This window comes from Podarcis melisellensis, assembly GCF_964234715.1.
Source record: "Podarcis melisellensis genome assembly, chromosome: 16".
Taxonomy (NCBI): Eukaryota; Metazoa; Chordata; class Lepidosauria; order Squamata; family Lacertidae; genus Podarcis; species Podarcis melisellensis.
The window spans coordinates 16435676-17565885 of NC_138533.1; the positions used below are offsets into that span (position 1 = coordinate 16435676).

At 46.8% G+C, this 1130210-nt stretch overlaps 35 protein-coding genes and 7 long non-coding RNA genes across 106 annotated transcripts; 20 read left to right on the forward strand and 22 right to left on the reverse strand.

Annotated features, from left to right (window-relative positions):
* Window positions 1-2066: 2066 nt before the first annotated feature.
* On the reverse strand, window positions 2067-9845 carry PEX11B (peroxisomal biogenesis factor 11 beta). Its single transcript, XM_081893119.1, has 4 exons — window positions 9679-9845; window positions 6253-6368; window positions 4973-5174; window positions 2067-4796 (listed from the first exon to the last, which is right to left on the reverse strand). Exons 1-4 carry the CDS (start codon window positions 9732-9734, stop codon window positions 4427-4429), a joined length of 744 nt encoding a protein of 247 aa, XP_081749245.1. The 5' UTR covers window positions 9735-9845; the 3' UTR covers window positions 2067-4426.
* A 643-nt stretch (window positions 9846-10488) lies between these two features.
* Window positions 10489-34085, forward strand: LIX1L (limb and CNS expressed 1 like). The gene is made up of 6 exons (XM_081893084.1): window positions 10489-10908; window positions 19628-19791; window positions 21477-21617; window positions 23242-23337; window positions 28175-28252; window positions 28817-34085. The coding sequence occupies exons 1-6, from the start codon at window positions 10566-10568 to the stop codon at window positions 29057-29059; spliced, it is 1065 nt and encodes a 354-aa protein (XP_081749210.1). The 5' UTR covers window positions 10489-10565; the 3' UTR covers window positions 29060-34085.
* A 1504-nt stretch (window positions 34086-35589) lies between these two features.
* On the forward strand, window positions 35590-40200 carry RBM8A (RNA binding motif protein 8A). The gene is made up of 6 exons (XM_081892715.1): window positions 35590-35747; window positions 36884-36943; window positions 38006-38083; window positions 38247-38383; window positions 39009-39145; window positions 39817-40200. Exons 1-6 carry the CDS (start codon window positions 35681-35683, stop codon window positions 39860-39862), a joined length of 525 nt encoding a protein of 174 aa, XP_081748841.1. The 5' UTR covers window positions 35590-35680; the 3' UTR covers window positions 39863-40200.
* Window positions 40201-42910: 2710 nt separating this feature from the next.
* LOC309359252 (gonadotropin-releasing hormone II receptor-like) lies at window positions 42911-54509 on the reverse strand. 3 transcript variants are annotated; one of them, XM_081892713.1, is made up of 4 exons: window positions 53702-54509; window positions 46628-47770; window positions 45563-45767; window positions 42911-43776 (listed from the first exon to the last, which is right to left on the reverse strand). In XM_081892713.1, the coding sequence occupies exons 2-4, from the start codon at window positions 47207-47209 to the stop codon at window positions 43292-43294; spliced, it is 1272 nt and encodes a 423-aa protein (XP_081748839.1). In that variant the 5' UTR covers window positions 47210-47770; window positions 53702-54509; the 3' UTR covers window positions 42911-43291. The 3 variants fall into 3 exon arrangements, with proteins under 3 accessions (XP_081748839.1, XP_081748840.1, XP_081748838.1); XM_081892714.1 differs by lacking the exon at window positions 53702-54509 and adding an exon at window positions 49963-50355; XM_081892712.1 differs by lacking the exon at window positions 53702-54509 and having other exon boundaries at window positions 46628-47923.
* Window positions 54510-63108: 8599 nt separating this feature from the next.
* ANKRD34A (ankyrin repeat domain 34A) lies at window positions 63109-74056 on the reverse strand. The gene is made up of 2 exons (XM_081893043.1): window positions 73456-74056; window positions 63109-65830 (listed from the first exon to the last, which is right to left on the reverse strand). Exon 2 carries the CDS (start codon window positions 65771-65773, stop codon window positions 64193-64195), a length of 1581 nt encoding a protein of 526 aa, XP_081749169.1. The 5' UTR covers window positions 65774-65830; window positions 73456-74056; the 3' UTR covers window positions 63109-64192.
* Window positions 74057-80296: 6240 nt separating this feature from the next.
* POLR3GL (RNA polymerase III subunit GL) lies at window positions 80297-91987 on the forward strand. Its single transcript, XM_081893127.1, has 8 exons — window positions 80297-80399; window positions 81898-82088; window positions 82627-82756; window positions 85064-85132; window positions 86163-86219; window positions 88410-88483; window positions 89430-89543; window positions 90288-91987. The coding sequence occupies exons 2-8, from the start codon at window positions 81963-81965 to the stop codon at window positions 90372-90374; spliced, it is 657 nt and encodes a 218-aa protein (XP_081749253.1). The 5' UTR covers window positions 80297-80399; window positions 81898-81962; the 3' UTR covers window positions 90375-91987.
* Window positions 91988-110147: 18160 nt separating this feature from the next.
* Window positions 110148-123729, forward strand: LOC309359469. Its single transcript, XR_014163848.1, has 3 exons — window positions 110148-110215; window positions 112419-112500; window positions 121766-123729. It is a non-coding gene; the product is annotated as an uncharacterized lncRNA (long non-coding RNA).
* A 28676-nt stretch (window positions 123730-152405) lies between these two features.
* Window positions 152406-155151, forward strand: LOC309359463. The gene is made up of 3 exons (XR_014163839.1): window positions 152406-152921; window positions 153157-153326; window positions 153575-155151. It is a non-coding gene; the product is annotated as an uncharacterized lncRNA (long non-coding RNA).
* A 1824-nt stretch (window positions 155152-156975) lies between these two features.
* On the reverse strand, window positions 156976-163562 carry TXNIP (thioredoxin interacting protein). Its single transcript, XM_081893076.1, has 8 exons — window positions 163100-163562; window positions 161627-161699; window positions 161372-161519; window positions 160827-160929; window positions 160266-160522; window positions 159537-159696; window positions 159119-159270; window positions 156976-158719 (listed from the first exon to the last, which is right to left on the reverse strand). The coding sequence occupies exons 1-8, from the start codon at window positions 163347-163349 to the stop codon at window positions 158684-158686; spliced, it is 1179 nt and encodes a 392-aa protein (XP_081749202.1). The 5' UTR covers window positions 163350-163562; the 3' UTR covers window positions 156976-158683.
* Window positions 163563-163732: 170 nt separating this feature from the next.
* On the forward strand, window positions 163733-170969 carry LOC309359462. The gene is made up of 3 exons (XR_014163838.1): window positions 163733-163996; window positions 166231-166271; window positions 166450-170969. It is a non-coding gene; the product is annotated as an uncharacterized lncRNA (long non-coding RNA).
* Window positions 170970-174683: 3714 nt separating this feature from the next.
* On the reverse strand, window positions 174684-185467 carry LOC309359442 (intelectin-like protein). The gene is made up of 8 exons (XM_081893089.1): window positions 185312-185467; window positions 184740-184804; window positions 183244-183408; window positions 181956-182203; window positions 177275-177433; window positions 176762-176882; window positions 175312-175415; window positions 174684-175074 (listed from the first exon to the last, which is right to left on the reverse strand). The coding sequence occupies exons 2-8, from the start codon at window positions 184798-184800 to the stop codon at window positions 174922-174924; spliced, it is 1011 nt and encodes a 336-aa protein (XP_081749215.1). The 5' UTR covers window positions 184801-184804; window positions 185312-185467; the 3' UTR covers window positions 174684-174921.
* On the forward strand, window positions 177440-181526 carry LOC309359468. The gene is made up of 2 exons (XR_014163847.1): window positions 177440-177832; window positions 180940-181526. It is a non-coding gene; the product is annotated as an uncharacterized lncRNA (long non-coding RNA).
* A 2916-nt stretch (window positions 185468-188383) lies between the features above and the next one.
* LOC309358340 (interferon-inducible GTPase 5-like) lies at window positions 188384-191218 on the reverse strand. The gene is made up of 2 exons (XM_081891273.1): window positions 191019-191218; window positions 188384-189744 (listed from the first exon to the last, which is right to left on the reverse strand). Exons 1-2 carry the CDS (start codon window positions 191023-191025, stop codon window positions 188426-188428), a joined length of 1326 nt encoding a protein of 441 aa, XP_081747399.1. The 5' UTR covers window positions 191026-191218; the 3' UTR covers window positions 188384-188425.
* A 2587-nt stretch (window positions 191219-193805) lies between these two features.
* F11R (F11 receptor) lies at window positions 193806-223437 on the reverse strand. Of its 4 annotated transcripts, none has more exons than XM_081893055.1 (10): window positions 223128-223437; window positions 209563-209622; window positions 207416-207523; window positions 206022-206165; window positions 203871-204073; window positions 202588-202690; window positions 199717-199824; window positions 198055-198064; window positions 196674-196725; window positions 193806-194962 (listed from the first exon to the last, which is right to left on the reverse strand). In XM_081893055.1, exons 1-10 carry the CDS (start codon window positions 223420-223422, stop codon window positions 194927-194929), a joined length of 1119 nt encoding a protein of 372 aa, XP_081749181.1. In that variant the 5' UTR covers window positions 223423-223437; the 3' UTR covers window positions 193806-194926. The 4 variants fall into 4 exon arrangements, with proteins under 4 accessions (XP_081749181.1, XP_081749180.1, XP_081749179.1 ...); XM_081893054.1 differs by having other exon boundaries at window positions 198055-198088; XM_081893053.1 differs by lacking the exon at window positions 198055-198064.
* A 3497-nt stretch (window positions 223438-226934) lies between these two features.
* LOC309359435 (immunoglobulin superfamily member 11-like) lies at window positions 226935-236783 on the forward strand. The gene is made up of 7 exons (XM_081893075.1): window positions 226935-227068; window positions 229909-230069; window positions 231137-231341; window positions 232330-232485; window positions 234138-234260; window positions 234910-235066; window positions 235618-236783. The coding sequence occupies exons 1-7, from the start codon at window positions 226987-226989 to the stop codon at window positions 235922-235924; spliced, it is 1191 nt and encodes a 396-aa protein (XP_081749201.1). The 5' UTR covers window positions 226935-226986; the 3' UTR covers window positions 235925-236783.
* A 519-nt stretch (window positions 236784-237302) lies between these two features.
* On the reverse strand, window positions 237303-252675 carry USF1 (upstream transcription factor 1). Of its 3 annotated transcripts, none has more exons than XM_081893117.1 (11): window positions 252458-252675; window positions 249116-249203; window positions 248201-248250; window positions 247828-247940; window positions 245677-245778; window positions 242076-242274; window positions 241503-241590; window positions 241258-241316; window positions 240858-240952; window positions 239662-239790; window positions 237303-238345 (listed from the first exon to the last, which is right to left on the reverse strand). In XM_081893117.1, exons 2-11 carry the CDS (start codon window positions 249121-249123, stop codon window positions 238259-238261), a joined length of 930 nt encoding a protein of 309 aa, XP_081749243.1. In that variant the 5' UTR covers window positions 249124-249203; window positions 252458-252675; the 3' UTR covers window positions 237303-238258. The 3 variants fall into 3 exon arrangements, with proteins under 3 accessions (XP_081749243.1, XP_081749241.1, XP_081749242.1); XM_081893115.1 differs by having other exon boundaries at window positions 247828-247946; XM_081893116.1 differs by lacking the exon at window positions 252458-252675 and adding an exon at window positions 250128-250222 and having other exon boundaries at window positions 247828-247946.
* A 3816-nt stretch (window positions 252676-256491) lies between these two features.
* On the reverse strand, window positions 256492-279171 carry ARHGAP30 (Rho GTPase activating protein 30). 2 transcript variants are annotated; one of them, XM_081892989.1, is made up of 13 exons: window positions 279037-279171; window positions 278283-279000; window positions 268266-268368; window positions 267618-267765; window positions 266718-266800; window positions 266343-266450; window positions 265951-266078; window positions 264988-265156; window positions 264390-264487; window positions 263271-263348; window positions 262047-262550; window positions 260742-260983; window positions 256492-259399 (listed from the first exon to the last, which is right to left on the reverse strand). In XM_081892989.1, exons 2-13 carry the CDS (start codon window positions 278389-278391, stop codon window positions 257132-257134), a joined length of 4038 nt encoding a protein of 1345 aa, XP_081749115.1. In that variant the 5' UTR covers window positions 278392-279000; window positions 279037-279171; the 3' UTR covers window positions 256492-257131. The 2 variants fall into 2 exon arrangements, with proteins under 2 accessions (XP_081749115.1, XP_081749114.1); XM_081892988.1 differs by having other exon boundaries at window positions 264390-264490; window positions 279037-279170.
* Window positions 279172-280701: 1530 nt separating this feature from the next.
* NECTIN4 (nectin cell adhesion molecule 4) lies at window positions 280702-366038 on the reverse strand. Of its 2 annotated transcripts, XM_081893040.1 has the most exons (10): window positions 365911-366038; window positions 361719-362165; window positions 301957-302310; window positions 300083-300373; window positions 298958-299078; window positions 292300-292451; window positions 291411-291558; window positions 290511-290589; window positions 288150-288311; window positions 280702-287061 (listed from the first exon to the last, which is right to left on the reverse strand). In XM_081893040.1, exons 2-10 carry the CDS (start codon window positions 361756-361758, stop codon window positions 286789-286791), a joined length of 1620 nt encoding a protein of 539 aa, XP_081749166.1. In that variant the 5' UTR covers window positions 361759-362165; window positions 365911-366038; the 3' UTR covers window positions 280702-286788. The 2 variants fall into 2 exon arrangements, with proteins under 2 accessions (XP_081749166.1, XP_081749167.1); XM_081893041.1 differs by lacking the exons at window positions 361719-362165; window positions 365911-366038 and adding an exon at window positions 328238-328274.
* A 1517-nt stretch (window positions 366039-367555) lies between these two features.
* LOC309359254 (lens fiber membrane intrinsic protein-like) lies at window positions 367556-374449 on the reverse strand. 2 transcript variants are annotated; one of them, XM_081892716.1, is made up of 5 exons: window positions 374289-374449; window positions 372306-372555; window positions 370051-370191; window positions 369459-369593; window positions 367556-368949 (listed from the first exon to the last, which is right to left on the reverse strand). In XM_081892716.1, exons 2-5 carry the CDS (start codon window positions 372478-372480, stop codon window positions 368882-368884), a joined length of 519 nt encoding a protein of 172 aa, XP_081748842.1. In that variant the 5' UTR covers window positions 372481-372555; window positions 374289-374449; the 3' UTR covers window positions 367556-368881. The 2 variants fall into 2 exon arrangements, with proteins under 2 accessions (XP_081748842.1, XP_081748843.1); XM_081892717.1 differs by lacking the exon at window positions 374289-374449 and having other exon boundaries at window positions 372306-372595.
* Window positions 374450-376450: 2001 nt separating this feature from the next.
* LOC309359412 (V-type proton ATPase catalytic subunit A-like) lies at window positions 376451-393623 on the reverse strand. Of its 9 annotated transcripts, XM_081893027.1 has the most exons (17): window positions 393521-393555; window positions 392298-392334; window positions 391415-391547; window positions 390654-390789; window positions 389539-389667; window positions 388004-388218; window positions 385965-386102; window positions 385015-385166; window positions 384622-384784; window positions 384305-384413; window positions 383508-383630; window positions 381580-381694; window positions 380569-380632; window positions 380271-380474; window positions 379409-379503; window positions 377578-377749; window positions 376451-376802 (listed from the first exon to the last, which is right to left on the reverse strand). In XM_081893027.1, exons 4-17 carry the CDS (start codon window positions 390733-390735, stop codon window positions 376710-376712), a joined length of 1854 nt encoding a protein of 617 aa, XP_081749153.1. In that variant the 5' UTR covers window positions 390736-390789; window positions 391415-391547; window positions 392298-392334; window positions 393521-393555; the 3' UTR covers window positions 376451-376709. The 9 variants fall into 9 exon arrangements, with proteins under 9 accessions (XP_081749153.1, XP_081749151.1, XP_081749156.1 ...); XM_081893025.1 differs by lacking the exon at window positions 392298-392334 and having other exon boundaries at window positions 393521-393623; XM_081893030.1 differs by lacking the exon at window positions 392298-392334 and having other exon boundaries at window positions 391415-391544; window positions 393521-393605.
* Window positions 393592-398983, forward strand: KLHDC9 (kelch domain containing 9). 5 transcript variants are annotated; one of them, XM_081893081.1, is made up of 5 exons: window positions 393592-393664; window positions 394882-395402; window positions 396783-396951; window positions 397968-398166; window positions 398537-398983. In XM_081893081.1, exons 2-5 carry the CDS (start codon window positions 394894-394896, stop codon window positions 398701-398703), a joined length of 1044 nt encoding a protein of 347 aa, XP_081749207.1. In that variant the 5' UTR covers window positions 393592-393664; window positions 394882-394893; the 3' UTR covers window positions 398704-398983. The 5 variants fall into 5 exon arrangements, with proteins under 5 accessions (XP_081749207.1, XP_081749206.1, XP_081749208.1 ...); XM_081893080.1 differs by lacking the exon at window positions 393592-393664 and adding an exon at window positions 393683-393729; XM_081893082.1 differs by lacking the exon at window positions 393592-393664 and adding an exon at window positions 393748-393941.
* Window positions 398984-400172: 1189 nt separating this feature from the next.
* On the reverse strand, window positions 400173-432223 carry LOC309359448 (death effector domain-containing protein). 8 transcript variants are annotated; one of them, XM_081893114.1, is made up of 9 exons: window positions 431325-431481; window positions 430349-430468; window positions 426334-426741; window positions 424940-425047; window positions 422217-422363; window positions 420860-421185; window positions 403222-403310; window positions 402263-402386; window positions 400173-400504 (listed from the first exon to the last, which is right to left on the reverse strand). In XM_081893114.1, exons 3-9 carry the CDS (start codon window positions 426656-426658, stop codon window positions 400325-400327), a joined length of 1299 nt encoding a protein of 432 aa, XP_081749240.1. In that variant the 5' UTR covers window positions 426659-426741; window positions 430349-430468; window positions 431325-431481; the 3' UTR covers window positions 400173-400324. The 8 variants fall into 8 exon arrangements, with proteins under 8 accessions (XP_081749240.1, XP_081749239.1, XP_081749233.1 ...); XM_081893107.1 differs by lacking the exons at window positions 400173-400504; window positions 402263-402386; window positions 403222-403310 and adding an exon at window positions 432069-432223 and having other exon boundaries at window positions 417809-421185; window positions 430349-430410; window positions 431325-431352; XM_081893111.1 differs by lacking the exons at window positions 400173-400504; window positions 402263-402386; window positions 403222-403310 and adding an exon at window positions 432069-432223 and having other exon boundaries at window positions 417809-421185; window positions 430349-430463; window positions 431325-431352.
* NIT1 (nitrilase 1) lies at window positions 406069-415728 on the forward strand. 5 transcript variants are annotated; one of them, XM_081893059.1, is made up of 7 exons: window positions 406069-406213; window positions 408413-408505; window positions 408842-409096; window positions 409206-409309; window positions 410109-410242; window positions 411887-412012; window positions 415134-415728. In XM_081893059.1, exons 1-7 carry the CDS (start codon window positions 406152-406154, stop codon window positions 415410-415412), a joined length of 1053 nt encoding a protein of 350 aa, XP_081749185.1. In that variant the 5' UTR covers window positions 406069-406151; the 3' UTR covers window positions 415413-415728. The 5 variants fall into 5 exon arrangements, with proteins under 5 accessions (XP_081749185.1, XP_081749188.1, XP_081749184.1 ...); XM_081893062.1 differs by having other exon boundaries at window positions 406126-406238; XM_081893058.1 differs by lacking the exon at window positions 406069-406213 and adding an exon at window positions 406455-407014.
* Window positions 432224-435371: 3148 nt separating the features above from the next.
* On the forward strand, window positions 435372-451360 carry SART1 (spliceosome associated factor 1, recruiter of U4/U6.U5 tri-snRNP). Its single transcript, XM_081892741.1, has 20 exons — window positions 435372-435789; window positions 438363-438417; window positions 438851-438906; window positions 439935-440061; window positions 441269-441374; window positions 441696-441773; window positions 441938-442037; window positions 442659-442804; window positions 443319-443525; window positions 444578-444699; window positions 444951-445117; window positions 446404-446534; window positions 447427-447597; window positions 448259-448369; window positions 449012-449099; window positions 449314-449404; window positions 449625-449760; window positions 450121-450210; window positions 450492-450613; window positions 451096-451360. The coding sequence occupies exons 1-20, from the start codon at window positions 435423-435425 to the stop codon at window positions 451112-451114; spliced, it is 2490 nt and encodes an 829-aa protein (XP_081748867.1). The 5' UTR covers window positions 435372-435422; the 3' UTR covers window positions 451115-451360.
* A 1203-nt stretch (window positions 451361-452563) lies between these two features.
* Window positions 452564-459410, reverse strand: EIF1AD (eukaryotic translation initiation factor 1A domain containing). Of its 3 annotated transcripts, none has more exons than XM_081892842.1 (7): window positions 459305-459410; window positions 458198-458289; window positions 456989-457165; window positions 455584-455692; window positions 455138-455246; window positions 454213-454266; window positions 452564-453418 (listed from the first exon to the last, which is right to left on the reverse strand). In XM_081892842.1, the coding sequence occupies exons 3-7, from the start codon at window positions 457073-457075 to the stop codon at window positions 453274-453276; spliced, it is 504 nt and encodes a 167-aa protein (XP_081748968.1). In that variant the 5' UTR covers window positions 457076-457165; window positions 458198-458289; window positions 459305-459410; the 3' UTR covers window positions 452564-453273. The 3 variants fall into 3 exon arrangements, with proteins under 3 accessions (XP_081748968.1, XP_081748966.1, XP_081748967.1); XM_081892840.1 differs by having other exon boundaries at window positions 452564-453421; XM_081892841.1 differs by having other exon boundaries at window positions 452564-453421; window positions 459247-459396.
* Window positions 459411-461298: 1888 nt separating this feature from the next.
* On the reverse strand, window positions 461299-481040 carry CTSF (cathepsin F). The gene is made up of 14 exons (XM_081892422.1): window positions 480799-481040; window positions 477613-477735; window positions 475292-475367; window positions 473682-473791; window positions 472529-472604; window positions 471804-471917; window positions 470993-471138; window positions 470102-470198; window positions 469609-469689; window positions 468504-468623; window positions 467107-467171; window positions 466132-466222; window positions 465008-465066; window positions 461299-463121 (listed from the first exon to the last, which is right to left on the reverse strand). The coding sequence occupies exons 1-14, from the start codon at window positions 481003-481005 to the stop codon at window positions 463047-463049; spliced, it is 1440 nt and encodes a 479-aa protein (XP_081748548.1). The 5' UTR covers window positions 481006-481040; the 3' UTR covers window positions 461299-463046.
* Window positions 481041-483151: 2111 nt separating this feature from the next.
* On the reverse strand, window positions 483152-489184 carry BANF1 (barrier to autointegration nuclear assembly factor 1). 3 transcript variants are annotated; one of them, XM_081892624.1, is made up of 3 exons: window positions 489055-489184; window positions 484610-484749; window positions 483152-483843 (listed from the first exon to the last, which is right to left on the reverse strand). In XM_081892624.1, exons 2-3 carry the CDS (start codon window positions 484730-484732, stop codon window positions 483697-483699), a joined length of 270 nt encoding a protein of 89 aa, XP_081748750.1. In that variant the 5' UTR covers window positions 484733-484749; window positions 489055-489184; the 3' UTR covers window positions 483152-483696. The 3 variants fall into 3 exon arrangements, with proteins under 3 accessions (XP_081748750.1, XP_081748749.1, XP_081748748.1); XM_081892623.1 differs by lacking the exon at window positions 489055-489184 and adding an exon at window positions 486441-486610; XM_081892622.1 differs by lacking the exon at window positions 489055-489184 and having other exon boundaries at window positions 484610-485569.
* A 4452-nt stretch (window positions 489185-493636) lies between these two features.
* On the forward strand, window positions 493637-547267 carry ITGA10 (integrin subunit alpha 10). The gene is made up of 30 exons (XM_081892245.1): window positions 493637-493833; window positions 507061-507172; window positions 513199-513308; window positions 514716-514804; window positions 517265-517379; window positions 518192-518319; window positions 522897-523045; window positions 523935-524085; window positions 525157-525322; window positions 525985-526052; window positions 527094-527238; window positions 527826-527974; window positions 529083-529226; window positions 530320-530523; window positions 532143-532273; window positions 532768-532934; window positions 533708-533850; window positions 534070-534180; window positions 534656-534741; window positions 535003-535144; window positions 535877-535969; window positions 536329-536405; window positions 537401-537490; window positions 539598-539682; window positions 540432-540545; window positions 541388-541489; window positions 543020-543133; window positions 543894-543992; window positions 544417-544530; window positions 545556-547267. The coding sequence occupies exons 1-30, from the start codon at window positions 493782-493784 to the stop codon at window positions 545607-545609; spliced, it is 3504 nt and encodes a 1167-aa protein (XP_081748371.1). The 5' UTR covers window positions 493637-493781; the 3' UTR covers window positions 545610-547267.
* A 1434-nt stretch (window positions 547268-548701) lies between these two features.
* Window positions 548702-584902, reverse strand: RNF115 (ring finger protein 115). 2 transcript variants are annotated; one of them, XM_081892538.1, is made up of 10 exons: window positions 584633-584736; window positions 580716-580833; window positions 567536-567594; window positions 562438-562495; window positions 556272-556468; window positions 555323-555391; window positions 554573-554645; window positions 554007-554100; window positions 551632-551747; window positions 548702-549866 (listed from the first exon to the last, which is right to left on the reverse strand). In XM_081892538.1, exons 2-10 carry the CDS (start codon window positions 580806-580808, stop codon window positions 549735-549737), a joined length of 891 nt encoding a protein of 296 aa, XP_081748664.1. In that variant the 5' UTR covers window positions 580809-580833; window positions 584633-584736; the 3' UTR covers window positions 548702-549734. The 2 variants fall into 2 exon arrangements, with proteins under 2 accessions (XP_081748664.1, XP_081748663.1); XM_081892537.1 differs by lacking the exon at window positions 580716-580833 and having other exon boundaries at window positions 584633-584902.
* Window positions 584903-585005: 103 nt separating this feature from the next.
* On the forward strand, window positions 585006-598931 carry POLR3C (RNA polymerase III subunit C). The gene is made up of 15 exons (XM_081892410.1): window positions 585006-585142; window positions 586028-586204; window positions 586586-586841; window positions 586940-587125; window positions 587565-587653; window positions 588651-588755; window positions 590155-590247; window positions 591890-591970; window positions 592109-592160; window positions 593250-593310; window positions 595249-595399; window positions 597010-597111; window positions 597218-597267; window positions 597630-597779; window positions 598671-598931. Exons 2-15 carry the CDS (start codon window positions 586058-586060, stop codon window positions 598747-598749), a joined length of 1602 nt encoding a protein of 533 aa, XP_081748536.1. The 5' UTR covers window positions 585006-585142; window positions 586028-586057; the 3' UTR covers window positions 598750-598931.
* Window positions 598932-601334: 2403 nt separating this feature from the next.
* TAF6L (TATA-box binding protein associated factor 6 like) lies at window positions 601335-615823 on the forward strand. Of its 4 annotated transcripts, none has more exons than XM_081892387.1 (11): window positions 601335-601421; window positions 603281-603467; window positions 604323-604409; window positions 605898-606048; window positions 606592-606642; window positions 607226-607320; window positions 608353-608427; window positions 609993-610213; window positions 611462-611594; window positions 612816-612944; window positions 614340-615823. In XM_081892387.1, exons 2-11 carry the CDS (start codon window positions 603321-603323, stop codon window positions 615126-615128), a joined length of 1878 nt encoding a protein of 625 aa, XP_081748513.1. In that variant the 5' UTR covers window positions 601335-601421; window positions 603281-603320; the 3' UTR covers window positions 615129-615823. The 4 variants fall into 4 exon arrangements, with proteins under 4 accessions (XP_081748513.1, XP_081748514.1, XP_081748515.1 ...); XM_081892388.1 differs by lacking the exon at window positions 601335-601421 and adding an exon at window positions 601455-601476; XM_081892389.1 differs by lacking the exon at window positions 601335-601421 and adding an exon at window positions 601760-601816.
* Window positions 615824-616547: 724 nt separating this feature from the next.
* TMEM179B (transmembrane protein 179B) lies at window positions 616548-625384 on the forward strand. 2 transcript variants are annotated; one of them, XM_081892561.1, is made up of 5 exons: window positions 616548-616707; window positions 621340-621530; window positions 621621-621755; window positions 623892-623970; window positions 624620-625384. In XM_081892561.1, the coding sequence occupies exons 1-5, from the start codon at window positions 616609-616611 to the stop codon at window positions 624782-624784; spliced, it is 669 nt and encodes a 222-aa protein (XP_081748687.1). In that variant the 5' UTR covers window positions 616548-616608; the 3' UTR covers window positions 624785-625384. The 2 variants fall into 2 exon arrangements, with proteins under 2 accessions (XP_081748687.1, XP_081748688.1); XM_081892562.1 differs by having other exon boundaries at window positions 621340-621527.
* Window positions 625385-626849: 1465 nt separating this feature from the next.
* Window positions 626850-645972, reverse strand: LGALS12 (galectin 12). Of its 2 annotated transcripts, XM_081892511.1 has the most exons (10): window positions 645763-645958; window positions 644228-644316; window positions 642931-643141; window positions 642705-642824; window positions 641399-641437; window positions 640206-640232; window positions 640013-640101; window positions 638668-638830; window positions 629598-629708; window positions 626850-627382 (listed from the first exon to the last, which is right to left on the reverse strand). In XM_081892511.1, exons 1-10 carry the CDS (start codon window positions 645826-645828, stop codon window positions 627227-627229), a joined length of 1071 nt encoding a protein of 356 aa, XP_081748637.1. In that variant the 5' UTR covers window positions 645829-645958; the 3' UTR covers window positions 626850-627226. The 2 variants fall into 2 exon arrangements, with proteins under 2 accessions (XP_081748637.1, XP_081748638.1); XM_081892512.1 differs by lacking the exons at window positions 626850-627382; window positions 629598-629708 and adding an exon at window positions 636656-637272 and having other exon boundaries at window positions 645763-645972.
* Window positions 645973-658948: 12976 nt separating this feature from the next.
* Window positions 658949-909347, reverse strand: PC (pyruvate carboxylase). Of its 7 annotated transcripts, none has more exons than XM_081892242.1 (22): window positions 909327-909347; window positions 899762-899861; window positions 846697-846832; window positions 844226-844410; window positions 841075-841240; window positions 840061-840206; window positions 838637-838754; window positions 837328-837479; window positions 813733-813851; window positions 789265-789427; window positions 740742-740924; window positions 681157-681301; window positions 680607-680696; window positions 671108-671329; window positions 669814-669970; window positions 668939-669179; window positions 668438-668687; window positions 665877-666121; window positions 665143-665322; window positions 663596-663844; window positions 662692-662832; window positions 658949-660540 (listed from the first exon to the last, which is right to left on the reverse strand). In XM_081892242.1, the coding sequence occupies exons 3-22, from the start codon at window positions 846830-846832 to the stop codon at window positions 660292-660294; spliced, it is 3537 nt and encodes a 1178-aa protein (XP_081748368.1). In that variant the 5' UTR covers window positions 899762-899861; window positions 909327-909347; the 3' UTR covers window positions 658949-660291. The 7 variants fall into 7 exon arrangements, with proteins under 7 accessions (XP_081748368.1, XP_081748365.1, XP_081748367.1 ...); XM_081892239.1 differs by lacking the exon at window positions 909327-909347 and adding an exon at window positions 909039-909126; XM_081892241.1 differs by lacking the exon at window positions 909327-909347 and adding an exon at window positions 909026-909105.
* LRFN4 (leucine rich repeat and fibronectin type III domain containing 4) lies at window positions 688986-707745 on the forward strand. Its single transcript, XM_081892354.1, has 3 exons — window positions 688986-690842; window positions 699469-700873; window positions 706266-707745. The coding sequence occupies exons 2-3, from the start codon at window positions 699489-699491 to the stop codon at window positions 706954-706956; spliced, it is 2076 nt and encodes a 691-aa protein (XP_081748480.1). The 5' UTR covers window positions 688986-690842; window positions 699469-699488; the 3' UTR covers window positions 706957-707745.
* On the reverse strand, window positions 748349-750479 carry LOC309359331. Its single transcript, XR_014163817.1, has 3 exons — window positions 750023-750479; window positions 749627-749733; window positions 748349-748922 (listed from the first exon to the last, which is right to left on the reverse strand). It is a non-coding gene; the product is annotated as an uncharacterized lncRNA (long non-coding RNA).
* A 2138-nt stretch (window positions 909348-911485) lies between the features above and the next one.
* Window positions 911486-915151, forward strand: LOC309359216 (uncharacterized protein). The gene is made up of 2 exons (XM_081892685.1): window positions 911486-912062; window positions 913972-915151. The coding sequence occupies exons 1-2, from the start codon at window positions 911703-911705 to the stop codon at window positions 914092-914094; spliced, it is 483 nt and encodes a 160-aa protein (XP_081748811.1). The 5' UTR covers window positions 911486-911702; the 3' UTR covers window positions 914095-915151.
* Window positions 915152-923966: 8815 nt separating this feature from the next.
* Window positions 923967-968981, forward strand: BCAN (brevican). 13 transcript variants are annotated; one of them, XM_081892256.1, is made up of 14 exons: window positions 923967-924076; window positions 942771-942860; window positions 943156-943548; window positions 945060-945234; window positions 948677-948804; window positions 951160-951453; window positions 954656-954979; window positions 957546-958697; window positions 963219-963326; window positions 964554-964712; window positions 965756-965838; window positions 966180-966324; window positions 968187-968369; window positions 968719-968981. In XM_081892256.1, the coding sequence occupies exons 2-14, from the start codon at window positions 942779-942781 to the stop codon at window positions 968739-968741; spliced, it is 3249 nt and encodes a 1082-aa protein (XP_081748382.1). In that variant the 5' UTR covers window positions 923967-924076; window positions 942771-942778; the 3' UTR covers window positions 968742-968981. The 13 variants fall into 13 exon arrangements, with proteins under 13 accessions (XP_081748382.1, XP_081748389.1, XP_081748390.1 ...); XM_081892263.1 differs by lacking the exon at window positions 923967-924076 and adding an exon at window positions 924645-924997; XM_081892264.1 differs by lacking the exon at window positions 923967-924076 and adding an exon at window positions 924645-924993.
* Window positions 968982-970954: 1973 nt separating this feature from the next.
* Window positions 970955-980342, reverse strand: HAPLN2 (hyaluronan and proteoglycan link protein 2). 2 transcript variants are annotated; one of them, XM_081892522.1, is made up of 6 exons: window positions 979024-980342; window positions 977878-977991; window positions 976366-976719; window positions 975511-975627; window positions 974701-974886; window positions 970955-972834 (listed from the first exon to the last, which is right to left on the reverse strand). In XM_081892522.1, exons 2-6 carry the CDS (start codon window positions 977963-977965, stop codon window positions 972551-972553), a joined length of 1029 nt encoding a protein of 342 aa, XP_081748648.1. In that variant the 5' UTR covers window positions 977966-977991; window positions 979024-980342; the 3' UTR covers window positions 970955-972550. The 2 variants fall into 2 exon arrangements, with proteins under 2 accessions (XP_081748648.1, XP_081748647.1); XM_081892521.1 differs by having other exon boundaries at window positions 979039-980339.
* A 2967-nt stretch (window positions 980343-983309) lies between these two features.
* On the forward strand, window positions 983310-998587 carry RHBG (Rh family B glycoprotein). The gene is made up of 10 exons (XM_081892440.1): window positions 983310-984000; window positions 987151-987337; window positions 988578-988728; window positions 989528-989675; window positions 990619-990785; window positions 992010-992147; window positions 993250-993383; window positions 994367-994488; window positions 996908-996981; window positions 997781-998587. The coding sequence occupies exons 1-10, from the start codon at window positions 983811-983813 to the stop codon at window positions 997859-997861; spliced, it is 1392 nt and encodes a 463-aa protein (XP_081748566.1). The 5' UTR covers window positions 983310-983810; the 3' UTR covers window positions 997862-998587.
* Window positions 998588-1047585: 48998 nt separating this feature from the next.
* Window positions 1047586-1054459, forward strand: LOC309359167. The gene is made up of 3 exons (XR_014163756.1): window positions 1047586-1047990; window positions 1053350-1053410; window positions 1054399-1054459. It is a non-coding gene; the product is annotated as an uncharacterized lncRNA (long non-coding RNA).
* An 8998-nt stretch (window positions 1054460-1063457) lies between these two features.
* Window positions 1063458-1117060, reverse strand: LOC309359142. Of its 3 annotated transcripts, none has more exons than XR_014163725.1 (4): window positions 1117023-1117060; window positions 1091693-1092035; window positions 1089483-1089587; window positions 1063458-1063764 (listed from the first exon to the last, which is right to left on the reverse strand). It is a non-coding gene; the product is annotated as an uncharacterized lncRNA (long non-coding RNA). The 3 variants fall into 3 exon arrangements; XR_014163726.1 differs by having other exon boundaries at window positions 1089483-1089584; window positions 1117023-1117058; XR_014163727.1 differs by lacking the exon at window positions 1117023-1117060 and adding an exon at window positions 1094633-1094711.
* Window positions 1117061-1130210: the final 13150 nt, after the last annotated feature.

Here is a 1130210-nt window from a genome sequence, read left to right on the forward strand (position 1 = left end):
TGGGGAAGAAAGAACAGCTCCTGCCTTCAGATGCAGACCTAAACTGTGCACAATTCACCGGAGCAGAGTTTATAAAACTTAAAACGTTGCTGAATGACACAATCTGGGGGTGGGGCTCTGGAACACTTGACACGTTTGGGAACATTTGTTCTGACACTGCAGGTGTTCGGCAAAGCCTGTTTCAGAACAGAATATTGTTATTTAAAAATTGGAAGAGAAAGGCAATCGAAAAGGTTGTTTTTCCCTCTCTCCCCTCCCTTCCCACAAAAGCTCCTATGATTCCATTTAAGCATTGGGGGTTGCGAAAGTACAACCTGGCACCGAAGGATGGAAGAGGTGATTTGAAGGCAGAGCAAATTGAACAGAGGGAATCGTCTGGTTGGGAAGGGTCCAAAAGCAGAGGCCTTGTGGCCCTCAGCAGCTGTCCCCTCCCCTCCGGTCAATTTGTGCAGCCCTGAGTAAAAGCTTGAACCAAGCCTACAGATGCCATGTTGCCATACTGCATTCTGCTAGACCTCATGGAGGAGTTGTTCACACAATTCTCCTTCCACCAAGGGTTTGGTCTTCAGTCACATCCATTATTTTTAAGGGGACTTCTCAAGAGTAGGCGTTACACTGGATACAATCTTAAATAAATAGTAATGGGTGGTATTCAACAAAGTAATGTACTGAAATGATCCATTGATTTTAATGGGTCTACTCTGTAAAATTAAGCAGAATAGCACCCCAAGAAACAAAATAAATGGTGGATTAAAGCATTGCTTTTCCTTTGCATTACAGAAAGCCGTTAAAAGCTGCATCAAGTGGATTAGTAGTGCCACCTGGTGATCAGGCCAGTTTATGACAGGCTGACTTCTGCCATGAGCCAGAACTCCACAACTTCCCCTTCCTTTTACAAACACAGAGGTTTTCCAACCTGCTTTCATGTGCAAAGTCACAGGTCAATTCTCCCAGCAGACAAGGATTGATGCTAACTTGTAAGGTTTTTTTTAAGCTTCTATTTTTCTTTCTTTTGTAAAATCAAGCAAGATTCTAGTCCTCATGGTGCCAGAGAGCCATATGACAACAGGTAGCAGCTGGCAACAGCCCCGAGAGACAAGGAGTGGACCTTTGGGCTTTTACTCTTATCACAAACCGCCACTTCCCCTGCCATCCATGTGCAGCACCTCTGTCATCTCCAGAGCAGAGTTGGAAGAGAAGGGGAAATGAATCCACTTGGGCTGAGATAGCAGCGCATCCCAAACTTCTGATTGCCGCAGCACCCTCTGCTACACCAGGCAATGTCTGAAGGGAAGGATGAGAGAAATCTGATTTGCTTTATGTTTGAATGCAGGCACCCCCAAACTCAGCCCTCCAGATGCTTTGAGACTACAACTCCCATCATCCCTATCTAACAGGACCAGTGGTCAGGGATGATGGGAACTGTAGTCCCAAAACATCTGGAGGGCTGAGTTTGGGGGTGCCTGTTTTAATGCAAACCACTGGTTCATAGTCCCACGAAAAACTCTTGGCAGGACTGGTCAGAGGATAAGGAGCAGCGAAAGCTTTGATACTATCAAAGTGGATACTATCAGACCTGGGGGTGGGGAGGTATTTAAGTGGGTGCTAAGAAACAAGGGGGGGTACTGGGTCAACTTTAGTTAGAACTACATAAATAGTTTTAACTGGATTTTGAATCAATGTGCAATTGATGGGTTACGGTCTTGCATCTTCCTTCATGGGTTGTGCAAACCGCTATTGTGAATGTTTTCTAGGATGGGGGCACTAGAGATGAGTTTATGGAACCAAAGAAGCCATGGTTGGGGGGGGGGAATGGGAACCACTGCTGCAGAACAGGACACTGGACTACATGGGCCTTTGGCGTGATGCAGCAGTCAGGTGCTTTCTCATGCTTTTATAGAGACTCCCTTAAAAGAAAAAGGAGCATCCAACTGCAGTGAGGGCCTAGAGGAATGGGCACCAGTGAAAGCAAAGGGAGCGATTCCCACGCCCCCAAAGGAACTGGCTTGCAGGGGTGTTCCCTTGAGATCACTCGTTCAAGAAAAAGAACCCAGGCTACACAACAGATGCCAACCTTAATTTATTGGATCAAATGATCAACCCTGTTTATTTGATACACTAGTAAGAGGGAAAGGTAGAAGTGTAGTTGAGGACTGGGAGAAATGGTACATTTTTAATCCTGGGGTAGCCAATATGGTGCCCTTCTGATACTGCTGGAGGACCCAACCAGTGTGGCCAATGGTGAAGGATGGAGGCTGCAAGCTCCGCAACATCTGGAGGGTATTGCACTGTATTAGCAGAGGAACAGGGTATACCACCTGCTCCAGGTTGGGAACACCTGTTTCAAAAACAGGAATAGGGTTATGAGCAGGGCAGATGGGTGGTGCTGAAGGTGGAGATTAAGAAGCAGTACTGAAAGGGGAAAGGAGACCTGGGCTAGAGATGGAAAAAAATGACAAAAAACAACGGATCAACACGGACCCCTGAGGATTCCCCAAAATGGCCTAAGCTCAGACCGAGTTGGCAATGCATTCTTTCAGACAGCAAAGAGGCATGTGTATGTATGTCATGTTCCCGACTACTTCCCCCATAAAAATAATTCTCTCCACTCAGAAATCAAGGGGGAAGAACCTTGCCTAGTGCCCACCCCAGACATGCCAACTTCTCTTGTATGTGGAAACATTTAGTTCACCCCCCAACACAGGGGAGCACCCACCCCACGGCAGTCTGATGGGATGCCACCCAACCACAGGTTGGGCATCCCAATGAGAACGCAAAGCCCAAAGCTTTGTAGCTCTTAACAGATGGGTGGCAGGCAGAAATTCAATCTGTGCAGCTTCTCCCAGAAATGAGAGGCCACAGTGAAGAGGGAAGGGGAAGCAGCCCAGGTGGAATGTCTGTCTGTTGTGCAACTACTGAAGGCACAGAGCTCCTGTGAAGGGAAATGAGGTGGCAGCACAGGGTGTGAGGAGTAAGATGGCTATGTGCATACTCTGAGAAGATTCCTATGTTTTAAGAGCGGCAGAGTAGGAGATACCTAGCAGAGAAGTCTGCTGGGTAAGGCTTTCCCTATCCCCGAAAGTTATTTGACAGGAGTCTTCTCAGGGTCTGAATTTGCTACCTCTTGCTGTAGAACAATGACGACAAGAAACCTGACTTTATATAAAGTATCAGATCATAACCAGATCTGGAGCACATGCCATGCCCTGTGAGCTGCCTGGCAGAAAACCAGCATCCCTACTCAGAACCTAACCCTCCCCCAGGCAAACAGGAGCCACCCACCATTTAAAAATAGTAATAGCAAAGAAAACTCTCTGTGGCTGACTACATTTAGCTTCAGGAGGTCACTCGATTTCAAAAGTTGTTTATGAGACGGAGGGGGTGGGGGAGAGGCTTGCAAAATCAGGAAAAGGAATTAACAGCGCCAAATATCAAGGCATAGCATAGACCAGCCCATCCTAATTCTCATGCCGTGTGGATACTCCAACTTCCATCATGCTCAGTGTGGCCATGCTGGCTGCAGGCTGGTGGGAACTGGGGTCTTGGACATCTGGAGGAGGACCAGGTTGAGGAAACGCAGACATTAAAGCTCTGCTTGTTAATGGAGTGGTGAAGCCTAAAAAAATAGGAGCCACAGCTCGATAGGAATACCAGAAGCCCCTTTACTGGGCATGTGCTTACTCTTCAGTCCAAATATGGCCCCAGCTCCACAGCTGTTCTCCCTTGGCCTCCCCGCAAAGAGGCAGAGAGGATGCAGAATGCCACAGGGCCTCGTTTCCCCAGACCTACCTTCCTTGCCAAGGGGCACCGAGGCACCATGCCATGAGGCAGCCTGTCACTAGGTTTAAGCACAAGGACAGACCTTCGCTTTTCACCTCCTGCTCAAGAGTGGAAGAGGCTGGGTGTGGCGGGGCATAGCATAGCTCCGATCCCTTCCCCAGTGGCTCCAATGTCAGAGCATTAAAGGATGCAATCCCACAGTTCACTGGGAGCTTAACTGTTGCAGAGCAGCCCAGGATGAATTAAAAAGAGCAGGTGAGTGGGTGGGATTTGTGGGGAGAGTTATTGTGGAGTAGGAAGGGCAGAGGAGGGGCAAGCCAGCGGAAGGATAGATCTTGAGGACCATCTGCATAGGAAGGTTGTAATACGGTGGCCCAGAGGAGTGAGGAAAGTTGGTCTCGAAGTTTCTGTCCCCCACTTAAAATTGAGTGCAAATTAGATGTCCCCCAAAGCGCCAACAGGCCCAAGTCCCCACGTACCAAGGAGCCCATGCTACGCAAATGGCCATCAGCTGCCTAAGGCTGTCCAAGTCGCAAACACCTTGTACTGGCCCCTGGAAGTGGAACACGTAGAAAGAGGAAGCCCTGTGACATGTGGCCTGCTCCACAGACACCAGCTAGCCGCCCCACCTCCCTGCTCCCGCCCTTCAAGGCTTCAGCTTCAGCCATGGGAAGACAATGGTAAGGATGGAGATGACGGAAGACGTCAAGCCGCAGAGCCCCACGAACCCTGGGTTGGTCTTGTACAGGCCCAGCTTGTCCAGGGGGATAAAAATATCGCAGGCGTTTTTCGCCAGGTCCAGGAGCAGAGGGGGGTTGTCCCTCAGCACGTGACACAGGAGGCGGACCTGCAGCTTCAGCCTCAAGATCAGCTGCTGGAGCCGGTGGTCTTCCCCCACTCTGGGGCTGTCTCCACCACCGCCTCGCTGGCACTTCCCGTTCGCCTCATGCTCCATCAGCAGCCGGATCTCATAGGCGTCCCTGCTCAGGTTCATGATCAGTGCAAAGAGGTAATACCTGCAAAAAAGGCAAAGGGGTGGGGAGGAAGAAAAGTCCTTAACTTCTATCAACAGATATCAGCTGTGACAGCCGTCTTACACAGCCTTATTTGCAGTTAGCAGAACGCTGCAACATTTTATGCCCATCAATAGTGTAAATAAAAGCACACATTCATACAATTAAAAAAACCTCACCTGAAAGACCGCTGGCTCCATTTCTCCTGGTCCATGTGTGGGGCGAGACCTGATTTCCCTGCCCACAGGATATTGTCACAGGCGAAATACATGGCTCTGTTTAGATGGCTGACAGTGATGCAGAAGCGAAGGACCATGTCTGACAGGTGGATGGCCCGTTTGGCCGCCTCCAGGGCATCTGAAGAATTCCCCAGCCGGAACACTGGAAAGGAATCCCAAGTTAAAGTGGTTGTCCCACATTGGTCTCACTTCTGCAGCTCTTTAAAGGAGAAGCTCCAAACTGCAATCCGATTTGGTGTCAACTGGCTGTCTGAATGCGTCCTTAGACAGCATGCGTTTGCCTTAGGAGTGGCAGGAGATGGGGCCAGATAGACCAAGGGGATCTTCAAGAGGCCAGATTCTAGGACAGCTTTGCTAACTAGGATAACACAGCAGCTATGAGACAGGGGAGCTAGGAATCATTAGGTCCCTGGTTTGCATTTTACTGCTGATATGACCTCATTAGACTGGGTAGGCCATTCTCAGCACCAATAAACCCCTGCCATGTGGGGGGAGGATCCTTACAGCAACCTTGCAAGGTAGGCCCAATATAGGTCTACCTTATAGGATGGCTGTAAGGATCACAAGGTTGCATAATGCTGTACAAGTTCCTATCCAACAAATAGGTTTTCCTATCCTACATGGCTGCACATAACCAACTGTGGCAAAAACCAAAATCACCATCTTCATTTAGTTACCTGGGGGAAGGTTCCTACTTGCCAGAGTGGACCAGGCAACTGGCTACTTACAAGCCTGGACTAACAGAGCTCAGGCACAAACTTTCTGGGAAGCCTTGAGAAACCTGCTTTATCAGTCTACGTTCCCTATCTGTAAAATGGGAACAACCTTAAACAGTAAGGTGTGCTGAAAAGCAGTTCCTAAGGGAGCTGCTACATGGGGAGAAGCTTGGGGCCTCTGAAGCTTACTGGAGGAAGTCTGGCTGAACTATGTGGGTGACTAGAGGCTGGGTGAGTGGCTCTTCAATATGATCTAGGAGGGCTGCTCTCCTGTATAGTGGTACCTCGGTTTTCAAGCGTCTCGGAAGTTGGATGTTTCGACTTTCGAACGCCAAAAACCCAGAAGAAACTGCTTTGGTTTCTGAACACTTTTTGTGTTTTTTTCAAAAAATCTGCCCTGCACTGCATAGATGTATACTAAGTGTTACAGCAATTTCCTCAAATAAATAAAAATGAATCCCTCCCCAACGCTCTCAGGTCCCAGTCAACCCCTCTTGCACTCACACTTGCGCCCCAAGCTCATGTGAGCCTCCAGCTGCTTGATCCTAGCAATGAAATCGGGGCTGGCCCCATACTTCTGCAGTGAGTAGCCGAGCAGAGTGCAGGCATACTGGGCAGCCCTAGGAGGAAAGAAACAAACAGTGGAAAGGGGTTAGCCTGGTAGAGAAGATACTTGAGGCCCCAATGAAATAGCCCTACTGCAATAGCTGGCAAACGAGGCAAAAAGTATTTATTATTGCTTGTTAGCCACCCTGAGCCCGGCCTTGGCTGGGGAGGGTGGGGTATAAATAAATATTATTATTATTAAAGCAAAAAGGAGGGGAGGTATATACTTGTGCTGCGTAAGTGGGTCCATGAGAGCTTCCTGGAATAATTAAATATATAGATATATACAGGAGGGTTTTCAAATTAGGACATGTCACATAAATATCAACATTCTCCAACTTGATGCCTTCCAGATGTTCTGAACTGCAGCTGCTCCCATTAGCCTCAGCCAGCGCAGTCTATGGTCAGGGATGAAGGAAGTTGTAACCCAAAATATCTGGAGGGCAGTGGATGGCAATGCAAGGCTTGCTTAAGACCCCCAATCACACACTGCCAAGCCAAACAGAGAGTGCAACCGACATATTCTCAAGCTCTGGCAAGCCTCCAGGAGGGAAGAGAGAAAGGCAACCACACCGAGTGCTTGTTACGTCCTTGAAGTTTGAACTTTGGAGGAGCCCTTGGCCAACCTAAGGGTATGCAGGAAGATGTGAGAGGAGTGAAGGAGTTATTGCATCACCATATATTCCTGCTGCTACTGAATCATGAACAGAAGCAAAACCACTCTGTGGACAGACCCTTTCTCTACAAGTAGAATCATTTTGCAAAGGGCATCTAAACAAGTTAACTGTACAATCCTGAACTTTAAGAAAAGCCTCCTTTGCTCAGGAGTCTTCCCAGCTGGGAAAAAGCAAATGCACCCTGAGAAACATTAAGGTGCATGACTTACAAATGGATTGTGGAACCATTAACCACACAATTGCTATTGCCAGTGGAAGAAAATTGAACAATCTGAGATTTTGAGTGCAGCTGTGATGGGGAGAAGGGATTGTGTCGGCCCAAAGCAAAAAGTAGCAGGAAAGAGAAGTACGTTGGTGGTTTTTTAATTTAAAGTTTATTTCCATCAAAAGAGGGTGTGCTTTCCCTGAGTTTGTAAACTTTTTAAACAAATAAAAAGATAGCTCTGCTAATGCCAATGAGATAAAGTTCATCATCTTTAGTCCGATAATGCAGAGGACAGGGTGTGGCCGAGAGTGTGTGGATTAAACCACCCCTGCAATGGAACCCATTTTGATGGGGGTGGTTAAGAGTAGCGTATTACACAACGCTGCAGTCCAGCATAGTTATGCAGGGGGAAGCAACTGTAAAGCAGATTGCACTGCTGGTACAATTAATTATGGGCTGGGGGAGATGAAAGAACTGAGGGTGTCAGTGGTGAGTGGGAAGGAATTATTTGGCCACCACTGAGAAACAAGGGAGGAGCAAACCTGCAGTACAAGTCTTTCAGAGACAGACGTGCCAGGTCACATCACTGCTCAGTCAACAGATCTACCAAAAAGGCTACACGTGTTCTCCAATACCAATACCAATTATCTTTGTCTGGAGCATTTACTTTGCCCCCGCTCCTGGAAAAATCCCCCCTTATTTCTTTCTTTAAAAAACACACACACAATAAAAATGCATTTAAAAGGCATATAGTCAGAAAGTAGCCAGATGACAAATCAGGACCTACTGTCACATAATTTGGGAAGGATTTCTGACCTACAGCTGTTATAACAAGGAAAACAACAGAATGAACCACATGCCCCAAGCAATGCTAGTGAAATGAGGAAATTGCACAGGAAGGTGTGTGTGTGCAAAAGTAAACTGAAGCATATTAGTGTGTGGAAGGACTACTTGGAAGCAACAGCCTGGATTCTTCTAGCCCAGAGATGGAAAGGCGGCACAATTCCGGCCAAAGAAGAGCAGCAACTAAAATTGATGAACTATGCTGAAACGGCAGAACTTACAGGAAGAATTAGAAAATAGGAAGAGGCAGATTTTAATAAAGAATGGGGAAAGTTTATAACTTATTTGAAAAAATATTGTAAACAATTACATTCATTGGTAAGCTTGACAGAAAACATGTAGTAAAAATTTGAACAATGGATTGGCAAAGGATTTGTAAAATAGTGTTATGGAATAGATGCAGAGAGAAAATAATTATATGAGGATGCACAAAGGGGGAGGGGAGGGAAGTCAAAGGGGATTTTATGTTTTTATTGTGTTTATTTTTCTTTTGCTTATTGTATGTAAAATTGAAAATGCAATTGTATTTTCCTTTCGTTTTTTAAAAAGGAAGTCTAATAATAATCAATAAGAAGGCAGCATGCTGTAGTGGTTCGAGTATTGGATTAGGACCTGGGGGAGACCAGGGTTCAAATCCTCACTCAAATCCTCACTCTGGGTGATCTTGGGCCAGTCACTGCCTCTCAGCCAAACCTACTTTCAAGGCTTGCTGTGGGGATTAATTGAAGATTAACTGAGGAGGAGGAGAATCATGTTGCACCAACTTAAACTCCTTTGAGGAAAAAAAGGTAGGATATAAATGTGACAAAGACATAAAAACAAAAAGTCTTTTCTCTCTCTCTTTTACACCTGGTACCACAAGTTGGTGGCTCTACCAAGAAGTCTCAAACTCACCCCCCCAAAAAAAATATGGCTTTTGACATTTGAGAGGTTATATAGTTTAAAGGCACACCTTATTGTTTTAGGATTGTGAGTTGTCTTAAATTGTTTTTAATACTGAGTTTTAGTTTGCTTACTCATATTTCTTATCCTATTGGCTACTGCATTCACATCCTTTTTCTCCAAGGAGTTCTCAAGGGGGCACATAAAGTTCTCCTTCCGCTCCATGTTACCCTCACAGCAACCTTGTAAGGCAGTTAGGCTGAGAGAGAAAGAGAGAGAGAGAGAGAGAGAGAGAGAGAGAGAGAGAGAGAGAGAGACTGGGCAAAAGTCGTGGCCGAGGGGTGTGTGTGTGTGTGTGTGTGTGTGTGTTGAACTCTGATCTTTCCTGGGTCCTCGTCCGACACTTCTAATCACTACCCGACACCCTGGCCCACCTTGGGATGAAAGGAGGCTGGTTAAAGTACAAATAATGATAAATGATAAACCAAAAGAAACAACAAAATAACAATGACTAAAGAAATGTAAAATATTTAAGAATACAGTAACAATAACCTAGTGACAACACAGTATTAATAATGTGGATCATAATAACGAACCACGAATGCCCCGCTCCCCTTCCCCCAAACGAAAGGCGCCCCAAGAGATGGCACCGGGAGCGGGTTGGCTCTTGATACCCTTCGCGGTCCCCTGCCTCTCCCTCCTCGCCCTCCGCCGCACCTGAAGACCCGCTCCTTGGCTTGGCTCTGGGCGCTGAATCGCACCCAGGAATCCATCGCAGCAGCAGCAGCAGCCTCTCCTCGGCGAAGGCAGCACCGGCGGGCCCCCTCCTTCCCTGGCCTCCTCCAGGCTCGCAGGCAGCCCTCGGCCTCGCAGGGCCACACCGCCCTTCGCCTCCCTCAGGGCCGACACCGCCCCCGCCCGTCCCCTCGGCCGCGGGCAAATGAAATCGCGGTCCCTTCCGGGGGCAGTACGGCAGCGCCCGAGGGACAAATTTAAACACGGATAATGGTCAAAGGCTTGGTTGTCGTTGCGGCGTTTTTGTTTTTTTCTTTTAACTGGCTCGCTCTGAATCACTGCTGCTCCTCCTCCGCCCGCCTGCCCCCCTCTTAAAGGCGATTGGGGGAAATCCCGACGCTTGCCATGGTTCGCACGGTTCTCATTGGCTGATCCTAAGAGGCTGGGTCGGCCTTCTCTTTATCCACCCAAGCTGGGCAGCCATTCGCCGGCCTCCCGGCTCCTCCCCCCCTGAGGTGTTCACGACGGCAATTGGAGGAAGCCCCTCCGAATACCCCCGCCTCCTAGCTTGGGGACTTTGCATTTCCATTGGCTGAATCCTCAGCTCAGGCACCCCCCCCGCTCCGGCCGAGCTGTCATTCGTCAGCCGCTCCTGCTCTATCCTCCTCCTCCGCTCCTGAGGTGTTCGCGACGGCGACGGAGCCGAAGCCCCGCCTCCTGGCTTGTGGAGGGTGCTCCTATTGGCTGAGCCCTTAGCTCGGGCGCCTCCCCCGCTCCGGTGACGGACACTTTGGCATGAGGGGACGGGGGCCGAGCATTTCTTTCGCCCCTCAGTCGCTCGACGGGCCGCCGACGCCTTCGCGCTCGCCATGATGATGGAGTCGCTGCGCGTGCAGCGGCTGCAGCCGGGCGTTGGGGGCACGCTGCGCTCGCTGCGGCCTGGCGTGACGGCGGGAGCGTCCCTGGCGGTCGCCTCGGCTCCCCCGCCGCCGCTGCCGCCGCCCCCGCCGCCGCTCGGGCTGTCGCTCACCCTGGGGCCTCCCCCGCCGCCGCCGCCCCCGCTGCCGCCTCTCCCGCCGTCGCTCTTGCCGGGCGTGACAGCAGGATCCAGCCCCCCGGGAGCCGCGGCGACGGGTCCGCCCGCTGTGCTGAGGGAGGCCGTCGAGGCCGTCGTCAGGAGCTTCGCCAAGCACACGCAAGGCTACGGCCGCGGTGAGGATGAAGGGCTGCCTCGGCCACCGTTATCTGCTTTTCGCCTCTGGGCGTGTGCAGAGTGCCTGCCTCACCCCTCCAGGCTCGCATAGCGGGACCAGTTGCCGTGTCATAAGCTTAGCCTAGCCTACCTGGCAGGGTTGTTTTGTTGTTGTAAGGATAAAGGCGGCCGGGGAGGAGCCTTACAGAAGGCCCAGGGTTTCTAGGAGGAAAAGTGGGGTGAAACATGTAAGGATCGAGGTCGAATGTATCCCTGAGGGGAAATGGTCCCGCCTTCCCATTAGCCAGCTGTTTAAAAAAGACTGTAAGCATGTGGAGTGGTCCTGTCTCTTCTGATGGACAGCTTTTTAGAAGCGAGGGCTGAAGCATGTGCAGAATTCAGTTGCCTTCTCTTAACCGCAGCCTCTCTTGCAGTGCTGTTGTCACATCAGTCAGAAAACTTCATTGCACTCATTTTGGTGCCTGCTATCTGACAACATCTGAAGGCAGCCCTTTAGGGAAGTTTTTCATGTATGAGGTTTTATTGTGTTTTTAATATTCTGTTGGGAGCTGTCCAGAGTGGCTGGGGAAACCCAGTCAGGCGAGGTATAAATAATAAATTATCATTATTATCATTAAAAAGGATTTTGTTTATAGTCATTCTTTATTATTATTATTATTATAGATTAAATTTATATACTGCCCTTCATCCGTAGATCTCGGAGCGGTTCACAGCATAAAAAGTTTAGATAAGCTTATTTAGATATGTAGGAATGTTGATGTGTGTTTTAATCTGTTTTTAGCTTATTGTTTGTTTGTTATTTTTTAGCATTTTAAATAGCTGATAATTTGGTGTGTTTTTCTGTAAACTGCTTTGCAGGTTATTGCTTTCTTTTTAAACCAATCAAGCAGTGTATAAATTTTATGAAACAAAAAATAAGTAAAGCAGAACAAGGGAGAAGGCTTGCAGGATACCTAGAGCTTCTTAGAGGAAAAGTGAGATAGAAATGTAAGAAATGAAGTCAAAATGCCTCTGAGCAAAAAATTGACTTGACTTTTTACTAGTCAGCTGTTTACATTTAAAAGGAGAGCTGAGTGTCTTTCTTTGGTGACAAGCAACTGACTACTGGAGGAAAATTGTCCTGTGGATTTCAGTAAGGGAGTGTTGTGGTCTGGTGAACTGGGGAGCCCCAGTGGTGTGGATTCTTGAGTCGGGGGATCTTGGAGAGGGAAGACAGTAATTGGGGGTGTTGGTACAGGTGTTGTGCACCTGCAGTTCTGGGTAAAGAGGCCCTCTTCTTCCCATCTCCAGCCCTTGATTGCTTGCTAAGATTGCTTGCTTCCCCGCTGAGAATTTTATTTGTTCATTGATTTAAGTACGGAAGTTAGCATTTTTGGCTTCTAACTATTTGAAGTAAAAATAAGCTATTTAAATCCTACACATCTGAAGCAACCATTGTTTCTTCTGTAGCCTGATGTGTTATGTGGTTTATGTTAAGTCCAACCATAGGGTAGATGTCTGGAATGTTTGTTTTCAGCTAATGTTAAATGAAGGGGTCTTCCCCTGCCCTGAGAAAGCTTCCCATCAATAATGTTCCCTCCCATCCTTTTTTTCAGTTTGGCTGTATTTTTTAGCATTGTTTTGTCCCTGTTTTTGGATGAAATGGGGCCCAGGTTCTTCTTGTCTGTTTTGGGAAATGTTTTCTAGCCTGCTACATTTTTTTTTGTTCTGGGATAGTACAGAGGGCCCTAATTGTGAACATAATTCAGGGTAGCCTCAAAATGGGCCAACTTCAAGACCTGTTTGGTTGGCTTATGAAATGCAGGAAAGAAGCAGTTAAAATGAGTTTTTGCAAACATCTATGTGGGAAAATGTTGTCCTCTGCTCCAAATGGGGCGACTTTGTGGCCACTTGGGGTGTCAGATGTTGGCCTACAGCAGCAGCAGGCCCAGTAGACGCCGCCTTGCAGGTTCTAAGCAGCAAATGCTTGGCAGGCAATCTGTGACTTAAACACAACACTGCTTTCCTGGCTCTGAAAGGCTTTGAGGCCATGTGGAATCATTTACTCTTTCCTATTTAATATGCAAGTCAGATGTGCTGTCATACACAAGGTAGGGACTAGAGTATGTGATCCAAGGCCATAAACAGTGGATATAAATAACAGCCAGTGGTCTGACTGTAAACGTCTTCACTCTCAGGTAGGAAATGTAAATATGAACTGCTGCTTTTCCTATTTTTTGAGGTCTTTGAAATATAAGTTCTTTCAGTGAAATGCAATGAAAGGGGTTTTTGAACAATCACTCTGGGCAGCCCCAGTCAGCACAGTTGTAGTCCGAAAGTTCTGGAGGGCAAGGGTAATAGAGGGCTAGGTTTTTATGGATGTGCTGAGGTTTCCTGTTTAAGTACTGTGTCCAGTTCTGGGCACCACAGTTCAAGAAGGACACTGACAAACTGGAACGTGTCCAGAGGAGGGCAACCAAAATGGTCAAGGGCCTGGAAACGATGCCTTATGAGGAACGGCTAAGGGAGCTGGGCATGTTTAGCCTGGAGAAGAGGAGGTTAAGGGGTGATATGATAGCCATGTTCAAATATATAAAGGGATGTCACATAGAGGAGGGAGAAAGGTTGTTTTCTGCTGCTCCAGAGAAGCGGACACAGAGCAATGGATCCAAACTACAAGAAAGAAGATTCCACCTAAACATTAGGAAGAACTTCCTGACAGTAAGAGCTGTTCGACAGTGGAATTTGCTGCCAAGGAGTGTGGTGGAGTGGAGTCTCCTTCTTTGGAGGTCTTTAAGCAGAGGCTTGACAACCATATGTCAGGAGTGCTCTGATGGTGTTTCCTGCTTGGCAGGGGGTTGGACTCGATGGCCCTTGTGGTCTCTTCCAACTCTAGGATTCTATGATTGGCATTGCTTTTGCTGCTGAACTGCAGTCCCCCACCTGTAAGATGTGGCATTTCTGTATTCTCAGCAGGGCATCCAACGTACATTAGGGTATGACAAGTTCGTAAGATAACCCGAGCCCAAACCATTCAGGGCTTTAAAGGTTGTTAGGAGTTCAATGAACTGGACCTAGAAATACATTGCCATACAGAGCAAATGGTACAGCATTGGTGTTACAACTTCCAACCAATGATTGCATTATGTACTGGTTGAATTTTCTGTTTTCTCTTCAAATGCATTTCCATGTAGAGCACTTGGTGTCCCTAGTACAGTACTGTACATGGATAACTCAGTCTGCTCTTTCCAGAAAGCAAGAGCATTTGAAATACTGGAGGAAGTAAATTAGGGTGTGTGTGTGAAAGAGGTCTCTATTTGTCCTCTCCTCTCCCTCTTCAGAGAGAATGTGAGAACGGATCGCAATCTGATTGGGCTTTATAAATGATATTAAGCCTAAAAGAGGATCTCTTTATGAGAATAGTTTGGGAAGAAAATAGATGAATTGAAATGTCTGATGCTACTTCTGAACCAGCAGTTAAGGAGATTCGTGTAGCATACTTGCTTTACTTAGCATATTGCCTCTACCTTTTCCTTCAGCTCACAAGCAATTGTTCTCTCTTCAGTCATTTCCCTATATTCTGAAGGACTACATACACAGTCTTCAGATTACCTGTGTAAACATATGCATAGTCTTGTATAAATTAGCTTGTAGAAGTTGGGAAGACATCCTAGAGCAGCAGCTCATATTGTTTATATGTGCTCCAAGCCTGAGGTAGAACTGAAGTAACAGCTTTCTCCCGAGGACCAAAGAAAACTGTGTAAAACCAACTGTAAAAACTAGTGTGGACAGTGGCTCCTGTTGTAATCTTTAAGCACACTTCCATTCCAACATGTCAGCTTCATTTCCACAGTGCTTTGGACAGCATTGCTTTTCCATAGCCTTGTTGGAGCCAGTAAGCAGCCTCTGGAAAGCTGTTCTTCGTTAAGCTTTTTATCTCCTATGCGGTGTTTGCATACTTTGAGGAAAGGCTCAGCCAATTCTTCATGGAAACCTGGACATCTTAGACATCATTGCTTGCTTTTTCAAATGTTTCTAGCCAAAATAATTATTTTATTTTTCCTTGGGCTTTTCCATCTTCCTTTTAAAATCAGAACCTCTAGGCTGCATTTATTTAAAATACAAGTTAGTAGAGTGATCTAGAAGAAGCGCTACAGCCTACACACAGTTTTTGTCTTCTTTTAAGATGTCACATTAATGGGGTTCTTAAGAATGCTGGTGACCAAGAAAGCATTGACCCTTAGATATTGCAGAATGAATTCCATCTTCATAGTGGGTTAATATATTTTGACAGATTGAAAAGTATCTCTTCTGTGCAGTATTGCCACAAACTCTTTCGCTCTCTCAGTTAATATTCACTTTTAAACAATAAATTTAAAACAATAGCACTGCTGTTTCTACATATTATATTAAAATGCAAAACAGGACTTTGTTTCTAAGCTCATGCATTTTTGCAATCTTAAATATGAAACTATTTTGTTGTATCTTTTCTAACCAAAATATTCATACTATTTGTGCTTAGGCTGCTAATGCTGGTTTCCATCTTCTAGGGAAGTACTAATTTTAGTCAAGGAGTGCGGCTGCTTAGCATAATTACCCACTGTCTGGCCTCATGCTTCTTTCACAAACATAACACTTTGCAGTACAAAGGGGACAGTGTGTAATGGGATCTTGTCTGGGCTGAGAATAGAACACCCATGCTCTGGCTACAAAATACCATTTTTGCTGCTTTCAAACATCGCAAACAGACACAAACCGGTTGGTTGCTTTCTTGACACATGATGAATTGATATTGTGTCATGAAGATTCTAGATAAATAATGTGGGGGTTTACTGGGATAAGAGGGCAAGCTAATGGCCAATTCTGAGAGAACAAACACTTGCAGACAATTCTTAGAAGCATAGTGAGCAGTATTAGACTATTCACTCTGTTTGGCCATAGCCATTTCCACACTGAGCTAGAATGCTATTTGTTTCATTTGGTGTGTATTCAGCTAAGTCCTACTGGGTAGACCCATTGCAATTAATGAACCTAAGTTAGTCATATCTGTTGACTTCAGTTGGTATACTCTGAGTAGGACTAGCACTGAATACCACCCATATACTCTAGAGGTATGCTTTTTCACTTAATTTCACACTGCATGCATGGGAGTGGGGGCATTACAGTGCAATATACATCCTTCTGTCCATGGGTGACTTATGCCATCTGTGGGCACCAGATTATCCAACTGTTGATTTCAAGCACCATAACATAAATCTATAATGTTTATTTACCACAGAGGTATTTAGTTCAGCTGACGGGCTGCTTTTAACAGTTAAATTGACCCAGCCCTGAAATTTTCTCTCCCAGTTTTTGATGCATGAGTAAAGCTGCCCTTTGAAAATAACAGTTGGGCTTTGATAAGTGACCTGGGTGTGTGTGCATATTTTATGTGTCACCCAGGGTAGAATCTGCTTTAGGGGAATTATTTCGATTGATTTTTTTTGAGCAAGCAAATAAAAGGCATACTAACGTAAAACTGCTAATATATTTGATTGTGCATTATGGGTTTGGTTGCTCTGTGATAGCTTGACAAACTACTACAGAATAAGACTTTAGGTCTTCTTTGGAATGAAAGTGTATGTTTGACATTAGTAAAAATAAATTTTGCTTGCCCACATTTGAATTCCAGGCATTCAGTGGTTTCCCATACAGTATACTGCACAGATTGTCTATGGTTTCCTGTGAGTTCCTTTCATTAGTAACTGCTGTGTTTGTGTGTGTGTGTGTGTGTGTGTGTGTGTGTGTGTGTATGCACATGTGTATAAAGGAAGCCCCAAATCTGTAAAATCTCCATTAATAGTCATTCCTCAGAATCTTGCTGAAACTATTTTAGCAGCCTATGTATCTATTACGTCTCTTCTTCCTAGAGCTAATCAAGCTGTTGTTGCTGTTGTTTAGTCGTTTAGTCATGTCCAACTCTTTGTGACCCCATGGACCAAAGCACGGCAGGCGCTTCTGTCTTCCACTGCCTCCCGCAGTTTGGTCAAACTCATGCTGGTAGCTTCGAGAACACTGTCTAACCATCTCATCCTCTGTCATCCCCTTCTCCTTGTGCCCTCCATCTTTCCCAACATCAGGGTCTTTTCCAGGGAGTCTTCTCTTCTCATGAGGTGGCCAAAGTATTGGAGCCTCAGCTTCATGATCTGTCCTTCCAGTGAGCACTCAGGGCTGATTTCCTTAAGAATTGAGAGGTTTGATCTTCTTGCAGTCCATGGGACTCTCAAGAGTCTCCTCCAGCACCATAATTCAAAAGCATCAATTCTTTGGCGATCAGCCTTCTTTATGGTCCAGCTTTCACTTCCATACATCACTACTGGGAAAACCATAGCTTTTACTATATGGACCTTTGTTGGCAAGGTGATGTCTCTACCTTTTAAGCTGCTGTCTAGGTTTGTCATTGCTTTTCTCCCAAGAAGCAGGCGTCTTTTAATTTCGTGGCTGCTGTCACCATCTGCAGTGCTCATGGAGCCCAAGAAAGTAAAATCTCTCACTGCCTCCATTTCTTCCCCTTCTATTTGCCAGGAGGTGATGGGACTAGTGGCCATGATCTTTGTTTTTTTGATGTTGAGTTTCAGACCATATTTTGCGCTCTCCTCTTTCACCCTCAATAAAAGGTTCTTTAATTCCTCCTCACTTTCTGCCATCAAGGTTGTGTCATCTGCATTTCTGAGGTTGTTGATATTTCTTCCGGCAATCTTAATTCTGGCTAGGGATTCATCCAGCCTAGCCTTTCGCATGATGAATTCTGCATATAAGTTAAATAAGCAGGGAGACAATATACAGCATTGTCGTACTCCTTTCCCAATTTTGCTAATCAAGCTAATTCACATTAATACGGAAAAAAAAATCTTTGCTGTAGATTTGCATGGAGAAGAGAGATGGTGGTGGTTCTGAAAAATCTAGATTTGATTCACCCCACTTAATCAATTTCTGTTGCTCCTTGCACTTCCACAAATCATGGTATCCATCTGGATTGCCTAGATAGGGTGGGCTGGAAGACACCGTTTTGCAATTGTTCCAATCCTTCCTGGAGGGTAGAGCTTCAAAGATGCTATTAGAATTTGACTACTCAAATTCATCAGCATTGGCTAATGAGGTCTGCAGTGTTCTACCTCCATCCTCTGTTTTGCTTAGCATCTAAATGCAGCTACTGTACTTGGAGAAGTTGTCTGGAGATGTGGGATTGAGTGCCATCAATATGCTGATGACAAGCACCAGTTACAGTACATTAATTCTGGGGAGGCAATAGAAGTCCTGAATGAGCTTGATGAAAGACTGGATGTGGGTGAACAAGCTGAGATTGAATTGAAATAAGGCAAAAGTATAATTATCTGAAAAGCTGATTTGGGGTTAGACATCTAGCTTCTGTTAGAGCTGATAGCCCTCTGCTTGAAAAACCAGGTTTATGCGTGCTTGTGCTCTTGATCCTAGTATTGCTCCTTGGTACCCAGATGGTAGCTGTGGGCTTAAATGGTTTTGTATAGCTGAGTCCTGTGTACCAGCTGAATCTTTTGCTGAGCAAGGCAGATTTAGCTATTATAAAACATGTCCTAGTAACGTGAATCAACCTTAAATTCAAGAAAAGATAGGTCATAGCATTTTATAAAAATATATAAAATAAGTTGGATCATTGCAATGTGCTCTCCTTGGAGCTGCCCTTTGAAAAGAGTACATAAATTTTAACAGGTGCACAATGTGGCAGAGTTGTGACCAAAACATTTTTTAAGAAAGAGATCTAGAATATGGTTGTTGTACCAGATTCTTTGCCTTACAGTTTATTTCCAAGTGTAGTTCAAAGTGCTGCTCATTTCCTTTAAAGCCCTAAATGATTTAGGACTAGGGCACTTGAAGGTTGGATTCTGTCCACCTACATAGCTCTTCATTAGAGACCCAGTTCAGTGTTCTGCCACCAAGTGAAACTTTTCTGTTGACAAGACCTTTATTTTTTGGCTTTGTAACTCTCTGCCCAAAGAGGTGGGTGGTCCTAATAAAGGTATTCTCCTACTGTGGATTTCTGATATTTTTTCTATGGCCCAGTATGGCTTAATTCTTTTTTGTACATCTTAAAAATACTTGTAAGATGTGCTATTCCCAAATCCTTGAATTTGCTGAGAAATACCACATATGAATCTTGAATCAACTGCTTGCTTTCTCTTGTATGTCTGTTTCAAAATCTAGCACAGAAAAATATTATGAATTGTGCTAGGTGTGTCTTGGCAGGTCAGACTGTTTAACCTGCCCACTCTCAAACTATTTTCAGTTGCATCAGAATAGCACACAAGGCATGATGCAGTAGTATATTTGTTTTTAAATGTCAAGAGGGTGCCTATTTTTAGGGGGAAATGAGTTGCAATTTCATGCTCTAAACTTTTTTCTGCCTCAAAACAAATCCTTTGAGGCATTTTTAATGTCAACCTGAGTATAGTATTGTTTGCCTTAGAATAACTTTTACTCAGTAACTATCACCACAGGCTTTCCTTTTCCCCCTACATTGGACATGTCCCAAGGATGCTGAACGTCTAAGGCAACATTCTTCAGATTTGGCTGCTGACCCTTGGTCATGGTTGAACCTGTCTTTGTATCTCTCTTGAGCGTGGGGGGATGATAAGCAGCAAATGATGATTGTAGATTATATTTCTCTTGCTGCCTTCTGTGTAAATACTCTATTATGATATATGCCTCTTTCTCTATTTTCAGTCAATGTTGTGGAAGCTCTCCAGGAATTCTGGCAGATGAAGCAATCACGTGGTGCTGATCTGAAAAATGGTGCTCTGGTGGTTTATGAGATGGTCCCATCGAACAGTCCTCCTTATGTCTGTTATGTCACATTGCCTGGGGGGAGCTGTTTTGGCAGTTTTCAGGTTAGAATGTGTTAACTAGATGTTTTGATTACTTTTTGTTGTGGTGGTCTGGAATTCTGATCTGCTGGGGTCGATTAAAAGTTCCTTAGGCTGTGTACAGATGGCTTTAGTGTACAGATGGCTTTCCCTTCATACCACAACCATGGCACTAGCCCTGATCTAGTACAGGCAGCTAGAGGATTCTACAAACATATCCTGTGGATATGAGAGCTGCTCCGTGGTCTGTATGTGTGTGTGATTCATCACGGGCACAATCCGGTAGGCACAACAGTTAACATGAAATGGGCACGCATCTCTTGCAGTGGTGCTAATTATGTTTGGCAGGGCTTGATTGTCCCCAGCAAAATGGTTCTGGATTTAATGGTGACTTACTTGGCAAAAATGGTGTCTCCTCTTAAGCTCACCTCACCTAGGAGGTTTTGCTTGATAGATGCCATCCATTCCTTTCATCAAAATGCATGGCCTGTCTGTACAGGAGTGTTATTTCATACAGTGGATAGCTCAAAACCAATTTTCCCATGTGCAGGGGTGTGTATGTAGAGGCATTCTTAAGTTTTTTGCCTCTAATTTCTAAACCAGTGTTACCTGTTCATACCAGCAGGCAGCCCTTGACGGGAGCATCGTTGTGGTGTGTGCATGTTTGATTTCTGTTCTGCAAATGTGACTTCAGCATGCAAAAATTGGAAATAGTATTGTTTCACACACCACAATGATGAAAAATACTGCCAGTGCTCCTTCAGCAACAACTGGTGGAAATAGGCATGCTGCATCCTTTTCTTTGGGCTATTGGAAACAAAATGGCTAGCTTGTTCTCGAGTGAGGTGCAAATGGAGGTAGGAAGTGTGGCAATAGATAGCACCCAGCAAAACATCTCCATACACATAAAAACCCACAAGGTTGGGTAACTTGTAATTTTATATTCCATTTTTACACTTAGCAGGCAGTTTAGGGAAATCCAAGTTTGGGAAAAGTGTGGGCTGCCAGTTAGAAGAGCTGGATGTTATGTGGATGGATACTACAAAGACAAACTGAGACACAAGCAGCCTCAAGCCTGCATTAAACTTTTGTGTGGGTTATCCCTTAAAGTCCATCCAATTGCTGTAGTAAATCATAAGTCTCTTGATTGTCCAAAACAAGTGTGTGAAGCATTATGGTGTAAGTGTCATTGTGCCATAAACTTCAATATATCTTCCTTCCTACCTCAATTTTGGTAGGTTACAGACTTAACACTTGGAAGTCCAGGGTGGCCCTTCCTTTTGGCTGAACCCAGGCTTTGTTTAGTGGGCTTAAAACAGGTATCCTAAACAAGCAATCCTGGTTTCTGAAATGCCTACCCACTTAGAGAACAGCAATGGGTGTTTAGAATAGGGTGTTCACTGCTTGGTTTTAGCTAATTAATTTTATTGACAGACCCAGCTGTGGTATTTCCTTCTCCAAATAATATGTGCTGACTTCAGCTGCCTGTGTAATTCTTGCATTGTAGATGACTGGAGTTTCTGGGTTTAAAGAGCCCGTTCCTAATGACTTCAGGATGTTGGAGAGCACCATGTCAGCATGCATAGCTGCAACCTAGTAATTTGGGGTAGAAATACATACTTCATAGTATGTGGGATCTAACTGATCTTGGCTTTCGTGATTCCTGTTCTTAAGCATGCCCTGTTCTTCTGTCTCTGCCCGCCCCCTAGTTTTGTCCTACCAAAGCTGAAGCCAGGAGGAGTGCAGCAAAAATTGCACTGATGAATTCAGTGTTCAATGAGCATCCGTCCCGGAGAATCACGGACGAGTTTATTGAGAAGAGTGTCTCAGAGGCTCTGGCATCTTTCAATGTGAGTGCTTTTCAAAGCCCTGCGGCTATAATTGGTGGGGACAGAATTGCTGGGAAGCATCACGACTCCATGGGAAGGGAAATTCTTTGCATCTGGAAACCCTTATTGGCAAGGTTTCTAACAACTCTGGGAATGTCATCAAAATAAACTGTTAAACACCCACCCAGCCCATGCTCTCTTCTGTATTGAATGCAGAGCTTCTCCCAGTTGCATTTTTGTTAATTTGCCCTTGACACTTTCACTACACCCTGTATGGAAGCTCTCTGGAGTACTAAACTGTTCTAATTCCAGAGCCATGCAAAAGCACACCAGAGTTTATGGGACAGCCTTGAGCAAATTGCTCTCACCTCACTCTTTTCTCTATAGTGGGAATAAAGCTTTTCAGTGTTGAGGAAAAATAGAATAAAGATCCTAAAGCGCTATGCAATTGTGAGATCATAGGTTTAATTACACTAGACACCTGTTTATCTGAAAATAAAGTTCATATATTTTTGTGTTTGATATCTTCTGCATTAATTACCTGCTTCCAGAAGGAGTGGCCCAACCATTGCTTTTCTGCTGTAAATTATCAGCAAAATTGGAACTGCCTTTCTACACATTTGCTTTTTCTATGTATACATTCTGCTACATATAGAAGTAGAGTGCCACAGAGTTCTGTCCCAGGCCTAGTGGTGAGGTTATGCTCATTATATCTGCGGATGACACCAAACTGAGTGGTGCTGAAGGCATCTACACACCTGTAGAGATTGTACTACTCTACTGCTCTATGGGTTGTGGGGGGAGTCCTGACTTTCTGTAGTCTGAGAATAGAAAAACCACAGCCACGGGGGGGACAGGGTGACAATATTTGGCTGATGCCCTGTAAAATGTATGACAATTCCTCTCTAAATGCCTAGTGTAAGCACTCAATGCTTGATTAATAAGACAGCAAAATGTATTGAAGTTCATTGCATATCTACACTCTAAACTTTTTGTTGTGTACATATTTAAGCACCAAATAATCTTAGGAACCATAATATGGTGACTAGTGGGGGTTTGGCTAAATTGCTAGCCATACTCTTGCTGAGCCACAGTTCTAGGGACTGGGAGTGTGAATGCCTATTAAACTAGATGAACTCTGGTTTAGTTATTTCTGTGTGAGTGTAACTGGAATGCCTGTTGTGTGGCGTGAGGAAGCTTATTTGTGAACCATCAAATTGAGACGTAAGAGTCATTCTTAAATAGCTTGTGTATCTTTCTTCAGCTATCCTGCAACCCTAAGAAAATGGCTATGTTTACATGTTATGCTAAACCATGGATTAGTGCTATGTGTGTGAGCTGGAATGAGCCTGAGCAAAGCTTTGAGCTTGTGAATTCACCCTTCCCTCTCTTTTTCGGGTATGGACAAGAGACAGAGTTTGCCAGTGTTTCAGTTTCTCTTAATCTCAGTATAGTCATAGTTTGTTTATTTATATACAGCTTTCCCCACAAATACATTTCACTCAGAGCAGTCCACCAAGGCTGCCCTGTCTGAGAAAAATGGATGTCTATTAAACATCACACCCTTGCTTGTATCCATGCTGTGGAAATGCCTCTTTAGAGGTCTGTCTGCCCTAAGCTCCTTGAATGTTTGTCTTTCTTGCAGGGCAATAGAGAAGAAGCAGATAATCCAAGCACAGGCATTGGTGCTTTCCGCTTCATGTTGGAGTCAAACAAAGGAAAGTCCATGTTAGAATTCCAGGTACTCTTTTTAATATGATTAATCATTCCTCCGGGGCTGGCCCTACCATTAGGCAAAGTGAGGAGGGAGGGAGCTGCAGCAAGTTGTTAGGGAAGAAGAGGAGTGTGTGCCATGTGGGCTGCCTTGTCCTAGCCTGTTGCCCTCTGGCGCTGTGGAAGACACATTCTCATTACCAGTATTAAAGTAAGATTTTTCTGCCAGCCTGATTAATCTATGTACATGGAATGAGAGGTGGCTCCGCCGTATACTTTGCCACAGGCAGCAAAATGTGTTGGGCCAGCCCTTCATTCCAGCCTTGTGTGCTGTATGCATAATGGGACCAGTCAGGCTGCATTAAAAAAAAAGGCCTATTAAATGCAAAGTAGAAAGGGAACCCAAGTGGTTTAGTAATGCAGTATTTTTTCCCCAGTTCAGACACACACTGCTGAGCAGCAGAGGGCTTAATTTGCAACAACTCAGGAAGATGAATATTTTAAGACTTAACACCTCTGCAGTTAGCTTTAAAATAGGTACTTAAGGGATTAAAGCATGCAATCGATTGGGGAGTAGAATGAAGTGATAGCTTTTGAATTTCTTACCAACTCTAAATCCTCAATCTTGTGACAATTTAAGGAATTTATGCTTTGTATTTATTCTGCTTTTAGGAGGAGAGAAATTTGTCTAGTTCTTGTCACTCCTTCCCCCCCCCCGGACCACTTCAAAATTGCTAAGAGTTGTGATGGAACACTTACCGTATTTTTCGCTCTATAACACACACCCGACCATAACACGCACATAGTTTTTAGAGGAGGAAAACAAGAAAAAAAATATTCTAAACGATACAGTGGATGTATGATTTTTGTGGTTCATGCTGTGGCCACAGACATGTGATCTGACGGTGAGTTTGCAGTAGCCCAATGCAAAAATCCTGAGGATCCATGTGGATCCATGCTTTGTAACCACGTTTTTGCACCACTGCGGCCCCAGGCAACAGTGGGTGCGTGATTTTTTTGGTGCAAGCTGTAGCCATGGACATGTTATGTGATCTGATGGTGAATTTGGGGTGTCCCAGTGCAAAAATCCTGAGGATCCATGTGGATCCGTGCTTTGTAACCATGTTTTAAGTGGGGAGGGAAGGAAAATCACTCAAGGGACAAGGAACACGCATGGGGTGGGTGGAGAAGGATGCTGTTAATAATGCAGAAGAGGGGGGGTATAAGAGGAGAAGGCTCCTCTCCTCTCCCACTTTGCTCCTTTAAAACAAGCAGGCTCTGCTTCTCTCCCTCCTCCCCGGCTCGCTGAAAAACTTTGCTGCGATTTAGCCAGCTGAGTGGGGAGAAGAGAGGGACAGAGAGCCTGCTTGCTTTAAAGGAGCCAACCGGACAGGAGCTGCTTACACTCGTGTAAGCGGCTCCTCTCCTCTCCCGCTTTGCTCCTTTAAAGCAAGCAGGCTCTCTGTCCCTCTACTCCCCCCACTCAGCGGCTCTTCTCCCGCTTTGCTGCAGCAGATCCGCCCGCCATCCATAGGCATTCGCTCCATAACACGGACAGACATTTCCCCTTACTTTCTAGGAGGAAAAAAGTGAGTGTTATGGTGCAAAAAATACGGTAATTATTTTTCTGCCTGTTGTAGCAGTTGTAATGCACTGTGCTAGATGCTATATGATTTTTCATTTTCATTTTATTGCTTCTTTTATTTCTTATTGATGGTGTTTGAATTTTGTAGCATTCACATTGTAATACAATAAAATATAGTATAATAATTAATATGAATATTTAATGTGATGGATGTGCCGTCCCCCTTCTTCAACCAAAATCCACAGACATGCTGTGGACTACCTGAATCAAGCTCATTAGCCATTGGTGGCCCATGGACCACAGTTTGAGAACCCCACCTCTAGTTCATACTGTAGTGGGACTTGAAAGCTTAGTGTCTGTGAATGGCAGAGGTATCATGCAAGATGCCTAAGCAATTAAACCTTAAAGTGCACTAATGGAATGTTAACGTTGCTTATTATGTGTCTAGGAAATTTCTGATGATCACACTGTGCTAGCAGCACACTGAATAGACAATAGAGAGACATTCTGTCAAGGGAAAATTGGGCCCCAGAGTTTCACTGCTATGGGCTGGAAAGGAGCCAGATTTGTTTTTTCTTTTTCTTTTTGAAGGCAGGTGCCTCAGACTGTGACTGCAAATCAGCTTCCCTGGTGCTGATGTCTCCTTCTCTAGTTATGATAACATTGCAGTAGGTTAGCAGAGCAAGGTTTATATTAGTGGCCCCACTTATACACAGTGACTCAGTTGGTTATGTATTACTCCTGCTCTTGCTGTATTTATGGACCTGCCTGCCTACGTGAGGGAGGTTTATGGGATAGTTTTTGGCCTGGGCTGCTGCTGGCCTTCATGCAGTGTTGTAGCTCTAGGATTCTTAGTGGTACATGCACACAGAAGACCCAAACCATGAGAATCTCTGCCGGACTTCACAGTCCTTCTGTGTAAGTGTCAGGGTATTTTCCCAAGGCAGCTGGAATGGTTCTTCTAGGCAACAGGCCTGCATTGTCTTGAACTCTATCATGCTGCATTTTTGCTAGCCTCCTGGGACAGACAAAAGGCCTTTGTAAGAGCTGGGATTTTCACCCATGGCGCTGTGATCCCTCTGCCATATGACACTGTTTTGGAGAAAAACAGCTGGGGAACAGTTAAGCTGGCACTCAATCCCTCTCCCCACCCCAAAAACTTACAACAGATTTGTGGAGGCTCTTGGCTTTTCTTTTATTAGGGGCAAATGCACTTGGTAGAATTCTGCCAATAATTTTGGGTGATACCATTTTTTTTAAAAAAAGGTTTTTATTTATTTTCCATGGTACAGAAGATACATTCTGAGAAAACAGTTGTTACAACAGTAAACAACGAACAACTTGTTCCGATATGATTATTACATAGCATGACAAAAGTCTGTAAAGTTTCTTTTTATCATTCTAAAAGATCATGCCACATTTCCCCATGAGCGTTGGGTGGATTCCTGCCACAGTCTGAAAAATTAATGTATTCAGTAACATTTGCCATATGTTATAAAAGGAATAGGGATTGTGTTTGTCCTTTCCTGCTCTGACCTGACATGTTAGTTTCTTGCCCAACGCTATTGGCCATACGCTGGTGTACCAAGAATTGAAGTTAAGCCCAACATCTGGCTAAGTGGTCATAATTAGGGTAATCTTGGGTAGACAGGATAGTAAGCCCAAGTAGTGCTTGATATATTTCAGTGGTTTTGTTATATATCAAGCTTACTTCTTTAAATATATTTTAATGATATCGCAAAGCCACCACATATGGAAATACGTACCTTTGACTGTGCACCCCCTCCAACAATTAGGGTTGACTTCCTAAGATATTTGGGGTAGCCTCACAGGTGTATAGTGCCACTTATGCAGAAGTTTTAATGAGGATTCCGATTTTTGCATAAACCAATTTCAACGGTATCTTGGACCACAAAGCTGTCCACTTTTCATTTACTATTTGTGCTTCTATGTCCATCTCCCACAGCGTTTTTGTGTACAAAAGATTGCTACATTTTAGGTTTATTAAAGCTTTATAAATTGAGAAAGCTATACCCTTAGATAATGGAGAGGGTTGGGGGACACCAATTTTATGTATTTATACCCCACCCGTCAAAATCTTTCCCAGGGTAGTTTACAGGCAGTGGTAATCATACAAAAGTACTGTATAAAATAATTAAGGCATACAATAAAACACAAACAATCCACAGTCTAAAAGCAGCATAAAGCTGATAAACATGGAATTATAATTCAGAGTTTCAAAGGCCTGGGAAAAGCAAAACATATTTCCCTGTTGCCAAAACGACACCAAAGCAGGCAGGCACCCTGTCAGCCTCCCCAGAGAGAACATTTCACAAATGGAGCACCACAATTCTGAAGGCCCTTTTCTCTAGTCACCACCCACTACATCTGTAATGATGGAAGCTTAGAGGAGGGCTTCCAAATATGATCTCATGCAGTTAAGTTCTTTTAGAGAGGGCAATCCTTCATTCTGACTCCTCCCTGTGAATGGACTGAAAGGAAAATCCCAACACTTTGGCTAGGGCCTGGAACGGACTGGGATCCTGCATGTGTGTCTCTCTTCTTCTCCAGTGCCTGGTCACTGAGCGTGCTCACAGCTGTATTTTGAGTTTCCACACCATTTTCAAAGACAGCTGATTGTACAATGCTTTTTCAGTACTGTAGTCTAATGGACAAGGCTACCAGAACATGGTCAACTGAGGCTTGGCCATCTTGGTCTATAACAGGTAGCAGCTGGTGCACTAGAGCTCCATGCCAGAGAAGCAGGCAACCAGCAACTCCAATAACAAGTATGGTTCTATGAGCATTCCCAAATGGTGGTCCTGCTTTATTAGACAGAGTGCTGCCTAAGTAGATTTAAGCACCACCTTCATAGATGGATGAACTATCCATTGCCAACAACACCTCCATTTTGTCTGAATTGACCTTGTTTATTCACCTTTATCCAGTACATTACAGACCCCAGGCAGTGGTCAGTGCTTCCAGAGTCTGATGAAAAAAAGAAACAGAGTTTGGTGTCATCCCCATGTTGACGATGCCTCACTCAATATTTTCATGTAGATGTTAAAGAGTGGGTGGGTGGGAGCAAGATGAAGCCTTGTGGGATGCCTTAGAGCTGAGCCATAGTAGGCGGTGGAGGTGTCTTTTTCTCTCTCAGAACATCTGGTTACACTTCCTCTGAGAAGCATTTCACCCATCAGTGGACATCTCTTTAATTTCCTTCTCTTTGCTTCATTAGTGTTGAAACAGTGCTTAAAATTGGGCTGCTTTCCTTTGGCAGGAGCTGATGACCGTCTTCCAGCTGCTGCATTGGAATGGCAGCCTCAAAGCCATGCGAGAGAGACAGTGCTCACGACAGGTAAGCAGAGCTGCAGGTGGGATTCCTGAACCTTTGGACTGACAATCCTGTCTTCTGTGTGGGATTCATGTGGCTGGCAGTGGATTCTCCCAATGCAGTATGGGAGGGTGAACCCAGGTGTAACCCATGAGCGTCTTTGTAGTAAAGGCTTTAATATGTCGCCACTTGCCTTCAGCACAGGCTGGGTAAGCTTCCCTATTCAACAGAGTTTATTTGAGTATGCTCACTTGGGTCTTCATGGGGCTAGTGACTTCTGGCTAGATCAACATTCCAGCAGGCACACCAACAAGAAGTGATTGCCTAAGCTTTCTTGTTGCTCCAGCCCTCACTACTGCATCTTAGCCATGTCTATCTGTGCCAAGCAATTTCTGTTTGCCCAGTCTTCTTTGAAGTCCCGCTTAAAGTATGCACCATCATCTCAGTGGCAGATGGGCTGGCCGTAGTGGTTCCTCTGTGGTTGGTCCCTGCCCGTTCCATTCCAATGCCCTGGTATTTGGGAGACACTAGTTTCATCAGTCAAGTGCTCATCTGCGGATCTCTCTCTCTCTCTCTCCCTCCCGCTAGGAGGTGTTGGCTCACTACTCTCACCGTGCTCTCGATGACGATATAAGAAACCAGATGGCAATGGACTGGGTCAATCGGGAGCAAAATATCCCAGGGGCTCTTTCAAGGGAGCTGGCCTCAACAGAGCGGGAATTGGATGAAGCCCGGCTGGCTGGGAAAGAGCTGCGGTTCCACAAGGAGAAGAAAGACATTCTGATGTTGGCAGCTGGCCAGCTGGGGAACATGCACTCTTCCAACTGTTGAGAAACCCCAGAGAGCTGTTCTGTTTCCCCTTCCCTTCCCTACACTCTCACTTCACAACCAACTTGCTAATGGGGTGTGACCTAGAGCTTGTTACAAAATTGAAGGGGGCAAAATGTCCAACCAAATTCTTCTAATTGGCTTTCAAATTTTTCTTACGTTATCGGTCATGCAACATGCTGTTTGGATTTTGAAGTCTAATCTGGTTGTAGATTGTTGAGATTTGGCAAGTGAATAACCTGTATTGCCAAGCAGATAGATACACCCACCCCCTATTTTACTTACACACAAACACCATTTTTCAATATACTTCAGCCAGAGAGAAATGTCTCAAAATCTGAAAGTTGAAACTTGGTCAGGTTGAGTTTGTTCATAGTTGAGCTTCAGTTCTAACCTGAATCACATCACTTAAAGAGTGTGCACAGATGCCTCTTTTTGAAGAACAGGGGCCCATTTGCACATTTTTAAAACCTCTTTGCTAAAAAAAAAATCTGTATAGATTTTATAATGTACTTGGATATTCTTAGTTATCTTTTTTCTCTTTGGGATAGAGAATTTCTTATTGATTCACTATAGAGCACATTTTTAAATGTAGCCTTTTTAGTGTTAAATATACTAATGCTCATTTAGTCCTCAATTCTATCCAGGTACTATACAGTATTAAGTGGAAATGTAGCATTGCCAAGAGGATACTAGTTTTGCCATGGATATAAGGCATAAACTGTATGTTAGGCAAATGTATTCCTGCAGTTTATGTAGTTTGATACACTCCTTTTCCCCTTGCCACCTGATAAGCACAGCACTTAAAACACTCCTCTTCACTGTTCTCGAACTACTATTAAGGTTTTTATTTAGTTGGTTAATGGCATCTTGTTCTAGCTGGTGTCTTGATTGCAAGGTTCCACAGAGTTTGAGCAGTTCCCTATTGCTGCAAGATCTCGTCATTGTGGCTGAATTTGCGCATCACTGTGTAAACTGCTGTTAATGGCTGGCTGTCATGTCACTCCACCCCTAGCACAAGTGGGAGCAACAAACCACAATCTCTGACATAGCGTTACATTTGAACCAGAGATACTGGGTTGCTTTTCTCTCTCATAAGTAAAATACAACCCATCTAGTTGCGCTTCACGAATGAATTGCATCGCTTAAAGGAGCTTTCCAGGTTCTAGAGATTTGAGATACTTTGGGACATTCCACACCAAATCTATGTGCTCTCACAACTCAGATTTTCTTCAAAAAAATTATGTGTAGATACCTATGAGATAACCTCAAATTAATATTTTAAGATTTTTTGGTCCAAAATTGGGTGCAGGAGAATTTTTGACAATTCCGATTTTCGCATGATTTAGGCTAATGCACTTTCTGCATCAGTTTAGAAAAAAACCTCCTGTTTTGCTTATTTTTCAACTGATTGGGGTTATTTTGGTATCAAAATAAAGCTAATTGTGGCCTCTTTAAAAATAAGGTATAAAAATGGTATCAAGTGCCACAGAAAAGGGTCACCAACCATTCAAAGTGAATTTTTGTCATTTTATTTCTGGTAAGTTCAATAAGCCATAGCGTGCAAACCACAACTAACATGTGTATCAATCTTGAGTCATGAGAGCATGGTTGAGTATTAAAATCAAGTGATTTGGCATGGAATGACCCCTTTATAATGAATCTTAATAAGGAGCTCCCAGCCTTTGGCATGTGCTTGCCTCTTGCAGGGAAGGAAGATAGATGAAGTGTTGTTTCTAAGGTGCTCAGCTGATTTAAAAGAAAAATCCCTGACTCATTTTCTTTCCCTACTAGCTTCAGCTTCTTGATGAATGCAGAATCACAGCTGCCAACGTTTTCCTTTCCCCCCCCCTTATTCTGAATAGGATTCCTCGCAAGAAAAGGGAAAAGTTGACAGCTACGTGCAGAATCCTTTGATTGGGTTGCAGATACCATAGACTTCTCTTGAGTCAAAGGGGGAAGCACTACTTTGTTGTTATGGTTGTGTTTGACCTTCATATCAGAGCGCTGGATTCAGTTGGTGCCTCAGAAGGGTCTACTTCCATGATTTGCTTCTGTGAACTGTGATGTGTGCAGTCATGCTATTTTGGTTCATTTCCAATTAAGCAGCCTCCTGTGTCTCGGGAAACTGCATCGGCAGAGTGCTCTGTGAGTTAGCCTGTCACACAATAGCTAGAGCTACTTGTTTGTAAGTGAAGAACTGTGATTGTGCAGCTGCAAGGAGAAATGCCTCTTTGTTCGAGCAACATTAGAAAGTTACAAAAATTTGTAGAATACAAACTTTATATATGTATGCACTTTTATATAAAAAAAGAGACTGAAACTAGGAGCAGGACTCTTAAATAGCAATACTGACTATGTATATAGAGAAAGTTGCTTGAAGCTTCAGAGACAGAAGTGCTCTGCAGATCACGTGTAATATGAGGGAAAGCTGATGTAGATGTAAGGGGGAATCATGTCAGCCACCCAAAAGCCAAGACCACTCATCTGCACTGTGAGGAGAGCATTGCGTGTTCTGTGTCTGACTTTGTCATATCCGCCTGGTCAAGAACTGCCTTCCAAAGCACACCCTTAAGATTTGGGACTAAGACAGTATCATGAACTAGCAAAATGTGATGTTTAAGGATTAAAGGGGGGGAAATAAAATAGGTTACAGAGGGGGACTAGGCCTCTCAAGAGTGCTGTGTTGTGACACTTTTGAATAATCTTCCTGATTAACAGTGCAATCTGAGGAAGTCCGGTTGAGTTCAGTGGGGTTTGTTCCCCTTTAAGTGGGTACAGGATTGTAGTTCTAATTGAGCTTGCTTGAGATAATTTTGTTACCACCCAACACTTAAATATCTTATTACGTTGATACAGTAACAGTACTACTTCCAATTCAGTGCGTAATTTGAGGTGAAATTGGGGTTACCGTATAATCTACTTTATTAATTGTGAACACAGAACTAGGGGGTGACAGTTACTTCCAGGTTGATGCTAAATCCAGTGGAATCTTTTGTGTACATGGCATTGACTTTATTTTTAAAATTGCGTGAGGAAAATAACAGTAGTGGTGATTCTGACTCGGATCTTTATGTAGTTTACTTACGGGAGGTGGGGAGCTATCCAGAAGCACAACTGTAGGACTGTGTGATTGGGGAAGGGGAGTATTGGGCTAACATTAGTGCTGTTTTGAGTGTTTCCTACCCCAGATTTTCAGGGTCTGACTTGTCATCAGACCTGTTGCACCTTAACCCATGTGCAACAGCATTCCTGTAGCCTTGGGATTAATTGTCATGGTTACACTTTAAAAGCACTTCACTATTTACAGGGTAGAATAAGAGTTTAATCAGAACATCCTTGATGTTGCCTTTCTGGTCTTGACATTGGGCATGGAAGATTGTTTGTAACTGGAGGGAATGAGGAGAGGCAGAAGACAGCTAATGCAAGGCATTAGCTTACCCTTACGGTGAACAAAGATCTTGGATCCCCTTGATTCTTTCTACTGAAAGGGAAAATAGCCTGGCTTCCTGTAATTCCATCCTGGAAGTCATTTTGTGTTATAATATGTTTATAGTAATTCTTCTATCTCAGAAGATAATCTTCCAGGGTATTGTCACCAGGAATGATGGAGCTAGATGACCTGTGCACTCGGACTATATTTTAATTTGATAATGCCTTGATCAATTTGCCTTGTTCAACACTCAAAGGGCAAAAGACAAAACAGTCTCAGTGCTGACAGCTGTATATAGCAACACATGGTTTGTGATAGTATTGTTGAGTCCTTTTATATGGTAATTAAAACTGACAGGCCCTTGCTTATAATTGTATCTTATAGGAGATTGGTACAAAGTGAAATTGCTGTCTGGGGCCCGAGAGCCACAAAATATTTGAACCAGCGTCAGCAGGTAAAACACCAGATTGCTCCCCCAAGGTTTTTTGCAACTTTCACATGCATACCATTCCTCACAACTGGTATTTGGGTCCTAAAATAATGGTAGCCCTGCAAAATGTGGGTGAGGAGAAAGGGGTGTGTCAGCTGTTAATGCACTTCTGTGTCCTTTGTGTGCTGCTTAGGAATGCAGTTGTATACAGGAATAAGAACTTGGTGCTTCAGGAAGTGTGGGTAGAACACTCTGAATTGGGCATTAGAAGCTGAGGACAAGACACACACACAGAGGGATCCAAGTTAAGTCATGACTAACCTGGTTCTGTTGGTTTCAAGTAGACATACTAAGTTAGTCTAGATACAACTCTTATGTGTACAGGATTATTTTCCACCTGGGAATCACCTTACTGAAGCTGAGGGCCTTTAGTCTCTTTGCCAAATGGTGTATAAGCAGGTGTATTTTGCAGTCAGACCTCCAAATAGATACTTCATAACTGTGGGAGCTCAGACTACCACTCTGAGAAAGGGAGAATAGACAAAGGGCTGCAGAAGATATGTGGAGATGGTAGTTGTTCCATAGGGAGCTCAAGAAGTGGCATTATTTTGGCCTCCACACTATGTCCATTTGTATACCTGAAATAATAAATCAGTCTTGTCCTTTATATATATATTTTTATATACAGCTTTGTTTACACAATAGTATTAATGTTGAAATGCATTTATAAAGTTGGCTTATAAATAATCCTTTGACAGTTTGTATATGAATGTCTCACTTGCCTCACTTACTACTTTCTATTAGAAACAAACTATGTACAGGGTTTGAGTTTTTCCTTTCCAAACATGTGGCGCTTGAATTTTCCTTGCGGAGAGACCTGCCTACAGATGTTTGCCTCTGGGCAGGTCCCAGCTGTCACGTATAACCTGATTCTCCACATCCTCTCCTTTTGGTGCTGGTTTTCTGAATAAGCTGCCTTCCTCCTCTTCATTCAATATTTCTACTGTACTGTCCAGGTTTTCAATGCTGTTTTTTTCTAGTTCAGAGATTACCATACCTAAAATAGTTCTACATACTGTCTGCCTTTTCTTTTACTATAAGCGATAAAGTCCAGTACTTAATTTTGTAATGCCTAATTTTATACAATAAAATAGCATTTTTTTGAATCTCTGCTCCCCTTGGTTTTTTCCCAATTAGAAATTCTGCCATTAAATTTGTCCCCAAAGCTTGTTCTGTCAACAGGTTAGAGCCTAATCTGTTAGTTCTCTCTTCCTTCCCCCACCCTCTTAATGATAAGCCTTTGCCATTTGGCTGCAAGAGCTTAAGAGCTCCAGACATCATCCTGTCTGCAAAATTAGTGCATGGATTGATAGTCTAGACTAGAGCATGGGTAGGCAAACTAAGGCCCGGGGGCTGGATCCGGCCCAATCACCTTCTAAATCCGGCCCGCAGACGGTCCGAAAATCAGTGTGTTTTTACATGAGTAGAATGTGTGCTTTTATTTAAAATGCATCTCTGGGTTATTTGTGGGGCATAGGAATTCATTCATTTTTTCCTCAAAATATAGTCCAGCCTCCCACAAGGTCTTGAGGGACAGTGGACCAGCCCCCTGCTGGAAAAGTTTGCTGACCCCTGGTCTAGAGTGGCATTGACATTCAGGACTGGCTGCCCTTTGTCACTCTTCCTAAACGCATGACCTTTTTTCTTGCAGTGAAAGAGGGAATGCTTTTGGGTGCCCTTCAGTTCTTTGAAACATGCTTCTCCTGGAGATGGAAAAGGGGGAAATTACCCCTTCCTCAGCACATTGCTCACTGCTTTTCCTTGAATTTTGAGCTGCATCAGAGATGCACATGAAAGGTCTAGTTCTTTCACATTAGAAGTCTGTGCTTCCCCCCACCTCCAGGGGCTAAAAGTCATTTAACTCATCTTGCAATATCTTCCCCTTACAAATACTGGTAACACTTAAAGCTCATCTACCTCTCATCTTCCCTTGGTCAAGGTATTTTATAGCCAGCTGTGTAGTACTGTTAGGTCCTCATCCAAAAATGAAAAAGTGGCTTTCTACTCATGGCTGTGGGACTTGCTTATAAATCAAAAGATTGTCAAATTCCTTTGCATTATGTAAATTATTTGCTAGTTACACTAATTTCTCTAACTCACCTGCACACTTCAGTGGAACATTATTATTTTATTGCACTTATATCCCAACTTACTTCTAAAGAGCTCTAGTTGGCATACACTTGGTTCTTCCCATTTTATCCTCACAACAACCCTTTGGGGTAGGCTACTGGCCCAAGAGCACCCAGTGCACTTCGTCATCGGGTGTGGATTTGAACCCTGGACTCCCAGGATCTAGTCAGGCAATCTAACCACTGCACCACACTGTCTGGAGAGATAGCCACGGGTAGGGTCCTTCAGAGTCCCCTTCTCCGTGTTAGAAGATCCCGTTCAGTTTTAGTCACACCCCTCACTCTCATTTTACAAGCTGGAGCCCTCTGCCCGCCCTATTTCTCTTTTGGCCCCTCTTCCCACGAGGCCTTGCAACTCTCCTTCCGCCGTCGCGCTCGTATAGCGCCGCAAAGACCTCCTCAAGATGGCGCCCCACGCATAACCCTTTCCCCCGCTTCTTCCCAGAAGCGGGCCTTCAGCCAACCCATGTGCGCCGGCGCCGAGCTCTCCCGGCGTGCACTGCGCTCCTTCCGTCGTCAGGCGGGCGGGGAGATTAGCTCCGTCGGCCGAGGAAGACGCTCGAGTGGCCAAGATGGCGGACGTACTGGACCTTCATGAGGCGGGCGGCGAGGACTTCGCCATGGACGAGGATGGCGACGGTAGGGAGAGGCGGGGGTGGGGTGGGGTGGCTGATGAACTCTGACTTTGCTCCTCCCCAGTATTATTAGTATTTACGCTTTATTTAATTCACTAGTCACAGCAGCCCTGTAAGGTAGGCCGGTGTGACCATTCCCTATGTTAAGTAGAGGGTGGTGACGGTGGCGCTATCGTTTAGATGAGAAAGATTGAACGATTTATATACCGCTTAATCAAAATAAACAGCACCTTAAGATGTTGAAGGCTTGAGGTACCCATTTTTAGGACCCTCCTTGTTCCTGTATTTCCAATAACTTTTTTTAATACTGTGTTTTTGTTGCTGTAACCCTCTCTGGGACCTTGGGGTGAAGGGCGAGTGAATTAATAATAAAATACATGGCTGAGACCCTAGAGACAGAAGAAAGAAAGCGCTTAGAACAGCCCCGCACTGTAGTCTACTATTATTACCCCTACTTTGCAAAAGGGTCTGTCGTGGACTGTTCCCCTGCCCCTCAAGGCTGCACTGTATTGTTAGGAGACCTTCTTCACAGCCCTGCATCCTTGTTTTGTAAAGAGGGAAAGCTGAGGACAAGGAATAAAAGTCTTACCTAAGGCCAGTTAGTGAGCTTCGTTTGCAGCAGTAGCCAATGTGGTGCCTTCCAGATGTTGTTGGACTGCAACTGCAACATCTGGAGGCCACACATGAACCTTTTAGGAAAGCTTTCCTTGCAGGGTGGCTTACAAGTAATAGACTAATTACAATATAGAAAACACATGATTAAAAACTTAAGAACATGCTAGCTACAATACAGTAGGTAACAGGTCCATATTAAAACAGTTATGCGATACTTTCCCAATACATTCCTCTACTTCCTTCCGTGGGTTGATTCTGATGGTGTTTTCTTCCCCAACCCCATTTCATTAGTTGTTTCCCATCTCAGTGGTTTAAGGCAGCCTTTGCTGACCTGGTGCCCTTCAACTACAACTCCCAGCCAGGTGGGCGAAGGCTGCAGTAAGCTGCATCTCGCTCAAGGTTTCCTCCACTCCCAGGCAACATGTGTACATAATGCCTTGGATAGGGCTTGAGAGTGCATGCAGGTAGAGACATGCCACCCATTTAGATAGCCACTTTGACCCAGCCTGTTTGATCTCTCTGCAGAAAGCATCCACAAACTGAAGGAAAAAGCGAAGAAGAGGAAAGGCAGAGGATTTGGGTCAGGTAAGGTGGCTGCCTCGTGTATGTTGCTTAGATGTGTGTGTTTATCTCAGAGGTTACGTTATTCGATTGTCTTCCCTTCCTTTGTCTGAAAAATATCAGTGGCAGTACAGTGGAACCTCATGTTATGTACCGTCCTCCTTACGAATGCTTCAGGTTACGAGCTCCGCTAACCCAGAAGTAGATGCTCCCGGTTGCGAACTTTGCCCCGGGATGCGAGCTGGAGTCGCGCGCCGGTGGCATGGCAGCAGTGGGAGTTACCATTATCGAAAGCGCGCCTCATGTTAAGAACGGTTTCAGGTTACAATGGACCTCTGGAATGAATTAAGTTCGTAACTGGAGGTACCACTGTATTGCCAGTTGCTTTGATCTGCCGTTGGTTGCCACAGGGGGATCAGTGGGGTGCCAGTTATAGCTGGTCTTGCTGGGTAGCCAGATTTTGTTCTTACCACTGCCCTTAGAGGAAAGGGCATGGTGTTGTTTCCAACCTCACACTGAGTTTTCTCCATAGCCCTGTATAATTGCCCTCGAAGCAGAAAGGGTGTGCTCAACACTCATGCTTAGTTTCCAACTTGCCAGAGTGCAGGAATCACATTCATTGTTCCTGGACAGCTGCAACAGCCAGAAAAAGTGGACAGCCTTATGAGCAGGCTCTCGAGCTGTGGCTGTGAGGGGAGGTGGCTGCTTTCTGGGGGAGTTACTCTGTGGAGTGTTTGACCTCTGGGGGAAGCATTGGAAAGCACAGGGTTATCATTTTGGAGGCACTTGGAGCCCCTTCCCTGAAGGAGCTTTATTAGGGAACATTGCAGGTGCTTCAGAGAGGATGTCTGTGCAGAGTTATACTTTCTAGTTATTGGGACTGAGGATGTGAGATCTGGGTTGTGGTATCCCTGAGGGTGAAGCCTGGGGAAAGCAGTCCCTGCTGCTGATGTGTAATTACATGCCATTAACTTAAAATAAGGGTGTGGGTGTGTTGGGAGGGTTCCACAGCACCATTAGTGCTTTCTAAATCATATTCTGGTTGCTTTGCTTTTTGTTTCTTTGTGTGTTGGTGCATACAATCAGAGGAGGGTTCCAGAGCCCGTGTCCGTGAGGATTACGACAGTGTGGAGCAAGATGGGGATGAGCCGGGTCCCCAGAGATGTGAGTACGTGTCCAGGGAGCATGTTCTCTCTCCCATGTCCCGCCCACCCTAATTGGCCAATGGTAACCTCTCTTTCCTTTGCATGGGGCAGCCCACGTTGAGATGTGTTCCTCCAAGCACAGCTCATGGCTCTTTTTTTTGTCCTGCTCTTTGTTGTTACAGCGGTGGAAGGCTGGATTCTCTTTGTCACGGGTGTCCACGAGGAGGCCACTGAGGAGGACATTCATGACAAGTTTGCAGAGTTTGGGGAAATCAAGAACCTCCACCTGAATCTTGACCGGCGGACAGGTTACCTGAAGGTACAGGGGTGGCTGCTTTTGTGTTCTTTCTGGAGATAGTCAAGGAACACACCTTAGTAGTGCATTGCTATAACTACCAAAAGCCTCAGATCTGCTCCCTGTGGCAGCAGGCACAGATAGGTTCTAGAAGCTGGGGGAGCGGGGGCTATCTGCAGGTTTCTCAAAAGAGCCATGGGACATGCACAAAAGGCATTGAAAGGAAAGCATAAGAAGAGGACGCTGCTTTTGTCAATATGTTGTTGCATTTTGTCAGCCTTATTTCTTGCCAGTGTGCTTGTCAGTGTTGAATCCTGCTACAAATAAGGTGTCCTGGGATCAATCAGTTAGTCTGACCAGGGGAAGTTTGTTCAGACTGCAGCAGTGGAAGAGAAGGAAAGCAAGGACTCTCCATCGGTTCAACTTTTGGCACCTAGTGCTCTTGAACTGTTTCCCATTCCATCCAGTTGTGAAAATAACTGTATGACTAAGAATGTGTGCCTGAGTTTGCCTTTTTCCTTCTCCTTCCTGCTCTCTTTTCCTTCTGTGTTATGTTCTTTAGTTTTGGCTGAAGAACAGTCTAGAAACCCTTCCAATAAATGTTTGAGTGAATTATGTTTCTTCCCCTGAACGTCCTCGTATTTTACAGGGCTACACACTGGTAGAATATGAAACGTACAAAGAAGCCCAGGCAGCCATGGAGGGACTGAATGGACAAGACCTTATGGGGCAGCCGATCAGCGTGGATTGGTGTTTTGTTAGGGGACCTCCGAAAGGGAAGCGAAGGTGAGAATTTCCCACTAAGGAGTGGGAGGAAATTGTACATTTTTTTCTCACAGTAAACTAAAAGGTGGTGCTTACAGCAAACTAATAATACTACAGCTCTTTTTCTGTCTTCTGTATATGTTAAAGCAGGAAAGCTAAGATGAATTTAATCAAAAGATCTGGCTGTTTTTGCAAAACAATTTTAGCATTATGGAAGACACACTTTACATACCCTTTTCTAATTGTCCTTAGTTTTGTATGTGTTCTGTTTTTTGTCTTCACGATCGCTGAGACTCCCTGCCATTGTTCCCAATTTCAGAAAGGGAACTGAGTCTAGGCTGCACAGTGGACTGATTATGCACCACAAGCATGAACTGAACCCAGGGCTAAGGCACTGACACTGATGGGGGGTGTTCTGTGTAATTGCATAAACAAGATTAAATTGCAAACATTTTTGGCTTTGGGGCTTGCCAGATTCTGGTCTTTTGCCAGCAGCAAGCTCTCTTCTTCAGCTACCACTTCCACCCTGTGTTTAGAGTTGTCCTCCATTTGTGGCATGATAAATGGAGCGCAGTTCTCCAGCAGATACTTCATGAGCCTCATCCAGTCTTGTTAACTTTCTCAGCTTTTGCTTATGGAGAGAAACTCAGCATAATTTAATGGACCTCTTTGTCTCTTCTCTTTCCTCTCAGGGGTGGCCGTAGAAGGAGCAGGAGTCCTGACAGAAGGAGGCGCTAGAGGTGGGGAGGGAGGTTCTCCTTTTTGCAATGCTTGTGATGTTAAGTCCTGGCGAACCAGAAGGAAATGCCCCTCTGCACTAAGAGACCATATGCTTACGTCTTTTTCTCTCCGCTCCCCCCCCCCCGGTTAATTTCGTATTTACACAGTTTGACTATTTCTTAATTACTCTCAATCTGATGTCTCAGTTTACATGAGATTTCCTGTTATTGGTGTCATTGGACATACGTCCTCCTGTGTCTTGGTACAAGTCATTGTGCTTTTTTAGTCTTTGAGAAGGGACTGTCTGAAAGCAACGTTCAGAATAAAAAGATTATGGACTTTTTTATATAAAACAATCCTTGCGTTTAACCTTTTTTCCTTTGCTTGGGGGATGTGTTCCAAGGTGGTGGGGCGGCTTCAGAGTGACTATAGTCTAGCACCTCCCCTTTGCTGGGCTGTTAGCCTCTTTTGTGGTTGGATTGTCAAGAGCATCCATAAAAATTCCCAAACTAGCCTTTTTTATCAGTCTGAAATGTTAGTAGCCTGCTCACACTTGTCTACGTAAGTCCTTTGTGGCGCATCAAAGGCCCCCCCGGGGGGGGGGAGCACTGGGGCTCCATATGTTTATGTCAAACAAGTTTGTGTAGATCTAGCAGGTTTTCATTTCTTTCCCGCTACTTTTCCGGTGCATTTTTTTTAAAAGCTTTTGGTTACAGAGCCAGAGAGAATGGGCTGGAACCAAGGGGTAAGACTTTAAGACCCCCATAGCATTCTGGCTGCCCACCACACTTCATCCTGGCTGCCAGAAGTAGGACAATATTTGTTCAAAACAAGGCTGCGCACAATGTCCACAGCTGCCCTCATCTCATTTGTGCATTCATTTCTATTTTATTGCATTTTTATCTAACCTTTCCTCTAAGGAGCACAAGGTGGCATATTTATTTCTTCTGTTCCCCTTGTAGCCTCTCAACAACCTAGTAAGGTAGTTTAGGCTGAGTGGCTGGGCCCAAGGCCACCTAGTGAACTTCATAATCAAGTGAGGATTTGAACCCCGGTCTCCCAGGGTCTAGTCTGATGCCCTAAGCACAACACCACAGTGGTCCTCTTGTCATCTCATTCAAGGCAGAAAATCTGTCAGGGAAAAGATTCATCAGCCTAATTTGTGGAGCATTTTCTTTTTCTTCTGGCAGTCTCTTGAGCCTGCTGGTCCACTGGGAGAAAACTCTGAAAGCAGCCATAAAGTAATGCCTTTTCATTGTCAACCAAAAACTGAAGGAGTGAGTGATTTTCTACAGCCCTCAAATTTACCTTCAGGCTGGATACCAAGTGGGGAGAAGAAGCTAGCGAAGAGAAGGACTAGGTATGAAGGGAAAACCCTTGATTCTAGAGTCGAAGAGTCATTGCTCCTGGGGCATAGATTTTCCAAGGGAGAATAGTCCTTGCTTCTCTTGCCTCTTACAGCCTTTGGTGCCATGTAAGATCCCTGTCCGCCAACCATGGCTTTTAACAAAGACTTGAGCAACGCCCCTTGTTTTTCATTTTTAGAACAACGGCACAATTCTTAGCTGGGGAGCGTTTTCATCACACGCATGCCTGCATCCTTTTCTCTCCCGTCACTCTGTGCCCCTGCCTTTTCTTTTGTGTTGAACTTGAAAGCTCATTCTCTTGTGATTTCAGTCCCTAACAAAGGTATTGGTCTCTTGTTACTGCTAGACTTAACAGTCAGCAGATGGTATTCAGGGGTGTATCCCCTCTGATACTGGAGGTGGTACACAGCCTTATCCCCCAAGAGCTGTGATTCCTGCATTGCAGGGGATTGAACTAGATGACTCTGGGATCCCTTTCTTATGGTTTTATGGATAAGCTGTTGATGAACAGCTGCTTCAATGAGGTGTCACAGGTAGCCTTTGGCCACTAGGTGGGGCTGTGGCTTTATTAGACCAAAACCATGTTCATTAGCAGGAAGGGATCTAGACATGTCTCCTGTTCCATGCTTGATTGAAGTGACAGCATCTCCTAAAAGACAGCTAGAATGAAGAAAGATCAGCCTGGTTTTAAATTGCTGGGAAGCAGATTTCAGGACACATGCAGCAGGTACTTCCAGATGGTGAGATGTGTTCAACACGACCAATGAAGGAGAGCTTTCCACTTCCCAAGGCAGCTTGTGCCATTGTCAGTTGACCTGTTCCTGCAGCTGCCTGTGTCAGCAGGGCAAGAGCCAGCAGAGGACTTGGGTGAGTTGCAGGTGGCTGGAGCCAGGATCCTGAAGGAGGAAGGGATGCAATCCTTAGAGCAGATGGGGCTGCAGGGAGAGAGGTCAGGAAAGGCTAGGATGCTGTGGGGGATTCAAGAACCCATGGAGGTTCTGAGGCAGCACAGCAGTGAGGAGGAGAGTAAAGTTGAGAGGCAACAGTCTCAGCAAAGGGCAAAGCCTCCAGGCATTTTATTCCCAGGAGAAGCTGGAGGCAGGGGTGGACTTTGGTAATATGGCAAAATTGCTGACAAAATTTGGTGCCTCCCCCTACATATTTATTTTCATGCCCTCTGCCCTCTCACTTTCCATTCTGCAACCCCTCAGCTCATCATCCTAAATCTGACGTTTCTGAAGGTTAGCTATGCAGCTCAGTGTTAAGCTATGGGACTCCCACTGGTGTCAGGGATGGCCACCAACCTAGATGGCTCTGGAAGAGGTTTGGACAAATTCATGGAGGACAGGGCTATTGATGGCTACTTTAGCAGGGTAGGAGAGCTGGGGGGTGGAAATCACATCTGGCAACCAATGCGGCCCTTTGGTTTCAGATAGTACATGGGCAAAAGCCCAAGACACAAATTTTCATAGCCCTCTAGTGGCTGTGGTGGCTCATTTACCAGAAGTAATGCATTTTGTATTAACTGAAAGTGCATACTCGCTTCTGACCAAACTAAGCCGCCTAGAGCACAGCATAAATCGGGAGGCAAGTTAAATGGGCATAAGATGTGATTGTACCATATTACTATTCCTGGGCAACTGCCTTTTTCCATAGCTGCAACACTAGAAGAGAAATAAAGGACAAGAGAGAGGATCCCTCATTGAGAAAATATTCTGTATTTGTTGGTCAGAGATTTGGAGTGTTGACTATTGCCATGGAAGCTCCTCCAGAGCTCGAATCAGGCTGCAACCAGCCACCAAGACAATTTGCCACCTGTAGCAAAGGACAAGATGTCGCCTACCTTCCTTGTGCAGAAGTTGACTGAGCTGACAGTCGTCTTTTATGCCAGTGCTTGTGACAAGACAGCAGGCTGGATGGGACTGGCAGCTCCGTCCCCCAACACCTCTGCCTCTGAATAACTGGCACATGAGGCAGCTGCATCACTTTGCCAAACAGTAGTGCCGGCCTTCCACCCAACTCCCTGCAGTGAAAGCTAATCCCAGCAAGTGAGGTAATGGACCATGTTTTATCTACATGTTCAAATGAAGCTCTCCGCCATCTTCTTCCTCTTCAACCCCAGCTTTTTGACCCTCGCCAGCGCCGATTCTGGCTTGTGCTTCTTGGGCTCCCTCAGCTGCCTAGTAGCTCCCCCGCTGATGGTGGAAGCGCGGAAGGAGCCGGTGAGCACGGAAGCTCCCTCCATCTCCTTTTCCCTCCGAGGGCAGCAGCAGGCCTGCCCGCTCTCCGTCCGGAAGTGCATAGCGAAGAAGCCGTAGATCAGGGGGTCAAGGCACGCGTTGAAGAGGCCAAAGAGGAAGAGAATGTGGCTGAGGGAAGGGGGCACCTGCTCCCTGGTCAGCATCTCCGGGGAGAACCAGTACCACAGGCCGAGCAGGTAGTAAGGAGTCCAGCAGACGACGAAAGTCAGGACGATGACGGCAGACATCTTGAGGGTGCGCATGCGCACCCGAGGAATGTTGTTGTAGGAGCGGCGGAGGTGGAACTCCCTGGACTTTGGTGAAGCTGGAGGAGGAGTAAGACGTTGGTGAGAGGCAAAAAAGTAAAGGGTCTGGGGAAGTTGAGGAGTTGGAACATCCTGGCTGTGAATCCTGCAAGACCTGCTCCCTTCCTTGCTGGCCTCCTTCCACCTTGCTGGGAGAGCAGGTCCCTGCCTGCCTGACTCCAGCTACAAATATTGAGGCTGCCAAAGAACCAGAAACCATCTTAGATCAGGCATCCTCAACCTTCGGCTTTCCAGATGTTTTGGACTACAATTCCCATCATCCCTGACCACTGGTCCTGTTAGGGATCATGGGAGTTGTAGGCCAAAACATCTGGAGGGCCACAGGTTGGGGGTGCCTGATCTTAGATGCCTCTGGGCTCTTGGGGTGGGGTATTGTTGAGGGTTTAAAATATATATATATATTCATTTGGTTTTTCAAATTAAAATTTTACAGGCACACGTCCAACTTACAACATAAAACTTACAAGAAGATTCCAAGGAATCTCTTGGACTTCCCTCCTCCCCTTTGTGGGTCCTATTGCTAGTCATTTCCTCCTGCATCTTTTATGATAATCCAAAATATTTTACCTCTCCATTGTGTCCAAAATTCACCATTAAACTACAAGTGATATTCCAATCCTACTAACAACTTTAACTCTTTACAATGGTTTTTAAAGTAACTTATGAATTTCCCCCATTCCTTGTTAAAATTTTGCTCTTCCTGATTTCTGATTCTTCCGGTCATTTTGGCATAATCCATCAACGTGATCTGCCATTCTTCTCTAGTAGGGACTTTATCTTCTCTCCATCTCTGGGCCCAGAGTTGTTGCGGGTTTTTTGTTGGGGTCACAATTGGAGATGCTTAATTGATACTAAGATTTGCACCTTTATTTTTAGAACATATGGGGGGCGGGTTGTTTGATTTTCTTGTGTATGCTTTGATACGGTTTTATTTCTTGATTATGACTGCTTCTGTTCTATTTTTGTAACTCTGTAAATATTTCCGTGTGTTAAGCCACCTTGAGCATGGTTTTAAATATGGAAAGGCGGCATACAAATAAACAGGGAGGAGAGGGCTTATCAATGGCTACTAGCCTTGATGGCTCTGCTCTACCCTCCACCAATTGCAGGAGGCGAGGGTTCTGTGGTGCTCAGGTCCTGCTTTCCAGTTCCCCCAAGGTTTCTGGTTTGCCACTGTGGGAACAGGATGCTGGACTAGATGGGCAATTGGCCTGACCCAGCACACTCTTCTTATGTTCTTATTAACAATTATTATTAATTGAATTTGTGTACCACCCTATACCTGGAGGTCTCAGAACAAAATCAATATATAAAACTACAAAATATATAATGAAAATTAAAACAACCCAATAACACCCCCACAAAAAACCCACATATTTAAAAGGGCATAGGATGTCAATCAAATCAACCAAAGGCCTAGTTAAAAAGGAACACTTTTGCTTGGTGCAGGCGTGGCCAAACTTGGCCCTCCAGCTACAACTCCCATCATCTCTAGCTAACAGGACCAATGGTCAGGGATGATGGGAATTGCAGTCCCCAAACAGCTGGAGGGCCAGGTTTGGCCATGCCTGGTGCCTAAAGGTGTATAATGAAGATGCCAGGCAAACTTCCCTGGGGAGAGCATTCCACAGATAGGGAGCCACTGCAGAGAAGGCCATCCTCCGGACCTCTCCGGAGCCACAAATCCTTAGACTTCAGCTCCCATCAACCCTGACCAAGGACAATCACCCACCCCTTCTGGGGAGGTACCAGGGAGATAGTTGGCGCCCTGCAGGTTAACCTCACCGCAAGCTTTCTTCATCTTTCTCGAGATCTCCACGAAGATGCGGGAGTAGCAAAGGACCATGATTAGCAGCGGCAGGAGGAAGAGGCAGGAGAAAGTGAACATATTGTAAAGGGTCTCCTGCCAGTGAGCCTGGAAGCTCCCTACGGTGGCGCATTGGATGAAGTAGGTGGGCTGAGACCGGCTGACAGTGTGGAAGACAAACACCTGGAGAAAGGACCATAGGGGAGAGAGAGAGAAAGAGAGAGATCCATCAGAGTGCTCAATCATCTAAAAAAATCCAGCAGGCATCTCAACGTAGTGGCCGCATTCACACAGCAGTTAATTCCATTTTCCCAACTCTTCATTCCCAGATTATATTTGGATTTCACACAACTATAAAAGCCATATCTGGAAAATTAACGGGATATGTAGCACATGCTTAGCATCCATTTCCATTGGATTTGGTGGCAGGGGGGGAATGCATTTACAGCCCCCCTTTACCCAGAAAATTGTGGGAGCAAGATGACAGAATCTGGGGCAGGATACCAGCATGTGGATCTTTCATGCTGTTTTTGTGGGGGAAGAGAAGCAGGCATTGCAGAAAGCGTAGGAGACTAGCGATGTCCAGTGTCACACGTCTGAAGGCACCCTGAGTTTGGCTTTATGATAATTCTTTATTGTCCCATTATCTATGGGTTGTTTTTAATTCAATGTCAATTCCCTCTTGGAGAAAAGCTATTTACTTCCTTTTTATTTTAAAATCCGGAGAAAATAGCATTGGACAACAACCAGCATTGCACCAGTGAGCATAAGATGAAAGCTGCTGGATCAGGCCAAGGGCCCACCTATTCTGCCATCTTGTTGTCACAGTGGCCAGTGAGATCCCTGACCGCCAAGGCCTTCCTAACCTACCTCACAGGGATGTTGTGGAGATTAAACAAGAAGCGGGAAGAACTGAATTTGCCACCTTGAGCTCCTTGGAGAAAAGGATGGGATATAAATGCATAAAAGGCACACACACACACACACACACACACACACACACACACACACATATATATGCCAATAAAATAAATAGCACCTACCTGAGGTAACGCCAGAACCAAACTCAAGACCCAGGCTACAGACAACATGACCTTATTCTTCCTCTTGGCCTCACTGACGCTGAGCGGGTGCAAGATGGCTGCCCTGCGGTCCAGGCTGATCACCACAGTAACGAAGGCCGAGGCGTACATGGCCACAAGTTTGAGGAACATGAGAAACCGGCATGCCAGGTCGCCGGCATACCACTGGACAGTGACGTTCCATGCTGCATCCAAAGGCATCACCACAAAGGTCACCAGGAGATCGGCAGCCGCCAAGTTCATGAGGAGAATCCGGAGGTGAGGCCTACGCTGGTACTTCTGGGTGACAGTCCAGAGCACAGCAATGTTGAAGCAGGCGGAAGAGAAGAAGAGGACCACCGTTATGGCAACGCGGACTTTGGCTGCAGTAGAGAAAGTGGGCAGTTGGAAGACCTCCTCTCCCAGAACACTGCCGTTGGAGGTCCCCCCATTGGACAAGAGCTCCTCTAGGCCGTTGGGTTTCCATTGACTTTGGTTGGACGCGATGGGTAGCCCAGAACCCACCATCTTGCTGAGCTTCATCTGGGTGGTGGTGGTGTTCATTGGGCCAATGTCAAGCTTTCCCGAGATGGAGACGGTGTCCTGCCCCAAACAGATACACGGATCCTAGTTGGATGTGGGGTTCCCAGTTGGGCTGGGCCCCTACCAGTTCCCAGGGAAGCCCTTCTCTTCCAAGACGGGGGCAGATCTGGCAAGTATAGGGCATGGTTCCCTTGTTCAGACAGAGCTTGAGCTACCCAACTCTGCTCCAAATCGAATGGTGGCAAGGTGTCCTTTCTGTTGGGTCAGGTGACCAGCTACACCTTGCTGCCAGGTGAGACCTCTCTTTGGGAGGTCCAGAATCCCTTGTCTTTGATTTTTGTATTTCCAGTCCCAAATACTCTATTAAATAGAAGAGATTTGTCTACTTAATGTAGTTCTAATGTTGTGGCCATGTCAGGAACACACAGTTCAGTCAGTGGCCAAGATGGTGTCTTCTCAAGGATTTCTCTGTGGTTTATCTGGCCTCCAGGGGAACAGTTCACAGCCCACACATTTCTTTTCTCTTCAGGGCAGTTTTAGTGCCTCTTAAAGCACTGAAGAAGGAGAGCACAGCCCAGGGACCTGCAGTGGGGACAGAATACAGATCGGCTTAGTTCTCTTTGCCATTTCTACCACTACCACCCTGCTCCCTCCTTCCAGGGGTATTTTAACCTGTTGCCTAAAAATCAGTATCTGGTGAATTTAACTTTTGTGTTTGCTGGGATTTTGACTTAAAACTTTTATAATTAAAAATAATAATCATAATCATCTCTTGGGACAGTATCCAACAAATTGGGGTTTTTTATTTTTATTTTTTTTGTTTATAGAAATGGCAAGTAGGAGGTGGCACGCTGGAAGTGTATAAATTTATTTGTTTCATAAATTTCTTTACCAGCCTTCGCCGGAGGATCACAGGGAGGTGTGCAATAGCAAAACACAAAAATACATAACATAGTAACAAACAAAACCCTCCACTGCAGGGAATCAAAAATGATTCTCCTGGTGCCTAAAGTTATATAACAGGTGCCAGGCGAGCCTCCCAGGGAAGAAGATTCCACAAGCAGAGAGCCACTGCAGAAAAGGCCCGTTTTTGTGTTACCACCGTTTGGACCTCATGTGGATGAGTCAAACGAAGAAGGGCCTCAGATGATGAATGCAGGGTCTGTGTTGGTTCATATGGGGAGAGGTGGTCCTTGAGGTATTGCACTCCTGAGCCATCTAAGGCTTTGTTAGGTTCAAAAGAGCACTTTGAATTGGGCCCGGAAACTAATTAGCAGCTAATGCAATGGGGCCCGGATCTGTGTAATATGCTCAAACGGCAGACATTAGGCTGCTCCTCTCCAGGGAGGGGTACAGCTGGGCCACCAGCCGAAGCTGATGGAAGGTGCTCCATGCCACAGAGACCACCTGACCTCAAGCGACAACAAAGGATCTAGAAGTACCCTCAAGCTGTGAACCTGCTTGTAACCCCATCAAAAGCAGGCAACCTCTCATCCATCTGGTCTAGGGAACTGCCCAGTAACAGTGCCTTAGGCTTAACTGGACTGAGCTTCATCTTGTTGGCTCTCATCCGGTCCAGCACTTCCACTGCCTCACCTGCAGATGTAAAGGAAAAGCAGAGCTGTGTGCCATCACCATATTGCTGACAACATGCTTTAGAATTCCAAAAGACCCCACGCAGCAGTTTCAGGTAGATGTTAAACAGCACGGGGGATAAAATGGAACCCTAAGGAACCCCATAATGAAGGCTCCACTAGGCTGAAGAGCACTCCCCAAGCATTTCCCTCAGGAAATGGCCACCCAAGTAGGACCAGAATTGCTGCAGAGCAGTGCCATGTTACCCCCAAATCAAAGGCTTCAGGATACCGTGCTTGACGGTATTGAAAGCTGCAGAGAAGTCGAGGAAAATTAACGGGGACCTATTTCCCCATCTCTCTTCCGACAGAGAGCATCGTACAAGGTGACCAAAGCAGTTCCTGTGCCAAAATGAGGCCTAATAAACCCCAACTGAAACAGATTTAGAAAATTGGTTTCCTCCCAGAGTGCCTGGACCTGCCATGGCATGGGATGGCAGAAGTGGACAGAGGAAACTAGAACTTGTGGACATCCCGTGAAGCTGAACGCTGGAAGATTTGTGACAGGCAACAGAACACACTTCTTCATATGCAGTGCAATAGTTAAACTTTGGAACTTGCTGCTACAGGAAGCAGCAATTATTTTCTTATCAATTTTACTAATTTTTTTATTTATTAAATTTAATGCCCTGTCGGTCTGTCTAGCTCAGCACTGCCTACTCTGACCGGCAGCATCTCACTTGGTTTTCAGTCGGAGAGATGGCATTGGGAATTGAACCCGGGACCCCGTGCATGCAAAGCTGAAGGGGAAGAAAGCCTGATGCCCTGGAGATCTGTTGCAAGGTTTCCTGGAAGGGTGCTTCCTTCCTATGTTCAATAATCAGATACCTCTTTGTGTCTTCCCCAGTTCCTAAACTACCCATCCTGTTGAAGGAAAAAATTAATAGACTCCCAATTAAAATGCAACGCCCATCCTTGAGGTTTTGTCGCAGACACTTCACGCTACCTGCCCACACTGGCGCGTATTTTTAGCTTAGCTGCTGTGGTTTCTAGCTAGCCAGCCGCTGATTTATTGAGTGCAGCCGGAGGAACAATGGAGAGAAACCTGAGATAAGAGGAACAATACAGGCCCTGAGCTCTTTCCAGCAGCTCCCAGTGGGTAGCCAAGCATGCAAAGGGGATACCTCTTTTCCTTCCCACCTGCCTCCTCCTTTGCCAGGGATGTTTCCTGAGAAGAGTTCCAGTGGCTGCGAATCCTCATCAAATGCTGGGCTGAAATGAGCAGGTGTTACAGGAATTCTAAGGTCTTTTATATATATATAATGAATGTTCATAAATGTACAAGGCAAGCACATAAGTATATAAACCACGTGTCTGAAATAGTACAGGAGAACAATCCTGAAGCCATTTTGACTCTCCCAAATTGACCTCAAATATTTATCTGCAAGGAGGAAGGAAATGGGAAAAGCTTTCCAATTGTCTTTGGACTGTAGGGGCTTACAACTCCCTGTAAATACAGTCTGGCAAGTATCTGCTAAGCTGAGCACACTATCAATATACGTAAGAGATTCAGGACCTAAGTATTTACCACCTGAAAGGAATGGCCATCAGATAAGGAATTATTTGGTATCCTGGCAGACAGGAGAGAAGCAACACACTCAAATTTCTGCTGGGGACCGGACCACCTTTTTCTGTGTCCGTATGTATGATGATTTGGGGGTTGGTCTTGAGCTACAGGGTAGGCAATTTCAAAAGTCTATATAAGAGCTTGCACACCAATGTTTGGCATTCCTCTCCTCCCTTCCTGCATGGGGAAGTTGGGGACCCTGTTGCAACAGTTTAATAAAGATCATGCTTATTAGCTGCTTTGCTTCTCAATATTCTCTGGCTGACCTCTGTTATTTTCTCCTACTGATAGAAAACCTACATAAGGACTCTATACGGGCTCTTGGATATCCATAAGGGATAAAGGAGCAGTTTTTTCTTATAACAAAGGGAAGCGGGAAACCCTGCAAGAGGATACAGACACACCCTCCCAAATGCAGACATAGCTATGTTGCTCTGCTCACTTCAACCTCAAAGGAAAAAAAGATACTGAGAGATGGAACAGGTCCAGAAAAGGAAAACCTAAATTATCAAGGGGATAGAGAGAGACTCCTCAGTGAAGAAAGATTGTGGTTGCCTGAGGCTTCTTAGTTTAGAGGAAAGGCAAGCAGCGATACATGGCATGGAGAAAGCAAAGAGAGATTTCCCCCCACTCTCATAACACTAGATGGTAAACATCCAATGCAGCCAAAAGGAAAGTCCTTCATGTGGCACATTGTTAAACTACGGAACTCCCTCCCACAGGATCTAGTAGCGGTCGCCAGCTTGGATGTCTTTAAAAGAGGATGGGGACAGATTCATGGAGGACAAGGCTATCGATGGCCACTAGCTTTATGGCTATGCTTTGCTGCCACGGTTGGAGGCAGTAACGCTTCTGAGGACTGGTTTCTGGAAACCACAGGGAGGGAGAACTGCTCCAGTGCTCAGGTCCTGCTTGCAGCCTTCCCCCAGGGGTCTGGATGGCCCCTGCGAGAACAGGATGCTGGACTAGATGGGCCTCATCCAGCAGGGCTCTTGTGAGTGCCTTGCAATCATTGTTTCTCATAAAGCTTGGTTTCCGGGCCCTTGGTCATCCTGGTCACCCTCCAACTTGTCAATATCCTCCTTAAACTGTGGTGCCCACAGCTGGACTCGGGGTTCCAAGTGGGGTTTGACCAAGGCAGAACAGAGCGGCACTATGACTTCCCTTGATCTGGATGCTGTTTTCCTGTTGATGCAGCCTAGAATGGCATTAGCTTGTTTTGCTGCTGCATCACACTGTTGTCGTATGTTAAGCTTGTGGTCTACTAAGACCTTTTAATACGTTCTGTCCAGCCAGGGGTCCCCCATCCTCTGTTTGTGCATCTGGTTCTTCCTGCCTATGTGTAGAACCTTACGTTTGTCCCTTGCATCTCCAGGTAGGAAGGACCACTGTCTGAGACTCTGGAAGCTGCTGCCAGTCAGTGTCAGGCATACTGAGGTGGATGGACCAAGAGTCTGACTCAGTCTAAGGCAGGTTTTATTGGAGGCGAAGTTTCCCTGGTGGCAGATGACAGAACCACAAGACTGATGTAAAATACTCAAACAGAGTTTTATTACGGCTATACAAACACAAGGCATGTGGGTATTCTCTTTCTGCAGGCAGTTGCAAACTGCAACTTATTCTCTCTCTATACACATCACCAGCTGTGCCTAATTAGCCTGGAAAACCACACCCAGAACTCATAGAAAATGTCCTTAAAGTTATCTTCACCCTTTTCCTGTTTTGTGAGGAATGATACCTAACAGGTTTCTATATTCCTAATAGCCCCAAAGGGGTGGTGCTGGTATGAAAAGATAATAGCTTGAACTTTCCGACACAACTTTCAGGCTCTCATTGACTGCAGATTATCCATTCTCTGTACCCAAACCATCTGATTTTTTTACTCCCCAACCTGCCCTTTTTTTGTTTAATAGCTAACCTGATGAGGAATGCAGCAGCAGCAGCACTCAAAGACCTGAGCTTTACTTGGTCCCTTAGTTATATTTAAGGATGGTGGGGAATTGGGTTGGTTCCACGTTTTAGTGTGAGCCTACCTGATTTGCACTTTCCAGAACAATGTGCAAATCCAGAACTCAGCTACCTTTCAACGCTTCACTTCTCCTGAATTCTGCAATGTGGGGTTTTCAGCCAAAAAATGTGGATATTATGGCAATGCATACTTATGGTGAAGAGCAGGTCATAAATATAATAGTGGTGGCAGTAATACTAGTGAAAATAGCATTATAATAATAGAAATTGCTTGCAAAAATATTAAGAGAATTGTGCAACAAAAGTCGAGAGTAATTGAAACCCACAGATCTGGCCACCCTTAGTTCTGCTGTGCTCCTGCTCTTTTGATATGAATCGCAACAAGCATCCACCAATGTACATGGCACAGGGCTGTCCATTTTTTCACACACACACCCCCGCCAGGTAATGAAAAAGCTGAGTCAGCCCAAGCTCCCATGCCCACTAAAGGCCACCAGCCTTCAAAACTGTGGTGCCTCGGACCATCACCAAAGCATGTGCAGAGTGCAGAATGTATTTTCACCTAGAAACGGGACCTAAAGACGAAGTGCCTCTGAGCACGTGTAGAACACTTGTTCTCTATTCAGGGAACCAGCTTTGTGGAATCTTTTCATCACAACGTCAGGATTCATTGTGATCTGTGGAGCGGAAAATGGGCCGTTTTGAGCTGGGCACCCTTGATTCTCAGACCATAATCTGATATTTATGGGTGAAGAACTTGGAAGACCTTGGGGGTGGGGGACCCTTCAGTTAGGGATTCTTGAACTGTGGTTCCTGCATTGCAGGGGGTTGGACTAGATGCCTCTTGGAGCCCCTTCCAGCTGTACGAGTCTCTGACCCAGGAGTGCCGAAAAGGTGGCAGGCAAGGGGCATTCCTTTGTGACAACAACCAAAACTATGTGAGGGAACTCCTAGGTGGCCATAATAACCCCTTTCACCAGTGCTTCGTACATCCGGTTGGAGCACTCACACTGAACTGGGGGAAAATGGGAGAGATGGACCGCGGGACCCCGGAACCCTCCCAGCAGTTGGGGTGCTCAAGAATTGCCCCAAGCCCCAGAAAAGCCATGCACACCATATGACCCATGCAGAGCCCTCCATGTGCGAGGTTTTTGAACCCAAAGCGACCCACATGTGACCCACCAACATCCCTCCTGCCCATCTTTGCGCCGTTTCCTCGGAAAGCCACCAGTGGGTCAGGTTATGCTCCCCCACCCCAATCTATTTCCCTAGTGGGGTGCCCACAGCCACTGTCCCCGAGATCCCCATGGCTTTCCTCCAGATGGGACACTCGGCCTTACTCACCATCCTTTTGCTCTGCTCCTTCCGCAGTTCCATGGGCTGCTGTTGCTGCAGAGAAATGGGGAGGGGGGAGGAGAAGAGGGGGAGGGAACCCTTCCAAGAACAAGGCAGGGGGGCTGCTGAGTTCCTCTCTATCCCCTTAGTTCCTCTGATGCCAGAGGTTTGCTTTGGGGGCTGTGTCGTGCGCCCGATGCCATCGCGGGATAGCAAGTGGCCGTGGTGGATTTCCAATGTTACAGCCTTGGTGGAGGTCACTGCAGAAGCAGCGCTGCTTCCTTCAATGTCCTCCTCTCTCTCCCTCTCCTCCCTCCTTCCCTCCCATCTCCACCTTTTCTATTTAAAGGTGCCACTTTCTTTTCTTTTCTCTGTCCCTCTCTAGCAACCCAGACACAGCGCAGATGGCCAGCAACCCAAGGGGGGGGGCTTTTCTCCCAGCCTCCTCAGTCTGTTCCCACTGGGTACCAGATGCCAGCTGATCACTTTAGGACACAGTGCAGAGAAAACTCTCTGCTTTGCAAAGCGCCTCTTAGGCTTCTCCGGCACGTTGTTTAAAAGCAAGAATTTGTTGCAGACAATGGCCAGCTTCTAACTTTCTTCGGCATCCTGGGAACCGCTGAGCGACACCGGGGAAGCACAGCGGGCAAAGGTCGTGAGCTGCGGGTCAGGGCTGACGTGACAGCTCGCATCTCATGGCAAATTCATTAAAGGCCCGTCTTAGATGCTGGAGCAGTTGGTTTATTTTCAACCCTGAACTTGCTGGTTTCACATGGCGCCCCCTTTGGGTAGCCATGAGTATTGCTTCCATTGTGAAGCACTCATTTCTATGTGCAATATGAAGGTGCCACAGCGGATCCTAAACCTCTCCTGCCTTGCGGGACATATTCGGGAGAAGGAAAGGCTAAGGAGTGAAGCCTACAGAAATCCAGAGTGGAATCCCTAAGGATGGCATCCTGTACTCCTCCTTCCGGCGACTCTTGGTGCCAAACGTATACAGTGGTACCTCGGGTTACATATGCTTCAGGTTACAGACTCCGCTAACCCAGAAATTGTACCTCGGGTTAAGAACTTTGCTTCAGGATGAGAACAGAAATTGGGCAGCAGCAGCAGGAGGCCCCATTAGCTAAAGTGGTGTCTCAGGTTAAGAACAGTTTCAGGTTAAGAACGGATCTCTGGAATGAATTAAGTTCTTAACCGGAGGTACCACTGTATTGTTCTGCTTTCCTTTGGACCACATCAGCCAGGCTCAGACAGGGGTGAGGGTCTTGTCATCTGGGCAGGGGCGTCATACCCATAGAGGCTAGTGGCGTGGGGCGCCAGGGCGCCAAGTTCTGGAGTGCGCCAGGGAAGAGGCAGAGGCTGGAAGCGGTGCCTCCCGGCACCAGCTTGCCATTCTCGCCCACCTCCGCCATGCCACGCTGAAGCAGCACCACACCCAGAGCCTCCGTCTGCCATGATCACCGCGGCATGAAGCCGCCAGCTGAGCCGGCTGGTGCCATGTCCAGCCTCTGCCTCTTCCCCGCCAAAGGAGCCACCCTCCAGCCACTGCCCGCCCCCTCCAGCCCCGTCAGCAGCACCGTCCTCCCTAAAAAACTCTGGGAAACGGGGGGGGGGGGCTGAAAGGAGCTTTGCACCACGGCGCCGGATATGCTTAAGATGGCCCTGCATCTGGGCAGCCCAAGACCTGCATGAACACTGCCCAGGCTTGTGCAGGGAGGTTAGGTAAAGGTAAAGGGACCCCTGACCACTAGGTCTAGCCGTGGCTGACTCTGGGCTTTCGGTGCTCATCTCGCTTTACTTGCCAAGGGAGCTGGCGTACAGCTTCCGGGTCATGTGGCCAGCATGACTAAGCCACTTCTGATGAACCAGAGCAGCACACAGAAATGCCATTTACCTTCCCGCTGGAGCGATGCCTATTTATCTACTCGCACTGGTGAGCTTTCGAACTGCTAGGTTGGCAGGAGCAGGGACCGAGCAACGGGAGCTCACCCCGCTGCAGGGATTCGAACCGCCGACCTTCTGATCGGCAAGTCCTAGGCTCTGTGGTTTAACCCACAGTGCCACCCGCGTCCTGTGCAGGGAGGTTACTTTAGTGCTAACACACTGGCTTGACTTCACCCAAGGAGGCACACTCCATTGCCTCTTGAGACCAAGAGATGCCAGCAACAACAAGGATAGTTTGCCAGCCATGGGTGCTTTTGCTACGTCCTTAAATCACTGCACCATCAGGCCCTCTAGGATAAAAACACACTTGTTTCTGTTGCCCTGGCCATTAGAACACATTTGTTTGGGAATAACCAGCCCCATTTTGTTGTAGAAAAGGTTAATAGGTATTTTGGAAAGTCAAAATGATGACATGAGCCTCTGTAACCACGTATATGCCTGGCTGGTTGCCCCTTGCTTATTTATTTGTTGTTATTAGTGTTGCAGAGGGTCAGTCTAGATGGTTCCTAGGGGTTCCTTCCAAACCTGCAACCATAGGAGCCAACCCCTAGGGGCCGAGGTCCCTTCGGGGGCCCCAATAAAATATTTGAAACCCCCCTACCATCAGTTAATGAGCTTTGCCATTCCAATTGTGTGTGTACAGTATCTTATTATTGATTGTGTGGGGCAGAGCTTACCTGCCCCTGTCCTATATTTTATTAAAGTTGGCACCCCTGCCTGCAATCCTGTATCCAGTTTGGTTTAGGTGCTAGAAGAAGAGACAGGTCAGACAAGTTATTTTGTTAAGGCAATGGCCTTAAGCCAAGCAGTTAAGTATGTCCATTTGCAAGTCCAGCGAGGCTGCCATAGAGACAAATGGGTGAAACTTTTGGATGCTTGGGCATCATAAGATGGAGAACAACAGACCAAGTGGAACTGAACTGGGTGTGTTTGGCTGATGTTAGAAGCAGTGGTGGGGGCCTGAGGGCCACATTTAGCATCCCGGTGCTCTCTATCTGGCCCCCAGGACTCTCTCCAGGCCACACATGCCTAATCAAACAGCAGCAGGAACATGTAGCCACTAGGGGGCACTGCTGTATTTCGGATACACCTGCATGCACACACACCGGGGCCGACCATTTCTCTCCATGAGGACTAGTTTGTTTTCCCCGTTGGTTAACAATATCACAAAATAATACAAATACAGAACTTGATATGAGCTCTCTGAGCTGCTGATTTGGAATCTACTGTTCATGGCAAGACTGAGTGTAACTAAGAATTGTTATAAGGTATGGTAATAAGGTACCATGCATAATTGGCACTTGCTGAGAAGCTCACCAATAAACTTAGAATGGCACAAGTTATAAAACGAAAGAAATCCTTTGCAGCAGTGACCTATCTTCATTATGCCTATAGTGAAGAGCAACTATAAAGTTGATTTATTATTTGAGTTATTCTTTCCAGACCTCTGGAATCTAGTTGTGCAAATCTACCTTTCTGGTATGTGCTGGAGTCTGGAGGCCTCCTAGATTTTTCATCCAATACTGAATACTCTGTTGTTTTATTTTATATTATATATATATTCAAATTATCTGCAGAGCAAATGCAAGTCCTTTCATACCTCCTCCGCGCCACTGAAAAAAGAAAAACTCAGCACACCACTCCAGACAAAATTATGCTCTGAGATTCTTAATACATCTGTGCGCCCAGCCCTGGGTACATGGGACGTTGCTGGTGGAAAGCCACTGTCTACACAGAGAAAGCAGGTTTGAAGTGATTGTACTAGGTGTCCATGGTTACAGCAAGATTCTTTTCCTGTGGCACTTTACTGATACGCCGAAAAAGCATCTTGATATGGCCAAAGATACCATCATATCAAGATTGCTGCAAGGGGAGGGTATTGACACTGTGTGGTGCTCCTCAGTGTAGACGTCTGCATTCAGTAACGCAAGGTGGGGAGATGCTGCAAATTCTTCTACTGCTTTCTTGATTGCATTTAAATCCCAGCATTTTCTTCGTGGAGCTCAAATACATGGCACATGGTCCTCTCCCTCCTCATTCAATCCCTATAACCAGGCCCGTCTTACCCATAGGAGTCAGGGGTGCAGAGCACCTGGGCGCTGGGCTCTCAAGGGCGCCAGGCCAAGAGTCCGGGGCCCGAGAGTTGAGTCCAGGGAAGAGCCCACCCATCAGTCGGAGCGCCGCAGTGGGCTCTTCTGCTGTGGGCAGCTCTGCGCCATGAGCTCTGCCCTCCTGCGCGCCTGGGACTGAGCAACCTGGGGGGGGCGCTGGGCAGATCTTTGCACCCCAGTGCCACATATGCTTAAGAAAGCCCTGCCTACAACAACCCTGTGAGGCAGGTTAGGCTGAGAGGCAGTGACTGGCCTTCAAGGTCACCCAGCAAACTTATTGGCGGAGTGTGGATTTGAACCCTGGTCTCCCAGGTCCTAGTCCGATACCCTAACCACTACTCCACACTGGCTCTCCAGAAGAGAAAATGAAAAGGGGGCAGCTACTAGCTACAATGGCTGTGCTCTGCCTCCACAATACCAGCTTCTGGAAACCACAGGAGCAGAGGGTGCCCTTGTACTTGAGTTGTGAGTGCCTCTGTGAGAAAACGGTGCTCTATTAGATGATCCATTGGCCTGACCCACCAGGCTCTTCTTATGGTCTAAAGCGGTACATTTCCCAATTCAGAATTCATTCCATAAATTCTTCTAGACTCCGGAATCCAGGAGGAGCAAAGCACACCAAAGGAATGGAATGGGGAGGAGGAGAGAAATTCTATCACCCATATGCATTTTCCAAGTCTTATTTCTGAGATCTTTTTAAACTTAAGAAGTTGGAGTGGATGGAACCTGGGGTTTTCTGCATACCAACGGGGTGCTCCAACACTAATTAACCTACTCTAATTAAATGCACCAGCAGTGATGATGCCTCCTTTATAGTGCGCCTAAATCTCTTATCCTTATACCCTGAAACAGGAAAATGGGATAGCTTAAAAAATAGATTCAGATATTTACTTGATGTACTTTCCTAAGTATATCACTTAAACAGAGGTATTTATTATGGACTTGCCCCATAATAAACTTGAATTTGACTTGCTGTAACAAAATGTTGTTTTCCTTTTTATATAGTTTATACTATAATGTATCTTATTCTCTTCTATGCTAAAAAAAAACCAGCATTTTTTTGTTTTTTTAAAATATGCTTCTAAGGAGCCGGAAGTTCAGCCTCCTGGCCCTGTCCTGGAAAACACAGGAATCCACAGGAAATATTTGCCTTGCCTCAACCATTTTTCAAAAGCCACTTCCCACCCAGAGAGTCACTGTGTCTTAAAGTATCACTTTTCAAACATATTCTTTCACATGGGGTTGAGCCCATGCTCAAAAGTCCTTTGCTCTTGAAACAAAACCTTTGCCTGTGCATCACTCTGCACGTGCTCAGAGGCATGCGTGCTCAGAAAAGTATGAAAGTGACTGTTTGGCAGGCTTAGGCGGAAAGCTGGTGTGACTTCTCCTCATTTCCTTTGAGGCAGCAGAAGACAGGATAGTCCTTGCTCTCAACTTCCCTGCTTAGCAGTGCCAGCCTGCCTCTTGCTTAGCTCTCCACCCACGACCATTTCTCCTTCTGTGCCGTCAGCTACCGACCAGCTTGGCTTCACAACACTCCTGTGTGCATTTCCCCTCCAAGGCGCCCTGCTTGTTCCAAACAGCTGTTTAAAATGTCACTGTCTGTCCTCCTGCCTTTATTGACACAGTCTGTCTGAGCTTTGCAACCGTGATCTTCCACTGCTCCCTGGCTTGTGGATCTGGACCAAGAGGAACCAGGTGGGGTTTTTTTTTGCAGAATGGATCCAGATCAAGTGGGCAGTTTCACCCACTAGCCAGGGACATTAATACAGATTCACCCCCCTAGAGGCTTCTTAATTGGAGAAAAAGCATTTGGGTCTTAATCCTGGAATGATCAGTGTCTCTCTGAGCATGTTCAGAGTGCTTTCTGCTCATTGGGTAAACTGCAACAATCCTGTGTGTGCTCTGGGAGGGGCTCTTGGGACAGAGGGATATTGCTGGCTGTTGACTTGAGAGCTCCGGCATCCATCATTTTATAACTAGGAAGTAGTGAAATTAATCTCCCAGGAATGCCAGAATGCAGGAACCAAGGAATCACAGCTGGGTGGGGTAGGAGTCAGCCTCCCAATGCTTTTGACCTGAACAGCAGCTAAGAGGAAGGATGAAGCAACACTTTGTGTCTCTTCCATCTCTATTGACCCTTTGACCCTACATTGGAAGGATAATTAGGGTTTTACGTTTGTGACCTCACCCTTTAAGCGGGATGGCCAGGATATGTTCTTTGGAGGCGTGCATTTTGGACTTGCAGGTCTTGTTTTATTGCTCATTTAAAATGTTTCCTGTTACAGTGGTACCTCGGGTTACATACGCTTCAGGTTACAGACTTCGCTAACCCAGAAATGTTGCTTCAGGTAAAGAACTTTGCTTCAGGATGAGAACAGAAATTGTGCTCTGGTGGTGGGGCGGCAGCAGGAGGCCCCATTAGCTAAAGTGGTGCTTCAGGTTAAGAACAGTTTCAGGTTAAGTACGGACCTCCAGAATGAATGAAGTACTTAACTCGAGGTACCACTGTACTTTTATTTTTCAAGACTGTTCAGTGGGAAAAAGTGACAAATAAATATGAATATAATATTGATATTAATATTAATATTATAAAGAAAGAAATGATAAAAGTACAAGCTGGCTATCGAATATTTTTGACTATCCTAGCTCTTGAGTCGGTATTTTTACTCCTTGTTGTCTGAGATGCTAGAATGAGGGTGGCAGAGAGGCGGTTTAAATATGTTATGAACTTGCAGAACTCTAGACAGCATATACCGAATTTGCTTGGGACTGACACTGAGGCTGCGCAAATCTAAAGCAAACATAAACCCTTAGACTCCAGCACTGTCTCTCCTCCAGGTGAAAACAGGCCCTATAAGAGAATATTGGTTGACACGAAAAGCTCTGAGCCGCTTTTAAGGCAAGAGGAGTGGAGCACATTGGTGGCTATTTACAAACACGGGCGCACAAATAAGCAAACAAACGCAGTAGTTCTTTTGTTCAGTATTATGTGTACATTATTTTATATCTATCTATCTCTATTGGTCCATACAGGACTTTATAGCACAGAAAAGCTTTAACGGTTGGCATTCACCACCCAACAAGTTGTGCGTTTGGCCACAGGGGGCGACATTGTGCTTGTACCACGATTGGAAGAGAAAGACGAGTGCAAAGGCAATTGAACGAAATTCAGGGGGAAAACCTGTGTTTTGCTATTAAGGAAACAACGTCGGTTTAGAGCATGGAGGGCTGCCTATCAGACAGAGGACATTATTGGGACTGGGAGAAGAAAGCATGTGGGGCAACGGAGGGGAAGGGGTGGATTCACAGCAGGAAATATACCCTGGATACCGACGCCCTTCTCCAAAGCTCAGAATACTGAAATTCAAAAAAATTGGTGGCTGGGATTGACGGTAGGCAGGAAAGTGGGTGGTCCATCTTCCCTCACCGACAGCACAGCTGTCGCTATTGGCTGAGCTTCTCTGCTGTCATGGAATGTTCATAAACATTCCAGCGCAGCAGGCCAGCCAGCGCTCTGCTCCAGTTACCAAGGTGGAAGTAGAAGAGGATTGTGGAAGCAGGGTTTGCAAAAAAACCAACAACCCCAGTTTTGGGGAGGGAAGGTTAATGTGGGGCCCTGGCATGTCCTTCTCAAAGAGTCCCTCCAGAAAAATTAAGTGCTCACTGCTGTGAGAGAAGGAAGAGGTTATTCTGGCTGGCTGGTCTTGAGCTGGGACAAAAGGAAGACAGGCAAGAAAAATGGAGAGGCAGGGATCCAACTGGAAGAGGAGTAGAGGGGGGGACGGACATCCCCACCTGAACTGACTTTTATCGCTGGAAGAAACCACAGGGCGGTGGCACATGCCACCTGAACAATCAACACCTCAGCGACACAGGGTGTGCCGCACGACCGGGAGCAAAAGTGCAAGGAAGAGGGAACACTGCACAGGTGCTCCTTCAGGAGAGCTGAGAGTGTGCTTGGATTGGGCCTCAGGCCTTGAGCGGTGGGGATCCCACCTTCCTGAAGCCCCCCTGTGCCTGCTGAGAGAGAGAGTGGGGGTGTCATTTCAGCACCCCCCGGAACAGCGCTTAAAGATGGAAGGGGCTGAGTTCAAGTGTTACTCCGAAGTACTATTGCTTTGTCGACACTACTAAACCGCAGGAAGGAACAAGAGAATACATTCGTTGTTGCCAGCAACCCTGGCGGCTTTGCCACAGCCTCCCTCCTTCGGTTATCAAAGTCGTTTTACAGACGTGGGTCTGTATTGGGAGCCCCATTTGGCAGGAAACTGAGGCACGTGGAAAGCTGGGAGAGGCAGGAGAGCCTCTCACTCTCTTCGACTGCCCAAATGAGCGCAGTGTCAAGGCCCGAACTTGGTCTGCACCAGACATTTCAATCTGTTTCAAACTGGACCGACAGCCATGGAATCCATGTTTCTTGCAGGGAGGTTGCTGGGCACTCTCTTTTGGCCCAGAGGACATGCAAACTGAGTGCCAAGAGGCAAGGAGGTTGAACCACTGCATTGAAGGCTTGGGCCCTATAGAGCTGGCCAGGCCTTGGGGAGCTTAGGTAATGCTAAAGGGACCCCTGACCATTAGGTCCAGTCGTGACTGACTCTGGGGTTGCGGCGCTCCTCTCGCTTTATTGGCCGAGGGAGCCAGCGTACAGCTTTCGGGTTATGTGGCCAGCATGACCAAGCCGCTTCTGGCAAACCAGAGAAGCGCACGGAAACGCCGTTTACCTTCCCGCCGGAGTGGTACCTATTTATCTACTTGCACTTTTTGACATGCTTTCAAACTGCTAGGTTGGCAGGAGCAGGGACCGAGCAACGGGAGCTCACCCTGTCACAGGGATTCGAACTGCCGACCTTCTGATCAGCAAGTCCTAGGTTCTGTGGTTTAACCCACAGTGCCGCCCGTGCTTAGATTGCGTCAAAGATGTGTCTGGGTTCCCTGATGCAGGCTGGGTTACAGCTGACAGGCTGCATGGGGGTGGGGGGGGGGCAACGGGAATCCCAGAATTACCCCTACTGGCCAGATAAATCCTGTTGCCATCCCTGAGCCCTGGCAAGGAACGGGCGAGGAAGAGGTGCCCCAAAAAGTGGTTAACAACCAGGTACTCCCAACAGTAACATACCATTGTTCTGGGAGCTGATGGAGGAATGGATACACCTCCTTGTAAGGAAGAACGAAGAGTGTCTCTGAGTTTAATTCAGGGGCAGGGGAGGGAGATATCCTGTGTCTCAGGCATCAAATATTTTGGGGGAGTTTTGCCCTACTGCAGCCTTTGCCAACATATTTTTTCGGTCCCCATATGCTCTAGACTACAACTTCCAGGTTAAAACCAAGTTGGCAAAGGCTGCCTTGGCATTTTTCGGGTGCTTCAGCATTCTGTGGGGCTGGGGGATGATGCCAGTTTAAAGGGGCTTGGATTGGGTTTGGCATTTACCCCAGCTGCAGCAAACTAATTTGAGCTTTTCAGGAAAGTCACGCCCCACCTCCAAAAGAACCCAGGTGGACTGCGATCCATAGGAAGAGAGCCTGGCAGCCCATTGCTAGAGCTCTCTCTTGCCCATGCCACCCACTGCAGGAGGTGGCAAAGAGAACATGTGCCCTCTCGGTTTTCAGCTTTCCAGGTCTAAAAACCAGATGTGCGTAGATTCGCCTCCCTGAAATTGGACATACAACTTCCCACAACCCACCCAACCAACATCAAGTGGCAACAAGAGAACTGAAATCTCCCCCCACCCAAAAGAAAAAAAATATTCAAAAGAATATAGATGAAGGTGACCCAGGGAAGAACATCTGGGGGCTTAAAGTCCTCTTTTCTACTGGGATGGGTCTCTGCTTGCTGAGGACGGGACCCTCAAGGCAGACATCGATCCACAAAACGTATGTTTTCCAAATGCGAATTCACCCTCTAGATTTCATCTCAGAGATGTTGTTGGGGTTTTACCCCATGGAGTCACCATGTCAAGCATCAGACTCCACTGCTCTGCCTTTTTTGCAGTTCCCAGGCCTCGTCTGTAGGGCAGGAAGCGAAGGATGCCAGGAGTCTCCTGCAGGCCTGATGAAGATTTTGGTGGGTCAGTCAAGGAAGCTAACAGCCGACTCAACCTTCCCACTCCAAAGAATTTCATCGCAAGCAGATGGGCAAAACTTCCTGGGTCGCCTACTTGCCCTCAGCGACTTCACTCTAAAGGCCCCTCCCCTTTACTCTGGCCTCGTGGTGTCGGCTCCGACGTCATGCTTCGTATGTCCAGTTTATAAAGATGGCGGCTACGACACGGAACACCAAAATGAGAGGAAGGAGGAAGACGCAGAAACCCAGCTACGAAGACAGGGTGGGCTCGGAGGCCGGCGAGGAAAGCAGGAAAACGGCATTGTGGAAGGCCCTCCGAGTCCCCATGAGGCAAAGACGAGAAGACTGTAGATTGCCCTGTTCCCATTCCGCCATGTCTTAACTGGCCACCGAGTCCCCTTGGGCGATCAGGCTCTGAAAACTGACCAACTGCTTCATCTGCTCTGTCTGCATGGAGTGCCTCCGGAGTAGCCTCTTGCCTTTGGGAGAAGTGGGGGCCACTGGGATCAGGCCCTTGTGGGCCGGGGAGGAGGGCTTGCCATTGCCCCGGATGTCGCGGAGGGGAGGGTGGGGGTTGAGGTGGAGTGGGGGCAGGAAGCCCGGCCGGGTGTGGGCAATGTGGTCCAGCAGCAGCGTCCCAGAGCCCCTCCTCTCGAGGAGACCCGGGGCCCGGCGTCGTATCGTGATGGGGGAGACGGCGTTGGGGATGCTTTCCAAACTCTCACGGGACGAGCTGGCCGGCAGGGTCAACGGGGAGGCGTTGTACTTCCTCCTCTCCACAGAAACGCGGCCCGAATCCGGGGAGCCGGGGATGGACTCGGGGCAGAGGGAATCCAACTCGTAGTGGTCCAAGCAATTCAGCTTGGGGTGGACCAGAGCCCGGGAGCCAGGACTCGGGCCGCCGTCTTGGGTTTCGGGCGCTGTGTTGCGTCGGGCGAGAGTCTGGTGCAGGTGACTGAAATGGACTTTCTCTGCCCACGCGGCTTCCAGGCTGAGCAGCTCTTCCCCTGAGGCCTGGTGAGCGGCCATTTTGAGGCAGGACGACTCCTGGCCTTCCATGCTGTGTCTCCGGGACAACGGAGGCCTCTTGGAGAAGCTCAGGCCATTCATCTCAGCCGTCATCCTCTCTTCCGGGGTCCGGGCCTTTTCCTGGTGGGAGGCAGCTAGGACAGAGGGTGCCACCAGGCCCCACGGCTCCGAGTTCAACCTCTTCAGCTGCTTGGGCCGGCCTTTGGGCGGGAGGGCTGGGGCTTTCTCCTCAGCCTCCTTCCCCTTGCCGTGCGGGAGAGGGGAGCAGCTGAGCCGGGTGGCCATAGTGAAGTTGAAAACGTCACGCTCCTCTTCCTTCTCACTGCCGCCAGGGGACTGGGAGGTCCTCACCTCGATGTCTGAGGGGGACATGCACAGAGCGGGCGAACGGCTGTCCTCCACGCCTGGCGACGGTGGCGAGTTCAGGTACTGCTTGGTTTTCTTGGTCCCTGAGGGGGACGTGTCTGTGGTGATGATGATGACCTCCTTCCCTTTGGCCTTGCAAGCATCCAGGAGCACCTGCAAGGTCCCCCGGTCCCCCTTGTTGATGGCGTACACCAAAGCCGACGCCCCAGAGTAATCCTTGGCGCTGGGCTCTGCCCCGTGCGCCAACAAAATGGAAGCCACCTCAGCCCCAGCCCCTTCGGCGCAGGCGTGCATCAGGGCGGACTTCCCCATCTTGTCAGGGATGTTGGGGTCGGCCCCGTTCTCCAGGAGGTACCTCACCATGCGGGACTTGTTCTGAGGGTCCTCGTAGGGGGCCACGCAGGCCGCAATGAGGGGGGTCTCGCCCTGGATGTTGCCCTCGTTGATGTAGGCCCCGCCCTCTAGCAGCAGGCGGGTGAGGCGGAACTTGCCCTGCCAGACGGCCTTCAGCAGGGCACTCCCCTCGGGGTGGACCATGGCGGTGGCAGGCGGTTCCGCAGGCATTGGGCAGAGGCAAGGAGTTCATGAGATGGAGGAGGATATCTCAGGGCACGCCATGACCTGGAATGGGAGACAAAGCGAGGGAAACCAGAGCGTGAGGACTGCTCTATGTGGAGCAATATTATGGGTTTCTGAAGGTCTGTCCAAAAGCATTCCCTCCAACATTTCTCTGATGAAATAAGGGGCTTCCTATTCAATAATAATAATACAGTGGTACCTCAGATTACATACACTTCAGTTTACATAAGCTTTCGGTTACAGACTCCGCTAACCCAGAAATAGTACCTCGGGTTAAGAACTTTACCTCAGGATGAGAACAGAAATCGCATGGCGGCAGTGGAAGGCCCCATTAGCTAAAGTGGTGCTTCAGGTTAAGAACAGTTTCAGATTAAGAACGGACCTCCAGAATGAATTAAGTACTTAACCTGAGATACCACTGTATAATGGTACCTCAGTTTTTGAGAACCCCAGAAGCTGAACGTTTTGGTTTTCAAATGCCAAAAACCTGCAAGTAAATGTTTCTGTTTTCGAACGTGCCTCAGAAGTCGAACGGCTTCCACTGCGTGTTTTTCAATTTTCTCCACTGATTTTGCTGACCTTTGCGCCTTGGTTGTCAAACGTTTCAGAAGTCGAACGGTCTTCCGGAACAGATTACGTTCAACAACTGAGGTACCACTGTAATAATATTTATACCCTGCCCATCTGACTGGGTTGCCCCAGCCACCAACATATATAAAAACATACTGAAACATTGAAAAACGTCCCTATACAGAGCTGCCTTCAGACGTCTTCTAAAGGTTGCATCATTACTTATCTCCTTGGCTTGGGGGTCGCATGACTTCATACGCTCCAACATTTCTCCGATGGAAATAGGAGCGTCCTAACGAAAAGCAGGTCATTCCGGGATCAAATCAGAAACCAGAACGGCTGCTGTAAATCCTGGACTGTCCCCTGAAAAACAGGGGCGCTATCAGGGGAGGAGGAGGAGCAAAAATAGACCCAGGGAAAGGAAGAGGTGGGGCCTGGGAAAAAATACCAGCATTAGGGAAAAGTAGGGATAGGAAATGAGGAGTGGGGTTCAGGAACGGAAAGAGAGCGCAGGAGACAAGTTAGGCCTGAGCAGGGGGCTGTGTTCCTGACAATTAAGGACAGCTTTCCCAAGATCTGAATTTGCTGGGTCAAAGCACAGCACTTTGCAAGCTCCTTCAACAACCTTGCTAGCATCCCCTCTGCTCCTTTTGCAAGCTCCTGTCAGTTGAAATTAAAAGAAGCTTTCTTGGGGTCTGAATTTGCTGGGTCAAACCTCAGCACTTTGCAAGCCTCTCTGCCCCTCTGACAACCTCGCAAGAGACCACTCACTGCTCCTTTGCAAGTTTCTGTCAGTGAAACTCTGGCAATTCCATGCAGGTTTAGGCAGCTCAGGTGTTAAACCTTGCAAGGAGACAGCTTGAGGCCTTAAGGTCCAATGCTGGTTCAGCAGTCCTTTCAGATGCTTCCCAGCATCTCTGTGACTTTTCTAGAGGTGGCCAGCGGTAAGCCAAGTGGGGGAAGGACCCCCCCGTCTCTTAGGCAGACTGTGCCAGTTTTGCTGCCCCCGCTGAGGCACGGCCCCTGCCAGCGCTGGCAGGAGGAGCGTTCACTCCACATGCTGTTAAAGACACAGACGGGCACAATTGGCCGGTCCTTCCGGGCACAGCATCCAAAACAGCCTGCTGTGACTCAGAAACCCTTCCGCAGGAGCCAGAAGGGAAAAGGGTAATTAATTCTCATTCTTGAGATTTGCTGCCCATGCCTTTAAACGCTAGGAAACTCAGGGTGGCTTTTGCAAAGGTTAGTTGACTTTGCGGGAAGCGTCACTTGGGCGGGGTCTTTTTTCCCTTTCGCAAACCAGGTTATTTGTGTGAGCTGTATTAGGTTCTTCTTGAAGGCAACTTTTGCCCTCGTATCCATGCTCGACCCTCTAGTTTTCTGCCGGCTTTGTTGATTTATTGATTGAATAATGACTAAATATGTCATGTTCTCTAAGCCAGCTTTGGTCAACACGGCCCCCTCCAGCTGTTTGGGACGAAACACAGCCATCACAGATAATATACCTTTCTGTGAATTTGTCCAGCGCTCTTTCAGAGCCATCCCAGTTGGTGGCCATTGCTGCCTCCTGTGGGAGGGAGTTCCATAGTTTAACTCTGTGCCACGTGAAGAACTTTATCCGTCCTGAACCTTCAACCTCTTCAGCTTCATGGAATGTCCACAAGTTCTGGTGTTACAAGAGGGGGAGAAAAACTTCTCACTAGCCACTTTCTCCCGGCCATGAATAATTTTAGAATCTCCTATCATGTCACCTTTTCTCTCAGCTAAACAAAGTCTCAAAAGCTGCAACTTTTCCACTTGGGGGAGTCACTTGGCAGAATTTTGGCTTTTCCCCCCCCTTTTATCTTTTTAACCTGCAATTTCTTCTTGCACAGGGGAAACCAGGAGGAGGCCTCAGAAAGGCTGCAGGCCTCAGCAGCGTGGAACTGCCACCCCTCCACTTCCTGTGTCTCTTGGAAGGAGGGGAAAGTGGGGTAAGGCGGCCGGGTTGTTTGAGGCCAGCTCGCTAATTTAGAATCCTTTTGCGCTTGCTTTAAAAACAAAAGCCGCTTCAATGAGACTTTGCTTTGGAGCAAGTGGCTTCTGGATGGCTGAGCAAATCCACACTCTGGCTCATAAATCCCACTTCTGACTACTGGCCGTGGCTAATTTAGTGTGGCAGGCAAATCACCTCCTGCCCACAAATCATGGGAGGCCATGCACAGCGACACCAGTTAACCCCCAGAGTTAGTTAGGACTGATGGAATAGGAAGGCTTGAAATGAGCCCGGCCGATGAACTAGGAACTTAAGATACTGCATCGTTCAGTCTCAGGAGAACACCAGCCCTACCTGGGACGCGAGTGGCGCTGTGGTCTAAATCACAGAGCCTACGGCTTGCTGATCAGAAGGTCGGCAGTTTGAATCCCTGCGGCGGAGTGAGCTCCCATTGTTCAGTCCCGGCTCCTGTCCACCTAGCAGTTCAAAAGCACGTCAAGTGCAAGTAGATAAATAGGTACTGCTCTGGTGGGAAGGTAAAATGGCGTTTCCGTGCACTGCTCTGGTTCGCCAGAAGCGGCTTAGTCATGCTGGCCACATGACCTGGAAGCTGTCTGCGGACAAACGCCGGCTCCCTCGGCCTTTAGAGCGAGATGAGCATGCAACCCCAGAGTCGTCCGCAACTGGACCTAACAGTCAGGGGTACCTTTACCTGGAGATGCCAGGGATCAAACATGAGACAAAGCAGGGGCTCCAGAGCTGAGCGATGGCCCTTTCCCTAAAAAATTAAAACAAAACAAAACACTCTCCTACGAGGAAAGGTTGCAGCGTTTGGGACTTTTTAGAAAAGGTGAGCGGGATGGTAGAAGTATATCCAATTTTGCAAGGCATGGATAAAGTAGATAGGGCAATATTTTCCTCCCTCTCCCTTGTAGCACTAGGACTCCTGGCTATCCAGTGGAGCTGAACATGGGAAGATTCAGGATAGAGAAAATTCAGTGCAGAGTCAAACCACGGAACTCACTCCCGTGATGGAACTTGCTCACCTCCCTAGATGGCTTTAAAAGGGGGTCAGACAAATTCATGGAGACTATCCGTGGCTGTACTCTGTTTCCACAGAATCCAGATGCCAGCTTGGCAATTGGCAGTGGGCTCAAACCACCAACCTTCTGGTTAACAGCTAGACGCACCGACCCCTTGTGCTACTGGAGGCCGCTATAATTAAATAGGAACGTAAGAAGAGCCGGATGGATCAGGCCAAAGGGCCTGTTCGCACAGCAGCTAACTAGAGGCCCCGAAGGGAAACCCCCAAATGGGACCCGAGCGTAGGAGTCCCCCACAGATCCCCACATTGGTCACAACTGGACCCGTGCCAGTCGCAAAACGCGCCTGGCCAATTTCTTAATACAGTACCATTTGCAACTCCCTCCTTAGAGAGGCCAGACTGGTCGCTGGCTGATGAAGACTATTTTATTCTGATAAGCCTTCAGAAACTGTCTGTACTCTTCTTCTTTTTTAAGGAAAGAACTTATAGCAGTGCTGTGCTGTTTTTACTATTTGCATTTTAATAGATTTGTTTTTATGTCATTTTCATTCTACCATATCTTAATTGCTTTCCAACTATTATACTTCATATGCTTTTAGATTTCTGGGTTTTTCCAGTGTTTGTGAGTCCTGGTTCTGAGGGAAAGGCAGGATATACCGTATTTTTTGCTCTATAAGACTCACTTTTTCCCTCCTAAAAAGTAAGGGGAAATGTGTGTGCGTCTTATGGAGCGAATGCAGGCTGCACAGCTATCCCAGAAGCCAGAACAGCAAGAGGGATTGCTGCTTTCACTGCGCTGTTCTGAGATTCAGATTTTTTTTTTCTTGTTTTCCTCCTCCAAAAACTAGGTGCGTCTTGTGGTCTGGTGCGTCTTATAGAGTGAAAAATACGGTAAATAAAATAATTATAATTATCCCGCAGAGTGGGGATTAGTACCTCCACAGAGAGTTGCCAACTGTTCAAATGACCAGTGTTTCTCTGCACTTGACCGCAGTACAGTGGTACCTCGGGTTAAGAACTTAATTTGTTCTGGAGGTCCGTTCTTAACCTGAAACTGTTCTTAACCTGAGGTACCATTTTAACTAATGGGGCCTCCTGCCGCCGCCACGGCGTGATTTCTGTTCTCATCCTGAAGCAAAGTTCTTAACCCAAGGTACTATTTCTGGGTTAGCAGAGTCTGTAACCTGAAGCGTCTGTAACCTGAGGTACCACTGTATATTCTGCAGTGATGAGTACGTGAGGACATTTGACACAAGCCGCAGTAGCAAGCTGGGTGGGTGGTGGGCTAAAAAGTTGGCAATAGCACATCCTGCAGGTTGAGGTCAGGGGACACACAAAATTCCTTTGTTCTCGGACACCCCAACCTTTTGCTTTCTTCTTTTAAGGAGTGACCCAGCAGCCCCACCCAGCCCTTGCCTCACTGCCTAGGAAGACCTTTGCTCACGAGATTGTTCACTAACTCCAGGTCACAGAATAATTTTAGGGAGCCACAAGGAGGGCACCTGGGCTTATTGGTGGGGAACTAACTGCTTGCTGACCCTGTAGCAGGACCTGGTTCAGGACAGTATTTTAAATAGAGAGGGAGGCCCAGCCGGTGCCCCAGAGCTGTGGTTCATGTGGTTCATTTCCTCTTTGCAGCCAGCAATGCGAGGGTTTCCAGAAAGCATTTGTATGTCATACACAAATGCAGCTAATTTACACTGGGAAATTTTTCTGTCACCCTGGAGGGTGATCTAATTTCGACCTGTTTGTTTTGCTTGCATTTAGCAATCAAATCTACAAATGTCAACACGGCCAAGCTTGCCTGATAGCGTATCTGAGGCTAGCATACATTTGCTCACAGAAACATATAATCATAGAATTGGAAGGTCCCCGAAAGGGGTCATCTAGTCCAACCCCCTTGCGACGGCGTTGGCAATGAACTTACGAAATGGAAAAGCTGTCCGCAGAAAAGAAAAGCAATCCTCGCTGTTTGCAGGACATACAACCCTTGGGCACCTTAAATAAGAATTTAATGATTATTTTGTTATTTCTATGCTGCTCACCTGACGGGGTTGCCCCAGCCACGCTGGGCGGCTTCCAGCAAGATATGAAAACACAATGAAACATCAAACATTAAAAACTTCCCTATATACAAGCCCCAAAGCTCAGCTCTTGGATTGCAACGCAAAGCTCAGGTCAAGCTATTTAAGGTGACCGGGGACCACCTGCATTTCCCAGGAACTGACAGAATGACGAATGACTACCCTTGTCCTTGCAGATTCCCAGCTCTCTCTCCCCCTCCCCACCCTCCCCGCTCTCTATATCATTTCTCCAGTCCCTCTAGGGGCACTCGAATGAAATCTACAAGAGCCATATATCAAATATTAGCAAAATCCTTATGTCATGCTGGGGGTGTAATAAGGCATACAGTTCCATCTTGGGTTTCCCAGCAAGATGCATAATTTATCCTCAACAAGCCTGGCTCCAGATTAATGACAAATCTGATACTAAAGCCCTTCGCCTTGTCTTCCTCCACCCAGATTCCCCTCCTCCCCGGAGACCTGGACATATTTGTCAAAGCCGGGAGAAGCTCTCAAGAGAGCTCTCCGCTTGAATCGCAGACCCACTCAAAAGAGCAAACATTTGATCCCCATTGCTGGGCAAACTGACTTTATTGAGAGAGAGATATTTCATTAATGCCAAGTGGGTGGGCAGGAGGCAGACTCATCTTTTGAAATTATTATTATTATTTTTAAAAGATCAAAAACTGAAATAACTAAAGAAATAATCTCTCAATCTCTCTCTCTCTCTCTCTCTCTCTCTCTCTCTCTCACACACACACACACACACACACACACACACACTTTATTTTTAGCATTGCATCCTTGATTCTTAGGAGGGGGTTAAATATAAAGAGCAAGGAGGTGGCATTTATTTGGCAGACTGATAATATCTACCACTTTGCCCAGGGTCCCTCAGCAAGACAGACCCTTCTGTGCAGAGACAGATGGAGAGGGGGTCCTGTTTCTGTTTAAAATTTCAGGCCTGGATGTTTGGGGATTTGAAGACAAAAGAGATTGCTCAAAATTAGTGTGAGTTGTGGGGGGTTGCTTCCACTTTGGTTACATAACAGTCAGTAGGGAAGTGAGCCCAAAGCCAGCCTTAATGAGCGAATGGATTCGTTGTGGTTTTCAGAAGCTAGGCAGAAAGGGTGCCTTTGCATATCAGTAATATTTCCCCCACCCCAGTCTTCCTGAACAGGTGTTGTGGGGGTGATGTGAAACGAAAGGAGGCGGAAGGCATGACTGGATTGGAATACTTTTAATTTATTTTTTTAAACCCGCTAGAAATAGCCCCACTTCTGAACTGGGAAATCAGGAAAGGATGGAGGTAGCTCTGAAGCTTGCCCAGTCCACACGCAAAGTGAGGGTGCATTTTGCTCCAGGGTGTCACTGGCAAATTTAGAGTCTGTTAAACCTGCAGGGAAGAAGGTGGGGGAATCTGGCACTACTGGGGTCCCTCCTTTTCTTTCTGTGTCTTCGAGACCCCCACGCTTTTAGTATTTGGAGATCGGGGGTGGGTGGGGGAAAGGAGGGAATCACCCCCCTGATTTTGGTAGGGATTTTCTTCAAGAAAACCAGGGACCTGGTTTCTTCAAATATCCAGCAGCCTGCTGGGTCTGAGGTCCCCACCCCATCCTAAATTAAAGGAAGCCCCCCCTCAAAGATATTCTGATATTGTCACACTTTCGACCCCCATGGAAAAGCAACACGCTTTTGTCACACTTTCAACCCAGATGCAAAAATTACATGATTTTCTCACACTTTCAGCCCTGGCGCAAAATAACACAGGGCAGTTCCCCCCACCCCACCCTGACTCTCTTAATCCTCACGAGCCCCCAAACTCCCTGCCCACCCTCCTCCCCAACAGATGCCCACCTGGTTGAAGAAAGGTATTTAAAATTAAAATCCTATTTTATTTGGTAAAAAAAACAAAAAAAACCGAGGATCAAAGTTTGCATCCCACAGCCCAGGGGAAACGCAGGCACCGCTGCACACCTGCATGGAACCCAAGCAGCTCTGCTGGAAAAGGTACCTGGCTGCATCCTCCGGTGGTCTTCTATGTGGTCCGCCACCACCCTGGCGGGGGCTGGCGAGGCGAGGCTCCTCACCCGGGCTGCATGCTTCTGCTGCGCTCTCGGGAGGAGGAGGAAGAGAGAGGGGGAGCCACGGAGCAGGGGGGCTCTGGCGATCTCTCCCGTCTCCTCTGCACGCCGAACACGTGTCCTGCTGCTGCTGCTGCTGCTGCTGCTCTCTGGCGCTGTGTTATTTTGGTGCCTGGGAATGATGCTAACCCCCCTCTGCTGCTTCGGGGATGGAGCGAAAGGGCCAATCGTTAGCAAGCCATCTCCAAAGATCATCCAGTTCCTTTAAGATTTGGGGAGGGGGGGGCGCGGCGGAGGCGTCTATCTCTCCATCCATCTATCCCACCAACCAACCATTCTGAGGTTCTTAAGGCTGGGTGGCGGATTCTGCTATTTTTAACCCCCTTACCTATCAAAAGCAAGGGAGAGGACCACCACCCCCTAATTAAAAAATACACTGCACCACATTTTTGGGGTGGGGGTGGGGAGATCGTCTCTTAAAGGCTCGCTGCTAGCCAACACTTACAAATTTGGTTCTGTCTGCCAGGGTTAGTGTCCCCACCCCACCCCTTACAGTAATTTTGGGGCGTTTTCTCCCCAAGATCTTTTTTGCACGTTGCTGGTGAGTCGCAGTACAGGTTTAGGCCAGGTGGCATTAATTCTGCAATAAAAGAGCAGGTCATTTCTTTCTTTGTAGTCTTGACTGTCGGGTCTTTCATGTTGGCACTGGGAAATTAATTATAATAATCACAGAGGCAGTGTGGTGTAGTGGTTAGAGTGTTGGACTGCTGGGGTCTGGGAGAGACCGGGGTTCGAATTGCCAGTCAGCCATGAAGCTCACTGGATGTGTGTGGTGGGGGGGGGGGGGGGTCAGTTGCTGCCTCTCAGCCAAGCCTGCCTTTCAGGGTTGTTGTTATGAGGGTTAAATGAGGAGGAGGAAAACCACCCTGAGGTGGGATATAAATGCAAGAACATTTCAAAATGCAAAATAGAAAAATAAGGTCTCTTTCCCCACAAATCTGAAAGTACACTATCTTTTTTTTTAATGACTGCAACATGCCATGTATTTATTTCCTTCTGTCTCCCCCCCCCCAAAAAAACCTCTCTTTATTGACTTAGGGAAGATCTTTTTGTATTCTGAACAGAGGGTAAAGTTTATTCTGAATTTGTTAAGTAAGATACCTGATGGCGACAATCAAGTGAAAATCCCACGTAGCTTGTCTGATTCTGACAAATTCGTGACAGGCAAAGTTGTGAGATTTGCAGTGGCTGCCTGAAAGCCAAGAGGAAATTTTACTGGGGTCAATATGGTGAATGGCAAAAAATAATAATTAATTGGATGATTTTAATGCATTGGTTCTTTTAACCTTTTTAATTGTTTTTAAGCGTGTGTGTGTGTGCTTGTGATGTTTTAATGTAAATATATTTTTTGGGTAAATGCCGTTCTTTAATATTGTATTGGATGGTTGAAATAACAATAAAACTGCACAGACTTAAGGCAAAGCCATACCCTACATTTAAAGTGCATCCAATGCACATATAAAGCCCATAATACCCCCCCCAAGAATCCTGGGAAATGTAGTTTCACCTTCACAGAGCTGGAGTTCCCAGCACCCTGGACGAACTACAGTTCCCGGTATTCTTTGGAGAAACTCATGAACTTTAAATGTGCATTGGACATGCTTTAAATGCATTGGTGTGGATCATGCCCATGGATCTGCCCAAAGTGTCACACTTTACATTTATTATTGATTGGAAACATTTATAACCTTGCAAAAGCTCCCAGAGCACCTTACAATGGAAACAACACAGACTCTGTCCTAACCTCTAAAAAGCCACAACGTAAAAGGAAAGTGGGGAGCGGAGGGAAAAGGAAAGCAAGCCAACCAACCCAGAAAGCCGAATGTTGCGAGGCTGCAATTTCTTCAGGTCATGTATCTGTTCAAGGTCTAGGTATGAATAATTTTTGTTTTTACCTCTCTGGTGTTGTATTGTTTTCTTAAAAAAGAGAGAGTGAGAGAGAGAGTGAGAGATATGGTCCTCTCTTTCCTTTTCACAACAACCCTGTGAGGACAGCACAGCTGAGAAAGGGTGGTCAGCCTAAGGGCTTTATGGCTGAGATTTGGGCCAGGACCCCTTCTCAGGCTGCCACCCGCTAAACCATTGTGCCTTTGCCAGAACCCTTGGGCAAAACATTCCCTGCCGCCTTCCTTAAGAATTAAAACACACAATATCCGAAGCACAATATTATATAATACTAAAAGCAAATAGAAATTGCAGCAATAAGGCGAGTCTTTATAAGTGCTACATTCCCCCGCATACCCAGCAGATATAATTTCCCTCCCACTGGCAAAGTCTGCTCTGATTATTGGGGGGGGGGAGGAATCTTTCCCCTCTTTTCTTAAAACTGCTGAGCAGAGCAGGTGTGGCAGAGTCCCAACCTCCAGAGGAATGCAAACCCACAGCACCAAGCTCTGCTCAGATGCCAGCCTTTCTGTACCATACCCCTGTTTCTGCAGCATCAGAATGTCTATGCGTTGAGAGGGTCGATGACTTCCCAATGCTAGTGGCTCCCATCAGATGTCAAGGAAATAAACAAGACTTTTAGAAGACATCTGAAGGCAGCCCTGTTTAGAGAAGTTTTTAATGTTTGAAGTTTTATTCTGTTTTTAGTGTTGTTGGTAGCTGCCCAGAGTGGTTGGGAAAACCTCAGCCAAATGGGTGGGGTATAAATTATTATTATTATTATTATTATTATTATTATTATTATTATTATTACTACTGTTGTTGTTGTTTAGTTGTTTAGTCGTGTCCAACTCTTTGTGACCCCATGGACCAGAGCACGCCAGGCACTCCTGTCTTCCACTGCCTCCCGCAGTTTGGTCAAACTCATGCTGGTAGCTTCGAGAACACTATCCAACCATCTCGTCCTCTGTCGTCCCCTTCTCCTTGTGCCCTCCATCTTTCCCAACACCAGGGTCTTTTCCAGGGAGTCTTCTCTTCTCATGAGGTGGCCAAAGTATTGGAGCCTCAGCTTCAGGATCTGTCCTTCCAGTGAGCACTCAGGGCTGATTTCCTTAAGAATGGATAGGTTTGATCTTCTTGCAGTCCATGGGACTCTCAAGAGTCTACTACTACTACTATACAAATTCATGGAAGAGAGGGCTATTGATGGCTACTAGCCAGGATGGCTCTGCTCTGCCTCCACCATCAGAAGCAGCAATGCTTTTGAATACCAGTTTCTTGAAAACCCAGGAGGGGAGAGTTGCTCTTGCGTTCGAATCCTGCTTGCAGGTTTCCCATTGGGGCATCTGGTTGGCCACTGTGAGCACAGGATCGAAGACTATATGGGCTCCCTTTGGCCTCATTCAGCAGGCTCTCCTTATGTTTTAACGCTCTTATGACATACGCTAGGCAGGGGAAATGAGGACTTCTGGGTTTGCAGGTGGTGGAGGGGCGAGTCCGTTGACCTCTGAGCGAATAATCTGAACAGGAGGGCTCAGCCCCAGAATATAATGTCAACGTTAGCCCGGAAACCTGTGAAGTAGCGAAAATCATAGCAGCACTTGCCATATTTTTGCAGTGTCAAATGATATTTCAAACACATTATCTCTGCAACACCTAAGTGGCTCTCCACTCTGGGATGAAATTACTCTCCCTCTATTACTGATGCAGAGCCAAGGGACAATTATCTAGCTGGTGAAACTGTAACTCTTTGAAATCCATAGGGTCTACTCACAAGGTAGTAACTCTCTGCTTGCCATGAAGTTCATAAGAGGAAATGTGTAGCCCTCCGCACCACAAATTCACTGCTTTATTGTCAGGATAAAAGCAGGCAAGCATACTTGGGTGCTTTTCAGCTAAGTCATGCTCAGAGTAAACACATGGAAATCAATGGCCCTGAGTTAGTCCTCACTGTTATTTTCAGTGGGTCTGCTGTGAGCAGGACTAACAATGAAGGCAACCCTTACTGCCTATCTGTCTTTCTGGGGATTTCCTGGCTACTAAGCTGTAGAAGCTCTGTGCAGGAAAAACACACCAAGAGTGCATCAGAGCATGTGCAAAGTGCATCACCCGGCACCACACACATGCTAGAATGAAGGGTCAGCATGGCCAGCAGTCAGGGATGATGAGAGGATCCAGCTACATCCGGAGGACCACATGTCCCCCACCTCTGGTCCAGAAAAGACACCTGTGTACATTAGAAATAGATGCCGAAAAGAGATTTCACAAACTGACTCATAATTAAATGCATATTTTTAAAATGTAGATTGCTATTCCCTGCCCCCCTTTTTTCTCTCCGTGTCCACTTCTGCTTCTTTCTCCCCCTCCATCTTCTCCTGCCTCTCCCCCCACCCCACGCTCTGTTGCTATGGCAACCACCGGCTGGGCAACACACAGGCATCCCAGGGTGATGGGCTGCTGTGATGCCTTAGCGGATGGAGAAAAGAAGAAGAAGGAGAGAATCTAATAGCAATATGTCTCTGGCTCCTGCTCTCCCCCCCCCCTCCATGGCATCAGCCCACGTGCTAGTGTGGCTCTGCTATTAATATGATGCGCAGATCAAGAAAACGGTTTATTTTTATGTCTGTGCAATTTTAAGGCCGCTCTCTGAGCAGGGGAGGGAGGAGGGGGATGAATCACCTTAGCAGCTCCAGGGAGAGATTTCAGGGTGGGGAAAAACTCAGGAAATCAGGAAAGGCTTGGGATCAGAAACGGGCGCTTGATCACGGGGATTGTGGCTATTCTTAAAATAGCTCCATGCCTCCCTTCACCTTAGCAGATGTGTGTGTGGCTATTTATTGATGTAGGCATTTATTTTCTTACATATACACCCCACAGTTTGTCCATCAGAGAACCCAATTCACGGGGTCCCGGGTGGGGGGACTGACCAGGCCCAGATCAGCTTAAGGCCTTACCTACCTTCAAACCATTATCTCTGGAACCAAAAACCAGTAGAGAGGGAAACGCACCTTTGCGCATGCTCAGAGGAACTTTACTTGATGGTGACGATGAGTTGGCATGTACAATGCACAGGCTTAAAGGTTCAAACCCCCACTCAGCAATGAAACAGACTGGATGGTTTTGTGCCATCCTACCTTACAGAGTTCTCATGAAGATGGAATCATAGAATTGTAGAGTTGGAAGGGACCATGAGGGTCATCTAGTCCAACCCCCTGCAATGCAGGAATCTTTTGCCCAACGTGGGACTCGAACCCACAATCCTGAGATTAAAAGTATCGTGCTCCAACCGGCTGAACTATTCCAGAGGTGATGTTTAAAACCCTGAATGACACAGGCCCCAAATACCTGAAAGATGACTGCCTTCCAGACAGACACTCCCGGGTGCTGAGATCTGCAGAGGGGGCCCTCTTGGTTGTTCTTCCGCCCTCAGAAGTTTCGGGTGGTGGTGACCTGGGACAGGGCCCCATAATTGTCTAACTCCTTGCCCCATGTTGGTGCATCGAGCCCCTTAGCTACGCAGCTTTTGGCTGAAGACACATCTCTTCACCCTGGCTTTTGACTCTTGAGATGTACCGTATTTTTCGCTCTATAACACGCACCCGACCATAACACACAGGTAGTTTTTAGAGGAGTAAAATCTGTAGGCATGCCACCCGTAGGCATTCCCTCCATAACATGCACAGACACTTCCCCTTACTTTTTAGGAGGAAAAAAGTGAGTGTTATGGTGCAAAAAATACGGTATATTTTCAGAACATGCCTTATTTCATAATTTTAAGTTGTCTAAAACTGTTTTAAATTTTGTATAAAAGTGAACTTTGAAATTGTTGTTTTTAATTGTTGTAACCTGCCCTAGGACCTCAGGATAAGGGGGGTGGTAATGAAGTGTGTGGTAATAACAACAACAACAACAACAACAACAACTGTATAGAATTGCACTGTTAAATATATAAATGAATTTCAATTTTAATATATTTAAATGATATTTATATGTATGCCCATACACACACTTCGTTTAATATACCATGTCCTATATCTGAATGAAAATGTGAAAGTGGGGGGGAAATAATATGTAAAGGGTTTAATGGTGTGTAGGAGAGAAGCACTTTGGAATGCGGAGACAAATCACTTGATAAATGCCAAGAAACATTTTCGTTAAAAAGAAAAAAAAAATCTGCACCCACTCTTATCCCTGGTGTGTGCAACAACGAGAGGAACGGCTGACAAAACAGAGGTATCAGCCGATAAATTAACTGCTTGCTGTTGACAGGTCTACTCGGGAGTAAATCCCAATCGCTGGTTTCAAGGTAAATGCACGATGCAAGGCTTCAGTTCGGTTGACTATTTCTGGGGGGGGGGGGGGAGAGAAAATTGGTGCGCCCCGATCCCCTGCGCGTTTACTCGGAAGTAAGCGCCCCTGTGCTCAGTGGAGCACCCTAAGTTACATAGGCACGGGTTGCGGCCGGCACCTTTTTGAAGGACTTGTTCTGCGTAAGCCTGCAACCCTAGATCCGCTTACCTGGGAGTAAGCCCCCTATGTCTCTTACTCCTGAGTAAGGTTACAGAAGGTAGCTTCTTCACTTACTTCCAGCCAAAACATGCTGCGTGATTTGATTGCATCTATACAGGGAGACCAGCCTCCACCCACTCCCCGATTGCAGGGGGTTAGACTAAATGACCATTTGGGTTCCTTCCGATTCTAAAAAAAAAATGATTCCAAGGGAACAAAAACCAGCTTGACACCCTCCCCATTCACAAGTTCATAAGCCACGCCTCTTCCTCCTCCCTACCCTCCTCCCTATTGGCCGCGCGCCGAGGAGCTCCGCCCCTTTCGAACGTTGCGTATCCGGCTTCGAAGGACCCGGCAGCAGCTCTAGCCGCTGCCTCCCCCCACCCCGCCCCCACGTGGGCCTTGCAAAGGGGAAACTGAGGTAAAGGCGGGGAGGGGGGAGGTCTTGGATTGATGGACTAGCTGGTCCGGTCCATTCTTCAATGAGAGGCCTGGGAAGGAGCCCCGCCCATCTCTTGGTGGAGGAGAGGGACTAATGGGATAATAAGGGAGAAAAGGGGAGCCCCCCCAGGGTGCTGCTTCGCACCGAGTCAGACCACCCCCGGCCCTTCTAGCTCAATATTGTCCACACTGACTGGCAGTTGTAGCTCTCCGGGATCTCAGACACTTCCTGCCCTCCCACCAAGGAATCGAACTTGGGAAGTTCTGCATGCAAAGCAGCTTCGCCGCCGCTGAGCTACGGCTCATTTTTCCTTTTGCAGTTGCAGCTACGGCTTGCTTCTGAAGGACAGCCTGCCATCCCGAAGGGCAAGTCGCCCAGCGTGGCGTGGGTGACATTGTGTGCGTGTGTCCCACGGTGGGCTGGCTCGATCCAAATGCCACAGGTCCAGAGTGTAAACATCTAATGTGGAACTGGTTCGATTTTCGGATGCATCTTAAAGTCAGCTTAAATAGGGAAAGCTCCCTGCAAGGGAGCAAGTAGCAAGGAAGCCAAGCAAACCCCTTTGCCCCATCTGCTAGCTTTCCACTTGCAGGGTTTGCTTGTTTCCCAGAGATCCAACACAAGTTGAAAGGTGGCACAGCAGAGAGAGATCTCCCACCTTTGTTGGTATGGTCAGCTTTAACCACCTCAGGTTGAGAGGCCAGAGAAGCAAAATTGAGGACTCCTGCACCCTTAAAGGTAAAGGGACCCCTGGCCATTAGGTCCAGTCGTGACCGACTCTGGGGTTGTGGTGCTCATCTCACTTTATTGGCCGAGGGAGCCAGCATACAGCTTCTGGGTCATGTGTCCAGCATGACTAAGCCGCCTCTGGTGAACCAGAGCAGCGCACGGAAACGCCGTTTACCTTCCCACCGGAGCGGTACCTATTTATCTACTTGCACTTTGACGTGCTTTCGAACTGCTAGGTTGGCAGGAGCAGGGACCGAGCAATGGGAGCTCACCCCGTTGTGGGGATTCGAACCGCCGAACTTCTGATCAACAAGTCCTAGGCTCTGTGGTTTAACCCACAGCGCCACCCGCATCCCCCTGCACCCTTACACAAGTATTAAAGGTGCAAGTCACCTTTGCCCCATGACTCTGCTCCCTCCTTCGGCTGTGTGTATCTGGCCACATGCTGTCGTGCTACGTTACACGGCAATGCTGTAACCACAACTGAGCTTCATAACTGCCGTGCAGGCCAAACATCTGTCTAATCCAGCATAAATTAAATTCTCATATATCTCATAATAATGAGATAAATTTAGGACCATTTCTGCAACAAGTGCTCATTTTCCAAAAATTACGGTATGTCCTGTGCTTTCCCCCTCCTCTGGGGCCTACTCCCTGGTATTTTATCTGTGTTTAACTGAGACTCGGTCTGGCAAAAAAGCAAGATGTAAAAAGTAATTTATATCTCTCACCTTATATTGTGTGACAGATTTTGCCTGCTGACAATACCTCTCCTAAAACCATCAGTACCTTTTTCTACCCAGAGGACCAATCATGGCTGGAAGAGGCGGCAGAGGGAGGGGCCGCGGCGGTCACATGACCTTCAACGTTGAAGCTGTGGGCATCGGAAAAGGGGAGGCTCTGCCCCCACCCACCCTCCAACCATCCCCACTGTTTCCTGTGAGTCTGGATTGCTTTTTCTTAATTTCTCTCCCCCCCTTTATTATATTTATTTACATTCCATATCAAACGTGTATTACCAAAGCAATGTTGATTTAAAACATACGGTATATAAAATAGGCTATATAAAACAATGAATGCTCTAAAGGAAACTGTAGTATTGAATATTATAGTAGATCAAATATTATGTTAAATAGAATATTTATAATCCTACCAGTAGAATATATTGTGCTTTAAATAAACGTAACCTGAATCCTGAAATACTGTTCATAGGGTAGCTGCGTGGTGTTATTTCTATTTATACTGTAATCCATATTACATTTTTTCTTAATTTGATCTTGCCAGGGGGTGGGGTGGGCAGGGTTGTCTAGAAAAATCAGACATATTAATTTATCCAGTAAAATTTTCCATATTTATTTATTGCATTTATAAGGAGCTCAAGGTGGCGTACCTGGTCCTCTCCCCTTCCCATTTCATCTCCGCAACAACCCTGTGAGGCAGGTTACCTTATCATGTCTCTTTGCCTCTCCCTGTACAGCCCTTAGAATATAAACCTGTTCCACTGCAAACAGGAGAGGAGGTTGAATACATGTTGGCCCTGAAACAAGAACTGAGGGGTGCTATGAAGAACCTGCCGTACTTCATCAAGCCTTCTGCACCAAAGAAAGGTAAAAAAACAACAACACAACAACCGTAAAAACCCACCAGCGAAGAAGAATGCAGAATTCCTCCTCTGCTAGGAGGACAGTAAAACAGCTGACCCACCTCTTAAATATCAACGGGCAAAAATAGTTTGCCATCTTTTAATCGCTACCCTACCCTGACCTGTTTCAGAGTCACAGAACGTTCACCGATAGGAATTTTGGGTTTGTTTTTTTGAAGGAGGGGGAAGGAAGTCATAAGAACATAAATAGAGCATGCTGGATCAGGCCAATACCCCATCTAGTCCAGCATCCCAGTGGCCAACCAGATGCTCTAATGGGAAACCCAAACACAAGAGCCCTCTCCCTTCCAGTGGTTTCCACCAGCTGGCATTGGTCCTGGAGGCAGAACATCGTCATCATGGCTAATAGTCATTGGTAGCCTTCTCCTCCGTGAATTTGCCTAATCCTTCTATTAAGGCCACCCAAGTTGTTGGTCTATTCCCAGAGCGGTTTTCACAATCAATGCCTCTTTCCCAGGGAATTCTGGGTATCCCATCTCTTGTCGCCCTTAACAAACTACAGTTCCCATGATTCTTTGGGGGAAAGTCATGGCTGCTTCAAGTGGTACCATCGTGCTTTGAATGTAAGGTGCTGATGTGACCTATGTCATCTGGCCGCATCATTCCCAGACCTTGCTGTGAGGACTGGGCAGTGACAGGCAAACAGGAGCAGATTCACTCCCATTTTTCAATCCCTCCTTTCAGTGTGGTGTTAAGAGCGGTAGTCTCCTAATCTGGGGAACCGGGTTCGCGTCTCCACTCTTCCACATGCAGCTGAGGGGGATCTTGGGCCAGTCACACTTCTCTGAAGTCTCTCAGCCTCACTCACCTCACAGAGTGTTTGTTGTGGGGGAGGAAGGGAAAGGAGAATGTTAGCCGCTTTGAGACTCCTGTGGGTAGTGATAAAGCGGGATATCAAATCCAAACTCTTCTTCTTCCTCTTCTTCTTCTTCTCCTCCTCCTCCACCTCCCTGTTGTTTAGCTGTATCCCCTCTCGGTCTCCTCTTTTCCAGGCTGAGCATACCCTGATCCCTCGACTATTCCTCATAAGGCTTGGTCTCCAGACCTTTCGTCACCTTCATCACCCTCCTCTGCACATGTTACTATAGGCAGGTGCATCCCGGAGATATTGCAAAATCCCCCCAAGTCGAGTTTCTCTGGGTTGTAAAATCCTTTTCATCTGTGGTGTCATATACACCTTGTTAACCTGAGGCCGCTTGGTGTCATCAGTGTGTGCAAACCCAGTGACTCTAAACCCCAAATCTCTCTAAATTTCAGGATTCCTAGATCCCTATCGAGTGGCTGGTTTTCACTGGCCTAAAGCCAGCTTCAGGTTATGTTGACAAGAGGTCATTGGCCAAGCTGATATTAAATACAGACCTCTGTTCAGCGGAGCACAGCAGAGATCTTCTACTGTGATCCACCAGCCTGGGTGACCTTCCTGGTCGGAGGAGCAAAAGCCCAGAGGAGAGGATCATAAGATGCGATGGGCAGCTTTCAGGAACTGTTCATTCATTCTTCGACAAACTTATTTTTTAATTCCAGGTTCTGGTTTTACTCGTAGAATCAAGGCTCTTTGAGCTCCACAGTGACCACTTGAGGAATTGGATACTGGGCACACACAAAATGAGGATCAAGAACTTTCTTCTTCTTCTTTTGAAAGCACACTTCTGGGGTCTCTAAACAGCCCTGAGAATATGTGGGTAGCACCTGGTGGGAAATGTCAGTGGCTAGATTGGGAACAGTGTTTTCTGGAAACTGCGCAAGCATTGCTGCTGTTCTTCCCAGGAGTGTTTGGTTGACCACAGTGAGAGCAGGAGGCTGGACTAGATGGGCCATTGGCCTGATCCAGTGGGCTCTTTTATGTTCTTTTGTTGTTCTGAGGATGCTGGAGACCATTAGAAGAGGCTTCCTCAACCTTGGCCCTCCAGATGTTTTGAGACTACAGTTCCCATCATCCCTGACCACTGGTCCTGCTAGCTAGGGATCATGGGAGTTGTAGGCCAAAAACATCTGGAGGGCCAAGGTTGAGGAAGCCTTCATTAGAACAAAACCTGTCTCGAGTCATAAGAGCAGAGAGGTAAGGGGAGGAATAAGGTAGGGCCTGTTGCATATGGGGGCAGGTAGGAGGCAGTTTTGGTGTGTAAAGAGGGCCGGCCCATGAAGAGAACCACAAGTTAGCCACACCTTGTTTAGTCAAGTCCCTACATCTGTGTGTGGGTTGGTAGAATGGCTTGTTTCTTGAAACCTGTCTGCATCCTGCATTTTCCAGATGTGGAACGCTATTCCGACAAGTATCAGATGTCCACTCCTGTTGACAATGCCATTGAGTGGAGTCCTGGTAAGTCGGGGAATATTTTATTTAGTTGTATTCATTGGGATATTTGCACATCCCACACCAGCCTCAAGGGCTCCTTTTCCCCCTTGCCTTAAATATATTGGAATATATTTATATATCGTTTTGCATTACAAAAAAACCCCCAAAACCCTCCAAGTACAAATTGGTGAAAACATACCATGAAACAGTAAAAGTGACATAGAACCATGAAACAGATGAGACATAAGTTGCTTGCAGGGTGGAACTGTTGAAATTAATCAACCTAAGTTAGTTATTATTTTCAGTGGGCCTACTCTGATGGTACTGAATGTATGCAGGCGTCTGGAAATATAGGTGTGAGAACCAATGTGGTGTAGTGATTAAGAGCGGTAGACTCGTAGTCTGGTGAACCGGGTTTGCGTCTCCGCTCCTCCGCATGCAGCTGCTGGGTGACCTTGGGCCAGTCACACTTCTCTGAAGTCTCTCAGCCCCACTCACCTCACAGAGTGTTTGTTGTGGGGGAGGAAGGGAAAGAAGATTGTTAGCCGCTTTGAGACTCCTTCGGGTAGAGATAAAGTGGGATATCAAATCCAAACTCTTCTTCCTTCTTCTGCCTGAAAGAGATGAGTAATAATCATTTGTGAGGTCGTTTGGAGGGTACAGTTGCATTCCATATGCATCATCACATTGCAGCCCTTACAACAAACCTGTGAGTTAGGCTGATGTTATTACCCCCATATTAACAGTGGGCACTGAAGGGCCAAGGTAGGATCCTGTCTCCCCACCCCACATTATTCCCCCAGCCCACCTTGCCAGCAGGGATGAATGAGACCTGTGTAAGGTATACACAGATAGAGTTCCCTGCTTAAAGCACAAGGCAAAATTCCTACTTGGGTTGTTGTTTTTTGGGGGGGATTTTTTTGGGGGGAAATAAATGGTGTTATTAGGAATTTCAAATGGTTTTGAAGTACAGAAGTGATGGATTTTATAAGAAAATCCAGCCTTCCACGTGTGCCCAAGTAGTTAAATTTTGCTTGGCTATTTATATTTGCAGATTGGAAACAGCTACCCCAAGAATTAAAGATCCGGGTGCGGAAGATTAAAAAGCAGAGTAAGTACTTCTCAGCGTTCAAGCTAAAGTCAGAACAGCAGCAACAGAAACCCCCCTTTCCTGACTTTTACGCTTACCCAGCCCAGAATTGCCCAGGTGCAGAGCAGGGATTTGATCCTTCATCTCTGCGACTCAAATGGCAGCACTCTGCTCACCCAGCTCTTAAGTATCTGCATCCAGTGGGCCCCCACCACTGGTTTAAGAAGCAATGTACACACACTATCAGCCACAATCCATATTATCCTGCTGAGAAAAGCTGCCTTCCCCATAAGCGTTATTTATTTCTTGCATTTATATATTCCTTTTTTTAAAGGAATTTTCAATTTTACACATTTCATTAGTTTTACTATCAATTTAACATTTCAAAATTTGACTTCATTCCCCCTCTTTCTGTGGTTCCTTAAATTTATTTTTAAATATTTTTTGCATATCCAAATTCATTTAATTTGCTCATTTTTATTATCTACTTTAAATATATACTCTTATGAAATTGCAGGTTATTACAATAATCCTGTCAGTGTTCTTATCTGTTTATAATTTATCTGTAAATAAATAAATCAAGATAAGAATTTGTTATCTTGATTTCTTATTTTTGCGGTAAGTTTTGCCATTTCTGTATATTCCATAAGTTTTTGTATCCATTCTTCCTTTGCTGGGCAAGTAGCATTCTTGCTGCTGTAGTTGCATACATAAATAAATTTCTATAGAGTTTAGGTAGTTCTGCCCCTATAGTTCCCAAAAGAAAAGCTTCTGGTTTTTTTATAAAAACAAATGTTATTTTAAACATCCTTTTCAATTAATTGTATATCATTTCCCATTTATATATTCCACCTTTTTCTCCAAGTAGCTCAAGGTGGCCTACATAGTTCTCACTCCCCCCCCCCCCAAATTTAATCCTCACAACAACCCTGTGAAGTAGGTTAGGTTGAGAGCGAGTGACTGACCTCAAGTCACTCTAACCACTGCACCACGCAGCCTCTGTGAAGACAGCCATGCCCCCTCTCCACCCGCGGGTGTGCGGACAGACAGGACTTGGCAACTTGGAAACGCACACCCAGCTGTGTACAGTATGCAAATGTGATTTGAAACAGAGGGGGTGGAAACAGCCCCACCCCGTTTTAAGCCGATAATGTGTGCACAGCTTAAAGCTCTGCCCACTGTACCATGCTGCCTCTGCCAGTTTACAAGGGTTCTTTCCTGAATTGCCCAAGTCCCCATTTACGCAGCTTACTGTTCAGTTTTATGGGGAATTTAGTGACAGATTTCCGCTCAGAATTCCCACACCCTTTCCCGGTTTAATCCTCAGCCAGGGAGATGAGTTCAGACAGGCAGAGTTTGTCATCCTTCCGAAGAGAGCTGAGGCCTCTGTAAATCCAAGGTGGGAAAGAGTCTTGTAACTGGCAAGTTGGCCTGAGAGAACCTTCTGCCCTTGATGCCCAAACCTGGTGCAGAAATGATCACATTAAGAGGATGTCCTTGGCTGGTGGGTCTTCAAAATGGAGGGTGAGGGAGAAGATGGTGGTCTCTTGGGTACGATGGGCCTAACCGTACTAGGATTTTATAAATTGCCACTTTTCAAAGTTTTCTGCCCCGCCACATTAATGTCCCAAAGAACCCCTGTGTGTTGCAAAGGATTCTGGGACATGCCATGGCTTTCTGTTAAGCAGATGAACCCAGAACTCTCATTTTTGCCCCTTGTGAGCTGAGAGGCCACATTCGCACCACATATTTTAAGCACTATGATACCACTTTAGATAGTTGTGGGTTCCCCCTGAGAATTCTGGGAGCTGTAGTTTCTTTAAGGGTGCTGAGGAGGCCACAAATTCCCCACAGAGCTACGACGCCCAGATTTCCCTGAGAAGAGGGGTTGATTGTTAAACCGCTCTGGGAATTGTAGCTTTGGGAGGGGAACAGCGAAAATGTTGAGATCTTTCCCATGGTTGATTGTGGGAGCCTTGAATTATGCCTGGGGGAAAAAGGGCAGCTTTCAGGAAATGTTGGTGTGCTGATATAAATGTATGCAAGGGCTGTAGGGCATCTTTTGTGTGCAGAAGGTCATGGGTTCAATCCTCAGTGGCGGATGGGAATGTCCCAGGTGGACTAATGGTCTGGCTTTGGTATAGAAGCAGCTTCCAGCATTTATCCTGCTGTCCTCTCTCTGCTGTAACTTGATGGTCTCTTTTTGTACAGGAGCCACCGTCCTTACCCCCAGGCGCAAAACTCAGTTGCCAGTAGACAAAGAAGAAGCCATCAAGAAGCTGGAGGTAAGAACATAAGATGAGCCTGCAGGATGAGGCCTATGGTCCATCTGGTCCAGTATCCTGTTCTCACAGGGGCCAACCAAATGCCTCTGGGAAGCCAAGACAAGAGCATTTTTGCCCTCCCCTGTAGTTTAAAGCAACTGGCTTTCAGAAACATTAAGGCCAGGGTGAAGAGGTGTGTCTTCCACATTCTCCAAAAGCTGTACAGTGAAGGTGCCAGACGGACCTCCGCAGAGAGGGAGTTCCGCAGTTTAGGGGCCACCACAAAGAAGACCTCTTGGGTCGTAACCACCATCCCTGAGCCTCTGAGAGCAGAGGAGCTACCAAGAGGGCTGGTCTGTAGGGAAGAAGGCAGTCTTTCTGATATCTGGGGCCTGCATTGTTCAGGGCTTTAAAGACTACTGTGAGCACCTTGGATTAGGCCCAGAAATGAACTGGCAACCAGTGTAGCTGTTTTAGAACAGGGGGTAAATCAGAATTGTAGAGTGGGGAGGTCCTCCAGGGGTCATCTAGTCCAACCCCGTGCAATGCAGGAATCACAGCTGAAGAATCCCTGACAGGTGACCATCCAACCTCTTGTTTATAAATCACCAATGAAGGAGAGCCCAACACTTTCCTAGGTCATCTGTTCAACCGTCAAACAGCTCTAACTGTCAGGATTATATGTGAGATCTAAACGGAACCCCAGCTGCTAATCTGACTGCTGTATTTTGGACCAAATGAAGTTTCATCTTGAATCAATCAGAGACAGTGAGATCCATCACAAGTCGGAAGTGAGTTGTATATAATAGGATGGAGAACAGGAGGCCGAATGAAGACTCCTCCCCCCTTCACCCAGTTCATGTGATGGTTCCTTTGGGTCTCAGATCATGTTGTCAGCGCTAGGAGTCTTCCCTTGAAATTGTGATATAATAAGCTTGTGTCTTAATACTTTTCAATTGTTTCCTAGACTTTGGAAAAGAAAGAGGAGGAGGTGACGTCTGAAGAGGAAGAGGAGAAAGAAGAGGGAGAAGAAGGGAAGGAAGAGGAGGAGGAGGAATACGACGAGGAAGAATTTGAGGAGGTATGGAGGACAAAAATCAGAAACACAGACCCGTCTTTGGCAAGAGGTGCAACCTGCCGTTTCTCTTGAGTTGATGGGTTCAGGCAGCCTTCCCTGCACAGCCCCCGCTTGCTAACGCCACCACTAGACTTCTTTCCTTAGCTAAAAAAGTGTGTGCAGTGCCATCCCAGAAAGGTTTCTCTGCTCCCTAAAATTTGGAGAGGCATCCAACTGGGATCCATTTGGCAGGAGGGTTTTGGATATCTGCACTTTTTAAAGCTGAGAAATCAGCGTTGACCAGCAAATTCAAGGCACGAGATATTTACATTTTGTTTCCTTAAAAAAAAGAAAAAAGGATTGTGCTTCTCGTCCTTAAGGATAAGCTAGAAAGTGTGTGGGCCACATCTGATGAAACCTCGGAAAGCCAGGATGTCCAGAACATCTGGAGGAGCACCAGGTTCATAGAATCAGAGAACTGTAGAGTTGGAAGGGGTCCCCAAGGGACATCTAGTCCAACCCACTGCAATGCAGGAATCACAGCTAAAAATTCCTGGCAGGTGGCCATCCAACCTGTTTAAGAATCTCCAATGAAGGGGAGTCCACCACCTTCCGAGGTGGTCCATTCCACGGACAAACAGCTCTTACCCTCAGAAAGGTTTTCCTAATGTTGAGTGGGAATCCCCTTGTTATTTGAACCTGTTGGTTTTAGCGAAAGCTTGTTCTAAACTCTCATCTCCACTGCCCCCATTTATTCTTCTTCAACAGGAGACAGATTACATCATGTCCTACTTCGACAACGGTGAAGATTTCGGGGGCGACAGCGACGACAACATAGATGAAGCCATATACTGAACGGGGCGGCCCACCCGGTTTGCAAACAGGGAGGTGTGTCTCACAAGCGCCCCAAACATCTCTCCCCCACTGAGGAGCCTTTTCTGCTGCCCCTTTGGGGTCTTTGAATGCACAAGCTGTGTCTCGCTTAGGATGGGCTCCTGCTTGGTTCCTGTGGGGCCCCTTCACAAGCGGAACCTGCCGGAACTTCTGCTCATTCGGCCTCTAGGTGGCATCGCTGACCCATTCTTCCCTGGGTGCTCTCTGTGTGTGTCTGTGTGGGCACCTGTTGACAAAACCAGCACAGGAACATTGGATCTTTGGCTTCCTCCATTTTCTTCTGGAAAATGTGGGTCCCCTTGGGTTTAGTAGGAGAACGTGTGAACTCCTGACACACCTGGCTTTCTTTCCTGAGCCTAGGAAGGAAATGGAATCCTTCCAGAAGACACCGAAAGGGACTTTTATCTGCGGTGTTAATTCACAGCAAAAACCATTCCTCTCGTTTGATCTTCCCTTTTGTAATGAGGCCTTGCGTTTGTTTTTCCTCTTGTGCGGAAGGCAGTGCCAAACGGATGCCAAAGATACAGATTTTTTTTCTTTGAGAAGTATTTTAACGAGACGGTTTTAAATTCCACTTTTCTACTTTTGACTTTGTGAAGCCCTGTTGAAGATGAAGGGGACAGATAGGAGGCAAAGGAAATAGCCAGCCTCTTCGAAGAGTTGCCAAGAATCTCCCACAATCCTCTGGAGCCTGTAACTGGTGAAGGGACACAGTCCCTGTTTCGTGGAATGCCAATGCATAGAAATTCCCATTTTGAGATGTACAAAACCCAATTTTTAACTTGTATTTTAATCAGCAACGAGGTTTCGGTGCTGTACTTTTGGCTGAAAGCTGCCAGCTGCATCCACAACTTTCCCACCTCAGGCATAACTGTTGAAGGTGGTGGGGTTATCCCCCCCCCCCGTGATATTTAACCCTTATAAGGATTTTTGCAAGCACCTGGGCTAAATACTCGCCCCACCTTCCTGGAGCCATTTATCAGCTGCTAAAGAAGAAGGACTTTTTAAGTTTTCAAGGGTGTCATCCCGTCTTTAAAATGCAATATGGACAAAGGTATCCCCCCTCTTCCTTTTACAAAAAACAAAGCCTCCAAATTGAAACAAGCTGGCCAACCACTGCAAGCAGGCCATGCACATTTCTGGGACAGACTGCCCTGTCACTCAGCCTCAAAGATGCTCTGTCTTCTGCTTCCTCCTAATAATTCTCCTGGGAACAGTGTTTGTGACCAATGGGAATCCTGACACACTGACAAGCAGAGCATCCCACCTGTTCCCTTTAGAAATCCTTCAGCTGGTTCAGAAGGTCCTTTCTTTGAACCAGCTACCTGAATTGCAGCAGTATTCACGAACAATCCCTAAAAGTCTCAGTGAAGCAAATGAGTGGATAAAGGGAAGACTTTGAGGTTAGGGACTTTCCTCTAAAGTAGGATTGCTGCAAGACGGAGCCCTTCCCTTTATTTTTCTCTGTTGGCAAGTTTTTAAAACACCGCTCCTTTTTACAGTGTGTGTGTGTATAATATATGTGTCTGCATATAAATTATTTTATTGCAATAAAAGTTTCCACATTTCCCCCCGTGGCTCATTCAGTTTCCTGAGGCTTCCCACTCACAACAAAGCCGAAAGGTTTGCCCATGTTTAGGCTGCATTCGCACAGCAGTGTATCCTGTATCCCCAATACTTTCCTTAATACTTCATTTCTGCATTATGTTTGAGTTTTCACACGACATAAAAGCTACTTTCAGAAACGTAGTGCCTGTTTAGTGCTTGTTTCCGTGTTGTTTACAAATGGATTTTTCCTGGAAGCAAAAAAATAACGAACAAAAAAATTGAGCACCAAATTTAAGCTATAGTCTGTTATATTTCCAGAACTGGCTTTTTTACTCTGTGTGAAAGCTCGGATATAATGTTAGGAAAACATCAAGGAAATTGAACACATAAATTCATAGAAGAGAGGGCTATGGATGGCTACTAGCCACAATGGCTATGCTCTGCCCCCACAACTTGAGGCAGTGATGCTTCTGAATACCAGTGGCTGCGAACTACAGGAGGGGAGATTTGCTCCTGGGCTCAGGTCCTGCTTGTGGGTTTCCCATGGGCACCTGGTTGGCCACTGTGAGAACAGGTTAAAAAAAAAAGGTAACTCTGGGGTTGCAGCGTTCATCTTGCTTTCAGGCCGAGGGAGCCGGCGTTTGTCCACAGACAGCTTTCCACTTCATGTGACCAGCATGACTAAACCGCCGCAGCAGTACCTATTTATCTACTTGCCCTGGCGTGCTTTCGAACTGCTAGGTTGGAAGGAGCTGGGACAGCAACGGGAGCTCACCTTGTCACGGGGATTCGAACTGCCAACCTTCTGATTGGCAAGCCCAAGAGGCTCAGTGGTTTAGAGCCAGTGGGGTGTAGTGGTTAAGAGCAGTGGACTCGTAATCTGGGGAACTGGATTCGCTTCCCTGCTCCTCCACATGCAGCTGCTGGGTGACCTTAGGCCAGTCACACTTCTCTGAAGTCTCTCAGCCTCACTCACCTCACAGAGTGTTTGTTGTGGGGGAGGAAGGGAAAGGAGAATGTTAGCAGCTTTGAGACTCCTGTGGGTAGTGATAAAGCGGGATATCAAATCCAAAACTCTTTAGACCACAGCGCCAGCTGCGTCCTTGTGAGACCAGGATGTTGGACTAGATGCAGTCATTGTCCTGATCCAGCAGGCTTGTCATAGGTTCTTAGGTTCATAATGTAGCCTTCGCTGCTCCAAATGAAACAGCCAGAAGCAAAACATTGGTAAATGGTTTCTGGGAAGAACAGATGAAAGGGCAAGTTTAGCTGGGGGGAAACCATCACACATAAGACCAGGGGAGCTGCCGGGACTTTTAGGGCTGACTAGTTGCAACCTAAAAATGGCTCCTTTTGATTTTTGTAAGTTCGAAAGAGAAAGTAGTATCTATTATTATTAATAATTAATTAATTAATTAATTAATTAATTAAATTTCTATACCGTTCTTCCAAGGATCACAGGGCGGTTTCCAATTTAAAAACATCAAAATTGTAACAAACAGAAGCAATACACCCCTGGAATATAGTGGAAGGAACAGGCAGTGGGTTGTGCAAAAGAGGTGAGGAAGAAGAACAGGAAGAATGCGGCGAAAGGGCTGTGCACTCTGATTCCATAGAAATCCAGAACAGCAAAATCCAGAAGATCTTCCAATCCCCTGCTCCATTAAACCATCCCCCAAATTTCTAGTGAAGGTGTGTTTGAAAGAGCACAGGTCAGTGAAAGGGCAATGGGTGATGAAAGAATGGTTGCTGGCCGTGCTCAGAGCGGGGGAGTTTCAGTCCTACTCAGACCTTTGGCTGCCTGACTCAAAGCAACTACAGTTGTACCTCAGAAGTCGAGCGGAATCTATTCTGGAAGTCCGGTCAACTTCCAAAGCATTCGGAAGCCAAGCTCCTGCAGCCAATCGGAAGCCACATTGGACGTTTGGGTTCCAAAGAACATTCGCAAACAGGATCACTCACTTCCAGCTTTGCGGCATTCAGGAGCCAAAACGTTCAACTCACAAGGTGTTCGGCTTCCAAGGTACGACTGTATTTGAAGCTTGGTGAATTCTTCAGAAAAAATAAAAAATTACGGAGCATGGGTTGCAAAAAAGTATGAGAAATTGAGCAGTGTCCCTCAGTTTGATTATTGCAGACTGCAGGACAGCAATACCTCAAAGACCGCCTCTTCCCATATGAACCTACCTGAATACTGAGATCATCCTTTGAGGCCCATCTTTCTGTGCCTCCTCCATGAGATGTCCAGAGGGTATCAACATGAGAACAAGCCCTTTCTGCAATGGCTCCCCATTTTTGGAATGCTCTCCCCAGGGAGGTTTGGCTGGTGCCTTCATTATACACCTTTAGGCGCCAGGCGAAAACATTCCTCTTTAACCAGCCCTTTCGCTGATTGACATCTAATGCTCTTTTAAATGTGTTGTGGAAACGGGGGATAATAATAATAATAATAATAATAATAATAATAATAATAATAATAATAATAATTTATTGCATTTATATCCTAACTTTCCCCTCCAAGGAGCTCATTTAACCCCCACAACAACCCTGTGAGGTAGGTTGGGCAGAGGAGACAGTGACCGGCCCAAGGTCAACCAGTGAGCTTCATGGCAGAGTCAGGATCTGAACCCTGGTCTCCCAGGTCCTTAGTCCAGCACTCTAACCACTACACCACACTGCCGAATTCTTGCTTTTTTTTTTCCTCTGCAGAAAAAAAGTAGAATTGCAGAATACGGGATGCGAAAAATGTGAGAAATTGTGCAGAGTCCCTTGGTTGCCAAATCCGGCCCCAGCCCCACCACTCAATGCAAAATTTGGATTGCTTGGTGTAAAAGATGCCCCATGTTGTCTTTTGTGTGTTTTAAAGTGAAATTCACAAGCTTGAAAGTGACGAGAAGCGTTTGGAGAAGTTGGGGACTGATCCAGGAATGACTGTCAACTTTGATCCAGCAGGGCTCTTCATGTGCCCTGGACTTTATTCCGGCAGCTGAGAATGAGCCAGAGGCATGACGGACGAGAGGACAGAGTGATGGGGAAGGTCTAGCGTGAAAAGAAGGACAGTTTGTAACTCTGTACAGTCAACAAGCTGCCATCCTTGGCATCTGGGCTCTGCTTCTGACAAAGGCCTCCAGACAACGCCAGCCCTACTTGGCTGACCCCTCTGCTGACGCACTTCGAGGATTTCATGTTCCTGCGCTCTAGGAGAGGTGGCCGGGGTAGATTTCTGACTGCACGCACTTAGGGGGCTGCTTCTTCCTGCTTCCCACTTTGTGTGTCAATAGCAAAGCAATACGCACCACCGTCAGCCTGAGTGAAAGGGCCGAACTTACACTGAAGCCAAACCGTTGCTCAGTGTGTTTCCTGCACTGACTGGCAGCATCTCTCCAGGGTTTCAACATTCCTACCTGGAGATGCAAAGCTGAACTGCTGCTATACAACCCTTCCCCCCAATTTGTGTGTGCACCACAGTTCTGAAGGGACCCAGAATGTGGCATTGGGGTAGAAACAAAATTTTAAAAAAATCCTTCCAGTAGCACCTTAGAGACCAACTAAGTTAGTTATTGGCATGAGCTTTCGTGTGCGTGCACACTTCTTCAGATACAATGGTTAGAGCGTGAGCCTAGGAAGGAAAGAAACCCACGTCTAAACCCCTATTCACTGAGTGACCTTTCATGTGCATGCACACAAAAGCTCATACCAATAACTTAGTTGGTCTCTAAGGTGCTACTGGGACGCGGGTGGCGCTGTGGGTTAAACCACAGAGCCTAGGACTTGCCGATCAGAAGGTTGGCGGTTCGAATCCCTGCGACAGGGTGAGCTCCCGTTGCTTGGTCCCTGCTCCTGCCAACCTAGCCGTTCGAAAGCACGTCAAAGTGCAAGTAGATAAATAGGTACTGCTCCGGTGGGAAGGTAAATGGCGTTTCCGTGCGCTGCTCTGGTTCGCCAGAAGCGGCTTAGTCATGCTGCCCACATGACCTGGAAGCTGTACGCCAGCTCCCTCGGCCAATAAAGCGAGATGAGCGCCGCAACCCCAGAGTCTGTCACGACTGGACCTAATGGTCAGGGATAGCTTTACCTTTACCTTTAAGGTGCTACTGGAAGGAATTTTTTTTATTTTGTTTCGACTACGGCAGACCAAGACGGCTACCTACCTGTAACTAGAGCACTGGGGCAGGAAATTCTCGTGACAATCTTCCATGTTTGATAGAAATCCAAGCTCCTAGCCCTTATGGTGGGCAACACCTGCTGAAATCTCCAGAGTTGGAGAGATGGTTGAATGAAAATGTTCCGAAGTTGAGGCATCTGCGCCTCACGCTGCTGTTGCCTCTCCATATTTAGCAGCAAAGGAAAATAAATAAATAAATTGTGCATTTGTTCCTCAGAACAACCCTGTGAGGTGGGCCAGGCTGAGTGTGTGTGTGTGTGTGTGTGTGTGTGTGTGTGTGAGAGAGAGAGAGAGAGAGAGAGAGAGAGAGAGAGAGAGAGAGAGAGAGGCTCATCCAAGGTCACTCAGTGAATAGGGATTTAGACCTGGGTTTCTTTCATTCCTAGGCTCACGCTCTAACCAATTTACCACACTGTGTTTAGTTTTCCCTCCCCCTGCCTCCCCAATGCTGCTGTTTTGTATTTCATGGAAACTGGAAAGGACATATTGCTGTTGGGGGCTCTGGGTGTCAGGCTGTGGCCAGATTCCTCTTTGGGGACATCACACGGCAGAAGGGATGTGAGCAGGATCGAGGTTGTTGTGTCGCAATAAACTTGGTACATGAAATCATGGAACTGTAGAGTTGGAAGGGACCCCAAGAGTCATCTAGTCCAACCCCCTGCAATGCAGGAATCTTTTGCGCAACGTGGTGCTTGAATCCACATCCCTGAGATTAAGTGTCTCCTGCTCTGCCAACCTATTATAATTTATGGTGGGAATGTAAGTTGGTGCAAGATTTTGATGATTAAATTTTGACAGAAATAGGACTCAAGGAACTATTGTTTACTGTCCAAAATTAAGGTTGCCGAATATTTTTTGATGGCACCAGTGTAGATGCATTGTCAAAAGAACTGGTTGTATATCTGACTGTGGCAGCTCAAATAGTAGTTGTGACTCAATGGAAAACAGCCCAGCATCTTACACTGAATACTTGGTACCTCCAGAATATAGCTACAATGGAGAAAATTATGCAAAATTTGAGATTTCGACCAGAACCTCCAGGCACTTTTGGTACGATTTGTCGTTCCTTTATTACATATGCAATGGAACCATCCTTTTCAAGGCAACTCTCATCACAAGTCTGGCAAATCTACAACTACAGTTGGAAATCAGATAATGCTGATATTTTTTGCTTGGACTTTTGTTATTTTAACCCATGTGCAACTGCACTCATTCTATTTGTCTATGTTATACTTTTGCTTTTCCTCTCTTAATTTTCATCTGTTGTTTTAACGGTCCTCTCTGGTTTATATACATTATAAAAGGAGGAGGGGAAAAAGAACCTTTACCAAAAAAGTGAGAAAAACTTTCCTGCTGTAGGTCAGAGTCCTCCTTGGGGACATCGTAAGGCAGGGGGTTTGAGGGAAGGTCAAGGTGGGTGTGTCGAGGGCTAGGGAGCGACGTCACTGTTTCCAGTGGAATGGAATTTTCCTTTGGTGGCAGCTGAAGAAGAGCAAACACTTTCCAAGAATACCTGGAGGCCGGGCATTCCTGTCCACAGACCACTTACGCAGGGAGAGACAAGTTTACGCTGATGGTCAAATGCAAGCAGGACTTGATTTGGACAGAAGCTGCTACTTAATTCCTGTGCCAAGACTTGGCCGTGCCTCAAGGATGCAGTGACGACACAGAGTACCTCTGGGCATGCAAAGATTGCTTTTGCTGCGTATCGCATCCCATCGCCATTTTATTTCTGTAGCATGCAGAGTCATGTGTAAACTTGACCCTCAGCCTCCAAACCTTTCTCTCTATCTGAATTTCAGACCCACGACAAAGAGTTTCAGGGACAAGCTTCATATATAGACCAGATTCAGGTCCAAAGTACAGTGGTACCTCAGGTTAAGAACTTAATTCGTTCTGGAGCTGCATTCTTAACCTGAAACTGTTCTTAGCCTGAGGTACCACTTTAGCTAATGGGGGCCTCCTGCTGCCGCCACACCGCAGCTGCGCGATTTTTGTTCTCATCCTGAAGCAAAGTTCCTAACCCGAGGTACTATTTCTGGATTAGCGGAGTCTGTAACCTGAAGCGTCTGTAACCTGAGGTACCATTGTAACGTACACACCATGAATTGTTTCTAAAATCAGGAGTGTGGGAACTCAGCCTTGCAGGCTGGGAACAATAAAGCAGCACTGAAGAGCATTGCTGAACCAGCAAATTGCGGAATAGATGCAAATCCACCACGCCAAATAATGCAATAGCTTAGTTGACTACGGCAGAAATATGCTTTCATTTGGTGCAGTTTGACGGATGGGGAGCAGGGTTTTGCATGGAATCTGTTTTTTCTTTGCCACCATCACTTTCGCCTGCCACTCTGGTTGACAAATCAGAGAAGGGTTTGGATGAAACGCACCTGCTGCACAAAGGCTGGTTACGGATCCCATCCCCACCCACTACCGCGTGATTCCCTCGCCCTTGTTTTCCTCTTCAGCCAGGCCTACGTGCAGAAAGTCCTGGCCAGCCCTGGGACACACCCCTGATAGGAACGAGGGGAGGGATCGAGAGCAGGAACACGATCCCAAGGCCCTTATCTGCACCCCACACAAGGCCTGGCAGAGGCTCCAACTTGATCACAGATGTGCTTATCTCCCCACACCCAGCAGTTTAAAGTGCTGCGAAGGATTCCCTTCACAGCTCTGCGTCTCCTGTCTCCCCCAAACTGAGCTGAGCCTATTTTTCACAAGCAGTCCAGAGTTAAGCTTTGCAGACGATACTTAATCTGACACAAAACTGGTTTTCTTGTCCCCATTGTAACCACCGCCCCCCCCTTTAAAGTATTTAAATCGAAACATAGAATTGTTGTGATGGAAGTTACCCCAAAGGTCACCTGAATTGCTACTAAATAATCCCTCAGAGATGACCATCCCAACCTATGCTTAGAAACCCCCAGTAAAGGAGAGCCCACCATTTTCTGAGGCGGTCTGTTCCCCTGTCAAACAGCTCTTACCTTCAGAAAGTTCTTCCTAAGGTCTAGTTGGAATCTCCTTTTTTATCCTTTGAATCCATCCATTTGGGTCTGATACGGAAGGAGCAGGGGGGGGGGTACCCATCCTCCCGCAGCGCTCCCTGAACGGGCCCGAGGCGATGACCTCTACAGTGACCAGCCTGGCCTCGAACCTTCAGCCCCCACACCGTTGCACAAGCACCACACTATACCCCTGCCTTGCCTTGTAAATAAAAGGCTCTCTCTCTCTCTCTCTCTCTCTTGTCTTCACGCGGGCGAAATAAGCCCCATCTTTCTATACCTTTTCTCCTTCCTATTTCCAACGTGAATCGACCGTATTACATTGTATCCCCATTCACAAAAACGAGCTGCGCCTCAGCCAATCACAGCCGTGCATTCATCCTGCAGGAGCTGGCTCAGGGAGCTCTTGCACGCCTCATTGAACCTACTGACAAGCTGCTGACAGCCCCCCGCTGCGAGAACAATGGAACCGAAACCTGGGGCCTCGTAAAACTGTCAAAATCTGGTTACAATGTATCCATTTGTTTCCGCCTTTGATACACTTGACCGGCAAAGGACTAGAACTTCAGAAAATGATATAAAATCGACCGAAGCTCCGATTTTCTCCATTCCGCTGTCATTTTGCTTAGTTCCCTTCAGACTCCATGATGCTGTCTCCACTTCCATAATCCCCAGAGCGACAGGTCACGTACACAGGAAGATCTTAATCCTGCCAGATCGCTCTGCCAAACCCTTCCTCCGGGCAAATGCCAGGTGGCAGACGATGCATATCTGGGCCATTGTTCTATCATCACCTATACTCAGGAAACGTTTATCTATGTATATTCTTCACTCTGCATATTCCCCCCTCCCTTCCTGAAATGTTAATGTATGTAACTCCACCTCTCCGTGATATATTCATGACGCAACTTGCAAAACCCAACCCTCTCTTAATGCATTCATGACGTTTTACCGTGTTGTATTCTGGGACTTGGAGGGAACTTTTAAAAGTTTATGTCGCCCCATTCTCGGGGTTCAATAGCATTTTGAACCTGTTGCGCAATAAACTTGGATCTCCGCTTATTGCTCCTGTCTCCGGCTGAGCTCATTTTCCTCCGCTAGGACCCGCGGACTCCGTCCGACGAGCCGGGTGGCAAGGGCAACCCCGCACCCGGATTTTCCCGTAACATTTTTGGCGCCCGAACAGGGACGGCGGTTCTCCCGTGTTGCTGACCGGGGGCCCCGAAATCTTCAGCCGGCACCGGGCCATTTGCCTGGGAAGATCCCAAGGACCCCCGGCCATCTTCCGGGCGGTAATCGAACGTCCCTAGGGTTCAGCCGGGGAGCAAAGGGAATCCGGCCGGCTTGATCAACGATCCCGGGATCAGCGGTGAAGACGCGTGAGTATAGTTGAGAAAATCCAGTGCATTGGTGGGAAAAGGGGGTGGAAATCTCCTGGCAACCGAATTCTCTGCCCTCCTCTCTATTGATCCTTCTCACCTTTCTCTTGGTCCGTTGCGAGAGAGATCGTGGACCATTGCTCGACCCAAGAGGGGGTCCTGAGCTCTATCTCTTTCTCTATAACTCTCTGGCCAGCCGCACCAATTGAGAGCCCGAGAAGTAAGACGGGGAGACCCGTCTTGAAAGATAGACGACTCCCCGCAACGGGTATCTCAGTTGAAAGCAAGGGGTTGGAGCTCTTTTTCCGATCTTCCCGAGCGTCCTTTCATAGGGGGCAGGAAGTGGTCTTGCTTTCTATCCTAATCCCAGCCGCACCGGTCGGAGCCACTTATTGTGAGCCCGCTTCCGAAAGCAAGGGGGATTTTCGACCCAGAACCCTATCCGGGGATCACCCGATCTGGCACCGCACGGCGCGGGCGTCCAGTAGGGCCCCCCTTTTCCTGAGAAGTCTGACGATAGGTAGGAGGTTGCCAGGAGGGGTAGCCCAGGGAGGACTGGGCGGGATCAGGCAGAGTGGAAGAAGGACCCCAGGATATTGAGAAAAGGAAAATAGGAAGGAATATACCGGATAGCTAGAGCTCTTTAAAAAACCCTACCAAAGTTGCCAAGCGACTTGAAACCCTCTTTACTATAGATTTCTGCCCACTATAATTCCCTGTGTTAGGTCCACCGATCTCGTAGATATACAAATCCTTACCAACTTCTCCCTCTCTTCCTTTCCACTTAGACGCGCGTGAAACATAAAATGGGTACCCAGGCTTCCAAACGCGAGCGGGCTCACTCTGGGAGGAAGGCTTCTAGAAAGCCATCTCAGTCCCGGAAGGACCCTGACTCTCCTCTACAATTTGTCATCACGTATTGGAAGTCGATTCCTGGCCACAAATTATTATCGCAACAAAAATTAGAGGACCTCTGCTCCGAAATTTGGCCCGCCAGCACCGCCTCCGCCAAGCCTGAACTACGCTGGCCGGCGGGGGGTTCGTTTAATGAAGAACGCTTGAATCACCTAAAGAAATATTTGATGGAGGAAAAACCCCGGCAGTTGGAATACCTGGCCACCTTTGAGACCGTAAAGGGATTCCTCCAAACTCCGAAAGGAGCAGCATCTTACCAACTGCCTATATTGAATCCCGGACGGCAGCCCATGCCCCCCCCTTATGAAGGGCACTCCGTGGACGATGATGTACAGCAGGCCTTGATCCCCTTCTACTACAGGGGACAGCAGCCGCCTAGAAGTAATTCGAGTAGTAGTTCAAGCAGTGATGAAGGAACGGGGGATGAGGGGGCTCAAACAAGTGAGAATAAAAGAGTCACAAGGCTACAAGCAAGAAAGGATCAAAGGGACCCCGGACAGGCAAAAACTAAAGTAAACCCCCCAGCGCTTCGTTCCACAACTGAGGACTCCGTCCAAACTAAAAGAAATCCCCCCTCATCAGAAGCCAGAAGGAACCCTCTCCCCTCAGAGTTTTGGGAACTCGCACCCGAACTCCCAGATCATGGTGCGGGAGCTCCAGGAACTTCTGAGCTAGTAAGCTCAGCCGTAGGCTCTACCGCAGTCCAGATGCCCTTGAGAGCCTTGCCAATCCCACCTCTCCAACCCGATGGACCCCCGCGGATGGTCTATACGCATCAACCCTTCTATACCGCTGATCTCGTCACTTGGTCAAACCAGATGCCCTCCCTGAGGGACGACCCCGATAAATGCCATCGCCAGATCAGCGCCATCTTTTCCACCCACAAACCCACCTGGCCAGATGTTCATGTCCTTCTCAACGCTCTCTTTAATGAGGCAGAGAAAGCAGATATTCTAACAAAAGCCGCAGAAGCGCTAGAATCACCTGATTACCAGAGGGGACGACCACAAGGGTTGGAGGCTCTCACAGCACAATGCCTCCGAGTAGAACCTGCATGGGATTATAACACTACGAATGGGATCTGGTATCTAAACTTGTTTAAAAAGGCCATCTTGGACGGCGTGAAGGCCGCCGGGCAACGCACCGTTAATTGGACCAAGGTCCAGACGGTAATGCAGGGGCCAAACGAACACCCATCTGATTACTATACCAGATTGGTGTCTGCCATCAAGACATGGGGGGGGATAGATCCCGAAAACCCACAGCACGAAGTGATCGTTAAAGGTTTCTTCAAGGATCAAGCCTGCCCAGACATAAGAAAAGCCCTAAACCTCCAGATTGGATATGATGGAAAGAGCATAAGTGAAATCTTATCCATCGCGAAATCCATCTATAATTCTCGAGATGAACGGAAGAAAAAGGAAACAAAACCGGAGGTCGACCAAATTTTAGCCTTAAGTATGGAGTCTACCTATGGCCCCCACCGGGGTAGAGGTCTCAACCGAGGAAGGGGGACCCGGGGTGGAGGACCCCCGAATCCGTATAGGCAATGGGGACCAGGCAACGGAGGGTGTTTCTATTGCCAAGAGGAGGGACATATAAGGAGATTCTGCCCCTACCTCAACACACCATCCTACGGGGGGCCCAACTCAAAGCCATTTCCCACCCGAACGAACTATTCCTCGACCTTCTCCCCGCAATCCAACCTGGCCCAAGGACACTTTAATCACCAACCAGAGATACCTCCGAACCCGACGCCCCAAGCTCAGCGACCCCAACCGGGCCCGCGAACTCAAATGCCTGCCATGAACGCACCTACTCACCCTTGGGCAAACGCCACCGCCCCCCCCTTGCACCCTCCAAACCAACCGCCACCCGAAGACAAGGACACCTATTGACAACTAGAAGGGGATCCCAATCCAAGTCCAACCCAACTCATCTGCCCCATGATAGCATTGTCACCCGAGGACCCGGTATGCACCATCGAAATCGATGGCCACCCCTATCAATGCCTCCTAGACACAGGGGCCACCTACTCCACCCTAACCGATAGCCACCTCGAGCCAGGGACAACGACCAAGAAAGTAATGGGACTAGATGGGATACCCCGCACGTGTCCACTCTCACAGCCAACTAAAGTCACCCTTGGACCTCTGGTAGCAGAGCATACCTTCCTTTTAACTAGTAGCCCTGTTAATCTCCTCGGAAGAGACCTCCTTTGCAAGCTCAACGCCACTATAAAGTGTTCCGCAGACGGCATCTACCTATACATGCCCGAGGACTCTATCACTGCGTTCCAAGGCATTGTACAAGAAGCGAAATCGGACCGACAGTTCCCTGAGCTCCCTCTGGAGCTCGAGAACGAATTACCCCCCTCTTTATGGGGCACTGAGTCAACTTCTGTCGGGCTCCTAATATCGGCCACCCCCGTAAAGATTATTTACAGAACCGATCTGCCCTTCCCGTGTACCAAGCAATACCCCCTCCCTAAAGAAGCCATCGAAGGACTGACACCCATGATTGAGGACTTTCTAGAGAAAGGGATCTTAGTTCCATGTGCTTCGCCTTGCAATACCCCCGTGCTCCCGGTAAAGAAGCCTTCAAAAGACGGAGCCCCAGTCCGCTACCGCTTTGTCCAGGACCTAAGATTAGTAAACCAGTTCGTAATACCCCGACACCCAGTAGTCGGCAACCCTAATTCACTCCTAAACGCAATTCCGGCAGAAACAACTTGGTACTCCGCCGCGGACTTATGCTCCGCCTTCTTCAGTATACCCCTGGACCCAGCAAGCCAATTTCTTTTTGCGTTCACTTGGGGACCCAGCCAACTAACCTGGACGAGGCTGCCCCAAGGTTACGTAGAGTCACCCGCCATTTTCTCCGCGGTACTACATCAGGATCTGGAAGACATCTGTCTACCGGCTAGCTCCACCTTACTTCTCTACGTAGACGACCTCTTATTATGCTCCACTAGTGAAGAGGCATGCAAACTTGACACTAAACACCTCTTATCTGAGTTAGCAAGGAAGGGACATAAAGTGTCCCCAAAGAAACTCCAATATTGTAAACAAGAAGTAAAATACCTCGGGCACATCTTAGGAGTGGGTACCCGAAGCCTCGCTACCGACAGGATTGAAATGGTCACTAAAATCCCACTCCCGAAAACAAAGCGGCAATTGCGCGGCTTCCTTGGAATGGCTGGCTTTTGCCGAGCATGGATCGCGGGCTACAGCGAAATAACGAAACCTTTAACAGCTATGACCCGCCAAGACCACCATGACTGTGCTACCATAGTCCGCCAAGCCGAAAAACCCCGGGAAGATTTAGACTACCTTCCCCTTGAAAATCCGGACTTAATAATGTATACGGATGGCAGTTCAAAAGTTATTGACGGGGTAAGGAAGACTGGGTATGCAGTGGTCTCTGACTTCGAGGTGTTAGAATCAAATCCCATTAATCCACAATATAGTGCCCAAGCCGCCGAGTTAATTGCGCTCATACGCGCCTGCGAGATTGGCGAAGGAAAAAGGATAACCATATATACGGACAGCAAATATTGTTTCGGCTTAGTACATACAACCGGCCAAATCTGGCTTCAAAGAGGCTTCCTGACCGCCACCGGATCCCAAATTTCGCACGCCGCCCTGGTAGAAAGACTCTTGACAGCAATCCATTTACCCACCGCAATAGCCGTTGTCCATTGCAAAGCCCACACCAAAGGCAGAGATCAGGTCTCTAAAGGAAACAGACGGGCTGACAAAGCCGCACAAATAGCTGCCCTTCGTAACCCAAACAATGAGTCAGAATTCCAAGCCCTGCAACTGCCAGCCGACCTAGATTTAGCAGAAATCTACAAATCTGCCCCAGCGGATGAAAGGGCTAAGTGGGAATCTATAGGAGCCACAGAGCAAAACGGGATCTGGGTCCTCCCCGATGGAAGAACCGTCCTTCCAAGGGCCTGGACTCCAAAATTAGTGAGGATTCTCCACCAACGAACACATTGGGGAAAAGGCAGATTAATAGAACACGTCACTAGATCTTGCTATGCTCCAGGGATAGCTGCGGCAGCAGCAGCAGCACCAAAAAACTGCATAACTTGTCAGCGCTTCAACCCCAAACGCGAACCCAGGAGACCACCAGGAGCTAGACCCTGGACCTTTGTCCCTTTCGAGAGCTTACAACTCGACTTTATCGATCTGCCCCAGTGCCAAGGGTTTAAGCACGTTCTGGTTATAGTGGACCAATTTTCCTCATGGGTAGAGGGATTCCCCTGCCGAAAAGCTACCGCATCCGTAGTCGCTAGGGCCCTCTTACAAGACATTATTCCCCGATATGGAATACCCCGCCGCTTAGACAGCGACAGGGGAACTCACTTTACCGCCGAAATTGTGCAACTAGTGGCCAAGACCCTCCAAATTAAATGGGACCTCCATACACCATATCACCCACAATCATCTGGCCACGTAGAACGGATGAACCAGGAAATAAAAATACAGTTGGGAAAACTCTGCAGCCTTACAGGTCTGAAATGGGTCAATGCACTCCCGCTAGTTCTCCACAACATACGTAGTGCCCCAACTGAACGCCTAAAACTCTCCCCGTTCGAACTTCTATTTGGGAGACCTCCTCCAGTCTACAACACCTTATACCCACTCTCAGAGCTTGAACTGGGAGAAGCAGAACTTACTAATTATGTTATTCAGCTCCAGACACAGTTACAACGCCTCCACCAGTACGCCGCCATTGAAGGGCAGAACCTCCCCATCGACGTCCACGCCCACTCCTTTCACCCCGGTGACTGGATTCTCGTCAAAGTCTACCAAAAGGAACCGCTCCAGCCCGCGTGGGAAGGACCATACCAAATACTCCTCACATCACCAACCGCCGTGAAAATAGGTGAGAAAAACTCTTGGTTACACCACACAAGGTGCAAGTCCTCTCCTCCTCCTCCAGAGACCGAAGAGAGCTACGGTGAGGACTTCACCTTTTCGACTCCACCCACCCCACCGACCACATACGTCGACGACGACGACCAACAGACCGGACCAGATCGGGGTCAGAATCGGGCCCAACAGACCGGACCAGATCGGGGTCAGAATCGGGCCCAACAGACCGGACCAGATCGGGGTCAGAATCGGGCCCAACAGACCGGACCAGACACAGTTCAACCCAACTGGACATCTGAGATTGTCCAGGATCCCGACGCTATCAAACTCCGCCTGAAGCGCCTTTGACAGCTCTCTGACAGCGCGCCTTTTGACAGCTCCTCTGACAGCGCGCCTTTGGCAGCTCTTTGACAGCGCGCCTTTGACAGCTCTCTGACAGCGCGCCTTTGGCAGCTCCTTTGACAGCTCTCTGACAGCGCGCCTTTGACAGCTTCTTTGACAGCTCTCTGACAGCGCGCCTTTGACAGCGCGCCTTTGACAGCTCTCTGACAGTGCGCTTTTGACAGCTCCTTTGACAGCCCCGTTGACAGCGCGCCTTTCCGACAATGCCTTGCTGCCCTCGGACTCTTATCATGCACCTTCTCTTTATCTTCCTCACTCACGGGGCTCTAACCCAATCCTCAACCACACCAACGGATCAATGCACCGGATTAACCACGGACTACCATTTCTTGGATTACCATCGAGTTGAAGCCGGCGGGAAGTCAAATCCTGACCGAATGGGGGACTTTGACTTTTGCCTCCCTGAATCTCGAACATTGTTACGCCATTCCCTCATACCCCAACTAACGGACAGTGCGTACTGGGAACTTTTCATCCGGGACGAACGCCTACACCGCATTGGGTCGGCAGCAGTTACCCTTGACCAGTCCTACTACCGCCTTAGCTGTGTGAACGGGACTCATATCCTTTACGGCAATGGGGAACTCTTGACGAAGCCAAATTGGACCGAAGTCGAGAAAGGGGGGGTCACATCGTCTTACACTGACGCAACAAACCCCTCTGACAACTTGATTTTCGGATTCCAATGTCTCCTCATGACTCCAGAGCCCCGAAAACCCCAACTGCAAGGACTTTGTCTGAGAGGATTTTGCTGCCTCTGGAACCTCGGGGTCACCCACGATTGGAGAGGAGCGGAATATTTAGAGGGGTGGTATCATCCAGCACATCCCTCTCGCCCCCCTACTTGGGACAATGTTGGACCATTGAGGTGCGGAGGCATAGCCAAAGACAGGCGACTCCTCAATACTACCGACCCACTTCATCCACTCGGTACAGCACCCCGCCAACTTGGCACGGACTCCTCCCTCCAAGGAGAGGACCTCCTCTCCTCGTGGGAACAAAACTCGTACATCAAACTTCTCGGCCAGGTAGCTAAGGAGGCGCCCTATCCCGAGTGTTGGATTTGCGCTCATGCACCTAGCCACCTACAACAAAGCCTCCCCCTTGTCCCCGTGCCTGTGACCACCGAACAGTTCCGGTCCGGAGACGTCGCCTCTTGGAACTTAACGGCCTTGAACCTGACCCACCAATATCTCTACCTCACCGGCCCCACTAAGGGACCCCTTTGCCGCATCTTCACTGGCGAGGGGACCTTCATTGGATCCAGCACCTGTACCTCCAACTTGGAACTTTTACCCGCAGGCCATGTCACTGTCACTGACATGACCGGGTCCCGGACTTTCCTGAACCTCACCCTTGCCTGGGCCACCGTCGTCGGGCACCCTCCGACCTGGCAGCCTCAACCAGCCGATGTCATGTTACTACAAGCTTTCGCCTCCGGGAGAATGGAATCCTACCTGAGCGGCCTGTTTTGGGTGTGTGGCCATCGCGCATACACTTGGGTGAGCCCACATATGTCGGGATCTTGCTTCGTGGGCTACATCGTTCCCGGCATAAGGGTAGTCCCACATCTGCCTCCCGGGAGGCAAAGGAATAGGAGAGAACAAAAGGGATTATCAGACTTGTCCGATGTCGTTGCCAACGGAGAAACTGTCGGTCGGGCGCTCTTCCCTGCCTATGGGGCTGGCTCCAATCATGTGGACATCCTCCGCCTTACAGACATCCTTCTGAAATTTATGCAAGAAGCAACCCAAATCACCGATTCCCTAATGTCAGAGCTGTCAGAGGTGAGACAACTGAGTTTGCAGACCAGGATCGCGACGGATTTCCTCCTCTCCAGCCAAGGAGGGACGTGCGCATTAATAGGTACTGAGTGCTGTACCTATGTGACAGATCGAACTCTGAATATCACCGGACATTTAAACAATATACACGAGTTGGCTGGGAAACTAGATGAAATCCGACATGAAGGACTATCCGATATGGACTTATGGGGATGGTTACCCAAGCTTGGATGGCTCCGGCAGTTGCTTAAGGTGATGTTGCTTACTGCCCTTATAGTTGTCCTCTGCCTTTCAATATTCTGCTGCGCTATACACTGCGTTTCCCCTTGCTGCTCTCTTCTCCGCTGTCCTACTCAGTCCACCTCACTTTCTCTTCGAGCCTACTCTCGCTCTAACAACCATCCCGTTTTCCCAGAATATGTACAGATGAGACACCTGGGGGAAGGAGAGTATGAAATTACAGGGGTATAGAGTGCGGAGAAAGGATTTGCAAGTTCTTACAGAACTTTAATGCAAATCTATCTCCGAATGGGGGACTGATACGGAAGGAGCAGGGGGGGGGGTACCCATCCTCCCGCAGCGCTCCCTGAACGGGCCCGAGGCGATGACCTCTACAGTGACCAGCCTGGCCTCGAACCTTCAGCCCCCACACCGTTGCACAAGCACCACACTATACCCCTGCCTTGCCTTGTAAATAAAAGGCTCTCTCTCTCTCTCTCTCTCTCTTGTCTTCACGCGGGCGAAATAAGCCCCATCTTTCTATACCTTTTCTCCTTCCTATTTCCAACGTGAATCGACCGTATTACATTGTATCCCCATTCACAAAAACGAGCTGCGCCTCAGCCAATCACAGCCGTGCATTCATCCTGCAGGAGCTGGCTCAGGGAGCTCTTGCACGCCTCATTGAACCTACTGACAAGCTGCTGACAGCCCCCCGCTGCGAGAACAATGGAACCGAAACCTGGGGCCTCGTAAAACTGTCAAAATCTGGTTACAATGTATCCATTTGTTTCCGCCTTTGATACACTTGACCGGCAAAGGACTAGAACTTCAGAAAATGATATAAAATCGACCGAAGCTCCGATTTTCTCCATTCCGCTGTCATTTTGCTTAGTTCCCTTCAGACTCCATGATGCTGTCTCCACTTCCATAATCCCCAGAGCGACAGGTCACGTACACAGGAAGATCTTAATCCTGCCAGATCGCTCTGCCAAACCCTTCCTCCGGGCAAATGCCAGGTGGCAGACGATGCATATCTGGGCCATTGTTCTATCATCACCTATACTCAGGAAACGTTTATCTATGTATATTCTTCACTCTGCATATTCCCCCCTCCCTTCCTGAAATGTTAATGTATGTAACTCCACCTCTCCGTGATATATTCATGACGCAACTTGCAAAACCCAACCCTCTCTTAATGCATTCATGACGTTTTACCGTGTTGTATTCTGGGACTTGGAGGGAACTTTTAAAAGTTTATGTCGCCCCATTCTCGGGGTTCAATAGCATTTTGAACCTGTTGCGCAATAAACTTGGATCTCCGCTTATTGCTCCTGTCTCCGGCTGAGCTCATTTTCCTCCGCTAGGACCCGCGGACTCCGTCCGACGAGCCGGGTGGCAAGGGCAACCCCGCACCCGGATTTTCCCGTAACAGGGTCCTACTCTGGAGCAGCAGAAAACAAGCTGGTTCCATCTTCCATGTGATGGTTCTTCAGCTACAGGTAACACTTTTACGTGCATTCAATATGTGTGTGGCCGTGTGCATTGCCACATCCCGGAAGTGGCCAGAAAATGGGGCAGGCAGAATGGGCTTGCAGTGCTCCACCAATGCATGTTTTGCTCCACGCAAAACATTTGTCACCTGTATTCAAAGGTGGCTGTCGTATCCCCTCTCAGTCTTCTCTTCTCCAGGCTAAACATCCCCATTGCCCTCAACTGTTCCTCACAAGGCTTGGTTTCCAGACCCTTGATCATTTTTGTCGCCCTTCTCTGCACACCTTCCATCTTGTCAAGAACCTTCCTAAACTGTGGCGCCCAGAACTGGATACAGGACTCCTGGTGGGGTCTGACCAAGGCAGAACAGAGTGGTACTATGGTTTCCCTTGATCTGGATAATGTACTTCTGTTGATGCAGCCTAGAACTGCCTTAGCTTTTCTGCTATCAATATCATTATGGATATACAGTTGTACCTTGGTTGTCGAACGCCTTGGTACTCGTACGTTTCAGCTCCCAAATGATTAAAACCTGGAAGTGAGTGTTCCGGTTTTTGAACATTTTTTTGGAAACCGAACATCCAACAGGGCTTCCGATTGGTTGCAGGAGCTCCCTGCAGCCAATCAGAAGCCGCTCTTAGGTTTCTGAACATTTTGGAAGTTGAATGGACTTCTGGAACGGATTCCGTTCAACTTCCAAGGTATTGTACGGCTGTATTAACAAAAACACAGCAAGAAGAAAGAAAGAGGAAAATCAAAGATAAAGTATCACAGCCTGGAAAGACGAAAGTACAAAGATACAGCTCGACTCCAAAGTGATAATCAGGCATACCCTCCAACATTTCTCTGATGAAAATAGGGACATCCTAAGGAAAAGCAGGACAATCTGGAATCAAATCAGAAACCGGGACAGCTTCTGTCCCTGGAAAATAGGGACACTTGGAGGGTCTGATAAAGTACTAACTCATACAAATATTCCCTTTACAGATAGTAAAGATTTAGGAAAAATAAAAGTATTATCCACCTGTGAATGCCATCATTACTGATAATAGGTGTTCTATATAGTCTTAAATAAGCCTGTGTCCTGTAATGTTATATCTGCCTTTTCCAAGTCTGCTCAGAGGCTTAAGACTCGAATAGAATGTGGAAACTATCTGGGAGTAAAACCCTTCCTCCTCCTCTGTGGAAAGGCTGCCCCACTCTGCACCATTTCCTGTTTTCGACTCAAATCCAAAATGGCAGGAAGTTTATCTAATGGACAGAGAGGCAGAGGGCCAGGGGGTGAAGGAGGGCCGGGGGGAAGTCACAAGCTAAGGCCTTGGCAAGACGCAGGAAACTTCGAATACCAAAATTTTCCCCTTAAATGGATGCTTCTAAAATTGTAACCATTCCAAATCTTTCAGCAGCATTGACTCATCCACACAGGCAATTATAGGGTTTTTGTTTGATTGTTTGTTTCTGAGAGAGAGAGAGAATTGGGTAATACATTTTAGAATAGAATAGAAATTTTATTCGCCTCGGCCAATGGCCATAGCAGCAAGAGAACATTACAATATACACAGAAGAAAGTGAAAATTAAATATAAATTAACACCTTTATATCCTACCTAACTATGATCATGGGACGCGGGTGGTGCTGTGGGTTAAACCACAGAGCCTAGGACTTGCCGATCAGAAGGTCGGCGGTTCGAATCCCTGCAATGGGGTGAGCTCCTGTTGCTCGGTCCCAGCTCCTGCCAACCTAGCAGTTTGAAAGCATGCCGGTGCGAGTAGATAAATAGGTACCACTCTGGCGGGAAGGTAAACGGCGTTTCCGTGCGCTGCTCTGGTACGCCAGAAGCGGCTTAGTCATGCTGGCCACATGACCCAGAAGCTGTATGCCGGCTCCCTCGGCCAGTAAAGCGAGATGAGCGCCACAACCCCAGAGTCGGCCATGACTGGACCTAATGATCAGGGGTCCCTTTACCTTACCTGTGACTAACAGTTGCTGGGAGGTGGCCTGCTTGTGGGCTTCCCACAGCAAGGAGAATAGCCTCCCAAGACCCAGGCATTGCTTTCACCTGGATGGTTTAGCTGGGATGGGGCAGGTGTGAAGATCATCCTTTTGTGGCTTCCTCACATCCTCTGTGCCATTCCAGGGATGCTGTCTGCCTTGTCAGTTCCAGTGTGCATCGCCCTAATTTTAATTGCTGCCTCTGCCTTCTGTGCCCAGGAGTGACCCACGTGTGCCCAAAAGAATGTGAAGTTTGCTTGCCCAGGAGCAAATTCCTCAGGTTATCCTCTGATTCCAACAGGTAAAATTGTTGTGGTTCTCCCTCAGCAGGCTGTTGGCAGGATGTGGCATTTCCACATGTCCTGCTGCCCTCTGGCATGTGTCAGATGCTGCCCTGAAGCATGGTGGGAAGGAAGTGTTCAGAAACTGACATGCTCATCTTTTACATGTGGTGCAAGTCATGGTCTGGCAGGATCAGGCCACAGAAGCTGGTTCTGAAAAGCACATCTGAAAAACCTGCTTTGAATGTTAGGGAGGCAACCCAGTCTTGGACATGTGTGAAGGAACAAGGACAGAGTCCAGGTGAGCTTACACCAGGGGTGCCCAATTTTTTTTCAAAGAGGGCCAGATTTGATGAAGTGAACATGTGTGAGTTACTGAGCTTTTTTTAAAAGGATTTTACCTCAGGACATATTAAATCGACCGGCGGGGGCCAGATTAGGCCCCTAAAATGGACTTTGGACATTCCTAGCTTACACAGAGTGCTTTTCTCTCAGCAACCTAACTCACCAACATACAGGGTTTTTGTGAGAATAAACTGAGGTGAGAGACTTTGATATGGAAATGATCTTAATAATTGAAGGGCTCTGCTAGGGCAGCAGCTATCTTGATAAGAGAACACCATACAGTATTGGGAATGGAAATTTTCTTAGGAAGGCTGAGTGGGAGAATCTTAGGAGCTGCCTTAGTGGTAGAGATGGGTGAAAGATGATTTCAGTTTCTCTCCCTGTCAAATCTTTCCACTCTTAACTCTGGGAACTTCCAAATTGGATTATTGCAACACACTCTGTGTGGGGCTGCCCTTGAAGACGACTCAGAAACTTCAGTCGGTTCAAAGCATCAGCTAGATTACTGGCAAGCGTTTTGTTTAGATCTCATATAACCCCTGTTTTTATGCCGACACATAAAGAGTAGCACGACTGAAAGCTTGGAGTCAGAGGCAGCGGCGTTTGAAAAGATGATTTGTGTATGATGAATACAAGGAAGAATGGAGAGAAAGCAAGAAGCAAAGGGAAGAAGGGGTGAAATCGTAACAAAATTTCTATTAGGTCAGCAGAGAAGTGTGCAAGCAGCTGAGCGTCACCAAACCCTTTGGTCCAGGCATTGATTTCTGTGAGACCTGAAAGCTTACACTCTTCCCAAGTCAAAGCTAAACCAGCCCCATGAAAGCGGTTGTTCGACCTCTTGTGCATCTCTCCTCTGTAGAGCTACCTCTGCCACACTTTTTTTGGTCTGGGGCCTGTTCTGCTGCCACCCCAAATTCTGCAGAATAGTTTCCGGAGGCAGGAAGCGCAAAAAGGAACAGCTTGTTCCGGATGGAGCAGAGAACCTTGATTTAGCTCTCTCTAGAGGAAGTTGCGGTGGGGGGGGGGAGCCAAATGGGCTGACTTAAAGCATCAGCAGACTTGTGAAAACGCCAATGAACCCGCCCCCTCCCCCCGCCCACCTCCAAAACCAAAGGCAGTGCCGGGGACGTCAGAAACCTCCGGTTTTAGCAGCCCAGTCAGAGCTGCAAAACCAGCTGTCAAGCGCCCAGGCAGGTGATGTGTTCTTGCCTCTTGAGCCTTGACTAGGTGTGCTTTGCAAACTGAGCCACCTCCTGTGATGCTCGCCCACATTTGAACTAAAGAAGAGCCTGCTGGATCAGACCAATGGCCCATCTAATCCAGCATCTCCTTTCCAGATGTCCCAGTGGGAAACTCATGAGCAGGAGTCAAACACAAGACTGGAAACCCTCCTGCGGTTTCCAGCAACTGGTGTTCAGAAGCATTACTGGCTCCAGCTGCAGAGGTAGAGCACAGCCATTGTGGCAAGTAGCCTTATCCTCACACAACCACCTTGTAAGTTAGGTTAGGCTAAGGATAGAGATTTGAACCCCGGTCTCCCACGCCCTAGTCTGACAATCTAACCACTACACCACTGCTGGCGCCCGATGCATTTTCAGTTGCTACCATTTTGCTGTATGTTCTAGGAGCAGATCTGTCCACGCTAGAGCTGGCATGGACTAGTTTTGGGAAGCTCTGGGTTCGAATCCCTGCTCAGCCATGCAGCTCACTGGCTGGTGTTGGACTCGTCACCCCTCGTTCAGCCTAGCCTACCTCGAAAGATTGTTGTGAGAATAAAATGAGGGGAGAGATGGGTTATAAAATGGAATTCAGAATAATGAAAAAAAGAAAAGCTGTTCTAGTAAACATTAAGCTTGTTTTCAAAGGAAACTGTAGTGGTCAGTTTACTACGGATCAGTTTCTTTATCCAGACTAACCACACAAGGCTAACCTCATCTACTCAGAAGCCAGTCCCAATGAATTAAGTGGGGCTTACTCCCAGGTAAGTGGAGTTATGATTGCAACCTAAGTGAGTTGGGAAACAGAGCCATTAATTTTGATGGGAACTGGGGTTGGGATCCTGTCCACCATTAGATGGCAACAAGACCTACTGAACCGAGCAGAAAACTCTGCAGGTTTGCTCTATAAGCTCACAGAATGGAAGTCTGAATCCAGCTCATTTGTGTTTTCCACACACTGGCCAAAGGCCTTTTATTACTTTCCCAGACAACTTAGATCTAATCTTGCAGATCCTTTCATCCTGTGTTCCTGATCATCCTGAGGCCTTCTAGTTTATGACACAGTTATATTCTTTTTGATAACTTTCCAGTAAACTGCCCAGGAGCGTGACAAAAAAAAAAGAAGGTGGAATGCAGCACTCTTTTTGCCCATCGTGGGGCTCAAACCCGCAACCCTGAGATTAAGCGTCTCCTGCTCCACTGACTGAGCTATCCGGCAGGCTCTAAGCTGTCCTGCAGGTTGGCAGCCATCACTGCCCCTTAATGGTCCATTTAAAAGGGACCCCTTTCCAGTCCCACCCCTCCCACCCCAGAGCTACACTACTGACTCCTGCAGCTATAAACAGGAGATATTTTAAGCCTACAATAGACACCCAGCGCCTTGAATTCTTTGGAAAAGCTGGCCAGTGCAAATCTTTGCAACGCTCTGTTTCCTTCCCATTTCATCTTCTGGGACCATTCATTTGTGTGCGTTTTTCCAGCAGCTATTGGCCCAGGTCCCCTTCGTTTGCCTGCTTGAAGCCAAAAGCCACAGGGATGCATGTCCCACATGCTCCAGAAGATTCTTGAAAGGCACCGGAGCAAAGAGGCCAACGTTTTGCAAGCACATAGCCCAGATGCTATACGGTCCTGGGACGGTCATACGTGTTACCCAGACAGTAAGCAATTCAGATGGAGCAAAACAGCAACAACACAAAGCAATCCTGTTATAAGAATTCTAAGGTCTCAAATGTAGAATAAATGTTCATAAATCTACAAGGCAAACATAAGTATAGAAACCACGTGTCTGAAATAGTACAGGAAGAGCAACCCTAAAGCCATTTTGACTCTCCCAAATTGACCTCAAATATTTCTCTGCAAGAAGGAAGAAAATGGGAAAAGCTTTCCATTTGTCTTTGATTGTAGCAGCTTACACCTCCCTGCAAGTACAGTCTGGCAAGTTATCTGCTAAGCAAACTATCAATATGTGTAAGAGATTCAGGAGCTGAAGTATTTATCATCTCAAAGGAATGGCCAGGCTACCCAGAAAATGCAATCAAGTAAGGCATTATCAGGGACCTGGCAGACAGGAAGGAAGCAACACTCTCAAATTTCTGCTGGAGACTGCCTCCTCCTGTGATGTTTTGGGAGGTGGTCTTGGGGTACAGGGTGGGCAATTTTAAAAGTATTTGCAGAGGCTTGCTGCACCATTGTTCGGGCCTCTCCTACCTCCTTGCAAAGAGGGGAGGCAATTCTGCTGCAACAGAAAAAAAAATAAAGATCTGCCTTTCTTTCCATGGATTTTGCCTCCATCCATTCAGCTCTGACCGATCATGGACTTAGGGGACTCAGTCCCTAGGGGAGTTGGGCAGCAAAAGCCAATCCCCCTATATTTTCTATAACAATCCCAACCATGCTCAGATTGCCGCGTGCATTCTAGAAAGAGCACGCACGCACGGACCCGCCCTTCGAGGTGGGGCACAGAGGCAGCAATGTTTCCTGCACATCGTATTCCAGGAGCAGTTTATTCCTCCGAGGCTGCATTGTTTCCATAAGGTTACATAACTGTACCGTGCTCCCAGTACTTCTCAGAACTGCCCGGCTGTTTGCTTTCACTAGGCAAAACGCCAGGCTCTTCGTCCCATTGATGTGCAATTGCAGAGGGAGAGAGCATTTGCTATCCTGGGCTTAAAGACAGGCAGCCATCTGTAGGCTGTTCCCTACAAACCCTTTTATCAATCTTCGCTCTGTACAGTTTTGCATTAAGTTAGTGCAGAGGATGAACATTCGTTCTGAGAGATAGATGATAGATAGATGATAGATAGATAGATGATAGATAGATAGATAGATGATAGATAGATGATAGATCAGAATGAATGCTCGATCAACATGTTGCACAACATGTTGCGCACACGCACACACGCACACACTGTTCATAAAAGGTTAGCTCCCTTAACCCACTGTAACTAATGCTAAGAAAAATAATTGAAGATTCCACGCCACCCCCCCACCACTTCTGGTCTGCCCCCACCCCCCAATCTGTTTCCCCTTCTTTTTATCTCCAGTTTTTATAATCTCCTTTGGGGCATTCCCTTGTCCTCTTGCAACACGTTAACCGCCAGGCGCAGCTGATGGTGCCAAACAGACAAAGAAGCTATAAAATATCAGGGTGAGCAATAGATTAAGCATGCAGCTTGATCAGGCCTGTCTGAGATAACAGAGCAAAATCCTGCATCAAGGTCACCCAAATTCTATGGCGCGCAAAAGCAACAGCCTGCGGCCTGTGTTTATATACCACTATTCATTTAAAAAAGGAAAAAATAAATACCAGAGTGGTATACAACAATCCTGTGTAAAACCATGCGATAAAAAGCATATAAAAATGCTGAAATCGGCTAACTTATTGTGGAAAGGTATATTGTTAATTGCCTGCAGAAGCCTGACAGAATAGGAAAGCTTGCAGGGGATGTCTAAAAGATGGCACAAAAGTAGGGTTGCCATATTTTTAAAAAAATAATTCAGAAAGCACCCCCAGACATCAATTCTTCCTTTGAAATCCCAGTAATGTCCAGGAAAATCTGGACATATGGCAGCCCTACACAGAAGGTACCTGCTGAATCTCTACTGGCAGAATATTCTACAGGACTGGGCACATGGCACTAAAGGCTTATTATTATTATTATTATTATTATTATTCAAGTAATTTCAATTAAAACAAATAAAGTGATACAGAAAAAAAGAAGGAAAAGTGAGGGGGAAGGGGAAAAGAACAACAAACTAATATAAAATATAAATATGATAACTAAAGGCTTGTTGATGTCAGATGAGCCTTGCCAACTCAGGGAGCAACAACCAACAGCTCTCCTGCACACGATCTCGGTGATCAAGCTGGGATAGAAGAGTACCCTGCGTTTGCAGCAAAATTGTATGGCGTTTCTCAGCACTGCCATTATCCCACACTCTCCAGTCACTTTTCCCCATTACTTTTTTTTACTGCAAAAATAATCTGGTTTTCAGAGTCCAGGGTAGGTGGGTGGGAAGGAAGTAGGTTTGGTGAGCAAGGGCCCCAAACCCACTTTAATTGCGCAAGCTGAATCTGCCGCTATACAATTTAATGATACCCACAACATAATGACAGTCTGGAAGTGGCCTGAGTCTCTCTCCTCAATTCCCCATTGAGTAGAAAGCCAGGTCAGCTTTTAGAAGAGTCATATCTCCTCTGGAGGAGACAGAAGCAGGCTTTATGTCAGCGGCGGGGGACGTGCGGCCATCCAGGGGTCAGCAATCCCTGTATGATCTAGGCCCTCGCCTGATAAGAGTAAGAGGTGACATGATGGAAGTTTATAAAATTATGCATGGCATAGAGAAGGTGGATATAGCAAAGTTTTCCTCCCTCTCTCATAGTGCTAGAACTCATGGGCATCCAATGAAGCCAATAGTTGGAAGGATTCAAGTCTTTCACACAATACATAAACTACAGAACTCCCTCCCACAGGAGGCAGTGATAACTACCAACCTGGATGGCTTTAAAAGAGGATTGGATAAATTCATGTTAAGGTAAAATGTTAAGGACCCCTGGATGGTTAAGTCCAGTCAAAAGCGACTATGGGGTTGCGATGCTTGTTTTGCTTTCAGGCTGAGGGAGCCAACATTTGTCCACAGACAACTTTCTGGGTCATGTGGCCAGCAGGACTAAACTGCTTCTAGCACAACCGGACACCGTGACAAAAACCAGAGCGCACGGAAATGCCGTTTGCCTTCTCGCTGCAGCAGTACTTATTTATCTACTTGCCCTGGTGTGCTTTCAAACTGCTAGGTTGGCAGGAGCTGGGGCGGAGCAACAGGAGCTCACCCCGTCACGGGTATTCGAACCACCAACCTTCCGACCAGCAAGCCCAAGAGGCTCAGCAATTTAGACCACAGCTATTGGTGGCTACTAGTCACGACGGCTATGCTTTGCCTCCACAGTCAGAGGCAGCAATGCTTATGAATGCTAGTTGCTGGAAGCTGCGGGAGGAGAAGGTTCTCTTCTATGCGAATCCTGCTTGCTGGTTTCTGTTGCCTGACCCAGCAGGCTCTTCTTATGTTCTTAGAAGGCATAGGTGGTGTTGGGGGGGAGAGTGCAGGGGGGACAAAACACAAAGAGCTGGCCCCTCTACTTGCCCCCTCCCGATCACTGCACTCCTGTCACCATATACTGCTTTCTTTCCGATAGCTTACTATGTGACATGCAACTCGCCCACTTTGAAATAGACTTTGCCCCTTCTGTGCCCCCCTCCATGAATTTCTGCCACCACCACTGAGTGCAGAAGAGCAAAACTGGACAGCATTGCCTCATGGTTGGAGGGGATAGTCCTCCCCCCACACCAATCCCTCCTAGTCTTTTTCTCTTCTTATGGCAGCTGTTGGCCAGCTGAATACAGTGGTACCTCGGGTTACAGACACTTCAGGTTACAGGCTCTGCTAACCCAGAAATAGTACCTCAGGTTAAGAACTTTGCTTCAGGATGAGAACAGAAATTGAGGCGCAGCAGCAGTGGGAGTCCCCATTGGCTAAAGTGGTACCTCAGGTTAAGAACAGTTTCAGGTTCAGAACGGACCTCCAGAATGAATTAAGTTCTTAGCCCGAGGTACCACTGTATGAAGATTAGCTACACAGCATTTCCAAGAAAGGGGAAGCAATCCCAAACACTGCTAGTTCCTGTGTTTGGCTTTCTGCAGAAACCGAGCAAATATTTTGTTCTCTCTTGATTACAAAACCTCTTGCGGTTTGAGACAGGGAACACCACAAACATGTGACTGAGCAACCAGTCGGTCGGTTCACGGTGAGAACAAACTCGAGAGACCAACACGTGAAGGGAGGGAGAACAGCTTGTGGTGTGCTAAGAAAACAAGAACATCTTATTTTGATGCAGACAGCGCAACAGGCACCGACAAGCCTTTCGTGTCAGAGGTTGCTTGTGGGGGCAGACTCCAGAGGCTAAGGCATCTGTCATGGATGCTTTAGTTGAGATTCCTGCATTGCAGAGGGTTCGACTAGAGAACTGCCAGGGGTCCCTTCCAGTTCCACAATTCTATGACTCTATGGTCTCAGTTTACAAAGGGCCACCTCTGTTCTCTGGCCACCTGTCCCTGACCTTATCTTCACCTCTTATATAAGTCTTGTGAAAAAGTTTGCAGGAGTTGCTGCAACTCGACTTCTGTTTTTGGAGAGTTTTGCTCCCTTCCCAGGAATTTCTGGGTGGCAGGCAAAGAGATCTCAGTCTCTATTGCGTATGCATGAAAGTGCTCACACACGGACATTAAGGGGACAGGGAGGCCACTGTGATTTTACATGCTTTTGGGGAGAACCTCTTCAAGTTCTATTAAAACAAATGTTTTTAAAGAAAACAATAAAGTATGGTTTAATTTAATCACATGTTTATATATTAAAGAAACAAACTTTCCATCCCAATACGCTGTGACGTGAAATGCTTATTAATTTTTGGTTATTTACATTGATGCATTTTATAATATCTCCCCAACATTTTGATATTGATATTTTTGATACTTTTTGATAATTCTGTTTTCAAGATAATTTTAATGAATGTTTTAAATGTTTTTAAATACTTTCCAATTGGACCAGGATTAAGGGGGGTGGGGACATCTTTGCTGGCTCAGCCAGTGGCCATCTAATCTAGCCTCCTGCCCTCGCAGTGCTAACCAGATGCCTTTTTAATAAGAAACCTACAAACTGGCCCTGAGCACAAGAGCCCTCTTCCCTCCTGTGGTTTCCAGAGACTGGTATTCGGAAGCATTTCTGCCTCCGACTGTGGAGGGCAGAGCATGGCCATCCTGGCTAGTAGCCATCGATAGCCTCCCCAAATTTGTCCAATCCTCTTTAAAGCCATCCGAGTTGGCGACCATCGCTGCCTCCTGCAGCAGTGAGTTCCATTTTGTATGCAGTTTTCATAGCGTGTGCATTTACATGCAGACGTTCCTCCAGCGCATGTATTTTTGTATCCAATACATGGCTAAAGAACCACATTGCAAAGTTAATAGAGGTGCAAATTCGGAAAGACGGTTGTGTTTCAGTTTTGCGTATTGTTCCAGAAAGTGCAAGAGAGGTAAGTTCACCTCTGAATTGGAACTTAATCAGATTTCTCCCACATCCCTACCCTCCAGGTCCTAGAATCATAGAAGGGTAGAGTTGGGACCCCAGCGGGTCATCTAGTCCAACCCGCTGCAATGCTGGAATCACAGCTAAAGAATCCCTGACAGATGGCCATCCAACCTCTGGTTAGAAACCTCCAATGAAGGAGAGTCTGCCATCCTGCTGGACCATAACTTCTTTCATCCCTTGCCCTTGGCAATCTCAGCAGGTTCCCCAGCCCTGCATCAAGGAAAGGAAATAGTTTCCTTTTTATCATATGGCTTGGAGTGAGGTTAAAGCTTACTGGGAGATGATATATAATGAATTGAAAAGGATGTTTAAAGTAATGTTTGTAAAAAATAATAATACAGTGGTACATCTGGTTACAAACGCTTCAGGCTACAGACTCCGCTAACCCGGAAGTAGTACCTCAGGTTAAGAACTTTACCTCAGGATGAGAACAGAAATCATGTGGCGGCAGCAGGAGGCCCCATTAGCTAAAGTGGTGCTTCAGATTAAGAACGGTTTCAGGTTAAGAACGGACCTCCGGAACGAATTAACTTCTTAACGTGAGGTACTACTGTACAAGAAGCTTTTCTTTTGGGAATTATAGGAACAGAACTACCTGAATTCTTTAGAAATATATTTATGTATGCGACCACAGCGGCAAGAATACTACTCGCCCCAGAATGGAAAGAAGCAGAAGTCCCAGCAAAAGAAGAATGGATACAAAAACTTATGGAATATGCAGAAATGGCGAAACTTACTGGAAGAATAAGAAATCAAGATAACAAACTCCTTTTTTAAAATAAAAGAATGGAAATAGTTTATTGAATATTTACAGATAAATTGTAAACAGATAAGAACATTGACAGGATTATTGTAATAACCTGCAGTTTCATAAGAGTATATATTTAAAGTCGATGAATAAATGAGAAAATTAAGTTAATTTGGATATGCAGAAGGTATTAAAAATAAATTCAAGGAGCCGCAGAAAGAGGGAGAAGGAAGTCAAGTTTTGAAGTGTTAAAATGATTGTGAAATTAGTGAAATGTATAAATCTGAAAAGCATAAATATTTATTTTTATTTTTTAAAGGAGAGGAAATAGTTCAGGCTGAAATCAGCAAAAAGAAAAAAAAAGTCATCTGTTTACTGTTGCTCACGCGCTGCTCCATCTTTGACCTCTTGCCTGTGTTTTTTATGGGGCATGTAGGTTAATCGCTGTACTAATAATATGTGTGTTTCAAACAGTATTGACTCACTTCACAGCACATATGACAGGCTGCCAACTTTGCAATCCACTCTTTGCAGCTGGATGCTGAACAGTTCCTTGATGTGCAGACAAGTAAACAGGTGATCATGTTTCTCTCCATACTGAGCAAAGCGCTTCAAGATGCTCAGGCCCGTTAAGGCAGACTCTGGGTTTTTCTCTTTTGGCAGCAGCGGGTGGGCGGAGTGCCAGCTTTGTCAAACCCACTGGTTTCCATCCGCTCAGCCTACCCACTGGAATTTGCAAGGATGTTTCATGGGAATGAGATGCATTCCATCACTACAGAACATCCCTGCGGCAATGATTTTGCTATAACCTCAGGACGCAAGTCACGGGACTTATAGCTCACTTATAGGAGCACCGACAGGTTAATTTCATGCCTGAGGCAGTGGAATAAAAATAAAAATAATGAGGCAGTGAGTTCCAAGGGTGAAGGATAAGCCAGATTCTGCGCCCAGATTTGTAGGCACAGATCATCCTCTAGAATAAAATAGCTGACTAGGGAAATACTGAAGTTGTCCTTTGGGGCGCCTCAGGGTCAATTTTTTATGGTAGCCCAAATCTCAGTTGTACAGGTGTATGTATATATCTCAATTTTAACTCATGAGCTATTGCTTCAATCTGCTCTGATTGTATATTTTATCTTTATGAACACTGTTTTTATTGTGTTATGTTATGTGAGCTGGTCTTTGACCGTAATAAATTATCTATCTATAAGCCTGTAGATTATGCGTACAGAAGAAGCCATATCTATTCCTTACTTTCCTCATTTCATAAGAAATTTACATGTCCAAACAGGCTGCGATAGAGACGAATGGGTGGGCCTTTTCCCATCTTACCTGGCTGGATGTCATGGCAAGGAGGGCTGTGTGTGTGGGAATTGTGTGCTATAATTTTTTTTTTAGTGGTGCTGGAAGCTGGATACACAGAGATATGTCTGCTCTGTGCTGGTTTTGGGGCTCCTCCGGAAACCTAACAGAGAAGCAAGGATCTGTTGGGGTGCCAATACTGCGAGCCCTCCCTTGCTATGCTCAGGTTGCAGATATGTGTAAATAAGTGACATATCCTAAAGACACTACAGACTCCATTGTCCTTCATTCCAAGGAAACAGAATCCCGGATAAGTGCAGGTATCCCTGGAGTCTCTCATCACTCGCAGATTGGGATCAAGAGTAACAATGTATCTCCTGAGGTTTTAAAAAAATGTATTATTGTAATTGATTGCATGTAATTGACTTAACACTTTCTAACTGATCATATTTCATTTTGATCTGGGTATCGTATAATGTTTTTCTCAAGCGCTATGGCTGCCCTGCTGAATAAAACATACCTTTTACCGGTATTGACCCCAAACCTGTTTGCCTTTCTTGCAATTTAGTTCTCCTTTATTTGCAAACAAAATAAAACGGCCGACCTTGATGATGTCACCGGATGTTTATCTACATAGAGGCTGCAAGGCTAACAGGCACGTTATTTTAAAATTGCAGCTTAGCTATCGCTTTGGGTGGTGGTGCAAGGTGAGTCATGGCAGGATTCAGCCCAAAGAGGCATTCCAGTCACATCTGGAAATGACAACTCAGCTGCAGTGCAGCAGCAGGTTTTGAGCTGGAGGAGCATCCCCAACCTGGAGCCTTCCAGATGTTTTGAACTTCCACTCTCATGATCTCCCATTAGCACAACCCTGCTGGCCCAGCCAGTAGTAGCTGGGGCTGATGGGAGCTTGGAATCCAAAAAGACTGCTTTGGCTAAGGCTGATGGGAGTTGTGGTCCAAAACACCTGTGCTGGCTGAGGCTGATGGGAGCTGTAGTCCAAAATGGCCGTTGGCCGGGGCTGATGGGAGTTGGAGTCCAAAACATCTGAAGACACCAAGTTGGAGAAAGCTCCATAGCAATTGGTGACATAGTGGCTCCAACTCTGGAACTTTCCTCATGATTGTTACCCCAAGGACGGAGGGATTCAGCCATACACTGTTTCCTTAAGCACAACTCATTGCCCATCTTCTCCCTCTATCAATATTTATTTATTTATAAATATTTATACCCCTCTTTTCACCATCTGGGTCTCCTCAACAATAAAAATATAAAACATTTGAGACGTAAAACCTCAGAAACGGAGCAAATTCATGATGCAAAGGCCTCGGGAAATAAAATGGTTTTAACCAGGCCGTTTAAACTCCACAGCAATGAGGCCTGATTGATTTCTAGTAAAACCTCAGAGCTGGGCCCACCGCACTGAAGACTCCTTGTTGACACGAGTCATGCATTTAATGGTCCATGGGGAACCACTAACAGTGCTCCCATTTCAGCCCCCAGATGGCTGGATCAACTTGGGACATACAGAGTACGGGGGTCCTGAAAGTATGCCAGGCCTAAATTATTTAGGATTTTCTACGCGCGCACAAAATCCATGAACCTGGCCTGTTGGTATCAGTTGGGAAGCCAGTGCAGCTCCTATGTTGGTGATGGTCTGTTCCCATCGCCAGTGTAGCCACAGCATCCTGCACCAGTTGAAGCTTCTGAACTTTCCTCAAGGGCAGCCCCACACAAAGTACGTTGCAGTAGTCCAGCCTTGAGGTTAACCAATGCATGTGTTACAGGGGCCAGTTTTTCCCTATCCTTGGAATGTCTTCCAAGAAACCTTGCTGCAGGCCCATCTTGAGAGCCTCGCCTGGAATCTGTGTGCAAACCCTGTTTAAGAAACTTGTTACACGATGAGCACTTAAGAGCAGAGAAAATAAAGCATGGCTCCAGTTTGAATCAGGCTATAAATCCGGACAGAGAACCATTTCAAGGCAGTAGTGCAGGGTCCCTTCGTGACAGTCACTGCCCCGCCCCTGGTAGCCATGCTCCCTTCTCAGATTATACAACCTTCAAAGATTATACAATAATAATAACAAGGATGCGCTGATTATAATAATTAGACATACCCTGATCATTATCAATGCAAATCTCCACGTGTTGCCTTTCAGCTAGATCTACTGTTTTCTTGTAAGCAAATGATTTGGAGTGCTCCAATTATCTTCCTTTGGAGTGACTTAAGTTGTGTTTTCCTTCCAGTCTGTGGCAGAACTTGCACACCCTTCTCTTGAAGCTGAAGTGCTTTGCATTTTCAGTGCTCTCTGTGTGGAACCCACTAGGGCTGAATTATGCCCCTGTTCAACTACTGTTTCCTTATGTAGAAACTAGTTGTTTCTGGCTATGCCTTTTTCCTAGCCAGTTTGTAGGGGCGATAGGGGTTCCCAAGAAGGAAATTCTGCATTCTGGTCAACTGTGGCTTCCTCTGCATGGCCACCCCATAGGTTTTTTTGCTGTTGTTGTTGCCCTGGGCAACATAACATTCTTCTCCCTCCTAGTTGCAGCTTAAATGAGTGCTGCTTCTATGAGTCTATGCCCCGGACAGCCCTTAGATCCTATTATCATCATCATTCCTAGCACACCACTTTAACTGTGGGTGTGTACACATGGCCAGTTCAAAATGCGTTAGATCTGAATTTGGATTGAAGTTGGTTTTGGGGAAACCTATCAAAATGCAGTGTATCCTAACAGGATAAATTCAGAATAGGCGTGGACTGTGACTAATGTAATGTGTACACCCTGCTTCCCAAACCACTGCTGCGAGTGCGTACACAGCCCTAATTTCCACCTCCGCTAATACAAATATGGCCCTCCAGGCATCCCTATCTGGCCCCCCAAACTCTCTCACTCCCCCCAACCTTTTCTTCACTACCCCACTTAAATTTTTGGACACACTCAAGTGTTACTCCCCCAGCCCGGCCCACCCAAACCTGTGCTATGCTACCTGTTTAAAATGTCTGCAAGTCCAAGAGGACTGACGGAGTGAAGGACACTTGGAATTTGGCTGGCAAAGTCCCCTACTCTTGAGTAGCCTGCCATAAGGCAGTGGGAATCCTGCACCCCTTGGCCTGGATGGTGGAGAAGAGGCAGTTGCTTGTGAGTTACCTCACAGGGTTGGTGCTGGAGATACAAGGCTGGAGATGCAAAGTCACTAGGCACAGTTGTTGAGCGACGTGAGTCGGGTTGGCAGCCCCTAGTAGGGTCATAACAGTGAGGTGTCTCTGGGGATTCTATTAAAAATAAAACCCAGATATTCTGTCTATTGGGAGGGAAAGAAAGTGGAAACTTTACAGCAGTGGGGCTTAGTTTGGATGACCTTTGGGGGTCCCCTCCCAACACCTCAAAGCTTCAGGGACTGCAACAATTTGGATTCATTATCCAGCTGTTCTGTAGTCTTTGTACTCCTCACCTTTATCAACGGGAAAGTTTATGCCACAGCACATTGCAAAGGGAGACAAGAGAGAGAAAGGCAGAGGGCGAGAGGGATTTTCTCTGCTTTCCCTATATCAGGTTCCCAAGGCAACAGCTCTGGGCTCTAAGTATAGCTGGATTTTAATTGGATTTGGTGCCCGCCCTCTTGGCTCCACGGCGCTTGCCATCGAGCCAACGACTGTTCCTGCTTGGCTTTGCCAACCAGCCATTTGAGTAAATAATGATTATCTCTGAGCTATAAAAAAAGCTCCACCTGCATGACAAAGGCAAAGCAACAGAGGCTAAGGGGGAAAGTTGGCAGCCCAACTGTCAGGCAAGCCAGACCTGAGGATAAAAGAGATCTGAATTCATTCAGCTGCTGGATGGGACCAGCGACCTGTGTAGTCAGACATCATGTTCTCACAGTGGCCAACCAGATGCCCCAATGGGAAACTCTCAAGTAGACGCCTGAGCGTGACAGCAGCTCTGCCCCCTTGTGATTCCCAGCAATTGAAAAGACTTCTTTGTGCAATGCATAGTTAACCTGTGGAACTCTCTCCCACAGGAGGCAGCGATAGCCACCACCTTGGGCAGCTTTAAAGGAGGATTAGACAAATGCATGGAGGTGGTTATCAATGGCTACTAGCCACAATGGCTGTGTGAGCTATTCTTCAGAATACCAGTTGCTGGAAACCAAAGGAGGTGAGACTTGCTCTTGGGCTCAGATCCTGCTTGTGAGGTTCCCCCAGAGTCATCTGCTATGCCACTGGCCTGATCCAGGATCTGGACACAATTCAGATCTATTCTATCCTCAGGTCTGGTTTGATCCAGCAGGCTCTTCATATATAAGGTAAAGGGTAAAAGGACCCCTGACCATTGGATCCAATTGTGACCGACTCTGGGGTTGCGGTGCTCATCTCGCTTTAGCATACAGCTTCCGGGTCATGTGGCCAGCATGATTAAGCCGCTTCTGGCGAACCAGAGCAGCGTACGGAAACGCCGTTTACCTTCCCACCAGAGCGGTACCTATTTATCTACTTGCACTTTGACGTGCTTTCGAACTGCTAGGTGGGCAGGAGCAGGGACCGGGCAACGAGAGCTCACTCCGTCACAGGGATTCGAACCGCCAATCTTCTGATCGGCAAGTCCTAGGCTCTGTGGTTTAACCCACAGCGCCACCCGCGTCCCTTTTCATATATATACTGTACTAATATTTTCTCTGAGCAGAGCATTCATGGGGCAGAGACGAGTGCAAATTGCGCTTCGCAGGTGTTAGCATCTCCTCTGCTCACCTGTGAAATATTGGACAGTGTGTCACATTTTGATGAGCTCAGCAGGGACGCGGACTTATAAAAAATATTGGGGGGGCCCGGGAAAGCTCATGAATAATAAATAAGCTCATGAATATGCAAATAAAGTGGCACCGCCTCCTCGTGATCAGCTCCAAAGGAAATTGGGTGGAGCTTTTGCTCGGGAGGGAGGGCAGGAGGCATGCAGCCCGCCCCTCCCTGTGCATTTTGGGCTGGGGGAGGGGCGGCGATGGCGCTCTGCTGGAGGGGCGCCGGAGATTATTGGGGGGGCGGAGCCCCCCCAAACGAATTTTTGAGGGGGCTCGGGCCCCCTCAAGCCCCATGGAGTCGGCGCCTATGGAGCTCAGTGATGCTCATTTTAAGCCTTTCTCTGGGGAATGATGACTGTCAGCGACACCTGCTTCTATCTTCCCTCTTTTCTCTTATAATTAGACAACCTCTCCATTGCCCACCTCTTTACGCTGGATCTTTTTAGATTTGCAATTTTATTTTAAATTGCTTCTTCGTTTCCAGTTTCTGCCTTTGATGGGGAGGGGGTTTCCTTTCAAAGCCTGAGTAGTCCAAGGGTGGAAAGGCGCCCAGCCAGACCAAAGCCCAGGAACCCACACGCCTGTCGGCAGCCCAGAGGTATCACGCACCCTGCGAGTGGCTGATCATGTGAAGTGGCCCTGCCAGCCAATCAGGGGCGCCCGGGGGTGCTCTCCGGCCAATGGCAGGCCTGGGACAGAAACGTGACTATTGGGGAGGCAGGTGGGGGGAAGGAAGGAAGTCGCCGGCAGCTGGGCGGGAGCCGTCGGTTTCCAAGAATGAAAAAGTGTTTAGGGTTCTTGGCGCGTCGCAGCTGCAGACCGGAGCGCACCAAACAACACCGCTTTTGCTTTGTACGCATCGGAAAAAACATCGAGGCCCACGTTAATCATTAGTATTAAAATCGATGCATTTTATTTATTCTTTGTTTCGTGAAATTTATGCATCGCTCGATTGTTTAAAAAAACAAACAACACTTTTATGGAGAAACTAACCCCAAAATGGAGAGTTTTACGTGGCACTTCGAAGACAGACGCATTTACTTCAACTTGGAGCTCTGTTATTAGTTATGCTGATAAGGAAGACAATTCACAGCATCCTCCCTCATGCTATGTAATAATTTGGGACGCTGAACACCTGAATTTTATGTTTTAGTACTGTATTCCCGTCTTGTTCATTGCGCTTCCTGGCCATGATCTTTCCCTTTTATACCTTTTCATGTAAACAGTTTCCCTGGCCTTATTGATCTTCTTTGTCTCCCACTTGTAATCCAGTTTTGCTGAAGTGTTATTTTGGAGGATGCACTGTGTGGGGACTGCTAACCAAAAATAATAATTTTGTTTGGGTTGGGGTCTCCCGGGGTATATGATTATAGTGGTACCTCGGGTTAAGAACTTAATTCGTTCTGGAGGTCCGTTCTTAACCTGAAACACTACTTAACCTGAGGTACCACTTTAGCTAATGGGGCCTCCCGCTGCCGCCTTGCCACCGCCACACAATTTCTGTTCTCATCCTGAAGCAAAGTTCTTAACCCGAGGTACTATTTCTAGGTTAGCGGAGTCTGTAACCTGAAGCGTCTGTAACCCGAGGTACCACTGTATTTGTTCTATATTTAACTTGATGTATTGCGTTCAACAACCTTTGCAATGCCTGTTACTGATTCAAAGATGACACATATCTGTACTGTTGAAGACATTTTTATTCTGTACCTAGATATTCTTTAATATGCACACACACACACACACACACACACCTTCAAAGTGGTTTACAAAAAGAATAAAACAATAAAATTATCAATAAGGAGAACTAGCAATATTTTAAGATTTTCCAAAAGTTAAAATATAATAGACTAAAAGCAGCTACTAATAGTAACACCTTGAACTTGTCCTGGGAGCAAATCAGCAACCAGTGCAGATCTCTGAGCGGGGGTGTGAAATAATAACTGTTATTATTATTATTATTATTATTATTATTATTATTATTATTACCTCGCCCATCTGGCTGGGTTTCCCCAGCTACTCTGGGCGGCTCCCAACAGAATATAAAAAACTGATAAAACATCAAACATTAAAAACTTCCCTAAACAGGGTTGCCTTCAGATATGCTCTCAAGGCTTCCCTCCTGTCAGCAACCTTGCTGCAGCATTCTGCACTAAATGCAGCTTTCAGCTCAAGCGCAAAGAGCGCCTTGAGCAGTGTTGATTTCCCTCTATTCTCACTTTGCTTTTTTTTTTATTTAAAAAAAGCAGAACCACCTTTCTGCTTCTCTCTGAACTCACTGCCTTCTGCAACAGACTAACATAGCTGCCCCTCTGGGATTTCCACACACCCCATATTGTTACGTAGCTCAGCGGAAGAGCGGTTGCCTTGCATGCAAAAGATCTTCAGGTTCATTCCTCAGCACTTCCAGGTAGGACATTTGAAAGCCCGGAGAGCTGCTGCCGGTCAGTGTTGACACTACTGAACTAGATGGACTTAGGGTCCGACTCCATATATGGCAGCTTTTGAAGGGCTGTGGCTCAGGGACAGAGCATCTCCTTTGCATGTAGAAGGTCCCGCCTCCAATCCCAAACATCTGCACCTGGGCCCAGGATGCTCCTGGCCTGGGATGCTCCTGACCTGGCAACTCTGAGACACGGAATTCACCAGTGTGTGGCCCTCTCTCGCCTCTGAATCTTATCAAGCGCCTTATCTCATACCTGTAATCTTATCTCACGGCACTCCTGGACTCCTGTGACCTGGTAAACAAGACTTTCTTCAGAAGCGAAGTTTCTAGAGCACACAGTGATTCAGATAAAAGGCTAGAGTGTGATGGGATTACATGGGATAGATACCCCTGGCTGGGGCCAGCCTGCCCATGAAGCATAGTGAGGTGGTTGCCTCAGGGTGGCAACCTCCTGAGATTGCCTCTGACAGGGGATGCAGACCAGAGCCATTGTGGCTAGTAGCCATTGATAGACCTCTCCTCCATGAATTTGTCTAGTCCTTTTTATTTTTTATTTCAAGTCTTTTTTATTTATTTTTCACATTAAAAAACTTGACAATTTTTTACATAGACCATAAGTTATTTTATCCATTGACTTCCCATCCTCCCCTTCCACGGTTTCCATAGGTAAAGGTAAAGGTACCCCTGCCCGTACGGGCCAGTCTTGACAGACTCTGGGGTTGTGCGCCCATCTCACTTAAGAGGCATGGGGCCAGCGCTGTCCGGAGACACTTCCGGGTCACGTGGCCAGCGTGACAAAGCTGCATCTGGTGAGCCAGCGCAGCACACGGAAACGCCGTTTACCTTCCCGCTAGTAAGCGGTCCCTATTTATCTACTTGCACCTGGGGCTGCTTTCGAACTGCTAGGTTGGCAGGCGCTGGGACCGAGCAACGGGAGCGCACCCCGCCACGGGGATTCGAACCACCGACCTTTCGATCGGCAAGCCCTAGGCGCTGAGGCTTTATTTGCCCTTAAATGCTGCATACTTGACATATACTATTCAATACATCCATTTTAACCTATTTGTCTTAATAAATCACACTGTTTCAAGTCCTGCTCGCATTTTCATTTCGCTATAGTAGTTCCTTTAATCCTCAATAAAAAAAGCCTCCAGTCCTCAATGGATTCTTTTGTCATTTTGGTCTGCAATCTTTGCTGTTAATCGATTATTGCCAGTTCCGCGTCCTCCATCATTTTCTAAAGCCAATGTTCCTTTGTTGCAACCTCTCCTTCTTTCGTGTCCCGTCATTTTTTTTAGAGCCGTCCATTTTCCCTTCAGAAAATAAGAATCAATCTGCCGAGGTGCGTGGCTCTTACATAATAAGGCTTACTCAAAGAGGTGCTGATTCTCGCCCAGAAGAGGAAGCAAGAATGAAACCAGCTCTTTGATCCTAGTGGGAGGATTGCTCACCCTTTGCTATCGGAAGAAGGAACGGCTTGGGAGTGACTGAGGATGAGCTGGCCCCTGAAACAAATGTCTAGTTCTCACCCATGCAATACACCTGCCACCTGTGCGGTGAAAGCACTCTATAGCTCACAAGATCGAATGCCCCTCCCCTAGCTGTATTCCCTGCAGCTAGAACTCTAGCACATGAGTAATACAAAACTGCCCCAGTCCTCTCCTTGACATGCTAGATTTCTACCTGCAGTAGCTTTTTTTTTTTTTTGCACAGAGGAGCATTCAGCTCAATAACCTTCAGCTACAATCAGATGCCTGACAGTATGGATGCAACTTAATGCCTCAGTGAAAACTACCGTATTTTTCGCTCTATAAGACGCACTGTTTCCCCTTCAAAAATTAAGGGGAAATGTGTGTGTGTCTTATGGAGCAAATGCAGGTGCCTTGGCTTCAGTGATAGCAATGCGAAGCTTCCTAAGCACAGAGGGAGAGCTCCCCCCACGCTCCGGAGGCTTCGTGTTGCTTTCGCTGAAGCCACCTGAAGCCCCCGGAGCACAGCGTGAACTCCCGCTGCACTCCGGGGCCTTCAGGCAGCTATCTGCAAGCCTTTGGAGCAAGCCTTTGGAGTTCCCGCTGCGCTCCGAAGGCTTGCGGATAGCTGCCTGAAGCCTGGAGAGTGAGAGGGGTCGGTGCACACCAATCCCTCTTGCTCTCCAGGCTACGCTTCACTGGAGAGGCGCTGCACAGTTTTTCCTCTCTGTGCAGTGCCCCTTCAGCGAAGCAGGAGGAGAAATGGAAGGGGCTACGTTTCTCCTGCCGCTTCGCTGAAGGGGTACTGAGCAGAAAGGGGGAGAATTCCCCCACCCCTGTTCTCCCCCTCCTATGGTCCGGTGTGTCCTATAGAGCGAAAAATACGGTAGATGCCTTGCATTCCTGCCCTGCAGAGAGTTGGACTAGGTTACTCTCAGGGCTACCTTCCGACTCTAGAATTCTATGCTTCTATGGCTCTCTGGCCTTTATGATCACCTCAGTGAAGCCAGAGATCCTTTGAGGTGCTTCTTCCTGCTGCTCTGTAACCTGTTGCAGCAGACTGGGGCCGATGGGAGTTGTAATCCAAAACAGCTGGAGGGCACCATGTTTGGGAAGACTGAACTAAAAGGCTTTTTACCTCTACAAAATGCACAGTTGGCTGAGTCACCGGAGAATTTGAATACGGTTCCAGGTAGTGAAAGGGAATGAGATGGGCGATATTGCAGAGCCATGCCAGTTGCTGAGACATGTCAACATATCCGGTGCATTTGACGTATTCCCTAACCTCTGCCTCCTCCCTCTCTCTCAGGACTTCTTGAGCCTTTGGCTATTTGAGAAAGACAGATACCTTATACTATGGCTCACTGACGTCAGCAGAGCCAGCTGAAATTCAAAAGAACTGGGCAGCCTAATTTTCTGTGTCCAAGAGGGTTGGGAGGCCCCTATTCCCTGTCCCGCAATATGACCTAGCAGAATACTCTTGGAACTGGATGAATTGTAACTATACAACCATGTTTCAGGACTGGAAGTTCGGTTCTTCTTCTTCTTCCTGTTTTCCTCCAAGAAGCTCAAGGCAGTGCACAGGGTTCTCTGCCTCCTCATGCTATCCCCACAACAACCCTGTGAGGTAGGTTAGGCTGAGAGGCAGTGACTGGCCCAAGGTTGCACACCCAGTGAGCTTCATGGCTGAGTTCTGGATTTGAACACAGGTCCTAGTCTCACACTTTAGGCCAGGGGTCAGCAAGGATTACCGGGCATGGGCCAGATAACTCCTGCAGAGATCCTCCGTGGGCTGGACCGGCGCAGCGCGACGCCAGAAATCGCATCTGCGCATGTCCGTGGTGCTGGAAATTGCTTCTGCGCATGTCCAGACGCCGAAAATCGTGCCTGCAGAGAAGTGATTTTCGGCATCTGGGCATGTGAGGAAGTGATTTCTGGCACCGCAAACATGCACAGACACGATTTCCGGAGCCATGGAAGAGAGTACCTGTGCCGTACTGCACCGGTTTAGCGCAGCGCAGGGAGATTTGCTGAGCAGGCGGCTCGGTTTGAGGGTGTCTCATGGGCCGCTTCTGGCCCATGGGCCTTGGGTTGCTGACCTCTGCTTTAGGCACTATGCCACAGAGGCTGGCTGCCACCAGTTAGATAGCCTCATGTCTCATTTTGCAGAGGACTGTCCTCTGTTTGGAGGTGTCCTCTATCTGATGTCTGGCATAAAGAGAAAGAACCATCAGAATGGAAAGCACATGTGTCAAAGTTGCCCCTCAGCAGGGTCATAGTCTTCCCCTGTATGGCGAGAAGTATTGTATTTCTACATAGACTATAGTCCAAAACATATGAAGGGCGGTGGCTGTACTCTATTTTATTAATATTTGATATGGTTAAATAACTTTGACTTTAGACTATCTGAGGTCCACCTGGATTCCTCGCACCCTCGTGCCTCCCCAAACTTATAAGATTTCTGCCTACGGGCCTGGCTCTAGGTTTATTTTTTATTTTTGAAGCTGAGGCACAGTGCCCAAAGGGTGGAAGATTAAAATAAAAATAAACAATAAGACTGCATACACCCTGCATACCTTTAAAGCATGTTCAAAGTGCATTCATTTCCCCCCTCAGATAATTCAGAGCACTGTCATTTGATAAGGGTTGCTGGGAACTGTTAATTCTGTGAGGGGCAAACTACAGTTCCCAGAATTTGATGTGTGCATGTGTGTATGTGGAAATGTGCTTTAAAAGTATAGTGTGTACACAGTCTTAAAATCAAGTGTGTGGCTTTTGGGTGATTTGAATTGTGATGGGATGTTGAAGCTGCTTCCAATGAACCGGGTTTCAATCAGATTTTGAGAACAGTTGGAAACGTATTGGTTGCCCTGTTCCAAGAACTATTTCTGTGCGGCTAGGATTTGTAGGGAAAGCAATAAGCTCCAGTCTCTTTTTCAGAACACTTTGAGGCTGGTTATCTTGAGAATGTGGCATTTCTCATGGGGAAGACAAAAGGAGCACAGGGCGAGACTCAGCCTTTCCCACAGGCAGGCTGGATTTCCTGGCCTCAGCGCTTTGCTAACACTGAAGCCAGTTCAGCAGAGGATGCTGGGGAGAGGCAAGGGGGCTGATTGGCTGGCTGCAAGGATCACGCAGCACTTGATTGGCCAGAGGCCTTTTGCACACAGCAGCCACGCTCCCTGCGCCTGATCCCTCCTGCCTTTGCCTCCCACTTACTCAAGATGTTTCATGAGCGAGCCCCGGTCCCTAGAACACACAGTGCCTTGCCTCATCTGAGTCATAACCAGATGAATTATTGCTATCTTACTGCTAGCTCCAGAAGAAAAACTTTGGGAAACTCCAGGGCAGCTAGAAGAACCAGTTTTAGACCTGACTGAAGTTTAGCAAATGCGGTGAGCAAGCTCCCCTCCACCCCAATTCGTCTCACATTTAAAGTCAGCTTTTGAGTCACACAGGGCTCTTCTTCAGGCCTTGATGTTTAAAGTGTATTTATACTTACTTTATCAACAGTCAACAGAACTTTTGTTGAATTCTGCTGGCTTCTTTTCACACTCAACTCTCTGTTTTCAGAATATGACACACCACAGGAGTGTAGAAGGTGGCCCACTTTCTTTATCCAGGCAAGGCACGACTTGGGAAATGGGTTTGAGGCATGACTAAATAAGGCAGTTGCAAAATTTACTTACTTTTCAAAGAAACTACACAGTCCCCAACAAACAACCTTCTTGTTTTTATTCAGATAAATTAGGCAAATGATTTGCATCTGAAGGAACCTTCCTTAACATTAATTTTTCTGATGAGCAAATGCTGGAATTTCATATTCCTGAATATTTTCTGAGTAGCTGAGGGTTGCCGGAATCTCAGGGTCTGGTCTGAAGTTTCAGGATTTTATCCTCTTTCTCAGGGTTTTTTTTTGGGGGGGGTTGGGGTTGGGGGGGGGGGAATAATAAAATCACAGTTAGCCGAAGTCAAGGGAGCAGGTTATTTTTCTACTTGGCTATGTATTCAGTTACGTTTTTATTACATTTATATTCTGCCTTTTTCTCCAAGGAGCTCAAGGTGGTGTACATGCCTCTCCCCTCTCCTCATTTAATCACAACAACCCTGTGAGGTAGGTTAGACTCAGACTGACTGACTGACAGACCCATGGTCACCCAGCAACCTTCATGGCTGAGTGTGGATTTGGTCTCCCATGTCTGAGTCTGACACTCTGACCACTACACCACACTGCACCTCAACTTTACAAATACCTTGCTTTCAATGGTCATGTAGCTTTAGGAGCAAGAAAAAGATAGGTCCTTGCCCTGAAAACCTTACAATCTAAGACTTTGCGCAAGGAAGGCAGTTGGTGTATGGCAGGGGGTTAGATGACAGCGTGTGTTAACTGAGAGAAGATGCATTAAAGCTCACCCAATGCACACATATCAAGCACATGCCTTCTCCCAAAGAATCCTGGGAGCCATAGTTTGTTAACTGGGTGCTCAGGTTGTACCTCTGTGAGTGGAAAACTACAGGTCCCAGCAGTCTTTGTGGGAGTCATGTGCTTTAAATGTGTGTTGGATGTGCTTTAAACACTGTGAAATTATAGAGGTGTATACACACACACACACGGTAGACAGATGATAGATAGATCAGGCATAGGCAAACTCGGCCCTCCAGATGTTTTGGGACTACAATTCCCATCATCCTTGACCACTGCTAGCTAGGGATGATGGGAGTTGTAGTCCCAAAACATCTGGAAGGCTGAGTTTGCCTATGCCTGAGATAGATAGACAGATCGTATTTTCTGCCCCAGAAAAGTAGCAACGCCACACATTAGAACACCTCCCTTTTGCTGGTGAGAGGGGGGGGGCATTCTGGTGGCAGCGGAAGTGGTGGGGAATGTGGGGTCCTGCCTCTCATGGGCCGGCTCTGTTTCACACATTTATGGAGGAGAATAAGCCTGTCAAGGGCTATGAGCCTTGATAGCTCAATAGAACCTTCAGGCTCAGTGGCAGTCTACCTTCAAATACCAACCCGGGAGAGTTGTTGCTTTCCTGCCCTGCTTGTGAGTTTCCCAGGAGTAACCGGATGAGGGCAAAAATGATGTACCAGAAGGATCTCAGGGACTGGGCAGTGCTTAACCACAGATTCTTCCCAGCCAGCGATGTCCCTATCTTCATCGGAGAAATGTTGGAGGGTATGCAGCTCTGATGTGGAGTAACAGCTGAAGAGGGTCTCTGAGCATGCACCAAGTGCCTTGGGGGGGTCTCTGCTGAATACCCACAGCTCGACTTCTCCTTGTGGGATCCACGATTGAGCTTCAAGTGAGGGAGTTGCTGACTCTGGGACTGAGACTGTTAGTCACTGTCCTATTCAGAATTTTAAAAATAGATTTTTTTCCCTGGAGGGGCAGTTCCCCGCCCCCGTAGGAAGGGTGGGGGTGGAGGTGCTGATGCTGATGAAAAAAGGGGCCAAAGGATACCCTCAAGCAATGCTGGATTTCCTCCTCACCCTCCTTAGTCAGAGGAGCATGCTGCTGGCGCATGGATGTGCACATGAAAACGGGCCTCCTCCAATCGCCTGCCGGCTGTTATCTCTTCCAGCCAATCAGGGCGACTTCCCTTTACTGTTGAGAGCGTGTGTGAAATTGCGCTTCATCATAGCCTCATGTTCGGAGCAATAAGCAGGAGTGTCAGTTTTCAAGGAAAAGAAAACGGCCGGCTGTTTTACTACCCTGCCTTCCTCTTGGAACCGAACCCTCGCCCCCACAATTTCTGGTTTCTTATTTTCAATCCCAATTCGGCATCTCTGCACACCCCACCCGCCAGATCTGGTGCAGGGCTCAATTTGACCTGGCTGCCAGCCAGTCTCAGCCCCAGAACCTCTCTGGTTGGGGGAAGCTGATGACTTGGATCCATTTCGATCTAGCTCTTCAGGCCTGCTTGAGGTACTGAAGCTGCTTTGGTCATGGATTCACAGAAGGGAGTCTTTAAACGTCTTTTGTTGACCACCAGCATTTCAAATCTGGCAAAGAGATAGAAACTGTGCCACTAAGAAAAAAAACCATATGCCAACGCTAAGGCTGATTTTCAGAGAAGAACCAGAGAACTAAAGAACATGTGGTGGGTTAAAAAAAGCTCAAGAGATCCAGCACTTAGCCGACGTACAGTTTCTTTAAAGCCACAAAGACCATCTATGGGCCAATAGATCATGGCATATGCCCCCTGTGCTCAACAAATGGCGCCACACTTCTAAAAGAAAAGAAGCTATTGCACTGAGCTGGAAAGAACATTACCAGCGTCTTCTTAACCACAACTCCCCTGTAGCTGCTGAGGTCCTCTCAGAAATTCTGCAAAAACAAGTTAGAGATGAGCTTGAAGTATCTCCAAATCTGGGAGAGAGAGGAGACCCCACAGACTTTAGGGATGCCAAAATTATCAATCTCTTTTAAAAACGGTGATAGAACGGATTGTGGAAACTATCAAGGCATCTTTTTATTAGCAGTAGTCGGCAAAATTCTTGTAAAGATCTTAGCAAAATGTCTCCTAACAATATCTGAGGCTATCCTTCCTGAATTCCAAAATGGTTTTTGACCAGTCTAGGGGGACAGTGGCAGTGGCGTAGGAACGGGGGCAGAGGGGGCGGGCCACCCCGGATGCCACTCTGGGAGAGGTGACAAGATGGCCCTTGCCTCCCCCCAGCTGTAGAGCGGCCGAGGGCACCCGCAGTCCGTATGGGCACCACTCGGACACATGCGCAGTCCGCTGGAGAGGGTTCCTCCGCCACTGGACAGTGGATATAATTTTCACTACTTGACAGCTTCAAGAAAAATGCAGAGAGCAAAACCAACTCCTGTATATGGCATTTATTGACCTGACTAAGGCCTTTGACACTGTAAATTGTAATGCCCTGTGAAGTGTCCTTCTGAAAACTGGCTGCCCAGATAAATTTGTGAACATCTTTCGGCTCATCCATGATAATATGACAGCAACAATCGCAGATAACAATGGCTCTCAAAGTGAACCATTCATAGTGGGATCAGGTGCTAAACAGGTTGTGTTATTGCCCCAACGCTATTCATTATTTTCATTGCCATGATCCTACACTTTGTCGAAGGGAAACTCGCCACCGGAGTAGAAATCATATATCAAACAGATGGAAAGCTCTTTAATCTGAGTATGCTGAAAGCAAAGAGTAAGGTTACCATAACTTCCATTATAGAGCTTCAATATGTTGATGACAACGCTGTGTGTATACACACAGAGGATGACCTCCAAACCATTCCAAATGTCTTTGCAGAAGCTTACAAAAAGCTTGGCCTATCACTCAACATCCAAAAAACCAAAGTGCTGCACCAACAAACACAAAACAACCCCTCTGCAGCGCCACAAATCCAACTCAATTGTGTAACATTGGAAAGCATGGCTGGGGATAATAATAATAATAATAATAATAATAATAATAATAATAATAATAAAGCATTGATCACTTCTCCTACCTGGGCAGTTATCTTTCTACAAGGGCAGACATTGTTGCCGAAATCTACCATCGCCTGAGCTCTGCTAGTCTAGCTTTCTCCTGATTGAAGTGCAGAGTGTTTGAGGACCGGGACATTTGCAGGGAAACCAAAATGCTTGTTTACAAACCTTACAGTATTCTTGTGAAATATGAACCACTTATAAACGCCATCTCCAACTCCTCAATCGATTCCATCAATAGTGTCTCCGAAAAGTTTTACACATCACTTGGGAAGACAGGTGAACTAATGCCAGTGTATTGGAAGAAGCAAAGATCACCAGTGTCAAAGCAATGATTCTTCAACATCAACTTCATTGAACTGGTCCTGTTATTTGGATGCCTGATTATCATCTTCCAAAGCAATTATTCTGTGCTGACACCTTCCCCAATCAAGGGCCCATCAGATATTTTGAACTACATCTGCCACTGACAGCAGATGGAGCACCAAATAGCCATGCTAGTTGGGGCTGATGGGAGTTGTGGTCTAAAATGGCCGAGCTGCGGCTATGGAATCTGTAATCAAATATTTGGAGGGCTTGGGGAAGGCTGGTTCTGTGCCGTATCTGCCTTGGCATCAGAAAAGTAATTACTGGCTACATTAGGGTGGGAACTAGGCTGGCACCACTAGAAAACTCACGCAGACAAAATTTCAAGAGTAGTTTACCATGGACAGAGGACATGGACGGGCAGCTGTCACTTGGTTCCCTGATCAATTGGGACAGCTGGACATTACAGGGGTCTTTTAATTATGGGAATAATATAAGTTGAAAGATGGAGCAGCAACTTCGAGAAAAAACTTTTGCACACGAAAGCTTCCCCCCGCCCCGAGGGAATTTGTTATGAATCGTGCCATGAGACAGGGAAGCAACCTTCGCCTTTCAAGCAAGGGCTCTGGGGACTGAGGAAGGGCATGGTCACACAGTTGGAAAGTCTTCAGCGATTGAGTGCTCATGAGGAAAGACAATGTGCAACCTTTATCCTAGTTGGCCTGGTGACAGGAAAAAAGCCTGCAGGAAAACAACTAATATTAACTCTGACTCTGCGCCATGGCACATGTGCTCTCCAATTTTCTTTCTAGCTATCACCTGCCTAATTTATTATGCATTTTATTTTATTGCCACCTCACTCTGGTGCACCCTGTGCAGCCTCTTACGATGCAAAACGGTAAAAGCGGCAGAGGCTGGTGTCAACCCCAGACAACCTTGTCCTTATGAGCATTTATCCCAATTTATTTACTTATTTGTTGCATTTTTATCCCACCTTTTTTCTCTCTCTAGAGGGCGCGTGTGGGTCTCCTCCATCTCATTTGAGTCCCGCAACAACCCTGTGAAGTAGGTTAGGCTGAGAGGAATAGTGGCTGGCCCAAGGTCACTCAGGGAGCTTCATGGCCGGGTGAGGAGTTGAACTCTGGCCTCTCCCAGGACCTAGTCCAACATGCTAACCATTGCACCACCACTGACTCCTCTTTGCATCCTGATTCATGAGTTTTTAAAAAGCCTATGCCATTAAAACAATTTTTAAAAACAACAACTCTAGGAAGAGTCCCCCGACCATTAGGTCCAGTCGTGGCCAACTCTGGGGTTGCAGCCCTCATCTCACTTTATTGGCCGAGGGAGCCGGTGTACAGCTCCCGGGTCATGTGGCCAGCATGCCCAAGCCGTTTCTGGCGAACCAGAGCAGCGCACAGAAATGCCATTTACCTTCCCGCTGGAGCGGTACCTATTTATCTACTTGCACTTTGCACTTGTACCTGCTTTCAGACTGCTAGGTTGGCAGGAGCAGGGACAGAGCAACGGGAGCTCACCCCATTGCAGGGATTCGAACCGCCAACCTTCTGATCGTCAAACCCTAGGCTCTGTGGTTTAACCCACAGCGCCACAGACTATTTATTCCCCGGCTTGCTGCTTTGATGCTCTGTGAGCAGGAACAGTGATAGAGCTGTCTTTACCCGGGGCTGCAAGGTGTGCAGGGCACCCGGGCGCCGAATTCTGTGGGGGGCACCAGAAGCCCGCCACTGAAGCTGCCTATTGTATTGTATTGAGCTGCTATGCGGCAATGGGTTCAGAGGCACGTCTCTGGAAAGTCTCGCTCACCAAAGCCGGGAGGAGGGGGAGTGACAGGAAAGAGGGAGAGACAGACAGAAAGAGAATGTGTCTATCTAGCGACGGGAGTGCGCACAGGCTCCTGAACCTTCCCAAGAAGAACTCGTATATGCACGCTCACTAGGCCCCCCCCCAGCTGCTCAAGAAATAAGGTTGCTCCCACAATGAAAGGCTGCCCAAGATGGCTCTCCCATACATACACAAAATGCCCACCCATCTCATCTTTCTGACACCTCCCTACGACCATAAGCGCATGTGTGGAGTCATTACACCGACTCCCAATGTGTTCTTTGTCTTCTTTGGAAAAGCTGGTTTTAAACAAAAACACACACACAAAAACTCTTTTTGGAGCCACGCAGGTGTGAGCTCTATTTATCAAATGATAATAGTGACATAAGCATCATAAAAGTTAATTTGGGGGTGCTGGGCAGATCTTTGCACCCTGGTGGCGCATATGCTAAAGACGGTCCTGAACAGTTAGAAGACCTTGATTTTGGAGTCCTGTCACCATGTGGGGGGTAAACTTTCCTTCTTTTGCATGTGGGGTTTGGTCTGAGTGTTGCAACAAACTGTGTAGTGTATCCAGTGCTCCCCCCCCCCCTAAAAAAATGTTTAGGAGTACTCTCATTTTGACTCAAGAAAATCATCATTTTATAATTCAAATCGGGGGAAATAAATACAGTAAATGGACAAAAGTACAAAGATTCACACAATGTTTAGGGTTATGTGTCCCCCAACAAAAAAAGCACTGAGTGTATCAACAAAGAGACGATAGGACCAGAGGCTAGGTTCTCTTAACAGGAAAAGGCAACTTTCAGGATTTTGTCTACTTCATTGATATAATCTTTGCCTTAGACAGTCCTGAACGTGCAAAAGATGTACAGTTTGGTAAGCAGAAAGAGTTTGTTGATGCCTTAAGGTTTTCCTCATGAAGCTCACCAAAATCTGCAGGTGCTGGAAATCATGCAGTTCCGCAATTTAGTCAAAATGGACCATCCTACTGAATGGGGTAACTTGCAGAGCAAAAAGTTGCTGGACTCTACCATATATTTGAGAAAGTGGTTTGTCTGTCTGTCTGTCTGTCTGTCTGTCTGTTCTCCATAGGTTTGGATGTACCTCGAGATATCACCGCCAAATTCAGCACAAGGCTACAAGGCAGCAGCAATTTTCATCAACATCTTCACTCCGGACTGAAACATGACTTTAGTGTGACTTCACATGATTTTTGGCGTAAGGGGTCAAAACTGCACAGATTGCAAAATTGGCAAGAGGATTCCTGAGGTGGGGTGGGGTGTTTTTTTATGTCAAAGTTGAACCATCAACTGTCATTTTGAATCAAGATGATGGACCAAATTAGCCCTAATTAAAGAATAGCTCCTCCCAAAAAACATGATTCAAGGCCAAGTGAGGTACTGGGTCTCTGGGTCAGGTCAGAGCCCTTGGTTTGTGTTGCTATGTGTGTGCATGTGTGCATAACTTATTTATGTTATGCACACTATGTTGTCATTATGTTATTCCACCACATTCATTTCAGTGCAAAGGAAACACAATGCAAATGGGGGCAGGGGAGTGGGTACATAAACATGTTTTGTTTTCAGTCAGAAAGCAGCAACAGCAGATAACAGTCAATATTCGCTGGACTGATTTCTGTTCTGGACATCTGAACAAATAAGCAAACACTAGCTATTTTTTCCATGCCCATTTCCATCAGAATTATCTGAGTCAAGTACAGTAAGTCTGAAGGCTTTGCTTACAAGAAATAAAAGTGGAATTTATGTGTGGACCTTTAGCGGCGGTTCCTCTTTCAAACTGCAATCAGCTACTTTGGGGGTGGGGGGAACTTGCAGGGTAGGATAGGTTGAAAAGTATCACCCAATGATGTAGAGAGCCATGTATGCCCACCTTGAGCTCCTTGGAAGAAAATGTGGCATATGAATGAAATAAATGATGAGAGAGAGAGAGAGAGAGAGAGAGAGAGAGAGAGAGAGAGAGAGAGAGAGAGAGAGAGATATGATAGCACTGGGGGCAGAGCAGAAAGTAAAAGCTGATCGATAGCTTCCTCCACAGTGGTGCTGTGGGTTAAACCAAAGAGCCTAGGGCTTGCCGATCAAAAGGTTGGTGGTTCGAATCCCCGCAACAGGGTGAACTCTCGTTGCTCGGTCCCTGCTCCTGCCAACCTAGCAGTTCAAAAGCACAAAGTGCAAGTAGATAAATAGGTACCACTCCGGCGGGAACGTAAACGGCATTTCTGTGTGCTGCTCTGGTTCGCCAGAAGTGGCTTAGTCATGCTGGCCACATGACCCGGAAGCTGTACGCTGGCTCCCTTGGCTAATAAAGCGAGATGAGCGCCACAACCCCAGAGTCGTCTGCGACTGGACCTAATGGTCAGGGGTCCCTTTACCTTTTACCTAATTTTTTACTCTTCACTAGTGCCGAATTACCAAATAGGCAGAGTAGGTACCAGCCTGTGGGGCCCATAGGCTGGTACCTACTCTGCCTATTTGGTAATTCAGCACTGCCTATTTGGTAATTCGGAAACCTATGTCCCCACTGTTGAAGGATGTGTGGGTTCAGAATTGGCCTCCACAGTCACTTATGGACACACCATTAAGACAATATTCACGGAAGACAATCTCACTTGGCTATGAGTGATCGCCAAAGAAGGAGCCCCACAACAAGGGATCAAAATAATATTGATTTATCTTGGAAGAATATTGCAAAAACGTATTAGGAGTTAATTTGTGAGGGCCCCACCCCCTGATTTTGACTGCCTAGCAGCCTCCACAGGGATTAATCCAGCACTGCCCTGAGATTTTAGCCTTTCCCTGGAGACAACCCTGCGCATGTTTACTCAGAAGTAAATCCCTCTCTGTCCAATGAGGCTTCCTTCAATCCTTGGCTGCCATTGTTGCTGACTCTTCTGGGCTTAAGTAGGGCACTGTTTAATGTCAATAACCAAGGGCGTCATTTGCCCTACATTTTCTGAAAAACAAAACAGGCAGGAAAGTTATATGCCTTTTGAGTCATTTGTTTTTAAAGAAAAGTCCAAAATAAAACAAGTGGGAATTTCTGGGCTGATAAGTTTAGTATACAGTGGCCAGTGCTTTGATTTCCAGAAGAGATAAAGATGACAACATCTCTTTTTAAGGTTGGACCAGCTGTTATGATATAGCAATGGGAAAGCTTTCGAGTGCCCTTGCTCTGTTTTGATAAAGAGCTCTGTGATAGCCCCAAAGCTTACATGCAGTGGTACCTCGGGTTAAGTACTTAATTCGTTCTGGAGGTCCATACTTAAACAGAAACTGTTCTTAACCCGAAGCACCACTTTAGCTAATGGGGCCTCCCGCTGCCACTGTGCCACCAGAGAATGTTTTTTGTTCTCATCCTGAAGTAAAGTTCTTAACCTGAAGCACTATTTCTGGGTTAGCAGAGTCTGTAACCTGAAGCGTATGTAACCCGAGGTACCACTGTACTTGGTACTGCCAGGATTTCTTTCTAGTGTCCAAATTTTTACTGATGGGTGGACAATTACCCATCAGCTAATTACTAGGTGATCTTTCATAAGCTCCCAGATTGGTAGCCAATAGTCGTATTAGCCTGTGACCGCAAAAACAATCAAGGCAGCAGATGAGCGTGTCTCCACACCCACCCAATGACCTTGTGGGTGGGCAAATACCAAGATCACAATCACCACGTCCTTCATTCACCTGGGGCATGTCCAGGGAGAGAAAGACGTGGGCGAACTAATAAAGGGGAGCGTTATCAACTGCCTATCGAGTAACCACACCCACTGCAGGCTCTCGACTCAATCTAGGGCAAACGCAGCTGGTTGAATCATAGAACTGTTGAGTTGGCAGGGCTCCCAGAGGCCATCTAGTCCAACCCCTTTCAATGCAGGAATCGCAGCTAAAGAATCCCTGACAGGTGGCCATCCAACATCTGTTTTAAAACCTCCAATGAAGGAGGATGGTTGAGGACAGGCATGAACTGTTCTAGATTGAGGAAAACTGTATTTTTTGTGCTACAAATAGGTTAGTGTTTTTAGGCAGCTAGGGACAAAAAATATGTAATAGATCACTTGCTCTGAGACCCCACAGCTAATTCTCCCCTGGCCCAAGTAGGACCAATTCAGCCAGCTAGCCCTGGGGATTATCTAATGCTTATTTCCCCTAAATTGATTTTTGATTTTTATTGTTATCCATGTTTTTATACTGTATTTTATGCTGCTTTTATAATTAAGTGTTTTAAATTTGTTGTTAGTCCGGTTTTTGAACCGGGAAGGGCAGGGTATAAATAAAATTTTATTATTATTATATTTATTACATTGCGTGCAGACTCTATAGAAGAAAACAAGTGTTCAGTCTTGTGTTCAGTCTTGTTCAGTCTTATTCTAAAATAAAACGTCTCTGTGTGTACACAACACAAGTGTCTTGCGGCGTTTTGAAGACAAACAGATTTGTTATAGCATAAACTTTTTGGACTAGAGTTCACCTGATGAGGTAAGCTTCTACCCTGAGCAAACTTTCGTTGCAGTAATTCTGTGCTGCAAAACTCTTGGTTGTTTTTCATAAGCTTATATAAGAAAATGTTGGTCTATAAGGTGGGGGCAGGGACTTCAGGTCCTCAATTGAGCAAAACCTTGATTAAGACCAATCTGGCGAGCTCCTGGGTTCTCCAAAACTTCATCGGGAGTGTCAGTGTGGTGTTGTGGTTGGAGTGTTGGACCAAGACCTCAGAGACCAGGGTTCAAATCCCCACTTGGCCATGAAGTTCACTGGGTGACCTCGGAGGCCAGACACTGCCTCTCAGCCTAACCTACCTCACAGGGGCGTTGTGAGGATTAAATGAGGGTGGGGGAAGGAAGCATTGTGCCACCTTGAGCTCCTTGGACAAAAGGGTGGGATATAAATGAAATCAATCAATAAAAAGATGTTAAACAAAATAGGGGCATGTTGAATTATAATAATAAACAAAGGTAGGGGAAAAAATAAGATGGCATTATAGCCACCTGGGGCTGCTCATTTTTTTAAAAGAGGGAATTTCATGAGATTTGTTTTTCCAAAAGATAAAGAGAAGGCTTATTCAGTATCAAGGTACAAGTTTTTATTGGGGCAATAAAAAATAAATTTAAATTTATTTAAAAATAAAATAAATTTAAAAATAAATTTTAAATTTAGCCTTCATGTTATTACTTGCTAAACTTTGCCCATAACCACATTCTTCTTTATTTTAAAAGTAAAATTTTGCCTGTTTGCTGTTAATATTTCTCATGGGACAGAAAATCAGTGAAAATTTTTTTTGTAGAACACTTCCATTTGGTTTCGCTGGCACAGCAGGTGGGGAGACTGTGGTCCTCCAGTTGTTGCTGGACTACAACCCCCAAGATCTCTCCGGATTGGCCATCCTGCTTGGGGCTGATGGAAGTGGTAGTCCTAAACATCTGAAGAGGTTTGTGAATGCTGCTGCCAACTGTTTATTTATGAACAAGGAGTGCCTGGTACTGCCTGGCGAATTTTTAGAAACCAAAAAATTGTGCTTTTAAGTGGATAGTGTAATTTGTGAGTTGGGACCCATCACACCAAGAACCAGGTAAAGTCATGTTTCAGTCTGCCATCTTGTTTCAAAATGGCGCCCAACACCCCCGCCCCCACCTTGGGAATCTTTGTGCTGAATTTGGTGATATTATCTTGAGAAGTGTTCAAATGTATAGAGAACAAACGGACAGACACACACAGAGACAAACCACTCTCCAAAATATAGAGCAGATGTTATTATTTTATTTATTACACTTTTCCCCCAAGGAGCTCAAGGTGGCATATATAAATCTCCCCTCTTTTTAAAATTCCCACAACCACCTTGTGAGATAGGTTAGGCTGAGAGACAGTGACTGGTTACCCAGGTGACCTAGTGAGATCCATGGCCAAGTGGAGATTCGAACTCTGGTCTCCTGGGTCCTAGTCCACCACTCTAACCACTACACCACCACTGTTTCTCTCCGGCTGTTCTCTGCTTCCTTTTGAATACAACATTTTCCTCTGCAATTGCTTATCTTGAACTGACATCAGAAGTGAGATGGTATCTGGAAGACGTCCATCACAATTTGTGCCTCTTGCCACTCTTTTTGTTCCTGGGTATGTAATTCTTTCTGGAATTTTACGCAAGACAGCTCTGATCTTGAGTAAACCCCACTGGACTCTGTGGAAGCTTTTCTCCTCAAAATAGGAACATTGTTCTGCTAATAATGACAGGAGCCAGAAAATACAGACTGGGCCTAGTAGATAAGAGACATTTTGAAGGCATGAAGGTGCTCTTATCCCATCAATGATGAGGAATCCTCCAGGCATCTCCTTGGCCCTTAATCATTAAACCTACTGCCAGGAAGTAAAACCATCTGGTCCTCCTATTCACATGGAGGACGCCTAAAAGGCCATTCACTGTTAATAACTCATTCTTGCCCCCCTTAAAAATCAAATAGCCCTCCTGTGGGGCGTGTGGTTGGGAACCAAGGGGTTAGAGGGTTCAAATTAGGACCTGGGAGAAACCAGGGTTCAAGTCCCCACTTGATGATTAGATAAGGCTAATATTCTTTATTTGGTTATTCTAGCACATGTGCAACTGCACTTATTCTATGTGCCTATTCTATGTGCCAAACTATAGTTTTCATTTTTCATTTTCACCTAGTCTTATAACTCTCCTCTCTGTTTTATATACATTATAAAATAGAATAAGAAATATTTACCAAACAACAACAAAACCAAAACAAAGCCCTATGTGGCCATGTCACTCATTGGGAGGCCTTGAGCCAATCACTGACTCGCACAGCCTAGCCTACCTCACAGGGTCGTTGTGGGGAGTCATTGAGGAAGAGGGGTTATGCACAAAATGGAGGGATATAAATGCAAAAAGCTAATAAGAAACAAATAATTTTATAAATAAAATTTCCATAATAAATAATAATTTTACACTCTCCACTCTTAGTTTTGCCTCCTTCGGGCTCGGATACATACTCTTTGCTATGACTGCTGAGGTGGGATCTGTCTTGACAAGCCCAAAGTCAAGCCAAGCCCTTCACTGCCCTTCTATTGCTACAGCAGCAAGCCAGGATCTTGCCATGCCCCTTCACCACCAAGGCTATTTCTTCCTCGCTTTCAGTCCCCAGTTAGGCAGGGAGCTCTCAACTCCATCTCCTTGTAGGGCGGTGGGTTCGTGTCCTCCCCAGATCTCCCTGATGCCTCCAGGGTGGTAAACAACTTCCAGGAAAGATATCTGGATACATATCCGTGCCTGTGTATAAATTATAATCCCCCCTCCCAGGCAGCTGGTATGTGTAAACAGCCGCCACTGGATTGTGAGAGGCTTCTGTGTGCTGAGTGATCAAGCTTCAAAAATATCCACTCTGAGTCTGGCTGGGGAGGGGAGAAGCAACATACTCCTCCTGGCTTGCCTCGTGAACCTTTTTTGGGAGGGAGGTATGAAATCACCAAGGGACGCGGGTGGCGCTGTGGGTTAAACCACAGAGCCTAGGATTTGCAGATCAGAAGGTCGGCGGTTCGAATCCCCGCGATGGGGTGAGCTCCTGTTGTTCGGTCCCTGCTCCTGCCAACCTAGAAGTTCGAAAGCACATCAAAGTGCAAGTAGATAAATAGGTACCACTCCAGCAGGAAGGTAAATGGCGTTTCCGTGCGCTGCTCTGGTTCGCCAGAAGCGGCTTAGTCATGCTGGCCACATGACCCAGAAGCTTGTCATCAGCTCCCTCAGCCAATAAAGCGAGATGAGTGCCACAACCCCAGAGTCGGTCACGACTGGACCTAACGGTCAGGGGTCCCTTTACCTTTACCTATGAAATCACCAGGTAAGCTCTTAAAAAAAGAGGGGCCCCCACTGAGTTCACCTGGAAGCTGGACCCGTGGTCAATTCTCAGCTGAGTTATAAGGCGGTTGGCTTTTCCTGAAACTATATAGATGATGTGATTCTGCAAGAGAGCAAGAATATTATGTTGTTGGGCATAGAAAACAGCTTCCTGATAATCTAGTACACACACACACACACACACACACACACACACACACACACACACATCCTAGGGCTCTGACCCTCTCCACTCTACTTGCCAACCCCTGCATTAACCCCCTTGAAGCTTCCCCTTCCCACCCCATACAACTCCTAAGCTGGCTTTTTTCCGTCCCAACCCCATTTCTGATTCTACTTCTCTGTTCTCATCTGCAGCACTCCTGCTTTCACCCTCCATGTTGATGCTTCCTCCCCACTTCTGTGTCTTCCCTTCCTCTTTACTCAGAGATCCGCTGTTGTTTAAAACTAACATTTTTCTCTGTGTCCTTCCACCCCAGCTTTATTAAAATATCCGCTGTTGTTTAAAATCACCGTTTCCCTCTGTGTCACTCTATCTTCTGCCTTCTTCTCCCACATTCCCTGCAAATCCAGGATTATGATGAGGCAGTACAAGGTCTCCCAGTTTCTAGCCCTCATGCCTCATGGCTCAGAAAATACGTTTGGGAGTATATGGGCTTCGAAGACAGAGCAGCAGTTGATTTACATTCCCAGTATCCCAGAGCAGGACTGTTGTGCCCTATTCATGTCCTTGCAGGAAAGACACTCTGCACATGCGCAAAGGAGCCCTCACTTGCCATAATGCTTTTGCCTTGGTGTGAGAAGTAGACTGGAGCGGGCAGCAAGGAGGAGGAGGTTAACATTAATGAATGCATTTTGAGAACAATCTTTTACTAGGAAATTCTGTTAATTTCCCAACCACCCTTTGTTTGCAATACTTTTATTTCGGTCATCAAGGGTAAGAGAGAGTCACATGAAAGTCGTAACCGTTCTCCCGGACCATAAATGCCTCAGGGTATCTGACCTTGAGATTTCCTGAACTTGAGATTTTTACAGGTGCTGATCACTGGAAAGGGAGGCCAGCTGTTAAACTTTGCTCTCTGGCATATAAATGCAAAGAAAAGTAAGGATTTCCAGAGGCTGTGATTTGCAGGTAGCTCCAGTGCGAGACAGTGAATAGCCAATTCATTGACAATTGATTATGAGCATTCCCTCTCTGCAAGCATTTCAGAGAAAACAGTGAGATATAAACAGTGATATTTTTCAAGAAAAAGAGGTGCTGCAACTCACCACGAACGCCTCCCTTGTTCTCTTATAATGGTGCTCACCTGAGAGGTGCCGTGACTGAGTTCCGGAGAGTTCTGGCTGAAGAAAAGCCCTGGATATAAGAACTGATTTCAACAACAACAACACTGAACAACAACAACAACACTGTGCTGGCTGGGGCTGCTTTTAAACCTACCATCATATTACAGAGTTTTGTAAATGAAAAGGGGGGGGAAAGAACAGGTCCCAATGTGAGAAACTTAACAAAATATATTTCTGAAGTAAGTATGTGCTGTTCATCGTTAACTAACTTTCAACTGCCCAAAACGAAACAATCCCAGAAATTTTAAAATTAGGATTCGGCGTTCTTAAGGAAAAAGATATTCTGAGATCCTCAGCAAGGCGAATTCTGTGCATTCACCACATGTGAAAAGACACTACTTAATATCTGCAGCTAGTATTTTAGAGCAGGCCTACTCCCCAACCTGGTTCCCTCCAGATGTATTGGGCTACAACTCCCATCGTCCTCAGCGAGTGTTGGCTGGAGCTGTAGTCCAAAACATCTGAAGGGGGCACAGGTTGGGGCACACTGCTCTAGAGATACTGGCCACAGACATGGATCTTATGTAATTTTATCAGGGCTGCTTATTTAAGACTTACTTAGTGTTGGCAGAGAACCCTGCTATTTAGACTGATATACAATATGGCTTGCTCTGGTTGCTGGTCATGGAGTTCAGAGGAATTGCCTTGCATGGTCCGGTGGGCAAAGCAATCTGGGAGTTTTGACAGAGGTTGTATCACTTCTAACAGATGCCAGTACCTGTAGGCTCCTTTACATAACACGTCCCATGCTCCATGTGATAGGGATGGGGAACCTGTGGCCTTCAAAATGGACTTCACCAGCAAGGCCAGAGGTCAGGGGGGAGATGGAGTCCAAGAACATCTGTTTTATCCCTGATTTTAGCTTTCCTCCTAGGAAAGGTGCTCTCACCCCCCACCCCCACCCCCACCATCCTGATCCTCTTTTCCACACATTTTCCAGCTCTCCAATTACAGATTATTATCAGTGGTTCCCAATTTTTCTGGCCTCCGTCCCCTTGGTTCCATGAACTCATCCTCAGTGCCCCTTGCCCTATGAAAAGCATCATTCAGAACAGCAGTTTGCACAACCCACTAAGGAACATGAAAGCACAACGAAATTTGAAACACTAACAATTAGTTGCACGTTTATTCAAAATGCAATGAAAACGATGTAGTTTAATTCAACATAGCGGAGGAGAGGAACTCGCTTTTCAAAGCCAGAGAGTCATCGATATCTCCAGTGCCCCTCTGCCACCCCCTTGCCTCTTAGTGCCCCCCACCCCGGGAGGGCAATACCACGCATTTTGGGAACAACTGGATTATATCCTTCTGATCTCTTAACAATTACCACCATTTGTCTGCAGACTCTTCACCCATGAACACAAAAATCTGGAATCGGGGTGCTCCCAAGAATGGCTGCTAAGCGGACTTGAGCCCCCAAGCCTATTTAAAAAAAAAAAACACTTCTGAGGAGCGTATCAGGATTTGCTGCTAGGTCTGTAACTTCATCCAGCCCTGCTGGACTCAGATTGCTCTGCTCAAGCAATCTTTGCAGAGGCAACCACTGACTGGCAGCTGTCTGCATGGCAAGTTGAGGGTGACCCTTAGATCAACCTTATATTCTCCCTCCCTCCCCAGCCTACCTCCCACCTCCTCCCTCCCTCTCAACTTTACCCTGGTTAGCCTGTTGGCCCTTTCCCACCTGTCCCGCTAGGCTGAAGGGGGATCAACTGGGTTGGCTTATTTCAGCAGCGGTGTCGGATAAGCCCTTTGGCAGAGTCCTCTCTCCAAAGCATGTTGTACAAAGGTTACCATCTTCTCTTGGCCCAAAGTCTCTTCTTCTGCTCTTTGAGATGCTGGCGAGAGCACCCACCAGCTGCGTTTTCGCAAGCTGGTTGCAATTTTGGGTTTGTTTGCTTTTCATATAATTTTTACTGAAGTTTTAAAATTATAAAGACCAGGCCAAAATTACAGGAGGGAAATAAGAAAAAAAAGAGAGAGAAGGTATTGAAAGAAAAGCATTGCACAGCATCCTCAGGGCAGACATGGAACATGAGCACAGCAGAATATTGTTGAGGATTAAAAATTATTTCTACGTATTTGAAAAGGAAATATCACGGAAATATGTTGGAAGCAAGATGGAGCAGGCAAGGTGGATCAGGCTCCCTCTCCACAGTGCAAGGTGAAACTTGGCTTTCCTAAAAAAAATCATTTGTCTCTTCCGTATATACTTTCCTGTTTTTGTTGTTGCTTCTGTTATTTTTGCTATGTCTATTTGTTTGATTCACTTCAATAAAGTTCCGCCGCCCCCCCTAAAAAGAAGATTATTGCACACCTAAATCTCAATTCTTTTTATGAAGCATCAAGATGAGGTGGAAGGAGGTTAGATCAACAAATTCTCTGGGTGGTCTTTTCAGATACCTGGCCAGGACCTTTCATGTCAGGGGCAGAGGAGGGGGAGCAGGCAGTAGTGGAGCCCGCGATTCACAGAGCAGCTCTGTAACTGCACAGCAGTTTTTACCCCATCCTGCTATGGTTTGTGGTCTCGGGAGAAGCAGGAACAATAGCTGTCGCCTCTTCCACTCAGGTTAGAGCAATACAGGTGAGGTCAGTACCCTGGGCGGCTCTCAGCAGATCCTGCAGCCTGAGCTATGAAATATGCCTCAAGCAGTGAGGGAAAGGAGCCTTTGCACAAACTCAGAGGCATTCCCCCCCCCCCCAGCAACGTGAGATGGGTTTTGCTTGGGATCAAATTTTTTGCAAGTGGGCTGGGATTCCTTACTCCATCTTTGCTTGCCTACTGACCAGTGTTTGTGTTTTGATTGTCTAACTCAGAGCTTTCCAAACTGTGTGGTGTCGTGACACATTAGCGCGTCGGCTGCAGTGTCTGCAAAGGAGCGCTGCTGCCTTGTTGCAATGTGCTGAGCGGCAAAGGAGCCCATTTCAAGGAATTTTCAGAGTCTGGACTGTTTGGAAGCAGATGGCTTTATGAAACCTCAGCTGCCCCGCTGTTCCATGCACAGACGGGGCAATGAGAGACAGATAAGACTCTACATGACGTGCAGTCATCTTTATCTCACGTATACATGCTGCAGCCTCCTCCTACCCAGCCCCATCTCTCACGAGCCATTAGAACAAACAACTGCCAGACCTCTCTTAGGGCAATTTAATTGTAGGCCACTGCCCTCTGATCTGATTGCAAGATTTCATCTACCTTATCTGGGGCACCTTTGCGATTATGCTTGTTTGTGTTTCCCTTACCACCATGGCTGGCGGATTGCCCATTTAACACGGTTGCCAGGCTGAGGCAAGCAGAGATAAGTTTTTTCTCCATTTTTATGTACCCTTTTAACTTTATTGACTCCTCTGAGTGAAGCTGTTAATGGCAGTCGCTGACATTGCTTCCAAAGGAGAAGAGATAAAATATATCAATTGAAGAAACAGCATCTTTCGCTGGGCTGGTTAAGGTTCGCATTGAAGGACGTGAGCTTTCAGCTTTCACAGAACTCTTCAAAAACTCCTTGCATGAAGATGAGTTCTGTTAAACTTGAAAATGTCCTTGCTAGGTTCCAAAATGGCTAAATCTGTGTGATTGTTTGCTGTTCATGAAAATAGTGTATGTCTGCCTGTGCATAAATTACACATTCAAACCAATCCATTTTTTAATGGATTGGGGGCGGGGAATATGGTCAATTATGATAAATATCAAATTAACATATCATAAGAGATTGCAAGTTAAGTATTTGTGGATAAATTAGCCTTTTTTCCATTTTGAAAAGGTAAGTAGAATGATGGGGTACAGGCATGTGTTGATTTTAATTTATTGTAGTTCTCATCTATTTGATCTTTATGCATTCCTGCATTCCTGTGTAAACATGCTAACGGTATAAATAAATGTGTATAAATGGGGGCGTAGGTGAAAGTATAAAAATGGAATGAACACGTTATTAGACAAAAAGGAGCATGTCTGCCAACATTGGTGGGTTTCCAGGGGAAAGGGCTGTAGCTCCGTTGGCAAAACAATTGCTAAGCTCACAAAAGGTCCCAGGTTCCTTTCCTAGTATTCCTGGTATCTCCAAGCAAAGCTAGCAAAGTCTCCTGCCTGAGATCTTGGGGGAAACCACTGTCATACATTGTGCTGACCAGCCTTAAGAACATAAGAAGAGCCTGCTGATTCAGGCCAATGCCCCATCTAATTCAACATCCTGTTCCCACTGTGGAAATAAAAATAAATTTAAAAAGGTTGTTGTTGTTACTTACTGCCAATATATATATTGGTAACTCACACACACACAAAAAAAATAGGAGCTAAATGATCCAGAAAAAGACCCAGAAAAAACATTAGCAGTAGGAAACATTTTCTTTGGTTAATAGCAGAACATTCATGAGAACTAGTCACATGCTGTCCTGGGAGAAGATAAAAGGGTTTTACCTGGAGTCACGAGGATGTTCAGTGCTGGCGCCAGGCAGCCTTGCCGGGATGTTCATTATAATGTCTCTAGGCAACACATGTAATTAAAACAAACCCGCCACCAAGTTTAGCGATTCAAACAATACCCCGTCCCTAAAATGCACAACATAGAAACAGCAATAAGAAAGATCGTCACAGTCATTCAAAAGCCTGGGAGAAGAGGTACATCTAAACCTGGCACCAAAAGAGTGTTAATGTTGGCACCTGGCAGGCCTGGCTTGGGAGAGCATTCTGTGGAGAGGCCACCACTGAAAAGGCCCTGTCCCTCGTTGAAAACCCTCTGAAACTCTCTCTGAGAGGCAACCCAAGATCTGAGTATGTATGGGAGCTGGGGGGGGGGCATAGCTGAATGTGCAGATGGTTCTGAGTTTTGAAAAAGGTACTTGCCGATCAGACTTGCCGATCAGAAGGACTTGCCGATCAGAAGGTCGGTGATTTGAATCCCTGCGATAGGGTGTGTTCCCGTTGCTCGGTCCCAGCTCCTGCCAACCTAGCAGTTCGAAAGCATGTCAAAGTGCAAGTAGATAAATAGGTACCGCTCCGGCGGGAAAGTAAACGCCGTTTCCGTGCGCTACTCTGGTTCGCCAGAAGCGGCTTAGTCATGCTGGCCACATGACCCGGAAGCTGTACACCGGCTCCCTCGGCCAATAAAGCAAGATGAGCGCCACAACCCGAGAGTCGGCTATAACTGGAGCTAATGGTCAGGGGTCCCTTTACCTTTACCTTACCCAGGCAGAAAGCTCACTAATGCAAAGTTAGAAGAGGCAGAGCTGGGTTAAATGGATCAGTGATCTTGACAACTTCCATTGCTCAGCTCAACAGCAAGTTTCATCAAAGTTGTGGTGATATCTGTTCTGCTTCCCAAAGGATCCCCCACAAAGCAAGAGTGCATTGGCCATTGGCTTTCACATCTCTGCCAGTGTCCTAACCACATCTATGCCAATCACCTCCTCTAGGGTATCAGTAAGACCTCAGGTGCTCCCAGCAATGTTTAAGTTAGCAGTGTTAGGGTTCAAGTTCTCGGAGTTCCTCTCAACCACATTACTTGCTGCTATACTGATTGGCCAAAGGGAAACATAGTGCCGATTTGCAAGAGAGAAGCAAGAGGCACAAATGGAACCAGCTACATTTTTGCAGGTATTTGAGACTTAATGCAGCTAATAGGTAGGTAGGCATTGCCCCAACAAGAGTCTCCAAATTAGCTGCTCGATATGTATTTTTAAAACCTTCTCATTAGGCAAGTTCAGTGGGTCTCACACAAAAACATCCAGCAGGAAGACGAGAATTACAAGCTCCAGTGAGTGAAGTGCCTTTCCCGTAATTTGGATGTAACAGGGCCGAGAGTCCAGTATTTTATATTATTGTTTGGTACTTTTGTTACATTAGTCCACCACTAATGTCCAGGGAGCTGAGGGCAGAACGTATCTTTTATTGCCACAAGCACCTTTAGGCAAGTTAAACAAAGTATCCCAACATCACCACCCCTTGAGCATCATGGCAAGGTGGGAATTTGAATCTGTGCGACACTGGCTCCCATTAGCATTAGAAACACCATTTCTTTATATGCCATACGATCGGCACTGAGGTTTTACCCACAGCGCCACCCACGTCCCACTGTGCAAATTAAGTTAATGCAAACCCACTTACAATTGCATGGTCACATGCAAAATTTGAGGATGTGGTGAGAAACTGAGAGAAACTGACCACTACCACCCCGCCACCTACCCTCCCTCCAGGAATGCCTAAGCAGACAAAGACACTGGCATTTCAATTTTTGAACATTTATTAGAAACATGACCCCAAAAGGGGGATTCTGCAGAACTGCAGTAGTACAAAATATAATTAAATTTTCAAACCAGTACAAAATAAAGCAAAACGGAGCAACAAAATATACAATAGGAAAACAAATCAGTACACCCAAATTTATGTCCACCTGTCACTTATATAGTATCTTGTGACAAGGTATTTGGAGTGACAAAATCTGGGATCAATTAACACTTTAGATATGCAGTGCTGTTTTTCAAAAACTGTTTAAAGAAAGTGCATTTTTCCATCAGTGGGGAATAAACCAAGTTATCTGCTGAAAAATATAGGAGCAGGGGGTGAAGAAGAGCAGCCCAGAAATAGATATGCTTCCTTATTTGATTTCACACAAGCCTAAAGCCATGCCCAATTTTATTCTGCTTGTGTCAGCTTTGTGGGAAAGTACAAAGCTGTTTGGCACCATTCAACAAAATATATAGAGATTGGTCTTTAGATATTGCTGGGCTTTTGATAACCAAGGAAGCAAGGGAATGCATGAGAAACCTCTCAAGAAGAGGGTGGGGGAAAGTGCTGCCCCCCCCCACAGAGCCTCAGATCCTGCCCTTGCATCATTCAAGGCTGCTAACAACTTGCCCCATACCCCAAATTATCAACATTGGTTTATAGTCACACAACACTAAAGATTCAAGATAAGAAAAAAATAGGCATATAGTGATTTTTCTCCCTTATACAATGTTTGCTTGTTTACATACTAAGGAGAATGTAGAATTAGACAAAAACAGAACAAAAACCACAGAAATTAAGTGCCACAAAAGTCCATTACAACAACACTTGAGACTGTTTTAGAAAGCTAGACTTCTAAACAGTGTCTGATTTGCTCGATAGGCAAACACAAAAGAACACAAAATTATTGCTTCTTAAGAAGTTGGGAGTTCTTCTCCCTGGGGCTTTTTTTTGCCCCTTTGGATGGAGTGTTTATTACAACCTAACACTTAACACCACCTGCTATACTTTTCTATTCTCACCTCATTCCTTCACTTAATGCTATTGAGAGAAAACCCCAATCCCATCCAGCATCTGCAGCAACACCTACCAACCTACCACTGTCCATCTAGCAACTCTCCCCACACTTTTTTCCAAGTGTCCCAAATATCAGGGTGTTAGGTTTTAAAACCTGAGAAAAGCACTTTTACTCAAAAAAAAACCTGTAAGAAACAAACTACCAAAAGCTTGTTTGTCCTATTGAAAAATCTTCAGACATACAACCTCATGTATCTAAATCACCACATTCAAAACAATTTTGAACAGATACAAATGGTTGTTGGTTGTCATTCAGTAGTATTTCTTCCAAACTGTTGGTCTGTTGTTGGCCTTTCACCTCCCCTCATTCAGAAATGCCTGCCCTACCCTACAGTCCCATCTTGAAAGTTTCACTTCAGCACCTGGCTATAGGGGAGAGCCGAGGCCTGGGTCCACCACCGACCCACATAGCTTCTCTTGGCCTGTGGCAAGTACACAAAGGCATAAAGATAGCCATTCAATTCAGCTCCTTGCCGAGAAGTCTTCCACGAGATGTGCTGACACCATGAGGTCTTCCTTCCCTTTTCATCAGGGAATTTCTGCCTGGTGCATAATCTCTGAGTGCAATTGTTAAATGTCCAGAAAAAGCTGGATAAAAGACAACTGCATAAATGTCCTTTGATTGGTGCTCACTGGACATTGTTGTTGATAGTGCAAGGATCCACCTGGAAAAGAGGGAAGAACAGAGGGTGTGTGTAAGATGAAGGTCTATCACCTCCAGAAGTCAGCTTGCAAATATTCTGTACTATTTATTTGCATTACTATTTTTAATCGCAAGACCACCTTGGGGGACTTGGCAGAATAATCCCATATAAATGAAATAAATTTTAAGGCTTTGCAACTGGATCCATTCCCTTTCAGGTAGAGTGCAAAAGCTGAAGTTTGGAATAGAACCTACTTAAGCCACAATAATATTCACAAAGCTTGCTTTGCATGGCTGCTCTTCAGTGAACCCCACACCCCCATCTCTTCGCCCTGGTTTTAACCCTACCACTTGCAAGCTGTGTTTATTGGTCTGTGCTGCAGTCACATTTTATTGTGTGACAAGAGTCGGGATGTCTCACCTCTGTGTAGGTAGGTGGTGGCATGAACTTGAACTCTGGAGCATACATGAAGATGGGGCTGTCAAAGGAGTTGTCAAGCTCATCTAAGAGAGGGGTGGTGGGACTCTCCAGGCGGTGGTCTTCAGGGACAATGTCCAGGTAGCATGGAGGTGCTATATTGGAAAAGAAACAGATACACGTCAGTCCACTCTTTCCTAAATCTATCAAATACTTCTGGTGTAATGTGTTTGGAGCAACAGATACTTGATGGAATTTAGAAAGCCTAGCTCTTCCCAAAACGTGACAAGGCTGCTTCTTACCACCCGCTTTCTAAAGACCTCCAACCCCTGCAATTGTGTCCTTGCAGAGGCCCACCTTAACTCCTAACTAGAAGGCTACATTTTCAACAACAAAAAGGCATCCAGGAAGCTCTGCTCACCTTCTGGGGCATCTGGGATGTTGAGGTCCACCCAGCTCATCTCGGAACTGGTCTGGCTGGCCATGCTAGAGCTGCGGCTACCAATGCCAGAAGACTTGCTGCCAATGACGAGTGGCAACTCCAGGATGATCTTCTTGGAGCCTGGGACACTGACATAGATCTGCAAAAAACAACAACAGGAAAATATGTGGTGAGATGTAATGTGGTGCCTTCTTGAGAGAGATAATATAGTCTGTAGGGGATGTGGGGAAAGGAGGGCTACTCCATGCCTACAGGGATGTGTTTCAGGGCTTGAAAGCAGCTGTCATTAAATGCAAGATCTCTCAGACAGAATATTTCAGAGGTATGGTGTTTTCTGTCTTGGCTTGCTGGGAATTAAGAGGTCAGCCACCTTGCAGTGAAGCTCTTTAATCCAGATCAAATGTCCTGTCCTTAAAGTTGTCAGGGCTTAAGTCTACTGGGATGTATCTCCCTTGGAAGTCTTAAGCCCAGAGGTATCTTAGCCAGTTTTGATAATCATGTAGGAAATGCCTTTTTAAAACATTTCAGGTGACAGCCTAGAATTCAAAATAGATTCTGGGGCTATGCAGTTCCCAGAATTCACCCCTGAATATGACCTCAGTGCTTGAATTCAGTAGGGATTCTGTAAGCCCTCAACAGAAGCAAAGAACAAGCAATATTTGGGGTGGGGGTAGGGGTAGGGGAGGGTTGCCTTTCTAAGCCCCTCACCTGCAAGAAGTACTCCACACGCAGGATGTTGCAGCCTAGAATGGACGGTTTGATCTTCTTGACCCGGAGGGTCTTGCCACGCCATGATTCAGACATGCCAGAGACAATGTGGTTGCCTCGGACGCATGAAAGCTTCTGGGAGAAGACCTTGGTCTGCCCATTGGCCAGGTAGGTGTGCTTGGCAACAATGGCTGCCTTGGGCATCACAATCCGGGAACAGGTATTCTCAAAGTCGGCATTGATACATATGTCATCACCTGGTAAGAACAACAAGGAGAAGTTTAGTTGTGGAAGACCTACAGAATTTGCCCACTGGAGCAGATCTTCATTGAGATCAGTTAGGTGCCACATTTTTCAATGATGACTTTCCCTGCTTGCATCCAAGCTCCTTATTAAATCTCCAAACCACACCTATATCTCCAACCCTTGAACTATGCTTGGCTTGCCAGGAACAGCTAGCAGTTACAGGTCTGACTACTAGCCATTTACATCATTTATTCCAATTTTCCACCCTTCCTCATCAACTCCCGTTTCCTGAAGAGGAAAGGAGCCAGGCCTCACCTTCACAGAATCCTTTGCGGTCAATCCTGGCACTAACAGACACATGCCCATCAGGGATAAACATACAGGACACTTTCTTTTCCTTCTTGGCAGCTACAGGTGACTGAAAAGAAATGCACAAGAAGATATTGTTACATACATACCTACATACATGCAACATTGAGTAATTTCCAAAGTGTTGCTCCTGTTCATATGTACTATCTGCAGTCTCAGGAGTTCAGCCTTTGGTACCTTGTCAGACCTTCAATCACCCCTTGAGTTATAACTAATTATTCACAAGTATCTTGCTTCAACAGATAGTAAATGAGACAATTGGACGCAGACTATTAATTTCATGCTAAAGATGAACAGAGATGCATGTCTCTGTGAAGACTTTGAACCAACTGAACAGCAATTGGGAGAGAGAATTCCAAATTCTGAAGCAAAGTTCACTAAAAAATGCTGAAAGATGGCCTGTTTCAGATTAGCTGCGGCACTAAATCTACCTAAGCTGATGACTGACAAATGACCAAAGCTATCAAAGGACAACCTCAAGTGGTAATTACCATCAGGTCTGGAGTGTTGACGTCAATTTGATCCATGACCTCAAAGCGCTTCTTTATATCTTGAGTCGGGAAGGATGGACGATCCAAGAAAGCCTTCACCCAATAGTCAACGCAGCCATATTTGCCCTTGAAAGTAGTACCAAGCGGCCTGAAAGAATGCAAATGTCTCATTAGACACAGGAAAGGCAGGCAAGCGGTGATAAATACCGTATTTTAATACTAGCGTATAAGTGGCCATGTCTGGCCAATACCTACCCCTGAGGTAGCTCAAATCCAAACTTGTACTCGTAGGTGTTTCCTGGTCTCAGAATCACAGAACCATCTGCATCTGGAAAGACACCACAGAAAGAGAAAAAGATGTTAGGCTTATAGAGAAAAGATTTTAAGTATTTTAAGATGACTAATAATGCAAGGTGTTTTTTATCAATGTCAGTGCACTTTCAAAAAATTAAGCAGGTAAGAGATTTAAGCTTGAGTGGTGCCTAAGGAACCCCCATGTTCTGTTTTACCAAAAAGTCAGCATTTCAAGAACTGCTGCTTTTCTCATCCTTAATACTAGCTACTCACACATGCAATTAAGGTCTCAACTGTTTAAAAAAATTCAGTCTCCTTTCCTATCTGTGCGTCTGTCCAATTACAAACCAAAACGTCCAAGTTACAGAAGCCAACAGTCTAAAGAATTTCACATCTTCCTGGCTCTCCTCACTTGCTCTGATCTTCAGCCAAGGTGACGACTATACCCCTCTCCCAGGATGAGGGACTCCCCGTACTGCTAGGCAATCACTACCTATTAATACATCCACTGCCAGAAGTCCCAGCTGGCCAGTTCCCTGCTGGGCCAACTGTTACTGGGACATACCGTACTCTCGGAAGTTTGCTTAGCAAGGGAACTACAATGATTTGAAGTTGCTGCTGGCCCTTTATTCAGAGGTGACCCATCACCCTGGACCCTTTGTTCAACTTCCTAGTAGTTCTCTGCTTTAGGTTATTCCCAAGCCTGAAAATTATCTCTCTCTTCTCTGCTGGCGCCTATTTGATGCTAATCTTTTGCTTGCATCTCAGACCTGCAAGGCTGCAATCTTAGAAGGGCTTACTTGGTAATCAAGCCCCATCAAGCTCATGGGGACTTAATTCCAAGTAAACACACACAGGACTGGGATGCAAGTTTTGAAAGCCAGTCTTTAAATGGGGTAGAGTTCCATTCCCACCCCATCCTGAGCCTGCGCTAGGTTTCAAACCTAGACAGAGAACCCAGAAAACATAGGAAGATACTGTACCCAGTACAAAAAAAAAAACGCCCCCAAAATCCAGTTTAAACAAGAAAAAGCAGAACTGGACCAAGTATATATACGCCACTGAAGAGGACACCATTCCAACCAACTCATTAGCTTTGCAAACAGAAGTGTCCCAAGTTCAAGCCCCATCAGCATCTCAAAGAAAGGCTGGAAGAGACCCCTGCCTGAGAACTTGGAAAGCCGCCGCTGCCCGCCCATGCAGACAAACTGAGCTAGAGGAATCATTGGTATGACTCTGTATAAGGCAGCCTCCGATGTTCCTATGTAAAGCCAAAGGTGCCATCCTAAGTCTCCATGCATAGGACTAGGCTGCCAAAGCTACCCACTCGTTGGGCTCCTCAAAATTCCAGGAAGGGCTTTCAATTCTTTTGCAAAAGCGGAGACGCAAAACACACAGAGGACCCCCCCCCAAAAAAAAGACTATGATGCTCACCAGCTGGATGGTCGTCCAGGGTGAGGACATCTTCATAGCGAAGGTATTCCATCTCCTGCTTGCACTGCTGGGGCCCTTTGATCCACAGGACCTTGGCCACCCCGCAAGCCAGAACTCTGACCCGGGTGACCCGGGTGACTTCGGCCACCTCCACCACGACACGGCCAGCCACCTTGTCCCCGCTGCTGTAGACTTTGTCAGGCTCGCTGAAGGCCACTTCGAAGGTCTTGATCTTCTTGAACATCACCATGGTGACCCAACTGTTATTAGTATTCTCAGGCAAAAGGGTCAAAGTGGGCTGAGTTCCGAAAAGCTTAGCTTTTTATGCCCAGAAATATTTTAAGCGGACAAAATTGAAATGGCAATATTTTTTTTTTAACGCAAGTTTCCCCCCTTTGTCTTCTCGAAATAAAAGGAGTAATAGCCAAATGGAGTGCTAAGGAACTCCTGCCTCCTCTCTGTCCCAAGCCTGCCTCGGCTATTGGCACCGTCATCCGGATGCGGCCGTTTTATATGCGGCCCACACCCACCTTCCCCCTCCTTTACGCTGTTGATCTCAGGCAGCTCCATGCGGCCGGCTCGTGTACCCTCGTGCTGTCCTCGTGCACAGCGCTCCGATTGGCCGGTTCGCCGTGTTTACAGTCCCGGCAACCAATCGGAGGCCGGCCCGCGGCGCGTGGACAGTGTGTGTAGAAGAGATGCCGGCTGTAAGAAAAAATGAGAAACAGGCTGTTGGGAGGGGTGGGGTGGGGTGGGGAAATGAGAGAGCGGAGTGGCAGGAGGGTAGCCAATCGAGAGGCGAGAATGGTGGAGAAAAAAAGCTCCGCTAGCCAACGAGGCGCGGAGGGCGGGATTTAGCGGAGTTGTAATAGCTGTGAGAAGTTTCGCTTAAGCGGGGTGTGTGAGGGAAATTTTGCTTAAGTTATTCAAGGATATATTGCACATCTCTCTATATATATTTATTACCTTCTCTGCCAAGTTGTGCAAGGGGAACTCCAAAGCTGCACCCCTCAGACCTCAATATGCCCCATTACTTTGGATAAAGGGAGGAAGGAACTAATCGCTTCATAAACTTTTTAATTAGCTTGAGGAGAAAATATTTACGTTTCCTTTCAATATTTACATGTTTCGTTTTTTAAACCTTTTTCTTTTACAAAGCACAACTAGTGCTAAAAGATAATAAAAGAGGCTTGTGAACAAATATTTTAAAATTCTTGAAAGAGCATGGGGGTGACAATTGAACATTCTGCCAAAAAGTGTTTCCTTAGAGTTTTAGTTTACAAAGCTTGTGGCTCAAGCAGCATGCCACTAATCCAGCCCCCCCCCCCCCGCAATAATAAGAGGTTAAATTGGCAAAGGAAAAATTGAAGGGACAGTTCTAAAAAGGAGAAGCCCAAATTGGATCTGACTGTCCTCTCAAGATGGTCTTGGAAATCCATAAACATTTCTCGGAATATGAAAGAGAAATAGAAATAATATAATCAAATGCTAACAAAGGTTAAAAGGAACACGACCGGTTAAAATCAGATTTAAACGGCAGATCGAATGCCCCAGGCATCAAAAAAAGCTGAAGTTCTTAAAAAAGTTACAGGCTAGTAAAACTGGTGTTTATTACACAAAAGTGTAGCAGATCCAATTAATCTTTAATTCCTAAAATGTAGCATTTAGTCATGCTTAGAAGTTCTGATTTCCTTTGAAGCATACATTTATGTATAAACTCAGTGTTTGCAAATAAACAGAAATACCAATTTGTGTGGCACACACGTACTTTAATTCACTACATTCACACTCCATTACAACTGCTTTACTTTGGGAATAGCCCTTTTCCTAAGAGAAATGCTGCTCAATGACATCCTTTACATTGAAAATACTTCCAACCTTGTCCACGAATAATAATAATAATAATAATAATAATAATAATAATAATAATAATGTAATATTTATACCCCGCCCATCTGGCTGGGCCTCCCCAGCCACTCTGGGTGGCTTCCAAAAGAATATTAAAATACTATGATACATCAAACTTTAAAAGCTTCCCTAAACATGATGCTTTGAAATGAAATATGATGCTTTGTCTTATTTTTCCAACTGCGTGCACACCATACATTTAAAGCACCCCCCCAAAAAAAATTGGGAACTGTTGTTTGTTAAGATTGCTATGAATTGCAGCTCTGAGGTACAGTTCCCAGGATTCGGGGGGGAGGGGAGAGTGTGCTTAAAACCTTTGGTGCATACGCAGAAGCGTCAACCTTAGCTGGTCTCAGCTGGGTCAGTCTGCATCTCAGTTGCTGCTTTGTTAGTTTTCTCTCGGGCGTCAAATGCATTCTGCAAATGTCAGAGAAGTTTTTGCCCTGCTACGGGCTTACGGCCAGTGGTGCTTGCGATCCAAGGCACGTTCCAGAAATAGTATCCTTCTCAAGTACTCTCTTCTCTGCCAGACTGCTTTTAACCTTTGGCTCCCTGACCTCAATTCGGCCATAAGCATAGCACAGTGTTCCTGAAGGTACGCTGAAGGAAATAACAATAGAGTTTGCGTGTTTTGAGCCACACACACCCAAGATCACATCTTCGAATTCTGTGTTAATTATTCTAGATCTGCCATCACCCAGCTGGGGCCCTCCGGATGTTTTGGACTATAACTTCCATCAGCCTCAGCCAGCATGTAGTCCAAAATGTCAGGATGGCATCGGGTTGCTGAAGCCTGATCTAGAACACTGTTTTCTTTAAACTATATTGTGGGAAAGTCCTGGGTTCCTTAGAAACATATCAGGGGCTACTGAATGTGAAGATTGATCATGGCTGACAAGCTTCCCTGAAATACGCTGCTTGGTCATTCCACTACCATACTTCTGTTGCAAGGCATCATCACACAGGACTGTTGAGCATGTGCTAAATTCAGCTGCACTCTCAGTTCACAATGGTGAGGCCCCTAGGCTTGTGCAGGGTGGGGGCAGCTGGGTACACTTGCTCCAGGCCTTGGAGGGCTCAGCTAGCTGTGTGGTGGGGGCCTGCCAGGGACCAGTTGCTTTTGTGTTTGCGTTTATAACTTAATTCTAAACAAGACTCCTGCCCCAGGCCCTAGAAGCCCTCAGTTCCATTTGAACTGACTTATATGCTTCCATCTTCTGCAGAGCAAAGCTGCCCCACAACAACTAGCAGGCAAGTCACTGCGGTAAGGGTTCCCTTGAGATATAATTTAAAAGCAAACATCCAAGTGGTTAGGAATTGTTGGATTTATAGGGAGTTGGAATGGATGATCTCTTGGGGACTTTCCAACTCTGTGGTTATGCACTTCTATTGCATTGCCAGCTCTGCAGTTCTGACTTCTGTGTTTCCATTGTCTTGCTTAGAAACAAACTCAGTGCCTACTTATGCAGCAGAATCATTGACTGAAATGTAAGCAACCATACCCAAAACAGGTTTCAGGTCAGATTGGAAAAGGAACTTCATTTTTATTCCATATTAGGAAGAAATTGACAATACAGTCTTGGGTTTCAACTGACTGGTCTTTTATTTATTTTTATTTATTGATTTCTTGGATTTATAGCCTACCGTTCCTGCCAAATGAGTCCAAGGCAGCAAACGACAAGTGAGAAAAAAGTAAGAACAATTCGAATACAGCCGCAGACGGGGACATTTCTCAACTTTCTTGTTGAAAGTGGAAAATTTTCAGTAGGTACCAGACAACAGAAGACAGCACCTGTCTATTATCCAGGGAGAGTAAATTCCACAGGGTGGGTGCCACAACACTAAAGCCCCACTTTCTACATTGTATGGAATCCAGACCTCCTGGTAAGACAGTATTTGCAGAGGAGTGCAGTGATCAACTGGGTATTTAAGGGATCAGATGATCTCTAAAGTATCCTGGTCCCAAGCTGCATAGGGCTTTATTCACCAAAACCAGCACCTTGAACTTAGCCTTCAACTGCAGGGTAACATGTTGGCAATATTCTGCCCCAATGAATCATCGAGCTGCCACATTTTGCACCAGCTGCAGGTTCCACACCATCCTCAAGGGCAACCCCACAGAGTACATTGCAGTAATCCAGTTATTATTAAATGCAGTTATGAAAAAATTACATGTGGCTGTAGGAACACAGCTGTTATTTGCCGTTCATACTTGACAGATGTACGGGGCTGGAAAGGCAAATTTTATACTTGTCACAATGCAGAAGGTGAATATTCACTCCTTTCTAGAGCTTCTGGTAGTTTCTGTTATTTCCCCCCTTCCACCCAATCTGGAATGCCAGAGAGAGAGATCCCAGCTGCTGAAGTGCATTCTTCTGGCAACTGTTTTTCCTTGTGTTTTTCCTCTGTTAACAAATACCCTTCTGGTCTGTTTACACAAAATATAAATATATAGCCATATAAGGTTTCCTTCACACAATAAACTGCACCTACTAAAGCCTTCTAAAGGGATCTGCTCTGCTTGAAGTCAAATTGTTCTCAAAAATCTTCCACTCATTGTGGATAGGAGAGGGTAGGCAATTCAAAGGACTGAGAATATGGTTTTTCTATTTCAGGACTGGGTGCAATGAGGGAAAGTTCATTTTTAATGGATTTGCAAACAAAAAGGTCAAACTGGACATAATATTATACTGTATACATTTTTCCATGTACTCTGCATGCTTTTTCAGAATCCAAATAGCAGCTGCAGGGGAGAAGGCTGGTAATTATTGAGATTGCAGCAGGCAGGGAAATGTAGCTTTCACCCCCTGTAATGGTTTGGATGAAAATACGTACTGGAATGTGCCAAACTGACTTGAATAAAGAACTGAAAGCAGGGGGGTTAGATTGTTAGACTGTGGACACTCATAATATGCAATGCCTATTCAACATCTTTCTTAAAGTTGTCTACACAAGTAATTAGATTTATATGCAAGATGGAACGTTTTGGTCCAGTTCCTATTACAGTATAAAAGATGTTCAGAGACTTACCGTATTTCCCACTCCACCCTTCCTTCTTACTTTCTAACTCTTCTTCACACACTCTCACCTATTTGAAGACAACAGGATCTTTGCCTATGGCACTGGCTGAATAACTGTGGAATTTATTACAGAATGCCAGGGAACTTAGATGGTAAGATATATTAGGAAAACTTAAGCATTTTTTAAAAAAACTGAGATAGGCTGGAGGAAGTTAGGAGCCTATATTTTCATTTAGGGTAGGAAATCTAATTTTCTTCTTACCAATGCAATTAAACTGCTGTTTGCATAAATTATTTTGTTGATGGAGTTTGCCCTTTAGCGGTTATTTATAACTAGCCAGCATGATCAAATGGTTTGAATAAGGGTGAAAGCTATATTTTAAATTGTGCATTGCCTCTACCATCTCCAAGTCTGTTCCAAACTGATGCTTGTGGACATTTACTGATATTGCTAGCTTAATGTTTTGGACATGGCAAGATTGCTTACTCAGATATTGTCAAGTCAAAAGGATTAAAAAAAACCCACAAGACAATTAAGGCTGTCATGGTGCACTACGTGAGAGGGAGAAAGGCAGATCATCCCCTTCATGTGAACCAGATCCCTTCTGGGTTCAAAGAAGAAAAACTTTCACAGAGTGGAGCAGGGGACATCCTCCAGTGCTAGCCCTTATTTGATGCCTGTAGGAGGAGCGGTACTAACAGTGCTTGCTCCAGCGGTTTGGGGTTGCTTTGGGCATGACAGCCATAGTTGGCCTCTCTAGCTAGCCTGGAAGAGGTGGGGACATGCAAACTGAGAATTCGCTAAGGCCACATCGCATCTTGGACATTCTCTGTTAGGTAGCACTGTTAAATGGTAGCACTGTTAGGGTGGAGAGCCCTCTGCTGGTCTCATCCAGCATTCCCATTCCTCTGTAGCCAGTTTTGGGAGTTCATGATATGTATTTGTATCCCTCTTTTCCAGGTGCATGCTGGAGAAAGATAACAAAATACTATTACTCAAAATCTTTGAAACAATTCAGTACAAATTAATAGCGAACATAAGGAATGCCATGGTGACTTCAGGATTAGATTACTGCAACACACTCTGTGTGGAGCTTCCCTTTCACCTGCAGTTAATCCAGAATGCTGCAGCATGATTGCTAACAGGAGTGAGACTGTCAACATATAACACCTCTGCTCAGAGATCTGCACTGGTTGCTCATTTGCTTCTCAAGGCCAAAGTCAAAGTGTTACTATCAGTATATAAAGACCTGAACAATTTGGGACCAGTTTACTTCCAGAATCGCCGTACATGCCCAAATGACTGCTTCAGCCTGCAGAGCTAGCACTGTTAGAGGTGCTACATAATACTTGTTCTGCATTTGTAAGAAATCAGTCTTTTAGTTTGGAAGCACCTACACTTTATAGTTCCCTGCCCATTAACATCAGGCTTCCATTGTACTCTTTTTGATACTTGCTAAAGACATTTTTGTTCAGGCAAACCTATCCAGACACACAAAATCTGAGATTAAACACATGACTTTTTAGCCCATTCTTGATTTTAATTATATTTTGAATGTTTTAAAGTATCTGCTTTTTACCGTTTTTATCAGTAATTCTGTTATATTTTTATTGCGATCAAGCAGCGTGTAATTTTTGTTAAATAAATAAATGCAGCATCGCATCCAGAACTATCATAGGCATTGGAGAGGCAGGAGGGTAATTCTATCAAGCTCCTTTCTATCAGAATCAAACCAGCTATCTTTCAGAAGAACCATGTGTCATTTCTGACCCCTCTAGCCCAATGTTATGTACTCTCCTGCAGCGGTGTAGCATGGTTTGCCGGTGCCCAGGGCAGGGCAAGTGTTGCGCCCCCTCCCCAGTGGACTGGGCAGCTGGAGTGGAGGCATGCTTGCACTCTGCTGAAATAGCAGGACTCCACCAAATCCTACTGCCTCTCTTCTGGTAGGTCTCAAGTACAGGATTACACCTTCAGTGATGCAGCCAGTAATTACGTTTAGCATAATTACGTTTAGCATTATGTCCAGTGTTCAGAGTATGAGTGCTTCACAGGCTGGGCATATGAAAAATAAATTCAAAACGCATCTAAATGTTTATTTTTCTCAATTCGGATCAAATATGGTATGAGGAAACTTCCTCAAAATGCAGTATTTCATAAGAAAGGGCATGATAGATACAGATATACCGGTATATGGATTGCAACTGGTGTGTACACTGCTTCCCAGACCTGTGGTGGGAGTGCACTGCATGCAGAGTCAATGGGACATGTACACAGGCACGTAATTATCTTGAAATATTTACAACAACCCTTTAAGTTAGGTCATTCTTTATTATCTCCATGTTGCAGAAGGGAGGAAGGGCTGTAGTGGAGATTGCAATTTGCCTAGGGCTACGTAATGAGTTCATGACAGAAGTAAATGTTGAACCCCAAGGTCTTCTTGAGTAGAAGCTCCAGCAACTAAATTCCATAAATTTGGCATTAACTTGTATTGCTTACCATCCATTTCTGCCTGCATTTCAAGACTTTCTTTGCTATTACAAACACTAGAAACTTAGGCTTAAAAAAAAATTCAAACTTGAGATTCACAGAAAAATGCAAATAACCTCATGGGTAGCCTATCAGTTGCTATTCAATTGTTTTCACAAGGAAACAAGCAAACCCTCAGATATCTATTTGGTTGATTTGTCTGGTGATTTTTATTTCTTTTATCCCAGATCTTAGGAGTGAAGAATGTACTTGATGTGCATCTTCTTTCCCCCCTGGAAATAATTCTACGATTTAAACTTTCAACTCTGTATCCCAAACAAAAGGTGGTAAATTTATCATGTGCAGCCTAATATGTTTTTATGTTCCAAAATTACAATACCCCAGACAGACTTCTGTGAGATAGAGGCCTCAGAAGACCTGTTCTTTTGAGCATTCATTCTCATTTGTTTGCAAAGAGGTTGTAGCAATGTTGCTGTGAGGCATTCGCGAGCTTTTTTGCGGAGAAAGTCCTGTTGCTCCGCCGTGACCTCCCTGCCAATTTAGAAAGAGTGACTGAACTGGAGGCCCCTCGACTGACTTCAGGTCCAGTGTTGGACCATTTCGATCGAATACTCCCTGCTGATGTGGATAGATTCCTCCAAGTTAGTAGGCCCACCGCCTGCCTCCTTGATCCGTGCCCGTCTTGGCTGATTAGGGAGTGTCCAGATGTTGCACGGACCCCCCTGGTTGAAATTATCAATTTGTCCCTTGACACCGGGACATTCCCAGGGGAACTGAAGGAAGCAGTGGTATGTCCACTCTTAAAGAAAACTTCGTTAGATCCCTTAGACTTATCCAATTACCGCCCAGTTTCAAATCTTCCATATCTGGGTAAGGTAATTGAGAGAGCGGTTGCTGAACAACTTGGTAGGTTTCTGGAGGAAACATCGGCTTTAGATCCATTTCAGTCCTGTTTCCGTCCTGGTTTTGGGACCGAGACAGCTCTGGTTGCCCTAACAGACGATCTCCGTAGACAGCTGGATCGAGGTGGGTCAGGACTGGTGATCCTTTTAGATTTGTCAGCAGCCTTTGACATGGTTGATCATGATCTTCTGGACCACCGCCTCACAGACGTGGGGATACAGGGCATAGCCCGTAACTGGCTGTGCTCTTTTATCTCTGGTCGGGGACAGAGGGTGGCACTAGGGAGGGAAATGTCGTCGCGCCACTCCTTGGTGTGTGGAGTGCCGCAGGGCGCAATCCTCTCCCCAATGCTTTTTAACATCTTTATGCGCCCCCTTGCCCAGATTATCCGGAGCTTTGGGCTGGGCTGTCACCAATATGCTGATGACACTCAGCTCTATCTGCTGATGGATGGCCACACCGACTCGGCCCCGAACACACTGACCAGATGCTTGGAAGCTGTGGTTGGATGGTTTCGTGGGAGCCGATTGAAACTAAATCCTTTGAAGACAGAGGTCCTATGGCTGGGTCAGGATGGCATGGGGATGAGGGACCAACTCCCTTCTCTTGCGGGGGCCCAATTAGTGCCATTGCCTTCCGTTAAGAGTTTGGGTGTAATCCTTGACGCCTCCCTTTCCATGGAGGCGCAAGTTACAGCAACAGCCAAGGCGACATTTTTCCACCTTCGCCGCATCAAGCAGTTGGTCCCTTACCTTTTCCGCCCCGACCTGGCCACAGTGATCCATGCGACGGTCATCTCCAGGCTTGACTACTGTAATTCGCTCTATGCGGGGCTGCCCTTGAAGCTGTCCCAGAAACTCCAGCGGGTGCAGAATGCTGCAGCGAGACACCTCACGGGGTCTCTGCCATGGGAGCATATTCACCCAGTGCTTTTCAAGCTGCACTGGCTCCCGGTGGAGTACAGGATCAGATTTAAGGTGCTGCTTTTGACCTTTAAAGCCCTTCATGGCCTAGGACCCTCGTACCTACAGGACCACCTCTCCCGGTATGCCCCACGGAGAGCCTCAAGGTCCATAAATAGTAACACCCTTGTGGTCCCGGGCCCTAAGGAAGTTAGATTTGCTTCAACCAGAGCCAGGGCTTTTTCGACTCTGCAGGATCTGATTTCTTTCCGCAGGGCCTGTAAGACAGAGTTGTTACGCCTGGCCTTTGGCTTGGAGCCAATTTGATTCCCTCCCTCCCTCTCTTTTTTCTTTTCCTTCTCCTTCTGCGATGAGGCTACATTTTAATATTTTAATGTTTCAATATTTTAATGTATTTTTTAATTTTGTTTTTAAGTTGTAATCATTTAACTTGTTTTTATTATTGCTTGTAAGCCGCGCTGAGCCCGGCCTTGGGCGGGGTATAAATAAATTATTATTATTATTAAAGCAAACTTTATCCCACACTTCCCAGCGCATTTTTCCATCACTTATTGCAAAATAGCAACAAAAAATATCTTCATGAAGATGGTTTGTTGTGCAATACCTCAAAATTGTTGGTATTCTGCTTGTATTTTTGTTAAAAGGAGGATGGCTCCATAACTGGTAGGGTTCACATGGTGGAAGTGTGAGAAAACAAAGAGTTTGGTAAGTGAGGAGCAGTGAGCTAGCTAAGCCTGGCAGGACATCATAGTCTATGGTCTTAACCGCTTCATACTTTAAATAAAGCATGTTGGTTATGTGAGGGTGGATATCCCACAAAAATTTGGCAAAAGCTTGAGAAATATTGCTTTTATTGATGGATCCTGCCCTCTACAGGTCACTGGTTTGCTTGCAGGGTGTTTACACACCTTCCCTTTAATCATTTGTTCACCCTATACTTTCCCCATGCATATTGCCATCACTTCCAAACAGCAAAAAGTCCCCCCCCCTTTTTTTTTTAAGGATTTGTTGTGCTGGGCGGCAGAGTGCATTCATCTACCTTATATGCACAAATATAAAGTTTTGGTATGCACTTTAATTCCTTCCACAGAATATTGAATGACTGGAAGTTCCCTTAAGGACCTTTCTCTTTACCCAGGCATTTCCTGTTGATATGAACGGGGTGGGTGTTGTTCTGCCTGCTGTAGCCATTGAAATTACATGGCTGTCCGAATGCTTTAAACTGTTATGCCTTTTTGTGTACATTGTGAACTAGTTCAAGATTGATGAATGAAAAAGGGTGTTAATAATACTGTACAAATGTAAAGAGTGCTCTTGAGCATGTGCTGAGTGCCTTTCCCTCCCCAAAGAATAATCAAATCACAACCAGTGTTAAACAAGGGCACAGGCTTTCACAGGGCAGAGTGTAATATCCAAGGTCTTTCATGTCTGGAATCAACTACTGTGGCTTAATTGCTTACATGTAAGGACAGTGGCTGAGCACATCAGCCAAACTCTCCCCCTCTTAATGCACTGATAGGGCACAGGCACTGATTCCTACCCATCTCCTTCGTTTTTCCCATCTGTTTTCTTTTTGGATTACAGAACATCTTCCTCCTACTCAGCGTGGGGGAGAAGGGCTTATTTGTCTTTCAAGTACTTAGTCATGTTTTGTCACAATCTAAATGCTAATTTGCTGATTCGATGCTTCATATAATAGTTGGTGTTTGTAACTGCCATGGAGCTGCGAACAGAGGAAACATGGCTGGGCACTCTTGGATCTGAGGGTAAACATGATCTCAGAGCCATATCTGCCATGAGAGCCAGCGTGGCGTAATGTTGAGCCATGACCTGAGAGACCAGGGTTCAAATCCTCACTCAGCCATGAAGCTCACTGGGTACAGCACCTGAGTGCAACAGCAACTCTCCCCACTTGTGGTATAGTATTCAGAAACATTACTGCCTCCGACAGCGGAGGCAGAACATAGCCATTGTGGTTAGCAGTCATGGATAGTACATATAATGAAATAATAAGACTTATAAATGACTATCTTATCCAACTAACTTCCAATCAAACCAAATGCTGAAACTGCTTGAGAGCGGTTAAAACATTCATCCCAAATTTTAGGAGGAGTAACAGATTATCCCACTGGGAATAACTTTGACCTCTGTGAATGAGGTCTAAATCAATATTCTTTCAAACACATTATGGGCTTCTACAGCCTTCCTCACCTTATTTTTCTTATAAAAATAGTTATTTTAATTAAATTTTGAACATACAGAAAATAAAACAGAAAAAACAGGTGATCATTTGGATCACCTGATATGCATCATACAGCTAATTAGGGGAGAAAACAGGCAAGTTAAGATTCACTCATTTTTTAATATTATTGTCACATCAAAAAATATAATTTCATTCTTTTTTATTTATTACAGGGTTCAGATAGTGCCCATCAAAAAATAAAGGGTTGTGAAAGCCAAACTATGTGAACCAGGGGGTAGTGGGACTTCTCTATTACATGCCTTGTTACTTGGAAAAAAAATAAAATCATGCCAAATTGCATACAGATTGTCATGTTTACTTTGATCTCCTTCCTCGCCTTAGTGATAGAAAAGGAGCATGGCAGATTCCAGTAACTCTTTGGAGACACTAAAGCCACTGTGTGCGCCATAGCCATTCCAATCAAAGGCAGTATAGTCGCCACACTGCCTCGGAGCTCCTTCAGGAAAATACCCTCCGCCACCAACGCAGGTCTGGAAGAAAAGAAAGAAGCATAAGCCAGAATCTAAGCAATATAAGTTAATCTAAAAAAAATGAGGGGCCGGCCCGGCCTAATACATTTTGCTGCCTGGCTTATTAGATCTGCTGCCCTCCGCCCAGCCACCCCCAGCCTGCTGCTTGAGGTGGCTGCCTCAGCAGGGCTAATGGTTGGGCCGGCCTGGGCGTTGCGACCAGGATATGCAACGCTGGCAATTGAAGAAGCCACTCACGTATTCTGTATCGCATCCTGTGACTTTAACCCCAGCACACAGAGCCATGGCAGCTTTCTCGTTATTAAACACCCGGAACTGAATGAAGCCAGGTTCAATCTTTGCTGGAAAAACAAAATCAGAGGCGGGGGGGGAGATGGATATTATGGAGTATGCAGCATATAGACTGTCCTCTATCCCAAGAGCTTGGCAGCTGCTAGCTGTTAATTTGAACACAGGCTCAGCTGAGGCCGTATACCAAGGTGCAGAGCAGCTGCTTGGGGTGCAAAAGGCCCCAGGTTCAGTGCTTGGCATCTCCAGTTTTTAAAAAAGAAAGAGTATCAGCCTATACAGATACCTTCTGGAATGGGAGCTGCGTCTTACTTTAGCACTCGCAACCGTGGACCTGAGGGCAGCTAACTTTCAGGCAGTTGTGGAGGGTGAAGAAGACACAATGGTCTGTCCCCAACATAGGAGAAGCAACAGGGCACTCAGGAGGGAAGCTCAGGGGGATACCACCACACCTGCCACTGAGGCTGTTGCCTTATTTTGGCTAATGAATCAAGAAACATCTCCCAAAGGTGGTGAAAATAATTGGGAGAGTCCCATCATTTTATATGCTGAACAGCTAAAATTCAAGTTCAGAATGAGGATGGGTGGGTTCACTCATTCTTTCTTTTATTCAGAACAGGGTTGCCAGACCTCCTGGGCTGGCCTGAAGTCTCCAGGTTTGTCTGGCTGCCTCCAGGTGGGGCAGGGGGTATTGAAGCTCCAGGTGGGCATGAATGCCAATAAATAATAATAATAATAATAATAATAATAATAATAATACAGTGGTACCTCGGGTTAAGTACTTAATTCGTTCTGGAGGCCCGTTCTTAACCTCAAACTGTTCTTAACCTGAAGCACCACTTTAGCTAATGGGGCCTCCCGCTGCCGCCGCACAATTTCTGTTCTCATCCTGAAGCAAAGTTCTTAACCTGAGGTACTATTTCTGGGTTAGCGGAGTCTGTAACCTGAAGCGTATATAACCTGAAGTGTATGTAACCCGAGGTACCACTGTAATAATAATAAAGAATGCAGCTTGCAAGCTTCAGCCTGGCAGGAGCCAGATGCAAATAATTGCATAGACTCTCAGTGGAGTGGGAATCTGCCCTCCTCTGCTCCCTCCTCCTCTCTCCCAATTAACCTCCATCTCCAGGACTCAGTGTTGGGAGGGAGCAGACAAAAAGAATCTCTAAAGTTCACCCCATGATATCACCAGAGCCTATTCTTAATTCTTGGGATTGGGCCCTGAAATCTCAGGGTCTGGGATGCTCCTGACCTTGCAACCCTACTTCAAAATCAAGTTTCAGGTCTTGGGCTGGATACTTTGGTAGACTTTAGCTTCCCCACCAAAGCCACCCAAGCAACTCCATGAGAGTTTTTTTGCACTGACACTGAGCACTAGCTTCACGGAACTAAAACTTACACCGAGCATTTGGGGAGTAGAAGAAAGACGTCTGCTGCACATTGCCAGTATCATAGATGACAGGAACTGCTGGGCCGTTGTTATCTGGGCAGGTGCCAATCCCATATGTCACTGGGTATTTCTGGAAGGAGAAGAAATGCCAAAAGAGCTGAGAAAGGCCTGTCTGAGAACATATATGCTGGCCTCTAAAAAAGTGATGCTGGGCCAGTTGCTGCCTCTCAGCCTTACCTACCTCACAGGGTTCTTTGGGGGATTAAATTAGATGGGGAAGAACCATGAACACCTTGGAGAAAAAGGTGGGATATAAATGCAATAATTTAATAATAACAAATGTGAGAAGATAAAAACAAAAGGATCACACTTGTCTTATGCTGGCCTTTAACTTGGTCCAAAACAAATATAACATGTGATTAGATATCCCAATTAAAAACAAAATTGAGAGGGCACCAGGTACTCCAAACTAGTCACAGCTATCAATGCCCAAATATTGAGTCACCAGGCAGCCATGCTTACCTGGTAGAGCCTGAGAAGGTTGCCTCCTTCTTCAGCCAAGAATCCATTTTCAGTGTGGTACCTCAAGATGGCGGCATCCATCCATTCCTTCATGGGGGTGTTGTTTGGGACATGCCAAATTGCCAAATCCCGAGCTTCAAGATCATAGTAGCCAGGGTTCTGAAAAGCAAAAAAGTCTGAGAGTAAAATCTTGTGTGCTGGGGGTAAGAACCTTTGGGCCCAGGAGCCAAATGTGGCCCTCCAGATAGCTTTATCTGGTCCTCAGTCTCACTCTTCATGGGACTTGCTTTGCAACATCCTTGACAACTTTTGCTTTCATTTTTGTATTACTTTCCCCATAATGACGGTTCCCCACCTCAAATGGGGAGTGCCTTTTGCGGGTTGCACGCAGCCCCCTGATCCTACACGACCCGGCAGTTCAGCCTGGCTTCGCCTCCCCAAGCTGGATACCTGGAGGTTCCCACCTAACCTCGGACAGTTAGCCAATCCCAGCTGGGGAGGTGTTGCCAGGGGAGCTGACCAGGTAGGGTTAGGACCACCCTGCACACACAATAGAGGGTGGAACTTACCTGGGATTCCTCAGTCGTCTGCAGAGCTTCTGGATGGCGGACATCGCTGGACCGCATCCTTGCCGGAGGTAAGACCAGGGACCCTATACCTTCCACCACCCCATCCTTATTCTCCACTCATGGCCTCACTTCTCCAGCAGCGTGTTGGAGCCTTGGCTTCTTTGCTGAAGTTACAGTGGGCGCTATTTTCCTGCAGGCAGGTTGCATGATCTCGGGCCCTCCTCCTTTTCCTGTGCCCGTTTTTTCGGCATGGCGAGGGTGGCGGCTGCGGAGAGAGACTCTTCTGGTCTCCCCCTTTCAAACAGGGCAGTTTTGCAGCCCCGGGGGGCAGGGTAGCTGCGGCGGCGTGCCTGCCCCCCAGGAGGGGTGGCGGGCTCAGAGGCCATTCCCGCTTTCACTGGCGCTCCGCTCGACTCTCTTCCCCCGTGCTCGCCTTTAGGCCATCTTTGAGGGGCTGCTTCCTGTGGCCTTCCCTTTCCCCTGCCGGCTCGCGGCCATTGCAGGGGGGCGATGGGGTGGTCTTGCGCCTCTTCCCGTGCTCGCGGCGGTCGTGGGGAGGGGGGACTATGCCGCTTCCTGCTGCCTTCCCCTTTCTCCCAGGGGGGGAAGGGCTTTTTGCCGATTCCCGCATTAGCGCAGCCCTGCCCGTTCCCGCGCTTACTCGGCGGCCCCGCGGCAGGTGTCCGCGGTACACATGGCAGCGGCCATGTTAGGGGTGGTCACATGGCGGCGGCCATGTTAGGGGTGGTCACATGGCGACGGCCATGCTAGGCGTGGTCACATGGCGGTGGCCATGTTAGGGGTGGCCGCCTGGCGGCGGCCATCTTGAGAGTGGCGGCAGCCATTTTTAGGAGGCTGATAAAAATAAATAAATAAATAAATATTAAAATAAAGTAAAATAGTAAATGAATGAATGAATAATGCATGCCCTTAATTATTATTATTATTACTATTATCGTTATCGCTGCTGAGATTTGCAGCCAGTGTTGGGCCTGGTTATCCACCAGCTAGAGGATATAGCCTGTTGACTTTGGGCGATATTATACAGCGAACCTTAACTGTTTTTGCTGGGTTTATCTTACAGCTTACTCTAGCGACACCTGCTGTGGCTCAGCTCTTGACTCCTCCTTTCACCCTTAGCTTTCCCGCAATATCAAGCGTCAGCATTTCAGTATATTAGTTCTGAATCACTAACACCTTCAGTCCTCATTCAGTCTATAGATCTCTACCTTTAGATACTACCCTGTTAGCTTCCCACCATGCCACCTAAGCGTCAATTAGTTTCTCCTCCCTGCACAAGAAGGGGCACTATAAGGGATGCGCCCAGTAAGTCAGCACAGGTGCAGGTAGTGGGCCGGAGGAGGGCACACCCATCTGGGGACAAGCATCCCACACCTGGGCGAGCCGCACCCAGGAAGAGGGCAGCTGCAGTGAGGAGGTCATCAAGGTCCGAAAGCCCGCTAGCCTCCGCAGGCCATGCAGACAGGAGGTCAGCTGCAAAATGCAAACGTCAGGTGAGCTCTTCCCCAGCCCGCTCATCCGATAGTGATAGTTCTTCACGCTCGGAGCACGGGGACAGGAGGGACAGGACCATTGCTCAGCTGAAGCGACGCCTGGAGAGGCTGGAACCGCGTGGAAGGAGCCCTGGGTCACCTCACCGCCACAATAGGAGGCACAGTGACAGTTCTCCAGACCACTGTACCCGAGAACACAGGTCCCGCTCATCAACCGCATCCTCAGGGTGCAGAGGTAGGTCCCCCCACTCCAGCTCCTCCGATAGGTACAAGAGCCCTGAGCCCTGTAGCTCGCGTCATCGTGGAAGGAAGCATCGCAGATCCAGGAAAAGGGGGCACAAGTACAGAAGGGAGTCTTCCACATCTTCAAGCTCGACAGGTAGGTCTAGTTCATCTGACAGTGAGCGGGAAGGAAACATCAAGGGGTATTGGGTCACGGGCCCGCATGCCCCAGGGCTGCCACATTGGGTATGGCGTCGCCGCAATAGGAAGCATAGGCGCGCCAATGGCGCTACTGCGCCATGTGGAGAGGAGGGCATTGACTCCAGAGGCCGCATAAGGAAGTCAAACTTTAAGTGGGCCGACCAGCCCCCAGGCATTCGCCTGTGTAAAAAGATAAGGGAACGCATCCTTAATGGTAAGTTTGTGGACCTATTCTCCTTGTTATCCCCTGCCTCATCAATTAGCCTAAAGGCCAAACCTGCTAAACAGCAGAAAAAAGACAAGAAAGTGTTGGTTGAGCGCAACTTCCACAACTGGCTTACTGCATTTTCCACCTACATGGGGATAGTAAGTGCCGCCTACCCAGACAGAGGTTGGCACCTTGCCAAATACCAGCTTATTATACTAAAAGCCGAGGCTATAGCTGGGGAGGCAGCGGCGCTCGAGTATGACGAGGCCTTTAGAGAGAAGGCAACCGTGTACCACACAGCCAGGTGGGATGTACAGGATAATGATTTGTGGTCAGAATTGGTCGCCCCATATATTGAGAAAAGGCCTGACGACACAAAGCAGTCAAAACCCCAGCCCAAGGTCCCCAGAAAATTGTGCTGGGAGTATAACGACGGTGCCTGTTATAGAGAGAAATGTCGATTTGCTCATGAGTGTGAACGCTGCAGCGGATCGCACCCCACCATCCAATGTTTTCGAGGGAAGAAGCCTTTTCGAGGCTCTCGTGGCTCAGGTACAGGTACGCCTCAGGAAAAAAGAGAGGCCGGAGCACCCTCAGGCAATTCTGGACCATAGCCAAATAGAAGCAATATCCGCAGGTGGCCCTCTTCTTTCCCTAGCCCCCTCACCCATCTCTCTTTCAGCCATGCTGCTGTTTCTTCCCAGAGCCTCCTTTTCCTTATCTCATAGTATCACCCCTAGGTATCGTCCCAAAAAAGGTGCCGGGTGAGTTCCATATGATCAGCCACCTCATCCTACATGATCCCCAGCAGTTCAGCCTGACTTCTCCTCCCCAAGCTGGATACCTAGAGGTTCCCACCTAACCTCGGGCGGTTAGCCAATCCCAGCTGGGGAGGTGTTGCCAGGGGAGTTGACCAGGTAGCGTAAGGACCACCCTGCACACACAATAGAGGGTGGAACTTACCTGGAAGTCCTCCGTCTGCTCCAGAGCTTCTCCCACCCTGCCCTCCCTCAGTTTATACCTTCCTTTTGCAGGTTAACCTCTTCTTTACAGGTATGCGGGCGCTGCTGCGGTCATTGATGGTTGCTGTTGAAGGACCGGGAAGGAATTTCCCTGCATTGGCAGGTTTCGCCTTCCCCGTAGCAAAAACGTCACAACTTTGGCAGTTTCAGGCCTTGGGTGGAATCCTTTAGTCTCTCTTCCCTAAATGGGCAGGGGGGGGCATGAAGCAGTGACCCAATCCCCCCAACCCCCGCGGCAGCGATCCCAGGGTTCCCTGTTAAAGGGGTTGTGTGGAAGGGAGTCGCTGGCCATACACCATTTTGTTGTCAGTGCTCTCCCCTGCGTTGCAGCAAATTGGGGGGCAGCCTCTCTGCTTGAACAAACGTTCTCCAGAGCCAGCCCAATGCCCACATAGTTTGGATAACTCTGATGTTCCCCAGATCCCTGGATGGGGAGGGATAAACGCCCAATGCCTAAGCCAAGGTCTCCCTACATCTGAAAATTTAATAAAGTTGTGGCCAATTTTAATCCCATAACACGTTGTCATGAGTCATTATTCCTTCCGGGGGTCGAGGGGGGGGTCTCCACCTGGCCACGCAAAATACACATTGTGTCTGCATTTTTGTTAGCTGTCTTCTAATCCACATGTAAGTCCAAGCCCAGCTGATGAGGTCAGTTCACTTCAAAATGCAGACCCATATTTCTACTCCGTTCCCAGTTTAAACTAACCGCAGTTTGTCGCACCTTGGGGGGCGAAATGACAAACTAGTTAGCTGGAAAACGGAAGCAAATGGTTCCAACCGCATTGTGGGAAAGGTGAAATCAAGGAAGAGTGCAAAAGCCCAAGACTTACACTTGTTTGGTGCTAAACCCTGGTTTAGGATTTATATTCAAACACAACCTATGTTGCCTACGCTTCCTAATCAAGAAAACCCATCATGTGCAGTACGGAAAGCAAAGCTGACCTTGTAATCATCGCTTGTGCAGCCCTTTGCTGACCCGAAGGTGGCGTTGTTGGACCAGTTGCCTTCTCCATTAGGCCATTTGGCGTCATTGCCCTGCTGGCTAGACCAGCGGTCTCCCTGGGTGCATTTCCCATAAATGTTGTTCTCGTGGATACTGGCCACTAGTGTCCAACCGCCTCCATTCGTGGTCATGTCGCAGAAGGTTTGGTAAACCTCGCCATCTTCAGTGGCCAAGTCATACAACCCATCTGCAAGAGGAAACCAGGATATCAGGAGAGCCCTGCCTGATTAGGCCCATCCAGTCCAGGATCCCGTTATCACAGCGGCCAAACAGATGCCTGTGGGAAGCCAGCAAGCAGGACCCAAGCACAAGAGCCCTCTCCTGTAGTCTCCAACTGTGGAGACACGAGCACAGCCATCATGGCTGATAGCCATCAATAGCCCTCTCATTCACGAATAAGATATACAATATTGTAATAATATAGGCAGCGGCAGCAGTGGTTAGAGATGGATATTTCTTACACAATAACCCCCCCCCCCATTCTGCACACATTTGACTTGCGGAATTTCAGCCGCTAAAGAGGAGGGGTGCCTGTATTTGCTGTTCTCAGTTTCACCATATGTGGGGTACAAACCTGTTAGTTTGCATTTCTTAGTGCAGAAAGTATTGATCTGGTGTGTAGCTAATTAATTGAAGAGGGTCTGGAAGCTTCTTTGTGTGAAAGAAACAAGTAGAAGGTTCATGTTGTTTGGGTGATTCCTTCAGAGAAGCTGAGTACAGCTGGTTTAAACTACCAGTAGTTCTCTTATCTCTTCTGCCAAGGTCGTGCTGACTATAATAGTAAGGACAGAAGGAGCCTGGGTTTCTCTTTCTATCCCTCTTCCTTCTGGTTTGGTGTTCTGCACATAGTATGCTTAGTGTTAAGGTTTAGGCTTCTTAAGTTTAAGTCTGCTGCAACTAGATTTCATTTGTCTTCAGTAAAGCTCTGGTGGATAAAATATTAATTGCCTCTGGTCTATTTTTGGGGAATCCTGCAACGTGTTTGCTCTGCTAACTATGCGTTGGAATCTACTCTGGATCAATACTGAGTAGAATTTCACCGACAAGAACCATCCCTGCATAGTTTGGAATCACTTTGATTCCTGTCCACAACAGCCAGCTCAAGGCCCCGCCATAATGGTCACATGGGCAAGAGACATGCAGAGCTTACCTTGTGGCCATTGCATTCAGCCCATCGCACCCCCTGAAAGTTCTGGACCAAACATTCCCCTTTCCTGACTCACCCACCTGTGGCTCCTTCCAGTGCTGTTTTGATTTCCATGCAGCTTCGGGGCAGAGACTGAAGGAGGTTCGGGGGCAGACCTTGATGGTTCTGGAGACAGGTCGCATCTTCCCACTTGACCATCAGCTTGAGGATGTCTCGCTTCAAGGAAGTGACACAGCCATTGCTCTCTGTACAGAATAGATTCGTCAGGGCCCTGGTCTTCAACTAGTGGGTCAGAAACCCACAAGCGAGGGAGGCCAGTGGTGGTTTAGCGGTTAGAGCTTTGGACTGCTAGGACCTGGGAGAGACCAGGGTTCAAATCCCCACTCGGCCATCATAATGCTTGCTGGGCGTGACTGTCTCTCTGCCTTGCAGGGTGGTTGTGGGGATTAAATGAGGAAGGGGAGAACCATGCTTGCCTCCTTAAAACTCCTTGGAGAAGAAGGTGGGGTGCAGATGCAATAAAATAAGAAGGGTCACACAAAGTGGAACCAGAACACTTGCTTTTTAAACAAAGCAGAAAGGGTGAGAGGAGAAAGAGAGAGGGAGCGTATGGTTACATCTACACTTTTATGCAGATTCTACACAGTTCTCCTTTCTGGAGAAGAAGGATCTTGACACAGTTCTCCATGCACTAGGATATCCAGGATAGACTGCTGTAATGCACGTAGCATGGGGCTGCCTTTGAAGATGGTTCAGAAACTTGAACTGGGACAAAAATGTGATTTCCCAGCTGCTGGTTGGAGCCAGGTGATCAGAACACATGATTTTATTTACCGTATTTTTTGCTCTATAAGACTCACTTTTTCGCTCCTAAAAAGTAAGCGGAAATGTGTGTGCGTTTTATGGAGCAAATGCAGGCTGCGCAGCTATCCCAGAAGCCAGAACAGCAAGAGGGATTGCTGCTTTCGCTACGCAGCGATCCCTCTTGCTGTTCTGGCTTCTGGGATTCAGAATATTTTTTTTCTAGTTTTCCTCCTCCAAAAACTAGGTACGTCTTATGGTCTGGTGCGTCTTATAGGACGAAAAATACGGTAACTCCTAAATGCCTATTCTGCTTTTGCTCCCAAAGGGTGGCAAACACCAAAGTGTTTTTTTAAAACAACAACACAAACACAGACATCAATTGAAAATGGGAAAAAAGCACTGCATTTATACATTGCTTGATTATAAAAAAACAAAACCTGGGTGGTTTACAAAAAAATCCAACCCAATAAAATTATCAATAAGAAAAAATAACAATTCAAGACTTTCAAAAAGTTAAAATAACAATAGGCCAAAAACAGATTAAAACTCCCATCAACTTTCTAAATATCTGGGTAGCCTTCTCTAAACAAAAATGTTTTTAGCAGGTTCCAAAAGGAATATAGTGAAGGCACTTTCCTGATGTCAATAGGCAGGAAGTTCCGAAGTATAGGGGGCTGCCACACTAATAGAAACAATTTGAACTTGGCCTGGTTTTTTGAAGCTCATTCGCCTATTGCTGGCTATTATTTCACCAAGGGACCCACACGCTTACCGCACCGTTGGCCTTCTGGAAACACAAACGCACACAGCAGAATAATCACAAGTTGCTTCATCTTCCTAAAGTGAAAGACCAAAGGTTCATTATTTCAGATTCACTCCGCTCCAGAATTCATCATGCACTCAAACAGAAAGAGAGAGAGAGAGAGATTTGGAAGGAAGCATAGCTAAATTGCAATTGAGTGAAGGCTGGATCAGAGGGAAGCCAACTGATGGAAATGCAGATCATTGAGGAGGGTAAGGGGAAGCCGCCCTCAGGCTGTTTGCACTGAACCAGACCCACAAGTACCTGGAGATGCCCCACATGGATTGGCAGGGGGCTGCAAGACTAAATAAAGATGCGCTATCTTGCTCGCTTTCTCTCACTTACACACACACATTCATTGTGGGTAGTAGGCTGTGGTTGTTTCGTCTGACTCTCCATGAAGAATTGAGCGACCCCTCACACTCTAGGCTCCTCATTCTCTGCTTGGAAGGTGGGCATCCATTTTGGGACGTGAAGCCAAAAAAACTTCTGCCTTATTTTACGCGGCATAAATGGTTGGGGAGGGGGACTTTTCAGCTCACCTGACTTCAAGATCACAGCTTCCTCCGGTTGTTTAGCACAGGACACTGCAGAGGCAGCAGCTCAGACAAGAAGAAAGGCCCAGCCCTCTGACCAGACGGGTTCAGTCCTCTTCTCGTCTTCATTAATAATGAAATGGACCTTAGTGAGCAAACCAGGGCAAACAGCTCACAGTGGTCAGTGGCCAGAGGTTTGTTGACATAAGGACACACAGTGACCAGGAGGGCACTAAAAAGATTGCAGAGAGATTAATTCACTTACAGGGCAAGGCTATGCATGTCCACTGAGCTCAATGGAATTTATTCCCAGGCAAGGAAGTATAGGATCACACCTTTATTCTTCAAGGGATACACACACACACTTCCAATCTAGATAAAAAGTCTCAATTTACACAATAGTTTGTACTGGGAGGGCTACATGCGTTCAGTTCACAAGTACAGTGGTACTTCTGGTTAAGTGCTTAATTCGTTCCGGAGGTCCGTTCTTAACCTGAAACTGTCTTGAAACCTGAAGCACCAGTTTAGCTAATGGGGCCTCCCACTGCCGCTGCTCCGCCAGAGCACGATTTCTGTTCTCATCCTGAAGCAATGTTTTTAACCCGAGGTACTATTTCTTGCTTAGTGGAGTCTGTAACCTGAAGCATATGTAACCCGAGGTACCACTGTACCGGCTAAGCACAGAGTTCAGTTTCCCCATCGCACCAAGCCACCATTGCACTAACCATCGTTTAAAATCACAAACCATCGGGTGAGTTGCTGAATGCTCAAGAAGGCAAATCAGGGTTTAGAATGGCATATTCGTTTTCTGTCCTCGTAAGTTTGTTACACCCACACGTCCACTTGTCTCCATGGTAGCCATAATACTATGGGAATTGTTTTGTTTTAAACCAAAGAAAAACGTACGTACATGATTCCACCTTGCATCAACAAAGGCTGCACTTAAAAGTTTGGAGTAATTGCACCCCTAAATTGGCTCCAGGGTTATCCCCTCTAACTTCAGTTATAACTAATGGATTTATGGGAAATTTAAAAAATAATGGGAGGCTTGACAGCCTGCCAAGATGGACACGTAGAACTTTAGCTCTCCAACCAGTAGGCCTATGGCAGCTGTGGAATTGATATCTAAAGAAATAGAAACGTGAAACTACTGTACTTTTCCATGTATGTTTTTTTTACTCTAAAATAATGTTCAAAATCTGGGCTCATCTTATACACAGATAGTGCAGAGTGAGGAGTCCCCAAATTGGAGTCCCCCAAAATAGGGGGCATCTTATACATGGGGCATCTTATAGATGGAAAAATACGGTAAGTAGAGTATCAGGGAATGAAGCAAGGAGCTGCTCTCTCACTGGGACAGGAGATGGCAATGGCACCAACCCCAATCTGTAAATGTTCTGACACTTTGAACGGAGGCTGCGCTGACGTCTGGCCTCATCAGCACCCTCTAATACAGGATTTCTCTATTTCCTCTAGTTGAGTCAAATCCTATTTCTCTGTCTACTTTGTTCTCATGACCAAACAGTGGCGTAGCATGGGGGGTGCAGGGGGGGCGGCCGCACTGGGCGCAACATCTGGGGGTTAGGGTTAGGGGCGCAAATCCACGGGTTAGGGGACGCAAATTACCGGTACTTGCCTGAGGTGGACTGCACCAGTTTCAGTGCAGTCCACCTCAGGGCTGGATTTAGGTTTGATGAAGCCCTAAGCTACTGAAGGTAATGGGGCCCTTTATATGTCCAGCTGTCCTTTGTCAACAACCAATTGTCACTGTTTTTTGTGTTGAATATATGCTGTATGGTAATTTATGGACTTAATAGGTATCTAAACCTATTTGCACATGTTGCCATGTAACCAGTCCATGCAGAATGTAAGCAATCTGTATACAGAAATGAGCAAACCAGTGATATTTTAGGGAGCAGGCTAGCAGGTGGGGCCCATTACTTACATCATAGGAGCCTACACAACACAAAACACTGTTGCTGTATGTAGGTTTTATTTTATTTGTTTTTTATCTTATATTTTAGAAATGTACATCCAGGTGTGTTTTTTCTTTAACCTTTTTTGGGGGCCCCAAGAGAGTAAGGAATTAAGGACTCGGGGGTATCTAAAGTATGAGGTACACAGTTTGAGGCCTGACATTCACTGTATGTTTAAGAAGTGGTGGGAAAGTTAACCATCACTGAGGGTTAACTTCAAATACCGAGGTTATACAAATACTGTCAACCTCTTTCTTGAAGTCAGTCAAGGAGGAGGGCTGATCATTTGCTCAATGCTGTCCTCTAAAAGGTTTTTAAAATTCCTGAGATGTATTCTACTCCTTGTAAATTTAATTACATTTATATCTTTTCTCCTCTGCTTTCTAATTTTTGGGGTTCTTCATTCTATTTCTTCCTTGCTATCCGCCAATTTCCAATGTTTACCACTTCCAACACTTCTCTGGTTTCTAGCAACCCCTTTGCTCTGAAATTGGAAAATTAATAATGGTGAAGGCTGTGTACTTCATCATCTTAAGAGGAAAATAGACACCAAAACAGAGGCTGATGAGTAAAAAGGGATCAGTATAGGTAATTTGAACAGAACACCCAATTTCTGAAAACAAGCACTGCAATTTCCTGGGTGGCACCTTTTTAAAAGGTGCTGGAGGAGCATGGGTGCTAATTCACACTTCCATTTTGTGCCTCCATTTCTAGGCACAGGTTTGTGATGTGTGGGCACGGGATCAAGCCAGGAGTGGGGTATTTCTTTTGTCCCACCACTTTTCACAGGAAAACCCACTTTTTACCTCTGAATCAAAACAAATACCAGTCTGTGGAACTAGGGGCCTCCTAAAAACCTCAGAACCCTGACCAAGCGACAGCTCCCAGAATTCTTTTGGGGAAGCCATGATGGTTTAAAGTGGTATCAGAGTACTCTAAATGTCTGGCGTGAATGTGGCCCTGGTTGCCTTATTCATTTTGGGTTGAGACGTAATAACATATTGCTGTGTGTTTCTGAGAGGGAGGGAGTCGCTCCTGCTTTACCCGTCTCAAGCAAGAGCAGGAACCTTCTGCAAGAAGAAGCCACAGAAACAGGGAATACTTGAATGTTTGGGTCATGAGCTTTCTTTCTCTGCTCTAGACATTATGTTTCTGTGTCACTGGGTGAGAAGATCCCTCTGCTGCCTCCAGGGCTCACAACATGTTGGTCTGACTCGCTTCTAGGCCTGTGACTCATAAACACTTTGAGCAGCACCCGGTGGGCATCTGCTGCCGCCTCGTCCACAAAAATCTTCAGCATATTGTACACCACGGTGAACGACGGGCCCACCTCAGCCACTGGCACCAGGTCTCTGGGCAGCTTCAGCGCTTTGCTGGCTGCCTCCATTAGCAGCTCCACCACCTGCTCCTCGGTGATGGCCACAGCCAGTGGTGACTTGACCAGGGCTTTGAGCTGCTCCAAAGGCTGCCCCGTGTGCTCAGCTGCTTTCCTTAAGGAGGAATCATCCAAGCCGAAGCTGACGCAGTAGCCCTGCAGGGTCTTGGCTAGGAGGTCCACGTTGCATGCGATCGAAAGTGCCGCGATGGGCACAGCCTGTTGTCCGCAGGCTACTGCCGAGACCAGCCACATGTGCTCAACCATGGCGGCCTTCTTCTTCTCCAGGATGCGGTGGGAGATGTTGGGAGTGGCTAAGATGAAGGAGTGGCTCTTCTGTACACCCTGGGTCTCGCTGAGGCTCTCCCCAAGGAAGGGGAAGTCGTACTTGCTGGCCACAACGCTGGAGATCAGGAATACCTTGGGGGCTTTCACTCTCTCGGCCTGGAGGTCTTGCACACAGGCCTCTCGGATCTTCTGCAGGGCCACCACTTCACTGAAGCCAGACGGTTGGCTCTGGCGGGCAGCTTCCAGCTCCACATCCACCTTGGAGAGGACAAAGTAAACATCCTTGCCAGCTTTTTTGATGTGACGAGACAGTTTGGCGTGGGCAGAGGTGAAGCGCTGAGAGGCAAGGATGATGAAGCAGTCATAGCGGGAGACTTTGATCTCCTCCAGGTAAGTTCTCACGCTGAAACCAGGAGCACTGATGCTTGGGAGGTCCCACAGAACCACGTTGGCGTACTTGGGGTGTGAATAGGCCACAGGGTCCTTACTGGCGCCCGCCCCACCGGTAGGAGCAGCACCCTCATCCTCCTCGTGCAGATCCCGGAAGGTGTTGATGAAGGTGGACTTGCCTGCTCCAGGTTCACCAGCGACACCCACATCCAGGCAGATGTTCTCCAGGAAGTGAAGAGCGTCTTGGAGCCTCTCAGATAGGTCAGAAAAACTCCCTTTCTCAAAGGCCCTTTTGAGGTCCTCAATCTGCTCCTTGGACAGTATGGTTTTGTTGTTGTCGTGGTTGTCGTTGTCGTCCTCATCCTCCTCTGCCCTTGAGGCAACTGTTGGCCAAGAAGACCGTGGTCGGCCTAGAGGGAAAAGACAAGGCGAGCAACACTGAATTAATGGGAGCCTTGTAATAAAACACTGATCGGTATAGCACGGACTCAACTTTATTATGGCAAAGTTACTAAAGACTGTTTGTTCAGCAGAGCAGGTCTGTCAGCTTTGCCACTGAGAGAACTATGGTGGAAGTTGCCCACACAAAGAGTACCACCGATTCCATGCATCGGTCACCCACAGAGACCTATGTGCAATTCATGCCCATTTTGCCACAACTACAGAGAGCAGCAACGTTATAGAGGGTTGCTCGCATGAAGCACACAACTTCACATGACTTGAACTATTCAGTTGGACCACACAGGGACACTCACCGTCTCCTCTGTGGACCCACAACAAAATATAGTTCACCCACACACCCCAATTCCTTCCTCATCACAGTCAACTGGAGGAATGAAATTCACTTAAGGAATTTCATATCTGTATTGCAATAGAATGCGAGCTCTATATAGTTCTTTCAGCTCATTTTGTTTGATCAGGTCAATCTGATTATTTCACACACAGGATCAAAGTGTTTGTGTGCAGCTTAGTGGCTAAGAGACTAACTTAGCAACCGTGGATTCAGCAGGGCTCAATAGCAGCTGGTGGCCATTGAGATTGATAAGGCAAAAGACAGAGATGCCAATGACAGGTGGAGCCAGAGCCAACGACAGGTCACACTGGCAATAGGCTTGCAGGCACACTATTATGCCACCAGAGGGCAGCAGATGGGTAGCGAGAGAGTGCAGCTACACAATTATGCCACCAGAGGGCAGCAATGGGGAGAAAGAGGCTGCAGGGACACAATTATGCCACCAGATGGCAGCAGTGGATGGAAAGATATGCCATCATAAGTAGAAATAAATAAATAATAATTTCATTCATTCCCCATACATCTGACTGGGTTGCCCCAGCCAATCTGGGTGGCTTCCTAGAAATAATAGCCTAGAAATAACTGAAAGCCCAAATCTAGCACCTAATCATAAACCCCAAACACTAATCTTTTGACCCTTAAGCCCGACTCTCTAACTCTAACCCTCTAACCCTAAAGACAACTGTGAAGGAGTCAACTTTGTGAAAATGTCATATGTTCTTTAGCAGCGAGTCCTGCCTTGTAGGGGTTGGAGTAGATGACTCTTGGGGGGTCCCTTCCAACTGTACAGTTTCAAGTCTACGCCAGGTCTTAATCACTCCAGCCTGTCCCCATCCATAATCATGGAAGCTCCCTTCCCAGAACCTTCCCACTAGGGCTGCTGTCTCTCACCTCCCATCACCTCAGAAATGTGGAGGCCTTGCCACGATGCCCTTCCATGGTTCCACGTTTTGATGGTGTCCTAGTTCCCTGTGCTCTAGGACCACTGTTTGGGGAAGCAGCCGCTGCAGATGGCAAGCATTCTCCCGAAGGGCTTGGGGAGCTCACATTTGTTCTCCAAGCAGTCTGGCCTGGTCTGGATGGTGCTATAGAAACCAGCCTTGGTCCAGAGCCTCCTCCCAATTGGCCAAGATGGCTTCCCCTATGTGATGTCAGAGGCAGGTCTGGGATTATCTAGTTTGATGTGCCGAAAGGAAAGAGTCCTGTGAAGGGATGGAGATGTTTGCATACTGGGAGGCACCGAAACCTAAGAACATAAAATGCAAGTCAGTGGCTCACCTAGTCCAGCATCCTGTTCTCACAGGGGCAAAACAGAAGCTCCAAAGGCATGAGTAGGCAAACTAAGGCCGGGGAGGGGCAGATTCGGCCCAATCGCCTTCTAAATCTGGCCCACAGATTGTCTGGGAATCAGTGTGTTTTTACATGAGTAGAATGTGTGCTTTCATTTAAAATGCATCTCTGGGTTGTTTGTGGGGCATAGGAATTCATTCATTTTTTCCCTTCAAAATATAGTCCGGCCCCCCACAAGGTCTGAGGGACAGCGGACCGGCCCCCTGCTGAAAAAGTTTGCTGACCCCTGTCCACAGGAAAATCCTCAAGCAGGACCTGAGCACGAGAGCCCATTGCTGCCTCCAACTGTTGGGGCACAGCATAGCCAAAAGCCTTCTCCTTTTATGAATTTGTCCAATCCTCTTTTAAAGCCAGTAGTTAGTGGCCATCCCTGACTCTAGTAGGAGCCAATTCCTTCTTTTAACTATGCTCTATGTGAAGGAGGACTGCCTTTTATCTGCCCAGAATCCTCTGACATTCAGGAGGGTCTTTTACCAACTTGGGTTGGCAAGACAGCTATGGCCACCTGGAGCAGGATAACGTAATCATTCATTTGTAACCTCATGGCTGGACTACTGCAATGCACTCTATGTGGGGCTACCCTAGGGGTCGCTCTGGAGGCTGCAGTTGGTGCAGAAGGTGGTGGCTTGGTGCCATAGAGACTTAAGTTGCTAGAAGGCCTGCACACGACACCCTGCTTGCGGGATTCGCACAGTTCGCTACCAGGCCAAGTTCCAGTCACATGTATTAGCGTGCATCTCAGGACCAGCTTACCTGAGAGACTGCTTTATCCCTTATCCATCCAGCACATTGCTGTGGTCTACGGGAGAGTCTCTCCTGGAAGGTCCAAAGATCTCAGAAGCCCATTCCGCAGTAACTCGGATCAGGGCTTTTAGTGTGGCTACTCCTGTCCTGTAGAATAGCATCCCTATCAAAATACAACAAGACGCCCATGCTCTGCACTTTCCAGAAATAATTGAAGATATATTTATTCCAACAGGCTTTCCTAGATGAATAAATGGGTCTTTGTCACAAGTGTCCATTTGTTAGGGCCTTAAATCTCATTTTAAATGTATTTGTTATTTTTAACTTTTAAATTGTCTGATATGTAAATTGCTTAAGATGGTGGTTTAGAAGCTGTTTAATATATTGCAATAATAATATATACTTGTAACAATAAATTAATAAGAATAAGACTGCAGTCACCCAGGAAAGTGATGGGAGTCTTTAGTTTTATAGCTAGGCCAGAAGAGGGCAGTGTGTCACTTTTCAGTGCTCATTTGTGAGCCAGTGACAAACACACACACACACACACACACACACACACACACACACACACACAAAATTCCCCAATACAATTCCCAGCGTACTTGTTTAATTAAAGGAACATTTGAGGAACAATAGAGAAATTGCGAAAAGGAGGGAAGTTCACAAATCTCTTAATGGGAAGGTGTAGGTGCTATTATTTGCATATCAGCCAGATATATTGCAATTTAAGTGCAACAAACAAACAGAAAGGGCAGCTCTCTGCCCCAAGGCAATTACAGTTTAAACTTTGACCCAGAGGAATCCAGCATGATATCCACTGCTATATTAGTTCCACAGACAAAGCAGGCCTGTCTGTGGTTGCTGCAGAGTTCCTGTTTCCCTGCTTGGTAATGTTAAGTCTATACATGTTTATTCAGAAACCAGCACTATCAGCTTCAAAAGGGATTTGGTAAATCAGCAGAGGACTGCAGGCTTGAAGTGACTTGTGGGCTTCATCGTGGCATCGTATCTCATGTGCTGCCGTTTTATTGCAGTTGAACATGTTGCTATTAGCCAGGTTCAAGGAAAAGGAATCTGTGGAGTTAGCTGAAAGCAAATCTTTCCAACCTCTGCCACATCAAGAGAGGAGCCAAGAAGCCCAAAGTTTTACATTACGCTGAACCAGACATTCTCAACCTGGCGACCCAATAACTGCCATTATTCCCACCTTGCACAGGCCTGTTTGGGATATAAGCAAACAGGAACCCATTAACTGGACTGGTTGAGATGTATGTTTGTGGCAGTGTTTCTCCGCCTCCACTGTCCTTCATTGGGTAAATTTTAAGGCTATTCAGAGGTAGCACCAAATCACATTTCAAGATTCCTACCCTCTCCCCTTCCTCCGTGCACAAGGATTAGAGGTCTCCAATCATGGCCTTGTGGGAACGCATTCGTTTGGCCAAACAGTGGGTTGTGCAAACCAGGCTCACAACAGCACTGGTTTGGAGTTACATCTGCATAGTCTTGTGCCCCTGAGACATCCACTGCCCACTTGTGACTATTACTCGAAGCACAAAACATATTTAAACACAGAAGACAGGGTTCAAACGGAAGGGCAATGTTTATTTTCAATTCTGTTTCCAGCATACAAAATGATACAAGAACGTTGTAGCAGTATTTATAAAAGGCACATACGATAGCACTCTCAAGTTTGAAGGCCAACTCTCTAACGCAGCATAAAAGCCACCACTAACACCGGGCCCAATCCACCCCACAGCTACGCATGCAGGAACTCTCAGATTAATGGGCCACAGCTGCAATCCTGTACCTGGGAGTATCCGTGACTCAATGCAACAAGACTGACTTCCAAGCAGATGTGGTTAGGACTGGGCTGTAAGACCCTATTCTAATTCTGTGCTGGATCGCAGCTACAGGACAATACAATTTTGCACTGTGTGGCGGTAGATTTATGATATCCTCTGGCCCCTCGTTGACTCTTTCAGGAAGCATCCAGGCACGATTATTAATTCTGCTCTCAAAACCAATTCTCTTCTTTTTGGAGGCCAATCTGAGGTAGAAGGTGTTCAAGGCCAGGAAGGGATTTCATAGGTACAATTTTGACTTAAGCCATCTCAGATTGTGGGATGCCACTGACATCCCAAAAGGCAATGTCCTACAGGTCAAACGTGGGCAGCTTGCAAGGGTCAAAAGGTAAGCCTAGGAGCCCCAAACTAAGTTTTTCAGGCTGCAATCCTAACCTCGCTGAATTCAATAGGACTTGGTCGGTGGTATTCAATGAAGTTTTACAAGACAGCAATAGTCCCTTCATAGTTAATTCCACCCAAACGAGAGGCACTGCGGGGGCTGTTTGCATTTGCTATGACTGCAGCTACTGAAATTTGGTCTCTTTAATTTCAGTGGGTCTCCTCTGTGTAAAAACTTCATTGCATATGACCCTCAGAGTAGGCATGGATAGGATTGCAATCAATGGCCAGGCCCCTAATGAGACCGCCTTAAATTGATGCTCTTCGGCTGAGTAGTGACCAAGGGTTTAAAGCATTAAAAACAAAATTCATAACGGCACACTTCATCTTTTCTTAAAAACAGTTTTTTAAAAAAATCACGCTTAATTACAAAGATTCATAAGGAACATTTACAACAGCCTCAAGAGGAGGGAGAGGTTAGACTTTAATACATGGTGGAAGGCAACATGAGAGTGGAGATCAGACCAAGAAGGAAGACGTCTGTTTAAATTCACCCTGGAAAGAGAGAGAGAGAGAGAGAAGAAACCTCTAAGTTACACAGCATGAGAAAGCCAGCAGGGCAGCCGCCCCCCCCCCCCAGCTGGGGCTTTGGACTACAAGTCTCATCAGTCCTCAGCCAGCTTGGGGGAGGCCGCTGTAGAGAGCCAGACCGCATAAATTCAGAACCCCAAAGTTTCAAGGTGCATAATCCTCACAGCTCTTAGCTGTACGCCTGCGTCTCCTCCCCTCCTCGAGAGTGATCTTGCACCACCAGCATGCCACGATTGCTAACAATGGCCACGTGGCCACAAAAGGATGGCAGGGTATTTAATAATAAACACTTTGCCCTGATATTGCACTTTCCATGTGTTCAAAACTTGTCACACATATTGGCTTCTTCTAATCCTGTTAATGTGGGCTTGCTGTTGCAGGTGTGTGCGACTGTGTGTTGAAGCTGGGGCACTGAACTACTATTATGTTTTTAGATATGCTGCAAGCCACCAAGAGTGGCTGAGGAAACCCTGCCAGATGGGCAGGGTATAAATAAATTATTATTATTATTATTATTATTATTATTATTAACCTTTGGATTTTTTTTTGTAAGAGGCCAAGAACAGCCACCCAACATCCAAACTTGTAGCTTGGACACAGCCAATACTTTCTCTCCAGACCAGTGTTTCCCAAAGTGGGCAGGACCACTCCTTGAGAGGGGATTACATGGGGGTGTCTAACAGGCAAGGGGGCGTTGCAGGTGGGCCCCTCCAAGCACACAGATCACTTATTTAACAAATGACCAGGCTAGAGCCTAGAGCAAAACACCTCACTTGCTTCATATTTAAAGTTTTACCGCTCTTATCACTTTCAAAGCTATTTACTTTGGTCATGTTTGTTTGTAGCTTTGATGCTGAGTTGTCACAATAGTAGCTATTTATTTTCTTATAAATTAGTTATTGTACATCTGTGGTAGGTGAGGGTTTGTGCATGTCTGGTAGTTATAAATAAATATTCTATGCTATAAATTTCATTCACCCCTTATGTTTTTGTTAGTAAGAATGTGTCAAAACATTTTTCATGCAATATTCTTTGCTGCAACCGATCTATCTATCTATCCACAAGCTTAGATCAGATCATATATTTATTTTGGCATGTATTTCTTTTTCATGTAAGCACGCAATCAGTTTGTTACCATTTTGAACTTCTGTTCTGAAGAATTCATTTTACCGGGTTGGGTAGGGGGCACTGGGGATGGGTTTATGGCACCAAGGAGGCAGTGGCTCCCCAAAAGTTTGGAAACCACTGGTCTAGGAAATCACTTGAGTTGGTGTGTGCTGTCCGAGAGAACCTACATAGGTACCCTCTAAACCAGGGGTTGTCAACCAGGATTCTAGGTGGGCGGCAGGGGGTTCTATGGCACAAGCGGAATCCTCCTTCCATCAAGCACTGATGGGCAGTAAGGAAATTTTACCATCAAGAAAGATGCATTAGTGGGCGGTAGGTATAAAAAGGTTGACTACCCCTGCTTTAAACAAAATCATGTCCCACCTTTTGCTCTTCCAAATAAAGAAATAAATTCATGAGCATGTTTGCAAACCCACCAGAGACCTGAGTGGCCCCATCATTCCTCCCAGTCGGAGGCTGCCAAAAACACCACTCATTACATCATTGCCACGCCTAACAAAACCAGCTTTTCTGGGGAAAGAACAGAGCAAGTTCCTGTTCTACTTACATCACTTCGGGTAGAAGGTTGGCTGTAAATGACCTTCTTATTGCTGGTGGTGCTAAAACAGGTGGAGAAATGAGAAATTAGAGGCAGGGACCTGGCAATAGAGGAAGAAATCCCAGAAGCGTAGGCAGAAGGCGGAATGCTGAGGGTGCCATTCGGCTAAATCCCAGGCCATATTCACACCATCCAATTCACAGGTTGCAGAGTTGGAAGGGGCCACCAAGGGTCATCTAGTCCCACCCTCTGCAATGCAGGTACCACAGCTCAAGAATCCCTGGCAACCTCTGCTTAAAAACCTCCAGTGAAGGAGAGTCCACCTTCTCAGGTAGTCCGTTCCATTGTCAAAAGCCTGTACCTTTGGAAAGTTCTTCCTAATGTTTGGTTGGAATTTCCTTCTCATTTTAATCCATCAATTTGGGTCCCACCCTCTGAATCAACAGAAAACAAGCTTGCTCCGTCTTCCGTGTGACAGCCCTTAAAATATTTGAAGATGGCTATCCTATCACCTCTTAAGTCTTCTCTCTAAACATCCCAAACTCCCTCAACCATTCCACATAAGGCTTGGTCTCCAGGCCTCAGACCATCCTTGTCGCCCTCCTCGCCCGCCTTCCAGCTTGTCAACACCTTTCTTAAAATGTGCTGCCCAAAACTGGACACAAGAATCCAGGTGGGGGCCTAACCAAGGCAGAACAGAGTGGCACTTTGGCTTTCCTTGAGGTGGACACTCTACTTCTATTGATGCAGCCTGGAATCGCATTTGCTTTTTTTTTTGCTGCTGCATCACACTGTTGGCTCTTAAGAGTTCCCTGTGAAGTGAGATTGAGTTCTAAACCACTCTGATAACTGTAGCTCTGTGAGGGGAATATGGGTGTCCTATCAACTCTCAGCATTCTTAACAAACTACAGTTCCCAGGATTCTTTGGGTGAAGAAGCCATAACTGTTTAAAGTGGCACCACAGCGCTTTAAATGCATGGCATGAATGTGGCCTTATTTAGAGCAGACCCACCTTAGCCATGCTGGTTAATTTCAGCAGGTCTACTCTGAGTAGGGCTAACACCAGATGCAACCCCTTTTGGCATATAAGCAATGTATTCAAGTTTGTTAATAAATAACTCTGGGCTCCTGATACCCAGAGGCTCCCATCGGGAGGCTGGCGCACCGTGGCTCCTTCTGCAAGTGCCACCCACTCCCACCACCCTCTTGGTGACTAGGAATGAGGCCAAGGGGAGCCTAGTGGCCCCCCAAGCCTCAGCCAACATATAAGAGTTTTGGGGCAGGAGGAATATGTGGGGAGGGGATGAGAGAGGCAGGGCAATGTGGGCTGGGAAGAAGGGTGGAGGAGACACCGATGCCGCCAACCCAACTGGTCAAGCTTCTACTCACTCTCTTCTTTCTGAAAAAGAGGGGGAAAACAAAACTTTAGCCAACAAGGCAAACTTCAGTTTCCTCAAATCATTTGAGCAAATCTTCTTCTTCTGACAATTACATTTACACCATACATTCAAAGTACAGTAACACCCCATTAAACAGTCATGGCTCCTTCCCCAAAAGAGTTCTGGGAGCTGTAGTTTACTAACATGCTGAAGAGTTCTGAAGAAACACCCGTATTTGCCACTCCGAGCTACAATTTCCAGAGTGGTTTTACAGTCAACCCCTCTTCTCAGGGAAGTCTGGGAATTGTAGCTCTGGGAAGAGAATTGGGAACTCTCAGCACCCTTAGCAAACTACAGCCAGGCCGCATTCACACTCTACATTTAAAGCAGGATTGTATCGTTTGAACAGTCATGCCTTCCCTCAGAGAATCCTGGGAATCGTACAATTTGCAGAGCTCCCAGTGTAGAGACAAAATTGGGTTAGGATCTACTTGGACTTCCTTTGGGGGCCCTTGACTAATCCCAGTAAACTCTGTTCCTATCCTATTTCTTGAAAGGAGTCAGACACAGGAGAGAGAGAGAAGATGTGATGTTTCAAGCTTTTCAGAAAAGGAGAAGGAAGGAATGCAGTGGTATATTCTGAAAGTACCTCAGATGCTCTACTGTCTAGACTGCAAAAAGTCACATTCAGCTGATTTGCTGATCGACTTCCCTTTCATATTGTTCCAAATCTAAACTGACTGCTTGCGGTCATATTTGTGACACTTGCTTTGATGCTTTGTAACATGTCTCTAAAAAGCTATCCTCTCAGCTTGTATGCAGAGTTTCCTGTGAGGGACTAGGCCGAAACCTTGTCCTCTGTGCAGCTCTCAAAGCTACCACTTTTTAATAAAGAAGATTCTCAACAGTTTTTAATCCTAAAACATCTGTCTGGAAACTATTTTAGACTCCACATTTGGGAAGATGAAATAACTATTAATCCGCTCTGGAAATCGTAGCCCTCTGAGGGAAACAGGGCACCCTTAAGAAACTTCCTTTCCCAGGATCCTTTGGGGGAAGCCATGACAGTGTAAAGTGATAGGATACTGCTATAAATGTATGGTGTGAACGTGGCCTGGCTATTTTTGTTAAGGGTGCAGGGTTGCTAGGAGACCCACAATTCCCCTCAAAGAGCTACAACTGCCAAAATGGAATAACAATTTTAATGGGAACTGTAGCACTGGGAGAGGGGCAGAGGCCTCCTAACAACTCTTAGCACTCTTAATAAACTATAGCTCCCAAAATTCTTTGAGGGAAGCCATGACAGTTTCAAGTTCATCACAGTGCGTTAAATGTTTAGTCTGTAGCCTAGGTCAGCCTTTTGCCAGCTTGGTTCTTTCCAGAGGTTATTGGCTACAGCTCCCCTGAGCCACCAGCTGGCACAGCTGCCTCACAGGATTGTTTAAGAGCCTTACAAGCACCTCACCTATGTCATTTATGGCCACGATTCGACAACCATGTAAGGTAGTCCAATGTCACCCCCATACTGCAGGCTCCCGCCTATTTGGGGAAGTGCATGGGATATTAAACCAAACGCCAAGCCCAGAAAACCTTGCCAGGCCACCTCAGTGGAGGAAGCTGCATATATATTCAAACTAAACATTGGATGACAAGCACATAGCCTGCTACTTACTGCTGAAGAAGCCCCGGCTGTAGGCGAACCAGACCCCAAAGATCACCAGGCCTAGGACGATGAGAAGCACCACCACAGCAGCAACGATGCCGCCCACGTTGACTTCACCTGCACACAAAAGGAAGATGGTATTCAGCTCTTCAGTAATTCCGAAAAGGAGCCTGTCACTGCAAGACCTTACACAGTCTGGCAAAACAGCATGGAATCATAGAACTGTCGAGTCGGAAGGAACTCTGAGGGTCAGTCTAGTGCGATGCAGGAGTTGCTGGTAAAGAATCCCTGACAGGCGGCAATAATAATAATAATAATAATAATAATAATAATAATAATAATAATTTATTATTTATACCCCGCCCATCTGGCTGGGTTTCCCCAGCCACTCTGGGCGGCTTCCAACTGAATATTAAAAACAGTACAGCATCAGACATTAAAAACTTCCCTAAAGAGGGCTGCCTTCAGTTGTCTTTTAAAAGTAAAATAGTTGTTTATTGCTTTGATATCTGCTGGGAGGGCGTTCCACAGGGCAGGTGCCACTACCGAGAAGGCCCTCTGCCTGGTTCCCTGTAACCTCACTTCTCGCAATGAGGTAACTGCCAGAAGGCCCTCGGCGCTGGATCTCAGTGTCCGGGCTGAACGATGGGGGTGGAGATGCTCCTTCAGGTATACTGGATGGAGGCCGTTTAGGGCTTTGAAGGTCAGCACCAACACTTTGAATTGTGCTCGGAAACGTACTGGGAGCCAATGCAGATCTCCATTCAAACTTCTGCTTCAAAACCTCCAATGTCTGGGGACACCTGTACACCTGTACACCCTGCACCGACTCTAATTCATCGGAGGTTTTCTCCTTCAACTTTGGCTGAAGCGGGGCAGCAAACCTAACACGCAGGGAGATTTTGTTTCTTACTCATTTCTTTCTTTACAGCAGGGGTGTCTAATGATGGGTTTTTTCCGCCTGAGGCCTGTTGTCACCTTTGGCCAACTGCCTTGGGGGTGCCACCCCACACTTGTAATAACTTTCCTCTTTATCTGGTAATTCCCCATTCCTACTGGGCTTCTGCGGCCTTATCCTGTTTTTTCCAAAGACAAATACTAGAATGTACTTGGAACGCCAATTAATGGATTAGCTTCAGGTATCTTTTTGTCATTCCTGCCCTGTCACCAAGATCCTTTTGTTCGTGATTTTACTTCCACTTTTCCAATCCCATACTTCAGCCAACTCATCTTGGGAAATTCCTGACGTTTTTCCCAATAGTGGAAAGCACCTTCTAAATCACCGTATCCTAGTATCAATCAAGGCTGTATACAATGATGGAGGGATGTTAAGCACCCTCCAAGAGCATCAAAATTTCATATTCAGAAATTCATTATTCATAAAAAGAATACTAGAACATAATGAAGTAATAACTGGCTATACCTTACCCATGGACCCTCTAATTTTACTGAATATGTTGAAGAAACTGCACTAAGGGGACAGGGAATTAATGCAAACATCTCTTAACTTGCTGCCATAATGGTTACAGCATTTGTCAAAATTGGGGGCGGGGCAGAAATGAGAATACCATCCTCAAGAGAATGCATAACTAAAATCTGGGACATAGTATATGCATGGTTAAGCTTACAGAGATGGTAAGAAACACAGAGGGGAGACAAGAAGATGCCTTTACAGTATTGAGAAATGAGAGGTTTTTTTATAATGTACTGGAGGAATATGGTACAGGATAATGTACAAATTTGCAATCTTGTGATATTAATTTATTTTGTTTGATTTTGGAAATGTGCTCCCATTATGTTTATTTCTAGATCTCACCTTCTATTTTTATTTTAATTGTCAACTGTTACTAGTGCCATGTTGTTGTTGTTTGTGTGTATGTACACACACACACACACACACACACTGAATGAATACAATGTAAGTGAAAAGTGGGCAACTGCGATAACACACCAGTCAAATCTAAAATTGCAATTAACTCTTTCACATTGTTACGGCTAAAATCTGGATGCGGGGCTACTCTGCCACCCAGCTCGTCGGACTAAGTGTCCGCGGGTCCCTGCGGAAGAAAATGAGCTCAGCCGGGCACAGGAGCAAACTACAGAAGATCCAAGTTTATTGCGCAACAGGTTCAAGACAAGATTGAACCCCGAGAAAGGGGTGACATGAACTTTTGAAACTCCCTCCATGTCCCAGAATACAGTGCAAAATACATCCCAGTTACATCATGAATATATTAAGGAAAGGTTGGGTTACACAGATTACATCATGAATACATTAAGGAGAGGTTGGGTTACACCGGATTAACATATGGAGGAGGGAGGGGGGAATATGCAGAGCTGGAGATATGCGCAGATAAGTGCTTCCTGAGTGCCGGTGATGGGAAGACAATGGTCCATGTATGCATAGTCTGCCACCTGGCATTGCCCGAGGAAAGGCTTGGCAGAGTGATTTGACAGGATTAGGGTCTTGACACCTTACTTGAGGGATTATGGAGGACAGGGGAGGGGTGATGGAGTCCTAGAGAAATTGAGCAAATTGGCACGTTGATTTTCCATGTGAAGAAGACATGCCCCCCCTTCCGTAACAACATCATTCCTGGGATACACATATATTTAGGCACAAAAGAGAGAGCTAACATTATTAAGTAAACTGCTTCCAGTGCCTTCATCCTCCAAAACCCCTAAAACCTAAGTAATATATAAGGGAAGCTCTGGAATATTATGTATTTATGCATTTATGTATTTATGCATTTTTCATAAATATCTGTAAAGGCATTTGGGTTCAGGTTGCAAAGATCTGCTCTCAGGTGTTCATTCCCTCCATAGCCAAACAGTAGAGCTGGCCGTCAAGGCAACCCACCACCAGTCGGGCCTACTTACTGGTCTCCATGCGCACCGTGTCGGACTTCTGGGGGGCCCCGACTTTGTTGTCCGCCTGGCAGTAGTAGTCTCCAGCATCATAGGCCATTGCGGGCTCAAAAGACTGAAAGAGAGGGAGAAAAAGAGGGGTCTCAGCAGCACGCGATTCCCAGGGGTCAGGAGATCTCTCTTGCCCACTAGAAAGCCAGCAGTAATGGGGAAGGAGGTGCAAAGAATCTACAATTTCAGCCCATGCCAGTCAAACCATAGTTTGATTTAAAACAGCACACAAGCAGAACAATCCAGTTACTTCTTGCCTTTTTTGTACTTAGTATGGGGCACTATCTTCAACCCCACTTTCATGTTCTCCCAAAGAAACCTAGGCCCCTTTAAAACGCCTTGGCTTCCCCCTCCCAAAAAGGAACTGTAGTTTGTTAAGGATGCTGAGACTTGTTAGGAGATCCCCTATTCCCCTCGCCAAGCTACAATTCCCAGCCTGCTTCAACAGCCAATCGCTCTTCCTAGGCAACTCTGGAAACTTGGTAGTTCAGTGATGGGAGTAAGAGGACCTCCAAAAAACTATCGGCACCCTTGAAAATAACATTCTTTGGGGGAAGCCATAACTATCTACAGTGGTATCATGGTGCCTTAAGCAAGGCAGTGAGGCGCAGTGGTTAAGAGTTTCGGACTAGGACCTGGGAGACCAGGGTTCAAATCCTCACTTGGCCATGAAGCTCCCTGGGTGATCTTGAGGGCCAGTCAGTGCCTCTCGGGGTAACCTACCTCAAAGGGTTGTGGTGGGGAGTTAAATGAGGTGGGGGGGGGGAGAACCACAAAAGCCACTTTGGGAGAAAAAGGTGGGACATAAAGGTAAAATAAAATAAAGACTAGTGTGTGTGTGGTGAGAGCAGAAGACTTACTATTTCTCACTACGGGCCTCCCCTCTCAACAAACCTCATGCCCAAGGACGCCTTATTTTTCAACACACAAGGCTGCCAAACTCTCCAATAGTCCCCACTTGTCGACTCTCAACCAAAGGCCTTCAAAAGCTTGCCAGAGCAGAATTACACTGTGTAACCATCTCAGTGCCAATAATGCAGTAAGCGCTTTGAGGTATTTTCTACAGTCAAGCAGTGTATGTTACGGAATAAATAAAAATAAAAAATGAGTTGCAGAATGCAACGGGTCCCCCCCTTCTTCTTCTCTCCCCACCCCCAATTCCAAAGTCAGAGTAGCACCACCACCACCACCCCTAAAAATATGGCAGAATTCACAAAGCTCAGAGCCTGTTTTTAAGACCCTACCAGAAGCCCCGTCTTGGGGTCCATCGTGTAGGATGAATTCCTGAACAGGGAGTTGGTTTTGGGGTCTTGGGGCATCGGGATGTTGTCTTTGAACCAGGTGAAGGTGGGAGGCGGGGAGCCGTCTGTCTCCACGCAGGTGAGAACCGCTTTGGTGCCAATGGTGACCACAGAGGGCACTTGGGCCTTGGGCTTCGAGGGCGGGACTGCAAGGCCAAGAGACGTCCGTTAGAGAAGCAAAGGTGGTGTTGTTGTTGCAGGAATGCTCAGTTAGTTTGTGAAAGGCGAGCAGCTGTGCAGGACAACTTGAAAAACATGCACTCCACCAGTTCTAAATTCATTTGCTCTAAACCAGAGGTTCCCAGACTACTTGAAAATTGCTGGTGGATCTAAGTGGATCACTTAAACGATTTTTAATGGGAAATGACTTATAATTAATTGAATAAAATATTTAAAATAACACAAAAAGAAAACAAGAAGCTTTTCTATTAGGGATTCTAGGCGCCGAAATTCCAAAGGAACGGAAAAGACTGCTTATGTATGCAACGACAGCTGCGCGGATGCTGCTAGCCCAGAAGAAGAAGAGACAAGTCCCTACCAGAGAAGAATGGCAGATCAAGTTGCTGGACTATGCCAAAATGGCAAAAATGACCACAAAAATCAGAAATCAGGAAGACCAACATTTCAATAAGGAATGGGGTAGATTTATAATTTACCTTGGGGACCACTGCAAACAATTAAAAACGTTACTGGAATTGCAATAACACTTGTAATGTAACGAGAACTATGGATACAATGGAGATATAAAATTTTCGGATTATCATATAAGATGCAGTTTAACAATGGGACCCACAGAGGGGAAGGAATAAAGTCTAGAGATTTGTGGGAATCTTGTACTTATGGAAGGTGTTGTGGTATGACTGTAAATTGTAATATGGAAAATCAAATACACAAATTGGGCAGGGGGGATTCTGCTTGTTGTTGCAATTGCATTGCCCGCCGCTAGACCCTAGATCATTTTTTCCCATTGTATTTTTACAGACACATCACGGACCAGGGGAAGGGCCACAGTTCAGTGGTAGAGCATCAGCTAAATTCAATCCCCAGCACCTCCAGGTACGGCTGGGAGAGACTCCTGCCCGAAACCCCAGAGAGTCGTTGCCAGTCAGTGTAGACAATACTGAGTTGGATGGAGCAACAATATCAGGCAGCTTCCTATGTGCCACCTGAGCAAAGCTTGCGCACCACTGTATGGGAAGCCTGACTCTGAAGGGGAAAACACCCCACTCTTCTTTTGCCTTTGAGGAAACATCCCATCTTGTTAGGGCAAAAGCTAGCCTTCTTATTATTCTCCGTGTTCTCTAGTTAGATCTGGGTGAGGAATACACACAGAGAAACCTCCTCAATATTGCACTAATAATATTGTCATCATTATTGCCATCTTCTAACTAAGGTCCGTTTCGCACCATAAATTAAAAGCACAGTTATATCACTTTGGACAGTCATGGCTTCCCCCAAAAAATTCTGGGAGGTGTAGTTTCTTAAGGGTGCCAAGAGTTGTTAGGAGGCCCCACTATTCCGCTTACAGAGCTCCAATTTCCCAGACGTCCCAGGGAAGAGGAATTGATTGGCGTATCTTGGCAGGAATGTTCTTCCACAGAACAGGGGCAGCTCTGCTCTGTGGAGGGGGATTCTGAGATCTTGGAACTTGCAAGAGAGACTCTCCTTCAGACCACAGCGATCTGGTTTCTCAGGTAAGCTGGTCGTGAGCTGCATGTGGCCTTTTACTGTATGTTAGTACATATAGCTTGGCTTGGTAGCAAATGGGCAGCCTGTGCAAATCCTGCAAGCAAGGTGTTCTATGCTGAAGGTTGTTTCTCCCCCAACAAGCAACTAAGCCGCCACATTCTGTGCCTGCTGCAGCCTCTGAATCAACCCCAAGGGCCTCTCCGCACTGAAAGTATTGCAGTAATCCAGCTGTGAGGCTACCAATTGCTGTGGTCGATGTATTAAAAATAATTAATTCCTCATTAACGGGCTGCTTGACACAAGAGCACTGACAGACCTTTGGACCAAGCTTGTTGGGCTGTTGAGCTTCTGGAGGCCAATGGTCAGGGTCATGAAGGATTCTGGACATAAAATGACATTTCGTACCTTGAACAATGAGCCGCACAGAGGAATGCCGATAGACCTCTGAAGTGTCAACCACCTCGCAGATGTACAGGCCCGTGTCTTTCCGAGTCACCGATTTGAAAAAGAGTTCATTGGGATGGAACACGACGCGATCCTTGTAGGGGTCTGTGGGGGGGGGGAAAGAAGGCCCTCAGAGCATGAGAAAACACCAAGAAATAAGCTCTTTCAGGGAATACTTGAGCACAAGTGGTGATAATTTTACCTCAGTACTGGTGGAATCATCAAACTGCAGGGCCTAATTCTGCCTAGTAGGAGCCCTGAAGAGGAATTTTTTATTCGCTTTATTGATTTTGACATGTGAGATAATCCAGTACAGCAATTTTAATCAAAATCTGAGATGTGGTAGTTAATTTTTTTAAAGAAAAATTTGTAGGTGATCTGTTGTGGAACGACCCCATTGAAGTAGGTAGCAGCTGTTACCCAGACCTTATTGCTGGTTACAAAGGGCCCCCCATAACAGATCGAGCTTCAGGGCCACAAAATGTAGGCCCCCCACTGCCCACACCCAATGCTAGGTGTGAGACAGATAAAGACTGCTGCGAAGGATCCACTGGGAGGCTTAAAATTGGCTTCTGATTGTTCCTTGGCAAGAGGGGTGTCTATCTGATGACATTTAAGTCATTAAGGCCCCTTTCCATGTGCTACCAGCACAGGGAGGGTGGCAGCACAAGAACATGCCTTTTCCGTGGTGGCTCCCTGCTTGTGGAATGGCTCGCCTGCCTTTTATTTGTGCATGGGTGAGTTTTGATTTTACTGATTGCCTTTACTGTAACTGGCTAGTATTTTTATTGCGCCTAAGTCACTGTGAGTCATTTCCATGAGTAAAGCTAGCTAGCTAGCCTAATAATAATAATAATAATAATAATAATAATAATAATAATAATATCTGGCATCAAATACAAGCCCTGCTGAAATCTGAGCAGTGTAGGAAGATCTTGAAAGGTCCTAGGAAAGCTAACTAAGAAGGCCAAATCCAGCTCCGGAAGGGAGACTGTTAGGCAGCTGGTACTCCAACAGCATCCCTACTCTGCCTTAGAGGCTCAGTTTCAGGTGCTACAAACACTGGAAACGAGGAGACAGCAGGACAAACAACCTAGCAAGGCAGATGGATGTTCAACAGGGAAGAGGGGCAACCTCCTCCCTGCCTTGAATCAAGGAACCTGGATGTACACTTCTCCTGACCCAATTGGTTTCTCCCTATGGCCTAAGACTCATCCAGGTAGGACCCATATGGAAGAGAATAAGAATAAAGGGTTCCAGCTTCAGCAGAAGTTATCTTCTAGGACCTCAAAAGCCCCCTTTTAGAATTAACTCATCCTCCAAAACACGAACGCACACACAGTTCAACTACCCACCTGTGAAGTGACCGTCAAAATAGAAGAGTGTTGTGGAGCCATCCCCCTGGAATTTCCACTCCACACGCCTTGGGGAGCCCTGGTATGCCTTGCAAGGCAGTCGTGCTTCTAAAGAAATGTTAAAGGGGAAGAAGAATACGGGTAAGCGGGAAGGCAGAAAAGCAGCACATTGGGACACATGGATTACCAGGAGAGTCTGGCACAAGTTCCTACAGAAGAAGCATCATCCAAGCTCCAGGAAGTTGCCTGGGACCTGGGTTGTGGGCGCCGAAACAGAATGCCCTTTAAACAGGCCCAGGGCCACTGCACCAAAGCCCCAGGAAACAACTGGCTATAATTTTGGCAAAAGAGGGTTTTCTCATGTACTGCAAAGGATAGAAGAATGCTTTTTCCAAAAAATGCACTCTCTGTCTGTCTGTCTGTCTCTCTCTCTCTCCCTCAAGGACATTCTTTGGAGTATTCTATTTACACTTTTGAGATGAAGATTCACTAAATCAATGGCTTTATATCTGTGGCTCCAGATAAGTAGATGAGGATAACTATTGGGGACAAGCTGTCATTTGAAGGATGAACATTTTGTTAAATCTGAATCCATCATGTAAAAGAAAACAGCATGGGCTGTGTTTTGTATCACCACATGCATTAATACTTACTGGAAGGCTCATCTGAATTAGTTTTACACTTTTCCTTTTTTTATCCGTACTTTTTGAAACACAAGGGAGATAGATCCCCCAAGTGAAATCTGCATACGTAAAATCATACAGTAAAAACATGGCTAAAAATAGACATCAATTAGCCATTGTGAAAAGATAGCGGTTGGCATGGAATTGGCCTGGTAGGCAGCACTAATGTTGATTGGCTCCCCTAATTAGGCACATACCTAATGAGCATCAGTCATTTTATTATCTTTACCTTAAGGGTATGTTATCCTTTTCTACACCACACCCACCAACACATATATACCATCCTGTCAAAATATCAGTATCTCTTTCTTAAATAATAATAATAATAATAATAATAATAATAATAATAATAATAATAATAATAAAACAACCCACATATCAGGGGGGAGTCAAACTGCTTTTGCCTCTTTTTTGCTACAACACTTCAGGATTTTAGAAGCAGCTTGTAAAGCATGGAATGGTGAGGGGGAGGGGGACAATGAATGAAGATAAGTGTTAATTAAACGCTTCGAGAATAAATGAGCACACATGGTTTTGAAAAGGGGTGGGAGGTGCTATTAAGTCCAGGCTCTAAAATTATCCAGCTGACAAAATGAATTGGAGAAGGTGTGGGAGAGAGAGATGGAAAAGAGGAATACCACATTTTTAAGCATTAGGAATTGGGAAGAAGGGGCCGGAGCTCAGAGGCAGAACATCTGCCTTGCATGCAGAAGGTCCTGGGGTTCAATCCCCATGCAAGGCTGTGAATGTCCCATTGCCCCAAACCAGAGAGAGCCACTGCTGCCCATGAGCTAGATGGACTAAGGGTCTGACTCACTACAAGGAAGGATGGGCTGGGGGCTTCCCCTGCCTGACTCAGTATAAAGTAGTTTCCTGTGGGGAGCGGTAAAAGGATTGTGGGCAAGGAAATCCTGCTGTGGGGTCGTTCCAGAGGAATGGAAGCAAACAGGTGTGTTGTTGTGGAAGCGGTGAGCTGAGTTGTGAAGATGCTCCTTACTATATTTGAATGTTGGGGGGCACAGGTGGAGGAGAGGGGGCACCTTGCCCCACCCTGGCCTTGCAACACAGCCGACTGAAGCCACCTCCTTCTACCAGGATGACTGAAAAGCTCTTGCAGAGGGGGAGAAGGGCTGAAGGCAGGAACCGGGGCCTGAGCAATTCAGCAGAACTTTTGCAAGTGAGGCAGGACCAGGACGGCATCTGGTCTCCGCTTCAGGCAGCAAAATGTCTTGGGCTGGCACCCGACACAGGACAGCCTTCCCAAGCCTAGCAACCACCAGATGTTTCGGATTCCAACCCCTCGGTCTACACGGCCATTTTGTACCAAACTCCCATCAGCCCTAGCTGGCAGTCATAAGCCCAACCGGCAAGGTGCCGGGGCTGATGGGCATTGTAGTTCAACACGTCTGGAGGGGGAAAGCTGCTGCGGGGTCTGACCAAAAAGCCATCATTTTGGGAACTTACCGCTGTTCTCAGGAACTTGAACGAGCGTCTCCTGGCTCGACTGGCCTGATATCAAGGACCCTGGAGCAAAGAGGAAATTTCAAAGTTATCAAGGCCCTATTATGCACTATTCATTTAAAGCAGTATTGTGCCACTTTAAACCTTCATGGCTTCCACCAATTATTCCCCAGAGCTGTAGTTTGTTAAGGAGCGTCTCCACCCCCATCATTCTGCCCGGACGCTGAGGTCCAGCGCCGAGGGCCTTCTGGCAGTTCCCTCATTGCGAGAAGCAAAGCTACAGGGAACCAAGCAAAGGGACTTCTTGGTAGTGGCGCCCGCCCTGTGGAACGTCCTTCCAGCAGATGTCAAAGCGATAAACAACTACCTGACATTCAGAAGACATCTGAAGGCAGCCCTGTTCAGGGAAGTTTTTAACGTATGATATTTTACTGTATTTTTGGTTTCTATGGAAGCCGCCCAGAGTGGCTGGGGAGGCCCAGCCAGATGGGCGGGGTATAAATAATAAATTATTATTATTATTATTATTATTATTGGCGCTGGGAGGTGTTCAGATACCCCTCTTCCCTTCTTAGAGCTACGGCTGCCAGAGTTGCCTGCAAAGAGGGACTGACTGTTAAATCGCTTTGTAATTGTAGCTCTGTGAGGGCAACAGGGGGTCTCCTAACAACTCTCAGCACCCTGAACAAACTACAGTTCCCAGGACTGTTTGGTGGGAAGCCATGGCTGTTCAAAGTGGCATGATATTGCTCTCAATGTACTAAGAGAGGATTTCCCTTCAGTATTTGAAGACAACAGCAAGTAGCTTAAAGACTAAGTCAGCCTTCCCCCAACTTCGCACCTCCCATATGCTTTCGAACTACAACTCCCACCATCAATGACCAGTGGTCATGCTGGCAGGGGCTGATGGGAGCTGGAGTTCATCATCATGATGTGGAAAGCCCTTTGATGGGGAACGCTGGATTGAACCTCCCCAGTCTGATCTACCCAGATTCTTGTGGTCAGCCGGCGTACCTAAATGCCACAAACTTCCTTCCACTGCCCCCCAAAGCATGCAGACACTTCCTAAACAAAATAGGTTGGGAGGAGGGAAGAGGGAAGGCTTAGGAAGAACTTTCGGAGGGTAAGAGCTGTCTGTTAGTGGAACAGACAAGCTTCTAAGGTGGTGGACTCTCCTTCGCTGGAGGTTTTTAAGCAGAGGTTGGATGGCCATCTGTCTTGGATGCTTTAGTTGAGATTCCTGCATTGCAAGGAGCAGGACTAGATGACCCTGGGGGGCGGGGAGAGGTCCCTTCCGATTCTACGATTTTACAACTTCCTTTCATACACACAAGACAGTCGCCAGCCTTACTTGGGCAGAGAAAAATTACTTTTGTCTACAGGAAGAATAGAGCAGTAAATACTATGACTCAGGGTTTAGTACCGCAACATGAGCTTGGCACAGGTGGGCGGAATCTGAAGTGGGAAGGAAAGGAAAGAGAAAAGGCGAAACCTGATGCAAACGCATGTTTGATGAAGGAGTGTTCAATGAAAACAGAAACAGCCCCCGTATGACCAGGTCTCTGGGCACACCCCTTCCCCTGCCCTACTACAGGTACATTTACTTCTATTAGGGCAGCTTTCACCAAGCTGGCGCTCTTGGGACATTCTGGACCACAACCCCCCTTCACACAGTGCATCATTAAACTATGGAACTCCCTGCCACAGGAAGCAGTGATGGCCACCAACCTGGGTGGGTTTAAAAGAGCACTGGGCAAATTCACAGAGGAGAAGACTACTAGCTATGATGGCTACGCTTTGCCTTCACAGTTGGGAGCATTAAACATTTCTGAATGCCTGTCACTGGAAGCCACAGGGCGGGAGAGGGCTCTTGTGCTTGGATCCTGCTCGGGATTTTTCACACAATGGGCATCTGGTTGGCCACTGTGAGAACAGGATGCTGGAGGAGGTGGACCACTGGCCTCTGCTTGGGTTCTTATGTAGTGCATAAAAGTTACATATTGTAGATGTCAAAGGCCAACGTTCATCATCACTTTTAATTTGTATTTTAACCCTTTCTATCTTACAATACTCAAGGCGGTTTACAAGCTGAAGAAACAAAAAATGTACAACTTATAACAATCTAATGCAATACAAAAACGTGATTATAAAACTTTAAAATAGGCAACCTACATCAAAAAAGTAACATTCAACAATCATTAGAAAAGTATTAAATAATAATAACATATAAAAGTTAAACAGAAATCCACTCAACAGTTACAATAAATAATTTCTAAACTATAATCAATAAAACAATGGCAAGCCACAGTACATAAAATGATAAGGTTCATCTAGGTTCAACCTCCAAACAACTCTCTAATTGACAGGGTGCTCCAACAAACCAGTTCTCTCACTCTGCACTCTCTGTTCAAAAGCATTGCAGAGCCTTCGCACTGGTTCATGTAAGGTAAAAAGGTAAAGGACCCCTGGATGGTTAAGTCCAGCCAAAGGCGACTATGGGGTTGTGGCACTCATCTCGCTTTCAGGCAGAGGGAGCCGGGTGTTTGTCCACAGACAGCTTTCCGGGTCACGTGGCCAGCATGACTAAACTGCTTCTGGCGCAACGGGACACTGTGACGGAAACCAGAGCACACGGAAACGCCGTTTACCTTCCCGCTACAGCGGTACCTATTTATCTACTTGCCCTGGCATGCTTTCAAACTGCTAGGTTGGCAGGAGCAGGGACTGAGCAACGGGAGCTCACCCCGTTGCAAGGATTTGAACCGCCGACCTTTGGATCAGCGAGCCCAAGAGGCTCAGTGGTTTAGACCTTCTCTCAAGCATGAATAAGCCAGCCACTGCTGACTTCCAGAAAGTGGGTGGGATGGGACTTTAAAAACAGCAATAACTTGCCAATGGGAAGGAGAGGCTCCCACAGAAAGGGTCATGGATGGAGCAGAAAGAGGAGTCAGGAGGAGGTTAACTGGTCTTCAACCCACCTGGTGGAATTTCTGGCTTTGCTAGTTTCAGCTTCACCCCCCCCCGCCCCCCGCCCCCCACGCACTCATTACTCACTTCACTTCCGTGTCAAAAGAAACTGACTCAAACCACTGGCTCTGCAGAATGACCTCATTTCCATCCTCAGCTGCTTTTATCAGGTAATTTAGCAGGCAGGCAGCAATTCCCAAGCCAAATGCACCCATGCCCCACCCCAGGCCCATGAAAGTGCTCAGTTCTAGGTAAACATTGTTGTTTTAACAGTTTTCCGGGTAGGGGGAGGAATGCAACAGAGTTTGCATTTTTCAAATAAATAAAAGAGATTAAGATAGCACAGGAAAAAAATAAAAGCAGCAAAACACATAATGAAAGTCAAATTTTGTGATTTGGTGCGGAAAGAGTGTTTTACAGGATTTACAGAAGCAGTCTTGGTTTCTGATTTGATCCCAGAATGTCCTCCTTTTCCTTACGACAGCCCTATCTTCACCCGAGAAATGTTGGGGGGTATGGAGTTATGCGACTCCTGAGCCAACCTTTAGAAGACATCTGAAGGCAGCCCTGTATAGGGACTTTTTTCAATGTTTAATGTTTTATTATGTTTGAGAGAGAAAGCTGCCCAGAGTGGCTGGGGCAACCCAGTCAGATGGGTGGTGTATAAATAATTAAATTATTACTATTATTATTATGGGATAGGACATCCTTATTTTCATCAGAGGAATGTTGCAAGGTTTCTTATGCACCTAATAAATTAAATCCCACTAAACGGCATTAGAAACGTTCTTGGTCTTCCTTACCCTAAGAAACACACAACACCCTTGGTTTTTAAAATATTTTGCTCTGTTGTACCCAAGTATCCTGCTCAGGATTTCTGTTGGTTTTTTTGTTTTGGTTTTTTGGCAGGTGTGTGTGTGTAAATTTAAAAATGTAACAAGAATTGGGCTGGCAGAACTGTCTTGCATTTTTTTTATAGGGATGGGCTGTACATCTTTTAGAAACAGATGCATTGCTCATTCACGAAACATGAGCAAAAGGTCCTTTGGTTCTAAGGCAAGCAAATGGCACACAATGGAGACCCTGTTCTCCAAAACCAAACGTTCTTAACAGAATAAAGAAGTCAGTGGACAACCAGTGAATCTCTGTTGCCATTTGAAGGGCACACACATTCACAGCCTTGTAACTCTGCCTGGTGCTTTAGTTCTAAAAGCGGGCGGGGGATGGGGGGGGCTTCTGGCAAAACAAGGTCCAAAAAAAGCAATCTATTCCTTAGATAAAATTATCTCTATACTGCCACAAATGCAAACACGCATTTCCAGGGGAGAATCTGCAGGCAGGAGGCTGTAACCCCTTCGCTCATTGAGGGGTCCCAAACAAAGTGGAGAGAAGCTAGACTGCATCATTTTAAGGAAACCACAGGCTGGTCACTGGGGATTCCAGCAAAGAATGCTGTACAGCACTTTATTGTGACTCAGCACCCCACAAACAGCCACACCTGAACAGCCCAGGGATTCAGAGGGTGCCAATTTCAGTTTTGAAACTGGTGGTCCCACCACGATTCCAGAAACAAGAAGCTGGGCCATGTTGCTCTAAATCCACCCATCCCTATCAGAAATGGTTTCCCTTGCTTCAAAAGTCACTGCGGCGTTGCTGTTGGCCCGGGATCTGGGAGGCCAACGTTCAATCCTTACTCAGCCATGAAGCTCACTGGGTGACCTTTCAGCAGTCGCTATCTCTCAGCCAAACCTGCCAGGAAAAAATGGTTTGTGGGAGGACCCTTTCGGTCCCTGGAGGAAAGGTGGAATGCCGATGTGATAGGAAGTAAGTTTAAAATCATGCGGATGCATGGCAAGTCAGTTACAGCACATAAACAACACTGTGTCCATCTGAGCTGCAAAACTCAGACAACTTTTGCAAGTGATCTGTGGCACTAGTTCTGGACCTTAAGCCCTAGAAGGGGATTTTATGATACAGAAGCCATTTCCCCGCAGCTGGTTAACTTTGGACCTGGCCACTGTGGAGGAAGAGGCAGAAAAGAGCTACCTATTAACTCACAAGATTTTGAAACAGGAGCCTCTGGAAGCCAGGGCTGTCACTCAGTAAATCACAATCCACATCTACAGTTTGCTGCTGCTTTTCTGCAAGGGGAGGGCACCCACAAAGGCCTGTTGCAAACTTGCAAATTCACTGGGACAGGTGTAAAAAAGCCCAGCTTGGAGAACCAACAACAGATATTAGCACAGAGATTAAATTGAGAGACAACCACAAGGATTATACCACCTAAGTTGAAATCCTACAGTCAAATATTTGAATATGGCTTCCAGCTTGCTCCTTTCATCTATTTAGGGTTAAGGGGAAGGGAGGAATTTTGGGGCGAGGCGCAAGTTCAGTAGTAAGAGAACTTGCTTTGTACCAGATACTGTCAGCAGCATCTCCAGCTAAAAAGGTCTCTGGTAAAAAGTCTGGCAGAGCAACCTTGGAAGAGCTGCCATGTTATTAGAGACAGTGACCTGGTCCACAGGTAATGCCAAGCCAAATTATGGCTTTACATGAACAAGCAAGCGTGGGGGATCCCAGAAAAAATGTTTGCAGCTGCTTTGCTCCTCATCTCATAGTAGGAGAGTAGCCCATTGACAACATTTGAGGCCGGGCTACTCTATTTTAGAGCCTTTGGATCTGCTTAAAATGGGGCAGCCGAGTCACTGTACCTCCAGAGCCAATGCCTGTACTCATCCTGAGGAAAAAAAACAAACTACGGAACTCCCTGTCACAAAGAAATAGCTGTGGCGAAAGAACTGAGGAGTTTCCAAAGAGGGATGAGACATAGAAAACTATGTCAGTAACTGGCTTTAAAGGGATTACATCAACTCATGGGATGGGAGTACATTTTTGGCCTACAGCTCCTCTGATGGCTGGGGCTGATGGGAGCTGCAGTTTAAAGCATATGAAGGGCAGCATTCCTCGCCAGGCGCATGGCCACTTGTGATGGAGGGAAGATGCCCAGGCAACTACAGGATGGTGCCTAACCTCTCCACCATCTGGAGGTGGATCCTTGGATCTTGTCTGTTTTCACATACTAACACAACACACCCTGTAGAATTCCATCCATGATATTTTATCTGCACAATCATAATGAATTTCGGGAACCAGAAAAAATATTGAAAAAAATACGACTTTCGAGCCATTTGGTCCCAAAATGGCAACTAGACATTCCGTTTTGGAGACTATAACCCTGGTTTAAGGAGCCATTTGGCACCTAGCTTATACAGTATATCTGAGTTTCTAACATTGCTGAAGGGTGTCAGGTGGATAAAGGCTGACCTAAGACCTTGTCAGCCATCTTGAAGCAGCATTTCCCCCAAAGAGGCAAAGTATAACTATTTTAGAATGGGAAAAAAATGTCATTGAAACAAAAAAGGTGATCTCTTTGTACTTGGCTAATAGGAAATATAGATCACTTCATTTAGCGTACATTTGTAGCTGTCAGCAGGTGGTCCCCTGGAAACTGGAAGGTAATCCCTATGGTAGGGATTTACCTCAGGGATGAGGACCAGCATGGAAGCTGGAAGACCCCCAGCAAGACCCCCGTAAGTTCCCCATTAACCATCTTTGCTGCCCTACAAACCCTTCCTTTACAGAGCTGAATATTTTTAAATTAGCCACGACCAAAACAGTGAAAAAATGAGGCAATCCTGGTGCCCTGACAGGACTTCTTGGAGTACTCATTTAAGCCTTCGAAACCAGTTTCCCCAGAGTTTAAAACTCCTTCCGACAGCGACTTTATAGAGTCGCATCCTCATGCTTTCATGGCATTAGAAGCACTGAGAGTCACCGAGGTTTGGGAAAGGGTTTGTTCTGCCTTTCATAGTCAATTAAAGTACTTTTGATTTTGGGTCGTAGCATGAAACTCCCAGCCTGGGTTTTAAAGCTGAGTCACAGTAAGCTTCACTGCTTTGCTCGATGCCCTGGGCAATAAAAGGCAAGGGGAATGTATACAGCTCTGGGGTAGGGCAGATCTGCTTTGGATGCAGATGGTTCTGGGTTCAATTATCATTATACACATTTTTGTGCATATGCGGCACCCCCAGAATGTAATCGCGCGCCCCCAGATGCAATCATACGGTACTCAACACCCATTAAAAGCACCAGGAAACTGCACAAACAACTGAATCCAAATGGGAAGGAAGGATCCCTAAAGGGAGGGGAGGAACATAAACAATGTTAACTCAGCTGGAAGGTCCCTTGGCTACTAAGGACAGATCCAATGGAAGATCAGTCAGCCCTTAAACAAATTTGAAGCGGAGGGGGTGGGGTGGGGATACACCTGAGGCTATTTAGTTAGGGGGAAAATGGAGACAATAGAAGACCTTTTGTAGAGAGATATTTTTATTCCTTAAGTGACATCCACACCATACATTTAAAGCACATAGCCCCTGCCCCCCCCCACAAGAATTCCTGGGAACTGTAGTTTTTAAAAGACGCTTCAAATCGCAGCTCTGTGAGAGGTAAGCTACAGCCCTCAGGATTCTTAAGAGGTAGTCATGTGCTTTACACATACGGTGTGGATGTGCCCGCAGAATTCCCAGAGTGGGTTAACAATCAATCCCTCCTCCAAGGGAACACTGGGAACTGTAGCGCTGGGAGGGGAACAACCCTCAGCAAATTTAACAAACTACATTTCTTAGGGTTCTTTGTGCTTAAAGTGACATGACACTATTCTAGAAATGCATAGTGCAGGGTGCTGTATTGCAGCGATGTCCACAGTCAACCACAATTGACAGGTAGATCTGCTGTATGTCCCCAGTAGATCACGCGTTATCGTGGTTGATCGTGGGCAAGTAATGTTCCCACCTCCTGCGAAGTATTAGGAATGCGGAAGTAATGCTTGCTGTAGTGCTGTGTGCAATAGTGATTGTTGCTGTTTGTGGTGAACGTATTTTCTCATTCCTCCCCCCCCCCCCAGCTCAACAACTCTGGGCGATCCTCCCTAAGAAACACACGCTCCTTCTCCCTCCAATGACAATGGGTAGATCACTGCCAGTTATTTTATACTGGGAGTAGATCGCAATCTCTTGGGAGTGGGATGTGCCTGCTGTACTGGATAGGTGGGGTGGGCTTTCTAAGATAATGGTCCAACCCTGGCAAGACCAGCTCAAATATTTGATCAGTGATACAGCCCACAATGAGTGAGAGAGGGGGGATCCTTCTCTGTGTAAAAAACAACCAAACAACCCTCCCCAGACTCAATTGCAACAGTGGAGTTTGGTAGATAATTAATCCACAGCGTTAAACAGTCCAACCCAGGCTATTTATTTATTTAAAATAGATCCAACCTCTTGGACCAGCAAGGAAGAAGAGGAGTAAGTCTGAGGAGAGTCACGACCCAGGAAATGCAACTCCTTTATGAGAAAATGCTGCTGTATTTGGGACTTTTTAGTTCAGAGAAAAGACGAGTTAGAAATGAAGTTTATAAAATTATCACAGCATTGAGAAATTGAAGGAAAGTGTTTTTCTCTCTGTGAACATCCAACGAAGCTGAATGTTGGAAGATTCAGGACGGAATAACGTAATTCTATGAAACTCACTTCCGCAGGAGGCAGTGATGGCCTCCAACCTGGATGGATCTAGAAGAGGATTGCACAAATTCACAAATTGGTGGAGAGGAGAGGAAAGGGCTATCAATGGCTACTAGACACAATGGCCAGGCTCTGCCTCCATGGTTGGAGCCAAGCAATACTTCTGAGTCCCAGTTGCTGGAAACGGCATGACAGGATATTTGCTCTTGTGCTTGGGCCCTGTTTGTGGGACAAACAGGTCCCACTGAGATATCTGGTTGACCACTGTGGCCTCATCCAGCAGCCTCTTCTTATATTCTGTTCTAAATGCAACTCCACACTCTGTCCCCAAACAGAGCCACAAACATAATCCTGGGCACCAATTCTTCTCCATTCTCCAAGATGAAGAAAACCACTAGATATGGCAGAAATTCAACTATAAGCATAGCAAATGGTGCCCTCCAGATGCTTTATTAGACTACATCACCCACCAAACCCAGCCAGCAACAACTGCATTGGACTACCTCCTAAAGGGAGGGAGAGGCTGATGGGAATTGTAGTCCAAAAGGGACAAGCTGGCTGGAGGCAGCAGCCCAAAACACCTGGGGGCACCAGACTAGTGCAGGTTGAGTCCCTGTAGTTTTACATTCATCCTACATAACCCCAGAAAACTGCCGTGCTGCCTGACTAAAGAATGCGTGAGCCATACTGGGGAAACACCTAAAACACAGAAAAAAGACTCACTTCCTCTGTAAAGGACAGAAGGAATCTATCCCAACATGAGCCTCTGGAAATAATAGCCTAGTCTCCCAAACAGGTTTTCACTCCTTCTGAAAAATCCTTTGCCCATCACCAGCGGAGAGGGCCACACCTCCAAGGACCGGAAGGGATATTGAGAAGGCAGCAGCAGGAGGAATTGTGACTGAAAAGTGGGGCGGGATGGCCTTTGTGAACTGGCTGACCTCATAGGGTTGCCGTAAGGCTTGCTGAGGTCATGTATACCTGGCCATTTTTACCTACCACAGGCACATTGCGTTTCTCTTTCAATGAATGAATCATCAGACTGCTTTGTTTTATATTTTAACATTCATTGAGGGGGGCTGGACTAGGTGACTCTCAAATGCTACAATTCTGTGATTATTTCCTTGTTTATTTCTATGCCGAAGGAGCTCAAGGTGGTGGCATACACAGCTTTTTTCCTCCTCCCCATTTTACCGTCACAACAACCCTGTGAGGTAGGGTTTGGCTGAGCAGCAGGGAATGGGCCCAAGTCACCCTGTGAGCTTCCTGGTCGAGTGGGGATTAGAACCCTGGTCTTTCAGATCCTGGTCCAAACACTAAACACTACACCACACTGGCCCTCGCAGATTAACATTACACCTAATAGTCAGATGTTTGGAGCAAAACAAAAGATGGACGAGCTTCCTTGCCATTGTTTGAGCTTCCTAGAAGTAAGGGGTGCCAAAGCCTGCTCTAGAGTTTGGGGTCAGGCTGTAGGAGGAGGCTGAGAATGGCATCAGACTCCAGTGACCCATCCCCACTGCCAGGCAGAGTATGGTACCCTGAAGTCTTTAAAAAACGTCCTGTAAAAATAATATCAATTACTTGTTTTTCTCTCTGGAAGGTGCTTCAAGGTCTACTCAGAATCACCAGTGAGCCCAGAATGCAGCTGTTGACACAGACTGGTGGAAAAGACACATTCTGCCAGTCTAAAACAACTCCACTGGCTTCTAGTTCTGGGCAAGTGTTGAAGTCGTTTGCTGGAGTCCTTGCTCCACATTTTCCTGGCCTTCAGAGCTCAAGAGGTTGGTCATCTGAGAACAGACCTTTTCGCTTCTGGCAATCATCCTGTTGATGGAATGATACTCCCCAGCCTGTGGCCTACTCTGGAGGCCAGCAAAAGACTCTTTCAGTTGCCCCATCCTTTTGTAGTTTCCCAATACCTTAAATTTTATCACAAGCAACTGTTGGTTGCAGAACCATTTTATTGCTGTTATATTTTTACCTTTCCTATGATGCCGCTTGTGTGTTCCTTTTTAACAAAAGATCATTGTAGGATTTCTGATTATCTTAAACTACTCCAAATGTTTTTAATTGATTCCCTGCCTGCAAACCCGATTGAGGATTATATGTTTATTTTACTTATTTATTTTTATTTCACAGAATTTGTATACTGCCTGATTGTTTTTTAAAAAAATAAATAAATCCCAAAGCAGGTTACAAAAAGAATCACTCAATAAAACTACCGTATTTGTAAAATCAAATAAAACACTCAAAAGGTTAAAATCAGCGATGAACTAAAAACACACCAGCATTCTATGTATCTGGGTAGGAATGTGTAAACAAAGATGTTTGCAGCAGGCGCAGGAAGGCCCCTGCCTACATAGGCAGGGAGTTCCAAAGTGTGGATGGTGTTGCAGTAAAAGATCGATTTCTTACAAATGCGGTATTATGTAGTACCTGTAAAAATGCCAGTTCTGCAGACTGTAGGAATTGCATGAACATATATGGGGTAAGGCGATCTCACAGCTAAATCAGTCCCAAGTCGTTAAGGACTTTGTCTACCAATAGCAACACCTTGCAACCAGATCCAAAAAGCAGCATTCAAGAAATAATTCTCAATTTCCACATCTCATCTCTTCCAGATTTAAGAGAGCCCTCTGCAGTCGCCTTTCCAGCATCTCCCCAACCAGAATATACAGAAACTTTACAAGCACCCCCTTGGTTGCTTCTAAAACTGATCTTTGCTTTTGCTCTCTCTCTTTGGTCAATAACTATGCCACACATACACACACACCCGCTGCAAAAGCACTCAGCAGGAGTCTCTGAGCCAACAGATAACAGGCATCAGGTCCTCAGAACAGATCACGCCTTTATTAAAAGCTTTTAAAGCCCAGTGCAAGATGGACCTGTTTGGGTAGCTTGAAATGGATAGATCAGGGCATGGGGCACCCTGCCAGCTCACCGCTCATTAAATCCCAGGGTGTGGTTTAAAAGAACACAGAAACATGATTCTGCCTGCCTTTACACCTCCTCCTGACAATCATTTTGTCAAGAAGAAACAGAGTATAAAATTCAGGGCTGTACATACTAAGCAACAGCCAAGACAGACCTGTTGCGTCTGCAATTCCAGCTTGCGAAGGAAATTAGCAAGAGACAGCTTGGGAAGAAAACAGTACATTTTGGTGCCAACACCACACACCAGGAGACCTAGGCCTAAAGAAGGAGGAATAGCAAAGCAATCTACTCCTCCAAACCTCTCCCAAGGCCAACCCTTCGAGAATTAAATATATTTGTGCACATACCAGCACAGGGAAGAACGAAAGGAACAGCAAGTCTAACTTTCAAACCATGATTCAACAAGGAAATAAATTCTCTCTTTTTGGAAGCACGCAGGGCAACCACCATTTTAAGGCTTCAGCGACCAAGAGAGAAAAACCGAAACACCTTTGGAAGTTTACAATTGAAGTTCTACGAACTCACATGGCATCACTATCTAAACACGAACTCAGCTCTGTGTAATCTATCCATCCATTTATCTGAAGCCAAAAAAGAAATGGGCGATTGTGTGAGTAAATTTAGCTGAATTGATATTAAAAAGGTACAGTTTCTATAGACTCAAAAAGCAAATAACTTTCAGAACAAAAGATAAAGGACCACAGAAAGGCAGAAATCCAGGAAGATATACAACAAAGAGTCTAGTGCTTTTTTAAAAAATTGGCCGTTTTATTACAGTGTAGAGGTTTTTGTGGACTTGGGAGCACTTTATCAGATGCCTAGAGCGTGACCCTCTGTTATTAGGACATAGGTTGAAGGGAAAAAGCAGTCAAAGGTTCACCTAATGTTTACTCAGGATTGCTAATATGATGTTGGGATGATCAGCTACTGCTGCCCTAAAGGGTCCTTCTGCCTGCATTTAAGCGCTCATTGAATTGTCACAAACTGTATTTTTATATTCCACTGCTATTTAAATCCAACATTTATTTTTCTCCTCTTTACATCTGTACATCTGAGGATCACACACCATGCACTGAGGTGAACCGTGGTCCCCAAAAGCTAAGCACCATTATAAAAGGTGTGACTCTAAGGTGCCACAAATCTCTTGGGGCAGACCTACAACATCATACATTTAAAGCACATGGTATCCCCCAAACAATTCTGGGATCTGTAGTTTCCATCTCCTGGAACCACAGTCTCCAGCACCCTGAACAAACTGCAGTTCCCAGGATCCTTTGCTTGCACTGCTACAAACACACACACCTATCCCTCTGGAGAAGATAACGGAAAGAAAGGTCACACTGTGTATTTAACAAAACTGCACAGGCTTCTTTCCAACCTACAAAAGGGGATTCACACAGATGCTTTAAATACAATTTCCCTGTTTCAGGCTGCAAACTGAGGTGTGCATACTTTGTTGAGAGAGCATCCCTCCCCCCCTCCTGTTTTAACTTTATGGCTCTTACTCCTGAGTAAACAATCAGAGAAGATGGCTGGCTGGCACAACCTGCAACGAACCATGGTGGGGGGAAATAAGCACTTCTGGGAAATGTGGGGTGTTGGCTTGAGCCAGAGAGAGCCTGGCAGGAACTCTGCTTGCTTTCCCTTTCCAAGGTCTGCTCGATCTGTTACACAACCCACAGGCATGGTTTCTTTTGCAGGGGGAGGAAGGGGAGAGAAATAATTAATATTTAAGAAATTTCATCCATACAACCAAAGAGGTCACCAGCAAGGAAATGGCTAGGAGTGGAGAAAGAGGGAAATGGTCAGTGTAAGGACTAGAAAAACTATTTTTTAAAAAATAAGGAGTTTTGCCAGTTTCCCGGGTCCGATCTCCGCAGCGTCCCGAGAGCCGCTGCCAGTCAGTGTCGACAATATGGAGCGAGATGGACCCCGAGGTCTGGCTGCAAGTATAAGGCCGCTTCCTCTGGTCCTGAGCCCCACCTGGGAGGCTGCCCCAAATCTCCTTGCAGCCCCACTCACCTGGGAAGTTCCTTCCAGCCCCCCCCCCAGCCCCTCCTGCACCCACTTCCTTTGCCTACTCACACAGCCCGGCGCAGAAGCAGCCCCACCAAAGCCAGCCCATCGCCGCCACCGCCATTGCCTCCTCCGCCGCACAAACCGACTGAGCAAGGCCGGAGCGCAGCGGCGCCCAGGTGAGCAGGAGCCCCTCCCGGATTGGCTGAGCGGGACGCCCCGCCCCGCCCGCACAGGTGAAGCGCTCCGCAAGGAAAGGCGCGCGGAGGGGGGCGTGGAAAAGACTCGCTCCGCCCTCCTGGCCTCCTCCTTGGAGTTTGGAGGGGGGGGAGAGAGACATCTTTTCCACGCCCACCCCCAGCATCGTCAACTTGGGCTTTCCCGCCCTGCAAGGTAGCAAAGGAAATGCAGGATTCAACCCCCACCAGCTTTGGGGCAGCTCCACACCACGCCTGCAAAGTACATCCAACGCGCATTTGGAGCGCATGACTTCCTTCAAGCAATCCTGCGAGCTATAGTTTGTCCTGGGTGCTGGGAACTGTAGCTTAGCGAAGGGGAAGCTACAGTTCCCAGGATTATTTGGGAAACCTCGGGGGAGGGGCGGATTAAATGTGCAAAGGTGAGACAACTCTTTTTTTGTTTCCTTATTAAACTGACGTGGAAGAAGGTTTAAAAAATCTAGGCGCCCCGATTCTTCCCCAACCAGGAGCAAAAAATAAATTATGAAAATCTTTTCACCTAGCCCCAGTGTTTAGGATATTGCGTGCATGTGCATTCATATTCAAGTGCAGTATATTCCAAAAGCTTGCTTTCATAGGTGTAGCCAGGATTTGGGGGGAGGGGAAGCAGGACACCCACCTGTCACCATGTCTGGCTCTGTCTACCTGGTTTCGAATGACATATGTCAACAACAATGTAGATTTGTATTTTAATCAGTTTTCTGTTCAGTGGTGAAATTAATTTTTCGAAAGTTTGAAATGGTTGTTTATAGCTGTTTCTACCAATAATTTTTAATGCTTTATTCTTTTTGTAAAGCAGTCTGATGTTTTGTTTGTTACAATCAAGCGGTGTATGTATAAGTTTTATGAAATAAAATGAGTAACCACCAAACCAAAGGGAGGTGTTTTTTTAAAAATACTGGTCTACAGAAATCCATGATTTATATGCTGACTTTTCTAAAAGGTCTCTTTCCCAAATCTTTGAGATTGTAAGTATTTTAGGTTACCGGTAATAGCAAATTCAGCCAGGAGGACTATAGTGGTACCTCAGGTTAAGTACTGGAGGTCCGTTCTTAACCTGAAACTGTTCTTAACCTGAAGCACCACTTTAGCTAATTGGGCCTCCTGCTGCTGCCGCGCCGCCGGAGCCCAATTTCTGTTCTCATCCTGAAGCAAAGTTCTTAACCTAAAGCACTATTTCTGGGTTAACAGAGTCTGTAACCTGAAGTGTATGTAAGCTGAAGCATATGTAACCTGAGGTACCACTGTATTCAGGTTTGGAGCCTCACAGGTGTGGGAATCTTCACCCCTACTGCTGCCCGAATCTGGATTGGGGGTGAGGTGCCTGCTATTTGCATCAGAAAGACCACTCCAAAGGGACACAATTCCTCCACCATGGTACAGTGGTACCTCAGGTTACATACGCTTCAGGTTACATACTCCGCTAACGCAGAAATAGTGCTTCAGGTTAAGAACTTTGCTTCAGGATGAGAACATAAATCGTGCTCCAGCAGCGCGGCAGCAGCAGGAGGCCCCATTAGCTAAAATGGTGCTTCAGGTTAAGAACAGTTTCAGGTTAAGTATGGACCTCCGGAACGAATTAAGTACTTAACCTGAGGTACCACTGTATTCATGTTTTGCTTAAAATCCAATTTGGTGAAGAATTCTGAATTTGCTCTTGGAATCTATCAATCAGGATTTGCTGCCCTCTGGTGGCTACTGTCACACAGGCCACTGTGAAAAATGAAACCGTGGGCCAAATCCGCAGCCCTCAGAGGTGGCGGCTCATTGCCGACCCCCTCTCTTCTTTTCTTTTTTTAACATTTGCTTATCAAGGTTTTCAAAGTACTGACAAAACAAGATACTCCAGGGGTGCCTGCGCTCAACAGATTTTGCTTCCCCACTAGGGTTTCCAGGGAAGCTCCAAGACATAACTTTGAGTCTAACACAGAGCAGACACGGCTCTGTATCCGCAGCTTCCAGCACCAACCCCCCAAACTCTCACACACAGTTCTTCCATACACAACCCCACCTAGGATGTTGTGCCATCCTTGTCTCTATGGTAATCCCTTGCACATTTTATATTTGTTGGAAGTCACCCAGAGTGGCCAGCGCAACCCAGTCAGATAATAAAATTGTTGCTGCTAGTATTATTAGTATTTTCATACTTAACTGGTCAGCTAAGGCCATTACCTTAACAAAGGGACTGGCTGGGCTGGTTTAACAGCCTGTTCTGCTAGATTCTAAACCTTGCTGGATACAGGATCACAGACTTAGAAGGGATCCCTGGATAGCATCTAGACCAGGCATCCCTAAACTCAGCCCTCCAGCTGTTTTAGGATTACATCTCCCATCATCCCTAGATAACAAGACCAGTGGTCAGGGATGATGGGAATTGTAGTCCCAAAACAGCTGGAGGGGCGAGTTTGGGGATGCCTGATCTAGACTGACCCCTCAAAAAAACACACCCTTTAACACTACTATGCCCTGAAGATCAGCTTGATTAGAAGAAGCTGGAGACAAAACAAAGCATACGTACATAAGATACAGCCCAATACCAGGTCAGATCACTGATACATCTAGCCCAATGTTCCCTACACTGACTGGTAGCAGCTTTCAACGGTTTCAGACAGGTATCATCTCCACCTCAAGATGCCAGGGGCTGAACATGGGACCTTTTGCATGCAAAACAGATGCTCTGTCCCTGAGCCATAGCCCTTCGAGGGGAGCTGGGTTAATCTGTGACACCATGCCCACAAAAGAGCGGCCACTTTTATTCTGAGGAAACAGCCATACTGGTTTATGCCATGATAAATATGCTTTCAGGTGACATAAAATCTACCCCCTCCTGTGTTTTGCAGTTGCTGCAGACTAGCACCAACTATCCCTCCAGAACTGTTATCCTTTTCCAGCAGCATGACTGCAGGACCTAATACTCATTCTGCATTTGTAAGAAATTAGGGTTGCCATATTGCAAAACGTAAAAACCAAGACACCCCAAAAATGTTGAGATTTTTTTTTCTGCCTCTGAAATCCTGGTAATGTCTGGAAGGAACTGGACATATGCCAGCCCTATAAAAAAATCAAGTAGGAAAGTAAATTTTTAGCATGACAGCACTCAAACTTTGGAATCCCCTGTCTGCTGACATCGGAAGAGTGCTGTCAAAATACTCTTTTCGGCCCCCCGATTAAAGCACTTTTGTTAAGGCCCAGATACATAGACTGCTGACATGCATTTTAACCTGTTTTTAGTTTGCTGCTGGTTTTCATTACTTTTTTTTGGAATGTTTCACATAGCTGTTTCTACTGATAATTCCGTTTTTTTCTTTCCGTAAACTGTATTAGAGAGCTGTTGGGGTTTTTTATTCAATCAAGTGGTATATAAAGGTTTTGAAATAACTAAATATAATCCTTTGGTCCTTTTTTTTAAAGTATCATGCCAGTGGTATACACCTAACTTAGGAAAAGAGGCCAATCCTTGCCCCAAGGAGCCTACATTTTAAATTCCTGTCAGATGCCGTTGGAGGGATAGCCCAGGCAGACTAAGCAAGTTTTGAGTCTCTGGCCAAAGAGGGATGGGCAAATAGAGAAGGGGGGGGGAGAGAGAAAAGGGATGAGTTGTGGGGGGAGGAGGGTGTTTCAAGGGTTTCAGGCTGGCAGAAGGCACCAAATGAGCTGCGCTGGTGGACTGAGCTGACCGCTGCAGAGCGATGAGCCCTGGAAAGAAGGGCAGAGGCCGGCCCTGGCCCAGTGCTCTACCTGGCTGGTGGATTCTCCTTGGCTGCTTAACAGGTACCAGGCAACAGGATGGTGCAAAACAAGGGAGGTGTGTTTTTTCTTTCCAGGGGTTCAGGGGAAAGAGAAACAGCCTCACTGGGGGAACAAATCAAACTGGGCAGGCAGACCAAGTGGGGAATATTTTTGGGGTCCCCGTCCATTCTGCTTGGGTCAAGTACAAACCATTTAAAGCACTTTTAACAGGCACAGAGGGTGCTAAGAACTATAGGTCTGAAAGGTCAGACCCCCTTAACATACTCTGGTCCCCAGGAATCTTAGGGGGAAGCCATGACAGCATGTTGTACTATTTCTCCTCCCCCCCACCCCCGGGTCTGTATTTTAATAGATTATTTTTTTTTACACTGTTGGAATTATAGTTCCATTACTTTTCAGCTATAAGCTTTTATGTTTTTAGCTATGGGTGTTTAACGGTGTGGGTTCCCCACCCATGAGTTGCCTTGAGTCCTGGAGAAAAGGCAGGGCATAATTAAATTAATAAATAAATGCTTAAATGCAATATTGTGGAATAAGAGTGCTTAAAATAAATGGGGTGGTGGATATCACCCCAGTCTGCCTGTGTGCTTGCAGGTTTTACAGTGTTGGGGCTGGGGGCTGGCTTACAGCCAAGGTAGTCCTGATAGCATTTTCAAAAAATTTAAAAGGTGGCAGATTTGGTTCAGGGTCACAGTACTGAGAAAATTCAGGGTTAAGCCTTGACCCTATGGAAATCTTGCTTCTTCATCCATACCAATTAGCAGCTTGGGAGGGTGGGTACAGTCCCTATTGGGAAAACAGTAGAACAATAATGGTTTGTTAAAAAGGCCCATCTCTGCCACTGTGGCCCTAATCCAACCCACACCCCTTATTTTTACCAACAGCATGGTCATGGAGAAACAACTGGTTGTTGTGACTGGTGGGGTTTTTCCTCACACACACTCAGAATCCATTTGTTGAAAGCTGTGAAGGTGCCACACACAGCTTAGAGCCTGTGTGGTGTAGTGGTTAAGAGCTGTGGACTCGTAATCTGGGGAACCTGGTTCGCTTCTCCGCTCCTCCACATGCAGCTGCTGGGTGACCTTGGACTACTCACACTTCTCTGAAGTCTCTCAGCCCCACTCACCTCACAGAGTTTTTGTTGTGGGGGAGGAAGGGAAAGGAGAATGTTAGCCGCTTTGAGACTCCTTTGGGTAGTGATAAAGCGGGATATCAAATCCAAACTACTCGTCCTCCTCCTCTTCTTCTTTTTCTGGGCCACCACAGAGAAGGCTCTCTCTGCTTGAGCCACCCCCACCCTCTGAGCATATGAGGGTGGTAGAACTACCAAGAGGGCCCCCTCTGCTGATTTCAGCACCCAGGAGGGTCTGTGGCGTTAGGTGGATAGGAAGTTGCACACGAGGAACTGGTATCTACTGCTATCTTTGCAAACAGGTTGCTCAGAGATGGGGGGGTAATAGAAGCTGCCTCAGCACCCAAAGGCTCTCACCGCTGTCTCTCAGGCACGTCCCATGACATCACCGGGTCCTTCTCAATTATCACCAATTACCTTGAGGAGATGTCACTGTTTCAGGCAGCTCCAATTAATTATCTAGCCTGAGAATTCAACCCGGGGACAGTTCCCATTCACTGCAATGCCTTCGCACTTTGCCTGGGGGAAGGAGAGGCAAAAAGAGAGAGGTCCCTTGGGAGTGGGACACACAGGCCCATTGTTCAGGAAAAAAGCTACCGCCCCTACCTCCCATCCAGCCGCTCAGTGCTCAGGCCTTTGGAGAAAGGAAGTGAAAAGGTCAGGAACAGAGCCTCCCGTGGCTCATTCCAACCCAGACTCCCCTTGGCACCATCTCTAGAGTGGGTCTTCAAGAGAAAGGAATGAGCTGTATCTGCCCTCTCCCCAAAAAAGCATTCTATTGCCCCCAAGGAGCTCCCCACTGTCATTTTTTAAAAATCTACTTTCATTTCCCCCCCACTGGCTTCGCCTGTGGGTCTTCCACTGTGATGCTACGATGCCAAAAGTTTGGGTTGTGTTTTTTTTGTCCCTAGTATGTCCAACAACATCTGGAAGACCAGAGGTGTCCCACTGCTGTCCCTTTATAACATCCAGTTATAGGCCTTGTCCCTAATAAGTCTCTTTTCTTGCAGGAACTAATGACTACTATATTGAGCCACGAGAAAAAAGGAGGGGAAAAGGCAGGGGAATAATAATCTGTAAATGTACAAAGTTGAGAGTGGTGTGAATTCCAGATCTTTAAACACAATATTTGCCAGCCAGATGTTCTTCCGATGTTGTTAGAACCGATGTTGTTAGAACCAGAATGACCATTAGCCCCGACCGGCATGCCCCAAACCCAAAGGGCACCAGGTTGGCGAAGGCTGCTTAATAGCTTTAAAAGAGCCTTGCTGAATCGTAAGAACGTAAGATGAAGGTGCTGGATCCAACCAACCACCCTTCCAGGCCAGCATCCTGTCCTTGCAGTGGGAAACTTTCAAGGAGGACCCGAGCATAGTCTCTTCATCATGGCTAGTAGCTATCGATGGCCTTCTCTGTTGGTTTGTCCCATCCTCTTTTAAAGCCATCTGAGTCAGTGACCATTGCTGCCTTCTTGTTCCAGGGAGTTCCACAGTTTAACAATGTGCTGCGTGTAGAAGGACTTTCTTTTGTTCGTCCGGAATCTTCCAATACTGTATTCAGCTTCATTGGATGTCCATGAGTTCAATTGTTAGGAGAGAGGGATAAATGTCAGATCAAGCCTTGTGTGGTCTAGCCTTCTATCCAAGACATTCAAAAAGCCAGCAAGGCCCAGGGGCAGTGGAAAGGTCATTTCTGAGCATCCCTGACCCTCCTTCTCTCCCTCTCTCAGTCTCAGGGGCTGTGAAGGTCTCTGTGGTGGCTGATAGCATCCAGGTTGTGCAGGGAGGGAGTGCCCTCTTGCCGTGCTCTTTCCGCACCACAGCACCCTTGAACCACCTCAATATCATATGGACCATCATTCCATCTGCGGACCCCAACCGCCCTCAGCAGGTGAGATCAAGCTGGGGGGAGGGTCTTTCCCCAACTCACCCCTTTTGGAATTTGCAGTGCTTCTGCTCTGAGGTTTCAGATGCCTGTGATATTTTTCTAACATACATCTTTGAGGGCAAAGACTTGAATCTCGCCATGATGGCCTGAGGCTGATGGTGGCCCTTGGAATATTAGAACTATATTTCTCATCGTGCCAAAAGGAGAGGCAGCGTCATCTAGTGGTTACAGCAGCACGTGCCAACCTGAAGCTGTCCAGATGCTTGGGACCACAAGTTATTCCTAGCCAGTATTTTGCAGTATTTATGCATTCCTCCAAAGTAGGAGATACTCTGTCTCACAAACACATCTCATCTCCAGATAGCAGGATCAGTATCTCCAAGATGCTCTTCCAGCCTCTGGATTTCTCTCCCTGTTTCTGTCCCAAAACTGCCTTTTCCAACCTGAGACATTCAAATCACTCTCCAGAGAAAAGGCCAACTGTTTCCTAACCATTAGGTCCCCTTTGATGAAAGATCTGCCAATCAGCCTTAGTAGGGTTGCCAGACCTGACCTGAAATCTCCAGGTTTGCCTAGCCCCCTTCAGGTGGGACGGCTTGAATCTCCAGGTGGGCAACAGTGCCTTAAAAAAAAAACTTTTTAAATTATTCGGAAGACTATGCATGCAGCTTGCAAGCTTCAGCTTGGCAGGAGCCAGCTGAAAATTACTGCATGGGCTCTCCAGGGTCTTCCCTCCTTGCCACTCCCAATTAACCTCCGTCTCCAGGGTTCAGTGGTGGGAGGGAGCGCAGAATCACCAGGTGCCACCCTAGCTCTCAGGTTTGGGCCATCAAATCTCAGGGTCTGGGATGCTCCTGACCTAGCAATCCATTGACAAGCAACATCCTGAACAAAAGTCCTCTAACAGGTGCCCAAGAAAGCCAAGGCCCAGCATAACCAGAGAGTCTAGACTTTCACTCACCTGCCCACCTTGAAACTGCCTCAATGTACTGTCCTCTTAACTTTACTCTCTTCTCTCGCTCTGAGCATCCTTGGCCTGTCATCTCACTTGACCTTCCTCTGCTCTGCAGATCCTTGCCTACGAGCAAGGCGAGGTGGTGGAGAGCATCTCCCACTACACAGGCCGGGTGGGCTTTGCTTTCTCGCCCACCAAGAGCGCCACCATCATCCTGAACGACACACGGAGCTCGGACAGCGGCAGGTACCAGTGCAGTGTGATGAACCCGCCAGATGCTGCCACGCCCAACATTGGAGTCATCCAGCTCACTGTGTTTGGTATGGCTGCTCCCACATCCTTACTCTCAGCTCCCTCACAAGCATGAGGCTAGGCTTGTCTCTTTCCATAATCAACAACAACAACAACAACAACAACTGTATTATTTATACCCCGCCCATCTGGCTGGGTTTCCCCAGCCACTCTGGGCGCCTTACAGCACATTAAAAATGGTAAAACATCAGACATTAAAATTTCCCCAATACAGGCCTGCCTTCAGGTGTCTTCTAAAAGTCTGATAGTTGTTTATTTCCTTGTCATCAGATAGGAAGGTGTTCCACAGGGTGGGCACCACTACTGAGAAGGCCCTCTGGCTGGTTCCCTGTAACTTCGCTTCTCACAGTGAGGGAACCGCCAGAAGGCCCTCAGATCTGGACCTCAGTATCCAATGATGGTGTTGGAGATTCTCCTTCAGGTATACTGGCCAAGGCACTTTAGGGCTTTCAAAATTAAAGAAGTAACAGGATAAAAATTTTTCCCAACCAACCAAATTCAAAGAAAATTCTTATGGGACACCTGAGCTGTAAACCGTTAATACCAATTTATTATTTAATTTACTTGTCATTGCTAGAATTTGCTCAACTCCTCACTCCCAAATCACAGGTTGGTTAAGAAAAATAGGCAGATACTACAGCTCCTGATCAAGCCAGCATTTTCCTAGAAGTTATCAAAACGAACAAATCAATTGAAAAATGGTAATGGCTGGTTCATGTTTAGATAACGAATTTCAAAACAAAAGCAAGCGATATGTGTGCCATCTGTAATATTACTTTGGGTTTTTATTCTGGTTAGCATATCAAACATTTGGTTTCATTACCTTTTATTTCTAAATATTGCTATGCTTCTACATCATCTTCATTTGGAACAACTTCATTATTGTCATCTTAAAAATATCTGCGTATTTAAAAAGCGACCATAAATATCCTCTCTCAAGAAATGGGGCTTGTGGGTCTGAACTGGACTTCCTCTTCTTCTGTGTCCCTTCCCCAGTGCCTCCTTCTCGTCCCAGGTGCTCCAGCGAGGGCGACGGCGAGGAGGGTGGAAGCCTCCAGTTCTCATGCACTGTGGATGAAGGGATGCCCACCCCCACATTCACCTGGGAGAAGATCCCACCTGATGCACAACCTCTGATGATGAGCTATGAAGGTACAGTAACAAAAACCGAGAGAGGCAGCGTTCAGCTTGAGACAGCTGCTGGTCCCAGTACGAATAGGGCAAGCTGCAAACTAGATGGGACGCCTTTTATTTGACTGACTGTTTGTGAGGGGGTGTTATATATTGTTGCATTTACCCTAATGGCCAGGCTGCAAAACTCTCCAGTGCGTACCCAGGGTTCAGTTTCCTTGGAAAGAAGAGAGATGGTGGTATCTTTAAGCTGCATGGTTTTCTTCACACATATATGCAAACCCCATCGTAGGAGGGAGGGACTCGCAGCATCAACACCCCAACAAATCTTGCTTCCCCATTAGGTTTCCAGGGGAGCCCCCAAGGACAGCACAGAGCACATATTTCTGAGTCTCCAGCTTCCAGCATCAGCCCCAAACTCTTGCACACAGCTCTCTCAAACGCAGACCCTTTTTCTTGGTTTATTGTTCCCCATTCTTTTCTCTCTCTCTCTCTCTCTTGTTGTTTTTCAGATTAAAATTTTACAATCACATATCCAACATAAAAACAAGATTCCAAAGTATCTCCTGGGCTTCCCTCCTCCCCTTTGTGGGTTCTGTTGTTAATAATTTCCTCCTGCATCTTTTATAATAATCCAAATCTTTTACCTCTCCATTGTGTCCAAAATTCACCATTAAACTACAATATTTTAGCTGTTTGCAATGGTTTATAAGATAAAATATAACTTTCCCCCATTCTTTATTAAAATTTTGGTCTCCCCGATTTCTGCTTCTTCTGGTCATTTTAGCCATTTCAGCATAATCCATCAAGTTAATCTGTCATTCTTCTCTGGTTGAGACTTCTTTCCATCTCTGGGCCAATAACAATCAGGAAGACCAAAATTTTAATAAGGAATGGGGAAGATATTGCTCTCCATTCTAGGATGATGTGGCATCCAGCCGGGTGAGTTGGGAAAAGTTGGTAAATGGCAGCATTTAACTGGCTAGCCTAAGCAAATATCCTTAAAAAAAACGGGATCTGGTATTGGTTGGTCAGCAGCTATTAGCTTCCAAGCATAACTGGATCTTGGATCACAGGCTTAGAAGGGACCAAGGGAGTTATCCAAACAGACTACACCCCCCCCACAAACCTATAACAATATTTTTGTTGTTTTGATTATTATTAGATCTCATAATTCTATTAAATATCAATTTAGAGCAGTACCACACAGGGATTTTTTTATGGGAGCTCCCATACACCCCCACCACTGACCATGCCAGCTGGGGGGTGATGGGAATTGTAGTCTATAAAGCATCAGGAGGGCAGCAAGCTAAGGAAGCCTGATTTGGAAGACGAAATGTCCAAAAGTGCTGAATCCAATGCTACAGATCCTCCCTTGTTCTTAATACACACACACACACACACACACACACACACACACACACACTTCCCACTGTCTCATTATTCTGGGAAGATGAATGCATCTGTTGCCATTTTTAGACATCCATCCATCTCAGCCAAGCTTTGAAGAATTCTCCTCAGGGGATGCAGTGGCAGGTCAGCTCCTGTTCACATTCATGTAATACAGATGAGGGTCCTATGCTGATTGTGATTGGGGGTTGGGGGGGGAGAGGAGCTGCTTCCCATTGCTAATTTCCCCTTTCTCTTCCGGCTCCGGCCCTCTCGTTGGGCAGATGGCAAACGTGCCCTCCTGACCTTGCAAAACCTGACGACGCAGGCCTCGGGCCTTTACCGCTGCACAGCCTCCAACATGCTGGGCTCCACCTTCTGTGTCCTGGAGCTGCGTGTTCATGTCAGTGAGTATCACCAGTGTCTGGAAAGGATCTAAGCTGGTGCCCTCAGCTGCAGATCCAGAAGATCCATATGGCATGGCTTCATTGTACCAAGGTGTCCATCTCTGAATGTGCCCAGGCTTTCCCGCCTGATGTACTTGCCTATATTAACTATTGTTGGTGTTGTTATTATTACAATTTCTTACCTGCCCTTCAACCCGGGGTGGGTGACAACAATTTAAACACAATTCTTAAAAGCCATTTGGAATAGGTCCTAAAAATATGCATCCCAAGAGTTAGTTCTGCAGAGGTAAGTGGAGTTAAGATTGCAGACAGAGATATGCATCTTCAGGCTCCCAGTTCAAGCTCTGCTGCTGCTATCCAAAGGACCCCATCTTTTTCCTGCAATAAGGTGAGGAAGTTCCACTCTCCCAGAGTTTAGGACCATTCCCAGTTACCTCTTCTGTACAACTGTTAACTCTGTCCTCCTTGAGATCTAGAAACCCTACTGGTTATTGCTAGGGGCAAGACAGCCGTCTTCAGCCAGCCTTCCCCAACATGGTTCCCCGTTAAATGCTCTTGACTACAATTCCCATCAGCCAACAGGGATAACGGGACTGATGGGCGTTGTGAGTGGCCATTCTCTCATCCCGTTTCCTTTGCTGTGTTCCAGCCTCACATGGCACCACCTCCCTCGCAGTGGGGATCAGCCTCATGCTCACGATGGGCCTGGTGCTCATGACGCTCTTTGCACTGGTGTTGTGGCTGCACCATCAGAGCGTGGAGAAGCAGAGAGAGCTGGAACAGGACAATGCACGGAAAAAGCACAGGTAAATCGATGCAAGGGCCAATGTGGAATGGCATGCTTCTTGCACTAGGATCACCGCAGACCTCTGAATTGCAGCCAGGAAATACCTACCATTTGGGGTATTATACACAAACCCATACATTTAGAGCACTACAATACCACTTTAAACCATCAAGGCTCCCCCCCCAAAAAAATTCTGGGAGCTATAGTTTGGGTGCTGAGTGTTGTTAGGAGACACCCCTCCCATAACTGCATTTCTCAGAATTCCCCTCTGGGAATTGTAGCTTTTCAAACCCCCTCCACACCTTTCAAGTGCCTCTCCCCCAGAACTTCAGGCCTGCACCACTCGCCTCCAAGCTGATAATTCTCTCCGCTCCTTTTGAAGTGCCTCTCCCTGCATCTCGTCCTGCTCATTTTCTAAGCAGTCCTCTAGGTTCCAAGAACTATGGAATAGCCATTGCTCTTGCCATTCTTCAGACCACCTGAATAAAGCTTGTGAAGCAGTTTTGGGGGAACCCCCTAGACTGAGCCCTAGTGTTTCAAATGTGGCTAACCTTGGCTGTTGCTCCACAGAACCGACAGCTTCACGTTGGGGCGGCTGATAGTTGTCAAGAGTCCTTCTGGAGCCAACCCTGCGGCCAGCCCCATCACCAAGCCCCTCTGGATCTTCACCAGCTCCACTCCCAACACCACCTATGCCCATCGTGAATGGAGGCCTGAGCAGGGGAACCTCAGCCAGGCCACACTGCCAGGTGGCCCACGACAGCCCTGGGGGAGATGGAGGAGCAACAGCCTCTCTGAGGAGCAGGGGTCCTCATCCGGAAGCGAGGAAGGGAAACAGCCAGGTCCTTTCCCAAAACCCAGAGGATTCCTGGTCTAGGAACACCCACAACGGATGACCCTCTGCATGGATAAACTCCACCTGAGCAAGGGGACAGAACTTTAGGGGTGGGGATTGGAAATTGCCCTGGGGAGAGCCCTACCCCAGATAATCTGACAAGTTTGGGGCTATGTGTGGATTCTGTGGTTTAATAACAATCATCACCAGACCTTGTGCTTTGAGTTGTTTTGACCATTTGGCTCACTGAAACAGCATCAGCTGGGTTGGTGCATCTGCAGAAGCGCTAGGTAATGGTTCTCCCATTTTATGCAAGCCAAATTATGCTGGGTGAGAATATAATTAGTGTAAGACAAAACACACACACACACACAAGTACTACTTGTGCTCTGATCTCCAACAGTTTGGTGCAAGGGTTGTGTGAAATTTCCACGTCCTTAGCTAGTGTCCTGGAGTAGAGAATGGCTGTGTGGAAGGACACATGCTATGCATGTAGAAGAAACCAGAATCAATGTCTGGCCTCTCCAGCTAGGGCTGGGAAATGTATTTGTTTACTGCATTTATATCACACCTTTTCCTAAGGAGCTTAAGGTGGTATACATGGCTCTCCCCCTCTCATTTGATCCCCACAAGAACCCTGTGAAGTAGGTTTGGTGAGACTTAAGGTGGCCCAGAAAGTTTCATGGGCAAGTGGGAATTTGAACCCTGGCCTCCCAAGGTTCTAAGCCAACACTCTAACCACTATACCACACTGGTGTGTGGTGTTATAACAACAACAACATTGTTGCAACCACTTTGGTTCAGACCATGACCTAGTAGTGGGTCATACAACCAAGGGTTGTCTAGTTCAACCCCTTGCAATGCAGGAACCGCAGTTAAAGACAAGATTGCCATCCAACCACTGTTAAACTTCCAGGGTAGGAGAGTCCACCACCTTTTGAAGGACTTTGTTCCACTGTCAAACGGCTCTTTTTGTCAGAAAGTTCCTCCTGATATTTAGTCAGAATCATCTTTCTTGTCATTTGAATCAGTTGGTTTGGGTCCTGTCCTCAGTGGCAGCAGAACACAAACTTCCTCCATATTCCAATTGGTAGCCCTTCGGATGTTTGAAGATGGCTATCACATCACTTCTCAGTCTCATCTTCTGGCAAAACATCCCCAAACTCCCTTGACCATTCTTCACAAGGCTTGGTTACCTTGATTAGTTTGGTCACCCTCTTCCGCAAATGCGCCGACTTGCCAATGTCCTTCTCCAATATCCCAACCCACCAGTTCAAGGCCAGTGCTCTAGGCAGGAGATCTTCCCAGCTGCTTCATCGGTACTGCCCCATATTTTGGCAGGACCAAACTCAATGTCCTCTCCACCGCTGCAAGAGGAGACTTGACACTCATCCGCAAGCCAGAACACAGAACAACCCCCTGCTTTTCCATTACTTTATTTTTTTAATCCAGAGACTTTTTTAAAAAAAACAAAACGGGGAGGGGAAAAAAAAAGAGGAGCATCACCCCAACCAGTTGTCCAATCACCTGAGACGGGAGGACAGCTACTGCTGCTCTCGGCCCACACTCACCTCCTTGGCAAACGGCTTCCATGGCAAGAAAGCAATGTTAAACCACCTTCCAGGTGCGGAGCAAAGAAAGGGGGAAGCTGTGGCAGGCTTGTCTTCACTGCAAGCCCAGAGTCTTGGGAGGGTTTTGAGGGCCACATCAGACCTGCAGCTGTTTGAGTGGAAGCCCAGAGGCAGAACTAGGTGGCCAGCCTTGAAGGGGAGGCGCGTGTGAGGCTGTCACTGCGGTGTAAAGGGTTCCTCCTACCGGCTGGTTTGGGCCGGAGAGCCACAAAGTAGGGTTGGGGGAGAGGAAGACTCTCAGCTCTCCACGCTCACAAAGAGTAAGGTGCCCGGAGATGGGCAGTGCTGTGGAGGCAGGGCCTATAGGCGGCGCGAGGGAGAAAGGGGGGACGTGCAACATGTCTACATAATATCGCATGCACGGACACAGCGGGAGGTGTGTCGAGCGCACAGGTGAGAGGTGCTGTTCAAAGGGAGGAGAGAAAGAAAGAGAGAAAAGGTCACGGCCCTGGAACTGATTAGGGTCGTATCAAGACAGAGGACTGTGTCGAGAGGCAGCGTCTAAGCTCAAGGGGGCAAGCCAGGTCCCGGGCCATGTGGACGAGCACTGGGCAGAGGCAAGTGTCCTGAGCTGAGCCCAGCCCAGCTCCCTAGCCCGGGAGCAACAGCGCTGCTCACTGGGTCTGTACAACAAGGACGGGGGCCTGGCGTGGAAGCACCGGCGAGGCACAGGACCCCCGTCGGCTGCTGTGCCGGAGGAGGAGGAGGAAGAGGGCGAGGAGGGCCCTTGGTCAGTGGTGGCTCATCAGTGGCTGTCCTTGATGATGACCTCCACGCCGTGCTGCCGCAGCTGCGCTCGCAAGATCAGGTTCTTGTTTTTCAGGTCTTCAACCTGCAGAGGGAGAAAGGAAGCAGGGAAGGGCCTCAGCTCTGTGGCAGAGCGCCTGCCTTGCATGCAGAGGTTCCCAGGTTCAATTTGAAATCATTTTTAAAAAAAGCATTTTTATTTGGTTTTACATATACAAAGTTATAAAAATCCAAATATATGTCCATATACAGAGATTCCTCCGAATTTCGGGACTTCCCCCCACCCTCTCCATGGGGTCCCATTTTGAATATTTAAAACTGCATATTCTTCCATATCAATCCATATTATCCATGGTAATTGTTATACTGCAAGTGAAATCAAAATCCTGCCAATGTTTCTATCTGCTTACAGTGGTCTCCTAAGTAGCTTATAAATTTTTCCCATTCTTTTATAGAGTTTTTGTCCTCTTAGTTTCTGAGTTTTCCCGTCAGTTTTGCCATTACGGCATAGTCCATCAGCTTGGTTTGCCATTCCTCTCCAGGTTCAATTTGCAGGCAGGGCTGGGAATATCCTCTGCCTCAAACGCCTGAGAGCTGCTGTTGCCAATCAGTGTAGGCAAAACTGAGCTAGATGGACCAATGATTTGCCTCAGTATATGGCAGCTTCCTATGTCCCTAGATGCTAAGGGAATGGCTGCAGCTCAGTGGAGAGCATCTGCTCTGCATTGAGAAGGACCCAAGTTCAATGCCCAGCAGCATCTCCAGGGAGAGACGCCTGCCAGAAATCGCTGCCAGTCAGTGTAGACAATACTGAGCTAGAAAGACCAGTGGTTTCTCTCCGCACAAGGCAAATTCCTATATTCCTACACATACATAAAGGTAAAGAGACCCCTGACCATTAGGTCCAGTCGTGGCCGACTCTGGGGTTACGGTGCTCATCTCGCTTTATTGGCCGAGGGAGCCGGTGTACAGCTTCCGGGTCATGTGGCCAGCATGACTAAGCCGCTTCTGGTGAACCAGAGCAGCACACGGAAACGCCGTTTACCTTCCCACCGGAGCAGTACCTATTTATCTACTTGCACTTTGATGTGTTTTCGAACTGCTAGGTTGGCAGGAGCAGGGACTGAGCAATGGGAGCTCACCCCATCGCGGGGATTTGAACTGCCAACCTTCAGATCGGCAAGTCCTAGGCTCTGTGGTTTAACCCACAGCACCACCCGCGTCCATACATACATATATATATACATATATACATACATACATACTGCTGCAAGCAATAGGCAGACTCTACTGGAAGAGCCCCTGCCATGCCACTTCCATCCCCTTAAAGAGCTCCCCCACTACTTCTCCCCTTCTGGTAGAAAAACATCCACACCCTGCCCTCCTTCTGGCCAGCCTTACCTGCTGCCGCAAGACCTCGTTGTCCATCTGTAGCTGGTCCAAGCCCTGCAGCTCCTCGGAGAGACGAATGTTGCTCTGCCGCAGCTCCTGGATGTAGTCACAAGCTTTGGAGAGGATCCCTCCTTTGCTCTGCAGTGAAAGCGAGTGATTGAGCTGGGGGCCCAGGGGGGAGACTCCAGGGTAGTACCAGCCCCTGACACTTCAGGTGGGAACACGCGGCAGTTCATGGCTGCCTTCTCTCTTCAACCCCCTCCCCCTTCCACCCGTTCCAGTGTGCCATTTCCCTGGAGACTGGAAAACTGCCTCCTCCTGCCTAGAAATGTTAAAAGCAGGTGCTGCAACAAGTTAAAGGAGGTGTGTGAGAGGAAAGACTCCCCTGACAGTTTCCAGGGAACCAAACAATTCCTAGACCAGGTGAAGATGGAAGCACGGGACTCCTCCTGATGGGGGTGACAAGACAGATCCTGGGATCGTTTTTTTTAAAGATTCTATTCAAAAGCTCTTATGTTTTTAAAAGCTTTGAGTTGTGAACAATAGAAAAGCAACAGAATTAACAGAAAAAATACAACCCAAAACAAAGAAAGCAGCAACAGCAGCAAAGCTTGTAAAAAGGAATTTTAAAAGGCATTAAAGGGATTGAAACACACAAAACAGGGTCCAATCTTCTGGGGTCAGGGAAGGTCTGGGCAAACAGATCTGCTTTTACAAGGCATCCGAAGCAACTGATGGCTGCTGCTTCACCCAACAGCTCCTGTTTTGCACCTATATGTTTTTTAATACATGCACATGCAAACAGACTGCTTGATATGGACACCACCATGGGTTACTAAATGTCAAAATAAACGATTTCCTTGATGTGCAGAGTAGAGTTCTGGATACAAGATTTTGAAGTTTGGTAGGTAGAATGTTTGAGAGGGTGCTGAGCTCAGGTCAGCTCCCTCAGCCAGAGCCCCTTCTGGCCTTTTTGATGCCTCAGTGATGTGCCCACCATTTTAAGATTACCCAGAAAGCCCTGGTGCAGTCAACATGGCATCATGCCAGGGCACTGTGGAAATGAGAATGGCAAGCAGCTTCACAGATGCAGCAGCTGACACTGAGTGGGGCTGAAGTCAAGGGCTGGCACCCTGCTGGGGCCTTTCTGTAACCGGGCCCAGACTGTCTCTGCTCCTACGGAAGGCCAGTTCAAGCCCCCTTACCTGCCCAGACTTGGTGTTCTCCATGGAACAGTCAGGGATAATCTTAGACAGCTGCACAATCCAGTTGTTGATCTTGTCCCTGCGCCTGCGCTCCACTGGAAGAGATGGAAATATAAACATCATAAACATAGCTTGCTGGATGAGGCCAAGGGTCCACCTAAGAATTCAAACAAAACAATAATTGAGCATGAGGTGGAAGAACGACTGGCATACTAGAATGGTGGGATGTGGACCAATCTCCTTCAAGATGCTGAACAGATTGCAGTGCTGCAGTACGCCCTGCAATAAGATCCTCCTACAGAGGGTTGCAAGGCAGTCAGCACTCCAAGCAACCTGTCCTCATGGAACAGTGTGGCTAAATTCAAGGATCACATTCGTTAGCAAAACAGTTCCCACTCACCTTCATTGTGCTGCGCCCGACGTTTCTCATCTCGGGTCGTTCGTGGAGCTTCAGACTTCCTGAGGGAGTCAAAAACACACAGTTTGGCCCTGGGTTTCCCATTCAGATTTCCAGAGACAGGAGGAGGCCCTCAGCAGCCCCCCTTCCAGGCTGGGAAGCCATCGGACACTCAAGGAAACTGTGCCCCACCCCCGAATACAAGAGAAACTTTAGAGACTGGCATGCGACGGAAGGAGAGCACTCACGGTGAGTAAGGGTGTGTCCTGGGTGCGATGGACCTCTGTGTCCCACTTTGCAGAACCTCCTGTGGCGACATCATGACAAAAAACTGCCCTGTGCAATTCAAAACAAGACAGAGTTGTAGAGAAGAGCAGCACAGCTCTGAAGGAACTGCCATGAAACCAAACAGGTGGCCAAGCTGCCCTAGTTCTAAAGGGGGGGAGAAGCAGTGGTGGTGAGGATATGAAAATGACTGGGTTGCACCTTCACATCTGAAACTGGGTTTCCCTAATCTGTAGGAATGGGAGCTTGTTTCCCGAAATCTGTGTCCAACCTGCATAACCTAGACTCCTAACTTCACCACTCGTGCTCTGCGACAACCGTTTTAGATGCGCGACATCGTTCCAATTCATTTGAACAACCTGAGATGGCCAAAATGGCTCCATCTTGACATGGAAAATCTGTAGCGAGCCCAGAGGTGGGAACAACTCCATTTCCCAGGGGAAGGAGCTAAGTAAGTTGAACTTGCCAGAAGGCTCCTGGGGAGGGGAGGGGAGGGGAGGCTCTAGTTGTCTTGCAGTTAGCCCAAGCCAACTGACCTGTGCCAGTTGGCGTCGCTTGCCCAAGAAGGGCATCTGAGTTCTGGGTCGTCACCACGGCTGTGGCTGTGGTCCCTGCCCCGGCAGACGTGCTGGTGTCAGCCACTGCAGTGGCAGGGTAGTACGTGTAGTGCGTCTCCGTAGTGGCAGCTTCTGTCTCGACGGCATCTTCGCTGGTGAATGCGCCCTGGATGACAGCCTGGGAGGAGGAGAAGAGAGGAGTCTCCTTCAGATACATCTACCTCAACAAATACTTGGGCAGGTACCCATCTCAGGCAGAGACAGACAATGGTGTTATTCTCTCAGGATGCTCCTCCCTTGAGATGCTCTTCCTACACTGCTTTTGTTTTGAAGCCCAAGGCACAAGTGCAAAATCGGCACAGGAAGGTTCAGAACCTTCAGTCTAGCACAGTGGTTCCCAAACCTTCTCAGGCAACCGCCTCCTTTGTTCCATAAACTCGTCCCTAGTCTCACTCTACCGTACTCTATAAAAGCATCATTCAAAACAGTTGCGATTACTTGTACAGTGGTGCCCCGCTAGACGAATGCCTCGCAAGACGAAAAACCCGCAAGACGAAAGGGTTTTTCGGTTTTTGCGACGCTTCGCTAGACGATTTTCCCTATGGGTTTGCATCGCAAGACGAAAGCCCATAGGGAAATCTCGGGGACCTTTTTTTAAATGCTGGCAGTGGGGAGCAAAGCCTTCCCCCCCCTCCGGACTTCAGAAGAGGTCCAGGAAGGCCGGCGGGGGCGAAAGGCTTTGCTCCCCACCGCCAGCATTTTAAAAGCGGTCCGGGATAGCAGGGAAGCGCTTCCCGCTATCCCGGACGGCTTTTGAAGGCAGGCAGGGGGGGCAAAGACTTTTGCCCCCCCTGCCTGCCTAACCGGGGGCTTTTAAATCGCCCCGGGACTGTCCGGGGCGATTTAAAAGCCCCCGGACGGCTTTTGAAGCCTCCCCCCCGCCCGGCTTCGGGGCATCATCCCGATGCCGGGCGGTGGGGCAGGAACGCCTCCCCCAGCCGCCCGGCTTCGGGGCATCGTCCCGATGCCGGGCGGTGGGGCAGGAAAGCCTCCCCCAGCCGCCCGGCATCGGAACGATGTCCCGAAGCCGGGCGGCCGGGCGGGAAAGCCTCCCCCCCCGCCCGGCTTCGGGGCATCGTCCCGATGCCGGGCGGTGGGGCAGGAACGCCTCCCCCAGCCGCCCGGCATCGGAACGATGTCCCGAAGCCGGGCGGCCGGGCGGGAAAGCCTCCCCCCCCCGCCCGGCTTCGGGGCATCATCCCGATGCCGGGCGGTGGGGCAGGAACGCCTCCCCCAGCCGCCCGGCTTCGGGGCATCGTCCCGATGCCGGGCGGTGGGGCAGGAAAGCCTCCCCCAGCCGCCCGGCATCGGAACGATGTCCCGAAGCCGGGCGGCCGGGCGGGAAAGCCTCCCCCCCCCGCCCGGCTTCGGGGCATCGTCCCGATGCCGGGCGGTGGGGCAGGAACGCCTCCCCCAGCCGCCCGGCTTCGGGGCATCGTCCCGATGCCGGGCGGTGGGGCAGGAAAGCCTCCCCCAGCCGCCCGGCATCGGAACGATGTCCCGAAGCCGGGCGGCCGGGCGGGAAAGCCTCCCCCCCCCGCCCGGCTTCGGGGCATCGTCCCGATGCCGGGCGGTGGGGCAGGAACGCCTCCCCCAGCCGCCCGGCATCGGGGCATCGTCCCGATGCCGGGCGGTGGGGCAGGAAAGCCTCCCCCAGCCGCCCGGCATCGGAACGATGTCCCGAAGCCGGGCGGCCGGGCGGGAAAGCCTCCCCCCCCCGCCCGGCTTCGGGGCATTGTCCCGATGCCGGGCGGTGGGGCAGGAAAGCCTCCCCCAGCCGCCCGGCATCGGAACGATGTCCCGAAGCCGGGCGGCCGGGCGGGAAAGCCTCCCCCCCCGCCCGGCTTCGGGGCATCGTCCCGATGCCGGGCGGTGGGGCAGGAACGCCTCCCCCAGCCGCCCGGCTTCGGGGCATCGTCCCGATGCCGGGCGGTGGGGCAGGAAAGCCTCCCCCAGCCGCCCGGCATCGGAACGATGTCCCGAAGCCGGGCGGGAAAGCCTCCCCCCCCGCCCGGCTTCGGGGCATCGTCCCGATGCCGGGCGGTGGGGCAGGAAAGCCTCCCCCAGCCGCCCGGCATCGGGGCATCGTCCCGATGCCGGGCGGTGGGGCAGGAACGCCTCCCCCAGCCGCCCGGCATCGGGGCATCGTCCCGATGCCGGGCGGTGGGGCAGGAAAGCCTCCCCCAGCCGCCCGGCATCGGAACGATGTCCCGAAGCCGGGCGGCCGGGCGGGAAAGCCTCCCCCCCCCCGCCCGGCTTCGGGGCATCGTCCCGATGCCGGGCGGTGGGGCAGGAAAGCCTCCCCCAGCCGCCCGGCATCGGGGCATCGTCCCGATGCCGGGCGGTGGGGCAGGAACGCCTCCCCCAGCCGCCCGGCATCGGGGCATCGTCCCGATGCCGGGCGGTGGGGCAGGAAAGCCTCCCCCAGCCGCCCGGCATCGGAACGATGTCCCGAAGCCGGGCGGCCGGGCGGGAAAGCCTTTGTCCCCCCTGCCTGCCTTCCCAGGGGCTTTTAAATCGCCCCGGACAGCGGAGAAGTCCTCCGCTGTCCCGGGCGATTTTAAAATGCCGCCCGCCAGAAGAGGTCGGGGGAAGGCTTTTTCCATAGGAACGCATTAATTGATTTTCAATGCATTCCTATGGAAAACCGTGCATCGCAAGACGAAAAACTCGCAAGACGAAGAGACTTGCGGAACGAATTAATTTCGTCTTGCGAGGCACCACTGTACATTTGTTTTCCAAAATCCAATTAAAACTTACTTTAGTTGAATTAATTCAACAAAACTGAGGAACGTGATCCAGTGATACCCTTCACAAACACCCCAACAGCATCACAATTGCCTGGATTGAGCTGCTTATACCTTCAAAGGTACCTTAGATGCAAGAAGTGAGGGGCAGAGGCAGTTATTTGATATTCAGCAGCCTGGTTTTATGAAACAAGTTTCTAGTCCTTATGAGCTATGGAAAAGCCAAAGGAAAGGGGAGGAGCTAAGAAGGATTCCTTGTCACTCTTTGGGTGCTTCCAGGAGGGCTCTTTCTGTTGAACTGGGGGTGCCACATGCCTGCAAGATTTTGAGAGTCCACACAATATAAACAGCGAAAATATGCCAGCCTGTATCCCCACCCCCTATTTTAGTTCAGATATACTATTTCCAGGGAAAACCCAGTAAGAAGAAAAACCTCTCTTGCCAATGACCTGTTTGCAAGATCTCAACAACCCATTTATGAATTAAGCCCCACCCAGAATCACCCTTTGGCCCTACGTACTGACTAGCAGATGCTGAACGCTGCAAATGCACTAACTACATGCAGCCGTACCTAAGTTATTCAAGCTGCAGAATTGGGGTGAATGTGCCTGCAGAATAGCCACCTTCTGCCCATAAGTCTCAAGGAGCCTGTTTCACCAGCCACAAACCACCTGGGGCCAGAGGAGCAGAGTTAACAGCTCAGCTGGAAAGGATGACTGCATAGAGCAGATTGGCAATGTCACCATTTCCTCCGCTGACTCAGCAGAACCTACCTGTGTCATGGACTGTGTTGCAGGATAACCGCTGATGGCCCCAGTCCCCTCGGTCTGCCCATCCAGCTGCCCCTCGGCTACCTGAATCACTCTGTACATCAGCTGGTGAAAAGAGCAAAGGGGGGACATAGTTAACAGAGCCAGTGAGAGCAGCCTTTGCCAAACCCTCATCAGCTCCAGCCAGTAGACGCAGGTTCAGAGTCCTGCTGAACCATGAGGTTGTCTGGGTGACCCTATGACACATGCTTTCGCCTAGCCTAGCCTAGCTTCTTTCTTGCAAGGGGGGGAACACAGAAAGTTGCCTTACACCGAGTCATGCCATTCGGTCCATGTAGCTCAGTACAGTCGTACCTTGGTTCTCAAACAGAATCCGTTCCAGGAGTCCATTCGACTTCTGGAACTGTTTAAAAACCAAGGCGCGGCTTCCGATTGGCTGCAGGAGCATCCTGCAGCCAATCAGAAGCCACGGAAGCCATGCCAGATGTTCAGCTTCTGAAAATCGTTCAGAAACCGGAACACTCACTTCTGGTTTTCGATCGTTCGGGAGCCAAAACATACGAGTTCCAAGGCGTTCGGCAACTAAGGTACAACTGTGCTGCCTAAACGACTGGCAGCAGCTCTTCAGAGTTTCAGACAAGGGTGCAGCCAGGGTTTGAACCTGGGACCTTCTGCATGCAAAGCACATGCTCTACCACTGAGCATTCTGAAGGAGGGGCTGGGATCTTACAAATGTACTGTATTTTTCCGTGTACAACACAACCCCTATTTTTGGGGACTCAAATTTATGAAAATGAGGGAAGATAACTCCCATGTATAAGACGACCCCCGTTTTTTAACATTATTTTAGAGTAAAAAAACCCTAGTCTTATACACGCAAAAGTACGACATTTTTCTAAAAAAATTAAGACCCCCATCACTTCCCTGAGCCTTGTTGGAAATAACCCCAAGAGCCAGCAGGACCCTTGCAAACCATTTGGCTTGGCCTCTTTCTCCAGGATGCAGTCCCGGGATGCCCCCATAACTGCATTTGCACAAGAGGCGGCTCATGCCTCCAAGGGGGAACACACAGGCCAGGCTAATGAAGGGCCTGTAAGGACCAGCCTGAGAGGGTACAAGTCCCTGCATGCCAGAGACAGGGAGGCACCCTGTGCTAAGTCTCCTTATGCTTTGGCCACCTTGGACTTCCAGAAGGTGGAAGAACGGAGCACTTCAGCAGAGCAAAGATGGGGGGTCTCTTCCACATGTCTCTGTTTTTGTTTTTTTAAAAATAATATTTATTAACAGTTTAAAGATTACAAAAAGAAGAAAAATTAAACAAGACAAAAAACACTACAAAAGACATTAAATTAACAAAACAAAACAACTGAAAACACATCCAGTAATTTTGATATCTTATCTTTCATCACTTGTTTCAGCGACCTCCTCACACCTCCCTTTTTGTATTCCACTTCAATTAACTGTTTCAGCAATTCCTTTCCATCTTCCTCTATTTTCTGTCCTGTATGTATCTTAACATATTCTAACCTTAATTTTCCCTTTAATGCATTAACAATCTATTTGTACTTAGTTCCTTATAACATTTCTGCTAAAGCCATATAACTTCATTCCAACATTTTTCTAACATTCTTTGATTTTACAGTATTTCTGTAAATAATCTTTAAATTTTTTCCAGTCTTCTTCCACCAACTCTTCTCCCTGGTCTCGGATTCTGCCAGTCATTTCCGCCATCTTCCACATGTCTCTGGACACACTGGGCGGGGCAGCACAGGTGCCCCATCCCCATTTTTATGAACACCTACTGTTTTAGTCTATTTTTCAGAAATGCTGGGAAATGAGACACGGTGTGTGTGCTGAGTTAGGGGTGATGTAGAGAGAATAGCTAGTGGGAAGAACATGAGAATAACAGTACTGGATCAGGCCAATGGCCCATCTAGTCCAACACCCTGTTCTTGCAGTGGCCAACCAGATGCTTGTGAAGAAACCTGCAAGCAGGAGACAAGCACAAGAGTATTCTCCCTTCTTGTGGCTTCTGTGGGGGTACTGCTGCCTCTGACCGTCAAGGAATAACAGAGCCACTATACTGCACACCTGCCAACCCACCCCAAAGGAAACAAAACCAGCAGCACGAGGGAAATCCGATAAGTGTCTTACCTGAGTGCCCCCATTTTCTGTCCGGAAGACGTATTTGATGTTGGGATCAGGGAAGGTGGCAGCTGATTGAATGCTAGCAATGGCCACACTGGTGGGATCTTCGCCTGTCGCCACTGCCCCTTAAGGAAAGAAGGGAAGGGGATGCCGCCCAGGGAAGAGAGATGGACACATTTGCTCATTAAGCGTTGCCCAGGCAGGAACATTCTCCATCCACCCACACAACCAGTGGAGCACTGTTCCAGAAGATTAGAAGGGAGTGGAGGTGAATCGCCACTAGCAGATCACCATTTAGCTTTTTGGGAGTGGGAGGCAATGGGGTGGGGTGGGGTGGGGGGGCCGGAAGCAAGAGCAGCAGGTGTGGCTGGGTGCTCACCTTCCTGGATTTGCACAGTGCCCTCTTCCGTCTCTACCGCTTTCTGCTGTCTGCCAAGAAGAGAAAAAAGACACGTGAGGAGAGAACCCAGGAGCCCTGAGACAGTATTTGGGCTGTGTGCACCTGCCTTTCTGCTTCTTTCTCGGGGGTGGGTGGCTACAGAAGGAGGGAGGGGCTCCCTTATTTAGAAGAGACCTTCAGCAGACACCCTGCTCCACATGCACCAGACCTTGGAGGCTAATGCTATTTAATGTGTTTATATCTCGCCTTGCTCTCAAGTTGGGACTGAAGGGGGTTTACAGCATTTAAAAACAGTATCAGAAAGTGCAACGTAATTTATTTGTTACATTTATATCCCACTTCTCCTCAAAGGAGCTCAAGGTGGAGCACATAGTTCTTCCCCCAACCCCACTTTATCCCTCCAACAACCCTGTGAGGGAGGTTAGGCAAGCAGGACTTGAGCTCAAGAGCATTCCTCCTTCCTATGGCTCTGACCATGGAGGCAGAGCATAGCCTTCCTGGCTAGAAGCCATTTATAGCCTTATGCTCCATGAATCTGTCCAATCCTTCAAGGAGAGAGGCAATATGCCTTTTGGCTGAGGATGAATGAGGGGAGGCCTGCTTGTGGGCTCGACAGAATTTTTGTTTGGCCCCAGGATGCTGGACTCCCTGGCAGGGCAACTATCCTGGGATCAGGAGGAAAGGAGAACTACCAGCCACTAGGCCTAATAGCCCTGCTATTGTTTACAAACAGAATTTATCTCAGAAACTTGTGGGGCCATTCACTCACTCTCATAAGAAGAGCCCTGTGGCTAGCACCCTGAAGCAAAGAAGATACCCCCAGGAAGCCCCCAAGCAGGGCCTGAGACTAAGAGCCACCCCCACACACATATTCAGAGGTGTCCTCTCTCTCACCCCTTCATTTCTTCACTCTACTATGCATCAGAAGACTGCAGCCTGGGTTTTTAGTCTTCCACTGCTTCACAGCTGCTTCATCCAGACCCTGGGAAGGAAAACACAGATTCGTGAAGATGATGCCTATCGTTCCGCTGCCTCATTTCCTCACACACTAATAATAATGCTATTACCAAAGCTAAGCAATTTTGCCCTAATTTCAATGCCCCAGAGTGCTCTCAGATTTTAGCTTTTGGTTAAAAAAGCTCTCTGTAATATTCATTTATTTCCACTATTATGGAATTGCCTGGGCGGCTCAGAATTCTAAGGACAGAAGCACCAAACAAATCTGGCCATCCTTACCGCAAAAAGCAAAAGGACCAATAAGCTGAACAGTCAAAAGCTAGAAGAATTTCCATGAAATGCCCAGAAAGCATTTCGACTTGTCACTAAAAGGCTTTAAGTGGAAAGCTGGATCTCCCAGTGTTCGGCCTGGGCACCACTGATGAAGATGCTCTATCCCAGGTCCTTAGTTTCCACATGCCTCACAGGGATGCAGAAACCACCCCGCAAGCTGGTTCACAGGGTGGAGATGCATTTAAAGGTAAAAACCAGTGCCTTGTACTGAGCCAGGCAACGAACTGGGAGGCATTGCAACAGATGTATATTGCAGCCAAGTTTCCAGCAGCACTCTTAATTTTCTGGGACCAATTGCAAATTTCAGACCTTTCTCAAGGGTAGCCCCATGTAGAGCACCTTACAGCAGCCTAACCTGGAAATAACTGCCACATGTGTATCTGTGGCATGAATTTTTCCAATCCTCTTTTAAAGATATGGGCATCCCTCGTACTGTATAAATAAATCAGTAATAGAGATTACTGACATCCCACAAGTGCAGACTGTGAGAAGGTACATTAAATTATAGGGATCAATTTGCATCACAAACTTCCTCCCCGGGGCACCAGAGGGGAGGGAACAGAGCAACCAATGGAGACAACGTCTTATTGCTCTAACCACTCATATGAACACTTACTAGTTTGCAATGTCCTTCGGCTGGGGACCCGTCCAGTCCTTGGGTTTTTAAATATTATGTGCCTTTCCATGAAGTGTCATGTACAGTGATGGCACCATGGTTCAGACCTGCACTCAACACAACCCCACAACTTGGAACGAGAGGAGGCACTTCTCTTGCACCCCATCATCACTTTTAAGTGTTAGATTGCAAGCTTACCAGGCCAGCAACCTTTCCCATTTTATGCTCCCCTGCAGAGGGCTATATACACTGATAGCACTATATAAACACTCACGCAGATATTTAAAGAAGACAGGGTGGTGTAGGGATCAGACTCCATACACATCATACCAGGGCTTGAAATTAGTAAGGCACCAGTTGCATTTTGCACCTAAGGATTCTCCATTTGTGAGCTCCTCAAAACGTCTAGGTACCGGTTTTTGCGGCTGGCGGATACTCAAGGATTACTGAAATGTAAGTGCTCTGAAGCCTCAAAGTATATGTTAAAGATAGACAATGTGTTAAGGATATTAACAATAGAGTGTTTTGAAAACTGAAGTATGGTACCGATATTTTTTATTGTAAACACCAAATTAAACATGCATTAACAACCCAGGTCCCAGAAGCCATTTGGCTCCAAGCTTTTCTATCCCAGTTTCTTACACTGCATCACAAGATGGGGGTTAGACGTGCAGCTTTTCCAAGGAAAGCAACAACCCACAAAGTCACACCACTCCTTCGATCCTCCAAGCTGATGGCAACCAAGCTTGAATGATGCATACCTTCCTGTGTTCATACAAGAAGGAAGCTGCCTTCTATCAAGGATGTTGTTTTACTATAGCATACATCATTCCTGACCATTGGTATGATGGGAGTCATAGTCCAACCAAATCTAGGGGCCTAAGATTGAAGAACACTGTGCTAGCCCACTACTCTCTTCAGCAGCAAGGATAGGCAGAGAGAAGTCTGCTACCCAATCCTTTTAACTGACCATGAAGTGAACCAGGGACCTTTTGCGTGGAAAAACAGATGCCCTGTCCCCCAAGCTGTGCCCTCCTAGCTCCTATCCCTTTCTTACTCCTGCTCCACTCTAATATGTAAGCTCCTTGAGGGAAGGGGCCTACTCATTCTTGCCAATGAAACTCTAAGATATTATACACAGTACACAGGTGTTGTTGTAGTACAGTAATGCTATAAATATTATATAGCACCACATACATTGTTACTCACTGTTGTTATTAGTATAGCAACACTAATATTTTGTATGTTTTTAAAACCTGATTGTGGGTAACTTAGGGACCGTGTTGAGCAGCTAACAAAATAAACAATATTTATATTTATTAACTACTTTACTCACAAAAGTGAGTTACAACACAGTATAAACATTAAAACCTGTTACAACAAACCAAATAATAATAAAAAAACACATCCATACAAAACGATGAGCAGGCCTTCTGGATCCTGTGCCACTAAGAGAAGCCACAAGTACTTAGAACCCCTCAAATTAAGGGCCAAAAGCCCAGGTAAAAAAAAAAGTTACATTTCTGTCTGGTGCCCTGGGGAGAGCATTCCACAAGCAGGGAGCCACCACTGAAAAGCCCTATTCCATCCTCTGGACATCCCATGGGGGAGAAGCACTTGAAGGAGGGTCTGAAATAAGGACCGCAGAGTCCGCAATGCTGCATTCACCACCAGCAGCTTGCACCCAACGTTAGTCACATTCAGAATAGACCCAATAAAACTGTTGATGGGAATAGCAGCAGCAGTAGTAATACTGGGCTGCACTCGACCATAGCCACCCTCAAGAGCAGACCAATGCAAATAATAACAACGAGAGAGAGAGAAAGCATGCACCCAGCGTTAGTCACTCTTCGGATTGGAGCCGACGAAACTCACAACATCATGACGGTAGTGACCATAAGAGCCGTCGTGGTAATAGCTTGCTTACTTAAACGTTAGTCACACCCAGAGCAGCCCCAACGAAACAAACTGACTTGACATCCCCAAGTGCAACTGAGCTGGACACGAGCCCATAATAATAAAAGCGGCCTCGCACGTGTGAAGTCCCAAAAAACAAGAGATATCGGGAGAGGCCTGGAAATGGGGAGGAGCTGCTGTGGGAGAAGCCCCGCCCAGTCTCGTCTGAAGAGCCTTGAGAAACTGAGGCCAGAAAGACACCCACCCGCCCCGGGCCCAATCCTGCGCCCCTCCTCACTGCTGTCCCCCGCCGCCTCCCGCACCACGGAGCCTCCAACCCTCCACCCCTATCCTGTCCCCCGCCCGCCCCCCGAATTATCCCCTCCTCCTCCTCCTTTGCTAGAGGTAGGGTTGGGGGGCGGGCGACTGTTTACCTGGCCTCCCCTCCGTCTCTCTCGCCCCCTTGTCTCTCCATGGAGATCGGCGCATGCGCACCGCGGAGCCTTTCTCTTCCGTCCTCTCTGCCTCTCTTCTCCGTCGTCGCCGCCGCCGCCCATACAGCTCGACGGGGAGGCAACCACGGCAGGCGGCGCAAGCCCCGCCTCGCCGAGCTTGGTTCCTGGACCCGGGGCGTCGCGGCTGGAAACGATGTGAGGGGAAAGGCCGCCGCTTCCGGCCGCCGCCATCTTAGGGAGGGATCCGGCCTTTTTTTTTCTTACAGGCGCCATCTTAGGGAGGGACTCGGGCCTTCGTTTCTCGCCGGCGCCATTTTGGGGAGGGGGGAGGGGGGGGAGATGGCGGCTCGGGTCTTTCTCTTCTCGCCAGCGCTGTCCTGGAGCGGCTCCTGGTCACCTGCACTTACGTCTAGTGTAGGTAGGCAATGAGAAAACTGTTTTTAAATTCACTTATACTATGCAATGCCATGAGTGGGGTGTGAGGGAGAGCGGAATGTCTCTTTAACTTCCGGTGGCCGCCATCTTAGCGAAGGGCGCTACCTTCAGCATCTCAATTTCTAACGTCCAACGGGGTTTGGCTCATTTTCTCTAGCCAATAAGGAAGGACCATTGCCTAGGGTTGCCATCTTTGTTGTGGGCAACAAAGTTTCCTCTGGTTACTCTGAGCCTTGACAGATCCGTAATGTACATTTAAAGCACAGCCATCTCATATTTAACGTTCAAGACTTTACTCAGCAGAGCTACAGTTCGCAGCACCCTTAAAAACTACAGTACCCAGGATGCTTGCGAGAAAGTCATGTGCTTTAAATGGGTGCGGTGTCTGTTTTAAATGTATGGTGTTGATTTAACCTATGTTAAATCCTTTTTTATTGATAAAGGACTCCAGTGTCTTATGATCTCCTTATGTTCACATAACCAGTGCAAATAATGATGCCATTTGCTGTGTTTAGTTTTGAAGGAAGCAGCTCCATATAGGTCATATTGGTTGTTGGCAACTTGCAAAAAAAATAAATTTCTTTTTGGGTCAGGTTAATTTTCTTCTCTGAAAATGGCATTAGGTTGGAATAGGAAAAGGTACAGCTAGAATTACAAGAATTATTCCGGTTTGGACTTTTATCCTGTGATTGCCCTCCACCCCAGTACTTCCTTCAGGACACTTGTATTGACAAGTGTGTAGCACTTGTGAATGTTCAAAGCACTTTACAAATCATATTTTATTTGTTTTAAAGGTTTATACCCAGCCTTTCTTTCAAAGTGGCTCATGACAGATGAAAGTATTACAAAAATAGAACCCAAAGTTGCTGCTCCTCTGTTGGTGACAGATAGCCACTGGGGTCAGGGTGTGATGTTAATGCTTCTCCCTAGTGATAGCAGATGGTACTCTGTCTCACCTTCCACCAAGCAGCATGAGATGATGCAAAATGTAACCCTTACAATCACCCTGCAGAGTAGACCAATATCATTACCTGCCTCACACTGTTGTAGATGAGAGGGCTGAGGCAGAATGGCTCACCTACAACTAAGAAGTAAACGGCAGAAGCAAGATCTGGACCAAGAATTTCCTGTTTTGTAGCTCAGGTCTTAGCTGCTACACTGTACCAGCTCTACAAAAGTTTAGACATAAGGAGGGTGACTTGTGGCAACTTGACTTGAGTCCACTGCATGACTGGGGAGATTTAAAAGCCCAAATGCAACACCCTCACTTGAGGCCAGCCTCATGCCAGAGTTGTGCCCCAGAAGCAGGTAAGAAATATCAAGACACCTGTTAAAAACACCAGCACAGCAAATTTAAAAATGCATTAGGCTAACCCAAACCTCCACAGGTAGGTAGCCGTGTTGGTCTGCCATAGGGTGGGGAGGGGTATTATTCAGAAATAGACTGGAAAGAGAAGTTGCTGAATTGCAACTTATTACCAAACTTAAAACCAAGGAGAGACCTGGTCTGAACAGAGACATTGGATTCTTATCTCATTATACATGATACAGCTATTTTTAGCCATCTCACCCCTTGCTTTTTCCTGTAAGATCAATTGCAATCGTTTAGAGTCGTCAACAGGTTAACCACACTTATCAGCCAATCACCTATTCCCAGCGCCCTTCTGAGTAATACCCCTCCCCACCCTCTCACTATATATAAGGGTCTGGTGACTTCTGTTTCAGTGTATCTGAAGAAGTGTGCATGCACACAAAAGCTCATACCAATAACCAACATAGTTGGTCTATAAGGTGCTACTGGAAGGATATTTTTTTATATTTTGTTCCAAACGTCCACACTAGATCAATTTGCCTCAAATGCTGAGGTATGGCTTAGGCATCACAAGATCCAGAAGATTTATTGCAAGCTTTTTTCATTGGCGTTCATGCGGCTATTTTTAACAATTTCATAAGTGTCAAAAAATATCAATGGCTACTGAAGAATAGCTGGAGAAGCCACAAAGACAAGCGTTGCTTAACACATCTGGGATGGCGTTTTAATGATGGAAATCTTTTGGACTCTACCCCTAAACCTGCATGGGCAGCACCAAGGTCACACCCACACCATACACTTAATGCACATTTAAAGCATATGGCTTCTCCCAAAGAATCCTGGGAAGTGTAGTTTGTTAAGAGTGCTGAGAATTGTAGCTCTGTGAGGGGTAAACTACAATCCCCAGGAGTTTCCGGGGGGAAAGCCGTGTGTGTTAATTGTGCTTTAAATGTATGGTGTGGATATGATCTAAGTCTACACTAACGTGCTATGAGGAAGTGTCAGCAGTTAGTTGTAGACAAATCCCACACACTTTACAGCATTTGAAAATGGGAACAACTCAGTCCTTGTAACACCCCCATTCTCACACCAGTGACCAATCTACCCCCTTTTCCACTCTCCACATACAAATCACGACAGGTTTTTCTCTGCTGGCATGCTAATCTTGGTACTATTTGGCTAGCCACATACATTTCCTGCTATCTTTTTTACACTTCAGTTACCCAATAGGCCGCTTAAGCCATTCCTGAGCGGGGTCAATAAACAGTTTCACAGACACAATAAGTGTTTTCCAAATGCTCTGCTTTCTGAATTTAATACACACAAACCGAGTACTGTATAGCCTGCACTTGACATCTGAATATAAAAATGCATTGAGTTAAAGACTGTTGCTTTTTTTCCTGTGTAAAAGAGAATCATGAAGCAAGACATCTGGACTTCTGAGATAAACCATTACTGATTTTGGGCCGGTGAATAAAGTTCATGCAACAATATTCCTTTGGGCTCTCTACTGGAAAGAGGGACTAACACAGGTATTGCGAATCTGGAGCTCTCCAGATATTTCAGGACTACAATTCCTATCAGCCCCAGCCACCATGTGTCCATGTGCTGGCTGGGGCTGATGGGAGCTATAGTCCAAAACATCTGGAGGGCCCCAGGTTGGCAAAGGCTGGACTAACAAGCCACCCCAAGTACCAGGATCCAGGATATTCTGTCATCCACAAAGCCCATGTGGGCGATCTTGTGTCCCCATATTACGTTCTGCAAATTCTTGAGTGCAGCATCATGGTAGCCATGTACAAATATTCATTACTACCAAACAAACAGCATGGACATTTATTTTCCAATTCATAGTGGAGAAACACTGTTTTTTCTGGTAACTGTCACTCATTGCTTCTGAGACGTTTGAGAGCCTCTAGGTACATACATGCATGTCTACGTGCAAAATCCTATGCATGTTTATACTTAGAAGTAAGTCTCGCATTGCTGAGCGGGACTTCCTTCCAAATAAGTATGCAAAATATTATGACAGCCTCAACCTTCAAGGCAGTGATCTCGCTCAGTATCCTTCCATGTTTAAAGAGAGAGCTAAACAGAAATTTGTCTCTTGCATCTATAAGTACATTCAGACCTTCAGGGTAAAAGCCGAGTGGGATGTAGGCTATATAACAGTTCTACTTCGGCCTCATTCACACCATACATTTAAAGCACCATGATACAGTTTTCAACAGAACATGGCTGTAGTCGTAAAGGGTGCTGTTAGAGTTCTTACAGTGCTTTTACTAGCATTCCCTCCTCATAGGGTACTCTGGGAATTGTACTGCTGTGAGGGGAATAGAGGCCTCCTAACAACTTTCAGCACCCGTAACAAACTACGCTTCCCAGAATTCTTTGGGAGAAGCTGATTAAAGGGGAGCTTTATATGCAACCATCCAATATGTGTTAATAGTTAAGGGGATGCCTGCCTGCAAAGAAGATACGCATATTTCAGAATGGTAAACTTACAATATTTTTTTCCTTTCTCTTAGTTATTTCCGTTGCATCGATTTAAGCCTACTCACTCACAATAGCATTTATCCTACATCGCTATCTACCACCTTACCTACCGCACAGGACTCAAATCTGAGCAGCTACCCCAATTTGCAGCAGCCACGTGACATGCCCTTGGTTGTATCACCCTGCCGCTCTTGCTTTCTCAGGCCCTGCTTGTGGACTTCTGGCTGATCTCTGCTTGAAGCAGATGATTCTTAGCTAAGGTTGGTTTGTTCCAGCAAGACTCTTCTTCAGTCCTTTGTGTCCTGATTGGGTGGGTGGGGAGGTGCCACATCAGTGCAGAAGTCCAAGGTCCCAGCAGCACCAGGCAGCACAGTTGAAGGCCAGATTTGGGAACCAGCTGCCAAAGCAAATCACCTCCGCTCCTGCTGTGCTGCTAAAAGCACCTCTTCCGAGTTGGACGCACGTCGCCCTGCCTTTGTCAAGCTCAGTTTTCTCCTTGGCGGAAGATCCTGAGGAAGGGACAGAGCTTCCAGGCTTGGAGAGAGTTGGCCTTCTGGGATGATGTCAGGCAATGCTGGAGCAAGAGGCGGCTTCCCCGGGACAAAGGCATCTGCGGCTGTGCCTGCGCAGGACAGGGGTCTCAGGGGCCGCTGCCCCAGAGGCTTCAGGGCGGGCTTGGGGTTTGGGGGTGGCTTCTCTGTTCTGGGAGGGCCATACAGCCCCTCCACATCGCCAAAACAGTAGGTCTGCATCCTCCTCATTGGGGCCTGGCCCACGTGTCTCTCCTTGGCAAGAGCGACGGCCTCGTCAAAAGACATGCTGTTCCCATTGCGCCAGCTGGCCCATCTCTGCTTCTGGGGGACAGCCCCACCAGCCTCACCAAGCATCGGAGGCACTGGAAGTTGCTTTTGGGAGGGCTCACCCTTCCCTTCTTCACCCCTGGTGGTGGTAGTGCTGCTGCTGTCTTTATCCAAATTTTCTAGCAGAGAGCACTTTGTATTAGGGAGCTCATCACTGCTTTTGGGCCAAAGGCTGCATTTGTCCAGTGGGGAGTGCAGTAGCTTTGGGACTGCGTCTGCTCCTCTGCTCTCGTAATCTCTGTCATATTTCTCTAAACTCACAGGCATGGAATTCCGCTGCATCCGGAGGGCCCCTGAATCGCCAAGACAGTAACCTGGAGAGGTGGGCAGCTTGGAAGAAGCCAGGGGAGTTTTTACATTTTCAGTGCTATCTGGGGTGCTGCATTGTACATCCAGGCTGGCTGGGCGAAGGGGCCTGCGCAGAGAGCCTTCGCTGGGCTCCTCTTTTATCCCGTTTCTACAGTTCTTTTCTGGGACAGGTGGGCTGCACCACATGAGGGAGCCTTCCTTGGTTGGAGATATTGGCATTAAGGCCGGAGGGATCTTGGCAAACTGGGGTTTCGGAGGCACGACTGGGAAAGATTTCGCCTGCTGCACTCTGATGGCATGCGAAGTCAACCTCATGGAGACGCTTCCGTCAGAGAGGTCGTGCTTGAGGGCATCGGAGGCTTTCGCCGGCATTGAATGTGGTGGTGTCTGTGGAGGACTTTCTGGGCAGCCCTGCAGAGAAGGGGCCCCGAGCGACGAGGCTTCAGACCCATTGGAATTGTCAGGCAAGGAGCCACCAGAAGGGGCTCTCCCAGGTGGAGCATCTGGCTCAAGACTCGGTGCAAGCATTGGAGACATCTCAGAAGAAGCATTTTCAGAGCAATTATCCAGCAAAGAGGAAAGTGGAGCGCTGTGCAAAGTGGAGCCATCCAGGGGTGAAAGAACTTCTGCTGCCTGAGGATGAAGAGCAGTCTCTCCCCTCTGTGGCTGCTCTGCCTCTTGAAATGGGAACTCATAGTCTGGGTGCCAGTCATACAATCCATCTACCTCCAAGGTAGATCCATCAGCCTCTATGCTGGGGATGCAAGGAGATCTTGCAACCTGCTCAATGCCTAATGCATTGTATCGTTGCCACTCATTTTCAAGGCTCAGTTGGGCTGCATGGTTTTGATTCTCTTGATCCAAAGATCTTTGCACAGGGTTTTCTGGAATTCCATCGGGGCATTTGGCGTGCATCAAGCACCCTGTTCCTAGAAGCAGGTCATCTTCACCTCTGGCATTTATGCCTTCCATCTGCAACGCTGCCAAGTCAGGATCTACCTGGGTGGTCTCAGATTCAGCCTTCATGAGAGTTTCCAACTGACTGAAATCACTACCAGAATCCAGGAAGGCCTGCAACTCTTCTTCAGATGGATTGGCAGAAGCTGGATCCAGCTGGGAATTGTCTAACCTGAAGTCATGAACTGGAGGACCACCCAGGAGAGGCTCCCTGCCAACTTCAAAAAGATGGGAGCTGTCTGGGTCTTCAGGTAAGGGCTGTCCGGCCAGACTGAAGGGCTGATCGTCCAACGTGCTCCTTGGAAGACAGGTGTCATCAAGAGCCTGGTCTTCATCTGGCTGCTGGAAATGCTGTAATTTGCCAGCTAAGGGGCTGAGGTCATCAAAAGCACTCAAGTAGACCTCTTCACTGTCAACCTCCTTAGAAACCTCTTCACCATCTGAACATCCCACAGCCAGATAATATTGGTCATCTTCCTCTTCTGAGTGCTCGTTCATACACTCCTCAATGGACAGGTAATCTAGTGGTGAAACAGCTGAAAACATCTCCAGCTGGAGGTAGAGAAAGAAAAGAGTTTTAAATAAGGCTCCTCTTTGGTTCAAACACATGTCTTTCTTCCTTCCTTCCTTCCTTCCTTTCTTTTCCTCAGTTACCCTTTTAAAAATAATGAATATAGCAAACACACAGAACAACCTCCCTTTCTCCATATGTTTAGGCACCAGACAGCAAGGCGCTTTGAACTACAACTCCCATCAGCCCCAGGCCTGTTTTGCCTGGGGCTGAAGGGAGCATAAGAAACTGCCTGTTTCTTTATTCATTACATTTCTCTCCTGCCCTCCCTTCCAAAAAAAGCCCAGGGCAGCAAAACCCCAAACCAATACAATTAAAAAGTAAAATAAAAACTTATAAAACACGCCTTCTGCACAAATCCAACTACTGTACTGGGTTTTAAGGGGATTTATGGGTGGAATTTGTATGAGTTTTAATGTGTTTTAGTTTACAGTGGCTTTAATTTTCTGTATGTTTTAAATTACAGTTGTAAAATTTTAGTTGTAATTTCATTGTTTTGTCTTGTTTGTAAACTGCTTTGAGATTTTTTTCCTACTATCAATATATAAATTTTATGAAATAAATAAATAATGAATGAATGAATGTTTGGCGGTTCCAACCCGTTTAAGAAGAGCCCTGCTGAATCATGCTAATAATGGTCCACCTAGCCCATCACCCTGTTCTCACAGTGGCAACTTAGATGTCTCACTGTGAAGCCCCTGAGCAGGACCCAGGCTTAAGAACCCTTTCCCCTCCTGTGGTCTCCCGCAACTGGTATTCGGAAGCTTTGCTGCCTCTGACCCTGGAGGCGAAGCATAGCCATGAATTTTGTCCAATCCTCTTTCCAGGCCATCCAAGTTGGTGGCCATCACTGCCTCCTGTGGGAGGGAGTTCCATAGTTTATGCACTGCCGGAAGAAGTCCTTTGTTTTATCTGTCCTGGACTTTGCTCACTTTGGATCACCTCTGCTATTGAGCACTCACGTCTTTTAAAAATAGCCCCATCCATTATATGCAAGATTATATGCCAAAAACACACTTAATATGTATAAAAGGGTCAACCCCTATGCTGCACTTTATTTCTGCAGCATAATTTTATATTAATGGATCCCCGCCCCCACAGAGCTCTATGGATTGTTGTGTGTATCTGCTTATGGAGATTGTAGGAGTTGTCTAGCTCCAAAGGACTCCTTTCTTCCCTCCCTTCCCACCTTGGAGCTGCCAAAATGGTCAGGTAGGAGCTGATGTGCAGCTCCTGCTAGGAGAGAGACTCAAGGATGGGGTGGAAGAGCACCTGCCTTTTTAACTAGGTAAAGATTTTGGGTGACATAGTCATGGACCTCACCTGCATCCCGCCTCCTATCATCTCATTCATGAACCCACTGCTCATGTCGTCCTCTGTGAGTGGGGAATCATCCACACCACTGCCTGAAAAATCAGGCGCTATGCTGGTGCTCTTCCGGGGCTGGTCTCCATCCATGCTTTCACCCAGCCAGGCATCTTGGCTGTCCAGGAAAGAGAAGGAGTCCTGGACCTCCAAAGACATCTGGTTCTCTTCCGAATCAGACAGGCCTCCTGCCTTTGCATCTGTTTCAATAAGGGGAAGCAAAAGAAGAAGAAGCAAAGAGCAAGTCAGTTCTTCGTGACAGGGACTAGCTCCTTGGTGAGCCCCAAGTTCTTTGTAATACAAGTATTTAGGAAAACTGAAGATGGTGAGCGCAATCTTAGGAAGAAGAAAAAACAACACCTACCTCCCCTATGAGAGAAAAGGGGGGGTACTTGCTCTGACCCTAGTCTGCATCACTTAAAAATAAAGTAAGTTAGTAAGTTAGAACTATTGGGTTGCATCTCATGTTAGCCATACTCAAAGTAGCAATTAATGGACATGTTTAACATTTGCCCATTACTTTTATTATGTGTAGAGCTTAGTAGAATACAATCCATTCTATTTATTATATACACATTTTTGCAGATTTATTTGATGAATCAATGAAGATTCATATAGGTAATCAGCTAAGATTCCTCTAGTTGATTAAATATGTCACATTTCAGGTGTTCATCTGTATTATTTTGGGAATACCTAACAACTGTTAAGTAGGGCCAGTTCCCAGGTCAAGAAGGGTGCCACCACTGAAAAGTCCCTCTCACCTGCTATCATCTGCTTAACTTCTGAAACTGGGGGCACCTGGGGCAGAGCCTCAAAAGAGTGATGTTAAGGAATGGGCAGGTTTCATGCAAGACAAGATGGTTCTTCATGCAGCTGTGTAATGCACCAGTGGGCACAAACTGGGGAATCTGGCAGCGAGTCCCAAGAGTAGAGAACCTCTAGCCTGCAGGCCCATCTTGGCTCAAACCACACTCACCTGCCTATCAGCTGACACCACTCGTGACAGCTGATCTTCAGCTGATGGGCACAGGTTCAATCCTGCAGGATTCCATGCATCCTTTTTCCTGATTCAGGAAGGGGGCTTGCATAGACCCCTGCCTGGTAAAATGAAGGCTGGGGGAGGGCAGGGAGAACTCTGTCAAATTTGGCTCAGGAGCCAATTCTGATAAGGATCTGTCCCATGGAGCCAAAAATGGTTCCACACCCCTGGTCTATACCACCAAGGCAGCTTGTAGATGGAAGAAATGGTGGGGAGATACTTACCTCCGGCGTCATCCTTGTTTGTGAGGTCAGGTACCAGCTTCTCCTCAGTTTCTTTCTGCTTAGAAGGCTCGTCCTCTTTGGCCTCAGAGGTCTCAGAAGGGTCTTTCTCCAGGGCACAGTGGCTCAGGGCAGGGCACTCGAGCCCCCGGGTTAGCCGGGACAAACTGAGGTTGGAAGTGATGTGAAACGGGACCGTGACAGAGAAAGGCCCAGAGATGTGGACGCCGGCGCACTTCTCTGCACGGTTCCGCCCAGTTTTGGGGGATCTCCCTTGAGGAGCCACCCCGACAAGGCTGGACCTGCTGGCTTTCGGGGTGGTGGGTTCTGACTTGGCAGTGGCTTCGCCCTCCGACTCGCCTTGTGCTTCTTCGGCCTTGGGCCTCTCCGTATACTCATCGGACTCCGACAGCAGGAAACTGTTATCGAGAGAAGCCGGGCCATCAAAACTCTCACGGCACAGAGTGAGCTGCTTCTGGGAGATTTTCCTCCCCAGCTGAATGTCATCTGCACCCAAAGGAAAAATGCTGGATCAAAGAGGGTCCCAATAGGCAGGGCCCCACACCTGGGTCCCAAACCTTTTCCAAGGTTGCCTTAATATTCTGATGAATTTGCTATGAGATTACTGTGGGTATGCTGCTGGGTTTTTAAAAATTATTATTATTTATTGGTCAACCAAAAAAGTGCAAACATAACATAAAGAAAGAAAGCAAACGACCTGAAACTTAAATGGTAAAGGGTCACAGCCTGGAAGGACAAAAGTACAAAGATACGGCACAGCTCCAAACGGATAATTAAGTATTAACTCATAAAAAGTTTTCCTTTACAAATAGTAAGGATATATGAAAATAAAAGTATTACCAATCTGTGAATTCCATCATTATGGAGAATAAAGGTTCTATTTAGTATTAAATGAGCTAGACGTTTGACTATGCCGATGTGCCTCAATATTTGTATAAGACATCACATCATATGTCCAAAAAAATTGAGTTCTGCCCTTTAGATATTTTTAGTTTAAGGAGATACGTTTTCAAGAAGGGCAATCTGCCAAACCCTTGAATACCAGCGATCCAAATTATTAGGATTAAAGTCCTTCCAGGATTTGGTGAAACACCCAAGTCCTTCTGTCTCCTCCATCTCTGTGCTCCAGGAGGCATAGAAGTGGGGCAAAAGCCAGCCAGCCCCTCAGCAGCGAATGTAAACAACCCCAGAGATTTCTGCACTTACCATCGCTGGCACATGGCATGGAGCTGAGGGAATCCATGCTTTTGGCCGGCCGCAGACGCATCTTTCCCATTTTGTCATCTGGAACAGAAAGGCAGGGTTGAGGCAACCAAATCCAGGCCTCAAAAAACCCTTTTTTCAGTTGAATTTTAATAGTATCTATTTTTTTCCTTTTACAGGCAACAAAATAAAAGAAGCAACATCAACATAACAAACCAAAAGAACCGCAGGATGCATACAAAAAGTGGGTATTTATTTTTCATAGAATTGTCATTGTATCCCTGCCAATGATTTCAACTGGTTACAATGGTCTTTTAAATATATTACAAAGTTATTCCAATCTTTTAAGAATACTTGATCTTTCTGGTTTCTGATCTTTCCCATCAATCCAAATTTATATTTTTGATGTTGGAGAAGAGTCTTGCATGTTGGCAGATGAAACATAAGATATAAAGTCCCACCACATTGCAAATAAATGTTCGGGAGATGTTTTTTATACTGTACCATAGCGCTAAGCTCAAATCTTTTAGTGTCTTCCACTGTTGTGTTAACAGAGATTCTAGAAGTCAACATCCAGAAAATTAATCCTTTAGAGAAAAAGTTGTCTCATATATCATGGTCCCATATATTTAATAAAGCTCTTGAATAAAGCTCTGGTAGAATCTACAACCAAAGTGGGTGGTTCTGCCCCCTGGAGGCAAAGGGGTGGCAGGGGGGCACTAGAGGTGTAAACGACTATCAGACTCTGAAAAGCTGCTATCACTGTATCGAGTTCATCCATTTTGCTGAATTAATTAAACGAAATAGTTTTAATTTCATTTTGAATTAAATGTGCAATTAATTGTTACTGTTTTGAATTTTATTGTGTTATTATAGTCCTTCTGTTCTGAACAATGGTTTTATAGGGCAGGGGGCACTGGGGATGAGTGTATAGAACCAAAGGTACAGTGGCCCAAAATTTTGTGGGAACCATTGATATGCACTATAATGCAGCACTTGGCACTCTTGTTGGGAAAAATAATCAACGAGATAGTGACAGAAAGACCCACTTTTAGGCCATATATGTCATACAATTAACTCTGCTTGAACAGTTACAGTGAGCTTTAGCATTAAGCCTTTTACCTTTGTCCTCCGTCTTGTTCAACTTGCGTTTGGCATCATGGCTGGATCGGCCGAGGTTGAAAATTGACTTCCATTTCTTTGCCTTAAGGGATCCTTTTCTTCTGTGAAGAATTGGAATGGAGGTTATAAATTTTGCACACAGGTTGGTCATCATGTGTCTGGAGCCACTTCCAATGACATCCTTAGGACTCTCTAAGTCCTCAGAAGTGAGGGCAGAGAGAAAGTGGTTTCTTGTCTGGCTGCAGCTAAAATAAGCATCAACAAATCTCTGTGCACAGATTTACTATTCTCATTCATGCAAGAAAAACAACATCAGATAAAATAATCAGGGCCGGGGGGCAGTTTGCTGGAGGATGAAGGGGTCTGGAATATCTGTGACCAATGCTGCACAGTCTGGGGGCAACCCCACCACATAGGTAGGGATGTGCCTTTTTCTCTGCAGCCCAGCAAGCAAAATGGGCTTCATGCCCCTTGGTTGTAGTCGCTTTGCAAAACGGGCATCCCATGCCATCCTTTGTAACTAGAATCCGGAAATTCTCAGCAGGCAAATACAGAAGTGAACATGGGAAGGGGAAAGAGAGGGAAGGGAGGTGTGTACTTGTTGTCGGTGAGCTCGATGATGGTGTGGTAGGGTCGCATCTGCGGTGGGCCATCCCCCTGGTTCAGTGCAGCTGGGATATTGCAGGAAAAGGAGTATTTGTCGTCGCCAAAGGTCACCGGTGAGCTCGCAAGAAGAAGGGACTTCCTGAGAGATTCACGGCTCCCGGCTATAGAAGTAGTGGAGAAAAACAGCATCATCAGAAAATTAAGTGAGCACAGGAATAAAGCCAGAGAGCTAGCTTAGTGCAGGAGAGATAGTGTGGTACAGTGGTTAAAGAGTATTGGACTAGTACAGTTGTACCTTGGATCCCGAACGCCATGCAAGTTGAACATTTTGGCTCCCAAACCCCGCAAACTCGGAAGTGAGTTGTTCCAGTTTACAAACATTCTTTAGAACCCAAATGTCCGATGCCGCTTCCGATTGGGTGCAGGAGCTTCCTGCAGCAATCAGAAGCCATGCCTTGGTTTCCAAATGTTTTGGAAGTCGATCAGACTTCCAGAACAGATTCTGTTCGACTTCCGAAGTACCACTGTACTTAGGAGATCAGAGTTGAAATCACCCCACTCAGCCATGAAGCTCACTGGGTGACTGTGGACCAGTCACTGACTCTCAGCCTAACCTTCCTCACAGGGCTGTTGTGGGAATTAAATGAGGGAGAGGAGAACTTTGTACAACACCCTGAGCTCCTTGGGAAGAAAGTTGGGGTATAAATGCAATAAATAAATAAAATAAACAAACAAACAAACCATATGCTGTCACCACAACCTCTCTCGGGAGGTCCTCAGATTTTGGAAGCTCTTTGGGAAGTTCATTAGGGCTGCTGAGGTGCCCCACACCTCCCCTCGAGGCCTGTGTACTGAATGTGTATGGAGGGGTATTGCAATGGAGGGCACTACAAGAAGTTCCAACACTACATTTCTATAATTCTATGGTATTCGTCTGTCACACATAAAGACCTACCACAGAGAGGGACGTTATTGAAAATCTGATCCACGTGGGTGAGGATAAACTCCACCACAATGGACTGGACGCGGACCTCCATGAAGGCTGCTGTGCCGTTGAAGCCACACGACTCAATGTCCTTGGACCTGAGAAGAGAGGGGGGGGTGAAGCCTAATGAAGCAGAGGTGCACAGGTTGGGAGTGGGTGTGGTGAGTCTTGTTGACACTCATTTGTTGAGCAAGAGTCTCCTGATTGTCAGGCCAGTCTTCTTCTTCCTTGTTCAGAAATCTAGTTTTCCAAATTTGCCTTTGTTTCAGTCCAATTCCCCTTTGCCAGGGCTTAAACAAAGTTGCTGTCGATGATGGTTCACCAAGAACTGAACTTGTTTGATAAAAGCTGCTACGTCTCACCTGAGCAGGTTGGGAGCCCAGACGATGGCCAGGTTCCGTACATGCATGTTGGTCTCGGAGCTGAAAGAGGCCATGTGAACTAGATGCTTCATCAGGAACTCCAAGGTCCTTGTGGTGGACACAAAGCCAAAACAAAGATTGGGGGGGGGGACGACAGAGTGAGGGTCAACTGAATGAGAAATCACAACCACCAGCATCCATGAATAGGAAGTGGACTGCAAAATCTCCTTACCAACCATACTAGCATTCAGTAATCTACAGGGGGACAAAAATCAGGACACTCCTTTTTATGTCCTGAGCTCTCACACATGTGCGAGACCAAAAGACGCTATGAGGATTGAGCCAGAAAAAGGACTTTTTGGCCCTTGCAGGTACCTGTAGTGGGGCGCTGGGAGTTCCTTCAGCACATCCTTGATCTTTTCCAGCCGACCCTCCTCCATCTGGATGGCCACAGCATCCTGGGTGAAGTGGGAGAGGGGAAAAAGGTGCTCAGGTCAACATTTTGTTTGCTCAATTCCACAGCATGCCTCCCACCCTGCCATGCAATACCAAACATTGAAAGCAAATAGTTTTGGATATCGTGTACAGTCATCTGCCAGACCTGAGCCACAGTTGCCATTGCATTGCAGGGGGTTGGACTAGATGAGCCTTTGGGTCCCTTCCACCTCTACAATTTGATGATTCAATGAGTAGCATGCAAATCTATGCACAATTAGGGCAGATCCACACCGTATATTTAAAGCACATCCACTGCACATTGAAAGCGGATGAACCTTGGAAACTGCTGTATTGGTGAGCACAACAAAGCAACACTTTATATGTATTAGGGCAGGGAACAGGGATCCTCACACCCGGGGGGCTGAATGTGGCCCTTCAGGACTCTCTGTCTGGCCCTCGGGAATCTCCCTAGGCCACATCTCCTCTCCCAAGCCACATCCCTCACTGGTCCTGCTTTGCCTCCTTCTGCCTGCCTAGAATCTATCCTTGACCTGATAACGACTTACAGGGAGGTGGGTAGGACTAGATGGCTCTTGGAGTCCCTTCCAACACTGTAATTCCATGACTCTTGCTTGAGGCAGAGGTGGGTGGATGTAGAAACTAGCCTACTTTTCAAAGCTGAAATTTAAATCTGTTGCCCTGCCCATATCTGCCCTTGGCCCCACCCACTATTGGCATTTGGCTCTTGGAAGGTTCCGCAGAAGAGAATGCGGCCTTTGGCCTGCCCTAGAGTGAAGGCCTTTAGTGCGAAATATGCCCTGGGTCAGCCATACTCACGGCAAACTTATCATAGAGCTGATAGGTGAGGAGTGGGTTGGGCAGCTCCCTGAAGTAGGCTTTGCAGAGCGAGCTCACGCAGTGGATGTCCTGGAGGTACAAGTCTTTGTTGAGGTCAGGGGAGCCCCGGTCGTTGTCAAATTCCAACCTGCAAAGGGCCAAGAAAGGGGAGGAAGGAAAAAGGCAATGGAATATATAGTAACACCAAAAGATCTGGACTATCTGAAGGGCTGTCACATGGGAGATGGAGCAAGCTTGCTTTCTGCTGCTCCAGAGGGCAGGACCTGAACCATTGGATTCAAATGACCAGAAAGGAGATCCCGGCTAAATATTAGGAAGAGCTTTCTGATGGCGAGAGCTGTAAGACAATGGATCGGACTCCCCCAGAAGGTGTTAGATTATCCATTGTTGGAGGTTGGATGGCCATGTGTCAGGGATTCTTAAGCTGTTATTCCAGGTAGGCTGCTTTTGGGCAGGGAGGTTCCATTTATGAATCACAGCTTACCGCCATCAGTTGATACCCCCTGCTCCTCTTCCTTCATAAATTTCCAAAAAAATCCTTTTTTGAAAGTCATCTAAGCTGGCGACTCCAGTACCACATCTTCCCGCAGTGGGTTCCATACATGAATAATGCCAGGTGGCTTTTACCTCAGCTTCTGGATGTTCGAGGAGACTCCTGACAGCCGGTAGATCCCGTCCACGATTCCGTGCTGCTCCACAAACTCTGTGCAGCTCTTCAGAACCTGAGGAACTGGGAAAGGGTTGGGAGTCAGCCTGGGGAATGGTGGTGCCTCTTGACAGATGGCCAAAATCACCCTGAAAGGCAGCCTGCTGTGGTCCCAGGAGGGCTGGCATCACCACCACCCAGCAGTGCTGACCGTAGGGCCTCCTGGGGCCCACCACCAATGGGACCTCCATTCTGGACAGCCACAGGGCAGCTCTACACCATACATTTGAAGCACATCCAAAACACATGACTTTCCCCCCAAAGAATTCTGGGCGCTGTTAACGACACTGGGAATTGTAAGTCTCTGAGGGGCAACTACAGTTCCCAGAATTCTTTGGGGGAAGTCCATTGCAGGGATAAGTAGCGACAACAAAACCCACACCCCCTGTTTAAATATTCACCAGTTGATTTGTGTTTACCGACCAAAAATAAGATTGAACAGTTTTTTTAAATCTCCAAATCCCTGACAGAAAGGGCAATATAGCCAGTGTGGCACAGTGGTTAGAGAGTCAGACTAGGACCTGGGAGACCAAGGTTCAAATCCCCATTTGGCCATGAAGCTCACTGGGTGGCCTTTAGCTTATTCACAGTCTCTCAACCTAACCTACCTCACAGGTTTGTTGTGAGGATATAAATACGAAAGAGGCGAACTGTGTGTGAGGTGAGAAGCCTGCCTTTTGGGACTTCTTTATTTTTGCAGCAGGGGAATTTGCAGGCAGGTTGATTTAGTAGATTCAGGCCTGTTTTAAAACATGATTGTTTGCAGTTTTGTTTCATGATTTTGTTATCACGCTGGTTTTATATCATATGGTTTTAAACAACATAGCTCCGTTGAGTAGCTGGAGGAAGTGGCCTATGCGTATCTGAGATAGTTCCTTCATGAAGTAGGGAAGGTACCAATATACAAACCAACTGAAAACTTGCTTGTGTTTGCTTTTTTATGGGGACCTCGAATGAATCAGAAGTCCATTCTAGTGTCAGAGATGGGCAGGCTTAGAGATGCTTGGAACCCAGTTAACATTGTCCGCTGGGCCTCTAATGTCAAGATCTACACTTAATAGGGAAACAAAATAGATCTGATGTGCAATGGGCAAGTGTGGAGACACACACACACACTCTCTTCAAGGGTAGATGTCTGGGTGGAGTCGCTGGGTGATTTCATTTCCGAAGCACAGACAGGAAGCAAAATGCACACAGATGGAGAACTGAAGCTCTCAGCTAAGTTACGGTATACAAGTTTTTAAGAATGCACTTCCAAGAAATGACATGTTCTAGATGTAAAGGCTGCAGCCCTTCCCCACTTTTTGCTCCCCTCCTTCCACCTCTGCGTTCAGAGGTGCAGAGAGAATCTGTAGCAGCCTTTGGAGAGAGTGCAGAGGTGGTCAGAGAGTCTTTTTTACGGTTTTTAAAAGGGTTGCTTCGCACACTGTCCCCAGAACACAACCCTTGTGTAAGTTGCGAGGCAACTGTACTTGCAAGTGAAGATCATTACTTCATAGATCTGTTGCAATGGACTTTGTCTCAGGAAAGCTCTTGGAATAATACCTTGATATGTCTTTAAGGTACCACAACAAGGTTCTCTGCTGTTTATCCCTCGGGGATGTCCAGAGGCTATGCTCCACTGCAGATAGGGCCTTCCCCACTATTTCTCCCCAGCAACATGTGCTTAGAAGTGCCCTGCCTCATTCATGAATAAACACAGGCCATGTTCACACCACTCTTTAATACTTTAAACTGCCTCTCTCACTTACCCTCCTCCTTTCCACCCGGGCCAAAGCCATACCATACATTGAAAGCACTCTGACACCATTATAAACATGTCATGGCTCCCCCCCCCCAAAGAATCCTGGGAGCTGTAGTTTGTTAAAGGCTCTGACAGTGGTTAGAAGGCCTCTATTCACCTCACAGAGCTACCGCATTCAAAGCACTTTCCTCAAAATAAACTCTGGAAAAGCCTGGACCTGTGTCTAGATAGAAACACGGCACAAAAGGATGCATGGATGAGCTGCTCAACTCATCCCTAATTTCATGCAGCTAGAGGGCATCTGCCTCTAAATCTATGTGCTTTTCGGACCATTGATAACATGCACTGATAACCAAAAGAGCCATCTCAATGCATCTTTAACCAAAAGAACAATTATTCTACTGGCTATTAGATCAATGGACGACAAGGCTACTACAGAGTCAATGGATACAGCAGACAGGAGGAACAAACGAACATAAGAAGAGCTTGCAGGATCAGGCCCAGGGTCCATCTAGTCCAGCATCCTGTTTTCACAGTGGCCAACTAGCAGATGCCACTAGCAGGACCAGAGCCCAAGCACACTCTCCTCTCCTGCCATTTCCGGCTACTGCTTTTCAGAAGCATTACCACCACTTTCAGTTGTGGAGGCAGAACATCGCCTTCATGTCTAGTGGCAATCAGCAGTTTTCTCCTCCACGAACTTGTCCAATCCTCTTTTAAAGCCATACGTGGCCATCACTACATCTTTCGGGAACAAATTCCACAGTTTAAGCACTGTGTGAAATACTTCCTTTTCTCTGTCCTGAATCTTCCAGCATTTCGCTTCCTTGGATGTCCACGAGTTCCAGTGTTATGAGAGAGGGAGGAAAGCTTTCCTCATGCTGTGCAGAATTTTATAAACTTCTAACAAGTCACCTCTGTTATGTATTGAAGTGACGTTCAGTGATTGGATAGTTTTTATGCAAATGAAGGATCGAAAGTGATGTTCAGGGATTGGATAGCTTTAGAAAGTTGCTACAGTAACTGTTGTACTGGAGCTCTATATAAGCAGGCTGACTGAGCCCTTCAGTTCAGTTCTGTTCTGGCATCTGAATAAAGAAGAGCTGTTTGAAGAATCGCTGTGTTGTCTGATATGTTCACCCACAACTTAACAACCTCTTACTCACCCTTTCTCCAAACTCAAAAGCCCCCAAACGCTGCAACCTTTCCTCATAGGAGAGTTGCTGCATTCCAAAACTTCAGTTTTAGAGATTCTGGTAATGCCACAGAAGGTATGGAGGTTTCAAGCAGGCCCTTATTTTCATCTATGAGATTGCTGCAGGGTTTGAGCTTCCTAGGAATCTACCAGCTCCATCCTGGCAGCTCCACCCTGTTAATGTAACCGGCAAGGTCCATCTCAGGTATGCGTGCCTAGAAAAGTGACACCTTGTCTTTGGGAGATCTTCTCCTGCTGATCGTCTCCCGATTGCGAAGCAGCAGCCCAGGTGTGCCAAAAGCAGCCCTGTCATTAACAGATACAATCTAATTGTGCTCATTACACACCTCCTATTGCTCTTCCTTGAACGTTTTCCGAAAAGCGGAGCGGTTGTATAAACCCTGACAGTGTCCCACATGCATTGCCCAGAGGACTGGATTAGAGCATGTCATGACATAAAGGGAGCTTGCTCAAGAGCACACCACCCCCGGTGTAAACCCTATCCCGTCCTTCCGCTAGAGAGGGCCTGCAGGAGCCTGGGAGAACAAGAGCAGGGGTCTGCTTCTCCTGCACGGACAAGAGCTGCTCCCCAAAAGCTTTTGTGCAAACATGCTTTGCTTTGCAGAGGGGATAAAAATGTTGGGTGCTGGGTGGGAGAGATGAGCTCTATTCAGCTGCGGTTGCCACCTGTTTTAATGTGCTCTGCTCCTCTGCCTTTAACAGCAGTGCAGAGACCTAGCAAGTGACGTTTTTCTTGGTATGGAGATCAAATGATGGAAAGGCCTCACCTGAATTTGGGCATGCCCGGAGGCAGTAAAATTATGGCGTACAATTGTTGTATTATGCTGCTCATTGCCTTGGGCTCTGCTGAGAGGGAGGGCAGTATGTTAATGAAGTTAATAACAATACTAATACTAATAGGCAATGGGAAGATACACAAAGGGAAGGGCCACAGCTCAGCGGTTGAACACCTGCTTTAAGTGCAGCCTGTGCCAGGTTCAATCTCTGGCATGTCCAAGCAAGGCTGGGAAAAGGCTCCCTGTCTGAAACTCTGGAGAGCCGCTGCCAGTCAGTGCAGACAGTACTGAGTTGCATGGACCAATGGTCTGACTCAGAATCCCATACCCCACAACACTCCTCAGATGAAAACAGGGACATGTTCTGCATCAGTGTCTCTCCCCTGCACCTCCTCCTCAGAGGATGGGTCAGGGATGCAGGCGCAGCAGCCATAACAGCTGCTCTTCAGTGCCCACTAATACCTCCAGCCCTGCCCACCACAAACATGAGGCCCCTGGGACTTTCCATACAAGGGCTGAAAGTTCCCTACAATTTTTTATTGGGCTGAAAAACGCACTCATACCTTCTGCCTTGGAGACTGATGCTCCCTGTAGAGAAGTAACTCCAGGACTTTGGTGGTTTAGGGGACCATTTGACCTGGCTGAGCACACAGCTGATGACTTACTGATATTTAACTGAATGTTTTACTGGTAGCTTCTCCATTTTTACTTGTGTATATCTTTGTATTTTTTGTTTCAAATGTTGCATATGCATTTTTCTTTTTCTTGTTCTAATTATCTTACTGCGTTTTATGCTTAGGGATCTTGCATATTAAATGGGCACATAAATATTAGGCAAGGATTGCCTAACTTTTCTCTTTGGAAAGGTTACAGCATTTTTGTACGTCTGTTCAACAGAAAACCTTTGCCTTCACCTGTCCTTTTGAGGCACTTGCTGTCTAGTTTGTCTATAGTTTACAGTTTCAACTAAAGCCGTTTTGTTCACCTTAACCGTTTCCAAGTTTCCTTCCACCTAAGCCCTGGGAATGTATGCAGGCATTTAGGGCAGAGGGTTATACTAGGACCTGGGAGTGGAAATGCCCACTCCGCTTTGAAGCTCACTGGGTGACCTTGGGCCAGGCACTGCCTCTCAGCTTGACCTACCTCACAGGGTTGTTGTGTGGATGAAATGAGGAGGGGAAGGACAATATAAAAGCCGTAAGGATATAAGAAGAGCCTACTGGATCAGGCCAAAGGGGCCCCATCTAGGCCAGCATCCTATTCCCTCAGTGGCCAGCAGGATGACTGAGAGAAATCTGCAAGCAGGACCCAAGCACAAGAGCCTTTCCCCCCTCCTATGGTTCCCAGCAACTGACCTTCAGAAGCATTGCTGCCTCCAACTGTGGAGGCTGAGCAGAGCCATTGTGGCTAATAGCCACCCATAACCCTCTCCTCCATTAATCTTCCTGATCCTCTTTTAAACCATCAAAGTTGGTGGCCATCACTGTATGAGCTCTTTGGGGGAAAGGTGGAAGAGAAGTGCAATAAATAAATAAACAAATAATGATAATGATAGTACAGTGGTACCTCGGGTTACATACGCTTCAGGTTACTTACACTTCAGGTTACAGACTCCGCTAACCCAAAAATAGTGATTCAGGTTAAGAACTTTGCTTCAGGATGAGAACAGAGAATCGGGCTCCGGCGGCACGGCGGCAGCAGGAGGCCCCATTAGCTAAAGTGGTGCTTCAGGTTAAGAACAGTTTCAGGTTAAGTACGGACCTCCGGAACGAATTAAGTACTTAACCCGAGGTACCACTGTACTACTAACAGTATTAAGTAAGCAGCCTCCGGCATGCTCTGCCACTGTTGCTTGTTGTGTCTTCTCTCGCTTGCTCAAGCACCTAATTGATGCAATCACCAAAATTGGACCAGCAAAACAAGGAAGTTGCACGAGCCACCTCCCTTCCCTTCCTCTCCCCTTGCAAATTCAAACAAGAACACCAGAACACCGCTTGCTCCCCACAGCTCACTTCCTGTGTGTCTCATACCCTACCAGCCCCTGATCTGACAGCTCACAGGTCTCAGAGGCATGAGAGAGAGAGAGAGAGAGAGAGAAACTCAAGTGGAGTTTTCCACTGGGGGCTTGCTTCTTTGCTGCTTCTTGCTTCTAAAACCTCATCCCAGGTGATGCGATAGAGATCCCAGTGCTGCTGAGGGTGGTTTTTTTACCTGCCAGGTGAATGATGCCTGCCCTGTTATAGATGTGATTGCCCTCCGTCTGAAGGAACAGGTGTCTATACCCCTTTATCCATTTTACACACTGGAGGTGCAGATTGTCTCTTTGGTACGGAGCCCTTTTGCCATAGCTCAGTGGGTAGCGCATCTGTTTTGCACGCAGAAGGCCCCAAGTTCAATCCCTGACACCTCCAAGTAGGGCTGGGAATGTCCTCTGCCTGGAGAGCTGCTGCCAGCCCGTGCAAGCAACACCGAGCTAGATGGACCAATCACTTAGAGAAAAGACAAGCAGGAGGTGACAAGACAGCGGTTTATAAAATGACACCTGGCATGGAGAAAGTGGATACAGAAAAGATTTCCTCATGACACTAGGGCCTGTGGACATCCAATGAAGCAGAATGTCGGAAGAATCAGAGAAAAGAAAGTACCTTATTTTTCCGTGTATAAGACTACATTTCCCCCCTATTTTTTCAAGTTTAAAATTGGGGGTCGTTTATACACGGATAGTGCATACAGGGGATTTCTTTATTTGGAGTCCCAAAAAAGAGGGGTCATGTTATACACTGAAAAATATGGTATTTCTTCACACTTGCTCCCACAGGAGGAAGTGATGACCATCAATTCAGGTGGATTTAAGAGAGGATTAGAAAAAAAACATATGGAGAACGTCCACTGATGGCTACTAGCTCCAGATGTCTGTGCTGTGCCTCCACGGTCGGTGGGAGGGAATAATGCTTCTGAAGACCAGTCGCTGGAAACCACAGGAGGGGAGAGGGCACATGTGCTCAGATCCTACTTACTGGTTTCTCACAGGCATCTGGTTGGCCAATGTGAGAACCAATTGCGGAGACTAGATGGGCCATTGGCCTGATCCAACAGGTTCTTATGCTCTGAATCAGTTAGTATAAGGGCTTATCCACACTTAAATTTTGCACTGCATTTTCCAGGCACAGGCCTGTGTTTAAAAGCTCCATGTCTGAGCGTTCCCAGCCCACCCCCCTGCCAAACTTTCCCTGTGAAAACCCGCTCTTTAGCTCTCAATCGGAGCAAACATTCATTTGGGTTTTCTATGGCTTGCCATTTTCTCTGATTGAGCTTTAAAGAGCACATTTGCATAGGGAAAGCTCCAGGGCCAAATAGAAAATGCTTGGCCCTAAGCGTAAATCATGCCTGAAAAAGAGTGGAAGAACATTTTAATGTTTAAAATAATTTATTCTTTAAAAAACCCTGAAACCATTCTTTTAGGAATTCTAGGTGCTGAAATCCCAATGGAGCAGAAAAGATTATTTATGTATGCGACCACGGCTGCGCGGATGTTATTGGCCCAGAGATGGAAAGAAGTCCCGACCAGAGAAGAATGGCAGATTAAATTGCTGGATTATGCCAAAATGGCAAAAATGACCAGAAGAATCAGAAATCAAGAAGACCAGAATTTTAATAAGGAATGGGGGAATTTATAATTTATCTGAAGAATCATTGTAAACAGTTAAAATTGTTAGTAGGATTGGAATGGCACTTGTAGTTTCATGGTGAATTTTGGATATAATGGAGATGTAAAAGATTTGGATTATCATAAAAGATGCAGGAGGAAATGATTAACAATAGGACCCACAAAGGGGAGGAGGGAAGCCCAGGAGATTCTATGGAATCTTGATTTTATGATGTATGTTGGATATGTGAGTGTAAAAAGTTAATTTGAAAAACAAAATAAATAATTTTTTATATAGAAAAGAGTGGAGGAAAGGTAGGTGTGGATAAACCCCAAGACTGTTTCCTATATCCCTACATTGCCCAGGTTAGGCTGGTATGCCAGCTACAACCAAAAATATACATGAAAAAATACGGTATATCTTACCCATCTGACTTGGTTGCACTCTGGGCAGCTTCCAACATAAATAAAAACATAATAAAATGTTATTTTTTTTAAAAAAAACTCTATACAGGGCTGCCTTCAGATGTCTTCTAAAGGTTGTATCTTCTTGAGTCGGGAGTCACATAACTCCATACTCTCCAATGAAAATTGGGATGTCCTACCATACCCTCCAACATTTCTCCGATGAAAATAGGGACATCCTTAGGAAAAGTGGGAACGTTCTGGGATAACATCAGAAACAGGGACAGCTTCTGTAAATCCGAGACTGTCCCTGGAAAATAGGGATCGTTGGGGGGGGGTCTGCTAGTGCCAGGCCAGCTGCTCTGGTCCGCTTCTGGGTCCGCTTCTGGGATCAATTCAAAATTCTGGCTCTGAGCTTTAAAAGTCCTTCACACCTTGGGACCAGGATACCTAAAGGACTGTCCATCTCTGCACTGAGACAGAAGTGGGCAATTTCTACACCATGAGCCACTCTTGGCCCACCAGTCCACCCCATTTGGCTCACGAAGTGTGCATGCACACGAAAGCTCATACAAAGAACTAACTTAGTTGGTCTTTAAGGTGCTACTGGAAGGATTTTTTTTTTGTTCAGGCCATTCTAGGGAAGACATTCTAGGTAGGAAGATCTTTAGGCACCAGGTTAAAACAACACCATTTGTATCTGCTTTTAGTGAACAAGGATGTTGAGATTAGCATGGCCGTTCATTCTTACTATCTGAAAATGCTTCAAACACCCTTTGTTTTATACTATTTAGTTTTACATTTATGCTGATCCTTTAAAAAAAAAAAAATCTTCTGATGTTTTATTATAGTAACATTTTAGAAGCTGATCTGTGATTCTTTTCTGAGGAAGAGGGGTTGAATTAAAAGGCCAGGGCACATAGCTGCCAACTCCCTGAGGCCCTGGGTGCCCAAGCACCCACAAAATTCCCCTTGAAGGGGTCAGACACCCACAACTTTCAGTGCCAGGGCCATGCACGCTGCATGACACCCACGGCCCCGGGCACCCACAGTCACGAGGCCAAGCTGGCACTCCTGCCAGGGCATAAATATTCTAGATATTAAAAAAAAGAAAACTGGGCACAAAATCATGCTGGGTGGTACTCCCCCCCCCTTGGTACTACCTGTGTGTGTGTTGGGGGGGGGGCGTTCTGTGTGTTGCTGATGGACCAGGAGACAGATACCCATGGCAGAGTCTCCTGTGTGGGTTCCAACAAATCCATAATACCCCACCCCCAAGTTTGGAATACCCTCCCCAAGGAGGTGCTGACATTGCAATCTTTTTGGTGCCAGATTAAGACGTTTTTAATTTGACCAGGTGTTTTAAATTGGTTAGGTACATAGTGAGCCAAGCTCCCAGTTCATCTACTTCAGTATTGTCTACACTGACTGGCAGTGTCTCTCCAGGATTTCAGAAGGGAGACAAACCCAATCCTGCCTGGAAATGCTGGCAATTGAACCAGAGTCCTTCGGCATGCAAAGCGGATGCTTTCCCCCAGGATTAATGGCTTCTGTTATTAATAGTTTTGTAGCCGCTCAGGTGCTTGTGCTTGTATAATATAATATAATATAATATACTATAATATAATATAATATACTATAATATAATATAATATAATATAATATAATATAATATAATATAATATAATAATATATCGTCAGCCTGTACTCCTTTGGGGAAAAAATAAATTTACAATATATAATATATTATATTATAATAACATGCCATCGTACATTGTCCTGGAATCTATTGGATGAAGGGTTTTGAAAATGTTTCAAATAAAAAACAATCAAGTTTTTGTTTTGTTTTGGGGGTGTCAATGTCACAGTCAATGTCACCCATTTGCAATTTCAATAACTTACAAAAAGGTTTTACAAAGCACTTTGTTAAAGTTCTTCATGCCTTTGTGGAGCTTGGAGCCAGCCAGGAAGGAGATGGCGGGACCCCTCTAGACGCCCAGCCTAAGCCCACTGCTGAAGCCGAATAAGGTGTTCTGAGCCACCCTTGAGGCACAGGACCCCTTTTCTCCAACCATCTCCTACTGGGGGCAATGGATGCTGGAGGCTACCAGGCATAGACATTTCCGGCCTCCGAAAAGACAAATCACTTACCATCCCGGCCAGATAACTGCAGATGCTCTATTAGGTCACACCCAAAGACCCGATCCTTGGCCTGTCCCTTCCGCTTCACCTTCTGCCGGGCTTTCATGGCGAGCGACATGTGTGTCGAGGCGTGTGAGCGCTCAGCCTTCAGTGGCTCTTGTCTTCTTCTTCCCCCAAGGCCACTGGGGGCTCATTGGGCCCCCTGCCCTCTCTCTTCAGAAGCTGTTCAAAGGCCCTCCGACGCCGTGGAGACCTTCTGCTTCCTTAAACCCATGGCTGCTCCCCGTGCCATCAGCTCTCTGTGACGAAATGGCTCTAGGCTATCCAGAGGCCGATGCGCTCCAATATTTTTTCCAGGTTCTGCGCGGAGAGGCACCCTTGGCCAGCGCTGCTGCAACAAAACGTGTGATCTGGGTGCGGGGGGGGGGGGAAACTGCTGAGGCCCAGGACCCGAAGTAAAGTGTGGGGGCACGAGAATTGCTACGCTTCTGTTCTCACCCAGAGCCCAACAGGAAGTGAGTTCAGCTTTGCCTCTAAACCCCAACTTCCCGTTCAGAACATCTTTGAAACCACAAAGAGCAAGCTAACTCTTGCGCATGAAACTCGTTCAATCTCAACCACACACACACACACACACACACACACACACAAACTCTTGCCGATAGACCCATGGACGCAGGGTTGGAGGACTAGGCCACATGGCCACATGTCTCCTTTATCGGTCCACCTTGATTACTCATCCTTTTGACTCTCTAATCCAGACCCATCACAAATCTTGTCGAAGCCTCTGAAAAGGACGAATCCAGATTTTTGGCCCACGGCCAGAAATGTTGTGAGGGTCCTAAGCAGGTGGGTGTGTGTGTGTGTGTGTGTGAAAGAGAGAAGTTACTTGAAGAATAGTCAGGCACTGCATCAGACATTAATAGATTAGACGCTAGCAGCTTTTCACTTCTCTTCTTGATCTTTTCCACACTTCCAGAAAGTTGGTAATTAGAACTGCTCTTCAGATGAGCTTGTAACGAAGAACTTGTACTTGAGTTTGCCTATTTTCCCTCCCTAGTCAAGTTTCCCTTTTGTGTCTTGTTTGCAGTGACCTGCAAGCCATTCTGAGGGTTTGGATGGAGGGTGGGATAAAAATGCTTAAAATATAATGGAATATAAAATAAATAAAATCCAGAGACTATAATGCCAAACCAGCAGCAATGACATTCTTAACCTGCTCCATGGCACTAAAGTCAGGGCTGACCCACCCGTGAGGCAAGGTGAGGTGTCTGCCTGAGGCAGCAAGTTCCCCAGGGGCAGCAGATCCGGCCTCCAAGGAACGCGTCGCCCACTGTTGTTGCTGTTACATTCCCCACTTGTTCCCAATGTAGATCTTTATTTTCTTCATTCCTGATGTAGGTCTTCACTCACTCCTTCTTCCCTGGCAGGTTGGGAGGGTGCCATTTTGTGGTTTGCCTCAGGTGCCGAAATGTCTTGGTCCAGCCTTGCCTAACACTTATCTTCAATGGGACCTTAAGGTTCAGTTAGGCTTCACTGGGGGTTGGTACAATTGCAGCCTGCATCTCCTACATGGAGTAGCGTGCACGGAAAACAGCTTAGCATGTGGGAGAGGGTGCATTTCAGGAACAGCCTTCATTCTGCTGCATTGTATTCCACTTAAGTTATCCATAAGAATAGCTGCTTCTTTTGATAAGGAACTGATAGTGGTATTTACGTCATATTTTAGCACAGGGGATCCACTCAGCCATGGGCGTAGCCGGGCCCTTGATCAAGTAAAACAATAGGAATACTTAATTAACTGACCTAACAAAAGTCCTGCTCCCCCAATCACATTTTGCTCCCTCCCCCAACAAAAACCCTGGCTATGCCCATGCATTCAGCCACCAGAGGCATAGCCTCAAGGCCTGACCTGAAATCTCCAAGTTTGCCTGGCCCCTTCCAGGTAGAAGGTGGAGAGCGAGCAGGAGTGCCTTTAGTGTTTTAAAAATAAAAATAAAATAAGAATAAAATAAGCTTGCAACTTTCAGCCCAGCAGAAGCTGGATGCAAATTATTGCATAGATTGGGGGTGGGGCTGCCCTCCTGCACTCCACTCTCCCAATTAACCTCTGTCTTCAAGACCCAGCCTCTGACATCACCCCTAGGTTTCCATTATGGGCCCTGACCTGACCTGGTAACCTTACACACTTTTTAATGCAGTTTATACCAGTGGACATCCTTACATCTTGTGGTGATGAATCCCATAATTATGAGTTGATGCACATTCTTTGGCCTGAAATTGTACTTCTGATCCATTTCCTTGGGTGGCTTACTAATTTTCTAGGATTGGATTATGAGAGAGGAATAGGAAAACTCCCTGACCACTTTTGCCAAACCAGGCAAAAATCTGTAAAGATTTACAAATCCATCCAACAACACACAAGTCCTGGGGTGCCAAAGGTGCAATTTATTTACAACAGCAGAAGTGCATGTAAGAGCGCCCCAAATTCCCTTCCTATACACAGAAAGACACTTGCATAATATTTCTCTCTATATATCTATACACACACACACACACACACACACACACACACACACTCTCTCTCTCTCTCACAGGCATCCATTGCTAGGGATTTTATATACACATTTACAGATTATACAAGGACCTCAAGGGTCCTAGAAGCAGATGACACAGCCTTTTCCTAAAATTCTTTCTTTTTAAAAAAAGACAATCAAGAAATCATAATAATACATGTAAAAAGACGTAAAAGAGAGTCATATAAATTCACTTTGGAAGCGCCTTATCCTTATGGGTACAGAATAAATGCATCCTCTTCGGGATTGAGGCAGTGGGCACGAAATTTGGGCACAGCCCCTGCTGGTGGAGAACAATTAAAACGAAAGAGGGGTTGGGCCATCTGAATTCCCTGTATTGCTCTGAGGTAGATCAAGATGTCTAGCAACTTGACTGTTTGGAGTTTGACCACCCATGGTTCACTCAAAACCCTATTCAACTTCAAAGCTCACTGAGCTTGGTGTCCCTGCACATATTGTAGTTTATCAGTTTTGGCCCACCTTGCTGGGGTGCTGTTACAGTTGGTCAGCTGGTTAAAGAAATGGTAGTTCATTTGGACCGCAGTCCTAAACGCACATTACAAAGGAGTAAGCACAGTTAAAACAAAATGCTGTGTTGGTTGGGGCTGATAGGAGCTGGTGTCCAAAAGATCTGGAAGTTATCAAGTTGTGGGGAAGGCTGAACTATAGATTTAAACTAGCTTAATAGTCAATTTCTTCCCAGGAAGCTATAATTCTATGGTGGTGCAGACACACAACTCTAATATTCCCAGCGTTCAGTCATGAGTGCTATTGCTTATGTACCCTAAAGGACTGGGATCCCCAAAACAGTCCAGTGAGGACTGAGTGTGACCATGGAGAGTTGTTTTTTTTTCCTTGAGGGGGCGTGCAGAAAACATGGAGGGGAAATGGAATGGAGGAAGGTACAGCTTGGCTGGCTGGCATAGTGAACAAGAGCGCTCACACGGCAACATTTTGGGTTGAATCCAGCGCAAGTCATGCTAAGAGTATACCCACTGAAATTAATGGACATGACTAACATGACTAACCTATTTTGAGTAGAACTTAGCTGAATACAACCCTTTATTTCCAGTCCCACTTGTAGATCTTCTAAAAAGGAAATTCTGAAGGCCCACATCAACCCACAGTTCCTTGGGTTCTCTGCAGGCAGGCTTGACGGCTAAAGTGGTATTAAACCTAAGTTTGTGGTGCAGACTTGGTTGCCATTTTAAGTGGCCCACGCCAGGCCACAACAAGCTTTTGGAGAAAAACTGGACGGATGGATAGGGAATAGATAAATCAAATAGACATATAGATATATACATACATACATATGAGAGATGCACATACTGTATAAGGGATCTGGATGTATATATATCAAGAGATCCCTATTCTATCTTTGTTCTAAAACTTTTGGTAAAGTATATTTATAGTTATTTGTGCAAGAAAAGCTCCATTTTGGAGTGTGCGAGGAATTCCATACCAAAATTAGCTTCTGCCCCCTTTCCTGGATTTAAGACCTTCCTGTCAAAAAGGGTGTTGGATAAACCAAATCATAATAAAGACTTGTGTCCAGAGACTTCAGGACCAGATGGGTGACAAACCTTTGAGAACCAACATAAATCTCTTGTAAACAAATGCTCTGTTCATCATTTTGTAAAGAAGCGGCTTCAATTAGATGTCTCTTTGACCACGAGATTAGAGAAGTTGCGTAGAATGGCAGATTTGTAGGCATGTCTTAATTGTGGTGATAACTGCTCTGCGTTATGAAATTCTCTGACTCGGTAACTCTGATGTCAGTTTGTGACTGGATCTTTTAGGGTAGGTTTGTGGCCTCATGGGGAAAAACACCACCACTCTTCTCAGTTTCTACAGCTGCAGTGTCTCAGAGTTTGACATTTCTGAAACTGCAGGGTTCTTGCCTTAAGAGCCTCCAGGAGATGGAGTAGACTATCAGAAGTGGCTGAATTACGTGGAAAGGCAACTCATGGCTTGGGTATAAAATGTTTGCCTTTGGCTGCACTCTCCTGTCCATGAGGCTCCACTCTGACTCATCACGCCCAGGTAGCCTCTTCCCTAGAACCTACAGGTGCTCTGTTAGATTTCATCCTCTCAAAAACCAGACTCCACTCCACCCCTAACCTGCTGTTGAGCTTCTAAACCCCTTCCTCTGCGTCTTGGGGTCTGAGCCTCAGGAGAGCGGTGGCAACCATCCCAGCTTGCTTTCTCCTTCCAAGTTAAGAGCTGCCTTTTGGGATATCAAGAATAGCTGCAATAAGACTTTACAACACCATACTGACAAAATATTACACTAACACCAGGAGGGTGGGCTTGGCCCAAGAGCCTGCGCCAGACCCCTTAAACTGCATTTTATGGCAAATGTAACTACCATTATTGCTATAAAATGCAGCTGAAGCACTAAAGTGAGGCATGGCTAGGCACTACGGAGGCTTTTGAGGGCAACTGTGCTTGTCATCAAAAGTGTGCTCTTAGTAGATTTGGCCCACTTTATTGCTTCTTGTTCAGTGCAGCTAACACCTTATTTAATTCATATAACCATATTATCCTTCCAACAAACTTGTTAGGTTAGGGCTAAGGGTGACTGGCCCAACGTCATCTTTTGAGCTTCACAGCTGACTGTTCTGAACTTGGATCTCCCTGGTCCTAGTCCAACACTCTAATCACTATTATTTATTAATTTCATAAAATTTATATGCCACTTGATTGTTTTTTTAAAAACCTCAAAGTGGTTTGCTGCATCACTGACTATATCACTGCATTACTTATTAATTATTATTAATCTTTTCTTTCTTTTGTAGTGAAATAATCCCCAAGACATGCAGTACAGGAAGCAATAAAATACAAAGAGGAAGCTTTAAATGAATGCTGTAGGGGCTCCTTGCCATCCCAGAAGGATCTCAGTGTACTGCATCAGGGGCATATTCCCACCATTTAGCGCTATGATACCACTTTAAACACTCCTGGATTCCCTCCCAAAGGAATTCTGGGAACTGTAGTTTGTGAAGGTCGCTGAGATTTGTCAGGATGTCACTATTGCCCTCACAGGACTACAGTTCCCAAAGTTCCCTGTGAGGAGGGATTGATTGTTCAAACCAGGGCTTTTTTTCCAGCTGGAACTTAATGGATCCCAGTTCCGGAACCTCTAAGGTGGGTACCATTGCTATTACAAGAGAACAAGGTGAGTTCCAGCACCTCTTTTCCTAGAAAAATAGTGCTGGTTAAAACATTCTGGAAATCATGGCTTTGGGGGAGGAATAGGGGTCTCCTAACAACTCTCAGCACTTTTAATGAACTACAGCTCCCAGAATTCTTTGGGGGAGCTATGAGTATTTGAAGTGGTACCATAGAGCTTTAAATGTATGGTGCGAATGTGGCCTAGGTGTTGTGTTGGAACCTTCATTTTAGTTCGACCTCCCACTAATTGCAAAAAAGCAACATTTCAGCTCACTCAGGGTAAGCCAGAAGCTCCTATGCTAAGACTATGTTTTATGTTATCATTTTTCTTAATGTATGTTTACTCCTGGCACGGGATACGGGGCACCTTCGTGGAACAAAACTTTAGGTATCCAAAGCTACCCTTAGCTGCCATCTGCTTCCGCAGAACTTTTCACAGAGGCGTCACCCAAGACATGGGCATAGCCAAGTGGGGGCAGGGAGTGGAAGCTGCCTAAATCAATAATAATCAATAAAAATACATAGCAAACTGAGGTTCTCCCCACCCCACAAAAATCCTGGCTATGCCCATAACCCAAAGTACCTTGAAATGGTGTTTGCTAACATAAAGTGGCTGGATTCCGACCCAGTATGAACTCCTTGCAGTCTGCAGCGCATGGATGTTGTTCAAAAGCACCAGCAACATATCTCCCCATTTGCTAGTGAGTACACAGTCTGGGGGATTTGAGGCTGTCCCCGTTGGGCAAAAACAAAAACCAGAAACAAGAACGAGGTATGCTTTTGCACAGACTGGGAAGAGCTGCGACTACTGCAGTGCATGGGGTTGGACTACATGATCCTTGGGATCCCTTCCAACCCTTCAGTTCTATGGTTCTACATGTTGGAACTGCTTGAGTCAGAAAGGCCAAGGGTTGGTTCTTACAGCCTCACCGCCTAATTCAACTTAGCATGTGCATGACACCATTTGAGCGCTCAGAAAAACCTCTCACACATTATTTCGCCTCACACCAATCTGGTAAGGTAGAACAGTATTATTATCCCCACGCTGTAAACAAATGAGTCCAGGGGCTGGTATAGTGATTCAGCATCTGCCTCATGCTCTCTGGTGGCAGCGCTCACAATTTGCATGTGTGAATGGGGCCATCTCAGATCGAGATCTACCTTCTTGTCCTGGCAAGCACAACCCTTTTCCTGAGGAGACACTTCAAACATTTGGCTTGAGTCCTTGTGGGATAATCAGACGCCCAGTGGGGGAACACGGAGAAGCACATGTGCTTTCATGCGTGTGCAGACATGCACCCCTTGGGGCCAGCTCAGCCATCTGTGACACCTTGTTTGATGGCTTCAGCAGCGGATGATTTTGGGGGGGGGGTGTGAACCAGCCATAAATCTCCACCATGGAAATTTTGTGACATCCCTCGCTCCCCCTGCCCCAAACAAACACACAATAGCTCCAATGCAAAAAAAGGTTTTGAAAGGCACCAGTTGACTTGTTCAGCTGTGACCCCTTGAGAGATGAATAGCCCAGGGGTTATATGCACATGTGAAACGGACTTAAGAGAGGGGATGAGAGAGAGAGAGACTATGATACACTGCACAAAACTTCCAACCTTCTATGACTGCGGATATACAAAGGGCAACGAGACCCACAATCCCCCTTCACCACCCAGGATGCAAGAATAAATCCCAAAAAATGTCCTGGCATTTCACTGTTCCCCGTTCCATGGTGCTGGCAAGTCCTGCTGTCTTCCTGCTTCAGAAACAGTTTTGGTCTGCGTAGCTTGCACGAGTGGCAAGGGGTTTGCCCTAGCGAAAACCGATCTCCAGGTGGTCGCACTGGAAGTGATGGCACAACCCACCCCAGCGGGACAGAGCTGGCCGGATGTTTCATCTGCCAAACTGGAGCTGTAGCTGCTGGAATCCTTTGCATTCATGTACAAGTTGCGTTTTGGATGGGGCTGGGTGAAAAAGCATGTATCTCATATCATCCCTGCAGGAATCGTATCAAGGACTGGGGAGGGTGGAATCCTGCCCACGGGCATCTCCCAAGCAGGGAATCTCCCTCGCAAGGCTCCCCTGAGGCCCGCCGGGATTCCTTGTCTCTGTGCCTACATTCAGTCTTGGGGAAGCTAACCTTTCCCTTTCAAGGTAATAATAATAATTATATAAAATAAAAACAATGATTTTATTGCTTGCCTCGGCAAGGCTTTGGGGAGCTTCTGTCCGTAACCGCAGGGGGCCACAAACGTTCAACTAATAATAATAATATTAATATTAACAACAATAATTAGAGGGGGAGGCACAATAGTTTCACGGTTCTGTCCCTGAGCCAAGATAAATGCGCTGCTGCCTGGTGGCATCCTCAGAATCGCTTGCCCTGTATGTGTAGCCTCAAAACATTTTAAAAAAAACACAACACAAAAACGCAGGCCAGGCAATGTCACCGTCCCGCCAAAGTCAGAAAAGAAAAGGGGTGGGGGAAGCTTTCCCAACTTCCGAACCGGCTGTTGATCCACCCCACGGGGAATGAGTTGGTTCCCTCCTCAAGTGGACGGAGCAAGAGAAGACCATGGCCAGGATTCCCGGGGAAGAAGAACGGGGTGGTGAGGCCTGCGGAGATCTCCAAGGGCAGCTGCATGGCGGCCGGGTGGCTCAGAAGGAGGTGACAGCCTTGGCTCCCTCGCCCAAGGGAGGCTCCGGCAGGCCATTGGGAAGTGGGTTCAGTGCTCTGTCGGGTCCTGGGGCTCCATGGCAGGGGGCAAAGGTCACACCAGGTGTCCCCGGCCATTGATGTAGATGCCGTTGGAGGTGGGCTTTGCCCGGAGGGTGCCGTTCTCTTGGACAAAGTGGGTCATGGCTTGCTTGATGTTTTTCTCGCTGTCCCGCTGCTCCTCTTCCTCCTGCTCCTTCTCCTCTTTCTCCTTCTCCATCTGGTCCTCCTGGACAGGGGTGGGGGGTGGAGGGGGGAGCTCTGTCTGCGTCTCGATCTCCCGCACTGTCGATAAGGTGGAGTAGCTACGTCCTTCGGCCTCCTCGCTCTGAGCAGGAGAGAGAAGCAGGGTGTCAGATATTTCTCCCATACACACACACAGACACACACACACACTACCCCTAAGCATTTTCTGAATCTTTGTACTTTTGTCCATTTACTTTATTCCCCCCCCCCATAAAATGGTGATTTTCTTAAGTCAAAATGAGAGTACCCCTAAACATTTTTTTAAAGAAAAAAGCTCTATCTATCTATCATCTATATCTATCTATCTATCTATCTATCTATCTATCTATCTATCTATCTATCATCATCTATCTATCTATCTATCTATCTATCTATCTATCTATCGCAACAAAGTGGTTCACAACAAAAATACATAACACCAGACAATGGAAACCATATTTAAAAAGTTAAGATTTTTTATATTTTAATTCGCTTTAAGTCTATTGCTGTTTTAACTTTTCAGAAGTCTTAAATGGTTGTTGGCTATTTAATCTTGGCAATATTTTTTTATTTCTGAATTTATTTCTATTTGTTTTCAGTCCAATAAAAGCCTCATTGTAACAATGCCAAATTATAATACCATTAAAAATGCCACTCATTCAAAAGACAAATTATACAATATAGCTGCTCCCCCCACGTGCTAGAAGTGATGGTTTGATGATTTACTATACTTCTGCGTTCCAAAATCTTATAAATTTCCATTACACTCCAGTCATAATAACAAACCCTTGGACCGCAGCTGTATTCATTTTATTGTCGCTGTTGGTTTTCCTTAGAGATAACTTTCTTGTTTTGATCTTTTTTGCAAACTGCTTTGAGGATTTTTGCAGTCAAGTGGTGGATAGATTATTTGCGATAAATAATATATATATTGACCGTTGTGGCAAGATGTGCTCTTAACTGCCTGCATAGGCCTGGCAGAATAGAACTTTTTCCAGCAGGCATGTCACGCTCCAGATTGCCAGAGACTGGCTGGGCAGAGAGCAGCGGTGGGAGACACCAGCCAAGGAACCCCCTGTGGAGGAAGGCTCAGAGCCCGGGGATTGGTGGTGGGACACAGAGGAGAGGTCAAACGGGGAAGACTGGGAGGAGGTGCTGGATACTGAAAGGACAACAGGGTTTGGTGCTCACCATGACAGAGCAGAGGCTGGTTTCACGCAGGCTGTCTGCCCGGAAGCTGCCCTGCCGGCTGTCCCGGCAGAGGCTGTCGGCTCGCAGGCTCTCCCGGCAAAGGCTGTCCCCACGGAAGCTGCCCTGCCGGCTCTCTGACCTCAAGGGAAGGTTTTCTTCCATCTGAAAACAAACGAGAGCATGGGGAAGGGAAGGGAAGGGATGGTGAAGAGATGGTAACAGGGAAGTGAAACTTGCAGTGCTTGTTAAAGTTGCCCACTCCACAATTAAGCCACTTGTCCTCTCTCTCTCTCTCTCTCTCTCTCTCTCTCTCTCTCTCTCTCTCTCTCTCTCTCTCACCTACCCCACACAGGGTTGTTGCGAGGTGGAAATGTGGGGGGGATGACGCCACATCTGCCGCCTCGAGCCCCTTGCAGGCATATAAGGCAGGGTGTAAGAGTCATATATAAATATTACTGAGCTCTGATTTGGTTCTCAAATCATGCCACCTGAGCTCTGGAGAACCTGGAGACTGACTGTGTGCAAAGCCTGCTGGAGGAAGCCAATGGTTCATCTAGTTCAATATCCTGCACTCGCAGTGGTCAAGCGGACTCCACCATGGGAAACCCACAAGCAGGATCCGAGCCCAAGAGCAGCACTCTCCCCTCCTGCGGTTTCCAGCAACTGGTATTCAGAAGCACTACTGTCTCTAGAGACACAGCATAGCCACCATGGCCTGTAGCCATTGATAGGCTTCTCCTCTATGCACCTGTCTCCCTTATGGCCATCCAAAGGGATTCTTTAGCTGTGATTCCTGCATTGCAGGGAGTTGGACTAGATGGCCCTTCTCTATGACTCTACGTTGGTGGCCATCCCTGCCTCCTATGGAAGCGAGTTCCATAGTTTAACTACGCGCTGCATGAAGAAGTCATTTTTTTAAAAATGTGTCCTGAATCTTCAGTTTCACTGGATGCCCACATGTTCTAGCGTTATGATGAAAGAGGGAGAAAATCTTTTCTCTCTCCACTTCCTCCATGCCGTGCATGTTTTCATAAACTTTTATCGTGTCGCCTCTTCCCCCCGCCCCACCTGTAAGCCCCAAATGCTGGAAGCTTTCTTTGCAACAGCTCCATCCCCTGGATCATTTTTGTTGCCCTTTTTCTGAACCTTTCTTGCAACTCTGCAATATCCTTTTTGAGGTGAGGCAACCACAAGCATTTCCCAGGTCAGAGAAGGTGGCTTCAAGTAAGATCTGAGCTCAGCCCTTCTCATATTTAGAAAGGTGGCTTGTGTGCGTGTTTCCATTATTCCACTTGCTCCCTCTAGAGGGTGCTGAAGGACTTCCATGGGCTCAGCTCTGCAGCAAAGGAAGAGGGGGAAAAGAGGCTTCAAAGTTCTATCAACTGCAGGCTTTTCATCACTTACCTTTCCTCTGTTCTTTCCAGGCACTGTCTGTGCTTTAAAGCTCTGTGTCTGCTGAGTGCCTTTTTTTTTTTTTTGCACTGGAGCAAAAACCCTCCCTTTAAAGCTGAACCGGAGGAAACGGAAAACCCAGATTGATGTTTGCCCCAGTTGAGCAAAACACTCAGACATGGAGCTCTAAAGCTCAGAGCTGTGTGGGGAAGCCCTGCCACGAGCCATGGATAAATGGGCGCCTCCAAGTTCAGAGGCAGTCTATCTGTGGAGACCAGGATGGTGTCTGAGCCTCCCAGAGCCAACTGTATGAGACTTGAGATGCCCAGATCAAGCAAAGCACTGCTTATTTCCTGCTGTGGTGGAGGTTTTTGAACAAAGGTTGGATAGCTTATCAGGGATTCTTTAGCTGGGATTTCTGCATTCATTGCAAGGGGTTGGGCTAGTGGACCCTTATGTTCCCTTCCAACCCTACAGTTCTATGAAAGGAGAGGGGGCTCTCTATCCCCACCCACTTCCTCTCCAGCCTGTGCCTTCTTACCCCTCCCCAGCCAATCCACAGGGACTCCCACACTCTCTTTAATAATAATAATAAAATTTTATTTATATCCCGCCCTCCCCAGTCGAAGCCGGGCTCAGAGCGGCTAACAACAATAAAAGTAACACAGCATTCTAAAATCAATTCATTCTAAAATTAATTCAAAATCAAATTAATGGCAACCATTGGGCTAGAGTTCTGTGAGGATTACCAAAGGAGGGGGTCAGACTGTGCCTTGGCCAAAGACCTGGTGGAACAGCTCTGTCTTGCAGGCCCTGCGGAAAGATGTCAAGTCCCGCAGGGCCCTAGTCTCTTGTGACAGAGCGTTCCACCAGATCAGGGCCACAGCCAAAAAAGCCCTGGCTCTGGTTGAGGCCAACCTAACCTCCCTGTGGCCCGGGACCTCCAAGATGTTTTTGTTTGACCCTCACCTGATTCCGGGTGTCAGTGCTGTGGCTGGAGTGGAGGCGCCGGATGGAGTTCTCCCGGGTCAGGGTCAGCTCTTCTTCGCTGCCGGACACAAGGAGGGGGAGAAACCAGGTGAGACAGCTATTTCCCCCTTTGCCCTCTGCCTAACAGGAATATCTCACTATGCGCCAAGGCACCAGACGTGGCACCAGGGGGCATGGTTGCCAGGTCTCTTAGTTTGGCCAGAAGGTTCACTGTTCAAATTAATTTAATGAAGCCCATAACAACTTAGCTCCAGGGTGCTGCAGGGACAGCCTGAACCCAGAGAACCTAGCTCAGCCCCTGAGATTATTTGCAGAAGTGCTGTTGGTCATACCCTGAGTTGGCGGGGCTCATTTGACAATGACGAGAAACCAAGCCTTTGGTGTAGTTGGCCTGGTCCTATGGGACACTCCGCCACTAGAGATTCAGCATGGTGTGATTCCCAGAACGTAACCCCTGCGTAGGTTGTATGACCTCAGGGGTGGGGCAGGCAAGCATGTGGCTGGACCAAAGGGCACTGATAAGCCCCGATGATCAACTGATTGCCAGGGCTTGCACGCCTCTGTATGAGGTGCTTTGCAAGCCCCAACCATCAGCTGATTGTCCATACAGGCATCATCGTCATCGTGATGCCAAGTGATTGGCAGGTGGGTGTCCCCACTCACCTGTGAAATGTAGCCCACAGTGGGGCGGGGGGGTAAGGATCCAGCCCACTAGTCAAATCCAGTTCCTTACTCTGGCTCAAAACGTAACTGGGGGACCAAGGTGATTACGGTTGGCATCAGAGAAGAGGGCTAATAACACCAAAATGATGTCATGTGAAGTGCTGGATGACACTTTGGGTCTCTTCCAATTCTATGGTTCTATCCCCATTTGCTTACTATTTCTCAGTGATGCGTTTGGTCTTCCTCTTGTGGTAGCAAGTCATGAGTATGACCACCAGGACCAGCAAGCCAAGGAGCACTACAGAGATGAGTCCTGCCCCAATCATGGAGATGGAGACCACGTCCACCTGCTTGGCCCGGTTGCCTGTTGGGAGAGATAAGAAAAGAGAGGGGAGTAGGCCATGGCACTGATGCATGAAGACCACTTGGAGCTTCTCTGCATGGGACTGGAAGAAACCCACAAATCACCCCCTTGCCCAAAGTCCTACATCACCAGTTCCTCTGAAGGACAGATCATTAGAGAGTTACAGAAGGAGTGGCTTCCTTACAAAGAGAGGCAAAATTTTCCAATGGCTGCCAAGTGAGAGAGGAGGGAAGGCAAGCCCCTTTTTCCCCCCACCACACATGGGGGGGGGGAGGACCTAGTCCCCTATCTTATCCCCTATATCAAATTCTGAGGAAACAAAAAATGTGTGTGTACAGCTAGTGGTGGGCACAGCACTGATTGGCTAGAAATGGGCACGTCACCAACCCTCAACACTGGAGAAGGTTTCTTTTAAGTTTTCAAAAAATATTTTTACTTTTAAAAGAAACATTGAAATGAGTGTTTACAGAGGTATGATTCCCAGAGTGGTTTAACAGTCAATCCCTCTTCCCAGGGAATTCTGAGAACTGTAGATTTTGTTACGGGAATGCAGCCCTCCTAATTACTCTCAGTACCCTTCATGAACGACAGTTCCCAAAACTGTTTGGGGGAATCCATGGCGGTTTAAAGCAGTGCCCTAGTGCTTGAAAGCTACAGTGTGAATGTGGCCTGGGCTGTTGTCTAGCATAGACAAGCCAAAGCAGCTCTGCCGCCCGTTTCTGAGCTGTCCCAGAATGGTACCTTTTATGCTGATGGTCGTCTCAGCCTCCTTGGTTGCAAAGCCATTGGCCACTTGGCAAACATAGACGCCTCCATCTTCAGAGTTAAGGGGTCTCTGGAAGAGCAGGGTGTCCCCCTTGATTTTGACTCCGCTGGGGAGGGGGTCATTGAGCCTGGGAAGAGAGAGAAGACCAAGTCAGGAAGGGGTGGGGAAAACATCTTTATCTCTGCGGACCCAGATTCTTGCTGGGTCTTCTTTTGACACCTAGAGTTTTGCCAGTACCTTGAACTCAACTGCTCAAGATGTGCAGCACCTGCTAAGTCACAGAGAGGTGCCTATTCATCTCCTCCCAAACAGGCAGTTTCACACACACACACACACACACACACACACACACACACACACACTGCTGCATCATTTGATGAAAGATGACCTGGTCCTGTGTTATCTAGCAGCCAGTATTCAGAAGCATTGCTGCCTCTCTGACTGTGGAGGCAGAGTTGAGCCACTGTGGCTAGGAGCCATTGCTAGCCTGTTCCATGAACTTGTCCAAACTTCTTTCAATTCGTCCAATTTGTCCAAACTTCTTTCAATTCGTCCAATTTGTCCAAACTTCTTTTAATCCATCCAAGTTGGTGGGCCATTACTGTCTCCCGCATGAGCCAGTTCCGTGGTTTAACTAGGTGTTGCATGAAGGACTTTCTTTTATCTGTCCTGAACCATTCATGGGATGTCCTAAATTTTCATTCATTCATTCATTCATTCATTCATTCATTCGCATTTATATCCCAGCCTTTTCTCTAAGCAGCTTGAGGTGGCATACAAGGCTCTCCCCCTCCACATATATTCCCCACAACAACCCCGTGAGGTTAAGTTAGGCAGAGAGGCCACGACTAGCCCAAGGTCACCCAGTGGACTTCACAACCAAGTGAAGATTTGAACCCTGGTCTCCCACGTTCTAGTCCAACACTCCAAGCACCACACCACGTACACTCTGTACTCAGAGCCGTGTATGTACATTTTCTACTCCAGATTTATTTATCTATTGCATTTCTATACACTCTTCTTCTCCAAGGACCTCAAGGGGATATACATGGCTCTCCCCCTCCTCATTTAATCCCCACAACAACCCTGTGAGGTGGGTTAGGCTGAGAGGCAGCAGCTGGCTCAAGATCACACCCAGTGAGCTTCATGGCTGAGTGGGGATTTGAAGCAGTTTTATGCTGAAAGGGGAAGGGAAAACGTCTCTTTCTCCACTCCAGGTGTAATTTCCTACACTTCCATCGTGTTGCCTCTTCCTCACCTTTTCTCTTAAAAACATTGCAAGTATGTCCCTATTTTCGGCTGAGGGCCTTCGCCAGAGGGAGAGGCACCGCCCCAAAGACGCCTCACAAGAGGAAAAGAGGAATGGCAAGGGCCAGGAACTCCTGAACCAGATGCTCTCGCCCTTTCTGCCGCTTCCCCGCCTCAGCAACATGTCCAGGCTCGCGAGGGGAGGTGTGGGGCACAAGGGGAGGGGGGGGCAGGGAAGAGGAGGGCGGGGTCAGCCATGACATCATGAACAATAGGTGCTGAAATCAAAGGGATCCCTTCCCTTTTCCCACGGGTCTCTTGCATAGCTGAGCTGAGTGCCGGAGCATGTCCAGACAGCACCCCAAACTCTGCGCAGAGATTCGGCAAAGCGTCTGAGCCGGCGAGCGGAGCCCGGCCGAGGCAACAGCGCCGTGCCCTTCCCAACCCGCCGCACACGCAACAGACACACATGCACATGTGGAGGAAGACACCTGCATGTGGGGAAAGAGTGAGGACATATGTGAACTGCGCATGGGTGCATCAACAGGAGCCTCTTGTCCACACACAAACATGCGTTTAACAGTGTTTGCAAAGGGCAAAACTTTTCTCCCTTCCTTTAGCTCCTCCCCCCCGCCTTTTAAATTTATCGAATTGTTCACATGCAAACATGACAAAAGGAAAGAAAACAAAGAATCAATAGCTTAACCCAGATGTTTTCAACCTTTTTGAGTCCATATGGTTCCCTTGACCAACTGCATTCTTTCTGCGGCACCCCTGTGAGGCTCAGGAGCCCAGTTATGGACAGCTTCACACCGCATTTTGAACACCCTCCCTTGTGAAGTATTCCCTCAGTCTCCTCTCTTCTCTCTTCTCCTTGGGAGTCTTCTGGGCAGCTGCTGCTGCCGCCCCTGGTCTCTCAAACCACCCCCTGATCAGCGCCAGAGGCACCATTCGCCTGGGGAGCTTATAGCCAGGGCTGCTGCAACAAACAGCTGTGCAAGCCTTTGGGAGGCAGAGATGTGAGAAGGCACCAGAGGGACAGAGGCCAGTGTTGCTCGTGGCACCCCTATCATTCAAGGCACCCCAGGGTACCACGGTACATGGGCTGAAAACCCCTGGTTTAACCCATAAAGCATTGCAGTACCAAGACACAGCCCAGCCCCAAAGGCATAATAAAGTATTGATTGGATATTCCCTTTACAAATAATAAATATTTTTTTAAAAGTATTTTCCACTTGTGAATTCCATCAGTTTTATTGAAAATAAAGGTCCTAGATAGTTTTAAATGAGCCAGACATTTGCATATACTGATGGTGCCTCAATATTTGCCTAAGAAATAAAATCACGCCATATTTAAAAAACAAATGGTCACCAAGGTCTGCCCTTTAGATACTTTTACTTTTAATTTTAAAAGGCAATTTTGTCCAGGATACTCCAAATGTGTCCTGGGGGCATGTGCAGATCTTATCTCAGGGCCGCCAGGGCAAGGGACCCACCTTCCAGCTTTCTCCGCCCCACCCCAGTTTACAGGTCATTTCCAGCATTTGTTCCAGGATAACTATCCACCCTGCCTTCTCAGTCTTTCTGCAGAAAAGGACAATAGTCGTACCTTGGATCACAAACACCTTGCAAGTCGAATGTTTTGGGTCCCAAACGCCGCAAACCCAGAAGTGAGTGTTCCGGTTTGCAGACATTCTTTGGAACCCGAATGTCCGACCTGGCTTCCGATTGGCTGCAGGAGCTTCCTGCAGCCAATTGGAAGCCACGCCTTGGTTCTGAATATTTTGGAAGTCGAACGTACTTCAAAGGTATGACTGTACTGACACCGAGTCCTCAGCCTTTGCAGGCATGCCAGCAGGATGAAATCCTGGCCACTTCCTACCCGATAAGCAGCCGTGCAGCTCTCTACAGAGGCCATATTTCCTGCCAAACTGCTGCACCTCTATAAAAGGCAGGCAGACCTCAAAAGAATCTCATTCCTGCCCCCCCACCCCGCCAACCTATCCTATGTAAAGCCTCATCCATCCACCACGCCCACCCCCCACCCCTGTGCTGACTTGGCTGGTTTTTTACCGTCTCTCTCTCTCTCTCCCCCCCCCCCCCGCCACCTTCGCTCACCACAAAAGGCTACAAGGTGCATCTTGGCCTGGGGCTGCTTCCCCGAAACCCACAGCAAGTCTCAGCCAGTCCCTCGGAGCGCAAAAAAAAAAAGAAACAGCTCGAGAGGCAGGCCGGGATGGCTGAGTGATGAATAAGTGTTTATGGAGGATCAGCCTTCCCTTTGAATGGGATCCGTGGGAGCTCTCTGCAGCAGCCAGCCCAGATCAGGTGCATCGCTGGCTGGCTGGGAATGGAACGGCCAGGCGGGCAAGTGGCTGCCACCCAGATGCACTGATGCAGCTGCCTTTTGGGGGGCGGGAGGGAAGGATCCCCATCTTGGGCGCCTGGGGCAAGAGGGGCTGCCAGAAGCAAGCCTCGCCAGCTCTCTGTGGGATGTCAGGAAACGCATCTCGTAGCTGGCACCCAGACGGTGTCAGGCGGGCCAGGCAGGCGTCCAAGGCTGGCGCTGGGAGATGCCAAGCTGCCCCAGACTCCTCTGGTGGTGCAATCCTGGATTTGCATCCCAGGAAAGTGTCACGCGGGTTAGGGATTGCCCCAGGGGCGGGTGCTAGAGGGGTGGGGGCTGGCTCGGCTGGTGCTCTCCCCAACAGGCACAGGCTGCCTCCAGAGGCTCCCAGCGCTAGGGCAGGATTCATTCCCCCTGGCTTCAAGCTGAGCCAGGCTGCCTGCAGAGAGGGCACTCTGCCACAGAACTCTTCCCAGCCTGCCATGCCCACTTTGTCCTAGTAGGCCAGGGGTTCTTAAGCTCTGTTTTTCTAGGGCATCTGTGAGGAGCTCCTTGGAAGCCTACTGGGGACTGCTTACTGGGAGAAGCTTACTGGTGCAGCTGGGTCATTTTAGAACCTGGCCTTAATGGTCTTGCAAGGCACCCCCTTTGGGTAGCCAGTTGTAAAGCACCCACTTCCCATTTCTGTACTCTCTCTCCCCTAATTCCATGCTTCTACATTCTTGGTATCTCACAGCAGCAAACCAAAACAGTTTGCCAACTCTGGATTTATTTATTTTTCTTTTAATGCTCTGAGCACGTTGCACGCCTGTCTTGAATTCACAGCACCATCATGACCACAGGAAGAAAACGGCATTTGCTTCTGCTGCCCTGGTTTTAACCCGGGAATAACAAGCACCATTTTGTTGCAGAAAGGGATAATCAACTGAGAATCTATTACCATGTGCATTCATGGCTGCCTTAAAAAAAAAAAAAGGATTCTACAGCAACCAACATCTGTCCCAGTGGGCCCTGCCATGCTTCTAGCAGCCCAGGTGTCAATGTCAGGCTTGTTGGCTGTGGCATCCATAACCTGCCACTCTCTGAATGGTCACCTGGGGACCTTCTGGCTCCAAGACCCAGCTGCACTACTGACCAGGCTCATTCTTTGTTCATGTCAGACAATGCTGAGGCCCCATGAGGCCTGGTCAGCGACAGTGGGAGCCATAGCTGTCAACTTTCAGAATTGCAAATAAGGGATCAGCAGCCTCAAAAATAAGGGATCAGCAGCCTCACCTGTCCCAGGGACAGTCTATGGGATATCTAACAATCCGGGATCGCAGCAGGAAATGGCGCTGGAATATGGGAATTTCCCGCAAAGAAAAAGGAAGGTTGACAGCTATGGTGGGAGCAGAATGGACTTGTGAAAAACACACCCAAGAATCATCTGCAATGCACAGGGCTTCTGTAACACATGGAGGGTAGGATATAAGAACATTCGAAGAGCCCTGCTGGATGAGGGCCATGCCCCATCTCCAGCATCCTGTTCTCAGAGTTGCCAACCAGGTGCCCCAAAGGGATGCCTACAAGCAGGACCCAGGAACAAGAGGCCTCTCCTCTCCTGTAAATGGTATTCAGAAGCATTACTGCTTCCAACTGTGGAGGCAGAGTACAGTCTCCATCGTGGCTATAGCCTTCTTCTCCATAAATCTGTACGGTCCTCTTTTAAAGCCAAGCAAAACCATATATCCGAAAGGCACCACAGTCTCCACTGGCACTTCATTCCAAAGAAATTGAACCCTGGGTAAGTGCAGGCACCCCTGGAGTCTCTCACTGTTTGAAGACTGGGGCTGACTGCAACACTCTTCTAAAAGTCAAGGCAGCGTCTGTCCTGCAAACTGTTACCAACACCTCAAAACGCTTTTGCCCATTTCCATGTGCGAAATGGCAGACTGACCACAGCATGCCACCTTAAAATTCGTGCGTGTATATTGTTGCATGAGTGGGCAAGAGATAAAGACGCAGCCACACATTATTCAGAGATAGGGCAGAATTCAAATCGATTTTAACAAAGCATCCTCCAAAGAAAAATAACCGGGACAAGATCAAGACTTGTGATTTATCTGGGATGCAGACTAGACAAACTGGCTCCTACGGCAAGCACGGTTTTCAAAAATGTTTCAGCTGGAGAGATGGGCTGTTGATGTTCTTATACAATTGCATTTATGGATTTTTAATTGCATTTCTTATTCTGAATGCCTAGAGGCTCCAGGGCAGGCGGCATACAAATTTAATAAATGACTACTGCGTGAATTCCTTGAATTAAAAAGTCAGGTATACATTCTTTGATTTTAAAAAACTCTGGACGATTCACATTCCTATCCTACCTTTCCCTCAAGGAGCTGGAGGCATATGCAGCCCATGCATCCTATTCCTCCCCCCCCCCCCGCCATTTTATCCTCACAACAACCCTGCGAGACAAGTTAGGGTGAGAGAGTCTGATCGGTCCAAGCTAAACCAGAGAGCCCCGTGACAGATATGAATCTGGCTCTTCAGCGTCCTTGTCTGAAATTCTAATCTCATCACCTCGAAAGAGGTGGGGCTGGGGCTGCAGCCCCAGGAGCCCAATGTGGCCCTTGGGACCTCCCTATCTTACCCTCGGAGTTCTCTTTGGGCCATGCCCCCCCTTCCCAGTTTACACTTGCTCAGGGTTCCTGCTCCATGCTCTCTCAAGTGCTTTTGCTGGAATGTATGCTCAAGATGTGAAAAATGCCTTTTGCTTAGGCGTGTGTAGGAATGCCTTACTTTTCTGAGGCTGGAATGTAGCCTACTGTGAAAAGGTAAAAGTCATAGCCATTAATCCACCTGCTTTTGCCTCTGGCCACACCCACTACCTACCTATAGTCACCCCCACTGGCCACACCCACCCTTGGCCTCTGGCCACACCTACTTTTCTGCCTCTGGCAACTGCCCCATGCTGAATAAAGAAACAAAACTCCAGGCCTCTTCCCTGTTTAGAAAGAGGGAACCATCTCTTGCACCACAGAAAAGCAACTGACCGTGTCCAGTTGTACGTTGGAGGCGGGTTCCCATCTCCGAGGCACTTCAGGAATGCCCCTTCCTTTCCTGCGACCCAATCTTCCCCCTCTTCGTGGCCCAGGACTGAGGCATCCGACAGATCTGCGTGGAGGCAATGTGAAGAGAGGTCAAAGTGGCAGAGAGGAGAGAGCAGCCCATGCCCCCTGCACTGTGCATTTTAAAGCAGAATCTCACCACTTTAAACTGCCATGGCTTCCCCCAGAGGATCCTGGGAAGTGTGGCTTGTTCAGGGTGCTGAGAGTTCTCAGCAGAGTTCCCCTCAAGGAGGTGCATGCTCAAAGGTCTCAAAGACATCCCACATGTGTGTGCGGAAGTTGGAGATTAACAGCACAGGCCTGCTCATGTCTACTCAGAAGTTCAGGAATTACTCCCAGATAAAGATGCTAAAGAATCAGTAAAATGATTCGACAAATTTTGCAAATTGCTTGATCGAATTCATGAATTGTGCCAAATCACTGTTTAGCCTTAGCTTTGGGCCGGATATCTTGGTTTGACAGTGGTGAGGCATGACAGGCCCAGGTCAAAAGGTGGCTCCTTTGGGCTTTCCTATCTGGCCCTCAGGACGGTTCTCATGCCATGTCCACCTCCCGCCCCTGGCTGGCTTGCAGAGCACCCTCCTTGGGTCCTATTTCTTGGTGGGAATGTGCCTTTCAACTGTGATCATGCCTCTTGCTTGCTCGGATGGAGAATGGAGGGGTGTGTGTGTACACAGAGAAAGCTGACTTTCTATGTACAATAGGCCACACACCATACATCTAAAGCACATCCACCGCACATAACCTCCCCCAAAGAACTCTGGGAACTGCAGTTTCCCACGGATTCTGGGGAAATGTAGCTCAGTTGTGGAAACTACAGTTCCCCACAGCCGTTTGCTTTAAATATGCCTTAAATGTACGGCCTAAACTTAAGAGCTAACCTTGTGCCTCTGGCTAGTTTTGCCTCTGGCCACAACCACCAGAAGCACATCATCCTTGAAAGGTAGGTCCACGAGGTTTGTGAGTGACCCTTGTGATGAGAAAGTCCCCACACCACCCCTTCTGTGCGGCGATGGTTCGACCCACCCCAGAGGGCCAGCAGATACCCACATGCCACGTTGAGGGTGTGCGTGATCCTCTTCTTGTGCTGCAGCCCCGGGTGGGAGACGATGCAGGTGAGGGCCTTGCCGTGCATGCTCCGCCCGGGCACCACGTAGAACTCGCTGGTGACGGAGGCCGAGCGGGGGTGCGAGGACACGCGGCTGCTGTCCGTGCCGCGCACTTCTGTCTCCCAGGTCACTGTGGGCACGGGGTTCCCTTCTGCAGTGCACGAGGCCGCCAGAGTCCGGCCCTGCCCCTCCTCCAGCGGGGGGCCAAGGTTCAAGGTGGGCAATGGGGGAACTGCAGCCAAAGGAAGAGGGAAATGAGGCTAAATATCTGGAAGAACTTTCGAGGGCAAAGAGCGGTTAAGACAGTGGAATGGCTCCGAGACCAGAGAGAAGAAAATTGGAAGAAGTTTAAGGAATATTTGAAAAAATATGTTAATATTTAAATCTTAGAATGGCTTTGGAAGTGGATTTAGGCTGCAGGGTTAGAAGTAGAAGATGGTGTATTTTAAAATAGTATTATTTGCAAGTGATAAAATGTGAATATTTTTATGGTTAAAGTAAGTGTGATTAAAAAAATGGTTAGAAAATTAGTTAAAGTAAGTGTGATTAAAAAAATGGTTAGAAAATATTATATATGTAAAGATGAGGTAAAATGAAAATCAGATAGGGGGAACTTGGGGAAGCCCACCTAACAATGTTTAGAAAAAATAAGGATAAGACAAGAATCTGTTTGTATTGTTTGTTTTCCTATTTGTGTTGTTTATTTGTGTTACAAAATGAATAAAAACTTTTTTGGGGGGAGAAAAAGATAGTGGAATTGCCTCCCTGGGAAGGTGGAGGGCTCTCCTTTGCTGGAGGCCTCTTGCCAGCGATTCTTTAGTTGTGATTCCTGCACAGCGGTGTGTGTGGGTGTGGGTGTGTGTGATGAATTGGACTAGCTGACCCCTTGGGGACCCATTCCAGCTCTACAAATCTATGATTTTATGAAAGAAGACCCCCAAAGTGGCTTAACAGCCATGGTGGATGACAGATTTAGTGTGAACATTCCCAGAAACTCAGCAAAGGAACTGGTTCCCACCCGTCAGATTATACCAGAATGAAGTGGGGAGGGGGGTGTACTCTTCGAGTCTCAGACTTCAGGCTGCAAGCAGAGGTTGGGGTATATGAATACTTCTCCATGCAATGAAATACAGTGGAACCTCGGTTGTCAAACGTCATCCGTTCCGGAAGACCGTTTGACTTCCAAAACATTCGACAACCAAGGATCAAAGGGCTGCCAGCAAGTTCAATGAAGAAAAAAAGGTAAAAAACTCCCAGGAAGCCGTTCGAATTCTGAAAAACGTTCAAAAACGGAAGCATTCACTTCTGGGTTGTTGGTGTTCAGGTTCCGAATTGTTCAGCTTCTGAAGTGTTTGACAACCGAGGTTCCACTGTATATGCATTTTTGTGTCATTTCGCTTTTAATTTGTATCCCCCCCTTTCTGCACCGCTATACCCAAGGCAGTTTGCTCGCTTGTAGAAAGCACAAAATATGCAACAAGGGTTGCACATCCCATAAACAACCCAATTCAAGTTACGATAAAAATATGACTTTAAAATAAGCAACTTCTATCAGATAAAATAATATCCAATAATCCAATATATGCATTTTTTAAAATAATAATTCCTGAAGATAAAAAAACAACAACACTAGCATGTCAGGAAGATTAATGTAAGAGCGTTTCCCCTGATATGCTAGCTTTGTATGTGCAGGGATTGGTTTTAACTGCACAGCATTCAGTTCTGCGGACCCTCACCTGAAGGTAGCCCAGACAGAGATCTTCCACCCAAGTCAGACCCAGGGCTCAGTTTGAGGGTTCATTAGGAGGTGCTTACCTAGGATCTTGAGGGTCAGGCTGGACTCAAAACTGCCCCCAGGGAAGGTAATGAGGTGGCACTCGTATGCCCCCTCATCGGCCTGCACCGCATTCTTCAGCAGGATGGAGCCGTCTTCTAGAGATCCTTCGGACTGTCGCAGCACTCGCCCTAAATAGGTATCCTGCACGTGGGTCCCGTGTTGCCAGTTCAGCACCGCCAACTCCTGGGCTGTCCCATCCTCCCGCCGCTTCATCCACGTGATCTGAACCACCCTCTCGCCCTCTGAGACCTGGTAGGAACAGGGGAGGACCACATCTTTGCCAAGCACCGCAGTGATGCTGTTCTGGGATGCCAGGATTTTTGCCAACACACCTGAGGAGACAGGGAAGGGTTAAGTGACAATCTGCAAGCTCATCTTGTGTAGGTGGGATGGAAATAATAGTAATAGTAATAATAATAATAATAATAATAATAATAATAATAATAATAATAATAATAATAATTCCACTTATTCACTGGACCGGGACTCAAGGCAGCTGATGATGATGATAATAATAATAATAATAATAATAATAATAATAATAATAATAATAATTTGTATACCACCCTATACCCGCAGGTATAGGGATAAAATACAAAAAAAGATAAAATACAAAAAGCTAAACTCCTATGAAACATAATCATTAGAAAAAAATATTTACACCATAATAGAATTCAAACAATACCCCAAAAAAGTCTATTAAGGGCTCATCCTCACTTGAATCTGCTTGTCCCATTTTTGCTACGCACGATTCCAAGAGGTTTCCCACTTCCTCCAGGGAAACCAGATGTTTACCACTGAATCCTAAGGAATGTCAGTGAAGTTCCCTGCAGATTGACACTTGTCCCAATTCAGCAGTAAACAACAGGTCTTTCTCCGGGAAAGCGGAGAGGGCAAAAGAAAAACTGCTCAGACCAGTGCCTAGAAAGCAGAATAAAATGTGGACCAAACAGAAGAGCCCTGAAATAGAGATGATAAAAACATCCCTAATCTGTGCAATGTCAGTGCTACCGAAGGTCCAAGCACTCCAGGACAATTCAGCAGAATGTTGAGCAAAATAGCAGCAGAGTGGAGAAAATCCTGGGCGGGATGCTGAAGCCTCAAAGTCTGCAGGCTTTAAAAGTACAGTGGTACATTGTTGAATGGCTTGGCTCCCAAACAAATCAATTCCCGAATGCCACAAACACAGATTGTTTTTTGGAAGCCAAATGTCCGACGTGACTTCTGATTGAGTGCAGGAAGCTCCGGCAGCCAATTGGAAGCCACATCTTGGTTTGTGAACAGTTTGGAGAGTCAAAAGGGCTCCCAGAACGAATACAGTTCATCAACCAAGGTACCACTGTATCTAGCTCTCACTCTCTCTTTTCCTCTCTCCCCACCTTGCCCTGCTGAATCCTCTTAACAGCCACCCTGAAGAAGAGCTCTGGAGGACACAAAAGCTCACTCGCTTGCCACTTTGCATGAGGTTTTGGTGGTTGTTGTTGTTGTTGTTGTTGTTATTACAGTGGTACCTTGGTTTACAAACTTAATCTGTTCAGGAAGTCTGTTCTTAAACCAAAGGTGTGCTTTCCCATAGCAGCGGGGGGCTCAATTTACAAATGGAACACACTCAACAGGAAACAAAACATGTTCTTATTCCAAGGCAAAGTTCACAAACCTAAACCTACTTCTGGATTTACAGCATTCTTAATCCAAGTTGTTCATAAACTAAACTGTTCTAAACCAAGGTACCACTGTATGATTATTTGCCTTTATATTCCACTTTTTTCTCTGTGGAGCTTACACCATTCTCCCCCCTCCTCGCTCAATCCCCACCACAACAACCCTGTGAGGTAGGTGAGAGCGAGAGGCAGGGACTGGCCTTTGAGATCACCTCATGGCAGTCGGGTGAGGATAGCCCTACAGTGTGGCTTGTGGGTGGGCTTACATTTCTTTCTTTGCCATTAACTTATTTCTTTGCTGTTAACTGGTGACATTTTAACAGAACACACGAAACAGGAAAGCAGGAACCACAAAGGACCCTCACTGCATTTGAAGGAGACCTTGTGCATCTGGCTGCATTTTTATGGCATGTTAGAAAAAGGGCCTCTCTGCCCCACTCCTTCTCTCCACACACCCCAGCTCCCACCCCACCTCAAGCCCTTCTGCCCCTGCAGCAGAGGTGTCCTCCTTGCCTGGCCTCCCATGGATCTTTTCCAGAGCCGGAACCACCGGCTGCAGAAGGCTCCTCCTGCCTCCAGGGAAGCGGACAGGCCAGAGAGTCCAGGTAAACCTGCCTGCACAGATACCTGGGCTCTGCCACAGCTTGTGGGATCTCCTCCCTCCGCCTGCAAACTGCCGAGACTTCCCCAGGCAAGGAGGGGCTGTGCGTGCAGAGCTCCCTGTAAAGGAAAAGGGATTCACCTACTAGTGTAGATTTTTTTTTATTTTAGGGCACCATTGTTTTATTTTATTTTTAAACACAGCTTATAATTGCTGCATTTTTTATTTAAAAATGCAGCTTATCATTGCTGTTCCTTATTTATTGCATTTATATCCCACCTTTTTTCCCCAAGGAGCTCAAAGTGGCTCGCATGGCTTCCTCCTTATCTCATTTAATCTCCACAACAACAACCCTGTGAGGTAGGTTAGGCTGAGAGGCAGTGACTGAGCACCCATGTCTCCTCAATGGCCTTTTAATTAAGTAATCAACACGGTGTACAGTGCAACCCTACACATGTTTACTCCAGGGAAAGTCCGACTGAGTGCAACGGGGTTTACTTCCCAGAACGTGTACACAGATCTGCATCCAGAAAGGCACTTTGCTGCCTATGCTGCCTCAGTAACCTTACAACAGCCCTGCAAAGTAGGGTACCATTATTACTGCTTTACTGCTAAAGCTGGGGGAAGGGAAGGTAGCAGTTAGATGAAGTCCCTGCGCACTGCCGGTCACAAGTTTTTGCCCTGCTTTTCAGCCAAAACAGCTTTCAAATGTCAGTGGTAAGTCGGTTCCTGCCCTCTGGCTTAAAGACACAACACAAAAGGAAAAGGGGCTGGAGCAGAGGAGGAAAAACACAATTTCGCTCAGGTACTATTTCTCTGTAACAGTTCTTGCAATGACCAGATGGAATGGAAATATTTCATGGAGAAGTAAAAAGGTGATGATCTTTTGGCAGAACGGCCAGAGAACCCTACAGGCCTGTCCTTCTCCTGCTCTTATAGCCCGATAGAATGGCTGCTGTAGATTATACCTTCATTGGGGTCTCTCCCTCCACACCACTTTCTTCCGCAGGAAGGGTGGGAAGGTAGGATGGACAGTTAGTCCGGAACAACACGCCAGACATAGTGGGTGAAACTGTAAACTGTGGGGAGGAGAAAGCTGGAGGGTGGGCCTGGCAGCTTCTCACCCTGAGGTGATATCTGCACATGCCCCAGAATGTGGTGGGAATTAGGCTGTGTGAACTTCTGAGTTCATATAATGGATTACAGTGGTACCTCGAGTTACATACACTTCAGGTTACAGACTCCGCTAACCCAGAAATAGTGCTTCAGGTTAAGAACTTTGCTTCAGGATAAGAAACAGAAATCGGGCTCCGGCGGCACAGCGGCAGCGGGAGGCCCCATTAGCTAAAGTGGTGCTTCAGGTTAAGAACAGTTTCAGGTTAAGAACAGACCTCCGGAACGAATTAAGTACTTAACCTGAGGTACCACTGTGCAGTACTTCAGATGCCAGGTGGAGGGTTTCCCTGTGGGACGTCCCCTTGCATGAAAGAACTCTCTGCAAGGAGAAAACAGGCTAAGGTGCTACTTTTCTAGAAACATTCAAATTGGCATTCCCTGACTGTGGCTTGAAACATCTCAGTCAGTTTCACTTCACCTCAGAATCCAACCCCCTCATTCTCCCACCTGCATAGAGCTTCAAAAGAAACCAAAACCCTGAAATGTCAAGTCAGGCCAAGGGACACAGTGATTCTGGATCAAAACAAATCTTCCAAGTTTAGTCCCATCCTGTTCTGTTTCAAAGAGGAAACGGAGGCACAGGAGGAAGGACTTTGTGGCAAAGAGCCGGCCTTTCCTTTAAGACGGCCTGCACCGATGGGGTGCCCTCCAGATGTTTTGGACTACAACTCCCATCAGCCCCCACCATCACGGCCCTTCTGTACTACAACTCCCAACAGCCCCTGCTAGAACTGGTTGGAGTTGATGGGAGCTGTAGTGCAAAACATCTGCAGGGCACCAAGGCTACCTGACACCTAAACATCCCCTTGCCCAGAGGAACCTGGCACAAGAAACCTGATATGTGTTTTTTAGGTGGTGTCAGTAAATGGTGTTTGCTTAGGACTCTGCGTTCAGTCAGCAAAGAAAACATAACCATGATAGAGAAAAGCCTCTTTTGCCACACGGCTGCATCCGAGAGAGAGAGATCTCAGCTTCCTTCCTCATCCCTTCTCATGCCACCTGACTGAATCAGCCCTCTCACACCCAGGGAACGGGCGCCGGGCCAAAAGATACCTGGAAGGTAAACAGCAGCATGCAACACCATTTCAAAGGCGGCAGAGGCGGCAGGGATCTCAATGGTTAGGGCCGTCTGGAGGCGGGGAACCCAATTCCATCGAGAAATGTGGTGCTTGTGCTTTTGCCAAAGCTGACTCAGGAGACAGAGCCTTGGCTCAGCTCGCAGAACTGTTTTGACAAGGAACCGGGGACGAATGCTTCTGCTGAGTCAGGCCAAAGGTCCAGATAACCGGTGTGGTGTAGTGCTTAGAGCACTCAATTGGGGCTTGGGGGACACCAGGGTCCCCCCAAGACCAGAGAAGAATAAGCTAGAGTCTTTCTCCATGACATAATGGTTTTCAATGAGCAGAGGGGTTCAAGTGGCACAGGCAAGTGGGCTCACCAACTCTGCAGCAGCCCTTAAAATAGGAACCCAGGTGCTCTGTTTTGTTCTTGAACCACCAATTTTCTGGTTAACAGCCAGATGCACTGACCAATTATGCCACAGGGGGGAAGCAGTTCTTTGGGACACAAACCGTTTTGTTGTCATGCAATACAGTAATTATATCATCTTAAAGCAGCCTTTACTAGCCTGCTGCCCTCCAGATATTTTGGACTACAGAAATAATAATAATAATAATTGTTTCATTCTTCATCTCACAATACAAGTGTATGGTTTTACTGCCAGCAATCTTTCCCAGTAAGCTCTAAATGCAGAATCCTTTATTCTCCCCTGCCTAAATTCAGTGCCCCAATCAAGCAGGTGGAGTATGACATACATTCTAGGGGCCTGGAATAATCACTAGCACATCAAAAGGTAGCACTCAATATTGTTGTCTGTCGAAATGAGGGAGGGGACTGAGGGGGGGCCTTTTTCATAAATCAAAGAACATTCCAATTATTCCACAAAGGGTGTGTGACAACGTTGGCTGATGAGTTTTTGAGATTCCCAAACAGATACTTTTCTGGCACCCAGATTAAGAGTTGCTAGATTTCCAGGACTGATCCGTAGACCCCAAGTTTGCTTGGTTCCCTCCTGGTGGCAAGTGAAGGGCTTGAATCTCCAGAGTGTGCAGCTTTGCAAACTTCAGCCTGGCAGGAGCCAGCTGCAAATTATGGCATAGACTCTTGGAGGGAAAGGGTCTGCCCACCTCTGCCCACTCCTCCCCTCTCTCAATTAACTTCCGTCTCCAGGACTCAGTGGTGGGAGAAAGCACAGAGGTAGAATCACCAGGGGCCAACTCTGTGACATCACCAGAGACAGTACCAGGTCTCAAGTTTGAGCTCTCAAATCTCAGGGTCTGGGATGCTCCTGCCCTGGCAACCCTGCTCAGAAATGGCTTATTTCCACTTTTTCATCACATACCTGTAATGAGTGAATTAGGGATCTTAAACCTTGTTGGCACTTGTGTGTACGAAACCAGGCACTGTAGTTACTTCAGATCACCCTTCACCAAATGTGAGGCCCTACAGATGTTCTGAACCACAATTCCATCGGCCATAGCCAGCACAGCTGGAATAGAATTCCTAAGCAACTGGAGGGCCTCAGGTTGGCGAAGCCTCCTTAGGATGAATTAACGCGGCGTACGAGGATATACAGTGGTGCCCCGCTAGACGAATGCCTCGCAAGACGAAAAACCCGCAAGACGAAAGGGTTTTTCGGTTTTTGCGACGCTTCGCTAGACGATTTTCCCTATGGGCTTGCATCGCAAGACGAAAGCCCATAGGGAAATCTCGGGGACCTTTTTTTAAATGCTGGCGGTGGGGAGCAAAGCCTTCCCCCCCCTCCGGACTTCAGAAGAGGTCCAGGAAGGCCGGCGGGGGCGAAAGGCTTTGCTCCCCACCGCCTGCATTTTAAAAGCGGTCCGGGATAGCAGGGAAGCGCTTCCCGCTATCCCGGACGGCTTTTGAAGGCAGGCAGGGGGGGCAAAAGTCTTTTGCCCCCCCTGCCTGCCTAACCGGGGGCTTTTAAATCGCCCCGGGACTGTCCGGGGCGATTTAAAAGCCCCCGGACGGCTTTTGAAGCCTCCCCCCCGCCCGGCTTCGGGGCATCATCCCGATGCCGGGCGGTGGGGCAGGAACGCCTCCCCCAGCCGCCCGGCTTCGGGGCATCGTCCCGATGCCGGGCGGTGGGGCAGGAAAGCCTCCCCCAGCCGCCCGGCATCGGAACGATGTCCCGAAGCCGGGCGGCCGGGCGGGAAAGCCTCCCCCCCCCCGCCCGGCTTCGGGGCATCGTCCCGATGCCGGGCGGTGGGGCAGGAACGCCTCCCCCAGCCGCCCGGCATCGGGGCATCGTCCCGATGCCGGGCGGTGGGGCAGGAAAGCCTCCCCCAGCCGCCCGGCATCGGAACGATGTCCCGAAGCCGGGCGGCCGGGCGGGAAAGCCTCCCCCCCCGCCCGGCTTCGGGGCATCGTCCCGATGCCGGGCGGTGGGGCAGGAACGCCTCCCCCAGCCGCCCGGCATCGGGGCATCGTCCCGATGCCGGGCGGTGGGGCAGGAAAGCCTCCCCCAGCCGCCCGGCATCGGAACGATGTCCCGAAGCCGGGCGGCCAGGCGGGAAAGCCTTTGTCCCCCCTGCCTGCCTTCCCAGGGGCTTTTAAATCGCCCCGGACAGCGGAGAAGTCCTCCGCTGTCCCGGGCGATTTTAAAATGCCGCCCGCCAGAAGAGGTCGGGGGAAGGCTTTTTCCATAGGAACGCATTAATTGATTTTCAATGCATTCCTATGGAAAACCGTGCATCGCAAGACGAAAAACTCGCAAGACGAAGAGACTTGCGGAACGAATTAATTTCGTCTTGCGAGGCACCACTGTAGTCAGGTACACTGGATGTTGTCATGAACAAACATTTCTGAAGAAGCCAGTCATGCTCTTGTTTGACTTCCACATTTAGAATGAGGAAGAAAATGCAACATCCTCACTGTTTGAGTCCTAACATGTTGGTACATCAGATAAAGACGTGAGTACCTGTCCGGTGAGTAAGTGACCTTCCTCCGCTGGACCAGGAGGGTGTGAGCTGTGTCCTGTATGCACTGCAATGCTTGGCCAAGGGAGATTTGCTGATGTCATGCCATAACACACATCCCAAAGTCTCATCATAACGTCAGCTTGACTAAGACTGACATAGTCAGCAGCCCAGGGTCAACATCTTGACCAAACCCAACCCTAACTGTGGAGTGGTTCAGGGCAGAAAATACTGAGGAGTCAAATAGTTCCCTAACAGAGTTAGTCAACAGTAATTGGATATTGGAAGCAGCGTAGGAACGTTGAATAGAATCACAGAATCATAGAGTTGGAAGGTACACCAAGAGTCATTTAGTCCAACCCCCTGCAATGTAGGAATCACAGCTAGAGAATCCCCGACAGATGATCATCCAACCTCTGCTTAAAAAACTCCAGTGAGGGAGTCTGTTCCACTGCCAAACAGCTCTTAGCATCAGAAAATTATTCCTAACGTTTCATTGGAATCTCCTTTCTTATCGTTTGAATCTATTGCTCAGCACCTCCCCTCTGGTGCAGCAGAAAACAAGCTTGCTCCATCTTCCATGTGACAACCCTTTAGATATTTGAAGATGGCTATCATACCACCTCCCAGTCTTCTCTTCTCCAGGCTAAACATACCCAGCTCCCTTAACCATTCCTTATAAGGCTTAGTTTCCAGACCTTTTATCATCCTGGTTGTCCTCCTCTGCACACATTCAAGCTTGCCAATATCCTTCTTAAACTGTGGTGGACACAAGACTCCCAAGTGGGAGCTGACCAAGGCAGAACAGAATGCAACCATGACTTCCTTTGATCTGTATATTTCTGCTTACATAGCCTCACTCGGGAAGGTTCCCACGTCAGGCCACTGGTCCATCTACCTCAGGAGTAATCAGCATGGTGCCCCCCAGATGTTCTGGACAACTGCCATAATCCATGATGGCTGGGCGTGCTAGCTGGGGCTTATGGGAATTGTAGTCCACAACATCTGGAGGGCACCATGTTGGCTACCCGTGACCTAGACCACAATTTTATCTTCAGACTGGCAGAAGCCCTGCAAGGTGTCTCATTTGGGCCCCCGAAGAGCAGTGATGGAGAAGAAGCTATTTTTGAATAGCAAAAAAATTACACCAGAAATGGTCAGATCCAGACTGAGACTTGGGAAGTCAGTATTCCTCAAACTTTTGATTAGGAATTAGAGGAATTATGTTAAGTTCACAATGGAACCAAATCATTTTCAGTCATTTTACATTTCACAAGAATGGGTACACTGTACAGTATATATATCATCAGTGTATAACGTTGAGTACATTTCCCCAAATTCTTACTGAAACTTATTTAACGGGGGCTTTTACCCAATGACCTTTGATAATTATAATTAATACCAAAGGGGTGCTTGGTTCCATGAGCCTGGAAAAAAGGCAGCTGAATGGTTAGAAGTCACGAGAAGAAGATGGAAGCATCCTCAGGTGTACAAATGACACACCCATCAGTGCTAGTACGGTAATTGGTGACTATGCTGAACAGGATATGATGTCTCAAGAAAAGGCCCACGTCTTCTCCTGCACAAAAGGCAACACTGTTGTGCAATGTCAGAGCACATAGCTATACTGTTCCTCACCATTGTACAGAGGAGGAACATTTAAATTACCAGTACATATTTGCCAGCATAACCAGGAAGGCCAACATACAAAGCACTAGAAGCCAGACTACTGAATGGAAAAGATTAGGGGGTAGACCCCAAATCAGGGGTAGTCAACATTTTTAGATCTACCGCCCACTAATGCATCTTTCTTGATGGTAAAATTTCCTTACCGCCCACCAGTGCTTGATGGAAGGAGGATTCAGTTTGCGCCGTAGAATCCCCTACCACCCATCTAGAACCCTGAAACGCCCACTAGTGGGCAGTAGGGACCAGGTTGACAACCCCTGTCCCAAATGCATCTACTGTATTTTTCCGTGTATAAGACTAGGTTCCCCCCCCCTAAAAAATAATGTCAAAAATTAGGGGGCATCTTATACACAGATACATCTTCCCCCATTTTCTTAAATCTGAGTCCCCCCAATAGGGGGTGTCTTATACATGGGGGCGTCTTATAGATGGAAAAATGCAGTATTTCTAACCTGTATAGAGCCCCTGCTCCCTTTGGCTATTTTTTCAGGGGATCCAGAGAACAAGTGTTCATTCATTCAGAATTCCGTGCAGAATGAGGGCAGGAAGCATTGCCCTTTCTCTGAACTGACTTCATGATGATACCTCAGAGCCAATCAGATTTGACTGCCTGATGATATCAGAGAGTGTGAGAGTGTGTGTGAGAACCATGTCTTCATTATGTTTTAACTTCATAATGATACCAGGTAGCCAGTCAGATTTGTCCATAATAGGGCTGTCATATTTCAAAAAGTAAAAACCCAAAAGCTGTTGAGCTTTTTTAGATACAAATCAAAAAAGCCTTCTTGGCTCCAGAAAACTGCACATTGTTTTGGGTAAGATACATTTTGAAACCATGCATTTTTAAAAAGTGTAGACTGATGTGTAAATTAACATAAAACTTCTGAATGAACACATGTGAAAACATCACTAGAAATAGACTGATCTGTTCACCCCTGCCCTAAACAGATGGCAAACAAAATGAACGAGAAAACCACAAGGAAGGGGAGGTTTTCCTGAAATCTTTCACATGCATCCCAGATATTTCTTACTAACCAATAAAGGTCATTTGACTCAGCCCTAGAAGAGATTATATGGGAAACGCCTAAAACAATGTTAACTCCAAGGTTCAGTAGCCATTTAAAGCAGGGCTCAGCAATTTATTCCTGGCTTCAGACCATATTCATTACAGCACTCCTTGAATCTGAATTTGAAATTGGTATTCATGAATTTGAATACACTGGCCATCATTGCAAGTTTCAGAAGGCACCCAACCCATTTATATGACATGTCCAAGGCACTTTATGTACACATCCTCCTAGGAATCTTGTCAACAACCTTGGATGGTAGTCCAGTGTCCCAATCCCCAGAAGCGGAAAGGTGAGGAGCCTTGTTTAAGTCATGGCAGAGGTGAGATTCAAACTGAGAACTTCCTGATTCAGGAGCCAGCAGCCTTTGCCAACCAGGCGACCTCCAGATGTGCTGATTGGTGCCAAAGGGAGAACAAAACATCTGGAAGGCACCAGGTTGCTGAGGGACAGGGTTGTTCCAACATTTTTTCCTCCATACTTCTATTCTACATCACTTTCAGCCCTGGTCAGCATTTTTTTTTTTTTAAAAAAAAGGGGTCTCAAAAGACATAATCAAATAAGGTTTTAAGCAGGTTACCTGTCAAGGACTGAAAGCCCTTTGAGTTTTTTCTATAATCAACTGCTGTATAAATTTAATGAAACAAACAGTTATGACATTCAGAGAAGTGCAAAATCTGTGTTCCCATCCACACATTCATCTGCAAAATGTGGATCAGGCCATTTCGGAAAGGGGTTCATGAAGGCTGAATCTCTCAAGATAAATTCAAGGCAGGTCCTACCATAAAGGCTTTCAATGTTCAAAGCAGCCAACCTCAACCTGGGTCCCTCTATAGATTCCTTGACTACAGCTTCCATCAGTCCTAGCTAGCAGTCCATCTTGGCCATGCTGTTTGAAATGGCGGCCTAGATAGCTCAGTTGGTTAGAGCATGGTGCTGATAATGCCAAGGTTGCAGGTTTGATCCGCAAATGGGAAAGCTGCATATTCCTGCATTGCAAGGGGTTGGACTAGATGATTCTCAGGGTCCCTTCCAACTCTACAATTCCATGATCTATGATGGGAGCTGTAGTCAGAAAGATCTGAAGGCAACATGGGGCAAGGCTGTTCAAAATTCAGTATCAGAATCCTGAGACTTAAGAAAGAAAACCAAACCACATCCTTACAAGCTTCCAGAAAAGGAAAAAAGGAGAGGGAGGAACCACCGGGATGAATTAGTTAGCCAATATGACTTGGAGGAAGGATTTAATCCCAGTCTGAAAACACACTAATGAAATTTGGCTTTGGACATTCATGAATCTGAAATTTTGGTGAGTGTTAAACGTTATATTAAAAAAAGCCCAGTCCATAAATCAAAACATGATGTTCAAATGCATTCCGATGAACGATAGACTTAATTAAAGGCATGCAAGAGGCCCTATAACATGAAATTTGAAAATTAGGTCAAGCCGCAGCAAATTAGAATGAATATCTAGTTGGCAATCTGAAGTGCTTTCAATATGCAAATTCTCAATAAAATTTTCTTCTCTCGTAAAATGCAATATAGCACCATCTCATAGAAGCGAATTGCTTGAGGAGGGAGATGGGAGCACTGGAACATCAACTTCTAATTAAGACTGATGGCGATGTTCCTGAGGGAGAGGGACACTTTAGGCGCTGTGTACTGCAATGGTGTCTTTGCCCTTGCAGGAGTCCTCTTGGCGCCAACTTTGGCACAAATAGCAGCCAATTCAAAGCGTCTGCTGTGGCTTTAAAGTCCAAGCAGGTTTGGATAATTAAAACAAACAAACATCCCTGCAGGACAAGTCCAGACAGTTCCCTAGTCCAGTCCGGATAGCTCAGTTGGTAGAGCATGAGACTCTTAATGGCTTCAACTAGAGCCAGGGCCTTTTCAACTCTGGCTCCAGCCTGGTGAAACGATCTGCCTCATGAGACCAGGGCCCTGCAGAATCTGATTTCTTTCCACAGGGCCTGTAAGATAGAGTTGTTCCGCCTGGCCTTTGGCTTGGAGCCAATTTGATTTCCCTGCCCCTCTTTCTTTTTTCTTTTCCTTTCTCCTCCTGCGATGAGGCTACATTTTAATATTTTAATGTTTCAATATTTTAATGTTGTATTTAATTTTGTTTTTAAGTTGTATTCATTCAACTTATTTTTATTATTGCTTGTTAGCCGCCCTGAGCCTGGCCTTGCCTGGGGAGGGCGGGGTATAAATAAAAATTATTATTATTAATCCCAGGGTTGTGGGTTTGAGCCCCGCATTGGGCGAAAGGTTCCTAGATGACCCCCGTGGTCTCTTTCAACTCTACAATTCCATGACTCTATGATCCCAGTCAGGGCCCAATTATTTGCCTCCAGTAAAAAAAACCCTCTGTGGGGCATTAAGGCACAACAGTTCTTTTAAACTGTGGAACTCTACCCACCCCCCTGGAAGCAGTGATGGCTACCAGCTTGGATGCCTTTAAAAGAGGATAAGGCAAATTCATGGGAGGTGCTACTAGCCAGGGTGGGTACACTCTGCATCTGTGGTCTGAGGCAGCAATGCTTCTGAATACCAGTTGCTGGAAACTGCAGGAAGGGAGAGAGTTCTTGCGCTCAGGTTGCCCTCACGGCTGTGGGTAGGCCCGACGGGCCGCAGAATATTAGGGGGCATCAAGTTAGGGAAGGCTGCAATACCTGCGAGATCACCTTACCCCATATGTGCCCTCACAACCGCTTTGCTCTGCATAACTGGGACTGTTACAGGTGGTATCATCTGGGGGGTGGGGACCAAGAAGCCCAGCTCCCCCCCAAAAGAAAATTCAAGCAGGGGGCCAGGACCCCTCAATATTCCATGACCTGTTGGGCCATGGCCATGTTGAGCCTCTTCCCGCCTCTTCCCATTTGTGAGAAAAGGCTTTTTTTCATGTGGCAGAACCCATAATTTGGAACCCCCTGACTACCGATATCAGGTAGGCACCTTCACAGTACACTTTTCGGCATGTGCTAAAAACACTTTTGTTTAGACATGCCTGCCCAGATGTATGGAACATTGGTCTGTGTCTTAATCTGTTTTTAATCTGATTTTAACTTTTACTTGAACGTTATTGAATAGTTGTTTTTAACTGTTTTGGCAATGATTTTTGTTGTTTTTCTCTTTGTCAACAGCTTTGAGGCTTGTTGCAATCAAGCAGTGTGTGCATTTTATGGGGGTGGGGGGAAGGACACAGGGATTTATCTTTCACTCCCCCCCTGGAGCGAACCTCAAATGGGAGATTCTGATCAGGAAAAAATGATGTGAGGGGGATGGGTCCCCCTGTCATTATGATTGATTGATTGATTGTCACATTTATATCCCGCCGTTCCTCCAAGGAGCTCAAGGTAGCGTACATGGTTCTCCTCCATTTTTATCCTCCCACCAACCCTGTGAGGTAGATTAGGTTGAGAGTGACAGCGAGCTTCATGGCCAAGTGGGGAATCTGAACCCTGGTTTCCTATGTCATAGTCTGGTACTCGAACCACTACACCACACTGTTGTTCCCGATCCAATCCACTGCCCCATTGCTTTTAATCAAAGAATACGCCACCAATAGACAAGGCAATGACAGACTTTTCATGCCGTGTCTAATTTAGCCCTCACATCCGTAATTGTCCGTGATTATGTACATGTCACTGCGTGCCCTGACAACCCTTGCCTCCCTCCTCTCGCCTCTCCCTTCCCTCCCGTCACTGTCTAGCCACACTGTCAAAATTTTGCACTGTATGGTCCCCAGGGCAGAGACCTGTTTCGACGTTTCCTGTGGCTGCAAAGCACCAGGCCACATCTGTGGATGACACAAAAAAAGAAGCCACGTTAGCTGTCAAAGGCAACCACAGCTCTTTGCTCCCCTGGTCAACACCTGCTCAGGAGGGATCATGGCATTCAAACTTGGGTCTCACCGAGGATGTTTTTCTTTCTTTCTTTCAAAAAAACCTCCATCAAAGCATCTGGATTCCAGCACTTTTCAGCTTCTGGGAGAGGAGCCCTCCCTTGTGCGTGACTGCAGGTGTTACAAAAAATAATAACCTTTCCAGCCGGTTCCCTTCTTGCCTGCCGCCGTCCCATCGCCCAGAGGTGTCTCTCCACCAAACCCAAGTGATATATGTACATATATATATATATATATATATAGCCTCCAAATGAGAAAAAAAGGTGCTCCTGAAACTCACCTCTGAGTGGGAGTTACGTGAGAAAGGAAGGCACCCAACCAGCCGAACCAGATTTCTCCGGGGTCATTTCTCTTGAACCCTTAATCCCACCCACCCCCCGCCAGCTGGGCTCCCTCCCTCCCTGCTCAACAACAGTCTTGCCAAACCTGCTCTCTGTGGGGAGACACAGCGAAGGAGAGCGGAGCATGCGCAGAGAAGGTGGGAAAGGCCAAGACGTATCCTGTCGCGCATGACTCACAATGTGCTCATGCATTTCTGGGGCCTGCTGGAAAGGTCAATAGGGATGCTTTTTGCAATAGTAATAGTAATAATAGCAGTAGTTGTTGTTGTTGTTATTATTATTATTATTATTATTATTATTATTATTATTATTATTGTTATTATTATTATTACTATCATCATCAGCTGCAGTTCAAGAGGCTGGCCAATTGCATTCACAGAAGCCACACGAGTCACTCCCTACCCCCAGTTCCATTCTTACTCTGTAATTTCTCCAAGATCAATTTATATAAAGGCAGGTTTCCTTCGATTCCTTCTGCTGTCCTGGGACAGGAAGGGTGTATGTGAAGCAACGTTAGGATCCACTTGCTGATCTCTGGCTGATTTTAAGCAAACTAGCCAGGCTTTCCGACTCCTAACTGGTGAACAGCAGCAGCAACACCAAAAAGGCTGTGGATCCACAGACAGGTTACATATTCAGACCTGTGTTGTCTTCTCTGACGGCTGTGTGTGTGTGTCAGGCAACAAAAAGGGCCTTTCTCATTACCTGAGGCCACCTGGAGGTCCCAGGGATTGGACCAGGCCTTGTGTCACTAATTCTGGATGAAAAACCGGGGGGAGGGGGTCCCAAAGTGTGACCCAGATCCAATGGTGTTGTGGTGGTTACCGTGTAGGACTACTAGGACTTCGGAGAGACCAGGGTTCAAATCTTCACTCATCCATGAAACTCACCAGGTAACCTTGGGAGTGCCACTTGCCTCTCAAATGTTCTACCACTAAGCTTCTGCCCTTACAAATCTATCACAGCAAACCCATTGCAACTTGGCACACATTTATCATAACCATTGTGTTGGGTGTCATTTCATGACCCTATTAAGTTTTTATTAATTGATCTTTCAATTAGTGCTAAAACATTTTCAGAACAACGTATTGCTATGCGTTTGTTGGTACCAGAGTTTCTGGGTGTCAGACACCTATAATTCCTGAATTTAGTAAGTGTTGGCAGTGTAATCAATGCTTAGAGTATTAAGATGGGCTGTCAGACACTGGATTTAGCAGTGCCAAAGCACAGGCCAAACAAGTTTTTCCATGCTCAGGAAATCACTTGAGAGATGGGCCATCATCAGCAGAGAACAAAGACAGGGAGGTGGACCACCGGCAGAAGAGAGCCCCTCCCTGAGCTCTGAGATCGTTAGTCAGAAGACAATGCCAGAGTTTTCATTAGGAGGAAGTTTTTAGGATTTTAGATGGCTGTGGGGTGATCGAGGTGAAAAGGTGTCAGTCTATAAAATACAGCAAGCTACAGAGTCAGAGCCATGGGTGGAGTCTGTTTGGATCCAAAGGCAGAGCTATGGCAGAAGCAAGACTCGCTTGGCGTGTAATGCTCTGAACCCCTCCATTGCTGATTCTGTTGTATGTATGTGTAAATAAACCATAAATCATAAAGACACCACAGTCTCTGCTGTGCCTCGTTACCAAGAGAAACACGAACCAATGGGTAAGGGCTTGGACCTCTGGAATACTGGGGTGGCATGTAACAATATTTTTAAATGAAAGAGAGATATAGCACCATAAACAACATAATGCTATAATATTATCATTAAAAAACCTTTCTGATCATTGCCATTTACCATGCTGCTAAAACAGCAGTGAGTCAAAGAGCTTTTAAAAATCACTTCTAAAAAAAGTGACACAATTATGGTATCTTAGCACTACACCTCGCTTTCATTTTCTCTCTCTTTTAACTACAGCCAGAGATGTGTTTTAGAGCTAATTAAAAGACTGATTATTTTAAATAAAAAGTCATAAAATGGTACCCACTGCAAGGGTTATAGCGGCTGTGCCTTAAATTTCAAAAGCCCCGCCCACTGCAGTTCTGCCCCGCCCACTATAGTGGTCCCCACAGAGCAGGGTCCAAACATGATACTGTATGTGTTTGCAATCCTGCTTGCAGCTTAGAACAGAAGAGCAACAGGATCCGCCCAGGAACACTCAATATCAGCGCAACAATTCTGACCTAGCTTACGGGGCTGTCGCAGGTATTGCAATATAATGCAGGGAAAGCTGAGTGCTTTGATGCACTCTCTAAATGCTCGGAATTCCTGGGCTAGGTGCAGTTTCGCTTGCATTGCAAGTCTTCCCCCTTCCTCTCCCCTCCCTGCAGTGTCTCACAAGAAGCCCCCCAAATTTGCTTGGGGGGAGGGGGTTCCCAACATTCTGAGGGTGCGGGGGGGAGGAGGAGGAGGAGGAGGAGGAGAGGGAAGACCTGCTTTATGAGCAGAAATCTGTTCCAGCTTGGAAACGGCAGCGCTGGATACGACTCACCCATTTTGCTGACGCTGCAGCTTTTTATGATCCTGCCTCCAGCACAGTTACCCTGCCCAGAAGTTTGCACAGTTATCGCACGGTGACGGACTAGGATTTATAGCTGTGGCGGCAGGTCAGTGGAAGTCACTTCCAAAAAGAGAATGAAAGGAAGATCACTCTGCAAACTTTTCTATTGAGCCAGATGTGGCCCTTTTCAGAGGTGCCCCTTTGGCACACAACAGTAGCACCCTGAGGCGTGTCCTAGGGGCCCTTTAGGAGGGCGACTCTCACGAGCCCTTTGACAGTCACAGAGGTGTGCAGGGAGCAAGAAGATTTTGAGACGCAGCTCAGACTCCTGCTGTCTGCTCAGCAGTTTTGTGTCGACAGAGTCTGAGATTGCACCAGCTTAGTCAGAGCAAAAGACTGGCCCATTGGTTGCATGGCTGGCAACCGATATCAAACACACAAACCTCTGTTGCATTTGGCGTCAGGCAGACCTGCCCTCTCTGCCCTGCAGGAGAAGAGTCATTCACAATGCCCCCCCTGCAAACAGTGTAGGAAGATTCAAGACAAATCAAAGAAAAGACTTCTTCAAGCAGCACGTAGTTAAACTATGGAACTACCTCCTGCAGGAGGCAGCAATGGCCACCAACCTGGATGACTTTAAAAGAGGATGGAACAAATTCATGGCAGAGAGGGGTATCAATGGTTACTAGCCCCACAGTCAGAAGCAACAATGCTTCTGAATACCAGTTGCCACAGGATGCCATAGGGCTAGAGAGCTCTTGTGCTTGTGCCCAGAGGCGTCTGGTCAGCCACTGTGAGAACAGGATGTTGGACCAGATGGAGGAGGAGTTTGGATCTGATATCCCGCTTTATCACTACCCGAAGGAGTCTCAAAGCGGCTAACATTCTCCTTTCCCTTCCTGCCCCACAACAAACACTCTGTGAGGTGAGTGGGGCTGAGAGACTTCAAAGAAGTGTGACTGGCCCAAGGTCACCCAGCAGCTGCATGTGGAGGAGCAGGGAAGCGAACCCGGTTCACCAGATTACGAGTCCACCGCTCTTAACCACTACACCACACTGGCTCTCCCAGTGAGAGCATGAGGACATGGTCATGTTCTTATGCTGTGACGCTACTCCTCCATATGCAGAAAAATCCATGCATGTTAAAAACAACGGCAGGCGTGCCAGGGAGTTGGGTTCTAAGCCCTAACCTGGTGTGTGCACATTTCTCCAGGAGGGCACAATGAGGACACAAAAGGGTTGAGGGAAGCTGCCGCCATCACCACAAGCCCCTCACTTCACTCCCTCTAGTGAGTCACAAAAACTGTCTTTCTCTCTGCTCCGTTTTCTCCTGCTCCAGGAGGCCGCTGCTGCCGCCAAGGTTTTGCCGGCTGGGGAAGCTGCACCCGGAGCCAAGGGTGTGCCCAGCCTTGCAATGAGAAGCCACAGCGGCTTTGGGGTTTCGTACATTGCTTATTTTCTTGCTGTTGCAAACCCAGCCTCTCGCTGGGGCTGTGTCCCTTGCTCCGAGGGCTGTTGCTGCAGCGACAATGGCCGTAAACAGAACAACAGGCCCGGTTCCCTGCTGTCACCCTGTCACTGTGACAAGGAGCGAAACAGGAAAGCCTGGGTGAACAGGGAGGCCAGGATGCTGCCGTCCCAAACCCTGGAGCTACCCACAGCCATAGAAGTCAAGGGAGCAGCAGGCAACATTATCCGTTTAACAAGCTCAAACTGTCCTTGTTTCCCAGGCATAGCTTGTATTTTGGGTTTCGTGTCCCTGGTAAATCGCCCTCCCAAGCTGCATTCACATGGCAGTTTATTCTACGGTGGTACTTTGGTTCTCAAACTTAATCCGTTCCGGAAGTCTGTTCCAAAACCAAAGTGTTCCAAAACCAAGGTGCGCTTTCCCATAGAAAGTCATGCAAAATTGATTAATCCGTTCCAGACTTTTAAAAACAATCCCTAAAACAGCAATGTAACATGAATTTTACTATCTAACGAGACCATTGATCCATAAAATGAAAGCAATAAACAATGTACTGCAGTCACACAATGAGTCTATCAGTAACTGAACTGGGTTCCACACAGTCACAAAAACAAAACAAAAAGAGCCGCAATCACAAAAACAGACAGACCTCAGTGTAACACTCAAATTGTCAGCGTAACACGCAAAACAGAGCACATTTGGCTTCCGAAAAAAGTTCACAAACCAGAACACTTACTTTTGGGTTTGCAGTGTTTGGGTTCCAAGTTGTTTGAGTACCAAGGCGTTTGAGAACCAAGGTACCACTGTATTTCCCTAACTGTTAATTTCTCTGTTATAGTTGAGGTTTCACACAATGCAAAAGCCATTTCCAGAAAACGAATGGAACACAGTGCATGTTTAGTGTTCATTTCCGTGTTCTTTGATTCCGGGGGTGAATCCTGAACCCACAAAACTACAGGAATAAAATAACGAAATTTGGAGTGGTCATGCTAGCATGCAGTTCTTTCCTGCCATTTTCATGGGGGAACAGAAGCAGGCATGTGCGGAAAGAGTGTAGCGACGTTGTCCAATGATGTTTGTCATTGTGTCACTTTGTGTTCACATTGTGTGAATTAAATTTAACGCAGCATTCCACTATAACCATCAAAAAGGCACAATCCCATAAAGCAACAGGTGGCGTTGTGTGAAACGAACGCTAGAAAACGGGGTGGAAGCACTAGCAGTACAATCAGAAAAAACAAATGCAATATTTTCCACTTCTAAATGCACCCCCTGCTTTGTCCCTGGGGATCCATTTGGCAGGATGTCTTAGCACTCTTTAATGTGAGTTGCTAGCAGGGTCCTTCACGAATTAAGTACTCGGGTTAAGTACTTAATTCGTTCCGGAGGTCCGTACTTAATCTGAAACTGTTCTTAACCTGAAGCACCACTTTAGCTAATGGGGCCTCCTGCTGCTGCTGTGCCGCTGAAGCACAATTTCTCTTCTCATCCTGAAGCAAAGTTCTTAACCTGAAGCACTATATCTGGGTTAGCGGAGTCTGTAACCTGAAGTGTATGTAACCCGAGGTACCACTGTATTTAGAAGGGAAATCTCTAAGCAGCAGAAGGGTTTCACTTTGCCTCTAGCACACACATGCTTCAATGCACTTCAATGTGCACACATAAGAACATAAGACTAGCCTTGCTGGATCAGGCCAATGGTCCATCTAATCCAGTACCCTGTTCTCACACTGGCCAGCCAGATGCCTCTACCTGCAAGCAGGATTTATGTAATGCTCTTTTAAAGGCATCTAAGTTGGTGGTCATCACTGCCTCCTGCAGGAGTGAATTCTACAGTTTTAACTATGTTCTGAACTATTGTTGTTGTTTATTGTAAATCTGTATACCCCCCTTTATCCTCAAATCTCAGGGCAGCTCCCAATTATATTCGTAAAACTAACCTTTAACGGAAAGAACCAAGACCCTCTTGGCTTTAACAAAACCTGTTTATTTACAAATGTAGAGGCTGAGCTGGTGGGAAGCAAGTCAACAGCCAAGCAGTTATGAGCCCCAAGGCAGCTTCAGTCTAGCATCCTTGTATCCTAAAAGTTACTTCTGGAATGCAAAAAACTCTTCATGACAGCAACCGGTCCATGTTCAAGACTGCAAAATTCTAGAGGCCTTGATGAAGCAACCACCAGGGATCGATGACCATGAGCCAGAATTAATCAGCTGTCTACCCTCAAGGGTCAGGCTATTGAAAGACTAAGCCAGGGTGAAAGGGGGTGCAATTCCCCCAAAATAAGAGCATATTTCTTGTCATGTTCAAGGGTAGAATGTGCCAATCCTACACAACACTGAAAAAGGAATTTAGCCCACTTCCTATGTTCTGCTCTTTAAAAACTTTTTTAAAAAGTCACTCTCTCACACACACCCCGATTGGGACATCTGGTTGGTCACTGTGACAACAGGATACTGCACTAGATGGGCCTCTGGCCTGATCCAGCGGCGACTCTTATGTTCTTATGCTTGCTGCAGGCGTTCTGCAAAAGCATTTGATGATACGTGATTTCAGTATTGGATACATGACATCTGATTTCCCCACCCACAATTGAATATTCAGCATGCAGTGGTATTTAGCACTTTACAGAGACTTGCAAGGGTACACATAATTTCATAGCATAGACAGTGGCTACATAATAATAGTGGGTTTGGGAAAGCTTTCCACTTGCCAGAGAACTGCTACATGTTGCAAAGGATTCTGGGGAATGTCCTATGAGGAGTACTCCACTCACATCAGACAGACAGAAAAACAGTGGAGTCATACACCCTCACAGTTATTGTTGACACCTCCAGACTAAAACTGAACTGGATTTCCACTCTCGACTTTTGCAAAGAAGCTAAGTTTTTCACTATAGTGATGCCCAGGGAAAGAGTTATCCAACTCTGCATCCATATAAAATCACTGGTCTTTGTATTTCAGGGGTTTTTTTTTACTGGAAAAACCAAACTGCCTAACACTCTACTCTGAAATACTATGGTTCACATGGGCCAGTGCTGGGTCTCACCATTACGGAGAGGGGAATAGACACAATGTTGCTCATTTTAGATAAAAATAATCAGTGATGATCAAGCACACTTTCAACTGCTTTTCTCATTAAGGAAGCCCTGCTTAGCTTTCAATTGATTCCCTAAAGTCTGCAGCAAGTTGACAGGATCTAAAGGACCCCTGGATGGTTAAGTCCTATCAAAAGCAACTATGGGGTTGTGGCGCTCATCTCACTTTCAGGTCGAGCGAGCCGGCATTTGTCCACAGTCAGCTTTCCGGGTCATCTGGCCAGCATGACTAAACCGCTTCTGGCACAACGGGACACCATGATGGAAGCCAGAGCACACAGAAACACCGTTTACCTTCCTGCTGCAGCGGTACCTTTTGATCTACTTGCACTGGTGGGCTTTTGAACTGCTAGGTTGGCAGGAGCTGGGACAGAGCAATGGGAGCTCGCCCCATCGCTGGGATTAGAACCACCGACCTTCCAATCGGCAAGCCCAAGAGGCTCAGTGGTTTAGACCACAGCGCCACCCATGTCCCATATGACAGGCTCTATCGTCAGTATATGCCACATCATTAGATAGCATTTGATCATAAACAGAGAAGTTAATAGCATTTGGTAAATAACACAAATCAGTCATTAAGCTCTAATGGTTAAAAGCCTATGAGATTTTCATACTGGAAGATTGCCAAAATAAAATAAAACAAATCAAGGCGAGACCAAGAATTCTAAAAACTGCATACTGTAAGGTATTCAAAAATCTGCACAGCAGAACTGAGAAACCTATCATATCTCCAAATATTTGTTTTGGCATTGGCTTAGACTCTGCAACTGCATCAGGAGCCTGCTGTTTAAATTGGAATTTACATACCTCTTCTGAATGAGGTTTGATAAGAGTACTCTAACCTAGCAGCTGCAAACAGGTGTGAGAGTTTCCCTGGAAGATGCTTATCCACACCAGATGCAAGAATCAGCTCCCTTGGTCATAGTGAAGCGGGTATGCAGTTCCACAGGTGCAGCCAGCATAGTGTCCGACTAGGACCTGGGAGGCAAGGGTTGGAATCCCCACTCAGTTTTGAAGCTCACTGGGTGACCTTGGGCCAGTCATGGTCTCTCAGCCAAACCTACATCACAGGATTGTTGTGAGCATAAAATGCAGAGAAAGAGAAGTCTGTAGGCCACCTTGAGCTCATTGGAGGAAAAGGTAGGATATAATTCTAAGAAAAGATTAACTTTAAAAGATTAGAGAAGCACTTGGAACTCCAGGTGGCAAATGACAGTTTCATCAGTGCCTAACTTGGGTCTGGAAAGGAAGAAGGAAGTTCATGGGCTCTGCATTCCAAAGCCACCAACTTACAAATGGCCAGATCTCGTTGTTTCTGAAAAGTTATGCCATGAACACGTTGATGCATCACTTGCGGCAAATGATGACTCAACCAAGTTCCAAAAATAAACAAAACAATTTGATATGCAATTTTAATGAAGAAACAAAAGACACAAATAGTGACACTGAATGAGTACCATGTTAATTTGAAGATGACTACAGGTTGTTTGCTCAGATGGCATTATATAGCTCTTCCTGTAATTTAACCACTTAATTGCTTACAAGATTTTGGTGGGGCATGGCATGAGCACACTTATGCTTGTATAAGAACATAAGAAGAGCTTGCTGGATGAGGCCAACGGCCCCTCTAGTCCAGCATCCTGTTCTCACCGGACACCTGTAGGGAATTTGCAAGCAGTCTCGGAGCACAAGAACACTCTCCCTTCTTGCTGTTTCCAGCAACTGGTATTCAGAAGCATTGTTGCCTCCAGCTGTGAAGACAGAGCATGGCCATCATGGCTAGAAGCCATCAACAGTCCTCTCTTCCATGAATTTGTCTAACCCTACCTCTGATCATGGAGACACAGCACAGGCATCCTGGCTAGTAGCCACTGATAACCTTAACCTCCCTGAATTTGCCTAATCCATGTGTGTTTAGGTAAGCCATGTCCTGAACACCTGAATAGAGTTTAAAGGTAAAGGTACCCCTGCCCGTACGGGCCAGTCGTGACCGACTCTAGGGTTGTACACTCATCGCACTCAAGAGGCCGGGAGCCGGCGCTGTCCGAGGACACTTCCGGGTCACGTGGCCAGTGTGACGAAGCTGCACCAGTGAGCCAGCACCCGTGCCGCACACGGAAACGCCGTTTACCTTCCCGCTATAAAGCGTTACCTATTTATCTACTTGCACTTAGGGGTGCTTTCGAACTGCTAGGTGGGCAGGAGCTGGGACCGAACGACGGGAGCTCACCCCGCCGCAGGGATTCGAACTGCCGACCTTATGATCAGCAAGTCCTAGGCACTGAGGTTTTACCCACAGCGCCACCCGCATATAAATAGGGTTTACATTCCATCAAATTCAGCAGGATTGATTTCTGAGTAAGCTTAAGATTGCATTGTGTGTGTCTGTGTGTGTGTGTGTGTGTGTGTGTGTGTGTAATTGTTAAGGGGAGTCAACGCCTATAGCATGATTTGCATAAAATCTCATGATTTAAGCCTCTCTCAAATGTTGGGAGCTGGCACCTCCACTTAACATCCTTTGCCCTTCGCTTGAGAGCATGTACAAAGGCTGCAATCCAGCATTGCTGAACTCACTTAAATCTTGCTTGTCACACAAAGTACACTTTGTGTGTACTTTGTATTGATCTGGATAGCAGCCAGCCTCTCTCCTTTGCAGTGGCCAAAGGATGGCCCATCCAATTCCACTGCCTTTCTTGTTGGCCTGGGGCATCTTTGGGTTTCCTGCAGTGGAAAGTGTTGTCCAAATAATTTGCCCACTGGTAACAGAAGCCACCATGGCAGCTGACTCTGCTGCATCTTCCCATTGCCTCATTTTCCTCCGTCTTCCCTTCTCTCGCCCTCTTTGGCTGTCCAGAACGTCCTGAAAGTTACTTTCCCTATCCTTTCCCTCCTTCATCCTCGGATCCTAAGGACAGCCCTGCAGCTGGATCAGGCCAAAGGCCCATCTAGTCCAGCATGCTTTTATCACAGCAGCCAACCAGACACTTCTTTTAGGAAACCCGCAAGCAGGACCCGAGCACAAGAGCCCTCTCCACTCCTGTGGTTTCCAGCAACTGGTATTCAGAAGCATTTCTGTCTCCAACTGCGGAGGCAGAGCAGAGCCATTGTGGCTAGCAGCCTCCTCTGTGAACCCTTGCGTAATCTGGCACAGATCTCTAGCCTTAATTCAGATGATCTATAATACCTGGAGCTGGGAGGAGGACTCCATACTCTACACACTGACCACTCCTCACAACCTGCATTTTATAGTTACCTAACCCTGAGTAACTTGTACAGAGGGGTAGGCCCAGGGGAGTCAGGGGCAAAGATGGCCACAATGACTCTGACTGCCCTATGGCCAGAATGTCCAGATGAGCTTTTTTCTCTTAACCTTGCTCTAAAGCTGTCTAATGTTATTACTAAATTAAAGGTATGTTTATTGAATTGCAATACTTTAATAATAATAATAATAATAATAATAATAATAATAATAATAATAATTTTTTATTTATACCCCGCCCTCCCCAGCCAAGGCCGGGCTTTAGCCATCTTTTCTGCATTATGATGATAGTTGAAGGGAGAAAAGAAAAGAAAAAAAACACAGAAACATTTCCCTATCACACCCACTTGAAATGATACGAGGATGACTGTGTTAGCAAAAAACAACCATAGTCACTCCTGTGTGGATTCTGCACAGTAGTATTATCTATTGAAAGAGTTATGGAAGGCTGCCATATTTCTATGAAGCAGTCAGCATTTTGGGTGGAGTTTAGAACTTTGAGCTGCTCAGTGGGTTTCTCCATTAATACATACTTTTTGTCTCCAAAGTATTACTATCTACCCTTCACCAGCAGGACCGAGGCCATTCTCACTTTTTATTTCTTCTTGTGCTTTACTGGGTTTTTAAAAACCATTTATCGCAAGCTGGCTACCCCAAAATAATGGCCCATCTAGTTCAACATCCTTTTATGATGGCGGCCAGCCAGACACCTCTATTAGGAAGCCTGCAAGCAGAGCACTCTTCCCCTCCTGTGGTTTCCAGCAACTGGTATTCAGAAACATTGCTGCTTCCAACTGTGGAGGCAGAGCATAAGCCATCCTGGCTAGGAGCCACTGAGCGACTTATCCTCCTCCGCGAATTTGTCGAATCCTCTTTCAAAGCCAACTAGGTTGGTGGCTATGACTGCCTCCAGTGGGAGTGAGTTCCACAGTTTAACTGGGCACAGCTTCAATAGATGTCCGCGAGTCCTCGTGTTACAAGAAAGGAAGAAACACTTTTCCCCCGTCTATCCACTTTCTCCGTGCCGTGCATACTTGTGCGAACTTCTATCATGTCACATAAATCGGACAACCTCCCCTTTCGACTCCTGTCCTTTGGTGGTGCGTGATAAAAATCAAAAGCACAGTGTATAGTGAATACATATCTACTTTTAAAATTTTCATTCTTGATCTTATTTCTTCCTTTTCTTTATCTTCTTCTTGTTCTTTTCTTTTATATTTTACCTTTCATTTCTTTTCTTTATTGTGAATATTGTTTCGTAGAGGTGTAAATCATTGTAAATATGAGAAGAGGTAAAATGTTTTCTAATTTTCTCTTGGTTACATGTATTTTCCTTTTTTTGTATATTTGTATTTTTTTCTAATTTGTACTCAGTAAAATTAATATATATATAAAAATCAAAAGCACAGCCTCGTTGTCAATGTCTCTGTCTCTCTTTCACACACACACACACACACACACACACACACACACACACACGGGCATCCCCTGCACCCGTCTCACATACCTCCGCGGCCCCGATCGTGCATACGCACACACAGACACAGACACAAAAGCACCGGCTGTCTCCGTCTCGCACACACGCCCAGTATCAGCCACTCGGCAGTTTTGGAGCTTTCTGACAGATTCATAACAAATTGCCCAAGAACAGGCAGCACCAGCCAAACCGGCTGGCTGTCCCCGCAGGGAAGGGGCGAGGGCTTGGAGAATGCACGAGGCAGTGGCGGCGGCAGCAGCAGCAGGGCAGGGAGCCCAGCTGGGCTGGGATGGTGCTGTGTCTCTAAGGATGGAGCTCAGTTGCTGTTGCTGCTGCTACCCCTGCAGGAGATCAGCCAGGGGTGGGGTGGGGTGGGGAGTTCCTTCCCATTCAGTGTCACGCAAAGCAGAACATTAACCTGTGGAACTCATGTCCACCGTACCTCAGAGGTTTGAGGTGGGGTTTTATATTAGTTGTCCTTGTTTTTTTAAGGAAGGATTGGAAGCAGGCAGATTCCAGGCTTGCAGGGTCTCCTGATAGGAGCCTATAAGGCCCAACAACCCGAGCCAGATATAAAATGTAGGTGTGGACAGAGCCTGGTGCAAAATGATGGAGCCAGTTACCTGCTGAAGCCCATGAGCCACAACTGCCTGGGGTGTTTTGTTTTATTTTCAATATCTATATACAGGTAACTCGCAACCTACGTGTTGTGCAATTTCCATTTTATGCAGTTGAAGGCCGGCCGGTTGAAAACACACAAATTAAATGCACCAAAAGGCGGAGACCTTAAAAGCTTTTTCTGAGCAGGGTTTTCCTGGCATGAAAGAGCTTTTAAGCTCTCAGACTCATTTACAGGGCTCCGTGAGGCTATGGCGACATCTCGGACAGCCCCATGAAAACTCCGGTGAGCCTCCCAGAGGCTGGTAAGCAAAGCAAAGAGCTTGAAAGCTTTTTGCTTTGTTTGGTTGGGAATTAAGACGCATTTACCTCTGAAAGGTAAGATTGCTTGTGTGGGGCCAGTTCCAACGGAGTGATTCAAGTATGTGCATTTTTGCGTCTATGCACTATTCCCAGAATGTAACCTCCAGGCAAGATGCGAGCTACCTGTACTGCCCAATATCGAAAAGATTCTCTGGTTGGTTTTAAGTATACAAATACAGTGGTACTTGGTTCTCGGACTTAATCTGTTCCGGGAGTCCGTTCAACTCCCGAAACTGTTCGAAAATCAAGGCATGGCTTCTGATTGGCTGCAGGAGCTTCTTGCACTCCAGCGGAAGCTGCATCTGATGTCCAGGTTTGTAGCGTTCCAGAGCCGATTTGTTCAACAACTAAGCCATTCGGGAACCAAGGTACCGCTGTATGCTAAAACAAGTACAAAATCTAAAACAACAAAACCAACAGCAGAATAAACCCAGGACAACTTGCGCGCATGCGCGCGCACACACACACACACATTCCTGCATTGCAGAAGGTTGGACCAGATGACTCTTGGAGTCCCTTCCAGCTGTATAGTTCTATGAAATCAATCTCTGAGATGCTACAGATTCCAATAAAAATTATTTAACAATGGGAAGCAGAACTTCGCAAAGACCTGGACAGAGGCAACCAATTCATAGTCATATTTTACCTGTGAAGAAGATTAAGGCTGAGAGATATATGATCAGCACAAGGCCAGACATGGCAGAATTTGTGTTTGCTTGCAACATTAAGGAGCAGCAAATTGTGTCAACAGCAGCACATTTTAAGATCCCAATTTACAGCTGGGGAAGACTGAGGCTCATAGCTAGATAACTATAGATATACAGATATAGATATATATCCTGCCTGTGGATCAGATGAGTTAAGTATGCAGAGGCTCCTGTTGTCCAACGGTAAAGGCGTCAGAGACTTGCTGGTCTACTCTGAGTAACCCAGAGATCAGCAAGAGGATCCTAACCCTGTCTTACCACCACCACATTCACTGGAGTGAGGCCTAACTTTTAGCCTCAGTTATTTTTACCTTGGGCAGCAAAGCAGAGTTGAGATAGACACGCCACTGCCAAGGAATGCAGGGAACACACAGACCAGGAAAATTGGCGTTTTCTGCCAGCCTACCTAATTTGTACATTCCAAAACAATACATAAACCGAAACTGGGTTATCATCCGAAATCCGCACTTCACTGAATGTTGCAATGCAGTTCTCCAACCACGTAAACGTATATGTTAGAGGAAATTGTGCATAGAAATACATATATCAGTTGAAATATATATTAGCTAAAAAATGCAAGTAACTTAGAAAAGTACATTATATGTGGGGAAATGGCTTGCAAAAATGTGTGTACAAAGCAAGACGGCATGCAAGGATGTGTTAAATAGAAAAAAAGATGACCTGAAATGCAGGCAAATATTCAAGAGGACTTCTTTAAAAAATGCATGAGGAAATGTGACCCAACTTAAAAATGTTTTTTTTAAAGAGAGAGAGAGAGAGAGAGAGAGAGAGAGAGAGAGAACACAAGACTGGCAGATTAATCCATGGGCTATGCCAAGGGGGCGAGGAGCAGGCAAGAGCCCCTCCAAGCAAAGAGCACACCTGCCCAATTTCCCCCGCCATTGCTATTTGTCAGTCATTAACATATCCTGTTATTTTTCTTTCAAGGATATTAATAATAAACATAATAATATATTAACAAACATAATAATTTATTAAATTTGTTGTTGCTGTTTTCCTGGGGTAGCTCAAAGTGGCTCGTATAAACAAGCACATACATTCACACCGAAGTAAAAAAGGAAAAAGCATTGCTGGATTGGACCAAAGACCTAGTGTTCAGTTCCCAAATGTGGCCGGTTAGACGACGATGATGGCGTTGATGATAATTTATTACTCCCCCTTTACCCCAAGGTCCCAGGGTGAGGCACTAGGGGCAGGTTACAATTAAAACACAATATTAAAAACAGTCCAGAACAGCTTACAATCACAGAAATAAGGTGGTTCCTACAAATACCGAATTACAGAGTTGCAAGAGACCATGAGCGTTGTCTAGTCCAACCCCCTGAAATGCAGCAATCTTTTGGCTAACCTGGGGCTCGAACTCATGACCATGGGATTAAGAGTCTCCTGCTCTACTGCATGGGTAGGCAAACTAAGGCCTGGGGGCCGGATCCAGCCCAATCGCCTTCTAAATCTGGCCCGAGGACGGTCTGGGAATCAGCGTGTTTTTCCATGAGTAGAATGTGCCCTTTTATTTAAAATGCATCTCTGGGTTATTTGTGGGGCCTGCCTGGTGTTTTTACATGAGTAGAATGTGTGCTTTTATTTAAAATGCATCTCTGGGTTATTTGTGGGGCATAGGAATTCATTTGTTTATTTATTTTTTCAAAATATAGTCCGGCCCCCCACAAGGTCTGAGGGACAGTGGACCGGCCCCCTGCTGAAAAAGTTTGCTGACCCCTGCTCTACTGACTAAGCTACCCATAAGACACGTCACGTATCAAAAGTCAGGGTAAGGAGGTGCATCTTCAGCATTCACCATAAGCTGTATAGTGAAGGTGACTGACACAGCCCTGTGGAGAGGGAGTTCCCGAGCTTATGCTGCCACAGAGAAGGCCCTCCCCAGGTCACCACTACTCTAAACTTCTGAGGGTGGTGGGACAACCAAGAGGCCCCCCCTCTGTCAAGCTCAGCACCCAAGAGGGTCTCTAGGGAAGGAGGCAGTCTTTCATGTATTTGGGGTCTGAGCCATTTAGGGCTGCGCTGTACAAACTAAAGCGAGCACCTTGAGTTGGGCCCAAAAACGAACCAGCAACTCGTGCAGCTGTTTTAAAACAGGGCTTATATGAGATCTAAATGCAACCCCAACCAGTAATCTGACCTCTGCATTTTGGCCAATTGAAGTTTCCAAGTCATCTTCAAGGGCAGCCCCACATAGAGCGTGTTGCAGTAGTCCAGTCTGGCAGTTACCAGAGCACAGAATACAGTGGCCAAGTCTGGGAAGCTCACAGGAAGCCACACACCCCTCTGTTTGTTCCCCGTTTCTGGAATTTATTCAAAGGTATAAAATTGGAAGAGGTGCCCTTTATCTCTCACAGCTAATAGTCATTAACACAGACTTGTCCTCCATGGATTTTCGCTACGCCATTTAAAAAGGCCTCAAAGCTATAAGGCACATCGCTGCATCTTGTGGCAGTGCAACACATAAGTTCATTGTGAACAGGCAACTTTCTTTCGCCCAGTCCTGAACCCATTGCCAAACAATCTGTAATCATTTGCTAACCCTGAGTTCCAGCACTATATGTGAGGCAGAAAAGTTCCCTGCCTCTCCACAATATCACAAATGTCTACTTTCATTCCTAATTTGAGTTTTTTGTACACAGCCAGCACAATTTCAAAGTAATCTCAGCAATCATGAGGACAAGCGGCGTGGGTTTGTTTTTAATGAAAGCTGTGGTTTTCAGAATGACAAATGCCATGCCAGTTGCTGAACTTGCCTAGCAAGCCACAGGCATAAGGAATGTGATGTAACCATGACCATTTTATATCCTTTGGAAGGTTCTCCCTTGCTAGGCTTCTGCACAATAATGAAATGTGCAAGGCTAAGGCAGGCTCTCTCCAGAGTCAATGGGTCTCCAGTCCAGTCCCCCAGCAGTCGCTGTTGCGGCTACCATATTAGTTTTCCATTTTTATTTTTGCAATGCCCTATATTTTTGTGAGAGCCACAATTAGGGTTGCCAGACTTCCAGGTCTGACCTGAAGTCTCCAGGGCTGGATCTAGACACATTTAAAAAAACGTTTCTGGAAAACACGTGGTAACCCTCATAATGGGGAATCACATTGCTGAAAGATGGAACTCCACAGTGCCATCTGGTGTCACGGTGCTATAACACATTTAAAACGTTTTTAAAACCCCAAAAACTAATGTAGCTGAGGCCCAGGTTTGCTGAGATTGAATTTCCAGGCAGGCAAGGGTGTGTGTGTGTGTGTGTGTGTGTGTGTGTTCATGTGCACAAATTATGGCAAAAATGCTCAGGGGGGGTGTCTGCCCTCCTCTTCTCCCCTCTCCAAAATTATTGCCATCTCCAGGGTTTGGGAAACCTCAGCGTCTGGGATGTTCCTGACCTGGCGACCCCAGCCTTGACGTCTTTTTTAAAATGCACAATGCAATATCATCATGGAACTTCTGGGACACTGCATTTTGGCACAGCCAAGACTAGCCAGCTGCCACCAGAACTCCTGACTCCTCAGCCCTGGTGCTGGCACTGTAAACAAGAACAGAGAGGAAGAACTGGAGGGAGAAAGGACGAGACAATTTTGCAACCCAGTGTCTCAAACACACAGCAATAAGATTCCTTTACATTTTTACCTCAGTCTTTTGGTGGCACCTTAAAGGAGGCTAAGGGCTATTAGCCACAATGGCTATGCTCTTCCTCCACTTTGGGAGGTAGTCGCTGAGCCACAATGCCCCTCACATAGGTCAGGCACCTCAGTGAGAACTGGGCCTTGTCCCTTGTACCACCCCACAACCTTCAAGCCCCACGCCAGGCCCCAATCTGCTTAGGTGGGCTTCATTCCCTTCCAAGAGAGCCCTCTCTAACTCCTCACCCCTCTCTGCACCCTCTGAGGCCTGCCACAGCCCGGGGGGAATACCCGCCGGGGGGTACAGCTGGCAAGATGGAGGCAAGAGTTGAGCACGGCACCTGCCATTACCTGCACAACCCAAATCCCCGGTCTTATCTGAGGCTTCCCAGCCCTGCCGGGACTAAGCCCGCCGTTTTAAGGGTTTAGCTGATCCCAGACGCCACATTTGGGATCCAGGAACCGCAATGGAGTGGGAGAGGCACTGTTGCCTCGACACGATAACAAAGTCCTCAGGGAGGAAGAGTCACAGGAGGGACACCTCTTGGGGAGCAGCTGCAGGCTTCTCCAAGAGCCTCAAAATTCTACTAAATTCCCTAAATGCTACACCACACACACAAACTTTAATGTTCTCCAACATTTCTCTGACCACAGTACCATTTTGTGGGTATCGTACACCTGCACCACAGACCACATCCTGTTCCTCAAACCATACACTTTCATGCATCAGCCCCATTCATGTGACCACCAGTGTAAAGTTGATACACAAGACCAGGTGAGGTGGAAAACAGCAGGCCACACCACCCCTGGGTGTCCACGGTGCACATTGGTTTCCCCACACAAGTCGGGACTGTTCACATGAGCACTACCATAAGGACATGAGAGCATCCTTGCTGGATCAGACCAGAGGTCTGTCTATCCCAGCAATTCCTTCCCACCCAAAAGCCCAGAGGAAGCCTATAAGCAGACCATCAAGGCAATATGGCCCTCCCAATTGCTGGTGTTCAGGGATACACTGCTATTGAACATGGAAGCTCAATGACAGCTCACAAGGCACTAGAAAGCCTGTCCCCCATGGATTTGTTTTCTAATTCCATCTTAAATGGATTTCTAATTCCATCTTAAAGTCAACGTGCTCCCCACATCCTGTAGGATCAGGCTGGGTGCTGCCTGCCAGTCAGAGGTGCATCAAGTGCCTTCCATGCCTATCTTTCAGCATGGTTTGGAGACACCATCTCTTTGCCCAAGGTTCTTGAGCGCTCTAAGATTCAGCAGCCTGCTGTGAAAATACAGTTTTGAACTGGAACACACAGTTCTAATTGCTATTTTTTTGATGGTGCTGTATTTTTTTGTATTGTATCCAAACCTATATGATGGTGTGGGACAGAAACTGACTGACTGAATAATAATTTCCTCCCTGTCAGGAACATTAATTGTTCACTTGTAGACATGGGAACAGGGTTATTCTTGAAGACTCTGTACTGTGTTCTTCTGAAAAGCTAGGCGATGGACATAAAATGGCCGTGGTGGTTGATGGGAGTTGTAGTCCAAAATGGTCACACTGGCTGGGGGCTGATGGGAGTTGGAGTCCAAAACATCTGGAGAGCACCAAGTTGGGGAAGGCTGCTATGGAAATAATTGCCCTCCGGTAAGTTATGACTCTTTCAAAGCCTCCCACAGCAGTTGAACAGGTGTGCATTGCCTGGCGCCTTTAGCACTCATGCATTTCAAAACACGGATGCACATTAGAGAGACATAATGAATCCACCTATCTACGAGGATGAGCCGAATGACCACACTAGCAACTAATCAACATTTCAAATAAAGCAATCCCCAAAGGCAGAAATTAGGACAATACAAGACGTAGTAATTTCCCTGGGGAAGGTAGAAGAAAACAGGAATTGTAAACTGGGACAATTGGAGCCTATGAAACCCTGGGTTTTGCATATGCAACTGAGGCATGTCTCCATAATTGGGCTTCTGCGTGGTATTTTTTTTAGTCATGGGGTGGGGGGAGTCGAGTGAGAAGTCTGAAGCACCCTATTCAGGCACCATTCGGGCTTCCACCTAGCATTACTGGCCTACACTACAGGGTTGCTGTAATGGGGGTGCATATTCAAAGCTTGGGATACTACATCGAAGGCTCAAGATGAATAATAAGTATAATCGTAAACTGGCAGTTCTCGCAACAGAGTGGCGACTGGAGCTTTTGAATTTACGCATATTTGATCTGGAGTGAGGGGTGAGCAATAAGGTGGCTAAGTTATTCGGGGTGACATCCAGTTATTCAGGGTGATAATTACAAAACAAGTTTATAAAGAACATCAAAATCTTCAATGGCATTAAATGGCACATGTGGTTCAGTGCAAATAAGTGTTAAATGACGCACATTGGGGCAAAATCCTAACGTCACATTTGCATTGATGAGGTCAGAACTGATCAGGAGGTTGCCAATAGTGTTGCTGCTGCTTACTTGGATGTGTTGTACGTAGTTTGTTCAAGGATGCTGAGAGATGTTAGGAGACACGCCCCGCCCCCCGAATTCCCCAACCAGAGCTATAATTCTTAGAATTTCCTGGGAACAGAGATTGGCTGCTAAACCACTCTAGAAATTGTAGTTCTGCAAGGGGAATATGGGCCTCCAGCAACTCTCAGCACCCTACAGCTCCCAGAATTCTTTGCAGGAAGCCATGACTGCTTAAAGTGGGATCATAGTGCTTTAAACATATAGTGCAAATGTGGCATTTAAGGTCTCTGTGTTGCCCTCCTAGAACTCAGCAGGGAATTGGAGGAGGATAGGGACAAAAACCAGGACTAGCTGGCTCTGCCTTCTATGTCACCCATCTTAATGGGCACCAGCCTTCACTGCCCCAGTAAGAAACAGGATGCTAGACTAGTTAAGCCTTTGGTCTGATCCAGCAGGTCTGATCTTCTTCTGTTCTTCTGTTTGCTGTAATGACCCTCACAGCTCCATGCTTCTCCTACAGCTGGCAAAGTGCCACCCTCTGCACAAAAACACACACAGAGATATGATCCTGGGCTCTCCAGCCCCGGTCTTCCAATAAGTGCCCCATATGCTCCAACCTGGACCAAAGATAGTCCCTGGGGTGGGGTTTTTTGGGGGGGTCTTTAAGCCAAGTAAATCCATTCTCCCAATTTACCCCAAAATTACAGGATGCCTTGTTGCCCTCCTTTACAGAGTTGCCAGCATGCTCATTCTTCAGGGTCCAGACCACGGTCTTTAAGTGGCAGGTGGACGCAGGTTGTCAGCACGAACCCACTGCCTGCTGTACAAAGGGACAATTCCCAAAGTTCCCTGTGAAGAAGGACTGTTAAACCTCTTAAGAGAATTTGAGCTCTTGGAGGGTAACAGGGGCCTCAGCACCCTTAAACAAAGGACAGCTCCCAGAATTCATAGAACTGTAGAGCTGGAAGGGACACCAAGAGTCATCTAGTCCACAGCTAAATAATCCCTGGCAGATGGGCATCCAACCTCTGCTTAAAAACCTCCAAGGAAGAAGAGTCTGTCGCCTTCCCAGGGAGTTGGTTCCACTGTTGAACAGCTCTTACCATCATGAAATTCTTCTTAATATTAAGTGGAAATCTTTCTTGCCATTTGAATCCTTTGGGTCCTACCCTCTGGAGCAGCAGAAAACAAGCTTGCTCCATCCTCCATGCGACAGCCCTTCAGGTCAGCCTCCTCCTCACCAGGATGAACATACCCAGTTCCCTCAACGGTTCCTCATAAGGCTTGATTTCCAGAAGCTTCATCATCTTGGTCCAGCAGCGTAGCAGGCAGCAAACATGGCCACCTTATTTGCTCACCCCTCGCTCCAGATCATATATGCATAAATTCAAAGGCCCAAGTCGCCACTCCTTATCCCCTCTGTTGTGAGAACTGCCAATTTATTATTATACTTATTATTCATCTTGAGCCTTTGAGGCAGTGTCTCAAACTTTGGACACTGTTGACTCATGTTAAGCCTGCGGCCTACAAAGACCCCTGGATGCTTCTCACATCAACTGCTGTCAAACCAGGGGCCCTCTGTCCCCATCTGATCATTCATATGTAAGTGTTGGGCCTTACATTTGTCTCTATTCTTTGGGGGAAGTACATGTTGCCCCAGCAGGCACAGAGAGTCTGAAAAGCTGTATCTGATATCAGTTTTATCGCAACAGCCCCGAGCGCCAGCTGGAAATAAGTGAGGTGGGGAGAAGGGAGCAAGGCCTCTTGGGAAGGACCAGAAAACAATAGAGTGAAGCTTAGAAAACCCCCAGGAGAGGGGGGCACAGTGACTGCCAACCGTTTGAGGCAAAGTTTACATTAATTATGAGACTTAAGCCCTCTAAATCCCCAATTCCATTGACTCATCGTCAGAGGGCACACAATGGAGGCATTGGCGCGGTGGGTGGGTAGGCGGTTTGGAGGAGAGGATGAACTCACCGGTTTGTCTCAAGTGAGCCCCCCTCCCCACCCTGCCACCCCTCTGCTCCCAAATCCTGAAAAACACACAGCAGGGGGGGCGGAAAAGAGAGAGTGCAGAAATCTTGGCTGTCTTGCTGGAGGGTTTTATGCTGGAGGTGGGGGGGGGGAGGGAACCATTTCCATGTGGTTTGGTGATGCTCCACCGTTTACTTAATTTTTTTAAAAAAAATAACCCAGGGTCCCTGCGAGCACACGATAATCACAGCACAGAAGACTTATCTCTGCAGTACAACCTAAGAGCATAGGAGGAGTCTGCTGAATGAGGCCAGCAGCACATCTAGGTCAGTATCCTGTTATCACAGTGGCCAAACAGATGCCCCAATGGGCAGGACACAAGCCTCCAGCAACTGGTATTCAGATGCATTTCCGCCTCTGACTGATCTAATCCTCTTTCCAAGCCATCCAAATTGGTGGCTCTTGCAAGAGCAATTTCCATAGTTTAACTGTGCCCTGTGTGAAGAAGTCCTTCTTTTTATTTGTCCTGAATCTTCCAACAATCAGCTTCGTTGGATGTCCACGAATTATAGTGTTATGAGAGAGTGAGGGGAACTTCTTTTTATACACTTTTTCTGTTGTACCTTGGCGAGTTTGTATTTGGCTCAATCAGATTCCACAAATACTTCTCTTTCTGAAATACATACACACAAAGAGCTTCAGTGGGTTTTAAAAAATGTATGGGCCAGAACAATAGGAGCTGGGGCCCTGAAAGCAATACCACCCCCCTCCTTAATGAACATCAAGCCTGGTCTTAAGGAGAATTAACGCTACTGACGTAATGCCTCTCATGCACACTCCACCACACCTATTCAGCATTGATGTCCCTGCCCTTTTAATTTACAAAGTGCCTCACAACCCTGTCACTTGTGTGTGCCCTTCCTAGTCCATGGTTTGGGGGTGGGGACTGGAAGGGTGGGGCAGTTGCTGGGAAGCACTTCTGGGACCCCCCGGAGAATTTGGGAGAAAATCTGGGCAGCTGGGTGTTTGCTCAAATTTTATTTAGTGATGTACATTAGGGCTGTGCATTTACCTGAGATAGTTAAGGGCCCACGGAGCATCGTAAAACTCTCCCCGCCAGTCAGTAATTAATTGTTTTGAAATGAAAGCAATTTTGGGGATACCTTTCAATTGTAAGATTCTAAACCAAGTACACACGACATTAGCCACAACCCACAGGGATCCTGTAGCTGCTGGAGAAATATTGCTGTTTGATATGGACTGAGAGAGACTCTTGGTCTGAAATGCTGGGCAGCTGGGGCCAAATGGACCAATGATGGCCTGACTCGGTATAAGGTAGCTTCCAATGCCCCTTTGTTCCTGCCCTTTGGGGAATTCCAGGTTCTCTGGGTCTCTAGAAGTCAAATCTCTGAGTAGCCAATTGGACAGCCATCTCTTGTCTTGAGCATGTAAGCACATGCGCATGAATACTACTAAGGCCATGTTCAGCCTGCCACTCCACACACATCAACTGCTGATGGATATTCTGAACTGTTGATAACATCCGGTCGGTAGGAAAACTGTGTATTCCAAACACTTCTTCAATCTAAAGGGCAGGCTTTTGGCTTTCCAATCGACAAGAGGCAATTGCGTGTCAATGTTCAGAGCAGTTTACACACCAAACAACAAAGTCAACTGCTGCAAGCTACATAAACACCTCAGAATCAATCCACTGCACCAAATACAGTCAAACAGCAGCCAAGAACCAGTGAGAGACAGTGCAGTGTAATGGTTAGACCAGGACCTGGGAGACCAGGGTTCAAATTCCTACTCGGCCACCACGAAGCTCACTGGTCAACCTTAGGCCAGATGTTGCCTCTCAGTGTAACTTACCTCACAGGGTTGTTGTAGGGATTGAATGAGGAAAGGGGAGAAGCGCGTGTGCCACTCATTGGAGAAGAAGGTGGGGTGTACGGTAAAGGCAACAAATAAGTCACTGAAGACTCAGGCTCTGGAGCAGAACTTGTACCAAAGGCATAATAAAATAAAATTGTTTGTTCCTGGTACTTCAACAATGACAGGGACCAAAGAAACGTCTCTGTGGAAGGATTGCGCCTATTTTTTATTTTATCTTTATTTAGAATACTTATAAGCCACTAAAACGTTACAAAACACCACAGCAGTATACAGCAATAAAAAAAAAGTTAAAAACCATATAAAGTAGTTCTCAGTAAACAAAAGCAGCTAACTGCCCACTCATCCTCCTAGGGAAGCCTGTAAAAATAAAAATAAAAAATTCTCAGCTTCTAGATAAAACTCTAAATTTAAGAAAATGCAGCCCCAGCAGAGAAAAGACCCTGTTCTCCAACCGTCTAGGTTCTGAAGGTAAAGGGACCTGAAGCAGGGCCTCCAGGATGATCCAATTGGTGTACAGGTTCATAAGGACATCAGAAGAGGCTGCTGGATCAGGCCAATGGCCCATCTAGTAGTGCAGCATCCTGTTCTCACAGTGGCCAACCAGATGCCCCAGTGGGAAACCCCACAAGCAGGACTGGAGGACAAGATCATCTGAGTTCTCAAGCAACTGGCATTCAGGAGCATTTATGCCTGTGACCGTGGAGGCAGAACATCGCCATAATGGCTAGTAGCCACGGATAGCCTTCTCCTCCATGAATTTGTCCAATCTTCTTTTAAAGCCATCCAGGTTGGTGGCTGTCATCACTGCCTCCTGTGGAAGCGAGTTCCACAGTTTAACAATGCACTGTGTGAAGAAGTCCTTTCTTTTTATCTTTCCTGAACCTTACAACACTCAGTGTCATTGAGTGGATGCTCACAAATTCTACTGTCATGAGAGAGGGAGGAAAAAATTTTCAAGCTGGAAAAGGCAGGTGTTCAGAACTCAGACACACGTGCATTAGAACCATAGAATTCTAGAGTTGGAAGGGACCCTGAGTGTCATCTAGACCAACCCCTTGCAATGCAGAAACCACAGCTAATGAGAAGGCAAGCTGAAGGCAAAGGATCAATGGTGGGGTCCTTAGCCGTCTCTGGCCCCCAGCAAATGCCCCACCCTGCCTGTTGACAGTGCCTGGTTGTGGTGACTCCCAGCAAGCGGAGCGCACCTGATATTTTCTGCAAAGAAGGCTCAGGGTTCTGAAATACTAGCTAGGCAAGGAAGTGTAACTGTGGCCAGGCAGCAAACAAGGAAGCTGTTAACAACATCAGAAAGGAAACCAAAAGGAATAAAGAGAGGCGGTGCAGCAGGGGTGGGGGGAGCAGAAGGAGAGGAGCCAAACAAGTTCAGCTGGCTCCCCAAAGCAGCCTTTTGTATGTCAGCAAAATGTGCGCCGCCTGCCCTGATATCTCTGCGTGTTTATAGGAGAAGTGCCCATGGCGGGGAATGTAATAAAGTTAAATCAGCGCAACCGCCAGCTCAGGGTAGAGGCAGCCTGTGACGCTGCGCCTTGTGCTGAGTCAGGCCTGGGTCCACCAGCCCCGCCATCCTCTGCTCCAACTTGGGAGAAGAGAGGAATCGCTTTGGGTGAAATAAGCCACATCTGAATGCTCCAAATGAACATGAGAGCCTGAGCAAAAGCCACATTCACACCAAGCATTTAAAGCGCTGCGATACCACTTTAAACAGTGATGGCTTCTTTCCCCCAAAGAATCTTGGGAACTGTAGTTTCTTAAGGGGGCTGAGAATTGTTAGGAGGCTGCATCAACAGAAGTACATACCCTCCAACATTTCTCTGGTGAAAATAGGGACATTATCTTCCATCATAATGATGACGATGATAATAGTAATTTTATTATTTATATCCTGACCATCTGACTGGGTTGCCCCAGCCACTCTGGGCGGCTTCCAACATGCATAAAAACATAATGAAACGTTAAACATCAAAACAACTTCCCTATACAGGGCTGCCTTCAGATGCCTTCTAAAGCTTGTGTAGTTGTCTCCTTGGCTCAGGGGTCACATAACTTCATACCCTCCAACATTTCTCCAATGAAAATAGAGACATCCTAAGGAAAAGTGGGACATTCTGGGATCAAATCAGAAACCGGGATGGCTTCTGGAAATCCAGGGCTGTCCCTGGAACATAGGGACACTTGGAGGGTCTGGAAGTATAGTGTCCTAATCAGAGGAAGTCATAGTCTGGCTCTACTCCGCCTTGCTCAGGCCACACCTGGAGTACTGTGGACTTTTGGGCACCACAACTTAAGGAGGATATTGACAAGCTGGAACATATGCAGAGGAAGGCGACCAAGATGTTCAAGGGTCGGGAAACCAAGCCTTGTGAGGAACGGTTGAGGGAGCTGGGTATGTTTAGCCTGGCGAGGAGAAGGCTGAGAGGAGATATAATAGCCATATTCAGATATCTGAAGGGTTGTCAAATGGAAGATGGAGCAACCTTGTTTTCTCCTGCTCTGGAGTCTAGGACTGAAACCAATGGATTCAAGTTACAAGAAAAGAGATTCCAACTAAACACCAGGAAGAACTTTCTTGACAGTAAGAGCTGTTCGACAGCGGAACACACTTCTACACTAGGTGGTGGACTCTCCTTCCTTGGAGGTTTTTAAGCAGAGGTTGGATGGCCATCTGTCATGTACGATCTAGTTGAGATTCCTGAATTGCAGGGGGTTGGACTAGACCCACAGGGCCCCTTCCAACTGTACAATTCTATGAATCTACAATTCTACTTTCTATTAGGTAATATTCTCCCACATTTTTCTCTTTGACAACCACTTTCTGGTTTTGTTGACAACCCAGCGGCATATAAATTTTATGAAGTAAATAAACAAGAGGCCAAAAGGAAAGTGAGGAAGGCGGAAATCTCCCGACGCTGGAGTCAGGCCCAGCCAACTCTGGGAGATGCTATCGCAAAAAAGCATGACAAGCACGCAGGAGCAGCTCTCCTGGGCACGCAACTCTGAGGTTGGTTGCCTCATGGGAACATTCCAGCCAGGGCAGGGAGACGCTTCCCTTGGGAGGGAGAGAGCGTGTCTCAGCAGAATAACTTAAGAAGAAGGAGAAAACAAGGAGGCTGGAGAGAAAGAGGGAGGGTGGGCAGTGATCATGCCGACCTGACTCCCCCACCCCCCAGCCCACAACTCCCATGCAAACTCCAGAAAACCTGCAATGGAAACCTCTGCAGGGAAGGTGATATGGAGCCTTTGCAGAGAATATCCTTCTCCCACCCTGGCCCGAGGGCTCTGGGCGGGTTACGAGCTGCTCTTATCTCTCGCGCTATCCCTGCGAGGGAGGTCAGGCCAAGTGACGTGTCCCAGGCCACCCAAGGAGGCTTCATAGCATCAGAGAGCTGGAAGGGGCCTTACACTACCTAGTTTGTCGGCCATATGGCAGGTAAGAAATAGGAAGAGTGGGAAGGAGAATGAGGGTATGGCCACATCCACAACAAACATTTAAAGAGCTATGTCGATACCACTTTAAACAGCCATTGCTTCCCACAAAGAATTCTGGGAGCTGTAGTTTGTTTAGGGTGCTGAGAATTGTTATGAGGACCCTGTTTCCCTTCGCAGAGCTACAGTCCTCAGCGTGGTTTAACAAGTCACTGCTTCCACATGGGGAACTCTGGGAACTGTAGCTCTCTGAGGGAAACAGGGTCCTTTTCACAACTCTCAGTACCCTTAATAAACTACAGCTCCCAGAATACTTTGGGGGGAAGCCATGGCCTCTTAAAGTGGCATCACTTTGCGTGTATGGTGCGAAAGTGTCCTATATCTACGCTTCTAGTTTTTGATTTGTTCTAAACTGTACCAGGATAATTGTCACATTCACCACCACCGCCCCAAAAATATGCAAATGGTTTGAAGCATGTGCTAAAAAAAAATCATCTGTTAAAAAGAACTACTAACACACACACACACACCTCCCTGCAAAACTTTACATCTCAGCCAGGACTCAGTTGTGAGAAGGAGTGACTGTCAAACCAGTCTGGCTGCCATAGCAAAGGAAGAGATGTCCCAAGACAGAGAGAGAGGAGGAGGAGAAAGAGTACAATGTCTGCTAGAAGGAAGGAAACCAGACTCCTAATAATATGTAGACAGGGACTGAAGGTCTTTCAGCCTAGAATGTAGGCAGTGAGTTTTGTGCTTCTAATCTACATACAGCACTTAGTACGTTTTAGGTGATTTGTAAATTTGCCACGGGCATTCCTTCTTTTTCAAGGGGTATTGGTGGTAACCTAGTAATATCCCTGTCCCTGAGTTTGCCTTCAGGGGTGGGGTGGGTCTCCATGTTAAAATTGGGTGAAATTTAGTCAATGGCCTTGTCCGGCCTTCTAGCTTGTTTTGAAATTCCTCCCCCCATCCGTTCCAGTCAGCACTGCCATTTGTCAGCCATGCTGGCTGGGACTGAATGGCAGCATAAGGAAAGAAAAAGAGCCTGCTAGATCGGGTCAATGGCCCACTGAGTCCAGCATCCTGTTCGCAGTGGGCTAAGCAGAGATGCCCATTATGGGAAGCCCCCAAGCAGGATTCGAGCACGAGAGCAACTCTCCCCTCCCGCGGCTTCCCTTACTGGCGTTCGGAAGCATTACAAGCATAGCTATTGTGGCTAGTAGTCACTGTTAGCCTTTCACTGCATGAATTTATCCATTCTCTCTTGAAGTCATCCAACTTGGTGGCCATTGCCCGCCTCCTGTGGCAGTGAGTTCCATAGATTGCGCAGTGCAAAGATGCCCTTTCGTTTATCCATCCGGCATCTTCCAACATTCACCTTCATGAGGTGTCCATGACTTCTAGCGTTATGAGACGGGGAGAAAAAAGTTTCTCCAGCCACTTTCTCCATGCTGCATCATTTCGCCTTTTCTCTAAACTTAAAATGTCCTATAGGCAGAAACAACCAGAATGCACAAGAATGGGGAAATATTTTGCTCCCTCCGCAGGTTTTCCAGAACTCCAGTCTCAGAATGGGGAACAGATGCTGGTCTCTTCTCTAATGCCCATGCCCTTCAATGTGAGCATATGAACATCAAGGCTCCATGCGCAGCCCAGCAGCCCCGGATCAACAGCCTCTTCATTCAAAGCTGGTGGCGGCCTTGGAGCAAGAGCCAGGATACCACCAGGCCTCTGAGCATATGCAGAGCGACTCTTCCATGCACCCCTTTCCCTTACTATGGAATAAAACCACCCAGTTCTCGGGGAATGCTAAAGGGGTGACTTTCCAGGAAAAACTGAGAACTGGAGCCTCTCCTTTCAGAAACAAAGCGGGACGACGTTCATAGCCCCGGTCCCCACTCTGACTCTGCGCCTTCACCAGAGCTGGAGGGGATGGCAAAGGGCGACATGTCCCCCTTTGACATTTCATGCCTTGCACAGATGCAACAGGTGACACCGGCATGCTGGAACCTGAAAAGCGCCATTCAGCAGCGCTAAGGCTCCCCTGCAAACACCCCCCCCTCAAAAAACAGATCCAGCCAGCTGTCCTGCCTTCCCGTTCCTTTTCCTCTTGCCCCTCCAGCCAACTTTAGCCTGTTGGGGCAGGAAGCTGCTCTGATTGCAGTCTAAGGGCACCCACATGCCTTGCTGTGTTATTTATTTACTTATTGGTTTCTTTGTTTTTTACTTAGGCCACATCCGCACTAACCATTTACAGTGGTACCTCTGGTTACGTACTTAATTCGTTCCAGAGGTCCGTTCTTAACCTGAAACTGTTCTCAACCTGAAGCACCACTTTAGCTAATGGGGCCTCCTGCCGCCAGAGCACGATTTCTGTTCTCATCCTGAAGCAAAGTTCTTAACCCGAGGTACTATTTCTGGGTTAGCGGAGTCTGTAACCTGAAGCGTATGTAACCTGAAGCGTATGCAACCCGAGGTACCACTGTACTTGAAACAGTTATGGCTTACCCTCAACGAATCATGGGAACTGTAGTTTGTTAAGGGTGCTGAAAGTCCTTAGGAGGAACACCCCCCCCAAGCTACAATTCCTAGAGTTTCCTGTGGGGAGGGACTGGTTATAAAACCACTCTGGCAACTGTAGCTCTCTGATGGGAATAAGTCTAGAATGATTTTGAAGACACAGAAAAAAAGAATTTAAATGCCCCATTTCAGCCTCCCCACAACTTGACCTTTTGAACTTGTGGGATGGTCAAATAGCAGCTTTCTGATCTAAGGAACATCAGACACAGATGCTAGCTGCAGCGAGAGCTTTTCTTGTCCCGGAAACGGAAGATGCTACAGGACTTAAACTTCTTGTAGTGCTACAAGAATATGTGGACTTTGGCTAGTGCAGAGAAAATAACTCACCTCAGCCTAACCTACCTCACAGGGTTGTTGTTGGTGGGGGAAATAAAAGAGTGCGGGGGGGGGGGAGCAAGGAACCACGTAAGCTACCTTGAGTTCAATGCCAGAAAAGATGGGATATAAATGAAGTAAATAAATAAACATGTGGCAGCCTTCAATTCCCCAACTACTTTTCCCCGATGGGATAAAATCATTGTGCTCACACTTGAAATGCTATATTATTATTAACCATCACAAATGAATTAGGTTCTTTATACCAGCATTTCCCCAACTCCCCCCCCCCCTTGGGTCTTGGCAGACCACTTGATGATTTTTCTGCCTGCTGTAGTGATTTTAATGTGTTGTGCTAGACGCTGTGTAATCATATTTTTACTACTTTCTCCTTTACTTCTTTGATTTATTATATATTGCATTGCAATTTGAATTCAAATTGTAATGTGATTAAAAATCAACAGGAATGTTTGATGCAATCTCTGCTCTTCAACCACAAATCCACAGACACGTCATGGACCATCTGAATGAGGTCCACAGACAACAGTTTGGGAACTCCTGCTTCTTACAAAGTAAGGGTTCATCCACACTAACCTGTTGCCTTACGCTTTTCTAAGCACAGGTCCGCACTTTAAAGCACTGTGTCCAAACTCCCCCCACTTTTTTTTTTTTACTCTGCCACTTTCCCCAGGAAAACCCGCTCTTTTAACAGTGAAACAGTACAAACAGCAATTTGGGTTTTCTGCAGACTGCCATTTGCTCCAATTCAGTGGTAAAGAATGAGTTTTGATGGAGAAAGCACCAGGGCGGGAGGGCGGGAGGGGAGTGCTCGGACACAGAGCACTATTTTAGACTACAGTGGTACTTCTGGTTACAAACTTAATTCATAACCTGTCCGTTCTTAACCTGAAACCATTCTTAACCTGAGGTACCACTTTAGCTAATGGGGCCTCCTGCTGCTGCCACCACACGATTTCTGTTCTCATCCTGAGGTAAAGTTCTTAACCTGAGGTAATACTTCCGGTTTAGCAGAGTCTGTAACCCAAAGTGTTTGTAACCCAAGGTGTTTGTAACCCAAGGTACCACTGTATGCCTCACATGATACCTGTCCCTTGGTCATACTGGCTGGAACTGACTGAGAGCTAAGTAGATCCTCCAGAGCCAGAAGCAGTCTACCTCCGAGTACCAGCCATGGGACTGAAAGACCACTCCGGCCTGCGCTTCCTAGGCATGGGGCAAGCAGAAGTGTGGACAAGCCCTGAAAGATCAATTTCTCACAAATGCAGAAAAACGTATTACGTAGCCCCTGTAACAGTGCCAGTTCCGCAGATCAGAGCAGCCCAGTAGACATAAGCAAGGCCAAGGCCATCTCATAGATAAACTGGTCCAGAGTTGTTCAGGGCTTTATATACATTGGACATGGCCTGGTAGAAAACCGGCAACCCACGCAGATGTCCACTGCATAGGCACATATCCACAGTGAATGGGCACATATCCCCACAGGGCCTTGCTGGAAGTATGCCACGGCCTCATCAAAGGGTGCTGGAGCCCCTGGCCTCAAAATTCAAACACCCCCTCCCTGCCAACAATGAAATGGAGCACATGCAGCACATAATTTAGGGTTGCCATACGTCCGGATTTTCCCAGACATACACAGAATACTGCAGTCGGAAGCAGTGCCCTGGCAGAAATCAGGAACCCATATTGGCACTGTCATTTTTGCTCAATTTTTGCCATTTTGAAATATGGCAACCCCAACATAGTTAAACTATGGAACTTCTTACTGCAGGAAGCAGTGATGGCCACCAACTCGGACATCTTTAAAAGAGGATTGGACAAATTCATGGAGCAGATGGCTATCAATGGCTACTAGTTATGACGGAGGCTGTGCTCTGCCTCACAGTCAGAGGAAGCAATGTTTCTGAACACCAGTTGCTGGAAACCACCAGTGCTCGGGTTCTGCTCGAGGGTTTCCAGCAGGCACTTGGTTGGCCACTGTGAGAACAGGATGCTGGACTAGTTGGGCCACTGGCCTGGTACGTTCCTAAAGATCCCCTAGGAGCAAGTGCCACCAACTCCTAGGCAAGCCTTGCCACCGCCAGCCGGGCCTCAGGCGTCCAACCTGAAGGAGGAGGGAAGGAGGCATCAGGAGCCACCGCCTGTTCCGGCTTCTCCTGCTAGCAGGTATTCTGTGTGGTGAGAGAGAGAGAGAGAGAGAGAGAGAGAGAGAGAGAGAGAGAGAGAGAGGATGTGCCTGGACACATACAATAGGCAGCCAGGGGGAGAGGGGGAGAGCGAGAGCGAGAGCGTGAAGGGAAAAGGGTGGGGACAGAGGAGAAACAAAAGGAGATGCAAAGGTGCCTCCGCTCCCCTCTCCCTCCTGGAGAGTCCTGGGCGAAGAAGAGCAGAGGCAGAGAACAGGGCTTGGCTCAGGCAGAGGAGAGGCAGCCGACAGCCAGCTCTGCTGTTTGCATCAGAAGCGCAGAGCTAGTGCTTTCCCCTGGCAGGCATTTTGGGCGAGGGCGAGAATTAGATTAAGGGAGACACGCCAGCAGCTCTGCATCCCAAAGGCTGTTTCCAAAGGACACCTCTGCCACTGCTTCCTGATGCTGCCCCTGGCCAAATCCCACATCCCAAACTATGTCATGGTGAACTTTCTGAAACCACCATCTTGGGGTCCTTTTGATGCAATTTAATATTTGCCTTCTGCTTTTCCAGCAACGGATGGACAAACACTGCGATGAGTGCGTCCCCTCCCAACGTTTCTCCGATGAAAATAGGGACGTCCTATTCCATACTCTCCCAACGTTTCTCCAATGAAAATACAGCCGTACCTTGGAAGTCGAACGGAATCCGTTCCGGAAGCCTGTTTGACTTCCAAAACGTTCAGAAACCAAAGTGCGGCTTCTGATTGGCTGCAGGAAGCTCCTGCAGCCAATCAGAAGCTGTGGAAGCCCTGTTGGATATTCGAGTTCCAAAGAACATTTGCAAACTGGAGCACTCACTTCCGGGTTTGCGGCGTTCAGGAGCCAAAACGTCCGAGTACCAAGGCTTCAGGATCCAAGGTATGACTGTAGAGACATCCTAAGGAAAAGCGGGATATTCTGGGATCAAATCAGAAACTGGAATGGCTTCTGTAAATCCAGGACTGTCCCTGGAAAACAGGGACACTTTGGGAGGGTCCTGTGACTGTAATATCAAATACAGGCAACCCCTGATTTGTGCAGGGGGTGCATTCCGGATCATCAGACACATTGGCAGGGTGCACATAAGCCCAGCCTGCTCTGTTCCGCCCCTGCCCCATTCTGCCCTCTTCCGGGTCCGAAAACGGCATGCACGTTGCACAAGCTTTGAACACACACAAAATGGCCATTCCCTGCACAGTAGCCTATAAATAAAGCAAGCAATAACAACAAATCCAGCAAAACAATGAATACAACTCAATGAAGTCATGGCAATTCAAAATATAGGAAAGAGTTGCTAAGCACCAGCCCTTCACTACTGTTTTGGGTTCATGGTGCTATCGGGGCAATTATAAACAATCCCACTTTCAATAAGAAGAAGCTAAGAAGAGCTTGCTGGATCAGGCTAACGGCCCGTTTATTGTCCAGAGTCCTGTTCTCACAGTGTCCAACCGGATGCCTGTGGGAAGTCCAAGCAGGATTCAAGCACAAGAGCAAATCTCCCCTCCAGAGGTTGTCAGCAACTGGTATTTAGAAGTACTGTACTGCTGCCTTCAGCTGTTGACACAGATCATAGCCATCTTGGCTGGTAGCTATTCACACCCCTCTCCTCTAAGAATTTGTCTAATCCTCTTTTAAAGCCATCCAAGTTGGTGGCTATCTCTGTCTCTATCTCTTCCAAAGTTTAGCTATGCATTGCTTGAAGAAATACATTCATTTATCTGTCTTGAATATTCCAACATTCGCTGGATGTCCACAGGTTCTGCTGTGACGAGAGAGGGAGGAAAGCTTTTCTCTATCCACTTTCTTCACAACCATGTGCAATTTTATAAACTTCTATCACGTTGTCTCTCATGTGCCTTTCCTTTAAACTAAGGAATTAAACTAACCAATGCTGCAACCTTTCCTAACAGGGGAGCCGCTCCATCCCATCTATCATTTCGGTTGCCCTTTTCCAAACATTCTCCAACTTTACAATGTCCTTTTTGAGGTGAGGAAACCAGAACTGTACACAGGATTCCAAATACAGTGGTACCTTGGGTTACATATGCTTCAGGTTACATACACTTCAGGTTATAGACTCCACTAACCCAGAAGTAGTACCTCGGGTTAAGAACTTTATTTCAGGATGAGAACAGAAATTGTGCTCCGGCGGCGCAGCAGCAGCAGGAGGCCCCATTGGCTAAAGTGGTGCTTCAGGTTAAGAACAGTTTCAGGTTAAGAACGGACCTCCGGAACGAATTAAGTACGTAACCAGAGGTACCACTGTACTGTTTGCATCTGCAAGTTTCAAGGAGACTACACTGCTTTGTTTCCAATCCAACTGAAATATTGCAGCTTTTCATACCACAAATGGTTGGGGGTTTATTAAGCTTTTGTTGTACTCCTGCAGATGACAATAATGCAGTAACGCTGGGGAAACATCACAGAACAATATAGTGGAATGATGTGCGGACGATCCAGTATAAATCCACCACTAATGTATTACTGTGTCAATTACATGTTGCAGAAGATGCCCCCGCCAGTCTGGATGGGCTCTTACTGCCTTCCCTCCAATCACACTAATTTTTAAAACAAGATTTAATTGAACATGGAGGATTTTTTATTTTATTTTTTTAGCTATTTCAGTCAGCCCCCTTAGCCCAGTGCAAGAAGGAACAAGCTCCGCAAATATTGGATTGTGCCACAATTTCGGCAGCGGAAAATGCAGTTTAATGGGGATCTGCAGCCAGGACCTCCTAGTTGCAAATCAGTAACTGCAAGTGGGAGCAACTTGAATAAAAATGATTGACAGTGGGACCAAAACTGACAGAGGAAAGGACTTCTCCACATGAGTCAGAGCTTTGGAACTCGCTGCTACAGGACACGGCAATGCTGAGCCTTCATTAGTTTAGGAACCTTTTTCAGCCTGAGGACCATATTCTCTAGTAGAAACCTGGGGGGGGGGGAGCATGTGCCAATGGTGACTGGGGCAACATAGGTGACTCTTTGCATTGTGGACCACAGTTAAGGACACAGTTTGGCCAGGCAGAATAATTGGAGATGGGTGAGGAAGAGGAGGTGTGGCCTGGCCCAGGGGCCAGACAGACAGACAGAGAGACTTGAAGGGCTCCTGGATCGGAGGTCCCCCACCACTGCCATTAGACAAATTAACGGTGGGGAGGTTTCTTGAGAAGCTCAATAAAAGAATAAAGTGCTATTTTAGAATCCTCACAAAAACCATGTAAGGCAGGCCACTGTCATTTGCCCCCTTACTCCAACCTTACAAACAGGAAAGGCTGAAGCGGAACAGTTGGCCTGAGGCCACCAAGTATATCCGTTGACAAAGCAGGATCTGAGCACCAATACAGCACCCTGGCTGGACTGACTCAGCCTCTGCTCCCTTCTCGTGCCCGGAAGCCAGGTCATTACTAAAGAAAAGATGATGAGGTAAATAGCACGCAAGCACTTGACCTTTGTGGCTGAGGTGCCTGGCTATGCTCTTGATTTCTATCCTCTGCTGGCTTCAAGGTGGTTGCAGGGTTTGCTTAAAGCGCCCCCACCCCACCGCCCCCAGTGCCTGGATCATTAAGCTCTTCTTCCAAGAACCATCCAAACTATCTGAGCCTCACCAAGCTCATCTTCTCATTCTAACACTCCCAGAGAACTGTCTGCCAGTATGCTTCTTACTATGTTCTGCTATGTTTTTATAATTGTTGTTTTATAATGTGTTTCTAATGTTGTACACTGCACTGAGATCTTTTGATAAAGTGTGCTATATAAATGGAAATTATTTATTTTGTTGTTGTTCTTGTTGTTGTTGTTGTTACCACCATTATTTATTATTTTCCAACAGCAGCCAGATGCTTCTGTGAAGAGTACAAAACAAGGCCTCACCCACCCACCCTCTCCTATTTAGCTAGCCTGAGCAATGTTTATGACACTTATAGCCCACCTTCTTTGCTCCAAGGAGCTCAAAGAAGTGTACATAGGTTTGCTCTCCATTTTGTCCCCCTGTGAGGTAGCTCCGTCTGAGAGTGACAGTGACTAGCCCAAGGTCAACCACCAGTGAGCTTCGTGGCGGAGTGGGGATTCAAACCCTGGTCTCCCAGGCCCTAGTCTGACACTCTCACCGCTACACCACACTAGCTGCTCATAGCCCTGTCCAGAAGGAATTTCTCACCTCATCTCTACCTGGCCCTCAGGACTTGACATCTTTCCCAGTCACACTGGCTCCTGGCACACCCTCCTTGAATGCTGGAATGTGCCCCTGAATCCTGATAACCCCTTTTGCTCATTCAGATGGAGGATAGAGAGGTGTGAGTATTTATCTACAGAGACAAGCCTACTGTACAAAGATACATTTGCATCCTTTGCTCCGCCCCTGTTTTCTCTGGCCATACCCACCAATGGCATGTGGCCCTCAGGAGGCTGCCTAGAAGGGAATGCGGCCCTGCAAAACATTCCCCACCCGCTGTCTTAACCCTGTCTAAACATCCTGCTTTCACCAGTGTCCAGACAGATGTTGTATAGAAGCCCCAAGCCGGGTCACAAAGCGAGGAACTTTCCGCTACTGTTTTTCCTTCGGCAACTGATATTCACAGATAGACTGCCTCTGGACATGAAGGTTCTTTTGCGGGCAGAAACTGCTTCGGCCTCACCTATCCTTTGTGATCTAGTCACGGCCCGCTTGCAGGTTTTCTGAGTACAGCCAACTTTCATTGGCTTTGGGCCTTACATTTACTGCTGGAGGGCTTGGAAAGGTGTGGAGGAGCAGGGGGGGAAATCAAATTTCATGCTGTCCAAAAGGAGTTGAAGGCAGGAAACCCACACAGGCGAGAAAAAGGCATGCTGTGCTTCACTGCTTCAGCTGGTTCCGGAAGGCTCATGGGGAATCTTTAAACCAGCCTTCGCCAACCTGGTGCCCATCTTGGTGTTTTGAACTACAGCTCCCATCATGCTGCCTGGGCCTGATGGATGTTGCAGTCTAAAATGGGTGCACTGTCTGCAACTGATGGGAGTTGCGGTGCAAAACATCTGCAGGGCGCCCAGATTGGTGGAGCCTGACTTAATTTGAAATGGACAGCATTTTTACATCCCTAATTAATTTATTTACTACCATCAACATCCGTATTTATGCTCCGAATGGATTTAGCCACCAGGCAGCACTTAAGTATTGATTACAAGTTAACGTAGGGAAGCAGCAATTATAACCAAGCTTCCAGAATTAAGCACTCCAGCGTCACAGTGGAACAGGGGGCCCATGCCTGGGATTTACAATCCAACACCATCAGAAGGGGTGGCGATTTATCCCCCAACCACCTAACCCCAATGCATTTTTTTATTTTTTATTTTTTGAGGACAGGGTGGCGGTTTGGGGAACTGGGACTGCAAAGCTCTTCCTGGGCACCGTGCCCAGTGCTGAGGAATCACAGGGTTGCCACCCTCTTTAATGAGAACCTGGTCCCCGAGGAACAAGCCCAGAGAACCGGCTGGGCAGGGGAGAGTCACCACCAGCTAGCAGGGCTGGGATGGCGAGCGGGCGGAAATTGCACTCCTGCCTTGCAAAACAACTTTCACTTCACCCGGGGAGCAGCAGGAAGCCCAAGGCACGAAGCCACGGCAGGATGAGCCTGGTGCATGCAAACCCTTTAAACCATCCCCATTTACCCAGGACCCTGTCCCTGACAAATCACTGCTTTTCTTTTATTTTTTCCTTTTGCACCTTCTGGGGATGCCTTGTGGAACATCTTGCAAGCTTTTGCTCCCATATGAAATTAGGCCAATGGCTACTGCCCTTTGGCCTCAGGTTGCCCACTCATTTTTACAGCGCTAAGTGCTAATCCAAACTTCATTTTGGACTGCATTTCTAGGCACAGATCCAGGCTCTCCTGTTCTGTATCTAAGGGTTTTCCCCCTCTCTCATCCTGACCCTTTCCCCCCCCCCCAAAATCCACATTTTACCAATGAACTGGAGCAAACGACAATTGGGTTTTCCATGGATAATCCACACTTACCCTTCCGCTACTTTTTCCAGGGACGGCCAGTGATTTAAAGCTCCATGTATGAGCGCCCTCCCCCCTTTTTTTGTTGCCCTGAGTTTTCCCTGTGAAAACCTGATCACTGAAGCTCAATCGGAGCAAACATCAATCTTTGGAAAACCCAAATAGCTGTTTGCTCCAATCATCTTTAAAGAGCGGGTTTTTGCTGGGAAAACGTGGGGCAAAGCAAAACCACACTTGGATGTTGAGCATTAAAGTGCGGAGCTTTGCCTGGAAAGAACGGGGCATAGGTAAGTGTGGATAAGTTGGTACAATGTGGGTTTTCCTAAGAAAATGCCACAACAAGAAAAAATCCACCTGGACCTGGAAAGTGTGGAGCAGTGTGGAAGAGCCCCAAGGTTGCATTTGCAAAGCAGACCCCCCCCCATTTCCCTGGCATTCCCTGCTAATTTCCGCACTGCATCTGAGCTTCCACATGACGTAAAATCCAAAAAACTAAATGGAACATGGTGCATGTTTAGTGCTCATTTATGCATTATTTCATTCCGGGGGGGGGGGGATCATTTGCAGCCCCCTTGACCCAGGAGTAAATCAGAGGAGTAAAGAGACAAAATTTGGGCTGGTATACTGGCATGGGCTTTTTTTCTTCCTGTTTTCATGGAGGAGCAGAAGCAGGCTGTGCGGAAAGGATGGGTGTGTAGTGAAGTTGCCCAGTGCTTGCTGTTGGTCTGAGCTCAACATGACGGTATATGGGTGAAAAAGCCAGAGTTCCATAACACAATAAGTACTGCAGTGTGAAAGGAACATTAGAAAACAGGACAGAAGTAACGGCATTATAATTATAGGAAAACTAATGCAATATTCCCCATGACTGAAAGCACCCTTGAGGCTGCAATCCTATACACACTTGCCTGGGAGTTAGGCCTAGTGAACTAAAGCCTTAAGGGAAGGGCTCTGTGGCTCAGTGGTAGAGAACCTGCCTTGCATGCAGAAAGCCCCAGTTCAATCCCCACCAATGGACCTGCCTGTAACTCTGGAGAGAGCCACTGCTGCTCATTGGTGCAGACCAGTGTTTCCCAAACTTGGGGGTCTCCAACTATTTTGGACTACAACTCCCATCATCCCTAGCTAGCAGGACCAGTGGTCAGGGATGATGGGAACTGTAGTCCAAAAAATACCAGCTCAAGACCCAAGTTGGGGAAACACTGACATAGACAATACTGAGCTAGATGTACCAATGATCTGATTTGTTATACGGCAGCTTCCTAGGAATCCTATGAAACAGCCATCTGTGTGCAGACACACACAAGAATGCAATGCCTGATCCTCATGCTCGGGGTCTCCGCGTAAGCCCCTCGCTCTTCCCATGTGCACACGGCAAATGGCTCTTCTCCACCTGCTCTACTCTGCATTTGCTCGCTCTTCTCCAGCAGCTTCAAAAGCAGGAGCAGGACACCCGAGGGCGGCACAACGTAACACGTCTCAAACATGGGTGGTTCAGTCACCTTACATTCAAAGTGAGCCCCACATTGTATTCGACGGGGTTCACTCCCACGTCAGGCATGCACCAAATTGCACTGCTTTCTGTGGATCTGGTTTCCACAGAAGCGTAGAATGGCAGAGTCCAACCCCTGGCAGCACATGAATCGCAGTGGGGAAAAAATCCCTGACAGACAAGACATCCAACCTCTCTTTGAAAACCTCCAATGAAGGAGAGTCCACCAGCAGCACCCTGTTCTCACAGTAGCCATCGAAGCCCTCGCCTTCATCGATTTGTCCGTGGAAAGGGTGGCTTGGTGCTGATCGCTAAACGCGTGAATCACATTTCCACTGAGCTCAAAGTTATTAATCCTGCCAAGATCGGTCTCAGCCAGCATTAGATATCTAACTTCTGTCTAGGCACCTACAGGAAGGCACCGAGAGAACCGTATCACACATACAGTGGTACCTCAGGTTAAGTACTTAATTCGTTCCGGAGGTCCATTCTTAACCTGAAACTGTTCTTAACCTGAAGCACCACTTTAGCTAATGGGGCCTCCTGTTGCTGCCGTGCTGCTGCAGCACGATTTCTGTTCTTATCCTGAAGCAAAGTTCTTAACCCGAGGTAATATTTCCGGGTTAGCAGAGTCTGTAACCTGAAACTGTTCTTAACCTGAAGCATATGTAACCCGAGGTACCACTGTATTCCCACAGCAGAGGAGAGGAACTTCAGGCTAAACGTGGCCCTTCAAGCTGCTCTACCTGGCCCTCTGCAGGTCACACACCCCTACCAGCCCTGCTTCACACCTTCCTTGAGTGATCTTGCCTGGCTGGAATTTGTCCTTGAGCTCTGATCAGGTCTCTTGCTTGCCTGAATGGAGGGAAGAGAGGGAGGGAGGGGTGTGTGGGTGTAAAAAAGCCAGCTTGCTGGACAAAGGTGAAATCTGCATACATTGGTCCTCCCACTTTTGCACCTGTCCTGTCATATAGCCCCTGGGAGGTTGCCCAGAAAAATGTGGCTCTTAGGCTGCAAAAAAAGCCCCCATAAGGCAAAAAGCTTGTGTGCCCCACAAGGCAAAAAGCTGGCCAGCAACCGACTGGAAAATAGGGATCGTTTGAGCCTCTGCTTCTTGGATCCTGGATGTAAAGAACCAGCTGGCCCCACCCACCTATTCCAAAGTCAGAGCAGCTCTTTAAAAAGAAAAAAATCTGGTTGCCCGACAGGTTCCTGCTGCCACCATGGCTGCTCTTGCACAATCGGTCCAGCTGGGACGTTTGTGGGCTCGCTTGCAAACTTTGTTTTGCAAAAGCTGGACAGCTACCAGGGAAGTGTCCATTAGCCCCCTTTTACAGCTGCAGGAGCAGCTGCGGAGAAAGGGAAGAGGCAGTTTACGGCTGCTTTAGGCATAATGCGCACCAGAGATGTTTCGAAGGAAAGCACGGGTGCAAAAAATGTGTCTCTCAAGGATGCCAGGCAGGATCTGGGCTGGCTTCTGATCCCTGGTGAGCATGGGTCCAGGGAGGGAGCTGGGTCTGTTTAGCCTGGAGAGGAGAAGACTGAGAGGTGCTATGAGAGCTCTCTTCAAATATCTGAAGGGCTGCCCTGTGGAAGATGGAACAAGCTTGTTTTCTGCTGATGCTCTGGAGGGGAGGAAGAACTTTCTGACAGCAAGAGACATTCAACAGTGGAATGGACCCTCTCAAAAAGTGGTGGACTCTCCTTCATTTGAGGTTTTTAAGTAGAGGTTGGATGGCAACCTGTCAAGGATTCTTGAGTTGTGATTCCTGTGTTGCAGAGGACTAAAAGACCCTTGGAGATCCCTCCCAGCCCCATAATTCTATTATTCTATGCACCTTGTTGCAGTGTCATGGGACAAACTGCAGTTTAAATGTGTCTCATCCAAGCGCAGTTTCACCACCACCACCTGGAGCCTTAGAAAGTGATTCTTGCTACAATCTCTGTACAATGCATGATTGAGAAATGATACATAGGCTAGAATACTCATTCACATTACTAATGCCCTCCCTTCCGGTTTCTGTTCCACACCAAAAATAGACATTCATTCACATAAATAGCAGGAGGGCTCAAAGACAAAGCAACTTCATGCACAATGTTTTGAGCCCAGTTAGCGTACAGTCATTCTCCTGTTTGACGGACTGGTGATTGATTGAGGTTTCATCAATAGGAGGCAATGGCTAGCAGAAGGACTCCTGATAGCTGGGAATCTCTCTGTGTTTCCTGCATGAGATACCCACCAAGGCTTGGAAGAGGTGAAATTAATCCAACTGAGGGCAGGGTGGAAGTGTGTTGTGTGTATGCAGGAGAGAGGAGCAAAACAGCAGGTGCTTTTAAGAATCGAAAGGCAGAGTTTCTAGATGGAACTAGACAAAAACTGACCACCTCACTGAACAACCACGTACTCACCCCTGGATGCACAGGAGTATCTCTCTTGCTCCAAGGTTATGAAGACCAGGGTTCAAATCCCCACTTGGTCATGAAGCTCACTGGGTAACTCTGGACCTGTTACTGCCTTAACTGAATGATGGAAGATTTGGGACATGTAAAAGGAAGTGGCTCTTTATGCAGCACATAGTTAAAACTACGGAACTCACTCCCAAAAGAGGAAGTGACAGCCACCAGCCTAGATGGCTTTAAAAGAGTTTTAGGGAAATTAGCCCCTTTTCCAGGGAAAGGGCTAAAATCTCAGAGTGAGACTTTCTGCTTGGCCCAAGGGGGTTCTCTCCTAGCTCTGCCCCCCTTTTGCCCACCAGGCCCCCAAGAGTCTCAAAAAGGGGGTGCCACATTCCCATCTTGCAAGCCCCATCCCTAGCTTATCCCTAGACACCACTCCATATCTTATGAGGAACAATGGAAGGAGTTGGATCTGGAGAAGGTAAGGCTGGGAGGTGGTACGAGAGCCATCTTCAAATATCGGAAAGGCCATCCCATGGAAGATGGAGCAAGCATGTTCCCTGCTGCTCTAGAGGGTGGGATCCGAACTGATGGATTCAAATCACCAGCAAGGAGGTGCTGACTAAAAAAACAGGAAGAACTTCCTGACAGTAAGAGCTGTTTGACAGTTGAAAGGACTCTGGCAGAAGGTGCCACCCCACTGGAGCTTTTTAAGCAGAGGTTGGATAGCCATCCATCGGGGATTTTTTAGCTGCGACTCCTGCATTGCAGGGGGTTGGACTAAATGACCCTTGGGGTGCCTTCCAGCTTGACAATCCTATGATTCTCCCTCCCACAGCCAACCCGCCCCAGTCCCAGGCTCCAGAGCCTGCCTGGCAGCCCCATGGACTCCGTGGACTCGCTCAACCCTGCAGCCTTTCCCAAACTGGTCTCTGTGACTCACAGAGCTGCTTTTGCGGCCTGCGTGTGGTTGTATAAGGCACAAACCCCGAGTCAGCATCTCTTGCAGGGCTGGAGCTCCTTCCAGAGAGAGTAATGAAAAACCAGTTGAGTCACTTCAAAGCTGCTGGAGGAAGGGAATTTGGGGGTGGGAGAGAGACAGGCAAAGAAGCAAGTGGAAAAGGCAAAGCTAACCGCCCCCTCCTCTAAATGGCACCCCATGATGCCGAATCTTATCAAATTAGTGAAGCAGAATGGTGCCCAACGGGGTCTCTCAGATTAGGGAGGTTCATTGTGGTCACTCTGTGGTGAGAGGAGAGCAACCTGTTCCCTCAGTTTATTTGCCCCTGTGCTCTGGGCAGGCAGAAACCCAACTGGTGAAGCTTTCCTCGGCATAGCAAGAAAACACCCTGTTGAATTCCCGCTCTTCAGGCTGCACCAAGAGCAACGTGGCAACATCAGGGCTGGCCAATGTTGTGGCACCCTCCAGGTGATGGTGGAGACCCCCAGCTCCCATCAGCGCCAAGCAGCAAGGTGAACGGTAATTGATGGTTGGGGTTGAAGTTTGACAACACCTGGGAGTCACTGCATTGGCGACACCCCTGCCGTACACAGTCAGAGAACTACAATTCCCAGAGTGGTTTAATAACCAATCCTGCTTCACGGGGAGCCCAGGGAATTGCAGTTCTATGAGGGGAATAGGGGTCTCCTAACAACTCTCTGTACCCTTAACAAACCACAACAATTCTTTGTGTGAAGTCATGACTGTTTAAAGTGGCATCATTGTGCTTAAAATGCGAATGAGGTCCATTAGTACCTCACAGCTCCAGATCCTGAACAAAATATATTCGGGCACCTAGGCATCCCACATATAAATAAATCACTGGGGTGAGTTGTTTTCATGGCTAAATCACTGATGGCTTCCCTGCTTCTTAAGTACATAGTAACTTCCCCTTGGCTTCTTTCAGGGAACTCCGGACTCAGCTAGATTGGTAAAGAAAAAGCAATTCATATGCAGTGTATATGCAATATAGCATTGTGCCACCAGATGTCGCTGTGGAGTCCGTTTTTCTGTACCAGTTTTCCCTGTTTAAATTTACAACGCATTTAACTGAAATGCTTCTTTGATGTGTCTAGATCCAGCCTCCCTCTCCTGAGTCTTCTGTTGCCACTCCACCAAACGCAGCAACTACTCAGCCTCTGCAACACTCAAGCAAGGCAGGAAACAACGTTATTTCAACAATTTACAGAGCAAGCAGCCCACAGAGAGAAAGACAGGCAGACGGGGGCTTTTGGCACAAAATAGCCTACCTTCCCATGTGGGAGGCAAGCCAAGTTCAGTTATTGTGAAAGACACGACACAGGAGGAGATGGCATTTTCCCACCAGAAAGTGGTTTTCTTTGCAACAAAAAAGTTAAGCTTCCTGCATCCTCAGCCAAATGGACCTCCTCTTCTTTTTTTGGCAACAGGTTTGCTTTTTCTAACTTTCAAATGTCATTAAGAAAATGAAGAAACCAGGAAATCTGTTTTTGGTCTTGCCCTTACAGTTGTCATTTCAAGGGAAGAGCTTGTGAGTGTGTTGACAGCTGCAAGAAATAGGGTGGCCCATCCCTCTCCACTCCACCAAAAGGACCAACAGCAGCCTGATATTGCGGGGGGGGGGGGTGCAGCAGCTTCAGCTTCCGACACCCAATTGGTTTCCATTCCAGGAAAGGGGAAAACATCACTTGCTGAATTTCCTTGGGTTACGTTACCGCAAGGGCACCAAACAGGGCATCTCCAGACTGCAAGCCCTCTTTTCATTTCCCCCTCCAGCAAGAGGAGGGAAAAAAGAGAGGGATCCCATCCCAGCTTGCCTTTGCAGATGGGATCAAGAACCTGGGATGCCGAAGCACCTCACTTCCCAGGAGATCAGGGTTGGAAGGCACCCAAAGGGTCATCCAGTCCAACCCCCCAAAATGCAGATGTGTAGAACTATCACAGGCCAGTTCGTTCTGCAAAAGGTACTGACAACCGTCCATCTTTCCTCCAAAATCCTGATACATACATCCCCAGGCATCTCATTTTCCAGCTCATCTCCCCTTAAGAATCTGCCTTTTGCAAAACAGGCTACATCAAGCAGAGGCTCTTTAATCCACAGCAAGTCAACAACAGGGGATCAAGCAATGTCTAGGATCCCTAAAACACACAAACACACCCTCTGCCTTTCCCATCAGGTACATAAAGGAAGGCTTAGGAAGGTGGGTGGGTGGGCCTGGAACCAAACCGAAGCAGGACTTTCCCCCATCCAAAAGCATCCCCCCCAAAGCCCAGCAGAGATTAGGCAAAGCTATCATTACCCAATTACTCACTAAGTCGGTCTGTGGGAAATAAAGGAACTACAAAAAAAACCCACCCCATCTCTCTTTCAGAGAGCTCAACAGTCAACCGAAAAGTCTGTGTGTTGTAGAGAAAGTCGAGGAGGGGGTAAAAACGGAAAGGAAAAAGAGCCCAGAGGGCGAGGACTTACCGGGGATAGCCAGCAACAGAAGGAAAACTTTCCGGATCATGGCGCAAGGTGGAACCAGCTGATTCAGCTGCTGCTGCTGCTGTCAAAGTGCTTTCCGCAGGCTTTAGAACCAAAGTGGCCAGCTGGGTAGTGGCGAAGAACCTCTCCTTGCCTTCTCAATGACAACAGTGCTGAATTAAGGGGTGGTGGGGAGACAGCTACTCAGCTTTTAAAAATAAAAAGAGCAGGGCAAGAGGGATCATGCCAGCTGAAAGGGGGACAGGGGCGCTGCCATCCTTAGGCTCGATGCTTCCGTGACTCCTGGGAAATGGGTCTTTCTCATGGGGTGTCCGGGAGAGGGTGGTCAGGTCCCCCTTTCTTCGGCGGCGTTGGTGCGGTGGCTTGCTCCTTGATGGTGCTGAGCAATCGCTGCTCTGTTTTGAAACTCCACAACCTGTTCTCCACGAACTGCCAGAGGGAGGGGAATGGAGAGAGAGAGAGAATATTAACCTGTTTGGCAAGTTTAAACAGGTGTTTCTCAAGGGGGGGGGAGGCGGGTTTCGTTTATAAAAGCGAAGGGAGTTCACAGCCCAGTGCCAGAACAGCTCACCAGCGGTGTCAAGGCATCACCTTCCTGGGTAAAAGCTTCCCAGCTCTGATCCCAAAGCCCAGAGCTTGCCTTCCCCTGCCCCACTGACCCATTCCTCAAGGGCCAAAGGCAAGGCCGGACACCAGGAAGTCAGGAGTTATGTGGGTCACTCAATCCTCACTGGAAAAGCTCATCCTGGTCAGATTTTGCTCCACCACCCCCCCATGCACCACACACATGATTTTTTTTTTCTTACAAGAAAAATCAGCTTGGTCCTCTAAACCTAGACATCTTTCCCCTGAAGGAGCACTTTTCTTGAAGCAGTAAGACAGCCTTTGCCAACCTGGTGTTTTCTATGGGAGTTGCTGTCCAAAACATCTGAAGGGCACCAGGTTGGCAAATGCTACTGTTTCCCAGGTGTTGAGACTGCATTTTCTCGTTGTTTGGAAACGGCAGTCTTCCATCCTTTGGGAAGTGCATCCACTTAAAACGGGAAGCATCAGGTAGTAGATGTTGTTCTCTCCACCTGCCACCTCGCGTTGTTGTTGTTTTTTTGTTGGTTCAGCATCTAGCTTGCTGTTTGACTGCCATTAAAAAAACCAGGAGAGCTGTGCTGGATCCGGCAATTTAGTCTTGCATTTTGTTTAAACACTGGCATGGAAATGCCTATGGGAAGTCCAGAAGTGGAACACGAAAACTGCAGCACTCTCAACTGGTCTTCTGGGACATCCCGTCACTGATACTGGAGACAGTCATGAGAACATAAGGAGACCCTGCAGGGTCAGGCCACTGGCCCATCTAGTCCAGCATCCTCTTCTCACAGTGGTCGGACAGACAGAATCATAGAACTGGAGAGTTGGAAGGCACCCCAAGGTTCATCTAGTCCAACCTCCTGCAACGCAAGAATCTCAACTAGATCAAACATGGCAGATGATCATCCAACCTCTGCTTAAAAACTTCCAAGGAAGTAGAGTCCACCACCTCCCAAGGGAGTCCATTCCACTGTCAAATAGCTCTTACTGTCAGAAGTTCTTTCTGATGTTTAGTTGGAATCTCCTTTCTTGCAACTGGAATCCATTAGTTTGGGTCCTGTGTGCAAGCTTGGAACACAAGAGGCCTCTCCCCTTTGTGGTTTCCAGCAACTGGTATTCAGAAGCATTAGTTCCTCTGACCACAGAGGCAGAGCAAACAGCCATCATGGATACCAACCACGGACAGCCTTATCCTCGGTGGATCTGCTGTAAAAAAAGTTCACCTGCACTGATTAGTTTTAAAGCCTCCTTGAGGAGCAGTTTGTTTAAAAGAAATTAATAAAGATCAATTCTCTATTGTATGTTCAATCTATTTTAATGATTTTATTGAGAACTGCCTTGAGCGGTTCATTAAAGGCAGTATATTTTAAACAAACAAAATACTGGAGAAGGCTTGGGCTATTTGCCACAGTGCCTTTCTCAGGCTGTTGCCATTTTGCGGGAGGGGTTCAAAAGGCATACCAGGAAATGTAGGTTGGCAAAAATTAAAGTGAATCAAAGCTATGTCTCCATAGCGCAACAAATCAACTTTAAGAAATAAGAAACTGGACTCTTCTTTTGCAGTTAGGACAGTGAACTGGGAAATGCACTGAAAAGTGAGGAATGAGTGAAAGGATAGCAGGAAGACGTGTAAACACCCTGCAAGGAAATCAGGACAAATGCTCGTTGTCCTATTACCACCCTGCAAACAAATCAGAATATAGACTGGATACGATCTTGCTTACTTCTGTATAAGCAAATCAGGAGGCATGGGTTCCATAAACAGACCTCTTCCACACAGGGCCTCCACCCCACCCCACCCATGACCACATTTTATCATCATTCATTAAATGAAGTTCCTGTACAGGAGGTTAATCAACCTTGTTGGAAAATTCAAAACACATAAAAGGAGGCAGTGACGCTACCACCTTGGATGGCTTTAAAAGAGGGTTAGATCAATTCATGGAGGAGGTAAATTATTGATGGCTACTAGCCATGATGGCTGTGCACAATTGCTCCACAGTTGGAGTCAGTATAATGCTTCTGGTTGCTGGATACCACAGGAAAGTGCTGTTGTGTTTGACTCCTACTTGCAGATTTTTCAGCAGAGGCGTCTGGTTGGCCACTGTGAAAACAGGATGCCGGATTACTTGGGCCACTGGCCTGATCCTGCTGGCTCTTCTCACATTGCTGCGAGGGGAGAGCCATGTTCCTTTCCCCAGAGATCTTTTCCATTGTTGGTTAGTCTTTACATAACCGTTCTAGGAGTTGCTTATGGAGAACTCCAGTGCCCAAGCTGCCCAACACACAGGCACAGAGGCATCCTGAGATGTGAGGGCAAAATAATCTGCTAGGTTCTATGGCTACTCACTGCCAGCTCTGCCCTTAGAAGAGGCATCTACCTGCAGGCGTAGGTTGATGATGTCATCGGCCCGCGCCAGCAGCTGGAGTGCTGGAAATGCAAAGTTTCTGAAGGCCAGTAGCTTCAAGGCAGTGACCCAACCCATCAGAAAACACACATTTCAAGTGCATCGAGAAATCTCTGGCACCTCCAAGCAGAAATGCCTCCTAAATGATGCTCCCAAGTGTGCGGGGAAGGGTTGTAGCTCAGCGGTAGAGCATCTGCTTTGCATACAGGTGGTCTTTGGTTCAATCCCGGGCATTTCCAGGGCTAAGCACAGCACCTGACTGAAAAAGCTGCTGCAAGTCAGTGTAGGTTAAGTATAGCCAATGGGGTGCCCTCAATAGCTACCAGCCACAATGTCTGCATTTCACCTCCATTGTCGGATACAGTGCGCCTCAGAATACCCATTGCTGAAAACTGCAGGAGGGGAGATGATATTGTGCTCAGGTCCTGTTTGTTTCCCAAAAGAGGCATCTGGTTAGCCACCGTGAGACCAGGATGCCAGACTAGATGATCCAGCAGGCTCTTCTTATGGAAACCACCCCCTCCTCCATCCAGAGGCAGTCTAGCTAGAGTCCTAGGTCCTTATGGGAATTTGGCCACCATGAGAACTTAGTTTGGGGAGGAAGCCTATCAGTGGTGTCCTCCAGATATCTGATGGACTACAACTCCCATCATCCCTGACCATTGGAGATGCTGGCCAGGGGTATGGGCATGGCCAGTGTGGGGCCGAGGTTAGAGTGTTGGACTACTAGGATCTGGGAGAGACCAGGGTTCAAATCCCCACTCAGCCCAAAACTCACTGGGCAACTGCTCGGCCCAACTCACTTCACAGAGTTGTTTTGGGGATTGAGGAGGGGGAGAACCATGTTATAGCTCCTTGGAGGGAAAGGTGGGACAGAAATGCAATAAATAAATCAGAATTGTACTCCAACAACATCTCGGGGTAGCCTTCCTCAGTCTAGTGACCGCCATCACCAGACTCAGGTGAAGGCGAGTGCCGCATGCCCTATGCAGCAGCGGGGGCTTGTATAAGCGACCATTATAAGGTGGAAGGGACGGCCGACCCCTCTTTTTGCATTCAGAAGCACAAGCCGGGGGAAAGGCGCCTTGTGGTTCTCCGGAGAGCTGGAGAAAAGCAGTCCCTCTGCTGGGAAAAGCGGCTCATCTCCGAAGTACTTCGCTGGCTTCGAGCCCAGAAAGTTTTACCTGTCGCAGGTTGCTGCATTGGAAGGAAGGCAGACGGACAGGCAAGCGGGCAGGCAACTGCAAAGGGGCTCGCGCGTGTCCCTTCCGCGCCTCGCCGCCGCTGCAGGAAGTCCCAGGCCCGCCGACGCTTTGGCTCCGCAGTCAAAAAGGGGAGGCATAAAAAATAGCCCCCACCTGCTCCTTTCTTCTTGCCAGGCGTCCTCTCCACTGCGCATGCGCCCCGACCCCCCTCGCCCGCAACCTTTGCTCCAGGGTTAGGTGGCCAACTTTTTGGACCAGCCCGGCTCTTCTGCCTCTTTAACAACAGCTTCCAGCACGTTTTCTCCCTTAGTGCTTTATTACCCAATAGGCAGGCTTAGCTGGTGTTCAGGGCACCAGCAATGCAGGGGCATATAAAGAAACGGATTGTTATTATTATTTTTAATTGGCATTTGATTATTTCAAAAGAGTCATCAAAGAAGCCACCATGGGAGAGAACAGAACTTTGCAAGATTTCCTTATGCTCCGCTACAAACTCCCAATTTTCTGTGCTCATTTTTTTCCTGATCCTCACCTAAACCAGGGCGGCACCCTACTAACATAGATTGAAATAATGTGAGGAAATCAAACTTTGTCACGTGTTGCATGTGATGTACATGCATGTACATATCAGCATACATGCAATTTCTGTGTCCGTTTGAAATGTTTTATAATTGAATATTGTTTTATTTTTTAATTACATGGGTGGCACCATAATCTTTTTCAATGCTTAAGGCCTCTAAAGGATTTAATCTGGCTCTCCATGCCACCACCTTATTTCTGTCCCCCAATTTCCTGTGCAAAGGAGCAGGCCAAGCTGCCTGGCAACCCTAATCCAATCCACAGATGCCCAATCCACCCCCGATGCTAGCAAATTAATGCATTCAAAATAGCAAAAACATGGCAGCAGATTGGGGAAGGCTGAAGCACGCTGGCAGGATTCCTATTCTAAAATAGCACCTTCTTGCTCTCTCCCACTTTTGTCAAAACAGTTTCTTTCAGAGAGATTCTTTTCATGGCACATTGTGAACACCATGCATGGAACCGAAAAGCCTTTGGTTTCCGGGACGAAAAGGTCCCAGGAGAAAACTATGGTAATAAAAGCTGCACTTTGAACTGTGTGTAAAATCCTGAGCACTGTGGCGCTTTGCTTTCTTGAAACAGTGTGTGCGAAAAAGAAAGTGACACCCACCCGCCAGAGTTGCCAGCTCCTGTTTCCCATGCCTTTAACAGCAGCAGCTCGACTCCACAACATGAAAAGTCTCAACCTTCTATTTCTGCACCTGCCAGGTGCTGCGAAAGGCTCAGGAGCGAGCAGGGCAGCCTTCCACCCCTCCCTACCCTGATCAGTTGGCCACTGCCCACCTGACCTACAACAACTCACCCAAGAGTGACTGGAAGTTGCTATTTTTGAATCCCAGTCCAGTGTGATTTGGTCCAAAGGAATATTTTGTTAGGTACTTCTACATGCCACATGTGGTCAGTCATGGGATGATTCCCACAGTCGCCTACTCCATTCGTGGCCTGATTTGCAGGCAAAACATGAATGGCCCACAAGTGCTCCCCGGTGACTAAGGAGGTGTGTACCTTGTGAATGGGCCCTGTGAATCACAGCTCAAGCAAACACTGGAGAGAAAATGGGTGTTTATTTTTCCTGTTCAATGCAAGGACTTGGGAAAACAACGTGGCCCTCTGCACAGGCCCTCGGTGAGGCAGCCCAGGTTTTGTCCAAAATTGACAGGAGAGACTGGCTAGGTTTGCCTTGTCTCCACACCAGCATCCAAAAGCCTTTTTCCTCGGGCTGAACACCTTGGGAGCATCAGCAAGCACACTGACATAGATTGAGCACACATCAGACATTTAAAGGACATGGCTTTCCCCAAAGAATGCTGGGAACTGTAGTTTACTCCGCAGAAAGCTACAATGCCCAGCACCCATAACAAATGATTATTTGGGGGGGGGCGTCATGTGCTTTAAATGTTTGGTGTGCAGACCACCACATGCACTTGATTACACCAGAGGTTTGCTGCTTGCAGATTGCTGAATCCTCCACTGGCTTGGTAGCTGCTGCCCTCTAGTGAATTTATGTCACAAATGTCATGAACCTGGACTAGAGAGCTGAGGCAGGACAAGGGCCTGTGGAGAGAAATGACAGCGTTTCTGCACCAATAACAAGAATGCCGTCGTGGCTGAACCATACTTATTTACTCAAGCATCATGGTTTTTACCTATCCTTCCTCCCAGTTGTTTTGCCCAGTACAAAAGAGGTGAAAACAGGGTGTTTAAATTATAGCTTTACCTGGGAGACACGCAGAGGAAGCCTATTCCTGTTTACTCACAAGTAAGTCCCATTGAATTCAGTGACGCTTAGTGCCAGATAAACTGGTATGGGATTGAAGCCTTATTGGCCTGGGGATGAATGCGCTCAATGCGAATGCAGTAGTAAGTGTATGGATCAGCCTTCCTCAACTGAGTACCCTTCCAGATATTTTGGACTGCAATTTCCATCATGCTGGCTGAGCCTGATGGACGGTGTAGTCCAAAATAGCTATGCTGGCTGGGGCTGATGGGAGTTGTAGTACATATCATCTGGAGGGCATGGGGTTGGCAAGGGCTGTTGCAGGGATTGGCTCATGGAGACTCAGCTGGAGTCCCTTGCCAAGGCCACTGAAAAGCCAGCTCCTTCCTAAAAATAAAAATGGCAGTGCAATTCAATCACACTTCAACCACTCCTTGAGAGTGTGGCAACATCAAAGGGAGAACCATTTCTATAGGGTTTCCCCCAGCATCTCAACAGCAACCTTCTTGATTTTTTGTGTAATTGTTGTGCAGATCCAGAAAGACAATCTGGGGAGGGCTTATGAGGGAAGAGGCAGCGACAAAGTCAGGAGTCCCAAGCGGGAATAATCTCAGACATCTGGACAGGATGGAATTGGGCCAGCGTCCCAGAGGGTCAGCCGCTTGCCACGTCAGAGCCGTCAGAGGATGAGTTCCTGGGGACAGCGCAAATGTGGAACACACCTGAGGAGAGAACGGGGAAGCCAGTGAAACACGGGAATTACCATATAGTTATTGTTATTATTTATAATTTATCACCAGCCCTTCACCCTAAGGTCACAGGGCAGGTTACAATAATTTAAGCCCAATATTAAAAACAGTTTAAGACAACTTAAAAAGCTCAGAAATAAGGTGGGTCCTAAAATATACACCCCATGTGTCAAAAGGCCAGGGTGTGTCTTCAGCATTTGTTGGAAGCTGTGTAACAAAGGTGCCAGGTATATTTTTGTGGGCAGCTTAGGGGCTGCCACAGAGAAGGCCCTATCCCAGCCTGCCAACCCCAAGCTTTCAAAGGTAGTAGAAGTAGCAAGCAGGCTCCCTATCCTAACCTTAGCATAAATAAATAACATAGGAAAAGAAATGCAAATAAATTCCTTTGGAAAGACCATATGCCCCTTGGATCCAGTAGACAGCTGAAGTTAGGTGAGGAGACCCAAGTTTGTGGTGGAGAAACTGAGGGGCACTCCGGGTACCTGCTGAGATGGTAAGGATGACAGCGATCCATCCCAGAATGTAGGACCAGGAGAACCTCCATTCGGCGTAACGCTTTCCGTAGAAACTCACTGTCACTCCCGTATACACCGAGATACCCAGCAAAGCAAAGAGTCCTGGGGGGAGGAAGAGTAGACAGGGAAGGAGCCCAGAGTGAGGTTGTGGGGGGACTATCCCATTCCACACATCCCAATTTCTCAGCAAGGACCTTTGGCCAACTGCTGGGATTTTTAGGGTTCTTACAAGTAGAAGTTTGGGGGTTATCGGAGCCTGAGCTTGAGTTTTGGACTAAGGCTTCTGAGCCCCTGTGTTCTGATTCGATACATGATATCCAATCACAGAACATTTCAGGATTTGGGCCTCTGCCATTGGCCCTTAAACTCTGAGTTATGATTCGCAGCTTGGAAGTTTGGACAGCCAATCACGTTGGGAGTGGGAGTGGCCCAGGCCTTCAGATATGTATATAAGCAGTTGTTTTGCCCCTGTTGTCCAGTTCTGTTTGTTCAGTAAAGGTTCTTGCTGTTATCACTGTGAACTTGCCTCGTGGGAACCCACCTGCACTTCAGCACGTACCTGCGATCAAGAGTGTGATTCCTGCAGAGCGAGTGCGTGTGGATCGGGCACTACTGGAGTAGATGGTCAGCCCCAATATGATCCCGGCGAAGGAGGAGAGGATGGAGAGGAGCATGAAGGCTCTGGTGGCATCCCAGAATGCTGTGTAGGGAGGAAGGCACAGTGAGAAGCAGCAATCCGGAGAGGCAGGCAGGGCAAGGGCAGGGGGGCGGCAGGGGCATAGGAAGGAGGGTGCGGTGGTGTGGCCTGCCCCACCCCGGGTGTCATCCCTGAGGGGGTGACAAAATGGCACACCGTGGGGAGCGGCACTTACCATGGGGCCCGGCCTGCAGCGCGCCCAAGCCATGCGTCTCTCCTGGGAGTGACACAGTGGCTCAGGGCCCCGCGCTGCCCAAAACTGCAGCATGGGGCTTGTGTCCACCAAGTGGACTGCGTGGGCAGCTCGTCGCGCCTTGCCTCACCACCCCCCTGGGCAAATCACCCTGCCCCTGCCACTTTGGGTGCCAAAGCAGCTAGCTACACCCCTGTGGGGTGGACTTGCAGGGGCTGTTGTTGCCAGCCCAGCCCAGCCCTGCCTCCAGACTCAAGCTAGAGGTTTAGGGGTTTCTCCTCTGCCTCCTCAAGATGGGGCTCAGCGACAGAGCACATCCTTTGTGTGCAACTCCCTGTTCAAATCCCAGCAGCTGTCGGTAGGCGTGAGAGGCCAGCCAGAGACTTAGCTTAACCTCAAGTGGGGTTAGGAACACAAGGATCTGTCCATGTAGTTGAGTATTGTGCGCACCAACCAGCGGCAGGTAGATCTTTACCTGGAGATGCTGGGGATTGCATGCAAAGCAGATGCTCTACAGCCACAACCACAAAACCCTATCAAGGGGATCACAGTATGCAGGCACACAAATTCTAGCATGTAAAATGAGATTATATCAACAACCATGTCGGATTTTAGAGTTGGAATGAGCCATTCAGCTTGAAACACATAATTTGTCCGAGTTCCCCAGTTGTGAGGAAAGTACTGGAGATGTAAATCATATATCCCTGTAAAAATTACAGTATAGAAGGACATGCGCCAACATTTGAACTGGGCCACTTTTGCAAAGACAGATTCTCACGTTATCAAAGCATCCTGCTAGCTACACTTGGCTTCCATAACTGCTTTTGCCAATGGATTGATCCACCCAGCCATGAAAAAAACATCTAGGAACATTAGCGTTGCTAAATAGGTTGATAATTATTATTAGGCTCAGTGGCGTAGCGTGGGTTGTCAGCACCCGGGGCAAGGCAAGTAATTTGCACCCCCTAACCCGTGGATTTGCGCCCCCTAACCCTAACCCCCAGATGTTGCGCCCGGTGCGGCCGGGCCCCCCCTGCACTCCCCACGCTACACCACTGACTAGGCTGTAGACCAGTGGTGAGCAAACGCCTTTTGCCATGAATTTGCTAATGAATTTTGCAAATTGGGATCTAGAAGTCCCTCTGTAAGATAGCTGGGTGCTTTTTCTTATCCAAGTGGCAGGACATAGGGTAGTAGTGAATAGCCAAAGATATTAACTTAATTTTTTTAAAAAAATAGCCAGGAGTAAGGATAATTATCAAGCAAAGCTAAGGATAAAGGTAAAGGTAAATGTACCCCTGACCATCAGGTCCAGTCATGACCGACTCTGGGGTTGCGTGCTCATCTCGCTCAAGAGGCCGGGAGCCGGTGCTTGTCCACAGACAGCTTCCGGGTCACGTGGCCAGCATGACTAAGCCGCTTCTGGCTAAGGAAAGGTTAGCCCAAATCTGCTGAGGATACTTTTAGGCAAAGCTGATCACTGATTGCAAAAGGCGGTCTGGAGAGTTGAATCTACAAACTGACCTCATGGCTACATTGTCAGCCCAATTTTTGTATTTTTGTATTATTATTTTTTTGGAAATTCTCCTCCCCCTCACTCTGTGTTGTGTGTAACCTCTTGCATGGCTGGTCCCAATAACTATTCCACAACTGTGATTTTGGACCAAAATGGCTACCTTTGCTCTTTATGTACCCACAAAGACAGTGACTGGCCCAAGGTCACCCTGTGAGTTTCATGGCCAAGTGGGGATTTGAATCCTGGTCTCTCCCAACTCTTGGTCCAATGCTCTAACCACTACACCACCGCTGGTTCTCTCACACACTGGCTTCCTGCTCAGAAGCAGGTTGCCTGCATGCTAATAATGTGTTCTCATGGGCATCACAAACCATTTTTCATGTTGTCTCTTGTGCAGCGCCCCATTACCGAGTGTGATGGTGTGGGGGTGGCACTTGTTCCCCACACAGAACCGCCAGAGGCCTTGGTTGCTGAGGTTGCCTGAGTAGCGGTACTGCATCCAGAAGTCTGTCGCCGTGGCAACGATGAGGAGGACCAGGCCGGAGGCTGCACACAACAGCCCACCTCCCATCAAGTTGAACATCACGGACCACTCGCTGGTCTGGGGCTCGGGAGGAGGGCCTTCCTCCTGCAGAAGGACCAGAGGGGAAGGGTCTTCCTGGGGAGAGGGCCCCCAAAGGCCAGGGTGTTGTGGGTAAGAAGAGAAGAGTTATCACCACCAGGTATTAAATTATTCAGAAAGAGAAAACTGAATTCGGAGAACTGTGTCATTTAAGCAAAGCATTTATTTATTTTTTCAGCCCCCCCCCCCTTTATTTTGTTTTTGCTAATCCTGAGGAGAGACAAGTACGCAACATTGCAGGGCGCTCAAAGACCGTCTATCACCCCACAAAATCATATTCAACCAAATACAATTCCTGATTCATACAAGAAGACTCTTCGCTCCTGTGGTTCCCAGAAAGTGGGTATTTAAAAGAATTGCGGCTTCTGATTGTGGAAGCAGAGTGTAGCCATTGTGGCGAGTAATCATTGATAGCCTCTTTTGCAGCCACCCAAGTTTGTGGCCATCACAGCTCCCTGTGGGAGCAAGTTCCATGGTTTTACTATGCACTGCATGAAAAAATACTTTCTTTTCTCTGCCCTGAGTCTTCCAACATTCTGCTTCGTTGCATGCCTTAGGACTCGGCAAGATTGGAAAAGAAAAAGTGTTTTATATGCGTTGTATATGTGGTATAACACTATGACACCAGATGGCGCTGTGGAGTCCTGCCTTTCCCTACCAAAGAGTTTGCAATGCCTTAAAAATAATTGCTTCTTTGACGTTTTCTAGGTCCAGCCCTGGTGTTATCAGAGAGGATGGGGAACATTTTTCTATCCACTTTCTCCATGGCATGCATAACTTCTATCATGTAACCTCTTCCTTGCCTTTAAACGGAGAAGTCCCAAACGTTGCAACTTTTCCTCACAGAGGAATTTCTCTACCCATTTGATCATTTGGTTTCCCTTTCCTGTAATAATCCTTTTTGAGGTGTTGAGACCATAACTATACACAGCATTCCACATCCACCATAGATTTATATAATGGCATTATATCGGCAGTTTTATTTTCAGTCCCTTTCCTAATGATCTCTTAGCATGGAATTTGCCCCTTTCGCAGCTGCCACGCACAGGGTCAACATCTTCATTGAGCTATCCAATATGGCCCCAAGTTCTTGTTCCTGGTCAGTCACCCCAGTGTGTGTGTGTGTGTGTGTAATTAAATGTTCTGTTTTACAGTTTAAAATACTCATTTAAACATCGTCAAAATATAAATGACTACCCTTCTTATCTTTCCATGGTTCATTTTGAATAATACCAATCCCTGCATATTTTACAAAAACTAAACCATTCAGTATTCCATTATTCCTGCATCCATCAAAACTTATTTACACTGTTGAATTTATCTTCATGCTGCCAACGTTTTCAGGTGTACACAATGTTCAATAAACATTTTCCAATCTTCTCTAAACATATGTTCTTCTTGTTCTCTAATTCTATATATTAAGTCTGCAAGCTGCGCATATTCTGTCAGCTTAAGTTGCCATTCTTCTTTAGTAGGGACCTCACTCATTTTCCATTTTTGGGCTAACGCAACATGAGCCGCAGTAGTAGCATACATAAATAACCTTTTTTTATATACCTGGGAATTTCAGTCTGAATCATCTCCAACAAAAAGGACTCTGTTTTTTTTGGGAAAGTACTTTTAAACATTTTTTTTCCAATTCATTATGTATTATGAATTGATTAACAGTCACCCCAGTTTAAACCCCAGAAGCTTATATGTCAAATTAAGATTTTGAATAGAACACTCCACAATCCCTGGTTCCAATCAAGCCTTATGTTTCAGCTTACCTTCAGTGCTCAATCCTCAGAATGACCATTATCCAAGAAATTCAGAGATAAATAAACAGAGAAACCCAGCTAACAAGTCTAAAAGTTTTCTGCTATCACCATTACCTATTCTCTCTCTCTCTCTCTGACTTTTCTTTCCCCCTCTGAAAACAAACAGAGAGCAAAAATGCTGTAAAGATGGGACTTTTATAGAGTTGCCTCCTCTGTCGTTTTGTCTGATGGATGACCAGGCTGACAATAGCCAGGAAGCATCTCGCACTTTCCCTCTCTGCAGGCTTTTGCTGATGCAGGATGTGTGGAAGACCAGGTGCTGGATTGGGGGGTGGGGGGGAGAGAGCCCATTCTCTTGTGGTGGGAATAAGCAAGGCAGGCAGATCCTGTGACCCTCTAAACCCCCCTTTTCCATGACCCACAGGGATCAGTTGTTGCATTGTTTAGAAGATGCTTCCCAATTGTTATTTGGCTGAGCCACACTCGTTTTGTGTGTCCTCCCCACTCCCCAATTAAAATGGGAAGCATGCCGTTGAAATGAAATCTAGGGTGTATACAAGCCACCCACGGTCAGTGGAATCCTCCAGTTGAGCCTCTGCTCAAGTCCCCGTTCTGACGGAAAAGAGAAATGCACAGGACACAGCAGGCAGCCTCTGTCATGGACAGATCATTTTGCTGTAGGAGGAGGCAGCCAGAGCAGTAAATCATGCAGAGATGCAGCCAGTGAGCAGCCACATCTGTGAGAAGTGAGTGAATGAATGAATGAATGAATGAATGGAGTGGTGTGGTGGTTGGTCGTCAGATTAGGACCCAGGAGAGACCAGAGTTCAAATCCCTGCTCAGCCATGAAACTCACTGGTAATCTTGGTCACTGCCTTCACAGCTTAACCTACCTTGCAGGGTTGTTGTGTGGCTAAAATGGGGAGGAAGAGAATCATATATGCCACCTTGCACTCCTTGGAGATAACATTGGGATACAAATATGATTGATCAATCAATACGTAAAATAAACAGATATGGGTATCCCTGGTTTCACATATGGTTAGTTTTTGTTCTTAACTACGGAGTATAAGTGTGTATGGAAGTGAGAGCTGGACCATAAAGAAGGCTGATCGCCGAAGAATGGATGCTTTTGAATTATGGTGCTGGAGGAGACTCTTGAGAGTCCCATGGACTGCAAGAAGATCAAACCTCTACATTCCGAAGGAAATCAGCCCTGAGTGCTCACTGGAAGGACAGATCGTGAAGCTGAGGCTCCAATACTTTGGCCACCTCATGAGAAGAGAAGACTCCCTGGAAAAGACCCTGATGTTGGGAAAGATGGAGGGCACAAGGAGAAGGGGACGGCAGAGGACGAGATGGTTGGACAGTGTTCTCGAAGCTACTAACATGAGTTTGACCAAACTGTGGGAGGCAGTGGAAGACAGGAGTGCCTGGCATGCTCTGGTCTATGGGGTCACAAAGAGTCAGGCACAACTAAACGACTAAACAACAACATGGAGTGTAAGAGAGGTGAGAAAGGGTTAGCAGGGAAAAGAAAATACTTGGCCTAACCCAGAACCAGCTGCCCCCCTCTTTATCCCTAAGCGTGAAGGGAGTGTGGGAGCAAAGATAAAAAGAAGGAAAGGGGGCCCAAATGGCAAGAAACAAGGGGACCAGCTGCTAGATTTCTAAGCTGTCCACTTGTGGCACGTTTACTTTCATGCAGTGTGCACTACAAAATGCTGGTGGCAGGTATTGTTATGGGGAGAGACATGGGGGGGGGGAGCTATTCCAAATGCCTTGCCTCATCCCTCCCTCCCTGGGAATTGTAAAAGAACAAGCTGCTGTTTAAGCACTTATTCTTGCTTTCTCTTCTGATAGCTCACCTGATTTTTGTCATTTTGGGAGTGCTAACATTCCTTGTTCTCAATTAAGCATTCCTCAATAGGATTCGGGGTCTGCAAAGCTCTGACAGTAGGATTGATTTAGGAATTGAGCAGAGCACACAGTTTAACCAGTCATATCCCACCTCATCTGACCACACCATCGATAAGGTATTTTTTGTTAACGTTTTCATATAATGAGTTACGCAGAAGTATAGATGGATAAACCACATACTCAAATTTATTCAAGCTATGGAAATTAAAAACTTACAAACAAATCCAAAGGTTTTGTTACGCAGAAGTATAGATGGATAAACCACATACTCAAATTTATTCAAGCTATGGAAATTAAAAACTTACAAACAAATCCAAAGGTTTGCACCTTTGCTTCCAATGTGGCTGGTTACAAACTGTGATGGTGTCAGCCCCCAGCCCCCTATTTGACATGAAAAATGAGCTCTTAGAAATGAGTTCTTAATTGGAGCTGTTACATCGCTGCCACCCTGAAATGTGAAAAGTCCTGCTGCAAATCACTCAAAGTTTTGAGTACTCCAAGTCCTCCTTTTTAGTCTTCCAAGTTGCGGAAGGCATTCTGCATTTCCTCGCTAAGCTGGGCGTAGTAAGCTTTGATATTTGCCTCTCCGTCCTTCCCTGGATCCTGGATAAAGAGACAAACCATGATTTATGAATGGCAGGCTGAAGACATATTGAAGGAGAAGAGAAGAGAAGAGAAGAGAAGAGAAGAGAAGAGAAGAGAAGAGAAGAGAAGAGAGCTACTAGGACCAGTGGCAGACTTTGGGTTCTCAAATTTCTTTTTCTTTTTTTAAAGAAATTATTTTTATTTGATTTTACAAATCCAAAGTTGTAAAGATCCAAATATATACCCATATACAGAGATTACTCCGACTCTTGTGACTTCTCCCCACCCATTCCATGGGCTCCTGTTTTAAACATTTACAACTGCATATTCTTCCATACCCTAAATATTATATAAATCCATATTGTCCATGGTACAAATTGAATCAAAATCCTGTCAAAGTTTCCATCTGCTTACAGTGGTCTCCTAAATAACTTATAATCCCCCCCCCCCCGTTCTTTTATAAAGTTTTTGTCCTCTAGGTTCCTGAGTCTTCCAGTCAGCTCTGCCATTTCGGCACAGTCCAACAGCTTGGTTTGCCATTCTACTTTCCATCTCTGGGTGGGCTCTCAAATTTCAACAGTGTCCTATGTGACACTAAAATCTCTCTCTCCTCCCCCCCACCTCTCACACCCCGTTCTAAAGCACTGTTTTGGTGCCCCCTGCAGCACAGCACCCAGTATGACTGCACAGGTTGCACCACCCTAAAACTGCCTCTGCTAGGATGGAGGCAGGTAGAAATAAAAAGGAAGCTGCAATCAGCTAGTTAAACTGAAGGTAGACGGCCCAGCCTCACCTTGAACTTCATGGAGCTCAGCTTGTACATGATCTCCCCAAGGTTCTCGCGGATGACAGCCCAGGTGATTTTGTGCTCGGACTGAGCAGTGGACTCTACTGCATGGCGGGCCAACTCATAGAAGCCAATCATGTTCTGGAGCATTCCTACTGTCTTGTAGAAAGGGCAGAACCTGGAATTGAGAGGCACTTTGAAGTACTTTAATACACGCTGAGTGGTGAGCGAATAAATCTGAGTGCAGGTGCTGTGGAACGTCTTGAATTTTTTTTTACTGGGGTGCTGTTTGTGGGAGGCACCCTCCTTAGTTATTTGTTTCATAAAATTTGTACATTGCTTGATTGTGAAAAACAACAACTATCAAAGTGGTTTACAAAAAAGATAGAAGGACAAAGTTATCAATATGCAAAATTGGCAATAATTTAAGACTTTTGAAAAATTAAAACAATAGACTAAAAGTCACATCAACTTCAACTTTCTGGATAGGCTTGCCTAAACAAAAAATGTTTTAGCAGATGTCAAAAAGCACCTGCCTGATGTCAATATGTAGGGAGTTCCTCCCCAAACCTATCACCTGCATACTATTATGCCTGTCAAATAAGAAAAGTTACATTTGTTTTGCTACAGAAAAGTGGAAAGGATGAATAATCAAGGAAATAGTATGGGGTAGGGCCCACAGACAGGAAACTTGTAATTAACATTGGAAATGCTTTGTGCTGATCAGACTCACTTCCGTGTCGATACATCACTGAAGAATCTTGGAAAGGAGTTGCTGTGCAACAGGGCTAGGGAACCTTTTGCCCTTTGGGTGTTGGGGGGTAGCAACTCTGATCACCCCTTACCTTTAGGGTTAGGCTGGGGCTGATGGGAGTCCAACAACATCTTAGTGTGGAGAACACCTCAAGGACTGCCTCTTTCCATATGAACCTACCTGGACTCTGAGATCATCTTCTGAGGCCCTCCTTTGTGTGCCTCCTCCTTGAGAGGTCCGGAGGGTGGCAACACGAGAAAGGGCCTTCTCTGCAGTGGCTCCCCATCTGTGGAACGCTCTCCCCAGGGAAGTTCGCCTAGTACCTTCATTATACACCTTTAGGCACCCGGCAAAAACGTTCCTTTTTAAACCAGGCCTTTGGTTGATCTGATTGACATCCTATGACCTTTTAATATGTGGGGGTTTGGGGGGGGGCTATTGGATTATTGTTCTTATTTTGATTTTATATATTGTGATCTTTTCTGTGAACTGCTCTGAGACCTCTGGGTATAGGGCGGTATATAAATAAAATAAAATAAAATAAAATAAAATAAAATAAAGAAGACTGAGAGGCAATATGATAGCCATCTTCAAATATCTGAAGGGCTGTCACATGGAAGATGAAGCAAGCTTGTTTTCTCCTGCTCTGGAGACCCAAAACAATGGATTCAAATGATGAGAAAGGAAATTACGACTAAACATTAGGAAGAACTTCCTGATCGTAAGAGCTGTTTGACAGTGGAACGGACTCCCTTGGAAAGTGATGCTCTCCTTTCCTGAATGGCCATCTGTCGGGGATTCTTTAGCTGTGATTCCTGCATTGCAGGATGTTGGACTAGATGACCCTTGGAAATCCCTTCCAGCTCTACAGTTCTATGATCTGGAGGGCCACAGGCTCCTCATCCCTGCTGAACAATATAGTGCTGCATTGAAGTGTTGTGTTGGAACTCCACTTTAATTCTGTTTTCAGCTAATTACAGAAAAGCAACACCTTGGCAGAGCTAAACGAGGAGAGTAGAACTTGGGCAAAAGTGCTGTGTGAAAGAGAGAGGCCCAAATATCGAGTCAACTGGTGAGGGTTACCTGTCATAGGAAGAGTAGCCGTTTTGCTGCAGGAAGTCATCCTTGATCAGTTTGGCCACCTCCAGGGTGATCTTGTCCGTTTCAGCAAGAGACGCCTGGACAAAAGCAATAGTTATAAATGGGGAGCAGCAGCAGGAAAAGAGCAAGGCTGGGGAAAGAGAAGAATCAGGATGTAGGCACCTTCAATAGCCCTGCCTGCCATCTCTCTCAAGCAAAACACTCGGTGCTTAAAAGAAGAGGTGCTGAGGTTCAAACCTGCCTGGAAATTACACCTTTTCTTCCAGGCATTCTTTGCATAATCCCAGATTCTCCACCCAGCTTCGTTTCTCCCCAACAGGGAAGTGTGGCAATGCAAGGCACACTGTGCACAGTCAGTGATCTAGGCTTAAGCCCTGCTGCGATTGGAAACAGATTCCAGGGCTTTGTAGCCATTTTGGGGTGTTTTGACCACTTCACATATTTTATATCAGGAATACTTACAACAACCCTGTAAGATGTCTATTTTAGCAGTCTGGGTGACTTGAGTATGGCCAATTGCAGAGTTCCAATGCCCCAGGATTTGAGTTAACAATAGATTTTGAAATACCGCTTGCACTCGCATCACTGTGACTTTTCAAAATGAACTGCAAAATCAGGTTCCTCTAATCCTTTCAAGGCACAGAGCTACAGTGCCAGAGTTACAGGCAATGCAAGGCCCCTGGTCTCAACAAACTGGAATGGTGAAAAATTTGTGATGGCACAAATACCATCCCACTGAAGCGATAATGAGGCAAATGAAGATTTTTAAAGGAACAAAAATGAATTGATGAGTAATGATTTTTCTCTCCTCCCTCTGCAGACACCCTTCTGTTCTCCTCCTCACCTTTCCAACCAGCTGGACAATCTCTGCCAGATCTTCCTCCTCTTGCAGGATCTCCTTGGCCTTAGTGCGCAGGGAGACGAACTCCGGGTAGTGCCTCTCATAGTGTTCATCTAATGCCCGCATGTATTTGCTGTAACTGATCAGCCAGTTCACTGATGGGAAGTGCTTTCGCTGAGCTAGTTTCTTGTCCAGCCCCCAGAAGACCTGGAATTATTAGGACCAGAAGGGAGGTGAGGAGTTAGCAGGACCATGCCAGGTAGCGTCAAGTAGCTGGCAACACTGTAGGAGGGAGACTCACCTGGACGATACCCAACGTTGCTGAGGTGACTGGGTCAGAGAAGTCACCGCCAGGAGGGGAGACCCTAGGAGTCAATGGGAAAGGTGAGATGAAACTCCCAGCAAGAGCTCAGTTGAGGATCTGATCCCACTGGAAGCTGGCAAGCTGTGGCCAAGCACACGCCAGGTGTGAAACCAACAGATACCTACTTAATAAAAATGAAGGCCTCTTGCAAGTCTGAAAAAGGAGACGTGTGTAAAATTTGGCCTGAGTCCACAGAGAGGCCTTTTTAAAACAAGAAAGCAGGACTGGACACTGAACCTGGGACCTTAGGAACACTGAGCATCTGCTCTAATACTGCCCCAGGGGCTGATGGGAGTTGTGGTCCAATATGGCCATGCTAGCTTAGAGCTGATGGGAGTGCAAAATGGCTGTGTTGGCTGGGGCTGATGGGTGTTGGAGTCCAAAAGGGCCATGTTGGCTGAGGGCTAGTGGGAGATGTAGTCCCAAACTTCTGAAGGGCACTAGGGTGGAGAAAGCCATCAAAATGAATGGATTTGACGATTGGGGCTGATGGACACTTTAGCCCAAAATATCAGAGGCCACCAGGCTGACACGGGGCTGTGCTAAACTCACAAAATAAAATTTACTGCAAACAGTGAAGAACGTTGATATTATTTTTAATATAACACCATCCACACACCTAGAGCTTTACAAAGACCAGAAATTACGTGACGCAAAATTCAGTGCAAGGAAGGAAGATGGCTTATCTCTTTTCCTTGTTTCGGATTTTAGATAATGGGTGCCATCTTTAAAAAACAACCACCCAGAGTTCTCTTACTCAATAGAAACTTGTCTGTCACTGACGTTAAGCACCTTTAGAGAGGTGTTGAAATAAGTAAACGATATCAATTAATTGCTTGAAAGGCAGTCGGTTTATCCACTCACAGATCTTTAACCGGGTTTAGGAGTCCCCTGCTTCACTTCTCTCCAACCACACCCTTGGTAAGGCACCGAGGTGGTGAAACTTACGCTCCAACAATGCTGACGCTCCCTTCCCGCTCTGGACTCCCCAAGCACTTCACACGCCCAGCCCGTTCATAGAAGGAAGCCAGGCGGGCACCCAAGTAGGCCGGGTACCCGCTGTCTGGAATTTAAGAATGTAAACGTAAGAAGAGTCCTACAAGGTCAGCAGCCCATCACCAGTTCTCACAGTGCCTCCCATGGGATGCCTACGAGCAGGAGCTGAGCACAATAGCACTCTTTTGCTCTTGTTCCACAGCAGCCTGGATTCAGATAGCACAGAGCCAGGATCGCCAGTAACCATGGTTATCCTCCGTGGATTTTGCCTCATTCCCTTTCAAAGCTGTCCAAAGTGGTGGCCATCTCATTTTGTATTTTTATGTTGTGAACCACCCTGTGATCTCCAGGTGACAGACAGTATACTACTACTACTACTAATAATAATAATAATAATAATGGTGTCCAGGTTTACAATCTAAGAAAAAAAATGGCGCACAAAGGATAAGGGACAGGGAGGAGCTGAAAAGATTACGTTGAAGGTGACTGCCTGATGTCAGGGTGCAAAGGAGGGGGATCAAGATGATCAAGGGCCTTATGGGCAATGGTTGAAGGAGTTGGGGTGTTTAGCCTGGGAGGTGATAGGCTAAAAGGTAAAGGTACCCCTGACTGCTAGGTCCAGTCGCGAATGATTCTGGGTTTGCAGTGCTCATTTCGCTTTACTGGCCGAAGGAGCCGGCGTACAGCTTCTGGGTCATGTGGCCAGCATGACTAAGCCGCTTCTGGCTAACCAGAGCAGCACATGGAAATGCCATTTACCTTCCCGCTGGAGCAGTACCTATTTATCTACTTGCACTTTGACGTGCTTTCGAGCTGCTAGGTTGGCAGGAGCTGGGACCGAACAACGGGAGCTCACCCCGTCACGGGGATTTGAACCGCTGACCTTTTGATCAGCAAGCCCCTAGGCTCTGTGGCCCTTTCAGGTGATAGACTAGCCATCTTCAAATACCTGTAGGGCTTTTTCAAGGAAAACAGAGCAAGCTTTTTTTCTGCTGCTCCAGAGGGTAGGACCCAAATCAGTGGAATCAATTTACAATAAAGGAGATTCCAACTAAACATTAGGAAGAACTTTCTGACAGCAAGAGCTGTTGGACAGTGGAATGGACTCCCTCAGAAAGTGATGCTCTCCTTCACTGGAGGTTTTTAAACAGAGGCTAGATGGCTGTTAGGAATTCTGTAGTAGTAGTAGTAAAATGTATATACCACCCTTCATCCGAAGGTCTCAGGACAGTTCACAAGATAAAGATACCAGATAAATAGCTAAAACGAAACAATAACCCCCACAGCCACAAACACATTTAAGAATGTCGTAGAATATTAATCAGCCCAAGGCCTGGTTGAAGAGGAACATTTTCACCTGGTGACTAAAGACATATAATGCGGTTGTGATTCCTGCATTGCAGGGGGTTGGACTAGATGGCCCTTGGGGTCCCTTCCAATTCCAGAATTCTATACTGAACTGACACTGTTCCAGCTACCACTTAATACTTGTTCTGCATTGTGTGTGTGTGTGTGTGTGTGTGTGTGTGTGTGTGTGTGTGTGTATGGAAGCACTTACACACTTTGGAACTCCCTGCCCACGGACATCAGGCAGGAAGGCACCCTTCATTGTAATGTTTTTGGTGTCTCCCTGTCCCTTGTGTGTCATGTTTTTATTAAGACTGCAAGCCTGTGGGCAGGGACAGTCTTTAAACTGACTGTCTGTAAGCTGATCGTGGAGACATTTTGGCTGAAGAGTGAGGTACATAAATTCTACATAAATTCAAATAAATAAACAAGAGTCGGGGGGGGGGGCAGGATCGCTTGTCCCATGCTCACCCTACATAAATCCCCTGGACTTGGGAAATGAGGGAAGTCTCGAAAAACAAAAAGAGGGTTACCTGCAGGCATTTCAGCCAAACGCCCAGAGATCTCACGGAGTGCCTCTGCCCAGCGGGAAGTGGAGTCGGCCATCATGCTTACATGGTAGCCCATGTCACGGAAGTACTCTGAGAGTGTGATCCCTGGATGGGGTTGGGTAAACAGAAAGAGAGAGAGAGAGAGAGAGAGAGAGAGAGAGAGAGAGAGAGAGAGAGAGAGAGAGGCATTGTGGGTGGGAGGAGATCCCTATGAGGAGCAAGTGTCTCAAGCAGAAGAGCCGGGAAGACAAGAAATCTTCCAAAAATATAGCGTGAGAGAACATCTTTTCCCTACCCCAAATGCAGGGAAGAGGTTGAGATCACAAGATGATCTTGGCTCAGGGCCTGCCTGCCTGTGAGGTGAGGTGATGAAAATGCCACAGGTGGTAGCCCCCCCCCTCCGCAGTGGCAGATCCGGGCTCTGAGGAGTGGGCCGCACACCTCTGTGCGCTGCCTGCCCACCACATGACAGCGGTGGGAGGGTGGGAGGCAGCAGCATGCATCCCATTCCTTACAGTGTGGATCTTGCCGCTGTGGAGAAGAAGGAGGAGGTGGGGATGGCATTTTCAGTTTTGCCTAAGCTGTTGTAGGGTACCAAAGATTCACCCAGCCCAGCATCCTGTCTCCAACAGAGAGTGGCCGGGCTGACGCCACTCCTTGCAGCTGGGGAGCATTCATGGAGAAGGCTGACGTATGGAACTAACTGTGGGATTATTTGGATGCCAGGGAGCCATTTTTATACATTTGCCTAAAACAGGGCGAGAGAAGGGCAGCCTCACCTGTGTAAATGGAGGCCTCTCGTGCGGCCACAGGCATGTTGGACGTGTTGGCGACAAGCGAGGTGCGCTTCATGATGGTCTCCGTCTTGCCATCCACTTCCATCGTCAGCTGAGAGAGGAAGCAAAGTGATTACAGGGCAGAGGAAGGGCAGGTGGTAGTGGTTTAGGGAAGAGTTTGTGGGGCGGGGTGGGGAGAGCTAGAGATTGGGGCAGTGCACAATAATGCTATGTTTACCTTAAGGAATAAGGAATTGGGAGCAAAGGACCAGGATGGCTCCGCCCACAGCACAAAGCCCCGCCCACTCCACTGATCTCACCTCGGGAAAGTCCCTCAGCACTTCAGACATCTCATTGCCCCGCTCGCCGCAGCCCACGTAAATGATGACATCGCTGTTGGAATACTTGGACAGCGACTGGGAGATGACTGTCTTGCCACAGCCAAAGGCACCTGGGATAGCTGTGGTCCCACCTTGGACACACCTATGGGAAGAAGTGGGGGGGAGAGGATAATGGGGGGGGGGAGGGAAGGGTTCTGCAGCCCAGCCCACCCAGCCTCCAAAATTGTTTGACATCTGGTGGAAGATCTAATTGCAGTGAGAATCAGGATCCTCTTTCCCTCTGGCCCTGCCCATTACTGGCATGTGGCCCCTGAAAGATGAATGTGAGTGTGGCCCTCAGGCTGAAAGAGGTTTTCTCCACCCCTGGCTTACGGGAAGAGGGCGTCCAGGACCCTCTGGCCAGTCAGCAGCGGATGATTGGCCGGGAGCTTCTCTGACACGGGACGGATCTGCCGGACGGGCCACACCTGCACCATCGTGAGTTTCTCCTTCACTCCCTCAAAGTCGAGTTCCAACACCACATCCTTCAGGGGGAAAGGCACAGGGGTGAGAGTGGCCACGGTGCAATTGCCAGAGGCTGGCTGTTCAAAATCTCCCATTTCAGCCCAAATCCACTATTTCCACCTCCCATTCTACAACGTGGGAATAATAAGAATGACAACGGCCTACCACCTTACAGAGCTGTTTGAATGATTCCTGAGCTAATGTGACGTGCACTGGATGTTCTAAAAGGCTACATAAATGCTTTATATTGTTGCTGCTGCTATTATCATCACTATGGGACACTGGTGGCGCTGTGGCCTAAACCACTGAGCCTCTTGGGCTTGCCACTTGGAAGGATTCTGGTTCAAATCCTCGCATCAGAATGAGCTCTCGTTGCTCCTTCCCAGCTCCTACCAACTTAGCTGTTCGAAAGCACACCAGTGCAAGTAGATAAATAGGCACCACTGCGGCAGGAAGGTAAACAGCGTTTCCATGCACTCTGGTTTCCGTCACGGTGTCCCATTGGGCCAGAAGTGGTTTAGTCATGCTGGCCACATGACCTGGAAAGCTGTCTATGGACAAACACCAGCTCCCTTGGCCTGAAAGCGAGATGAGTACCGCCACCTCATAGTCGCCTGGACTTAACTGTCCAGGGGTCCTTTACCTTTACATCATCACTATTAAAAGGGAAGGCTAGAAAAATGTCAACGTCTGCATTGTATGGCTAAAAAGTAACAGTGTCAACCCATTACAGAACTCCCAGTCAATTTAATGCACAGGTTTTAGCCAATTAGTCAAATAAATCTGCATAGAAGAAGCACACATACAACACTACCTACCGAAGTATCATACTGCCCAGCTGGGGCAACGTGGGTGACTGTGCCCCGGCACCTGGGGGGCACCATGATCATATGCTTGATGAGGGAGTTTTCGCGCACTGTTCCGTAAATATCGCCGCCAGTTACATGGCTCCCAACCTAAAAACGTAGAAGGGAGAGCAGCAGAAATGGTTAAGAAGCACAACAGGATCTCAGCATAACAGCAGACCCAAGACAGGGGCTGGTTGTGTTCTATGAGAGTTCACACAAGCACAGAGAAGTCACATAAGGGGGAAATGGCTGTACAGTTCAGCATCCTGAGAGTCTTAGCTTTCATTTGTCTTTGTATTTAAAGCAAACCTAGACCTCATGAGTGTGAAAACTGGCTTTGAAATGTGTGAGAAACACCTACTGAAATCAACAGCCATGTTGCGTATGGGGAACTGTCCCACTAAGGATTTGAAGCCACTTTTCTGGATGTCTGATTCTTCATCTTCTTTTTAAAGTGGGTTTCTAGCCTTTTATTTGAGAAGATATAAAGGAGAACACACAGGCAGTGTCCACTGCCCAAAGCCTTCATAAGGAGTTAGCTTTCCAGTATTCTGGCCAATGAATGCAATGCCCCTATCTAAAATGTTATAAAAAGATTTATACGTTATAAAATTTACATTCCACTGCATGGACATATAACACAATACAATCACAACGTGATTCCTGTATTGCAGGGGGCTGGACTAGTTGACACTTTGGGTCCATTTCAACTCTACAGTTCCATGATTCTACAGTAAATGTTAGTCTACTATTACAAAGATTGCGGCAAATCAGAATTGATTCACACACACACACACACACACACGTCTTCTTTGGCGATCACTCATAGCTGAGTAAGATTGTCTTCCATAAAATCATGTCCACTGTCCCCCTAGAAGGCTGACAACCATTTCGGGATTCAGGAAGGGTCACCTCGGATATTGTTATGAGACGGTTTGCTAAGATCCTTGCAATAATTTTGCCGGCCGCAGCTATGCCTCAATAGTTTCCACAATCAATTCTGTCACCTTTTTTAAAGAGATTGATAATTTTGGCACCCCTAAAGTCTGCTGGGATTTCTTCTCTTTCCCAGATTTTTTCGATGAGCTTGTGAAGTTGTTGTGTAAGTTCAATTCCGCCCACTTTGAAGATTTCGGCAGGTATCCCATCAGGTCCACTGGCTTTGTTGTTTTTCATTTGGTTAATAGCTGTACACAACTCTCCCAGATTTGGAGATACTGCAAGCTCATCTCTAACTTGTTTTTGCGGAATTTGTGAGAGGACCTCAGTAGCTACGGGGGAGTTGTGGTTAAGGAGATGTTGGTAATGTTCTTTCCAGCGCAGTGAAATAACTTCTTTATCTTTTAGAAGTGTGATACTGTCTGCTGAGCATAGGGGGCATATGCCATGATTTATTGGCCCATAGATGGTCTTTGTGGCTTTAAAGAAACTCTGTGCATCATGAGTGTCAGCTAAGTGCTGGATCTCTTGAGCTTTTTTTATCCACCAGGTGTTTTTTAGTTCTCTGGTTCTTCTTTGAACCTCAGCCTTGGTGTTGGCATAGGTTTTTTCCTTAGTGACACACACACACACACACACACACACACACACAATCTTGCACCTTTTCATTATTAAATTTCTGGTCATCAGCCTGTAAATCAAACGTTTACAAAAGCACCTGGGTTCAGTTCCCAGCATTTCCACATTAGGGCTGGGAGAGTCCCACCCCCCCATGTCTGAAAGCCTGGAGAGCTACTGCCAGGAAATACAGACTGAGCTAGATGAACCAATGGCCTGATTCAATTTAAAACAGCTTCCTATGTTCCTATTGCAAGCCAGCAGAATGGAGTAGACAGAAAGTTGGATTAGGGTAGAAGAGATCCAGCTTCCAATATTCACTCCACCAAGAAGCTCACCTTAAGGCCCAGTGGTTCCCCAAATTTTGGGGGGCCACTGCCCCCTTGGTTTCATAACTCATCCCTACGACCCAGGGCCTTGTTGCTTCCCAAAACCAATAGCGTGTCTCTTACCCGGATGTTTGGACTGGGACTGAACTCCCATTTCAGGTCCTTGGACAAAGCCGAGATGTTGATGCCCCGGGGGATGTAGATGCTCTTGGTGAGCTCTGTGATGTCTTTCAGGGGCCGCTGGATCCCGTCAAAGATGGACCCCATGATGCCTGGGCCAAGCTCCACCGAGAGCGGCTTCCCAGTCCTCAGCACGGGATCCCCCACGCAAACACCCGCTGTAGCAGTTACTCAGGAAAAAGACTTGGATAACAGAGAGCAAGGAAAGGGCAGAAGGGGGGGAGCAATGGGGTTCCTTCCCAGCCAGGCTGACCTGAAATAGATACTCTAATATTGTCATTTACCTTTGCACAGGTATTGCTTCGAACTTTGCCTTTTGGAAAGGTAAGAGGCAACATGATGCGAATTTGTAAAATTCTGAATGGCGTGGAGAAAACATGCAGAGAATAAAATTTATTTCTCTCTTATAATACTAGAACCTGTGTGTTCCAGGCCTGCTTGCTGGTTTCCCATTGGGGCCTCTGGTTGGCCACTGTGAGAGCAGGATGTTGTACCAGATAGGCCATTGGCCTGATCCAGCAGGCCTTTCTTGTGCTCTTAATACTTCCAAGGACAGTCTTCACTTGTGCCTTGTGAGTCATTACTTTTTTGAAATGTAATCACAACACTGTTAGAGCAATGGCTGGCTGTTTATGTGTGCTAAACATTACAGTATTTGGTTATATCTCCTCTTTCAAATTTCTGCACCTCCCATACCTCATATATATATATATAGTGATTTCAATACATACACGTGATTGTGTCTGGGGGCGGGGATTAACAACAAGAAGAAACAATGGTTGGATCCAGAAACATAAAAAAAATTGTTTCAGGAAAACACAGTGTAAAACTCATAATGAGAAATCACATTGCAGAAGGACTGGACTCTACAGCGCCATCTGGTGTCATAGTGTTATAATGCATTTGAAACACACACACAAAAAAAACTAATGTAGATGAGTTCAATAATTGCTGCAATGGGCCCTTCTGTACCTTGGCTGAAGGTGGTTTGTGAACCCCACATGCCTCCTTTGATTCCCCCTCGACCATGTGGCGTTCCCCTCCATCTACTGCTATCCTACATTTTCTTCCTCCTAAATTGATGTAGCATTCCTGTTTGGATTCTCCAAGCACAGGGAACCTCCAGATTTAAGGGAGGAAAAGGTGGGGCAGCATAGGGACAGGCCCAGTCGTAGTTTAAAAGGCAGCATGGACAACAACCCCGACAGAATTTGTAAATCCGTTGAACTACGAAAAGCCTTGTAGAAGTCAAAGGTCAGAGGTGTTCCTTGCAACCAGGAACACAGGACAGGTGCGTCTTAGGAAGGCGAGGCCCAAAGGTGGTTGAGAGATGGAAACGCAAGTCTCAAAAGGGACTGTGGAGGGAGGGAAGGAGCTAAAGGGAGCAGGTAGACTCAGGGCAGAGGAAGGGAGACAAAGGAGGCAACGAGCTTAAAAAGGTGGAGGAGGCATCATCTTCACCCTTTCCAAAAAGATACAGGTCTCCTCATAGACTTGGATGGTAGCCAAATCACCCTCCAGACGGATTATTTCGCCCACCAGCTCAAAGTGTCCGACGCGCACCAGCTCATACATGGCAGCCCCAGCCATCTTGCAGGCAATCACCACTGGCAGTGGGGAGAGGGAAAGAGAGAGTCACCCCACCTTCGATCACAAATGGCTTCCTTGCTTCTCCAGCTAGTGCCGGCCCTCCGTATCTGCCTTAATTTAAACCACAGCTACACATGTGCAGATAACTGGGCTTGCAAACCACGATACAAACAAATCTCAGCTTTTCAGTTCTCCACATAAGCCCTGTGCAGTAAGCCAGTCTGGAAGCTAAGAGAGCATGGAGAACAGTGGCCAAGTCATTATTCTCCAAAAGGAGCTGGAAAGAGGCACTCATGATAGTAGTAGTAGTAATAATAATAATAATAATAATAATAATAATAATAATAATAATAATATATTATTTATACCCCGTGCATCTGGCTGGGCTTCCCCAGCCACTCTGTGTGGCTTCCAACAAAATATTAAAATACAGTAATGCGTCAAACATTACCTAAACACTCCTAACCACTCCTGACCTCTGAAGTCACCTGAGCCTCCAATGGCAATGTTGGATCCAGGAGCACTCCATTTCCCCCAGCAAAGCTATGGTCCTGCTCCTTTCCCAGGGGGAAAGCAACCTTGTGCAGAACAGGCCATCTTGACTCTAGCAGTGCAGACAGAAGCAGACTTTCCCTTCCAATCCCAGCCCCACCTCTTTCAAAACGACCAGTTATTTTAACCACAAATGTTGCAGAAAGTGTTAGAAGCCAAGAGAGGGGGATACTGAGAATGGGAGTCCAATAAAAAAATCTTAGAGGACCACAGGTTCCCTATCCTTGTTTGTAGTTAGCACAATCCAGAGGTTTTAAATGTTGATTAACAGACTGTTCAAACTTTAAAAAAAGAAGAAGGAAGTGTTATGTTCAGCTTGGTTTACTAACATGCCTTGCTACACAAAGGGCAAAATTGGGTTATTCATTGCAGAGTAAACTCATTTGCTCCTATTTTCCACTTTGGTTGTTGAAGGGTATTATTAAGTTTCTCCAAGTGCCAGAGAACCTACCTGGTCCAGAGACACCATGCACAAATCCCATCTCACTCTCCTTCTCTGCATCCCCAATCTTCGGAAGTTTGGAGAACTCCATGATTCTGGAAGGTGAGATGAGGCCGCAGGGTAGGACTTTCAATGGCAACAATATCTGCATCAGAAATGGGGTGGGAGGATGAATCAAAGCAGGGGGTGGGGTGGGACCCATGCCCTGGGTCTTTTGCACTGAGCTTCAGATTTCCTGCTGCTTTCAGAAACTTTTGTATATAAAATATGCTCACACAGGGCAGTTTAGTGCAATGCTGGTAAGACCACAGTCACCCAACATCTTAATCTGCCCAGACAGAAAGCACATATAAAATTAGCAAGTGTGGTGTTGTACCAGGGGCTTGCACCCGAGTCTTTCAGCACCCAGCAACCCCTCTGCAGCCCATCCCTGTCTCCACACATCTTCAAATGGTGGGTCACAGCTGGGGAAGAACTTAGCCTAAGCTGGAGTGTACATTTTGCTATGGTTGCCAACTTTCTTTTCTAGTGGGGCTTCTGTGCCTTTATGACAACAACATTGCAGGGCAGGTGGAATGCTCACCGGTGAAAGCTGTTTCTGTGTGGAGATAAAGCAGCTGGAAAAATATTCATCAGCCTGTCATGCACCCGTTAATGGCACAGGAGCCCCGTCAGAAATACATGGAAAACACACCATTGGCAACTGTGGTCCAAAGCTGTGAAGAGCACCCCTTCCCACCCACACTGAATTCCTGAAGGTCAAGCCTTACCTTTTGGAAGAGGTGCCAAACTATTTGGAGACAAGGAGTGAGAAAGTCCTTCCTCGCATGTGGATGCTTAGATCAGCCTGACCTCTCTTTCTGCTCTCAAGGTTTAGTCAGGCTTGGCGGGGCGGTGTTCCTACTTTTGGGAGGGGGGATGTTATTATTATACAGGGAAAGTGGTCAGGCAAACAGGTATGGCACGACCGCTTTCTGCTCTGAAACCAGTTCTGACCTGAGCAGGCCACAGAGAGCTGGGGAGAGGCTGGAGGTCACTGGGACAGGAGGAATGGAGCAAAACCTTACAAAGCTACTGCAAACAGTCATTCTGTGTACTGTCAACAGTCCACTGGATTCTCCTTCCTGGTGCTTCAGGGCGGGGGGCTGCTCTGTTCTGATCCCCTTCCATAGGAAACAGAAACTCTACAGTTTTCTCCATATAACCACATCTCTATGTGGGGTGGGGGTGGGGATGTACCTGTTGAATTTCTGCCTGCCATGTATCTGTTGAAGGCAGAGAAAAAGAGTGGCTCTGGATTGCATGGGAATATCAACCCTCTTTGATAACATATAAATAAATTTCAGGGAGAATTTTGTCAAGGACCCATTTAAAACACAGGGTCCGAATCCCGCGACAGGGTGAGCTCCTGTTGCTCGGTCCCTGCTCCTGCCAACCTAGCAGTTCGAAAGCACGTCAAAGTAGATAAATAGATACCGCTCCGGCGGGAAGGTAAACGGCATTTCCGTGTGCTGCTCTGGTTCGCCAGAAGTGGCTTAGTCACGCTGGCCACATGACCCGGAAGCTGTATGCTGGCTCCCTCGGCCAATAAAGCGAGATGAGCGCCGCAACCCCAGAGTCATGACTGGACCTAATGGTCAGGGGTCCCTTTACCTTTATAGAATCAGTGCTGGATTGTCCAATAGGCAGACTAAGCATGTATTTAGGGCACCAGCAAAGCAGGGACACACACAGAGACACACACACAGAGAAATGAGATTTTTTTTGAAAGAATTTGACATAGATTTTTTTAAAGCATCAAAACAGTCATTATGGGGAGAAACACAGCTTTGTTAGTTTTCCTTACACTCCACCCCACACTATTCCCCCATTTTTCTGTTCTCTTATTACTTATCCCCACCTAAACCATAGGGGCATCCTATAAACGTTGATCGAAATAATACGAGGGAATCAGATCCCATGCATGTACATTTCAGCAGACATGTAAGTTTTGAAAAATAAAATTATATTTTACAGGTTAGTATCGTTTTTATTTTGAATTACATATGGTGGAGGAGGGACCATAAACTTTTCAGTGCTTAGGTCCTCTAAAGGGCTTAATCCAGCTCTGTACAGGATACATGCGCATTTTAGACAGCATTGTGTGAACATGGTTTAAAAATCCCACACTAGGAATGCAGTGAGTGTGTACAGAAAACAGGAATGTAAACTTGAAGGTTGCCAGGTCAGGAGCATCCCAGATCCTGAGCTTTCAGGCCTTAAACCTGAGATCTAGGGATGGCCCCTGGTGAGTCTTCTTCTGTGCTCCCTACCACCTCCCTGGAGATGGAGGTGAATTGGGAGAAGGGAGGTCGGTGCAGAGAAGGGCAAACCCTCATGCTCTCAGAGTCTATGCAATAATTTTCAGAGGTGGAGGTTAATTGGGAGAGGGGAAAGTGGTGCAGAGAACGGCAGACCCCATCCCCAAGACTCTATGCAATAATTTGCAGGCTGAAGAATACTTACAGTATTCTTAATTTTGCTTTTGTGTTTTGTTTTTTTAAGGCACTCTTGTCCACCTGGAGATTCAAGCCCTACCCCTGCCACCTGGAGGGGGTCAGGCAAATCTGGATACTTCATGTCAATCCCAGAGGTCTGGCAGCTCTAGTGAGCACAACTACAGCCCGCGGTTTCAACTTTTTTGAAAACAAACGAAGGAAGCTCTATGATACTACCACCTCCAATTCCCCCCTGTCACCCCCAGCTCATCATTTTTGCCATCAATGGTTATTGTTCCTCGGCAAATCCCAATTCTTTCCAGATTCCTCGTGACGTCCCTATGCTGGCCGTAAAACAAACACACACACCCGGATTATTCATGCTCCTGCTAACTTTACCACACTCAGCAAATGCTTTCTGGCAGGGCCTGCCTTTTCCTGTAAGCCACAGAATCGGTTGCCAAGACACATGATGGGGTTGCTAGGGGCTGCCCATTGCTAGGCAACCAGGCTTTCTGATCTGCAGAGGCTTCTTCTTTTAAGGTAGGCCCAAATGACTGTTTCTGAGATTGATGACACAGCCATTCCTGCATGCACACACAAATCTGGTTTGAGAGGTTTTTTGGGGGGAATGGGGAGGGACATTTATCCAGCACAACTGGAAAACACACCCTGGCAGTGTGATCAGGGGTGTTTGTGAGCATGTGCACAATAAGCTTTTCCTTTTCGCCGGCGGGGGCGGGGGGGGCCGGGGAGGGGACAAGCCTTGGAGTTTGTGATCTGACAGCTACCATATGAAGAGGAGGAACGTTATTTTGGAGTAGGACAGGATGCGTTTTTTGTTGTTGTTTTTTTAAAAAAGAACAAAACAAAATTAATTGCACCAAACTCCTTGCACAAATGTTTCCACCCTTCCTATTTACCAGAGGAAGGGCACCCTTTCTTAACCTGTTCCTGGTATAACATTCTTGTTGTTCCTGCTCTTGCCTTTGGGCATGCCTTGGTAAAATGGCTTGAGCTTGGTGGGGGCAGCCAGGGAAAGGGGCATTGATTTTCAGTTTAGGCTCAGTGGTGCAGGGGCTTTTTAAACCCAAGTACAAAAAAAAAGTTTTTTCTTATTTTAGTTTTTGGAGGGTTAGAAAGAGAGTGTCAGGAGTGAGGATGCATATGCTTGTTTGTGTATCGTAAGGGTAGATTTTCAGTTCAGTTCATTGTTTAAGTGAAGTGGTCTATTTACATATGGTGTATAATTAGAGCACATTCCTGGAGTCAGTTTGGCCATGCATTTAAAAAACTATGATACTTCTTTAAACAGTCATGGCATACACTGAAGGATTCTGGGACCTGTAGTTTGTTATGGGTGCTGTGAGCTGTTAGGAAGCCCCTCTTCCCCCTCTTAGAGCTACAGTTGCTAGAGTGGTTTTAACAATCAATCCCCCTTCCCAGGGAAGTTGGGAGACTTGGGAAGTTGAGGGAGTTGGGTAGGTTTAGCCTGGCACAGAGGGGACAGAGGTGATATGAGAGCCAGTTTATGAAGGAGTGTTGCTTCATTGGGCATCTAACGATAAGACCTGTCTATATTTTTTATTGTTGGTAATCTCCACATCTCTCCTCTTTCCTGCAAGAAAAAATTGTTTACTTGTATTATTTTAGGTTTGTTCCAACATGGCTATTTGCATTTCATTAAGATGAATAAATAAATCCCTCTTTGGATTGTCCACCACCTTGTCCCTTGACCCTTCTTGCTTTGCCCCCTGCAGATCAAACCTGGTATGGCAGCCACCGGCCGCAGCTGGGAGTGGAGGCCAGTGGTGTGCAGTGACCTCCTCGGCCGTGCATTCCACTCGTGCAATGTGGTGCAGGGCAAGCTCCTCATCTTTGGGGGCCTGAAGTCGCAGGAGACCCAGGAACTGCCCCTTGGGGATGTGGTGGCCTTCGACCCCACACTCCAGACGGTCAAAAGGATGGCTCCCGAATGCGAGCACCGCCGGAGCCACCACGAAGCTGTGGTCCTGTCTGACCGCTTCCTGTGCGTGGTGGGGGGCTGGGACGGCTCCCGCCGGGTCTCTGACGTGTGCTGCTTTGATGCCGAACGGGGGCAGTGGGAACGCTGGGCTGCGGGGCCGTCCAACCAGGCCCCCGTGGGGCTCAGCAGCCACACTTGCACCAAGCTCACGGACCATGAGGCACGGGTGGTGGGCCGCGAGGGCGGGCTGCGAACTCAGCGGCGCTATGCCAGCATCTTCACGTTGCATCTCAATCCTGCCAGCAAGACCTACTGGTAAGACCTTGCCCAGAATACTGAGCTGCTTGCAAGGACTTCAGTCCTACAAAGGTTTTTCACCTTCTCTCATAACACTGGAACACATGGGCAGCTAGAGAAGCTGAATGTTGGAAGGGTCAGAGCAGATGAAGGAAAGTACCGTATTCTTCAAAAGTACCGTATTCTTCAAAAGTACCGTATTAATTACAAAAATTAAGGGGAAATGTGTGTGCGTCCTATGGAGCAAATGCAGGCTCCTTGGCTTCAGTGATAGCAACGTGAAGCCTCCGAAGCGCAGAGGGAGCGCTCCCTCCGCGCTCTGGAGGCTTCAGGGATAGCCGCCTGAAGCCTCCGGAGTGCAGCGGGAACTTGCGCTGCACTCCAAAGGCTTTGGGTTCCTTTTGTTGAAGCCAGGAGAGCAAGACTCTCCTGGCTTCAGCAGAGAGGGAGAGCCGCGCAGCGCCCCTTCAGCGAAGCGGGAGGAGAAATGGAAGGGGCTCCGTTTCTCCTGCTGCTTCGCTGAAGGGGCTCTGAGCAGAGAGGGGGAGAATTTTTCTTTCTTGTTCTCCCCCTCTAAAACAAGGTGCGTCCTCTAGAGCGAAAAATACGGTACTTCACACAGCGCATAGTTAAAACTGCCGAACACAGAATGGCTTTAAAAGAAGATTGGACAAATGGAGAAGGCTAGCAATGGCTACTGGCCGTGTTGGTTATGCTCTGCCTCCTACGTCAGAGGCATCAATGCTTCTGAATTCCAGAGGGGAGAGGGCTCTTGTGCTCAGATCCTGCTTGCAGGTTTCCTACAGGCATTTGGTTGGCCACTGTGAGATCAGGATGCTGGACTAGATGGGTTACTGGCCTGATTCAGCAAGCTCTTCTTATTTTATGTGGCTGCACCTACAAGCTTAGATGGTATAGGCCAGACTTAAGTAAACATCTGTTAGATCTAGCAAGCAAAGGGGATCCTCCAGATGTTCTTGGACTCCAACTCCCACCATCTTTGACCATTGGGCACAATGGCTGCTGGGAGTTGCGAGTCCAACCTCTGGTATAGGAAAGCCAACGTGGCATAGTGGTTAGTCTTGGTCCTGGGAGACCAAAGTTCAGGTCCCCACTCAGCCATGAAGCTCACTAGGTGACATTGAGCTCACTGCCTATAAGCCTAACATACAGGCTTGTTGTGGGGTTTAAATGAGAGAACCATGTACACACTTTGAGTTCTTCATAGAGGGCTTTCTAATTTCCTTTTGTTCTTTCTTTGTTTGTTTCTTTTTGCTTTTCTATATTTTTCTTTTCTAGATTAGTGTGATTTTCATTGTATTTTATGTTGAAAACTTTTAATAAAAAAAATTATTATTATTAAAAGAGCATCCTTTGCCTCTCTCCTCCTGTTGCCAGGTACAAAGAAGAGGAATCGCGAACGGCCTCCCGGGCCGGCCATTGTGCCATGCTGCTGCGCGAAACCACCCCAAGCGGGAAGAGCAGTGGCTACAATCTGGTGGTCTTTGGAGGGCGTGACTCTGCTGACTTTGACATAGCTGGACACTGGGGGAAAAGCAAAATCCATGTGAGTGTGAGTGGGGTGGGCGCACGATGTGGCCTTGCAGAAATAGGAAAGCCAAGATCCCCTCACGTGTGTATGTGGAGGTGGGCTGTAGCTCAGTGGTAGAGCACCTACTTTACTTGAAGAAGGTTCCACATTCATTGCCAGGCAGGGCTGGGATAAAACTCCTGTAGAGCCTCTGCCAGTCAGTGTTGACAATGGTGAACAAGATGAATTGTCTCGGTATAAGCAAACTTCTGGTGTTCACCCTTGCAAATCCCCAAACCAGTGCAATTTTATTTCATTATTTGCATCCCTCCCTTCCTCCTGAAGGTGGCCAGGGCGAGTGGTACCTTGGTTTTCGAACGTAATCCATTCTGGAAGTCCGAAACATTCGAAAACCAAGGCATGGCTTCCGATTGGCTGCAGTAGCTTCCTGCACTCAAGTGGAAGCCGTGTTGGATGTTCAGCTTCCAAAAAACGGTCGCAAACTGGAACATTTACTTCTGGGTTTTCGGCATTCCTGAGCCAAATTGTTCGTCAACTGAGCCATTCGAGAACCAAGGTTCCACTGTATTAAAAAAAACAAACCTAAAAGCAATTGCAATTAAAAGCATACTTCCACCTAGTGATCTCAGGGATTGCCAGGCACCACCACCAAGGCCTCCCCTGCCAATCATAGGGTCCAAATGGCTAGTACTGTGGAAAGTGCTCTTTTGGGTTCAGATCAGGATGTGAAATTGAGCCTCTTGGAGTGCCACCTTCCTCCCCTTTGCATCAGACCCTCTTTTCCCCATGCTTTACCCTCGAGCTTCTACTGCTCTTGGCATTCTCAGCCTGTCCTGTTGTCCTCAACATCGTCCATTCAACCATCCTGCCCCATTGGAATCCAGTCCCTCCGCTTAACAATCCATATTCTCTCAATAAAATTAAGCATTTTTAATACACATTCTAATAAAAGAATTTAGCGGTGCTTAAACCTCTACAGCCTCCATCTCTCTGCATTTTTCAAAGTCTGCCGCATCCTTTCCTTCTTTCAGGTTGATTCTGTCCATGCTCCTGGGCTGACAGAGAATCTCTCTCGCTTGGTCAGCACTGAAAAGGGATCCCAGCAGGGTCCCAAAGGCCTGAGGCACCAATCTTGTACCGTGGTGGGGCCTTTTGCTGTCATCTTTGGTGGGGAGACTTTATCGACCGGCAGGGATACCATTTGCAATGATCTTTACATCCATGATACAAGTAAGTGGCATCTTTGTGCTAAGAATCTCTCTGGCCAGAAGCTGGGACAAATCTTAGGGGCGCTTATTAGAACCACGCATGTAAATTCTCCAGCTATGTAGCATCTCCCACCCCCCACGGCAATTCTTCACTGGCCCAAGGGTTGTTGAATAGGGAATTGTATGCCTAGCAAGCTACGATGAGGAACAAGTACTCCTCAGATAAAATGTAGGGGGAACTGACGTAACTGTTAACCAAAACAACTTGGCCTATCCCATCTCTACACACAGAATGTTCAGGTATGAGCCTCTTTTGCACCCAACCAGCAGCTAGAGTTGATGGGATAGGAAGCCTCTCCCAAGAACCTCACACAGCTTGTCTCTTCTCTCAGGGTCTTCGCCAGCAAACTGGTTTCACTTCTCTTGCTCCAACCGGGGCCAGAAGAGAGTTGGCCACTGCACCTGCCTCTGCAATGACAAGCTATACCTCATCGGAGGGTTTGGGGCTGATGGAAAGACGCCCTGCCCAGAGATCTGCAGCTTGGAGTTTGCTCTGTGAAGTCTGAAGCCTCTTGCTACTGGCTCTCATCAACACCCTCAAGTGGACAGCGCTCTCAATTCTGCTCCACTCCCCTCTTGCCTGCAGGGGAAAGTGAGCCCCTGGGCCATGTGAAATAAAGCACCCCTCTGGCACGTCAGAGAGACTTCGATGCTCTTTCTGCAGGTAAACGTACAAGAGGGGGAAGTGATCAGACTGAAGGACACTAGGAAGAAAGTGCCTCATCGGCCAGGGGTGTAAGATTCCTAAATTATGAATAAAGGTTTTCCGTGTAAACATCTTACTGGTTTCTGAGGGCCTTCAGTATTGAAATCTGATCCATGTTTATCTGCACTCTACACTATTTAACACCTCTTTTGCAATGGCAAACAAAAGCTGAATTCTTCACCCTGTCTATGCGCATTTGCAAGATTTTGCTTATTTGGGGGAGTCTGGTTTTAGCAGATTAACATGAATTTTAATCAACCAAGTCTACATACATGAACAGTCTTTCGTGGCGCGGCAGGGGTGGGAGTGAATCATACTTTGTTTCACATGATGCACACCCCATCTTGAAAACAGCATTGTTCCTGCAAGAGATGGGGAAATGCCTTTTAAAGTGACCCCTGTATTGACAATATTTTTTAAAGGGGTGTTCCCCAACTATTTGGGCTTTTGACTGAGTAACAGATTTAAGCATAGGAGCCACTTACTTTGGATGATTCAATTTTTTGATTTAGGATGATTGCAGCACATAACTTTGTTCTGCTGTGCTACTTATTGGAAGGGTGTTGGGCAAGGAGGTAAATTCCTACACACTGACATTCCTCATCTGGTTTCTCAGATTTTAAGTATATATTTGTGCCCACTATGGGTTAGAAACTCACTCTGAAAGCAGAGATATTGAAGAAGCCAACAGCTCATATTTTGCATTCAATGAATCTTGGCATTCAAACACCAGCCCTATAAGCTACCTAGCCCAACTTCACCAAATGTTTTGGACAACTCCCATGTGGCTGGGGCTAATGGGAGTTGTGGTTCAAAACATCTGGGGAGCATTGAGTTGGCTTTGGGCTAGCCAGGTGGGAGCCATTAACTGGAGATGCTGGAGGCCAAACCTGCACACCAAAATGTGTGTGCTGCCACAGGCCTTTGTGCCTTCCCTAGCCTTGTGAAGTCTTGCACAGAGACCTCTCTCGAGATAACATTCCCAGCCCTGCTGTGTAACCTCCTTTAACTAGGGATGCCAGTGACTAAAGCTAAGGCTGCCTCCATTGGAAATGAGGGAACCTGTGGCCCTCCAGATGTTGTTGGACTCCATCTCCCATCAGCCCCAGCCAGCAAGACCAATGATCAAGGATGGTGGGAGTTGGGTGTCCAACAACACAAGAAAGTCAGCAAGTTCTCCATCCTTGGGTGATGGGCATCATCTTGTAATGGGATGGGTGGTGATTCAGCACAGCTGCCAACGTTCGCACTGGTCCCAAAAGTATGTGACACAACAAAAAGTTTTATTTAACAAAAAAATATTGTCAGAGTTGACACCAAAATAATAATAAAGTTAAGCCTTTTGAGGTCAAGAGCCACAACTGTAGAGCGAGAGGCGGTAAAAAAGTCCTTTGGGAGACGGCTGCTGCGCCCACTAGGAAACGAGGACCCCTGTGGAGCTGGCCTTGCCGCCTGACCCCTCAGCGCTGTCCTTGGAGGGAGCCTTCTGGTCGTCCTCGCCCATCAGGCGGATGTTGTGTTTTTCCCGGAACTCGTTCAGCTCCCGCCCTTTCGTCTGCAGCTGCTGGGTCAAGGTCTCGATGATCTTGTTGATCTGCAAACAGGGAAGGAGAGTCAGGACGGGAAAAATGGAACATTTTATCTGGGGAGCGGCAAATGAGAGCTCTGAGCTCCTCGACATCCTCCCAAGATCAGTCTGTATTTATTTATCCATTTTAAAGGCATTTATAAACCGTCTTGACATTTCAAAAATCTCTTTGAGAATTCTGTTGTGGGCAACCTTCCAGGAGCCACCTGCCAGGAGTAGGTGAAGCCAGAGTGAAAAGTGGGCAGCACAATGGATAAGACTCTTCTCTTTATACAGTAGGCGGAAAACACAAGAGACTTTTGACACCCACTCCATACACATCTCTCTTCATCCTCCCTCCAGGCAGAAAAGAGGCATTAGCAAGGACACATTCCAGCCAGGCAAGAGCACTGGAGGAGGGCATGGAGCAGGGGTGTGTGTAGCCCAGGAAGAGGCAGCAGGGCCTGGTGTGAAAATACACATCTTAAGTGTCAAAGGCTAAGGTAACTAGGAGCCAGTCGTTTCCCCACTTTTCCCCCCACGGACCACTTGAAAATTGCTTGAGGATCTTGGTGGATTACTTAAATGATTTTTTCCGCCTGTTGTAGCAATTATAATTTACTGTGCTAGATGCTGTATGGTTTTCATTTGTATTTTTACAGGTGCACCGTGGGCCATCTGAATGAAGTTTTGGGGCCACTGGTGGGCCACAGACCACAGTCTGGGAACCTTCTGCTGTTTTCCAGCACCATCATTTAACACATCACTATCTAGAACAGCTCTTCCATACGTAGTTCTACAACTCCCATAAGCCCCAGCCAGCATTGTGTTAAGATGCAGGGGTTGATGGGAGCTGTACTGCAAAATATCTGGAGGGCAGCAGGGTGGCAACCTTGATGGAACTGAGAGAAGGGGCTCACCCAAGGATCTTAGGGAGAAATGATCTTTCAGGTAGCCTGGGCCCAAGTCATGACTGAGTTGTTTTCATATTCTCTGAGAATTTGGGTAGCAGTGGGAGCGGGAAAGAAATATAAACAAGTTGCATAATGAAGAATCTCTACACACACAAAAACACCTGGACATTTGATTACTTTTCACTCATTCTTCAGCAGTGGCCAAGAATGACAAATGGTGGCAAAAGAATTGAAAACAGCATATATATTTTTTAAAAACAAGTCATAAAGTCATAGAATTGTAGAGTGGGAAGGAACCACAAGGGTCATCTAGTCCAACCCCCTGCAATGCAGGAATATTTTGCCCAACGTGGGGTTTGAACTCATGACCCTGAGATTAAGAGTCTCAAGCTCTATTGTGACCTAGTGCTGATAGACCAGTATGTTTTATGTGAAGTTCATTAACTTCCACTCACACAATGGCCTTTGGTGAGTAAAAATCTGCAGCAGGCAAGCAGCTAGAGAAGTTCCTGTAAACTGCAAAAATGCTGGGTCTTACTTTTCTTTCCAGCCATCAGATGCCTGAAATGACTGTCAGTTATATATTATTAGCTTTCCTTATATATATAGGCACCTTTTTATCAGTTAATTCAGTTGGCATACTTAGCTCCCTCCTTTTGCCTCACAACAACCCTGTGAGGTAATTAGGCTTAGAGAAGGTGACCAACCCAAGGTGACTTACCCCCACTGAGTTTCATGGCTGAACAGGAATTCAAACCTAGGTCTCCCTAGTTTTAGCCATGATAACTAAAGGCAAGCATTGCTGAGGCTAATGGCATTCCCTGTTCCAAGGAGAAGCAGGGAGTCTGCCCACTGTCTGTAGAGGCATTACCTGCTCTTTGTTATTTTCCAAGGCTGGGAGAACTTCTTTCACAGTGCGTTCTACCAACACACCTCCCACCATCCGGTAACATTTCCTAGTAGGGTCCACTTCTCGGAGTGTTTCAATTACCAGCCTGCAGAGTGGAAGGAAGGCAGAATATCTGAGCATTGTACACCAGCTTATGATAAGGACAGTATCAAAGGATCTAGAAAGCCACATGGCCAGGAAGTATACTTGTGACCTGGAGCCTCAAGACGGCAGGGAAAGACATGACACATTGCTGTGCTATTTTATTATTTCCAAATCTAGCAGTCAAAACTCCAAATTGGGAGCACTTTTGTTCAATGATGGAAGAAACAAGGCAAAGTTCACTGGGTGGTTCTGGGGAAGTTGTGAAGGGTATCAACGGCTACTAGCAATGACGGCTATGTTTGCCATTAGATGCAGTTTGCACAAGTAGGAAAAGGACTGTTGCATCTTGTTCCTGCTTACTAGCTTCCCAGAGACATCTGGTTGGTCATTGTGAGAACAGAATGCTGGACTAAACCCCTTCCCCCCCCTTAGCCTGATCCACCAGTCAGACCAGGTCAGCAAACTTTTTCAGCAGGGGGCCGGTCCACTGTCTCTCAGACTTTGTGGGGGGCCGGGCTATATTTTGAAGAGAGAGAAAAAATGAACAAATTCCTATGCCCCACAAATAACCCAGAGATGCATTTTAAATAAAAGCATGCATTCCACTCATGTAAAAACACGCTGATTCCTGGACTGTGCGCAGGCCAGATTTAGAAGGGGACTGGGCTGGATCCGGCCCTGGGGCCTTAGTTTGCCTACCCATGAGCCAGACTCATCTGATGTTCTTTCTCAATTCCATTTGCAAGGCTGCTTGCAAGAACAGAGAAAACTGCAAAACCACCAAGCAGCAATATCCAAAATTAGCAGGGGGAACTATGTTCAAATCCACTGCTTACTTGTGCTCATTCAGCTCCATCTCCAGCTCAGCTGCCTTTGAGGCTAGACCTCGCTGCTCCTGACGCAGACGGTTAAATCCAGCTACCACCTAGAAGGGGAGAAAGGTCAGTCACAGCAGGCAAGGGCTTGCACCAGCCACAACCAAGTTAGCATGGACACAGGGACTATTCACATTGCCCCTTGCTGCTTTTACTTTCCCCACTCTCATACTTTAGATTATAAGGTTCATTGGGCTTAGAAATCTGCCATGTTTTACTTGAATTGCCAATTGAGGCTGCAGTATACATCACAACCATTCCTACCTAAACCCTCCTGAATCACTGCTAAGGTGGAGTATTTTGCTCATGGATCTCTGGACTTTCAAATCATTCCATCCCACAGCCCTAGGGTTAGACCAACTGAGAAAAGAAAATGTGTATGCCATACCTAAGGGTGGGTTTGTTTGTTTTGCAACATAGTTTTTATTTATTTTCATCTTTAAACTGTTTAACATGGTTGCATTGAGATATACATTTATATTAGAGAATATGGCATGCAATAATTACATAAAATTAAAAATGAAGATAAAACAGATAAACATTTCTGAATATAGTAACAAAATTGTGTCAAAATATATATACCAAAATTATATTGGTACTGTTCTGCCATATGGCCCAGTATTTGTGTACACTGCATACAAATTGTCATGCTTCTTTTGGCTTCTTGCTAATTTTAATTTTTGTGTCACTTTTTCAAATAATGTCATTTGACAAATTGCATAATACCACTGGTCCATAGTTAATAACTGTAATGATTTCCATGCCCTAGCAATGGCTGTTCTTGCAGTGGCTAATAGATGTATTATGAGATCTTTGTTTCTAATTTGCAACATATTGTGATTATTCAAGTCCTGGGGTCATGGGGGTTGTCTGCCTTGTGACAAAATATATTTCTGTAAATAATTTTTCCATAACTTTTCAATTTTTGGACACCCTCACCACATGTTGATATGTCCCTCTAATGGGACATCCTCTCTAACACATGGGAGAAATGTTTGGTTTCTATGGCCTTTTAAACTGGAAAGGGAAGATTGTGGATGGTATTGTTTTTGTTTGTTACTATGTTATGCATTTCTTATGCTTTTATATTGTAAACCAGCCTGTGATCCTTGGATGAAGGGCAGTATAATACATACATACATACATACATACATACATACATACATACATAGTTAAAAAGGACATATTTGAACATTTCCGACTTGAATTTGCATCTCATTAATGGTAAGCAGTTGTCCATCTTTGTAAAAATTATTTCAAACAATACAATTGTGGTTTTTTTCCATGTATCTAACTGTATTATCGGCTCTATATTTATTTTTGAAAACCAGGTGGAACTGTAATGGAATAATGGGTGAGAGGCCTGGGACCAAAAACTTGAAAGTTGTGAATGTGAATGGGTTTGTAAGCAAATGTAAAGAGCAGATTTTTAAAAAAATATATTACTTCTAATTACTTCTAAATGGGACACCATTTATTTCTAGGTTCTTTAACCTGCTCCACTGAATTTCCTTATTGCCAAATATTATGTCTGTCATGTGCTAAGTTGACATGTGTTTTATTAGCAGTTTAGATTTTGGAATCCCCATCCTCCAACAGTTCTGTGAACAAACAGCAATTTTTTTTAATGCATGGTTAGTCTGATTGAAATATGACTATGTTGTTTTCTTTGCCATTTGGACTTATGGGCTGGTGGAATAAGTATAATTTTAGTTTCTGCCAGTCAGTCCATGATAGAAAATTTCATTTTCTTCCAGCATCATATAACCATATTTATTGATTTCCATACTTTGCTATAATGCGTTTAAATTTACAGGTAACCTGAATGCCTAAGTAGGTGAAGCTTTTCCTTCCTATTCGGAGTCATATTTATGTTGTTTTAACCTGTCTTTTAATATGTAGTTTAATATTAAAATTGTTTTAATTGTTGCAATCCGTCCTAGGGCCTTGGGATGAAAGGTGGGTAAAAAATTGCAACAATGATGAGGAAACGTTAAAGAGATTCCGAGTGTCTTTTCTCGACTACTCCAACGTCAACAGGAGCGGCACCCCCCCTAATAATGGCACCCTTCGCTCTGCACACGCTCAGAAACCCTCCCGCGAAACACGCGGAGGCCAAAGCGGGCTACGAGTTCGGGCTGTTGGACGTCGTGACTTGACGCATCTCTCCACGGGAAGGGGAACTCTGCACATGCCCAAAGGCCCTCCCTTTCCTCGCCCCTCCCCGGTACCTGCTCCGCCGTCATGGCCTTGCCGGCGCCCCCAGCCGAGGACGCTGCGCCAACGCCGCTGGGAGGAGCCGCCGGGCCACTTTTCGTCTTGCCGCTCTCCGCCATCTTCCTTCACCAGGCCAGGCCCTCGAGAGACATAAGGCCACCCTAACAACGCCACAACTTCCGGGGCGAGAGAGGTCACTGCCTTCCCTCGTGACCGGAAGATTCCGCGTTTCTGCTTCCGTCGACGCACTTTGGGGCGTCCATCTCCTGCCGCCATATTTGTTAAGGGCATACGTGAAACCCAGTAGAAGTGAGGAGCCCGAAGGTTGAGAGGACGACGCGGAATAAAGACACAGATAAAGAAATGGTCATTCATTAAATTACCGAAAACATATGAACTTTATAGGTAGTGGTGGCAGTGGAGTCCTTTCTTATGTAATCCCAAAAGCGCCATTTTGCTTGAGGGCGCGGCTTTATCAAATCAGCACCATCTTTGTTCCGGGCTGCTACAAGTTCCTCGCGCCGCCCTTTTTAAAGGCATGATTTTTATTCGTTGGAGTCAGGAAGAGATAAAAAAGTGTAGAAATGCACCTGGACTTCTCAGGCTGCAACATTTCCGGGTTTTCTTTGGAAATTTCTAGCGGGGTCAGAATTGCCAGTCGTTGATAGAAATCAATGGAGAAATTCAGGATTTTAAATATAACTGCGCTAGTTACAGCAAACGCGTTCAACAAACCGTAAGCAGAAGGCAATAAGCCAACAGTGAGGCGCTCAAGCATTTTCTGACTCTGCATCTTATTTAGTGTGGGGGGTTGTAATAAAAATACTGTATATATTTTAAAGCGTTTTTCTGAGTGGGGGAGAGATCCCTGCCGATGCCAGAACACATATGTACGTAAATGAGACCCATATTTGGGAGATGGACTGCGGTTTTTAATTTATCATTGCTTTTTAAAATGTTTTACATAGTTGTTTAAAACTGTTTTACAGTATTCTTTTTCTAAACTGCTTTGAGGTATATAAATTTTATTTAAAACAAAATACTTAAATTGAGTCTCACTCTCATATCCTCTCCCAGCCCAAATTCAGAGCTCAGTTGCATGCAGAACCTCACATGCAGACACTTCACACTTTTAGATTTCTAAAAACTTTAAAGGTTTTCTAATCAGAATAAGAACTGAGGTAGAAGAGGGATGAGCTCCTGCCTTCCTTGTTGCTTTTTAGACTTATTATTTTCAAAAAGTTTAGCTGATGTGCTCCCCAATCACTGCTATGTTAAAAATCCTGGATTTCTCCACTGATCTCTGTGATGAACCTTCACTTAAAAAAATAAAAATGGTACAGACACCTGAAACTGGCCTCACTTGTCAATCTATATTAAGTCCAAGTAGAGATTTTTTGCCCACCATTTTTAGTATGGGTCCACTAGGCACAAGCGCCATATTTGTTTGGGGACAGGTCTACTTCCGGACTGGACTTTCCCCCCTGGCTTTTAGGGGAGCAACGGCAGCTGCTGTCTTTTTCCCCTTTTGCTCCATGTAATCACTGCGGGTGAATCTTTTGGAGGGGGAGTTTGTTAATGACTGTAATGGGGAAAAGAGAAAGTTGTCTGTTACTTTTTGAGCTTCAAAATATTAGCTGGGAATTGGAAGAGTGAGATAAGGGGAGGGGAATTTAAAGGCAGAACTGAGCAAAACGATGCAGGAGGCATGATAATATAGTATAATAAAAATAATATCATGTAAACCTGATTTATGGAGGGAGGTGGGAAGAAGAAAGAAAGTCCAGAGAGAACATACGGTAATTGGTTTTGCCCTGTGGAACTCCTTGCCCATGTATGGTGAAGGGTATTGATAGGGTTTGAAATCTTATCCTTTTTATTTTTATTTTAGAATTATTTCTTATCTTTAATTTCCAGTTTTTTTATCAGGCCCTTCTCTTGCCCTTTAACTGGACCCATCCGCCAGGGATTCTTTAGTTGTGATTCCTGCATTGCAGGGGGTTTCCAACTGGATATGAATCCGTGATCCTGACACATAGAAATGGAACACTGGAAAGCTTTTCTCGGGGTTCCTCTGCGTGGCGTGACAAATTTTAGCTGCAATGTCTATGTGTTGGCTTACTTTGAAAAATTTTAGCTGCAATGTCTATGTGTTGGCTTTGGGTTAACTTTCCCCTGAGCAGAACCACCCTGAGACATTTTCTGAACCCACCTCGTAGCAATAAGTGATCTGAAAGGTGTGCTACAGGACCTTCAACATCTCCCCTGATGTGAGGGATACAAGGGTGCAGCTATCTGACTGTGCACCATTTCCTTGGCAACTGGACCAATGGGGTCTTTCTCATCTCTTAAACTGATGGGGACCGAGCCCGCTTCTTAAATACTTCTGGTGCAAGGAATAGATGTCACTCAGAGCTCTGAGTCGCTTTCTTCTCAGTTTTTGCCCTTAGCCAGAAGTAGCCTCTGCAGACTCTCTATCTGCATAGGAGAAAAGCAGGCAAGGGGAGGCCCTCTCTCTGTTCATTTTTCAGCTCCAAATCACCCTCTTCTCTACTGCTTTCCTGCCTGTGAAAGAATGGATCAGGGAGACTCAGTATCTTTCCCCCTGAATCTGTGTATGACTGAAGGAACAAAGGGAAAGGGTTAGGCTGGACTCATTTACTCTTAATTTACTCCTAAATTGCTTTTAAATACTTTTTTTCATTTTTTAAAAATAAAATAATCAGAGGCAAGAAACACAAACCCGCTTATAACTACAGTAGGTGAATACTGCAGTGTTTTGCTTTGTGGCTGGTGCCTGGTGGGAGTTGTAGTTCAAAGTAGCCAGAGGGCATCAGGTCAGGGAAGGCTGTTCTAGGTCCCCTTTGCGCTGGAGGCCTGCATTTCCCAGATGCTTTGAAAGAAGATGTGTTCTTTCCCCCATTGCCTCGTCTAGGTTGAGAGCGGTGGTCCAGAAGCCATTGCAAACACTTTGCCTCGCTGGTGGGAAGCCATTTGCAAGGATCCAAAGCCGAGCCCCTGGCTACAGGTAACTGGTCTCCGAGAAGATGTAAGAACTGACAACGACATCTGTACATTTTAAGAGCTCAGGGTCTCTCCACCACTACTGAGAGGTAGTTTGGGCTGATATAGTACAGCCCCAGGAGATCAAGTAGCCTGCATGCTTGAGCAGGGATTTAAATATCAGAGCATATTTGCAGGAAACAAACCATACTTAGTCAAACCAGCCTGTGCATGAGCTCAAACAGCCTCTACATTGCTCTTCCTTTTCTTGAGCAGGGAGACAAACCACGGAATGGCTGGCTTAATGTGGTGCTTGTGTGGGTTTTCACAGTCCGTTCTGTTCTCTCCCCTGCCACTCCAGATTCAAAGCCATGTCTACGGGGGGCGCAGGACCCCTGAAGCCCCTTATCGCCGTCTGCCAGATGACCTCCACTCCCGACAAAGCCCACAACTGGGCCTCCTGCTCACAGCTCGTCCGGGAGGCTGCCCAGAGGGGGGCCTGCATCGTCTTCCTCCCGGAAGCCTTTGACTTCATTGGCAGCAGTGTGGAGGAGGCCCTGAGCCTAGCCGAGCCCCTGGAGGGAGACCACCTGCAGCGTTACGTCGGGCTGGCCAGGTAGGATTTGCTGGGGCTGGCCTGTGTGGATGTGGCAGGGCTTTGTCTGTGAGAGTGTGGCAGAGGCAATGGCCAGGCACTTGCAACCCCATTTCTCTTCTTTTGACAGGGAATGTGGCGTCTGGTTGTCCCTTGGAGGCTTCCATGAAAAAGGCAGTGATTGGGAGAGCACAGGAAGGATCTACAACTGCCACCTCCTCTTGGATCCCAAAGGTGACGAAATTGTCTTAGTATAGGATGCCTTCTCTCCCCAAACTGCTCAAATCTCCCTAAAACACTCCTTCCTTCCCTCCCTCTTTCTCGCAATCAGTTCTTCACTAACCAAATGGCACGTTCATTTTCAATTTCATTTATTCCGTTTATATCCCACCTTTTCCTCCAAGGTGGCGTAAATTGTTCTCCCTGCAATTTTATCCTGTGAGGTAGCTTAGGCTGAGGGACGGTGACTGGCCCAAGGTCACCCAGTGAGCTTCACCGCTGAGTGGGGATTTGAACCCCAGTTTCTCCCAGGTCTTAGTCTGACACTCTTATCTGCTACATCATACAGTGGACGCTCGGGTTGCGAACGCGATCCATGCAGGATGCATGTTCGCAACCCACAGCATTCACAACCTGCGTCTGCTCACACGCGGGTTGCGATTTGGCGCTTCTGTGCATGCGCAAAGCTCAATTTAGCACTTCTGCGCATGCACAGCTGCCAAAACCCGGAAGTAACCCGTTCCAGTACTTCCGGGTTTCAGCTGTCTGCAACCTGAAGCAGCTGTAACCCGAGGTATGACTGTACTGGCTGTCTCATGCAACACTGGTGTCAGAAGAACTCCCTCATGAAACTAGCCAGCAGGAAAGGGATAGAAACACTGTGGCCTGCCTCTTCCTTTCACCTTCCCTGCAGCTCCCATGGCTAGGCTCACTATGTTGATGCCTTAGCAGCCATGAAACTATAAGGACCACCGGCCCCCGCCTTCCAAATCTACTAATCTTATCCTTCTCTCCTTGGGGAGGCTGGCCTCAGGAACCCTGGTGGCTGCCTATCGGAAGACTCATCTTTTTGACGTAGAGATGGAGGGGCGAGTGTCCCTGAAGGAAAGCGCCTTCACCAACCCAGGCTCTAAGATAGTGGCTCCTGTGGAGACCCCGGCCGGAAAGGTACGTGTAAAATACTGTATTCCAGAGACAGCTGCTGGTTACATCATTTGAGACCAATAAGCTGAGCAAAGTTCAGTGCAAAGCATGGTGGTGGTTTTTTTAATAAAAAAAAAAAGTTTGTAATTAATCTGGAGTTTGGGATGAGCAGCGAGGTGGCCAAGTTTGTTGATGATCCCAGATGGTTCTGGGTGGTTAAAATAAAGAGGGATGGTAAGGAGCTTCAAAAAAGATCTCTCCAAACTGGATAAAGGAACATTAAAATGGCAAACCTAGTAGTGCAAATCAGGGCAAAAAAAATTCCTAAAATTCATATACGCAGGTGCAGGCAGGACAGACAAGAGAAGGCACAGTACTTCATGATGCAGCACAGAGTTAAACTATGGAACTCCCTTCCACAGGAGGCAGTGCTGGCCATTGTGAGAGCAGGATGCTGAACTAGGTGGCCCATAGGTCTGACCCTGCACCCAGGCACTTCTTATGCTCAGACTTATGTAGGTTGCCAAAGGCTCTTCCCCAACATAAAAATTTGGAATGATTCATTATTGTGGTCTACAGACTAAGATCAGGAAAATCAGAAATATAGATACAGTTACTATATAAATGAGGAGAATATAAGTGGGGTGAAACTGGTGCTTTCTGCCACTGACAGGTACAGGGCCGTTTTAAGCATATGCGGCGCCGGGGTGCAGAGATCCGCCTGGCACTCCCCCCCCCAGGTTGCCCAGTCCCAGGTGCGCAGGAGGGCGGAGCTGGCCAGCTGCCTCAGCGTCTCGCTGGTTCGGTCGCCCACGAACTCATGCTGCAGAGCCGCCCGCAGCAGAAAAGCCCGCCACAGCGCTCCGACTGATGGGCGGGCTCTTCCCCAGACTCAAATCTCAGGCCCGTACTCTCGGCCTGACGCCCCTGAGAGCCCAGTGCCCTGGTGCCCCGCACCCCTAGTGCCTATGGGTAAGATGGCCCTGGGCAGGTATCTGCCATCGCCAATGGAGCTCCAGGAATTGTATCTGCAAAGAGAAAACTTAACCCCAAAACTTGCTGACCTCCCCAAGAAAGATGCTGGGGGGTAGTCAATTGGTTGCAGATTCTGGAGTAGCCTTTGCGAAAGGGAAAGAGAGAGGACTTCACCCACAACTTCCACTCCTTTGCCTTAGCATGGAGAGACTCTCAAAGGCATTGAAGCGCCAGCCTCTTCCCTACTTGGCCCCCCCCCCCAAAAAATTGGGAAGGCAGAGCCTCTAGTCTGCCAGCAGCAGAATTTATGTGGTATCTTGCAAGATAGAGACAGGCAGATGAGGAAACAGACAATAATTTGGGTGCACTGGTCTCAAGGTGTGTGTGGCTTTTAGAGGCCAGGACCAGCACTCTGAATTGAGCCCAGAAACAGACAGGGAGCGAGTGTTCGGGACACAGGCACGATATGAAATCCTCAGGCCCACTTAGGAATCCAGCAGCTGTGTCCTGGACTAACTGCAGCATCTGAACAGTCTTCAAGGGCAGCCCCATGTAGTAGTCTAAGCTGGAGTTTTCCAGAGCATGGATTGATGTTGTGCAAGAAAGCTTGCCTGGCTCCCCCCCCCCCTTATGTCCAGGCAGGGATTTTCTCTGGGTGCTTACTAGCCTCCCCCTCTGTCCTCCCTCTCTCAGGTTGGTCTAGCCATCTGCTACGATCTCCGCTTCCCAGAAATGTCTATCGCTCTGGCCCGGGAAGGGGCGGAGATTCTCACCTACCCATCAGCCTTCACTGTGACAACAGGCTCTGCCCACTGGGAGGTAAGTGGATCCAACATTACAGCGGTTGGGTGGGGGTTTCTTTCCAGGAATCCTTTCAATTAGAGCAGGCATAGGCAAACTCGGCCCTCCAGATGTTTTGGGACAACAATTCCCATCATCCCTGACCTCTGGACCTGTTAGCTAGGGATCATCTGGAGGGCTGAGTTTGCCTATGCCTGAATTAGAGGTTATGGGGGTTGAACCTGGAGCAAAGTATGCCCTGTACCGAGCTATGAATGTACCAACATACTTTTTAGAAATAGTAGCTCATTGCCGTCACATAGGGCAGTTTGCCCATGCTCAGACAACCTTGTCCTAAGAAGAAACACCTTTGTTCTCTTGCATTAGGGCAGCAAAAACGACAGTACAGTCATACCTTGGGGTGAAGTAGCTTTGGAATGAGTATTTTCGGGTTGCGCGCTGCTGCAACCCGGAAGTAACAGAGCGCGTTACTTCTGGGTTTCACCATTCGCGCTTCTGCAGACGATAAAAATGACGTCATGCGCAGAAGCGGCGGATCGCAACACGAGCAGACGCGCGCACGTGGGTTGCGGTCACTTCAGGATGCGAACGGGGCTCCGGAACAGATCCCGTTCGCATCCAGAGGTACCACTGTAGAAGGAAGGAGACAACATAACCCAACAAATAACATTGAACTTTGAAATTTCTCAGTGAAGGACCCAAGTGCTGAAAAAAGTATTGAGCATCAAACTGTATCTTCAAACCTTTTCTTCCTATTTCCCCTCCCTGCTCCTCCTGTTCTCCCACATCAGTGGTTCCCAAGCAGTTTTTGGCAACTACCCCCTTGGTTCCATAAACCCATCCCCAGTACCCCTTTTTACCCTATAAAAAGCATTATTCAGGATAGTGGTATGCACGACCCACTAAGGTAGGTAATAACACAATAAGATTCAAAAGATGAACAATTCATTGCACATTTATTCAAAATCCAGTTGAAACTATTTAGTTTAACAAACTTGATCCAGCAGCGAGACCTGCTTTTCAAAGTCTGATAGCCATTTACACCCCCAGTGCCGCCCTAGACCCTTCCTGACTCCTGACCTAGTGCCCCTCTGGTAGGTAATCCCACTGCCTTCCTGGGGCCAGTACCGCCCACTTTGAGAACCACTGTCCTGAATCAACCTCTCTCAACCTGTTAACCCTCCAAATGTTTTGAACTGCAACTCCCAAAGAGTACCATTTTTATTTTATTTTTTGGGTGGGGCAGCTGCTCTACAAGAGCAGGGACCCTCTGAACCGGCTCAGAGGCACCCAAAGCCCTAGAGTTCCGATAATGTAAGTTTCCATGCTAGGGATAGTTAGAAAAAGGATTTGGAAACAAAACCATCACTACCATAATGCTGTTATACAAATCTGTGATATGACCGCATGGTAGCATTCCGGTTGCCACGTCTGATAAAGGGCAGTGCAGAGTTGGGAAGAACGTTCAGAAAAGGGCAACCCAAATTATCAAGGGGGATGGAGCGACTCTGTTGGGGACTTTTTGGTTTGGAGAAAAGGTAAGAGGTGACAGGAATGAAAATTACACATTTGCATGGAGAAAGTAGACAGATTCCCTGCCCCCCAATAACACTAGAACTTGTGAACATCCAGTGAAGCTGAACACAGGAGGGTTAAGGACCAATAAAGTCCTTATTCACACAGCACATGGGTCAAACTATTGAACTCTCTCCTGCGGGAGGCAGCAATGGACACCAACATAGATGGCTATAAAGGGGGTTGCACAAATTCATGGAGCAGAGGGCTATTCATGGCTGCTTGCTAAGATTACTATGTTCGTCTCTAGACCTAGAGGCAGCAATGCTTCCAAGGAGTCTTGGTTGACCACAAACTTGACATGAGCCAACAGTGTGACGCGGCAGCTAAAAAAGCCAATGCAATTCTGGGCTGCATCAATAGGAGTATAGCATCTAGATCAAGGGAAGTAATAGTGGCACTGTATTCTGCTCTGGTCAGACCTCACCTGGAGTACTGTGTCCAGTTCTGGGCACCACAGTTCAAGAAGGACACTGACAAACTGGAACGTGTCCAGAGGAGGGCAACCAAAATGGTCAAAGGCCTGGAAACGATGCCTTATGAGGAACGGCTAAGGGAACTGGGCATGTTTAGCCTGGAGAAGAGGAGGTTAAGGGGTGATATGATAGCCATGTTCAAATATATAAAAGAATGTAATGTAGAGGAGGGAGAAAGGTTGTTTTCTGCTGCTCCAGAGAAGCGGACACGAAGCAATGGATCCAAACTACAAGAAAGAAGATTCCACCTAAACATTAGGAAGAGCTTCCTGACAGTAAGAGCTGTTCGACAGTGGAATTTGCTGCCAAAGAGTGTTAGCCAAACTGACCGGCAGGATTCGGGATCAGGACGATCAAAGATTCCAGGAAAATTGGAGTAAATTTATGGTATATTTAAAGGATAATTGTAAAAACTTAAAGACTCTAGCAGGATTGAAGTAACTCCTACAAGGTAGATAGGATGATTAAGATGTACAGTGGTACCTCGGGTTAAGTACTTAATTCATTCCGGAGGTTCGTTCTTAACCTGAAACTGTGCTTAACCTGAAGCACCACTTTAGCTAATGGGGCCTCCTGCTGCCGCCACGGCGTGAGTTCTGTTCTCATCCTGAAGCAAAGTTCTTAACCTGAAGCACTATTTCTGGGTTAGCGGAGTCTGTAAGCTGAAGTGTATGTAACCTGAGGTACCACTGTAAAAAGATAAAATACGCGATAGGATGTGATAAGGGATACCAACTGAAGGGAGAGAGGGAAATCGCAAGCTCGGCAGAACAAAAGGTTTATATGTTGACTAATGAATTGCACGAATGAATATGTAAAGAAAATAATAAAAATTTATTGGGGAAAAAGGGAAAGAACCCAAATGGTCATCTGGCCCAACCCCCAATGCAGGAGTCACAGCTCAAGAATCCCTGACAGATGGCCGTCCAACCTCTGTTCAAAAACCTCCAATGAAGGAGAAACCACCATGCTCTGAAGTCATCTGTTCCACTGTTCGGAGGTGTTATGTTCTCATGTTAAAATTTGCAGGGGGCGGAGACACTGCAGGCTCCACCCCTGACACTTTTATGCTCCTCCCTCCTCTGCAGGTGCTGCTGCGAGCTCGTGCTGTGGAGACCCAGTGCTATGTGGTCGCAGCTGCTCAGACAGGAAAGCACCACGCAAGCCGCACCTCCTACGGCCACGCCATGGTCGTGGATCCATGGGGCAGCGTCGTCGCCCAGTGCCAGGAGGGACCAGGTGTGTGCTACGCAGAGATCGACCTTGCCTACCTGCATTGCATCCGGCAGGAGATGCCAGTCTTCTCCCATCGCCGGGCCGATCTGTATGGCCAGGTGGCTGCTCAGAAGGGACCCCCACCCCCATGATTTGCTCAGGTGCTGCTGGACCAGCCTCCGGAACCTCTTATCCTTCTAATGACCTATCTGGGTGGATTTTTGCTCCCTCAACCAATTTGGCACTCCAGCAATTCTGCTAGAGAGAGGATGACAAGTAGAACGACTAAGAGAAATGTACCCGCTCTCTCAAGTGGATCCAGGAAAGGACACCTCGCCCCATAAGCCTGGTCTTTTATTCCACCTGGGAGGGTGCATTTGCTCAGATGAGCTCCAGTGAATCCTTTGCCCCTAAATTAGGGGTGGGGAATCTGCAAGCCCCCAGATCCTGCTGGACTTTAAATTCCCATCAGTTGAGAGATGCAGTCCAGGAGCATTCAGAGATCGAAGTTTCCCCACCTCTGACTGAAATAAATCTCCCCCTGCTGGATTCCCACACTTCTTCCTGTCACCCAACAATCCATTTTTAAATGGGTACAGTATTGGGCTCAGAACCCAGCTGGCTTCCAATAGGGGTCTGCCCCTTACCGTGCTTTGCATTTAAGTTTCCATCTCTCTGCTGCTAAGAGTCAAGTATCACAACTTGCACACACGATGCAAACTTTTCGGATCACTTTATTTCGTGCTGAACATCATCCTTCCACTTGATCGCAACTTAGAGATGAGGAATAAGTTTTTAGCAAATAAATTTGTCTCTTGCATGCATGATGCAAATCAGGAATATCTCTTTTTATTTTGCATTTTCTGTACTGCTGATAGTCACAGGGAGAGGCAAGGGCACTGGCACCTCGACCCTGACTGCTGGGATCTTCTTCAGCAACTCCTCCGAGGCAGCTTTACTCGTATTATTTTTCAAGAGCTAGAAACTTGGTGTTGAAAACAAGCACAAGATCGAGGTGCCCAGACACCTGCATCCTGGGGCCAATTCATAGCTTTCGGCAGAGGGCTTTCCTTTTTTTGCATGTGCAAAAACCAATTTAAAGCTAATGATTTGAACTGTTTGTATTTTATCTTGTTAAGTTGCTAGGAGAATGGGGTTTGTTTTTGGGATAAGGTAGCTAACAAATGTAATAAATAATGTAATGGCTGTTCACGCGCAGTACTGCCACATGCACAGCTAAGCATAAAGTAGACACTTCAAAGCCTTAATTTTTTTTTAAAAAAAGTTATTTCATACAGCACATATTTAAACTATGGAACTCACTCCCACAAGAGGCAGTAGTTCTCACCGACTGGGATGGCTTTTAAATATTGGACAAATTCATGGAGGGCTGCTAGCCGTGATGGCTTTACTCTGTCTCCACAGTCAGAGGAAGGAAATGCTTCTGAACACCAGTTGCTCAAAATCACAGGGAGGGAGAAGGCTCTTGTGCTCTTGGGTTTCCCACAGGCGTCTAGTTGGCCATTGTGAGAACAGGATGCTGGACTAGATGGGCCACTGGCCTGATCCAGCAGGCTTGGCTTAGTTTCTAATTAAATGCAACCCCTGCAAAAGGTGTTGCTGAATGGGAGCCAGCCATCAAGGTCCCCTAGCTTCAGAGATTGCTGGTCACCAACAGCCACTTTTCCAAACTTCTCAGTGCTAAATATCTCCATAAATTTGTCTAATCCACTTTCAAAGCCATGGAGGTTGGTGGGCATCACTGCTTCCTAAGGCTGGAAGATCCACAGCTTAACTACGCACGTGTGAAGAAGTCCGTTCTTTCATCTGCCATGAATCTTCCAACATTCAGCATCATTGGGTATCCAAAAGTTCTAGCGATATGCAAGAGAGGGAGAAAAAACTTTGTGTCGCCTTTTTCCCTGCCGTGCATAATTTTATAAACTATAGTTGAATGACTGAGGCTGAAGAGTTACATTTCAAAAGATCTGGAGGGCACCCAGGTTGGCAAGAGCTAAATTCTAGCCAGTTGTAAATGGGTGTTTTAGTGCCCGGATTTGTATCATTTCCCCCCTGAAGTATTACCAGCGGGAAACCTCATTTAAATGAGCCTTGTTTCCTTGCCAATTCAAACAAAGAATGGAGAATTTGTGGCCCTCGTGTTGTTGGGACTCCGGCTCCCATCAGCCGCTACTACTGCCACTGGCCAGGAATGATGGGAGCCCAGAGGTTAGCTTCCCGTGATTTAAAATAACCCAGGCTAGAGAACAGAATCAGGGCTTCATCCTTGCCCTCCCCACTCTTTATTTTCTGTCCCCCAAAGCCACTGCCATAAGTTTTTAACCGGCTAGAATAGTCTACACACACAAAGGAAAATGGTGCCTTCAGGAAAACAGAGGTGTTGGGGTACCAGGGGAAGAAAAGCCGATGTAATCTGGGCATGAGCCACTAAAGGTTCATCCAACGCATGAAGTTTTTGCCTCAACTGGAAGTTACCATTTTCTCTTGCACACACAGGTGAGCAAAGCACAGACCCCTGACAGTAGCAGCAACAAAAGGCAGAAGTTTTTTTTTATTATTATTCTGAGGAAAAACAAAGCTACACTGGGATTATGACCAGTTACACTGGAAGTTCCTTAAAAAAAACAAAACCAGAAGTCACAGATTTTACACAAATTTGTGCCAGATGTGTTCTGAAATGGGGAGTGTGTGTGCGTGTGAGTGAGGGGGGGTACACAAAGGATAGCGGCTGGGGCCCTTGCACACTTTGCCAAGATACCTTGTACAGTTGACCTTTGGCAAGCTTGTGCCCTCTGGATGTTGCAGGATTAACACTCCCATCGGAGCTAATGAGAGCTGTACTCCCACAACGTCTGAAAGATGCCAGCTTGGCGAAGGCGGTTGCAGAGCATAAGAGACATTAGATACTTGCACATCAAGTGGAATATTTCCCAACCAATGCAGGATTAGATTTTGGCTCAAAACCTGATTACGCAATCGATCGACTTGAGTGGCATAGCTTACCCTGGACTGTACCAACTTTAGGCTGAAACAAGGGTTGCTATGCAAGAGTGGCATGTCAAGGAGAAGATTAGGGCAAATATCCTCTGCTTTCTTCCTATCATTATTAGTCTTTTCTTTTTAAAGGCTTTTTTTGTCCTTTCTAGCCCCTTTCTGGTTTTTTTTTAAAAGCAATTTACAGAATGCAAGGTAAGAGTTCTAGTTTCTTCTCCCCCCAATAAAACGAGTATAAAGACCATGTCTTAAAGCTAAATCAACATGCCCTTTGTTTTTCTGTATATTAAAAAAAAAACCAGTTGAAATGGTACAGCCCAAGGGTAAAGAGCAACGCCACTTGATTTTGCCTGCCAGTCAGATAAACCGCCCCACCATTGGAACGCTCCTGTTCATACATTCCTTAGATGGAGCCTTCTTGTTTGACTAGTAAGCCAGAAAGAGAAACTTGAAGAGGAGTGGGGGGAAGTGAGTGAATACTACCATCTGTGCCATCTGAAAGAAGTCAGGGGGGCTACCAAGATTATATTGCCTGGGTTGGGGGGGAAACGATGCTGTTCAGAAGTTACAAGCTTTCTGGAATAGGCATCCAAAACCCAAGGGAAACACCACCATGGCTTGCCAAGGCGATTTCACAATACATACTTAGTGTAATCCAATGGAATCCCAAAAGCAGCATGTGTAACTCACCCAACGGAAACACAAAAATCCAGGAGCAAAACTTTTTAAAAAAATAAAGAAAAAAGAATAGATAATCCCTTTTAAAGAGTGACTTGGGATACTTGAGCAGGCTTCTTCCTACCAATACGTATGCATTTATAATAAAAAATAATAATTGATTTTCCCCACTGACGGAGCCTAAGGAAGTCCCAATCTATCTCCTGGGGCAAGGAGTCACCCCATCTCAAGTTGCAGTCTTACCAAAACCTAACAGTGCATTTTAAGACCACCTGCCCCACCCAACAATAAACCACCAGGGTCCTCTCTGTCCCCGGCACTGGGAATGCTCACCCCTCAAGCTTCTCCCAGCAGCTCAAAAAAAGAGAGGGGGAAAAAAGCTTATTTAATATAGGACAAGACACGGGAGGCAACTGCTGTGGTGCCCAGCACCACCTGAACAGAAGGCAAGAGCGGAAGGAGCTCCTGCCACACATCCCTTTTGCAGCCTTCCCAGGGGAGTAAGTCAAGAGCCAAGCCCAGATCGAGAAACTGGAGGATCACGTTCCTGGAAAAAAAAAAACCCAAAATGGCAAAGGAGGTGGAAGGCTGGACTGCCTTGTCCTCCTGGCTCTGATCTGACACAGCCATTTGCAGCTGGAACAATCCCTTCCACCTCCTCCTTGCCCTTTGCACCCATGGAAGGCTGGCTGTGGTGCTTGTGTGGTTTCAGAGAGGTGAGAAAAGGCCTCAGGCGGGTGGCCCTTTCTCTGTTGTCTTTGGAGGCAGACGATCCCTCCACCAAAGGTTGAGGGAAAGGCACACACAGTGGATCGGGGGGGGGGGGGCAGGGCTGGAAATACTCTCCGCTCAGGACACACGTCGGGGAAAGGGTTAGGTGGGAGGGAGAACAAACACTCAAATTTAATTCAGCTGAGCTAGCTGGGCTGGGACAAAGCACGCTCTTCCCACACGCACAGAAGAAAACAGTCTTCCAGAGCAGCTAAGGTCCCAAAGACCATTTCATCCCTTCTGTCTGGACCCCCACCCTTGCCGCAACTTCCTTCTAGGCGAGGGTCCTTCCCATCCACACTCCCCACCCGCCAACAAAGTCAATTGCATAACCATTCCTAAATCCAACTGGCAGGCCTTGAGTGTCACTTTTAAGAACATTGCTACATAGAGGGGGCAGGTAGTGCGTCTGGTTAAGATGCAAGTGCTCTCTTCCCCAACTCCACTCCAAGAGTTCCTCCCCCATCCTGTCCCACCACCCATGGAACTCACAGCTTGAAAGAAAAAACACCGGTGTTAAGATGTTCCTGGCACAAGAAGAGCCACGTTCAGGTTTGCTTCTTATTTTTAATATAAAGAGTGGAAGTCTCGCCTTCTGGACCTCGCCACACCTGCTTAGACCTTTCTGGGCAATGGCACACCACAGGACAGTCTAATGTTTTAGAGAGACAGTACCAAAAAGAAAACAAAAACAAAAAACCCAGGAGAGAAGTAGACAGCACAAGAGAGAATGTGGTTAAGAAAAGACGAGAGACCAGAGGAGCATCGGTCAATGAGCGAAGATGCCCAGCTGGCCTGCAGGGAAAGGCCCCCTGCATCTCCCTTGCAGGCAGGGAGGAGCCCAGGAATTTCCATCTCCTGTTTTGGTTCCCAACTGGGGGAAAAAGAAAAAACCAACCACAGCGCTCATCCTCGTGTCGAAACAGACCGTACAATTACTCAGTACATGGCAGGGAGCTTGAGGTTTCATTCCTTTTAAGATGTTTTTTTTCCTTTTCTTGAGAGAGAGAAAAAAAATCTGGAAAAAAAAATCATCCAAAGGAGAGGCAGAGGACAGGGTGGAGGGAATAACAGCAACCGAGGTTCAAGGTGCCGTCTGGAGCATCAAGTTCCTCAGGAGTTTCTGACGGCCCACCTCGTAATCCTCTTCGTCCACGTTGACCAGGAGCTTGATGGCCTCGTGGCCCACCGCTTGCTTGAGCGAGTCTGTGATGAAGACCCCCTTGAGGGCCTCCAGTAGTGAGCCGTTGATGTAGTCGCGCCAGAAAGCGTCGAGGTAAGTGAGCTCCGAAAACTTTATGTCACAGATGATGGAGCCCAGGTCCCGGGATTTCAAGATGGTGTTGGCCTGGCTAAAGCGCTCAAACTGGCGCTCCAGGGGGTCCTGCTTGTTGGAGAAGACGTTCCCCTCCAAGGCCGTTTCGTGCTGGCAGTACTCCGCTCGGACTCGCAGGCGGATGTCTAGAAGGGAAGCGCCAGGAGACAGGAGATACGTCAATGCTCTCTCTGCTTGAAACATCCAAATGTCCCGGATGTGAGATCTCAGGAAACGGGTGCTCTTTGCTAAATGGTAGAAGCAGCTAATGTGGTGCCCTCCAGGTGTGGCTGGACTACAACTCCCATGGTCAGTGACCAGTGGGCCATGCTAGCTGGGACTGATGGGAGTTGTAGTCCAACTGTATTGGCTGCCTCTTCAACTGGTGGGTCAGGACCCGTTAGGGGGTTGCAGCCTGATTCAAGGTGGGTCACGGCAGGAGCACTAACACCATGCAAATATATTGTGACAGATTTAAGAAATGGGTCCCCAAATGCATACAGTTGTACTTCGGCTCCCGAACACCTTAGGAGTCAAACGTTTCGGCTCCCGAACAATCAAAAACTGGAAGTGATTGTTCCGGATTTCCAACATTCTTTTGGAAGCCGAACTTCTGACAGGGCTTCCAATTGGCTGCAGGAGCCGCGCTTTGGAAGTTGAACGGACTTCTGGAACAGATTCTGTTTGACTCCTGAGGTACAACTGTATTTGGGTTAAAAGTGGACCCAGGGTCTGAAAAGGCGGAAGATACCTGGTTCAGAAGCCATTAACAAAGGAATAACAACAGCAACTCATTGGAGGGGGAGGGCATGATATAAATTCTATCAATAAATCAATCAAGAGTGGTCCTGCTGCACCTCTAGCTCCAATATGTCCTGCTGCAAAATCCTATGCCCAAAATGTGTTCCTCATTTCATACCCTCTCTTTGCCTTTGGCAATACTGGGAGGGGACAAACTTGTACCAGAGGCCTCAATGCTGATCCCCAATGCTGTGGAAGGGTCAACAGTGTGATGTCTCTGTCTCTCTGTCACACACACCCCACATCTGTCTCAGCACAGAAGATTGTTGGGCTATGGGATAGTCCTGGGTCTTAGCAAGACCTGCATTCAGAGCATCCATCTTGGGAGGGGACCCAAACATGGCTGCCATGCCGCTGCTACTGTCAGGATCCTTACCGCACGTCTGTTTGTCTTTCGGGTCTGGCGTCACCGACTTCCTCCTTTTCCGCTGGCTCCCAAGGAGGGCTCGTCCCCGGCCAGGTCTCTTGGTGCAGATCTGGGGGCCTGAAGAGGAGCAGCAGACCAGCGGGTGGTGGGGAGGCACTGGGAGGAGGCACAAAGGTGAGGAATCAGACAGCTCAGGGCAGGACTAGAGACTGGGAGTTATTGTTATTATTTTTTGGTGGGGTGGGGGACTGCACATGTCCCACTTCACAACCCCAAGAGGCTCTCAAGGCAGCTGACCAAAAAAAGTCTCACGACAATAACACTCACAGCCACATAAAAGAACAGAAACAGAAAGAAGCAAGGTTTTTATCTTTTCCTCGGCGATAACCCCTGGTCTTGCTGGCAGCATCACACAAGAACATAAGAGCCGGCTGGATCAGGGCAATGGCCCATCTAGTCCAACAGCCTTTTCTCACTGTGGCCAACCAGATATCCATTATGGGAAACCCGCAAGCAGGACCTGAGCACAAGAGCACACTCCTCTCCTGTAGTTTGTATTCAGAAGCATTACCTGCCTCCAACAATGGAAACAGAGTATAGTTATCATGGCTAGCAGCCATCAGCAGCCCTCTCCATGAATTTGTTGTCCTCTTTTAAAGCCATCTAGATTGGCGGTCATCACTGCCTCCTGTGGGAGCAAGTTCCATAGTCTAACTATGTGCTGCATGAAGGAGGATTTTCTTTTGTCTGTCCTGAATACTGAGGACTAGTGAGGCAGGGGCCCTCAGTAAGACAGAACTTGCTCCATCCTTAATGGAAGCAAGCCTAGTAGGCTGAAGCATCATCAGAATACAATTAAATACTGTGTAATCTGCATCCTGCCTATCCCGCTTGGAGCCTAGGCTAGTTTGGTGGTGGTGTGGGGAGGGGTTTCCCATTTTAGCCCGGCTGGCTTCTTCCACCCACACAGACACCACTTCAAACCTGCAAATCAAAACTAGAGAGAGTCTTCAAGATCTTAAGATGTTCCATATAAACGCTTAATGTAGGGGGGAAGGAGGCTTATTCAGAGACCTGGTGACAAAGCAATCTCAAGATCTTAACCGTGACAAAATTAAACATAACCTCCAACTGTCTGGAAATTAATGTTGCTTTATAAATACTATGTCTGGACTGCTAAATTGAATGAGCAGAACTGACAATATTTATTTCACCAGGATTACAAGACCAGGACTGGCTCCTACTTTTGTCATTCAATACAGACTTGCCTGGCACTTGGAAACGCCTTCAGAAACCTTTCACTGGGGCAAAGAACAAAATTCCTGGTTTCAAATTGGTGCTGCCTCTCCTCATCACTTTTTGGCTTTTGCCTCACTTGAAACAGGGGTGGGAACCAAATGTGGCCCTCCACCCCTTTCTTTCTACCTGGCTAAAGCTGCACTAACAGCTAAGAAGTTGTGTTCTAAACATATCGAGAACTGTCATACATTCTAAATTTTAATCCAATATTGTTACTCTTGGATGGTATACACAGCAATTAATGGCTGCCCAGTGACTTTCCGTAACACATTTCTCTTTTAATTCATGTATTGGTTTGGAAATTTTATATTTATATATTGTAAAGTATGTACAATAAACTTCACTGACCGACTGCCCTCATAACCACAGACGAGTTGCGATTTTTTTTAAGGTGGGGAAGAGCCAGCCACACCAGCTTGAGATTATCAGATAAAAGTTTGGGATAAAAAATACTAAAGAGTAAATATTCTGCCCACCAGCATCCTAGGCCTTTTATGTTGATAGCCAAGATGAACAAGACTCTGGAGAAATGATGAGAAACCAAGGTCTCTCACTGAGGACAGCAACCCCATCTCCATTCTATCCTCTGCATCTCAAAAGACAAGGCTTTTGCCCTTAAAAACGATTCCTGAATTGATGAGGACTAGACACTCTCACCTTTTATGTAAACAGTTTACAGATTGATTTATTTTTACATCAAGTGCTCTAAATAAAAGAAGTTGCCAGAAACACACACAGATACAGGAAGCAACTCAAGGTTACTATTGCCAGAGTTTAAAAATCACTCCACCCTCACGTACTCTGGTCTCCAAAAAGCAACCAGAGTGTAACAACCTGCCACTGTTGAGGCCTGGCTTTCATCAAGGAGCAAATCAACCCTCAAGGGATCAAGAGGCGAGGAGCTCTGTGGTGCATAGAATCCAATGCCTTTCGACTGTGGCAAAGGGCTACAGCAAAGCTGTGGTTTCTACATTGTAGGGAGTTGGACTACCCACTCCTTTGGGTCCCTTCCAACCCTACAATTCTAAAAGAGCACCTGCTGTGCATGCTCAAGTTCAATCCCCCCAGCATTTCCAATTAAGGAAGATCTCTGGTAGCAGGACTGGGAAAGATCCTCCTTTGCCAGAGACCCTGAAGGCCAACTACCAGTCAGGGGCAGGTGGACTAAGTGGAACAACCAGCCCAACTCTGTCTAAGGCAGCTTCTGGTGCTCATCCAGCGCTCTTAGAGCCACCAAACAAATGTGGCTAGTGAGGCCTGCCTGTAGGGAAGAAGACACAGAAGCTGTCCAAAAAGCCGGGTCTGGATTTCTCGAGGTCCCAAACGCCTGCATTAAATGCTGAGGGCAGGAATGCCCGGAACACAAATGGAGGGCACTGAAGGAGACTAGCTGGACAAAGGCTCCTGACATCTATCTGGCCGCAAAGTCTCACCAGATTTGTGTTGGTGGGAAGGAACGTGCTCTGCGCTGCTGTGGGCTCGCGGCGTCACGTAGCGAATGGAAGTCTCTTCTAGGTACTTGTCTACAAGATCTGGGCACACTGCGGAAGAAAGGAGGGGCAAGTTAATCGGTGGGGTGGTCAAGAAGAGAAAGTTTACCTATGAGATCACCTTTTGCTATATATGTGCACCCACTCAACTGCTTCAATCTACAGAATTGGCACTGTTACAGGTGCCATATAATGCCTGTTCTGCATCTGTAAGAAATTGATCTACTGTGGCAGAACCCACACTTTGGAACTCCCTGCCTATTGGCATCAGGTGAGCACTGTCACTGTACTCTTTTCAGAGTATGTTTTTTGTTTAGATAAGCCTACCCAGATACTGTGGAATGCTGACATGTGTTTTAATCTGTTTTTAGTTTATTGCTCTTCTTTATTATTTTTTAAAATAGTTGTTTTTAACTGTTTTGAATGATAATTTGGCACCCGAGTCTTGCCTGCCACTCTAGGCCACTCTTCATTCTTCTTAGGAGGTTAATGGTTTTAAAATCCTTGACACTGTTTTTCTACCAAAGGGTTTTATAATTATAATAACTATTATTACTACAAGCAGCGACCATTTTAGGCACATCCAAATGACGGACGATTGCCAATGCGCAGGTCCTTCTGTACCTGGAAGAACAGGAATGGAATGGGGGGCGGAATGGGGCACGCTTATGCATTCTCTGCCACCGTGCGCAGGGGCTGGGAACCCCCATGCAAAATGGTCATTGCCTGCACTACTATTGCTACTTGAGGCATACAATTAAATATTGTGGTTAAAAGGGACACAAAATAAGAATAAAAAGAGATGATGGGAGTTCAAATAGGCAATAAAAAGCTAACTGGTATTTAAAAAAGGAAGAAGTGTCCTCAGTCTGGATAAATACATCAATACAGTTATGTAAGGTGACAAGGTGAGAGATTCCAGGGAGGGAGGAGAAAAGTAGGCCAAAGTTTCAGACGGGCTTTGCGATTGGTGGTGGAAAGAGGGAGGTGTGGCAAGGGATCTGAGAGATATCCTCATGAGATCTACTACCGTGTCATTTCACACCCTCTCCTTTTCACTCACCCCCCCCCCAAATTCAGCACGACTCAGCGCTGCTTCTAAAAAAGACCAGGGCTAGTAGAAACTGCTGCAGAGATATAACATGACCAGCTATTTCAAACACTTGGCTGTTTCTGACAATGCCTGACGCTCCCTGACTGAATCCTTTTAGATTGGCTGAAGACCCAGCTGTAGGCTTGCACCTGGTTCACCATTGGGATAAAGGGTATGCGTGTGGGTCAGCAGATGGGCTACACACAGCCTGCTGTAGAAGACCCCCAAACCAGAGAGGACCTACCGGCCTTCCTCCTCTTTAAAGTGACATAGGGCAACAGGTCGTGGCGGGTGATGATCCGCAGAAGCTGAAGCACCTGGCGGAAGTTGGTTTCGTCGCAGCGGCCCTGCCTCTCCAGCGCCAGGAGGAAGTCCCGCCCACTGCGGATCATCCCCCTTTCGTAGTCGTCAATGACGTCCACAAAGAGGAAGGACAAGACCCGGACGTCGCGGTGGGTCAGGTGGGTGCCCACGATGTCAAACATGCGGTGCAAGCTATAGAGCCCGTGCTCCCGGTCGCCCTCCTCTTCTGGCCAGGCCTGCCGGCAGCTCCGTTTCAAGGCGGCCATCTCGAGCGACTGCGGGGCCTGCTCGGGGCCGCCCAGTTTCCACGGGGTTCGAGGGGGGTGGGGTGGCTCCTAAAAGTGGGACACTGGAAAAAAAAGAGAGAAAGACAAGATCTCTTCAGAGCTCTGCTCACTGAAAGGTAGGGAGAGTGTATGTCTACACACAGCACTATTTTATGCTGCAAACCCATCTGAGATACCTCTCCCACGCTCTTCATGCAGGCACAGGAGTGGAGTGAATGAGAGAGATTTCTTCCCCCCAGGAGATTAAAATTCCTGACACACTGACAGTATTACTTTTCAGAATAACGTTAAGGAGAGCTTGCTGGATCAGGCCAATGGCCCATCTAGTTCAACATCCTGTTCTCATGGTGGCCAACCGGAAGCCTTGGTGGGAATCCCCCAAGCAGGATCTGAGGATCTGAGCACAACAGCGCTCTCTCTCTCTCCTGTGGCTTCCAGCAACTGGTATTCAGAAGAATTGCTGCCTCTGATCGTGGAGGCAGAGCAGAGCCATCGTGGCGAGTAACCACTTATCCCCCAAGTTGGCGTTTTGATTGCACTTTTGTGCAACCAGCAAAACAGGGCTGGGGAAAATTTGGCTCTCCAGATGTTGCTTGAACTGCAACTTCCACCAGCCCTAGCAAGCATGGCCAATGGTCAGGGATGGCTGGAGCTGTAGTTCAACAGTGTTTGGAGGATCGGAGGTTCCCCACACCTGCATTAAATGCACATTAGTTTTATTAGATGTGACTATTTTAGTTCTGGGAAGCTATTGCAACATGGAATGCCAAATAAAATATTGTAGATGAGCAGTCTTTCCTGCTAACAGTGTGCTAAGCTTTCATTTGTGAACCAATTGCATCAAAACCGAGTACATGTTTACCCCCCAAATCCCACACTGTTGATCCCATACCATTACCCCCCCCCCAAGGTCTCCGTGAGGCTGGCTAGACTAAGAGACAGAGGCTTCTTGAGGCCAGCCCAGTGAGTTGCATAGGGCTGATTTACAATAAATCCTTTGGTTGCTTTTTAAAAAAATGAAATTCTCCAAGCCCCATTTAGATGGGTGTTGTAAGAACTGCCTGACCAAGACAGTTTTTATACTTGCATAGGTGGCATACATTATCACAAGGAGATGTTTATAGATGGTAGAAACTCCTGAGAGAGAAAAGACAAAAGTTCTGCTTGCCCAGTTTCAGGTCATATGCAATTCTGTCTTCATCCCATGATGTAAACTGAAAATAAGGGATCTATAACTTTCTTATCTCTTTTTCCTGGAGTGGCATGGGGAGCAGTCATCACCATTTAGAACAGCAGCTAAATGCTATATATATTAGAATCACAGAATTGAAGATTTGGAAGGAAGATTTGGACAATGAAGGAATCTTTTGCTCAACGTGGGATTCGAAGCCATAACCCTGAGATTAAGAGCCTCACGCACTACCAACTGAGCTATCTCATATATATAATATGTGTATATATATATATATAATATGTGTGTGTATATATATTGTGCTATCCAGATCAGCAACCTGCTTCACCAGTAAATTAACTTAGGCTTCCTAGAGCTCTACAGTCAATGCTGACACTTGGAGAAAGCAAGCAGCAGCACGCACTTCTCCCAAGCTGTGAAAAAGGATCTTGTTGGTTCTTACCTTATCCATTCCCCTGTGCAACTGAGAGGGGACTTCTCTCCTAGGCCCTCTGCAAGTCTGTGGCCCAGGGAGGGGAAATGAGTTGGTAGCAAACCACAAAGAACAGCTGGCTAGAGTAAGCTAAACTGACATGCATGCACACCAGATCTCGTCCTCTGATCTGAGAGATTCCATCTCTCAAAGCCCTTTAACACAATCACTGGCATGAACTAGAACCCGCACTCTACCCACAAGCTTCTATTAAAATGCCATGCCATGAAATATGTGAAAATGCACTTTAATTTCCTACCTACCTCAACTCCAAGGGGAGCCAGGAGTTGGTTCAAAAGTTAAACAGGCTGTCTCCCATAAGGGATCTGCTGCATGAACCCTGCAACTATAGACCTCCCCCGACACCCATTCTCTTCTCCCATTTCAGACCCTGTCCTACTTCACTTTCAGCACAACTTCCTGATTCAGTCCCTGATCCCAGATTATCTCCATTTACTGCCACACGCCATACCTCTGACCCTTCAAGACAGATGACCTAGTTCATGGCTTTTCCATGGCTCGATCATGACCTCTGGCGTAACACTGGAGCCAGAGATTCCCAAAGGCTCCTGTTTCAAACCCCAGTACTAATACAACCCAAGAAAACCCCAGGTCGCTTGTGTGCGTCTTTTGGGAAAGCAGTCACTCAACACAATGAAAGAGGATCCCTCAAAACTCACAGAAAGGACGCTCCGTTAATTTGGCTGCTATACAGCAGAAGCAGGCTGTTAAGAGATAAAGTTTGCTTGTTTCTCTAAATCTGATTCAAAAATGAGGTCCTTGTTTTTTTGTCCTGGCACTGCCACTGAAATGTCATCCGATTAGAAAAGTATAGTTTCACAATGCATGATTATGCTTAATAAGCTGGGCAATAGTATTTCTTTTCAAAGCTATCACTGACAGCCTGAAATCCATGAACTCTGGCAAGCAGGAACCCCAGGCCACAAAGACAACTTGCCTTCCTGATTTTGTTATTTAAAAAATCACCCTCAGAATTGTTCCACACATTATAACAACAAACCAGGGGCTCTTCCACATGTACACTCCACTACTATGCCCCAACCTCCCCACCTACAATTTTTCCCCCTGGGGGGTAGGGATCACACTGGCCTGCCTTACAGTACCTATTGCAATGATTACTGAGATAATGCACTTGAACCTTCAATTCACACTCCCACAGACAATGCACCAGCAGCCTCAGTGTAGCATGCACTCCACCCAAAGCTGACTTGTACAAAAGCCGGACTGCTGGCCAGTCTGGATGACCCCCTCTCACAGGCAGCAGCTCCCAAGTTGTGGGGCACAGGCGGCCTTCCCAGCCCCACTACTAAAGAGTATTTCAGCTAGCTCTGAACATGGGGTCTTCCGCATACAACTGAGGTCTACAATTCTTCCTGAAGTTCACTGTACTCCTGGCGAGGGCACCAATTCAAATCATACATAATGAGTGCTGAAGGAGAGGGGTATGGGATGAAGAGAGAGAGAGTTGCCAACAGGCCACAGCTGAGTCCGTAATTGAGCTCTTAACTACAAACTCTTTTTCTGAAAAATCACATACACCATAAGGACATTCTAATTGACTGCTCTAGGATTATCTCAAAAGTCACAGAAAACAAAACAAGGGAGAGGAGCCACACATTGTGCCCTGATCCGATATGCCCCTAAATCCTTGTTTGAATTTGTCCAAGAAGCAAACAACAGCTATATTTCATTTGCACCAACCAGCATCCCCCATTCTAGTTGAGAGCTCATTTACAGTGCTGTCAAGAATCACTCTGTGGAAGGAGGTTCCTTCCTTCCAGCCACTGATTCCTGGACAGCTCCAGAAACTCGGTCAAGCTCCACACTAAAGGGCAGGTCAATCAACAGGAAGGCAGTTAGCCAACCACTGCCTTGCTCTACTTATGTTAATAAGCACCATGAAGAGCAACGGAAGGGAATGAATCACCACCAGGCATGTCACTGCAGAGTTTGGCACATGTTATCACCCAACAACATACCGTACCTTATGTCTTCTTGTTTTCTGGAGGTTCCCTCTTTGCCGCGTTTAGATCCAGTCCTGCACAGCTGGCGGGGCACAGAGGCCAAATGTGAACATACGAAGTCTCTAGTCCACTTTGCTTTACTTTTTTAAAATTAAAAAAGACAGACCAAAAAGAAACAAAAAACTTGGCAAATGGATTTCATATATGGCTCACGGGAGGACAGGACAACTTTTTTCTCCTAAAGTTAAAATTCTCACTACATGATTCTAGAGCCCCCAGTTTCCAAACCCTCTCCATCTCTCTTTGGCTTTAAAAAGAGGAAAAGTCCCAAAACCATCCAGTAAAGTCTGGGGGCATTGATTTATTTTCTTTTGTTCTAGCTTAACTTCTAGCAAGAAGACCTTTCCTAGCACTCAAATACATATACAGAGTCACCAGATTAGCGAGGCTAATAAAAAATAAAAATAAAACACAAACTTATTGAATGCTTAACTTTCAGCTGTGGTACACTATAAAAATATTTCATGGCTAATACAGTATTTATTACTCTCTCACACACATACAATTCTATTTCATACAGCAGATTAGAGTCCTCGCTTTCCCCCAAACCAGAAAAGTTATTGATCAGTTCTTAACTTTTCATTTATTAAAAACCTAATTCGAAAGAAATAAACCTCTCCTGAATAAGAACAAATCACATAGCTAGCTCAAAATAGGATTCATCAGAAACCCCTAGCATATTAATGCTCAATATTTAAACTAAAATACCTACAATTGGTTTCTCTCTCTTATTTTCATCAAGCAATTAAGAACTAAATTCATTCTTTGATCTACAGTACATTAATATGTATCCCCTTTGTTCAAAAGCAAGGAAATCTAGGCTTGTTTATTTGAAACACAGAGGTGAATATTTTTAATCTCACACAGAGCGCCTTGCTTTTCAGTCAAAACCCCCGGACCACACAGTGCCACATCCACCTCCTCTTTTCCTGTTACCTTATTATTCCTTCCTCTGCTGCCCCTTCTGCTTAATGATGGGGAAAAAAATTAAAACAAAAATAAGGACTGACAAGGTAAAATGTCACAAGCGTGTTAAGAACCACCAGCTGGGTTTCCTGGGGCCAGGTCCACTACCTCCTACAACTGCCCTCTTCCCTGTGCCCCCCAATGTTTCCCACTATCCCCCCCAAAAAAAGTCCAGGGGCACTGAGTTGGTGGGGCAAATGCTTTAAAGGGCCTCCCCTGCCCCTCCAACCTTTGCCAAACTCCCCAGCTCCCCTCAAATAAGACAGGAGAAGTTAAATTTCAAGGGGGCGACGAAATAAAAGGGGTGGGTTTCTACTCCCCCCTTACCTATTAATAAATTCCTCATCAACTGCCCCTGCTCACCCCTAAACCACCACCTTACTCAGCCCTACCTAACGGGCAACTGGGGAGGGGGGAGCGAATACTTTAAGAGGGTAGTTTTAAATCAAAGGGAGGCGGGGGGGGCTTTTATTTCTCCCCACCCCACCCCCACTTTCCTCCCTCTGGCTGATGGGGGTGGGCCCTTCCGCAGCTGGGGTGGGGGGTGGGAGTGGCCCTTCCCTTCTCCCCACCAGTGAAGGGTTCCCTCTTCCCCAGCCTGTGACCAAACGGGGTGGGGGTGGTGTCTCCTCCTCCCCCTCCCCAAAATAGGCCTCAGGGTCCTGCCCCCCCCTTCCCTGCTCAGGGCCTGGGCCGGCTGTCTAGGCCTCTCACTCTCTCCTCAGGGCCATCAGGGCAGCCATATTGGATCCATCCGCTCCTCTCCAATCTCTCTTCCTCCTCCTCCTCCCCCCGCCCGGCCGGTTCTGACCCGAGCCTCGGCCGCGGCTGGAACGAGAGGAACATCCGGGCAACCGGCGCCTCCCTCCTGCCGAAGCAGGGCTGCCCACATCCGGGCATCACCCGACCTAGCGACCTACTTCCTCCCGGTTGGGGTGGGAGGCGGCGAAGCTGCCGCCGCCATCTTTCGTGATGGATAATAACCTAAAGGCAACCATGTTTGTTACGGGCGAAAGAGGACGGGGTGAACCTGCCCGCGCCATCTTTTGTGATGGATAGTAATGCTTTCAAATAGCGTGGGGCGGCCATGTCTGTTAAGGGCGACTAGGATGGCTTCACTGCTAATAAAAACAATAGGCGTTCGAAGCAAACTCGGGTGTGGAAACGGGCGGAGAGGAAAAAGAAGAACGATTAAATCCAAGAGGGGTGGGAAAGTGGATGTTTAAATGGAGGACGGTTTAAAGACAAAGCGGAAAATAATAAAAAAATGTGTCCGGGGTGGGGAGGGAAGGAGAAGAATTCAGCGCCAGCCCCGATTTCCTTTTGGTCCTAGGATAAAGAATGGTGAACAGAGTGCCCCTGAGCTGGTACAGAGTGCAAATAAATGCATCACAGGATGCTCGAGAGTCGGTTTGTTTAAAAAACAAGTGATCCCTCAGGGAAAACTTAACACTCCCAACATTTCACAGATGAAAACAGATGGTGCTTGTAGCACTATGTTTCGTTACTATTACAGTATTATTAATTACCCGCCTTTCACACTAAGGTCCCAGGACAGGTTATAACAATTAAAAAGTAATATTAAAAACAGTCCAAAACAACTTAAAACGGTTGTTTTTCTTATATTTTCAGGATATTATGTTAATAAGTGACTAAAGTGCCTCTCATCCATAGAGCAGAAAAATAAAGCATAACCAGTAAAACGCCTGGAAGACACAAGTCTTTACCTGGTGTCTGAAAGCTGTTAACGATGGTGCCTGCCACTGAGGCAAACATTCCAGGGATAGGAAGCACCAGCTTAAAAATACTTATCAATTTGTTAGTTCCACCTCCTCTACTATTACACATTGGTGGAGAGTCTTTTCTGCCTGCTGTATCAATTTACTCTGCAGCAATGTACAGAGCTAAGAACGTTTGTTGCTTAAGGTTAAAGATACACTAGCAATTTATCCTTTAAATTTTGACAAGGCATCTGCCAAAGGGGCAAAAAAATGATAAATGCCAGAAAATGTGACAGCAGGCATGTATTGGGGAGGCAACTCTAGAGTTTGACACTTAGAAATGTTCTAGAGCTGTATGTGTGGCCACAGGTAAGAGAACACAGACAATTGCTATTAATACCTGTGTCCAAATATTCCTTTGGCAGTGACAAGCTGTAGTGAAGTTTCTTTACATAAATTTGACAGTCCTTAAGATTCTAAGCAGAAGTCCAAAACCATCTGTGAGTTTACAGGGAAATGCTGAATTATTATTTTTTAAAGGATTAACTTTCTCAGCCGTCCCTACGTATGAATAAGCCTTGTCATTGCAAATCAAACATATGGTTTAATTTTCTAAAGATCACAAGGAACTTAGAGAAAGACAGTCAGCTAAGTTGAAAGGGCAACACTGCTGGAGATTGTGTTCTTTAATTATATCATATTCACTAGAAACAACAGCTGTACAGGAAAAAATAGATAATATCGTATTGGTTGTACTTAAAAGTGACCCATCATCTTAAACATGAAAATGGCTTAGCAACATGAGAAACTGCCTTGTATGGAGTCAGACTTAGCTCAGTATTCACTGACTGGCAGCAGCACTCCAGGGTTTCAGAGATTCCCTACAGATGCAGACCCTCCAAGTGTCCCTATTTTTAGAGAAGCTGTCTTGGTTTCTGATTTGATCCTGGAATGTCCCCCTTTTTCTCAGGATGTCATATTTTCACTGGAGAAATGTAAGAGGGTATGGGGTTGTCTGACCCCAAGCCATCTGAAGGCAATCTTGTATAGGGAAGTTTTTGTTAATGTCTAATGTTTTATTATGTTTTTATATATGTTGGAAGCTGCCAAGAGTGGCTGGGGCAACCCAGTAAGATGTGTCAGGTATAAATAGTAAAATTATCATTATGGAATGGGACATCCCTGTTTTCATTAGAGAAATGTTGGAGGATATGCAGATGTCAGGGATTGAATTTGGAGCATCTGCTTTGCATACAAAAGGTCCCAATTATGAGCAACAGCCCTTACATTTGAAATGCTTACGTTCTGAATTTCCATCAAAATATGCTGGTATCAGGGTGGGTCCCAAGCTCATTATTGCAATAATCAAACACTATTCACCCTCTAAAAATGATAAAAGAAAGGGGAGTGATAATCTGAAACAGAAATTTTGCTTTCTCAAGTAAAGAAAGGCTGACACAAGAGACAGACACTATTCTGGTGATTATTGAAAGATTAACTGCATTTATCTGTATTCTTAGCTGAAGCCACTTGCACAATAGCTGTTAAGTATGTTAACTCACAAATATATCCTGCAATGTCTCAGTAAAGCATGCACAGGAGTGCAGCTGGGAAAGGCAACCCTAAACATATTTACTCAGAAGTAAGTCCTGCCAATTCCATTAGCAGTCTTGCTCAGGTACACAGTGTGTAGGACAGTTTAGGACTGATTTTTGTTGAGCAGCTCAATTTTTTTAAAAAAGCCAATGAAGAAACAAATGTGGTCAAAGTGTCAAAAGCTTAAGGGGGTGGGGAGAAGTAGTAGTTAAAAGAATTACAGCCTCCCATTTTAAAGGTGGAGAAAAGATTATGGAGATTATGTTAAACACGCAAACAAGTAGCAGTTATACAAATTATGCTAAAATCCCGCTTCCCCTTGTTAAGGCAGACAGAAAGATTTTTAAATCCCCTTGCAGTTTGATTTAAAACAGTTGCCTTTTCTGGAGTTTTCAGGCCACATATCAACAAAAAATTAAGATGGAGATAGTAGACAGGTTTCTGCAACACGCAATGAGGATTCGTGAATGCTGTGTTACACTAACTGAAGTGTTAGATGCAGGATTATTATTTTTTTGTGTTCAGCTGTTAACAGCAAATGAATCCACACCTTCGCACCCGACTAAACGAGCCTTCTTGACCCATCTCCGGAACTCTCTGCTCTCGCCCAAAGCCAGCGCCGGATGCCTATTCACGCCGGCCCGGAAGCACCGCGTTTAACCCGGAAGTGGAGCGCCGGTAACCAGGAAGTGCCACTCACCTGAGCCTCTGGCTCGCAGAGACGCCATTTTCTCAGCGTCCAGCCGCGACCATGGGTTCGTCGAAGCGGCACCGGGAGCGGGGCGAGACCTCCGAAGAACCTCCGCCTCCTGCCTCCGGCACCGGTGGCACCGGGACCTCATCGTCGTCCCGCCACCGCGAGCACAAGAAGCACAAGCATCGGAGCAGCGGGGGCGGCGGCAGCAACAACGGGAGCGAGCGGCGGAGCAAGCGGAGCCGGAGCCGGGGCGAGCGGAGCAGCCGGCGGAGCGGCGGGGATGAGGCGGCCACCGCTACCGCCTCCTCCTCCTCTTCCCGGGGAAGCCGTGCTGCCGCCAGCGGGAGCCAGGAAGGCGAGGTGGGGAGGCGAATCAAGCGGGAGAAGCGCGACGAAGGATATGAAGCCGCCCAAAGCTCAGGTGGGAGAAAGTGGGCAAAGGGAAGGCCGGGGGGGGGGTCCGGCCCATCCCGATTCTCAAACGGCAACGGGTTTTTTAAATTGTCATTATTTGTTAAATATGTTGGTCGCTTCTTCCCCGTCCCGCACTAAGGTAACTGAAAGTGACTTGAAATACATGAAGGATCACATACATTAAAAAAACACAGACCAAACAAACAAAACCTCAAAAAAATATAAAAGAGGCATTTTGTTTTTAAAAAGGCAGGATGGAAACATCTCACCCACCCACTCTGTGGCAGACCATATGCTTTGCATGAAGAAAAATGAGCCAATACAGCAGCCCAGGGCCATCCAGATGTTTGGGTCTCCGACTCCCATTGGCCTGGCGGTATTGTAGTCCAAACCAACCAAGTTGGTGAAGGCTGCAATACAGTTTTCTGTATTCCTTTGTTCCAGCAGAGCCCACACCTTACAGATTCCAACACTTCACTGGTAGATAATAGGAATGTGCTTGGATCACCAAGCATCACTTTCTGAGCTTCTTCCCTTCCCTAGTTAAACACAATTAAAGGCACTTCACTCCCTGTCAATATGTACCTAGTGAAGTGGATTCCAATCCACAAAAGCTAATAAGGGTAATGTGCTTGTTAATCTTTTAATGTGTCACAAAACCCTTGTGTTTGTTGCAGCAGAGTGGATATGGCTTCTTCCTTGGAAAGTCTGTAGCAATACAGTATTTACTCTGCAATAACCCAGTCCTCAACTGATTTAAAAGCCAGGAGGGTGGGGGTTTAAAAGGTAAAGGTAAAGGTACCCCTGCCCGTACGGGCCAGTCTGGCCAGACTCTGGGGTTGTGCGCCCATCTCACTCAAGAGGCCAGGGGCCAGCGCTGTCCGAAGACACTTCCGGGTCACGTGGCCAGTGTGACATCGCTGCTCTGGTGAGCCAGAGCTGCACACAGAAACGCCGTTTACCTTCCCGCTAGAAAGCGGTCCCTATTTATCTACTTGCACCCGGAGGTGCTTTCGAACTGCTAGGTTGGCAGGCGCTGGGACCGAGCAACGGGAGCGCACCCCGCCGCGGGGATTCGAACCGCCGACCTTTTGATCAGCAAGCCCTAGGTGCTGAGGCTTTTACCCACAGCGCCACCCGCGTCCCTGGGTGGGGGTTTAGGCCTTAGAAAAACACGGCACATTATCAGTTATTGGAGATGTACCTTAAGTATTAATTGGGTCCCTGAGTCTGAATCCCTGGAAAGCCCCTGCTGTTCAGTGCAAGATGGACCGGTGGCCTGACCTGGCAAAAGGCAGCCTCCTTTGTTGTGGGCTAGAACTGATGTCATCTTTGATTATGGCTGCCTGGGGCTTATGGGAGTTGTAGTCCAAAATGTCTGGAGGACACCGGGTTGGGGAGGGCTATTTTATATCAATTCTGTGTTCTTGTAGATATATATCATGAGAATTCTTATGCTTTGAGTTATGCTTAATGATCAGGAAAGAGAATGACATGTTAGGTGTCCCTGTGTGCATTTGCATGGCTCTAAGAGGTTTCCCCTGACATTGAATTCAGGCAGACTGTGAGCCTGGATAGGGTCAGAGTGCCCTGTTGCAGCCATGCCTGTGGTGGCTTAGAAAGAGGGCCATTTGAAGTGAATTCTGGGGGACAGGAGTTAAGCAGGGAATGCATGGCTACAATCCTAAGCATGCTTTTCAGGGGTGTCTGTCCCACAGAGTACATTGCAATATTTAGTAATACTTTTGGATAAAGAAGAGCAGCAGGAACATCTGAGGACCATAGAGACAACATTTTACTCAAAGCCCCCGCTTCAGTTGTTAGTCACTAGCCCTGCTTCATTTTCTTAAATATGTTAAATGTTGTTTTATTGTCAGCTGCATTGGAGCAGAGATCAAGAACCTGTGAGGCCATTTAAAAAAAACACACACACAATTGTCAGTCAGCTGACATCACTGGAATGGAAGGGGACATCAGCTGATGGGGGTGGGATTTGATTCTATGTTGGTTGTGAGCACAAGGCATGTACAGTGAAAGCTCAGTGCAGTGATGAGTGAAAACCCTTTTGCAAACCGCCCCATGCTTGGGAGGTTCAAAGGGTAACGTAGTGTTGCTTGCAAAATGGCTTTCAAACAGCCCCACACTGTTCTTTGAAGTCCTGACCACCTGGGCTTCAAAGCACTGTGTCCCTATTTTGTTGTTGTTGTTGTTGTTGTTGTTGTTATTTCACCTTGGTGCTGCTGGTGCAGCAGTTTGGCTTCACCCCCAGAGGTGCACTCCATTATTATCTCTCGAGGCAAAAGGATGCCAACAACAAAATTAGTTATATTTATAAATCACCCTTCATCCAAGCATCACAGGGCGATTTAAAATACAGAAACACAAAAAGACATAATGTAATAGCAAACTAAACAATATCTCCCCACCCACCATCCAATGTAAATCCCATCCTGACTGCCTTTGAAGAAGGTTGGAATCTTTAAACATGGTGGGAGAAATGCAAGAATGCTCATAGCTTGGACTAAATATTTTTTTCCTCTTTAACTAACCAAACTTCTCTCTGTCTTTATTCCCAAACAGTTGTCGGTCCAAAGTCTAGCTCGGGAGATGCTTCTCTCAGCATTGAGGAGACAAAGTGAGTATGACAGAGTCTGATGTCTTTCTGTATCCCTGTAGTTTTGAAAATGCCTCCTGCTGCGATCTTTTGACCGCTGGCTCTTGTGCGGGGCTGACTAATTAAAACTGGTGCATTTGAGAGCTGCTAACTTGGATTAAAATACTCAACTGGATTTGATAAGGGATACCAGCTGAAGGGAAGGAGGGAAGTCACAAGCTCGCAGAGCAAAAAGGTTTATATGTTGATTAATGTACTGTAAGAATGATTGTGTAAAGAAAATAATAAAAAATTATTGAAGAAAAAAAAGAGAGAGCTGCTAACTTGGAACTGGGCAGAAAACTCCCCAGAGTGATCTCTGAGAAGCAGGAAGTTGCTGCTTAGGCAATGGAGCCATTGTGACTTGTAGTGCTTTGCTGAGCAGGGTTTGATATTTCTGCCTTTCTCTCGACAGCAAACTTCGGGCTAAACTTGGGCTGAAGCCTTTGGAGATCAATTCTGTCAAAAAGGGTGAGTGATTCCGGGTTCTGTGCCACATGGCTTCATGGCCTCAGACTCCATTCAGAGAATAGCCCTTGGTGTTCCTCTGCTGCTGCACCTTCCAGGATTCTTGCCTCCCCCCTGCTGGCTGCTGAAGCAAGAGGAAGCGTGGCCTGCTGGTTAAAGGGGAACAATAGCCCACACGTTTCGGCTCTGTTGGTTGCCCAGGCTTCTCACAGATCCTAGTGTAGTGTATTGGTTAGTGTGTCAGAGTAGGACCTGGGAGGCCAGAGTTCAAATCCTCGCTCAGCCATGAAGCTCGCTGGGTGACCTTGGGCCAGTCACCATCTCTCAGCCTAACCTCCCTCGCTAGGTGGTTGCGAGGATACGATGAGGTGAGGGAGAACCACAAACACCACATTGAACTTTTTGAAGAAAAAGGTGAGATAGAAATGCAATAAATAATTAGCTGATGAAATAGGGTGGGGTGGTTAGGCTGTGGGGAGTGCTGAAGGTTCTCTCCATCTACCTGCCTTCATAGCCGAGTTCCTAGCCTGCCTTTCTCAGAAATAAAACTAGGTGAAAATAAAAGATGGTTGATCAACGCTTGTGGGGCTGGTGCTTGGGGGATTTTCTCTGCCTCCCTAGTTGCTGTCTAGGGCCTAGATCCGGGGGTGGGGGGAGGATCTGTACCTGGAACCAGACAAAGGGAGTCTTTCCCTGTTTGCCCTGCCAGTGCTTTTGATACCATGGTCTCCTTAAGGGATGTGACTTGGAGGCTCCATTTTAAGGTGGTTCTCGTCTTCCTTGAAGAGCCAGTACATTCTGAAGTGGTGCAATTTACCATCTCAGGGTTGAGTAAGCCTTAGCTACTGGTGGCTCAGAACTTGGGTACTGCTGCGAACCCAGTGGACTCTTGTAAGAAGAGGTTTCCTCCATCCTAGTCCAGTTACCTGTTTTTAAAAAGAGATGACAGAGGAGCTCTACTGTTTCTAAGGCAGCCATCTTCCCATCCTCCATGGCCCTTTGATAACCTCAGGTTTTTTTCCGCCCTGCAGAAACTGGCAGCAAGGAGGACCCTGTGGCAGCTGAGGTCATCAACCCAATAGTGTTGAAGCAGCGAGAGGAGATCCGGGAGAAGCTCGCTGCTGCCAAGGAAAAGAGGCTCCTGAACCAGAAACTAGGGTACCATTTTCAGCTGCTCTATCTAAATCAAAGATGTAACAGTGTGTGTGTGTGTGTGTGTGTGTATGACTTCAACTCCCATCATCCTAATCACTCGCCAAATTGGCCAGGGCTGCTGGGAGCTGGAGTCCTGCAGCCTTTGGAGGGCAGCATTTTGGCCTACCTGGTTATTCTGCCCTCATTCTTTTCTGGGGAGGGATATCTCTGCTTTTGTTTGGAAAGGGACATCTCATTTGAGGCACTGACCTGGATCTCCTACTCTGATCCACTAGCAGGTCAGATTTCCAGCTTGGCTGACTCCTTACTCCAGTGATTGGCAATTTCATCATTTCAGCTGCTTTTCTGAGTTATTTAGTTGTTTAATATATTTGTATCCTGCTTTAACTGGAAATTACTTGATGGCAACTTTTTAACTAACAGCTTTTAAAATTAATGCAAAAATAATTAACAGTTAGCCAACTCTGTGCAGGTGGATGCAGCTGTAGTAAAGTGAGTAGAAAGTCTCAACAATCAGCACACTAAATAAAGAGACTTTAGAAAAATTGTATCTATTGTATAAATGCTAATACATAAAATCAACAGCACAAGCATTTTACAAACACACAAAATCCCAAATGAATACGATGAACCACCTGTTTAAAAAACACACACAATAAGTTTCACTGAGGAGTCTTTCTGAGATCAAGCAGCAGATTGATAACTTCTAGGTCCTCAGGAAAAGTTCTTCATCAGATTCCAGTTGAATCAGTAAGTCCTTCTGTGGTGTTGTTTGATGGCTGCAGTTCTCCAAACTTGCCATGTCATTTAAAAAATAATAACCAATGGCTTCTTATTACTAACTTTGGTTCTTGTTACTGAACTGAAGTCATTTTGGGGGCTTATGAAATGAAGACCGTTTTTCAGGCAGATTATATTTTATACAGAAATGCAGTTGGTAACAATAAAGAAGGTCTCTGCCTAGCACTTAAAGGAAAGTTGGCTGGGTTTTCACTCTGTTCTAGGTTTGTGAAGTCCCCTAGCTGACTTAGCTCATTGTTCACGTTTAATCTTTTCTTAACGCCACATTCCTCCAAGTCCTCTTCTTGCCCTCCTGTTCCACCCTGTCTTTGGTGAAAACCTAGGGTCTCATTCAAATCTTTGGGGTGACTGGGGAATCCTTGGGGTGATCATCTTTGAGCAGGGTGTTCTTCTGGTTTCCTGCCCTCAGGAAGATCAAGTCGCTTGGCGAAGATGACCCCTGGCTCGATGACACCGCTGCCTGGATTGAAAGAAGTCGGAAGCTGCAGCTGGAGAAGGATATGGCTGAGAAGAGGGTTGGTATTGCCCCTTTGAGACCCTGGAGAGCTGACTGTACTTTGACAGGAGGAGGGGGCAGGGAGCCTGTTGTACCATTCAATGCCTGTGCCATACTTAAGGAAATTTGGCAGACAGTATTCTGTCCTGCCCTCCTGGCATGGTGGAGAGAGGGAGCCAGTTCACCCGTCCTGAATGCTAACTGCTTTCCTCCATGCATTTGCTTTGCCCAAACCACTGGACGACATGTACGTCCCCTACCTCTACACCTTCCTTTCCTCTCAGTGTCTCCTATCTAGAGCTGTACTCCATTTTTTGTATTCTTTCCTGCCTTGCAACAGGCCAAGCTCTTGGAAGAGATGGATCAGGAGTTTGGCGTCAGCAGCCTCGTGGAGGAGGAATTTGGGCAGAATAAGAAGGTGAGGAGAGCAATCCCACAAGCTCACAGACATGAGTTGGGTTTATGTCCCAACAGAGCATGCTATCAAAGGGATAGAATCTTCAGTTATAATAATAGAATTGTAGGAAACATGATGATTGCCTTAGCTGTTCTGATGCCTGCTTTTAATACTCTTTCCTGCAGGTGAGCTACAGCTCACGGGATTTGAAGGGTCTGACAGTAGAGCACACCATTGATTCCTTCCAGGAAGGGAAGACAGTCATCCTGACGCTCAAGGACAAAGGTGGGGGGACAGAGCTTGCAACACTCTTGGCATGTCCTTTTGGCTTTTCCACCCAGTGACCAGGTTGCAGGCTGCAACTCTTGCTCCCACACTTGTACACATGCAGTCACATACGTATGTGTGCTATCTGTGACTCTGTCTCTCCCTCCCTCCCTCTCATGCAAGGACACAAACACTCTCTCAGCATTTCCATCTCTCCCTACCCAACCTCTGGGGTGCACGGAAACTGGGGGGAATTCAACATCCACACCCTGTTCTGGGGGGTTCTCCTGACCTTCCCCCAAGCCAATTTCAGGAGGGGGAAGCCCTGTTGAGCTAGCAGAAGTCCATTTGAGATTTATTCTACATATTCACTCTGTTCAAAGTAAAAGGCGTTTCCACCCTTCTGCGCTTTCCCCTTGCCCAGCCTGCCAGAGATGGACCTTTGGGGTCTTTCCAATGGGAGGAGATCTCTGAACGGGCATCAGTAAAGAGCATGGCGAGCAAGTCCTTATGTACAAGGGGAGGGTCTAGGTCGGCATCCAATGAGACAGGGTTCGGGTTCAACATTTGGTCAGTAGCATTAGAAAGAGTTGTGTTGTGAAGCGGCTGACTTCACGCTGACTGCCAGCTTCCTTTTAGGAGTCTTGGAGGAGGAGGGCGGCGATGTGCTGGTGAACGTCAACATAGTGGACAACGAGAAAGCCAAGAAGAACGTGGAGCTGCGCAAGAAGAAGCCGGAATACAAGCCCTATGAGGAAGAGGAGAGCGTGGACGACATGGTGCTCGTAAGGGAGCTTCCTTGTGTTGTTGTTTATGGGAGGGAACCAGGCAGAATATACATAATACAGCATTGGGATAGAAAAATAGGCGTGGCGTGGCAGCAGTGGATAGAGCTGCCCCGGAGCTGCAGCAGCCCCAGACAGCACAACTGTATGGGACCTGGAAGCCCAAAGCATACAGAGGGCACCAGGTTTGGGTACAGATATATATTTCCCTCCCTCTGTGGTAGCTCAGGTTGCCCAAGGAGAGGAATGGATGGTTTATAGGGCAGCCTTTTCCTTCCTCCTGAGCATCTACAGCCACAGCCGTATATCAGGATGAAGGGGTCAGGCTCGAGTGTTGGGAGGAAGTGACTTGCTGGCAGACGTGGGAGATTTCAAGTGTTGCTGCTCTTAAGCCTCCTGGCAAGTCCCCCGGCTTTGCCCACCAGCCCCTTCTTGTTCCAGGCCCCTGGAGCTCCTCTCCCATTGGTGAGTCCCCCTCCTCTCCTCTGATCCCTTCTTTTCTCTCTCTCCCCAGTACAAGCACAAGAGTGTCCTCTCCAAGTATGATGAAGAGATCGAAGGGGAGAAGAAGAAGTCCTTCAAGCTGGACTCGGTGGGGATGGCGGACGGGTCTTGGGAGCGGGAGCTGCAACAGATCCGGGACAGCCTACACAACCGGGCTCAGACCCTGGATGTGCCGGGCCTCCGCCTGGCTTCAGAGTACTTCTCGCCAGAGGAGATGGTAAGGCAGGGATCCTCTATCCTCATGTGGTTCTTGGGCGCTTCTTGAGGGTTTTTGTCCACAGCTCTTAGTCCTAGGAACTTAGGCTGGAGGAAAGAGCAGGTGTCCTGGACCCTGGAAGATTAGAGGCAAGGGGGAAAGTTCCTGTTGTGAGAAAAGTCAAGAGGGGGAAAGGGAGGTCTCGACAGGCTGTCAGCAGCAGGGCACAAGAATGGAGGAACACCAGGAAGCCTTTGGAGTGGGGAGGTCTCCTCTCCAGAGTCTCCTTCCCTTAGCTCTGACCTTTGCAGTGGGAAGGGATGAATGAATGGTTTGTTGCAGTCAGAAAGTGCAAATTTATCCTCCATTTCTGGACACCAGCCCATAGAATTGTAGAGTTGGAAGAGACCCAAAGTTTCACCACTGCAGTGCAGGAACCACAGCTAAAGAATCCCTGACAGATGGCCATCCAACCTCTGCTTAAAAGCCTTTGGAGGTAGTCCGTTCCTATTGTCAAACATCTCTTACCATCAGAAAGTTCTTCCTAATGTTTAGTCAGTATCCCCTTCAAATCTGCTGGTTTGGGTCCTTCCCTCCAGAGACACAGAAAGCAAGCTTGTTCCATGTGAAAGGCCTTCAGATATTTGAAGGTGGCTATCCTATCTCCTCTCATTCTCCTCTGCTCCAGGCTAAACATCCCCAGCTCCCTCAACCATTCCTCATAAGGCGTTGTTTCCAGGCCCTTGGATCATCTTGGTCACTCCACCTCTGCACGTTCCAAGCTTTGCATTCAACTGCATCAAATATTCGCTTCCATATAAACGGCCTGTCTTCCTCCACACCATGTGGCAAACTCCTTTCCTAAGGAAACTGAGCTCTTTCCACTTGGGGGCTTAGCCCAGAATTCAAGATGGGAATGCCGGAAGCATGTTGGGCCCAAGGACTTTGCTTTATAGCCTTGAGTAGCAGAAGGCCTTTGGGGTGGGAGAGTCTTGTATGAGTGCAGGAGGGCAGGCCGGCAGTTCTCCCACAGGCCTGGGCTTGCTTTTTGATGCTTCTGCTCCTTGCCACAGAACGTCACTTTCAAGAAGACAAAGCGACGGGTGAAGAAGATCCGCAAGAAGGAGAAGCCGGTGAAGGCCGACGATCTCCTGCCGCTGAGCAGCATGGACAGTGAGAGGGACTTTGGCTCCAGGTAACAGGGGCAGAATGGGGCTGGCTGAGCAGGGGAGGGGCTGCAGAAGTCTTCTATGGCTCTTGAGTGCTGCTTCCCACCTCACGTGTTTCCTCAGTTGGTGAGCAGGCAGGGGGTTCATCCCTCCTAGACCCCTCTGCCCAAGAAGTGTCTCCGTGCTAGGTCCGGGGTGCCACAGCTTGTGATCGCATCACCTCTGGGGCAGAGAACTGCTTCCTGTGCTCAATGTCTCCCCTGCAATGGCTCTCTAGGGCTCGTGGCCGGGGGAGGAGGAGGAAGACTGCCGTGGTGGAGGAAGAAGAGGAGGAGGATGAGGATGGTGAGGGCTACACGGAATATGCCAGGAATGGAGCTTCAGAGCAGTTGCCCCAGTCAGACGACATTCGGGTAGAGAGAATGGAGATCAGCAGTGAAGATGGTGAGTCTGCTTGGGGATCATTGGGTGGCCGAAAGAGAGGGGGGTTAGAGGCATTCTCAAAGGAAAGTGCATTAAGATTGGCTGAAGGTGTCTTGTGTTTTATTTTCTACATTTTAGACCTGTGGTGTGTTTTTTTTACACAATTGAAAAAACCTCTGTACAGTCATACCTTGGTTTTCGAACAGCTTAGTTCTCAAACGTTTTGGCTCCCGAATACCACAAACCTGGAAGTGAAGCCGAACCTCCAACAGAGCTTCTGCAACTTCTGATTGGCTGCAGGAGCTTCCTGCAGCCAATCAGAAACCGCTCTTTGGTTTTCGAACATTGTGGAAGTCGAATGAACTTCCAGAATGGATTCTGTTTGACTTTCAATGGTGTCTGGGTTGATTTACAACAGGGATGGAGAACGTGTTTCAGGTAGAGGGCCACATTCCCTTGGCCTTATCTGCCCCATAAACTGGCTCTGGCATAGCCTGCCTTAATCTTGCTCCCTTCAGAGGTTTTGGACTACCAGCTACAGTTAGCCCCGACCCACACAGTTTTGCTGATGGGAGTAATTTTATAAGCTATCTTGTTATATATCATTTTATGTATTGTTACTTTTCTGTTATTTTTATTTATTATAGTCTAATAATGATTTGTTGCAATTGTTGAGAGTGAATTTTGGTTTAATTATAATTTTCAGATACTGTACCTTGAAAGTCCATCTTATTATGCAGGCTACTCCCCATTTACATGGGGGCTGCATCTGTGGCACCGCACAGCCTGCCCCATTCTGCCCCTGCTCCATTCCTCCCCCCCCCCGCCCCATTCCAGCCCTGCCCCTTGCGGTGGCCAAAATGGCACAGACATTAGTGGTTCGTGCGTAAATGGGGAGTTGCCTGTATTCTAAATGGATTATTGAATACTACGTTATTTGATAGGTTATTGTAAAATCATCCCCCCCCCCATTATGACTTATTTGCATTGGGTTGGGTTGTTCTAGGATGTGTGGTCTTTTTACATTTTGTTTCAACTGGCTTGTAAACTGTGTTGTGTATAACAGCAGTGTAGAAAGGTGGCATACAAATTGAAAGTGAAATGAAAATGAAAGGGGGAGTTGGTAGTCCAAAATATTTGGAGGGTGCGAGGTTGTGGGAAGGCTGAACCTAGAAACTTGGGGGTGAGGGTTAAAGGCATGGTCCATTGGGAGGCAGATCTTTCTGAGTGCAAGGGTGGGGAATCCAGGGTGAAACACTGTCGAAATAAGACCTTTTCACCTCCTTTTCTCCCCCTCTTTCTGGCAGAAGACGCTCTCGCAGGCCCTGACTCTCCTGCTGCCCTGGAGGAGGATGAGGCGGAACTGGAGCTGCAGAAGCAGCTGGAAAAGGGGCGGAAGCTGCGGCAGATCCAGCAGCTGAAGGACAGTGGGGAAAAGGTGAGGAAGCGGAGGGGACCCAGCTGCCACAGAGGCTGACCTTGTAAAGCGGCAAGAGTTTCTCCTTGGCACCTCAAGGGCAAGGAGAAGTGCGGATGCCATGGGGCCTGGGTAGCCACCCAGTATACCTCTGCATCAGCTTCTGAGACCATCTCCTGAAGGTCTTTGTTGTTGTTGTTTTAGAAAAAAAACGTAATTTCAGAACAAACACAAAAAATAGATAGAAAAAAACCAGAATGTATTTGGAACTCAGAAACCTCAGTCCTGCTGCTGCCCCCTTTGCTAGAGAGCTTAATGCTGCCAGAACATCCAAAGCATACTAATTTTACTTTACTGGGGAGCGTTTAATGTTTGATGTACTGTGTATTCTCTTACATTCTGCTGGAAGCCGCCAAGTGGCTGGGGCAACCCAGTCTGATACAAGTAATACGTTGTTGTTGTTAGGATTCAATGCATGTATATAACTATCAGGCCAAACAGATTTGTGCTTGATTGGAAGCAGTGTATTGTTTATTTTGTTTATTTGTGGCTTTTACGTGCCACTTTTTTCTCCAAGGAGCTTATTGTGGTGTATGTGTTTTTCCCCTTCCTCTTGTAATCCCCACAACAACCCTACAAGGTAGGGTAGGCCGTGAGGCAGTGACTGAGCTCAAGGTCAACCAGTGAGCTTTATTGCCAAGTATGGATCCCTGGTCGCCTAGGTCCTGGTCCGACACTAACCACTGCACCATAGTCACATCATTCCGTAAAGGTGTTCAGTGTCCCCACAAATGGATCTCACTTTCTTTGACCCCTAGGTACTCCCCCATTTTCCAGGCAGCCTCCTGGAGGCCTTTGGACCCTAGCTAGCTGTTCAGTGTTACTAACCCTCCCCTGCCTATCAACTTTTCAGGTCATAGAAATAGTGAAGAAGCTGGAGACCAGCCGAAGCCAAGAGGACGACGATGAGCTGGAGCGTAAGGGGGCCATAGTCTTCAACGCCACCTCCGAGTTCTGCCGCACACTTGGCGAGATCCCTACCTACGGGCTGGCCGGCAACCGCGAGGACCAGGAAGAGCTCATGGTAATAAGCCTCTAAGGGATGCTGGCCTGGTCAGTGCAGATGAGACCCAAGTGGAATTGCTAACCAGCACCCCCTCCCAGTATTGTGTTCCAAGAAGCAGCTGTCTGATGTAGCCATGGCTCTTCACACACTGCAGCGTTAATTTCTGGAACTCACTGCTGAGAGATAGTTTTCATTTATTCCATAAAATGTACGCACCGCTTGATTGTAAAAAAAGGGGTCAGGGGAATCCTCAAAGGAGTTTACAAGTATGTAGAATGCGGAAATATGGTCTAACGTGGTTTTAGTTCATTGCTGGTTTTCATTATTATTTCAGTGTTTTAAATAGCTCTGTTTAACTGTTTTTACAGGTATTGTTATGTTCTCTTTGTAACTGCTTTGAGGGGTTTTTTTAACAATCAAACGGTATATACATTTTATGAAATTAAATTAAAGTGTGAGGGAAGTCCATAACAAGGGAAGTTGCCTTAGAGTGAGTCCATCTAGTCCTGTCCACACTGATCGCCAGCAGCTCTTCAGGATTTCAGCTGGGGGAGGGGTCTCTCTTCCAGCTCTACCTAGAGATGCCATTGGGGTTTTGTCCTTTCTGCATGCCGAGCAGTTGCTCTTCTCCTGGCTTGTAACACAGTCTCCTCCTCCTCCTCCCTTTATCCCCTCTCAGGATTTTGAGCGAGATGACGAGAGGTCAGCAAACGGGGGCTCAGACTCAGACGGGGAGGAGAACATCGGCTGGAGCACTGTCAACCTGGACGAGGAGAAACAGCAGCAGGATGTGAGTTTGCCTTTTGTGGGGGGGTGTGTGTGTTCCAGGCTGGTGCTCTAAGATTCCTTGGCAGCCGCTTTAGGACTGGCACCCCTTCCCCTTCTTGCCAGCAGCGGCAGTGAGCCCAGAGGCCTTGACAAGATATAGAATATAAAATCTCCAACCCAGTTCATTAATTTAAAGAAAAGCTAGATATGAAACCATAGAACCACTGGCAGTAACTGTGTACACCATCCTGCAGGGGTAACAAAACATTGGGTTTTAGATATATAATACATTATAATTCCTGATACAGCCAGAACGTTTCTAAGCTTCCAGTGCAGATGTAGCTACCAAGTGTGTAATGTGCAGTTGTCCATCAGCTTAGAAGTTCAGCGATTACTTCCTGAAGTTATCGATCTGTATACAACTGAGGATCAGGCGAGAGGAATTTCCCTGTGGGCTCCAAATCAAAGGAGAGAACAGCAACCAGTGCATGGTGTCTTCAGTCAGAATCCACTAAGATATACATTTCCTTTCTGTAACTGGGATTCCAAGGGATCTCCCACCCACATGTGCTGAAGGCATCTGCTGGAGTCTAAATTCCAGTGGGTCAGTACAGGTGGGGTGAACTGAGCATGATTCCCCCTCCCTTTTTTTTTTGTTATGCAGTTCTCAGCATCCTCCACCACCATCTTGGACGAGGAGCCCATTGTGAACCGGGGCCTGGCGGCTGCTCTTATGCTCTGCCAAAACAAAGGTAAGGGCGGTGTGTGTGTGTGTATGTGTGTATGTGTGTAGGGTGAGGGGTTGGCCAGCGCCTTCCACCTGCAGGCCTGTGTGTAGGTCAGCCTTCCTTTGGTGTAGAGGAGGAGGCTCCATCTGCATTTCGTGTCCGCTGGCACTCTTCCTCCAAGAGGGCTGCATGAGTAGGATATTGCAAGTCCATTTTCTTTCTCTCTCCTCCTCACCAGGCTTGCTGGAGACTACCGTGCAGAAGGTGGCAAGAGTGAAGGCACCCAATAAGTCTCTGCCATCGGCAGTCTACTGCATTGAGGACAAAATGTGAGTGGCTTAGTGGGTGGGGGAAGGAGCTCCTGGCTCTCCAGTGCCAAATCAGGTAGACAGGGATGCTTCAAAGGGTGGAGGTGGGACATCCCTGGAACCAGATAGCCTGGGGTAGGAAATTTCCAGACGTGGCTAAACCAGCAGAGCTGAAGACTCTGTATTTGCCAGGCTGGACCAGTGTGGTTAAGGCTGCTCTGTTCCCTCCTCCTCCTTACAGGGCCATTGATGACAAATACAGCCGGCGTGAAGAATACCGGGGCTTCACTCAGGACTTCAAGGAGAAAGACGGTTACAAGCCAGATGTGAAAATAGAATATGTAGATGAGACTGGGCGCAAACTCACACCCAAAGAGGTACTACTACTAGGCAGGGCTATCAGCCCTCTTCTGGTATGATAGGTGGCTTATATTATGGTATACTATGCATATGGTATAATAATACCAAGCAAGGCAGTTTTTAACGGAGCAGCTTCCTCACTTCCAGGAGGGAGTAACTGGTTCTCAATAGGGCAGCTTCCTGATAAAAGAATTTTTTGTGTGTTGGCTGGTTAGTGAAAGCTGCTGTCCAAAACATCAGGGGGGGGCTGGTTGGGCAAGGCTGGCTCAGTCTCAACTAATAGGCATCTGTGGTCAGTTCTCAGCCTTGGTCTGCTTGAGGTGCAGCAGCCAACCCAGCTGAAGCTGTTTAACCCTCCGGTCTTCTTCTTGCTCCAGGCGTTCCGACAGCTCTCTCACCGCTTCCACGGGAAGGGTTCTGGGAAGATGAAGACTGAGCGGCGCATGAAGAAACTAGACGAGGAGGCGGTGAGTGAAGGGAGAGGGAGGCACTGGCCAGTTCCAGTAGCGTGGAGGATCTGAGACCATCCCACTTGCCTGTTCCCCAAAATGATTGGTCTCTTCAGGGCCTGCTGAAGTGTGGCGCCCATTTCCCCTTTTAGGACGGGTAGCTTTTGACCAGCCATTGAAATGTGCCTCTTTACATTAGTGTGTGAGACATCGACTAGGGTGAGGAATTGTGCAGAGGGCAGGAGTACAGGGATGGTGAGGGAAGTGGTCCTGATTGGATCTGTCTCCTCTTCCTCCAGCTCTTGAAAAAGATGAGCTCCAGCGACACCCCTCTGGGCACGGTGGCTTTGCTGCAGGAGAAGCAGAAGGCCCAGAAGACTCCTTACATCGTGCTCAGTGGCAGCGGGAAGAGCATGAATGCGTAAGGAATTGCAGGGGGAGGGGAGGGGATGTCTTGGGGCTGGTGTCAGAGAGACAGGGCTGCTAGGTGGGGATCCTTCCTGCTAAGGAGAAGGGAAGCAACCTTCTCTGTGGGCGACTCTGCAGCTGTTTGGCTCGCCTGTCTGCCTTGATAAAGTCCTGAAAATATCTCCACAAGTCACTCTCAAGCAGCCAGTCCTCACAAAAGTTTGCTGATCACATCTGCAGAGAGTGGGGCAGTACTAAATGCTTATGGTGTGCTGTGCACCCTAAGCCATCTGTACAAGGAAGCGTGTGGCTGAGGCTTGAAGCAGATGGATTCTGGCTTCGTAGCTGCTGTTTCCACCCCTTTCATTTTCCCTACTAGGGGAGAGGAGCTAAGAGCTTCTCCATTCTCTGGAGGAGTGGGCAGGTGGCGTCTCTCTTGCTTGCTGCATCCAGGCCTTTTGCTAACTTATTATTCTCTCTCTTCCCCCTCCACAGAAACACCATCACCAAATAAAGGTCTTTGCTTTCTGCATTGGAGAGAAATGTTTGCTCAGGATTCTGCGGAGCAGTACTGTGGTTGGGGTCCCCGCAGAGGGCCTAGGTCCATTGCTTCCTGAAGGAAATGTCTTCATCATGTCCCTTCCCCACTTTGAAATATGGGGAGGGGTGTATATAGTTGTGGAGCTGAGTTTTTAGCACCATGTTTTTGTATCTATATATGTGAAACCAAATAGCTTAAGTAAAAGTAATGCTTCCTCACTCATTGTTGAGCCTCTTCCTTCTACTGAGCAAGAGTTTAAAATGCTGTGTTTGGTGGCTGATGAAACGGGGAGCACACACTGGGCTACATATAATCTTCCCCTCTATCACTTCAGATTGCAGCTAAGAGACTCGTGGGACTGATGGCTCTTTGCGCATTCCCTACATATAGAAAATTGGCTTAGTCAGGGAATGTCCAGTAAGCCTCCACTTGAAATGGTACAAACTTCAGCAACTTTGGTTCCATCTAAAGCTGCTTGGCAGCAGAGGGCAGGAGAACAGGAGAACATGCTTTGCATGCAGAAAACCTTCAGGTTCTCTCCCAAGCAGGACTGAGAAAGAGCTGCCATTTAGTGTAGAGCAGCCTTTGTCCACCTGCTGCTCTGCAACTCTTGGACTGCAATTCCCATCATGCTATGCTGTGTGGGGCTGACAGGAATAATAGTCCCATCAATATCTGAATGCACCAGGTTCGTGAAGGCTGGTGTACACTCTAAGGAGGCCTTGTGTTCCTCTGTAATGTTGGTAGACTCGAGTTCCCATCATCCAAAGCTACATAATCCCCATCCCCAAGTGTGGTCATACATGGAATGTACAGGAGCATTATGATAGTGGCAGTTTGTTTCATTTCCTAATGATCTCCAACACACAGCTCACACTTTTCACAGCCACTGCTTGATTAACAAGTTCATCAACTTATCCACCTCAAGCCCCACATCTCTTTGCTGGTCAGTCACTGCCTGCTCAGACCTTATTAGCATTGCATTTCTTTATTTTGAACCATCTTTAACATTTTATTACCCAGACACCGTTCAAAGAGATCATTTCAGAGCTTTCTGCAACCCCTCCTTTGTTTTAACCACCCCAGACAGTTTGGCGTCATCAGCAAACCTTGCCGCTATTATTTACGTCTGATTCCCTCCCTAAAAAAGTCTTTCAGGCATGGGGTGCTGCCCTGCATCATTTGCCTTGAAGGCAGTTGGATAGAATGCAGCTTCTCTACAGTCGCCCTTTCCTCACACAGTAAATCATTTAATCCCCTTGTCTAAAGGTCCAACTGTCCTTCTAGCTGCTTTCCTGTATTTACATGGTTTAAGAACTTCACAGAAAGCCATTTGCACAGTTTATTTCTTCCCCCTCCTCCCTCTGCTTTAGCAAGCTCACACAAAGGCCCCACTTGCAAACAAGAGTGCTCTCACCCCAGTCTCTCTTTAAAGTTTATTGAAACACTTGTTGAATATTATAATACAAAAGAGAAGTTGTCCCTCACTGTGGGTGTCCCCTTGCCTCTCAAGAGCCAAATCTAGCAAATGTGAAGGAGGAGAGATAGAAGGCAAGGTGATTTGAGCCATTTGAGGAATGGCTTTGGTGCAGAGAATTTGGATAGAAAGCACTGAGATCATCCCCAATACCATCTAATTCAGCACCTGCCTACTAAATACGACTTGCTCTTGGATGCTCCAATTGTGTGCTGACCATCTCTTAATGTAGGCCAGCCCACTTTTAGAAGAAAGGAGTGCCACTTCAAAATGATCAATGTATCTTGAAGCTTGTGACCTATTGTAAACTGCTATCTGGCATGCCAGGCAGTGTCTGGGTTTGGGGCATACACATTGTATTAAATAAGGCAAAGGGAGAAAGGGAAAGAGGCCTGGAATACAGTAGAGGCATCTGGTCAAGACAGGGTCAAAGTTCCTCAAGGAATGAGCTATAGCTGCTGCTAACAGGCTGAGCAAATTTTTGGTTGTTGTTGTTGCCTGCAATACAGCAGCTCCAAAATGCTCCTGCAAGTACAAGCTCCCCTCCAGAAAAAGGGGACAAACAGCTAACCCTATTAGACAAGAGGATGGGGTTTGAGGCAATGCCCCTTTTCTCTGAGCAAAGTTATGGAAGCCCCCAGGCTGGCTTGACCTGTCACTTCTCCTCCTCATCTGAGTCGCTGCTGTCTTCACTCTCCAGGTAGTTGTAGTTCACCCTGTTTGTATTCACAAACAAGTCTGCATCATCGTCCTCGGAGTCTTCCTCCCCCGCAGAACGTGGTGGGCTTTGTGGCCCATCCCTGCTAAAGGAAGACAGACAGAAGGCGCTCTTAGTGTAAACTTCTCTCTAATTATTATTACTTCAATTTATTATCTGCCCTTCATGCTACGGTCCCAGGGCGCAGTTTATAACAATTAAAAGACAACATTAGAAGCAAAGTAGGACTACTAACAGCTGGCCCCACGGCTACAACATCCAGCCTAATTTCTGTACTTTTATAACTTGTCCTTGCCTCCCCTTTTTCTTGCTTTGTGTAATTGTGTAGCCTGTTGTGGGTAACATCTCTGTCAAAATGCAACAGACGTCCATGATCCGCACTTTCCAGAAGCAGCTGAAGACATTTTTGTCCCAACAGGCTTTCTCAGCTGGATAAATGGGTCTCTACCACGTGTCCACTTGCTAGGGTTTTAATCTTGTTTTAAATGTATAGTTGCACCTTGGAAGTTCCCGAACTTTTGACTCCTGAATGTCACAAATCCTGAAGTGACTGTTCCGGTTTGCGAACTATTTCTGGAAGCCGAATGTCTGACAGGGCTTCCATGACTTCCGATTGGCTGCAGGAGCTTCCTGCAGCCAATCAGAAGCCACACTGGACTTCGGGAACGGATTCCGTTTAACTTCCAAGGTATGACTGTATATGTTGTTCTTTATTTATCTTATGTGGTGGTTTAAAAGGCAATGAATTAATTGTAATAATTAATAATAATTCTTAATCACAACAACAACACCTTAGAGGTGAGAGACAGGAGGTTCCTGGAGTGCTCTCCCAGCCTCCGCATAAACACATCGCAGGAGTCCCATTCCCAAACTCACCTGTCTTTAGCACTGCTCTGAGCTCCTGCCACACCACCCAAGAAGGCCTCAGGCCTGCAGAAAGAAACAGGAGAGAGAAGGGCAGCCTGGGATATTGGGAGCTTAGTAGTTTGGAGGGTACATTTGAACCTACAAAGGGATTGCCCAAGACAAAGGTGGGAGCTGCAGAAGAGATGGGTCATTCCCCTTACATAAAACTAGTCAGGAAAATGTATCACACCAGCAGCCTGGACATACCCTTCACCCAGCCTTGGTGCACTGGGGTGGTTTAGACTCCCAACTCCCATCAGCCAATCAGGCCCAAAGTCAGGGATGATAGGAATTCTAATCCAAAATATTAGGAAAGCACCAGGTTGCGGAGGAGGCTGGCCTAGCAGACTTAAGGGGTGTTATCAGTAGCTTTCCTTGTCAGTAGCAACTTTCCTACTACAGTGGTACCTCGGGTTACATATGCTTCACGTTACAGACTCCAGTAACCCAAAAATATTACCTCGGGTTAAGAACTTTGCTTCAGGACGAGAACAGAAATCGTGCAGTGGTGGTGCAGCGGCAGCAGGAGGCCCCATTAGCTAAAGTGAAGAATGGTTAAGAACGGACCTCCGGAATGAATTAAGTACTTAACCCGAGGTACCACTGTACTGCTGGAGGGAAGAGAGCTGGGTGGCAATAAACCTATCAGCAATTGTGTAAGTTTTTTTGGGGCGTCCAAATTAATACCCACAGACACCCCCTGGCACCCTACAAGACCTCCCACCCCTTCCAGTTTCTATCTTTTGTTGTTGTTTGGCTGGGAGCGAGGGGGGGAGTGTTGATTCCTGCTTCTCAAATCTGGGTTGTGTTTTTTGGGGGGGGTAGGTTGTTGAAGGTTTAACCCTATTTTGGTTGCAGGGATTCTGAGTGCCACAAGTGGGTATTTGGTCCTTACCAGTATCCTTCCTTTTTCAAGTAGCGAACATGGTCCTTGTAGAGGACAAAACTAATCTCGGCTTTCACTTTCTCCCCTTCTTCTATGGGATCTACCAGCAGGAAGTCACCTGGGAGGGGAGAAAAAGATAAGTGTGTGTCTATGTAAGCCCGCAGCTTATGCAGATTTACCTTGTGCATATTCAGCTTTATGTGCATGGCCAAAAATTTTAAAAGAGGAGAGGTTCTAGGGAAAACGACACTAGCAATCCCACCTGCCACCGAACTCAATAACCTTGGACTATGTGGAAGGTTGGCTTTAGCTGTGATCTGCAGAATGTAACCCTTGTATAAGTTGTGGGCTTACTGTATATATTGCAAAGAGACACAAACTTGCAGGAACTGGAAAGGAGGAGGGGGACACAATTTCCATCACTTGCTATAAGGACGGCAGCCTTTGCCACTCACCTCTCTTGATCCAGATATTCTTGCGGAATTTGGTGGGCATGCTCACAAGGAACCGCGTCCCTTCAGATGTCTCCACCTCATGGAGATTGTTGCCAGGGGTCCCCACCACCTGGGAGAAATAGGCAAAACAAACAACAACCACACTGTAAAGTTGTGCTGGGGTTTGTACCCACAAACAGCAACCAGCATTGTAAGTCCATGAAAAGGGCCCTTTCTGTTCAACTGGCTTGAAACCCACCCACTCCGCTTTCCTCTCCTGCAGAGGAGGAAGAGCCAAACCTCTTTTGAACCGTCCAGCTATAGACAAGATGAACACAGGGAGGCAATGGAATCATAGAACTGTAGCTTTGGAGGGGACACAAAGGATTATCTAGTACAATCTCCTGCAAAAAGCTGCCCCAGATCAATAATCAGGGTTAATGCAGATCTAAGACAGCCCTCCCTAACCGCCAGATGTTTCTACTAACTAGAGCTTGCTGAGAGGTGTGGTCCAAAACAACCAGAAGGCCTTTTCCAACACTGGAAAAGGTACTATGATGCATATATGGTGGAATTATTTAAACATCAAACAATTTTGGGAAACAATATATAATGAAATGAAAAAAATGTTCAGATATTCATTTAGGAAAACACCAGAAGGTTTTCTATTGGGAATAGTACCAGGAAGTCTAAAGGAAGAAGATAAGACATATTTATACGCAACAGTAGCCGCAAGGTTATTGATTGCGAAAAATTGGAAAAGTGGTATTATACCAACAAAAATGGAGTGGCTTGCCAAATTATTGGAGTGTTACAATATATCCAAAACAATGGGAGAAATTGGAAGGATCTCAAAAGAGAAGATAGCCAGGGACTGGAAGGTGTTTAAAGGATACTTGCAAAACCATATTGAAAAATCAGAACTCCTATTAGAATAAACAAGTTCTGTTTTAAATACTGAAATACTAAATAAGATGGATAACAATGTGTAACAGAAAAAGAAGCATGAAATTAGGTTAAAGGTGTGTGAAAGAAAGTAATAGAAGTGGAAAGAAATTGCAATTGAGTAGATTGGAAGTCTAACACAAAGGTGGGGTGAGGGGTGGCAGATGGTGATGGGAAAAGGAAATATCTGTGGGATTGAGTGTAGGTATGTTTGATCTTTTTTAAGGATTGTATGCTTGTATATTCTCAATTTGTGTGTATTAATGCTGAATTATTTTAATAATAAAAACTTTTCAAAAAACAAAACAACCAGAAGGCACTAGCACGAGGAATGATGATGTACAACAACCAAGTCTACAGCTGTCTTGGGTGGAACACAGCTGCTAGAAACAGCACTGCAAAATCAGGACAGAAAATGAGCAATGACATCTGGAAGCCCATGGCCAGTCCAGGCTGGAGATGCACAGTGGGGAGGCCTCACCCGGACGATCTGCTGCCTCTCTGAAGGCACCACATACTCTTCTAGGACTTCTTTCACCACATGCTTGCGTTTTGTGGCCTGGGACATGCTGTTCTGTTAGCCCTGGGGAACCGTGTCTCTGCCGTGGGCGGGGTGATGCAAGGAGCCGTTTGCAGAATACGTCCACGTTCTAGGAGGCTGCCCAAAATAAAGTGAATTGAATAATGAATGGAAGAGCATCACAAGTGCTTTAGCAGTGGAAATATCAACTAGGACAGGTGGAGCACTGCATGGGGCTGGGAGATAATGGAAGCCAGGTCCAATTGCTCCTCATTTTTAATTCATTCAGTTTAAATATTGCTTCTCACTACTGGAAGGAGTTGCAAAGCGTTTTACAGGGACAATGGCATGCAAAATATACCAGGGGTAGCCAATGCAGTGGCCTTCAAATGTTCCTAGACTACAACTTCCATAAGCTCATTCCAGTATGGCCAGTGGTGAGGGGAGTTGTAGTCCATAACACTGGGGCACTAGGTTGCTTACTCCTGAAATATACAATTTTAAAAATCAGAATGAAAAATCTATGCTGAAAGTGTTCATCCTGTTCTGCCTGCACCAGGAATAGAGGTCTTCCTCGACATCACAGGAAAAGGCAGATGGAGATAAACAAAGAATGGTGGGGGAAACTCATTCTTTGAATTCCTCTCTGGGTGGGAGAGGAACAGGGGTCTAGCTAAATTGTATAATTTGGTATATTAATAATTGGTTTTAATAATAGTATTAATTGGATAAAATTGGCATTGTAATAATGATGCTGTCATTGGAACGATATTGAGGGGGGAAATATTTAGATGGTCGGTGAAGTGTTCATCCAAAAAAATCATGCACCATAAGATAGCCAGCCCACCCACATTACGAACAGATATAAAAAATAAAAGAGCAAACACCGAGGAGAATAAAAGCATCTTCATCTGGTGTCAGAATGACAATGTCAGTACACGTGAGCTTCCCTGGGGAGAGAATTCCACGATCAGGGGGCACCAGAGAAAAGGCCTGTTCTCTGACTCCACCCTCCTGCCCACAACTCTTGGAAGGCCTGCCAGATAACCCACAGGTTTAAAACATAAGAATGGATGGGACCAAAGTACCTCCATAGGAATTCGCTTTTGTTCAGTGATGGGGAAAAGTTCTTTGTATCGGGACGGGGGTGAGGGTCCACGGAAAACTGACCTGTTTCCAACAACAGCCAACGTCGTCCAAGTTCAAGGGCTGTGGATCCAGTGCTGATTTCACTCTCTGGTACATTCACAGTTCTGGAAGAGCTTGAAGGGTGTGTGTGGAGAGATGTAATAATGGTAAGTCATCATATGCAAGGACAGTCTCAGGGGCTGAGAGGTATACTGCTTTTGAACATGGATGTTCTGCCACCGAGAACTGCCATTGATCCTTCATCGATTTATCTACTCTGTTACAATTACTGCCTTGCTGGATCTGAAGAAAAGATTCATCTGGTCCAAACTTCCTCAACCTGGCGCCCTCCAGATGTTGTGGGCTACAACTCCCATCAGCCCCAGATACATGGAGTTGTAGTCCAAAACATCTGGAGGACACAAAGCATTGTACACAAAACATCTGGAGGACACAAAGCATTGGAGTTTGGGGGGAGTTCGTGTGTGATTTATTCCAACATCCTCTATCCCACAATGAGTTCCACAGTCTATGTGCTGTGTGAAGAAGTCCTTCCTTTTATTTCATCCAATATGCAGCTTTATTGAATGTCGCCGAGTCCTAGTGTTAGAAGAGAGGGAGAGAAGCTTTTCCTTATCCACTTTCTCCATGCCATGAAGAATTTTACACACTTCTATCATGTTGCCACTTACTTGCCTTTTCTCTAAACAGAGACGTCCCAAATCTCAAGGTCTGGGATACTCCTCATCTGGCAACCCTTGCTGGGAGTAAACTAGTTGAATTCCACTCATAGACCTTACTTAGCACTTTGGTGCTCTATATTTCAGCACTCAATGCGCTTCGTGTGTTAACTCTTAAAGTCTTAAATTATTGTTTGTTGGTTTTTCTTATTGATTATTCTAATGGGGGGGAGTTGTTGTTTTTTTGCAGACCGCTTTTGTTTGTTTCTTTTACAATCAAGCCGCGTATAAATTTTATGAAATAAATAAATAAAAACTCGGCAAGCACCACGACAGCCCTGTGAGGTAGGACCGGCCCACCCCCCGCCCTTAGGAAGGCAGTGTCGGGCTCTCATCTGTTTTTGAACCTACCCTTTCAAAGCGTCCTGTGCCCACAAACCTGCAGCCCAGCCCTCCGTTTGGTCGATACCTGCTTAAGAACTGGCGCCTTCTCGTCCCCTGCGAAGCGTGAGACGCGAGAACTTCCTACTTCCGACTGCCCTGGACTTGACTTCCGGGTGCGCCCCGCTTTTCCTTCCCGGGGTGCTGCGGTTAAAAACTTCCCCGCCTCCGAGGAAAGCTGCCCTAATTGGACTATATACCACGGAGATAACAGCACTGCGGGTGCAGCCGCTACAGAATTGACTTGTCAATGACTTGTGATATCAGCCTTGCTGATTTGTGCAGGAGAGGGCGAAAGAGAAACACGGATTAGATCACCGAATGACCGGAAGAATCAGAAATCAGGAAAACCAAAATTTTAATAAGGAATGGGGAAAATTTATAATTTGTCTTAAAAACCATTGTAAACAGTTAAAACCGTTAGCAGGACTGGGATAACACTTGTAGTTTAATGGTGAATTTTGGACATAATGGAGATGTAAAATATTTGGATTATCATAAAAGATGCAGGAGGAAATGATTAACCATAGGACCCACAAAGAGGAGGAAGGAAGTCCAGGAGATTGTTTGGAATCTTGTTTTTATGTTGTATATTGGATATGTGATTGTACAACTTTGATCTGAAAACCAAATAAATGTTTTTTAAAAAGAAAAAAAGCACCAAATAAAACAAACAAAAGAAAAATAATCCAAAGTATCTGTTTTGTCCTAAATAACCTCTCCAAAGAGAAACTTGAGTGATTGCGAGGGGAATATGTTGGTACAGATCTGGTCATGTTTGAAAAGAGGGGGAACTAGACATAGAATTGTAGAGCTGGAAGGGACCCTGAGGGTCGTCTGGTCCGACCCACTGCAATACAGGAATCTCAACATACAATTCCATGTGGCATTGCATCAGATTTTCAGACAAAGTCACTTCTCAACCTCTTGCCCGTCCATCTTTTCACCCAAAGGTTGCCTGGTGTTTTCCACTGAAAGGCTATTTCCATACAAGCTGCTGCTAATAACACCACAACTAACTCATTATGTGCTCCTAATGTTTCCAAAGCTGAAGCAGGAGCTAAAACAAAAAGTGTGAATTGGAGCACAATCCCATCACATGTGCAAGAGAGCCAACAGTGCCACCATCTATCCAATATAGGGTGAGATTGAGTTGTTAACAAAGTGAAGCTTTAGGGTCTCCAATGCCATCGAAAGAGCGCTTTAAGTTCTGCCTTTTATATTCAAGTTGTTATTTTTAAGCCAGCCTTGGACTGTGTAGCCATGTTCACGTTTCTCCAAAGCCAGCCCATCTTCCCAAGCCCTCTGTAGACTGTTAGTGTCACCCATGACGGCAGTGATCAGTATTCAGGAGGATGGATTCAAATATCTGAAGATGGAGCAAGCTTTGTTTTCTGCTGCTCCAGAGGGCAGGACCGAAACCAATCACTTCAAATGGCAAGGAAGAACTTTCTGATGGTAAGAGCTGTTCAACAGTGGAATGCAGACCTGGCCCACTTGAGGCAGGGTGAAGCAGCTGCCTCTGGTGGCAGAAGCCCCTGAGGCAGCCCCCCCCATGCACAACCTTCCCGCCCCTGGCATTTGTGCAAATTTACAGCGAAATCTTGTTGGACGTCAGTGTCAATGCTGGCACCACTTCTCCACCCGTGGCAGAGGCAAGCAGTGCAGTGGTGGGGCAGCACTTACCATTTCGCCTTGTGTCACCTCTGAGCAGTATTTTTTTCTGAGGGTACGCATATCCCCCTAAACATTCTGTGAATCTAAGTTTGGCCGCATTGAGAGGCAGTATTTCAATATGAGTGGGAAAATGAGAGTACCCCTAAACATTTTTTAAAGAAAAAAAAAAAGCACTGCCTCTGAGATAAGCCTGTTCTGATGACGTCTCACCCCCTTTGTCTCTCATCCGCCTTGGAAGGATGCTGGCAAGACCTACTCAGGAGTACTTAGCAGGAGGTAAACCTAGTCTCCCTCCCTCAAGACTCCAGGCGCCACGCTGCCCTCACCCCTGAAACACACAGACACTTTAGTTCAGAGTCCATCAGTATTTATTAGTGTGGAAATTACAGAAACACCAAAGGCTGCATCTTTAAAGTAACAGAAGGCACAGCCACCTGAGCAGCTGCGTCTTCCAGAAACACTTTTTTGCAGCCACTTTCAGGCCATTCTGGCTGAGATTAGAGTCCCCGAAGGGGAAACAGCTTTTTCAGGGTGGGGGTGGGGTGTTCAGAGCAGCAATCAAAGGAAAAACACTTTCTTTAGCAGCCATTTTGCAAGTGCTAGTTATGCCTTCTACTCCCCAAAAGCCCTGAGTGCAATGGGGGGGGGGGGTGCTCAAGTAGGATTCCCTGGAGGAGAAGGTTTGGGTGGTGCTTAGGACTGACCAAGCTAGGGATCATCTCTCAGCATTGCCTTCAAACCTTCCACCAATATTTCCATTCTAGCAGCAAACATTAATACAGAGCAGCTAAATCTAAAAAAAAATGTGGGCTGGGTTTGACCTCTTTTTTTGTAGTGGGTACAGGGAGAAAGATTTCATGGCATCTAAGTGCAAAAGCTGACCAATACTGGAATGGTTACTTTTCCTACAGGCTGGCGGAGCTGCCCAGCCACAGGCAAGACTGTCCTGCAAGGATGCGGCTCCACCATGTCAAGTCTTCCAGAAGCAGAGGAAGACTTGAGCTAACGGAAACAAGGGTACCCCATTTTTTGGGGGGGGATTTATCAGTGCTACAATCCCTAAGGGGAGCGGGAAGACTTGGAGTGTGCAAAAGAAAGAAGCCCCTGACTAACTGGGAAATAAGGGTGTTAAATGTGCTCCCCTCGTCTCCACAAGGAAGGAAAAATTCACCTGCACTTATTTAAGGGGGCTTGAGTGAGTTGTGACGTTCCTTGGAACATCTCATCTTAAATGCAAGCTGGTTCCCCAAGTTGTATGGAGGCAGGAAGCTGGCCTTAGACCAAGTCAGGCTGTCTGCTGTCCATCTAGCACAGCAGCTCTTCAACTTGAGGGGGGCCTTCCCTGGCCCTGCCTCCTGAGGATCGGAGGGTTGGACTAGATGACTCTTTGGGTCCCCCTTCCAACTCTACAATTCCAGGACTGTAAGAGATTCTATAACTGTTTGGGACCTTCTTCGTGCAGAGTGGGTGCTCTTCTACTGAGCTGTGGCCCAAACTTAAGAGGCCTATGGTTAAAAAACAGTTATGAGACCTGCTTTTTGCAGAGGGAGTTGGGATGGGAGCTGGTAGTTAGAGCGCTGCCCCTTCCTCCCCGGCCCCAATTCCCAGTCTGCCTTCCAAAAAGCAGCTCAGGATTGACCAAGGTAAAAGAGGAGGCTCACAGCGAGGAGCAGCTGATGACCTAACCATTTCAGAGGAGCAAGTCCCCTTCACCATCCTCTGTGCATCTGCCCAGGCACCAAGTACTCCTTCACTGAGAGTTGGGGGAAGGAATCTGCTCCTACTGGAAAGGGGAGCACCCTTTAAACACACACCAGCACCAATCCTGGCCTGGTTGAAGGATCTCAGCAAGGTTAAGGCCCTATCCTAGGACATGCTACCTCCAGTCTCTACCATTCATAGCAGCAGGCAGGAGCAGGGGCCAGATCTTCTCTGTTATGCACTAGGCCTAACCAGGGCTATTTGGAAAGGGAAATAGGTAAACAGGGTCAGAATAATGTACAGGGAAGGTGCTCCGATCTTCATCTTGGTGCCTGATGGAAAGCCAGCAAGTTGATGATTTGGACCGGAGGCAGCCAAGGGGCCTGAGAGGCTTACTCTATCACTGCAGAACTGCACATTGAGTTCATGCCACAAGCGTGGTTGCCACGGTATAGGTAGTAGTAGCCCTGAAAAGAGACACGGGACAATTGTCAGTAAGCAGCACAGATCTTCCTTGACCAGGAAAGCCTAGCCACAGTATTGGTTACTACAAGACTGGATTACTGCAACACACTCTTCATGGGGCACCCCTTGCGCTTGATCGGGAAGCTGCAGTTAGTGTAGAATGCTGCAGCACAATTGCTGACAGGACCCCATATAACCCATCTGGTCAGAAATCTGCACTAGTTGCCCATTTGCTACCCAGGCCAGGTGCAAGGTGTTACTATCAGCATACCAAACCCTTAGCAACTTGGGACCAGTTTACCTGTGAGATCACCTCACCCCATATATATGCCCACTTATATCTGTGAAACTGATATTGTTACAGATGCCACATAATACCTGTTGCACATTCGTAAGAAATAGACCTTTTATTGTGACAGCTCCTACACTTTGGAACTCCCTGCCCATTGACACCAGGTGCCTGCGAAAAACTTTTTTTGTTTACGGAAACCTAGCCAAATACGTAGAATGTTTACATGTGTTTTTAATTGTTTGTAGTAAAGTTTTTAAAAGCTGGTTTTGACAGTTTTCATTGATGGTTTTACAGTGGTACCTCGTGTTATGTATCATCCCCCGTACAAATGCTGCGGGTTACGCGTTCCGCTAACCCGGAAGTAGATGCCCCTTGTTTTGACCTTTGCCCCGGGATGCGAGCAGAAGTCGCGGCGCGGCGGCAGGTGCCATTAGAAAAAGCGCACCTCATGTTACAAGAGTTTTCCTGTTACAAACGGACCTCTGGAACGGATTAAGTACGTACCACAAGGTACCACTGTATATCCTTGCTGTAACCTGTTTTGAGATTTTTTTACAATCAAGCAGTTCCACAGTATGATCACATCTTACACGCATTTGAGTTTCAACCATATGTCATTGAAGGCAAGCTGGCTGAATTTGTGCAAGTCGAGTCCCAAGCAAGATGGAGAGCTGAAGAGCTCTTTTTGCACTGGGTCCACTTGCAGTTATCTGGGGCGCAAAGAGCTTCTAAGCTCTCTGCCTGGCTTGCTGGGGATTCTGGGGATTTTCTCTCCCCATCTGCCTTACTTCAATTTTCATGTATATGCAGAACCCTTGGACTTGAACCTCCACATAAAATGTGATCGTACGGAGCTTACATTTTGTGACTTATACATATACATATACATATATATATATATATTGTAATGGGAATTGGGGTTGCTCGTGCGTAAGTTGCCGCTACTCTTGGTTAAACCTTTCCCTGGCTGCACAGCACTTACTCCGTGGCTGTGTCAGTCACTGGCAGAATCCGTCAGTGGGCGTTTCTTGAACTTCTTCCAGCATAAAAGTTCTTTGACGCCGAGTCTCCGCCTAGCCTCCCTGCGCGGAAGTTTTCTGCGCAGGGTGGGCGTGGCCAGCGAAGGACCCGTGCTCTCCCCGCTGGTCTCTGTGGAAGAGTCCTGGAGCCATCTCTCCGAAGCCCTCTCCTGCTCCCCTTTCTTCCTGGTGTCACGCTGATTTCTTTCCCCAGTGGATGAGTTCCCTCTCTCCCTGCTGGGCCCTTCTCCGGCATCGCTGGGGAGCCTTACCTCCACTCCTGGCTCCGATGGCAGTTCCCTGACATTTATATATAATATCTCCACCTTCTGCCTGCACATGAGCATGTCATTGGCCAGCACAACATAAGAAGTCGTCAGCCATACCCCGGCACCGGCTCCTCCTTGCCTCAATAGCATTGTCAAGCAAAGAGACACTAGGTTAGGGGGTTGGCAGCAGGCAGTTACACAAGCCTGACTCTTGAGCTTTCAGTGTATCAGCCCCTTCCTTACGATGTGAACAGAGATTGCCAAGAGCGGGGGAAAGGTCGCCCAGCTGAGTTTGGAAGAATGCTTACCTTCTCTCCCCAGTTCTCTCCCCAACTGTTCTTGATCGCCCAGAATGGAGTACGGCCCCCTGTGTGTCCATACAGGTGGAAACAGAAGAGAGTCGTCAGGGGTAGAGCAAGCAGTTTGTTTGTTTTTCAAAGCAGCATATAAATTTTATAAAATCCTCCATCTATCCCTCAAGAGAGTTCCCCCCATCTCAACCCATCGATCTCTTTTTTTAAAAAAAATAAATTTTTATTTTTTAAAAAAAGGTTACAGAAAAAACAAGAAAAAACAGAGAAAGAAAAAATATAAATAAAAAACAAACAATACAATAAAAAACAATATAAAAACAATACATAAAAAAGAGAACAGTACATAAAAACCCTTTACTTGCTTTCAACCACTTACTTCCTTGACCTCCTCACAGCTCCCATTTTTGTATTCCAGTTCAATTAAATATTTCAGCAAATCCTTCCCAGCTTTGTTTTTATATTAATCATAATCTTAATATCCTGTAATTTAATTCCTCAACCCATCGATCTCTTGAAGTGGCTTAAGACGGATCTGATCTCTGCATCCTCCTTGGGTGCAAGCTAGCAGCTTTTTGCAAGCAGGAAGGAAATCATTCTTGACCCTTCCTGCTTCCTCCACCCACCCACCGCTCCCTGCCTACCTCTGAACATCCATCACAAGCAAAACTCCCCCCTTGTAGTTCTCCTTCAGCCTCTATTAGTCACACCTGTTACAACTGGGGAGTCTGAAGCGAAACCCGGGGAATCATGAGAACTAGGGACTTAGATCAGACAAACATCAGATGCCAGTGCTAGTAAAACTGCTCTAATATATTTTGCCCAGAGGCGAGTAGGTTTTAACTGAGCGAGCTTTAGGGTAATTTAAAGTTCCATCTGCTTTTTTTCTAAACTCTTTGTGTGAGCATTTTAGAAAGGAGGTAGGGTGGCACAAAAAATGTTTTAGATAGGTCACGCAAATAAATTAGAAAGAACAAAGTAAAGCAAGCTTGGCTTGAACACAGATGGAGACTGCTTCTGAATGCTAAACTGCAGGGTGGAGGAATGGAGATTCTAGAGTGAATCTCCCCACCTTCATGTTTTGGGAGCGTTCCCCCCCCCAAGTAAAAGTAGCGACTTACGTGTGCCGTAGCCCACCAAGAGGACTGCGTGGTCAATCATCCAGGGGTTGCAGAGCAGGAAGAAGGGGTGGGAAACTCCTCTCCTGTAGAACTGGACAGGGGAAGAAGGGGAAAAGGGCTCAAAGACAATCCTGGACTCCAAGCAACTTAATACATATACATTGCACCCTGTGCAATGTTTGGGCCTTCAGGCAATTTGGGAGGGCTTGAAGGTCTGTGTGTGAAGCTACTAAGAAAGTCAAATGTGTCCTAGCTGCAAGGAGTCCTTGCCCCTCTGAACAGATCTGTTCCCTCGTGTTCTGCATGACTCAGCCCTCCCTCTCTCAATCAGCAAGAAAAACTGAACTAGGCCAATCTGAATTTGGAAGCAGAGTAAGCCGTGTAAAAGAAATGCAAGCAGGGCTAGCTGTTGGATCAGACCAGAGGCCCAGCAGTCTGCCTCAGTGACCAACCAGAAAGCTTGCAAGGACAACAGCAATACTCTCTTCTCCACCTGCGATTCAACTGGTGTTCAGGTGCATGCTGCTTCCCAAGGCAGAAAATAACCATCATGGCTAGCAGCCGTCGCCAGGCTTATTCTCCTTGAGTTTGTCTAACCTGCTTTGGAAGCTGGTCACATTAGTGGCCATTGCTGCATTTAGTGCTTGCAAATTCGACAGTTCTATTTCTGTGTGGAGAAGGGCTTTGTTTTGCCTGTCCTGAATCAGAGATGGCTCTGAGTCCTAGGGCAGGAGGTGGCAGAGCTCCAACGGCATCCCAGGATTTCTTTTCTTCTTTTTTTAAGTTTTAAAAAGCAAGGGGAAATGGAAAACCTATGGCCACATCATAAAGGACTGTGATTTTTTGGGGAGGGTTTCATTTTGCTCCCCACCCGCTCAACAAATGATGTGGGGGGGAATGTTTTTTGACCAAATGTGCAACTTCTGTTCCTTACAGCATCAGAAAAGCAGCATGGCCCTCCAGGGGCTCCCTCACCTGCATAGCAAAGGCGTTCAGAGCAATGGAAATAGGGCCGTTCTTAGCCAGCCAGGCAGCGATCTCTGCAACAAAGAGGGTGACCGGTTAATATGCAAGGCCATTATATGATACAGAGAGATATAAGAGAAGGAGAGGGAGCTTATGGGAGCTGCGCTGCAGGCCCTGCCCCAGAAAACGAAAGCATTTTACACATGTGGATCGCCATGCATTTGAGATACTGATACGCTGCTCTCTCCCTGGCCTCACTTGCACTTCCTACACCCATGCATGGTGGCAGCAGGCAGGACAAGAGATCGTAGCAGGACGGCTCAGCAGAGAAGCTGTTAAGTATCAAGTGTGTGGTCTTGAATGTTTCTTAGCCATAAAAGCAGCAAGAAGGCACCTATCAAGTTCAGAGAACATCCAGGGCAGGCCTGGGGTACCTCAGGGACCTATGCAGTCATCCAGACCTCTAAATCCATCCCACAGGCACAAGTGTCTATGAACCTGCCCTGTGTTTTCTCTTAGCCAGAATGTGTTATTGGACCATATTGCTTGTATGGATGAAGAGGGAGTAAATAACCTCTGCACTGGTTGCCCATCTACTACCAAGCCAGGTCCTTGTATTGATTTTACAGAGCCCTGAACAACTTAGATCCAAGGTACCTTAGAGATGGCCTGAACCTTTATATCCTGGCTCAGTTACCAAGATCACCTGGAAGAACCTCATTGGTCATCCCTTGAGTTGGCAAAGGTCATTTGACATCAACGTGAAAGAGAGTCTTTGGTCTTATTGGCCTAGTCCTGTGGAACACTCTGCTAACAGAGATTCAGCACCCAGCTCCTTTTAAACATCCTCTGAGAACTTCTCTATGTCGTCAAGCTTATGCCAGCAATTAAGAAGCCATCTATCCATAACACTTAGATGATGGTCTCTGATCTTAAATGTGTTTTTATATTATATAATTATTGTACACTGCTTTTATTTTGTTATGATTTGCAGCATATAAATATTTTCATAAACAGATATATATGTCTACACCAATTCTTACATGGCTGACTTCCGTCGCATCTGTTGCCCTGTCCAGATGTTTTGAGACTACAATTCCCACCATCCCTGACCACTGGTCCTGTTAGCTAGGGATGATGGGAGCTGTAGTCCCAAAACATCTGGAGGGCTGAGTTTGCCTATGCCTGCTCTGGCCCCACATACCACTGGCATGTAGCCTCTGGAAGTTTGGCCAAGAGGGAAGGCAGCCCTGGGGCTGGGAAAAGTTTGCCCAACCCTTGCTCTAGGCTGTAGCAAGTGGCCTTCCTCATTCCACAGCAGAGTGTTCCAGATCTCTCTAGGTATTAAGAAGCCCACAGTTTGATTCACTAACTGGCACCCCAAGCCATGGTCTCAGGACACATACCTGTCTCATCCCGGGATATTGATACGGAGCTATTGATGTAAACGGCCACCTTATCCTTGGAGAAGCCACACTTCTGCTCGAACCCCTCGTAACTGTAATCGCGCTCTGTCTCCAGGCCGCCTGGGGAAGAAGAGGAGAATCAGGAAGGCCTAGGAAGGTGATGACCTGGCAAGGAAAACCGTGTACAGGCGGGGCTCTTGCTGTGCAGAATAAGGATCTAAGAGTGGCTTTTAAAAAAACCCCCACATTTATTATGCCCTAATAATACTTTTGTGGGATGCTGGTGGCGCTGTGGGTTAAACCACAGAGCCTAGGACTTGCTGATCAGAAGGTCGGCGGTTCGAATCCCCGCGACGGGGTGAGCTCCCATTGCTCGGTCCCAGCTCCTGCCAACCTAGGAGTTTGAAAGCACGTCAAAGTGCAAGTAGATAAATAGGTACCGCTCCGGCGGGAAGGTAAACGGCGTTTCCGTGTGCTGCTCTGGTTCGCGAGAAGCGGCTTAGTCATGCTGGCCACATGACCCGGAAGCTGTATACCAGCTCCCTTGGCCAATAAAGCGAGATGAGCACCGCAACACCAGAGTTGGTCACAACTGGACCTAATTGTCAGGGGTCCCTCTACCTTAATAATACTTCTAGAGGCAGCTTCCAACAATAAAAGCAGCAAGGAACAACAACCCCTACGTGAGAAATCAACAGCAGCCGGAACCCAGCAGTTCTGAAGAGGGACTTTGCATTGTCAACAAACGGCTGAACAAACAGAGCATTTTTCAGCCTCACTGTGGTGGTTGCTTCACAGCCATTGGGGAACTGACATAAAGGCAGCTTGTGCACTTTTGAAAAATTCAGGGTTTGCCCCAAGAAAGAGGGAATAGATGCTCTAGACGCAAACTAGACAAAACTCGGTTAGGTTTTAGCCTTGGGAACAAACCAGCATTTCCAGCACCACCGTGCCCCAGGCACCCAGTTTCTCCAGTTCAGAGACTGTTGTGAAAACAAGTCTCTGAACACTCAAAACATCTTATTCTCTCGATGTCAAGGCACATGCAGAGGAACAAGCTGCAGACCAAGTGCCGCACTGTAGCAAAAATATTTTGCTGACTCACCCAGCCCTTCGATGGCCTCGTAGGCCGTGGATGGAAGTCCTCCTCCGCAGGCTTTGTCTACGGAGTCACAGTCCAGCAGCTCTGTGGAGGGAGCAGAAATTAGGTAAGCTGGAAACTGGAGGGTGAGCACCCATAGACACGTACAGTCTTGCTCCTGAAGTCAACTTCCCAATTTATTTCTTTATGACATTTCTTTCATAAAATTCATATGCCACTTGATTGAAGAAAAAACTCAAAGCAGCTGCATCTCGCTCTTTGCCATATGTGAACTCAGGATGGGTTATAACAAGGTAATGAAAGCAAAAAATAAAGAAAATCTGCTTTGAGAATATAGGCATCCTTTACCTGTAAAACATTTGAGTCAACGCGGCCATGTAAACAAGGCACAACCAATGACTTCACTGGCAGTTTTTTTGTTTTCTTTTAGCTCTGCTGCCCAGAAAGCTCCCAGATCCAAACACGAGAGGCCAGGCCTCCTCAAAGAGCTCCCTACCTTGCTCAGAGAGGGAAACCAAAGTGCCATTGTGGAGGAACCACTGCCCTTCCACGTTGCCTGTCACAGAGAAGGCCCAGCAGGAGCCACAGTAACCCTGCAGCCATTGAGAAAAGGAAAGAGTTACTCCAGATAGTACGAACTGGCCATGAGATGAAAAAGGAGAAAATACAGAAGAAGCCTAGAAGAAAGCATCTTACATCTGTTAAACAACTTCACTGGCTGCTGGTCCACTGGCACAATTCCAAGCGCTGGTTCTGACCTATAAAGCCTTATATGGCTTGGGACCAGGTTACCTGAAAGACCATAACTCCCTATATAAACCTTTCTGGGAGCCAAGATCCTCAGGTGAACACCTTCTCTTGGACACATTAACATCAAAAGCATAGTTGGTGGTGACACAAGAGAGAACCTTTGCTGCGGCTGCTCCCAGATTGTGGAATCCTCTCCCAGGAGAGGTTAAACTGGCTCCCTCTTGTTTATCTTTCTGCTGGCAGACTTAAGACTAAACTAAGGTGCAGACAATGCAGATGCTGTTGCCGGGGCAAACTACTTCAGCTGCTGGTTCTAAATGTGTTTCAATGTATTTTAACTACTGCTTTCAATTAGTTACTTTTCATTTTATGAGGACGTTTTTTACATATTGTAAGCTGCCTTGCATCCCAATTTGATACAAAGCTGGGATATAAATTCCTACAGAGAACAAAACAAAATAAAGCTCAGGCCCAGAACCTAGGGTGGATCACTACCTTCTTCCACCTCCTCACCAACCTCATGCAACAAACCCACACAGGGAAACAGTGGAACTTTTATCCCCTTTGGAAACTTTAAGCCCAACCTGGTCCCCTTGAGGAAGCAGCTGCTTCCATAGTGGGGCGGAGGAAAACCAACCTGGTTCTTGACACCCGTGACAGCCCCGTGGTCCCGCCAGTCCCATGCATCAGGGGGTGGATCTTTAGGGATGGTGGCTGGTTTCATTGGCCGACCAGGCAGCTGGGAAAGCAGTGGGTTCAAGTACGTGGAGCGGAACTCTTCCTCTGAAACAAAGGAGAAAGATACATTGTGCGATGAAAAGACGAAAGCACCAGATTTCATAAAATATGACACTCTAGCCTTCCTGGCTGATTGAAGTTCTTGAGTTCTATCTGCCACAAATACATATCTGTATCTTTCCTCTTCGGAACTTGTGCTGTAATTTTAAAAACATTAGATACCCATTTTTGCTTTATTTTATGCTACTTTTATGCACTTTGTTTTATTCTCTCTCTCTCTTTCATTGAAAAAAGAAACCTTTTAATATACACATCTGGATAATGTATTATCCCAGTTCCTTAATGCGAGTAACTGAATGTAAAAATAAAATATCTGGTTTGAGACACCTGTACTTTCCAAGGAAGCTGGGATATGTAACACTTACCACATTGCAGGATAAAGAAGACAAGACTCTAACCTGTTAGCTGGAGCCTTTTCAGAGAGGGTTTGGTGGTGGCACTGTTAGGACTAAGTGGCAGCAGTTTTGTAGAGAATGCCATTTGTTTACTGCAGCCTGTTCAGCCTGGTGCCCTCCTGATGGGCGTTTTAGTCCTGCAACATCTGGAGGGCACCTGGCTGGCCAAGGCGGGTCTACCAGACACAGGTATGCTATAGCTCTGCGATGCAGAGGGGAAGCTAGCAGCAGAGTCCCTGCCCCGTCCTCACCTACCTGTCAGATCACTGAATTTGGTGACACCGTATTCTGCCGTGCCCTGATCCAGTTCCTGAATTAGCCGGGCCTTCTCCAGATTCTCTGCAAAGATCCTGAAACGCCTCTCGGTCTCTAAAAGAGCAGGAGGCCAGGGAAACAAGGACTGAGCATGAGTATTGATTCTTATTGGTTCTTATCCATCAGCAGTTATGCCTACAGTTCTTTAAAGATGCTTCACATGCAGAATGCTACTGCCAGCAGTGTGTACGTGGGCTGGTGGGCTCCGAGGAGCGGAGGGATGCCAAAGTGGATCAGGAGAAGCTGGAAGACAGACAAGGGAAGCGGGGAGCCTGTGACCTTCCCAATGCCTGCCTTCCCAACTCCCAACAGCCCAAGCAAGGACAGCCATGCCTGCTGCAAAATCTGAACATCAGAGGAACTCTGCTGAGAAGCTAGCCTGACCTTTGCAGCTTATATTTATTTCTTGAATTTTATATCCCGCTTTCCTTCCAAGAAGGTCAAGGTTGCGTACACAGTTCTCCAGCCTTATTTTATCCCCACAATTACTCTGCAAGGTACATCAGACTTGAGAAACTGCACCTGGCCCAAGGTTATCCCACGAGCTTCATGGCTGAGTGGGGATTCGAACTCTGGGCTCTGTCAGGTCCTAGACCAACCACCACACCAGGCAGGGCAGCCCAGGCATGCTGTTGCTTTGACAATTTCCTTCGCCCAACATTCACCTTGCTTGTCCTTGTAGCTCTTCTCATAAGTTGTCAAGAACTCCTTGAAGAGGGGCACCAGGTGGTTGGAGGCATTCTGGGGATGGAAGAATCCAGAACTGATAAACTGGTACACAAGGAACTGAATCACAGTTTCTGCCTTCAACTGCAGATTGCAATTTTATTTTATTTTCCAAACTGTTTTGCAGAAATAATGTTGACTAGGGCATAAATATAAATTAGCCCCCTTCCCTCCTATGAACAGTATTTCCAGCATAATATTACATTTCTTTAACACAATATATTTTACGAGTAGTATTAAGAACCTATTAAACATAATATTTGATCTTCAATTGTATTATTATTTTCCTTTACAGCATTCATTGTCTCTTATAACCTATAATCTAAACAAAGGACTCCATTAATTAGATGCACGTTTCATTTTTCTTAATTAATCTAACCCTTCTACAATGAATCCTGTCTTACTCTTTAAAAGACCCAACTATTTTATATATAGTTGGAACTGATCTACCAGATTCCTAGTATTTTATGAAATCAATGAATAAATGCCAGCCTGCCAAAAAACCTGTCCATCATTCTTTGACCTCTGACCTTTCATTACGCTAGCCAATTACTTTTTTAAAATCGATGTATCAGAAGCAAGGTTATCTTAGGCAGATGATATCAAAGTACCCAAGATGAATCAGCCATCCAGTTTACCTAATGCCACAATCAGGAACATGCAAACAGGAATGCTGTGCACTTTTGACCAAAATTGGAAGATTGTGCCTGTCTCAAATGTATACATGCATACCTCGGAAGTCGAACGGAATCCGTTCCAGAAGTCCGTCGCGACTATCAAAATGTTCAGAAACCAAAGCACGGCTTCCAGTTGGCTGCAGGAAGCTCCTGCAGCCAATTGGAAGCCATGTCGGACATTCGGGTTCCAAAGAAAGTTCGCAAACCGGAACAACTCACTTCCAGGTTTGCGGCAATTGGGAGCCAAAACGTCAGAGTACCAAGGCGTTTGGGATCCAAGGTACAGACTGTACATACTTTTGGTATAAAGGGAAAGAAGAGAAAGAGACAATTGAATCAGCAGGAACACAGCCCTGCTTTGCCCTGCTAAGAGAGTTTACACCCCAGCTCCAAAAGACAGACGAATGACACTCACCTGCAGAAACCTCTCTTCCGGGGCTAACTCCTCGACTTCCTTGGCAGGTGCCTTCGGACGGAACACTTCCCACTCCCCCAGTTTTGCTGCGTGGACTACCTCTGATGGCTCTGCAAGAACAAGGGGTGTGTGTGTGTGTTTATTTACTATTCCATACTCCGTCACCAGACTACGTGGATACAGTCATATCTCGGGTTGAATGCGCTTTGGGTTGAGCGCATTCGATTTGTGCTCTGCGGCAACCCGGAGGTAATGGAGCACATTACTTCCGGGTTTCACCGCTTGCGCAGATGCTCAAAATAACGTCATGCGCATGCACAGAAGCCGCAAAAAGCGACGCGTGTGTGCACAGACGTGCCATCGCTAGATACGTTTGCTTCTGGATGCGAACGGGGCTCTGGAACAGATCCCGTTCGTATCCAGAGGTACCAATGTATTCCAAAAGTCACTTACATTCTAAATGGCTATCAGCTAAACCCCCAATCCTTCCCATTACACCTCCTCACAGAAATATGTGCTTAACCAGATATGCAGAAGGAAATCTTTTACCCAGCAGCCTACACCTTAATGATTCATGCCCTTGAATGATTCATTGTGCCTGGGGAGAAAAGGTGAGGCCATGTATCAATTACACACACGGACACCCATCTCGCAAATGATGTAAGTCCTGGTATCAACATCATAGTGCCTTGCAACCTTCTCCTGGCTTCCACAAAGCCCCTCCCTGCACTACCCACTTGGTCATGAGGCCGTGAGGGTTAGGGTTAGGGTTTTTACTCCCTTTAAATGTACCTACAGGCAGCACCTCCACCCCCCGTTTAGGCACGTTCCATATGTGTGCAACTGTGTACGTGTGCGTTGCGCCAAACCCAGAAGTGACCCAGAAACATCATAAAGACGTCACTGAAATGTCACCAAAAGGGCAGAGCAGGGTGCTTGCAGGCTTTTTCAATGGGTTTCAATTATACACGATTTCACTGACACACGCAGTACCTCAGAACGTAAACCCCGTGTAAACGGGGAGGGGGGGCCCTCCTTGAACAGGAGGAGGAAGTTGGAAAAGTGGCGCTCTTTCCCATTTCCTCTTCCAACTCTATGTGCTTTTCAAGCCTCAGATTAATATTATTGGGTCAACTTTTATCCAGATCCCTTGGAAAGGCAAAGAGTCCATATGTGTGAACTCTGACAGGAGGGTTGATCCAGAGGACGCAGAGAGAAGCAACCAGGCTCGATGGCGCCCGCAGCACTCAGTCGTAAATCGCCACGGGCCAAAGAATGGTTGGCAGCCCCAGATGAAGGAATTCTAAATGACTTGGAAGCTAGTTGCATTTGCTCATTTGCACTGATAGGATTCCAACCTGGATGGAGCATTACAGTGTGGAGGATATTTGCCACCTGAAGAAGAATTCTGTGGAAGTAGGTAGGCCGGTACAAGAGTTATCTTACCCGTTCTGGTTGCTGCTGGCTTTTACAATCAATATCATTGAAGGAAAAGCTTGGCTCAGGGAGCTACTGTTTATGTCAACAGTATGCAAAGGTTTGGGGCCCAGCCTTCTTGACTGTATTTTCTGCTTTTAACGCTTCAGACAGACTACCCAGACCTGACTTACCAGCCAGGCGACACTCTTGCTTCACCAGCCTCTTCCTGTTTGCCCAGGGCTGGCTCCAGACCTCAAAGTGACATGACTGGAAGGGAAGAACAGAAAAGGTTAGGAGGGCAAGCAAGGCACAGAAAGTCAGGACAAGCCACGCAGATAAGATGCGTGTAGTAGATGGATGCAAGGCTGGAAATCAGAAATATTGGTTTGCCATCAACTCTAGGAGAGAAAATGGGGCCTACTGGGCTATCAGAGGAGGCAAAATGAAGTCCGGACCTCTGGCAGGTAAGGGCTGCCCTCCTCCCAAAAGGTTGCAGGTTCGATCCCCATAAGGGACAGCTGCATATTCCTGCATTGCAGGGGGTTGGACTAGATGATCCACAGGGTCCCCTTCCCATGATTCTATGACCTAATGATCTATGACTCCAAACAGTAAGGTGCCTTGGGGCGTTCATCTTGCACCATGCACCAGAGATGCTTTGTCCCTACCAGCCACTTCACTGGGAGGACCTTTTGCATCTTAATTGAGGCTGATCTCATGAAAATACAGTGGTACCTCGGGTTAAGTACTTAATTCGTTCCGGAGGTCCGTTCTTAATCTGAAACTGTTCTTAACCTGAAGCACCACTTTAGCTAATGGGGCCTCCTGCTGCTGCTGTGCCGCCGGAGCCCAATTTCTGTTCTTATCCTGAAGCAAAGTTCTTAAGCTGAAGCACTATTTCTGGGTTAGCGGAGTGTGTAACCTGAAGCGTATGTAACCCGAGGTATCACTGTAAGTCCTAGCAAGAGGGTCAGTGTGTGTACTTGTCAGATATCTTGCACTGAGGGCTAGTTGCGCCTGGGTTGCAACCACTTCAGTCTTCAGCTTGGGGGATTGAGCACACCATAAGCATCTCAGAAGAGCCTGCCTGCTGGATCAAGCCCATCTAACGTAGCTCAGAGGTAGAGAATTTGCCTTGCATACAGAACGACCCAGGTTCAATCTCCAGGTAAGGCTAGGATACAGCAACTGTATACATGATGTCAATGCTCTCTATCTTCCTCCTCGGCACCCAACCCCTGGAGCTGCATGAGGCACTGTCAGCTGACAGGCTGGCCAGCCAAACCGAACTGCCCTTATTTGAGGGGAAGTTTATGCAAAGAGATTCAGTGATGCCAGATCACAAGAGAAACATGTGAGGCCCAGGGGGACAAACTGAATTTGGCATGTGCTTATGGAGATTGCAGCCTTGATAATGAGAAGTCTGAGTCAACAGTACCAATGTTTCCTGTTGTTAACACGCTGCTTTATGCAGACCAAAGCAAATCTGTAACCTTCCCAAGCTTCTGGGCGATGACCTGCTACTTCCCCATTCGTCTCCTGGACATCTAACTTGCCCTCATTTCTCCAACACACTGGAAGGAGGAGACCATATTTGGACAAACTACTTTGCACCAGCCACAGGTCCCAGTGGGAGGTCTGCTCCTCTTCAAGCAAAGAGGTGTCTGTTTGGAGATGGGAGAGTTAGAAATCCCACTTCATTGCCATCTGCATATCCATAGGGAAACTGAGGGGCCAGGGAAAGATTCTGCAGAGTGTCAGCCTCAGGTGCCCCTCAGTCTCAGCCCATCCTGTTTCCTAATGCACACAGAGGTCATACTCAGGGACTTGTAGCACTGTTGGAATAGAGTCAAGAGCTGATACACCCAACAGGGGTCATTTTACCACCCTTTCAAATGTTTCTGTGGGAGGGAAGGTTATTGTTTTGTTTTGTTTTTGCTTTATTATATATTTTGTGTTTTCATTTTGTATTTCTTTGTTGCGAACCGCCCTGTGATCTTCGGGTGAAGGAAGATATACAAATAAAAATCTCAAAGTGGGAAATGAAAACAAGAATACAATAAAAATTACCAGTAAAAACATTCAAAAAATTAAAATCAGGATAAATTTTTTAAAAAACAGATTAAAACACACATCAATGTTCAAGGTATCTGCGTACGCTTGTCTAAATGAAAATATTTTAAGCCAGGCGCTGAAGGGAGTTTGGTGAAGGCACCAGCCTGATTATCAATTGGCAGGGAGTTCCAAAGTGCAGGTGCTGCCACACTAAAAGCCTGGTTTGCTACAAATACGGAACAGATATTATGTGCCAGTGCCTGTGCTAACTGTTGCAGCCCCATGTGTTTTGCATTATGCTACCAAATGATTTTTTAAAAACTCAGAAATCAGTAGAGCCATGCAAAACTAGGATACCTTGGGAACCAGACTCCAGGCTTCCAGCACATTGAAGGTGCTAGCTACACTCCCCCTGCCCCTTTAAATCAGAAATCAAAAGGACAATGTTGATTCTTACCATTTGCTCCGGCTCTTCTGGAGTGAGGCAACTAGTAGCATCTTGCTCCACAGCCTGCTTCCCTCTGCACTGACTGCTCTGCAGCAGAGTCACATCCAGGTAGTACTTGATTCCATTCACCACCTGGAGATGAGGAAAGAACAGCTCTCAGGCAAGTGGGAAAAGTTGGGAAATTGCCCGGTGATGTTCACTGCCTGCAAGCAGCCAAAACCAGTTCGGAAGAAACTGGAAAAGACCTAGAGTGGCCTCAATGGTTTTCTGGTTGTTTATTTGTTTGGAAGGAAGAGGCAGCAGATAACTATGGCTGGACTCTAAAGTTCACCACCCGGCTTTAAACTTGAGGTTCACAAGCTCACACTGCAAGTTCAATCCATACATGCATAGAACAGGAACTTCATGAAAGAAAAATGATACACAGCCACTGCCAGGCACACTGCTGACACGGGGAAACATTTCAGCATTCCACAATTCCTGACAGGCAGAGAAAGGGACCCGACTATTCTGTCTCTTGCAGCTGGCCAAGTCTGTGGTCACCTCACCTCAAAAAGAATACTGTAGTTGGAAAAGATTCAGAAAAGGGTATGAAATGACTCCCCCATGAACAAAGGTTGCAGCGTTTGGGGACTTTTTAGCGTAGAGAAAGGACGAGACGTGACAGAAGGCCATGAAATTATGCATGGCATGGAGAAAGTAGACAGAGGAAAGTTTTTTCTCCCTCTCTTGTCATGTTAGAAGTCATGGGCATCCAATCAAACTGAATGTGGAAGCTTCAGGACAGATAACGGGAAGGAGTCTTTCACAGAGCACATAGTTAAACACTTTTATAGGAGGCTGTAAAAGATAATTAGACAAATTCATGGAAGAGAAGGCTATCAATGGCAACTAGTCACAATCACTCTGCCCTGCTTCAATGGAGGTCAGGGGCAGTATGTGTCTGAATACCAGTTGCTGGAATCCATAGGAGATGAGAGGGTGGTTGGCTACCGTGAGAACAGGATGCTGGACTAGATAAGCCATTGGCCTGATCTAGAAGGGCTCTTCTTATGTGATTCTGTCTCAAAATCCCAAACACTGAGCAAAAGGCTCTCACGAAAGCCAGGAAGTAAATAAAGTCTCACAAACACACTTGGAAAACTAGCCAGGCACAATACTGGAGGCTCAAGGCCAACTGTGGCCAAAACACTTCTGTGAGAGCCAGCACCACAGTTGTACAGGGAAGAATTAAACAGAGCAGGCTGCCTCCTCATGGGAATTATGGTTAGGCCTGCAGACCATTTCAAATACTGATAAAATACATACACACCCTTTTGATTCTAATAAATAGATTCCATCAAAGATGCAACCTGGTTCTGAGGGAGGAGCAGGAATGCATGGGGCTGAGTTTCTCTTGCTGGCTGTCAGCTGTAAGGGCATTCCATTGCCCTTACTCTTAGTCACTGACCTAGTTCTCCAGCATGGAGTGACTGCCTCGGCCCAGAGGTTTTTTACTTGCAGGTCAGCATCAATTATCCAGGACTCCAGCTAATCAGATGGAGGCAGATTCCTCCGCCCCCCCTCTGCCAGTATACCAGTTAAAGCAGTCTAGCTTGATGGAAGCCACCCGTAACTATTTTAAGAGTTAAGTGGATTGTGCTTCTAATTGTCAACAAGAAGACACCTGGGACAGCAATAAGGATCCCAAAGGGAGCAAGAAGAAGGAAAATAACATCCTCAGCAGCAGACCCCCGGGTCCTCTGTACTTCCTAGTCCTGCATTTGCCATTTCGGATGCCTGTGGAGCTCGGGGTGGGGGCTGACAGAGAAAATACTCTCTACAGATGCCATCAGGCCTCCCCTCCCTCAAATGTCACCTGGTAGCAGGTCGCTTCAGCCTCTTGCCCTGAACTGTAACGATAGCTGGTCATTACAGGAACTTACTACTTAATTTTAAAAACTGATATCTCCCATCCCTTCCAGTTGCTTTTTCACAAGAACAAAGGGGGGGCCCGTCAAGTGCAGTATCCTATTCTCACAGGGGTCAACCAGATGCCCGAGGGAAACCAGTAAGCACAAGAGCACTCTCCCTTCCTGTGGTTTCCAGCAACTGGTATTCAGAAGCTGTGGAGGCAGAGCATAGCCATTGTGGCTAGTAGCCACTGACAGACCCCTTCTTCATGAATTTGTCCAATCTTCTTTTAAAGCGTTCCAAGTTGGTGCCCAACACCACCTCTTGTGGGAGTGAGTTCCATATTTTAACTATGCACTGTGTGAAGGACATTCTTTTCCTTGGACAACGTGCAGTGCTTTATTTTTTTTAGGGAAAATGGTGCTGGTACTCATCATGACGTTGTTATAGTAAGTGCCACACTTTTAACATTTGAAAATTAAAGGTTCTGGTACTGCGTACGCTTGAGTACTCCCAGAAAAAAAGCACCGACAACCTGTCATTTAGACTGTAATCCTGAAGGCAGGGTCAGTCTTGTTCTAACTGAATGAACGTAAGCTGCTCTGGAATTCTTTTTGGCTGAGGGGCAAGGTACAAATGCCTTAACTAGTTCGCTAAATTAAATTAATTTGACTGGAAGGGGTGGGGTTTCTGGGTCTCTTGGCAAAACAAAGAGACACACTTTGCATGCAGAAGGTCCAGGGTTAAATCCCAAGTTCAGAGGATCAAGGAGGTGTTGGGGGGGGGGGGGAGACCCCATAGCCAAGACCCTGGAGAAGTGCTGCCAACCACAGCACACAATACTGGGGTAGACTGGCAGTGGTGTAACAGTTAAGCTCCGTCACTGTCTCTCAGCCTACCCTGCCTCACAGGGTTGTTATGGGGATTAAATGAGATGCAGAAAAACCATGTAGGTCACCATTTTGAACTCATTGGAGAATGGGGGACGGACATAAGCGCAATGAACTTGGATGGAGGCTACTCGGGGCAAGAGGTCCTCATAGCGTCTTTGACCCCCCCAGATGCTTTATCCTCCCCCATCCTAAGTCATAGCCCCCCACTTCTTCCAGCCCCAAAGTCCCCCGACGTGCTTCAGCCCCCAAATACTTCATGCTCCTCCACAGTGATGAGCCCCATCCAATTCTTCCAGCCTCAAGGTTCCTCCCTCCTAGCACCCGTGCCCCTCAAGTCATGATTCCCCCTCATTTCTTCCAGCCCCAAGGTGGTCCCCCCGCACCTGCGCCCAGCCTTTCTGCATCTCACCTGCGTCTGGGCTGAGCGCAGCGTCCAAAGGCGACCGCTACCTCCGGAGCCCGCCGTGTCGCTCTGGAAAGTCTCGACCAAGGCGAAGCGTGCCGCCTCACGGGCCTGGCCGCTCCGCACGTCCACCTCCCGGGCGCCCCCCGGCATCGCCGTGGAGGCACCCAGCAGGAGCAGCAACACAAAGGGGACAGCCGACGCCTGCGCCATCCTAGCTCTGACTGAAGGGAGTCGGGTCTGCGGCCGGGTGGAAGGAGGGAGAAGGGGCGTGGCTTGAGGCAGAGTGGGAGGGGCCTGAGGCAGACGGCTGGGCATTGGGTGGCGTCCCCTTGACCGACGAGGCTGGAGGGCGTGTCTCCGCCATGCCCCGCCCACCCGGCGTCATCTGAACGCCCTCGCTGCCCTTGGCTTTGGTCCTCTCCCTCGAAAAACAAGAGGCAATCCCGGCTTCCCTCCAGGAGAAAGGGGCGGGGTCTCACTCCCGCAGCCCCCCTCATGTGACGTCACACGGGGACCCTTCCCTTCCTGCACACCTGGAGAGTACCCCCAGTGGGGTGAGGAGAGGCACAGGGATGAGGACAGGCAGCGCCCCCACCCTGAGCATCTTGCAGGCCACAAGGGCCAATGCATGAGCCCGTGTGAGGCAGAGGTTCGAGGGCTAGGATCTGGATTCAAATTCCCACTTGGCCATGAAGTTCACTGGGTGGTCTTGAGGGGCAGTCAGCCTAATTCTACCGGACAGGGTTATTGTGACCATAAAACGGGGGAGAATCAAGTGTGCACAGCTTTAGAAGCAGCAGAAAACTAGATGCCAGCAGCTGGAGGAAAACAAGGTAACAATAAGTTAAAACGCCTGGCTGCCAAGCAACCTGAAACGTGGCATGTGTTTGTATTCATAGTAATGGTGCCAGGGTGTAGCTACATCTTCCTGTTGTAGAATGGCGAGATCAGATTTTCCCCTGTGTGCCACAGATCCAAGCTATGGACACTTGTTATCTGTCCCAAAACACAAATGGGATTGCAACATGAAATTCATCTGCCTGTTTGCATATTGTTCTCTGAACTTGCCACAATCCCTGCGTGCAGGGGTAAAGCACATAAGAACCTATGTTTAGCCCTGATGGATCAGGCCAGCAACCTGCAGATGGTTAGAGTGTGGTGATGACAACGCCAAGATTGCAAGTTTGATCCCCATAAGGGACAGCTGCATATTCCTGCATTGCAGGACTTAGTTGATCCTCAGGGTCCCTTTCAACTCTGATTCCTCTAGTCCAGCATCCTATACTCACAGTGGCCGACCAGATGCCTGTGGGAAGCCAGCCAGCAGGATCTGAGCACAAAGCCTTCTCCCCTCCTATGGCTTCCAGCAATTGCTGTCTGCAAGTGTGAAGGCAGAGCATAGCTATCATGGCTAGTAGCCACTGATAGCCCTCTCCACCATGTATGTCTGATCCTCTTTTAAAGCCATGAACCAGTAGGACAGTATATGAACACGAGATGAAATAGCATGTAATTTAAAATGTTCTGCAGGACTCTGAGCAGCAAAGACTCACCCGGCTCCTGCTGACATCTGCCCACAAGATAGCCAAGGGAGAGTACATTTCCACACCCTAAGGTGAGGAACAAAGGCAGGAAGAGCTGGTTTGGGCAGTGATGGGAGCCTTCTGGCAACAAGACAGAAACATAGGGGGAGCCAAAATGGGTGGAGATGGGATAGCAGTTATGCAGTCCTGAAATGCTGCAAACTCTGCCCACTGCTAGCAGGTACCTCCCTGGCAGATTACCTCACTGGGCTGTAGCGCAGAAAATAGGCTCCCTGGTCCAACCTCAAGGTTGGGCCAAGTAACACTTATTGCAAGGCACAAATATTTTTATGAAAATTTCAAATTCTATGCCAGGGCAAGATTATTCCTTACCATTCCTAACTTTGACAGCCATCTAGATTTTGCCCGTTTTAGAATGATGTCCAGGGAAGGTGGCAGAGCATTGTTCTACCCAACTATTTGGGATAATTTCTATCCTAAGAACTAGGCCAGAATGCTCAGCCTCCTTCGGCATACATTTAAAACAGGCAACTGTAAGGGTCACATTCTGTTGGAAGGGGCTACATGCCAAGAGTGGTTGGAGTCAGTAGCAGTGCTGGATTGCTCTCTTCCTACCTGGACGAGTTTGGGGAAAGAACTGTGCTCCATCATGAGGCTGAGACTCACAACTCCTGACTTTCGCCATCACTTCAGCAACCTCAGGTAGATACTAAACCCTTAATGAACTTCCTTGTGGGATCAAGACACAAATTGGATTCCCGCACCCCTTTCCCCGAAACAGCTCACCCAATTAATTTTCAAGCAACACTGAATAGTTAACACAGCTGATTTTTATTGATTTAAAAACTTTGCAATGATTTTTGGTTCTTGCCAATAAACCGAGTAGCATAAAAATTATAGCAGGGATCAAACACTGGAGAGAAATCACAAAAATAATAGGCTTAATAACATCTTTTTTCTTCAGAATTGACAGGTAAATCTCAGTCTAACTGGAGCTCAAACAAAGGGAGTAGGGGAACTTCCATTATTGTTAGCAGGCAGGTCTGGTTCTGGAGTTGGGTGGCCTAACAGTGAGGGGGCTTGCAATTAAAGCCACATAAAAAATGACCTACATGGAGCATCGAATTAGAACATTTGATGTTTCTCAACCCTCTCCCTGGAGGAAAAAAGATTCAGTTACATTAAAAGGCAGTCATGGCTCCCCCCCCCACCCCAGTGTTGGGAGCAATAGCCCCCAGCAGCCCATGTAGATGCTAGAAGGTTTATAAGAAGTGGGTGCTGAGAGAAATGGGGAGGAACAATCTCTATTCAACTACAAAAGCCCTAACAGCATCCACCAGGCTTTGGCCAACATCATTCACAAGAAAGCATCACACCATTCCTTCAGGCAGCCATAACAGTCTCTGGATTGCTTGGCATTGGCACCGCACGTGTCCTTCAACCACTCGCGGAAGAGGTCCTCGTCCTTCTTCAGGACTAAGAACTGTCCCAGAACCACGTATGCCTGGGTTCAAGAAAGCAAGGGGGAGGGGACACACACAAAGAGGATTAGCAACTTGGGTAAAAAAAAAGAGAGGCTACCTATATCAGACCCCTTTGGGAATGAAAATTCCAGAATACCCCTCCGCGACCAGGTGCCCTCCAGAGGTTTTGGACTACAGCTGCCTCAGTTTGATGGGAGTTGTAACCCAAACTATCTTGAGGGCTCAAGGTTGTGAAACGCTGTTCTAGAAGCACAGCAAATCTGGGAACAAGGAAGTTATCCTTTCAGTGCAGCAGTTTGAGTTTTGGACTCAAGACTTGGGTTCAAGTCCTCATAGATAAACAACTACCTGACATTCAGAAGACATCTTAAGGCAGCCCTGTTCAGGGAAGTTTTTAATGTATGACATATTAGTGTATTTTTGGTCTTTGTGGAAGCCGCCCAGAGTGGCTGGGGAAACCCAGCCAGATGGGCGGGGTACAAATAATAAATTATTATTATATTATTATTACTCACTCTACCACAAAGACTAATTGAACGCAGGCCTACTGAGATTCAAAATGACTGCTGCATTGCATAGGCCCTGAAAAGCAGGCTGCAGCAGTCATCAAAATGGAGCATGTCTCTCCTGATCTTGTAGTCCTGCGGGTACTCCTGGTACCTCTGAAGTGAACCCCCCCCCCCACTGCAGAGGCTTGTCTGGAGGCTAGAAAGCATCACTCTGCCCAAGTTCATTTCCTACACCATAAACTTATTTTGCTTTCAGACCCAATGGCCCGGAAGATACCTTGTCAAAGCCTTTGTCTTCCAGCTTCCTGCCAAGTACATCTCCAATGCCAGCTAAAGTACCAACAGACTTGTCCCCCATGGGCTCCGCCACGAAGTCCCGATGCTTCTGACTGGTGGTCATGTTGCCTGCAGCTCTGCCTGCAAAAGAACTCAAGAGATCAGTGAGGTGTCAGAACTAAAGGGTGGGTAGCATCACCAGGCAGTTGAGAAAACCCACAGGATGCTAGAACTGCACATGCTTCTTGGCCAACTGTTATACAGCTTATTTGTTTACTATTCCAGGGAGGAAGAAACAGAGTGAGCCATGTCAATGGTGGCATTAGGAGTGTATACTCCCCTGCCTGGTTGGCCCAAAAGCTGAAAGCCTGCAGTGAATTAGCCAATAATTCTCCAGCATTAGGTAGCTTTCTTTAGAATGCCCATGGATGTTACCACACCATACCTTAGATGCAGAGGCACAGAACAGAACATTTTCCACTTGTAAAACATGCATGTAAATGAGGACCTGTAGCATAAATTAAATGTGTACATTTTGCTAATTTATATGTTTGGCAACACTTAGTGTTTATTTTGATACCATGGTAAAAAATTTTTTTACTGAGATTTGTTGTCCAAGTTGGAGGATGTATTTAAAGATAGCGACCTGGCTCAAATGCCATGTTTAATCTTAGTTTATATGTGAATAAGGCTTTTCACCCATCCCCTATGCAGGTGGCACACACAAACATATCAGAGTATGGCTTGTTGTGTTGTGAGAACTCAGTGCATGACTTGTTCCTTTCAAACAAACAATGCACACCCAAGTCAGAAACAAGCCAAGAACCATAGCTTGTTTGATGTTTGCCTGAATAAATAAAATGCAAACCAGACTTCTATATGTTTCAAATGTAAATGAGCCAATATGTAAACTGGGCAGTTTTTAAGCTGTAATTAACTTTTTTGAGATCACACACAAATATATATAAAGTTCAGCTCGCTGTGTGTGCAAGGACTGGTACATAAGCTTATGTTAATGTGTTATGTACATATCTTAAGGCAAATATCAAGTAAAAATAATTTACAGCTAAAGCTTTGAGCACAGATTAATACTTTATTATGTACATTTTGATCAGGAAATTAAATTTAAATTTAAAAAAATCATCTCCTTCCAGCTATTGAGCAATTTATTTGGAAGCATTCATGCAGTGCTTTTATGTTAATTTTTAGGGTTTGGTTACCAAAGTGAGTCAGACATACTAGATCAGATCCCAATTGGTTACAGAAGCAGAAAATGTTTATTCAAAAGTTTTCAGAGCACACCACTGCTCAGATTGTACACAGAATGTGGGCGGGTGTTTTGCAAAGAACCATTTGTAAAATAAAGCATAGTCAGCAGCGCTGCTACTATTTCCAACACAAGTATCAGAGGCAACGCACCACTTCTCAGCCATGGTTGCACCCGAGATTGCAAAAACAAGATCTCATTGCTCCTACTAGCTGTATCCAGTTTAGGAGAGATGGGGAAGAGGCCAAAAGGTATAGTTTGACTGGACAGTTCTAGAGTTCACACTTGGAAAGTGGGAGGGGGCTCAGTTAGGGCCGTTACAGCTTTCATAACAGCTGCTACAATCTTTGGAAGTTTCTGATTCCAACAGCAGCCAGCCAGAGGGTGGCAGTTGCTACTGCTCCCTAGGTTCACACAGCCTCCAACTGATGACTGCAATAATGACATAGCCTCCTGGTAAGGGAATATAGCCAGGGAAGCAGCAAGAGGTGTTACTTGACATAGCTAAATAAGGCAAAGCGGTATTGAAGGGCAGGCAGCTAAATAAGGTAATAGCGCCACCTACCAGAGAGTGAATTGAAGAACACTCAGTGGAATGAGGTGGGGCTTGGTCTCCTTGGATTCCTCACTGGCACCTGGGGCTAACTGGAACAGCAGAACCATCACCAGCCAGGGCAGAAGGTGGCTTAGGGGGTTCTTTTGTTGCAGTACTGCCAGGATGACACAGGAGGACCTATGTTGGGCTGCTCTTCAGGAGAGAAACCAGCCTAGGATTCAGTAGATCCAAGCACTTTCACATTCTACCTCACCTCCACAGAATCCTCTTGGTTCTATTGCTGGTGGAAGGAACACCAGAGGTAGCCTTTCACTCATTCAGGTGAATGCTAGTCTTCTGCTGCAGTCAAGAAAGCTAGTACAGTGGTACCTCAGGTTACAAATGCTTTGGGTTACAAACACTTCAGGTTACAAACTCCGCTAATCTGGAAGTAGTACCTTGGGTTGAGAACTTTGCCCCAGAATGAGAACGGAAATTGCACACCCATGTGTGCGGCGGCATCAGCAGAAGGCCCCATTAGCAAAAGCGCGCCTCAGGTTAAGAGCGGTTTTGGGTTAAGAACGGACCTCCAGAACGAATTAAGTTCGTAACCCAAGGTACCACTGTAGTGCTCCTCTCCTGACCTAGGCATGGAGAATAATTGGTCCTCCAGATGTTAAGGCTTCCAACTCCACCAGCCCCAGATAGCATGGCCGGTAGGTAAGGATGATGAGAGTTGTAGCTCAACAACTTCTGAGGGACTGTTGGCTACCTATACCTGTCCTAATCCCTCCTCTCTCTCCAGGATTAGGTTGCTTTGGTTCACTGAGGCTGGAATCCTAATACCAAAGTTCTTACTTCATCTTCCAAATAATAGTAAAAAAGGCTATTTGTTAGCGTTACAGGTTTAGGATGAAAATAAACCCACCTACTAAGGTCAGAGCTCTGAGTCAGCACTCAATATCAGACTGTTTGCTGCTTCAGAGCAGAGACCCCAAAGCTAAATTTATGTGAGAAAACCAATCAACAAATGTGAGTACAGATTATTATTGTTGTTAAATCAAATTTCTATACCGCCCTTCATCTGAAGATCACAGGGCAGTTTACAATACAATACCCCCCCAAAAAAATATTACAATTGTGGGGAGGGCAGGTGGTGGGAACACTTGGGTGAGGGGTGAAGAGCCAAGTCAAGCAGCCTGCTTGGGAAGAGTGTAGGTGCCTGCACCACTTTGCCTCACCTTCTCCTCCCACCTTCCTGATTTTACTAGCAACAATCCCCATGGAAAAAGTCTACCACACCCAAACACTCCCTTGCAAAATACTTGGGGAAGATGAGGCAACCTAAGCCAGAGATGGGAAGGTTGAAACAAGACACAATGAGTTAAGGAAAATCTCAGGTAGCTCAGCACAGAGGAACTGATGGGCACTACCTCACAAGTCTTAAGTGTCTTTCTATCCCCAACAGCAACTAAGGCAGAACAAAGACAAATCTCATTCAAGCCAGTAGTTTCTTTGGGAGGGCTTCAAACAATGTTACATTGTTATGTCTTAATATTACATCCCAAAACATTTGGAAATGTTCCAACAAATCATTTCCAAGTACTGTAAGGCTTTCAGTGTTAATCCCCATTAATCCATTTATCTGGGTGTAAGCTCAATTGAACTCCTATTGACTTACTTCTGAGTACCATAGGATTCACTGTTCACTGGGACTCATTCCTTTTTTAAAAAACTGCTTGAGAATGCAGTGAACTAGGATTTAGCGTTCAGCCCACTAACTACACTCAGGACTGAGTTGTGAATGTGCTTGAACTTTCTCCCCAATCAGATATTTCCTGATTATTCATGGAGAAAATGGGAGATATTTTTACATACCATAAAAAGTCAACACGCTGCACTTTGGTACTTCCCGAATTGTGTTTGGTAACTACAACAAAGGCCAAATCAGTTCCCCATAATCTGAGGGATTGTGTAATCCCCTCTTTGCCCATTTTAACATTTCTCTCCCCCCAAACCCACATTGCTTATCCATCTGGGGCAAACCCGGCCCCTCTTTTTTTAAAATCAGTAACTGCTTTGACATCTTCACTTGGGAGTTATTGGAGCAGGAATCCCCCTTCTGGAAGAGAACATTAAAACAAACATCTTGGGGGAGTGATTTTCAAATTTTTTTTTTTAAAAAAGTTTAGAAACAAACTTCCCTTCATCTGTTTTACTGCAATTCCTTCTGTTAATCCTGGAGTCTTTCTCTCTCTCTGTGAAACCGCCCCTAAGCAAAAAGGAGAGGCCTAAAACGAATAAGCCAAACAACATCCCTGGAAGGTAGGCCGACACCATCATGAAAAAGATAAATACGTGGAGAGGACGGTGGGAGGAGAGAGAAGCTCAAACTGCTCAGCATGAAGTTCCTGGTGTCTAATGTTTGTGAGATTAAACAGGCTCCATTAATACGCCTCAAGTGAAGAGGGCGGGTGGAGGGAAAGGCGGCGGCGGCGGCGCCTCATGGCCACTCGCTTATGGTTCTTATCACCATCCAGGCAGCCGCCAGCCTCCCACAAACCTGAGGGGCTTCATCCGCCCCCCTCACCGCCGGTAGCCCCTGGCCGCCCCCGCTCCCTTTCCCGCCCTCAGAGCCGCTCACCTGCTCTCTCGACTCAACCGTCGCTCCCGCGCTCCCCTGGGTACCACTTCCGGGTAACACAGGAAAGCTGGGCGTGAGGAGCGCGGCCTAGAGGGCGCTCTAGGCTTCCTACGTTTGCCCAGGGAAATCCAGAGCTAAGCTCATAGAGATTCGATGGAGACGATCTTTCTATGGTCGGAGCGCCATAAAAACAGGACGGCTGCGGCGCTCTAGGCTTCTCGGCGGTTTCTCTATGGAGGAGGGAGGCTCTTGTTATTGGGAGAACCGAAAAGGCGGGATAATTTGAGGAACGCGCGAAAAGAGGGCGGAGGGGGAATAATTACGCATTTGCTGCCATTTTATAATCACCCTACACACACACACACACACTACAATATCTGAAGAAGTGTGCATGCACACGAAAGCTCATACCAATAACTAACTGAGTTGGTTTCTAAGGTGCTACTGGAAGAAATTATTATTATTATTATTATTATTACCTTTATTTTTGTTTTGTTTTGTTTCGACTACTGCAGACCAACACGGCTACCTACCTGTAGCTAGTACTACAATATCTTGAAAGAGTCCATCAACGGTGTCTCCGAGAAAGTTTACACATCACCTGGGAAGACAGGCGAGCTAATGCCAGTGTACTGGAAGAAGCAAAGATCAGCAGTGTCGAAGCAATGATTCTTCAACATCAACTTCATTGGACTAGTCCTGTTGTTTGGATGCCTGACTATCGTCTTCCAAAGCAACTACTCTATTCCCAACTAAAGAATGGAAAGCTAAACACCGGTGGACAACAAAAGTCTCTCAAGGCAAATCTAGAAAAATGTAGTACTGTATAAACACCGACAATTGGGAAACACTGGCCTGTGAGCACTCCAATTGGAGAACAGCCTTTACCAAAGGTGTCATGGACTTTGAAGATGCTTGAACTCAGGATGAAAGGGAGAAATGTTCTAAGAGGAAGGCACGTTTGGCAAACCCTCACCATGATCAACTCCTGCCCGGAAACCTATGTCCTCAGTATGGAAGGACGGTGTGGATCCACAGTTGGCCTCCACAGTCACTTACAGACACACTGTTGAGATGGTGTTCATGGAAGACTTGGCCACAAGTGATTGCCAAAGAAGAAGAAGAAGATACAGTGGTACCTCTGGTTGTGAACGGGATCCGTTCTGGAGCCCTGTTCACAACCTGAGCAGAACGAAACCCATGTCTGCGTGGGGTCGCAATTCGCTGCACATGATGTCATTTTGGACGTCTGCGCATGTGCGAGAGGTGAAACCCAGAAGTAACCCTTTCCGGTACTTCCGGGTCGCCGCGGGACGAAACCTGAAAACACTCAACCTGAAGCAAACGCAACACGAGGTATGACTGTACACATACACACTGTACACACACAAGTAATAATAATAATATAATTTATACCCCACCCATCTGGCTGGGTTTGCATTTTTTTTTTATTCAGAAAAATTCGCAAATTTATAGCAAATTTGTAAAGCACATGGCTTTTTTTGCTGCCAAACTATAAATTTGGGAATTTTTTTCTGAGCAAAAATTTTAAGCAAAAGAAGTTAAAATCCCCCCCCCCAAATATGTTTTGTTTATTGAATTTATATCAGGCTCTTCCTTCAGGAGTTGCCCAGCACGGCAAACTTCTACATAATTTAAAAACAAGCAAAGGGAGAGAAAAAAAAAATCTAAAAAATAATTGCAATTAAACTATCTTTATAGGCGGTTACAGTTAAAAACATTATAAAAGCATTGTTCTATCCACTTGCCCTGAGTAGTGTTCTTCAGCTAACAGTAAGTATGTAAATAAAAAGGAGGGGGGAAATACAGTGTGTATAGACAATTTAAAATAAAGATATAAACCAAGACTATTACAGGAAAGACAGGCGGGTGTCCAGAAAAGCTCACCTAACTGTGAGCTAGAAATAGTCCCATTTCTCCCCCATATTAAATATGCTCTGCTTCTATACTTCTATACAGTGGTACCTTGGGTTACATACACTCCAGGTTACATACACTTCAGGTTACAGACTCCGCTAACTCAGAAATAGTACCTTGGGTTAAGAACTTTGCTTCAGGATGAGAACAGAAATCGTGCTCCGGCGGCGCAGCGACAGGCGGAGGCCCCATTAGCTAAAGTGGTGCTTCAGGTTAAGAACAGTTTCAGGTTAAGAACGGATCTCTGGAACGAATTAAGTACTTAACCCGAGGTACCACTGTACTTATTTCAGAAAGAGGGCACAGCAATGGGGGCTGTGGGTGTGTTTGTCCACCAGGGGGAGCTGCACCCCCAGGAATGAATGACCCATCACCCATCTGTCTATCAATGGAGTTGGCAGGACAGGAAGAGTGTGAAGGTCATGGCTGCCCAGCACCTTCTTTCAAATCCAAGATACACTGCAAAGCCACTAAATGTCTCAATTTGCTCCGAGGCAAATCTGGCCTGTGCCCTTAAGCACCTATGGAAAATTTGGCATTTTGTGTCTTCAGAATATAAATATTCAGGATTCACCAGTGATATGAGCTGAGGGGTGTGCTTTTGGGGGGGGTGTCTTGTGGGCCAAACTGAACCCCTAGTTGGCCAAGACTGTCCCGAGGGCTGCAAGTTCTCCTGCTGTAGTCAATAAGTGCAATTGCCAACGAGCTTGGCACTGCCAGGCACATGCCCATGGGCATGGCAGGGGCCTCCTAGTTAATCCCTGGAGCCTCCTTGGCCTGCTGCTGCCCATCACTGTTGCTCCCAGCTGTTCACTTGCCCTCTCCAGGGGAGCAAGCCATGGAAGGAGTCAGAGGAAGGAGCCGCCAGCGGCTCACTCCTTACCCTCTGATGGATTGGGCCCAGAGGCAAAGCAGGTCAAGTGAATGGGCAGTTGTGACAGTGCCAAGGTGGATGGGGTGTCCTCGGGCAGTACTGAGAGAGCTTCTTTTCCTCGGCCCGCTCAAAACCTAGATCCAGCCTGGATTGCTGCTCCATTGAATGCTGAGGGCTTCAAGGAGAAGGAAAATGGCTTCACTTCAACAAATGTTTTGAAGTTCCTGCTCAGATTGGACCACTTTGGCAAGGAGTGGCTCGGTTTGGGAGGCTGCTCCCATGCCCCATTGTGCTGACATGGAGTCCTTAATTCGGGGTTTCGGTTGTACAAAGCTCCTACTCGCTTTCCACACAAACCTTTTAATTTCTTACCACAAAGGAATTTGCAGCTCCAGGGCAACAGCAAAGCTTTACAAGTGGAAGGAAACCGAAAAACACACACACTAATGTTGCCTTTTACTGATTCAACTGCATCGAGCATAAGAAGAGCTTGCTGGATCAGGCCAGTGGCCCATCTAGGCCAGCATCCTATTCTCACAGTGGTTGACATGCCTGTGGGAAACCTGCAAGCAGCACCTGAGCACAAGAACTCTCCCTGCTCTTAGGGTACCCAGTGACTGGTTTTCAGAAGCACTGCTGCCTCTGACTTTGGAGGCAGAGCGTAACCACCATGGCTCATAGCCATTGATAGCCTTCTCTTCCATTAATTTGTCCCATCCTGCTTTAAAGCCATCCAAGTTGCTGTGGGAATGAGTTCCACAGTCTGTGAGTTCCACAGTCTTAAGTACAGTGGTACCTCGGGTTACATACGCTTCAGGTTACAGACTCTGCTAACCCAGAAATATTACCTCAGGTTAAGAACTTTGCTTCAGGATGAGAACAGAAATCGCACGGCGGCAGCGGGAGGCCCCATTTGCTAAAGTGGTACCTCAAGTTAAGAACAGTTTCAGGTTAAGAATGGATCTCCGGAACAAATTAAGTACTTAACCCAAGGTACCACTGTATTGTGGCATTGGTGACACTGGGACAAGCGTCCCCTGAAGTCTATCAAGAGGCCCTGATCCTTGTTTTCACGAATGTTTAGGGAATGGCTGTGATTTTGGAGAAATTGCACTCTACATACGTTCAGAGGCTAACTCATTTTAATTATTCCATCCCACGTTCGAGGGCTGAGACCAGGGCTGGCATTGCCATCAAGTTCCAGGGCTAGACTCAGGCTTGGAGTGAAATGTCAGAGAAGTGTGTCAACTACTTTAATAAAACTAATAATTAATCAACAACAATGGGAAATGTTTGTCTATAAAAATGAAGAGTGTCATTGAAGATCATTGCCAGGGAAGTTGGCGCTTTCTGCTCTTGGAATGTCTCAGGTGGGAGAATCGGCTGTGCTTATTCAGTAAAATAATTGCACTCTGTGTACGGTCAGATATGGTTAAAACTTAAAGAATATCAGACAGTGACTCTTGGTCTCTTACAGCTTTTTATCACCATGTTTCACCCACAAAATATGAGCAATTTTCTCTCAATTTTCTGGCATATAATTTGGGTTGTTTTCTACTTTGTGATTTTGGTATCTTTTAAAATAAATAACTTTCCCCTTCCCTCTCTTTTTTTCTTTTTCTTTTTTTAAGCGAGTTGCATCTACATGACGGAGGAAGGAGCACAGAGGGAAGGCTGAACGTCTAATTTATTTTTAGCAGCCAATTGGAACTTTTTTCCCGAGATGAAGGAGGGAAAGGAAAAAAAAATTGGTGGTGTACGAGAGAGGCCAGCAGAAGACAGTGTAACCTTTGAGGCTCTGCTTCTTCTGCAAACGCCACCACTCAGCTGCTGAGGCGAGGGTCCAAATGTCCAAACGGCCTCGGTTTTCTTTCGGGACGTCCTGCTACTAGTGCGGATTCTGACTGGAGTGATAATGATGGGGCCATACAGCTGCTCCTGCTACCTCTTCCTTCTCCTGCTACCAGGTACCCTTATTCCAGAATATTTAAGCCCATTTGAAAAGACGGAAAGGCTAAGTGGCTGAAGAATTTCTCCTGAAGTTAGGAGAGAACTGGGGAATGGAAGGGGGGCAGCTCTATCAAGGTATAGGTTTACTGGTTGTCATTAAGGGCTCCTGAGTGGGAGGAAAGCAGAACTGACCCAAGGGGAGACCATGTCTCAATCATGCTGCAATGGACTGATTGTGCAACCAGCCATTCAAAATTCCTTGTGCCTTCCTTTGGCTTAGCCTCTCTGCAAATGGTAGTTGTTGTTGTTGTTGTTTTTAAATCTTTTTATTTTAAGCATTTCGTATTTTTTTTAAAAGCTGACTCATCAGCAAAAAACCGCTCTCTGAGTGGTTTACAAACCACTACAAAAGAGGCAGTCCTTGCCTTCAGGCTTAGAATCTGAAAGAGACACAGCACAGAAGGAAAATGGTTGGGAGGGAGGAGGTAATACACAAGCTCAGGTTCAAGTTGGAGGCAGTGGTGGCCACCAAGGTGAATGGCTTTAAAAGAAGACTGGACAAATTGATGAAGGACAAGGCTATCGATGGCTACTAGCCACAATGGCTATGCTCTCTACGGTTGGAGGCAGTCATGCTTCTGAATACCAGTTGCTGAAAGCCACAGAAGGGGAGAGGGTTCTTGTGCTTGGGTGCTGCTTGTGATCTTCCACAGACAGCTGTTGGTCCACTCCATTGTTACCAACCTAGCAGTTTGAAAGCACACCAGTGCAAGTAGATAAAAAGGTACCGCTGCAGCGGGAAGGTAAACGGCGTTTCTGTGCACTCTGGTTTCCGTCATGGTGTCCTGTTGCACCAGAAGTGGTTTAGTCATGCTGGCCATATGACCGGGAAAAGCTGTCTGTGGATGAACACCGGCTCCCTCGGCCTGAAAGCGAGATGAGTGCTGCAACCTCAAAGTCGCCTTTGACTGGACTTAACCATCCAGGGGTCCTTAACCTTAACTTACCTTACCACCAGTGAGATGCTGAACGAGATGGGCCACTGCCCTGATCCAGTAGCCTTCTTCTTCTGTCCTGATGATCTGTCTTAAAAATAATGATTTGGGTTTAAATCAGTGCCTTAGAGCATTCATACAAAGAGCTTCACGTCCATGATATCAGTAATCCCTGTGACAACACTGTGAGGTAGCCCTGAAGCATTATTTTAACATTAGAAATGAAGGTATTGAAGTGGTGGACAAGATCCAACATCACACCCTGGGATGTTACAGGGCCTCCCCTTCCTCTCTTCTACTCTTCAGCGCCCAGCCACCCAAATCTGCTCCAGAGTTCTCCTACCCTGTGGACCAGATTTGGGGGAGGGGGCTGAGACGCTGCCGAGGGGAGAGAAGGGAAACTCCTCTTTGACCAAGCAGGATGTCACTACTGGATAACCCCGAGAGATAAAGTCATGACAAGGGCGAGATCTTGTGTCATCTTAAAAAGTAACATATTAATTATGGCATAAGCTTTCACAGACTACTTCTTCATGCATGAAGTGGTGTCCTGAGCTATAGGTATAAAGACACATCTTTTTTGGAGGGGAAGCAGGGATTGCAAACAGGTTGGAGGGAAATGAAATGTGGAAAATTATTACCTTGCTCTACGTAAAGGTATATAGCAGTTTTCGCCCACCTGGTGCCCTCCAGATGTTTTGGGCTACAACTCACATCAGCCCCAGCTAGCACAGCCATGCCGTAACCCAGCATGTTATGGTTTCAAAGTCCACAATAAAAAGTCACCAATTTAATCTTGGATTTACTCACATAGAGACCACAAAAGTAACCTGGAGGGAGATTAACTAGGAATAGCTATTGGCCAGATAACATGAATGGCCAGCTCTCTCCCAGCTCTGAGTGGGAGACACCTTTTTTCTCTCTCTTTAAGAGGGGTCCTCATTTCCTTCTCTTTGGTTATAATGAGAACTTCATCGCTTCTGGTCACTTTTGCCTTCACTGTAGGGTTCCCCTGACAATGTAAGCTCTGCAAGACCTGAGCATGTTAAGTTAAAACAGCTTCTCGTGAAAATACACTTTGCTAAACCTCAGCTGCTGGATAGCAGAGATCTAGCATCTTGCAGGTACCAGTTGGATTTGCAAAGCAGAATATAAAAATCAATCCTACACAGTGAAGCCAACTTTTATTGACGTTTAGAAATCAGGTCTTGTTGGCAAAGCCGTCCACTGCCTTTTATTGCATCGGGACTGAAAATAACTTTGCTCTATGTTTCCCCAAAACTACATTTCCAATGGGCTGCTTGAGCCTTGGGATCAGGAGGAATCATCCCAGATCTTTTTTCCCATTGGGGCTTACATATATTGCACATCAATAGTTTTGCACAACTTCTGTTCATTTCAGAGGGGCTTGTTCAGGAGAACTTTCTGAAGGTGGATTTGTCCCTGGGGGTCAGATCCATCTCATTTCCCACTCTTCCACCCATTAATGGCACCCATAACGTCTTACTGGGAGTAAGAACTTGCTTTCTACTACATAGGAACAAAGGAAAGCTGCCTGAAGTGTAGGTGGGTTCCCACGATGCAAGACGCAGTGATAACAGCAAGAACCTTTTATTGAACTACCGTATTTTTCGCCCTATAGGGCGCACTGGCCCATAGGGTGCACCTCGTTTTTTTGGGTGGGGGGGGGAATGAATAATAAAAAAATTATTCCCCCCACCCAGCCACAGGGCTGGGGCGGGGGAAGCCCGAGCTTCCCCCGACTCCAGCCCCCAGAACAGGCTGCTATCTGCAAGCCTTGCAAGCCCAGTGGCAACTCCTGCCGGGCTTGCAAGGCTTGCGGATAGCTTCCTGAAGCCTGCATTCGCCCCATAGGACACACACTCATTTCCCCTTCATTTTTGGAGGGGGAAAAGTGCGTCCTATAGGGCGGAAAATACGGTACATGACTGGGAAACAGGGGCAAAGCAACTGCTTATATACATTTCTGAAAGCCTGGGCTACTCCCAACGTGATTGGGTGTTTAAATTTCCAAGCTGCGAATCACGACCCAGAGTTCAAGGACCAATGGCAGAGGCCCAAATCCTGAAATGTTCTGTGATTGGACATCCTGTATCGAAATCAGAACACAGGAGCTCAGAATCCTTAGTCCGGACTCAAGCTCAGGCAAACACAGACCGCTGAATATATAATACTGCCTTTTCCCTAGCCAGACTACTGATCCATCTAGCCCAGTATTGTTGACACTGACTGGCAGCAGCTCTCCAGGCTATCAGGCAAGAGTCCTTCCCAACCCATACATTGAAAGCTATATCATGCCACTTTAAACAGTTACGGCTTCCCCCCAAGAATCCTAGGAAGTGTAGTTTCTTCAGGGTACTGAGAGGTGTTAGGAGACACCCCCACATTCCCCCCTGCTTTGGATTCAGCACAGAGCAGGGTATGCCTCTGTTTCCCCAGCTTCCAGCCTCAGCCAATAATCCTAATCGTACTTCACCTGTAATTGTACAGGTGTACACATGGGAACTCATGTGACTGGATGAAATTTAGCTTTTCAACAACTAGCATCGCAAGGCTAGACTCCCAGCGCCGCCACCACCACATAATATGCTGGTTTTCTGTGTAGGAGGATTTTTTTCTGTAAGGATTTGATTGCAGGAAGTGTTCCAGGTGAGACACAGGCAGGGCCACTTCAGCCACACTCATAAGAACGTAAGGAGGGGCAGCTGGATCAGGCCAAAGGTCCAGCATCCTGTTCTTCCAGTGACCAACCAGATACCCCAATGGGAAATCTGCGAGCAGGAGCCAAGCCCAAGAGCCCTCTCTCTTCCTGCGGTTTCCAGCAGTTGATATTCAGAAGCGCCGCTGCCTTCAGTGATGGAGGCAGAGCACCGCCATCGTGCCTAATAGCTATCGATAGCCCTTTCCTCCTCATTCTCCATCTCAAGGACACGATTCAAGCAAATCTCCCACCCTCCTCCGGTCCCTACAATCTGTTTTTCCTCTTTCCCTCCCACGCCTTACTCTTTCTCTCTGTTGACTATTTCTGGACCACTCCCAGCTCTGGAGATGCTGCTAACCAGCTTATTTTTTTTATTTTTATGAATGGATATTGCAGGCTTCTTGAGAGCCTTCCTTTTGCAGCACCCGTTGTGATTTAGCAGGCTTGTTTTTGAGGCTTCCTACAAGCTGGGAGGGGTAGCTTTGGTTCCCATTTATTCCACCAGATCATCTTGTTCTCCACTCCCCCATTCCCACCCCCCAATCTATTTACAATGCTAAGGCTTTGAAAAACAGCAAAGTCCTTGAAATGTTGCAAAGGATTCTGGGATTCTTCTCTCATATTGTACTTTGCCAGTGTTAAGTATTGCTAATCCTGGCCCTGCCTGAAAAGCTGGAGAGTTTCTGCCAGCCGGTGCTGACAATACTGGGCTAGATGGACCATAGGTCTGAGTCAGTGTTATGCCGCTTCCTGTATTCCTGTGAAAGGTGGGGGGTTAAGTGTAGGAAAATAAATAAATTAAATCTGCCGGCCTCAAGTCTAAAGAGAGAGAAGGATGAACAATGGACTTGACTCAAGGCTAATGTTGACAAACATTACACCCCCATGTCAGAGAATTTTGCTCACATAAATAGAGAAATCAGTTGCATTAGAAAAAAAACAAGATTACAGCTACAGTGGTACCTCTGATTACTTAATTCATTCCGGAAGTCCGTTCTTAACCTGAAACTGTTCTTAACCTGAGACACCACTTTAGCCAATGGGGCCTCCCACTGCTGCTGCTGCCGCCGCACAATTTCTGTTCTTATCCTGAAGCAAAGTTCTTAACCCAAGGTACTATTTCTGGGTTAGCGGAGTCTGTAACCTGAAGCATCTGTAACCCGAGGTACCACTGTACTGCCTCTGACCGTGGAGGCAGAGGATAGCCATCCTGGCTAGTAGCCATTAATAGCCTCCTCCTCCTTCATGAATTAGTCCAATCCTCTTCCAAAGCCATCTAAGTTGGTGGCCATCACTGCCTCCTGTGGGAGGGAGTTCCATAGTTTAACTGTGTGCTGCATGGAGAAGAACTTTTGTTTATTTGTCTCGAATCTTCTGAGATCCAACTTCGTTGTATGTTCTTGACTCTTAGTGTAATTTTCTACTCATCTGTTATGTCCCCTCATACTCGCGTTCTCGCTAAAATTAAAAGCCCCCAAACACTGCAACCTTTCTTAATAAAGGGATTTGTTCCATCCCCTTTTCTGAACTTTTTCCAACTGTGCAATATCCTTTTTGAGGAAAGGTGACCAGAACTGTCCACAGTATTCCAAACGTGGTTGCACCAACAATGTAATGTGTTTGAACTGCCTACAACTGTTCCTTAGACTTCTTAGCTGCTGGAAGAATGTAGGGATAGGTGAATCTGCAAATTTCGGTTTCTCATTTTTCCATTCTTAAATTCCGCTATTCACATTTCCACATCAGTTTAGGGTGATCTAGAAAAGAAACACAAAGTCTAGTGAAAATTTAAGTGCGAATTTCCCCATGTATGCAATTTTTGTATGCAATTTTGCCTAATACACTCTTTTTTTTTTTTTGCAAAGCAACCTTCTATAATGTTTAATCATTAGTATCTTATTTTCAGTACTATATGCACATTTTACTTTGCATTGCACATTACTTTGCATTGCGAAATTCAGAGCTATGAGAATGTGTGTGGATTTCTCCAAATAAACATATTTTTGTATGCACTTTAATGTTTTTGAAAGCAATTTCTCCTAATATGGTGCATTTTTTGTACATTATTTTCACTAATATGTTCATTTTCATGCATACATACTTTTACCTAATACGTGCATTTTTTGCAAACATTCCTTTGTTGGAGAACTGCATTGCAAAATTCAGAGAACTCGAATTTTGAAGGCTGGCTGTTTTTCGGTTTGTGCATTATTTAACAAAAATGTAAATTTGCTAAGTTTGCCTTTAAAGGCGAACTCAATAAAGACGTTGTGTCCCATCTCTAGCCATAAGGATTCTTTCAATATTCCAAGACAAAGGCAAGACGGATTGGTTTGAATTCGCCCCCTTTAATTGGTGTTTCCTAAAATATGCTTGTGGGCTATGATTCTTTTGCCAAGCTTTTGCTACACCCACCACAGGAGAAAATAAGCCATTTTGACTGCTCATGTGAGATCTCTGGGAAGCAAGGAGGAGACTAAAATTTTGGGATTTGTGAGGAGAAAGACTGTGGTACCTTTTTCTTTAAAAAAAGAAAAGAAGGTATTTTAAATTGGCAAAAAGACAGCAATCTAACAAAAAAAAAGTCTAGCAGTATCCTTTTTCCAGTTTCTCTCTGTGTCTCTCTCTCTCACACACACACATCACTAGCATCAGTGATGGCAGTGGTGACAGCAAGCTATGACTGCTCTGCTCTGCCCTCCTACACCTCACCGCCATTCCTCCCCGCATCTGCCGCCTGAGGCAGATGCCTCACTCTGCCTAATCGTAGGGCCGGCACTGAACCTATGCAAAGACCCTATGCCTAGAGAGATGAATTAGGAATGGCTTCAGGACTCCACAATAGGAGCCTCCCAGACCCTGAGATTTCAGGGCCCAAACCTGAGATCTAGGGGCAGCACCTGGCGATGTCACAGGACAGGCCCTGAAGACATAGGTCAATAGGGACGGCGGGGGAGGGAGCAAAGGAGGACCGACCTTCTACTCCCGGAGTGTCTATGCTACAATCTGCAGCCAGCTCCTGTTGGGCCGAAGCTTGCAAGCTGCACACACGGTCTTCTTAATATATCTATTTATTAAATGCCCCCTCACCCACCTGGTGATTCGAGACCTCCACCTGCCACCTGGAGAGGACCAGGCACACCTGGAGATGTTCAGCTCAGACCTGGAGGTCTGGAACCCCTAAATCGGTATGAGAAACAATGTATCCAACATTACAGCAAAGTATAGAGCGCACACCTGAATTCTGGATAACATCGTGTGAATGCAGGTTTTTTAAAAACACAGCAGTGGGAATGCAGTGAGTGTCTAAAGCGAATGCAAAAGTCTAGACTCTTAAGACTGCTCACATTCCCAGTAAAGGGCAGTGTTAGCAGAGCCTTAGAGTCTAGACTTTTGGATTCTCTCCCCTCACCACCAGTAGTTGAACTACACCAGCCAGCCTGGTGCCCTCCAGATGTTTCGGACCACAACTCCAATCAGCCCCTGTTAAGAGTCCAAAACATCTGGCAAAGGCCAAACTACACGGTACAAACAGCAAGGTTTGCTTTTGAACTTGTAGTGGAGGTTTGCCGGGCACATTCTCCATAAGTAAGAAGCCGCAATTTATGATATGAGATATATATATATTTCAGCTTCTACCAGTCCATGATTGCTTTGCTTGTTTCCGTTTGGCATTTGGAATCTGGGGCAGGGACAGACAGAGGTGCCATTGTGCGAGAGGCACGGACAGCGACACCCTTTCCATACACATCCACTTGCGAGCCAGGAAACGCTTTGCTCTTTTCTCCGGGGCTTTGCCAGATTCTGAGCTGCCGTTGGGAGGGCAGGACTATTGCTGCTGACCTCCGTTTCTGGAAATCGTTCCCTCAGATACTGGCAATGATGACTTTGACGCTACCTTCTTCTGTTTTTCTTCCTTCCTTGCTGACAAAAGCAAAACACTGGCACACTTATTTCCAACAAATAGATTTCGATAGCTTCCATGTTATCTTTTGCCCCCGGCAGAATGCTAGGGACATTAATACTCATTTTCATATGGAAAGCAATTTGTACAATTTGTATGAAGGCCCTCCAACAATCAGCTATGTATGTATTGTTGGCTAAGCCCAGGTTTCCAGCGTGTAAGAGTGCGTTTCCTTTGCCATGGAGTAACTGCAGCAATTGGAGAGCATGATTACATTCATAAGATAGTATGGTTGCTCTGTAGGCTTCAGGTCATTTATTTATTTATTGGCAGTATTTATAGCTCACTCTTTATTGAATGTTTTCGATTCTGGAGCTGGGAACAAAGTAATAAAAATAAACAGAGGAAATCAATATACAAAAATTACAAAATCAAATACACAGGACCAATAAACAACATAACCATTCTATCATAAGGTAAACAAACAAAATTACTACAGCATAAATTAATACTTCCAATTTAACAAAATACTACTTCTACTAAGAATAATGTCAGATATTGATGTGCAAGTGGATTTGCTGGCCTCCAACATCTCCTTACCGGCAGAGATAGACATCATTCAGGGGTCTTCTCCTCCATTTTACAAATTAAACCACTGCCTTTACCCTGATATCAGATGTGTGTAAAAGAGTGATCCATGGCTAGAGACAAGGGGGAAAGTGAGGCACTCTGCACACGATCAGGAACACTGCCATTTTTACTATTGTCTCAAATGTACCTGGGCTGCAGGGCTGAAAACAGATTCTCAGGCGCAGCTTAATCCTTCTTATAACGACTACCTGCCAGAGGAGAACAGAGAAGTCTTTCTGAGCCAGCCAGAAGGGTAAACAATGTTTTTGCAGGGCCAAGATAAACTCTCTGTCCAAATTTCAAATACTGGCCCACGTTTGCTCCTGGCCTTCCCTTCCCTCCAGAGTGCGTTCGCTGAGCGGATGTGGGATTGTGCCGGTAACTTGAAACGGACGAAATTTGTTGGGAACTTTGTGAAAGTTGGACTGGAATTTTGGCTCATAAGGCTGTGCCATGGCGGACTGCGGTGGGTGGGTTGCTGTTTTAGCAGCTGCAAGCATCAGATCGTTTTTCTTCTTCTTGAGCAAAGAAACCTCACCCCTCCTCAGCACATACATTCCCAACAACATGGCCGTAAGTTTAGGAGATGCAAAGCAGGCAGATGGCGGTAGAAAGTCTGTGTGAGAGAGTAGTTCCCAAACTGTTTTGAGCAACCACCCCCTTGGTTCCACAAACTCGTGGACATCCAGTTAACGTCAGGGAATGGTCTGGATCTGAAGATTGGGGAATGCAGTTGCAGGCAGATCAATTCCTCTCAGAAGAGGAGGGGGAATACACACCCACACCTACCTCCAGCATTTTCAGAAGCAGAGAGAGAGGCATACATAGACACAGAAGCTGAACAGATTAGGGAGGAGTTACCCAGCTATGAGATAATGACAAGAGATCCAGAAGGGAGGGGGCAGCTGGGAGACACATCAACTGAGAGTGTGTGGAAACCCCCCTCCCCAGGGACTCAGAGGTCCAAACGTATCAGAGGACAAAGGAGGCTGAGAGGGGGAGGAACTTCCCATTGGCGCGCTCCTTGCTGCGGAAGTCAGAAGGAGGATTCAGAGTAGGCAACTGATCTTTCGGAAGGTTTTCTGTTTGTGCTTGCAACATGATACTGTAATAAAATGACTATAAACTATCAACTGCTCATTAATTATTATCTGTGAGCTACTGAAGGGTGAAGGGAACTCCCACACTTGACAGTTAAGTGGAATGTTGGAAGATTAAGGCGGATAAAAGGAAGTCCTTCCACTGCGTGCAGTTAAACTATGGAATCTGCTCCCACAGGGGGTGGTGATGGGCTCCATCTTGGATAGATTTAAAAGAAGATTGGACAAATTCATGGAAGAGAAGGCTATCAACAACAACTTCAAAACATTAGCCATTACAGTGGTACCTCGAGTTACATACGCTTCAGGTTACAGACTCCGCTAACCCAGAAATAATACCTCGGGTTAAGAACTTTGCTTCAGGATGAGAACAGAAATTGCACGGCAGCGGCACAGCGGCAGCGACCTCAGGTTAAGAACAGTTTCAGGTTAAGAATGGACCCCCAGAACGAATTAAGTTCTTAACCCAAGGTACCATTTTAATTGCACATTTATTCAAAATCCAATTAAAACAATTTAGTTTAATAATTGAACAAAATTGATGATCGAGTGATACCAGTTTTTCAAAGTCTGATGGTACCCTGCCAGCACCCCGATTTCTCTTTGTGCTCCCCTAAATAATCCCACAGCCTCCCAGGGGATGGTACCACTCACCTTGGGAATCACTGGTGTGAGGCCATGAGCCCAAGTTCCTGTGATCGACATGTAGAAACAAGTTTCAGCCCACAAAGTTGTTTGTTTATGGACTGACTAATTTTTTAATGATTAGTACAATTACTGCACATATGTCAAATCATAAGCAAAAAATAAGGTGCTTACAGTTTGAAATTTGATCACAAGAGAGGAAAATACCGGTATATATTCTAAAAATGATTTGGATCCTGTTTTCTGGAAATAATGCTTGCTTTCATATAGGGCTGTATCAAACCACCCCCAAATTAGTGGTTCATCCAGTTTTGGAGGTGCAGTTTTGGAGAGGGATGGCGATTGAAGAACACACACACACCCCACTCAAAACTGCAGCCCCAAACAGTAACCAAAATGATGCTTCCAGGCCCACTACCTGCAAGAGATAGGTGAATTTAGAATAGCTCTTTTCTTTCACTCTCCAAATCCCTTGTTGCTCTTCTTTCCTGCATTTTAGGTGGGGTTGGTCTAGATGATCCTCAGGGTCCCCCAACTCTACAATTCTCTTATTCCAAGCAGTTTCTGCTGGAAATATTTTGACCTGGTAGGGCTGCAATTTTTAACCCTGCCGTTTTCATCCCAGTAGGACTTGTAAAGCAGTTATTTAGCAAATGTGCCGTTCTACACGTGCAGAGTGCTACTGTCTCCTCTTCTCTGAAAAAAAAACAACCCACCAGATTCTCTGCACATCTATGGACAGGGAAAGGGTCCATGCGCGAGGGCTCAAGTATGATTTTCAGACAAGATTGACTCCACAACTCTTATTCGGAAATTGAACCTTATCAGATGACATAAGTTTCTGAATTCATGTATTCACCCGTTGCCAAAAAAACCCCAGAGATATAAATGTGAGGAAAATTTTATTCCCGTTGCATGCAGACCCCTCCCCCCAAAAAACCTCTGGGGGAAAATCAGTTTAACTATTCATTATCCAAAACATTTCTCTCTCCCCCCCATTAAAAAACAAAGAATTCCAACCCAGGGGCTGGGGGAGATTTATTTCCTTTGAGCCAGGACACATTAGAGCATAGCAGAAAATATTTGCAGTTCCTGACTCAGTCCTGAAAATGTGGCATAATAATCTTTGTTTATGTACAGGGTTCATAATGCCAGGTGATTTAATGATAAAAAAGGTATTTGCTATAGAAAGAGACTCATAATTGCTGGCTTGCTTGTTCTCTCTCTCTCTGTGTCGTGTCACAAAACAAATGCTAAACTAATCCCGCCCCCCCAGCTCCTCAAAATAGGATTGTTGTTTTTCTGGCTTTCAAGGAAACAACTCTGAGCATGCTCAGAAGCAGTGTATGATTCTGATAGGCTAATGCAAGCACAGAGGGCTGCTTTAGAAGCATCTCCTACATCTGTTGTAATGGCTGTGTTGAACAGGTCCCATAGCAACAGACAGAGTAGGAGCTTTTCTACTAGGGCTGACTTTCTGGCAGTCCGATCACTCACACGGTTTACCAGTTTAGAGATGGATAGGAAGGACCTCTAGCTATATTTCTGGATTAGGACTGGCTGAGTGATGCAGAGATTGGCCAGAGAACAGAAGATGGACAAAAATGCCTCAGTAACTTCAAGGAAGTATAAAATGTGTGGGACAAGAAGTAGTGTTTGGCTTTGAGTTTTGGAGGAGGAATTTAAAAAAAAACAAACCCTGTTCGACATTTTTAGTGGGAGAGCTGTGCCGCAGTTGTCCAGTGGACTAGCCTCCACTGCCATTAAGGTCTTCAGCGGAAGTTCCAAGTCACACCCTATCACAGGTTATTGTATATTTATATATTTATTTATTTACGGCTATAAGCCCATAAAATATGTACAAACATAAAAGCACAGAAGCATAAAAACCAATACATCTCAGGTTAGCTTGATGAGTATGAGCAGCAGGGGCTTCTCTGTGGTGGCACCTTGGCTCTGGAAATCCCTTCCTGAGGACCGAAACCCTTTCTTCTTTGGGGTTTTGTAAAGAGTCTTTTTATAGTGTATTTGTTTCTGCCTGTGGAATATGAGTCTTGTTGACGTTTATTTTATTACTTTTATTGCTTGGTTTTTTTGGGTAATTTTGTAATATTTTGACACTCTCTCTCTCTCTCTCTCTCTCTGTGTGTGTGTGTGTGTGTGTGTGTGTTTCCATGAGACAATTTGGAGGATGTCAGATAGAAAAGTGGTTCAGTAATGCTTGGGTTACCTTATAAATAATATAAATCAACACACTCCTGTGTATTGGTGACGGCCTGAGTGCTAGCCAATATGTACCTTCCCTAGCCAGCATAGTGTATATTGGCCCTTCTAGCTTACCTTACTAAGAAATGCCTGAGTCAACTCTCACTCAGGCCATGGGTTTTTTGGTTGTAGTTCTGGAGTGCTGTTTGCAGCCTGACACACAGCATCTTTTTCCGTTCAGTTTGCTGCCGTTAAATTTCTTGTGGGTTATGCATCCTCTGCATGACCTTCTGCTCATGATACATTTTGGCCAGATTTTCTCAATCCAAGCTGTATTTCCCAGCCCGGTGCGGAATAGTGACGTTTGTACTGAGCACACCTCAAAGTGGAAGTGCGTGTGAAAGAAGGAGGACTAGTCTAATCTGCAGGTGGAGCTGGGAAGACATAAAGATTTTGTTTGCTGTGAGAATCCAGAGCGATGGCATTGGGGAGCCCCTGCTCCCAAACCTAATGGAGGCCGGTTGGAGTGTCTGTGGGCGTGTTAATGCTGTGAGCCTTTCAATTTTATACTCGGCCCGTATGTATAAATAAAATCATATACTGTATTACAGCGTCTCTAGTGACCTTCATTCTTATGAAAGCTGAGGTATTTCAATCCCTGAGATCTCCATAATTATCACTATTATTTACACCGTTCTCAACAGGAAGTGCTCAGAGCGGTGAACAAAATCATGAAATATAATGCAGGCCAAAAACAGATAGCAAAACAGACTTCAAAGCAGTATCAATACAACAAGCACCGACAGTAGAAAAAACATCACGAGGCCAAAAAAGGTGTCATTTATTTAATTATATGTTTAATATGTGTCACTTAATGGGTCAAATCTGTATCATTTATTTATTTAAACAGATTTCTATCCTGCCTTTTCATTTGAGTACTAAAAGCATCTCACAATAAAAACCACATATCAGGTGACAGTAATGTAAGTAATACGTGTATATATATATTTGTAAAAATGCTCTCAATTTCTTTATCATTCAAGGGTTTGGAACTCCATTTAACATTGATGTGAAAAGACCTCAGATCTTCCGTGGCCCACAGGAAGCTCAGTTTGGGTACAAAGTCCTTCAGTACACAGCCCAGGGGCAGAAATGGTAAGTCAAGGCTGGTTAAACCTAACCTGCAATAGCTGTTTTGAATATGGCCATTCCTCTCTTTTTTATAGATTGTCACCAAAACTTACACGTACATGGAAGCTTAAAACCACGGCCTCAGCCTCCAGAAACCTGAGGGAAGACATGTCCTTCCAGGGCCAGCCCTACTATTAGACAAAGTGAGCTGACTGACTCAGGCAGCTAATTTCCAGTGTCATGGAAGGGCAGACTACTTGCTGCTTACTTTTTAAATTTTAACATGTTATTATTTCATAAAAGTGTGCTGCATTTTTACTGCTGCCAGGGAGGGGAAGATATGCTGATGGGATTATCTTTAGGCCTCAGGTGCCAAAATAACTTGGCTAGCCTTTGACACTGCAATTTGATGGGCGGTGAGTGGAGGATTTCCTGCTCCACCACAGGGAGCAAATTGTCTTCGGCTCGTTCTGTCTACAAATATATTTTTTGTGGGGACGGGTGGGGGGGGTGGTTATATTGCTCCAAAGGAGGGAGGCAAATTAGCACTTTGAATGCCAAGACGTAAGGGAGTGGAGTATGCCTGTACCCTCTCACAGGTTGGGGAAAAAATTGAGGGAATTCTTTGCATCCATCTTTATAGTGGAAAATCTAGGGCAGATTCCCAGTGCCTGAACTAACACCTTGTGCAGGAAGGGAGTCTGAGGAACTGAGGCAGATAGAGGTGATGAGATGAATCTAGGCCTAACAGACACAATGAAAACTGACAAAAGTCCGGATGGAATCCACCCTAGAACTCAAACGTGAATTTCCTAATCTTCTAACAAAAATATGTAACTTGGTCCCTCAGACAGTGGCGTAGCGTGGGGGGTGCAGGGGGGGCCGGCCGCACCGGGCGCAACATCTGGGGGTTAGGGTTAGGGGGCGCAAATCCACGGGTTAGGGGGCACAAATTACTTGCCTTGCCCTGGGTGCTGACAACCCACGCTACGCCACTGCCCTCAGATCAGCCTCCACACCTGTGGACTGGAAAGAAGACAGTGTAACACCAATTTTTAGAAAAGGAACCTGGTGGGAACCTTTGAAATTACAGGCTGGTTAGCTCAGTGTCTGTCCTGGGAAAACATTGGGGTCTGCTGACCCCAGTGTGCTCCAACTCTGAAAATGATCTGCACTAGGGATCGTTAGGACAGGATTTGAAAAATAAAACTGCCAATTATCATTATGCCGTTATATAAATCCATGCTGCAACTGCACTAGGCATACTATGTGAAGTTCTGGACACCTCCCTTCCAAAAGTATATGGTAGAGCAGGAGAAGGTTTCAGAAAAAAGGCCACCAAAATGATCAAAGGGATGAAGCGACTCTTTCCCATGACGAAAGGTTGCCACGTTTGGGACTTTTTAATTTAGAGGAAAAGCAAAAAAGAAGTGACATGATAGAAATTTATAAAATTACACATGGCATGGAGAAAGTGGTTAGAGAGAAGCTTTTCCTCCTCTCATAACATTAGAACCTAGTGGTCAATAACCCAGGTAATAAACTGAAATAGTTGTGATGATCATGATGATAAAGATGATTCCTTAAGCATCTCTAGATATATCTCTAAGGGGCGATTTTGAATGGAATTTTTTACAGAGATTAGGGTATGTGCTGAAACATTCAGCGTTTCTTTTCTAGTGGCGGGGGCGGGCGGGGAGACTATTTGAATGAAGGTTTTGGCTTTGAGGCCAAGGATCTAAGGAATGAAACAGGCAATGATTTCCTGACAAATTGTGGTACCTAAAAAATCTGTCTTCCCCCACCACAGCCTTGAGGCCTAAATGCAGGTCTAAAAACAGCCCCCTGTTGCTCGTTTCTGCCTTTCCTCTGAGGCAGCTTCCACCTCTTCTCTGGTGTCCTGCGTCAGTCCTGAATCAGAAAGGGAAATTCCGAGCTGCACCATTGATTTCCCCAATTGCACATCCGCTGGACTTGTTAAAGAACAAAAGGACAAAAGGGAACTGTTGGCAGCACTCGTGCACTTGAGAATAATTGACAGATGGAGAAGAAATTCAGTATATGCCAGACTTCCATATGCTGCCATTAAGGGTGGCCAGGGAACTGGGTCCAAAGATCACATGAAACACAGAGGCACTCAAGAAGAGCCTCTGTGTGTAGCCGCCATAGCTGCTGGTGGGTGTTTGGAGCGTCCCCTGATGGCTCAGAGCCACATGGAGGCTGTCCTGCTGAATGGGTTCACCAGATGTCTGGCCTCCTTAGCTTGAAATGATGCTGTGGGGAGTTGGAAATCGGATGTCTCATGAATTTATGTTATCGGGGTGAAATATACTCTGAGTTGAGAGTGGATTTCATGCTCTTTATTGAGCTCATAGTGGTGAGGAGGAATGGAAGTTCCCCCATAATGTCTGCTTTATATACATTATTTACACAATGGGCCCCATGTGATTGGCTCATTCCGGGATTCTCCTGTAGGCCAATCAGGTCATGGATTCACTTCCACCTGGAGCTGGATTGGGTGGCTCCTGTGGACCAATCAGACAGCATTCTGAATCCTATTGTTCTAGGACCAATCAGACTGCTGCATTTTGGATCCTATTCAGCTCAGTACATAACACAGGGAGACCTGAGCTTTTGACCTGAAAATGGGATTCAGCGTGGGTTAAGGTTTGCCAACTCTTGCGGTATAGAAAGGTTTCTCAGCTTGGAGATAATGCTTGTCATTCTCTGCAAGATCCATTTGAACAGTTGGCAGCATTTCCTGGAGTCAGAGCATAGCTGTGACGGCTAGTAACCATTGATAAAGACTTTTCCCTGAATTTGTCTCATCCTCTTTTAAAGCCGTCCAAGCTGGTGGGCCTTTTCTGCCTCCTGCAGGAGGTTAAAGTCTGCTCCTCCTGCAGTGATTAATTCAACTTCCGCTGATGCATTTAAACTTCCAACAGCACAGGGTGGGTTTCAACGTAAAAATACAAACTAAGAACACAAAATACCTAACAACAACCCACCCCCCAAACAAACCAATAACCCCCTTGCACAGACACATTTAAAAGGCCATGGATTGTTTAATCAGCCAAAGGCCTGGTTATAGAGAAATATTTTCATCTGGTGCCTAAAGATATGTAATGGAGGTGCCAGGTGAGCCTCCCTGGGGAGAGTACTCTACACAGTGGTGAAGGAAGGAGGTACAGTAGGTCCATGCCACCCCAGGTGTCACCACTCAGGGGGGAGACAAAATGCTGGGTGGCACTCACTGCGGGGCCTTCACATCTCTCCTGGGAGAGACGCGGTGGTTTCGGCGCATGCAGGCTCTGCGCTGCCCAAATGGTTCACCCGCTTCCTCCTTTCTCCCAGCTGTAGAGTGGCTGAGTGGAAGGAGGCAGGCAGACTCCCAAAGCCCCACGGTGCGCCCCACCCTTAGGTGCGCCGCCCCAGGCGCTCGAGTGGCTTCCTCCGTCGCTGACTCTACAAGTGGGGATCCACTGCAGAAAAGGCCCATTCTCATGTTGCCACCCTCCAGACATTTTGTAGAGGGGGCACATGAAGAAGGGCCTCAGAGGATGAACACAGGCTCTGGGTTTCTTCACAGAATCTTAGAGTTGGGACCCCAAAGTTCATCTAGTCTAACTGCCTGCAATGCAGGAATCTCAGCTAAAGCATCCATGACACCCAACCTCTGTTTGAAAACCTCCACCTCTTGTGGGAGTCGGCTCCACTGCTGAATAGCTCTTGCTGTCAGAGAGTTCTTTTTTACGAATTTTTAGTTGGAATCTCCTTTCTTGCAACTTGAAGCCATTGGTTCAAGTCCGACCATCCAGAGCGGGGAAAAACAAGCATGCTCCCTCCTCCATTGTGATGACAGTCCTTAAGATATTTGAAGATGGCTATCATATCTCCTCCCAGTCTCCTCTTTTCCAGGCTAAACACACCCAGTTCCTTCAAGTGCTCCTCATGAGCCTTAGTTTCCAGACCCTTGATCATCATGTGGGGGATTGGTGTTACATACTCAAACCATCTTGGGGGCAACCTGGCCTGCTGAATTCATCTCACTGATGAGGAGTGGGGCTGACACGCAGTTGCATCTTTTGATACCTCCAGATATTGTAATATGGTAGAACATTGGGGTGATAGGCTAAATCCCAAGCAGCACCTTCAGAGGAAAACTGTGGGGAATGCCCTACTTCCCCATAATATATTTCCATCGTATTACCAGAATGAAGGAGGAATCTGTGATCTTGCTGGCGATGAGGAATCCAGGAATCAGATGCAAAGCTTAACATGTTCATTCTGTTTCCCATGGAAAAGGCATCTCAGAGTGGGCAATGGGGCTCATAGAATCATAGAAGAGTTGGAAGAGACCACAAGGGCCATCGAGTCCAACCCCCTGCCAAGCAGGAAACACCATCAGAGCACTCCTGACATATGGTTGTCAAGCCTCTGCTTAAAGACCTCCAAAGAAGGAGACTCCACCACACTCCTTGGCAACAAATTCCACTGTCAAACAGCTCTTACTGTCAGGAAGTTCTTCCTAATGTTTAGGTGGAATCTTCTTTCTTGTAGTTTGGATCCATTGCTCCGTGTCCGCTTCTCTGGAGCAGCAGAAAACAACCTTTCTCCCTCCTCTATGTGACATCCTTTTATATATTTGAACATGGCTATCATATCACCCTTAACCTCCTCTTCTCCAGGCTAAACATGCCCAGCTCCCTTAGCCGTTCCTCATAAGGCATCGTTTCCAGGCCTTTGACCATTTTGGTTCTCCTCCTCTGGACACGTTCCAGTTTGTCAGTGTCCTTCTTGAACTGTGGTGCCCAGAACTGGACACAGTACTCCAGGTGAGGTCTGACCAGAGCAGAATACAGTGGCACTATTACTTCCCTTGATCTAGATGCTATACTCCTATTGATGCAGCCCAGAATTGCATTGGCTTTTTTAACTGCCGTGTCACATTGTTGGCTCATGTCAAGTTTGTGGTCAACCAAGACTCCTAGATCATGAGCTTGGGGGGACTGGCTTCAGTGAGAAAGTGGGGCAGCGTGTCAGATCCCCCCCAAACCAAGAACTGGGTTCTCCAAAGCCAACACTTTGGGGAGGGGTGCCAGTAATGTAATAGGGATGCCTCCCTTTCCTTTCTCCAGCTTCTTTCCAGACACATTGAGTGAGTAGATGAGGTGGTGACAACAGTTTTCGGGACCCCCTGGGAAAGGGGATGGACAAAATGAAGGGTGGGGGGAGGAATGAGAGAGGGGAAAGTGAGCAGGAGGGAGGAAATGCAAGAGAAATGGGCCTCCCTCTTCCTTTCCCTTCCTTTCTCTCTCCTGCACAAATCTCCATCCAACTCTGTCCTGCCAAATTTCACAGTTCATCATCTAGTTTTCAGTACAGTAATAGTAATACAGTGCTTAAAAAAAATAAATCCAAACTACTCTTCTTCTTTTTTTGCAAGATGTGATTTCCCTCACAACAATCCTGTGAGGTAATGCAGCACATTCACTCTACCATTTTACAGATAGAGTGCTAGAATAGAGGGGGATGGCTACTTGCTAGATAGGGCCACTGCTGCCTCCTTCTCCTCTTTTCCGGGGCAGCTCCTAAAAAGCTGCATGGGGTGCAGCAATTGACAGTGTTTTTATAACCCTTAAAAGCCAGGGAATTAATCAGCGACATGAACCCATGGCTCCTAATTCCACGTGAAACTCCCGTTGCAAAGAACCGTGTTTTACCTGCAAAATTATGCCACAATACTCCAGAAAACAATATACAAATATTGGCATGGTTTCATGTTACTATGACTTTTAAATCATTTAATGGCATCAGGCAGGATTTTCAGCACCTGCTGAAAACATTTTTTGTTTAGACATGCCTATCCAGAATGTTGACATGTGGTTTTTTTTTAGTTTACCGTTGGTTTTAATTATTATTTGAATATTATGAATGGCTCTTTTAAACTGTGTTTTATTGATTTTTTTTTTGTAAACCGCTTTGAGTTTTCTTTTTCTTTTTATAGTCAAGTGGTTTATACATTTAATGAAATAAAGAAATCTCAACAGGATGCTGGTGGGGGCACCTTGGGATGGGACGGCAGATGACAGAAAAGGTGACATTTACAAGTGCATTGTGGGAGAGAGGAACAACTCAACGTGCGCCAAAGTCAACATAGGTAGGTATTGACATCATTGCTGAGAAGTACTTGCCCTACCTCTGCCCCATCAGTTTCAGAACTTGTACTGTTGCTGGGATTGGATGGCTTAAAGGTTTTATTCAATAAGTTAGCACAGTGTCCCAAAAATGAGTCTAGAAGTTGCAAGTTCATGAGGCACAGCAGGTAAGCTAAGATGTTCCAAAAATTGGGGAGTCAGGGGCTGGACTGAGGAGAAATTGTGGGAACTGCCCCCCCTTCCTGCACCTTCCCTAGAAGAGGAGGACAGTATAGATTTAGAACAGTGGTTTGCAGAAGGTCATAGTTCAGAGGCTGCAGCAGTGGCGTAGCGTGGGGGGTGCGGGGGGGGGCCAGCCGCACCGGGCGCAACATCTGGGGGTTAGGGGGCGCAAATCCATGGGTTAGGGGGCGCAAATCCACGGGTTAGGGGGCGCAAATTACTTGCCTTGCCCCGGGTGCTGACAACCCACGCTACGCCACTGGGCTGCAGGGGGGAGAAGCTAGGAAATATTGGGAGAGCAGCAGGGGATAGACAGCTAACAGACTGAAGTGTCTCTTGAAAGTATTCCTGACGCCCCTTTTCCCAGAACAAGGCGTGCCTTGAAAGTAATAGAACAGAAAACTCAGAGGCAGAAAGCACAGATCAGCCGGCACAGGGGGGGGGTGTAGAATAGGAGGGACTGAGGGGGTGGGACTTGGAGCAATGCCATTAACTAAGAGAGACCGCATTCCTTTGTCTCTCTCTGTGAATATTGAATAAACTACTTGGTAAGAATTCTTTGTGTTTTTCCGCTTCTTGGCTTCCCACCGTGAGAGGGATAAGATTCCTGGAAGCCTTGACACACACCCTTTGCTTCCTTTTCAAAGAGAGGGACAAATACAGCTATTTGAAAAGTTGAGCTTCTGAGCCTCAAGAGACTGGGCGAGCAATTGGGCACTGAGTGGGCAGTGACTGGTCCAAAGTCTCCATGAGGGTTAAGCACACATGGTCTGTTCATGCTGGCACTGTGTCCCTGGATTCATAGACTCATAGAATTGTGGAATTGGAAGGGAGATGGAGCAGAGACAGCAGGACCAGCTCACTGTTGGATTTATCGTCAGGTTCCCTGATTTAGGGCTTGTTGTACCCTTCTGTGACCATCCTTAATAAATAAATAAATCGGGTATGATCCTGAGTCTTTCAGCAGAATTCATGGAGGGTTTGGGGGAGGCAAGGGCAGGCGTACATCACGGAGGAGGGTTTTAATGTACAGGGTAGCTATTACCTCTCATTCCAGTCCCAGCCATGATCCGATGCCAGGCTCATATTTTTGTATGTGTCCTTCCCCACCCCCACCCCTTCCACTTCCTCTTCTTACTTCTCTTCCTCCCCCACCCTCTTGCTGGCCTCTTGTGAACTAAAATTAGGTGACATGGCCCTGCAGAACAACTCCAGGCAAATCAAAAACATGCATTTTGGAATGTCGCTTGTGGCCAACAAAGATGACGGGTTTGTGGTGAGCAATATTTGCGGTGTCTTTTTCTGTATTTAAATTGAAAACACAAACAGAGACAGATGCACAAAAATGAGATCTAGGAAAGGCTGCTATTATTTCAATGGAAGCCAGGTGAATCGTAAGGCTAGGGTCCCCAACATGGCCCCATATTTTATTTCTAAAATGAAGTTTGTTTGTTTGTTTGAAAGAGGGGGTGTCTGCCATTTTGGTCTGTCTTTCATTTATTTTGGTATGTGTGTGGTATAAGTATTTTACCCTTTGGGGGATAGATTCACATGCATCTGGGGCATCAGTTTATATATGATATCTCCATCAGTCTTCAGTTAAGAGGCTGGTCCCGTTCCTTGCATACAATGCTTCAAGCACTGAATTTGTGGTAGCCGGAGGGCTTTGCAACCTGGCTTTGCAAAAAACATTTTGTCATTTTTACCAAAGATAATGAAAAGACATAGAACAGTTCATTTAATAGGGAAGAAAGAAGTGCATGCTTGCATCCTGCAAACAGGATGCAGGGTGTGTTTTGGAAAAGCAGAGTGAAGAAACAAAAATTAGGGATTTTGATGGTAGTGTTCCCATTCACCCCACCTCCAGTCTCAGCAAAGCCCCTATGTCTTTTAGGAGCCGTGGGGTGTGCTGAAAATCAACAGGCAAGGCAATTCAGTAGCAGAATGGAGCAAGATTGACAAAAATGTTGCCTTGGGTATAGTCAGGATCTATTTATATTTTTTTAAAGTAGTGTATTTCAAGAATACTTATTGTGGTTATTTTGTCGTGTCTCATGATAGCTACGGCAATTTTATTGTCACATGACTAACAACAAGCCCGTTGTTGTCAATGGACAAACAACCCATTTAATTCCTACTAAGCAAGGGGATTTAATGTGTAGGAGGATCGTGGCCTTGAAAACGAGAAACCGGCAACCTGGGAGAACCATTGTGCAGAGTCTCAAACGTGGCCCCTGATGGAAAGGCAGAGATTGTGAAAACTCTGCTTGTCGTGTTTCTGCCTGCCAAAGACTTGCAAGTAACAGCGGGGTGGGGGGTGGGCCCCTTCTTTAATGGAGGTGTGCCTGTAAAGATCACAGCTGCAGCCGACGATGGCACACCCAAAGGAGCTTAATTCCTTTCCCTGAACAGCTGGCCAGGGAGGCTGTGGCTGGTATCTAGGGCAGCTTGGCTGGGCGTTCCCTGCAAGCAGAGGAGGCCGTTAGCTGCTGCTTGGCTGGCTGGCATTTTTGTGGTGAGGCTCTTGTTTACTCTCAAAGCCCGCCTGAGCATCTGTTTGAAGCTGGCCTGAGGGCAGCGAGGCCCCGAAAGCGGGTTGAGCAGGACAGCCTTTCAAAGCAGCAAATGAACACAGGGGAGCTGCAGTTGTTGGTAATGGGGCTGAGTTCCGCAGCCCTGACAAGGGTTCCTGAGATGGGACCTGTGAAGAAATGGAATGAATAACTAAATATTCAAAAGTTTTGCACTGGGAAACTTGGAATTCCACAGCCTGTATAATGAATTACACATGTGCCAGCTGTCCCTTTTTATCGGGGACAAGCCCTGTTTTTTTAATCCGTGTCACTGGTGCAAGAACTGGCCTTTAAACCAGAAATTCCCAAACCTGTTTGGGCTATTTCCCCTTTGGTTCCCTAAACTCAACCCCGGTGTCCCCTGCTCTATAAAAAAAAGCACTATTCACTAAGGAAGGCGATAACACAATAAAATTCAAAACACTGACAATTAGGGCTCATCCAAATTTGCTTTTGTGCCGCAAAACAGCCCTGCGCTTTAAAGTGGAAAACCCAAATTACCGCTTATTCCGATTCAGTGGGTTTTCACGGGGAAAGCGCCGTGTGTGGGTGTGTTCGGACACAGCACTTTAAAGCACAGGGCAAAAGGTAATTGTGAATGAGCCCTTAGTTTCACATTTATTCAAAGCCCAGTTAAAACTATTTACTGTATTTTCCCGTCTATAAGACGCCCCCATGTATAAGATGCCCCCTATTTTGGGGGACTTCGATTTAAGAAAATGGGGGGAGATACTATCCGTGTATAAGACGAGCCCAGATTTTGAACATTATTTTAGAATAAAAAAACATAGTCTTAATTAATTCAACAAAATGGATTAACTTGATCCAGTGATACCAGCTTTTCAAAGTCTGAGAGTCATTGACACCTCCAGCGCCACCCCCTGACTGCCCCCTTGCCTCTTAGCACCTGGGGGTGCTAAGTAATCCCCACTGCCCACAGGGGGCAGTACCACCCACTTTGGGAACCGCTAGTTTAACCCCTCCTGATTGTACCCAAAACTCTCTCAGATTCTGAACATGCTAAGAATTGTCTGGCAAAAGAGAACAGGAAGCTGCCAGACCACTGGTCTCAGTAAAGTCTGGCGGCGACACTCCACTTAAACCAGTTTGCGTCTTCTCTCCAGTGTGGCTGGGCAGGTTCTTATGTCCGGTTCTCTTGACAGGCCTGTGCCCCCCTGTGGTCCCAGGAATGCGGCACGTCCATGTTCAGCACCGGGATTTGCACCAGCGTGGACGAGAACTTCCGCCTGACGGAAAACATCGCCCCAACAGCTCAGAGTAAGTTTTGGTGTCCTGCATGGTGTGTCAGATTTCTAAAGCAGCCTCTGCTGGAAGCCCTTCTTCTCTCTACTCCCAAGTCCCTCAGAAATAGCTGTGTTGGTCCAGGAGAAAGGGAAGTGCCACTTTGCACATGTTCAGAAGTGCTCTGGGCTAGCTAATATGGCACCCTCCTGTTGCAACATTTAACATAGCAGGTGATGACAAGAAAGGCCTTTATCTACCTGAAATCCTGGATAGAGTTGCTGCCTCCCAGAGTAGGCTGGTCTGAACAAGCAGTTTGACTGAATATACGGCAGCTTCCTTTGTTAAAAGCTGTTGGGTGTTTTAGTGATTTGAAATGCAGGAACCGCTGTGAGCATTTAAGTCCCCCCCGCCCCTGGTTAGCATTTTCCTTCAGCCTGCAGGCCCAGGAGGACTCATTGCAATGATTCCATATGACTCAGGCTCTGGAAAGTCGTGTTGGGACATCAGTCATGCATCGTGTGCCAATGACTTTTCTCCATGGACTCACTGAGGTGGCAGCCTTAGGCCTCTGTTGAATCACTTCAGGCTAGCGGGGCCGTGTGCCATATTTTACAGAGAGCAGACCCCTATTTTAAGAGCGTGGCCTGGTCAAAATCCAGTTTAGGGATTTTGTAAAGGAAGAGAGGGGTGTGTATATGTTTGGAAGTTGCCCATCCCCCATAAATGGGTCATCTTGCTAGTCCCAGCTTTATGGAGAAAAACATATTTGCCTGCCACTATCCCCCCTGAAAAAAACAACCCTCCTTTGCCATTGCCTGACTTTCTGCCTTTTCAATTACATACAGGATGCTCAACTTACATGGACATAATAATTGTTCTGGATGGTTCCAACAGCATTTATCCTTGGTACGAGGTGCAGAACTTTCTTAGCAACATCCTTAGCAAATTTTTCATCGATCCAGAGCAGATCCAAGTGAGTTTGCTATTTTGTTTGAAATGAATTTTTAAATGATCATCCAAACATATATGATGGAAAAAATATATTATTTGAAATTGCAGTATAGGCTTGGCTACCTATTCATATACTAAGCTACACTTCAATTTATAAATTACAGTGGTTCCTTGGGTTACATACGCTTCAGGTTACATATGCTTCAGGTTACAGACTCCACTAATCCAGAAATAGTACCTCAGGTTAAGAACTTTGCTTCAGGATGAGAACAGAAATCGTGCTCCGGCGACACGGCAGCAGCAGGAGGCCCCATTAGCTAAAGTGGAGCTTCAGGTTAAGAACAGTTTCAGGTTAAGAACAGACCTCCGGAATGAATTAAGTACTTAACCCGAGGTACCACTGTATTGTTTCTTTCCATTATTTGTTAAATAGTCATTCTGCAGCTTCACACAATCAACTTCAAAACTGTCAGCTTCTAGCGCTCAGTAAACATATGGGACTACTCAGTTCCACTCATTTAACTCTCCTCTTGATAACTTAGCTTCACAGTAACTTACTTACTCTAAATCAGCTTTCACAGGGCAAAATCACTGTGGAAAAAATCTGCTTTTATAAGGCAATATCACTGTTGCAAACTGGAGATTTGATGGGGAGGCGGTTCTTGAGGATTCTGTGCTTGCTGGTCTGCTGGGAGTTGAAATCCAAAACATCTGGAGGGCAGCAGGTCAGGAAAGGCCAGTATACAGTGTGACTTGTTTTAAAAGGGGCAGAGGGTTGAGAGCCACCCAAGACATCCCTGCGAGAGTCTGCTTGGCTTCCTCCCCACATCCTCCGGCTATGTTGGCTGAGGAAACGCTTAGACACTCTGCTTGGACCGTTTCCCTGACTCACGCATGATAAGAAGGAAGCTGTGCTGGGCCAAAGCCAAGGGCAAGGCATTATTACCATCAACACCACTGGTCATTATTATTGGTATTCTTACACCCTATATTTTTCTAGGCACTGTAGATTAAGAAAGTAACGTAGTCCTACTCACAAGCTTATAGTCTAATGGGCAGGGATGCTGTTCCAAAGGACAGGGGCAGCCACACTAAAAGCCCTGCTCTGAATTTACGGCAGAGCAGGCTTCTGAGATCTTTGGATCTTGAAAGATAAACTCTCCCGCAGACTGTTGCCATCTGCTGGGTGTATAAGGGATAAGCCGGTCCCTCAAGTAAGCTGGACCAGAAGTGTATGTTACACATTAGTGGCAACACCATAAACTTGGCCAGATAGTAAATTGGCAGCCAGAGAAAATCCTGCAAGAAAAGGTCTTATGTTTCAGAATGTAAACTCAAAACATCCATTGCTGTACTCAAGCGTCAGAGGACCCTAGATTTTGCTGACCCAGATTATGATGGTGGCAGTCTGCTGCTTCTAGTAATTTTAAAATTTTGACCGTATTTAACTTGTTGCCATTAAGCAATGCTCACCTTTTTGAAGGCTAGGTTGCATATAAATATTATATCCCATATAAAGAGTTTGGGAATACCATTGTGTGTATGTGTGGAATGTATTTGTTCAGATGGCTGGTTTTAACAACAGCCATCATTTGATAATTAAGCTACAGAATGTCAAGTATATCTATAATAATTCAGCTCGGAAACAGAAGGAAACCTTGGCATGCAAAGCCACCTTCTCAGTTATATATCCACTACTGTTTCTGAGCAGAATTTTAACTTTTAATAACTCAATTACTCTACACATAATTACATAAAAAGAATCCTTCTGGATGAGACCAGAGTCCCAGCATCCTGTTCTTACAGTGGCCAACCAGATGCCTGTGGGAAACCTTCAGGCAGGATCCGAGCACAAGAGCAACTCTCCCCTCCTGCAGTTTGCATCTGACTGTGGAGACAGAGCATAGCCATCATGACTAGTAGCCATTGATAGCTTTATCCTCCATGAATTTGTCTAATCCTGTTTAAAGCCATCTAAGATAGGGACCGACATGCCCTCCTGCAGGAGGATTTTCATAGTTTAACTATGCACTGTGTAAAAAAAAATCATTTCTTTTCTCTGTCCTGAGCCCTCCAACATTCAGTTTCCTTGTATGTCCATGAATTCTAGTGTTGTGAGAGAGGGAGAAAATCTCCAGAATTGACAAGGAACTGTGCCAGGGTTTGATATCTCCTCCACTTCATCCATGCAAAAACTTGAGAGCCAATGTGGTGTAGTGGTTAAGAGCGGTGGACTCATAATCTGGTGAACCGGGTTCGATTCCCCACTCCTCCACATGCAGCTGCTGAGTGACCTTGGGCCAGTCACACTTCTCTGAAGTCTCTCAGCCTCACTCACCTCACAGAGTGTTTGTTGTGGGGGAGGAAGGGAAAGGAGAATGTTAGCTGCTTTGAGACTCCTTCGGGTAGCGATAAAGCGGGATATCAAATCCAAACTCTTAAAAAAAAATCCATGCAAAAACTTAAATCGCCCCAACTTTTAATTAATGCAAAAAAAGGGGGAACCATAAATTAAATGGCATGTGCCCCTAATGGCCATGTGTGACTCTCAGAGTGTGGCCAAGTTCTGTAGTTCACCCCTAAATACTTTATTTCTCCTTGGCCTGTTAGGAGCACGTGCTGGGGAATCGCTTGACCTTTTCCCCGATCTCCGTTGCTGCTGCAGGATGGAGCCTGTGCCAGGGCAGAGGCGTGGGACGTTTGAAAACCCCAGCCTGTGCAAAACAGGAAGCTTAAAGAAAACAGGGAGAGGGAGGGAAGGGGACCTGGTTCTGTGTAGCCTCATTGTGAGCCGCAGAGGGGCTCTCTGCTGAGTCAGCATGAGCGCGAAAACCTTCTCCGAGGCTAAGGAAGGGTTGGCAAGAAGGGGAGCGGATGGCAGTTCCCCAAGCAAAACACACCTTTTGTTGTTGCAGATGTTTCGGACTCCAACTCCCAGAAGCTCTGCTAGTCAGCATGGCCAATAGCCGGAGGTGATGGGATCTGTAGTTCAGAGACATCTGATGGGCTGGGAGGGGGGAAAGAGAAAATTCCCTTTGGGGTTCAGTACAGAGGCTCACACCAAACACTCTTTTTAAATTTTTTCCTTATATATAATTTTTTTTAAAATTTCCGTTTTACAATTTAAAATACTCATTTAAACATCCTTAAAAGATCAGTGACTTCCCTTCTTCTCTTTCCATGGTTCGTTTTGCATATCATAAATCCCTGCATATTTTACAAAAACTAAGCCATTCAGTATTCTATTATTACATCCATCAAAACTTATTTACATTGTTGAATTTATCTTAACGCTGCCAACGTTTTTAAGTGTATACAATTTCCCCCCATATATTCAATAAGGGTCTTCTTACTCTCTTATTCTGTATGTTAACTCTGCAAGCTGCGCATATTCTGCCAGTTTAAGTTGCCATTCTTCTTTAGTTGGGACCTGACTTGTTTTTCCACTTTTGGGCTAGCAAAACACGAGCCGCAGTAGTGGCATACATAAATAACCTTTTCCTCTTTTTTTTTTTTTTGGCTTACACAAAGTTCTCAATTAGTCAGACTTATTCAGAATTGCATTGCAGGATAGAATCCAAAATAGCCTGTGGAAGCATTTCCATTAGCACACATCCTAGATGGGCAAAATATATGTCATCTTGGCCGGTTATTTTCCATCAACCAACTTTCTGCCGCCTGAGTACCACACTATCTGTTCTTCCAATCACAGTCCTTGAAAACACTTCCTCAAGTTTTTTGCTGTATGTGCAGAGCCCTCCTTATACCTTATCTAGAGTTGTTTTTCACTCTTAACCGTCAGTGTTAGGTTTTCTCCTGAATCCAGTTTTGTGGCCAGACAGCCCCCTTACGTAGTAACACCAGTCTTACTGAGTTTTGCAGAATTTCTACCTCACCCTGCCCCTTGCACTTTCCCCCTCTTTGCCCTCTCCACTGGGTCACACTAACAGCCAGGTAGCCTGTATCAGCTGCTCTCCTTTATAATAATATCATGCTTATCATTCATGTAGCATGAATTCTTATCACTTATGAAGCTCTTTCACATTTTACTTGGTGATCCTTACTGCAGTCTTGACCCTTAACTGCAGTATAGCTCCGAAACATAATAATGCACACACAGACATACATGCAACACAGATATATTATTATTCTTTCATTTATATCCCACCTTTTTCCTCCAAGGAGCTCAGGGTGGTGTAGATGGGTGCCCTCCCCACATTTATTTCCCATAATAACCCTGCGAGTTAGGTTTCCAGAGGACAATGTAGAAAAGATAGATTTGTAGAGGTCTGGCTTTATTTTATTACATATGTCAATAATCAATAACATGGTCTGTCCCCTCTCTCTGCTTATCAATGGATTTGGTTGATCCAATAATATAGGATACAATTCCTCTTTAAGATTCTTTCCACCCACAGCATGCATGGTTTTATTTTATTCTATGTTTTAAATCCTCCACATCTTTATATTTTGAATTCTGTCAGCCTGGTGTGTATTTCTTTTTCTTAACCCAATGATGTGTTCTCTTTCACTTTTCTTGCTTTCTTTGTAATAATGAAAAAGGAAAAAAACCACAAGCAAACCTTTCTCTCCTTGTAGGTTGGGGTATTGCAGTACAGTGAGGTTGCTGTCCACGAATGGACTCTGAAGGATTACCAAACAGCAGAGGAGGTCATTGAAGCCGCCAAAAACATCAGCCGCCAGGAGGGGCTCGAAACTAGGACAGCGTCTGCCATCCACAAAGCCTGGTGTGTGTTTGTGTGTGTGTGTGTATCTCTTGATCCTGACAGAGACAGAGAAGCAGAAGCCCAACTCATGTGTGAAAGAGGCATTTTGCAAAGAAGCAAGTGGCTTTATGGGGGGGCGGGCGGTGTTGTGATTTGAATGAGCTCCGATGGTCTGGTGTGTATGGACGCAGTGTCTCTCAGCCTGACCTACCTCACAGGGTTGTTGTGAGGATACAACAACAACAACAACAACAATTTATTTATACCCCGCCCATCTGGCTGGGTTTCCCCAGCCACTCTGGGTGGCTCACAACAGAATATTAAAAACATGATAAAACATCAAACATTAAAAACTTCCTTAACCAGGGTTGTATTCAGATGTCTTCTAAAAATCACATAGTTGTTTATTTCCATCATGGGAGGGCATTTCACAGGGCAGGTGCCACCACCAAGAAGGCTCTCTGCCTGGTTCCCTGTAGCCTCACTTCTCCAGTGGGGCAACCGCCAGAAGGCCCTCAGAGCTGGACCTCAGTGTCTGAGCTGAACGATGGGGGTGGAGATGCTCCTTCAGGCATACTGGGCCTGAGAATTGTTCTCAGAAATGTACTGGGAGCCAATGTAGGTCTTTCAGGACCGGTGTTAGAGAGCCTTGTGTAGCACCTTGGAGGAAAGATGGGAAGGAAAAGCAGCAAGTAAATAAATAAGTTCTCCTGCATTTCATCATGGTTTGTGCAGGAGAACATCCTGGCAGATGGTGCTCCGGTGAGTCAGATCTGTTAGGCTTCCATTGGTGCTGGTCTGAATGGCACACAAAATCTTGCCCACTGCCAGCGTCTCCAAGAAATGCCATTCTCAGAACAGGAGCGCATCTCGGTTATCCTCCCTCCTCACCTCTTGTTTCTCTCTTCAGCACAGAAGCCTTTAGCCCAGAAAGAGGCGGGAGAGAGGGAGCCACCAAACTGATGATTGTGGTGACTGACGGGGAGTCCCACGATGGCGAAGAACTCCAAGACGCCCTGGAAGAGTGTGAGAAACGGAACGTGACACGCTACGCCATTGCAGTGAGCATGCGCTGGTGCCAGGAGGCTTTTGGGTGGCGGCGGTGATGTGGGTGTGCATGCAGGTGAAAAACAGAGTGAGCAAGGGCTGAGAGAGGTGCCATGTGAAAAAAAGAGTTCAAAGCAGCTTCTTCTGCCATGATTCCATGTCTAGCTTCCTTCCACCTTGACAGGTAATAAGGGCTTTATTGCTAAATGGCTTCATTACTATATTTAATATTGGTTCATTCCAACTTGCAGATGAAGGAGCTGCAAATGTATATATTTAATGATTTCAGTGTGAAAGAGGCGGAAGTTGACATGGTCTTCTGAGATAACTAGCAGAATCTATTGCTTGAATCCTTTTGTATTGCTCTCTCTTGGTCCCCACTATTGTATTCATCCCCCACCCACCCAAATATTTTCAGGTGAGTTTCAAGTAGGGAGGTAAGAAGGCAGTTGCTTTCTGTCCCACCCTGTGTTCCTCCCATGCCGCTCTGTTTCTGTTCTGCTGCAGTCCACCCTTTTCTAAAAACATTATTCATCTTGTTGTCCACCATGGCGACATAAATTACATTACAGTGGTACCTCAGGTTACATACGCTTCAGGTTACAGACTCCAGTAACCCAGAAATAGTGCCTCAGGTTAAGAACTTTGCTTCAGGATGAGAACAGAAATCGTGCTCCGGCGGCGAGGCAGCAACAGGAGGCCCCATTAGCTAAAGTGGTGCTTCAGGTTAAGAACAGTTTAAAGCTAAGAACGGACCTCCAGAATGGATTAAGTACATAACCCTAGGTACCACTGTATTCCACCTCATTCATTTCATTGCAGAGGAAGCACAATGCAAATGGTGGTGATGAGGGAAATGTAACCAACTGCAAATTGTATGTGGACTGAAATCAACTACAACAGTGAATACCAGCCGTATCCGCTGGACTGATTCCCGTTCCAGACATTAAGCAAACGTGGGCAATTTTCTGCTCCCGTTTCCATTTTCTGCTGAATTCTCTTACACCCTTAGTTGTCATAATGTGTCACAATGAGCACTTCTTGCACCTCAAACATTTTTTGAAAAATGGCTTTTGTTCCCTCAGGTGTTGGGGCACTACATTCGGCGGCAGAAAGACCCGGACTCTTTCATCAACGAGATTAAATACATTGCCAGCGACCCTGATGAGAAGTATTTCTTCAACGTGACCGATGAGGCAGCCCTGAACGATATTGTGGATGCCTTAGGGGACAGGATATTTAGCCTTGAAGGTTTGAGAAGGGGAAGAGTGAAAAAGGGGGGAGGCTACCACCAGATTCCCTGTGGTTTATGAAAGTTAAACAAAATGGAGTGCAGAAGAAGTGTTGGTAGGAAACTCTCTAACACCTCCCTCATAACAAGTTCCCAGCTGTCCTTTGTAAACCTCAGTGTGAGTGGGGCCCAGTGCTGGCTCAAACCTTAAGGGCCCTCAGCACTGGGGCCCTCTTCTGCACCAATAGCGCCCCCTGTTGGGCTTACACAGTAGTGGCCACAGTCAGTGTCAGGTGACCCTTCATTTTAATTTCCCGCAGTGCCCTAGAGCAACAGAACATTGGGAGCACTGTGGAGGAATTAAAATAGTGCCTTCCTTTGCCAAAAGCTGTGTGGTGATACCAGACAAGCAATGAGCACAAGATTCTCTACTGAGGGAGATTTGGGTAAATCTCATAAAGGGGGGCATTCGCAATGGAGAATTGGCAGGGCAGATTAAGCCCCTTCCCTCCCTCCCTGTCAGTGCTCACCTTCTGTTTCAGCAAACAGAGCACACCTTGTTCATTTATCAATCTGCCTACTGTATTTATCTTACTACTTTGTTGCTTTTCTGCTAAAAAAAAATACCCAAAGAGGTGTACAACTATTAACAGATTTCTTCTCCCCCCCCCATTCTCCTCAGGGACCCGTGAATACAGCTCATTCGAGTTGGAAATGTCTCAGATTGGCTTCTCTATGCACCTCCTTGAGGTAAGGAGACACATTGTGGTGCAAAGTGTGGTTCTCAAACCTTCCCCCACAGACCATTTGAAAATTGCAGAGGCTCTTGGCCTCGCCACTTAAGGATTATTCTCCCTGTTTGTAGCTCTTGTAATGCCAGATGCCGTATGACTTCTATTTGTAATGTTATGGGCTTCAGATGGTTCAGTCTGGATGACCCCTTAAGATCCTTTCCAAATCTGGGATCCGGGGTGTCAAAGGCTAGAGTCTATAGAAGAAAGCTGGCTGAAGTGAGCAGGCCAGTTCCCATGTCAAGATAAAGGCCTTATCTAATCAGCTAAGAGCCCATCATTCACATCTTCAAGGAGTGAGCTCTGTTTCCATAGAGACAAATAGTGAGACTTGTCTCACTTCACCAGGCTGGATACCTCAGCATCCTAGGAAAGGGGAATGATAGGACAAAGCAGGGAGTTGTGGGTGAGAGTTTGGCTGGTGCTGGAAGCTGGATACACAGAGATGTGTGTGCTCTGTGTTGGATTTGGGCCTTCCCTTGAAATCTAATAGGAAAGCAGGATCTCTTGGGGTACGAATGCTGTGAGCCCCTCCATCCTATGCTCAGGTTGTAGAAATGCGTAAATACAATCGTATACCCTAAAGACACCACAGTCTCCGTTGTTGACCTTCAGTCCAAGGCAACCAAACCCTGGGTAAGCACTGGAGTAGTTGAGGTTGCAGGCACCATTATTTCTTACAGACCTCTGAATGAAGTTCATGGGTCTCTCTGTTGGTCCGCAGACCACAGTTTGGGAACCACAGAGGGTAAACTGGCATGCCCAAGTTTAGCCAACGTGATGTCTTCCTAAGGTTGTTGGACTCCATCTCCCATGAGCCCTTGCCTGGTGGCCATTGCTGCTTGGGACTGATGGGAGTCATGGTGCAACAGCATATGGTACACCCCCTGCTGGCCACCTCTGGTACCACTGCATGAAAGGCAGGGGCAAATGGTTTTGACTGCAGTCTTACTTGTTTTGTCTGGCTGGACTCCTTATGTATCTGCTTTTTCCCTGGCAGGACGGGATCCTCTTTGGCATGGTAGGGGCATATGACTGGGATGGCGCAGTCTTGAAGGAGAGCAGGAGTGGGAGGCTCATCCCTCCAAGGGAGGCCTTTGAGAGGGAGTTCCCCCTGAGGCTGAAAAACCACGCAGCCTATCTGGGTAAGGAAGGATGCCACTTCCCATTATACAGGGAGAGAAAGAGTAGAGATCCACAAAGGGCACAAAGATAAAATCAGACCACCTGCAGGATCAGGCCGGAGGGCCTTCTAGCGCAACATCATAGAGGCCTCTGGGAAGTCCACAAGGAGGTCAGGAAGCCAGGAGTCCTCCCCTGGTATCCACAGGTAGACTTGCCCTGTACATGGAGGTTTCATTTAATAGTCAAGGCAGCTGGCAGGCCTGTTCTTCACCCCATCTCCCCAATTCTCAATGGCTATTTGTTTCCAAAATCAAGGCGCTAAAATGATCCCAGCATGTTTCAAGCATGGCTCCTGTTGAGAATAGAAAACTAAAGTGAGATTTACTTGTTTTGTTTGTTTGTTAAACCACTTGCTTATGTAGGATGAATAAAAGCAAGGCATTCCTTTGCTTTCCCCTTTCACCAAGTGTGTGAGGCCAGTCAGTGCTTGTTCCCATTTTGCAGAAAGAAAAACTTAAGGCTGTGAGTGAAAAGCTAGCCAATTAGTTCAGGGCAAAACAAGAGTCCGCACAGCTTTATTATTTCTCTCTCTCGTTTCCTTCCCCAGGATACACAGTCTCCTCTATCAAGCTCAGGAACGGGAAGGGGCTGTATGTGGCTGGTGCCCCCCGCTTCAAGCACAAGGGGAAAGTGATCCTGTTTGAGATGAGCAGTGATGGCAGCGTAACCATTTCCCAGGCCCTTACTGGGGACCAAGTGGGTTTTGGGGCAGTGGAGATGATAGTAGCTGATTTCTGGAGTGACAGCCGCGTCCCTAGAAACCTTGTTCTTTCATTCCCGAATACAGTGGTGCCCCTCAAGACAAACGCCTCGCAAGACGGAAAACCCGCTAAACGAAAGGGTTTCCGTTTTGGAGGCGCTTCGCAAAACGAATTTCCCTATGGGCTTGCTTCGCAAGATGAAATGTCTTGCGAGTTCCTGCGGGTCCCCCCCCCCCTTTTCTCCCCTTTTCCTAAGCCGCTAAGCCGCTTATCAGCTGATCCGCTAAAAGCCGCTAAACCGCTAATAGTGCTAATCCGCTAAGCTGTCAATGGGCTTGCTTCGCAAGACGAAAAAACCGCTATACGAAGAGCCTCATGGAACGGATTAATTTCGTCTTGCGAGGCACCACTGTATGTGTGCAGTTACTGAGAGAAGAGAGTAAAAGAGAGTCTGCACATGATCAGAGACACTCCTTCCTTTCATATAACCTCACCTGCTGGCTATGGCTGAGTCCCAAACTCATTATGGTGGGAGGAGGTAAGGGTTAGGGGTCCTGCTCCTTAGGGGAGGGAGGTGCAACCCTTCCACTATCTTTGCAGGCACAACTAGAACTCGTGACGCAGAACTTTGGGGTCCAATTAGATGGAGGCGGTTTCCAGCACAATTTATAGCAGCCAAGGATGGGTTGGGGGTGGTGGATTGGGTCATTATGGATTGGGGGCTGAACTGAAATCCCCTCTGCACCTGAATGTAAATACCTGAATGTATTAATTTTTTTCTACAGCGCCATCAATGCAGGTGGTGCTGTATAATGAGCAGGTATTTGAAAACTCTGAATTCCTCAAGATTCTGATTCTTGCCTGACCACACACACACACACACACACACACACACACACACACACACACGATAGATTAGATAGATAGATAGCCATGAAATTGCCCCCTGGACCTGTGAGTTTGCATCTGGTGTCTGGGGTGCATATTTCTTTATTGAGATCTGGAAATGTGTAAAATCAGGCTTAAGATGCAGGATTGCACTGATGTCCAGTGCAGAAGAACTTGTGCAATTCTGACATAGCAGGTGGCGTCTTTCTCTGCAGATTGGCTCCTACTTTGGCAGTGAAATGTGCCCGGTGGACGTGAATGGAGATGGAATCACGGACGTACTGCTGGTGGCTGCCCCCATGTACCTGGGCCCACAGAACAAAGAGACAGGCCGTGTTTACATCTACAAAGTGGGGCAGGTGAGTGTCGTTGTTTTAGTTTTTTAAAAACCTCTTTTTTTATTAAGAGTTTTCTATAAACAGTTAGCAAGAATACAGACAATAGCAATGGGAAACGACAATGTCTCCATCATCATACATTAATACAATACAGCAGTACAATACATTAGTACAATACAGCAGCAGGACCACAACAACAACAACAACAACTAATAATAATAATAATAATAATTTATACTCTGCCCATCTGGCTGGGTTTTCCCAGCCACTCTGGGCAGCTCCCAATAGAATATTAAACAAAATGAAACATCAAACATTAAAATTTCCCTAACATTTGAGTTTATCCTGGCAATGAAGTAGACAAGGAAGTGTCCCTCCAGGAAGTTCCCAGCCACCTTCAGTCACCTAACAGATGAATGGGTTCCAAGTTTGGACAACTTTATTAGGGCTCTCCTGCATTCTTGAGTAAGCTTATCATTGACTGCTAATTGCCAAACTCTCTCCTCCCAAGTGTTAACAGGAAGGCTGACCACTCCCTTCCAAGTTTGTGCCATTTCCAGTCTGGCCTCTGCTGAGCAAAGAAATATTTTTCACATGGGAGAGGTGCTTACAAAGCCAGTAAATTTCAAGCTCTTCTGCCACATGACCCACCTGGAACCTCATCCTGCAACAAAAAGTGCAACACTTGTATTGCGGCACTTAGCCTTCCCCAACCTGATGCCTTCCCTCCCCGGTGTTTTGGACTACAACTCCCATCAGCCCCTGCTAGAATGGCCAATGGTCAGGGATGATGGGAGCCATTCTCCAAAGCATTGCAATGTTTTAGTTGGCTGAGCATAGGTGCTTTATCCTGGGTCAGATTGCCCAGTACTTTGCTGAGAATTCGCTTTCCAGGATCTGAGGCAGAGAAGGATCTTTCTCAGCTGCTATCTGAGATCCTCTAAACTGGAGATGCCCCGGTTAAAACTGGGACCTTCTGCATGTGCTTCAGTCCTGAGCCTTCCTCACAGTGCTTCACAGCACACCATTATGGGGGAGGGGGTTTTCTATCCTGAAGCCAATACCTAACGGCTCCACTGTGCCTCCCATTTTAACCTTTCTCCCTCTTCTGAAGTTGCTTGTGTCTTTAAACGGGACCCTCCATGCCGACCCAAAACCTCAAGACGCTCGTTTTGGCTACTCCCTCCTGGCTGTCCCTGACCTTAATCACGACAGCTATAATGACGTTGTGGTGGGCGCACCGCTGGAGGACAACCACCAGGGGGCAGTCTACATCTATCATGGCTACCGCACCACAGTGCTGCCCCGCTTCAAACAGGTGAGTGGGAGCCAGTGTCAGGCTCCAGTGTTTGAGTGCTCCACACTATTCCAACAGCTCTTCCCACTAGGACTTTCCCCCCAATGTTTAGCCAAAATCGGTGCCCCATGCCATTTCCACCCCCAGGCCCTGTTCCTATTCACTTCCCGTGATCTGGGGGCCTTAAGATGGCATTTGTGTTTTTAGCAGGCAAATCACACTGCTGGGTGATATTCAGCTAAGATGCCCATGTCCTTTCTTAGTTGTGCTCCTGCCAGGCCAAGTCTCCTTCCCTCATCCTAAACATGCACCTTCTATTTTATTTTATTGCCACTAAATGCAGCGTTTTCACATTCGACTCTGTAGTATCACAAGCTGTTTTAGGTTTCAGCTCCAACCTGTCAATATCGTTTTGATTCTTTTTTGCCTTTAGTGAATAACTATTTATTTCGTTTTTAACCATGACAGTACACACAAAAATATATCAACGAAAACCAATAGCAAAAGTGAAGAGAAAAATGTAAAAGAGAGAAATGAGAAAAAAAACCATAGATAACAAAATTAAGCAATGTCCTCGTACCATTTTGATTTTTGATTCTGATTCTCTCACCGCACTAAGTTCAGGACAGATAAAAGAAAATCCAGCACATGGTTTAACTATGGAACTCTCTGCCACAGGAGGCAGGGATTGCTACCAACCTTTATGGCTTTAAAAGAGGATTAGACAGACTAATGAAGGAGAGGGTTGTCAATGGCTACCAGCCACAAGGGCTGTGCTCTTCCTCCACTCTCGGAGGCAGTGATGCTTCTGGATATCAGTTGCTGGAAACCACAGAGGGGGAGAGGGCTCTTGAGTTCAGGTCCTGCTTGATGGTTTCCCATTGGGGCATCTGGTTGCTCACTGTGAGAACAAGTGGCTGGACTAGACGGGGTCTCCTTCGGCCTGTTCCGGCAGGCTCTTATGTTCTTAAGTACATTTGGAATGACTTCAGTGAGGGCTCTTACAGAGCAGCCTCACTGATTAAAACCAAACACCCCACATTCTCCCCCCCCCTTTTCTTTTTGGATTTGCATTTTATTTATTTGTTAACATTCTTATATTACGTCAGTAAACATTGTCATATTACATTACAGGACTTACTATAATATAATTTCCAACATGTATACAAAAATTATATGCAAATTTTATATACCAAGAAAGAAAATTAAAAAAAAAGAAAGAACAAAGAGAAAAAACAAACAATCCCACCCCAAATCATATACATACTAGACTTCCTGTCTTTCCCGTTGTATATTCCTTTTTTACAAATGAATGTACTCTTATTATTGTATATTTCTTTACATATTATCTAATACTGTACATTCCTATATCAATATGTGCTCTTAGTCTTATTTCTCAACTCAGTCTCACTCCAATGTCAATCAAATGCTAGCATAGATAGCAAACCTTTACTGTATTTTTGAACATTTGTTTTATATCTATCCCACTTTTCCATAAATTTTTGTTTTGAATTGCCTCTCAGGGTATTTGTTAACTGCGCCATTTCAGCAAATTCTTGTAGCTTGTAATGCCAGTCCGTTATTGTCGGGGCTTCACACATTCTGTGTGTCTTCAGCTTTTGATTTGCTCTTTCTGACAGCGCATTGAGTCGGCCAGCCTCCGCCGAGGCCTCCGCTACTTTGGTCGCAGCTTGGATGGGCAAATCGATTTGGATGGAGATGGCCTGGTGGACCTTGCCGTTGGAGCACAGGGTGCTGCGGTGGTGTTGAGGTGAGGGGAGCTAGAAGGTGGGAGGGAATGAAAGCTGCACCTGGGCAGATGGAACATCAAGGTCATTGAAGTGAGCGTCATGGCTGAATGGGAATCTGAACACTGGTCTCTCCCCAGGGACTAGTCTGATACTATAACCACTACACCACACTGCCTCTCAAAGCAGTATCATACCACTTTAAACAATCATGGTTTCCCCAAAGGAAACTAGTATTTTAAGAGCTGTTGAAAGATCCATATTCCCCTTCCAGAGCGACAGTTTCCCGAGTGGTTTAGCAATCAATCCCTTTTCACTTTCTCAGGGAACTCTGGGAATTGTAGCTCTGTGAAGGGAATAAGGGGTCTCCTAATAACTCTCAGGATTCTTTGCAGGGAGCCATGACTGTTTAAAGTGATACGATATTGCTTCAGGCGTATAGCGCCGACCTTAGGCCCAACTTTGGGATTTTTTATTTATTTAACAATATCATTTTCCTTCTTGCTGAGGGGGGCAGGTCAAGGAGGATTGTGCAGGTCAACACTTCGGTCACTGCTAACCCTCCGTCCATCAATGTGATTCAGAAGAACTGCCAGAGGAACAGAAAGGAGTCTCTTTGTGTGACGGCAAACATCTGCTTCAGGGTGTCTTCCCGGTCTCTGGGCCCGAGGGACAGCCACTTCAGTGAGTAGCGCCTTCTCGGCAGGCGAGTTGTTAGGGGTTGGCAGGATCTTCTCCACGGTGTCCTCTGGACTGTTTCTGGGCAGTTAATGCATTTGGAGAAAACTTGAATTGGAGTGTTATCTGGGTTGCAAGGCAGGATCTTAATTTGGGGACGGAATAACTAAATATAAGGTAACTTTTAACTAGAGATTATTTACAGGATAATAAATGGGGGCAATGGAAGGGAAATTGATTTGCAAACAGGATCAGTTGGAAAATTAACTGGGGGTAAATTGATTAACGGGAAGCTGATTGGGGGCAATCTGGGGCAGGGGGCAAATTTGTTGAAGAATTTATCCAGGAGCATATGGATGAGAAATCAGGCAGCTTGCCTTCTGTGATACTTTAAATCTAAACTCGTTTTTGTGCCTGTAGGCCTGTGCCCCTAATCCAAGCATAGGCAAACTCGGCAATCCAGATGTTTTGAGACTACAACTCCCATCATCCCTACAGGACCAGTGGTCAGGGATGATGGGAGTTATGGTCCCAAAACATCTGAAGGGCTGAGTTTGCCTATGCCTGCCCTAATCTTAAACTCCCTTGCAACACCTCTGGGCTGTTGGCTGATCACATGACTGAAACCAGGCACCACCAGCCTAGGACTCTCCATAAGTTTCTGATTGCAGCTCCCACCAGCCCCAGCCCCCATGGCCAATGCCCGAGGAGAATGGGAAATGTAGTCCAAGGTTAGCAAAGGCTGGCTTTGCTTGACTCCACTCACTGCTTGGCCCTAGGTATAAAGTACAACGTCTCCCTGGATGACAGGAAGTTTGGGGCAAGGGCCGTCTTCGATGGCAACTCCCAGAAGCTGCTGCAGAAGAGGACCCGGGCCACCGTGGGCAGGACAACCTGCTCGGCAGTCCGTTTCCACGTGATTGTGAGTACAAGTGTGTGGGGGTCAGTTCTGACTCCGACTGATGCAGAGAGAGACCCCATGGGTCATCTAGCCCAACCCCCTGCAATGCAGGAATCACGCTAAAATATTCCAAAAACCACCAAGGTGCATGGTGTTCTCCTGTTTTAATCTCAGCAATGCTGTGAATCTTTATCAGGCCTGCTGTCTAAAGACAACCCTGGATTTGTTTATCCTTTGCAGGACACCTCCGATTACCTGAGGCCGGTTGCAGTCCTGGTGAAGTTTGCACTGAATGATGCTGAGCCAGGGCCTGTGCTGGACGATAAATCACCCACCAGTGTTAAGAAATTGGTGAGTAGCACATGCACAGATGCCCCATTACCAACGGCCCACGCCATTCCGCACGTCAAACCAAACCATCTTTGCTGCATGTCCTACAAGACCTGCTTTCTGCTTTGCTAACCTGGGGATCAAGATTTCATTTCGGAGATACTTAATTCTTGCTATTACTGATATTATTATTTTTGTATTGTTACAGTTAGACCTTATTATGACCTACGTGGTATTTGTCTAATTTTATTGTATAGTTACTGAAATGAATTTTTTAAAGGACTAGTTTATCTAATGCATTTACGGCTAGAGCAGCATTCCCCCTTTGTGTACCTTGCTTGAGAACTATATAGTTGTGTAACCTATTCATATAAGTTTATCTGTTTTTGACTTGTGATTAATTCATAATACAATATAAAATAAAAAATAAATTAATAATATTGTGGAGAGGGGTTTGCATCACACAGAATCATCCTGCCTCTTGCTTTCTCTTTAGATCCCCTTCTTTAAGGATTGTGGTGAAGACGATGAGTGTATAACAGATCTGGTGTTGCGAGCTCAGATGGACATCACAGGATCCAGGTAGGAATTAGAGTGAAAGGTCCCTCTTTCACTACATCAGGCCAAGCAAGTAGTTCATCACCTTAGTTCATCAGTCACTTGCTGGTCCTCCTGGCCCAGGACCCTGTCAATCTAGTTCCTCCGTAACAGGTGGCAGGAGATCTGTTGCTGATGATAACCAGCTTGAGAATCATTTGATTGGGAGGCTGGGCAGAAATCAAGACTCCTGCCCTCCTCACCTTTTGCAAGGCAGGCATTTGCCATCTCCTCTTCTCGTTCCAGGCAGAAGCCGCACGTGATCCGCAAAGGGAAGCGGAAAGTCTTGGTGGACGTCCTGCTGGAGAACAAGCAGGAGAACGCCTACAATGCCAGCCTGTGGCTTTGGTTTTCCAGAAACCTCCACTTTTCCAGCCTCGTGCTCAAGGTAAAGCAGAGGCCCTGTTCCCAACTGACGTTCCGCTGTGGTCAAAAGTGATGGGCTGGAAGCAGAACGAAATGATCGCTAGGATACTGAGGGTCACCCTCTGGCCAGGGACGGATGCTGGCTCCAGGAGGACTGATAGTTGCCATAGCATTCTGGAAAGAGAGGCTGTCACATCTCTGAGGCTTAAATGTCATGGTGCCAACCTGAAAACTCCTGTGTGAATCATGCAGATGTGCATATTTTCACATCCTTTACTCTGCTTCTTCATTTCTTCTTATTGGGGGGCTGGGGGAGGGACTTGAGCTCCAGAAATTCAACAACTCCCCTCTCTTCTGAGATTGCACCAAGGATTCTAGCTTTGTCTTTGCAGCCAACAGTGCTTTGTCACAATCACACGGTCTATGTCTGTGTTTTCTTTTTTAAAAAACAAAAGCAGAGAATATGCGACTGTTTACCAAATCCTGCAGGTTTTCTGTAGCCCAGAAGGTATACAACCTGGCCTCCGCAGCCCAAGGCTCTTTGAACACCTGTGTGATAAGCAGAAATTGAATGGGCACAGTTTTCTCTAGCACAGAGGTGTAGCAACATTGGATCTCTGCCTCCCGTGAACCTTTCTGAAAGCTCTTGCCAGGAAAGCAAATGGTGGAAACTCAAGTTGAGGAGGCTGGATCCCATTCCATGCGCTTGATGGTTCTCTCCTTTTGCAGCTTTGCTCTCTCCTTCCTTCCACAGGGGGAGAACTCAGTGAAGGTGGAATGCACCTCCCCGTCTTCCCAAACCCGAGCTTGCCGTGTGGGCTACCCTGTCTTCAGGTCCTTAGCAAAGGTGAGAAAGAAGGAGCAGCTCTTCAGGATCCCCTTAGAGCGGGGTTCCTTGGAGCATTTCCTAGGTGAACAGTATTCCATTTTTTTCATGTAGGAAAAATAAAATAAAAGACAGCTAAAGGAAGACGTGGGCTGTGTACTCGCTATACACTTAAAGCACACAACTGCCCCCAAAGCATCTTAGGATCTGTAGTTTACCTCCCATGGAGCTACAATTCCCAGCACTCTTAACAAACTACAATTACTAGAGTTCATTGAGGGAAGCCAATGTATGGCACGTACACAGCTGTGGTACAGAGTTTATGAATGGTGTGGAAAAAGCAGATGCGGAAATGTTTCTCTCTTTTCTCTCTTTCACAGGTAGCCTTTGTCCTGGAGTTTGAATTCAGCTGTTCCACCCTTCTGAACAAAGCACAGGTGAAGCTCACAGCCAGCAGGTGAGAACCAGGGAAAAGTCAGAATGAAGGCCATCTATCTATCTATCTATCATCTATCTATATCTATCTATCATCTATCTATTTATCATCTATCTATCTATCTATCTATCTATCTATCTATCTATCTATCATCTATCTATCTATCTATCTATCTATCTATCTATCTATCTATCATCTATCATCTCTATCTATCATCTATCTATCTATCTATCTATCTAACCACCTCTTCAGCTTTGTATTTATTTTTGATTCAGATTTGTCATGGCCAATGACAATACAGTCGTACCTTGGTTGTCAAACTTAATCCGTTCTGGGAGTCCGTACAACTCCTGGAACCTTTCGACAACCAAGGCGTGGCTTCCGATTGGCTGCAGGAGCTTCCTGCACTCAGTCGGAAGCCATGTCGGATGTTCAGCTTCTCCCCCAAAAAGTTTGCAAACTGAAACACTCACTTCTGGGTTTGTGGCGTTCAGGAGCCAAAACACCCGAGTACAAAGGCGTTCGAGAACCAAGGTACGACTGTAAAGTTATTTGGCTTTGCATTTGACCAACTAGAAGTTGTGTAGAGGAGGGTGGCCGTCAAAATCAAGGGCCTCAAAACTGAGCCTAATGAGGAATGATTGAAGAAGTTGAGGATGCTTAGCTTGCGGAAGAGAAGGCTAAGAGCTGATAGGACAGCCATGCTCAGATATCTGAAAGGCTGTCACACGGGAGATGGGGCAAGCTTGTTTTCTGCTGCTGCAGAGGCCTAATGAGTTCAAATTACACGGAAGAAATTCTGACTAAACAGTAAGAATAACTTTCTGACAGGACAGCTGCTCGACAGTGGAATAGAGTACCTCAGGAGGTGGTGGACTCTCCTTCACTGGATGTTTTTAAATAGAATTTGGATTGCCTTCTTTATCTGAGATTCCTGCAGCACAGGAGTTGGACTTGATGATGCTTTGGGTCCCCTCTAGCCCAACAATTCTGTGATTCTATTATCTTTCCTGCAGTGACAGCCATGAATTGAATGAGACCCTGACCGACAACATGGCACAGCCCCTTGCCTATATCCGTTATGAGCCCGACCTTTTGCTGACCAGGTGAGGACCTCTGTGTAGAGTGAGCTGCATGCAGGTTGAATAAGAGGACGGAGCCCCCTCCTTGCAAGGTGTCCCTGGCAGGATGATTCAGCCCCTCCAGGGTGGAGAGTAAACCAAATGTGAACACCATCATCACGTGGCTAATTCAGTCCAATGGCTACCTTTTATCTCTGTTGATATTAGAGGCTCTGGTTCCTCATGCAGGGATGCTTTCAGTTCTGACGCAACTCCGCAATAGGACTCCCCTGGCCGGTCTTAATACTTAGATTACCCTTCTAACTGTTGGCTGGCAAGGAAAAAAATAGGCGCGTAAAGGAGAATTCCCTGGATGGCAAGATCCAAGTTTGGGGCAAGTACTCTTTTGTGAGAGAACCGCTGCAGAGATGTAAAATCACAAGATATGCAGCAAAGTAAAGTGTGGAAATATATAGGTCTAAAGGTCTAATATGCCCTCCTAAGTTCCAAAAGTCCCCTCTGCCCTTAGCATATAAAAAGACCACATGTTTGGTAAGTTAACAATAGTTTACTCACAAACTATTCAAAGGTCAGATTCATGCGTTTTCCCATACAGCGTTGAGAAAACACAGGCAGCAAAACTTCAGTAGGTTAGTTTCAAAGTGGTGAAAGTTCCTAAATTATTTGTATAGGAACACAAGGGTGGCTTGCAGAAAGTCATGAGGTCTGAGCTGGGAGCCACTAGCTCCTCTTTACACATAGTTCACATGGTAGACTGAGGGAAATTGTAGACTTGACTTCCTTCCTCTCAAGGTGGAGTGACTTAGCTAAGCCTGGCAGGACAGCTTACCCTATGGCATAAACCCCTTCATGCATTAATTAGACTTAAGCATTTTGGTTATATGAGACTGGTTATCCGATACTAATTTATCCTACATTACTTACCTTAGATGGGTGGGCTGAAGTTGACAACCTTTTGAGTTTCATTAGCTCTAAACATCCCACAGCGCTTATTGTCATTACGGGTGGTCTGAATATGAGGATTAGTGATGATATCTCTAGGCCTCCCATTTTCATGATATATAGATTGGGAAGATCTCTTCCTTTTGGGGTATCCCTCCAGGGATAGCTGCCTGAACCATCAAGGGATATTGGAATGGATATGGAGTTTGGAAAGAAATGAAGTTACAATTGATCAACATGGCCTACCTTCTAGGGGTGGGGCGGGGAAAACAGGTGCTATTAAAGGATGTAAATTTATAAATACTGTATTTAATTTATTTATACCCTGTTCAGGGAAGTTTTTAATGTGTGACATTTTAGTGTATTTTTGGTCTCTGTGGAAGCCGCCCAGAGTGGCTGGGCAAACCCAGCCAGATGGGCAGGGTAAAGGTAAAGGTACCCCTGCCCATACGGGCCAGTCATGTCCGACTCTAGGGTTGTGCGCCCATCTCACTTAAGAGGCCGGGGGCCAGCGCTGTCCAGAGACACTTCTGGGTCACGTGGCCAGCGTGACGAAGCTGCTCTGGCGAGCCAGCACCAGCGCAGCACACGGAAACGCCGTTTACCTTCCCGCTATAAAGCGGTACCTATTTATCTACTTGCACTTAAGAGTGCTTTCGAACTGCTAGGTGGGCAGGAGCTGGGACCGGAGACGGGAGCTCACCCCGCCGCGGGGATTCGACCCGCTGACCATGCGATCGGCAAATCCTAGGCACTGAGTTTTTACCCACAGATGATGATGATTATTATTTATATCCCACTTTTTTCTTCATGGAGCTCAAGGTGGCTCACATGGTTCTCCCCCTCCTCATTTAATCCCCACAACAACCCTGTGAGGTAGATTAGCCCAAGAGTAACTGGCCCAACATCACCCAGTGAGGTTCATGGCTGAGTGGGGATTCGAACCCTGGTCTCCCAGTTCCTAGTCTAACAGTCTTAAGTGCTACATCACCGTAGGAGATGGGACTAGGTGGAAGGTATATGGATTTTCTTTTTCAGGCAACAAAAGGCCTTGGGTCATCTCTGTAGAGTGTGCAGTAAGCAAACAATCTGGGTTATTTGCAAGGGTTGCCGTGGAGAAATTGGAAACAGCGGCCTACACAATCTAGAACTGACCTGGCTTATTTTCTATGGTTCTTCTCTCCCTCAGCGAGTCTACCCTGAACCGCTACGAGGTGCATCCTGTTGGGACATTTCCAAGCGGTATGAGCCCCGAGTTCAGGACTACCATCAAGGTAAATAAGGAGTTGGGACAGGGTTTGTATGTCAGCAGTAACACAGGGAAGGGTGGCCAATTTTCTCTCTGGCAGGGCTCTTCTGCAGAATATCACGCTTTATCATTAGCGTCATTAGTAAGGCAGCGGCGAACCTGTGCCTGGGCTGGACCACCTCAGATCGCAGGTAGGGGCTCCTATAAGTAAAATATACAAGCATATCTCTGTGTAGAAGTCTAGCTTATCAGGGGTCCAAGTCTTGAAGCTTAATCCAGACTGCAGGACTCAGATGACTAAATGCTTCTCCAGCAGACCCAGGAAAATTGGGGTACCAATGCTTTAAGATCAGGGTTGGCCCCCCAGAAGCTTTTGAGCTCCCATTCCCATCAGCCCCCTGGCCAGCATGGCCAATAGTCAGGGATAATCAGAGCCTGATAACAGTTAGAAAGCCACAGGCTCCCCTCTCTTTCTTTTGGGCATCTGGTTCCACAGACAAACCTGTTGACTTATTACTGTGACCATCTTTCTTCTCACCACTGCAATGCCTAATAGAAAAAGAAGAAAAGCAACTGTCAAAGGCACTGTTCTCTCCTGTGGGTTCAGAAACTGAGTTTAAAGCTCCTGCCCAATCAGATTTTCAAAGTTCAGCTTAGAGAAATCCACAGTTTCAGATTCTGGTTTCCAAAAATGGTGATCCAAATGATATTTTTTTAAAAAAGCTTTGTGCAGTTTTTTGCTTCATCTGTTGAACATTCTTCTCATCCTTGTAGGTGCAAAACCTCGGCTGCTATGCGGTGGAGAATCTCTCCCTTGTCATGGACCTGCCTGCTACGGCCTATCAGAACAGTGAATTCCTCTCCGTCACACGCATCATTGCAGATAATGTGAGTCACTAGGCCTTCACCCGTATAAGTGCTTTGGGGCCTCTGTTCTTGCTGTCGTTTGGGGTCTTAGGGGAAAATTCCAAATGACACTTTGCTGCTCATGGGGCGGCAAGTTCTCTTGCACAGCCCTGGCAATGCACCACGTATTACATCGGGACAGATTTGGCCCAGAAGGCTGCTGTTGCTGATCTGCTCAGTTTCAATACCTGCAATCTGGTTTGGAGTGAACACCTACTATCTTGCTGGCAAAGGATGTTCTTGTGCTTGCGATTGGGGCATCTGGTTGGCCACTGTGAAAGCAGGATGCTTGACTAGATAGGCCCTCTTTGGCCTGATCCAGCAACCAGACTTTCCCTATGCTCATGGCTCACAAGGTCCTCTTATACAAGTCCTTAGATCTAAACGTTCTAAAAGCTCAGCTTTAGTAAAGATTAATTTGCAAACAGCTCTGACCACTTCCTCTAGCACTTTGGGTTCAGCAGGTTTTCTTAATTTTAGCTGGCTGCTGAGCAGGGCCTTTTTTCAGCCAGAATTTGCCAGAACTCAGTTCCAGCACTTCTTAGGTGGGTGCTATTGCCATTATAAGAGAACAAAGACAGTGTTCATGGTGAGTTCCGGCACCTCTTTTTCTAGAAAAATAGCACTACTGCTGGGTATTGTTTAGGACATCTTAATGCCAAAAGAGATGAGAGAGAGAGCACAAAATGGGAAGGGGCCTAACATGAATAAGGGGAGGGAAGGAAATCTGGTCCTGTTCAGAGACCAGGGTGTCTGTTGCAGGTGTTCAAGGAAAAGCTTAGAAGGACCCCTCACACATATTGATATCCCTTTCCATTTTCCAGGTGACCTGCACCATGCAAAATCTGACAGAGGCCTCTCAAAATGCAGCTGGTGGTGTGATGATCCCTGTTCATCCAGAAGAACTTCTGCACGTAGATAAACTGGTGAGTGCCCTGTTAGCAGACCTTGCAGCTTGGGTGAATTTGATTGAAGTAATGACTTGCAGTTTCTGGAGTTGAAAGGCTTTATTCATGCAGGAACTATGTACAGTATGAGCGGAGATGACAGAGAAAATAATAGATATCTTGTGTGGAGAGAATAACAAACAAAAAGGCTCAGCTTTTATAGGTAAAGTTAACATAGACATAAAAACTACAAACACATGCTGGCCAGATTGCAACACAAAGGGTGCCCTCATGTGGTTCAAGAGAAGGAGATGTATTTGCCTTTTCCCAACTTTCCCTCGTCTGGCTTCCTCACTGTGACTCAGGCAGCTTTAAGACTGGCTGTCTCTATCATAACCCAACTGTTGCTTTTCCATTGCAAGCACTTCAGTGCAAACTAAAATGTCAGTTAAAATTGTTTTAACACAATTTAAAATGGTACCATCCAGAAAGGTAAATAGGGAGAGTGCCAAGTGGAGATATCTCTCTCCCCCCACCCCATTTTATGTTGTATCCACGACTGCAGAGTGTGTACACTAATTTTTACTTATTTGTTTGTTTGTTTAGATTTCATGAGAACCATTTACCGCTTGATTGTTTTTTTAAAAACCTTCATAGCGATTTAGAAAGAAAACAAAGCAATACAATTATTAGTAAAAACAGTTAACAGCATATATTTTAAAACATTCAAAATATACAGTGGTACCTCAGATTATAGACGCTTCAGGTTACGGACTCCGCTAACCCAGAAATAGTACCTCAGGTTAAGAATTTTGCTTCAGGATGAGAAGAGAAATTGTGCGATGGTGGTGTGGCAGCAGCGGGAGGCCCCATTAGCTAAAGTGGTGCTTCAGGTTAAGAACAGTTTCAGGTTAAGAACAGACCTCCAGAATGAATTAAGTTCTTAACCCGATGTACCACTGTAAAGTAAAATCAGCAATAAACTAAAACAGATTAAAACCCCTAAACCTACCGCATGCACACCATGTTACCAATGAAAACCACCCCATAACCACCCCATTTGGGCCTGGTAAAAGGGGGGGCTACCCACCCCCTCCACTTCATAATGTTATTTGGATTTTTGAAGCCCGAGAGAAGAATTGATCTTCCAGTTGCAGGCTTAAAGGAGGACAGCAAGAATTGCTGATGAGGTGCTAGCCAGGGTTGTGCAGTGGTTACGGTGTTGGACTAGTAACTGGGAGACCAGGGTTCCCCACTCAGCCATGAGGCTCCCTGGGTAACTTGGAACACAGTCACTGCCTCTCAGCCTATCGTACCTCACAGGGTTGTTGTGGGGATTAGATGAGGAGGGCTGGAGAACGTTGATCTCCTTGGAGGGAAAAAGGTGGGGCTTAAATATGCAACATATAATTAAATAAATAATGCACCCACATCTGGAAGCAGCCTAGGTTGTGAAGTAGGGGTGGGGGTGGGGAAGGCTGGGGAAAGGTACAGAAAATGCCTAGAATTCTGCCCATGCTTTGATTGGGTCTTGGCAAAGAAAGGGCTGAGGTCTCTCTTTCCTGCCAGAATTGCACCAACGCCAGATGCCAAGTGGTGAAGTGTGAGCTGCCTCACATCGAGAGGAATGCGGAAGTCTCCATCCACCTGCTGAGAGCGGTTCACAACGAGTTTTTCAGGAGGGTGAGCTCAGACTTTGTGCCCTCTCTCATGCATGCACCCTTGAATTCCTGCTTAAGAGGGTCTTATATGCCCTTCACTGGTAGCATGGGAAAATCTGGACCAGTGGCGTAGCATGGGTTGTCAGCACCCGGGGCAAGGCAAGTAATTTGTGCCCCCTAACCCGTGGATTTGCGCCCCCTAACCCTAACCCCCAGATGTTGCGCCCAGTGCGGGCGGCCCCCCCCTGCACCCCCCACGCTACGCCACTGATCTGGACTGAATGTGTTTGTGTGCATAGGTAGATAGGTGTGTGCATGTGCAGGCTGTTGTGACTATGACTGTGTGGACCTTGCATAAAACCTGCATGTCCAATTTGTTCAGATAGAGCAGTAAACTCCCCTGGAAGCACCTGCTGAGTTTGAAAGTCACCAGAATAGAATTCCTTCTTTGCTTTGTTCAAGAATGCAACAGGGTTAGAGAGCATCTGGTAGCAGGTTGAGGTGGTGATGGTGGTTGTGGAATGCAACCCCTAAAAAGGCAAACTTGCCTCTATTCAGTAAAGCAGTGTTGTGCTGAGAATCCAAGGGGCATCACAGTCTCTCAGTCTTACAGGATTGTTGTGGGGTAAGGGAGAGCCATATGCACCACACTCCCTTGGAGGATAAATGCAAGGATGAAATAAACAAAAATAAATGCACTTGCCAGCTGGGAACCTGCCTTGGGAGGCTTTTCTTCTTCTTAACACCCCTCTTGTTTCTTTCTTTCCATCTCATGGACGAAGGCTAAATTCAAGACCGTGAAGGTTGTGAGCAGGTTCACGCTGACCAGCCAAGAAGAGGAGAGTCTCCTTCTGCTGCCAGAGGCTGCCCACCAACGGGAGGTAGGAGGGGCTGCTGGCCTTTCCAAGGCTGGGGTGGTGGTTCAAGCTGCAGCAGCTTCTGCGTCACAGCAAAAAAAAAAAAAATCCCCTTAAGAATGAATGGAAATTGTTGACTTTGTTATGCAAGTGAATGATTTCCAGGGAATGCAATGTCTATGGTAAGCGGGACCTGTCTATATGTATTCACAATAGCAATAAGGGATGAAAGCTTGGTGTGTGTTTTTTAAAAAAAGAGTTGAGTGCATTGGGCTTAGGCTTAAGAGAAATCAGTGAGAAAACCCTGTTCATGTCAACTGCTCTCTTGCTGTCTTTGTGATGCCCTTTCAGTCTGAGCTAACCAGCTCTGAATCCTCATCACGCCTCCCAACACTACCAGTGGGCTTTTTGCTGGGATTCAGCAGATTTCTCCCCTTTCTCGTTGCAGACCATCTTGGAAATCATCCAGACCAATCTGGTCCCTCTTTCGCTCTGGATCCTGATTGGCAGCATCATTGGGGGGCTCCTGCTGCTGGCTCTGATTATCATCTGTTTGTGGAGGGTAGGAGTCATGCTAACGGCCTCTGGTTGCACCTGCACAGGGAGACAAGCTTAAACAGGTCATAGGACTAGTTTGCCCTTCTAGCTTATGGATTCTTAATTGCTGAGACACAGCACCAAAAGAAAAATCACATGGTACAAAATTCCTGGGACTGTCGACAAGCAGGGGGGAAGTGCCCTTTCCGCAGCCTGGTGCCTTCCAGATGTTTTGGACTACAACTCCCAGGAATCGTGGGCTGAAACATTTGGAGGTCACCATAGGGACATCAGAAGAGCCTGTTGGATCTGGCCAAAGAGGGCCCTTCTAGTCCAGCATCCTGTTCTCACAGTGGTCAACCATGTGCAATACTCTTCCCTGCTGTAGTTTCCAGCAACTGGTATTCAGAAGACTTGCTGCCTCCAACTGTGGAGGCAGAGGATAGCCATTGCAGCTAGTAGGTCGTGAAGGGAACCCTACATAAAGAGAACCTAGTGGGCCAGGGAGAGATTTAAATTCTAGCTTTCTGTTTATTCCCAAAGGTTCGTGAAAACTGAGATTGACACAAGAGTATATGCAGCTACATACAATTATCCACCTGTGGTTGAAAGTGGTACAGGCCTAGGCATTCTCTACCACCTGATTTTTCTCTATGGAGACAGAGCAGCACAAAGATTCATCTCGGGGAAATTTTCAGGCTTGTTTTCAGATGGGATTCAATCTCATACCAGAAAATTCAGGCCGCAAAATTATAGCTGATTCAGAGCTCTTCCACAGCAAGCCCCAGAACAGTTTGGCCCTTTTGCAATATGGAAAATGATGGGAATGCACAGGAAAATGTGAGGTGCTGCTTGCTTTGACTCAGAGCCATCTAACCTCCCTGCAGACAAATCAGGATGAATGCTCAATATATAGTAGGTTGTTTAGAGAGCCCTGAACCCAAGACATCAGAAGACTAGGTTCCCTGTAGCTGAAAAACAAAATATCTTTTTCTCATGCTAATCTATACATTCTTCTTCTGCTCCCTTTTCCTTTACCACCCCCTCCAGCTTGGATTTTTTGCACACAAAAAACCTGGGGAAGAAGAGAAAGAAGAACAATAAAACATGGAATTTGAGCAAGGACTCAAGAAAGGACTTCACACAGGAAAAATGAGCAAGGGGAGAAAATCCAGTGGGTGGTTGCTGCGGCCCTCCTTTGACTCCTTGTAAAAAGTGATGGAAGATCCAGCAGTTCTGAAGACAATCTGCAATCTCATAGCATCCTTTTGCTTTTGGGAAGCTAAGAAAATGCAACAACCTTCCCCCCGTGTTGGAGCCACAATTAAACACACCAATACACAAACATTGGTCTTCAGACTGGGGTGGGTAAACATCCAATTTTGCTTCCCATGTTCAGGGAGTGGAGAAAAAGTAGTGCGTGCAGGCCAGCTTAGGCCCAACCATTCAAGGTGACAAGACAACAGAGCTATGGGTTTCAAAGATGGCTCCTTCCCCTGTGAAAAGTGACTTAAGTGCTCAAATCATGTGGAGCATCTCTATTCCAGATACTTTCTTCATGCATTGCAGGAGGTCTCCTTTCTAACTCTACAATTCAAGAGTTTCCATCAGTCCTTTGGGATGCAGCAGCTTGTCTTGACAAGGTGGAGCGTCTCTCATCTCCCTCGAACAGAACTTTGTTGCAGAGAAGCAAAAAAGAATTTTACATAGTCCTGTATTCCTGTTACCTTTTGGGTGTGTTGGTGGCTGGTGCAGAGCAGCCTCATTCACTTGGAATTGCAAAAGGGTAGGGCCCTTTGGTTTGGCAGCTGTGAGCACCATCAGGAAATCAGGGGAATGGTTTGTGCCCGTTGCTTGGCTTCTCCGGATGGAGGATAGAGAGGGGCATGTGCCAGTGGCTGTGGAACCCAGCCCCTTGTAAAAAAGGTAAAATTTGCATATATTGCTCCACCCACTTTTGTGCCTGTCCCCACCCACCACTGGCAGGTGGCTTCCAGAAGGGGATTTGGCCCTTGGCCTAAAAAGGCCCCCAATGCTCTCCTTCCCTGTGTGCAGCCAGAGGCTTACAAGCTGCCCACCAAGTGCATGGAGCTGCCAAATGGGAGAATGAGATAAGAACATAAGAGCCCTGCTGGATCAGGCCAATAGCCTATCTAGCCCAGCCTCTTGGTGGTCAACCAGATGTCCCAAAGGGAAACCCATGAGCAGGAGGACCCAAGCACGAGAGTCCTCCCCTCCTATGGTTTCCAGCAACTGGTATTCAGAAGCATTGCTGCCTCCCAACTCTGGTGGCAGAGCAGAGCCATCATGGCTAGCAGCCGACAGTCTCCTCCTCCTCCTCCGTGAGCTGATCCAATCCTCTTTTAAAGTCATCCAAGTTGGTGGCCATCATGGCCTCCTGTGGGAGAGAGTTCCATAGTTTTAACTATGTGCTGTGTGAAGTTGTAGGCTAACCCAATGCCAATGGATGTGCCAACCTCCCACTGTGAGCCAGGATTGCAATGGAAGGGGATGGGCAAGGGATGGGATAAAGTCGAGGTGCGTGCTGTTCTCCCTACTGCTGTCTTTTTTTGAACTTGTTTGTGCAATGGAAATGTAAGGATTTGCTTGTCCAGTCCCAGCAAATGTCTCACCAGAAGCCCATCGTGAAGCTCACAAAGATGAGAACCAGGGGGTAACTGGTTTCCCTCTTAGGCCAAATAATTTTGCACCGCCATTAAGCTGCATGAATTGAATAAACAAGTTTCTCTCCCCCCACAGTATTCATTCTGCTTTGTCGGTCATGGAGAGGGACACAGAGGCACTGCACCTCTTTGCTGGTCCCATGAGAAGCTCAGTCTTTGTTAAGGTACAAATATAGGAAGAATCGGCATGGATGCCAATGCCACTGAAATCTCAAGAGCCATGATCCAGGGAAGGGAAAGAGGCATGTAGAGCCCTGGTGTCCAGATTGTGGGGAAGCCTGTTGGGCCAGCCCCCCTCCCTGCTGTCTATAGGGTCTGGGGATTTTACCAGGCATTGCCCACATACTCTCATGCCTTTCGTTTGCAACCTTAATAAGGGCCAGATGTTTTGCCTCTATGTCAGTAGCTCCAAACGTGAATCCAAATTTAATGATTTAGGACAAACTAAAATAACTCAAGCAATGAGCCAGCTTTCAGGTTCCTCAGAATGCTTCTTCAGGCTGATGTTAGCCACAAGGGGGAACATTCCTGGAAATGGTTGACGTGAGGGGTGGGGGAGCCCAAGGTGACTGTTTTAATTAGTTAGGAGAAGTTAGTTTAAGCTAGTTAGGAGGAGGAAGAGAACTTATGCAAATGAGGTTAGACAACCAAGTGCAAAAGATGTCGCTGGTGGCCCCAAAGCCTGGGGAAGATTTCTGGGATGCTAAAAAGCTTGCTCACACCTTCATCACAGTTTCCAGTTGGTCCTAATAAGTAGCGTGCATCCTGCATGTGCACTTGGATTTTTATTTTCATGAAGACAGGAAAACTACCTGTCCCCCCCCCAATGTTTTAGAGAATAATTCAACTGTCCAGGAAAATGACCCTAGGAATGGACCTGCGACTATGTAAAATGATAGAGCCTTAGCAGCGTGAGGATGTACATGCCCTCCAGCCATTAGGCAAAACTATGAAATTTGGTTACTTTGACATTTATTTAGTTGGTCCTAATAAAGGCTTTTTCCCAACTATATCTTTGGATTTCTCTCTCTAATATATTTGCAATCTGTATGTCCAAATATGAAGCAGCCCCACCCACCTGTCCTGCACATTCTCAGATGGTCCCTTTCCCCCTGCACACCCCCCCAACCAAGAACTCTATCGTTGTTTTTCTTATTAAAGACTTTTATTCAACTTTCGATAGCAAACAGAAGACACTAAGTTTGAAACGGAGTGTACCTGGTACACCGTTACAGCGATGGAAGTGGCCACGAAGGGGGTGGGGGGTTGCCTTGTGTTTTCCCCGTCCATTCCTTGGGACACGACTCTGCCATACCCCCCACCCCACCCTTCTCCTACCAAAGCTCCTTTCTGGTTCCAGGCGGAAGGTGCTTTGGGGGAGGGGGTCAGTGTGCAGCACCAAAGTTTTGAGCTCAGACATGATTCAGAAGATAAAAAGACTGTAGATGGAGGTTGGAGGGGAGGGAAGAGTTGCAAGGGAGGGGAAAAAACAACACTTAAAAGGAAACCGACAACAACAAAAAGTGATTCTTTATGGTATATCGAGCGATGGCATTCTCATTTAAAATACTGAAGAACAGCTTGGAAAAAGAAGACACAGTCTCTGATCCGGAGGATAAACTACACGTGGTCCATTTGATAAACAAGGCAGCAAAAAATGGGTCTTAAGTAGCAGGTGGGTTGAATGCTGGTTCAGGCAAACCCAAGGGGGCCGAGGGGCTGAAAGCAGGAAAAAGGTAGCGTTCGCTCGAGGGGCATCGAATACTTGCCTTCATGGAATGCAGGGCTCCCCTGTGCTGCTTCTCCACCCCTCTTTTTCTCTTTCTGTGAGCCAAATTGCCCCCCACTCTTTTCCAGAAAAAAACAGAACCGAGATAAAGGATGTCAGGGACTTTGTCAAACTAATCCAAAGAAAATTCACCCAAAATTCAACAAAATCCTAGGCTGCAGGAAAGATGGGCAGAGTCGATTAAAAAGACTCGGGAGACACTGGAAAGGCCTGGATCCCTGTGCAAATCCTCTTGATTTGCCTCTCTCTTCCCCTCGCCCCATCTGAAATAGCTTCCTAGCCAACGTCTGGCTGCCTTCTCCTTGAGCCTCCCCCCCCCACCCTGCCGCAAAAAATAGACTGGGACAGGCGGGCAAGGACAATGTCCGCCCTTCCCTCTGCAAAGCCATGGGAATCATAACGGTGGAGGCCTCTCTTGCTACCCAAGGAAAGGACTTGCACAGGTTCTCAGGGACCCTCCTGACCCCTCGCTGAAAGGTGAAACTGATCACTCCGGAAACTAAGGGTTAAAGAGATCGTCTGGATGCTGCGGCGACCCAGCAGGAGATGCTAGCGGTTTCTGAAAGATGGCCGCCCTCGCCATGGCCATGGGGTGGGGACGCAGCTCCACCGGCTGCACCCGTTTGCTCTCCCTCTCCCTCCTTGCTACTCGGTTCTGTAGTTTTATAGGTATCATACAATTTACAAACTGTAGTAAGGGATACTACAGGCCTGAACTGCCCCCTCCCTCGCCCCCCCCACCGTGTCAGGGAGGCTTCAGAAAGTCCATCGGTCGTGTAGGTGGCTTGTGCTGCTAAAGGAGTTGCTTGTGGAGGCCTCCGCGTTGGGGGCTTGCCGAGTGGAGTCCTCGCCGTTCAAGCTCTTCCGGCACACGGGACACGTGTCGTGCTGGGGAGGGAAAATGCACGCGTGTGAGCAGGGGTGTGTGCTGGGAACAGCCATGCCTCCCAGAGCCGATACCTGAGATTGGGGCGGCCACGTTAAGGAAAGGGCACTGCCGAAAAGCTTCCTCTGAAAAAGAGTGATGTGCAAGGGCAGCCATCTCCCCGCCACACCGTCAGATGTTCCACCTCTGGACCCACTGAACACCCACACATGGGCATTCTGCACTGAGCCTGTGGGGTTTGCCTCCCCTTGGGAATGCTGACTAACGCCGGGCACAAATATTTTGATTAAAAATGAATTAACATGCCCAGGCTCAAACTGTGCAATGGCTCTCTCCAACATATGATTGGAGGAATCACCATGTTGTATCGGCATGAAAGCCTGGTGTAAAAATTATACCCATGCATGGATGTCAAGCAGATCCACGTGTGAGTAAAAAAAAAGAAAGAAAAAAGGCACACTCGCATTTCCTTGCATCACATACTTTCTACTTAAGACAGATGTGTTTGAATTGGCCCCAAATCACCAAGAACGCCTTCCTGGATCCTTTGAGAAGGAAGTGGATCCATTTGCAAGCTCATTCTAAAGACTAACTCCCCCCCAAAGGCAACCATTGTGTACACATACACGCTCGTGTTTCTTGTCAAACTTGAAGAATTTATTCCCCTCCCAACGCATCATGATTTGACATTTACCATCACTAAAGCATACTCAACTCGCCATTCCGTCTGCAGACGTTGCATTGAAAAGATGGAGAACACATCCACTTTTGCTCCACTCAAATAGAAAATGCATGGCATGAGCCACAACCCAGAGCACCTTCTGACACTGGAACTTCCCCGCTTGGAAAACCGCTGAACCCCCTGTGCTGTCTTGACAAAGCGCTCTGGTGTCAGGGTTTGGAAGGGCTCCAATGAACATGTGGCAGAGGCTGGGGTCCAGGGAATGACACAGGAGAGGGGGCCAGCGATTTATGGGGACTGGTGCCGGCCTTGAGGCAGGAGCCGGGGTGGAGGAGGAAAGGAAGGGCCAGAGCAGTTGAGTGGGGTGAGCAGAATGTGTTGGAGGAAGGGACTGTCCAGGCAAAGGGTGGGGCAGTTGAATCCCTGCCATCCCCCACCTCGTTCTCTCCTAGAACCAGCAGAGGAAAGAGCAGCAATGGCTTCCATGTAGGAGAAGCCTCAGGTGGTGTGCACGTACCCATCAGATCAGGGGTACATAAACTGGGGGTGGGGGGCTGGTCTCACTGCTGCTGCAACTGCTCCATAGGCATGGACGTGGGAACAGTAGCTGAGATTATTGAAGTGTGTGTGTCTGGGGCACCTTAGGAGCTGCTGTATGCTGCACTTTTGATAATAACTATCAGATCCTTGGCTGTGGGGTGCTCAGGACACCTGGAGACTCCTGTCTGGGCAGCTGGGCTACTTGAAACCCAGGACCAAACCCCGTTAGGTGGCACGTGGCTCTCTGCCAAAAACCTTTGGCAGAATCTGCCAATTCAGAGCCTCAGGGCAGCCAAAAGATGCGGCCTCAGATACTCAGGTGCCCAAGGTTAAGTCAGTCACACCCTAGTGCTTTTGGGAAGCTCTTGTTCATTGTGCAGGAGAACTTCCAACTGAATAGTGCCCTGGAGACCAGGTCCGTATTCCACTGCAGCACCCAACATCTGTGGCCACCCCTCGTCCCACAGGAGAGCTGCCCCGTGCCAGGCAGGATGCCCTAGCGCCAGTCTCCACCTGACCCCAAGCCAACAGGTAAGCCAACTTACCAGCTCTAACCATGGCACAATGCAGCTGCTGTGGAAGTAGTGATTGCACGGGAGTTGCCGGACCTGTTCCGCCACAGTGTAGTCCTCTTTACACACAGGGCACTCCAAACCCATATCTGCGGGAGAAAACAGGGCAGGGTCACGTGAGGGCAGCAACACGCCAGCTCTCTAGGATGAGGCAAGAGGTACATGTCCTGCTTGCAGGCTGGCTGCACAAGAGGCAAGAGAAGTGAAAAGGCAACTGGGGTAAGAACACCGGAATGAAGAGCCGAGTTCAGAACAGTGGGATAACCAGTCTCGTATAACCAACATGCTTAATGCATGAAGGGGTTAATACCATAGAGCAAGCTGTCCTGCCAGGCTTAGTGAGATCAAGTGTTCACCTTGGGAGGAACTGGGTAATCAAACTTACTGTTCTATCTCCCTTCAAGCTCAGCATGTGAGGAGGTCTGAGCTGGTTGCTCCAAGCTCAGTCCGCATGGCTCTCACAAGCCATTCTTGAGTTCCTATACCAATAATTTAGGAACTTCGACTGCTATGGAACTAAGCCAAGTTCTACTGCCAGAAGCACATGAATATGACCCTTGGAAAGTTTGTAAGTAAACCATTTTTAACTTACCAAACTTGTGGTGGTCTTCTATGCTAGGGGCAGAATGAAGTTTTGGAACTCACAAGGGAATATTTTGAAGGTCTAACAGCCTATAGTTCCACACTTTACTTTGCTGCATATTTTGTGACTTTAAATCTCTGCAAGAGTTCTTGCACCAGAGGACTTGCCCCAAACTTGGATTTTGGCATTGGCTGCTAGGCAGCTATTGGGGGAAAGGGGAAGTAGAGAAGGAGGTTACCGGAGAACCAAAGAGTGAGAAAAAGACTAGGAAGGCATGTGCATGTGAGACCCTGTGGAGGGAGCTTTTCAGACTGTCTCTGGGCTTGATGTTGTTGAGGGAGAAAGATAAAAAGGGAGGGGGGAAGAAGCCAACTTAAGATCATTCAGGGAAGGGTCTTGGTTTCTTGGAAGGACAAATTCATAGAGGAACAGACTACTGATGGCTACTATCCACAATGACTATGCTCTTCCTCCATGGTTGGAGGCAGTAAATGCTTCTGAATAGCAATTTCTGGAAACCACAGGAGGAGAGAGGGCTCTTATGCTTGGATCCTGTTTGCAGGCTTCGCAATGAGGCATCTGGTTGGCTACTGGCCTGATCCAGCAGCCTCTTCTTATGTTCACCTGCTACTTTGCCCCAGGTTCAATCCTCAGCATCTCCAGGGTGAGGAAAAACTTGCCTGAGACCCTGGAGTGCTGCAGCTAATCTATAGAAACAGCGCTGAGCTAGAAGGACCAATTGCCTGACTCCTACTCTGCACAGCGAGGTTTGGAAGATTTGCTTAATGCAAGCAGATCTCCCAGGCAACTTCTAGAACTGGTACCTGAAACCTGCTTGCCTTTGGCATCACTGCCTGTGAGACTGCAAACCGGTGGGGCCAGCCTGATAGACAAGACACAAAAGAAAAATGGACTGGGGAGGGAAGAGGAGAGCTAGTGTGCAAGTGGGGTTCTAGAGTAAATCCACAATGCCTGGAGAGCCCCACGAGCTGTTGCCCAGTTCCTTAAATCAGAATCAGAGGGAACTACAGAGGATTGCATTCATTTAATGCTGTGGAGCTAAGCTGAGCTGGAGGTTGATGCTGGCAGTTCTCTGGAATTTGGTCTGGGTGCTCAGTCCAGAGCGACAGAAGAAAGCAACCCCTTCCCAATTTTAGGTTATATTTTAGTGATCAAGATTTAGTAAAGGTAAAGGTAAAGGTACCCCTGCCCGTACGGGCCAGTCTTGACAGACTCTGGGGTTGTGCGCCCATCTCACTCAAGAGGCTGGGGGCCAGCGCTGTCTGGAGACACTTCCGGGTCACGTGGCCAGCGTGACAAAGCTGCATCTGGCGAGCCAGAGCCGCACACGGAAACGCTGTTTACCTTCCCGCTGGTAAGCGGTCCCTATTTATCTACTTGCACCCGGAGGTGCTTTCGAACTGCTAGGTTGGCAGGCGCTGGGACCGAGCAGCGGGAGCGCACCCCACTGCAGGGATTCGAACCGCCGACCTTTCGATCGGCAAGTCCTAGGCGCTGAGGCTTTAACCCACAGCGCCACCTGCGTCCCCAAGATTTAGTAGATATTTTTAATTGCCGCTATATCTGAATTGTCTCTGTTATACCCAACTGTAATTCAATGTATTCCTGTTGTGTTTTATGATTTTCCTGATATTGTAAGTGAGCCGGAATTGGTCTGTGACCGTAATAATAAAATTCAATTCACCCCCTTCCAAACAACACATTTACAAAAGCGTTAAGTTGTCAGGAAGCAGGAACTACTTACCAACTTGTTCCTGAGTGACGGTCACTGTCGGGAGAGAAGAAATCTTCTCTTTGTCTGCCGGGGGAGGCCCTGTGTTCTCCAGCTGTCCCAGGAGCTGCAGGGGGAGAGGAAGGACGGGTTGGTGTGAGGGAAGAGAACTGGAATCGCTGCACAGATTATTTGGTCTGACAACATGAAATTTAATGGGAACTGAACTGAATTGGGGGGGGGGGAACGTTCACAACATTTACTAGTCATCCATCAAGAAAGATTAAGACAGCTGCCTTCAGAACATTTGACCTTCAGGAATCCCTTTCCACGCTGACTGGGTGCTGTGCAGGATCCTAGGGGTGCTACAGGGCACCCACTTAATTTGTGTTAAGCCTGTGGAGCCTCAGCAGCAGCTCAAATAGAATCATAGAGTTGGAAGGGACCCCCCCACAGGGCCATCTAGTCGTCGTCCCCAGCTCTGCAATAAAGGAATCACAACTAAAGAAACCCTGGCAGGTGTCCACCTGACCTCTGTTTAAAAATTGCACACATACTGAATGCAGCCATGGCTCAGGTGGAGTGATCATAGCCTTTACCTGTGTGACGACAGCATCAAGGCCGCTCTGTCCCCAGGCATAGTCCCCAGGACTCGAGTGCAACATGCCCCCCCTGCAAGAGGGAAAGAAAGAAAGAGTCACTCAGGGTGGGGGCATGAGAAGGAAGCAGCACCCCCACGGCTGCCCAGCTTCCATGTCATAGGATATCAAGGGCCTATACAGCATTGGTTCAACCTTTATCATGCTTCTGCGGCTCCAAACTTGTCCTTCTGGAGTCAGTTCTGGGGGTGGAGGAAGCCAGGGCTGGGGAGCCCATTATCTTCCCAAAATAAAACAGTGACGAGCAAGTGAGGAAACACTTTTGCATGACTAATTGTCTTCTTAAAATCTCTCCACCACAAACAAATATCCTCCCCAGCTTCTGTAAGTAACAGTTCCTTAGATTTGCACAGAGGGCTTGAGAAATGCAGGAAAACAGCAAAGTAGTTTGATGGTTTGTTTGTGCCTGGATGTGTGTGTGCTCTATAAGGAAGGATTTTAAAATAACCCTGAAAGTGGGGAATGGCTGATAGTGAGGTGCAAAATGCACCTGGCAAATTTTGAATGCTGGCTAAGGGTAAACACATACTGTATTCATAAACGGACGCATGTCATAACTCTAGCAAAAGATCCTAAACCTCTTGACAGCATGTGTATGAATGCACGTGAGTACCGGACACACATTTGAGTTCAGACACATACTTTGTAAAGAAAAAAGACATAGGATTGCAAATGATGTCCCATACTCACCAGGACAGAGGAGGAGACCCAGGAATTGCTGAATTCGCAAAGAAGCCTGCAAAGATCTGCTGTATTATTCTAGCCAAGAGATGGGAGACAAAACAAAAACATGTAAGAAAGAGGTAGAAAAGTAAAGTGGAGGTGGCAGTGCCATCATCCAGGAGAGGAAGCTGAGCAAGCCTTAACAGACTGATCATTGCATTTGCTTCCAGGGACTGGCACCCTCTTTGTCCAGTACATGAAGCATACGTGATGTTACATTAATTCGGGAGTGGCCAATGTGGTGCCCTCTAGGTGGTGTCAGACTACAGCCCCCATCATTCCTGATCACTAGCCACACTGCTGGGCATCGTAGTCCAACAACACACAGAGGGTACCACATTGGCTTCCCCTGCATTAGTGAGGCAACCAACAGGACGCGAGATGGGCAGGGCAGACCTACAGACCTGACAGATATATACAAGGCAAGAACAGTCACCAGTTTGCAGCAATGCTGTCTTTTTAGCTAGGCCACACCAGCTGAACTCCTTGGTTATGTGAAAGAACCCTAATCCAGCTTAAGCCCCAAATGAATAGAATCAAACATGGAGATAAATTCTATGTTTCAGGTTTCTTGAAGTCTTCCAGTAGAGACTCTTGGAAGTCAGAAGCAGCAGTGTGGTGGACAGACATGTGAAGACCACCCTCTTGCCCCAGACAGGGGAGGAATTTCCCTACCCCAGACCTTCATATCTCCTGTTAGCCTCCAAGAGCAACTGAACATACTATTCCCCTCCAGATCAGATCCTGGATCCTCTCAGTCTTTCTCAACCTATGGGTCCCCAGATGTTGTTGAACTATAACTCCCATCACCCCTAGCTAGCAAGGCCAGAGCTCAGGGATGATGGGAGTTGTAGTCCAACAACATCTGGGGACCCACAGGTTGAGAACCGCTGCTCCAAGTCCTCCAAATCCTTACCCTTCAATGGCAGGTGATCTGTCAGGCCGTGCGCTGACCCGGGATCTGTACCTCCGTGTCATGGGCAGTCGGAGGGGTCTACTTGGTCCCCAGAGGTCTGCGTGGGCTTGGTGGCCCCTTTCGTTGTCTCTGCCATCGTGATCCATAGAGTTGCTTGGGAACTGGAAGACCATAGAACGATGCAACTGGTCCCAAAACTGGAGGAAGCAAATGAAAGTGCATCAAGAAGTCAACTTTTAAAGGGCTAGAAATCAAATGGGGTAATAAATTCTAGCCCAGCAGTTTCAGGGGTTCTTGAAGCTTTCCTGTGATGACTGGAGACTCTCAAAATTCAGAAGCAGTCCCTCAGCCAATGTCTACGCCACGAGAAAAGCAGGATTTACTAAGCGGAGCTTTTCTGATCGGACAGACACCCCCCCGTTCTCTTCTGGCTTACAAAAACTTCTCCACCCGCTCGCTTGCAAGCCATGCCAAGTCTCCGCAGGAGAGGGGCTATTTACAAACCTGAAAGGCTCATCACGGGGGCCTCCTGCTTCCAAGGCTTTGTATGCCAGGCCAGCTGGAAGGAAATCACTTTGCCCCCTGCCCCCGGGAAGTGATACCCAGCGCTGTAGGGCCCTGCTCTGCGGCACGTTGTGAATGGTTGTGCGGTGGGATACCCCCAGGTTTGGTGTAGGCTCAGGCAAGCAAGAAACAGCTGTCGCCAGGCCACATCAAAACTGTGCATTCAGTCTCATTGCTGCCCACTTTTCCATGGGCACTTAAGATAATCCTGTCTCAGTGGGAATTTGTTTAGTCAAGACCTTTCAGCTTTGGCTGTTTTTGCTTCCATTTGCTCTGCATTGTTTTAATTCTCTTATTTTGCTTTACTATTTTCCTTTTATTCTATACCATTCTATTTGTTATAAAAGCACACTCCCTTTGCAACCGCCAAGCATTGCCAGGCTGCACAGTGGTTAAAATGCTGAGATCAGGGCTGGCCCAACATTCACCTGGCAATGATGTTCGCTGGGTGAACCCTGGGTGTGTCACTCACATGAAATGTCTCTCAGTCTAACCCACCCTACAGGGCTGTTGTGAGGATAAAATGGGAGGGGAAGGAACCATGCACATACTGCCTTGAGTTCATTGGAGAATAAGATAATAATAGTAGTAATAATAATAATAATAATAATAATAGTCACATCAATATGTAAACACCTTCTGGGCAAGTCCTTTTCCAGACCTCACTGCTCCAGCTAGGCTGCGACCGGTGCTGTTTTTGGATAGATAAGCTGTCTGGGCTGCTCCCTTGCTAAGTCAGCACAATATGACAGCCGCTGATGAGCAAAAAAAGACGACAGAACTAAGGAGAAGAGAAGCAGCACACTGGCCACTTTTGTGTTTTGAGGACTTGAGGAAGAAAGGCAAAATCTTGACTGAAAATGTGTACAGACTTTATGCTCCTGCAATCTTCCTGGAGGTGTAGCAAAGCAGCAGAGCATCTGCATTGCATGCAGATGGCCCCGGGTTCAACCCCTAGGTGGGAGATGGTCTGAAGAGGCCACCAGGATGCTTACATTGCTATCCTATGGAGACCTGGAGGCAGGGGGCCTGCTCAGATATGCAGCTCACAAGGCAGCCTGGAACGCATACAGGACAAACACAGGAGAAAGGGAGGGAGGTGCCTTAGACGGAGTCAGACCTTTTGGTCCATCTTGCTCAGTTTTGTCCAAACGGACTGGCAGCAGCCCTCTGGGGTTGCAGGAATGAGGGATTTCCCCCCAGCCCAACCTGGAGAGGCTGCTGTGAACTGAACCTGGAAGCTTCTGCCTTTGATGCACACACTTGCCACTGAGCGTGCCTCTGGAAGAACACCTGAGCTGCTGTTTGCATACTTGGGGACTTCCTCTGCAGCTTTTGGTTCCGTGGACCTGAGGGTTGGACCAAATGACCTTTTGGGTCACTTCCAATTCAACCACTCTATGATTCTTTGGTCTACACAGCGCCACAGGAGCTTTGGCTTCTCTGTTCCCCATGGCAGCTTACAGGCCACCTCAGACCCTCTTCCCCACCAGGCTGTGCTCCCATCGGATGCCTGGCTGCAAAGCACCAGTGGTGCTGAACTAGGTCCTGGAAGACCAGGGTTCAAATCCCCACTCAGCCATGAACCTCCCTGAGTGACCTTTGGCCAGTCGCTGCCTGTCAGCCTAACCTACCTCAAAGGGTTGTTGTGGGGATTAAATGAGGAGCAGGAGAACCACGCACACCACCTTCAGCTCCATGGAGAAAAAGTGGGGTATACAGTGGTACCTCAGGTTAAGTACTTAATTCGTTCTGGAGGTCCGTACTTAACCTGAAACTGTTCTTAACCTGAAGCACCACTTTAGCTAATGGGGCCTCCTGCTGCCGCCGCGCCGCCGGAGCACGATTTCTGTTCTTATCCTGAAGCAAAGTTCTTAACCTGAAGCACTATTTCTGGGTTAGCGGAGTCTGTAACCTGAAGCGTAAGTAACCTGAAGCGTATGTCACCCAAGGTACCACTGTAAATGGAATAAATAAAGAGCAACGTGGTCTCTCTGTACGATAGTACCCCACTGAGCAGGAAATAATTATAACAGAAGCAATGTGGGAAAGAACTTGCCAGCCTGGGCCTGGGGCACTGCACCCACCTCTTCACTGAGCAACACTGCTTGCCCTCGTCTGTGTGCAAGCCAAGAGGCTCTTATAACACGCAAGGCACCAGGCCAGCCTGCCTGCTGCTGCTGCCAGAACCTCTTTGACTCAGACACACACCTGGGTACTCAGGCGATCCGAAACCCACCTGCCACTGAGCCCTGGCAGGTAAGCAGAGCCTCCCAGATCAACTGACTTGGGGAGGGACTCTGGAGCAGCTTCCAGGCAGGGCGAGATGAAATTTAAGCCAACTGGCTGGATCCTGTTCACAGTTTAGGTACCCTTATCTCACTCCACCAGCATGTTGGGAGGGAGGCTTGCTTTCTCCATCATGTGAGTCTCTATGTGCAATCTTAAGCAGTATAGCTTAAGACACAGGATTGGCAACCACCGCTGTGGGGGGCCAAAAAGACAACCTGGTTCCATGGCCCATGGAGCCAAGAGCTGGGCAACTTTAAAAACTTGATGGGGAGTGTTCCCAGAAAATAGTGGGGTGCCTTTCGATGGCCCAACTCCCCAAGCTTGTTACTGGTCAGAGATTCATGATCTGAGGCAGAAATCCAGTGAAAGCAAAGCTGATCTTTTATTATCTGTTGCAAAAGTGCCCCCCCTTTGTTAGGAGGTGAAGGACACAAAACCAAGAAAACCCCCACTTTTTTAAAGGCTTGCCTTTCTGCATGGAGAAGGACACCCCCTTTTTGCAAATGTCAGAGATATATCACACATAAGGTGGGGCTACAGTGGCTCAGGCAGCTCAAGGTGTGACATTTCTGAGGATTTAGCAAGTTTCACAGGGTTCCAGACACAAAGCGTTTGCATTTGATGAAGACAAGCAGGATGCCAAGCAGGCATTCCCTATACAAAGCATCTGAGCAAACAATAGCAGATTCAGGAACTTCCCCTGATGGCCATTGATCTCTGGCTAGGGAAATCATGGAGGATTTCCCACAATGCAAAGAGGCAAGTTCCATGGGGAAACTCAGGCCTTCCTTGTTTTAACAGGCTAGAGTGAAAGTACCTGGCATAAGTATACACTTATTTTCACGTCCATCCTGGGTACATGTGGCACACACAGATGTACAGTGGTACCTCAGGTTACGTACTTAATTCATTCCGGAGGTCCGTTCTTAACCTGAAACCGTTCTTAACTTGAAGCACCACTTTAGCTAATGGGGCCTCCTGCTGCCGCCACGGTGCCGGAGCACGATTTCTGTTCTCATCCTGCAGCAAAGTTCTTAACCTTAAGCACTTTTTCTGGGTTAGTGGTACCTGAGGTACCACTATATAGAGAAAGCAAACGAAGGGAGGGTATGCAATGGGCATTTTTCTGGTAACGGGTGATTTCAGAAAATGACTGATCTTCGCTTTATCTCCCTCTTCTCCATGAAAAGCCCCCCTGAGCAACCTTCACATGTAATGCTAAGCTAGAGTTTTGTGAAAGGGTGTGCCTCAGTGGCAGAGCCTCTGCTTTGCAAGCTGAAGGTCCCAGGTTCAATCCCTGGCATCTCCAGGTAGGGCCGAGAGAGACTTGCTGGAAGAGGGAAGCAGGTGATCTTTTGTAGGTCTGCCTCTCTGGCATTTTCAGGAAACCCTTTCAAGTTTGGGCTAAGGTGTACGAAATCTATGTCTAATTCTGCACAGCACACAAACAAAGCAGCTCATGAGAGAAAATCCCGGAATTAAACCAGAAAAAGCAAGAACAAAATTCTATGACAGAAGCGAGCTGAGGGGCACCGCACTTGTGCAACAGCTAACCTTTCAAAGTGTGACACTGGGCAACCCTGCCTGCCTCCATGTTATATCGCCCACAGAGCCTCAAAACAGAAAGGGAGCAACTGTCTATTCCTGCCACAGCAGCGGCAAAGCTATGGCAGCAGAATCTGAGTTCAGGATGAGCTCAGAGACTGAAACCTAGCTGAGGTCACCTGAAAAGGAAGCGGGTTCTGACAGGCTGAGTGTAGATGCTAAATCCAGGTTGAGCCAACACACAGTAGGCAGCCCAGACCTCTATGTTTAAGAAAACTGCTCATGGCTGGGAGAATTTGAAGCAACCTGGGAAAAGTTCAGAAAAGAGGCAGACATTTTAAAGCTTTAAAATTGTGGGGCCTAGAGACTTCTTAAAATAAAGTAACAAAATATATATATATATATAAATCTAGTCCTTATGGTTTATGTCTGTCCCCTGGGGGACTTGCCAGAATCGAAGCTCAAGCTCAAGCAATTTCCAGATACTCTGTATAAGATTCTTGCCTGGGCTTCCTCTCAATGACTGGTTTAAGGTGGCTCACAGCTTCCAAACACAGAACAGCTTACCTGGGCATTTTGCTAGACTAGGATTCAGAGAAGCTTTAATGCCCAAAGGTTCATCTAAATAATGCTACACTCAAAGACTGCCACCCCCCATTTACATGGCATGATGGGATGCCACTGGATAAGAACAAGTCCCAACACACACACACACACCACACCCCCCAAGATACATGAATGGGTTGATGCTTTTGCCCCTAGCTTCCATCTTCCCGTTTTAATATACTGCCAGTTGTCATGAACTTTGGGAAGCCAGGCAAGGAAGAAATGGGAAGGTTAGTTTTAAATTCGTCCAAGCTACAAGGCTGGACTGAACTGTCGGGGGTCCTTTACCTTTTTAGAACCACTAGACACCTCTTATATGATTTGGCATTCCTTTACCATGGATCCATCATTTTCAAAAGAACATTTGTCCCAAGTCTGGCAAATCTGGAGCTATCAGTTAACACTAATATTCTTTATGTGAAGACATTTATTCTCACTTTTTTCCTCCATGACTTGGACTTTGTTATTTTAACTCACGTGCAACTGTACTTATCTTACGTGCCTATCTATAGTTTTGTTTTTCATCTTTCAGTTTTCATTTGTTGTTATAACTGTTCGGTTTTCTATACCTTATGAAATGAAATAAAAAAAACCTTCACCAAAAATAATAAAGCTGCCCTCCCTCCTTCCTCTGAGCGCCTGCCCACTTCTTCGAAGCAGAGGCTTGCCTCATACTCCAAAAGCCACCTCTCTCAGGAGGTATTAACAACAGTCATCAACCTAAATATATAAATCACTTCAGCCCAATGCTATAATTAACTGTGCTTGTGATGCATTTGCAAAACCCAAAAGGATCCATCAAACACCCCACAGAACTTAGTAACCTTTTACAGAAGATTACAAACCAACACAGCTTGAAAACAAAAGTCCCGCTAGCCAAGGAGAGCTTTATTTTTGGCACAATGCAATTGCAACCTCAAGGTTCTAGTCCCTATCATTTGAGAGGACTGCCTCTGTCACATCAACTTCTTCTTGAGATGATTCTTGGCAGTACAAAAAGTATCAATAACCGAGAATGGCCCTCTCTCCTCTCAGATGCCCCCACAAAGTATTCCGCATGGAGTATCCGAGGAAAGCGCAGCAAAAAGACAATTCATTTACCTCCATTTTACACAGTTCTGAAAGCAGCAGTCAAATTGTTAACAGGAAAAAGTCTCACCTCTGCAAATGTGGTGGAAGGGCTGTCGTCTATCCCGCTGCCGCCGCCTTCTAAAAAACTGAAGGAGAAAAATCTGGTGAGGGAGAGCAGCAGTTGCTTCCAGAAATATAACCCCCAGAGCCTGCCTCTAAGGGGGGGTGGGGTGGGCAGGGCCAAGGGCTAAAAACAGAGGCTGAAGGCCACGTAATTAGCAACCAAGGAAACAGGGTGAAAACAGGGTGCTGGTGAGGGGGAGATCAGAGGGGCTGAAGACTACATGGCTGAAGAATGAGGTATATCTTATCAGTTCCTGAAATTATATCAGTCTAATTCTTCCTTGGTGTCTCAGCCCAGGGTCACTACCTTGCAAATCTTAATCTAAGTAAGAAACTGGACCTGCCATTCCCACGTCCAAATTTGGCATCCCAGGCCAGGGGCATTAGTATCCAACCCATCCCCAAAAGCATTACTGCAGACCCTCACCTGTTTTGGCAGCAGCAACAAAATTATAGAAAATTAAACTAAAGCAGACCCAGCACAGGAAAGTGTGGAGAGGTTTAAACCACTCCACCATTTGAGGGCAAGACAGCTCTAAAGTCTTCTTTTTCAAATGATGGGCTGTGATTGATTCTCTGTTAAATACCCGGCTAGTTCAGATGACAACCCTGAGCTAGGTTAAGAACTCTTGAGAACTTAAGAAAAAAAAGTCATTTGATCTAGGGACAGTCCATACATATATTGGCCTATTCCTACTTTTTTTTCTTAATGGTAACATGGCCCGTTCATAATGTAAGAATATTTTTCACAACTGTGAGCAAGGCAGTAGGAGGAGGTAAGTGAAGACAAGCTACAACAATTAACTATAACGTTGTTCTCCGCTCCTGTTCAGGCTGCACAGAAAAAGCATTTTGGTTCCTGAAATTCATTCTGATTGTGCAGATAAAATATAACAGATAGAATTCTACAGGGGGAGGTATTAGTGTGTGAAAACAGTCAAGATCCAAGGATCCCCAGGCATGCACCTCCAGATGGAGAAGCCAGGCGCCATTTTGGCACCCAGGCATCTTCACTTGGTCACAAGTGGCTCATCAGCAGGTGCAAAATGCTAATTTTGAACACAGAGATTCAGGTGGATCACTTGCCAAAAGGAAGAGGTGTGAACTCCCTTCATCAGCTGATCTGCAGGGATAAGCTGAAGGGAGGGGCTTGTAGCAAGTGCAAGAGCGAGAAGGGGATCACACACACCTTTGGCACATTCCCCAGCTTACGGCCCCCAGAGTGAACGTGGCCCTTGAGTCAGAAAAGAGTTGGCCATCCGTGCCCTAGTCATTGTGCCAGACTGGCCCCAAAGGACGCTGCCACACATCATAGACAACAAACTGGAAGTGCCTCTCTGGAGAGCTTGCCTGCCCCAAGCCGGCTGGTCAGTCTGGCCTGGAAGCACTTTATCCTGTTAATCTGGACCCTGCTTGGCTGACATGTGTATCACACCCAGCAGTTATGGTATGTTTTATGCTCACAATAGAGCAGCCATCATGGATCAAAATGGGTGGCACTGGGCCATGTTTGGGTCTCTAGAAGCTGCTTGGACCTTGGTGCACAGATTTGCTGCTTTCAATAAAAGCTCACAGAGACCTTGGCATTCTGATTAGAGTTAGCATAAAAGCAGGCCTCTCGCCCAAACAAAAGGGGGAGCGTAACATCTTCCAACAGCCAACATTGGAAGTGTTTCAAAGGTCCCTGTGTGGGGAACTGCTGATGCAACAAGGGTCCCAAGTTGCTCCCCCTGCCAGGTGCAACATGGTCATGCATAGTCCATATTTTATGTGGGCTTCTCCCATGCAAACAGGAAACTTGCTGGATTTTTTTAGTGTCCCTGACCTCCCAGCCCCATGCTATCATTGATTGATACAAAAGGCATACTGAGTTTTTCTAGTCGGTTATTCTTCTACTACATTTTGGGTGGGCACCGTTGAAATACTTGCTTTTTCCCTTTTTTGCCACCACCAGCCACATTTCGTATCCTCTGTCTAACTACTACAAGACTTGGTCTACTGCTCTAATATTTAGTAACTATGCTTTTTATTGCTTTAATATGCTAGGAAGTTAGATTGATTCCCTTTGATTGCTTTGTCAATGGTTTTTGAGTCAACGCCACTTGTTAATCCCTATGCGATAGTCAATTTTCTATTTTCAGCAAATATCCCGTATCATTCATAATTCTATTTCACATCATTTCCGCTTTCATTTCTATTAATATCAATAAATATCAACAAACTGAGTCCAACAACATAAGGAAGGGCCTCCAGCCACAGGTTCTCCTTCCATGCCATACAGGATCATTTCTCCAGCTATCATTTTTGTGAAATCTCTTGCAATGTAGATATCTTGTCTGTCGAGATGCTTAAGCCATTCTGAAACCTCACTGCAGCCATGAAGGCCACCTGTGGCTTTGGGAGAGGGTGCCAAATTCTTATTTTTAAGAGGTCCCCAGAACCCTTTCACAGAACTACAATCCCAAGGGATTCTGGGCCAAGTGCCAATGACATCTACAGTAAGTGAAGGGGCGCCCTTTGGTGTAAAAATGGGATTTATTTCTTCACACAGCAAACTCAATGCTTCCATTTTACAGATGAAAGGGAGTGGGCCATGGTTACCCGCTGTGCCCATTGCATTTGGGAAGGGCCAGTGTAGGAGACTGGGAGACCGGGGTTCAAATCCCCACTAGGCCATGAAGTTCAGTGGTGACTTTGGGTCATTCGCTGCCTAACCTAGGTTGCTGTGAGAATAAATGAGAGGGAGGCAGGACCATGCATGTCACCTAGAGCTCCTTCAAAAAAAGGCAGTATAACAATGTAATAAAAGTGAACAGATAATCATGACAAATGGTGTCCATTGAGGCCCAAATACTGAATGCTGCAACACCCTGGCACCTTGGCACAAAGTTCTGACAATGAAAGTTTGGCTTTTATCGCCTGCAACGACACACACTCACACACCCCTCAAGCATGGCAGGGCAGACCTTAGAAAATCAGATTTGTCAGTGGAGGATATAAATAAACGAGAGAACTAAATGGAGCCTCTGGGTTCAGAGGTAGTCTGGCTGTTAAGTACCTGGTACTGGGGGTGAAGAAGGAAGGAGTGTTGTCTTCCTGTCTTATTTGCCAGATTCACAAAGGCACCTGGCAGAGCTCTCTTGGAAAGAGAATGCTGGACTAAATGGGCCTCGGTCTGATCCAACAAGACTCTTTTATCCTTAGGAGCAGGGCTAGAGCAACAAAGAGCGCCCCACAAATCACCCCTCCCACCCAGCACCAAATCTATGCAGGGCTGAATCAGCGCTTCCCCCTCCCGAAGTGACTAGAGGTGCTGGGGGGGGGGGGAGTGAGGAGCAGGCCGTTTTTCCAGCTTTGAAGGTGACACTGAGTCAGACGTTCCTGAGGACCGTTTCCAAATTTGGCAGCTGGATCTTAAACCGTCGCACGAGGTTTGTTTTTTAAATCTAGCGTGCGTGTCACCGATTGCTCAGGATAAAATATAGCCAGGTCTCTGACTTGGCATAATTTTTCATTTCTGTCTACCACCACCTTCTCTCTGGGAAGAGTCGAAATGCAGAAAAAGCTGAAGGTCAGACCTTGGGGGGAAATGAGCTCTTTCTCGCAGCTATTACCAATGAACACTAGAAGCTGCATTATACAGAGTCAGACCCTTAGCCCATCTAGCCCAGTAGTGTCTACAGTGACTGGAAGCAGCTCTCCACGGGTCTCTAGCACTGCCACCAGCGGGTACTGATTCTGGGACCTTCTGCATGCAAACTTAAGAAGGCGAGAACTTACACCAAGACAGATTATTTAGCCCAGAGTATTCTGACTGACATGGGACGCGGGTGGCGCTGTGGGTTAAACCACAGAGCCTAGGACTTGCTGATGAGAAGGTCGGCGGTTCGAATCCCCGCGACGGGGTGAGCTCCCGTTGCTCGGTCCCTGCTCCTGCCAACGTAGCAGTTCGAAAGCACATCAAAGTGCAAGTAGATAAATAGGTACCGCTCTGGCGGGAAGGTAAACGGCGTTTCCGTACACTGCTCTGGTTGGCCAGAAGCGGCTTAGTCATGCTGGCCACATGACCCGGAAGCTGTACGCTGACTCCCTCGGCCAATAAAGTGAGATGAGCGCTGCAACCCCAGAGTCGGCCATGACTGGACCTAATGGTCAGGGGTCCCTTTACCTTTATTCTGACTGACACAACTGAGAGGTCCCCCCCCCACAAAAAAAAATCTGAACGAGACTTCACCCCCACCTCTAACATTTTCTTCTGTGTGAGTCAAAGCAATGGAGGTCTTTAGCCTATCTGCAAACCACGAAGTTCTCCACTTATACAGCCCAGCTGCTCTCTCCTGTTAGCCTGCATTTCAGCCAGGGCTGTGTCTGTGCCACAACTCTATGGAAGTGAGGAAAGCCCACAGGAGGTGAATACTCCTGACCAAACAGAGCCATCGGATGTCAGCCACCTGGGAAGTTACAGGTGTGATGTCTCTATCAAAATGGTCCTCAAACTTTTTTGGCCACGGCCCCGTTGGTTCCATAAACAAATCCCCAGTGCCCCCTACCTTATAATTTTTTTTATTAAAAATAGCAGTTTGCATGACCCACTAAGAAAGGTAACAACACAATAACATTTAAACCAGTAACAAGTGCATATTTATTCAAAATCCAATTAAAACTGTTTAGTTCAATTAATTTAACAAAATTGACGAATTTGATCCAGCAATGCTACCTTCAAAGTCTGATAGTCATTTACACCTCTAGTGCCCTCTTGCCGTCTCTTTAACTCTTAGCAGCCCTCTAGGTAATCCCACTGCCTTGCAGGAGGCAGTTCCCACCCAGTTTGGGAACCATAGACCTATTGTATAAAATGGTGCAGAATTCAGCCAACCTGCTTTGGAGGTTTTAAAAGAAACAAAAAACAGCCAGGCAGTATATTATTTTTATGAAATAAACGAATAAATAAAATAAACACCAAAAGAGGTAGCATATCCATCAGTAGAAGAAACACTTGGCGGGGAGAGGGTAGATATGAGAAATCTAGCAACATTAGGGGAGTCTCTGAGGGTGAAAGATACCTGGAATCATCTGTCACTTCTTCAATAAAGCCAGACTCACATCTGGGACAAGTGTACTCCTGCAGAGGAAGAGAAAAGGAAAGGTGGTTTTAGGCTGAAAATGGTGGAGGCTACACAGTCACAGGTGGAAATATGCCACACAAAAACAAGGCCACAGACTTTGTTAGGTTCATGGGAACATTTGGATATTTGAGAGTGCAATGCCCACTCTTTTCACCCATTGCAAATGAAACACACCCACACCCACCCAAGAATAAGTGCATGTACACATAGAAGTTGCTTTTCCAAGAGATCTTGATTTAGTTGCACTCCCTCTGAAGGAGCAGGTACACAGCTTGGGGGAACTTCTGGATCCCCGTCACTTGAGGCTCAGGTGGTCTTGGTGGCACAGAGAGCCTTCAATCAGCTCTGGCTGCTGACCCAGCTGTACCCCTATCTGGACAAGTATGGCCTAACTTCTGTTGTCTTTGCTCTGGTAGCCACTCAGTTAGATTCCTGCATCTCGTCATACATGGGGCTGCCTCTGAAGATGGTTTGGAAACTTCAGCTGGTGCACAATTCAGTGGCCAGGTTGCTAACTGAGGCAAGACAGTTTGAGTATATGCCAACCCTGGCCCTACTGCACTAGCTGCTAATTAGTTTCAGGCCCAATTCAAAGTGCTGGTTTTGACCTATAAAGTCTTAAAACAGCCGAGGACTGTAATACCTCAAGGACTGCCTCTCCCCACATGACCTGACCCAGATGCTGGAATCATCATGTGAGGCCCTTCTTCATGTGCCTCCTCCACAAGAGATCTGGTAGGTGGCAACACGAGAGAGGGCCTTTTCTATGGTGGCTCCCTGTTTGTGGAATGCTCTCCCCAGGGAGGCTCGCCTGGCTTCTTCGTTAAATATCTTTTGGTGCCAGGCAAAAACTTTCCTCTTCTCCCATGTTTTTGGCTAATTAAATAACCTATGGTCTTTTAAACGGTGGGGAGTATTGCTTTTGTTTGTTATTGTGGTGTGCATATTTGTGTTTTTATATTGTGAACTGCCCTGTGATCTTTGGATGAAGGGCAGTATAGAAATTTGATAAATAGTAAAATAATAAATAACTGATAGTAAAGTATAAATAATCAGAGCCTTCGAAAACACACAGAGCTGGAAGAGGAAGTGGGAAAGAATGTCACTCTTGCCACTTCCTTCTTCAGATCTCCATATTTTTCAAGGGAGTAAAACCAAAGGGTGTTTACCCTTCCACCTTATGAGCACCACTCTGCTGACCTCTGGTGTAGGCGCTCATCGTTTTAGAGGCCCTAAATCAAACCCAGTCCCCTGAAGGGGGTCACCTTGAGTTTCCAGTCCTCTCATTCATCCACAGAAATGAAAACAGGAATCCTATCAAATTTAAGCAGCTCATCTGTCTGCCCCATCACTCTCCACCTTATCTCTTCACACAAAGGCTTTCTGATAAGGGCCTGCAACTGCTGCTGATGGATGCCAGCAGGAGCTCAAGGTGGCATATGTGGTTCTCCTCCTCATTTCATCCCCACAACAACCTGGTGATGTAAGGTAGGTGGGGGGCGGGCGGGCGGGGAGAGTGACTGGTCCAAGTCATCCACTGAGTTTCATGGCCAAGTGGGTACTCCAACCACTGCATCATGGTGGCTCTTCCCCTGTAGGAAAGACTGGCAGGGAGGTGTTTGCTTGGTTGCTTGGAGCATCATGACTTCGAGCACCCAAAGTGGTATCCCGTCAGCATGCCCTGCAGTGAAGTTTGCTGTTTTGCAGCTGAAACACCTCCAGGCACCTCAGCAACAAAGTGGCCCGGCAGGGAGATGGGTATGGAGGCAGTGGCTTGTGGAAAGGGAGACCCCGTACAACTGCTGAAACAGTTACTGCCCAGCTCTACAGTTCACTTGCCATATTTGCCGGGGCAAGTGAAAATGTGAAATGCTGGATAACAATCTGGAGTGATTTCGCTACCTGGTCAGGGGAAGGTCAGCCATGCTCTGAACAAAGGCTAAATCCTGTTGGTGTGTCCTGCGCACAGAATGTTTGGAAGGATCTTCTTATGCTCATTCCTATCCAGTGTTGCCCTTTTTTTAATTGCATGTCGTCAAGTTGCGTGTTTTGCCTTTGTTTCATGCTTTACGCTACCCTGAAATCTGACACAATGAAGGGTGGCATAAAAATGTTGTAAATAAATAAAGGAAGGACGTGGGCTGTGACAGCTGGGAGCCCAGAAGCCAGAGAGATGGAGAGACTTTCCGTGCCTTGCATAGAGCTCTGTCTCTCTCCCCCCCCCCTTGATTGCTCAAACTAGGAATAAATTATGCAAATCACTTTTTTTAAAGATGACAAGACTGATGCAGGCAAAACTAATTATGCCCATCATTTATACAGGTTGCAAAATCCACTAGGATTGGCAGGCACTACTAGGATTGGCAATCATTATGATCAAGCACAGAGATCACAGTTATGACATGGTAGATATCATTATTAATAATACAATTCATTATCCACCCTTCACCCCTATGTCCCAGGGCAGGTTACAACAATTAAAACCCAGTATTAAAAGCATTCCAAAACAACTTAACATGACCGAAATAAGGTGGATCCTAAAAATATACACCTCAAGTGTCAAAAGCTATTTGCATCTTCAGCATTCGCCAGAAGCTATGCAATGCAGGTGCCAGACACACCTCCATGGGGAAGGAATTCCACAACTTAGGGGTCACCACAGAGAAGACAATCTCCTGTGCCTGCCCCCCCCCGAGCTTCTGTGAATGGTGGAACAACCAAGAGGCCCCTTCTGTTGATTTTTGCACCCGATAGGGTTTGTAGGGTAGGGGGGCAATCTTTCAGGTATTTAGGACATGAGTCTAAATTAAGGCTTTAAACAGCAACATGAACAATGTGAACTGGGCCCGGAAACGAACTAGCAAGCTGCGCAGCTGTTTCAAAACAGAGGTTATATAGGGTTGTGAAGTTTGTAAGAGATGACAGCTATACGACTCTGCATCACATACTTGGATTTGTTGCATAGGGGAATCAGTCCCAGATAAGATCCCTGATAAAATGAAAACTGGCTTAGAGCTGTGTTTATTTCTCGAGTGCCAGTTCCATCACAAATCACATGGCCCAATTCATTAGCTCTGGCTTCCAACTTGCAAGGGTTCCTCAGAACCGCCATCAAATATGTTCTCACTGCCCGGCCTCATCATTCAGCAAAGAAGACTCAACGCGCCATGCCCAAGGCTGCAAAAAAGATGGTCTTGTGGGCAAACGCAGCTCCAAGCAGTCACAGAAACACATTTGTTTAGAGATGCACCAGTAGGAGGGCAGCTCAGCTAAGGCATCAAAATGAGCTATATGAGAGCCATGCATTTTTTGGCTGTAAAACTATTCTAGGCTTTGGGGCAGAGGGAGAGGATACGTACAAAGCCCAGGGCTCCTCTTCACACCTCCTCCTGCCATCTTTGGAATCCTGAAACCCTTTCCCTATAGTCCACTCCAGGAGATGCTGTTGGGCTACAACAGCTAAAGCCCCTCTCTTGCTGAGCCAGGTGAGCAACCACTTCATCATAGTGTGGCTGCAACACGCCACGAAGATCAGCAAGAAGAGAGCCACCCTAGCCCCAGTTGCAAACTTTTACAGAGAGATTGTGTCCACGTGGGGCAGCAGTATGAGCAAAGGACTACCATACAACTTTGAGCGGCTGTGTGTGGAAGGGGCCTTGAAACACAAGAGCTGCAAACTCTGCTTAGCAGCCTCAGGTGAGCGACGGCCTCCAAGACACAACTGCAAAAATGTACAATACCCATGCCAAGTGTTATTGCCGAGCTACTGTGAGTCCTGCATTGCAAAAGGTTGGGTGAGATATTCTGCAATGCTATGATTCTACTGAACCTCCTCCTGCCACCTACTGCTGCCCCTGCACTGTTTTCAAACCAACTCAGTCGCTGCCCTTTCTCAACGAAAACAGTTCAGTAGTTCATGTGTTATGCTGAACACAGCTACAAACCACCTCTACACGTTTATTTAGCAAATTTATGTACCGCTTCATATATCAACAGAAATCTTAGTGATTTACAAATCCCAGCAACAAATGAATCAACGTAGGAAATACATTACAAATTTCACATTAAAAAACAAACAATACTCTTACTCATAATAATCCTGGAGTGTACACTTGTTTATTTGCACAGATCAACTATCTGTGCACACAGACTGTGTACGCTCATTTAATGTAATGTGATAACACGCCTAATGTGAACATACCCAAACCACCAGGAGTGCCTGGCTCACCACCCAATGAGTTCTAGGCTACAAGCTGTTATTTTAGGATGTCATTTCATGGCACCATATTTTAAATGCATTGGATCATTTTAACAATTCTACTGGGCATTCTTATATAAATATAGTGGGGCAGTCGGGTGGTGCTGTGGTCTAAACCACTGAGTCTCTTGGGGTTGCCAATCAGAAGGTCGGTGGTTCGAATCCCCGCAACAGGGTGAGCGCCTGTTGCTCCGTCCCAGCTCCTGCCTAGCAGTTCAAAAGTACGCCAGTGAAGGAGATAAATAGGTACTGCTGCAGCAAGAAGGAAAACGGTGTTTCCTTGAGCTCTGGTTTCCGTCACAGTGTTCCGTTGTGCCAGAAGCGGTTTAGTCATGCTGACCATATGACCCAGAAAGCTGTCTGTGGACAAACGCCGGCTCCCTCGGCCTGAAAGCGAGATGAGCGCCACAACCCCATAGTCACCTTTGACTGGACTTAACTGTCCAGGGGTCCTTTACCTTACCTTTATATATAGTAAATGAATGGAGCAAACTGCACCACCCGAGACTCTTGTTGTACAGCAGGGATGGGAAGCCAGTGGTCCCTCAGATGTTACTGGATTTCAGCTCCCACCATCCTTGACTAGTGAACTCCAGCTCCCATCAGCTCAAGTCAGCAAGGATGATGGACCAGACTGATGGGAACTGGAACCAAGCAACATCTGGAGGGTGCCCAGCACCCAAACCCTGCTGTATAATATTGAAAATCTCAGTTTGCGTAAAAAGCTTTTTAAAGTTCTGGCTCTCTTGAGTGTAGATGCACCACTGAAAAGAATGCCAAGAGTTCTGATGAAATTCTGGGATAGAAATCTACCAGGGTGTCTGAATGGATTGTTTTGCGCCTGCTAGTGCCTCCATTTTTAAGTTTCAATAGTAATTGTGAAGGTGGTTTTCAAGGCAATATATACATGATGAGGAAGACTTTAATGTTGCGCTCTTCTGATCATTTCATCAGTGCAAGCATTTCAGTTTGCCAGCTAAAACAACCCCCCCCCCTGTGCTCTGGATTCTCCCACCGAACCCGAGCCAAGACAACATGGTGTAACGGTTAGGGTGTCAGACTATGAGGTCAGGGTTCAAATCCCCACTTGGAAATGAAGCTCACTAGGTGACCTAGGGTCAATCACTGCCTCTCAGCCTAACCTACCTCACAGGGTTGTTGTGGGGATTAAATGAGGAGGGGGGAATAATGTACGCCACACCTTGAGCTCCTTGGAGGAAAAGGTGGGATATAAGCGCAATATATAAATAAATACTTGGCGGGGTGGGGGAGGCCCATTGCAGGGAGATGAGGAAAAGTCCTGTTACACAGCAGAAGTCTTTGCATGGCTTCTGCTGACAGAACTCATCAGGTAACATGTGCCCCATGTCTTGTAAACAGCTGAGAGGTTTTATTCTTACAGTCAAGCAATATTTTGCTAAATAAAAAAATTGCATTTAAAAAAGAAAAAAAATCAATCAGAACTCAAACAAAGGACCAACTGAGGCAACAGCAGAACGTCCAATCACGTCCACCAAATGCCCTGGTAAAGTTTCTACCTGCTGCCTAAAAGCCATCAAAGTGGGCTATTGTGTTAAACAAAGTGCCACCACTGAAAAAGGCCCTGCCTCTGATGTCCACCCACCTAACCACTGGAGGTAGAGCACTCAGAGGCAACCTTGAGTAAAGACGTCAACCATACATGCATATTCAACTTTGGGTATTTCCTGTCATTACCAGGCTCTGGTCCAGGTTGAGTCCACCACTTTCCTGAAGCTAAGCTGGTCTGGGTGCGGACAGTACCTGGATGGGTGACAGTGTGGGAACCACACCTACACCACTGTGGTTTGCACAGCAGGAGGAAGTGAGATGTGAAGATGTAAGGCAATAATCAATCATAATGAGCCAGCAGGACAAAGAGCCACATTCCACACTGTTGGCTGGTACTCAAGCAAGGGGAAAGGCTCAGAGCTATTATTTACAACACAGCCAAATTATGATTCATCAGGAAGATTTGAAATCTAGACGCAGGGAGCCAGGCTGTGTCAACCCCACGATTACAGCCTTGCCTAACGGGTATTGCAACATCAGTGACAGCTGGAGATCAGACATTCTCCAACTACGTTGTAGAGGGCAGTCCCTGCAAAAGTGGAAACCACTTCAGGATATCCTGTGATCCAATCTACACTGATCCACAACAGAAAACATTTTTTCCAAGCCTCAGAGCTGACCAGATTTTCTAGGAAGCTGCAAGGGGGTGGGATACCTGAAAGGACCAAGGAAAAGGGGGAGGGCCTGGTCCTTGATCTGACTTCCATCTGGATTCCCCACCTCCTGGCCAGTGTGCAATTTTAGAGGAACACTGGTTCTCCATATGAACTGACCCAAATTCTGTGATCATCATCTGAGGCCCTTTTTCATGTTCTCCTCTAGGAGAGGTCCAGAGGATGACAACATGAGTCTTGTGGAATGCTTTCCCCAGGGAGGTTTGGCTGGTGCCTGCATTATACACCTTTAGGGGCCAGGCAAAAATGTTCCTCTTCAACCAAGACTTTAGCTGATTAACATTCTATGTCCATTTATAAGTGGTTGGTTTTTTGTGGGGGGGGGATTGGTTTTTTTTTGTTTTATTATGTATTTTCTCTTCTCTACTTCTTTGCCAAACCTTTATTAGGCATTACAAAGATAGGCCATCATAAAACATCCATATATAAACTTTTAATTAATTTTGTGTTCTCATTTTGTAATTTTATGTTCTGAACCACCCTGTGATCTTCAGATGATGGGCTGTATACAAATTTAATATGTAATAATAAGGAGGAGGTATGCTGCTTTCGATACTGCAGGCAATGGATGGCCATTGTTAACTTGGTCCCTGCTGGGCCTACACATGTATCCATCACACCCAGTAGTCAGTGTGAGTGTATATGTGTGTGTGTGTGTGTTTCATGCACATCGCAGAGCAGCCATGATGGGTCAAAGTAGACGATACTAGGCTATCTCTGGGTCTTTCCTGCAGAGGTTGCTTGGACCCTTGTGCAGATATCTTCAGCTTTAGGTGGAGACCTTGGCTTTACGATAAGATTAACAGGAAAAGCAAGCCCAACGTCCAAACAAAAGTGAAAGCATAACAGGTTCTAGCAAACCAAAAGCTCTGGAAGCATGTCAAAGTTCTCTGTGTGAGGAACCGCTGATACAGCAGGGTCCCAGTTGCTCATTCCAACCCCACCTCCCAGATTGTGGTATTTCATAGTCTATGTTTTATGTGTGTTTGCCTACATGAACAGTAAAATTAATGGAAAACTCAGTGCAAAGGTCCATCTTCCTCGTCCTATTGCTGACTGATATAAAAGGTGGTGGGTTTTTTTGTTCTTCTTGGTGTAGGAGTTAGTATCAGACAAGGACGTGGTAGATGAGGATTCAATTCCCCAGTCAGCCATGGAGCTCACCAGGGGTCAGTCAGTGGTTCCCAGTCTAACCTATTCACAGGGTTGTTGTAGGGATTAAATAAGATGGGGGGGAACAATGGACACCCTTGGGCAATAAAATACAAATCTGCCTCAGTTCACATGCTTTCCTCAATCTGAGGACTGCTACAAGGCCTAGCCTACATCCTTAAGACTGACAACCAAGAAATTTTTAGTTAACCAGTATGCTAGGGAACTTAGATTTGTTTCACAACTACAGTGGTACCTCAGGTTACATACGCTTCAGGTTACAGACTCCGCTAACCCAGAAATAGTGCTTCAGGTTAAGAAGTTTGCTTCAGGATGAGAACAGAAATCGTGCTCCAGCGGCGCGGCAGCAGCAGGAGGCTCCATTAGCTAAAGTGGTGCTTCAGGTTAAGAACAGTTTCAGGTTAAGAACGGACCTCCGGAACAAATTAAGTACTTAACCCGAGGTGCCACTGTAGAGGTGCTGGAGGCAGTTGGAAGTTCTGTTATTCACAATGATTGCTTGCTTTGTCAATGCCACTTATGAGTCCATATGCAAGTTATATCCAATTGCTCCAAGTTACTTTAGATTTAAACATGTACAAGTTGCTCTTTTCAAATATTTTATTTTGTATTAACACCTCTTAATTCAGGTTTCTATATGGAAACTCCATTTTATATCATTTAATAATACTATAAAATTATCTATATACAGCAAGTGAATCATTTCGGTTACAATCAGAAGTCTGGTGTTTGTTTGTTTGTTTGTTTTTTGCAATACAATGAATGTTGGTGGATCGGCCAGAATTTGGCATGGCGTGCACTAATGGCAACTGGATCACCAGATTAACAGCCATATGACTAGTAGCCACTGATAGCCAGAGCGTTCATGAATCTGTGTAATCTCCATTTAAAGCCTCCCAAGTTGGTGGTATTCACAACATCTTTCAGAAGTGGTTCCCACAGTTGAAATGTTGTACAGTGTGAAGGACATTTCCTCTTGTTAGTCCAGGATCTCCCACTGTTTAGGTTCACTGGATAACCCTACTCATTACTGGGTTGACATATTGCAAGAAAAGCCTATCCACTTTCTCCACACCAGTCATGTCCACCTCCAACCCATTACTTGCCTTTTCTAAATGAAATGTCACAAACATCATAAGTTTTCGCCATAAGAGTTGCTCTAGCCCTTGCTCCTTTGGCTTGCTCTTTTTCCAGCTTTACAGTACCTACAAAATCCCTTTCTTGTAACCTTGCCAGTTGCTTCTCCTTGCCTTAACTTGCCTAATGGGGTTGTTGTGAAGATGAAATTTGGGGAAAATGAGAAATGTTAAAGATTGGGATGGAGGGGAAGAGAGAGAAAAATCCAATGGAGGCACTTTTACAAGATGTGTAAAATGGAAAATAAAGAATGATAAAATGTGTGTATGGGATACGGAAAAGATCAGTGATATGGGGTTGGGGGGCGGAATTGAATGGGGGGAAATGTGGGAAATTTTCTCATGCAAATGAGGATATTTACTGATCCTGTGAGCTAGGGATCATGGGAGTTGTAGGCCAAAAACATCTGGGGACCCAAGGTTGAGAACCACTGCCCTAGAAAAACCTGCACCAACCTGGTGCCTTCCAAATGCTTTGGACTACAACGCCCAGCTGCTCCAGCCAGAATGGGCAATAATCAGGGGATGCTGGGAATTGGAGTCAAGCAGCACTAGGAGGGCAAGAGGTTGCCCATCCCTTGCCAGAGGTTAAGCAAAGGTGCCTAATAACTGTATTTATGGAGCTATTTGTGCTTCTTTGCAAAGAATACTATCTTATAATTACTCAACCAGGTGCAACACCCACTCTGCCTCCATAATTGCATGAGACCAAACCCCAAGTGCACTGCAAACTTCAATCAGTCCTATAACTGGTGAATTAAATGCTATACTGAAGCACATCTTTGTGACCCTGCAGCTGCAGCTAGCTGTTTAAACTTGCCGTCATCTATTACTGATGTATCAGAACCCATAATGTCATAACATGATCAGCAGGGTCCAGTCACACAATGAAGCCCCCATACCACTTTATTTCACCCACCATGCCTTTCAGCTGTATTGGCACCACCACAAGTGGATATTGCATTGCAGGCTCAACAACACAGTGGTGATGCTGCTCAATGAGTTGTATTCACACCCCTTGACAAAGAACTGTTCACATTGTACAATGCCAGGACCGCCATCAGCAATGACATGAATAATCTATCGGGGAGAGGGGGATCACCGATTCTGTTACCAAAACCCAGTCAGCTTCTAAGAGACATCTGACGCCTGTTTTAAAGGTATCTGGTGACTCTCCACAATCGGCGGAAGAGAACACCATCACCACCTGCAGCCCATCCCATAATATTCCAGGGCTCTAAAGCAATTATTTCTAAAGCTGCATAACCTTCTCAAAGTGAATGCTCTGCTGAAGAACCCCTCCAACTTGATGCCCTCCAGATGTTTGGGGCTGTGAGTCCCATCAATCCAAGCCAGCAGGGCCAATGGTCAGGGATGACTGGAGTGATAGCTGAAAATATCTAGAGGTCACTGAAGTTGGCAATATGCTGCAAGTTACCCGTTAACAACAGACAGCTGTGCTATGCAGTGGGAGAATGGCCCCATTGGGAAAGCCAACATCTAGGGAAGCTCACCTGCCATTATGCATCTTCTCATAAAGAACACTCTCCATACCCCAAACAGTGTGAAAGTCACTAGTTTGCTAGTGAGGATGCAGAGAAAGTCAAGGTGCTTAGGCATTTGGGCTCTGTCTTCCAAAACCAGATTCTTTACCCTGAGAATTCAGATGTATCTCAATTACTTGACCACTTTCTTATGTATTTGTGGTTGTGAGCCATTAAATTATACCACAGCACTGCTTTTGCATTTGCGCAAAAGATTAATCCCTTTGGGATTTGCTTTCAATGGAAATTTATATTTCTAGTTCCTAGCTTCCTCTTGCAGGCAAAAGTGAAAGCAACAATGTTAGATTCTCACAAGTTAAACATTATCCCATTTGTGGCCACCTCTTTAGTACCTTCACCGTTTCCATTTCTTCCTACCTGTACGGTTGCAAATCGACACACTGAAACAACAACAAAGAAATGTGACAGTATGCTCTTGAAGGCAGAGACCTTTTTTGTACCTGGAAACATGGAACTGTAGAGTTGGAAGAGACGCCAAGGGTCATCTAGTCTAACTGATGTAATGCAGCTAAAGAACTCCTGACAGATGGCCACCCAATCTCTGCCTAAAAACCTCCAATGGCTACTAGCCACAATGATTATACTCTGACTCCACAGTCAGAGGCAGTAATGCTTCTGAATACCAGATTCTGGAAATCACAGTAGGGAGAAGTGTTTGGGTCTGGACTTGGTTGGCTGTGGTGAGAACAGAATGCTGGACTACATAGGCCCCCTTTGGCCTGATCCAGCAGGGCTCTTTTTATGCAGTCCACAACATCTGGGGGGGTATCCTGTTAACTACCCCTGCTTTTTGCACCAAAACAGGCCCCTGCCCCAATGGGCTTACAATCCTGAGAGAGAGAAACAGGAAATACAAACCTTTTCCTAAGTAAGCTAGCTAGCACCAATCTGTTTATCTTTTCCTCACTGGGAAGATGCTCCCGCTTACCATCATTTTACTTTCCCTCCAGCCAATTGACTTAGTTGCCAGTATCAGAGTTCTCCCCGCACCCCCAGTGTGCTGTTTTGAATGAGACATCTAAAAATGCCCCCCTCCCAAAAAACCCCACCCTTTCTTTGCATGCAGCACACACCTGCAGCAGACAGCCTGATTCAAAACAGCAGCTAGAGAATGCAGCTATTCAGCCTCCTGGTGCATGAGCTCCATAATCACACCAGCCCACATTCAGCCATCCCCCAACAAGGAGAGCAACAGAACAAGTGGATCTAACAACATGACTTAGTGAAAAGCAGAACCTCACAGCAGTTTTGTGAAGAGGGAGGGCCCGGGAAGGACTGAAGCAGCTGCAGCAGCTGTGCTTTCTCTCTTAAAAAAAGAAATTACTGCTTTTGCAGATTACTCTTTCAAGGGAAGGGAATGAGGAATGAACTGATGCCCAATTATTTGGTGCTGGGCAGAGTTCCCTCCCCCACCAAAAACCCAACTCTCTCTACATACCACTCTCCCCTGCCCCATGACAAGCATAATCAATTACTGCTAGATGTTCTCCTGCATGCATCTCTGATTGATTTCCAAGGGCTCTGTGCAGGAGACCTTGTTAGTTCATGGTGCCCTGGGTCTGCTCTGTCTCAGCCTGTGTGAGATTGTCTGCAAAGATGGCCTACTTCAAATATCGCCTCTGTTGTTGATGCAATAGGTGGCCACGGGCCTCGCTCTCATTTAGTCCAGAATGTTATTCTCGTGTTCAACCCACCACATTCAGCACACCTTGGGAAGTAGGTCTTTCATGTCCCCATTTCACAGAGACGGGAACTGAGGTCAAGAGGGAATTTGTCCAAATATACTGAGCAAATTGCCTTTGAGGCTCTGAAGACTACTGTCAAGAGGAGAGCTCTGAATGCAAGGTAGTTCTTCCTTCTTCATGCCAGTCTGAGAGCCACTTCTAAACGCTCTGTTTTCAGGTGTCAACTCCAGCTTCAGGTTTACTGTTCACAATTCTCCATTTAAAGAGCAAAAGAAGGGCTTGAGCTTGGGAGGAAGAAGCCCAAGTGGGCACTGTAAAAAATAAAATAATCTGAAGCTTTCTTGGTAATTTCTCATCCAAGCCTTGGATGCAAAACACGACTCACAGGGGGTGGTGCAGTATTATGGGAAGCTCCAAAGAACTATAAGAAGTGCAGACCTTTGTTGGTAATAACTAAAGTAAACTGAGTTTTAGCTCAGCCCTTAAGCATAGGCAGACACATCCTCTCACGAAAAAAGGAAAAAAGCTCACTCACATTATGTGACCTGTATACAAGTTTGCATATATTTATATGCAAGTAGTAACTTTTGAGATGTTCAGGTTATGCCTTCCACTAGCACAATTTAAAGAGATTAGCCCAGCTTAGATTCTTGCACTATTAAAAAAAGGGCATTAATGACACCAGGAAATCCTGAACTGCAGCTATGGAAAGCACAAGGCATGAGGGGGTTTGGGACAGCATTTTTTCACTGAAACAAAAGGGCAGCTGAAACACAGCCCAGCGAAACTGCCGAAGTCAGCAGCAGAAAAGGGAGACAAGCATAAATCGGGGAGGTGGGAGGGAGAGGGAGAGCGCTCCTAGGCAAGCAAGGCAGTCAAGACGCAAGGGTCTAGAAAGCAAAAGCTCTGCCATCTCTGAAAGCACCATCAGAAACAGTCAGAAAGCCTCTCTCAGAGCTGATTTCTTGCTTACAGATTAAGAACCCGTTGGCGCCGATATCTGCAACAAGAGCAAGAGGACCGAGGTGCCACGTACACTTGGTTTTGAAAAGAAGTCCTTGAGCCTCTTCGTCCTTGATGGTGCAGAGGGCCGGAAAAAAGCAGATGCATGATCCCAGCAGTCTAACATAATTTCAGAAAACAAACAATTCCTCCTGGAAATAGAGAGGGACTGTCTTTATGAGAATTCCCCAGAGACATGGGCACCATTTCTCAGGTTTCAAAAGACCAGTGAGAGCAAAGGCAGAAGGGCAGGTGTTGCTGCCGGGATTGCTGAACTGGCATCTTCCTACCCATAACACAGGCCTGAAAAAGCATTCCAGATCCAGGCCACAAACAACCACCGTTTTGGAGCCCAAATCATGTTACTGGTTGCCTGACCCTCCAAAGGTGTACCCACTTTCTGAGAGGTAGAGTGTGGAAATTTTCTGGAAGGACAGGTGGCCTGGGGTTTGTCAAGCCTGGCTAGCACCTTCTTTAACATATTAGAAATGGACCTATGTGCAAATTTACAAAGTTCCCTACTAACGAGACAGGCAGGCATTGCGAGGGGTGGAAGGAGAGATTCTACGTTCCAAGAGTTTATCAGCCAATGGTGGTAGGTGCTGTCAACAAAGTTTCAGGAGCCAATCATGCTTGGGATGTGGTGGGTGGGTAGCAGCTTCCAGAAGCAAATATGTGTGCAACAAAGTTTTTGGGATTTTTCCAACTCTGGGCACCGTTTCCATTTTGCAGATGGCACATTGGGGGTTGAACGACAAGGCACCACACATTTACATCCCCTGCAGTGGAAGTTGTAGGGATTCCGCCAGACAGGCCTGTCAGTGCAAGGGAGGAGATTATTAAGAATGGTTGCCAAGAAGTGCAACTCCCCCAGTTTAAAATCCTTCCAGAAAGGAGGGTCATATTCATCTGCGTCAAACACCCACATAAAAATCTTGCATTCTGCCCATTTGCATTGCAGAGGCTTGGAGGAGAACCTATTGACAGCCATTATTTTTAGAACATGTATGCACAACTCATGATCCATGAAGGCAAACACAGTCCACTGACAGCATACTTTAGGGTACCAGACATGATCGTGTTTTTACAGTCAAAGGCAGCTGGCAGAAACCCAAGGCTTATTGAGTCCAGCAGCCAAGGAAGCATCCAAAACAGACGGGTCTCTGTAACATGGTCCCACAGCATGCATCAGTCATGCAGTACATTTCACAGAGTCTCTGGTGCTAAAATGCCTTCCTTCCTCTATACAGGCCTGGTAGATAATCAGAGAAGGCCATGACCTGCAAAGTGTTATCTGGAGACAGTAGAGAAGCAGGTTTTATTCATGGTGCCGACTACCCTCTGGAATACCCTTCAGAAGACACTTAATTGTTTGGGGGACTTTCCTTGCCCAGGAGCACTGTACCCTTCTACCCCGTTCTCTGTGATACCAATTTCTCCATTTTAAATTGTTTAAATATTATTTTACTTTTGGAAAACACAATTAAATTTCTTTTCATATGTGGCATAGAAATGTTTCAAATAAACAACCAAACAAGTTTGTGCTCTACCAAACTGACACCAACCTTTTAAATATCTTCCTGCAAGACAGGAGTTTAGACACCTCCTCCCCCATACCATGCCAACTGGGAAAGCAAAGCGCTGGCCTCTCAATTCTGCAGACAGAAGCTCACAGGAACACCCCACATGCTGTCTCTCCACCACGCTCCCAGAAGCCAGGACACAGCTATAGATAACCTGCAACACAGCTATGGCTATCCTGCGTTAATGGAATGACTCCACTGCTAACAGCAACTGTCCTTCACCTTGCATAAGGAGGCAGCCACATATTGGTTAAGACCCATCTACATTCTGAAAGTAGCATAGAGGGGTGTTACTTTTGCTTGAAGGCAGACAATGATCAGGCTCCAGTTCTGGATTAAACACAGCTGCACACTAAGCACTCTTCACCTTCCATCTAACCTTTAAGCATCAGTAGCCTTTTCAGGCCAGAAGGAAGAATAGAGAATTGCCTGGTTGCCTACATGCAATTATCAATCACCACAGGAAATCAAATCAGTGAACAACATCAATTCTGATTGAGAGGTTGGCTAGATACAAGAACCACTCTAAGAAATTCACTCACCAAACATATTGTGAGTGAGCATATTGTAACTGAACAGCTAATACTTCATCAGAGAATGGTTTTAAATTTGATGTAGACCTTTTTTTTGCATTTACTTTTTTTTTTAAGGCATTTGCCTTCCCAGAAGAGGGGGAACCAATTTAAAATGCCCAAGTGCTGGCACTACTTTTTAGGTCTCTGTGTAACCAGGTGCCTGGGACTTTCCAACCCTGCCTACCTCTTGCCCTTGTGATGGGGCAAGATAAAAAATATTCTGTTTTGCTTTCTCTTCTCATTCTTCCCTAGAGGAAGAGTGATAGTTCCACTTTTCTGTCCCTTTCCCTCATTCCGCTCCCGACAAGATAGTACCTGTCTTTTGAAGAGGACTGAGAAGATGATGGAATGCAATTGCATTTGCTTCCATGACTATCTGTTCTTTCCTAAATTGGAGTCAAAACCGTGACATTGGTCCCTTCTGTCTCTTGGCTCCAGTGGGTGGACCCATGACCCCGTACCATTCTCCATCAGCCTCCCACTACATAGACACAGGAGAACTCCAGATTTTTCCCACCTTGTTTCACCCACCATTCCTGTTGCACTTCCCAATGACTCTTTTAGAAAGGAAAATAATATTGGAAGCAGGAGGAAAAATGACCCCATTCCCTGGCTTGCACTGTCATGTAACTGATCACTGAAAGGGGGAAAGGGATGTGCAGGTATGAGCAAACCCTACAACTCCATGCAGCCTCCACCCATACTTTCAGCTTCAGAACTCTGTATATGGGCAACATAATGCAGGTAACCTGCCACTTCAACTTTACACGCTCAGCAGTTTTAAAATAAATAAATAAAAAGGAGGTGAAAAGGCGGTGGGCATCCAGGAACCCACCATTGAACCCAATGTATTTTGCCTATATGTGATTTTGGCGTAACAGTTGAGCGTCATCTGTGCCCTGATTTCCCTCTGCTCTCTACCCTCAGCACAGGGCACAAGTTCCCCAGATACACTTTTGCCTCCTCCAGACCTTGGTGTTGGTCAAGGTGGGAAGGAATAGGAGCCAACTCTCTTTCATAGTAGTAGCAGCAATAACAAATCTATTACCACCACTACCACCCACATACAATACATTTGAGAGCAAAGGATAATAGGACCTGAATCCCACCACCCACTTCATTGGATTCACGTTGCACATGGGGTTCAAAACCTAAAATCCCTTACCATTCCTATTACTGGTGGTGAATGGAAGTAGGACGGGGCCTTCTCTCTCCTTTCCCCGCCCCCACCCTTTCAATCAGATCCCTGCCCTTTCATATTGTGGCAGGAGAACACTGAGACTCAGTTCAGAAAAACAAAAACAAAGCCACCATACTACGTAGATGCTGCAAATCGAATAAACATGACCCCCAGAGTCTAGTCTCGTTGAATTCAATGAGGGTTAGGCCTGAGATGACAAGGTACAGGATCATGTTGTTAACTCCTTAGGCTCCACAATCAGTCTGAGAAAAGGACCCAAAGAGCCCAGACACCCCTCCAGTCAGAAAGATGAAGCAACAAGTCCTGGCCTCAAATCCCTTCCCCCTCCCCCCTTCAAAAGATGGACTCAGGAGTCCTGGCCTCAATCTTCCCTCCCCCCCCCCACTTTTCAAAGGATGAACCCAGGAATCCTGGCCTCAGCAACGTCACCTCCCCACCCCGTCCCAAGAACGGACCCTGGAGTCCTGGGCCCCCTCCCGAATTAACCTAACTCTCTCCCTCTCCCCTCCCCCCACCCCGCCCGCTTGTGGTTATTTCGAAGACAGGGAAGGGGGGGCATATTCAGACAGACCCGCCCCGGCCTCTCCCTTACCGGCAGTTTGGGGCTGACTTCCCCCTTGCAGCTGTGGCAGAAAAAGCGGTGCTGGGAGACGGCGGCCGCCGCAGCCGCCGACGCCTCCGCCATTTTGCTTCCCCTCCCCCTCCGCCGCCGTCGTCGTCGCCGCTGCCGTCAGTCCTCCTGAACCAGCAACGCTCCGCCGCCACAGACCACACGGAGGACTCGAGGCCTAGAGCGGAACGCTGTGGAACGCCGAGGGGACGCTCTAGCCGCCACACTTCCACACTTCACTTCCCTCTTTCTCCTTCTCCTCCCAAACCTTAGCAGCGGAAACCTAGGAGAAGCTTTTTTTTTTAAAGGGGGCGGGGCGTCAGGACTGCTGGGTACCGGATGTGCTTTCCCGGGCATAGCGAAGGGTCCGGCGGAGCGTGGTTGCCATGGTTGCCGCAACGGAAAGGAAGGCGGAGGCCTAGTCGAGTAGGGAAAACGGGCCGCCCTCTGACCCGAAGGTTACGGGCTCGGGTGTAAAGAGAGTCCATTCGGGTAAGTAGAGGGGAGGGAGGACTCTTGGATCCGCAGCCACGGGGGTGTTCAGTCGGTGGGGACCACGTAGGGAGGAGGAGAGCTGGGAGCCAGGACTCCTGGGTTCATCAAGGGAGGGAGCGGCTGGACTTGGTCGTCTTTCTGGTCCAAGACGGCGGGGTCGATATAGGGGTCAGCTGGGGTCTCCTGGGTTCATCAGGCAATGGCCAAGCATATGGAAGAACAAGCCTTGTTGTTATTATTGTACGGTAGACCAGGTAACTTCAAGAATGTGAACTTAACCGGATGTGCATTTCCCCCTTCTTTAACCCTCGCCTTGATCTCGTTCCCTTTCCTCTTGTGTCAAATTCACAATCGTAAGCTTCTCAGCACGGACGCCCATTGCTATTCTGTAAAAACACCACGTGTGGTGTTTTGTGTGGGGTGCAATAAAAAAAAAACATTGCGCGGATGTGTTGTCAGTGTTAATGAGGTTTACAGACTTGCACAGTAAAAGATTAAACGGAGCAGGGGATTTATTTTCTACAAGAGGTGTTCAGGCATGCAGTCTCCACTTCCTACCTCCAACACAGTTCAGTAAAAGCATTAGTACTTGAATCTGCTGAATGTGTATATTGGCTCTCACGGTGGATTAGCTGTAAAAATGTGAATACCCCATGCAGAGACTGGGGGGATTCTTTTGTTCATCTTATCCTTACCTTCACATCTCTAGCCGTATGACCACAGTAAAATGTCCAAAAGTTTAAGGCACACTCTCTAAGGAACACTGACTGACATATGGTGGCAGTTAAAATTGGGATTTTAAGAGCTCTTTCCAGTCTCCAAACCCACTGAGCAATCATTTGTGCTTGTGCTGACTTGTGTGGATACACTCTTGTCTTACAGAGGGCCAGACAGTTATAATATTGCTGCAAGATGACCCAGGCAGAAATCAAGCTCTCTTCCCTCTTGCTCTCTGAACATTTTGGAGAGATCGTAGAAAAGATTGGGACGCACCTCATTCGCATGGGTAGCCAGCCATTACGGATGATAGCTCATGACACTGGGATGTCACTTGACCAGGTATGCATAGTGGTAGATGGCACTGATGCAGAAGAAAGGCTGTTACATGAATAATGGCTTTGCACTGGAGAACCATAGAGTTTTGGCCTTAAGTCAGGGAGACCCAGGTTCAAATCCCTGCTTGGTCATGAAGGTCCCTGTATAACTTAAGGCCTGTTAACTTCTTCCACCTCACAGGGGTTGTAAGTGGGCGAAGGGGTTCATTATAAATACTGCTGTTCCTGGCAAAGGATTGCTCTGGATGATCCATAAGGTTCATTCTGACTCTTTGAATCCTTCTCACACTGTTTTGCTCAAAATTGAATGCTGTGCTCTGGACTGGGGTTGGGTAGAGTCTGCAGATCTCCATGTATACACCGTGCTTTTCTCCCACCTGCACAGGTTCGGAAGGCACTCTGTGTCCTGATCCAGCACAACTTGGTGACGTATGAGCTGCAGAAGCGAGGCCTGGTGGAGTATGAAGCTCAGTGCAGCCGAGTGCTGCGGATCCTCCGCTACCCCCGCTATATCTACACTGCCAAGACCCTTTATAGTGACACGGGTGAGCTGATCGTGGAGGAGCTGCTGCTCAATGGCAAGATGTCCATGAGCGCCACAGTGAAGAAAGTGGCTGACCGGCTGACAGAAACAATGGAAGGTGAGCTGAATTTAAGGTGGGGCTCAGCCCTGGAAAAGCACTTTTGGGTGGAGCCTGGAACTCAGGTCTGAGTTGAGGGTTTGTTTCCTTTTCTTCAGATGGTAAAACAATGGAGTACAGCGAAGTCTCGAGCACGTTTGTACGCCTGGCAGACACCCACTTTGTTCAGAGATGCCCATCAGTCCCTGAAGGTCCAGAGCCTTCTGATGGCCCGCCTCCTCCTGTGCCCACATTGCAGCTTAACGAGAAGGATATGTATGTGGTTCCAAAACTGAATCTCATAGGTGAGGAAACAACTCAAAGGCCCCATGATCATTTCGTTAATCCTCAGCAAAGCTCATTTCAGGTGGTTTCAGGAGAGAAAGGAAATGGTGGTCCTGTCTGCAGTTGGTTTTATGCCATCTTAACTCATCCCCTTGCCGCCGCCACCCAAAAAGAAACCCTTGGGAGCTGTAGCTTGTGATGCTGAAAAGTGTTTGTCCTTGCTTTTCTCTCCTCGCACCCCTTCAAACCACAATTCTTGGATTCCCAATGATAGTGGTTTGATTGTTAAATCATATGAAAACATCTGTGGATTTGCCCTGAGAGAAATAGATGGCGTATCATGCTTACAAAGCATGATCATTGATGGAAGATGAGGGCTGAGCAGCTATAAAAAGGTGGGCTTTGGCAGACTGCATCCTTATTGCTACTCAAAGTGCAGACCTTTCTTTTGGCCATCAGGGAAGGGGAAGAGGAGGCACTCTGACAACGGCCAAGACAATGGAGAACGCAAAGCGAAACGACAAAAGCAGGAGGCAGACAGCAATGAGGTAAAGAGGCCGCTGAGCTGGGCAGTGCATCCCTTCATGAACGGGTACTGGAAGTTTAGCTTTCTCCATCACCTTGAAAGGAAGAGCAAATCTCCCATTGGTTTTAATCATAGCATCATAGAATTGTAGAGTTGGAAAGGACCACGAGGGTCACCTAGTCCAACCCCTTGCAATGTAGGAATCTTTGGCCAAACATGGGGCTCAAGCCCACGACCCTGAGATTAAGAGCCTCATGCTCTACTGACTGTAATATCTAAATGATGGGTTTGGAGGAGGTAAGCAGTCTTGATATATTGTGAGGCAGAACAGGGGAGTGGACCTGTGGTGCCTTGGCAGGAGTTGGAGGATAGCTCCTACCCACGTTTAGGGCATGATAAGGCTTGATTTCGTGGCAGGGTGTGCCCCATGTAAATTAAGAGGAACTGTAACATCATTTGAGGTTGTGATCAGCGTAAGATCAACTCAGAATAGACCTATTGAGAATAATGGACCTAAGTTACTCATGTTCATTAATGTATCTACTCCAAGTAGGACTATCATTGGTCGCAACCCTTGGTTTTATTACCTCTAGCACCAAAAGTGTTCTGCAGTTGTCTTGGTTATTTCATTTATTTATTTATTTATCTCTCCCCGCCCCCACCCCAAGTCTTGTCTTGCTGGTCATTATAGCTGTGCAGATCAGCTCAATGGCATGTGGGCTCCATTTCCTGAAGCCACAGAGGAAGCAGCCAACATGATTTTTCCCTCCCAGTGACTTATTTAATAGAAGCAAAAGGAATTATGGATTTACTTGTTTTTAAAGCAAAATAAATCATGCAAATGAAGTTTCTGCACACTTGCTCTATTAGCATAATATATGCAGGTTGCAGGATTTAGTGTTTGTGGTGACAGAATTTTGGTTGGAGTGTGCTGGGGGTACAAGTAGCCCCCCCAGTTGTGCAATTGATACATAGGATAACACTCCGCTTCCCTCTTTCTCCCAATCAACACTTCTCAGTCTCCATCAGATGATGGAATCTACTGGCAAGTCAACATTGACCGTTTCCACCAGCACTTCCGAGATCAAGCCATTGTCAGTGCTGTGGCCAACAGAATGGACCAGGTGTGTTGCTTTCCTTCTTGTGGGGGGGGTCTATGTCATTAGACTAATATGCGGTGTGGCTACATTTGGGATACTGTGTACAGTTCTGGTTGCCCCACCTCAGAAAGGATATTCTAGAGATGGAAAAGTTTCAGAAACGGGCAGCCAAAACAATGAAAGGGATAGAGTGACCCTTCTATGAAGAAAGGTTGTAGCATTGGAGACTTTCTTATTTAGAGAACAGGCGAGTAAAAGGAGACACAATAGAAGTTTATAAAATTATGCATGGCATGGAGAAAGTGAAAAGTTATACTCCCGCTTGCATAAAACCAGAACTTGTGGGCATCCAGTGAAGCTGAATGTTGGAAGTTTCAGAGCAGAAAAAAGAAAACACTTCTTAATGTGGCACATAGTTAAATTGTATAACATGGGTCAGCAAACTAAGGCCCGCAGGCCAGATCAGGCCCATTTGCCTTCTAAATCCAGCCTGCAGATGGTCCGGGAATCGCCGCGTGGATCGCCATTGTGCACATTCTCTCCCTCTCCCTCACACTGCTTCTCCTCGCCCTGCCTAGAGGAGGAAGGGGGCTGGGCTTTGTTGGTGCCAGCCCCTCTCCGGAGCCCCTTTGCGCACTGCTCCTCGTGCCGCCAGCCCCTGCCACTTGCAAGACACAGGAGCCACGGTTGGCTGAGTCCCCCTCTTGAGCGGCCACCATTTAAAGCAGCCCCTCTCCGGAGCCCTTTCATGCACCACTCATCGTTCCTCATTCATTTCCCTGCAAAAAATATAGTCCGGCCCCCCACAAGGTCTGAGGGACAGTGGACCGGCCCCCTGCTGAAAAAGTTTGAGGACCCTTGCTTTAGAACTTACCCGCACAGGAGGCAGTCATGGCCATTGGATTGCTTTAAAAGAGGATTAGAAAAATTCCTGGAGGAAAGGGCTATCAATGGCAACTAGCCATGATGGTTATTCTCTGCCTCCGTACTCAGAGGCAGTAATACTTCTGAATACCCATTGCTGGAAACCACAGTAGGAGGGAGAGCTCTTGTGCTCGGGCCCTGCTTGTGGATTTCTCATGTCGGCATCTGGGTGGCCACCATGAGAACAGCATGCTGGACTGGAAGGGCCATTGGGCTCATCCAGCAGGCTTGTCATACTGTAAGTCCTTACGTTCTTACTGAAGGCTGTTTCCTCTGCTTTGGCATTTCCTCCCCTGGCCAGTTTTTATTTTATCAAAGAAGAGTTTTAGCTTTCCCCTTTTCCTTGGCATACTGGTTTTCTACGTACAGGGATTTATTACTTGATTTTGGTATGGCAGGGCTTTTTAATCATGCAAGCTCCCACCTACGTTTTACAGTCTATGCACAAAACAAGACCTTCCCTAAGAGTTCTGCCTCTGTCTCCTTCCCTTTCCGACAGACCAGTAGTGAAATTGTGCGGACGATGCTGCGAATGAGCGAAGTCACGACCTCTTCCAACGCGCCGTACACCATGCCCCTGTCTTCCAACGAGGTGAGCAGCTACTTGGGACTTGTTGGCAGATGTGTATGCAAGCATGTGTGTAAGGCGCGTGTTCAGTGTATGTGTGGAGTGTGTGGGCATCTGTGCTCTGTGTACTTGTGGGGTGGCCCTGCCTTCTCCCAGCTCTGACCTTGACCCCTTTTTGCCACACCCACTTTCATTTGGGTCCCTCCAACCATTGGTGTGCAGTTCCTGGAAGGATGGCACAAGAGGCAAGGCAGCCCTTGGCCTAAAGAGGTCACTGACCCCCCGTAATAAACCCCTCTAATAGAGTGGCTCATGCCTGCCATGACTGGGGGGTTCAGTCAGGATTTCATTGCTGTCCTTTCCCAAGGTCAGAGTAGCTACTAGAGAGGGGATAGCTCATTTTTGCATGGCTTGCCTCGGTATGTGATATTGTTATTTATTTATATGCCATCTTTCAGCCAAAAAAAAGGCCCCCATGACAGCTCATAAAAATTACAAATGCAAATACCAAACATATCAGCGCAAATACAATACAAATCGTACTGAATCTTAACATCTCAAAAGGATATAATATATTCATTTTCCTGCCAAAAGAGCAACAGATTATGCCCCACAAAACATTAAGAGAGAGTAGGAAAGAGCTTTTGTGAGTTGTTGGGTATTTCTTCCTTCATTTTATGTAATCTTAGAGCTGGAAGATGACCTTGGGGAGGTAATCTAGCCTAACCCTCTGCTCAGTGATGGGATCTGCACACCTGGCAGATGGCTGCCCAGCTTCTGCTTAAAAACAACAACTCAGCAGCGCAGAGCCTGTGCCTCCCAAGAAAGGCTGTTCTCTTGCTTAATAGCTCTTACTATTAGGAGGTTTTGTCAAAATCTGCTTCCCTTCAGTTCCCAGCTCTTGATTTCTCGTTTTTCCCTTTGGAGTATCAAAGAGCTAGCCTGCTCCACCAACAACATGACAGCCCTTCAGATATTTCAAGGCTGGTATCATGTTGTCGTCCCGTCCCATCTCCCTTTAATTTTTTCCAGGCTAAATATACTCCACGCTTTACAATGGTTTTCATAGGATTTATTATACTACTTGTTCTAGAATAATGGTATTATAGATTAATGGTTGTATATTTATGCACACTGTTTTTTAAATACTGTGTGTATATATATGTGTGTGTGTAGGTTTAGAAAATAAAGCTGTAAAAAGTAAATAAAATGTATAGATCAAATAAAAAGAGACTTTAAAACCATAACTATAACTGTGACAGAGTGCAATACAGAGGTTCTATATCAATATTAAGAAATGATTATGGAGAGATGGGTCAGAGTTTACATCAGAACTTGCATCAGGTCAGGAGCCATCCGCAACAAGAACAAATGAATTGGTTAGGGAAGGGGACAGTCTGAAATGTGTCTAGGCCAGGCAAGATGAGAATCCTTCAAGGGGAAGACAAATACCCCCTCTATAGCTAACATGAGTCATTTCAGGTTTGTGTAATACACTTTTGTTGGTTATGAAGGTTATAAATGGAAACCGCACTATTCATTAAAAAACATTGTTCTGTAAAGAACCTCTTGTAGGTCACCTGCTCTCTGGTTATGTTCAGTAATAGTTTAAAGTCTGTAAGAAATCACAGGATATCTACAACACTGATTTGTTTGTTTTTTAAAGATATTTCGGTCGCTTCCGGCTGGTTACAACATCTCCAAACAGATTCTCGATCAGTACCTCACTCTATTAGCAGATGATCCGGTAAGAAAGTCCTCTTCTGGATTATTATTCTCATTTGGAACAATGCCTTTGAAATGGCATGCTCTTTTTCTTTTCTTTTTTACTTCTTTTTTCTGATAATAAAACCTTGTCTGGTTCAATCCTTTAATCTCCCCATAGCTGGAGTTTGTTGGCAAGTCGGGGGAGAGTGGCGGAGGAATGTACGTCATCAGTATCCTTTTTGACTTGGCTGTATCATGAGGACTGTTTTCGTGTTCGAGGGCAAGCTGTGCTAGTTGTTTAGGAGGGTGGGCCTGCACTTCTATGCTGGACATGTGCACTTCTGTACATGAAGAGCACATTCCAGCCCACCCATTGTGGGGTGCCAGCTGCTACACGGGCTCAGCTCAGCCAACCTGGGGGAGATGCAGCAGAAGCCAGAGATAGCAGCTCACTTACCTAGCAAATGGATTGTGGGGCCCAGAGGAAGAGAGAACGGGGGGGGGGGGGCAAGAGCTCCTTCACAGTGCTGATCCCAGCTGCGGCACTAGAGGAAAGAGCAACCAATCCTGCACAGCCCACCTGTTCTTCACCTCAGCCACCAAATGCCTTAAAGAGATGCTTCTCTCACATCTCTTAAAGAGGGACTGGTGAATCTTAAGGAACCTGTTGCAGCCTAGACCTTGGAGCAGCCAATGTCCTCTCAAGCGAGGAAAGAACCAAGGGAAAGGTTGGTTCTCTTCTCTTCTCTTTTCTCTGCCCCACATTTTCTCACTTAGTTGATCAGGGATCAGTTTATCCAAAGAGAAAAACTGAGAGAAAATGGCCAAGGGCAAAACAAGCTGGGCCTGCGTGGTCAGAGGCAGCAATGCTTCTGAATAAGAGTTGCTGGAAACGGCAAGTGGAGAGAGTGCTCTTGGGCTCAGGTCCTGCTTGCAGGTTTCCCACAGGCATCTGGTTGGCCACTGGATGGAGCATCACTGTCTCTGGCCATTTTGGCTTGTAGCCATTGATGGCCTTATTGTCCTCTATGAATTTGCCCATCTAAGTCAATGGCCATCATTGCCTCCTTGGGGAGCCATGGGTTTAACCATTTGCTGCATGAAGATGGACTTTTCCTTTATCTGTCCTGAATCTTGCAGGTTAGCAAGTGGCCCTGATGTGTCTTCGCATCATTGGAGAGCCTAGAAGGTGCCTCCCAAGTTAACCACCCAAACTGAAACTCCCGTCAGTTGGTTAGAAGGAGGTGAGGGGCAAACCACTTGGTGCTTACCAAAATGGAACTCTCCCTGACATTTTTCCCTAACCTTCCCTCAAACAGACCTTCATAAGGCCCTGGCGTCTCTGGCTACCGCAACGCTGGAATCAATAGTTCAGGAAAGGTAATGGGGAGCCTGCCTGTTTGGAGATGCTGGAGTTGAAAACTTGCTTTGAGTCAAGGTAGCAGGCATGTCAGAGCTCATTGGCTTAATGTATTTGCAGTGTTATCTTGCATGCAGGCCTGCCTCAAGCCAGAAATGTAAAATGAGGCCAGCTCCTTGTGCCTGCTGCAGACATTTTTAGTCACCGTGGTGAAAGCAAAGTGCTATTTCCTCCTGCCAGCAGGGTGCAACCAAAACTTTACGTTCATTTGTTTCATAAGAATTATATACAAATTGATTGTTTTAAAGCAAGGTTGAGGCGGTTTACAAAAAGAATAAGCTTATCAGTAAAAACAGTTTAAAAATGATGATTTAAAATAATCAAAAATAATTAAAAAACAGTAAGATGAAAACAGACTAAAATGTACATGACATTCTGCATCTCTGGGTAGGCTTGCCTAAACAAAATGAGTTTGGCAGACACCAAACAGAGTACAGTGAAATTTCCTGCCTGATGTCAATAGGCAGAGAGTTCCAAAGTGGGTGCTGCCACACTAAAAGATTGATTTCTTACAGATGAGGAATGGTATTATGTGGCAACTATAATAGGTGCACGGGTGGCGCTGTGGGTTAAACCACAGAGCCTAGGACTTGCCGATCAGAAGGTTGGCGGTTCAAATCCCCGCGACGGGGTGAGCTCCTGTTGCTCGGTCCCTGCTCCTGCCAACCTAGCAGTTCGAAAGCATGTCTAAGTGCAAGTAGATAAATAGGTACCGCTCTGGCGGGAAGATAAACGGTGTTTCTGTGTGCTGCTCTGGTTCACCAGAAGTGGCTTAGTCATGCTGGCCACATGACCCAGAAGCTGTCTGCGGACAAATGCCGGCTCCCTTGGCCAATAAAGCGAGATGAGTGCCGCAACCCCAGAGTTGGTCACGACTGGACCTAATGGTCAGGGGTCCCTTTACCTTTATAATTGTGCTAGTTTCACAGATCAAAGCGGTCATGTGGGCATACATGGGGTACAGCGATCTCACAGGTAAACTGGTCCTGAGTTGTTGTTTTTTTCCTTTACATGCAAACAAACCATATAAACTTAGTACATGTTTTTACTTTGACTTACAATAAAAAGACTCGTTTCTTAACTTAAGATAATGTCTCCCTAGGTTTCCTATGTGTTGATGGTGGTATCAAAATTGTCTTGTCTGTTTTTTTATTTTCTTTCAGTGTTTTACATTAGCTTCTCAGCCAAGCCTGTTTGCCATACATTTGTAGACCATCTGGTTAATGATAATTCAAGGACAGTTTTCCAATGTCAAGCAGCAACCATAAAAATGTTGATAAGCAGAGCACAGATCAGGCTGTCAAAGACTGACAGCAATGCTAACTGTGGACTGTACTGAATTTGTTGATCTTTTATCTTAATGCTTTCCTAGTAGAGAAAATATAGTTTTGAATAAACTGCTTATTTCTTTTCTAGTAAAGAAAATCATTCTGAGCTCTTTGTATCTCAGTACAGTAGTACCTCAGGTTAAGCACTTAATTTGTTCTGGAGGTCTGTTCTTAACCTGAAACTGTTCTTAACCTGAAGCACCACTTTAGCTAATGGGGCCTCCTGCTGCTGCGCCACCGGAGCTCGATTTCTGTTCTCATCCTTAAGCAAAGTTCTTAACCCGAGGTAATATTTCTGGGTTAGCGGAGTCTGTAACCTGAAGTGTATGTAACCCGAGGTACCGCTGTAATACCTTGAAGTGCTTATAGCCATTGAGTCCCAATGATGGAATAAACTAAGCACAGTTAGAGCTCTACACATTCTTTCAGCCTTTGACAACTTTGTGCCCTCCAGATGTTTTGGACTCGCAGCATCCATCAGTTGGAAGCCAAACTGAGAAGCCTGATGCATCATGCATTCAGAGAGTGCGAAAAACAAGCCTGCTATGCCATTTTATTTCTCTGATCTAGATTCGGGTCTCGTTGCGCTCGCATCTTCCGCCTGCTCCTGAGGAAGAAGCATCTGGAACAGAAGCAAATAGAAGACTTTGCAATGATTCCTGCCAAGGAAGCAAAGGAAATGATGTACAAAATGCTGTCGACTAACTTTGTAGCCCTGCAGGTATGCTCCTTTGCGCGTCTGTCCTGAATAATCTAGGTCTGAAAAATAAATTACGCAAAACTAAAGTTCCATGGAAGACCTGAGCTGCTTGCATGCAAGTCAAGATGAGCACAGTGAACTATCCAGGCCCTGAGGAAATAAGGTGGAAGCAGAATTCTTTGCAAGATTGCAACTCCTGTGCATACCATTCTCAACTCCCAGTGTGCTGTTTTCATCAGCGTGAAAACCAGTTCCTGAGGTTCCGTCACACTCTAGCATCATCAAGAAACCAGACGTGTCACAGGACTGTGCTGATTAAGGGGTGGGGTTCTGCAGGTTGGAGCAAAACCAGTTCTCAGTGGTTCCCATGGAATTTTATGGGGAGAAAAACTCGAGACACAAGCATTGTGAAGGGCAACGGAGCCTGGAAAGAGGTGTAGTTAGTACACCCACACCTTGGCCCCTTGTCTATGGCCCCTATTCCACTGAAAGGCTGCCATGGATTCCTGTATAGAAAAGTTGAAAGTGGTGTGATTGAGCATCAACATCAGAGGCAAAGTTGGTGATGACATGAGAAAAAGCCTTTGCTGTGGCCGCTCCCAGATGGCAGGATTCCCTCCCAAGGGAGGCTAGACTGGCTCCCTCCTTGTCAGTCTTCTGCTGGAAGGTTAAGACCTTGTTTAGATTGGCCTTTGGAAACCAAGGTGCAGGTGATGCTGACCACTGGGCTGTCTTTGGGCAAACTGCATTTTAATGCTAGGCTTAAATGTTCAACTGGTTTGTTTTTATTGCTTTGTATATTATAAAGGTGTTATAAGGATGCCGCCTTGAATCCCAGCTTGGGAGAAAGGCAGGATATAAATGCATTAAATAAATAAGAAACACAAGAAGAGCCTGCTGGATCCGACCAGTGGCCCACCTAGTCCTGCATCCTGTTCTCACAGTGGCCACCCAGTGGCTAAGGGACAGCATTGCAAATCAGGAATCATTGGTCTCAAATCCCATCACTGCCACTGAACATGCTCTTTCTCAGCTTCACTCCCCCCACCTGCAAAATAATAATAATAATAATAATAATAGTAATAGTAATAATAGTAGTAGTAGTAATAATAATAATAATAATAATAATTTTATTATTTATACCCGCCCATCCGGCTGGGTTTCCCCAGCCACTCTGGGCGGCTCCCAACAGATTAAAAACAGAATAAAACATCAAACATTAACAACTTCCCTAAACAGGGCTACCTTCAGATGTCTTCTAAAAGTCATGTTCATTTCCTTGACAACTTTTTTATTTTAAGTTTATATGGTTTTGTGTACTGTTCTTGTGAACCACTTTGATGTTTTATTTATGAATTACAGTCGTACCTCCGCTTACGTATCCCTCCAGTTATGCAAACTTTGGGATACGTAAGTGGCAAACCTGGAAGTATATTTCCGGTTTTTTGCCGCGCATGCATGCACAGAAGCGGTCTCTCCGGTTGCGAAAACCTCGGGATCCAGCCGGACCTCCTGAACGGATCCTGTCCGCAACCGGAGGTACCATTGTAGAGGTATGTAAATAAGTCAGCATTGCAGTTCTCTTTTCATTATTAAGCAAACATAGTGGGTGTTCTCTCATTCAAAAACAGGAGATCCCCAAGACCCCCGATCATGCCCCTTCCCGCACTTTCTACCTATATACAGTGAACAGGCTCTCATCTGCACGGATGCTGCTCCACCGCTGTTACAAGGTACGTGTCCTGTGGCTTCACTGCCCTCGCTTTCCTTTTTTTAAAAAAAAATCTGCCGGGAGAAATTGGATTACAATAGCCCTTTTCTCTTCCTCCTCCCTTCCAGAGCGTGGCCAACCTCATAGAAAGACGCCTGCATGAGACTAAGGAGAACCGGTGAGTGAGCGAGCTGTCCTGGGGGGAGGAGGGTGGTTAGGGCAAGAGGTTGGAGCTCTCAAGATCCACCTTAACAGGGTCGCTCTTCCTCTGTTCGTCACTGCCGTCACAGCTTTGTGGTGCTGTGCGACAGGTTGCAAATCTCTGATTTTCAAAGGTTTGTTAAAAGTGGGAAACTCGCAGAGCTGACCCCCAATTCTTCTATGTGAGTTTGTCTCAATGGGACTCACCCCAGGAGGACTACATGAATTCTCCCTTGTGAAGGAGTCTTGATTCTCTGCTCGGGCCTTGTCCCATCTTTGGCCAGCCTTAAACTGAAGTGGTGTGGTTCTGTCTGACCCGTGGCTTCTGTCCTGTGCCAGGCGTCTGCTGGAAAAATCCCAGCGGGTAGAAGCCATACTCGCCTCAATACAGGCCTCGGGGGCAGAGGAGGCACAGCTGCAGGAGATCGAGGAAATGATCACAGCCCCTGAACGGCAGCAGCTGGAGAGCCTCAAGCACAACGTCAACAAGTAAGTGAGGAGGAGCAGAATGGTGGGGATCAGAGAAGGGACCTTGGACGTCATCAAGTCCAAGCCATTTGCTCAGTGCAGGATCTGACCACAGCATTCTGGGCAGGGGGCTGCTCAGCAGATCCTTCCGGCTCAGAGTGTGCCCCTCAATACCTGTTGCTGAGGGACACATGGAAAGGTGGGAAGGGCTGTTGCCTTTATGCATTCCTTATGGACTTCTCAGAAGCTGCTGACTGGCCACTACTGTACAGGAAAGAGAAAATTTGGAGGGTAAACACGCCCTCAGTCAACCCACCCATACAGGTTCTTTTTGTGCTGCCTTCGTAGGCCAGTCCCAAATCAGAGGGCATGACCCCTTTTGTATTTAAGGGGTCACTTCTGTGGCCAGAATTGCCTCCAGAACATCAGGTGGAATGACTTCCATAAATTTTGAGAGAGTGAGCGTGTCTACTTTTTTCTTTTTAAACCACACCACAGGGCTAATAATGTGGATTTATTCACAAAGCCCTATCAAATTGCTTCTTGGGGAAGCTTAAATGTTTTCTCTCACCCACCCCTCCCTGTGTGTATCTGACATATAAGATCAAGATTGTCACCTGATTACTTTTCTTAGTAAAAGTGATACTCAAATGTCACAGCAGCCATCAGGGTAAAGGAAGCACTCCCCACCTTCTCTCTCTTTCTCACACACATGAGAATAGACCACTTCTAAAATGTCACTTGCCATCTGCAGTTTTCACAGTACTTGTATTTTTTTATAAAAAAGTTTAGTTGTTAACTGGTTTTAATCAGTCTTTTGTTTATTAACATATTCTTAACTGAGTAATCAAAACTGACATATAATGTAGCCGGGATAATATATATATTCATATTTCTCCCCTTTTAACAAAGGATTGATGCAAGTGAGAACCAAGTGGATGAAACCATATTCATTTTGGAATCCTATATCAACAGCACCATCAAGAGCTGAACAACCCCAGTGACTACAAGGCAACGGAGAGGGGCTGTCTTCCTCCTCCCTAAGGAGCAATTATGTCTCCCCATCACAAGCAGGGCTAATGGACACTGAGTGTTGGGTGTGCTTCAACCACTGCTTGTGACTCTATTTATGTCAATTTTTTACAAAAGGAAATAAAAAGACAGACCAGTTGATGTAGACTGGTTGGGAAGTGTTAAGGGGAAGAATGTGTATCTGGGTGCGAAAGGATTGTTCTAAAACACAGCCTTGCCTAGACAGCAGCTTCCCTCTTCCACCATCTTCCAGTTCAGAAGGAACCATGAGACTTCAAGATTGCTGTAAATCAGGACTAAGTATTTTATCCCTCCCAGTGGGTGATAGAGAGGTGGTTAGACTTGTCACAGTGTTCTGCCACTCCATGTGGTGGGCCCCACTAGAAAATTGAGCAGGGGCACTCAAATAAGTGTATCACTGAATGCATTTCCAGGGCTTCAGTTCTCGAACATAGCCTCTCCATAAGTGGCTGAAGGTCTGACATCAACATCACTTATATTTGCATAGCTTTTATACAGGAACCAGATCTTGTCAAAATGATTGTGTTTGGTTTGGCTTTGAATGATGCTGCTATGCTGTGCTAAATGTTCAGAAAGTGCTAGATCCCAAACTTGTAATCCTGTCACAGATGAACCTTTGGGGTCTTTCCAACACGAGGTGATCTCTAAATGGGCAGCTCTAAACAGCATGGCAGTTGTGTCCTTATGTATAAGGGAAGGGACTAGATTGGCACCCAATTACGTGGTTTGGGTTCAATAATTTGACCAATAATATTAGGAGACAACTTTAAAAATGTTTTGCCAAACCCCAATAAGCTTATCACACTCACCACAACTGTACAAGGGTCCATCTCTTGCTAAAGACCCACCAGCATTGAGACGAACTCACAGAGGTGCTACAGTAACATTGTCTCACCCACCCTAGGGACATAGATGCTGGTTGACCAGGACTTGCGGCCCTACTAAGGGTGCCCTACATACCGTATTTTTTGCTCTATAAGACTCACTTTTTCCCTCCTAAAAAGTAAGGGGAAATGTGTGTGCGTCTTATGGAGCGAATGCAGGCTGCGCAGCTATCCCGGAAGCCAGAACAGCAAGAGGGATTGCTGCTTTCACTGCGCAGCGATCGCTCTTGCTGTTCTGGCTTCTGAGATTCAGAATATTTTTTTCTTGTTTTCCTCCTCCAAAAACTAGGTGCGTCTTGTGGTCTGGTGCGTCTTATAGAGCAAAAAATACGGTACATAGATTCAGGTGTGCCTAAGGCCCTTCACATTGCTATTAGCTGTTAGCTTGGGGGTGCTGATGGTCAGCCTGTTGGCCTGTGTCTATGGGGTGGAGCTAGCTCATGCACCAGAAGCCTCTTTGTAAATTCCTACTTGAAGAGGATGTCATTTCCTTGCAAGTCTCATTGCCTGTACAAGCAGGATTGGAGGCGATTTCCAAAAGGACTTCAGTGCCAGCAAGCTCTGCGCTAATTCCAGTGGCTTTCACCCATCACAGCACTGTTAATAGACTACAGCTCCCAGGATTCTTTGGGGGAAGCCATGACTGTTTCAAGCAGTCTCATAGCCCTTTAAATGTATGGTATGAATGTGACCAAAGTCTTGTACCTCAAAGATTCCAGCAATGTTTGTTGTTACACAAGCTTTTGTGAGCTAGAGTCCTCTTCATCAGGTGCGTGCAGTACTATCCTCCAATAACAGGTAGTCTGTATATGTGTTGTAAAGAGCTATGAAATGCAAGCAGGACAGTCTGGCAATTCCATTGAAATGTAAATATATGCAGATGCAAAGCCATGCCCAATCACAACAGCAGCAACTGGTGTAAAAGTCATCCGAGGTTGATCTCTGTGGGCACACCCAAACCATACATTAAAAGCACATCTAGTTCACATTTAAAGTACGCGGCTTCCCCCAAAGAATCCTGGGAACTGTAGTCCGTTACAGGTGCTTGGAATCCTGGCTCTCTGGTGGGGAAACTAAAGCTCCCAGGATTCCTTGGGTCACGTGCTTTAAACATGCACTGAATGTGCTTTAAATGCATGCTGTGTAGCTACATTAGTGCAGCTGTATTTGAATTGTCCTACTACAGTTTCACGCTTGCTTGGCCCCACTGGGTTGGATCCAATGATAGTGCTACTCACAGTAGGCTCACTGAAATGATCGACATAACTAAGATCCATTCATTTCAATGGGTCTACTCTGTGAGTTGAACTCAACCCATTCATTATAACTCCCTCCCATCCCTTCGCACCTCGTATGCTCCATATACTTACCAACTTCATGCATCTATGTAGCTAAGCTCATGCCAGAATTTACTATACTGGTCGCCGCAACAAAACTCCGTTGCTTTTGCCGCAGCTGACTTAAACGCGGCTGCTTCAGAGTTGCTGCCCCTTTAAGCGGCAGCCTTGGGCGGCTGACCACGCTCTGTCACATGATAGGATTCTGGCAACATTGGCGGCTTCTGCCCTTACTTTGTCACGTGGCGACGAGGCACTGCGACAGCGGGGCCAATAGTAGCTCTGGTGAGCTGCGCGGCCGTCTTCTCGCTGAGCTGCTGTTGCTGATTGGCTGAGCCACAAAGAAAGGCGTGGTTGGAGAAGGCAGAGGTCTTGGAGCTGGGAAGCAGGTAACTCCTTTTCACTTCACTTGCCGCTTTCTATTATCCGGGCGGCGGCTCTAAGGTTGCACCCGTTCCCCCCACCTCCTCGCATGCAGTTATGGAATCATAGAAGTATAGAGTTGGAAGGGACCCCGAGGGTCATCTAGTCCAACCCCCTGCAATTCGGGAATCCTTTGTTGCACGTGGGGATCGAACTCAGGACCCTGAGATCAAGCGTCTCATGCTGAACAGATTGGTAAAGAAACTATTTGCGCATCCTCTCAAGGATCCAGCTCTCCTTTCCCTCCAACATCTCTTCCCAATTTTGAATGAACGTTTACCCCTATGGGGCTGGGGGCGGGCCGGGGGTCGGGAAGAGGGAGCTTGGCAATGGCGACTGGGAGGCGGGAGATAATGGAGAGGTTTGTTTTATTTCCTTACATTTATTACTGCTGGTTTTTTTTTTCTTTTGGTGATGGTGGTGATAGTATTAATGGTAGTAGTATTAATCGAATAGTTCATTTATTACACATTAAGGACATAGAATATAAAGCTATCAGTGACTACTAGCCACCATGGCTATGCCATAGATCCTTGTGAATACCAGTTGCTGGAAGCCACAGTAAGGGAAAGAGCTGGCTAACCTGTTTCCTACAGGCATCTGGTTGGCCCCTGAGAGAACAGGATGCTGGAGTAGATGAGCCACTGGCCTGATCCAGCAGGCTCTTCTTTTGTACTTAAGGTCCCAGATTGGGTTACAATACGTTATACCTCACCTGCCGCTCACGGCATTGTAGATGTGGATCACATGATGGGGTCTCCATTTCACAATCAGGCAGTAAATAGACCATGCCCTGCTTAGGTGGAAGAATGATGGCGGACTGGTGTGCCTTCACACCATACGTAGCCTGTAACCTAAGACCCCAATTTTTTATTATTATTCTTGAGCCCCCACTCCTTTTGCTTCTGTGGTGGAGCCCAGGTAGTTCCCAGATGCAGTTCTACTGCAGACACTGGCCAGATTAAAATTGCGCAAGGTGTTAGGAAGGTCAGAAGCTGCCTTATACCAAGTCAGATTGTTCAGAATTGTCTGTTACACTGACTGGCAGCAGCTGTCAGGGGTTTCATTCAAGAAATCTCAACCCAGCCCTACTTGGAGATGCCTTTGGGAGTTGAAGCTGGGACCATATACGTGCATAATAGATTATTTTTAGTAAACCACTCTGAAGGTTCTTCTACAATCAAGCAGCAGATACACTTTATGAAGTAAAAATAACTAAAAAAGATAGATTCATTGTCATTGACAAAGGTCACATTCATATGCCCCATATATACCCACTTGACTGCTTTGTTGGCAAAAAATGTGCCACATAATACCTGTCCGGCTTTTCTAAGATCTTGATCTTTTAGTGTCACAGCACTTACCTTTTAGAACTGCCTTTCTACTGATACCAAACAGGGACCTTCACTGTATTCTTTTTAGTGCCTGCCGAAAGCATTCTAACCCTTCCCAGATGCTTATAAATGCTAATGTGAATTTCAATTTGTTTTAACTTTTTGTATGTTTTTAAAACTATTGTAAATTTATCTTGAATGTCTTGTTTTACTCTTTTCTGTAAACTTTTTTGAGGTTTCTGTTACAGTCAAGCAGTGTATAAATTGTGCAAAATCGAATAAGTAAATAAAATCCCCCCTCCCCATTTAATCCCCACAACAACCCCATGAGGTAGGTTAGGCTGAGACACAATTACTGGCTCAAGGTTATCTGAGTGAACTTCCAGGCCAAGTGGGGATTGAACCCTGGACTCCTAGGTCCTAGTCTGGCACTAACCACTACACCCCCACTGTCTCTCTCTTGCGTCATGCTCAACCTGTCTTTAATGTAGGCCTCAGTGAAGCCTGCTTACCTGTCCAGCTGCCACAGCCATGTCGGATAGGGAGGAGCGCCGCTTTGTGGAGATCCCACGGGAGTCGGTGCGGCTGATGGCTGAGAGCACCGGGGTGGAGCTGACGGACGAGGTGGCCTCCCTCCTGGCTGAAGATGTCTGTTACCGCCTGCGAGAAGCCACTCAGGTGAGGGAGGCCTTAGTGGGTCCAGTCCTGAGGATTCTGGGAAACAGAGGGGCCAGCTTTGCACCCTCCATCCCTCCTACTGTTGACAACCTGTCTCCTTCCCAGCCCCAGTTTGCCAATAGGACACTATTTTGGTGACTGATCAGCCAGTTGGGCTTGCTGATCGGAAGGTTGGCGGTTCAAATCCCCGTGGCAGAGTGAGCTCTTGTTGCTCTGTCCCAGCTCCTGCCAACCTAGCAGTTCAAAAGCATACCAGTGCAAGTAAATAAATAGGTACTGCTGCGGCGGGAAGGTAAATGGCGTTTCCGTGTGCTCTGGCACTTGTCACGGTGTTTCATCACACCGGAAGTGGTTTAGTCCTGCTGGCCACATGACCCGGAAAGCTGTCTGTGGACAAACGCTGGCTCCCTTGGCCTGAAAGTGAGATGAGCGCCGCATTCCCATAGATGCCTTTGACTGGACTTAACCGTCCAGGGGTCCTTTACCAATTTCCCCCATTCCTTAGGTTAAAACATGAAATCAAACCTGCAATGACATAAAAATTATTAATTTTAAAAATGCAGATATGTATGTAATAAAAGCCAAGGGAACTAACAATGTATGCTGAAAGTGCATTCACTTGCTTATTCCACCTGGTTCCCTTTAAATATTTTGGACCTGAACATCAGTTGTGGGCAGCATGGTCATTTTGGACCACTATTCCCATCAGCACCAACCTGTTGTGGTCTAAGGATGCCTGAAGGTCCACAGTGGGGGAGGGGGGCACACCTGGAGCAGACAGTACCGTGATAGACATCCTAAGGACCTGACTTCATCTGATGTGACTTTTTGTATGTTCGTTCTTCTCGCTTTCAGAACAGTTCCCAGTTCATGAAACACACCAAACGGAGAAAGCTGACGGTAGAGGACTTCAATCGTGCCCTGCGCTGGAGTAATGTTGAGGTGAACCCGGGAGGCCTGGCCTTCTTGAGAACTGGGCAAATTGGCTGGCCCCAAATGGACCCCTCTCTGGACACCTTCCCTCTTGGCGGCAGCTAAAAGCCAGGAAGCTCCTTGATAGTTAGAATGATTTAGGATGCTGCTTTCGCCCAGGCTGGAGGGACGTAAGATGCAAAGGAGCGTGAGAACACAAGCTCCTGTTGGATCAGGCCAGTGGCCCAACTAGTCCAGCATGCTGTTCTCACAGTGGCCAACCAGGTGCCTTATTGGGAAACCTTCAAGTAGGACCCAAGCACAAGAGCCCTCTTCCGTCCTGCAGTTTCCAGCAGCTGGTATTCAGAAGCATTTGCTGCCCCTGACAACAGAGGCAGAGGATAACCATCATGGGTAGCAGCCATGGATTGATTAGCCTTTTCTCCATGGATTTTAAAGCTACCTGAGCTGTTGATCGCCACTGCTTCTTGTGAGAGCAAGTTCCATAGCTGAACTATGTTCTATGCGGAGAAGTATTTTCTTTGATCTTTCAGCCATCAGATTCATTGGATGTCCAAATTCATGGACTGATTAATGGAGGTTATCGATGACGGCTAGCCACAGTGGTTGTGCTCTCCCTTTGCAGTCAGTAATGCTTCTGAAGCCCTTCACGGCCTAGGACCTTCGTACCTACAGGACCGCCTCTCCTGGTATGCCCCGGGGAGGACCTTAAGGTCCATAAATAGCAACACCCTAGAGGTCCCAGGATCTAAGGAAGTCAGATCAGCCTCAACCAGAGCCAGGGCCTTTTCAACACTGGCTCCGGCCTGGTGGAATGCTCTGAGTTGTTCTGCCTGTCCTTTGGCTTGGAATCAACTTGATCCCCTTCCCCTCTTTCCTTTTTACTTTCTCCTTCTGTGATGGAACTCCTATTTGGGGACTTCCCTGGCTTTTTTCTGGCCCACGTAGGACCAGTCTGGATAGTTGGCCTTGGTGAAGATTTGACGTTTTCATCCCCAAAAAGTTTTTGATTTGAGTTTCTACTGAAATGAGGCTGCATTTTAATGTTGTATTTTAGTCTTGTTTTTAAGTTGTATTTTAATCAATTGTTTTTATACCTGGTGTTAGCTGCCCTTAGCTCTGTCTTAGCTGGGGAGGGTGGGGTATAAATAAAACTTATTCTTATTATGAATAGCATTTGCTGGGAACCACAGGACAGGAGATCTGGCTCTTGCGCTCGGGGCCTGTTTGCGGGTTTCCAGCAGTTGGCCACTGTAAGAACAGGATGCTGGACTAGATGGGCCATTGGCCTGACCTAACAAGTCTTTCGTGTTATCAACTAAAACCAGGCAGATTAGTAGCCACCTCAAGGGGTCCTCTTTAATTGGTTGGCAGGCCAGTTAGGAAATGGTGGGGGGGTGGGGGGTGAGAGAGAGAGTCTGCTGCTCCTGGTGCTCTTGGGGGCTGCTTTGCAAGGTTGGCGGCCTTGAGAAACTGAGGGTGTCCTATCTGTTGCAGGCGGTGTGTGGCTATGGCTCTCAGGACGCCCTCCCATTCCGTGCCATCAAGGACGGCGAACTGTACTTCCAGGAGGATCGTGAGGTCAACCTGGTGGAGCTGGCTTTGGCCACCAACATCCCCAAGGGCTGTGCTGAAGCAGCTGTGAGAGGTAGGCCTCATGGGGTGGGAAGTGCAGGGCAAAGGGGTGAGGCGCCTGCCCCAGGCACCAGGGTCCACAGGGGCAGCAGATCCCAATGTAGTTCTGTCTTCCCCTCTTGTTCCTGATGTAGATATGTCCCTACCCCTTCTTACCTGGCGGGGAGGGGGTGAGACCGACATTTTGTGGTTTGCCTTCCGTGCCAAAATGGCTCTGCCCCTCCACCAACCTTAGCACCTGAGAGGATCTGCAGGGAAGGAGGCTATCTTTTTTTTGGTATTTGGGGCCTGAGTTGCTTCAGGTTTAAAGTACTAAACCGATCACCTTGAATCGGGCCTGGAAAAGGGCCGGCAACTGGTGCAAGTTGTTTTCAAGCAATGGATTATTTGATCTAAATGGAACCCCAGGCAGTAATCTGGCTGCTGCATTTTGGACGAATAGAAGTTTCTGAGTTTCCTTCAAGGGGGCAGCCCCATGCACACAGCACATTGCAGTAGTCCAAGGCTGGGTTGAGCAGCTAAACCATGGACCCTCTTCTCTTTTCTCTCTTTCTAGTTCATGTTTCTTACTTAGATGGGAAAGGAAACTTGGAACCACAAGGCTCTGGTAAGAACAGTTTGCTTAGTTGTATTTATTTGAAATAATAATGATGATGATGATGATGATGATCCTGCATCTCCTCCCACCCCCCCCCCATGAATTCCAGGCTTTAATGTTATTGTTTTTTGTAATTTGTTGTTTATTACATTTATACCCCACCATTCCTCCAAGGAAATCAATGTCTTTCTCCCTCCCCCTCTGCCTTGCAAAAACAAGTTTGTGAGGTATGTTAGGACCTGCTCAATAGTGGCGCATGGCCCTTGAAAGGTCACACCGAAGGGAATGTGGCCCTCAGGTTGAAAAATGCCCTGGCTCTGTGTGGCCAGTTGAAGCGCCCCGACCTTCTGCTCCATGAGCCTAGGCGACAAGGAAGCGATGGATTGCTGAACTGTGCCGGACTGAGGTGATAAACCTCAGGCCTCACTCCTGTCAGCAATTGTGCTGCAGCGTTTTGCAGCTTCCGGATCAAGCGCAAGGGAAGCCCCACCTGGAGCACATTGCAGTTTCTGAAAGGAACCCTGTTTGTTGGTTGCTTCCTTTTCCCCCACTTGCTACAACCCCCACAAATATCTCCCTCTCATCCTTCCAGTGCCCAGCGCCGTCTCAGCCCTGACAGATGACCTGCTGAAGTATTACCAGCACGTGACCCGGGCCGTGTTGGGGGACGATCCCCAGCTGATGAAGGTGGGCAATGAGCAGAGGGGTGAGGGAGCAGTCAAAGCACCGGCTGGGGCCACAGGTGGAATCAGAGAGCAGAATTGTGCTGGGCGGATAAGAAGGAAGAAGCAGACATTTCCTGGTCTGGGCAAAACCTCAGACAGGTCAAGTGCAAAGTGATGGTGAGAGTGGTTTGGGGAGCATTTGGGTTTGCGGCCTGGAGTTTTGGAAGTGCATTCTGACCAGCGTTTGCCAACCATGGAATAGAAAAGACCTAAGTGGTTCAGGGCTTTATAAATAATACAAGAGCCTTGAACCTAGCTCAGTAGTAGTTTAGTACAACGGTTCCCATTAGCCCCAGCTGGCAGGGGCTATTTGTGTATCATTGTTCTTTCTTATATCCTTTCTTATTTCACACCACCCTAATTGGAGTGAGGCCCTTTCCATTCATTCCCAGAATGCAACAGGCCCTGACTCCATTGATGGTTACTTCCTCTGGAAGGGAAAAGGAGTGGGCATGAACTGGGAATCAGTATTCAGCTGTGAGTCAGACCAAGCACTCTCGTGACTTGTGGTCATCCAATGAAGCTGAACGTTGGAAAGTTAAGGACAGGTTAAAGAAAGTACTTTTCCCCACACAGAGCATAAACTGTGGAACTCCCTCCTGTTAGGAGGCCGTGATTGGAGCCACCAACTTAATTTGCTTTAGAAGAGGATTGGATGAATTCATGAAGGAGAAGGCAATCAATGGCTATTAGCCATTATGTCCATGCTCTGCCTTTGCTGTCGGGAGGCAACAATACTTCTGAATAGCATTTGCTGGGAACCACAAGAAGGGAGAGGGCTCTGGGGCTTGAATTCTGCTTGCGGTTTTCACCACAGGCATCTTGTTGTGAGAACAGGATGCTGGCCTGCTTGAGCCATTCAGCAGGTTCTTCTTATGTTCTTATGGAGTGTGGTGCTTTAACCAGGCAGAATTAAGTCTCACCCATTCAAGGACACCACCCTCTGCCCCCCACCTTTCCAGCCCCCTAACCTTTCCACTTCCCTCCTGCTCAGGTGGCTCTTCAGGACCTGCAAACCAACTCGAAGATCGCAGCTCTCCTGCCTTACTTTGTCTATGTTGTGAGCGGGGTGAGTTGATGATGATGATGATTACATTTTATTTATACCCTGCCCTCCCCAGCCAAGACCGGGCTGAGGGTGGCTAACAATTGATTGAAATACAACTTAAAAACAAGATTAAAATACAACATTAAAACACAGCCTCATTTCAGTAGGAACTCAAATAAAAAACTTTTTGGGGGATGAAAATGTCAAGTCTTCACCAAGGCCAACTATCCAGACTGGTCCTACGTAGGCCAGAAAAAAGCCAGGGAAGTCCCCAAATAGGAGTTCCATCACGGAAGGAGAAAGGAAGAGGGGGAGGGGATCAATTTGATTCCAAGCCAAAGGCCAGGCAGAACAGCTGTGTCTTACAGGCCCTGCAGAAAGAAATCAGATCCTGCAGGGCCCTGGTCTCATGAGACAGAGCGTTCCACCAGGCCGGAGCCAGTGTTGAAAAGGCCCTGGCTCTGGTTGAGGCTAATCTAACTTCCTTAGGGCCCGGGAGCTCTAGGGTGTTGCTATTTATGAACCTTAAGGTCTTCCGTGGGGCATACCAGGAGAGGCGGTCCCATAGATACGAGGGTCCTAGGCCGAGTTGAGTGGCAAGTGCCCAGTTTCTCCCCACCCCTTTGGAAGGGCTTCTGCAACAACCAGCACAAGGCTTTCCCACTCAGTTGGGTATGAGACCTGTAGGTGTTCTTTGGAGTGGCAGTTTCTGTGAAAGCTGGCATGAACCTCAGCTCACTCACAAGATGCTGGAATGTGCTCAGAGGAGGGCAACCAGAACGATAAAGGGCCTGGAAACAGCATCTTGTAAAGAACAGTTGAGGGAACTAGGGATGTTTAGCCTGGAGAAGAGGAGACAGGGAGGGGACATGATGGTCGTCTTCAAATACCCGAAGCTTATTATGTGTGAGAATGGATTATTATTAGCAGTTCCCAGAGTGGGTTACAACAATTTAAAAACCTAGTTTATTTTCTGCTGATGTATCAATATACCTTGATGCTTGATTTAACCAGATTAAATATCTGATTGAAAATTCTGAGGAAAAGTTTTCTTTTTTTTTTTTGAAGAAAGGATGGTAAAAATAAAATTCATAATCAAAAAACAGTTGAAACGTATTATGTTTACAAGAATACAACTTGGTTCCTAAAAGCACATGCTGCAGGTGCCAAAGTTTGCATATTCAACATTTGCCGAAAGCTGTGTAGTGAAGGCTGTCGGGAGTTCCACAACTTTGCGGCTGCCACAGAGAAGGTGTACTGACCCTCTGAGTTTCTGAGCGGGGTGGAACAACTCTGCTAATCTTAACATCTAGGAGGGACTGTGGGAAAGAAGGCCGCCCCTCAGATATTTGGGGCCTACGTTGTGCGTGGGAGTGAGAGAAGGAGGTTGCGTTTACAATCGCTGTAAGGTTAGATAGGAAAGAAGGCATCTCCAGGCTGCGAGGGGTGCCCACCCTTGATGGAGTGGCTGTGTGCCAGTCAGCTAAGGCCCGAGGGCTGCCCAGAGGGTGATGTACGGCCGGGTCCTCTGCTTGGTTCAAGACTGGCTTCTGAGCCTGCCTTTCCTCTCCTGGATCCCCTGGCAGGTCAAGTCCGTGAGCCACGACCTGGAGCAGCTGAACCGCCTTCTGCACGTGGCCAAGAGCCTCATCCAGAACCCCTACCTGTGCCTGGGCTCCTACGTCAAGAGCCTCATTGCCAGCGTCATGTACTGCGTCCTGGAACCCCTGGCGGCTTCTATTAACCCCCTCAATGATCACTGGACCCTGCGTGACTACGCAGCCATGCTGCTGGGACACATCTTCTGGTACGCCATTTCCTCCTTTGGGGCAGGGAGAACCTCCTCTTTGGGATGTCACCTATTGAAATGTCTTGTGGAGTCTGCTTTTTTAAAAAAACAGGTGGCCTGTCAGGGATTTTCCAGTTGTGGGTTTGACCAGATGACCATTGGGGGTCCCTTCCAATGCTACAATACGATTATTTTTCTCTAGCGCAAAAGTCCAGGGGCCACATTCGGTCATCGACAAGTTTAAGGGAGCCACATGCAGGCATAGGCAAACTCAGTCCTCCAGATGTTTTGGGACTACAATTCCCATCATCTCTGACCACTGGCCCTGCTAGCTAGGGACTATGGGAGTTGTAGTCCCAAAAACATCAGAAGGGCCGAGTTTGCCTATGCCTGGCCTCATGGATAGAGTTAGAGGCAATCATGGACAGAGGAACAGACATGACCCTTGGCAGTAGGCTATATTCCTGCCACACCAAAGCCAGTGGTTAATACACCCACCCTGACATTCTGGGGGAGCGAGTTCCATGAAGAAATATTTTCTTTTATCTAGACGTGCACTGTCCCCATCGGTTGAGCAAGCCCGTGGAGAGAGAAATCTCCTTAACTTTTTAGCATCCTCTTGGTTGATTCTATTTCTATGCTGCTTTTTATTCAAATAAATCCCAAAGCAGCTTACAAATGAAAGATAAAAATAACATAATGGAACATCACGAACGCAGCATAAATTTTATAGAACACAACAAATCATCAGTAAACAATCACAAATAAAACAATTTCCATCTATGTAACACTATTAACAAAACAACTAAAAGATAAGCTAAACATCACAGTTACACCCAAAATTGTATTATTGGATTTACAAAGTACGACAGCATTCATATCTATAAAACAATATTAGCAACATTAATAAAATAGCAACAAAACAAACAAACAAAGACCTGTTGAATCTGTACTCTTGACAAGCAGAAAACAATGGTGCCCAAACGAGTGCCTTGCAAATAAAGGTCTTTTAAAATGTTGCTTGTTGGACAAATCAGGTTTATATAGCTAAGGCTGACACTACATTCCACTGCAAACCAGCCCACCCAAGAGAGAGGAGAAACAGTAAGGAAAAGTGCTTCACTAAGCAAGCCATTTTAGAAGACTCTCTTGGGTGGGCTAGTTTGCAGGCTTCTTGGGGCAGGGACCTGCCTGTCCCCCCCCCTTTTTTTCTTTTGCTTCTGCCATAAATTGATATATGCTGCATACACTGCAAATCTTTTTCAGGACTCATGGTGACTTGGTGAGCGGCCTGTATCACCAGATCCTGCTGTCGCTGCAGAAAGTGCTGGCCGATCCTGTCCGCCCGCTCTGTTCCCACTATGGGGCTGTTGTGGGGCTACACGCCTTGGGATGGAAGGTAACTGCCGTTCTTGTATTTTATTTATTACATTTTTTTTAGATACCCCTATGCATTAGACATATCAGAGCCATTTGTATCAGTTGCACATAAAACCATACAACAGAAACCATATGGAAAAGTTAAAATCAGAAAACCACTAACCGTAGATGAAATAATGTATTCTTAACTGCCTGCATAAGCCTGACAGAATAGGAAAGTTTTCAGCAGTTGGCACAGAAAGGTCTGCTGGATCCCTAGTGGCAGAGAGTTCCACCAGACTGCGCCAATGACACTAAAGGTTTATTTATGCAGGTAGGTAGCCGTGTTGGTCTGCCGTAGTCGAAACAAAATTAAATCCTTCCAGTAGCACCTTAGAGACCAACTAAGTTTGTTATAGGTATGAGCTTTCCTGTGCATGCACACTTCTTCAGATACCAAGTGTGCATGCACACGAAAGCTCATACCTATAACAAACATAGATGGTCTCTAAGGTGCTACTGGAAGGATTTTTTTATTACCGTATTTTTCGCTCTATAAGACGCACCAGACCACAAGACCCAATATTCTGAATCTCAGAAGCCAGAACAGCAAGAGGGATCGCTGCACAGTGAAAGCAGCAATCCCTCTTGCTGTTCTGGCTTCTGGGATAGCTGCACAGCCTGCATTCGCTCCATAAGACACAGACACATTTCCTCTTACTTTTTAGGAGGGGAAAAGTGAGTCTTATAGAGCAAAAAATACGGTATTTTGTTTCGATTAAAGGTTTATTGTCATTGTCAAATGAGCTTTGCCCACTCAGGAAATGACCGACAATGCTCCTGCAGATGATGTCCGTGATCAAGCTGGAATATAAGGGTTTTGACATAAGGGTTTTGACAGTCCCTTAGGTATCCTGGATGTAAGTCATTCAGGGATTTGTAAATTAATGCAAGGACATTGAACCTGCAGGGCAGTACTTGATGGGGTAGCAGATGGGCAGTTTGCGCATGTGTTTCCACACTGGTGACCTGTGTTGTTGGGCAGGTACCCCCATCAGCTGTCTGGCCACCCCATTCAGCACCAGCCAGAGCTTCTTTTGAACCAGGCCCAAGGGAAGCTCCATGTAAGTCGCACTGCAGTGATCTAGCCTGGCCAATGCAGGGGCTACAGTGGTCTTCCTCTTGGCTGTGTCTCCCCGGCCAAGTGACCAGCACAGCTGACCTGTGCTGTCTCTCTGTTTCTCTGCCTCTTCTCACCCAGGCAGTGGAGAGGGTTCTCTATCCCCACCTCTCCACCTACTGGTCAAACCTGCAGGCCGTGCTGGATGACTACTCTGTGTCCAATGCTCAGGTGAAGGCTGATGGGCACAAAGTCTATGGAGCCATCCTGGTAAGTCCCTGCTGATACCGTATGAGATACTTTTTACATTTTTGAAATTGAATTTCATTGACAACAAGCAGGGTTACAGAAAAAAAGAAAGGGGTGATAAGAATAGGTTGTCGCTATTGCCAGTAAGGAAATACAGTGGTACCTCGGGTTAAGTACTTAATTCGTTCTGGAGGTCCATACTTAACCTGAAACTGTTCTTAACCTGAAGCACCACATTAGCTAATGGGGCCTCCTGCTGCTGCCGCGCCGCCGGAGCACAATTTCTGTTCTCATTCTGAAGCAAAGTTCTTAACCTGAAGCACTATTTCTGCGTTAGCGGAGTCTGTAACCTGAAGCGTATGTAACCCAAGGTACCACTGTACAGGACGCAGCCACACAATTTTACTGCATCAATAAAAGGAAGAGGAAAAGGGTGTGTGATCTATTATTACAAAGGGTCCCATGGTCTAATCCAGAGGTTTTTGGGGCCACCATCCCTTTGGTTCCATAAACTCATCCCCAGCGCCCTCTACTCCATAGAAAGCACTGTTTGCAATAACAGTTTGCATGAGCCACTAAGGAAGCACAATAAAATCCCAAAACAGTAAAAACAATGCGTGTTTATTCAAAATCCAATTAAAACGTGTTATCTTAATGAATTACGCTAAATAAAATCGATTAACTTGATCCTGTGACAGCAGCTTTTCAAAGTCTGATAGTCATTGACACCTCCAGTCCCCCCCGACACCCCATTCCTCTTAACACCCCGCTAGGCAATTCCACTGCCCCCCCCACCCCACAGGGGATGGCACCACCCATTTGGGAACCACTGATCTAAATCAGAACAATTACAATTTTCTATACTTTGAAAAAAGATGGAAAAAGTAACCTTAAACTGTGCTAAATCTAGACGTTTGTACAGACCTGTGCAACCTGACACTCCTGAGCTGCTGTGTTTGTATACGAAATAAACCAAATGGCAAAGAAGGAATCGCAAGCTTATGTGAGATTTTTTCCAAGAAGGGTGATTTGTGAAGAGTTGGAATAACCGATAGCCCACATACTGAGATCAAAAGGCTTCGAAAACGTGGCAGCTGAGGCCCAGGCTGCTCTCAAAAGATGTGAGATCTGTCCCTTAGTTGTTCATATTTTGATCCAAATCTATAAGCATATTCAATTGGACGAATGAGGGGAGGGGTGATTTCTGAGAAATCTCGGCCTGCAAAATATAGTCCTACCTTCCTGTGGTCAGGGACGATGGGAGTTGTAGTCCAGCAACAGCTGGGGACCCAGATTTGAGAAACGCTGCGTAACCCGCCCCCCATGAGGCCTAGCCTGTGAGCGCATTATGTGCCAGCCCACTTCTGCCCACTGCCAATGTTCATTTGATGTGCTGTTCCCCCTCCCTTCCTCCAGGTGGCAGTGGAGCGGCTCCTGAAGATGAAGGCGCAGGCTGTATCGGCGCCCGTCCAGACGGAAGGCTCCGGCGCAGAGGGGCGCTCGCGGGAGGGCTGCCCTTGGCTCAGCCCTCTCCAGGACCCTCAGGTGGAGTTTGGCTTTGGCATCGCCAGCCACCTGCTCCAGCTGGGCAGCGGTGGGCCCCAGGCCGGTGTGGGCATCTCCACGGACCCCCCCACCACCTCGTTGAACGAGATCTACCAGGAGCTGTACTACTTTTTTGGGGACAGCCTGGCCACCCGTTTCGGCACGGGTTCAGGGCTGTGCCCGGCCGAGCCGCTGCCAGCCAGCGCTCCCAAGGTGGTGGACGCCAAAAAGGAGCCGCCAGCCTTTGGGGGCGGGGAGACGGCCCGCAAGATGCCCCAGCTGACGGCCAATGCCACCGTCAGCCCGCGGGAAGAGGAGAGCCCCCGTGGGGAGTTCTCGGCCAGCCGGGCCCCCCTGCAGCGCCCTGCCAGTCTGGCGCGGTCGCGCAGTGCCTCTCGCCAGCAGGGGTACCGCCTGGGCGTCCGGGACGTCTTCCAGAAGTGCCGCTTCTCCCCGCAGGGGCCGCCTCGCTTCAGCTTCTTGATCGCGGGTCGCCAGGCGGAGAGGCGGTGCCAGGGGCGCCTCTTCCAGACCTCTTTCCTGCACCACCACGGCCCCGGCCACGTCTCCCGCTACACCCAGAAGCTGCCCATGATCGGAAGGACCAAGGCAGCGAAGAAGTGGGCCCACTCGGAATACTCTCTCTACCTGCCTCTCTGAAAGGGACCTGCCAGGGTGGTGGCGGCAGCAGCAGTAGCAGCACCCAGCCCTTCTGGGCCAAGTGCCCTTCATGGCAATGTCATTTAAAAAAATATATATTATTTTATTTTCCAAAGATACACACTATTCAATTAGAAATAAAAATACAAAATAATAACCAAACAAAGAAAATTAATCATACACCCATGTGGCTTCCCTCCCCAATACTCGTCATCTCTTAATCTTTAGCCAATGCCATTTTTTAGGGCCACAAGCTTTCTCAGGTAGAGCGGTGACCTCTTGTGTTTTATTCCTGGCAATTTGGGACTTCTCTTTTATCAGCTCTGCTTCTTTTGAGGGGCACAGTTTTGTCACTGCTTGTGTGGGAGGTTGGGGGCAGGAGAGCAGCGCTGGTTTTACAAAGATGTCAATGCAGGAACTGTGAAGGGGGAAGGATTTGGGTTTGGGGCGAGGCTCCCGGCCGGCCTTCACTAATGTGCTGGTCTCCAGTTGTTTTGAACTACAACTCCCAACAGCCTCAGCTACCACACACTGGCCAAGACTGCTCTAGGCGTTGTCTGCTTGTGAAGGCACTGAGGACATACTCAGCCTCCTCTGAATGGGGGCTCTGTTCCCCCCCCTTCCCTTACCAAAAGAGAAATTGAATAAAGGAGCCCTTTATTTCCCTGATCTTTTAATAAACTGATGTCACAGTGGGTCATGCTGTTAGCCAGAAGGTTGCTGGGCCGGGTCCACCCAGGGATGGCTGTGGGCAGGATTCCTGCATTATGGGGAGCGGGTAGACCAGATTACACTTGGGGTCCCTTCCAACTTTACAATGCTGTGGTTTTATTGTTTAAATTGTGTTCTTCCCCCAAAAGAGTCCTGGTAGCTAGTTTGTTAAGGATACTGGAAATTCTAGTTATGTGAGGGGTCAAACTACAATTCCCAAGATTCTTTGTGTAGGGGTGTGCCTTAAATGTACAGTCAGTATGTAGCCCTGGACTAAGCGAGACAAAGCAAAGTGTCAAGATTCACTAATTAGGAAAAAAAAATCTTTTTTATTTTATTTTAGGAAGCCACTAAAAGTTTTGGGAGGGGCTCCTCAGGGAGGAGCAGGCTTATAGTGAGTGTATGAGAATATTTCACAGGAGGTGCTTTTTGTAAAATAAAATAAAAATGACATCCTTTGTGTGTCTCTCTCTTCTCTCCCTTCAGCACCCCGCCCCCTCAAACCTAATTCCGGCCCTGGTTATAACGTAACAAATGCAATAAATAGAGACGTAAACTTGGTGCGTCTTTGCCAGTTAACTTTAGTGCTGCTATCAGGCAGAAATCCCACCGGTGCTGTTGGACCGCTTGCCTGTGTGCAGCGCCAAACGCTTTGAGGTCGCGGCTGTCAACCCTCGAGCGCTAACGACGCCTCTCCTCTCTCTCCTCCCCTCCGACGGGGCGGAGACCGGCAGCCGGGCAGCCCCTTCCCAGCACCGTCGGCTGGAAGATGGCGCAGCTGTCCGGGCTGCTCCTGGTCGAGCTGGCCCTGAACGCCGCCGCCTTCCTGTGCGGAGTCATTTGCTCCTCCGCCCTCACCGTTACCCAGGTAAGGTCCCCAGAGAGAGAGGGCGATCCCGGACCCGCAAAGTCTCCCTTTCCCATCCCATCCCGGGCAAAAAAGTTCTGCGCTTTTGCGCTCGTCCCGTTAAAGAGCCACCGCTTAGTGGCGCGAGAGTGCTTCTGAGCACGTGAAGAGGGCGCCGGGCTTTCGCTTGAGTGCAGAGGAGGGAGTGGCTGTGCACGATCAGAGCTGCGTCGTTGGGCCTGCTAATGTGCAGAGTGTCCAGCATTTTTGCTTGTAGCAATAAGAAAGGGCACCCCTGAGTGAATGCAGAGAGCAATTTAGGTTCCACATTGTGGCTTAGAATTCATCTCCTCTTCCGTGTTGGCTTTTGAGTGCCAGAACCTCTTTAGAAAAACAGTGTGCTTTTATAACCGCAGAACACCCAACCTTTGTATGCATGGGATGAGAGGACGAGGGCTTCCAAGTCAGAGGGAGTCACATGCACCTAATTTAAAAAAAAAATAAATGCAATCCCCAACCCATTTATTACTGCCTTTCTGAGTTTGCATTCAGACTTCCCTGAGCAACCTTGGGTGGTGGAGAGTTTCAGCAGAGCTGGAAAGTTTTTTTAAAACAACAACAATTTGTGCACTCTGTCAAGTCTCTAGTCCTCATGAGCCTGCCTATTCATTCCACCACCCGGCCCTGCTGTAATAAGAGGCAGCTACACACAAAACAGTTACGCCAACTTGAAACCGGTTTTGCCTAAGTGGCTTCATTCCTTGCGAGGACCTTTGGAAGTCTGCTGTTTTGCTGGAAAGGCCGCAAAGGCTTCTAAAACAAATGGTTCCAAAGGTTTTCCGTTGGGAAATGGGGAAATCTGAGCTCACAGCTACTGACCCAACCTCGGATTGTTGCAAAAGATTTATAATGCACCAAACTTGCATATTTTTAAAAAGCAGGCAGTGTGGTGTCGTGTCATATGAGCATCAGCCGTGCACATTAATGCTCATCAGCTGAGTGAGAGTTTGGCTGACTTCCTGCACAAATCCTTTTGCTGCCGGGAGCACTTTCGCCCGACAGCCTTCCTGGCCTGTGTCACATGTGCTTGGCACTCACCTTACTGGCCTGTACGGATGAACACTCCCTTGTTTTGGGATGGCCTATAGTTGCACTGGGGACACGGGTGGCACTGTGGGTTACACCACAGAACCTAGGACTTGCCGATCAGAAGGTCAGTGGTTCGAATCCCCGCAACCGGGTGAGCTCCCATTGCTCAGTCCCGGCTCCTGCCAACCTAGCAGTTCGAAAGCACGGCAAAGTGCAAGTAGATAAATAGGTACCGCTCCGGCAGGAAGGTAAACAGCGTTTCCGTGCGCTGCTCTGGTTCACCAGAAGCGGCTTAGTTATGCTGGACATTGGCTCCCTCGGCCAATGAAGCAAGATGAGTGCCGCAACCCCAGAGTCGGCCACGACTGGACCTAATGGTCAAGGGTCCCTTTACCTTTATAATTGCACTGGCTCTTTCCCTGGGCACAATGGTTTGCAGAAAAGAAGAGGCAACATTCTCAGCTTTGGGTTTAGAAGTCTAAGAGTAAATTGCCTGGGAACAGATGAAAGAGCTCAGGCAATCAGGGACGGGGTTGGAGCAGATGCAGTTGTTGTTGTTTATTTTTTTGCTCAGAGCAGTTTTAAAAATACCAAAATTATCATCAAGAATAACCTCTAACATAAAAACCCTGCAACACACTTTTTTCCTTCTCATGTTCAATTATACTGCCATAAAGCCTGCATTGATTAAATGATGCTTTGTTTATTGTGGGGAGAGGAGGCTTTTATTTCTTTTTGAATAAATAGGCTTGAACATTTGGTCCAAAAAGAAAAAGAAAAAAGGTTTGTTCATGTGATCCCTATTTTATTTTTTTCATAAAATTTAGATACCACCTGATGTAGGGGGGAAACCTCAAAGTGATTTGCAAAAAGATAAAACAATAAAGTGATAATTTAAAAAATTTACAACCACAATTTAAGACATAACAGAAAGCTAAGACCACAATAGAATAAACTAAAACAAATTAAAACTTGTGGAATTCTCTCCCCAGGGAAGTTCATCTGGTGCCTTAAATATGTCTGTGGCAGTGGGGGGTTATTGTTTTGTTTTTCTTACTGTTTTTATTATGTGCTTTGTTATTCTGCATTTTTATGTTGTGAACCACCCTGAGTTCTTAATTCAATAAATTATAAATAAAATAAATAAAAATTTTCTAAACACCTGGGTGGGCTTGTCTAAATAAGAATGCCTTCAGCAGGCACCAGGAAAAATACAGTGAAGGTTCCTGCCTGATATCAATAGGCAGGGAGTTCCACAGTGTTAGTGCTGCCACACTAATATTAGTCAACAGTTGTGAAGTCGTTTTTTAAAACGTGTCCTTTATTAGAACAACCACAAAAGTTGTTTATTGCATTAATATGTCGTGTTATTTCAAAGGCCTCAAGGGGTTCCCCCCTCCTTTAATCCTCGCCACAAACCTGTGAGGTAGGTTAGGTGGAGAGAGAGAGAATGAAAGAAAGAGAGAAAGAGTGTTCTGAATTCTTCTGGAGAGCTTCATGATCTCAGCCTGGGTTTCTGCTGTTCCTTGTAACCGTTAAACCACACTTAGTTCCTTTCATCATCAACAGCTTCAACACCATTATTAGTTGCTGGGGGTAATGAAATTACAGTGGTACCTCGGGTTACATACGCTTCAGGTTACATACACTTCAGGTTACACACTCCGCTAACCCAGAAATAGTACCTTGGGTTGAGAACTTTGCTTCAGGATGAGAACAGAAATCGTGCCTCGGCGGCAGCGGGAGACCCCATTAGCTAAAGTGGTGCTTTAGGTTAAGAACAGTTTCAGGTTAAGAACAGACCTCCGGAACGAATTAAGTACTTAACCCAAGGTACCACTGTAACTTTTTTTAAAAAACCACATGCACGCTAAACATTATATTTTCAAAACGTGAAGCAGAGTACTCTCTGGTTCTTGTAGCAAGGAGTTCCATAGGGCCCTGAAGCACTTTCAGCCTTTGACGACACCAGCTGTAATAAAAATAAGGCTGTCAATAACCCAAACACAAAATAAAGCACCGAAAAGAGATTAAGACATAACAGGGTTTTTTAAAAATGAAATACAGCAAATGCTTTTCTGCCTGAGAGAGTATGTCACATTTGAGTCCGTTATACATAAAAACAAGTTGCTGAAAAATTAAGAAGTGTCAAAATTTGACGCCCCCCTGTTGAGCCCATTGCCATGGGCCAAATGGCCTTTCTGACAGGCTGAGCTAGGAAGCAAGCAACCCTCTCACCTGCCTTTTCTAGCAAAGTACAGGCAACCCCACTGCCCATTTGTGTGTGTTCAAGGCATGCATTACCCAGACTGTGTGCATTCCTGTGAACCTGGAAGTGGCACGAAAAGGGGCAAAAACAGCGTGAAAATGGCAAAAATTGTGCAAAAACAGCATCTAGCAACCCCATGAACCTTTGCACCAACATTTGAGGCCTGTGGAGAGTTGGAGTGTGGAGGTTTGTGGAGAGCGATTGTGGTGGAGTTTGCTGGATTTGGGATTTTTTAAAAAAGGATTTTTTAAAGGTTTCCAGAGGTTGTTTACAGGCTTTTTCAATGGTGTTCCCAGTGCGATTTCACTTAAATGTGTGGTACCCCCCCCCCCCCGAACGTAACCCCCACATAAATGGGGAGTTGCCTTTAATCATTTTTCTTGGACGTACGTGGCTTTCTGCAATTTCTGAGAGAACAAGCCCAAGGAACCTGCCATCCACATTAAGGAAGCAACAGAAGAAGTGGTCACTGTGGTTTTTATTTCTCTTCTGCCTGCATATGCTACAGGCATTGACTCGCACACGACAGCCTTTATGTGCGGCACCGGGAAATAAATAGGTAAATAGATTCAAACCTGGAAATGGCGGGAAAGAGCTGGAGAGTCTTCTTGGCATCAGAAGAGGATTTTGTGAGTCCAGAGGGATGGGAGGTGCAGTGGAGCTTTTTAGGCTGCTCAGCGCCCTCCAACAGTGTACGCATGGGGTTGCACAGCCCAAGCCGCCACTTTTCCACGATTCCTAGAGCTTCCCGCTGGCTCCAGAGCTTCCATTCTAGCTGTGGATATTTTTGGATACAGTATTTTTGGTCTGGGTTGCAGGGAGTGCAGCAGAGAGGGCATTTAAAGGGTGTATAGAGGGTGCTCCCCACTTTTCACTTATGTGGGGGGGCAGAACGTAACCCACCCACCCCCATAAGGGGGGGCGGCAATACCTGTACTGTCTAGGGCAGGATTGGGGAGCCCTTTCAACCCAAGGGGCACGTGCCCCTTCAGGTGGTGTGGCAGGTGCCAGTGGTGGGCGGGGCTGTCAGTAAAAGTGGGCGGGGCTGTGGCTGTAAATTTTGCTTTTGTGCAATAAGCTGAGGACCCAGATAGCTAAAAGAGTACCATCCCCATTGTCAGCCATCTCAGACCGTACAGTGGGCAGGAGCAGGGGTATTGTCGGTGTCGCCTGTGGGGGCCGCTTGGTTGACATGGATCTGTGACAGGGCCTTCTCAGTGGTGGCTTCCTTGGTGTTGACTTTTAGGAGGAATCCTCATCCTTTCTCACTTTATCCCTTTCTTCCTTCCTTCCAGGGGGAGTTCGGTGGCCAGTGCATCCTCTATGGGTCTGTGCGCTACAACGGGACTCTGAGCTTAACCACTTCCAGCCACGTCTCGCTTTGCTACTTCGTCTCGGCCGTCTCCCTCCTGGCCGCCATTTCCTCCTTCGTGGCTCTTCTCCGCAGCGTCTACATTTCCTGCTTCGGTGACAGCGAGAGACGGTCGTGAGTTGCGAAGGCAGGGAGCGAAACGGGGAGGTTTCCATTTGGGTTGGGTTTGGCTTATTCTTGACAGCCCCTGTCTCTCTCCCACAGGGGTGACGTTTGGGTCAAGGCATTCTTGGTTATCTCAGCTGTGGTCCTCTTCTTCTTGCTCATCTCGGCCTGCATCCTTCGGGTCGGCATGGATGCTCTCTGTGGGTCCATTCATACTTCTGCGGCTGCACCGAGGTAAGTGCCAGAAAAGATGCTCAGTCCTTGCTTGGATTGGTTGGTTGCCTTTATAGCTCACCTTTCCCTCAGAGAAGCTCAAAATGGTGGGCCTGGTTCTTCCCCCTCCTTGTTTAATTCTGCCAGCCTGTGAGGTAGATAATAATAATAATTTATTATTTGTACCCTGCCCATCTGGCTGGGTTTCCCCAGCCACTCTGGGCGGCTTCCACAAAGACCAAAAATACACTAATATGTCATACATTTAAAACTTCCCTGAACAGGGCTGCCTTAATATGTCTTCTGAATGTCAGGTAGTTGTTTATCTCGTTGACATCCGATGGGAGGGCGTTCCACAGGGCGGGTGCCACTACCGAGAAGGCCCTCTGCCTGGTTCCCTGTAGCTTTGCTTCTCGCAGTGAGGGAACCGCCAGAAGTCCCTCGGCGCTGGACCTCAGCGTCCGGGCAGAACGATGGGGGTGGAGACGCTCCTTCAGGTATTCTGGGCTGAGGCTGTGTAGGGCTTTAAAGGTCAACACCAACACTTTGAATTGTGCTTGGAAATGTACTGGGAGCCAATGTAGATCAGGCTGAGAGCAGTGAGTGGCCCAGGATCCTTTGGTGGGAAACCATGACTGTTTTAAGTGGCATCAGAGCACATTAAATGTATCGTATTCATGTGGTCCATATATTGATGGCTCAATATATTTGTTTCTCTCAGAAGTCTTCCCCCTCTCTCTTTTTCCCCCTCTTGGCTTTGGGCTCAACAACCGGACGTCTTTGGTTAATTCTGTCTTGGTTAGTTCTTTAGTGAAGCATTTATTTAATTGGAAAGCAGCTGAGATTTCACAAGGCCTTTTTGCCTTGATAGCTTAAGTTATACAAGCTCTCATTTTCATCAGCTGATAGTCTAGCTCAGAAGCTTTGGGGTAAATGATATCAGAGTACCACATGTCTGCCTGCTAGCAAGTGGTTTATGGAGGCACCCTCCAAGAGAAACATAGGTCTGCATGTGGCTTGTCTGCTATACCTCTAAAATCCTGTCCTCAGGGAATACAAGATGCTGGGTGGGGGGTAATTTGCATGACAGGCAGTAGCTCAGTGGTAGAGCCTCTGCTTTGAATGGAGAAGGTGCCTCATTCAATCCCTGGGATCACCCGGTAGGAGTAGGAGAGATTCCAGTCTGAAACTCTGGAGAGCCTCTGCCGATCTGTGTAGACAATACTGAACTAGAAGGACCAAGTTCAGAAAGCAGGTTCCTGTTTAAATGTGTAACACGCACCCATATGAGATATTATTTACTGCCTTAAGGGTAAAGGGACCCCTGACCATTAGGTCCAGTCGTGGCCGACTCTGGGGTTGCGGAGCTCATCTCACTTTACTGGCTGAGGGAGCCGGCGTACAGCTTCTGCGTCATGTGGCCAGCATGACTAAGCCGCTTCTGGCGAACCATAGCAGTGCACGGAAACGCCGTTTACCTTCCCGCCAGAGCTGTACCTATTTATCTACTTGCACTTTGACGTGCTTTCGAACTGCTAGGTTGGCAGGAGCAGGGACCGAGCAATAGGAGCTCACCCCGTCGCAGGGATTCGAACCGCCAACCTTCTGATCGGCAAGTCCTAGGCTCTGTGGTTTAACCCACAGCGTCACCTAAGTCCCTTAGTATTATATAAATATTGTGTGTGTCAATGAGATTGTTTGCTGTATATTAGTATTATATGAATATAGTACAGTAGTAGATACAGGGAGTTTGCATCATATTTCTATGCTTTTAGATAGATGTTCCCATTGTTATTCCAGATTTTATGGATAAATATGCATAGGTAAGTAATGCATTGTATTCATGTTATTATAGAATACTTCAGATATAAAAAATATTTTTCATATATGGCGCACACAAAAATAGAACCCTGTTCTATTTTGTGGGGAACCCATGTTGAATCCCTGGCAACATCTCCAGGTAAGACTGGCAATGCCCCCTGCCTGGAACCCTGGAGTGCTGCTGCCAGTCAGTGTAGACCACACTGAGGTAGATGGACTATTAATCTGACTGGGTCCTCAACAGTTTCCTGGGCATCTGTTTTCACTTGAGTGACACCTTTCGGCTACAGTGAGTTAACTGCTCTGGCTTGTCTCTCCTCGTTTCCCACCTTGCAGTTGTCAAGAAGCTCAGCACCGCCCTTGGGTCCAGCCCTATCGTGCCGCAAGGTTCTATGACAACCTCTACACTGCAGAGGTGAGTGGTCCTTAAATGGCAGACTATTGAATCAAAGCTGTTTGTCGCTGTTCCTAAACTACTCCTTGGCAAAGGGGTCTTATCTCAGTCACACCCCCAGGTAAAAATGTTCGCCACATACAGAAATCTAGTCTTAACTGCACTTAATATTTGTCCATGTTCTGGCAGCGTAATCCAAATTCTTGCACATGTGTTTACTTCATGCACTGTTGTAGATGCCACACAATACTCATCCTGCATCTTATCTTTTAGTGTCGTGGCACCTACACTTTGGAACTCCTTGCCACTTGACAGCAGGCAGGCACCTTCACTGTATCCTTTTCTGCACCTGCTAAAAACATTTTGGTTTAGACAAGCCTACCCAGAGATCTAGAATGCTGGTGCGTGTCTTAATCTGTTTTTAGCTTATTAATGTTTTTAAACGTTTTTACTGATTGTTTTTTCCTACAGTGGTGAACTAGAAGAAATTAAAAATTTACAGCTGCCTTTCCCAACCTGGTGCCCTCCCAATGTTTTGGAATGCAACTCCTGTCTATACAGCCCACGGCTCAACACAGCCGTCGAAATCCAAAACATTTAGAGGGCACCCGGTTGCACGAAACTGGTTTTCATTCTGACTTTGCCCATTCTTCTCCTTTTCCGGCTTCAGGCGGCTGCCTGGGTGAACTTCTTCTTCTGGTGTTTGACGGCGTTGCTGCTGTACTTGGAGAGTGTTGGCAAATTCCCATTCCAGCCCCCTCAGAGCAGCGGCTTCACATGGAACGACGACGAGACAGCGCCTATCATCGGGGATGGACCACGTGGGCCTTCGTGAAGTGGGGGTATCGCCACCATTATCATCTCTGCTGCTCTTTAGGGGGCAGCCCTGGGGCACCCCACTTTTGCCTTCTCTTTCCCATGAGCTTCATAGAAGAGGGGGGTCTCTCTCCCTTATTGTGCCCGGACAGCAAACCTTTCCGAAGAACCACCTGTTAACTTCTAATGGACTCCTTCACGTTACGTGGCTGCTTGACTAGAAATTGCAGAATTGCCAGAACCTGGAAGGTGGCCAGCAGCTTAACTTTTTGAGCAGTGGCTCTGCAGACGTTTGCATTTCCAAGGTGGAAAAATTGACATTTGAGATAGAATTGGCCAAAGGAAAGGCAAAGTCTTTTGACTTCCTTGCTACCTGGAGTCGACTTGTGGAGTACATTCAGGAATGTCCCCAAGGTCCTCACCTTTCATCTGCCTTCCTGAAGCTGCAGAACACTGTCTGAAGTGGCTTCTGTAGTCAATTGGACTCAATAATTTCTCCTACCTGCGGCAACCTCAAAAGCTTTCCAACGTCTTGTTCTTCTGCGGTGCAGTGAAGGAGAACCTGCCTGTTTCTGTTGTTTTCTCACAAAAAAACCAATAAAATATATTTTTAAAAGACCTTCAGATGGACAAGCACCTTCTGGAGTGAGGTGCTGGACTTTTAATATTGCCTGAAGGGCCAGGGTCTCTTTTCCATATTAACAGTGCCCTCTAACTCCCACCCCTACCCATTCTCAGCCCCTCTTGAAAACGGTCAGTCTCTGCTACAGGACAATGTAGGAAGGTAGGAATCTTCTTGTGCTTCATGAGACTATTGGTTCATTAGCTCAGTATTGTCTACACTGACTGGCAGCAGCTCTCAGGGTTCCAGACAGTGAGTTTCCCCCCAGTCCTTCCTGGACATGCCTAGGATTGAACCTGGACCTTTGCATGTAAAAGCAGATGCGATACCACTAAAAGGATGAAAGGTAGGCTGTGTCTCTGTAAGAGCCAAATTTTCATACCTGTGTGGACTGAGAACAGGTCAGGGAACCCTCACCTACTGCCAGTGCTGCGCTCCATTCAGCTCTGGGTCCCAATAACTCGCATCCGAGTCACACTCCAGGCATCTGGCCTGGGCACCTCCTAAGAAGAGGCATGTTTCCTGCGAAGGAACTGGGCCTTGTTTTTGCGGACGGTTGAACATTATACAGTCAACTTGCAACTTGCATACATTTAATTGCAGCTTTACATCCTTGGTGGCTGGCAGGCTGAAATTGCACAAATTAAAACACATGCACGGTGGAGAGCTTAAAAGCTCTCAGACTGGCTTACCGGGCTCTGGGAAGCTACTGTGAGATCTTGTGAGAGCTACCCAGAGCCCACGCAAGAGTCTTCCAGAGTCCAGCAAGCAAGACACACCTGGTGCACCAGCTTTGGAAAGGTAGGGATGGTTGTTCAGACGTGGTTCGGGGGTTGAATATACGCTGTTTTAGCTTTAAGCACATCCACACACACATGGAACAGTCAACTATGGGAATGCACATCTAGTTTGTCTGGTGTGTGTCAATCTTGCCTGCCCGTTTGCGGGTGATAAGGGTTAACTTGTGTAGCTGATAGGAGGAGCCAGTGATGTCCACATGAAGCAGGTGGACAAAGGCTTTTTAAAAAGGTGGTTGGCCTCCAAGTGGGTAGATCAAGGTGGATCTCTGCAGGCTAAGGAAAAGCTTGGGAGAGAAAGCCAGCAAAGAAGGACTGTGCAAAGAGAACAAAGGGGCTTGAGTAAGATTTCGTTTTGTTTTGGCAAGCCTATCCAGATATGTGGAAGGTTGGTGAATGTTCTTCATTCATTACTGATTTTAATTTTTTTAAATTAATTTTTTACCGATTTAAAAAAAATATTACTATTCCTTTTTTGGAGAGTTAATACAACAATCAAGCTATATACATTTTATGAAGCAAATAAATAATAATCAGCCCAAATTTTGGTTGCATGTTGAGCTAAGCTTTATTTTCTACATTAAGCAAGTTCAAAACCAAAGAGAGAAAGTAAGTGGTTTTTTTGTTTTGTTTTTGAGACTGGTGAAAAGGTATAACTTGGTGAAAAGGTATAACTTGTGGGTGCTTCTGCCTTCTGCTGAAAGCAGTATCTGCCAGGGATTTCCTGGTAGATCCCCAGGGAATTTTGTGAATTCTCGGAATACCACAATTCCTTGGTGGGGAAGCAAGACTGGTTTAAATCTGTAATGTGCACATGTGAGGGTCAGTAAGCAGCCTTCTCCAACCTGGGGCCCTCCAGAAATTTCAGACTACAATTCCCATCAGCTGTGCTGGCAAGGGCTGGTTGATGGGAGTTGTAGTCCAAAGCATCTGGGAGGGCCACCGGTTTGGTAAAGGCTGGTCTAGATCTGCTTAATTACAGAGCCCTGGACAAAAAGAAAGAGAGAGAGAGAGATCTGATTCCTTCTTCGAAGGTTGCTCATCAAACATATGGAGTGCCTTCTTCTTCCTCACTTGGGGTGGCACTAGAGGACTTCAGGAGGACTGCGGGGCCTTGGTACTCTGTGCAGTCCTCATCGTGGATGTAAGGTGTGTCGATGCCGTAAAGCTGGACGACTTCACCCTTGCACTCCCATTTCTGCAAGCATGAAAGGAAGGGGGAAATTTAATTGCATTAGCATGATTGCAAACTCCTTGGCATGCTCCATGGCACATCTCCAGATCGGGTTAAGGGCCTTGCCAGCAGAGGTGGTTTTAAGGTAGAGTGACTGGTTCTTCCATTCTGCAGGTGCAACACAACCATGCTGTAGAATGGAGCACAAGTGTTGGGGGGGGGGCGCAGAATTTTAGCGTCACACAAGGCACCAATGAAATTTGAGAGCCCAAAGTCTTACCACTGCTGCTAGAACCTCCGGAGTACAGGCAGCCAATCAGAATAGGCAGCCAATACAGAAGAGTTTGGATTTGATATCCCGCCTTTCACTCCCTTTAAGGAGTCTCAAAGTGGCTAACATTCTCCTTTCTCTTCCTCCCCCACAACAAACACTCTGTGAGGTGAGTGGGGCTGAGAGACTTCAAAGAAGCGTGACTGGCCGAAGGTCACCCAGTAGCTGCATGTGGAGGAGCAGGGAAGCGAACCCGGTTCCCCAGATTACGAGACTACCACTCTTAACCACTACACCACACAGCTTCATACAGCACAGGAGCCGTTGACACCGTGCGTTTAAAGCGCTACAATACCACTTTAAACAGTCATGGTTCCGCCCCCCAAAAAAGAATCCTGGGAACTGTAGTTTAAGGGTGCTGCTGAGAGTTTATTAGGAGACTCCCCTACTCACCACCACAGCTGCAATTCCCAGAGGAGTTTCATGATCCAGTACCTCTTCCCTGGTAGCTCTGGGAATTGTAGCTCTGAGGTGGAATGGGGGAGCCTGCTAACAACTTTCAGAACCTTTAATAGCCTACAACTCCCAGAATGCTTTGGGTGGAGCCATGACTTTTTAAAGTGGTACCATAGTGCTTTGCATGTATGGTGTGAATGGGCTTTCGTTAACTCTGTGAAGCACCGCTATGGTAGGATCAGAGCACTGGGAGGAACCCGAGAGATCTTCTAGTCCACCCTTCACCCACCTGGTGACCCTCCATCTATTGGTGGACTCCAACTTCTGGAGGGCCACCAGTTTCCCATCCCTGAACTACAGAGTTTACTAGTACCTCCAGCAGAGGAGAGGAACCCACCCACCATTTACTGCACTGTTGAACAGAGCTCAGCTAAGTCCTACTCAGAGTAGGACCCATTCATATGAATGAACCCAAGTTTCCCATAGTCATGTCCCTTAACCTCAGTGGGCCTATTCTGAGTAAGACTTGTTGACACGCCATGACATTTGCATGGTTGAAATGCAGCCTTCTGCCTACATTTGCTCCCTGCCCTGTCCGACACTGGAATGCGGCCCCTGGAAGGTTGCCCACTAGGAAGTGTGGCCCTTGGGTCAAAAAAATGTGTGTGTGTCCCCCTCCCATTCCATTGTAGCTGAGACATGAGTGTGTGCTTACAAACACACAGCACATTTCGGAGTGTGAAGGGGCTTCCCACCAGTAATGATTCAGAAGTGTTGGCCTCAGACCAGCAGTGCGTGGATCAGGCCTAAAGGCAGCGGCAACAATCCAACCTCACAGGGCTGCCAGTGAGTGACTCCCAAGCTCTTCTCAGTTCAACTGTGCCATATACCGGCATCTGCTGTTGTTGTTGAAGGTAGCTGTTACAAAGTACCGTATTTTTCGCTCTATAAGACGCACCAGACCACAAGACACACCTAGTTTTTGGAGAAGGAAAACAAGAAAAAAAAAGCCAAAACAGCAAGAGGGATCACTGCACAATGAAAGCAGCAATCCCTCTTGCTGTTCTGGCTTCTGGGATAGCTGAGCAGCCTGCATTCGCTCCATAAGATGCACACACATTTCCCCTTACTTTTTAGGATGGAAAAAGTGAGTCTTATAGAGTAAAAAATACGGTAATTGAACTCTAACAGAATTAAAACAATATTAAAAACAAATTTGTTAAAATACAGACACGAAAAATAGCACAGCACTATTAAAGGCCTTTTCCTTTTTAAACAAACAAGCAAGCAAACAAACAAACACACAGAGGCTTGTCGGAACCAAACAGTCTTTGCCTGCCAGCGGAAGGACAACAAGGAGGGAGACATTCTGGCTTCTCTAGGGAGGGAGTTCTAAAGTCTGGGAGCAGCCACCGGGAAGGCCCTGTAAAAGGCAGCTACAGCCCCGCCACCCAGTCCCTTATCTTCATCAGACCCATTTTAAAACCTTGTAATAAGAGGCCTCTTCCTCACCTTGGCATCGAGTGGGATTTCACAGATCTCAGCGTCCCCCTCTGCCTGGTCCTTGCTGCATTCGGCCTTCACCAGCACTGAATTCATGTGGTAAATGCGTCCCATCGTGTTCTGGAGGGAGAAATTAAGCAAATTCTTAAGTGGCCTTGCTCCTATGCCTCCCATCCTCACCAAGGCTGCATCCGTGTGTTCTGCATCGTCTTAATAAGGGTTTTTTGGTGCAAATTTTCCTGGGTGTAAAGGTGGGAAGAAGCTACAGAAGTTGGCACAGTTGGATAGTTGAGTAAAAATGCCTGCAGTTTGAACCATTTACCGTAATAGAGCTGGATAGCTCAGTCAGTAGAGCATGCGGCTCTTAGTCTCAGGGCCACAGGTTCAAGCCCGGGTATTGGGCGGTATATAAATAATAATAATAATAATAATAATAATAATAATAATAATAATAATGATGATGATGATGATGGCCCCAGTCCCAAACATCACTATGGCCAGCAAATCCCATCCCATCTGGGATGGAGCAGATTGGAGCTCTAGGAAACGAAGCTGAGTTCAGTTAGCTGCTAAATAATGACAGCTCTTGCATTGCTAAGCCCACATTCACCGCATACATTTAAAGCACTGTGATACCACAGTTGTGGCTTTTCCCAAAAAATTACAGGAGCTGTGAAAGTTGTTAGGCATTCCCCTATTCCCCTCACACAGCTACAATTCCCAGAGTTCCCTGCAAAGAGGGATTGGTTGTCAAGCCAATCTGGGAATTATACCTACTTGGCCGCTGTGGTGTGGCGTGGCGGCAGGCAGGTTGCTCTAGTGGGCAGGTGGATGGAGGCAGTGGACAAGAAGTCTGCGGGAGGCAGGCTCTGTTCACCCCCCACGTGCTCCTTCATCTGCATGTCCCCCCATCCCAGCTGCCCAGTCCACTGCAGGGTGTGTGTGTGTGCTACACTTGCCCTGCCCCGGGTGCTGGCAACCCATGCTACACCACGGACTCTCAGCACTCAGAACACATTACACCTCCCAGAATTCTTTGAGGGTAGCCATGACAGTTTGAAGTGACATCATAGCGCTTTCAATGTATGGTGTGAATATGGCCTGGCTGCCCACAGCTGTACCGGAGGAGATAGAAAAGACTAGGGAGTCTCTGAATGATGGGATATTTATGAATATACTCCATAGGGGGCAGGGGACGACACCACGGGAGTGATGGGATTCAGATTTGGATTTTGGGATGCAGGAAAATGTATGATTACAGCTCTGCTCACCTTGCCCTGGTGACCCAGGGTTAGCCAGCATTATTATTTATCCCATCTTTTTCTCAAAGATGCTCTAGGTGACGTACATTCTCCTCCCTGTTTTATACCCACAGTGACCCTCTGAGGCAGGTAAGTTTGAGGGGCAGTGTCTACCCAAGGTCACACTCAGTGAGTTTCATGGTCGAGTGGTGGTTTGAACCCTGGTCTCCCAGGTCCCAGTCCAACACTCTAACCCAGGGGTTCCCAAGCTTGGGTCTCCAGCTGTTCCCATCATCCCTGACCACTGGTTCTGCTAGCAAGGGATGATGGGAGTTGTAGTCCCAAAACAGCTGGAGACCCAAGTTTGGGAAACCCTGCTCTAACCAATACACCACAAATGCTGTCTGGCATCACTTCCAGTCTTACCTCCACCATAATGTGGGTCACCTCTCCTGGCGCTTTCTGGTACTTGCTGTTGTGCTTCTTGTTCAAGTGCTCCACGAACATTTCGTGAGCTTTGACAGCCTGGTCTTGCATCGCCTTGCGCTGCCTTGCCCAAACGCCATGGCTTGCCTGCAGGGCTGCTGCAATTTGTTCACGGCTTGGAGGGGGGGGTGGTCGTCTAAACTGTTGCTCTTCCCCTTGGGGTGGTTCTCCCCAGGCCAGCACAAAAGCCAGTGGCAAAAGGAGACACACCCAGGAGACAGACATGGTCTTTGGAACAGCTGGGATCCAGACTGTGTCTGGTTGTTATGCCAGGCACAGATATAAGGAGCAAAGCCCCGCCCTGGAGAAAGAGCGCTTCAATGGGAAATGGAGACAAAGGCCACGCCCACCTCCATTGCCAGGGCGCCATTTTGTTTTCTGTTTCAGGCTGAAAGGGTAAGATGGTGCAATGGTTGCCACGTATTTAGTTTTTAGTTTTTTTAAATGGGTTGCTCAGATGCCAGAAGCTCAGCCCATCCTGAGAAGGGAACTATGGGCAGTGTGTGTGTGTGTGTGTGTGTGTGTGTGTGTGTGTGTGTGTCTTTGTCTTTTCTGGCACAACCTCCTCAGAATGCAAAGACGTTGGCAGGGAAAGTCCATTCATGTGACTGAAATACTCTTATCGCAGAAGGTGGCCTGAGTGCATTTGTCAGGTTGGCCAGGTGTCTTAGATTTCCTTCAATAATAAAAAAAATGCTTGCAAATTTGCATGCTCTCCTCTCAGGGGCAGCCTCAGCTGGCCGGTCCATAAGGCAGACTGAGGCAATCGCCTCAGGTGGTGGGAATCCAAGAGATGTCCCTATTCCACCACTGCTAGAGAAGTGAGGAGAATTCCGAGTTCTGGCAAGATCTCATGAGAGCCCCACAAAATCTCATGGGAGCCCAATGAGATCTTGCGCTCGAGCTCCCCAAAATCCCGGTAAATGAGGGGTGGCAATGGGAGGGCACACAGGGTGGTACCTTCCCATTTGACCTTAGGTGGTGAAATGGGAAGATGGCAACCCCCTATCACCCCACTGCCAAACCTGGCTTAGCAGGGTTGTGGGGGCAGGCATGCCACCTGTGGGGGCCCCACTCTGTGGGAATCTGCCACCCATGTCAGCTGCTTCAGTCTGCCTCTTGGGAGGACTGGCCCCGTCTCCTCAAAATAAGAACAGATTGGGCTTTCTCTTTGTGCAAACCATTGTGATACTTTCTTGGCAGTTGGGGAACAGCACAGCAACTGTATTTTCTCAAACTTGGGCCCCTGGCTGCTGTTGGACTACAACTCCCATCATCCCTAGCTAGCAGGACCAACAGTCAGGGATGATGGGAGCTGTAGTCCAACAACAGCTGGGAACCTAACATAAGCATTAGCAGAACATAGCTCTTATGGCTAGTAGTACTTTTTAGAAGAAAATATATTCCACGCTTATAGTAAAGGTCTTTTTTCCTTTTCCTTTTCAACCAAACAAAGTAATTTCCTCCCACACCAGCATGGCTGGCCACCAAGGGTGGATGGCAGTATTTGCTTACTTTATTTATTTATAAAACTATGTCAGTACTGCCATATCATACAATATCTGGGTGTCGTACACCAGTGAAACATCAGTCGATATTAAGACAATATGTATTTACAGAAAATTGGAAAAGCGGGCTGGAGAAACTCGCCATGAGGAAAGGTTGCAACAAATGGTATTTTTTAATTTATAGAAAAGACGAGTAAGAGGTGACATGATTGAAGTTTATAAAATTATGCATCACACAGTGAAAGGTGATAGATTTACAAACATCCCCCACCTCTCATAACTCTGGAAGTCGGGGGCAATCAGTGAAGCTGAATGTTGGAAGAATAAATAATCAGGACTTTTCCAGGTAGCACTTAGTTAAACAATAAAACTCCCTCCCACAGGAGGCAGTGATGGCCACCAACTTGGATGGCTTTAAAAGAGGATTGGACAAATTCATGGAGAAGGAGAGGGCTGTCAAAGGCACAGACACAGTGCTATGCTCTGCCTCCAAATTTGGAGGGAGCAAGGCTTCTGAATACCAGCTGCTGGAAATCACAGGAGGGCAAGGGCTCTTGTGTCCTGCTTGCAGGTTTCCCACAGGCATCTGGTTGGCCACTGTGAGAACAGGATGCTGGACTAGATAGGCCGTGGGTCTGTTCCTGCTGGCTCTTCTTGTGTTCTTCGAAGTGCTCCATGGGCAAGCAACCTGACCCTTCCCAAGGCTGTGGTGACAGGACGAAAGTAATGTCTGTCCCCAGTAACTCTGCAGACATTACAGAATTGAAATTTAAACCCGGAGCCGTCCTTACAGCAGGCTTTTATGCTGTCAAAATTCAACCCGCCTGAGCGAAACACGCTGGAACAACAGCGTTTCTTTGAATTGAGTAAATGAAGCATGTCCTTTGCACGCAGGGAGACACATTCTTGGCTGCGACTGGAAGCACATCAATCCCGAGTGATCCAGGTGTGTAAATGGACTGCGTACAGAACTCCCATTGATGGCTTGACTTGTGTTGTGCTGGCTGCTGTCATGAGGTAAAGTGCACAACATACATCTTGGGTATCAGAAGTAAACATGTCCCCATTTTAGAATTTCCCCAGAAATTATTTTGACTTGATAAGCTTAGGTGTCGAGACCCCATCAGCACTGTGCATTTAAAGCAGCACAAAACCGCTTTAAACTGTCATGGTTCCCCTCCGCCCCCCAAAATCCTGGGAACTGTAGTATGTTAAGGGTGCTGAGAATTGTTAGGAGTTCCCCTCTTTCCTTCACAGAGCTACAATTCCCAGAATTCCCTGGAAAGAGGAATTGACTGTTACACCATTCTGGGAATATTTGTCCAGAGAATCAATATTTGTTGATTCAGCAAGTGAACAAGTGTGGTGGCTACATTTGTGGACAGCAAAAATGAAAGGAACTCATAAGAGCATAAGGTGAGCATCCTGGATCAGGCCCTTGGCCCATCTAGTCCGGCGTCCTGGTCTCACAGTAACTGACCAGATGCCTGTAGGAATCCTGCAAGCAGATCTGAGCACCAGAGCACTCTCCAAACTCCAAAAGGTTCTCTCTTAACTGGGTATTAAATGCCAGATGTGGTTGAATGTAAGTGTGAAGTGATGTACAATAGGGCAAATTATTATTATTATTATTATTATTATTATTATTATTATTATTAATTATTATTATATTAATTCCTAACTTTGCATATGGTTAAAGCCATGGTTTTCCCAGTAGTGATGTATGGAAATGAGAGCTGGACCATAAAGAAGGCTGATCACCGAAGAATTGATGCTTTTGAATTATGGTGCTGGAGGAGACTCTTGAGAGTCCCATGGACTGCAAGAAGATCAAACCTCTCCATTAAGGAAATCAGCTCACTAGAAGGACAGATCGTGAAGCTGAGGCTCCAATACATTGGCCACCTCATGAGAAGACTCCCTGGAAAAGACACTGATGTTGGGAAAGATTGAGGGCACAAGGAGAAAGGGACGACAGAGGACAAGATGGTTGGACAGTGTTCTCGAAGTTACCAGCATGAGTTTGACCAAACTGCAGGAGGCAGTGGAAGACAGGAGTGCCTGGCGTGCTCTGGTCCATGGGGTCACGAAGAGTTGGACACAACTAAATGACTAAACAACAACAACTACTTTGCATACACTCTGATGAGGCCTGAGCTAGCAGTGATTCTTCTTGCTCCTTGCTGGTGATGCTGAGTCTCTGTGTCAAAGGAAGAATCCACCCAGGGCCTTTTCCCCCAGCAGGAACTCACTGGAACTCAGTCCCAGCACCTCTCAGGTGGGCGCCATTGCTATTCTGAGAGAACAAGGGAGGTGTTCATGGTGAGTTCCAGCACCTCTTTTTTCTAGAAGAATAGCACTGAATACAGTATACTGGTGAGGGCTGAGCAATTTCCCACCTCCAATTCTGCAATTCTGAGTTTTGGGACCCTAGAAAAAGCCACCAGCATCTTCCCTGGACATCACACGCAGGAGCATTGGATTCTGGGACAGTTCTAGTTGAACCTCCACCGAGCATGTGTGTAAATCATTACAAGTATGGCCAAACACTATAGTCCTCTCTTTCCAAAAGGCAGTATCAGACCTGTGAAAGCACCACATGCCCTGAAATTTCCCGTTGTCACGGAGAGAATTTGAGCTCAGGTAAACACAGCTTCCGGACAATTCAGTTTCTTAAGTCGTGCGGAAGCAACCTTGAAGTGTTGTCGTTGCCCCCTGACTACCAGAGTGCATAATTCAGGAAGAGAACTTGTAATGGATGCATTGTTCGCCTGTTGCAGAAGCTGTGCATGAAATAAAAATCAGGTGACACCCATCTCCACCTCCCAATGCCACAGTCGCCCAGAGTCAAGGGAGCTCTTGTTTCCAACCTGACCTTTCGCAACTGGCCAGATCAGATTAGAAACTGTTATTAACCTGTTATCAAATTTCCGTGTTTGTTCTCACATGGTGGCTGTTCTTTTACAGATAAACGTCTTAAAATCAGGAGAAAGAAAAGCGCCTGATGCTACCCCTGCTGCTAACTGGATCTGACAAGAAACCCCCCAATTCTCATTCTCTCTCAACGAGGCCACCCAGACTTCCTTCATATCAGAGGAAATGGCCCAATAACTTTATTTATTTACCGGCAATAAAATGTATATACCATTTGACTGTGACACCCTCCCCCAAATTCCAATGTGGTTTACAAAAATAATGCAACAACAGAAATTATCTGTGAAAACAACTACAGTACAGTACTTAAAACATGCAAAAATAATTAAAATCAACACTAAACTTGATTGTCCTCTCCTCCTTGAATTTGCCCAGTCCTCTTTTAAAGCCATCCAAGTTGGTGGCTGTCTCCTGTGGGAGGGAGTTCCATTGTTTAACAATGTGCTGAGTGAAGAAGAATTTTCATTTATCTGTCCTGAATCTTCCAACCTTCAGCCACATCCGATGTCCATGACTTCTAGCACAACCCTATCCAGATGTTTAGAAAGTTGGTGTGAGTTTTGATCTGTTTTTAGTCTATTGCTGGTCTTAAATTATTGTTGTTGATTTTTCTTACTGATAATTTTATGGTTTTATATATTTGTAAACTGTTTTGAGGGTTTGTTTGAAAAGCAACAACTATCAGCCTGTGTATAGATTTAATGAAATACATACTAATAGGTTGCTGCAGGGTCTCATATGGTTTCAAATTGGATGGGGGGACCGTGTTTTGAGATTCCTGCGCTGCAGGGGTCAGACTAGATGACCCTTGGGATCCCTTCCAGCTCTGTAATTCTTTAATTCCTGTTGCTCCTAAGTTTCTTTGAAGGCCAGGGTGGCATAAAAAAAAATCATGGTATACGCTATGTGCTTTTATTAATGCTTATAGAGATTTAAAACAGCAGGGTGATGTATGGTCACAGCATATATTTTTCTCCTGAAGGGGAGAGCAACAGCTTCAAGTCCTGCAGTTCCTCCAAGGAAACCAATATTCAGCGCAGAAAGAGAAAATATGGTCTTCCTGATACTTCATAAGGCAGATGGCGAGTGAGTGGGTGAGTCTGTGTGAGAAGACCGTGAAAAGAAATGGCTCCCCCGACACCAAAAACTCCCCGCCCATGGAAAGCTAGCAGAAGGGAGATGGAATGGAGACTCAGCATCTCTGCAATGCTATAGGCTGGGTGGGGGAGCTTTTATGCGTGCAGAGCATTCAGACATGCGCTTCTTCTGAAGCAATCCATGCCAGGAACGGTCCGTGGGTTTGCTTGTCTTTGTCAGTTCTTATCTTTGGATCTTCAAAGCAGCTGCGCTGCAATTCGGAAGAGAAGACCGAACCTGGGTGCTGTAAAGTACAACGTCTCCCTCCACAGCCAGCTCTGTGATGGCGTCAGTGGCGGGGTGAGGGATGCACTGAGGACCAAGGGGGGTCCCATTCAGGGCCAGCTGCAGGTGGTCTTCTTGGCAGAGGAAGAGCAGCTGGGGGAGAAAAAGGCATTAGTGAGGAAGGCGTGTCCAAGGACCACAAATGGTTGGCTGGGGCCGCCTGTTGGAAGAGGGTGCTGGACGAGATTGGCCATTGGCCGAATAGATAGATAAAACTTTATTCGCATTAGCCAATGGCCATAGCAACAGTAAAACATTACAGTATACAGAGAAAATGATATTTGATATAAGAGCACAATTTAAAGTCCTGAATCAGCAGTCAGTTAGTGGCCCTTATTCTGATTGGTCCCTTTCCAACTCTATACAATTCTGTGATTCCTATTCAGACAGGCCTAAGGGGCAATCATGTTAATAAATAAGGGTTTATGCATTCAGAGAAAACTATAGCATAGACACTTGGGGAGGGGGACGGTCTGCCCTCCTCCCCTCTCCCAGTTAACTTCCATCTCCAGTGCTCAGGGGTGGGAAGGAGCACAGAGGACAAATCAGCAGAGCCGCCCCCCCCCCCATGACTTCACCAGGGGCTGTCCCTAGATCTCAGGTCTGGGCCCTGAAATCTCAGGGTCTGGGATGTTGGTTTCTGTTTATGCCACTGTGCAGTGCTCACAAGACTCTGTTTTGCATTCCAGAGGCATTCCAGACTATTGGAAGTCTCACGGAAGGCAGGAGACGGATGTGATGTTACTGGTTTCCTGTTCCTTTGTTTCAGTTTTCACAGAGAGAGCATGCATGTTTATTTTCTGTCTGCGTAACTAGAAATAAAACTCTTTAGCAATGTAGCTCATAAACTTCTCGGCTCCTTCCCTGCGTGTACCTGACTTGGCAACCCTTGCAGAGGGAGTGAGAGGGGGCAAAAGGGAGGGCTAGTGGTGAATGAACTTGCTGTTCTAGGGTGTACTAGAATATATGTGTATTTCAAGGATGAAAAAGACAATTATCCTCGCACCCCCTCATGGCAAAGAGGGCTGTTAGGGTGGGGGCTCTGTGAGCACCAGAGAAAGGGTACCAAAAAACCCACCAGGGCCACATTGGTAATCCCTGGCTTATTTTATTATTTACTTCATTACATTTATATCGCACCTTCCCTCCAAGGAGCTCAAGGTTTGCCTACATAGTTCTCCTCCCCGCTCCCATCTTATTCTCAACACACCACAACCCTGTGAGGCAGGCCAGGCTGAGAGGGAGTGACTGGCCCTCAAAGTCACACCCAGTGAGCTTTGTGGCTGAGTGGGGAATAGTACTCTGGTCTCCCATTTCCTAGTCTGACCACAACTCTAACCATGACGCCACCACTCTCAGTATATCACGTGATATGGCGTGATATACTCTCATTATATCACGCCATATCTCTCAGTATATCACGTGAACCAGGCCTGTCTGAGGTTTCCTGGGAAACTGGAACTTAAGATGGTCAACGTCTTTTCTTACCTCAAAGTATCGCTGGGGGTGGAAGGGGAAGCCCTCGGCCACTGTCCCCCCAGACTCCTGGCCTCTGTCCGAAAATGAGCGCCATGACACCGTCTGGTCCATGAAGCAAACGCGGAAGCTGAAGGAGATGTGGGAAGGGTCTTTCTTCAAGCTGATGCAGAACCTGGAAGAGTCACCAAGGCTGAATCTGTTAATAAAGGTAATTTGGGAACCAGGCTGCAAGGGAAGGGGAACTTCCAAAGCTGTCGTCCTCCGCATCCAAATTTATCTCGGGATTCTTGAATTGTTCTGGATTCCTTGGGATGGTCTCCAAGGTGGAACCAAAGTTCTAGGACTCAAGCATTTGTTCCATTTTTAAATCTGTTTTCTTAATTAAATAAAGCTCAGATAGCCTTCTTTGTCATTGTCATATAGTTCAGACATCTTAGTGCTGTCTCGTCATTGCTTTTTTGCGAGGGGGGAGGAGGGGTTGCCCCAACAACAAAAGGTTGAAAGCAAATGGGAGGAAGACAGCACTTTTCCTCAGATATGACCACACACTCAAACACCCTTATGCCGTCCATGAGAAACCACACGAGCAATACAGTGGTACCTCGGAAGTCAAATGGAATCCATTCAGGAAGTCCGTTCAACTTCCAAAATGTTCGGAAACCAAGGCACAGCTTCTGATTGGCTGTAGGGAGCTCCTGCAGCCAATCGGAAGCTGCAAAAGTCATGTAGGACGTTCGGGTTCCAAAGAACCTTTGAAAACCGGAACAATCACTTCCAGTTTCCGATCGTTCAGGAACCAAAACATTCGACTTCCAAGGCGTTTGAAAACCAAGGTACAACTGTACAACTGTAAATGCAAAATGCAACACACACACACACACACACACACACACACAGAGCAAACCAATGGAGAGGGGTGCATTAAAACAAAACCAATAGTAATAACAGTAATAACCAAGATGGGTATATGAGATAAAGGACACCACAGAAAAGAAAGAGAAGGAGAGGTGGGGGGAAGGAAAGAGAAGAAAAGAGAAGTGAGGGAACAAGGAAATAAGGAAAAAGGAAAGGAAAGAAGGGAAACAATTCCACCTTAGGGTGGAGAGTGGGTAGTAAATTGTATCTCACACACAGTAATTCAGAGCTAGCTGGACCAGTGGTCTGACTTATAAAGCAGCTCCTTATATTTCTACATCATACAGAATAGAGTTTTGCATTTATTTTTCTCCCTGTTTGCCAAGCCCGACTGTAAGATCTACCACAAAAGAGTGGGCAGCAAGTGCAAAGGGGGGTGGATAGCTGTGTGTGTGTGTGTGTGTGTGTGTGTGTGTGTGTGTGTGTGTGTTCTACTTACTCTTTGGGGTCCTGACGCACCAAGCCTCTCACTGTCATTGTGTCTCTCGGCCTGAGGCTCTCAGGGAGCAGATGGGAAAGGGGGACATCCTGAAACGGGAGAGAAAGAGCAAGGAGCAAGTTAGCTGCTAGAGAAGCTACCCCCCCCCCATGCCACTGGAGAAAATAAAGGCAACGGGTGTATTTAGACTCACCAAAACGGCTCTGCTCTTGAACAGATGCTGTGGAAATAAATAAAGCAAGGGGGGACGGGGGGGAGAGAGAAATCAGGATAAGACTCCTATGCACTGGCTTGAAAATGGGACTGGAATTGGGCAGGAGGCGGGAGAGGGAGACTGGGACTATTGAAGATGTTATTTTTAGTGCGTGGGGATATCTTCTGCAACATGTCAGATGTCATAATAGTGCATTATTAGTGGGTTTGCGCAGGAGCGCCCACACACTCCCCCTTTATGAGCTGTTCTGTGATGCTTCCCCAATGTTTATTTACTATTTATTTCACACACAGACTTATGCGCTGCTTGATTAGACTGCATGTTGCCCATCTGACTGGGTTGCCCCAGCTACTCTCTTCCAGCAAAATATAAAAACACAATAAAACATCAAACATTAAAAGCTTCGCTATACAGGGCTGCCTTCAGATGTCTTCTAAAAGTCAAAACAAAATTCCTCACAGTAGCACCTTAGAGACCAACTGTTAGTTATTGGTATGAGCTTTCACACACAAACTTACGAACTGCTTGATTAGACGGCATGCTGCCCATGCACACGAAAGCTCATACCAATAACTAACTTGGTCTCTAAGGTGCTACTGGAAGAATTTTTTAAATTTTGTTTCAACTACATCAGACCAACATGGCTACCTACCTGTTTCTAAAAGTGAGATAGTTGTTTATTTCCTTGACATCTGATGAGAGGGCATTCCACAGGGCGGGAGACACTACCAAGAAGGCCTTCTGCCTGGTTTCCTGTAACCTCACTTCTCGCAGGGAGGGAACCGCCAGAAGGCCCTTGGAGCTGGACCTCAGTGTCCAGGCTGAACAATGGGGGTGGAGACGCTCCTTCAGGTATACTGGGATGAGGCTGTTTAGGGCTTTAAAGGTCAGCACTAACACTTTGAATTGTGTTCAGAAACGTACTGGGAGCCAATGTAGATCTTTCAGGACTGGTATTATATGGTCTTGGTGGCCACTCCCAGTCACCAGTCTAGCTGCCACATTCTGGATTAGTTGTAGCTTCTGAGTCACCTTCAAAGGTAGCCCCACGTAGAGCACATTGCAGTAATCCAAGAGGGAGATTACTGTTTAAAATACTACCTCTGCTTGTCGCCGTGGGCTTTGTGGGGAGCAAAGAGGAATGTAAATTCAATAAATAAATATATACTTACTGGGGCAACAGGGTATTCTGTTCTGTAGATATCAAAAGGCTGCACACAAGAAGAGAGAGAGGACAGAACAAGACACAGCACGGATCAACAACGGGTCGTAAATCTGACACCAATGTGGGGAATACCCAGGGCACTCTCCCAGCCCCATGGCTTCCCTTAGCATCTTCTGCAAACCACTCCCCTTGCATAATTCAAAATGCAAGTGTTTGAAGCTTTGCATAAACCTGGATTTTTTTATTTTATTTTTTGCAGGAATGGGGCTGGGAAGCTTCAGTGGGATGTGGGTCTGGTTTATTTATTGCCCCAAAGATAGCACACAGCAGCCTCCTCCAACTAAGGTTCTCCACATATTTGGGACTACAACTCCCCTAGCCATTTTCTAGTCCCAAACATCTGGAGGGTGTCCAGTTGGGGGAGGCTGTTGTTGATCTCCAACATCCTATTTTGACAGTGGCCAACCAAATGCCTGCAGGAACCCAAAGCCCCTTCCCCCGTGTTTAACTCTCCCCAGCCAGCACAAATCAGAAATACACTGCCTGTGGTTCCATTTACTAGCCACGTGGCAGGCCACCTCGTCCTTGAGTTTTCCCATTCTTTTTACAGCTATCCCAGCTAGAAGCCACATCCCCACAACTTGTGGCAGTGAGTGAGCCACCATTGGCACCACAGGGCTTTCTGGTTGGGTGACAGCTCCACCTACAGGTCAAAGGTGGGATGAACACTTTGGGAAGTAGGCCTCTCCCATGATGTAGTTTGCTTCCTTTGTCACATTCGCTTTCCTTCTAAATTTTCTCCTCAGGAAAGTTCTATTTTTTAAAATAATAATAATAATTCTATATCATTTGCATCAAGAAATAATTATTGAACCTACTGCTAATCACCTTAGTTCACAAAAAACGGAGTTCTGATATCAGGGAGGGAGGGGAAAACCCCACTCTGGATCCTAATTTTATGAACTTCTTAGGCATTAAAACTTGCATACATATTGGCTGAACTGCCCTGACTCTTAACAGAATATGAAATATGTGGAAGTATAAACACCCTATGCCTCAGTGGTCCTACCTTGCTGGGGGTTGGACTAGATGACCACTGGGTCCCTTCCAATTCTATCATCTCACTGCCCTTTCTAGGCAGTCCTATTTGGATACCTATTTGGATATATGCACTCATATTAATTTATATGAGTCTGGATTGAGGAAATACTTTCATTATTAACCTCAGCTGATGATGTTTCCCTCATACCGCCCCCCTCCCAATATGTATATTTTAAACAGAGATTCAAAAAGTGCTCAATACATTGCCGTACATTTTTAGGGAAAAAGGCTACCGCTCTCAGGATGACATCGCCAGATATTCTCAGCGTGTTCATTCGGTCCAGTGGCAAGCTGAACATGTATTGGAGATAGTGTTGTCCATTTACGCTCACCTGAGGAGGAGAAACACAATCTCTAGTTTGTGAAAACAAGATTGTGAACGAGATGGGCCTTTTGCCTGGACCAGCAGCCAGGCGTCTCTTCTGTGAACCTCCTCACCTTCACGTGATCTTGTTCAAAGAGAAACAGCAGTAGGAAAGAGTCGCCACTTTTCAAGGGCAGGTGGGGGAATTTCACCTCCTCCATCCAGAGGCCGTTGCTTAGAGAGTTGCAGATTGTGTAGGGACGCGAACGGAACCGGGGGTTGAAGTGGAGGCCAATATCAGCCCGCGGTGCCAAGCTGGAGCCGGCCTGGAAGTCAACCTGAAACCTGAATCAAGAGTGGGGGGGAAAGCAGGAAGAATAATTTAAAGAAATGAATTCCTTTCATTATTATTTTTTAAATGGCGGACATCAAACAAAAAAACCTGTTTCATTCAGTGAAATATAGATCACAGAACATAAAGCAAAGTCAAGGTTATTACAAATAAATCGACTTGTATTACATAATCAATTGTCTTTGAAGAACCTACTGAAGACTCTCCTCTTCCAAGATCTTTCTTAGTCAGTTTGCATCTGTACTGGAATTGTGTTAAATATGTTTTTAGCACCTCTTGTTTAGCACCCTGCAACTATTCTTCAATTTCATATGGAGCTGGCAAAATACTGTTTTGAGTTTACCAACTGATTTATTTGGGGGAGTCTGAGGTTTGGACAGAAGGTGGTTAAGGGAGCCAGAATGACCTGTGCTGATTAAGACCTTTATGGCCAAAACTGTGGGTAGCAGCAGGTACTAGACAGAAAAATGAACGGACTTCTTCACAGAGCTAATTTACAGAATTCCCTGCTGCAAGAGGTGCTCACTGCTATTCATTCAGTTCCCCCCATCACTTTATGCCAAAAGAAGTCAACTTACAACAGAAAATACTGTGCAAAATAAGCACACACGAGATTAAAACAAAAATTAAACAGAGCACTAAAAATGATCAGACGTTAACTTAAAACGAGGCCGATAGAAGTTTATCCATGGCTCTGAGGACAGAGAACTTCCATGTTCAGAGGCAGTCTGCTTTCAAATACCAGTTCTGGTGGGGACAAATGACTGGGGGCTGCCCTCATTTTTTGTGCCCCACGTGGTTTATTGGAAATGACTTCTGCCAGAAGCAGAATAATAGAATTATCAAACTGTATAGCTGAAAGGGACCCTAAGGATCATCTAGTCCAACCCTGTGCAATTCAGGAATATGCAGTTGTCCAATACGGGGATCGAAGATGCAACCTTGGCGTGATTCAGCAGGAAAGCCTCCTTCCTCTCCCCTTTTCCTTTCTCCTTCCTCCGAAAAGATTAACACACTGGAAAGACAAAAGCTCTCAGTCCTCCTCTCTTCAAACAATGTGATTTTTATTTTATTTTTACCTTTCTGCTTCCATTGGGGTTGCTCCCTGGATGGAAACCATTTTCCCAGGGGCCAAGCTGCCAAAGATGGAGGTGATGTAAGGAACAATCTGAAAAATGGACACAGGCGCACACAGAGTCAAGCATTAAAGGCTTGGCTGAGCAAACGAGATGCCCTTCCTGCCCAGTGCTACAGAGGTGCTTGGTTCAGCCAGCACTCTGCACATGCTCCAGAAATGCCCCAAGAGTGAACCAACCGCGATGGGGTTGCGGATTTTGGAATCCAGAGCCTGCTGGTCAGATGGCAGCGAGACACCATATCCCAGCTAATGCTTGTCCTCCATTCACTCCTGAAGGCCACCAAGATCCTGAGTTCCAATGCTGCCCTCCTCTGCCAGGTTAGGAAATAGATGGGTGAGTTTCTTGACGCTGGAATCCTCCCCCGCCCCAAGTCAAATGCAAAGAGAGAACAATTAGGAGACCAAGGGATGCCTTTGACGGCTTTGTTGCCTTCTACCGACCTAGCAGTCCGAAAGCACGTCAAAGTGCAAGTAGATAAATAGGTACCACTCCGGTGGGAAGGTAAAAGGCGTTTCCGTGCGCTGTTCTGGTTTTGCCAGAAGCGGCTTAGTCATGCTGGCCACATGACCTGGAAAAACTGTCTGCGGACAAACATCGGCTCCCTCGGCCAGTAAAGTGAGATGAGCACTGCAGCCCCAGAGTTGTTTGCAACTGAACTTAATTGTCAAGGGTCCTTTACCTTTTTACCAGATGTTTTAGACTACAACTCCCATCAGACCCAGCTGGCAGAGCCATATGATGCAGGGGCTGATGGGATTTGTAGTCCAAAACATCTGCAGGGCACAAGCAATATCACTTTGCAGAGCTGGGAGGCTGCAAAGGAAGACCAGGCTTGGTGGGAGATGTCTGCAGTTGGACCTCTCTAGGTGCCAGGAGAAGACAGAGCCTGGGGTGATGCTCTCTGGGCTGACAAATCAGTCATGCAATTAATTTATTGCTTCAGCATGGATGGGGGTGGGGGGGTGGGGAGAAGAGTTTCAGCATCAGCTGGAAGCACATGAGGAAGGCTAGTCGAAAAACAAAATGGAATGGCAAGGCTACCACTCCTTCTGAGCTGGGCCCTTCAGCTGTTCTTTATTTAAAATCAGCTTTACGTAACATAATGAACAACACAGTTTTCTGTCCTGTGGCCAAGTGTAGTTTGTCCTGCTTGTAAATTTCTGCAGATCCTGGTTCTTTTTTTAAACCAGACATTTGGCAGCCTTAATCTCAGCTGGCTGCATGGGCCGCCCACAGCTTACTCAGAAGCAAACAGGTGTTTGGTTAACTTTTTTTTTATTTTTAAAAAAATCACATTTCCAGGCTGTCCACTAAAACCTAGAAAGGTAGCATGGCAGACTATTTCTCCTTCCTTCTCTCTCTCTCTCCCTCCCTCCCCTTCCTTAGAATTATACTTGATTATGAAATTAGGGTATTTCCCACCAACAGTATCTACAACTCATCAGGGCAGGCAGAAAATAAAAATGATCACTCACTGGATTGAAAACAGGACCCTGCAAAATATAATCTTCTGGTTTAGGCGAAAGATCCATGGAAGGCATGTCAGCTGTTAATGTTCTCTCCTTAATTTCCCTTACAGTTGTCGCACCACTTTGCAAGTTTAAAACTTGCAGGGATCACATGATATGAGTCACCCAGCTGAGTTTAAAAAAACCTTTCCAAAGAAAGTGAGATTATCCAATCAGCTTCCTAAACAGGGAGAGAGAGAGAGAGAGAGAGAGAGAGAGAGAGAGAGAGAGAGAGAGAGAGAGAGAGAGAGAGAGAGAGAGAGAGAGAGAGAGAGAGAGAGAGAGAGAGAGAGAGAGAGAGAGAGAGAGGACGCTAAATTAGCTTTCTCCGTGAAATGTTACCACCACCTGGCTTTCAAAAGGCTCAGTGACCCACGGAAAGCGAGGCTTTTCCTGACCTAGATAAGATGTTAGGATAACACCCCCTCTATTGCCTGTTTGAGGAAGGGCTTATCTCAGGCAGGCAGCTTTGCGAGAAGCTCTGCCTTTCCACAGGGTGGGAATTTCTCCGCTGCCTGCCTAAAGGTCTTGCAACATTTGGGTGCCTCCGTGCCAAACTGGATTACGCATTTAAAGGCACAAATTTATGTTTTGTCATTTTAACCGCAGCCTGGCAGGGAAGGGAGGAGAGGAATTAGGCAGGGGACCCCGAGGTGTGTGTGGGGGCCTGCCAGCAGCTCCCTTCCCTGGGGAAACAGCAGCTTGGAGAGGGATTTTTGTCCAGAATGCAAGGGAAAGTCCTGACCAGATTCCCAGGCGCTATTTTAAACACTGGGTTGCATCAGACTGAGTCATCATAAGCCACATTCACACCATACATTTAAAGCACTGTGATATCACCATAAACAGCACTGGTTTCCTCCCCCAAATAATTCTGAGAGCTGTAGTTTGTTAAGAGTGCTGAGAGTTGTGAAGAGAGCCTATTGCCTTTCCAGAGCTACAGTTTCCAGAGTGGTTTAAAAACCAGTCTGTCTTCCCAAGGAACTCTTTTAACAGGTTTTTAATGTAAGGTTAGATGCGGGTGGCGCTGTGGGTTAAACCACAGAGCCTAGGGCTTGTCGATCAGAAGGTCGGCAGTTCGAATCCCCGTGACGGCGTGAGCTCCCGTTGCTCGGTCCCTGCTCCTGCCAACCTAGCAGTTCGAAAGCACGTCAAAGTGCAAGTAGATAAATAGGTACCGTTCCAGTGGGAAGGTAAACGGCGTTTACGTGCGCTGCTCTGGTTCGCCAGAAGCGGCTTGGTCATGCTGACCACATGACCCGGAAGCTGTCTGCGGACAAACGCCGGCTCCCTCAGCCTATAGAGCGAGATGAGCGCCGCAACCCCAGAGTCGGCCACAACTGGGCCTAATGGTCAGGGTCCCTTTACCTTTACCTAATGTAAGGTTACCTGATTTTTTTCAATGAATCTGGGGACACTTTTCAATTTCAATGGAGTTTGTATGGGGACTGATTTGTAAATCTGGGGACTGCCCCCAGGAAATGGAGATGCCTGGTAACCTTATTTTAATGGTTTTATTGCTGTGGCACTGAAATCTCCCAGCAGGAATAGATGTTCACAGTCCAGGACCCTCCTGACAGCCTGGTCAAGTTCCTTGGTTTGTATAGATTTGGGTGTGGGGACCCCCAAAACCCTAGAAATTGAAAAATGGTAGGATTTTGATTATGTTAAGATCTTTTGTATCCTTCGTCTGATACCTGCATACAGCAGCTGCACACTTTGCAAAGGCAGCTGTGGAACATTACAAAGAAAAGTTCATCTTTTGCGAGTACTGCTCCTTAAAGTAGTTACGTTTGAGACTTGTATTCACTAAGACATACGTGGAACACAAAAAGCTTCTATTTGGACATTACACATATAAGAACTGATCTATTTGTTCTTTTGGAGGCAGCCATTTGCGTCGAGTCTGGTCTCCTGCAGAGCGACAAGGTCAACGTTGAGTGTTTTCTGTTCACGGTCAATGATGCCTGTCTTCTGCCAGTCGTTGACCTGCAACTGGTCAGTAGACAAGCCAGGGTACATAGTCCTGATGTTCAAGCTTGCTAAGCACAAGAGGGGTTGTTTCTTTGCTTTTTTGCCTGGTGCAGAAGTTCAGTCCGCTTGTTGAGTGAGACTCTGAGCTCCAAGCACCCTCTGAAGCAGGTGGACAGTGGAGGGTCAGCCCTTCATTGCCTGGGGGCTGCCTGGCTTAAGGGTTGACCTCATCAGTGGGAGAGATCATCATGTCTCACTGGTCAGCTACTGCCACTGATGAGGTCAACCCATCGCACTCATATCTCACACTAATCAGGTTGAGACAGTTTGATAGAAAGTAGGTCCTGAACCAATGGGTTCAAATGTGAAAGACAGAGGCAACTCAACAACTCTATGATTCTGTGATATGTTAAAAATGCCCAGCATTGATTATGTGAAGTGGGAGAATTAAGAAGTCATTTATGTGAAATCCACCTTCACTTGCTCTTTCTGACCACTAGGCTGCGATGTTATTCCAAATTTCCAAGAGTTGCACGTGCAACTCTTTGCTTCACTGTTATATTGGGGCCACCAAATAAAATAAAATAACATATTTTTTGGATGATATAACAGGGGATGAGGCAGAGGCTTTGAATAAGCTTGCCTGCCTGCTGGTTCTAAAGTCAATTTAGATCGGGGTGGCCCATGTGGTGTTCTCCAGATGCAGTGAGACTATGTCTCCCATTGCCTCTGACCATCGTTGTGGATGATGGAAGTTGGAGTCTGACAAAATCTGGATGTCACCTGATGATTCTAGACTCCCCCATCATTCTGCCCGGACACTGGGGTCCAGCTCCGAGGGCCTTCTGGCGGTTCCCTCACTGCGAGAGGCCAAGTTACAGGGAACCAGGCAGAGGGCCTTCTCGGTAGTGGTGCCCGCCCTGTGGAACGCCCTCCCATCAGATGTCAAAGCGATAAACATCTACCTGACATTCAGAAGACATCTGAAGGCAGCCCTGTTCAGGGAAGTTTTTAATATGTGACATTTTAGTGTATCTTTCATCTTTGTTGGAAGCCGCCCAGAGTGGCTGGGGAAACCCAACCAGATGGGCGGGGTACAAATAATAAAATATTATTATTATTATAGACTGTAGCCAGATTTGCAGTTGAGCTGCAACACTCAGCTAATGAGGAAGGGAAGGATGCGCACGTAAAACATCAGCATAGTTTGAAAATAACCTCTAAAGGTGGATGTGTGATTGTCAGCCAGGCTTTGGAGGTGTGATCCACAGTTTGAGTGATAATATGTACAATGTTCTCTGTGAAAAACTGCAGCTACTACATGCTTCCTTGACTACAGTATATGAAAGTGCTCCCTACTCCAATCAAATCGGAGGGGAGGGGGTTGCCTTCAGACTACCACTATTTTGTGGGACGGATTCAAGAAAGTGCAGGGAACTTTTGGTTTGCACAGTTAAAGTCCTTTAAAGTGTCTGTTGCAGTAGTGCAACAAATCCACGTTAAAAAACCTGAACAACCAGGACTCTCTGCGGTTTGGAAACACATTGGAAAGTGTGGAACAGATGAATGATTAATGGGAAGATGTATAAATAAATGCACTGCCGGTAAATCATATTTACTGTCGTCGTTTAACTTCTTTTTGAAAACGGCTTTGAGGTCGTTACTTTGTTTTACAATCAAGTGGTATATCAATTTTAAAATATATAAATACAATAAAATAACAACTGCACACAAATAAGAACGAGTGCTTACCAAGATTGGATACAGTCTAACCTCCATGTAGAATCACAGAATTGTAGAGCTAGAAGGGACCACGAGGGTCATCTAGTCCAACCCCCAGCAATTCAGGAATCCTTTTGCTCGAACCCACAACCCTGAGATGAAGAGGTTCATGCTCTGCCAACTGAGCTTTATGCAAGCAAATCAGAATAAATGTGCCCAAGAAATCGGTTGCTGGAGGAGCCCTTAGCCTGTGTCAGTGGTGTGACACACACACACACACACACACACACACACACACAGAGTGAGTTGTTTAGGAGAAGGCTTCTGCGGGTGGAATATGCAAGGTAGCGAGATACACAGAGCTCATCAGGTAGAACTAGGAAAGATGCTAACAATCTTATCTTATCTAAACTCACTGGGACAACTGAAGGCTTGTGATGCCTGTGGTGGATAAACACATTGATTTATACATGTGAAGAAATGCGAAAACAGTGTGTGAAACGGGTACCGTTAGGAGAATCTGCTTACTCAGGCTGCATTAAGAATGTGTCAAGAACGGTTTGTGCAGGAAAAACAACCTTGAGACAGTTTGATAGAAAGTAGGCACTTTGTTCCCGCTGAAACAGGCATCCAGCTCGGATAATACAGGCCTGCTTTTCCCAGGAGAACACGACTTCATTCTACACACGTGTAAAGCTAAGGCGAGGAAATGCCTCTGCATAAGCCTGTGTTATTTGTAGGCCAGTGGACTCCACTTTTGTGAATTCCCAGCTGCTACTGTTTTTCTGACCTAGTAAAGCTGTCTTAAATTTTGCCACCCACTACTGTACTAGGGCTGCCACCTTTGTTCTGGCAAAATACAGGACAGGGTGGGGGACGTTTTCTTTTTCATTTAGTGCTGAAGTGACTTTAAAACAATCCAATATAGCAGCCTAACAGGATAGCCCCTCTGGAATTTGTCACACACGAATTTGTAAATCTGTCTGTGCTTGGCTACCCAGAGCTTAAATGCATGTGGTTTCACACAGCCTTGCATTTGGAGACGATCTCTAACTTGGCACAGAGAGAGAGAGAGAGAGATTGAGGAGACATGAAATACATACAGGACAATCCTGTACAGTGGTACCCTGGTTATCAAACTTAATCTGTTCCTGGAGTCCATTCAACTCCCAAAACCGTTCGAAAACCAAAGTGTGGCTTCTGATTGGCTGCAGGAACTTCCTGCACTCAAGCAGAAGCCGCAGGTGCCATGTTGGAAGTTTGGTTTCCAAAAAACGTTCATAAACTGGAACACTTACTTCCGGGTTTACGACGTTCAGGAGCCAATTTGTTCAGGAGCTAAGCCGTTCAACAACCAAGGTACCACTGTATTATGCAAGACAGGAGAAAACCCTACTATACACATTGAACTTTAAGGGTTAAGGACTGGCAGCTTCTATTACGGGATGAGCTTTCATGTATTCACCTGTCCATTTTAGTCTGATGCATGCATCTGGTGAATATATACTTCTGCTACATATACCCTGCAACATTTTCCTGATGAAAATAGGGATGTCCTATTCTATCATCATCATCATCATCATCATCATCATCATCATCATATTTCTGCCCCACCTATCTGACTGGGTTGCCCCAGCCACTCTGGGTGGCTTCCAACTTACATAAAAACATAATAAATCATTAAACATTAAAAAACTTCCATATGCAGGATTGCCTTCAGATGTCTTCTAAAGGTTATATAATTACTTATCTCCTTGGCTCGGGGGTTGAATAACTCTATACCTTCGAACAATTCTACAATGAAAATAGGGACATCCTAAGGGATAGTGGGACGTGGGTGGCATTGTGGGTTAAACCACAGAGCCTAGGACCTGCCGATCAGAAGGTCGGCGGTTTGAATCCCCGCAACGGGGTGAGCTCCCATTGCTCGGTCCCTGCTCCTGCCCACCTAGCAGTTCGAAAGCACGTCAAAGTGCAAGTAGATAAATAGGTACACCTCTGGCGGGAAGGTAAACTGCGATTCTGTGTGCTGCTCTGGTTCGCCAGAAGCAGCTTAGTCATGCTGGCCACATGACCCAGAAGCTGTACGCTGGCTCCCTCGGCCAATAAAGCGAGATGAGTGCCGCACCCCCAGAGTCAGCCACGACCGGACCTAATGGTCAGGGGTCCCTTTACCTTTAAGGGATAGTGGAACCTTCTAAGATCAAATCAGAAACAGGGACTATCCCTGGAAAATAGGGACACCTGGAGGGTCTTCTTCCGTGGCATAACTGGCCGGTCTCTAAGGGGTGTCACAAGGCCTACTGTTGATTTTTGCTTCAGCAGACTCCTAGAACTAACTGCCCTTCTGGAAAGTGCATGTTTAGGCTGATCATTGCAGAGGAGTTGTGTTGGTCTTTTGAAACTCCCACCTGTGTTAGGACCAACAATTTAAAGAGGTTTGCTGCACCCAACTCAGGATGACATTCTGTCCATCTGATAAAGTGGCTTTAAGCTGTCACAAGATGCTGCCATTTTTGCTGCATAGTGGGAACCCTTCTGAAAATGGTACTGTTCTGACAGGCCTTCAGCACTTCATCTGCCCCCTCCAACCTGAAGCATGGCAGTTTCTGATCGCCCAATCTGTTGCATGGCAGAGATGGTCCTATGGAAGAGCAAGTTTCCCCTGATGGCTGCCATGCTGCTAGGACTAATCCAGGATTTGGTACCTTGACAACTACCTAGAGTGTTTGCAGGTAGCCTGGGTGGTGGTGGGGGGGCTGAGTCCTGGGTCTTTTGTGCAGAGCTCTAAATCTTCTGCCCCTTGTCCTCCCTTTATGTTGCTGTTGTTTGTCGTTGTTATCATTACTGTTAAATTAACTTTCCATAAAGATCTTAGCCATGTCCTTTTGGTTGCAGTCAGATCAACAAAAGTCAGAGGCTGAAAAATGTCCTCTGATTATTTTGACCACGAAATTATTATAAGAGTTTTTAGCGTCTCGCTGTCATGGAAAGATTGACACATGATATGCAGAAAGTGAGGAGCGAAGCTATATCTAATCAATTTGACATGGAATGGTTTCCATTCCTAATGCTCATAAATCCTTCTCTTGAGAGTTCACAACCTCCAACTACCCACCCAGGATTTTGGAGGGGAAATATCTGATAGTTATTTTACTGATTTTTTCTCTCTGATTTTAATGCCTATAGATTTTTTTTCTTTTTAAAAAATTTATTTATACTTTTCAAGTTAAACATTTCACTAATTTTACAATCATTTTGGCATTTCAAAACTTGACTTCCTTCCCCCTCTTTCTGTGGTTCCTTAAATTTGTTTTAATATCTTCTGCATATCCAAATTCACTTAATTTGCTCATTTATTAATCTCCTTTAAATATATACTCTTATGAAACTGCAGGTTATTACAATAATCCTGTCAACGTTTTTATCTGTTTATAATTTATCTGTAAATATTCAATAAACCAATGGAAATGGTTTATATCAAAAAATAAAAAAATATACTGCAATAATGACACCCGAGAGATCTGTAACTGCTTTGTCATTGCTGTTCTTTATCGTACTGTAATTTGCAAAATAAAAATATTTTTAAAATTATTATTATTATTATTATTATTATTATTATTATTATTATTATTATTATTATCATTAATTTGGTTGAGCGCAGTGCAGAGCACAGCACAGCACTGGTGCAATCCCAGCCAATCAACATCTTGATTTGACCAGAGGTATCAATACAAATATATTGGCATATGCAAATGTTATGCAAATTCATGTTGTGGGCCTGTGCTCAAAACCCTTTAAGAAATGAGAAACACCTCTTATACACAACTAATGAACGTGAGAGTGTCAGTGCTGGTGACAAATTTTGCCGCAGCCAAGGAAGATGGTTTATTTACCTAAACTCACAGGTGGGCAATAGATTTATTTGGACCAACCAAAATATGTCATAAACGAGAGGCATTTCGAGTTCTCCAGAGGTTTTTCTCAGGCTAGATGAACAGGGTGAGAAGAGGGGAGAATTAACAAAAAAGCGACTGGGTGTTGCAGGCCTGCAATCACACCATACATTTAAAGAACATTCAACACACATTTAAAGAACATGGCTTCCTCCAAAGAATCTTGGGAGCTGTCGTTTGCTAAGGATGCTGGGAATTGGGGGGGGGGGGACTACAGTCCCCAGAATTCTTTTAGGGAAGCTGCATGCTTTAAATGTGCTTTAAATGTAAGGTGCGGATCTGCTGTTTGCCTCAAGATGCAGATTGGATGCACACTCTTCCCCTCTTTTCTACAGCGATGAAATCCTCTGTATTCTGATCTAGTCAATTTCACTCCAAAGGGGAGGAAGATTATGAAAGGATGTCAAGAAAAAGCCTTGTTCAATGAGTGGAGGGGAAGAATAGTGAGGTTTAGAAAATGTTTTCAAGTGGGTAAAATACCCTTGAACTTTAAAAGGACTTACATACATGCACCAGGAGTGTCTCTCCCCCCCACTTTTTTTAATAGAAAAAAAATCAAAATTGCTCTTGTGGTGGCTCCCCATTTGTGAAATGCTCTCCCCAGGGAGTTTTGCTTGGCACCTTCATTATACATCTCTGGTGCCAGGCAAAAATGTTCAACCAGAATTTGGGCCGATTAATATTCTGCAGCCTTTTAAATGTATTTTTGGGAGAGGCGGGTTATTGTTTTGCTTTGCTTTGCTTAATTATTTTGTGCTTTTAACCTATATTTTCATGCTGGGAATCACCCTGGAATCTTTGGATGAAAGATGGATACATACATAGATGCAGCAGAATTAGGTGGTCCAGGTGGTTACTTCTGATTCCAAGTGGTGAATGTGTGGCTATGCCCTTTGCACATTCAGCAGATGCTCCCTGACAGGCGTGCTTTCTGAGTGCAGGGAGTTCCCCTCTCCTCCCATAAGTGATGATTTTGGACATGGAGTTCATGGGAAATTATCGACACTTAATTTTGCTGCCTGATTAGGCTGGTCCTTCAGTGCTCATGGGGTGTCGCTCCAAAGGATTTCTCCCTCCCAAGGGGCAATCGGGTGTTGGAAGCTTTTTAGGGGCTGGGAGAGGCTGTGTAGAGCAGAGGCAGGCAATGGCGTGACCTTGACTGAGCTCTGGCCTTGTTGCCTCATAATTAACCCAGCATGAATCATGAATTGTTAATGCTATCGATTGGCTCTTTGAATCCCTCCGCCTGTGAATTCAATTTGAAGATGCTTTATGGGCAGGAAAAGGAGCAGCACAATGCAAATTGAAAGGCTCATTTGCGCCCAGAGGTTGTTGTCAAGGCCAGCAGCAGCAGCAGCAGCAGCTGAAAGGAAGGCTTTGCTGCAACCCGGGATGTGACTGGTTCGAAACTGAACTCTGCATGAATTTGCAGGCTGTTGTAATGATTAAAGTGGGTGTAAAGCACTTTGAATGCTGTAGGCTTCCCCAACCTGGTGCCCACCAGATATTCTGGATTATGACTTCCATCAACCTGGAGTTGTAGCACAAAACATTGGAGGAAGGGCATTGCATAGATAAAAACAGATATTGGGAGGGGGTTTCTTCCCCCCCCCCCCGCAGGGTCAGTCTAGATGATACACTAGGTCCCTTCCAGGCTGGCTTACAGAAGAGGCTGCAGAAGCATCCAGAAAGTTCCTTTGTTAACATAATGACCTTGGCTGGTCAGTTAAGTACTGCTATTTACCATTTCCAAAGCGGTTGCTCTGTTGCCATAGGAACAAATGGGCGGCATTTTGCTACCTCACCTGCCTGGATGCCAAGTTATTGTAGGATGGAGAATAGGCCAAGGGGGGTTGTATATGGGATAGTTGTATGTTTAAGTTTGCCTGATGCTGGAAGCTGGGGACACAGAGGTGTGTCTTGCTCTGCACTGGACCTCAAGCTTTCCTGGAAACCTAACCTAAGCAAGTTCTGCTATAGTGCTAATACTGTGAGCCCCTCCACTCTATGCTCAGGTTGTAAATATATGTGTAAACCAAGCCATATATCTTAAGGATGTCGTAGTCTCCACTGACTGTCATTCCAAGGAAACTGAATCCTGGGTAAGCCTAGGCATCCCTGGAGTCTGCAGCTGCTTGGAGACTGGAGTGCAGGCAGCAGTGAGTTTCAGAGACTTCCTACAAATTCAAAGAAGCTAAACTCAAGCTTAGAGACTTGAAGCTTGTAATTAAATTTGCAATTTCTTGGCAAAATGGGCCATGGGCAGGCATTTGCGATTACAAATGCAAGCCAGACTCGGGAGATTATTGTTTCAGCGTGACTTTTTAATATTTAGTTACTGCTAACAAGGTGGCGGAGGTGGAAAGAGAAAGATGTAACAAGTTTCTCTTTTCTCTATAGAGCTGGAATAGTTTGCACCAGTCCAGATGCTTCCATTTTTGGCCCTTTGGGAACAGGGATGCCACTCCCCTCCTCCAGTGGGGAGGTCAAACCGCTGCATTAGCAGCACCCAAGTAACATGCCTGAAAGGTCCTGAGCTGCCCAGACAAGACCCCCCTCTCAGCCTCACTGATGTGGTCCAAAGGAAAGCAGAGCAAGACATTTGGCACCAGCTTGGCTGCAGGAGTTGCCAGGAGCCGGCGTTTGGGACTGCACACCGGAGCTGTGCAGGGTTTACTCCTTAGCTTTTTCTTCTCCCAAAGACATGCCGCAAGGCTGCAGAGATTAAGGGTCAGAGTTTTCCTTCTCGTAGGATGGCTACCTTCCCAGGTTGATGAGTCCCACCTGCCCCTCACAAGCCTCCATATCACATGCATAAACCACCTTCTTGACCATTGACTGTGCAAAAATATTTATATTTTTTAAAACCCATTTCCCCCCTATATGGTTCCTCCTTTCTTTGTGCACCTCTCATTTCCTTACACGAAACACCCACTTTACTACTACGGAATGTCCTCAAACATTCACCTTTGAAAGCAGAGCACAATGCTGCTTTTTCTTTCTTATGACCTGCACGCCACCTCACTCTTCCCTGCCACACACACACACACACACAGGTGTGTGTGTGTGTGTGTAGGTAGCTAGCTAATTACAGCTGTGAAGAGCCAGCTGAGCTGTGTCTCAGCAGCCCCCGCTGAGTGCTCACTTAATTCTCCGAAAATTCACTTCTCAGTTTGAAAAGACAATAATAGCTTAAGAATAATTGACGTGTTAATAAGAAGATGCTTTGAAGTCGGCATTTCCTCATTTTGGTGAAGCAGAGGCTGCGTGGGGGGGAGCAGTTCTAAGCAGAGGCAGGAGAACAACCTGGGCAGAGGAGTTTAGTGTGTCTGTGGGAGAGTCTCCCTAGAAAGGTTGCCAACTTCCATGTGCAGGGAGGGCTTCTGTGCATTTCAGCAGCTGCTGGCTGTGCTGAAATTTAGCAGGAGACTTCCCCATTGCTTTGCCTTCCGATGTTTGAAGAAGCTCCCCCTGTTCAATTTCTGTAACAGGAGGTGGTAGTTAATACCACAGGAGCAATGTTAGATTAAAAAGTTGGCAAATCTACTGCCTACTCCTCTCTGCACTGGGTTCTTCTAAGCCCTCCTCTTCCAGCCCCCAAGCCAAAGGGACAGGGAAGTTGTGGCCTGGGGGAGAAACTGGACGTCAGAGCCAGCTTGGATGCTCACCTGAAAGGCAGGAAGGGCAGAGGAGGAGCTAGCTGCTCCAGCACCTGGAGCGGCGCAAATCCTGTGCACCCAGGGGTGGGGCCATGGGGAACATCCCAGGGGGTGAGCCGCCCATGGTGGGCTGCTTCCTGGGAGGAGGCGGGGGGGAGGGAGTGGGAGCCATACCGCTTTGCCAGGAGACTTCCTCCCTTCCCTCTTCCTTTGGCAGCTCGGGGGAGGCTCCCCCCCCCCAGGAAGCAACCTGGGAGTGGGGGGGGGCAACGGTGACCCCCAAGCCTCCCCATAGCTGTCAAAACAAAGGGGGGAAGGCTGCCAGCAAGGTGGCGCAGCTCCGCCCCTTCTCCCGACAACTGGGGCAGGCTTGGGACTTGCGGGTGTGCAGCACACCGAATGTAACCCCCTCAGTGATGATACCTGGGGCGACTGCCCCCACTGCCCCCTTCCTCTGCCCCTAAGGGGGGGGCATTTTTTTGCTTCAGGTCAGGGTGGTAGTGGAAGCAGACTTGTGGAGCACAGGATCCTATGATACAAATGTGCCTATGTTGACTTATGCAAGTGCAGGCTGACTTCCAGAGGATTGGATAGCTCAGTTGGTTAGAGCGTGGTGCTGATAAGGGCAAGGCTGCAGGTTCAATCCCCACTTGGGACAGTTGCCTATTTCTGCATTGCAGGGGGTTGAACTAGATGATCCTCAGGGTCCCTTCCGATGATTCTATCACTCTTGCTGCCAGGCCTTCTTCTGAGCTGTGGGGCACCAACAGGATTTCCTGGAACCAGGATGTAGTGTTCGCACTGGGCACTCTTCCTCCACGCCCACCCAAAAAATCTGGGGGAACCTGTTGTTGAGAACTGTAGCTTGTGCAGCTATTTAAAAAACGGAGACTCATCTTGTCCAACACTGAACGTGACTCCTGTCTCATTCTTTCTCACCCACACCCAGCTCCAGCTTGTGCTTCTGGGCAAATTAAGGTGGTGGGTGGGCAGAGACACACAGGCACTCTTGTCTTGCAGTGTACCAAGCAATGATATTATTTAAAAGGGGAGAGGGACGTGGCATGAGATATGGTGGACTGCATCAGCCCCCCCCCCAGCTAATCCATGCTTTTCTGGCCTCCTGAGGACCCCTCCCTCCCATTTTGGTGATTAAAATAGGCAGAGCCCTTGGTCTCTCCTCCAGCCCAGTACACCAAGAGGGTGCAGATTGCCCCCCTCCTCAGACTGATCATTTGAGGAGGGGGTGATCAGCTGGAGGGGGGGAGTTGTGTGCCCAACATTCATAGGAAGAATGTGGAGGGGAGGTCGCAAAGACCAGCTGCTGCTGTGCAGCCCCAAAAAGTTTTGAAAAGTGTGAACACGGCCCCTGGAGCTGCCCAAAGCCATTGGCCACCCCTGGATCACACCCTGTGACCTGGCAAAAGGTTGCGTGCAAAGTATTGAGAAGCATTTGGGCATTTAAGCAGCAACCAGAGTTCAGAGTCAGGCAACAGGCATCTGGTATGGCCTTCTGCTCTCATAGGGGCCAACAAGATGCATGTGGGAAACCTGCAAGCAGGACCTGATCCCAAGATCCCTCTCCTTTCCTGTGGTTTCCAGCAACTGGTATTCAGAAGCATTATTGCCTCTGACTGTGGAGGCAGAGCAGGGCCATTATGCCTAGGAGCCGTCACTGTCTCCTGTGGAGGGGAGTTCCACAGTTTAGCTCTGCACGGCGTGAAGAGGTCCTCTATCTGTCCTGAATCTTCTTCCAGCGTTGTCCAGTTTCTTCAGTCTGAGGGAGAGAGACGCCATCACACCCACACAGACCCTCCCTTGATCCACACGCCACACACAGGATTGTCTCGATGAGCTTTTATATAGAGATATTTATATAGATATTTATATATAGATTTCGTTTCTTTCAAGTGAAATTTCTGTGGATCCCACGTTTCACCTGCTGGTCTCATCAAATAATCCCATGATTCTTCAGATGCCGACATGCCGGCCGGCTCAGTTCAGTTCCTCAGTGTGGAGTCAAAATTATTTGCGCTCCATTATTCCGTTTTGTTCCCTCACCCACGGGCAGGAGGAGGAGGAAGAAGAGGGGACCTCACCCTTGTTCCTCTCCCAGCCCTCGGTGAACAACCCTGTAAACAACACACCGTCTGAGGCCAACACGGCCATTTTGGATTACAACTCCCATCAGGACATGCTGGCTGAGGCTGATGGGATTTGTAGTCCAAAACGGCCAGAGGGCTACCATGTTGGTGGCAGCTGGCCTAGGTCATTCTGGTGATTGGGATTGCTTGGTACATCACATGTAGGGGGAGGGAGTTGAACCTCTCCATCCCCCCAAAAAAGGTTTCTCCCACCCCCATTGCTCTGCAGTTTGGCTTGAGAAGAAGTCTCTGTTTTGGCAATTGTAATGAGTGATTAAGGAAGGGAGTGATGGAAGAGGAAGGGAGGGTCCTAACCCTGCTCCCCTCCTCCCAACCATAAGGCAATGCTGGACCTGAAATGTTCATTCTAAGAGGTGCGGTGGGTGGGGTGGGGTGGGGTGGAGCTCTGAGGAAGGAAATCTGTCCTACAGAAGATTCCCCCCCCCCCCCGAGGTTGGGGAGAAGCATGTAGTGAAGTCAGCAGTGGGCAGCAGCAGCAGAGGGAGGTGAGAAGGAAACAATCCCTAGCACAACTTCCTGCCCCCCCCCCGCTAAATTGGTCCATGGGGTCTGGGCAGAGGGAGCATGTGCATCTATGGGGATGGGGTCTCCTTCCTCACTCAGGTCTATTTTCTCCAAGGCTCCACTTTCGGTGGAGGGGGCTGAAATTGCCATCACTTTCTTGAAAGAAGGCAGCAGCTGAAATCCCCCCTCCTCAAAAAAGGGGGGCTTTTCCTTGTCTGCCTCCTAACTTGGAACCAGCGGGCGCTTGCTGTGTCTCCCTGACCCACGTGATCCCTCCCTCTCTCCCTGCTGCCATGCTTTTATTTCTGTGCGCTTCCCCCCCATCTGAAGCATTCAGAATACAGGCCTGGCAAGGGATGGTGGGGAGAAGGTGAAGAGTTTCTACAGAAGGAGGGGCTTCGTTGCAAGGGCCTGGGTTACAACGGAGGGAGGGAGGGGAAACAGCAGTTTTCAGTGGGTGGTCGTGTGCGTGCGAGTGGGACAAGTTGTTCTGCTTTTGGAGCAGGGGAGGGCTGGCTACTCGATCTCCAAGATCAGGTCATCCCCTTCCAAGCTCATCTCCGGCTTGACGTAGATCTTCTTGATGGTCCCCGTCAAGGGCGAATTGACCACCGTCTCCATCTTCATGGCGCTCAGGACGCAGAGGGGCTTCCCCTTCTCGATGGGGTCCCCTTCCCGCACTTTGATGTCAATCACCTTCCCGGGCATGGGGGCCCCAATCTGGCCTTTGACGTCCTTCAGGGCTTTGGGGTGGAAATGCATTTCCTGGAGTAGAAGTGAGAGAGGAATGATATGCCAGGATTGCTTTTCTCAGTCTGAACTACAACGCCCATCAGCCCCAGATGCTGGGGCACCAAGCAGAGGCTGGCTGATGGGAGCTGTAGTCCCAGGGTATAAATTGGAGTTGGAAGGGAGCCTGAGGGTCATCTAGTCCTACTCCCTGCAACTACCTGACTTTTAGAAGACATCTGCAGGCATCTCAACTAGATCTTAGTTTTGTGTGTTCTCAAACCTTTATTGGCATATAGACAAGATACATGACTGATGGTCAACCAACCTCTGCTTAAAAACTTCCAAGGAAGGGAGAGTCCACCACTTCTTGTGGGAGTCTGTTCCACTGCTGAGCAGCTCAGCTCTTACTAAGGCCAAAGATTTAGACTAAAGGTATAGCCTAGACTTCTCTCTTGATTTCTTTGTGTGTAGAATTTGGTATTTCAACTGTTGTTTTTTAACACAGGAGCCCATTGGACTATGCCACCCCCCTTATTTGAAACAGTACACTCCCTAGACAGCTGACATCCTATCAGTCCTCTGGACATGTAGACTGGCTCATAGATTGTTTAAAAATGTAACTGGAGATAGAGATTCACGGAGGAGGAGGAGTGGGAGTCTATTGTCGGCTTTCAGCGGTTAGCCAAGAGAACCTCCATGTGTATCTCTCCTGCCATGATGGAAGCTGTTTCCTTCATGCCCCCTCTTAGGGATCTCCTGGATGGGTCTGGCTGAGCCCTCTGTTGGGAACAGGATGCAGGGTAAGGTGCTGGATCAGATGAGAAGGGACCAGGCCCCAAAGGGATGCAATACCAGCATTGTATTGTCATTTGTCAAATCACCGCTGGTGAGTAAGAATTGTATTTTCAACCCCCTACTTACTCACCTCTGAGGCTGATTGTTACTGGCATTTCAGTGCTGATGAATCTTTTTATTTTTAATATTTGCATTGCTGGTTGCAAGATTATTTTTTTTCCAGGAGGGCACGGATGAATTTTAATGATTAGAGAAGCATCCAAATCGAGCAAAACAAACGCACCCGAAAGGGCACTCGATTCATCTTCCCGAACTGCAAGTCTAATCTTGCAAGCTGTGATCTGGATCTTGGCGCCAGCTTGTCCACCCACTTATCTATCCCTGGTCCTTATTTGCTCATGGCTAGCCTGCCTATTTATTACCTGTTGGAAGTCTGGGTGCCACTCAGAAAAGGGGTTAGCACGGCGTTTAAACAGATAGAGACCTCCAGATTCCCAGATTATCCCCATACCTTTGAACTCTGTGCTGATCTCATTCTACCCTTTGAAGTTAGATTGATACTTTTTAGGTTGCATCCTATTCACAACTTCCTCCTCCCATTCTCATTTGACCTTGAGTTGAGAGCCATTTTGGATGTATCTTCTGAGAATGAAGGGGCAAGCATGGCTTCTTTAGTTCTCCAACTAGATAGTTAGCTAGGACTACAGAACTTTTTCCTATCAAGAAGCAGAGTGTACCACCTCTTGTGGGAGTCTGTTCCACTGTCAAACCCTTTCCTAATTATTTGATGCCTTCATACCCCACCTATTCCCCAAGGAGCTCAAGGTAGTGTGCCTGGTGCTCCCGCATTCTTTAATCCCCACAACAACCCTGTGAGGTGGATTGTGATGAGAGGCATCAGTGACTGGCCTTCAAGGTCACCCAGTGAGTCTCATGGCCGAGTGGGGGCATTTGAACCCCGGTCACTCCCATGTTCTAGTATGAAACTCTAACTACTAGACTACCACTGGCTCTCGATAACCATAAGCTTTCTTGTTTTATTTTATAGCTTTCAACTAAATGTGTGCTCCAATCAAGGGTTCAAGGGCCTTCTCAGTAGTGGCACCCGCCCATGGAACGCCCTCCCGTCAGTTGTCAAGGAAATAAACAACTACCTGACTTTTAGAAGACATCTGAAGGCAGCCCTGTGTAAGGAAGTTTATAACATTTGATGTTTGACTATGGTTTTATAATTTGTTGGAAGCCACCCAGAATGGCTGGGGCAACCCAGTCAGATGAACAGGGTAATAATAATAATAATAATAATAATAATAATAATAATAATAATAATATACATTTAACTAAAGTTAGCTTCTGCTGCAGCACGCAAAATCCGCAGGGTAATCTTACCTTCATGGCTTTTGTGTCCTTGACCAGGATGGAGCGCAGTTGTCCATTCATTTCAAAGAAGACCTCCCTCTGGCCAGCCCGGTTTAAGTCTCCCAGTGCTAAGGCTTTGATGTGGAGGGTCTTGCCACGTTCTAGCTCCACCTACGTGTTGGGAAGACAGTGAGCTCTGAGTTCCCTTGCCCTGGAGGGCCTGCTAGGCTAAGGCTCAGGGGAAGAGCATCTCCTTTGCATGCAGAAAGGTCCCAAGTTCAATCCCTGGCATCTCCAGGTAAGGCTGGGGGACACCTTCGTGAACCCACCGAGAGCTGCTGCCAGTCAGTGCAGATAGCACTGAGCCAGATAGATGCAGTAGGCAGATGTTTCCTGAACCTTTCTGTGAAGAGGATACTGAGCTAAATGAAACTACGGTCTGACTGCTGAGACAGATTCATAGAATCATGTAGCCCAAGTCCCTGCAATGCAGGAATATGAAGCTGTCCTATACGGGGATCAAACAGGCAACCTTGGCTTTATCAGCACCGCACTCTAACCACCTGAACTATCCAGGTGATTCCTATTTAAGACCAGCCCTTTATGCAAAAACATGCAGACTAGAACCTTGTTTTGTTTTTGAGGACACGACTTTAGCTCAGTCACCAAACATCTGCTCTGTAATGACATTTCCAGGCTGGGTTAGGAAAGACATCCAGTCTGACTACGTGGTACTGCTGCACCCAAGGTACCTTAGTGTGGGGAGGGCCAAATAACTGTCCCTCGTTGAGACATTGCCAGCTTCTGATAATGGTCCCCCCCACCCCCAGATCACTGGGGAAGAGCACCTACACCCAGGTTGGAGGCGCCCCACTCTCTCTGCCTCTTGGCAAAGGGGTTTGTGTGAATCTCTGCCCCCCACCCTTCGGGTCACCTCAAACTCTTCCGCGATCTTCGGCCCCTCCAGGAAGAGGCGGGTGTTGAGGCATTCGACGGGGCCAAAGTTGGCTGTGAAATCCTTGAACTCATTGAAGACCTTGGGGTACATAGCAGCTGAGAGAACGTCCTCTGGGGTGATCTCTTCTTCGTGCTGTTCGCACAGCTCCTTCTCCAACTTCACAAAGTCCATGGGGGGAAGGGAGGCCCCCGGGCGGCCCTCGACGCGGGGCAGGTCTTTTAATACCTGGAGGAGTGCAAAGGAGACAACAGCTCGTGTCCCTGATGGGGTGACTCAGGCGGACTGGTCTTGACCAGGGGCTGGGAAACAACTGAGGACCAGAGATCACCTCGCCCCAGAGATCCCTGCCTGGAAACTCAGACAGGGCACTGCTGAGAGAACTGCATGTTCCAGAGGTGTGCTTTGTTTATGTAAGAAATGGGCCTTTTAGTGTTGTGCCTCCAGCCCTCCGGAAGCTGTTACCAGCCGAAATGAAGAAAGATCTTGTAATGTCTTCTTGCTTAAGAAGGATTTTCCTGAGGTGTGACCCAGTTAATCCCACTCAAGAGTAGACCTTCTGAATTCGGTAGACTTGATGTAACTTAACTCTGCTGATTTCAAAGTGTCTCCTCAGAGTATGACTGACCTGGCTATCTCCCTAAATACATAAAAATGCACCACCACCACAGTGTAGCATTTGCAATGCTGCGTCCTAAACCTGGATTTGCATGAAATCAAGATGGGGAAAAGGGAGAGGGAGAATTGGTGGTCTAAAGCAACAACAGAAGTTGGAATAAAGCAGCGTTGCAGGGAACCGAGAAGAAAATGTCGGTTGAAGAAGCTGTGAGAATGGTAGGGGTATGAGGGGCTGGGGGTTTGTGTGAGGGGTAAAGTGAGTGGTGGGAGTTATGAATTGATTTATTTTGGTCACTGACCAGAAGGGTGGTGGGAGTTAGTAAGAAGAGACTGCGTTGGCGAACAATGTGAGTAGGGGTGGCAGCCCTATGTCTGATATGATTATCATCCATGGAACCCCAATGTCAGGGAATGGTCTGAAGACGAGGACTGGGGAATGCATTCTGTGGCAGACCAGCTTCTCTCCGATGGAGAGTTGGAGGGGGAAGAGTTGCCTCCCTTGTTCACAGCATGTTCAGAAGCAGAGAGAGAGGCAGGAGCTGAACAGCTGAGGGGGTAGTTACCCAGTTACAAGATAATGACAACAGAACCAGAAGGGAGGGGGCAGCTAGTGGAGACGTCTCTTGAGAATGTGGGGGACCTCCCCTCGGACTTGGAGATCCGAACATATCAGAGAAGAAAGGAGTCAGAGGGAGGGGGGAACTTCCTGTTGGTGCCCAAAATGCTGCAGTAGCCGGAAGAATGATTAGACTAGGCAACTGCTTCCTTACTGAGAGCTGTGTATTTCTGCTCAGAACATGACGCTGTAATAGAAGAACTATGAATCTACCAACTGCTCATTAAATCTAATCTGGGAAGTTGCAGAAGGGAGGAGAGAACTCTCCACGCCTGACACCAAAGGTGCTTACCTTGGAGCGGAAGGGCTCTGGGAACCCCCCATAGGGGATACCAATGTAGCCCTGCAGGAACTCCACCACCGAGAGCGGGAAGGAGAGCTCGTCCGCCTGAGCCTCCACTTCCTCCCGCGTCAGGTTGTTCTGGACCATGAACTGTGCCAGGTCGCCCACAATCTTGGAGGAGGGCGTCACCTGCAGGGAGCAGGAAGGGGTGGGGGGAAGAAGAGGGAAGAGGTGAGAAGACGGCTCCCTCTTGGGAGAGGGTCAATGAGCCACTGGTTCTCCCTATGGTTAAGAGGCATAAAATTTTTACAAAGCAATTAAATAAATCCATCCATCTGCCGTGGATGTTGCCAAATTCTAGTGTCACGGGGAAAGGAAAAAGCCTTTCTCCTTCCACTTTCTCCACGCCATGAAGAATTTTGCAAACTTTTTTCTCCACTCGCCTTTCCTCCAAATTAAAAAGTCCCAAATGCTGCAGTCTGCAACTGGAGGAGTTGCTCCAACCCCAAAGCACAAAGCCCCCATGGCATCTTTATAGAACTGTAGAGTTGGAAGGGACCACGAGGGTCATCTAGTCCAACCCCCTGCAATGCAGGAATCTTTGGCCTAAGATGGGGCTCGAACTCATGACCTTGAGATTATTTGGTGCCCTGGCTGCCCCAAAGGCCCGTCCTTCCTCCTCTCCTTGCTGTGGATGGGAGGGAAGCCGCTGGGCGTTGGGCCCTGGATGAAGCGTCACTTACCTTGATGAGGTCCCCAAGGAGCTTGTTGGCCTCGACGTAGGCCTTTTTCACCTGCTTGAACTTGTTCCCCAGCCCCATGCTGTGGGCCTGGAAGTGGAGGTTGGTGTACTGGCCTCCGGGGATCTCGTTCTCGTACACATCTGCGTTGCCGGACTTCATGGTGGCCGTGCAGTCAAAGGAGGCGTAGAGGCCCCGCGCCATCTCCCAGTATTCACTGTAGTCAAACACTTTCTCTATCTGGATGCCTGAGTGGGGGAAAGAGAGCTCTATGTAGTGGGGAAGGAATGGGAAGCCTCGTTGCTTTAGCCCAGGTGGGGAACAGTAGCTATTGGGGTTAGCAGATGCTGAAAGCCTTCTCCTCCATGCATTTGTCCAGTCCTCTTTTACAAGCCACGGAGGCCAGCCCTTCCATTAGACAGGATGAGGTGAATACCTCAGGGGGCAGATGCTAGGGTTTGGGAATCAATGCTGAAGTGCTGGGGGGAAGAATTGTGCCTGCACTGCACCCCCTAAGCTGCTCTCAGGGGCAGTGGAGGGTGTGGCCCCATCACCAGTCTTGAAGAAAGATACAACTGCCAACTGGTTGGCTCTTATGTGTAAGGGAGAGAGGGCGCCATTTTGTTGTTTGCCTCAGGCAATCAAATGTTTTGGGCTAGCTCTTTTTGAAGCCTTTGCCACATCTCGCAGTAGCAATTTGTTAAATACAGTGGTGCCTTGCAAGACGAAATTAATTCGTTCCGCAAGTTCTTTCGTCTTGCGAGTTTTTCGTCTTGCGAAGCACGGTTTCCCATAGGAATGCATTGAAAATCAATCAATGCGTTCCTATGGAAACCGCCTTCAGACCAGGTCCGGGGACAGTCTGTCCCCCGACCTCTTCTGAAGGCTGGGGGGGGGCGGACAAGGGCTTTTCTTCCCACCCCCAGCATTTAAAAAAAAACCCCGGGACAGCAGAGGACTTCTCCGCTGTCCCGAGGTTTTTTAAAATGCTGGCGGGCGGCAGCGCTGCCGCCCGCCAGCATTTTAAGATCGCCCCGGACAGCCTCCTCTGTCCCGGGGTTTTTTAGAATGCTGGCGGGCGGGGGCCAGGACCTCTTCTGAAGGTGGCCGGGGGGCAAAAGTCTTTGCTCCCCCCCGCCTGCCTTCAAAAGCCATCCGGGATAGCGGGAAGCGCTTCCCTGCTATCCTGGACTGCTTTTAAAATGCTGGCGGTGAGGAGGAAAGCCTTTCGGCCCCCGCCGGCCTTCCTGGACCTCTTCTGAAGGCCAGGGGGGGGGGAAGGCTTTGCTCCCCACCGCCAGCATTTAAAAGAGGTCCCCGGAGATTTCCCTATGGGCTTTCTTCTTGCGAAGCAAGCCCATAGGGAAATTCGTTTTGCGAAGCGCCTCCAAAACGGAAAAACCCTTTCGTCTAGCGGGTTTTTCGTCTTGCGAGGCGTTCGTCTTGCGGGGCACCACTGTATGTCTTATTACCAACCCTTCAACAAAAGGTCCCACAGCTGGTTACAAAACAATCAGGAGTTTTAGGAAGATGTGTCAAAATTCTTAATAATTTAAATAACATCAAAACCATCTCACTAACACCAGAAGCAGCATAGAGTTACTCAACAGGAAGGTAAACCATCAGAATTTTCAAAAGCTATGGTAAAAATACATGCCTTTAGCTAGCTTCCAAAGCATGGGTCACATTCACACCACACATTTAAAAGGCTATACAAATTAAATAAAGCAGATTACATACATATCTTTTGGGATTGTTCTCAAATAGAAATATTCTGGAAAACCATTCAGGCTAATATCTCTGATAGGTTAGGATATTATATTCCCTTTGGAAGCAATAATATTTCGGCTTGGTCATCTAAAATAGGTTATTATAGAAAATGATCAAGAAACGGTGTTCAACCTTATAACTGCTGCTAAAGTTATAATAGCTAAAAATAGGGGGAAGCATATTTTCTAATACATCTGAACTGGACTGAGAAAATTTGGCTTATAGCTATGATTAAGCTAATTTATTGTAAAAGAATACATCTAAACTAACCTAGCAGGTTTGTGGAAAAAAATATATTTTTCAGGAATGTTTCAGAACAAGTTCAGTGATAACACCCAACCTTACGCTGCTTTCAACCTGCTGTAACAATATTTTACTACGCTCTTTTTCTTTGTTTTTGTTTTTAGTGAAATAAAATACATTTAAAAGCCAAACAGAATGCTATAACAGAATCCTGTGAGCTGTAGTTTGTTAAGGGTGCTGAGAGTTGTTAAGAGGCCCCTATTCCCCTCAAAGAACTACAACTCCCAGAGTTCCTTCTAGACTGTTAATCCACTCTATAAACTGTAGCTCTGTGAGGTTTATAAGGGGCTTCCTAACAACCCTCAACACCCTTCAACAGCTCCCAGAATGCTTTGGGTGAAGAAGCCATGGTGGCTTGCACCATCATGTATGGTGCCTCTGTGGTGTCGGGGACAAACCTCAAGGCCTCCTGCTTCCCTTCTTTCAAGAGAAAGTCCCACCTCGCTAATCTCTGGAAGCCCCTCCCTCCTCCTAGTGCCCGATTTCCGCACCTGTGTCGTGCTCAGTCCCGCGGGTGCAGGCTACCATGGCGCCCATGCTCGGCTGGGAGGTCATCCCAGACATGGCGTCCACGGCAACGTCCACGATGTCGGCCCCTGCGGCGGCGCAAGCCAGCATGGAGGCCACCCCAGCGCCCGAAGTGTCGTGTGTGTGGATGTGCAGTGGGATGTTGGGAAAGTGTTCGCGCAGCGCCGACACCAGCATGGAGGAGGCCTGTGGCTTCAGGACGCCGGCCATGTCCTGAAATAGAGAGAGAGGCGTTCAGGGAGGCCGAGGTGGGAATTGCAGAGGGATTGGTGTGAGGGCAAGGTGGGGGAGGGTAAGGCCAGGGCGGGGCTTTATTAAGGGAGGAGTCAGTGAGAGGGGAGGAGCCGAAGCACAATATGGGAGGAGCCACAAGGAAAAAGGCGGAAGCAGTGGGAACCAAAACAGGGAAGGGAATGAGCCCCTCCGCTGTGTGGGGTTCAGACCAGTGGCGGACTTCCTTTTACCTTGATGGCCAAGATGTGGGTGCCAGCTTTGACCAGCTCCTCGGCCAGGTTGACGTAGTAGTCCAGGTTGTACTTGGTCCGGCTAGGGTCAGCCACATCCCCTGTGTAGGAGATGGCGGCCTCCACCACGCCTCCTGCCTGCCCAGCCGCCTCCATCCCCAGCAGCATGTTGGGCAGGTAATTGAGGGAGTCAAAGACCCGGAAAATGTCCATCCCGTTCTCCTTGGCCACTTGGCAGAACCTGAGGAAGGGAACATGCAGGATCGCTGAGGGAAGAGGGCTTGGGGCACGAAGGGGGCATGAGGGAATTCCAACCCTCACCCTACAGACCCCCACATCCTATTTTATAGAATGCAATGTTTTGCATTTGCCTTATAGATTCGCAGAATTGCAGAGGGACACAGAGGATCATCTAGTCCAACTCCCTGCAATGCAGGAATCTTTTGCCCAAGGTGGGGCTCAAACTCATGACCCTGGGATTAAGAGCTTCATGCCCTACCAACTGAGCTATCCAGGCAGAATCAGTATTTAAGCTACTTAGTTTAACATGCATTGTAAACTGAGTAGAGATTTGCTGAAATGTAAGTGGCATACAAATACAAATTGGGCCGTAGCTCAAGTGGTAGAGCGTTTGCCTCACATGCAGAAGGTCCCGGGTTCAACCCCAGATGTCACCTGCGAGAAGGGCTGGGAGAGACTCCGTGCCCGTGATCCCCAAGAGATGCTGCCAGTCGGTGTAAGCAATACTGAACTAGATGAACCAATGGTCTGAGTCAGTCCTATTTTTCCCCCAAACTGCTCACGTAATTTTAGAAAATGTGCTTATCCTGCATAATTGGGAAGCCGGACTGCAGATCATCACCCAAGGAACTTACTTGAAGACAGAGTTGTCTGGATAGTTGGTGTAGCCCACAGCGTTGGCCCCTCTCAGCAGCATCTGGAAGGGGATGTTGGGGATGAGCTCGCGCAACTCTTGGAGGCGGCGCCAGGGGCATTCGTAGAGGAAGCGCATGGCCACATCAAAGGTGGCACCTGAGGATGGTAGATGAGAGGAGGAGGTAGAGGGAGTAGAGCATCAGTGCAATGTTGCAAGAACATAAGAAGGGCTAGCTGGATCAGGCCAATGGCCCATGTAGTCCAACATCCTATTCTCACAGTGGCCAACCAGTTGCCTCTTCTGGGAAGCCAGAAAACAGAACCCCAGCACACGAGCAATTCTCCCTTCCTGGAGTTTCCAGTAAATTGTATTCGGAAGCATTGATGCCTCTGGCTGTGGAGGTGGAACACAACCATTGTGGCTGGGAGCCATGTCTGGAGGAGCTTTTAATTGGGGGCTCAAGATGTGAACCCTCTTCCTCCCCAGGCTCATTTTGAAAGCCTCAAGGGCTCAGCTTCTACAAAATGGTAATAATTAGGAAGAGAACGGACCCGAGAATGTACTGAACTCAAAAATTAAGGCATATCAGAGGACACACAAATCAAGATTTATTTTCAGCTGTGCGGTAAAAATTCATGTACTAATGATGAAGTGTTCAAAGGCCTCCTGTGAGATATGCCATAATTTGGATTTCTTAGCTTTATGTAAGAATATCATGCGACCTTGAGGACGATGTCCTGATATTTATAAGTAAAATAAATTGTTTTCAAAATGTTACTACCTCCAACACTAGTCATAATAACATTTTTTCCCAGGGAATGTGAATGAAACAAGCCAAATTTGAGTGTTTATGTTTCACTTTAGTTCTCATTCAGTTCTCTTCTTTCGCTTTGTGGTTGTTGTTGTTTTGTTCTTGTGTGTTATTGCAGTGCAAGTTCATGTTTAAATCAATAAAAAGAAATTTTTTTTTAAGAGAAGAGCATGTGCCGAGTGTGGCTCCCTTAATATTAAATAACCGAAGATCTGGAATTGCCTGCTGCTGAGGGTGGCATTCGCCCACAGAATATAGGAAAAGCCTGGCTGCTGGATCAGGCCAAAGGCCCATCTCGTCTGGCATCCTGATCCCACAGCGGCCAACCAGATGCCCCAATGGGAAGCCCGCAAGCAGGACTCTCCCTATCTGCGATTCCCAGCAACTAGCATTCAGAGCCCTCCTGCGTCTGACTCTGGGGGGAAGCACAGCCGCAGCAGCCATTGGCAGCCCCCTCTAGCTGGCCCAGGACACCTCTCACCTCCCCAGTTCTCCATGCTAAAGAGGTTGTTGAAGTTGTGCGCGACGAAGGGTGAGATCTTCTTCAGGTCGTGGGTGCGGACTCGGGTGGCCAGAAGCGACTGGTGAGCATCCCTGAAGGTGGTGTCCATCAGGAGCAAGCCCCGGTGCTGGCGAATGGCCTTGGCAAACCCGGAAGGGCCCTCGCGGAGAAGGACGTCTCGGAAACCGGTGGGTGGCTGACCTGTTATGGAAAGACAGGGAGTGGAGGGGTGAACACAGGGGAAAAACTGAATCAGAGGACTTTGTGGAAATAGCTCGACTGGCCACTGTTGGAAAGAGCTTTCCCCAACTCGGTGCCCTTCACTTAGTTTAGATTCCAATTCCCACCAGTCCCAGCAGCATGACCATCTTGGACTCCCGTCAGCCCAGTGGTGGACTCTGGGCTTTCAAATTTCAGCGGCTCCTTGCGCAATGCTAAAATTTGGCACCTCTCGCCTTCCTTTGGAAGTCCCACCACTCACTGCAGTTAGGTATTATGGGAGGGGGGAGAGCCATATATTGTAGCCAAAAGAAGGTGTCTTTCAAGACTAATTGCTGCATGGGGGTGGGCATGGTTTTTGTGGAGGTCACAATTGGAAAGGCATTAATTGAAAACAGCCACACCCAATTCGAAGTCAAATGGCAAGGGGGAGGGGAGGAAATTAACTCTTCCTTCTCCAGTTGTGATCCCTGAAACTGCTCTTCCCCTTCCTGAGGGGAAAGGCCTTTTCATTGTCTACACCAGGCATACGCAACCTTCGGCCCTCCAGATTTTTTGGCCTATAACTCCCATGATCCCTAGCTAACAGGACCAGTGGTCAGGGATGATGTAGTCCAAAACATCTTGAGGGCCGAAGGTTGCCTATGCCTGGTGTAGACTCTCTCTCTCTCTCTCTCTCTCTCTCTCTCTCTCTCTCTCTCTCTGTGTGTGTGTGTGTGTGTGTGTGTGATTGAGAGACAGACAGATAGACAGGCAGAGATTTTCCTGGAGATTGCAAAACCTCCCCAGTTCCAGGAAACTCCCTCACTAATGGGGGGGGGGCAGAAGAAGCTAAAACACTCCTGCCCCACTTACTTACTTACTTACCACTTTTCCCTCACAGAAACTCAAGGCGGCAAATGTGGTTGCGGTGTGGCTGTGAGGGCCTCTAACGCTTTCCACGAAAGAACGTAAGATGAGACTGCTGGATTAGACCAATGGCATATCTAGTCCAGGGGCCAACCAGATGCCCAAACTGGAAGCCGACAAACAGGACCCAAGTGCAAGAGCAACTCCCCCCCCCTGCAGCTTCCAGCAACTGGTATACAGAAGCATTTCTGTGTCTGACTGTCATTGTGGGAATTACTGACCCACCTTACCCTCCTCTTGAATTTGTCCCATCCTCTTTTAAAGCCATCCAGGCTGGTGGCCCCCACTGCCTCCTGTGGGAAGGAGTTCCACAGTTTAACTACGTACTGCCTGAAAAAAGCCTGCGGTTTTTCAAGTGGTGCACGGGTCCAAAAATGTAGGTGAGCTGTGCGCTAATAGGTCTAACCTAGCCTTCCCCAACTGGGTGCCTTTCAGAGTTACTTATTTATTACACTGATATACCACCTTCTCCTGCTCCGTGGAGCTCAAGGTGGTGTACATTGGTCCGGCCAAAGATCACCCATGGAGCTTCATGTTTGTGTGGGGCTTGAACCCTGGCCTCCCAGGTTCTAGTCTGACACACTAACCACTACACCACACTGCCTCTCACTGGTGTTGGACCTACCAATGCTGGCTGGGACTGATGGGACATTTGATCTGAAACATCTGAAGGGCACCAAATTGGGGAAGGCTTGCCTATGCAATGCCCCATTAGCTAACGGGCCTGTGGGCTGTGTGCGCGTCCCCCTTACAGAAGCGGCGAGGGCTATCTCTTCCGGGGTCTGCAGCATCTCCTCTAAGACACACACATACACACGCTACGGATTTAACTATTGGCTCGGGGGAAATTTAATAAGATTTAAACAGCCTTATTTCATTCTCTTAATGCTTGGCTTAGGTTGGGGATTAGCCGCTGACAAAGAAAATAAACTGCTGTAATAATGATACAAGGCTGGAATCCAATATAATTAAACTGAACCTCACGTATCAATCATAAAAAAGCAGGGAGGCTTGTAAATCAGGCGGCTATTATATCTGCCTGCCCCCGCTCCCTCCCCGCCACCCTGCACACTTATGAAGATTTCCACGCCGGCTCGTTAGACCCATCAAATATTTAGCAGGCGTTAACGAGAAACAAGCAGATTCTCTCTTCCTCTCCCACCCGCAGATTTTCGCAGGGGGTTGTTTGCGTTGCATTTCAGCAAAAGGGGAACCCAGCCTGCATTGCGTGGATTAAGTCAGGTGAAGGAGAAAAAGCCACCTCTCCTCTAGCCCTGGGCATAGATCTAAGAACATCAGAAAAACCCTGCTAGATGAGGCCCATGACCCATCTAGTCCAGCATCCTGTTCTCACAGTGGCTGACGCACGAACAGGACAAGAGCTTTCTCCTGTGGTTTCCAGCAAATGGAATTTGGACGCATTGCGTCCTCCAGCTGTGGAGGCAGAGCATAGCACTGTGTCTGTGCCTTTGATGGCCTTCTCCTCCTCCATGAATTTGTGCAATCCTCTTTTTAAAGCCATCCAGGTTGGTGGCCATTGCTGCCTCCTGTGGCAGGGAGTTCCATAGTGAAACTCTGTGCAGACTGAAGAAGCCTTTTCCTTTATCTGTCCTGATTCTCCTAACATGGATGCCCACAAGTTCCACTGCTATGAGAAAAAAACATTTTCCTGTCCACTTTCTCCAGGCCGTGTATAACTTTGTACGCCTTGATCATGTCAGCTCTTCCTTGCCTCCTTCCTAGAATAAGAAGTACCAAATGCTGCAGCTTTCCATAATAGATAATCCTTGTGGTCCCTTCCAACTCTAGGATTCTGTGATGGGGAGTTGTTCCACTCCCTTGATCATTCTGCTTGCTCTTTTCTGATCCTTTCCCAACTCTACAATAACTTTTTTGAGGTGAGGTGACCAGAATTGGACAGAGTACAATATTCTAAACACAGGTGGGCCACAGATCTGTAAAATGATGTTGTGATATGGAGGTGAACTTCAGGTCCCTTCCAACTCTACAATGCTATGATTCTATGACTGGCACTTTAATTTCTGATGTTTGTTTTCATTGTTATTTTCGTCTCCTATTGATCCCCAGCATGGAATCATTTCCCGGGCAAAAACACACAACGCCCGGGAAATAGCCCAAACCACCCCCACTCCTCATCTTTGCCCTGCAAGTTCCCTGCATTGATGGCGATAGCTCCCTCTGCTGACCATGAATGAAATAACCACTCGGTCAATGCCAGCGCTTGAGAGCTGCTCAGTTAAATGTAATGAACTGAGTGAAGTCACAACCCACAGGAGGGAAACCTCTTTCAGCCTGAGGGCGGCTTGATCTTTTGCACAGTCTTCTGAGGGCCACATGCAGGTGGTGGGTAGAGCCAGAGGCAAAAGCAGCTGGGGCCGCAGAGGTGATTCTATACAGTAGGCCAGGTGAAAGCCTCATTCCAAAGAAACTGAACTGTGGGCCAGTGCTGGCACCCTTGGAGTCTCTTACCACTTGGAGACAAGATAACACACCCCTTAAAACACAAGTGGAATAGTTACGGGTGTGACTACAGTCATACCTTAGCTCCCGAATGCCTTGCGAGTCGAACGTTTTGGCTCCTGAATGCCGCAAACCTGGAAGTGATTGTTCCGGTTTGCGAATGTTCTTTGGAACCCAAATGTCCAACGCAGCTTCCTACTGGCTGCAGGACCTTCCTGCAGCCGATTGGAAGCCGCACCTTGGTTTCCGAATGTTTTGGAAGTTGAATGGACTTCTGGAACGCATTCCGTTCGACTTCCAAGATACAACTGTATTTGGGAATACACCTTTGGCATTGCAAAGTGGGTGAAGGAGAAATCCCCCAGTTTCCTTATTTCATGCTGCTCTGCCCTGGTCAGGTTGTCGCACCTCTGCCATGAACTCGCCGGGGGTGTTTCCAGTCTGGGGGCTTAATGCTGCAATCCAGTAGTATTGCAGGGGGTTGGACTAGATGATCCTCAGGGTCCCTTCCAACTTTGCAGTTCTATGATTCTAGGATTGTAAATGGGTCATAGGCAATAGTGTGTGTGTGTGTTTTTAAATAAAAATAAATAAATATCAGATTTTCCTTGGAATGTAAAAACAGTCTGGCCTTTGGATGTCAACAATGGCCAAGGTGCAAAAAGCGTCCTTGGTCTCACCCATGCCACAATAAACACCTAAACAGAAGCACCCTAGATGTCATTAGGTCCTCCATGGCTTACAACCCTCATCTACAATACACTGACCTAGTAGCTTTCAGGACGACTGTGTTAAGGTATGCAAAATGCCCTGAATACTCTGAAATTGCTATATAATGTGAAGTATTAGCATTTTCTACATGCGGATAATAAACAGAGTCCAACCACTCAAGCAGAGGGTGCCAGGCGCTCCTCACTCCATGGTTAAACAGAATTATGCACATCGATGCAAATTAGCTTCATCTGCATAATTCATTTAGAATGCAGGCTTTTCTCTGGGCGTGGGATGGAACAGCACATCACCAGGTATCACAGAAGCTGCTTGGTAATTTTAGACCCTCAGCTCCATAATCTTACGTATCCCTCCCAAAACCACTTTTTTTTAAAAAGACAGCCACATCTATTACTTCAGCTGTGAAGCACACAATTAATATTTGCCTTCTCTCTTCCACCACCACCATGCTTACAAGTGCTGTTACATCTCTAATAATTGGGCAAAACACACAAACGAACACACACACACAGACACCCAAAGTTTGTAAACTCCGAGCATGTGCAGTTTTGCATTCCAAAACTCACTCAAATCATAGCACCGTGGCGATTACAGGAGTGGATCGGGATTTGCTTTTGCTGTCCCAACACTTAAAACACCTTTGTCTGGGAATGATAAGCACCATTTTGTTGTAAAGTAGAAAAAGGACACTGAGCGATATCCAATGTCAGTCATACTCCACGGGGACCTGTTGAAATCAATGGACTTGATTTCAGTGCGTCTGCTCTGAGTATGACTTAGTTGAGGGGTGGTGAACTGGATCTGGGCAGTGGGCCCGACTGTTATCTCCCTCACCGCAGGCCAGGTTTGACAAGTGGGTGGTGCTGCCCACTTGCCATTCACGTGATCCAGGTGGGGAGACAGACAGCCTGCAAAGCACCAATGGCCTGCTGCTTGCTGGGTCTTGAGAAGGGCTTCCCATGACCCAACGACCAGCTGATTGTCACCACTTGTGGACCACTGCGCATGGGGCTTTGTGGACCACGTGGAGTTTGAGGGGTGGATGGGCATGGAGTTCCAACAAGGGGTGGGATCCAGCGGTTGGTGGCTTGGTTGCCCACTGGCACAGTCCCTCCTGATTTGGCCAGAAGGAATTCCAAAGAGAGCTCTTGCTGCTGCGTTCTGGTGTTCCTTCCCTGCATGGGGCTTTAAAGGAGAGGTAAGAGGAGTCCTCCTTTCGTTCCTCTTTTAATGTTCCCAATGCTGGATTCATAGCAAGGGAAAGTGTGCACATAAAATGCAAGTATTAGTGAAAGTATCATAAAAATGCATTATATTAGGGGAAATTGCTTGCAAAGATGTGGGTGTTAGGGGGAATGCACAGAAAAATGCTGACACATTTTCATGTGGTGATGATGATAATTTTTAGTTGAAAGAACAGGCGAGTAAGAGGCAACATGATTGAAGCTTATAAAATGATGCCTGGCATGGAGAAAGTGATAGAGAAAATTTTTCTAGGACTCATGGACAGGCTCTTACGTTAATGATAATGATAATAATAATTTGTAGCCTACCTTTTTCTCCTAGGAGCTCAAGGTGGTGATTTTCCCTGTCCTCATTTAATCCTCACAACAACCCTGTCAGGCAGGCAGGTGACTGGCCCAAGCTTATCCAGTGAGCTTCACAGCCAAGGGGGAATTTGAACCCTGGTCTCTTCCAGGTCCTTGTCTGACAATCTAACCCAGGGGTCCCCAAACTAAGTTCCACGGGCTGGATAAAGCCTGCGGGACTTGTTTATCCGGCCCATGGCGACCCCCGCTGCCACCGCCCGCTCTTACCGGCGCTGCGCTGCGAGGCTGCCCACTTCCGGGTCGGAAGAGCACCAGAAGGAGGCCTGTGCACATGCACACAAGCTATTTCCGGTGTTTCTCTGACCCGGAAGTGCGCCGGAAATAGCGTGTGTGCATACGTATGGGCACGTGCTCCCCACCCCCCCGGCCTACCGTGCGATCGATGCTGGAGACACCAGGCCGAGGCGCGGTAAGTTTGCTGACCCCTGATCTAACCACTACGCTACATGGATGCTGCAAACTGATGCAAAGATGTGGAAAACTGAACAGGAAAATTTGAAAGTGGGAGGAACCAAAATTGACAGATTTGTCCCTCTGTGGTGAGGGGCAAGTTCAAACCATCAGAGAAGCGCTGGCAAAACATCCATGAAGGAGTTGGGACTACTTATTCCGGCTTCAGCATGTTCCCAATCTTGGTATTTAAAGCTGTGTACACAATACTAAGCTAGATGGACCAATACAGTATAAGGCATTTCTTATTTTCCTATGCCAGGTTGGCGCAAGGGCTCCTAGGATTGCACTTGCAAAGGCTTGCAGGATTGCTAGGCACTGTTTACGATGCCATTTTTGTGCTTTTTTAGGGCCATTTTTGCTCCATTTCGTACCACTTCCGAGTTCATGGTGATGCACGCGGTTGAGCTCATGTGTGTCTTGAACGCACATAAATGGGGAGTTACTGCAGGCCTCCAAGACTCCATATCGCAAGGCCTTGGGAAGGGAAAGCCTTTGCGCAGCCTTCTCTGAAATGCATCCAGCTCATGGGCCCTGGTGGAACTCCAAGAGACAGAAGAGCCTTAAATTATGCATCATGTCATCATGTGGCACATGCCGCCTCTGCTTCTCCCCCTGCCTCCGTTCATGACACATTTTCCAGATGGCCCCCAACAGCCACCCAACGCCTTACCCTTTGGATCCCTTCTGATGCCTTGGCAAAAGTTGCGCTGAAGCCCTTGGCTATGCGGTGGAAAGGGCTGCGATCCAGAGGCATCTGGCCCAGATTTGTCAGGAGGATGGTGCATCCCCCACTTCCACCCACCTCAAAAAAGCCCAGTCGTGGCTGCCAACTGCCTCCCAGGAATCCTACCATCAGGGATGCCATCAGTCAGAGCAGCAATTTGTCTCCCACCTCAGCCAAAGAGAGCAGAGTGAAGTGAACAAAATGGACAGAGAATTCCCCACCCCCCCACTCGCAGCAACCCCAGTTCTTGCTGTGAGATGCAGGCTGGGACATTTGGTCCTGGGAACCCAGCACTTTTCGCTCCAGGAAGGAACAAATTCCACTGTGGAGGATTCCCTGGATCAGGCAAAGGCTCACTTAGTCCAGCATCCTGTTCTCACAATGGCCAACCAGAAGCCTGTGGGAAACTGGCAAAAAGGACTCGAATGCCCCACTCTTCTGCAGTTTCCAGCAACTGGTATTCAGAGTCATTTACACCCTCCAACTATGGAGGCAGAGCATAGCCATCATGCCTTTTTATTCTGGGTTAGAACTACTCCACCGCATCACGGCCAAATTGGGCCATTTCCTGATCCAGATCACCCTCAATACTCTCCAAGTGGCTAACAGCCTCACTGAATGAAAGAGAGACAATGCAAGTCTTTTTGTCTCCCCATGTCTCCAGGATCACTAAGAGCAGCCCTGGGGAGGTAATGTCAGAGGCGTGAAACAGGCTTTCCCACAGCATCCTGGCCCAAAGCCAGTATCCTGTCCCACGGCAGTGGCTTTTAATTTTTTTTAAAAATAATAATCATGAGATATTTGTACACAGAAAAGGTTGGAACAGCTTCAGAAAAGGGCAACCAAAATGATCAGGGGGAACTTGTCTATGAGGAAAGGTTGTAGTGTTTGGGACTTTTTAGCTTAAAGGCAAGTAAGAGATAATGAGATAGGAGTTTTACTAATTAGGCATGGCATGAAGAAAGGGGATAGAGAAATTTCTCTCTCTCTCTCAAACTCATGGACATCCAGTGCTGAAAGATTCGGGGCAGATTTTTTTAAAAATGACTTCTTCAAGCAGCACATTTTTAACTATGGAACTCTCTCCCACAGGAGGCAGTGATGGCCACCAAGTTGGATGGCTTTAAAAGAGGGTTGGAACTAATTCACGGAGGAGGGGGCTATCAATGGCTGCCATCTGCTGGAAGCCACCAGAGGTGAGAGCGCTGAGGCCCTGCTTGCAGGCTTCCCATGTGAGAAGAGGATGCTGGACTGGATGAGCCATTGGCCTGATCCAATAGTTTCTTCTCATGTTCTTATGTCCTCTGACTTCTGTTGACCTTCTGTCTAGTTCATCTCTCATTCATCTCTGGCTTTACTAACTGAATGAACTACCACGTTTCTCTTTTCTTCCACCTCTGTGCCTCATAAGGGATCTGAATAAAGGCTGGCTGGACTCTTCCCAAGGGAGGGAGGTCTTGGGCCCCTTCCTTCCCAGTGTACCTTTTTGGAACCAGGCCTGGCCTAACTCAATTATGGATTGGAAGTGACAATGCGTGGGCAGGATGGATGTTTAGATGGGTTTATTGGATGTTTAGATGGGTTAACTTTAAAGCAACCACCAGGGGCTTCCCATTCTGATTGGCTTGTTTTTCCTTTAGAGGAAATATATCCATTGCTGGAAACCACATGAGGGGAGAGTGCTCTTATGCTTGAGATCTGCTTTTGGGATCTTGGTTGGTGACTGTGAGAACAGGATGCCCTGATCCCACAGTCTCTTTTTATGCTCTCAGACAAAGCGGCTGCATTTGGACACATCCGAAGGTTTGTAGAGCTATGTGTGAGGATTAAATTGCAAGCTTTCCAATCTAGGCTAGCTGCCTCTCGTTCCTCCTACACTGTGCTCACCTAGATTGGTACCAACCAAACGTCAAATTTCAATTTGTCTCTGCCTGCAGGGTTCTTTGAGATGCCCTCTTTTAAATAGGAAGAGCGTATAGCTGGAAAATTGTGGGGGTGGGAGTGGGGTGGGACAGAGGAGAAAGAGGGTCCCAGGACTATGATACAGAAATTACTGTGCAATTTGATTTTCCACATGGGAAGAATGAAGCCGGTGAAGATTGTTGCCTATGGGGCTATTTCACCTGTACGGAAAGCAAGACTGGGTCTGGCATCTGAAATACACACAGGGTGAAACTAACATGATTCTCAGATGCTGCATGCTCCCCAATAGAGGAAGAGGTCAGAGGGTGAAAAAATTTCCTTGTACGTCTGGAAATTGTTGAGAAGAAAGTGGTCCAAAGGTCTAGCCTCTTATTTTAGCGGTGGCACACTGCCTGCCTGCCTCTTCCCGTCAGATCCCCAGACTCACCCAGAGGAACAGAAGGGATAACTGGGTCAATAGGCGAAGGCCTGGCGTTCACTGGGATGGGTGTGATGGGTCCGTTCACCATGACATGGCCTGGGAAGAAAAAGCTGTGTTAGACTTTGAGATAAAGACAGGGACTGGCAGAAAATGCCCACAGAAGCATCCTGCAGAAGCCATGCTGGCTCTGCGTCAGTGTAGCTTGTTCTTCTATATCCTCGGTCTTTAAGCCACAGGACAAAGTAAAGGCTGGTTCAGCTCCAGAAACTATCCTGAAACCCTTGGAATGTGTAAAGCAAGGGAGGACAGTGTGCCTCTAAGCACCCCCAGAGAGTCCTCCCCTCATCACAGCCTCCTCTCATATGCCACAGAAGTGCTTCCAGGTCAGAGGTTATGGTTTCCTGTTAGTGCGAGTGTCCATTTCTCTTTCCAAGAATTAACCATGAGGTGATTCAGACTATTCCAACCTGATTTCGCTCTCTTCCTGGCTAAAATTGGAATTGAGCTCCCACACGATGAGGTCCTCCACTTGCCTCCTTCTCCCACCCCCACATACCCAGGTAGTGGAGCAGTTTCTGGGCTCGATTCTGGCCAGGTCGCAAATTGAAAAGGTCGGGGTTTTCATCGATGAACTGGGTGTCCACGGTGCCACGGAGAAACTGGTCATTGCCAAGCACATTCTGTAGGAAAGGGATGTTGGTCTGAAAGGAAAAGGGAGATGAGAGGGAGGTCTAAGAGGCACGCATCAGGGGTTTTTTTGGGGGGCGGGCAGGTTAGACACTACTATCGGTCAGCATTAAGCTTTCCAGATCTGTGCAACAACTGCCGTTCCTCCACCAGCTGTCACCTGGCAGCAGCCATCGTGCCAGGCTACAGCTGAGGGAGGAAGAGAAAGGAAGCAGGACCAGTCCATCGCTCAGCTGGAAAAAAAACAAAACACTTCCATCAGGCTCCTCCCCCTTCAGCTGTCACCTGACAACCGCTGGTCATTCCATTGGGCTGTAGCAGAGGGAGGAAGGGAAGCAGAGTCACACCATTGGATCAGCTGAGAGACCAGCTTTGGCCTCCTTTTCCCATTATTATTTAAAATATTTCTTAGCTGATCTTCAAGTGTGCAAAGGTGTGAATAAAGTGATTTACACAACACAAAATTACACTATGAAACCAACAAATAAGTGTAACTAACTAACTAAATAGCCTTGAAAATTTATTACGTGGGTCTCCCAAGGAGGGGTTTAATGTAACCGTTCTAGGAACTTGTTGTAATAGCCCAATTATCACCCAGGAAAGCTCTGCTGGATGGCAATTTGGCGATGCCATGGCAGCAGAGAAGTAGGAGGCATCTTTGCCAACCTCTGTCTGGTCAGATTCACTGCAAGTCAGACTCATGGCACGTTTCATTTGTATAACAGCAGGTCAGAAACAACAGCAGCAACGCCAGTGATGTCAGAAATGTAACGCCAGATGGAACAATAAAACAATGCAGGCAAAAGTTATTGGCAGATAAAAGAATCTTTGGCAGATTTTTTTAAAAAAGTAAGTTGAATACCCTGGCACTTCAAGTTTAGCAGTGAAGGCGTCTCTGCAGAAGGCACAACACTGAACCCTCCATCTCTTCTGCCTCCCCTTTGAAGGCACCTGATGCAGCCTGCAATGCCCCAGAAAGCTCACCAGTCCTTCAGGGATTTGGGTCCCATGCAAACAATGGCCTGAAAGCCATCAGTTTAAAATCAGCTTGCAAACCAATGGTGTGTCAGTACAGCTGTTTCAACTGGTGAGGAGTGTCCTCTGAGGCTTGCGCAACCTTGCAGTGGTCTTTTGCCCACAGTTGAAGCTTCTCAGAAGCCTTCCATGTGGTTAAAAAAAAGGCAACTATGGGGTTGTGGTGCTTATCTCGCTTTTCAGGCAGAGGGAGCCAGTGTTTGTCCACAGATAGTTTTCTAGGTCATGTGACCAACATGACTGAACCGCTTCTGGCGCAACGGGATACTGTGACAAATGCCAGAGCGCACGGAAATGCCATTTACCTTCCCACTGCAGTGGTACCTATTTATCTACTTGCACTGGTGTGCTTTCGAACTGCTAGGTTGGCAGGAGCTGGGACAGAGCAATGGGAGCTCACCCCATTGCACGGATTCAGAAACATTTAGAGTCTGTGAGCACAGATGTAGAGATTCTGAGCACAGATGTAGAACACAGCCATTGTTTCTAGTAGCCACTGACAGCTTTCTCCTCTATTAATTTGTTCAATCCCCTTTTACAGCTATATACATTGGTGGCCATTACTGCTTCCTGTGGGAAGGAGTTCCATAATTCAGCTATGTGCTTCATGAAGTCCTTTCTTTGATCTGTCCTGCATCTTCCAACAATCAGCTTCTAAGAGTTCTGGTGTTAAGAAAAAGGGAGAAAATCTTTGTGCTCAGATGCCACTTGGGCATCTAAAGTAAGCGCTGCATCTACTGGCACCTCCAAACCTGATCCCTAAGAATGTTCCTATTAACCTGGAACATTAAAAAAATTCCTTTTAACCTGGGACAAAAAAACCCAAAACCGATAGTGAAAGCCCAGGAAATCCTAATATGACTCGATGTCAACACAGGCAAAGGGTGACAGGGCGACCTCAGGCAAAAGTCAAGGGTGCTTTTATGCCTGGCTGAGATCACTGGTATGTTTTTTAAAAGTTGAAAAGCAGATTAGAAAATTTATAAATAAAATAAAACTGTAAAACAAGTCAACACTGCAGAAGAGACACAAAGGTTATGTAGGGACATCCTATTTTCTGCTGGAGTGTGGCATGAATCATAGAATCATAGAGTTGGATGAGACCACAAGGGCCATCGAGTCCAACCCCCTGCCAAGCAGGATACACCATCAGAGCACTCCTAACATATGGTTGTCAAGCCTCTGCTTAAAGACCTCCAAAGAAGGAGACTCCACCACACTCCTTGGCAGCAAATTCCACTGTCGAACAGCTCTTACTGTCAGGAAGTTCTTGTAGTTTGGATCCATTGCTCTGTGTCCGCTTCTCTGGAGCAGCAGAAAACAACCTTTCTCCCTCCTCTATGTGACATCCTTTTATATATTTGAACATGGCTATCATATCACCCCTTAACCTCCTCTTCTCCAGGCTAAACATGCCCAGCTCCCTTAGCCGTTCCTCATAAGGCATCGTTTCCAGGCCTTTGACCATTTTGGTTGCCCTCCTCTGGACACGTTCCAGTTTGTCAGTGTCCTTCTTGAACTGTGGTGCCCAAAACTGGACACAGTACTCCAGGTGAGGTCTGAACAGAGCAGAATACAGTGGCACTATTACTTCCCTTGATCTAGATGCTATACTCCTATTGATGCAGCCCAGAATTGCATTGGCTTTTTTAGCTGCCGCGTCACACTGTTGGCTCATGTCAAGTTTGTGGTCGACCAAGACTCCTAATTCCTTTTCACATGTACTGCTCTCAAGCCAGGTGTCACCCATCTTGTATTTGTGCCTCTCATTTTTTTTGTCCAAGTGCAATACTTACATTTCTCCCTGTTAAAATTCATCTTGTTTGTTTTGGCCCAGTTCTCTAATCTGTCAAGGTCGTTTTGAAGTGTGATCCTGTCCTCTGGGGTGTTAGCCCATGGACTGCCTCCTGCTCCCCCCCCCTCAAATTTTGATGTACGGAAACAGTTAAATCTTATTTTAACATAGGCGATGGGACTGTTTGTCCCTCCAATTCTCAGGAGGGCAGCAGGCTGGCTTAGGAGGGGGAGATAGCTCTGTCCTCCAAAAGAACAGCTGTAGAGGAGTTGAGGCTGCTCCCCCCCCCCCCCGATCTGCCTTGCTATATATGGCAGGCCCTAAACAGCAATTGGTCCTACTGGTATCAAACGTGAGCTGGGGTTGTGGTACAAAACATCTGGAGGGCACCAAGTTGGCAATAGCTGCTTCAGAAGCACCCCAAGATCAAACTGCCTACTACCTCCTTCTCAGACGCTAACTCACACAGACTGTGCTGAAAGGAGCTATGGAGATGCGCATTATTCCTTGTCACTAGCTTAGAAGAGACAGAACTTAACCATTCCTAGCTTATAAATCTCTTAGAAGCTGGAGTTGGCACTTCATAACTGTCCATACACTGAATAGGCAAGGGGAAATCTTATAAAATGATGCCATTTACAGTACAGACGAGAAAAGTGTGTCTGGAAAAGATCAAGCAAAGCCTCAAACAATTGTGCCTTGGCGGAGGGTAGCAGATGGAACGGAGTAGAAAATTTTATGCTAAAATTCTTCAAGCTAAGAATTCATTCTTACCTGTTTCAAGTGTGTGTGTGGAGCTCCCCCAAATTTCTTGAATATCTCACATCCAGGAGCTACAACTCCCTACAACCAACCTCCTGACCCACAGATTCTTAAATGCAAATGGCCCCACTGCCCTCTTCTGTGGCTCTAGTTGCACTGAAGGTAGCTCTATGAATGACTATCAGACACTGAAGTTAAATGGAACCTCCCTATATCAGCACAATACACTAGATTTGGAAGACAAACAACAGGCAGGGGAGACTTGTCTTCTGGCCTGTGTCCCAAGGAGGCAGATGACAGCATACATATAAATAAATGAAGTCATACTGCATTTACTGTAATAAAGCATACAGCATTCATTATAATATTTTATTGTTGCGTTTTAGATGGTTTTGAAAAATGGCTTCCATTGCATTTCACTTTGGACATGATGAATTGATGGGAAAAGCCTATAAAAGGTTTAGCACTGCATAATCCCTTGAGAGCGTTACTTATTCGTTTTTGGGCTAATCAGAATTAAATTCCTACAAATGTGGCCAGGAAGACATCAGTGCTATGAGGAGACGTGTTCTGGTGGTGAGGTGTCATTCCAAATGCATCGCAGAGAAAAGTTATCTCTGAAACAGCTCTGCGAACTGCGAGCCTTACAATTCAAATTATAAATGGAATAAGCAAAATAACTTAAAAGCTTTATGCTTTGCAGATGAGGAGGAATAAAATATTGGAATGGCAACTAGTGCAGCTATATTTCTGCTCCTTGGTTAATTGGCACCGAGTGTGTGAGTGGGAATTGGATGCTTCTGACTACATAACAATTGATTTTAATTCAAAGGGCAATCCATAGATTTAAGCACACATGCACGCACACCAGAGGAATCTTGCATGCTTGAGTTCAGATGCGGGTACGTTGGATCTGATGCGTATCTGATTGCATCTGATGGATGCCTGCAGTTCCTAAAAACAGGGATATCCTAGAAATGTGGTGGAATTCCCACTGACACCTGAGATCATTGGGAGAAAAAGCAGGAAAGTCTGCAGAAATGAAAGGACTGGTTCCACACACACACACACACACACACACACACACACACACACACACACACACTTTTTGCAGCATGGACAGCTTTTCCAGAAGGGGGCAGCACTTATTCCTTATTATCTGATCAGAAACTGTCTGCATTGCTAGAGATTCCTGGAGAGCTTCAGTTCTCAAGCATCTCTGCTCAATTCTTTGTATCCTACTTCTCTCTCTGGGGATTAACAAAGGACTCTGTTCTCTCCCTCATCAGCAGACTTTTCTCCAAGGTGGTCAATCAACAAAATGATTTTTAGCTGATGGATCTGGGTTTTGGCCAGTTACTCAGTTAATAATCCATTTTATTTAAATTTCCCTCCCCTCCTCTCCCACAATCCAAGCACTGATGCCTTTTGAGGTCTTGAAAAGAAGTGTGAGGGTGTTTATAATTCAAAAAGGGAGGGAGAAGCTGCCACTTGCAATTAGACAGCCTTCTTTCTTCAAAACCTGAACGCTATTGATTCGCACGAAACGTTTTTTCAGCAATACAAACAACGGAACAGAAGAAAAAGAAGACCAGATCGATAGATTCATAAAAGAGGAAGCAGATCTGCACAAACAAATGAGTATTTATGAGCTGTAACTTGGTTGAAAGAAAATTTTGGGGGAAATAAAAATAAAAATCAGCCTGTCAAAATTATTTGATGCTCATCGGATGGAGTTGCAACTGAACATGACTTGCCAATGGTGATGCAGTGGTGAGAGTGTCGACAAGGTCATCGGAGACCAGGGTTCAAATCCATCACTCTGCCATGAAGCTCAGTGGGTGACCTTGAGCTCAGTTGCTGCCTCTCAGCCTAACCTACCTCACTGGATTGTTGTGGGGATTAAATGACAAAGGGGAGAACCATGTACACCACGGAGTTCCTTGGAGCAAAAGATGGGATGTAATTGCAGTAAAATAAATACTGGAGGCGAGGACAAGTGAGTAATGGTGATTAAAGCCCAATGTCAACGTTTTTCTTCCTGGGCACAGCAATGCAGGATAAAGAGAGGCTGAAATACAGGCAAATGCCCTTAACTCACAGCTCAATTAAAATGAGGGGTGTGCTGGCTGGGGCTGCTGGGAATTGAGGACCAAGGCACCCAACTGGGGAAGGCTGAAGCAAAGACTGAAAAAACCCTGGAATTTTTGGATTTATCTACCTTAACCACTAGTCAACACTCCCTCAGATTCCGCCCTCCTTTCCCCTGAGAATCCAGGAGTTGTCAGGGCTCAACCTGAGGTCTCTCCTCAGAAGGAGGAGCAGGACCCTCTGGCAGATCCCCACAGGGTCAGCGATCACCGAGGGGCCAACAGATGATCCAGATCTCTCTGCTTGAGGACCAGCTCCAGTATCATGGGCTCCTGGCCCCTTCCCACAAAAAAACTCCTACCCCAGAGCAGAGGGAATGGTGAGTCAGGCAGAAAGGTGAAGGTTGACTACTCAAGAGGAGGGGAAAGTGCACGGAAGCATCATAAGAACATATGAAGAGCTTGCTGGATTAGGCCAATGGCTCATCTTGTTCAGCTTCCTATTCTCAGAGTGGCCAAAGAGATGCCCCAATGGGGAAGCCCAACAGCAGGATTTGAGCACAAGAACACTCTCCCCTCCTCTAGCAACTGATATTCAGAAGCATTTCTGCCTCCAACTGATGAAGCAGAGCACAACCATTATGGCTAGTAGCCACTGATAGTCTTCTCCTCCAGGAATTTGTCCAATCTTCCTTTTAAAGCCATCCAAGTTGGTGGCCTGCAGGAGTGAGTTCTATAATAGCATAACTATATGCAGCACATAGTTAAACTATGGAACTCCCTCCCACCAGAGGCAGCAATGGCCACCAACTTGGATGGTTTTGAAAGAGGACTGGGCAAATTCACGGAGGAGCTGGAGACTATCAATTGCTACTAGCCTCTTTTGGGAAGCCCTCAAGGAGGACCTGAGCTCAACAGCACTCTCCTCACTTGTGGATCCCAGTAAGTGTTGAGTGGAGGCAGAAAATAGCCATTGTGGCTGGTAGCCACTGGCAACCTCATGCTCTGGCCTTCAGCCAGGGGGACTGGCAGGAGGGATGGAACAATCTCTTGCCAACCAGCTTATTCATCTGCATGGAGTTTCCAGTCACATTGTGGCGACCAGGTAAGCTGTTGTATACAGAAGAGCTGGAAAGACTTTCCTAATATCAGCAGTGATACAAAGCAGATGCACAATTCCTTGGGGTGCAAATATGGCCTTATGTTATCCAAAAGAGATTATCGGTGAGAATGATCTGGAGGCACCCACAGATTTAATAGCACCAAAATGTTATTTCTTCTTACTGGCTGAAAACACACAAAAAAGAGTTACCCGTATTGTCAGAGGGGTTCAAAAGGACCTCGCCAATGGCATGTATGGCTAAGAGCACAATCCTGCACATGCTTGCTTGGAAGTAAATTCCATTAAGTTCAGAGGGAATTACTCCAAGTAAAGTGTGTCCGAGATAGCCTCAGTGGCTATCCAAGTGGACATGCGCTCCAAGTTCTGTCCATTCTTTATTGGGAGTAACTCCTCCACAGAAGGATTTACTTCTGAGTCGCCATGCACAGGATTAAATTTTCCACGGGTGGGGGACTTACTTTAGAAAGAAACTTTGCAAGATTGAAATTTTGTTTTGTTTTTAGCCACGTTTTGGATTAGCAAGGTAATGTTTGCCTCTCTCTGTTTGTGTGTGTGCTTTAAAGAAAGAAAGAAAACAATAGGTGCAAAGATTAAAAAGTGTGGGCCTCCCCTTTCCGCAGTCAAAAGCCCCCTTCCTCGGCCTAGATCTAAAAATGAGGACCCCTTTCCACCCTGCTCCACATGGACCCCATCGTTATCTCCCACCAGTGCTCCCCCCCCCCCGCAATCCCGCTTCCTAGCAACGGGTCTCCCAGGACAACCGGGATGAGGACCAACTTGGTACCAGCTGCTCTTTGATCCCTCCCCCACTTCTCCTGCTTCTGGTAGGTTGCAGCCTAGGGGGGAGGGGAAGTTGCCTGGTAATCTGAAATCCAGACTTTAAAATGTGTGTGTGTGTGGGGGGGGGTGAGCACTCTTTTTAAAAGCACAAAGGGTAGAATCAGATGTGAAAACAATACGGATTTCCTTTCCTGACACAGTGGGGCTGCCTCCCTGCCCTGGTTACTGAGAGGCAAAGGTTTTCCCAAAATCTAGCTCTTGGGTAAGGTGCTCCATCACTCTTTCTGCCTCTGCAAGCCGAGAAGGAAGCGGGGAGACTCCATCCCAGCTGCTTCAAAGACCAGGCACAGGCAACTCCCTCCCCCCAACCAGAGCTTTGGTAGGAGGAGCTTCAGGCGCTGGAAGGGGAGGGGCCGAGCCCAGCGGAGCCGTCCGCTCCGGAGAGCTAAGCCTGCTTCAGTCCGGAGGGGTGGGGTGGCGTCTGGGGGAAGAGATTTGATGGAGAGGCCAAACTGAAAGAACCCTGCTTGCAAACTGCTGGCTGGTCCCCTCCCAGTCCCTTGCCAGACCGCCAGGAAGGCAGGCAGAGAGACAAAGAGCGTCTTGGAGGAGGACCCAGGAGGACTGGAGGAAAAGAAGGGCGGTGGATCTGCAGAAGAAACAGGATCTGGGGACGCCCTGAAGGGGTGTGCAAAAGGTCGTTGTTCCTGGAAGGGCCCTGGGAGTCTCTGAAGGTGCCAGGAATTAGATGCCACGTTCTGCAAAGGCAGAAAACAGCGGGCTTCAAGAAGGAGGGAACTACAAACGGAAATCCAGGATCTAATGCCCTGGAGATGTCCCAACCCCAAAGGTTCTCGGGGTCTGAAAGCCAAGTCAAAAGATCTAGCACCGAATGGCCTGCCCACCAGGAATCCAGTAGGGTGGAGGATTAGAACCCGGAACTCCAGAGGGCACAGAACTGGGATATAATCTGGAACTGTCAAAGACTGGGCAGCTAGAAGGGCAAGAAGCTAAAGGGTGGGTGGTGGAATCCCAGCCTCTTGGCTGGACCAACGAGCTCAATTCTGGAATTTCTGGGGTAAGGTGTTTTTTAAAAAAACAAACAAACAACCCCCCCTCTGGATTCTTCAAGAACTGTGGATCTAGAACTAAGATCCAGAAGCAAGAGAGATATCAAGATTAGAAATGGACCATGTAGAACCTGGAACAGGCCTGTCCTGGGAGATCTAGAACCTTGGAATGAAGAAATCGAAGGGATCTAGACTTATCTGGAAACAGAGAGCTGAGTGGCATGGAACCCAGGAGTCCTGAGGGGTGAAGGGGGCCTGGAAGGAGAGTGGGGTGCATTCAGGGTCCAGGAACAGTGACCGGGACACAGGAGCTGGAGGGCAAAGCAGACTGAGCCCAGGCGTTTGATTTGGGCATCTGCCGCCTTAGGAGGACCTGGAGCCTCTGAGCCCGGGAAGGGTCAGAGGCAAGGTGGCCCAGCCTGAGTCCTGGTGAGCGAAAAGGGTCAAAGAGCAGAGACCCTGGGAGCAGAGAGCACCCCGAGTCACAGAGAGCTCCACTAACAGCAGCATCTTGATGAGGGTGGCACGGATGCCCTCTCCCATGTCTGCCTGAGTGCTGCAGCATTTCCTGAGTCTGATTCCTTTGGCTGGGGGGGGGGGGAGACCGACGGTGGGGGGGAAGGATGTTCTGCTGCCTGCGTCTCCGATGCCACCTCCAGCCACGCTGAACTTTTGCTTGCCACGCAGCAGCAGCAGCACCAGCCGCCGTGCAGGCGAGGGGGCTCCGCTGCGGTTGGGCCCCTCTCCATGGCACCCAGAGGAGCAGAGGGTTCAAGGGGCACCTGGGGGCCGCGATCCGGCCAGGAGAGCCTGAGCGAGAGGCAGGGGGCTCAGAGAGGCGGGGAGATGGAGCAGGATGGCCGCGGCTGCTCTCTGGGCCCCTGAGACACTGAGCAGAAGGTAAAAAGGCATCTGAGGCGAATGGATTGGGGGGACGACGACAGAAATGTGATGTGTGTCTGTGTGTTGGGGTGTGTGTGTCTAGCTGAGCTTTGTGGGAAGTTGGGTTAGGCAGTGATGGCTCCTGGGGGGGGGGTTGTGGAGTGACTAATGTCCTGCAGAGGGGGACTGCAGAGTGTTTATTTAATTTTGGGGAGGGGGAGAAAACCACAAATGGGGTGCGCTGGTCTTGGAGGGTGGGGGGAGGAGAGCCCCCTTTTAGCTGTCTCTGCCTGTTACAAACCCTGGAACGGCTTCCAGAAAAGAAAAAGGAATCTGATCTCCGAAAGCTCTTTTTCTCCCACTGAATCTCCTTTCACCCCTCACCCTTTTCCTTACCCATAAAGTTGCATTGTGATGGAAATGGTGGGGGTCCCTATCCCCACTCCTCTTTTTTTCTTCTCTGACCTTTGTATTTCCATCTTGATTAAAATCAGAGCGGGGTGCCCTTCCAGTGATGGAAAGCAGATGCTCAGTGGCAGGAAGGTGGTGGTGAAAGGGACCAGCCAGCTTCAAATTATTCCACCTCAATTGCATCCTGCCCTGGCCACTTGCCCCCCTCTTCCTGTGGCACTAGTAACAAACCCCCCCCCCCAATCTTTGGCCATCTGCAACCTTTCACCTGCACCAGCGCAGAGGCAGCGGCTGCTCCCGACTCTGCCACTAGGAGGCCTCGTTGTGCCCGGTAGGGCTAGGCTCTCCAGCCTGGAGCAGAGAAGGGAGTGCCCTGGGGGAAGGGGGGGCGGAGAGGAGAGAGAGAAGGGGGGGGGGAGAGGGAGGGAGAGATGGAAGTAGATTTGTCATCTGCTGCATCAACAGACAGGCAGAACCAAGCGCAGCTCCAAACGCAGACTAAGGTCTATATTTATGTCTGGGATTTGGATTTCAAGGTGGGGTGGGGGCACCCCAGCGCTGGCAACAAAGAGCTCAGGTGTTCTGGTTGCCAAACTGAGCATGGGAACATAGGGAGCTGCCTTCTGCTGAGGGTCAGGTCAGCATTGTCTACACTGGCTGGCAGCAGCTCTTAAGGTTTCAGAGAGGGAGTTTCTCTCCCTGGAGACACCAGCAGGTATTGAACTCAGATATGGTCCTTTCCCTAAACCTGCATCACTTGTCAGCTGCCAATGATTCCCAAACACCACCCCAACAATCCTGACTCCCTCCAACCACTAGACCTCGTTGCCTTCCCTGAGCTGAGGAAGCAGGGGTGCAGGCTGCTCAGCCTCCATTGCTTCAGCTGACCATCTCCTAAAAGTCTCTTGCCAAACAGCCCAGTCCCCAGAGGCAACCATCCTGGCTCTCTCTAACCTTTTGCTTTCGTTTCTTAACCCGGAGCTAGAAGCAGAACCCAGGACTCCTGGGGGCCAGTGATGAGGACCACACCAGCTCTTTGTTCTGAGCTGGAGGCTAGAAAGACTTTGGCAGCTGACTTTTCCCCCCAACCAACCACCCCTCCCCGCCCAGAGACATGAACACCTTCCAGCAGTCTCCATTTCCACAATGCCCTTTAATTCTCACTAGCCTGGGGAAATCAGAGGGATTTTCTTCTTCTTCTAACGGAGTTATAAATTAGGTGGCACTCCAGTCTTCCTTTTTCACCTTGACCCTGCCCTTCCCTCCTTTCCCAGCAGCGCAGGATTTAGGGCAGCTTGGGCAGCTCCCTGCACAGGGCGCCAAGCCAAGGGGGCACAGAACAACAACAACAACAACAACGATAATAATACCTATGTTTATACGGGTTCCTACTGAGAAGATCCATTAAAAAGGAATCTGTACCAAAATGAGTTATTATGAAACTAAGAAATATTGAAGGGTGAGGGGTGCCAAATTTTGTCCTCGCTCAGGGCACCATATTACCCAAGTCCGCCCCTGTTCCCTTACAGAACTGGAGGCAGAACACAGATGCTCTTGCTGAGCCTGGTGTTGAACTGTCTGCTCTGGTTTGGTTCCCAGGCTTCAGGCAGGGACAGGACTCCTTCCCATCATATGTTAGCTGAATTAAAGTCCCCCTCCCACCTCTGCAAGAGAGCATGGGGAACATAAGAAGCTGCCTTATACTGAATCAGACCACTGGTCCATCTAAACTAGTATTGCCTGCAATGACTGGCAGCAGTGGCTCTCCAGGGAGTCTCTGCCAGCTCTATCTGGAGATGCCACTGTGGACTGAACATGGGACCTACCGCATCAAGGCGGATGCTCTACCACTGAGCTACAAAAGAAAAATTCTAGTCCTCATGGTTCTGAATAAAGGACCAATTTAAATAGCAACAGAGGAAGATGCTTTATACTGAATCAAGCCATTGATTCATCTAGCTCAGTACTGTCTGCACTGACTGGCAGCAGCTCTTCAGGGTTTCAGGCAGGGATCTCTGCCAGCCCTACCTGGGGATTGAACCACAGGAGGTTTTCTGCATGTAAGGCAGATGCTCTACCTCTGATCCAGCCCAATCACTTTCTAAATCCGGCCTGCAGACGGTCCAGGAATCAGTATGTTTTTACACGAGTAGAATGCGTCCTTTTATTTAAAATGCATCTCTGGGTTCTTTATGGGGCACAGGAATTTGTTCACCCCCCCAAAATATATAGTCTGGTCCCCCACAGGTCTGAGGGACAGTGGACTGGCCCCCTGCTGGAAAAGTTTGCTGACCCCTGTTCTAGTCTAGCATCCTGACCACAAACAGTCCCTCCCCTGCTGTTCGCTCTTTCCCAAGGCAACTCTTCTTCTGAGGTAGACAGTCTCTGGACATGGAGGTTCTCTCTAACTTCTGCAACAAAATAGCTGTTGATAGCCCTCTTCAGCTCCTTGGGATTTAATCTCTTCCCCTTTAAAAGACACTGCATCTTGGAGCAGTGAGTTCCACAGGTAGTAATTTGTTGGGATGGTTGAGGCATGCATACCGCTAGATGGAACATCAATGAGCTGCTGCTGCATGCATGAGACAATTTGTCATCTAAGCTGCCCTTCTCTTATGCAAAAATGCGCACAAGTATAGACATTTATAGGTCCACAGCAAACCCCTCTGGCATCTCCTTGGCTCCAACTATCCTTAGGACTGAGGAAAAACACAAAAGGGGTGGGAAGAGATGCCAAATCTGCACATCTGCCGGGCATCTCACAGAGCATTGCTGCAGGGCCAGATACCGACTCTTGAGCATCGCAGCAGGCAGAGACAAGAGGCTGTTGCTGCGTGGAGCGCCTAGCAGGCAGGAATAAAAATAGGTGCAGCATCTCTTATAAGTCTGGCTTCTCGAAGCGTAGGAAGTGTGAAAACTTTTGAATGATGAAGGGCTGTCTTCCAGCGATGTGAAGAAGAGCTCTGTGTCGCCTGGGAGGTGTGTGCCACACTGGCACAAGTGTCCTACACTGGCCAAGATGGGTTCGGGAACAGAGATGACCTGCCCAGACTGGTGTTCCTCATAAGAACCTGTTGAATCAGGCCAATGGCCCATCTAGTCCAGCCTTCTCTTCTCACAGTGGCTAGCCAGATAGATGATGTGTGTGGGAAAACCGCAAGCCCAGTACAGTACCTCCCGCACCAGGCGGCGCAGCCACAGCAACTCACAGTTGCAGTGCAAGGGGTTCCCGCCAAAGCTGAGCACAATGGTGGAGGTGTATGGGGTCGGGCTGATGACCCCGACCTGAGAGCGGGCAAAGAGTGGATCGGGGGGCAGCGTGTAAAGGCGGTTGGAGGTCATATCCAAGCGGGAGAGCTTGTAGAGCTCGGCAAAGGCCCCTTCCATGATGAAGTCGATCAGGTTGTGGTCCAGGTTGAGGGTGTGGAGGCAGAGCATCCCCTGGATCCCTTCCCAGGGGACCCGGTGCAGATTGTTGTAGGACAAATCCAGGTCCTCCAGGGTCAACAGGAAGTCGTCGAAGGCGACCACTGAGATGTCCACCAGTTGGTTGTTGTTCAGGATGAGGTGCTGGAGGTTGAGCATCCCACGCAGGGCCTCCTCCTGGATCTGGGTCAGCCGGTTTCTAAGGAGGGTGATGACCTGAAGCAGAGGACAGAGCATCACTCTGTCTATGCTCAGAGGTTCCCTCTATTGCTCTGCAATGTCTTTCAGGGCTGAGCCCTGACCCTGATGAACACTCTGGCTTTCCCTCTTCTGCCTGCCTTGCAGATGTTAGCAAAGAGATGAAGGGGGGGGGGAAGTCCTAGCAGGGTTGAGGGTTCAAGTCTCAGAGAGCACATACTTTCGCTCAGTCTCTTTTAGCTTTATCTGCCCTGCTATCTTTTGAGCGCTGAGACAATACAGAACCTTTAATCCCTCCACCTGGCCTGCAATTTGCAAAAGGTCTCTGGAGTTGTCACCTCTGGTGTGCCTGACCCCTCAGCCACCTGCGTTCTGGGAAAGCAGCTAGTGCAGCCGGCTTTCAAGCACATATGTGGGAACACAGCAGATCTCCCCTCCCATTTCAACCATGGAAATAAGAGTCCCCTCCCTCCCCCACATTTCAGACCAATGACGTCTTAATCCCACCAACCACTGTGTGCTCTGCTCATTGACTCTCGTGTGGCTCATCTTCCACCAGCTGAAAGCCAGGAAGGCGCTTAATCCAAACAACAAAGGTATATTAGAGGGAATGAATGTTTCCCTCCCTTCCCCCACAAAAATGTCTCTGCAGTTCAAGATAAACTTCAGCAGCTGTAGCTGTGGATTGTATGCTGCCTTGGTGTGGTGTAGTGGTCAGAGTGTCAGACTAGGACCCAGGAGACCAGGGTTCAAATCCCCTTCTTGGCCGCCACAAAGCTCACTGGGAGACCTTGGGCCAGTGCCTGCCTCTCAGATTAACCTACCTCACAGGGTTGTTGTGAGGACAAAATGAGGAGCCACCACTTCCAGCTCCCTGGAGTAAAAGGTGGAGTTTAACCGCAATAAATAAATAAATAAATAAATAAATAAATAAATAAATAGGATAAAACTAAAATAATGTGCATGCATTGACATGAAACAGAGAAAGTAACTCCCCCAGCTTTTAAGATTTGACACCTAGAACAGCTTTCCCTAACCTGGGGGGTTTCCAGATGTTTGGCCTAAGAACATTAAAACATAAAATCCAGCCTTGCTGGGATCAGGTCTTGGCTAGCATCTTGTTCTGACAGTGCAAGTGGGATCTGAGCATGAGAGCACTCTCCCCTTCTGTCGGCTCCAGCAACTGGTATCGAGAAGCATTGCTGCCTCTGACCATGGAAGCAGAGCCATCATGGCTAGCAGCCATTGATAGATAGCCTTCTCCTCTATGAAACCACACAGGCTACCCCTGCTTTAGATGGTAAAATATATTACTTTACAGAATCATATGAGTTGGAAGGGACACCACGGGTCATCTAGCTCAACCCCCTGCAATGCAGAAATCCTGCCCACAGCTATCCTTGGGTGGGCTCAAACCACCAACCTTCTGGTTAACTGCCAGATGCACTGACTATTAACTTCAAAATGTGCCAAGCCTCCCCTTTCCACGAGGCCTGTGTTTGCTGACCCCTTGTGCCCCTTCTGCTGAGTGGGGCTCTGCAACAGTGACCCTGGATCCTGCCCTGATGGCATCCCACATTCTGTCTGCTGTTCCCATATCCAATCTTTCCCTAGTACAACCAAGAAACAGGGCGTAGGATGCAGCTGTGCAAATGAGGTGGCTTATTATTATTATTAAATTTATGAAATGCCTTTTCCCAGCAGATCCCAGAGCAGGCTATAATAATTTAAAATCCAGATGTGCGAAGAGTTAAAATGTACTACACTCACAGGAATTGGCGGATGGCTGTTCCTGAAAGTGTGCGTCACAGAAGTCAACAGCTGCGTAGTGAAGGGGCCCAGGGGCATCTCTGTGGAGAGGCAGTTCTACAACTTAGGGGCTGCCACAGAGAAGGCCCTTTCCTGGAACGCCAGCACCCCAAATCCCTGAGAGCGGTGGAACAACCAAGAGTGGCCCACTCTGCTAATCTCAGCACGGAGGGTGTTTATATGGAAGGAGGCTATCTTTCAGGAATTTTGGACTTGAGTTGTTCAGAGCTTTCAACACTAATGCGAGCAGCTTGAATTAGGCCTGAAACTGTTTTTAAACGGGGGTAATATAACTTGAGAGCTGAAGTGAGTAATCTGACCGCTGCCTATCCATCAATCTGTGACAGACATTTTTGTGCAATATAATTTGTGCTTTGATGAAGATTCTCTAGTGCTCTCTCCCCCCCCCCCCAAACCCTGCTTTCCATCTATCTCTCCTTTTCTCCTTACTCAGGCTTTCCTTCTTATTTGATTATCTCTTCACTGGGCATATGGAAATATGAATGGTGGTTGGATGTGCAAAAGATTCCCATCTCTCTATATCAAATATATATTAATGACTGGGAGGATTTGAAATAACAAGGGCTGTGTCAAATGAATGTTGGGGGTATTAAATGGGAATGAAAATAATGTTTTTAAAATGTTTAAAATTAGGAAATGTACTGAATTGTAGGAAGCTGCTTTATACTGATTAATACTGATATAACCACTGATTATTTTGATTATTTAATTTTTATACTGCTTAATATACTGGGATTTGCTGCTTACTCAAGGGTTATGTTCCAGGCTGCAGCATGTGTCACTGGGATGTACAAGAGTGGGGATTCCCCCACCCTGCCCTCGCTTCATTCAGCCCCCACCATGCCCCATTTCATTGCCAAAAACGGTGCACATGTGTGTGGGGTCATGCGTGACCCAAAGACATGCAAAGGGGGGTTTCCTGTGTTCAGGTATCACCTGCATTTAAAAAATATCTAACCAGTGTGCAAAAAACTAAAGTAACAACAGCAACTTTAAAAAAAAAGTTGCAAAAACAAACACATATAAAAATGCTACATTAAAACAAAGTTACTAATATATAAAAATCTATTAAAAAATCCTTTTGTTTCTAACACACCCTCCCTCTCAGCCTCTGGGTTCTCCCCCAGGATCCAAACAAACTCTCAGCTCACCCACGAAAGTCACACAATGAGAAGAGTTCCAGGAAACAGGAGACATCACCCTAATTTCTAAGTCTGCACTTGCTTTTTATGGGCAGACCAAAAGTGGATGGTACTTCTTCAGCTGTGTCTCATTCAGCTGCACTCTCCACACACCCAGTTCTAGGTACAGCAGGTTTGTTGAATTTCCCAGGTCCAGAAGATGGGAAAAAGGCCCCCTGCACTCTTAGCTCTTTCGTCACCCTCTGCCCTCTCCTCCTCCACCTGCTGGACCAGCTAGCATAGTACTGCCTCTACTGGCTAGCAGTGGCTCTCCAGGGTTTCAGACATAGGGCTATCCCAACCCAAACTGGAGATGCCAGGCACTGAACAAGGATATTCTGTGTTGATAGCAGATGCTCTACCCAGCACATCATCTCTGTCATCTTAAAAAGCTTCTGGTCCACATGGTTCTAAATAAAGGCTGGTTTAAACGGAAGGCTGTCTTCTACTGAGTCAGACTGCTGGTCCATCTAGTGCAATATCACCTACACTAACTGGCAGTAGCTGAGTGTAGGTGAGATTTCAGCCAGGGTTTCCTCCCAATCCTACACTGAGATGCTGTGGACTGAACCTGCTCTGCAAATGAGCTATGGCCCTGCCCCAATTTAATCTGATGCACTGGCAAGTATGCTCTGCAATTAATAGCAAATGTAAACAAACATGTACAAACATGTATAAAAAAGAGAAGAGATAGAATTAGATTAACAGACTAGAATGAAGGAATGAAGAAAGGGAGCAATTTGCCACCTGGCATGAAGTCCTCTCTGAGTCCCCAAATTCCCACCTCATGCCATCATCAAGCCAACCTTCTTTCTTTATTCTTATGTTTAAAATGTATTTTTTTATTAAATCCTTCCAACATATAACATAAAGATGAATAACGAAATATCCTGCGCTAACCCAGAAGCTAATGTTTAGGCAATACATGAGAAATAGCCAAATAAAGTTCTGATCCCAAACTACTATTTGTATGGCAGGTGATAAACAGTTCAAGTTAACCCAAAGAGTTTATGAGGCGAGTCCTCTGTTTTCAGTTTTAGCCGTGTACATAATAAAGCTGTGCCATTCAACAGCGATGAGTCTTTGTGCTTCAGGCCTTGCGCTTGTTTTATCCTGGGATTCTTCCACAAGTGCTGTTTTGTACCCGTTTGTCAGAGAAGCCCCTTCAAAGTTCTTCCAGTATCTCATTCTGATGAGTCTGAAAGGACTTATTAAAGATATAGACTGCAAGTTAACCTTGCTTTCTGCGAAAAGACTGAGGAGACCCAGCTTCGGATATATAGCACTTATCCGCACTTCCTCTTGTCCTGCTGCTTTTCTCTGGGGAAAGCTGCTCTTTAGCGCTCAGTCGGAGCAAATGGCAATTAGGGATTTCTCCGGATTGATGTTTGCTCCAATTTAGCGCTAAAGAGTGGGTTTTCCCCGGGAAAAAAGCACAACAAGGGGGAAACCACCCAGACCTATGCCCAGAAAGTGAAGATCAAGTGGAAAACTGCTTGGATCCAGGCTTTCTAGGCATGGGACGAGTGGAAGTGTGGACGAGCCCTTTGAGATGTTTGGTCCGGTAACTGCTTTTATTTCATTCCCTCCTTCTCCAGGGCTTGCCAAGCCGTCTACCATGGAAAGCCTGCTGCTGCTGCTGGTCCAGCTGCTGATGGTGGGACGTGCGTTGGCCCAGGTTGAGGGCTGTCCCTTCCACTGCGTGTGCCAGAATCTCTCTGAGTCGCTCAGCACTCTCTGCGCCAACAAGGGCCTGCTCTTCATCCCACCCAACATTGACCGCCGGACGGTGGAGCTGCGGCTAGCCGACAACTTCATCCAGGTGGTGGAGCCTCCCGACTTCCTGAACATGACGGGCCTGGTGGACCTGACCCTGTCGCGCAACACCATTGACACCATCCGCCCCTTTGCCTTCGGCGACCTGGAGAGCCTCCGCTCGCTCCACCTGGACGGCAACCGGCTGACCCAGATCCAGGAGGAGGCCCTGCGTGGGATGCTCAACCTCCAGCACCTCATCCTGAACAACAACCAACTGGTGGACATCTCAGTGGTCGCCTTCGACGACTTCCTGTTGACCCTGGAGGACCTGGATTTGTCCTACAACAATCTGCACCGGGTCCCCTGGGAAGGGATCCAGGGGATGCTCTGCCTCCACACCCTCAACCTGGACCACAACCTGATCGACTTCATCATGGAAGGGGCCTTTGCCGAGCTCTACAAGCTCTCCCGCTTGGATATGACCTCCAACCGCCTTTACACGCTGCCCCCCGATCCACTCTTTGCCCGCTCTCAGGTCGGGGTCATCAGCCCGACCCCATACACCTCCACCATTGTGCTCAGCTTTGGCGGGAACCCCTTGCACTGCAACTGTGAGTTGTTGTGGCTGCGCCGCCTGGTGCGGGAGGACGACATGGAGACCTGCGCCTCCCCTGCGCAGGTGGCGGGCCGCTACTTTTGGTCGGTCCCTGAGGAGGAGTTCACCTGCGAGCCACCCCTCATCACCCGCCACACCCACAAGCTCTGGATCTTGGAGGGCCAACGGGCCACCCTGAGGTGCCGGGCCATCGGGGACCCTGAGCCAGTCATCCACTGGGTCTCCCCTGATGACAAAATCATGTCCAACTCCTCCCGGACCATGTCCTTCCGCAATGGCACGTTGGACATCTTGGTGACCACCATCCGGGACGACGGGGCCTACACCTGCATTGCCATCAACGCTGCAGGGGAGTCCACGGCCACCGTGGACCTCAAAATCATCCCCTTGCCTCACCGGGGGAACGGCAGCATCACCGTGCTACAGCAGGACCCGGGCTCCTCCGACATTGCCACTTCAGCCAAGACGTCGGCCAACGCCAGCGAGGGGGGCTTCGAGAAAAGGGTGGAGGTGTCCGACGTGACAGCCAGCTCAGCGCTGGTGCGGTGGGTGGCTGACAAGTCGGCCTACGCCGCCTGGATGTACCAGATCCAGTACAACTGCACCGTGGATGACACTCTCATTTACAGGTAAGGTGTTTGCGACCGTGCCGCCTGGGATTGTGATCCCAAGGAACTCTCATTACGCCTCTCAGCTGCTTTCTCCTTCACTGGCTGCCAGGTGGGCCCAGGGACCAAGATTTTACTGTTTCCATCTGCGAGCAAGAGGTTTCTGGCACTTCAAATTATAATTTTGTTCTCCCAAGACCCTCATGAAGCCAGCCTCCTGGATTATTGTAAACTCCAGCTGCTCACTGCTGGGATCAGATCCTCCTTGTGTGAGCTTCCCAGGAGAGGCATCAGGATGGTCACTGTGGGAACAGGATGCTGGCCTCTGGTCTGATCCAGCAGCCAGGCTCTCTTCTACGGTCCTTCCTCTTTTGCTCCTTTCCCAGGTGGAGAGCAGCAGAGACTGGCTCAGAGTAGCAGGGACAGAACTTCATCCAAGCCTCTGGATGCTGCTCATTCCAGGGAGCAGCTCTCATCCTGTCACCTGAGCCACTCTGGAGTGATTTTCCATAGCCGGAGCTGACATCCCTAGGCCTCTTTAAGATTAGTAGCTAACCAAGGTTGTTGCCCACAGCACAGGAAGCTGCTCAGGATGGCAGCTCAGGATTGTCTACACAATCAATTGGCAGGGAGTTCCAAAGTGTAGATTCTGCCACACTAAAAGATTGAGCTCTTACAAATGTGGAACAGTATTATGTGGCACCTATAACACTGCCAGTTCTGCTGACTGAAGTAGTTGAGTGGGTGCATACCAGGTAAGGCAAATTGGTCCCAAGTTCTTAAGGGTTTTATTTACTAATAGCAACACCTTGGCACACATGTTTCAACAGGCCAGGGTCACGGAAGGCTGCAGGAAGCCATTTCACATTTCCAGAGGCTGATAACAGGTTTCTCGGGAGTGAACCTGCTGGAATTAAGTCCTGCTTTAAAAACGGGAAGCAAAACTGTGCAAATAGAGGGTTGCTGATCTGCTCTGCGATCTTCATTTTCAACCAGTTCCAGCAACACCACCATACCTCCTCCCTCTGGCCTTCCTTCGACAATCCCTCTTTTTAAAGTCACTTCATGTGGTCAGGGAAGTCAGGAAAGTGTTAGGGCAGGAAGCAATGCTAACGGGACCCTAGGGAGATGTTGTGAGCCTGGGCAGTTACAGGCAGCATGAAATATACATGGGTTGTGAACAGCTCAATGCCCAAGACGAACTGCGACGAGCATCTGCTGTACATGCTCCAGGTTCAATCCTCAAGGGCATCTCCTGGAAGGGCTGGAAAAGACCCCGTGCCTGGAAATCCTGGACAGCCACTGCCAGTCAGTGCATAGAATACTGAAGATATGTGGACCAGTGGTCTGACTCTGTATATAAGACAGCTCTCTATGCCACCTGGCTCAGTTGAACAGGAGGTGGGAGACAGAGATCCCCCCCCCCGATTGGAGGCTGCACCCCATTTTCATCCAAAAGCATGAGGCCATTTGAAGTCCACTGTCTTTTGTTCCTGGGAGCTCACAGTCCAGCCTTTATGCATGTTTACTCAGAAATAGGCCCCACTTTATTCATAGGGGCTACTTCCAAGCAGGGCTGCCCACTTAACTTTTAATTAAATGGTGTTCATTGCTTGGGTACACAAAAGGCCCAACACAAACTTGTCTGCTTAGCTGGCCTAAGTCTGCAGCACAGAAGGCTGTTTGGGCAAAAGTTCTGCATTGTGTTCCAAGGTCTTATTTAGTTGCAAAACAATGCATTTAATTATTGCAGAAACCAATTAGTACACACACTTGTCGGGAAATATATGAATTCCATACTTGGAGACTTGATTGAAATGAACTGATTTAAACCAGCAATTTTCTAGGTAATGCTAGCTATTTTATTTATTTAAAAGCATTTATAGACCACTTAATTATTTTTTTAAAAGAACCTCTAAGTGGTGTACAAGAACAAACAGCATCATTAAAACAAAAATGCAACCTAAAACCAATAAAACAACAGCATGAAAGCAAAGAACAAGAAACAGAACAGGAATGCAGGGGATTCAAATACATAAATCAGGGTCTAATCTGCTGCGTCAGGGAAAGCCTGGACAAAAAGGGTTGTTTACAAGACCTCTGAAGCAGCTGGTGGCTGTTGCTTCACACGTGGCAGAGGGAAGGCCATTCATAGTATAGGGGCAATGATGGAAAATGTCCCTTTTTGGGTCACCACCCTATGATATTCTGTAGGGTGCAGTGTCAGAAGGAGAATTTCCCTAGATTTCTAAGAGACCCTAAAGGGGTCTCTTAGGGTAACCTGAAAGGTAACCTGAAATCATAAGTTATTATTGAAACTAGTTTGCTCTGCAAGAAGATGGCAAGGGAGAGAACTGTGCTTCCTGACATGTTTGTTTTCTACATGCAAGGAGGTCACCCCCACAACTTCAGAAGACCATTCAAACCTGCAACATCCCCTCTAACTGCAGCCTGGAATGTGCATTTTATTGGGATGTTTGTTCCAGGGCTTGCATCCTCCCTGGTTCCTCACAATGGTTGATTTGGTGATCTAATCTGGATTTGAATTTGTACTTTAGCAAGTGTGTGTGTGTGTGTCTGTGAAGCGTGACCAGTGACAAAGGCCACAGCCTCAAGACTCTTGTCACTGAAACAAATCAATTACAACACTGACAAGATTAGGAGCCTGTATGCAGGCAAACACTGAGAGATGGGGAAAGCGAACAGAGCCTGGCTACTGCATCAGACGGAGGTGGCTGAATACAAGTATTGTACTCCGCTTTCCACACAGGTCAGCCAGAGGCCTTAGGAAAGGAATCCTACAAGCAAGGAAAGACAGCAGCAGTCCCATCGCCCTGTCTTCAACGGCTGCCCCATATTGACTGAATTACAGTAGTCTGATTTTAAGGTTGCTAAGGCATGGATGGCAGGGGCCAGTCTATGAAACTTCCTGGGGCGCAGCACCCCCAAGAATCACCTCCCAGAATGCTCTCTGCCCTCACGATGTAAGAGAGTGCCACTGCTGCAACATAAGAGCCAGTGTGGCATAGTGGTTAGAGTACCAGGATGGGTCCTTGAGCTCAATCGCCGTCTCTCAGCCTAACCTACCTCACAGGGTTGCTGTGGGGATTAAACCACATAGGCCACCTTGAGAAAATAACTGCCTCCTGATGCATCCCAGGGTCTCTGCTTGTAAGCAGGGGGGGGGGGAAGATTGGTGATGGAAGCCGGGGGGCTGGAGGTGGGAAGTGGGAAGGTGAATTGAGTTTAGAGGTGGAGGGCAAAAGGGTTTTGAAAAATGCTGGTTTTGAAGTCTGAGGCAGGGTAGCCTTAATCACCACAGGGTTTTTACCCATAGGGGGTTGGACTAGATGAACCCTGGGGATCCTAGCCTAGCCTACAATTCTATGACATGCACAAATATGCATTCTCGAGAAACAAAATGACCATACACAGATTTGCAACAGGCACCAACATTCAGTGCTTTCTCCTCAGGTTGTGCTCCCTGTGGAGCAACAGCTTGGCTCTCCTTCCCCCTCCCAAAGTCCCCTGCGCACCCTCTCCTGCACGTCCCCCCCCACTGCCCCCCGGATCTGGTTTTGGCAGCAGCTGGGGCCTGGGTTCCCCCCTGTGGCACTCTGAGCCCTGACAGCTGGATCCTCCCCCCCCAGGGCTCAAGCCTAGATCTGCCACAGCACACTGATGTGCATTTGTGTGCAAGGAGGAGACAGACGAGGACATTTCTCCCAGGTTCCATTCAACTTAAAAATGAACATAAGAGCGTAAGAAGAAGAGAGTGGCTGCTGGATCATGCCAGTGGCCCATCTAGTCCACCATCTCACTGTGGCCAGCCAGATGCCCGTGGGAAGGACATGAGCTCAAGTGCCCTCTCCCTTCCTGTGGTTTCCTGAACCTGGTCCTTAGAAGCATTACTGCTTCTGACTACGGAGGTAGCAGAGCCATCATGGCTGGTAGCCATCAATAGCCCTGCAGTCACTTGCCTTGCCTCTGAAGTGGAAAGGGCACCCAGACTTTCCATTCAGGGTGGAATTCAAGCCAGAGAAACCTGGGGAAGTAGGGCAACTTTGCCCAACCTGGTGCCCTCTGGATGTTTAGGGCAACAACTCACGCCAGCGCCAGTGTGATACAGCTGTGCAAAAGATCTGGAGGTTGCCGGTTTGGGAAGGCTGCCTTTTGACTTGCCTGTTGAGGCCAGGGCAGAGGATCAACTGAGCCTTCAATGCTGCTTCCATTCATCTGGCTCTAAGGACAGGCAGTGAGGTGGTTGCCTTGGGCAGCAGTTCCTGTGGGGCCATCTTCTTGCTGTTCCCAGTTCCAACCATTTCCATCTGCGGAAGGAGAGAGATGTGCACCTGACACACCCTCTACTGGCCACCCTTAGCTAGCCTAAGGACAGGGGAGGAGGCTATCGGGTCACTAGTGTTGAAATTACATCCTGCTGGCTCCTGTAAGTAGAATGGGGAAAGGAGAAGCCTTCTTGTGCCTCAGCCTCAGGCAACAAAATGTCTTGTGAGAGGGGGCCCTGGCTACACCAGACTGGAGTTCCTGCTCCACTGAAAGCCAGGCTGCATTCCAGGTCTGGGAAGATCTAGGAACCTCCTACGGCCTGCCAATCTACCTGCTCCTGTGCCCTTGCAGGCAGATGAATGCAAACATTAAGGTTTTCCTTGCTTTTGTACTTACGATGAATTGCATCTATCATCTTAATGCCCATATTCCCAGTGTGGAGAGATGTTCTTTGGAGCTCTCCCAATCCTTCTGTGTCTTAACCCCTCTGAGCACTTTGGTGTCATCAGCAAACTTGGCTCACTTCTTACTGCTAATGCTTTCAGGAACAAGTGAAAAAGCTGAAGTCCCAATATTGAGACCCTTGGTGGGGGAGGACCCTGTTTTTCTACATTCCTTGGGTGCGAGCTGTCCGTTTAGTCCCAAACTCTTTTTCCTGTTCCTTAGTTAGCTGCAGACCTGCAAGAGCTAAATTTAGCCAGGTGGCTTTGGTGAGGCAGTTTGGCATATTCCATACAGACTGGAGGGAAGAATATTGAGTTTCACTTGCAAAAAAGCCACAGAAGGGAATGACAAGGTGGCAATAAAGGCCTGGTAGCTCAAGAGATTGGGTAGCTTTAACAGAGTGTTGGGCTAATTCATGGAGAAGACGGCTATTGAGGGCTCCTAGCCACAATGGCTATGCTCTGCCTCCACGATTGGAGCCAGCAATGCTTTTGAATACCAGCTGCTGGAAACCACAGGATGGGAGATTTGCTTCTGTGCTCAGGTTCTGCTTGCGGGCTTCTCATTGGGGCATCTGGTTGGCCAATGGGAGAACAAGATGCTGTACCTTTCTGATCCAGCAAAGGTACTTCTCATGCCCTTCTGAGATGTCTACTGACACCTTCTCTCCCCCTCTCTGCAGGATCATCCCTGCCACCAGCCGGCATTTCCACCTCAAGCACCTGGTGCCCAGCGTGGATTATGACCTGTGCGTCTTGGCCATCTTTGATGATGCGGCCACCTCCCTGGCAGCCACGCACCTTTTGGGATGTGCCCAGTTTGCAACGCGGGAGGCCTACCCGGACTGCCACTCGCTGCACGCTCACTTCCTGGGCGGGACCCTGACAGTGATCGTAGGCGGCATCATTGTGGTCACCTTGCTGGTCTTCACCGTGGTCATGATGGTGAAGTACAAGGTGTGTGGCAGTGCCCATGGTAGCCTGCCCAAGGTCACCAACGTCTACTCGCAGACCAACGGTGGACACCCCAACGGCCTGCTCCCCCTGCGAACACCCCCCAAGGAGCGGGGCCCCAAGCACCGACGGGTGCGGGCCAAGGCTGCTCAGCCTGAGCGCAGGACGGGAGACAGGGTGGGGGGAGCAGCGTGGGGGCCCCCCAGCACCCCCGCCAAGACCAAGCGCAGCAACTCCCTGGACATGGGAGACGTCTCCTCCAGCTCCTGCTACAGCTACGCCAAGCGCCTCAGCTTCATGTGGACCAAGCGCAGCCAGTCGGTGCACGGGATGCTGGCTCAGTGCGCGGCCTCCGAGGGCGACGCCAAGCGCCTCGGACCCTTCCTCAATGCGGACGAGCTGGAGGAAAGTGTGGTATAGCGCGCACGCCCCCTGGGCTGGAGGAGAGATCCTGCGTGCGCCACAACCCCACCCTTGTGCGTCTGGCAGTGGGCATCGGGCAGCAGTTGACACCTGGATCACAGCTGCTGATGGCGGGGTGTGTGTGCTTAAAGGAGAGCCCCTCATGCCGCGACTAAGGTGGGGGTGTTTCTGGCTGTGTAAGAGGCCTTGGCCTGGCTTGGGGACCAAAACAACTCCTGAGCCCGGCTCAGGAGTTCCAGCAACAACAACAGCCTGACTCCCTGCTGGACTTTCTCCTGGGCAGTGGGGTGGGGGAGGGCGAGGTTGACTGAAGGAGAGCTGCTGCTCCGAATGGAGGGATCCAACCTCAAAGGGAGGGAATGTCGTTTTGTCCAGATTGGCAGGAGATTGATTAATCGGAGCTGAAAATGGTGGCGTGTCCGTTTCGTGAGGTCGGGGGCACGTAAATCAATTGCTCTGGATGGGGGTGGTGTCCTTTTTTAAAAGTAATAAGTTGCCAAAAGAAAGAAGAAGAAAAAGAAGAAGCGAGAAGAAGAAAAAGGAAGGCGGAAAGAGGAAAGAATTCTGTTAAAACAACCCCCAAATTAGTCAGTGTGTGGAAGGCAGGAGATTAAATAGGAAAGTGAATATTATGGACAGGTTTGTGTACAATCTGTTCTAAAAAACCCCCCAGGGTGGGTGCAGGTTAAGAAGGGGAAATCAAAATGCCACACCAAGTTAAACCAAAACTCTGTACCAAGGAAAGCTGGAATTCTGCAATGTGTATAAATGGGAAACATTTGCATAGATCTGCTTATTATTATTATTACTGCTATTCTGCCCAGTTTCTGATGGTTGCATGATTTTGTGGGGGAAGGATGGTTCCAGATTTCCTCAAGGGGCTTTGAAACACACTTTAAAAAAGAAAGCAAGTGTGGCAAACAATAATTTGTGTGCAAAAAAAAAAAGCATTGAATTAGAATCGATGTTTGAAATGGCGAGCTCCGTAAAGTACTGACGGGAGAGTCCTAAAAGTTACATAACCCTACACAATTCACATTTTCCTTAAGATGCAGAGTTATTGATTTAAGTGCACCTGTTATGGAGTGTTAGGGAGTTCTAACATTTCAGGCAATGAGGAAAGGAATGGGGCCCTTGGGCTTCTCCTTGTACCCCATTTCCTTCGCACTGCTCCTGAAGCAATGGAGGGCCAAACCACTGGGTCCGTCTAGCATAGTGCTGTCGACACTATCTGGCAGCAGCTCTCCAGGGTGTCAGGCAGGAGGAGGGTGGGCATTCTCAGCCCTATCCAGAGATGCTCAGATCCTTGCAGAATGTGGGAGAAAGCCAGCTGCAAGAACCGCCTGCTGCAAGGGCCCTACCCACCCTGGCAGATGGACAGCCTAAGCTTTGTAAGGAGGCCCAGCCTAACATAGCATCGTAGAGTTGGAGGGGACCCTGAGGGTCATCTAGTCCAACCCCCTGCAATGCAGGATTCTCAACAACCAGCAATCTTTTTGGGGGGAGGGGATCCTCATAAAAATTGGTTCTGACAAAAATACTCCTCCCCCACATCGACCCCAGCATCCCACAGAATAGGTGTCACACAGACCCACCCGCCAAAATTTGGGTGGTGGCGGGGTGACACCCTGAGTGTATGTGGATGGGGGGTGGGGTGGGAATCCTGAGCAGGCAGCCTGGCCCAGGCAATTTTGTGACTCTGATGCGCAAGGTACTGTATAGAGTAACTTAGGCAAAAGCCCAAATTCCCACCCCTGGGAGCTTTGCTGTCCACGCCTGTACTTGCTTGTTTGTTTGACCATGTCAGGTTGCCAAAAGACAACCCCAACAACAACTCTGAAAGAGAGACCGGAATTCTGCAGCAGCCGCATGACTCCTGGCGGCTGAGACCTCGGCTACCCTTTTCCCTGCTCCAGCGGTTTCCTAGCACTGCTGAAAGACCGCAGCAGCAGCAGCAGCTTCTGGCTCCCTTGACATGCCGACTCACTGGCTCTGTTTCCCTGCAGGGCCAGTTCAGTCTTTGAACGAGGAGGGAAAACTCAAGAGCTGGGGGTGGTTGCGCTCAGTGTGGCTGTGATATGGCCCTGCAAGGGGGTTTCAGAGCAAATCTGGCTTAGGCACACAAGGCTGGGACTGCTGGTTTCTCATTTGGGGTGGTGGGAAGAGAGGAGAGGGAGGAAAGATGTAATTTCCCAATAGCATCATCTGGAAAAACAGCCAGAAAGGAGATTGGTTTTGAGATAGCTTTTTAGGTTCAGTAATCACTGGACTGGGGAAAGTGGTGGTGAGGAGGGTGTGTGTGAAAAGTGTCAACAGGCTGCACCCCGTGGCTGCAAGCTAGTTCACTGGAGGGAAGGCCTATCCCACCTCTGACAGCACAGGTGGAGATGGGCTGCAGAAAAGGTAGGAACCAGCCCCATTGATATGTTAATACGTAAGTACATATGATGAGCCTGTTGGGTTAGGGCAATGACCCATCCAGTCCAGCATCAGTTGCCAACCAGATGCCGATGGGAAACGGGCAAGCAGGACTGGAGCACAAGAGAACTCTCCCCTCCTGTGGTTTGCAGCCACTGGTAACCAGAAGCATTGCTGCCTGCATCTGTGGAGGAAGAACAGCCTCATGGCTAGTAGCCACCAATAGCCCTCTGCTCCATGAATCTGAAGGCGTATCCCACCGCTGACAACCCTGGCTAAAGACAAGGCAGGAGAAAAGGCAGAAACTGGCCCCATTTATATGTAAACACCTCAAGCTTACTGTTCAATGATCCACAGAATTTACTTTGTCACAATGCAATGTGAATTCTATTCTTTAATGTTGTCATGGTGTAGTATTCATACTGTGCCACCAGGGTATATTGTGCTGAAATGTTTCAAGAGAAAAAGGAAGAAAGGAGGACGGGGCTGGACTTTGCTCCCATTTGAAGAGCAACATGAAGGATGGCAAGGAAGGGTCATGAACGCTTTTGCTGTACACTAGTCTCCATCAACCTAGCGCCCTCTAGATGTTCTGGCCTACAACTCCCATCAGGCCCAGGCAGTGCAGTGGTTCTGGAGTGCAGCTCCAACAAGTATGGCTGTGCTGGCAGGTGCTGATGGATGTTGTAGTCTAGAACATCTGGTTGGTCAAAGGCTAGTTAAGCTTCATTAGAGCGGGAGGTAAAGGGTGAAGGGGCTAGGCCTCAACAATGTAAGGGGGAGGGAGGGGAAGAGGTTATTTCTAAGTCCTTCTTGCTTCCCTACAGGTACAACTGCCCCTGCCCATCCCAGCTGGAGATACAGAGTCGGAGCAGGCTGCACCTTTGGAATTTCTGCCTGAAGGTATGGATGCTTAAGACACAGGAGAAAGTCTTTTTGACTGCTGTTGGCCAAGAGTCCAGTGCAAGCATTCCTGGCCTGCCTATTCTCACTGCAAAGCACCAGCTCCCGGCTGCACAAAGCTGGCTTCCCCCAGCTCTCCATCAAACGCATGGTCTGGGGATCCCCGCAAGCGCCTGGGGAAAGAGAGAGCGGGGCCGCCCCAGAAGGCTGCTGCAGGCAGAGCAGCCTGAGAAGTCCTTAATGTGTGTGGCAGAAGATTGATTCTGATCCCACATGACAAGGCACAACCCTCCTTTCTCCGTTCAGCTAGATACTAGCCTTCCAGGCTCTCTCACAGAGCTGAACATGCAAATTCAGAGAGGTGCTGAGCACCAACGAAAACAGAGCTGGGGTGTGTGTGGATACCCTACTCCTGGGCCCAAAGGCAGGATCGTGCATCTCTCCCACAGCCATTGGCCCAAATGGAGAGCATGAGAGTATCTGGGGAACGCCATGTCTCTTAGGTATGAAAATGCCAAAGCTCTTAAGACAGAACCAACCAGATTGTGGTGTAGTGGTTAAGAGGGTTGGAAGAGGACCTGGGTGACCAGGGTTCAAATCCCCCCACTCGGCTATGAAGCTCACCTCTCTCAGCCTAACCTACCCCACAGGGTTGTTGTGGGGATTAAATGAGATGGAGAGCCATGTACACCTCCACAGAATGATGATGATGATGATAGATTAATGTTGGGCAGACCTATGCACGGAAGTGGCACAAACTGGGCAAACGTGTCCCACCTCAGCCCTTGCTGTCAGGATCCTCCGGTCACATGGTGCTCCGAACTGTAAATTCACGTACATGTACAAACAGCACCCCCCACTTAGGCTGCTGCCTTGGCTGGGAAGAGGGGCGTGGGGTGTGCAATGGCAAAAGGCTGGATCCTATTGGCCGGCCTGCAATTCCCAGGATCCACCCCCCGCCCCCGCACTTGCATCCCTCTGGCTTGCTCCTCCACATCTTGGTAATCTATTTTAAGCATCATGTGCGGGTAAAAGGCAAGGCTGCCCTTGAATAATTAATACAAGCAATAGATCTTGTCCTCGTGCCCAATAAAATCCCAATTAGCCTCACCCCGCCTCTAAAACACAACGAGCTCTCTGCCTACCAGGCAGGCGGGCAGGCAGGCAGGCAGGCAGGCAGGCAGGCGATACAATCATAACGGGAGGAGATTAGGACCAGTTTCCCTCCTGCTCCCTTCGCCCTGAGGAGCAAGGGATGGGCAGAAAGGCCCAGCCCTAATTTGTAAAATACACAGAAGCACAGAAGCATGTCATCACATTTATATTCCACTCACGGTGACACAGTTCTCCCCATTTTATCCTCACAACACCCCTGTGAGGCAGGTTAGGCTGAGAAACAGTGACTGGCCTGAGGTCACCCAGTGAGCTTCATGGCTGAGTGGAGATTCGAACCCTGGTCTCCCACGTCCTAGTCCAACTCTCAAACAACTACACCATCCTGGCCAACCATGCACTTGTGGGAAACCTGGAAGCAGGACCCAAGCACCAGAGCTCTCTCTCCTCCTGCAGTTTTTAGCAACTGGCATTCTGAAGCATTTCTCCCTCCAGCTGTGGAGATGGTTGGCAAGGCTATTAAGGTCAGGCAAAGGTGCTGGAGCCAAGAAGGAAGGAAGAGAGCGAATGGTACAAAGACAGCATTGCAAAACTTTGGGGTCTACCACAGTGACGTTTGTCAGGGAGCCTGGGGTCGACTGCAGCTTTCTGTTGATCAAGGCTGTCAGTCTGAGGGCCGAGGCCCCATTTGCACATGCAAATTTATATGCATATATTAAGAGCCTCCCAAGCCAAGCCAAAATGAAATAAAACTGTTTTTTTTAAAAAAAAAAAAAATCAGGGCAGGGTTATGTGGCTCCCATTGCAACAGACCAGGGGTTCAACCCCTCTCCAGCACACTCAACAACTCCACTGTTGAGTGAGGTTTGGCACCACATGGGTGTGCAAAGTAGCCCCAACCAGGCAGGCTGTCAGGGCTGGTTCAGCTGCAGGTCAGCACGGAGACTCAGAGATGAGCAGTGAAGTTCATTCTTTATCCAAGGAAGAAGAATACACACAGAGAAGCCAATGGCAAGACTGACCCCACTAAAGCAGCTGCCAGAATTGACGAACTGGGCCTCCCAACTCCCCCTACATCTCTTCCTCATCCGGCTGTTTTCCCTGGAGTCCTAAATTCTGTTGGGGAAGGGTCCCCTGTGCTCTCTGAGCTTGTTGCTCTGCTACATGCAAAACTCTCCGAGCCCTTGGAGACAAGGAGGGAGGGGAGCTGAATACAGCAGGATCGGCAGGCTCCTGTGAATCTGTTGCAGTCTCAGCCCCCACCCCATCCTCAGCTGCCTGTCCTACTGCAGCGCTTTCTGCCTCTTCTTCTTCTCTCTCACTCAAGCCTCCCCTCCATCCTCTGACCTGTATTCTGTGTCCTAACACCCCTCCCCTGGCTCTGAGCCTTCCTCTTCTGAGGCTTCCCTAGGGGGTTCTCTGGCCGGAGCCTCCCACCACTCCTCATCATCCAGCCTAGACCAGGGTACCTAACACGGTACCCTTTAGATATTGCTGGACCCCCATTCATCATGGTCATCACCATTCCTGGCTAGGGCTAGTGGGAGCTGGGAGTCCAATAGTGACGTGGTGGCTAGCATGTCGGATGAAGATCTGGGAGACCTGACCAAGTTTTCACTCGGCCACAAAGCTCACTTGGTGCTTCAGGCCAGTCACGGCCTCTCAGCCTAACCTACATGGTCATTGTGGGGCTTAAATGGGGAGCTGGGGAGAACCTTGTATGCCACCTTGAATTCCTTGGGGCAGAGGAAGGTGGGATATAAATGCAATAAATAATAATAAACAAACAGCTACTGGATGCCACCATGTTGGCAACCCCTGCCTTACAGAGAAGGGAAGAATTCAGTTCCATATCCCCAGTTAGAGGAAGCTGCCTTCCCTCTAGCCCAGTATTGTCTGCACAGACTGGCAGCAGATCTCTAGGGCTTCAGGCAGGAAACATACATGGGGTTGAACTCCGTGACCTTCTGCACGCAAAGCAGATGCTCGACTGCTGATCAGAAGCTTGTCCCCAAGGGCTTCTGCTGCCCTACAGACGAACACTGACCACACATGGAGACCTGCAGTGCCCTTCCCTGCCAGGCAGGGGTCAGGTTGTGGCAACGACAAAACAGTTCTTCTCAGCGCCCCACCCAGCTTCCTTCTCCCACCCCCTAGATGCAGCTGCCTAAAATTGGGCCAACTGCTTTAAGCAGATGCTTCCCAATGAAAACATGCAGCCCTCCCACTAACTTTAAGGGGAAAGTATCTCTCGCTGCCCTCCCAGCTGTGCACTTTCTTACGGAGATGTGTCCAGACAGCTCTCAGACATGTGGTCTGGGAGGTGGTGGTGTCCTTCCAGTTCTGCCCCATGGTGCCCGCAGGACCTTTGCTTCCACTGCAGCCTCACCACTGTGAAGTGGGGAGGAGGAGGAAAGCTGGGGCTGGGGGCGGGGGGAGACAGCCCTCTCCTTCCTCCTCCTCTGCAATTTGATGCAATGCTCTGATGCATCTGGAGCCGAACAAGCCCTTTCCTCTTTCCCTTCCCCCCACCCCACCCCCCCACTTAGACCCTAACTCTTCCCGACAGTCAACTGCTACCACGGATGCCGTCAGCTACGCCGACCCGATGGTTACCGATCGCTGTCGTATCCGCTTTGCCTCAACAGGCTGCGGGGAGGCAGCCCGGCTGGCGGAGAGGAACCCGAGGGGAGGCAGATGTGCTTGGCCAGACTTTGACATGTAGTCACCTCTCCCCGCTCACCCTGGTTCAAATTTGGAAAGCGGCGGATTGGGGGTGGGGGAAGAAGCATATCCCGACACGACAGGAAACATACCCAATGACTATGCGATCTGTTGGCTGCTAGTGCTACTGAGGCAGTGGTTTGGAAGGTGATTAATAAATTAACTGTAATCCTAATGATGGCTACTAGCCCTGGGTGGCTCTGCTCTGCTTCCATGGCAGCAATGCTTCTGAATGCCGGTTGCTGGAAGCCAAAGGAGGAGAGAGATGCTCTTGTGCTCAGATCCTGCTTGCAGGTTTCCCACAGGCATCTACTTGGCCCCTGTGAGAGAAGGTTGCTAGATGGGCCTTTGGCTTGATCCAGCAGGTTCTTCCTGTGTTCCTATGGAAACTTCAGATCCAGAGGCAAAATCTATGCAGGTTCCTAGGTTCTTAGGGGTATTTGGCCACTGTGAGAACAGGATGTTGGATTGATGTTCTTATGTAGCATTAGACAGGATATCAACACAAAATGCCTGTTGTCCAAAGAGAGGAAGAAAATGTAGAGGGGTAGTTGGTGGGTTAAGGACCTCCACACTTTCAAAGGAACTTTTTTGAGCATCAAATGGAAATAACTGGGATGGGACACATCAGATTAATAGGGGTTAAACTATTAAGGGGGTTGGACTAGATGACCCATGGGATCCCTTCCAACACTACGATTCTATGAACTTGGCCTTGGATTGGTTTGTTGTTGTTTTTTTTAAAAGAAAACACCTTTTGTAAACTGCCTTGAAATCATTGCAAAAATAATGTTTTGATTAAAAATAAATAAATTCATGGCTAGTTGTGGGGGGATATGGGCACAATGCATGTACCAGAGAGATCGGCAGCCTGCTGTGCTCTGGGTCATTATTATGGGTCCATCAGCTTCCAGCTAAGATAGCTCCTGAGACCCCTGAGGAGCTCATGGTAATCTCTGTGGCTTTGGCGCTCAACGAGAAAGGCCTTTTATCTGCAGAAAGAGATATATATATTTTAAAGGCACTGTTCCTCGGGTCTGCTCCCCTCCCCACACCTTCAAAGGGGGTTGTGTTCGATGGAGACCTGAACTTTCATCAGATTGCAAGGGAAGGGAAGATTTGCCTCCATCGACAGCTGTGAGATAAAAGACACCCTTTCTGGGATGGGGCAGGAAGGAAGCACACACAGCCCCCACCCCCCATGGCAAGATGAATGAAGTTCACACAAGAGGATGGTGTCCATTTTACCTGTTGCAAAACTGATCTCCCTCTGGGACTTCCACACACCCCACCCTTGCACTAAATCAGTGGTTCCCAGACTTTCTGGGATTACTGCTCCCATGGTTGCATAAACTCATCCTCAGTGCCCCCCTCCCGCTGGTCCTGTAAAAAGAATAGTTCAGAATAGCGGTCAGCACAACCCATTAAGCAAGATGTTAACACAATGAAATTCAAAACAGTAACAATTAATTGCACACCTTTTCAAAATCTGTTTAAAACTGTTTTGTTGAATTAATTCAACTTTTCAAAGCCTGATAGTCGTTTATACCTTCAAAGTACTATCCACTTTGGGAACCACTGCACTAAAGGCTTTTTCATTCCAGTTCAGGTTACATCCCCATTCTTCAGTGCAAGAGGGTCCACCCAGTGACCTGTTCACTTGGCTAAAAATGCCAACAGCAAATTAGTAGAACTGGAGACAGGTGCAAATGTGGCCTGAGAAAGAAGGGAGATGCGCTGAGGCTCTCTTGCCTGTGACACTGTTTCAAAGAGTGGCAAGTCTATTTCCCCCTTTCCAGGGCTGTATTATACTTGATTAGGTAATACAGTAAAGCTCTGTGCTTTCATTTTTAGTCTAGTTATTTGTCTACATATTCCCTTGCAAAAAAGACCCCAGGTTGTGCTCTGGTTGTTAATCCTGGTATCCTTGCATTCCCTTTTGCAAAGGAAGCACTCCATGCTGTGTGTCTCGGGTTTGATCAACTCTCCTCTCTCTCTCTCTCTCTCTCTCTCTCTCTCTCTCTCTCTCTCTCTCTCTCACACACACACACACACACATACAGAGAGCCTGTTATTCAAAGTTCACTCTATCCAGTTTCATCTCAAAACTGGGTTGTAACAGCGGAAGGGAAAACGCAGGGTTGGAGGATGTGACAGTGAAGGGGGACACATGAAACCTCCAAGAGGAGATCAAAGCAAGACAGAGCCAGGCATTTCCCAAGCTGCAAGATCTCTTATGAAGTCACACTTCATAGCCACAGGGAGCAATTAAACACAGTGGCATTGACAGCAGTGTCTGCCATGGAGCTCGGATTAACTTGGGAAGAGGATATCAAATCTTAGGGTTGAAGGTTTGGAGAACGGGCTGTGACAGGAAAAACAGATCGTACAAATGCTGTCATACAAATTCATGGTTCAACTGCAATTGGGATACTGCAGACAGTTCTGGTTGCCTCCCTGCAAAGAGGATACTGTAGAGTTGAAAAAGGTTCAGAAAAGGGAAACCAAAATGGTCAAGAGGCTGGAGCGACTCCTCCTATGAGGAAAGGTTGCAGCATTTGGGACTTTTAAGTATGGAGAAAAGGTGAGTAAGAGGAGACATGGTAGAAGTTTATAAAACTATCCATTTCATGGAAAAGGTGGATAGAGAATAGTTATTCTCCCTCTCTCACAACACAACGAAGCTGAATGTTGGAAGATATTCAGGACAGATCAAAGAAAGCACTTATTCCTGCAGCGTGGAGTTAACCTACGGAACTCACTCCCACAAGAGGCAGCAATGGCCACCAACCTAGGTAACTTTAAAAAGATGATTAGACAAATTCATGGAGAAAGCTATCAGTGGCTGTGCTTTGCCTCCACAGTTGGAGGAGGCAGTAATGCTTCTGAATACCAGTTGCTGGAAACCATAGGAGGGGAGAGAGCTCTTGGGCTCTGGTCCTGGTTGAAGATCTCTCCTAATGGGATCTGGTTGGCCACTGTAATTAGGTGGCCATTAGCCTAACCCAGCAGGCACTTCTTATTTTCTTAAGAAACAAAAGGCTTTGAGTACTCTCTCTCTCTCTCTGTGTGTGTAGGAATTGCCCTGGGATTCAGTCATGGAGGGGGCCACATCAACATGGATACATAGGGACTGCTGCATTGTTGTCAACCTCTTCCCTCCATGCATCAAAAAATCATACCAAACTGAGCTCCATAAATGTAATGGGAAAATACACAAGACAAAGTCCACTGAGGGGTGATAAAGTGCTTTTGGCATGAGCTAATTAACTGAAAGACAGCTACTCCCGTATGTACCCCTCACCCACAGAAATAGACATTGCCCCCGCTTTGTTGGGAGGAGTCAATTGACCAAAACAGAGAGATTGTCTGAAGTGGGGAAGTAAGTGAAGGAGATTGCTCTAAATCAACTCTTGCATCATTTGGCTTGCTGCTTCTGACTGTCTCTGATCTTCTTCCTTGGGCTCTTCTTGGCCCCAGCAGAAGCCTCAGCCCATGAGATGCAATATAAATAAAGGATGTTCAGAGCATTGCTGGAGGAAATCTGGAGCTTGTGAGACCAGCTAGGAAGGGGGAAAGCTGTCAATTTCAATTTCTCTCAGTCTGCCATTTTTCCAGTTTGAAGTTCACCACATCAGTTTGCATTTCAAAAAAGCAACACCACTAAAACACACACAAACTGCTGACCAGAGGCCTCCTGAAAATTCATCAGCATTATAATGTGAATTTCTCCAAATGTCCACATTTTTAGATGTAATTTTGCCCAATATACACATTCCTGGAAAGAAAATGTCCCTAATGTAACGCGTTATTGTACATTATTTTCACCAATATATGCACTTTTATGCACCCTTTGCCCTGGTATGTGCATTTTTGTGCAAAATGCTTGGCTGGAGAAGCACACTGCAAAATCCAGAGAAGTATGCGTTTTGAAGGATGACTGTGTTTTGTTTCACAAAGTATTTCGGAAGGTGAATTAGGTTAAGTTCATCTTTCAATGCGAACTGAATTCCTTCCCCTTCCCTAGAGACTATTCTTGGCTGCGATGCCCCCCAATCAGAAAAGGCTGGGCACAGATAATCTAATGCAAGTGTGGGCGGACTTCACGCTCGACATATCTAATTTTGTATTTTACGAGAACCCCAAGATCTGCCAATCAGATGTTGTCTGATTTTTGCCAGGTGCAAAAAAACCATGCAGTTAGAATTAAAAGACTGAGCACATTTGGAGCATTAGGGATTTGCTGTGAGAACTACTACCGAACAGAGCTCAGCCCACAGTTCTTTCACACAAAAGCCCACTCTTGTTAAATCCCATTTCGACAGCCTATTTTAGGTGCAGGAAGCAATTTTGTGGTTGTTCTTTCTGAGAGTCCAAATCTCTGCCAGTCGATTGCAAACCACATGGAAATCTACCAGGAGATTTCAGCCGACCTGTCTATGGTCTGAACATATCATATAGATCTTGGGTTATATATTCCCATTTTGAGCCTGCTGGGGCCTTACCAGGTTGTTCAGATATGGAAGCCACAACAAGAATGAAAAGGGATCCAATATTATTGTTAGGAGCAGCTATATTGCAAGGAGTGGCTAGACGTAAAGCCAAGCACCTTTCTCCAGTTTTGGGTAGGTTTGATAAAACATGGGGACTTCTATGAATGGACAAGACTGCAACCCAAATTAAAGGCTTATATAACTTATACTTTGTGGATGAATTTCTAGAAAAGTGTTTTCATTTATTATGTATATAGACTTAGCAAAAACAAGACCAATGGCTATCACTGGCTACTAGCCCCAATGGCTATGCTGTGTCTAAATACCAGTTGCCGGAAAATACAGGGGCGGAGGAAGGGCTCTTGCGTTTGGCTCCTGCTTGCGGGTTTCCCATTGGAGCCCCTGGTTGGCTGGCTCCTGTGAGAACAGGGTGCTGAACTAGGTGAGCCACTGGCCTGATCCAGCAGGCTCTTCTGACATTCTTAATATACGTGTTCAGCATTTGCTCTGTAATTTGGAGGAGGGGGTTTGGTGGGGGGAGGAGAAGAGAAGAGAAAAACAGAGACAATGAAATAAATAATGCTGTGGTTGTATTCCCCCCTCCCCCCGATATTGGATTTCCTGATATTGCTTATGATTTGGAATATACAAGAACTGCCCCAGACAGATGGACAACCTAAGGTTTGCAAGGAGCTCCAGCCTCTTAGCCTTTTGTTCAGGGGGTGGGGGTGGAGGATCCTTGTAAAAAGGGGTCCTTACAAAAAGACTCTTGTCCCAGCATCCCACAGCAGAGGTAGACCCACACACCTAGTAACTTAGGCAAGAATCAAAATTCCTGCCAACTGAAAGGGAGGCAGCCCCGGGAAATCTTTTACTGCTCAATTCTGCTAGATACAGAAGCTGGTCAAAAGTTTAAAGAGAGAACCAACCTCAGGTGGAGAGAGTGGACTCTCCCCCCTCACCTCACACAATTATCACACAAGGGCATTAACTTCCTACTGAAGATGGATGTCAGCCAAGGCAGCTGCTCTACTCTTCATTTGGGATTTCAAAAGTGGGGGAAATTTGGCCAGATGAAACATTAATATGCATCTCCCTCTCTGTTTGTATGGCCTAATTAATGACTGAATAAGGAGCTTTTAAATCACATTTTTGGCAGGGATGTGCGACTGATCTGGATTGCAACTAGAAGGATGGACAATGTGCTCTGGTGATGGACCAGAAAAGTGGCAGGGGAGAGTCCAAGTCGCTGTTCAGCCACAGATCCAGAGCACAGCAACCCACACCATCCCCTTCCTGAAATGATTTGAGAATCCCCTCCATCTTACTTACAGGAAATCCTTGTTTTTTTATTTATTGCATTTATAGCTCAATGTTTTTCTCTCTCCAAGGAGCTCAAGGAGCTACATGGTTCTCCCTGCTCCTCAATTAATCTCCACAACAAGCATCTTCTTAGGTAGGCTAGGCTGAGAGGGATGGTGACCGCGTCAAGGTCACCCTATGAGCTTCAGGATGGCCAAGTGGGGATTCGAACCCTGGATTCTCCCTGGTCCTAGTCCGACACTCTAACCTCTACACTACACTGACTCTCCTCCCATGCTGAATATCTGTTAAAGGCCTAGGAAGAAGAACAGATAAAAGTGGTGACAAACCTAACGATTTGTATTGTTTTGTGTGCTGCGATTGACTGAATTCTAGGCACCCCTGAACTACGCAAGCTGATCGACTGTTTAAGAATCGGTGCCTTGGCTTGTTTTTTGGGGGAGGGGGGTAATGGGGAGGGCTGCTTAGGGTTGGCATTCAAGGGCCATAGGTTGTCTGTCTTTTTATTCATAAAACCATTTATATAAACTATTAGGGAGGTGTGCAGAAATATAAAAACATTAGGAAACATTAAAAGCAGCAGGAGCAGAGTAAGTTGCATTACACTGGGTCAGAGCCTTGCTCCGTCTAGCTCAGCATTGTCTCTGCTGACAGCCAACAGCCGTTCAAGGTGGACTCCCCCTACCTGGAAACATGAACCTGGGCCCCACAGCATGTAAAGCAGTGCTCTATCACTGAGCGTCAGGACTTACTTAAATAGGAATACGGTCGTACCTTGACTCCCAAACGCCTTGTGAGTCAAACGTTTTGGCTCCCGAATGCCGCAAACCCAGAAGTGAGTGTTCTGGTTTGTGAACATTCTTTAGAAGCTGAACACCCAACGCGTCTTCCAATTGAGTGCAGGAATCTCCTGCAGCCAATCGGAAGCCCCGCCTTGGTTGTCAAACGTTTTCGGAAGTTAAACAGACTTCTGGAATGGATTCCGTTCGACAATCAAGGTACGACTGTATAGAAAACAGGGTGACTAGCTGTGGCTTTCCAGGATTTCATACCTGCCTGGAGAAGTTGGAGATCGAACCTGGGACCCTCCACATTTATTTCCCTGAAAACAAAGGAGGATTCTAGTCCTCATGGTTCTGGATAGAGGCTTGAAATAGGGAGCTGCCTCACATCGAGTCAGACCTTTGGTGCATCCAGCACAGTAATGTCTACACTGGCTGGCAGGAGCTCTTCAGGGTTTCAGACAGGTGTGGTCCCTCTCAGCCGTACCTGAGATGCTACCGGAGAACTTCTGCCTGCCCAGCAGATGCTCTACCTCTGAGCTGAGGCCCTTTGACAAAACCAGCACAAAAACATCACTGAAATGACTGGCTGCGGGTGGAAGGTGCTTTGTTAGCGCTAAGCAGCCTTTAAGCGCCTTCTTCCTCTCCCTCCCACCCCGCCATCATCCATCAATTCCTCCCATCCCTTCTCAAGGCAAGCACTGCGCAGAGACAAGGGGCAAAGATGATTGGAAATTAAGCTCAGAGAGTGAGGACAAGAATGGCTTGGAATTATTGTATTACATAAAGAGGAGGCTGTGTGGAGTGGCTCCTTCAGAGGCAGGACAGGTAATTACGGAGGACAGCCTATAGAGAGAGAAAGGGAAAGAGAGAAAGACTGCAGCTAATAAAATATATGAACTATTACAGTGGCGCCATTTCTTTTGGGGGCGGAGGGGAAGGCGACAGCACTCTTTCCCTCACCTAGATCAACCTTTGCCATTCCCAGATCATCTTTATTTCTTACAAAAAGATGTTTTAATCAGCCCCAGGTTTAAAGGTCTTATTATAACGCATCTGGAGACAAACCCTTATGAGGAACGGCTTAGGGAGTTGGGGATGTTTAGCCTGAAGAAGAGGAAAGTGAGAGGTGATATGATAGCCATTCTTGAACACCCGAAGGGCGTCACATGGAGCAAGCTCGCTTCCTGCTGCTCTGGAGAGTAGGACCCAAATGGATTCAAGTGATGGGAAATAATGTTCTGACTAAATGTTAGGAGGAACGTCTGGCAGTGAGAGCTGTTGGAAAGTGGCGGACTCTTCTCCACTGGAGGTTTTTAAGCAGAGGTTGGATGACTATCTATCAGAAATTCTTTAGGCATGATTCCTGCATTTCAGGGAGTTGGATGAGATTATCCAACTCTACAGTTTTAGGATTCTATTATACCGTGTGCATTAGGCTTCTCTATGGACTTTCCTCTGCACACAATAGAATTCTTTTGCATAATTTGTTTCAGAACAATGGATCAAGGCTATTGATTGCCAATATTCTTTATCAAAGGTTGTAGAACTTGCTCTCTGATATATTTTGGTTTAACTTTTTAGTTTCCTAGATATTCTAGATAATATCCTCAAGTTCTGCTATCTCTTTTCTAGGGCCAGATTTAACAGTCTCCCTTCCACAGTACTGGAAGGACATTATCAAGGTGCCACATATGAGGATCATCTGTGTCCCTGCAGAGATGAAGGAGTCAAAACTTTGGGCATCCTTTTTTAATGTAATCTTTGTAGAGAGGAATGTAATAAGCTACTTTGACCTCTTGTGAGGAAGCACCCTGGAAGGACACTGGAATACCTGGGATATTTCTTGGCTGATACAAACACATTAATAATGGTGGCCAACTTTTTAAAAATCTTTTTGTAAACAGCTTAGAGTTTGGGGATTTTTTTTACAATCAAGTGGTGTATAATTTTATGAAGCAAATGAATGAACTCCCGCTGAAAACTTTTCTATTCTGTTAGGCTTATGCAAACAATCAAGAATGCATCTTTCCACAATGGTTGGCTGGTTTCTGATTTTAACTTTTTTCTATGGTTTTTACTGTATGTTTTTATGTACACTTGATGTAAACTGCTCTGATCTTTGTATGGGAATAGAGGCCTATAAATATTTTCATAAATAAATATTGTCACGGCCACCCAGGATGGGTCCCAGCTCACAAGAGACCTCACTCCGTTGCAGCTTATTTACAGGAAAAGTTTATTGAAGATTTCTGCTTCTCATACAGTTCAGCATTGTGGCCGTACGTCTGCCACGTTAGACCGCTGAAGTCCCCTCTGACTCCTCCCCTCTTCCGCACCAACTTAATAGCCTGGCTCTAGACCACCTCTTCCTCTCCTTTCTTTTCCGCAGGGTCTTCCTGCCCCCCTGGGTTCCCTCTCTCCGTGACTCGCCTGAGGCTGAATCCTCTGCCGCCTCTTCCCCCCTCTTTCTGGCTTTAGGGCCGGGCTCCTCCCCTGAGCTCTCTCCACTTCCGCGCGCCTCTACGTTTGAACTTGGCGCGCGTACGTTGCTGCTGACCTTTCTTTCGACCGCTACACCACCCCCTGTTCTGCTCTCCACCCTTTCCGGCTGAACACCCTGCTCCAACCCCCTCTCTCTGTTCTCTCCTAATCCTGCTCCCTCCGAGAGGCTGACGACTCCACCCCCTTTACTCCGTTCCGGCTGAGACGTCTCTTGCTTCCTCTGTCTTCCACTGAGCTCCTCTCCGCTTCTCCCTTCTCCTCCCCTTTGCTTGATTAAGGTAACCCCCTTTTGAGAATCCTCTGACTCGCTGCTCAGACTCGTGGATTCCCTCAGAATTCCGTCATCTTCTTCCTCATCCTTCTGCCCCTCCTCCCACTCGCTCTCCGTCTCCTCTGTCATCTCCTCCTCTCTCCCAGAAACCCTGACAAATATATACACCAGCGATGTCAGATTTTCCCATATGTCACCAGAAGAACAGTGACAGGAACATCACTTATGTGCAAAATAGTTAGCACTGTGCAGGGCAGGCAGGCAGGCAGAGGAAGCACAGGGCCCCAAAACAGGAGGGAAAAGTGAGGCTTAGAATATAGTCATAAGTACGCAAGCCCTTTATTACTGGATCAGAGCTTCAGTTTGTCTTCTCAGTAGCCAGCCAGGTGCCTCTAGAAGGCTTACTAGCCAGGTGTGAAAAAAAAGCTGGTGCCTGTCTCTCTCCAGGGCCCCAGTGTTCAGAGGTAGGCTGCTTCTGAACATGGAGGTTCTATTTATTGACAGAGCTTCCTCTCTGCAGAATCACCCAACTGTTTTCTTTTAAGGCCACCTGAGTTAGCAGCTTTCCCTGCTCACCGTCCTTCGTCTTCTTCAGTAAAACACCAGAGGTGAGTTACTGGAGATGTTTGTTGTTGCCCAGGGCAACAGAGATGCCTGAGTGGCTTGGCCAAACCAAGTCAAATGATCTGATCGAGCAAACTCGCATGAAGCCCCCACATCCTCTGCAACACGCTCACAACTTATATGGCGGAGTTGGGAATGTTCCCTGTGGAGAAACATTTGAGAATGCCGGAAAGTTGCCATGTGTTGCTCTCTTGCTCCCAGCCCTACTCCTGTGCTTTTATTAGCAGCCGGACACTCAGAAAATGTGGCACAGAGATAAGAAGTAGGAGAAAGTTTCAACTGCAAAATTTATTTGGGCTCCGGCTGTTGTTAAAGGCGCAGGAGCAAGGCCAGGGGCAAAAGGTGGCAACCCGTTGTTTATTCCCTGATTAGGTGCATCCTGTGGTTGCGCCATTTGCATGCCCCCCTTTATGCTAACGAAGCGCCATCGATCATCATTGAGGCGCAGTTGGCTAGGACCGTCTGGCCAATTAGCACTAAATTATGGCTTCCTGCTGTGCCAATATGTTTTCATATCTGGGCAATCCCATTCCATGTTCCCAATCATCCGTCATCATTGTCCCATTGTGACAGCGGTGTGCTGCTCTCCCGTCTTCTGGGGAGACTACAGTCTCTCCTCCCACGCACCTCAAGGCGGCCAGGAGAAACGCACAGCAACACTGAATTAAGGCAGGGAGAACAGATCTCTCGAGCGTCACTGTCTGCTCCTCCCCGGCCCGAAGAACACCCAAATGTCTCCTGAACTCCATCTTACTTCCAAGTCCTGGGCTCATACACTTAGGAAAGCTTGAAACAGAAATACAGTCACACCTCGGGTTACAGACGCTTCAGGTTGCGTTTTTTTGGGTCACGGACCGGGTTACTTCCGGGTTTTGGCGGTTGCGCATGCGCCAAAGCGCTAAATCGCGCTTTGTGCATAAGCGCCAAATCACAACCTGGACATGTGGAGATGCGCCGCTGCGGGTTGTGAATATGCATCCCGCACGGATCACGTTCGCAACCCGAGCATCCACTGTATATAAGAGACTAATTTAGCCTAGTTTGAAAAGGCCTTACAATACAGATCTAGAAGCAGAGGACCCCGAGAGCGGCGAAGGTATTTTTTGCCATCTTTATGGTAGCATTCCCCAAACTTGGGGAATTTGATTTGGACCACATCTCCCATCAGCCCCAGGCAGCATGGCTATGCTGGGTGGTGCCGATGGGAGTTGGAGTCCCAAACATCTGAAGGGCACCAGGTTGGGAAAGGTCCCCTTACACTGTTCCTGTAAGGTAGGCCAATCTTCTTGTCAGCCTCATATTGTTGCTGGACTGAGGCACTTTCCCCTCCTGTGGTTTCCAGCAACTGACAATCAGAAGCATTACTGGCTTCAGCCGTGGATGTGGAGCATAGGAATCATGGATAGTAGCTGTTGATAGCCTTCTCCTCCATGAATTCGTCCAACACTCTTTTAAAGCCATCCAAGCCAGTGCTAGAAACTGAGATATGAAAGCTAGGTGCTAAATGGCACATTAAAACTAGGTTATGGGCACAACCACAGAATGTCTAGGCGCACTTTTTTATAACAATAATACAAAGCTGAAAATGAATGAACTGCAGCTAAAATTTTATGGTTATTTTTCACATGGTCTAGTCCTTCCTCTGCCCACCCCCCTAATATTCTCTTCTCCAGGCTTCAGTAGGGAGGCAGCAAAACGTCCTCCTTTCCTTCCATTCAGAAGTTTTAATCTGAAATCTTAGGCGCAGTCCTGCATCCAGGGCTCAGAAACTGCTAAGGCTAATGAAATTCCCTGTCACAAAATGTGCCTAGAACAATGGGAGTTTCAAACACTGATCCATTTTGCCCCTTTCTGTACTTTTTCCAACTTTGCACCATCCTTTTTGAGGTGAGGTGACCAGATCTGTACACAGAATTCAAAATATTTGCCCCCCAAGTCTATTCTTCCTCATTTGTAGAAGGAGGGAGGTGGGTGCCTATTAATGGTTTTATTTCTGTACGTATCCTTTAAATATTGCACCCGTCAGCTTCACAAGTCACCTTGAGCTGCGAAGGAGGTAGGCTATAAAACACTAAGGAACACTGACTTATTAATTTACTTTGTTTTCAGCAAATACAAAAAGGAATGCAAGAAAGGAGTTCTGATCTAGCCAAGTACGTCCACAGCACTGCTTCCGATAATAAATAAAACCCCATCCGTTTCATTTGCCGGATTAGTGATGTTCAGTCTAATCATTAGGCTTTGCTTTCTTCGCTTAGACGTTTGCATGAAGCAAATGAGCGTTATGGAGCCTGTGGACTGCGGCGGAAATACTGATTGCCAGTAAACGATGTGGACATAAAAACTCAAAGGACGGATGATATGCAGACAGCTGAAGCGGCCTTAGGCCACGTCATAAGGACGTGTCAAAGGTCTCACCTTGTCCAGCATCCACAGCGGGGACCACCAGGCTTGGAGGCAACAGCAGCTGTTGCTTTCTGGCATGTGTCCCCCCCGAAAATGGAGGTTCCATTGAGCCATCATGGCTGTAAGGTAGATTTCCATCCACCCTCCCATTATTAATTTGTCTCATTGGTTTTTTAAAGCCTTCTAAGCCAGCGCCTGTAATCCTGTGGCAGTGAATCTGTCATTATGTGAGGAAGGACTTCCTTTCATCTGCCCTGAATCACCTGCCAATCAATTTTGCTGGCTGAGCCAGAGTTTTGAGAGAGGTGGAAAAACTCCTCTCTGACCGCTTTCTCTCATGCATGCATAATTTAATAAACCTCTGCCATGCCACCCCCTTTCGTTGCCTTTTTCACTAAAGTAAAAAAGCCACAGACAATCAGGCCTCTGATCCATCTAGTCTGAGGCTCCTGCGCTCTGACAGGCAGCGGCCTCAGAAGGCCTCTTCCCAGCCACCTAAGGAGCACTTCTCAAACGGGAGATATGGGGGTTTTTTTTTGCATAAAGTATTTTACTTGGTTTCTGTTTGTTATGTTGTTTTTGCTTTTAAATGAGATTTTGCACACTGCACGCATATATATTTTTTATTGGTTTCCAGTACAGAAATGAAATGAAATAAATACTGAAGATATCATCGGCTGACTCTGGGACCTCTAGGAGGAGAAGAGGGGTCCGCCTAACAACTCTCAACACACTTTAACAAACTACATTTCTCATGTGTGTGTTTTTTTGGAGGGGGGAACCACGACTGTTTAAAGTGGGACCTTAGTGCTTTAAATGTATGGTGTCAATGTGGCCCTGCCACCCTTTTAAGTATGATAAGGTATAATTTGGCTATTAACCCTTACTTGTTCAGTACAAGAATACTAGAAATAATACAGTTGTGCCTTGGAAGCTGAACAGAATCTGTTCCAGAGGTCTGTTCAACTTCCAAAGTGTTTGGAAACCAAGGCTCAACTTCTGATTGGCTGCAGGAGGTTCCTGCAACCAATTGGAAACCGTGGAAGCCACGGCAAACGTTCGGGTTCCAAAGAGCGTTTGCAAACCGGAACACTCACTTCCAGGTTTGTGGCATTCGGGAGCCAAAACATTTGACTCACAAGGCGTTCGTCAACCAAGGGACGACTGTACTAGGAATAATAGCAAGCTCCCTTATGCATCAGACCATTGATCTATCTAGCTCAGTATTGTCTGTCTAAACGGATTTGCAGCAATGGCTCGCCAGGGTTTCAGCCGAGTGTGCGTGTGACTCTTTCAGACACACCTTGTTATGCCACTGAAGACTGAACTTGGCACTGTCTGTGTGCAAAACTGCAGCTTTGTCGCTGGGCTACGGTCCTGCCTCAAATATCAAGGAACCCCAGAGAAATTCACCCCAGTCCTTTTCCAAACACACACAGCCCCATCAGGTCACTGTAGCATTCTCTGATGCAAAATGCCCCCACCTGTGGGGGGGGGGCGCAACCCTCAAGTGAAAAAATACGGATCAATTTTTGAAGGCGGTATAAATCCTGGGACAGGTCACGGAGTGTCTGCGGGATTCATGGAGGGCAGGGGGAAGCCTGGAAGAGGGGGTTGCTTCTCCTCTTCTCCTTAGACTAGACAATCTCTCTTTAAAGGCTCTCTGCTTTTAAAAAAGAAAGACGCCAAAGGGGGGTGGGAGCCCAGACATCCATGCGATAAACGTCCCCCTAATCGCGTCAGAAGCTAAAAAGCTCCAGCAACAGCCTTCAGGCAGTTGCTCTGATTGGGGGAGCCAGATCTGTCAGCCATTGGCAAAGACACCTGATGGGTTTTTTTGTTGGGGGGGCAGAAGAGTGGAGAGAGTAGAGTCGGCCTTGGCTGGGAAAATAAGACAAAAGCCCAGACAGATTGTGTCTGAGCTAGTTCGAAAGGAGTCTAACCCAAAGGGCTGGAAGAAAGGTCTTGCCCCTAACTTCCTTGCATTTGCTGATTTTATTTGTAACAGGTAAGAAGAGCAAAGATAAGAAGGAGGGGGGCCAAAATAATTCTTTCCTCTCTTCCATCCTTCCTATCGCACACCTTTCCCCATCTTCCTTCATGAGCAGCACCAGAAAGGAGCAGGAGGCAGGAGGCAGACCCCCCCAAACAAGGAGCTCACTCCCACTTGCCCCCCATTGCTGGACTCCTGTCCTTAACACCTATTTTCATTTATATACCACCTTTTAATCCAAGGAGCTCAAGGTGGTGCACATGGTTCTCCCCCTCCTCATTTTATTCTCACAACAACCCTGTGACATAGGTTAGATTGAGAAGCAGTGAGTAGCTATCAAGGTCACCCAGTGAGCTTCATGGCCGAGTGGGGATTGAACCCTAGTTTCTCCCCGGTCCTAGCCTGACAGTCTAACTGCTACACCACATCAGCTCTCTTTTCTTTCAGGGACCTTTGCATGTGGAACACAACTGGCCCACCCAGAAATATACTTTGTCCCATTTTACTCCTGCTTTTGAAACTGTTTTCTGGTAATGCCACTGCCCTCCCTCCCTAATGACAAGCCATTGGCCCCATAATTGCCTTGAAACTAGGCCGCTGCAATGTACTTGTATTAGGGGGCGCAGGAGCACTGTGTGTGTTGGGGAGAGTAAGAATTGTCTCATATGACTCTTGCAAAGCTGTGGCCAGTGAAGGAGGCAGCGATCCAGCACCTGGGTCAAATAATGTGTGATGCTGTTCTAGGTGGAGGGCTCTTGGTCATTTGCAGAACACCTGCATTGCACGCAGATGGCCCCAGGTTCAATCCCCAATGGCACCTCCAGATAGGGCTTGTGGTGTCCCCTGCCTGAAACCCTGGAGAGCTGCTGTTGCCAGTCAGTACAGACAATACTGAACTAGATGGACCAATGTTCCGACTCTGTATAAAGCAGCTTCCGAAGCTCCTCTGTTGTGCTCCCATCTCTCTGGCTGCACTGTAATGAATCACAGCTGTGTGTGAGGGCGCGCGCGCGCGCACACACACACACACACACACACGGATATTGTAGTTACTGATGGCGAAGGAAAGGCAGTTTCATTTCTGCACCACAGATTCCATCTCTGAGATCCGGCGCTGGAAAAGGCGTCCCGATGGGGAAGAAACGCTGTTCGGCTTACATTCTTAATGCTACTCTACCTCATTCACACTTCCCAAGGGAGTATGTGAACTGAAACGCATCCGTCCTCCCAAAGTTGGAAATTCTTCTGAATTATGTGGTGTGATTCACATGCCAGAAATATGCATACAAAAATGCATGCATATATTGGGAGGCAGCGTGCACAAAAATTGCATCTATTACAGCATACAAAAAATGCCTTAAATCAGGGGAGTTGGCTTACAAAGGTATGTATATTGGGCAGAACCACATACAAAAATGTATGCACACTAAGATACTGACAAGATCTCTGTGACAACTTTAAAATGAATAAATAAATTGCAAACCGATGAGGACATATTGCGAAATGGTTTTAAGACTGGAAAGACAAGGAGAAAAGGGGAAAACAAAAAACAAAACTTAGGGACCAATTTCTAGACCGTTGTTCCTATACTGACCAGTTGACACAGTTCAAAGGCAGGAGGTGCCCAATAAAACTGGGCCTTGGGCAAAGCTGATGAAATGAGCTGTATTTCCTACTTCCTCTTCCACTGAGGCAGTCTGAAGTAATGGCTGCCTGCAGATGACACCTGATAGAGCTGTTTCTCGTGGCAGTCCCTCCCCCCCAACAATGGGGAAATGTCTTGCTGTGATTCCGTATCCCTAACAGGAAAGGGGTGTGTGACTGCATTTGGAATAATGTGCACAGTTCTGGTCCCCTGACCTCAAAAAGGATATTGTAGGGCTAGAGAAAGTGGAGACAAGGGCAAAGTTTTTTTCTCTCTCATATAACACTAGAACTCATGGGCATCCAACAAAGTTGAGTGGGCAGACAAAACAAAGGCCCTCTTCACTCAGCACACAGTTAACCTATGGAACTCCTTCCCACAGGAGGCAGTGATGATGGCCACTGTAAGAACAAGATGCTGGACTAGATGGGCCCCTTCTGGTCTGATCCAGCAGGCTCTTCTTGCATTCTTATGGAGATGGGCCTCCAATTTCTCTTGGCTGGAATTGCATGCAACACACTTTGGCAGGTACATAAGCACACATCCATGCCACGGCATGCTACCAGCGTCGCTTTTGTGACCCTTCCAGCTCTGTCCTTCTCTCAATCCGCAAACCATCCCCCCCAAAAAATTCTGCTGCTTTAACACTTTTTATAGCAACTGGGTAAGGCAGCAGTGAGACCGTGTAAATTTCAAAAGACAGTTTCCCTTTCTGCCTGGAAGGCACCGGAGCGCAGCCAGGATTAGCGTCTGCGGATGCCGGCTTGGGTGCCTGCCAGAACCAGGGAAATCTTTGGCACTACAGTGGCTCAGATGAAGGAGAGGGAAGCTCTTTACGTGTGAGAGGGAAGAGGATCAAGTCACTCCCCAATGGCCTGCCAGTGGCTGCATGGTAGTTGTGGGAGGAAACAGGGCTGGTGGGAGAACAGCACACCTAAGTGGAAGGTTGCTCTGTGCAAGCAACTAACAAACTCAGCACCAGAGGAGCAGGAAGTCCTTCTTCATGCAGCGCAAAGAGAAACAATGGAACTCATTCCTGCAGGAGGCAGTCTGGATGGCTTTAAGAGAGGATTGGACCAATGCATGGAGGAGGAGGCTATCATGACAGCTATGCTATGCCTACACCATGGGTAGGCAAACTAAGGCCCGGGGGCCGGATCTGGCCCAATCACCTTCTAAATCCGGCCAGCGGACGGTCCGGGAATCAGAGTCTTTTTACATGAGTAGAATGTGTCCTTTTATTTAAAATGGTTCTCTGGGTTATTTGTGGGGCATAGGAATTTGCTCACCCCCCACAAATATAGTCTGGCCCCCCACAAGGTCTGAGGGACAGTGGACCGCCCCCCTGCTGAAAAAGTTTGTTGACCCCTGGCCTACACAGTTGGAGGAAGCAATACTTCTGAATACCACTTTCTGGAAGCCACAGGAAAGGAGAGGGGTCTTGTGGTTGGGTCCTACTTTTGAGTTTCCTACAGTCATCTGGTTGGCTACTGTAAGAACAGCATGCAGAACTAGAAGGGCCATTGGCTTGATAGCCAGCAGGCTCTTCTTAAGTTCTGATTGATGATGATGGTAAATAGCTGTGTGCAAAAGCCCCAGGCTCCTCATTTGGAGAGCCTCTCCCTTCAGCTTAGCTTCCCAACTGGGATCAAGGCTTGCAGGGGGGTTATCAATAGCTGCCCCTCACAAGAGACTCTATCTATCTATCTATCTATCTATCTATCTATCTATCTATCATCTATCTATCTATCTATCTATCTATCTATCTATCTATCTATCTATCATCTCTCTATCACAAAGATTCATTATCTTCCCATCTGTTTGGAGAGCTCTGTCATTGTTGCCCCAGCCATGTGTTATTGATGGTGCTCTGCAACTGCTTGCAGGTGGTGCCAGAATTGGATCTGTAGGCGGATGGAAGGAACTAAAGCCCTAATGTATCATCTCTTGATAAAAATTGATCTCCTCCCCTCTCCCGGTTGCTCTTTAATATTAGCCTGGAGTTCATTTTTTGCCCAGTTACAGAGCAAAGCCATTGACTGGTCAATGTATCATGAATCATTAGCCTGGCAAAGTGCGTGTGAGGCACGGGTGCTCCAGGGTGCTCTTGCTGGCTCGCTCTCACCAATTCCAGACAACCCAAAAGAGAATTAGGACGTGCTCTTAAAGCCCTTACCTAAAAAGTCCCTATAGCTTTACCCATAATACAAAGGCAAGGCAAGAAAGCTGAGTTAAATGAAATTGAACAAGCTCAGAACATCGTGTCTGGTCTCCTTGGGTGATCAAGGAGTGCTTCCAGCCGACCAGTCAGACAAACTCTATCAAACTGTCTTCCCTATGAAGAAAGCCTGCAATATTTGAAGACTAGGTGTGTGGATATCCAATGAAGCTGAATGTTGGAAGATACATAACAGTGCACAGTTAATGTATGGAACCAGGCCGCACAGGAGGCAGTGATGGCTTCCAGCTTAGATGGCTTTAAAAGAGGATTAGATAAATTCATGGAGAAGGCTATCAAGGGCTATAAGGCAAAATGGCTCTGCTCTGCTTCCATGGTCAGAGGCAGCAATGCTTCTGAAGACCAGTTGCTGGAGGCCACGGGAAGGGAGAGGGCTCATGTGCTTGGGTCCTGCTTTTGGGCTTCCTACTGGGGCATCTGGTTGGCCACTGTGAGAACAGAATGCTGGACTAGGTGGGCTACTGGCCTGATGCAGCAGGCTTACGTTATGTTCTTATCTTAAAGCTGCCTCTTCCCTTTCCCCCTTTAAGGTAGGATAGGATGATTTCTTTTAATATAAGCACACATATATCCTAAAGCATATAAAGAGCAAAGGGATTTGAGATGCATCCACCCCCTTATATTTTGATTAGGACTGTCACCCAATTAAATAAATCTTGGTCACTAATCCTACAAGTTTAATTGATATGCTCTTAAATTTGCAGCTGAAGAAAACAGTTCCAGGGGAAAACCACTTTATTTTTGTTTGCTTTACTGTATGTGGGTGTTGCAGTTGGCACCATCTTTGAAGACACACACATGCACAGAGAAAAGGAAATCCTCTTCTAAGATGTTGTTTGCCATCTGCTTTTTTAAACATGTTATTTTATTTTTACAAAAAAAAAAAAATTCAATTGGCTGCCTGATGAATTGGGAGGCAGTTTCTTCCCCGATCAAAATATTTTCCAATAGAACCGTCTGACTGATGTTCACCCAAAAATTGCAGCATTAATTTGCAAAGCTTAAAAGTGGAAAAGTAGGGATGAAATGGCAAATTCCAACAGAGGCATTTCCTCCTCTGTTTTCCACCTACAACTTGCATTTGTTTCAATGGGGGCTTGCCAGGGTAATTTGCCCAGGGAACTGGGCCCTAAGAGAGGCTGAAATCTAAGGTCTTGCAACATCCATTTGTCTCACCTCGGATGTGAAGCAAACAGCAGCTCAAAGGCCACAAAATTAAGGCTTCTGAGAGTCAGTATGGTGTGAAGGAGTAGTGGTGAGAGTGTTGAACTAGGACCTGGGAAACCTGGGTTCAAATCCTCACTTGGCCATGAAGCTCACTGAGCCTCTCAGACTAACCTACCTCATAGGGTTGTTGTAAGGACTAAATATGGAGCGGGAGAACCCTGTATGCCATCATGAGCTCCTTGGGAGGAAAAAAGGGTAGGATACAAATGCAGTAAATGAGTAAATATATAAAGGTATGCATTGTTTGTTTGATTTTACCTTTGCAAGTACTAGGAAATTCAGTGCAATGTGCATTTAAAGAAAAGTACATTTTGAGAAAAGTACATTTTGAGAAAAGTACATTTTGAGAAAAGTACATTTTGAGAAATGTACATTGTTAGATTGCTTTGTATCATGCCAAAAAAGACCAGAATAAAAGCAAAGCTGGAGCTGGATTTAGAGTTCCTACTTCACCCACAAGCACCCTTTGCTCTGACTGTAAGGAAAGCAGACCGGCTCAAAGGCTCCGCTGCCAAGCAACAGATCCATCCTGGGTCATCTTGAGCACGATTTCCCACAAGATGCAGTTTACTAACATCATGAGTTGCCAGTGTGGTGCCCATAGAGGATGTCTCTGGCCCCCGTAGGTCTCCCTGCTGCTGCTAAAATCAGGTTTGAAATAAGAATTCTGTTGCAGACAACAGAATTAGGTTGCAGTGTATATGTGTGTGTTTGTGTGTATATGTGCTCATGGATCCAAAAGGGTTGGTGGCCCCAGACCCACAGTATTAATGCACAATCTCTGGGTGGTTTGCATGATAAGGGGAAAAAAGATAAAAATGTGAAATCTAAAAGAAAAAAGTACAGAGATAGAAAAAAGCAACCTGCAGAGAACAACATCAGAACAAAGGATCTAAAAGGAATAAAAGCTCACAGGGTGGGTGTCAGGCAAGCCTCTCTGGGGAATTCCACAACCTGGGCACCAACAGTGAGAAGGCCCTTCTCCGAAAAGGCCAAGGGTCAGGAACACAGGGGAGTGGAAGGAATAAGCCAACAGACAGCCTGGGAAGTGTTCAACACCAGGTCCAAGACCAACTCCATTAGCTCAAGTGGCAGGTGAGGAGAGGTAGTAAAGCATCCTCTAATCTAGCTTTCCCCAACCTGGTGCCCTCCAGATGTTCTGAACCGCACTGTTGGCTGTGGCTGATGGGAGCTGTGGTCCAAAACAGTGGTGGTGGCTGGAGTCAATGGGAATCAATGGGATTCCAAAGTGGCCATGCTGGCTGGATTTCTCACAGGCATCTGGTTGGCCACTATGAGAACAGGATGCCGAACTAGATGCCCGCCCACCCCTTTGGCCTGATCCTGCAGGGTGTCCTGTTCTTAGACTACGCCATGTTGTTTGGGGCTGATGGGAGTTTGCAGTCCCAAACATTTGGAGGGCAAGATATTGGGGACAGCTGCTCTAATCTGTCCTGAGTCCCCAACACAAGATGCAGGTACCCAAGATTGGTGCTCAAATGGGGAAGAAGCCTAGAGAGGGAGGTGGAATATTTACAGACTTCCCCCTCCAAAACACAGGTATTTGATTTCTGGATGCCAGATTTGTCGACTGACATACTTCCTGCAGGAGGAAGACAGGCCGCCTTCCACTTTAAAATGCCTCATCGGCACTGATTCTAACCGCAACAATGTGGGCTGGCCAGCCATTTATGATGTGGGCCACGCAGGTCCGACGTTTGTTCCAGGTGCCGCAAATCAGCACCAGCCGGCAGGATCGGCAAACAGCCTTTGCTATTTATTCAACACGCCATCCGTGCCAAGAGTGTTTATTTAACTGGGAGGCATTGATGAAGGGCATGGAGAGGTGGCAGGGACGGCAATTCCCTTTTCCGAAGCAATCATTTTCACGGAAGGGGATAGGGAGGCCGTTGAGATGCACACGCTGAATATTCAACAGCCCGCCCACAAGGCGGCTGAATTCGGGAAGCCGATGCGACCCGACGCTCGGGGAGGAATTAGCAAGCTGTGTCAGATCGGCACGGTTCAACGCAACAGAAATGCCACGAAGCATCAAGAAGCATCGCTTGGGGGCCGCCAGCTGGACACGTCACCCCTCCTGCCTCCACCTTCCGCAGCAGGTGAACTGTAAGGGGGTGGCCGTGACACAGCGTCTCCTACAATCAGCCTCCGAATGAGTTCTGGAGAGCCCAGCAAAACTGGACAAAGCCGTAAGGGGTGTGAGGAATGCAGCTCCTTGCACACAGAAAACAAGCACGTCAAGAATATTGCTAGGCTGGGGTTTCTCTCTCTCTCTGACATGCTAGGATTCTCACATGCAGGGATTTTTTTAACTGCATGGCACAGCATTCTGTCAGCTCCCTTGCCTATGGCATTGTCTAAATCAGGGGTTGGCAACCTGTGGCCCATGGGCCACAAGTGGCACACAGGGGTTGTTTAAACAGCCCCCGAGCTGCCTCCAAACCGAGTCACCCACTCAGTGAGTCCCTGCGAGCTGCACTAAACCAGTGCAGCGCATAGACTCGCTTCCGCAGCACCAGAAATCGCATCTGCATAGATGTGATCCGGACCACTGAGCGATCTCCGCGGGAGTGAACCGGCCCTGGCGAGGTAAACCTTGCCAACCCCTGGTCTAAATCACTATAGCAGACACCTATCTAAAGAGTCAAGGTTCAACAATCAAGATTTGGTTGTGCTTAGAATAAATCCGTAAGTGGGAAAATGTTTCCTTATACCAAGATGAGGATTATATTGAAATACAGAGAAACTGTTCTAGCTATAGGAAATGAACTGCTGTGAGGTTGACAGAAGTCAAAAAAACCAAAGAATAATTAAAAGTTTCACCCCAGAAAGGGCAGTACCTCGGCAGAGAAATGACATTCTGGGATGTCTCTTATAGTTATTTTGTACTATATTTATGTTCTTACTTTTTGTGTTTGCTCTGTTTTTGCTTTGTTTTTGTTTCTTCCCCCTTTTTTCTCTACTTTTCTTCTTTCTTTTTTGTCTTTAGCTGATATGTTTGTATGCTTTGTTTTGTTTGTATTTGCATATTTCAATAAAAATAATTAAAAAATAAAATAAAATAAATCACTATAGCAGAAACACCTCTTATGACGACGAGCCCTACTGGATTAGCCCAAGGGTCCATGAATCCCAGCAGTTAGTTGCCCACAGTGACCAGCTAAGATGCTTTCCAGCTAGAAAACCAAAACACAGGGTGGGAAGGCAACAAGTCCCTGCTGCTGCCGGGCAAGATGCGTCCCCCTGTTATTTAGAGATACACTGCCTCTGAATAGGGAGGCTCCATTTAGGTGCCATGGCCAATAGATGCTGACAGGCGCCCCGCCAACCATCAATGTCTCTGATCCAACTGCCATGTGGAAATTTAGTATCAGCAGGAAGGAAATAAAAACACCTAAACAATGGAAGCAATGACACAACCTTCACCAGATGTTTTGGACTACAAGTCCCATCAGCCACAGCCATCATACGATAATGCTGGTTGGGGCTGATGGGAACTGTAGTCTAAACATAGGCTGGATGGCCACCCAGCAGGGCTTATTTAGCTGTGATTCCTGCCTTGCAGGGGGTTGGACTAGATGACCCTTGGGATCCCTTCCAACTCTACAATTCTATGATTCTATGCCAAGCGTGGATGGCAGCTCCCTCCTCCCTCTGATGAGCTGAACCTCAAATGCCTTTTCCTGCCTTGAGGTACCTGGCTGAGCTCTGGCTCAGCAGTGCAAACTACCTCCTCCCCTTAATGCCGCCTGGCAGCAGCTGAGGAGCCTGGCTCTGTTGTGCCAGGGAGCCTCCATTGTCTCCTTTCCCTACAAGCAGCCAAGTAGCTACAAGGGCCTCAGCAAACTGAGAAGTGACATCCCTATGTGCACCAGGGTGGTGAGACAGAGGCCCTTGTCGATGTGTGAGATGAGAACCACAAGCAAAGCGAAGGACCCACAGACTGGTCATTTTCCCAGAGTGAAAATGGACTGGTGATTAAACCAGTCTGGGAATTACGGCTCTGGGAGGGGAACAGGGGAGTCTCCCAACAGCTCTGAGCACCCTTAGCAAACTGCAGCTCCCATAATTCTTTGGGGGAAGCCATGACTGTTTCAAGTGGTATCACAGCACTTTAAATGTATGGTGCAAATGTGGAATAGGTTTCCTGACTCTCGTTGACGAGCGCCTGCCTGTATCAGTTTCTCAGACCTTGCTGATGACTGCTACAAAGCCAAGGTAGGCCCCAGGCCCCAGGCCTGAGGCCTCCACCCCCAATGCCTCCCTGGATTCTGTTCACGATGCTAACAGGAGAGAGGGTGGAGCAAGCAAGCAAGCAAGCTTAGCCAGCTGTGGTGTAGTGGTTAGAGCGTTGGACTATGAACTTGGAGACCAGGGTTTGAATCCTGACTCAGACATGAAGCTCACTGGCTGTGACCTTGCGCCAGTCACCCCCTCTCAGTGTAAGCAACATACCTCCTAGGGTTGTTATGAGGATAAAATGAAGAGACGCACATGAGCTCCTTGGAGGAAAGGTGGGATATAAATATAAGTAAATAAAGACACTGACCCCCGAAGCAGGCCACACGCAGCTGGACATTTGCTGGGCCGCGCTGGAAGAAAGCCCCTTGCCTTGACAATACTGCTCTTCCTCACATTGCACAAAGCACTGTGAGGTTTCTCAATTTCTCACACCCTGCCTCTTAAGCGATACGAGTGACCTGTCTGAAACCCTCTCAAATTCTGCAGCCAGCGAAGTCGACAAAACAGGTGGCTTTGGGTGTGTTTGTGGCCTGCCCAGGGTTGAAAATCCAGGCATGCCACTGCACAAGCATGCAACAAAGTAGGAAGTGGACCCTATGACTTCCCCCTCCACTGTAAAGCTCATGAAAAGCCTCACGGCAGGTTTCCTGGGACAGAAGGCCCAGACAAGCAGATGTCCTCATGCCGTGGCGCCCTGCCAGTCAGCAACAACACCTCCCAGCGCAGACAAGCATATGGCAGGCGGCTGGTCCTCCCCTGGCACTGAGGCACCGTATGGCATCACTGCAAGGGAACCAGCCCTGCCGATGTCATCTGATACCAGCCCAGAGGAGGGGATCGTCTGGTTGCTTTGTCCCCCTGTGGAGTGAAGGAGGTCAGGGGAAGGGGAGGTCTTAACAAGGGCAGCGATACTGCAGGTTGGCAGACTCTGAACAAGCTGAAGGCGCCTTTGCCAACCTGGCGTCCTCTGGATGTCCAGCTTTAGCCAGCATGGCTGCAGGAGGAGTCGTTCAAATTATCAGAAGGGCAGCAGGTGGATGCAGCATCCTCTGTAACAACCAAGGCTCAGCAAAACAAGTCTTCGATCTGAGATGCCGAAATTCAAAATCCTGCCTCAACTGCGCTACTCTTTCTTGTCTCTCTCCCTGCGCCTTGAGTCGTCAATTTATTTCTTCATTTAGGCCAGTTCTGTGCCACTTAATATATGAAAAATATCTCGAAGCGGTGTACGTGAAACTAAAGCAACAACAGACAAGTTAACAACTACTTTACAAATATACAGAGTTACATATAAAAATGTTACATTAATACATAAGGAACATGGGAAGCTGCCAGATCTGCAGGATGCTCTTTGAAAACATGGGTGCCTACAGAGCAGCTGCTGCTTCTACTTTCAATGGACTCCAGAGGCCAACAATACACAATGTAATGTCAAGGCCAGCATGGCAATTGATGCCACGGATAAAGGAGCAAGGTTTTCAAGCTGAAGTGGAAGAGCAAGGATGTCACTTTGCCACTCTCACACGCCTGGGAAAGTGGGTTTGAACACTATCTGGCAGCTTCTACTTCAGCGAGCACTGATAAGATATAGTTTTGGCTAACATGCAATTTTAGGAATAGAGTCTGGGGGACCATTAACTTAATCCTTGCTAGAATTTTAAAATGTTTTGAACAGCCAAGGTGGTGTAAACGTAACGGAATAGACAACTAGCAGCTGGAGGGGGAGGAAAGGGCAGAGAGCTGTGGGGGGGGGGCTTTTCCCAACCTCTGGACCCCCAGGGAAACTCAAGAAACCTGCTGTACCTGGAACTGAGTGTGAAGAGTGCAGCTGAATGTAGCACAGCTGTGGGCAGCCTGAGGAAGTACCACCCACCTTAGACCTGTCCATTAAAACCATGTCCAGAGTGAGAGATTAGGGTGATGTTGGCTGTTTCCAGGAACTCTTATTGTCATGAAATTTTGTGGGTGAGCTGAGAGCTTGTTAGGCCCTGGGTGAGAACCCGGAGGCTGAGAGGTGTGTCAGAAGGAAAATGAATTGATATTGATTTATATATATTAATAACTTTGTATTAATGTAACATATGTTTTTATAATATTTTGTTTAAGTTGCCTGTTGTTGCTTCAGTTTTTTGTACACCGTTTAGAGATAGTTTTAATATATTAAGTGTTGTAGAAATAAAAATAATCCATCCATCCATCAAGTCAGTCCATTGGTTTGCCCAGCTCAGTAATGTCCACACTGACTTGCAGCAGCTCTCTAGGATTTCAGGCAGGGAATCTCTCCCAAGGAACTGATGATTTGGTTAAAGATCAGAAAATGTGTGTTTATAACAGCATTAAAAATAATTATAAAAAGAAGAATGTAAGAACAGGATGAAGAGTCCAATGCAATGCACACTTACCATTGCTTTTAGACTAGTGTAATTGTAGTAACTTACCATACAGAATCTTGGGAGTTATAATATGCAGAGGATATTTAGTGTCTTTCATAAAACTAGCCCCCAGGATTTTCCTAGGGGAACTAAAAGGCATAGGAATCCAATGGATGCATGTCTATTCAGAAGTAAGCCATAGAGACTTCAGTGAGACTTATTCTCAGCTATCAGTGCATGGAAATGCAGCCTTAAACTGATCTATATCTGTAGTGTGCAGAGACTCAAACTGCATGGAAAAGGAAGTATTTATACAGTGGCTGCCAAAATTAATCTTTACACACATCCCTTGCCCCAAATGGATATATAAGAGCACGTGTTATAAGGAGAAACACCAACAGGTCAGCTGCCCCTAGCACAAGTCTCAGCCTTGGCAAACAACAAAATCCGAAAGCGCATGAGCCTGGAGGCCCTTTCCTACCTTGACCCCGCGGATGCGGAACTCAGCCAGGGCGCGACTCATCTTGGAAGCTGCCGTGGTGTGGTCTTTGCCGTGAGCAATGACTTTCACCAGGAGGGAGTCGTAGTGTGGCGAGATGATGGCCCCCTGAAAGGCGGAGGCACTGTCCAGTCGGATCCCCATGCCCTCGCCACTCCGGAAAACCTAGAGGAGGAGAGGTCCACAAGGTCAAGAAGAGTTTCCCTGGGAAATAACACATAGCGTTTGATTGATGATCGATTGAATGCATGCTAGTTTACTGAAGCTTCCACATCTGCAGTTATTCTTGGATTTAGTCATGATTTTGATGCTGAATTTCCTGGCTCAAAGATATGAATTGTAGCAGTTAGAAATGCTCCTCTGAAATATGAGGTGAGCATTACAGGCCCCAAAGTTCTTCCCTTTAAAGTTTCAAAAGAGATATCTTAAGATTACAGCTCAGACAATCCCAATAACCCCAGCATTTTAGCTTTATAAATAAAGCTAAAATGCTGGGGTTATTGGGAAATATACTTCAAATATGAACCAATTGAGAAGGCATTAATAACACATTTATTAACAGCAGCTAGAATAGTAATCGCTAGAACTTGGAAAACCTTGCAATTAATGAATATTGATCACTGGTAAAACATACTCTGGCAAACGGCCCATAATGGAAAAGCCGTTGCAAAAACTGGAAGGTAGCAATGAGAGAGGGGGCGGGGAAGATACTTTTTATACTGCATGGTGTGATTTTGTAAATATACAAATGGAATAACACAGAGACGAGAAGTACCTACAACATACAGTCTTGGGAAAAAGAAAGTGCACCCCCTTTGGATTATGTGGTTTTACATATCAGGACATAATAGCAATCATTTGTTCCTTAGCAGGTCTTGAAATTAGGTAAATGCAACCTCAGATGAAGAACAACACATGGCATCTGTCTCATGATTTAATTAATAGAAACAAAGCCAAGATGGAGAAATCATGTGTGGAAAAACTAAGTACACCCTTACTGCTTCCATAGGAATCAAGAGGTTAAGTAGCAGACAGGGGATGCTAATCAAATGTCCTTGCTTAACTGATCATCAGCAAGTGTGCCAACCTCTATAAAAGCAGAAGTTTTAGCAGTTTGCTGGTCTGGAGCATTCAGGTGTTTTAACACAATACCAAGGAGGAAAGACAACACATTCCCCTTCAGCCTCACAAAGTGTTAGGGTTAGTAAGCTGCATTTCACAGAGTCAGACCACTGGTCCATCCAGCTCAGTGTTTCCTACACTGACTGGCAGCAACTCTCTAGGACTCCAGAGAGGGAATCTCTTTCTTCCATACCTGAAGATGCCGCCAAGAATTGAGCCTGGGACTTACTGCGTGCAAAGCAGGTGCTCTAACCACTGAGCTACAACTCTTCCTTTTAAGCAACTTAACACCTTTAAACACACTTGCTCTCCAACCCACCCAGGCTTTCTCCAGGCAAATCTACTGAGGAAAGTGGGGCATATTCTCTCCACTCAATAAGTGACCAATCTCATAAACAGGGAGAGGACAATCTGCACCCCCAGCCAAAGAGTCCACTTTAACCCCCCTGCCCCCTGCTTTTTGGCTACCATCTCCAAAACTGGGGATGGAGAGATTGCTTGAGGAGCTGGATCAGATCCCCAGCTTGGCAGTAGCCTCATCTAGTCGACTGCAAATCAGTTTTATTTTTTATTCTACTAATACCCACCCACTTCCCTTGCCTAAGGAACTGGCCCCTGGGGGAGGCAGCGATGGCCACCGACACGGGTGCCTGTAGAAGAGGACTAGACAAATTCATGGATGAGAGAACTATCAATGCCTACTACTCATGCTGGCTGCGCTCTGCCTCGACAGCTGGAAGCAGCAATGCTCCTGAATATCAGTTGCCAGGATCCACAGGAGGGAACAGGCCTCTTGAGCTCAGATCCTGCTTGTGGGGTTTCCCATAGGTATCTGGCCAGCTACTATGAGAACTGAAGGCTGGACTAGATGCCCTTTGGGCCTCACCCTGCAGGCCCTCCTTATGTTCTTCTGCAAAGCGGGTGCTCTTCCCCTGAGCTACAGGCCTTATTATTAATGTAAAAAGTACTACTCTGGAATCAAAAGTACAAAGAAAACAGAAAACTGAAGAATGTATGAATGTAAGAATAGCCTTGCTGGATGAGGCCTAGCCCAGCATCCTGTTCTCACAATGACCAACCAGATGCCCCAATGGGAAACCCACAAGCAGGATTCAAGCACAAGAGCGACTCCTGTGGCTTCCAGCAAGTAGATTTCAGAAGCATTGCTGCTTTCAGCTGTTGAGGCAGAGCAGAGCCATCATGACTAGTAGCCATTATGAGTCCTCTCTCGTTTAAAGCCATCTTCTTCTCCTTAATTTAATTTGTTAGTCGCTTTAACTTGCACAAGACAATGCGCCCCCCGGGGGCCGGATTTAGGTTTGATGAGACCCTAAGCTATTGAGGGTAATGGGGCCCTTTATACGTCCAGCTGTCCTTTGTCAACAACAAATTGTCGCTGTTTTTTGTGTTGAATATATGCTATATGGTAATTTATGGACCAAGTAAGTATCTAAAGCCATTTTCACTTAACAAAATATGTATTTTATCAAAGTAATTGTTGGACCGAAATACAATTTTAGGGAGCAGGCAGGGCCCATTACTTACATCATAGGAGCCTACACAACACAAAACACTGTTCCTGTATGTAGGTTTTATTTCATTTGTTTTTTATCTTATAGTTTTGAAATGTAGATCCAAGTTTTTTCCATTTAATTTTTTTGGGGGCCCCCAAGAGAGTGGGGCCCTAAACTATAGCTTGTTTAGCTTATACATCCCCCTCTCTGCCCCCTCTCACAATATATATATATATTAAAACCAGGGGGCAGGAATACATTAAAAATATCCCACTCCCTTCTGAAAGGCCACAGATAATTAGAGGCCAAAGATCTGGTTACAGAGGAGTTTTTGCCTGGTGCCTAAAGATATATAATGATGGTGTCAGGCGAGCCTCCCTGGGGACAGCATTTCAAAAGTATTAATCTTACATTAATGCTACTTATTGCTTTTGTTTTTGCTTCTTTTAATACCCTCCCATTCCCAGAAGAATAAGCTGCCAGTTTCCTTCTGGAAAAGGTCCTGGCATGGAAAGATGGCAGCAGTAGCAGGAGCAGAAGAGGGGAGAGAGAGGCAGAGAAGACAAGTCCAGAGTTTTATAGCTGTCCACACACACACACACACACACACACACACACACGGGGAGGGAGGGAGAGAGAGACGTGCTTCAGGAGGATGCAATCTCCATTGTTCGCAGCACTCCTCCTGCACTTTGGTCAGTAAGAAGCTTAAGCTGATGTGACAAGGCCCTTCGGAGGCATGCAGTGCAACGTACAACGTGCCAGCTTGTGTAACATCACTGGACTTTCAAATTCAGGCCCTGGGAACTGCTTCTTACGGAGACGGCTACTCGGGCACAAGACTGGACACTGGCTTACTCTGCATGCCTGCAATCATACAGAACAGAACCTGTCTTTACTCAAAATACATGAATACAGTTCTGAAAGTCCACACTTTCTTTATTTTTTAAAAAAGAAATCAAGTAAGCTTCTAGTCTTCAGGGTGGTAGGCAACATGATTTACGAGAAGCTGAACCTAAACCAGGTGTTCCAGGAAATGCTCAGGCCTGAACTCTGGCAAATTCCTAGAGAAAGCAAGTTCTACTTCAGTGGGGAAGCCAGTGACAAGTCCATCTCTGAACACTGTCTCCCCCTGGATGGCTTTGGTGCCCCGTATTCGCCTAATGGAGCAATGTTTCCATTTTGCTATCATTTGAAGAGAATGAAAAGGTTCCAACAAAAACTATTTTATACGTTTCACTGTTCGTCATGGCAAAACATTAAGTAAATAAATTATGCAAGTAATTACATTATTCCACAGCATTCACTTCAATGCAAAGGAACCATGATGCAAATTAAAACAAACAAACAATCAATTATACATCATCATATACTCTTTGCAGCGTGAATAATATAGTTATTATCATTTCTATTTGCTGAATTAATGTCCGTTCTGGAGACAGGACTAATAAGCGAACATTGGCAATTTTAATCGCTCTCTTTTTCACTGGAATTCTCTGACATTCTTACTTGGTTCTCAGTAGGATTATGTTGCCCACAAATCCCTCATGGCAGAAAGTGAGTCACGTGTGTGTGTTGTAAGACAAAGCAAAATGGACCCTAAGCTTATAGACTGGTTGATAGTTTTTGTAACCCATCAAGGAGCTACAGGTACATGTAGGCATTTTCCAATTTTATTGTTGTGGCAATCCTGTGAGGTGTGTTAGGCTGAGAGACAGTGGCTAGCTGGTCACTCAGCTGCCTATATTGCCAAGCAGAGATTGGAACCCAGGACTCTCTTATCCATCAAGGACATCAGCAGGGTTTTTAAAGCTATCTGCCTTCAAGGAATACTTTCTACGCAGATAAGTTTGGCAGTGGTTAGGGCCTATGTCAATTGTTCCCATCTCTGAGTACAGTACTGCTACTACCCAGCAACCTCCAATGGTGGTGGGACTCCAATTCCCATCAACCCCAGCTGAGTTGGAGTAAACAATGGCTGTGCTGGCTGGGGCTGATGGGAGTTGGAGTCCAAAACAGCCATGCTGGCTGGGGGTTGATAGGAGTCCAAACATCTATTCTAGAGGACACCGGCTAGCGAAAGGTTGAATTAGAATAGTTTGAAAATCTCTGTTCTACTCTGCACTGGGTCACCCGTACAGCGCCTGACACACCATTAACACCAATCAAAAGATGCAACAGCAAAAAGGGTGAATGCTATATTCTGTGATACTTAATTGGCCTTATGAAGAAAAAAGCAATCAAGACAATCTCTGAACTCTGCTGCTTCATTCTCACCAGGTCCTTGACAGGTTCAGGAAGCTGAGCTCTGAGCCCCGCGCTGCTCTGATTGAGATTCAACCCAAGAGGCGTGTCATGAAAAATGTGAGAGTTATGTCTCTCCAGAGGCTGTGCAGGAACCAAAACATCTTTCTGGATCTCTCTGTCTCTCCCCCCTTTTCTTATTTAAACAGAAGGGGGAATTTGTTATCAGAGGAAATCAGGAGACTGGTAAATGGCCTCGCTGGCAGCCAGAATAAATCACACCCCGGCAACCTCGATCCTTCCCCTCCAACTAATGAAGCCAATAAATCAGTCGTGCAAACTGGAGCAGGACCCGAGTTTTGCTTACAAATTCTCTCTAATGGGGCTCCGTGGCAGATTAGGATTAAGAGGGTCTTCTGTCTCGTGAAGACAGAGAGCTTCTCATTGTGGAAGGGTTTGCCCAAGGCCACTTTGCCCCATCTAGAATAATAGAATCATCAATTGTAGAGTTGGAAGGGAACCCAAGGGTCATCTGGTCCAGCCCCCTGCCTAAATGCAGAACCTTACATTTATCCCTATTGAAATTCATTTTTTTTAGTTTGGGCTCAGGTCTCCAATCTCTTATGGGCATTCTGAATCTTGATTATATCTTCTGCAGCATTAGCTACCCCTCCCAGTTTGATGTCATCTGCGAATTTCATAAATATCACCTTAATTCCTTCATCCAATTCGTTTATAAAGATGTTGAACACCAGTGGGCCCAGGACAGAACCCTGCAGCATCACACTAAACCACTTTTTTCCAGGATAATGAAGAACCATTAATGAGCACTCTTTGGGTTCATTCAGTCAACCAGCTACGAATCCACTTAACCGTTACCTCATCCAGCCCACATTTTATCAACTTCTCCACAAGAACATCATGGAGGACTTTGTCAAAAGCCTTACTGAAATCAAGATACACTACGTCCACAGCATTCCCCCAATCTACCAAACTCGTAACTCCAATAAGAAATGAGATTTCTCTGGCGTGATTTGTTTTTGAGAAACCCATACTGGGTTTTAGTAATGACAACATCCTTTTCTAAGTGTTCACAGATTGATTGTTTAATTAAATGTTTTTGGACCTTTCCTGGTATCAATGGCAAGCTGACTGGTCAGTAGTTACCTGAATCTTCTTTTCACCCCTTTTTGAAGATGGGGACAACAGTTGTCCGCCTCCAGCCCGCAGAAAGCTCACTTGTTTTCCAAGAATTATCAAATAGTACAAACAGAGACTCTGAGATTACATCCACATGCTTCTTTAATATCCTTGGGTGCAACCCATCAGGCCGAATTCATTTAAAGTAGCTAGGTGGTCCATGACAACCTCTTTTTCTATTTTGAGCTGCAGCTCCCTCCTTGCATCGTTTATACTATTATCACCAAGTTAGGCACCGCTTTCCTTTCGGGTGAAGACAGGGGCAAAGCAGGTGTTGAAAAGTTCCGCCTTCTCTCTGTTACCCAATAGCATTTCTTCATTTTTTCCACCTGCACCTTGGAGCGCCTTCTGCCTAAAAAAAGGAGGGGGGCAATGTCGCAAAGTCTAAGCATATGCACATTTTATTATACGTGGGATTTCATTTGCATTTTGAAATGGAGATGGGCCAAATGGAGATGGCAGAACACATCAATCCCGGGTGTCAGAGAATCCTCCTTAAGAAGCAGCTGTGCATTGAAGCTTTTGGTTTGGGGGCGGAGGAGCTTCCAAACTGCTTTCCATGGGGGCAGATGTCACCTCTTCTGATAATTAAAAGCGCAACTATCTCCTGCCCACTGATTTTATTTGGTTTCCTGTGATCCGCAGGCAGTGGCACGGCTGGGTCAATGAATGGTGCTTGGCTGCCACTCAAGACCCAGCACTGGGTTTTTTCTTCTTCCTCATCTTCGGGGTAGAAATAAAGAGCCAAGTCAATTTTCCTTAGCACTCTCTGGTTGACATAAAAAAAACTTGGGCTATCAAATTAGAAAAGACTAGAGGCATTGTTGTCCATGTGTGCATTTTGGGGGAATGGCCAGCTGGCCAGAGGAGGCCGTGGCGTGGGAGAGACAGCTGGCCAGACATGGGAAAGGCTCACTGGAGGGCTGTTGTGACCGTAGAAAGGTCCTGGCGACAGACCCTTTGGCACGTTCTCATCACAGTGCAGGAGCTACCTGAATACTTGATAGGCATATGCAGAGTCAAGAGATTCTGGCCTGCAGCCAGAACAATCACATTCACATAGTACATGGGCAAAGCAGAGGCAATATATGGTTCTTTACCCAGATGGACAAAAGAATGAAGTGGGGAGGGTGAGAGAAGGAAAGCAGAGGTTATTAACTGTCTTTAAGTATTAGAGCTTGTTCAGCATGTTTTGTGAGACTGATAGAATCTCCAGTTGAAGGCTCTCAAGTGAATGACAAGCTAGACGGACGTAAGGACATCAGAAGAGCCTCCTGGATCAGGCCAATGGCCCATCTAGTCCAGCATCCCATTCCCACAGTGGCCAACCAGGTGCCGGTGGGAAACCCACAAGCAGGATCTAAGCGCAACAGCCCTCTTCCTGCCTGCTGTTTCCAACAACAGGTTTTCTGAGGCATTACCGCCTCAGACTAAGGAGGCAGATCACAGCCAACGTGACTAGTAGCCATTGATATTCTCCTCCATGAATTTGTTCAATCCTTTTTCCAAACCATCCAAATTGGTGGCCATCATTGCCTCCTGTGGGAGAGAGTTCCATAGTTTAACTATGTGCAACCTGAAGAAGTCCTTTCTTTTACCTGTTCTGAATCTTCCAACATTCAGCTGCAATAGATGTTATGTCCACAAGTTCCAGTGTCATGGGAGGGGGAGAAAAAACTTTTCTCTATCCACTTTCTCCATTTTTTGCACAATTTTATAAACTCTTTTTACGTTTCCTCTTACTCGCTTTTTCTCTATAAACCAACGAGTCCCAAATGCTGCCACCTTTCTTCATAGAGGAGTCTCTCCGTCCCCTTGTTCATTTTGGTTGTCCTTTTCTGAATCTTTTCCAACTCTACAATACCCTTTTTGAGGTGAGGCGACTGGAATGAATGGTGTGACACAGGATAAGGCTGTTTCTGAGGTTTATTTTTGCCCATGTTATTCTGGGGAGAACATAAAGCTCTTTTATATACTGCTGTGCTTGGAGGTTCTCCTTCAGCTGCCATTGCCAAAAAGGTGTTGATAGATGCCTTCTCTTCCATGAATATGCCTCTCAACCCCTAGCAAAATCTTTTTTTTCCTGGTGGGCAGAAAGCAAATTCCATAATAATGTGTTAAGTATATTGAAGCTGCTCCCACATTAGTCTTACTAGATGACACCCAACACATGCTTCCATCTGCCCCCTCCCCACCTTGAGTTTTATGAAGGAGGGAGGAAAACATCATCCTCTGGGCAATTTCTCAATTTCTGAAATTCCACAACAGTCCCCGGTGGAACTAAACTGTGTGATCACATACTGGGTGTTTTCCAGATGAGGTCTCCAGTTCCCATCAGCCCTTGCCAGTTATGGCTGTGCTGGCTGGGGCTTATGGGAGTTGTAGTCCCAAAACAGTCAGAGGGCTGCAGGTTGGAGAACACTGGGCTAAATTATCTCTCTGGCTCATCCCAGTTCTACTGTGAACATGTCATGTTGCTACAGCAGCATTCCCCAACCTGGTACGCTTCAGATGCTGTGAACTACAACTCCCATTAGCCACATGATGCTGGGACTAATGGGAGTTACACTCCAAAGCATGTGGAAAGAACCAGTTTGGTGAGGGCTGCTTTGGGCCTCTTCCTGTTTATCCCAACTAAGCTCCATTTTCCCCAGCCCCCTTCCAAGGGTTGTCTGCTGTTGTGTCTCTTTGAATCCTGCCTCATCTTTGCATCCCGCTTTCACCCCAGTGCCAGAATTGTGTCACATGCAACGGAAGAAATCTTCTAAGGCAGTGCCCTCTCCTTACATGTCTCTGAGATTTGTCTCCTTCTGCTGGCTGAATCTTCCTCTTTCTCCGCCTGACATAATCTCAGCTAAGAAAAGCCACTCAGGCAGAAGGCTACACGGTGCACTCTGGAACAGGAGAAGCAGGCAAAAGCGCAAGGAACCCTCCTTGTCTGTTTAAATTAATCATCACCCCGGAGATGCAAGGACTCTCCAGCACTCAAGCGCATCTGCACCGAGGCAGCCAGAGAAGCTTTTAGGGACTGCCTCCATTAGAAGGTGGCTCCTTTCCCAGGTCTTAAAGGGCCACTCAGGCTCATGGGAGGAAGGCCCTGTTGCCTGCAGGAAAGGGCTAAGTGCCAGAACCCCAGGGCACACCCTACGGACAAAAGAAGACCCCTGGTGGTCTAAGGTCCACCTTCTTTCCAACCATGGCCAAGGAAATGGAGGCACAGAAGACAACAAGAGGGATCCCAAGGCCATCTGCTCACTCCCCAGCAACTGGCGCTCAAAGAATAGACCGCTTCTAAATTGGGAGGCTCCTCTGAACAATAGAGGGGGGAAATGATGGAACCTAAGTGAGGAAAAGCATGTACCTTTGTGTTGCAGATGAAGGGCATAGAAGACCTGAACCTATCTGAAAAGAGGTACAGAATGGTTTCAACTTTCTTACAATTTTAATCATAGCGCAATAAAGGAAAATATTTCTCTCTAATTTACATCAAGGTCTGCCGACATGGTGCCCGCTAGAACTCCTTGGACTCCAGTTCCCCTCATGCCTGACCATCACCCTTGCTGGCTAAGGCAGATGGGAGTTGGAGTCCAACAAAAATCTGGAGCGTATCATTTGGGGAGTGTTTTTCATATTAGCCCCCCCCCCCTTATCATGCTTGGGAGTGCATATCACATTGCTGGGCTCTTGGTGTCATTTAAAAGCACCTTGTAAAAACAGCAACAGCAACAGTCAAATTATTTGCTAAAATGATTCAGGACAGATAAAATAAAGTCCTTTTTCATGAAGCACATAAACGATGGAACTCTCACCCACAGGAGGCAGTGATGGCCACTGACTTGGAAGGCTGGATAAAAACTACTGGAACAAAAGACATTTGGTGGAAACTAAAGATGCTATGCCCATGGCTGAGGATAATTGTTTGAACCCTTCCAATGGGTGCTGGGGTGGGGAGGGAGGGAAAGGAAAAAAATGTATGGGAAATTTAAAAATTGGAAGGAGATAATATATGTATGTAAAAATCCCGAACTCGAATAAAATAAAAAAATACAAAATAAAATAAAATAAAAAATAAAAGAGGATTGGGTAAATTAATGGAGAAGGCAACTGAAGTCTACTAGCTATGATGGCTACGCTCTGCCTCCACAGTCAGAGACAGTAATGTTATGCTTCTGAATACCAACTGCTGGAAGCCACAGGAGGGGAAAGGGCCCTTGTGCTTGGGACCTGTTTGTGGGTTTCCCACAGGCTTCTGTTTGGCCACTGTGAGAAGAGGATGTTGGACTAGGTAGGCCTTTGGCCTGATCCAGCAGGGCTCTTCTAAAGTTATTAAAGAACCCTGGATCTTTATGTTTCGTAAAGAAACACATCAAAGCCTGCTTCTGCCCCAGGTTAAGCTGGACACCTGGATCCAGGCCTGCCACTGAACTCTGCCCAGACTAGGTGAGGAGGGGAACTCCTTTGACTGTCTACCGGGAGGGTGAGTCGCCTGGGAGCAGTTACACGGCAGCCAATAACTCCAGAGCGGTGAACAAACGATGCTTGCCTGCCAGGCGGGGATAAATGTCAGAGCCCATCATATATCTCTGTGCTATACACCAAGGACGTGCAGAGAGCCCCGGCCGACTTGATGGCTCGGTGGCTCAATGAGAGAGGCAGCTTCCAGCAACCTGTTCCTTAAGGCCAGGCAGCCGAGTTCCTGACAGGTCTAGAGATTGCTGAAAAGAATGCAAGCAGGTCCCTGCAGGATGAAGGCCAAAGGCTCGGTTGTCCCAGATTCTGTTTCCCAACTAGGAGCCACCAGGTGCCTCCCCACTGTTGCCTCCACCAGCCCTGCCTCTCAGGGGAGGTGGAAGAATTTGAACTCAGATCCCAGTTTCTGCTAAAACCTTTAATGCTCAAATCAGTATGGTACACAGGCAGATTAGGGTCCAAAGTCACATCAAGGTCTATGTATGGCTAAGCTTCTTGTTGTGGTACAACAATATTCAGACTCTGATTACTGCAGAGAAAAATAACTCACAAATTACGTGTGTCTAAGGGTAAAGGAAACCTGGAACACTTCTAATGCCGTTTGGTGGGATTTCATTTCATATGTGTCAAATACAGATATACAAAACTCTCTTCCCCCACCAGATCACAAAATCTAGCCTTACTGGTGTGTTTTTCTACATTTTATTTTTCTACAAGCTCTGTACTACTCCTATGCGCTGTAAGTTTGATGCTTTTGTGTTTTTGATTTTATGCTAATGCAATTAAAAAACAAAAGACACAACAGGTGCTCTGCATGGCTAAGCATGCTAGGATGTTGATCCATTAAGCGATATGCCCCCTTGAGTCATATGGGGCGGGCAAAGCTTCAGAGTTGCAAGCGGGACTGTCCTTTGTATTGGGCAAGCAAACAAGAACTCCTTCTGGTGGGCTGAGCTTGTGCTGTCTGTTTGTACCTGTGCTGGCTTCTCTGACCCAGGTGATGGAGGAGGCCATCAGCAACAGTTCTGCCCCAGGCTGCACAGTAAGGTTCTCCTGAGAGGATGGGCTGCAAACAGCCTCAGAAGCTAAATCTGTGACAGAAGGCGAGGCTGGGGAGTGAAGGAAATGCTGGGGCAATGTGTCAGGAGATGGGATGGGAGGCTGAAGCAGAACCCCACTCTGACCCTCCCCGGGATCTGACTCCTCACCCGTAACTTCCTTCCCTGGAGTCTCCCTGATCTCTTGAGATCCTGACCAGGCCTGTCCCTCTGGGTCATCAACAGCCAACTCCTCCAATGCCCCACTCCTGTTATACAAAAATCTCCAGATGGGTTCAAACTTCAATGTCTAAAACTCCTGGTAGAGCAAAAGGATCTAGAGATCACGCTAAGGGTGGCCAAATTCTGTGTGACTGCCATAAAACTTAGGGAACAAGCTGTACTACCAAAATGATTAAGGTTTTAAATGATAATTTTAGGTTATATTTTAGTGATCAAGATTTAATGTATTTTTTTAACTGCCGCTATATCTGCCGCTATATCTGAATTGTCTCTGTTATATCCAATTGTAATTCAGTGTATTCCTGTTGTGTTTTATGATTTTCCTGATATTGTAAGTGAGAAGGAACTGGTCTGTGACCGTAGTAATAAAATTCTATTCGATTCTATTCCTCCAATGCCTTGCATCCTGGACTGACCAACCCTGCACGAGGTCTTGGGACTCTTAACACCACCCTCCCATTGGCGATCAGCGGCAAACTGCCCCCGGACATGCAGGGTCCATTTAGCCATCATAACTGATAGCGATTGACAGGTGTCTCTGTGTTCCTTCCTGCTGCTCCACGAATCACATTTGACACATACACAGGTGCAGGAATCCCTTGTGGCAGGGCTGACAAAACTTGCTCCTGGCTCCTAACGCAGATGGATCTTTAAAAGGCTAAGAGCAACCTTTTAAAGTGTTCAATATGTGCAGATTACCTGTGATGTGTTATGGAGCGGAGAACTGGTCCATGACACAGAGAAACACAAACAGCTTAAGAACAGCACAGTATGCCAGAGAACGTGCAATGCTAGGAAGATCACTGAAACATAGCGAAGCTAATAATTGGATACAACAAAGAATGAAAATTGCAGATGCGGCGGGAAAGGCTGCAAAGTTAAAATGGACACGTGCAAGACATGTGGCAAGAGGCAACCGAGGGTGATGGAGTAAAGCAGCGTTAGTACAGAGACCCTACGATTTCAAAAGACCAAGGGGATGGCCACCTATGCAATGGGTGGATGATCTAAAACCAACAGCAGGGCTTATGTAGATGAAAGAAGCAAACAACAAAGAACGAGGGAGAGGACGTGAAGAGGCATATATCCAAAGATGGATGTGAGATGCTGTGAAACAAGGAGAAGGAGAAGAAGAAGAGGGAGGCAGCAGCAGAGGAGCAAACTTCCCATCCTGGTGCCTTCCAAATGTTTTGGACCACAACCTCACCATCAGCCTCAGTTGCAATGGCCATGCTAGCTGGGGCTTAGTGAGAATTGTAGCACACAACACCTGGAGGCCAGAAAGTTGGGGAGATTCACACTGGTTCAGATCCTGAGCTTCTCCACACTCACAAATGCATGCAGTTGGGCCATAAGGAAGTTTCTTTCACCTCCCCTCTGAAGCAGCAGTCAGTAACTGCTGGAGTCTAGCCAGCGCAAATACTCATCTTAAAATGCAATTTGTCTAAAAAGGTCAAACAAGACTTGAAAGCATGCACACCTTTTAAGCTCAGTGTAACTGAGTCTTCAGGGGCCATTTCTCTTTCTCACTCCTTGGATAGGTCTTGGGTCCTGAGTCTGAATTCTGATGCCGCAACATAAATGGCATGATTTCTAAAAGGGACCACAGAAAAGCCAGAGTGGATCACTCGTTCCTGTAAAAGAGTGTCCTTTGGCTGCTTCAAGCCCCTGTTTGGAAATTGATGTACAGCAGCCTTCGCCATCCAGGTTCCCCCCAGATGTTTTGGACTGCATCTTCCACCAGCCCAAGCTGACCAGCAGTCAAATCCCTGGGCTGAGGGTTCCAGTATATAAACAGCACTTTGTGCATGCTGACCCTGAAACCCTTTGTTAACCTGTGAAATTTCTTATGTTACTGTGATTAACAAAACAGAGTAATTTTTCATTAATGTGGCAAAACATTTCGGCAATGTGTAGAGGAAGGCAACCTGGAAACCAAGCGTTATGAAGAATGCTTGAAGGAGATGGGTATAGTATGTTTAGCTTGGAAAAGAGGAGACTGAAAGGATATATGACATTTATCTTCAAATATCTGAAAGGCTGTCATATGGAAGATGGAGCAAGCTTGTTTTCTGCTGCTGCAAAGGGGAGGACACGAAACAATGGCTTCAGGTTACAAGAAAGGAGATTCCAACTAGACATCAGGTAGAACTTTCTGACAGTGAGAGCTGTTTGGCAGTGGAATGGTCTCCCTTGGGAGGTGGTAGACTCTCCTTCCTTGGAGGTTTTTAAGCAGATGTTGGGTGGCCATCTCTCATGGATGTTTCAGTTGAGATTTCTGCATTGCAGGGGCTTGGACTAGATGACCCTTGAAGGGTTCTAACTCTATGATTCTATGATATAACCTAAAAACACTGAGTGCAACAAACTGGGATGTCATATCCAGCATGCTGGTTAAACTACAAGTGACCTAACTCACACGTTTTAGAAACCACAAATCAGCAATTTTGACCAGAAAATGTGGAGCAACGGGTGGCTCAACATTTCAGCTCTGAGAACTGCAGCCTGTAGGACTTATCCATAATTGCTAGAGAGATGCCAACAGATCCAACGTTAGCAAAGACATTTTCCATTCTCAAAAACTCGGATGCATGATTTGTTTTTAAGCTGGCATTTTTTTACTGTGTGCCACTTGCCCCCAGTTTAAGGAGTAGGATGAGCTCAAAGTGCAAATAAAAAGGGCTTTTTGGATTTCTTGTGGCTCTCTTAGTTCCATAGCCGGCTCGATGCTTTGTGCCTCCTTCCCTGTGAATTATAAATACCTAATTGCTCGCAACAGCGTGCGCCATTCTGCTCTGGTTCGCTGGCGGATACTTTCTGAAGTTCTGCCAAGGGCATATGCAGCTAAGTGGTTCCTTTGCTGACAATTTTAAATAAATAAATGACATTAGCAGGCTTGCATCACCAACACAATGGTAAAAGGTTTTGCAGCTATGAAGGGAGCTTGCATTGCCCTCCCCCCAGTTTCTCAGGGATGTCACAGCCTACATGGGAGCCCAGTTAAGTGCTCAGAAAGACCCCTGGCAAGAACAGGATGAGGCAAGACAAAGATTTGTCCATCTGCATTAGCTGCGAAATAGGCGTGTTCAGAAGAAGGTAGTCAGTACAGGGCGCTCCTTCGCAACCCTGCAAGGTAGGCCACCCACTTTCCCATTCTATTGAGTCCAGAGGCAATGCCTATGGTTTGGGTATGGTTAATTTATGTCCTGCTTTTTAACCCAAGGCTCCCAAAGCAGTGAACGACAATATACATCAATACTAATAACACTAAAAATACAATGTGTCAATCAAAACAAAACAAAACAGCATCAGAATTCAGCCACAAATACAGATCATGTAATAGGATCTGATTTATCACTAGGTGCAGTGGACTGCAGCTTGCAGAAATCTTCCATTCTACTTTGGTTCTTTGCAGGACCGAAGATGTCATCAGTACCACCTTGTTGGTGCTTCTTCTTAAACACCATGCTAGTCAAAATCCCTCAACATGCTGGCCAATGGGGCACATCTGCACCAGTTTTGGCACCAGTTTAACGAGCATAGCTTTCTCTGCTCAAATAATTCTGAGAATTTACTTTGGCGTGGATGCTCAGAGGCGACATCATCACAGGAGGGAAATGTTTAATTTGCATCTCACATCTTCTCAGAGGTAAAGAGGAGACAGATAGGAGATATGATAGCCATCTTCAAACATCTAAAGGGCTGCCGCATGGAGGATAGAGCATGGGTAGGCAAACTAAGGCCCGGAGGCCAGATTCAGCCCAATTGCCTTCTTAATCCGGCCCGTGGACAATCTGGGAATCAGCGTGTTTTTACATGAGTAGAATGTGTGATTTATTTAAAATGCACCTCTGGGTTACTTTGTGGGGAACAGGAATTGGTTCATTATTATTTTTCCAAAATATAGTCTGGCCCCCCACAAGGTCTGAGGAGGAGTGGACTAGCCCCCTGCTGAAAAAGTTTGCTGACCCCTGGGATAGAGCAAACTTGTTTTCTCATGCTCTGGAGGCTAGGACACCAACCAATGGATTCAAGTTACAAGAAGAACTTTGTGACAGTATGAGCTGTTCAATAGTGGAACGGTTTCCCTTGGGAGGTGGCAGACTCTCCTTCCTTGGAGGTTTTGAAGCAGACATTGGGTGGCCATCTGTCATGTACTGTATAATCTAGTCGAGATTCCTGCATTGCAGGGGGCTGGACCAGATAACCCTTGGCGTCCTTTCCAGCTCTACAGTTCTATGATTATATGACCTCAGAGCACCATGTATGGCTCCCATGACCAGCAACAACAACCCTGTGGAGCGGATTAGGCTGAAAGATGGTGACTGACCCAACATCACCAAGCGAGAATCATGGCTAGATCCTACGTCACTCCATCACAGCCTTTGCCAACCTGGTGCCCTCCAAATGCTTTGGACTACAAACACCATCAGCCCTGCTCAGCACTGGCTCAGACTGATGGCAGCCATTGTCCAAAAGATCTGGAGGGGATCAGGTTGGGGGAGGTAGCTTTAACCACTACCCCACACTGTCTATCTACAAAGCCACTACAGTTCTCAGGAAAAAGAATGACTGTTAAAATAATAGTGCAGGACAAGTGTATACCGTGGCTTGCTCTGGGATCTTGCCATGGCAACATCAGGATTCGCACACTAGTCTCTACGGTCCTTTATCCACAGCTGCAGGCACCTGGGAGATCAGTCACAGTACCCATTTCAGACTAGGAGAGATGAGTCCCAGAGGCACAAAACGAAAATTGTTTTGCTTCCCTCTCTTCAATCCTGCCCACTCCCGTCCCTCTTCCATGCCAGAAAAAAACCCTTGAAATTGTGGAAGCAAATCACACACACACACACACACACACACACACACACACACACACACACGACTAATTTTCATGATCCAGAGAAAAAAAATTATAATCTTTTTTTAAAAACACAGTCCCAGACATCTCATTCCACACGCTGAGCATCAGAGGAGGACTCCTTGTCGTTTATTCCATCTGGCGACTAATCTGAGCCTCGCTTCCCCTGGGAGCGCCAGCCCCAGATCCTGCTTCAAATAACAGCACTCGACCTCAGATGTGTGAGTCTCAAACTCTAAAAGAAGGAATGATACTCTGCTTCCACTATCAGATACAGTATTCCTCTGAATATCGGATGGTGCGGAGAGTTGCTGCTTTTGAGCTCAGATTCTGCTTGTGGGCTTCCCTTAGGACACTTGGCTGCCCACTGTGAGAAGAGCACAGGACTGGATGAGCCCTTGGCCTGATATAGCAGCCAGGCTCTTCTTATGATGCCCGAATATCCGAGAAAACAGGACAGGTAGAATTTGAAAAGAGCTTTGCAAACTAGTAAGTGGCTCTATAAAGAGTGAAGGAATCAAGTCCCTCTGAGCATGTTCAAAATCCCTCACAAATGACAATAGTCAAACCACCCCAGACTGAATTGGAATCCAGTACGGAAAACCAAGAGACTTTGTAAAATACCAGAAAATAACTCACCCCGTTCCTCAGTTAAATTTGGGGATTTGGATCCCTTTATGCTCTCTGTGACATGTCTGGGAGTACAACGAAGTTGGAATGCCTCCCCCAAACCCCTGTGATCTCCTGAATCTTGTCCAGTTGCCTTCTTTTCATGTACCATTTTGTTGGAAGTCTCCCTCTCTTCTTGTGCCATGAACACGGCAACAGCAGTGTAACGGGTGCCAAAGGAACTTCAAAATGCAGCTTCCTAGTGCACCCGAGTCTCTAATACATTAATCGGGTGCCTTAGTAACAACATCTCCCATGGCTTACTGAAAGCCAGAGAACAGGAAGAAAAACCAGTGCTTGCTTTGCATCATGCATACGATATGTTTGTGTTGCAAGACGTGGGAGCATGAACTTAAGACACCACCAACTGAACCCCCCAAGCTGGCCTCAACATTTCTGGAATTGCAGCTTCTAGGCCTGGGGGTGCAGCCACCAGCTGGCCGCAAGGCTGTTGACTTCAGAGATTGAAGAGAATTAGTCACCTGTTAGTTTAAGAGAATTGAGCACTGCGGCTTTTCAGATGCTTTGCCCAACCCTGGAGTGAAGATGACCTTGGTGAGGCTGGATGGTCTCCCTCCCTCCCTGCTCACCAACCCATTCATCAATGCTCTGGCGTTGTCCTTCCTTGCCCTCTGCCTGGCTCACTGGCTCAGTGTCCTTCTCAACCAAGGCGAACAGCCGCAAGTCTCCAAAAGCAGGCTCCGTTTGTGCTTGGCTGGGGTGCAAGTAGGTAAAGAAAACCGCCAGCCTTCTCCCCATGAGCTTGTGGAAACTCCACCTTGATCACCACAGGGAGGATACTTTCTCTGTTGCAGGAGGCGGCTGAACAGGGGCACAAGCGCCAGGGGGAAAGGTGAGCAAAGCTCAGCATGGAAGCCATGTCGTCAGCATGACCGTGAGACTGATCTGAACAGACAGAGCAATGCTTCTGGCAGTGACTAAGATGACAACGTGATAAAGAGAAAAGGTTGCCCCCTTTTTCTAGCTTGAAGAGCACAGTTTGGCTAACCCACCCCAAAGGGGAACAAAAATGAGGAATCAGAAGAGCAAAAAAGAAGTTCCAATGATCAATAAGGGCATCCTTTGCCAATTTGGTGCCCTCTAGATGTTTTGGACCAGAACTCCCATCAGCCCCTGTCAGCATGGCCATTTTGGACCGCGAGTGTCACCAACCTTAGCCAATATGGCTGTTTTGGACACAAGCTCCCACCAGTCCCAGGCAGTACAGCCATTTGGGGCCACAATTTCTATCAGCCCCAGCTATTAGTCCAAGATGGCTGTGTCGACTGGGAAATTGATGGGAGTTGGAGTCAAAAACCTCTGCCGGGCACCAGGTTGGCAAAAGTCTAGCTTAGAATGCAGAGGTTCCTGTTTCCTTCAAGAGCCAAAGGTCACCTAGGCCAGGAACATGGGGAAAGTTGGATCTCTTTTTGAGCCAAGGAATCTTCTTTGCAGCTCCTGCCAGGTCCCACCCCCCTCCACAGCCCCAAATGGAGAGGGGAGATGACAGAGGCTCATTATTTATGAGCCATCAGCCAAGAAAAGGGAAGCAGCTAATTAAGTTAGATGTGTGGAAGAAATCATTGGCAAGAGGAGAGAAGCAGAGCCTGCTGGGTAATTACAGCACTAACTCCAAGACATGTTATTTATAACGCCCCCCCCCCCCGGCCAGTTGAAAAGGGACATTTGCTCAGTCAGTTCTCCAGAGGATCCTGATTCCTTTCCAAATCATGTGGCAGGGCTAACCACTCTCTAAGGCAAAATAATCTTGTCTTCCTTAAATAGCCAGGCCTGGTCTAAAAGGTGCTGGCCACTGAGGAAAGCAGGTTGCCAGGTGAACCCTTGATGGACTGACATTTGCACAAACCTCTTCCATTTCTAGTCATCTCCCGGCTGCTTCTCTATCCCCGCTCAATTCGCATTTTATTCTTTCTCTCTCTTGAGGGTTTGGTACATTTAAAGACGTAAGCAGTTTTATCCCTTCCATTGCGCAGACAATTTCATGCGCTGCGCTTTACCCCAAAGAGACAATGCCCAGAGCTGTTTGCTTAAGGAGAACAGATGCAGATCAAGGGTTTTATTTAAAAAAACACTTCCTTGGCTGGTAGCAAGTGTTTTCAAAAATCCCTTCCCCCGGGATCCAACAGCGCCGTAAAGGATCTTTAAGAGGAAGCTCGATATAAGCCAATGGTGAGGGGCCTGCAGCCCTCCAGATAACTACAATTCCCATCAGCCCCAGCTAGCATGGCTGGTGATGAGGGATGGTGGGGAGCGTAGTTCAGCTACATTCGGAGGGCCACAGGCTCCCATTGAGTTGGAAGGGACCATTGAGGGTCATCTAGTCCAACCCTCTGCAATGCTGGAATCATAGCTAAAGAATCCCTGGCAGGTGACCATCCAACTTCTGTTGAAAAACCTCCAACAAAGCAGAGTCCACCACTTTCCAAGGCTGTCCTTTCCACAGTCAAACAGCTCTTACCACCAGAAAGTTCTTCCTAATATTTAGTTGGAATAATCCATTTTATTGCATACATTCGCAGTACCCTTTTGCAGTGGCCAAAGATTCATTGAATTTTCTCTTCTATGGTTTGCACACACAAGGACGCCATCGACCCTTAATACCTTTCAAATAAGGGGATTGGGGGGGGGGTCCCCTGCTTCCCACATATTAACACAAACTGTGATTAGCAAGTTCAACAAGTAAGCTGAAGTCTGATAGAGTTCACCAACCCCCAAGAACTTAATTAGTCAGCAAGTAGGTTATTATAATTAAGATAACAATATCACCTAGAGTTCCCTCTCTGAACACCCACAGCTACAGCGTGCCAGCCGGAATCACCATTCTGGGGGCACAGGAAAAGCTCCGCAGCACTAGCGTGAAGGGAGGGGGCGGGGATGAAGAACACGAATATTTCTTTTAAAATAAGCATGTCTCAGGGGAGCTTGCATGGCAAGCCGTGAGCCCAGAATTAATTAAAGGCAGATGAGTCTCGTAATGAGGCTCCCTACCCCCGCTCCCCTGGCTGAAAACTCCCCAGTTGCTAAAAGACACAAACAGGCTAGAAATAATGGAAGGCGTTGCAGAGCGGAGTGGGAAGGAGGAAGGAAATCAAGCAGCCCAGAACTACCGAGGGCTCCCAGAAACACCGCGAGCAGTTCAAAGTGCTCCTGAGGATCCTGGAAGTGCCACAAGGCTTTGGACATAGAGAAGAGAAGAGCTGCAGCACTTTAAAAAATGCAGCAAGGCCAGAGAGCGAGCGGCTGGGGTGGGTGTGGCCTTGAGAGAGGGGCGTGGCTAGTGGAGAATGCCGAGGGCCAAATCGAGAAGCTTTGTGGGATTTGACATTGGGTTGCCTCAGTGGGAGAGACGGGAAGCAGGGCTCACTCCATCAGCCCTGCTGTGATAAGGCTGCATCAGTGGGAGCTGAAAGCTTACTCTATCAGGCACCTCCTGCCCTGAACTGGGTCAGCTGGTCATTATAAAATCAGCTTTTTAACTGGGTCAGCTGGTCATTATAAAATCAGCTTTTTAAGAATCGGTGCCTGTTTGATCCCCCTTCTTTTCCTCCCTGTCCCTTTTCCCTTGTATGTCATGGCATTTTGACTGGAAGCCTGTGGGCAGGAACTGTCTGGTTTTAATTGACTGTATGGAAACCACTCTGGGAGCCTTTCTGGCTAAAGAGTGGGGTACCGAATGCTCTAAATACATAAACAAACAAGCAAGCAAGCAAAACAAAGCAAAAACAAACAAACAAGGGTTCTGCTTGCCTTCCTCTATACTAGTTTAGAGTTTCATCTGATTTTTTCACTTGCAAAAGTAGAGTTTGTGCTGGCTTTTCAGAAAGAAGAACACAGGCAGGAAGATTCAGGCCGAATTATACTTAACACAGCACTGCACTGGGCACACAAAGAGGCACATATCAAACAGGCAAAAAACAAAACAATCTTGCATTTGCAGGCTAAATTTGGCTCCAGCTGTGTCTCCTCAGTGCTCCTTTCTTGTGCACACATAAACAGGTCAACAGGTTCTGTTTGCCTCTCTGTGGTAGAGCTAGAAAATGTTAAAAAAAGAAAAGGGATTCTCCTATGAGGAAAGCTTGCAGCATTTGGGACTTTTTAGTTTAGGGAAAAGCTGAGTAAGAAGTGACATGAAAGAAATTCATGAAATTATGCCTGGCATGGAGAGAAAAACTTCTCCCTCTCTCAGAACACTAGAACTCGAGGACATCCAATCAAGCTGAGTGTTGGAAGATGACTTGAAGAGAGGGCAGGAGAAATTCACAGAGGCAGGAGCTATCAATGGCCACTAGCCATGATGTCTATACTTTGCCTCCATGGTTGCAGCCAAGAATGCTTCTGAATATCAGCTGCTGTGGAAGCCACAGAAGGGAGGATGCTCTTCTGCTTGGGTCCTGTTTGTGGCTTTCCCACAGGATGCTGGACTAACCATTGATAGCTTTCTCCATGAATTTGTGCAGTCCTCTTGGAGACATTCAAGCTGGTGGCAATCACTGCCTCCTGTCGGAGGGAGTTCCACAGTTTAACTACATGTTGCTTGAAGGAGGGCTTGCTCTTTTTTTTTTGGTCTGTTCTCGATCTTCCAACACTCAATTTCATTGGATGTCCAATGCATACAGACCCGGCCTTACCCTTGGCTCCCTCCTCCCACCTGCCATGAACAAGTTAAACCCAGGATCTGGCTGGAGAGTTTGCAGATCGGCCCTAATTAACCTCCATTGTGCTGAGGCAGCGCATCCCGCCAGGGGATATTGCTCCAGCTCGGAATTTACTGACAGAAATTCCCTCCAGCTGGTAAATAATGCAATTAGCAGAAATGCTGGCTGATCGACGTCGCTGGGTCAGCCAAGAGCTGGAGGCTTTTTTCCGCTTCCTGCTTTGCTATTCTCATCCAAAGTGAGCTCCCTCCCTCCTTCCCTCTCTCCATAAAGCTTCCCACCCACCCTACCCCTTTAATTGTGTGTGTGTGTGTGTGTGTGTGTGTGTGTAATAGTAACAATGTCCAAAGGCCCAGCTGTACGCTACAATTCTCCGTGAGGTTTGGATTGAAGTCCACCAAAAAGGATCAGATGGAAAAGTCAGGTGCCTGAAATTCTCAGGATTTTTCCAAAGAACCTAAGAATAGCCCCTCCACATTTTCTTCCTCTCTTCTGACAATGTGCATTTTGTACTGATATCCTGTCAAATACTAAAGAGGAACAGAAGTCGAGCCTGCTGGATCAGGCCAATGACCCAACTAGTCTAGCATCCTGTTCTCAGTCGCCTGTGGAAAACCCACAAGCAGGATCAAAGCACAAGAGCCCTCTCTTCCTGTGGCTTCCAGCAACTGGCATTCAGAAGCATTTACTGCCTCCAAAAGGGGAGGCAGAGCATAGCTATTGGGGCCAGTAGCCATTGATAGCCTTCTCCTCCATGAATTTGTCCAATCCCCTTTTTAAAGCCATTCTAACTAGTGGCCGTGACGGCCTCCTGTGGGAGCGAGTTCCACAGTTTAACAAAAGTAATACTTTCTTTTATCTGTGCTGAAGTTCCCAACATTCAGATTCCACAAATTCTACTGTTCTGAGAGAGGGAGAAAAACTTTTCTCTATTCACTTTCCTTGCTACTGAATTAAGTATTGCAACGATTACTGAGGAACAATGGATCCTCCATGTTCAGAAGCAGTCTATCTCTGAAGACCACATGATGTTGCCTTCAGGCTCAGCTTGTTGCTTTACTGTTTTAACTAATTGCTGAGGGTTCCGTTCCAATGTTGCTGTTGGAAGAAGCAGCTCAGAGGCAGAGCATCTGCCTTGTATGCAGAAGGTCACAGGTTCAATCCCCGACAGCATCTCCAGGTAAGTCTGGGAGAGAATCTGGCTGGAAACCCTGGAGAGCTGCTGTCAGTCACTTGCAGAAAAGACTGCCCCAAAAAGGACCAATGTTCTCACTATGGGGCAGTTTCATATGATCCTATAACCTGACTGTGCTAAGACCACAACTGCAATACATTGAATGTAGAATTATGTTTTATGACCGGAAGTCACTCGGGGGTTCTCTTGGGATGGAGGGGTTGGCCAGGAAGTGGGATATGAATGTAAAACTGCAAGGAAGGCCAGGAGGTGTGTTTGCGTTTGTGTGTGTAAGGAGAACAGGGATCTAATGGGACTGGGACTGGCATGGTGGTACTTATTGTTAATCCTCAATGCACTTCTTCATGCAGTGCATAGGAAAACCATGGAACTCCCTCCCACTCAAGGCAATGATGGCCACCAATTTGGATGGCTTTAAAAGAGGATTAGACAAATCCATGGAGAGGATGACTGATGCCTACGAGCCAAGATGGCTACCCTCCGCCTCTGCAGTTGGAGACAGCAACGCTTCCAAATACCAGTTGCTAGAAACCACAGGAGGGGAGAGGGCTCTTGTGCTCAGGTCCTGTGTATGGGTTTCCCACAGGGTTTGGCTGCTGTTGTGCTAGGTGGGCCTTTGGCCTGCTAAAGCAGGCTGTTCTTATGACATCTCTGATGTGTCTTACATCTAAGGTGCATCCAGGCATTCTCTGCTCCTCCATATCCTAACTCGCTTCACCACTTTAGGCACAAAGACACATTTTTAAAACTAGACATTGAGAGAGAGAGCGAGAGAGAGAGAGAGAGGGAGAGGGAGAGGGAGAGAGAGAGAGAGAGAGAGAGAGAGAGAATTTTGCTTCTTGCAACAGTTTGCCTTCATGAGATTTTCTTGGTGTGGGAGCAACAGTCTCTGCAGCCAAGAACATTCAACTTGCATTAAGCAATGGGGGCTGTGCCCTTCCCTGCCCCATTCCCCCTAGTGCTGGGCTCGACAGAAAGCACATAAGGACATCCCAGCTTCAAGACAGATGTGCCTTTTGTTCTGCGTGATGCACTGGGCACCCCTGAAATGTCACCAAGCGCCAGTCTCACCTGTCTGCCCCACCTGCCCTCCCAAGCCCCAATCTGTAGTTCTGCACCTTCTCTTACATGATGTACAACGAAAATGTCAGCGTGGGGGGTGGGGTGGGGAGATGCTAAGAGTGACGTACAAAGGAATCATCTACCGTGCTCAGGAATCCAAAAGGGCATTGCAAAATCTCCAAAGATTTTCTCACTTCCTTGTCTATATATGGTGGTACTTATTGTTAACACTTTCAGATTGCTTAATGTGTCCTGAATAACCATGCAGGTAGGTAGGTATGGGGAATTTGCCTGCAGGTTATAATCTAGAATAAAAATTCAAAGCGCAGGGAGAAGTGGGCTGAAAGCAGAGGCTCAATAGGCCTGTTCGCATCCTGAGCTCTCCATGGTGCTGAAACCCCTGCCCTGTCTTGCTCCATTGGCTCAGCTGTGGAACTAGCTGTGGCACTCTTCCTGTGCTCTTAAGACCCCATCCCCAGGTCTAAAGCTCCAGCTCAGGACAGTGCCACCCCACAATTCCTTTGTGCAGCAACCCCATGGACATAAAAAAAAGTCTGGTTCTGCCTTCTTCCTGGCAAAACTCCGCTTAAGACTCCACAGGCCAGATAAAAATTCCATACCTCTCCGACCCTTCCGAGGCGCCTCTCCTCCTGGAGCTCTGTGTAGGGTGTGCTGACTCAATTAAATTAAGGTTACTTCTGGTATTACTATTATTACCAACAAGTGTAGCTAATCTACTTCTTTTCAAGCTCCTAATTAGCTATTTGATTAATTATGCATCCTCAATTTAATGGGCTAACGGTTTTTGAAGAGCATTTGCCTCCCCCCCCCCTTTTAACATTTATATTTTTTAAAATGAAAAACAAGCCCTGCTGCAGCTATCAGTGAGCACCAGTCAGCTTTGGGACTTGAAAAAAGAGCGGTGAGCAGAATGGAGAGAAGAGAGCGCTTAAAAATGTAAATGATTTTAGAGAGGAGGCAGGGCGATTTCCCAGAGGGAGCCCTTATAAGTAGGCTTATTGAAAATTGGCGCTCTCCAGATGTTTTGGACTACAACTTCCATCAGCCACAGCCAGCATGGGGCCGATGAGAGCTGCAGTCCAAAATAGTCCCAGGAGCTGATGGGAGCTGTAGTTCAGAAACATCCGAAGGACACCAGGTTGTTGTACATTCAAGTTTCTGAGGTGTTGTGGAAAGGAGGTTGCTTAAACAGACCTCCTCTGGAGCAAGTCTTCATCACCTGGAATAAATCCTGCATTTGATGGAATGGATCCAGGCCTCTTTAGTTTGGCCATGACATGGGTGGACCAGGGCAGCTTTCACCTTGCCAGTACGTCTAAGTGGGGGAAGCTGGAGACCTCGCACACTGCAGGCAGACAACGGAGAAAACAACAAAGGGAACCCACAAAGTGTACCCTTAGTGTCGTCAGCTGGATGCCAGTAGGATGCTGGGAAAATTCAGTGGCATGAAAGAATTGCTGTTCCCTTGATTTTTTTATTAGGGTGGGGTGGGGATGATGGCAGCTCATCTCCCCCTGCCTTTGACCTTTAATGTTTTACTTCCTTTTTTATCGGGATCGATACCTTGCGCCTTTAATATCTAACCATGAATTATTTGAAACTGGTATCCTTCAAGATGAAAAAGCGTACTCATCTGGGATTATTGGGGGACTTCCATTAACTTTTTGAATGCTTGTTTTCTTGATTGCAACAGTGATATTCCACTGCTATTTAATTTGGACAGAACTCTTCACAGACTTCTACCCATTTTCTACTGATTATAGAATTTGGAATGAACTTCTAATGAACTCAGACTGATCAGAAAATGAAAAAAAATCTAGTTTAAATTGAAAGCATGATTGGAAAAAAAAACAAATTAGACATTATTTGGGCAAATATAATTATCCAATATGTATGCATTCATTAGATTTTGTAAACCAGAATATTAATCGAGTCAGCATAAATTAGCTAAAAGATCTGGATAACTATAAGTCATGCTGGTCTTATTAAAGGAAAAATAACAGAATGAGCCCTAGCTGGTTAGGATTTTTCCTGATGCTCAATATAAGGTATTTAGGACTGAATGATTCGAATTTGTTCTTAATATTACTTACCTGCCCTGCAAAATTTTTTAACAAATGGTAAGTGACTTGATTTTGAGTTACTAGCTTAGCTTCATTGATTTAAGTGGATCTGCTCAAGTAGAACATACTTGGATACAACCCTAAACTGGGAGGGGAATATGGGCGTGTATGTCTCCTAACAACTCTCAGCACCCTTAACGAACTCTAGCTCCCAGGATTCTTGAGGGAAGCCATGACTGTTTGGAATGGCATGATAGTGCTTTAAATGTACAGTACAGGTGGATTCTCTCGGAGTGTGCCTCTCTGTCTCTCACACGTACACTCTACTGGAACCCAGGGTCATCCAATGAAGGATGGGAGATTCAGGGCAGACAGAAGCAAGCTTTTCTTTAAATAATAATAATAATAATAATAATAATAATAATAATAATAATAATTTATTATTTATAACCCACCCATGTGGCTGGGTTTCCCCAGCCACTCTGGGCAGCTTCCAACTGAATATTAAAAACAGTACAGCAACAAACATTAAAAACTTCCCTAAAGAGGGCTGCCAGTACAGAATGAAACTACAGAATTCACTGCCGTGGGATGTAGGGATGGCATTTCAAAAAAGGGGGGATTTTCATGGAGGATAAGGTTATCAATTATGTCTTTTTTCCCCTCCAGGATAAGAGGTACCATATTATGCCTCTGAATACCAGCTACTGGGCATCAGCAGGAGACGTCTGCTTGTGGGCTTCCCAGAAGAGGCAACGGGTTGGCTTCTGTGAGAAAGAGGATGCTGGGCTAGGTGGGCCTTTGGTCTTACCCAGTATGGTTCTGCTTGTGTTTTTATGGCTACAGGGATCTATATCCAGATTCCACAAGGCTCCTCTTATGTTCTTAAACCCCCTTAAAAACTCAAGCGAGTGAGTCAATTCGTACATAATGGGACAGGCAAATCCAGGGCACCACAGGCAGAGACACACAATAGTATGCCTCCATAATGTGAGCCATTGTGCTGTAGTGGTTAGAAAGCAAAACTACCAGGACCTTGAGAGACCAGGGTTCAAATCCCCACTTGCCTATGAAACTTACTGGGTGACTTTGGGCCAGTTACTGCCTCCCGGGCTAACCTACCTCACAAGGTTGTTGTGGGGAGGGGGGAGAACCATGTACGCTTGAGCTCCTTGGAGAAAATGGTGGAATATAAACGTAATAAATAAATAGTATTTTCAAAACACCAAAGGCTGCTTGAAAGAGAGGATGATTCTTACAGTGCAGGCAACTCAACCTACTTCTAACCTCTGGTAAACATGCCTGGCAGGCTCCAGCAAACATTACTCATCAAACTATACAAACACACAAACATCAGGATCAGCTCTTTTAACAATGTGGGAGGGACAAGAATGAAAAAGTGACATCTAAGTGATGGAGGCTTGCAGGGTAATAACTACAAACTGCTGAACTTTTGACACTGAACTCTTGGTACAGTGAGCTGCGGTAAAAACTGACGTACCAACTTAAATCAAAGATAAAATGTTTGATTCTTCTATAGCGTGCTATGATTTTATCTCATTTACAAATCAAGGGCATATGCAATGACATTTATCAGAGACTTTCCTCGGATTATGGAAAAGAGATTAACAGCCAACTGTAACATTATGAAGGTGGATTTCTCCAAATTGCTGATGGAACTCACATGCTGACAACTTTCCCCTCGTTACATGTAAAGAAGAAAAATATATAAAACATGTCACCTCCTTTTAGTAAATACATGATGGAAATCATTTTACTGGATTTCTTCTTGTTCGTTTTTGCATTCTGAAAACAAAATAAAAAATATTCTAAAAAGAAAAGAAAGAGCACACTCATCAGGCAAACAGGTTTAGCAAGTTCTGGTGCTGTTTCCAAAACCTGCAAATGTTGTTTGGCTTATTTTTGTGGGTATATTTTGTAAGATGCAGTTGATGCAACAATAGTGATTTAGTGGTGGATTCATATGGGACCATCCACTCATCCCTGCCATTATTAGTTGTTCTGAGATGCTTCCCCAATGCTACAGCATGATTGTCGTCTGGAGAGGCACTCTGGCATTATAGGGCAATGAAAAAGGGACAGCACTGCCATTCCAGGAACACCTATGGTTTAAAAAGCCACAGGTTTCAAGGAGGACGTCACAGGGCATGCACTGATGGGAAACAAAGCAGCATCTCTCTCCTCTAAAACCTCTGAGGATGCAAACAGTGGGATTGCGTATAACCACCCCGATACCATCATGAGCACAAAACAGAAGAACATCAGAAGAACCTGTTCATCAGGCCAATGGCCCACCTTTTTCAACATCCTATTCTCATACTGGTCACTCAGATGTCCCAAGCGGGAGCCCATAAGCAGGACCCAAGCATAAGAGCCCTCTCCTCTCCTGTGGTTTCCAGCAACTGGTATTGAAAAGCATACTGCCTCTGAATGGGGAGGCCACTGAGGTGAAGATCCGTGGATAGCCTCATCCTCCATGAATTTGCCCAATCCTGTTTTAAAGCCGTCCAAGTTGGTAGCCATCATCACTGCCTTGAGTGGGAGGGAGTTGCATGGTTTAACTATCTGCCGCGTGACGAAGTCCTTTCTTTTATCTATCCTGAATCTTCATTGGATGGAAAAACTGGTCTCTATTCACTTTATCCACGCCAGGCATGATTTTATAAGCTTCTCTCATGTCACCTTTTACTTGCCTTTTCTCTAAACCGAAAAGTCCCCAACGCTGCAGACCTTGGAAAAGAAAGATGGGCCACTGGCTCGATCTGGCAAGCTCTTCTTATATCTTTGTGGAAAGCAAGACCCCGCTCATTCAGTTCTCATTAAAACCCGCCCCACGTTAAACCGGGAAACATCAAGCCAAGCCGCTCAGTGACTGCCTGCAACCTCTGTTATTGATACCTTGTTCCACAACTTCAACAAACTTGCAATTTTCACATTTCTCTGTGTCTCTTGTCCCCAGCACAGCACCCCCTGCCAGCAGAATGAAATTTCATTGCCTTGCTGACTGGCAGTAATTGGTGCTGGCTCTGGCACTGGCTGGGAGAAAGATCGGGGACTGCACTGGCCTGAAGAGACAAAGGTCGCTTCTCTTCCTCCCACAGAAAGGGCGAGCGCAGACCAAGGAGCAGGCAGCAAACATGTGGGAAAGCAGTGGCTGAATTGATCATTATCATAGATTTTATGGAATTAAATCAAAGAAATCAATACAATAAAAATGATAGAAGGAGAAAACAGCAGTACTATCTACCTGAGAGAGACACTGTTAGGCTGGTAAAGTACCATCTGGAAACATAAATTTCACTTTGCGCTGTGGAGAGGGAGTCCTGTGTGTCTGTCTGCATGTGTTGTCTATAAGATAACATCCCACCCAACAGCACTGAAGCTTTTCAAGGTCCTCCAAACCTTTGGCAACACAGAATTTGACTGATTGCAGCGGCAGAGCACATGCTATCACCATCTGGGATGGGTGAACTGCTCACTCCGGGAGTCCATTGCAGCTGCCCTTGTCGCTGTTTCAAGGGCACACTCATGCCACCCTGGCAGTCCTGCATGGCTTTGCGAGGCTGTGGCCAGACTCTCGGATCACAGCCTCGCAAAGCGGCACAGGAAGTGCACTCACATACCAGAGAGCCCAGTGGAGGAGAGGGACAGCAATGCTGCCGCAGCCTCTTCTCCTTTAAGCCGCTTCTGCCGCTGCATCAGGCCTGACCTGGGAGTGGAGCTGTGTCTGGCTGGTGGCACTGAGCTGCCGTGTGAAGAAGCCGCCTCTACAGCCCCCTCACGTGCTGGAGCCAGGCCCCAAAGCCTGTCATGGGGCACCTTGTGCCCCCTCAGAAAATTGTACCTGGGGCCACGCCCCCCCAGCCCCTCCATACTACCCCACTGGCTGACTGAACATTCTACGGCCTTTTAATTATTTTTAATTAAATGTATGTGTGAATGCAGCCTAGTTGTAGTTTGTTAAGGGTGCTGAGAGGTGTCAGGAGACTGCAGCTCTGTAAGGGGAAATTAGCAGTAAATTGTTAATTTATTTTAAAACTTCTGCTCCCCCCCTCCACCACGCCACAGTCACAATTCAGCTCGGCCACCCACACCAGCACCCTTGCACCAAGGCAGACACAAGGCAGGTGCGCCAGCTGAGTGTTAACTGCGTGTGATCTCCTTGAAGCACGAGCTGTGAGAATCTGGTGCTCCATAAAGATTAAGGAACAAGCCACAGCATCCCACTAGGCAGCAGTGACTCAGAGGTGAGGCATGGTTAACTCTGCTCATGCTCAGAGCCACTGCCATCTCCTCCTGGAAGCTTCTTGTAAACCAGCAAGATCGAGGCCTGCTCTACAGATCATTGGAAATCAAAATCAAGGTGTGTCTTTTGGCTCAAACAATGGCCTGGCGTGGGGTCCTTCCCCTCCCGTCCCCCAGCTGCTGCTGCTGCTGCCGCACTGAGTTATCGCTAAAACACCCTGAGCACCTTGGCTGAACAATGCACCAATCTTTTAAAAAGAAAAAGGCAGCTCTGGAAACGGCTCCTGGAACCATCTCCCAGGGACAGGATGTGCAAGAGAGGGGAGCTTGCAGGGCACAGATAACAAGGAGGCACGCCAGCCAACCCACGGCTACCTCCTAATCTGATGATGATTAACAAAGCCTCAGGTCTCCAAGGCACCGTCTTGCAACTCCGGGCAAGCATCCTGCTCCTACAGCTGCTGTGGGACAATGAATTATGGCGGTGGGGGAGGGGGGTGCTGTATAATCAAAAGCCAGCAGCTTCAAAAGGAACAGGGTCCCAGAGATTCGTGTTGCACAAGACATCGGAAAGGGCCTCCAAGGAGAGGAGGCGACTGAGTCCTGGACTCTCTACTCCAGCGGGCAGAACAAATCAAGGGTTGCTTCTCTGCAATGACGCACTGGCACTTGAAAAAGCCAGCCACATGGGGGGGGGGAGCAGCTTCATGCCTGCCAAAATGGGAGATGATCCAAGCACAGCCCTGCACTTCCAAGCATTCCACTGCTCAGATGGACTGCTCTTACTGCTGGCAGCTCCGCAGGAAATCATTTCAGAAGCGGTGGTGCCAAAACAAGAGTGTTGATGCCCTATCACATCTCAGGGTCCTTCCCCCCCCCCCCATCAATAGTAATCAGTGGCTGAAACACACTGCAGACAAATGCTGCAGCTCTGCAACTCTGCCTGGGCAGTTGCCCATGCTAAGCCTCTCTGCAAGCTGCCACCTGGCCTTTCATCTGTCACCATGGAAACAGTGATTATTCTAAAGCAGAAAGACAATTTAAATGTTAATTTACATGGTTCTGTGTGTGTATGGAGAGAGGTTGCCCCCCAAGGCAAGTGCCTTTGGCACCTTTAATTCTCCGGTAAGATAGCAGACCCACAGGTGTGTCTTTCCCCTGATCACAGTGGCGGAGCTACAGCAGGTGCAGGGAACCTTTAGCTCTGAACTACAATTCCCATGGGCCACAGCAAGTGTGAACAATGACTATGGATGATGGGAGTTGTATTCCAGCAACATCTGGGAGGACATTCGGGTTCCTTGGTTTTGAGCATGTGTGAGGAACATTTGGACCTCCAGATGCTGCTGGACTACAACTCCCATCAGCCTTGGCAAGTGTGGCCAATAGTCAGGGATGGTGGGAGTAGTAGTTCAGCGACATGTGGAGGGCCAAAGGTCCCCCACAGCTGGTCTATGGGGAAGGAGAGGGGCCAGTGTCACAGGGTGTGTGACCTGGGAACAAAGGATATGGAGAAAGGACTGCACCGAGCAGCAGAAGATTATTTCCTTGCAAAGAGCAGCTCAGCACCCCTGGCAGAATTGAGCCCCCTTGTGCCATGTGGCTCGCGCAGGAGCCAGATCCCCTCCCAGAACTGTTCTCTTAAGGCTCGTGAACAGTGCCGAAGGAACAGTAGTGGGTGAGGGAAGGACGTGGAGGCTCCTGTCCGCCACTGGTAGGTGGTCATATCTCCATGGCAACCCCATTTTTTCAGAGATAGAGAAAGGAATGAGATGGGGAGGGGAGGGATAAGGAGGGAGAGAAGCGACAGGTTGCCCCTCATCCTCAAGTCCTGCCCTGAAAAGGAAGGGCAGCTCAAGAGTGAGCCATCAATACGGCTTTGAAAAATATACCGGACAGACGAGCCACATCAGCAGCAGCCTCAGGAACCGCGCTGCCTCTTCCCAGCTGCTTACAATCCCAGGCCCCTTTAAAAGGGTGGGGGTGAGGGGGGGGATGCACACACACACAGAGGAGCCTTTGAACCCCGGTCTTTGTTCCTCTCTGTTTTGCAAGCAAACCATCTGCACAAAACCTATTTTCCCCTTTTGCCAACAATCTCTATGAGACCCCCACCACCACCTACAAATCTCCTGGGGGGGGGGAGGAGAAACTTGTTAAGCAAGGCTGTCAGATCCTCCATCAACAATCTCACCGGCAGTTCATGCCCCCCCAGAAGCACCTTTCCTGCCCCTTTCCCCATCAATGCAGGGCTTCTGCAACACCTCCCTAATTAGCTGTGTTTTCCCCACCTGCAGGAAGAAAAGGGAACAAATCCACCTTGTCAAAGCACTTAAAGGTGTGCTGTCAGAGATGGGAGGCTTCCGGGAGGAGGGGGGGTGGAGAGAGAGAGAGCCATGAACAAACAAGTGCATGTGTGTGTTTTTTTCTTGGAGGGGCAGGGAACGGATTTGTTTTATTCTTCCCCACCTCCTCTGGATGTAACTGAGCAGGGCTTTGATTTGTTGTTGCTGTTTCAAGAGCTATTAGCATGAAGCTAAGACAGCAGGCAAAAAAGAACCTCGCTTGATAAAGCACCCGCTGAAATTCAAAAAGAGGATTTTGGAAGGGACGGGGGAAGTTAAGGTCAGAAGAAGAGTCCCCAGTGGATTCATTGATTTACTGCGTTTGTATCTCAACTTTCTTTCTCCAGTGTGCCCAAGATAGTGCACGTAGATCTCCCCATCCTCTTTAATACCCACAACAACCATGTGAAGTAGGTTAGGCTGAGAGTGACTGGCCCATGGTCACCCAGAGAGCCTCATGATAGCTGAGTGAGGAATTGAAACCTGGTCTACACCACCCTGGCTCTCAGTCTTGGATCAGGCCAAGACTGGATCCATCAACAGGCCCATTAATGTTTCCCCCTACTGGCCCAGCCAAGATGCTTCCCAGAAGCTCAGAAGAAGGGTCATGGATAGCATTTCCCAAATGCTGCCCCCAGGGCCCCCCACAGCAATGGGTAGACTGTTCATTGGCATGGAGGCTCCACATACCATGTTTCTCATCCACAAATGCAACTAAAGCCCATTCAAAGCCCACCTAAGCAAGCAGCTCGTCTTGCAGATGACAAGCAAGCAAACAACTGTACAAAAGAAGCCCTTGTTAGCGGAGCTAAGGTGCAGACTTTCAAGGCTCTGCCTTTCATTTTCCCTTCCCCTCACCCCCAGAGATGCTCTTCCTGTCAACCTTTGGGGGGGGGGGAGATGGAAAAAGAAAAGCATAAATCAAAAATGTTTGCACAAATCCGTTTTGCAAAATGAATGGAGCGGGGCAGCAAAACAAAAAGACACCCCTCCCAATCCAGCAATTTGTCAGAAGAGGCCTCATCCTTGCCAGACCCCAGCTCTTTCTCCTGTCTTCAATCATCTTCAGCTCTGAGGCTCAGTTTCTGTCATCAAATCAGTCCCAAACACATCTTCCTATTCACTTCCTTTTTATTTTATTTTAAGCCTGCTGTTCCAATGCATCCTTTTGTTTCTTAGTGTAATGTTTCTTTTCTTGTATGATTTCTTTATTTTAAGGTTTCAGATTTCAGCTTTCTCTTGACACAGGAGGAGAGTGGATGCTGCTTAGAGGTTGTGCTGGGGCTTTGGACGCCCTGGGTTACCTTGATGCATCATTTTGAGGTTTTCCTTTTAAAGCCTGAAATGGAGCTATTTGCAGCCTGCCCCTCCTTCCCTCAACAAAATGGCAGCAACCAAAGCCCACATTCTTCCTCCCTGCCATCCCCGAGAAGTCTCCCTCCTTGAGAGAGGACCCAAAAGGGAGCTGTTTAATTTAGAGAGAAAGATACTGCCTGCCTACTTGTGCTAAATTATTTTCACACACTGCAGTGGAAGCTGATGCCTGCCTGTGAACTGGAGGCGGAGAAAGCGGTGGCGGGGAAGGAGGGAGGAAATAACTGAGAAATTAAGTGCTTAACTGATTTCTGCACTCTTCCTTTTTTCCCACCACTCCCCAGGGCATTGAAATGCTATGGTCCTGAACTGGCAGAGCTGCCAGGCTGGGCAGAATGATGCCTGTGTGGAACAGATACTATTGCAAGTCAGAACACAGCGGCCGATAGGGACACCCAAACCACAACTATGGTGTCAATTCTCCAACCACCTCCATTGGCCTCATATGAACATCAGAAGAGCCCTTCTGGATCAGGCCAATGGCCCATCAAGTACAGCATCCTGTTCTCATAGTGGCCAACCAGGTGCCTGTGAGAAACCAGCAGCAAGCAGGACCCAGGTACAAGAGCCCTCTCTCCTCCTGTGGTTTCCAGCAACTGGCATGCAGAAGCATTAGTGCCTCTAACTATGGAGGTAGAGAACAGCTTCTATCACGGCTAGTAGCCATCAACAGACCTCTCCTCCATGAATTTGTCCGATCATCTTCTAGATCCATCCAAGTTGGTGGTCATCACTTCCTCTTGCAGCAGAGAGTTGCACAGTTGAACCATGTGAAGACATTATTTCTTTTCTCTGTCCTGACTCTTCCAACATTCATCTTCATTGCATATGAGACAGGCAGAAAAACTTTTCTCCATCCATCTTCTCCATGCTATGTGTAATTTTATAAACTTCTCTCCTGTCAGCTCTTACTCACCTTTTCTCTAAACTAAAAAGTCCCAAAAGTTGCAACCTTCATAGGGAAGTCACTCCATCCCCTTGATTATTTTGGTTGCCCTTATCGGAACCTTTTCCAACTCTGCAATAACATTTTTTTAAGTAGAAAAACAAGACTGTGAAGATTCGCAGTGTATTGGGAGTCTTGTGTGGGAGTGAAGAGTTAATAGTGCAAAGCATCTAAGCCAGCCTGCTATCTGGGGATGATGGGAGTTGCAGTCAAAAATATACGGTGGGCACCAAGTTGGGAAAGGCTGAATTACAGATCAGTCAGACTTGGCTTTGAACTAAGATGTTTATAGTCTGACACAAGTCTGACTAAATTTATTGTTACTTTTTTTTGTAAGACAGCTGTGCCTAGCCTGTGGCCCTCCAGCCCACCTGGACTACAAGTCCTATCTGCCCTGATGACTGGCCATGATGACTGGGGCTGATGGCAGCTGGAGTTCGACCAGGTCAGAAGGGTCATTGGTGTAAAACTACATTCACGCCAGCTCAGAACCTAAGAGACCACTTTGGGCATGAGAGGGGACAGGAGGATGCAGTACTGGGCTGCTGCAACTGGCAGGCAGAATGAGCCCTAGAAATTGGCTAGGCCTGGTATAAATATTCAAGAGCAGGGGTGGGGAAACTTTTTGGCTCCATGGGCCCCCCAGAAGACCAAATTTGACAAGTGGGGAGGGCCACCTCTTGTCAATCAGCTGACATCACAAATGACATCAGAGGATTTGGTGCTTTGAAGTCCCATTGTTGGGATTTCAAAGCATGCTGCTTCGAACAGCTCATTTGCTAAGGGGTTTAATCCCCGAGCGTCAGTTGATGAGCAAGTATTAAATCCTGTTGTCATGGCTGCATTGATCCAGCTTGCTGCTGGGAACAGGGTGTGCAGTTAACACAGGATCAAACTTGGCTGATGGGCGGGCAGGTTTGTTCTGGGGAGAAATTGCCTTGCCAGCCACGACTGGCCCTCTGACTGGAGAGTCCCACCCTACCTGCTCCCCCACCCCCACTCAAGAGCCTGACAGGTGAACAGATGAGCACCACCAGTCTTTGGTTTCCACAACTCACAGCTAGTGGTGGTGTAGTGGTGTAGATTAGGACCAGGGAAACCAGGGTTCTGAACCTCACTCGGTCATGAAGCCCACTGGGTGGCCTTGGAGGCCAGCTCCTGCCTCTCAGCCTAACCCACCTCACAGGGTTGCTGTGGGGATTAAGCGAGGTAGGGGAGAACCATGCATGCCACCTTGAGCTCCTTGGAGAGAAAAGGTGGGATATAAATGTAATAAACACCAACAAGGATTCCCTTTTATACATAACCAGGAAACACCCACCCCATTGACCGGTTGCACAGTCGTGGCCGTGAATACAGGTTAGCATGCTCATTTCATCAACTGGAAAGCTGTGATTCCTGCCCTGCAGTGGGTTGGACTAGATGACCCTCAGGGTCCCTTCCAACTCTACAATTCTATGAAAGAGGTGCGGGTGAAAAATCCATGCACTTAGCACAGTCAGGAAGAGTGAACTTGCTGTGCCATGCAGGTGGCTAAAAAAACGTTAACGAGGAACTAACCTGCATTAAGCCATCATGAATATGCACCCCCAGTCTGAAAAATTAACAGAGGATGGCGATTATTCATTGCTGTAGACACAGCACACTTGCTTTCTTGTCAAACATCGTCAGCGGCTGCTCTCGCCGAACAAAGCCACTGCTAACTTATGAGCTGCTATCTGTCTGCCCACAGGCAAGCTCAGGTCCCTGGTATTAGGATCCCAGCAGCTGACTTTGAAGGACAGATCAGCCTCTTTGCCCATTCCTTCCCCTCTCTCTAGAAACCCCTGAGCTGCAAAGCCCCCTCCTCAGCAAAACATGACCTTTTATGTAGCTAGGAAGGGTGAAGTCACACAGCCAGAGGCAAAGGGAGGTGGGTAACATTTCAGACCCATTTATTCTCACCACCCAAAGGTGCCAAATGCACAGCACACTGGCTAGCGGTTCAAACTGGAGAAAAACGCAGCAAGGAAATGGGGAGAGTTGGTGGAAGGAGACGGATGTCAAGAACATAAGAAGAGCTTGGTGGCTCAGGCTTATGGCCCACGCAGCCCATCATCCTGCTCTCATGGTGGCCAACCAGATGCCTCAATGGGAAACCTGCAAGCAGGATCTGAGCACAAAAGCACTTTCCCCTCCTGCGTCCAGCAACCAGCATTCAGAAACATTACGTGGAGACAGAGCAGAACCTCACAGCCAGTATCCATTGAGAGCCTTAAGCTCCTCTGTTGATTTTGTCAGACCCTCTTTTAAAGCCACCCAAGTTAGTGTCCATCACTACACCTTGTGGTAGCAAATCCAGACAATGAGTGAGGGCCATTGCTTTCCTGTTTTCTCAGGGGTGTCTGGTTGGCCACAGATTCAAATGACAAGAAAGGAGATTCTGGCAAAACATTAGGAAGAAGTTCCTGATGTTAATAGCTGTTCTAAAGTGGAACAAACTCCCTTGGAAGGTGGTGGGCTCAGTTTCCTTGGAGGTTTTCACATAGAGGTTGGATGGCCAGCTGTTCGAGATTCTTTTGCTGTGATTCCTGCATTGCAGGAAGTTGGACTAGGTTGGACTCAGGGTACCTTTGAATTCTACAATTCTATTATCGTAGGCCATCAGCTATAAAGACGACTTAAAACGAGTACACACGCACATTTCCTGCAGACAAATACTTGCTTTTCTAAAGAAAGTAAACAACAACAAAACAGCAACAGTAAAGTTGGCAAGTATCTTCCCCCACGGTTCCTTTCTCGGACCCTTGATCCTCCCATAGTTCTTGGGGGCTTGAAAGATAAGAAGTGAAATCGACTAGAACAAAATGGAATTGACTACAGGCCCCCTCAAGACAATTGGATTTCAAAAAGACAAGAGCAGAGAAACAGCCTTAAATTCCCATCCTTAATTGCAAAACTGCTATCAATTAGAAGGAGAGATCAGAGGGGGAGATTTATGCTTAGCTGAGCAAAGAAATTGACAGGGAGGAGAAAAGTTTTTTAAGAGAGAGAGAGAGAGAAGAGGAAGGAAGGGAGAACTGTGAATGTTCGTATTAATTAAGGCAAGGCCTAGGGTGAACAGTTCAGTGGCTGATCTAAGGCACAGTGAGCTAAGATGAAGCCATCCCCCCACCAACAGCTCATTTAAAAAAAGTTCTGCCACCACTTTTGAGGACAATAAGGTTGTTTCAGACTAGTGTAAGCACAAGGCCTAGAAACAGAGAGACACAAAACATACACTCTTCAAATTCCTAATCAGCCACTAGTGAATGAGCTTCAGGAAAGAGTTATCATCCAGCCTTTTTGTGAATCAAACCCACCTCCCTGTCCCTTCCAAGGTGACTTGCACAGAGCTGTCTGTGGAATGTTTACATGGTGTGCAAATGGAAATGAATTGGTGACATTTTCAAGCATCCTTCTAGCTCGGCCATCACCAGCCTGCTACCTGCCAGATCTTTGGGACTACATCTCCCATCAGCCCCAGTGTCACATGTTGAGTGGGAATGATGAAAGTGGTGTTCCACAACAGGGTGTATGATGCGGGCAGACTGCAGGCTTGTGGGATGCAATTTGAAACATTTTTGTTTTTTACTGGAACCCCAAGATTCACCACCTGGAGCCACATGGTTTGGTGAAGGGAAAGTGAGGATCCTCGTTGAATTAAGGAAGCCTCTGAATGTAGGCTTAGCAAAGGGGTTTGTTTTCAGGACTAGAACTGAGCTTGAAGTTTTGTCACACAAAAACCCACTCCTGGTTTCCGATAAGAAGAGCCTGGCTGGATCAGTCCAGCATCCTGTTCTCACAGTGGCCAACCACAGTGCCTGAGCACAAGAGCGCCCTCTCTCTCTCTCTCCTGTGATTTCCAGCAACTGGTATTCAGAAGCAGTCCTGCCTGCAGAGCAGAGCCATCATGGTTAGTAGCCATCAACAGCTCTCTCATCCATGATTTGTCTAACTCTCTTTTAAAGTCACCAGGTTAGCAGCCATTATTGCTTCCTCTTGAAGTGAGTCCCCTAGTCTAACTATGCTCTGTGTGAGGAAGTACAACAGCTTTTGTTAGCAACTCGGAAGAAAATAAAAAGCACATTATGAATACTGGAAGCTTTCTAACACACCTTTTACTCTAATCCTAGACGAGATGTCCAATATATCCCTAACAAGTGCACAAGCTTTTTCTCGAAGGAGCTCAAAGTGATGTAAATGATTCTCCCCCTCCTTAATTAACCCCACAACAACCCTGTGAGGTAGGTTAGGCTGAGAGGCAGTGACTGGCCCAGTGAGCACCATGGCCCAAGTAGGGATTTGAACCCTGGTCTCTCCCAGGTCCTGGTCCGACACTCTTAAAACACTACACCACATGGCTCTGGACTATGAAAATTAAATGAACCTGAGAACAGTTTGCATACTTTACACAAGGTTTAAGGATTCAGCTTTTCTCCTTCTCTCTTCCAACATGCCTCTCTGACCCTTCCATCTTTGACACATTGTCCCTTATCGCCCCCATTCGAAGGGAAAGGGGGAACTCTTCAGAACCATTTTTGTCGCTGTTGACAGACCTGTCATGGCTGCCTTTCCTCAGCTTGTCTGAGGAGAACATAGAAGAGGCAAAGGGGGAACCTTTCTTTACATAATTTGGTCAAGTGTTGCCGTTTCAGGATGCGCAGGCACCACAGCCTGAGACCGGCGGGAGAGGCAACTGCAGCACCTCATCATGCAAAATAACTACGGTAACAAATAAACAAACAGCAGTCCAAAGCCAATCACCTTACATTTACTGCCTCTTTTTCAAAAGTATTTATTTATTTACCTAATATTTCATTACTAGATTTCTATCTAAAGAGAGACCAGGGTGGCACCAGCTTTCAGAGGAGTTGCTGCCCACCCAGAGCCCATGGGATCGCCCGTCCTTTGGGCCACATTCAGACCATACGTTTAAAGCCTGTAATAACACTTTAAACAGCTTCCCCCGAGGGATTCTGGGAGCTGTAGGTTGTTAGAGGTGCTGAGAGTTGTTAGGAGACTCGCTATTCCCCTCACAGGGCTGCAATTCCCAGAGTCCCCCGTGAAGAGGGCTTGTTAAACCGCTCCGGGAATTGTAGCTCCGTGAGGGGAAGGCGAAGAAACAACTCTCAGCACCTGTAACAAACTACAGCTCTCTGTCCACATTTTCCTCTGCCTCTGCCCACCAGTGGCATGTGGCCTCTGGAAGGTTGCCCACAAAGGCATGCAGCCCTCACCCCTGGTGCAAGTACAGAGCTAGATGAACCTAACTTAGAACAAGGCCAAAGGCGCCAACTTGCCTCCCACACTGGAGGGCAGGGCCACCACGTGACACGTCACGTGATGTCACGTGATTCATCTGCCCCAGTGGGAAGCCCAGGAGGCTTCGTTCTCCTCACAGCATGCGCTGGGGGGCAGGATACACGGAGGGCAATATTCGCCCTCGCTCATCAGGTGGGGGCTGGGGTGTCCAGAAGGCACTTGATGGTGACAGGGTATGTCAGCCCCCTCAATATTGGGGGGGGGCGGGTCCCCAATTCAGAATATTGAGCCCCTAGCACCACCTATACCTGGCGCCGGCAGATAAGACAGTTCTTACATTCCTGTGCAACCCACCAACTGTCCCCTCACCTCCCAATCTGGCCTGCTCCCTCTTGGCTTCCTTAAAAGCCACAGGGCTTGGCAGGGAGGACAGAGCCTTATCTCATTTGTGCAAAAAGCCCAGGAGGACTGGGTGGGTTTTCGTCTGGTCCAGCACAGCCCCACCAGGACCAGTGAGCCCATGCAGAGGCATATTTTTGGCTTTCTAATAACCACCCAACCAACCCTTTTCTGCAAAGCGGAAAGCTTTTCTCAAACAGATGCCAAGTCGGGGATGGCTTCCTTTGCCCTCTTTGCATTTTGAGCGTCGGAAACAGATCAGGGAGGGAATAATCAGGGCTGCTGCTCCAGCGCCTTCCCAAGCAGAGAGAGGTAATTGAAAAACGCCTGCCTTTTGTCTGGAAAGCTCCTCACGGCGGCACCAGGCACATGGCGAGACATACGCTCGGTGGCTGCCGAGCCTCGGAGAAGGAAGCCAGCGGCGCTGGGAGCCACTGTTTCGAAGCCAAGTTACGGAGACACTTAGAAATCAAATGCTGGAGAGATCATAATGAACAGCAGGCAAGGAGGTCATGATAGTAGCTGAAAATCTGGTGTAGTTGCAATGTCTGGGAGACATTATTATTATTCATTAAATTTGTTAGTCACTTTATCTTGCCCAAGGCAAATTAAAGGCAAAATAAACAAACAAAAACCCCACATAGATACATTAAAACCAAGTGGGAGGCAGGGTATATTTAAAACATCCCACCCATTTCTAGAAGGCCACAGATAGTTAAAGGCCTGGTTTATAGAGGAAGGATTTTACAAGGCACCTAAAGATATATGATGATGGTGTCAGGGACGGAGCCCAGTGGCCAGAGCATCTGCTAAGAGGGCAGAAGGTTTCAGGTTCAATCCCTGGTTGCATTTCCATGAAGGGCTTGGAGACAACCTCTGTCTGAAGCCTGGAGAGCCTCTGGCAGTCAGTGTTGACAATACTGAGCTAGATGGACATAAGAATCTAAGAAGAGCCCTGCAGGATCAGGCCCATGGCTCATCTAGTCCAGCATCCTGTTCTCACAGTGACTGACCAGATGCCTTTGGGAAACCAGCAAGCAGGATTTGAGGACAGAGCAGGGACTTTTGTGTGTGTTTGCACAGAAGAGTCCCATCAGCCTCCACCTCCACTCTGAAGTGGTGCAGACAGATACGAACCTGCCATCTCATTAAGAACGAGGCTCTATCACAAGATAGGCCATCCCTGCATTCTGTGGCACACAGCCATGCTTCCCTCTTCATCCACTTGTTGCAAGTTTCACCAATCTGTCTCACATTCCACACTACTGTTTTCTCATCTAACCTTCAGGTCATTCAGAAGTCGAACTAACTGGTTCTCTTGGCAAATCCCACCTTGCCAACTCCGTCATTCATTCTTTGACTCCCCGCCACCCATAACTCTGCATCTTCTTACTGTGCAGGAGCTGTGTGTACAATCTACACCGGGGCTCTATCACATCCCCAACATTTTGCATCAGCTGATTTATAGGTTCCCCACTAATTTATATTGTGTTAAATATTAACGAAATGTAACTTGGTACATTTTTCCTTCATTTGGCATGCCTATGGATTCCAAGGGTATCTTATGTCAGGCCCATTTCCATGCATCTTGAAGAACGCTAAACTTTAGTTCTTTCCCCAATTTGGTCCAATGTGGATGAGTTGCCATGTTGCTCATGAGCTGTGGCTAGTCACTGAGCTAAATAGACTGGCGGTCTGACTCGGTATAAGGCAGTTTTCTTTATTCCTATGTCCAGCTCTTGGGTGCCTAGTGCAAAGCAAATATTGACTAGTTTAGGTACAGATGGTGCTCACTAAGAGCATAAGAACTTAAGAACAGTGTGCTGGATCAGGCCAACGGCCCATCCAATCTGGCTTCCTGCTCCCACAGTGGCCAACCAGTTGCTCATTGTGGGAAACTCACAAGCAGGACCCAAGCTCCCCTCCTGCAGCTTCCAGTAACTGATATTCCAAAGAATTTCTGCCTCTGACTGTGGAGGCAGAGCAGAGTCATTTTGGCTAGTTGCCATTGATCGTCATATTCTCGGTGAATTTATCTAATCCTCTTTCAAAGCTATCCAAGTTGGTGGGAGGGAGTTCCATAGTTTAACAATGCACTGCATGAAATATGACTTTCTTTTATCTGTCCAGGATCTTCCAACATGCGGCTCCATAAGAAGTTAGTCCCAGAGTTACAAGAGAGGGAGACAAACTTTTCTCTGTCAATTTTCTCCACGCCATGCAGAATTCCTGTCACATGAACACTCGCCTTCTCTCTAAACTAAAAAGTCGCCAGTGCTGCAACCATTCCTCCTGGGGGATTCGCTTCATCCCCTTGGTCGTTTTGGCTGCATCTTTTCCTGAATCTCTTCCAACTCTACAACATCCTTCTTGAGGTGAGGCGACCAGAACTGTACACACTATTCCAAATGCGGTCACAGCTCAGAGGGGAAAGTGCTTTTCTTGCCGGGGCTAATTGCTAGCTAAATGGAGGATACCTGTGCTGGCAATTGGCAAATCGATTAGGTGCAAAATAAGGCATCAGAAAACATCCAGAGCTCTTGCTCCTTCCAGACAATGAGGGCCACTTTGTTTCCTATTAATGAGGATGGCTAGTGCATACCAAAGTTTGCTTCGTCCGCCTGCTGCATGAGCCTGTGCTCTGCCAACGGAGCCGAGGAGTTAAGGAGGATGCCCTGAGAGTGGTCGCCTGGGTAACACCCTTGCCATGGAGCTTTGCTAGTTAAATTTGATTGGCAAGAACAGTTCGCACCATTAAGGAAAGGAGACATGAAATTCTGAGGACCAGCAGCCATGTCAGGCAATTGAAATTAAAAGACTGACAGCCAAGTAGAACAGGGATTGGGGGGGAAACCTACTCCTATGAACCGCAGGAGTCCCCGAGGCTTTGAAACCAAGAAAGTTAAACAGTTGGGATGGAAATGGAGGCAGATGATCTGCAAATGTGCACACACACACATGCACGCTTCACATTAGAACATCCCACTGAGGATCAATTAACTCCTCAAACCACCGCAAATAAGGCTGACATCCTGCAGACAGCAGATGAGATAATAAATAAATTATATTCACTGTTATGCACGGTGTCTGGGCTGCATTCCTCCAAACAGCAAGGAAAGTCTGAGTGTTTGTGGGGGCTGGGAAAGGAGAAATCATGAAAAAGGGAAAAAAGAAATCTGTAAAAAAGAAAAAAATATCCCTGCACATAGAGAACTATGTTGAGAAATGCCATAGGTCAGGGGTAGAGCTACTTTACATAGGAATGCAAGAAGAGGCTGCTGGATCAGGCCAATGGCCCATTTACGCCACAATTCTGCTCTTAAAGTGGCCACCCAGATGTCTCAGTAGGAAACTCACAAGCAGGATTTGAGCATGGAGGTAGAACAGAACCATCATGGATGGTAGCCATCGAGAGCCCTCTTCTCCAGAATTTTGTCCAATCCTCTTTTAAAGCCATCCAAGTTGGTGGCCATCTCTGCCTCTTGTGGGGGTTCTATAGTTTGGCTATGCTCTGCGTGAACAAGTCCTTTCTTTTATCTGTCCCGCATCATGTCCACAAGTTCTAGCATTATGATAAAAGAGGCAGGAAAAACTTTTCTCTGTCCATGCTGGGCATAATTTTGTGAACTTTTATCATGTCACATCTTACTTGTCTTTTCTCTGAACTAAAAAGTCCCAAAGGCTGTAACCTTTCTTCATAGTGAGTCATTCCTCGAGTTGACGAGGCTCATTGGACAGTAGCAAGAAACAAGAGCCTTCATTATCATTTGTCTGGTCCTGCGGAACTCTCCGCCAATAGAGATTCAGCAGGTGCGTTCAGTTTCAACTTTTAAATGTCTGCTGAAAACTCTTCCATTCCACCAGGCCTATGTAGGCAATTAAGAATACATCCTTCCGCAATGGTTAACTGACGCCTATTTTTAACCTTTCAATAGTTTTTTATTGTAGTACAAAACATCTGGGGGCCACCACATTGGTGAAGCCTGTTCTATATACAGCAGCCTCCAGAACCCATGCTCTGCTCCTTCCCCTCCACCCTTTAAAGACCAAATCATTATGATTTTGCTCCATAGGCAGCTTTCTCGGAATCGCTGCTTCATTCCAAGGTGCCTTGCCTTCTTTCTCTACCATGTCTCCATTTTAAAATGTTTGAATGGCTTCACTCTGTGCATCTGAAGTGTCATGCGAGTGTTGTATAAAGTGCATTTATGATATATTAAAAGTGCTCTCAGCCAATTCTGGAAAGTTCTGGAGGGGGTGTCATTTATTTTCATTATCAAGGACACAGGATATTAATTCTGAAAGCAAAACAAAACACACCTTGGTACAGTCTGGGATCTTTTTTCTTTTTCTTTTTGGTAAGCAATGAATTTAATGAAGTTTGGATCTAATTCCACTCTTCTGCGGCTGCCTTTGCTAATAAGTTGGGCAAGATTTCAGCAGAAAGAACAGCTGGGACAATTTCTGTCATTTGCCATCCCCAAGGCCTTGGGGTTTTGACTGCTAAATTTGGACACTCGGTTCTCATTTCTGTAATAGCTTTTTGCAATCTTCCCAGGGAGAGGTATATCAAAGCCCATTAATGCAAATATGTGCTTCCATTTTCTTAGAATGCTTCCAGACAACCTCCCTTGTTACAACGAGAAATGACAAATAGTTTTGCTCACAAGACTATTTCCAGGTGTGGAACCTGGAAATGGGTGTGGCTAGAGGGAACGTATGAACAGCTCAGCTGGATCAGAATAAAGTTTAGTCCAGCATCCCGCTTCTCACAGCAGCCAATGAGATTTACCCAGGCCTTGAATGCCAATAAAGCCATCATAACTAGCAGCTACTATCATCCACACCTTAAAGGTAGAGGAAGAGGGGATCCCTAGCATGGAATTTGCCTTTTTCTCAGCTACCAAAAACCATTTTCCTTGGTTTGCCAATATCCTTTATTAAGTGGACACAGTGTTCCAGGTGAGGTGGAATAGGGTGATACTATTACTTCCTGCAATCTGGACACTAAATTTGTGTTGACGCAACCCTAGAATAAAACTAGCCTTTCTGCATGACACTGCTGACTCCGGCTTAGACAGTGGTCTATTAAAACCACTATAGCTATTTCACATGTACCAGCTGTTAAGCCAGGAGTCTCTCATATGTGCATCTGATTCTCGTTACCCACTGGGACATTTGCCAGTCTCCAATCTCACAACACTTCACCCCTTCTCCAATGATTGAATCCGCTTCATCAGATGCATGAAGTGCAATCCTGAGTTGATTGTATAATGGCATAATCTTTAATACAGTATAACGTCTGTTAGTCTTTAAGGTGCTGTAGGCTCTTTGTTGTTTTTACCACCAACAAACTAAAATGGCTACTTCTCTGGATTTCCCCCCCCCCCCACCATGATAGCATCTAGTGCAGGGCTGCGCAGGCTTATCAGATATACTTTGCTTTTAACTGGAACCCCAATATATACCAACCAGAGCCAGGAGTGAAAAAAGTGCGGATAGAATTAAAGAAGAGCCCATTCCGAGACCGGGAAATTGTTCTTCAGCAGCAAAACTGAAACTGAATTCACCATCCTCTCACACAAACGTCCACTCTGGATTAGCTATCAAGTTTAGGTTGGATGAAAAGTCATTTTGGTGTCACATTTTTAAAAAACCAGGAAGCAGGAAAACAAAAACCCTTCACCTGGAGATCTATCAATAGATACCAGTTTATCTCTTTACCCACTTATGGTCAAGTAAAAGGTAAAGGGACCCCTGACCATTAGGTCCAATCGTGGCCAACTCTGGGGTGGTGGTGCTCATCTCACTTTACTGGCCGAGGGAGCCGGCGTACAGCTTCCGGGTCATGTGGCCAGCATGACTAAGCTGCTTCTGGCAAACCAGAGCAGCGCACGGAAACGCCGTTTACCTTCCCGCCGGAGCGGTACACTTTGACGTGCTTTCGAACTCCTAGGTTGGCAGATGTAGGGACCGAGCAACGGGAGCTCACCCCGTCGCGGGGATTTGAACTGCCGACCTTCTGATCGGCAAGCCCTAGGCTCTGTGGTTTAGACCACAGTGCCACCCGTGTCCCACTATGGTCAAGTAGACAAACACAAAACAAAACAAACAAACAAAAACAGATGGAGCCAGTGATTCATTGTGTCATGAGTTCAACGCACACATGCAAATGGTAGCCAATGAAATGTAATGGGAGGTGGGGAAATCTGCAATGTTTTGACATCATCATTTACTTGGTCTTACAGGGAGACCATAAGAGAAAAAGTGGGATGCCCACATTCAGTCTCTGAAAAATCCTGTTTCAGTCCAACTCCACATATGCAGGAAAGAGAGGAGCTTGAATGCTATAATCTATTGAGGTACTGAATGTTATTTCCCTCCAATACTGCTGTTCATGACGCACACAGATACACAGCAATCGTGGAATGATGCATTTCAATGGCAGGCAAACAACTGAAAACAAGGAAGTGGAAAGGAAAATGGCAGATCAGCCTGCTGATCTGGGAGAAGTCTCTGGGGAGCTCGAGTTTGTCCACAGTCAGCTTTCCGGGTCATGTGGCCAGCATGACTAAACTGCTTCTGGCACAATGGAACATCGTGATGGAAACCATAGCACACAGAAAATGCTGTTTACCTTCCTGTCGCAGCAGTACCTATTTATCTACTTGTGCTGGTATGCTTTCAAACTGCAAGGTTGGCAGAAGCTGGGAAAGAGCAACAGGAGCTCACCCCATCGCGCGAATTCCAACCGCCGACCTTCTGATCAGCAAGCCCAAGAGGCTCAGTGGTTTAGATCACAGTGCCACCTCTTGTTAGGTATAACACACATACACACAATATGAACATATAATATCTAGACCAGGATTCACGAACCTCGCACCCTGCAGGTGTTTCAGACTAAAACTGCCATCAGCCCAACAAGCATGGCTACGGCAAAGGTTGGTGAAGGCTGTTCTACAGCTACAGATCAGTGCTGACAATGACCATGGAAAAATGTGTCCACCAGATTGAAGCTGGTAGCAGGCAAGACATTTCACGTAGATTCCTACTGATTTGGAATAGACCATGCAGCCTCTCGTAGACCAAGTAATTCGTCTTCCGTCCACGCTTACTGAGGTGGAGATTGCCATCTCAACAGAACACAGTTCTGTTCTGTTTCTTCTTTGCTGTCAATGTGGATCTTTAGGGATGTTTGTCTTGATTTTCTAACCCTCCTTGTTTTGATGATTTACACTCAAGCAGATTCCTGCTTGCATTTCCATTTAAGATTTCCAGCGTAAACAGGACGTCACAGAGCTACTTCTTCAAACAGACTTACTGATATCCCAGCTTCCCCAGACAACATACAAGCCTACACAAACCAGGAACCTAACCAGTTACAATCCAGTGGGTGGTAGGAGAGAACCATCCCATAGATCATAGGAAGTGGTTGGGCCAGGGGCCAAAAATATTGGAAGCAGAAGGATTTGGGGGGGGGGCATGGAAGCCAGCAGCGGGAGCTCATCCTACCTCAATTCGGCCAGTGTCAGGCTGGAACCCACGGGAAGGGTCCTCGGTCGTCACTCGGCACTGGATGGCGCATCCATTGATCCGCACATTGTCCTGTTTGAGGCCCAGGTCAGGAAGGCTCTTCCCCTCAGAGATGTGGATTTGGGCATGGACGAGGTCCACACTGAAAAGGAAGGGAAGGAGAGAGTCAGAGAATGTGTGTGAAGCTTGGCGTAATTCCTTAGGCATTTTGTGTCTTCTGCAGATATTTATTTACTTATTGCATTTCTATTTATTTATTTACTTATTGCATTTATACCCCACCTTATTGTCATACGTGTGGAGGAAAAACCTAAACACGTTGCAGAGTTCAGCAGAGTTCCAGAGGCAATATTTCATCCAGCAGAGCTTTTACTTGTGCTGAAAGTAAATAACTCTGCTGCAACTGGATTTCTTATGGACTGTGCCAATTCTGATTGTAATGGATTTGGTGACCATTATGCTCATTTGCCTTCAGCACAAGTAAAAGCTCTGCTGGATGAAGTACGATTGCCTCTGGTCTATTTTTGGGAACTCTGTAACGTGTTTAAATTTTCTCTCCACATGTATGTCACTTATATCCTCCAAAGAGCTCGAGGCAGTGTACATAGTACCCTCCATTTTATCCTTGCAACAACCCCTGTGAAGTCGGCTAGGCTGAGAGGAAGTGACTGGTCAGAGGTCCCTCAGCGAGCCCCATGGCCAAGTGAGACTAGAATCCGGGTCTCCCAGGTCTAACCACTACACCACACTCTCTTTCAGGACAGTCCTTTTTGCATCTGCCTCTGTCTCATGGTTCTGCCTTTGCCAGAGCTCCTTTCATCACCTTTTGTGAAGAGATATCTGTGGGGCTGAGAGGCTGTTTTTGTGGTGCACAATCAAGGAGGAAGGAGGAGCCATTCCACCCTCGACCCTCCAGATCTGCCCTGTCTCTGGTCAGCTTGGCACTAGTCCTTTTCTCTGCAGGGAAAATATCCTGTTTTGGCTTCTTGATCAGTCTCGTTGTGGTTGTTTTATTAGCTTTTGGCCTCTTTTACCTCTCCTCTTTTCCTTATTTGCTTGTCTCGTCATCCCCTCCCCCTTTCCCCTGCGTTTGTGATTCTGTACATTGAACAAGAATTGGCTTCATTGGTTAATCACAATGATGCTATTGAGGAATTTAAGTCCATAACACCCGCTGAGTGCCGCCTAATTCTCCAGCACACTCGAAGATGAAGAAACCTTAATCTGTTTTGGTCAATTTGAGTTAACCCATTATCCGTTGAAAGATAAAAGATCGTGAAAATTGACTGTAGCTTTGTATATGTCTGGTTATATCACCTGAGCAAACATTTGCTATTCTGTGTCTCATTTCTTAAGTTTACATTTTCAAAGTTTAGTTCTTAATAAAATATATATATAAATTTAGTTAAGTTTTAGTTTCTTTTCTGGGGATTTTTTAAAAAGTCCTTTATGACTGAGTTCACCTTTAAAACAAAACAAAACAAAACAAAAATCCCTTGGTGCCCACCCTAACCAAATGTGTTGTGCTGACTGGATGTTAGTTCTGCCCCTTGTTGGGGGTCTCCCACCTCCAATACTCTGTGAAGGAGATGGCTATTGATGACTAATATGACGCGCAGTGTAAATTAATAATGCAGAGTTTTAAAGAATAAGAGCTTTACTGAGTTAAAATAAACTTCTTCATAAACATGGTTCCAAACACTTTGACTGAGATTACATACTGACTCTGCTCACAACATGTGACTCTGACTGAAATCTTACGGAGAACACAGAGAGAAAATGGCTGCTAAGTCACATGTCAGAGTGACTCAACAGTTAGCAGTTAGGCCTGAATAACTTTAGTAGGCCCAAATGATTGTGTAGGCCCAGCACTTCCCAGCCTGCTTTGCTGCTTCTGCCCTCATGTGTCTTTGTCACATGACATAATAGCCCTGAGGGCTATGCTCCACATCCATGGTCCAAGCCAGCAATGCTTCTGAATGTCAGTTGCTGGAAACAACAGGAGGGGAGAGGGCTCTTGTACGCAGGTCTTGGGCCATTGGCCTGATCCAGCAGACTCTTGCCATATTCTTATGTTCTTAAGGGCATACAGGGACAGAGAAAGATTCAAGTTTTGTGTGCACTGCAAAATCGAGTGTTTTTCCCACCCCCAGTCTCCTTTCCTGACAGGGGGCAGGCATCCAGAAATATCATCCAGATGTCCCAACTCCCTGGGCCCTCTTCTGAACCCGTAACCATCTTCCTTGCGTCCTGAAAGAGTGCATTCCCCGCTCACCAAGTGGCCTCAATCTGTCTTTGGCAAATGGAACTGCCTGTCGCCAGCAGCCAAGAGGGAGGTCAGCCAGCCAGTGTGCATTCATGGGCAACCTCCAAATGGTGCCCTGGAGTTTGCAAAGAGGAGTTGGGATACAGGGTTCTGGGATTTTATGTGCATACCTTTATATGCACACCGAAGGAGAGAAGGAATTGTGGGCCTGATTTTAAGGACAGGCTCACAATTCCTTCCCTCCTTCGGTCCCCACCAAAGCATTTATCTGATGATCTTTTATAAAAATCTGCTTGCCATTTCATTGCTGCTATTAAAGCAGTGGCTGCATCGTTAGAAAATGGGCCAAACAGCTGGGATTGCTAGCAGTCGACCTTCTGAGCCAGTGGGGGGCAGAGGAGCTCCTAAGCAAATTCCTGAAGCTCCACTTTGTAGCAGCTGAAGCTTCAGGGCAGCCTTTTAGGGCAGCCCCATATACAGTGCATCACAGCAGTCCAGCATGGCTGTTAACGGACGCATGTTTCCCTGAGGTGAGATCTAGCTTAGGGCTGCAGTTCAAGAATTAGCCCAAGCTGGTAAAAATATTACTGCAATCCACTCCTTGTGGGGCTGCACTTGAAGACAACTTGGAAACTTCAACTGATCAAAAATGTAACAGCTAAATTGCTAGCCGGGGTTCCGTTTAGATCTCATATAATCCTTGTTTTAAAAGAGCTGCACTGGTTGCCAGTTTGTTTCCAGGCCCAATTCAAGGTGCTCATGTTGGTGTTTAAAGACCCCGAATACCTGAAAGACTGACTCCAGGCTCTTCTTAAGTTCTAATGGCCAGCCTTACAACCAGCTCTGCTGCCTTCCCTGGGGGTTCCAGCACTGGATCGGAACCCAACACGGAGGCCCTAAACTGCGGAATGTGCTCCCGTCCAAGGTTGCACCAATGCTGCAAAAATTTCTTAGGCTGGTCAAGATGCACATTTTTGCTCAGGCTTATGAAAGGGTGAGGTAAGGTGAGGGTTTTAATCGATTCGCTCTCTTGGCTGTATCATATTGCTTCGCTGCTGCTTATGTTTAATTTCAATTCCATTGTAGGTTTACTTGTATTTTTATATTGCGTAACTCCCCCTGGGTGAAGGGCAGGTAATAAATCTCACTATTAAACAAAATAAAAATCGAACACAAATATCCACAGTGCACCTTTCTCACAAAGTCTCCAAACTCTCCTGTCTTAACCAGGGGTTGTTGTTGCTGCTGCTGCTGCTCTTCAAAATTTGTAACCCACCGTTCTACTCAAGGTAGCTTACAGTCCAAAACAGAAATCAGTGAATAATGAAAGAAAGCAGCAACAATTCTGATTGAAAGAGACTGTTAGAATATATGCAGCAGTAAAGGTGAAGTTGTTCCGGATATTGGGGATCACAGCTGAAAAGTCCTTGCCTCAATAACCTACATTTATGACAGTGGAAGTAGGTGGGGAGCCCAGAGATGAGCCCCAGAAGTGGAGCCAAGCTGCTGGGCTTGTTTGTATGGAAGAAAGAGCTTCCTGAGATGGTCTGTTCCCAGGCAGAGAAGTTTTTACCATTTGTCTGAGGGTGTACTTAAGATCAGGTTTCTGCACAACAAAGATACTCAAGTAATGTAAGACCACTGCTGGTTCAATCCAACTATAAGTCCATCCCTCAAGCAACATCAGAAAGACTTCCCAATTAAACCTGGCTTTAATTATGCATCTTCTCAGTCACTGAGGATCGATAATTGTTGCTGGCCTCCCGACAACAATGTCCATTAAGAAGCCATAATGGCTGCACATCACATTCCACACAGAAACAAATGATGCTGTTGTGCAATGCTCCCCCACCACCACCCCAGGGTGTGCAGAATACCAGCTCCAGAGCCGCAGCAGGATGAGGCCCAGCAAGGCTCCAGCTTTGAAGAATCCAAGAAATCAACCTTGGTGAACCTAATGGACTGCTACTCCCATCAGCCGCAGCCAGCACAGCCATTTGGACTCCATAACTAACAGAAGCAAACATATGCAAATTGGCTCTATTGGCTTAATTTACACAATGCAGCCTATGGCTAATTTGGTACAGGAGCCCCCTTTTTTTAGCAAAAAAATTACACATGAAGCTCCCCTTAAGAGTTCATGACACAGATTTGTTGGGCTCCACTGAGGAAGCTCTCATTTCAGCTGCAGCTACTAAACATGGCCTTGGTGAGGCAGCCGAGTTCTGAGTGCCAGATGGGGGAGCCGAAGAGGGATGGGCTGCCGTCTTCATTACATACTGCTTCTGGGTCTCCTGGAGGTTTCTGGGTGCTCACTGTGGTGGAAAATGAGATACTGGACTGGATGCACCCACATTGCTCTGGCCCAGCAGGGCTGCTCTTAAACGAGAAGGGACGCAAATTCCTAGCCATTACTCCAAGCATGCCTTTGATTGCTCCCAGACGGCCTCTTTATTGAGCATTCACAGTGAGGAATCCAGACAACATTTGCATTCCGATTCTGTTTGCAGGGAAGTTATACAATGTGACACTGAACAGTTATTATCCCACAATTTCTGATACATTTCCCCCATCACTTCCCTTACCACAAAAGGGCTGGCAACAGCAGAACTTCCCTGTTCAGGATCAGAATCCCTCTTGATAGCCTGACACGGACATAACACTAAAGCGTGGTATATGAAAGCAGTGGTTCGTCTGATGCTCCAAATTGTGCCCAATGGCTTAAATATGGGGTTTGCTTACTGCAATCTGAAGCCACAATCTGAAGCCAAGGTTTCGTTATTGGCTTACAGGCCTTGGTTTGTTTTAATTATGGCTTGATGATATGAGCAGCCTTCCTTAACCATGCTTTGTTTGGCCAGCCCACTCTAGCTGCTTGCTAAGCTACAAAGGCATGAGACGAGAACACAGGGGGAACAAACCAAGCTTTGGAGAAACAAGGCATATCCCTGCCATTGCTGGTACACCAGCGGCATCACTTTATTTTTCTGATATGCAGATGAGCAGAGTCACCTTACTCACCTGTGCCATAGGTACTCTGAGCATTGCACAAAGTGAAAAATATTTACACAGAAGTTGACGCACAACAAACGTTTGAGTCCCTTTGTCAACTATAATGGAAAATCACAGAAGTTGCAAGGATTTCATAGAACAGGCTTGCCCTTTTAAAATCTGTTTGTCTAGCTGGCAGTTATTGTGCCTTTACTGGCAGCCCGAGGTTATGCATGTTAGGACATTTTTTGCAGAACTTTGCTCTTGCGGCTAGAACAGAACACGGAGCAAAGAGATGCCAGCTTCAACCCCCATCCTTTGCTACAGACACACTTTAACCGGTGACCAGAGCAAAGGTCACGATCCTTACTCCAGAAGCCAAACTTTGTCAAGTTCTCTAACGCCATCAGCATCTGCAGGGCACCACGTTGGCTACCTCCACATGTAAAAGCATCATGTGTCTGGCAGGCACCATGATCTTTTGGCGCCTATTGAGAGAAAAGAGTGCAGCTATAAAAAGGAGCTGTTTGTGAAAAGCAGGAGGCACAGGCAAACTGCTAGCAAGACAGGCGTGATGTAGCAGAAGCTTTTCAGTCTCTCTCACACCCTCTCGCATCACGCTGCCACTTGCTTCTGCCCTTGGTTCAAGGCTCTTCGGCAGAGCTAGATGGAGGAGACTGAAAGGGAGAGAGCAGGTCCTGCAGTGTGGGGGGGCACATTTGCTCGCTGGGGTGCCTCCCTCAAGGATGGGCTCCTCTCATCAAAGCAGCCAATCGGAACATCTATTGTGAGCGCTGACATGTCCCTGACCTTTTCAGATTAATCTCAAGCAGAGAGAGAGTGTGTGTTAATTATATGAAACAGGCAGGCAGTGTGGCTGTTCACGGCTTGAGGAAGTTTTAAATATTCTTATTTACTGCCACCATCAAGTGCCTCGGGGATACACTGGATTCTGGCTGCGGAGACCCAGGCTCCAAGCCCTGCTCTGCTATGAGCTCCCTCTCTCCCTCTCTCATTGCCCTGATAACAACTACATATGCTGCCCATCTTACTGGGTTGCCCCAGCCCCTCTGGGCGGCTCCCAACAAAAGATTAAAAACACAATGAAACAACAACCATTAAAATTCACACATTGCGCCATGACAAGGTTCAGTAAACCATGACTGAGGGCTTATCCACACTTCCTCTGGTTCCACTGGTTCTCTCTGGAGAAAACTGCTCTTCAGTGCTCAATCAGAGCAAATGGCAATTTGGGTTTTCTCTGGATTGATGTTTGTTCCGATTTAGCACTAAAGAGCAGGTTCTCCCTGGGAAAGGAGCAGGACAAGGGGGAAACCGCTCAGACCCATGCCTGGAAAGTGTGGGTCAAGTGGAAAACCGCTCAGCGGTTTCAAGGCATAGGACAAGTGGAAGTGTGGACAAGCCCTTTGTGTGGACAAGCCCCTCCTCAAGCGTTTTCACCTGGCTGGTGGCCTGAAAGCTATCAGGTTTGAAAGCTAGTTGGAAGAAGATGCCGACCCAGCGTGCAATACCTATAAACACAGTGAATGAAGGAACCATTAGGAAGCAGATCAGAATTAAAAACTGCCAAGATAATAATGCCATTACAGTGGTACCTCGGGTTACAGACGCTTCAGGTTTCAGACTCTGCTAACCCAGAAATAGTACCTCGGGTTAAGAACTTTGCTTCAGGATGAGAACAGAAATCGTGCTCCGGCGGCACAGCAGCAGCGGGAGGCCCCATTAGCTAAAGTGGCTCCTCAGGTTAGGAACAGTTTCAGGTTAAGAACGGACCTCCTGAACGAATTAAGTTCTTAACCCAAGGTACACAACTCTATAGTGCGAACGCACTTTGAATCCTAGGCACAGTTCTGGTCACCACACCTCAAAAAGGATATTGTGTAAAACTGTATAAAATTATGCATGGTTTAACTGTATAAAATTACGCATGGTATGCAGAGAGAGAGAGAGGTTTTCCTGCCTCTGACGTAATACTAGTCCCATCTGAACTTTGGAAGCTTCAGGACAGACAAAAGAAAGGGCTTTTTCATCTAGCACAAATTGTGCGACTTGCGCCTGCATGAGGCAGTGATGGCCATAAACTTGGACAACTTCAAAAACAGGGGGTAACACAAATACATGGAGGATAAGGCTATATCGGGTCGGAAGCAGGATGCCTCAGAAATCTGTTTGCTGGGATGCACAAGCTGGGACAGTGCTGGTGGGCTTCTGTCTTACACAGAGGCATCAGGCTAGCCACTGTGAGAACAGGATGATGGCTGATGGGAGTTGTAGTCCAAAACACCTCTGAAAGGCACCAAGTTGGCAAAGGCTGTTTCAGCCCCCCCCCCCCCACTTTACAAATCATCAAATAGCAGGAAAACAAGAACCACCCCATTTCTCCCCAGAAGATGAGATTACATAACACTGTGTCGATTTGAAAGGGATCCCCAATGGCCATCCAATCCAACCTTCTGCAATGCAGGAATCACAGCTCCAGCATCCCTGACAGACGGCTATGCAACTTCTCTTTAAAAAACTTCCAGTGAAGGAGAGCCCACCGGCTTCCGAGGGAGTCCATTCCACCATGCAACAGTGCTTGCTGTCGGAAAGGTCTTCCTAGCACCACAGCAGTAGCCAAAAGTCAGGAACGGAAATACTCCTGCATCCCTTCCCACATTCCATCACTACCGTTGTGGACAATCTGAGAAAGAAACTATTTGCAGCCACACAGTGACTCTTTGCACCCCAGACAAAAAAAACCAAACCCCTGCAGTGGAGCTGTGAAGCAGAAGCAGCAGCAGCCCAGGGGTGCAATGTGCCATGCCTGCCGTGGAAGCCAGGAGCTCTCAACTAGGGGATACAGAGGATTATAGAGGGAGAAAAAAATAACTTAATACCACTCCATAAATCCCTGGTGTGCCCACGCACCCAAAGCTGTTTGCAGTTTTTATTAGCTCCCAAAACTAAGGAGTACCGAGAAGGGCAACTAAACCATTCTTCCTAATGCACTGAAACCTGAGAAGTTCAAGATGACTCAACTTGGGAAAGGAGGGAGAGGAGCAGGGAGGATGAGGCAGGATGAGAAGCAGTAAGAGAGGCACTAGAGAGAAATCCCAGCCTAGTAGGTAGAGATGTGGGTTCGAACCTTGCTCAGCCCTGAAGATCATGAGCCGATTTTGACCCAGGAACACTTTCTCAGCCTAATCTATTCAACAGGGTTATTGCAAGGCTGAAATGGGTGGAAGGAACCAAGCACACACACATACACACTCAGGGTGAGTGTCAAAGGTCACCACGGAGTCCCCTGGGTCTGCAGTAACAAGGAGATAGAAAAATGGGAAAGGGAGGTAAACTCCACCTCCTCCATGACGTGCATAATTTTATAGACATTTCTTGCCCAAGGTGTATACAGAAATGTTTATCTCCCTCTCTCATAACGCTAGAACTCTTGCACATCCAACAAAGCGGAATATTGGAAGGTTCAGGACAGATACAAAGAAGGATTATTCATGCGGCACATAGTTAAACTACGGAACTTGCTCCAGCAGGAGGTAGTGATGGCCACCAACTGGGATGGTTTTAAAAGAGGGCTGCACAAATTGATGGCAGAGAAGGCTATCAACAGCTATTAGTTACAATGGCCAGTAATGCTTCTGAGTGCCAGTTGCCGGAAACCACAGGAGGGGAGCGTTGCAGTTGTGCTCAAATTCTGCTTGTGAGTTTCCCACAGGCATCTGGTTGGCCTCTGGCCTGATCCACCAGGCTCTCTTTATGTCCTTAAGGAGGGGGCCTGGGGACGGGGCACAGCCTGGGAAGACTCCCAAGGGCCAGACAGAGAGGCGTGGGTCCCACAGTTGGCTCCAAGCTCTGAGAGTCCCCATCCTTGACTTAAAGGGTGAAGTTGTTTTTCTGCCATCTAATGAAAAGCTTGGCTTGCTTGTCAGAGTTTGGCATTGGGGGACAACTTCTGAAAGATTGTGATGCCAGCACCCAGGAGTCTAACAACATCTTGAATCAGACAGTCTAGAGTCAGAAATCCCCACTTTCGTGAGCTAAGGAGGCCACCAGAGATGCTTGCCACATGGAGAGCACCTCTCACAGGGATACATCATGTGCAATCAAAGAGATTGGAGGCGACACTGGTCAAACAAAGAACAGCAGCAGCACCCCCAGACCATACTCTGAAGCATGAAAATCGCAAAAGGTGAGAGAATAGCTATGCATATATGCAAGAACAGCTGCCAAGGAGAACAGATTTCCTGCTGCACTTGCTCTGGGTGTACCCAAAATCCTTGCCTTCCATCAAGAGTTAGTGCAGGAGCATCAAACTGAGCAATGAATATTCTCAGTGCAAGGGCCTCCACTGCTCCTAAAATTTCCTGGAGTATGGGAGGCTCTGCCCTCCTGGAGGAATGGGTTGGGTACTGAATAGGTCCTCGCCTTATTTCGTAGCCTTTGGCTTCTGTTAGCCTGTGGAAGATGGGATACTGCAGGGGGGACATCCTCTGAGCCAGAGAATGGTGGCCTAAGAATATAAGAACACAAGAAGAGCTTGCTGGATCAGACCAGTGGCCCATCTAGTCCAGCATCCTGTTCTCACAGTGGCCAACCAGGTGCCTGGTCCTCAAACTGAATAAGTTACCAGAGACTCTCTACTAGAGGAGAGGCTGGACCCAGTGTTAGAAACTGGGACAGAAAAGTTAGGAGCCAAATGGCTTCTAGGACCTGGATTGTGGGCGCCAAAACAGAATGTCTAGTCACTACTGGGGTGGGGTGGGGGTGTCAGCAACACTTTTTATTTATTATTTTGATAAGCATGAACTAATATGAAATTCACATAAGTGACAAATTGTTAATATCACATTTTTAGCAGCAATTGTTAATACATGTTTAATTTGCTGCTTACAATAAAAATATTGGTACCGTACTTCAGTTATCAAAACACTCTGCTCCTTATTGTTAAACTCCTTAATGTACTGTCTATCCTTAACATATACTTCGAGGCTTCAAAGCACATACATTTCAGTAATCCTTGAGTGTTAGCCAGGTGCAAAAAATGGCACCCAGATTTTTTTGAGGTGCTCGCAAATGGAGAATTTTTAGGTGAAAAATGCCCCTGGCACCCTGCTAATTTCAAACCCTGGCTGGACCACATCCTCAGCTATATACTGCAAGGTCCCTGGTTTGCATGACAGTCCCCAGTGTGAGTCCTTGTGCCTAACACCCAGGTATTGCAGTGGCCCTACCCACTGCGGTTGGCCACTGACTCCCTGCAACAGGACAGGGCTGTAGGAAGCATATTCAACTTTCAACACACACTTAACAGCACAAAGGGACACAGGAAACTGCCTGACCAGTGGTGCATCTACTTCAGTATCACCTACACTGATTGGCAGCAGCTTCTCAGTGGCTTCAGACAGGGGTCTTTGCCAGTCCTACTTGGCTGAGATTGGACTTGGAAGGTTTTGTGTGCAAGTCAGATGCCTTAGCACTGAGCTACTGCCCTTACTCTGCACATGTGCTATTCAAACTGTATATGAACTATATAAACTAATCCAGATACTAAAATATGCTTGGTGCAGTTCTCCCTAGTCTAAGGAATAAGGAAGGCAGAATGCCTGAAAGCTTAGAGACAGGTGTCTATTTTTTTTTAAAAAAACAGATTGTTCCATTAGTAGGAAGAAGGGTCAAATATGTATCCGAAAGGACATTGCATTAATCTCAATGTGCTCAATATTCAACACACAGCCTCCAGTTTTGTGGGAATATGAATCTGGATTGGCATCAATTGTCTGACTCATACTTTGAGTTCTGAATAACTGATTCTGGCCTGATATGGCCTATGACAGCTGAGCCCTCTCCAAAAATTATAGCATTACTGTATTCTCCCTGAACTAACACACGTTGAACGGGTAATAAAGTACAACCTTTCCACAGAGTTTTAAGGGCAGCTGACCTCCAACCTCCATTAAAACAAAGAGCTCCTTCCAATCTGGTCCATCTCAGAGGATGCTTCCAGGATAATATCAACTGCCCGGGTCTGATAAACCAGACTGCATTGTCTGGTGGGACCTGCTTGTTTCTTTTTCTCCAAATACCTCAAGGTCATTCCACCTCCTCATTGAACAACCGTGTGAGGTAGGTTAGGCTGAGAGGCAGCGACTGGCCCAAGGTCACCCACTGAACTTCCAGCCCGAGTCAAGAGTCATTTGAACCCTGGTCTCCCAGGGCCTAGTTTGATGCTCTAGCTACTATACCACATGGAGTATTGGGCTGTTTGGTGGTGGTGGGTGTTCCTGCTTTGGGGGAGAGGGTGCTGCTTGCTTTTTTTTGTCTGTGTTTTGTTTTGTGGGAAGTGTGAGTGTTTCCTTCCTAATGGGGGGGAGGTTCTGAGCATCACCAGCTTTCTCCTGTGAAATGGGTGTTTTGCAGTGCCCATGGTGGTTGCTTAGATTTCAAAATGAGCCCCCCACATATACACACAGTTGGGGACTCCCCAATTTTCTTTAAAACAAGTGCTAATTGGCCATCCCTGACTTTTAAAAAATGGTCACTAATGGAAAGTCACATTTCTTTTTTTTACAAAAACCTGCCTCTCCATCCAGTTGTGCTCAAAGGCAGCTAATCACAATGCAACGGCGTAGAATAAGACGCGACAAATCAGCTATAAATTCCAAAGTAAGAAGCAAACTAATCACAGAGGAACAGGAAAGCATAAAGGCAAGCTGTGTCATGAACAGGGATCAATACGATGAAGGGCAGAAATAGCCCAATCTCCAGCTGTTCTGTTGGCATTTAGGGCTGCTGTGGGTTGTGCTGACATCAAACTCCAGATCAAAACCTCCCCCCCCCCCGAGCTGTGTGTCTCCCTCTTTTCATTTCATTTCCCTTGGAGCCTATAGCTGAACCCCAACCTGAACAATCACTTCCTGGGAGCTCTCATGTCAAATCCAAGCAGGTCTGAAAAGCCTCCTGCTAAGAAGTCAAACAAGACATTTCCCAACCTCGCGGAACAGAACTGCAATCTCTGCCTGACCGGGCCAGTTAATAATTATTATCATTATTTTTGCTACTATCTTTTTATGCATAAAAATATTTTATGCCACTGTGTCACAAAAATATATCATAGCCGTTAAAAGCCATAAAACCATAATACCATATTAAAAAGGTTAAAACAAGCATTAATTACCACCGTGGAAGTATTCCGAACTGCCTTGCACAGGCCTGGCAAATAGAAAAGTTTTTAGCTGGCATTTAAAAGTTGACACAGAAGGTGCCTGCAGAACCTCCACTGGCAGGGAGTTCCACTGGTTTGGGCCAGTGATACTAAAGACTCAGCTTCTTGTTGTCAAATGAGCCTCGCCAACTCATTTTAATACCCCAACTGTCCGCCAAGGATCTCAGTGTGCTATATGGGATTCCCTGCTCCCCAGTTTATACTCACAAGAACCCTGAGAGAGAGGTTAGACTGAGAGACAGGGACTGGCCAAGCCCACCTACGAGGGGGGGTTGGTGTCAGGCCCCTGCTTCAGGATCCATGCCAGTCTGAGGAGGACTCTGTATCTGATTATGTGCCAGCCCCCCCACTCAAGAGGGGAAGTCCTCAGCACCTTCTTCTATGTTGTCCAAGCCTGAAGGCATGGCTTCTGGAAGGTCAAGTCCTGCTGGCATTTTAAGGCTTCAGAAGACTATGCCTTTGCTGAGACAACAACTTCCCAAAGTCATATGGCCTGGGCTGCCCTGGGAGAGAACATAAGAGCCCTGCTTGATCAGGCCTATGGCTCATCAAGTCCAGCATCTTCTTCTCATGGCAGCTAACCAGATGCCTCTTTGGGAAACCTGCAAGCCTTGACCACTCTCACCAGCAACTAGTAATCAGAAGCATTTCTGCCTGACCATGGAGGCAAAACACAGCCCTGGTGGCTAGTTCCCATAGATAGCCCTTTCCTCCATGAATCTGTCTAATCCTCTTTCAGAGCCATCCAAGCTGGTGGCCATTCCTGCCTCCTGTGGCAGGGAGTTCCATAGTTGATTTGCTGCATAAAGAAGTTCTCTCCTTTCTCTGTCCCGAATCTTCTGGTGTTCAACTTCATTGGATGCCCGCAAATTCCGATGTTATGAGAGAAGGGGAACACTCTCTATCTACTCACTCCATGCCATGCATTGTATAAAACTTCTATCATGTCGCCTCTTACTCGCCTTTTCTCTAAACTAAATAAAGTCCCAAATGCTGTGACCTTTCCTCATAGGGGAGCCACTCCATCCCTCAATTGTTTTGGTTGCCCTTTCCCAACTCCGCAATATCCCTTTCGAGGGAATGCGACCAGAGCTGTACACAGATTCAAAACGTGGTTGTAGTGTAGATTTGTACGCTGGCATTCTCTGACATGCTTGCCCTTCCATAAGCCTTAACAGAAGATAATTGGAACCTGGGTCTCTCCCAGTCTTATTGCAACCACTGAATCCCACTATCTCCCGCTTCCCATCACCTTGGCAGGAAGCGCAGAAGATTGAGCAAACCTTCATTGTTTAGGAGAGAGATTAGCTAGAAGCTCCCTCCTTTCCATTATTCCCATCCTATCTTTCCTTCCTTTTCTCCCTTCCAGCCGCTGTTGGAGAATTAGAAAGAGCAGATGGAGTCATTCCAAGTGCACAGCTGGAGGAAGAAGGGAAACGGAGGGGTAATGAAAATCCGACAAGACGTGTTCATACTTGCAAGAAGGCGGAAGCGCAGGAGGGCAACTAGGGGTGAGGTGAGGAGCAAGGTCTCTCTTCTCGCCAGCAGAAGGCAGGAGGGGGCAGCGGGTTCACACGAACATCTCGCCTCCACACCTGGACCCCAGCAACACCAGGGCAACGAAGCCTGAGCCCGCCTGGTGAGGGGCAGCAAAGGATGCTTGCCCTGGCACAATTCAAAGACGAGCAACCTCAGAAAAGTGGCATTCACACCCATGCGCACCAAAGGGGTGGGGGGAGGAATCAGTTTGGTCTGCTTTTCAGAGGACCAACTCCATCTGTCGCTCCTGAGCTTGCTCCAGGATCAAAAGGCAGCTCCCAGTCACATGACGTGCTTCCTCTGGATTTTGCAATGCGAGAAAGCGAACGCCAAAAATATGCATTTTGTAAGGTAAAGGGACCCCTGACCATTAGGTCCAGTCGTGGCCGACTTTGGGGTTGTGGCGCTCATCTCGCTTTATTGGCCGAGGGAGCCGGCGTACAGCCAGCATGACTAAGCCGCTTCTGGCAAACCAGAACAGCGCACAGAAATGCCGTTTACCTTCCGGCCGGAGTGGTACCTATTTATCTACTTGCACTTTGACGTGCTTTCGGACTGCTAGGTTGGCAAGACCAGGGACCGAGCAACGGGAGCTTGCCCTGCCACGGGGATTCAAACCACCAACCTTCTGATCGGCAAGTCCTAGGCTCTGTGGTTTAACCCACAGCGCCACCCGTGTCCCCTTGCATTTTGTACAAGATGTATAAAATGGTGCATTTTTTGGAGAAGAAGAACGAAAAAGCTTGCTGTTTCACATTTAGAAAGGGTTATGTAATGTTAAAAAAAAAGAATATGTACAGTTTAAATGCAGATTTTCTGTGTGCTCTTTCAGAAAAGCTGCACAGAACAGAGCAGAATGGATTTATGGCTGAAGACTAGCAAGACTGTGAAATGGGATGGAACTCATTGCTCAGCCCATCCCTACCTTCAGCGCTGCATTTCTGCTGCAATTCTGCAGGAGTGCAGAGGACAACAAAATGTGACTGTAGGCAAGCTTTCGCTGCTGTTGTTTTAAATAGCAAGTTTTCAGCCCTTCATTGCTGGCAGAAACATGCTTTAAGCCTGCTGACATCTCAGCAGCCAGAGGGGAGTCAGAGTGCAAAGGCGCATCAGTGCCTTGTGTGGCTCCTTGGCCTTTGCCTATTTCCCAGAATTATGCAACAATAGAAGTGTGTAAAATGTGAGCACATCATGCAAATCTATTCATTTTGCATAATTTAAACCTGTTTTGGGATTCCATATTCTTTGGTGGAGAATCCATTTTTAAATTATTATTATTACATATATATCCCAACTTTCCTCCAAGTTGCTGTAGGTGGCAAACATTTCCACCGACTGGCTCAAGGTCACCCAGTGAGTTGAGTGGGGATTCAAACCCTGGTCTCCCAGGACCTAGCACTCTTAACTGCTACACCACACTGACTTGCCTGGATAAATATTTTAAGTGTTCTTATCACATCCATCCCTTTAGTGTAGTCTGCCTATGGTACTTATCGAGGTTACTTGGTTGCTTCCCTGGTGCCTTTCTCTATATTTTGCCCCTCCCCCCCCCCAGCTCTCAAGCTTGGAGGAGGGCTTTTTTAAAAAAGCATTTCCATGATTTTTGAAAACTTGAACCTTGAAAGCTAACAGAGTGCTTGTGCTATACACAATCCATGCAAATGTGCTCCATTTCCATAATTCATTCTGCACAGACTTTCCAAGAAGGGCCTTAATGCAGATTTTGGATCTATTCATTTGTTTACGACACTTTCACCCATCTTTTCCTCCAGTAGAGCAGAGCAAGCCATGTCTTCATTCTCCGCCCCCCCCCCCTATGCTCCTGCAGTCCGTCCCCTCCCACCTGTGATCCTTACAACAACCCTATGAGGCAGGATGGCTGAGGTAGAAAGAGAAGGAATGACTGGCCCAATTCACCCAGTGAGCATCAGGTTGATCTCTGCTTTAACCAGTACATGACACTGCAAGGAGAGCCCTGCGGATGTTTTTGGACTACAGCTCCCATTATCATCTTGAGCCATGGCATGGAGAGAGCTGAAGGAAAAGGTTTCTCTCCCTCACATGTTAACACTAGAACTTGTGGACATCCAACGAAGTTGAATGTTGGAAAATTCAGGACAGATAAAAGAAAGTGCTTAACGCAGTGCGGTTACACTATGGAACTCCCTCCTGCAGGAGACAGTGATGGCCACCAACCTAGATTGTTTGAAAAGAAGATTAATTTGTGGAGAAGGCTAGCAAGGGCTGCTAGCTCTGCCTCCACATTTGGAGGCAGCAGTGCTTCTGGATCCCACTTGCAAGAAGTCACAGGACAGGAGAGGGCTCTTGTGCTCAAATCCTGTTTTTAGGCTTCCCCTGGGACATCTTGTTGGCTGCTGCAAGAACAGGATGCTGCACTAGGTGGTTGACTGGCCTGATCCAGGGACACAGGTTCCCCCTCCCAGCAGTGCTGGCTTTCAGGGCACAGGAGCAGACCCAGGAGACGCCACCCAGACAGCCCCACCTGAAAGAGAAATCACACATGCTCCTCAGTGTGTAGAACAGTTGCTCAAGCAGCTGTGCCACACAAGGTGCCTGCCGGATGACGATGTGCCAGGTGGGCCACATTTCTCTCTTCCATGCAAGAGCCCAGCCTCTCATCGCCACGAAGCCCTGTCTCTCCATCTGGGTCCTGCATTCCTCATCTCATTCCGTGATCCCTCCCAACGCTCTCTTTCTCTCGGCTCGCAAATCGTATTCGAGCAGTGAAATATTAAAGTGGCCCTCGCAATGAGCTGGCAGAGCTATTTATATGCAGCGCCGCTCCTGCGCAGGGACAGCCGGCTCCGAACTTCAAAGGCCATTAGCAACACGCCTGCCGAACTCCTGTTAACCGCTCATAAACCTCGCGCGGAGGACGGCAGCCGCCTCAGCCAGCAAGGCAGCGCACTCTCTTGCGCCGGGGGCCGTGACCCTCCCTCTTGACTCTTACTGTGCGGGAAATTAAGAGACACGATTTCTCATTACATTACTCATTACTCCCAAAATTGCTAACGCGGAGTCTCAACCCTCAAAAGGCCATTTGCACGCCATTTCCCGGAGCGGGAGAGAGAACAGCCTGGGAATGGGAGTGGCAGGAAGGAAACGGAGCAGCCCCTTTAAAAAAGTCTGCTGTGACAAGGGGCGCCAGGACGCCCATGCCGTATACTCCATTCAAGATAGCTCCAATGCCTTAATTAATCACTCTGGGTGCCCCGTGAAGCCTGGATGTGCCAGCTGGCTGCCCATATTATAAGAACATCAGACAAGCCCCCTGGATCTGGCCAATGGCCCATCTAGTCCAGCATCCTATTTTTAGAGTACAAGAGCCCTCTCCCCTCCTGGGGCTTCTAAAGGACCCCTGACAGTTAAGTCCAGTCGCAGATGACTCTGGGATTGTGGTGCTCATTTTGCTTTACAGGCCGAGGGAGCCGGCGTTTGTCTGCAGACAGTTTTTCCGGGTTATGTGGCCAGCATGACTAAACCACTTCTGGCGAAACCAGAGCAGCGCACGGAAACGCTGTTTACCTTCCCTCCGGAGTGGTAATTATTTATCTACTTGCACTTTTTGGTGTACTTTCGAACTGCTAGCTGGGACTGAGCAACGGGAGCTCACCCCGTCACGGGGATTCAAACTGCCAACCTTATGATCAGCAAGCCCAAGAGGCTCAGTGGTTTAGACCACAGTGCCACCTGCACCCTTGTATGGCTTCTAGCAACTGGTATTCAGAAGCATAAATGCCTCTGAATGTGGAGACAGAGCATAGTTATAGTAGCTAGTAGGCATTGGTAGCCTTTTCCTCCATGAATATACCCAATCCTCTTTTCCAAGTTATCTAGGTTGGTGGCCATCACTGCCTCTTGCTGGAGTGAGTTCCAAAGGCTAATGGCCTTTGAAGTTCAGAGCCGGCTGTCCCCACGCAGGAGTGGCGCTGCATATAAATAGCTCTGTCAGCTTATTGCGAGGGCCACTTAACTATGTGCTGTGTGAAATAAATGAAGAATCGCAAGCACGCGCTCTGTCAGGGCGGGTGTCTCTGCTCCCATCTGCAAATGTGGCACCTGGTTCAAGGCAACAAGACTGCACCCTCCTGTTCAGGCTCCTGTTCAGTCACTGCCATGTCCAGTTCTACCCCTGCCATACACACACACACCCCTTGGCTACTCCAAGCTCTCCGCAGACTCCAGCGAGGCTTTTGCTCCACAGTAAGGTCCCTGCTCCCCCTTTCAAAGCAAATGAAGTCAGTGCAGAAAGAGGAGCTCCCCTCATCCTCCAGTCCCAGTTCTCACCAATTCAGCCCCCTCCTTTGTGCTTCCTCCTCTTCCTCCTCCTGCATCAGAGCCTGTCAAGCCAAGCGCAAACTCAACAGCTCTGCACAGCTCGTGACAAAGCCAACCGTGACATTTAATGCATATTTTGCATTTAGCATGCACAACTGTTGTTCTTGTTGTTTTAAAAATTAAGTAGCGCCTGCTGGGTGAGCAAATTTAACTATTGGGATTGCAGGAGGTGGAAGGGAAGCAGTTAAGACTTGGCTGCCCTGCTGTAGTCCTAATGAAAATCCTTCCTCTTAAGAGGGGAAGGTGGGAACACACACAACTCTCTTCAGTGCAAACAGTAGCTTCAGGGGAGCTATTTTGGTCAGGACTACAGCATGGGAGGAAGGGGTTAATAGCCCCCTCAAAAATGCTTGCTGCAATCCTCGTAGTTTTAAAGTTCTACCACCATCCAACAACTGCTAGGCCCATTTTTATTTTTTATTCTACTTGATTTTTCATGGTTTTTAAATTTCCTCTGCTCTTCTTAGCTTGAGCATTCTGTTTTCACGCTGTTGTTGCATTTTAATTTTGTTACTGAGCAAAATAAAAATGTTTCATTTTACCTTTGTTGTTACATCTTGTGTGTCCTGTTTTAATTCTCTGGTTGCATTTTCATTTTGTCATTGTGCACACATATGTTTATTTTCCTCTGTGAACCTTTGTTCACAGATGGGGAAGAAATTCCACAACAATACCACCACCTGGGCCGAAGGAGGTAAAACAAGGAGGAAACTGACAGAACACAAACAAAACTTCACAGCAAATAATTAAGATTTAATCAACATATATTTTGCCGCTAATCATGCCAGTGTGAATGGGGGCTTTTTGTCTGTGTTTTGTTTCCACTTCCCGCAGCACCACCATCCAATTTAAAACAACACAGTCCATGTTTCTTAGGTGCCCCCAAAACAGCGCCACCAGCACCACCACAACCCACTGATTTATGACTTGCCCTTCACCGTAAGGTCCCAGGGCAGGCCACAGCAATTTAAAAATACAATATTAAAAACAGTTTGAAACAAATTAGAATAGGGTGGATCCTCTCCCTCCCTCTCCTTTTTCTCTCGTGTCAAAGTCCTGGGTAAAGAGGTGGGTCTTCAGCCTATGAACAAAGGCGTTGGGCATATCATTAGAACAAGCCACTCTCCAATACAGTTCTGTGGTTGCTGGATGTTCACCGGAGAAGCTGGCTGTGCTGAGTCACAAGCAAAGAGGAGGATACAGGACCTTGGACAGCTCCAAGGGATCCTGCTATGACATCAACATAAGAACCCTCATAAGCTTTGAAGAGTATATGAGTAAACGCTGGTCTAAGGAAAACATGTTGTTATGTTTAGATTAAGTTTGTAAAGTTGACCTAGGAAAAACTAATACATTCAGAACATTAAAGATGAGATGTATAAGATGCAATGTAAATAAGAATTTAAAGTTTAAGGGATGATGAGTATTGGATGAGGGAAGCCACATGGGGTACTAATATTATTCTTTCTTTTTTTCTTGGTCATTAATTTTGGGGATGTATGTATTTTTGTTGGGGGGGCAATTATTGTTTGTTTGCCTGTCTATGGGGGACAAAGAACACTCATAAGCTGCCTACTCTCAGCACCCAGGAACATCATAACTAGACACTGGAGGGACCTGTCAGGAGTGAACATGGACCATTGGTAGCAAACCATATGGGAAACAGCCCTACTAGAACAGCTAACCAACAAATTGAAACTAGCATAGGGACAAACAAAAGAGGACACCTTGATCCCAGTGTGGCTCCCCTCCATTACATACACAGCCCAATGAGACAAAAATAAAAAAACAAAACAAGACAAAAAAACCAACATACAGCATACAGATTGATATGGCTAACTTGACCTAACAACACCCCCCCCCACACACACAAAGTTCACTGCAGCCAACTGAAGTTAGCCCTGGCCCCCCCCCCAACCTCTCTCACCACCAGTGAAAACAAATAAATGAACTGAAAGAGAACCTACTCACGTGGTACTGACACAAAACCCTTGCACATACATTATGTAAAAGAATGCAAATTTACTAACCCTCTTCTCACTCCCTTGCTTCTTCCCCAACCTTATACTGTCTATAATATTAGTGTCTCACATCGGATATAACAGATCTGTAGAAAAGATTCTATGAACGATAAACAGACACTGTATGTACTTTTGTAATTCAAGAAAATCTTTAATAAAAACATTTTTTTTAAAAAAGACGAGCACTGCTGGATCCATTTCACCTTGGTCCTAGAAACACCCCTCCCATGTTGCTTACAGTCCCTCTCCTGCAGCAGATTCTTACAGGGTACCCAAAGGCAGGGTTGGGGTAGTTGGAAACACCCTTCCCGCAATCTTGGGAGTCCAGGGTGTGCTTCAACCACTGGATTAAGATCTTAGTTTGCTAGCCATGCACCTGCCGGTCCAGTGGCCCATGCCTTGCTTATGTAGCATACTGATTTGAGCATTAATGGTTTTACTAGAAACCAAAATCCGAGTCAAAGTACTTTGTCCAGTGTGGGCCTGTATTCCTTTGCCCATGGAGGTCCCAGAATAGAGTCCTTGCCCGCCCATGAGGAAGTAGCCTGGACATCATCCTGGCCCTCAGACGCACACACTACAAGGTCCCTGGGTCATGGTATCTCAATCCCTCCTAGATCCACGCCAAGGTATACAGAGGAGAGATCTGCAGACACTTGTTGCCAATGAATCCCCTCAGCAAATGAGGGCAGGCAGCATATAAGGAACCCAGCATATGTTTTGAACATCACAGTTGGTCCACAAAGGGAAAGCAATTTATCATTTCATAATTAAATCTTCTTGCCCACCCCCACCTGAGACTCTCACGCCAAGCTCTGCACAGGACCAGAATGCGAAGCAGCACTTGCTCCACAGAACGAGCAAGAAAAGGCCTAAGTGACCATTGTCAGAGATTCTGCCCCTTCTGCTTGCAAGCACACCCAATTCACACCTAGCCCCACAATAGAGGCAACTGGATGTCCCTGCTCAATGGGAAAACCTCACAGGTGGGATTTGAAGGCTGGCTGCTTTCCAGAAGGGCCTTGCGCAGTTGTGCACACCTATAGCTATAGAATGTGCAATCAAGCACACGATTTAGCTCCTTGAGAAACTCAAGCTTACGCTTTTAAGCTTCTAGTCCTCATTGCCAAGAAGATGCCCTTGAAAGCGGGTGGGTTACGCCTGGTGATATTTCTGGGGCTGGATGGGAATACGGTTTCCCAGTGACTGGGGGTGATGCTCCCCTACTTTCCTCAGCTCTGTCCTATTTGACTTCCAAAACCAGGAATAATGCAAGGTGTTCAATTTGCACCATTTATACTGGCCACAGAACCTGCCTTTTCTCAGTGCAGAATCTGGATTGCTGAGATGCAGAATCAGAGATCATAGAGTTGGAAGGAGACCCTGAGGATCATCTGGTCCAACCTGAATACGAAGCTGTCCCATACAGGGATTGAACCTGCAACCTTGGCATTATCAGCACCACACTCTGAGCTATCCTTTGGATAAGAACTCCAGCAGAGAAAAGATGCTGCCCTATCCCTATTCCTGCCATCATCATAATGTAAAAATGCAATTATTTATTTTATAAAATGCATTTGCCCCAACACCAAGGTACTTGGATATACAGAACAATAGGTATGCATAACACACATCTAACTGGCATGCACGGTCAAAGGACTGCTCCTGGCCCCGCCCGAGGTTTCCTGTTGCCAGCAACAAGTAGCATAGATGAATCAAGTCTTATATCTGTTAGGCATGATAGTCCCAAGAGCAGACTTCAAAGACACAAAGTGAAACTAGAGTGCACTGATTCAGGGGGGTTGGGGGGGAGATGCATTAAACCAGCTGTGATGTTGTATTGTGTTTTTAGTATTTTTGTTGGGGGCCTCCCAGAGTGGCTGCGGAAACCCAGTCAGATGGGTGGCATATAAATAATAAATTATAATAAGAATATTATGATTATCCCACTCAGGAATTCCGCTCAGTTAGAATAATGGCAAATGCTCAGCTGCCCTGAGCCCGATCTTGGCTGGGGAGGGCGGGGTATAAATAAAAATTATTATTATTATTATTATTATTATTATTATTAGTCCCACTTCTTGGGACCCTCCCCACCACTCAGATATTGGGAGTGACTCCTTGAAAATCCAAAAAGCCTTAATGCTGGAGAGTGTCTGTTGGCTTTCGTTTTGGCAAGTACTCCAGATTACATCCTATACTTGGGCCCACGTGGTATCCAAGTCACACCCCTAAAATTCAGTGAGAGATTGTCTAAATTCTGCGTCAAAGAAAGTGTAATTCTGCAATCTCAATGGATTTTATAAACATGCTTGATTTCTCAATTTGCCTAGCTTTTCAATCTTTCTCTACCTCGCTGGGGTACGATTTATCCGACTTTTAGTTGCCATGGGGAGCGGCAAGGAACCCCTTCCCATCCGCAAGGAAACCTGTGTCCAAGACATTTGCTGCCTGAGGCGAACCAAAAAATGGCTCCTCCCACCACCATGTATCCCTCCTACAAAACAAACAAAATAACAGGATTTTATGTCCCATGAACCCTCACCGACGCTGCTTGAGCCATAGGACTGGGTGGGGCGTGAGGGCAATGGTGGAGCCTGCACTCAGCCACCAAGACATGTGCATATCCAGCAGCCTCTGCTGTAATTCCACGTTGCCCATCTGGCTTCCCCTAGCCCTGGCAGCAGCCAGCCAGAGCAAGGCACTATTTTGTGCCACCCAGAAACATTGCACAAGAATGCCATTTGCACAAGCACATGGCAGGGAGAAGGAAGAAAAGCCAAGAGTGTCCTACAGCACATGCTCGGTTTATTTGAAGTTCAGGAGAACACACCAGCAGCTCCACACACCCTGCACCGGGAGCAAGAGGTTGTAGGAAGCAGAGCTAGATCTACCACTAGGCAAAAGGAGCCAGGGAAATCAGGCGTGGGGTTGTTTAGCGACTGCTTTTGGAGTGCCAGACTGCCTCTCCATCAAGATAAGCAAACTAGGACCCTGAGCCAAATCTGCCACCCCTCCCATTCTGCCGCTGAAGCACCTACCTCACCTTGTCTCATTATAGAGCCGGCCCTGTATGGGGGCCTCTTTAGATATCTGGCTCATTTGGATGAGCCAAATTGCCTGAGCCCTTGACCTCCAATCTTCTTCATCTGTGCATCCTGCCGCCAGCAGGATGCTCTCCCTGTCTCTGGAAACACGAGAATCCTTGGACCGTTTCGCAGCTCTCACGATCAAAGCTATCCAAATCCACCTGAATCAACCCAGGCGCTTCATCCCACTAATAACCAGAGCCATATTTCACATTTGTTGTACGTGTCCGGCGTTGTCAAGAATCCGCTGCACCATTAACTCCGCTGGAAACAAACCGCTACTCAGGCCCCCTGGATTTCCCAATACGTGCCTAATTGATAATGACAGCAATAACGACCTAACATTTATTACCAAGCACGGCATGACAAGACTGTAAAAACATGCTAATATTTGCAGGGCCATCCAGGTTGGGCTGTAACTGTTTTGGCAGCCGACACTGGGGGAAAACTGCAGCGGCAACAAACACCCTCTCCCTCTGGCCCTCTCCCCCAGGCAAAGCAGCAAACCTGCAGCAATTTCTAAAGAGGGGGAAACCAATATGGAGGGGTGGAGGATAATGCATAGTCAGCTCATACTACTTTGTGAAGGAGACTCAAGGCCACCATTCCCCAGCCTGGTGCCCTCCAGATATTTTGCAGTCCAATTCCCATCAGCCCCAGAATCAAATAACCGTGCTGGCTGGGGCTGGTGGGATTTGTAGTCTCAAATGGCTATGCTGGCCAATGAGATTTGGTGGTTCTCCAGATAAGACAGACCCTTCTTTTTCTCCCCCCTACTTTCAGCCCCGCACCTCATCTCCTAATTCCAGTTCTTCCTGATTCTTCCAGTGCGTTCCTTACTGGCACAGCCTCGTCCTGGCCTTCTGGGTCTCTTGGTCACTCCAGAGTGTGACGGAATGTTGGGCTCCTGTTTGCATCAGCCCATCAGGGGGCGGCACTTACTCTGTGATTTCTTCAGTCACTGTGTGCTCCACTTGTAGCCGGGAGTTGACCTCAATGAAGTAATGCTTGCCTTGCTTGTCCACCAGAAACTCCACCGTGCCAGCATTCTCATATCCCACCTGCAAGAGGAAAGCAGCAGGTTGACTCCAGGATGAACGTATTTTATTTGGTTCAGGAAATGTATACACCACTTGATTGTAAAAGCAAAAACAAAAAAACAAAAAAAAACCACTCATGGCAGTTTGCAAAAAGAGGAAAAACAAGAAACAAATTAAAACACGCATCAACATTCTACATTACCTGGATAGGTTTGTCTAAACAAAAATGTTTTTTGCAGGTGCCAAAAAATAATACAGTGGAGGTGTTTGCCTGATATCAAAAGGCAAGGGGTTCTAAAGGGTAGGGGCTGCCACACTCAAAGATCAGTTTCCTACAAATGTGGAATGGCTATGCATACAGAAGCCCAGAGGCCTCACACAAGCCAACAAAGGCTCTGAAATTCAGTGATCACTTAAGACAGAATAGACCAGTATTTGCTAACCTGGTGCCCCTCAGATGGTTTGGACTTCCACTCCCATGAGCCAAAGCCAAAACAGTTCTTCCCAAAGCTGGAGAAGCGGGTGGGACGTAACAGGGCTACAGTGATATACTCACAGCACTAACCCTGACACAGGTAACAATAGGGACCTCAATTCTGGGTAGAAACTAAGTCTTGTATGTAGAAGGTCTCAGGTTCAATCACTGTTTCTCCAGGATCTGGGATGGACAAAATTTCCTGCCTAATTCACTGAAGACTGCATTATTGGACAACTCTACAGACTCACACCTGGCATTGTTCTAAGGAACCAAACGTTCAGTGCAGTTTTGAAATCAGCTTTGAAAGATCTTGTCTGCCATCTTAATCCAACATGGTGCCCAAGTGTATCCAAGCACAGATGAAAGGCTGCTCCTTGATGTCAGGAACTGTCATGGCACATTTGGTTGCAAGTTCTTAAGAGGTGTCAAAATGCAATGTGAACTAACAACTTTCAGAAATGATTTAAATACTGGGCTAAGTGGGTCAACGATCTGATTCAGTAAAAGGCAGCTTCATGCACTGGTTCGTCAGAACCACCAGTGGTGTGGTGTAGTGGTTAGAGCATCGGATTAGGACCTGGCTGGCCAGGGTTCAAATCCCCACTCAATCATCATGAAGCTCTCTGGGTGACCTTGGAGCAGTCACTGCCTCTCAGCCTAACCTGCCTCGCAGGGTTGTTGTGGGGATTAAAGGATGAGGGGGAGAACCCTGTATCCTACTTTGAGCTCCTTGGGGAAAAGGTAGGATATAAACACAGTAAATAATAATAATAATAATAATAATAATAATAATAATAAACCCTCCTGATTACTAGGATACCGTATTTTTCGCCCTATAGTTTTTTTTGGGGGGAAATAAAGGGGAAAAAATTATTCCCCCCCCCAGGCGCGGGGCTGGGGCGGGGGAGGCCCGAGCTTCCCCCGACCCCAGTCCCCAAACAGGCAGCTCTCTGCAAGCCGTGGGAGCCCAGCGCTGGCTCCCGCTGCTTGCGGAGAGGTCCGCGAAGCCTGGACGCACTGAGCTCAGCGCGCGCAGGCTTCGGCATGCAGGCAACTCTCCGCAAGCAGCGAGAGCGCTCCCGCTGCTTGCGGAGAGGTCCGCAAAGCCTGGAGAGTGAGAGGGGTCGGTGCGCACCGACCCCTCTCGTTCTCCAGGCTTCAGCGAAAGCCTGCATTCGCCCCATAGGACGCACACACATTTCCCCTTCATTTTTGGAGGGGAAAAAGTGCATCCTATAGGGCAAAAAATACGGTATGTCCTGTGTCCTAAATATCTTCTTGTATTACAATACAATTATAAATGCATAGATTTTGAGCGCACAGGGCACTAGAAGATGAATGTGGTTTATATTGGGGGGGTAGCTTTCAAGACACTTGGAGACCTTTTTGGCACTTTCAAAAGCAGAGCCCTATCATCTGGAGTTAATGTGGTTTCTGCTGCAGGATCGAAAGAAGAGCTGTGTTAAGTGTTGTATTAGTCACATGGGTCACAATGAAGCATGCAAACAGAGCGGTCTTTTATTAATCAGCGTTTTCTCTCCCCCACCCCATGCCACAATTTGTATGTTCTTGGCACAGAAATGGAAGGAAGATGAGACGGCTGAAGTCAAGTGGCTGCCTCGCTTTCGTTCCAGCTACAGATCACAGCCGAAGTCTGGCTTACAGAAACAGACGTAAGTATCATAAAATGCACAGCCACACGTCGTCAAAACAATTCACGGCACGAACTGCTGAGAAATACTTTTGGCAAGCAAACGCCACTGCAAAGGCAAACAGTGCGACTTTTCCCCAGTTATATTTCTCTCTCTCTCTTTCTGCTGGCAAAAACACATTTTCTTTTTTCTGCTGAGCGATCAGAAAACAATGTCGGAGAGAAGACATTCCAAATATTTCCTCCCCAGTTTCTGATGAGAACTACTCATCAGATAGCTATGCAAATCTTCAACCACCTAACTTGGCACATGTGTGAATGTTCAAAAGATTCATTCATCTGACAGCCATCCAAAGCACAAGGCAAAACCCTGGAAACAGCTTTCCCCAAGCTGGTGCCCTTCACTTGTTCACTGATTTATTAGAATACCTGTATATTGCAATTTCATTAAAATAAAAATAAAAGCTGTTTACAACAATTATACTAAGACAATAAAAATGACATTGTTGTTTTAAACAGATCACCAGCTAACTATTACAGAAAGCGCTTACCTTGATTGTCTGCATATGCCTGGTGGCATAATAAAGTTTTCAGCAAAGGTTTGAAGGTTAATACGGAAGGTGTCTGCTGATCGTCTGTTGGAAGAGCATTCCACAGGGCTGGGCTAATGTTTGGGACTCCAATTCCCACCAGCCTCAGCCAGCGCAGCCGTGTTGGCCAGGGGAAGTGCCTGTCATAACCTAAATGGCCATGCTTACTGGGGCTGATGGGAGTTATGGTCCCAAACATCTGTGGGTCACCAAGTTGGGGAAAGGGTGCCCTAGGAGGGCTCAGGGCTCTTTGGATTACAGTGGCTTTTCAAACTGGCTTATGGTGATCCCTGTGGCTCTTCAGAAGACATTCTAGGGTTCCCTGACGAGAAGATCCAACATGACAGACCAACTGCCCATAAGAACAGCTGGCTTGTCTTGTGGTTCATCCTGGTGGCGCTAAGAGTGCCAGGTGTGCCCTAGTCCAGCCATCCTCAATCTCTTCATGCTCAGGACCAACCTGACTATGCAGGCTGGGGCTGACAGGAGGGAGCCCAAAGGATCTGTGGGGTGCTACATTGCTGAAATTCACTCCCTTCTCTGCAGGTAATCTTGGGAAATGAACCTCTTTGCAATCTTACACAGTGCGGCTCTTGGTCAAAGAGGACTGTGAAAACTCACAGGCCAGGCCAACAGCCTGCCTGAAGCATAGGAAGGTACAGTGGTACCTTGGTTCTTAAACGCCTTGGTACTCAAACAACTTGGAACCCAAACGCTGCAAACCGAAAGTAAGTGTTCCAGTTTGCGAACCTTTTTCGGAAGCGGAATGTGCTCCATTTTGAGTGTTATGCTTCCGATCTGAGTGCCACACTTCCGTTTTGAGTGTTACACTGAGGTCTGTCTGTTTTTGCTATTTATTTTGCGTTTTTGCGGCTTTTTTTGTTTTGTTTTTGTGACTGTGTGGAACCCAGTTCAGCTACTGATTGATTGATTGATTGTGTGACTGCAGTACATTGTTTATTGCTTTCATTTTATGGATCAATGGTCTCGTTAGATAGTAAAATTCATGCTAAATTGCTGTTTTAGGGGTTGTTTTTAAAAGTCTGGAACGGATTAATCCATTTTGGATTACTTTCTATGGGGTTTTGGAATGCTTTGGTTTTCGAACAGACTTCTGGAACGGATTAAGTTTGAGAACCAAGGTACCATTGTAATAGCCCTGCTGGATCAGGCCAAAGGTCCATCTCACCCAGCATCCTATTCACACAGATGTTAACCAGATCATAGAACTGTAGAACTGGAAGGGTATCCTGGGGATCATACAGTCCAACCCCTTGCAATGAGATACCCCTTCTGGGAAGCCCATATGTATAAGGGCTAAGCAGATGTCCTGAGCACAAGAGCAGCACTCTCCCCACTTGGGATTCCCAGCAACTTGGGATTCAGAGGCACTACATAGCCAATGCAACTAGGAGACACTGGTGTCCTCCATGCATTTGTCTAATCTACTATAGATTGTGGAAAGCGGTCTGTCTGCCCATCCATTCTCTATTGGTTTGGATGCACAAGGTTCCCAAGGCAAAGGAGATGGTCTTTGTCTATGTTTGGGTGTCGGATGCCATTTTGAATCAAGATGGTGGACTGAAACATGGATTGGGTGTGACTTTGCCTAATTTGCCTAATTTGGTGAAGGGCTCAAACTGCATTGATGTGGATAGCTCTGGAGATATTGCCACCTAGTCCTCTTTTAAAGCAATCCCAGTTGATTGCCACTCCTACTGGTTGTGGTTGCAAATTCTGTACTTTAACTAAGCACTGTGAGAAGGAGTCTGTCCTCTCTGTTCTGAATCTTTCTCATTCAGCTTTGTTGGAGATCTTCATTGGGTTTTGGTATTCAGGAGCTGAAAGACAGCTCAGGCCCAGTCCTCCAGAAGCAGTTCCCATTTGACTGCCCAGCCTAAAGGACGCCCTGCTTGCCATGTTGAAATTGTGCACACCCCATTCCCACATAAGGGGACCCACAGGGACATGTCACTTCTTGGATCAATAGCTTAGACCAGGGGTCAGCAAACTTTTTCAGCAGGGGGCCGGTCCACTGTCCCTCAGACCTTGTGGGGGGCTGGACTATATTTTTTTGGCGGGGGGGGGGGGACAAATTCCTATGCCCCACAAATAACCCAGAGATGCATTTTAAATAAAAGGACACATTCTACTCATGTAAAAACATGCTGATTCCCAGACCGTCTGTGGGCCAGACTTAGAAGGTGATTGGGCCGGATCTGGCCCCTGGGCCTTAGTTTGCCTACCCATGGCTTATACAGCCACACCACCTGCATTGCTTCTGAATCTCTTTCTGTACCGTACTGATGTCAGCAATAAAGAGTTTGGCAGAAACCGAGTCCTCCAAACTTGAGTTCTTCATCCTCCACTGAGAGCTGCGGCAGGAGCAGGAGAGGACCCAGTTCTCCCAGAAGCAAGAAGCCCAGATGCTGCCAGGGCAGGGAGTCCCACTTTCGTCAACTTTTGCTCCCCTCACGTTGGAGGCCACAGAAACTCAGGGAACCAAGGCCAAGTGCTAGCGATTTATTTCTCCTGTCTGAGTAGTCAAGTAATTAAAGATTCAAGGTTTTCTTCCCAGGGATAGATTGCTCTCCTCTGGAGCGAGCGCAGCTGAACGCACGGACGGCGATGGCGGGGTAGCGGAAGCTGAAGCAGTTTTCGCAAAAGGAGGGCGGGGGAGACGGGAAGGATAATTCCCGAGTACTAGCCCCACGTTCATCCTTTATGCCTGGCAAGATGCAGCAAGCTGAGGATGGCGCCCCTCTCCCTCGCCTCGGTCCCTTCAGTAAATACCGAGGCGCCAGGCTACGCACCATTAAACCCACAGACCAGAGCAATCTGCTGTCAGATCAAATATTTAGCAGAGAGGCTCAGGGAACGCACGCAGAATCCACACACAAGGATGAGCAAGAGGCGAAGGGCATCGAAAAGGCAGGGAGGCTGTGGCAACAGCCTGGCCCAAACAGAGAGGAGAGCTGAAAAAGCCCAAATTAGGAATCTGTGCAACCCTTTCCCATATAGTTTTGCTGGCACATCAGTTCCACCATCCTTACAGCAGCCCTGCAAGGGCAGGCCACTATGATTTAATTTATTTAGTGGACTTTTATGCTACTTTATAGGAGAGCAGTGTTGCAAGGCAGCAAACATAGCATACAAGAACAGTACTAAACACTTTGAGGCATACCTGCACCTGAAACTTAGAAAATGCAATAAAACAGTCAACCTAGCACAACAATAGAAGTCCGTGTAAGCAGAATAAAGCAGGAGTGCCCCATCAGAAGTCTACTCCATTCGTGTGGCAGAGAACAGGCCTATCTTCAGCGTCCACTTGGAAACTTGTTGGGACTTTTGGGTCATCTAGCTAGGAAGAAGGAGGAGGAGGAGAAGGAGGAGTTTGGACTTGATATCCCACCTTTCACTCCCCTTAAGGAGTCTCAAAGGAATCTAACAATCTCCTTTCCCTTCCTCCCCCACAACAAACACTCTGTGAGGTGAGTGGGGCTGAGAGACTTCAGAGAAGTGTGAGCAGCCCAAGGTCACCCAGCAGCTGCATGTGGAGGAGCGGGGAAGCGAACCCGGTTCACCAGATTATGAGTCCACCGCTGATGTGTGTCCTGTGCTGATTGACTGGGAACGTGGCAGTTAGAACAGGTGTGTTTGAGGGAAAGTGGCAGTTAGATATTGGAGAGCGAAGGAGAAGAGTAGCTGGTGTGGGTGCTGAGGAGTAGGGGATAGGACAGGATTAGGGTCTGCATTAGGACTAGACTCATATTAGACTCATATTAGACTAGACTCATATTAGACTCATATTTCATTAGCACATGCTATGAAATACAAAGTACCCAAACCCTGTTATTGAAAGCAAACACATACTGTATTCAGCCGTTAATATAAGGATACAGATTTGTTTGAAGCACGTCTCATCTTTGGCCAAGCTATCAAGGCTGTGACCAAGTTGGTCAGATAAAGCAGCATCTATAGGGTGGCAGCAGAATATAAGCAGTTAGACAGCTGGCGGCAGCAATGTTTCTGAATGCCAGTTGCTAGAAACCACAGCAGGGGAGAGAACTCTTGTGCTTCAATCCTGCTAGCAAGTTTCCCAGAAGAGGAATCTGGTTGGCCACTGTGAGAAGAGGATCTCTGACTAGATGGGCCATGGACCTGATCCAAGAGGTGCTGGAACTCACCATGAATGCCCCCTTGTTCTCTTATAATGGCAATGGCACTCATCTGAGAGGAGCCGAAGTTCCACTCAGTTCCAGGGAGTTCCAAGCAAAAGGGGATTGGTGATCTGAATTAAAGGACATTCTTGCTCCTAAACTGGTGCGCTTGGGCACAGGAGGGTGTGACAGGCTTCCAAGAAGCATCTGGTTGGCCACTGCGCGAAGCTGGACTCCCATGGATCTTTGGTCTGATCCTGCAAGGCTCTCTTACATTCAGACCAGCAAAGATCTTTTGCCAGCTGAGAAACTCCAGGCCATCTTGACTGGAGACATAAGTGCAGGGATGACCTTGAAGAGACAGCTTTGGAGATGACAGGAGAGCAGAGAAGGTGCGAGAGGATTTGGATGAAAAGCGCTTAAAGCCCAGGACACACACGAATTTCGCTGCAGTTCTGACCCTGAGCTTGCTAATTAAGATAGATAGAAAGGTCCTGAGCCTGCGAGTTTAGAGGAGTCTGGGGGGAGACCAGGAGCAGGAGGAGGAGAAGGCGAAGGATGGGGATGGCTAGAAGGTTTCTGTAATCCTCTTCCAAGAGAGTTCGATTTCTGGATCAGAATTAAAAGCAGAAGAGAGGGAGAATATGGATTAACTGTGTATTTAAATCTCAGTCAGGGAGCCAGGCCGCCTAGCCAGACAACCATAAAGAGAATAATGAAGCGTGGAAGTCATTACTGATGTTTTAGCTAAGGAGCAACTGGCGGGTCCTGAATTTTAACAGCTGCAGGCAGCACCTGTGAGGGGAGGGAGCAGGATGGTGTGGGGGCAGTGAAAGCTATGCCTCCCAAAGAACCCGCAGGCACAAGAAGGAATTAGCCCTGGGCGCAAATAGAGGAGAGGCTACTTGCACAGCGGAAATTGGTACAGCACAAATACCGCCATCCTTCTTTTAATTTTTTTAAAGCAGGTTTCCAGACTTTATGGCTACATAGATAGGGCTAGAAATTTCTGGGCAACAGGTGGCGAAAGCTCAGAGGCTGGGCAGAGGAAAGAACGTGTTTCTCTGGAGAGAAAACAGGTACTCCAGCACCTGCCTCCTGCCTCCAGAACCCTCTGCCCCCTTGAGTGAGAAGGTTCAAGGTTCTTGTATTGATTTACAAAGCCCTGAACAATTTGGGTCCAGGATACCTCAGGGACTGCCTGAACCATTATATTCACTGAGATCCTCTCCAGGAGCATATTGGGTCATTCCCCGAGTTGATGGGGCTCGCTTGACAAACAATGAGAAATTGAGCCTTTAGTGTCATCAGCCCATTCCTGTGGAACACTTTGCCACTAGAGATTCGGGCAGGTGCCTTCTGTCCCAACTTTAAAATGCCTGCTGAAAACTTTTCTATTCCACAAGGCCTTTGCAGGCAATTAAGAGTACATCCCTCACAATCATAGAACTGTAAAGTTGGAAGGGACTATCTCCTGCAATGCAGGAATCTTTTACCCAATATGGGGCTCAAACGCATGATCCTGAGATTAAGAGTCTTATGCTCTACTGACTGAACTATGCTCTACTGATGTTTGTTTTTAATCTCTTTTTGATTTTAACTTTTTAAAAAAAAAACAACACACTTTATGATGTTATTGTCTGGCATTATGTTTTATACTGTTGTAAACTGCTATATTTTTGATACAGTTGGTATATAAATATTTTTTAAGAATAAATAATAAAATAAATAAGATCCCTGTGCATAATACAAAACAGAGGCTGAGACACACAGTCCTGCCAGATGTGCATAATGCATCCAATCTGCTGGCATGATCCCTCCTTAGGGAAGGTGATTGGCAGCTTCCTACTAAGAGGCTGTCTGGGGTTAGGTTGGCAGAACTGAAACTGGATTTTTCCTTCCCACCCACCCCTTTAAAACTGCATCTAAAGCTGCCAAAGGTGCCTGTCTTAGCCCAACGGGTAGAGATGATGAGAGGAGGCTCAACTGGAAGCAAATACAAACACTCTGTATTTACTAGTGTATTTTGTACTGTTGGATAGATCCCCTGACTGGTGTTAAGCCAGTCCTGGTTGAGGTCACACTCCCCTGAAAGGAGCAGGTTCACAGTTTGGCGATACTCCTGGATTCCTTACATTGGCAAGGAATGTCTGCTGCCAGCTTTCTTTGGTAGCCCTGCTGAACATAAGCAGAGCCTGCTGGATCAGGCCAATGACCCAGCTAGTTTAGCACCCTGTCCTCACAGTGGCCAGCCAGATGCCTGTAGGAAACCTTCAAGCAGGACCCAAGCACCACAGTACTCTCCTTCCCCTTTGTTTTCCAGCAACTAGTATTCAGAAGTATTACTGCTTCCAACTCTGGAGGCAGAGCACAGCCATCATGGCTAGTAGCCACTGATAGCCTTCTCTTCCATGAATTTGTCCAATCCTCTTTTAAAGCATCTAGGTTGGTGGCCATCATTGCTTCTCTATCTGAATGTGGATAATCTGTCTTTGCATAGACCTTGTCTAAGCACTCTGCTAAGCTTGAGGTTAGATTACTGCTATGCATTAGATGTGGGGCTGCCTTTCAAGAAGGTTCAGAAACTGAAGCTGGTGCAGAGTTCAGTGACCAGATCGCAGACTAGGACCTCACATGTTTCTGATCATTGGAAATCATTCTCCAAAATTCCACACAACAATGAGGACCAGCAGCTTGGGTTTTGCACAAAGGACAGGTTTTTGTTCAGTCAGCAGTAAGGATAGGAGGAAAATGTACAAGAACTCTGGAGGTACCAGGTGCTGTGTGAAAATTGAAATGAGGAGCACTGCATGTACGATGCCAACTTCAGAAGCAGCCTACTGATGGCAACCCTTCCAAGATATCCTTCTACAACCTCCCTTGAGCAAACCTGCAACAGCAGAGTTATTCTTCCTCCCTGCCAAAGCCAGGTGTTTGCCAAGAGGAATAAATTGCTTGGGGGGGTCGCAACCTACCGCCCCCAGATGGCACCAAACCACGTCTATTCCCACTCTGCTGAGTCGCAAAACTCAATTTCCACCCCGGGGATTTAAATGCATGGCGCAGCAACAGTGTAAAAATAGCACCTTAATCTGTTCCTTGGGTGAGTTCGGTCACATCTGACTATAGATGTTCCTTCTGCCTCTTCTTGGAGCTGCTGATGCAGCTCCATGGGAGGGAGTTCGTGTATCAAGCAACCAGTCACCTGAGAATCCGACATGGTCCAGTGGTCCAGAAATTCAGACAAGAAGGACACCTTTGATACTTTTTCAAGGCTGCCAAGAAGTCAAACTTAGGGGCTCTTTTCTTTTCCCAGAGTTGTTGTCACTGAAATCCCAACTGCAAGAAAAGGCACCAGCCTCCTAGCTGGACAGATGTAGTTAGGGGACAGGGCTATTGTCTTGAATACCAAGCCTGGACTATAAAGCCCAGACTCAATCCAAGACCCAGGGCTTATCCACATTTCCCAGGAAAACCCAATCTTTAGTGCTGAATCAGAGCAAACCTCAATTGGGTTTTCTCCAGGTTGATGTTTGCTCTGATTTAGCACTGAAGAGTGCGTTTTCCAGGGGAAATCAGCAGGGAAGTGGCAAGCCCACCTGACCAATGTCTAGAAAGCAGGGGACAAGCAGTAAACCATTCCGACTCATGCTTTCTAGGGCCCCAGATGAGACAGCATGCTCTTCCTGCCACAACTGTAGGGCTGCTGTCCATGGTCCCAAAGCAGCACCTTGGTCACTGTCCAAGGTCCTGAACTGATCTTATCCTCCCATCTTCTCCAGCCTATGGATCTCCATCATCCTTGGGACATCACTTTCCCTTGGTGGTAGACATCACCATGGATCAGGTCACCACCAAGGTTACAACATTAGTACATCACTGTACCTTCCAGGAACTCCAACCTAGCGCCACCCCTCTCCTCACCATTGCTGCTTGTTGTGCCCAACTCAGCACAATCTGTTCTGATGGATAGCCATCAGAGCTGTGACCCTTTTGCTTAGGAGACTGAACCTGGGACTTTCTGAAAGCATGAGCTATGGAGGCAGCCAAATATCACCCATCTGGTCTAATCCAATATCACTACTTTCTGTTCTGATAAGCAGCAGGCCTCCACTATCCCAGGCAAATGTATTTCACAACCCTGCCACCCATGATATTATTATTATTATTATTATTATTATTATTATTATTATTATTATTATTATTTCAGAAAACAGAATGTGAGCCAGGCAGTAAACAGGAAGGGTGGGTAGGGGAAGGAATGTACAATGGGCTAACAAATATGATCAGAAACTATCTTGCTTCCATCATACCAGAGACTGTTGAAGTCAGGACATCTGACCAAAACAATTTGCAGACAACTGAAATGTGTTTAAGAGACAAGCCCTGAGTGGCCAGTGAAATAAACAGAAACCAACATTCGACAAAACTGTCTCTTTGTGGGCCACTGTTTGAAGAATGGATTTGTTGTGTTAATTTATCCATTAAGGGCAATTTCCAGGATCTCTGGAACTCCTTGGTATCAGCTGTGGATTCCAGCTGCCAACAGGCTCCCTAAAAGATGATATTACTATCATCAACATCACCTGCTTGATTGTAAAAAACAACAACACCAAAGTGCTTTACAAAAAGAAGAAAATAAAATTACCTGTAAAATCAGTTTTAAAACCATGAATTAAAACAATTTCAAAAATAATGAACATTAATGATAATCTAAAAACAGATTAAAACACACATCAATATTCTACATGCCTCTCTCAAACACAAATGTTTAGGCACTGAAAAAATAGCTCTGTGAAGCGGCCTGCCTGATGTCCAGAGGCAGGGAGTTCCAGAATGTAGGTGCTGCCACACCTACATAAAAGAAAAATGTCTTACTAATGTGGAACAAGTACAGTATTACAAGGCACCTATAACAGTGCCAGTTCTGCAGATCAAAGTGGTTGTGGGCATATATGGGGTAAGGTGATCGTGCAGGTAAACTGGTCCCAAGTAAGGGCTTTAGAGAATAATAGCAGCACCTTGAACTTGTCCCAATAGCAAATCAGAAACCAGTGCAGATCTATGAGCAGAGATGTTATTCGCTGACTGGGTCTCACCTGCCAGCAATTATGCTGCAACAACCTGCACTAACTGCAGCTTCCGGATCAGGGACAAGGGAAGCCCCACACAGAGCACACAGCAGTAATCCAATTCTGAAGTAACCAATGCATGAATCACTGTGGCCAAGCTTTCCCAGTCCAGCAACAATTGCAGATGTTGCAGATGCTGTAGTTGGTAAAAGGCCCTTCCTAGCCACTGAGGTTCCCTCAGGTCTCCATAATATAAAGTGAGAAGAGTAGCATCTTCAGAAACTAACACAGAGCCATTCATCATTAGGTATCATGTAGGGTGTAGAGGGATGGCATCTCCATCACAATACCTTTGGGGAGATCCTTTAGGAACTCTTCACAATCCCTCTTTTGTTTTAACCACCATGAACAATTCAGTATCATCAGCAAACTTGGCTGCCTCACTGTGCTTCTCGAGCTCTAGATAATTTGCAAACCAGTTTTTTGTTTGTTTGTTTTTTTAAACACTCCAAAATAGCCCTCCAAAACTCCTCTTGCCCCTGGAATCCTGACTGGCAGCTTTAGGTACGTCTGACATCTTCTTGCCCACTTCTGAGACGCTGTGCTCCAATGTACCTTAAGTGTGGCTTCCTGTTCTGCCTTTAGATGGGGACTTCAACAGAAGCAGGCAGCAGCGGCATTCAGCGGGCTGAGTCCTTGCCTCTGTGCGTCTTCATCACTGCTCCGGCGGCTTTGACGCCATTATCGCAGCCTTTCCAGTCTGCTTGGCTGTCCTCGTTTTCCTTTGACGGAAAAGCTCCAAAATAAGCCTTGAGACTCTGCCCTTCTAGCTGTCCCATTTTCTAAGACATTATTTTCTAAGACATTCAGACAGACAGGAAGAGACCGTGGTGGTTAAAAAACATGAAGCATCCCGGTGGAGCTCAAAGCTGTCTGCTCAACTTCCTATCAACATAGGTGGCCAGCCGCAACTCCCAAGATCATTTAAGGGCAAGGCGCTGTTGTTGTTGTTGTCTTAAGGGCTGCATCCCCTCGGGAAAATGTGCTAGAGGTGGGCGAAGCCAATGCCATAGGTGGGCAGAGTAAGGAGTCAAAGGTTTGTGGGAAACAGCCCCTTCTCCCTCTCTCCATCTTCATGTTGTACCACACACGGCAGGTACGAACAACAGAAGAGCCTTCTGGATCTGGCCAATGGCTCATCTAGTCCAGCATTCTGTTCTCACAATGGCCAACCAGATGCCTCTGCTAGGAATCCTGCATACAGGATTTGAGCTGCTGTGGTTTTCAGCAACTGGTCTTCAGAAGCGTTGCTGCCTGTGACCGCAAAGGCAGAGCACAGCCATCGAGGCCAATGGCCACCAATAACCTCCTCCTCCATGAATTTATCTATTCCTCTTTCAAAGCCATCCAAGGTGGTGGTCATCACTGAGTCCAGTGAGAGTGAGTTTCACAGTCTAACTATGCACACTGAATGAAGAAGGGCTTTCTTTAATCTCCCCTGAATGTTGCTTTGTGGAGTGAAGATCACCCTTGACAGGGGTCCAAATTTCTTGCTTTCTTGCAGGGGGACCCCCCCCGCTCCATCCTTTTCAATTCTCTCTCTCTCTCCGACCTCCCCTCACCTGCACAAAATTAGCCTGAGGGCCAGATGGAGCCCTCAGGCTTTAGCTTTCCCACCTGAGTTTTAAAAGAAGATACTGAAGGCAGAATCTGAAGTTTTCTGCACTCCAATGAGCCCTGGTGAATTGGACTGAAGCCCAGCAGTCTTCAACAGCAGCCAGCCAGGTGCTGCAGGGAAGCCCATAAGCATGGCAGGGAGGCCTGTCGGGTCTTTGGGCTGCTGCCAGCTTGTACTCAAGAGCTATTTGGATGAGGATTCCATTTGGCTCCAGCTCTCAGGCATAGTCCTCGGACTCGAGAATTCCCGGAGGCTTCATTCCAAAAATCAGCATGTATGCAACTCAAGATACAGGCCACACAGTCAACAGTGCAGAAGCAAGGCTTTTAAGCATCCCGGCTCTCACTGGAGGATGAAGAACTGCCAAAATGCTCAAAATTGTATGAGGAAGGACCTCAGCTCAGGGGCAGAGCATCCGCTGTCTATGCAGAAGGTCCCCAGTTCAAGCCATGGTAGGGCAAGGAGAATCCAAAATCCTGAGACGTTGCCAATCCATGTAGACAATGCTGAGCTAGATGGACCAATGGTCTGACTCAGGATAAGGCAGATTTCTAGGTTCCAGCATGGTATGGAGCAAAATAGGGTCCAATGGCACAACAGGGTGTTCTTCATGGTGAAGCAAGCTGAGAAGTTGATCCAGCAAGAGACACATTCCCTCGTCTCCCACAGTAAAGGAGCAGGGGCAGCCACAACTTCAGTGTGACAATTGGGATGTTTCTTTAGGCAGGGCAAGCCAACGGGAACTTTCTCTGGTGGGCTATGCTGGTGTCTCCAAGTCCGAGGCGACAGAGGAGGCATCAGCAGCAGCAGCAGCAGCTCTGAACCACACTGAGTTCCCCAGGCTTATAAGCCAAGTCCCCTAGGCTTATAACTTGTTTTGAACCTTCTTCACAAGTGGAGTTGTCTCTAACAATAGAATATATACATACATTAATTTCTATCTTGTCTCATTATGAGTTACATGTTTTAAAGCCTGGGGAACTTGTAGCGGAGCAAGGGGGAAGTCATGAAGTAATGCACCCTGCATCTGCAAATAAACAAGGAATCAAACAAGCAAAGCCTTTACCATGTTTTTTTGAGTGCAGTTTTGAATAGTGTGCTATGGTGAATACTGCTTTCTCTACAATAGCGTTTGGGGCATCTAGAAGCAGCAACTGGGCAGGGATGTCTCCTGGTGGGCTACTTGGACCACCCTCCCAGCCAAGTCTCCTCAATCTCCTTTGACACCTCCTCTCCCTCTGGTGGATCTTGCCAGGACTGCTCCTTCTCATTTGTCACCACAGGAGCCATGACAATGTTGGCCTCACCAGGCTCTTTCATTTTCACCAGAGATGCTGAGAACGGAACCTCAGACCTTCTGCATACAAGGCTTGTTCCCTGCCCAGTTGCTTCGCCATCTAAGTCAGATGCTCTCCAGGCGTTCTGGACTACAACTCCCATCAGGCCCAGCCAGCATGGCTGTTTTGGCTGGAGTCGATGGAAGCCAGAGACCTTCTGCCTTCAAGACACAGAAATGCTTCCTCTCCCCCTCCCCCCACAAAAAAGTGGCAAACCAAATGTCAGTCCTGGATATGTGGGCTTAGCCATGCAGAGCCATTGGGGTAGTTTGTTGGCAGCCCTGAGAGTGAAAGAGAGAGATTTTGCCAGCTTGCGAGTACCCAAGGGATTGAGAAGGGCCTGGAGAGTGACAGAAAACTGGGAAGCTGAAGACAGGCAGGGTAAAGCAGGCCTGAAAACAAGCTGCAGATTACAGGGGGAAAGGGGGGGGGATCAAAGGCAAAAGCCCAATTAGGAAAGAAAAGGGCTTTGCCATTGTAAAGGAGCTTCCAGGTCATGCGCCTTCCGGATGTGACTTGGCAAGCCAGCAGGTGGGAAGATGCCTGACAACCCAACTCAAGCTGTTTTTCAAAAGCAAGCCTAAAATGTTAACAATTTGGAGAACACAGATGATGGCTCTCGCTTTCTACTTGATCCTCACTACCCCCCACTCTAGAGGACAGGAGAGCCCAAGTGGCATTTGCCTGTATTCATTCCTCGCCAGACAAGCTTCTCCATTTCCTGCCCACTCCACACAACCCCTTTGCCTCCACCATCAGAGACATTCAGATTGCGGCCTCCTTGGCCCATTCTCTTAGGAAACACTGTATTTATAAGAAATCAATCTCTTAGTGTGGCAGCACCTACAGTCTGGAACTCCCTGCCTATTGACATCAGCCAGGAGCCTTTACTGTACTATTTTCAGTGCCTGCTAAAGACACTTCTGTTTAGACAAGTCCACCTAGATATGTAAGTATGTACAGATATGTAGAATGCTGGCATGTGTTTTAATCTGCTTTTACTTTATTGCTGGTTTTATCTTTTGAAAGTTTTAAAAGAGTTGGTTTTTTACTCCTTTTACTGGTAATGTTATTCTCTTTGTAAACCACCTTGAGAGTTGGTGTGGTTTTTGTTTTATTTAACACAATCAAACAGCATACAAATTTTATGAAACAAATTAAAAATAAATAAAAATGTTGCATGGAGTGCAGTCGTTCAGAGGTCCAGGGTTGGACCTGGCTCACCTTGGGTTCAAAATCCCACTCTAACCTGAAGCTTGCTGGGTCAGAAAAACCCGATATCTGATCCTAGTCATCTCTAGTTAAGAGGGGTCAGGATCTTTCCCAGCTTTGCTCTCAGAGAAACTTTTAACTAGAGACTGCTTTAAATAAGTTCAAGTCTCCAAGGTCAGAGGAATTACATCCCAGAGTGCTGGAAGAAACAGCAGGTGTTATTTCAGAGCCGCTGCCTGAAATCTTTAAGAATCCTTGGGAAACAGATGAGATGCTGCACAACTGGAGACGGGCAAATATTGTCTTCAAAAGGGGGAGAGGGGAAGCAATCCCCAGATGAAGGGCAGTATATGAAGTAAGTAAATACATAATGATAAATGACAAATTCTGAATACCAGAGGGGAGAGTGCCCTCATGCTCAAATCCTGCATGCTCGTTTCCCACAGGCATCTGGGTTGGTAACTGAGAGAACAGGAATGCTAGACTAGATGGGCCATTGGCCTGATCAAGCAGATTCTACTCATGTTCTTGCAGAGTTTTGTTTTTAAAGATATTGCTTATTGCTTTCTTTTCTATTGTGTGATGCATAGAGATGATTTTTAAATGTCATGTGGTTTAGAAATGCTTTTAAACAAACATGTAAGTGAGGCTGGCCAGGGAACAGACAGTCTGGGAACAGACACACAAAAACCACGGATGCTGCCTTGAGCTCTGCTGCAGAATCGGGAGGATTTAAATGCAGCAAATTAAAGAAATAATGCTGTCTTGTCTTTCCCATCCAGCTGTTCTACTTATGCTTCAAGTCTCTCTCTCTCTCCTCCCCCCCCATCCCCACAATCCCCCAAAGAACTATTAGGAGGGAGAGAGAGAGGGAAGGAGGGAGGGAGAGATTACGAAGTGCTATCACCCACAGCGCCAACAGCCTCTAAGTCACTGGGGCAAGCAGCTCCAAGTCGGCTGATCCTGGCAATCATATATAACACCCTGAAGTTTTTATTAATACAGCCAAGGTTGAGAGGGTTTGTTGCTCCAGGTTTCAGGGGTGCGGTTTGCCCCTCAAGCCAAGGCTGCAGCTCGGTCCACCCCCCCCCCCATGCTGCCATTTAAACAAAAATAGGAGGAAGGATGTGTCTTTGTGGGGGGGGAGTGGATGGATCTTCCTGCTGGAGCTGTTTAGCAATGCATTTAAGGGTACAGGAGCATTGTGAGGGGGGCGGAGAGGCAAGGGAGGAGCTTTGTCTGTCTGAGGAGCAACCACACTGCCCTCTAGTGACCAGCACGCCACAGAGGCACAGTTTTGGGGCCAGGTCAGAGGGATGGGTATCTACAGGTAAATAAACAAGATGTCCAACTGGAAGCAGGTTTAGGGATCAGTCCAACTCCTCCTCAACCCTTTGTGGAATTCTGATCTTGACTCCCCTCATTCTTTCCTGGGCTGGGGGGTTGTTCTACCTTTTAATCTATTCCCACTTTGTAAAGCGACAAGATATGACGGTTTCCTTATTCAACAAGGAGCAAAAGTGGGTGGGGCAATGGATGTGACTCTTGCCATTGTGCAGTGGGCAAACTTTTGGCCATGCCAACGTCAGGTTTCTGCACACAAGGACCCCTCCATTGATGCCAAGTCCCAGGCACTGCCCCAGTTCAAAGGTACATTTCAGCCAGGCAAAAGCACCTGACAAAGGCACAGAAAGACTCAGTGGTGGGCATGGCTTGGGTTGGCTGCAACAACTCTGCCTTAAAGGATGGGGTGGCAGGGCAAGTGTCCAGATCAAGGGGCGTAATAGTACCACTCTGTTCTGCCTTTGTCAGACCCCACGTGCAGTCCTGTGTCCACTTCTGGGCAACACAGTTTAAGAAGGATATTGACAAGCTGGAAGGTGTGCAGAGGAGGGTGACTGAGATGATAAAGGGTCTGGAAACCAATCCTCAAGGAGAAAGGTTGAGGGAGTTTAGCGTGGAGAAGAGTGTGAGATGATGGGAAATGGAGCAAGCTTCTTTTCTGCTGCTCCAGAGGGTTGGACCCAAATCAACAAATTCAAACACCAGGAAAAGGAGATTCAGACTAAACATTAGGAAGAACTTTCTGGTGCTAAGAGCTGTTTGACAGTGGAACGGACTCTCTCGGAAGGTGGTGGACTCTCCGTCATTGGAGATTTTGAAACAAAGATTGAAGGGTTATCTGTCAGGGATTCTTTAGTTGTGGATCCTGCATTGCTGGGGGTTGGACTAGATGACCCTCAGGGTCCCTTCCAACTCTACAATTCTTTGATGCTATAGACCCAAGCTACTCGCATGAAAGCCAGTTTGCTTTTCCCAGTCCCGAGGCTCAGGACAGCAGCCGTGTGAATGTCTCTGTCTGCCCCACTCTTCAAAAGGGGAGCTCAGCTGGAGTGCCAAGTATTGGGACAACATCTTAGCTTACACCTAGCCAGGAACCTTTTAGAGCTTCAATATAACTGCTGACTTGTGCACCTTGTAAGCCGATCAACATTTGGGCATTGCGGTGAATTCTGTAATAAAGCCTTCGGCCATAATACAGCCGAGAGAGTCCAGGAGCTGCATCTTCAAGCAAGAGCCAGGACAGGAGCAAACCTTGGCAAGGCCCAGCAAAAGTGGTTCCTGAATGCAGCACCTGCCATTTCTGTAATGGGGGTGGTGGTTCTACTTCCTTCTTTACATTGAAACCAAAATATCGTTCGGCTGGGAAAGATTTTCCTTAGAAGCCCTGCTGGACGAGACCCAAGCCCCAGTGTTCTGTCTCTGATAGTGGCCAGCCAGATGATCCCAAGAGAACTGCAAGTGCAACATGAAGGCAACACACACACACACACACACACACACACACACACCTCCTGCAATCCCCTGTTGAGCTACTGCCTTGGGACACGGAGCTGCCACTGAGATCCCTTGGCTAAACACCCTCCATGTATGCCTCACCTTCCTGACAACATCTTGCACCAACCGTTTGGTCTTGCTAATGGTGAAGTGACCTTGAAACACTCCGCTGAGAATCAGTGGACAGGAATGTTCTTCTCCCCCTCCCCTATTCCAATTCCCTTTGTGCTTGGTCTTTAGGGAAAAGAGAGAAAGAGTGAGATTCCTCTCCCTGCTCTCAGCATGCTAGAATTCAGATCACTGATGGGTCCTTCTTCGCACAATGCAAAGGATGGAATTTCCTTCCTTTGGGAGCTAAAAGCCTTTCAAAATGATGAGACAAATGCACGATGGAGGAGGAAGTCTTCAGCGGCTATTAGCCAACATAGCAAAATGGAATCTGTAAGTACAGAGAGTGTCCACCTTAGAATACCAAATGCTGGGGGTGAAAGTGCTGGGGAGGACCCCTTGCCTTTCTGCTCTGACGGGAAGGTTCCTTGAGCATCTGGCCAGCTGCTGAGACAGGGTGCTGAAAGACTTCTGGAAGAGCCTGCCAATCATGCAGAGAATCAGAGGCCACTGCCTCATTTTGACACTCGGCAGGGGCTGGAATAAATGATCATCAAGTCTCATTTCCCAAATATTCTTCAGCTGAGTTGACTCGAGCCCTGAACTCTGGCTGCAACAATGGTGCTTCTGCCAACCTGGTTCTCTGCAGAGCTGTCTCCTCCCCCCATTCCCAAAATATGCTGTTACCATACAAAAAAATTGGGGGGGGGGGCAGAAGCAAATAGAAAGCAGCCTTATACTGAGTAACACCATTGGCCCATCTTCCTCAGTACTGTCTACTGTTTAGGCATGAGTCTCTCGCAGCCCTACTTTGGAGATGCCACTGGGGAATGAATCTGAGGCCTTCTGCATTGCCAAGCAGATACTCTGCCACTGAGCTCCAGCTCATCTCCTTTAAAAAGTCCTGCTTCCTGTACAATTCGTTACGCCGGTGTGCTCATTCCCTTAATTGCTCTGTGCCTTCCTGTCGCTTGTCACTGTGCGAGGAGCAGAGCTCTGGGTGGGTAGAGAATTACTCCGTCTTCCCAGATCTCCGGCAAAGATGGCACACAATGTTTGCACACAGTAGGTCAGAAGAGGTAAATAAAACAAAGCATAACTGGGTCCATGCCTGTACACAGGCAGGCAGGCATGAGAAGACACACTTGCAAAGGATGCTGGGAAATAATAATAATAATAATTGCACCTCTGTGCCAGTCAGAAACATGTCAAGGCCAAACACACAAACAAACCTTGCCTTTCTTCAGCCTTTCCTCCCAATAGCTTCACAACAGTGAAGACCCACACACATCCATCTCCCTGCTGTAAAGGGAGGTCGGCATGGCCAAGGTCCTTTTAAGCATCTCTTGTTCCAGCAGAGAACATCACTCTCCCTCCCTGAAAGCTGCCACAGATACCTGGCCGGTCCACTTCTAACTTTCCCTTGATATGAACGCAAGAGGCTGCCTTATACTACATCAGACCATTGGTCTATTTAGTTCAGTACTGCCGACATGGGGTGGCAGTGGCTCTCCGGGTTTTGGACAGTAGCATTCCTTCTTTTCATTGAAGCCAAAATATCATTTGGCTGGGAAGGATTTTCCTTAAGGACACCAGAGCAGTCCTGCTGGGAGAGAACAGTCCGAGGGCTGAGCACACACAGCACTGACACAGAACAGAAACAGGGAGATGTGCTCACATCCCTGGCGTGGAGGGCAAGTTGTAAGGAAACCTGTGGCACAGATTGGGGAGAGGAGTCTACGGCTGCACTTATATCCCCTTTAAGAGCTGCTGAATAGAGAGACTCCCAGGCAGCTTATTGGAGCTCCAAACAGAGGTAGGTGTGTGTGTGTTACTTTGTTCTGGCATGAGCCACTGAACTCAATTCCCTGTGCTGCCGGTGTCCTAGTCAGGAGAGAGCAGAGGCCAAGTCTTTGCTGGGAAATGGCACCTCCAGGGATGGGGCCATCACTTTGATGGAAAGCTCGGGAGCTCTTCTGCTCCACCTGGGAGGGGGCATGTAAAAGGCTTCTCTCGCAGGCACCAGTGATGTTCAGACAGCCGATTAGTTCCATATTCAGGGACTGATCCAAGCAGAAAAAGCTGGGAGGATGGAACCAATCTCACAGAATTGCAGAGTTGGATATGAACCCAGGGGTCATCTAGTCCAACCCGCTAAATTGAAGGAATCGCAACTGAAGAAGCTGTGACAAAAGGCCTTGCCACCCCTTCTTAAAAGCCCCCAGTGAAGGAGTCCACCACCTTTTGCGGGAGTCTGTTCTCTTCAGTTGTCTTTTTCCACCATCCCCTCTTTCTCCTCTGTGAATTACCATAGAGTTGGAGGACCAGACAGGCAGTTTTGAACTAGGAGAAGAGGCAGACCTTCTCTGTTATGGATTAGAGCAGTATTTTTCAACCACTGTTCCGTGGCACACTAGTGTGCCGCGAGATGTTGCCTGGTGTGCCGTGGGAAAAACTGAAAAATTCGAAAGATTTTTTTTCTTTTTTAAAGTCACATTTTCGCCCACTAGGCGGGCGCCGGACTGTGCCCACCCTATTTTCCACCCGTCCTGGGTGGGGATCAGATCGGATGGGATCGAATGAGAGCGGACAGGCGGTCCGCTCTCATCCGATTCCCCATAGAGAGCAGCGGTGCTCTGACATCTCCCTCTCCGCACACAGTGCGGAGACGGAGCTGTCATCCGCCGGCTCAGCGGGGATCAGCGGATCGATCCCTGCTGAGCAGAGAACGTTTTTGTTTGCCATTAAAGAAAAAAATATTAAACATTTTCTAATGGTGGTGTGCCTCGTGATTTTTTTCATGAAACAAGTGTGCCTTTGCCCAAAAAAGGTTGAAAAACACTGGATTAGAGGGTGCAGCTGAAAGCCAGCAGATCTGCCATCAGCGATTGGGAGCGAAGGACAGAGGCTAAAATTCCTGAATTCTCTTCATAGTCTTCTTATCAATGAGGTTCAGTGGTTGCAAAAGAGACCACACATGCCCCTTGTAGAAACAGTGTTCCTGCGGCTCTAGAGATGCAGGCAAGCATCTGTGCACCCAGATCCTGGGAGCCTTTGGGCGCTCAGGCTCAAATCCCAGCACAGCAGAGCAGAGGCTGGCAGCATGACCAATACGTCACATCTCCTCCTCTCCCAACTGTTTGGTAAAATGCATCTTTCAAAACCTATCCATGCATCAACACTGGAATGACACTTCCAAGTTCATGGCTGCAATGCTTTTACAGCAAGGCAAGGCAACGGCGTGGCTTTACCTCCCACAACCCAGGGAGGCCAGAGAGCCCTCCTCCTCTCTCCTCCCCCCTCTTCCCCTCCCCACATCCCTCCAGGGGCGGCTGCCAGATTCTCAGCTGCAGGCTTAGCAATTAATCCAGATGGTGCTGGATGGCAGCAGAGTCCCCATCATCCCTCCGCAGATGAGCTGGCCAGCAGCGCAAATGCATGGCCCAGAGGCGGCACCCGGCCAAGAAGCCACTTTCGTTTGTCTCGCAAAAGCCCAGGCTGCCAGTCGAGAGCGAGTGATAGCAGGATCCCTCTCCCCCAGGACGCTGGTGCTTGTACACAGTGGCAGGCACCCAAACGCACGAAAGTGTATGGATCTACCTCAGCGGCCCTGCTCTGGCCGGCGGCAGCTCTCTGGGGTCTCAGACAAAGGCCTTCCTCAACCCTGAGACCCTTTTTGACAAGTGATGCCAGAGATGGTGTCTGGGAGACCTTTCTGTATGCCAAGCATGTCCCTTCCAGTAAGCCCTCTCCCTATTTTTTAGAACAGGGTCAAAACTGGGGCTCTTCTCTCCTCACCATATACTGTCTGGATCAGACTTTTGACAACTGGGTGCCCTCCAGATGCTTTGGACTATGACTTCCACTTGCCTCGGGCAGCACAGCCATTTTGGACTGCAACTCCTATCAGCCTCGGGCAGCCTGGCCATCTCAGACTACAACTCCCAGCAGTCCCCGGCAGTACATCCATAGGATGCTGAGGCTGATGAGAATGTAGCCATCCTAGCTGGGGCTGATGGGAGTTGTAGCCCCAAATAGCCAAGTTGCTTGTGGCCGATGGGAGCTGTAGCCCGAGATGGTCAAAATGGAGGGCACTCATGCCTGGATGAAGTTCCCAACAGAAAGCCAGTGGTGGTGTAGTGGTTAGAGCGTCAGACTAGGACCTGGGAGACGAGGATTCAAATCTCCAATCAGCCATTTAGCTTGCTGGGTTATATTGGTCTAGTCTCTCATCCTTGCCTACCTCACAGGGTTGTTGTGTGGGTTAAATGCGGGGAGGGAGAACTATGTACGCCACCTTCGGCTTCTTGGAGAAAAAGTTGGAATATAAATGCAATAAACAAAGGAACATGGCTGTCCTCTGGAGCTCTCACCTGCTTTGCCAGCTTGACGGCATCGTTGGTGAGTTTGGAGCGCAGCTGGGAGTCGAGGTGGGCGGCAGGTGCAATCTCCACAACCTTCTGGTGCCGCCTCTGGATGGAGCAGTCTCTCTCGTACAGGTGCACCACGTTCCCATATTTGTCACCTGCCCAAGGGAGGAGCAGAGGGGAGGTTTTACTGGTGGGTGGGTGAGGATGTGTTACTCTTGTGCTCAGGTCCTGTTTGCTGGTTTCCCACTGGGGCATCTGGTTGGCCACTGTGAGAACAGGCTGCTCAACTAGGTGGGCCATTGGCCTGAGCCAGCAGGGCTCTTCTGATGTTCTTATGAATATAGCTTGCAAGCAAACTAATTGGTTGGATTAATCAAGTAAAAAAAAAGAAGCAAGCCTGTAGACAGACTAACAAGGCACCCTTGAGTAATCAAGAAGCGCACTGTTTAATATTACCAATATTTATTTCACATTAATACAAGTACTAGCCTTCCCTTCCTTTCTTCTCTCCCTCCCCTCTCTCTCTCTCTCTCTCTCTCTCTCTCTCTCTCTCTCTCAGGAAACAGTGCCCCTTCCAAGTTTGGCACCAGCTGGCACCATCTTATAACAAAACATTCAGCTCCCTTCGGACCTATTGTTTCATTAACACCAATCAATTAATCACTTGATTAAAGTTCATGCAATTATATGACTTCTTTAAATTGGGTGGCAGGCCTGGTTTTCGCATATCTTCCTCTCTGGCCTCGTTCACACATCACTTTGACCATAGTTGAGCCATGTGTAAGCTGATTTATGGTTTAAATGCGAAAGCACAGTGTTCTGGTGCTTTGGAGCTAAAATTATGGCCCTGGGTTCTGATATAACGCTTAGCCAGATCATGACTTAACTACCACCAGCAGCAGGAGCAGGGGAGGAGTGAAGGGTCCACAATTTTAGCCCCATAGCAGAACACACCAGAACTCTGTGTGTTCACCTTTAAACCATAGTTTAGTTATCTGTGGTTTAAAGTGATGTGTGAACAGCACCTCTCTCTCTCTCTCTCTCTCTCTCACACACACACACACACATTTATTGCCGTCAAGATGCTTTTGTCCTCCTTGAACCCTGAGAATGGGAACAGTTGGAAATAAACTCAGCAAGCTGAGCAGCAGTGTACTGACTTGCCCCAAACCCTCCAGACAAATTGTCTCCCTCCCTGCCTGTGGCAACAGCACACTTCTGCCTGGGTTGAAACAAAGAAAGGAAGGGGCACATGAAATGGTCCTTAATCAGCCCTCATTGCCAGCAGTTCACCTAAGAAACACAAACATACCCAAAATCTGGACTTCAATGTGTCTTGGCTTCTCCACAAACTTCTCCACAAACAGAGCCCCATTCCCAAATGCGGACAGAGCCTCCGAAAAAGCCCGGGTGTAGTTTTCCTCCAGCTCCTGCAGGGAGAAGATGGTAATGGTGTTATCTGCAGTTAAAGTGAGTGGAAGGTGGGATGCTTTTGTTGCAACTGGCTGTCCAAGACCCCAGAATGAAAGACGGAGGGAGGGAGGATGGAATGAAAGTTGGGGACTGTCACTGATGCCCCTTGCAGACTTCCCCTGCCTTCTCAGCATCTAATCCCTCTGGTGAGAGATTCTGTAAGACCTGTCCATTTCTTGCACACACCCTACCCCAGCCTCACCTCCACACACACACTTTTTTGTTCTTGCAAGCAAGCAATATGCTCAGGGTCCTTTGCAGGCTGGTGTTTTGGTTTATTGTGGGACCATCCTGCAATATGCCATGGACGCATTAATATTGCACTTGTGGTGGATTTGCACTGGGCCATCCAATGTCTCCCCAACACTATTGTCTTGGCTCCTGCTGCATGAAGGACTTGAATTTGGATCTTGTTTTCTACTATAGAAGAAAGCAAAGCAAGGAGCACCAGCCAGCGCAGGGCACGACTAGGTGAGCTAAAATGTCGATCCAACAGTTGACACGCCCCCCTGAGTTCCTGCTCTAAAGGAGAGGTATAGGCACAGCAGGGGGATGGACTAGATGACGATTTGGAACCCTTCCAACTCTACAAATCTATCCCTGCAAATGGGAACTCCACACTGGGGACTGTTTGTGCTGGCGTCTCTGTGTCCCAGGCAAGAGAGGAGGTGACAGTGATGGATCAGAGCCAGACTGGGTGTTGGACGCTTCCCGGAAGGGCAGAGTCTCATCAGCAGTGACTGGCTTCGGAGATGGTGCCAGGGAGGGCGAGACAGGCAATGGCCGGCAAGGTAACAACCTACTGGGTCCCTCCCCGGAATCAGATTCCTTGCCTGTCGATTGCCTCCTCTGACACCTCAGATGACCCTGGAATCCTGAGGCGGCTCTCCCATACCTGCTGAGTCCCTCCCCTCTCTCATCACTGGGCACCTCCTCAATTTCTCCCCACCCCTCATGCCCCAATCAGACCATCCCCTCCAGGATGTTGTCTCAGTAGTCACTGCCCTCCGGAGGGGCACTTTTGCACTATGGCACAGCCAACTCAGGATGCTATGTAAACCGGAATGCTTGTGGTATAGAAAGTTGCAGGATTTCAAGGGAAAGCTCCTGAAGACACACCAAACAGGAAACAAGGCAATATGTCTGACCTGAAACTTTAACGGAGCCGGACACCTACCAACCCAGCCTCACCCACCCCCCAGTGGGAAGGGTGCAAGACCCCAGCCCCTGCAAGCCAAGGAGAAGCAAAGCAGCAGCCCTTACCTCATAGCTGCGCACAACTCTCATGCCCCGCCCTCCTCCACCGTAGGCAGCTTTGAAAATGATGGGGAACCCGTAAGTCTTGGAGAACTCCTGAGCCTCGCTGAGCGAGGAAATGGGGGCGTCTGTCCCAGGAACCACAGGCACCCCTGGAGAGCAGAAGGGAAGAAGAGGAGACTGAAAGGCAACAGAAGATGGTGCAAGCTTGTCTTCTGCTGCTCCAGAGAATGAGACCCAAACCAATGGATTCCAGTTGAAAGGAGGGAGATTCTGGCGAAAGGTCAGAACTTTCTGGTGGTAAGAGCTGTTTGGCAGTGGAACAGACGACCTCGGAAGGTTGTGGACTCTCCTTCACTGGAAGCTTTTAAGCAGAGGCTAGATGGCATTCTGTTAGGGATTCTTTAGATAAGATTCCTGCATTGAAGGGGGTTAGACTTGATGACCCATGGTGCTCCCTTCCAACTCTACAATTCTATTTTTCTCTCCCTACTGTACCTACTACCCCTGTTCTACCCCCCTCTGCCCCCCCACAGGTCACATCTTTTGGGCAATTCCAGGTTTAAAGCAGGGCCTAAAAGCCAGGGATGTGCAAGTGCAATGGTTGTGCACCAGGGCCAGTAGCCTGGGAAGCATGGGGAATATCCTATCTCTAAAAAAGAGGCAGGGACCACATTGCTTGCCTTGTGAAGTTTTGACGAAAGGCGGGATAAAAATAGAATTAAAAGCTTCTGCGCTTCATGGTGGCATCACTGTAACACTCCCCAAATTTGCAATGGCTCTCCATACCCGCTTGCTTTTTCAGAAGCCTCCAGTTTCACGAAAGACCTGCTGCATTAGGAGGCAGGGAAGAGGGGCAGAGGACACAAAGAACTGGAGCAGAGGGAACAGACCTAGCTCACAGACTGCCAGTGTTAGATGACTTTCGTCTGCTTTGATCCTGCCTTCTTATTGGATAAGGAACTCTGTGCAAGTTGGGAGTCAGGCACGCCCTCGCATGTCAGTCAACGTAACCCTTACCTGCGGAGATGGCGATGGCGCGGGCCTCTACCTTGTCGCCCATCTTCTGCACCACTTCAGGAGAGGGCCCAATGAAACGCACGCCAGCCTCAATGCAGGCCTGGGCAAAGTCAGATCGCTCAGAGAGGAAGCCGTAGCCAGGGTGGACGGCATCCACTTCGTTCTCCTGCAGCAACACAGTTTGAAATTAAGCAGGGCTGTTGTGGGGATTATATAAGGGGGGGGGGAACTATACATGTCGCCTTGAGCTCCTTAGAGAAGGAAGGTGGGATATAAATGCAGCAAATAAAATCATCCTAGCTAGTAGCCATTGACAGCCCTCTCCTCCATGTATTTGTCTAATCCTCTTTCAGAGCCATCCATGGTGGTGGCCATCATTGCCCCCTGTGGGAGGGAAATCCAGTTTATATATGCACTGCATGCAAAAGGACTTTCATTTACCTCTCTGGAGTCTTCTGACATTCAACTTCGACTTGCCCTTCTCTGATTCAGGGATGGGGAATCTGTGACTGTGACTCCCATCATCCCTGACCATTAACTGTGCTGGTTGGTGCTGATGGAAGTTGGAGTCCATCAGCATCTGGAATGCACTAGCCTAGGGCTCTCTCTCGCCCTCTCAATTCCTCCCTCTGCAAATTAGGAAGAATGCTATGGACCTATCTTGCTGGTGGCTTCATAGACAGACAAAGCTGATGCTGTGGTGGTGGCTGTTTCACATTGTGACTTTTATGGAACACTGCTGAAAACTTCTAATGTCAAGTTGCCTTGTGACAGCTGATCATAGAAAGAAAGTGCATTAAGATGAGTGTTTGAATGCTTTATATATAGCTGCCATTATTATTACAAATTATTTGATCTCTTGATTGTGCTTCATTTTCACAACTTAGCTCAGCAAATTTGACTCTGACGACCATTAATTCGGGGGCACTGCAATGCTGGTTTTCAATTACGTTTCAATTTCATAATGCTTGCCAGCACAAAACCCCTCCCTCCCTCCCTCTCTCTCTCTCTCTCTCTCTCTCTCTCTCTCTCTCTCTCTCTCTCAGTGCTCGCATTAAGGACACAAAAAGAGCCTGCTGGTTCAGGCAACGCATCCATTTCAGCATCTTGTCCTCATAGGCGGGTCAACCACATGCCCACTGGGAAGTCAGCAAGCAGGACCTGACCACAAGGGGACTCTCCCGTCTTGTAGCTTCTAGCAACTGGTATTCAGAAGCATTAATGCTTGCAGCTGTGAAGGGCAAAGCATAACCATTGTGGCTTGTAATCACCCACAGACCTCTTCTCTATGAATTTGTCTAATCCTCTTTTAAAGCCAGGCAGTTTGGTGGCCATCACTGCCTCTTGTGAGAGGGAGTTCCCTCATTGTAGTTCTTTCTTTTATCTCTCCTGAATCTTCTGACATTCAACTTCATTGGATGTCCACAAGTTTTAGCATTATGAGATAAGAAGAAAAACTTTTCTCTATCAATTTTCTCCTTGCCATGCATAATTGTATAAGCTTCTATCAGGTCACCTCTTTCTCGCTTTTTCTCTAAACTAAAAAGTCCCAAGCACTGTAACTTTTCCTCAGTGTAACTCTATCCCCTCGATAATAATAATTTATTATTTATACCCTGCCCATCTGACTGGGTTTCCCCAGCCACTCTGGATGGCTCCCAAACAGAATATTAAAAACACAATCAAACATCAAACATTAAAAACTTCCCTAAACAGGGTTGCCTTCCGATGTCTTCTAAAAGTCAGAGAGTTGTTTATTTGTTTATTTCCTTGCTATGTGATGGGAGGGCATTCCACACGGTGGACACCACTACTGAGAAGTCCCTCTGCCTGGTTCCCTGTAACCTCACTTCTCTCACTGAGGGAACCTCCAGAAGGCCCTCAGAGCTGGATCTCAGCCTCCGGGCTGAACGATGGGGGTGGAGGCGCTCCTTCAGGTATACTGGGCTGAGGCCATTTCGAGCCTTGATCATTCTGGCTGCCCTTTTCTGAATTGTTTCCAACTAAACAATATTCCTTTTGAGGTAAGGTGACCACAACTGCACACAGGCCAACTGATCGAGGCCAGCCTAACCTCCCTGTGGCCCAGGATCTCCAATATCTTTTTATTTGAAGACCATAAGGTCTTCCATGGGACATACCAGGAGAGGCGGCCCTGTAGGTACGAGGGTCCTAGGCCATATAGGGCTTTAAAGGTTAAAACCAGCACCTTAAACCTGATCCTGTATTCCACCAGGAGCCAGTGCAGCTGGTATAGCACCAGGTGAATGTGATCCCATGGTGAGGACCCCATAGAGTGTCTTGCCACAGCATTCTGCACCCACTGGAGTTTCTGGGTCAGTCTCAAGGGCAGCCCCATGTAGAGTGAGTTATAATAATCAAGCCTGGAGGTGACCGTTGCGTGGATCACAGTGGCTAGGTCAGGGCGAGAGAGGTAAGGAGCCAACTGCTTATCTGTCCTGAACCTTTCAGCACTCAGCTTCTCCCACATGGGCACAATGGAAGACTTAACCTACACCAAGGCGGAGGGGCCCACCACTCACAACCACCCCAAACTCTCCCGCTGCCTATCAAATAAAGTGCCTACAGGTCCTGCAACTGTTTCAGCTTCAACGAGGCTGCACTGCAGCTGCACTGCTAATGGCAAACCCTGTGGATTCCAGGCCTCCTCCAACATTCGCTCCTTGTTAGCGGAGCATTTCCTTTGCCAGCTTTAACTGTGCACATGAAAAGCGAGAGGACAAAGGCAGGTTGTCACTTTGGCAGCTAAATCCAGAACTTCTCTTCCAACTGGGGAAACTTCAAAGTGAGTTAATAAAGCACTTGTGAATGCGAGCCAAGGAAGGTGGCTCTTCCTAAGAATTTACGCAACCTCCCACCCCCCTTCCTTGGCACTGTCAATCATGGGGAAAGGGAGGGGAACTTATGGGTCATGTTTTCTTGTTAGCTAGAGCAGAGTATAGGTCTATGTGCCAAAGAGATGAAGGGCTGGGGAAGAGGCAGCAGCTGAGAACTTGGGGGGGGGGGGGTAAATGCTTGTTTAAGCAGCTGAGAACACATAGAGACCACCAGCTTCCTTTATAGGTTCAGCCCTCCTGGCCTCCCCACAGCTCATTCCACTCACGGCAGTGAGAGCCAGTGTCCTTCTTACCTTGGCAACTTGAATGATGTCCGGAATGTGCAGGTAGGCCTGGACAGGGGGGAGCCCCCGGCCAATGAGGTAAGCTTCATCCGCTTTCTGTCGGTGCATCTGCCCTGTGTCCTGCTCCGAATACACGGCCACCGTCCGGATGCCTAGCTCAGTGCATGCTCGGAACACCCGGATCGCAATCTCCCCTGGAAAACACAAACGTTGAGTTCCCACGAAAATGGGGAGAGGGGAGATGCAATGTGGAAGCAGCTACACCATTTGATCAACTCAGCACATACCTCAATGGATTGATCAATCGGGTGATTTTATTATTATGTTAATTTTAGCAGCCAGGAGAACTGCAGGTATCAAGCATCAGCGTATATTATTATTATTATTATTAATTATTTATTATTATTATTATTATTATTATTATTATTATTATTATTATTATTTATGCAGCAGTAAAAAGGGCTAGTGCTATTCTATCAAGGGTAGTCTAGTGTCCAGGATCTAGAGAATTAACAGTGCTGCTCTACTCTGCCGTGGTCAGACCCCACCTGGAGTCCTGTGTCCAGTTCTGGGCACCACAGTTTAAGCGGGATATTGACAAGCTAGAACATGTGCAGAGGAGGGTGACCAAGATGATCAAGGGTCTGGAAATCAAGCCTTATGAGAAACAGTTAAGGGAGTTGGTTATGTTTGGCCTGCAGTACAGATGATAGGATAGTCACCTCCAAACACCCAAAGGGCTGCCACATGGAAGATGGAGCAAGCTTTTTTTCTGTAGCCCCAGAAAAAAAAGAGAGATTCAGACTAGACCTTTGAAATAAATTTCTGATGGTAAGAGCTGTTTTGACAGTGGAATGGACTCCCTCAGAAAATGGTGGACTTTCATTCATTGGAGGGTTTTATAAAGGGGTTAGATGCGGAAAAATGGGATGGTTATAGAAGATATGTTCAAAAATACAATAATAGTTTTGACACCGTGCTAGCATTTGAGTGACAAAGGAAGTAAAAGGAGGTGGATAACAATTAAGGATTTATTATGCTTTCTGAATGTATTGGAAAACTTATATAGAAAGGTTTATTGTTTTGTGTACATTCAATTGTAAAATAAAACATATGCGAAGGGACTTGACAGGAAGTCAAAATTGAAGAAAAGATTCTGTAAGATAAAAGGGGGGAAATATTTATTTTCATTATTATCATTATTATTTTTGTGTGTGTGTGTTTTGTATGGAATGTTTGGGAGGAAATAAGGCGGTAAATAACAAATAACATACAAAATATTGATGTATGTAATTTATATTTCTCAATTATATTTTGTGGTAGTATGGTTATAATGTTTTTTTGTAACATAAAATTATTTTTAAAAAATATATATAAAGGGTTTAGATGACCATCTGTCAGGGATTCTCTAGTTTCAAATACCAGGGGGTTGGACTAGATGACCCCTTGTGTCCCTTGTAACTCTGCAATTCTATTATTGCTGTTGTTACTATTATTTAAAGCATTTACATCCCACCTTTCTCTGAAGTAGGGATTTGAGGCAGCTTACAACATTTAAAACAACATCATAAAACACAAAATAATAAAAACAAACTTAAAAATAATTAAGATAAGCCAAAACACTTTTAGAGCCAGTAATTAAAATATAGTTTGCCCTGATGACAACCTAGTAATTAGCATTGCCTACACCTTAATTTTCAAATGTCCTGAAGGAGATGCACCTTTTTTTTCCTCACACACAATGAAATGCCTCTTCCAGGACTCTTTTATGTATTATTTGTTATCTCTATAATTCATATACTGCCCTGACGTCAGGGTTTAATCAGTGTTCAAGGCTGGCATCGGTTTGCAGGGTTTGGTGCATAACCCCGGGAACATGCAAGAACCAGCATTCCTGTCATGGCCCTAGGGATGTGGCTGGGGATTTGGAGGGAGGGAGGGCCAGACTCAGACATATCAAGCCAACCAGAAGCACATCTGCAAGAGAAACAATTGTGCTGCTGCCTCTGAAACCTGAGGATGCTGTGCTGCCCTAATAGAACCACAGCCTCTTCAGGGTCAATGAGTGCTGAAGCAGGTTGCCCCCCACTTTAAATGGAAGAGGCTCCTCCCACAGAAGGAGCAGCTAGCAACCGAGCTAGTGCTGCAGCTCAGTCTGAAGCTGACTGCTACTGAAACAGCACTGGAGCTCCACTCTTATGGAGTCTCCAGCCTTGGCTGTGCACAGAGGTGGCCATGGTGCCACTGGAGTCTGGCCTCTGTGTTGCTGAAGTCTCTGATCTGGAATGACAAAGGGGCCAAGGAACTAGACAGAGACTTCTAGGTGAATGTTATGGCTCCTTTTGGGGAGAGGTGTCTTCTGGACATCAAAAGGGGGAGGGTGGCACAGATCCTGATGGGGAATGAGAATGGCTTAGCACAGGAGTCAGGGTCCCCAACAGCTCCCGCCCACCAAAGCCCCAGCCCTAGCCCCAACTCACCTCTGTTGGCCACCATCACCTTCTTAATGGGCTTGTATTCGACGCGCTGGGTGCTGTGGAAAGCAGCAGGGCATAGCGAGAGCCGCTTGAGGGCCAAGAAGGCCACCCCTCCCTTGGCAAAACGTAGCTGCAACATCTGTGGACAGAAAGAGACAGATCAGCAAGCTTAGCTTTAAGGCATTCTCACAACCACTGATGTGCACAGGACAGGACACCGACCTTCAAGTAGGGTCAAATTTGACACAGACCCACACACATCAGAGCTTGTGGCATCAATGGCAGCAGCCCCCAGACTCAAAGAGGGACCTGGCTGAGCAAGCCCCCCCCCCCCAAGCAACTGCCCAGCCTTCACCCATCAAGGCTCCCCCCCCCCCCACTAGCAGTAGTCAAAACTGCCTTATTCCTTCCAGGAAAGTTAAACAATGCAATAGTTCTCCAGGCGGCAGTTAAAGGCAGAAAGAAGCTGGGTAATGCACTCCAGTACACTTGAGCGTTGTTCACTGCACTCTAAATCACTTCCAAACATGCAGAGATCTCAGGTTGATGGGATACAGAGTTAAAATGGCACTCGGAGGGGCCTTCACGGCAACGTGGAGTCAAGATGGGCTTTAAGTGGCGCAAGCATCCAGTGATCTTTTCCTTAACCTCAACGAGGGAAATTGATAGTTGACACTTTTTTACCGTCTTGAACATACAAAGCCACTTCTCCCACAGATAGCTTTCTCACAGTTATTTGGATGCATTTAAAAGGGGGCTAGACATATTCATGGAGGGCAAAGCTACTTGTGTCATGATGTCAATGTACAGTACTACCTCTGAAGGGCTGTCACATGGGAGATGGATGTGTTTTCTGTGGCTCCAGAGGGAAGGACCCAAACCAATGGATTCAAAAGACAAGAGAGGAGATGCCGACTGAACATTAGAAAGAACTCTCTGAGAGTAAGAGCTTTTGGACCCCCTCAGAAGGTGGTGGGCTCTCCTTCATTGGTGGTTTTTAGGCAGCAGTTCCATGGTCACCTCTCATAGATTCACGGGTTCTTTAGCGAAGCACTAAGAAAGATTATAACACAATAAAATTTATAGCTCAGTTTATAGGGTTGCGGGCTCGAGCCGTATGTTGGGCAAAAGATTTCTGCATTACAGGGGGTTGGACTAGATGACCCTTGTGATCCCTTCCAACTCTACGATTCCGATTCAAAACAGTAAAAATTGTGCATCGTTTCAAAATCCCAATTAAAACTATTCAGTTTAATTAATTCAATAAAATTGAACTTGATCCAGTGACACCAGATACTGCTTGAAAAATACTTTAAAGCATCCTTCCTAATGAAAGTGTAAGGGTGAAGGAAATTTATAGGATTAAGTATTTCTATATAAGTGCTCAACAAACATGCACAAATGTCCATCTATCACAAATGTAATGCAGCTAATTGATCAGAAAATCAATAGCTATTACCAATAATTGTGACAGCTCAGAATTGTAAATACAAACAAACATGACCAAAGGGAATAGCTTTGAAAGCAATGGGAGAAGTAGAATTTCAAATACAAAGGAAGGAAGGTGTTTTGCTCTAGCTCTCACCTGGTCAATCATAAATAAGCGATTAACACGCTTCCACTTCCCCCCTGCCACCCTCTTGCCTCTTATCCCATAGCCCACTTTAGGTACCACTGATTCAGACCACCGCTCCCATCAGACCCAGGCTTGATGGGAGTTGTGGTCCAAAGTATTCAGAGCGTTAGGGAAGGCTTCTTTCGATACCTGGAGTCAGCTCTCGCTGCGAACCCCCCCCCCGAAAAAAACCCAAGCTCAGCAGGCGGGCTCCCTTGTGACTCAGTTTTAGGATGATGATCCTCCTCCCTCCCTTTTCTCTTTTTTCTAAGAAGGCTAATAACTTTTTTAACGGCTCCCTCACTCCCCAAGACAGCCTGGGGGACTTTTTGTCTGTTGCCACGCAGTGTGCTATAGCAGCTAAACGGGGATATAGTAAAGACATCAGCAGTTTAACAGTAGATTTATTTTTATACCTCCGAAAATCAATAGCAGCTCCAGCACTCAAGACCCAAAATTAGCATGCAGGTGATGGCGGCCGTCCCTCCTGTCCCCAAAGTCCTTGGAAGGAAAACAGCCACTCAGGCTAGGTGGAGAAAAAGAGCTGGGGGGGGGCATGGTTTTTTGCCTCTAGGAGAGCAATGGTTTTATTGAGTCTATATTTATTTGACTTACAGTCGATCCACTTTAACCCAAAGGGTCATGGCATGTCATAGCAATCCATAACTCCGGTGCATGTTGTTCATTTCCTCAAGATACAGATCCTCCGGAAACTTGCCAGAGGTAATCCTAAAACAATGGGAAAGTAGGCAAGGGCTGGGGAAATGACCAGTGTCTGAAACTCCCATTGTTCTAGGTGCATTTTGCGACAGGGAATTTCATTAGTGTGAGCAGTTTCTGAGCTCTGGGCGCAGTATTGCGCCTGAGATTTCAGATTAAAACTGCAGAGTGGAAAGAAAGGAGGAGCTTTTTCTGCCTCCCCATTTCCAGCTACTCTCTGAAGACTGGAGAAGAGACTCCCTTAAGAATATGGATGGGCAGGGGAAGGACTAGAGCATGTGAAAAATGAAGATAATATTTTAGCTGCAGTTCATTCATTTTCAGCTTTGTATTCTTGTTATTTAAAAAAGCGCACCTAGACATTCCGTTGTTGCACCCATAACCTAGGCTTAAGCTCCTAGCTTTCATATCTCAGTTTCTAACACTGAAAATGACGTGTAAGGTTGGGGATGGGTGTGGGGCAGGGTCACATCTAGGAACAGAAGAAGAACCTGGCTGCTGGATCAGGCCACACACTCATCTAGTCCAACATCCTGTTCTCTCAGTGGTCAAACATGTATCTATCCAAAAGAAGCCTGCAAGCAGGACCAGAGGGCAAAAACACTCTCCCTTTTCGTGGTTTCCAGAAACCGGTATTTAGAAACATTTGCTGCCTCTTGACAGTGGAGATAGGGCACACCCACCAAGACTAGTAGCCATCAGTAGGCTTCTCCTCTGCCATGGACTGGTTGGGCACAGAGGAATGATGGAAGGAACCCACTGGGAAACCACCAAAGGAAGAAGGCTCAGAGCACGGGGAATGGTGGTGGGACAACAATGAGTGGGAAGAGGCAGAAGAGGGAAAAGACTGGGAAGAGGAGGTGTCAAAAGCTGAAAAACTAACAGGGCTTAGTGAGCTGGGAGAGTCAATGGCAGAGAGAATCAGAGGCAGAAGCTGAAGCAGGAGAAGGGTAATGGGAAGAGGGAGGCAGAGATGAGTCAGGCTGGTGAAGAGTCACAGGTGTCTCCCCTTTCCTCTGTGTGTCCCAGAACCAGAAGAGGCATTAAAAGGGTGGAGGAGAGGTTGGCTGCACGCAGACGCAGTCTCCAATGGTTGGGGGAAAGCCCTGGGGAGGAAGGGACTGGTTTTTATGGAGTAAGACCACAGAGAATGAGCTGCTCTGCTCATTAGGCCTGACACTCAACCAAGAGTTAACTCCAACTTTCAGCTGTGAATTACTGACTGGCACGCTGCTGTGACAACCTTGATGAATTTGTCTAATCAATTTTTAAAGCCATCCTAGTTGGTGGACATTCTGTCTTCTGTGAGAGCGAGCGCCACAGTTTAATTCTGCACTGCCCTACCTGGAGATGCCCGGGATCAAACTTGTGACATTCTGCATGCAAAGCACGTGCTCTACCACTGAGCCATGGCACTTTATGGGGTTTCAGCACATCTCATATGAGCGAAGGGAGGGTTGAGGTTGGGAAAGAGCCTGTTGTGAGGGAGCAACCAAATCTCCCCCAAATCTGCCCAGAGCGACAGCCCCCTCAGGCCCCCCCACTATGCCAGTGATTCAAATCCCCACTTAGCCAGTGGGCCAGTCACAACCTCTCAGTCTCACCTACCTCACAGGGTTGTTGTAAGGATAGCAAAGAGGAGGAGAACCATGTGAAAACCAGGCAATAACCTGGAGATCCTCTAGGTGGGATAGAAATGTAATCAATCAATCTATCTATCTATCTATCTATCTATCTATCTATCTATCTATCTATCAACCAACCAACCAACTAGTTCAATACTGTCAACAGTGACTGCCAACAGCTCTCCAGGGTTTCAGGCAGGGGGTTTCTCTCCTGCCCAGCCTGGAGACACCTGGGATTGAATCTGTGACCTTTAGCATGCAAGCAGATGCTCTGCCACTGAGCTAGTGGTCTGATCCAGCAGCCAGGCTTTTCCAACACCAGGCAAACCTCGGATGCCAGAGGGGTGGCTGGATAAGATCCCACTTAGTCAGAAGGCTGGACTTGAGCTCCACTCCCCATAACTAGCAGGAGCAGAGTTGTGCAGAGAGGCTCAATTTGCATAATTTATGCATACTAAAACATTAAGGTTCCGCCGGCACATAATTTTTACAGCCCCCGCAGACACATAGCCCCCAACTACACACGGAGTGGGCGGAACAGGACGAACTCAGGGAGGGAAGGCAGCCAGCGTGCAAATCTAACTGAGCTCCACGGGCACGCTTGTTTGCGGTGATTCATTTGAACCGCAGTTTTCGGGATTTCCAAACTACCTGGAAGCCAAGGCGTTTAAACAAAAGCAAATTCAATCCTCTCTGCCCCCTCCTTCCCAACACCACACCGCAAGCCGTGTGTCTAATGTGCCATTTGGAGACCGAGGGACCCGTCTCTTCGCAGTCAAAGCGATGGCGGCACGTCCTGCTCGGCTCTTAACACATCCGTCTGCCATCCCCTAAACCCTCTCCTCTTATGCACGCGCAATTGAGCAGAACACAGCTTCCATTTAGAAACCCTCTTTCCTGGCTGTTGTCCTGCCCCTTGGTGACAGTGGTGGCTGTGGAGGGGACTTGTCTGTACATGCCAATGAGCTGATTAGAAGCACAACAGGGGAGTAGAGGGCGAGGGAAGCAGGCCCCTGGGCCAGCCCTGCCGCATATAACCCCACTGCTGGCTGGATGACTGTTTGCAGTACAGCCCACTACCCTCCAAATTAACCATCCAGGTCTGTTCTGATCTCTGCCAGTCACTCTCTGGCAAATTAGAACTAGGGCGCTTGCAGGTCCCAGCTGCCACGATGAGGAAAGCCACACCACCGCAAGGCTGTATAAAGGCTACCTGCCTGAGCGTGTCGCTTTAAGGGTCTGCGGCGGAGCTGAGCAGGTGCTCCAGCTTACATAGGTTGGGCTGCAGTTCCCGGACAGATGCTTCCAAATGACCAGCATTAGCAAACTGGCCATTCTGCTAAATCTGCTCCAAGAAAGGCTCTCCTGCTCAAAAGGAGGGATGGGGCAGGCGAGGGGAAGCAAAAAGTGTAGCATACACTCTGGTCTGCAGGATGGGGAGAAAGAGAAAGGTACAGCTAGTTAGCAGCCCAGGGTAATGCTATTCTGCAGGCAAATAAAGAAAGGATTGGAGGCAGGATTATTTCACAAAGAAAAAGAATCCAGACCTTTGTTTGTGCAGGAAACCAACTTAACTGCAGCAGAAAGTGGCTGCCGAGTGATGCCAACGATTTTACAACTTATAAAGTCACTCTCTATGCTCTTGGCAGCTAGGAAGATAAGGACAAAGAATTTAGATAAGTTAGCCGTTAATTGTAAAGAGGACTTGGAGATCTAATTCACACAATCCATATGCGACTCCCCTCTATTTTATCTGTCCTTGTAAGAAAGGTTTCTGTTAGATTCGGTTGTGGTTTTGTTGTATATTTAGTTATGGATGATGTCACGGCCATTGGCTAGCACAATGGAAGTTTGATTTGAAAAATAATTCTACACTATGAATTTTAAAAATGCGTATGTTAGGGCTGAGGCACCTTCTCCCAAATGCCTCCCTCAGGCAATATTCTGGGTGCCATGTCAAAGGACGGAAAAGCAGTCACTTAAGGGCAGAGAGAGAAAGCAGCACTGCTTCACTTGCCCTCAGTGACATCAGCATGCAGTCATCAGACAGGCTGCGCTTTACTGTGACATCATCCCACAGGCATCCTGGTTGGCAAGAAACTTCACAGAATCATAGAATTGTAGAGTTGGAAGGGTCATCTAGTCCAACCCCTTGCCATGCAGTAATCTTTTGCCCAAGACCCTGAGAGTGAGTGTCTCATGGTCTACCAGCTGAGCTATCCCAGCAATAAAGTTGGCTATGATAGCAAAAACCCTGGTGGTTGTGCTCTACCTCCACAGTCAGAGGTGGTATGTTGTTGAGAATCAGTTACAAGAAACCACAGGAGAGGGAGACTTGCTGTGGCACTAAGGCCTGGCACATGGACATCTTGTTGGCCACTGTGAGAACAGGATGCTGGACTAGAAGGACCACTGACTTAACCCAGCAGGCTCCTCTTAGGAGAACAGATCTCCTGGGTGAGCACCACTGAAACGGGAACTTGCCAAAGGCAGGCTCTCATTTATTTTAGGATCACTATCCTAATGGATCATGGCTGAGGAGAAGTTTCTCTTGAGCTGCGCCCACTCAGCGGCCAAGAGGTCTTGGGGCCAGGCATGCTGCCATCAATGCTCCCAGTTTCCTTGAGCCATATTCTGAATAGCAACACTATCTGATCCAACCTTCATAAGATAGATGACTGTTTTGTTTTGGCTGGACACTGAGAGAAAAGGATGCTGGAATAGATGGGCCCCTGGCCTGATCCAGCAGCGAGACTCCTCTTACATTCTTATGTTGTGATAGGGTGTTCCCCAACTTGGTGCCCTCCCAATGTTGCTGCATCACAACTCCCACTGTCCCTATCCACAGATCGTACTGGCTAAGACTAGTAATCAGAGTCCAGCAACATCTGGAGAGTCCCAGGATGGGGGACACTGATGTACATCATTGTCATCGCAACAACATCCTGTTCACCGCATGGTTTAGTAATAGCTGTAACTATTCCCAGGGTGTGAAACAACCCTGCTTTTAAAAAAAGAATTGGTGATAGTAAAACAGCAGGAGACAGGGGTCCCAAAAAATAATAATCACCATTTGCAGCGTTTATGCGTGTGTTTGTGGGACAAAATACTACAGATTCCCCCCCAAAGCCACTGCTTTTGCTTCCCAAATCGTTGTCTATTTGATGCATAAGCAACCATCAATTCTGAAAATGCCCCCTTTCCCCTCCCTCTATTTTTCTTGCATGTCTATAATTATTATTAGGTTATAAGCCTCCATACTGTCCACCTGTAATTTATTTATTTTTTAGTTATGGTGGAACACTGGGCCTAAAAATGAAATGGAGAGGAAGTGCTTCTTCATGCAGTGCACAGTTAAACTATGGGACTCAATTCCAACAGGAGGCTGTGTTGGCCACCAAGTTGTACTGTTTTAAAAGAGGATGGGGCAAATTCATGAAGAGGGTTGTCGATGGCTAGTAGCCATTTTGGCTATGCTGTTGCACTTCAGTTGGAGGCAGCAATGATGCTGGATACCAGCTCCTGGAAACTACAGGAGGGGAGAGGGCTCTTGTGCTCCAATCCTGCTTGTGAGTTTCCCACAGGCATCTGGTTGGCCCCTGTGAGAATAAGACACTGGACTATATGAGTCCCCTTTGACCTGATTCATCAGGCTCATCTTATGTTCTTGGGGTGGGGATCAATAATGAAGAAGAAGAAGAGTTTGGATTTGATATCCCGCCTTTCACTCCCTTTAAGGAGTCTCAAAGCGGCTAACATTCTCCTTTCCCTTCCTCCCCCACAACAAACACTCTGTGAGGTGAGTGGGGCTGAGAGACTTCACAGAAGTGTGACTGGCCCAAGGTCACCCAGCAGCTGCATGTGGAGGAGCGGAGACACGAACCCGGTTCCCCAGATTAGAGACTACCGCTCTTAACCACTACACCACACTGGCTCTCAATGTCAGCTGATCCAGCTTAAGGCGGTCATGCACAGGAGGAGGAAGAAGAAAGGAGGGCTCTTCTCCCTTCCACAAAGGGAAAATTTTAACAGGCTTTGTTCCTGAAGGTCTCTGAAAGAGCAAATAAATCTTGCACAAGCCAAGTACACAACCTTCCAAATTCTGCAACAGATTTCAAAACTTACCCTTTCCTCCATTTGGCCCCAAACCAGAAAAACGGCATCACTTAAACCCTTCTGAACCTTTCTCATTTACAAGAAAGGACTAAGTGATAAGCTACAGAAAGAGGGCTCTCCCCACCTCCTGGAGAAGCACAACCCTGTTTGGTTTGTCCCATATAACTGGGTTCAAGGAAGGAGGACAAAAGGGTTGCCTAATGCCAAAGACGCCTTGGAGCAAACTCGGGAGTTGGGTCAGCTTCTCCACAGGGCCAGCCCTGCCCTGAGACAGGGTGAAGCTGTGGCCTCAGGTGGCAGATACTGAGAGTCGGGGTGTGGATAGAGCTGTGTATGCCTGTTCCGAACCTCCCTAAGCTAGGCCACATGTACACCATACATGTGGCACCATACATTTAAAGCACCATGACAGCACTTTGAGCAGTCACGGCTACCCCCAAGAATTCTGGGAACTGTTTGTTAAGGGTGCTGAGCGTTGTACAAAGACCTCTATTTACACACACACACACACACACACACACGGATACAATTATAAAATCCTAGAATTGTAGAGTTGGAAGGTGCTCCAAGGATAACCTAGTCCAACGCCCTGCAATGCAGAAAACTCTACTAAAACATCCATGATGTTGCATGACCAACTCTGTGTCCACAGACTTTTAGCATGTCACTGCAAACAGCTATTAAAATGCAAGAATTCTTCATGTGTCATCACCCTTTTGTATTACTCCTTTCACCTGTGGCATTATCAGCAGCAGCAGCAGCTTCCCATGAGCACAATTATGTGGCAAGAATGGCAGGGATGGCTGTGAAAAGGAGGCCTTAATCTGTAGCGTCTCCTTGAACTTATTCTGTGAGAAGCATGAAGAAGCTGTTCAAAGACTGCCTGTTTTCAACAGCACAAAAAAGCCGCTCTGTAGAGGTCCTGTGTTTATCAGGCAACATTCATTCCGCCAGATCACCTCCGTTTTCCCAAAGTGATTTTCATTCCTCTTCACAGGGGACTCCAGGAACTGTGGCAGCAGGAGGGGAACAGGGGTCTCCTAGCAACTCTCAGCACCCTTAACAGGATTCAGCTCCAGAATCCTTGGGGGGAAGCCGGGACTCTTGAAAGTGGTATGACAGCTCTTCAAATATGTGGTGTGAATGTGGTCACTGTCTCCTGCCCTCTGGTGTATTGGAGGAAGCTGAAGTAACATCCACCTGCCAGCCTGGTCATCTTCCATCCCTGTAATGGGGAAAGTCGCCATCTTATCCTTGGCCTCAGGCGGCATAATTTCTTGGGCCATCCCTGCACAGATGACTTGTCTCACAGAACAAAAAGCTGACAAAGAGAAGTGACGTTTTCTTCAATGAGCTACCAAGATGTTATCTTCTGGAAGCAAGCTTTGCCATCACAAATAGCCCTTATCCTTCCTGCCCGCCCACCTACCACACATCCAAAATATGCTTAACAACGTCAGTAAAAATACAAAAGAAGAAGAAGAAACTCCACAGAGGATTCAACGTGATAGAAATAGATGTTCTGAGACATGTTTTGCCTTGCAATTATTATTCTAGCATAATAATTATCATCCAGCTGGGAATCAGGCAAGTGGGATGACACCTCAATACAAAGGCAACTGGAAATGGCTACCTGCCAACATGGCCAAGGTTTGAAGAACTAACATAAGGCCCAGCAGGACCCAAGCACAAGAGCTCTCTCCCCAACTGAGGGTTTCAGATTCAAAAGGATTACTGCCTCTAACCATGAAAACAGAGCAGAGCCACTGTGCCTAGTAGCCATTGATGGCCTTCTCTAACATGAATTTGTCTAATCCTATTTTAAAACCACCCAAGTTGGTGGCCATCACTGCCTCCTGTGGGAGCGAGTGAAGAACTTTCTTTTACCTGCCCTGAATCTTCCAACATGCAGTTTCATTGCACATCCCTAAGTTTCAGCGTGATGTCAGAGGCAGAACTTCTCTCTATCCGCTTCCTCTGTGCCAGGCATTATTTTGCAAACTTCCACCACATCGCCTCTTACTCTCCTTTTCTCTAAACTGAGAAGTCCCAAATGCTACAACTTTTCCGCATAGGAGAGTCGCTCCACCTGCTTGATAATTTCGGTTGCCTTTTTCTGAACCTGTTCTGAATACATGGACTACAAATCTAAATAACAAATGCAATTTTGTCCCCCGCAGTCTGAAGCAGGGTAGCCCTCTCTACTGCCTTGTCCTGCAAAACATGCAGGCACAGGGACAGTCAACAAGTGAATAGCACACACGTTTCAGGTTTATGTACTGAACAAAGTGGCACACTTTGATCTTACAGCCTCAGCTTGTAGGCAGCCAATAACATGAGGATCACAATATTGGCTTAAGAACCAACGGCATCACTTGGGAGATGACAAACTATGTCAGTTGCCAAAACAGGAGTTTGGGAGATATATCAAGGTACTGTGCTTTGCCCCACATGACCTCATGCAATACACCGTTGCCAGCCTGGTGCTCTCCAGTTGTTTTGGACTACAATTCCCATCAGCCCTGGGCCAGCATGGCCATTTTGGGCTCCAGCTCACATCAGCCCCAGGCAACAGGGCTGCCCATATTGTCATAACAGGAGAGGAGTATGGATGCACAGGAATGATTTAACAAGAAAAATGATACAGTACAGCTACAAGCAAAATAATTTAAGCATGAAAGATGAGGGGCAATTTTTTAGAGCAAACAGAGAAGATTCAAAACACAGCACTTCCAAGGTTTTCTGTTGTTTTGTTTTTTTCCAAAAAGCTAGGTGGAAACGGAGCCAAGGGATAGTGCAGGGTCAGTTGGCGTAACACTGTCAAAAGTCCCCCCAGCTGGAATCTCAATAGGTAGTCCTAGACAAGGCCCCCTCCTTTCTCAGCCTCAACTCCTCCATCTACAATATGGGAATAAAGTTGCTGACCTCTTTTGCAGGGTCATCATAACAATTACTAAGAAAAAGCAGCTGAAAAGTGTAAGAGGATCGTTGCTGGATCAGGCCAAAGGCCCATCCTAGCCCAACATCCTGTTCCTAAAGTGGCCAAGCAGATGCCTCAACTGGGAAGCCTGCATGCAGGACTGGAGTCCAAGAGTATTCTCCCCACCTGTGATTCCCAGCAACTGGTATTCAGAGGCACACTAACTCCCAACAGTAGAGGCAGAACGTAGCCACTGTAGCTTGCAGCCCTGGATAGCCTTCTGCTCCATGCATTTGTCCAATCTTATTTAAAGCCTCCCACAGTCGAAGGCAGCAATGCATCTGAATACCATCTGATGGAAACCACAGAAGGGGAGATTTGCTCTTGCGCTCAGGTCTTGCTTGTGAGTTTCCCATTGGGACATCTAGTTGTCCCCTGCGAGAACAGGATGCTGGATGAGATGGGCCATTGGCCTGATCCAGCAGGCTCTTCTTAACTTCTTATGTTCCAGGCAGGATGCAAAAACAGCAGCGACAAAAACAGCACATCCCTTACACAAGATAAGTGGGATCCCTTCCTCCTTTGATGCAGAGGGTATTTTTTAGAGACGCGTGCCCTCCTACCCACACAGGTGCTTCTAACACCTTTCTGATTGAGTCAGAAACAGAAAGAGAGAGAGCACGACTTAAAACTTCAAACAAAACAATTATCCAGGTTATGTGTAAAGTCACTCAGCAGCTGCTGCAGCAGCAACCCCCCACCCCCGCAAATCTCTCTTCAAGAAGACAATATTGCTCCAAGCTTTCTCCTGTCCCACTTCGGCACGTTCTAAGCTGAAAAAACTGAAGCACTGGTGCTTTTATGGATCAGAAGAGGGACTTGGGAGGATAACACCACTGATAGCGATGGCTCATTTTTCTCATGACTGTGTACCCAGCCTGCCTTGATGCAGCCCCTACCTGCACTATATATTTAAAGCAGTATCGTGCCACTTTCAACAGTCACAGCTTCTCCCAAAGAATTCTGGGTACTGTAGTTTGTTAAGTGTGCTGAGAGTTGTTAGGAGGCCCCAATTCCCGCTACAGAGCTACAGTTTAACTATCTATCCATCTTCACAGAGAACTCTGGGAACTATAGCTCTGAGAAGTGAATAGGGATCTTCTAGCAACTCTCAGCAAACTACAAACCTACAATGCCATGGCTGTTTAAAGTTGTATGATACTGCTTTAAATGTGTAGTGCAGATGAGGCCTCCATCTCCCATCAGCCCCCAGCCAGAATAGCCAATGGTCAAAGATAATGGAATTTGGAGTTCAACAACATCTGGAGGGCATCACAATATGGAATCTCCAAGCACTATAATATCAAGCCAAGAAGATAGCTGTCTGACCCATTATGTTTGCTAAACAGAACCTACGTGGCCAGGGGCACTATGCCTCAGGGACCTGGGGAGAAACAAGAAGGAATGGTCATTGCATCCTTGCTGTGGCCCGTGAGCTTCTCAAAAATATCTACTTGCCCTTGTTGGAAATCCTGGACTCATACAAAGGTCTGAGCGAATGCATGGGAAATTGCTCTAAAACTGTCTAAATCAGGAATAATTAGTGGGAGCTGTGACAAAAGGTTGCTGCATGGGGTGCCCCTGTGCAGGATTCCTCCCAGCCAAGTGCACTCTCGTCCAAGCATTCCATTCCACACACACTTACCCAACAGCCAATCAGCATTCTGTGGGTCACTGAGCATGCTCACTTATCACCAGATTGCTGTTGGCTTCCCTCCCTGCTTAGGAATTTTCCCCCTACCCCACCCACATATCTATTGTACTTCTGAAAATGCTGGGGTTCCCCCAAACTTCCCAATACTTACTTGTGTGTGTGTGTGTGCTTTGTTTTGGCCATATAAGCACCCACACTCACAGAATCATAGAATTTGTAGAATTAGAAGAGACCTAAAGAGTCATCTAGCCCAACCCCTTGAAATACAGGAATCACAGTTGCAGCTGTGGACTTCAGAAACACAGGAAAGGGTGACAAGTAAATGCAAATTCTGCAGTAAATCTCAGAATACTCAGTGTTAGGGATGCAGAACTGGTGGGGGGCTGTTACCCCCATATGCTGTTTATGGGGTTTCCCAGAGGAATCTGACTAGTTAGAATTCTGGACCCGTCCAGCATGGCAGTTCTTAAGAACATGAGAGGCTTGGACTGAGATTTGGGTGGCCCTGGGTAACTGCTTCTCTCATCTGATTATAATTGCAAAGCACCTCAAGGGCCTCTGGCAAAATTATTTCTTCTAAAAGTAACTAAATCACAGCCAACTTTCATGAAAAAGGTATGACCTCTTGCGGGGGGGGGGGGAGCGCTTCCACTAAGCTGGTGGCCAAATTGCATCTCTTCAGGGGGGTTTTTTGGTCCAACTCCCATTCAGCATAAGTTGGCTGAACACAGGGAACCCTTCACAGCGCAGCTTTGCATCTTATCAAACCAACGCAGAGCTTCATAAAAGATTATGAGTGACGCAGAGACCAAAGAAAGAGTAATGATTCGTTTATTCTCTCGAAGATTCAGGGTAACCCAGCCAAAGGGAACCATGATTGGCAGGGTATTCAGGACAGATAAAAGCCTAAGTATTTATTCACGTAATGCATAATCAGCTTATGGAATTCATTGCCACTAGATGCTGGAATATTCACTAACCTAGATGTCGTTAAGGAACTGTTAGGCAACAATGCAGGTGAGGGTGAGGAAAGTGAAAAGGGATACAGAATTTGCTTTTTCTGCTATCAAGGACCATAGCTCAGTGGCATGCAGAAGATTCCAGGTTCAATCCCCAATGGCATCTCCGGCTAGGGCTGGGAGAGACTCCTGCCTGAAACCCTGGAGAGCCATTGCTAGTCAGTGTAGACAATACTGAGGAAGACAGGCCAATGGCCTCACTCAGTATAAGGCAGCTTCCTAAATCTTGCAGTCATCCTATGATGTTGGCTTGCAGTAGCTTTGAAGAAGATGGAAGTGAGCACACCAGTGTGAATTTAACCCCAGAGGCATAGGGTGCTCCTTTCCACCAAGTCAGACAACCAGTCCATCTAGCCCAGTTTTGCCTACACTGACTGGCGGTCGCTCTCTAGGGTTTCAGGCAGTCCCAAAGACAGGGAGGTTAAACCTGGGGTCTACTGAACACAAGGCAAGCGCTCTACCACCAAGCTGGGGTCCTCAGAGGTCCAGCAGCAGCTATCGGTCACATAGAACCTCCATGTTCAAAGGCAATGTACCTCAGAATACAAACTGCTGAGGACAAACAGCACAGGAGGCCTCTTGCTTATGTGCCCTGCCTCTCCGTTTTCCCAATGCGCCACCTTGGACCCAAGAGACCCACTGTGGTTTGGCCTACTCACGTTCTCAAGACCCCTTCCTTCAAAGCGAGAAACTGCAAATCCTGCGCACCCTACGATGCCTTGAAGAACAAAAAGCAGCCCATGTGGGTCTCTCAACGGAAAATCCGAAAGATACTTCAGCCCTCTGTTTGTGTGTCTCTCTCCGGACTGCAGGCAGAATCCCAGACACGGAAGGACCTGATGAGACTCCCGAACTTTGGCAGCAGTTGGCCAATAGATAAACAAAGGCTGATACTGCAGGAGGCGAGCTGGGATCAGCTACCTAGGGACGAACGCAATCGGTGGTGGTCGGGAGGGTCTTAACCCCTTTGAAAAGGGTTATCAGCTCAGATCATTTATCTCTCTTTCCACCAAACACTTAAGTTTGCAAAGTTCAAGATAACCTTCAGAAGATTCATTTTTTGTTCAGAGGAGAAAGCACTGCGAAGTGCAGGATAACTTTAATCTGCTTATCGACACAAAAGGAAGCACACAGGCAGGCTATGCTGCTCTCAAAGTGGCATCAGCCTACTCCCCAATCTTCCAATCCTAGGCTTCAAAACTTCCAGCATTTCCAGGTCGGGCACAACCCTTCAGCATGCCAGCTGCACAAAAGTAGATTTGGGGGCCAGCCCGCTTTTCCCACCGGGGTGCAATTCAGAGGAGTTACATGTTCTAAGGAGAAACCAAAATTGCTCATTGCTCCCTCGGCTTTGCTCAATAGGTCAACAATATTTCTCTGAAATCCTATGGAGGTTATGGTACATTACACCTTTTGCCCACCCCCTGGTCTGCTCCACCACCACCATCTAACCTACCAAAGCATCAGACTGACTGTAAAAAAATAAAATAAAAAATAAAAAAATAAAAAATAAAATAAAAAATAAAAAATCATAGAATTGTAGAGTTAGAAGGATCATCTAGTCCAACCCCCTGCAATGCAGGAATCTAATCTAAAGCATCCATGACGCATGGCCACCCATCTAGCTCAGTGTTGTCCACACTGACTTGCAGCAGCTTTCCAGGATTTCAGGGAGGGAACTCTCCCAGCCCTACCAGGAGATGCCATTGGGGATTGAACCTGGGATGCTCTACCACTAAGCTACAGCCCTTCCCTAAAAGAAAAAGAAAAAGCCTAGCCCTTGTGGTTCTGAATAAAGGACTTATTTTAATAGGAATATAAGAAGCCACCTTATACTGAATCAGACCATTGGTCCATACAGATCAGTATTGTCTACAGTGACTGGCAGCAGGTTCTCCAGGGATTCAGGCAGGAGCCTCTCTCTCCCAGCCCTATCCAGGGATTGAACCCAGCATGCAAAGCAGATTGCTCTGCTACTGAGCTATGGCCCTTTACTGACATTCTCAAATGCAAACACAACAACTGCCAAGCAAAAACAACAACCCAGACACAGATTGTGCTAGCTGAGGCGGATGGGAGCTGTAGTCCAAAAACATCTGAAGGGCATCAGGCTGGTCTTGACTGCATACAACTCAGGCTGACAACACATACTGGACTGGATATGAAACATTATTGGAAATCGATGGTAGCATTTCATTCTTTATACCTACCACCCTGCCAGAACAAATCATGTGCAGTCCAGGGGTGTAACACCAGATACCTCAGTGTTAGTAAAGAAGGTCAAGGGACACCTCCCAGCTTCACACCTTCCATGGTCCACTAAACCCTCCAACACTCTGCCATTATGTGTTGCATTTTCCCGCCAACCCGGTAATGCAAGAATATCAATTTTGCATGGATAATTCTTGGTACACCTCCCACCTTCTGGGTATCTCAATTTTAGCTGTGACCAAGAAGAAGACTATCAAGCCCTTGGTACCAGCACTGCCAATGGAGTAGATTCAACCTCAGATCCTGAGCAAAGTGACCCAAAATCTCCTCCTGACCCAATCCCCATCGAGCTCTACTAAGTCATACAGTCTCAATAGACATGAACAGGGGTGGGCGAAGCACCACTGGAGATGCTGTAGAAAAATGGTTCGAGAACAGGGCCCAAGGAATGCTCATGTGGTCCTGCATCTGCAAACTATCAAATTCCCCAATCTACCACCTACTGAAACCAAGGGGAAAGTGGAACTTCTGCTTCTATCATGAATTTCATTTTTTTTGTACTACCAAGGGATACATGTGCACACCAAAAGAAACAAAGTGAAGGGGAATTTTACCCTAGGGGTTTAATTCTGTTCCAAATCAGCTTTATGTTGTCACCAGAATTGGAAGATTTTAGAACAGAACTGGACAAATTCACGGAGGAGAAGGCTATCAATAGCTGCTAGATACAATGGCTATTGTTCCACCTCTGCTGTTGGGAGGCAGTACTGTATGCCTCTGAATACCAGTTGCTGGAAACTGCAGGAGGGGCCAGTGCTGTTGCCACTCAGGTCCTGTTTGTAGGCTTCTCACTGAACCATCTGGTTGGCCACTGTGAGAAAAAGATGCTGAATTAGATGGGCCATTGGCCTGCTGTAACAGACAGACTCTTCTTGTAACTTCTTATGAGTTGACACTCATAATGCAAACTTGGAACATTGATTTCTTATTTGTGTTGTTCTTTTTTGGGGCGGCTAGGCTATTTGGTGTTCACTAGACCCCTTTTAATATTTACTATGAACATGGTATTTCACCAAAGCGTTTTTTGTTCTTGATTTTTGTTCTCTCCTGTTATGAATCCTGTATTTCACCTCTGCTTCTCTTCTGTTTACTCTTCCTGACAGCACAAAACGAGGGATTTAAGTTAACATTGAGAGGCTCAAAGTACTCCAACAGTCTTTGTGTTGTGCTGTGTTTTTGGAACAGCCTACCAATAACATCCATCTTTTTTTACATTAAACCGGAGCCATTTTGAAATCAGTCATTAACTTTATTTCCAGCTAGGGCTTCAAAGGGGTCTGCTGAGCCCCAAAAAGCAGATGAATGCTGTCAACAACGGCAAATGATGTTCAGAAGCCAGCTAGGGCAAAACACAGCAGCCAGGATGTTGGCCCAGATCTGCATTGCTGAGCCTATTATTGCAGTGTTATTTGAGCTCTCAGGTCTCAGGTCTACACCCTGATATCTCAGGGTCTGGGATGCTCCTGACCTGGTAATCCTGTTCCTTCCATATTCGTTTCACCAGCTGGTTGGCAAACATCCATGCCCTTCCCAAAGGCCAATGTTCAAGACGTTCTCATTTCACCAGGAATTTGGACTGTTTTAACTTGGTACCTGGCTACTACAAAGTGTTGCTGTGGGCTAGGGTCAGGGAGGCTTCTAGTTTGAGCCACATTTGGGGCAGGCTTTCTTATTCCACTCTCCTCAGGTCCATACACAGATATGAATGCCGACTTGAGGATTAAGACACATACTCAACAGAGTAGGTAAGGGCCTAGGTCCACAAGGAACTTACAAAGGGACCCAGGGGGCTGCCTCCTCATTCCTTTATACATATTTAAACTGTGTGGCAGCCTGGCCACAGAGCTGCTCTAAGCAGCTTAAAACATTTTAAAAGTTAAAGGGATAGAGAGACAGGTCCCAGACCACTTTGTAAGTATTTCTTCTTCTTAGAGTGGGCAGAACGGGGGGCAGGGGTAGGGAGTATGGAATGAAGCCAGCTCAATATACATTTGCAGACTGAGTTTTGCAGTATTCTCATTGTTTGATTTTACTGCAGGTAGCTGTCTTTAAATGGTTTCGTAAGCAAACAACCAAAGCACAAATGGAAATGTCTGCATTGATGGTCATATTAAAGAATAATAATTTAGTCTTGAGAAGGTTGATTCTGAGGTTTGGGACTTGGGAAGACAGATTTTGATATGATTTTAATTAGGAACTAATGAAAACTTGTCAGTTGACCCAGGACTGTTATGTACAATGGAGGCTTGGAGTGAATTCTTTCACCCTCCATCTCCTCTGGAGGTTTGCATGCAAAGAATAAAAACCTATTACCTTCATAACCTGTTAGTGAATTTCTCATAGGAACCTGGATGGCTGCAGGGAGAACTGCATGCTGGACTAGATGGCCTAATCCAGCAAGACTCTTCTTCTGTCCTGCTTTCTGCACATTTCAAGAGAGATCGTAGCTCAGGGGTAGAGCGCTCCTGCTACAAGAACACTCGGAAAGCAGAAGAATGAACAGTGCTGGCCCAGGAAAGAACGTAAGAAGAGCCAGCAGGATCAGGCCAATGGCCCTCCTAATCCTGCATCCTGTTCTCACAGTGGCCAACCAGATGCCTGAATGGGAAATCTGCAAGCAAGACCCAAGCACAAGAGGCCTCTCACCTCCTGTGGCTTCCAGCAACTGGTATTCAGAAGCATTACTGCCTCTGACCATGGAGGAGGAGTCAAGCCATCCTGGCTAGTAGCCATTGATGGGTTCCTCCTCTGTAAATTTGTCTAGCAGTCTGAACTGGTGATACAAGGCCGTTTCCAAGGCTCTCATCCTGGGCCCTTTGACAATGGGAGAGAACCATACACCTGATAGCAGCCAGCCAGGAAGGGGCAGAGACAGTTGCGCGGAGGAAGCACTCTCTGTGGCACCCACCCAGACCACGGAAGCGGCAGAGCCTCGCTCACATGCTGGCAACATCTCTGTGAGCAATGGGAGTTTCGGCTTTCCTCCAGGTGCCACAGAAATACAAATAAATAGCTCTAATAACCCCGTTGGCTCCCCTCCATCTCCCATCGCTCCAGCGTAGCTGTCAGCATCCGAGAGGAGAAAGAAAAAAATAAACCAGAAAATGCTTTCTCCCTCTTCTCTCCCACCCCCACCACTTTCCACCCCTGCAAAATTAAACAGCTAGATGAGAAAAACATAACAAAACAACAAAACGCTTGTCAAGGCTGGGGAGGGCGATAAGCGGTGGGAGGGAGGGGATAGAGAATAAATATTCAAATCTCCATGGCAAGCAATTTATTAAAACTGCCAAGCCGGAAATAAAAAATCACGGCTTTCTGTGCTAAAAGGTGTCATTCCTTCAAACGGCCGTGGCAGCGTGCTCTAATGAGTGAATTATGGATCAAATCCCAAGGAGCCACATTAGCGTATGGCTGCGCAGAGGACATATTGGAGACGTAATGTGCAGGCTGGGAAAGGGTTGCGCGTGTGTGTGCAAACACATTAAATTCCCTCCCACTGCACAGCGAGATCTATCGAGAGTACAAGTTTCTTCCTGTGCACCAAACTTCCCAGAAAGAGCAACTGCAATAACTGATTAGATTAACTAACAAGGAAAAAAAAAAGCTCGGTTGCCTCATTAGGCTGGTTTAAGCCCCCACTAGTGCTGGCAGAATCCAGTCCGTCCTGGAATACACTTGCTGGTTCAACCAGCATATGCAGCTCGGCAGGAGAGTAAAGGGCAGACACAGAAGGCCTCTTCATGAGTTACGGCCCAGATGACAGCAATGAGATGGGCCAGGCTGGATCAGGGTAGTACCCCCTGGCCCTGGCCCCACTATCATGACCTACTGAGCCATGAAAGCATTAGGGGCTGGAGGTTTAAGTGAGGAGCCTATTGTAAGCACACAGAACACTGACTTCTAAGGTGGTTTGCTTTATAAGAAGATCATGGTGGGTAAAGCGATCAATGGTTACCAGCCATGCTACTGGAGCCATGCTCTGTCTCCACAGTCAGAGGCAGTAATGCTTCTGGATCCCAGTTGCTGGAAGCCACAGGGGGGGAGCGATGCTCTTGTGAGCAAGTCCTGCTTGCGGGTTCCCCACAGGCATCTGGTTTGGCCCCTGTAAGAACAGGATGCCGGACTAGATGGGCCATGGGTCTGATCAGCAAGCTCTTCTTCATGTTCTTAAATAATCCCCACTCCTGTGTTTCAGCCCCAACACTTTGGCAGTATTGAGGCTGTGCAGTTGGAATGCAATGGAGGGTTGTGGGCAGCAAACCCAGGCCTTACAAGACTGTAGTCATGTAAAGAATGGAAAACAATACTGTCCCTTAACAAAATGCTAGGAAGCATAACAGCCGATGGGCAGGGTGTGTCTAGATAAAGGCCGATAGAATGTGTCTGCTCTGCAGGTCAAGGGTCAACATCACCTCCCAAAGCAATCTTCCAGGGGCCACATGCCACTGGTGGGGGCCAGAAGCAAAAGCAGACAGGGCAATGGATATGGCTCTTGGTATTGCCCATTATTATGACCAAACTGCGGGAGGCAGTGGAGGACAGAGGTGCCTGGCGTTCTCTGGTCCATGGGGTCATGAACAGTCGGACACAACTAAACGACTAAACAACAAATTGCCCATTATGCTAGTGTCATGGAAAAGCCAGAGGTTTCTCCATCCAGGAGAGCAAGAGGCATTACCATAGTTCATCAAGGACACATTCCAGCCAAGCAAAAACACTCAAGGAAGGGGTGGAGCATAGTCAGTGAGGGGTGTGGCCTAGATAGGAGGTGCGGTCTGAGGAGAGTCCCAAGGTGTCTTGAATCCCGGGGAGACTTCCTGGGGACGGTGGTGTGATGCAGAGGAGGAGTCACCAATGGGTCACCAATGATAGCTCCTCTAACTCATCTCAACCCTTGTTCTGGTCTGAGCAGCCCCTCCATGATGCCTCCTTGGGGCTCGGGACACGACACCACTGAGAGCAAAAAAAATTCCTTCCAGTAGCACCTTAAAGACCAACTAAGTTAGTTCTTCAATAACTAACTTAGTTGGTCTTTAAGGTGCTACTGGAAGGAATTTTTTTTTGTTTTTACTATGGCAGACCAACACGGCTATCTATCTGTAACTGGAACCACTGAGAGCGTTTGCTTATACAGAAGCTGTGAAAGCTCAGGGCTGTGTGTGTGTGTGTGTGTGTGTGTGTGTGTGTGTGGTGTTGGAGTGGACCATACAAATTAGGCGGCATTTTGTCCAAGTACAATTCAGCACGCTCAACCATCCCCCTCGATGCAGGGCCTTTGCTACGCCACCCTGCCCTGGCAGTCGATCAAACCTTCTGCAGCTGAGGCTCTCGACTCAGGGTCGCGAACTCTGTGCTGGGATTTTTTTTTACCCAATTCAGTCCATCGACATGCCCTGCCAGCAGCATCTGCATTCTGAAACCTGCACAAAAATTGTGCACATGTAGCAGAACCGTGTAATTGACAGTTGATGCAGCCAAGTAGCTAAGAGCAGTGGTGTCATCAGGGCAGAATTGGGGGGAGCAGAAGGGCCCCCCAAACGCAGACATGCTTTGAAAGAAGAGGTGGGGAACCTCAGGTCCAAGTACCAAATGCAGCCCTCTAGTCCTGTCTATCCGGCTTTTGGACTCCCTCCAGACATCATCCCTCCCACTCTCTGCACTCTGCATCTTCCTCAAGTGCTGGTACCCGACTGGGACATGTCCTTGAACTATGACTAAGTCTCTTGCTTTTCTCAGTGGTGAGATGCACTGGCCTTTGCATGGCTGGAAAGTGCCCTGCTGCACAAAGGTAATCCATGGCTCTATACATTTTTGCTCCTGGCCCCACCTACTACTGCCATGTGGCCCCTGAAAGATTGTTTTCAGGGGAATGTGGCCCCCAGACTACCAAAAAAGTTCCCCAGCCTCATCTAAAAAGCCGTAAATGCTGTAAAGACAATTAAATCCAAAGATTAATATGATCACTGCCTAAGAAAGTGAGCTCTGAAGTCAGAAACACCCCAGTTCAAGTCCAGTCTCTGCCAAGAACTCACTAGCCTCTCTTTCTTGGCTTGTCTGCCATGTGTGGAAAAGAATATTGGTACTATCTATAGGATTATATGTCAGAAGGCAACTAGGCTGCTTGTGGGGCAAACTACCCCCAACATAGAACATCGCTTGTGGGATGTGCACTGGCTACCAATTTGCTACCAGGTCAAGTTCAAGGTGTTGGTACTAACATAAAAGGTTCTATATAGCTTAGAACCAGGTTACTACAGTATCTCAGATCAGGGCTTTTAGTAAGGCTGCTCCTGCCCTGTGGAATAGCATTCATGTCCAGATATATCAGGTCCTTACTGTCTTGCATTTTCCACAAAAAAACTGAAGATGTTTCTGTTCCAATGGGCTTTCCCAGCTGGATAAATGGGTCTCTGCCACAAGTGTCCACTTTTAAACTGTTTTTAATTACAGTATTTTATATGTAAATCGCTTTGAGATAATGGTTTAGAAAGCAATTAATAAATCAACTCTAGTAATTTTTTTAAAAAATTTGAACACATAGACAGACAATATGAATAGTACTTTTGCTATTGTAATTTCTCATATTTCACTCAGTTTTTATTTGCTGCCTTTTGTATATTGTTTTTCATGTCATTATTGATTTAAATAATGTTTGAAAAGTGTTAATTCTTTTTTATTATGTAAGCTTCAAAGAGCACTTCACATATAAATCCGCAAATAAATAAATCATGTTTGGCATAATTGGTTCCGATACGTTTTTATGTAATACATGATATTTTATTGTATGCCTTTTTATTCCACCTTGCCACACAGGAAGCTCAAGGCAGTTGGAATTATGTATTATTGTTTGTCTCCCCATCGCCGCCCCCCCACCTCCCTGGCTAGGCAGTGAGAGGAACTGTGGAGAGAAACTTATTCAGCCACTCCTCTCTGGCATCGATTGCCCACATGAACCTTCGAGCCAACTTTCACAATAATGAGAGCTAGAAACTTCCTTTTTTATTTATGATTATCATTTTTTAATAAAAGTTGATGTTGGCTTTCACGGCCAACATCAAACGCTTTGCACGTAGCCTTGGGCCATTATAAACCCAACCATACACTTTTCCTGGCTCGGAGAAGCCCCTGTTATCACCTCGGCTCCATCTGATGTTTGAGAGCAAGGTGAGCAAAATGAGAGAATTCTTTAGAATAAGAGAGAGGAAGAGGAAGGTATTAGCCTCACCCAACAGGTACGCAGATATCAAGCAGTTTCATGGGGGGGGGGGTGTTGGGGTGAAAATGTGCCTTGCCTGGGACAGCAGCATCCACATTTAAACTGCTGCAAATTGTCGTCTAGACTGTCCCTAGGCCATTCCCTCTTGGCGGTGGCGCTTTAATTACTGCGCCACTTATGATTAGATGGGGAAGTAATTAAGCCAGGCTGGGGAGGGCACGCACTCCTTGCATGCTCTGCTCCCTTTGGGGAGATCCAATCAGAGGGATGCCAGCCCTTCCCTTCTGCCTCCCTTTGATCATCTAATCGAGGACAGAAGAATCCAGCTCACGTTCAAGACTAACTAGAGACATGCAGGAAACGGGGCCGAGAGAGCAAATTAAAATCTGCATCTGAGAACTACTTAGTACTCTAATCTCATATACCAACACCCAGAAACTACCAGGACTGGGGGAATCACAGTGCACCCACAGCCCTGGATACATGTCACCACTCACCTCAATTAATTTACTTATTAGGCGCATGCATTTCAAGGTTAGGCAGTGCATAAAAGCTTAGGTGCCCAAGTGCCATTCCTCTGGTATGCAGGAGTTCGAGGAGGAGATTTAAAACAGAATGTAAGACTGCTTTTGTCAACATAAGAAGTGCCTTGCTGGATCAGGCCAAAGGCCCATCTCGTTCAGCATCCTGTTCTCACAGTGGCCAGCCAGATGCCCCAAAGAGAAACCAGCAAGCAGGATCCAAGCGCAAGAGCATTCTATTCACCCCTATGGCTTCTCGCCACAGCTATTCAGAAGCATTATTGCCTCCATGTGGGGGGGGGGTCGGGTATGTGTGTTGGGAGCATATAATTTAAAACAAGATACCACTTTGATATTCTCTGGAGAGTGAAAGGCAGTATAGAATTAGTTTCATTAGCGAAGAAATAAACCAGACATCGTTTTTGTACGCTTCTGATTACATCTGCTAACTGGCAAGACGCCTGCCACGGCGGATGAGGAGGGCAGGTGCAGCAAGCAGGCTGGCAACTCACAAGGCCAACCCGTTGCAGATGGTTTACAACAAAGACAAAACAATAAGATTATCACCCAAAAAATTAACAGTAATTTTAAATGCCTGAACAGTTAAAATAACAATACACTAAAACCAGATTAAAAACTTGCATCAAATTTCTAAGCTTCTAGTTCTAAACAGAAGCAGTTTAGTCCTGCTGGCCACATGACCCAGAAAGCTGTCTGTGGACAAACACCGGCTTCCTTGGCCTGAAGTGAGATGAGCACCGCACCCCATAGTCGCCTTTGACTGGACTTAAGTGTCAGTGGAAGACAGAAGTGCCTGGCGTGCTCTGGTCCATGGGGTCACGAAGAGTCGGACACGACTAAACAACAAGTGTCCAGGGGTTCTTTACCTTTTATACCCTTACCTTTTAGTTCTAAAAAAGAATATTTTTGGCAGGCGCCAAAAAGAGTACAGTATAGTGGTACCTCAGGTTAAGTACTTAATTCGTTCCAGAGGTCTGTTCTTAACCTGAAACTGTTCTTAACCTGAAGCACCACTTTAGCTAATGGGGCCTCTCGCTGCGCTGTCACCACGCGATTTGTGTTCTCATCCTGAAGCAAAGTTCTTAACCCGAGGTACTATTTCTGGGTTAGCAGAGTCTGTAACCTGCAGCGTCTGTAACCTGATGCATATGTAACCCGAGGTACCACTGTACAGCGAAGGGGCCTGCCCAATGCCAATGGGCAAGGAGTTCCAAACTGCAAGCGCTGCCACACTGAAGAATCACGTTTTTACAAATGTGGGATGGGAATTACGTTCACAGTGGCAATTCTGCCACCACTGCAGCCACGAGAGAGAAAGGGCACCATGAGAGAGAAAGGGCAGGGCAGCTGAGGATTTCCCCAACATGGTGCCTTCCAGCTGTTTCGGACGGCAAACTCTCCGGAGCCAGGGGCGGTCCGAGGGGAGGCGGTCCGAGGGGGGGGAGGTCCTCTCCGGGTACCATTCCAAAGGGGGGGGTGACAAAATGCTGACCCTCGATTGGCGACACCCCCCAGGATGCAAGCCATGTCCCCTGGGACAAGCGCCACTTTGGGTACCGGAGCAGGTTGCTTTGCCTCTGTCGGCAGCCCCAGCCAACACGACTGTGGAGGGCCCTTGGTTCAGGGACAGGTCAGTCGGTAGAACATAAGCTTCTGAATCTCAGGGTTGCGGGTTTGAGCCCCACACTGGGCAAAAAAGATTCCTGCACTGCAGGGGGTTGGACTAGATGGCCCTCGTGGTCCCTTCCAACTGTACAATTCTACAAACAGGTGGGATGCGGCCCACTCCTGGAGGAACAAGGCGCTTTCCTCTCCATCTGGTCTGACTACAGAGCTAGTAGGAGGTTGGGGTGGGGAGGCCGGAACGCCCAGCTCTTCAGAGCCAAAACTATTAACTAAGCCAGCCGGCCAGCCACGTATAATGCCCATACTGCTGTGCTCAAAGCCACCCCACCTGGCCACGCTTTGACTCTCCGAGCGCACACAGATGCTACAATTACCACCGCAATTTGCAATCCATGCGAAGACGGGTTGTTCTCCCCGCACCCCACTCTTTTTATGATGCTGCCAATAATGGCATAGCGGGCAGCAGCCAAGGCAATAAAAAGCTTCCCTTCATTCTTTATTTTTAAATAATTTGCTCGCTCCATAATTCATATATAAATCCATCCTCTCCGTGGTCTGGGATTGAACAGCTGCAGAATAAAAACAAGCCCCAGAGAAGACCTGCCCATCCGGGCCAGCACCTCCCTAAGCGCTTTTGTCTCTCTGGATTAATGCAAAGCAGGGCAGAGACAGGTGAACCTCACGCCTCGCAACCGAGGACAGCACTCAGGGAGGAAAACTGGGCACTGGAATTGGAAGGAGAGAAGGCCCACTGGTTTGCGGTAATGGCCAAAAAGATAGAAGGCAGCAGACAATCTAAGCCAGGCTTCTCCAGCCTGGTGCCCTCCACCTGTTTTAAATCAAGATTCTAGTCCTTAGGACTATGAGGATATGCCTCGATTCATATAGGCTCCATTGCATGCTCAAATCGGAAGGCTGAGTCAGAAAGAAAAGGAGTTTCGTCAGATCCATGCAACAAGAGAGGTGCCTATTCCAAGAGGGTTGGTTATGAAGCCCCCTGGAGAAGGGGGAGAAATGTGCTGGGGCCTGGAGGCCTCCAAAGAAAGGCATCCCTGCGTAAGGAAGACTCCCTCCTCTCCTGCAAGCACTCCCAGCCAATTCCCCGCTTGGCCCTCTGCCTCTTCATTAGTTGCCAGATTGTTGGCCCTCCGGGTAGGAAAGAACTGCCGTTTTCTCTGTAATGCCGTTGCCGGAGAAATCTAATTAAACCGTGAAGATTCAGCAACTGCTCCTCTGGGCTGCAGCAGCCGCAGGCAGGGGTGGGCTCGTGGCAGGGCCAGAAAACGTCCAACAGGCCCCCCAATGATGACGACACCCCATCAAAGAGAGCAGCACACATCCTCTTCGACTGAGCTGCTTAGGGGCCAGGAGTGAACTGATCACCCCCCTGAGCAGCCAGGCTTTGTAATAGAGTTGGCAACAATTAGCAGCGATGGAGGATAAGGCACTTGAGCAATGCGAGATGCGGTTAAGGCTCCGTTCCCTCCGAATCTCCGTGTTGCTGTTTTGCCACTGCCCTGTAAGATGTTGCAGGACTTCAAGCACACTGGCGGGGGCTGATGGGAGTTGGGGTCCTGCAGCATCTGGGGGGCACCATGTCGATGAAGGCTGCTGTTCTGCATCTTGCACGCACACCCACACCCCACTCTCAGCCTTCATTGAGAGCCAGTGTACAGCAGTGGTTTCAAGCACTGGACTGGACTTGGGAGGACCAGGGTTCAAACGTCCACTCAGCCATGAAGCGCACTGGGTGGCTTTGGACCAGTCACTGCTTTGGACGTTCATGCCTACCTCTTCCTCTCTTATACAAGCTTATCTTTTGCCACCTCTTCTTAACACCCTCCTCCAGCCTCCAGCTTCAGGCAGACGCCCCAAGGACTGTCTTGGGCCCTCTCCTGATCCTGTCTCAAGGAAGAACTGCTGCCTGTCTGTCACAAATCTCATCCTTCCTTTTAAGATTCTACATCGTCTTTTGCCAACTAGGTCCCCTTCAAATGTTTTGGACCACAGTTCCCATCAGCTCCAGCCAGCGTGGCCATTTTGGACTCCCGTCAGCCCCAGTCCAAATGAGCCATTATGGTGGAACAGATGAACTGAGTCAGCCCAGGATCCACAGGATCCTGAGCTGGGCATACTGCCACCACTTGATTGATTTGCCTATCCTCCATCCCTATCCTGCTCACCCAGCCTTCTGCCCCAGATGGGAGGAGCAGCAGGACTGTGAACGCAATAGTGGCTGCACCACAGCCCAGCTCTAAAGACTGGATTACAGCCTGAGATCCTTTAGATTGACTAACCAGGCACCCCATAAAGAAGAAGAAGAAGAAGAAGAAGAAGAAGAAGAAGAAGAAGAAGAAGAAGAAGAGCACAACAGGCTCCCCCCCTAAAAAAATGTTGATAATTTAATTATTGTTATGTCTAAAAACCGTAGATAGCAACTGTCATTTGGGAAGAGGCATCCCTTTCTTCTTCACCTACACAGGAAGAGGGAATGCTTCTATAATGATGTCTGACACATCATATCCAGGCTCCATGTAAAACAGAAGAAAGCACTCTTTTCATCTTTAAAAAATATTGTCTTCTTCATAGACAAATATTTGCAGATCTAGTCAATTAACCACTCCAAACTTGTACAATCAATCACCTAAGATTCCTCTAGGCTGCTGGCAGAAAGAAACTGGATTTTAGATTAACGCCTTTTCTTTCTCCTGAGTGAAACTGTGCTGAATGCCAGCACTGCCAGCTGAATGTCCCGGCTTAAAATACAGCCCCCCCCCCCTGCTAAAGAGGAACCAAGCGCACAAACCACAACACACCCTGGGCTGCTGACAAATCAAAAAAGGCTGCTTATCTGTTGGAAGATTCAGGCAGATGAAAGGAAGTGCTTTTGCATGCAGCAGATAGTTAAACTATGGAACTCACTTCCACAGGAGGCCGTGATGGCCACCAATCTGGATGGCTTTAAAAGAGGAATGGATAAATTTGTGGCAGTTAAGGCTACCAATAGCTACTAGCCACAATGGCTATGGAGGCAGCAATGCTTCTGAACACCAGTTACTGGAAGTCACAGGAGGGGAGAGAGCTTTTGTGTTTTAGTCCTCCTTGCTGGTTTCCCACAGGCCTCTGGTTGGCCACTGTGAGAGCACGATGCTGGACTAAATGGGCCATTGGCCTGACCCGGCCAGCTCGTCTTATGTTCTTATCTGTGCCATGTGAGAACGACACAACCAGATCAGCACCACAATCCAACTCTGTTTGCAGAAGCCCTCGACGCCAGAGTGCCGCAGCACACGCAAGGCGCATCATCACTCACTCCTAGGCCACAGACATGTTTTATTATAAGCAATTGCCGCTGCCTTGCCGCGATGGTGGGAATTGATGGAGAATGAAACACGCAACGAGCTCATCAGAAACTCTCCAGGGGCTGAACGGGAGGGGGAAGGCAGACGGAGAGAGGGGTTTGCAACGAGTCCCTGGAACTGGCTGACAACAACAGTTCTTGCAGGCAAACACAGAGATCCAGAGAGGTCAGTGCGTAAGGAGCATTGATTAAGCAGGGAGGCAACGATTGCTAGTAACAGATATTAAGACATCTCCATCAAGGCAGCCACACTCCTCTGGAAATGAAGATAGGATATCTCCGCCGTGTTGGAGGCAGGAGAAAAATGAGAGATGAATCACACGCAAGGCATTAAGGTTGTCCGGGGTGTGGGGGGTAGAGATTAGAGCTGTCTTGCTTGGCTTTGGTCCCTACTCTAAGCATGTTCTGATGTCCCAGATTTGATTATACCATGCAAATTAAGATTAAGATGTCTTCCACCATGAGTCCCGAGGAGACACTGGCCAAGTCAGGATAAGCTGTGGGTGGAGTTGGGAAGGGCTCAGCAGGATGGAACAGGCAGCTTGGCAACAGAGGAGTCACCCCAAGAGAAGTTATGGTCAAGGAGTCGGGTCCTGAGGAGGGACCCAGTGGCATATTGCCCCAGCACTCTGCCCCATCCCCTCTGACGTCACCCAGGTGCTCTGTACCCACTTCAGCCCCGGCTCCTGTGCCAGCCTCACCTCTGGCACTACTCGGGCCTGCCCCCATCCCATCCTCTCAGGAGAAGTCCACCGCCCAGTGTCATTCAGAGCTGGCACTAATGCTCCCTCCACCATCGAGGACTTGGGAGACACCAGCACAGGCGTGAACAGACAGCTCAGGCGTAGACCACCAGAAAGAGCTCCCGTTTGTTTGACCATTAAAAAGGAACATCCTGCTTGCTGCTCTAAAGTTGTGCACACACCCTTCCCATATGATGTAGTGTAGTTCGCTGCTTCAGTGTTTTAGCTTGCTTAGCACTGCAAGGCACCTGTTGTTCCTTTGAACCCTCTTTTGCTTGTGTACCATACCAATTTGAACATTAAAAGATTTCAGCAGAAAACACAGCACAAGGTCGAGTTCTTCACCCTCCAGTGACAGCCAAGGCACATGAGTCTTAGGATCCCCTCCCCGGCACCACTGATCAGCAAAACTGGACAAAGGCCAGGGATTATGGAAGTTGTAGTCTGAGAAGAAAGGCATGGTGTTATATTTGCTCTGCGGTTTGTTTGCTTCTTAAATATTAGCCTACCCCAACCTTCCTCCTCCAGATGTTTTGGACTACATCTCCCATCAGCCCCAGTGTCTCCATCAGCCCAAGCATCATGCAAGCATCAAGCTGACTGGGCAGATGGGAGCTGCAGTCCAAAACATCAGTGCCACCCACTTCCAGCATGTGGCCCGTGGAAGGCTGCCTATGGTTATAACGGCCTTTGCGCTAAAAGGTCACGCACACCAACTGCTTAAGAGGAACCATCCTGTTCCATCGTTGCCTTTATAGGCACCTTAACTTTACAGAAGTTTCACAGTCCGGATCTTCATTTAAATCTAAAGATCAGTCAATGCCAGACAGAGGAAAGGTTAAATCAATTACAAATAATCGATCTGCTGGCAGCTTTAATCTTCGCATCCTTGGCATTAGAGTCAAAACAAGTTAAGGGCTGAGTTGATCCTCCCAAGACAAAAATAAAAAAGCCTCAAGCTGCGCCTAAACACTCGCCTTCAATTTGTCAAGAGCTCTCTGCATAGCCGCAGAGATTCCTGCCACGAGAATGCTGTACCTTCTAGTACCTCTTACTTTCTATCACCTGGACAGATAAGAGGGGCTGCCGCTGGGAAGGCAGGCTCAGCGGAGATATCAGGGATGCATTGCAGAAAGAAAGAGATAAAACAGGGAGATTAAGAGGACAGCAAAGATGGAGTTTAAGGAGGCAGGCTAGAGAATAGATGCTCAAAAGGCAGAGGAGTCTGCATCGGAAAGAGTCAAGGTAGAAGGCTGAAGCTATGCAGGAGGGAATGAAGAGGTGGGAGTGATAACCCTGGATGTGAGAAGATACTTTAAGGTTCCCCCGCCACCCTGCCTTGTAGGGATATGTCAATTCTGCAGGAGCTGCTGGGGGGACAAGGCCCTGGAAGTGGTTGTGGGTGCTCAAAAGCCGATGCCTCCAAACCGTGCATTTTTAAATGGGACTCAAGTTTCTAAACCTCATGGCCACAGAGCAAAGCCTGGGAGGATGTGGGCAGTCAATGCCTGCTGAGAAGCCAGAGAGGGGAGGTCCGAATAAGGTTTATACTAGCTGAGAGTGGGGCTGAGGTGCCCGTGCCCCTCTTATGATCAAATAAAGAAGAATGTGTAAGGAGAGAAAAAGAAAATATGCAAATTAGCACTATGCAGATCATTTATTCTGGTAGCTGAGTCACGCTTCTCTCTGCTTGGATTAAGGACCTGAGCGAAAGACTGAAAATGTGCTGAAGCAGTAAGTAGATGCAGCTCCTTGTATAAAAGGAACAGAGGATGTTGCCTTCTGGTGTTGTCTGCGCTGACAGGCAGGAATGGCTCTCCAGGGTTTCAGGCAGAGACCCTCTTCCAGCCCTACGTGGAGATGCCCCCTGGGAAGTGGACCTGGGACTTTCTGCATGCAAAGCAGATTATCTCCCACAGAGCAATGGCCCTGCTCCAAAATGAAGATTTCAGTGTCTCTTGCTTCTCCTAGACTACCATGGGGCTAACAGTTCCCTGTCTCAGCACCTGCGCCAACGATAGCTAGCCATGACGGTCAGACACAGCAGTGCTTCTGAACAGTAGTTGGTGGAAACCACAACGGGGAGAGGGGTCTTGTGCTCGGGTCCTGCTTGCAAGTTTCCCATGGTTGGCCACTGTGAGCACAGGATGATGGACTAGATGGACCTCCTTTGTCCTGGTCCAGAAGGTGATTCTTGTGTTTTCTTCTGCACTTTGTGCAGTGCAGAGTTAAACTATGGAACCCACTCCCGCAGGAGGCAGTGATGGCCACCAACTTGGATGGTTTCAAAAGAGGATTGGACCAATTCATGGAGAGGGCTATCGATGGCTACTAGCCCCAATAGCTATGCTCTGCCTCCATGGTCAAGAAGCAGCAATGCTTTTGAATACCAGTTGTTGGGAATCACAAGGGGGCAGAGATGCTGTTACGCTCAGGACCTCCTGGAGGGCCTCCCATTGGGGCACTGGGTTGGTCACTGTCAGGACAGGATGCTAGACTAGATGGGTCATTGACCTGATCCTGCAGACTCTTCTTATGCTCAACACTAGGTGCTGCTCATGGTCAAGCTCTGCCACTGAACCATAGGCTTGCTGACCACTGGCCCACTGGAGCCTAGTTCCATCTTCCTCTGCCCGCTCCTCAAGACCTCACAGCAACCCTGTCACCCAAGAGCTGCCCAGCTGTAGATGGTGGGGACTGAGACTGGGGAAGATGCAGTGTCCTCTTTGCTCTGCTGCTCCCTACCGGTCCTAAAAAAGGACCTTGCAAAGTATGAAGATTTAAAATAAAAATGCAGCAACTGGGCTTTTTTTTACCTTTCCCTCTGGAGCTGCGCTTCTGATGAGGCTTCGGTTAATTATCCACTGAGCTGTTTGCGCAGTGGGGGCCCAGTTACAAATTAAGCAGAGCGCCTCTTGCCGCTGTGAGGGGTCAAGGCTGGCAACAGTGGCACTTCAGAAACCAAATATTTACAAGCCAGATCTGTGCCCCTGAAACACAGCCACCCTGACCCAGAGCCCCCGGGTCCGCTTCCCACAATCCACAAGTAATAATTATTAATAACAGAGGCCGGTAGGCGAGTGGATCAGAGAAGGAAGGCGGGTTTCAAGGCAGGGTAAGAGGCCTCTATTCTGAGGAAAAGAAGCCGTCCTCAATTTTTAGGAATTGCCTTGCTGCATTGGGTCCAAAGCCCAGAAGTCCAGCTTCCTCTTGCCTGCGATCTTATGATTAGGGTGTCAGGCTAGGAGACCTGGGTTCAAATCCCCACTCAGCCATGAAGCTCATTTTGGGACCATCACCAGCTGTCAGTCAAGCATACCTTGGAGGACAGTTGAGAAGACAAAATGGTGAGGTGGAGAAGGGCAGCACATGCCACCTTGCGCTCCCAGGAGGAAAGAGAGGATAGAAAGGAAATAAGCACATGAGGAGTGTTCTCCTGGATCAGGCCAAATGTCTTCCGAATCCAGTTTCCAGCTTTCCACAATGACCAGCAAGCAAGCATGACATGGAGGCAAATTACTACAACAGCTGGCATTCAGAGATAGAGCACTCCTGGACATGGAGTCTCCATTTAGCCAACAATTCTAATAACAGCCTCTAATAAATCTCTTGCCGCTACTACTCTCCCCTTTGAAAGCCATCAAAGCCAGTGGCGATCAGCATAGTTTGTGGAAAGAGTTTCTCAACCTATAAGAATGTACAAAGAGTGTACTGGATGAGGCCAAAGGGAGCCCCCCCCCCATTAAGTCCAGCATCTTGTTCTCACAGTAGCCAACCAGATGCCTCCTCTGGGAAACCTATAAGCAGGACCCAAGTCAAGAACCCTCTCCCTTCCAGGAACTGGCACCCAGAAGCTGCCTCCGACTGTGGAAGCAGAGCAGAGCCATCATGGCTAGTAACTCAATCACCCTTTGTGGGGAAACCTTCATTTCATCAGTCCAGAGCTTACTGCAAACACGTAGCACTGGGTGACCTCGAATTCCAGCATTTACAGGAGAGGGACTGGGGAAAGGGGAGAGAAAATATCCCTTCCACTTCCTCCACAGAATAACACCCACACAAGTATTTTGCAGGCTGGCTCAATCTGCAAGGAGACTGAAGCCCTCCCACGGCTAGTGCTCTCTCTCTCTCTCTCTCTCTCTCTCTCTCTCTCTCTCTCTCTCTCTCTCTCTCTGTCTCTCTCTGCCCGCCAGCCCTCCCTGCTTGCCGCTCTTCCAGCCTTTGGGAGACTTCTGCAGTTTCTCGTTCCAGAAAGCCGCTCTCCCGTGCACCAGTGTTATTAAGCTTGTGCTATTAAAAAACCAGAGAGCAGTACAAGGAGCCAAAAGCTCCTCTCCAGCCAAAGACTTTTCAGTATTGTACATGTGTTTTATCCTCCAATTTTGCCCACGGGAAAAATATTTTTGGGGTTGCACCTTACCTCGGATGATTTTTTTTTAACAGGCCAACCCAGGAGCTGTGCTCACCCTGTGTGTGTGTGTGCGCGCGCACGTGCGTGCGTGCGTGCAAAGAGACCCAGCAGGTGACTCAGGATATGAATCCCTGGGGACCTGTGCCCCCCACACTGAACTCTGGACAACCGCCCTCCCCACCTTCCAATAAACTGCTCACAAGGGAGACAGAGGGGTGCAACTGGTTCGCTCACATTTCCAAGGCACATTCCGTTGGGAGATTAACCCGGCTAGCCACAAGGGGCCCAGCAGGAGGAAGCAGGGGCTAAAGAGAGAGGCAAGGATCTCTCTGGTTAAGAAGAAACAGATCTGTCTTGGGTGTAACCAGACTGAACTTCATTCAGGGCCAGGCGCTTTGAGTTCTCCAGGTCAAAGGGTGAAATTGGAAACCATCCACTGCCCAGCTGTCCCTGTCTTCTGTCCCATCCTCATAGGGATTCTGGAACAGAACGGATTGTTATGTTTTCGCTGCGGACACCCAGAATCCAGGCCCCCAGCTTGGTCTATCCCTGATGTCCTCCAGATGTTGTGCAACTACATCTCCAGTCAGCCCCAGCCGCGCTGTAAGGGAAGCCTGAGCGCTCGGAGGGGCTGCCTCACATCACACAAAGCCACCGGGCAAGATGACTCCCTCATGCTTTCCTTTGGATCCACAGTTCTATAAAGGCTAGGGCAGCCTTCCCCAACCTGGTGCCCTCCAGATTACAAGTTCCAGGCTGGAAGCTGATGGGAATTGGGCCCAAACTTCTAGAGGGCACCGGCTGGAGAAGGCTGGGCAAGGCAGGTGCTTCCTGGGTGCTCACAAACAAGGCATGGAGGAAACAGCCCCTGCTATTCAGATGTAGATGTTCTAATGGCTAATAACTACTGGCTAGAAAAGCCCAGTGAGGACTTGGAGACTACCTAGTGGAGAGGGACTTTCCTACCCCACCCCTTGAGAAATATGAGGACTCCGTAAATATATCTACTGCGGCTTTCTAACATCTCATTTGATTTCCACTTACATTTCAAGGCTCCTCATCTGTGACCTACCACTCAGCTCCACTAGACCTCTCTGTCTGCCACCCTCTCTCTCTTCTTCCCCTGACAAAAGTGAGAGAAAAGAGACAACATTCATATCGCAGTGTGTTCAAACCATCATATTGGATTCCAGTCCAGCTCCATTGGCTTTCCTGAAAGGAAGGGTTCAGAATGGCTCTCTGCTGCCCTCTAGAGACCTGAAAGTTTTCTGTTGCTTCAAAGCTAAATTCAGATTTATTTATTTTTCCTCATGCTTTCTATACTAATTGCAGTCATGGCTTCCCAAACTCCTCTCACGCTGCAAAACAAAGAAACACACAACAATGGGAGACCACCTACCTCCCCAAGAGAAGATGTACTTTCAAAATGTGCAGCAATAAGAGCCACACACTCTCAGAGGAGCCCAGTTCCACATGCCCCTCACTAGTTTTGTTTATAGGAGAAAGGTTGGTCTGGACATGCCTCCTTGTTGGAGTCCAAACCTAGATCTTGGGATGGGGGAGGTATTTGGTCCCATTCACATATAATATGAACATGCCTGATTTGCACTTCCTGAAGCAATGCAAGAATCAGAAACGCAGCTATCCTTCAAGATTTGCAGTCCACACACTGCATTCTACAACGGAAAAAAGCTGTGTGTAAAAATTATAGAAAGGGTGCATAAAACTGCATATAACTATGAAAATATACAAAGATCTGCTTTAGGGAAAACTGAACATAAATAATTTATTTTAGGAGATGTGTCACGAAATGCTTGTGGGATTTCATATTTCTGGTGCGCAAATGTGGCAAACTCCGGTTAAAATTGGAAGAATGAGAAACCGAGAGAAACCAAAACTGGCAGATTTGTCTACCCTCACCTGGAGCAGTGACTCATGCAGAGATGCAACAGGGAGCTGACCTTCTCCCCCTCCCACCAATGAATTCCAGCATCAGCCTCAGAAAACAGACCCTTTGTGGGCACTCTGAAACTGGCAACCAAGTGTTCAAGGTGTTACACAAACATGATCAGAGCAGTTCTTACAACATCCTGGCCAGGTGAGCTGCTTTCATCAGTATTTTATGAAGAAGGGCTGGCCGGGGGCAGAGGAGGAAAGAGAAGAGGGTTTTTTTTTAAAAAAAAGGTTTTGTCCCAAAGGTGTTTTATTTCTTTAAAAAAAATGTTTAATATAAAATCAAAATTACAAACAAGACCAAAAAAAATGATCAAAGCTACTAAGCATAACACAGGAGCAGTACTAAGGTTGTACTTTCCAAATAAATAAAGAGCAAATAATATAGAAAGAGAAATGCAGCAAGATGCATCATGAGAGCCACATTTTTTAATTTGATGGGGCAAGAGAGTTTTGCATATCTGAATTTAACACGAAAGAAAAGAATCTCACTAGACATCATTAGAAATGTTCTGGTCTTCCTCACCCTTAGAAATGCATGATTTGTGAATTACTTTCTCTGCAAAAGAGTCCACATATTCTTTTACCCCAGCAAGAGGACTAATCCCAACAGCTGATAACAAATCCCTGTCCATCAGTTGTCTGTTGGGGAAGGAACAAATGCATGGGACGAATTAAACAGGGTGGATCTGCCCTGGCCCACACTCAAGGGTACCATGCATATATTGATTGATTGATTGATTGATTGATTGATTGTATTTATGCCCACACCTTTTTCTTCGCCCCTTTCTTCATTTAATCCCCACCACTACCCTGTGAAGTAGGTTAGGCTGAGAGGCAATGAGTGGCCCAAAGACATCCAAGCAAGATTCATGATGGCCCAGTGGGGAATTGAACCTGATCTCCCAGGTTCTTGGGTGGACACTCTAACCATTACACCACCACTGGCTCACTTTTTAAAGGAAATGGGCAGGATGGAGACATACTGGATCACATGCATATGGAAGTCCACATGAATGCTTGCATCTCCAAATGGTACACTCCGACTCCTTGAAGTGTAACCAGAAAGCACAACCCAATCAGCTCCCCTACTCCACACACTCACATTTGTCACAATGAACCCCAGAACTAAAATCAACTAAAACCTAGAAGAGTTTTAAGAATGTGACTTAAAGAAAAAGAAAGTACAATAGATGTGTGATTCATTCATTCATTCTGTCTGACGGCCCTTCAAGCTTCATTCTCGCCCCCCTGTGACAGGGGTGGTGAACGCCTGACCTTTTTGCGATTCGGTTCTAAAATGCCAACAAGACAAAACCTGATCAGAGAGCTGTTGGCTGCCAAGATTCCTGGGCTGTTAAAAAGCAGCTAAAGCAGGATCGACCCAGGGGAGGCTGAAACGAGATACATCCAAATCTGGGGCACAACGCTGCACTCCATTAAGGCAGCCTTTGCCAACCTTAGGTCCTCCAGATGTTTTGCACTGCCACTCCCACCAGCTCCCAGCCAGCCACCATGCCAAGGGCTGGTGGGAGGTGGGTAGCCCTTTCACAAGCAACACTGGCCTATCACACAGGGCAGTCAAAAGGACTGTTGGAATAACGTGAATTGCTTTCAATGCTCATGGGCAGAGAACCCCTTTTCAGCCCAAAGAATGCATTCCCCCTTGCAGGGAATCTCCTAGGGGGTTGCATGTCAGGTGTGGGCAGGGCCAGGTGCAAAAGTGGGTGTAGCCAAATGGGAAATGGGAGGAGCAACAGGTGCAACTTTTTCTCTTGTACAGTAGGCAATGTTCCAGCCACACAAAACCAAGAGGCTTCTGCACAAAGCAGATACGCTTCTCCATCCTGGCACACGGCTTCAAGTTCACTTTTTGGCAAAGCAAACACACTTGAGGAGATGGGCAGAGAAGAGCTTGAAAGGAGTGCCACCCAGGAAGGGTCCTGAGAGCCAGAGAGAGGGGTGTTTGCCCCCTGCCCCCACCCCGATCCCAAGTTCCCCACACCCCAGACATAACTGGGCAGCTGCAAATAAGTAGCAGCTTTTAAAGGGTTACATATTTGAGTGATGCTGCCGTCTTATTTTTAGGAATTTTACTGCTTAGACTGTCTTACTGATTTGTTACTTCAAGTACTGCTATTAATCGACTGATTGCCAGCCATCCTGAAATATTTTAAATAGAAAAGGCAGGCTATGATCATTTCAAATCAATTATTAGAGTGGCTAAAGACTCACATTTATTTATTTATTTATTTATTTATTTAAGGTCATTAATCCGCACAAAGCTGCTTTGCTCTCGTGAATTCTTACACCGCAGGGGGTCATTTTGGGGCTGGCGTGGGAATTTTTTTTGGGGGGGATGATGGTTGTGCTTTCAGTAAGTCCAGCTGATCTCTCTCCGCAGGGGAGGAGCAGGGGAGGCAAAAAAACAACCAGAGGAATTTCATTGTGCCTCACAAGTGGTTCAATAAATGTTTCATTAATATTATTATTCCAGACAATTTGTAAGCTGGTTGATTGTGAAATACCACAAATAAGTTTTCAAAAGAATAAAACAATAAAATCAGTTTAAAAGGATTTAAAATCAGAAATAAATAAAAAAAGGATAGATACGCAAGTCAGGAGTCTACATATCTGAGCAGGCTTGTCTAAACAAAAATGCTTTTATCAAGAGCTGAAAAGAGTACAGCAAAAAGTGTACTGATGTCAAAAGGCAGGGAGTTCCAAAGTGTGGATGCTGCCACATGGAAAGACAGATTTCTTACAAAATCTGTACCTGTAACAGTGCCAGTTCTGCATATCTAAGCTGCCGAGTGGGCATATATGGGGTAAGGTGATTTTGCAAGTAAACTGGTCTCAAGTCCTCCAGGGCTTTATATACTAAAGGTAACACCTTACACTTGGCCCAATAGCAAATGGGCAACCACAGCTGATCTCTGAGCAGAGTGTTAAAAGCTGATAGGGTCTTGCTCCCGTCAGCAAACATGCTGCAGCATTCTGCACTAAATAGAGTTTCCAGATCAAGCACAAGGGAAGCCCCACACAGAGCGTGTTGCAGTAATCCAACCTTGAAGTAACCAATGCATGAAGTACTGTGGCCAAACTTTCCCGATCCAGGAATGGTTGCAGCTGCTGCACCAGTCGCAGCTGGTAAAAGGTGCTTCTAGCCACTGAGTTGGACCCAGAAGAACCTCAGACTGAAAACCTGCAAACACCCCAGGGGGAGTTTTGTTTTGCTGGTCCTGTTTAATGTCACTGGAAATGTGGTGGAGAATAATGTTAAGGTCTGTTATGAGAAATATAAGGACTAAGATATAAAATAAATTCTCATAAATGTACCAGGCAAACATATACATAAATATATAAACTACGTCTGAAACAGTACAGGAAAACAGTCCTCAAACCATTTTGACTCTCCCAAATTGACCTCAAATGTTTCTCTGCAAGGAGGAAGGAAATGGAAAAACCTTCCCATAGTCTCTTTGCTCACAGATCCTGTCTCAGGGGCCTACCATATCTGTGTATGACTAGGGTGAGCCTGTGGCCTGGATTCAGGAACTGAGTATTTACCATCACAAAAGAACGGCCAGGATGCCCAGGTAAAAGCAATCAGTGACCATTATAAGGTATCCTGGCAGACAGGTTTTCTGCTGTAGACCACCCCTTCAGTGATGTATATATGATGTATTGGGGGGTGGCCCTGAGCTACAGGGTAGCAATTTCAAAAATCTATATAAGAGCTTGCACACCAATGTTCTGGGTTCCTCCTCCCTCCTTCGTGGGGGCGGGGTGAGCACCCTGTTGCAACAGTTTAATAAAGATAAAGCTTACTAGCTGCTTTGATTCTCAATATTCTCTGGTTGGCCTCTGTTATTTTCTCCTACCGATAGTGAACCTACATAAGGACTCGATTCGGGCTGTTGGGTACCCCATAAAGGGAAGGGTGCAGTTTTTCTTATAACAGGTCTTTGGTTCTTATCTTTTTGAAAAGAATTTTTGTTTAAAAAAATCCATAATGCAGTAAAATTATAACTGCAAAAAATAGAAATCGAAGAAGTAGAATTTTGAGTCCTCTCTTAAAAGTAATTCTTAGCCCTTACCACCCACAGAGGACAGTAGCTCCTCCCAGCTCTCACCTGGGAGACTGACATTTCCCTGTCTCTCACCCAGGGCCCTCCATTAACCATCTACCACTCCCACGGGTATACAATCTCTGGACCTGGATAAAGGTCGCAGACATAGGACTCCAAAGAAATAAGAAAAGAAGAGAAACAAAGAAGAGAATAAGAAAAAAAGACAGAAAGGGACAATAAAAAGAAAGAGAGACGGACAAGGAAAAAGAAACACTGGAGATCAAGATACAAAAATAAAACTTTTGATTTTCCTTCTACCAGTAACATAAAAAAAAGAAAAGGGATCATTCAAAACATTCAGTCCATGCTTTTATCTTTTTGATGGGTGCAAAAAATTGTGTGGGCAAGTAAATGGAAGGACCGGAATCTGCCATCTGTTTCGGAATGGCTCATGAAAAGTGTTGGCAGCGATGAATGCATGTGGAGAGATGGAATTGCTTTGTGGATTATCGACATGAGAAATATAGAAATGGAAGATTAGAAAGGTACTTTTTTAATCTAGATCACAGCTTCCCAAACTTTTTGGGGGGTCCTGCCCTCTTGTTTCCATAAACTCATCCCCAGTGTTCCTGAACCCTATCCTACAAAACTCATTATTCACAATAGTGGTTTGCACAACCGCTTGTAAGGAAGACAATAACACAATAAAATTCAAAGCAGTGGCAATTAATTGCACACTTATTCAAACTCCAATTAAAACTATTTAGTTCAATCTGACAAAATTCATAACTTGGATACAGTGACACCAGACAGCACATGAAAAAATACTTTTACACATTCTTACTAATGAAAACTTAAGGGTGAAGGAAATTTGTAACTACTTACCAAACATGCCCAAAACCTTCACCTACCACAGATGTACGGTACTTAATTTGTAAGTAAATCAATAGCCATTACCAATAAATAGCAATCCCATGACTTGTGACACCTCAGAATGATAAATACAAACGAATGTGACCGAAGCAAATAGCTTTGAAAGTGAGGAAGGTGTTTCGCTCCAGGCTGCAGCCTGGTCAATCTTAAATAAGCGATCAATACACTCGACGTGGCTCACCTCCAGCACTCCCTTGCTTGCAGCACCCCCTAAGTAATCCCACTGCCCCCCGGGGGCAGTATCACCCACCCTAAGAACCACAGATCTAGATTATGCATTTGACTATGCCTTCCTTTGCTTATCAATGCATTATACTTTTTCTATTAAAAAAACCCCTATAGAAATAATATTTTGTGTGGCCAAGGGCAAGCGACGACTCAAAACCCAATTCATGATACGCAATATGGTTATTAAAACAACAACAACAAACGAATGAATACTGACAAGGATATGAGAGAAGGGCATTTGGAGAAGCCATGTGAGGGCCACAGGTCCTTCCCCTTCGCCCATTCCAAAACCCTGAACAATGGAGGACCCTGAGGCAAGGGACTGCTGATGCAAGATGAGTCTGGCTCAGGCAAACAGCTTAAACAAACAGGACATTGCCAGGGGAGGTGAAAGCTGAAAAGAAAATAGCTGCAGAAATTAAGAGCGGAGACAGGGAGATGACTAGAAAGCAAAATAAACAAAACGTCAAAAAAGGTAGAAGATTCAAAAGACTCTAGAGCAGGAAGGAACAAATTCATGGAGGAGAGGTCTGTTGATGGCTACAAGCCATGATGGCTGTGCTCTGCCTCCACACTCGAAGGCAGCAATGCTGGAAATTGCAGGAGGGGAGAGGGCTCTTGTCCTGCTTGCGGGTTTCCCAGAAGAGGCATTTGATTGACCAGTGGGCCACTGGCCTGATCCAGCAGGCTCTTCTTACATTCTTAGGTTTTGCCCCTAAAATGCCCCAGGTGTCAGGTGTGCGTGTAGCAGCCAGGCCCTGTGACCAATAGTACTTTGCAGGACTGGGGCCTTCCTAAGTTTGTTCTGGAGGCCCCTTGACTGTCCTCGGGTCCAGTATTGGACCACTTCGACCGGATATCTCCAGCCGATGTGGACAGACTCCTCCGAGCTGGAAAGCCCACCACCTGTCCTCTTGACCCGTGCCCGTCTTGGCTGATTAGAGCGTGTCCAGACGAGGTGCGGGCCCTCCTGGGAGATATCATCAATTTGTCCCTTGGCACGGGGACATTCCCAGGGGAACTGAAGGAGGCAGTGGTGCGCCCGCTCTTAAAGAAAACATAATTAGATCTATCCAATTACCGCCCGGTTTCGAATCTTCCGTTCCTGGGTAAGGTGATTGAGAGAGCGGTTGCTGAACAGCTTGGTGGGTTTCTGGATGAAACATCGGCTCTGGATCCATTCCAGTCCGGCTTCCGCGCTGGTCATGGGACCGAGACGGCTCTGGTTGCCCTAACAGATGATCTTCGTAGACAGCTGGATCGAGGCGGGTCGGGGCTGCTGATTCTTCTAGATCTGTCAGCAGCTTTCAACATGGTCGATCATGACCTTCTGGACCACCGCCCTGCCGACGTGGGGATCCAGGGCACAGTCCTTCAATGGCTGTGCTCGTTTCTCTCTGGTCGGGGACAGAGGGTGGCGCTTGGGGGGGAATTGTCATCGCGCCACTCCTTGGTGTGTGGAGTACCTCAGGGTGCGATACTCTCCCCGATGCTTTTCAACATCTTTATGCGCCCCCTCGCCCAGCTTGTTCGGAGTTTTGGGCTAGGTTGCCATCAGTATGCCGATGACACCCAACTCTATTTGTGGATGGATGGCCATCCTGACTCGGCCCCAGACACACTGACCAGATGTTTGGAAGCTGTGGCTGGATGGTTACGTGGGAGCCGGTTGAAGCTAAATCCTTCGAAGACAGAGGTCCTGTGGCTGGGACGGGGCGATATGGGATTGGGGGGGCAACTCCCATCTCTTACGGGGGTGCAATTAGTGCCAGCACCGTCCGTTAAGAGTTTGGGTGTAATCTTCGACACCTCTCTTTCCATGGAGGCGCAGATTGCAGCTACAACAAAGGCAGCATTTTTTCATCTCCGCCAAGCTAAGCAGTTGGCTCCTTACCTCTCTCGCCCTGACCTAGCCACTGTGATCCACACGATGGTCACCTCCAGACTGGATTATTGTAACTCGCTCTACGTGGGGCTGCCCTTGAGACTGACCCAGAAACTCCAGCGGGTGCAGAATGCTGCAGCGAGACTCCTTACGAGGTCTTCGCTGCGAGATCACATTCACCCGGTGCTGTACCAGCTGCACTGGCTCCCGGTGGAGTACAGGATCAGGTTTAAGGTGCTGGTTTAAACTTTTAAAGCCCTATACGGCCTAGGACCCTCGTACCTACGGGACCGCCTCTCCTGGTATGCCCCACAGAGAAATTTACGGTCTTCAAATAAAAACATCTTGAAGGTCCCAGGCCACAGAGAAGTTAGGCTGGCCTCAACGAGAGCCAGGGCTTTTTCGGCTGTGGCTCCGATCTGGTGGAACACTCTGTCACAAGAAACCAGGGCCCTGCGGGACTTGACATCTTTCCGCAAGGCCTGCAAGACAGAGCTGTTCCACCAGGCCTTTGGCAAGGGCACAGCCTGACTCCCTCCCTCGGCAATCTTCGCGGAGCTCTGGCCCAATGGCTGCCAGTGGCTTGAATTAATTGATTTTATAATGAATGATTTTAGAGTGTTGTTTATGCTGTACTTTTGTACTGTTTTATTGTTGTTAGCTGCCCTGAGCCCAGCTAAGGCTGGGGAGGGCGGGATATAAATAAATTTTATTATTATTATTATTATTATTATTATTATTATTATTATTATTCTGAAGAGGCAAGGCGCGGCCTCACAGGTGAGGCCGATTGGTAACTCACAGCACCTGGTGGCAAGAGCTGGGAAGGGATTTCCCTTTGGCTCTTTGCCACAGCAACACGCTTCCTGCCTTGGGCGTCTTGCTTCCTGATCCTTGAACCTTGACTTCGTGACTCCTTGCTTCCTGACCCGTGGACCCTTGGCTTCTTCACTCCCAGCTCTCTGACCCTCAGACTCTTGGCTTCCTGACTCCTGGCTTCTGGACCCCCATTCCTGCTCCCACCCCGCCATCTTGCCCCCAGTCCTGAAGTCCCCTGCCAGGACTTCGATTGCCCGTGAACTGGACCGTGACACCAGGGCCCAGTTAATAGGAGCATAAGAAACTGCCTCACACCAAGTGAGGCCACCGTGGTCCATTTACCTCAGTACTGTCTACTCTACACTGACTGGCGGCAACTCTCCCAGGTTTCAGGCAGGGGACATGCCCAGCTGGACATGGAGATGCCTTCAGGGGTTGAACCTGGGGCCTTCTGCATGCAAAGCAGATGCTCTACCACTGTGCAGAGGCCCCTTTCTTAAAATGGAGGAACCCCAAAATAAGCCAGATGTGTGCTGCATGCACACTTCCTCCTTACCCCTTGTACACCCACAGCTGAAGGCTGCTATCACAACAACTTTAAAGTAAGGAAGGTGGGGAGAAGGGAATTCTTTATACAGCAGATTAAGTTCTGAGCCAAGGAAGACTTTGCGGGGTTTAAGTCTCGTAAGTGACTTTTGATACTTTTGGTGTTGTTAATAAATTTGGAACTAGCTCAGTATCTATGCTATTTATAGATTATTCAATAATATTCTAATTGGTTCATCTGGGATATCATACCCATTTCTCTTGCCTCCAAAAGCCTTGGATCGCATCACATCTCCTAAATAAAAGAAAATAGTCCTCATACAGCTTCTCACAACTCCAACAATTATCCTGAGACAGATTATAAATCCATTTTAATTTGTATGGTGTTTCAAATACCACTGAGGCAGAGTTGTGTAAAATGAAGTTCCTACAAGAAAGCTTCTCCATTAATTGCCAGAATGGTTCTGTAAGATTTTGGGATGTAACTACAATTCCTTATACAGTCAAATCACATCTTGCACAGGGGTTACATTCTGGGGGCATATATGCAAAACCACATATAGGCACGCCGCCCCCTTGGAGCAGCCCCTGCATAAGCAATCTTATTTTCTGGAGCTGGCACACCATACTGATCTTACTGTAAGCAAGGCAAAGAACTTTTAAGTTTTCCACCTTGCTAACTGGGGCTCTCATGAGACCTCACACGGCCTCTTTCTACGCCAGGAAAATCCTGCACAAAAAAGAGATTTTAAGCTCTCCGCCTGCCATGTGTTTAATTTGTGCGATCTCAACCGGCCAGCTGTCAACCGTGTAAATTTGAAATCATGCAAGTTAAATAAGCAAAAGTTGTGAGTTGTCTCTTTGCCGGCTAGAGTAAATTATATATGTTAGAGACAGTAGGCAATTATTCGTGGAATACATTTGGGACAGGGTACTTGAAAGGATACCTGCTCTCAAGAGAGTCAGCCTGCCCAACAAGAACATCCAGGTCACAGCAGGAGCAAAAAAAGAAAAGAAAAAAGAATGTGCCTGTGGTTGGCCGCATAGGTTGGAGTTCCAGACCCTGGAGCACCTTCCTTCCATTTGGGATGTGCATCTAGCCTAGGGGTTGGGAGCCTGTGGGGCCCTCTAGATGTTCTTGGACTCCCAACGCCCATCTGCCCCAAACAGCATGGCCAATAGTGAGGGGTGATGGGAGTTGTAGCCCAGCAACTCTGGAGAGTCCTCTACAAGCTCCCCACCTCCTGCTCCCTTCCCTCTTATCCTTTCCAAAAGGTGTTGAACACCATTTTGTTCCAAAGAGCCTCTACCAATCCAGTCTGCGTCTGCAGCAGAAGTGTTTTAAAGGTATATTTAGATGTTTTATTACTTGTTGCTTGCTGCCCTGGGCTCCTTTGGGAGGATGAGCAAGATATAAATTTAATAAAGAACAAAAAATAAAATAACCTCTGTTGATTTGTTCCTCTTGATTTGAAGTTTTGTTTTTGTTTTTGCCTCGCTCTGTGTATGTGATTTACATTTCAGGTTGTTCTTTTGCTGCTCAACTTATTTATGTTTATTGTTGGTGTTACTGTAGGTTGAATCCAACTAACTTATACTCAGAATAGAGCCACTTAAATTAACGGCTCTAAGCTAGTAATATACAATAATTTGAGTGAATCTACTCTGAGTAGAAATAACACTGGTGATAATCAAATATTTTATTCTGGTCTCATGACACGTTGCGTAAAGAAAGTGGCTTACATGTGGCAACATACATTACAGATGTGTTTTTGTGTACATCCTTTGTTTTGCATGAAAGCTGTTGTCCCCAGCGGGAGTTGCAAGAACCTTTGGCCGATGCAATAAGAACAGGGGTCAGCAACCTAAGGTCCATGGGCTGGAAGCGGCCTGCGGAGGTCATTTGACCGGCCCACGAGCTGCCCCTGAACCGAGCCACCCGCTCACGTGCTGCACTAAACTGGCGCAGTGAGGCTCAGGGAGTCGTTTCCACTGCACCGAAAATCACGCCTGCGCAGGCAGACGCCGAAAATCACGGGCTCACACGCACACACGCGATCCAGCCCGTGGAGGGATCTCCGCAGGACCGATCTGGCCCAGGCAAGATAAACTTTGCCGACCCCTGAATAAGAACATAAAAAGAGCCTGCTGGATTAGGCCCATGGCCATCCAGTTCAGGACCCTGTTCTCACAGTGGCCAACCAGATGACTTTGAAAACCAGCAAGCCAAAGAGCTTACTGTGGTTTCAGCAAATGGTATTCAGAAGCATTTCGTCCTCCAAATACAGAGACAGAGCATAACCATTGTGGGTGGTAGCCATTCATAGCCCTCTCCTCCATGAATTTATCCAATCCAGTTTTAAAGCCTCTCGAGTTGGTGACCAACACTGCCTCCTGTGGAAGTGAGTTCCATAGGTCAACTGTCAAACAGGTTGTCACATTTTGTATAGAGACATCTCATTTTTGGGAGTAACATAAGCAAGTAAACAAAGGATGCTTATGGTCAATTTTTTGGCAGGCAGGGGAAGAGAGGGTGGCATGATATTGTGCCAACCCAACAGAAAGGAGAGAGAAATGTATGCCCACTTGCACTCTTTACTCTGATTGGTACAGAGAGCCATGCATAAATTAATTAAGCAAGCAAGTCACAGCTCCATCCAACCCAGGCCACCTCCCTCCAATCTCTGCCTAAAGCATTTCCAATAAATCTTGCTCCACAAAACAATGAGGACTAGAGTCGTTTGCCCCCACCATCAGCACCTCCTAAAGTTAAAGTCAAGAAACAGCCAAACAAATGAGGCACATACCAGGCTCTGATCTTGTACAGAGACCCTGCAGAAATAACGTACAGCAGCCCAGTTCTAGGTATGAACCCTGGGTTATGTATTAAGCTTTTTCACTGCAGACAGAGAGAGAGAGTCAGTGTCAGAAGCTGATTATTAGTCTGTCTAGAAAGGGTGGCCAGCCTCCTTCCCCCACCCCAAAATCTGGGATTCGTGCCACTTAATAGGCAAGAAGAATTCCAAAACTTTGGTCCTGGGGGAAGCAGACACCAACTATCTGATCCTATTTCCAGCGTCCTCAGCAGATCGAGAGCTTCCTGCAGCGTGGCGATTATTAAAGAGTTCCCTTCGGCGCAAGACATAATTGCCACCTGTCCCCCAGAGCAGCCGCCAACTCTCTCAGAAACGCTTGAAGCCACACTAGTTAATAAATCCCCAATTTAAAAGGCTTCCCCGTAAACATTCCAGAATGGAGTTGAAGGCTTTCCGTCCCCTCACAGACAGACACAGCCCACAAGACCTCTCACTTGCAATGCTGGTACCGTTCTGACAGGCGCTGGTATGGCAGGGAAGTTGTGGGAGGACTTCTGGGAAGCAGGGATGAAATCTCTCTCTCTCGCAACACGAGAGCTCAAGGGGAACCAACAAACCTGAATGTTCATGACTTCTTCATGCAGCGCATATAGTTAAGCTATGGAACTCGCTGCCACAGGAGGCAGGGATGGCCAAAACAACTTGGATGGCTCTAAAAGAAGATTGGACAAATTCATGGAGGAGAAGGCCATCAATGGCTACCAGCCATGATGGCTGTGTTTCTGCCTCCGTGGTCAGTAATGCTTCTGAATACCAGATGCTGGAAATCACAGGAGGGGAGAGGGCTCTTGCACTCAGGCCCCGCTTGTTGGCTTTTCAAAAGAGGCATCTGGCTGGGCACTGTGAGAAAATGTTGGACAAGTTGGCATGATCTAGCAGGTTCTTCTTACGTAAAAAGGAAGGTAAAAGGTAAAGGACCCCTGACAGTTAAGTCCAGTCGTGAACGACTCTGGGGTTGCCGCGCTCATCTCGCTTTACTGGCCGAGGGAACCGATGTTTGTCCGCAGACAGTTTTTCTAGGTCATGCATCTAGCATGACTAAGCCGCTTCTGGCGAAACCAGAGCAGCGCACGGAAATGCCGTTTACCTTCCCACCGGAGCGGTACCTATTTATCTACTTGCACTTTGACATGCTTTCGAACTGCTAGGTTGGCAGGAGCAGGGACCGAGCAATGGGAGCTCACCCCGTCGCAGGGATTCGAACCACCAACCTTCTGATCAGCAAGCCCAAGAGGCTCAGTGGTTTAGACAACAGTGCCACCCGCGTCCCCAAAAAAGGAAGAGTGGGTGTTAAAATTGTCCATCTCCTGTTAGCAGCACCTGGAATGAGCAGGCCCACAGTTCACCTGGTCACAATCCTTCCCACTTTAATGAGGTGTATTGTATTTCTGCTTACATTTCTGTTTCTTAATTGGTGGCTGCACACATAAATTAGCATGTGTAAATGTAATGCAGATCTGTGCCATCCTCTTTCTTTCTTTCTTTCTTTCTTTCTTTCTTTCTTTCTGTTGTGGGGGGTGGGGGAAGCCACCTTAGTCAGTTTTGTCCCTGTACTAGTTGGCCAACAACTGTGGCCCAAAGCCACATTCACGCCATATCTTTAAAGCACTATATCACCACTTTATAAAAAGTCACAGCTTCCCCACAAAAATTCTGGGAGCTGTAGTTTGCTCAGGGCGCTGAGAGTTGCTAAGAGACTCATATTCCTCCCCCCGAGCTACAATTCCCAATGTGGTTTAGTAATCTATCCCTCTTCCCAGGGAAGTATGGGAACTGTAGCTCTGCAAAGGGAATGATGGTGGCATGCTATTATTTTCCGTGTGTGGTATGAACATGGCCTGGTGTTCTTGAGAACGCCATTAAGATGAAGCAGCGTTTCATGGGAAACTGGGCTCAGAGAATAGCAATACTTTGATGGGAAATGAAACACACATGGATAAAAGTGGCATAGGCAAACTCGGTCCTCCAGATGTTTTGGGACTACAATTCCCCTCACCCCTAGGCTAACAGGACCAGTGGTCAGGGATTATGGGAACTGTAGTCTCAAAATAACTGGAGGGCCGAGTTTGCCTACGCCTGCATAAAATCCATGAATATTTAGAATGTTGGGCTAGGACCTGGGAGAATCACTGCCCAGCCATGAAGCTCACTGGGTGACCTTGGGCCAGTCACTGCCTCTCAGCCTAACCTACCTCAAAGGGTTGTTGCTGTGGGGATTAAATGAGGAGGAAGAGAACCATGTAAGCCATTTTGAGCTTCAAGGAGGAAAAGGTAGGATATAAATGCAATGAATGAACGAATGAATCTGCTGCCTTATAAGAATTTGGGTTCTGGATATTTTTGCCTCAGATCAATCTAAGACAAAAGGAATACATACTTATATTAGAAATGGAAGTTTGGCACTGAAACAATAGGCAAAAGACCAGCAGGGGAGAGAAATCATGCTGGTGAGATCAACAGGAAGACGAGGTTAGCTGCTGTAAATATTTATGCTCCTAACATCACTCAAATACCGTTTCATTTCTATAAAATATCTCTATTACACCCATATGAACCAGATCTTAAAGCTTAAAGAAAAGTGCTAAGGGAGAAACTATTCCAGCTGGGAGAGTTATAATGGTGTTATCAATGTGTTTGACACATTATCTATATTTTTAGAACCCACCCCAGTTGTGATTATGATTTGTTTTAAACAGTTTTTAATGCTTTATTTTATATTCCTGTAAACCACCCTGGGACGTTTTGGTGAAGGGTGGGCAATAAATCTAATAATAATACAATGGGGAACCTGATAGATCAAACAGGAAGCAAACCCCAACCAAGTCAGTGACTTTTACCATGAAGAGGGAAAACAAGCAACGCAGCTTCTATTCCTGGTTAATGTCTGGGGGTATCTGCACCCTACAGAAAAAGAATGTACCTTTTCTCAATGTTCATCAATCTCATCCAAGAATTGTTTTCTGGCTTAGTAAACACAACAAGAGACCAAAGAACATTTGACCTATTTGATGCAGAGCATACTTCAATTTTTAACTGTTTAGATACAGTGCTTAAGTATTTTATTGTTAAAGAATAATATGGTTATGTACAATTCTTCAAGAGCGTTGGATTAAATATGTGCAGGTATTGGGGGTCTTACAGTCTGCAACTTATTCAAAGGGCCTGCAATATTCTATATTTCCCCTCCACTTTGCACTAAAACTCCCTTCAGTCCCAGTCAGTATGATCTTATGCTGCTGGGGATTATGGGACCACAGCTGTGATGGCTGGGGCTGATGGGAGTCCAAAACATCTGGAAGGCCTCAGGTAGGCAAAGGCTATTCTTAAAGTGTGACTTACTTGATTGTTTGGAGACTCAGGCTATTGTTCCTAAACCATGGTAAGCACAAACTAGAGCGATGTCCGATATCAACCCCTTTGTGGTTTTCACGAACATACAGATTAACCGTGGTTTTCAGCTGCACTCACGGTTGCTGAGAGGCAACTAGGGCAGGCAAATGGCCCACACGTCTCCTGCCACACTCACATTTTGTTCCTAGGTCTTGCAAGATGAGAGACTTTTGTTCTGAGGGCTACAGAACAGCTTTTCCGGGGGTGGGTGGAGATTTTCCAAGCATTACAAGAGCTCCCCTGCTGGCTTATCAAAAGAGGCCTCTTATCTTATTCAAACCTGGACCTGGGCAGCCTCCATCTGATATCTGAGGTTCAGCTTTGTAGTCCACAGGGGAAGGATGATGGGGGAGCCGGAGGAGCAAGACGCGGGGGGGGGGGGGGAGAGAGAATACAATGTTCAGGTGCCTGAAAGGCTAATTGGCTTTGGAAGCAGCTGAAAACAGCCTTTCTTAGCAAAAGCACATAGTGGTTAAAAGAGCACCCAGCAGAGAGGAAGGGGCGGAAAGAAGCACTTTTGGGTCGGCTCAGATCTATGTCTAGCACTCTGACCTGGCCGACAAATGCACTACCAAGAAGAGGTAGGACTATCATATCACAGAATTGTGGAGTTTAAAGGGACCACAAGGGTCATCTAGTCCAACCTCCTGCAATGCAGGAATGTTTTCCCTAACATGGGGTTCAAACCCACAACCCTGAGATTAAGTGCCTTGTGATATACCATTTTTGGATTACAGAACAGGGGTTGGATTACAGAACATTTTTAAGTGCTTCCCTAGGTAAAAAAAAAAAAAAAATCACTGTATGCAGCAAGAGACCACAACAGGAAGCAGGCTGGCTTAGAAGCCTAGGAGGATGTGTGGAGTCAAATGCGGTTGAGATCTCAAAAGCCAACAGAGGAGAGGTCCAAATAAGATTTACACTAGCTGGAGGTAGGGCTGAGGTGCCCTTGTCCCTCTTGTGATCAGACAAAGTGGAGCGGTTGTTAAGTTGCCTTGAGCAAGATCAAGCGATTTAACTGATTAAATAAATAAATGAAACGTGTTACGTAAAATAGAAGATATGCAAACTAGCGGATCATTTATTCCAGTAGCTGAGTCACGCTACTCTCAGCTTGGATTAAAACCCTGAAAGATTAAAAACGTCTTGAAGCACTAAGTAGACGCGGCTCAGTTTATAATTATTTAACAGAGGAAGCCACTTTCTGGTGCTGCCTCCCCTGTGTGGCAGCAATGGCTCTCCAGGAGCCTTTTTCAGTCTTACCTGGAGATGCCACTGGAGACTGAGCCTGGGACCCTCCATCTCCAAGGGGGCAAGGCCAGTTGCAGCAGATGAAAGCGCACGCTTGCTTACCTGGGGTGGGCCTGGCACCAATGTCGGTATGTCCCCCGCTCTTCAAAAGGGGAACTCAGGGAGCATGCTGAAGTCTATTGATGTACCCTAGAGCGCTATATTAATCCACTAAACACGCACCTGTAACCTGGTCTACGTTTAGCCTACATACTGAATTTTGATAATAACGAAGCTGAGATTCTGAGATTCTCCAAAAGCAGCAGCCAGGACACACACATTCCTCACTCCCAACTTTTAACGGGGGTGGGGCGGGGCTACTTCTTCACCTCCACCCACTCCAAAGATAGAGAATAACTGAATATTGGCATTTACGTAAGAAGATCAGAACAGCCTGCTGTGTCAGGCCAATGGCCCATCCAGCCCAGCATCCTTTTCTCATAGTGGCCAACCAGATGCCCGTGGGAAACCCGCAAGCAGGACCCAAGCACAAGAGCACTCTCCCCTCCTGTGCTTTCCAGCAACTGGCATTCAGAAGCTTTTCTGCCTCAAGACTGTAGAGGCAGAGCATAGTTGTTTGGGTTAGTAGCCATCGATAGCCCCATGAATTCATTGAACCCTCTTCTAAAGCTGGAGGCTATCGCTGCCTCCTGCAGAAGCGAGTTCCGCAGTTTAATGGTGTCCGTTCTTACCCAGTTCATGACCATTTGGAGTAAGCCTGAGGCTAGTCGGCCCACATGTCCCGGGCCCTAAGGAAGTTAGATTAGCTTCAACCAGAGCCAGGGCCTTTTCAACTCTGGCTCCGGCCTGGTGGAACGCTCTGTCTCATGAGACCAGGGCCCTGCAGGATCTGATTTCTTTCCGCAGGGCCTGTAAGACAGAGTTGTTCCACCTGGCCTCTGGCTTGGAGCCAATTTGATTCCCTCCCCCTCTTTCCCCCCCCCTTTTCCTCCTGCAATGAGGCTACACTTTAATATTTTAATGTTTCAATATTTTAATGTTGTATTTTAAGTTTGTTTTTAAGTATTATTCATTCAACTTTTTTTTATTATTGCTTGTTAGCCGCCCTGAGCCCAGCCTTGGCTGAGGAGGGCGGGGTATAAATAAAAATTATTATTATTATTATTATTATTATTAGTTCATCAGAGAGATTTAGCTGAACAGGAAACATACCTTCAAGGCCACTGTCCTCCTCTAGAGCATTTGGTCCAATCCTGGCCACCCTTCACACACCCAGCTTGATGTCCTGGGATCAAAAGAGCAGAACTGTGGCCTGTGGGGATGAGGAGGAATGAAATAAGTTACGGGTCAGCCAAAGCACATCCTCACGCCATGCTTCTGAATCATTTACCACAAGATCCGCCAACATTACTTTACTTTATACTTTATTGTCACTTGTACAACTTGTATACAGTGAGATTACACGTATAATGAGATACACGTGCCACACCAGGGGTTTTGAGGTACATCAGCCTCAGCCAGTGTGGGATGTCACCCAAACTGTGGCAACACACAAACAGCAGCGGATAATTATACCTCCAGGCCTCCCCTCAGGCCTGCTTCATGCCCCCTCCTTGAGTGCTTTTGCCTGGCTAGAATGTGTCATCTAAGTGGGATTGTATTTCTTGCTTGCCTTGCTTGGAGGATGGAGAGAGATCAGGGGAGGAGAGGAGTGTGTGGAAAACTCTGACTTTCACATGACCGAAATGCCGCCTGCCACAAAGGCCTTATCTGCGCTATGTGTTTAAAGCAGCGTCACTCCACTTTAAACCATCATGGCTTCCACTCTGCAAAGGATCCTGGGAACTATTTGTTACAGGTGCTGAGCGTTCTGAGGGAAAGCCTATTTATTCCCCTCACAGAGCTACAATTTCCAGAGTGGTGCAGTAGTCAATCCCTTCCCACAGGGAACTCTGGGACAGGAATAGGGGAGTCTCCTATCAACTCTTAGCACCCTTAAGAAGCTACAGTTCCCGTCATCCATTTTGCGGAGCCATGGCTGTTTAAAACAGTGTGATGGCACGTGAAATGAATAGCGCAGGGAAGGGGTGAAGTTAAGAAAGACATCCACTACTCCGCCCATTTTCATCTCAGGCCTCACGGACTCACGGCTGGCATGTGGCCCTTGGAAGACTGCTCCGCAGCCTGTTTTACACGGAAATGTTTTCACTCTTGCTCGCCTGTGCGAGCATTTCAAAGGTGAAACGCCATGTCTGCGACCTGTTTTAACATTTTCCTGTCTACAGGGCAGATCTACCAAGATCCCATTCAAGAACAGGGGCTGCTCTTGTAACGATTCAGAGACTGAAATGGTCTCTGTGCACCAAAGAAGACAGTGGACACAGAAGATCTGACTTTGCTCAATATATCGAGCCAGATTAGGTTGGCACACACCCGAGAAGGCCTGTCACTGCCCGTGACAAGAAGATTCCCGAGTCTAAAGCAACTGTGACAAGATGACAAGCGGGATTAATCTCTGCATCAGCTCAAGTCTCTTGTGGGAACCACCAGAGATCCCCTTTACTCAGGGTGGAAATACCTAAGCAGGGCTCTTGGTACACCACCACACTTCCACCATTTGTGTAGGGCACAGGCAAAGGATGGCCGCATTTTATCTCCTGAGGTACACATGTTCCTTAACAAGAACAATTAAAAAAAATAGAAACCAGGTTTCTAGCCCCAGAAAAGTTTAAAAAGTCAGGAAGCTGGTTGGCTGAACAGAGTTTTCAATGGCTGAGGACTGGTGCAGTGCTTCGCTTTACTACTACTACTACTACTACTACTTCGACTACTACTATGAGCCTTTATTGACATGTTAAAACAGTAAAATCATACAAAGGCATCCAAATACATTGATAATCCTTAGCATATTGTATCTTCCCATGACTAGCTGATACCTGCAAAAGAGAACTTTGGAAGATGCCACAAAAGGACATGCAATTGGGCACAACCATTGTAAGAATACCACTTTCGATACTATTTTTTCTTAACACATAAGCAGGACTATTACTTGTGCATTTCATTATGAGCGGTTAGCATATTGGACCAGAAGAAGGCCCACTGGGCTGAAATGTGTTTGGTTTTAGGCAAACAGTAGTCACAAGAACACTAGTTTGTGGATTAGGCACTCACGTGGCCAGATTATGGTATTTATTATTATATTAAAGCATTCATATTCATTCCTTTATTCTATGTCATTTAAACATTTTTTTTTTATCCACTGTGGTATTAAAAGTTTGTTCACTCATCTCTTTGGAACATTTCAGCAGCAGTACGTTTCAATTTCCATCCTTACCCAACTTCTTGTTCTTGTCACAGAACACATTATGCAAAATCCCTAATGGCAGAGTATACAAACCAAAAAGGAATTATGCAGATACATTTTGCATATTTCATGCAGGTCACAGAGTACAGGTTTTCCAGACGTGGAGACAAATTAGCATTCAGGACACACAGTCCTACCCAAAGCCTGGCTGCTGTGATTTTGACAAGTTGGGCAGCACCTAACTACAGACGCATCTGGAACAGCGAGGTGTAAGCAGGGCTTATCCAAGGAAGGCTGGCTGAGCCGTGGCCAAAGCTCACTCACGAGACCAGCTCAGCCACCTCACTTTGTAGTAAAGGTTGTTTTCTGAGCCATTCAAAACAGAGTACAAGTTCTTTGGAACATCAGCTCCCAGATCTGTCTCCAGGGATGTCACAGTAGTAGTGTAGTCCAGTGTAGAGCCAGGGTGGTTATCGAGTGTTGGAGCCAGGAGAGACCAGGGTTCAATTCCCCACTCGACTATGAAGCTTATTGGGAGACCTTGGGATGGTCACTGCTTCTTAACATACCTCAGAGGGTTGCTGAGAGGATAAAATGGGGAGGGAGAACCGTGTATGCCACCTTGAGCTCCGTGGAGAAAAAGGCGGGATATAAATGTGATCAATCAATAAACGGCACCACACTGCTCTAGGTCAGCCTTCCTAGTGGCCTTGTAGCTTTGGACTAGAGCTCCCATTAGTCTTAGACAGCATGGCCATTTGTGTCCACAACTTTCGCCATCAGTTGTAGTCCCGCTTAGGACTACAACTCCCATCAGCCACAGCATCACACAGTCTAGAGCTGACTGAGGTTTCAGCCTAAAACATCAGCAGAGCACTAAGTTGCTCTCTTAATGCTAGTAGTCTGTTTTTTTCCAGCAAGGTGGAATCCTCTCCCCTTTCCCTTTTGTTGAGGCCCCTGCCTCCAATCTTACACAACTCTTATCGTAGGAAGAAAGGCAAAGGTCCCTTTCCACTTTAATCTCATTAAACCTTTCCACACTTCCCTTTTGTTTTTTCAACTCTTGGAACATTCAGCTTACCACTGCAGAGCAAAATCAATGATGAGAACAAAAAGAAAGCCTGCTGGATCAGACCAGTGGCCCATCGAGTCCAGCATCCTGTTCTCCCAGTGGCCCAACCCCAATGGGAAGCCCAAAAGCAGGACCCGATCACCAGAGCAACACTCTCCCCTCCTGGGGTTTCCAGCAACTGAGATTCAGAAGGGCAGAATGAAGGAGGGAAGAGCATAGCCATCCTGGCTAGTAGCCATTGATAGACCTCTCTTCCATGTATTGGTCTAATCCTCTTTTAGATGGCCAACATTGCCTCCTGCAGGAGAAAGTTCCATAATTTAACTAAGCGCTCCTCAAACTATGTGAACTTGCTTCCCCTCGAAGAGGATATTCTAGACCTGGAAAAAGATGCAGAAAAGGGAAACCAGGATGAGAACGACTTCCTGCTCTGTTTGGAAGCTCCCTAGAGCATCTGGCCAGCTGCTGGGACAGGGTGCTGAACAACGGTGGGCTTCTGGAAAGGCCCCAACACGGCCTTCCTTGTAACTGAAGCCACCAGGCCGCCTGAATCAGAGCCCTACACCCTTACATTTTTATTCTTCACATTAATGCAGAGTTTGGACTGAATAATCTCCACATCTCCTTTCCCAACAAATTTTTGGCTGGTTCAACTGCAGCCCTGAACTCTGCCTGCAATGATGGTGCTTCTGCCAATGCTGGTTCCCCGCAGAGCTGCCCGTCCCCTCCGCAACACTTTCCCCAAAGCATGCTTTTGCCGCATGAAAAGAAAATCCAGTTTAGCAAGCATCACGTGCTCCCTTTCAGAGCAGCCTGGCCCCAATAGGAAGGGCTCCGGTCCCTGGCAAAGAGTCAGACAGCAGGACCCAGGAGACAGCTCCTTCCCCCTCTCTGGAAAAATTACACAAATGTCAATTGAAAGCAAGTTTTTCAAAGGAGGAGTGTGTGTGTGTGTTTGCACAATCATTCTCCTGTAATAATCAAGCATGGAGCTAAGCTGGGGGAGAGCGGGGTGGAATCCAAACTCTCTTGCATCTGCGGAGGCAGAAAAACACATACAAGCCCAGCAGGGCCACTAACTAAAGTTTTTCAATCCAAGACTGGTTGCTGAATGTCATGGGGGTAGAATGGGAAAACCCCTACTAATGTTTATTTCTAAAGAACCGTTGGCATCCAAGGCACAAGCAGAAGACGGGGTGGCGGGGCGGTGACATTATCATCATAATTTTATTATTTGTATGCCGCCCATATGACTGGGTTGCCCCAGCCACTCTGGGCAGCTCCCAACAAAATATTGAAAACACAATAAAACATCAACCATTAAAGGCTTCCCTGAACAGGGCTGCCTTCAGAGGTCTTCTAAAAGTCAAATAGTTGTTTATCTGTTTGACATCTGATGGGAGGGCGTTTCACAGGGTGGGCGCCACCACTGAGAAGACCCACTGCTATACAATAACTTATAATCGTAGAGGAGGAAGGAAGACAGGGAAGTGGTCCCACAGGCGCACAGCCAGGCAACTCAAGAATGCAGGCGAAAAGCCAAAGTTTGTAGAAAATCTGGTTTTTAAGAGGGAGGAGGAGAGAGAGAAAGTTTCATCACGTGAGTGTCCTGGCAGACAGCACTAGGCCTAGAATCCTCACTTAAGAATGACCCTGCTGGATGAGACCAAAGGTTCATGTAGCTGAGCTTTCTCTCTCAAAACAAACACCAGCCGTTGCCCCAGGCAACTCACGACTGCAGCACAAATCCAGCAGCTGCCCACTAGCCCCAAGTGGGCACTGAGGGACTTTTGGATAAATGCAACCATCCCCCAAGGCTACAGCATATGCCCCCTGCCAAAACAAGTAATCTGCATCCTAGTTTAACCTAGTCCAAGGGATACTCTCCACCTGCTTCCAGGTTTCCAGAGCAAAACATCTCCCGTGCCAGATGCAGCCGGGTGACGTCTCTCCTCGATTGGCTCTTGGGCAAAGGCCCTTCACTTCTCCCCACGTTCACTCATGCAAACAACAAGATTAGCAGCCAAGAAAACACAGAAAATGAACCACTGTGGGCAGGGACAGAGGGAAAGGAGCAGAGACTGAGTTATGTCACGGCCAGCAGGCAAAAACTTTTTCTGTTGCCTTTCAGTCAGACACTATGAAAGCACTGGCAGGTAAAATATGATCTCTTCGTCGGTTACTGCAAGTTATTGGGACACTTTTGTTACACCTGGAGAAAAACATTTGGCGGCTGGAGTGTTGCCATCAAAGAAGGGAAGAGGAATGTGGAAGAACTAGTGGGGTTCCTGGTGGTGAATCGCCTTAAAGAAGCACAGCGCCAGCACCCCACAGAATTGAAGAGTTGGAAGGGACTGCGAGGGTCATCTAGTCCAACCCCCTGCAATGCAGGAAACCTTTGCCCCATGTGAGACTCGAACCCACAACCCTGAGATTAAGAGTCTCATGCTCTACCGACTGAGCTGTCCCAGCTTGGATTACTGCATTTCTGGGACTTACTGAAGAAGGGAAGAAGAGTCCTACCAGAGCAAGCCAATGTCCCATCTAGTCCAGCATCCTGTTCTCACAAGACCCTGGTCATGAAAAGGCTTAGGAATGACTACGCTAGAATGATTATTAATAATCACATCTGCATCAGAATATTATACAAACAGCTTGCTGGATGTTCTCACTGTGGCCAACCAGATACCCCAATGGGAAATGCAAAAGCAGGACCCAAGCACAAGAGCAACTCTCCCTTCCTGTGACTTCCAGCTACTGGTATTCGGGAGCACTGCTGCCTCTGTCTGTTGAGGCAGAGCAGTGCCATCGTGGCTAGTAGCCATTGATAGCCTTCTCCTCCATGAATTTGCCCATTCCTCTTTTAAAGGCATCCAACTTGGCAAATATCTCTGCCTCCTGCGGAAGCGAGTTGCGTGGTTTAAGTACATGCTATGCTGACAAGCGGCCACCCCTCCAAGACCCAGCATGGTGGTGGCCTCCTGTGGCTTCAGACCAAACCCTGTCTCATTACCTCCGCTGGTTTCACCTCCTTCATCAGACACTTTCTGTGTGCTTCCAGGTCTACCTGGCCTTATACTGAGTTAGACCAACACTGCCTACACTGACTGGCAGCGGCTCTCTAGGATTTCAGGGATATAACTCCCCCAGCCCTACCTGCAGTCACCAAGGATTGGACCTGGGACCTTGTGCGTGCAAAGCAGATACACCTTCCACTGAGCCACAGCATTCTCCAGAGGATTTTTTTTTTAAAAAAGGTAAAAACAGAGGTTCTCATTCAGAACCCACATCATAGATTACACGTTCCTATGTCTTTGTTTTCCTGGAGGCACCGTTTTCTCACAAGCTTTGGCTTGCAAGCCAGGATGGGAAGGAACATCTCTCCAAAAGAAGTATTGCCGTCAGGCTGCTTTTCGTGCACAGACTTGAGAAAAGCCTGGCTGTGCCAGCAGTTGGCTGGGAAATGTTAGTTCCGCTACACTTGGACAATGTGTTCCTGCTGGAAAGGGGGCTGGGAGGATGTCCCCCGCTAGGACCCTTCCACCCAGGGCCAAAGGGGAGGAGGGTGTCTGGACAAAATTTCGGCCAAAGATGCAGGCAAATCAGTAAGAATAACCTCACCCTGAGACCACCCAGTTCTTACGACACAGGGAAAGTAGGGAGCACCGAAATCTGAACAGAAGCATGTGGCAGCCATGTTGAACTTGATAGTGGCATTGCTTTTTATCAGTGTTTCATCTCACTTGTCCATTTGCCCCTCAAGGTAGTGCACAACAAAATTATAAAAATTAAAAGACCAGAAACTTTGGCCTCTGTCTCTCCAAGCTCTTCCTTTCCTGCTGTTTGCAGGAAAAACCTGGTCTAGGTTTTTCCTCCTCCCTCCCAAACCCTTTTCCTTTTGTGTCATGACTAGCAGGGCACTTCCAGACATTCTGTTTACTGGGCATTCATACCGATCAATCTGCAGGGAGATTAGATTACGCTGAGTATCATTCTGATTAATTTGTGGGGAGGTTAGATAGTGCTGCATCAAAGCAAGCGTTACTCACCCACTTTGCAATGATTTCCACCACCACCACCACCCCGGCTTCATCACTTATTGCAAGACGTCTGATCATTTGTGGAAACAACGCTCAATCCACTACAACTGCAGAACCTGAGTGTGCCAGTGTGTAACTGAAACCCACCTAAAAATAGTGACAATGGAAGCCCCCTTAGATAGCTTCAGGGCAGAGACTGTCCTCTCATTCTAAGCCACTCTGGGAGCCTTATTTGGCTGTTGAGTAGGATAAAAATGCCAAAAAGAACAATAATAATGGAAAAAATAGCTTCAAGGATTGTTGTTTTAAGTGCACAAATTTAAAACACAAAAATGTTCAGCCCGCAGGCATACACACAGGCTCGTCTTCAACAGGCCTGCCTGCACAAACTGCAAACCACTGGTGCACACATGCTCCTTCTATCTACATTTCATGGGTTGGCCAATCACTTAACATCCTCACGGCCTTTGCAGGCCCAATGGGACCAAGCCCCTCCTTGTCCGCCAACATATGACAGTCCTCACCCCACTTGGGAATCCCTGCAAATGGAATTCAGATGCACACTGTCTCCAACACTGGAAGCAAAACATAGCCATCATAGCTGGTGGCAAGTGGCTGCCCTAACCTCCATGGATTTGTCTAAAGAACTGTTTTAAAAATTTGGTTGCTGGTTACTCAATTGCTCTGGAAACAAAACCAACTCAACAATAAGGGAACCTGGGAGTTTCTGTGTGCAAAGCATTTGCTCTCCCACTGAGCGAAGGACGCTCAAGAAAAGATCGAGAGCAGAAAAGATTGAAAGAAAATCAGCATTAAGGTTAGAGAAAAGCTTCTATCTGAAAAAACAGTAGAGCCTCTGCAAGTCAGTGTGGAGTAGACCAGCCTTTCTCAACCTTAGGTTCCCAGATATTGGACTACAACTCTCATCAACCCTCACCACTAGTCCTGATAGCTAGGGATGATGGGAGTTGTAGTCCAACAACTTCTGGGGACCCAAGGTTGAGAAAGGCTGGTCTACTGAGATCAATGGTAAGATGATAGAGTTTTATTGTAACATAAATTTGCTGGGACAAATGTTAGGTTATGTTGATGTTTGTGTTTTCTACAATTTTGAAAAAGTCCTTCCTATGTCTCCATTTAGGAATCTAAAATAAATTACATAAAACTTTTATTAGTGGAGGGCTACCCCCTACTCCACCGCCCTGCTCTCAGGCTACCCCACCCCTTTTTTAGTGTTTTAGTCTGCCTGAAAAGTGCACTTGAACTGTGATGGTGTCTCTTGCTTGCCTGAAGTGAAGATGGAGAGGAAAGTGTCTGTAAAACCTGAGGAGAGATCTACACCTTGCCCTGGCCCCAGCCACCACTGGCATGAGGGTGCCAGAATACAACCCTGGGACAGAATAAAGGTTTCCCACTTTCTGAGCCAGATGGACCAATGGTCGGAGCCAGGATTTCCTTTGCCTTTGAATACCAGTGGCTGGAGAACAGAAATGGAGGAGAGGTTGTTGTCCATGTGCACTGCTCAGAGGGGCTTTTCACAGGGGCGTGGGGTGGAGATCATGGGGCTGGCCGCAGTTCTAGATAGGCCTCTGGTCTCATCCTGCCGCAGCCAAGCTCTCCTGATGTCCTTATAACAGGTCAATGGGAAACAGAAGCAAGTTATGTTTTGGTTTTGTGGGAGAAATCAATTAATCACTCAATTGGGAAGGAAGAACAGGAAGGGAAGAAGGCTGGTGGGGGAGGGTTCACGTCGGGTGGGAAGGAAGAGGGGCAGTAAGCCTGGGGGCTGTGAGGCAGGTTCCCGAGAGGGGGAATTAAACGCCCAACTTGGGTCAAAAAGGACCCTCCGAGGGAAGAAACGAAAGGGAGGAGGAGGAAGCAAACTGAGCAAAACAAGGAGAAAGACCCTATGAAGGAATGCTGCGGTGGGGGAGGGGAGGGCCCAATGCGGTGGAAGGGAGAGCGTCAGTGACATCACGGGAGTCGGCCGTGACGTCAGGGAGACGCGGCTGTCACGTGCCTCCCAGCCAGCCTCCGCCGTTGCCTTCATCGCCGCCTACCGTCGGTACTCACCGCCACCCGCTCTGTTCGCCGCCGCCGCGCTGCCTTCCCCGCTCGCTGCTTCTCGCCTCCTTGCCAGGCGCCGCCTGGCTCCGCTTCCTCACCGGGCCAGCCGCAACCCCGCCCATCTCGCTTGTGATTGGCCGCCTAAGTCACTCTCTGGCCTCCCATTGGCTGCCGCCGGAGACGCCTCTGTGGCCCTCCCCGCGACGGCCCCGCCCACTGTTTGACCCCCGCCTCCCTCCTGTCACTCACGCGCAGTTTCAAGCCTGGCGCCTTCGCGCCGCGTGCCACGCCTACCCGGCCTCTGCGCGCCTCCTCATTGGCTGTCGTCCCGTCCGCCTCCTCGCGTTGCTCCTACTGGCTCTACGCCACGCCAGTCTCCTCCGCAAAGCGTCCCTCCGAACGTACTGCCTGCCCCGTTGATCCCAGACTTTCCATTGGTTGCGTCTCCGCCCTCTCGCCGCCACCTGGAGGCTCCTTCTCCTCCTATTGCTGGAATGCAAGCGCAGATTGACGAAAGAGGATGAACTTGAGCTGTGGTCGCTGATTGGCTGCCAGAGCTGAGGGAGGCGGAGCATAGTCCTCTAAGGGGGTTATAGCGAAGAGTCGATGCACGTGACACTAGACGTGGCAGGTGCTGCACGTGGAATGCTCGAGGTTTTATTTATTTCATAAAATGTGATATACGTACTGCGGCTTGTTAAAAAAAAAAGTATTTTACAAAAAGAACGATTAAATTTTCAGCAAAAACATTTAAAATACTGATTTATAAAATTAGCAATAAAGTGACATCTCAACATTCTATAATAACTCTTAATAACCCTAATCATTGTTATTCATTTGCAATGTTGCTATTACATTTTTTAAAAAATTAAGAATTAGAGGAAGCTAAGCAAAAAGCTGAAACTGGGGCGGGGGGGGGTCTGGGCTTTTTTTTAGTTCTGGAAGCACCATTTGTTTTGTTTTGGATTTGATATCCCGCCTTTCACTCCCCTTCAGGAGTCTCAAAGCAGCTAACATTCTCCTTTCCCTTCCTGCCCCACAACAACCACTCTGTGAGGTGAGTGGGGCTGAGAGACTTCAAAGAAGTGTGACTGGCCCAAGGTCACCCAGCAGCTGCATGTGGAGGAGCGGAGAGGCAAACCCGGTTCCCCAGATTACAAGACTACCGCTCTTAACCACTACACCACACTGGAATTATTCCCATCCCCACCCCTGCAACTCTTGCTAGGGCCAAGTAGGGCAAAAGCCTCCTTCGTTTATTTTAATATGTGGGTGTGATAGGTTTGTATACCTGGAAGAGAGGGGAAGATCTGACACGTTACTTCAAGGGAGCTGGAAAATAGGAAACTGATGTAGAGCACAGTCAGGCACTGTCGCAGTGGCAGAAGGCTAGAAAGCTTTGTGATTAACATTTTTCCCCCTCTCTCTTGACACCAGAATTCTAGGACTGAGCTGGTCACAATGACCACACACACTTCCTGCATTGCCTCTCTCATTAGCTCCTTGTGACTTTGACTCAAGTCAAGCGGAAACGTTTCCTTCCTCTGTCCTTCCCTCCTGGCTCAAAGTGTTGGTACCCCATCCAACTGATCCATTGTGGACAGGAAAAGAAGCAGACCTGGCTGCTGCGTCCACCTTGGGCCAGGCCTCAGCCATTCTTCCTGGTCTTACTGGTTAAGGAGAAGCCATTTGAGGGTACAAAGCCCTAGCTTCTTTGCTTCAGAGGCCATTCTTCTCCACAGGGTGTCTTTTGATCCTGTAGGTAACAGAGGGCCATTTTATTAAGATATACTTGATTCACCACACTAAAGAGTTTGGTATTTTACCAGGAGCACCCGGTCAGAGAGCTGCATTATTATTATTTTTTAAAAATATTAAATGTAAAATAAAAAGTACAAACAACAAGGACAACTAAGGAACACAAGAGCTCTGCAGGATTAGGCCAAGGGCCCATCTAGTCTGACATCTTGTTCTCACAGCGGTACCAAGAGACCTGTGGAAAACCAGCAAGCAGGCAGCAAGCTCAAGAAAACTCGACTCTGCTCTGGTTTCCAGAGGCATTCCTGCCTTTGGGCGTGGAGTGAGAACATAGCCCATGTGGCTAGTAGTCATCGATGGCCTTTATCTCTTTTAAAGCCATCCATGGTGGCCATCCTTGCCTCCTGTGGCAGTGAGTTCCGTAGTTTAACTATGTGCTACCCTTTCTTTTCTCTGCCCTGAATCTTCCAACATTCTTCTCCACTGGATGTCCACAGGTTCTAGTGATTGGAGGGAGGGAGAAAGATAAAATTTTGCTGATCCACTTTCTCCATACCAGACCTAATTTCATGAGCCAGCATGTCACCTCTTTGCTCTTTGCCCTGTGGTGTGTATCATCACAGGTCCATGCTGACCTTTGCACCCACAGAGATATCACTGAGGAGTGGGGAGTTTTGTTCTCATTTTCTTGCTGCTGGGGGTGGGTGGGTCTGGAACCAGATAAGAGAGCTTGCACAGAAAGTCCAAAGCGATGGGTTCGGGTTAGCAACAGGGAGCTCCTCCTCTCCCTCACCCGAGGGTGAATCACCCTGCAAAAGAGGAAGGAAAAAGCACACGCTCACCAGACCAGCTTGCGACAGAACATCAGCTGTACCAGATTGGCAGCGCCGGCTCCAGAAGTCACACCCAGGCATGACCAACAGTAAGACGTTCCGGAGGGCCTGCTCCTTGCGGGGGTCCAAGTCCCCCAGCCTCCTGGATCCTGCCTCTGGGAGCTTATGGGACCACCTGGAGGAGGCAGATCCCACCAGGCGGTCTGTAGGCGCTGCCCTCGGGGGGCACGGCCTGGTCCCCAAGAACAAGGAAGAGGCCCAGCCGAAACCTGCCTGGAGCTGGGGGAGGAGAGCCACGAGTCTGAGGGTGCGGAAGGCCAGGGGAGAGGAGGCCGCGACGATGGGAGAAGCAGCCCACTCCCTTGGCCCTGGCGACGGGCAGATGCTCATCGGGGAGGCCCATGGCAAAGCAGGCGGCAGGATGAAGAAACGTAAACAGGTGAGAAAATGTGAGGAGTCGGCCTGGCACCAAGAGGCAGCATGGTCAGGTGGAAGCCCCATGGAAGGTGTCTTGCGCATGGACCTCTGAAACTTTGAGCCTGCACTACTCTGCTCCATTGGTTAGGGCAGAGGGCAAGGATTCAAAGGCCACATTCACACCCTACATTTAAAGCACCATGGTGCTGCTTTAAACCCTGGGAGCTATGGTTTGTTAAGGGTGCTATGAGCATAGGAGCTAACTCCTAGGGGCCAAGGGATCTTCAGGGGGGCATAAAATATTTGAGGGGGGTCGCTCCCTCCCCAGTTGATGGCCATTGCCATTCAAATCGTGTCATGTGACCAATTATGCGGGGCGTGGCTTACCCCTTTTATGAAGATCACCTGCTCTGAGACCCCACAGCTAATTCTCCTCTGGCCTCCTGCTGGCCCAAGTAGGACCAATTCAACCAGCTAGCCCTGGGGATTATTTAATGCTTATTTCCCCTAAATTGATTTTTGAATTTTATTGTTGTTCATGTTTTTATACTGTATTTTATGCTGTTTTTATAATTAAGTGTTCTAAATTTGTTGCTAGCTGCTCTGAGCCCGGTTTTTGAACCGGGGAGGCGGGGTATAAATAAAAAAATATTATTATTATTACCCATCCCCCTAATATTCAAGTTGGCTGAGTCATTAGGAGACCCCTATTCCCCTCAATTCACAGGGACCTCTGGGAATTGTAGCTCTTTGAGGGGAAGAGTGTGTCCCCTAACAACTCGCTGCACCATCAGCCAACTACATCTCCCAGGATATATATTTTTGGGCGGGGAGTGGTTGGAATCAATGACTGATTAAAGTGCTTTTAATGGATGGTGTGAATGTGGCCTCAATGCATTTAGCACTGCCAACTAACAGTAAAACAAGCATATCAGCCCTTGTGCCTATGCCAGCAGCTTGATGTGCAGAAATCCATCAGGGGAAGCTTTCCGTGGCATGGGGTGAAAACTGTGTCGCACATTCCACCAGACTCTGTGCTGCTTTTGCACGCAAGGGCCCAGGGCCCAGTAGCTAACGGAGCTTTTTCCATCTTCCGGACTGGCCCACTAGAGGGCACTGCGCAAAAAGAAACCTGGGAACTCTTCTTGAGCTGCCTGCCTAGGAGAGTCAAGGTTGTATGCATACTATAGTTTTAAAGAATTTTCAAAACCCTACCTTCTCTCAAAGAATTCTGGGCCCTGTAGTTCTACCCCTCACAGAATTACAGTTTCCAGCAACGCTTAAGGAACTACAGCGCCCATAATTCTTTGAGTGAAAGAATGTGTTTTGAACGTGGTTTAAAGGCATAGTGTGTAAACAGCCAGAAAAGCACAGATTCAATAAGTGTTACTCTCCTCCTGTGCCTCCTCTTTGTCCCTGGGAAAACCCACTCCATACTGAAACAGAGCAAATTGCAGTCCACAGAAAAACCAATTGACATTTGTTCTGTTTCAGTGGTAAACAGTGGGTTTTCCAGCTGAAATGTGGCATGACAAATGGAAGTCTGGGTGAATCCTAACATAGTCTGGTGTTTGAAAGCTTCAGGCTCTTAACATCCCTTATTTCTGAGGGTCCTGGTGTATCAAGGCACAAGCCAAGAGCCTCACCTGGGCAGTGATTTTGCCAAACCACTCTGCGAACATTTTCCAGCTAAGGAACAGGGTAAATGTGGTAATGAATATTTTTTATTTATTTAAGAACCATTTTCCAGAAAGAAAAATGTTGCTGTCCTCCTCCGGGAGCCACTGTCCTCCCTGAACAAGCTAATTCCAGCAGAGCAAGATTGATACCGCCTCGTATCTGGCTGCCCAATGGAGGGCTAGATAACATATCCAGATTTGAAGACCTCCAGACCCTCTAACTCTCCTTCTTTGCTCCCTGCCCCTCCGCAGCAGGTAAATCGTGCTCTTCGGGAAAGCTGGGAGACCTTCCTGACCAACGTGTACAGCTTAACATTGAGCCGCCCGACCAGCAGACCCACCGCTGATGAAGCCCAGGCGGTGGGGACACCGTGAAGGAAAAGACTTCCCTGGACTAAGCATGGACTCAGGGAAGGATGCTGAACTGACTCAGGCAGCACCAGGGCTTCTCCCTCTTGGACCCTTTCGGCTGTAACCTCCGTGGGTTGCTGGCAATGTGGCAGGTGCCTTGGAAGGACTTCTTCGCCAGACCTGGGCATTATTCCTGGGCTTCTCTACTGGATTCCTTATTCTGCATTAATCTAGCTGTGATTCCTGCAGGGAGGTTGGACTAGATTAACTTTGAGGGCTTTAGCTGCTAGTGGAAAGGTGTTATCCAGACAGGACGTCTCTGCTGCTGGACAGCAGGTCTACCCATTAAGAAAGAACAGAAGGGTAGACATGGTATCTGATTTTTTTCAGAGGCCAGATCTACCCAACTCAGTGGATATGGTGCCCAGGCCTCAGTGCCACCCACTCTCCAGATAAATCAGAAATACAGTGGTACCTCGGGTTACAGACGCTTCAGGTTACAGACTCCGCTAGCCCAGAAATAGTACCTCGGGTTAAGAACTTTGCTTCAGGATGAGAACAGAAATCGTGCAGCAGCGGCGCAGCAGCAGCGGAAGGCCCCATTAGCTAAAGTGGGGCTTCAGGTTAAGAACAGTTTCAGGTTAAAAACGGACCTCCAGAACGAATTAAGCTCTTAGCCCGAGGTACCACTGTAGCGAAAACCTGTTCTCTGATGTATATACATACCTTTCCACTCCCTGAAAAATTCCTAGGGACCCCCCTTCTCCCCACCCTCCAAAGAGTCCCACAATTGTCCTCCTTTCTAGTTTTCTGGCCACTTTCCACCCTGACACTCCTTGGCACGGGAACATGCCTGGCAGCTGTCCACCAGACATCTCAAACCAGTTGCCTCCTCTCCTGGCTTGGATTCTGCACCTGCCATGTCTTGCATCACGTTAGCTAATTCAGATAGATAGCAAATACCTTTGCCTCCTGGGGAGTGAAGGGTTTGCGGAAGGAGACATACAACGGGATATGAACACACCCTGTGGTGACCCAAAGTGTTGCTGAAAGCCAATAAACCCAGACCCCACCTCTGCTTGGTCTCTTCTAAAACATTCCTCCTTTTTAGGCCTTGGGTATGTTCTTGTGGAAAGGTGGGGTGTATAAATGTAATTGATAATAAGCTTGATCGCATCCTGATTTGACTACTGCAATGTATTGTATGAGGGGCTGCCCATGAAGACTATCTCTTTGAAACTTCTGCTTCTTCGGAATTCAGCAGCCATTCTGCCCAGAAATGGAGCAGCAGCCAGTGACTCTGGCATAAGGTAGGGAGTTGCAAGTTCCCTATAACTGGCGCCAGCCAACCATCTGGTTGCAGCACTCTGAACCAACCAACAGTTTGCAAGACTTCCTCAGAGGTAGCCCCACATAGAGCATGTTGCAGGGATCTCAACAAGGTCCCTAAGTAAGGTCTGTATCACCATGGCCACATCTGACACCCCAGGAACAGGCAGGGTTGGTGCACCAGCCTCAGGTGTGCAAGCACAGGTCTGGGCTTTCCTGCTATGTATCTAAACTAAGTGGGTTTGGTTTTGGTTTTGTCCCAGTGCTTTGCCCAGCAAAACCTGCATTTTACCACTGGATTGGAGCAAACAGCAATCAGGTTTCCATGAACTGCTGTTTGCTCCGATTCAGTGGTAAAATGTGGGTTTTCCTGGGGAAAATGCTGGGACAAAAAAAGCACTAGGAAACAGACCAGAAAAGCCCAGATCTGTGGCTAGAAAGCATGGAGTAAAGGTGAGTGTGGAAAAGGCCTACGATTCAGCTGTTAGGAACAGGCAAATTTGTCAATTTTGACATCCCAGTTTTTGTTTTTAATCTTATTTATTTCATAAAGTTTATATACCACTTGATTGTAAAAACAAACAAACCCTCAAAGTGGTTTACAGAAAGAAAGAAATTATCAAAAAAATGTTAAAAGCAGCTGTTTAAAATATTCAAAAAATGATTTAAATCAGTGATAAGCTAAAAACAGATTAACACACGTAAGCATTCTAGGCATCTGGGTAAAGCTTGTCTAAACAAAAATGTGTTTAGCAGGCATAGAACAAAGTACAGCGGAGGCCCCTGCCTGATCTCAACGGGCAAGGAGTTCCAAAGGGTGAGTGCTGCCACACTAGAAGATCGAGTTCTTGCGTTCAGTTTGCCCCATCTCCAAACTGGCATGAATCTTCCTGTGTCGTTCATCTAAGTTAGGCATTTATTTACATAATTTGGCCTCATGTGTGCATTTTCCCAAGCCATTTTGACTAACAGGCTGCACGTTATTGTCAGTCTTCCCCCATTCATTTTTCAGTGCATAGCCCCCTAAAATGCACTTTGGGCAGTGGTGAAGAAGAAGAGAAGAGTTTGGATTTGATATCCCGCTTTATCACTACCCGAAGGAATCTCAAAGCAGCTAACATTCTCCTTTCCCTTCCTCCCCCACAACAAACACACTGTGAGGTGAGTGGGGCTGAGAGACTTCAGAGAAGTGTGACTGGCCCAAGGTCACCCAGCAGCTGCATGTGGAGGAGCGGGGAAGCGAACCCGGTTCACCAGATTACGAGTCCACAGCTCTTAACCACTACACCACACTGGCTCTCACTGGTGGGTGGAGAACTGCAACACAAAATTCAGAGGGCAGCTGCATTTTAGCTCTCATATTGATTTTGGAACTGCAAAGGGTTCACATTGACGTGTGGTCGGTTTGCAACAAGATGCAAACCCAACTCATTCCCCAATCCTTCAGTGCATGTCATGTCGGGTGGGGGTGGGGAACCGCCGGATACGGGATGCTCTGTTGCTTGGAGGAAAAAGGAAGATGCCAGTCACCTAAGTGTCCCTTATAGACCTGCCTTTCACTGGAGTTGTGGTGTCATCTTTTCCAAAAGGGAGTAGCAAGTGGCTGACATGCCAAAAGGCCACCCTGTGGAAGTTGGTCCTCTGTCTTGAGCATGAGAATGTGGTGGCTACGTGGCGCTTAGCAGGATCTCAGTAAAAAGATGAGAGCCCCCTGCCACCCGCCTCTCCATCCAGGCCTTTGTCCAAGCCAATCATCTCGCCATATCAGGCGCTCCTTTCAGCTGGCTTTGAAAGCCCCATTCAGCTCCAGGCAGTAGGATGGGCCCTAAACCATCTGCGGCTTGGGCAGAGGGGACAACTGCGCTAAGCTGGCTGCCTTGGAGTGAGAGATGCCAGGGAGCGGGGTGGGGTTGGGGGCCAGGGTTTTGGAATGCAAAGGCTGCTTTAATAATACAAGAGGCTTCTCAAAGCCCCCAAGTCACACGCTGGCGACCCCATGACCGCAGAGAAGCCAGAGCATCGTGTAAGGAAGCCTCGCTTTTGCCCACTGAAGGGAGACTTGCAGCATTGTTCGGAGTGAGGTCCCAGATGTGCTGCAAGTCACGACTCTCGATTCGGGCATGAGCTCTGAGGGTGGATTTATGAGCAGAGAGAGGCAGAGTCTTTCTTGCTGTAGCGCCTCAGTTGGGCCCGTTCTATTATTTCACAGGGGTGAGGGCCACCCTAAGACATTTTGCCGCCTGAGGCAAAGGGCAATGTGGGGTTCCCCTCTCCGCTCCAGGCTCAGGAGTTGACGGGACTGGCTGTGGAATATTAGGTCAACACTCAAGGAAACATCCTCCACTGTAGGGCGAGGTATGTGACATACGGGCACCTCACTGCTACCCCTCAGCATCTGCTGCCTGAGGCAGCTACCTTACTCTGCCTAATATAAGGGCTGGCCCTGCAGGGGATGGAAACATGTTTGTACCATCCCTATCCTCACATTAATAATTATTACAATATTGGGAGGGGGAGGGAGCAGGGCCAGTCCTACCCTTAGGCCAAGTGAGGAACTTGCCTCAGACAGTGGATGCTGCAAGTCAAGGAAAGCATCCGTGCACATTACTGGAAAACTGCATTGCAAAAATTCAGAGAATGCAAATTTCAAAGGGTAGCCATGCTTTGGTTCTCGTATTGTTTCAAGAAAGTGCAAATTCAGTTGCTTCAGCTTCAAATGCACATTGAACCTGCATTTCACCCCCATCCATGACCAGCCATCACCAACTTGGTGCCCTCCAGATATATTCTTGGGCTACAACTCCCACCAGTCTCCACCAGCACAGTCTAGGAGTTGCCAGTCCTTAGTTCCCAGGCTCTGCCTTCCAGGAATCTGGTAACCAAACCCAGAGCAGAGGAGGTGTCCAGCCAGCCTGGTGGCTTCCTTTGCAGGGCCTCTCGCGTGGTCTACCAGCATGAGAATTGGGGTCCCTGGGTAGCAGCCTTACACTGCTGGTGCAACTGCTCTGCTCTGAACAGGGACCAGATGCCAACTGGCCAGGCAAGAAGCATTTGGTACTAATTGTGGTTTTGAGCCTTCCTTGCTGACTTTGCAGTTCTGCTCTGCCTCTCCGGCTTCAGGCGTCTCACCGCAAGAACAGCCCCCCCTGCAAGTGAGCTCATGTGCTAAACGCAGGCCCTGGTGAGGTCAGGCTGGGGTTGGCTTGGGAGGTCTCCAGGTTGCTGTGGAGAGAATCAGAGGCTGATTTGGGAGGAGGAGGAGGAAGAGGAAGATGCCACGTCTATGTGGCCAGGCCTCTGCTCTTGGTCGGTTCTGCTCTTGTGTTTTGCATGCATTTGGATTCCAAAGCCTTCGTGGTCACAGAGACAGTATGGTATAGTTAGAGTGTCAGACAAGGACCTGGAAGAGACCTGGGTTCGAATCCCCACATGGACATAAAGCTCATGGGGTGACCTAGGGCCCATCGCTGCCTCTCAGCCTCAGCTACCTCACACGGTTGTAGTGGGGATTAAATGGGGGGGGGGGGACCATGTAAGCCACTTTCAGGTCCCTGAAGAAAATGCAATAAACTGGTTGACATCTGTCCGTCTTGGGAGACAATGGAGGAGTGAGCCTTCAGGGGTACAGTCAAACGGTTGCAGAGTTATAGCGCCTGCTGTGGCTGTAGAGACCTATTTGGGAGAGACAGGTTTTGTTGCAGCTGGGGAAGATGAAGGCATCTGGTTTCACTGCTGCAGATGCACAGCTTCTCTCTGCCCTCCTCCTGGCAGTCGTTCCTCCGCTGGTCACTGCTATGGATGCACAACCTGTCTGTCTCTAGACACTGCAGTTGTCTGCAAGAGGTTCCCACATATCATGGTTGATATTGCCAGCCTTCATGTCATGTTCGCAGACATCTTTATAACACAGAGTTGGCCTGCCAACTGGCCTGGTGCCTGAAGCCAGCTCCCCATAGAGCACGTCCTTGGGGATCCTGCCATCTTCCATTCTGTAGACATGACCCAAGCGAATGTAGTCATCGCTGAGACAGGAGTGTAAACATGGAACTAGATGATAGATAGATAGATAGATAGATAGATAGATAGATAGATAGATAGATGATAGGCCATGTTACCCTTTGGTTCAGAAATAAATTCTCTTAGAGCATTTTTGGATGCATGTTTACTGTGAGATTGGTGCTCCTTCAGCTAGCAAGGTTTTCTATAGAGTCCATCCAATGTCAGCATCAACTTTTAATATACATTTGTTAATTAATATTCCACTCTTCCTCCCAAATGAACCCCATTGCACGACCCCTCCTTTCCACTCAATTGGCTGTCATTCCATCAGAATTTAGACTGTAATCTCTTGGGAGGCAGAAATCTGCCTGTGCACTTCAATTGCTTTGTAGAAGGCCAGGTACTTTCATCTCACCTCAGAAAGGATATTGTGGAGTTGAGGAAAGTTCAGGCTAATTCTACCACCAGAGCTACAGGTTAAGGGGGAATTTAATCCAGCCCCTGTGGCAGTTTATTTCCTGGGGTAAAATCCTAAAAACACCTCAACAGCTTCAATCCTAAAAAAAGGTCAACAACTTTGGTTGGCCCTCTGGTCAGTCCCCAAGGCCCTTCACTTCACCAAATCTGGCCCTCTTTGAAAAAAGTTTGGACACCACTGGGTTAAGGTGTTCCCTAGGCTGGGAAGAGTTCCTCAGCTCTGAGGCGTCACTCGTTCCCCAGGACACATCCTGGAAGGACTAAAAAATGCTTCTGGGTCAAGCTGGGATTTTGCTGGAGTAAAACAGCATCCGCTCTGCTGAATGCCCAGCTTCACTACAGCCTAGCGCTGACACTTCATTTTGCTAAAATTTCAAAACTCTGTTGAATTTGGGAGGGCCTTCTGTATTGAATGTTGTGGGAGGGCAGAAGAAGACCCATCGATATTTTCTCAAGGGCAAATCTGCACTTCTCTAATCTTGACTTTGACACCGATGGCTGTGGCAGGCAGGCGAAGTTCCACCCCAGAGCTGGCTGCAATTTAGCACCATCCTGCAAAGTGGAAACACAACATTAAGAATGGAAGCGTTTAAGAGTTGTAATGAACTGCAGAGGCAGCCCGAGAGGCAGTTGATTTCTCCGGATGAGTAATGAAGGCCGGCTTTTGAATTTTTTTCCGTGTTGGGAAGAGAGCCTGGTGCTGGGCATCAGGGAGGAAGCTGCCAAAAGGGACTTTGTGGAATTGGAAAGATTTGTGAACACGTCTGAGCCATGGCGGGTTCCTCCTCCTCCTCCCCCCTTTCTTTTGAGGGTTGCAAAAAGAATTAAGTCATTTCTGCTGTCCCAAAAAAGAAAAGAAAAAGCTTGGACAGGATCAGGGAAGATTTACAGTAAAATGAATCATCTGGAGATCTGTACCTGGCATTACACAGCACCTCCTTGTAAAGCCACATTTTGAAGAATAGGAATGCACTCCCAGTCTGCTCATTTTAATTGGGGAGAGCACCCCCCACCAAAAAAAAAAAAAATTAACCTTGGGGAGGGTTAAAAAAAATCTTCTTAATGGGCAGTTTCTTGCTCCCCTGAACCCCACACCCCAATTATGGCTGCGCAATTATTTTAAACATTTTTAATACAAAAGTAAAACTCCCCCCAGGAAATAAAACTTGGGTTAGAAAGAGCAAGGCTACCTTTTGTTGTGGGTCAGAGGGTGGGGTCTCATCTTTCAGTTCAGGCCTGGGAGAGGAGAACGTGGCTTTCCATGGGAGCCAGCAGGCTGGGAGAGGGTGGGCCTCTGTGGGTCTTTCACAGGCAGCAGAATCAGACGGTGCAAGGCTGGGGGCTGCAGAAAATGCTTCTGAATCCCAGTTGCTGGAAGCCATGGGGGGGGGGGGAGAAGGCTCTGGTCTTCAGGTCCTGCTTGGGATCTTCCCACAGGCATCTGAGTGAGCACGGTGAGAACAGGATGCTGGACCAGACGAGCCACTGGCCTGATCCAGAAGGGCTCTTCCTGGATAGCTTGGTTGGTTAGAGTGTGGTGTTGATAACATCAAGGTTGCTGGTTTAATCCACATATGGGACAACTGCATATTCCTGCATTGCAGAGAGTTGGACTTGATGATGCTAAGGGTCCCTTCCACCTCTATGATTCTGTTTCGCATGTCCTTATAAAGCTGCAGTCTTGGAGTCTAATCCATGGGTAGGCAAACTAAGGCTGGGAGCTGGAGCCGGCCCAATCGCCCACGGACGGTCCAAATCAACGTGTTTTTACAAGAGTAGAATGTGTGCTTTTATTTAAAATGTATCTCTGGGTTATTTGTGGGGCATAGGAATTCATTCATAATTTTTTTTCTTCAAAATATAGTTCAGCCCCCCCGCAAGGTCTGAGGGACAGAGGACCAGCCCCCTGCTGAAAAAGTTTGCTGAGCCCTGGTCTAATCCAGTGGCATAGCGTGGGTTGCCAGGCCCCCCGGGGCAAGGCAAGTATCCTCAGCACCACCTGCCAATGGGCTGGAACGAAAGGGCAACAGCTTGGCAACCTACCCAAGTGGTGCTCCATGAGCATCCAGCATGGCGGAGAAGAGGACAGGAGATTGGTCAGGAGTGGGTATCTTTCTAAAGCTCCTACAGAGGGTGCCCTAGCATGTGGCCATGGCCCAAATCTGCTCTTCAGTCCACCCATGTGAACAGTGGGAGATTTTCTGTGAGACGGGGAGGGTGTGCTTTTTATATGTTGTTACTACTTTCTTTTTCTTTTGAAACTTTGTGCCGCCCCTAATCATAGCGCCCAGGGCCACGCAACACCAACTGCACTTCATCTGAGAAATTCATCTCCCCTCTTCCGAACCTGACTTCTTGTCAGCATCAAGCTTACAATGCTAATCTCTGGCAAATGACTTTCTCCCTCCTGATGAGGGCAGGACCCTGTTACAAAATGGGGTGCTGCCCCCTGCCCCACGAACCCTTACGGTCCATAGAATTGTGCAGAAGAACACCTGCAATTTGTGCTGATACCACCCGTTTTACAGATAGGTAAGAAAAGGCAGCAAGACTGGGGAGGGGGGGCTTGTGGATTCTGGTCTGCAGCCTTTGAACCAGGAGAAGAAGCTGTTCTGGGAAGAGGGGCAGCTGGCTGGGGAGAAAAGCCCACTTAGCATTCTAGGCAACACCAATCCCTCACGGGAGGCTGCTGCTACAATAGGCTGTTTGGCAAGAGCCAAATGAATTCAGGTCCCTTTTTCTCACACCCCGCCCCCCTCCCTCTACTTCCTTTTAGTACTAAGTATTCATCCAGTGGCATTCTCAGAACTGCACTGGCTTCTTAAATATGTTTAAAACTGCTCCAGAAAACCATTTTAGTTTGGTGAGGACAAGAACTAGCGAGAGAGGACTAGGGCAGGGTTTTTAAAAACTGGTCCTTTACTGCAATCACTGCAGTGAAATGTAGCAAATCTATCTGCACGGAATGAGAGAGAGAGAGGTGATGATTTACATGACAAAGCAGCAGCATCTTAGACTACTGTTAGCTTCTTGGCAATAGGGAGAGGACCCCACCTCCAACACAAACACACACACACACACACACACAGAGTAGTTACCACCACTGATCTTTCCTTAGGGCTTCTGAATGCTAAAAATGAATCTCAGTCTGTACAGACACCAGAGCATCAAAATGAATCTTTGTACAGTATTCATAATTCCTATGTTGATTTCAAACCATAGTTAAGCTTAACTATGGCTGAAACAGTGGCGTAGTGTGGGTTATCAGCACCTGGGGCAAGGCAAGTAATTTGCGCCCCCTAACCCTAACCCCCAGGTGTTGCGCCCGGTGCGGCCGGCCCCCCCTGCACCCCCCACGCTACGCCACTGGGCTGAAACGCAAACCATGGTTTAGCTTAGCATTAGGTCTGAACCAAGGTCTTTGGTTTGTTTCCTCCAAACAAACCATGAGTGGTAAGCCAAGTACAAACCTTGGTGACAGCATGTGGTGATCAAGAGACAATAACTGAAAAGATGTTATCATTATCATTATCATCATGAATGTATATCCCACCCTTCCTACCAACAGACCAGGAGTGGGGAACCTTTTTCAACTCAAGGGCTATGTTCTCTCATCGACATATTTCCAGGGGCCTGGTGACAATGGTGGGCGGAGCAGGGGCCAAAGTGGGTGGAGCAACAAATGTGACTCTTACCTTTGTACTCCAGGCTACCCTGCAATCACCACCACCACCACCATCATCATCATCACCTGCACACATCTCCATCTGGGCAAGCTATAGAAGCATTAGCTCAGTTCAAGAACACATTTCAACCAGAGGGAAAAAGCTCAAGAAGGGCTGGGAGCAGAGGCAATGAGGGGTGTTGTCGTTGGTGGGGGAGCGTTCTGGGGGCCAGACAGGTCTGAAGAGCCGGATTCTCCTCCCCCCCCCCAAATTTCCCAGACCTGCGCTAGAGAAACATCAAGTGCATAAAAGAACTTAACCTTAACTCTTTGGGATGCGAAAAATGTCAAAAGGGGTGGGGAGGAGAGAGCTCTGACCCTGGGGTCCCAGGTGGGCGGGAGGGGGCTTCCGCAGATGATCCCCACGCAGCTGTAAACCGGATATCTTCCCAAAGTGTATAGACCCACGCTTAAGGTTGAACGTGCAGCCCGATCCCTGTGCATGCCTCATCAGAAGCAAGCCTGGCTTACTTCCAGGTAAGCGTGCGTGTAGAAGAGATTGCCGCTTTAGTCTCGGCGGTGTTTGCTCATAAAAAAGAAATCATAGAATCGCAGAGCTGAAAGGGACCCCGGGGGCCATCTAGTCTAACCCCCTGCAATGCAGGAATCCTGCCCACAGCCGTCTCTAGGTGGGCTCGAACCACCAACCTTCGGGTTAGCTTTGCGCCACAAGAGCCCCGTGTGCCAGAAAGACCTGTGATACAGCTTTTTGGGGCGGTGGATTGGGCTCTTCCTCCTTCTTTCTACCCGCCCTCCCCATTAGCTAGCAGGGCATCAGAGGTGTAGGTTTGGATCTTGACAGTCACCCACCTTCAGAGGAACGAAATTTTTAAAAATTGGCTTTTTACAGGGTATTGGTCCCAGATGGGCGGGGTAATAATAATAATAATAATAATAATAATAATTCGGCTATAAGCCTCGCTGTTTAAGGGTGCATTGGGCTGCGCGCACACACACACGAGCCCAGCCTTGTCTTTGGAGCTCCTCGCGGGCACAGCGGGTGGGGAATTGGGCTGGCATCTGCCTCAACCTCGTGCTTCCTTTTCCTTTAAGTGGGAGGGGAAGAGGGCGCGAGCGGAGGATTCCCCTCTCTTCCTTCTGCATCAGGGCGACGGAGTGTGTGTCCTGCTCGTTCGTCCTGGCCGCCGCCGCCGGGCTCCTTTCCACCCTGCCTCTTCTTTTGGAATAAGCTGCTGCAGTTCCCAGCCCTGCATTGCTGCCCCACTGCAACACTCGCTCGCTCCGAGAGCTGGGAAGGAAAAGTTCTCTCTCCTCCATCCACCGGAGCCTCTATAGCGCAGGCAAGAAGCCGGGCATTTATTTCATTTTGCAACGTTTGTTTTATTCTAGTTCAAACTACAGATTCCTTCTTTTTTCTTTCTCCAGTAAAACTGGTGAGTAATGAAAGTAATATTTAAAAAAATAATAATATTAAGTGATTTGCAATTTGATTCCCCCCCCCCAATGCAACATTAGCAGGTTTTGGGAGGGGGTCTTCCCCAAAGCTGGTGGGGGCAGCATGTGGGGCAGGGGGCTTCCCCACCAGTGAAAAGCTCTTTCAAATGACATAGGGGTTCCTTATCTCAGAAACAACTCCCCCCTTTAATCAACCCCTCTACAATCTTTATTTTAAAGGTTGTATATTGTACATTTGTCACAACCAAAATATAGGACTGCAGGATTCAGCATAAAAATCAGGTGTGTCTCTTAATTTTATAGTGAGGATTGGGGGAAGTTGGTGGGGTGCCGGGTTTGCCAACGTTGAGACAAACTGATGCAGTGAAAAAAAAAATCCCTCAAACTTCTGTGACTGCAGTTCTGGCTTGTTTGCAGATCATTCATTTTCCAGAAGGGCATAACCTTGATTTGGGTGGATTATTGCACTGCCTTAAAACAGCAGCGTGGAAGTCTTTACAGTCAGTCAGTTTATCTTTCAGGGCTCAGGGCTCCATTGGTCCTCTTTACTCCCCCATTTCCAAATCCGAATCCCTGCCTGAAACACAGGAAGGATTTGAGTGCTCCCCTAGGTATTAATTGGCTGGCTGGATCAGGCAAAGGGCCCATCAACCCAGTATCTTGTTTCCAGCAGTGCCAAGCAAGAAGCTTCTTCTGGAAACTGTCCCAATCAGGGCAGGAAAGTGTTGGTCCTTCCCTGTCCTTGTCTGATGCATCTGGTGGGTACTCAAAGTTATACTGCTCTTAACATGGAGGTTCTACATTACTATCCTGTGCTTCATTTTCTCTCACTAAAACTGGTAGGCTTTTAAAGTTTCTGTTGCCAAGTGTAGCCGAACTTTGGCCCTTTGTGTATTAAGCTTCTATGGCTGCATTTTAAGGCCACCATGTGAAATTAATATTTCAAAAACTAGCCAAACTAAATAGATTTTAATACAAATTCCACCTCCCAAACCCTGGACTCCCCAATCCAGAATAGTCTATGTTGGAAAAATTAAGTTAGGATGTTGCTAGTGAGTCTTATTATTATTATTTTTACGTTTATCCTACATTTTGTACAAGGAGCTCAGTGCTTAGTCCATCTGCTGAGCACTCATTTTATCTTCACAACAATCCTGTGATATTGCCCAGGGTCACCCTGTGAGATTCCTGGCAGGGTAGAGGTTTGAACCAAGATCAGCTGTATTCTTGGAAGCAAAGCCCACTGTGTTCAATGGGGTTTAGTCCCTGGTGTGTTTGCAACAGCTGCTTGGGTCTATCTTCTGTATATGGCACACTTCATGAGTTGTTGTTGTTGTTTAGTCGTTTAGTCGTGTCCGACTCTTTGTGACCCCATGGACCAGAGCACGCCAGGCACTTCTGTCTTCCACTGCTTCCCACAGTTTGGTCAAACTCATGCTGGTAGCTTCAAGAACACTGTCTAAACATCTCGTCCTCTGTCCTCCTCTTCTCCTTGTGCCCTCCATCTTTCCCAACATCAGGGTCTTTTCCAGGGAGTCTTCTCTTCTCATGAGGTGGCCAAAGTATTGGAGCTTCAGCTTCAGGATCTGTCCTTCCAGTGAGCACTCAGGGCTGATTTCCTTCAGAATGGAGAGGTTTGATCTTCTTGCAGCCTATGGGACTCTCAAGAGTCTCCTCCAGCACCATAATTCAAAAGCATCAATTCTTTGGCGATCAGCCTTCTTTATGGTCCAGCTCTCACTTCCATACATCACTACTGGGAAAACCATAGCTTGAACTATACGGATCTTTGTTGGCAAGGTGATGTCTCTTCATGAGTTATTTTTCTGTAACCCCTCCCTCTCAAAATTAGATTTAAGCTCTAGAGTTTACTCATAAGTCAACTCTTGCAGGTCACCTAGTGATGACTAAGCACAGTTTAATTGGCACCTCACCTGTGGAATGACAGACACCACATTCACACTGTACATTTAAAGCACTAAATAAGGTAAAGGTAAAGGACCTTTGGATGGTTAAGTCCAGTCAAAGGCAACTATGGGATGCGGTGCTCATCTTGCCAAGGTAGCCAGCGTTTGTCCACAGTCAGTTTTCTGGGTCATGTGTCCAGCATGACTAAACTGCTTCTGGTGCAACGGAAACACCATGGCAGAAGCCAGAGCTCAAGGAAACATTGTTTACCTTCCTGCTGCAGTGATACCTATTCGTCTACCTGCACTGGTATGCTTTGAACTGCTAGGTTGGCAGAAGCTGGGACAGAGCAAAGGGAGCTCAACCCCATCATGCGGATTCGAACCACTGACCTTCCGATCGGCAAGCCCAAGAGCAGGGGTCAGCAAACTTTTTCAGCAAGGAGCCGATCCACTGTCCCTCAGACCTTGTGGGGGGCCAGACTATATTTTGGAGGGGGGAAAATGAATGAATTCCTATGCTCCACAAATAACCCAGTGATGCATTTTAAATAAAAGGACACATTCTACTCATGTAAAAACACGCTGATTCCTGGACCGTCCGCGGGCCAGATTTAGAAGGTAATTGGGCCGGATCTGGCCCCCGGATCTTAGTTTGCCTACCCATGCCCAAGAAGCTCAGTGGTTTAGACCACAGTGCCCCCCCATGTCCCATTTAAAGTGCTATGACACCACTTTTAACACTCATGGCTTCCCCCGAAGAATTCTGGGAGCAGTAGTTTGTTGAGGGTCCTGAGAGCTGTTAGGGGACCCCCTATTCCCCTCCCAGATCTACAATTGCCAGGGTGATTTTAAGGATCAGTCTTCCCATCTGTCAGGGGTTCTTTAGCTGTGATTGCTGTATTGCAGGAGGTTGGGCTAGATGACCCTTGAGATCCCTTCCTTTTTAAGAAAAGTTTTCAGTTTTACAGTTACACCATTTCCCATTCTTATACAGTAGTTCTTTTTGACTTCCCACCCAGCATTCCATGACAATTCTTTTTACATCTTGTTTAGCTGCATATCGATTAATTCCTTCACCTTACTTTCCACACTCTCGTATCTTTTATGTTGTCAGCTGTTGGTCACAAAGTATCCCCTACTTGGAATTTATATTTGAGGTCAATTTTTTGTAAATATTCCCCTAGATACTCCCACTCACTCCTCGTCTGTTTGTCATCTTGATTTCTTATTTCAGATGTCATGCTGGCAAGCTCTGCATATTCAATTAGTTTATTTAGCCATTGTTCTTTCCCTGGGGGTCTCTCTTTCTTCCCAATATCTTACATTTACTATCCTTGCAGCTGTTGTTGCATATAGAAATAGATTGTGGCCTTTCTTTGGTAACTCATTCCCAGGTATGCCTAGAAGGAATGCTTCCGGTTTATTGGGGAATGTGAATTAAAAGATTTTTTTTAGCTCATTGTACACTATCTCCCCGAATTCCTTCGCCCGTTTACATTTCCATCATAAATGAATAAATGTACCCTCTACTTCCAGACATTTCCAGCAGTTTTGAACCTCTTTTATACATTTTATCCAGGTCGACCAGTGTCAAATACAATCTATGTTGCATTTTTTTGCATATTTTCTCTTATTTGATAACATGCAGAGAAGTTCATGGTTAAATTCCACAATTTTTCCCACTCAGAAATTTCAACATTATGCCCAATATCAATAGCCCATTTTATCATTGCCTCCTTTATCAGTTCGTCTTTGGTCTCCCATTCTAGCCATAGTTTACATCTTTTAGAGATTGATTTTTTGTTAGACCCCAAAATCACTTTTTCAAATTCTGATCCTTGTTGAACATATCCTCTCTCTTTATCTTTTTTTGGAACATCTCCTTTGTTTGGAAGTATTGAAACCAGTCAGGGACCAACCTTTGGGATCTGTTCCAATCCTACAGTTTTATGACTCTATGAAATAAGGCACCACTAAACAAAGATGGCAGTTAACATGGCCACAAAGCAGAACACAAAACAGCTGTACACACTACGTTCCCCACCCCTTTGAAAACTTTATTTAGCACCTCTGTCATGTACAGAGGCAGCCAGGCAGTCTACCTTTGAATACTAGCTCCATTTTTGTGGCAAGCGGACAGAACAGGGGAGGAAAAGGGTGTCACCTTCTTCATACTGATTCTGGGGTGCCAGGAAGAATCTTGCTGGGATGCGGCTCCACAGGGGCTGCAGCTGATGGGAGTTATAGTCCAAAACATCTGGAGGGCACCAGGTGGGGGGAGGCTGGGGTGAAAAGGAGTGCCACAGTGGTCCATGTCTCCCCCTTCCCACCCTTCGCAAGAAAGGTTGTTTAGGTCAAATAGGGCTTGAGGGGCGGAGCCTAGGAGCATAAAGGTGGGGCCTGATGGACTAGAGGGCGGAGTCTTGCATCACCATTTATCCCGCCCCCTTAACTCTTTCCTGTGCATCTCCAATGTAGGAATTCTGTTCCATTTCCCAATGTGTTTTTAGAACATAGATTTATTCTTGCACCCTCTGGATGGAAAGATCTGTTGGCTTCTCTGGTTCTCATTTTTCCAATCTTTAATTCAGTTCTTTACATTTCTGCAGCAGCTTGCAATTGTTGCTATTTTTTTAAAGTCCTCATGAAAATTCCTCAGCATTTGAATCTTTCCTAATAGAAATATTTTTGCATGCAGTTTTGACTAATGCACGCATCGTTGCTGGCAATTTCTCTGAACTGAATGGGTTTTTGTGTGTGACTTTCACAAATGTATTAAGGGAAAGTGTGGTTTAAAATTAATGCACTTGATTTTTGTAAACACTGCTTGGTTGGGAAACTCTCATGAAATTCAGGTAAGTGCAGACTTCGGAGAATGCCTGAGTGTCAGTTCACAGGGGGTTATTGGGTGGTGGTGGTGGTTTTTATTTTTATTATGTATTTTGTGGGTTTATATTTAGATTTTATTCTGTGAACTGCCCTGAGACATCCAGGTATAGGGTGGTACATCAATCAATCAATCAATCAATCAATCAATCAATAATTCTCATCTTTTTTCAGAAAGTGTGAATATGATAGATCCATCTTGAAATGCAAACTGTATTTTAAATGTATGAATTGTTTTATTCATTTATTATGATATTTATACCCCACCTTTCCTCCTAGAAGCTCAATGTGGCATACATAGTTCTCCCCCCTCCATTTTATTCTCACAACAACCCTGCAAGGTAGGTCAGGGTGACTGGCCCAAGGTCACCCAGTGAGCTTCATGGCCAAGTGGAGACTAGAACGCTGGTCTCCTGGGTTCTAGTCCACACTCTAACCACTACACCATGCTGGCTCCATATGCCTAATTCTGTCCTGGTGCTCACTTCTCTCTCACTGGCTCTCCCCACATAGAAAGTGAGCGGGCCAATGGGAGAAAAAAGGGCTGGAATGGGGGCAGAGATGGCTGGGGCTGCCCCCTGCCTCATTTCTGGCCTCTTGACCTCAGATTTATCCTGAAGACCCTGAGAAGGAAATACACTCTGTAGGTTCAGCATATCAGGCCCTTCTACATCCTTCTGTTGCTGCTGAATTGTCACCTGTAGGGTGGGGCATCAGTTTTCCAGGGTCCACTAGCTGCTGACCTCTACCTCTCTGATGTGTTGGGTGTATCCATGTTGCCACATTTTGCTGTGCTTTTCACATCAGCATCATGTGCAGACACTAAAAGGAGGCGACTGTGCCAATCCCTACACATCAAATGTAAAGACAAAGGGAAAATCTGATCCATTATTTCCTGATCAGTTGGCAGCTCTCCTCATTGGCACTGGATGGGTCAGGCGCTCTCTCTCTCTCTCTCTCTCTCTGGGGCTGGATGGCTCTCTGGGGAAGAGCCATAACTCAGCGGCTGAAGATCGCAGGTTCAATCCCTGATGACATCTCTGGGTAGGGCTGGGAAGGACTCCTGCCTGAAATACTGCAGAGCTGCTGCCAGTCAGTGTTGGCAATACTGAGCTGGATGGGCCACTGGACAGACACAGTATAAGGCATTTCCCTTCCTCTAAGAAGAGCCAGTGAGAGATTTTACTTTCTTGGGCTCCATGATCACTGCAGATGGTGACAGCAACCACGAAATTAAAAGACGCCTGCTTCTCGGGAGAAAAACAATGACAAACCTAGAGAGCATCTTAAAAAGTAGAGACATCACCTTGGCAACAAAGGTCTGTATAGTTCAAGCTATGGTTTCCCCAGTGGTGATGCATGGAAGTGGACAGTGTTCTCGAAGCTACCAGCATGAGTTTGACTAAACTGCAGGAGGCAGTGGAAGACAGAAGTGCCTGGCGTGCTCTGGTCCATGGGGTCACAAAGAGTCGGACACGACTAAACGACTAAACAACAACAAAGAAGAGCTTTGCTGGATCAAGCCAAGTGTCCAACTAGTCCAGCATCTTGTTCTCATATTGGCCAACCAGATGCCTGTGGGAACCCTCCAAGCAGGATCTGAGCACAAGAGCCCTCTCCCCTCTTGTAGTTTCCAGTAACTGGTATTCAGAAGCATTTACTGCCTCCAACCATGGAGGCAGAGCCGAGCCACCGTGGCTCAAAGCCATGGATAGTCTTCTCTGTGAATTTATTCTATCCTTTAAAGTCATCCAACATGGTGGCCATCCCTGCCTCCTGTGGGAGGGAGTTCCATAGTTTAACTATGTGCTGCATGAAGGACTTTCTTTTCTGTGTCCTGAATCTTCCAGCATTCAGCTTCATTGGATGCCTGCGAGTTCTAGTGTGATGAGAAAGGGAGAATAATGTTTCTCCATCCACTTTCTCTGTACCATGCATGATTTTATAAAAGTATAACGTTACCTCCTACTTTCCTACTCTCTAAACTAGAAAAGCCCCAGTAAGTTTTTGAGGAAGTTACTCCTAGCGGCAAAGGAGCGGCAGGGGAGAGAGGGCCCATTTTGAGATGCCAGCTGGTGGCATGGAAATTGGCATTCAGGGGACAGAGCGCAATTTAACAAAGAGTTTGCTTTTCACACCAACCAGCCTTCAGGGAGCCAGCTTTTGGCCAGACTCTCTTCCTCTTCCATTGCTGGGACATTTCAAGCCTCAGAAGCTTTGGAACAAGCCAAACAAATCCTCTGGGTGGGGGTTGGGGACAGTGCTGGATTAAACCCTGTGTGGAGGCCCCTAGGCAGTTGAAATATCGGAGCTCAGTTCCAACTGAAAAAGAAATAGTCCAAGTTTCCAGTCCTTAAGGCTGTGAAGATGGCTTTGAAAGTATTTGAGTACTGTTTGATGCAATCTCAAAAGCTGGGCACCTTGTGGATTGAAATGCCTTGTTTTTCAGGTTAAGCTGCTGCAGCAGGAGGTTCTGGAGGAGAGGAGTCCTAAGCCCCCTCTGAACTGTCCACACGTCATATAAGTCCTTTGGGACTTGCATTTGGTGTTACTGCAAAGGCAGAAACAGCTGCAGGAGGAGGCAGGATGCGTCCCTGGGGAGAGACACAAAGGCAGGACAAGAGCAAGGCATTTATAAATGGCCTAGAGATGGCCTTAGAGCTCAGCGGCAGATGATGCGCTTTGCCACTTTCATTCCCTAGCATCTCTAGGTTGTGTTTGGAATGTATCCTGCCTGAAATCCTGAACAGCTGCTGCCAGTCAGTGCTGACAATACTGGGCTAGATGGTCTTGTGGTCTGACTACAGTTGTCTTCTCAAATATATAGTCTCCTATTAACGTTTGCCAAGGCTGTAATGTTTGATTAGTAGTCAGTTCTGGTCTAGGTGGAACAACGGTATGACTCAGTAGAAAGCCGCTTCCAGTTTGAATCAGCAATTTACCCAGAAACATGTGTACTAGAACCTTGATTTATTTTGAGTAAGCCGAGTAGTAGAATACCTGCTTTGCATGCAGAATGTTCCAGGCTCAGTCCCTGGCATCTGTATGGAGGTTCCGTTTATAATGGAGCAGAAGTGCATTCACACAGCTTTGCGTTTCAATAGCCCTTTCCCCCTGTCATTCAAAACATCTAGAGGTCACCAGGTTGGGAAAGGCCAATGTATTTTTCCCAGCAAAAGTAAACCACAATCAAGGAGTGAAAACGCCTTTTATCTGTTCTCAGCACCTGTTATTCAGAAGTTGAATGCCTTCAGACACAGAGGTTTTGTTTGCTTATCATGCAAAATAGTCACTGATAGACTTCTCCTCTGTTTGTCTCCTCCTCTATCTAAAGGCATCCAAGATAGTGCCCATGATTGGCCATCCAGTGGCCATGAGTTCCATAAGTTGCACTATGCACACAAGTCTTTTCTTTTGAATGTCTCGCTACACGCTTGAATACTTCTTTGCATGCAGAAAACGAGTGTCAGGCCTTCTCTTCTGTTTTTCAGCTGTGTGGCTCCTTCAAGAGGTAGCACCCAAGCTCACAACCCATTGCCATTTATTCTGGGCCAAATTAGCTGTTCTCAGGGAAGTGTGTGGCTGTGCCAGCAGGTTGTTGAGGCCTCTATATCTATTGCAGGAAGGTTGGGTAAATGAGCTCCCTCCAGCCCCGGGAATGTATTATTTACTTAATACTGCCTTCGCCAGCCTGGTGCCCTCCAGATGTTTTTGACTCTATGTCCCATCAGCTCTGCCCACTGGCCAAACTGAAGGGGCAGATGGAGTCCAGATGACCTCTAGAGCAGAGGCTCCCCAACCTTTCCTCCCATGGACCACTTGAAAAAGGCTGAGGGTTTCTTGGCAGACCACTCAGATTCTTCCATGTGCTGTAGCAATTGTCAATGTGCTGTGCTAGAGACTTTATGATTTTTAATTGTGTTTCTATTGTTTAATTTATTTCCTACAGATGGTGCTACAATTTGCATTGCATAGAATTCAGATTGTAAGACAATAAAAAACAAGAAATAAAAGAAGTGATACAAATATAATTAAAATCATTATGAATAGTTAATTTTGATGGAAGGTCCACCTTCCCTCTTCAGTCGCATAAGAAGAGCTTGCTGGATCAGGCCAATGGCACATCTAGGCCAGCATCCTGTTCTCACTGTGGCCTGTCAGATGCCCCCATGGGAAACATGCAAGCAGGATCCAAGCACAAGAACCCTCTCCCCTCCTATGGCTTCCAGCCACTGACATTCAGAAACATTACTGTCTTCAACCATGAAGGCAGAGCACAGACAGTGGCTAGTAGCCATCCATAGCCTTTCTCGTCATAAATTTGTCCTATCCTCTTTTAAAGCCACACTACCTCATGTGGGAGTGAGTTACATAGTTTAATGTGTGAAGAAGGACTTTCTCTGAAGTTAATTCCTTGTTCTAAAGATAAGTTTTCTGTAAGAAAAAATATAATTATAATAATTTATTTCCCATCCATCTGGTTGGGTTTCCCCAGCCACTCTGGGTGGCTTCCAACAAAATATTAAAATGGTAAAATATGTTTGTTTTTGTTTTTAAAAGGACTTTCTCAGAAATCGATGGAAGACTGAGAGCTGCCTGAATGAAGCTTGCACACCAGTGGTGGCCCACAGACCCCACTCTGAGAACTCCTGATCTAGAGGCAACCAGGTTGGGGGCGGGGTTTGGCTTTCATAAGCAGGAAGAAGGGCAGGAGGTTTGCGTGTGACAGGACAGTGATTCACAACAGGAGCAAGGTGGCCGGGGCGGCGGCGGGGGAGACAGACAGACAGAAAGACAGACAGACAGAGAAGAGACAGAAAAGTGGCTTCAGAGCAGCCAGAAGCATCTTCTGTCCAGCATCTGGAACCTTCCTCTTTTGCCAGGATGCAGTCCAAAAAACCACATGCCCGTCTTCTGCCTGCAGACACAAAGAGATGGCCCACATCCGCCCTTTTAGGCTGCTGCCAATTTCTCTTTCCTGCTGCCATAACATTTCCTGGGCATTTGGGGGCTTATCTCCCTCTCTCAATACCAACCACCCCGCGGTTCCTTAGAGCCGGCCCAGGAACATTCTCTCTGCCCCTTGCCAAAGTCAAAGATTTATAGGTTCAGCTGCTTTGTTGTCAAGCTTGAGCGCTGAAAACTAAGTGGGCACCTTGGTGTGTTTGTGTGTTCACAAGGCAACACGCTCCATCCGCTGTTGATTCCACAAGGCAGCTCCCTCCTCCCCTGTTGATATTTTCCAACCTGCCAACTTCTGGAGTCATGTGTGTGTGAGAGAGAACTGCAGCTGTGATGATGGGAAGTCTTTTCATTCCGATTAGTTAGACCACTTGATAGAAATGTTTAAGCAGGTCAGTTGTAAAGAAAAGCCCAGGGTGCAGCCAAGAATGCCAACCAAAGCCTTGCCATCTGAACTTCTTCCTGGAGTTTTTTATTACTTGGTCTGCTTTCCAAAGTGCAATCAGCAGTGGTGTAGAAACTTGCTGATACGTACTATGAGGATATGTATCCATCATAGAATTGTAGAGTTGGGACCCCAAAAGTCATCTAGTCCAACCTACTGCAAAGCAGGAGTCACAAATAAAGAATCCATCCAACCTCTGTTTAAAAATCTCCAACAAAGGAGAGAGTCCACAACCTTCCAGGGTAGTCCGTTCCACTGTCAAACAGAGGGAGTTCTTCCTATTTTTCAGTCGGAATCTTCTTTCTTGTTATTTGAATGCATTGCTTTGGGTCCTTCCCTTGGAACAGCCAGAAACAAGCCTTTTCTTTCTTCCATGAGACAGCTGTTCAGATATTTGAAGATGGCTATCATTATCACCTCAGTCTTCTCTTCTCCAATTTAAATATCCCCAAGTCCCTCAACTGTTCCTCATAAGGCTTGGTTTCCAGACCCTTCCTTGATCATCTTGCTTGTCCTCCTCTGCACACCTTGCAGCTTGACAATATTCTTCTTAAACTGTGGTGCCCAGAACTGGAAATAGGAGTCCACATAGGGTCTGACCAAGGCAGAAAAGAGAGGGACTATTACTTCCCTTCATCTGAACACTAGACTTCTCTTGATGCAGCCTAGAATTCTATTAGCTTTTTTGCAGGGGGTGAGGGGAAGTAAGATCTGAGGATGTTGTGCAAAGCTCTGAGGATGAACGGTGTTCATTTTTGGTCACATCCACACCAAGTTTAAATAACTATGATGCTACTTTGAACAGTCATGTTTCCCCCCAAAGAATTCTGGGAAGTGTAGTTTGCTAAGGTGCTGAGGGTTGTTAGGAGGCCCTTATTCCACTCCCAGAGCTACAATTTCCAAAGTAGTTTAACAATCCTTCTTCACAGGGAACTCTGGGAATTGTAGTGCTCTGAATGGAATAGGGCCTCTCCTAACAACTCTCAGTGCCCATAATAAACTACAGCTCCCAGACATCTTTGGGAGAAGCTTAAATTAGTATTGTAGTGCTTTAAACACATGTCCCTATGCTCCTTCATGTCATTTTTGCCTCGTTTCATCTCTCTGATTTCCATATCAGCATATAAAATGCTGCAGAATCTTTGTGTACTTTGTGGAATCGTACACATGACAGAATCAACAACTAGTGAGTTCTCTTTCTGCAGATAAAATATACGAACACAGGGGGTGGGGGCTCAGATAGTGGTCTTTAAGTGTGCAGGTGAAAATATTTGAAGCATGCCCCTGCATTCACCTTTGAAATAGTTGGAAAGATGCCTGAGTGCACCTGTGATTCGGCCCCTGCTGCGTGAGTGGCAGGGCAGGGAATGCTCACTCAGGAAGGTGAGGGCTTTCCATCATCATAGCTTGTGTGGGTGATGCTTCTTCTTGGACATTTGCCAGGGCTTGGACACAAGGCTGCTGACTCATTCTGCAGCTGCAGAACGCTACTTCTGTGAGCCTTAACACGGACGGACGGACGGCCTCCTCTCTTTCTCTGTATGGCCACAGGGCACCTTTGTGAGCTAAGCTAAGCCTGCATTTGCATCATACATTTAAAGCACCAGGATGCCGCTTTAAACAGTCACGGCTCGCCTCAAAGTATTCTGGGAGCTGTGGTTTGTTTAGGGTGCTGAGAGTTGTTAGGAGGCTCCTATTCCCCCTCACACGGATAGTTTCCGGAGCGGTTTAACAATCAATCCCTCTTCCCAGGGAACTCTGGAACTGTAGCTCTGTGAAGGGAAGAGGGGTGTCCTAACAGAACCCTTAACAAACTACAGCTCCCAGGATTCTTTGGGGGCTATTTAAAGTGGTATGGTACTGCTTGAAATGTATAATGCACATGGGGACTATTTCTCTCTGCTTGGCCTTCCTTATAGGGCTGTTGTGTAGATAAAGGGTGTGCGGATAAAGGATGAAAATGGGGATACTTGATTTAAACGTATCTTGGGTAAAAATGAGAATTTTGTGCTAAGAGATTCTGTCTTCTACTGGTCAGCTAAAAGGAAGCTCAAGCCATAGACCAATAACTGTTTCATGAGTATGAATTTAGAACTGATCAGCTGACAGAGCTGGCTGGACTGTGCTGTGCCACTGAAACTATAGGTACAGAATGGTTTAACAGTCAGTCCCTCTTCCTAGAGGATTCTGGGAATTTTAGCTCTGTGAAAGGTATAGGGGGTCTCCTTATGAGCTCTCGGGACCCTTAACCAACTTAAGGGTTATTATTTGGGGTAGCCTTGACTGTTTAAAGTGGTATCATAGTGCCTTAAAAGGATGGTGTGAATGTGGCAAGGGGCGCTGATTCTGAATGGGGAGGAAATAGGACATCTGTTTCATACACATGCATGGCTGTGCGCACATGCACACTTTCCCAAGGAGGCAAAAATGTGGTCCTTAAGGTATGTGGGGAAGGGGAAGCTGGGGACACCTCTGTGGGATCATTTCAAGGGGGAGGGGGGAGAGTGTGGATCATAAAATGGTGGCACAAAATTCCAGCACAAAGCAGGCAGCAGCAGAGGTGGCAATGATGACTTTGGCGAGAGAACTGGTATGCAGATATCTTCAGACCAGTCCCTGTCTCACAAGTCTCTCCTACCTCACAAGGATGCTGTAGGCATAAAACAGGACTGCCCTTTTGTATGCCAGCCAGAAGGCCTTGGAGGAGCTTGGCACACACATGCCATTAAATTAGTGCAGATGATAAATAAACTGGAATCTTAGACATGGGATCTTAGGAAAGGGGAACCTCAGGCCTAGGGAAAGAATGCGGCCCCCTGAGCCTCTCTTTCCGGCCCTCAGAACACACTCCAGCCCACAAACTTCACTGCCCCTGCTTCATACCCTCCTTGAGTGTTTCGGCCTGGCTGGGATGTGTCCTTCAACCCTGAAAATGCCTCTTGCTTCCCTAGATGAAGAACAAGTGTGAGCATGTGAAGAAATTAGCCTCCTGTGGAAAGGTAACATGTTTGCCTCTGGCCCCACCCTTTACTGGCATGTGGCCCCCAGAAGGCTGTCCAGAAGGGAATGTGGCTCTCAGGCTGAAAATGATTCTCAACTTCTGGCTTAGGATAACCATAGAGCTACACGGTACTAATATAAGTGGTAACAGTGCTTTCTTGTGGTTCTGAATAAAAGCTACTTAAATGAAGTTTTTTAAAACTACTCTCTGCTCATCTGGGCCACTATTTGAAGATCCCATCCCACCCCACAAAATGAGAATTTACCTCTTTCACTGAAACTGCTTTAAATCTCTCCACACCTGAGAAATTTGTTCCTAGATCTGCTGAGAATCCAGAGAATGGATCAAAATGAAAATTAAGTAGCTTGCAATTGAGTGGGCTGGCTTTAATCTTGCAAACTCAGCCTGTGGGCAACTTAATTACATCTAATGTGGGAGAGAAAGCTCCAGTCAGGCCAAATTTCATCCAAGTTTTTAAAAGGTCTGCTTCCCAAAATGTCCTCATCTGATTTTCTCTTCAATTTCTGGAGTTTTCTCCTGGAGAGTCTGAAATTACCTGGTCTCTTTTTCTTCTTCTCCTCAAAGCACTAGAAATTCTCATTATATATATATATATATATATGAGAGAAACTTATTTTTGAGAAAACGTGAGTTAGAGATGACATGACAGAAGCTTACACAATAATGCATGACATTTAGAAAGCAGATTTTGGAAAGTATTTCTCCCTCTCTCATCATGACACTAGAAGGAGGTGGTCTGTTAGATATTTGAGGCCTAGTCATATATTTCCATTTAGTTTTTAATAAAAATTTAGGTCTTGCACCAGAGTTACATGTTTCTGTCGAAGGCTTGCACAAGAGATAAAAAGAGGTCTTGCACAAATCCTTTGTATAATTATTATTATTATTATTATTATTATTATTATTATTATTATTATTTTCATGGTAAAAGCCCAGTGTGATTACAATCTCTGAGGTAATCCCTCACTTGTACTCTTTAGAAAATAGTTTGTTGAAACTGGGAGGTTCCTTCCACAAACAGCAACTGAAATAGGCCACTTCTATCATTTGGGTCGCTGGAAAAAACCAAAATGACGTATGTTATGCTCAGCTCAGGTGGGGAGCGAACAGAAGTAGGGGTGTTATCAGTAGAGACTTCCAAATTGCCACACATATGACAACCCTCCAATCCCAGGTTAATTTTCTCTATTGGTTTTGTGTGGTTTTTTTTGCAGCAAATGTACAAGGAAAGAAAGAACAGAAAACAACCCTGCATTTTGATAATGCCACTGTTGTACAGGTGTTGCAAAAAACTTATGTACATGAGCAGCACTGACTCCATAATAAGCTCCTGCCTAAATGGAATCACTCACAGAAAGCACAAGTTAAGATACATGGCTATCGTGAGGCAGAATGAGGCTGCTGCCTCAGGTGGCAAACGCTGAGGCCGCAGGAAGTGGGTGTGCCCCATGGCCTACCCAATGCCTGCTCCCCTCAGGTGCCATGGAGGATGCTGCCCAAGAGCTAGCACCCAATTAAGATTCAGCTGCCAGCCTGGCAGGCTGTCGTACATGGAATGGGAGGAAAGGTGCCATATTGTCATTCACCTCAGGTGGCAAAATGTTTCGGGCCAGCCCTAGATACAGCTCTTCCCTCAAACACTCTGGTTCCTGTGGGATGATTCTGCCTGTGCTGTTGTCAGATAACCTTCCCTATTTGTACTTCAGTTCCACCATGGGATTCAGAGAGAGAAAGAGAAATAGCACAGGAAAACACAGCGCCACAAAGTCAAACATGGCGGGGAGTACAACATTAACTGCCTGAGAACCTGCTAAGATTTATTCTCTGGAGGAAAAAAGAGATTGGTGAGGGCATTCTTTTCTGAATGCCCCTGGCACAAAAAGACCACCCTTGCCATAGCCTTTTTTCTTTTTCTCCTTCCAAATAATAACTCTTTAACAAGGCAGAAGGGAAGAAAAGAATCTTTGGCCAGTCTCCGACATTCAAACAGGGAATGAGGGAAGGACATGGGGCCTGAATGGAATCTTAAAAGGCCTCGTCCCTGTGACTAATCGGAGGGAAGGAGACCTCGTTTTTCTCTCACACTGTGGGCCTGGGTGGCGGTGGTGGCAGCCCAAATGGAGCCAGTGAAGCTTTGCTAAAGAGACCTATGATTAAAAAGCTCTCAGGAACCACAGAGCATAAAAGTTGGCCACTCTCTTAATTTAGGGGCTTCCTCAGAATTTCCAGCTGAAATTCGCTTTGCTGAGCTTTGCAGAGGATGTCTAGTTCTCAGGGTGTTGACCTGAAGTTGTAGCGTTTTAACTTTCTCCTCAGAGCCCCCAATGTGGGGCCATTTTGCTGCGTACAACAATATGGTGGCCATTGCATGTGCGGAAGCTAATTGGGGTAGCAGTTGACTCTTAGGCCAAATTCACACCATACATTTAAATCACCACAAAGCAGTCATGACTTCATTCAAAGGATTCTGGGAGCTGCAGTCTGTTAAGGGTGCTGAGAGACCCTATTCCTCTCACAGAACTACAATTTCCAGAGTTTCCTGTAAAGGGTGATTGATTGTTAATGCACATGGGGAATTGTAGCTCTGGGAGGAAAATTGGGATCTCCTAACAACTCTCAGCTCCCTTAAAAAACTACAGCTCCCAGAATCCTTTGGATGAAACCATGACTGCTTCATGGTGATTTAAATGTACGGTGTGAATGTGCCCTATGTTTACTCAAAGTAAGTTCCATTGAATTCGGTGGATCATGTGCTTGGGAAAATGAGGTTGGGTTGCAGCCTCAGTGAATTAATCATATGAATTTTTGACCACTTAATCAATTGATTTAGATCTGGAATCAATTTGTCTATGAGAAATAAACGTTATCAAGGAAAAAAAACATACTTTGTTCTTAATGATCTATGAGTTTGTTGCAGCAATTTGCCTTTGTGAGAACGGGCCTTTCCTGTTCCCTTTCACAAAGAAATGGAGGCCTCCTCTACGGTGCTACTTTCCAGCTGCAATTTATACAAGTACTTGTATTAAAAATAAATAATACATAGACTAGTTGCCTAGGCCATATTTTGTTGGACTCGAATTCCCATCATTCTGGACCATTGGCTAAGCTGGCTGAGGAGTTGTGGTCCAGCAACATCTGGAGGGCACCAAGTTGGCTGATTTAAGTGAAATTGGGCCCTGGGCTGAGCTAAAAACATCCAGAACCTAAATGGGAAGCCTCACCCCAAATTGGCCTGCCTCAGACCGTCTGTCTTCTGTGACTTTGGGATGAAACAGTCTTTACAAAAATGCCAAAGCGGGTGATGCTACGAGCTGTGCCAAGGCCGCTTAGAAATAAATTATAGGAGATACTGTTCAATGAAGCGAGTGAAACAAGGCCCGTCATGCAGAAACACTTCAGACAGTACTGACGAAAGGTCATAGTACTTGTAAAGAAGAGTCTGCCCTTCAGAAGAATCTGGCCTAGACAATGGTGGGGGTGGAGAATGTGCCAGCGAAATGTCTTTTGCTGGCTGACATTTTCCCTGATAGCAGTTGATCTGCAAGTGCAACTTCAATTACCTATTGGCAGCCACTGCTCTGTGCCAAGGGAAAGCTTGGCTACAGCTCCAAGGATGTTGGTTCCACTTATTGGGCACCATGTCATGCCAAAGAGCAGCTTTTGCCAACCTGGTGCCCTCCCAAAGTTTTGGACTACATTTAGACTCATATCGCTGGGGAATGGGTATTTTAAGGCCACATTTGCACCATACATTTAAAGCTCTATCTTGCCACTTTAAAGAGTCATGGCTCCCCACAAATAATTCTGGTTATGACTGTAGCTTATTGGTAGAGCACCTATCTTGCATGCAGAAAGTCCCAGGTTCAATCCCTGGCAACTCCAGGTGGAGCTGAAACAGGGTCCCTGCCTGAAACCCTGGAGAACATGACCATACTGAGCAAGATGGAACGATGGGCCTTTTATCAGTGTAAGGCAGCTTCCTAAGTGCTATTACAGGAGCTGCAGTTTGTTAGGAGCCACACTATTCCCCTCACAATAAAGAGGTTTAACAGTCAATCCCTCCACTTAGGGAACTCCAGGACTGTGATCAGGTATAACAGAGTGTTGGGCTAGGACCTGGGAGACCAGGGTTCAAATCCTCACTTGTCCATGAAGCTCACTGGGTGATCCTTGAGTACCTCAAAGCCTAATCTGTCTCACAGGGCATTAAATGAGGGGAGGGGGTGATAATGTATGCTTGAGCTACTTTGACAAAAAAATAGGATATAAATACAATGAATAAATAAAATAATAAATACTGTATTCCGTTAGGACAAATGGCCTCTTTGTGTTAAACTAACAAAGTTTATACTCCAGTTCACTTCTTTGGGAGTGAATATTTATTTTTCTATGGAAAAACAGCCCAACAAAGACATTTCTTAATTTTTGTTTCTTTCAGGTACTTGTAAGAATGCTGGAGCTGGCATTTGTTTTGGATTTTCTTCTGCCTACCTTTCTAATACTTTTTATATTTCCCCCTCTCCCTGACAGAAACCATAATGGCGTATATCCTGCTGGTATTCTCTACCTTTGCCCAGGCTGTTTTCACGAATGCATTCAGCTTCTCCAGGGAAAGCACAGGTAACTGGGAATTTGGAGGCTAGTCTACAGCAGCAGGCAGAACTGGATCTACTGGTAAAACTCTGGGAGATTTCCAGTAGATCGACAAGACTTTCTAAGGCCCCCTCTGACTAACATTTAAAGCAGTATCGCACCACTTTAAACACTCCTGGCTTCTCTCAAAGAATCATAGGAACTGTAGTTTGTTACAGCAGTGTATAAAATGACTGAGGCCATGGGCTATTATTCCTAAATATGCCCTGTGCCAAATCTGAACTTCTCATGTTATATGCACTTTCTTGCTTCTCCCTTCCAGATGACCTCAAAGCTCTGCGGGTCTCCATTGCCAAATACCCACCAGTCCGAGCTGTTCTTTCCGGCAGCCTCACCATCCCCTGCCATGTTACCTACTTGCATCCACTGCCCACTTCTGGGACTGCAGGCCGCCGGGCTGTCCAAGGGGCACCCCGTGTGAAATGGACCTTCATCACAGAGGGCAGAGAAGCTGAGATCCTGGTCGCTCGGGGCCTGAAGGTGAAGGTGAGCGAAGCCTACCGCGACAGAGTCTCCCTGCCCTTTTATCCAGACTCACCAACAGATGCCACCTTGGTCCTGAGCGAACTGCGTTCCAACGACTCTGGGGTGTACCGCTGCGATGTCCAGCATGGGATCGAGGATGGGCATGACCTGCTGCAGGTGAAGGTCAAAGGTAACGTTGCGCTCTGCCAGAGTGTCTTGCTGAAAGGGCTTGCTGTGTTTATTGCAGATTCAAGTCCCATAGCACTAGGCCTGATCGCAGGAAACACCCATTATAATTGCAGAGGTTGGGGGGGGGGGATATAAGGACTCAGCCACACTTTTGCTTGTCCTGTGCCAGAAAGCACAGGTCTGTGTGGCTTGTTTTGTGTTTTCTAGACCTGAGTCTGGTTGTTTTTCTACTGGTTCTGTTGCTTTCAACAGAAAAACCTGCACTTTAGCACTGAATTGAAGAAAACGTCAGTCTGCAGAAAACCCAATTGGCGTTTACTTATTTCAGCAGTAAAACCACATTTTCCCAGAGGAAAGCAGCAGGAGAAGCAGAAGTCTGTATGAGCCCTAAGTTTTATTCAGTTTCAGAACTAACACAAAAAATAAAGCCATGTTGCATTCAGAACTGAAAAACATCAGTCCCCCTGCCCACCCAACACTCTCCCCCACTTGGATTCCTAGCAACTGCCTCCGACCATGAAGGCTGAGAATAGCCATGGGCGCAACCAAAGGGGAACGGGGGGGCAGCTGCCTCCCCAACCCCATCAAGTAAAACAATAGAAATACTTAACGATCTGACCAATCTCGTTGGCTCTGTCCCCCCCCCCAACAAAAGTCCTGCCCCCCCCCAAAAATCCTGGCTACACCCATGAGAATAGCCATCATGGCTAGTAGTCATTGATAGCCTTATTTAGTTTAGAGAAGTAGTGAGTAAGAAGCAACATGATAAAAGTTTATAAAAGTGGATAGAGAAGTGGATAGGGAAAGTGGATAGAGAAAGGTTTTTCTCCCTCTGCCATAACACTAAAACTCGTCGACATCCAATGAAACTGAATGTTGAAAGATTCAGGACATAGAAAAGAAAGTACTTCTTCATGCAGCACATAGTTAAACTACAGAAATCATTCCCACAGGATGCAGTGATGGCCACTGATTCGGATGACTTAAAAAGATTAAACAAATTCATGGAGGAGCAGGCTATCGATGGCTGCTAGCAACAATGGTTATGCTCTGCCTCCCACAAGCATCTGGTTGGCCACTGTGAGAACAGAATGCTGGACCAGATGGACCCTATGCCTGATCTTCTTATGTATTCAAATACACACTGCCCTGAATATGGAGATTCCACTAAACCTTTACGATCACTAACAGCTACCGACAGACCACTCTTCGTGAACTTATCTAATAATTTATAAAGCTAGATCTTCATTGCTGGCAAAACAGCCAACAGAATTGGATTGATTAAAGGCCCCCTTTGGATGCACACAAGCTGATTCAACAGCATGCATATAAGCACATTTATAACACTTTGACAGCCTTGGCTTCATCCAAAGAATCCCAGGACTGTAGTTTACCCTCCACAGAGCTCCAATTCCCAGCACCCTTAGCAAACTACAATTCCCAGGATTATTGGAGGAAAGCTATGTACTTTCAGTTTGCTCTAAATGTATGATGTCTTCTCCCATCTTCTAGGAGTTGTGTTCCTTTACCGGGAAGGCTCTGCACGCTATGCTTACACCTTTGCCAAGGCCCAGGAGGCCTGTACCAGAATAGAAGCTGAGATCGCCACACCGGAGCAGTTGTATGCTGCCTATCTCAGTGGTTATGAGCAGTGTGATGCAGGCTGGATCGCCGACCAAACCGTCAGGTAGCTGGGACTTGGAAGCTCAGTCAGTCAGTGGCAGGGGGTGGAAAATGTTCTGCGACCCGTAGAAATTTATTTATTATTTATTTATTGCATTTATACCGTACCTTTTTCTCCAAGGAGCTCAAAATGGTGTACATAGTGCTCCTGCTCCTCTTCCCCATTTAATCCCTATAAGAACCCTGCAGGGTAGGTTAGGTTGAGAGGCAGTGATTGGCCCAAGGTCACCCAGTGAGCTTCATGGCCAAATGGGGATCCAAACCCTGGTCTCCCAGGTCCTAGGTTAAGTCTGACACTTAACCACCACACTCGCTCTCTTTATTAAATTTTAAAGTGTGAATTAGTGACATAATGAATGGATAGAATATCAGTCAAGCTGGCCTCTTTCTTTCTTTCTTTCTTTCTTTCTTTCTTTCTTTCTTTCTTTCTTTCTTAACATTCCTCTTTATATTTAAAATTATTTTTCAAGTACATATATAGAATAATTACAGTTCAAAGAGCCAGGCTTTTATATATCGAGTTTTTCTTTTCTTGTAGAATTGGTATAGAATGAAGGCACCTGTGGTAATAATCATTATACAATTAAGTTTAGAATGATAAATTATAGTTTACAAATTATGTTATATGCTCCCAATAATGGATATGTATTGACTGAATCAAATTATAGAATTTTAGAGTTGGAAGGGACCATGAGGGTCATCTAGTCCAACCACCTGAAAAGCAGGGATCTATTTTTTGCTGAATGTGGTGCTCGAACCCACAACCCTGAGATTAAGACCTTCACATTATAATTCCAAGAGAGAATAAATGGAGTTCATTCTCCTGCAAACTTGTTCTTTTTCTGCCTACATTCTCTTCCTCTGATCAAATTTGTTAATTTAATCATGGTAGCTGTCTTCCAGATTTTAGAAAGCCAAACATCAATAGAAGCAGCTATTGGAAGATTACCATTCTGGCTGCTGTGAACAAATGAATTATCATTTCAAGGTCTTCCTCTAGTATTTTTCTTAATCAACTATTTATCCGCAAATTAAAAAAATTATTTAAAATGATTATTTAAAAAGTTAGACATGATAATTAAAAAGAAAGATATGATAAAGAAATATAATAATAAAACCATCAACTCACATTAAGGATACAGTAACCACCAGTACATCTATTTCAAATTAAAAATATAAATTAATATAAGGACTCCACATGTCCAAGTAGGTATCCATACCAAATTGTCTATATGAAATATGTTCAAATGTAGTGAGGTTCTCCTCAGACCATTGCAGTCCTCCCGTTAAAAGGTTATCTTGAGCAGCAAATTATAGAAAGATGCCAGAGACCTTGTACGCATGCATGCATATACAGTACATATATGCATGTACATACATGGATTGGAAATCTGGAAATACAATGTTTCTGTTATTTGATATTATCTTCTGCTCTGCAACCTACAGAGCAGCCTTCCCCAACCTAGTGCTCTCCAGATGTATCTGGTAATCAGGGGTAGACTGCCCTGGAACAATCAGGCTCTACATGCAGCTCTCATGGCTCATCATTATTGAGAGACCAGTCCTTCACATATTTGCCTAATCCTTAATTTAGTGACCCCCTCCCCCCATTGCTACTTATTTTTATTATCAAAGGAAGGCCAGCATGCTGGATTCCCAATTCCAGATGGCAGATTCCACACTCATGCACTATAATTTGTGATGCACAAAAATGCACACACATACCGTACCATTTATTTGTGCAATGGGGAAAGAGTACTGGGAAATGCCTGTCTTCAGAGGGACTTTATCTGCAGTCTTTCCCAACCTGGTTTCCCTCCAGATGTTTCAGACTACAACTCCCATTAGCCATTTTGGAATGCAAATCCCATCAGCCCCAGGCTGAATGGCCATGCTACCTGGGAGTGGTTGGAGCTGTAGTCTAAAGCATCTGGAGGATATCACAAAGGCTGCATCAGAGGTTAGGCAGGTGGGGTAGCTTTTAGGTGGTGGAAAACTTTCCAGGATAGGGAGGGCTTGGCCTCTTTTGGAACTGGGTGTTTGATGCAGTGCTAATGAGAAAATGTGACTCTCAAGCCATCTTTTAAGAACTGGTTGTTTTTATTAGCTTTGAAATTTAGGAATGGTGACATTTTTATGGAGCTATAAAAGCCCAAGATTTATGCTGCCTCCAGGATCAGAGGCACAGCGTGTCTCTCTGCATAGCAGTTGCTGGGGAATAGAGCCAGAAGGTGGCCATTGTGCTTATAATGTACTGCTTGTGAACAGGAGGTTGGACTACCTGGGCCTTTGGCCTGATCCAGCAGCCAGGCTCTTTCAATACTGACTAAGGGCTACACACATTATGAAACCAGCACTGACATTGTGGAATATCCCTCCCGCTTTTTCTATAGGCATTGCATAAGTGAAATTCAAACTCCCTGCAGCTCTGTTTGAAATGGGGTCAGTGGAGACTATTCATTTTGAAAAGTAATATTTTTTTAGGAAGAACCTGTTCAAAACCTCACATTCCCAGTGGCGTAATTGGAACCCCAAGGGGGCATGCAGTCCAACTAGAGAACCCGCCACCCCATCACTTTTCTTTTTCACATGTTACTTGGTAGTAATGGGGTGGGGGTGACTCATGGGAGAGCCTCAGGCACACCTTTGATGCTGCTTTGAGGAACCATGGGAAGTTTAAGATCGTGGTGCCCCTGGATGCTAATGGCCTTTCTTGGGAAATAAAGAACCATGAGAAGCCAGATTTCCTGTGGTTCCTGGTTCCCTTCATGAAATTGTGCATGTCTGTTCTAATGGAAGCTTTGACCAGGGATAATCTTAGGAAGTGTCCCAGGGGCTCATATCTTCACCACCTTTTTAAAAAGCTAAACCTTTTTTTTTTAAAAAAAGTGTTTCACCTTGCTTATAGGGCAGCAGGGCATACCGTAAAGCTCAGCACTAAGGAGACCCCACCCACCCACCACCTTAATTTCCCAGAGGTGTATATAAATAAAAGTATAAGTATAGCATATGCCATTATTAATGCAAAGTTGATTGGTATGCTCTCAGCAACTGCAGTTAATGCTTAAATGTGTCATACTTAATGGCATCACCAGGGCTGTATCCTGTGACATTCCCTAGGCCTCAGGTTTGGGCCATAGCCATCCTCCCTGAGTGGTGCCTTCCTATTTAGCCATTGGCTCCTTCTAAGCCCTAGAATTACAAGCTGTGGGGATATCTCTAATGACCCTTCTGACTCTTGAGGAGCCTCTGAACCAGTCCTCAGAGTCTGGTGACAGAGGGGTCCCCTTGAGGTTCAGGGAAGTTCTTGCTAGCCCCAGTGACAGCAGCTGTATGTGGAACATGCCAGTGAGTAGTTCCGTCTCTTTCCCCAATCCGCCATTGGTAGAGGGCTGTGATTCATCCTAGCCTGGGGCTATGATACTGAACACTGTTCTTATCTTCAGGTACCCCATACAGACCCCTCGTGAAGCCTGTTACGGAGACATGGATGGGTTTCCGGGTGTCCGTAACTATGGGGTAGTGGACCCAGAAGACATGTATGATGTCTATTGCTATGCTGAAGAACTGTATGGTGAGTTAGATTGACAAAATATCCTTGCCCTTTGAAATCAGAGACTTCATGTTGCCTTTTGCTGTGGGATGTATAGAGTAGCTATTGCATTGCCTGCTGAACTTGTGATCCATTCCATCAAATACAGCCTATCAACCAGACACGCATTCATGTCAGTGTTTTATACCCCACCCCTTCCTCCAGATCAGAGCTTGCAACACAGCATACTACCACAACATTGCAGGTTACTATCAGTGAAGAGCTCTGGACTTCCATGAGCGGAATTTCCCTTTTTAGTCTCTCTCAATCTCAACAAATGAGATACCACTTAAAATATTGCAAAATGATATCTCATGCCTATGCTTTTAGCCCATAGATTTTCAACCAGTGTGATGAGTCCCACAGGTGAGTTGCATTGCCAGACGAGGTAGCTTGTTGCACAACTGTTGCTTCCATGATTCCAGTTTAGACTGACCAGACCAAAGGAGTACTACATGTGTTTCTTGACAAGGAGGCATTCTTCTGATGAAATGCTTGTTTTATCAGTTTCCATGAGTGCTGCAATGTGGCAAGAGAAAGGCACAAGACATTTTTAAAATAAGATACGTATTTCTGGCCAGCTACATGCTCATGCCTTTCTCCTGCCCCATTGCAGGACTAGTTTTCATTTCATTGTAATGCTGAGGAACAGTAGGTATGTTGCTCTCTGAATTGCCATTTTAGGGTGAAATAAAATTAAGTTGTTAATGTTTGATGCTCCATTATGTTTTTTATATTCTGTTGGAAGCCGCCCAGAGTGGCTGGGGCAATGCAGCCAGATGGGCGGGGTATATGTAACAATTGTTGTTGTTGTTGTTGTCACTATTAAGTATAAATCAAAAATGAGAAAATGAAAGTGGGACTAATGTCGCAGCTTGGAAGTCAGAGGTGAGTCTCAAGTCTGGACTGGTTGAAGATTCCATATTATCTCCTCATATTCACTGAATTGCTGGAGAGGCTGTGGAATGTGTGGTGGGCATATAGGAAAATGGCTCAGTTCTGAGAAGAAGCATTTGTTGAAATAAAAGTAATTACTGGACAAAACACTTTTAAATGTCCAAAGCTGGCTCAGCTCAATCATTTTACAAGAGGTAACATTAACCTAATCCAAATAAGATATACCCGGTATTTTACTAAGCTTGTACAAGCTTGTAATAATGAGGTACTGGAAGAAATCGAGGGTGCTTCTTTGGGAAACTGGTACAATTGCAAATAGCTCCTGTGGAAAAATGGCATATAAAATAAAACTGGCACACGGTTTGAAACATAAGGATGCTTTCACAATAGATTGGTCCAGCTTTATTATGTACATGGCTGGAAATGAAAATTGAGGACTCAGTTCACAATATGAAACTTTCTGGTTAGCATAAAGTGTACATTGCCTTCTCTGCAAATGGTTGAATGAGATAGGCACTTACTATCCCATTTGGATGCCATTTCTGATGTATTGCCTAAATTTTATCTTATGGGCCAGGGCGGGTTGTTTTATTTTAAGTTTTACAATGTTGTAAGAATTTAATGATAAAAATTTTAAACAACAACAGAGCATACTATATAATGTCTTGTAAAATAAACCTAAGTACATTATTAAAAGGTGCAATACCAGTCATCTGCATCTGTCACCAAAACATGCATCATCTCACTGAGGAGGGAGTCCCATAAAGAGGGTGCCACCCCAGGAATGCCATGCCCCATGTCACTGTCTTGCCTGCCACCTGAACTGAAGGAAGAAGCCCCCTCTTCTCACACCAAGGGGCAGTACCTAAGTGCTTCTCCCCAGATAACAAGCTTCAGAAAGCCCTGACGTAACATTAATTTACCATCTAGTATAGGAGTGGGGAACCTCAGGGCAAAGGGCCAAATACAACCTTCCAGGCATCTGTGTCCAGTTCTTGGGACTTTTCCTTGGACCCTCTCCAGGCCACACCTCTCACTGGTCCTGCTCTGCACCCTCCTCAAGTACTTTTGCCTGGCTGGGATGTTTCTTTGTCTTAAGCATTTTAAAATGGGGTGAGGAACCTGTGGCCCCCCCAACATCCCTGACTATTGGCCATGCTGGCTGCAGGGGCTAATGGGAGATGGAAATCGAATAACACATACTTTGTAACAACTTAGGCTGCTTGGAGCTTTTTGAAATATTAATCAATTTTTTTGAAATATTAATCAAATATTAAACACAATTTATAAATGTGATTAAATAAATAGAGCATCTGGAGAGCCACAGATTAGCCACTCCTGTTTTAACAGATAAGTAAATAGGCTTCCTTTAATTTCAGCCAAAGCATGTTTTGTTGTTATCTCTTTAAACACTGATGCCCAACTTATCTCTGGTTGCAGGAGAGCTGTTTGTGGTGAGCTCTCCAGAGAAATTCACTTGGGAGGAGGCCAAAGCTGAGTGTAAGTCTCTGGGAGTGGAGATTGCCACGACAGGCCAGCTGTATGCAGCATGGAATGAAGGTCTGGACCACTGCAACCCTGGCTGGCTGGCAGACGGAAGTGTGCGGTACCCCATCGTCACCCCACGGGAGAAGTGTGGAGGAAACGTCTCAGGAGTCAAAACCATCTTCCTCTTTCGCAACCAGACTGGATTTCCAGATCCCCAAAGCAAATATGACGTGTATTGCTTTAGAGGTAACAATCCTTCTGGCATGGCTAAACTCTGAGTAGGATTGCCACCTTGCTCACCTGGAGATCAAAACACAAGATAAATTCAGTCCGTGAAACTTTTTCAATCATTTGCCAGGAAGAGATACACCTGCTAATTTTCTCTGTGTTAGAGGCTCCTGTCAAAAGCACAAGAGCAGAGCCAGTGAGGGAAAGGTGGCAACTCTATTCACTATTCACTTGAACAATTACTTCTAGGGCTCATCCACACTCACCTTTGCTCCGTGCATTCTAGGCACAGGTCCACCCTTTCCAGGTCTGTTTCTGGGCGGTTTTTCCTTTTGTCTTAGTGCTTTCCCCGAGAAAACCCACATTTTACTGCTGAATCACCGCAAAAGCCAATTGGGTTTGCTGCAGATTGCTGTTTGTTCCAATTCTGCAGTAAAACATGAGTTTTCCTAGGGAAAGTGTTGGGACAAAGAAAAACTGCTCGGACACAGACCTGGAAAGCCCGGACCTGTGCCTAGAAAACACATAGCAGAGGTACGTGTGGATGAGCCCCTAGTTTGCTAATGTTTTATGTGATTTAATTCCTGCAGGGTCCTTGGAAAGGTTTTGTTATAGTGGTACCACTAGGCAGAAGTCTGGGCCCTCACAGAAGGCACTGTCCCTTTAGACTGCTCCCATGTTGCAGGTGGGATTCAGTCAAATACTGACAACATTGCATTATCAGCACATTCCTTATTGTGGATTTGGCACTCTTGCACAACAAACCTAGTCCTCCCTGCGCTGCCCCCCTAAAGTCCTAATTTCTTGAGGTGGAAGGAAAGCGACAGGAAAATGCACTGGAAAGTGTGTGCATGAGGAATAACAATTGCTTGAGGCAATGTTGTCTAGCCTCCCCACAAACAAATCAGAATGAATGCTTGACATGGGAGTTTACAAGCATTTCAACCAATCTGAAATTTGAACCAATTTCAAACAAATGCATTTTCAAAAGATACATTTCGGCAAATCAGAACAATTGCTTGACATGATACCAAATTGAAATGCCATCCGCTAACCTTCGCACAAACAAATCAGAATGAATGCTCAATAAACAAACAAACAATGTTGCAACCTTTGTCTGGAAGAGACCTCAGAATGCAGTCTGGCTTGCCTATGTCTTTTGCCAATGGGGCAAAGCACATGCAGCTCCATGTTCAAAATGTGCAAGCAGCTGTGTTCAAAATGTGGTGTGTGATGCCCTTGTGGCTTGGTTTCAAAATGCAAAAAAGGGAAGGCAGGTGGAAAGCCCTCAGACATGGAGGAGCATACACCCTGGGGGTTTTCCACCTGCAAGCAGCAGCGTGCCCCCCACCCCAGTCATATTTGAGTGCAGGAAAGAGAGGGGAGAATGGGGAGATGATGTTGGAGGCACCATCACTGGCACGACCATTTGCACATACACGTCCCTGAATTTTCATTGAAAATGTCAACTCCGTTCCTGCCGCAAACCCACGCTCATAAACAGACTGCAACAGCATAATGAGTAACTGATGCCGTCATCCTAAACCCACTTCTTACAGAGTAAATCCCATGGACACCATGGAATTTATAGCTGAGTAAAACTAGAATAATTCCCTTTGGACACTGTCATTACTCACTTCCCTTCCCTTCTCTGCCAATCTCAATCTTCCAAGTCAAATACATGCCCATTTCCATCACCAATCCCCCTAACACGGTCAAAAGGATGAAAGGAGTTGCAGTCTGGCAAATTTGACTTTCTTTCAACCCCCACCGCTACCATTTACAGGGGTGGAGTGATCTGGGCAGGAGGATAATACAGATCACTATCTAAAGTGCCCCCCCCCCTCACTACTGTATTGGTTAAATTCCTCCAGAGTCTAAAATTGAATGTCCGCAACAACCCTGTGCGGTAGGTTACATTGAGATGTAGTTACTGACCCCAGGTCACCCAGTGAGTTTTGTGGCTGAGTGATCTGCCCCATTCATGTCTAAAACGGGTTCAGTGTTAAGAACACCTGAATTCCTCAAGAAGAGCCCTTCTGTAGCCAACCAGTAGCCCTAGCTGATCCAGAATTTAATTTTCCACAGCGCACGTGCTGAAACCCCTGCTTCTCTACAAGTGTTAAAGGTGCTCTGTACACCTTTTCACTTGACCTACCCTGCCATTCAGATGCCTCTGGGAAGTTCATAAACACAGTAGCCCTCTCTTGCTGTCAGGGTGGCTCATATGTCCTATTTTCAAATAGAGGACTGTCCATCCCAAGTCTGAGTTAAAAATAAGAAGCCACCAAAAAGAGATGGTTATGGGAGCTCAACCAGAGTCAAAGGTCTGAGCCAGCCCAAAAGCCACCTTGTGTCTTCCCCACTGTGCTGAGATGTGTTGCATTTCTGTTTAAATTACAGCAATTATTTCTAAATTTGACTCTATACAAATAAATCAGCATGTGTACATTTTATGCAAATCCATACCCTCTTTTCTTTTGATGCGACACATCATTTTTTTGGGAGGATGCAGAACTAGTCCTCCTACCTTGACCCCCAGTAACTAGTGAAGCCTGGTGCCTCTGATCCTGCTGGTAGGAAGTAGTTGCCAAAGCTATTTCCATTGATAAACCTGCCCAGCATGAATTTCTCTCACCCACTTTTAAAGCCACCTAAGTTCATTTTTGTTATTAGAAGGAGCATGCAGGGAAGTGGGGGCTGAACCTCTCAACTTTCCATCTCTATGCCAGTCATTGGCGCATGGAGAGGGAAGGGTTCTGCTAACTTCCTGCTATGTAACCATGCTGTGGTATGACATAACCCAGACCCCCTTTTCAACATGGGCAAATGTGTCAATAAACAAACATGACTTTAGGGCCAGCTGGGTGAGGCAACTGCCTCAGGTGGCAGTTGCTACAAGGGCAGCAGTGGGCTCCCCCTGACCATTCCCCTGTGTGTGTCACATGACCTTCCCCGGAGCCACGCTCCCGAAAACTAGCCTGCTGCCCTCACTCACGTGTGAGGGGAAATGTTATTCTTCAACTACCAGTCTGGTTGTCTTCTGTACACAGAACCAGGGGGAAGCGCCCTCTTGGTCCTTTGCCTCAAACAGCGAAACTCTGCCCTGTCTTGCCTACCCCCATGTGAGTGAGTTTAGCATTCCTGCCCAGGCTGCTTTGAAACGATGTTTCTGAAGTACCCCCAGAGGCAGTAACACCCCCTTTCTTTCTGCCCACAGAAGAGACAAGCCCTTTTTCTGAGTCTCCAGTCCCCGAGGCAGAGGGCAGCAAGGAGATTGTGACTGTGACAGAAAAGATGGAAGAGCTGCGGCTGCCCAAAGCGGAGCGCGAGGTGGCGAAGGAATCCAGAGGGGCCATTTATTCCGTGCCCCTTTTGCAGGACAACCTTGAGGCTCAGCAGCAAAAGCCCAGCAGTGCCCCTGAAGAGACAGCCCCACAAGGGCCTGAGGCAGGCCCAGGTAGCTGTGCTTTCAGTCCAGGACAGAGAGATGAGGAAGGGGGAAAAGAAAGAGATGGAGGTTGCCCAGGGAGACACAGGCATGGTAGGTGAAGAGAAGAAAGGTCTGAGGATCATAAAGGGTTGAGCAGCTGTGATTCCTGCATTGCAGAGGGTTCGACTAGATAACCCTTTGGGTAAGAAGGAAACTTCTCTGGGACAAGGTTCAGAAAAGGGCAACTAAAATGGAGTGACTCCCCTATGAGGAGAGGTTGCAGTGTTTTGATTTATTAGCTAGAGAAAAGGTGAGTTATAGGTGATATGCTATTAGAAGTTTATAAAACTGTGCAAATGGAGTTTGCTCCCACCGGATGCAGTGATGGCCACCAACTTGGATGGCCATCAGATTAGACAAATTCATTTGGGATAGTGGCTACTAGCCATGTTCACTATGCTCTGCCTCCACAGCTTGGAGGCAGTAATGCTTCTGGATACCAGTTACTGGAAGCCACAAGAGGGGAGAGGGAGTGCTCTTGTGCTCTGATCCCGCTTGTGGGTTTCCCACAGGCATCTGATTGGCCACTGTGAGAACAGGTTGCTGGACTAAATGGGCCATTGGCCTGATCTAAAAGGCTCTTCTTACATTCTAAATTGAAAGGTCAGTCCTTTTAATCCCCTACTAGGAATGGGCTGTAAGATTGTGGGCTATGCCCATTGGGTTTCATGCATGTAGACCCTGTACAAACACAATGCTCACATCTGGACAACTGGGGCTACCACTGAGAAGACTGTGATATTGATTCAGAGAGCTGAGGATTGTCTGTGGTGAGAAACAAAACAAATGAAATTAAAGTTCTATAAATAAATGGGACAGATTTTGCTCATAAAACCCCTGAATTCTTCAGACTGCATAAATTATGCAAAAATAAACAAAAAATTATTCTAATCTGCGTAATCCATCCTACATCATCTGGACAGAAACAAAAACTTGGGTGCTAACACAAGTTAGGGGGAGAAAAAGAGAGAGAGAGATTTGCACCCCCTAAAACTCAGCCCTTGAAGAGCTGCTGCTCAGTGCTAGAGCACCTGCTTTGTATGCACAAGGTCCCATTTTCAATCCATGGCATTTCCAGGTCGGGCTAGAAATGCTTGAAACCCAGATGGTCTGCTGCCAATCAGGGCAGAGGCCTTCAAGGGAGTTGCTCCTAGTGGTGCCTCATGGCTTGGATGCACAGCTCAGATGCACATTCAGTATTGTGAGCCCAGTTTTGTGGAACTCCCTTCTTGTTGCAGTCAGACAGGCCCTGTTGAACTTCTGGCCCTGACTGAAGTCTTTATTATTCTGTCAAACTTTTCAGCGGAACTCTGACTTTATAGTTTGAACTCATTTTTAGTCTTACTCTATTGAGACAACTGTAATTAAGCAACATACAAATTATTAAAACAAATAATTAATAAATAAAAATAAGTACTGTATCAGATACTGAGACCCCTCTTTTGCACCTTCCTATCAAAGTTCCTTTTAAATGGAGATTCCAGGAAAATGAATTTTACGGTTCATTCCATAGTCAGTGAGTAAATGTGTATTGTACACCAGTACCTGACACCCAGTATTTGGTACTTTTTTGCCGGTATTTGGCATGAATTGGCAGTTAACTACCTGACAGCGCTGGGTAGCTAATGCGGTGCAGTATTTTGCATTTGGCAGTTTCTGGCAAATCCAAGACATTTATGTTGTGCTCATCCATTCCATTCAGAATCCAAATTTTGCAATTGGTAATGGTGTCTCTCCTGTCTGCCCCCCCCAATCTTATTTGAGTGCTCCATTTTAAAAAAAAAAAAAAAAAAGCCCACACAAACAGAGGAGGTAAACTCTCCCACACATGCAAATGTGGACACATCATTAACCATGAAATGGGAGACACTTGCTGAATCTCACCGTTGATTAGGCCAGGGGTGACTAACTAATCATCCAGATATTGTTGACTACAACCCCCATAATTTGTAATCTGCTGGCTCTGCTTGCTGCTGGAAGTTAGAATCCAACCACAACTGGAGAGTCAAGGGTTGCCTAACCCTAGAATAGATCTGCAAGTGCCTCCTGGGTACAGACAGAAAGAAAAATTATCTTAAACATGTTAAGCTGTCAGCAATTTCCAATAAGAAAATAAAGGATATAGCTAAGCATGTGAATTACTGAATCTATAATGAAACATACCAAAAGAGAAAGGATGTGTGGTCCACGATTACCATTGGTTCCATAGTCTAAAGCAAAACAATTAAAATGTCTCATTTCAAAAAAGATTTAAAAGAGACCTTTAACTGTAATAAATCCCAACCTTTGCAAAGATGTTTGGACCTGACACTGTGCTTGTGTATGAAATAAAATTAGACCAAATGGTAAGGAAGGAATCTCGAGCACTTGAACACTTAGCTTTTTCAAGAAGAGCAATTTGCCAAGTCTTGGAATATCAATAGTCTGGATAATTAAGATCAAAAGTCTTCCAAAACTTGGCAGTTGTGTTCCAGGCCACTGTCAAAAGATGCAAGGTCAGTTTCTTGTTTTTCAGATCTTGATCCAAATCTACAAACCAATTGTCTTTCTAAGTGCAGTGTCTAAGGACAATTCCCACCTTTGGGAAGATCTAATTTCCTTCTTTTCAATTTTGCAGAGGAAGAGACAGAAGAAGCCCAGAGCACTGAGGAAGATGAGATGTTTGATCTAGGCCATCCGTTAGAAGAGGAATCTGATGAAGAACAAAACCTGCCCGGGCCTTCAGAAGCAGCTCCAGAGGAGTTTGAGTCCACAGCAGAAGATGAGGTGGAAAGCACCACTCAGGCATGGTCCCAAACCTCCCCAGACCTCAGCACATCAGAGGATGAGGATGAACCCCATGGCTTTCATGGCCCTGCAGGTTCTGCCCTAGCACCCTCTCAAGAGCATGGAGGAGAAGGCACCATTGAAACTGACTCTTCTGACATCCTCTCCACTGGCGGAGGAAGCCAAGCAGCAAGTGACTCTGAAGAGCTGCATAAAGACCCATCGTCATCACCCTCCACCTCAGAGATTGCAGCTGAAAGGAAGGTTGTCCCTCTAGAGCAGGTGGCTCAAAATATCAGCTACAGTGATCCTCAAAAAGCTGGCATTGTTCCTCAACTACCTGAGCACTCGGGGCTGCCTGAAAACTCCTCTGCAGCTGCTGAGCAGACCCACATGCATGTAGCCCCGCAAAGCGGGCTTGTTCCTGGGTTCACAAGCACCCACGTCCCTGGTCATCCTGGCGACTCAGTCGATGCAGAGTTTTCAGGGGCTGTGCCTCCGGGAACAGCTGCAACTGTGGAGAGGACAGCAGTGTGGAAGAGGGTGGTCCCAGAATCCTCAAGCACCCCAGCTGCCAGCCTGTCTGAAGAGAGCGAGGAGCATTCTGGGTCTGCCTGGATTTCACCTGCCGTTGCCACGGGGTTTGCAACTTCCAGTCCCAAGGAGGCTGTGGATGACTCAGGACATGCAGTTAGCACCCAGCTTCCTGGGGAGGAGCATGAGACTGAGGAGGCCACTGAGAGCACCACGCCAGACCTGTCAGCAGAAGAATCGGATGAAGAAAGGGAAACTACTATGGCTGGCCCAGTGCCAACTGGAGATGGCGAAGAGCACGATGGGGAGAAAGAAGATGCCCCCTCACTTGCCGAGGTCATCTCTGGAGACATATCAGGCTCACCATTCATGAGCCCTCTGTTCACAGAGCCCTCCTTGACCACTGCCCACCCTCTGCCTGTCCTGCCCACAGAAAGTGCCAGCCTTGGATCAGGTGGGAACATTTCAGGTAACCCTTTTGCCTGCACTGCCTTGGTGCTCTTGGCCATTATTTTGGCTGACCTTTCCCACTAAAACCCTAATGATGTTCCCCCCAAAGCCACGCTTTTCTCTTTGTATATGTCTCTCCCACCCCCCATTTCTCCTCCCCCCCCCCACATCACCTGGATTGGGAATGGTATAAAGACCCAGAGAAGCACATGTTTTGTCAAACAAACAAACAAAATAGTCTTAGAGAGTGCATGCTCTTTAAATCTCTCCTACTTCTATGAAGTGTTTTAATGACTATTTCCATGAAAAACAAGCCGGGAATGAGGACAGCACTGGTCATAACAAGGAGACTAATAAAAAAGAGAGAGAAAAATTAAAAACTTTCTAGAAGAAGGCCATCTGGCTGGATGTATGTACCCTATTGTGTGTGTCTTGTGTTTTTTCCCCTCACATTGCTCCTCTGCTTATTTGTTTCCCTCCACACTAATGAATTAATCTCCCTAATGTTACTTAAACCCTTGCTCAGCACTGATCTTAGAGCCATATTCTCATGAGCGATGATTACAAATATTAGGGGTGTGTGTGTGTGTGTGTGTGTGTGTGTGTGTGTGTGGTGAATATAGGAAGCTGTCTCATATTGATTATGGTCATTGGTCAATCTACCTCAGTATTGTCTGCATACACACTATACCTTCAAAGCACATCCTTTCTCTCAAAGAATCTGGGCGCTGTGGTCTATGTAAGCAAGCTAGAGATAACCCTGTCAGGAGAGGCCCAAGCCATTTTGCTGCTTAACAGTGGCGTAGCGTGGGGGGTGCAGGGGGGCCGGCCGCACCGGGCGCAACATCTGGGGGTTAGGGTTAGGGGGCGCAAATCCACGGGTTAGGGGGCGCAAATTACTTGCCTTGCCCTGGGTGCTGACAACCCACTGCTGCTTAAAGCAAAGGACAAGATGGTGCATTCCCCATCCTGTGCACAAAATCTCACTAAACTAATAGTTGAATCTTACTTCAGCACTGGTGATGGAGCAGAGTTCTCTACCACATCCTTAAGGCAGCAAACTAGTTTAGGGGCTGCAGGGCAGACCACATGGCACACATTTTTAGCCACTGTCCACCCCTCAGACTTTGCTGCCTGAGGCACTTGCCTCACTCTCCCTCATGGAAGGACTGGTCTTGCACTGTGCCTACTTGGTGCGTGTGACATCCCTGTGGCTTTCTTTTTTCTTCACAACAGCCTTAGGAGGTTGATTAGGTTAAAGTAATGGCAACTTGCCCAAGGCCACCTTAGCATTCTTTGTGACTAAGCAAAAATTTGGAAGCATGTTGGCCTATCTAAGTCCAATACCGGCAGTGTGTGTGTGTGTGTGTTTGTCTATAGTTGGCATAGGAGGATTTTTTAAAGCTAGTGCTGGGCATAATCTGGGCTTTCTAAGGGAAGGGACAGCAAACTATGAGCCCTCACAGAAGGATATTGTGGGGAAATTCAGTGTCTGGATAATGGGAATGGTGGAACAAAGAATTCTGTTTTCTCTAATAGCCAACAAATCTCCAAGGTTACTTTCAGATGATCCATTTACTGCACATTCATTCTGATTTGTTGGCGGGGAGGTTATATGATGCCACACCAAGCAATTGTTATCCCACACATTCCATTGCATTTCTTTGTCACTTTTCCTTACTGCAAAAAGTCCAGTATAAATATTTAGATATTAGAGTAACTAATTGTGCCACCTGAATTTGCTGGTATGTGACTGAATCCCACTTACAAAATAGCAATGGTCTGGAAGAGCCCAAGTCTATGTTTCTCTAGCCTCCAGCTCAGGAGATGAACCAAAAATATGTGGCCATGTGCTCTGCTTTATAGAGGGCTTGTATGCTCAGCTCTCTGAACACTGTGAAAACTTAGAAAGTCCTCCTTGAAAAGTTGGTGCAGCAAATTTAATCATCATTATCATCAGGAGGCCCTGGCACCAGATCTTTTGCACGGTCCCCCAGTCTTCTTCCCACCTTACCTATTTATCTAGTTTGCTTATTTTTTATATTAAACTTAATAAAAAATATGTTTCTAAAAATGTAACATATTTATATAAATTGCAGGATTAAACTGAATGCATACACAGTCACACATGTTTATTCCTGTCTTAGCTTCTTGCTACACACACATACACACACACATGCTAAAAAGTAAAATTGTCAATTTTTATGAATCAAATCTTTATTGCAAGGGTTAATGAGAAGTATTAAAGCAGAAGAATAAGAGGCAGACAGAACACATTATCCAGATGTGTAGAGTGGGATAAAATAAATAGAAGAGTAGCATAGAGTAAAATAAAATGGACACCAACATTTAAAAAGTTATACCAAGTCACAAACTCCGAAGAGGAAAATTACAGCACGTCTGGGGTCATTTCTTGGTGAGTTTTGCTTGCGGCAACACGCAGAGTGGCAGGTGCCATAAGAAACTACACTGCCCAGCATTCTTTGGGGGAAGCCATGACTGTTTAATGATGCTTTAAATGTATCATATGGCCGCAGCAAGGAGGAGGAAAAAGGGTGATAGGCCACAAAGGGGCAAACCATCTGGTTTGGAGTTGCTGGGCATTAAGTTGTGAACCACCCTAAGATCTACAGATTAAAGGCATTGTGCAAATTTAATTGATTAATTAATTGATAATAAATAAGTTCTACACTACCAATATTAACTGTATCAGTGTAAGAAGAGTCTGGCTGTGGGACCATCCAGCCTAGCATTCTACTTTCCGCAGTGACCAAGCCTCCAGGAAATCCACAGCAGAATAGTAGAGCCACACTCTGCCCCTGTTGTTTGCCCCCAGCAAGGTAGCAATTCTGAGGTAGACCACCTCTTGGACATGCAGGTTCCTGTTGAAGACATTGAAGAATCTTTCCTCCTAGAACCAAGGGACTTCAATATATCTGAATGTTGACAGAATAAGCATCATGATAGAAGCTTATGAAATTATAAATGGCATGGAGAAAGTGGATGAAGACATACTTGTCTCCCTCTCCCATAACACTAGAATTTAAGGATATCCAGTGAAGCTGAATATTGGAAGATACAGGACAAACAAAAGGAAGGACTTATTCACAGAGCTGTGATGCTCATGTAGTTCAACTAGATGGGTCAATGGCCTGATCCAGCAAACTCTCCTTATGGTCCACCTTCTCTGTGCTGAAATAGGCTTTGCCTACTTTATTAATATAAAGGTGATTTAAATAAAGGATAATGCAGCCTGTCAAGTAAACTATAGAGCCTTACATGTGTTGGTTGAGAGAACACCAGTAGAGAATTAAAACCACAAAATATGCAGCCAATTAAAGCATGGAAATATAGGCCGCTGAACCTTTAAAATATGCCATTCTAAGTTCTGTCCAAAATTTCCCACTTCCCCCAGCACAGAAAAAGGCCACATGTCTGGTAAGGTAAAAATGGTTTACTTACAAACTCTTCAAAAATCAGTTCATGTGCTTTTCCATACAGCAGTAAGAAAACACAGGCAGTAAAGCGTATGTTAATTCCAAAGTGGTGGAAGTTCCTAAAATATTTGTATAAGAACACAAGGGTGGCTGTGTGTGCGTGCTTAAGTCATGTGGTCTGAGCTTGGAACAACCAGCTCAGACCTCTTTATACACTGGACTGCACATGTTAGACTGAGGGAAACAATATACCTGGCTTCCTTCCTCCCATGGTGAGGGGAGTGACCTAGCTACACGTGGCAGGACTCTGGCATAATACTCTCTGGCATTAACCCCTTCATGCATTAATTACACTTAAGCATTTTGGTTATATGTGGCTGGTTATCCTATAGTATTTTAGCACCAAAGTTTGGAACTTGGCCCTGTAGGAAATTAGCAACCAGAATGGCTTGAAATGACACTTCTTTTGCAGCAAATAGAAAGCCTTTTTCAAGCCTAATTGATTGGGGAATGGAGGATTTTGGGGGGGTCACAACTGAATATGTAAAGGTTAAGCCTCCCCTCCCTACCTGTGACCCTCCATTGTTCATCACTTGTTGCAATTAAGCTTCAAAAAAAGTTTTTATTGAAGGTTTAAAAGCCAAATTATTGCAGGAGTGTGTGTGGTTTTTTTCTGGAGATAGCAGCAGTGTAGGGGGAAAGGTTAACTCTTGCCTCCCCAGCTAGGCCTCTCCAGAAAATCATTCCACCATTAAACATGGGGGCAGGGGGAAACGAAAACACTATTTTCAAGCCTTATTGCTGGGATAGCATACTCATCAACATTTCTCTGATGAAAATAGGGGCATCCTATTCCCTACCTTCTAACATTTCTCCCATGAAAATAGGGACATCCTAGTGTAATGTGGGGAAGCTTGATGGGCTTTAAATGTATGGTGTGGGTCTGTTGTGAGTGTGTGTGGTTGTGGTTTGCACATGGTTGCAATGTTGTGCCTGCAGCAGTTTGCAAAGGCCCCTCCTCTAAGTGGGCATGGCTGTGCCCAGCAAGTGAAGCTCCTGCTTTCATTGACTGGAGCATCCTCTTCCTGGCCATTTGCTTCCAGGTGACTGCATCCCAAACCCCTGTAAGAATGGAGGGACCTGCACTGAAGAAGGGGACCACACAGGGTGCCTTTGCCTACCAGGCTACGGAGGAGATGCTTGTGAGATCGGTGAGTAGAACAACTGAGTCTGCTGCAAGGTATATGTTTGAACCCACACGGTGCCCACCAACCACTTGTCTATGGACGCTCCCAAGAGGTTTAAGATCTTTGACTGGAGTTATGTGTTCGCTATGAATACGTGTTCCTGCCTTATGCTCACAAGAAGTTCACACACTGGAGGAATAAAGGAAGACCTGTTCATTACATGAAATAAAAGTGACAGAGTATACGGGTGCTGTTTCAACCAGCAAGGTTACAAAATAAGCAGACAGTAAATCATACAGCATGTATCATACAGCATAGTTCTCTATCTTAAAGATTTAAACAGTCCTGACTATCCCAAAAGCCTAGAGCAGTGGTTCCAAAGCTCCCCACCCCCCAGTTCCATAAACCCATCCCTGGTACCCTCAACCCCCCTATTATACAGAATAGCAGTGTGCATGTTCTCCTAAGGAAGATAGTAACTCAATAAAAGTCAGAACAGTAACTATTAATTGCACATTGATTCAAAATCCATTTAAAGCTATTTCGTTTAATTAATTCAACAAAACAGAAGGACTTGATCCAATGATACCAGCTTTTCAAAGTGATTTATACCCCCAGCATCCCCCTGCCACCCCTTTGCCTCTTAGCATGACCTACACAGTACCACCACCCTCCAGGGGATGGTACCACTCGCTGGCCTAGAATGCAAGCATGACAATTTGCCACAGCACCCACACTAAAAGCAAAGTGAGAAAGGGAAGGGGAAGAGTATACCTGTCCTCAAGTAAACAATACCTAAGCCAGGAATCAAGAGGTCTGTGCCTTTTGTTTGAGAGTCATGCTCTTCTTGTCAATAGCCTGTACCAGCAAGGCTACAGCATCTCTCTCACCCATTGCAGGGAAGCTGATATTTGAGATCATTGAGGAACAAGAGAGGGGAACCCCCTGGAACTTTGAGCTGTCCAACGTAAAAAATCTGGACTTTAGGTTTTATTTTGGGCCATTGTTACGTTATGAAGGAAGGAGGGTTTTTCTTATAAGTGAGTGTCATAACACCTTTATTCCATTGCTTATTTCCTGCAAATTCCTGTATATTTATATTTAATGTGAGAATGTGCAGATCTAATGGAACATTTCACACATAGTATAGCTAAGCTGCCTTTAATCAGGCGACCTTTTTATTGCAAAGTAGGCTAGTTGATATTGCCTGTCTAACAAGCATTTTTGTCTCTCTCCTTTCTTTCTGCCAAGACCTGGAAAAATGCCGGCCTGGCTGGGACAGCTTCCAAGGGTTCTGTTACAAGCACTTCTCCACCCGGAGAAGCTGGGAGGATGCTGAGACCCAGTGCAGGAAACTCGGAGGGCACCTGGCTAATATCATGACACCGGAAGAGCAGAACTTCATCAACAGTATGCCCGCCAGGGGTTTCAGTAACATGGGCTTAGTTAATGTGGCAGTAATCCAGCAGTGTCGGGACATGGGTAGCGCTGTGGGTTAAACCACAGAGCCTAGGACTTGCCGATCAGAAGGTTGGCGGTTCAAATCCCTGCAACGGGGTGAGCTCTGTCCCTGCTCCTGCCCACCTAGCAGTTCGAAAGCACGTCAAAGTGCAAGTAGATAAATAGGTACTGCTCCAGCGGGAAGGTAAACAGCGTTTCCGTGCGCTCCTCTGGTTCGCCAGAAGCGGCTTAGTCATGCTGACCACATGACCCGGAAGCTGTACACCGGCTCCTTTGGCCAATAAAGCGAGATGAGTGCCGCAACCCCAGAGTCGGTCACGACTGGACCTAATGGTCAGGGGTCTCTTTACCTTTAATCCAGCAGTACAAAAATGTGTATATTAGGGGAAAGTGCGCATTGAAATTCATCAGCTTGTGAAAATAACCCTCAAAAAGCATTTTATTAGGCAAAACTGTGTACAACCAAGTATATTTTAGGGGAAATGTGCACTAAATTTCAGAACAATTTTTCATGAAGACTTAAACAAAATTAAACAATATAAAGAAAATGGAAAAGATTACAGTGGTGTAGCACAGTGCAATACAGAATGAATTCTTAAAAATTGTGGATTGGTGGGGAAACTGAATTTTATTAAACAAAATTTTATTAAACAAAATTTTATTAAACAAACAAACAAACAAACAAACAAACAAACAAACAAACCTAAGAAATGGAGAGAAGCCAGAACTGACATTTTTGCCCTCCCCGTGCCATCTCTAACAACTTCCTTCAAAGACAGAGTATCTATAATTTCAAATCCAAACTCAAGTATCTCTTCCCCATGAAGCCTCAAGGACACTGCAGCCCACCCTGGAATGCTATCCTAGGCTGCCACCTAGAGTCATCTGATGGCACAGCAGGGCTGTTGTTAACAACTTCAAGTAGTTTCCTAATTGCTGTGTCTCTGTGCCTCATTCTTCTTTATCCATCCTCAAATCTTGTTGGCTTCTAGATAGGTACAAGGAGTATCAGTGGATTGGCCTGAATGACCGGACAATTGAAGGCGACTTCCAGTGGTCAGAGGGGAGTCCTCTGGTAAGTGATGCTTGCAAATAATTTTTTTTAAATGCTTTAAAATAAATAAATAAATAAATAATTAACAAAGGCTTCTGTTACATGCAGATCAGTGCCTAATTATTCTGAGAAAGATGGGTTGTAGGATCAGCATAGGAAATTGCCTTAGACCAGACTATCAAGCTCAGCATTGCCTGCACGGACTGGCAGTACCTTCCCAGGTTCCCAATCCTACCTGGACATGCTATTGGAGATTAAACTTGGCACCTTTTTGGAAGATGCCACTGGCCTGGAACAGGGATACTGTTCACGCTTGCTGTCATTTAGTAAATCTCTCTCTCTTTTCTTTCTCTCTTGGGTAGCTTTATGAGAACTGGCATCCTGGGCAGCCCGACAGCTATTTCCTGTCTGGAGAGAACTGTGTCGTGATTGTTTGGCATGACGAAGGGAAGTGGAGTGACGTGCCTTGTAACTACCACCTGTCCTATACCTGCAAAATGGGGCTGGGTAAGCCTTGAGCTCTGGGCCTTCCCAGCTGTGGCCTTTGACTCAGAACTGTCGCTCTAGTCCAAGACCAAAGGCCCACCGAGACTTGTGACGTTTGTCGTTCATGTTTTTGAACTTCAAAAGGGGGAAACAATATATACATTGTTGCAGATAATGGTCCCCAACAGGCAGCAGTTTTCAAAATGTTATCGTCTGACCCCTGGGCAGGGAGCAGAAATAAGTACCAGCTGTGTTGCACAACCAATGATCTGTATTATACAGCTTGCAGAGACGGCTGCCATTTTTGATCAGGTATCATGATTGCAATTAAGTAAGTTTGCAAAATAAATAAATAAATAAAAATAGCATGCATGCAGTGCTCAGAGCTGTGTTGAAAAAAAAGGCACTTCTGCTTTTGTGGGTAGGTGTCCTAAATAACACTGTGGGTTAAACCACAGAGCCTAGGATTTGCTGATCAGAAGGTTGGCAGTTTGAATCCCTGCGACGGGGCGAGCTCCTGTTGCTCAGTCCCTGCTCCTGCCTACCTAGCAGTTCAAAAGCACGTCAAAGTGCAAGTAAATAAATAGGTACTGCTCTGGTGGGAAGGTAAATGGCGTTTCCGTGTTCTGCTCCGGTTCTCCAGAAGTGGCTTAGTCATGCTGGCCACATGACCCAGAAACTGTACGCCGGCTCCCTCAGCCAATAAAGTGAGATGAGCGCCGCAACCCCAGAGTCGGCCATGATTGGACCTAATGATCAGGGGTCCCTTTAGCTTTTTAGCCTAAATATGTGGTGCCCGTTTGTGTGAAGGTGCAAATATCTCAGAAATAGGTAGTATTAGTTCTTTTAAAACCAGGCTGAAATATTCCTCCTTCTGACATATTCTAAATATATGTGCATAAGTAACTCACTTTTGGATGTGATAATATTTGACGATAACTTTGACAAAAGCAATTTGGGCTTGCTGATGGAGGTTACAGCCATCAGTGTCTATTAGTCATAATGCTTAAATTTAACCCCCCTGTTCAGAGGCTGCATACCTGGGTGCAAACAGGTAGGGGATGATTACCACCAGTGTGGAAACCTAAGCATCTTTTGAAAGTGATAAAAGAAAAGAGCCAACACCTTGCCTCATGAGCAGGTCAGCCCTGCCAGACACTAATGAAAAAGGGTGTGTTGCTGTGACATTAATTGCAAGCTGAATCCAAACATTAAACAAGTCCAGGCTCAGTTTTTTATTAGCCTGGAAGTTCTGAACTGGGGAAGTTTGTCTTCGAAACTCCCTCATTTTGAGTGAATCTAATATTTGCCAACCTATTGGCATAGCACATGCTATTGTGTCCCAGGAACCAGAAAAATTGGTGGCATTGGCATGAAGGGCAAGCTGAATCTGAGTTTCTTTTTTATTTTATTTATAGAATTTCCAAATTTACAATTAATCTGACATTTTCCAATTTACAGTCACACAGTATTTGACTTCCCCTCCACCCTTCTATGGTCCCCTCTGATTATCTATTGCTGCTGCATATTATAATTAATCTATACCTTCTTTCCTCCACCTTATTCTCTGTATAGCTTTTATTGCTTTACTTACTCCAAGCCTGCTAGTGTTTTAGCATGTTTACAATAGTTTTTAAAGTGATCTACAAACATTATCCAATCCTCCTTGAAGGCTGTCTCATCTTGCCATCTAATTTGAATCAATCTGACTTTCTAACCAGGCAGAACCTGCAATTAGTCTGAAAGGTCCTAATTGGAGAAGTTCATACCCCAAACTCTCTCATTTTGGTCATATCATTTGTTCTGACCTTTGCTCATTTGCTGGGGCAGTACATGACTGAGAATATACTAGTAGATGTTGACCCTGTCCACCTTCTCTCCAGTGTTTTGCGGCCAACCCCCAGAGGTGGCAGATGCCCAAATATTTGGCAAACCAAAGCAGCGTTACGAAATCAACTCTGTCATCCGGTACTGGTGCCAAGAAGGGTTCACCCAGCGCCACTCCCCTGTCATCAGGTGCCAGGAGAACGGCCAGTGGGAACAGCCGTCATTCACCTGCATCCCAAGTGAGTCTTTACATGGAGATGGCTAGATCTCTATCTGCTTTGGTCTGTTTTGTGTTGTGGAAGGGGTTTAGGATGGTGGAAGGGATTGAGCTAGGAACTCTCTTGCAGGGGTCTCTGGCAGCTGGGTCAGTTACCTTATTCTCTGTGAAACTGGGGCAGCTTTATAGGAAGAGGGAACAGCTAGCCTGGCATCTGCTGCTCTATAGCGCCTCCACTGCAGGTGGCCAGCAGAGATACTGTAGCTTTCAGCCTAGCAGAATCCAGCAGTCTGGGAGAACCAATCAGCCCCTTTGCAACCATTCATAAGCACTGTGTGATTTGTGCTTCCACACCCCACTTTTTTTTTCAGGGATTGATCAACCCCAGGAATGAAGATTTACCTGTGACTGTCTATCATCCCAGATTCACGAGCAAGTCAGAACTGATTTTGCATAAATCAGCATGAAAAACCAACAAGGAACAACAATGGTGCCTTCTGTTTCCCTTATTCTTTTTTATTATTATTGTTGTTATTATATGAGTGTATATATAAAGAAATTCTAATAACTAAATATTTCCTTTTAAAGACACCCTCTTTCTCAGCGACAATATAAAATATAACTTTTTACTTTGTGCAATGAGCATTTTTTCCTCTTCTCTCTCTCTCTGCCAAAACTGAACTAGCATGACTGTCTCTCTCATAACGGGGTTCTATATACTAAGCTTTGGGGAGCATGTCCTTCATTTTTATTTTATCATGCAATTCCTGGCTTCTCCAGGTAGGGCTAGGAAAGACTCTTGCCTGAAACCCTGGAGACCAAGGCCCCATCTACACCTCAACTTAATGTGGAATATGTGCCCCTTCCATGTGTTCCCCCTCATTTGTACAATCTTCACCGGAAGCAGCTGTTTTCTCCAGGTTTCTCCCTGCTAAATCCAGAGTTTCCCTGTCCTTGGGAAATCCTGTTTCCTCCTAACTATATATTAAAAGGTGAAACTAGTCATCCATCACAAAGCAAAGACTGGCCCAAACTAGCTGAATGACTGTATCCAAACAAAAGTATCAGCACGTGGGCTGTCTTTGCTAAGAACCAGTGTAGGGTGGGGTGGGTGGAAAGAAGGATGAAATAACATAAGAAGAGCCTGCTGGATCAGGCCATTGGCCCATCTAGTCCAGCAGCCTGTTCTCAACTGGCCAACCATATGCCCCAATGGGAAACCCATAAGCAGGACCTAAGTACAAGAGCCCTCTCCCCTCCTGTGGTTGCCAGCAACTGGTATTTGAAAGCATTACTGCCTCTGACCATGGAGGCAGAGCATATCTATCATGGCTAGCAGCCATGGATACCCCTCTCCTCCATAAATTTGTCTTATACTCTTTTAAGGCTGTCACTACTTCCTGTGAGAGCAAGTTCCATAGATTAATAATGTGCTGCGTGAATAAATAATTTCTTTTATCTGTTCTGAATCTTCCAGCTTTCAGTTTCACTGGATAGCCACATGTTCTAGTGTTATGAGAGAGAAAAACTTTTCTGTGTTCCCTTTTTTCATGCTGTGCATAATTTTATAAATTTCTATCATGTCACCTTTTACAGTACTTGCCTTTTCTCTAAACTAAAAAGTCCCAGATGTTGCAACCTTTCTTCATAGAGGTTGCCCTTTCCTGAACCTTCTGAAGAAGGTTGGGCATCTGTCATGGAGAATGAGAGATGGAAGAAGGAACTGAAAATCTCCTGGTGGTGCAGACTACAATTGCATTCAGCAAGCTGGTTCTTTCCACCACGCTGGCAGGCAGGGGGGTGGGGTGGGGAATAGCTAACTTTCTATAAACTTTTCTGATGTGCAATGGGATTCAATGGCTCTCTTTCCCTGAAGAAAGATTCTGTTAATCACAGCCACAACGCTCTTCATTCCTTCCTCAGCATGTTTATTTAGAAGTAAATCCCAAGTTTGAGGGTACAAAGCACTCTGCACATACACAATGAAACTGAATATTTTATGTATTTACATTTACTTATTAAAATGTCCCTTTGCATCCATGTGCAAGAAAGCACATATCACTAAGTGTGATTAGTCACAGAATGGAACACTCTGGACCAGTCTTCATCAACCTAGTGTCCTCCAGATGCTGTCGGACTACAACTTCCATCCAGTCAGCACATTGTAATCCAGTTTGGAGGGTACCAGATTGGCAAATGTTATTCTAAGCCATCTTCTAGAACTAATATGACAGTTAAGCGCCTCCTTACATTGTGTTATGTTGAGATTGACCTAGATCATACTCTTCCTCCAACAGCCAGATACCTTTGAGAAGCATAAAAGCAGAATGCAAAAACAACATCCCTCTGTTGTTTCTGTCTTAGCACCTGCTATTCAGAAGTGTATAATGCCTCTGAATATGGAAGGCCAATTGGCTACTGTAGCTAACAAGCAGGACCTGCAACAGAAACTTGCATAGTGTGTTCCTGTTCCAGGTTCCAACCAGCCAGCTTTTTTTTAGGGTACTCTATTCCATTTCCCAGCATCCCAACCCGATTTTCCATTCCTCCTATATACACACAACAGGCAGTCAACATGCCATGCCTATTGAGCATGCTCAGTCTTCCTCCTTTAGGTTTCACCTTATACAATTTGCCTCAGCAAGACTTTTTTTAAAAAAATGAATGGATGTTTGTCAAATTTTTCATCTTTGGTGTTGAACACTAAAAAAGTGGTCTCTGGATGGGGAGATGCGGCTGAGGTTTCATGCTGATTGGAAAATGTGGGCATCCAGCATTTGCCAAAGACTCACACTTCTTATCCACACATATTTCCTCCGCTCTTTCCATGCACAGTCCACTCTTAAAAGCACTGTGTCTGAGCACCATTTTTTCTCCGGAGCTTTCCCTGCAAAAACCTGCTCTTTAAAGCTGAATCAGAGCAAATGGCAATCCGCAGACACCCTATAATTGCTGTTTGCTCCAATTGAGCACTAAAGAGAAGTTTTTGCATGGAAAGCTCTAATGAGGGAAAAAGAGCCCTCAGACACAGAGCTTTAAAGCATGGACCTGTGCCTGGAAAGAGCAAGGCAAAAGGTAAGTCTGGTGAAGGCGGGAAAGCAGCCACACAGACAGAAGTCCAAGACCTGTTGCCAGAAAAACTGCCCTCTGCTCCTTCTAGCTTTCCCTGCATCCATGTCTAGAATGGTGCATTGTTTCCTGTGCTCCTGATGGAATTTTATGCAGCAGACCTCTTCTCTTTACAGAAGTCGAAATTTGCCTCCTGCTTTTGCCTCCTGATTCCTTCCCCATAACTCCTGGCTGCCCCACCGTTTTCCAGATTTCACACTCGATCCACATCTTGTTTCTGTTCCCAGATCTCAAATAAAATCCTATGTTCACAAACAATTTCCATCAGCCCCAGATGCTTAGACTCCCAATTCCAATCAGCCCCAGACTCCTCTAGGAAGTGTCCTTGATCTCTGATAATTTAAAGAACTACAATATCACTTTAACCAGTCATGACTTCCTCCAAATAATTCTAGATGGGCCCAAGTGTCAGTAGGTGACTGAGGTGGGCAGGATACCTTTCTTCAAAACTGGAGGTTGTATGAAGTCAGGAAGAATAAAAATCAAGATTCCAGGTTTAGATATTTTTAAAAAGAATACTTAATAAGGTAGTGAAGCAATGGTTAGGTTTGCAAGCAAATGTCCATATTAACAGGACATTTGTTGTAAAATTAGTGCCTGTTTAGGAGGTATTCACTTTATTACTAAAAGCAGTCAAGTATTGCATTAATTGGGGCAATATAATGGGATCCCGCACACTGAGAACAAACTAGTTCTGAGTGTGCATGTAAACAGGCACACAGAGAGAGACATAGACCCCAAGTGTCAGTAGTGGGTGGGATATCTCTCTCCAAACCTAGGAAAAATGTAGAGGTTGTACAAATTCAAGAAGAAAAAGTCAGAACAAGGCTCCAAAAATACCTACACTTGAATACACAAAGGCAGTTTGTGTGATTCCAAAGCCTGTGACCTATGAACTCCATCCTTAGATTAAGATAGGGATCATGGAAAAGTCATGGTGAGGAAAAGCCCCTGTGCGATGTCATACCAACACCTTCCAAGAGATCTTTTGCAAAAGGGTTGTATATGTGTCATTTTGTGTGGTCCTCTTTGGGCCTAGCTGGCATCTAAACTTCTCTGTCTCTCTCATCCTCTCTACTTCACTGAGAAGCAGTAGACTCCATATTTCTTCCGTAACTTGCTGGGAAATCCAAAGCTGTGGACGCTGGGATTTGTGAGTCCCCCGCAGTGGGCACGGGGAATGTTGATCGGAAAGCGCACACTGCCGTCATCAAGCCAGCCTCCGTCACAGCGGTCCAGCTGGGAGAATTTCCACGCAGCGTACAGCTGCCCGACTTTGGCAATGGCAGCCCTGTCGTTGCGGCAGGCTTGAGTGGCTTCCTTGAAATTCATGTGGCCCCGGATGAAATAGACCCGGCCTGGGTAGAGGAGCAGAGGGGGAAGAAGCAGAAGCAGGAAATGATGTTGAGGGAGTTAGAGTCAATGCACAAAGGATTTAGCTACGACCCGGCTGGACTACTGTAATATGCTCAATATGGGGCTGCCCTTGAAAAGTGTTCAAAAGCTTCAGCTAGTCCAAAATGCTGCAGCCAAACTGTTGACTGGAGCCACAGGGAATAGGTTACTCCCTTGCTAAAACAATTTCACTGGCTACCAGTCCATTTCTGGGCACAAAATGCTGGTTATGACTTATAAAGCCCTAAATGGCTTGAAACCCAAGCCACCTTAAAGTTAATATCTTCCTATACAAATCTGCCTTGGTGCCAAGATCCTTGGGTGAGCACCTTCTATCTGTCCCATAAACTTGATTTGTGATGACCTGAGAGAGAGCCTTTTCTGTGGCTGCTCCCAGGTTGTGGGATTCCCTCCCAAGAGAGGCTAGACTGGTTCCCTCTTTGTATCACCTTCTGCCGGCACGCTGAGACCTTCCTGTTCAGACAGGCCTTTGGAAACTAAGGGACAGACAAAGCTGATCACTGGCCGCCATCAGAGCAAACTGCGTTTTAATTGCTGGTTGGAAATGTGCCTTGAATCCCAGTCTGAGAAAGGCCAATAGAAATGCATTCAATAAGTAATATAGGAGAATTGCACAGTTTGTGGAAACTGCCAGGGTATGAAAAGACTAGCAAATGGCAGGGAGCAGGGCAGAAAGACTACAAGCCCCAGTACTCATTAGTTCCTTCCTGCTCAGCATTAAAATCTGAGGAACGGGAATAATATTTTAACAGGTATCCTACACATTGTTGCACACACCTCAATCTCCAGGCAGTGAGAGACTCCAGGGATGTCTGTGTATTCCCATAGTTTGGTTTCCTTGGAATGAAGGTCGATGGAGATTATGGTATCTTTAGGATATATCGTTTTATTTACACATAGATACAACATATATACTCCCTAGGATGGAGGGGCGCACAGCAATAACGCTCCAACAAATCTTGCTTCCCCATTAGTTTTCCAGGTATATCTTGCAGCCACAGCTTTGGAATCCAGCACAAGAGCAAGACAAGCCTCCTAGGATGATGTAGCCTCCACCCAGGGTGTGTGTGTGGGGGGGGGGGGGAAGGACCACCCATTTGTCTATATGGCAACCTCCTTGGGCATGTAAATGATGGTACTTAACTAGCCAGCCAAGGTCACTACTTTAACAAAAATTGGTTCAGTAGGTTCCTCTCATAGATTCTGACACCACATACACAGGATCACAGGTTTGGAAGGGACCCACAAGAATCAACAGATAATTTCTAAAGAATGAAGGTGGTGGAATAGAAGCCGCTTTGGTAGGGGGAGGAAATATTTCATCAAAATTGTTTTGGCATAGTGCTACTTTAGACAAGTCACTCATTATTTCAAAATTAAAAAGACTAGAAAAATAAAGCATAAAAATATATGGCCTTTTCATGCCATAAAATTGAATTTTTTCGTTTATAACTTATGAGATTGTTTATATGGGATAGGAATGGGGGTGAGGGAGAGCTTAAGGGTATGTTACAAGTCTGTGTCAAGCCCAAATTATGCTTGGGCGCTTGGTTTGGGAAAGGTTATGAAACCTAGAGCCCTAGCCTCACAACAGTCTTACGAGGCAGAATGCCACTTTTTACTGAAAGGTGAAAGGACCGAGGAGAGAACAAACTGCTTGTCCAGAGATGCACACAGAGTCCAGGAAACAACTGCTGAGAACCATTAATCTGAGCTACATAAACAAGTTTATTTCTAAGAGTAAGGACTAGAAATTTGCTTCGTATATGAATCATGCCAAGCCTCTGGCTTGGTCTGCACCCACATACCTTTCACAGCCGAACTGAAACAGAAGGCATCAAACCGATCTTTCAGCTTGTCCCTGGCGCCATAACTTCGAACCCCTGGGAGAAGAAGACGTCCCCCACAGGGCTCGCGGGAGTTAATGATGGGGTAATGGACTGTTCCTTCCATGACCCATCCTGCGTTGCACCAGTCCAGCCCTTCTGTCCAAGCTAAATGAAGAGGAAGCAACAAATGCAATACAACAAGTTAACTGAGCACCAATTGCTTCCTCTGGTCCATTGCCTGCACCTTGAAGCAACATCCATCAACCAGTCAGGGGATGCTTGTTCTCACCATCTCTATGTATGCCAGAACAAGCTTCATCAGGTTGTTTCTAGAAGCGCAAGGTGGAGGATAACAAAAACAAGCAATCAGTCAAGAAATAAAGGAGGGCATTTCAGGGTTTCCCTTTTCCTTTCGGAAAGAGAAAGAGTCATGAGTGTTTCTTATTCATTAAAAAAAAAAGACACAGTTTGGCTGAAACACAAACAAAGGCTTTGTCTATTTTTATATGGTTTCGGGGCAGTCACACACAATCCCACTTTCAGTATTGCTGCCTTGTTTCCCATCTGTGCCAGTCTTGTAGCTTCCTCCTGGAATCCTGTATTTTTTATGCCACAAACATTTTTGGTGTTTGGTTTTTATTCCTGTCCTAAAACCTCACTGAAGAACCTCACTGAAGAACAGCAATGACACAGCAGCAAATAAACCCCACAACCCAACCAAAACAAAGCAAAGCAGTAAAAACCATCCCTAGAAGATGAGTAAGAAAACACCAGCAAAAATTGGGTTACCTTTATAAAGTTGTCCATAGCTTGCCAGGCGAGAGTCCTGCTCTTGACAAGCTTTTTTGGCCTCAAAATAGTTGAATTTGTAGCGCCCTTGGCTGGTCTGGTAGGGGAAGACAATTCCTGGAGAGAAGGAGTAAGAGAATTTTGGGGAGGAGGTGAGTAGGGGGTGATGAGCTTTGAGTTACCTTTTTAAAAATAAGTATTTCATTATTAAATTTATTTGAAAGTACAAACTGCAAATAAAAGGCAGAGAGTGAGTGTTAACATAACAGGCTTAGGATTGCTCAGTAACTATACATAGTGGTAATCTTAACATTGGCCCCACTTACACTATACATTGAAAGCATTGAGAGGCAGTGAGCTTCATTGCCAGCTAGTGGGGATTTGAATGCTGATCTCTCCCAAGTCCTAGTCTGACACTCTAACCATTACACAACACTGGCTTATACTTGCACACTGGTTCCAACCTGTCTTGCAAGGCCTCCATAGATCTATATTTTGCAAATTGCCCTGTGATCTTCAGAAGAGCAGTATATAAATTTAATTTAATTGAAGAAGAAGAAGAAGAGTATCCCGCTTTATCACTGCCCAAAGGAGTCTCAAAGCGGCTAACATTCTCCTTTCCCTTCCTCCCCCACAACAAACACACTGTGAGGTGAGTGGGGCTGAGAGACTTCAAAGAAGTGTACTAGCCCAAGGTCACCCAGCAGTTGCATGTGGAGGAGCGGAGATGCGAACCCGGTTCCCCAGATTACGAGTCTACCGCTCTTAACCACTACACCACATTGGCTCTCTAGAAGAAGAAGAAGACGACGACTTCTCATGCCCTCAGGAAAACGGCCGCACCAGTCCCCTTACCATCTAACTGCAGGACCAGAGATATGCTCTCATCCTCCAGGCCATTGATCAGCTGGCAGCGGTAGCGCCCCTCATCATCCAGCGCCACGTCAGAGATGGTCAGTGAGGCATCATAGCGGTGGCTGTGCCTCAGGCGGGCCCGGCTGCCCAGCGGGCCGTAGGTTTTGTGGTGCACCCCGTTGGTGATGAGGATGACAACCTCCATATATTCGGCTGGCTCCACTTTGCTCCACCTGACCTTGTAGTTTGGGGGTAGCGTCCTCAGGATGCAGGGCAGGGTGACGGTGGCTCCTCTCTGAGTGTGCACTAGCTTGGTCATTGGCTGCAGCAGGTATTGGAGGGGCGCTGGTGTTGCTGTGGGTGAGAGGGAAGGAAGGAAGGCCACTTCAGTACGGCCACATCCGCACCATACCTTTAAAGCACTATGGCGCCACTTAAACAGGCATGGCTTCCCTCAATGAATCCTCGGAGTTGGTGTTTCTTAAAGGTCCTGAGTGCTGTTAGGGGACCCCCTATTACCTCCACAGAGCTACAATTCCCAGAGTTCCCTGTGAAGCGAGGTAGAAATTCTGCAAACCCCGTTTTCAGGAAAGCCAGGACGTCCTGACCACAAAGCAAGAAAGAAGCAGTTGTGAGCAGGAACCTAAGGGCTGAATGGTACATTGGAAAATAACTCCAGAAAAGGTGCATACAGCAAACCAACCAACCAACCAACCCTTGGGTTGTGCTTAAAGAGACTCAGGTTGGAGGTCGAGGACTAGCAGAAGGTGGTCGGTCGGCTAGAGGATGAAACAGCTTAGATGATGTATTTTTCCTAAACACAGTGTGCCATAATGGAAATGCATTACTGAATAAAGTCTGATAAACTGGGAATTTGGGGTGAACCTCTGCATTGAACCCACAAAAGGAATTTTCTCCTTCAGAAGAATAGTGGAATAGTGGCCTCTCAGCACCCTTCACAAGCCTCAGCTCCCTGAATTATTTGGCCCTGATTTATTTATTTATTTATAAAAAATATTGCCAGGACAGTGTTTTAGTGCTAAGTAAACTGTTGGTAAAAGTGAGGTGTGTCATAGAATGGTGACCATTGCAAGGGTTAAAACTGAATGTGTGCTGAGCCGTGATATATGGCTTTGGGTGTGGGGCAGATGAAGGGCTGAGAGGGCTGTTGGAAGCCCCAACAATCAGTTGATCATCCACACGGATAAAAACAGGCAACCTGACCTCATTGTGAGATGGGCATTTATTCAAAATCCACTTAAAATGATTTAGCATGATTAACAAATTCCAAAAAGTCGATGAACGTGACCCGTGATACCAGCTTCTCAAAGTCTGATAGCCATTTATGCCTCCAGTGCCCCTCTGCCACCCCCTTCCTTCTCAGCACCCCCTAGTTAATCCCCCCAGGAGGCATTACCCACCAACTCTGGGAATCACTGTGCTCAGAGATCCAGTGGTTATGTGCGAAATCAGGCAGAGTCATCTCTGTGTGTTTGTATGAGACTTACACACCTGGATTTCCAGTTGGCTTTTGGTAAATAGCGGGGATTTCCGGAAGAGAGGAGAGACATAAGGAAACCAAGATCAGGATCTGGTGCATACTTCAAAGGCAGAGGAGGGTCTTGCCTGAAAAATGAGTGACAATTGAGAAGGATCCCCCCAGCCCTCTCACATGCACATACTGACAAATACACTTCCACTATGAGCAACATAACTGCCTGCTGGATCTGGCCAGTGGACCATCTAGCTCAGCATCCTGTTCTCACAGTGGCCAACCAAATACTTGCAGGAAACCAGCAAGCAGGAGCCAAGCACAAGAGCTCCACCCTCCCCATGGTTTCTAGCAACTGGTATTCAGAAGCATTACTGCCTTTGATTGACTAGGCAGAGCTTAGCCAACATGACTAGCAGCCATGGACAGCCTTCCCCTCCATGAATTTGTCTAATACTCTTTTAAAGCCATTCAAGTTTGTGGAAATCGCTCCCTTATGTGGGAGGGAGTTCCACAGTTTAACTATGCACTGCAAGAGCAAGTACTTTCTTTTATCTCTCCTGAATCTTCCAACATTCAGCTTCATTGGATAGTCTCCATTGGGTTCTAGTATTATGAGAAGGGGGGGACAAACTTTCCTCTCTCCACTTTCCCCATGCCAAGCATCAACTTCTATCATGTTATCTCTGACTCACCTTTTTTCTAAACTAAGAAGTCCCAGACACTTTCCACATAGGGGAGTTGTTCCTGGGTGTTCCTTTTCTAGCATCTAGTTTCTAACAAGGACAGCCAGAGAACCCCAAGGAAATTAATGAGCTTGAAAATTCTAGACCAACCTTCCTCAACTTCCTCTTCCAGTTGCTTTAGACTACCCATCAGCCCCAGCCAGCACAGCTGTTTTCGCAGCAGCCAACCAGATGCCCCAACAGAAAGCTCACAAACAGGACCTGAAAGCAACAATACTCTCCCCACTGGTGGTTTCCACCAGCTGGTATTCAGAGGCATATTGTCTCTGATAGTGGAGGCAAAACATAGCCATTGATAGCCTTATCCTCCATGAATTCATCTCATCCCTTTTTTTAAAGCTGTCCAGATCAATGACCATCATCACCACAACCATTCATACACCATAAGTAGAGAACAGAGAGAATCAGAGAAGGACCCACCATCCGTTACCATACCTCTCTAGAAAGACAGGTAAATCGTCCAGCCACTTTGACGAGATTGCAACGGAAGCTGTCAGGAGACACCGAACCTGTAGCTTCTCATGAGAGTACAAAACCAATCCAGGGACACATCTCCATGGAGCGATGAGCTGTTGTTCCTCTTAATCCAGCCTCATGGTCAACATCCCCCATCCCCACCGCACAGATCATAGAGAAGAATGGAAGTCCATCTCTGCCAATGTCACTAAGACAAGTTCTCCAGATGAGAAGCATTCCATCTCCCAGTAGGAACACAAATGACCATGTCAATGCCAGTTGGACCTCACAAAGACATCCTTATGGTGGCGGTGGAGAGGTTGGCCAAGGAAGATGATGGTGATGCCCCACTTAGGATGACGATGTCTGATTTTCCCTCATCCTTCTTCTGAATCCTTTCCTGCTGCCTCTCTTTCTCTCCCCTGGATGTGAGGTCCCGTCAACAGTTTGCACATTTTTCTGTTTTGTTTACCCCGCCCCAAGAATACATTAAAACGAAAGAAAGAAAGCAGAAACAGATTCTCATTGTTCTGCTTGGCAAACTGAACAACCCTCCTCAAACAAGCTTGCCTTTATTCTGGGGGAATTCAGACAAAATGTCAATACAGCCCTCATGCCGGCTTCTGGCACCTTCCATGGTCCCACTCCTCATGCAGAAGATCTTAGTAAACAAGCCAATGTGCCTTTTTTTGGGGGGGGGGAGGCTGAAGCTCCAGAGAGTTTCCCACAATGCACCACATCCTAAAGCTGTGTCCAAATTCCAAATTATTATTCTAGCCACTGAAGAGGCCAATTCTCACAGAATGCTTCAGACTAGCTATGTTAGTCATTCTGGTGGGAATCCAAGTGGTCATCTTGGAATAGATGCTCTAAGCCTTGGGAGCTTATGATTCCCAATTGCTTTGAGGTTTTTGGATATTAGTCAGCGGTTCTTCATTTTTGAACACCGGCCATACAGGCCGCCTACAGATGGCAACATTCAGCCACAGCCCATTCAGAGGCAGCCGATAGGGCTAAATTTGTGGGGTGGAGGTGGAAAATGTGACTTGCCCTTTCTCTGTATGTGGGACCCAGTTGCTAGGTAGGGAGCCCTGACTTCATTCCTAGAAGGAAACAGCTCAAGATTGATATATGTTTTGATCTCCTGATCAAAACATTATTGTTGTCAAAGCATTTGGTTATTCCTGATTTTATCTTTTCAGCGTTTTAAAGAGGGCTTTTTTAGTGATCATTTTATTGTTTTATTCTCTTTGTAAACTGCTTTGAGGTTGTTGTTTTTAACAATCAAGTGGTGTGTAAATTTTACTAAACAAATAAATAAGCTTTAGCTGCCAACGTTCTGTGATGGATTAGATGGTGTAAACCATCTGCATAATTTTGACGCAATTTTTGTGACTGATTCCCGTCACAAAAAACTGTGGGTGGGATGGAGAGAAAGAGAGACCTAATTCTGTCAGCAGGGACTGTCTTGTTATTTTTCTCATGAAAGCTGCATTGGGAGCCTTTTTAAAACTGAAAAGAGGGGTTAAAATGCTCTAAGTAAATAGATGATGACGACGACAACAACAACAACAAAATAATTTATATGCTGCCCATCTGACTGGGTTGCCCCAGCCACTCTGGGTGGCTTTCAACAAATTAACACATCAAACACAGTAAAACACCAAACATTAAAAACTTCCTTAAGGCTGCCTTCAGGTGTCTTCTAGTTGTTTATTTCCTTGACATCTGATGGGAGGACATTCCACAGGGCAGGACTGACTACCAAGAAGGCTCTCTGTCTGCTTGTCTGCTTCCCTGTAATCTCACTTCTCCACTGAGGGAACTACCAGAAGGCCCTTGGAGCTGAATCTCAGTGTCTGGGCTCAACAATGGGCAGTGGCGTAGCTAGCTGCTTGGGCTCCCAGGGTGGTGCAAATGCCCTGCACCCGGGGGCAGGGCAAGCCGGGGCAGAGCACACTGCATGGAAACTCCACGGAGTCTGCAAGCCCCATGTTGCCGTTTCGGGCAGCCCGGAGCCTGCAGGTGCCCGAGCCACCGTGTCACTTCCCAGGAGAGACATGTGGCTCGGGCGCACTGCAGGCCAGGCCCCGCGGTCACCCCCATCAGTGATGACACCTGGGGCGGTCCGCACCCACCATACACCCCTTCCTACACCACCAACAATGGGGGTGGAAATGCTCCTTCAGGTATACAGGGCCAAAGCCATTAAGGGCTTTAAAGGTCAGCACCAACACTTTGAATTGTGCTCAAAAATGTACTGGGAACCAATGTAGATCTTTTAGGACCGGTGTTATATGGTTGTTGTTGTTTAGTCGTTTAGTCGTGTCCGACTCTTCGTGACCCCAAGGACCAGAGCACGCCAGGCACTCCTGTCTTCCACTGCCTCCCGCAGAAACTCATGTTTGTAGCTTCGAGAACACTGTCCAACCATCTCGTCCTCTGTCGTCCCCTTCTCCTTGTGCCCTCATTCTTGTTATATGGTACCAGGCACCAATCTAGCTGCTGCATTCTGGATTAGTTGTAGTTTCTGAGTCACCTTCAAAGGTAGCCCTACGTAGAGTGCATTGCAGTAGTCTAAGCAGTAGATAACCAGGGCACTGAGATCCAGTTCCTAGGGCTTTCTGACGGTTCCCTTACTGTGAGGAGTGAAGTGACAGGGAACCAGACAGAGGGCCTTCTCGGTAGCAGCGCCTGCCCTGTGGAACACCCTCCCATCAGATGGCAAGGAAATACACAACCACCTGGCTTTTAGAAGACATCTGAAGGAAGCCCTGCATAGGGAAACTTTTTAACGTGCAACTTTTTATTATGTTTTTATATATGTTGGAAGCTGCCTAGTGTGGCTGGGGCAATGCAGTCAGATGGGTGGGGTATTATTATTATTATTATTATTATTATTATTATAAAACAATGTGACACTGAGCAAGGAGGTTTCACAGAGGTTGTTATGGTCCCACAGGGAGGGTTTCTTCAGCTCTTGTTTCTTGCCCCCAGTAGTTCCCTCCCCTCCCTGTGCATCAGGTCCATTTCAGGGATGGACTACAAGACAAGCAACAGTTTGCTCATTGTGAAGAAAGAACAAAGAGTCCCAGGCCTTGGTGTTATTATCACATGCTGGAGAAGACAACAAGGGATGTTGTTCATCCCATTCTCCTGGATGAATGGGCAATAAAGGCTCCTGGAGGAAGTTGTGGGAGGGCAGAGAGAGGGACAAGGGCCACATTCAGACCATACATTTAAAACACTGTGATACCACTTTGAAGAGTCATAGCTTCCCCCAAAGGATTCTGGGAGCTGTAAGTTGTTGTTGCTCCCAGAGTTCCCTGGGAAGAGGGATTGATTGTTAAACCACTCTGAGAATTGTAGCTCAGTGAAGGGAACAGGCTGTGCTTTTTTCTAAAAAAAATGTTTAGGGGTACTTTCATTTTGACTCAAGAAAATCACAATTTTATAGTTCAAATCAGGAAAAACAAAGACAGTAAATGGACCAGAGTACAAAGATTCACAGAATATTTAGGGGGGTGTACCCCTGCGTAGCCCTAGAAAAAAAGCACTGGGAACATGTATAACTCTCAGCAGCCTGAACAAACTTTAGATATAATCAGGGGCTGATTTAACATGGGCCTAACCTGCACTTTCCCCCTAAAACATATAACCACACAAACCTTTTTAAACAGTCACATATGCCACATTCACACAATACATTTAAAGTGGTATGATGCCACTTCAAACAGTCATGGCTTTGCCCAAAGGATTCTGGGAGCTGTAGTTTGCTAAGAGTGCTGAGAGTTGTTAGGAGGTGCTGTCCCCCTCCCGGAGCTACAATTCCCAGTGTTTCCTATGAAAAGGGATTGATTGTTAATCCACTCTGGGAATTGTAGGGTCTCCTAACAGCTCTCAGCACCCTTAGCAAACTACAGCTCCCAAAATTATTTTGGGCGAAGCCATGACTGCTGAAAGTGACATTGTTGAACTTTACATGTACAGTGGTACCTCTGGTTACGTACTTAATTCATTACAGAGGTCCGTTCTTAACCTGAAACTGTTCTTAACCTGAAGCATCACTTTAGCTAATGGGGACTCCCGCTGCTGCTGCTGCTACTGCTGTGCCGCCGCTGCACGATTTCTGTTCTCAACCTGAAGCAAAGTTCTTAACCCGAGGTACTATTTATGAGTTAGCGGAGTCTGTAACCTGAAGCATCCGTAAACTGAAGTGTATGTAACCCGAAGTACCACTGTACAGTGTGAATGTGGTCTGTGTATGCTTTCTTTCTTGCAATAAACCACCTCTTTTAAAGATGCCTTGTTTGATTATATGTTTTAGGGAATAAATGCGGGATACGCCTTTGTTTAAAAAACCCTCTTGATTATTTCTTCATGCAAAAGACCCCCTCCTCTCTCAAGGTAAGTTTTTCTGGGGGGTTGAGGTGAGGTGGGTGCACGTCTTTCGCCTGTGTTTGGCTGCAGCGGCATCAAGCTGGAGAACGGCTGCCTGGAGGCCTTTTGGAGTCGCTCCTCCCTTCCAGGGTGTCCTCTGCACGCTGCCTGCCACCTCCCTTGAAGCAAGTGGCTTTTTGCCAGGGCTGAGCAACCACTGAACATTTCCTGGGAGTGAGATGGGTGGGGCTCCCCTGAGAACTCATTGACTGGAAGGTGGGGCTTGGCTGGCACCTGTGACTGCTTTCACTTTCCTCTTTCTTTCTCTCTCTCCTCTCCTGCTTTCCCCTTCGCTTCTCCCTTTCCCCACAATGTCAGGGCACACCACCAACCTAAGGCTCAAGCTCCCCATCGCCTGTGTTTTCCTTCAGTTCCTGACTATTCTCCTCTTCGCCCTCTTCGTCCAGTATGATGCTGAAACAAGCGCCAAGCTCTGGCACGAGGAACTGGCTCTCCGCAACAAGAGCCACCTGCAGAACGAGTTTTATATGCGCTACCCAAGTGAGTATTTACTGGTTTTGTTTTATTTTGTCTCTATCCTGCTTTCCTCCCAGGAACCAAAGCTGCTCACAAAAATTAAATCAAGCAGGGAAGGAAACACAGAAAGCTTAAAACATATAAAAGACACAAATAGTTGGAAAGTAATTATTATTGCTGTTATTATTAGTATAGATGTATACTCCTTTTTCCTGATGGGACTTAAGGCGGCTTACAGATACAGTGGTACCTTGGAAGTCGAACGGAATCCATTCTGGAAGTCGGTTTGACTTCCCAAACAGTTCGGAAACCAAGGCACAGCTTCCAATTGGCTGCAGGAATTGGAAATTGCGGAATTTGCAATGGACATTCAGGTTCCAAAGAACGTTCGCAAACTGGAACAATCACTTCTGGGTTTGCATCTTTTGAGACCCAAAATGTTTGTCTTGCAAGTCATTTGAGATCCAAGGTATGCCTGTAAAAGCAAGAACCAGTGAAATTGTAGGAAAAAACAATCATTACAAAACAATTAAACATTGATAGATTTAAAACTGTATAGACATATAAAGTCTGTTTAAAACATACAAATAACCAAAATAAAAACAGCACAGCAGCAGCCCTTTCTTTAAAAGCAGTCAGTTCCTAAAAGAACAGGAAAGTCTTCACCTGCTGGTGGAAGGACGACAAGGAGGGCGACAGTCTGGCTTCTCTAGGGAGGGAGTTCCAAAATCTGGGAGCAGCCACTGAGAAGGCCCTCTCCTGCAATCCCACCAATTATAAATGTGAGGGTGGTAGGACTGAGAGGCAGGTCTCCGGTGAAGTTCTCAGAGACCGTGCAGGTTTGTATGGGAAGATACAGTCTTTCAGATATCCTAGACTTAAGCCAAAGTCTCTCCATTTTTTAATCCATTCATTTATTTGTAAAATCTCTCTACTGTTTGATTGCGTTATAAAAACCCAGAACACCCCTCGATGTGATTTACAAAAAGAATAAAACTAAAAAACAATTAAGAGCAACTATTTAAAACATTCAAATAACAATTAGGATTATTAATAAGCTAAAAACGATTTAAAACACTTGCCAACATTCTATAGATCTGGACAGGTTTGTCTAGACAGAAATGTTTTAAGCAGTCATTGAAAAGGGTGGGCTGCTGCTTGATGTCAATAGACATGGAGCTCCATATATTATTGAAAAATAGCATTTAAAAATGCATTGTATTCAGGAAACTTGATTGCCAAAAAAAGAGAGTATATTATGAGAAGTGAGTATTAAAATCCTGACAGATTTTTGTGAAGGGTTTTTATTTTATTTTAAAACAAATTGTTGGCTGATGTGGAAATATTACAAGCTGAAGGCTGCAGAAATGAGAAACTGAAATTGACAGTCATCCATCTTTAAGCATAACAGAGTCAAATTATATCCAGTTTACTGAAATCCTGCCCCTATCCCCCTTTCCTGAATTTAACCCTGAGCCCCTAAGGCCTGTTCACACAGGGACATACATTTACTCTTGTATTTAAAATATTTCTATACCACTTTTCATCCAAGCAGATTCCTGGATAGTATACAATAATATAATGGGGACGAGCTGTGGCTCTGTGGAAGAGCCTGGAGTGTCTAAGTGTATAAGATTATGTCTAATAATGTGTATAATATGCAAGAGTTGTTCATATTTTTATCAGAACTGTACAGAAAAACTCACTTCCCACCACAATTAAGGAGCAAGCAGTGGATTGGAAAATCCCATCCCTGGTTGCTTGTGAATCCCTGCAATTCTAACTTTCTGCAGCTTTTACTGGTTACAATTGAAGTGAAAAGTTGCTCCCCATTGTAGGAGATTAGCTGCGGCATAACTGAAGGTATCCACATGGTTATCGGCCTTTAAAAGGTTGCGAGGTTACTGCAAAAGGAAGCCGACAGTTGTTCTGTTTGCAGACTGCAATGGCTCTTGTGTGTGTATTGGATCTTATCAGCAAACGTATTCCCATTCGCTATCAGAGAAAACTCTTTGAAGCTGGCTGTGCATACATGGCGAGTGTACATTTCAGCCTTGGAATCTAGTTGAACAGGCAAAGGTCTTTTGCAGGCTGCCTTCCTGGGTAACCGCATTTGGAATACAGTGGTAAATTGGTTCTCAAACTTAATCCGTTCCGGAAGTCCATTCCAAAACCAAAGCATTCCAAAACCAAAGTGTGCTTTTCCATAGAAAGTAATGCAAAACAGATTAATCCATTCCAGACTTTTACAAACAACCCCTAAAACAGCAATTTGACATGAATTTTACTAACAAGAGCATTGATCCGTAAAATGAAAGGAGTAATCAATGTACTGTCCTATAAAATAAATAAGACAGTATTGTAGATGATAAAAATTAAAAAAAAAAAAATTCTTACCAGCACTGATGATAGTCATTGTTTGGATGGGGGGCTTTTATCCATTTTCATAGTCACACAATCAGTCAATCAGTAGTTGAACTGGTTTCAACACACAAAAACAAATTAACCCCAAAAGCCTCAAAAACAAAAATGCAAAATAAATAGCAAAAGAGCCAAACTTAATTCATTCTGGAAGTCCCTTTAACCTGAAATGTTCGAAAACCAACGTGCAGCTTCTGATTGGTGTAGGTGCCCAGGAAACAATAGCCAACAGCCTATTTGTTTGGTTTCTGAAAAACATTCAAAAACTGGAACATTTACTTCTGGGTTTTCGGCGTTTGAGTACCAAGGTACCACTGTACTGTGACTGCACTGGGAATGCTGTGCACAGTTCTGGTTGCCTCGCCTCAAAAAGGATATTACAGAGTTGGAAAAGGTTCAGAAAAGGGCAACCGAAATGATTGAGGGGATGGAGCAAATCCCCTTATGAAGAAAGGTTGCAGCGTTTGTTATTTTTTAGTTTAGAGAAAAGGGAAGTGAGAGGTGACATGATGGACGTTTATAAAATTATGCATGGCATGGAGAAAGTGGGCAAAGAAAAGCTTTCCACCCTCTGTCAAAACACTAGAACTCATGGACACCCAATGAAATTGAATGTCAGAAGATTCAGAACAGGTAAAAGAAAGTATTTCTTCATGCAGGACGTGGTAAATCTGTGGAACTCCCTCCCACAAGACACAGCAACAGGCATTTGTGCTCACATTTTAAACCAGTCCATTTCTCACCCTGATCCAGGTTTCCAAGATGTCCACACTATGATCTTTGTTGGCTTCGGCTTCTTGATGACCTTCCTGAAACGGTACAGCTTTGGGGGTGTGGCCTTCAACTTCCTGATAGCTGCCTTTGCCATCCAGTGGTCTATCCTCATCCAGGGCTTTTTCCATTCCTTCCATAATGGCAAAATCCACATTGGAATAGAAAGGTGAGCAAAGTGGCTCCTTCTCCAAACTGCTTGGCGTTAGAGACTCAATTTCAGCCTGGAAGAGAGAGCAAGAGACCAATTCAGGAAACCTTGGTGCCATCTTGGAGGTCTGGGGACCCAGGGGGCAGTGGGTTGGTGGTAAGAAGGAGGGTGGGAGGAAAGGACAACATAAACAGTTCATGTTAACAAATGTTTCACAAGATACCTGTGAAAGTCAAAAGTAGGGGCAATGATTTACTGGAAACAGGTATCTGAAAGTAGGTGCTGTCCCTGGTCAATAGAGACAATTGTATGGTTATAGGTGAGGGTGGGGGTCAGTCTGGATGATACTCTGGATCCCTTCTGCACCTGTTTAGAATTAAGTAGCAGAGGCTGCTGATTCAGCCAAACCAGACCCTTTGTCAAGGTAATGGCCTTTTCTGGCCTGTGAAGTACAGCTATTTAACATATCCAAAGAAGTTGTTCTGTTGTCATAGAGACAAATGGGTATTCCTTATACCACCTCACCTGGCTGGATGCCACATCATCCTGGGATGGGCAACAATAAACCAAGAGATGCTGTGTGGAAGAGCATTTTGACTGGTTCTGGAAGCTAGAGACAGAGAGGCTTGTCTTGTTCTGTGCTGGACCCAAAGCTGTGGCTTGGGGCTTCTCTGGAGACCTAATGGGGAAGCAAGATCTACTAATGCTGTGAGCCCCTCCATCCCACTCAGGTTGTATATATATGTAAATAAAACCATATATCCTATAGACACTACAGTCTCCACTGACCCTCATTTCAAGGCACCCCTGGAATCTCTCACCACTTGGAGATTGGGGTGTGTGTGCAACAATATATTGTTACATGCCACCACCCCAATCTCGAGCTGGTGATAGAATCTAGGGGTTCCAGGAACTCAGGGCATCATCCAGACTGACCCCCAAACCCACTATTATATTACAGGGCTTGTCTCCCAGTGCTCCTTTCACCAGACATGAGCAGTTGCAAGCTTTCCGTAGCCAATCAGAACTCCCCATTGGACGACTTTGATGGTTGTGTCGTGTAGGTCAATTCTCTGCGGATGTCCCTTCATTGGCCCTGAGTTAATTGGAGTTAACTTACAGCATTGCAGGGGGTGGACTAGATGACCCTTGGGACCTCGTCCAACTCTACAATTCTATAATTCTGTGACAGGGGGCAGGAAAGGGCGGCAGCCTAGACTGTCACATTCAGACTGTTGCTTCCAATGTTTTCTGCCAGCATGATCAATGCCGACTTCTGTGCTGGGGCAGTACTGATCTCTTTCGGAGCCATTCTTGGCAAGACGAGTCCTGTCCAGCTGCTACTGATGACTGTATTGGAAGTCACCCTCTTTGGCATTAATGAATATATCTTACTTAGTTGCTTTGGGGTGAGTCTTTGCATTAAAATGATGCTATTTAATCATGTATTGCATTTGTGTCTTGTATTTCTGTCAGGTTGCTTGAGGTAGCAATATATACACGCAACAAACATAAAACATTGGGAAAAAATCCTTGCAATAGTGTATACATTAGTCAAAGCCACATACCCAAAAATGCTTATTAGGAAAAATTCGCACTAAAGCGCTGAAGAATTTTCATGAGGATTTATTTATTTTTAATCATAAATTGCTGCAGAAATGTGAAGAGCTGAGAGCCAGTGTGGTATAGTGGCTGGACTGTCACATGAGGACCCGAGTGAAACCAGGGTTCAAATTCCCTCAGCCATCATGAATCTCACTGGCTGACCTTGAGTTCTTTGGGGGAAAGGTGGCATACAAATTCAAGTCATAATAAAAATAATAATTTAAGATAGCAATAAATGAGAAACTGAGAGAACCAGAATTGACAGATGCTTCTGTCCCTATCACTCTGTGACCTTTGTGGAAGCAAATTTGGATGAATCCTGAATAAAGATGTTATCTGGAGGAACCCTCAAAGGATATTTCTGAAATTAATCCTGGGACTGGAGCACCCATACTTTGCCTTAGCTTTCTGCTTCAGTTAATTTGCGCATCCCTTTTAGATGGTAAGCCGGTGCGGGCAGGAGCAGTCTTAATTGACTGTATAGGAGCCTTTTTGGCTGAAGTGTAGGGCATAACAGCTAATAATAATAATAATAATAATAATAATAATATCTGTGTGTGCCACTTTTGCAATTGTGTGCTCCTTTCTGACCTTCTGGCTCAGGCAAAGGATGCTGGGGGCTCCATGACCATCCATACCTTCGGGGCCTATTTTGGATTGATGGTGTCCAGGATTCTTTACCGGCCTCAGCTGAAGAAGAGCAGAGAACGAGAAGGCTCCACCTATCACTCAGATCTCTTTGCTATGATTGGTAAGAGCCACCACATAGGTGGAGGGTTGTTGCTGCTGTTAATGGCTCAATCTTATAGAAAGAGGGGAGTTTTTAGAGCAAGAGGGAACGGACTGTTTTCTGTCCCAGAAAAATGAAGTTAGGAGAGAAGGCCCACCTTCTAGTTCAGAACCTGCTCCCTCATAGTGGCCAGTCAGGAAATAACACCTTAAGAACCTAACATAAGCAGAGCCTGATGGATCAGGCCAGTGACCCATCTAGTCCAGCACCCTATTCTCACAGTGGCCAACCAGATGCTTGTGGAAAACCCACAAGAATGGCCTGAGCACAAAAGCAACTCTCTCCTTCTGTGACTACCAGCAGCTGGTATTCAGAAGCATTACTGCCTCTGACCATGGAGGTAGCACATAGCCATCACAGCTAGTAGCCACTAGTTGCCTTATCTTCCTTCATGAATTTGTCCAGTCCTCTTTTAAAGCCCTCCAAACTGGTGGCCATTGCTGCCTCCTGTGGGAGGGAGTTCCATTGTTTAACTCTGTGTCGCATGAAGAAACACTTTCTTTTCTCTGTCCTGACTCTTCCAGCTTCATTGGATGTTCATTGGATGTTCATGAGTTCTAGTGTTATTGTGGCATCAGTGCGCCTGGCTGTTAACCAGAAGATTTGGGGTTCGAGTTCACCCAGGGATGGCTGTGGGCAGGATTTCTGCATTGAACGGGGTTGGAATAGATGACCCCTGAGATCCTTTTGAACTCTACAATTCTATGAAGAAAGAAAGTCATTTCTCTACATACGACTTTACACCCCTATGTCTTGGTTGTTACTTACCAGCTGGATGCTGCTGGAAAGTCCAGTGGAGGCAGAACATGCTCCTCATGGCTAGTTGCCCATAATAGCCTTATTGTCCTCTGTGACTCTGTCCAATCCTCTTTTAAAGCTGCTTCCCTTTCTTCCCTCCATGCAGGAACTCTCTTCCTCTGGCTTTTCTGGCCCAGCTTCAACTCAGCGGTGGCGGCCCATGGAGACGACCAGCTCCGGACGGTCATGAACACCTACTTCTCCCTGGCTGCGAGCACCCTCACCACCTTCGCCCTCTCGGCCCTGGTGAATGGAGGGGGCAAGCTGGACATGGTGAGACCAGTTTGGTGGCCTCTTTTGTAGGGCTTTGGGTGAAAAGAGCATCCCTGCTCACCACTGTCATACATTAGATCAGGCTTCCTCAACCCCGGCCCTCTAGGTGTTTTGAAACTACAATTCCCATCATCCCTGACCACTGGTCCTGCTAGCTAGGGATCATGGGTGTTGTAGGCCAATAACATCTGGAGGACCAAGGTTGAGGAAGCCTGCATTAGATTCTGGGGCTTCCAGACTGTCGCTCTTTTTTGAGGGGATTAAATCACATCTTGGCAGGTCAACAACCTCTCTTCCCTCAAAAGACTGGATTTTTTGGCAACAAGGAAAGCGAAGGGTAAATGACTTGCTTTCATGTGACATCATCTAACCTCCCAGCAAGCAAATCAGTGCTCATGAAATAACCAACACCATCTAATCTCCCTGTCAACAAATCAAAGAATAGTCTGAAAGCACTTATGTGGGAATTAAATTCTAGTTCCCATTTATAGAGCGATGTGGAAGACCCTTTGATTAGTTCCCTTTTCCCTCCTATTAAAAACTACACAAGACACTCTCTTTTTAAAGTTTAAATAGCAAATAACTTTTACTCAGTGTACTTGTACTTGCAGATTAAAATATACGACGCAGGTAGGAGTTACTGTACTTATGTTGCTAATACATCTTACGTAGATTTGCATCTGAGATAAATACTGTTACAGCCTAGCTCTGAGGCAGACAGCAGCATAACAGAACATACCTGCTGCTCTAACTGTTAAGGCTGTCCATAACTGTACCAACTGAAATAACTGCCTCTGACGTATGACATCACAGAGTTCTATAGCCCCTGTGAACATTAATCTTTTACTTAACATTTTGGATGCTTTCATCCCACACTTTGGGCCATTGATGTAAAGCAGTATCGTGCCATTTGAAACACGCTGCAAAAATGTGCATGTCAGGCAAAAAGGCATGCCAAAATGTGCCTAGTAGGTGAAATTTGCACTGAAATACTGATGGGGGGAAATAATTGTTGTTGTTTATTTAAAAAAATCACAAATTTTAGAATGAAACAACGAGAAGCTGAAATAAGCTGAAATTGACAGATTTGCTCACTCCCTATCCTAGAGAGCTTCCTTCAATGCAGGTTAGGGGGCTGAGTTTCCCCCTCGGCTACTGCACACCCTCCTCCTATCCTGCCTCACACTGAAGCCATTTGATTATCTATTGATTTTCTCTTACCAGGTTCATGTTCAAAATGCAGCCTTGGCTGGCGGAGTGATTGTTGGGACCTCAGGAGAGATGATGCTGACCCCATTTGGAGCCATGATTGCAGGGGTCTTGGCGGGCTCTGTGTCAGTTCTTGGCTTCAAATTCCTTACGGTATGTTTCCCTCCAAAACAAACAGCAACTTTTGGGGAAATGCAAAGAATTCTGTGCCACAAGGAAGTGACATTACCAGTTTCCCTTGGACTTCCAAAGAAGGGCCATAACTCAGTGGTGGGGTATTTTTACACCCTAGTCTAGGGATAGCCCTTGTTACGCCTTCCAGGTTTGAGCTCTAGATTTCTGAGCAGCCACTAAAAGAAGCGTCAGTAAATCATTATTCTTTATGCCAGCAATGTAGGCCTTCAAAAGGGGGCAGTAAACATGAACGGGGTGAGAAATCCATCGCCTCCCAAATTAGTTTGGATACTTCTCAGGACATCATAGAATCATAGAGTTAGAAGGGACCCTCAGGGTCATCTAGTCCAACCCCCTGCAATGCAGGTATGTCAGCTAATGGCAGATGGCCTCTGCTTTGAAACCTTAAAAACCAGTCCCCCAAATGCCTGCATGACCAGGCAACCTCACCATAAACCCCACTACCTCAAGTTTTACTGAACAACAAAGGCACCTCCTGCCATCAGAAATACTGGGAGTCTCCTGTAAGCCCCTTCTGGTTTCTAACACTGTACAGTGGTACTTCGGGTTACAAACGCTTCGGGTTACAAACGCTTCAGGCTATAAACTCCGCTAACCTGGAAGTAGTACCTCGGGTTAAGAACTTTACCTCAGGATGAGAACAGAAATCGTGCGGCGGCAGCAGGAGGCCCCATTAGCTAAAGTGGTACCTCCGGTTAAGAACAGTTTCAGGTTAAGAACAGACGTCCGGAACGAATTAAGTTCTTAACCAGAGGTAGTACTGTAATTGAAACGATCTGCCATGGTGACTAGAGATTTGGTGCCATTTTAAAAAATAGTAATAATAAGGTTCAGGTTCCCAAGATTTTGGGGAAACATTATGTGCATCTTTGTGAACAGAAAGTGCCCCACTAGATGGGTGAGTACCACCACACACAATCCCCAGGAGGCCACCTAGATGCTTGAGGCAGGAAATCCAGGACTAGAGCCTCCTCGAGAGATGGCAGTCTATCTTGCGGCATGGAATCCCATCCATTCTGTGCCAAAATTCTTTTTGTGCTGAATGCCTCTTCCTCCCCAGCCCTTTCTGGCCTCCAGGCTGAAAATACATGACACTTGTGGAGTCCACAACCTGCATGGGATGCCAGGAATCCTTGGCGGCCTCCTTGGCGTGCTGGTGGCAGGGCTGGCAACAGAAGATGTTTACGGAGATGGGTGAGTCCTGGTGAGAGCCAAGTGGCTTAATGGTTCTTTCCATAAACTTTGATCTATGGAACTGGCCCTGTTATAGGTGTCACATAATGCACATTCCACATTTGTAAGAAATCAATCTTTTAGAGTGGTATATTGATGCTAGGCAGGCACCCAGGTTGTACTCCTTTTGGTGCTTGGTAAAAACATTTTTTTAATAATGATGATTACATTTATTACTTGCCCTTCACCAACAGGTCCCAGAGAGGGTTACAACAATTTTAAAATAGAGAATTGAAGACAGTTAAAATGCTACATTCACAAGAATAAGGTGTGACCTGAAACATACAAATCTCAGATGTCAAAGGCCAGAGCAAAGAGGTTTAGGCAAGCTTACCCAGTTATGTAGAATGTCAACATGTGTTTTTATCTCATTTTCTATTTTAATTATTTTTTTGAATGTTTTACATATATGCATGCATACATACATACATACATACATACATACATAAATTTATTTGTATGTGTGCTCTGGTCCATGGGGTCACGAAGAGTCGGACATGACTAAACAACAATGCTGCCTTTCCATAGAACCATGCTCAAGGCAGCATGAAACAGCACAAAATTACAAACAAAACAAAAGTAAATAAATATCTGTAACTGATGTTATTGATAATTGTTCATGCTTTATTTTTCTTGTGAATCTCTCTGAGGCTTTTTTCTTACTATCAAGCGGTATATAAATTTTATGAAACAAATAAATGTAATTGGTGTGTTGGGGCTAAGGGTTCAAATCCCCACACATTGAGTGGCCTTTTTTCTCTCTCAGCCCAGACAACCTCATAGGGTTATTGTAAAGATAAAATGGGGTAGAACCTGTTGGAGGGAGAGTGGAATGTAAATATGGATAACAATGTTAATATCAATCCAGACATCAGACTCCAGCCTGTTTTCCAGGCCAAGCTTGTTGAGACCTACTCACTGGATCTTGTCTGTTGCCTTTGCAGCCTGGCGGACATCTTCCCTCTTGTCGCCTCTGGGAAACGGTCCACTGCATACCAAAGCCTCTTCCAGCTGAGTGGTCTGGGTGTCACTCTGGGGTTTGCTATGATTGGTGGGAGTCTTGCAGGTGAGTTTTTCCATGGCCAAAGATTTGAAGGTGGAGGTAATGCCATTCCCAACCCTTTGCAAGGAATGAGGAGGGGGAGCTTTCTGATTATTCAAAATATTTCTATTGCACTTTCCCCACAATAATTTCAAAAGCACCCCCAGCTCCGTCAACCATTCTTCATAAGGGTTGGTTTCCGGACGCTTAATCATCTTGGTCACTCTCCTCTGCAAACCTTCCAGCTTGTCAACATCCTTCTTAAATTGTGATGCCCAGAATGGACACAGTAATCCAGGCATGGTCTGACCAAGGCAGAATATAGCAGTACTATGACTCCCGTTGATCTGGACATTAGGATTCCGTAGATCCAGCCTAGAATTGCATTATCTTTATATGTTGCAGTTTCCATAACCATCACCACCACAATGCCCTGGAATGATCATTTGAACCTGGCACTGTAGAGCTGAATAGGGAGTGTCATGGGGCCATTTTCCACACAGCCCTAGACGCAATAACAATATATATATTTCCGTGGCAGTAAAAGTTAGGGTTAGGGTTATCTGTCCTGGTGACAGAGTGGCTCCCCTAAATTTCACCAGGCTCAGCCCACCATAGATGGTACCACAATTGCTAGCGTCTCCCCCCTTCACTTCTGAAGGCAGAGGGGTACCCTTGAGTGCCAAGAATTACTTCTGGTAGGTGACTGTTTGCTACTCCCTAAGCATTTAAGATCATGCTAAAGGCCCATCCAGTCCAGCATCCTCTCATGGAAGAATTTGTTTCAACACTTTGTGTGCATTTGCACATCACATTGCCCTTAGTTTGGCTTGTACAACTTACTTGCCTCCATAGAGGAGCAGAGCAAAAAAATCTGTGTTGTACAGCCCCTCTCTCTGAGTGGTGACAGGTTTCTGTGCTTACCCAGGGTTTGGTGTCCTTGGAATGAAGGTTGATGGAGACCGTGGTGTCTTTTTAAAAATTTATAAATCTTTATTAAACATTCAACAATTACATACATAACAATGTGGAGACCGTGGTGTCTTTAGGATGTTTGGTTTTATTTACACATATATACAACTTGAGGACAAGATGGAGGAACTCACAGCATGAATTCCCCAATAGATCTTGCTTCCTCTGTTAGGTTTCCAAGGAGATCTCCAAGTCATAGCTTGGGGTCCAGCACAGAGGCACACATGTCTCTGTGCCTCTGCCATCAACCGGAACTCAGCCCCCTTTGGCCTCTTGTTCCCCATAGGAAGATGTGCCATCCAGCCAAATGAGGTGGGAAAATGTCCGCCCATTTATCTCTATGGCAAACTCTTAGGGCACGTAAATGGTGCTCTCTGTGTGAGCCAGCCAGCGGAGTATGGTGGTTAGAGTGTCAGACTAGGACCTGGGAGACCAGGGTTTGAATCCCCGCTCGGCCAGGAAGCTCGCTGGCTGACTTTGGCCCAGTCACTGCCTCTCAGCCTAACCTATTTCACAAGATTGTTGTGGGAGATAAATGAGGGGGAGAACCATGCACACCGCCTTGAGCTCCTTGGAGGAAAAAGGCGAGATACAAATGCAGTAAAAGAAATAAAATACTTAAAAGGCAAGCCAAACCAGTGTGACTGGTTCACCAGGTTTCCTCTTGTAGATTCTAACTTCACTGTCATAGGTTTGGAAGGGACCCATGGATATCATTCAGATTCACACTCTAAATAGTTATCACTATTAAAATCATGGGAGGGTAGATTTCAAATTTTTGAAGGCACCACTTTTATTGCTACATAAAACCATTTAAAACAGAGTTTAGCAATGTTGGTTGCTGATGACAGTATTGCATGAGAAAATAGAGAAGACCGAATTGTGGACTGTATTGAACCAATCCATTTTCTCCATTCTTTTTCAAGGCAGAACCTTTTTCTTGCCACTGGAGGTCAGTACAAGCTAAATTATGGATAAAGGGAGATACTCATTCCCAGCCACGGCTTCCTCGAACCAGCAATTTGAGGATGGACTTAGGCTGGATTATAAAAATAGAAGGACTATTTTGTTTAATGTTGGAAGAACTCAGAAAGATTTTGGCCACATTCATACCATACATTTAAAGCACTGTGATACCACTTCAAATGGTTCCCCAAGGAATCCTGGGAGCTGTAGTTTCTTAAGGGTGCTGAGAGACCCCCATTCCCATCACAGACCCACCAATTCCAGAATGGTTTAAGAAATCAATCCCGCTTTCCAAGGAAGTATGGAAATTGTAGTTCTGGGAGGGGAATGGGGGGGGGGTCTCTTAAGAACTCTCAGCACCATTAGTTCCCAGAATTCTTTGGGAGAAGCTGTTAGATGTATGCTGGTATGAATGTGGCTTCATGTCCTGCATATGAAGGCAGCTTAGAGTTCTGCTTTTGTGCCATGACACACACACCCCATTCCTCCCTCTTGCGTTTCCCAGGGGTCATCATGAAGTTGCGGATACTTGGATCTCCGAATGACTCTCTCTGCTTTGAAGATAATATCTACTGGGAGGTATCTGCAGACTTTTGCTGTTTATTATTTGATCATCAATACAGTGGCATCAGTATATTATTTTGCCCTGTGCCCCATCCCACTGATGAAATGACTGCTTCCAGGTAACCCTTGAGGAGCTCTGCTTCCCATCTCCCTGTGTGGGATATTTAAAGGGCGGTCAAACCGACTATTCGTGTTTTGTTAGATAGGCACATGATAGGAGCTGAAGCTCCCAGAGTTTTCCTGTAAACTTGCTAAAGAGAACTCTGTGAGAGACACTCCAACTGTGCTTTGAAAGGGGGAGGACATAGCTGTATATTATCCTTCCTGCCTGGACACACCCTCTCTTTCTATCTCTCTTCATCCTGCCAGCAATGTGAGAACAAGCTCTAATGCCATTTCAAGCAAGACTTAAGTATGTCTTTGTAACTGAATTGCCATTTTAAGCCTGCCTAAACAAATTTGCTGTTTCTGCTACTCTTCAACAAGTATTCTGTAGTTGTTATTTTTACCTTTTACAAGACTCTTTGTAATATTGTTATTTTAAGGGAGAGAAAGGGGGAGAATACCAGGAAAATCTAGTCTGCCTTAAAGCATCCTGGATTACTTAAACTAAAAGGCCAAAACTAACCTATCTAAGCTTCCATTTTCAGCTGCAAAGGGGTGGCACTCTGCTGAACTCACAAACGTGAGGAAGGAAGGATAATATCTAATAAATATATCCTCTCCTAGCATCTATTCACACCCCAGCACCCATGAGGTGAAGGGTGTTGGGATGTTGGTGTCCTTTTCTCACCTGATCGCTCCTTCTACTTAGGTTCCTGAGGATCATCACAATGGCTTCCAGGGTGTTGTGGTTGTGAGAGCCCAGGAGACAGACAGAGACTCAAGCGCCTGACAGAATGCTGCTATCTTCTACACCGCAGCAGGCAAAGAGATGACAGCAAGGGATCTGCCATGTTCAGGATATCCCAGCCATTAGGAGATCTGCTCTGAAGTCAAAATACCACAAAGGTGGTTCCAGGGCTCCAGTCCCCTTAGAAGGCAGAGCCAGAGGACTTGCCAGATGATTTGCCTGTGTTTTGGAAAGGAGTGCATTCTGCGTATGCTCAGACACACTGCCTTATGTTTTATTACATTGCATATTCCAAAGGTGAGCCATGGCACCCTGAAACAGGTTCCAGCATTACACACTGATGATCCACCCTTCTCAAATAAGGCCCTTGACCCTTTGGACAAGAGGAACCCTGAAGCCAAGATGAAGATGAAATGGTCAAATCTTCGACCTGAATATATATGCCTTCACCTAGGGATTTCTTCCACAAGACTGCCAAGGCAGTGCTCATTTCCTGAAAGGCTGGTGGCTAACTACTGCCATTTTTGTGGTATTTGTTCATCATCCTGTGATCCAAAAATACAGCTTGGCCTTTCAACATAAAATCCTTGGCTAGCATGGTTGAAACCTCGGAAAGCAAACATCAGGACAGAAATACAAAATAAAACAGGGGGCAGTCGTTGGAATATTTGTAATGATTTGATTACCAATATTTGTATTTAAATAGTGGAAACATTTGTGTGATGACTTACATATTTTTTTATTATGCCCTAAATCCATATAACTGAAGTCCTCAGAGACCCTCTTGTGCTTCTTTCAAATATCTTTTAAATAACAGTCATTTGCTCCATCTGTTAAAAACAAATGAAAAGTTTAGGATGTCTGTGGTGACCCTTGGAACCTTCTGAATGAGTAATAATGAGCAGATTTATTGTGGCAGACGTCTTTGCCACAATAAATCTGTTAGTACTGAGGATGCCACAAGACTTTCTGTTGCATTTGCTGCAGCAGATGAAATGCAAACTAACCCCTCTGGCAAGAGTCACCGTGGCAGGGATTTTCAAGAAGTAAATCTATGGTCAGCACAGAGGCCTGATGCTGAGCTGAACCCAGAACTGAGTTCTACCTTTAGAAAAGCCCCAGGAGAATTTTTAGGAGGCTGCGGAGAAGCATCATGCTCTCCAGAAAAACACAGACCAATACAGAAGTCTCTCCAGGCTGGAATATTATTATTATGTATTCAGTTTATATACTGCCCTTTATCAAAAGATCCCAAGGCTGTGCACAATATTAAGAACACATTTTAGAGAGCATCAATAGTAAAAAAAAAAAGCAAAATAACAGACAACATAATAATAAAATCATCATAATAACACCAATACTGGATAGCTCAGTTGGTTAGAGCGTGGTCTGATAACGCCAAGGTTTCAGGTTTGATCCCTATGTGGGACAGCTGTATATTCTTGCAATTCTATGATTCTAACAGTGCCCCCACTCACAGTTTTAACAGGCCATAGATTATTTAATGGCTAAAGACCTGGGTAAAGAGGAATGTTTAGAGGAAGCTGCCTTATACTGTACTGAGTCAGACCACTGGTCCATCTAGCTCAGTACTGCCTACACTGACTGGCAGCAGCTCTCCAAGGTTTCAGGCAGGGAAACTTACACAGGTTTACTGGAAATGCCTGAACATGGGACCTTCTTAATCACTGGGCAACTGCCCTTTCCCACTTTCCCCCCAAAAGGCTGGGATATATGCTACATAACAGGAATTGAAGTTATGAAAAAGTTACGACAGTATTCTCAATGTTTTATGTCATGTTGTAATCTTTTCTCCAAAGGAAATATTTGAAACAGGGATAATGTTTCTCCAAATATTTCCTACTATCCCATTCAGTATCTGCCGCCCCCCTGGCAGTTCTCACAGTATATTAATGTACTATCTGACATGAATTAAACCCTTTGACTTCTTCCTCTAATAACTTCATTTGCCACCCCCTGTTTTTGTTCTGGAAATGGGGTACAATTCTTACTAGATTTTTTTTGGTATATTTTTGTATCTTATTTTATTTTTGTACACTAGTTTGATGACCTCAGGCTGTGCAGCAGTTTAGAAATTTATAAAACAAACAAATCCCTGCCATTTGGCTTTGCCATTTGGTATCAGAGCAACAAAGCCACCACTAGATGTATACAGCTATTATTTCATAAATGACTGGCTTGCACCTCAGCGAAAGCCTCCTTAAGTCAAAGCAGCTTCAGCAGGCCTTTAAGCATCCTGACTCTATGGCCCTCTCTCATCCCTGGCCAGTGGCCATGATGGCCAGGGCAAGGGACCCTCCTTTCTCCCTTTCCTGTTAAAACACAGGACTCCCTTCCCTCGACATTTCAGGAGAGAGTCTGCCGTGGCTTGACTGAGAGGGGCTCTGAGGAGAAGGCCATTTTGGCAGAAAGTAGTGGAGAAAGGGAAGTAAGAAATAAAAAGCTCAGAGAAAGAATGGAAGACAGATACCAAAGACAGCAAATTGGGGGGAGGATGCAGTTGAAAACACAGAAATGTATCTGTACTGTTGTGGGGTGGGTGGGTCCACCACAGGCCCAGATGGTGTCACTGAGAACTTGGTGACACCCCAAAGCCTGAGTTCTGGGAGTTCTGGTTTGAGGGGCAGGCTCCTTGGTGCTCTGTAGGCCCGGCCAAAGACAGTACTCTGCCTGAAGTGAAGAACAAGATGGTGCCCTGCCCATTCCATGTAGACTGGCCATCAAATCCCTACTTCAACAACGGGGGTCTCTGCACCTGAGGCAGCAAGTCAGGCAGTGTACACAGGTGCAACAGAGAGGGATTTAGGAGGAACAGCTCCCCAGCATCAGCCGTCTGAGACAATTGCCTCGCTTTGCCTAATGTTAGAGCCAGCCCTGTTGCCCAACCTTTGCCTGTCTGTAGCTGATATTTCTAATGTCCTTCGCTTTCCAATGTCAAGGTTCAGCAAGGGCCCTGGTTCAATGGCAGAGTGTCCGCCTTGCAGGCAGAAGATCCCAGGATCAATCTCCAGGTAGGACTAGGAGAGACTCCCGCCTGAAACCCTGGAGAGCCATCGCTGCCAGCCAGTGTGAAGAATACTGACAGCTTCCAGTGTTCCTGTGCCAAACTTCCCACTTAGATTTGACCTCGGCCTTGACATGCTTTCAATTGGAAGCACCTTGCTGGGCAAGGTTTGTGTTACTCTCTTGGTGATGGCACCATACAGATCAGAATAACGGCGAATGAGCAAGGGCTGAGATAATTGGTGTGGAGGAGAGATGACAGCATGGATCCCGCTGTCCTTTGGAGAGTCCGGAAAAGGGGGAAGTCAACTGCCTGCTCTCCAAGTAGTGGCCCCCACTGGGCTTAGCCTAGTTGGGAAGCAGGCCTCCCCCTCCGCTCTGTCACGGCCCGCCATGAATGCCCAACCTTTTCATCCACTTCCCCTTTTTCTCCTCATCCTTTTTCCCACCCACTTGTCTCTTTCACTCCCACCCCCTCGGTGTCCTCCACATTCTTCCTCTTTTCTCTTCTGTCTTCTATAAACAATATATTTCAGTGTCTGGAGGAAGGGACATTGCATTATGCAGATTGGGGGGACGACGTTGCATGAGAGATTTCCCACTCTCCCAGTCCCCTCTGGCTCTTCCCTCCCTCCCTTGCCGCCACCGCCCCCCAACACCATCCCCCCCACCCCCGTTCTCACCAAAGTACTTCGGTTTCCATGGTACACCCAAGGCTGTCTGGATCCCATTTTGCATACGGATGAGGGAGGGAGGGGAGACATAATGAGCTAAAAAGAAATCCATCACCCAACCGCCGAAGAACCCTGTCGTTTTGTCTTGTCTGACGCGGAGTCTGATGGAATGTCATAAAACAAAACCCGCTCCGCTTCTGTCTCTGAGAGGCCTTTTTTTTTAAAAAAAAGGAAAGTAATATGCCAATGGGTTGCTGTCTGTGTGGCTGGGCTAGGGAGAGGCATTCGCCTGAAGTCCACAAGGACCTCCACCTTCCACCACATCACCGCAAAGTGGTAATTCGGACAGAAGGTGGCGCTAAAGACAGTGTATTAGGGCTGTGAGGGATGCTTAGGAATTGCACAACAAAAACCTGTCCTTTAGATCATGTTGGAAAGCAGGAGAATTTTGAGGCAGCAGTGAGAAAACGAACATGACTGAATGAACTGGACTGGATGGAAATTTTCAGGTTTTGCATGGGAAAAAATGCCCTTTCGAAATTTCCATTTCTGATTTCCATCTCTTAGGGCATGGATTCCAGGCTTTTGTTTTGTGTACACATGAGACGGTTAAAATATTGATGGCAGACAGGCTTGGCTTTTTTTTCCAGCAGGGTTTTCTAACATCAAATGTGGAATGTTGAAATCTGGTGATTTATCATTAATTGGAGTAGGGAGGGTGAGAAAGAATAGTCTGTTGGCTTTTGGAATGATGCATTAGTGCCCGATTGAAAGACGAAACAGAGTACTTTGGAATAATCATAAGAATAAAGGGAACAGGAACAACTACATCATAATATAGTGTCATAATATAGTTTATTTCTAAGAAATAAACATAGGGAGAAAAAGCAGATTCCTTCTCCCAAAGAGCTTACAATATAAATGGTACCTGTATGAGGTGCATCAATGACCATTAAAGGTTGGAGTGTGTGGAAGGGGGGACTGTGCTCATCATCTGAGCTCCTTGAAAGAGGTGTGTGTGTGTGTGCGCGCGCACGCAATAATCCGGAAGCAGTCAGTTCAGAATGCTGCAGCACAGTTGCTGACAGGCATATAACACCTCTGTAGAGAGATCTTCCCTGGTTGCCCATTTTCTAGAGGGCCAAGTTCAAGGTGGTGCTATTAGCATATAAAGACCTGAAAGGCTTGGGACCAATTTACTTGCCCACCTGACCACTTCAATCTGTTGAACCAGCATGTTTGCAGCTGTCATATAGTACTTCCTTCCACACTTATAATGTGGCAGCAGCTATCCACTCTGGAACTCCCAGCCTAGTGACATCAGGCAGGTGCCTTTGATGTACTTTTTTCAGTGCCTGCTAAAAACATATGTAGAATGTGGACATGTGTTTTATTCATCTTTTGCTTTTTTTCAATCAATAATTTTAATGTGTTATGTTTGTTTGTTTGTTTTGCCAATCACTCGGAGGTGGGTTCTTGTTTGTTTTACCATAAAGCAGTATATGACTTTTATTAAATGAATAAATGAAACATAATTGGGGTGTTGAATTGCTGAAGTTACTTTGCTAGATTTGAAAATGGACTCTCAGTCTATGTGTGACGGTTCATACACCTTTGGGGGAAGGACTGCGGTTGAGTGGTAGATGATATGCTTTTCAGGCAGAAGGTTTCAGGTAGAGCTGGGAAAATCCCCTACCAGGAACCCCAGAGAGCTGCTGCCAGCCAGTGTTGACAGTACTGCGCTAGATAGATGGACCAAGGGTCTGACTGGCTATAAGGCAGCTTCCTATAGTATACAACAAGATCAAAACAGATTTTTTTTTTTTAAAAAATATAATCCCAATTTGAAGTTGACTTGTTAGCCTGAGAACTATTTTCTGAATCCCAGCTGTAAAAAAAAAAGAAAAAGGCAAATTCCATGCTGGGATCATGGTTTTGTATGTTTTGTGGTATTTTATGCATTGTGACTTGCTGCTATTTGTATTTATTATAGTTTAGTAATCCTTTATTGTAACTGTTAAGTGTAAATTGTTTAATTATTATTTGCTGATGTTTAATTGTACTGCTTACTATTATATCCTAGTAGATTACTGAATATTGCTTTATTTGATATAAGTTGTTTGTTTTAAAGTTTTGTTTTTATTATGACTTTTTTGTATTGGATCAGATTGCTATTAGGTGTGTGTTCTTCATTGTCTGTTTGTTGTTCCTTCAGCTTGTAAACCGCATTGTGAGTAGAAATGTAGAAAGGTGGTTTACAAATGAAAAGTGAAATGAAATGATGTGAAATTAGGAAAGGAATTGAAAATAAAACTGCTGATCTCATAACGCCATTATACAGATCTAGGGTGCCACTGCATTTGAAATACTCCCCTCAGGAAGGATACAGTCAAGTTGTAAGAGGTTCTGAAAAGGATAATTGAAATGATCAAGGAGGTGGAGCAGCTCCCAGGTGAGAAAAGGTTGCCGCATTTGAGAGTTTTTAGTTTAGAGAAAAGGTGAGCAAGAGGCGACAGGATAAAAGTTTATAGAATTGCACTGACATGGAGAAAGGGAATAGGAAAAAAAGTTTCCATCTCTCTCATAACACTAGGACTCAGGGACAGCCGTTAAGTTGAATGTTGGAAGACTTGGGGCAGATAAATGGAAGTCCTCCTTCATGCAGCACAGTTAAAATGATGGAGTTTGCTCCCACAGTGGTGGCCACCAACGTGGATGGCTTTTAAAGAGGATTAGACAAATTCGTGGAGAATAAGGCTGTCAACGGCTACTATGCTCTGCCTTAACTGTCAGAGGCAGCAATGCTTCTGAATCTCAGTTGCTGGAAACCTCAGGAGGGGAGAGGGTTCTTGCGCTCGGGTTTTCTTTGCTGGTTTCCCACATGCATCTGGTTGACCACTGAGAGAACAGGATGCTGGACTAGATGGGCCATGGGCCTGATCCTGCAAGGCTCTTCTTAGGTTCTTAGGCACAGTCCCCACCCTACTCACCAACTGAAACTTCCTTCTTGGTTGTTTACAGCAAAACACACCCCACCCAGGAATTTGTTTTCAAAAATCTCCTTGTTAAAGGAGCAGGTTTTAACTCCCAGGAATTCTTGACATGGGTGGCGGCAGCTGCTGGAACCTCCTTTGTCCCCAAAATGGAAAACCTTGCAGGATTTGCGACATTCACTTTTGTATAAAAATATGTGGAACTTAGATGGAAGAAAACAACTCGTAAGTTACATACTGCCAAAAGCTTGGAGGACCCTGAAAAATTCTGTGCTTCTTGGTGCAATTTTATCTTAAAGACAACAAATACAGACCCACAGACAATGTGAAATTTGACTTTCCTAATGCAGGGGGACTTTGGTCATTCAAATTTCAGCGGCACCCTGTGCAAGCCCAAAATTTGGCACCCCCTGCCTCTTGCTTTCTGTTCACCATGTCATAGCTGCGATACCCTGCAGCAACCCCTGGGCTCGGCACCCAGTGTGGCAGAACCAGTCATGCTGCCCTAAATCTGCCTCTGCCTACTTTACCAGCCTAATGTTAAGTCTCTCTTGGACATACTGCTCTACATTTTTGTACTTCTTTTATTTTTGTTGTATTGATTTGTTTGGTTTAGTTGAATAAAATTAGTGTGTGTGTATAAAATAATAATAATAATAATAATAATAATAATAATAATAATAATAATAATGATGATGATGATGATAATGGAGCAGGATGAAGGTTAGAGCAAATCCACTAAACCGGTGTTTCCCAATTAAGGGTCCAGGGCCCCCTGGGGTTCCGCAAAACACACCCAGAGGGTCTGTGGTCCCATCCCTTGCCTCCACCCCTCCAACTATTTTTTTTTTGTCATTTTTGCGTGGTTAATATCACAATTTTTTTAGTATACCTAAAATCCTCTGCTTATTAGGGGCTACCCCACATGTTGTCAAAATTTTCAAAAGTAGGAGGTCACTGGGTTGGCTTTTGAAAAATAGGGGGTCCTCAGTAATTAGCTAATTGGAAACTGCTGCACTAAACAGTAGCAGAAGTAGAAGACCTCCTCTCATCCCTAATCCAGTGCTTCCTCCATACCATTAGGGATATTACAGATCAGCTGTGCTGCCCCTGCCCTGCTCTGATGGTCACACCAATTTGTTACCAAACACCACAGTACAAGGCGGCCACAATAGGAAGAGGTCAGGTTATGTAAACACCAGGGCTCGGTCTACTAGCCGAGGGCCTGGCTGGCCGAGGGCATTCATGAACCTGCCTCGTCTCCATGCAACACACTTAATGCTAACTAATGGCTTGCAAGGGTCCGCAGAGGCCCATGGGTCAAGGAGGGGGTTGGGGTGGAGGGAGAGGCAGAGAGAGACCAGCAAGCCAATAAAACGGACCTCTTCGTGTCACAAAGGTCAGACAGGAACTAATTTGGGGTGTCGGAGCCCAGGGCTAGCCAAACAACCATTTTAATTGCAGCAGGTCCCAAGATGGCATACGGCTAGGGAGGGGGAACTGCAGCTTTGAATTATCTCCTAGGGCTAAACGCTCCTTGAAAGTGCAGAACTAGAAGAGCAGGGAAAGGCGCCGGCCTCTAACCTTCCCCTTGACTGGACAGTTTTGTTTCTGCTTTATAAATGTGAGCATTAGCATAAGAACGTAAAAAGTGGCAAAGTGGGTCAAGCCGGGGGGGGGGGCACCTAAGCCCAGCCTTACATTTCCACAGCGGCCAATCAGATCCCTCTGGGAAGCCCACAAGTAGCAGGGGCACAAAGTCAAGAGCCCTCTTGCGCTCCAGGGACAGATATTCAGCACTGTAGTCACAAGGGGAGAAATTCAATTCTGTTCACATTTAAAGGTGAACCTACCTGATTTGCAATTGCTGGACACATTCAAAATTCCATGAATTTTGTATTGCGGTCCTCCAGCCGAGTAATGTGTAACAAAATGCATTTCTTAAAGTGTGCGTATAGATGCATATACTTGAGGGTGTTTTAAAATGTGTTGTTGTTTAGTCGTTTAGTCGTGTCTGACCCTTCGTGACCCCATGGACCAGGGCACGCCAGGCACTCCTGTCTTCCACTGCCTCCCGCAGTTTGGTCAAACTCATGCTGGTAGCTTTGAGAACACTGTCCGACCATCTCGTCCTCTGCCGTCCCCTTCTCCTTGTGCCCTCCATCTTTCCCAACATCAGGGTCTTTTCCAGGGAGTCTTCTCTTCTCATAAGGTGGCCAAAGTATTGGAGCCTCAGCTTCACGATCTGTCCTTCCAGTGAGCACTCAGGGCTGATTTCCTTAAGAATGGATAGGTTTGATCTTCTTGCAGTCCATGGGACTCTCAAGAGTCTCCTCCAGCATTAAAATGTGTTATATTAGAGGAAAGTACTTGCCTGTATGGTGTAGTGGTTAGAGTGGAAGACCAAGCTTAATCCTCAGCCATGAAGTTCACTGGGTGACCTTAGGCTAGTCAGTGCCTCTCTGCCTAACCCACCTCACAGCATAGCTGTCAACATTTCCCTTTTTTTTTTAACGGGGAAATTCCCTTATTCCGAATAGGATTCCTCGCAAGAAAAGGGAAAAGTTGACAGCTATGCCTCATGGGGTTGTTGTAGGGATGGATTTAGGGCTGCGCAAGTGGTGTGCGTGAACTGGGTGCCAAGCTGAGGTAAGCGAGGCACCTCAGCACATAGATTGATGTTAACAATATCATTGCGGTGTTATTTCAAGCCATGCTAAGTTTGTTTCCCATCAACCGATAGCATGGGGTGTAGCAGGGAGTCTGCCAGCCTTGCTCCAGACCACATTGGCTCCATAAAATGAGTTTTAATTATCATCCCTTAATCCTCCTCAGATGGCCTTCTGTACATTGGAGTGCTTCGCAATTATGCTGCCCCCCTCCCAATTGCACCAGCCCTAGGAAAAACGTCGAGAGGTTGTGAAGAGAAGCGCGTGCGTACCACTTTAAATGTTAGCCCAGCAAATTAAGGTCTTGAGAAGCAGGATGATGGCGGGGAGAAATGCAGGTTGGTCAAGGGCAACAAATAGGGATTATTGGGAATTTCTTTCATTCCTCTGCCTTTCTCCCCCACCCCTCCGCCCTACTTAATTTTGCCCAGTCCGCCAAGAATCAAAGCTTGTTTTCTTTTCAACAGACCCCCATTCATGAGAACCACAATGCGAAAGAGCCCAGACAGGTGTGGCAGTGTTTAAGGTTGCTCATGGGAGCGGCAGCAGGGCGGGGGATGGGGTGGTGGAGAGCTCCCAGCACTTAAGGATAAACAAATATCATTCAGCCTCAACAGTCATTAGCCCGGGTCAAGTTGTTGGAGGTGGGATTCCCCACCCCCCCACCACCCCTTCTCACATGCCGGCCTTTCCAAGCTTCTTAGCAATTAGCTCATCGCTATGGCGGGTTCTGTGCTTCCACATCCGTAGTGACTGGAACAGAATCTTTCGGTTGTGGTGGAAGGAAGAAGCCTGATTGATTGATTGCCTGCTCAGCTCCTTTAAGGTCTTGGGGCAAGTTACAGCATTAAAAACAATATTAAGGACAATAGAAACGAACTTAGGTAAAGATAAAGGGACCCCTGACCATTAGGTCCAGTCGTGACCGACTCTGGGGTTGCGGCGCTCATCTCGCTTTATTGGCCGAGGTAGCCGGCGTACAGCTTCCGGGTCATGTGGCCAGCATGACTAAGCCGCTTCTGGCGAACCAGAGCAGCGCATGGAAACGCCGTTTACCTTCCTGCTGGAGCGGTACCTATTTATCTACTTGCACTATGACGTGCTTTTGAACTGCTAGGTTGGCAGGAGCAGGGACCAAACAACAGGAGCTCACCCCATCACTTTGAACTGCCAACCTTCTGATTGGCAAGTCCTAGGCTCTGTGGTTTAACCCACAGCGTCCCTAGAAACGAACTTAACAATCCATAAAAAATAAAGTGGGTCCTAAAAACATACCCCTCGGGTGTCAACAGAGGTGCGTCTTCAGCTTCCTCCCGAAGCTGTAAAGTGAAAGTGTCAGACACACCTCTGTGGGGAGGGAATTATGCCACGTGGGGAGGGGCTGCCATAGAGAAGGCCCTGTCCCCAGTCACCCCCATCCCAGAGCCTTTGAGAGCCTCCTCTGCTGATCTCAGCACCCAGGAAGGTCTGTAGGGAAGAAGGCTGTCTTAAATGTATTTGCGGCCAGATAGTTCCTCAAGGCTGCATTCCTAGTATACATTATCTGCTTACTTGCAGTAGCACAGGGCAGGGTGGGTGGGAGCTACAGGGGCAGTTGCTGCAGGCGCAAAATTCTTAGGGGTCCAAAATTGTTGGCTCTACAATTTTGCTTAGGGCTCGGGCAAGAGTTGGGCTCCTTCGGCAAGCAGCCCTGCTCACACTTCAAGCGCACCCTTGCTCCCCCCACCTCAGGTACTTGCAGTTTCCTGCAGGACTTGCTGCCCAACTGGCATCTTTTGGTGAGCCGGGATTGGGGCAGGTGGCATGGTGGCACAGAACCACTGTGCCCGCTTGCCTCCCATGGCACTGTGGCATGGGTGCCAGGAAACCAACTTCTCACCAGGGCTGCTGTTTCTGCATATCGCCAGGTCACGATATTCCAGGTCACTGCCTCGATCGCTGCAGACCCTCCTGCCCCTTGCCAGCAGCCATGCCTGTGCCTCTTCACCTACCCATTAGAGCAGGGGCCAGCAAACTTTTTCAGTAGGGGGCCGATCCAGTGTCCCTCAGACCTTGTTGGGGGCTGGACTATATTTTTTTGGGGGGGTGAACGAATTCCTATGCCTCACAAATAACCCAGAGATGCATTTTAAATAAAAGCACACATTCTACTCATGTAAAAATACGCTGATTCCCGGACCGTCCGCTGGCTGGATTTAGAAGGTGATTGGGCCGGATCCGGCCCCCGGGACTTAGTTTGCCTACCCATGCATTAGAGCCCTTTGATGACACACAGGCATTGCACTCAGGTAAGGCAGGGTGTGGGCACACACTTTTGTGTCCTTTCTTGGCTCCTTCCTTGCTTCCCAATCACTGAATTGGGCTCAGAAACTAACGTCCACTGTTTTAAAACAGTTTATCCAAGATCTAAGTGGGACGCCGGCCAATACCCTGGCTGCTGCTGCATTTTGGACCAGCTGAAGTTTCTGAATCGTCTTCAAGGGCAGCCCCACGTAGAGCGCATTGCAACAATCCAGTCTTTACGTGAGCACAGCATGCAGTACAGTGAGCTACGACTTAATTCCCAAACCATCTTTGACAGGTTATGATAAGGGTTAATCCTCTCCTAAGGTCCCTTTTTGCTTTTCTCTCTTGCCCCTGCTATCCTGCCTTGGGTGGAACTCCATAATAAGCCGCTAATAGCTGATTTGCTCCAACAACAGTTCCTACAGCCTGCGCCCCATTGTGGCTTTTCTTCCCGTGGCTACCGCAACACCGCTTGGCGGCTCCACCATGCTTCATGAATTAAATTGACATTCATGGAGGACGGCCTGACCCTCTGGGGACAGGGGGGGTTGCAGCCACGGAGACCTTAAAGGTCAAGTGATTCTTTGGCAGACAAAAAGATGCTCTGTGTGGACCGACGGGGGGTCCCCGGGCAATTAACTCTGCAGAAACCAAACAAGGCTCTGGCCTTTGGAGCTAGTGGGAGTTTTATAGACTTCGCTCCTGAGATCCTTTGGTTGGGCTGGTGGTGCTGGGAAGGTCATGGAGTGCCAGGTGGACCAGTGCTTCACTCCCTTGAGAGGAGGAGAAAGAAAAAGGAAGGGATGGGGATTTTTACAAGTGGGGGCTGCAACTCCCAGAGCAAAGGGAGAAATGGGATGAAAGTAACGGTGTGGCTAACAAATTAAGATACCTGGGACACCAGGAGGGAGAAGGAGACAAGTCCTGCCACACAGAAAATATGGTATTTACTTCCTTGCTTACATATTAAATTTGTATACTGCTTTTCATCCAAAGATCACAACATAAAAATACAAAATGAAAACACAAAATACATGGTAAAAACAAGAACAAGCCAAGAACTCCCACAAATGCATCTAAAATGACATAGAATGTGAATCAGCCCAAACCAAAAGCCTGGTTAAAGAAATGTTTTTGTTTTTATTTATTAATTCTGCTACAGAACAGCAGGAAAGGTTAGGAATGGCAAACAGGGCAGATGTCAAAAGTTGAACGTAGAAAGCTGGCAGGTCAGAGAGGTGTGTTCAGCTCTGCCGATGGAATGGTTTCAGGGATGCTTCCAAACTTCTCCACCACTGAATTGCCTCCCGACTTTTGGAGTTCATAATAATAATTGTTTTGAATGAGTTGTTCTCTACTGCTTTACTCCATTAAGGTCATCTTGAATTCCGATTCTGTCTTCTGTGGCATTAGCTACCCCTCCTAGTTTGGTGCCATCTGCAAATTTGATGAATGTCTCCTCAATTCCTTCATCCAAGTCGTTTATAAAGACATTGAACAATGGGCCCAGGATAGAACTCTGCGTCATTTCCATTGGTGAGCACTCCTTGGGCTCAGGTAGTCAACCAAAGACAAATCCACCTAAAAGTAACATTGTCTAGTCCACATTTTACCAGCTTCTTCTCCCATTTGAAGTACCATATTTTTTGCTCTATAAGACTCACTTTTTCCCTCCTAAAAAGTAAGGGGAAATGTGTGTGCGTCTTATGGAGCAAATGCAGGCTGCACAGCTATCCCAGAAGCCAGAACAGCAAGAGGGATTGCTGCTTTCACTGCACAGCGATCCCTCTTGCTGTTCTGGCTTCTGAGATTCAAAATTTTTTTTTTCTTGTTTTCCTCCTCCAAAAACTAGGTGCGTCGTGTGGTCTGGTGCTTCTTATAGAGTGAAAAATATGGTAGTTGCAGATATCCATAGCTTAAAGAAACAGAAACCACTCTACTTCTTTGCTTTCTCTCCAGCAGCCCTATATAGAAAAACTTTGGGTCTTTCTTTCAACTTCCAACCTATCAAAACCGTGGCACTAAGTTTCTGTTTCCCCGGAAAGGGAATTTTCACTACAGATTTCCTGAGTACCTAGTCAGCACTTTAGGTTTGTATTCCTTGCCCCACCCCCTAAAGCAGAGCCGGGATCAGCAGCACCCCTAAGCTGCTCACCTGATCACAAAAAGGCACCACATCTCCTTTGTTTATACTATCATTGTATACGTAGGATTTCCACATTTTGTAACATTTGCAGAAGCAGCCCAGGCAGGCTCTCCTCCGAGAATGGTCCTGGCAGCCATTCTCAACAGGATGTCCCTCAAAACATCTTCTTCCATAGCTGGATATGGGTGTCTGTGTCCATTAAAATAAATAAATACATTTATGATTCCAGAGGGGCAACCCTCCCCCCCCCGACACCCATGATTCCGCTCTGAGCGGGACTAATGCAGTGCTTTTTTTCCTAGAAAAAAATGTTCTGGTACTGCTTATCCCTGAGTACCCTCAGGATAAAGACAACAACTGGGCTGATGTGAGTTGTGATCCAAAACATCTGGAGGACATCAGGTCCGTGAAGGCCTATTGCATCCTTTCCACTTCAGATACAAGACTGGATGATCCATATCGATCATGTTTTGTGTGTTGAGTTCAAATCCATTGAGTCAATGCCTGGTGGAGAACCACTGAAATGACAGGGAGGCAACTACTCTGGCCTCAACCAGAGGCCAGCTGGAGAGCTGCCGGTTTGGATAGAGAGTTGCCTTCCTGGGGATGCAGCAAGAGGCCCTACCATTAGGCCAGGGATTGTCAACCTGGTACCTACTGCCCAATAGTGGGCGTTTCAGGATTCTAGGTGGGCAGCAGGGGGTTCTACAGCACAAGCTGAATCCTCCTTCCATCAAGCACTGGTGGGCGATAAGGAATTTTTACCATAAAGAAAGGTGGATTAGTGGGCGGTAGGTATAAAAAGTTTGACTCCCCCTGCATTAGGCAAAGGGCAGCAGCCACCTCAGGGGGTGGAGGTGAGGTTTTTGAGGAGGAAGCTGTGCTGACTCTGTGGCCTGCCCTGCCCCCCTAAGCTAGCTTGGTCTCTTCAAATAGTAGTGGTAATAATAATTTTTATTATTTATACCCTGCCTATCTGGCTGGGTTTCCCCAGCCACTCTGGGCGGCTCCCAACAGAGGACTAAAAACAGAATAAAACTTTAAACATTAAAAACTCTGGTGTGGTGGAGGATATGGCTATTCATGAAGAAGGCTACCAATGGCTATGGGTCATGATGACTATTTACCATCTCCAGGATCAGAGGCACCAACTACTGGGGGACGACAGTGAAGAGGGCAGTTGTAGCCATGTCTCTGCTTGTGGGTCTCCCATAGGTCTCTGGGTGGTCACTGTGGGAAAAAGAATGTTGAACTCAGACGGACTGCCATTGATCTGGTCCAGCAGCCAGAATCTCCTTATATCCTTATGATACTGCCCTGTTGCCAGGGTAGCTGTAGAGCCTCATTTGTACCATACATTTAAAGCAGTTTCATACCACTTTAAACTGTCCTGGCTCCCCAACCCCTCAAAGTCCCGGGAACTGTAGCTTGTTAAAGGTGCTGAGAGTTGTTAGGAAATCCCTGTTTCCCTCAGAGAACTACAATTCACAGAGTATTTTAATAATCTCACTTCACAGGGAGTCCTGAGAATTGAAGTTTTGTGAGGGGAATAGAGGTTCTCCTAACAACTCTCTGTACCCTCAACAAACTACAGCTCCCAGAATTCTTTGGGGGAAGCCATGATGGTTTAAAGTGGTATAACAGTGTTTCAAAAGGTCTCTTCAAAAGCAGAGACATCAACTTGCCAACAAAGGTCCGTATAGTTAAAGCCATGGTTTTCCCAGTAGTGATGTATGGAAGTGAGAGCTGGACCATAAAGAAGGCTGATCGCCGAAGAATTGATGCTTTTGAATTATGGTGCTGGAGGAGACTCTTGAGAGTCCCATGGACTGTAAGAAGATCAAACGCATCCATTCTGGAGGAAATCAGCCCTGAGTGCTCACTGGAAGGACAGATTGTGAAGCTGAGGCTCCAATACTTTGGTCACCTCATGAGAAGAGAAGACTCCCTAGAAAAGACCCTGATGCTGGGAAAGATGGAGGGCACAAGGAGAAGGGGAGGACAGAGGACGAGATGGTTGGACAGTGTTCTCAAAGCTACAAACATGAGTCTGACCAGACTGCGGGAGGCAGTGGAAGACAGGAGTGCCTGGCGTGCTCTGGTCCATGGGGTCACGAAGAGTTGGACATGACTAAACGACTGAACAACAACAACAACAGTGTTTCAAATGTATGGTGTGAACGTAGGGTTGCCATGTGTCCTCTTTTTCCATGACACATCACATCCTTTTTTTCCGGGGTAAAATTTCTGTCTGGGTTGGTTTTTTTAATTTGCCAAAATGTATCTGGTTATACTTTCTGGATGAGACATAGACATAACAGGTGTTTGAAGATTTGCTTTCCTCTTCTCTTCTCTTGCAGCTTTCAGCAATATATCACAGCTTCTATAGCCTACATAAAAGCAGGGGTATTTAAAATGAGAGTCATCATAGTGTCTTCTTTTTTTGCTCTTCAAAATATGGCAATCCTATAATGTGGCCTTATACTGTGTGTGTGAAAGAGAAAGAGAAAGAGGTGCAGATTCACAGCACAATGTTGCCCATGTCTAATTAGAAGTCCTCTGATTTCAATGGGCCTTAGGAATACAGGAAGGTGACTTATTTCTTATATTGCTTCCATCCACCTCAGTGTTGCCTACACCGACTGGCAGTGACTCTCCAGGGTTTCAGGCAAAGGACAGTCTGGAGATGCATGGGATTAAACCAGGGACCTTGTGTATGTGAAGCAGATGCTCTACCTCTAATCCCCTCACAGAGCGATAATTCACAGAATGGTTTAACAACCAGCCCTTCTTTCCATCGAACTCTGAGAATTGTAGCTCTGTGAGAGGAACAGGGGTCTCCTAACACATCTCAGCAACTTGAACGGCACTTCCCAGGATTCTTTGTGGGAAGCCATGGTATGATATCTGCTTTATAAACTTATAAGGCAGATGGGGCCTGAGATCCCATTGGCACTGCGATCGCTGCCATCTTGTCCTCTGCCTCCTCACAGCCTTGGGTCAGACCTGGCAGACTAGGTGGAACTGATGAAGTGGGTACATTGTTGTTGATTTTTGTGCACAAATAACAAGATGCTGGGGTCGGGGGGGGGAGGATGAACACCCCCTCTTTTGTAGTGCCCTCCCCATTTACTAGCTATTGTTTTTTAGAAAGCTGGGGGGGAGTGTTGAGTAAAAGTGAGAGTTACAGGAGTAGGGATTTCATTAAAGGACCACCTCCCCCCCCCCCGCCTCAATGCTCCCTTTCCAATCTGAGCACTCTTGTTTCGTCCCAACCTTCCCTGCTATGAATGGCCAGTCCTGAAACAAGCAGGATATTGTCTCAGGAATGTTGCCATTGGCTCATCATCCCGACTCTTCGTAGGGATAAAATCAAAAGAAGCGTTTGGGACTAGCCTTTCTCCCTCCCTCTCCGCGCCCCAACCTGATTAACCTCCTCCAACCATGTCATCTCCCCACTGCCACCCACTCACCCAAACACACAAAAAAGAATCTTCATTTATTGGACACCCAGGATCAAGGGATCTGGCACCGACCGGTGGGAAGGAAATCAACATTGGTGACTGGCCTTACTGTCTGGCCTGGTTGCTACTTACCACCGGCCATTCTGCCCACACCCTTCTCTCCCCCCCCCCCCGCCCCAAATGATTTTCCTATATAGGGGCAGCTGGAGAGGCATTGGAAATTTCAAGGAGGTGGGGAGGGGAAAATAAAAATTAAAACATATACTGCACCCCTTCAAAAAAGAAGAAGAAGGAAAGGGAGGGGGAAATGGGGTTTGGGTATATAAAATCGTTAGCACTAATTATCAGGCGCAGGGACAAATGATTAATTTGCAAGTCAATTAGCATCACGTTTCCTGTTCCCAGCCACTGAGGGGTAAAAGGGATGGGGGGAAGAAAAAAGGCAAAAAGCACACCGAGGCCTTAATCTCTTCTGAGACGCTGCCAGGGTGGACCCCCTTCATTTGGTGCCAACGTTGGCAGGAGGGGGGAAGTGGGGCAGGATTGGGAGGGCACAGCTGGCACAGCATAAAGCCGAGCAGGAGAAAAGAGGAGAGGCGGGGTGTGTTGGGGGGGGTGTCCATACGTGCCAACTGCTGTGCCCCCTTGGAACAGAAGGGGCTTGTTCATTCATCCTGCCCTCCCACCCCCTTTCAAGCCATGTTGCCTCGCTAATTCGGTGGAAGAGACCTTCTCACCCAGCAGAGACAAAAGCATATCCTACCCTCACCCCCCCCCAACAGGCCCCACAGTTCCCTCATTCATTAAGCGCCACCATTTTGTCAGGCAAATTTGAGCTTCAGGCTCCAAGGTCTGGCCGGCTAGTGCTTCTCCAGTGAATCTGGGCCTTGGGTTTCTGTAAGAAGCCTCCCTCGCTCTGAAAATTCACTCACTCCTGATCACGTTGGGTTCCTCAGATGCACGGCTAGTCAGCAGGCAAGGTAGCCAGCCCCATGTGGAAATGTGGGTCTGGCTGCACAAGTGCCCTTAATACTTAGGATGATTTTGCCAGGTATAAGAGGTATAAGCAGGGCTTTTCTTTCTGCCGGAGCTCACTGGAACTCAGTTCCGGCATCTCTCAGGTGGGCTCCATTGCCATTATAAGGGAACAAGGAAAGCGTTCATGGTGAGTTCTGGCACCTCTTTTTCTAGAAAAATAGCACTGGTAAGGATATGATTGGCAAGAATAAGACCAGTCCTTGCCCTGAAGGAGATGAATTCTGAAATTTGACATTGGGGGCGTGGGGGAGACAACAGAGGAAGGGAAACTAAAAGAGGTTTTGCCAATTTCTCATTCTCAAGGGCAGCCATTTTGAAGGCAGGAAACAAACAAACAAAAGGTTGTTTCAGCCAATCACCTCCATTCGCTTGTAAGAAGAAAGGGGGGCAGGGATGCCATCAATGGGCACAGACTTAAGTTTCTTTAAAGTTATAACTGGGCACATGCTCCTAAATCTCAGTGCCAACTGACACTGTTTTTATAGAGCAACAGAACACAGGAAGTATCTTCCTCCCTCCCTTTCTAGGCTTGTCTTGACCAAATGTACTATCCTGCTGAAGCACCAACTTCATCTGAGTATCTCCAAGTGGCTGATGGATGCCAGTTTGTGGCATTTCGTGAAGAGTGGCCAAAAAAGACTGAGCCCCCAAAGAGATGAGGGAGCCAAGGGCAGGGCACACTAAGAGTCCACGCTACAATGGTCAAAAGCATACAAAATATGAGCGACTTGCTCAGCAAACAGATTCTACATTTCTTCGGGAGTCTTCGTTTCCCTAAAGAAAGCAGCCACCAGAAAACTATTTGGGTGTGGATGGATGAAAGGAAGTGGGTGATGCAACAAGGCTAAGGCTGAGTCAAAAATCTACTCCCATCCCATTTTGTTTTTTTTACAAAAACTGATACTGAAAAATACCTCACATTTTTAACAGTATTTCAAGAACTCCTTTCAGATGTAACTCATTAAAGTGCCCTCACTTTCCATTGCCTTTAGTGGCACAGCAAAATCTGTGCCCTCTCTTTCCAATGCTGTTAATGGCACAGCCCAATATAACGAGTGTATTTTTAAATGAATTTTTAAGGGGCTGAGCAAGGAAGGGATGAGTAGAGTCATCCAGAGATGTTCCTAAACACTGCATTCCCCAGGTAATAAAAACTCAGTGCTCTGCCTAGCTCTTTATCTGGTTTGGGGCAGCAGGCAGAGGGTATGGCCACTAAGATCTGCCGGTACATCCAGAGGGTAGGGGACCAAAAAATCCCCCAAAACCTGTCACTTCTGTGGAAAATAATTTTGCTGAACAGGTTTGGAAACAAGCAAGCAAATCTCACCTTTAATTTACAGTATTTGCAAGAGAAAAAGAAATAGAAAAGAGAGATGATTCAATAGCTCTCTTTACTCTTTACTCCAAGGTTACAGGACCTAATAATGTGACCCACAATGTCCAGGGTTCATTCACACCTGTTCTCGCCTTCCAAGGTGATATATGTCACCATCTTCCAGTCCCAACAATGCCTTTCTGCATTCTACACTGGACCAATATATTTCTCTCTCTCTCTCTCTCTCTCTCTCTCTCTCTCTCTCTCTCTCTCTCTCTCTCTCTCTCTCTCTCTCTCTCTCTCACACACACACACACACACACACACACTATATATATATATATATATACATATACACATACGCATATATACACTGCTCGATTGTAACACACACACACCTCAAAGCAGCTTACCAAAAAAGTTGAAACAATGAAATTATCCATAAAACAACTATTTAAACCATTCCCCCCAAAATTTAAATCAGTGATAAACTTAAAACAGATTAAAACACACATCAAGAATCTACATATCTGCCGCACTAAAAATATCAATTTCCCACAGATGAGGAATGAGTATTATGTGGCACCTGTAATAGTGTCAGTTTCAAAGTGGAAAAGTGGGCTAAGGACACAAATGTGGCATCAGAATGGGCAACATTCAAAAGCCACAGAAGGACCTGCCCGAAGGTGAAGGCCTTCTGGGAGATGATACATAATGAACTAAAAAAGGTGCTTAGACTCACCTTACCCAAGAAACCGGAGGCCTTCCTCCTGGGCATGGTAGACCAGAGGGTGGCTAAGAAAGATAGAATTTTCTTTATGTACGCTACTACAGCAGCAAGGATCTTGATGGCAAAGCACTGGAAGACACAAAATCTACCCACACTGGAAGTGTAGGCTTAGGCCCTTTACTTTGCCAGAGAATTGCTTACCCGCGTCCCCAGGACCGAGAAGAGAATAAAAAAATTCCAGGAAAGTTTCTTCTTTGGAGAAAAGAGTTTTATTGCAAATCTGTGCACAGAGACAGCCAGCAGAATATAGTTTCTGAAATCTGACTGTAAAGCAATACGCATTTGCAAGCCTTCTTATACTTTGAGAGTATTTACCCACCTCCCAGACCTCCCCCAAACCTTCCCCAATCAGCTGGCAAGTTTTCAACTTATTCCCTTTTAGGGCATATCAATATTTGCTGGCTAAGGCTGCTAGCTAAGCACTTCCTCTGCTGGTTAAGCATTTTCTCTGCTCAGTAAGCACCCCCTCCCACCTCCTTGTACACGTGTCTTCTTTTGCTAGCTAAGCATTCCCTTGTATCTCTTCTTATCTTGCATTACTTAAAGCAGAAGCAAAGCAGGAAACATCTTGCTAGTGGTTTTTAGTTGACAGCAGTTTCTGGCTAGGCAGGAAACGACCTTCTGACCTGTAGCTAACATCAGCAGTTTCAGATAGCTGGTTAGACAGGAAACGGCCTCCTGACCTGTCTGATTTAGACTTTGCAAATAACTGCATTTTTGAGTTTGAGCTTGTGTAGCCATCCTAGCAGAGTGCTGGAATTTACTATGTGTAGATAATATTAATGATTAACCGTTCCCTTCTCCCTTCACTCCCTCCTCTTCTTCTGAACAACCTAATACTTAGGTTCGTTCTGGGGTATGGGCCTATACTCCCTCATCACAGCGATGACTGTGGGTCCTAGCTTCCGTGACAGGAGTCTTTGCATCATTTGCTGCAAGCATTGCAATAAGCAGGGGATACAGAGGCAAAGAAGCAAAAGGATTAATAGCGGTCCTGCTAATAATACTATAACATTCCTGAGCCAACTGCCATCAGGGAGCCAGGAATACATCCAACCCCATGCATCACTCCCTGTGGCTTTCAGCGGGTTTTCAGCTATCATTGTTTCCATGTGGTTGATGGTGGCTGAAATATTTGCTGACTGGTCTGAAATGTACATGCAGCAATGGGAATGAATTAAGGCACAAACTCCGCCCTTAGAGGCAAGGACTACATCCAAAGCGTAACGATTTTGAAGGACTACCTCCCTTATCTCTGACATTTCCTTATTAATTGCTTTTAAGGCCGAGATGGTGGAGTTAAACAAAGCCTCGGTCCAGTTTGCCAATCTATGCAGATCCTGGTAATTCATGGCTACACCCAAAGGGGGTAGAAGGGACCTAGAGATGGCTGTGCCGGTATACTGGTTAATAGGTGATTTCGCGTCCCTTTTGTTACGCAGACGGACTGTTGGGAGCTTATCCATCTTATACACCAGGGGTACGACTACTCCTAAAGTACAGGTTCCAGAAAAGGCAGAGGGGATTTCTTTGTAGGCTCTTGTGCCGCAGAGCAACCACAAATCAGACTGGAGCAGGCAGTTAGATCTGCTGCGCGCCGTCATCCAGGTAAACCAAGTATAAAAATCGACACACATAGCATCATAAATGGAAGTACCTTTTTGGAAGCAGGAAGACCCATTAATATACTCATAAGTCCAATTACAATATGGATAGTGACCTAAAAAATTGCTGCTGTTATGATTGAAACGGAGACAACGAGGTGCCTGTTCCATGAGTGACAGAAACACTGGGGGTGAATAGGTGCGACCATCTGACATAAGATTACTAATTCTAAATGACTCATTTATTGGAATACTATGCAGTAGTATGCCAGGCTTCTTAAATTGAGGAGGGATATGCATACAAACCCAACATTCAGAAAGATTAAGCATAGAAGAGAAACGATCTATATCTCTAACATAGGTATTATTACTCCAAATCTGATGATAGGGCTCTGACCGGTCGGTTTTCCGTATATGTGAGTCATCTCCCAGACCCAACCCAAGTAGGGCGAGTACCAGAAGGGTCAAGGGGATGGGGGCTGGTTGTTCCCTCCCACAAAATCGGTGACGCTCATGCCAGCAAAAGAAAACACACATCCATATGACAAGAGCGGTTGAGACAACCCCTATCCACCAACCCCAATCCTTCCATGGTTCCTCCCACCAATATTCAGGGGGTGTGCTCATTGTTGAAGAGCTCACTGATATTTGTGCCTAACTACCTGTTGAGCCTCAAGGATGAGAGTCCACTGGTGAGCTGATGCTCCTACTACGTGGGTCAACTTTTCTGCTAACCCTGATGGGTGGATTGAACCACTTGTTTAGCAATTTCAATGCACACCTGGTTAAGGCTCCCACCCCTGCAATACTTGCATTAAGATAGGTTCCGTCCCATCTATCGCCTGCATTAAGAGTAGGACCTGGTCTATCAAATGAGGTTGGTACAGTGCTCTACCTCCCATATAACAGTTGACTACCCTCCCACAGCAGCAAGAGCGGTCTAGAACTCGATAGATTTCGACCGTCTCTGCAACTTCCCGTATGAGCACTATCCACGCGTGCTGGGCAGTGGTGTGGGAGAGGAGCCACAACGGGGCAGTGGGGTGTTTTAAAACGGCAATCTCATCAAATCCCAGTTTCCAATAGCCATAGAGCACACCATCTCTTACCACCGGCAAGACGAACCAGTCGTAGCAGAGGCCATCAGGCCAATAAATGCGGTATGGCTCAGTGAGGTCAGGGCTGTGGGACATAGAGCAGATAACAAAAAGAAAAGAGAAAGTCCCTACGGAAATATTAAATGTCCTGGTGAACTTCCTGGGTTAGTCCCGGCACGGAGTTGGGGACGCTGCCCACGGGCGCCCCTCCCATCCAATTCTTCAGCTGTGCGTTGAGATATCAGCTTCCGGTGTGATATCAGCAGAGCGGTCGTCTGCCAGGCGTCTGGAGATGGTCAGCCGAAGGGAGTTCTCTGGATCTGGTGTTACTGTCCAATCTAAGATGGCTTTCTTCACTCGAGTATGGTGGACCCACGGGGTGATGCCGGCAACCTTCACAGCGGTAGGTGTAGAGAGTAGCACAGTATAGGGTCCCCTCCAGCAGGGCTGTAGGGGGGCTCGCTGCCAGTCTTTCACCCACACTTCGTCACCTGGCTCGAACTGATGGAACGGTTCAGTCAACACACATGGGGTGCGAGCCTGGGTCCACCTGTTGAGATAAGAGAAAACTTGGGAGAGTGACTGTACATAATTATTCAATTGCACATCTTGGCTAGCATATGGAGTCAACATTCTAACATATGGAACTGGTCTTCCAAACAGAATTTCAAAAGGTGACAGGTGGGTTCGCTTTGACGGGAGACTGCGGACCCTGAGTAATGCCAAGGGCAACATGGTCACCCAATTAGACCCGGTTTCCTGAGTCAGCTTGGACAGCTGATTCTTTAGAGTTCTGTTCATTCTCTCTACTTTTCCAGAACTCTGGGGTCTATAAGCAGTATGCAGCTTCCAGTTGATCTGGAGCGCTTTTGCCAGCCCCTGTAGGACTGCATGAACAAATGCTGGCCCATTATCAGATCCTATGGACCTTGGCAATCCATAGCGAGGGATGATTTCCCTAAGCAGGCACCTGGTTACTTCAAATGCCTTTTCAGTCTTTGTGGGCCATGCTTCGACCCATCCGGTGTAGGTGCACACTGCCACCAGCAGATAGTGGTGTAGTCCACAACGGGGTAATTCAGTAAAGTCCACGACAAGATCTTCCATAGGTGCCGTTCCACTGTGCTGAATCCCTGGGGGAGCCAGTGGTCCGGTTCTGGGATTATTCTTTTGACACAGCAGGCATTTCCTGGAGATCTGGGCTGCCAGTTGGTAGAGGTGGGCTATGTAGAAGCACTTTTCCAGCTGCTTGGTTGTAGCATCTGGTCCTATGTGGGTTGAATCATGGTATCTCTGAGTAACCTGCCGAGAAAGGGACTCTGGAATCCATATCCTGTCATCAGGGGTAAGGTACCATCCCTCTTTGGACAATGTCAGCTCCTGAGCATCTGCAGTGTCCCTTTCCTGCTTCGTATAAGCTGGCTTGTCAGTGGTGCTTAAAATCTCTTCTGGGACCAGGGCTCCGATAACCGAAGCGGGGGCCAGTTCCCGGGCTGCTTCTTTGGCCACTTTGTCTGCCAATCGATTTCCTCTGGCCACTTCCCCTGGTCCAGTCTTGTGGCCATAGCAATGGATAACTGCTACCGCTTCAGGCTCCCATACAGCATCCAGAAGGTTCAACAAAGCTTGTGGGTGGGCCACCTGGTTTCCTCTGGAGGTAAGCAAACCTCTCTCTTTCCATAAGGCTCCATGGGCGTGTAAGGTCAGGAATGCATACTTAGAATCAGTATAGATGTTTATCTTCTGTCCCTTTGCCAGGCTCAGGGCTCTGGTAAGCGCAGTTAGTTCTGCCAGCTGGGCCGATGTTCCAGGCGGGAGTGACTTTGCTTCGACCACCTGGTCGTCCAGGGCTACCACTGCATAGCCTGCTTTTCGCTGCCCAGCCTCGACAAAGCTGCTTCCATCCACAAACCATGAGAGCCAGTGGGGGTCTGCTTCGTCTTTGAGATCAGGCCTGCTGGAATATACTTCGTCCATTACTTCAATGCAGTCGTGCGTCTTCTCCTCACCTTCTCCTACCGGCAACAGGGTAGCTGGGTTGAGGGCGGTGGTGACCTGGAACTTCAAACGTGGGTGCAACAATAACATCTGGCACTTTCTCATTTTTGCTTGGGAGAGGAAATAGGTGCCCTTCATGTCAAGCAGAGCTGGGACTGCATGCGGGGTCACACAAACAGTGTCTTGGCCAAAAGTAAATTTGTCTGCTTTGTTCAATAGGGTGGCTACTGCCACAACTGCTCTCATGCACGGTGGTAAGCCTTGTTCTGTAGGCGTCAGGCGCTCAGATAGGTATGCCACGGGCTGCTGCCAGCTTCCCAATTTTTGACATAGCACTCCCTTTGCTGTTCCCTGGTCTTCATCCACAAACAGGGAGAAAGGCTTTTCAGGATTTGGGATGCCCAGCGCTGGTGCTTGCTGCAATGCCCTTTTCAGATCCTTGAAGGCCTGTTGTTGCTCTTCTTTCCACACAAAGGGGTCCTTTTCAGTTCCTCTGGTTGATTCATGCAGAGGCTTGGCAATTGTGCTGTAGTTTGGTATCCATATTCTACAGAATCCTGCCGAGCCCAAAAAACCACGAAGTTCCCTGCGATTCTTTGGCTCTGGAATCTGGATGATGGCTTGCTTCCTTTCTTCCCTTAGGGTCCGTCGCTGATGGGATATATCAAATCCAAGGTATTTTACGATGGGTTGGCATATTTGGGCCTTTTTCTTAGATACTCGGTATCCTGCTTCAGCCAGATGATTTAACAAGTCCTTGGTGGCTTCCATACACGTGTCCTCGTCTGAACAGGCCAAAAGAAGGTCATCTGCGTACTGCAACAGAATCCTGTGTGGGCTGGTGGGGAAGCTAGACAGGTCCGAGGCCAATGCAACCCCAAAAAGGGTTGGAGAATTCTTGAAGCCTTGTGGAAGCCTTGTCCACGTGTATTGCACCCTGGTGCCTGTTCCTGGATCTGTCCATTGAAATGCAAACAGGGGTTGGCTTTCTTCTGCCAAACGGCAACAAAAGAATGCATCCTTCAAGTCCAGTACTGTGAAATAACATGCGGTGGGAGGGATTAGACTCAACAGCGTGTAAGGATTGGGCACATTGGGGTGGAGGGTTTCCACGGCTTGGTTAACTAATCTAAGGTCTTGGACCGGGCGATACGAGTTATCTTCCTTCTTCACCGGCAAGAGTGGGGTGTTCCACTGAGATTGACACTGCCTCAGGATGCCATGGCGAAGTAACCGTTCCAAATGTACCCATACTCCTTCTGCAGCTCGCCGGGGGATAGGGTACTGGTTCACAGCCACAGGGTTGGCGAACGGTTTGGGCTTGACTATTATAGGTGGGATGTTCTTTGCCATTCCGGGCGGGTTGCCTTCTGCCCATACACCAGGGTTAACCTTTTGCAGGAGGTCTTCTGGAATAATCCCCTCCTCTTCTTTTACCATCATTAAGCGCCAATGTTCCCTCAAGGGTACCTCTAAGGAGAACTCCCCTGCCGGCCCTGTGGTCATTGCCACTTCCCCTGTTGGTTGGAAGGAGATCTGGGCTTGCAATTTTGATAGCAGGTCTCGGCCCAATAATGGGATAGGGCACTCTGGTATATACAAAAACTTGTGTTGGACCACTTGGCCACCCAGGCGACAGACAACAGATTGCAGGAATGGGGCTCTTTGTGATTTGCCTGTAGCTCCTATTATGTTAATTGTTTGCTTGGTGGGCTTGGACACTGGTACTGGCAAAACAGAGTGGGCGGCTCCTGTGTCAACCATGAAGGGGATGGTTCGGTTCCCTGTTTGTATTTTGACCATGGGCTCACGGGAACCTAAATCAGCTGGGCCCGGTCTGTCCTAATATTCTTCCTCTTCTCTCAGGCTCATTGCGCCGGGTTGTCTTTGGGCTGGAGGGTGCCAGGGAGGTCCCTGTCCACGTCCTCTACCCCTGCCGACATTCGCCGATGTCCAGGGTCTCAGTTCCTGTCCAGGTCCCACGGGGGTTGGCCCTGGGATTCGTTCTCCTCGTCCTCTTCCACCTGAATGAGCCTGTGGGCATTCTCTTTTCCAGTGCCCTTCCTGCCGGCAGATGGCGCACTGGTTCCTTCCCAGACGGCCTTGCCCTCCTCCCCGGGCACTTCCTCTTCCCTGAGGGGTGGGTGCGGTAGCCTGTAGCGCCATCAACTTCTTTGCTTGATACTTCTCCTTTTTCTTCTGCGCCTCTTCCTCCCTCTGATTATAGGTGGTTTGAGCCAGTTCTAACATCCACTCTAGGGTGTGGCCCATGAACCCCTCGTTTTTTTGAATCTTTCGACGGACATCGGCTGCCGCTTGCGCTACAAAGGCAGCTTTTAAGATAGGGGCGTTGGCAGCCTCATCTGGGTCCACAGGAGTATACTGGCGGTAAGCTTCCTTCAGGCGTTCTAAATATGCTCCTGGGGCCTCTTCATTTCCCTGCACTACCTCTCTAACCTTTACAAAGTTGGTGGGTTTCCTGGCTGCCCTTCTCATTCCATTTAATACATTCTGGCGGTAGGTAGTGAGGATGTTCTGGCCACCAGTAGTTTGATAATCCCAATTCGGGGTGTTTTCAGGGTACCCTGCTGCAATAGCTGGATCCTGCACTCCCTGCGCTCTCATGTGTGCTCGGGCTTCAGCATGGATGCGCCTAGTCTCTTCTGTGGTTAGCAGCGCATCCATTAAATACTGCACATCATCAAAGGTGGGATTATAAGTTTTAAAAATCCCTTCAAACAGCTTTATGATTTTCGCTGGGTTTTCCTCAAATGAAGGATTTTGATTTCTCCAATTACAGACATCTGCACTCGAAAAGGGTATATGCTGGACCGTGTAGGTCCGTTCTGCTGCTGCCCCATTAGCTCCTGGAGGTCCCGGTGGGTCATAAACCCTTCGGAGGGGTAGTACTCCGGCTGCCTGATCCCTCCTGGTTTTCTCATACTGTCTATGAGACATAACTTTCTTCGCTGCCTGTCCCCACTTACGTTGCCATCTCTTTCTCTTGTCAGGGGTGCAGCATTCTGCTGCCTCAACTAACAAGGGACTCACATCCAATTTTTCCGCATAGGGGCTTACGTAAGCCGTAATGCGTTCCTCCTGTTCCGTGGTCCACCTCATATTCTTCTCAGTCCATCTTATCAACTCCTCTATAAATTCCTCATCATCTTCTTCCTCCTTCTTTTCCTCTAACTCATCATTCATTAACAAGTTGCTGTCCCTTTTTTCTAGACTTGGTGCAGGGCTTGCTTGGGCCTGGGGACCGGCTCCTCCCGGTGCCTGGAGACCTGGGCCTGGGGGATTTGCCAGAGGGGCAGTTGGTGGAGCATAGGGTGGCGGTGGTTTGATGACTTCCCCCTCCTCATCTTCTGGGTCTGGTATCACTGGGGGCTTTTCTGACTTCCCTGCCGGTCGAACTGCACAAACTGTACTTTGTGGGGCGTCGCCTTGGCAGGCTTTCAACCATGTTGGGTTCTTTTCTACATTGGTTTTCCAAGTCGAAATGTAAGGGATTTGGTCGGGGTGGGCATTCAATATGTTCTGATATAATGGACTGATTAGTTGCAAATCAAAGCTTCCTCCTGACGGCCAATTAGTTTGTGCGGGCCAGTCAACTTCACACAATGTCCTCATTCTCTGTCTTCTTAATTTAATTCCCCAGTCATAACTTTTTGTGGCGGCTTTCCAATTGTTTAAAAAGCATTCCAGGGGACTACATTGGCTTGCCCCAGACCCCATTTTTTTTTTTTTCTTCAGATACTCCTCTCCTAACTGGGTTATAAATTCTTTCACACACCAAATAATACAGATTGTGGCCTGCACGAGGTCGCCCTGGCAGAAAACGCACAACCCTGCAATCGCTCGACCAAGGGGCACTAATACCCCGGCCCACACTCGACAATTCAATCACCGGAGTATCTGACATGCAACACACACAACATACAAATCACATCAATATAATTTCCCCTCCTTCCTCTGTTCCAAATTTATGCTGGTGGCATTCTCCTGCACAACCAGTCCCCTTATTCCTGGTGGCTGGCACTGTACTGCACAACCAATCCCCTTGTTCCTGGCTGGCACTGTACTGCCACAGCCAGGTGAGGCTGATCAGGCCTCGCCCTTTCCCTTGGGCTTACCTTTTTTCGCTGCAGACCCCTTCTGGCCAGTTCTCTTTTCTCCCTCGACCTGTGTCTCCACTCCGGAGCGGTGTGGCTGGTTCCCCCCACGAATTGGCAGGGTGCGCGCTTGGAGCCTGCAAAACGCCGATCCGAGCTGTTCACCGAGGTCGAGCCTGGCCCTCCCCGGCCCTCTGGGGTGGGGCAAAGATTCCCGGCCAACGCACCAAGCTGTAGGCTTAGGCCCTTTACTTTGCCAGAGAATTGCTTACCCGCGTCCCCAGGACCGAGAAGAGAATAAAAAAATTCCAGGAAAGTTTCTTCTTTGGAGAAAAGAGTTTTATTGCAAATCTGTGCACAGAGACAGCCAGCAGAATATAGTTTCTGAAATCTGACTGTAAAGCAATACGCATTTGCAAGCCTTCTTATACTTTGAGAGTATTTACCCACCTCCCAGACCTCCCCCAAACCTTCCCCAATCAGCTGGCAAGTTTTCAACTTATTCCCTTTTAGGGCATATCAATATTTGCTGGCTAAGGCTGCTAGCTAAGCACTTCCTCTGCTGGTTAAGCATTTTCTCTGCTCAGTAAGCACCCCCTCCCACCTCCTTGTACACGTGTCTTCTTTTGCTAGCTAAGCATTCCCTTGTATCTCTTCTTATCTTGCATTACTTAAAGCAGAAGCAAAGCAGGAAACATCTTGCTAGTGGTTTTTAGTTGACAGCAGTTTCTGGCTAGGCAGGAAACGACCTTCTGACCTGTAGCTAACATCAGCAGTTTCAGATAGCTGGTTAGACAGGAAACGGCCTCCTGACCTGTCTGATTTAGACTTTGCAAATAACTGCATTTTTGAGTTTGAGCTTGTGTAGCCATCCTAGCAGAGTGCTGGAATTTACTATGTGTAGATAATATTAATGATTAACCGTTCCCTTCTCCCTTCAGAAGAATGGCAGACGCAGCTGATGGATTATATGGAACTGGCTGAAATGACTGGCAGAATTCGAGACTCGGGAGAAGAAGAAACGGAGGAAGTTTGGGAAAAATTTAAGGACTATTTGAAAAAGCATTATAAGTTGTATGAATGTTAAAAAATGCTTCTCTCTAGGAAATTATAGCTTCAGTATCGGTAAATCTTTGAATTGGTAAATAAGGCACAACAAGACAGAAGTGGTGTAATGAAATAATTTTATTGTGTTGAAACTAAAAATTAATGGATTCGGATTGAAATGTTTAGAGACCAGATATCACGATAAAATGGAAGATATATTATTATGTTTAAAATAAGTCAACAAATTGCTGAGGTTTTGGTTTTACAGAGAATGCAGTGTCCGGAAGATGGGGGGAGTCCACTAGATTTATGGAAACATGTATTTGGAATTTGAATTTTGTATATTATAAACCTAATAAAAATTATATATATAAAAAAAAAACAAAAGCCACAGAAGGGACATTTCAGTCTCCCGGGACCTTCAAGTTGTCATCCTGGAGCAAATGAATTTTAAAGGGTGACATAAATGTGAAACCACTGAAGTACAGTTCATCAAAAGGTTTGGTTTTGGATAAAGTGGGGTTTTATTCATTTTATAAAAATCACAGTACATGTGTTAATTAGCTGACCAATGCCAGGGTCTTTGTGTTACCATCACCTGTGCTGTGCTGTGCTGTGACTGGTCACTATTAGTAACACAATTGTCATTCTTCACTTTCTGCATTTTGTTTCCTACATTGTGGAGAAGGGGGAACCTCTCATGCCCCTTCAGTGCCCAACTGCTGCACAACAGCCCTGCAGTGCTGCCAGTTGGGTCTTACTGCTCAGTAGTTGCTGCCATCACCACCCTTTTTAGGTCCTCTACAGGTCCTGAAAGGAAGGGGGAGGGATTATTATTAAATCCTGGCATCCCAGCCCCTCTCCCCTCCAGCCAATCCCTTGCAATTTACACCATTACTAATAATAATTACTAGTAATAGCACACACTCGTTACTTAAGATCCCCACCCCAATACACACATGCACACACTAGTGTATCTAAGCAACCCAATATAATATTTCTTGCATTTGATTGATTTCTAGCCCATGAAAGTTTATGCCAGGGATAGTCAACAAGGTCCTCCCCGGATGTTGGGGACTACAACTCCCATCATTCCCTGCCAGCATGGCTAATGAGAGTCAGGAGTGAAGGGAATTGTAGTTCTGGAGGGCAGTATTTCAGCTGACCCTGGTTTATGCTAGAATGAAATTAAACTACAGAGCCTAGGGCTTGATGATCAGAAGGTCGGCAGTTTGAATCCCCACGACGGAGTGAGCACCCGTTGCTCGGTCCCAGCTCCTGCCAACCTAGCAGTTCGAAAGCACGTCAAAATGCAAGTACTGTAGATAAAAAGGTACTGCTCCGGCCGGAAGGTAAACAGTGTTTCCGTGCACTGCTCTGGTTCGCCAGAAGCGGCTTAGTCATGCTGGCCACATGACCCAGAAAAACTGTCTGTGGACAAACGCCAGCTCCCTTGGCCAGTAAAGCAAGATGAGTGCTGCAACCCCAGAGTCATTCGCAACTGGACCTAACGGTCAGGGGTCCCTTTACCTTTACCTTTACCTTTAAGGCGCTGCTAAACTTTGCATTGTAACAGACATATTAGCCTGAATGTGCTTTACTTAAGGGACTTTTAGATTTCCTGAGCCACAGTTTTCAGAGTTCACTGGTAAGAGGGGTTGATTGTTAAACCACTCTGGGAATTGTCTCTCCGAGGGGAATGGAGGGGGTCTCCTGACAACTCTCAGCACCCTCAACAAACCCCAGCTCCCAGGATATTTGGGGGAAGTCATGGTGGTTTGAAGTGACATCATAGTGTTTTATATGTATACTGTGAATCTCCCAATCCATCATCCATGACCACACCTTTCTGATCTGCTCCAAATGGACATCAAATGATCTCTGCTCATTCCTTTAAAATAAATACATACCGACATCATATTTAAACGATCCACCCCTTCATTCAGAGAAGAAGAAAGGACATCAGGTGAACAAAGAGGACATGAAGAAAAGGAAACGGGTGCAAGGGAGGGAAATGAAGGGTGGCAATCGCTTTGATGCTCGTTGATATTTGCAAGGGCTTAAAAAAATGGTTTCCATAAGTGGTATTGAAAACCAATAAAGATTAACACTTGTTTTTGGAAGGGACATTGCTGCCACCCACCTCCTTCTCCTTTCTCTTCCTTCGCAAGTTTACTCAGAAGTTAAGGCTTCTTGGCTTCCAGAGGGTTTTGCTTTTGAGGCCCTGAGCCAGCCTCCTCCAACCCTGGATGCCCTGGCCTGCAACTCCCAAAACTGCAGTCCATTTGGAGAATAAGCCCCATTGTAAATGGGCATTACAGTGGTACCTTGGGTTACAGATGCTTCAGGTTACAGATGCTTCAGGTACAGACTTCGCTAACCCAGAAATAGTAACTCGGGTTAAGAAATTTGCTCCAGGATGAGAACAGAAATCGTGCTCCGGCAGCGCGGCAGCAGCGGGAGGCCCCATTAGCTAAAGTGGTACCTCAGGCTAAAAACAGTTTCAGGTTAAGAACAGACCTCCAGAACGAATTAAGTTCTTAACCCGAGGTACCACTATACTTTGGAGTAAGCACTAGGAAACCTGGCATGAGCAGAGGAGATAGAAAATTGTGTAGTGGATCAATATTTTAAGAGCACACCTGTGTGGTTTCCATTTGTCCTGAAGAAGACTCCACCAACCAGAGCAAAGGTCCATTCTATTAAAAAATATATATTAGTTGAGTTTATTATACAGAGCAAAGGTCCAATCTAGCCCATCCTCCTCTTTTCCTGCAGATGCCAACTAGGTGCCCCCAGAAAGCCCACAAGAAGGAAGAGGGGCAGCACAGGCCTTGTTGCGGCACATCTCTCCACTGCCCATAGGATCCTAGGAAGCTGCCAGTATGGTGTAGTGGTTAGAGCACTGGATTAGATTAGCAGAATTCAAATCCCCACTGAGTAACCTTGGGTCAGTTGCTGCTTCTCAACTTAACCTACTTTGCAGGGTTGTTGTGCGGATAGAATGAAGAGGGGAAGAGAAACATTTTGGAAGCAAGGTGGGATGTGAATGAATGAATGGATGGGTGAATGAATGAATCCTTAATCAAACCTTTCATTCATCTAGCCTAGTATTGTCTACACTGACTGGCAGTAGCTCTCCAGAACAAAGGGGGGAAGGACTGATTTTGAAGAAGGGGGCAGCACCTCGACATTCTTACCTGGGAGCCCTGTTGAAGGCAGTGTGGTATAGTGGTTAGAGTGCCAGGCCTGGGAAACCAGGGTTCGAATCCCTGCTTGGCCATCCTGAAGCTCGCTGGGTGACTATGGGTCAGTCATTCACTCTCAGCCCAACCTACCTCACAGGGTTGTTGTGGGGATTAAATGGGGGCGGAGACCATGTTGGGGGAAAAGTGGGGACACAAAGTAAATGTCTGAATGGATGAATGAAATAGGTCTTCCTTCTGCAGAGAGATAATCAGGATTTCTCTAGGCTTATAGAGCCCAGCACCACCCTCTTCTAAATCGAAGCACCCCAACGGGAATAAATGCTCATGAAAACACGGGTTTAATTCCGCGTTCGAGAGACGCGGGTTTCAGAAGCGCTTTGGAAAGTCTCCCGAAATAAATCCCTAAAGCTGTTTTCCTTTTCAGTACTGGTTAAGACACCTCACCACACCCAGAGAAGGGTTTTAATTTGTTTACATCTTACTTTAAAAGCAAAAAAACAAACCAAACACCTTATTTTTGGCGGCGTTGGCGGAGGCGTTTTGTGGCGATCTATATACAGGCACACTCTTATCACCTCTGCCCTGTACAGACTCGCGCTACTGCCGCCAAGGTCCTCCAGGAGAATAATAGTAAAAACATACAAAATAAAAATAAAAAATCACAATGCAAATAATTAGCTTCAAAGGAAATCGAATTCTGAAACGTGCACTTATTTGTGGCTCGATCCTAAACTACGTTTTCTTGAAAATAACCCTCGCTGACCCTTATTTCGTTTAGATCCTTATCCGTTGTTATTTATATCCCGCCTTTCTTCCCGACAGGGACCAGAGGCGGCTTACAGATAAAACTGGAACAGCTAAAAACATAGCGGTTCCTGTTATGGGGATGTCGCTTTTCGCTTTATACGAGTTTCTGAATAAATATTTTTTTGCGGAGAAATGCCCGTTTATACGTTATACATAGAGGAAGGGAACCTGGGGGGTGGGGTGGGGGGAGATAAGACTCCACGCCTCAAAATTAAGCAACCAGGAAAAAACCGATGATGACCGATTAAGTGCAGCGCCGACCCGGCTAACACAGATTTACTGAGAAATAAATCCCATTAAATTCAATAGGATCTGACTCCCTCGCATGTTTTAAGACGGAGGCTTAAATAACAGCAGGATGATTTGCTTAATGACCGATTATTGGCAAAGAAAACTAGTACGATTTTTGATTTTTTTTAAAAAAGAAATAGTTGTGGGATATAAAACGCCTTTAAAAGCGTATAATTAATAATAATAATAATAATAATAATAATAATAATAATAATAATAATGCTGCACTGGGATCTTACGATGGACGGATAAGAAACACTACGACTACTATTAATATTAACTAGTATTAATAAATAGTAATGATAATAATATATATTTTAAAGATATAAAGAATTGCAGAATGTGTGTGTGTGTGTGTGTGTGTGTGTGTGAACACACACTTTTGCTAAACGTGTAAGGCGTTTACTTCTCTTCTGCCCGCCCCGCCCTTTCTTTTTTCCCGAATTTGAAAGAAAAACTATAATTGCAACTGCGAAAAGCTTTGAGATTGTTTCCAAGCAAGCGTTAGGGCAGCCCGTCCGGCCGAATTTTCATTCAAGCTGCGTGAGGCGGGAAAGAGAGAGGGCGGGCGGGCGGGAAATGTCACTTATTCGAGTTTAACGTCAATTCGGAGCACGAAAAGGCGCGCAAAGCCCCTTTCATTTGGCAGCGTGTTCGAAATTCATTTTAACCGTTTTATTCCTGCTCTCCTTCTGCAGTGATTGAAAAACTCAGCTGAGCGTTTGGGATGAGGGGGGGCTGAATCTTCCCAATGGTTGCCACCTTTTACTCTTGCCCGTTGCTCTTCTGTCTTTAAGAGCCGCCAGAGGCACCGGCAGAAGTCGAGCAGGTGGCACTCAAGTTTTTTTTGGGGGGGGGTGGAGGTGGGAGAAGATTCACTGGTTGGATTCCAGCAACAATTTAATATACCTGTTAAATATATTCTGCGTGGCCGGTGACCAGCCGACTGTTAGTCCAACTCAGAACAGCTCTGTTGAAATCGATGGGGGAGTCCATTGACTCCCAGGGGCCTGTTCTGTGACTTGACGAGAAGCGGAATAAAAACCTTAGCAGCAAGCAAATATATAAATAATAAAATAAAATACACGCCTAACAAGAGGGGAAGTTCTCAGGTTCCCCACCACCGCCCCAAAAAGTTTATTTATTGATCTCCCGTTGTGAGGGTTTAAAATGCCAAAAGCCTTGCTCAGGGACAGGGATCAAAAATACATTTAATATATATTAAACATATATATATATATATATATATATATACACATATATATAACATATATATACAAATAAATAAAATATTATTGCTGTTGTCATTAACAATTTGTTTAATTATTATTGCACCCCATCGAAATCAATGAATTTAAGCCCATTGATGAGTTTATCCTGATTATTATTATTACTTAGGTTTAATTTTGTTGCGAACGTCCTGAAATGTTTCACTCGTTGCCGGTGACTACTTTTGTTACATTTCTGTATTCACGTAAACCTTTTCCTGTTGTAACCCGCCATGAGCACGGTTTGGATTACGGAAAGGCGGCGTACAAAGAAACGACTCTGCCTGACGTTGGATATTTTCTGTTATCAGTATTAGATGAAGCGCTTCCCATTCGCTTAGCCACGTTTACAAGGTGTTATAATGCTTTTTTCTGGGGGTACGCAGGGGTACGCATATCCCTAAACATTTTGGGAATCGAAGTTTGGCCTCATTGTGGGGCAGTACGGTATTTCAATATGTGTAGGAAAACGAGAGTACTCCTAAACATTTTTTTTTGGGGGGGGGAAGCACTACCCATACTACGGGTGTGAAAACTGAGGCCGTGAAGGTTTCTTCCTTTCTCCCTAATCTCTCGCAGAGGTCAGATCCGAAAGGGGAATTTCCTGCGTCTTTACGCGGAAGTAAGGCCCCACTGATTTAATGAGGCTTACGGAAAAATAAGCAGCACACATAATATTGCCTCTCTCTCCCTCTGTGGTTTTTACCTCCCTGGTCAAATTAAATGCGTGGGCATTTTGCTTTTCCTGTAGTCGAGGCTGGTCGTGTCTATTTATATATCTCCCCATACATTTGTATATCTATATATCTGCATGTATCTCCATTAAATGGCGTGGCTGCCTTCTGCGAACGGCTGGGCTTCCTGCCTCGGCGTTTGGCTTCCTGTTCTGAGGTTATTCCTAATTTAATTGCCCATCATTTGATTTTTTTAATTACAAAGATGGGGGAGAGGAGAGCGGGTTTTATAAGCTGATTTTAAAAGGGTTCGGTGAGGCTGTCCTACTTTTGCGTGTGTGAACGGGGGGGGGGCATAATTCTCTCGCATTTCCCAATTAAATGCGAAGTAATTCACAATAAATGCGAAAGAAAAGGGTTTGCCTGCCTTTCAAAAGGGCATAACAGGCGAGGAGAAAGTGGACTTTCGCCAGTTTCACAGCTTGGCCGAATTTAAGTTTCTTAATTTTCCCGTAAGGCGTACGTTTGTATGGATGAGAGCTAGATGAAAATATCTGCATTTATTTGATAAGATCTAGCAGCTAGCTACTGAAAGTTGGCATTCGTGCCCTCAGGAAATCATTCAACATAAGATCCCTCTCTCCCCCCTCTCCCCCTATTAACCCCTATTAACTGAAAACATAACTGGAATCAGAAATTTGAAACATCTCACTTTGCTTAACGGAGAAAAAAGTCCCTTGTTAGGCGGGTCTAGGATTTTACTCGCAAAATGAAATGGAAGCGTTCTCCCTTAAAACCCGCCAAGTGGTTCCAGTATACTTACCGTAGATCGGATCGTGGCCCTAAGTACCCGAACTCCACAAGGATAGCTGGGAAGTCAGCTATTAGAAGGAATCACAGTTAACCTGGCAGCCTGTGCGCCCTTACATGGGAGTAAGTCCCACTGAATTCCACAGGACTTACTTCTGAGTAGGAGCGTATAGGACTGCAGTGCAAGTACTTGGAAGTCAAATCTAGCCAAAGCAATGGCGCGTGGAGCGTACGCTTTCCATTCCATTTTTTGGAAAGGGAAAGAGGACTCTAGAGTTTGATTTTGGTTGCTCCGCGACCCCGTTTTCTGCTGACAGCTTTTACCGTACATCCTTTTAGGAATGAGGATAATTAAGCGGTATATAAATGTCTTAAATAAATAAATAAATAGCAATTAGATACATCGGAAGGGGAAGAGAGTACCGCGGGAATTCGGTGGCCAGGGTGCCCCAAAAAGACTCGAGAGACGTGTATCCAATAAGTAGACGGACGAAAGCAAAAACAAAAAGCCTCCAAATTTTCTTAAAAACACGCATCTTAAAAAGAAGCGAACGAAAACGTCCAGAATGGTATTGAGCATATATATATATTTAAAAAACTGATTTTAACAAGACATCGCTTTTTAAAGATAAAAGACGGAAGAAACCCACAGCAATTTCCCAACCATTATAATTCCACACCCACAGTAAAAGAAAAAGAAATGAAAAGGCGATGTTGATCAATTTTTATTCCAGAATAGTGCAGCAGCAATGATAATAATAATAATCCTGAATTTCATGTATTTTCAAGTGTTTCTCTTGAAATTTATGCTTCCTGGGTGCTTCTTCTTTTTAAATTTAATTTTATCAATGAATTTAACGACAATTTAAGTATCAAGAGTTGTATCCAATACTAGTCCTATTCAGAGCAGACCCATCGAAAGTAATGAATTTAAGTTAGTATTTTCCCAATAACTTTAGTGGGTCTTTTTCTGCGTAGGACTAGCATTGGATACAACCCTAAGGATCAACTTACCAAACTAAATATTTAACAAAAAGAAAGGAAAAGGTCCCCAAATCCAACAATATCCATAGATGATAATGGCGAGAGAGGCATCAGATTAGATTACATTTTTGCAATTAATATAATTTTCTTGAGGAAACCCCCCCCCCTTTATTTCAGGTCTCTACGGTGGGAAAATCCCTCCTCCCTCCGCCTCCATCATTCCTAGTAAGTTGGCAAAAGGTGGCTAAACCTCAGAGGCACATACGAACCTTTACTAGGTTGCTTTTGCCCAACCCTTCTGGTTTATAAATCAAAATCAACTGATAAACACCATTGTATTGACAAACTTGCATACTGAGGGATTCTAGGAAGAGTAATTTTGCCAGGAAGTTCGAATTTATCTCCTTTGAAGAGCCCTCTCTACATCCCATTCTGTGCAGTGGTGGCACCAATTTTTTTTGAAAAATGCACAGAAAGGGCAAAGTATATTTCTAGGTGAGTGAGTGGTATTCCACATGTAAAGATCTCTGAAAAAATAATAACAGTGGGTGCTAATGACAGGAGTCCAGCAATGGGGGGCAAGTGGGGATAGAGAGCATTTGGTTTTTTCAGGGGCGCTTGCCCCCTTCTGGTACCACCCAGTCTCCTGCGATTGTTCCATTTCTGAGTTTGCTCTGCCTTGAGGTCCACTTTTCCAGAACAAACACACATCATTCCTAAAAAGAAATCCCACAATGGGGAGTGTTTTACCAAAGCCTCCTAGAGCAGCAGGCATAGAGAGAGAGAGATGGGTGAGAGAGATGGGACAGCAGACTGTGAGAAACTTCACATGAGCTCTGTCCAAGTCCTGGAAGTAAAGGCTGAGACAACAGCAGCGCTTGGTCGTTTGAAACTCCAGGACCTAGGGAGAAATTCAGACGGGGAAGAATTTTGCCTGCACCCCCTAACAGTTCCTCCGCTTTAGCCGTGACAGTTAAACAGCCCGCTGAATTGTGCAGGCAAGACGTGTCCCAGTTCGCTGTGGTGGGTATCAGTTCCCAATCTATTGTCAGAAAGGCATAATAGCTCAGCTCAATCACAGCAGATTTTCGTCTGGGGCTCCCACCCCCCCACCCTGTCCCATTTCCTCACCCTCACAACCCCTGGTATGTGGGGCAAAGGCAATAGGAATATACTGCCCATAAAACAGGCAGGTTTAGTGGAGATGGGTAAAATATGCTGAGCACTGCAGCATATCTGAATGACTCCCTTGTCCCCTTTCTAAGCTGATGGGGTTCCTTGCAATAACGCAGAGCCTCCAGTGCCGATGAGTTGACCGATGGCTTCTTTGTGACAGATCGGAAGCAGTCTATCTTGCACTCTGCTCCTTTTGTTCTAGATTATTTTACGCTCAGCATAAATCACCGGCCTCATCATTCCCGTTGCAAAGTTGTTAGGAGGAGGTTGTTGTTTGGAAGGAACAAATTATTGACTTGCAAAGGGCTAAGTACATAAGAACATTGGAAGAGTCTGCTGGACCAGGCAATGGCCCATCTACTCCAGCCTCCTGCTCTCACAGTGGCCAACCTGATGCCTGTGGGGAACCAGCAAGCAGGTTAGGAGCATCAGAGCCCTCTCTCCCCCTGTGGTTTCCAGCAACTGGTGTTCAGAAGCATTCCTGCCTCCAACTGCAGAGCAGAGCCATCATGGCTACTAGACATCGGTAGCCTTCTCCTCCACAAATTAGTCCAATCCTCTTTTAAAGCCTTGTTCGGAAAGCCTTCCTGAAGGGATATAAAATGGGATATAACCTCAGGCCCACAGATCAGATGTGGCCCTCCAGGTCTCTCTGCTTGGCCCTCAGGACTCTCTCCAGGCCATTCCCCTCTCCAGACTTGGTTCATACCCTTATTGAGTGTGGCCCCCCCCCAGGAAGTGAGACTTTGAAATCTGATCATGCCTCTTTCCTTTCTGGGTGGAGGGTAGAGGGGTGTGTGTGTGTGATGACTGTAGAAACTAGCCTGCTAAGTTCAAAGGTAAAATTCCCATTGGTTGCTCCACCCACTGGTGGCTGCCATGTGACTCCCGCAGAAGAGAATGCAGCTCTGCATCTTTTACCTTTTTAACTGTGCATTTTAAAACATCCTCACAGCACCTCTTAGATCTGGCACCTTAAATTGCTTGTAGCTTTATTGCACGTGACGTCTGCTGGTGATTCTTGCTTGTCTGATTAATGCTGTCATCCTCGTGTGGCTGTTTGTTCTATCCAAATAATTTGTTAGGAATTGAGTGTTGATTCTTTAGGACTGTAATTCTACACTACCTATACATTTAGCCCCATTGAAGATAGTTGTGCTCAGGTCCTGCTTGTGGGCATCCCATTGGTGCGTCTGGTTGGACTAGATGGGCCCCTTTGGTTCTTCTTATTTTCTTATGTTAAACCAGATGTGGCCAGCCAGATATCTCTGGGTGTTCACAAGCAGAGCCTAAAGGTAGTGCACAGTCATAAGAATAGAAGAAGAGCCTGCTGGATCAGGCCAGTGGCCCATGTAGTCCAGCATTGTATTCTTACAGTGGCCAACCAAGCACAAAAGCCTTCTCTTCTCCTGTGGTTTCCAGTAAATGGTATTCAGAAAGAGTGCAGCCATCATGCCTAGTAGCCTAGTAGCCACTGATAGCCTTATCATCCACCAATCTGTCCAATCCTCTTCTCACACTGCGTGGATCAATACTTTCTGTATCTTCCAATATTTAGCTTTATTGGATGTTCTTGAGTTCTAGTGTTATGAGAGATGGAGAAAAACTTTCCTCTATCCACTTTCTCCACACGGTGCATAATTTTATAAGCTTCTATCATGTCGCCTCTTACTCACCTTTTCCCTAAACAAAAAAGTCCCAAATGCTACAAACTTTTCTCATAAAGGAGTCACTCCATCATTTTAGTCTCCCTGTGTCCACAACATCTGGAATCCAGAGAGTTCTTGCCACCTGGTTTTTTGCTAGGCTGTTGTGGCTAACAAGAGAATGGTGTCCAAGCTTCGCCCAAAATTGCACAGAAAAATAAATCCATGCAGTCTTGAGTCATCTCTACTGAGATCCAGATTTCCTCCTTGTTTGCTCCCATCTGTAAAACATTTTTTGAAAAGTTTTCTTCCAGCGTAGCTGGGTTGCGCGGGAAACCACAGTGCTGGTGAGAGGGATCCACATTTATTTACACACACAAACACACACACACACACACGTCCCACCCTTTATCTAGCACCTCAGGGTGAGTAAAACAAATTCAACAGGGAGTTCCATCATCAACCACGGATTGTGCCAACCAGGGCCTTGTTGGTAATGGCTCCCTAATTGGGAAATTCCCTCCTGGTGGAGATCTGTACATTCCTGTTTATACCGAGCGGGGTGAGGAACCTTAACCTGCAGGCCGCATTAATTCTACATTTGGCCCACCAAGCTATTTTGGCTAGACACACCCAACCGCCAGTCACCTGACATCATATATAACATGAGGTATTGACAAATAAAAAGTTGGCCAGGATGGGCCAAAAGGGCTGAGCACAAGCTGAATACCAATCTTAGTTGGAAGTGCCACATACCTGGTTGCTTCTGAACCACTGATGATCAGCTTAATCAGTTGCATGGGAAGCAAAAAGATGGGTCTTGATATCTGCATGGCCTGGCAGCCTTCCCACTTACACAGTGGAGAAACTGAGTAGGTGTGGTCCCATGTAAGATCACACGGTGTCCCTCAGACTTGCAAGTGTTGCAAGCTGACATCTACTGAGCCTCTCTTGAACTTTCCAGAAGCTCCCAACTGGGCACCTATACATGGACATCCTATTTAGCCATCCATGTCATCAGAGGATGGAGCCAGGCCTTTCCCAAACCACCCTCCTATCCTCTGCCTGATCAGTTGAAGGGAATCCAGACTGCAGTTCTCAGGCGTTTACCAGCAGAGGCTCTCAAAGCTGACGGATTTTGCTGGCTGTTCTCCTCTTCCACCTACTTTTCCTTTCCACAGTCTTAAAGTGTCTTGCTGCCTACCAGGTTGTGAACTGAGCATTCCACAGCAGCAGCCATCAGAGGCATGGAGCAGCAACCAAGAAAGCCCTCTTTCTTATCCCCTGAAGATGTCAGCGCCTGAGGGTGTTTGTATGAGGGAATACGATCCTTCAGATACCCTGGGCCTAAGCCACATAGGGCTTTATGGGCTATAACCAGCACTTTGAATTGTGCCTATAACCACACTAGTAGCCAGGGGTGCTGTTGTAACAAGGGAGTCATAGGCTCCCTATAACCAGCCACGATCAACCGTCTGGCTGCGGCTCTTTGGACCAGTCCTGAATGGCTTCAAGTAGGCAACTGGCTGCCCCCTGTGAGAATGAGGTCGCTGGACTAGATAGGCATCTGGCTCTTCTGATGGTCTTTTGAGACAGTGGCGTAGCGTGAGTTGCCGGTGCCTGGGGCAGGCAAGCCACCACCGGAGCGACCCCCACTGGAGCCAAGCGGGACTGTGCTACGCCACCTGCCCACCCATGAAGCGGGGGGCCTGGCCAACCAACATGGCCCTTGGTGCGTGAATCCCCCTGATTCCCACAGAGAGGAACGCCAAGTGGGGTCGGGGTGGGGTTGCCCCTTGCCCACCTCCCTCTGTCTGCACTCGCTCACTGTGTGACTGTGCTGCTCCCGCTGCTGTCCAGGGAGCACAGAGTGCCGAGCGAGGAGTGAGAGGGGGCCAGCCCTGGTCCAGCCACGCCTGGAGACCGAAGGGCAGTCTGACTTTAGGAATGTGCCCTTGGGGGCATAAGGAACATAGCTGTCAACCTTCCCTTTATTTGTGGGAAATTCCCTTATTTCAGTGCCATTTCCCGCTGCTTCCCACTGCTATCCCAGATAGTTAGATATCCCATAGACTGTCCCTGGGACAGGTGAGGCTGCTGATCTGCCGCAGATCCCTCTGATCTGCACAGAGCCTTTGTGGTTGTTGACCTCTGCCGGGGATATGGTGGCGAGGCCAGCCAAGGCTCCACGCCCCTAAGATTCCTGAGGGCAGGCAGGCAAGCAAGCAGGGAAGGATGGGGAGCTGGGGAAAGGGCCTGCCAGGATGGATCTGGGTGGTGGCTCTGCCACCTTTGCTGGGGCAGGGATCTCCGCAGAAGCCAGCACCTGCGTGGAGGGACCTGGTGGCCCCCCCTCATAGGTTTGTGCCTGGGGTCAAGGCCCCCCTGGCCCCCCACACTTTGCCACTGCTTTGAGGTTCATGGGGGCAGAGCGAGGGTTGGAACTAGAGTCTCCCAGGCATGAGACACGTCAGCCATGCCAACTCTGAGCCGCATCACGTGAAATGAGCTGCGTCTGTGTGCATCTTCACACTGATGCCTGACAAGGTGGTCGGGGTGAGAGAGGGCTTTCCCCATTTGAAATACTGTGGTACCTCGGGTTCGTTCTGGAGGTCCGTTCTTAACCTGAAACTGTTCTTAACCTGAAGCACCGCTTTAGCGAATGGGGCCTCCCGCCGGAGCACGCTTTGTGTTCTCATCCTGAAGCAAAGTTCTTAACCTGAGGTACTATTTCTGGGTTAGCGGAGTCTGTAACCTGAAGCGTCTGTAACCTGAAGCATCTGTAACCCGAGGCACCACTGTACTAGATTCGTCAGGGACAGAGCAACCCCCAGGCTCTGAATATTAGCCCCACCAACACCACCAAAGAAAGATATTTTAATTGTCCTTAGACCATGGCTGGTTTTTCAATATTAAGACAAAGCAGAGGGGTTGGTGCGGGGACGGGACAGGAGAATGGTGAAGGGGTGTCAGTAGATCTGATGAAAAAATACATAGAAATGTATGTCTCAAAGGGGGTGTGCAGTTTTGTGGGGTAGGGGAGACAAATAGAAAGAGAAGCCAATTCATAAAGCAGTTGCAGGGAGTGAGAGAGCAGGGGACTTTTTGAAGGGTGTGTGTGTGTGTGTGTGTGTGTGTGTGTGTGTCTGTGTGTGTGTGTGTGTCCGTCCAAAGGAGGGGAATACAATGCAACAGATTCATCTTGCCAGCAGCAGACACCCTTGATGTTTTTTTCTCTCTCTCCCCCGCTAAACAGGGTTTCTATGGTAGCAGAGGGAACAGCCAATCCTGGGAGATGGCTTCTCCATGCCCACCTCATGTTGGCATTTGCATCAGGGGGCATCTGTGCCAGACGGACAATGGGACAAACCCACTAAACAAGCAGACAACAGGCTGGGGGCAAAAGGACCCCCAAACCAAGTTAATTAAGAGGGTTTGACTAGGGTGCTCCATGAAAGAAGGAGACGTCCTCTTGCCTTTTGCATTCTCCAGATCAGAATTTCCTCAGGGTAGGGGACCAAGAGCCCCAGCCATTGTAAAGTAGAGAAATTTATTTAAAAACAAAATCTAAAAAGATAAAGATACCCTTAAAAACAAGGGGTGATCATCACCTCACATTTATTTTACATTTTACCTGGATATGTTTTATCTAATGCTCTCAGGGGAGTTTTAAAGGTTGCTCTTAAGCTTTTGTGCAGCATGTGGTTAAACGATGGAACTCCCTCCCGGAAGAGGTCATTAACCTGAATGGCTTCAAAAGAAGATTGGACAAATTCATGGGGGAGAAGGCTACAAGCCACAGTCAGAAGCAGCAATGCTTCTGAATCCCAGTTGCTGGAGGGGAGAGGCCTCTTGTGCTCCGGTCCTGCTTGCAGGCTTCCCATTGGGGCATATTGTTGGCCACTGTGAGAACAGGATGTGGGACTAGATGGGCCATTGGCCTCATTCAGCAGGCTCATGTTATATTCTTTAACTGGATACAGCTTATTGACAATAAGTAAATACATACAAAATAATAAAATAAAAGGTATACATTATATTATAGGGACAAGTCTGTCAATGTCAGTTTCTCATTTTTCCAAACTTAAGGTTAGTTCTCCACATTTACACACATTTGTGATTTTTTTTTAAATAAGTCTTCATGAAAACCCATCAGCATATTAGTGTGAATTTCTCCTAATATACACATGCTTGAATGTCCCTGGGTTTTAATGTTATGGGCAGGGGGCATTTCTCTGTCCGCTTTCTGAACCTTTTCTAGCTCCACAATATTCTAGAACCTCATCTTTTGTGGATGGTGCCAAGTGGATCTCAGTGAAGATAGTGATCCACAAACAGGAAGCCACAAATGAAAAGGCCCTCTTCCTTGTCATTACCGCCTAAACCTCCCTCAGAGGGGGAACCTGGAGGACCTCAGATGAAGATCTAAGAGTCCACCTTCAAAAATGGGGGCTACACTCTGGAACTCCCTACCTATTGACACCAGGCATGCAGCTTCACTGTACGGTACCTCGGGTTAAGAACTTAATTCGTTCCGGAGGTCCTTTCTTAACCTGATACTGTTCTTAACCTGAGGTACCACTTTAGCTAATGGGGCCTCCCGCTGCTGCTGTTCAATTTCTGTTCTCATCCTGAAGCAAAGTTCTTAACCCGAGGTACTATTTCTGGGTTAGTGGAATCTGTAACCTGAAGCCTCTGTAACCTGAGGTACCACTGTACTCTTTTTGGTGCCTGCTATTACATTTTTGTTTAGACATTTTCTATAGACATATAGAATGTTGATGTATGTTTTAATCTTTTCTTTAGTTTATTGTTGGTTTTATCTTTTGAATGTTTTTGGGGGGTTTTCTGTTTTTACTGATATTTCTGTTCATTTATTCTCTTTGTAAACCACTTCACTTTGAGGTTTTTTTAAACAATCAAGCAGTGCATAGATTTTATGAAATCAATATTTGAAGAGGCACCCCAGTACTTCCAGCACTGTTCTCAAAGCACTTAGAAACCTCATGCCACGTTTGAGTCCCAGAATATTATCATTTGACCTGCTAGCTAAGGAAACCCTCCTCCAGCTCTTCCTCCTTCACTTCATAACAGCTGTGCACCACCTAAAACTCTTGTCTTACCTTCAGCAACATCACAAAGTAATTGCTGTCAAGGATTCCCCTATCACTATGATCCAAATGATGTACCTGTATTCAGTAAGTGGGATCCAAGACCCAGGCTTCAAACATTCAGGGGCTCCACCCCATCTCTTACCTGGGATGCTGCAAACTCTCCCACCTGGGTCTCACCCAGAGGGACATTATGCTCATCATTCTTGTGGCCTCTCACACCACAGAGTAGCTAATATACATATGTCCACTATCATCATATAAGGTTGTCCCCAAGGTTGCCTGGCCTCCTTCAGGTGTGAACACATAAATCTCCAGGTGGGCAAGAACACCTTCCTCTTAGCTGGTAACCTGAGATGTGTCAACACCTAAAACCCAAATGCTGGAGCAGTGTGCCCCCCCCTCTCTCTCTGCGTGTGTATGGGGGGTGTTTTTCAAATTTTGGTGACAAACTGCTCTTCTTATGAGGGATATAGAAACTTAAGTCACAGGTACAACTTCTATGTGGGACGCGGGTGGTGCTGTGGGTTAAACCACAGAGCCTAGGACTTGCCGATCAGAAGGTCAGCGGTTCGAATGCCCGCGATGGGGTGAGCTCCCGTTGCTCTGTCCCTGCTCCTGCCAACCTAGCAGTTCGAAAGCACATCAAAATGCTAGTAGATAAATAGGTACCACTCCGGCAGGAAGGTAAATGGCGTTTCTGTGCGCTGCTCTGGTTCGCCAGAAGCGGCTTAGTCATGCTGGCCACATGACCCGGAAGCTGTATGCCGGCTCCCTTGGCCAGTAAAGCGAGATGAGCGCTGCAACCCCAGAGTCGGCCACGACTGGACCTAATGGTCAGGGGTCCCTTTACCTTTACCTTACAACTTCTATGTCAAAGGCAAAGGCCAAAGAAGAACAAAGATGGAGGCTGGACTGAGTGACAGTCTGCAAAGCCCTTTCCCAACCTATGATTCCATGCACTCTGAGAAGTGGATTCTTCTGTCAGTCAAAAGGTGGGAAAGGGAGGGTGGTGGGGACCCTTCTTCAGTTAATTCCACTTGAGGCAAGGAGGAAAAACCTGAGTTTCCTTTAGACAGAGGACTTGGTGTATGTGTGGTGGGGGGTGGCTGAGGGGGTGCCCCATTTTCTCAGCAGCTGGGCCTAGAGGAAACAAAAGAGCAGTTTACTGACTCCCAAACGACCTCTTGATTTAACAACCATTCAGTAGATTCCTCCATCCTGGGATAATCTCCCCCTTGCGAGAGCATCATGTGAGGCCAATGTGACCAGGAGTCTAAGACCTCTTTACTAAAGGAAGGAATGAGGGAATGTGAGAACGGGAGAAAGGTGCCGTTCATGTTTCTGGTCTCTTTCGACAGCCTCCTTCAGTCACCCCCTACCTCTCCCCCACCCCATATTTCGAATTCCAAGGACAAAGGCTTTTTAAGATGCACCAACCATTCCATTCCTGGAGCAAACTTCCTCTCTGCAAGCCACCTAATCCCAGCTTTCTACAAAAAAAATAATAAATGGGGAGGAAAAATACCCTCAAATGTCAGCCCTCCTGCCGAGTTTGAAAGTGAAATCATGAAGGCAGGATTTGGAAATGGCTCCGAAGCTCCAGGGCCAACTTTCTGTTCCCCAAACTGCTAATAAAGTTTGATATCAAAGCCGTGAACCTCTAACTGTGCCCATCTTCCCTTCATTGCTGCCATATTCCATGTGCAGGATTTTGCTTTTGTTCTTTAGCCAGGGTGAGCGGATGTTCCATAATTTGGTTTCCTGAAAGTTCAGCGCCGGGTATTGAGTGCAAAAACTCTGCATCCTGACTTATTCCATCCCTCTTCGGGTAAACAAGTTTCTAGACCTTAAGGCTAGCAGCTGGTGGTATATCTCAGAAGCAAGCAGAGTGCCTCCTTGGGTTTCCTAGCAGTCTGGGCTTTTGCAGTAGTGCGCTTGCTCTCAGCCAATTTACATCACAAAAAGTTTCAGGCCTTGTGAACGTGGAGAACCTCCTGACCTCTTCCATCTTGGAGAGTAATTGGCTATAGTCTGTGATCCTCCATCATGTCATTTTGATTAGCCAGTGAATAAACTTTCAATCTGGGAGGGGCAAGGCTGCCCACCCACCTTCCTACCTCCCCCCCCCCCATCCCACCCATTATGGGGCTAATTTATTTAACACCTGCGGTAATACGTTTCACCTCTCATTGTTGTGAGCCAAAGCTAAGGAGATTCTGCCTCCCCCCCCCCCTTCATCAGGATCTCAAGAACTGGGAAGAAGAGAAACACTTGTCCTCTGGTGATGGCGACCCACTCGCCTCCAACCCCACGTCCCCAGCTCTCCATCCGGGACACAGCCAAATCCGTCTAATCCAGTTTCATGCCTCTTCTGTGTCAAAAGCTTTTCCCCACCCCTTCCAGGCTCATTGTTCATTCTTCCTCTTCCATCCTCTCTGAAGTTAGGTTTCAGATTTTATTTATTTATTTATTTATAAGCTTGAAAGCAAGCGAATATTTTCACCCCCACCCCCTCAGTCACGCATGTCTGTATTTCAGAATTCACATATGTCAAGCCAAATTAAGACAAGCCAGCCCTAAAGAGAAGATCAGGCAAGATGGCTGACAGGGTTTGGAAACCCAACAGGCCCCAGGCCTAACTCTGTGCCTCACTTCAGTCCTGACAGGCAGAGATCTGCCAACTGTCCCAATGATTTCCCTCCTGGTTTGACATTAATTCATATTATTTAATGTACTGAACATACTTGAGAAGGCAAACAATGGGTTCTTTCCAATGTTATTCAGAGTAAACCTGTTGGAAAAAAAGGACGCAACCAACTCAGGTTCATTCATTTCAGTGAGCCTACCCAGAGTATAATTCAGCTGGATACAACTCAATATGATTGATCTAATATATTGATTTTGTTGTCTTAATATTTCTGTGCAAGTTCCCACATTTGAGGAAAGGTGGGATTAAAAAAAAGATTTAAATAAATAATTAAACTGATTTGAACAACTTTGTGAAATATTTGTTGAATTGTGAATTCAGCTCGGATCCAAACACTTTAGACATTGGTATAATTTAGAATTGAATATCAGGTTCTGCTTCACACACACACACAACTATAAAGTTTTTGCAGCTCTCTGAACTCAGCTTTTTGAAACACCTCCAATTTCACTCTCTGAAGAATGATTTGAAACAAGTATGCAAAGCGATGCAAAATCTTGTCTCATTAAGTAACTTGGATGTAATAATTGAGCAAAATCGATCATTCAGAAGCTTGGGGGGAAATGAATTAAGGAGAAGATACATTCATACCATCTTTCTGCCAACCAATTGAAGTTGCCAGAATTATTTTGAGAAATGATCCTTTTTCTGAGGTGAAACAAGCCATTTATTTGACCGAAACCATTTTTGGTCTGAAGCAGACGCTAAAGCTTACAGGATAAAACAGCGCAAAATGCAATAGGTAAGATTTACAAGATGCTGAAAATAAGATTTACTGGAAATGCTAAATGCTCTGCCTTCGCTCCACTCTCAGGATGCCAGAAAGCCCCATTTCATTTGCTTTCGGCCTCCATGCCCACACAGACCCTTTAACCAGGCCTGGGGGGTGGGGAACACCGATTTCTGCCCAGCCTCCACAGACTTGGCACAGAGACCGACTCTGATACCAACCCTTTATCTGAGCCACACTGACTGGGGTTGCCATAGCAACAAACATGACAGAAGGTGACAGAAGGCAGGAGAGATATCAAAAAAGGACATATGAAAGGGAGCTGGGCTGGGCTGGCAAGAGGGGTGTGTGTCTCGGTAACGGAAAGCAATTAGAAGAGAGGAACCGCTTTTAATTTCCCTATAATTAAAGGGATAATCAAGGAAAAGGTATCGCATCAGGAGGGGATGCTAAATTTCTTGTGATCTGCTCAGAAATGGCTGGTTCCTTTGTGAGGTAAGAACACTAGAAGATCCTACTGCTGGATCAGACCAAGGGCCTGTCTCATCCAGTATCCTTTCCCCCACAAGGTCCGCCATATTCCCCTGAGAAGCCCACAGGAAGGACCTGAGGGCAATCACCTTCTCTCACGGATGGTCCCCAGTGACTGGTAATTGGTGGTATATAACTAGACATAGTGGGATGCGGGTGGCGCTATGGGTTAAACAACTGAGCCTAGGACTTGCCAATCAGAAGGTCGGCGGTTCGAATCCCCGCGACGGGGTGAGCGCCTGTTGCTCGGTCCCTGCTCCTGCCAACCAAGCAGTTCGAAAGCACATCAAAGTGCAAGTAGATAAATAGGTACCACTCCGACGGGAAGGTAAACGGTGTTTCCGTGTGCCGCTCTGGTTCGCCAGAAGCGGCTTAGTCATGCTGGCCACATGACCCGGAAGCTGTACGCCGGCTCCCTCGGCCAATAAAGCGAGATGAGCGCCGCAACCCCAGAGTCTGCCACGACCGGACCTAATGGTCAGGGGTCCCTTTACCTTTACTTTAACCGGACATAAGAATTTAAGAAGAGCCTGCTGGATCAGGCCAATGGCCCATCAAGACCAGCATCCTGTTCTCACAGTGGCCAACCAGATGCCTGTGGGAAACCTGCAAACTGGATCTGAGCACAAGAGCATCTCTCCCCTCCTGTGTCTTCCAGCAACTGGGATTCAGAAGCACTGTCTTCTCCGACTCAGGGGGCAGAGCAAGCTGTCATGCCTAATAGCCGTTGATAGCCATTCATTTCTCCAGTCCTCTTTTAAAGCCATCCAGTTTGGTGGTCATCACTGTCTCTTGTGGGAGGGAGTTCCATAGTTTAACTATGTGCAGCATGAAGAAGTAATTTCTTTTCTCTGTCCTGAATCTTCGAGCATTCAGCTTCATTGGATTGCCCACAAGTTCTGGTGTTATGGGAGAGGGAGAAAAACCTTTATCTATCCACTTCCTCCATGCCATGCATATTTTTATAAGCTTCTATCTTATGTTCCTTTCCTTTTTCTTTTTTTAAAAAATCTGTTTATTTGACTTTTATGAACAGAGCTCTCCTTCTCTCTAAAATAAAAATCCCAAATGCTATAAGGTAGTTGATCATTCGAAAGCCCATGGATCACTCGCCCCTGTTCTGTTTATTGTCTCTCTTCAAAGACCTAAATGCTGTTATAAAGAATAAGGACTTACTGACTATTCTTTTAGTGATCACTCGGCTATCCAGAGCTCAAACCTGGGAGGCCGTAGAAGGACTATCCCTGGACTTAAAATGCCTGGTGATTCGCTACATATGAGAAAATAACTCATAACTTAAAAGCAATAAAGGAAACGAAAAGACCGAAAAATTTATATGCAATAAGGTAGGCCTTTATTCAACATACAAACAAATCTGGTCTTAAAAGATAAACCCTCCAAAGCATCTTTGCTATCCTGAACAAGATGACTTGAAGTGTATTCTTCCCTGGGAACAATTGTCTGTGATGCTGTAATGTGTGTGTGATGTTATATATTTGTTGTTATATATAAAAAGCCTAGCAAACTAATTTGGGTGGGGGACGCATGCAAACAAAGCAGCCTAGATTCTTTCTAGATATCACATTATTTCACTTCTTTCCTCTCATATAATTCTTCCTGACTTTAAACATACTGCAGAATCTTTATTTCTTCGCCACATTTTGATCTATTAAATACCTCTTTAAAAAGTACTAAGGTTGGGGGGGGGTGTATCCTCCCTATTATTGAAATAGAAAAATGCCAGGAGGCGGGGTGGAAATTTGGAGGAGGAGTGGGGGTCAGATTAGCATGGTGACAAATTAGCAGCTAGGCCGGGGCCTGTGCATGGGAAGTTAATGACCTTTTGTCTCTACCATCTATAGGCGAGCTCATTTGCAAGTATGCAGTTGGAATAATTTAGGCCCAAGTTCCAACGTGTGGAGCGGCATTCCTTTGGCTCTTTCGCTCCCATGGCGAGGCTCATGAGAGCTCTAAAGAACTTGCAAAAAGTGAGATGGGCACATCATTGCAGAAGGAAGTCAACTGGAGTTGCGGGGGGAGGTCATGGCAGCATGACAGCTTTGATAGCCAAAATCTCACAGAGGAATAGAACCAGTGGTAAATGGTAGTGGAGCTAAATTTTAGGCCAAAGCCACATTTCTAGTAATTTGTGGTGGCCGCCTCCGGAGATGTCAAGTATATCTCTAAACCCCAGAGGGAATACAGGATCTGGGGGCAGTTTTGGGAAAGAGCAAGGCGAACAAACTTGAAGCTGAATGGGGATAAATTGGAGGTGCCTCTTTTGCAACAGTGTCCTGGTACGGCGTTATGTACAGTGGTACCTTGGGTTACATACGCTTCAGGTTACACACTCCGCTAACCCAGAAATAGTACCTCAGGTTAAGAACTTTGCTTCAGGATGAGAACAGAAATTGTGAACGGCGGCGCGGCAGCAGCAGGAGGCCCCATTAGCTAAAGTGGTGCTTTAGGTTAAGAACAGTTTCAGGTTAAGAATGGACCTCCAGAACGAATTAAGTACTTAACCCAAGGTACCACTGTACTAAGCTTGGATCCTAGAACAATAGGCAAGTAGGATCCTAGAATGCAACAACTGATTGGCAGGTGTGCTTCCTCATGAAATCCAAATCAGTGAGCAATAAAGGATGGAGAACCACGTCAATGAGTGTCCAGGAGATTTCTGGAATGCTTTACCTGCCGACCGTGTGGCAAAGGCAAAGAACGTAAGGAGAACCTGCTGGATCAGGCCAAAGGGGCACATTGAGTCCAGCTTCCTGTTCTCACAGTGGCCAACTAGATGCCCATTATGTGAAATCCAGAAGCAGAATTCAAGCACAAGAGCATTCTCCCCTCCTGCGGCTTCCAGAGGCATTCTTGCCTCTGACCATGAAGGCAGAGTATAGTCATTATGGCTAGTAGCCATTGATAGCCCACTCTGCCATGATCATAGAATAGGAGCCGCTTAACTTAGGATTGCCGTACGTCCGGAATTTCCCAGACATTGCTGGGATTTGGCCCTTGGAAACAGTGCCCAGGAAATCGCTTAAATGTGTGGGAAAATCTGGATGTATGGCAACCCATATGTATGGAGAATTTCCTAAAAAATAGCTCACAAACATCTCTCTTTTTTTGAGATCTTGCTCAACAGCTTTGGAAAAAAAGAAAAAAGCTCAACAACTGTATGGATCTTGACTTTTCACCCTACTTAACCACCCATTTGGTGGATCTTGCCTTAGCCTGATGAAGGGTTAAGCTGCTCCAACAGCTGCCAAGGTTGGCAGATCCCACTCCAGCCAAAGGCACCAACAAAACGACCCCTTTCTGTATCCCTTATCCATCTAATCTACAATGTGATGCATCTGGAGACCATCACACAATGGATCACCGTCACTATGGTCACCATCGCATATAACAGAGGCCAAATGCGGCTCCTAGGCCTCTCTATATGGCCCTAGCTCTAGAGTACACCCCCTTATTGGGTGATACCCCTTCTGCCCAGCCATATCCCCCATCAACCATGCTCTACAACTCCTATGAGTCCTTCTGTCCGGCTGGGATGTGTCCATGAATTTTGATCATGCCTCCTGCTTTCCTGGATGGAGAATGCAAAGCTGGTGTGTGTGCGTGTGTTTATGTGTCAAACTTTCTGGTTCTAGTGTGGTAAACATTGTTGGCTATAGATAAGTGTCACATCCTTTGCCCTGCCCATGTCTCCCTCCAGTCCATCCTCCACTGGAATGTGGCCCTTGAGAGGTTGTCCATGAAGGAGTGTGGCCTTTGGCTGGAAAACTTTCCTGGCCCCTGCTCTGAAGTGCCATCAACATGCATGGCATATTCATGCCCAGTGAGGACAGGTACCTGCCCCAAGATGTTTACAATGAGAAAGGCAGTGGGGGGGTGGGGAAGGAAGGAGGGAGGCAAGAGAGGAAGGTACAAAAGAAATGTGTTACATTGAAAACTGTACAAGAAGCATTAAAGCAGTATCAATATGACAATAAATAAAATCTGAAAAACTCCCCAAACAAAGAAAACAGTGAGCATCTCAACAGGCAGAGTTAGAAGTTTCTACAATTATGATCTCCTGGATTTTGGAGTTCTGAATCCTATTTCTGATTCTGTTTGTGGTACTCTACAAATCCTCCATGGCCCATTCTTCTTTTCTGAAATATTGTAGAGATCTGTGTATATGGAGTGTTTGATTAATATGTGTCTTACACCCTCTTCTATGTTACCAGTGCTCATCTGTGCACACTCATGATAAATTAATTTTTATATTTAAAAATTTAGAAACTGACATGGAAATTGCACTTCTCTACTGGCAACCAATGACTCTGTTACGAGATCAGCATTATATGATCGGATCAGCTGGCTCAAGCCTGATCTCTGGCATCCTAATTTGAACTGACCAGAGCTGGCCTGTCTTCAAGGGCAGCACCACATGAAGAGCATTACAGTAGTCTAACCTGGATGTGATTGACTGAGACTTCTCCAAGAAGGGGCACTCCTGGACTGGCACATCAGATCAAGCTGGGAGAATACATTCTTTGCCACTGCTGCCACCTAACCATCTGGAAGCAGGGTTGGATCCAGGAGCAGTTGAAAAAATGGATAGAGAAAAGTCCCCCTCTTCATAGAATCATAGAATTGTAGAAATTGTGAACACACCATGAAGCACAATGTTGGAAGATTCAGGACAGATCATAGTTAAACCACGGGATTAGTTTCCATCAAGAGACAGTGATGAACATCAACTAGGACAGCTTTAAAAGAGGATGGCACAAATTTATAAAGGTTATGGCTATCAATGGCCACCAGCCATTGTATGTTCTGTTTGCAGTACTGCATCATCTACACTGATGGTTTAATAGAAATGCTAAGTTATTATTATTGATGTACAGTATTGATCAGCTTTTAAACCACCGACTGAAGGCCATTTACTTATAAGATAATTAAAAATACAAAAACAACAAAAGCATTTAAAGCAAGACCACTCATGTTAAAGACCCATTTAACCAGCTGGGAAAGCCTGACAGAACAAAAATGTGATTGCGGGAAGTGCAGATAGGGGATGCCTGTCGTATCTCCACAGGGCTGCCATTCCACAAAAGAAGGGCAGCCACTCTAAAAGCCCTGCTCTGAGATACTATGGAACAGGCTTCTGAGATCAAGAAAACACACTGTGGTTAAGATTCGGTCCCTCAGCATCTTCCAAAGGAAGTGCTTATATGATAAACATGCTAACTAGTGGATACATGCATCTAACGCCTACTCCTTTGTTGTTGTTATCACATTATTATTACATTTTATCCTCTCTCTTTTCTCCAAGGAGCTCAAGGTGGCTCAGATGTCTCTTCTCGTCCATTTAATCCTCACAACCACCCTGTGAGGTAGGTGAGGCTGAAAAACTGTGGCTGGTCCAACGTCACCCAGTGAGCTTCATGACTGAGTGGGGATTTGAACCCTGGTCTCCCAGGTCCTAGTCCAACTCTAACCACTGCACCACCACTGACTCACCAGTCAGAAATATGGGGCATATTTCCTAAAAATTTCACTTCAAAAACTCAGCTTTCCATTTCTAAGGCCCCTTTGCTGAGGCAATGGTTCCTTCACAGGAGTTAAGCAGGGGATTCATGCTAATCAGGCCCCGCCAAGATTGTTTCCACCTCAGCCATCAACAACAACAACAGCAAAGGACTAGACAATGCAAAGCCCCCCCCCCTTTACAGTCTTTAATGGTCCTCCTCATCATATTAGGCTCTGGGAAGGCTCGCTTTGAGGTAGACACCCAGCCTCACACCAGACGAACTGCCAATCTGGCCAGGATTCTCAAAGGCATGATTGTTTGAGGACAAAAACAAAGGGGAGCGGGCAGGGGGCTTAGGGAAGTGGATGGTGGGGCGGAGTGGTTGGTGGTGAGCTATTGGGGGGGGGGTTGGTGGAGGCCGACAAGCCACCTTAACATTCTGATGGGGAACGTGCAGGCCGGACTATAGAGTCTAGACGTCCATTCATGGAGCCGGTCTCAGTTGCTCTATTGTCTTAATTAACCATTTGAAGCTGTAATGGAATGAGACAAAAAATAAAAAAGCTTCAACACCCCCTTCCCCTGATTTCTCATGCCTGTTCATGTGGAAAAGCATGCACCCGAGTCAAGTACCTTGATTAATTAAAGAGAGAGAGAGAGAGCCCCACTCCTTTGGACCCCCTCCCCAAATATCTACACACCCCAGGAACCTTTGGTGAGTTTCCTGAGAAAACGAACAAGACTGAACAGCAAACGTGGGATGGCAGATAGTGTATTAATTTTTTTTAATGGGTATTATCGCAATGCAAATTCTGTTCTAATGCCTTTTTCTTTCATTAAATTTTTGCCAGACTTTTAAGAAGAGCAAATGAGCAAGAGAGCTGCACTTTTGGAATTCTGCATAGTTTAGGTATATGTATATGTGATCTTCTTCAAAGTAAGGACTGTAGCAAAGTGGCGGAATTCTGCTTTGGATGCAGAATGTCCTGGGTTTGATTCCCAGCATCTCCCAGTAGGGCTGGGAGAGATTTTTGCCTGAATAATAATAATAATTTATTATTTATACCCTGCCCATCTGGCTGGGCCTCCCCAGCCACTCTGGGCGGCTTCCATAAAAAACAAAAGTACACTAAAATATCACACATTAAAAAGTACCATGAACAGGGCTGCCTTAAGATGTCTTCTGAATGTCAGGTAGTTGTTTATCGCTTTGACATCTGCTGGAAGGGCGTTCCATAGGGCGGGCGCCACTACCGAGAAGGCCCTCTGCCTGGTTCCCTGTAGCTTTGCTTCTCACAATGAGGGAACCGCCAGAAGGCCCTCGGCGCTGGACCTCAGCGTCCGGGCAGAATGTTGGGGGTGGAGACGCTCCTTCAGGTATACTGGACCGAGGCCGTTTAGGGCTTTAAAGGTCAGCACCAACACTTTGAATTGTGCTCGGAAACATACTGGAAAGTCACTGGTCAGTCAGTTTTGGGAATTCTGAGCTAGATGGCCCAGGGGTCTGACTCAGTGTATGTAGCTTCCTATGCTCCTAAGACAAGAGTAATTATTTCTGGCTGTGGCTGAGATCTTTGGCCACCTGATCCAAAACAGGACTGCTTTATCAAATTGCTGAGAATCGGACTGTCTTTCACACAGTGGCCTCTTCCCCTACAAGCTGCTTTTGAAAATTGGCAGAATTCAAAACGATTGCCTATTCCAACCTGCTACCTTCCAGATTTTTTGGGTTACACCTCCCAAGAGTCCCAACCACCATAGTTGTGTGATGGGAGTCATCATCCCAAATAGCCCTGCTGGCCAGTGGGAGTTGCTGTCTCAAACATCGGGAGGGTACCGTGTTGGGAAAGACCGATCCATGGGAACTTTCTCTATTTTTGATCATAGCTATTAAAGTGACGTCAACCATGGTTCATTCTAGATACAGCTAAGCACTTTGGCACCACCTGATAAACCTTTGCCTCATCTGAGCTCGGGGACATCACCATAGCCATCTTCACATACCTGAAGGGCTGTCACATGGGAGATGGAGCAAGCTTGTTTTCCAGGGGCAGGACCTGAACCAATGGATTCAAATGACAAGAAAGGAGGTTCCAACCAAGCATTAGGGACAACTTTCTGTCGGTAGGAGCTGTTTGACTGTGGAGTGGACTCTCTTGGAATGTGATAGACTCTTCTTTGTTTGAGGTTTTTTAACAGCGTTTGGATGGCCATCTGTCAGGGATTCTTTAGCTGTGATTTGTGCATTCTAGTGGGTTGGACTAGATGACCTCGGGGTTCCTTTCGACTCTACAGTTCTACAGTTCTTTGATATCTTGTGACACTGCGTCCCACAAGTCAATGATGTGTTCAGTGAAGGAGGCACATCTTTTCACCTGTCCTGAATAGATCACCACTAATTTTCAATGGACAGCTCCAATTTCTGGTGATGTGAAGAAGGGAGAGAAAAAAGTTTTTTGATTCACTCTGAACTTATTCACACTTAACTTCTGCCCTACACTTTCCAAGCACAGATTTGCGCTTTAAAGCTCTGTCTCTGAGAACTTTTTTTTTCACACCCTGGAGCTTTCTCTGCGAAAACCTGGTCTCTAAAGTTGAAATGGCAATTCGAGTTTTCCATGAATTACCGGTACTGTTTGCTCCAATTCAGTGGTAAAGAGTGAGTTTTTGCGGGGAAAGCTCCAGGGTGTGTGTGTGTGGGTGTGTGTGCGCTCAGGCACAGAGCTTTAAAATGTGGGTTGTGCCTGGAAAGCGCAAACAAAAGTTACATGTGGATAAGTCCTTGGAGTGTGCTACAGGTGAACGGAACAGCCTGTTTCCACTTTGTGTCATGTTCACATGCGCTCCCTCATCTCATCCTCTCTTTTTCTGGATTAAAAAAGAATTTATCAAACTGCTGCACTTAATTCGTACCCATTTTTCACACATTTCCCCCTGCAAACACATGTCTTTTCTAAGCTTCCCCCTCCTTCTTGTTCTTCCACCAGCAGGTGAAGACTGTTTTATTCCAACAGGCCTTTGGGAACTGACGGGTGCTTTTTAGGAAACAGGTCTGAATAGAGCTGTGATGTTTCTGAATCTTGCAAATGCAGTTCTCCAGCCAAGAAAATGTGAGCAAAACTATGTGCATTAGGGGGAAATGTGCATAGATATGCATATATTTGTGAAAATAGCTTACTAACATTTATTATTATTATTATTATTATTATTATTATTATTATTATTATTATTACAATTTATTATCTGCCCTTCAGGGGTAACAGGTGGGCTACAACAATGAAAACACAACATAAATATTAAAACACAATATTAATAACAGTTTAAAACAACTTAATGTTAGCGGGGGTTTCTTGCAAAAATTTGTATGATTGGCAAAACTGTGTACAGAAATGCATAGATCAGGAGAAATGTAAGCTACCATTTGCCAGAGGACCATAACAAAAATCGCAAACTGATGTCTTGGTATCTCCAGGTCAGATCAGCCGCTGCTTGAAACCTTGGAGAGCCAGACTGGGTAATACAGATGTGACCCAATATAAGGCCACTCTCTGTATTCCTAGGACTGGAAAAAATGAGAAACTGCAATGGACACATGAGCCTGTCCTGGGACTGGGGAGGGGAGACCCCTCTTGGCCTCAGGCCCTGTTCTGGGCCAGAGGAACCACTGCCCTCCACGTTCAAAGAGAAAGCAGGTTCATAGGGTTTTATGTGGGTCATCAAGATGCCTCTTCCCAACTGTGGCTGACCCGATCCCATGCACTTGCAGGGATAGTGCCTGCCTCCATCAGCTGCGTCCACCTCCCCAGGCGCTGGCTCCACGATGGCAGATGGTGCAATAGCAATAACCCAGACGTCTGAAAGACCTTTACATCAAAACAAAAAAACAAACAGAGCCCAACGCCAGCCCATGACAACCCCCCTTTCCTTGCCCACCGTGGGAAAAGATTAATGCAGTAAATTTGAGAACAAAGACCCCTTTGCCCCCCAGTTATCTCCACTGGCTGGGCACCGCCAATCTGGTGCCAACTGAAGCTGTCCCATTCTGACCGAGGGATGGGCAGATCTGTCTGTTTGGGTTTATCATTCTCCAACCTTAAACTCAGCTTGCCCATTTCCACATCAGTTTGCAGTATGAGAAAAGGAAAGGGGGGAAACCCCCTCTCAAATATTTCTCAGCCTTTTAGTATGCATTTTCCCCATTTTTGTATGCTGTGTTGTCTAATATACATATTTTTGCAAGCAATTTGTCCTCACATAGTGATTTTTTTTGTACATTGTGCATTGTTATTGTTAATACAATACACACACTTTATTTTTAACACATTTCTTGGTGGTGAAAGCTGCATTGCAAAATTCAGAAAAATACCAAAGTGGAAGGTGGAAGGATGGGTGTAAGTCCATTCGCTGCTGTTCCAGGAAGCAGGAATTGGGCAGGTTTGTGTTAGCTGTGGAACTGGACTTAATTTCTTCCCTGTCACAGCCTACTTGAAATAATAATAATAATAATAATAATAATAATAATAATAATAATAATAATAATAATTTATTATTTATACCCCGCCCATCTGGCTGGGCCTCCCCAGCCACTCTGGGCGGCTTCCATAAAAACCAAAAATACAGTAAAATCACACGTTAAAAACTTCCCTGAACAGGGCTGCCTTAAGATGTCTTCTGAATGTCAGGTAGTTGTTTATCGCTTTGACATCTGCTGGAAGGGCGTTCCACAGGGTGGGCGCCACTACCGAGAAGGCCCTCTGCCTGGTTCCCTGTAGCTTTGCTTCTCGCAATGAGGGAACCGCCAGAAGGCCCTCGGCGCTGGACCTCAGCGCCCGGGCAGAATGATGGGGGTGGAGACGCTCCTTCAGGTATACTGGACCGAGGCCGTTTAGGGCTTTAAAGGTCAGCACCAACACTTTGAATTGTGCTCGGAAACATACTGGGAGCCAATGTAGGTCTTTCAAGACCGGTGTTATATGGTCTCGGCGGCCGCTCCCAGTCACCAGTCTAGCTGCCGCATTCTGGATTAGTTGTAGTTTCCGAGTCACCTTCAAAGGTAGCCCCACGTAGAGTGCATTGCAGTAGTCCAAGCGGGAGATAACCAGAGCATGCACCACTCTGGCGAGACAGTCCGCAGGCAGATAGGGTCTCAGCCTACGTACCAGATGGAGCTGGTAAACAGCTGCCCTGGACACAGATTTAACCTGTGCCTCCATGGACAGCTGTGAGTCCAAAATGACTCCCAGGCTGCGCACCTGGTCCTTCAGGGGCACAGTTACCCCATTCAGGACCAGGGAATCCTCCACACCTGCCCGCCTCCTGTCCCCCAGAAACAGTACTTCTGTCTTGTCAGGATTCAACCTCAATCTGTTAGCCGCCATCCATCCTCCAACCGCCTCCAGACACTCACACAGGACCTTCACTGCCCTCACTGGTTCTGATTTAAAAGAGAGGTAGAGCTGGGTATCATCTGCATACTGATGAACACCCAGCCCAAACCTCCTGATGATCTCTCCCAGTGGCTGCATGTAGATGTTGAAAAGCATGGGGGAGAGGACAGAACCCTGAGGCACCCCACAAGTGAGAGCCCAGGGGTCTGAACACTCATCCCCCACCACCACTTTCTGAACACGGCCCAGGAGGAAGGAGCGGAACCACTGTATGACAGTGCCCCCAGCTCCCAGCCCCTCAAGACGGTTCAGAAGGATGTTATGGTCGATGGTATCAAACGCCGCTGAGAGATCCAGCAGAACTAGGAAACAGCTCTCACCTTTGTCCCTAGCCCGCCAGAGATCATCAACCAGTGCGACCAAGGCAGTTTCAGTCCCATGATGAGGCCTGAATCCCGACTGGAAGGGATCCAAATGGTCCGCTTCTTCCAGGCGTGCCTGGAGTTGTTCAGTTGAAAGAGAGCTCTCTGGTAATTCTTTGTTTATTTGGTTCCTTTCTAGGCCACACTTCTTCCAATGAGGACTGTTTACAGTGGTACCTCGAGTTAAGAACTTAATTCATTCTTGAGGTCTGTTCTTAATCTGAAACTGTTCTTAACCTGAAGCACCACTTTAGCTAATGGGGCCTCCTGCTGCTGCCGTGCCACCAGAGAACAATTTCTGTTCTCATCCTGAAGCAAAGTTCTTAACGCAAGGTACTATTCTGGGTTAGTGGAGCCTGTAACCTGAAGCGTCTGTAACCTGAAGCGTATGTAACCCGAGGTACCACTGTATTTATGTATTGCTTCTATATCTCTCCCCCCCCCCCTTTTCCTCCAAGGAGCTCAAGGTCTCACTATTCTTTCCTACAACAGCCCTGCAAGGTAGGTTAGGCTGAGGGGCAGCGACTGGCCCCAGGTCACCCAGCGAGCTTCATGGATTTGTAGGGATTTGAACCCTGGTCTCTCAGGTCCCAGTCTGACAATTAGAGGCAGAGCAAGCGGGGTGCGGTAGGGGTGGTCCGCCCCTGGTGCCATCCTGAGCAGGAGTGACACTGCTGGGATGCTAGGCCCGCCCCTGCAGACTTCTAGCCCCGCCCCTGGGTGCACACCCACTCCGAGTGCCGGAGCATGTAGCTCCGCCTCTGCTGACAATCTCACCAACTACACCACACTCGTTCTAGATTGTTAACAATATAACTCAGTCTTGCTGACAACAGCTGGCCGTAGTTCTCCAAGGTTTCAGTCTCTCTAAACCTTACAGGGCGATGCCAGGAACTGAACCAAGAGCTTTCTCCATGGAAGGCTGCTGCTTTATTAATTATTAAATTGATTTCTCGCAGTTCCCAGGACAGGTTTCAACAATTTTAAACCCAGAATGAAAAGCAGTTAAAACCTTTACAGGAATAGGGTGGGCCCTAAAAATACACTTTTCAAGTGTCAAAGGCCAGTGTAAAGAAATGTGTCTTCAGAATTTGTTGGAAGCTGTACAGTGAAGGTGCCAGCTGCACTTCTGAGGGGAAGGAGTTCCACAACTCAGGGGCTGCCACAGAGAAGGCCCTCTCCCTAGCTACTACCATACTTCTGAGCATACACACTAACTCCTAGGGGCCAAGGCAATTTCACCCGCACCTGACAATGTTCAGCTCCACTCCCTGGCTCCTTGTGACGTCACGCAATGTCAAGATGTCACATCAGAGCCCCTCAATCAACTTGGAAAGTTGGTGCCTCTGCTTCTGCGGGAGGTGAAATTAGCAGGAGGTACCCCTCTGCCAATCTTAACACACAGGATGGGCTACGGGGAAGGAGGTGGCCTTTCAAATATTTGAGGTCTGAGTCGTTTAGGGCTTCAGACACTCACATGAGCACCTTGAAGAATGGAGCCTGGAAACAAACTGGCAGTCAGTGTGGCTGTTTTAGTACAAGGGTTCTATGATTTCTAAAGGGAAACCCAGCCAATACTCTACCCACTGCATCTGGGGCCAGTTGAAGTTCCCAAGTAATCTTCAAGGGCAGCTCCATGTAGAGCTAAGGCCCTTCTGTGGGCCCTGCAGGCCTTTCCCCTTGGGCTCATCCACACCATCGCAGTTGGTCTTTCTGGTCCAGTTCTTGCCTCTGGAAAGCCTACAAGCAATTCAATATAAGAATCGCTTCTTGGCCTTTTGGCTAAGACCAAGTGTGAGAATAATAGCCTAGACCTATCTCACACCATACATCAAAGGCATTATGATACCACCTCATGCTTTAATCGTATGGTGCAAATGTGGCCACACTGTTGTTCCTAGTGTTTGGCATTTAGAGGCATGGTGCCTCTGTTTTCATTGGCAGGCAGTGGCGTAGCATGGGTTGCCAGTGCCCAGGGTGGGTCGGAAGCTCATGTCAGGGAGTGTGTGCGAAGCCCACAAGGCACATGGCTGCCAGCGCTACTGCTGCTGGTGGCAGTGACCACACGCCTTCTTGGCTTGGCCGCTCCACCACCTCCCAGCTCAGCCAGCCCAAGGGCATTGTGTGGGCATTGCACCTTGTTGTGCCCCTCTCACATTTTGTACCTGAGGCGACCTCCCCTCCCCCCCCATGCTATGTCACTGGCGGCAGGATGCCGCCGTCATGACTGGTAACAACTGACAGCCTTATTCCCCATGAAATTGTCCAACCTCCTTTTAAAATCACCTATATTGGTGGCCATAATTTAACTGCAGGTGATTTAGCTATTTCCTTTTTGTCTGTCCTGAATCTCCCAACCAGATTTAATAAAATAATTAGAAGGAGTTGAATGTGTGGATGGTTGGTACATCTATTATTGCATTTAGCTTATAGTTACTTGTTTATATTTATTGGTTGTAGAGTTCCCTCAGGGAGCAGGTAAAATTAGAACATCTGTATATGGCTGGAGAGGCAGCAAATTGCACCTGCTGAGTTGCTCGCTTCCTTCTTCAAAATGCACCTGTTGAATTGCTCGCTTTCTTCTTCAGTCGTTTGGATCAGGGGTCAGCAAACTTTTTCACTCAGACCTTGGGGGGGGCGGACTATATGGGGGGGGGAATGAATGAATTCCTATGCCCCACAAATAACCCAGAGATGCATTTCAAATAAAAGCACACATTCTACTCATGCGAAAACACGCTGATTCCCGGACTGTCCGCAGGCTGGATTTAGAAAGCGATTGGGCCGGATCTGACCCCTGGGCCTTAGTTTGCCTACCCATGGTTTGGCTAAACCCTTATGGCAATTTATGCTGGCATAGGAGTCTTCCTTATATACAAATCTAGACCTTTTTGCTGAGGTCTCAGAGATAGAAGACAGAAGTTAAGAGTGGTGGGGATGCTTGGATAAATGGGGTTTTGCAGATATCCAGTAAATAGGCTAAATTTCATTGAGACTAGCCCAGTGGACTTTAAGAGAAACAGAGGGCAAAGGCGTTATGTGGCAAGTCAATTCTCTGTCAGTGTTTTGACAGGGTGTGGGGGTGTGGAGTTGCAGGAAACTGAGGCTAGAGGGGGGCGATGTTGGGAGTCGCACCCCTTATGTAAGAAAGTCACACCCCTTATGTAACCCAGGGGTCACTGTGCTTTGCAGGAGCACCGTGTGATATAGGAATTGGTCGCCTCCCCTTTGGAACTCCCTCCCACTAGACATTTAGGCAGGCAGCGGCTCTGTATGCCTTTTCAATGTTAGGAAGACAGGAAGCTGTCTCATACCGAGTCAGACCATTGGCCTCTCTTGCTCCGTATTGTCTTCACCGCAGGAGTATTTCCCAGTCCTACCAGGAGATTGAACTAGGGACCGAAGCAGATGCTCTGCCACTGAGCCACAGTTCTTCCTCTTTCAACAATCCCTTTAAGCATCTTTAGTCTATTCCGCATCTGTGCTGGAATCATTTTAAACTGTGCTTATATGCAGAGTTGTTTCTAAAGACTTGTACTGTACCTTTCACAGCACTAACTTGCTGCCTGATTGAGGTTGAAAAACCATGTGTGCTGCCTTGAGCTCCTAGAGGATAGGTGGACTATAAATGCAAATGAGTCAATAAATAAAGTTGAATTTTAGTACATTTCCTTTTCAAAAACCAAGGGAAATCCAGTAATTAAAAGAAAAAGCTGCTGATTTCAGACTGGAGTTAAGGCTATCTCTGCAAAGCTGATAAAATTAGAGCTAAGGCTGATGCTTAAAGTACCAGAGGTGCCCCATGATTAGTTATGGATGTGGTGCAATGTCACATATTGGGCTTTCATGTAAGTTGCGCTCCATGTGACCCCACTGACCCCACTTCCTTGGTCTTTCAGGCCTTGATCTGGATAGAGAGGATGGAGTGCTTGGCTGAGACCAGGACACCCTCACACAAACACATTGTTTTGGTCTTGTATTTTCTCAGGAAACACCTGAGCCTTCCATATTTGCCTGAAGAACCCTCCTGTGAGGTGGAAGAACCCGTCAACTTGCCAGCTTTGCCTTGTTCTTTCAGTAAAGCCACGACAAACATTTCCAGTCATTTGAGTTGCATTTATTATTCATATAAAAATAATTTGGTACATTTCCCCCCCCCCCCTTTAAACCACACACCCCGCCGACAACGAAGGCAAAGTCTACAAAAATAATGACACTCATAAGTCTCTTCGCTTCAATAGCGCTGCATTTTTGAAGTCGTCATAGTCCTGGTCCAATTAAAAAGGACAAAAAGAAACAGGCTTGGCCATCATGAAGCACATGCAAGGACATCACAGGAATCATTTTCAGCAGCTGCACTGCAAGAATCTGCTGCAGAATCACTTTTGTCCTTCTGTGCTGCATCCACCTGCGGGAGACAAGGAGGAAGGGGGGAGGCAAGAGAAAGAGATTTAAAAACAAATTTATGTAACGGACTGTTCATTTCAGTTTGGCGCCCCTGCCACCAGATTCAAAGCCATCTCTAGGCCATACCACTTTTGTTTCAAGTAACAACACTGAGGGAGGTTAAGCCCTTACACGGCTTGTGTGTGTATCATGCTGGATGCAGCCAGTGGACCATTTATCAAACAGGGTTGGGAACTTCCAGGACTCTCAGTTTGACACTTGTGACACGTCCAAGCCCACACACCATTTCCCCTTTGTTCACTAGTCTTGCTTCAAACTCTCAAAGCTTTCCCTTGTTCATTCCTCTTCCTTCAAAGTTTTTGCCTGTGAACTCTGATAATGCAACTTGCTAGTCTGGATGGGAGGACAGAGAGGGATGTGTGAGCGAGTTTAGAAACTACCGTACCAAGGTAACATTTCCGTGAGAACTTAGGGAGAGCCTGCTGGCTATCAGGCCAATGGCCCATCTAGTCCAGCATCCTGTTCTCACAATGGCCAACTAGATGCCTGTGGGAAACCTGCAAACAGGATTTGAGCACCAGAGCCCTCTCCCCTCCTGTGGCTTTCCAACAACTGGTATTCAAGAATCCATGGCAAGAATCAATTTTAGAAGTTCTCCAAGTTAATATGGAATCCCAGGGGGGTAGAATGCGGACGAGAACATACATATTGGAACAACGAAGTTAGATGAATGGGTGAAACCCTCTCAGTCCTCGTATGAAGGCCTCCAGGCTTGAATCATAAGTATATCTGGCAGGCCACAAATGATCCAGATGGTACTTTGATCCCATCTAGAATTTCCACAATTGCATATCTGTATCCCACACTAAAATCCCAGCCCAGTTGTAAACATCTACTATTGATATTTCTATCTGAAGGAAAGCAGAATGGCAAAGACTGACCTATGTCTTTGCCATCCTGGTGTCCTCCAGGTGGTTTTGGACCACAACTCTCGTCAGCCCAAGCCAGCACAGCCATTTTGAACTACACAGCTTTAAGATGCAGGGTCTTATGGGAGCTGAAGTCCAAAACATCTGGAGGGTGCTAAGGTGGCAAAGGGTATGGTCAACAGTGACAGAACTGTGTCTTCTCAGGAGCAAATGCATTTGCACCTAACTAGCCACATCCTAGCCTTATTTATTACTTTTTTCAAATTAAATGACATCATTTTCTTATTTAAAAAAACAAACAAACAGGGGAGAACACACACACACACGTCCCATGCCTCCCTTATAAAATTGCCAAGGTTTTTACCAAAAGGCACACGGAGTTGGAAGCAGGTGGTACAAACCAGTCGAGATCCCCAAAGCAGAAGCATGTGGTCAGATTAAAAGGCTCAATCCCCCCACCCAGCCTTTGATGGAGGGCAAATCCGAATAATTATAATGAAGGGGCTTATTTCTCAGACTCTTTCTGGCTGCAGTCATTGGAACGAGCAACGCTTAATAATTCCCTTTCATGGACAACCTGCATATAATTGCGATGTCTTCTTTCTCTATCAGCTGGCGATGAGCCTGTCTTTACAGGGAGGGAAGTACCTGCAAAGTGGGGTGGCCACCGAGATACTGCTGGGCTAAGACTGCCTCTGTTCCTGCCCACGGACAAAGCTGGTTGGGGTTGAAGGGGGTAAGGAGTTCAAGAGCAGCTGGAGGACCATAGATTCTCCACCTCTGCAGGTTTGCAAAGGCACAGCAGGAAAGGAAGTGTCCACAGAGGCACGTTCCTGTTGGTTGAGGTCATATTCTGCCCCCACTACGTGGCAACGCTTTCCTTCCCAGGAGTTAAGGAGATGCTACTGATACAGGAAGAGTACACCAGGGTTCCTCAAAGTTTCTAAACCTGCCTCTGGTTTCCAGGACAGGTTTTGTCAGTTCTCCCAGATTGCAGTCTTGGTCCCTCACTACTGAATGGGGAGCCATCGACCACTGGGCAAAATCCTACCTTCATCAGAACAGGACATATGAATGGAAATCCTTCTTCACACAGCGTATAATTCAAACTATGGAACTTGCTCCCACAGGAAGCAGTGGTGGCCATCAACTTGGCTGGCTTTAAAAGAGGACTAGACAAATTCATGCAGGAGAAGCGGGTCAGTGGCTGCTAGTCCTCTTGACCTAACCTACCTCACAGGATTGTTGTGAGGATAAAATGGAGAAGGGGAAGAACTGTATAGGCCACCTTGAGCTCTTTGGGGGAAAGGGTGGGGGTGTATGTGTATTAATTAACTATATGCTTGATGAACATAGTTCTGACCATTTTTCGTGTGTGCCTGTCAAGGTGCTTTAGATTAATGTGGACTTAAGAACAGAAGTAGGGGTGGCAAATCCATCCATTCCAGTTTCTCATTTATGCAATCCCTTTCGCCAACATTTCCATATTGGTCTGCAAGTGTTTGCTTTCTTAAAAAGTCACCACCAAAATTCATCAGCAGTGGAGATTTCTCCTAATATACATACACAAGTGCAAAGCAATTCCCCCAAATATAACACATTTTTGTATGTTACAACAGGAGCAATTGAAGAGCAGGTAAACCCTTGACCATCGTCCTGGTTGGCTTTTGCTGCTGCTACTCCCTGAACTGGAGTTGGAAGGGACTTCAAGGGTCCTCTAGTCCAGCGGTTCTCAACCTGTGGGTCCCCAGACGTTGTTGGACTACAATTCCCATCATCCCTGAACTCTGGCCTTGCTAGCTAGGGGTGATGGGAGTTGTAGTTCAACAACATCTAGGGACCCACAGGTTGAGAAAGGCTGCTCTAGTCCAAGCCCCTGCAGATGCAGGAACCACAACTAACAAATCCCTGATAAAAGGCCACCCAACCTCTGTTTAAAAACCTCCAGTTCCACTGAAAGGAGAGATGCCAGACAATCCCTGAAAGACCCACCCACTACAGCAGCTGGCCTTGACACTGGACTTCTGGGTTGTTTGGGGAGATGAGAAGGGGGAGATGGGTTAATGTGAATGGTCTGAGGACTAGGGAGCAGGGTGTTAATCCTTAGATGTTATGTTTCTCTGCTGGTAAGTGGGTGGGAGCATTGCTGTGTTTATTGTTGCTAATATTTTCTATTACTTTTTTGGGAGGGGGCTGGTATTTTGTTTCTGTTTTCCGAATACGTTGCATGCAATATGAGAATTCCCTTTTTATTGTTTTAGATCTTATGCACTGTAAATCACTTGGAGATCCTTGGGTGACAATAAACAAATAAGTTTAGTCAATAAACAAAACAACAAATTACTTGGGATGGAGGGCTTCGTTGCAAAATTCATAGAAGTGCGAATTTGGGTGGGGGGGGGTGTTGCTGCATTTCTGGTTTTTATGCATTTGTTCAGAAAGCGCAATTTTTGTAGGATTGCCTTTGAATGTAAACTGAACTGGGTTTCTCCTCCCACCCCTGAGCAGAAGAGGGAGGCCCAAAGGGTGGAAGGAGGAGCCCCAGCTGAAATCTTGCCCTTCTGGTTGCGGAAGAAAAGCCATGATGTTCAACTGATCAATCAAATGCCTATAATTCTTCATTCCAGTGTCTCGTGTGGTATTAAATGCTAGGAATCGGGTGCATGGAGTCAAAATGAAAAAAGGAAACACTTCCCCAATCCTTTAAAACCCCAGCCTTTGCCAGGCGTTATCTGGAGAGGTGGTGAATCAGGCTGAGGAGGAGTGGATAGGGAGAAGGTCCCCACTGGCAACATTGCCATTTATACAACCAAGGTCTCAATGAGGCTTTCATAATAAACAGGCCTTGGTGAAAACAGCCCCAAGTGCTCGCAAGGGCTGCCATTATATTATCTCCTGCAGTTTGTACACAGTGGTCATTACAGATTCATTTGCTTTCCCAAAGCGGCAGGCGCAGAAGTCTCCCTCTCTTTGTCCCTTCTCCGTTTTCTCCCCACCTCGCAAGCCCTCCGTGCTAACCAACTCCCTCTCTCTCTCTCTCTCTCTCACTCTCCCTTATTTATTTTTATATTAGCATCTTATTTACAGTTTGACAGAGTTAACAGTATCCCTTGCAAACCATTCTGTTGGCTTTAATCGGGGGAATAATAGGCGCTGTCTGGAGATGAATAGAGTTTAGGGGGCCAATTGTTCCGCAAAATGCAAGCAGTGGGGGTAATTTATTTATGTGGGCACATGTCGGGAGGAGAATAGGCCAGGGGGATCAGTATGCAGGCGAGGATACGGACGGAATTGAGGGGGGGAGGGCGGAAAAACCCAGAAAACCCTGAGCAGAACAGCCAACAATCCACTCTTCACCCCTCCTCACCCACCCTTGAGAACCAAAGGCCTCCGGTGGCCACGAACTTGAGGGGAATCTAAATGTCCCATTCCCAGGCCCTCTGTACTTCTTGGGGCCACGATCAGTCCCGCCTGTGGGGATGTAGGCCTCAGGCTCCAGATGGGCCCACTGAAGGCCGTCCCCACCTCCCCGCATAGTGATAGACAACATGACATGTCCCTTAGCAACCGTACAGTAGCCAGGGCGCAGCAGGGGTCTGGGAAGAGAGGCAGAGCCCTCACAAAAATACAGGAGAGACCCAGACAATGGCGCAAACCCCTGTCATAAATTACACGGCGGCTACAACAGCCGAGCCATCTCCTCCAACATCTTGGGCAAAGATGTTCTGGCCATTCATGCACTAGTGGCATGGGCACTTTTTAGAGGAGAGCCTCAACGCTCTTTCCTCTTCTCTCTCTCTCTCTCTCTCTCCCCTTCTCTTGTAATGCTAAAAGCCAATGGGGACATCCAAATAAAGCTGGATGTGGGAAGGTTCAGGACCAAAAAAACAGGAAGAGCTTCTACAGTTAATCTGTGGGATTCAGTGACACAGGATGTAGTTGTAAAGCAACTCAAGAGAGCTTTACAAGGGGATTAGACAAATGGGTGGAGGGTGATTCTGCCAGGGGTTCTTTAGCTGTGATTCCTGCATTGCAGGTAGTTGCAACTCTACAATTCTGAGTTTATCTATAAGGCTATCCATGGCTACTAGCCATGATGGCTGTGCACTACCTCCATGGCTACCTCCTTAGACAAGTTGTTGAGAATCACAAGTGGATAGGGCGCTGCTATTGCAACCAGGTCCTGCCTGTGGGCTTGCCATGGACATCTCGTTGGCCAGTGTGGGAAGCTGGATGCTGGACTAGATGAGCCTTTGGGCTAGTAGCCAGGTCTTCCTATGTTCTTATTTCCCAGCCCCACGAAGACTTACAGAATGATGTCACATCGGTTTGGTGGGCAGCGGAAGCCAGGACACTTACACCACTTTGAAATCATCCCAAATATGTAATGGGGATGCAGCGTTCCAAATCTTGAGGCTTATCCACACTTCCTCTTCTCCTGCTGATTCCCCCACAGGGAAAACCACTCTTTAACACACAGTCGGAGCAAACGGCAATTCGTCTTTCCCCTCCATTGTCAGTTGTTCCAATCTATTGCTAAAGAGCAGGTTTTCCCTTGGAAAGGAAGGGGGCAAGAGGAAAACTGCTTGGACCCATGCTTTCTAGGCATGAAGTGTGGATGAGCCCTTAGATGTGCTGTTTCAGTGCACACACAACCTTCCCATAACACCACGAAGCTGGACCTGCTCTAACAGAATGGAGCCAAAATCTTTTGTGTTACTTTTATGCCACATGCAACGGGACTTGTTCTGAAGGGAAGGGGGCCATAACTTAGTGACCCAGTGTATGCTTCTCTTACAATTCCTAGCATCTCTTCAGCTCGCAGCACCTGACTCAGTAGAAGGCCCTGTGAACATATGCAGGGGTGGGGAAAGGCAGGAACACTGAAAACTATGCTCACTCATAATTCAGTATGTGTAAAGGTAAAGGGACCCCTGACCATTAGGTCTAGTCGTGGCCGACTCTGGGGTTGCGACGCTCATCTCGCTTTATTAGCCGGCGTACAGCTTCTGGGTCATGTGGCCAGCATGACTAAGCCGCTTCTAGTGAACCAGAGCAGCGCACGGAAACACCGTTTACCTTCCTGCTGGAACGGTACCTATTTCTCTACTTGCACTTTGACGTGCTTTTGAACTGCTAGGTTGGCAGGAGCAGGGACCGAGCAACGGGAGCTCACCCCATCGCGGGGATTCGAACTGCCGACCTTCTGATCAGCAAGTCCTAGGCTCTGTGGTTTAACCCACAGCGCCACCTGCGTCCCTCAGTATGTGTAGACCAGGTCAAAGGCATCATCGTATGTCAGAACCCATAGTTCAGTGGGAAGTCCCAGGCTGTATCTCTGAAGTCTCCTGTCAGGGTCAGCCCAGGAAATTTTCCTACTAGAGGCAAAGTGAAAAATGCTAGGGTGGGGCACCTCCATAAAGGAAGACTAGGCCAACAAGTGCAAGAGGCTGCTGCTCTCCTAACTGTGTGGAGCCTGCTGTTCTGAGGCCACTGCCTCACGAGTGGTCTGGCCCTGTCTCCAGTTAAAGTGACTGGGTAAGAGTTTTTTCTCTCTTTCTCCCTCCCTCTCTCTGCCTCAAAGCTGCCAACTGCCTGATTCAGAACGTGTCAGCTTCATGGATCAGTCCACAGAGCACATGCTGAAGGCTTTCCAAGGTTCAGTCCCCAGTGGATCAAGTTGGATGGTGGCTCTTTTTAAGAGTTCAGCCAGGCCTGCTATCAGCGAGGGGAGGCAATGCTAGACTAGCCAGTGGAGTTTAGGAGCTTCATCAGTCATCCAGTGTAAAGAGAGGGATGGAATATGAGCCTTAGGGTCATTGGGCTGTAGCAACAAATATTAAGAGACACGCTTGGAACTGTCCAGCTTGCAAAGCCTCTCCACGGTCTCCCAGAAGCCATATAAATCTATGCAAAATAACAGAAAATATAATTCACTCTCATAACGGCATTCTGCACAGTTTGGCTCTCCGCCATGCAAACTTTGGATCCTTCTTTGAGGACAAAATGCATGCATATATTCACAGGTCTCTAGCATAAAGTTCTTTTAGAAATAGGGTTAAGGACATAAGAAGAGCTTGTTGAATCAGGCCAATGGCCCATCTAGTCCAGCATCCTGTTCTCACAGTGGCTGCCCAGATGCCCTTTGCCCTCCTGCAGTTTCCAGCAAATGGGATTCGGAAGCACTGCTTCCTCTAACTGCAAAGTCAGAGCATAGCCTTCTTTTAAAGCTATCCAGTTTGCTGGCCATCACTCCCTCAAGTGGCTGAGAGTTCCATAGTTCAACTAAGTCCCGTGTGAAGAAGATGAATCTGCATTCAACTTGCTGGCGCCTTCCAGGTGTGCAGCTCCCATCATCCCCAGGTAAACGACTGCAGAACCATATAAATGGTTAGACTGGACCATGGCAGAACCCACAGAGGCACATTGTGGCTCCAACTCCATAAGCTACATGAGGTCAAGAAAAGCAGTTGGCTGTTGTTGGGGAGGAAAACACGAGCGCAGCCAAGTTGTAGGAAAGGGAAATAAAATTCCACAGCCTCCCAGGAATACAATGATGCTCTATTCCATAGATCTCAGAGGCTAATCCTCTTCCTTATTAATTGGCATTTGGGCTAAGCTGATTTAAACCTCTTCACCCTGTTGGGAGACGTCCCCCCCCCCACCGCAAGAGTTTTCTTTCTTCACTCTCTCTCTCTCTCTGGCCCAAAAAACAACGCTGTCATCACCACGACACACAATGGCATCTTTGTATGAGGAGTTGGGGGGAGAAGGAATACTGAACCAACTCTGGAACAATTAAGAGTTTTGTGAATTAAGCAGGTCGTTGGCAATGGAACTGCTATGGTGGGGCTTCGTTAATCAATGTGCCGTCTACACCGCAGCCCGGTCCTTTCACAATTCCTCCCCCCACCCCAGCCCTGCAATTCCCTTCACCCAGCAACCCTTTGGCCTCCACTCAGCTAACTAACCTTTTGCTCAGGTCAGCCTTTGACAAGCCTACCAGCACCACAGAGGGGGGGGAATACCTCTTGTTGGGAAGGGGGTTTGAGCGTGAGCACACACAGGGGGCTTGCTGAGGGAGTGAAGAAGAATACAGAAAGCAGGACTCACTTCATCGACTCTGCTATGGTAGGCCAACCCCATCAGGGTTGCCTCTGTGAGAGAGATGGGAAGCAGAGGGGTCCTTCCATCGGCTTTCTGAAAGCCCAGCTCCATCAGGCATCTTCAGCTGGTCATTTCTGGAACAGCCTTTTAGAAATGGATGCCCAAGTTGTGATTTTGATCTTCCTCTACCCTCCTTGTTCCTTTTCCCTTGTGTGTCATGTAGGGTTGTTGTTCTTTTAATTGTAGGGGTGGTCTTGTTTTGTTTGTATGTAAACAGCTGTAGGAGCCTTTTTGGCTGAAGAGTGAGCTGCAAATGCTCTGACTAAAATATCTCTCTTGTGTGAAGATGCTATGGACACAAATGGACCCAGATGTCCCCTGAAGCTGCTCCAGAAGGTCCCACCAGAGGTCCTTCTTTCCTGCTCATGCCCTGCACTGACTGGCAGCAGCTCTCCATGGTTTCAGGCAGGAACCTCTCACAGCCCCACCTGAAGAGGCCAGGGATTGAATTTGGGGACTTCTGCATTCAAGGCAGATGCTCTGCCACTGAGCTAAGCCTCCCCCACCCTGTAGTTTCAGAACATTTGGAAGGGCAGAGTTATTTTATTTGATAAAAAGAAATGGATTTTAAAAAATAAAGATAGCCTTCCTTCTCTCTCTCTCTCTCTCTCTCTCTCTCTCTCTCTCTCTCTCTCTCTCTCTGTGTGTGTGTGTGTGTGTTAGGGATGGGCAAATCTGTCACTGTTGGTTTCTTTCAGTTCCCCATTTTGTCAATCTTAAATTCAGTTCTCCTCAGTCCCACATCTGATATATATATGGTATATATGAAAGATAAGGGTCCCTGAAAAAATTCATCAGCATTTTAGTGCAAATTTCTTGTAATATATACATTCTTGCAAAGCAATTTCCTCATAGTAATTTTATATTATTTTCAATAACATATGCTTTACCCTGGTAACTGCATTTTTGTAACCATTACCTAGCTGGAAAAAAATGCACTGTAAAATTCAGCACACACACACACCACACTAAAGTTAGAAAGGAGTTACATTCACTTGCTTTTTAGATTTGTAGCTGTATTGGCCAGGTTTGTGTGTGCCTCCATCCTGGCTGGTGAGGGCTTATTTTGAACAGATTTGCATAGGACTGGGAATTCAAGTCTGAGTAAGCTATAATGAAAAGTGAAGCAGGTGGTCTTTATTCCAGATTAGTTAATCCAGAATTCTTCTGCTCCTGGCTCGTGGCCCTCAACTAGATAATCCTGGAGAGAATGAACCCCTCAACAGAAAAAGGGTTGCCTAGCCCTGCTCCAGAAGATGCCACCATGGCCAACACAGTCTTCTGAGGAAAAGGGCATCACACCAGCCCAGCTGAAGCAGTAAACGGCTTCCAGCCTGGATAATGTTTAGATTAAGGTCTCAGCTGCAACATTTCCTGTTCACCTCTAGTAATGGAGGAAGGCCTTCTAACAGCAAACACACTGAGTGCCAGTGTGGTATAGTGGTTAGTGTCTCAGACCAGGCCTGGGAGACTAGGGTTCAAATCCCCATTCAGCCATGGAGCTCACTGAGTGACCTCGGGCCAGTCACCCCCTCTTAGCCTAACCTACCTCACAGGGTTGTTGTGGGGGTTAATTTAGGAGGGGGAGCACCATGTACATCACCTTGATCTTGGAGAAAATGGAGGGATATGAAACGCATCCAATAAAATAGCATGCAAATAATTGAGAGATCTGACCTTCACTAATATGTCTAATGCTATAAAACCTGATGCAACAATGCTTCTTCCATGGTCTCTTTCGCTCTGCAGCTTGCTGTTTCATGAGTCAAGCTGTGAATTCTGTCTCCCTCAGAGAGACCCTGAGTGCTCCTGTGGTCCATCAGTCAGACTCGCATTAGTGTGTGGAAAAATCAACTAATGACAGAAGTTTTAGTTAACGACAGAAATTTAGGTAATGACTGAAGTTAAGAGTCAGGCAAGTCTTCTAGGGTAGCTTTGGAAGTGGCTGGTTCTTGCCCATACTGTACTAGTCACAAGAGTTGAATGGAACCACCAGTTTACAGCTGCTGGGAAGAAAGAAGAGGAAGTCATGTTCATGACTTGTTTGTGGGCTTCCCAGGTGGATCTGGCTGGCCACTTCCAGAACCAGCATGGCTGCAGAGATGCATCACTGACCTGATTCAACAGGACAGTTCTCAGGTGAATCGCTGAATTTGGAAGCTTTAGGCATTTTTTACTTGAAGGTTATACCACAGAGTGACAAACTTATGGACATCCTAGATTGCCTTGTTTCTTCACTTGAAGAAATCAAGGAGTGATAGCTTCCCTGAAGTCCTAAACTTTTCAGAATTTTGCTGTTGTTTGGCTTTATGGTGGTCCATTGGTTTGTCATTGTCAGATTATATAGGTTGGGGGTGGGGGGGGAGAGAGAAAAAGGATAGAAGAGCTCTGGAGATAGTCAACCTCATCACACAAAAGTCTTTCACATCAACCACAGGATACATGGTTCTACTGTGTCATTAAAACTAGGAACAACATGCTGAGAAGGATGAAGACATAATTCCCTAAAGAATTATGTAGCGAAATGAATTTTAGGAGGCACAACATCTCATTCTTGGAGCACTATGACAATGATGACAAGCTGTGCTAATAATAATAAGAATAATGCATTTAAATAACTCAGAACAGACACACTGAAATCAAGGACCATAACTACCTTAAGTCCATCCATTTTAGTCAGTCTGTTCTGAGTGGGACTTAGTTGCATAAGACCCAAAACTTTTTCAAGGGAGGAGAAATGTTGTTACCACACCCATCACCAGAAATTTCATAGGCACTGCTTTTCAGCCATTCCGCCTGTGTGAGTTAGGGGTGAAGGAGAGAGCACATGCCCTCTTCTACTCAGAAACTAATTATTGTTCTTTGTCTGTAGGGAGACTCCATTATTCCCCATAACAAAATACTGTTTTCAGAAACACCTGGGGGAAAACCAGGGCTCATTGGTAGAACATCTACTTTGTCCACAGAAGGTCCCAGATTCGATCCCTAGCACCTCCAGGCAGGTCCAAAGAGAGACACTGCCAGTCAGTGTCAAGTTGTACTGAGGGATATGGACCAAAGGTCTGACCTGACATGAGGCGGCTTCAAATGCTCCTCTGGTGAGCAACAACTGAGCACTACTTCCCCTAGAACCACTCTGCTTTTGGAAGAGGTGCAACATACAGACTAACATCAAAAAAGAATATATATATCAAAAAAGAATATATATATTTATAGCAAATAGACAAGAATGTTCAGGCTCGTAGCTTGTGTCACTTTGCCTGGTAATCACACAATCGGATGTGCCTGTGTCATTTTGTGAAACCGTCCAGCCACAACAACCCACACCAAAATAATCTTTTTAAAAGCAGATTGAGTTCGTGCATGTAGTGTTGCTCGTATGTGTGCCCACACTGGATAATTCATGAGGTAAGTTCTGAACTGTGCAAATCCACCAAAATCTGAGACACATCACCAGTCATGCTCAAGACCTGTGTGAGGGATCCGCCATTTTATAGATGCCAGCTACCTAAAATGGTGGTTCGTTCGCTCTCTTTCTCTCTTTCTCTCCCTTTCTTTCCCTTTCTTTCTCTCACACAGTTTGTTTTCTCTCACCTCACACCCTCAGAAGGAACCAAAAGGAAGGGGGAAAGAACTCAGGAGGAGATGAAGGATTGCAGGAAGTGGTTGGGGGAGACAGTAACAAATGCTAGGATACACACTGATCCTGACAGGCCTCTCTGTCTTCCACAAAGAGGCAGGGGGGAACTGGTTGTGTGTTAAATTCTTCACTGTTGGGGGGGGGGAGCAAGCGAAGGGGGGTAACTGAAATCTTCCCTTTTGTCTTTGCTGAAATCCCTCTCCCCAGATCGCCCGCTTTGACTTTTCCCACAGAGGTAGCCAACAAACCGGGAATGCAAATGATGTTCATTATGCAAATGCATGCAAATCAGGTTTAACTATTAAAAGAAAAGGAGAAGAGATGGGCTTGGAATGCCTAATGAGAGGGGGGGTTAATGCCTTTGCTCTCCACCATGATCGTGGTGAAAGGAGCTTGTGTCTGCCTTTGGCGTGAGTTCTGCTGCTGCCGCTCTTGTGATGAATTATCTAATCCCCCCCAAATCCTGAGCAAACCATTCCCACCACCGCTTGCCTCTCACAAGGTACCCTCCCTTCCTCCTGCCACTCCCAATCTGGAACAGACTGGTCATTAGGAAGGCGCACCAGGCAGACGGTAGCGCCTCTTTCTCTACCCCTCCCTCCCCACCGCAGTCTGCTTTGCCAAGGGAGACTCATGCGCAAGCGCATAGGTGGAACATAACGGACCCGGGCAATGGCAAGGAAAACAAAATGATGGCCTGGGATTGGCTAGTTCTGTAATTAAAATGCGTCTGCAGAGAGAAAGAGAGAGAGAGAGACAAAGCAAAATTAAGCCTCGAATTCAAATGGTAGCCACAACCAAAAGAAGACAGGACGGCTTGGCGGTCAAACATTGACCGCGTCAGTTTAGCCGTTAAAATCTGCACACAAACCAAACAATCGTGATGGGAGGCCTAATTGGTCCTGTCTAAACTAGGCTAGAGTCTCAGGGCCTCCAACATCTCTGCAGATAGAAATCAGGATCTGTTTGGAACACTCCAGTGTTCAGACCAGATTCCTTCCATTCTCGACGCCCCCAATTCTTTCTGTGCCTCCCTGCCTGATTTCATGGGTTCTGCAGTTGTTTGCCCACCATTGATTTAAAACCCAAGATGCCAATGGTCCTCAAAAAAGCCGCCAAACGACTGTCACATGGAAGATGGAGAAAACTTGTTTTCAGAACCTGAAACCGATGGATTCCAGTGATAAAAAAGAGGCTCTGACTATATATTAGGAAGAACTTTCTGAGGGCAAGAGCTGTTTGACAGTAGAATGGACGACCTCAGAAAGTGGGGGAGTCTCCTTCACTGAAGGTTTTTCAGCAGAGGTTGGATGGACATCTGTGAGGGCTTCCTTAGCTGTGATTCTTTAACTGTGCGGGGGGGGGGGGTTGACTTGTTGATCCATGAGGTCCCTTTCCAACTCTACAATTCAATAATTCTACATAGAGGAACACTATTTTGTTACCGTCCTTCTCCTACATTTCCCCCCCTCCTCTTCGGGAACTGCGCCTGACAATCTTTTCGGAAGCAATATGATTTTTCTTTGGAATGATGAAGGGTCTGGCATGACAACCTCTAGGCTAATTCCCAAGGCATCAGGGATAAGGTGGACCAGGATCCTAGCCACCTCTTGAGATGTCCTTGCTTTAGCCAACCGGCTTCCTCTTCCAGGTGTTTTGGACTACAACTCAACATCAGCACCAGGATCCAGCCTGATATGAACTGGTAGTTGCTGTAGATGAGAGGCATTGCCCATCCTCTCAAACACAAAAGGAATGATTCTTGCGATGGCATTCGAGAATACAAATACAGTGGTACCTTGGGTTAAGTACTTAATTCGTTCCGGAGGTCCGTTCTTAACCTGAAACTGTTCTTAACCTGAAGCAGCGTTTTAGCTAATGGGGCCTCCTGCTGCTGCCGTGCCGCTGGAGCACGATTTCTGTTCTCATCCTGAAGCAAAGTTCTTTACCTGAGGTACTATTTCTGGGTTAGCGGAGTCTGTAACCTGAAGTGGATGTAACCTGAAGCATAGGTAACCCGAGGTACCACTGTAGCTGCATTAAAAAACAACTCTAAAATCTGCTGCCCAGTTCTGTGCGGCCACCTTTTCATTTGATCAAAATCTTTTTAAACAGATTAGACGGTTTAGGGTGTGTTCACCTGACAGCTCGTTCACACCCAGTGTGCTCCCACCACTGGTTTTCCCTTGGGGGCCCCTGGTTGGCCACTGTGAGAACAGAAGGCTGGATTAGATGGGCCCTTGGCTTGATCCAGCGGCCTACTCTCATGTTCATATAAAGCACCCTGTTTATACCCTGCACATCTTGTGCGATTTCATCTTGGCTTTAGCCACCGCTCTTCATCTCATGGCTGGCATCCACATTTGGTAGAGACAGGCAGCTGCCCAGGACCCATGGAGGGCTCAAGAGCCCGGCAGGATGAAGCCTTGGATGGAACGCCATTGCTAATCCGTTATCCCCGCCAGTCACCTGCTGGATTAAGGATTCCAGAAACGGCCTGAGCAGCACTGCCTGGATTAATGGTGCACTGGGTGGATTTAAAGACCGTGCAACTGAATGAGGGATGTGCTCTTGCTGGGGAACTGGCGGCTGCTTCGCATTGCCACCTGGAGGGGATTTCAAGCCTCTTCCAATTACGGGGGTAGGGGGGCCACAGTCTCTCATCCTCCTCACCAGGAGGACAAAAATAACTAATAACCCAGCCACAGTTCTTTACGTCAAATAAAGAATCCCCTTGGTGTCTCCCTCTACATCCAAAGGAAGCAAATTCCATAGTTTAACTATGTGCTGTGCGAAAAAAGTTCTTCGTTTTGTCTACCCCGAATCTCCCAATATTCAGCTTCATTGGATGACCCTGCTGGATTACGATGTTATGAGGAGGGATGAGAGAGAAAGTTAATTTGGTTCACATTTAAAGGCGAACCTACGTAATTCATGCTTTCCTAAATGATAAAGAGAACCAGAAAACAACCGCCCTTCGAAATTTGCACTTCTCTGAATTTTATAGTCCAGTACAAAAACACACTTACTGGGGCAAGGTGTGCATATAAATGCATATGTTGGTGTAAACAACACACATCATAACATAACATGCGTTATATTGAGGGAAATTTCTTTACAAAACTGTGTGTGCACAGGGCAAAAACTGCACACAAACTTGTGTCGCTCAGAAGAAATTCACACAAAAATGCTCATGAATTTTCAATATGACTTAAAAAAAAAAATTCACAAACTGATGCGGAAATGTGAAAAGTTGAAATTCTGATTAGAAAACAGAGGAAAAACCCAAAATGGCAGATTCACACACACCCTCACTATGAGAGATGGCGGGGAACACTTTTTCACCCCACTGCCATGTTATTCACTGTCATGTTATTCACCTTTCTTCCCCCTAATCGAATAAGCTGCAGGTGTTGCCACCTTTCCTCATAGGAGTCGCTCCATCCCCTTGATCATTTTGGTTGCCCTTTTCTGAACCTTTCCCAGCTCAACAATACCAAAACTGTAGTCCAAATGGGGTTGCACAGCACAGCCAACCCTTGCCAGAAAGTAACAGTAAAGACCTAACTATTTGCAAGACGTTTTGTGAGATACTCCTGCAGATGTGGTGGCTCGAATGGCTTTTTATTTTTATTTTTGTTTATTGCAATTTTAACTATTTGCAGCTTTTTCAATCTGCTCTTTTAATTGCAGTTGTCGGCTTTAAAACTGTTGCACCCCCACCCTGAAATCTTAGGATGGAGCTCAAGCTAAAAGTATCCTCAATAAATTGCAATCCTTCTTTGAAATGTTTATTCCCCCCCCCCTCCCGTTTTTGGCAACAACTTCTGCAAATAAGATTGTGCAGGTCTACGCAGCCAATCTGATGCCACACAGAAAGTGGCTATGAATATGGACTTGGGAGTAAGCCCCATCAAATACAGTGGTACATGCATCTGAATACCCACAAACAGGGTTCCACTGTAAGACACAGTGTGCCTTCGTGCATAAGGGAACGAAACCAGCCAATCAGACTCCATTCTGTACATTCCCCTACATGTTTCCACTCAACTGCTTTGATCTGTGAAACTGGTACCACTACAGGTGCCACACAAGGTACAGTGGTACCTTGGGTTACAGACACTTCAGGTTACAGACTCCGCTAACCTGGAAATTGTACCTCAGATTAAGAACTTTACCTCAGGATGAGAACAGAAATCGCGTGGCAGCAACGGGAGGCTCCATTAGCTAAAATGGTACCTCAGGTTAAGAACAGCTTCAGGTTAAGAACGGACCTCCAGAACGAATTAAGTTCTTAACCAGAGATACCACTGTACTCATTCCGCATTCTTGAGACCTTCGGGTATAGGGCGGTATAGAATTAAAATAAATAAATAAAATAAATAAATAAGAACTCAATCGTTTAGTGTGGCAGCACCTAAATTTGGAACTCCCTGCCTTTTGAGATCAAGCCAGCGCCCTTCACTGTACTCTTTTCAGGACCTGCTAAAAATATTCGTGTTTGGCACCCCGTCAGCCCTCCCCTCTTGGCATAGAAGCCAACTCCTAGGGGCTGAGGGATCTTTGCCCCCCTCCCATAAAATATTTGATGGGGCCCACCCCACAAAAAAGTTGAAGAGCATTGTCATTCAAATGGTGTGCGTGCTCCACACCATGTGGTCGACTATGCAGGGGGGGCTTACCTGCCCCCTCCCACAATGTTTTATTCAAGTTGGCACCCCTGCCTCTTGATAAGCAGCTGTGCCTCGTGGTTTCGGAAGACAGAAGAGAATTGGAGCCCCGACACCCATGCTGCCCCCCAGCCAGAGGGGGTGGCTGAGCAGGCTCTCGCTGGCTGGAGGCCTCCAAGCTGAGGCTGAGTGGGGTGTCTCTTGAGAAAGTGGAGTTTGGACTAGTTGTCCTTCAAGGTACTAGTCCAAGTCTGTGACTCTCCAGCGGTGCTTGCCTATTGTCATTTTGGTGGCAAGGAGTTTTCATATTTTTATTCCATGCATGTTACGGTTTTCATTGTTCTGCTGCATGGCTGCTGCTTTTGCCCTTTTGCTGTTTCTAAAGTTTGCACTTCATATTATGCACACTTTTCAATAAACGCAGGGCATTTTACAATAAAGAAAAGGTGTTTCCCTGGAGCTTTAAAATTTCCAAGGCACGTGGAAAAGAAGAGTCCACTTCTCAATTAATACACTAGCCTGGTGGTTGCTGCTGCTGCTGCTGTTTTAAAATTTAACCTCTGCAGAAATCGGTCTGCAGAGTCACACCAAGAAAGAGGAGAAAAGAAAAAGAAAAGGAATGCTTAAATCGCCCTCTTGGAAAGCAAGGGAGGGAGAGCGGGAAGAGAATAACATTTCCGAAGGCAGAATGCTGAGATGGAGGAGAGTCGCTGCGTTTACCCAAGACCCACGCTCCTTAGCAAAGCGCAATCCACACGTCTTTCTCCAAACCCTGCAGTCTCAACAAAAGCGTCTTTCAAGGTTTTCCAGATGCAAGTGCTTCAGCTCAATGAGCCAAGCACACCCACACACTTCCGAGAGAGGCCAGTGGCTAGCAGGATAAGACAAGGGGAAGAAGGGGGCCTTTCTGCCAGCCCCTCGCTGATATCACCGCAAGCAGGAAGACCTTTCAGTGTGGGCATTACTGGAGATAAAAGCAATGATAACAACAACTCTTATGCTCCACTTTTCCTCCGAGGAGCCTGAGATGATGTACAACAGGCATAGGCAAACTCAGCTCTCCAGATGTTTTGGGACTACAACTCCCATCATCCCTAGCTAGCAGGACCAGTGGTCAAGGATGATGGGAATAGTACTCTCAAAACATCTGGAGGGCCGAGTTTGCCTATGCCTGATGAACAAGGTTCTCTCCCCAGCTCCATTGTATCCTCACAATGACCCCATGAGGATACAGTAGGCTGAGAGGCTGTGACCAGCCCAAGGTCACCCAGGGAGTTTCATGGCCAAGTGGGGATTTGAACCCTCATCTCCCAGGTCCTAGTCTGACACTCTAACCACTGCACCACACTGGCTCTGGAGGGGGCAGAAGACCATCTCCCAGAATTCACCCAGCCTGGGGGCTTTAAGGGTTAATAGGGTGTGTGGCGGCAGCATCCCCAGATATTTGGGGGCCCAACTGGTCTTTCTGGCAAGACAGCTGTGCAAGGAAATTGAGCAGGATCTCCTAGCACCTCCATCCTTCCGTGTCCATGGGAAGCCTGGATATTATGACAGGAATGTATTATTGACCCAAAATTCTGGATCCAATGTTTTCACGGTTATTTCTATTGTCCCTAAGCAATCCTTGCAGCCTAACCTAGAACTTGCATTCCCCGCCCTGGACCTTAGCTCAAGTAGTGCTAAGGGTCATAAAGAACTACAGTGGTACCTCCGTTTAAGAACAGCCCTGTTTAATGTTGTGTGGGATGTGGCCTTATCAGAAAGTTTCACCTGCCACAGAAGAGTTCTACAAGGAACTTCCAAAAGAGACAAGTTTGACATGGAGTAGCATCCATTAATTTATTATGTCATTGACTATGAAAGTGAGTTCCCATTGTCCACTACTCAGAAAAATATTTGGAACGGTTATTTAAGTAAGTGATTTGTCCAAAGCCCAAATAAGGGCACTCTTGTATTGTTTAGGTAACGCAAGTTATGATACTGGACAACAATTTAATGCTTTTTTGTGAAAAATCAATGAAATAAGCTTGGAGGGACTGTTTGAAATCCTTCCTGGAACCATTTGGTGAAGGTTGGGCTATAAAAGTAATAATAATAAATTATACAAATATCTGACCTGTCTTATCCTGCTGCCCTCAGGATCTCACTAAACTTAACATAAAATCCAATATATCATATTCTTTATCACTCCAGAAGTACTTCAGACTATAGATAAGGCTATATTATGCATTATTCTACATGTAATTTCAAATGTGCTTTTGTACAACAGAGAAAAATTAAGCTTGAGATTCAAAGAAATCTCTGGATTCAGAGGCCAGCAACTGATTTAATGTTCCTTCCCGTCCTCCCCAAATTTCAATGGAACAGTTGCTTACACAAGCCACCTTATTTCCTACCCCTCTGCAAACAAATATTGTTCGCAACTGCTTACTTTACAAGCTGAACAAATGCAGTTTTGTGGGTGATCTGGGGATGCTGCTAAGTCATGGTTTCTAGACACGCTACAACTTGAATTTTCATCACCAGGAGGATCCAGGCAGGCTTAAGACCCCCAGAAAACACCCCCAGGCCAATGTCAGGTGCTCTGCCAACATCACATCTAATAACAGCCTGGGCATAATCAGGGTGACAGGTCTGGCAGCAGAACTGTATCTCTAAGATCGCCCAAAGCCAAAATATTTGCCACTTCAGGCTGAGACGGCCATAATGAATCAGGATGATGCCTCAGGCAGGTCACAAGGTCGAATTTGAGTATAGGAACATCAGAAGAGCCTGGCTACTGGATCAGGCCAAAGGGGACCCAGTATCCTGCTCTCACAGTGGCCAGCCAGCTGCCCCAATGGGGAGCCCCCAAGCAGGACCTGAGCTTAAGAGCCTGCTCCCCCCTTGCGCTTCCTCCCTGAAGTTGGGGGTTGCAAGGCTCTGAATGTCAGCCGTTGAGGGAGCATATAGCCATCATAGCATCCCTCCATGAATTTGTCTAACCCGCTTGCAAAGCCATCTAAATTGGTGGCCTTCTCTGTCTCTTCTGGGAATAAATCTCGCACATGTCCGTCTGGGGCCTTGAATGTGTGAAAGCAACTGAACTGTAGTAGACTCCACTTGCAGCCATGCCACTACAGCAGCATTCCCTAATCTGGTTCCTCTCAGATATTTTGCACCACAATTCCCATCAGTCCAAGCCACCAAGATGCCGGGGTTGTTGAGAGCACAGCCCCAGGGACTGATGGGAGTAGAAGTTCAAAACATCTGGAAGGAAAAAGGTTGCAGAAGACTGCTTCACCTCTTCTTAACTGCGCATGTGTGATTTAACTGATGTAGGATCCACAATGAATCATCTTTGCTGATGATTTACACAGGGACATGAATTCAGGCAGCTGGCTGCCCAGATTTTTATTTTCCCCTCCCACATTACTGGAGCCAAAAGGAGAAGAGGGGAAAAACTAGTTTCAGATAAATAAATATACCTTCTCTTAACTCACACCGCGCACACAAAACATCCCCCACCCCTCAAATGTTGAGAAAAGCATTTCCATTCAATCTCATGCACATCCCAGAATGTCCTGTCCTTGGAGCTTGCTCCAATACAAGCTACTAATGCTGACCTAGTTTCTGAAAAATTGACTCAAATAATCAATAATCTCTAATAATCAACTAAAACTATAGTTGATTACATTTCTCAGCTCCATGTTCATCAAAAGCTAACCCTAAATCCACAGAGGGTGGGCTGGCCAGGGGCTTCTTCTCCACTTGGCACGTCATCCTGAAGCACATCACAGCAACCTTTGGCCAACTTGGAAAGTCACAATGACTATGTCCTACCCTCCCCTGTTGGAAACAGGACACCTTGAAATATCAGTTGCTGGGAGTTGCTCACACATCCATCTGGTGGTCTTTCACATAACATCCAAAGCTGCTCCGTTGCCCTTGTGTGCTGGGGCTGATCTCATGGGCTTAAAATTTAAAGAGAGGCAGCAGATCCAGAAGAATTTGAGTTGACGGGTCTAAGGAATGCAGGAATGCCCAAAGCCAGTACTTAGACCACTAAGCCACCATTGCACCAGGTGATTCAGTGCCTTAATTCCCCTCAGCTCTGAAACTGGGGTCACATTGTTCTCCTCCCACCCCTTCTCTGCACAGGCAGGTCAAATATAACTAAGCAGAGCTTACTGTGCAACACAGAAGGTGGGGATGCCTAGCCTCAGTGAACCATGCCCTGGCTGGCAACCCTCACAGCTGGACTACTGCAATGTGTCTCTGCTTGAAAATGGCCCAGACGTTGCAGTGAGTGCAGAATGCAGCTGCCCAGCTGCTGATCGGGGGAATGAAATGGGATCGTGTGCCAGCAATCCTGAAATCCCTGCATTGCCTGCAAGCGCTCCCCTCTTTTAAGCTATGTTGTGCCACATACTGGCACATGTGCAAACACACACACACACACAAGCCTATTTGTCCAAGGATGTCTTCAAGGTACTTAAGAGTCCAAAAACAATTGGAGGGCTTAACCTCAAGTCCAGTCAGTGCCTCCAGAACATGCAGTTGCTTTCTGTGTTTCATTGTGGGGGGGCAATGCATTTTCCTAGTGAGAAAAATCGGATCACTTGAGCTTTCTGAAGATGCAGCTTACCCAGCAACAGATGAAAGACTGGTGTTTGGGTACCCCAAGCTAACTCCACAAGGCCTGTACATTTTGAACGCTGCCTGCTACAGTCATGATGAATGACTCCAAAGTGGGTAGTGCTAAGCACTGGCCATTGGAATGCTCAAACCAGCTCCCAACGCCAACGCAGTCCTGATCAAAACATCACTTATTACTCATGTGCCACATTCGCTCTCTTGAAACTTGGAGGCATCTCTCAAGTTTCCCTCTTAAAGACCTGAGCATGGTCTCCAAGTCAAAGCCCGGACCTGGAAAATCTAAATATATGTTGACTCCCACAGATTCTTTATGAGGGGTGGCATATGGATCATCAACTCGTGTGACATAAGACAGGAAGTGAAAACTACATTATCCATACCTTGTGCAGAGAAAGGGCCTCTCCTTCTAAGGCTACAGAACTCTCTTGGAGACAAACCATCCCATGCTTTGTCTGGGACTGTCTCTATATTTCCCCCCCTTGCAAAGTGGGCCTCTGAGCCAACATTTCATCACCAAACTGACCTACTTTGCAGCTGAAGCTGGGTGTGGGAGTTGTCTGCCTCTCTTCCAAATTCCCATGCTTGTATTTCCCCCCAAATCGTTTGAAAACCTGCATCTGGGAAGCAGAATAAACTCTCCGTGATTTTGCTGGCCTTGCTTCATTCCTCTCATTGACCAGATTTGGGGTCCCTGACTCAGAATTTGGGGGAGAAGCACTGGCAATGTTTACAAAACAAATGCACTCTTCTGATAGCTTATCAGGACATAAGAGCCAGGCTGCTGGATCAGATGAGAAGCCCATCTAGCCCAGCTTCCTATTCTTACAGCGCCCAATCAGATTTCTCCAGGAAGCCCATAGGCAGGGCATGGAAGCAAGGGCCCTCTCTCACTGTTACTGGCAAGAATAATAGAATCATAGAAGATAGAGTTGGAAGGTACCCCGTGGGTCATCTAGTCCAACCCCCTGCAAGGCAGGAATCTCAAGTACAGCATACATGACAGATGGCCATCCAACCGCTGCTTTAAAAGCCCTGCTGGATCAGGCCAAAGGGCGTCAATCTAGTGCAGCATCCTGTTTCTACAGTCGCCAACCAGCTGCCCCAATGGGAAGCCTGCCAGGAGGACCTGAGAGCTATGATGCTCTCCCACTTGTGGTTCCCACCAACCAGCATTCAGAGGCATATTGCTTTAAGGAAATAGATTCAGCACCGAGGACAGAGAGCTAACACCAAACTTCCCTGTTCTTTGCCTTTGTCCCCTGTTATTTCGGAATCCCTCCACTGCAAAACTCACTCCCCACCGCCAGCATTTCAGAGATGAAACTGGAAACACTGTCCTTGCGCAAGGAATCCTACCCACCCCCTATTTCACTTCCCACTTGAACATTGTGCTAGTAAGCTTAACTATAATTGCACTCTTAAAAGTTACAGATAGGTAGCCGTGTTGGTCTGCCATAGTCAAAACAAAAAAAACTCCTTCCAGTAGCACCTTAAAGACCAACTAAGTTAGTTCTTGGTATGAGCTTTCGTGTGCATGCACACTTCTTCAGATACACCTCCTGTATCTGTGTATCTGAAGAAGTGTGCATGCACACGAAAGCTCATACCAAGAACTAACTTAGTTGGTCTTTAAGGTGCTACTGGAAGGAATTTTTTTGTTTGCACTCTTAAAAGGTTTGTCTTGCCACAGCAACAGAGGGTCTTGTGGCACCTTGGAGGCTGACAAATTTACTACAGCATCAGCTTCCAAGTACGACTGGTCATTTTTCTTTTGCATTGTCTCAAGAGATTAAGATGGCTGCTTTTCTGGAACCGCTCTTGCAATGCATCTTGAAGGCGGTCATTCCAGAGCAGCTGCAAGTTGAAACTACACAGCAACATTTACTACCTTGATAGGTGTGTGTGTGTGTGTGTGTGTGTGTGTGTGTGTGTGTGTGTGTGTGTCCCCTTTTAGAGAGAAGGGGTGATGGGCTGAACCTCAAGAGCAGCAACTCCTAATGACAGGCACTTTCCAGTCCCAAATCTCCCCAAAGGGCCAAACTGAGACATGATTGGGGCACTGATTTACCAGGGGCAGGGACTACAGAAGAGGAACTGCCTCAGGTTAGCAGGGACAGCTGGGGCACATGCCAGCCCAGTGCAGCCCAAGTTGGGCACCTGGTCATCTTGCCACTGCTTGCGGAATCCAGGAGCAGCACGGGCTCTGGAACAGGAGGAGCAATGACAGGGAGGGCTCAAAGTATTCTGCCGCCCAAGGGAGAAATTATTCACATCTCCTTTTCAGGGGAGAATTTGTGTTTCCTCTTTGAAGGTTTTCCCCCTACTGCTTCCCCCTCCTATTCCCTGCGCAGTTGAAGTTGCTCTCCTGTTCAGATCTCCAAAGTATGGGGAATCTCTGGCTCTAGGGAGGAGAAAGTGTGGTGCAGCAGTACTTGGAGGAAAACGCCTTCATGGAGGAGGGGCATTTAAAAGAGGCACAAGGGCTCACAATCCACATTAAGCCAAGAGGTGGACAGCCCTTGGTTTTCATTGCATGAAGCAATCTGGAAGAGGGACACCATCAGGGAAACCTGAGAGAGACTCATATCATTGCTCCTGTACCTCAGACCCTGATGTCCCAAGTGTGCATATGTGTGGGGTGGGAGAAGCCGGGCTTCATTTAGAATAGGGGTTGGGAACCCTTAGTCCTTTGCAAGCAACCTTTTAGGGGTGGTGTCAGAAGCAAACATGGGCAGAGCAAGAAATGAGATTCTTGTCTTTTGTGCAGAAGGCTCCATCCCAGCCATGCAAAAACCAGAGGTTTCTACACACACTCCTCTACTGTCCATTCAGGCAAGCAAACATCATCACAGCTCGGAAACACATTCCAGCCAGGCAGAAGCACCCAAAAATTGTGTGCAATGGGACCAGCAAGGAGTGTGGTCTAGGGAGAGTTCCAGGGGCCAGACAGAGAGGCCTGGAGGGCCACATTCAGACCCTGTTCCCCACCCCTGTCTTGGGAGCTTTTCCTGATGATCCTGGAAACTTTGCCCCTCGAATTTTGCTGAGAGGTGGTGCTGTGGTCTAAACCACAGAGCCTAGGTCTTGCTGATCGGAAGGTTGGTGGTTCGAATCCCCGCGACGGGGTGAGCTCCTGTTGTTCGGTCCCAGCTCCTGCCCACCTAGCAGTTCGAAAGCACGTCAAAGTGAAGCAGATAAAAAGGTACCGCTCCCGTGGGAAGGTAAACGGTGTTTCTGTGTGATGCTCTGGTTCGCCAGAAGCGGCTTAGTCATGCTGGCCACATGACCTGGAAAAACTGTCTGCGGACAAATGCCGGCTCCCTCGGCCTATAGAGCGAGATGAGCGAGCAACCCCAGAGTCGTCCATGACTGGACCTAACGGTCAGGGGTACCTTTACCTTTACCCCGGCCTGCATTGCCTCTTTGGTTGGGGTTCAGCTGGGGTCTTTAGCATAAAGAGCTCCTCCCATCCGAAGCAAAGGCACTTCGACCTGTGACTCTTGAGCATCAGCAAACTGTGGACTGTGTTACGAATCATGCAACAGCCTCTGATGTGCAACCCCAGATCGACTCCTGCGTTGGATTTATTACACCCACCACCACTACCCATTCCACTTCTAGCCCAATGTCCACTGCAAGCACCCCACTGTTTTCAGTAGTGTTTTTCCCCTCCCTAAAACATGCTTGGGACAACAGCTTTAGAAAGAGACACAAAGCCTTTTTGCAGGAGGCGGGAGGGGAAAGACCACTTGTTGCAGCCTCTGATCCTGACAGGATTCCCCACCCCAAGTCCTGAGGATGGAGTTTACCATCTAAAATTTCACTTCCATGTGCCTACATCCACTAGCTTAGCCTCCTCCCCACACCGTGTGCCCTCCAGATGTTTCGGACTGCAACTCCCATCAGCCTCTTGCAGCACAGCCATGTTGCCCCATGTTTCCATCCAGCACAACCATGTGGGCTGGGGGTTGATGGGAGTTGTGGTCCAAAATCTCTGGAGGGGGGAAAGCTGGTCCAAACAGATTTTGGTGGCACCTCAAAGCAGTTTACAAAAAGAATAAGACAGTAATGTTAACAGTAAAAACAGCTAAAGACAACTATTTAAAACGTCTAAAAAATCAAAAACACTGATAAACTAAAAACAGATCAAAACATCCTATATTATCTGGGTGGGTTTGTCTAAACAAAACTGTTCTTGCAAATGTGGAATTGGTATTATGTGTCATCTGTATCACTGCCAGTTCTGCAGATTGAAGCCGCTGAATGGGCATATAATGGGGAAGGAATTAAGGAATTTGGAGTCTAAATCAAGGGGCAGGAGGGACAGCATTCAAATCCCTGCACTACAAAATATTATAGGATTTCTTAGTTTTTAATGTGTTCATTATTATAAGGAAGAACTAACAGTAATTCTAAGATTAAATAATTATTTCCACATACGTATTTTTGTGTGTGCACGCACACCATGGAGAATTATTCCCTCTTCTGCCTATTTTGTGTGAACTGCTACTCAGTTTAAAATTTCTTTTACAATTAAGAAAACTCACTCCTCTGTTGTAATAGGGGGGCAAGATTCACGGTAAAAGTGCACCAGTAATAATTATTATTCTTTCCCAGTTCTGCTCCACCAAAGCTAAACAATATCTTTCCAAATGACTGGGGAAACCATACTGACCGTAATTTCAGGGAATTCAGACAACAGCTGGAAGTCCAATATTTCCTTGTAGAAGAGAGTCAGAAGAATGCAGAGGTGATACGAGGTTCCCCATAGGAGCAACTTCTTGGGATAATCCAGGTCAGCGAGAAAGAAGAGACCAAGAGAGAATTAGAAGAACCTCATAAAAAATTTAGGGACATAGGGAACGGCCTTATACATAGGTCTGACCATCTAACTTAGTATTGTCTACACTGACAAGCAGCACCTGCCTTTTGCATACAAAGCACTGAGCTATGGCCCTTCCTCCACTCTGCTGACAGGTGCCCAACAGTGCCTTTGTCTGACGCCAGCCCTGACTGCATGCTTTCCCCTTGCTGACTGGCTCCTCCAGGATCTCCTTGTCTTCTCTTCCTGACATACTTCAACTGTCCCTGGGAAGCAGAAGCTCCTTCCTTCAGGCTGGTGAAAAGCTGGAAGGAAGGAAGGCTGAGGGTAACTTCTTCCCATGATGATGGTTCCAGATGCCACCTCCAAGCAGGAATTAGGCTGGGATTATACACCAAGCTAAATGGACCAATGGACCATTTGTCTAAAAAGCATCATCATCATCATCATCCACCCATCTGACTGAGTTGACCCAGCCACTGGGAGGATTCCAGCAAAATCTTAAAGCATAATAAAGCATCAAATATTTAAAACATCCCTAGGCAGGGCTGCCTTCAGGTGTCTTCTAAAAGCTGGCAGATGAGAGGCTCTTCCTCTCTGCATGTGGATAAATGACAGGATACATATGATATAAATACAGTGGTACCTCGGATGTTGAATGGAATCCGTTCCAGAACTCCGTTCGACTTCCAAAACATTTGGAAACCAAGGAGTGGCTTCCGATTGGCTGCAGGAAGCTCCTGCAGCCAATCGGAAGCTACGGAAGCCTCACTGGACGGTCAGGTTCCAAAGAACGTTTGCAAACCAGAACACTCACTTTGCGTCATTCGGGAGCCAAAACATTCGACTCGCAAGGCATTTGGAATCCAAGGTACAACTGTATGGTAAAGGGATGTATAGATATCCCCCCTTTTTTCTCTCCTTCTGCTTTTTTTAATATTCTTGTTCTGTTGAATAATTTCTTATTGTATTTTATGTATTTTTTAAAAAATCATTTATTTATTTTTTTAAAACTTCCCAATACAGGGTTGCCTTCAGATGTCTTCTAAAGTTGTATAATTATCTATCTCCTTGACATCTGATGGGAGGGCGTTCCACAGGGCAGGCGCCACTACTGAGAAGGCCCTCTGCCTGCTTCCCTGTAACTTCACTTCTCGCAGTGAGGGAACCGCCAGGAGGCCTTCGGAGCTGGTCCTCAGTGTCCGGGCTGAACAATGGGGGTGGAAATGCTCCTTCAGGTATACAGGGCCAGGCTGCCTATGGCAGAAGCACTTTCCCCAATGGGATCTCTGGTCAAAGCCGACTAATGGAGGCAAATCAAGCCAGCTCATTTCTCAACTCCAAAATCTACAGGAGAGAATTGTGCCACTGTGGCAATGATCACTAACAGGCCTGTTACTAGAAATGTGCTCGTTGTTGTGGTAGCTAAGGAGAAGAGCCTGAAAAGCAAATACATACTAAACCCGTCATATTCTATGTTTTAGCATTTACTTACAGTGCAGTCTCATAGAACTGTAGAGTCTAGTTTAACCCCCTGCAATGGAGAAATCACATCTAAAGAATCTCACACATGTCTACAATATTAGATAGGCATGTGCACTGCAAAGTGTTTGGCACTTACTTAAGACTTGGTTCACACAGGCTTTCCATGATGCCTCTCTCATCATGCATTCGAATCAATGCGTTATGATGTTTTATTGGCATTTTGTGGATTTTATTCCATGCACCACTTTGGAATTCTCCATGATACATGGAATCCTAGTAAATGCTGTGCTGTGCTCCCTACAGATGTGCTGCCAATTACACCTTTGCAATGTAGCTTCTATGGAACATGAAAAGTCAGCACAAGGGGTCTGTCAGTGGGGGAGGAAGCCAGGGCCAGGGAGCTCCCTCCCCACCCCACCCGCCGGCCACAGCAGTCTGAATAACAACGGCAAAGCAAGATCTAGCTACACAACATCGTCAAACATCAGGCCTCGTGTGGCCGTTACTCCACAGCTGCATCTAAGCACAGCTACTCCAAGGATGAAAATGAAATGGGTTTGGGAATTCAGAATGCTTACCTCCAGCTTCTAGCATCCAGAAATGAGATTTTCTCTTTCTTTCTGTTTCCACGTCTTCTATTCACTGCCTGAGCATCAAGAGGGCTTTTGTTTCGGTCTCTGTTTTCTTAGAGATCTTTCCTTTTGCTTTTCTAAAAGTCTTCTCTCTTCTCCTCCTCAGGCGTGTAATGGGGTTATTTTTACTTTCGGTTATCTAGCTTTATGAAGACTTGACCCCACTCATACAGCTAGATAACCAAAGATAACAACCAACCCCGGCTATCTACTTCGCCAGCAAGGGCAGGCAGCGCCAGGAGGAGGAACAGACCTCCCTTTCTCCTCCAGGTCTTTCTTTCTGGGGTCTCTTGGTTGGGGGGAAAAAGGAAGGGGATAAATGTATTAACACATAAACCCATCCATTTGCCACCATTTCATTTTTCTCAACCCCAAAGGACAGCGCCCCAGAAAATATGAACTATTGTGAGGGTGTGTGCTGGATTTTGTCTACAAGGCTGAGGGTTTCTTCTCTTTCTTTTTTAGCTAAAGATGAACACATTTATTACGGCAAAACCTTTGCAAAACACCGTCCACTGTCAGACGCAAGGAGGTTTCTCTTGGGTTATATGCAAACATATACCTACATGGTTGGGAGAGGGCATATAAAAAGTGAAATAGGGGGAAATGAAATGCAAATATATATATATATAGCTAAATAAAAATACAGTTTAAATAAAATAAAAACTTCAGTACATTAATGCACACACCCCTCTCAGGAAAATTTAAATTGAGGATCTCATTTAAACTTCCCATTTAAACTTATACATTATTTCATGCAGGTTGTATTATAAACATCATGTTTCGGCCTCCTTTTCCCCATTTAAATGTACATCACACATAATAACACATAGGAAGGAAGTGCCAAAGGAAATAAAATTAACAGCGCAAACCTAACCATGTCAATGCAGAGGGAAATCCTATTGAATGTACACCCAGGTAAGTGGTGATAGGACTGCAGTCTGAAGGCGTGATCCTACACGTGTCTACTCCTTACTATATTTGCTCTACAGCTGTAATGGTTTTGCCTGTTTTTACATCTGTATGCTGCAATGTGCCCTAGAACGTTATGGCAAAGGGTACGAAATCTTCTAAATAAATGAAGTCCCAAGGAGGCCGGTGGGATTTGCACCTAGGTCAGTGTGCATAGGATTGCAGCCTATTTAGCCAAAATGAAAATCGGAGGCGTGTGGATTCTGCTGGTGAAGCATGCGTAGGATCTCATTTTATCCAGCGTAGCCGCAAAGGTGCAGCATCAAACATGCCGACAGAATCCAGAGGTTATCTAGTCTAACTGCTTTAGCTTTGCAAGCTCCATCAACACATCCCCACGGCTACATTTACAAACCCAAAGATCATGCCCCATCTTTGACTCTGCCACTGCGCGGGGGGAGGGAGAACCCAGTAAAAAAGAAAAAGGTCGAGGGTTGTTTTTTGTTCAGTTCGTTGGCTGCTTTTGCAAAACAATTCTGTGGCTGGTCACACCACTCAGGAAAACGGTTAGGTTAAAAAACAAACAAACCTAGAACTACTCCTCCCTCCAAATAGTATATACCACCCAAATCTCCTCTTTTCAAAATGTTGCCAGGGCTTCAGTCACAATTCTTCCCTCCCAAATAGAAAACCTCCATCCATGAAGCCCCACAGAAAAGGGCCGGGCCCAAGAGGAAGAAATCTGTCTCCTTGCCACTAATCCATTTTATTTCCCCCCCCCCCCCCGGTCATTTTACACCCTGCAGCTACCGAACAAGTTCAGTCTTTATCGGGGTGCTTGCTTTTTTTTTTTTTTAGTGCGAAATTCCCCTCTCTTTAAATTTTAAAAACACTTCTGCTAAGCCGTGCTGCTACTTCCCCGGTTTCTCAGAGGCACGCACTACTTGCGTTTACTTTTAAAAGGAAGGATGATGGGGAAAACTTAAATAACATTGTTGTATACTTGCGTGTTCACACGAAAGGGCCAAGGGTCGTAGCTCAGGGGAAGAGCATCTACTTGTATGCAGAAGGTGTCAGGTTCAGGCCAGCCCCCACCCCGCATCTCCAGGTAGGTCTGGGGAAAGACCGCGCGCGCCTGAAACCCCTGAGAGCCGCTGCCAGTCAGTGAAGACAGCGCTGAAATGGGTGGACCAACGGGATGAGGCAGCAGCTTCCTATCTTTCTTAAGCTTGGCTATCCCCGTTTCCTGGGGTCCCTATCTCAGGGTGCCTGCCTTCAACCAGCTAGTCGTTACCTACTTCCTGCGGTTTCTAGAAGCTAAAATCGCAGACCGAGCAGCCTTGATCCTCCTTTCTCAGCGCTGCCTATCCAGGTACGGGAAAACTCTGCCAGCTCTTTTGAACCAAGGACCCCCAGACCCGGGACCAGAGGAACCCATCGGTTAAATCATGAACCTTGCGCAGGATTCAGGCTACTCTTGGGAGGAGCGGGATGAAGGCAGAGAAGCCTTTTCCCGAGCGCGCAAGGGCGGCCCTCTTTTCGCCTGTGAGAGTACAGTCTAATTTATAGTTATATTTATACCATATATTCTCAAGCCGCTCTCCATCCTTTGCGAACCCCAGGGCGGCGCGGAGGGGAGGCATGAACCATAGCAAAAAGAAATTTTGTTTTGTTTTTTAAATCGTGCAAAAATAGATTTCCAAGCACTTAATAGAGCCTCTGTCCAAACGTGGCAGGGTGTGAAGATCTGGGCAGGAGGGAAGCTCCCTCTTCCTGGCGCTGCAACGCGATCCTCGCCATGCCTGCTCCGAAGTAAATCGTGTCAAATTCAACGGGGCTATAGGATCACTTTCGCGGTCCAAACGGAGGCAGCCTTAGCTAGAAAATTCGCAGATCCGCCACCGCAAAGAAATGAAATGAAACGAAACCCGCCGCCGCCCGGGACCCAGCAAGAAACTCGCTTCTTGAACTTACGCGGACGGAGGGAAAGCCGCGCGCAGCCTTCGCTCCGGTGAAGATGGGCGTCGGATCCCGCTGCGCCTGGGGGTCCCAGGCACCACGACCCCCACCCTCCTTTTCCTTTCTCCTCCTCCGCCCAGAAAGGCACGATCCCCCGAAGAGCAAGGCTGCGGTCGAGCGAGAGCGCGGATTCTGCGCGCCCTGCGGAGCGGGAGAGGGACCCGCGCAGCTCTGGCCTCTGGCGAGCACTTTCCCTGCTGCCCGCAGCTCCTCCGTTGAGAGAAAAAGGCAGGAGGCGGAGGAGCGAACGACCCATTCATTCTTTCACACTCGCGCCCCACTCGCCCGCTGCCGATTGGCTCCCTGAGGCTGACGTCACCCGTCCTGATTCTCTCGCCTTCCTCCTCCCCCCCTCCCCGCTCCGCAATCTCTCGCGCTCTCTCCCTCCGCAGCTGCCCCTCCAGTTCCTCAATGGAGCGAGCGAGGGCCGTAAATATTAGAGTAGAGCGCAGCATCCGAAAGGAAGCGCATTGTCGAGCGTCTAGGAAAATAGGAGTCCGTTCTTATATACCGCGTCAGACCACAGGGACACCTCGGCTCGGAACTGCTTATCTGGATCGCGCCGTTTTCTGTATCGCGCCGTAATCTCCAACGAGCTCAAGGTAGCACACCTGGTTCCGCCCCACCTCCTCATTTAATCCCCACACCAACCCTGAGAGGTAGGTTAGGCTGAGAGGGAGTGATTAGCCTAAGGAGCGAGGGTTTGAACCCCAGTCTCCCAGGTCCTAGCACTAATCCTGAACACTATGCCACAAGCAGCCTTCAGAAAAACCCTTTGCCATCACTGGCTGCCGATTGGCTAGGTTCAATGTGCTGGTTTGGGCGCATAACGCCAAATGCGGTTTGGGACCCCAGGATGCCCGAGAGATCGCCTCACCCCTTAGATACTCTCCTGATCGCTGCTCTCCGCCGGTGAGGGCCTCTTGCAGAATCCATCTCACCTGAAGGTCTGCTCTCTGCCTGATGTAGGAACCGGGCCTTGGTGGTGGTGGCTTCCTAACCCTTTGAAGCTATATTAGCCAGGCGCTATCCCCGTTGTATTTCCAGCGCCTCCTGAAAACCTTCCTCTTTCAACAAGCCGTTTAAATCTAGAGCTTTCTCAACCAGCACTGGAAATATATTGTTGCTTTCTGCCGCCCTGGGCTCCTAGCGGAGAAAAGGCGGGGTACAGATTCAATGAATTACTTTGAATTGGAGGTCGGACCTGGGAACTTTTCCGGGCAAAGCAGGCGCTTTAGTCCACATGTTTCTGACCAAAAGGCAAATTTAAATAGGAATCTTCCCTATTTTGCGTCAGACTGTTGGTCCACCTGACGACATTCCTCGTGATGAGAGCCCCCGTGGTGTAATGCCGGGTTGCTGGGACCTAGCAGACCAGGGTTCAAATCCCCACACGGCCATGAAGCTCCCTGGGTTGGACCTTTGGCTACCCCCCGTCTCTCAGCCTAGCCCACCTCACAGGGATGCTGTGGGGATTACTTAAAGAGAGCGGGGGAACCATGTACTCCACTCCTTGGGACAAAAAGGTGGGGTATAAATGTAAGTAATAAATAAAAGCCCTGCTGTGCCTAAAGGTGGCATATAAATTTAACAAATATATACGTAAGCAAATCACAGAATTGTACAGTTGGCAGGGACCACGAGGGCCATGCAATGCAGGACTCTTTTTGCCCGACGCGGGGTTCGAACCTACGACCCGGAGATTAAAAGTCTCATACTCTACCGACTGGGCTGCTCCATCATAAATGCGGGGATTGAACCTAGGACCTTTGCAGGCAAATCGCAGGTTGGGCCACCGAGCTGCCGCCCTTCCTACTTCCTTAATAAGGATACAGAAAACGGGAGTGGGTACATCTTCCCCTGGTTCAGGGCAACCTCTGCTTCCTGTTGTTGCCCGTCGAAAATGAAAGAAAAGAGAAAGGAGGAGGGGAGCTTTTAGCTTGCACCTCTAAGCGCCTTTACCTGGGAGAAAACTCGCTGAATTCAGCCAGGAAAGCGTGCATAGGTTCGGCTGCGCAGGCGCGAACACAAGCCACCCCCATCCCTTTTAATTCCAGTAAATACTCTTGAGTAAATGCCGTGGCCCTGAGTCTGCTCCGGCGAGGCAACAGCGAGGAGCCTTGTGGAATCCGGCGGACACAGGCAGCAGCCCTCGTGCGTCATTCGTTTAAGGAATGGCGCAGAAACTGGAGGAGGGGTGGGGAGACTCGCTTCTGAAAAGCCATGGCCTGCTGGCCCCATAGCTAACACGCACACCTCCATCCCAAAGGGGCTGCGTTGCCCAGGACTCGCGCTGCCTTCTGGGCCTCACCGGAGTCCTCGGAGTCCTCGCCCCTCGCGCGCGTCCCAGCCTGGCTTTAATAAGGCGCCTCCTCGCCTTTGAAAGTTGCAGTTTATGTGATAAGCAAGCGGATGCGGGGAGGCTGCGTCTAAGGAAAGAGGAGGCAGATCTTGTACATCTCTCCAAGGGCTCGATCCGCCGGGGTGGGGGCTCATCCACCGGTGTCAGCAGGAGCCTCTCTCGCCGGTGGATTGGGTCCCTAAATGATTGGCCTAGATTTAAGATGCAAGGCCTCTTTCCCCACTCACCGAGAGGCTTCTTCCGACCTCCGACAGTTCAGATGCCACCCCACTACTGGGGTAGCGAGCGAGAGAGGTGTTTATTATAGGAACTACACTAATAAACGCATCGCAAATAGTAGCCATACAGACTTTCAGTATTTTATAAGGTTATTATTGTATTGCCCGCACTGGCTCGAATTTTTCACATAGATTAGATAGATGTGCTACTTGGGAGGAGGCTCCGCCGCACGGTCTACATACCCACGCAGAACAAATCTCACGGTTTGCGTTGGGAAGAATATCCCTGAAACCAGATAATGTCTCTGGAGCAGGATTTGCGAAATCCCTCCATTCAAACCGGTCTTAATTTGCTTCCACCTATACTCTCTTGAGCTCACCCACCCCGTGTAAATGTGTGATCCTAACAGCTGTGCATAACCTGCTTAGAGATCTACCTGCAGCCCCCAGCCCGGGAGAACTTCCCTCCCAAAAGACGCCCACGAGGGAAGAGGATTTGGCCCTGCCCGCAATCCTATCCATTTTTTAAAATTACACAACTTGAGGGTCGTTTCCCTCTGAACCGAGAGGGGCTTTGCTGGCGAGTAACGACGCCTAGGATCGGACAGCACAAGGAAAGGATCCGGCCAGCACCTGGGCGCGCCCAGTTCCAGCTCTCCCTTGCGGAATTCTATCCCGCATCCTCGGGTGTCTCCTCCGGTTCCGCCCAATCGGCGGCCGGGGCGTTTGCATCCGAGGACCGCCGCTTCCCTTCCCAGGCCAAAGGAGCAAGGAAGCTGAAAACAAAGGTGAAATGGATCCTGAATATTTGCCATTTTATGCTAATATTTATAACAACATCTCTCTCTTTCTCCCTCCCTCCCCCCCTCTCTCTCTCTCTCACACACACACACACACGTATATGTCTGTATATGGAATATTTCAAAGTCCTGTTTTAAAACACACAAACAACTTTAGATCTGCTTCTTGTTTCCCCCCCTAGCCCTCACATCCCAAACCTAATGAATTATGAACTGATGAATTATGAAGGGAAATTTCATTCAAACCAGGACGAATTCATTTCCAATTTACAACTAATCCTCGGCAGTTGTGACCCAGAAGGAAAGATCCACTGGGTTCAAAGGGATATAACAGCGTGGTTCTATTACACAGAAGTCAGTCCCACTAAGTTCAATGGGACTTACCCTTAGGTAAGTATGTATTGGATTGCAGTCTTTTTTTTGCCAAGTACAGGACATTTTTTTAAATGCACATTTACCTGCGAGTAAGCCCTACTGACGTATGTGTGGTTCACTTCCCTGCAAACATGCAAAGGTTCAGCCTATCCAGAGGCGTACAGAACTGCAGCCTCGCAGACCGATCCTATGGCTCGGAAGCAAATCCCACTGTGGCCAGCCTTTCGCGCAAGGGTATTTGATTGCAACTCCGACCCGCATTCGGGCCGGAATTTTAATCCAAGAGACCTCTTCCTTCCAGAGATTTTAATAATAAAAATGAAAATGAAACTCTGCTGAAACTGCAATCCAATTTTGTTTTAATCCGGACTGTCTGCTTTGCGGTTTGAACCGGTTTAAACCGGCTGCAGCCCAAATGCTCTCTGTTTAATTCGCTTGTGAACCAGTATTGATCCGCAAGCAACGGGAACAGCCACATATCCTGCGTGGGACCGGATGAAAACAGATCTCAAGATTCCCAGCCGCGCTATCCTGTCTGTTGCATCAACAAGGAGCCTCGGAGCCCACCTTAAAAAACTAACAAATTTATTTTCAAAATGCGTTTCCGTCCGATGAATCAAGAAACGCAACGCGATGGATTCATTGCGGGGTACAGAAGCCCCTTGCAATGTAATACCGTGAAGTCTGCGTTTCCTCCTCGCCTTTATTCACATCTGAGGTCTAAGGAAGAACAGTGTCTTAAAAAAATAAACCACTAGGAGCTTAAAACGAAAGACCTCCTTGCTTTCAGTAAATTGGGGGAGGACTGCTGGTTTGTGATCTCTTCTCCCGCCACAAGCGATGATACAAATGGAACTGGGTTTTTTTCCCTCTCCAATGGACCCGACCCGCGGTTCTAGAAAGCATAACGTGCTGGGATTTAATCTGACGATGCCAGATATCTGCCCGAAGGAGTTACAATTCCGGGGGCCGGAATTGTGGCGCGTTCCTTCAATTCACTCGGGACGTATTTCGAGCTGAGCAGCACTCCCGCGTCTATTTCAGAGCCAAAAATGAATTCTGTACAACCCGAATTTTGATTCCTTCCTCCAAAAGCATTTATCTCTCACAATTTGGAATGTAGAGAAATGAAGCTTATATTTCTTACAACACCTTATGTTTACTCGGTACTTACAGTTTACTTGTGCTTTTTTAAATTAATGATTACACTTATTAATGGTTATTCTTTACTATTATCTGCAAAATAAAAAATGCCAATGAAGATAACTCTATATATGTATTCTCAAATAAAGTTTTTGTGGTGTTTTTTTTTTTTAAATAACAGTAAGACCCACGGCGGTACAATCATGCCAACGTGGAATACTGGGAGTCCCGTTTATTTCGGTGGGAGAGATTTTAGCAAGTGCTTATGCCTTCTAATGAAACGCAGGGGGACACTTTTGCTGAAATATTCAAAGCGGTTGTTTCCCCTCCACAACCCCAATGCAATGTATTAAAAGCAAGTGGATCATTGGTAGTAATATTTGGAAACGGTTTTTTAAAAATAGGTCTAGATTGGTGAATTTAAGGCAGTCAACTTAGCAACATGTTAAAACATCTTGAGCACATTCCAGACAGACGTGAAACACTTTTAAGCCCCATTTATTTCAATGGGACTTACAAGTCTTTCTCTCCTCCCCTTTCCCATCCATCAAACACCAACCATAATTTGGATTGCTGGAAGGACCAATTCATCTTAAATGACCATAATGACCCTGATCCAGAGAAACCCAATTGCATGTTCAGCCTCTACTGCAACATAGACTGGTTCTGCACAGTGGCGTAGCGTGGGTTGTCAGCACCCGGGGCAAGGCAAGTAATTTGCACCCCCTAACCCGTGGATTTGCGCCCCCTAACCCTAACCCCCAGATGTTGCGCCCGGTGCGGCTGGCCCCCCTGCACCCCCCCATGCTACGCCACTGGTTCTGTATATATGATGGTGTTGAGGTGATGGACCACAGTTGGGGGGGGGGTGCCACTTTTGAAAGCTTCCCCATGTTAAATGAAAGGAAAATAATAATAAAAACTAGCACATCTAGGAGGAAAATTCTAGACTGGTAACTTTCTTCCTCTATTAGCTCATTCTTTGTTTGCTAGGCATACAGGAGCTAGAGTCCTCAACCTGACACCAGCAGTTGATATTATTATTTATATTATCATTTCCCACTTTTTTTCCTCCAAGGAGCTCAAAGGTGCTTTGCATGGTTCCCCCCACTTATTTCCTACACCCTCAAGAATGACCTTCTAAAGGAGACAGTTCACATGTTCAGCCTGAATTATCCAACAATACAAGGTCCCCATGTGCAAGGCATGTGTCAATCAGCCCTGACACTCGAGCTGCATGCATCCTTTTAGTGGAAATGCATGCTCACTATTTAATGGCTGTGGCAGCAGCACCAGATGGCAGCAGCGAGGGTGGTGTTCACAGATCACACACAAACACACACCAGCACCTTTGTATGACCTCATACACTGTTTTCCAATGAAGGCAATTCAAGTGTTCAGGTGCCAGCAAAAGCCATCAAGCGCTGAATGAAACTCCTGACTGCAAAGAGACTTCCACAACTCTGCTCCCACCACATGCAAGCATCTAACCATCTTATTATTAATAATAATTACATTTGTATACCACCCTTCATCCACCCTCTAGCCACAGGTATGCCTTTTGCATGTGTTACTGCTCAGAATGATATCTTGATGGGCTTGCATTGTTTGTAGGCTTATGGCGGATGCAGTGTGGGTGCATGTTTGTGGGTGTTTAACAAAGCCAGGGTGCAAAGAACTCCCCATCTGGTTAGATGCACACACTAACTATTTAGGGAGGTCGGATGGTCATCTGCCATGGATGCTTCAGCTGAGATTCCTGCATTGCAGATGGTTGGACTAGATGACTCTAAGATTCCATGATTCTAGGGTTGCATCTCACAATCCTGCATGGAAAACCACTTTCTGAAGTAGTTTGTGATATACTGTAGAGAGTGTGTAATAAAATAAATAAATCACATTTTGGGGTCTTCCTTCCACTTTTGGGTGTCCTGGTTTTTTACTTTATGAAATATGGCGACCCTACTAAATCTACACCCCCATGGAACTGGAGAACTGGAGCAGCTTTCAGAGCTAAGAAGGTGGCAGCCAGGAGTCTAAATAAAAGTTTACCCATCCTGCTGTCGCCACCTAGTAGTTTTCTCTAAACAATAGCAAAGGGCATCATCAAAGCTGACCAGTTTGCACAGCCTGCTGACACGCTACACCAGTCATGACTGCCACCAGTAAGGTGGGAGGGTGGGGTGACTCAGCAGACCTTATATTTTCCTGCCTGCCTTGAACTGAAAAACAGAAAGAGTTGCTTCAAGATATAGTAATAGAATCATAGAGTTGGAAGGGACCATGAGGGTCATCTAGTCCAACCCCCTGCAATGCAGGAAGATGTAGTTGTGGGGCTGAACTTGCCTTGCCAAATCCCAGCTTCAGCAGGCCTGGACCTGGGGACTGTTCGCCTATAGGTGGTTTGCCATTTGACGGCTCTCCACGTCCAATGATGGCTTGTTACCATGGCATTGCTACATCAACCCAACCTTAGGGAGACTCCAAGGAGCCTCTGTAAGAGGAGTGTGAGTCAAAGGCACATATTCCTTAAAGTGTGTGTGTGTGTGTGTGTGTGTGTGTGTGTGTGAGAGAGAGAGAGAGAGAGAGAGAGAGAATTATGTGTCGATAACAACATAACTAGATAGAGCTTTAGCAAAGCATACATTTCATTTTATTGATTTAAAATGTTTTTCAATAGCCCCTCATCAAAATATGCCAGAAGTACGACTCATGTGAATTCATCCAACTTACAAATCCAGTTTAAAAACAGCAAGTAAACAAATTAGATTAAAGGTAAATGCAAAGCGAAATAGGGCAAAATTTCAAAAATAATCTCAACTGCAAAATGCCTGGAGACATGGAATATCTTCACCTGGCACTGAAAAAAAATGTTAATACGCAGTGTGACCTTTTTGGTTTCAGACACAGATTTTTTTTTTTAAAAAAATGATAATCTTGAATCTACAAAGGAGTGGGGCTTTGGAATTGCCTAGTGAGAATCTTATCACACCCCACCCTTGCTTACCTGCAGCAGCCCCCCATCATTGCCAAGTGTGCATTGAAAAAATTGTCCTCCTAGTCCAGCCATTGAGGTCTGCCTATATGCTAAAATCTACCTGACACTGAATTGCATCACTGTGTCGCCTGATCGCCTGATTTTTTACTTGGAAGTAAGTCCCCCTGAATTCAATAGGGCTTCCTCCCCAACGCAGGATTCTAGCCTCAGAATAATTCCTCTGTTCCTGTTTGAGCTCTCCATTCTAAACAGCCTTTCTTTCTCATTTCCACTTGGCATCCTTGCCAACACACTTTACAAAAAACAAAGGGGAAAACATGAAGCTGGCAAAAGCCCCAGAAATATCCATCTTCAACAGCGCGAGAGAAAGCAGGGAATATAATAGGAGCCTTTTCCTGCTATCCTTTGGCCCACCTCCTGGAGGCTGGCAGAGGCTGACTAGAGGATTTTATTTAGTGCCTTCTCCATATAAACAAGTCCATAAAATGTACAGTGTTAACGACTTTGTCTCTGAAGAGATCTCCTTGTAACGAGCTTGTTTCTTTTGCTGGAAAACAACTGCGCTGGCTCCTGTAGCCCAGCCCCTTCTGAGGACGTGATGGAGGAGGAGGGGACCACACAGAATGGGTCCACCTTTGCCAGGATTCCTCAGATTGCTGCACCTTTTCCTCTGTTATAGATATCTGCCTGCTTGTCGGCACCCTCCCTCCTCCAACACACATATAATTCATATTACTTACAAACACAGGTGTTGAATTAGCATAGCTAAGCTAGGAAGATTGTATTGCCATCCATTCAGTGCTGTTGTGAATGGATGCTGGGCTCGCCTTGGATACACCTGAAGCTTCAAGGAGATGCATCTGAGAATGAACATCTTGCATGTCATGGCCATTTGGCCACAACATCTGCATCCACCCTCCAAGTATATATGTGTGTGTGTGTTTTGTGTCTGTGTGGATCCTAGCCCACCTGCTCCCCAAATGAGCAGAACACTGAAGATGTGCACTGTAGTTCATGGGTAGGCAAACTAAGGCCTGGGGGCCGGATCTGGCCCAATCGCCTTCTAAATCTGGCCCGTGGACGGTCCAGGAATCAGCATGTTTTTAAATGAGTAGAATGTGTCCTTTTATTCAAAATGCATCTCTGGGTTATTTGTGGGGCCTGCCTGGTGTTTTTACATGAGTAGGATGCGTGTTTTTATTTAAAATGCATCTCCAAGTTATTTGTGGCACATAGGAATTCATTCATTATTATTTTTCAAAATATAGTCCAGCCCCCCACAAGGTCTGAGGGACAGTGGACCGGCCCCCTGCTGAAAAAGTTTGCTGACCGCTGCGTCTAGTCCATGAAAGCTTGCATTACAACATATTTGTTAGACCTTAAGGTGCCACAACACACACTCTTCATTATTTGGAAATGTGTGCATTGATTCTTTAGAAAACATTGTGATCCCTACTCGGAAGTAAATCCAGTTCGGCTCAATGGGACTTACCACTACATAAGTGTGGATAGGATGACAGGGCTGTGTTACATCACATCATATTTTATACTGTGCACATATTCTGCATTGGTAAAGCAGCCAGTTTATTTCTACAGCCTAGCATGGCAGGATGTTTCTACATGGATGTCATCAGTGTTGCTTCCCCCCAGTGGTACTCAAGGGTAGGCAGTACCAGCACCACCAACAGAGACAGAAATTTTTATACTATGGGGCAGCATGCAAATGTTGTCCACATCCCCATTAAGCAAAAACTCTTTCAGTTTGAAGCTGTGCATTTTCTGATTCTCAAGACATTTAGACAGACTTGTTAAAAATACATGAATTGGGAACCAACCCCTCATCATCGACTGGAGTCATTTCTCAGTAAATCTGCCGTTCCATGGAGAGGAGTGAAACTGGCTGAACCTAATTTCAGAGGGGTAGCAGCCTTGCTGGTTTGCTGCAACATAAATAATTGGGGTGGGGTGGGCTTAAAAACCAACAAAAAATTATGTTGGTAGATGCTTTTGTGGACCACAGCTCACAAAATGCCTGAAGCCCCCTGCCTTCTCCAATCTGGTGCCCTCCAGATGTTGCAGACTACAGCTCCCATCAGCCAAGAGTGTCATGTACGGCCCTGTGACCGTACATGGCCCTGACATTGAAAATTGTGGGTGCCTGGCCCCTTCATGGGGAATTTTGTGGGTGCTTGGGCACCCAGGCCAGGGTCCCAGGGAGTTGCCACCCATGCATCAGGTCTGGCCTGCTTTTCAATGAAGCATTATGTTTCCAACATAGGGCAGCCAGACGAGAAGCCAAAAAAGAATTACGGGGGGGGGGGCATTTGGACTACATGACCTTTGGGTCCCCTCCCAACCCTACGATTCTATGATGCTGTGATTTCCCTCTGGTTTGCCCCCAACGCCTGAATTTCATGCTGGTGGCCTGTGAACATGGGCTTTCCTGTTATTAATCATTAAGGCTGCAGTCACGACCCCAAGAAATCCGGCCCCCAGCCCCACTGAACACCATGGAATTTCCTTCTGAGATGTGCACCTCGCCTTCCCATGAAATGGGCTGAGAAATGGGCAAAAAGAAGCTTTCCTCCCTCGCTCATCATGGCGTATGGGGAAGAGCCGTGGTTCAGCGGTAGTGCATCTGTACTAAGCTTGGATCCTAGAACAATAGGCAAGTAGGATCCTAGAATGCAACAACTGATTGGCTTGCGGGAAAAGACCAATCAGGCTCCAGGAGGGAAGCAGAATCAGCCAACCAGATGAGACTCATTGTGTAAATAATGTATATAAAAGCCTGAGGTTTGGGGGGCAATTCAATCACTGTTCTACAAGCTGCAATAAAGAGCATAAAATCACTACAGGACTCCGAATATATTTCAAATCCCCAGTAGCATTTCCAGGTAGGGCTGAGAGAGAACCCAGCCAGAAAACCTGGAGAGCCTCTGCCAGTCAGTGTTGACAGTTCTGAACAAGATGGGCCGATGGTCTGTCTCAGTCTAAGGCAGCTTCCTTTGTTCAGCCCTGGTGGATGAGTGTGAAGCTGCAGGGTGGAAGATTCGGGGCAGACAAAGGGGAGGACTTGTTCACACTGCATATGGGTAGACCAGGGCATTCGCGATGGCAGACAAAGTGAGCGACTTCAAAACAGAATCAGACAAATTTGCAGATAAGGCTGTCCATGGCTCCTGGTCAGCCTGGCTCTATGGCCTCATTGGAGGAGGCATCCCTGCTGCAGATCATGAGTGGGAGCGAGATGTTTGCCACAACTAACAGAAGCCCGTTGATTTTTTAAAGGCGTAGGACAGACTCGAAGGCAACTCACTGGGTGCAATGGAGAAAGTGGGTTTAGGGTTACAGCAGTAAGGCACCACATTCACGATGAGGTGGAGGTTGTGTGTTTGTGTACATGCTGTTTCAAAGGATGTCCAAATGGGGGCAGGGGTGAAGAGAACCTCTCTCAGTTGCCTTGGCATGTAGGTAATTGGCAGTATAGAGTATATTCATTAAGGCTGATGGGGTTTGCACGAAGACAGACAGCAATAGGAACCAGCTCAACTTGTGCTGATGCAAATAAGCTCCAAACACTATCAGCAAAGATATGTGCATACACATATATTCTTTGCAAACTGCTTTGTGGGGTGTTATAATCAAGCAGTGTGTGTGTGTGTGTGTGTGTGTGTGTGTGTGTGTACACACACACATATACACACACACATCCATACACACACCAGTTGACACTGAAAATATAAAAATATAAAATTATGTTATGTTGCGTTGCGTTACATTGTTGGGCAAGATCACGCATACGCACCTTAGCTTCAATGGCTACAATGCTATGCACATTTACGAGGGAGCAATGGTGCTTCCACGATAGGGATTTAATATTGCAAATGGTTCTTTGGCAAGAGGTATTTTTAAAACACTGTATTTTCCATGTAAAGGATAGCTGTTTTATTTATTTTATTTACATGGCATTCTTACACTGAATAATTATTTGCATTTCTAAGCTGTGTACGAAAAAACAACCCATAGAAAATGGGACAGTACAAACATAATCATCGAACACTACCTTAGAATGCCTGCTGGAACAAGAAAGTTGTGGTCAAGCAAGGAGGTTCTCTAATCTCAGTCAGGAGGGCGTCGCACAGACGTGGGCCCAGTAGACTGAATGGACACTGTAAATTTGGACTAAATGTGGGGCAGGAATGCTGGCTGGCATTGTGAGGACAACAATGTTGTGTGGACACAGTGAAGAACAGGCATGTATGGGGAGTTCTCATCTTGAGCTCCTTTGAACCCTAAGAAAAGATTGTGATGCAAATCTCTTCCATTGAAATAAACAGAATCCCCAAGTGCTGGACTTCGGCTGGATCGCCAGCTACATATTAGCTGGTATACATTCTATACACTATTATTGGACACCTGCTAAAACCTTTTCCATTGCTCCAGTTCTTCAGAATCTGTGCTGCACAAATTTGCTGCGGTGTGTAGATGCTTTGCTTTAATCCTACCTAAGACAGTTCAACGCTACCGTGCGCCAACATCACAAAGAGGTGGGAGGTTTCTCCACATGCCAGTCAAACTGGAATAAATGAAATTGCCTGTGGTCATTCCAGATGACCTGCGTATTGAACGTTCAGGCTGAGTTCTCTGTACCAAGTTTGCTGGGATGTTAGACAATGTCAGTTGTTTGCTGAGCATTAATTCTGACTGGTTTGTGGGGTGGTTAGATGACGTCGCCTCAAGGAAGTTTATCCCACACTTTCAGGTGCATTTCTCTGTCACTTTCAAATACTGTATAATTGTGAATAACCTGAAATTGTGATTGCATACCCTCCAACATTTCTTCCATTCCATAATAATAATTTTACTATTTATACCCCACACATCTTGCTGGGTTGCCACAACCACTCTGGGCAGCTTCCAACATATATGAAAACATTAAACTTTTTTTTAAAAAACCTTCCCTATAAAGGATTGCCTTCAGACGGCTTGGGGGATGGATAACTCCATACCCCACAACATTTCTCTAATAAAAATAGGGACATCCTAAAGAAAGGTGGGACATTCTGGGATCAAACCAGAAACCAGGACGGCTTCTCTAATTCAGCGGCATTGCTGGAAAATAGGGACACTTGGAGGGTCTGTGGAAAGGTGGAAGACATCTCATTGGTCAAAAGGGGTTGAGAGAGTAGCTTTGACTGATATTCAGTAACCGCAGCATAAAATAAGTCCATGCATTCTCTCTCTGCCCTGCTCTTTACCACAAAAGCTGTTTTCATGCCATCAAAATGCTTTGTTTCATTTTTAATTTTAACACAGAAAAAACTAGTTGCAGAATCACAAAGATCATAAAACCCATCTTTCATGAATGTCATGCAGCCAAAACTCTGTTGTCTTCATGCGGTCATGACTCACTCAAAGGCCACGCTCACTGAATGAAATGGATCCCACCCAGCCCTTGTGAAAACCAATCCTAAAAAAAATTCAGTCTGTGAGGTCGGTAGTTCGGCCTATGGACACCTCAACTCCAAATATGTTTATTGTAGCTTTTTAAAAAATATCCATAGATGCTTTGGGACTTCGAACATAACATAACATGGGGTAAAGCCTCATTCAACTCTACGTGAATTGATTTTTTATTAAATGTGCTATTGGGTTCTATCCTCTTTTCCTGAAGAAAAGTACTTTCTCTTCATTCCAGTTTCTATCTCTCCTGGATCTGAATTGATTTAACATATGTCTTTCCCCCAAAAATGTTTTTATTTCTATAGTTGTTTTTTAAAATGAGTTTTATATTTATAATTTTATATATATATATTTTCGTATGTAATTGTTTTTAACTGTTTTTATGTATGGAACTGTTTCACATATGCCATGAGATTGCTGTGAGATGCCTTGTGGGAAGCTATTCATAAATGGAATAATAATATTATTATTCATAATAATGATAATAATAATAATAATAGTATTCTATCCACCCATAAATACATAAATACAAGTCTCACTGGTGGCTTACAGGACTCAGTTGAGTAACTGAGAAGATCTGTTAAAATTTGTGAAGGGAAACCAGTAAGGAAAGCTTACTCCGAAAGGATTTTTTTTGGGGGGGAGGCAGGTATGATCAGGTGGGGTTAGGCAGGTGTTGGACTACGTCTCCCATCACCCCCCTGCCCACTGGCCATGCTGTTTGGGGCTGATGGGAGTTGCAGTCTAACAACAGGTGGAAGGGGCCAGGATGCCTACCCCAGAAAGGGTAAATCCATATTAAAGGTGTGCAGTTGGGGAAGAGAATACATGACGCTGAGACAAACATGCACCAGTTCCATCATAAGCCTCCACCAAGAATCATTTTTATCTCCGTACAGGAGAAATCTTTCCCCTGGTAAATTTAGGTGAAATTGCAGTTCTCGGCATTTAGGGAACAGCTACAAAAAAGGCAGGCAGCCCTAAATGAACTCCAAAACAGCATTCCTCTCTTTCTCAGTCCATTTGCATATTTAAGTATCTTAGAATTATAGAATTGGAAAGGACCACAAGGGTGTCTAGTCCAACCCCTTGCAATGTAGGAATCTTTTGCTCTGTGTGGGGCTCAAAGACACAACCCTGAGATTAGGAGTCTCTGTACTACTAAGTGAGATATCCAAGCTTCCTTAAGTCTACAGGCTAGACCTGGCCTGATACACCCAGATCCTCTGTTAACAAGCTAGATTACCGTATTTCCTTTCCATGGTTTATGTGCGTTTATGCTGCTCTTTGATGCATAATATAAATTTAGCACTAAGAGTCCTGCCTTTCTCACTAAGGCAGGGGAAAAGAAGGACTGGTTTGGGAGACTCTGAGGGACTTTCCAGTCTAAGATTTTCATTAAATGCATGCAACACATTTCAACCTTTAAAAATCAGTAGATGAAACAACTAGAACTTTTGTTGACTGAGGGGACCCAGTTTCAATAAGTAAAGTTCAGGTGTTGGAGCTGAGGTGGCTTGGATTCCACTCTGTGTTACCACAAAGGAAACTGAAAAGGGGGAAATATTAATTCAGGCTGATTTTTTATGAGGGTGCAGGTTCGTGTGTGTGTGTGTGTGTGTGTGTGTGTGTGTGTGCACCCACAGCACTTCATAGGGATGGAGGAGAAATTTGATTTAGTCTGCATTTAAAGGTTGATCTACTAAATTCACACTTTTGTGAAGAACCAAAATACAGCCATCCACTGAAATTTCCACATTTATCAAATCTTGTGGCGCAGTTCTCCAACCAGCCATGATTTACAAAAAAAATGCATATGCTTGGGGAAAGTATGCATTAAAAATATACATTAATTAAAATAACCTACAAAACTGCATTACATTAAGAAAATTACTTGCAAAAATACGTACACCAAAATTGCAAAAATTTGCTTATTTGGAGAAATTCTGAGTAAAATGCTGTTGTTTTTTTCAGATAGATAGATAAATAAATAGAATATGCAGATTGCTACAGAAATGTGGAGAACTGAATTTAAGATGGGGGGGGGGGGAGGAATGAGAACCTGAAATTGACAGGTCCTTTCACTCCTAATGCTTCAAAGTGAAGTTTTGGTAAAATGGATGTTTATTTAAATTTAATGAATCAGTTAAAAGGCAGGTAGTTAAACAATTAACTGTGCAGTTCTATGTGCGCTTCCTTGGGAGTAGGTTCCAATTGAACAAAATGTGACTTGCAGAAAATGAATTGCAACCCAAACATTCTTTGATTGGTTAACAATAATATACAATATATTCTGCAATGCAGTCCTATCCTGTCCTACTTCCCATTTGAAATAAATGACAAGTCAAGTCAATTTCTCCCACCGCCACCCCCACCCCAAATATTCAAAAGAAACTAGAAGCAGCTAACATATTAAAATCATAACAAGAGTCAGATATAAACCAGTCCACGGTTTCAAATCAAATCATAAATGAAAAATTTTGCATAGCCCAACCAACAGCAGTTCCAAAGCAGCCAGCAAAATCACCACAAAGCCAAAGGCCTGTTTTAACGCCCCTCTAAAACAATATGATGCAGCTTGGAAGGCAAAGAATGCCGCAGGATGGGTGCCCATCCCAGCCTAAAGTGAAGGGTCACCAGCCTTGGTCACTGCTAAAGTGTGCCTTTTAGGTGTTGTAGGATCTGGAGCAGGCCTCAGATGACCCCTGGAGCTCACTGGCAAACACTTATGGAAGAAAGTGGTTCTTAAGGTACCAAGGTCATTTACGATTTCAAAGGTTATGCCATTCACATCATGCCTGGAAACCAGCACAGATCACCCAAGACTGGTGTGAAGGGACTGAAAAACCCCCACAAAAACAAAGAAGAGAATGTGTCCCCTGATGAGTCCTACTAGATGCTAAACAAAGCCACAACAGCCTGTAAATAAAACACAAATCTATAGCAAATCAAGCAACTTGAAATGAAATAAAGGCAAGCTCACATCCTCATCAATGACATTGTCAAGCAGGTGTGTGTTTGTGCACACACATTTATAATGGGGGGCGGATTCAAGAAGGTAGAGGAGCAACTTGTCTCTGTGATGAAAGTCATTGTTTGAAGAAAAATTCTTTGGGTGCTGTATTTGTGCAGACTTTTGGGTCTATATTTTCCAGTCCGTAAAAGATTTTTCATTGCATTATTAAGTATGACCTTGCCCTCTGGGTTCATGCTTAGATTGATGTCTATCAGCTACTGAAGAAGCTTCCATGGTCAAAACATGTCTGGCTCAGACATGGGCTTCAGAAGACATGAGCCTTTCCCCCAATGTCCACACATACACCTGTTTGATAATATGGTATCTTGAAAGTCCACTGGCCATTTGGCTACGAGGCTGTTTTTATAAAATTTTATTTCAAGTGCCTTTATATGTTATGGATCTGCATTTCATTGCAGGCCGCCTTAACTCTGCTTTGCATTCATCAAAATGCCTCACGCCCATCAGCATCTCGGCTGCAGCATTTTGCATTAGTAAGAGTTTCCAGCTGCTTTTCAAAGAGCGCCTTGCAGGAATCAGACCTGGAGGTCGCCAGGACCTGAATGGGTATGTCAAGAAGGCAGGCCACTCAGAGCTGAGAAAGGGATCGCCTTAAGCACCGTTGCCACCTGCATATCTCCCTATATGAAGCAAATGTAGGTATGCTGACACACATGTGATACACAATATGTATAAATGCCATGTAGGCCTACAGAAGGCGGAATCAAAAGAACTACTTAACCAATTCTGGGCAAAGGAAAACCAAGTTATGGTCTTGCATTTCTCAAACTGGAGGCCCCCCAGCCCCATCACCCTGTCACTCAGCAAGCCGTCACTCACCGTTAAAAATGGATTGCAGTCATGGTTTCAAATTATTTGCAAACACATACTCCTCAACATCCAATCACAGTTATTATAGTCACCTGTGAAAGTCCTACGCCCCTACCCCTTGATCATGTGACTTCCTCACATACGGTAAAATCATTGTCCATTATTTCCCCATCACTGGAGTCAAAGTCAGAGATCAAGGCAGCAGTGAGTTGATTTTAAACAGGCCATCCTGTTGGGTTTTTAATTTCCTCTCTTCCCTGCCTTTCTTTTACCATCTTAAAGAATCCATAATCAATCCAGGTGAAAGACAAACTGATCAGGAAGCCATATTTTTTTTAAAAAAATTGCCATAGTGCGGCAATATATTTTATTCTTTTAAAAAAAATCACCTTCAAAATAAAATAGTTTTGAAGGGGGAGAGCATGATTCATTTTATTCTGTTTACCTTTTTTATTTTTTATTTTTAAGCAATCGATAAATTATTTCCATTAGAAATCATGACCCTCTTGCCTCTTAGCCTGCAGTTTTATACAAACATAGCTGTTAATTTCATTCTAAACAATGAGACTTAATTCTGAGTAATCATGTATAGGGCTGTGCTGTAAATGTAATACAGTATACACTTACTTTCGTATTTTAACAATACACTATTAAATGCACACTATTAATGCACACATATTTTTAGATAGCATAGACATTTACATCACAATTGCCAGCATATTCTCTTTCTCTGCATATACAATATTTTTATGTAACACATGGGCAGACCAGATTTGCTGGCATATTTCTGTTATAAGCCACTCATCAAAAATTAAGCTGTAGCTATGATAAGGGTAGGTTATTGCAATTGGCACCAGACAAGAGTTTGCTAGCAAATAGCAGACAGATAGTTCTATACTATCAGAGAAATTACCACATTAGCATTGTGTGTGTGTGTGTGTGTGTGTGTGTGTGTGTGTGTACCATCATCCCCCTACCGAATGTTCAAACCATTTTCCATCCCAGACATTTGTTTCGGCAACCTGGGCAACAATCCGGTAAGGTAGGCCCAGTATCATTCAGACCAATTCCATAGCAGTGTTTACTTTTGGAATAATCATGTGCAGGATTGCATTGGCTGTCTTGTGCAGAAAACAAAACAGACTGATTTATTACGGCGTTGGCTTTTAAGCCCAGTGGGGCTGTAGTTTGAGAAAGCTGAAGCCACAATAAATTTAAAAGTCTGAAGGTGCCGCAAGACACCAGTAAGCTGATTTCTACCATAGTCTATTATTAAAGAGAGAGAGAAAGTATTTATGCATATTGTTTTTTGTGTTATAGAAAAAGAGCCCCTGAGTCACTGTCATCAGAGTTGGGGGAGTGGGAAAATGAAAGCCTGAATCTGGCAGCTAAAGCCATACAGGGTCCGGTCTTCATAGGGATATTCCAGGTCCCTTTTCCTGAATGTTCAACTTCAATGGGGGGCGGGCTAGAAACACCAACAAGTCTATTTGAGGACAGCGGCAGAAAAACATGGAAGGAAAAGCCAGCCAACTGATCACTAAGCATTTTCCCTCCCACACCTCTCAGCACATACGCCATCCAATGTTTGCAAAAGCACCGAAATAACCAACATGCACTTGATGTTTACCTTTAAGATTTAAAAGTAAAACAGGGGGGAAACCCCACTACATATCAGTACCTAATGAACCAGGCATCTTCTGCTTATACAGACTGTTCTGCCATGGTTCACACACACACAAACATCATCCCTAAGGCAGACTCGCCACCATTTTTTCTATTTATATGTCTTCTGAGCCCTGTGAAACTATTTCGCCCAGAACGTCGTTTGGCTGTGTGGGCAGAGTTGATGCCCGCTGCAATCCAGTCCCCCATTCAGCGTGAGGGAAGCATTCAGGACAACTGGAAATGTCCATTTTGTGAGGGGGGAAAAGCCAAGGCTTTTACCTCAGGCCAGGACTTCAGATGGGCTGCCTCATAGCCATTTTGTCTGCTGCATTCGCATCCAAACATTCTCTCTCTCACCCCCTCACACACATGGTGTAATCTTTTTTATTTTAAATTAGATCCATTGGCTAAATGAGCAATGTCTTATTCTGCACCTAAATAATTGTTTTTTAATAATTATTTACATCATGGAGTGGCTCACAAATGCTGTGAATGAAACGAAATGAAATAAATGCATTTTTGAGGAGGCCTCTATGTAACGAGCACCCATTGGGTGGAAATCCAGATCGCGCCACATTAGGGACTACTTTAGGAGCCGCCGAAAAAAATGGGATGGTTTTACCTTCCAGAAAACATATGTAGCCCTCTAATATCTGTAATCTTTTATTTCTCTTTCTTTTCTAGTAATTAGCAATTGTATCCACTGCCCCCATTGATACAGTTGGTCAATTCAAGAGATTTAAAGAGCATTTTTGTAACTGATTTTTGTGTATTCAGATATTTCTGAATGTTGCATTTGTAATGTTCGAATCATATGCTGTAAACTATTTAAGGATTTTCCTTTCTTTTAGGAATGGAAACAGAAATTATCTAAAAAAATTAAACCACAATGTTCACAGTCTGATCTTTAATTCTGGGATCAAATATGCATGTTTACTCAAGCCCAATGAATCCGAGAGGGTGTCTCATCTCCCAGTGTAAAGGTCCGAGCCCTGCGGCTGCAGAAGCTGATGAATTAGACTTGTGCAACCCTGCCTATCTTTACTTACAAACACCCCACAGTGTTCAGTGAGGGTTATTCCAAGATATAAGTAAAGTACTTCTTTTACAATTTGGTATCTTGCAGTTAATGGGGATGCAAGATACCATATTTAAAGGCAAACCTATGCCAGTTCACACTTTCTAAAACAATAACTATCTTTTGAAATTTGCACTTTTCTGAATTTTGCAATGCAGTTCTCCTGCCAAGTAACATGTACCAAATTGCATATACTAGAAGGAAGTGTGTATTAAGATGCAAATATATTGGAGAAAATAACATGCAAGATGCATTATGGTAGTCAAAATTGCTTTGCAAAAAAGGTGCATATTAGGAAAAAATGTGAGTTTTCTCTTTAAAAATCCTAAACTGTTATGGAAATGTGTGGAAGTTGATTGCAGATTGGAAGAATGAGATGAAAGTGAAATGGGCAGGTTTTCCTAATCCTACTTCAGATATTTAGGTGCCCAAGAAGCTCTTTTTATGCCAGACCAGATATCTTTCTCCTGCCAGCCCAGTCTTCTCGGAGTCCCCTCTCCCACCATCTGCTACCTGACATCTTATAACTGGTGATGTCTGGGGTTGATCTGAAGACCCTCCACATGGAAAGCCCTTTCTCTGCCACTGAACAATGCTCTCTCCATACGCCATTCCTCAAGAATAATGCCCATTTAATCCCTTTCCCAGCTCAATCCTGTGCATGTTTACTCACAGGTAAACCCCACTGTGATCGGAAGTGCTTATTCCCAAACAGGGAATATGCAAATGCAGTTTTCTAAGCACATCTACTCTGAAATACTTCCAAGCGAGTTCTTAAAGACATACTCCTTTGTAGCTGCACTCAGGGCTGCAGCCTTATAGCATTTCTCAGATGCTGGTCCAATTGGAAGTCAATCCCATTGAATTAAATGGGGCTTACTTCCAAGTGCATGAGCTGAAGGCTGCATCTGAGAGACTTACCTGGGAGAAAATCTTAAATGAGTAGACAAGGCATATAGGATTGTGCTGCTGGTGGGTGAAGTCAAAATGAAAATAAAACAGAAACAAGAGACCTGGGAAAGGTTTTCAGCCTGATCCTACACATATTTGCATAGAAGTAAATCCTATCAAAATGAATGTGGTTTATTCCCAAATGTGAGGGTCACAGCCCCAACTGAGCACTGTTATATCCTATTAGTTTGAATTGGAGAGAATTAATTGCTGCTGCCCCACCCCCCAAAAAATAAACCCTTTTGGTTGCTTGTATTTATCAATGAATTACAATCCTTCCAAGGTGCTTGTGGGGGTATCCTTGGGTCTCCCCATTTGATGCTGACCACATTCCTGTATCTGGCCAAAAAGAGTGAGTGGTCCAACTGCAGCCCTGGTAGACCACAAATATGAACTCCAATCCACCTGACCAACACCTCATTCTGCCCACAACATTATACAGAAATCAATGAGGCTGCAGGATGGGGGTCCCTCCCTTTCTCCTGATTTCGCCCTTTCAGTATCAATGCCACCAGGCTGAAAATTCAGTGTATTTGAAATAAACTGGGAACCCGATCCTAGACACATTTACTCAGAAATAAATCCCACTATACCCAAACAGAAAGAAGACGTTGAGTAGGGGGGAATCGTTTTTAAATATCTCAAGGGTTTGGGATGTTGTTGTTGTTTGGGGGGGGCAAGGGGGTAGTCCAAGCACACTGCCAAAAATGGAAAAGGTGAGGTCCCTCGCCTCTGGCAAAGTAATATATGAGGGAGATTTAAAAGATTGATTTATCCAAACATTTTAAATTGCACTTCCAAGTCGCCCTGAACCCCACATTTTAAAGGAAAGAGGGGTTTAAAACACATACCCAGAGGAGAAATTTAATTGGACAGCACCCAAACCCACCTAGTTTCTGAAATCTGCAAAGGCCTTGCTTGCTTCTGAACAAGGCAAAAAGATCCCACCCACCCACTCTTCAAAAACTTCAGATATGCTTCTGGGGCCAGGACCAATAATCCAGAAAGGAAGTGGGTGGGGGTGGGTGGGTGGGTGTTACCAACTCTATACCTGCCCAGCTCTACCTGCTTTCAAAAAGAAGGCGGTGAAGAGGTAGAGGAGGAGGAATCTGATTCTGACTGCAAAAAGGAACCACTCCATTTTGCCTTTCAAGTCCTCCTCTCCTTAAAATATAAATCAATAAACCCAAATCCTACCCTGATTTTTACGGGGGTTAAATAATTCCACGGCGAGCTGCCGCAGCCGAGGGGTCGCTCAGCTCCGAGAGAAAGCCCCTCCGGCCTCGGAGGGCAGGGAGCAGCCGCTCCATCTCTGCAGCAAGAGGGGGAAGAGGAGCGAGCGAGGCTCTGCCTTGCTAGGCGCTTCAGGATCCGAGCGCCTTCCACCCACCTCCGAGCCTCGCCCTGCGGATCGCGAAGGTGACGAGAGTTCTCCTTACCCTTTCCTGGGCTTGCAGCGAGCCGGGTGTGTGGGGTGGAGGTGGGGAGGAGGAGAGAAGGAGGAAGAAGAAGAAGAGGAAGAAGAGGCTGCCTTTCCCCGGGAGGGGATTTCGCAGCCTGCCAGGCGGACCTTGGAATGAGCGTTTTCTTCCCGTTCCCTTCGCTCTTGTGGAGGGATGGTGGGGGCAGGCGGGATGACGTCGCGGAGGAGCGTCTATTCAGGAGGCTTCAGACCTCACCCCCCCCCAACACACAAACACAAGGGCCTCCTTTAGCTCATTGTCCCCCCTTTTCTCTCTCTGCATGCCTAGACTGGGTGGGTGGGGGGAAGGAAGCTAGAGATACCTTGATCTTTTTGCGCGTACGAGAAAGACTCTTACAGATGAATTTATGCACACACACGTTGCAGATGATGATCATATGATATGATTTATTGCTGTTGTTATTTATTAGAATGTCATCAGCTCATGTGGCGTTTTTCCTCTGAACAGCCCAATCCTGTGCACGTTTCCTAAGGTGCAAGTCTTTCTCACTTTCTGTGCGCCTAATGGGCCTCATTCCCAAGTTAGTCTGCATATAGGATCGCCAGCAGGAAACTTGCCATCCTAGGGACATTGACCTGAGAGTAAGTCTCGTTAAATCGGCGTCTTCGTGTGCGTGTATCTTATCTGCTTCCAAGAAAACGTACATTCTTGATTAGAATGTAGTACATAAGCTCATGAAACCAGTCTCTGCCTGAGGAATGTCCATACTTAGGAGGTCTGATCCCCATCTCACCGACTTGGGGATCATTTGGTGTAAAGGCAGGGGAGATCTATAGTACTGTATTTCAAATAGATAACCGATCCAGTAAGCCAGTGGAAGCATTTTTGCAGGTATAGCACAGCGGTTAAGCCCTTCCCCCAAAATCTCTCCGATTTAAATCGTGCAGTCTGAAGTGCTTATCTCTAATAGGGTGGTACAAATGTTTATTAATCTTGACCGACTTCAGATCTTATGTATTTTGTATTCTCATTTTGTATTTTTCTGTTGTGAACCGCCCTGGGATCTTCGAGTGAAAGGCGGTATACAAATTCAATCCATCCATCAATATACACATACACACACACACACACAGAGAGAGAGAGAGAGAGAGAGAGAGAGAGAGAGAGAGAGAGAGAGAGAGAGATACATACATAGGCCATTGCATCCTGCTTTAGAGTTCCTGTTTCCTTTACTCCAGAGGCGCCAGAGAGTAAGCAGAGTCCCTAACCCCTCCGCCCCTTTTCACCCAGAGTTTAAGCCCTACTGACTTCATGGAAGGCTTATTCCCAGAAAGTACTGGGTTTACTCCTGTAAGGTAAAGGTAAAGGGACCCCTGTACCCATCAGTTAATGGTGCCATCTCAAGTTTCAAATTTTTCTTCACCCTGAACGGAGCAATTGAGTACCCTTGGACTTCGCTGGATTTTCTGGTTCGAAAATCTGAGAAGAGCCGGGAGAGGTCAAAGGAAGCCCTCCTTCGCGCAGCGCATAAAGTGTGGAACTCGCTGTCGCAGGAGGCGGTGATAGTAACCAACTGGGATGGCTTTAAAAGAGAATTGGACAGGTCCATGGAGGAGAGGGCGCGTCAGGGACTACTGGCCATGATCTCTATCCTCTGCCGCCTCCACGGATGGAGGCTGTGTAGGTTCTGATTACTGGAAGCCAAAGGAAGGGCAAGTGGGACCTCTTGCGAGTTTCCCACTGGCCTGGGATTAACTGCTTGGATAACAGAAGGCTGAACCAGGTGGGCCTTTGGCCTAAACCAGCACGCTGTTGCTATGTTCTTATGAGAAAAGCTGTTCTAGAGCCATTTCCAGCATCAAAACTGCTTCTTCCAGGAACCATAAATCTTTCCATTGCATTCCCCTTGACGGGCTGTTTTGGGACATGAAACCATAGAAAGATAGAGTTGGATGGGACACCCCAAAGGTCATCCAGCCCAACCCCTTGCAATGCAGGAATCACACGGCTCAGGAATCCCTGACAGGTGGTCATCCGCCTCCAAGGAAGGAGAGTCAGGCAGCTTGTTTGCGATGAAGACAGATAGCTAGATAGACAGGCGAAACATTTTAATGGAAAAGGAGATGTGTGAGCAGTTAAAATGAAAGAAATAAATAAAAATAAACACGTATTTGCAAAGCTCTCCCTTCCCCCGCTCTTTAAGTCTAGGAATGTGTCTGGGTCAGATCCAAGACCGTGGAAATGTGGCGGCTCAATTGTCCCTCTGTCCCTCCTCTCTCTCCTTCCCAAGTGGAGTTTTCCAGACTGGGGCTGGGGAGAGGGTAGCACACACCGAAATTTCCATCATAATATCATCTCCAACGCCTCGCTCTGAATAGAGGCGTTAGGAAAACACATAAGACTGGGCGTCTAGACTGGAAGAGAGGGGTGAGGAGAGATGCCCCTGGGGGGTTGCAAATCTCTGCCCCCTCCCCTGTTCCAAGGAGCCAATGAGCTGAGATTTCACTGCCCCCTCCTTCTCTGGGGTGTTTGTGGTGTTAGTGTGGGGGGAGAATATCAACTTCACAGAATAGATGGTGCGTTTTCTTAGGCAGTCTGGTTTCCAAGGCAGATTTCTCCACAAAACAGCAGAATCTAACGGCCCGTAGAAAATGGGCAATTAATTCATTCCCTCCTCCCCGTTTCCCCCCACCCCGGCACGTCCTAAACCTCACAATGCCTGGGAACCGAAAATAAGAGCTGAACTTGAGAATGGGCGAGCAGGCTGTCTCAAGTTCATTGTCAGCCACAGATCAGACAGCCCCCGGCCCCCAATTCCCAAAGTCTAATACTTTTTTGCATCACACACACTCTGGGGGACAACAAGCAATCTCCGACCACACCACACACACCGCCCTGCAAGCGCCAAGCCCCCTCCACGCTCCTCGGCGAGGAGTTTCGCTTTTAAAATTACTTGAAGTAAGAATCCAGCTAAGTCCTATTCAGAGCAGACTCCACGAAACTAAGAGACGATTCCATTGGTTGCAAAGTGTCTACTCTGAGTAGGACTCCGTGAGAGATGGCCTGATAATGACAGGATCTAGGCTTCAGAAACTGTGCGCAGGGTTGCAACTTTGCTTGCTATTAAGTCCCATTAAACTAAGTATTTTTGCGAACAGTTCATAGAATCATGTCAACCTGATCTTTGTCTCTTGTTTTTACATTACACACAGAAACACACAAACACAGAGCCCAGGTCTTCTGCTTGTTGTATTCAGAAGCCGTTCCCACTAGGCTCAATGGGGCTTACTCGCGAGGAGGAAGTGTGTGTTTGGGGTGTGTGTATGAGTGTGTGGAGGGGCGGGGCCGGGTTTGTATTCTAAGGCCAAAACGTTCTGCTTGGTCCTAGCCAACGTTTTATTCTTAAGTCAGCCCTGCTCTCAGTTTTATGGGGCTTCTTTCCAAGCCAGCTTGCCACGTTCTGCAGGCTTCCTCGAGAGTAGATCCCACTGCAGTCCTTGTAGCTGGCTTCCGAGAAAACTCTGCACGATATCTTGGAATCCTCTGCGCCCCCCCTCTCCAAACACGCTCCCCATAGGGACGCAGCACCGCCTGCCTGGCGCATCAGGCCACGGACAGCGCCATTGCAAAGTCTTCCTCACATTTCGACAGGAGACCGGATGTCTCCGGGGGAGCCCGTAAGCAGGGCGTGAATCCCCGGCAGCTGGGACCCAGGGGTAGACTGCCTCGGGCCATGGCAGTTCTATTGAGTTCTCCCTTCATTTCTCTCTCTCCCCCCCCATATATATTATCCCCCCCCACTCTCTCTCTCTCTCTCTATATATATATATGGTGGAATAGTCCGTGATAAAAAGCCCATCGTTTCACTCCTGCTCTAAGAATTATTACTAAAATCAAAATTGTATTTTAGATTGCTTTTTTAATTTATTTATAAAAACGCTGGTTTTAATGTACGTTGTTGTTATTGTTATTTGTATGAATTACCCGCTATTCACCCTAAGGTCCCGGGGCGGGTTAAACCTTAAACCACCATATTAAAAATGAGCCCGCGTTTAAAGTTATGGGGGATTCCCTCCCCCCCCAAAAAAAACCCCAAAGTTTTATTGATGGAGCATCAGCCAGTGACTAGTTCGGAGGCACACATCGGATTCTGGACCTCTCCATCATTTGGGGGAGACAAATGTTGGTGCCCCCACCTTATTTTCTCTCTCCAGTCTTTCCTTGAGCATGATTTTTTCTAAAAAAGAATTATGATGACGATGATGTTCTCACCAACCCCAATAAATTGGGCTTTCTTGTCTGGCCTCAGACGTGTCCAGCAAACCAAGGCGCGCTACCTTTTGTTCAATTCCTCCACAGGGCTTGATTTAAGCGCGGCGTTGGCAGCCGCCACCACGTGGGTCGCCCTGCTCTCCTCCTCCTTCCCCCCCCCTAGGAAAATGCTCATTAGCAGAAAAGAATCTAAGAGAGGGGGGCAATTATAATTAGACACCTCCTGATTGCCTCTCTCTCTCTCTCTCTCTCTCTCTCTCTCTCTCTCTCACACACACACACACACACACACACACACACACACACTTCCTTCTTCCTCTCCCCCCACCCAATAAATTCGCAAGCATCCCATCTCCGCCTCTGAGCTCATTATTCTGATTATACATCTATTGTCATTTCTCCCGATTGGTAAAGATAATTTCGTGTGCGTGCGTGTGTGTGTGTTTGTGTGTGGCAACAAACGCCATCCATTTTACGCAATAAGCAAAAACACCCTCCCAGTTTTTCTCCCTTTAATGAATGACTAAAATAGCATAAGCGGAATATTAAAATCCCAAAGAGGGGCTTTATTCTGCACACACACACACACCCAGCAAAATTCAGCTTTGCCTCTCCCGCTGTTGTTTTAAATATATTTTTCTCATATTCTTGTGGCCTTTCCCACAGCTTACCAAAATACCAGGATCCCTTCCTTACCCCTGTACGACTCTGAAAGGTTGGCGTGGAGATTTTTAGGAGTCATTTTCACTGGGACAGGTCTCTAGCTTTAAAATATATTTCTTTTTTTTAATTAATTCAGATTAATTTCTCCCTCCTGGTTCTCCTCTGCCTCTTTGATCCTCTAACGAGAAAGCAATCTTTTTTATTTTATAAACGGAGACGGATTTGAAGATGATGTCGTGGGGGGAGGGGGCTCCCCGCTTATTCTGGCAGGGTACGTGTAAGCGGACGACCCCGCAGAAGCCTTTGGAGGAAGCTGGACTCCAGGGCGAGCTTGGGAGATCTATTCTCTGTGCATGCGTGTCCCAAAAAAACCAAGTTCCCCGCTTCTCAGTGGAGCCAGATGCAAAACAGCGCAGCATAGACTTAAAGGCCAGGGCGCCTCTGAGCATATACTCAACCTCGGTCAGGAATTTATTGTTATTTTTTCCTGGACCAGAACGGAGCTCACGAGTCCTGTCACACGAAAAAATCACTTTTGCCTCTCCCCACCAGATTTCTTCATTTCAGCAGCCGATTTTGCGGGGGGAGAGTAGCGCTTATTAGACAACTGAGAATCCGGCCCTTGGTAATCTGCTACAGATCCACCACTAGATCTTCTGTCCCCTCACCACCACCCCCCCAATAAGCGTCTTGCACCTGTATTTTCGAGGAGGTGTAAAAGCTGTCAGGTCCTCCTGGCGCATATACAGGGGAGCAGAGATATCTTGGGCCAAAGGCGGCTGGAGATGGTTTGAACAGCTCCGTGAGAAAACGAGCTGCACATCCTCTCGGCCGCTCAATTAGACTCTCATTACCATGTATGCAAAATGTGGCAACCGCGAGCCACGGCAGCGGCTGGGAGATGGTGCAGGTATCCCTGGGTCATTCTGCCTGCAGTGGCGGATGGGCAGCCTGTATTGGGGGATAGGATTGGGGGGGGGGTTGTTCCTAAAGCTGGAAGGGTGGGGGTTAGTGGGAATTCTTCAATGGTCAAGGTTTAGCATGTACGAAGAATGATTCTCTCTCTCTCTCTCTCTCTCTCTCTCTCTCTCTCTCTCTCTCTCACACACACACACAGAGAGAGAGAGAGAGAGAGAGAGAGAGAGAGAGAGAGAGAGAGAGAGAGAGAGAGAGAGAAAGTCCGGAAGAACCCAAGGGACTAGAATCTTGGAGCAGAAATTGGCACCGGATGAAATTAACACGTCAACCAAAAAGTCAGAGAGGGATGAAAACAAACCAAAGGTGTAGAGACTGACTAAAACAGAGCAATTTTGTATGCAGCAGGGGGTAGGTCTCTATGATGGAGGGGTTGCGAGTATTTAACCCTTTGGAGGCATGGGTGTCCCAGAATCCTTTCCGGATCTTATGCAAGGCAACGGGACTTTTACTATTAGATGACTGTGTGCGTGTTCAGGATTAGACCCCACAGAGTGAAATTTTTCATTTGTTTCAAATTTATTGAACCTGGCGGCTTGTTTTGCGCAGAGAGGCTTAAAGGAGACTTTCTTTCCACAAGGGGAAGCTTGCCGGCTCGCTTCCCTAGGAGCAAGCCCCGTCGAACTCCCGCGGATTTACTTCTGAGTAGACATGCCTAGGGCTGCGCTGTAAGGCTGCGCGGTCCGCCCTGAGATCTACGGATAAAGGGCGGTACACAAAATTAATAAATGCTGCTACCACTACTGATGATGATAATGCCGGGCACACGTCCATGGAGTCACACGCACGGGATGTAGCCGGGCTTACTCCGGAGTCAACATGCCTAGGTTAAAGCCAAAAATTAGCAGGCAGGATGGCGTTTTGTTCCATTCTAGCCCAAGACTGTCAAGTAAAAGGGAGGACGATCTGGAAGAGGAAAATGTTTGTGAAAAACACTGCGTTATTGTCGGTTTAATCTTAATTTTCTCTCCCTTCCTGCTAATTCTTTTCTACAACAGTCGTAGCAGCCACAAAGTAGCCCCATCTCCCGGAACAAGGACAGCAGGGGGGGCGTGGCGTGTGTGATGTATCTATATGTCCTGTTGTTGTTCCAAGAGATAGCTATAGATGTTATTGATATTATTATGTATTAACTTTGTATACCGCCTTTCATCCTAAAATCCCAGGGCGGTTCACAACATACCGCGTGTTTCTTAGTTTTCTGGTCCTGCCAAACCCTTTCACAAATAAATCCCAAGGGCTCACGGCTTGTCCCCACACACATTTGCCGTCTTGGACTTGGAGGAGAGTCCCCGTGTCATCCCAGATTACATCGGACATTCTCCACCTGAGGCATAGTTCGGTTCAGGAGCCTTAGAGAGGCAACACAGAAAACAAGTCTCGCTTCTCTTACTGGTGGCGGCTCCGATGGTAGTTGCTCAACAGTGGACGTCATATTGTTCCCTTAAAGAGGCAGATTTCAACCATGTCTGCTCTGTCTGAGCGCTCAGGGGAGTGTGGTTCTCCCCCCCCCCCATCACGCCTTCTTCTTCTTCCCTTTATTAATGGGGACTCGAGATTCTCAGCCCCCACAACTTGCTTTAGAGGAGCTACACTGATTCAATCATCACACATAACTGGGAACCACTCTTCTAAGACAATGTATCTGGTCCGATTCCAAACTAGGTATTCTGCAATCTGTCCCTGTAACTGGATTTTCTTAGGTCTCCCCTATATATATATATATTTGAAGTCATTAAAAATTATTAGAGGGTGGAAACGAAAATAAAGAAAGCCCCTCCACCCTCGATACCAGGTGAAAGGGAAAGGCAGAGCTGCCTTGTGCTCTCCTCCATCCCACTCATAATTAATAATAATATAAATAAATAAATAAATAAATAAATAAATAAATAAATAAATAAATAAATACCCCGCCCACCTGGCTAGGTTTCCCCAGCCACTCTGGGCGGCTTCCAATAAAATACAACAAAATATCAAACATTAAAATCTTCCCTAAACAGGGCTGCCTTCAGATGTCTTCTAAAGGTCAGATAGTTGATTTATTTCCTTGACATATGATGAGAGGGCTTTCCACAGGGTGGGCGCCACCACCGAGAAGGCCCTCTGCCTGGTTCCCTGTAACCTCACTTCTCGCAGTGAGGGAACCTCACTGTCCGGGCTGAACAAAGGGGGTGGAGACGCTCCTTCAGGTATACTGGGCCGAATGAAATCAGTGACAATCGCTTGACATTGTACCAAGCTGGGTCCGCACCAACAACGATGTGAATGGACATTTTATTTAGAGCAAGTCCCATTAAATTGCCTTCGGAGCATGCTGTGGCGAAGTCCGGTTACGCAAACCGCCTTGCATCAAGCAGCGCAAGGCAACCTGAATTTTTTTCCCCTGTTTAGACAAAAAGTAAAGCCCGCGACCGGGGCAGCAGCGCAGTCGGCTTCCGCAACTTTATTGTTGTGATGATCTGGCCTGGATTGCATTCTCGCTCTCCCTCCCTGCGGGGGAAAGTTGTTTAACCCACCTATTTGTCAAACGCGCTTTGCATACCGCCTTTGCGCCAAGGCACAGAAGGCGCTCTGGTGTAAATAACTTGTGGGGTGCGGGGAGCACATCGCGTTGCCGAAGCCCCCTTCCCTTCTCTCAGTCCTCACGGCCTTGAGACAAGATCGAGAGTTTCCCAAATATGGATGAAAGAGAGAGAGAGGAGGTTTGCTTCAGGCCAAGTTAATAGGCTCAGTTTCATTTACTTCTGTCATAGGATGGATACAAAGGGGTTCTTCGGAGAAACCCACCTCTTCTCAGGTGGCGCTTAGAATCTGGTCCCGAGCCCTAACCAACTCCTGTGCCATATTCCTCTGGTTTCCGTCAAAGACCCTCGCCCCCAAATACTGTAGTCTTTAAATACTCCCCCCCCCCAAATTCCACATCGCATGGAAGCCAACTCCTAGGGGCCGAGGGGCCTTAGCCTCCCCAATAAAATATCTGAGAGGACCAGCCCCCCCGCCCCACCCCAGTTGATGGGTATTGCCTTCAATTGGTGTGTTAGCACTGCATCTTGTGATCGATTATGCAGGACGGGGCTTAAGTAAAGGTAAAGGTACCCCTGCCCGTACGGGCCAGTCTTGACAGACTCTGGGCTTGTGCGCCCATCTCACTTAAGAGGCCAGGGGCCAGCGCTGTCCGAAGACACTTCCGGGTCACGTGGCCAGCGTGACATCGCTGCTCTGGCGAGCCAGAGCTGCACACGGAAACGCTGTTTACCTTCCCGCTGGTAAGCGGTCCCTATTTATCTACTTGCACCCGGAGGTGCTTTCGAACTGCTAGGTTGGCAGGCGCTGGGACCGAGCAGCGGGAGCGCACCCCGCCGCAGGGATTCGAACCGCCGACCTTTCGATCGGCAAGTCCTAGGCGCTGAGGCTTTAACCCACAGCGCCACCTGCGTCCCTATTTGGGGGGGCTTACCCCCCCCCCAAATATTCTATTCAAGTTGGCACCCCTGCCCCATGGCGCACGTGAATTCCTACCCCATTGCAGTTGAAATCTCTCTCTCCCTTTCTGTCCTGATGTCCTGATGATGGAAGGGATGAATGGACGGGATCGCTCTGCACCCCTAAGCCCACTAGCTTTGAAGAAAGAAAGAAAGAAAGAAAGAAAGAAAGAAAGAAAGAAAGAAAGAAAGAAAGAAAGAAAGAAGCTCTATATTAATTTGTACAGTGGTACCTCAGGTTACATACGCTTCAGGTTACATACGCTTTAGGTTACAGAGTCTGCTAACCCAGAAATAGTACCTCAGGTTAAGAACTTTGCTTCAGGATGAGAACAGAAATCGTGCTCCGGCGGCGCAGCGGCAGCATTAGCTAAAGCGGTGCTTCAGGTTAAGAACAGTTTCAGGTTAAGAAGGGACCTCCGGAACAAACTATGTACTTAACCCGAGGTACCACTGTACAGTATATGCTTTGCTCATGCGACTTCATTAGTTACTGGGCGCGTCAAAAACTACGCTCTCCAGGAAGGCTGGTCACGTTTGGCTTAATCTTTAAGCCAGAATCGGGGAAGTTCAGGCCTGTGGGCCAGATGTGGCCCTCGCAACCCCTTTGTCTGGCCCTCGCGACATTCCTTCCCCAGTCAAACCCACCAGCCTTACTTCGCGCTCTCCCTAGAGCTCATTTGCATGGCAGGAACTTGCCTCTTGTTGGCCTGGAGGGAGGCTAGAGCGAGGCGCCAGTGTAGAAGCTACCAGAAGGGAAAACTTACATGCATTTTTCTTTCGAATATGGCCCCGGCAAGATGGCCAAAAAAAGGAATGTGGCCCTTGAGCCAATGAAGGGCCCGCAGCCCCGCACATCTTCTTTACGCGCTGATACACCATCAAAGGGGGTGAGGATGTCTGCAAAGCGAACCGCTTCGGCAATGAACGCATCTCAATCTATATGGGGGAGGAATCCCACCAGCTCTGTGCCTTAAAATTAAGATTCCCCCCCCCCCGCGCGCCGTGCGGTGTCGCCATGGTTTCAGCTGTCCAGAAGTTTCCTTTACTCTTGAAGAGGTGGACAAAAAGAGGCGAAAAATTGGGGGAGCAGGACCCTCGGGTATAACGCCACCCACCAGGTCGTTAGAGGGAAGATGGGAGACGTCATGATAATTATTTTCTATTATATATTAGGTGCACGATCCTATTATTATACCTTGGGGGCTCTTTGAAATTGAATCGGTCGTGGGTGGGGGAAGAGATTCATTGTATAATCTTCATTTTTGCATTTTCAAAAATATTACCCAAGTACAAGCTCCAGCACCCCAGTCCCGCGCGCATTCTCACGCTGAAGCATTGAATGGGGTTTACGTCTCCAGAAGAGCCCTGCTGGAGCAGGCGAAACAGCCCACCTCGTCTTGGAAGGAAAGGGCCTTGGCTCAACGTCTGCTTTGCCTGCACGTTCAAATTCAATCTCCCTCTGTGGCTGAGACCTCCGCGCCACTTCTCTGAAAGTACCACGGAGAAAGCACCGCTGGCAGCTGCAAGCCAGTGTAGGCAATACTGAACTCAATGGTCCCATAGTCTCGGTGTAAGGTAGTTAGTTGTCTGTGTTCCCTGGGAAGTAGGAGCACATGAGGCTTGGGGCTTCTCTGCTGAAAAGGGCTCTGGACGTGGCTGCGTAAAGCGCCTGTGGTTGTGATCCGGACGCCTCCCTCCCCGTCGTCATCAGCTGAAACCTATCAATTATTATTTGTTTGTTTATTTTATTTCTTACATTTATACCTCTCCTTTTCCTCCAAGGAGCTCAAGGCGTTGCACGCGGTCCTCCTCTCCCCCATTCTATCTTCACAACAACCCTGTGAGGTAGGTGAGCCTCTCGTGCGCAGTGGAACGAAGGCGCTTGGAGACATAGCGCAGCTGATGCGCGTCGGAGGGTGCTACTATCTGCTATTTGCTTTTGCACCGCCATGAGGGAAACTGAGGGATAATGGTAGGGTTTCCACAGATGGGAGGGGCACTGTCTACAAAGCATCACTTAAAAAAATCTCATTGAGAGCCTGTGCGTAAACCTCTCCAACTGAAACAGACCACTGCCTGGTTTTCTAAAATAATCTGTTTCGTTCTGGCGGCATCCTGTCCTTTACCTACCCAGGTACACTCCCCACCCGCGCTGTGCCTTCCATTGTTCCGGGTTCTTCTTTCTCTCCCTCTCCCCACAGCAGTCAAACTGCGATTGTAAGCGCCTTGGGGCCAGGACCTGCGGTTTGCTTCTTCTGTAGAAAGCAAAGGCACACCGATGACGCAGCATGAATGAATCTCATGTCCTCTCAGCAGCAACTTTTAAGCCTTTCTAAACCAGAAACCTCGAAAGCAAAGACCCCAAAAGTATTATTTAGAATTCCATTATGGCTACTTTATTCTCCTTCGTCAGCTAGCCGCGTGAGCGACCTGTTGAGCTGGAAAAGGCAAGCACAAATGTTTTAAATTAAATTATATCGTGGATAAGTGGGATCAAGCTGTATACCAGGGGGTGGGTCTTTTCCTACCTATTCAAGTGGTGGGTGGCTCTGGGGGGGCACACACACAGATGAGCGGGAGGGGGGTTGTACCTTGCTCTCTTTGCTCATCAAATGGTCATCTGATGACTTGCACCCCTATCAGGACGATCTAAGCTAGCTAAATGGAGAAATCTCTCCGCCCACCCCAGCACTCTGTCGACTTTTTTCTTAAACTTTTTTTTTTCTGCCGCAGCCAAAATCACAAGGAGGGAATATTAAAAGGACAGGGGAATTTTGCTTAGGGTGATTGGATCATGCCCTTGGGAGGAAGGTGCGCCAACCCACCTACGCTAACATAATATGAAGAAACGCATCTGAGAAGCCACCTTGGGAGGGTTTATGTATTGGGGGCGGGGAATTGACATGCCGGAAAAGGCACAGGAAAGAAGAGGGGGGTTTTAAAAGTGAAAAAACGTGAAAAAGTTCCAAACACCTTTCTCTCTCTGCATGCCCCGTATCTCAAACATTCGTAAACAAATAGTTTTAAAAACAAAACAAACATAAAATCTTAATCCAAGAAGGTTCCTAAATGTTTCCTTGTAAATCGGTTCTAGTGAATTGGATTGGATTTGCTCTCATGTAAGCCCACCCAGGGCACGCTTTACTAAGAAAGATTAAGGGGGAATAAGCCTCATCGGACTCCGTGGGATTTGACTCCTGAATGAAGCCTATAGGATTGTGCTACCGCGTAAATCGCCACTTTCGAGGATTGTTTTTACGTATTTTTCTACAGCTTAACAAAAACAGGTAGCGATGAACCCGTTTTCAAAATACGCTCACTATTAAAAATGCAATTTATACAACATTGGGGGAAGGTGTTGTAAAATATGTTGTTGTCATTTTCGAACAAGAACAGAAAAACATTGCAAGCAATTGGAAGTGAGAAACCTTTCCCTGGAACGAGCCTGCAACATCAGAGTATCTTCCGGAGCGCAGATCATTGTCCAAGTGTGTCTGCTCTCCACGTGTGACCGAGTGTGGCTCAGAAGGATGCCTGCCTCTGTTCCGAGGAATTGATGAATGGAATAAAACCAAGTGATTAAAACCAAGTGTGTTTTGGGGGGGTCTTTGTGCTCTTCGAAGTTGACAGGTTAATTTATCAGCTAAAGTAATGGTCCAAACCCGACCCTACAAAGGAGTTCATGGAAAGACCCTCTGAGTATAAAATATTCTGAGGACACAGACTTGCCTTGGGATGTCTAGATGCACAACAGGAGCGGGGGCCAAGGACCAAGGATAGCTTCTCAGGGCAACCTGCTCTACATGAC

What these genes read in the sequence shown, in the direction of transcription:
- PEX11B (XM_081893119.1), bottom strand. Translation starts at nt 9,734, where the DNA reads ATGGATTCCTGGGTGCGATTCAGCGCCCAGAGCCAAGCCAAGGAGCGG. An exon ending in GCCAAGGAGCGGGTCTTCAG is followed by an intron (nt 6,369 to 9,678) that starts GTGCGGCGGAGG and finishes CTTTCCTCCTAG; the next exon opens with GGCTGCCCAGTATGCCTGCA. An exon ending in TGGAGCCAGCGGTCTTTCAG is followed by an intron (nt 4,797 to 4,972) that starts GTGAGGTTTTTT and finishes CCTTTTTTGCAG; the next exon opens with GTATTACCTCTTTGCACTGA.
- LIX1L (XM_081893084.1), top strand. Translation starts at nt 10,566, where the DNA reads ATGATGATGGAGTCGCTGCGCGTGCAGCGGCTGCAGCCGGGCGTTGGG. An exon ending in GCTGTTTTGGCAGTTTTCAG is followed by an intron (nt 19,792 to 21,476) that starts GTTAGAATGTGT and finishes CCCGCCCCCTAG; the next exon opens with TTTTGTCCTACCAAAGCTGA. An exon ending in AGAGACAGTGCTCACGACAG is followed by an intron (nt 28,253 to 28,816) that starts GTAAGCAGAGCT and finishes CCCTCCCGCTAG; the next exon opens with GAGGTGTTGGCTCACTACTC.
- RBM8A (XM_081892715.1), top strand. Translation starts at nt 35,681, where the DNA reads ATGGCGGACGTACTGGACCTTCATGAGGCGGGCGGCGAGGACTTCGCC. An exon ending in TGAGCCGGGTCCCCAGAGAT is followed by an intron (nt 38,084 to 38,246) that starts GTGAGTACGTGT and finishes TTGTTGTTACAG; the next exon opens with CGGTGGAAGGCTGGATTCTC. An exon ending in CCTCCGAAAGGGAAGCGAAG is followed by an intron (nt 39,146 to 39,816) that starts GTGAGAATTTCC and finishes CTTTCCTCTCAG; the next exon opens with GGGTGGCCGTAGAAGGAGCA.
- LOC309359252 (XM_081892713.1), bottom strand. Translation starts at nt 47,209, where the DNA reads ATGAACACCACCACCACCCAGATGAAGCTCAGCAAGATGGTGGGTTCT. An exon ending in TGGTTCTGGCGTTACCTCAG is followed by an intron (nt 45,768 to 46,627) that starts GTAGGTGCTATT and finishes TCCTTTCTCCAG; the next exon opens with GTGTTTGTCTTCCACACTGT. An exon ending in AAAGATGAAGAAAGCTTGCG is followed by an intron (nt 43,777 to 45,562) that starts GTGAGGTTAACC and finishes CTCCTCCTCCAG; the next exon opens with CTTCACCAAAGTCCAGGGAG.
- ANKRD34A (XM_081893043.1), bottom strand. Translation starts at nt 65,773, where the DNA reads ATGCCTGCGGAACCGCCTGCCACCGCCATGGTCCACCCCGAGGGGAGT.
- POLR3GL (XM_081893127.1), top strand. Translation starts at nt 81,963, where the DNA reads ATGGCTGGAAGAGGCGGCAGAGGGAGGGGCCGCGGCGGTCACATGACC. An exon ending in AACCATCCCCACTGTTTCCT is followed by an intron (nt 82,089 to 82,626) that starts GTGAGTCTGGAT and finishes CTCCCTGTACAG; the next exon opens with CCCTTAGAATATAAACCTGT. An exon ending in GCCTTCTGCACCAAAGAAAG is followed by an intron (nt 82,757 to 85,063) that starts GTAAAAAAACAA and finishes TGCATTTTCCAG; the next exon opens with ATGTGGAACGCTATTCCGAC.
- TXNIP (XM_081893076.1), bottom strand. Translation starts at nt 163,349, where the DNA reads ATGGTGATGTTCAAGAAGATCAAGACCTTCGAAGTGGCCTTCAGCGAG. An exon ending in CCTGGACGACCATCCAGCTG is followed by an intron (nt 161,700 to 163,099) that starts GTGAGCATCATA and finishes GTGTCTTTCCAG; the next exon opens with ATGCAGATGGTTCTGTGATT. An exon ending in CCGCAAAGGATTCTGTGAAG is followed by an intron (nt 160,523 to 160,826) that starts GTGAGGCCTGGC and finishes TGTTCTTACCAG; the next exon opens with GTGATGACATATGTATCAAT.
- LOC309359442 (XM_081893089.1), bottom strand. Translation starts at nt 184,800, where the DNA reads ATGAAGCAACTTGTGATTATTCTGCTGTGTGCGTTTGTGTTTCCAGAA. An exon ending in AGCACTGGAAGGAGCCACAG is followed by an intron (nt 182,204 to 183,243) that starts GTGGGTGAGTCA and finishes TTCCTCTTGCAG; the next exon opens with ATGGGTTGTATGACTTGGCC. An exon ending in CTACTCCCCAAATGCTCGGT is followed by an intron (nt 175,416 to 176,761) that starts GTAAGTTTTAGT and finishes TTGTTTTTCCAG; the next exon opens with CAAAGATTGAACCTGGCTTC.
- F11R (XM_081893053.1), bottom strand. Translation starts at nt 223,422, where the DNA reads ATGCTGGGGGTGGGCGTGGAAAAGATGTCTCTCTCCCCCCCCTCCAAA. An exon ending in TGTGCGGCTCATTGTTCAAG is followed by an intron (nt 204,074 to 206,021) that starts GTACGAAATGTC and finishes TTGGCCTTGCAG; the next exon opens with TCCCGCCCTCGAAGCCCAAG. An exon ending in CACGGTGCGCATGGAGACCA is followed by an intron (nt 199,825 to 202,587) that starts GTAAGTAGGCCC and finishes TTTTGTGTGCAG; the next exon opens with GTGAAGTCAACGTGGGCGGC.
- LOC309359435 (XM_081893075.1), top strand. Translation starts at nt 226,987, where the DNA reads ATGAGCCCTGGAAAGAAGGGCAGAGGCCGGCCCTGGCCCAGTGCTCTA. An exon ending in CATCCAGCTCACTGTGTTTG is followed by an intron (nt 231,342 to 232,329) that starts GTATGGCTGCTC and finishes TCCCTTCCCCAG; the next exon opens with TGCCTCCTTCTCGTCCCAGG. An exon ending in GGAGCTGCGTGTTCATGTCA is followed by an intron (nt 234,261 to 234,909) that starts GTGAGTATCACC and finishes GCTGTGTTCCAG; the next exon opens with CCTCACATGGCACCACCTCC.
- USF1 (XM_081893115.1), bottom strand. An exon ending in AGGACACACCCTTACTCACC is followed by an intron (nt 241,317 to 241,502) that starts GTGAGTGCTCTC and finishes TGACTCCCTCAG; the next exon opens with GAAGTCTGAAGCTCCACGAA. An exon ending in AGAACACCAAGTCTGGGCAG is followed by an intron (nt 239,791 to 240,857) that starts GTAAGGGGGCTT and finishes CTTTCACTGCAG; the next exon opens with AGCAAAGGAGGGATCCTCTC.
- ARHGAP30 (XM_081892988.1), bottom strand. Translation starts at nt 278,391, where the DNA reads ATGTCGCTCGCCATGAAAGCCCGGCAGAAGGTGAAGCGGAAGGGACAG. An exon ending in TCGAACATCCAGAAGCTGAG is followed by an intron (nt 267,766 to 268,265) that starts GTAAAAGCCACC and finishes GGCCCTTTGCAG; the next exon opens with GTTGGAATTTGACAACGACC. An exon ending in AAACAAGGATGACGCCGGAG is followed by an intron (nt 260,984 to 262,046) that starts GTAAGTATCTCC and finishes TTATTGAAACAG; the next exon opens with ATGCAAAGGCAGGAGGCCTG.
- NECTIN4 (XM_081893040.1), bottom strand. Translation starts at nt 361,758, where the DNA reads ATGATCCGGAAAGTTTTCCTTCTGTTGCTGGCTATCCCCG. An exon ending in CCAACGTACAACTGGACACG is followed by an intron (nt 292,452 to 298,957) that starts GTCAGTTGCTTT and finishes CTCTCTTCCCAG; the next exon opens with GCTCAATGACCCCCTCCCCA. An exon ending in AAACGCATCACTGAGAAATA is followed by an intron (nt 290,590 to 291,410) that starts GTAAGCAAATGG and finishes TGTGTCCGGCAG; the next exon opens with CGAAGAAGAGCTGACCCTGA.
- LOC309359254 (XM_081892716.1), bottom strand. Translation starts at nt 372,480, where the DNA reads ATGTTCAACTTGATGGGAGGTGGGCTGTTGTGTGCAGCCTCCGGCCTG. An exon ending in AATCACACTCTTGATCGCAG is followed by an intron (nt 369,594 to 370,050) that starts GTACGTGCTGAA and finishes TCCTCCCCCCAG; the next exon opens with GACTCTTTGCTTTGCTGGGT. An exon ending in CATCCTTACCATCTCAGCAG is followed by an intron (nt 368,950 to 369,458) that starts GTACCCGGAGTG and finishes TTCTCTCCTCAG; the next exon opens with GTGTGTTCCACATTTGCGCT.
- LOC309359412 (XM_081893023.1), bottom strand. Translation starts at nt 393,592, where the DNA reads ATGTGTCTTGGCAACCGATTCTGTGGCTTACAGGAAAAGGCAGGCCCT. An exon ending in TTTGGCTGAAATGCCTGCAG is followed by an intron (nt 381,695 to 383,507) that starts GTAACCCTCTTT and finishes CTTAAATTCCAG; the next exon opens with ACAGCGGGTACCCGGCCTAC. An exon ending in TTGTCCAGCTGGTTGGAAAG is followed by an intron (nt 379,504 to 380,270) that starts GTGAGGAGGAGA and finishes GCTTTTGTCCAG; the next exon opens with GCGTCTCTTGCTGAAACGGA.
- KLHDC9 (XM_081893079.1), top strand. Translation starts at nt 394,022, where the DNA reads ATGTTTCCACCCTTCCTATTTACCAGAGGAAGGGCACCCTTTCTTAAC. An exon ending in GGGGGAAAAGCAAAATCCAT is followed by an intron (nt 396,952 to 397,967) that starts GTGAGTGTGAGT and finishes TCCTTCTTTCAG; the next exon opens with GTTGATTCTGTCCATGCTCC. An exon ending in TCTTTACATCCATGATACAA is followed by an intron (nt 398,167 to 398,536) that starts GTAAGTGGCATC and finishes CTCTTCTCTCAG; the next exon opens with GGTCTTCGCCAGCAAACTGG.
- NIT1 (XM_081893058.1), top strand. Translation starts at nt 406,728, where the DNA reads ATGTGCTCCCCAATCACTGCTATGTTAAAAATCCTGGATTTCTCCACT. An exon ending in CGTTACGTCGGGCTGGCCAG is followed by an intron (nt 409,097 to 409,205) that starts GTAGGATTTGCT and finishes TTCTTTTGACAG; the next exon opens with GGAATGTGGCGTCTGGTTGT. An exon ending in CAGGCTCTGCCCACTGGGAG is followed by an intron (nt 412,013 to 415,133) that starts GTAAGTGGATCC and finishes CCTCCTCTGCAG; the next exon opens with GTGCTGCTGCGAGCTCGTGC.
- LOC309359448 (XM_081893114.1), bottom strand. Translation starts at nt 426,658, where the DNA reads ATGGCCGCCTTGAAACGGAGCTGCCGGCAGGCCTGGCCAGAAGAGGAG. An exon ending in ATGGAGCTGAATGAGCACAA is followed by an intron (nt 402,387 to 403,221) that starts GTAAGCAGTGGA and finishes TCCACTCTGCAG; the next exon opens with GCTGGTAATTGAAACACTCC. An exon ending in TGGAAAATAACAAAGAGCAG is followed by an intron (nt 400,505 to 402,262) that starts GTAATGCCTCTA and finishes CCCTGTTTGCAG; the next exon opens with ATCAACAAGATCATCGAGAC.
- SART1 (XM_081892741.1), top strand. Translation starts at nt 435,423, where the DNA reads ATGGGTTCGTCGAAGCGGCACCGGGAGCGGGGCGAGACCTCCGAAGAA. An exon ending in AGGATATGGCTGAGAAGAGG is followed by an intron (nt 441,375 to 441,695) that starts GTTGGTATTGCC and finishes GCCTTGCAACAG; the next exon opens with GCCAAGCTCTTGGAAGAGAT. An exon ending in AATTTGGGCAGAATAAGAAG is followed by an intron (nt 441,774 to 441,937) that starts GTGAGGAGAGCA and finishes TCTTTCCTGCAG; the next exon opens with GTGAGCTACAGCTCACGGGA.
- EIF1AD (XM_081892840.1), bottom strand. Translation starts at nt 457,075, where the DNA reads ATGTCCCAGGCCACAAAACGCAAGCATGTGGTGAAAGAAGTCCTAGAA. An exon ending in GAATATCTGGATCAAGAGAG is followed by an intron (nt 455,247 to 455,583) that starts GTGAGTGGCAAA and finishes CTCCCCTCCCAG; the next exon opens with GTGACTTCCTGCTGGTAGAT. An exon ending in TTGAAAAAGGAAGGATACTG is followed by an intron (nt 454,267 to 455,137) that starts GTAAGGACCAAA and finishes TTCTTTCTGCAG; the next exon opens with GCCTGAGGCCTTCTTGGGTG.
- CTSF (XM_081892422.1), bottom strand. Translation starts at nt 481,005, where the DNA reads ATGGCGCAGGCGTCGGCTGTCCCCTTTGTGTTGCTGCTCCTGCTGGGT. An exon ending in CAGAAGAGCCGGAGCAAATG is followed by an intron (nt 475,368 to 477,612) that starts GTAAGAATCAAC and finishes CTTCCCTTCCAG; the next exon opens with TCATGTCACTTTGAGGTCTG. An exon ending in GAGCTACAAGGACAAGCAAG is followed by an intron (nt 471,918 to 472,528) that starts GTGAATGTTGGG and finishes CTGCTCTTTTAG; the next exon opens with AGACCGAGAGGCGTTTCAGG.
- BANF1 (XM_081892624.1), bottom strand. Translation starts at nt 484,732, where the DNA reads ATGACCACCAGTCAGAAGCATCGGGACTTCGTGGCGGAGCCCATGGGG. An exon ending in AAGACAAAGGCTTTGACAAG is followed by an intron (nt 483,844 to 484,609) that starts GTATCTTCCGGG and finishes TCTTGAACCCAG; the next exon opens with GCATACGTGGTTCTGGGACA.
- ITGA10 (XM_081892245.1), top strand. Translation starts at nt 493,782, where the DNA reads ATGATGGGGCCATACAGCTGCTCCTGCTACCTCTTCCTTCTCCTGCTA. An exon ending in TCTTCAGGTCCTTAGCAAAG is followed by an intron (nt 535,970 to 536,328) that starts GTGAGAAAGAAG and finishes TCTCTTTCACAG; the next exon opens with GTAGCCTTTGTCCTGGAGTT. An exon ending in GTGAAGCTCACAGCCAGCAG is followed by an intron (nt 536,406 to 537,400) that starts GTGAGAACCAGG and finishes TCTTTCCTGCAG; the next exon opens with TGACAGCCATGAATTGAATG.
- RNF115 (XM_081892537.1), bottom strand. Translation starts at nt 584,725, where the DNA reads ATGGCGGAGGCGTCGGCGGCTGCGGCGGCCGCCGTCTCCCAGCACCGC. An exon ending in CTTCCACCACATTTGCAGAG is followed by an intron (nt 556,469 to 562,437) that starts GTGAGACTTTTT and finishes TGCTTCCTCCAG; the next exon opens with TTTTGGGACCAGTTGCATCG. An exon ending in AGATCACCTGCCATTGAAGG is followed by an intron (nt 555,392 to 556,271) that starts GTAAGGATTTGG and finishes TCTCTTGGCTAG; the next exon opens with AATAATACAGCAGATCTTTG.
- POLR3C (XM_081892410.1), top strand. Translation starts at nt 586,058, where the DNA reads ATGACCCAGGCAGAAATCAAGCTCTCTTCCCTCTTGCTCTCTGAACAT. An exon ending in CTGGGATGTCACTTGACCAG is followed by an intron (nt 586,205 to 586,585) that starts GTATGCATAGTG and finishes CCACCTGCACAG; the next exon opens with GTTCGGAAGGCACTCTGTGT. An exon ending in CTCTATTAGCAGATGATCCG is followed by an intron (nt 591,971 to 592,108) that starts GTAAGAAAGTCC and finishes ATCTCCCCATAG; the next exon opens with CTGGAGTTTGTTGGCAAGTC.
- TAF6L (XM_081892387.1), top strand. Translation starts at nt 603,321, where the DNA reads ATGTCGGATAGGGAGGAGCGCCGCTTTGTGGAGATCCCACGGGAGTCG. An exon ending in TGCTGAAGCAGCTGTGAGAG is followed by an intron (nt 606,049 to 606,591) that starts GTAGGCCTCATG and finishes CTCTCTTTCTAG; the next exon opens with TTCATGTTTCTTACTTAGAT. An exon ending in TTGTCTATGTTGTGAGCGGG is followed by an intron (nt 608,428 to 609,992) that starts GTGAGTTGATGA and finishes ATCCCCTGGCAG; the next exon opens with GTCAAGTCCGTGAGCCACGA.
- TMEM179B (XM_081892561.1), top strand. Translation starts at nt 616,609, where the DNA reads ATGGCGCAGCTGTCCGGGCTGCTCCTGGTCGAGCTGGCCCTGAACGCC. An exon ending in GGTGACAGCGAGAGACGGTC is followed by an intron (nt 621,531 to 621,620) that starts GTGAGTTGCGAA and finishes TCTCTCCCACAG; the next exon opens with GGGTGACGTTTGGGTCAAGG. An exon ending in ACAACCTCTACACTGCAGAG is followed by an intron (nt 623,971 to 624,619) that starts GTGAGTGGTCCT and finishes TTCCGGCTTCAG; the next exon opens with GCGGCTGCCTGGGTGAACTT.
- LGALS12 (XM_081892511.1), bottom strand. Translation starts at nt 645,828, where the DNA reads ATGCCTTCCATGGATCTTTCGCCTAAACCAGAAGATTATATTTTGCAG. An exon ending in AGGGTCCTGTTTTCAATCCA is followed by an intron (nt 644,317 to 645,762) that starts GTGAGTGATCAT and finishes TCCATTTTTCAG; the next exon opens with ATTGTTCCTTACATCACCTC. An exon ending in GTGCGTCAGGACCCCAAAGA is followed by an intron (nt 638,831 to 640,012) that starts GTAAGTAGAACA and finishes TGACTCTTCCAG; the next exon opens with GTTCTGCATCAGCTTGAAGA.
- LRFN4 (XM_081892354.1), top strand. Translation starts at nt 699,489, where the DNA reads ATGGAAAGCCTGCTGCTGCTGCTGGTCCAGCTGCTGATGGTGGGACGT. An exon ending in GATGACACTCTCATTTACAG is followed by an intron (nt 700,874 to 706,265) that starts GTAAGGTGTTTG and finishes CCCTCTCTGCAG; the next exon opens with GATCATCCCTGCCACCAGCC.
- PC (XM_081892238.1), bottom strand. Translation starts at nt 852,608, where the DNA reads ATGGCACCCAGAATATTGCCTGAGGGAGGCATTTGGGAGAAG. An exon ending in TCCGCATCCGCGGGGTCAAG is followed by an intron (nt 681,302 to 740,741) that starts GTAGGAAAGGGC and finishes TTTTCCTTTCAG; the next exon opens with ACCAACATCCCTTTCCTACA. An exon ending in TATCCCTTCTGTTCCTCTGG is followed by an intron (nt 671,330 to 680,606) that starts GTGAGTCTGGGG and finishes TTTCCATAACAG; the next exon opens with GTCAGCCACCCACCGGTTTC.
- LOC309359216 (XM_081892685.1), top strand. Translation starts at nt 911,703, where the DNA reads ATGACCAACAGTAAGACGTTCCGGAGGGCCTGCTCCTTGCGGGGGTCC. An exon ending in GGATGAAGAAACGTAAACAG is followed by an intron (nt 912,063 to 913,971) that starts GTGAGAAAATGT and finishes GCCCCTCCGCAG; the next exon opens with CAGGTAAATCGTGCTCTTCG.
- BCAN (XM_081892259.1), top strand. Translation starts at nt 938,254, where the DNA reads ATGTGGCCCCCAGAAGGCTGTCCAGAAGGGAATGTGGCTCTCAGGCTG. An exon ending in ATCAGGTGGGAACATTTCAG is followed by an intron (nt 958,698 to 963,218) that starts GTAACCCTTTTG and finishes ATTTGCTTCCAG; the next exon opens with GTGACTGCATCCCAAACCCC. An exon ending in GTCATTCACCTGCATCCCAA is followed by an intron (nt 968,370 to 968,718) that starts GTGAGTCTTTAC and finishes TTTTTTTTTCAG; the next exon opens with GGATTGATCAACCCCAGGAA.
- HAPLN2 (XM_081892522.1), bottom strand. Translation starts at nt 977,965, where the DNA reads ATGCACCAGATCCTGATCTTGGTTTCCTTATGTCTCTCCTCTCTTCCG. An exon ending in AAAGCCAACTGGAAATCCAG is followed by an intron (nt 976,720 to 977,877) that starts GTGTGTAAGTCT and finishes TCTCACCCACAG; the next exon opens with CAACACCAGCGCCCCTCCAA. An exon ending in CTATGGACAACTTTATAAAG is followed by an intron (nt 974,887 to 975,510) that starts GTAACCCAATTT and finishes CTCTTCATTTAG; the next exon opens with CTTGGACAGAAGGGCTGGAC.
- RHBG (XM_081892440.1), top strand. Translation starts at nt 983,811, where the DNA reads ATGTCAGGGCACACCACCAACCTAAGGCTCAAGCTCCCCATCGCCTGT. An exon ending in GTTTTATATGCGCTACCCAA is followed by an intron (nt 984,001 to 987,150) that starts GTGAGTATTTAC and finishes ACCCTGATCCAG; the next exon opens with GTTTCCAAGATGTCCACACT. An exon ending in ATCCACATTGGAATAGAAAG is followed by an intron (nt 987,338 to 988,577) that starts GTGAGCAAAGTG and finishes GTTTTCTGCCAG; the next exon opens with CATGATCAATGCCGACTTCT.